Source organism: Diplotaxodon limnothrissa, linkage group LG23 (genome assembly GCF_057381915.1).
Source record: "Diplotaxodon limnothrissa isolate DT_005_m linkage group LG23, D_limnothrissa_male_GT1.1, whole genome shotgun sequence".
Lineage (NCBI taxonomy): Eukaryota > Metazoa > Chordata > Actinopteri > Cichliformes > Cichlidae > Diplotaxodon > Diplotaxodon limnothrissa.
In genome coordinates, this window is record NC_140617.1 from 3,895,729 (window position 1) to 4,918,213 (window position 1,022,485).

At 41.0% G+C, this 1,022,485-nt stretch overlaps 35 protein-coding genes, 1 long non-coding RNA gene and 2 other non-coding genes across 51 annotated transcripts; 18 read left to right on the top strand and 20 right to left on the bottom strand.

Annotated features, from left to right (window-relative positions):
* Positions 1–13,604: 13,604 nt before the first annotated feature.
* On the bottom strand, positions 13,605–16,676 carry LOC146607291 (C2 calcium-dependent domain-containing protein 4C). Its single transcript, XM_085347994.1, has 2 exons — positions 16,544–16,676; positions 13,605–15,686 (listed from the first exon to the last, which is right to left on the bottom strand). Exon 2 carries the CDS (start codon positions 15,635–15,637, stop codon positions 14,381–14,383), a length of 1,257 nt encoding a protein of 418 aa, XP_085204120.1. The 5' UTR covers positions 15,638–15,686; positions 16,544–16,676; the 3' UTR covers positions 13,605–14,380.
* A 6,755-nt stretch (positions 16,677–23,431) lies between these two features.
* Positions 23,432–37,122, bottom strand: cdc34a (cell division cycle 34 homolog (S. cerevisiae) a). 2 transcript variants are annotated; one of them, XM_085349048.1, is made up of 5 exons: positions 36,691–37,122; positions 28,113–28,199; positions 27,813–27,910; positions 26,461–26,595; positions 23,432–26,306 (listed from the first exon to the last, which is right to left on the bottom strand). In XM_085349048.1, exons 1-5 carry the CDS (start codon positions 36,871–36,873, stop codon positions 26,078–26,080), a joined length of 732 nt encoding a protein of 243 aa, XP_085205174.1. In that variant the 5' UTR covers positions 36,874–37,122; the 3' UTR covers positions 23,432–26,077. The 2 variants fall into 2 exon arrangements, with proteins under 2 accessions (XP_085205174.1, XP_085205175.1); XM_085349049.1 differs by having other exon boundaries at positions 26,461–26,712.
* Positions 37,123–38,985: 1,863 nt separating this feature from the next.
* On the bottom strand, positions 38,986–67,447 carry ap3d1 (adaptor related protein complex 3 subunit delta 1). Of its 3 annotated transcripts, XM_085347532.1 has the most exons (34): positions 67,133–67,447; positions 63,709–63,804; positions 62,763–62,843; positions 62,469–62,549; positions 62,241–62,348; positions 61,943–62,072; positions 59,856–59,995; positions 59,648–59,721; positions 59,482–59,531; positions 59,039–59,088; positions 58,753–58,801; positions 56,864–57,009; positions 56,393–56,541; positions 56,051–56,281; positions 55,524–55,755; positions 55,242–55,387; positions 54,887–55,028; positions 53,713–53,784; positions 53,511–53,586; positions 53,126–53,325; positions 52,764–52,837; positions 51,591–51,614; positions 48,514–48,682; positions 48,189–48,332; positions 47,550–47,603; positions 45,837–45,941; positions 45,400–45,555; positions 44,447–44,494; positions 43,510–43,699; positions 42,913–43,001; positions 42,573–42,658; positions 42,090–42,211; positions 41,837–41,916; positions 38,986–41,734 (listed from the first exon to the last, which is right to left on the bottom strand). In XM_085347532.1, exons 1-34 carry the CDS (start codon positions 67,226–67,228, stop codon positions 41,639–41,641), a joined length of 3,786 nt encoding a protein of 1,261 aa, XP_085203658.1. In that variant the 5' UTR covers positions 67,229–67,447; the 3' UTR covers positions 38,986–41,638. The 3 variants fall into 3 exon arrangements, with proteins under 3 accessions (XP_085203658.1, XP_085203659.1, XP_085203660.1); XM_085347533.1 differs by lacking the exon at positions 51,591–51,614; XM_085347534.1 differs by lacking the exon at positions 47,550–47,603.
* A 365-nt stretch (positions 67,448–67,812) lies between these two features.
* On the bottom strand, positions 67,813–77,286 carry hdgfl2 (HDGF like 2). Its single transcript, XM_085347791.1, has 16 exons — positions 77,104–77,286; positions 76,414–76,490; positions 75,765–75,906; positions 75,207–75,419; positions 74,633–74,755; positions 73,644–73,712; positions 73,360–73,540; positions 73,120–73,204; positions 72,697–72,994; positions 72,485–72,618; positions 72,315–72,382; positions 72,118–72,188; positions 71,921–72,022; positions 70,028–70,187; positions 69,801–69,918; positions 67,813–68,860 (listed from the first exon to the last, which is right to left on the bottom strand). The coding sequence occupies exons 1-16, from the start codon at positions 77,173–77,175 to the stop codon at positions 68,761–68,763; spliced, it is 2,013 nt and encodes a 670-aa protein (XP_085203917.1). The 5' UTR covers positions 77,176–77,286; the 3' UTR covers positions 67,813–68,760.
* A 1,217-nt stretch (positions 77,287–78,503) lies between these two features.
* Positions 78,504–80,591, top strand: fh (fumarate hydratase). The gene has a single exon (XM_085347934.1). The coding sequence runs from the start codon at positions 78,545–78,547 to the stop codon at positions 80,042–80,044; it is 1,500 nt and encodes a 499-aa protein (XP_085204060.1). The 5' UTR covers positions 78,504–78,544; the 3' UTR covers positions 80,045–80,591.
* Positions 80,592–80,750: 159 nt separating this feature from the next.
* fam32a (family with sequence similarity 32 member A) lies at positions 80,751–83,412 on the bottom strand. The gene is made up of 4 exons (XM_085348094.1): positions 83,314–83,412; positions 81,842–81,986; positions 80,998–81,051; positions 80,751–80,871 (listed from the first exon to the last, which is right to left on the bottom strand). The coding sequence occupies exons 1-4, from the start codon at positions 83,385–83,387 to the stop codon at positions 80,803–80,805; spliced, it is 342 nt and encodes a 113-aa protein (XP_085204220.1). The 5' UTR covers positions 83,388–83,412; the 3' UTR covers positions 80,751–80,802.
* A 181-nt stretch (positions 83,413–83,593) lies between these two features.
* Positions 83,594–86,623, top strand: mrpl54 (mitochondrial ribosomal protein L54). Its single transcript, XM_085348384.1, has 3 exons — positions 83,594–83,777; positions 83,966–84,122; positions 86,129–86,623. The coding sequence occupies exons 1-3, from the start codon at positions 83,651–83,653 to the stop codon at positions 86,259–86,261; spliced, it is 417 nt and encodes a 138-aa protein (XP_085204510.1). The 5' UTR covers positions 83,594–83,650; the 3' UTR covers positions 86,262–86,623.
* A 1,032-nt stretch (positions 86,624–87,655) lies between these two features.
* Positions 87,656–95,684, top strand: malt2 (MALT paracaspase 2). The gene is made up of 16 exons (XM_085348084.1): positions 87,656–87,792; positions 87,956–88,122; positions 89,241–89,371; positions 89,531–89,675; positions 89,757–89,944; positions 91,079–91,175; positions 91,376–91,426; positions 91,721–91,801; positions 91,892–92,095; positions 92,252–92,429; positions 92,511–92,585; positions 92,716–92,843; positions 94,365–94,514; positions 94,606–94,763; positions 94,926–95,063; positions 95,241–95,684. The coding sequence occupies exons 1-16, from the start codon at positions 87,656–87,658 to the stop codon at positions 95,682–95,684; spliced, it is 2,472 nt and encodes an 823-aa protein (XP_085204210.1).
* An 885-nt stretch (positions 95,685–96,569) lies between these two features.
* safb (scaffold attachment factor B) lies at positions 96,570–103,974 on the top strand. 2 transcript variants are annotated; one of them, XM_085348198.1, is made up of 21 exons: positions 96,570–96,851; positions 97,149–97,245; positions 97,499–97,563; positions 97,648–97,863; positions 97,950–98,009; positions 98,096–98,135; positions 98,936–99,362; positions 99,749–99,792; positions 99,878–99,987; positions 100,087–100,236; positions 100,551–100,639; positions 100,864–100,913; positions 101,014–101,099; positions 101,216–101,358; positions 101,508–101,658; positions 101,799–101,995; positions 102,097–102,265; positions 102,649–102,722; positions 102,805–102,863; positions 102,946–103,000; positions 103,092–103,974. In XM_085348198.1, the coding sequence occupies exons 1-21, from the start codon at positions 96,699–96,701 to the stop codon at positions 103,210–103,212; spliced, it is 2,556 nt and encodes an 851-aa protein (XP_085204324.1). In that variant the 5' UTR covers positions 96,570–96,698; the 3' UTR covers positions 103,213–103,974. The 2 variants fall into 2 exon arrangements, with proteins under 2 accessions (XP_085204324.1, XP_085204325.1); XM_085348199.1 differs by having other exon boundaries at positions 101,508–101,613.
* A 25,408-nt stretch (positions 103,975–129,382) lies between these two features.
* On the top strand, positions 129,383–136,454 carry lpla (lipoprotein lipase a). Its single transcript, XM_085348771.1, has 10 exons — positions 129,383–129,605; positions 130,370–130,575; positions 130,927–131,106; positions 131,622–131,733; positions 132,269–132,511; positions 133,102–133,344; positions 134,188–134,308; positions 134,466–134,648; positions 134,749–134,856; positions 135,388–136,454. The coding sequence occupies exons 1-10, from the start codon at positions 129,506–129,508 to the stop codon at positions 135,437–135,439; spliced, it is 1,548 nt and encodes a 515-aa protein (XP_085204897.1). The 5' UTR covers positions 129,383–129,505; the 3' UTR covers positions 135,440–136,454.
* A 16,089-nt stretch (positions 136,455–152,543) lies between these two features.
* Positions 152,544–158,275, top strand: lpl2a (lipoprotein lipase 2 a). The gene is made up of 10 exons (XM_085348786.1): positions 152,544–152,911; positions 153,744–153,940; positions 154,210–154,389; positions 154,588–154,699; positions 154,794–155,027; positions 155,495–155,737; positions 155,978–156,098; positions 156,397–156,615; positions 156,868–156,975; positions 157,067–158,275. Exons 1-10 carry the CDS (start codon positions 152,812–152,814, stop codon positions 157,086–157,088), a joined length of 1,536 nt encoding a protein of 511 aa, XP_085204912.1. The 5' UTR covers positions 152,544–152,811; the 3' UTR covers positions 157,089–158,275.
* An 846-nt stretch (positions 158,276–159,121) lies between these two features.
* Positions 159,122–188,591, bottom strand: LOC146607302 (disintegrin and metalloproteinase domain-containing protein 10). Of its 2 annotated transcripts, XM_085347505.1 has the most exons (16): positions 188,510–188,591; positions 187,075–187,077; positions 186,240–186,387; positions 185,874–185,992; positions 185,113–185,268; positions 179,589–179,674; positions 178,661–178,783; positions 175,344–175,436; positions 174,904–175,072; positions 168,661–168,824; positions 165,093–165,264; positions 164,821–164,965; positions 164,389–164,572; positions 161,561–161,660; positions 160,973–161,193; positions 159,122–159,331 (listed from the first exon to the last, which is right to left on the bottom strand). In XM_085347505.1, the coding sequence occupies exons 1-16, from the start codon at positions 188,568–188,570 to the stop codon at positions 159,227–159,229; spliced, it is 2,049 nt and encodes a 682-aa protein (XP_085203631.1). In that variant the 5' UTR covers positions 188,571–188,591; the 3' UTR covers positions 159,122–159,226. The 2 variants fall into 2 exon arrangements, with proteins under 2 accessions (XP_085203631.1, XP_085203630.1); XM_085347504.1 differs by lacking the exon at positions 187,075–187,077 and having other exon boundaries at positions 188,510–188,570.
* A 16,207-nt stretch (positions 188,592–204,798) lies between these two features.
* Positions 204,799–226,466, top strand: tpm4a (tropomyosin 4a). Of its 3 annotated transcripts, none has more exons than XM_085348145.1 (9): positions 204,799–205,109; positions 207,491–207,616; positions 221,450–221,583; positions 221,718–221,835; positions 221,944–222,014; positions 222,126–222,201; positions 223,211–223,273; positions 223,508–223,577; positions 225,317–226,466. In XM_085348145.1, the coding sequence occupies exons 1-9, from the start codon at positions 204,996–204,998 to the stop codon at positions 225,397–225,399; spliced, it is 855 nt and encodes a 284-aa protein (XP_085204271.1). In that variant the 5' UTR covers positions 204,799–204,995; the 3' UTR covers positions 225,400–226,466. The 3 variants fall into 3 exon arrangements, with proteins under 3 accessions (XP_085204271.1, XP_085204273.1, XP_085204272.1); XM_085348147.1 differs by lacking the exon at positions 225,317–226,466 and adding an exon at positions 224,489–224,779; XM_085348146.1 differs by lacking the exons at positions 204,799–205,109; positions 207,491–207,616 and adding an exon at positions 213,499–214,067.
* LOC146607304 (small ribosomal subunit protein eS27-like) lies at positions 226,453–227,979 on the bottom strand. The gene is made up of 4 exons (XM_085348148.1): positions 227,882–227,979; positions 227,079–227,187; positions 226,880–226,990; positions 226,453–226,787 (listed from the first exon to the last, which is right to left on the bottom strand). The coding sequence occupies exons 1-4, from the start codon at positions 227,885–227,887 to the stop codon at positions 226,759–226,761; spliced, it is 255 nt and encodes an 84-aa protein (XP_085204274.1). The 5' UTR covers positions 227,888–227,979; the 3' UTR covers positions 226,453–226,758.
* Positions 227,980–228,532: 553 nt separating this feature from the next.
* Positions 228,533–235,459, top strand: LOC146607305 (ras-related protein Rab-8A). Its single transcript, XM_085348922.1, has 8 exons — positions 228,533–228,667; positions 229,159–229,219; positions 230,075–230,135; positions 230,649–230,726; positions 231,556–231,645; positions 231,747–231,812; positions 233,857–233,907; positions 234,041–235,459. The coding sequence occupies exons 1-8, from the start codon at positions 228,544–228,546 to the stop codon at positions 234,128–234,130; spliced, it is 621 nt and encodes a 206-aa protein (XP_085205048.1). The 5' UTR covers positions 228,533–228,543; the 3' UTR covers positions 234,131–235,459.
* Positions 235,460–239,865: 4,406 nt separating this feature from the next.
* hsh2d (hematopoietic SH2 domain containing) lies at positions 239,866–243,474 on the top strand. Its single transcript, XM_085348872.1, has 5 exons — positions 239,866–239,990; positions 241,761–241,850; positions 241,957–242,122; positions 242,301–242,561; positions 243,010–243,474. Exons 1-5 carry the CDS (start codon positions 239,866–239,868, stop codon positions 243,472–243,474), a joined length of 1,107 nt encoding a protein of 368 aa, XP_085204998.1.
* Positions 243,475–245,594: 2,120 nt separating this feature from the next.
* tax1bp3 (Tax1 (human T-cell leukemia virus type I) binding protein 3) lies at positions 245,595–253,803 on the top strand. The gene is made up of 4 exons (XM_085347967.1): positions 245,595–245,775; positions 251,109–251,228; positions 252,119–252,196; positions 252,339–253,803. Exons 1-4 carry the CDS (start codon positions 245,737–245,739, stop codon positions 252,486–252,488), a joined length of 387 nt encoding a protein of 128 aa, XP_085204093.1. The 5' UTR covers positions 245,595–245,736; the 3' UTR covers positions 252,489–253,803.
* Positions 253,804–264,982: 11,179 nt separating this feature from the next.
* slc1a6 (solute carrier family 1 member 6) lies at positions 264,983–271,386 on the top strand. 2 transcript variants are annotated; one of them, XM_085348543.1, is made up of 11 exons: positions 264,983–264,995; positions 266,593–266,859; positions 266,961–267,098; positions 267,299–267,506; positions 268,190–268,232; positions 268,437–268,565; positions 268,672–268,856; positions 268,994–269,227; positions 269,383–269,577; positions 270,754–270,888; positions 271,135–271,386. In XM_085348543.1, the coding sequence occupies exons 2-11, from the start codon at positions 266,637–266,639 to the stop codon at positions 271,331–271,333; spliced, it is 1,689 nt and encodes a 562-aa protein (XP_085204669.1). In that variant the 5' UTR covers positions 264,983–264,995; positions 266,593–266,636; the 3' UTR covers positions 271,334–271,386. The 2 variants fall into 2 exon arrangements, with proteins under 2 accessions (XP_085204669.1, XP_085204670.1); XM_085348544.1 differs by lacking the exon at positions 264,983–264,995 and having other exon boundaries at positions 266,730–266,859; positions 268,437–268,547; positions 268,675–268,856.
* A 4,836-nt stretch (positions 271,387–276,222) lies between these two features.
* ccl44 (chemokine (C-C motif) ligand 44) lies at positions 276,223–278,270 on the bottom strand. Its single transcript, XM_085348602.1, has 4 exons — positions 278,207–278,270; positions 277,209–277,338; positions 276,380–276,524; positions 276,223–276,261 (listed from the first exon to the last, which is right to left on the bottom strand). The coding sequence occupies exons 1-4, from the start codon at positions 278,268–278,270 to the stop codon at positions 276,223–276,225; spliced, it is 378 nt and encodes a 125-aa protein (XP_085204728.1).
* Positions 278,271–286,007: 7,737 nt separating this feature from the next.
* On the bottom strand, positions 286,008–288,216 carry pole4 (polymerase (DNA-directed), epsilon 4, accessory subunit). The gene is made up of 4 exons (XM_085348382.1): positions 287,860–288,216; positions 286,794–286,878; positions 286,324–286,365; positions 286,008–286,158 (listed from the first exon to the last, which is right to left on the bottom strand). The coding sequence occupies exons 1-4, from the start codon at positions 288,106–288,108 to the stop codon at positions 286,145–286,147; spliced, it is 390 nt and encodes a 129-aa protein (XP_085204508.1). The 5' UTR covers positions 288,109–288,216; the 3' UTR covers positions 286,008–286,144.
* A 2,062-nt stretch (positions 288,217–290,278) lies between these two features.
* On the top strand, positions 290,279–294,558 carry LOC146607311 (serine/threonine-protein kinase NIM1). 2 transcript variants are annotated; one of them, XM_085348131.1, is made up of 4 exons: positions 290,279–290,300; positions 291,883–292,185; positions 292,525–292,793; positions 293,806–294,558. In XM_085348131.1, the coding sequence occupies exons 1-4, from the start codon at positions 290,279–290,281 to the stop codon at positions 294,556–294,558; spliced, it is 1,347 nt and encodes a 448-aa protein (XP_085204257.1). The 2 variants fall into 2 exon arrangements, with proteins under 2 accessions (XP_085204257.1, XP_085204256.1); XM_085348130.1 differs by lacking the exon at positions 290,279–290,300 and having other exon boundaries at positions 291,783–292,185.
* An 8,243-nt stretch (positions 294,559–302,801) lies between these two features.
* On the bottom strand, positions 302,802–305,750 carry LOC146607312 (C-C motif chemokine 20-like). The gene is made up of 5 exons (XM_085347698.1): positions 305,707–305,750; positions 305,211–305,324; positions 303,631–303,742; positions 303,362–303,452; positions 302,802–303,274 (listed from the first exon to the last, which is right to left on the bottom strand). Exons 2-4 carry the CDS (start codon positions 305,272–305,274, stop codon positions 303,362–303,364), a joined length of 267 nt encoding a protein of 88 aa, XP_085203824.1. The 5' UTR covers positions 305,275–305,324; positions 305,707–305,750; the 3' UTR covers positions 302,802–303,274.
* Positions 305,751–311,306: 5,556 nt separating this feature from the next.
* gclm (glutamate-cysteine ligase, modifier subunit) lies at positions 311,307–317,242 on the top strand. The gene is made up of 7 exons (XM_085347959.1): positions 311,307–311,573; positions 313,379–313,441; positions 314,283–314,367; positions 314,721–314,777; positions 314,859–315,061; positions 315,205–315,319; positions 315,810–317,242. Exons 1-7 carry the CDS (start codon positions 311,433–311,435, stop codon positions 315,977–315,979), a joined length of 834 nt encoding a protein of 277 aa, XP_085204085.1. The 5' UTR covers positions 311,307–311,432; the 3' UTR covers positions 315,980–317,242.
* A 1,488-nt stretch (positions 317,243–318,730) lies between these two features.
* On the top strand, positions 318,731–323,939 carry LOC146607314 (uncharacterized). Its single transcript, XR_014905136.1, has 5 exons — positions 318,731–318,950; positions 320,281–320,543; positions 320,637–320,808; positions 321,193–321,313; positions 321,618–323,939. It is a non-coding gene; the product is annotated as an uncharacterized LOC146607314 (long non-coding RNA).
* Positions 323,940–326,432: 2,493 nt separating this feature from the next.
* On the top strand, positions 326,433–334,978 carry dnttip2 (deoxynucleotidyltransferase, terminal, interacting protein 2). Its single transcript, XM_085347870.1, has 7 exons — positions 326,433–326,512; positions 328,292–330,309; positions 332,466–332,604; positions 332,825–332,920; positions 333,070–333,234; positions 333,401–333,510; positions 334,532–334,978. Exons 1-7 carry the CDS (start codon positions 326,438–326,440, stop codon positions 334,626–334,628), a joined length of 2,700 nt encoding a protein of 899 aa, XP_085203996.1. The 5' UTR covers positions 326,433–326,437; the 3' UTR covers positions 334,629–334,978.
* A 1,079-nt stretch (positions 334,979–336,057) lies between these two features.
* On the bottom strand, positions 336,058–351,667 carry spata6 (spermatogenesis associated 6). The gene is made up of 11 exons (XM_085348593.1): positions 351,584–351,667; positions 348,420–348,557; positions 347,360–347,408; positions 347,186–347,227; positions 346,914–347,032; positions 344,435–344,515; positions 341,475–341,897; positions 340,207–340,309; positions 339,125–339,165; positions 338,247–338,410; positions 336,058–336,172 (listed from the first exon to the last, which is right to left on the bottom strand). Exons 1-11 carry the CDS (start codon positions 351,665–351,667, stop codon positions 336,058–336,060), a joined length of 1,359 nt encoding a protein of 452 aa, XP_085204719.1.
* A 724-nt stretch (positions 351,668–352,391) lies between these two features.
* Positions 352,392–701,214, bottom strand: agbl4 (AGBL carboxypeptidase 4). 2 transcript variants are annotated; one of them, XM_085349015.1, is made up of 13 exons: positions 701,169–701,214; positions 699,794–699,916; positions 668,050–668,174; positions 564,892–564,986; positions 503,843–504,059; positions 459,111–459,150; positions 389,944–390,033; positions 388,254–388,368; positions 386,108–386,219; positions 371,296–371,448; positions 364,953–365,115; positions 352,613–352,706; positions 352,392–352,479 (listed from the first exon to the last, which is right to left on the bottom strand). In XM_085349015.1, the coding sequence occupies exons 1-13, from the start codon at positions 701,212–701,214 to the stop codon at positions 352,392–352,394; spliced, it is 1,461 nt and encodes a 486-aa protein (XP_085205141.1). The 2 variants fall into 2 exon arrangements, with proteins under 2 accessions (XP_085205141.1, XP_085205142.1); XM_085349016.1 differs by having other exon boundaries at positions 371,296–371,444; positions 386,104–386,219; positions 701,169–701,202.
* Positions 424,881–433,685, bottom strand: bend5 (BEN domain containing 5). Its single transcript, XM_085349014.1, has 6 exons — positions 433,415–433,685; positions 432,199–432,329; positions 430,693–431,170; positions 428,727–428,875; positions 426,951–427,164; positions 424,881–426,772 (listed from the first exon to the last, which is right to left on the bottom strand). Exons 1-6 carry the CDS (start codon positions 433,596–433,598, stop codon positions 426,576–426,578), a joined length of 1,353 nt encoding a protein of 450 aa, XP_085205140.1. The 5' UTR covers positions 433,599–433,685; the 3' UTR covers positions 424,881–426,575.
* LOC146607319 (general transcription factor II-I repeat domain-containing protein 2B-like) lies at positions 558,799–560,230 on the top strand. The gene is made up of 2 exons (XM_085347726.1): positions 558,799–558,814; positions 559,164–560,230. Exons 1-2 carry the CDS (start codon positions 558,799–558,801, stop codon positions 560,228–560,230), a joined length of 1,083 nt encoding a protein of 360 aa, XP_085203852.1.
* On the bottom strand, positions 601,039–601,111 carry trnak-cuu (transfer RNA lysine (anticodon CUU)). Its single transcript has one exon. It is a non-coding gene; the product is annotated as a tRNA-Lys (tRNA).
* A 5,138-nt stretch (positions 701,215–706,352) lies between the features above and the next one.
* On the top strand, positions 706,353–776,762 carry elavl4 (ELAV like neuron-specific RNA binding protein 4). Of its 2 annotated transcripts, XM_085349017.1 has the most exons (9): positions 706,353–706,400; positions 707,088–707,228; positions 734,853–734,939; positions 739,091–739,337; positions 751,172–751,275; positions 756,084–756,237; positions 766,974–767,199; positions 773,619–773,657; positions 776,435–776,762. In XM_085349017.1, the coding sequence occupies exons 1-9, from the start codon at positions 706,353–706,355 to the stop codon at positions 776,760–776,762; spliced, it is 1,374 nt and encodes a 457-aa protein (XP_085205143.1). The 2 variants fall into 2 exon arrangements, with proteins under 2 accessions (XP_085205143.1, XP_085205145.1); XM_085349019.1 differs by lacking the exons at positions 706,353–706,400; positions 707,088–707,228; positions 734,853–734,939 and adding an exon at positions 734,358–734,366.
* An 85,877-nt stretch (positions 776,763–862,639) lies between these two features.
* On the bottom strand, positions 862,640–864,360 carry dmrta2 (DMRT-like family A2). 2 transcript variants are annotated; one of them, XM_085347715.1, is made up of 2 exons: positions 863,901–864,360; positions 862,640–863,526 (listed from the first exon to the last, which is right to left on the bottom strand). In XM_085347715.1, exons 1-2 carry the CDS (start codon positions 864,358–864,360, stop codon positions 862,640–862,642), a joined length of 1,347 nt encoding a protein of 448 aa, XP_085203841.1. The 2 variants fall into 2 exon arrangements, with proteins under 2 accessions (XP_085203841.1, XP_085203840.1); XM_085347714.1 differs by having other exon boundaries at positions 862,640–863,529.
* Positions 864,361–875,915: 11,555 nt separating this feature from the next.
* Positions 875,916–936,321, bottom strand: faf1 (Fas (TNFRSF6) associated factor 1). 2 transcript variants are annotated; one of them, XM_085347864.1, is made up of 19 exons: positions 936,033–936,321; positions 933,656–933,724; positions 931,908–931,954; positions 928,953–929,218; positions 928,751–928,842; positions 928,382–928,473; positions 921,315–921,420; positions 915,653–915,739; positions 906,511–906,606; positions 906,282–906,405; positions 906,107–906,170; positions 905,842–905,923; positions 897,998–898,152; positions 893,634–893,770; positions 893,448–893,536; positions 889,767–889,847; positions 887,981–888,058; positions 884,605–884,820; positions 875,916–876,785 (listed from the first exon to the last, which is right to left on the bottom strand). In XM_085347864.1, exons 1-19 carry the CDS (start codon positions 936,090–936,092, stop codon positions 876,702–876,704), a joined length of 2,025 nt encoding a protein of 674 aa, XP_085203990.1. In that variant the 5' UTR covers positions 936,093–936,321; the 3' UTR covers positions 875,916–876,701. The 2 variants fall into 2 exon arrangements, with proteins under 2 accessions (XP_085203990.1, XP_085203989.1); XM_085347863.1 differs by lacking the exon at positions 875,916–876,785 and having other exon boundaries at positions 884,194–884,820.
* Positions 936,322–940,199: 3,878 nt separating this feature from the next.
* On the bottom strand, positions 940,200–944,371 carry armh1 (armadillo like helical domain containing 1). The gene is made up of 11 exons (XM_085348747.1): positions 944,166–944,371; positions 943,708–943,776; positions 943,447–943,613; positions 943,132–943,328; positions 942,801–942,885; positions 942,526–942,642; positions 942,229–942,301; positions 941,222–941,351; positions 940,476–940,553; positions 940,320–940,401; positions 940,200–940,228 (listed from the first exon to the last, which is right to left on the bottom strand). The coding sequence occupies exons 1-11, from the start codon at positions 944,369–944,371 to the stop codon at positions 940,200–940,202; spliced, it is 1,233 nt and encodes a 410-aa protein (XP_085204873.1).
* Positions 944,372–945,191: 820 nt separating this feature from the next.
* Positions 945,192–945,310, top strand: LOC146607325 (5S ribosomal RNA). The gene has a single exon (XR_014905266.1). It is a non-coding gene; the product is annotated as a 5S ribosomal RNA (ribosomal RNA).
* A 3,368-nt stretch (positions 945,311–948,678) lies between these two features.
* On the bottom strand, positions 948,679–949,829 carry LOC146607326 (mast cell protease 8-like). The gene is made up of 5 exons (XM_085347473.1): positions 949,781–949,829; positions 949,555–949,702; positions 949,336–949,465; positions 948,937–949,188; positions 948,679–948,837 (listed from the first exon to the last, which is right to left on the bottom strand). The coding sequence occupies exons 1-5, from the start codon at positions 949,827–949,829 to the stop codon at positions 948,679–948,681; spliced, it is 738 nt and encodes a 245-aa protein (XP_085203599.1).
* Positions 949,830–955,635: 5,806 nt separating this feature from the next.
* Positions 955,636–957,359, bottom strand: LOC146607327 (duodenase-1-like). The gene is made up of 5 exons (XM_085348850.1): positions 957,302–957,359; positions 957,083–957,230; positions 956,874–957,003; positions 955,895–956,158; positions 955,636–955,800 (listed from the first exon to the last, which is right to left on the bottom strand). Exons 1-5 carry the CDS (start codon positions 957,357–957,359, stop codon positions 955,636–955,638), a joined length of 765 nt encoding a protein of 254 aa, XP_085204976.1.
* A 2,660-nt stretch (positions 957,360–960,019) lies between these two features.
* Positions 960,020–961,135, bottom strand: LOC146607328 (duodenase-1-like). Its single transcript, XM_085348851.1, has 5 exons — positions 961,078–961,135; positions 960,852–960,999; positions 960,651–960,777; positions 960,276–960,539; positions 960,020–960,184 (listed from the first exon to the last, which is right to left on the bottom strand). The coding sequence occupies exons 1-5, from the start codon at positions 961,133–961,135 to the stop codon at positions 960,020–960,022; spliced, it is 762 nt and encodes a 253-aa protein (XP_085204977.1).
* Between the last annotated feature and the right edge of the window lie 61,350 nt (positions 961,136–1,022,485).

Genomic DNA, 1,022,485 nt, shown 5'->3' on the forward strand with positions numbered 1-1,022,485 from the left:
ACATATGACTGTGTGGCCACTACCAGCTCCACCACCATCATCAAGTTTGCTGACGACACCGTCGTGGTGGGCCTGATCTCTGATAACAACGAGACGGCCTACCTGAAGGAGATTAGGAATCTGGAGAACTGGTGCCAGAGGAACAACCTCCTTCTAAACGTCAGTAAGACAAAGGAGCTGATAGTGGACTTCAGCACTAAGCAGGAGAGGAACTACCAGACCCCCGTCATCAACGAGTGCCCAGTGGAGAGAGTGGACAGCTTCAAATACCTCGGAGTTCACATCACGCAGGACCTGTCATGGTCCTGTCACATCAACACCGTGGTGAAAAAGGCCCGACAGCGTCTCTACCACCTCAGACGCTTGAGAGACTTCCAACTGCCCTCCAAGGTGCTCAGGAACTTTTACTCGTGCACCATAGAGAGCATCCTGGCGGGAAACATCTTAACCTGGTTCAGGAACAGCACCATGCAGGACAGACGAGCTCTACAGAGGGTTGTGCGGTCAGCTGAGCGCACCATCCGCTCCGAGCTCCCTGACCTGCACTCAATCTACAGCAGGCGGTGCTGGACTAAGGCCAGGAAGATCGTGAAGGACCTCAGCCATCCCAACAACAGACTGTTCTCTCTGTTGAGGTCAGGAAAGCGATTCCGCTCCCTGAAGACCAACACAGAGAGACTGAGGAGGAGCTTCTTCCCGCAGGCGATACGGTCTCTCAATCACACCACCACACAGTACTGACCCACACATACAGTTCTTACACACACACTGGACTTTCTGGACTTTGTTTTTGCACAACACTGGTCACTATATTCTTCATTTCCAGTTAATACTTGTACAGCTGCTGTTATTGTGTATATATTTATTTATATTTAGATTTCTTCATACATTCTTATATAGTTCTATATTGTGTATTGTGTATTTTGTTGTACAGTTATTTTATTTTCAACTTTAATTTATATATTTTATCTTATTCTTCCCAGTTAAATTTACCCTTCATTCTAATTTGTGTTGTACAGTTATTTCATTTTTAACCTTAATTTATATTTTATTCCTTCCTAGTTAAATTTACCCTTTTTAATTTTTCATATTTATTTCCTATCTTATTCATAGCCTTTCCTTTTTTGTTTTCTTTAGGTCACGAGCAGTTGTCCAAGCATTTCACTACATATCGTACTGTGTATGACTGTGTACGTGACAAATAAAATTTGAATTTTGAATTTGAAATCCCATACACTACATAATGAGAATGAAAATCCCCTGGTAGGTCAAGAAGGCTTATTCAGTTAGAACAAAAGAATCTTGTTCACCACCAGATGGAAATGCGAAAAAGCGTGAAAATATGGGAAATCATCAGCATTGACCGTATTACTGATGTTAGCATAACCGTGATAGAAAGGACCCAATCACACCAACCAACAGGACCACTGCCTCCAGCATCCTGATCAATAAGATCCTGATCAGGACTGTCTAACAGCATGTAAGTGTGTGGCCAAGTGATATTTCAAGCTATCACATCATTTGGTATCTTATGGAGTTCTTTCCTCGTCATTTTGTGCATTTAAAATTGACCAAGAATCTCATATTAGCGACTCTGATGTTGCTCAGTGCTTTAGGAACGAGAATTTGTGAGTTTGAGAGCAAACAAACGCAGTGAGCCTGTAGTGTGATTTAACTTGGGAAACACACGTATAGGCCAGCTGTGTGCAAACTATTCTGTGATGAACTACAACATGTTGCACATCCTGAATGTGTCACGGTTTTGGAGCTTTAACCCAGTGTTTAGAGTTCATTATTTTGTTGTTGTTGTTGTTTTATGGACCGCTTGTGTCTCAGTTTGGTTCTTTAAAATACTAGTAGCATAGTTATGTCATTATTATAACCTCTTTTTTTAGTCCAGTGTGTTTTCTTTCTGTCCTGTCCCCTTGTCTCGGGTCGCTGTAGTCAGTCTTGTTTCCCCGGTCTGGTTATCTTCATGTCTGAGTCAAGATCACATCTTAGTTTCTGTTCCTGTGTTTCCTGTTTTATTTTGCAAAGGTTCTTGTCGTGGGTGTGTGATGTTCACTTTTACTCGCTCTGTCTCATTGTCCCTCATTTGTTCCTGTCGTGTTTCCCACCTGTTATTCCTTAGCCTCATCACCAGCTGTGTCTCCCCTTCTTCTCTATCACGTCCCTCTTCTGCCTGTGTGCTTCCTCCTTCCATGTCTTTTCTTAGATTATGATTTGTTTTGTTTTTTTTGGCTCCATGACACAGGTCATTTTTGTATTTTATTTCCCCTGAGTGTGCCAGCATTAAAGCTAAAGGTAAAAGGTCTGTTTTCCATGCTCTGCATTTGGGTTCACACTCTGCCTGCCACACAGCGACACACAACAGAGTGGCTGATAAATATTTGTCCTTTACGTTGTACATTCAATATCAGACATAAAGGACATTTTGGAGCAAAGTGTGTAGAGCAGTCGGTCTTGATTACGAGATCAAAAATTACAGCCTTTATTTAAGGTTACTGATTTTGCACTCCCAGAATGAGAACCAGGAGGTGTAAGCATCTCTGCTTAGACTGCTGCACCCAGGAAGTCAAAGACCTTCTCGATGCTCCATCTATCCATCCAGTTAACCAGTCATTCCTCCTAACAGACCCCTCCCTTGTCAGATAAAAGGGCACAAAGCAGTGTGAGAGCCCTTAATACATTCTGCACATATTTGTGCATATGGTCACTGTAGTTTTTCTCATAGTTTTGTCATAATTCTAACAGAGCAGAAACAGGAAGAGTGGGGCAGTTGATGACAACTCGACAGCCTGCAAAAAGGCTTGCAAACAAGCGCTGAGACATAAAAAAAATGCTGTTTTCTTTTGCACAGCATAAAACAATGAAACTAAATTTAAATTAAACAAAAGTGTAGCCTGAAATCAAGTCTAACAGTAAAAGAAGCAGTACTTACAGGACGGTGCTTTTGTGTTACCTAACAGCACTGGATCTGTGGCCTTTAGTTTATGTTGCTTGTAACTTTTGTAGGCTTGTGCAGTAATCTGAATCTCCACCGAAACCCTACTGTACATGTGGAAACTGAATCCAAACGAAAAGTTATTTTATCTGCACACAAGCATCTGCAGAAACCAAGGATAGCATGTTGTTCTCATGATACTTTTTTTTGTAATTCACCTGGAAGAGACAAGCATAGTCGTCGCAGTGTCCAGAGGTGAAGGCCATGCATTCAGGCTCATCACTAAATGGGAAAATCTTCCAAAAACCTGTTTAACTGTTGGACATCATGAGAAGTCATTGGCAGAAGAAATTAATGATCCTTTTTAATTGTGGCTCGTTCAAAAGTCCATATATGACAAACCACAAGGAGGAACACAAAACAGGGATCCGTGACAAAAACGAGGAGCACGAGGGATGCTGGGAAAACACAGACCAGACAGAGAAGAGGTTCAACAAACTCTAACCATAAAGTCCGAGTGCTGAGATGAGCCAGTCTGAATTTCCAAGAAGGCTGACCGAAGTTAGTTCAATCAACTCTGAACACCGTCAGCTCGAGTTAAAGCCATCATCGGTAGAGCTCCAATACCACGATCCACCATGGCAACAGGTACATAAAAAGCAGAGCCTCCATTTAATCTAATGGAGCGAGGAATATGAATGTGTGCGCGTTTATCTTTTAAAAAAAATAGTGGCGTGGAGAAAAGAGTCATTTCAGTCCGCTCGGTCATTCACAGTATAAGATTTCCTTATTCTGTCTGTGCTCGTCAGTTCATTAGATAAAGCTGTAATCCTAATTTTACACTCGATTTTTAAATGTAATTATTCAGCTGTAACCTGACAGGGTGACAGAAACTGAAGATAAAATATGGAGAAGCAGATGAGACACGGTTTACTGATGGACCCGTGATATTAGTCAGACCAAGTAAACAACATGAAAACACGGATCCATCCTGCCTTGTATCAAAGGTTCAGGCTGCTGGTGGTGTGATGGTGTGGGGGAAACTTTGGGCCTCTTAGTACAAACTGAGCTTCGTTTAAATGCTACGCTCTACCTGAGGATCAAACTGGCTTCTTGCACGATGAGTTCACTACTCAAACGGCCTCCACAGTCACCAGACCTCCATCCGACGCAGCACTTTTGGGATGTGGTCGTGGAACTGGAGATTTACATCACTGCTGTGGAGTCATAAATCTGCAGAAACTGTGTGTTATCATGTTAACATGTTAAAAAGATGAAGAAAAGGGCGCCTGACCCACTGCTGTCGACGTTGCTCTAACAAAGCGTTCAGCGCACAGAAGCTCAAGGAACACGGTTTCATGTTGTTTGGCACTTAAACTACAACATTGTGCAAACAGGTCACAGTGACTTGTGGGGAAATTTATTGCAAAAGAAATTCTGCTATTTGATTTTTATACTAGAATGACACAATTATAATCATTTTTTAAAAAGTGACCAAACATGAATAACCTTTAATCTGTTTAAATGCCAAAAAACTAACAGCTTTGTTTTGACACAACAACAGAAAAAGGCTAAAAGCATTGGAAACAGCAAATGATGCCAAACCGTCCACTAAAAAGAATAATGTATGTACTAAAGCACAAACAAAAAGATTCAAAAAGCTTTGGTGACCCCACAGTGCTCGAATCCAGTATTTAGTTTGATATATCCTTTGAACTGACAGGAAATCGATATTTGGGTATAGAAGTGTAATCGCACATCATGCGCCCCTTCCAGATACAGAAACTACACAAAATCAGCCAGACAGGCGCAAATTTAAGACTTCACTAAATATTTCATTTTAATGTGGAAATGAAAAACAGAAATACTAAAATCCCCCCCCACACACACACACCCACCCATTTCATTCCTTCACTCAAAGAGGGCTCTCCTCTGTGGTTGCCATAGTAATCTCAAAGCCAATAACAGCCCTAACCCTTTCCTCCTTCCAGCGAAGAAAGCCAGAGATGAAAATTGCCCCAATCAAATTTGCCCCAGCAAGCGTAGGTTCTCATTTCTGACGCCATGTCACACCCTGAACCTTGCACCCAATACCAGACCTTTAGCCTGCACTGTGTCTCCGCCATCATACCCCCACCCACCTCCACCCTTATTCAGGAGAGGACAGCATTATAAATCAATTTACAAGCTGGGAGAGACATTGGGCAGACGATGGAAACGAATGATGGCAGATGAAGCATATTGGAAAACATTTTCTTTCCCCTCACTGTGAGCGGGTGAATGCGTTGGTACCACCTCGTGTGCAGCTGGCCAAGAGAAACCTAATCGTATTTTTGCGTGTGCACGTGCGATGAATTAGAGAAAGGATGGGAATAATAAGGAGAAAGGAAGGGTTAGTGTGAGTCTGCTGCTTGTGTGGATTTCTGAATAATAAATAGTGGAAATGTGCAATCATAGCTGGCAGAGCTGTTTGCGCTAACTCCATTTCTGAATGAGGTGGTGGAGGAGAGGATACAGAAAGTGCTTACACTTGTGATTCTCCATCAGTCACTCTGACACCAGCTTACATGAGTGGATATGTGTATGTCAGCTTGGTGTGCTGTGGCTTCTGTGAATCTCTCCTTAAATCATGAGCAGATGTTCTAGAGCCGAAAGGAGAGATGCTAAAAATCAGACCTGTGACCACCGAGACCTACCGCTCCACTGATACATGCATGAAGGGATCGACCATTAAACAGTATAAAAGGCGGGCGTAGCCACTATGCGATCACCCACTTATTTTAGACTTTTTGGAAATCACCGTGTTTGTTTTTGAGGTCTGAAGTTGGCTTATATGGATAAAAGGGTGCTAATTTATCAGCAGGCTTCATTAGCAAACTGAATTTATAAACCATATGGGTGCAATAGACAGACACACATGTGCTAATTCGCGCTAAGTAAACATAAAGGCAATTTTAGAATTTCACACACCAAAACCAAACTACAAACATCTGGGATTGTCTGCACCGTACAGCAGGATATAATATTATTCCGAGAATCCATTCAAATGTTCCAAAAGGCGCTGACAGCACAAACACAGCGAGGAGGTTTAGTTCGGTGACTCGAAGCAGCAGATGAGGCCAGCGCACACTAATCGGCTCCAACTGCCTTTCTGAGGACACCTGTGATTATCCAGGTGAATGATTTAGGTAAAAAAACAAATTCACAGATGGCCAAGGCCAAATCTGTTGGTTAAGACTTTTGTACTGGGCTATAAAAAAAGTATTTTAATGCATTTTCATATGGGAGACTATGGAGATTTACTTTTAACCATATTAACATAAAGAACTAAGTAGAAAACTTTGGTTTTTGAAGGCTCTCAGTTGGTCTAAACCAGGGGTGGGCAATTCCAGGCCTCGTGGGCCAGTGTCCTGCAGGTTTTAGATCTCACCTTGGATCAACACACCTGAATCACATGATTAGTTTGTTACCAGGCCTCTGGAGAACTTCAAGACATGTTGATGAGCTAATTTAGCCATTTAAATCAGCTGTGTTGGTTCAAGGACACATCTAAAACCTGCAGGGACACTGGCCCTCGAGGCCTGGAGTTGCCTACCCCTGGTCTAAACCATAACAAGTATAAAAGACGAATGTAGCTTCTGGATCTTAAAAATGAAGCTGTAGACAAAATGCTCCTTAAACCTACATCTTTTAATGACCAGCAGGGAGTCACTCCTTAGCTCCTGTGCTCGGTGACCTCCGTAAACACGCTCCTTGCTCATCAGGTCCAGCTTAAAAACACCAGCATGGTCACAGTGATAATGCTCAGCTCAAGCATTCACAGGGGACTTTATTAACTGCTGGGTGATGTCACAGTGGCTACATCCTTCTTTTAAACTATGTGTGAGCCAGGCTTGAAATGATACATCAAACTGGTGTTTGTGACCTGAACAGGAGTTTTAGTATCACCACAGTAATAAAAAGCAGAAACCATTAGTCACAGCTCAATTTAAAGGTAACAGTGATAAGAAAATTGAAATCGAATAGGCAAGAGAGAGAGAGAGTAGTTTAGATAGCTGCCATAATCCAGACTTTAGTTTATTTGTCTGTCTGTGCGGTGGAAACACCTCAATCGACAATATTTGCTTGCCACCTCCAGTGTCCAGTTACACTTTTCACACAAACACAGCAAGGGTGGCACCTCGACAGGTAGGCAAACAGCTCAAAACAGAGCATGCAATAAACTGAGATGCCTCAGCATTTCACCACTGAGGCCACGGATGTTCATCTTGTATGCCTGCCTTAGAAATGCAATGGCAAAAGAGTTTTTAAGAAAACACAAGTGACGGAATAATAAATGACCTACCAGGCAACAGGTTTGCTCTAATCCAGTATTATTCAGGTTGATGGGTAATGTTATGGTTCGTTCGATTTAGGGAAGAGAAGAAAGCAAGCCCAAGCCGAAGTAGGTTTCAAAAAATAGTGACCTTTATTACACACTTTGCGCAGTCAGTGTGGGAAGACAATTTGCAATCCAATCCTTCGTCAACTGAACCATCCCGACTCCTTATATTGCCATTATGACATCACAGTTGGATCTTTACTGGAAATGATAACAGTCTCCCCATAGTCCAAAGTTCTCCTTATACAAACATCAGATGATACTTTAGAGAAAAACAAGTGTGTGACATGTCATGTTGTGCAATTCTGTGAGCCTGTGTGTCCAACTAGAGAATGTCCTGACATGACCTCCCTGTGTAAATAAGTGTGTATGCGAACGTGCGTGTTTACATAACTCTGTATGTGCATGTTCTGATGTAGGCCTGCAAATGAATTAGAACAAGGTCCTGCTGGACCCTCCAGTTTGGACGGTGAATACAATGCTGTGGATACCATTTGAGACTTGATTACAATGATGATAATATGCATCCATTACTCTTTCCTCAGATTACCATAGATATAAAACAAAGATTATACTGTCATCAGATTCCACAATGGTAAATGATTAATCAATGATAACTGATTATGAGAATACAAAATAAAATATCTCCTGATCACAGTAACCTTCTTGCAGGTTGTTGTATTTCTATAATGTCTGATCTCCCATAATTATCAGGAGTTAAACTAAAGAAATGCTTCAGTGGCTTTTCTCCATCCTGCACTGTTTGTAAGCCATGTCGGCTAATGTTAGCCATTAGCTAAGCCTTGTGTCATAAGGTTGCCAGGTTTGGCGTTTTTTTTTTTTTGTTGTTTTTGTTTTTTTAAATTAGGCAATATAAATTTGCATTTATTTATTTTTATAAACACTCAGAAATTCATATGTCAGTCAAATTATTTAAATGACACGAAGCTAAACAAATTCATTTAAGTTTATTAAAGTACAAACGTTTCATTGCAGCTCTGTGGTAAAGACCTATAACACCTGCACGCTTTTTTCCCCAGTTATGTAACAGACACTTTGATTTACTGTTAATGCTGAAACGTCTCTGCAACTATTGACTTAATTATAGGAAAGAATTAACAGTTCTTACAGTGCAGATCTCCTTATTTATGGCATCTAGCAGTGTGTGGTGGTTGGAGCACTCCTGCTCTACATCATTATTTACCATGAAAGTTGCCTTGGTCCTCAGAAGATTCGCTGACTTCTTCCTTCAGTTTCTCAGGGTACTTTTGATGATATGTTCTCACTTCGCTCATCACATAAGATTCAACCTTTGCTTCACTTTCACCAGTTGGGGTGAACAGAAACTTCTAAAACCATCCCACCAAATGTAAAAAATAAATAAATTACTGACAGAAAACTATTTGTAGAGCTGAGGGCAGCTGTAGATTTGTCTGTTGACTCATTCACTTTGGGTTCATCACAACAAGCGACCACTAAGCATGCAGAGGAACACAAATGTGACATTAGCATCACTTATTACCGGCGTATGTAACAGCTCATGTCTCCGAATGTTTCCCACGTGCTTCCTCTCCAAACAAACAAATCCAAGACTGACTCCTCCCTGAGGATAATGAAGATGGAAAGATTGTGCAGTATTTTTACACTGCAATTACAGACAACACGTCAGAGATAAGAGGTTTCTCAATCTATATATACCCTATGCCTTCACATATTGCTCATTCTGAATCATTAAGAAGATGCATACAGAGCAACAACTGAGCAAATACGGAGGCTTGAAATCAGGGATGTGGGATTTTAAGGAGGAAAATTGGGATTACTTTGAGAAAGCAGGAGAGTTGGGCACATGCCTTTCATTATTTCATTATTGCATTATAGAGCATTTACTTTGAGGGAAAACTTCAGGACCGTATGGATGCTTTCATTCTTCCAGTCACATGCACCTTGCAAATGAAAGGTCTGTACAAATGTATGAACATTTACTACATCTACTGTAACTAGAGTTGAGGTTTTATTGATCAAGAACCTCAGCCCATGCTCAAATATCACCTGAAGTCAGAGCACTCATTAACATCAAACCAATAACAAGATAAGAAGGAGAATTCATTGAATTTCACTTTTAATTAAAGTTTTTCACACCCATTAACACAGCAACTGGAGAACATCTGTAAGTGGCTGAAGCGTCACAGTATAAAAATCTCTACCTGCACAGGTCCAGAAACACAACAAGAACAACAACTGCACATGGAAACCAACTTCCACCAGAGAAATGAAGGAATTTGATATCAAGTAACGGACCGGCACTTTGCAGCTGCATTTTCCAGAGCGAACCTGTCAAGACAGGAAGACTTGAGAAACACAGTGTATTTAAAATAAAATATATATATACAGCATATTTTTAAAGCAAATCTTAGCGAGAAGTGTGACTAAAGTCAGCGTCAGTATAATATTCAGCTCAGTCTCTCTCTCTCTCTCACACACACACACACACACACACACACACACACACACACAGGTATTGACACTTTTCTCAATTCTCATTTTAAATGTCATCAGTCAGGCCTCTCTGGCCTGTGTCTAATTAAACAGCTATTGAGTGCAGAAATATACAGACTGATTTCCACCACAAGGAAGAATTCAAACAGTGGTCTGACATTTTCCCTGAATGTCAAAGTTAAGATAAATAACTCGAGTCCTGTTGGCCTCAGCTCTTGCCGTCTTTAGGGGTCCCCATCGCAGATCATCTGCCTCCATCTCACCTTATCTCTGTCACATCATCTTTCTGCTTCTCCTTTACTACATCCACGAATCTCCTTTGTATCTTCCTCTTTCCCTCCTGCCCAGCAGCTCCATACTCAACATCCATTGTCCACAATATCCACTATCCCTCCTCTGCTCATGTCCAAACCGCTCAACCCTCTGCTATACTCATTACTAATCCTGTCCATTCTGATTACTCCTAATGAAAATCTTCAACTCTGCCACCTCTGCCGCTTGTCTTTTTGTTAGACCACACATCATAGCAGATCTCGCTACCATCTTATAAACCACTCGTCTCCACCATTTCCACCCCGGCTCCGCGCTCTTCTTCCCCTTTCTTGTGCACCGTTCATTGTTTTGGATGACTGACCCCAGGTATTTACACTCCTCTACTCCTTGCGATTTCAGTTCAAAATATCATCCAAAAGCTGACAAGAAAATGAAGCGAGTCAGATGTGAATAATAAAAGATTCGGGTAAAATATTCTTCAGAAAAACTTTTAAAACCCCAGTTTGTACTTTGGTTTGCATTCATTGTGATAAAAAATAATTAACTGGTTGAATTTATTTAAGTTACAAGATGTATGTACTGATGAGGGTCTATCTCACAATTTGCAGAGTATGAACCTGTGACATATTAACCGAGAACAGCACAGCCCATCCAAGCAGAAATACCAGATTAAAGGCATTGTTTTCAACTCTATTAAAAGATAAACCACATGAAAACAGTTATAAAAATTGAACACACTCAAACACACCCTCCATATATTAGCTGCAGTTTTATATACACATTAGTGTCTGCAGGAAATCCTCACCTATAGCACAAGGAGAGCCACAACAGCACAATAAGAATCCACTGAGATTTAGTACTGAAACTACTGGAACATTTTAGGCATGCAAAAGAAACATCGACAACCAAACAATTTGGAAGTTTGAGTAAAAGAAACAACAACAAAGTCTACAAGCAGGCACTGTATGTTGCACACAAGTATGCAGCAGGGATTGCAACAGATCACAGAGTTTCACGCCATAACAATCCAACCAACAGAGTCACTGTATATGAAGCACAACGATAGTGGTGCTACAAGTGAGCTACAAACACCAGGTGAGAGCGGTCCTCGTATAATTAAACGAAGCTTTGGGTGGACGTGTGAGGAACTCTCAGTAATTTGCATCAGTCTGATGTCTCTGACTTATTTTCTTTGTGAAGTCGCTCTCCTCTGCTGGGCACTCGAGGTTGCAATCACTTCCAATTTCTTCTAATTCTTCAGAAGGACGACAGAGAACAGCAACAGAAGGCGGGGCGGCTGCTCCCGTTAAAGCACACAAGGTTGTTCTCTCGACATCTCTTTCCTGACTCGTCTGCTTCCTCCCCATCGGACTTCATTAAAGATGAAACTGTATATCTGAAAATGTCTGTCATAAGCACTTCTCCCTCGCTGGTGCATAATTAGCATTTCACAGACAAGTGTATATACACAATACAAACCCAACATACATCGAAGAGTCGTTTCAAAGCATTCAGTTTACAAAATACGACATAGAAAATTAACAACTTTAGACGAAAAAAGGAAAAAGAAAAGAAATCAGGCTCAAAACACACACTCACGTACACCCACAGTGTAAGGCTTTAGGGTTTAATTAATCCTTGCACACATCATGCAAAGACCAGCGCCATGTTCACACTGTGCAGCTGGTACTTGCTGTGACAAGTTTTCTAATCTGCTCAAATGAGACATTGAATAAAGTTACACAATGCACAATGGTATGATCATTTGTCTACTGCCAACAAGGCAAATGTACAGTACAGTGCAAAAGTCTCAATCCACCCTTCATCTCTTTATTCATTTGCTCCCAAGGAGACAGGCTTTCGTGTCATTTTTAAGGTGGCCTTGAGCAACAGTTTTCCTTTGGCAGCTTTTTCACTCATCTTCAGTCCAGTCCTTGTACCTGACCATTTTCAGAGTCTGTTAAGCCACTGACCTATGTGTCTACACATAAAAGACGAATTTAGAAATGAGCCGATTTTAAATAAGTATATTTTGGTACTTTGTTACTAGCGGCTGATCACACAAACCATCGTTTGCTCACATCTTTTTTAGTTGAAAGGCATACTGTCCTACTGGGCATGTACGGATACGGGGCTACGTTTTAACTAGGATCTTGTCAAAAATGATGGAAATGTGAACACAGAAAATCACCACTAGGTTTCAATCCACCGTACAGTACTATCTGGAAAGCATCTGATCATCAAGAGCTTCATTTTTCTACATGACAGTGATCCCAAACACACCAACAACGCAGTGAAAGCATACTCGGGTAGAAAATTAAGCTGTACTATCAGTCATGGGTTGGTCTCTCCAGAGCCCAGATCAGAATTAGTGAAGCAGAGTGGGATCAGTCAACATCCAAAGGAGAGCTTTGAATGTCCTGGAGAACTATTCCTGAAGACCACTTAAAGAAATTAGCAGAAAGCTTGCCTTTGAGAGTTCCGGCTGTGTTGATGAATATAAAGTGTTCATAGCAAATATTGACTTTTAAGCTCCTTAGAATTGCACACTCTCAGTTTTTGCCTCGTATACTGTTTTTCCACTTATGTTTGCACGTTTTAACAAATCGCTGCACTTATTTCCCATTTTCCTTAAAAGGATAAAGAAATGAGGGGTGACTATTGGACAGTACTGTGTTGTTGCATACATTTAAAAATTAAAAAGTTAAAAAGTTCGACTTTCTTGTCCTGCTGCAAACAGCAAATCAGCACTTTGTCCAGTGTAAACCTTACATTCACTTGTAATAATCAAACTAGAAAATGTCCTTTACATGCTACTATATTTAAAATGAGTCCTTTTTTCATATCTGTTGAGATTTGGAGTAAACAATGAAGAGTGAAGCGACCTGGAATGAAATTTTAAATGAGGGAAAGACCATTTGAGTATTTGCCTGCGTTTTTATCTTGTAGTTCAGAATTACCAACTGGTCTTGGAGTCGATGTCGATGTTTAATCAAGGTGCCCACACTGGACTTGACTGCATGTTGACGGACTGTTATTAACTGGAGTGCCCACACCGCTATTTCATCACAGTATAAGGATTTCATCAACCAGATAAATATGTATATCAAATATACTGCAACCAGTTTCCCTTGCTGCTCCACTTTCATTAACTCATAGCTGTGTTTCATACGGTTACAGACATGACTGGAGGCTATTAAAAATATTAAAATCCAAAAACATTACTGCTCACTAATAAAAATCTCATTTTAACAAGTCATTTCTGTCTATAATTAAGCTTTAGGAATATTTTAAGGTGAAGAAATCTGCTTCTAACATAAGATTTTTTTCATGGATAGTGTCCGAATCTTGCTCTGCAATCAAAATAGATGAGAAATGATTTGTTTACACCTAGGCTATTTTTCATATTTTGCATGCTTGTAAGAATACAGGTGGTTTTGCTCTGTTTTGTTCAATGACGTGTCAAAAAGACAGCGACAAATGCTTTCTTTAAAATGTTTGATGCTGAAGGAAAGGATTAAACACGGGTGGTTATAAACTCTACAGACATCGTTTCCCCACATTTGTAAATGTTCTGTAACGTTCAGTTATCCTTAATTGTATCGTTATAACATAGACTTTAGTGTTTCTTACAAGATCAATCGTATTATAATTGTACTTTTTGATGGGCATGTAAATGTGGGCTGCTCTGGCAACTGGGATCAAAGGGTCATTTGCACATCAGGCTCTAGTGCCACTTCAAAGCTCCCACCGTTTCACAAAAGCATCTCTGTGCCCGTGCAGCACATGGCGAGATGGGGAATCGCATCCAGTGCTGCTGCGGATTTCTGCCACATTACAATAATAAAACCGTGGCACGCACAGATGAGCGCAGTGAAGCACAGGTGTCCTCCAACCTTTGAACCGGAGCTGGCTGGGAGACCCGGCCAGAAAGAAAACCTTTCATGTGTCAAATTCAACCGTTGCTGTTCAGCCCAGCTTGGTTTAATGAGTGTTCATTAATGGGAGAGGGAGTTAGGCAGAGCTTGGGATGATAAATCCTTGAGGTGTCCACATATCGGCTACATCTGGGTTATTTAGTGCTCTTAGTGTTTATTTAGATTTATTAAAGCTGATGTTCCTTATGGGATTGGTTTTCATTCTTGGAGGTCCTTCCCTGTCTTCTCCCTTTGTCTTTATGGTCACTGTTAGAATAAATAAAACATAGAAACCAGTGCAAACATCTAATTTAAGCTTAATCTGTATCCTCGCTCTTTGCCCCCCTTTGACCTTCAGTTCCTGGAGCTTTAAACCCCTGAGAGCAACTTCCCCAGAGGCACCTCTCGCTCTCCCAGCAAGGTGTCCCTTTTGAGGTTGGTGCCTTTATTCACCACCTTGAACTTCACGGAGAGGCTCTTCACCTGAGTCGAACTTATGGAGTCGAAGAAGAAGTCCTCGTTAAAGACCGGGTTGCGGCTGTTCTTGATGATGTTGCTCCTTTGCTTCTGCAGCTTGCCCGGGTTCAGATAGACAGACACGCAGCAGTTGATGCTCTTCATGTCGAAGTGCTTGTCGTACAGACTCTCCGCCGCCAGGACGCGGATGAGAAGGCGGGAGGTGCTGGAGTCGTAGTTGACGCTGATCCGCACTGTCCCGCCTTTGTGCAGGTTGATGGTGTGCTCCCGATGGAGGCCGTGGTCCGAAGCTCCAGCGCCGCCGTGATAGGTGGGGACGTGGAGCCGTCGCTGGACGTTGGGGCTGGGCTCGGCCGAGCTGCACTCGTCGGTGGAGAGGGAGCTGTGGCGCGCGAAAGTCCGCTTGGCTTTCACCACTTTGGCCTGCGTCTCATGGGTGAAGATCTTGAGCAGGGACGCGGAGCGAGAGAGCAGAGGGGAGCTGAAAGGGGAGGACTCGGCTGAGGAGCAGGTGTCGCTCTCTCCGCCGCTGAAGTATCGGTAGGGATTCATGTGAGAGGTGTTAAAGTCAGCTGGATTCAGGTGGTTTCCCGTGTCGCTGCTTCTGCCCGGAGTCTTCCTCTGCGTATTTGGGGAGGTGATGGGACTGGTGAGCTCGCAGTGGAACAGCGACTCTTTACGGCGCGTGTGGGGGCTTTCCTTCAAGGTAGCAAACCCGTAGGACGTCTGGGTCTTGGGGACATAAGGCAGAGACATTGCAGTCTGCGACTGGGGGTCTGCGTTAGTGTCTCCAGCCACCACATCATCAGCACTCTCTATCTGTATAATGTGGCGGTTTGCAGCTCTCAGCAAGTTCTTGGTGTCTCCTGCAATCTTGGCTACCAAACGTGGGCTTCTCGGACTGCTGATCTTCCCACTACCGATGGTGTGCTCAGAAGTGGACGGGTGCAGGCCTTCTTTGGGCTTTACGGCGGGGATCTCGGGCTCTGGGGGGCAGCTCACCAACTTCGGAGGAATGAAAAAATCTGGGATCCTGTCGGGGGTGAGGACGTTGCTGTAGGTCGGGGTGCCACCCTTCTTGTCCCCGTTCTCCCCCTGTCGCAGAACACCACTCTCCACCGACCCGCGGATCTTATCCAGAACCCACATGGTCCCCACTGGAAAGTGGGATGTGTGGAGTAGGTGCAGTCAGGTGTGTCTGCAATTAATAACACACATGGGTGGGCGGGGAGAGGGAGAGGGGGGGGGGGGGGGGGGGGTTAAACGATCAGAGCGTCACTCCACGGAGAGAAGAGGGATAAAAATATCACCTGAGTGCTTTCGCGCTGAAACGCAGTCTGTGATTAGGACCGCAGGCGTTTACAGGAACAAGACTTGAGTAAACAGGAAATATTATAGCGTTATCACACTGAACCTGAGCTTAACTTTCTGTTTAGTGTCGAACATACGGACAAACCCTTCTTTAAAAAGGTTTTCTAGGCTTATAAACAATAGGAGAGAATCCTTTGAACGGACAAAAGACAGAGCATTACTAAAAATAAAATAAAATAAATCCATCTACATTAAATCTCCAACACATGGAATAAAGTCTTTGTGTAGTTTTTAAATAACAGAGTGTCTTTACGGACTAACGCAATCAGTCTGCGGATAAATCAGCAACAAAGGATTTACTTCTCGATTTCCGATCGCACGGTCACGTTTTAATGAGAAAAATTTAAAAGTGCATTCTTTGAATTAGAAACTCTCCCTAATGATGTAACTGGAAACTTTTAATTTGCACTTATGCTTTAATCTAATTTAATTTCAGTTCCGGGAAGACGACAAGAAAAGAAAAGCTCACAAATATAAATTATTTTACCAAATGCATTAATAACGCTCCTGCATATAGATATTCGATACGTTTCGACATTGAACGATCACATGAACTCGTTTTTTAAGAGAAAAACTCAGTAATGAAAAGACAGTTCAACAGGTGCCTGCATGTTTCCTCTGGTCTGCTTCGAAAAGCTCAATAATGTTGATATCTGTGCTATGTAATAAAATTATGATACTTACAGCAATACAGAGGAAGACGCAGTCCTCTTTTTTTCACTTTGCTTTCGTTTCTTCAGTAACAGGTGTGCTTTTTTCCCCCCTCTCTCTCTCTCACACACACCTCGGATAAGTCTGTGCGCTCCGTGGCGCTACTCTGCGCCCTCAGACGGTCTCGGCTCCGGAGCGCCTGTGGTGCGTTTTATAGATGGCACACAGATGCAGCTGACCAATAAGATCAAACTGTGCGTTTCCGCAGAACCAGCTAGAAAGAACACCAGTTGCTCCTGTGAGGAAAGGAATCATACAGGTTGGGTTTACATGAGTCCCCAAGAGTCACTGCAGTTAACTGCCGGGGTTTTCTTTTTAACCTTTGCGCACAGCACTGAGGTTTTATGTTCCAATCATTCATTCTCTCTCTCTCTGCATATATCCATATCTATCTCTATAGAGATAGATATGTACATGGGGCTGTTTGACCAGAAAAAAGCACAAGCAGACAATGCAACGTGGAGCATATGCAACTGTGTGCTGGTCCAATTAACTTTAGACTGACCTTTTTTTAACTCTTCTTTTGTGTGTGTGTCTCTCTCTCTTCGCGTTTAACCCGACCTATTGGTCTCCCTGGAAACTTTGCTATGGCAACAAATACATTTGTCTAAAATAGGGCTGACTTCATTGATCTGCAGCACAAAAGGCACTTTATTTGTCCAGATTGCCTGGTTTTGAGTCAAGTGCCATACAGCCCGTGGACTGAGAGGGCTACGGCTGCTGCTGCTTTATCAGAGATCAGTAAATAGGCAGCAACACTTAGAAATGTGCAGATGGAGAGTGTCCGTGTCTGGTGACTCTGACAAGCGCTTTGCAAACAAGTGATTAGCCAACATTTACCGCGCGCAGACCTGGAATAGGTGTCAGCATCTCTGCCTGTCTGTGCCTCAGGCGCATGGAAAACGAGCTTGATTGCCATGGGTCGTGTTGTTGCCCTTCTTGTCATAACTAATTGGGAGCTCACTGAGGGGAAACAGGCGCTCTACAGTAAACTAACAGCTATATTTGAACTCCGCGCTGAGTTCAAAGTGCATAAAAGGTTCTCCGTAGCCTGTCATGGATACATTATTTCTCTTCAACAAACTCAGAAAAAAGAATAATAATAATAATTAGACTAAATTCTCTTGCAATGTCGGTTCTTAATGTGCTAAGGAGAAGCAGCCAAACATTAGCATGTCAACAAGTTCACGGTGACACTGAGGACACAACAGCAGATGCTTTGCAGACAGAGTTCAGCAGATATGAAGTCAAATGGATCTTACTAGCCGTCGAAGTGCTTCCTCAAATTACAGGTCATTTTTACCTGGTCTATATAGCATAGGTATGGTTGAGGGTGACGGCAATCAATAGTTTAGTAAACAACGGATACAATAAAAAAAAACATGCAACCTTTGCATGGCAGCTGATAAAACGCCGAGGGCATCATCAGATATTGTATTGAATAGTTTTGGAGTGGATGACGCACATTAATCCCCCTGCAAGGATTCAATACCTCATCAAATGTGTGTAATCGGAGTTGTGCAGGTGCTTTTGTTTTAAAATCAGAATTGATCGACACTGGTCTGTCAACATGTCGTGACATTTGAATTTAAATATTGCGGAATCCTTTTGAAACACGGGTGCAAGAAACCGCCATTCTTACTCGAGTGTCGGAGTGGACATAATTATACATCTCGTCTTAGGAGGTCCAGCCAGGGGTCACCGGCTGATGTAATCTGGAGGGGGCACTTACCATATAGATTGCAAAGACACATTTGAACCCTCATCCACTGCCTGCCAGAGCTGCCTGATCACCATAGAGACACTTGATGCCTCTTTAAGCAAAGCCCGTATTACAGTGGGAGGCTGTCAGTTTAGTAGGTGCGTAACGGAGAGCGTCAGAGCCTTAAACTACTTTCGATTTATTTTCTTTCTAAGAACTCATGTCTGTTTATAAACCAAACTACATGTCTGCACCATCTGGCTTCAGAGTTTATTTAAATGATTAACCAATTATCACATTTTCTGTCCACAGACTAATCAGGTAACCAAGGTTTGGACACTACAGCATAAATTTAAATGTGAACATATTACCTTAAAAGTGTAATAGAAAACGAGGCTCATTAAAACTGAAACTACCTCTTCTGAATGTGCTACTACTCTGTGAACAGCTTCCTCTACAAAATAATGAGATCAATACACCAGCGGCGGAGAATCTACTGAGAAAAGGTTAATGTGTCTGTTCTGCTCTCATTAAGGGGCTGAACCCTACAACTCTGTCAGAAAATGTGAGGAACACTGAAGCTATTACAAACCTGACTGTACCAAAGTGGCCTGCCCCACTGAATAATACAGAGCTGAGTCAGTGTGATCGTGTTTGCTTGTTCTCTCTGTGGATGGACAGATGTACCGCCGAGGCTGTGACTAAAGGACAAACCCCCGAGTGTGTTTCAACACTGTGGCATCCTCTCTGCTGACGCTGGACTGGCTTCCTAGAAAGACGGGAGGGAGAAGTTGGAGCTGGTACACAGAAATCTGCACCAAAGCTCTGCAGGAGGTTCAGTGCTCCTCCTCGTAGAGTCGCTTGTTCCGTCATCGCTTTGAGTGTGTTTACTCTTAGCATGTATGGCAACCCATTAGTGCCACAGCAGACACGCAATAGTGCGGTATGCTTCATCACTGTTCTTTGCGTGAAAAGGTTGCACAGACCTCCTTTTCACTGAAGAAGAAAAACAGCCATTCCCTGTTATTCATTCATCAAAGCTCTGCTGTAAAAGCTTTCAAGCCATCTCTCATACCATGTAAATCAGGATCGAGGAGATCGCTAACATAAGATGCTGCACTACCTTCAGTAGAACTGGCTTCAGATACCATAGATTAGATTTGTTATTTCCTCTAAGAAATGCTAAAATCTCACAATGTTGTTTTTAATACTTTTTTTACTGTCCTCTTCTTCCTGCTAATTACATTCTTGTTATGGTTTCTGGTCGCAGGTCTCTCTTGTAAGAGAAATAAGATTAAGCGGCCCACTCTTTATTGTCGTCATCCATCTTTCTTCCCTCCTGCCAGCCTCTTCCCACCCTACAGACAGCTTCTGCCGCCTTATGCACAGACATAGCATCCCAATAACCAACTCTCTATCCTCTCACTCTCATTTCGTCACCTCCTCCAGGCTGTCCATGCAGGTCACAGACGGCTCGAGCTCAGATGCTTGCCAGTTGGAGCAGAGCAACTGAGTAACGCACGTGGCTCGGGGTCACAGCGTGAAACCAGAGCCACTGTTCGTGGCATCCAGCTCCTGCTCAGCAGCCTGCTTTTTCTGGTCCACTGAACTGGCATTTTGATTGGGTGGACGCAGGGCAAAAGGTCATACCCGTCGCCACAGGAAACACATCTGATCGGCTCGGCAGAAAAAATGGTGTATCACCGTCAGAGGACATCTCGTGATCTAGGAGCATGGGAGAGCGTTAGCACATAAATGAGAAAAGTATACTCCTGTGTGCACTACTCTATTATTGATCGACATTTTTGTCAGCTGAAAGCTCCCGCATGGCATTTCAGATTCATGATTTTCATTTTCAAGCAGCATATTACAGACAGCCAAATGTGGGTCAACTCTACCAGAAAGCATAGCGTGGAGATAATAAACCATATAACTCAAGTGTAGGAAGAGAATAGAAGGGTAGAGCATGTCAGCTATACAGTCCATTTCAACAGGCACGCTGGTTGATGAGAAAAGGGAAAATGACCAGATGATGCATTTGCACTTTTTTAAAGATGGTGAAATATTGAATATGGCACAGATTACTCTCAAGGATGCAAAGTGCCTCCAAGAAAGGTAGAAAAAACATGTCAAAAGATAAGAAAAACAAGAAGGAAAAAGACAACAACAAAAAAAAAATCAGTTATTTAAAAACAAAAATCTCCCTCAGCTTTGCGCAGACCACTGAAACGGCTCAAAGCTCACAAGAAGCAAGCTGATGCTGCCCCCTAGAGGCATTAAACAGAAACAAACTGAATTCATGGTGGAAAAAATATTGTTCAGATCTGCAAGTGCAGATCTTTATCCTCCCCTATTTGAACATGTGCAACTAAGACAGAAAACCAATGCAGGCTTGAGAGAAATACATCCACCACCACAGGCATCACTGAATGTCAGGGTGTTATTGCCCCACAATGAAATAAAACACCAGAAATAGAGCAAGACGTACTCACAGGAAGCCAGAAAGTAATTGCACTCTGGAGCAGGCACAATTACTGCACCACATACAACTTTCTTACCTCAGTTTACTTGCAGATTTATATTCTAGATTAAATAGATTTTTTGGCAAGTGGTTGAGTTTTCCAAAAACATGGATATGTAGGGATATATCTTGTGTAAAGCTGCAAAGACACAGGCAGTGTTTCATTCAGAAAAGAGACAATTGAACATTTAAGGTTTATTAAAGGGTGTTAAAGTCACTTCCCTGTCTGTACAGACTTTAAAAAACCGAATAAGGCTATTTTATAAAGAAAAAAAATCCATATATAGATGCATTTTTACCCTTTTTCCATTCACCATCACTTAGAAAAGTATCAGCTTGATTTATATCATACTTGTCCTGGATATTTACAACAGCAAACCGCAGAAAAGCATGAACTTCTTCATTAGTGAAATCATCTGCCTGATTTGTCTCCAACTTGATGATAACGCGTGAGTGATTATCAAACACCATTCAGGTACGTGATGCAGTATAAATAATACTGTGATCTGTTTATAAATTAGAAACGTCGTCGCTGAACTCCAGCTCAGGAGCAAGTCAGAATACTTTTATTTCTGGGTTTTGGTTATTTGCACACCTTTCTTTACTGACAGACCAAAGTCCTTGGTCTGAACACTGAATTATTCTCTTTCAGTACGACTGCAGATCACAGTAAACTTTTGAATACAAAGATTATAACATCTCAACTCTGCCAGTAAAGATTCTGCAAATCAGCCACACATGCTTCATATGACCACGGCATGAAAGGATAAAGAGGCACAGCCCTGATATTCCTGAAAGGTTTTAACACAAAAGTAAAACCAATTTTAGCCAAAAGCTGAAAAATTACCCTCAAGACATGTCTTATGTCACTCAAGTGTCCTCGTCTTGAATAGAGTGGCGTCTTTTCCTATTAAAAATGACAAACGATCTCAGTCAGTCCCAGAATTTATCAGGTTACCAGAACCGTATGGAAACATTTTATACACTGGTTAAAAAAAAATTAAAGGAACATTTTGAAAGCACATTAGATTTCAATTTAATTTCCATCAGTTCCAATGATGAAGAACTAAAAAGAATCCACAGATATCCTCCTCACCCTGTGAGGCAGGTGCCGAGCTGAGAGGAAAAGAAGAAGAAATGGGACAGAGAAAAGGAATTAATGGTTCACTGCAGAACTTGTTTGATGGAAATGAAAGCAAACCTACAGAGGGTTGAATTCAAACATACCCCAAAAATTACAGTTAAAAAATTGACGTGAAAGGCTAGTCCATTTTGCTGAAATGTCATTGCAGTAACTCAGAATGGTACTTACTAGTTTGTATGGCCTCAACATGGCTTGTATACATGCCCATAATGAGATGATGGATGGTGTCCTGGAGGCTCTCCTCCCAGATCTGGACCAGGGCATCACGGAGCTGCTGGACAGCTGAGGTGCGACCTGGCAGCATTGGATGAATCGAGACGTGGTGTTCCACAGGATTTAGCTCAGGTGTAGGGGGTCAGTGACTGGTATCAAACCTTTCATCCTCCAGGAACTGCCTCCTTACTCTCGCCACATGAGGTTGTACTAGGAGGAAACCAGGACCCAGTGGGGCCAAGGATTTTATCCGACACACAGAGCTGTGGAAAGCTGTGCGCCCCTCCATGGGTATGCCTCCCCAGACCATCACTGGCCCACCAACAAACCAGTCATGCTGCACAATGTTACAGGCAACATAATGTTCGCCACACTTTCCTGCTCTCATCTGTGAAAAATCACTGGGTTCCAGTGGTTGCCAACTCTGGTATTCTATGGCAAATGCCAATCTGGCTCAGCAGCCAGGCAGTGAAAATAGGGCCCACAGCCCACACTCACCAAGTCTAATTGTTTAGTCAGAAACATTCACACCAGTAACGAGCTGGGGGTCATTTTGTAGGGTTCTGGCAGTTCCTCCTTGCACAAAGGAGCAAATACCAGTCCTGCTATTGGGTTAAGGACCATCTACGCTCCTCTCCAACTCTCCTAGAGCAACTGCCCGTCTCGGGAAATTTCCACCATGCTATTGAGCCTGTGCTGGGAGACACAGCAAGCCTTCTGGCAATGGTATGTATTGATGTGCCATCCTGAAGGAGCTGGACTACCTGCACAACCTCTGTAGGGTCCAGGGTCTTTCATGCAACACTGAGCTAAGTTTAAACATAATTCACAGAGCATGCAGCTGGACTCTTACCTCAGTTGGGCTAAGATCCAAAAGGTCCTACACAGAAGAAATAAATGAAAAAGAAAATGCGTCCACTTAGAGGAGACGAAGCTCAAACTCACGTTTGTAACACAAAAACACAGAAAGCATCAGGAAATCCTTTAAAAGTCTCCACCACCCTCTGAGTGTAGCAGGGTGACTACGGGGTACACGCCTCATCACGTGCTTTCCTTACACTTCAACTCAAACAGAAGTTTTAAAATGAATTAAGAAAGGAAACAGGTCTTACCTCTGCAAGACAACTCTGAGTTTCCCTCAAATGGTATTCACTATCATCATTTCAGTGACTGCAAGACGACACAGAAAATGCAGAAACCAATGAGACCGTGAAAATCTCCAACGCACGCACACAAATAAAATAAAAATCAGCCAATATCTAATAAAGAGCTTTATTCAGATTTTAAATAGATTTACAAACCATAAGAAAAAAAAGAAAAGAAAAACGAGGAAAAAAAATATATCAAGTGATCGTCAAAATATCCACATGTGCATATCAAGGTAGATTGTAAACAGTCCTTTGAAGCCAAAAAGTGAGACTGCCAGGGGTCAGGTTCACTCAGCTGGAAAGGGGTTTGTTTATTGGTGGTTGTTTTGTTTTTTTCCTGAGGTTCTTGTTGTTTTCTTAACTGCTGGGTTTCCCTCAGTGAGGCTGCCACCAACCAGAGCTCAGAGTGTGGGGAGCAAGGACGATAAAACAGTAGTTTGACCCAAAAAAAAAAAAAAAAAAATCCCATTCTCACAAACCATTACAATAGAGAGGCAGGGGTTCATTCATAAACTATGTAACAAACACTGATCAATTATACAGTAATGACAACTCTGTGGCGTAAACAGTAGCGGGTAACGATCCCTGCATGGTGTGCCGACTCAGTTTGGCTCTGTTCAACTTTTCCGTTTCATATCTGTGTAACTGGTTCATATCTTTACTCAGTCTTATATGAACAACAAAAGGGCTCTTAACAATAAAGTCAATACATATAAGAGAAAACATTGCAGCCTTTACCACAAATTACAAAGAAAAAAACCAACAACCCTGAAAACAGAAAAGCAGCCCCCCCCCCCTCCAAATGCAGCTCAGATAAAATTGAGTTAAGAGGACATTTTTCCTTGGACACAATCCCAACCCTTATAGCAGGTCTAAAACCACAAACACATCATAACACCATGCTAGTGAAGAACCACATTCTCCTGTTCATGCTTAGAGATAAACCCCATCCCAGTACCTTCCCATTTTTGCTTTTCTTTTCCACATATTTCAGCTCATCTAAAAAAATAAAATAATAAAAAAAACCCATCAGCAAGTATTCTCTCTCTCTCTCTCTCACACACACACACACACACACACACACACACACACAGTCAGGATTTCATCAGAAATACTGTTGGGTGGTGGTAACGGGGGTGTATCAGAGCACTCTTGGCAGTTAGGAGAGGGTCTGATGGTGTACAGTAGACTGAAAACAAGACGCCCCCCCCCCCCCTCCTTCCCCCATCTGTCTCCATTTTTAATTCTTCTGAATCACATCCTGCATCAAGCTGCCACCCGTTTGCCTTTGAGGTAACAGGATTCATTGATACTGATGAGTCAAAATGGCTGGCGCAAAGAAATATGCCAGTACACACAGCTGCCAGCAGGGGGCGAGCTCTGTGAAGGGCAGTGAACAATGCAACTCTTCAGCTCTGGAGACTTGTGCTACTCAGGAGTTGGGATCTCAAACCACAGACCGACACAGCTTCACATGTCCGTCTCTGACCAAGGACACGTGGCTGGCTTGTGAGACTCGAGCTGGAGTTTGGGACACGCTGCAAAGCTCAGCTTTACTGACACGCTTAAAGCACTGCATATTGAGTAAGTTCAAGCACTGACTGCATAGGTTTGTTAAATACAGTACGTTAAATTTCACGAGCAGCAGTGAGCTGGGCTGGCGGTTTCTTAATGCATCCGAGCCACTAGTAGCGCGTGCTTGTACGACGAAGGCCGTGTGGCAGTCGGTAGAGGACGTTTCTGGGGTTCTGGTCTACATGCCATTCTTTAGTTCAGCTGTTCGATCTTACCTTCCTCACTCACACCTCGGACAAATCTGACAGGTGCCGCTATAAATAAGTTCCCTCCATCAGGAGGGCGCCATTTACACAATATCGCCACCTGAGAATTAAAAGAGCAGGGAGGAGGGGGGGCTGACTGACTCCTTATGCCACTTTCCTCTTGCCTGGCTGACTGGGGTTTGACTCATGGATCCCATTGGACAGTCACATGTGGAATATTAGGGAGTGAGGGAAGGCACAAGAGAGTGTGAATGGCAGACAACTTTCATGTGTGGAGCAGCACAAGCCTTGCGGCTTAAAAGGTCAGAGGTGAGGCATGGCAGGGCTTTGAACAGCCTGCAAACTAGAGTAGAGTCACACACACATCCGGGGCTCAGAGGCGGAAACGACTCCGCTTTAGAAAAAGAAAAAACAAAACAACAACTCGCGCAGACACACATACGCACAGCAGGCCAATTATCCTACGTTAGCTTTCTTCACAAATCTTGCTTTACTCCGACCTGAACCTGTCTCCTGATGACTGTGATTAAGAGCAGGTGTGACCATTCTGCACCAAAATTAACTCAGACATCAGATTTGTTCCACTCAAAGCCTGCAGAAGAAATAGGACTCGAAGCTAAAAGGCTAAGCTAATTTTTAGTAAGTGCAGATCAACAGGAGGTGAGGAAACCAAAACTATTACTTTGAAGATTTCCTGCTGAGTGTGCATATTGTGTGTAACCTTTACTAAGAACAGAAATAAAATAAAACATGTAAGAAACAAGCAGAAAAAACTCTGTAGCCTTCTTTTCTTCAATGCATCGGGTTTTAGTGCGCACGCTGTGACTGCACATGTAACAGAAGGTGGACGGGGGCTGTGCTAAGTGAGTACTGGGGAAGAAGGGGGGAGAGGGGGATTCAAAGTTCAGTTCATGACAGAAGAGGGCGGTCAGCGGTGGGATGGGGGTGTTGAGAACAAGAACAGCGAGCAGGGGGACGATATCGCAGGGCGGGCGAGGTCAGGAGTCCTCAGTGCCCGAGTCGTCCTCATCATAGCAACAGTCCTCATCGTCATCCTCGTCGTCATCATCATCATCCAGCTCCTCGTCATCGTAGTAGTCATCGTATAAGAGGTTGGAGCCGTCGTCCGTGGGTGGGACTTGGGTTCGGACGCAGTACTCGTCCAACGTGACAGGAACCTTGACACCGTCCCGCTCTGCATCCGCTTTGGTAGCCACCACCTGCTTTCTGTAAGACGCAAGGAAGAAACAGAAGAGGTGAAAAAAATAAATAAAAATGAGGCTATGAGCAAGTTCAGTTGTGGCGCTCTGTTTCTACTGTACAGACAAGCAAACGTTTGAAGTGAGGAGACAGCCGAGTGCGTTTTTCTTCCTTCCTGTACCTGATGATCTCGATGTATTCTCTGTCCTTGCCCTTGCTGTCCCTCCACTTTCGGTACATGACGGAGGCGTCCACGTTGGCGGGGGAGAACGTGTTGGGTTCATTCAGCAGAGAGATCACACTGAGCAGGATGGTCCTGAGAGAGAGGCCGACAGCGGAACGAGTGATTAAAATAGTTGAAGGCAATACAGGATGAGGAGAAGGAAACGGGGCGGAGAGTAGCAAAGATGGAGGTAAGACGAGACAAGAGACACTGAGTGCAGGAAGCAGAAGTGTACAGAAATGGAAAGACAGACATACACAGACAAAAAGAGGGAGAGAGGGTGAGGGAGGGAAGGAGGGAGATGAAGGTCAGGGTCAGACGAGCAGCCTGTTAACCCTCTGATCATCTGCCTCTGCTGCTGCGTTTGACTTTATTGGCCTAAACACAGCTGTGATTAAGAGACCAGTCACACAAACATGCGTGGGCAGTTTGTTTTATCCTCCAAAACATTTTTACACACTCTCCTCCTGTAAATAATATTAAGCTGCTTTTGTATCTGTCGCTTCTGTCTGCAGCAGTCGGAGGATCCTTTATGAAAGACACAGCCGTAGTGGATTTTGTCTACGCTGAGCACAGAAAAAAAAAGACAACTGAGAATCTGGAGGGACCAAGTAATTCAATCTGTGTCACGCAAATATCAGAAATAAAGACGTATGAATTAAACATCATGTTTGGGTGTTTGCTGCATTTAAACTGCAGCAAGCTGAGAAAAGGCCTCAAACAATCATCCTGTTTTCATGCTACAGGATCTGGACTCAGCCATCTACATTTTCTGCTCTGTAGGCAAAAATGCAGCACTGCTTTTGTAATATTCAGCTCTGAGGCTTCATTACTGTGGACAAAATTGCAGTAAAGAAATTCATTTTCCAAAGTACATAATGTAGCTGCTGTCTTGCCACCACACTTGAGTAATGGTGAAGCTGTTTAGAGGCTCACAAATGTACCCATAGAGCTGGTATTACATCCAGTAGCAAGGAAAGACAACAATGCCGCCCGAATGTAAGAAAATGTCTGTGCCCGGCTACAAACATTGTCTAGCTCCTCCCCTGATCCTCCATGATCAGCATGACTGGCCACGGCCAATGACCTTCTTTAGCAGGTGCACAGCCAGTGCATCTCCAGATCTGTTCAAACGTTCCCACTCTATGATTAAAGCAAAATCCCGACAGACACAAAATGCATTATGCATCTAAATGAATCAATTAAAAATTCATTATGGTCTCGCTACAAGCCAGAAAAAAGAAAAAAATCTCTGCAGATCATCATCTTTTTTTTTTTTTTCTTGAGTTGTTCCAGAGCCTGACGTGTACCTGACGTTCTGTGTGGGGTTCCACCTCTCCGATGGCAGCTCACCGCTCTGTGGGTCGTCCACTGGTGGATGAAGGATGGAGATGCACACATCCCCGTTCTAGGGACATGAGACAGTAAACAAGCATGTTCAGACAAGCAGTCACCTTTAAGAAGCGCGAAAAGATTCAAATATTAGGGCTACATGTTGAAAAAAATAAAAAAAATAAAAAAATCTACTTCGAATCACAAAAATGTCAACGTTTGACAGTCACTTCTCTCTCTCTCTCTTTTTTTTTATTTTTAAAATTGTTCAGATTTACCTCGTAGATGTTCGGGTGCCACATTTTGGTGAGAAAGCGGAAAGCTGGTGGAGAGTACGGGTAGTCGATGGGAAACTTGATCCGAGCCTTGGGGTGAGAAAAGACACCTATTAGCAGCGTACTGACAGGACGAGTGTTTACCTCTCTCTCTCTCTCTCATGAACAGACAAGTTGTGACCAATTTCCCTTGTCACCGCCTGGTAACCATTTCAACTAATTAGTACAACCGAGCAACAAGATGATTGCTTTACCCACAGTTTGTCTTTAATTAAAGACAGTCTTGGCGCCATTTGCTTACATTGTGTAATGGATCTACGCACACGCACGGTCAGAAACAACTGCAAGTCTGAATGATTCTGCAGAAGAAATAAAAGCATGCATGTGTGTGGCTCTCTGTCGGGGTACTCACTGACATAATGCACGCCCTAGGCGTTACTTTAACCATCAAAACCCAACCTAACATGTGCCCCAAACAGTCCTGTGTCAGATAAGCCAAGCCATAATGTTCTCTCTTCCAAGGTCTAAAACTCTGAAGTGGTCCTCAAAAAGATAACCACACAAGTACAGACACAGCTGCCAAGGAGAGAGGGCTTTATTTTGACTGCTTCTCTTCACAAAGCCCTACACTGCAGCGCTGGTGCCAACGCGCAGCAGCTGATTGAAGACCCCCACAATCACGCTGATCAGCGTCAGTCGTGATTGAAAGAAACCTCTAAATACCTACTACAGGGTCAGTGCAAAACATAGCTAATGACAGTGTAATGTAATACGGTGTGGAGGAAGGGAGGGATGGAGGCTTGCAGTCCGTTCAGCTGCAAAGCGCGTGGAGCTTAGAGAAACACCGGTGGGGAGGGGGGGGGGGGGGGGGGGGTGGTAATGGTGCTGGTATAAAGACATTGTGTTTGTCCTCTCCAGCTGTCACTGCAACCCAAGACAATCCACTACTCACACTCATGTTCTGCCATTATGTGTCCTCACACTGAAAACAACCACACAGACACACACTGTAAATCCTGTGTGGAAGACCACTCCTCCGTTTTCCATAAAGCGTGCCATGGGAGAGACGGTGACGGAGCACACACACCAACAGGACTTATTATACACGAACGCATCACTCACATCATGAAACCTTCTGACCCCCCCGCCAAAGTCTCTCTCACACACACCCGTGTACATTTGCTGATTCGGCATGGTCAGCTGGTCCTCGCCACAGTGAACCAACTAGCAGGAGAGGGAGTGAACTGGCAGCAGGGGTGTTGGAGGAGCAGTAGTTGGAGGAGGTCGAGGGGGATTTCATTTGAACTAAAGGGGGTTGGGCTCTATATAATTTTATAAGCTTTGAGCCTTCTTTGACCGCTTTGCCTAATTTAACCCTCGAGCATGCAGCCAAATGTTTTATCTGTGCAAAACACTGAGTGACTTGTTGATAGTCACAGAATACTCTGCATTTAAGAGTCTTTGTCATGAAGGAGTGAGTTTGTACATCCCGACTAACAACACAAGATAAATTCAGTCAGCCTGCTTATCCTAACCTGCGCTCTCCATATCATAGCAGGGCAGAGAGGAAGTGTTGACAATCCTGAGAGAAGAGGGCCTGAAAAAAATAAAACCCCCGAGTTTGACCGGCCTTGCCAGATACAGCCTAGCAGCAGTGCAACACATAGCAGCTAGCCAGGCAGGCGGAGGAAGGGGGAGGAGGCCATACAGCAACAGTGATTGCTTAGTTTTTAGTCCAAAACAATATAAGCAGTAAGATCATATCAGTCCCCTGGCTGGAAATGGGGCAAAGGAGACATTAGTTTGTATATTTTGGAAAGCTGGCCCTCCGTTGCTCCCCCTTTCCACAGCATGTCCATAGATAGTCAAATATCTGCTGTAATTTAGAGCTCAATAAATAAGCTGACAGTGACAGCATTTACCGGTAAGGATGTTTTAAATAAACCACACTAATCATCAGCAGCCATTCAACAACACTTTCGGTCACAGTGAGAAAGTTCTGGGTTTCAATCTCCTGGTCAGGTGGGCCTTTTGGGAGTCAGCTTTGCATATCCACAGCCAAAATGCAAAGACTAAAGCACAGTATGAACGTATGGGGAAATATAGCTTGTAGCCTAAAGCATTTTCAGTGGTAACGTAGACAAAAGTGTTATGTAAATGCTCCTTCATTTTCATCTGTTCTGACTCAACAGATAATACAAGGACTGGTTTTGGCCGAGTGTGCCGAAACATCCTTCCAGTGCCCGTTTTTCCCCAAACAAACAGTGAATGAGTCTCTAACATGCTTCTTTAAGATGGTTGCAACTACTTCACAGGACATATCATGGATTAAAACTAGAATTACTCCCCAAACCACCATTAAAATTTGTTTTACACCTCTGGCAGAGAGCCTTCCATCTAAGCAGTTTCATCCAAATCTATTCAAAGCCACCGAGATACCGTGAAACCAAAAGGTGATGAGATGTGGAAGAAATCTGATACTCTATCCAACTGTGGGGAAGTTCAAAAGAAGAACACAGCTCTGTGGTGAGACAAACTCACCCTGCCCGTCAAGAAACAGCCAAATCTGTACGTCTGAATAAATAAGTTGAATCAATATCTCAGTTTTTAACCTCGGGCTGAGAGACCCATGTGGCAACCCTTCCCATAAAATAGTCCCATTCATCATAACCCTGCGAGCCTGAGAGCAAATAAGAAAGCAGGAAGGTAGGGATATGCATTAACAATAATCATGAGCGAAAAGGAAAGAGTGCGATTTCACATTGCAGCTTAGCAAGAGGCTTCAGACTGTTTTCCTGTTCTAAAACAGCTCTTTGACCTACCTTACATATGACTACCTATTATACAGCTGATGGCTGCAGATGGATGTGGATAGAGGAGATAATGCATAGATGAGGTAAAGAAGTGGCCCAAGCAAAGACAGGCTGCTTGGTTGGCTTATTTGCTCTGCAGCTGTGAGCCGCTTCAGCTCCAAACAGACAGAAGATAAGAAACACGGGAGGAGAAGGAGCGAGGACACTGCAGCAGGGTCTTCGATGCCCAATATCAGCGTTCTCTTTTCAAATGCATCTACGGTCCTGCTCCGAGTCTTTACCTCAGTCTCTTCCCATACAGCTGCTCAACCAAGACGTTTACCCAAAACAGAGTGCTATTCTCAGAGTATCTGTTGAAATATGCTGGTTTGCATGTCATGCCTGATAATTGGCCCGAGAAGCCAATTAACAGCCTTAATTCTCAGAAGGAGATTCACTTTGAACATCTCATCTGAGAAGCTGACAGGAAGTGCAGCTGATTTTTCTTTTGCCAGGCAAACCCCCCCAAAAAACTTATAAAACACTCCCCTTGTTATTGTCGCATCATAGACAGTGAAGATCAGTTTCCTCTTTCTATGAAAATCTTTGACTGTGACCTGAAAAGCTGCCTCGAGGAAGGAACGAGTCAGAGAAAGAGCACGCCCACCCTGCCGATAATGACAAGCGAGGCGAAGTAAATCAGGTCAATGCAAAGACCCTGAACAGAACAAATCATTCTGCTCTCCCTGTGCACCTCTTCACCGTCCCCACAGACCTTATCCTTTCTCACGCATATGCAGGACAAGGAAAACGGCTCCGGCACCGAGCAGATTCCACACAGCACGTGCAGATCTGTGAGACTAACAGGTTCAGATCCAACAGACTCCCCTTTCTCTTCAATTGTTTTTAATTCTCATCCTTCTGGTTGTTGCAAACTGTAATACAGATATATTTCAAACAACTCTTAGGTGATCTTAGCACAAGGACATTTCAAGAAGCCCACCGAGCCACGTCTCAGAGATGATTATTGCACCAGTGGCCCAAACAGGAAGAGGAAGAGAACACACTGCCAGGGCTTCAGGGGATGGTTATAACCGTCTACCAGAGCCTCACACTCACTTCTGCTCACAGCAGGCTGCGCCTTCAAAGCGGGGGGGCATTGCAAGGAAAAGGGCTGTGCCTGCTCTTGATCTGGCCCCTTCAATATTCCCTGTTTTTTGGAGGGTTTTTTCCTCCCCTCTACCCTGCTCTTGTTTCTCTGTGACACAGCCAGAGGGGGAAACATGACTCCAGCAGCTCAGCCAGGCACACTGCAGTCAGGTTAGGTTTTTTTTTTTAACACTCTCTTCTATTGCTACTGCAAGGCTAACAGAGAACATGTACAAATTCTGTAGCATATTAGGAAGGTGCAACTACAAAGTCAGCTTCTTGATCGCAAACAGTGTCTGTCATCTGATTGTCAAGTGCTTTAAAACAAAAACAGACAGCCCCGGGCAAAAACCAAAGGGCAGCTCTCCTCTCTCATAACAGCTGTGAACATGGGGGTCTGTCAGTCGAGAAAAACGCTTGACTTGAAAGATTAAAGGTATTTTCTTTTATTATTAGCTGCAGATCCCTCATTTACACTATGACCTCAAGTAAGAAAGTTGACACAGCCCCTCCACCCAACCTTCAAAAGACCTGTGCCACTTGACACATAGTGAGAGATCTACAAGTCACCACAGGAAACTTTCCTGCGAAGCATAATTAGATGACGGTATCTGTGGACATAAATAGTGAATGCTGCATCTTTTGCTGCTTTTGAAGTGGAGGGCAAAAAACAAAAACCTCCTCCTGGAGAGTACAGAGCTACGATCAGTTCAATGCTTTAGGTTATTCCAACACAGAGGTATTAGAGGCAGTACAAATATACAGAAATGTAGCAAATGGTGAACTAACTATTTTGTTTCAGGCAAAGTAAAAATGTCTCTGTCATACGACTTGGTGACCTGGCCGACCCCGCCTCATGTCAGTGTGTTCTAGAAAACGTTTGGCAAAATTAAAAATGTCTGGGCTGTTTCACTTGTGGCTAATGGTTACGGTTTTCGGCAGACATCAAATGTACTGCCGACAGCAAAATTAAACCCACAGCTTTAAATACACTTGTGGAAGTGGTGCACTTTGTGATGCAAACTGTAGTGTTTGCACGTGTTCAGGGTGGGACAATAGCTTAAAGTCCTTACAGAAGCAATTCTTGCCGCACTAGCCATCTTAAAAACACTGATTGTTAAAGCCTGAACTTCAGTGCTCACCTGCACATAAAACATTGCACTTTTATATTTGAACCACCAGTCAAAGGTGAATAAAACTAATTCCATCTGCCTTCTTGCATCAATTCGGGACTATTTGAGTGCAGTGCCTCTTTCATGACGTCTCTGACTGTCACAGCTGTTAAACTTTGCTGAATTTGTATTGTGTCCATGTTCTGTAACTAATTTTAAAGGACTGCAATTCAAGTTCAAATCATCAACAAGTCGCTGCTCACTAGATAAATCTGTGAATACGCAAACATCTAAAGTTCTGCAGCAGTCACACTCGATACGTGATACTATGCTTCCTATGATTTGGGCTGGTGAGTAAGCTGTTAAAGCCGTGGAGTGTTTTTAGCTGTGTGACTCAAATCTTATCCCCGGGGACAAACAGATGTGAGGAGAAAGAAGAAGAAGAAGAAGAAGAAAAAGCAGAGTGAGAGAGTCAAACACTCATTACACTCAGTGTAATCTACACACAGTTTCCTGCACTGAGAATATTTTTAAACTCTCTGCATTACCAAAGTTTTCATATTTAAGCCTCACGGTGCAATATTATCACAATACTTCACTCCTGATACAATATTAATGCAACTTTTAACATTTTGCAAGGTTTAACATTTATCACCTTTTTTTCCAACCGCAAATTACATCCTCAAACTTTGTCAGTTTTAAATAAGATAACACTATCTTGCTTTAGTTTATCTTTTGCTGCGAAATGAGATCGTCAATGCTGCTATCAGTCTGTGGTTGAATGGGGTCAAGTTGCCAATACGATGCAATCAGTTTCTGATAATACAGCAATTACTGTGATAAATTGTCAAAAAAAAATAAAAATATCACACACATATAATTCCATTTGCACTTAGATCTTGGCCGTTTGCCTGCATTTATAAATTAGACATCAATTATTTCTGAGAGTGATTGCCGTCAGTACAACTCAGACTGCAAACATTTGCAGAAAGAGTGCCTCCTTTAACCTGTGCAATCACCTCGCCACCAAAACTGGTCGTGAGCATGAAACACCATGAGGGTACGGGCAGCCTAGTCGCCAATCAATCGGTTGCAGAATGTACAAAAAAAAAAAAATGCAATCACCAGACAGCCACCGTTTTTATGCTTTGATTTGTAGTTGCAAGAAGGTTGCGGCCCTATTTCTACTCCTGTGACTGAGCCATTAGCTTAATTAGGAGATGATTAAGTTTGTCCAGTGTTGGATGGTTTTTCAGTTGAGCTGATTTAATGCAAGCTTCCTCAGCTAACATTATCACAGGATGGTGGAGCATGAGATGTGCCCTCTTGTTTCCAGTATTCCCAAAATATTTGATATCATTTAAGAAAATATCAATATTTGGTGTCCCTGTATCACTTCAATACTGCCACAAAAAATACTGATGCTATGCTGTATTGATTCTTTCCCCCCACCACTACTAATTATCAGTCCTTTTCAGGTAGTGTCGTTAAATCCCCAAGCACACCTTGACCTTTCTCAGCACCTAGTATGGGAACCACTGCTCTGGCCAACTCAGCTGTTCATGTCCCAAGACCACAGCTTACTACAGGCCAAAGTCAGTAAACGTCAGAGTCTCAGAACCTAAATGGATTCCTCACATGAATACACAGAAATGTCAGAGTCAGCAAATGGGTGTTAGCACCAGCGAGTATATGAAAGTCACAGGTCATGGTCAGCTTATCATTATCAGGCACTGTGTGTTTACTTCTGCACCGTGTGTTTACTAAAGCAACCAGGACAGTTATCTAATCCTGTGTGAGTGACACTTCAATACGTCTCGGTCCACTCTGTGCGTGCCCGCCTGCATGCATAATGTGTTCGTCATGGTGTGCCTTTTTCAAAGAAACACCCATGTGAAATAAACGCCTGAGTCAGCCAGGTTGCACGTGACGTCCGTATCAGCCCCGCTTCAGATGAACAGGCCTCACAGCGAGTCATAACTCTTTGTTTGTTTTGGGAACACCAAAAAGAGGTGGTTCTTTCCCTCTCCTCTTTTTTCCCCCCTCCCTTCTCTCTTCTGAATATTGCAAACTGGTCGGATAGAAACCCAGCACAGAACAATGAGTCACAGCCATGCGGCAGATTTCACAGCCAAGCTGTGCATTCCTGGCCCAACAAAGGAATCCTGTACACGGCAACCACACAGACCCACTGAACACCGTCTACGGGAGCCTGGTCGGGCCCCTCCGTTTGCGCTTACAGGCTTTAAAAAGAGCAGAGGCAAAATGAAGACTGCTTCTTAGGAACTGGAACTACAAAAAAACCTCAGGACAGCTGAAGGGACAGTGTGCAAGAAGGGTGGTGTTACATGAGGTCTGCAGACAATATTAATCATTTACAGCTTAACAACTGTTGTATGGATACAAAACAGGCTTAGCATTGGGAGGAAATAAAACCAAGTCATTGTAAAGCAATCGTGCAGAATTTGTTACTTTGCTTTTCTGCAAATTATATTCGGGTTTCAAGCAAACATTGTGCCACGTCAATAAAAGGCTTGTCATCTGTTTGTTTTGTTTTTTTATACACAGTAAAAAAAATTAAATTAAATAAAAACAAAAAAAAATCTGAAGCACAGCTACTTGGGGCTTTATTGCACTAAACATAAACAAAGTAATGAATCCAATCGCCCTCCAGGATGAGCATCACAACACCAAAAACAATGACTCCAGTGAGTTGCAACGTTTGAACGTTAGAATTAGAAAACATGACATGCCAATATAAAAACTTGTACTAGAACTTTAAAACACTACTTAATGGTCAGTACTCAGGGGGTTAAAGGGCAGAGAAATGGCACACTCAAACATCAGCCGCAGAAATCTTCTGAAGACGGAAATACGATGGCGGCGGTTTATAATCAGCACAAATTCTGTTAAACAGGAACAAAACCAACGCATCTTTACTCTCAAGGGAGGAAGTAGACGAGAAAACAAATTATGAGTCACTACACAAGTTAGACAAGTTAAGGCTGGAAGCCATTTAGGTTAGTACCATGCATGTATGTATGGTACATTTGAATAACCAACAAAAAAAAGTACTCAAGCCAGGGCTGCTAAATTGTAATGATGAACACAAAGAAAAGGATTGAATTAGCGAGATAGATGATGAGCTTAACTATCAAGGTAGTGCTGGAGGCGGTTATGCTCAACAACCTTTTGTTTCAAGCCAACAAAAAAGTAACTCGGGCACATGTCAGATCTGTAAGAGACCTAATCTGTGTTTTGATGGAAAAATATGCCCAAGCAACAAAGTTCTCATGGAGTCTTGTTGGTTTAAAGTTAAACAAAGAAGTATTTGTCACAATAACGCTAAACAGGGGGCAATTAGCCAAGTTAACGTTATTAACTATTACCTGCTGCTGGTGGAAACGGTTACATGAAGGGTGAGGTTGGTCGCTTGGTTGCCCTGTATGATCAAATTACTGAAATATACAGTAAAACTAACCAGTTAAAGAACAATAGACGGACTGCTAGCTAACATTAGCCACTCACCTTAAAATAACCACCCTCGTAGTGTGTATTCGGGGGTCCGAATATCGCTACTTCCCAGTTGTACAGGTCCGACTCGTCCACCAAAGTTATTTTGAACCCTTCGACCGGCTCATCTTGGAGACTTTTCATCTCCAACATTAATGCTTTTTGGGAACTGGCTACATGATGTCTATTCTGAGCCATATTCCACGGCGATTTTTATATAAAAATATATATATCAGCGACCCACCACAGCTGTGACTGCGAAGGACAAAGCTAGCTCGTTACAAACAACAGCTAACAGTAGAAGAACGGCGCTCGTCACGCAGGAACGGTTGGTTTCCGTTTGTGTGCGGTGCCAAAACGCGGCTGGGCTTTATTTGGCCGGAGCTGGTGCGCCTTCCTCTCTGTTGTTGTGAACAATCCAACGGAGCCCCAACGACCATAAACCTACCGTTATCAAGTCGAAGGCATTACTTGCCTTATTTCCGGTGACATTCTTCAAAATAAAACTCTAAAGTATCAGTAGCCCATATCAGACAGCTGTGACCCCCCCCTGAATTCTTATTTTTTTGCTAATTTTTCAAACTTGTCTGTTTGAGATCGTCAAACAAATTTGTGATATTATGTCATTAATAAAAGTATATATTTATCATAGTTTAACCCATATAAATACAAAACAAAGTTTTTAAAATATGCTTTCATTTTTCAAATCACAAGAGCAGTCGCCTCAAGGCACTTTATTCTGCAAGATAAAGACCCTACAATAGTACAGAGAAAACTGTAACAATCAAACCACCTCCTGTGAGCAAGCACTTGGTGACAGTGGGAAGGAAAAAACCCCTTACAACAGGAAGAAACCTCAGGCAGGGGTATCCATCGAGTGGTTGGGGGTGAGAGAAGGAAAACGGAACAACACAAACATTTGTGTTTGTGCCAGAGATTAATAATAACTACTGATTAAATGCAGAGTGGGGTGTAAACACATAGTGAGTGAATAAGGTAAGTGAAGAAGAAACATTCAGTGCATCACAGGAAGCCCCCAACTGACTATTGGCCTGTTACAGCATAATTAAGGGAGGAGTCAGGGTCAGCTGATCCAGCCCCAACTAAATGCTTTATCAAAAGTTTTAAACCTTGAAAATAGAAAGGGTGTCGGTCCACGGAATCCAATCTGGGAAATGGAATTGACCTGGGCGACTTGCTGTAAATGATAGACCCATGAATTCTGCTGTCTGCCAGAAAATCCTGAAGGAGAATATCTCACCAAGTCCACCTTTGAAAGAAAAATTAAAGTTTTGATTTTGTGGTTGCCTAATCAAAGTCCAGGTCTGATAAACTTACTTTCTCATGACCAAAATTCCTCCACAGCAGTGTGAAAGACTCATTGCCAGTTTTCACAAATGCTTGATTGCAGATCTCACTGGCTGGCACAAACAGTTATTAGGTTACTAGCTCTTTCACACAGGGCAGGTTTGGATAGCTTTTCTCCTTTAATAAATGAAACCATCATTTAAAACTGCATTTTGCATTTGTTTAGCTTGCCTAACATTTCTTTAAACTGAAACATGTTAGTGAGACAAATATGCAAAAAAAAGAAAGAAAAAAAAAATCAGGAAGGGGGCCAATACTTTCTCACAGCACTGCACAATTTACCCCTCTCTCTTTTGACCTTTACCCTAGTTGCACTCTCTCAGGTAAACAACTTCTTAAGACCTTACAGTTAGGATGTTCATTGTTTATGATGAAGGTAGAGTCTTTATTTTTAGGTTTTGTGTCGTTTAATGTACTTCTAGTTAAACATGCATAAGTGTCCATTTTTGCTTGCTCTTAGAGAAAAATACAGTTCGAATCGCGAGCTTTGTTTTGAAAGTCTAAACCGGAAATTCATTTTGATCTCGGTTATCTTTGCTACCGAAAGCTTTTCAGCCTCCTCTTTTTATCGGGTGCCTTAAGGAGGAAAGGGAGGTTGGCCAAGCGGCAATTTCGATAAAACAATCAATTTTTTCATAAAACTTCAATCTGAGGCTTTGTCTGCTCAACTTTTCTCAACTCAGCTGCTCGCTGTCAGTCAGGGGTCTCGATTACTTCTGCTGCTAGGCTTTCTGGGAATTGAAGTTCAAAGCGGCACATCTTGCTTTATTGATAAAGAGACGGGTATTAATTTGCCAAGAACATATCTTCATCTACACGTATACACTCCAGGTTTCTATCATTTCATTCAAAACTAGTTTTTTGTATGCTTATTGGCTCACTTTAACACGCGCGCACACACACACACACACACAAAAGGACTACAGCATCTTCTTACAGCTTTTATTTATTTATTTATTTTTTTGTTGAGTGGAATTTCTTTGAAGGAAATGTAATTTATGTTGTCCCCTTCTGAATATGACATTGTAGAGTTGAATATGAAGAAATAAAAAGACAGGACCTTCAAAAATCTGTCATATGAGAGTATATTTCAATGTCACAAGCCAAACTTGGTAGAATAAGTCATTACAGCTGAACCAACAGAGCATTAAGACAGAGCGGGTTTGCCTCTCAGTACACTGCTTCACGTAACCTGTTCTACTGTTATTGTGAGCCCCATGTCCTCAGTGGTGCGACACCAAACAGAACCCCCTTCCTTCCCCTGTGACTAATAATTTTAAAACATTCAATGGTATCACTTCTTTTAATTGTCTGCACTTAGAATAGATAAAAACACAATACCATCAAAAATAGAGAATGGTCAAGAAAACCTCATTTAAAAAAAAAAAAAGTAGGAAAAACAAGAGAAAATGGAATGACATCTTTGTCTGTGTAAGCATGACCATGGGAAAGAAACAAGGAAAATAAAAGTGTACATTCCTAATCATGCAATATACAAATTTTAATCTAACAGTATGCACAGAATGATCAGTATTAGGACAGCGTGTGATTAGAGAAGTCGTTTCTCAGATTCATGGATATCATTTTCAGGAACAGGGAGCGCGTACATAATTTTTTTCTACTGACGTTCCTGAAAAACAGCTGATCACCTCTGATTTCAGACTTTACTACTGAAAATCTAGTGGAATGGCTGACTTGACCTTCAGGCCAGACATCATTATATTTCTTATCTACAATAGCAGACAAATGCAAGAGAGGAGGGCCTTACCAGTATATATATGAACAGAGACGCTACCAAGTCTTTTTTTCCTTTCACTCTTGCTACTACAAGGATCAGTTGAAGTGGACGGGGTGGTTGCTTTAAACATGAATGATCCAAATGAAGACATCAAACAGAGTTCAGCAGGAAGTCGGGTGTTGTGTTTTCTTTAAAGTCTCTCCTAACACACACATACACACAAAGTAGCAAGGCAGTTTCTGGAGGGAAAAAGAAACATGGGGGGGATTTATATGGGTGGGTCAGCTGGCTTTTTCTGTGATGCATGAGAGGGAGACGGGCGCAAATATTTCACATGAGGACAGACAAAAACCACACAACTGCTGCTGCTGACAGAGGCGATGCTTCCTTACTGTGGAAGCCGTGTTGATTAATACTGACTCACAGGGCGCCTCAAGCCACTGACAGGTTAACAGCGTCCGCTTAGTAGTAAAATGACTTTTAGCAATCTCATATGCAGACCAGCAGTTTTAAAAGAAACAGTACAGGCAGGCTGAGAGTATAAGTGTGGTGTCCTTTAACTTGTCACAGGTTGTCTTTCCCCCCCCACAGAGGACAGTGATGTCAGCTCTTTACGTCAGATTATTCCGTGAACACGTTGGCCAAGTGACGACCTGCCTTCAGACAAAGAACAGCATCCTGCTTTACAATATTATTACATCTTCTATACAATAACTAAACCATCCATGCGTGGTAGAACACAGGTGGCTTTGTCAGGTGTAATAGAAACCTCACATTGCACTGGATTTGCCAAAGGAATGATATGTTCAAAGTCCTTGGGGAGGGTCAATCTGCAGTTTAGCACTGTTAGATCAGTGCACTCAGGGGAGAGGTGGGGGCTCTACAAGACTTATGAAGTGCCGGAGTAGGTCAGACTGCAGGGCTAAGGCACAGAGCAAAACTACTGAACTACTGTACAATCACCCGTAGAGACACAAGGATTCGGTTCAACTAAACACCAGCAGATCTGCTCTGAGCCTCGCCAAGAGGCAAGTAGGGCAAAAGCACCCCGATACAAGCTTAAAACCCATGCCTTATTTGTAGCTTTGGTTTCACCTCTGCTCTCCTCTCATTGCACTTGCCCAGTGTCTGGTCTTCTCCAGGCACCAGGTCAGTGGTGGGTGAGCAGGTTATAGCGCCCATCTAGTCCGAAAAAAGAGTCAATCACCTGATTTATCTTTTTTCAAGGCCTACACAGATGAGCAGCACACACAGATTTTAGTGAGCAGTAAAGAAGGGGATTAGATGAAGGCGCAGTCAGGTTTCAGACAAAGATAAAGAAAAAGAAAAGACAAAACAACAAAACAAACCAAAGACAAAAACGTCAAAACAGTAAAAATACAATTCAACCATTAACAGCAAAAGTCCAGTTGTCAACATTACATGACGCGACCGTCACAGATTGAATTCCCGACAGAGTGGAGGGCGGAAAGAGACGCAGGAAAGAGAAGAGGACACCAGGCGTCCAGAAACGGGAGCTCAGTCAGAGTCGGGGTGCAACAGGGCGGCTGTTCGAAAACTAGGAAGTAAAAATGAAAATTACACTGCAGAGAAGATGAAGCATGTACACAATGAGTCTGTAAAGCAACATCAAGTGTGAGGGAGTGACCACAGAGTGCAAAGAGGGGCAAAGTGTGGGGCGCTGGAGAAGCTGAGAAGGGGAAAGAAATCTTGCAAATCTGCAGACTAATAAATAGGGCGATACTGGAAGTGCCAGTCGCAGTGTTTCGTAACGTGATTATGTTGTGTTTCAGTGAGGGAGGGGCGGGATGGAGCGGTAGGGTGGAGGGTGGGGCACCCTTCGGCTGTCAGACACAATCAGCACTGAGAGAAGGTCTGCTTGATCTCATCCAGCACATTCCCAAGCAGCGTTGGCTCGTCACATTTAGCGTCAATGGACACAGTCTGACCAGACTGGGAGAGAGGGGGAGAGAAGTGGGGGACAATGTCAGCATCACCACCTGAAAACTCTTTTCATCTTCGGTTTTAACTCAGATTTATGTTATTGTCGCTTACAGTTTTGACCAGCAGACAGACATGGTGACCCTGGATAGACCTGCTGTACATGGAGGCACAGGAGTCGATCCTCTCCACAACTAATCAAAGACGAGAAAGAAGCACAATCACAAATGCAGCGCATCAGAATTAATGTCAAAATTACCCAGCATTAATACACTTTTCAAACATTCCCCTCTGATGATTGTAATTTCCTGCATGTGAAGTAGCACAGGTTTCAGGTCCCCCGAAAAAAGTGATAATGTAAAGGTACCAGAAAAGTGGTGGTGGAAGCAGATCCTGGCCAGAAGGTGATGGAAGGGCATGTTAACTCCCTCTAGTCTGACAGAGCTGCTCTTCAGATCTCCCGACTCCAGCAACTTTGCAAACGCATCACTGAGAGAGCAAAAGAACAAAAAGAAGTCAGTTTTAGATTTCTCCATTACTAAAATCTAACGAAGATTCAACAGATTTTAATGATTCCCAGACCGTGGTTCTTGATCTTTTTAATTTAAAATTTCACACAAGCTCTATCTTAAAACAAGTACAAGTGAAATTTACTGATATTTATTCTTCCTCAAAGATGGCCATTTTCTACTGCCACGCTTAAACCACAGTCTCACCACTCAGTCTACAAACTCTCCCACTCCAAAGATTTCTCCCTGGAAACACTTTGAGAGGAGTTTCAACAGCTTCTTTAAAAAGTTTAAATGACTCACTGAAACTCTGATATGAATGGAGGAGTGGCATAACCAACCTGTAACAAGGAGTAGTGATCAGGTAGGAGGTGCAGGTAAAGTGCAGTTTGAAGTCCAGTTTCTCATGAGTGGAGGAGTCCTCGTTCTGTGGGAATGGAGCAAAACGGCATATTAAAAACACCTGTTTGATTCCTTCATAGGTCTCAGAATTAACTCATCTGCTACTAGGCCAACTCTAGTATTACAAATACAAAAGATGAATTAATTAAGCCGCAGGTTTAATAATAATGTATAAAAAATCCTGTCAATCTTGTTTGCGTTTCATTTGGATTTCAGCTTTTTCATTAGATTTTGTTTTCTTTTTAGTATACACGGCACTTGTTTGCTTTTCCTACGAACCTTTACAATAAAGGTGAGGGTTCCTTTCAGCTTCTGCGGCATTACGATGCTCTGCACAGTGAAGACAAATCGTGCTTCATTGGACACTCCTACAAGAAAAAACAGAAGCTCTCAGCATCAAATCATGGAACTCAACAACTTTAAAAACTCATATAATACAATTTTTTAAGTTGCTGCTTGAATCATCTGTAACTCAGTAAAAAGGATGGACATTTATTCTGAAAAGCCCCACTACAATTACCAGGAAAATGCTTGTTTTATTTTATTTTTTTAGTAAGCCAATATTATAGCAAAGGATAACTATGATGCCCATTTCCAACCCCATATTTTCCATCTTGGGTTATGCTAGACTAGCTTTACATGGTTTAAGTAATACTAATTTATCTTATCCTGGGCCTCAGATAATAATCTGCCTGAACAAAAGAAACAAACAAAAACTCTTTCAGCTCAATTCAACCTCAGTTTAAGCTAACTTACTTCTGATTGGATGCCCCTCCAAAATATGAATACTAAAGATTTGAGGGGGGCTATGGGCTTTTAATTCACAGTCATGGATGGATGGATTCATACACGATTTTTCTTTAGATAATAACTGACCAGGGGGAAGCTGGAAGGGGACGGTAAGGCCATCATGTGGACCTGACCCTTCTGGCCTCTGCAGCTTGGAGTTCAGAGAGTCCAGCACATTGAACTCCATGGATTTGAGGAAGCTGTCACTCTTATTTTCAAAGATGACAGACACCACCACCTGACTGCCATCCTGTAGGTTCCCCTGGATGTCACACACCTTACGGGGAAGAGGGAAAACAAGGAAAGTGCTAAACGTGGATTTTGGAACAGTGAATTACGGTCTCATCTTTCCTCTCTTTTACACAGTGTTAACAAGGCAAATCAGAGTCATTACCCAGATCCAGAGCACACATCACCATTTCCAAGAAGTGAACACAAGGAGATAATCACAAGGACAGAATCATTCTCAGAAACCGAGCGCTGCTGCGCAAGAGAAACATAAATTAGTCTGCCCAAGGAGGAAGGCCTGTAAAGAGCAACGAGACCAGAGAGAAACACATCTAGGACAAAACTTTAACCAATACCTGATCAGCATCCTCCATCATCTTTAAAGAGAGGAAGAGAAAAAGAAATCTGTATATGATAGTTCTTTTTGGTTTTTTTAACTCTAATTACTCCACATGCTGGATCTTGGAAACAACAACGTTTCTCTTTCTCAGCATCTAGAAAGAAATGTGCGCTATAATGTAGCAAGAAAATTATTTTATTTATTGTCTCACTAAAGTAAACAGAAGAACCCAACATGTCGAAATAAAGCAGAATATTTATCACAATCTGGTTCCCTTGGTGCATTTTAATTAACAATGCAAACTATTAGATTGGAGAAGGCATGAGCAGCTTTGGATGCTAAAAATTAAATTCGAAAATTAAATGTTTCCATGGCCAAAATGAGACCGGAATTATTTTAACAAATTGAGAGCAAAACAAATTTCCAAAGCCTGGCATCGCAGTCACCATCACTCACCATCTTGATGTAGGAGTTCTCAGCCAGCAGGCAGTAATTGGACATGGGCTGAAAGGAGAGAAGAGCTCAGGTCAGAGGAGGCGTTCTCAGCCACTAAGCATGCTAACTAGGCAACAGGAGCTCCTACCTAGCTGCTATATAACAAGGAAGGCAGTGTGTGCTGGCAGCAGTAAGTGGGTTTACCCAGTGGAGCTCAGATGAATGATGATAAATTATACTGCCTACATGCGGCTTTGAGTTATTCGTGTCTTTGAGGTCAGTAAGCTTTTGTTTGTCTGTTTTCAATCGAAGAGGAATGACACAAAGATGCCAATTTAATTTTTACTTCACTCATATCATCTCTACTTTAACATCCATCAAATGCTAAAACCAAAGAAATTTCAAATTCAAATTCAAATTTTATTTGTCACGTACACAGTCATACACAGTACGATATGTAGTGAAATGCTTGGACAACTGCTCGTGATCTAAAGAAAACAAAAAAGGACAAGGCTATGAATAAGATAGGAAATAAATATGAAAAATTAAAAAGGGTAAATTTAACTAGGAAGGAATAAAATATAAATTAAGAGTGCTGTACATAATGTTTTGTTGTACGTATCAATATGGTATTGTACATACCTATACATCTATATCATCAATTCCTCATGTATATACTGTATAGTAACCAGTTATCCATCCCCAGCTTGGTAAATGTTTTATTCCAAGATCTTGGCGCACTGCACATTTAAATATGCTATACAAATTGCTATTGTCTGTGTCGTGCTTTTATCAGTAATGTTTCTTATCTATTCTGTTAAGTAAATTGAGAGCAACGAAGAAAAAGAATGAGCCTAATTCTTTGTACGTGTACATTTTGTTGTACCGATTCTGATTTAGGAAACATAACCCGTAGTTTACAAATTAAAAGTAATGATCGGTTAAGTTTAATGTTGTGGTTGTTCGACACTGACCGGCAGAGGCTCCTCCTCCTCGACGGTGCCATTCTGCACAGACTCCTCTCCACCTCCATCGCTGTGGTGGTGATGGTGATGATGCTTCTTTTTCTTTTTCTTCTCCTTCTCTTCCTTCTCTTTTTTCTGCTTCTTCTTCTTGTGCTTGGAGGACTTCTATAGAGAAAAACCAAAGAAGGAGAAGGAGATAAATTTCCTGAAGTGATGTTTAATCGCCATTGAGTGTTAATGCTAATGAAAATAAAACACAAAGTGGCAGAATTACTCCCCCAGAGCCCACAGAAACTGGCAGGTCTGCGACACATCGTTCACACAAATGTATCAGAATTAGAGTTGCCAATTCCCCGAGTCCAGTCGGGGTTATTGTAAACTGGAATCTCAAGCAGTGCTGTCAAACTTTGTTCCTTCCAACTATTGCCTCGTCTGCGTTAACTCACACTCTCCTCCGTCTCGGTGTCTTTGGGCTCCTCGGGCTCAGAGTCGGCCGCTGTGCCAGCAGGCGCCTCGGGCGCTGGGGCTGCTTCTGCTACTGTTGCTGCTTCCTGTTCAGATACACCAGCACGCCACCAAATAAACACACAAACAAGAACAACCACAGCGTTTAACACATACAAAACTTTCTACCACTTCTGTGTTGACATAGGTAAGTGAGGTTAGTGAGTTCACTCAGTCATTCATAAGAGAAGTCATTCATGATCACCTGCAACCTACTGAGCTGAGTGACACCACAAACAAACATCAGGTACAATGAGCCAAGAGTGTTGCATGGAAGAATGCTAAACATGAGCATATCATGTTTGTATGGACCTCTACACCTACAGTGGTTTTGCTGTACAACTGCTGGATCCACTGCACTAAACAGCTACACTGGGTGCTGCTCGAAACTGAAGCAGGCTGACTGACAAGCTAAATATATGCAACAGTATGATCTGGGACGCTGGTGTGACAGCCAGAACAAAAACAAGCGTTCCACCAAGACATCGATGCATATTACTGGGGCAGCTTTAACTCTTGGGCTGACAGTTCAAATGATTAATAACAGAAATGCCCAAAGGGAAAGTTAAAAGGCCTGACAGATCTGAGCGTACAGTCATGTTACATGTATAGCTAAGGAAACAGTGTGCCTGTTATTCAGTCTTTTCATGGAACAGTCAGGATGAAATAGTGGAGCAACTGGATAGCTTAGCTTATTTAAACAAGCTGGAAATGGTGTGAGAGCACTGTCCTGGCATGACCACAGGCCACATAGATTTAATTTAAAACAACTGAGAAAGTAATTTTCCTATTTTTTTTAAATGAAAGAAAAAAGTCATCAAAAAGTCTATTAGTAAAGGTGAAGTTTAGCAGCTGATTTGGGAAATTCTACTTTGTTTTCAAACAGAAACAAAGATAATTATGGCCCCACACTGAAGAGATAATGGAGAGTGGATATTGTGCTCATACAGTGGTGACGTAAGAGGAAAGGACTCTGGGCCAATTTCTGGGGAGCCGTTTACCCCTCTTCCACCACTGCGGTGCTGGTGTCCAACCTAGAACCATGAAAGGCTATCCCAGCAATAACTGTTAGCTGAAGCTCACATATCCTGTCTACCACTAAAATAACTCCAGCTTCTGTTTGGAGTTTGTGTGTGTGTGTGTGTGTGTGTGTGTGTGTGTGTGTGTGTGTGTGTGTGGGGGTACCAGGACCACACTGGTTCAAAGACATATTAGTGACATTTGGTCCATTGTCACTTCTTCAAAAATAAAGAAATCAATAAATAAAGATCACAAAAAACAAAAACAAAACAATAAAAAGTAACAGCACCTGTTCTGACATCATGACTGACACAACACAAGGCAAGAAGAAGTGCGAGACAAATACAGATACATACTGTGTACACACACATGCTAGAAAGCAGAAGGGTGCTGGAAAATGACAGAATATAGTGTTGTGAGCCCTGTGAAAGAGAGGCAGTGTCAAAAGATGCAGAGGGGAGGAAAAAAAAAAAAAAGGAACAACTGAAGGGCAGCAGAGACAGAATGTATGGTTACACCAATGTCTGAGGCAGGTTGATTGAAAACCGTGTCATGAAACTGAACAGATGTGGGCAGGACAGGGTGAGAGAGACAGAAAGAGAGCGAGAGAGAGAGAAAGAGGGGCGTGACTCAACCTGGGTGTTAGAGGGCACTGGAGCATTTGAGAGCCAGAAATCCAGGTCCGAAACCTAAAAGAGGAAGGGAGGGAGAGGAGCGCGAGGAGGTGAGAGGGGTGAGGGCCAAACAGGTTCTGTGTCTTACTACTATTCATGAAAATGGATACAGAGAATACACTGTCCTGTTTCATGAATAAATCAAGTATTTGGCAAGAGACTGCACAGTCGGCTACGAGGAAACTGATACTTGATCGCTATAGCCGATTGAAAGACAGGCTGGGAAAAAGCAATGGAAGCGCCGAGTTAATGAACATGATAAAACGTGTCTGCTTGCATTTAACCATTTGACAGAATTTGTAGAGCACTCCTTAAGGCAGACCTTCCCAAAGTGTGGGGCCCGCCCCCTAGGAGGGGCGCAGAGCCATTGCAGGGGGGCGCGGTACGAAAAGGAAAAACAAAACAAAAAAAAACATTTTTCTTGTAAAACAAAGGGGGACCTAGCAAAAAAGTTTGGGAACCACTGCCTTAAGGTATCCTTTAAGCCATTTTAATTATAATTTTATAGATCTGGTAATTAAAATCAGTGTTTGGATGTTAGATACAAACTGCGGCGCCGCGTAGGAAACATCCTCGGTCCAACATGTTATAAAGGCGTACCTCAGCACTAGTTGAAGTGGGCTGTGCTTCCACCTCCTTCGTTTCTTCCGATTGGACCACGGGCTCTTCTGCTTGACCTCCAAGAAGATCCTCCTCCTTTTCTTCATGTTTGTGTTTTTTCTTCTTCTTCTCTTCTTTGCTCCTCTGTGAAAACAGGAGAATATATTCCAGTCGGTGTCAGTCAGGTTAAGAAATGCAAACACTGAGTCATCAAATTGTGACGGCGCAGCTGACAGCGCACTACTGTTCTCCCCTCGCTCTGAGTGCTCCGTGAATCTGATTTATGACCAGAAGGTGGGAAATGTTTCCAGCATCTTAACCTCACCTTCCTATCCCTCTCTTTATCTTTCTTCTTGTCCCTCTTTTCTTTGCTGCTCTTCTTCTTGGGTTCCTGTGGCGTGGCATTTTCTGCCTCTCCATCCTCAGCAGAGCTTTTTGGAGCCCCCGCTGCACGATGTGACCTGACCGGTAGCTTCTCGCTGTCTGCAAGCGGCCTGCACAAACAAAACATACAGATACATATTTTAACTCTAACTGGGAGGTGATTTTGATCCTCCTGGGCTACATCATCTGAAAGATGCATTCCTTGAGTATTAATTGTTAAAGGTGAACAAGGCATGTAGGGTGCAGCAATCCACCATTCTCAAGCACATGTTCTGCACTGTGAAGCAGCCAGGTCTCATTCAAAGCACAAGACATTCCTCTAGCAGAGCTCCACACGGTCGATCGATCCTAATAACGTCCTCCATACTGAAGTGATAAGAGCTGGTAAACTTACAGTGGGGCAAAAAAGTATTTAGTCAGCCACCGATTGTGCAAGTTCCCCCACTTAAAATGATGACAGAGGTCAGTAATTTGCACCTGAGGTACACTTCAACTGTGAGAGACAGAATGTGAAAAAAAAAAAAATCCATGAATTCACATGGTAGGATTTGTAAAGAATTTATTCGTAAATTAGGGTGGAAAATAAGTATTTGGTCACCTCAAACAAGGAAAATCTCTGGCTCTCACAGACCTGTAACATCTTCTGTAAGAAGCTTTTCTGTCCCCCACTCGTTACCTGTATGAATGGCACCTGTTTGAACTCATCATCTGTATAAAAGACACCTGTCCACAGCCGCAAACAGTCAGACTCCAAACTCCGCCATGGCCAAGACCAAAGAGCTTTCGAAGGACACCAGGAAAAGTATTGTAGACCTGCACCAGACTGGGAAGAGTGAATCTACAATAGGCAAGCAGCTTGGTGTGAAAAAATCAACTGTGGGAGCAATCATCAGAAAATGGAAGACATACAAGACCACTGATAATCTCCCTCGATCTGGGGCTCCACGCAAGATCTCATCCCGTGGGGTCAAAATGATCATGAGAACGGTGAGCAAAGATCCCAGAACCACACGGGGGGACCTGGTGAATGACCTGCAGAGAGCTGGGACCAAAGTAACAAAGGTCACCATCAGTAACACACTACAACGGCAGGGAATCAAATCCCGCAGTGCCAGACGTGTTCCGCTGCTGAAGCCAGTGCATGTCCAGGCCCGTCTGAAGTTTGCCAGAGAGCACATGGATGATACAGCAGAGGATTGGGAGAATGTCATGTGGTCAGATGAAACCAAAGTAGAACTTTTTGGTATAAACTCAACTCGTCGTGTTTGGAGGAAGAAGAATACTGAGTTGCATCCCAAGAACACCATACCTACTGTGAAGCATGGGGGTGGAAACATCATGCTATGGGGCTGTTTTTCTGCCAAGGGGACAGGACGACTGATCCGTGTTAAGGACAGAATGAATGGGGCCATGTATCGTGAGATTTTGAGCCAAAACCTCCTTCCATCAGTGAGAACTTTGAAGATGAAACGAGGCTGGGTCTTCCAACATGACAATGATCCAAAACACACCGCCCGGGCAACAAAGGAGTGGCTCCGTAAGAAGCATTTGAAAGTCCTGGAGTGGCCTAGCCAGTCTCCAGACCTCAACCCCATAGAAAATCTGTGGCGGGAGTTGAAAGTCCGTGTTGCTCGGCGACAGCCCCAAAACATCACTGCTCTCGAGAAGATCTGCATGGAGGAATGGGCCAAAATACCAGCTACTGTGTGTGCAAACCTGGTAAAGACCTATAGTAAACGTTTGACCTCTGTTATTGCCAACAAAGGTTATGTTACAAAGTATTGAGTTGTATTTTTGTTATTGACCAAATACTTATTTTCCACCCTGATTTACGAATAAATTCTTTACAAATCCTACCATGTGAATTCATGGATTTTTTTTTCACATTCTGTCTCTCACAGTTGAAGTGTACCTCTGGTGCAAATTACTGACCTCTGTCATCATTTTAGGTGGGGGAACTTGCACAATCGGTGGCTGACTAAATACTTTTTTGCCCCACTGTATGTCTTAAAAGCCGGAAATTAGGAGTTAGTAGCGTGCACTATAGCCCCCTGTTGGAAAATCTTTATATATAATATAAAATCTAATATAGATATTATATAAAACCATGCTGTGTCATCAGTCTCCAATTTAAGTAAATTTTCTTTTTTGGTTTTATTCTTTCAGCTTTAAATTCCTAGAATTAAGTAACCTTGCTTTTGTGGTGTCATTTTTCTTTTAGAATTACAATCCAAAAGAAAGACTTCCACATGTGTTTTTGTAAGTAAACATTAATTTATAAGACCAAAACTGTTTACAGCTTGTCCTGCATGATCTCATCAACACATTATTCAAACGATCCACATTCTATCCTTGGCTTAAGGCCACATCTTTTTCCACTGAGGGCAGGCAAAGCGTATCCACTTAAAAACAGCTGGAGACAGTCTGGGGGCATGCCAAGTCTACTAAACTCAGCTGAGCAGATCTAAGAGAAAAGAATTACACTATTGCGTCGAACCGCTGGGATAGGTTTCTAAAAGCATGTTGATGCCGATTGCCCAGTACAAGAAAAAGAAGAGCCAACATGCTTTTAGGAAACTATTCTGGGAATTTAAAGGGTGAAAGATTAAGTCCTGAGAACATCAGCAGCCAGTTCTTATTTTCTTTCTTTCTAGGAAATCATTTTGTTTCCCTTTCTTTAAGGACAGATAAATCAGAACTGCTTGTTCAGAAATAGAGATGCTGATATTTTCAAGAACATTAAAAAAAATAAAAAAGAAGAAGAAGCAGTTTTAAGAGAGGCGGGATACTACAATATCGTTATGCATCACTAGGTCAAATGCTACAACTAAAGAACAGATCGAAGGGAAGAAGAGCAAAAAGAGAAAGTGGACATTACAAGCTTCAGATAGGTAAGGAACAGACAGCTATATTAGTTGAAAAGAGCAGGACAGCTACTTGGAAAGCAAGACAGAGAGAAAGACAAAGGTGACCTGTGCACAGTCAGAGGTCAGGCCCTATGGCTGGGGTGCTACTCACCTGCGCGCAGTTGTTTCCAATAAGCTGCCCACACAAAGAGGCAGTAATGGATGTGTGTAGGCACAGAAAAGAGGAAGCAGAAAGCATGAGGAGTGCGAGGAGGGAGAGGGCCAGTCACACTGGCTTTAATGCTGTGACTGGAAAGCTTCAGGAATAAATGCTAAAACTACACTTTCATGAAATGTTTGGAGAGCAACAGTTTTTATCTCTCTGCCTCAGTACACCAAAACAACAGGTTTGAAACAAAAGGATTAAAATGCAACTTTTAGGTTAAATTTGGAGGATTTAAGAAAAATATTAGCATTGACCACAGTGGTCATTTTTATACAAAGTCCTCCATTTTCATCAACTCAAATATAATTGGACAACTTGACATAATTGCAGGGAATCAAAGTTCATGGCTTATTATTTTTTAAAGGCGTTTTTGGCTAATCGTGTGTCTACATTGTGGAGATTAGTGTCCTGCCTAGATGCTGTGATGTGTTTTTTCTTTACCATGGAAAGCATCCTGCGATCATGCACCACTGCTGACTTACATCATGGCCTGGGCCTTTTCATGTTCACAGGTGCTTCATTTTTTTCTGAATGTTCCAAAATGCTGATTTGGCCACTTCTTATGTTCCCACACTCTCTCTAGTAAATTTGTTTTATTTGTGCACGCTAGGTTTGGCTCGATTCATTTGAAATAAGATCCCCTTTGAGAACGGCTTTTGCATTTGAATTTGAATGAACTGCTTCCAAATGCAAACGCTACACTTGGAATCGACTGCAAACCTTTTACATGCTTAATTCAAAAAACAGCCTAAATCTGTCCACAAAACAGCCCCAATGACACAGGACTGTAAATAATCTACATCTGGTTGTTGATACGATTTCTTTGTTCAACCACTTGAATTTAACCTAAAGTCTGCTTTTCAGTTTGACTTTGATAGATTCCTTTCAAACAGCTCTCTGTTGAACTCACTATTCAGTTATTTTCTGACATAACTGGACTTCAAACTAGAAATCCTCCAGCTTTAAAACAAGGTACACAACACAAACAACAACTTTGGGTGGAAAATCTTAAATTTCAGTGCCTGGCAGACTAGTTTAGATATAAAAATGATGACTTCAGCATCTTCAAAATCAGCAGTTAAAGTGATGAAGGTCGAACACATGTAAAATAAAACTCACTTGTCCAGGTCGATGTCCAGGGCTTTGTGAGGGTCATTGGGGTCTTTGTCATCGTCATCGCTGGGTAAGGCATTCTGTAGGACAAAACACAAGAGATTAGCTGAGCTACTGACTTCCAGTGATCTTTGTGATGATACAGTAAAAATATATTTATAAAAAACTGAGTGAAAATGATTTTCCTTGAACATGTCAGTGTAAAATAATTAACATTAACTAAATTAAATAATAAAGTAATAAAACTTTCAACACTACATAGAAAGAAGGACCAGGCGGAAAAAGAAGGCTTCGACAACAACTTACAGAATGTTTTAAACTTAGTATTTATAAAAAGTCTTCTTCCATTGATGTCACCACATGCCTACCTCTGGCATCTCCTCTGTAACAATGTCGACCACATGTGCAGGTGTGATGTCCTCCTCGCTCTCTGGGCCTGAGTCGTGTTTCTTCCCTCGCCCACTGCGTTTTTCTTTCCTCTTCTTCTTCTCCTTCTTCTTTTTCTCTGCTCTCTCTTTCTGCCGACGCTCCTCCTCTAGTTTAACGTATTGGTCAGACATAGGCAGACCTGTGGGGTGGGAGGGAGTTGTAGCTAAGGGTAACGTTGATAATTTTCAGTATACGAATAGAAAAATTGTGACACAACAGTATGTTTGCAAGTAAGGCTGCACTTAGATTCAGGTGAAGTTATGATAGTTATATTGGGGTTCCTTTTTTTAGTTTTTGTAGTAATATAAGGATTGCGTGTCCCACCTGGGACTTTGAGAGGCACGCTGAGATCAATCTGCACGACTGGGATGTGTTCCACTCCTGGAGCTTCCTGGTACACCTACACATAAAAGAATTCATCTCAAAAAGGGTTTTGCCATACATGAGCGTAACTACTTTTACTAAATACCCTGTGCAGTGAAAATGACTACCAACACAAAGTAATTACTGAAGACGGTGAGCATACCTTCTGAGAAGATGGAGAGGCCTTGATGTAGAATGGGTTGTTGGCTTGCTCCTGCTTTCTGGCTTCTCTCCTCTTGTAGTGGAAACAAGAAATATAATATGAATTCACGAACAGCCTACGTCACTTATAGCATGAGCTGGGATCCAAGGGGGAAGCCAGATTTACTAACTGTGAGTCTGAGGAGATTAATATTGATTCTGAGTCAATGGCAACTTTAATAAACAGTCACAGACCATTTTATCACATATGTTACCGTTCATTAAAAAAATAAAAAAAATAAAAAATAAATAAAAAAAATCAATGATGAAAAAACCTGAAGGCTTTGGCATATAACAACATTTAAAGTAATGTACCGAAACAATAAATAATTCATATCCAAGACTAGAAACAGTGCTGGCAGCATCGTCGGTCTGTCACTTTCTAAAACTAAGATCAAACCTTACAATTCTGCTTCAAAGTCTTGATGCGCGTCTATGACTGCTACAGATCAGAAGAAGTGCACACGGTGGGATTTCCTACTGTTGGAATTAGTGCTTACAGGACCGGATTCGTCCAATCTGCAGACAGTTTCCTCCCCAACCTCAAACCTCTGTCTTAGGTGGCAGAAGAGCCACAGAGCAACACTCAGAACAAAATTAATTCAGATACGAAAAGTTATTTCAGAGGGGAAGATGGAAAACCAAATGTCAATTTCCCCTGATAAAGAAAGCACAAGTCCAACTGGTTTTAAGGCTTTTTTAAGGGAAACCCATCTGCTGAGGTGGCATTAACATGTAGTGACTGCAGGGCCAACATCTCTGTTCCTCTTTTCCTCCATGATCACTTTAAACCATACTCTACTCTTTCTATTAGTCAGCACTTTGTAAAAGAAAACGGTATGAAAATGATGAGACTTTTACTAATCCTGTCCGTTAAAACAACAACAAAAAAGTCAGAGTTGTGTACTGTTTTTGTTCTATGTTCCATCAGTTAAAATTGAGAAGTTGCTTTGAAACTATTTCTTACTCATGGTGGCAATTTTTTCAGCTGACATTATAAAAATTTCAGTAACAACACAAAAAGGTTAAACACCTCAAATGTTACAAGCTAAAACAAAAAACTAATTTGGACATGGAGTCCTGGATCATAACTGCTCTTTGCAGTTTATCAATGATACAAAGACCAACCTACGCACCCTTGCCAGCTCTTTCTCGTCCACCTCTGTGTGACGGGGGCGTGAGTGTTTGGGCTCCTCCTTGGTAAAAATAGCCTTGGGTTGCTCATCCTCAGACTCGCTTTCAGAAGGAGGCTCATTGATCCAAGCATCCAGGTCCAGCCTACACACACAAACATGGTTGTTGTATTCCATTATGAAAAACTCAAAAGCAGACACATGCAGCATAAATGCCGAAACGTTTTAGTTACTCTTGCTGCTACACCTCAAAGGTGAGAAACAAAAACACTGCATTTTAAGCAAAAAGATTATAAACTGTAAAAATATGTGATATTGCAGTTTTGTTTTGTTTATCTCATGTGCTGAGCCAACGTACCCTTCGGGAACAGGCACTTTCTTCTGTGCCTTTGGAGCTACAGGATTGAGTTCTCCAGCAAACAACGCGCTGACTTCTTCTGCTACTTCTACATCCTTCTGCTGCAGTTTCTGGATGTATTTAACTAGCTGCAGGATGCAGGACGCCTGAGGAAAAAGGAGAGGAACTGTAGATTGCAGGTATTTATCCGATTTGTATGCAGTAGGTAACCTTGTAATCTGTGAAGCATTAAAGGTCAGGCTCTGTAAGGACTCTGGCTCTTTCAGTCTTCATTTATCTTACCCTCTCCTGCACCTCGAGGTTAGCACTCTGGACAAACAGTGGTAGCCTGTCTATCATCATCTGGCTGGTTTCCTGTGCAGCTGTGCTGTCTGTGTTCCCCTCTTGGTTCTTCAGGATGGTGGCAAACAGCTTGGCTGCATTCTGCACATATACAGCCTGGATGTGACCAGGTAGGGTCGCGACCTTAGGACGCAGCATGGCCTCCAAAGTCTGCACGGGATTCTCCAGGTGTCTAAAACGAGGGGAAGATTTCTGTTATTTCAGGTTTGGTACTCTCAACCCTCAGGAAGGTTCCCAAACAGATACAGCAGTACAGTGTTTGGGTTACACACATTTGTGACTGTGCAAAATAAATACACACAACACACTACATACTACATATTATATGACTGCATTAACTCTGTCCTGACTCATCTGCTCTTACAGAGTAAAACGGTATTTGCTCTGTCTCTTCTGTTTGCCAAACCTTTAGCGTCAGGCAGAGAGTTTAAATATACCAACTATACTGACTACTTCTAATGACTTACTCTGAGAATTCCCCACAGATCCAGGCTGCAGCATACAACACTTCACAGATGCCGTTTCTCTGCATGTTGCCTGTCAGCAGGTGGGCGTTGTCCAGCAGGGTAGCCATCTGGGCAACAGCAAAGACCCGGATGGCTTTGACTCGTATGGCCACATCCAGCATCTGAGAGGCAATGAGGTGGCCGTGCCGTGTGCCCTCTAGTCGGGTCAGCTCTACTAGGATACTAATGTACCTGTTGGGCAGACATGGAGAGGGCGTGTATATAACTACAACAAACAGCAAATGTAAAGCAAACTGACACACCTCAGAGTGAAGCACAGGACAGTGCTGCTGGTAAACTAACCATTCAAAGTTGGTGATATACTGGTAGTTGCTCTGACTGCAGATGTCAATGATTTTTGTGAGCAGTTCATCTCTGTAGGTGGTTCCTTCGGCTTTGTCTACATGTATCATCAGCTTCTTTACGATCTCCATCAAGTTCTTCTTGGACACCTGCAAAGAGCAGAACCCACAAGTGACCACAGAGAATTATTACTTTACTAGATCAAACAGCACCATTTGCAGAGTTCTACAGTTGGCAGTAACAGTTTACGGTATCTATTGTACTTGACACTTTAGTGTGTGAGTGCTAGCAAAGCCGTTTTATTATACCGAGCTACAGCAAAGTAGTTACAGCGAAAGTTCTGTTTTTTGTATTGCATTGCACCGTATTCTTTAGAATAGACTGAAACAAGCATAATCCGGATCTAAAAATATTCAACATTAGTTTTCGTGAACACTGAATAAAACAAAAGTCAAAAGTTTGGCTGCATACCATGCCATAGAGCAAGTCCAGAGCTCTCAGACGGATGGACTCATCCTTGTCATCCAGACACTGGAGAATGAGGTCTTTATGAGACTGCACTGATTTGGGGTGGGTCTTCAGGATCTTTGACATCGCCAGCAGGCCCAAATACTTCACTACAGAAATACGCAAAAACACGCTACCTTAGTGTAGTTAAAAAAGGACACACAACAACCCTTGAAATCTCCACACGTTACCAAGTATATTTTGTTCACCTTGCTATATGCCATCACTCTTAAACCTGATTAGCTTTACATTACTGTGACTGCAGTAATAATCATATGTATGTAATAACTTTAATACACTATGAACTCTTTCTATGCTCATCTTCACTTCGCTAATCTATAAAAAAATATAAATCACACAGCAAAAACAAAAATAAATTAAAACAGGAAATAAACACAAAACACACAAAAAGATGGAAAGGACATACAAACACGCACACGGGACAACACACACTGGGACACAGTCTTGTTTTGCTTTATCCTTTCTCATACCCCTGGCAGCTCATTCCCCCCCCTCTCAGGTTCTGTGATCAATAAAAGGGTGTTATACTGACCTTGGATCAGTGAAGCTGATCACTGCAGTGCTTAGATTAGAGAAGTGACCACTGATGTGGACTTGTGGAAGTTCAGTGATGTGCTGAACAAGAAAAAGCTACACACATTTTTGAAACATATTTCTTTTAACCTATGGTTTTAATTGTGACCGTTTTGGTTGCTAGCATGTTGCCATGGTCGCCCTTATTTTGCATGGAAGAGGCAGAAGAAGATGGTAAAGCACAACTTTTACTTTGAAGGTGAAAATTCTCCATTTTCAGCTGGCATTGCATTTTTGAAGACTCATTTAAGCTCACCAAGTATTTATCAATAACATTTATAATTAATATTAATAACTATTATCATCATTATTATTATCATTATTATTATTATTATTATTATTAATAATAATGCTGCCAACCCTGACTGGTTGGCAATAATAACCCAATAATGATACATGCCTAAATGTGACTGAACCCTTAGTTACCTGCACTCCATCTAATGGCATCATCACCAAAAAGTATGTGACCTGACTTTTACTCAGTCCTAATTCAACAAGTGTTCTACATGAATTTACTCAGGGCTTTTAAGTGGGCCCTGAGATTAAATACTTTACCAGTTAAGCATCGTCACAAGGGAATCGCTACATATTTACGGCTTTACTCACTGATGTTTTGGAAAGTTCTATACCCAAGTATAACTGTGAAACGAAACAGGGGCACAGCAGTGATCAATGAAAGGATAAAACATTGAACCACAGGTTCACAGTCTACTCTATTAAGGCCATGTCCACACTAATAAGTTTTCCTTTTAAAAAGCATGACTTTATGCCTTTGAGTACTCACTATTACAGTGATTTAGGACTGATATGGGAAACATTTTAGAGTGGATGTAGCCTATGACCAGGAGTCTACAATTTACTTTACACACGCACAGTTATCTACGTTTTAAGATCCAGACAACTCGAATACCCGAATGTAGAAATCTAAGCTCCAAATGGCTGTGTGCAAAGAGAATGTAATAACAACTTATAGTATAACAAATTTAAGCCCCTCTAGAGTGAAGCAAAGAAAATATTTTTAAAAAATTAAAATTGGGTAATTTTTTGTGTCTATTCTGTTGGAAACCGGGTGGATGTGACTTAAGTGCAATGGTATTCCAAGCAGGACGCCCAATTGAGAGTGAAAAGGTAGTAATGTTCGAGTTATCCAGAGTCAGGAGGTCTATGTTATTGTCGTCTAAAAGGGTGGACTGTTCCATAGTCAAAAACACTCAGACAATGAGAAAATGACACACTGCAGGCATTGACAGAGGGCTCACAGTTCTGGTCCGAGTCTTCTATCAGGATTCGCAGTTTCTGCACACAGAGCTGTGGGGGAGACAAAAAACAGAGAGGGAGAGGGACAGATCTGTTATCACCACGGAAAACCTTTCCACACCAGGAGCTTTGTGAGACTTTCTGGCCTGTCTGATGGCTGCTGTGTTTCTACTTAAGCTATGTTGGATCAGACGGCATGCACTGTGATTCAACTGGAGTGGAAAGGGTTAAAAATCTGCAACTAAACACATGAATATGTTGATGAAAGAGAGGAACTGAGGAGATTACCTGGATACTAGCACTGTGGTTAGGCATCCCCGAGGACAAAGAAATCAACACTGTAATGTAGCACAAGGAAACAATTACATCTGAGAACGATTTTTTATGAGCAAGTTTAAAAAAACCAAAACAAATAAAGATCAGAACACGTGAGGAAAAAGACCTCTGCTAAATCTCAAGGATGTTTAAGCGCCAGTATACAAGTTAAAATTTAACTTGTACAAATTCCACTTATTCATTCAAGCAAAGCTAAGAAAATGTGGTTTTAGCACGTAGGAGGACTGAAAAGAGCAAATACAGATAAGACACTACACTGTATTTTTTGAAGATCAATGTATAAGCTTATTTCTCAACACAGATGCAAAAATATACTGAAACGATGAAATAAACATGGGGCTGGGGCCACTAAGCTAAGTGAGATTTGATGTGACCCACAGAACAGCTGTACTGACCTGCAATCACAGTGTTGACACATTCATACAGCAGAGACATGGCAGAGGTACTGTGAGAGAAAAACATCAGGACGGTGAGAAAGTTTAGAATTATTATTGAGCTGTTTATCAGATTAGACTGTTGTACTGTCTACGGGAAATACAATAAAAGAGAATTTCCTCTCACCTGTGGATTAGATTTGTTAGAGGTTCAATCAATTTCTTCCCCAACCGTGGCTCCAACGGTGTGAGTGCACCAAACTACAAGATACACAGAATTTCTGGATTTTGTTTGTCCACAATCACCTTTCAGAAGCTGGTACACTAAATATATAAAAGTATATATTTAAATCTATTCAGTTACTAACTACTAAAATGTAAATGTAAAGTCTTACCAGCTTTATGATCTTAATGAGAACCCAGTTGTTAGTAGAGGAAGTCATGAGTTTGAAGAAAAGCGGGGCCAATGACAGGTAGTTCTTAGGATTTCTCCTGGCCAGCTCACATATGACATTTACTGCTGCTGACTGGACGCCTAAAAGGAGAGAATATAACATCAGGAAACAAGTATTGAAAACTACAAAAGCTTAATTTCTTTAAAAGAACATTGAAAAACTATGTAGTCTGTTATTAAAGAAAAAAAATGTAATGTCCAATGACTGCAGTCCAACATACAAAACAAAGCATGTAATAATAAAAGAATGGAATTTGTACTGTCGTCATAACTGGATAAAAAAGTGAGATATTAAATAGAGTAGAGTAGTAAGTATGAAACCATCTAAAACCAGAAGAGAGTCAGCAGTATTGTCTTGCAGTCTTGGAAGTCCTGGCTCAGCACCATACCCAAGCCTTCTTTAATCACATATTCGTTGCTGCTGAATCATTTATGGGGTTCAGTTAGGGGATCTGATGTCTTATATTGTGGACAGTCTTAATTTGTAATGCTTTCTGGAGTATACTTTATTGTAAAAGTTCTGGTGTTGCTAACCATTAGCTGCTTCTCCACCGAGTCTTTCGACCCCTGCAAGTCCAACTGTAGTGTCTTGGACTGCAGCTGGTGACAGTATCGCTTGCTTTGCTCTGCAGCCTTAGACAGCTTAGTGGAGTGACTCACAAAACCACTTCTTCATCTGGTGCAAGCTCTACTTGCAGCTGCTGTCCAGTTTGCAGCAGATAACAATACAAGGACTAACATTCCCAGCTGGAGTCTGTTGGAAGGATGTGAGACTCACAGAAGCGGTAGCTGAACGACGCGGTGAAGTCCACGGGAATAGCTATTGCTGGTACGGAAACATAAGACGAGCAGGCCAACTTTGGCAAATTTACCAAAAAGCAGCAACCTGATAATCTAGAACTCAAAACCAACACAGAAGGGCTAAAAAAGCCAAGGCTCCATCTGCTGTGGTGTACCCTTGTGAATTTAGCTAAAATGATGCTTCAGCAGTGATAACACCTTGGTCGTCCACTAGCAGTCCATGGACAGCCTGTCTGCTTGGAGACAGCGTCTGCTGTGGATGGGGGCACTGCACAACATGTTACAACCAGTATGTGGGCGACTCTTGCTTATTCTGTCAGCCAGCCGCTGAGCAAAGCAAAGTTATGACATACTAAATGATGAAGTGAAACCAAGTGTTACAAACAACGAGAAGTATCCACTGTAGCCACAATCTGTACTTTTCATGCTGTATTTTTGGATCTTTAAATTTTTTTCCCAAGCTCTTTCAATTCCCAGTGAACTCTGCCATCGATCCCTTCCCTGTTCTGGCCCATTTGTCAACCAATCAGCATTTGACCAACACGGAGCGTCATCCATGTCAAGCACAGTCAAGTTGGCCTGAAAACCCCTTTTCGTACGCCGTCCGTAGGGAAATAAATATGCCAGTATTTGACACAACTGCGTTAAATTAATTACACATAAACCTGAAAGAAGCTTTATTGTCTTGTTAAAGTATCCAAAAAAAAATGTGCTTCAGTGGTGGTGAGTCAAATTCTAGTGTTTTCTTCAGCAGCCACCAAACAGCTAATCTTGGGTAAAATGTGACATCAAGGTGGCTTAATCCACCATTTATATACACAATCAACAGTTACTAACAACTACACTTAAAAAAATACTTAAAAACAGCACCTTAAAAATAATAACACTGTCCAAATTTTTCTGTACCTTTTGTAATTTTTTCCAAATGAACTTAGGAAAAGCTTGATTGGCTCACGATGTGATTAGTAAAAAAAAGACAGTCATCGCCCAAATCTGAGAGTATGATTTTAACCAAAAAAAATATCATGTGGCGCTCGGTTCATGTACACAGAGGCCCCAAAAGTTCCAGCTGTGTCTATTAAAGCTCAGTGAAAACAAAAGGTTTGTGGACATGGGGCACAAATCAAATGTACTAGAAAAACCAGCAAATGATCTCTCTTTTTCATGAGCGGAAATGAGAAACAAACGTTCCCTAGCAGACTGGATAAATACTGTGTTTTCTGATACCTGGGTCTGGGTCCTCGAGTTTCTCCTTGAGCCTGGGAAAAGCTGGGCGCAGGGACTCGGGATACTTGAGAAACACCTTATACATGATCAACACAGCTTTTTTTCTGATGTAAGGTTTAGTGTGGGACATCTGCAGTAGAAGACAGTAAATACACATTTTTAAAGATGTAAAAAAAAAAACAAAAAAAACAACAACCCTGGAATGACAGCTTATTTGACTGAAGTAAATGGTAACGAGCAAAAAAAGAAAAAGAGAAAAGAGCAGAAGTCATGTGGGTACACCTCAGGACTTACTCACCAATGTCATGATGTCATTAGCTAAGTCCCGAGCTAAGTCAGGGGTCACAAAACAAGACAGACCAGTGAGGGCAACACCTGTGTCATACTGGTTGGGGCTGCTGAGATCCTGGGAGAAATAGATTAAAAAAAATAGGAAGAAAAACAAAAAAGAAAGAAAATATTAGCTGAGGGAAAACTAACAGTAAGGAGATATTTACAGAGTTCACAAAACATGTGCATCGCTGACCTTTCGAATTTGATTGGTTGTCAGCATGATGACGTCTGTGTTCTCATGAAAGCACTGTGAGGCTGCCAGGTAGCCAATCCTCTGTAGGAAAGCAAGCAAGCATAAAGAACATACTGCTATTATATTACATTACTACAAACATTCGTCAGCCTGTTGCAGCACCACAGAGATCCACTTATACAGCTCATTCAGCTGTGACTACATCACTTTGTAAATTCTGGGTGTGCATCTTCCTTTCCATTTGCATTACTCTGTCCTGCACTTCCACGACCAATCCTGACATCCCAGACTTACCTTGTACGTGAACTTTGAGGAACTCATGACTTCAACGATGTTGAAAGCAGCCCAGCTGACGTCATAGCCCAGCATTTGAAGCTGCAACATAGAGGAGACAGACATAGATTGTGACTAAAAGGAAGAGGGTGAGCTCTAAGCTGCTCCGGCGAGGTACAGAGAGAGAATAATTGATTTGGGCTGAAAGCTCTCAAAGTGAATACTGATGCCGGCCACAACAAGACATCTAAATCTAAATGTGTACCTTGACTATAAATAGACAGAGCAATTTCATTTCAACGGGAATTGGACAATGTTCTCAGTAAGTGTCACTTGCTCGACGTTTGGCTGTGAAGTGACTAATCTTAACAAAAACAAGAAACACACACACAGCCTTGAATGTGTTTTTGTAAAAATGCACTACTTTACTTTGCGAAATAGTAGCACTTCCATTTGATCTGATGAAAGTATAAGAGGAAATAAGGCTTTATTTGACTCAGCTTGTTTCTGTTTGGGTAGAAAAGATACTAACCACAGATTTTTGTGTGGTTTTCATCTACAGTGTCACAGCAAGTCGCAATTTTCCATTGTGTGCATGTCAACAAAATATGTCACAATATGCTAGTGGAGCTGATTTAGGACAGATGAAGGATTCATTTGTGAATTAAAATATATGCCAAGTATTCTTGCACTACAACTAAGTAGTTGTTATAAACAGAGTCTCGTCTTTTTATTGTGTTTTTTAGTTTTTTCCTTTGTTAATTTTAGGTGTGCTGTAAAGAAAAGTACAACAGCATAACTTGCTACTAAGCTACAGCACAACGAAGCCACATGGTGGGCTTATGTTGACAGGTGTATACAATAGCTCGTGTGTGTGTGTGTGTGTGTGTGTGTGTGTGTGTGTGTGTGTGAGAGAGTAGATTTGACAGACAAAGTCGGTGAATCCGTGGCGGGTGAGAGGTCTTACGTAGGTGAGCTTGCACACAGCATTGGCTTTGACAGCGATGTTGTCCTGCTTGAGCTCCTGTTTGATCTCATCGATGCATGTGGAGATATACTTGGCCTGGGGGCAGACAAAGGAGAGGGCAAACAACAGACACCAGATCAGATTAGGTGGACTGATATCCGGAGAGGGAGGCTGCGAGCAGGCTGGAAAATTTTGATCTTTCTGCTGTCGCTTTCCAAGACACTAACCAAGAACTGAATGAGTGTTTTTCCCAAGTTTAACTGCTTCTTTCTTTCTACCACTAACCTACAAGATTATCACATGTGGCTTGATGTATGTAGGTATTTACAGGGCCAGGTATAAATATATTTTGATAAACAGTTCTGAAAATACATTCATCTCGTGCACAAAGCTCACACTCAAACTTGTGATGAATAGAGAGTTACCATTAATTTGGGACATCACACAGCAAATTAAACCCTTACACTGGAGCTGTTTGCCGTGTGGATTTATCCGTTTTCAAATCTGCTAGATGTTTTCGGTCCACCGCCCGTACTAATGAACAATGAGGTGTGCTCAGCTCTCTCTTCCACGAAAACATTATCTCAGTTATAATGACCAACAATTAAAAGAAATTAAATTTTAAAAAAAATCCTACTCAACGTAAAAACATTAAGAAATAATAACAGCCACTTTTATATATCATTATTACTACAATTACACAGTTAAAGAGATCTTCAATTGTATTTATTATGTTGTAGGATGCTAGCATCAGTAGCACCATCATCTATATATCTGTTTATCAAAGCATCCATCCATCTATCCACTTATCTTTAAATAAATTAGTTTTTTCCCAGAAAACCATTTCTGGGAAAATGAATAACAATGAAATCTCAACTCTCATAATGACTGCTAAATCACATCAGTTCTCCTAAAATACTGGGAGCACATTTCATTCAACGGTGCAGAACAAACTGAGGTCAATTTTTTTTTAACCATTATAGAAAGGACCAACCTTGCTAAACAAACACATACACATACACTACTCTGTAGTGTGTGAGAGTGTGCTGGTCATGTGTGTGCAGTCATGAGACAGCACAGTGACAGGAGGTGGTGTTAGAGGGGGGGGGGGACACTACGCTCTGCTACTCCCGCTCCTGGAGAAATTGTAGCGATCAAGAGTGAAGGCCTGAACACACCATCAGCAAACAGACATACGCATATACAGAGTGCTTCTCCATCACAATCTTCTTCAGTTATCCATCCAGAACCAATTTAAATAACTGAAATAGTTGACATAAGGCCAACACAGACAACCTTCCTGCCAGTAACACATACTGGGGTGGAGATATATTTGAAGGCGTGCACGCTCCAAGAAACGAATGACTGGGCTTAGATTAAACTAACTAGTGCTATATTCTTTTTAAAATCTGATCACTATCACAAAGGCGAGTAAAATTCATACTTCCAATCCTCACACCTTAATTCAATACAGATGCTGTTCCAAAGACGTGGGAGAGACAGTGAATGAATGAACTATGCAGAAACTTTGCACAAACTCTGCACACATGTGTAAAACAAACAGAGAAACTGTGGGATATTCGGCACACACTTCAGAGTACACACAGAGGCGTATTAATATTTTAGCAGACTGCCCACTGTTGACTGGGTAACCACCACCTTATCTAGGCTGCCTGGGTTGGGTTTCCACTGGTGAACAGCTCAGACTATACAGCGAAGCAAGAGATCAAACGCTAACGTCCTGGAACGACAAAACTGACCCACATGCTTGTTTTTCCATTTCCAAAAACTCAAATATAGACACAGACAGCATTTGTGTCTTAATACAAGTAATATAATGTAAAAGTAAAGCATCTATAAAGCCGGTTTAGTGCTTCTAGCTGAACAATACTGAGAAGAAATCAAATCTCAAAGTAGTCTTGAGGTCAGACGTGCCACCTTGACATTTGGCATCTTCCCTACAGCAACGATGTAGGTGCGCGCACACAGCAGTACAGCTTGAAGCAATCAGGGATCGTGCTTCACAGTAAAAGCTACTTTCAACTGCTCCATTGTTCAAAAGGGTTTGCTGTGCATGTTTGATTTGGCAGATTTTAGGTGAATAGTTCACCTAATAACGGAGCCAAAGTCAATGTAGTTTTTAAGGAAGTTAAACAAAACCCCCAAACATATATAGTGTGTAACAAACATATATGATATGGTATATATGGTATGGTATGATATACTGTATTCTGGCCAGAATGTATATGGTATGTTAGAGTTATAGATAAAATAGGGATATGATGTGCTTATTGTTTGTTTATGAATTTTACAAACTAGTTAAAAAGTTAAGAAAAGATCTGGCTGCTGGACCCAGGATGGCAGCCTCCCCATGCACTGGTGGAAACTTGGACAGACTGACATTCATAAATATGCTGCAGACAGTCCTGAGAGTATTGTAAACAACAGAATTGGAGCATTTTGCTCGACAAACTGTGTGATGACTATTTCCGAATTACTCCAAGCATCTTGTCTGAGACGGGCCAATATCAGTATCTGGCTCTACTTCATACCCACCCTGCCTTACTACCTGACATAGCATTTCACAGCATCAATATGTTTAGATGCAGCCAACGCAGAGCTTATAGGAGAGATAGGATGATGTGACAGATGTTAACAGATGGCTAACCCCCACACACACCCTCTGACTGCCCCTTCAAAACAAGATGCTTTGATGAGCCTGTCATCACCCACAGCTCTGTGGCAGGGATGAGGAGCCGTTTCACGGCACATGTTGGATGACTCGTTTCGAGATTATATAAAGGCTCAGATTTAATCTGCGAATCCAGAATAGTTACAACTAGAATTTTTAAGCTAACCCTCGAAACATTAGGCCTCTCTTCACCAACTCATCACAGCATTCATTCAGAGGCCAAGTGGCTGCAAAGTCAACTCAAATAAGTGACTGCATATACTTCTCACCAAACGGGCCTGACAGTAAAAAGCCTTTAGCTCACAATATAAATGACAAGAGCCTAAATATCTGCATATCTGGTGTGCTCTCGGTGAGTAATCTACTGGTAAACTTTAATGATCTAGCGAGATGCTTCCTCTAACTGCCTGTTAGCTAGACTAGCTAGCTGTCAGTAACGTTGGCAGCATTTTTCTATTAAAACCCGAGAAGTTGTGTTTCTACCGACTCAGTAACAGGTCGCAACCAATAACATGTTAGTAAGCAAAGGACAGTTTACCACCCAGCCAGCAAGGCAGCGGCGTTAGCCGCTGACGATAACGCTAGCTTTCCAGCCTACCTAACGTTAACTTACCCAGCGCTAGCCCGCTGGTCAGCGATAACGGTAACGGCACAGTGTGTGTGCTGGACTTATAAAAACGTTAATGAACGTAAAGCTTAAAACACCCCGGTGTCACGGTTTGCTCGTTTTACCTCATCTTCCTTGTGATTCCTGATGCCACGTACTAAATCCTGGAGATTTTTATCGAACATCCGATCGATGCTCCCTTTGACAATCTTCAAAGCCATGACTGTCTGCGACTTTGTACCGCTTCTGTCCTGCGGGGCCGAGCGCCTTGCAGAGATCTAGGGGGTGCCGACCGACGCGCTACACCGTGTCTCATCCACCCGGGTGCCGTGATGTGCTGCGGGGTCCGCTGCTGTTTACTGAGCCCGGGCAGATGAAGTTGAGGCCAGACGGGGCCGTCCTGTGCTGTGCAGAGACGCTGGCAGTGGATCGGTGTAGGAAATGGCTGACAAAATGGCGTCTAAAGTCAGCTGACTTGGAGCATTATGCGAGATTCTCATGTGGGAATCAGTTGAGTTAAAGGGCTCGTCCTCCCCACCCACCCCGTCCTTCCCACTTAGCGTCTGTTGTGAGCCAGAAGGTTTATTCTCTTAATCCTAAAAAAGTTAAACAACTCCACTGATATTTTAACCACTTATCAGAACACAGTCAGTGTAGCATGTGAGAATAATGACTCACTAACGACTGTCAATGTGGCAGGTCAAAACACCAAAAAATGTAGTAGAACCAAAACCATGCTGATATTTTTATTCAAGTCTAGTGATAGAAATACTTTACCAATTTACATAGCACTAAAAACACCGGCTGTATGCACATGACAGAAAAAAAACATGTCAAAAAAAAGGCTGCAGCTACATGAGATCTCATTAGCTTTTAAGGGCAGTTTTTGTTTTTAATGTGTGCGTTATTCCATTTATTAAGCAGACACTAGGGGAGAGGAGAGTACAAGGTGTTTAACTCCACATAGATTATTATTTTTAGACAAAACTGTATCTATCTGAAAACGAGGCTATAAAAACAGTAGGTGGACCTCAACCAGAAAACAGTTTTAAGTGACTCTTTACATTTCAGACTGGATTCACTGGGTCAAGACCAGAGAATTAAAAAAAATACTTAACATAAAAGACAAGTAGCATTTTACCCCTCCCACTATGGCAAACACACAGATAGGAGGCCTTTGTGATGTTTTGCAGGCTTTATAAAAAAAAAGAAAAAGAAAGAAGCCAACAGATGTAAGAGCTACACATACACACAAAAAAGCATAACTCATTTCTTCCCATTTTCTTCATCAGATTCAGTTTCATCTCATATTACCCCGCTCTATATAGAAGAGCTAAAAATGTAATCATTTGACATACACACAGTATGAAAGACCAAAGTTCAGATTTTAGAAAGAAGAAAGCAGCCAGGAGCTGGCGGGAGTTTGGAGTGAGGATCCAGGACGGCCAGAGTGTCGTAGAAAAGAAAAAGTACATCTCGGAAACCAACGAGTGTTGCGTGGTGCCGTTATCTAGCTCACTAATAAGCATGTCGTTTCTGATGTGATGAACAAATGGACTAAAAATGGGCCTTTTCTGGTTTGGTATGGTTAGAGTACAAAAATGTCTAAAACATGAACAATGAAGTAACAGATAAGGTAGGAAATGCTGGGTGTGTGTTGCAATGTTGTTGGGCCAGCAGCACTGCGTCATGTTAAACAGAGGCCACCATCTTTTAGCACTTGGTCCACTGCAGTGGTCGGTGAGGGATGCTTTCAGCTCTCGACGGCAGGTTGTTCCGTCTCCGCAGAGATCGAGTTGTCCTCTTCTTCGTACGTGTGCGTTTGCTGTTCGGCCGAGCTGTCCGGGCTTCGCCTGAAGAGGATCGCAGAGTCGTAACAATACACGTAAAACAAGATTACGCCCGATAATGTTTATTTAGTAAATATCACGCATCCAACAATGCAGGCGCCTCTTTAGGAGTTTTCCTACACTTAACCTGACGGCACCATAAGACCTCTTACCGAAGGTGTCTTTAAATACTTTGTGTAGCGTGCTTTTCAAAAACCTTTCATACAATTTAATTTATTTTATATAGCAGACACATAGTGAACGAGTGAGTAGGTTTCATGTGTGTCCAACCAAATGTATCGAGTTTTATTGTTAGACGTTGCCTGACACATGTTTATGGTAAATGGCCTGTATTTATATAGCGCTTTACTAGTCCCTAAGGACCCCAAAGCGCTTTACATATCCAGTCATCCACCCATTCACACACACGTTCACACACTGGTGATGGCAAGCTACATTGTAGCCACAGCCACCCTGGGGCGCACTGACAGAGGCGAGGCTGCCGGACACTGGCGCCACCGGGCCCTCTGACCACCACCAGTAGGCAACGGGTGAAGTGTCTTGCCCAAGGACACAACGACCGAGACTGTCCAAGCTGGGGCTCGAACCGGCAACCTTCCGATTACAAGGCGAACTCCCAACTCTTGAGCCACGATGTTTATCTTCCCTTATTTGTCTTTCTAGGCTCTGATTAATCTGACATATTCTTATTTATTTATAAACTGTTTGTCCTGTATGAGATATAGTTCTGATTGGATATTATTCCCATTGGTTGTGGTCCTGTGACCAATCACAGGCAATTTAAGATGGTACCCCCCTCCCTATGTTTAATTGTCTAACGAAGAGCAGGCATGCTTGAAAACATCATACATGACATCATCCGATTATAGCAAAAATGTGTCTCGTTTGCTAATGTGACCCAAGCTCGCATCCTGTCACAGGTGGGTTTACGTGTGACGCTCACCTGTTTGGACTTGAAGCCGTATCAACGTTGTTCTCGTCTTGTATGGGTGACTTTGGCTTTTCCTCTCCCTCTGTGTCATTTTTTTTCTGCTCTGATTCCCCATTCACAGGTGTGGAATCTGCTCACGGCAAAATCAGATTTAAATAAGCGAGCAGACAAACCCAAAGAAAGTGCACTAGAAAACAGTAGAATCCAGATTTTAGTAAATCCAAAACGAGTGCTTTTACCTGTGTTTTCTGTCTCTTTCTCCTCATCATTCTCTGGCTCCTTGTTCTCAGTTTTAGGTTTGGCTGCCACCTCCGCCTTGCCCACAAAACGCAGTTTTAACTTGTTGTAGACGTCGCTAGCTTTTTCCATGACTGCAGTGCTGGCTTTATACCGCCGGATCTAAAATGAACACAAACATGTCAAATAAGTCCGGTAACATTTTTTATATGAATTTGTTCAAATAAAAAACACGTAGATTGCTAAACATACGCTTGCTGAACATTTTATTAGGTACATCTGTTCAACTGCTCATTAAAGCAAATATCTAAATCAGCCAATCGCATGGTAGCAACTCGGCGCATTTAGGCATGCAGACACGGTCAAGATGACCTGCTGAAGTTCAAACTGAGCATCAGAAGAAGGCACTTAAGTGACTTTAGTTTTTTTAATTGTTACTGTATGGAGGGCATCTACTAGCGGCAAGATTTAGGAAAATCAGTACAAGTATTCCAACAAAAATAGTAAACCTTTTGAAAGCAGTTGACTCTCAGTCTGGTAGATGTCCAAAGTCTCAATAAACATGACCATTAAACCCTGATGAGGCTTTAATGGTCTAACAAAAACTAACAAAGACTAAACATAAGGATATTTTCTCTGTTTTCCAAATTCTCAATAATTTCAGTTTTAATCTTTCCAAAAATCCAGTTTTTATTTTTAACTACAATGTTTTTCCCCATATACAGTTTCTCCATATTTAGTACAGTTTTAGTTAACTATAGTAACTTTGGGTACTGAATGAATTTGCCTAAGTATTTCAGAAACTGCTGATCCTACACATCTATCTCTATGGTTTACAGAGAAAACACACAATATGGCTGCTGAACATGCTGTACCCATCTTCTGAGTTCACAGTCATCAAAAGTCACCACATTTCAATCCATTTGAGCACATCTGCTGAGGATTTGCATTACAGATGTGCAGCAACTGTGTGATGCCATCGTGTGCTGCACCTTCAAGTTCAAGTTTTATTCGCCACATGCAGGTTGCCCTGCAGTGAAATGAACCCGACCTTGTCATATCCATAGCAACAACTTCACCAATTTCCACTTGAGCTGTGACTTAACCAATTAACCTATTAACCAATACCAACCTGTTATACGTCAGCTGGTTTACCCGTGAAGGTGTGATTGGTTCATTTGAAAACATTTTTCCCTTTTTTCTGTTTCCTGTACTTTATTTAAACACAAATTTGTTTCTATGTTATTATGACCCTGATGAAAGCCACAAGCCGAAACACGCTGGTCAGTTAATAAAGTTGTTCCTCTTTACCTTTAAGTGTTGCTGGAGTTCCTGCCTTGTTGTATCTATGCCATGTAGAAGTAAGGCGGTTTAGAAAGCAGAAGAGTATCCAGCACTGTCATAGCAAGTTGTAACTAACAAAGTTGCCAATGAGTCTCCCAAAAAAGACTCCTGCCTTTCCTTTTATTATTTCCCTGTCATGTACATACTTTTACAGAGATGGATACACATGAACAATTGATCAAACTTCAAACAATTGATGTCAGCGTGTGTGTAAGTAATCCCTACGAGCCAAAGCTTCACACTGCTTAAAGTTAGCCAATCAAATATTTAAAAACTGGCTTAAAGGCAGAGGAACCAAAATGCCCTGTTTTGGACAGACTGCATCAAAGCCCAGTGTCAAATAAATAAGTATTATTGTGAACGGTGACTTATGCAAAGTTACTCTACAAGTGTTTAAGAATAAAAACACAAGGGCAAAACAGTTACTGCTCAACCAACCTTGTGTTGCGTTTTGACTACTTGAGTAAATTTTAGCACAGGTTTTCCAGCTTAAACACCAAAAGGAGCTGTGGACCTAGAAAGAACAGTGGAGCAATACAAAACAAATTCACCTTTTTTAGTGTGGCAATAACTTCAGCGTTCTTATGTAGGATCTGGCTGGTGACAGGAACAGCCTCGAGCTCTTCCAGTGCTTGTAGACATCGCTCTATGTCCTGAAAACCACACAAACCAAATTTTCACGCCAGAATAAAAAGAAACCCAAAACATTTATGTGACCATATTAATCATCGTCTTAAGCGTTACGTACTGGGTTGTCCACTTTAAGTGCAAACTTTATATCTGTATGAAGCTTCTGTAGCCTTTCTCCAGGTGACGGCTCTGCAAATAAACACACAAAGTACTAAATTATATCTTTATCCGTTCTTGATAATGAAAACTGAACTTGTCTCTCTCTCTTATATAAATGACACTGCATGTTTTCAGCCAACAGCGTGAGTCACTGACCCTTTTTCTTCTCCACCTTCTTCTCCGGCAGCTTCTCTGGTTTGCGTTTCAGCTTTTCAGGCTTGGACCTAAGACAGAGAGGAAACTCTGTGATCCGTGTACATTAATGTTTGATCACCACCTCCTGATGAGCTGTGCATGCAGTAGTCTGTTCCCCATTGAGCACTCACCTCGCTCTGGACCTCTCCTCTGACCGTCTGGCTCTCTTCTCTTTCAGCTCTCTCTCTTTTCGTTCTTTCCTCTCCTTTTCTTTCTTTATTTTTGCTTTCTTCTGGTTGTCTAGCTTCTTGGGTGGCTTCTTTACCTTTTGATGGGAAAGTATCACGTATAATCCCATTTCTTTAACAAAAGCAAAAACATTACTCTATGTTAACAGACGTACCTCAGCTGGTGGCGGAGAATCAGAGTCTGAGGGCGCAGGGATAGGTGGTGGGGGGGGTTTCTTGGACTTCTTCAACGGGTGATCGTCTATACCTTCATCTGAGCTACTGCTGCTGTCACTGTCACTCTCTTTTTTAGCCTTATCTTTGTCTTTTTTCTTCTTCTCCTCCTCCTCTTTCTCTCGCTCACGTAGCCGGCGGAGCTCTTCAGCTTCCTCCTTTTTTCGCCGCTCCTCCAGCTCTCTTCTGCGTTCTTCATCTCGTTTCTTCCATTCACTGATGCGGTCGGGTTCACTATCACTGCGAGAGGTGGGAGGGCAAGGCAACCTTAATTATGCCAAGCTAATGTATGGAGTAGAATTTCTCTTACTGTATTAACCTGTGGTGCATAAATCGTTAAGAAGGAATCCTGGGAGCAGCCTGACCTTTCGCTGTCGGAGGACGATGAAGGCGCTCGTTTTGCCGGCGCAGGTTTGGGTTTACGTGCTCGAGGCTTTGGCGCCGGCTTCTCTGTGAATCAGAAAGACACGAGCACAGACTTTGAAAAACTCTGCACTAACTCACGAGCAAAGAATTGCTTCTAAACATCCTTCTAAACATCTATCTGCATCGCTACGATTGTAGATGAAACTGTAGTAAATAAAAGAGCAAAACTAAACTCGCACCTTTCTTGCGAGCCTGTGGGCCCTTCCGCGGGGGAGGATCTGATTCCGATTCAGACTTTGAGCCAGACTGGGATTCTGAACCAGACAGAGCCGGTCGAGGCTTCTCGTCCTCCGAGTCGCTGTCTGCTACTTTCTTCTCCGATGCCGATCCAGAGTCTGAATCAGAGTCGGACGAAGCCTTCTGCAAGGTCACAGAGAAAAAGTAACGAAAGCTGGAAACGCAAAGAGAAGACACCGAGTTTTGTGACAGGTAATTCTTTCTGTGACGGGGCCTTCTGGTTCACCTTTTTCTTCCCTCTGCCTCCTGCTTTCTTCACACCTCGTCCACCAGATTTCTTCTCTGGAGTAAAATCCTGTTGAAGAAAAACAAACATCAAATGATTTGCAGCTGAGACGTTATAAGAGAGACACGAAAGAAATACACAACAGCGGTTTGTCTCCTCCCTGCCCTGAAAAGGCCAATCAAAAGCCATATTGGAAAATGGGAAGAAAATTGGGAAATTAATTGATATAAAGCTGTAATTTACTGCACCTTGCACCTAAAAAAAAAAAGCTTTAAAACCTTACTTTGAGGCAAAACCCACCAAACTCTGACTGGTCGTTCTGTATGTGCAGTTTTTATGCCACCATGACCAAAGAAATTAATTTCATCCATCCATTTGCTTCCGCTTATCCTTTCAAGGGTCGCGGGGGGCGCTGGAGCCTATCCCAGCTGTCATAGGGCGAGAGGCGGGGTACACCCTGGACAGGTCGCCAGTCCGTCGCAGGGCCAACACACAGGGACAGACAACCATTCGCACTCACATTCACTCGCACATTCACACCTAGTGGCAATTTGGATTATCCAATTAACCTAACCCCACAAGCTGCATGTCTTTGGATGGTGGGAGGAAGCCGGAGTACCCGGAGGGAACCCACGCAAACACGGGGAGAACATGCAAACTCCACACAGAAAGACCCCGGCCTGATGGTGGAATTGAACTCAGGACCTTCTTGCTGTGCAGCAACAGTGCTAATCGGCTTCCTCCCACCATCCAAAGACCCGTGAATGCACCGTGAATTAATTTCATTTCATTTGTAAATAGCGACTACAGAGGTGCTACCAAGTTGGCAGCTGAGTGGTGAGACTTGTGTCAGGAAGGGCATCCAACATAAATAAATCTACCAAATCAAACACGCGGCTATAGCAACCCATTTGCGAATGAGAGGCAACCAAAAGTGGCTTTGAGCATCAGACTCCTCCACAATCACGCGCGTACGCACATGTTATTACCTGATCACTGTTTTTCCCAGAGTCAGACTCCGAAGGTGTGGGTTCTGATTCAGAAGGAGATCCACTCTCTTCTTCATCTCGGTCGCTCGATGAGCCTCGTGCCTTTTTTGGAGGAGGAGGCCGCTGAAACAAAAAAAAAAAGTACTTGTGAGAAAACAGAAAATTTGAACAGTTATAGGTCACTTGAGATATAAAAATAATCTCACTGCTCAAATATTCAAGTCATGCAGACAAATCCCTTAATTTCTGGCTCATTTAGCTTTCGTCACTGCTGCGACAACATCGGCTATAAAAAAAAAAAGCCACCAGAAAATGTGTGCTCTTCTTTCAACTCTTCAAATTCTCGGTAACTATTCATGAATGACAAATTGTTACAGTAACTTGGCTGCTGCTGATGGTAGTTGGTTACGTATGGTGCCAGAAAAACCTTCTTTGTGGCCCAAACTGTGACCAAGGAAACCATTTATTTTAATCAAGCTCAACATCAAAAACAACAGGAGTGAATCTTAAATCAAATCACTGGACGAGTTGTAATGACACACATCCACTAACAATATAATCCTCGTATAATTACCTTAGGAGCCTGTGGCTTTCGCTTCATTCCTCCTCCTCCTCCTCCGCCCCCTCCTCCTCCTCCACCCCCCCTTCCTCTGTCTTCACTCCCAGAATCTGAATCAACCTCACTTCCTGTGTGTGCTTTCCGAGGAACCGGGGCGTCCTCCTCATCGTCCTCCTCGTCGCTTCCTCCTCCTGCATTTTCAGCCTCGCTGTCAGATGAGCTAGCTGGCTGCAGACAAAACACAATAAAATATAATAATGAAAAATATCTGAACAGGGCGACAAAAAGGGGAGAAGCAGCAAAGATACTGGTGAAGAACAGTAGCTGCTTTGGTGAAGGTCACACAGGCCACAGTCTCTCCAAGTCTGAACAAGGAATTTTTCATGAGAAGGAAAAGTAGATTCATTTGAATCAAACCAGTCGCTACCAAGTACATCCTGCAGATCCTAAATCTATGCTCACAAAAATCACCCAAATGAGGGTTATGAAAAAACAAATGCGCTTCCAGTATCTTTTACATTTCATGCTGAATTATGCCTGCTTCAGGATTTTGGGAAGATGACAGAGACTTACTACAGGTGGGGCGCTGTAGGAGGCATGTGGATTGTTCTGGATCTCCCATAAGCCTTCATTGAATCCCTTCCTTTTGTTGGGTTTCCCATATCGTTCTCTGTACTTTTCATAGGCAAAAAGGTCCTTTGGTGCGAGGAATGCTCTTTGAAAACAGAGAAAATAAAGAAAACGTGAAGCAAACTGACGGGAAACAATCTGATGTCCCAGGCTTTCAGTAATGAACAGGATGTTTATACTTGTGTTTAGGAAGGCTGGTGTTCGACTCCAGACTTTGAAGCAGATCACTGTGCCACCTAGTGACAGATTAAAATACTGCAGGTGCCATCTTGTCAAACAGATGGTGTGTCTCACCAGTTCAAATATGTCAACACATCTTGTGGAAACATACTGCGCACTAAGACTGACTCAAATTAACAGTAGTTTCACATCAAAGTAGTTATATGTGCCAACGTCACTCTACCAAAGGGGATTTTTTTTTTAAAAAACAGGTGAGCCAGAGCCTAAATTCAAAACTGGAACTACCAAATTTAACCAGAAAAAGTAAACATGGCTGATGAATTTCAGCCAATGTGCAAGTTTACAACACCTGCATCCACCCAAGATTAAACAGTTCTGCAAATACACTTAACTCTAGTCTCTGTGTACTTACGTTTCATGTGTCCCAAAGAAGAAAATGGGGATTTTATTAGGAGGTGGTTTCACTGCTCCATCAGCCACATCTTCAATCTGTTTAAAAAAAGAATAATCGTAATTTTTAAAAGCATGATTTTCAATGAAGAGAGCAAACAGATGACATGTCACACATTCACTTGCAGACACAGGACTGAACACACAACTGTGGCTCGAAAAGTTGTTTCTGCTCATCAGAATCCCCGTAAATGTGCCACTTCAACGGTCAGCCCCTTGGCCATTTGTGCAATTAGCAGTTAAAACAACAACAAACGCAACCTGATAGTCGTTTTATCTATTTTAATGCGCAGGGAAATATGCTCTACAATATCAGCAAGTTTTTAAAAAGGGGAGGGGGAAAAAATCCACAATTTTTTTTTAAACGTCATCTCCATAAAAACAACGTTAGCTGGGGTGGTGAACGTCTCCGTGTAGGTTAGGCCACGAGCATCTCATGCAAATTTTGCCGCTCATACGCTGACAGTGGGCCTGTGCACACCTGCAGCCTGTCAGCCCTGCAGAAGTAAGCCTACGCTTTCTGTTTGTCTGTATCCATAAACGTAGTGGAGAACATCTACAGAGAACCTTCTACAGCGTCCCGTGCAGAGCAGCCCACCCCCTCCTCCGCCTCTCAGACTGCTGCTGCTGTTAACGTTGCTTGCTTGCTTACCCTGGCTGGCCAATGGGGGTATCCCTTCATCTTAGCAAAGACGAGGTCTCCGGGCTGGAAGTTGTGTGGCATTGTTCTTCTCTTCTGCACAGCCTGGGTTTAAAAAGGTTTAAGATACGCAGTCTTTCTGTGTCTCTCTCGGTTTGATGTTTTCAGGTCGACACGAAACCTGGAAACGGTGGTGTTAGCTACCAAGCTAACAGTATACTAACGTTACCGCGAGAAGCTGCGTGAAGCCAGACGCTACGTACTAACCGTTTCCGCTCCAGGGTGCCAAGTTAGCCTTCAAAAGAAAGACTTTAAAAAACGACTCAAAGAGTAAATTATCTTTTCCTTCATATAAACATTTTTTGGCCGCGATTAAACAAATTTTAGTTTTCCACCAACAAAAAAATCACGAAAATATTGTTTTTAAGAGTGTAGCTTAAATTTACACAAACTAAATACATATATGCAAAATTATACAGTTCAGTTCCACATGTTTACATACTATAGACATATACTTATGACTGTTATTTGCATATTTCATGGTCTGTAAACGTGCAATATCCTTGAATACATACATGCATTTACATACATATGTGGGGAAGTATGTATCGCTCCATTTTCTTCTGCTTATCCAATCTCCCAGCTGTCATAGGAAGTAAGGCATGGTACATCCTGGACAGATAGACACAGAAAACTATTTACGCACACATTCAGTGTTCAGTTTAGATGCACCTCTTTGGACTGTCGAGCAAAGCCAGTGTACCAGGATAGAACATGCAAACTCAACACAGGAAAGCCCCGGATGTGTGAAATGATTTGAACTTGGGAACTTTCTGCTGTGAGATTATAGTACTAAACACTGCATCACTATTTAAACCTGTGGATATGTGTATGCGTATACATGTCAGTATATTTGGCTGTTACTGAAATTTTGTGCACCATGTAAGGGTGGTGTGGCTGCATTTTCGTTATGCTTGTATAATGACAATAAAGAGTCTTTATAATTTATGCTTTTCAAATAGTAAAACACAGAAACGCGAAGTAAGACAGACATTCTTAAAAGTAAAAATATAAGCACATCAATCCCAACAAGCTTCACACATACCCAATATCACTTATTTCACAACAAAATGTATTTAAAAGTCGTCTTCAGGTTTGATTAAACGCTCAATTTTAAATGACTGAATTATTTAAATTCTCGACTTTTATTCTTTTAAGTCAAACAGACTTCCCTGTCGCACCGGAAATAGAGTTGTGGGATGTTTGGAAAGCTTCATTAATCCGGATGAAGCTGTCTCTTCGTTTTCTCGTGATACGACAGCCACAGCGGAAATCCCGCCTTTCTTGCCTCGCGATTGGCTGACCGCCGATCAGTTTCCTGATCACCCAATGACATATTACAATGTGGAAAGCAACGTTGACCTCCCCCCGAAATCACCTCTAGTGAGAAGCCATGTTTCGGTCTTTAGGACGCGTTCAGCAGTTTAACTGCAACTTCCTGACTCTGCAGAGGCTCAGCGCTACCTCTAAACTCCACATCTGCACGTCCAGAATGGCCAGCTCGGACTACAGGATTGAACGGGACACGTTTGGGGAGCTCAAGGTTCCGGCCGACAAATACTACGGGGCCCAAACTGTCAGATCGACCATGAACTTCAAGATAGGGGGACCAAGTGAGAGAATGCCCATCCAAGTGATCAAGGCCTTTGGTGTCCTGAAGAAAGCAGCTGCTCAGGTGAACAAGGAGTACGGCCTGGATCCAAAAATAGCTGAGGCAATCGTCCAGGCTGCAGATGAGGTTTCAGCCGGTAAGCTCGATGATCATTTCCCTCTGGTGGTATGGCAGACTGGCTCTGGAACTCAGACTAACATGAATGTCAATGAGGTGATCAGCAACAGGGCTATTGAGATCCTGGGAGGGAAACTGGGCTCCAAGGATCCAGTTCACCCCAATGACCATGTCAACAAGAGTCAGAGCTCCAATGACACCTTCCCCACAGCCATGCACATTGCAGTAGCCACTGAGGTCCACCAGGTCCTGCTGCCCGGCCTGCAGACTCTGCACGACGCACTTGCTTCAAAGGCTGAAGAGTTCAAAGACATCATCAAAATTGGGCGCACACACACTCAGGACGCTGTGCCGCTCTCGCTGGGCCAGGAGTTCAGCGGTTACGTCCAGCAGGTGAAATACAGCATTGAGAGGGTGAAGGCAGCCATGCCCAGGGTATATGAGCTGGCAGCTGGAGGCACGGCTGTAGGAACGGGACTTAACACCCGCATTGGGTTTGCTGAGAAGGTAGCCTCCACCGTTGCTTCTCTCACAGGCCTGCCGTTTGTAACCGCTCCCAACAAATTTGAAGCCCTGGCAGCTCACGACGCCCTGGTAGAGCTGAGCGGGGCTCTCAACACTGTGGCCGTCAGCATGATGAAGATCGCCAATGACGTCCGCTTCTTGGGGTCAGGACCTCGCTCAGGCCTTGGAGAGCTCATCCTACCAGAGAATGAGCCAGGAAGCAGCATCATGCCGGGCAAGGTGAACCCAACCCAGTGTGAGGCCATGACCATGGTGGCAGCCCAGGTGATGGGGAACCACGTGGCCGTCACCGTCGGAGGCAGCAACGGACACTTTGAACTCAACGTCTTCAAGCCGATGATGGTGAAGAATGTGCTGAACTCCGCACAGCTGCTCGGCGACGCCTCCGTCTCCTTCACCAACAACTGCGTGGTGGGCATCCAGGCCAACACGGAGAGGATCAACAAGCTCATGAATGAGTCCCTCATGCTGGTCACAGCGCTTAACCCACACATCGGGTACGACAAGGCGGCCACCATCGCTAAAACGGCTCACAAGAAAGGCTCGACCCTGAAGGCTGTGGCCGTGGAGCTGGGCTATCTGACCGAAGAGCAGTTCGACCAGTGGGTGAAGCCAAGTGACATGCTGGGACCAAAGTAAACTGACAACCCAAGGAAAAGGAAAAAAAGACAAAACTCTTTTACACAAAAGAAAAGAGTATTTAAGTAAATCAGATGTGGAACTGAGTAAGCATTTTTTTTTTGGATCCTGAACTTTTCATCTCTCAACAAAAAAATCTGGCATACTGTTGTATGACGCAACTTGCGTAATATCTGGCATACTGGTAGAGTTCAAAGTGCACTGTGTCATGGTCCTTTGGTATGGATGAAACAGCTGATGCAGCTCTACACACCTTTTATCTTTGTGTCTTAACAGGGAATGTTTTAAGAAGTAGCAGCAGTAAAGCTTCGTCATCAATATGACTTAATTTTGTACATGTAAACATGTAAAGTCTTTTCTTTTTTTCTTCCAGAGTCAGAATACTTTTAACTCCTCCTCAGCTTGTAGTCGATACCATTGCAGCTCGGAGTGCCATTGTGGTTGCTTCAAAACACTACATAACATTGTACCTCGTGTGTTTTGGTTTACACGATGTGTGCCATTTATGCCATGTGTCCGTTAAATGAAATGCATTTATTAAAATAAATTCAGTCTTATTTCAATTTTTTTCCTTGCTTACATGCACGCACATTAGCATGATTGGTTAAACATCTGCTGTATAAACACCAGGGATTACAACAGTATGAAGTTGAAATCAAATGAATTTTAATTGTAAACAACAAATATACATTTCAAAAAACGTGGTGCAGAAACATTTTGTACAAGTGATGAAACAAGAGTGAACATTTGCGCCGGTTTTATTTGGTCCAGCTGACTTTGGGGATGTCATAATGCTCTGTCAGGTTGTCCAGGTGACGGTTAAAATCCTGATAAACAAGAACATAATGTCACAAACTGTTTCTATTAAGAAATATGCAATTTTGATATTAAGTTTTATGTAAATGTTGTCTTAAATCTATGTCTCTGAAAGTCCGAGTTAAGGAAGCTCTTACCTCGACTCTGTGTTTGTGGGTCTTTGATGCCTTGTTCAAAATCCGCTCCATTTGCTGTTAAAAAGAAATGGAGAGAAATGTAATGCCAAACAATTTACATTAGAACTTTCATTTTACACATTCACAATCTTTAAATCTCTGCCAGAGGGGAGAAAAAAAAACCCAAAACACTTAACACAGACTACTGGATTTAGTGGGAGTAAGATTGACTGACACACACACAGTAAGAATTTATTTCAGATTACATAACAAGTCAAGGTTTGGATGCTTCTTTGTTCACAAGTGGTCACCGCAGCAGGTAGCACCAAAGTTGATTTGGCAGATTTTCACACTGGATGCCATTCCCAAAGGGATTTGGGTCTCTTTTCAGAAATGAACTGGGAATTTGCTTATTAGGCAAATGTGTATTTCAAAACTACACTAGTTTGGAATTATTGTACAGTGCTAAGCTTGTTGGCTCTCTCTTAGAGGTAATATTATCAATACCTTAGTGAAACATCATTAGCAATTGATGTTTTTCCACTGGCAGACCTGGTGCAGATTTGTTATTGAAACCCTGCTATAATTCATGATACTGACAATAAAGATGGCTTTAGGAAATATTGCCCTAAACAACAAAAGAGATTCTGAGTTTAGATAATTTACTTCAGAGAATAATAGATTTGGCTGCAGTTTTCAAGCAGCTCAAGTTTGTTTTTCAGTCCTGAAAAGGGCCAAATTTGAACCCAACCTTACAAATAATTCACTTCTCCTAAACAGAAACTTCTACAATCTATTAATACTTATGTTAGCTTTGTTTCCCCTCACAATTCAATCCCTTGAACGCTGGAGAAAAAGAACTCACCCGTTTCTCTTGCATCTTGTCAAAAGCAATCTGTGCCGGTGTCCTTTTGTCAAGATATACTTTCTTGGTTTTCACCTCCTCATCGCTTTGGCTGGTAACGACCTGCTCCATGCGATGCTTGCTCTCCTTGTTCTTCTTTTTCTTCCTAAAAATAAGAGAAACACCATTATTATTCCTCATAATTTATTACCAATTTTGTGCAAGAAAATGTACATGCAGGACAGTACTGTGCAAAGGTCTTGAGCCACTCCTCTTTTTCAAAAAATGTTTTGCCAGAAAAATTGGAATAGCTGTAGCAATTTTTTTTAATCGAGTGCACCAATGGTGACTACTAATGTTTAACTGTGTTTGGGATAAAAAAAAACAAAACAACCATTTTTAACTTCTCTCCTGAATTCTTCCACACATGTTAACAACAATTTGTACCAAAAATTTCACTCCATAAGACCTGGTGCCACTGATTTTGTTCCACTTCTTGAGTAATTTGATATACTTTTCCCCCTCATTTCCCTTCTTCGAGACTGGTTACTTGACAGCCACCCTTTCACTGAGTACAATTCTGATGAAGCTTCAGCAAACAGTAGATGGATCCACTGAAGGGCCATCTCTCAGGTTCTGTATCAGGTCTTTTTGGGATGTTCTTAAGGACAACACTTTCAAATACTATTCATCCACTGTAGATGAATTTTCTTTTAGGCCTCCAACTTCTTTTCTATTTGCCTTATTTTTAAGGTGAGATAAAAACCTTTGAAATGCCTTCATACCACCTGGCCAACTATTTTATCAACACAACTAAAAAAACAATTACAGCAAAAAATAAAAATAAAAACACAAAGAAATGAGAGGTGCCACAAGACTTGCACAGTACTGCACATACCATTCAAGTTGGGGGTTTTTTGAGTATGTTAGTCAAATACCACTAAAAACAGGTTTCATTTGAATACACAAAGATCCTGTAAGCACTTAAGGCCTGCAAAGTCCCACAACTACAGCAGTAATCATGTATTACGTAACACACATCTGTCTTTAGCGTTCAAAACCTTGTGTCTCCTGTTTTCTGAACAACTAACTAGTCAGTTGGTTTTGTGTATTTTAGATTTTAACATTTAAAAGGGATGTGTATCCAGTGTCGTGCAAAAGAAAGTATATATTAGTCGGTCGTTTTGTTTTTGCCAAGCTAGCTAGCTAGCTACCCCTTCTGTTACAGTCCATAATTCTACTATCAACAGCTCTGAGGCCACGAAGCATGCGTTTAAATGTTATTTTCATATTTGTTGGCCTCTTCAAATATTACGTAATATTACTCATATCCACACACGTTCAGTGAACAAAGAGGTTTGTTTTCCTACTAGCAAAAGGGCTAACCATAGCCTGGTACGAACACAACCACATAATTTGAAGTATTTCATCGACTTGACAGAGATGTCTTTTTCGTACATTTTCTTCTAAGCGCTGATACTACTAAGACTTACTTTTTCCCAGCAGAAATATCTCCCACACCCTTTAATTTCAGGGCACTTTTCTGGACTGTAGCGTACTCAGACATGTTCGAGAAGCTGTTTGTCGTCGTTGTCTTCTTCTGCTTTCTGCTCTGACAGAGACGGATCAGGATCAGTGCTGCCACCTATTGGGAGGTGAAAGGAAGCGACCCAAGTATGCATGAAAATGTCCTGCGGTGTTTCTTCCCAGCCACGGGGGGTGCTGTACTCTACTTCTAACGAGGCAAATACGAGGCAGAAAGCGGAAGTTGAGGCAAAACTGAATGTCAAATTGTAGCATGGTGGAGTTCGTTTTTAAAATAAAGTAAAAATGTTACGGTACAGTTTATTACGGATAGCACCGGTAGCGCGGTGCCTCACCGGAAACAACACGTCGTTTCTGTGCAGGGTGAGCATATTAAACAGAGGACAGACATGTGGATATGCTAAGAAAGTTGGTGAGTAAAGACGACATCTGTGTGCCAAGCTTGTTTACTTTACTGTGTGCGATTATATAAAAACAAAAAGGGGAGATGTCGATGCATGTGTCATTTAGATCGCATTAAATTTAAAATGTTGTGTGGATTTTTTTTTTCATTCCACATGAGTCTAATTTGAGTCACAAATCTCTTCCTCCATTTTTTAGCGGCCAAGGGAAAGGGTAAAGGCATGATGAAAGAGGAACTGAAAGGTCCAGAGGTGTGTAAAGACCCTGTCAGACTCACATCTCATGCAGTAGGGGTCAACATCTTCAAACAAGGGGAAGACCCCAAGCTGAAGCCTCCTGAGGAGTACCCTGAATGGTGAGAGTGCATGTTATGTTAATGTTTTATTTAATGTTTTCCCTCGTTGTGTCATCATTGTACACACATCCAGTGGAAGTTTCACCCATTTACTGAACAAATAAATGGTGTGATGTTCTGGGAAAAGTAAGTCCACATCTGGCTCCAGAAGCTGGTTGTGCCTCCTTAGCTTAAATTAATTAATAGGCATTTTTCAGAAGTTTACTGGTTTTCAAAAAAATTCCAAAACTGATATAAAACTTAGGAAACTTGTGATTCCTGAAACAAATCTGTCTGCAGGTGCGATTTCCATTTAGTCCAAATGTATAAACCTGCTCCTGAAATGACTGTGAACACCAGATCTTTATAAATATCGAAACACAAAGTGGAAGATCAGTGATTAAATTAAAAGCAGGAACACAGCTGCAGCAGTGATCGAGAGGTACAGAATGAGACATCGTGCCACTAATCAGAGCCACGGTGCGATCCTCTGAAAATGATGGCAGTGAATGGGGAACTACTTACACCAGTACCTCTCAATAAAAGACATGCATTGCTTTATCAAGTAAAATATGAGTTCCTCTTGCAGCTCACAGACTGTGATAAGAATACATCTGTTCAGCAGTTATACCACAGTACATTTATTCTTAATAGTGAAGCACAGAGTTGGGACTATGACTATATGTCTTTATTGTATTTCGTTTTTTCTCCAGGGAACTTTTTCTAAGTTTTTCTTTGGACATTGGCTGTCCCCCCTCCCCCATTTTTTTTTGTTAAGCCACTTAACAGAGACTCATGAACCATTCAAGCATGACAAAAAGCAGCTTAGGCAAGGGATTCACTATTATATGCTGCATTTGTTCCCATGTCTTTAGCTGAATCTACAAAAAATGCCAAAGATAATACGCTGAGAGGCATAAAATAGTATTTTTGGACCAACATTGGGATTCCAAAAGAGCTATTAGCTAAACTAGCTGGACCAGCTGAACATCTATAGCATATTTCAACACGCTGTGCACTGTGTCCATGAAAGTATATGAAGACACTCGACAAGTGGTTCCAGGTTCAGTGAGTGTTCACAACCATTTGTAAACTATGGGTTAGCAGCTAGCTAACAGATGAGACCTTTTATTGCATGCAATGCAATAAAAGCATATCTGGATTGAAAAATGCAGTCATGGATTGTCCTCCCTAGAGCCCATAACTCAACATTATTAAAACAGTGTGGGATCATCTTGACAGAGAATGCAACAAAAGCCAGCCAAGATCCAAAGAAGAACTTTGAATGTCCTTTAAGAAGCCCGGAGAACTATTCTTGAAGACTGTTTAAAGAAATCTAGAGAAAATAAGCCTGTATTTTTAATATACATAATATAAAATGCATTTCTACTCATAAGTCACCTCAAGCTGCTTTAAACTAAAAGATAAAGGCCTTTCAAGGTCTTTATTACAGAGGAAACCTCAACAATCAGACGATACCGTATGAGCAGCACTTGGCGAGAGCAGGAAGGAAGAACTCCCTTTAAACAGGACGAAACCAGTAGAGCCAGGTTTGAGGAGAGGCAGCCATCTAACTGTGACCAGCTAGAGAATAAAGGAAAAGAGAAGAGGAGGTAAAAAGGAGAGCTTAGCGAGATCAAGGGCAAAACATAAAATGTGTGCAGTGTTTTTAAAAATTTGAGCTTGGTGGATGTTTCGTTTTACAGCAAAAAGTCTGCAATCGGCCAGAACTTGTTAGGAGAAGCTGGCAGTTGTGTGAAATCTGTGCCATTTGTAGGTAATTTTCTTTATATTGAATTAACTTTTACATCTATTTTTAAACTCAAAGGCATCCACAGCCTTTCTACCTGCAGTGATTATGAATGCTGGCCGTTTCCAAAATATGAGTGCTTTTGGTTTTTATATTAGTTGATATTGTATCATAGACATATCGACTCACTGCTTAAGTAATCGGGGAACTTCTTTGTGAGTTGTTGTTGTAGTTGTTATATTTCACTTCTTTCTTTCTTTTCTTTTCTTTCACTCAGGTTGTTCCAGTTAAACCTGGGAGCAGCCAAAAAGCTGAACGAGCTCGAGTCGGACTCTTGGGAGTATTGGAAACGTCTGAGGAAGGAAAACATTTGGCGTTTCAACAGACTACATAAAGGGAAGAAGTTGTAGGGTTTCACTGGACTTACTGAGGGCAACAGCAGTGTTTTACACCCTGGACTGAATTACCATGACAGAAACGGACTTCTGGATCAGTCTATCCCACCTGACAGCTGAGAGACTTTTGTCTCTTCATCGCTGGTTCTGTTTGATGCAAACGTTCTCTTGTGTTAAACAAAGGTGGTGATATAACAGCGTGAACTGCAAAGGAGTCCTTCAAGAAGGCAAAAACTGAACATCATATGAACCTAATGAAGTTATTGTCTCACTTCAGACAAACTCTTCATTAAATCAAATTTGACCAGTTTTCATGAAGTCGTAGTAACAATTTTCAACATTTCTGTTGTATACTAGAACGCTCTGGAGTAGTTACTTTGTGGCAAAAAGTAGAAAAAAAGGATTTCATTGTGTTTAACTTGGATTAAATCATTTGAACATGTGTTTATGGTGTTTTGTTTTCTTTTTGCAAATCACTTTGCCTGTTTGTGAATGTGCAGACTGTCTATAAATAAAAATGAAATTATATTCAAAAGTTGAGTTTGTCCCATTGCTTTAATTGATATTAGGTATCCAGATGTGGCACCACTTTAGGTTGTAATGTAGAGCTGTGTTCACGGTTGGTAAGTCGGTGCTTTTCAGCCCAACCCCAAGTCACAGGAAAAGCTCTGGGTCGCAGTTTGTAATAGTTATTGCGCTGATCTTTAACTACTAGCTACAGTGGTGGTGTTGCCATAAAAACGCTTCATGCAAATGACTGCGCGCAGCAGGGGTTGCAGAAACGAGGAACCGAAATGAGAAGCGACTCATCTGGGGAACAAATCATGCAAGATTGGAAGAGTGATTGTATCACGATGCATCATCTATCTCGTTAATGTAAAAGTAACTCTGTTCCTCTTTCTATGTATCTGAGATTTGAACACCGGTTTGTTGTAAATCTGGTAAGTCGAGCGCTCATTTAACGGCTTAAAATCCCCCCAAAAACTAAGGTTTTAGTAGCGCAAAATAGCGGAAGCGGCACTTGGCGCAGCTATTAATGGACGTCTTGATAGTTTGGTATGAGTTCAACTCAGTTCAATTTCGGGGGGTTTCGTTGTTAAGTCTTCATCCTGCTTCCCGGCGGTGCTATGATCCGCGGGCGTGTGCAGTTATAGGCGGATTTTCATAAAGTAAGAAACGGGAAAACCCGAGGCTGTGTTTACAACCCGTAGGTTAGTGGCGTTTCGGCTCCGTAGGCGAATAAGTAGTGCATTCATTCAACAATTAAAGCAATGTTGTAGATCACCGCTGTCAGTCACACCTCGAGGTAGAAGCGTTAGAGAAACCGCGACTGCGCAGTCACTCGGCGATTTTAGCTCCTAAAGTTTAAATTCGATGTCCTGCTTTGTTAGTAGTGAAGAATTACGAAGATGGAGGAGTGGAAAAGGAGCATCGGTACTCTCAGCGACGAAATCCTAATTAAGCTGGCAAAGATGTTGGACAACTCCACCTGTGGATGGAGGCAGCTAGCTAACGCGGTGTCCGAGCAGCCGAAATTCCGCTGCAGGTGAGACCTTGAAGGCATCACGTGAAGGTGGTAGCTTTACGCTTTATTCACAGTTTCTAAAACTTAAGCCGTGTCTCTACTGTATGGTGTGGGGTTATGGATCCCCCTAAAGACTGACTATGCCACCATCTGCTAACATCACACACTGCCCTGTCTCCTGCAGTGAGCGGGAGCTGACCAGCTGTTCTCTCCAGGTGCTGACTGCTGCAGGCAGCCCGGCACGCACCATGCTGACATTACTGGCTGAGCGTTCCTGCTCCCTGGACTTCCTGCTCCACTGCCTGAGGAAGCTGGAGCACCAGGAAGCTGTGCAGTTCCTCACCACTGCAGGTAAAGGAGAAGTCACTGGGCTGTTATATATGCAAAGTCTGTTTCTTACTGCTACTGTTGCCTACTGTTTCCTTATAAACAGGAGGAAGACACAGTCCTGTTTAGACCACGTAACTGTAAAACACACATTCACAAGCCGCTTTATTAGGTACACCTCACTAGTTTTGCCTTCAGAACTACCTTAATTCTAATGACTGTAACTGTCATCTCAATCATGTGACTGTGGAGGCCATTTGACTACAGTAAACCCACTGACCCTCATTTACTAACAGGGCATACACACAAATCTGTGCGTAAATGAATACTGAAATACTACTATTACGAATAATAAGGCTAACCCCAACCCTGATAATTACAGACAGTTTTCCAGAACCCCATAAGCCACAAAATTCCCCAAAATACATCAACATTTAAAAATAAAATGACTTGTAAAGAAAACAGAATGCTTAATGGTAAAGTATAGGCTTTAACCTTTACATTTAAACACATTTAAATGTAAAAGATACATTCCAGTATCTCTTATCTCATCCTATCTTTAATTAAACATGACTTCTGGCTATACTGGATTCGTCACTTACAGTCCAGTTTCATAAAGTAAGTTTATCATCTGCGGCTGACAGATCACATGCTCCTTTCCCTCTACCCATTTTCTTATTTTTCTTATACCCTGTTAGTCTTCTCATATCAAGTTTAACTTTTAGTGAGCATCTCAAGGGAAAAGTAATTCGGCGCCCTCGTTATTTCAGCCAGTAATTGGAGTAATCACGCCTGTGTAACCTCTTTGGAAAGCTGCCCCTTTTCTGGCTACCTCCTCAGACTTCAGACACCATTATTTAAGTTTCCCCAGTCGCATTTTTTCCTTCTTTTTTGCCTCGGCGATGTATGCTTCTCTCTTACAACATCACAACTCTTTCCACTTCATCTTCAGGTAAACTGTTTCCCCTATATAAAGAAATGGGGGTGTGTCCGTATGCAGGTAGTATGCAGATTGTAAACAGCAAGCACGAGCCCACTGATTTACAATGAGTCTGATTTACTCACATATGCACAGCAGTATTGGTCGTTTTGCACGTGTCATAAATCTGATGATTTGCTCATGTTGTGTGTTTGTGTGGTAGTGGCAGAGCAGATTCAGATCACAGTGCAGCCGCAGTCCCAGGAAGCCGCACCTGGGAGCAATGTGGTATTGACCTGCAGGGCCTCTGGTCCCCCCGGACTCGGCTACCAGTGGTTCAAAGGCAAACAGGAGGTCACTGAAATTTTTGTGATTAATGGACTATAAAAAGAAGGGAAAAGATTCCTGCATAAACCCGCAGAGCCAATGAGATAGCTTGCCATCTTAATATCTTAATACAGTTTCAGCTATGAACTCTTATGCATATTGATTTTTTTTTCTTTTGTCTTATAGATTTTGGGGGAATCAGGAAATTCCTCAGAACTGGTTCTTTGCCCTTTAAGCCCCACCCACCAGGGTCACTATATCTGCAGGATAAGCCATGGAGAGAAATTTGTTTTCTCCAAGTGGGCTCAAGTTCGTTTGATCATCTCTGCAGGTTCTTCTTCCTTCTGCTTCTCTGACGTTGTTTTAATTTATCTTTCAGCATGTCATGTAATGTTTTGGTGAATTTTCTCAGGCTGCAGCAGCAGTCTGTTTCCAGGTTCAGTGAGCGGGTTGCATATCAGCCAGCGCCCGCAGTCCCAGGCAGCCTCTGAGGGGGACACTCTAGTCCTGGAGTGCACTGCAGAGGGAAACCCACCTGCACAGTATGAGTGGTACCACAACAAAGTGCCCATGCCACAACAAAAGACGAGCTCACTCAGGGTAAGTAAGCAGCACAGCTATGCTGCACAGAGCTGCTTCTCTACTGGATATGAAAACTACTGAATTATATTCACTTAAAGAGCACGGTGGATTTACATGTGACGTCATGCGCACTGGATATGATATATTCACCATTTGCGATGGAAAGACGGGTATTTTTGTGCATGTGGATATAGTTGGGATGGAAAACAACTATGTGGCGATGGGTCCTGGAGCTGTGTGGGGAATGAAATTTGTTGCAGAGAGAATACCGTATTCACCTAAAAGCAGAAGTTATGACTCAACATCACAGATTAACTGCGCAATGCTTGTAGACACATCTGTCATGTCCATCCAAGCAATTTTTATCAACCAGATAAGGAAAATACATTTTTCCCTAGTGGCAAGCGGTTCCTGGGAGTTCACTGACTGGTCTGTGTGACCTGGGCTTTAGTAATAATTTCCCGAGCAACTGATATCAACCTCCACCAGCGCTTACTGGATGGGTGGCGACTGCCTGACCTCTGTGACTGGAACCTCGTTCACTTGATCCTAAATTGGGTGGCTCAGGAGATAGAGCAAGTATTCTAGTTTATCTACTAATCGGAACGTTGCTAGTTCAATCTCTGTCTGCTCCAGTCTGCATGCCATAGTTTCTTTGGGTAAGATACTGAACCCTGAGATGCATTCCTCGGTGAGTGTTGGATAGAAAGCAAAAAGACGTCTTCTACTCAAGTAAAGTATAAATATAAGAATCAGTCCATTTAACATTTGTAACAAAATGTCACATGTCTGCAACACCTTTAATTTTTTTTAAAACTTTCACATTAAAATGCAGCTGATTGTTATATCGGTTATAGACTGTATATAAAAGATGGAGATAGGCACGTGAGCATCTATTGGTTTCTGGGTTCTGCATTTTAAAACCTAAATATTTACATTTTGGCTGTCACGTGATGGCTTTTTGGTCTCCCACGAGGGATGTGACTATCAGTAAGGATCCAAATCACTCCATGTACCGGGAATCACTTTTGTGCCCATACTCACTTAGGAGTTACAAGTTTATAGCACTTCCACATTCATTTTCCGTCTCTGCAGGTTGTAGCTTGATGTCAGCTTAATGCTCTATGTGGCGTATGTTTTGTATCTGTGCAGATCCCATGTGTGACCACAGCACACAGAGGAGAGTACACCTGCAAGGTGTTCAATTTGTATCATGAGGTGTGGAGCAGCACGGCAACAGTCACCATCGGTGAGCCATTGTTTGTATTTTCTAAATTAGGAATGTAAACATAAATGAGAAAATTTAGTAAGCTCTTAATGTTAAAATGTTTATATATTTGCATGAAGTAAATAAGTAAAAGCACATTACAATAAGTCTGACACTTCACATTTGTATAGTTACAAAATCGCAGTACCGTGCTGTGGTAACTGTTTTCCCCTTTCATGCAGGCCCCAGTTCTGTCACTGACGCCTCCTGGGTAGAGGTTGACCGCGGTCTAGGTACTCTTTAATTTCTGGTAGAATATTTAGAGGAACTACCGCAGTATTGTAATTCCTATGTCCTGTCTGACTTTGATTCCTCTTTTTAAATATAACAGGTAATTAAAAAGTGGTATTTATAGATAGTGTGCATGTGTAACCTAAAAAACAGCTACTGATAGCTGTGGTTAATTGGGTTAATGTGAAGTACACAGTAAGTCTGGTTACCAGGCTTTACAGAAGTGAAAACGAGATGTTAAACAAACTGTTAGTTATCAGATAACACAGCATGTTTTTTTCTTTTGGTGTTCTCAGAGTCACAGGAAGTCCACAAAACCTACCTACCAGGAACACATCCGCTAGCCAGTTCGCCCCCATCTGCCAAGGACGTTTATGGTGAATTTACGCAAGCAAACAGACAAATACCGAGTCTTACTTTTGTCGATTTGTGGTGGATTTCACTGCTCATTCTCTTCCTGTCCACAGCCACAGACAAAGTCGCTCTTCTGATTGGTAACATGAACTACATTTACCACACGCAGCTGTGTGCTCCCATTTCTGACGTCCACGAGTTGACCAACCTTCTTCGACAGCTGGACTTCAAGGTGGTTTCTTTGCTCGATCTCAACTGGCAGGAGATGCACAGCGCTGTTACTGAGTTCCTGTTGCTGCTTGACAAAGGAGTCTACGGTACGTCTGCTGCATACGTCTGTCCAATTTGAGCGACTGCGCTGCGCTTTACTGATAAAATAAATGCAGCACTGTGTTTGTAAAATCTACTTTTAATTTTAAAAAAAGAATACAACTAGGATAAATAATTGCATCTGTTTTTCTTTACTTCTGAAGGTTTGCTATATTTTGCTGGTCATGGCTATGAGAACTATGGAAACAGCTTCATGGTTCCCATTGACGCTCCGGTCTCCTACACATCAGAGCACTGCTTGTGTGTACAGAATATACTCACAAAGATGCAGGAGAAAAAGACTGGTCTTAATGTATTCCTGCTGGACATGTGTCGCAAAAGGTATGTTTTGTTTTGTTTTTATTTAATGAAATTATAATCAGCGCAGACCCTCTGAATCTGTTTGTCCGTTTTCTTTTTCAGAAACCCACACGATGATGTCATCGTGCAGCCTGGACTGCTGAAGGTCACAGCAAATATAGTGTTTGGTTATGCCACGTAAGCTCCCAGTCCTAAATGCGGTTCAGTTTTGAATTTCTTTAGTATCGGGTGTTGTTTTCTAGCACTTATTGTGTATTTCTACTTCAGGCTACAAGGTCAAACTCATGTGAAAGTTGCTGTCTTTTAGATGCGTAGACGCTGAAGCGTATGAGGTGAAGAGGGAAGACGTGTCAAATGGCATCTTCATAAACTTCCTCAAACAGCGAGTTTGTGAAGACGAGAAGGTCACCGTTATGCTCGACAGAGTGGCTGAAGGTAGAGCACTCAACAATCTGTACGATATAATCGCAATATTCCTCAACTAAAAAAATTTTTAAAACATATCTAATTTCAGTTTGGCTTCACGTTCAGAGTAGACTGCTCTGGCAGTGCCGCACTGCTCCTGCAGATTTTCTTAAGTCCTTAGGACAAGACTAAGCTGCACACCTGCACCTAAAGGATAAAGGTCACTCTTTCGAGGATGCCAATGTTCACATTTTGGAACTCAAAGACAGAAGATTTGAAAGAGGAGTAAAAGGGGCCATTTGTGTCCACTGTGAATAACAATCATTGAACAGAGTGGCTGGGTACTGACACCAGCTGTTGGCCACCTACAGTGCAGTCTTGAGATCCTTTGCAAGCTCCCCCAAAATATTGCGTCAGTTTACTATAATGGGTCACATGATAGGATGAGGCAAGGTGTCACTGAGACATGTCTTGGCTAATGTGATAAAGCGCGATTAATAGTGGGTCAACGACCCTTTTAAGGGATAACCCCAACAGGGTTTAAACACCTCCGACGGTTTTAGAAGTGAAGATGTCTCTTGGATGCGCCGTGAAACGTCTTCACAAAACTTACAGTCCATTCGCTTTTCTTTTCAAGTTATTTCAACTGTGAAAACAGTTCAACATCCTTCATTTTGCAGGAATTCTGCAAAGTCGTGTGAGGAGTGAGAAATGATTATTCCTGACACTTACTGAAATGCTGGGATAAATTTGCATATCCATCTCCTACTTTGTGAGCATCAACAACAAACTGATTCCTTTCGATTTTGGCACGATGCTCGAACCCTTGGTGAAGCTTTGTAATGTGTGTGAACTGTGAGCACCGTTATTAAAGCCACTTTTATGTTTTTAACATGCATGTGACCCGGAAATGGCTCATAGAACGAAGGTAAATTTTTTCATGGCTTCATTGTAATTTATCAAAGTTATTGGAGGAAGAAAAGCTGATTCCAAGGGGGTCAGTGGGGAGGTACTCACTGATTTTTCATGTAAGTACTTATCATGCATGTTGACTCATTGGCAACATTTACCAGACTTAGATGGATTGAGTCAAGGTGTAGCAATATGCCAACGTGGATATGAAGAGAAACCTGAAAGACCACTAAATGCTGTTTAACAAGGAGGATGTTGCAGGTCCAGTCATATCCCACTTATACATGCTGCAGCATGAAAAAACTGTGAACCCTTTGGGGTAAACCACACTGAATGGTGCAAACTATAACTGCAAACCGAATGCATCATTTCTATTTTAAATATCTTTACAATTATTTGTTGATTTTATGGCCTGTTTAGTCTTATGACAGATTTAAGATCTAGTGACACAGCCTGCAAGAAAAACTATTAAATTGATTTCTTCCAGTTATTTAAAGCTCTAAGATCATCTATGACCCTTTTTAAAATGCATATTAGTCCTATTATTAAAGTGTTTTAAACAAAAATAATGTCCTGCAACAGAAAAATAGACACGTCACATCTGTGCTCCCAATATTAAAGCTTGTTTTTTCTTCTCAGACATGGGTCGCTGTGTAATCACACGAGGGCGGCAGGCGCTGGAGCTCCGCAGTAATCTCTCTGAAAGACGCTCCCTCACTGACAGGATACAGGTTTCTCAGTGTTCTGCATCCTCTTCAGCTCGAAACCTGCAGTGGGCTATTGCACATGGTAAAAAAAAGTATTAACTGAAATGATGAAATATTTCAAAAGGCACATTTCTACTCGTATTTATTTATTTATTTATTTATTTACTTCACAGTTCTCCCTGAAAGCCGTTACCTCCAGTTTGACTGTGGAGTGAAGGTTCAGCTTGGATTTGCTGCAGAATTCTCCAACGTCATGGTCATCTACACTCGGATACTTGACAAACCCGATGAAATAGTCTCCTGCTCGGCTCAGCTTACCGATTTCCCTGAGGTGTGTGACACATTATTCCACTTAGATTTAAAAAGCTTGTGATTCAATACAGAACAGACAAGATTTTACCCAGGACTAAATTTGCTGCTGCAGCTCCTTAAAGCACAAGCATCTAATTGAAAATGCACTGAGCTTTACAGAGTTTTCGTATCACTTTTGCAGGATGTGGACATTGATTTGAAGAAGAGCAATCAGGAGTCTCTACTGGAAGCTGGCTGTTTATTATTGATAAAAGAGGAGCTTCCTTCACCAGAAACCCACAGTCTCTACACGCACATCCGCAGCCTGCAGAGACTCAAGGTCTGTCATTTTTCCCTATTTTTACAATAAGTTCTTCTATTTATGACCTCAGAGCAGTCGTTTCCAATGCCAAGCCTGCTGCAGCTCACTTAAAAATCAGGAAGACTGAAGCCGATACTTTTTCATAACTGCTAAAAAGAACCCCAAAACAAATTGTGCTTTTTACTGTCTTTATAGAGGGAGCTCACATTCACAATATGCCTTCATTACACCTACTCCAACATGGATGAGGAAGTGCAAGAAAGGCAGCAAGTAACAGTCGGCAAACCACTGGTCTCCAAACTCAATCTCCACGAACCCCGAGCAGCTCACGTCAGCTCTGCCTCCTCGTCCTTCAGCCTCGACTCTTTTAACGTTCCCGGATGCTCCTCCTTTGGTGAAGACTTGTCCCTGACTGGTACAGCCTCAAACACATGGTCACATCATGCACAAAGTGCCAGTGTGTCTTTCACCGGTGGCTCCCCGACATCACCCAGGAGTGCCAATGTGCCAGAGGAGACTGACAGTCCTGAAATACTAGATAACCCTCGACCTCTTGTTGCCAGCAAAAGTTTGCCCCACAGTAAAGTAAATGACTCAAACTACAAGTTCAGTGACATGTACAATTTTCATTCTTACTGAGACTGAGATTCAGCCTCTACCCACTAATAAATCGGCAGTACAAAATCATGAATGTGTGGAAAGCTTGACAGACAAGTCCTGTTAATATGGCATTTCTTTAAATTCGGCCCGGACTGTATGGGGGCCGTTTAAGTTCTGATCTTTGTATTAACTATGCATTAAGTTGTGTAATGTTTTTTTTTATTATTATGGATTTGTAACAATGTTATGCAACCCAAAGACTGCCTTCAAAACAGGAGAATAAAGCATAAACTTTATACCTTTAACCTTTTTGTAGCATGCATTAGAAAAAAATGTATGAAGACAGTAAGACAGTGGTGAGGTGCAGCTGGAGGGACATATGGGTTTAAGTTGGGGGTGAGATTACATCTGAGATCATTCTTGCTTGCAGAGATGGACTATGACGTTCAAAGATGACACGAATAGGAAGAAGGTGGAAGATGGCCTGGAGAGGTGCAGGTATGCACTGGAGAGAAAAGGAATAAAAGTCAGCAGTGTGTGAATGAGAGGGAGACAGGTGTAACAGTGAAGGAGGAAGAATTTTAATACTTGGGGTCAACCATCCAAAGCAAGGGAAAGTGCACAAAACATGTGAAAAAGAGTGCAGGTAGGGTGGAGTGGGTGGAGCGAGTGGATATGTTTGGTGTAACAGAGGAGGATGTAAGAGGTAGGGTAAGAAGGATGAAGATGATGGGAGCAGAAAAGAAGAGCTCCTAACTAAAATAGCTGTCTGTGTTTTAACGCTTGCATGAATAACAGCAGCTGCTTACTTTACTATACTCTGCGCTCTCCCGGCCATCAGATCCTTGTCGCTGATTGGTGCCAGTCGCCGCACTATCGCTGCACTGCGCCTGCGCTGTGTCGTCACCACCTCTGCTTGCAGCATCCGCCATTTTGCAGTAATTTAGTAATCCCGCTGCTTCCATTCGTTGTGCGGCGCCAGTAAACACGGCTCTTTGAAGGAATATTATTATTACTATTGCAAGCTGAAGAGATATTTTCCCGTGTCTTGCGATGGCTGACCCATCAGCAGATGTGGAGGTGCCGGAGGGTGCAGAAGTGCGCAAACTGTCGGAGCTGCGGGTCATAGACCTGAAGGCCGAGCTGAAGAAACGAAACCTGGACACGACGGGCGTGAAGAGCGTGCTATCAGAGCGTCTTAAAAAGGTCTGAATTTTACAGTCCCTTAAACAGCCAGTCGCTGAATAACAATGCTTAAAATGCACATAAAGGCCTGCATTATAGAAGTTTAGTTTGACGCTCACACAGCCGCAAAATTTCGAGCGTACTACGCTACGAGGCCGTTGACCCTAAATGTATGCTAAGTGCTAGCATGCGCTTGTACCAAATAACTCGCTAATGCCGCTAATTTGCGTGCATTCACCTATTTGACATGTTTTTTATTTCAACTGTTGCTTGAATGTACAACCTGTAAAGCGTTTTTGCCGTGCTCTTGACAAACAGGCAATCGAGGAAGAGGGTGGGAATCCGGACGAGATTATCGTCGCTCCGGAGTTGACCACCAAAAAGGCCAACGTCACACCTAAACGCGCTGCCAGAGGTAAGGTTTGCAGCAAGCTCTTAAAACAGCATGTTTTCCGTTTGTTGCTGTGCCCGAGAGGCTTCTGCAAGGCAGGTGGCACGTAATATGTCATGTCGTTGTATTTCGTGCTTGTGCAGCATTCGTGAACAATTACGGTATTTCGTTATAAAAGAAGAGTATAGCAAGAGCAAGGGTAACAGAATATGCGTGGGAGAGATTTAGACGCCTGTCAAAATCAGGCGAAGACTAAACTAAAGTGTATTTTCTTTAGATACCAAGCAGGAGAACGATGAACCGGAGGATGGCACTATGGAGGAGGATTCCCGCGATGGCCACGTAAGTTTATTGATAGGATTATCTTGCTTTTCCTCCAGTTTGGATGCTACGGCTGATGTATTAAAAACGTCTTTGTCTCATCAGGAGGATAATCAGGAGGATGAGCATGAACATGAGAACATGCAGGACATGGACATCCTTGACATGAACATTCTGGATGAGACTGACAATGACAACGGAATACCGGCTGAAGATGACGAGTATGGAAGCGAGAACTTTTACAGAGAGGACGACTCGGGGATGAATGAAGAAAATGACTACAGGGCACTCGAGTCAGAAGAAGACACGAGAGGTCCAGAGGTGAGAGATAATACTAGAAACCTGTCTGCTAAATCTTTACTTGTAACTCTGTTTTAATGTTAGTTTATTTGAATATATTTTAACAGATGGATGAATTTGAGATGCTGGATAAGGATGAAGATGCAACATTTTCAGCAGCCAATGTGGTAGGTTTACTAAGTATTTCTTACGCCTGCAGAGCCTGTTAAAACACGATAACGTTTTGAACGAGACATAATTTTCTGTGTTAAAGGCTCAGGATCCAGAGGCTGACGACACAAAAGAAGAAACAGGTACTGTAAAAGAAATTGGCTCATCATAAGGTTGAGGTGTAGATGTGCAGTGTTAAGCTTGAAAATGCAAACACTTTGTTTAGTTTCAACCAACAAGAGAGACTGGAAGCCCAAAGGGAATTGCTGACTTGGTGTTGAAATTTGTTTAGCCACATATGATCTTTTCTTTGTTCATTTGTAAATATCGGTCAAGTTACCATATATCTTCTCACACGCTCACGTGACTGTGGTTAACAAGTTGATTCACACTGCCAGCAATTCAGTTTCAAGGTGAGGGAGGTTTAAGCTGTGCAGGTGATTGTAGTGTTTCTAGGTTGCCACGTGAAGGTCAAGGCAAAGAAGATGCATCAAGATTTGTCAACTCTTACGACTTTTTAAAGACGGTGAATCATAAATCAGCTGGATAAGAAACTGCTGGACTTGAGCAGGGTTACTACCAATGGACGCTGGAAAAGTCTCAAAGGCTGAAAGAAGATGGAGTTCAGCGAGCCTCCGGTGTACTGCTGATGTTGTGGCTCTCTTCAGCACTCTACTCTTTGTCTGTCTTGGATCAGGTGAAAAGAGTGAAGTGGTTGAGCTTGAGAAATGAGTTTTAGCCCCTTTAGTTGCTCGGTTGTCCCAACAGCCTTTGGGCCCTTTTCCAGTCTCTCTTTAGGGCCATCGTTTTAATCCATAGTTCTAAGAGCACAGGCCAGTGGTCATGACGTTCCTAATCCAGGCCTTGCCAGTTCCTCGTTAACCATTGATGTGTTTCAGAAGTGATTAAACTATGTGCCATTCTATTCCTGTTAAATCCGTAGAAAATGACAAAGTAGCCGGGTCTTGTTTATCTGAGCCGCATAACGAAGATCAACACCAGAGCCACGAGACGAGCCCTGAAGAAGACCAAGGAGCCACCGCCGGAGGGGAAGAAAGTGTGTCCGACACAGGTGCCCAGTCCAACGTGACTGCCGCTGGAGATGCGGAGGGCAGCGGGGATGTTGTGGGGACTGATCCCAAAGAGGTTGGGGAGGAACAGAACGCCCCAGAAGAGACACTTGACGGTGAAAACAAAATGTCGCAGGCTGTTAGTGTAAGCAAACAGGGCGGCGAGGTTGAAACTGTTGATTCAGAAACGGGGGCTAAGAAGGTTGAGGAGGATGAGAAGACAGAAGAGAAAGCTGCTGCGGATTCAGCCTCGACACTGAAAGAGTCCTCTTCTGTAGAGGGCGATGATCAGAAAAAGAGGTTTGTTGCTTTCTGTATACTAGAAACCAAAAATGGTTATCTCTGTTGCTTTGGCCCCTTTGTGCTAGCAAAATTTGGATGCTCTTTTGGAGGTAAAAACGTTTTGTACATTTGTTTTGTTTTGGTTCCCCCATTTTTCATTCCTTGCACTCACCTGTCCCACTTTATTATCCATTAAAAACCTAACTATTCGGATTGCCAGAGGATATAACTCCATTTATTCGCCAATACATCACTGCACTATGGTACATGTTGGGTTGATCGCTGTAGGCAATGAGAGATGCTATATAACAGAAATACAAACATGTGTGCCAGAAGATCGTGGATGTCCTCGCCAACATCCTCACCGTTGTAGGTTGATGGCTTTTTTTCCCCTTCTTCTTTAGCTCTGAGGAGAAAGATGGCAAGACCGAGTCGAAGGATGAAAAGGGTGAGTAAATCAAATGGCTTCTTTGTCTTGGTGGTCTTGTTTTCAGTGGCTGTGTGCTCATTAATTTTATGGTGCACATGTGTAGGTGCTGGAGCTGGGGCCGCAGCAAGCAGCAGCAGGAATCTGTGGGTCAGTGGCCTCTCTTCCACTACCAGAGCGACTGATCTGAAGACGCTTTTCAGCAAATATGGCAAGGTTAGTCAATTGAAAACAGTCTCTCACCAGTGTCACCAGACAGTTACTTTCTGCATGGACGCAAAAATAATATTTATGGGCTTTATAAATGTCCTGCAGGTTGTCGGAGCTAAGGTGGTGACCAATGCCAAAAGTCCCGGGGCTCGCTGCTACGGTTTTGTCACCATGTCATCCACAGAGGAAGCAACCAAGTGTATCAGCCACCTTCACAGGACCGAGTTGCATGGCAGGATGATCTCTGTGGAGCGGGTGAGTGTGGGGAGAAGGAGAAGTAACTAACATTTCATCTGACAGTCTGATCATTTGGAAGCAGCAGTCTGTTTTCTGTTTAGTTGTATTGCAATGCCTAAAACTTTGTTAAACTGATGGTTGTAATCAGACTAAAGTGTTAGCTCTAAATAAAAAAAAACATGCAGCAAATAAAATGGTTGGAAATGGCAAAGATTAGAAATGATCTGAAGTAATTAGAAAGCTGTAGAGAAGGCAGAGGTATTTGTTTCTTTAAACACGCTGATGTTGAGCTTGGTCTTGTGAATAAACGTGTTCCCGTTTAAACATTGCAGGCTAAAAATGAACCTGCAGGGAAGAAGCCAGCTGACAAGAACGACCCCAAGAGGTCTAGCACTGACAGGAGACACTCCACTGACTCCAAGTAAGACTGCCAGACCGTTGACTTGTGTTTGAGTGATATCGCTAAAAGTGCCTCTTCTGCTGGGAAAATTTGGCCCAGTGAGGTTTTAAATATCACAGGTGTATTTATATTTTTAGCATGCCATGTGTCTGGGTAGTTTGTCAGACATTTAGCCCTTTGTATAAACCAAGATAAGGATCAGGTTAACTGTTCAATGATTTCTGACAATATGGATGTTTCTGCAGGTCTGATGGAAAGGATGAGAAGTCTGAGGGAGAAGGAAAAGATGGCAAAGGTGTGAGATGTGTTAGAATTTCCACCTGGACATGATTAAAAAAAACAAAAAAACAACCTTTATTACATACTTGACATTAATAATTTTGATTGTTTGACAGGACGAAATGAGAGGACTGTAGTTATGGACAAGTCCAAGGGAGAGCCTGTTATCAGTGTCAAAACCAAAAGCAAAAGCAAGGAGAGGGTAAGTAATGATTAATGACCCTGTAACTGCCATCTCCCTCTTAATCAGTGTTGTTTTGTTGATGCATGAAGTGGTTAGATCATGCCCGTCTTCACACTCTTCTGCTCTTTCTTCAGAGCACCAAGAGTCGGGACCGAACTTCTTCGAGTAAGGAGAGGAAAGACATCTTGTCATTTGATCAGATTAAGGAGCAAAGGGAGAGGGAGAGACAAAGGCAGAGGGAGAGGGAGATCAGAGAGGTCGAGAGACGCAGATTCACGTAAGGATCATGAATACAGAAATAACACTTAGCCCATCATGGAGCTTAACAACACAGAATGTATTCATAAAGACACTTCTATATATTAGCAGTTAGCTCAGGTTTTGATCGGATAATAAATATCAGCTGATTTTTCTTTTTTCATTCAGTGATCGCAATCGGGAATTCCGACCTGACCGAGAGCGTGAGCGCATCCGTCTCTTCCGGGAGAGGGAGGAGCGAAACCACTTGATGAAGAAGAGACACTGGTTGGAGGTATCGTCACATGACTCCTCTCTGCCTCCAAATATGCGTCCTTTGGTACAACTCTCAATCCGATGCACTCTGCACATAATCACTACATTTTCTTTCATTCCTCCCATATAAACACTTCTCACCTTAATCCCTGTTAGTTCTAAAAAATGTATGAATTAACTGTAATCAAATGATTTCATTTGCAGGCTGAGAAGCAGCGCCTCGACGCAGATCGCATGGAGCGTCAGTTCCTGGAGCGTGAAAGGCTACGCATTGAGTACGAAAGGCGGCGAGAGCAGGAAAGGATCCTCAGGGAGCGCGAGGAGCTGAGACGGCAGCAGGAGCAGCTGCGCTATGAACAGGAGCGGCGCCCCGTTAAGAGGCCTTACGACATGGACGGCAGGTACAGTGACGTGTGTGTGACACTGATGCATGCTGCGTTTATCTGCTGGATACAGCTTTGCTCACTGGTCGATCCTCGTGGTTTTTGTGGTTCCTTTTTAGGAAGGATGACTGGCCTGATAAGCGTATGGCCATGGATGACCGTTACGGCCGCTCAGACTTCGGTCGCTATCAGGATTTTGATCACAGAGAAAGGGGACGTTACCAAGACGACATGATGATGGACAGGCGGGACAACACCCGTAATATGGGTGCTGACAGAGATGGTCAGGTAAGAACCCTGCATCCTCCCCCCAGATATTATTCTGTTAGGAAAAGAAACACCATGAGTTACAAAAACCACAAATATTTATTGTTGGCACCACCCTGACTCCTAAACTCTGCATGTTGAAGTCTAGATGTGGAACATGGACACCGGCAAAGCCACTTAAGTTAAATAAAACACAGTTGAGCTGAGCACTGCAGCTTCACAGGCCTGGCGTGTGGATATCAAACACGAGTGCTCTTTAAAGTGAGCTCCCACAGTATTGATATGTTGCTGTGGTTCAGAGCTTTAACTAACAGCAAAAGCCACTAAACGCTGAACTTTTAGTGTGTAGAATATGCAGACGCATGTGAGAATATGAAAATTTCAGCTGTCTTGTCCTTTTGCAGCACTTCTCAGAAAGACACGGCAGAGACGGAAGAGACTCCTGGGGTGGAGGCTATGACAAGCGCATGAATCCCAGGTGAATATCACTCTGTTGGCTTCTTTTCAAGCGCAATAAGCAACTTTTATAGTCCACTAATGCCGTTTTCCTGTCTTATTAGGGAGGGCGGTCGTGACTGGGATTCTAACCGTAAGATGGATGGAGACAGACCCTGGCAAGGTAGGTCAACCTGCACTTTAAGGTATTAGCTATAAAAGCACTGCTGTCTTAACTTGGATCTTTCTTCTTTTTTTAATTCCAGGTCGGGATGGAGCTATCCCAGGACAGAGCCACATGACACGAGGAGGAATGGCTGGGTGAGTAGCTTCTGCATTCAGTCTTGCTTTGTTTGCAGCTAGCCTCGCTGGTTTCACAACAGAGCTGATGTCGGTGTGTCTTTGATTTCAGAGGCCGTGGCGGCTACATGAACACGGGAACATCTCAGTCTCTGTCCGGAGCGCTTAACAGACAGAACCAGCTGATGCAGGGCAGCGGGCTGCAGGGCGGAGCTTTCGGCCGCCGTTACTGATGCCTGTCTGGAGACGGTTGTGTAATGATGTGGTTATGTTGTTTTTGTAAAAAAAAAAAAAGAAGAAGAAGAAAAGAAAAAAATCATTTTTTTAAAATCAGGATTATTTTTTTTCCTTTTTGGCACAATTCCCATCGATTTTCGATGGAAGTGTGTTTATCCTTTTGTGATACAGTGATAGTGTATTTATCATACAGCCCTACCTTGTTTGTACATCACAGCTGTTATGCATCCGCAAGTTGGCGTGAGTGTGTGTGTGTGCGTGCGTGTAAAATAAATTCAGATGTTTATTAAACCCTTTTCAGACATGTGATATGTAATATTGCTGGCTTCAATAATACATGGATGTTTCTAGGTTTGACCTAGACAGATTTCCACATTTTTATTTTTTGTCTTTTAAGGACGAGTGATCAGGATGCTGATACGTTGTTGCCGTCAGTTCAATGAAGAAGAGCGCATGTCTGAAAGAGGCTTTAGACGCCTGAGTTCCTGGACCTAACCTCACAAGCCTCCTTTCTGTATCCAAGCCCTTAGAAGGTTTTTTTTCTTCTTGTTGTTGTTTTGTTTTTTGATGAAACTTTATTGAAAATAATTTGAGAGTTTCAGGTTCTCGTCATTTTTAAAAAGATGCTCAGTGAAAGTTTGTTGCAGATGAAAGCGTTTTAAAATTAAATGTCACACTTTGTTTCTCCTTGCTTGTAACGTTTTTGTTTTTCTAGTTTTCCTTTTAGACTTGTGATAAATTCTAGAATTAAATGTGTGGTCGTGATTCAAATGTCTTTCTAGTTTTGTGGATGTTTTTAAAACCTTTTCTGTGCCGCTCGGTGGCACAGAAGCTCGGGCCACGGGTATAAAACTGTACAATGCACATGCGCATTATCTTTGTCAGATTTTTAAAGATATTGTGGCATCAGTGGTACTCGCTTATTTAGCTTTTGCAAATAAAATTGCACCAACAGTTACTGGACATGGCAGTGAAAATGTCCTGTCCTAGTTTATGAAACAGTCCTCGTGGCTCTCAGAAATGAAGCGGTATGAGACCTGATTATTATTAAAGAAGGTTATGAATGGAAATTAATACAGATATGTGGTCAGAAAAATTATGTCATAAAACAAGCTTTGACGCCTGGCTAAAATGTGCATTTCCCAACTTGTTAGGTGAAACCTGTCGACCTGAGCAATCAGAAGTTTTCAGAGCAGCGTTGTACACTTTGCAATCATTTTAGCAACCACCAACTAGGAGGACACTCAGGTCTGAGTAACTGGGTCCTTCACTAGCAAACAGAACAGTTTTACTGTTGAAATTAATTATTTTTACAGGAGGAAACCCAAGTTTTTGGCTGTTTTATTATTGACTGGATTCATACATATAACCTAAATGGATAGTGGTATAAATCAAACTATCAAATCAATTCAATTTTATTTATACAGCGCCAAATCACAACAACAGTCGCCTCAAGGCGCTTTATATTGTACAGTAGACCCTACAATAATACATACAGATATAAACCCAACAATCACATGACCCCCTATGAGCAAGCACTTTGGCAACAGTGGGAAGGAAAAACTCCCTTTTAACAGGAAGAAACCTCCGGCAGAACCAGGCTCAGGGAGGGGCGGGGCCAACTGCTGCAACCGGTTGGGGTGAGAGAAGGAAGACAGGATAAAGACATGCTGTGAAAGAGAGACAGAGGCTGTGTCCCAATTCAGGGTCTGCACGCTTGAAGTACGCATTTCAAGTGCGGTTACGTCACCGCCACTCGACGACGGCTGTCCCAATTCGAAGTGTGCTTCAAATGCATACTCCAAATGCGCTGTCGATTTCCCCAAATATCAAGCGTGGTCCAATGCACGCTTTGTGGTCCCATATATCCCACAATTCATAGCCCGGCGGTGGGTGTGGATAATTTTGCCGCAAAATACGGCAGAAGGGAGCAGCCGAAGAGGGGTTTTTTTCTTCCAAACTTTATTGAACTTATAAAGCGAACAGTCAGTCATTCCAGTTCAGTTTGTACAGTAGACATACAAGGCAAATAAGAGTAACAATATACAGTACAATGAAATAAGAAGGATAAATAAATAAAGGATAAAAAAAGAAAAAAAGGGGGGAATGTGACAGACTTCATAACAACTTTGTACTTGAAAGTTGTGACAGCTCATTCGTTAAACATTTCTGAATGAATTTCAATCAATGATAAACCTTTTTTATTGGAAGTTAATTTAAGAGAGTTTAAGTAGAGCTGTTAGCTGTTAGCATGCGTCCGTACTACCTGCCCCGGGAGTTCTCGCATGTTATCGCGATAACAGCGTATGTCCCCCCCTCGGCCAACGCGGATGCAGCCTGTGACTCTCTCCACTCTGTGGTCAGCAGACTGCAAACACAATCACCGAGAGCCCTTCTCATAATATCAGGGGACTTCAATCATGCCTCACTGGACTCCACACTGCCCACCTTCACCCAGTATGTGACCTGCCCAACCAGAGTCAATAAAACACTGGACTTACTGTATGCCAATGCAGAAGAGGCATACAGTTCATCACCTCTCCCTCCCCTGGGCAGATCTGATCACAACCTGGTGCACCTTGTCTCTGTGTATGAGCCCTTAGTGCGCAGGGAGCCACCAGCCACCCGCACAGTGCAGAGATGGTCAGAGGAGAGCGAGGAGGCTCTTAAGGATTGTTTTGAGTCGACTGTGTGGGAGGTGATTTGTGATGACCACGGAGAGGACATCGACAGCCTTACTACATGCATTACTGACTATATAAACTTCTGTGTGGATAACACTGTACCTACCAGGACTGTACGGTGTTTCTCCAACAACAAACCTTGGATTACCCCAGAAATTAAAACCGTCCTCAAGCAGAAGAGGAGGGCCTTCAAATCCAGAGACAAAGAGGAGTTGAAAAGGGTGCAGAGAGAGCTGAGGGGACTGATAAGGAATGGGAAGGAGAGCTACAGGCAGAAGATGGAGAACCAGCTTCAACAAAACAACGTTGGTGAAGTCTGGGAGGCCTCAGAACCATCTCGGGCCACAAACAGCAGAACTCTCTGCCTGGGAGGGATGTGAGATGGGCAAATGAACTGAATCATTTCTTCAACAGATTTGACTCAGCCATGAGGCAGTCTGCAACATCGGCTGCAGACTCACCCACCCCCACTGCTGCTGTTCCACCTCAGACACTTCACACCTCCTCTATTCACCCTGCTCACTCCCCCCCACCCCCAACTGCAGCATCCAATACACACTCAACACAAGGCTCCAGCCTGTCTCTCTCAACCACCCAGGTTAGGAGGGAACTGAGGAGGATTAATGGCAAGAAGGCAGCGGGTCCAGATGGCATCAGCTCGAGGGTCGTCAGGTCCTGCGCGGACCAACTGTGTGGGGTGATGGAGCACCTCTTCAACCTGAGCCTGAGGTTGGGAAGAGTCCCACAGCTCTGGAAAACCTCCTGTGTTGTACCAGTGCCAAAGACTTCACGCCCCAAGGACCTCAACAGCTACAGGCCGGTGGCTCTGACATCCCACCTGATGAAGACCCTGGAGCGGTTGGTCCTGGCTCAGCTTCGGCGCCTAATAAGCTCATCACTGGACCCACTTCAGTTTGCCTACCAGCCTGGCATTGGAGCGGATGATGCCGTCATTCACCTCCTACATCGTTCCCTCGCTCACCTGGAGACCGCTGGAAGCACTGTGAGAATCATGTTCTTTGATTTCTCCAGTGCCTTCAACACCATTCTTCCCTCGGTTCTAAAGGACAAGCTGGTGAACTCTGGAGTGGACCATCACCTCACTACCTGGATCCTGGACTACCTCACCGACCGACCACAGTATGTGAGGACTCAGGGCTGTGTGTCGGACAGGGTCGTCTGCAGTACGGGGGCCCCACAGGGAACAGTTCTGGCTCCGTTCCTCTTCACCATCTACACTGCAGACTTCTCCCACAATTCCACCCAGTGCTTCCTGCAGAAGTTCTCTGATGACTCTGCAATAGTCGGCCTCATCACTGATGGGGACGACAAGGAGTACAGAGGTCTGACCCAAGACTTTGTGGACTGGTGCCAGCTGAACTACCTCCAGATCAACGCCAGTAAAACCAAGGAACTGGTGGTAGACTTCCGCAGGCACAAGCATTCTCCACTGCAACCACTGAACATCCAAGGTATGGACATTGAGGCTGTGGACAGCTACAGGTACCTTGGTGTTCATCTGAACAATAGACTGGACTGGACTCATAACTCAGACGCCCTCTACAGGAAAGGGCAGAGCAGGCTGTACCTGCTGCGGAGACTCAGGTCGTTTGGAGTGGAGGGCCCACTCCTGAAGACCTTCTATGACTCTGTTGTGGCTTCTGCTATCTTTTATGGCGTGGTCTGCTGGGGCGGCAGCATCTCTGCTGGGGACAGGAAGAGACTGAACAGGGTGATCCGAAGGGCCAGCTCTGTTCTAGGATGCCCTCTGGACCCAGTGGAGGTGGTGAGTGACAGGAGAACGGCGGCTAAGCTGTCATCCCTGATGGACAACATCTCCCACCCCATGCAGCAGACTGTGACAGCACTGAGCAGCTCCTTCAGTGGGAGACTGCGGCACCCACGGTGTGGGACGGAGAGATTTCGCAGGTCTTTCCTCCCCACTGCTGTCAGACTCCATAATAAAGACTTTAACTGATCAAGCACACACATCCATACATATGCAATAATACTAAGTGCAATAATCCTTTCTGTCATCGTTGTATTTTTACTCAGTTGTATATAGTATTTGTATTTGTATTCTATTTTTATCTTATTGTATATTTATTTTATTTTATTCTACTGTATATAGTATTTTATTTTATTCTATTCTGTACAGTTGTGTACTGTATTTATTCTTATTGTATTCTAATTTTTGCCTCATAACTTTTGCACTGTCCACTTCCTGCTGTGACAAAACAAATTTCCCACGTGTGGGACTAATAGAGGTTATCTTATCTTATCTTAAGTAATATTCAGTTTCAATCAAAAACAAATTAAATGATGGGGTTGAGTTTTGAAATTTTCATTTATGTATATGGAATTTCCCTAATAAGATGGAGTGGCCGAAGAGTGAACTGTCAAAAGTACTCAATATGACGTCACTTATTTATGTGCGAATGTTTAATAATTAAAGTCAGTCATATATCATATATATATATATATATATATATATATATATATATATATATATATATATATATATATATATATATAAACACCCAGCATGCCCATGCGGGCGGTTTATCCTTCAAGCTCGGGTCCTCTACCAGAGGCCTGGGAGCTTGAGGGTCCTGCGCAGTATCTTAGCTGTTCCCAGGACTGCGCTCTTCTGGACAGAGATCTCCGATGTTGTTCCCGGGATCTGCTGGAGCCACTCGCCTAGCTTGGGAGTCACCGCACCTAGTGCTCCGATTACCACGGGGACCACCGTTACCTTCACCCTCCACATCCTCTCGAGCTCTTCTCTGAGCCCTTGGTATTTCTCCAGCTTCTCGTGTTCCTTCTTCCTGATATTGCTGTCATTCGGAACCGCTACATCAATCACTACGGCCGTCTTCTTCTGTTTGTCTACCACCACTATGTCCGGTTGGTTAGCTACCACCATTTTGTCCGTCTGTATCTGGAAGTCCCACAGGATCTTAGCTCGGTCATTCTCCACCACCCTTGGGGGCATCTCCCATTTTGACCTCGGGACTTCCAGGTTATACTCGGCACAGATGTTCCTGTACACTATGCCGGCCACTTGGTTATGGCGTTCCATGTATGCCTTGCCTGCTAGCATCTTGCACCCTGCTGTTATGTGCTGGATTGTCTCTGGGGCATCTTTACACAGCCTGCACCTGGGGTCTTGCCTGGTGTGATAGACCCCAGCCTCTATGGATCTTGTACTCAGAGCTTGTTCTTGTGCTGCCATGATTAGTGCCTCTGTGCTGTCTTTCAGTCCAGCTTTGTCCAGCCACTGGTAGGATTTCTGGATATCAGCCACCTCCTCTATCTGCCGGTGGTACATACCGTGCAGGGGCCTGTCCTTCCATGATGGTTCCTCGTCTCCCTCCTCTTTCTTGGGTTTCTGCTGCCTGAGGTATTCACTGAGCACTCGGTCAGTTGGGGCCATCTTCCCAATGTATTCTTGGATGTTCGTTGTCTCATCCTGGACTGTGGTGCTGACACTCACCAGTCCCCGGCCCCCTTCCTTCCGCTTAGCGTACAGCCTCAGGGTGCTGGACTTGGGGTGAAACCCTCCATGCATGGTAAGGAGCTTTCTTGTCTTTATGTCAGTGGCTTCTATCTCCTCCTTTGGCCAGCCTATTACCCCAGCAGGGTACCTGATCACGGGCAGGGCGTACGTGTTGATGGCCCGGATCTTGTTCTTACCATTCAGCTGACTCCTCAGGACTTGCCTGACCCTCTGCAGGTACTTGGTGGTTGCAGCCTTTCTAGCGGCCTCTTCATGGTTCCCATTCGCCTGCGGGATCCCCAGGTACTTGTAACTGTCCTCTATGTCTGCAATGTTGCCTTCTGGTAGTTCAATCCCCTCAGTTCTGACTACCTTCCCTCTCTTTGTTACCATCCGACTACACTTCTCCAGTCCGAACGACATTCCAATGTCATTGCTGTATAGCCTGGTAGTGTGGATCAGTGAATCGATGTCTCGTTCACTCTTGGCATACAGCTTGATGTCATCCATGTACAGGAGGTGGCTGACAACTGCTCCGTTCCGTAGTCGGTATCCGTAGCCAGTCTTGTTAATGATCTCACTGAGGGGGTTCAGGCCTATGCAGAACAGCAGTGGGGACAGAGCATCTCCTTGGTAGATCCCGCACTTGATGGTGACTTGTGCTATGGGCTTGGAGTTGGCCTCTAGTGTTGTACGCCACATCCCCATTGAGTTCCTGATGAAGGCTCTTAGGGTCCCATTGATCTTGTACAATTCTAGGCATTCCAGTATCCAGCTGTGGGGCATTGAGTCATAGGCCTTCTTGTAATCAATCCAGGCAGTGCACAGGTTGGTCAGTCTGGTCTTGCAGTCTCGGCTGATTGTTCTGTCTACCAGTAGCTGGTGTTTTGCGCCTCTGGTATTCTTGCCAATCCCTTTCTGTGTCCCGCTCATGTATTGATTGATATATATATATATATATATATATATATATATATATATATATATATATATATATATATATATATTAGGGGTGCAACGATACACAAAATTCACGGTTCGGTTCGATACTTTGGTGTCACGGTTCGATATTTTTTCGATACAAAAAAATGTTCATGCCTTTTTAATTTGTCATTTATTAAAATTATATATATATATTTTAACTCAAAAGTACAGTTTTTAAATTTAATGTTGCTGAAACAAAAGTAATAAAAAATATATATATATCTCAGGGCTCTCAAAATTTCAAAATCCCTGGTAGCCCTTCGGGCAGGGACTCTTCAGTTTTTGGTAGCCCAAAATAAATGTAAGTAGCCCGAATAAAAAAGAGAGCAATTTTTTGATTGATGTTTTGTTTCCTTTACAATATTATACATTAAAGTATAATATTGTAAAGGAAACAAAACATTAATCAAAAAATTGTTGAAAAACAAATTCCAACATTGTATAAAAATTACAATCATCAACTCAAATACTTGGTTCTAATTGAACAGAAATTTCTATGAACTTGTAAGAACTGTGTAGGACATGAATCAGTCTGTGTCAGATCCTGAATTTGAAATTTCCGCTGAAGTCACGGGTAAGAGACAAGTGGAACCAAGATCGAGGCCATTTGCTTTTTGAAGTTTGCAAAGACTGCTAAATTTTGCCAGTGGTAGTTCACTCTTTGCAACATAGTACGCTGTTATAAACAGATTTTTCAGGTTTATTTTTTATTTTTTATTTTTTATTTTTTTTTATTTTTTCTGTTTTAAATATTTTTATTACTTTTTCAACAACATTCAAAGGTAGTTTCCCATAATATGCTGTTGTAATAGAAACCCTTTTCCCCCACCCTCACCTCCCGCTCTGCTCTCTTCCGACCAAAGAAAAAAAAAAAAAAACAAGCTCAAATGAAATATATATACAATTGTACCATATGTGGCATTTATACATAATTCAAGAGAAAAAGAAAAAAAAAGGGAAAGAGGAAAATATAATCAATAGGAACAAACAAAAATAGCATGCACAATGCTAACAATTTCCTCCTACTCCACTCTCCTACATAAGTTGTTCTATATTTACTACTTTTAAAAAATGTTTAAATGGCTTCCAAATTTCATCAAAATATATTAACTTATTTTTCAGAAAGTACGTAATCCTAGGTTTATTTTTAGTATGTTATTTGCAATTGGTGTTTGTTCTGGGAAAGATATTGCAGACTGAGCAATAATGCATTTCTTGCATTTCTCATGGCTTCTAATGGGGGCCTTTCTTAAAATGACTGGTCCCAGTAACAAAGGCGCTTGTCGACTCAGAAATCGAGAGAAAACCAACAACACACCCGGCAGAACATTATGTTATTTACACGGGTGCACATAAGTGGTCCGCATGTGCGCATTCGCTGTCAAAATAAAAGACACGCACCAGATAAGAAGTTGCAACGCGCGTTTGCGTCCATATAAAAAGCACTGTTTTTGTCCGCTAGAGTGGGATTTTCACGGCACATTCTGCACCACATCTCTGTGCGTTCATCATTTGTTTGAAGCCAGCTCACCTCCTGCAACCACTTTTCCGAGAATAGCCCCACTGCGAAAATCGCTAGCCCCGGGACATCGGGCTAGCGATTTTGCAAGCCCTGTATCTGATTGAGGAATCACTCATCTTTGGAAAAGAGAGTTTATTACAGAGAAATGGCTCTTTCCAAAATAAAAGCTATACTATACGCTTCTTCTGGGCTATATTCTCAGCAGCATATTGTAGCGGGTCAGGGCTGTTCGGGGTTCTGTTTGTACAGTTATGTTTTGTTTATGTTGCCATAGTGACGGGTGACGCCCTCTCGCTGCGACGGTGTGTCCTTCCGGGGTCAGAGGGCGCCTTGTGTGTTGTTGTTGTTGTTGCTATGCGGTTGCTGAGCAGTTAGCTAGCGGCAGTGTTCTTCTGCAGATGTCAATAAACGGCTGTGCTCCCTGGCTAGCTCACGGGAAGCAAGACCAAACGACACCTCCGTCTCCTCCTTGTCTGAGCTCGCCACATTGGTGTCAGAAGTGGGATGATGATGGCACCCCATGTTCTGACCCGAGTGACTTTTCCCCCGCCGGTCGTGACTGGCCGGTGCGCCAAAAGAAGGCACCTGGACATTTGCAAAGTGAAAGCAAAAAACAAGCGCAAATTCAAACGCGATTTCAATATGTCACATATTGACAGTGGCTCACCGATGCCAATGACATAATTACCCAGCTACATTTCCGAAAGAATGCAAAAGCATTGACATATATTTTTCCTTCCTACAATAGCCCGACGGGCAGGGCAGAGATAGATTTTGGTAGTACGACTGGAAAAATCGCTAGCCCCGGGACATCGGGCTAGCGATTTTGCAAGCCCTGTGTTACAGGCATGGCCCTTTAAGGATGAAGCCTGATGGGAAATGTATTCGGGATGTGTGTAGCGGGACTGCCTGGTGTGTGTGTGTGTAAAGAGAGAGAGCGGAGCAGGGGAAAAGTAACGGTTAGCTACAGAAGAGACGAAAAGAAAATAAATAAAAGGAATATAATAACTCCCTCGACAGCCAGAGTTGTGTCGGCGATGCTCGCTGTGAGTAAACTGTTTCAGCCCACTGTACGCGGTGTTCGTGCCTTAGAGAAGAAATAAAGTTCGGTGAAGCAGTTTCCTACGCCTCCTTCGATCTTTTTGCTAGCGGAGTTGACCTGTATAGTAAGCTGTTGCCGGCTACGAGTCAGTTACGGAACCTTCAAGTAACTGCCAGAGGTTTCCTTACTACGGTTCGGGGCCGCGGATCTGGCGCGGTAACACCTGTATCTGATTGAGGAATCACTCATCTTTGGAAAAGAGAGTTTATTACAGAGAAATGGCTCTTTCCAAAATAAAAGCTATACTATACGCTTCTTCTGGGCTATATTCTCAGCAGCATATTGTAGCGGGTCAGGGCTGTTCGGGGTTCTGTTTGTACAGTTATGTTTTGTTTATGTTGCCATAGTGACGGGTGACGCCCTCTCGCTGCGACGGTGTGTCCTTCCGGGGTCAGAGGGCGCCTTGTGTGTTGTTGTTGTTGCTATGCGGTTGCTGAGCAGTTAGCTAGCGGCAGTGTTCTTCTGCAGATGTCAATAAACGGCTGTGCTCCCTGGCTAGCTCACGGGAAGCAAGACCAAACGATACCTCTGTCTCCTCCTTGTCTGAGCTCGCCACAATATTAAACATATCAGGTCCCCATAAGGAGAATCATGTGCTAACGGCTGTCTAAATGACTCGGGTAAAGTTTGTAGCATGCATGCTACAATGCTGTCTGTGTTGAATGCTCAGTGGATCTGCGCTCGACAGTGCAGCCTAGGCGGAGTAGTCGAACGCAGATTCACTGAGCGCTCAACACAGACAGCATCGTCAGAAGGAAAGTTGATAAAATAAATTACAAATTTTGTATTGTTCATACATATGCGTACCGAACCGAAAGCACTGTATCGAACGGTTCAATATCGATACGAGTATCTTTGCACCCCTAATATATATATATATATATATATATATATATATATATATATATATATATATATATATATATATAAAAGGAGAAAAACATTTTTCTCCTTCATTTCTGTCAAACAATGCTGTCTCGCTAGTATCATGTGTTAGTATCATGGTTGCTAGGCAACCTGAACAGCGCGACGAAGCATATACCGTCCCATTTCACAAGCCTCTCACTTCCACACTTCTCGTACTTATAGTACGCACCGTACGTAGTACGCGTAGTGCGCGTACTTCAAGCGTGCAGACCCTGAATTGGGACACAGCCAGAGATTAATAACAGATATGATTCAATGCAGAGAGGTCTATTAAAGCAGCGGTCCCCAACCCCCGGGCCTCGGACCGGTACCGGTCCGTGAGTCGTTTGGTACCGGGCCGCGACAGTTGAGGCTCAGGTGTGAAATGTATGGTTTTCAGGGTTTTTATCGGTTTTCAGCATTATTTTGTTATCGTTTTTATCGTTAACTCGGTTTTCCTGGGTCTTTTCACGTGTGTTATGAATAAATCTTCTTTTTTTCAGTACCGGTACTAGTTTTATTTTGTTGTATTTATCCACGACACCTTAAAGGCCGGTCCGTGAAAATATTGTCGGGGATAAACCGGTCCGTGGCGCAAAAAAGGTTGGGGACCGCTGTATTAAAGTGTATCAGAAGTGTATAGTCAGATCTGGTGTTGCATTCTGTATGTTTGCACTCCACCTAGGCTCTCTGCAGACATTGCAGTAAGTTCAATGAACATTTATATGTTGCGCTGTCTTTTCAGATCTGCACTTTTTTAAAACACTAATTTGTGATTACACAGGTGACTAAATACAGGGGTGATGGGAGTTTCGGGAGCGCAAAATAAAAACAAGGGCTTTGCATATTTAGTGTGAAATGTTAAGTACTCACAAGTTGTTTAAAGTAATAATATAAAGCTGTAAACTAAGAGTGTATGACTCGTTTTGGAGCTTGTTCACTTTAAAAGAACGAACACGCTAGGATGACCTTAAACACCAGTTTGTATCATACTATATGACACATGATCTGCTGAGTCTTGATGAAGTGAAGTAAAAGTTAAAATACAGGAACTCAATTTCAGGAATAAAGAACTAACATAGAAAGGTTACAAGTAGCTTTATTTTGTTGAAATGTAAAATAAAAAGGAAAAAAAGGAAGGAGCTATACGTGGAGCTGTGACAGCTGTGTGTGCTCATCTCTGTGGGTGTTATGAACAGAGGTCAAAATGATGTCTCACAGTGATATATAATCCTTTCCTGTTGTATGTTTGCAAAGCCTTTAACATGTTGATATTTCTGGACTAGCAAAAAGATAAAAACAAACAAACTGGAGAAAAATATTAAGCGTGGTCATTTATTTATTGATGTAAATATAACAATGTTAAATATGAGTCCTAGGATCCTGTTGTTAAGTGTTAAGGGTGACACATACAGTGATTCAGAAAAGTAAAAAAGTAATAAAAGATGCAGATCTACTGGGATTTTCCCACTACAATCATCTCAGAGAATGGTCTGAAAAAGAGAAATATCCACTGAGCGTAGATCTCTGGGGGAAAGTTGGCCTCTTGATACTAGGGGTCAGGGGAGAATTGCCAGACTGCTTAAGCTGATAGGAAAGGTCACAAGGTGCAGAAGAGCATCTCTGAACACACAACACATTGAACCTCGAAGCAGAAGAAGACAACACTGGGTGCCACTCCTGTCAGCTAAGAACCGGAAACTGAGGCCACAATTTGGGTTTGCCAAAATTAAAATGTTGCCCTGTCTGATAGGACTTAATTTGTACTGAGTTTGAAAGGCATTTTGAATGGTAGGCTCAGAATCTGATGTGAACAACATGAAAGCCTGGATGCCACAGCCTCCCCATCCATCCATTCATCCATCCATCCATCCTCTCCCTTCTCCTTTTTCAGGGTCGCGGAGGGCGCTGGAGCCTATCCCAGCTGTCTTAGGACGAGAGGTAGGGGACACCCTGGACAGGTCGGCAGTCTGTCGCAGGGCTCACAGCCTACCCGCGTATTGCTATTCATTATGTTCATCCCTTTACGGCCACATAAAGTGTACCCATCGTCTGAGGGCTGCTTCAAGCAACAAAACACGTCATGCCATGAAGCTGAAATCATCTCAAGCTGATTTCTTGGTTCACTGAACTCAAACGGCCTCCAAAGTCACCAGATCTCAACCCACTAGAGCACCTTGGGGGTGCAGTGGAATGAGTGCTTCATATCACGGATGTGCAGCCAACTAATCTGTAGCAACTGTGTGACATTAACATCTCAATATGGATCAAAATCTTTTGGCAAGGTCTCGGGAACTTATTGGATCTGTAAACATGTTAGTTAACAAGGCACAAAGTGGGTCCAACACAGTATTAGTGATGTGTACCTAATAAAGTGACCATTGACAGTAAGCCTAGATATCTTACTCTTAAAATGCAGAAACTATATTAGAATTAGCAAATAAACTTGGGGGGGAAATTATTGAGGGCTACCTCTTAATTACAATGTCATTAAGACTAGTTTAATCATAAAAAAAGCCCCTAAATCTTCCAGATTTTCCTCTTTCTTTTCCTTTTTCTCCACCAGAGGGCATCCTATAGTCGTAGATAGAAACAGACTGGTAATATCTAGCTTTTAGGTCAGTTTGTTATGCGTGGCAGTCATTGCAAGTGTAAAAATTAATAGTATATATTTTTTAATGATTGTTTAATTTATGTTCTATGTGCAAAAGCAAAACAAACAAGCAAACAGAAAAAAATCCCCAAATGACAGGTGTAAGAAAAAAAAAAAAGGACAGACGACAGGGGCACAGAGGTTGTGTGAGCGAGGTTAAAACAAGACGGATCTCTCACCCTGACTGGCCACTCCTTAAGAACAAACAGTCCGCCAGATGTTGAATGTCCCGCTTAAATCAACATCACTGACTGCTGAGAGGCGGAAAACAACGAGAGAGCCTGGACGTAGCTGCAGAAACTTCACAGACACAAGGCAGAAATATGGTTTGCAAGCACCCGTGCACACACTCACACAGAGGTCACTACACGAGGAATGCACTCAGACACACACTGATGCTCAACATCGACCCCCATGCTGTGAAACATCATTTACCCAGATTCTTGGCCTTTGGAAAATTACATTTTTTCTGATGTCTGGGCTGTCCTGCGTGTCTCTGCGGCGTCTCTCTTTTGTATTTCTTTGAAAAAAAAAAGACCTATTTTACAGAAATAGACAGTTCATAGCAGGTAGCTACAAATATGGGACTCACGTTTTTTAGAGAATCATCGACGGAAGTAAACTCAAACAGAAACACGCTGCCTTTCATCTGTTTCGGATGATTTTTATCAATTGAGTTTTATCTTTTGTCTATCTGAAAATTGTAGTGTTGATTTAGCGGAGAGAGCTTTAAAGTTTAAAGGGATTCAAAACATTAATTACTTTTAAATTTTTTGAAACAGCAGGTTGGGCTAGTTGAATGCAACGTGTGTTTCTTACATCTTCAGAGAGGCTCTATGAGCTTCGGAGCTGAAGACTGATTGATGTGTATAATGTTTGGGTCTCGACAAGCTTTACTCTGCATCTTTGATTTTACAGACATGGTTGTCTCTCTTTCCTTGATCATACAGTTTCTTCGCACAAAGACAGCTTTTTTGTGTAATTGTGCCTTTGTGCACCACCTCAGGAGATTTTAAATCAATCTAAATGTGACTGAAGTGCAGACCTTCAGCTTTTTTTTTAGCTGTCATGCCCAGATGTGTCCTGTTCCCTTGGTACAAATTAAACAGATAAAATATTTGCAGCTAATTCCACTTGTATTTGGTGACTACTGTTTTAAAAAAGATTGTAAAAACCTTTAGGGAGGGTTGAATCTACAAGCTGGTACATTCTTAAAAACAATGGATGCACATCGATACCAAAATGCCTGAAAGACCACAGAAGACAAAAAATGCACGATGACAGAATTATTTCAGTAGTTAAGAAAAATAATTTCACGCATCTCTCGAGGAGACACGTACTGACAGAGGCGAGGCTGCCGGACACTGGCGCCACCGGGCCCTCTGACCACCACCAGTAGGCAACGGGTGAAGTGTCTTGCCCAAGGACACAATGACCGAGACTGTCCAAGCCGGGGCTCGAACCGGCAACCTTCCGATTACAAGAGAAACTGCCAACTCTTGGGCCACATTCGCCCCATTGATCAAAAACCAATGGATCTCATTGCATGTTGGAGAGAGACAAACCCACAAGAGAGAAAAACACTGTGGAATTCACATCAGGCTTCCAGTGAGCTCATATGCAGCATTTGCTGTGATAGGTTCTTGACTCGGGGCAGCACGCTGGAACGGTGGTTAGCACTGTTGCAGCAAGAAGGTCCTGAGTTCAATTCCACCATCAGGCCGGGGTCTTTCTGTGTGGAGTTTGCATGTTCTCCCCGTGTTTGCGTGGGTTCTCTCCGGGTACTCCGGCTTCCTCCCACTGTCCAAAGACATGCAGCTTGTGGGGATAGGTTAATTGGATAATCCAAATTGCCACTAGGTGTGAATGTGCAAGTGAATGTGAGTGTGAATGGTTGTCTGTCCCTATGTGTTAGCCCTGCGACAGACTGGCGACCTGTCCAGGGTGTACCCCGCCTTTCGCCCTATGACAGCTGGGATAGGCTCCAGCGCCCCCCGCGACCCTGAAAAGGATAAGCGGAAGTGGATGGATGGTTCTTGACTCTGAAGTGTTACATGTGTGATAACACGATGGGAGGGAATGTAATGCAATGCTCTCCTATATGTTGGTCTGAAAGGCCAGACCCAAGATCATCACAGGGAGATCCACCGGGAGCTTCTTTGTACAGTTGAGGGAAAACAAAGCTGAGAAAACATCCTTGTTATGTTTTAACAAACGTAAAACTCCAAACAAGAGCGTAAGCTGGAAAATTAGACGATTTGACTTCTTCTCTACTTAAGTTTAAAATGTTCTTTTTAATGTTGAATCTTATTTACGGCTCAGTCAGATGATTCTGAACCTTGCCTTGGTTGCCACTATCCCATTAGTTTTGTCTCCTCTCTCATAGTTTTTGCTTTGTCTTGGTTGTTTTTTCTTTATGTTTTTCTTTCATCACTTTTCTTTGCCCTACTCTGATGACCGCCTTCCTACAAGATGCTGGTGCTTTATGAATAAAACCGATTAAAACCAAAATAAAGTAGCTGATACTATGAAGGACACATGGTATCAAAGCTTGATCAGAGATCTTTAAATAAGGACCAAAATTACTGCAGAAGAACCAGTTGTGTTTTTTCATTCCTTTCTTTTACCTGCCAAACCTAGTGCCTTGATTTATTCACAGTGCAAGTACAGCCCTGATTTTAATCCAATATTCAGATTTTAGTTGCATTTGTAGCCTTGAGCTGTTTGCACAGATGAGGTAGAAAAGGTGGGACCTCACTTCTTTCTCAGCACCTTCAGAATGCAAATCCTCGTCCTCCGCGTGAGGTCGGCTCTGCATGATGTTGAAACAACATAAAAATCGCACATGCGCAGACATGCAATGAAGCAAATTATGTCTCCTGGCTCCCAAACTCTGAAACTCTGTAACCACATTTAGAAGAAACCAAGTGAAGACCTAAGACTGATTTGTTCCCAGATGAAGCTGCAGAAGAGGAACACCGTGAAGAAAATCAGCCAGTAATAACAACCCAGTAGATCAGGTGATTAAATGCTTATAGAGAAAAAAAACCTTTAAACTTAGTTGGTATAAATTTCAACACAACAAAATGAGAAGTCTGAAGACCAACAACTATATGCCTGTTTATTCATGCAGCCTTGTCTCACCTCTGCCTCCCAGACGGTGGTATCCTCTGGAGGAGATGAAATCCAATAATTATGAAACATATTCTCCCTCCTGAGTTGGGACATCTGCGACTTGAGAAACCTCAGTCACACCAGGCTGTACTCACAGCTCCTCACATGTCCTTTAAACCCAATGAACAGCAGCACGAGCAGCTGTCGTCATAGATGAAACACACGTCACATTCAGGATTCTCATCTGCTGCATTCCACTCATATAATATGGATGAACCACCCACAGGTGCAAAATTAAGCAATCCATACGCATGGAATCGGACCTTTTAGTGAGCGTGCAGCACTGTACATGTGCATCTGCATCATGTGCATACATACATGACTAAAATGTAAGCTTCAGATGTTTAGCAGCTGCAGATGTAGAGCTTGCAAGCCTAAAGTATGATCAGCACTGTAGTTGTCCACTTTACTGGTCATGCACAGATCTCTAAGATCTACCATACTTATTATTACCAGTTATTCTTTTGTGATTTGTTAATATAAGAATACGCCAATGGGTCACTCCGAGAGAATGACTAATAAGCATTCATTGAGAGGTTATTGAGGGAAAAGTCTTAGTGAATGGCCTAGGTGTTTTAAAATATGCTTTCTTTTGGAATCAGGCATTCGTTAATGTTTTATGACTAAAAAGAGAAAAAACGTGACTAATATTAGTAAGTAACAAGTTATATTTTGAAAATGAATTGATTTGCTTTGAAACTGCATTTTATCCTTTAAAAATTCAGCTCTCGAATAATTTCAGTTTCACTTCTCACCATTCAATTTCAGTTCCAAAATTCAGTTTTTTGGAACTTACATCCGGTTCCGGTTCAAGCGCAGATTAATAGAACTACGTTTTACTAGCGGACCGAAAGTGTTACTGACGGGAATCTACAGCGTCTTGAGCTGAATTAAGACTTCAGAAGTCATTCGTCATGTCGAATGACCAGCGGATAAACTCTCAGGTTGGTAATAAATGTATTACATGTATAAGAACAAGCGTCATGTTAACAAATGATAGCCGTAAGGTAACTTTTATGCTTATTGTAGCTGTTAGCTAAAAGCGCTAATTTAGCATAGTTTGCCCTGAATTCAGATTTGACAACAAATATGATCGACTGTTTCTAGTAGAATTCCAAAGCTGTCATCTTGGACCCTCTCAGAGTACCCCCTGTGTATGCTTGCAGAGACCCCTACAGTAGGGAAACATGCAAAACGGTGCCCAAACCTTTGTATTTTAGCTTTATTTATGTCTTACACAGCATCCCAACTCTTTAGCTAACTTAATAACTTTAGCTAAAGTGAATAGTTAGTCTAATTCATTAGTGCAGCATTACTGGATCACCTCTGTTTGAAGTGATATAATATGATATACAACTATCACTGTGTTTAACTACCATAATAATTCTTAGGGTACTGAGTGCATGCTTAATTAATTTTTTTTTTTTTAAACACACTGCTCCATTAATATGTTTGACAGGCTGAAGTTGTCGGGTCACCTCCTAAATCGACCATCTTTTACAGGTGTTTTGTGCCAGAAATGGAGTGTCCACTGAAGACTGAAGATACTGAATCTCTACGCCTTGCCATTGATCCCTCTTGTGCCTTCATCTAGACAAGAGACATTAACTTAACCACTCTCATATGCTCTGTACCTACATCACCTTCCCTGACAGTCGTAGCTTGGCTCATCTGAGGGTGAAATTATAAGAATGTGTTATTTTGCAAAGTGCTCTCCAGGGTTCCTAAATAAAATATGGCGTTGAGGTCATTTCTTTTGAATTAATCCCTTCTTCTGAAATATAAGAACCTCTCCTGGTTTTAATGGCACTTTGGATTTCTTTACTTTCTGTTCCACTTCCAAACCCAAATAGATGCTGACAAGCTGACACAGTAACATGGAAGAGGGAAAGACGTTGGAAAGGACTACTACAAATAAACCTAATGCCTAACAATGAAAAGTGTAAAATAAGAACAATAATAATAAAGATAAAAGATGAAGTAACGTTTTTAGTATTTTATTTATTCCAAATGATCATCCAGATGTCTGTGACATGTGATGACAAACACCATAATGGAAGGCCTTAGTCATCACATGCTTAAACTCATCATATATTTTTGCATATGCTGAACAGGCAGTCAGACATGCTGTAACTGTGGGGTAGAAAACAGCATGAACACCATAACGGCAGGGGTCTCAAACTCCAGTCCTTGAGGGCATGGAAAAGTTGCATGACACTTTGACCTTTGAGGACTGGAGTTTGAGACCCCTGTCATACGGAATATGACAGGTGTGGTTGAACTGCATGAAGACTCTGAAGTTTCTCTTCTCTTCTGGCAGGACAGGAATGTGGCCTAGTCCTGTGAGCCACTGTAAGGATGTACTTAGAGTAGAACTGGACTGTCACCGGCCTCAGGCTCTTCACCCTTTTCAAAGACAAAGCAGTCATTTAAATAAAATATTAGATATTGTTTACCTGTAAATGCACAAAGTAAATTTAGAAATGTTATTATTGTCAAGAGTGAACAAGCACTGATAGTGTAATCTACAGCTGTGGCCAAACGTTTAGAGAATGAGATGTGTTGTTTGCTTATTTACAAAGTTTGCTGTTTCAGTGATAGTTGTATATCATATTATATCACTTCAAACAGAGGTGATCCAGTAATGCTGCACTAATGAATTAGACTAACTATTCACTTTAGCTAAAGTTATTAAGTTAGCTAAAGAGTTGGGATGCTGTGTTATGCTGGGCTTAAACTGTGCGATTTTTGGCCCATTTTGAGCCGATTTTTGAGTCGTGCGACCGTTTTGGCGATCGGCCCGATTTTGGCCTTCATCGTGCGTCGTGTAGTATACGTGGGGTAACGAGAAGCGATTAACACCTCACGACCAGCTCCCGATCATCAATCGCTTGGTCGTGAGGGTGTCGCCGCAGCTTCTCACACTGCGCACGCGCAAACACAAATGTCAGCGAAAAAGACGGCGCAGCACGGCAGTGCAGCGTGTGATCTGGACACACAAGCGATGGAGGCACAACTTGTAGAACTATGGCAAGCTCACCCGAACCTTTTCGATGTGGCCTAACAAAATTATCACGACCACAACAACCGTGAAAATAGTTGGATTTACATTGCTGCTCAATCACAGCTGCCTGATCAATGTTTTTCATTAGCAATTTAGCAAAGTTGATGGTGGTGGTTTGTGTGTCTGTGTGAGTGAAAGACAGAGAGAGAGAGCGAGCAACAGAATTTCTCTTATAACCTTCATTTTATGGACGCACAGTGTGAGCACTCGGGTCGCATCAGAGCATCGGGCCGTATAGTGTGAGACCCTGCATCGTGACCTACGAACTTCTAACCCCTGCGAGTCAATCGTACAGTTTGAGCAGAAGCTGAATCGCGCGACTGAAAAAAATCGCACAGTGTCTGCCCAGCATAAGACATAAATAAAGCTAAAATACAAAGGTTTGGGCACCGTTTTGCATGTTTCCCTACTGTAGGGGTCTCTGCAAGCATACAGAGGGGTACTCTGAGAGGGTCCAAGATGACAACTCTGGAATTCTACTAGAAACAGTCGATCATATTTGTTGTCAAATCTGAATTCAGGGCAAACTACGCTAAATTAGCGCTTTTAGCTAACAGCTACAATAAGCATAAAAGTTACCTTACGGCTATCATTTGTTAACATGACGCTTGTTCTTATACATGTAATACATTTATTACCAACCTGAGAGTTTATCCGCTGGTCATTCGACATGACGAATGACTTCTGAAGTCTTAATTCAGCTCAAGACGCTGTAGATTCCCATCAGTAACACTTTCGGTCCGCTAGTAAAACGTAGTTCTATTAATCTGCGCTTGAACCGGAACCGGATGTAAGTTCCAAAAAACTGAATTTTGGAACTGAAACTGAATGGTGAGAAGTGAAACTGAAATTATTCGAGAGCTGAATTTTTAAAGGATAAAATGCAGTTTCAAAGCAAATCAATTCATTTTCAAAATATAAAATTCAATTTCAATTAGTGATGATCATTTTCAAACCATAAATTCAATTTCAAATTAGCCTAATTCAAATTCAGTTTTCAAAAGCATTTATTCAAGTTACAATTCAGATTCAATCTGAGCAATTCAAATTCAAATTGAACTTATTCAAATTCAGTGTCTGATGGCACAGATTTCTGCCCATAGGTTTGATCGAGCAAAAAACTCTCTGCAAATGAAAAAAAAGGTTACAGCTGGACAAAAAATGTCTGTCTGTTTGTGAACGATATATTCTTTAAAATAAGCATTAGTACCATTTAGGCAGAACTTGCTTGCACAAAAATGGTAGATTAATTTTATCAATGATGGCTCACCTGCAAGGTGTTAGGAGACCTGGGTCAAGTCCGCGTCTCTGTGTTATGTTTCCTGTTTTACTTTGAAAGTCCGTGTCTCGTGTTAATGTATCTGGGATTGCTTCCCTTGTCTCGTTAGCCCTGATTTGCCCCAGCTGTGTTTCCCTCCTGTTTCCCATTCCCTGATTGCTCCCTCAGTGTATTTAAGCCCTGTGTTTTATTTTGTCGGCGTCCATCATCCTGTGTTGTGTGTTCTGGTCATCTGTCTGCCAGTTAGTTATCTGTAGTCTCAGTTTGTTTAGTTTCTGTTCTGCGTTGCCATCTAGCAATAAAGCTGAGTTTGAGTTCACGTTTGCCTCTGAATGTCTGCACTTTGGGTCCTCCATACCACCACTCCTGCCTGCACCTGACACCACACAAAAAAATGTTTATCCTACGCAATGACCATGCGCTTATACATGTGGCCAAACACCCACATTTCGCACATCAAGCAGTTTTCCTCATTAAACTGCCAGCACGAGTGCTCGATGCAGCCTTTTCATGTCACAGAAGAATAAGAAACAGCCTTCCTCACATAAACAATTCTCTCCCTCGACTCTTTCTGTGGCTCTTTTATGACCTTAATGGGTCTTTAGCGAGCAACTCGTAAAAGGCTCGACTCCTACTGAGAGGGCTTTCTTACTTTTCAGTGCTGCACAGCAAATCTGGCTTTTCTAATGGATTTACGGTTTGGGGCAATTACGGTTCAAGTGAACTGTGGTATTAACCGAATACTGCTTCCTCCTATGTTTTAGAGTTTTACAGTACACTGTAAATAAAACTGGTGGCATTGTTGAGACTGTAGGTGTTTCAATCTCCTGTTGAGTCTAAAAAGATATGGCAATGAAAGCAAGTGGAAACATTTGGATAAGAGGAGAACACGATGCGAAGATGCGCTGAAAACAATAAGAGGATGGCCTTGGGCTTATTGCAAATGTGCTCTGAATCTAGGAAGGAAGTTTAACATCAAATATTCACTCACACTGTGACACGTAGGCATGAGCATCTGCTCTTGACCCTTGAGCTGGACAATAAAAAGGAAAACGCATGCAGTTAGCTGTTAAGGAAGCACCCCTTGTAATGAGGAGCAGCCATCTACTGTACACACATAGTGTAACCTCTCTGAAACTCAGGGCCCCCCACAAATTTCTTCACCAAGAATATTTACGCTGCGTGGTCTCATGAAACCACATCCCTGTTTTTGCCTTCTCAGTGAGTCGTCAAAATGATCGTTTATACTCAGGCTTAATTCAGAGGTTTTTGCTTTACTTCTCCTGACTTTAAAATCTGTGACCTGCTGTATGTTCGTATAATAAAGGCTTGAGTTGTACATGTAAATACACCTGCAGAGCGGCGGTGTTTCTACAGCGCTCTTTTAAACCCTGTAAACACATGTAAGTACTGCGGGAAGGAAAACAAAACAAATAAGGCAACTAATGAAGCCACTAATTTAAATATTTGCAATTAGTCCTGAAACACCACACAGAGCCCAGGCATGATTTGTGGATTAAGTACTGCAGTGTCTGCACTCTTGTGTACTTTCAAATGCTACAGCCTGCATAATCTTTCAGACGTGCAAACAGAGCCAGCTGAGGAATGTGAAACAAATGTGCAGCCGTTAGATTTGCAAGGCTTCAGATGAAAATGCTGCAAGAGCAAAGTGAAGAAATTCCTCACCGGCAGGAAATCTATGTTCTCTCAGCAGTGATCTTTTAATTTCCTCAGCAGTCAAAACCAGACTTATTGGAGCTTAGAAAGGCAGAAGATCTGTATACAAACTAAAAAAACACTGGTAATTTGTTTCCTCTGCTTTTTATAAGTAATTATCATTGACTTTTTGTTCTCCTCCCTCTCTCTCTGTCCATCTACAGCACTTTCTCTTCTGACTTTTATCAATCTCCAAGCTGCGAAAAATAAAATCTTGTTTCCACGATCTTAATCATCATTTCACTGAGGTTTGTTCTGGATTATCTCATCTTATTTCTTTCTGGCCCTGTCGTTTATCTGCATGTGTCTCCCCTTGGGGCAAGGTACTGTAACCACACTAGAAGCAGAGATCGAGGCTGATCAAAGGCTGAAGGATAGGCGTCGCTCTTCTGTCTAATCACTGGGTTGGGCTTGTTGGTCAGGCCATAAGCATCACCTTCCTGGCATTCACTGACACACACAAGCTTTCACACACATACACAAACAAAAGGATTATATTTAGATAAAGAAAAACAGAGCAGGGGTGATTTATTTTTTATTCCTTGTAAACACATGTGCAGAGGAAGGGATAGTGGAAATATTGGACAAAGGATGGTAAAGACTGAGCTGCCAGGCAGGAAGCAAAGAGGAAGACGATCACAGAGAAGGTACAGGGATGTAGTGAGAGACGACGCAGATGGTTGGTGTGACAGAGGCAAGTGAGATGAAGGCAGAAGATCTGCTGTGGCGACCGCTAAAGGGAGCAACCCGAAGAAGAAGCAGAAGAAGAAGAAATCTATTAACGGACACAGGATGAAAGTCATGAACACACTGAGCACATAGTTTCTCACTTTCTTTGCAAACTTTCATGGCAGTAAAAAGTACTAATTTTAAAAGGCTATTGTGTTTTTATTTATTTACAATATTTTTTTACAAACTTTTTTTTCCATTTAGACTGAAGTAAAGATATTTCTGCTGTCAGTGCAGCAGATTGGGTGTCTCTGTGGTCCACTTTACCCATTTGCTGGCGTTTATTCTTACTTATTCTCTTTTATTTGATGAGATATTGTGTCAGAGATTCACAGAGAGGAAGGTCTATTCGTTAAAATTGAATTTGTTTATACTCGTTTAAAAGGGCAATGTTTTTGTCAATTAAACAACTTAGTGTTGGGGAAAAGGTGTGCAGAATGTGCACAATCCTTTTCAGTCTCCACATATTTTAATCTTTCACATCAAACAGATAAACTTTGCTTACAACAGAGAACACACTATACAATTACATTGTGGGTAATCTAGGTTAAAAGTCAGCCTGTGTTTGTTGGCCTCTGTCTGGAGAAGAGAGGCACAAAATATTCTCACACAGGTGTTTTGGCATGAAAATCATTGTAAAAGTGAAATGCAGTTCTCGTAACATCCACATGCTTTTGATTTCACTGCTGCTTTGGTTCCCCCGAGGCCCTCACTAAAAGGCTTTAAGTATGCACATGCATCTAAGCAGCTTGTTTTATTTATATATGGTATAGGGGTGGGAAATGGTTATTAAATTCTTCTTCTAAACCCAAAGAGAACAAAGACACTGTGAAGCATTAGACACCACGTCGTGCTTTTGGCGTTGCTACACAGTTGATGGCTCACCAGAGGTCCACCAATGAGAGAGGGGGCTCTGTAGCACACCCACGCTGTTCTGATCTGCTGGAGGTATGCTGAAGGCGTGGACAGATTATCAGAGGTTGGGCCAGAGGGGCACAAAGATGCAAAAGCCTTCAACTCACACGGGAGAAAGATCTCCAGATTCACATATCTTTGGGATTTTTTCACTGCCCCGTGCGCATTTTCAAAGACTTTGTCGATGCGCTTCTTTGGATCTGTTTTGTGTCAACACGCTTTCACTCCCACTTCATCATGCTTGATAAGAAGCATTGTCATGTTTTAATGCACTGGGTCCCCCCTCTAGTGTGATTTCTCAACTTGCAGCGCAGCATCTTTGTTGGCATGTCTGCAGTGAATACATCACAAGATTTTTGATCAAGAAGACACAAGTTTGTGTTCCTGCATAGGGCTCGTGCTGTATTTTCATTTTTTACATTTTGTTTTAGTAGCTGTTTGGTTTGGTTTTGGAAAACGTCGCTGTTAGGGTTAAAATGCCCCTTTTTACACAAGATGTGTTAGAAGGAACACTTCTCCTGTTTGCAAAAAGCTCTGTTTTGTCAACTCCACAACAATAACCGCTGGGGTAATGATGCCACAAGCAGAAAACACCTGGCTGAGATCAGACTTATACCAGTACCACCGCCAAAGTAGTTTAAAATGTGAATATGAAATAAAAAAGAAAAGATCATTTATACAAGCAGAAATATTTAGAATTTAAAGTGATTTGATTTATTGATGTAGACGATTTATTGATCTTGAAATAGGAAACATCAAGTAGGTTAATGTATTTTTAAGCTCATAATACATTTATAAGTATACATTTATTATGAATTGTATATTTTATTCTGTGTTTTACAAATGATTTTTCTTCTTAGTGACAATCTGAATGCCTTTTCTGCCTCCTAGTGCTGGACATGGACAGGGCTGGCATTAGGAGTACACTGGCTTGTGACCAGTTTCATTAATTAGTCATTAAAAATTAAACGTAATCTAGGTAACTGAACCATAAATTCACACCTAGAAAATGAATATTTAACTTATGAAATATGTACTCCAGTATTTAAAGCCAGTACTTGTAGTGTTTACCATAAAGACGGAGCGACCTCTACTAACAAAACATGGCACCAGGTAGCCTATGATTAAAAAATTATTATTGTGGCACGCAAGGCTTCACAGAAGTGATGTTTCCCCACAAGCACACGTCTCTCCATCTGGATATTTAAAAGGTTAAGTCCAACCAAATTACCAACACTCACTTCCACGCTGACACAACATGTTTTCATTGGATTCATTCCCCTGCCTCGATCCGTACTGTCTGACTGCGTGATTGTTCATTTCCCAACTAAAGTCATGACTCAATGGGCTGGTTTTCCCCTGCCCTCATTTTTGTTCACTTTTATTTGAAGCACAAACTTACAGCAAGACGTTTAGCTGTATATTGTAAAGATTCTGAATATACTTTTTAAATTATTTTGGTAACATTTTTATATTAATTCAATAAGGTCGATCATAATTTTTTTATTTAACCTTCTAGGGGAAAAACTCTTGAGATTAAAAGTCTCTTACAAGAATGTCCTGATCAGGACGGACAGCAGTATGATCATATGTTGCATAAAATAATAACACATGCATCCAAATCCATACACCAGTTAATGAGTCTAATATGCTGTTTTAAATGTCACTGTTTGGCTGAAGTGTGAGGAAACTCTGGTGTTTTTCTAAAAATCCATTGTCTTGAATGGTAATTCATACCTAACCCTGTTATCACCGCGTAAATAAAACACTGCCGTGCAGCCAGCTCTTCTGTAAAGGGATGTGGATGATCTGTTCTCCTTCTCCTCGCTCACTCAGAGCTGGGGTAAACATCAGTCTCCGCCCTCGAACCTCCAGCCAATCGTACTTGAATATTCAAATAAGCCACCAATAAAGATGACCTGTAGCGGCAACTGTGACAGACCATAAGCAACTTCACTCCTCAGCTCCAGCTTCACACCACTTTCTGACCTGTCCAACATCAACTGGATCTACAACTGCTCCACCAGCATCCAGCAACATTTCGAAGAAACACATCAATAAGATGGGAAAACAAAATATCTGCTTTTTAACTGCTTGGATAATTTTGGGAAAAATCTTTGCAACTTTTTCTTCAGACCTTGAATCCAACACCACCGCTTTTGGTAAGTGGCTGAGATACTTTTTATTTATCTTAAATTATTATTATCATATTACCCCGATGTTGCTCTGTTTAAGTAAATGGATGCAGGTTAATTAATGCGCGCTGCACCGTGTTGACCGGTAATAACCTGGTAATAAGCGGACGGAGTTTAGGTCTTTAGCTCCATGTGTGACTGCGGCCAAGAGGCTTTTGTCCGAGGAAAGAGTAAAGCAGAAGGCATCAACACAGGAAAAACTAAAAGCAAAAAATATTCGCACATTTATTTTCGCAGTTTTATTATAAAACATGAAAAATATTAGAGTAGAAAAACACGATGCTCATATTTAATTAAGTTACAACGCAAATTCAGTTTCATAGTCTGTCTCATAGGGAAAAAGTTATTATTGTTTACTTTACAAGATCCAGTTTTATTTCCGGAAAATCCACATTCTTCATTTTTTCACGAAACTTTCAAAACTTGTGCTGGTGGGAATCCAGGAGACAAAAGGGGGCGACACCGCCACGCTTTACACTCCTACTGCTCCACCGCTCACAATGCTTTATGCATCAGCAGTCCGAGGCGTAAGAATGATGCTGACTCACTTAATTAAAAAAACTATGTCACCGTATTGTTTTGAAGAGTTTTCCGTCATTATTGAAAAGCTGCATTTAACTGAAACTTAATAACAGCGTAAAAAAGTGTCTTTGTCTCACCTGTCAACAGACACCCGCTTTTCTGTCATATCATAACAATCCAGCACTGCTTGTTTGTGTGTGTTGTAACAGCAAACACCACAGTCACCATTGATCAACTGCTGAATACCACTGAATGGCTCACCGACTTCACCGACATCGTGTCCAAGTTCTCCCTGCGCACCGCAGACACCCCGGATGATGACATGTGTTACATAGTACCTGGGAGGCCGGAAACCATCAAGGAGTGCAACTTTAATCCAGAAACACAGACCTTCATTGTGATACACGGCTGGACGGTATGTCACACTGAGCACACTTGACAGCCATGTTTTGCTCTTTGCAAATGACAGAAATACTTTGTTCTGATGTTGAAAAACCAAACCTACCAATTGTACTATTATTTTTGGGGCAGAATTGTAAACTTAATACAAAGCTACACTTGTAAGAGGAAACAGGCTGGGTAAGGAATGATAGGAAGTCCATGCATTTTCTGTTTTAATGTGATTTATGGCCAGTCAGGCAGCAAAATTTGAACCTGATGATGCTTTGGCTGTTCTCCAACAACAGGACACAGAGCGAGGGCTAAGGCAAGAATAAATCATGCCATACTGCAGTTGAGCTCACACTAGCTTTGTGTGTTCCTGTAGGTAACAGGGATGTTTGAGAGCTGGGTGCCCAAGCTGGTGTCTGCTCTGTATGACCGTGTACCCACTGCTAATGTGATTGTGGTGGACTGGCTGTCCCGAGCCAACCAGCACTACCCGACCTCTGCCGCCTACACCAAACTAGTGGGTCGTGACGTCGCCAAGTTTGTTACCTGGATACAAGTGAGTGCTCTCACAGAAAAGCAGCGGTTGACAACTAACTTAACACATTTTTTTTCCTTTTGGACGCCCATATTACCACAGCGCTGACTTGTCGTCAGTGTGCTGCCAGAGAAAGTTGCTTTACATGATGTAATGTTTTGTACCCTGTGGTGCTGCTGCGGATATGTTTTCCTACTGGTTATGATTTTAAATGCCAATAAAAATATTTTATGACCGCGTTTGTGGCTCACAACAGCGTCTCCTAACAAGGCTTAGTGGAGCGCAGCTTTGGTTTGAACAAGGCTAAAAGGGGAACTGGCGTGAAGAATTTGTTTACATGAAGCTTGCAAAGATTTGGCAAACCCCAAATTACATAAAATGATCCCCTTTTTTGGAGGATTTCCAAAATTCTGTGAACATTTGGAAAAGCTATAACCTACAGATAGTTTCGATCCCTCTTGCAAGTCTGCAGGATTCTCTACAAACTGTTTTAAGGGAGTGTAATATGTTCTTCTGACGCATTTCTTACCTTTCAGAACGAGCTGCAGTTGCCCTGGGACAGAGTTCATCTGCTGGGTTATAGTCTGGGAGCGCATGTTGCTGGAATTGCCGGAGACCTTACCAACCACAAAATCAGCCGGATCACAGGTAAGAGCATTAAGATATCAAATGGATTATTATCTGCTCACATTATAGATTTATTAGCACAATGGGTCAGTGTTGCCCTCTGTTCCGACTGACAGCACAGTCTCACACAACTGCATCATTACAGTTAGGATTGTGTAAGGTGTTTTAGCTGTAAGCACTGTGACCTGTTTTCAGATACCATTAAATACTAAATATAGTGTAAGTGCCTGTGTGTTAACATACCATACAATATGTATGAGTATTTTTTTCCAGTGCCGTTCTTAAAAGCACCTCGGCATGCCAGTGAAACATAATCTGGGCATGCATGTGTATCTACATCTACTGAGCTCCTGCCAGCTAGTGGCTCCAGGTTTTTTTTGCCACTATGACGTTGCTCCAGCTTTGAAATCCGTCTGACCTGCCAAGAATAATATGTGCAGCTCTGTTAGTAAATCTATCTATAAAAGTGATCGCTTTCTTCTAGTACATCCAAATCTATCCATATTTTCTTTGTTGTGACACAGTAAAAAAAACGCAAATCCCTCTTTTTCTCCAGGTCTGGATCCCGCCGGCCCCACGTTCGAGCACGCGGATGAACAGAGCACACTGTCCCGAGGCGATGCCCAGTTTGTGGATGTCCTGCACACCAACACCAGGGGCTCCCCGGACCGCAGTATTGGCATCCAGAGACCAGTGGGTCACATAGATATTTACCCCAACGGAGGCACCTTCCAGCCAGGCTGCGACATCCAGAACACTTTGATGGGAATTGCATTAGAAGGAATCAAAGGCCTCCAAAGTATGACATACAAACCCTCCTTGCTTTTTGCTCTTGACTGCACTTTTACAAATATTCACTTTGAAGCACTTTGTTTAGGTTTGATTTGATTACTGATGATAACACACAGCCAAATACAAATATAACCTGGATTCATAACAGCACATGCAGCATCACATAATCTTTGCTCTTCAACACCAAGAGTGAGTGTTTATGTTCAGTATAATGAGCAAAAACAGAAGATAATGGTGATCGGTTAAATTGTATAAACGATCAGTTTAACGAATGTCTGTAACAGTTCTTGTAAGTTTACGTGGCATCAACAGACACTGACTGTATAAAAGCTTTCAGGGCCGCAGTTAAAGCGTGTTTGCCTCCAGTCATAACAGACTTGCACTGTGACAGAGATTAAAGTACCTCCTGATGTTCTGCCCCCTCAGCTGTTGTACTTTAACAGAGCAGAGCAGAATTAAGTGGGAAATGGCTTGTGGGTCAGCATGTGTTAAAAAAACAGTAAAAGTCCAACACGAGGAAGTAATTTTCCATGTTTGCGTGACGTTACCTGGGCGATGTGCAGAAACCTTACACGTTCTTTGCTCTCTGTTTCGCAGATATGGACCAGCTTGTCAAATGCTCCCACGAGCGCTCCATCCACCTGTTCATCGACTCTCTGCTGAACATCGAGCAGCAGAGCGTGGCCTTCCGATGCAACTCCAAAGACACCTTCAACAAGGGAATGTGCCTCAGCTGCAGGAAGAACCGCTGCAACAAGATCGGCTACAACGTGAAAAAAGTCCGCACGGCCCGCAGCACAACGATGTACCTCAAGACTCGTGGAACGATGCCTTTCAAAGGTAAAAACCAGAAAAAAGGATGTGCACGTGAAAAGATTTGAGTATCTGTCAGTGATATTAAAGTAGAATGAATGGATGCTCCCTGCAGTGCAAAAGAGATTAAATTTAACATTTAACAGCTGAAGAAAATTCCAGCTGGTTTTATGTACTTTATGGAGGATTATAATGATTTAAGCCATTCACATACTTTATTAAAGTAATCCTCAGTCTATGAGCTACTGTTCTGTGGTGTTCTTAGTGTGCATGTGGTTTCCTGAAGCTGGAATTACTGGTAGTACTGGTAGTGTTGCTGTGCACAATTTGTGGACCAGGAAAGATGACTTACTGCAACGACACGTGTACAAAAAGTATCACGCACTCAGAAGGTTACGAGAAGGTGTCATGGGTGTTTCCTTTATCTGGAGGGGATGTTAAGGAAAAGTGAGACCAGTGGACACCAGCAATGGAAAAGTTTATTGACACAAGCCAACAGTGTTATTGTTAGAAACTTTGTGTGGACAGCTTAGCATGTTTTGTAGATACATAGGGTCTCCAACATGGATCAAGCCTCATTCGCCACTCAGTGACTTTTTTCAACAAAGATCTTGATTGAATTTTTCCTCTAATCTGGTACACGTCTTGAGCCGTGTCTGGGAATCTGGCTGTTAGTCATTTATGTGGCTTTGCAAATGAAACCAGCCAGGATTTACCGCAAATCCGTGTTTTAAATGCCAGTCTGTAAAGGTCACACTGAGATAGAGAAAGGTCCAGGTTACATAAGCTTTTCTAGTGATAAACAAACTTGGAGCAGTCAAATAAGAGAAGTGGGCTAATCTCTAACAACTGGATCCCCCCTTCTTACAGTTTTCCACTACCAGGTGAAGGCACATTTCTTCAGCCAGAACAAGCAGAGCTTCACGGAGCAGCCAATGAAGATTTCCCTGTATGGAACAAATGGAGAGAAGGAAGATATTCCTTTTGTTCTGTGAGTACATTAAACAGCATACATATTTACTTTTATAACTTTAAAACCAAGTTTGCAAAGACGTGCACATGTAGATTACAAGAAAAGGTAGACAAATCTAACAATCCGTGTAGAGAACCTTCAAATCTGAGCAGCTTCTCTTGTCTTAACCTTGCAGACCAGCCCTGAACAGTAACACCACTCAATCCTTCCTCATCACCACCGACACGGATATCGGAGACCTGATGATCGTGAAGCTGCGCTGGGAGCGGGATGCGTACATCAGCTGGTCAAACTGGTGGGGCAACACCAAGTTCAACATCCGAAAACTTCGCATCAAGTGTGGAGAGACTCAGTCCAAGTAAGTTCAGACCTGCTGACATTTATGCACTGCAGTCTTGTGACGGAAAAATAATCATTTAGGATGTTAATAATGTTTTTTTTTCTCTGTGTGTATTCAGGGTGATCTTTAATGCAAAGGACGGAGAGTTTGTTGACCTCACCCGGGGAGGAGAGAACGCCGTCTTTGTCAAGTCAAAGGAAGACAAACAGAGCCGTAAAGAAAAACTGTAAGTTAAAGACAGTGAAACATTTTCTACTTTAAATAAAATCTTTAAGTGTTTGCCTAAATGTAAAAAGTAGATTTATCTTGTTAGAGAGATGTAGAGAACTCAATTTTCCCCATACCTGATAAATTGGAGGAAGTGGAAAAATGAGTAAATCAAACCTGAACCACAGAAATAGATCATTAAACTTTAATTAACAGTTACAAATGTATTAGAAAGAGTTTTAGGCAGAGACATTGGGCAGTTCAGGGGAGATTGAGCAGGTTTAGACATGCAAAGAGGAGAATTACTGGATGTATTAAGAGGGGAGGAGTTACCAGGCAAGATGAAAGGAGGACGGCCCGAAGATGTTTGTGGATATGCATGACAGAGGAAAGTGTGGAGGCCAGGAGGAGATGAAATCTGAAAACAAGAGCAACAAGAATAAAACAATTATCACATTTGAATCCTATAGATAGCATTCTTTAGGTCCTGCGAGCTTTGTTTTCGTATTATCAAAGACAAGATGTCTCATTCTACTCTTCTTCTTCCCAGGGCGCACAAGCTTAAAACGAAGGGCAGCCTTTTTGGGCAGCAGGAAGCTTGAAGTTGCACTCAAACACCCACCGCGCGTATCATCTGTCCCTTCACACGTAGCCAAAGATGGGCAGCACACAGCAACGCTGGGAAAGCCTTCGCAAATAACTGGACACATATGAGATTTGCTGTGTTTTTTTCTTCTTCTCCTGCTCTTGTATTTACTGAACTTCCCGTGCAACCAACTTAACCTCATCCACAGTGCTAGAAATCACGCTGCTGTAGCATGTTTCTTCTTGATGATGTGCTGACATTTTTAAGTAGCTGAACTGCTTTGTAATCATTATTTTTGCTTTTTGTATCCTATATGTACTGTTTATACCGACTTTGATATACTTTGACAGAAGCGATGTGTTTTCTGAGCCTTTGTGAACTTGGATTATTATTGATGTTTAAATAATCCAGAGTGATAGGCATAATTTTGGCACATCTTTGTTGGTTTTTATGTTTTTTAAATGTCCAAAGTGATTATTTTCTGCCCAACATTTGTCTTTACTTAACCACTAATTGCCAACAATCAACAGGGACCAAAGAAGCATTTACAATCTACTGAATGGAGAATCACAGTGGTCTTTGTAAATACCTTAATCAGTATCTTTTCAAATATGAGCTACATGGTAATATCTGATCTTTTGAAGTCTTGCTTGATCTTTGATTTTATTGGTTATTGTGTCACTGGTCACTTTAAAAGGCTCTCCGCCCCTCGAAGCAGTTCAGATGTTAAGGTCATCGAGGTTGCACTCCAATAAGGATATGCATTTTTTTTTAGTTTTGGTAAACTGATCAAATTTTAAAGGATAAGTGCGCCTCTCGGTCAACAGCATCTCACCTGAAACAGTTTACCTCATTTCACTCAATTATAGCCATATACTAAAAGGTCAAACATTACAAAAAAATCACCCAAGCCTTTATGATTTGTGATGGACTGACATAAACGACAGCCATAATACATCTCAAGATTACTTCACCTTGTATTTATTGATTGTACATTTATATATTTGTATATAAAGCTGTAATATATTTTGGCAGGCTCCCGTTGTCATCTCTATTTTTTTACAATTCAAGCGGTTTGTGTTTTTGTGGGCGAGACCTTGGAAGGATCGATCAAATTGGTCCCAGTTCTAGCTGTTGATGGAACCACTACTTTGAGCATGTGCAGACGCTGGTTAGGTAGGGGTCAACAGCCCTTGCTATCAAAAGAACAGAGCCTTATAATGAAGGCTACATGTATCAGCATCACTCATACATATAAATAATGCAGCAAATGTGTTCTGGTACCAGTTCTCAAGAACAAGGAGTGATGTGCAGATCTGTGGCGATGCCGATGAGCCACATCATGAAGATATGGGGAAGAGCTGTTGAAGCTAGGTTAAGACGAAGGGTGATGATTAGTGAGGAGCAGTGCAGCGCAGATGCAATGTTTGCTTTCAGAGTGTTGATGGAGAAGGTTAGATAGGGCGCCAAGATGACGCCCTATCTAACCTCTGAGACTCTGAGAGGTTGAGAAATAAGTATATCAGAGTGACCACTCAGGTTGGGCAGTGTGAAGACAAAGTTAGAGCAGCAAAACTGAGATGGATTGGATTGGAGAGAAGGAATGGTGGAGATCCTGGATGAAGGATGTTGAATATGGCGCTGTCAGGCAGGAGGAAATGAGGAAGACTCCAGAGAAGATTTGTGGATGTAGTGAGAGGGGAATGGCATTACAGAGGATGGTGAAACTGAGGCAGAAGAAGAAGCTAACGTTACATTTTCATTCCAGTAAAGCTTCTGCATGTGTGGCATTCATGAAATGATAAAACTGAAATCGTGAATGTTAGTGAAGACAAGGAAAAAAATATCTTGCTGTGAAAAGAGCTAGAAAAATATTCTGGCCACTTTGAGTGCTACCTGTGATTATACAAATAAATTAAATTAAATATAGATTACTTTGATAATAAATTAAAAGTATAGCAACCGAGAATGCTGGAGATACACTCATGCTCTCTACTTGCTGACTTGCAGTTTTATGGCCTGATACTTGATTGTATTTGTGGAGAGAGCCATGCTTGTACATTTTCAAACAATTTCAGTTTAGTTTGACTGAGAATGCGTGCTCGGATATTTTAATAAATGATACTTTCAGCTTCCCACGTGTTACCATTTCCTGAGCAGCCGCTAAAACGGTTTCGACCACTGATACAGTTCTTAAAACTGCTTTTGCTCTTTTCATTAAAAGTACACTCCATAGCTAGGAGGACTCAAGCCATATAGGTGCATAAATCAGTGCTCACCACAGTACTGTAAAATTAAGGATAAGGTGCCAGGCAACAGATGATGTTGCCTGGCAACAGATGATGATTTACCCTAAAGAAGAATTGTTTATGTAAACACTCTTTTTTTACTACCCTTGTGTATAAAGACTGTAATATTACTTAAAAGTAACAGCTTTCCCGCACGGGTCCACAGCAGGCACACCTGTAACGCACACCTCAGCCCCACTCCACACTGTGGACTTCGGTGCTGGGGCCTCACATGTGTCTCCTCCGAGGCTCAAACTGGGGAACTTTCACAGAATATGAAAACAACATATTCTGTTGGTTGGGACTCTCCACCCTCAAATGGGCCTCAAATGGGTGTGCCCAAGCAGGGCCCACAGCAGTTTTTTCCCCTTTGAGGCTCCACGTGGGTTTTCTATGGGTAAGTACACTGTGGACCATGTAGTAGTCCCAAAGGCCCAAAATGCTGTATGCCCTGTGTAGACACATCCACTTGAACCTGAATAGGTGTGGGTTTGCTGTGCCCCCACAGCCCCACAGCTCACCTAAACCTAAACTTTCCTAAAAAGAGGAAAGCTGTTGTGCAACATTTGGAGTCTGGACCGGGATAATGAAATGAGATGTGGATGTTTTTTTATATTCTAGTTGTTTAAACTCTCAAAGCACAATCTGAATGTCAGCTGACGGCTGTTTTAGTTTTAAAGTTGATCAGGTCATGGCGTGATTTAATCTTCCAAACAAAACAACAAAAATTCCCCCGACTTTGTTTGTAATGTTTCATTTTCTATAATTCTGATACTCTGAAAATGCCTGATCCAATGTGAGGGGACTGTAGAAATCAGTATTTTCTTCTTTTAGCAGTGTCACTGGGGAATAACAGGATTTCTAACCTTCAGCCAAAGAGTTTCTTAGAGTCCGTTTCCCATTATTCATAAAGTATCACTAACATCATTGCTCATTTACTTTTCTGGGACACAAAGAAGGTTAAAGAGTTGTAACAGAACTTGGTGTGAGTAAGTGTAAGGTCAAGGTACAGGAAAGCATTTTTGTCCTTGTGGTCACTGTGGAAACTTTCCCTCATGACTTTCTGTTGCTGGTGAACAAGTGTTGTTGAAGCCACAAAGATGACTTTTACATTTTTCCTGCTGCCCTCTCCAATCTGAAACTAGTGCTCAGGAAAAACGCTGCATGTATAAATGGTAACAAATTAACTATTTTTGCTTGGTTTAAAGCTGTTGCTGTCTTTTATAAGCCTAAAAAACACAAAGTTTTACTCTGTTCGTCTTTTTTTGTGTGATTTTCTCATATGCAACATGTGCCATTCCCAGAAATCAGCTTGGGAAATAATCTTGGAAGTACATAAAATTAAAGACATTCTGTTGTCTCCAAACTTTAAGGAGGAATTACTGTTTGCCCATTTTTCATCTCAGCTGGAACCAACAAATCTTGGCTGTGGTCCGGCATGTTCTTCACTGCCCTTTAGTCACCAGGGGACGAGTGCTTCCCCTGAAAAGGCTGCAGAGGCAGGAGTGGAAAAACAAATGCAGTCACTGTTTTTCAAGGAAAATCCAATCATATTCAAAGAAGAATAAAAAGTAATGAAGCCAGCTGTTTTGTTGCAATACCAACATCTGGAGAGTGTGTGCAAAAGGAAGAAGAGGAGTGGAGCTTTTATTACACAGTATGGCCTGCACCTCATGTAACAGAGCAAAAATGAAGATATTATGTAAAATATTTCTGTGTAGGTTCTCGGTCATCCAGGTCACAGTTGTCTTTTAAGTGTTTTGGAGACATTTACCTCTCATTGAAAATGCTTCTTCATAAAACCAAAGGGTGGAGAGTCCCAGGTTTTTAAACCCTAGTTGGGGTTTGTTCCTTAGGTGGTTGTCCTTGACCCACTATTAATCATATGCATCATCACATGAGCCCAGGTGTGAAAAAAGGCGTGTGTGATTAGCACTACAAGCTTTGGATGAAACCACTCTGAGACCTTGAGATCACCTGACTCAAGGTGCGCTGGGAGTTGAAGCCCTTGGGCAGGAATCTCAAGACTGTACTGTTGGTGTCCAGTCCAGGTGAGGCTAAAAGTGGGTATTATTATTGATTTTGCAGGGTTTTACTCATGGTCCAAGTTAGATGCTCCATCAAACGCTCATTTTTATGGCTATATTCATCTTAAATGAACTGAATATAAGTTTTTTTTTTGCAGTTTTAATGTAAATGGGGCGATCGTGGCTCAAGAGTTGGCAGTTCGTCTTGTAATCGGAAGGTTGCCGGTTCGAGCCCCGGCTCGGACAGTCTCAGTCGTTGTGTCCTTGGGCAAGACGCTTCACCCGTTGGCTACTGGTGGTGGTCAGAGGGCCCGGTGGCGCCAGTGTCCGGCAGCCTCGCCTCTGTCAGTGCGCCCCAGGGTGGCTGTGGCTATACAACATAGCTTGCCATCACCAGTGTGTGAATGGGTGGATGACTGGATGTGTAAAGCGCTTTGGGGTCCTTAGGGACTAGTAAAGCGCTATACAAATACAGGCCATTTAAATATGCATGTTTTAATGTGACCTGGAGAGTTCCAAAGATCTGGAATAAAAATCACAACAAAAATGTTAAAATTATTCTCTGTTTTGAAAGAGTTTAACACAACAGCTGCTGCTAAAATATATTTGATTCTAAATACTGCATGGTGAGGATTTTTCAAAATCTGCAAGCGCTTCACATTTTAAGTCCATACTTTAATAAATTCATAATGCTATTTTTATGTGCCACTGTGTAGAAGGTATTTTCAATAATAGGTTAGTAAAGTACTGTATGTTGGTAATTATATATGTCTTTTGTGATCTGAATAGCTTTCAGGGAGTCCCATTTCACGAATGATCATTTTATATGTGCTCATGTCTGAGTCAGATCACAAGTGATTTGTGAATAAAGTGTGAAGTAGCAGCAGTTTAGCAGTCAGAATCAAGAACTTGGATTTATTTAGAAAATTATATTAAAATGGACTTAAAAAAAGATCCGAACTTATATTAATTTGGTATGTACTGTATTTATTACACACTCTAACATTGTCACGGGTAATGGGGGAAATACAGACTCAGTCGCGGAGCTCTGGATGCGAAGCAAACAGTGCGTTTATTTACAGTGCTCAAAAACAGTCACAAAGCGAAGTACAAAAATCCAACGGTGATCATCTCCAAATTCCCAGTGGTGTGCAGGTGAGTCTCCCAAGTGATTATCTGAGTGTGTTTCTCCTCCGAGGGCTTAATCCAGCGGACTCCTTCTCTCCAACCTTCTGCTCCGTATCACTTCCTCCGAGCCTCCAGTACAATCCAGCGTCGACTGCCATCCGGACACATAGTTAAGTACCTCAGTCCACAACGAGGATGATCAGTGACAGCTGGATGGCAAATTAGGTGCAGGTGTGTCAGCCACTGGGTGGAGGAGGAGAGAGAGAGAAGCACACACATACACACACACAGACAGGTCGCTCCGGGAAGGACCGTCCGACCATGACAGTACCCCCCCTCTAACGGGAGCCCCCGGGCGACCCACGAAACTTGTCAGGGTGCCGACGGCGGAACTCTCTCACCATAGCGTGGTCGAGAACCGCAGACCGCGGCACCCAGGAACGCTCTTCCGGACCGTACCCCGCCCAATCCACCAAAAACTGGAAGCCCCTACCGCGGCGCCTGGCATCCATTATGCGAGTAATGGAATACGCCGGAGCGCCAGCGATATCCAGGGCGGGTGGCGGGGGCCCGGGAGGCGGGCACAACGGGCTGGTCCGGACCGGCCTAATTTGAGAAACATGAAACACGTCGTGTACCTTCATGTTGCGCGGGAGGGCCAGTCGGACAGTCACTGGATTCAGGATGGCTTGCACAGAAAAGGGTCCAAGGAACCGGGGAGCCAGCTTCTTGGACTCAGTCCGCAGAGTGATGTTCTTAGAGGAAAGCCACACCTGCTGGCCCACCCGATAGGCCAGTGTAGGGACGCGGCGGCGGTCAGCCAGTCTCTTGTTTTGAGCGCTCGTACGCAGCAGTGCCGCTCGAGTTGCCCGCCAGATCCGTCGACAGCGCCTCATGTGATGTTGCACGGAAGGCACGGCCACCTCTCCCTCCGTGATGCAGAGGAGCGGGGGTTGATACCCCAGGGACGCCTCGAAGGGAGAGACACCCGTAGCGGCCGACGTGCTAGAGTTATGGGCGTATTCGGCCCACGCCAACTGCTCACTCCATGACGACTGGTTGGAGGAAACGACGCAGCGCAGCATGGCCTCCAGCTCCTGGTTCGCTCGCTCAGTCTGCCCATTAGTCTGCGGGTGGAACCCAGAGGACAGGCTGACCTGGACCCCCAGCTCGGTACAAAACATCTTCCATACCCGCGAGGTGAACTGGGGCCCACGGTCAGAAACAATGTCCAGAGGAATGCCGTGAAGGCGGAAAACATGTTGGGTCAAGAGCTGGGCAGTCTCTAGAGCGGTGGGAAGTTTGGTAAGGGCAACAAAATGGGCAGCCTTAGAAAAACGGTCAACGATGGTGAGTATAACAGTTTTACCAGAGGACGGAGGGAGGCCAGTGATGAAGTCCAGAGCGACGTGCGACCACGGCCGGCTGGGGACAGGCAGTGGTCTGAGGAGTCCCGATGGAGGGGAGTTGGACGTCTTATTTCGGGCGCACACAGGACATGCGGCCACATACTCCCGGACATCCTGAGAGAGAGAGGGCCACCAAAACAGCCTTTGTAAGAAGGTGACAGTTCGGTTCCTGCCCGGATGGCAGGTAAACCGTGCGGTGTGTGCCCAGTGGATGACCTTACCCCTGAGGGAACGTACAATCTACCTGCTGGACCGGTGCCGGGGTCGGGTTCTTGTCGCTGAGCATCTTGGACCACCCTTTCTATCTCCCAGGTGAGGGTCCCCACGATGCATGAGGCTGGCAGAATGGGTTTCTCCTTCTCCTCAGGGTCCGTGTCTGGCGCGAACTGGCGCGACAAGGCGTCTGGCTTCGTATTCCGGGACCCGGGCCTGTAGGTGATGGTTAGGTTAAACCGTGCAAAAAACAGTGCCCACCTGGCCTGTCGGGCATTCAGGCGCTTAGCCGCTTGGAGGTAGGCGAGGTTCTTGTGGTCCGTCCACACGATAACAGGATGTTCGCTCCCCTCCAACCAGTGCCGCCACTCCTCCAGCGCCAACTTGATGGCAAGAAGCTCCCGGTCGCCCACGTCATAATTCCTTTCAGCCTGAGTGAGCCGACGGGAGAAAAAGGCACAGGGGTGTAATTTACCTGCCTTGCGCTGAGAGAGAACCGCCCCAACTCCAGAATCAGAAGCGTCCACCTCCACCATGAACGGCAGGGCGAGGTCAGCCTGGGCCAGGATGGGGGCCGAGGCAAACAAGCTCTTGAGACGGTCGAATGCTTGCTGAGCCGCTGGAGACCACTGGTACGGCTGTTTGGGCAACGTGAGTTGGGTAAGAGGCAATGCCACCTTACCGAAGTCCCGGATGAAGCGTCTGTAGAAGTTGCTGAATCCCAGAAAACTTTGCAACTTCTTCCGAGTGCCGGGCACAGGCCACTCCAACACAGCTTTGACCTTAGCCGGGTCTGCTCGCAACCGGCCCTGTTCAATGATGAAACCCAGAAAAGAGACAGTTGAGGCATGAAACTCACATTTCTCCGCTTTACAAAACAGCCGATTCTCCAGCAGGCGGTGCAACACCAGTCTCACATGCTTAACATGCTCAGCTCTGGACCTGGAGAAAATCAGAATGTCATCAAGGTAAACGAACACGAAGTGGTTTAAAAAATCTCGTAGGACTTCATTTACCAGGGCTTGGAAAATGGCAGGGGCGTTAGTGAGTCCGAACGGCATTACCAGGTACTCGAAGTGGCCCAGATGGGTGTTGAAGGCCGTCTTCCACTCGTCCCCCTCGCGGATGCGGACCAGGTGATAAGCATTGCGGAGATCAAGTTTGGTGAAATGGGTGGCTCCTTGAAGGAGTTCAAAAGCTGAGGTGAGCAGAGGTAGAGGATATTTGTTTTTGATAGTGATCTTGTTCAGTCCCCAATAGTCAATGCAGGGGCGTAGGGACGCATCTTTCTTTTTAACAAAAAAGAAGCCTGCACCCAAGGGAGAGGTGGAGGGACGGATGATGCCAGCTGCCAGGGAGTCTGTGATGTAGCGCTCCATAGACTCGCGCTCAGGTTTCGAGATACTGTAGAGTCGGCTAGTGGGCAAGGGGGCGCCTGAGAGCAAATCAATCCCGCAGTCGTACGGACGATGGGGGGGCAGCAATTGGGCCCCGTCTTTGCTAAAGACTCGACCTAGATCATGATATTCGGCTGGCACGGTTGACAAGTCGAGGCGAGAGGGCGGCCCCGCAAGATCGTCTGACATGCAACCCGGCACAGCAGAGCGTAAACACTGCTCATGGCAACGGGTGCTCCACCCTACGATACATCCCTTGGCCCAATCAATCTGTGGATTGTGTCGCTGGAGCCAGGGGAATCCCAAAACTAAGGGTGTGTCAGGTGCCTTGAAGAGAAACAGGAACATCTGTTCAGTGTGGTTGCCGGAGAGAGTGAGTGTGATTTCTTGAGTGCGGTGAGTGACAGCGGCTAAAGGCCTGCCATTAAGCGCTGACACCTGGAGTGTTTCCGGGAGAGGAACAACAGGCAAACCCATCTTGTGGGCCAAAGCCTCATCCAAAAAACTTTGTTCAGCTCCTGAGTCTATTAGTGCATCACAAGAATGGGTGCGGGAAAGAAACCATAATTTAGCAGGGCAGCTGAGGTGGAGGAATGTATTCACCGGCGCACCCGTCAGTATCCCCACCTTTACTGACGGGCTGAGTCTTTTAGCCGTGAGGGACAGGAGTCCGCGAAATGCCCCTTCTTCCCGCACACAAAACACTCACCCACCAGTTGTCTTCTGCTCCGGGTGAATTTAGTCCGTCCGAGCTGCATGGGTTGCTCCTCGTCAGCAGGTGAGTCCGTTCCCTCCTCTCTCCACTCGAGAGAGGGGAGTCCAGTCGAAACTCCTACGACCCCTACTGACCGTCGCCCATCTCCAGTCCGCCTGCCAAACTCCCACATATGGTCGTCTAGACTGATACACATGTTAACCAGGGCACTTAACGATTTAGGAAGCTCTTTAGTGGCCAACTCACGTTTGACATTCTCGTTTAAGCTGTTTAGGAATGCTCCTCGGAGCGCCTTTTCCTCCCAACCCGTCTCCTCGGCCAGGATCCAAAAGTCCACGGAGAAGTCTGCCACGCTTTGCCGGCCCTGCTTTAAAGTAAACATGCGATGAGCAGCACTGTCAGGGTTAGAGCCTTTGTCAAACACACACCGAAATTTGCTCAAAAAAATCACTATATGAGATGGAGGATTGGGCGCTCAGGACTGCTTGAGCCCAGAGTAGCGCTCGTCCGGTCATGAGCTCCACCATGAGGGTGATCTTGGCGATATCAGAGGCATAAGCTCGAGTCTGCTGCCTAAAAATCAGAGAGCATTGAGCCAAACCCCCCCGGCTCTTGTCCAACTCTCCACTGAATTTTTCAGGTATAGGGAACGTGTGTTCTCGCTGAGGCGGAGGCGGAGATGGGGGAAGGGGACAGGCCGCCGCTATATTTAGAAGCTCCACTGGTGGTTGTGGTGGTGTACTGGGCTCTGGTGGTTGAATGGGTGCCCTAGGTGTAGCAAGCAACATACCTTTCAGTTCAGATACCACCTGTAGTAGCGCGGACTGCTCCTTGGCCACATGCTGCAGCATCTGTTCATGCCGCTCCAACCGTTCAGCTTGAAGCGCGAGCTCGCGCTGGACGGGGGTTGAGTCCGCTGAGTCCATAGCTGGCTGGATTGTTCTGTCACTTCCTCCGAGCCTCCAGTACAATCCAGCGTCGACTGCCATCCGGACACATAGTTAAGTACCTCAGTCCACAACGAGGATGATCAGTGACAGCTGGATGGCAAATTAGGTGCAGGTGTGTCAGCCACTGGGTGGAGGAGGAGAGAGAGAGAAGCACACACATACACACACAGACAGGTCGCTCTGGGAAGGACCGTCCGACCATGACAAACATACATAGTATATATCAGTCACTGCACCAGTAATTTTTTTATATCTTGCAAATGGTGCAGTTGACTTTAACAAGCTTCTGACTCTTCAACCATCACTTCATCGGCCTCCTTCCCAGTTTTTCTTAGTGTCTTGTCCTGACGTTTTGGGCAACAACTCAGCAGCTGTAAAGTACGGTGGCTGGGAAGTGCAAAGCGCAACAAATTAAAAAACGGCAACAAATTAAAAATCCACAACAAATTAAAAAACCGCAACAAATTAAAAAACCGCAACAAATTAAAAATCCACAACAAATTAAAAACCGCAACAAATTAAAAATTCGCAACAAATTAAAAATTCGCAACAAATTAAAAAACCACAACAAATTAAAAATCCACAACAAATTAAAAAACCGCAACAAATTAAAAATTCACAACAAATTAAAAATTCACAACAAATTAAAAAACCACAACAAATTAAAAATCCACAACAAATTAAAAAACCGCAACAAATTAAAAATCCACAAATTAAAAATCCACAACAAATTAAAAAACCACAACAAATTAAAAAACCGCAACAAATTAAAAATCCTTGACGGAAAGGGATTGTCTGAAATACCGGAAGTGGAGAGTGATGTCACGAGAGGGGGCGTGGCCAGAATTTTTGGTTGAGGCGCCATGTTTCTGGGCCGAACAAAGCGCTAGCGAAAGAGGAGCGAAAGTACACGGATAACACCAGTTATGGTTCGTACTTGCTGTGCGGTCGGTTGTAAAGTTAGATCGCACGACCGGCAAGGGAATAAGGTTGAAAATGGTTTATCTTTTCATTCTTTCCCCACCTGGAAGCAACATGAGGCAGCTCATGTATCGGATGTTACCAAAAGAAGGCGTCTAGTCTGGATAGCAGCTGTGAGACCAGCTGATATCCAGTTCGATTCCATCTCCAAATATCTGTTGGTGTGCTCCAGACATTTTCATTCCGGTAAGTTATAGATATGTTCATATCACTCTTTATCGGTCTTTTAAGTCTGACATCACTAGCCGTGTCTTGGCTCAAACTCCCAAGAGCACCTGCAGGTCCATAAATCACACGATCACTGTGGCATCACTGAGTGTTGAAAAACTATCTAAAGTCTTTCATCTGTAATAAAATGATCAGCGTTCTGCTCTACCATGTGTAACAATTGAGTTTATCATCCAGGCATCCATGAAGACGAAATTAGCAGGAAGTTAGCTCGCTAGATTCCATCTAAATACAATATAGCATGTCCTAACTGAGGGATTTTGGAAACAAAGTCAAACGTACAGCTCTGCTATCACTTCCAACATAAATGAAGACAGAAAACTAAACAGCAGTGATGTTTGTAGGGTACTGAAGTTTGGCTAGCTGGTGTAAAACGATGTGCTACGTGACCGTTAGCGGCACAGCTATGTTAGCATAATATAAACACTAACTTTTTCCACTTAATAAAAGTTATCGTGAGGATTCTCGGTGGTCAGGAACAACGGCGCTTCGTGTCCATCCCGTGTAGATGTTAGTGAAACTGTTGGGAAGACAACATGAACATTTTACTTATACTGAATAATCTGCAGATTCTGACAGAAATCTGCATATCCTTTGAAGCACCGCTCCTCTCTAAAATGGCAATAAGGATAATTATTAGGCCATATGTAAATAACAAAATAATTTAAAGCAAAGTCTGAAACAAATCTTTATATTTAAGGGGCATCAGTCAAACAATACTGTTTGGTCTGGGTCTAAACAGAGCGTGTTGTGTGTGACATCTGCTTTTGCATATGTGGGCCACTTTGAGGGTTCACAAAGGAGCGTGTTTGCTGTCACATTTTATTTGTAGTGTGAACAAGCAGACAAAAAAATCGGAATTGAGCATTAAGACCTGTAGTGTGAACGTAGCCATAGTGAGTAGAGTGCATTGATGTGACATTGTTCTGAAGGATTTAGTTATTCTCAGTGGTTAAAGAAATTGCAATTATTTATTCATATTTATTAGAAATAATCCTAATTACATATCTTGCTTCCGTGTTTGTGTCCTGTGTCACAAAAATACATTTTTTACTATAATACATTGATTAATGACCTGCAGAATCTCCTTATCATATTACGTGTCCATAATTGTCACCTAAAGTCAAACTTTATGCTTTCTCCATAAAGTGATTACATACTTTAGTTTCATTTTCTGAAGTCAGGTTTCTGAAAGAGAACAGGCAGATTTGGAATATAACATGCAGCGTTCTATAGATAGATACATAAAAAAATGGAAAATTACATGTATGTGCTAACTTTCTAAACACTTTGTTACATTTATGTTGGCCTTGGCTCATTAGTCTTTGTCTTTAAATTAACTTGTAACTTGTATGTTTCAGGTACTGCACTCTCAAAGACTGAATGAACCAGCATTGCAGCCATGGGTCATTGTGAGCATCACAGGGAAGGTTGAAGCCGCCCACTGCACCTGTATGGCCGGAGTCGTGGAGACCTGCAGCCATGTCGCTGTTCTTCTTTTTAAAGTAGAAGCAACAATGCGGATCTGTGGCACAAGGGCTGTTACAGATGAACCTGCATACTGGGTTTTGCTGGGTAATATGACCAAGATACAGCCAGAGGTTGGCCATAAGATAGACTTCTCCTCTTCAGCTGCCCAAAAACTGCTCTGGATCAAAACATAAACAGACCATCCGTATTGAAAGGTAAAAGGAGCCGTCCTCAAAACAGAAAAATCCCACCTGCTACTGTGGAGGAGTTGTCACTGCTATTGGATACTTTGCTGGAGCACAGTAAAGCTGTGGGTTGTGGGAATGACCCATAATGTTTTATATAAGGGTCTAGATTTATGCCTGAAGTGCACTGCCATGTAAATAATTTGCATTTACTGAATATGTACTGACTGAGTACCACTGTTCAAAAGTTCAATAAAGAAACAAACTAATTTTTGCCTCTTTTTTATTATAGAACATCACATCAGTTACAATGTAGAATCCATGTCATTTATAGTTTATAAAAGACAAAATGTTTACACAAAATCATGACAGCATTTACACGATATCACCCACTACTAACACTACTTAATTTACTATCAATTACTTCAATTTATCTTCTGAAAAATTACCGCTATTTATACAGCACAAGACTTAAGAATATTTAACAGGAGCAAGTTTCATTTTCCCCTGGTTTTACTACCACACTGTTCATCAAAACGGCAGCAAACCTTCACCATCTTATCCAGAAGGGTCACCTCTTCACCCTCACATGGAAGAAGTATTGGCATGGTGGTATGTTTGAAGCAGGTCCCTTGTGTAGCGCTGGAACCCAGTCACGATGTTTCATCCATTTCATTGGCTGGTCTGCTGCAATAATGCCAAATAATTAGCAAGTCTATAAATAGCACGTAGTTCTGCAAAATCACTCATTAGGATGTTTTTTTTTTCTAATTTGCTATGACCTCAGAGTGCATCGAAAAGAAAACTAATAGGCTATCTGGTCTTTAAGTGGTGGCGTGACAAATCCTGCTTCCAGGCCTAAAGTAGTCTGCGTTTAATATGGATTTTGTGTTGTTAACATGTTTAATGTTTTGTATTGTCTTCTATTTAATCTCAAAAAACTCCTAAAAACAGTCAGTGATCACTGTTGGCTTCCCACTGCTTCTATCACCACTAATCATTTGAAAGCTCAGTTTTTAAAACCTTACGATGTAGCTACAGCCCAGCCCATGCAGCAGTATATGAATGACTAATCCTATTCATCCTTGTGGATGGATTATCTCAGTTGTTCTCCTGGCTGGAGTTTGGTCCGTTTACAGCATCCTGCGATGCGATTACATTTGTTTCTGACCACCGAGAATCCTCACGATAACTTTTATTAAGTGGAAAAAGTTAGTGTTTATATTATGCTAACATAGCTGTGCCGCTAACGGTCACGTAGCACATCGTTTTACACCAGCTAGCCAAACTTCAGTACCCTACAAACGTCACTGCTGTTTAGTTTTCTGTCTTCATTTATGTTGGAAGTGATAGCAGAGCTGTACGTTTGACTTTGTTTCCAAAATCCCTCAGTTAGGACATGCTATATTGTATTTAGATGGAATCTAGCGAGCTAACTTCCTGCTAATTTCGTCTTCATGGATGCCTGGATGATAAACTCAATTGTTACACATGGTAGAGCAGAACGCTGATCATTTTATTACAGATGAAAGACTTTAGATAGTTTTTCAACACTCAGTGATGCCACACATGTCAGACTTAAAAGACTGATAAAGAGTGATATGAACATATCTATAACTTACCGGAATGAAAATGTCTGGAGCACACCAACAGATATTTGGAGATGGAATCGAACTGGATATCAGCTGGTCTCACAGCTGCTATCCAGACTAGACGCCTTCTTTTGGTAACATCCGATACATGAGCTGCCTCATGTTGCTTCCAGGTGGGGAAAGAATGAAAAGATAAACCATTTTCAACCTTATTCCCTTGCCGGTCGTGCGATCTAACTTTACAACCGACCGCACAGCAAGTACGAACCATAACTGGTGTTATCCGTGTACTTTCGCTCCTCTTTCGCTAGCGCTTTGTTCGGCCCAGAAACATGGCGCCTCAACCAAAAATTCTGGCCACGCCCCCTCTCGTGACATCACTCTCCACTTCCGGTATTTCAGACAATCCCTTTCCGTCAAGGATTTTTAATTTGTTGCGGTTTTTTAATTTGTTGTGGATTTTTAATTTGTTGCGGTTTTTTAATTTGTTGCGGTTTTTTAATTTGTTGTGGATTTTTAATTTGTTGTGGTTTTTTAATTTGTTGTGGATTTTTAATTTGTTGCGGGTTTTTAATTTGTTGCGGGTTTTTAATTTGTTGTGAATTTTTTATTTGTTGCCGTTTTTTAATTTGTTGCCGTTTTTTAATTTGTTGTGGATTTTTAATTTGTTGCCGTTTTTTAATTTGTTGCGCTTTGCACTTCCCAGCCACCGTAGTAAAGCCAGCTACTCTTGCATGAATATGTGTCCATAATCTTAAACTTGTATCAGCAATACCTAGCCTATTTGGTAAGTAAATAGGTTAGGTATTGACCTATCACATGTAATAGGTCAAAGGTCAGAGTTTTAAAGCAATGGCGGCTAACTTTACTGCAAGAACCTCACTGATTGCTCAGTTAGGTTTCAGTCTTATCTTTCCAGTTTAAAAAAATAATATAATATTGAATAAGAACTGTTTCTGAGTAGTGGAGCCCTGCAAACATGACGATGAATGATCTGAATGATGTGGAACCTTTGACTTATAAAAATCGGTTTAAAGCCATGTATGTATACAATTCAGCCTAGTTACACTATTTAAATATGAAAGTGCATTTCTTTACAGATTTAGTTAATCACACAGGAAGCACTGCAACAATGCAAACGTTTATGCTAATCAGTGTCTCCTGCTGATCTGGCCGTGGTCGTGTGGTAGAAACATACACTGAATGCATTTAAAAAATAAATAGCGCTTTCTCGTAGTGATGGGTCGTTCGCGAACGAAATGGCTCTTAGAGCCGGATCTTTGACGTGAACGACGCGAGCCGGCTCCTTATCGCGAGCCGTCACGTGGTTTTTTTTTTTTTTTTCTCTCAGCCTCTCTCTCGCACTTTTTTTCCGCTTCACTCTGCACGCGAGCCTTGTGCTTTACGCTGGGCAGAGGGGGGAGGGGCGGTAGTTACACTCAGTAGCACAGGAACAGAGCCAGAGAGAGAGAAAGAGAGGCAGGGACAACAACATTAGAAAGGTATAGTAATCATCCACAACTATTTTCGGTTGCAGATGATAAAGGATTGAGAAAGTTTATTCATGCAGGTCCATATGACAGAGAATGTGCATGTTCTTTTAGTTTTCATATTATAATTTATATTTAATTGTGTTGTGGTTTGCAGTGTTTTGTGTTCTTTTCACTTTAAATTTGTGAAAGGAAAAAGCTGAAAATTTAAATAGTTAAAACTTGAAATGTGAATAGTTGATTTTTATATTATATGATTTATTTATTACATTTTATGTGGAGTGAATAAATAAAAGTATATTTACGGTGGCCCCTAGAGACAAAGCACATACAAACTTCAAATCACGTACGAACTCTGAAGCATGTACAAACTCCAAAACACGTAAAAACACGTACAAACTCCAAAACACGTACAAACTCCGAAGCACGTAAAAACTCAGAAGCATATAAAAACTCAGAAGCACATAAAAACTCAAAACACGTACAAAAGACAACAGAAGTGCTCCAGGATGCTGGGCGCAGTGTTGAGCCTTTGTTATCTTGTGGCTACACAAGCCAGCAAGTACCAACGACCGGATTTGGTGTGTCGTAGTAACAGGTAAATGAACTTTTTTTTAAATTATTTGAATATATATATGAGTGCCTGTGTATAAATACACAAACAATACACACATGCTTTCAATTGTGTAATTTAAGTGATCTAGTAGCTCTGCTTTGGAAGTTCAGTTCATGCTAGAAATGTGTTTTGGAGTTTGTACGTGTTTTGTCTCTAGGGGCCACCGCATATATTTATATATAAACATATATAAATAAAACCACTTGTTTTTATGTTAGTAATTCCTTTTGTGCATAATTTTATATTATTGTTAATAATAAATTAATTAAAGCAACAAAACAACCTGAAGAGTCGGTTCGGAGCCGAAAGAGCCGGCTCTTTTTAGTGAGGCGAACCGAAAGAGCCGGATCTCTAAAAAGAGCCGGAAATCCCATCACTACTTTCTCGGGGTTCAATGAGTCGCTACACTGCCAAACACTGTTGCTATCGCTCCTCATAAAGCAGGCTTAATGGTTTAGTTTACACATTTACTTTCCATTCCCCGCCCGAGGCCAGCAGCCAATGGCTTGTCAGAACTTCAGAAGCGCTATTTAAGACGCAGACAGTTCAAGGTGGTTCAGATATCAGCGCACTGCGCGCAACAGGACGCGCGGGCTTATTCCTTACTACAGGACTGCGTACACTCCCGGGCTGCGGCGTTTCATTGACTGATTTCGTCCTTAAAGATATTTTCTCCAAAAGGAATAAAGTGCAAAAGAAATGAGAGCGTGGAAAGTGCGGTTTCTGTGCTTCGTGGTGTTGAATGCAGCTGTGCAAAATGTGACGTCCTTGGAGGAAGAGCTCGCCGATTCTATTTTTGGTGAGTTGTCAGTTACTTCATCCACATTTAGGTCTGTATGTTTGTAGTTCTGCAGGTACGTGAGGTGAAAATTCCCGTGTAACTGTAACTTGGTGAAAACCAAGCGCAGTACTTGTGTGTGTGTACAGTAGTTTCTACCTTGCCAGTGATATCAACGCGCTATAGGACATACTTTAGGTCACGTGTCTATGACTAAACTCATCTCTGATACTCTCCTCACTTACTATTCCCTGGAAGAGACGCTCTGAAATTGAAGCTAACGCTGGAAATTAGAGAAATAAACTGAAATGTGTCAGACTGTCAAATTATCCCAACAAACTGATTTATCCGGGTGTCATCATGTCTATTTATTTTCACAATATGATCCTCAAACTATTGGAGCCTTTATTTTGGTAATTGTTTGCAAGGGTCTGGTCTCCGCCTCCCCACACTCTGAAAATCAGTACAAGGCCCAGTCAGCTGACTGTGCCAGCAGGACCACAGAAACTTGGGCAGATTATATTCGGTGAGGTGGCAGGAACAAAGCTGAGAAACCCTTATGAGCCTCTGTGGAGCTCAGTCCTGACCAAGTGAACTCCTTAAACCCCTGAGCTTTGATCTCCTCTAAGGTGGAAGCTCATTTTCTGAGGGGCCCTGGGGGCGGACCTTATTGCCACCAGCAACTCAGCTAGCTGGTCAGACTTCTCAGACTTTCCAGCCAGACTATTAGATAAGATTTGTATATCTGATCAAAACACCAGGAAGCCAGAGGATTTGTTTCCCCTTCTTTATTTTTTTAAGAGTATAAAGTTCTCTTAAACCATCCAGCTAACTGGATAATCTTCTCTGTCAGGTAACTTCCTCGATCCTGTGAAAGGCTTTTTTGACCACAAGGCTGAGAGCAATGCCACTGTTGCCAAATTCTCGCTGCGCAAGCCATCCCATCCCGATGATGACCTCTGCTACATCATTCCAGGAAAACCCGACTCCCTGGCAACCTGCACCTTCAACGGCACTTCCAAAACCTTTCTCATAATCCATGGCTGGACGGTAAGCAGAGATGCTTCAGCTTGTTTTAACCTGCCCCTATTTTCCAAAATATCCAGAGCTTTGTTTTCTTTTGAATCGAAAGGAGAATAAAAGACCGGGAATACCTTTCACCAAATTCTGGTGAGGTGGCATCTCACTAAAATAAAAAAATCATATTGACTGACAACCAGCCAAAGTATTTCCTGACATGTTGATCTGGAGGTGGCTTAAATTACACGCGTACACTAGTTTCACTTGTCAGGATTGATGTTTGTTTGTCTTTTCAACAGCTGAGTGGTATGTTTGAAAGCTGGATCCCTAAACTGGTATCGGCACTGTATGAGAGAGAGCAGACGGCCAACGTCATCGTGGTGGACTGGCTCAACTCGGCTCAGAATCACTATGTGGTCGCAGCTCAGAAAACCAAAGCAGTGGGGCAGGAGATCGCTCAGTTCATCGATTGGATCGAGGTTAGTTAAGCTCTTGATTTCACAGGTCTCATTAAATGCCCTTTCATTAAAATATCGATGAGTTAGTGTTATTTAACCTCAAGTATTTAAACGATGTGTTTATATGAGTAACAAAGAAAAAGCGAATGAAATTAAACCCAAAGGTAATGTGGAGTATTTCTTACACTCTCCTTAACTTAATTACTTTTGATTTTCAAGGAGACCACCAACATGCCTCTTGAGAACATTCACCTGATTGGCTACAGCCTCGGGGCCCACGTGGCCGGATTTGCTGGCAGCCATGCAACCAATAAAGTCGGAAGAATCACCGGTAAACAAGACAGAAGATTTCAGATGTTTGTTTTAAAGCTATTACCACAACAATAAAGTCGTGTAATGTTGGTCCTCCTCGTCTCTGTCTGAAGGTTTGGATCCCGCTGGTCCCGACTTCGAGGGCGAACACGCCCACAGGCGCCTCTCCCCAGATGATGCTCACTTCGTGGATGTCCTTCACACCTTCACACGCGGCTCTTTGGGTCTCAGCATCGGAATCCAGCAGCCCGTCGGCCACGTGGACATTTACCCCAACGGAGGCAGCTACCAGCCGGGCTGCAACCTCAGGGGAGCGCTGGAGAAGATCGCCAACTTTGGAATATTTGGTAAAAATAACTAAAATGACTGCAGCCCTGATTTTACTGTATCTGCACAGTGATTGTTGTATTCTTTTACGAAGAGAGTAAGAAACAGGTAAAGTTAGTTAAAGCGTTAATGAACTTTATTATGAAGCAATCAGATCAGAGGTTCAGCCACAATAAAACAAAATTAAGCACATTTTTTAGAAACACACAAGTGCCTATACACAGAGTGTGCCGCTTAGAAGCTTGTAACTGCTTGCTGCTGTCATTAATATCTTAGCAGTGGACATTGTTAATGACAGCTGCACAATGACGTCATTCACACCAGTGTGAAAATAAACAGAGGGTCCCAAACATGGCTGAGGAAAGGTCAGATTAAAAATAAGTAAATTTACCCGGAGCACGGTCAGCTACTGAATGGAAAAGTAATGTGTATGCAATGTAGAGAATTAGAGCAGATAATAAATTGCATCCATTTCTTTCCTCCTCAGCTGTGTCGGACGCCGTCAAGTGTGAACACGAGCGTTCGGTTCACCTCTTCATCGACTCCCTGCTGAACGAGCAGGAAGCAGCCATGGCGTACAGATGTGGCAGCAACGACATGTTCGACCGCGGGATGTGCCTGAGCTGCCGGAAAAGCCGCTGCAACACGGTGGGCTACGACATCAACAAGGTCCGCAAGCCTCGCAGCGTTCAGATGTACACCAAGACACGATCCTCCATGCCTTTCAGAGGTCAGCGGCATGCTCTTTAATATCATCGCTGTTATCACATGAAAGCTGATATATTTGCAGAAACAAAAAGCAAAGAATAATCTAAAAAACATCTCATACTTTCTGGGATTGTTGACTTTTGAGATTCTAGTTGCTTCGGCTGAAACTTAAACCCATTAAATCTGGAGAAGTTTTATTACGTTAATTTACACGCATGCTTTCAGGTCCTTAAATGGTGCAAATTGTTGCTTTGTTTTGCAGTTTACCACTATCAGCTGAAGATCCACTTCTCCAGTAAGGTGAATAGCTCAGCTATGGAGCCCTCGCTTACTGTCTCGCTGTATGGAACCAGAGGAGAAGCTGAAAACCTGCAGCTTAAACTGTGAGTGAGGGTTTGAACCCTTATGAAGAAGAATTACTGCACAGTGACTTGCATTTTTCAAGTTACGAGTTGTTTTTAACACTTGCACAGTAATCAAAGAAAACAGCACGAGACAGAAACCATAAACAGAAAGAGGCAACCACACACAAACACATTTCACTGCTGGGCCTTTACAGCGTGCTTTCATCGCCATTTTATCATCTTTTATGGCACATACTTTACAAGCCTCAGTTAAATAAAACATGCTGGCTATGTGTATGCGTGGAGATCAACATTTCTTTCCGCCTGTGTCTGGCAGAAAGGAGAAAATTGTCACAAATAAGACACATTCGTTCCTGCTGGTGACGGAGAAAGACATCGGTGACCTGCTGATGCTGAAGTTTAAATGGGAGGAGACAAACGGCTGGTCTGCGTCAAGCATGCTGAAGATGGTTTCCTCTTGGTGGTCTGGCAGCTCAGATGGCGCTAACGTGGCGGTTCACAAAATCCGCATTAGAGCGGGCGAGACGCAACAAAAGTGAGTTGCAGAACATTAAAGGTGTAGTTACCAAATAATGTCTGTCTGCCAGAAGACAAAAAACTCGAGGCTTCCCTTGAGTTTTCCTGAAATGCCAGTGTTGGAGTTTCCATGATGGACCTCATAGAAATGTGTCTATTACTGGGATTTATGGCTAAAATATATCAAGCTTAAAGCACAGGCTTAAGCAGAATCTCAGGGAGCTACTTGAACACGCACAGTTAAGCAGTATTTCATGAATTTCTCCCACAGGATGGTGTTCTGCATAAAAGATCCTGACGCTCAGAAGCTGACACAGGAGCTCACGTTTGTTAAATGTAAGGATCCGTGGAGGACGAACAGAAAGCGAACTCTAAGAAGGTGAGCTTGCCTCTGTGTTAACCCTACTCTTTACCATTGCATTACTGCTAACGCTGATAAATAACAATACATTTGCTGCTTCTGTCTGTAGAGTAACTCTGGAGAACCACTGATCGTGAAGACAAGACGCTCTCCACCATCCCCTTTGTCCATTTCAGCACTTAGCAGATAATTTATACACTAGTAACTTTTATACACCAGTAAATATCTGAAAGCCTTTATCACCTTGTATATATCCAAATAGGTATAATGTTTAAAACAATATGTATGTGAATACTATGTCATACTTTGTAAAAAAAAAAAAAAAAAGTAATTTAATGACTTTTGCTTGATTGTTGTACTACTAGTAAATCTTACAGGCCAGATCAACAAAGTTTGGTTGTAGAGGTACTAATGCCCTGATGTGTAGTACAATAATAATATTTCATATAAAGGAACCACTGTGAAATATAATAGAGTGACACCTCTGAAAATGAGGAAAAATAATATTAAAGGTGTATTTTTTGTGTGTTTTAAGCAGTAGGTTACAGTTTAGTTACCTTTTTGTGTTACCTAAGTAAGTACTAAGTTACCTGAGTCACCGAGCATTCACCACTGTGACTCTCAGCGCTGTATGTGACTGTGGGACCTGTATCAGTGTGCCTTACTGTAAACAAGCAGCAGAAGCTTTTCGGCTTTTTATTGTTGCCTTCCAACTCGGCGTCCGTTGTTCTTACTGTATGAACTTATACTGAAGTACTCAAAGCTGAAAAAGGTGTTATTTTAAATGCTTTTGCATGTTTTACTGCTTCACTCCTGCAAGAAGACGTTACTTTGAAGCTGTCACCTCAAAGAAGTGCTGGATACTCTTCTAAAAATGGCTTCCTTCTTTTAACGAGTATGTAATATTCGGTGTGAGCTCGAAAGCAAAGCTTCTATTAATGTTTGTGATGTGTGGTCTTTGTAAAGTGCAATGTCTGCTGTGGATAAGATTTTATTTTTTGGCTCATGCTCTTTCAATTATGCATTTCCAGTTAGTAAGCAATACTTGAACCTCAGTTCTTCAGAGGTATTGTACTGTAATAATTGTGACTTTTATAAAAAGGTATTTTGCACTTAAAACAGGGAAAGAGAAAACAACTCACCTGTACAATAAATGTAAATACTATAATATAGATACTGGAGTCTCTTATGGAGCGCTGCTAGTTATATATTTTCACCTCTCTGTGAATTTGATCTATAAAAAGTGTGTTCATGTAATCACTGTACATAGCTGTAAATACGTCTCTGTATTGTATAAATTCTTTAATAAAACCAGCGTGTCGCCTGAGAGGTCATCTTGAGCTTGCATTTTTTTAAAGGTCGAGAGAAATGCTCAACTTTTCTTCCTTGCTCGCTCAGTATAAAAAAAATATAATTATCAGTCCTATTTACCATCTCAAGGCTGTTTGTTCCGTTAAAAAATATTATCAAAGTGTGTTTGATCTAAACAGTTTTAACAATTTAAACACTCACAACTGTTTCTGATATAAAAGTGCAAGCAGTCCTGGATTCAGCCCAGCGAGCGGTGTTGTTTCTGCAAGTCCTTGTAATTGTGGTGTTGTGACACGTGTTTGGCTACATGTGTCAAGGTGACCCCAAAGATATGCTGAGTAAGGACACCGTAAACTGCAGCGTCAGCTTTAGTTTAACCACACTTTGGTTCCTTACAGGACCACAAAGGTTGGAACTTGCTGGTTTGACCTCGTAGATAAGTTTGTTTTATATCTTATTCTAAACTGTTATGTAGGTTGTTAAGAAGATTGAAGATAAATGTAGCAGAGTAAAACACAGTATTTGCCCAAAGATTTGCAAAATAGTATCTACTGAAAGAAAGTACCGTCAAACTCTATGTACACGCAGACCCTTCAGTTGCAGGTGTTGCTATGGTTGAGATGGAAAGCTGGATGCTCCTCATAGCTGAAATTAGTGTCTTAAACATGCTCCGTGCATTTAAGGCTTTGTAGTGACAGATGGCTTTACATTGCAGCTTCAGCTTTCTGAGGGGCAGCTGACTGACCCACATTTGGCAGCAGAAGAAGCAACATTTTCCACAACACATACATCACAGGAGACTCTTGCGTCTTTCCTAAATGTGAAGAGTTACACAAAGACATCGGTGAACATGGCTGAGTTTTTGGGCAGTTGAACAAAGCTGATGAATCCTCCTCGACGTGGCACCTGAAGATCTCAGGTAAAGGACGTTTATTCAAGAGTCTTCAGGGATAAAAAGTCACTCCAAGTTACGTGTGTCCAGTTTAATGCTGCAGAGGCAGACGGTGCAGCCCATGACTCCAGACAGCGTCAGGATAGCCAGCAGGATGGCCCACCAGTGAGCCTGAGGAGAATAAACAGAAACATGATTTCGAATAAGCTGGAAGCATTGGTGTCGTTTGGTTTAAGATTAAGATTAAGATCACTAGAATAAAAATCTTTAATTTAATCTTTAATTTAAAATGTTGAGCAGAAACAATAATTTTATTGTTCAAAGGTTTTATTTACCAAAAATATTACCTCACTGATTTTGCCTTATTGTTCATTATTGTTCACTTTCATATTATTCCCTCAGTTATTACCCCCCATTACATAAATCAGTCTAATATCACTCAGCTAGAACCCATCACTGATACAAAGCTATTATTTAGTAATAATGTTATAATTAAATATCATTACAGGCCATTATAATGTTATTACTGTGCTATTACCATGTTATCACTGAGTATTAATCTACCTTTTCTTTTGCAATCGTGTCTCTTTTTGTTTATGAAGCAGATACAAAAACACTACATGTGCAGTTTCTTCTTTCAAAAGTTTCAGTCTATAATGCTTTGTGGTTTCATACTGGTTAGGTCCCAGTCACAATAACCTATATACTGGCTGATGACTACCTAGCAACCACTAGTTGCTAGGGAAAAGGGAGTATTCCACTGGTTGTGACTTTTGTGACTGATGTCACACAGTGACAGCCAACAACCTCCTGCAACTACTCACCTACTGGTTGGGAAATGCACAGTTTCTCCCAGTGACCAATAGGATACCAAGAGGGATTAAAAAAAAGGTCTATATTATTTTGAATTACTTGTTTTATTCAAATGAACACAATGGCTAAACATCCTGTTTGTTACACAGGGAGCACATATGGTAGCTGATCTTTTGGGTAACTCTACCGATTGAGTAACACTTCTGATGCATCCACTGGCTGAAAGAAAACATGCTTCAAGGCCAGCTGCACGTGCTTTCCACACCATTTCAACCCAGAAACTGTAGAAAAGACTCTACTTTGTTTTAAGGCTGAACACTGAACACCCAGATATGAACAACATATGGCCCCGATAGAGAAAACAAATGTTCTCCAGCTGCCAAATGCATATCAGCCAAATAATGGGATGGGCTCATCACGTGGATCTACAGGCCGTCAGTCGTAAACCTCTTTTTTGGATCATACCTAATCTGAAGGAAAGAGGACTTTTCTTCTGTATTTGAGCACAAAAAGTACTTTCTTACTACAACCATTTTTCTCACAAGCACCTTTTCTTATACCTAAGAGCTTTTAACCTAAAGTTCACAGACTCATACAGATGAGCAAGTATACTTCAACAAGTAGAGTAGAGGAGCTTCTAGTAGACAAGCTGCATGTTTTATAGCCATGTGTAGATCGAATACATTTTTGAGGTGTAGGCAGATTTATATTTATTTAGACCCAGCTATCCCTCATGTCTTAGTCTCAGTGTTTCTTCCTGTTTTATTTTAATAGTCTAAGGTCTCCTATGTATCATGTTCAGTTTTGCTTCCCCTGTCTCGTCAGTCGGATTCTGTTCAGCTGTGTTCCTCAGGTGTGTCCACTCTGCCCTATTACCTTCAGAAATAAAGCCATTTTTTGGGTCCTGCGCTTGGGTCCAACTGTGCCTGCTATGCAGCGAAACCTGACAATCAATGTATTTATCTTATTCTGATGTTATCGCACTAATGTAGATTCCACCTTCATCCACTCTCCCACGTCGTCGAAGTCATCCAAATGAAGAAAGGAGTTCTTCAGTCTCGCGATGGGGCCGTCTGCATCGAGGATGCGGCATACGTGAAATTTGTCGCAGTATCCACGGTTTCCAGAGCACGGCGCACCACCCACCAGGGGCAACACTTTTTTGTGGAAGTGATCGGACAGAACAGACGATGTGGTGCTTGCACAAGTCTCAGGCTGATCTGCAAGAAATACAAACAAAGGAAATCAAATCAAGTTACAGAAACATTACACACACACATAGAGAGAGAGAGAGTATAAATACTGTTTATACTTTACAAAAGCAAGTTTTTTGAGCCGCATACCAGCCTGTGTGTATATATCATAAAGAGATATGCCACTTACTCAAAACTTGACAATATGAAATGGAAACCGGAGTTTGAGAAACAGTTGACCTTTAATAACTACGATCTGTGAACACAGATTGGTCTAAAAGAACACAATCATTTAGAAATGTAACCTCAGCACTAATTAACACAGCCTGAGTTGTTGAGACACAGCGTGTAAACACATTCCTCTGTAGCAGAGGACACATGTTCCCATGGTTACCGGGCTTCTGGCAGCACATGTGGCATTTCTCCCTCATGGAGTCTCCGGGACAGTCGCACTTCTCCAGGTGGTGCTTCACACAAACCGAGCCAGTGCAGACCTTCAGAGACAAACAGATACTACAGTTAGGATGTAGAGTCAGAAGAAGCTGGGAGAACTATGATGTAAGAAATTAAGACAAATAAGAGCCAGTTCAAGTTCATCAATATCAGTACGTCTATTGTTGATGATCAAAATATTGACTCGATTGGTAGGTAATTGGATTATTTCACTACCTTACAGTTTATGTCAGTCATGCGAATTAGCATTGAATTAAAATTTATATATCTATATTTATGTTTTAAAGAGGACCTATTATGTTAGTTTCCAGATCCATGTTTTTATTACAGGACTCTACCAGAGCTCATAAAGGTCCTTATTTATCGTACACTGGACCCTCGATTTAAGCATTCTTATATCTCATTGGCTACCTCCCACAAACAGGAGATTTGAACTAAAGGTGGGCGGGGCTTCTTTCCTCACAGCCCAAGCCATGTGCCTATGCACCATATTAGACATATGTGCTCTCTTTGATGTCATACAGAGCCTAGGGCATTAAAGAACGATCTGAAGTCAAGAAAAAATACAGAAAAGTATACCAGGTTCAATTCAAACAACACTCGTTCAAATACTCAAATACGTACGCACACAAAAAGACATGAGCTAGTTTAGGGAGTGTTTTTCATTTCATGTTAATACATCAGATTTAGCCATTCATAACCACTCCTGGCTAATGTCTCATAAGAAAACTGGGGAAACAGACAGGTAAGAGGTACTGGGGCGCTTGTGTTGCATTAACTTTTTCAGTATATATAACACTTACAGACACTTATATAGTGTTCGACAGAGTTTAGAAACTGCCTCTTACTTTCTGAGACTTTGTAATGTGGGGATCTGCATCACAGATGTGTTTCACTGTTGTTGTTTTTTAAGCCTGAAGTAAATTTATGTTTGACATGTTTTGATGAACCGAATATGTTTGTTTGAAGTTTTTTTTTCTCTTTTGTGTTTCGTTGGAAATAATATATCAGTGTCAGTGAAAAAAAAGAGATGAATTTGAGAATTTTAACTAAAGATAAGTTTTACCTTTCTTGGTTTACACTATTACTTACATCTTCTTAAAAGCCTTTTATCATGTTTTACGTTTGGGATTATATATTTTATGTTCCCGGATCAGGTCATCCAGGTTAGATGAGGTTAGAACATCTGGAGAATAATATATCCAGAAAACCACAGTCACAGCTGGAATAAATGTTCTCCTGCTGAGAGGACAGAGTAACGTCTGTGTTTAATTTTGGAGGGAGATCCTGTTGTTATCCTGCTGGTTAAAAAGGATTTTTCTCTTCTTTTTTCAGAAATGCTGTGTTAAAATGGCACCTTTGTTTACACCTGTAATACCTGCCAGTAAGCACAGACAGTGGGTTTTAAATGTTCTGATTATTTCAAGATAATTTTCATTTCGTGCTACCTAAAACAAAAACAGGAAGCACTTGATTGTATTTTAAATGAGAAACTGGAAACAGCCGAACTTATTTGTGTGCAACGCCCTCAATCACTTTTAATCAGAAGGCAAATGCACAAGTCAGCTGATGGGAGGCAACTTGCACTCTCTGCACTCTCAGACACACTGGTGAGTGTTTGCAAATAATTGTGCTCTCTTCTATAAAAGTAGACAGACTGCTTATATGTTAGCATTCTGTCTGCAATATGCAATCAGTCTGAGTCAGTCTGCACTGATGATTGCAACTCATCTGTAACACGTCTCTTTGCAATAGAGAACTACTATATAAAAGCAAGGCTAGTTTGCAGTTAAATCACCTTTCTGCAGCAACGATTTCAAGTGAAGAAATTTCTTAACTTTTATTTAAAATAAGTGAGACTCTGGCTGAATTGTAATGTGAATTTCTGCGTATGCAGGCGACACGGTTTTATCAAAAAAAGGTTGCTTGTTGTGCCAAATACAACAAATATCATTGACACTGATATTTTTGTATGATCACGATATTAGGTGTAGACAGAGCTGACACACAACACAACAAACTCACTCACTGAACACTTTGTTAGGAACCGCTGCTCAACTGAACAATGTAAATATCTAATGAACCAATCATGTGGCAGAGTTGTTGCCAGACAGGCTGGTCTGAGTATATCCGAAACTGCTGATCTGCTGGGATTTTACCACACCACCATGTCGAGGGTTTACAGAGAGTGGTCTTAATAAAGAAAAAATATCCACTCACTGGCAGGTCTCATGGATGAAAATGCCTTGTTGATGTCAGAGGTTGTGTCAACATATGAAGAACTCTTTTTCATGTCTCTGAAAGATGAACCAGAGTAGCAAAAGACCACTCCAGGTGGCACTCTTATTAGCTCATAACAAGAAACCGCGTGTACGGGATTGTTAAAATTGAACCTTAGAAGACTGGAAAACTGTTGTCTGGTCTGATGAGTCTCTTTGAAGTTCTGCGACATTCTAATGGTAGAGTCAGAATTTGGCTTTGACAAATTCCACAGCCTACCTGAGTATTTTTGCCAACTATGACCATGTCCTTATGACCACACTGTGCCCATCTTCACCTTATAAGGTGTCTGGCGAGTGGACATGATGAAAAAGAAATCTCTGGAAAAGCTACTAAATGAACCTTATACTGAAAGTCTATTGCCATGTGCTGCTTTCAAGGTCAAGATTCACATGCTTTGCAACATTGCTGCACACTTGCACACTTTCCCTCATTGGGTAACGGAGTGTGTTAAGTAACGCTCTGGTGTGGTGGATGTGCCCGCCTCACCCCATTCAGGCAGACACGCGTGCCCTGACTGCACACAGTGAGGTTTTCCTTGGCAGCTGGCTTGGGGCAGAGCGGGGAGAGTCCTGAGCACACGCTCGCTTTCTGGCAGTCTGTCTCCTCGTCGCACCTCTGACCCTCTGGCTTAAACTCGCACTTCTGACCACAACACAGGCCCTGACTTGGACTGATGAATGGAAGAGAAAAAACACCACAAACATGGCTGCACATGAGAGCTACATCTAAACTAAACAAAGCCGCATCTCGAAACTAGAATATAAATAGTTTAGATGAAAGACTGATGATGAATATTTAAATTTATTAACCTCAAACCCATACATGATTGAACTACAAATATTCAGAAAGACCTGAACAGCTAATTACAGTTTTGGAAATCATTTTCGCACACTTTGATGTTGTGTACATGTGGAGTACCTGCAGATTTTACCAGGCTTGAGGTGACACTGGATTCCTACAGGCTCTTTAGCACTGTAGCAGCAGAGATCTGTATCTTTGTTACCGACATCACACTCCTCACCTTCCTCTATGATCTGGTTTCCACAGATGGGCTGATCACTGACTGCCCAAAATGAACAGACAAGCAGATAAACACATGAGCAGATACACAAATACAGATATAGCCTGAAGGCTGCAGCAACTAGTGCACAATGTAAACAGGATGCAGGACACTGATATTTCTTCCTCACCCGTGAAGCAGTCATCTTTCTTCAGCTTCAGGATGTTGCTAACGTGTTTGATGCTGCAGGGTGAGAATTTATCGTTGTTTTCACGCGCCCCGTCTGTGGCGTAAGGAAACATCAGGTACCTGCCTTTACCGACATCGGAGCCGAGGTTCCCGCAGTTAGCGCCCTCATCGTGCTGAAACACAGACAAAACGGCAAGCATGAAGATATTTGCTTCCACCTCTTAAATATAGATCGGGGAATCAACTTCCTTCACTGATCACGATGAGGAGCTTTTCCAGTCATGTCCATCAGCAGGCCTCAGCTGAAAGGGCAGTTTTACTTTTAAGAGCAAAAAGACAAATCTTGAATCCCCTGTCCATCTAATGATGTGTTCCACATGTGCAATAAAACTAGAGCTTCCTCTTTTTCTGGAGCTCATACTCTTAGCATGTCAAAGTCTCTGATGAATTATTAGTCTAATGCAGAGACTTGAAGTGAACATGCAAACATGCTGAGGGAAACGGCATTGATGTGGATATTTTTGCATATGTTTAAGATTAGGTTGAAAGACACTGGTGATTATACAGTCGTCACTTTATCTGTCACTATCTGCAGCTCTGGGTTTGCCAGGGCACTGCAACACAGCAGATGTTGGAACTCTTTCTTTCAGCATGCATAAAACTAACTTGAATTGTGTTTCCACTCTCATGCCTCAGTTTCTTTTGTGGGGGCTTCAGACTTTGCACCAAACCTTGTATTCGCTTCTAGTGTATACCAGAACTACGCTTTCTTTAAAGCTGAAAAACAGGAAGAAAAGCAAAGCTGTGTTCAATACCTCTGCAGAAATGTATATAACAGCACTTCCTGTTTACTTTTTGAGGACCTGTAGCAGTCTACAGATGCTGTTTTCACAGACACGATGTGATTTTAGGTTAAACATAACCAAAAACAAAGATAAGTGTTTATACTAGAAAGCTTTTCCAATTCAGGAAAAACCTGGTGTGCTATTTCCTTGTATTTTATGAGGTACTGAATGTTTCTTCTTATACAAATATACATAAGCTCTATGCACTACACCCCCCAGAATACAATGAGAAAATAAGGAGCGGGACAACAAAATATTCACAAAGGATAAAGCAATCAATGACTATACAGTTTAAGTAAATATGATTTATGGAGCAGCAACACCTGTAAACAAATATGGGGACAGGGGAAAAACTTAAAAGTGCTCCTATATGAATATGAATAACAGTAACAGAAACAGGCTAGACTATTTAACAATACAATATGTTACAGATTTACAGATGTAAGAAATAGCACAGTACAAATACAACAATACAAACCACTCAATAATAAATATCAAGGATTGACAGAGGTGATTATAAATATATATCTAGAATATTGACAACAACATTACTGAGTAGAAAAGAGCGTGTGCAAAAAGGGTGTAACTGTTGCAGTGTTTACAGTTGTAAAGGCCACGGGCAGGAATGATTTCCTGTGTCGTTCAGTGGTGCTTTTCAGTCTCTCACTGAACGTGCTCCTGTGGCTAGCCAGCATGTCATAGAGTGGGTGGGAGGTATTATCCAACATTGTCCTTATCTTGGACAACATCCGCCTCTACGACACCACCTTAAGGGAGTCCAGCTCCATCCCCACAATGTTACTGGCCTTGCAGATCAGTTTATTTGCCAATCATTGCATTTTGTTTTTATTTACATTTTACACCTGAAAAAAGACGTTTCAACTTAATGTAAATTAAGACTTGCTGCCTAAATCTGCTTTGATGGTTTTGATAGTTATTTTCTTTTTATCCATTATATTAGAGGTAAAGCAAAGAAAAGATATAACTTTTCAGATATTAACCTGGAAGCCAGTCTGATAAATGACCTTCAAAAATTCATTTTGTTGTTGCTGACTTACAGTTGCAAGGTGTAATGGTTTAGATAGTGAAGGTCGCCTTTGCAAACTTTGGTCTTGTTTCCAACCCATCAATGATGTCCTCTTTATATTTCAATTTATCTTTCACCTGATGAATTCATTTTTAAAAATCAGTGTAGAGATACACAGTTTGGAAGAGAAATATTCTGAAAGCCAAAGCGTCTTTTTAATCAAAGTTTCTCCCCATCACAGTGCACCCCTGTGCTTTTTCCACCATGAAGTTGCAGGAGAGACCTTCAGTCACATGTCTTTATGTCTTCCTCAATCCTATGCAGCCTGGAAACATGGCTGTCACAGGAGCAAAGATATTAGAGGGGCCGAGGTGTGCTTACAGTAGTTTAATTTATAAAAAGGCAGCAGGGTCTGACATAGCAGAGCTAATCTGCTCAGGAATGCCTCGGAGGGCTCTTTAGTGTGTGGTAATATGAATAATAGAGAGCAGGGTGAAAAGAGAGTGTGGAGTGCTGCTGGCGTTTTGGGCAGCAGGAGAAAGGTTGGAGGTGTTAGCAGCTGTCACACATACTGAGGTGCAGGCATTTGTGTGCTTATATAACATGTGTGCTGTTATTGAGGTGGCGGAAGAGACTGCCAGGCTCTGCTTATGGACACAAACAGAGAGTAACCATAGGACACAAGTGACTGACATCAGAGCTCCTCCCGTTCCCTTTTTTGAGATGTACCAGTGAGACTGAGACAGGGGTCCCTATAAAAACAAACCAGTCAATAAAGGACAAGGTCTCCAACGCCCACAGAAGTGAATCATTCACAGACAATTTGTTCCAGTGCAAACAACCGTGTGAGAATATGCGACACAACACTTTGAATCTCTGGGACTCGTCACGTTCAGCAAACAGCCAACGACGTTTTATGTTTAAATAAAAGATGGAAATGATTCAGGTTGAAACTAGCAAACAGACATCCAGGATACACTGAACCCATGAAACGTGCAAATCGAATGAAAAGTCTCCTCACGTCCGTCACGTCCGTTAAATCTAATGTACACACCGTCACTCATTAGTACAACAAACAGAAACAGCAGCAGATTTGGCTGCACTAAAAAAAAGAAAAGAAAAGGCATGATATATTTGATTTTGTTTTCTTGGTGCTGAGCAATCTGGCTTTCATTTCAATAGAGTTTTTAACCATGAGTAAGACTGATTCCAATACAGGTAATCCTTCAGTCAGAAATCACCTGGCCTTATTTTGGTGCATGGAGCACTGTTGTCACTAAAGCTAGGCTAATGCTAAGTCATTACTGTCTCTCAACAAAAGCACCATCTGTCTAATAACCCACAATTTGATTTACATGAACATGAAATTGTGGTCGTGGAGCAACATACGCTAGCTGCACCATGGAGATATAGCAGCACAGAAGATTGAGATGTACTTTTTAAAGGTAAGATGTTGAAATGCTATCAGTACACTCAGATAAATACAACTTAATAAATACAACTGAATACAACTTGCTCTGTCTGCAGCTGCAATATCTACAAAAGGCCTCCTGTTCGACCTTCTAGATATAATTTAAACCACAACTGACATCAACAAGTTCCGACATATATGAAAAAATCTTTATATAAGTTGTATGGTTGAATTGTAATCATGTTTTGTTTTGTTTTTTTTGCTGGTGTTTTTCGTGGTGACTGACCGGAGATCCAAGGCTGTGGCCGAGCTCGTGTGCCAAAGTCAGCTGGACTCGTCGAGGAGGCAGAAACTGTCCGTAGTTCTGAATTGTGACCAGACCTGTGTTCAGGGTGCAGTTAACACCGTTTTTGAGGGTCGCAGGCTTTGAACACACTCCTCCCCAGTTTCCTTAGATAAAGAAAATAAAAGACAATATCTGAGATTGTGAGGTTCACTGAGTATGTGACACTTAAAGTTAATACTTAAAGTAAATATAGTTTAAAAGCTGAAACTTCTGAACATTCCGATTTATCTCAGCGTTCTCCTGAAAAACCTTTACATATATTTATGTAACATTTATGAATTCATCTCAATCCTGTAAGACCCAACCCATCAAAAATAGCCAGAGAATTCAGATTTTTTGGGAACTCAGATGTTTATTAACCCTTAGAACAAAATCCACATTTTTTTTTTTGCTGTATCATTTTTTGTATGATATATTTTGATGATATATCTTTTTTTTTTTTGTATTGCATTTGATGCATTGGCCATTTTTGGCAACTTTTTGTTAACAACACTGTTAATTTTATACAAAAAAAGAGTTTTGTCCATAACATGTTGAAATGATGGCAGGTATTGATCATGTTGATGAGATAGAGGTCTCAGAGGGTTTTGTTATGTTATATGCAACTGTAATTAGTTCATATCTTTGTATAGCTGTCGATTTAATACATTTCTGTTTATTTATATAGAAGCAAATCACAACACTAATGCCTTCAAGGTGCTTAATAGTGTAAGGTAAATAATTGACAATAATCCAAAAAACCCCAACAATCAAACAATCTTCTATGAACAAGCACTTTGGTGACAGTGGGAAGGAAAAACTCCCTTTTAACAGGAAGAAACCTGTGGCAGAACCAGGCTGTGGGAGGGGCGACCGTCTGTTGCAACTTTGTGAGTGAAGGGAGCTTCTGAGTGCTGCAACCAAATGATCCACATAGGATTTTAAAAACCACTGAAGCAGCTGAGGAAGGTAGAAATACAGGTCACTGCAAAGCTGTAACCTCATGAATGCCTCCTGAGTTGATAAGGAAGATCTTACAATCACAGCAGAAACGAGCTGCAGATCTAATTAAAGCCTGGCACCTGTTACTTTACAGGGTGATAAGATTGCATAAGTGACCTTGTGCTACTGGAAATACTTTAAAACCAACAGTGCTCTGCTACTGTGGCTCCAGTTTGAGGTGTGGCTAGAGTCAGGTGAGCTCTCCTTTTTTTACACCAAAGCCTGTGGTGGTCATCATTGCCTTTCACTTTACATAATATCCATTGAAAGCCATTCTTACAATTACAAACAGCTGTCCACAATCACATGGAGGGATATCTGGGAAGTGATGTCATGTTGCAGCTGGCCAGCCACAGAGCTAGCTTTACAGAAACCAGTCTGATTGGTCAGGCTGCACACCTATAGGTCAGAAAGACTGTTCATTGGATAAAGTATGATGTGAATACCAGTAGTTTGACATTATCTAACTAAATTTTCAGTCTTATAGGTTCAGTTCTTCTCATTGTCAACAACACACCGAACATTGGAGGAGTCTAACCCGCGTTTTCAAAGCACAGCTGGGGAGTTACTTCCCCATCTTTTCATTGGTTCCCGTGCACCCGTGTGTCGGTTGAGGTTGCAGGTCTTGGCAGTCTCGTGACTTTTATGTAACATCCTCTTACATAATGTTATCAGCGCCACCATTTTGGCGGGAAAAGCTTGCAAGGTACGTGTCTGTTTCTGAGAAAACCGAGCACACCAGGTGTCATCGCGGACTGTGGGAAAATGTCGCTGGCATCTGGATCTCCCACCTGCATGTCTTTGTTACGCAGTGGGTGTAAGTGTGACAGGAAGGGTCAGGGACAATCAGAGGTCAGAAAGCAAAAACAGAAGCGTACCCTATGACACCAGGCTGGAAGCAGTAGCAAATAAAATGTCTTCTAGATAAGCGAAGGAGGTTTGAGGCTATTTTATCTTTTGGGAATTGAAACTTTGAGGCTTTTAAGCTTTAGATAAAAACACAAAAAGAATTACGATAGACTGCCATTACTATAAATCCTCCGCATAGTTAAAAGTCAAACTGCCGAGCACGGCTTTTCCAGTCACATTGATGAAGAATGCTGGCTGCTTCTTTCCTCCATTCCCTCCTTTTGACCTGAAATGGTCCCCCTAATTCAAGGGGCTGCATTTCCTAGAAAGAGTGTTACTTTAGAGGTCCCCACTGTGGGTTTTGGCAGCAAGCGTGCAAGCGATCGCAGAGTCGGCCTGCACTCTGTTCCTCTCCTTTTCTCCTTCTCGTCTCTGACACACAAAGGACGCGTACTGAAAGAGTCCTATTATTAGCCTGCTGGATAAACACAGTCTGCATGAGCAAACAATCATCTGGCTCGCTTAAATCTAATGTACACACCGACACACACACACGCACTCACCATCAGCAGGAAACATGCGTGTATATATTGTATACATACACTAACGGTAGAAAAAAAGTTTATATGGTTTATATGAGCAAACGCTACAACGACGGAAAGGGTCTTTCCTTAGACCTAAACACATCTGGGGGAGTCGGAGTACCCAAATAAGACCTTTAACAGCAAAAGCAGATGCAGTGAACATTTTGCGTTCCAAAAACAACAACTAGTTCCCAGATAATACGCTGGTACTACTCAGGAAGGCAACCAAAAGTACTGTAAATAATGTATGTCTATACAGGCTTCCGCTCAAGGCTGTCTTTGTCTCCAGAGTTCAATGACCTTGCAGTTGTGTGTGTTTATTTGCTGTGTTATGAGGCTGTTTCAAGCATTTTTATTGGTCAAAGACTAAAGACTTAATCTGACGGGTGTGTAGCACAGCTGTTAATCAGCCGGGGTCTTACGCTTTGTATGTTTTTCAGCTCCAATAATGTCAGTATAACAAAATGAAACTATTTCATTGAAAAGGCTGCCACTGCTGTTTATTTGCACGCATTCATTTTATTACTGCTGTTACCATTGTACATAGGTTTGATTTTTATGTGTCCTTCATCTTTCCTAATTCTTCTCTATAATAAGGAGAGAGAGCAACAGTATTTTGATTCTCCTGCATGTACTGGACATGCAGGAAATTGACAATAACAACAAAAAAATCATTGAATCTTAAGAAAGTACTTTTTTTTTCTAGTTAATTGTGTCAGGAGAGACCCTAGATGATTAAAGTTTGAGGAAGAAACCAAAGAAATTATATTATTCTTGTTATTATATATATTATGGATATATATGGCTATATGGACATATATATATGTGGATATATTATATATTATTAGTTCTTACCACTCACTACACACATATTTCTCCAGATTACAGTGTGAAAAATCACTGACAGAATGACGACTAATTTGAAGTTCAGTCACAAGTTATGAGCCCTGCATGCCACCAGTACAGAATAAGGTTATTAAACAGCTTGTTATAGCTGAGATTTTATGCACCTGATCTGAATAAGACTTTTTTTTGGTACAACACACATAAAGCCTTTAATTGGTCTACTGACAGTTACAGAGCAAATAACTGGCCTAATAGTAATTAGATACTTTCGCTGCTTTCCAAACTGCATGCCATGCATTGCATTGTATTTTACTGCACTTTGACATTTTGTCCGTGTTTGAAAGCTGACAGAGAGGCGTACAGGCAAAGGGAGTGGGTGGGGGTGGGTGACATGTGACAAAGATCTAAACGTCCTACACTGAATGCCCCGGCACCAGCTGAAAGGTGATTAACCACAAATAAGAGTCGGATCTAAAGGAGAGCAGCTGTGCTCTGTCTAGCTTTTCATACAGCAATTATTTTACAGATACAAGCTACATTTTCAAAGCAAACCATGGTAATGGAAAAAACCCCCCCCCCGTGCTTTCTCAAGTTTTCTTTGCAGCATTTCCTTTAAAGTTTCTCCATGTCTAATATAGCTGGTGAATATCCCCTCCTTTGTGTATGTATACGTATGTTCGAGGCCATTGTAAAGATTCATTAACGCTAAACGTAATGTCTGGTAAATTAATGTCTTGGTGTGGTTCGAAACTCTGAGCTGAACCCAACCCCCCATCTTCCACTAACATAGAAAAACGCAACTTGGAGGGGTTAGAGGAGGAGTTTGGTGTGGTGGATGGGGGTTGTGTGTGTCCGCATGTGTGTGAATGCAGCACTTTGCTGAGGCTGCAGATGGAAACGGGGTCTTTGAGTTTAAGGGCCAGTGGTGAAACCACTAAGAAACTGGTCATACGGAGGTCGAGTGTATCAGCCTGTGGAGGTCAAACCTCTCTGCTGTGTCTATGGGAGATCACATGAGCCTGAAAAGTCCTAACAGTGTAACTGTGTGTGTGTGCGTGTGTGTGTTACTTATGTGAGATGTCACCATGGCAATCATGTGGTGGAATGCAGCTCCAATCCTCTCTAAGTCGTCTAGGAGCGGCTGTGTGTGTGTGTGTGTGTGTGTCAAAGGTTCAGCGCACCCTAATCGTATGTCATTCTGGTGGTCTGCTCTCATGCCCCTGAGTTTAACCAATCAAATGCTGAATGTGAGACATAGACCCAAGCAAGAACCTCCTACTGCAACAGTTCTCATACATGTGGTCAAGTCCTTCCAGCACACCAATGATACTGCACATCTACGGGAGCTGACTAATGCTTGAACCGTACGAACTAATCCAGGTATACTGTGGCAAAGTGGGATGGGAGTTTATTTATTATTATTTTACATGCAAATAATAAATTCATCATGTTTTCAAAAGAAATGCTTTGTGCAACATGCAGGTTTGTATGTGAATAACTGAGGATTATTACTTCAATGTCTCAGACCCGAACACTGCATGTATGAAAGCCTTGAAATGGGAGCTGTCTAATTCCTGTAACTGTGCAACATTGTCATTTGAACAAGGAAAACTATGCTTGGATGCATTTTAGGGCAACCAGCACATAATAAAACATATGTGTTTCTATATACAGTGGAACCCCAACTTACGAATACCCCGTTTCACGAAAAATTCAAGTTACAAAGGCACTGAACAGCAATATTTCTGCCCGTGTTACGGCAAAATGCCCGAGTAACGAAATCCGTTGGCTCTGATTGGCTGAGCCTACAATGCCCACAATGCCTTCCGGGTGACAACCCCTTGGCTTCCGTACTTTCGCTTCGCTGTTCCACTTGAACGACATATTGTTGTCCTAGTTAGCATTTAGCCTATAGCCTATCATTCAGCATCGCCTCACTCAAAACGCGCAATGGGTGCTTCAACTTACGAAAAATTTTCGACTTACGAAAGACCCTCGGGAAGAATTAATTTCGTAAGTCGGGGCTCCACTGTATATAGTTCTTACACCCACTACGATACCTCATTTAATGCACATTCTTATTTAAATATTCCTTTTCCAGGTTACAAACTTTTTAACACTGTCTGGCTCATATCCACACATTCTGTATAATTCTGTATAATGTATTTGCATAACGCTGAGCCTGGCTTATGTTCTCAATGCATCCTTTTTAATTTTTCAGTATAGAAATGCTCCAGCAAATATTTTAGTCTCTATTAACTGCTGGAAAATGCTTACCAATGCTAAAAGTTTGGATTTTTAATAAATAATGACATTTTTTGGTCTTTGTAAAACTGCTTTCAGATGAAGATATGAAGATAGCATCATGATGTCTGCTACCTGTGAGAAAGAGAACTGATTCTCTCTGTGTCGTGGAAAAACAATGAGTTTATTTTGTCCAATTCTTGAAAAATGTTGAGTTGTTCCTCCAAGTCCAGAGTTTAGCTCGTATTCGTATTCAGGAGCCAAAACACAGCTTATACTGATGTTTTAATAGCGGTTAATTAAATCATTGTACTGGGGTGGCAAAGTTGCAACGCTAACACTGACTGGTCCAACGCATGATGGTCTCGGTCAATAGATGGTTCGTAAAACTTCTGTAGGGAGAGCTACACGATGATTTTGTAGTCTATTAAACAGTGGACGTATTTCCAGGAGCCTGACTCGCTCTGTGCATTATTTAGTGAATGAGTAAAGGTTCATTCGTAGCCTAACAAGTGTTCCAAATTCTTTGTGTGCTTCTTTTGTGAGGAAACCAAACACAATATTACATTTACGGTACCTGTGGAAACCAGTGTTTCCACCATGCTGCATATGCATTAGTTACATGAAGAAGTCATTTGTTTATGATTTTTGTAAAAGTGCCAAAGTGATTCTGACTCACCGGCTTTGCCTTCCCAGGCAAGCCCCAGCACTCCACTGTAGTCTCTGTCAGTGAGCAGGTAGGACAGGCAGAAGTTGCCCCAGTTGTTCTCCGAGTACAGACTTAGCAGCTTCTCGGGGCCGATGTACAGAGGAGACAGCGGGTCATTTTTATCCTCTTCTGTCATCACCTGGAGACAGACAAACACAGGAACACTCAAACACACCACAGTTCTGAGGTCCTGTATTTCAGCTTATTTTGCTGCTGTGACTCACTTCCACTCCCAGAAGAAGACACATGGGCACCATCACCGACTGATGCATGAACCCAAGTATCTCAATAAAAAGCTTGTTCATGACATGATTTTGAATGTGTAAAAGCTTCACTGTGTTATCAGCGATCAGCAACTGAAGAACATTGCTCAAAGGTTTGTGGAGTTTGTGCACTGTTCTGAAGCTTACTCTGAGGGACTTGACTTTAAAGTTGATCAACTGGATTCCACTGAAGTCCACCTTGTCGTAGATGTCATTCACAGCCCGGATGTACGAGGCGACCTGAGAAACCACAGTTAATGCGAGAACAACAGGAATCTCTCTGGAATTAAGCTAAAAAAAATTAGCTTTTTTGCCTTTAACAAGTCACAATAAGACAAGAAAAGGAAAAATGAAAACATTAAGTGATATATCATAATAACTTATTCTATCTCATTTATAAATAAAAACAAGATTTTCAGAAGGTTTAGCATTTTATCCTTTCAGTGCTATAACTGATATTTTCTTCTTGAAGATAACCTCCTCCTGCTGATTTGAAAAGATTGAACAATAGAAATCTGTTGACAACAATGTGACTGTTATATATGTAAATGTGTCGCGTCAGGTATTATATAAAGCACTGGGTGTTTTTGTTGTGGTTGGCACAGATTGTAACAGTTTCAGCAAAGCATGTGCACACCGGTCACATGCGCAGGTTTGATTCTGCACAGCAGGAGACAAACGTACAAAAGCGCCTGTGGGAAAATGCTCATGAATGTAAATATTGACAGCTTGGATGTAGGAGACATTCAAACTGGGACAGGAGCCTCTGACAACAAGGTTTTGCTTATTTACATTCAACGATCCCATCACGGCATCAGTTACAGTATATTTTCTCACTCTGTGCAACAAAGGTCTGGCGCTGAACCAGAGACAACAAATGTGCTTGTTTAAGGTGGAAAGAATCTGAGGCGGGTCAAAGAGGTGCTGAAAGGGTGGACAGCACAAGAAACTCCAGAGAGAATAACAAGTAAACTAAGGACAAACTGACTTACTCATTAACTGACTTGACTTTGACTAATAAGAGATTTAATTAGTCAAAAAAGAGATTCGTGGGAGCATGAACTCACATCTGTGCACTTATCTTGTTTTATCACAAAAATAATGACTCTTTATTGGTTTTTAATTCGGAGGAATCAGAAAGATAATCATACTGAAGTGGGTTTTTGCATTATCGTATCATCTTGTAACTAAACTCAATTTAAAGTAATGCATCATGTGACCTCTCTGTCTGATTATGTTTCTGACTGCATTGAGGCAATGCGGGGACATCGGCAGAAAGTAAGCTTTTAGCTGCTTGTCTGCTGATGTCGTGGCAGATGGCCCCGCCCCTCCCTGAGCCTGGTGCTGTCGGAGGTTTCTTCCTGTTAAAAGGGAGTTTTTCCGTCCCACTGTCGCCAAAGTGCTTGCTCAAAGAGGATCACATGATTGTTGGCTTTTTCGCTGTATGTTTTATTATTATAGGGTCTACCTTACCATATAAAGAGCCTTGAGGTGACTTTTTTTGTGATTTGGTTCTGTATAAATAAAATTGAATAAAATTGAATTGATATTGAATTTTAGCCCAGCATGTCCTTTAAATTCAATGCCTGCTCAACTGGAAAGTATTAAAAATGTTTTTAGCTTGCATCTGTAAGCTCAGAGTTGGCTTTTACTACAGCTGCAACAGTTGTACAACATTACAAAGGAGGGATTTTCATGCTTTAAGCTTTATGTGTTGTTTAAAAATAAAGAAAAGAGCGGATGCACTGTGCACTGTCGCCTTCTTCTTCTTCATTCAGCTGCTCTCTTCAAGAGACACCACAGCAGATCATCTGTCTCCATCGCATCCTCCTCTCTCACATCAACCTTCCTCCTTCACTACATCCACGAATCTTCTTTCTGATCTTCCTCTTTTCCTCTTAACTGGCAGCTCCATATTCAACATTCTTTGTCCAGTATATCCACAGTCCCTCCTCGGCACATATCCAAACCATCTCAGCCTTCACTTTAACTCTTTCTCTAAACTGCTCAACCTGAGCTGTACCTCTGATATATTTATTACTAATCCTCTCCTTTGTCATTCCCAGTGAAAATCCAAACATCATCTCTGCCACCTCCAGCTTGGCCTAGAAAGCATTTAAGCATAGAAAGCAGTGCTTGTATAAATCGGTGTGAATGGATGAATGATACATAAATATGTCTGTGCAGGTTCTCAGTCCTCCAGGTCATGGTAGTCTGAGGAGTTTGGGAAGAAAGTGACTGGACTTGTTTCACCTCTGGTCAGAGAAGCTTCTTCAGTTCTAAAACCAAATGGAGAGTCCCAGGTATTTAATCCGTAGTGGGAGTTGTCCCTTCAGTGCGTCATTGACCCACTATTGATCATGGGATGATCTGATATCGTCGTGTTGGTGTTGTTCCTGGAACAACATAGTAAATGTTGTTCCAGGATCAACATTGCAAGTGACCAATCACATTGTTGTGACGTTATTCTTTGGCGCGCCAAGCCATTCGTGCATTTATGAAATTCCAATGTTGCAAGGACAATATCAATTCTGCTCAGCGTTTATTAAAGAACATACTGAAGAAACTATTTAGAAAAATGATAACAATTCTGGCGCAGGTCTTTGCACCTGACAGAGCCTCATTTAGCCATGTTTGCAGCCAGTGCAACATAATGTCCCTGCAGTGCATTGCGCCACGGCTGCTGTGTGCGTCAGAGCGGGGCCTGGCATTTGCATCTTCGTTCGGCGTCAAGGTAGCAAACACTTTTATTGTTGACTATCTCAAAGGTAAATAATGCAGCACAAATTGTTGTCCACTCAATCCTTTGATGTTGGTCGATACAAAATCAGACAAAAGTTTAAGTCGTGACCAAAATCCAACCTTAGCCCAGCATAATGCTCCTTTGATATTTAAATAATATGATAGCAGGTAAAGCCTGACGCCGTGTACTGAACTACTAGCTGGTACATTTACAAAAAGGATGATAAGCAGTAAACAAACATAGATTTAGTATAGTTTTTTTTTTGTCTGCCTGTATTTTGAAACAAGAGGCTTGAATGATAACTTAAAGTCTGACTAATGATTGCACTTGTTTCATTAGGATAAGGCTTTACTATCGACGAATGACATTAAGTGACCCGTGTACCCAAAATCCAGGACACCAAATGCAGTTCAGAGTGTGTAAACAAAGTGTGGAGAGTTCTGCCAACAGGAGGGGAAATGTGCTGTGATTTGATGCTCCTGCAGGATGTCCCAATAGAGAAACACTGTGCTCCTAAACGAGCGCCCTGTGGCCCTAAAGGCAGGGGATCTTTTGTTTGTGATGTCAAAAAAGCACAAAGAATCAGAACTATTCTTAGCTCTGTTTTTTTTTTACATGTTTCTATTTAGATTTTTGTGAATCTTTCTAACCTTTGCAGCAATCCTGAATATCTGAAGCCAAACTTCTTAAGTGGCAAATAAAGCAGTTTTGAACTTCTCACCTGAGCCACAACAGCTTCGACAGACATGAATCTTTTGTAGTAGAGGTAGTCAGCACGAAGGTGGAGGAGGCAGGTGGTCTTTGACTCATCCAGAGTTCTCCTCGCCCGGCTCACTGGTGCCTCCTGTGGATAAAAATGCAAGGACGTGATGCAAAAGAAAAACCGATGGGAGACCGATTTGAAGTTTGTTATTCTCCATAGCAAATATTCAACAGAATGTACTGAAATTACAGATCTGATTCAGGGAGAAAGATGTCATGAAGTGGCAAAAACTGCACATACAAGAGTTTAAGAAAATGAAAGCAGATGAAAGTGAGACTTTCTCAAAGTAAATGTTGACACAGAGCTCGTACTCATGACCTAGTGGGAGCGGGGACAGGTAGTGTCAGGAACACAACTTGGATGCTTAAATGGGAAAAACATCTGTTGAGAACATCTCATGACCAAACAGTGGAAGTGATGTCTGACAGGAGGTATGTTGTTAAAAATGGATTCATACTAATGTCCCAACATTCACTGTTGACAATAGACTTTGAGAGCACCACCCACTTGGTCATAGGTTAACAATTTTCCACGTGCCCATGGGGAATATTAGATTAATTGATACAGCAGATGTTTATAACAGCTGTTCTTATCATTTTACAGCCAAGGTCGCCTGTGAGGCGGCCGCTCAGCTCCCTGCTGGTCACCACGCTACCGGCGATGTGATAACAGCCTTCTGGAGTTATAAACAGCAACTTACCCGGTGACTCACGAGGCCCAATAAAAGTGAATGAATGGTCAGTTATAAAAGATGAATCAGACACACGAGTGAATTTCTTCCAAAAACAGTTATAGGATTGGCTATAAATAAAGATTACAAAGGAGGAAAGAGGAGGAAAGTGGATACAGTAGATTCTTCATTCAGTTTATGTCTGGATGATCATACCTGACTGGATCTGAGGTTTTGGGCGAAGACGTTTAGAGTTTTTGCAGCACAGAATCCATCGGGGGCAGACGTCATGTATGACAGAGCTAGTAACAAACACAGATATTTACAGTCACAAAAATACAGAATCTGCACTGTTCTTCTACCTCGCCTTTAGCCAAATACACAGAAAGTTGCAGATTGCCAAGCCAATGAGTGACGCTTGTCCTTGAGCACGTTTATTCACGTTGCTTTCTCTTCAGTCATGCTAAATAACTGAGCAGAGATCAAAGGCTTGCTCCACCTGCAACTATTCAAATTTACTGGAACAATTTAGAAAGATCAAAATAAACACATGATGTGATGTACTCGTCGGCCACAGTGTGATCTTTGGAAGATATTTGTGCTGACATGATAATGGTAAATAACTTGCTCTGCATGTTTGTTTCTCTAGGGGCAATGATCAGTGAACAAATACTGAATATATGCATGTAAGAACTGGACTGCACAGAAAAATTTCCTGCCTGTACTGATTGCTAGAACTAACCCCAACCCCAACCCTGTGCGATCCTTATTCTCTACTAAATAGTTGCATGAGGTCACAATAAAGACTTTACTCCTCTAATAAGAAAAAATCTACAGCTGTTTCTGGATTTTGCTGGGAAATTTTGAAATTCTCTCTTTTAGACCTGTTCCTGCTGTACTTCATTTTATTTATTTTTAGTCATTTCCAAATGGAAGTTAATATCAGCAATTAGAAAAAAGAGCAACAGAATATTTAAAATATCAAGTGAAAGGCCCTCAAACTGGAAACTTACACGAAAATCAAATCACATGATGCAGATCAGTCATGTGGTTCCACTCTTGAATTTGCTAACGATAGCAAAAGCTGGGGATTGGATCCTTGTTGCACGAGCGACCATTCGTGCAGCAATCATGGGCAGAAGCACCCTCACACAATTTGTAAATAGGCCTGCATTTGGAAACCAGCACACTGGTCTGGAGTGAGAGCAATGGAGCCACATGTGGAAATGATGTTATAACTGCTGCTCTGATTTCATTAAACCATTGTCCATGATTTGCAACACCTCTGGGAAGGCTGTCTCATTCAATCTGATGCAATAATGATGGGTCTGCAGCCACGGGGGGTATTGCTTTTGCATGTTTTGGCGCATCATGTTGCATTGAAAAAGCCGCAGAATTTCACAAAAGTGCAAGAAGTCAAAGGGTGCTCACACTGAAAGAGTACAAGGTTTATAGTCAGGAAACCAGTGCAAATGGAAAGTAATGTAATCCACTCTGCATTAATGTTGACCAAATATTATTGAAATCCACAGTTACAGTAGAGTCACATGACATGATGATAAGTGACTTTAAGGGGTAATGCAAAGTTTGTGTGTGAGAGACACTCAGGCATGAACCTACAGCGAGAGAACACATGATTGGATCACACCATTATACCAAAGTCCTTCAGCCAATCAGAACCCCGTAATTCATCCTATACATGGCACAAGTGGGGGTGGGTATAGATGCGGAGGCCTAAATGCTGGGTGTCGACTACCCACAGACTGAATTATTTCCAGACCACATGTCCATGTTCTCTTCCTTAGTCTGTTGAAGAGTCTCACAGCAGAAGACAAATCTTTGTGTAGTCAAACTTGCAAGCAAATAGTTTCTTCTTTATAATATTTGTTAAGAAATAAACACCTTTTTCCAACTGGAAACCAAAGACAGCAACTAAATGGATTTAATTGGAATGGCCTCTTGTACAGTCAGGGCAAACAGAAAAGGATTTTCCCAGATGAAAAAAAACATCAGTGTCACATTTCAGCCAAGACCCTCATTTCCAACAGATGCTGGAAGCCACTTCTACCGTGAAGAAAAATGTAGATAATCCAATCCAGAGTCAAAGTCTTATTCCAGCTTTTTAGTGTAACAGTTACATTATTTACACACAAAACAAAAATTACAATCCTGCCACACAATCACAGAACAGTTAAATCTTTAATGGATGCTCTTCCTGTGCATAAATTGTTGCATTGTGGTGAAGAGATTTGGGTTGTTTGGGAGCAGGTCCAGAACAGGCACTGAGGATGGAAATGAATAAAATATGTGCGCATAGGAGAGCTCCGTTTTTGGCCTAAAGTTACTGTTTTAGGGGCCAGATGAGCTTGTTGGACCCCCCTTCTATTTTCTGGGGGGCTGGAGCCTATCCCAGCTGTACACAGTGGGCAGGTCGTTTGTCCTTCCCGGGCCCATGTTGGACATTAGATCTCTCTTTCTTTTATCCCATAGCCTCTGTCTCTTATTGTACTCGCTTTTATTGTTGTCAAAATATTAATTTAACAAAATTATAAGTGTCACAAGCATCATCTGTGATACAGTAGTATCAGATAAACTGTTTCCAGGGGGTGAACATTACTCATGAACACATGGTCGTTGCCCAAATTAGATCTTTGATCTAACAGTTATTCAGTGGAGTCACAGTTTGCCCGATGATGTCATTTGCACACTAACTGGGAAGTTGCTTGGTGATCCTACTTCAGATATTTCTCATCAACCCACGTCTTCTCTATTTATGCAATTTATGAAACTTAAATACAGCTAAAGGTACTTCCCACTATGAATGACACTTGCTGAGTATTTGTTTGAAATAATGTAAGAACATTTTGATGCATCTTCAGCCATTTTCACAAATGCACTGAACCTTTCTGAATTAATCAAGACTGAAGTGTCTAGCCACGTTGGAACAGATTAAATGGTATTAAAACAGCAAAATGCAAAGTCTGTGTGGGGTCCTGTTGTGCAGATTTACCCAATGTGAGACTTGCCTCCTGGAAACTCGGATTAGGAAGCACCCTCACCTGGATTTTAAGCAGTGAGAACAAAACTCAGACAAAATACCTCCCTTTGTGTGCTACATGCCAAAAAGGACAACTATCATTTTCAAGAGCTAAGAACTCTTACATTTTCCATCCAGAGCATCACCTGCATGCAACAACTGAAGCGACTTCAGCACCGACTCAAATGTTTAATGACTTTCTTGTATTGCTGGAATATCAGGAGTTCAGCCGGGGTGAGAGTTATTTCTCAAATTCTCCAAGCTTGCATGTAATAGATCAGTAAATACAAAAAAGTAGATGTTTGAAGGTCCATTTATGTCATTGTAAGATTACAAAATGTAAAATAAATCCTCAGTAGATGTTCTGAAGAGGATATATATTGTGGGCAACGACTACTTCCTGATTGTAAAGGCACTTTCAGTTTGAGCAATTACGGACCCAGCAGTTAAACATTAAAAGTTCTAATAAATGTGGATATGTATTACTTTTCATTTAACCAAAAGGAATTTGAGGTTAATAATTACCCATCATTCCTAGGCTACTCCCTAGCAGTAGGAAGTAACTGCAAGTAACTCCCTATGCACGATCTCTGTAGCTGTAGCTCAGGTGGCAGAGCAGGTCAGTCACTAACCAGAAGGTCGGTGGTTCGATCCCAGGCTGCCTCCTGGCTGCATGCCAAATATCCTTGGGCAAGATACTAACCCCGTGTTTGCCTACTGGTGGTGGTCAGAGGGCCCGGTGGCGCCAGTGTCCGGCAGCCTCGCCTCTGTCAGTGCGCCCCAGGGCAGCTGTGGCTACAATGTAGCTTGCCGTCACCAGTGTGTGAATGTGTGTGTGAATGGGTGAATGACTGAATGTAGTGTAAAGCGCTTTGGGGTCCTTAGGGACTGAGTAAAGCGCTATACAAATGCAGGCCATTTACCATTTACTTCCAAAGTACTTAAGATGTCTTAGATGGCTAAAAAGATTCATAATAAATAGAAATGTTAAAAAAGTGAATTCTCATAATCACAATGGAAAGTCAATGATATGTTTAGGTAAACTTAAAAGATATATAAAAATTTAAAACTAAAAAATTTCCTTCCTTTTTGGTATTGTTAATTTGTTACACTGATAGTTATAAACTGCATTTTTGCAACATAATTGTTTTTTTTAAACATCTAGGGGGCAACCAGCTTCCTCTATCTTTATTTATGCAGCCCTGAAATTAAACAAATTTGTTTCTTATTGCCTTTTTGATAGTATTTACATGCATAACTTAGTGTTTAGTACGTGGGTATGTCCCTAAGATATGTCTATGCATTTTAACTTTTTTGCATGTAGTTTAATGACCTTTAATGGTATGATTGCATTAGCCAAAACAGATACTGATAATTTGAGTTTTTATTCAAATTTTTAAATGACCAGGACAATACTGACCATCATCTATGGGTGGAAGACTAGCTGAAGGGTTCCCACAGTGCAGACAAAATGACTTGTTACATTGTTCATATGTTCCTTAATGTTACCACACTGCACTATGATGATTTGCTGCAATATGTCCGCTCCTGGCTTGACCTGTCCCCCAGATCTGAAACATGTTATGGCATCAGGGACTGAAAGTTCCTCATGCGTCCCTTGTTGCCTCCACACGACACCCACGGGAAGTGGAAATATACACAAGAGCAGACGCATTATGTCACCCATCTCGTGGTCTAATTTACCACTTTGTTTAGAAGCATTGATTGTTTATTTATCATCTGCAAAATCTTTCACAGCTTCCTGCAGATATGCTGGCCTTGTGAATGAAAGAGCAGGATGTTAACAGCTGCGATGCTATCGCATGCAAAGTTTGGATACAGCTTTGAAAGACGCTGAAGGAACGGCAGGAGGATTAGGGAGGAAAGGCAGCCGCGGAGTCTGTGCAGACTTCTGGAGAAACGGTGGGGGGAGACGGGGTTTCTTGCACAATGTGAATTATGTTTCCAGTAAAAAGCTTTCTTGGAAAAATTCAGATACTATTGCAAATGTGCACCTTCAGCAAGGGAATCACACTTTGGCATCCACATTGATTCATATACTCTTTGACGGTTGTCTGATGTACCCCATCTGGATAGATCATATGATCCTTAGCCAAACCCAAATTCATCTTAATCTGTTGTTGTAGAAATTGTCTCCAAAGCCCTCAAACCCTGAAGAAGTCGCCACATATTGCCTTTCTTTCTTCTTCTCCTTATTTTAGAAACCTACCTCCTTCTCTCACTCCTCTTCCTCCTGATTTAGGCCCAAGCCTCACCCACCCCTCCTGTTTCAAGAGTCACACCATCTTCGGTTTATCTTTTCTTTGGCCAGTGCCCAGGCAGTGAGGGCCCCTACACCCCCTCTTAAAGGGCTTTTCTGTTACATTATAAGGTCCCCGGGTACTACACTGACCTGTAGTAACATTAGTTTGAGAACTACAGGCTGCAGATACTACACAAGCGAGGAGCACTGAGGATGAAAAATAGTGGGAAAGACGTGTTGCTGTAAAACTGCCAAAAGGGCCATTAATCAAGCTATTGATATGTTTATGCCAAAGACCAGGAAATTCAGGTCATGGTGTATCATTTGGATTGCAAATGCACAAATATCCTGCACAGTGAGCATTACTGGGACCCTTACTCCAGAGGCACTAGAAGTTTGAGTGCAGGACAACCTTTTCATTGAAGTCGAAGCAGTCTTACCCATGTCGTCCTCACGGTAGATTATTGAGTGGTGGTCTGCTGGACTGCTGGTGTATCTGTCAGATGGCTCTATGTGATAAGTCCCATTTTCTGTATGGATAGTTCCCTCAAACTGTCCCTGTAACACAGAGCCATGGCAGGCGGAGGCAGGTTCACCTGCATGACCAGGGCAGGAGAGATGGGGATTAGAGAGACGTGAGATTACATATGATACTGACAGAAACCTGAATACAGGAGGCAGCAACTGCACACACAAGGTGAGGTATGGGGTAAGAGAGAAATCAGCCTTTTGCAGCTCAGATTACTTTTTAAAATCTTTTTATATATTTTGCATATTCTGTTGTATTTCTTTTGTTGTACATTGCGTAGTTCTTCATAATGGTTTCTAAATTATAATTCACTTTATTTATCTATTCTGTTTGGCATCTGTGGACAGCAAAGAAAGAATTTCATTGTACAGGGAAATCTGTTTCTTTCCATTGCATATGAAAATAAACCTTGAAACCTGAGACTTGAATGAGAACTTTTGAAATTCTGCAGAGGATCTTTTATCCTTGTGCCCAGCATGGTTTATTTTGGCCTAATCAATGTGGAGCTATTACTAAAGATGTTTCTTCAGGTGGAACTTTCCAGATCAAGCCGAGGTTAAATTCTGATTGTAGTGAAATTGGTTAAATAGATTTTTCCTTTTTCTTTTTTTGCAAATGTAGACAAATTGTTTGGAGTCCCACAGGATGACAGGATATCTCTCTGATACCAACCTTCTAGTATTCCTGAGTAGATGTGGAAAAGATCAACATACGTTGAATCATTTTCACTGACCAGTGTAAAGTCTTTGGAAAATACTGCACTGTTTTGCCTCAAAAGCAGGTGGAAAGTCCTGAAGGGAAGAAAAACACAAACAGCTTACAGATGTGGTCAAAGCTTTGTAGTGTTGTGGGAAGTATGCAGATCTATAATCTCCTGAGATATATGGACTAATGAGTGACTAATGTCTGACATGTGTTACAGGTTTAGGAGCAACAACAAAGAGTTTGCACAATCAGGTATTTCCTAATAGTTTAACCAAAGAGTTGCATATAGACAGACATTTTCAACCAGTCGCCCAGACGGAAATATGAATTTACCTGTGAAAAGCAGTAAAATTCAAATGCAGTGTATAGTCCTGAGATTGTGTGGCTCTCTTGGCTCTCAAGTGCCTCCTGTGAAGATCTTCCCTGTCGTAAGACAAGCCCTCGTAATACTTTATGTAAGGACTGATGCTACTCACGGCACCTGTTGGAAAGGAAGATGTTCCTATTACTGAGGAAAAGCAACATTTTGAAAGTATTTTTGTTTCTAATTTTCAGGTAACTCTGATTTTAACAGCTTGTGACTACAATTCTCGATGGCTGGATATCAGCATCTGAGCCAAATCCTGATTGATAGTGATCTATTCCTGCCTTATCCGCACTTGTAGTTGATTACAGTTTGTGGGCATCTGCTTGATGCAGGAACAGTTTGGTGATAATCTGTACCGTTTTCAAAATGATAGAGCACCATTTCACAAAGCAAAAGTGATAACTAAAGGCTTACAATAAATCAAATTAACATTATGTTCCTATTGCTGAGAAGTTCCAGTCACCCGTTTCAACTTATCTAATTAGTGGTCATAGTGGGGTCTCAAGTCTGTTGCAAGGCCAACACAGAGACAGACAACCATTCGCACCTACAGGCAATTTAGGATAACTAATTAAACCGCATGTATTTGGACTGTGGGAAAAAGCCAGAGTAAGAGAGAATCCACACAGAAAAGTCTTACCCAGATGGTGTATTTGAACCCCAAACCTTCTTGTTGTAAGGCACCAATGCTATAAGCACAACGCCACCATGCTAGCCAACTGAGAAGCTCACTAAACCTTATCCGACTGAGAACCTTTGGTCGGTCCTTATAAAGCAGGGGATCAAACGGAAACACTTGACCAGCTTCAAGCACTGATAAGGCAGGAATAGTATATGCCATAAATAAAGATAACAGTCCAGAAGCTGATATCACATTGTGGTTCGAAATATAATAGAAACATGTTCAAAAAGATCAGATGAACAAAATCTGAAGGTCCCGAATTTGCACCACTGCCAAAGCTTGGTCATGACTGTAAGCAGCCTTTACAGAGTGATTTGTACTTGGCACACTACACCACAAAGTCAATCCTGATGCAGATGACACATTCCTAATCTTAAAAAATCCTTGTTTATTACAGGAAACATATTCGGTTTTTTAAACACAATCTTTACTCTGTTTTGTTTTCCAGCAAGTTGTGTTTGCAGCTGTTGGAGGTTAAACAGCAGGGGAGTTGTTTTGGAGTTGAGCCTTGTTATCTAGGGCCATTCTAAGATGCTAAGGTTTTGAAATAAATGTTGCTGTGCTTTATTAATGTAAACCTAAACCAGAAATGTGATTGTTACTAAGTGTCAACATTCACTCTCTCAGTAAGCAATGGTTTGTAAAAAGTTACTTTAAAATTAGACATGAATCCAAGTCTGCTATTCATTCTATTAGTAGCTTTATAGTGCAGTGGTTTACACATGGGCATAGCAAGAAAAACATCCACAGTTCAATGACAAATAGATACATATTCCTTGGAGGATGTGCCAGGAAGCATCTGGTGTAAAAATTTGCTAAATCAGATATGTGGGGCTCCCCCTCTTGAATGAGAGCATCAAAAGTAGCTGCTTCTAAATTCTCAAAAATATCTTTATTCTTTTTGGAAGATTTTTTAATTAGTTTCATTGTTAAAGCAAAGAAATATTAAACATTTTGAATATACATAACTTGTTGGACTTCAACATGACTTCCGATCAAGATTATAATGACACAAACTTTGCTAAGCACATTCATGCTCCAAGGGGAAAAAATAAATCCAGCAATAAACCCAAATTTATCCTAAATAATCTTTCCAGACAATATCCTCTTGGCACAATCACAACAATTTTAACTGTCTGTCTGCCTAAAACTAATCTGCCATCTACTGAGTGTTTTCTGGCTAACTGCAGAAACCCTTGAGGGAAGAAAATTATAATTCCCTGTAGCTTGCATCCATTTTTAGTTGCCCATCATGAGTGACTCCCGCATAAATACACTATAATGCACTCCAATAAGCAAGACTAAGTGAGCAAAACATTTTTCTCCACTGCTGATAACACTTTGCAAGAGCACACTTCTGTACAGCATTCCTGAGGGGACAGGTTGAGACATGTCTCGCCCAGGACAGACCAGTCCACCAAAACACAGCCATTTCATACACACACAGACACTCAGGCAGACTGACGCTCACATACGCACATGTGACTACAAACAGCTCTGCTTATTTTAGGTGCAGTCCTAAGACCTCTTATTCAGACAGTATTTAGAATCTACCTGTAATCCATTCATGGCAGCCCACAAGCAAAAGCAGCAAACAGCAGTGTTGGACCCCCATCGTCTCCTTATTGGGGCGCTCTTCTCCTTTCCTCACCTCTCTCTGTCTTTCTCATCTCATTTCTCCTTACCTTTCTCTTCGGCTTATCTCGTACCTGTGGTTTCCCACACTGGAATGTGACTACTTATAAAATTCAAGCCATGACACAGGAAGATATGAACACTGACACACTGGAGAGGCACATTCAGACTTGTTTGCTAACAGATACCTGCGCAGTTGCAGGAAGTTTTTCAAATGAAGTTGTGAGATATGTTTCTCAAATAGTTAGCATAGCGCAGAGATTCTCACTTTTTTTTTTCTGGTATGTCCAAAAAATCAGCCCTCACAACCAGCATATTCTGGGGGGGAGATCAATTACTACTAATAAAAAAGGATAAAAGTTGAATTTAAAGGAACTAAAGGTCCTCAAGATGAAATTTCCCCAGAGTTAGAGAGCTCCTGGTGGGCAAGATTAAATGTGACAGAATCAAAAGTCATAGAACTGCTGTGAAAAAAGTATTCGCCCCTTCGCCCTCAGATTTCTTCCTTTTTTAGGTTATTGATCATCAAACTATTTTTTTAGTAGCCAAAATAACCAGATTAAATACAAAATGCATTTTTTAAATGATGATTTCATTTGTTAATGGAAAAAAAAAACCTCACTAAACTTGCCCTGTAAAAGTAATAGCTGCCAAGGGCTGCACGACCAGTTCTTATATTTAGGGGCCAATTACTTCTTCCACATATAGAGACTAGGTTTGGATAGATATATAAATAAAGGAATCAAATTCAAAGAGGCACATTTTCTGATTAAAAGTCAACAGAATAACACAGTAGTTGTTTGGTAAAAGAAAGCATACAAGCTGTAAATAAGTTGCTTGATCATGTTGCAGTTTTTAGTGTTGCAGTGACTCAGAAATGATTCTGAAAAAGGAAGATGTCTCCCACAGGTCTAATTATTGACCCTTGTGTAGAAAAGAAAGTGCTGAAATGGTTCCTTCTCATAATAAATACGAGAAGGAAGTAATCATATGCATGACTAACACTGTGTGAAGGGTATTTTGTGTCCTCATCCTGAGCAAAGAGGTGACAGTTTAAGATTTTAGAACAATAGCAGAACCAGGACATCAGTCGACCTGGAAGTGATGCAAATAAAACAAAGGTTTTACTGCTTAAAATAAAAGCCACCTGTGTCACTTCTGCAACAAGAAAAGCAACATGTTTACAACAGTTTGCCACATAATTAGAGATCTCGGGAATCAGGGATTATGTAATGGTAAAGAAAGCAGTCATAATCAGCGTAGATTGGATGTGGGAAGTGCTACTAAATTAATGTGTGGATATTTATGGCTTAGAGTTGTGCATTTATACAGTCATGGTAAAAACTGTTTAAATGGCTTAATTTTTTTTTGTTTCATATCAGAAACTAATAACAATCACCTAGTCCTTAGCAGGTGCTAAAAACCGGTAAATAGTTTTTACATTTTACTTGTGGCATTATCTATTTAACCATAACAAAGCCAAAATGACGAAGCTGTGTGGAAAAACAATAAGTGCACCCTTGCTACTTCCATAGGAATTAAAAGGGAAAATGGGAGTCGGGTCAAAAGCACTTCATTAACTGAACAACAGCAAATCTGAGCATCTCAATAAAAGCAGAGGTTTGCAGTTTCTAAAGAATTTGAAGTCGACATTATACGGTGAGAAGGATTATTCACGCAGCACAGTTAAGGTTTAAGTTGCAACTGTGCAAACCACAAGACTGCTGGAACAATGTCCTTTGTGCAGATGGGGCCAAAATGGTTTGGCCTTAACTCAGACACACAACTCCATGTTGGAGAAAACCAAAACACGGCATATCAACACAAGCGTCTCATACCACCTGTCAACCACGGGGGAGGAAGGGTGATCATTTGAGCTTGTTTTGCAGCTTTGGGATCTGGACACCTGACAAATGTGAGGCCATCTCCCCGACACGTTTTGTTGTTCATCTCAGCTCATATTTACCTGATTTTAAGACCTGCTGAGCACCAGATGTTTGATATTTTGCCGTGATAAGTAAAATCTTAGAATTTTAAGAGGATGTAATATAAGTTTGATCTATTTTTACATTTAGAGCTTTTGTTTTGTTTTGTTGTTTGTTTTTTGTCAAATGTATGTCAGCAGATGTCCTAATTTGCTTTCTTGACAACATAAAATGAACGCAGGTTGGAAGCAACTTTATTTTATTTATTTTCTATATTTAAACAGTTTCAGTCTTAAGTAAATAACAGGTACAAATGATCTGAGAGGTTTTATTGACATATCACATTGTGTTGATGATATTTGCATTGATAAAAACGTCTTACGGGACTTCCTCACATTGTCCCGGAGAAGGATTTCTAGTTATCGACATCCTGGAGCTCTCAGTGGGAACTGGAGCCAAGTGAATCAGACCGGATTAAAATGGTTTCCATATTGTTAGAGTTTAGCAGCCATGTTTGTTATTTTTTTTATTTTTTTATGAATCCACAGCAGATTTTATTGCATGTTTAACTTTGATTCCTTTTTGTTCCTGTAAACCTAATTTGCACTCATCCTTCCTGTTTTAATATTTATTGTTTATGAAGGACTAAATCAGTCGGCCCGGTTTTGCGATCATGCAAAGTTGTCCTTATGTTGTGTTCTCATGGTGTAGTAGTAGAAATTTGTCCAGTTAAGTCTTATGCATCAGACCGCTTTATTTTTGAAGTTTTATAGTATGTCTGTGCACACGTGGACACATAAGATCTGCCTTTCTAAGAGACAGTGGGATAACGTCCTCACTTAATACAGCTAATATTGAAATTTACTAATACTGGATGGATGTTTCAGCTGGGTCACATCCAGCCACAGATTTCAAACTTGGCCTGCAGACGGGTTCTTGGCCGGATAAGCTACTACAGATGAACATATTACTATCAGTTTACTCCAACAGGTCTGTTTTTACAGCCTGGTTTAGAGCTTCCCCTCCCCCATCCCTTAATCATTCACCAGCAGGCTTCCCGAAAGGTCTCCAGGGTTCCGGTGATTGGCTGAAAAGGAATCACCCGGATTCGAAGACACACCCACCAGGCTCACACAACTTTGGCCACACACACATATCATCAAGAAGTCTGCTTGTGGCTGTATTATCAATAAAACAAAGTGCAACTAAACACATGCGTGGTGTGTTCATGTGTCCTTTGGGTTGTCAGAGTGAGCTTTTTATTATTTTAAAATGGAAACGGCTTAAATGACATCAAATATAGTGAATAAAAATACAAAATCAGAAGTTGTCTGTTGAAAACAAGCAACTTTTACAGCTCTCGGAGAGGCCCCATAACCTTTATGCTTCCTATCATTACCTTTATGAAGTGTAGAGGTTACTCAAGGATGTTGGCTTTAGACAGAGGGTTAACTCACACACTATCTCAGCGTTTTTCTTATGAAATGTAACCATGACTTAACATTTTATAGCCCAAAGTTTGCTTTATTTGGAACATTTTAAAGCGCTACAATGCCACATTCTTGAAACAAAAGAATTCAGGTTTCAAATCAATCCTTTCCAAAGGTTTCCTGCTCGCATGGATCTCATCACTTGTTGCATATGTCACAAGTATCCTAAAGTTTCTTCTTCTTTTTTTAAGGCCACGCTACTGTAACCGATCCTGTCGGTTTCTCCTTTTTCGAGTTGCAGGAGGTGGTCTCATGAGGTTTTTCGTCTCTAACTCGCTGAAGTGTTTTTCATGGGAGTTTCTGGTGGCCTTCAAGGCTAATTCAAACCAACACTATTCCTGACATCCAGTGTGACCCTACAAATGTCTACATAGTTAGTTTGAGACAAAGGATCACGGTTTCTTTGGTTCTCAGGGGGGTTCATAGGTTATGGGAATTATCAAATCACATCATTCTGCTGACAGAGACAAGTGTGAACCTCTTTACCGACATGACCCAGTTCACAAAGGGCCACGGCTTTCCCTTTCTTTATAACATGCAGCGCACAATATCCAGTCTGTGTTAGACTCCATAATGACAGCATTGTGTCCACAATTTGAGCTAAACAGATAGATGAGTTGGCATCCTACGCTGTCTGTGTAACATCTGATATCGCCGCTGGCAAAACATTTAGAAGTTTATCTGCAGGATCGTGTTTGTTTGCAGTGGCTTCTTTTACACTGATCACAATCAGTATAAAATAATGGAGTTCTTGAAGAGCGCACTGTAGTTGTATTTCAGTGTGGACTCACATTGTACATCCAGAAAGAGAAAAACACTACACATGGCTGTCCACTTGCAATGCAATGCCTCCCCCTACAGTAAACACGTCATATGCAGTTTTTGTTCATATTCCTTGTAAGGCTGTAGGTGTGATTCCCCTTTTTCTTTTGTTGAAATCTTTATAAACCTTTAATCTCTTTTTTCATATGACTAAAAAAGTAACATTAGGATATGTTTGTAGTTTTGTGAGGGTTTTTTTTTTTTTTTTTGGAGACAGGTGTGGCACTGTGCACTGTGGCAAAACACATTTCAAATGCTGTTCATTCAAATCTCTCAATATTTCATAAAACTAAGAATCGTTAATAGATTTTGAAGGCCTTGTCATGTCAGGTCATGTCACGAACTGTTACCCAAAATACAAACGGGCAGACGAGGTCTTCCGACAGCAGAGATTGGAGCAGTCTCTGCCCGTTAAACTAACATTTTGATAAACTTTGTTTGATATGGCTCTAATAGCTCTGATGCCAAAACACATTCAATAACCTTGACATATTTGGGAAGTACAGTCAGCATCATGTTGAAATGTTGCAGTTTGAAATGAGTGAAAGCAAGCCCAGCCAGGATTTTACAGTTAAAAGAATTACGTTACATGATAGTTTTGTGCAGCCTTACTAAATGCACGTCTTTGGACTGTGGGAGGAAGCTAGAGTACTGAGCAAGAACCCACGCAAACAAGGGGACAACATGCAAACCCCACACAGAAAGATCCTGGCCAGCCTGCATATTTGATCGCAGAATCTTCTTGCTGTGAGGCACCAGTGCTAAACACCACTCCAATGTGCTGCCTGTAGTGGGGTTAATTCTAAGTTACCCATAGGGGTGAATGGTTGTCGGTCTCTCTGTGTTAGCTCTGTGACAGACTGGCAACCTGTCCAAGATGTACCCTGGCTCTCGGGCTTTTGGATTTTGGAATTTCCATGTTCTCACTGAGTCGATGCGTGTCGTATAACCTTACATGCCTCAAAGACATGCATGTTGACTTTAAATGGCTGCAGGTGGGGATTTACGTGTCAGGGGTTGCCTGCCTCCTGACAACCCTGAAGTAGTAGCCTTTTTCTCTACAGGCCTGTCTTAATTCTTTGAGGCATTGAGTCAACAAGGTATTGGAAACATTTCTTAGAGATTTCGGTTCATAATCACACGATAGCATCACACGTCTGCAGCAGAATTGCTGGCGCTACATCCTTGATGTGAGGCATTTTTTTAACCCAGAGAACTGGATGTTCTCTGTTTTTCGCACCATTCTCTGTAAACAGTTAGTTGATGTGGGAAAATCTCTGGAAAACCCTGTCTGACACCAGCAACCATGCCACATTCAAAGTCACTTAAATCACCTTTCTTCCCCATTCTGATGCTCAGCTTGAGTTCATTAACTCATCTTGACCATGTCTACACGCCTAAAAGAGCTGCTGCTGTTTGACTGACTGATCAGATGTTTGTGTTAACAATTAGTCGAACAGATGTACTTAACGAGGTGGCCAGTGAGTGTTTTTCCTATTGGTCTCACTTGCGACAAAGAAATGAGAGTAATCAGCACACGTTACGTCATATTCTTCAAGCCCAGAAGAGGGAGCTGTTGACAAACCTTCAAAAAAATGTGATTACGCTTGGTGAGGAGGCAGTGGGAAAAGGAGGGGACACCTCCACAAATGGAAAACAGCAATATTCACAACAAGGGACAGAGGGAGAATGGGTGCGACTCAGCAAAAATATAAGCATAAATTTTGTCGTACTTCTCTGTGGCAGCACTGAAAGAAATGGAGTGTGGCTACACTGAAACATCATAAAATGAGCTGATTTTGAAAAGCTGCAAGGGAAAATACACATCTCATAAACTAATATGTGTGCATTAGTGTGCGTGAGACCTCTTTTGTTTGTACTGCTGATGACAAATGACCCCAGCCATTAGTCTTTAAATGAAGCCATGTGTTCAAATATATGTGGGTAAGGCAAAAAGACACGCGCACGCACGGTCTCTGGTTTACATCATGATGCTTATTGCTTTGTTTTACAACTTTGTCAAACAGAGGTACAAAAGCTAATGTAGCTTAATGAGGCAGAGAGAGATAATCAGTGTTGAGAACAATACTGGAATGATTTGACTGAAAAACAAAGATGCTGACAGAGAGAGGAGCAAAAGTTTACCAAAGAAGTTCCACATTGCGAAATCAGGAGGGAGAACATTTCAGGTCAGGCTGTGGGGAGGTGAACTCCAGGTTGCTGAAGGACAGGAAGAGCCCACCGTCACAAACTGAGCCCAAACCGTGCAGATGAGGAAGGCTGGAAATGGTCTACGAGCTTCAGGAGTTCCTCCACAATGGGATTTCGACTTTATGTGAGGAGCCAGTGGAGGCTTCACAGGAGACGGGTGAGAAAAGAGGCTTTGGCAGCAGCGTTCTGGACGAACTGCAGAGTATGAAGTTCATCCAGTGAGGAGTTACACTAAAAGCTACAGTCTAAATAGAGAGCTTGACTCAAAAAGTAAATGTGTAACATCTGTTAGATTTGGCTGCAGTGTTTACAGTCGTGATTTTCTCACAGTCTTCATGCATTCGCCACACCTCCTTGTTTCATTTCTAATCCAGGAAGACTAACGATCACTCATACGGTGACCTTTGACCTCCTGTGACCGAGCTGGCAGTGGCAGCACTTCAGGTTTTAATTAACTGGGATATGCTGGCAGCTATCTGCAGCCTATCAGGCTAACGTCATGCATTTTCCAGTATGGCTTCTTAACTGGAGAGCCTTGATAACCTCTGCAACACGCCTTTGTTTATATGGTGAAAACTTTGTCCTAGAATACCTTTAAGAAGGATAAAGTCTGTACAAATGCTGCTTAAACATACAATAATGAAGGAAAAGCCTCAGAAGTTTGTTATATGTGTGCGATTTTGTGGTATATGAGGCAAATAATTTACTCTTAAAGATGTTCTAATCAGTGTTTTTATATGAACAATGGTTCTTATGTCTAATGTGTAGATCTCTTGCTGGAATGAACCCACAGAGATTCATTTTATACCCTCAGCTCTGTGGAGGTTTATGGGCCATCGTTTTGGGCTTGGTTTTACAACCTACATTTTTACTGTTTTGGTTCACTCTCACCGCTCTCATCAACCTCATTTCCAGCAGCAGGAGCTATTTTCAGCCATCCAGCACCAAACTGCAGACAGGCAAAGCTGGCAGCTCCTGCAGGTGGAGATCATATTAGATCATTTAGTCAGGACTATAAGAGATTATAATGTAAGTGTGAAATTAGATGAATTTATGATCCATGCTGCATTCATTCACACTGTTAGCCATTCATGACAAAATGTGTGTCATCTCACCTCTGACAGGGAGGTAATATAACTTCCCTGTCAGCCCGTCTTCTGATAAATGAGCGCGATGAGGCGATAAAACTGTGAATAACTGGTGCAAGACAGGCATTCGAGACAACGATCTTTATTTGCACATTTGCTGTGAGCAATGTTAAACAGTCAGATAACATAGGGCAAGACAAGGCAGCGCCCATCAAAAATAGGGCCGTGCATAGAAATGCACACACACATACAATAAGGTGTGCTGGTGAAAGTAGTAAATGAAACCATGGGGTTTAAATGCAAGGGCAGTGCATCCAAGAGACCGTCTGTAAGACACAGAAGTACTCAGAGACCGTTAGAGACTCACCACATAACATTAGCCTCTAACCTTAAGCTTAAGCAAAGTATTATACATGCATTTGTTTTGCCATTAGGCAAATGGTACACACAAACAGACTGGGCAATGTCTTTTTCCCTGAGGTACGGCCTCCATCACGGCTATAGGAGGGATGCCAGTCTAAATTTTGTTGCGCTTGTTTAACTACAATAAAGTTCATTCTACTCTAAATTATGTGAATTTGCTTTTTCCTCCCAAAGGAAGTTGGTTCCTTACAGTGAGTCTGTTAAACAGGTAAAATGTTGATACACACAAAATTCCAAATATCATATATTAAAGCTCTCCCTTATTCTTTTACATTGCTAAAGAAATTTAAAAAAAAACAACTGCATTTTGGCCAAAATGCCAAATAGTTGTTTGTGTGCAAGACTTTGAAACATCCACGCTGACAGTAAACTTCTCTCTGGCTGTTATCCAGTAACTGCTCACAAAGAGGACATCCGACAGAAACATTAGGAATTCTTTGCAAGTCTCTCGACAATACCAATTTCTCATAATGGCTCACTTTGCGGACGCATCTTTTGTTTGTATCTCCTTTAAATTGCAGATAGTTTTCCCATGTGTAAGAAATGCATGGGGTCTGTTTCCCACACCCCTCCCCTCGTGATATGACTCAGACACGAGATAATTGACATGAATGTTGACTATGCAGCAGGTCAAAGACTCGGTCATAAAGATACAATCACAACCAGAGCTAATAAAGGCTTTCAGTCATAAAAGCCCTGATAGTGAAATGTTATGAAAATATGACTTTAAACTAGCAACACTTGAGGAAACTGACTCGGCTCTTGACAAATGAGGTGTGCTACTTAAAAAATAACACAATAAATTCCAAGCACATGAATTTTCCTCTGCTTGCTTTTCGTTGGGTCTTCTTCCCTGCCTTTAGCAGCTCTCTCTCTCTCTCTGTAGCTTTAAATATGACTATATCTTAGCCCTTTTCCCAAGCGAGAAGAGTTTTGGGAAGTTTTTTACCTTAAAAGGCCATGTGGAGTGGAGCGCTGGTTTCCTGTGGGAGGGGTTTCCTCTCTCTAACTCTGGAGCTGGAGGCCCAGCCCATCCTCATCCTCTCTCGGCCCTGCCTGTTTAAAGCACTCCTCCTTCCATTTTTGCACTCCCAGCAAAGTGGTGAGATCCAGCTACAGCCAGATGTGTGTGTATGTGACAGTGTTCATGTGTGTCTGTGTAGGACTCATGCTGACCTTCCTACTTAACAGAAGGTGAAAACACGGTTAAAAGCTGGGAAATGAGAGAGGAACCAAGTAAAGACAGCAGGAGAGAGAAGGAAGCAGGAAAGAATTGGATTGGAGTGTGGGAGGAGACAGGAAATAAATGAGAGGGATTAAGAAGAGGGAAGATGTGTGGTGTGGTGATAATGAACACTACTCTTGTCATCCCCTTTTCAGTTAGTCTGTCAGTCATTCACACAGCACAGAATGAGTCAAATATATTGTCCTTATAAGGCCTGTGCTGAAGATCTGACTGCAGTGCTCCTGGCACAGCAGCTGGTGTGTCATCACTATGAGGTCATTACTACTGTGCCCCTGTCTGACTTCCTGTCTTTTTGTCAGCACTTATGATTATGATCTACAGGAGTTATTGTGGTTTTATTATGTTTCAGTTTCTGCAGCGTATCTCAGTTTATCCCAGTTCAGTCAGTTTTACTTAGGGCTTTAGCTATCATCACTTCATACTTTTAAATACATTTTATTTGTGACTTCACCTAATATATTTGTGGCTTCTGTATGCCATATAAAGTGGCTCCGTGGTGCATGGTTAACACATTCACGTCATATGTGACAGGTCCCTGGTTCAAGGCCAAGAGGAGCCACATGCTGGGGGGGTCACGTGCTGTTGTACTCCTAGTTCCGGTTGCACGCCCGGATAAACGCGAGCGTTAGCTCACGAAGAGTCTGTGGCCTGTTATCTGTGCCAAATTAACATGTGGCTCCATCCACAATTGTGCACCCATGGGAATTAATAAAAAGTACCTTGTTCTATATGTGTCATAAGCTCGGATGTTGGATTTTTCTGTTCACCTGAAGTCATTTATATGGATGCTCTAAACAAACACAAGTAAAGTTGATCCAGAGCAGCTAGCTCAGGGTTCATCTTTAACAATCAGTTACAGTATTTTTTTTCTAGACATGTCAGTGAGAGTGGATATGTGTAATATGGTCATATCAGCACAGAAGTCCCACTCACCAGCTTCTGCTTGGGAGGAAGCTTGTGAAGAAGAAAGTAGGCTTAAAGGGAGAGTGATAAAGGAGGAAGAGCCCAAAATTTAGCTTGTTTTAGACAGAAAATGCACCAGGGCCTACAATAAGGAAATATAAGGATTATTGTGAGCTGTAAAACATAGAGGGTGACTGTAAGGATTATTGGTTGCATCATTAAATTGCAGCTGGTCAATGGAAACTCTACGATGTTTCCCTGGATTTTTTCTCTTTACTCAGGGAATATTGAACAGATTGAAGTACTGATAATGTTCTAATAAAACACCAAACACCACCGTTTAATTGCTTTAATATTTATTTTAGATATATTTGTCATAACTTCCTTTTAAGCCTCTAATTTTTCTGCGTAGTCTGTGACTCTTTCTGCCTTTGCATGTCCTGTTCTTCCTCGAAAGGTATACGGCTCATTAGTCGGGAATGTTCTGTCTTGTTTTATACACAGGAAGTTGTTGCATAATGAAAAAGTCACAGACAGTGAGTGGGTAATGGTGTAATTGCTTGAATGATCATCAGTCATAATCGTCGATATTTCATAATAATGGCAGCTCGTTTGAGCCCAACCCAAGTTTCTTGTTTATATCAGGATATTTTTTGAATGAATATTCTTTATTGTCATTGTCACAAGTACAATGAAATTGAAAGATGTCTCCGGTCAGTGCAACATCACGAAAGATAAATACTTAAAAACTATAATAAATAGGATATAAAAGATAGAAATACATATAAGATACAGTATTCTCATACAGTAAATACACCCAAGCAATCCAGGCCTAAGGCCCCATACAGACACTCAACATACGACCTAGTTGATATATCACTCAAACAATCAATCCAACATCAAGGGCACAAATGACAACAGGGGCAATGAAAGTCATCTACTTTTAGTAGCATTGAGACATGATATTGCAATTGGGTAGAAACTGTGTTTGAGTCTGTTAGTCCTTGTGTATGTTGTTCTATACCGTTTACCTGAAGGCAGCAGTTTGAACATGGAGTGTCCAGGGTGTGAGGTGTCCTTTATGATGTTATGGGCTCTTTTGAGGCAGCGGGAACTGTGTAGGTCTTTCAGTTTGAGGAGAGGGCAGCCGATTGTCCTTTGGGCAGCGTTGATTACTCCCTGGAGTGCTTTCCTCTGAGCCACTGTGCAGCTAGCGTACCATATGCCTATGCAGTACGTTAGTATGCTTTTGATGGAGGCTCTGTAGAAAGACACCAGCAGTCTCTGTGTGATGTTGTTCTTCCTAAGCACTCTCAGAAAGTACAGTCTCTGTTGTGTCTTTTTCAGTAGCTCAGAGGTATTCACACTCCAGGATAGTTTTTTTCAGTGCTAATATTAGTGTATTCCTGAAAACTGAGCAAACACTCTGGTGTAGTAGGTCACAGTGGAAGAGCTGAACCGGAGAAAGTAAAGTCACCTCACTCCCAGATCGCACCACTTCACATATGAGCAGTCATTTTCACGCGTATGCTCACCACCTGAACCTGAGTGGCAGGTTTAGTCTCTAGGTGACCTGACAACAATTCTTCATTACACAGTGACTCATTGTGCTGTGATTACAGAGTTACTGAGCTTAAGTATTATTGCAAAGGCGTTGGAAATAATTGGGATTAATTTAAAAGCTGATTGACTTGACTGAGACTTACTCCATTCATTGCAACACGTTCATCAGGACATTTGGGTTGGGCAGCTTCTGAATTCAAGATGTTCGAACAAAGGTAGAATTTGTAAAACACTAAAACGTGAAATGAGGTCACAACATGCAGCTGCGTCTGCGATTTCACCTTAATCGGTGCCCGTAACAATGTGTTTACTTACCCCAAAGCAAAGAGAAGTTGAGACATGCCAGGTCAATTCTGATTGGCTAGCTGTGAGTCAAACATTTCTGAAATGCCTGTGGAGAAAGAGTGTGTAAGTACTAATCACCTTGAGGGGATCTATACATGGGGACATGCATTAATTTTTTTTAAGTCCCCTCAAAGTAAATAATCAGTTTAGGGCAGGTTTATATTTGAGGTTGGTTAAAAGTATGGTTATGGTTAAAGCACAAGTCAAGAAAATGTAAGTCATTAGAATATTTTTTGAAATAACTGCACGTATGTGTCTGTGTGAGTGGGTTAGGAGAGGTGGATGGGAGGCTTCTGACGTCATTTAACCTCGTCGTCATACAGGAAACATGCCTCCGCCCGTACAGACTCTGAGTTACAAAGGGAATGTGCCTCACCATCTGTGCATGTGTGTCTGTGTGTGCGTATCACCAGAGTCCAGGTGGTGTCCTGTCTAGCAGAGTCATGAGCTTTGTTTCCACCCCAAGGCCACAGGAGTTCACTTACGCACATGTACAAAGAGTACCTCTTGTTCTGCTGAAGGGACTGGAGGTTCAGTTGTGCAATAGCTTTGATGCCGTTTTGTTTAGCTTTGCATTAGGAACTCCAGTACAGAAAGTCCTGCCTTTTGGCTGCTTTATCCTCTCCGGTATTCTGTTCTCCATCAAAAATAATGATAAAAAACATTCACTTTCATTGGCTGCTCTGCTTGCATTTGCAAAATATCTTCATGTTTAGTCTGGGCCCCTCCGCAGCATTTCTGCGGCTAAGCTGCAGAAAGAGAAAGCATACTTGGAACATCGGGAGAAAATATTGAAGACACTAAATTATACTCTTGAATTACTGGCTGAGCAGTCGGGTGGAGCAGGGCTACATTCACACAGTATGTGTAAGAGACTTAAAGCTGCTGCTTCTCAAACCAGAGCAACTTCTGCTGCTGCTGTATTTACACGCATAGATGTCCAGAGTCAGTGCTTTCAGGTTTTATGTGATTATCTTGGTAACTGTTGTAATTAAGACATGAATTTAAAGGCTCTTTATTAAGAGAAAATATTCTCATATGTTGAAAAACCCTGACATAGAATGTCTGTAGAGAGTCATTTAATCTCTATAGATGATTGTCCTCCAGAATTCAGTTTTTTAAAGACAGCAAACATGCAGCAGAGATTTGAAATCCAGCTGGCTTCACATAAATCTGGTTTAGTCTTTGTCCTGAGACCTAAACTAATGTCAAGAAAAGCTACTCTGCTGTTTCACTAATAGAAGCAAACTGACCGCTTCACAACAAGATGACATGAAGGTGAAGCACACGACAGGTAATCTAGACAAGATTAATTTTAGACAGGAGAACACACAACTTTAAACTGCTCCAGCTGTGTTCACTTCTTAGCTGCAGTCACCTTGAAATGTTGCCAGATGCTAAGCGACAACTTATAATGAACAAAATTGTTCTGTACAGATGAGCTGCTGGATGAGAATTTGTCAAGTTGGTCACACAGACTTCTAGTACAATTTGTCTCTGAGTGGATCTGTACATCAACATTGTTCAGTTCCAGCCAATTGGACCGGCTTCAGGTGTTCAGTTCAGACTCTAATGTTTAGTTAAATTTTAAGTTTTTTTTACCACAAATTATCCATAAAATATTGACATAACCACTGTGACTAATGGGGACTGTTTTTAACCCTGGAGATTGGTCTTTTTGTATGGTGGCCCTGAGAGGCCAAACAGACTGAAACTGAAAACACCAGAAAAACGCTGCAAAAGCACACAAAACACAACGGAAATTGGAAAAATGAAAACGAAAACAGAAATAGGAATAACAGATTTACAAAAGCAAAAGTGTTTCTGGGGAGACAATAACCCGACGGACCAGTTGCAGGAACCAAAATATGCTAGGTAAGCGTGTAGGCTAATAGTTAGCCTACACACTTACCTCTCATCTTTTCTTTCCTCACAAAACCGATAGATCCTCCACTTATTTTAAGTGTCTCCCAGCGCAATTCTTATCTCTCTATTATTAGAGTCTTGACCTTTCATTATAAACCACACTGAAGCAACTTTTGGGATGATTTGGTGCTATATAGATAAGATAAAATGGAACTAAACTGAAAGGAAATTTAACTTTGAATTTGTTTTTTGCCTTGAAAGTTGCAGCTTGGTATTTACTGATTTATTGATCAACCTTAGATCCACTTCAAAGAAAGACCCACTAATGCTGGCTAGCAGCTAACAGTGGCAAAAACAGCAGAGCTTAGCAACAGAAAAACTCAGGATATCCACAACAACAAGTGAGCTTCACAGACTCATCGGCTCATATCAGACTCCTTTCACAAAGTCTCCAGAGAAAATAGACTTGGAAACCTGCTGAGATGAACAAGGAAATGACTCACTATAGATGAAAGGTGGCCAGAGTTGTTTGTCTTACAGTGGCCACCATAGATAGGATTTTGCACTTTAATTGAGAGGAGGCATAAAACAGAATTCAGTTGACTGCAACGTCTGCGATCTGCTGATGTCTAGCTGTGATATTTTACAAAGAGCACCTTTAAAATCAAACAAATCTGTCCCTCAAATCTTTCCAGTTCTTTGTACATTCCCTCATGTCCATTCTGATGAAATAAAGGCATGAATAACAATTTCCAATTAACAGCGTGGTACGAAAGAACTCACATTGGCAACTTGAAAGTGATAAAAGCAAGAGTGAGTCAACATGAGCCTCCAAGGGGAAGGCTGACTCACATATTAAGCCATGACAGATAGAAGATTTTGCAAAAGCGTCAAGGAGAACCTAGAGTTTCCATTACCACAAATCTGTTGAGGGCACAAGCACTACCTTCTCTTTATTAAGTTGGAGAAAATTGTCAAATATCTGATTTTTGATACAGTCCAAGCGCCTATGGAAGATCTATAACTTAGAAAACAAAACATATAGTGCTGAAAAGAGAGCAGATGTAACAGAAACAGTAAAGGCCCCAAAAGAGGACCCGAACTTACAAGCAGCCACAGGATCGTTCAGACAAATATGAAGAAAATAATTAAAAACAAATCTACAGAATACATGAAAATAAAGCTTTTATTGGTGTAACGAGTCTTACTGAACCACTAGTTTAACATTAGCCAACCAGTCCTGGGTAATATATGCGCATGTGTCCATGTAAATACAAACTCATGCAGGTCTTTTCTCTTCAGGGCCATCCATCTTTCTGCATATTTCTCTCTCTGTGTAGGCGAATGTGGACACTGGTCTCCATTCTTTGCACAATCTCTCAGTCTGATTTCGTCCCTCAGTCATCAAACTGAAGTATCAGGTACACAGAATGCAGAGCTCAAGTTTCAGAAAGCATGCCGTAATCCATCGTCACGCAGATGATCACACTTGAAGAAGTGCAGCAGGGAAATTATCATAGAGTTATAAAACCAAAACAGCTTTATGATACTCTGACAAAGGCAACATGTGAAGGCTGAATCATCAAACTACCCTGTACTACTGTGGCACAAACTAATCTCTGAAAAAAGTATCTTTGCATCTGTCTTCCATACGAGTTTCCTTTATGTCTCCTTTCAGACCACATCAATGCCTCTATTCTGTTTTAGTCTTCTTGACACAGTAATGAATTGGGATAAGCCAACACCCTCACTTTAAATGGCTTAAAAGTCACAATAGAGCGATCACATCATGGAAACTTCCTTTCTATAGTCTCCTTTCTACCTGTCTCCTTCTACTTTGCCCGTCTATCTCTGTTTGTCTTATATACGCACTCTCTAAGGCTTTGAGTGCGAGATGCTGTGTGCCAGCAGGACTTGTAGCCATTGACAGGGGGTTAAATGTGGAAACAGGACCTGCGCGTCTGATCTCCGTCTCTTTGTGAAAACATAGCAACCCAAATAAGGAGATCGTCCACGGCTGAAGAGCGGAGCAGCCAGACCATTCCTGAGAGCGAGCTTGGATGGGTTTGATAGGGTGGAGTGTGTGTCTAAGAGAGTGATAGCCAGGGAGTAAGGATGGAGTGGACGCAGAGTGGTGAGTGGCTGAATGAAGAGAGGAATGGACAGAGAGTGAGAGGATGGAGAAAAGTGATGGATGTAGGGAGGGAGGGGGAAACATGGGAGGAGGATGGCGATAGGGGTGGTGAGTGGAGACTGGAGGCAGGTTCTGTTGAAGTTTAAATAACCATCCTTATAGGGCTTGACTCTCCATCTCTGTTCACAGCTCTTTCTGTCTCCTTCCATCTGTCTCTCCTTTTCTGTCTCTGCCTCTCTTGCTTTCTCGCTTTCTCTGCAGCTTTGTTCAGCTCGAGCTTTCTCCTGCACTGCAAGCAAGGCTGAATCTCCTACATCTCAGCGAGAGCCCAAACTTTTAACGGTGCGTTTGAACATCTCAGAGGGAGAAAATCCAGCCGAGCAGCCACCATGGAGGCCATCAAGAAGAAGATGCAAATGCTGAAACTGGATAAGGAGAATGCCATCGACCGGGCCGAGCAGGCAGAGACAGACAAGAAGGCGGCAGAGGACAAATGCAAGCAGGTGGGAAAGACAGAGCAAGAAAGAGATGGATCACAAGGGATTCCAGCGCATATAGAAAACATTTTAGATATTTTTTAGGGATATTGATCTGATTTTGGAAATACGCAACTAGAACTGTATATTAAGCAAAAATATATAGATTAAGTTTATAGTTTACTTATAGATTTACTGATTAGTTGCAACTTCTGAAGCGAAATTTATTTCAAAACAGTTTTTCATGAAAAAAGAAATGTCCACACCCAGTAAATGTGCTTTTCTCTGAAGACTTTTCTTTCTATCCAGTTCTTAAACTAATCACGACATTCAAACCATACCAGACATACCTACAAGGACACGGTGTGTAAACAGTTCTTACATTTATTTATTCTACATTCTTCACAGTTAATTTACTGGTTTACTTTGCTGGGAAATATTTTAGGAAGTAGTTTAACTTTTTTTTCTTTTTCTTTTCTGAGGAATGCCTCATAGTACAGATGATCCAACCACAGGTCCAGGAAAGTTTGGAAGTTATTAAATTGCTGACTTTGGATCAAATGAGGTGCAAATCGTTGCTTTCAGTTTCCACTCGTTACTTTTTTATTCTTTAAACAAAGCTGTACTAAAGGAGATCTGCAGGAAAACAGTAGTTTGAACTTCTCTTCACTTGAACTGGTCAGCACCACCGGTACACAAGTGATGAGACCACCCAGGATCAGGATTTGGTCTTTGGGGAAAGAAAACAAGTCCACCTCAACCGCTTTATAGAGAGGACCTATTTAAAAGAACAGCCATTATGGAGACTGTGTGACCCTTAATAAGCATGCAAATGGACATGCATAGACACACAAATGGAGGATTAGACACACGTGCATGCGTGCACACACACACACACACAACTTATGGTTCCAGGCGTCTGTGTGTTCTCGCTGATAACAGCTGTATTTTTAGAGCCCAGAAGAGATCGGCAGTGTGGGACACAGCAGGGTTATCAGATGTACTTCATGGACTCAGAGGGGAACACTGATTAGGGGGAACAGCTAACCCTGAGAGAGAGAGAGAGAGAAGAAAAGGGAGAAAGAGAAAAGAGATTAGACCGCATACCAGAGTTCTTGTCATGAGAGGGTGATGCCATTTAAATAAATGTTCTCCAAACATCATAAACACAGTTCTGCTTGCAAATTAGCCACCGCAGCTTTATCAGTTGCTTAACTTGGTTTCCTTTCAACCATCATTTTGCTCAGCAGTTGTTAACTCGATAAAAGTTTCATCATTATATCTTTGCAAAGGTTCATTCATCTGTGAGAATAAATATGATGGTCTCAGTGCTCAGATGAATGCAAATAGAATAGAATAGAATAGAATAGAATAGAATAGAATAGAAGAACCGACCATACCAGACTCCATCAGAATAGAATAGAAAAGACTACGCCAGAATAGAATAGAATAGAAAAGAATAGAATAGAAGAACCGACCACACCAGACTCCATCACCATAGAATAGAATAGAATAGAATAGAATAGAAGAACCGACCACACCAGACTCCATCACCATAGAATAGAATAGAAAAGAATAGAATAGAAGAACCGACCACACCAGACTCCATCACCATAGAATAGAATAGAATAGAATAGAAGAACCGACCATACCAGACTCCATCAGAATAGAATAGAAAAGACTACACCAGAATAGAATAGAATAGAAAAGAATAGAATAGAAGAACCGACCACACCAGACTCCATCACCATAGAATAGAATAGAATAGAATAGAAGAACCGACCACACCAGACTCCATCACCATAGAATAGAATAGAAAAGAATAGAATAGAAGAACCGACCACACCAGACTCCATCACCATAGAATAGAATAGAAAAGACTACACCAGAATAGAATAGAATAGAAAAGAATAGAATAGAAGAACCGACCATACCAGACTCCATCAGAATACAATAGAATAGAATAGAAGAACCGACCACACCAGACTCCATCAGAATACAATAGAAAAGACTACACCAGAATAGAATAGAAAAGAATAGAATAGAAGAACCGACCACACCAGACTCCATCAGAATAGAATAGAATAGAATAGAATACCAAATCACCGAACAGAACAGACTAGAATAGACCAGACCAGAATGGAATAGAACAGAACACAAGAGAACATAACAGACCAGACCACACTATACTAGAATAGAATTGAATCGAATCAAATCGAATCTAAGAACAGAAAAAAACAGACTAGAATGGACCAGGCCAGACCAGAATAGAATCCAATCCAATACAACACCAGGCCAGACTACACTACACTAGAATAGACTAGAATAGAATAGAGGTTCATCTAAGGTTTTCATGCTAAACTGAGTTAAAATGAAAAAAACAGCACTAACAGTATCCTTTGTTTTAGTTGGAGGAGGAGTTACTGGATCTGCAGAAGAAGATGAAGCAGACGGAAGATGAACTGGACAAATTCTCTGAGGGCCTGAAAGATGCTCAGGAGAAACTGGAACTGTCTGAGAAGAAAGCTGCAGATGTGAGTGAACGGCACGCACACACACAGGAGGGTTCGGTGTCACTTCATTTTCAGGACACTTTACTCAAAGTTAAACTAGAAATCAAACTGCCAAATAACCATGACCATTACAGTCACTGAATCCTTGAATCCCGTAAAGAAGAACAAAGGATGTTAATACTTGTTTCATCTGACTCTGGCATGCACACATTACTGTGGCACTACTGAAAACTAGGGACCATTCTTCCACAGCTGGACTCTTTCTAAGCCGGCACCAGCTGTGGCTTTGCTTTGATCCTCGGTGAACGATTTGGAGCACTTCAGAGACAGTTACATTCCTGTGCAGCCACTCCTGAAAGATGAGCACACGGTTAAACTATAATCCCTTCACCCAAACACACACACACACACACACACACACACACACACACACACACACACACACACACACACACTGTAAGCCTCATCATGACATATGTTCTGACATTTACAGTTACACAAACATGAGGAGGGACGTTTACAACAAATTGCATGCAGATGTTGCAATCATGATAGCAAAGGGACAAACATGCAAAAAATATAAGAGTTTTTCATTTTGTGCCACTTCACATGTTCTAATACAATTTACTAAAGGTGATAACTAAAATTAAAACAAACAACACAAAACAGTTTATATGCCTAAATTCACTTTTGGTACTTTAAGGATTTTTAAATATTTTAAGTATTTATGATGCTTTTGGACTTTAACTAAATAAATTATGTAGCATTTAAAAGTCAGTTTGATACATGAATGTGCAAGTTATGGGCACATCTAGGACACAAGGGGAGATAATTAGTCAATAACCTGCCTCTTGTAAGCTCACTGCATTGCACTTACAAGAGACAGGGAACAAGACGACCACTCACTCGCTGTGAATGCAGCACTATTACTTGGGCTGTTCTTACATCAGTGGAAATCAGTGCAGTCCCACATCAAACAGACTTTGTTCTAACGACTTAGCAGGTTTAATAGCATTTCATGTCCAAGCTAACTAATTTGAACATTTGGAAGCTATTATGTTTTTTTAATTCTTCGTTAAGAAGCACACTGCCTACATATCCAACAATGCATTTCAACCTCTAGCTGTAGCTTCAGGTAGCTTAACCCACAAACTTCAGGCATGACTAAGGAGGCGGTGAAAGAAGTCTGATAAGCTTTTTTTATTTCTAACTTCACACCACCAAATTACTTTATTGTCAAACTCGCAGTCTTGCAGTCAGAGCCAAATGATGGAGACACAGCTGGACCAAAAGCTGTAAACAGACTTCCCCTTTAACTAAACTCAAACTTGCAATGGCAACATTTTTTGGCTCTGGAGTATTTACTTTTTCTCATGTAAAGATGTAAATAAATGTAACCACCACTGAGAAATCCTATATGGATCTTGTTTGTGGACAGAAACAGTTAATTGAGTAAATGTAGCAGAACATTGGAATTGGCAGTTCTCCTGAGCCTAATCAGCTGCAATCTGGGAAAGGCGGTCATATTTTAGATTGGCATCACCACAAACCACATGGTTGTATATCTGTCAGTGGTGATTCATGCAGCACAGCTGTGTGTTTGCTTGCTTGTGTCCGTTACTGTGTGTTTGTATGGGTGGAAGGGGGAATCACATATATCACAAACATACAATACTGTTTACAGTATACCTGTTTATCAGTTAAATGGCATTTTAATAAAAAGTAGGGGAAAGCAGTACCACAGCATTACGAAGCAAAGTGAGCACAGAGAGAGACGAGTCATGCACAAACCTCCCCCACCTTCCACTAAGATGTGGTATTGTTTTAGTCTCATGGAGGATATCCCAGGGAAATGTGATGTTGCACTAAACACAAAGAGAAGGGAAGTGCCTGCTATATAGACATAGACCTAGGGGCTGAGACATGCTGGTTTATCCTCACGCAGTGATTAAATAAACTCAGGATGGTTCTGAGAAGCCTCACATATAAACTGGGTCAAGTGGGCCCCTTGAAAACCCAGAGCATGACCTGTAGCTATCACTCTTGGGTGTCCTGTAGTGTTTGGAAAGAGAACTCAAGCAGTGCGAGTTGTGTTAAAAAATAGATGTCCACTATGGCATTTTTTTAGATTTACCACAGAGTAAAGAGTGACATCAAATTATGAAGTCTGCTCTGCTCCACTTCCATGAATTCCCCTCCACATGTCACTTATTAGAGGAAGCAGTCAAGTCATTACGCATCTGAATTCACACCGACCAAAATTGGAAACCTGAAAACGACTGGGAAAACAGAGGAATGAGCCAGCAGCTCCTGCAAGCAAACCGTTTATGATTCATGAAAAAGGGCACCAGAGCAGACGTGCTGATATTTAGGTCATCACTGTTTATTGCTAGCTCAAGCCACCAGACGAAGAGTCTATCCTTATAGATCTAAGTACTTAAACACAGTGCAGTGAAAAGTAAAGTTAGCGCATGTGGTCTTGGTACAGGCATTGATTACACCAATCACAGCAGCAACAGTCGCAGTTTTAGGGCAAAGCTGGTCAGCCGGGCGGAGAGAGCAGAGAACAGGCAGGGGGGGGCTCTGGTATGTGAGGAATGTAGCTAAGGCAAACAGAAAGGCCCACACTCCTGTGTCTAATGAAATCAATGCTTCCAGCTTTTCTGGTGCAAGGGCCAAATCAGAGAGAGAGCAGCTCAATCAACACATGAGACTGACTATGAGACATGTTCTTCTTGTTGAGAACAGCAGGACTGAATCTGAGATGAGCCTCGGCTGAAATCTGCTGGCCTACTTGCCCGTCCGCCCGACATATTCAAGCTCCCAGGCTGATCGTGTGAATAGGAGCCGATGGGGGGTAAACACAGGCAGGGCAAGCAGTGAAACATGAAAAATGAAGAATAAATTTGATTTACACCCACACAATGCACATCATCAGTCAGCAGGGAAGTGGTTCATGTATTCTGTATTTGCTCAAGACAAACACTAACACATTTCTATTTAGAGAGTTGCGGGTTTACTGAGAGGTCAGAAGTTGGAATTTTTATATATATATATATATATATATATATATATATATATATATATATATATATATATATATATATATATATATATATATATATATATATATATATATATATATATATATATATATATATATATATATATATATAGGGCAGCACGGTGGTTAGCACTGTTGCCGCACAGCAAGAAGGTCCTGAGTTCAATTCCACCATCAGGCCGGGGTCTTTCTGTGTGGAGTTTGCATGTTCTCCCCGTTTCTGCGTGGGTTCCCTCCGGGTACTCCGGCTTCCTCCCACCGTCCAAAGACATGCAGTTTGTGGGGATAGGTTAATTGGAAAATCCAAATTGCCACTAGGTGTGAATGTGAGTATGAATGGTTGTCTGTCCTTGTGTGTTAGCCCTGCGACAGACTGGCGACCTGTCCATGGTGTACCCCGCCTCTCGCCCTATGACAGCTGGGATTGGCTCCAGCACCCCCCGCGACCCTGAAAAGGATCAGCGGTAGCGAATGGATGGATGGATATATATATATATATATATATATACACATCATTAATGTAAGGGCAGTGCTGAGTTATCAGCTAAGGCTTGGCTATCAATTTCTGTCCATAAACTGTTCTGTACAATCTAGATATCAGCTAATTAATGGTAACTAAGTAATAAAATACTGTAAGCACAAGTAAGCTGTAATATAATACACCAAATGGCACCAACAGCATAAACACAGTGGAGGGGTCGAGCTCAGTGACTGCAGTTAGTGAATGTGAGGCCAACCAGAGATATCAGCTAGAGATGCCTGTGTCTGGATGCCTGTCTATCAAAGAAGTTACACCCCTAACTCCAGTACCCATGAGGATGTTACAAAAAAGACTAGACTCCCATGAGTTGATATTAGATGGGGAAATCTTATTTTTTTGCATGAGGCTGTAGACATGTTTCTTAATGCTCTGAAAGCTCGGTATTTGAACATGGAGTCTTGTTTTTGGAACCAGCAGCACTTTTTTGCACTCCTACATTAGCTACCCCCTTTTTTTCTTTTTGGCTTAGTGGCTTAGGTTACTGGTTAGTGTGGGTGTCAACCCAAGATAACTGACTACATCTGGAGGGTGCCGGGGCCACATATGGCCACATTCTTTAAGCAGCATACAAGTAATCACGTGTCCTCAGCAAAAACAGTGTGTGTACTCCTTTGGGCACCGGTGGTGTCTTATTCGACATAATGAAAATTTTGAAAAGGATTTAGAAATATATTAGAGGTTCACTAATCATCTTGGGCTGTTTAAATGGCCTGCAACACACCAAGGAATACTTATTCTTATACTTATTATATGGCCGAGAGGTCTATTTCAGAGACCTCCTCATATTAGGTAAGATCGGATTTAGCAGATAGTATAGCAACCTAGCTGGCATATGTTTGCTCAGTGTGACCATGGGCCTAGTTGTGCATCACTTTAGTTAATTAAAATGGGTCATAAAAGGAAAAAACAAACAAACAAAAAAAACCCGCGTTAGTATCTGGCTTTAAACATGCTTATTTCTGCAGTGAAGTTTAGTATTTGAACATTTGAGCCAATTAAATTTACCTGCTTTTAGCAAGCCTCAAGTGGCAATTTAAGGTATTGCCGTTTTTGGTACTTTACTGCTAGCTTCACCTCTAGAGGTTGCCCCTTGCTCTACATCAGGGTAGGCAACTCCAGGCCTCGAGTGCCGGTGTCCTGCAGGTTTTAGATGTGTCCTTGATCCAACACAGCTGATTCAAATTGCTAAATTACCTCCTCAAAATCTCATGAAGTCCTCCAGAGGCCTGGTAACGAACTAATCATTTGATTCAGGTGTGCTGACCCAGGGTGATATCTAAAACCTGCAGGACACCAGCACTCGAGGCCTGGAGTTGTCTACCCCTGCTCTATATTCATGTCAAGAATAATAAGGATACTTGCACAGTCTGAGCCCAACTAACCCTAGCATGCCATTTTGAAATATGCATGTGCCATCAGAGAAGAAAAAAAATCAATTGATAGAAAGTCCGGGTCATTCAGTGTATTCAGGTAGTCAGGTGACCTCAGTTTTTGGGGGGCATGTTAACTGAACCTGGATCCGGTCAGGTAAAGCTGCCTCGGATCATTAGTGTTGCCCCCACAGCACAGGCTTGTACAGTAGATGCATGTGGATGCATCACTTTATCTGCCTGATCCACTGATCATTCTGGAAGAAGACAAATCTGGACTCATCAGACCACGTGACCTTTGTCCTATCTTTATGCCCCATAGCAAACACAAGCCTTTTTTTTTTCCATTGAGCCTCACTGATAAGTGTTTCTTCCTCACTAGTTTTAATCATTCTCCTTAGCTGTATTCTGTGCTTGATGCAGGCCAGTTGTATGACCCCTCTGAAATGGAGCAACAGCTTCTCTGTGACCACGTGGTCGTTTAAGGTTAAATAACCTGTTGCCATCCAAAACACATTAATCGCTGCTGCTTAGGTTTGGATTTCCACCATGAAGTTAGAATGGTATATGCAGAGTGGCACTTTAACCAGTAGTCCACGATGACAGAATGAAATATAATTGTGTGGGGGTTTTTAAAAGAGGAAATACTCAAATTATTCACACTTCACTGGAGGCAGTACAAACTCAGGGGAAATTTAACTGTCACATCAAGTTTGTGTGAGACAACTAAACAATGGACACTGCGCCTTCACAATGACTGAAAGTAATTCATCCTGGCTCTCCTTTTTCTTTTCAAAGTCTCGCAGCAGTGCTCACATCAGTCACAGGGATCAGCTTTTTACACACACTCACTCACTCTCAAGCCCCGCCCTCTTCGGCGTCATCGACCCAATCACTCACTCTCCTCCTCCGCCACAGTCTGGCGCTCTTCTCACCGCGCAGCTTATTCTGTATGCTCCTCAAACTCTAACTGAAGCTGAGTCCGGACCAAAACGGCTACCTACATTCCCGAGGACCACTTTCTGCGCCGCTCATGAACTTTTCATTCCTACAATCCAGAAGAAACACTCGGGGAACACCTGGACACTCACGCTTCCTAGTTATATAACTTTTTGCTGCACTTGAGTGACTCCTTTACATTCCTCATACTTTATCTCCGGACTCACGCCTATTTTTCTCGTTTTTCCTTTCTTTTTTTTTTTTTTTAAATCAACGAACAAAAGTCTTATTTTTCTGTTACTCAACTACTCTGAATAGACCAAATAAGCAGGAATCAGTGGCCTCGTTTTTGCACAACATATACATAGTCATAACTGTTTTATTTTTTTACGTTTAGTCTTAAGTTAAGTAAGGAAACGGTAAACAATGGCAGGTGTGAACTCTCTGGATGCTGTGAAGAGAAAGATTCAGTGTTTGCAGCAGCAGGCCGACGACGCAGAAGATCGGGCTCAGGTCCTACAGAGAGAGCTGGACAGTGAACGGGAGCTCCGGGAAAAAGTGAGACAATCAACTCCTCTATTGTTCTAGCTTTTTCTATTGTCGCCATTTCCCATGTATTATAATCATTAAACACGGACTGAATTGTTCGTATTCGCCTCTCGGGCTCTAGAAAGTCTTATTAGTCTCATGTCATTGATTCACTGGTGGCGGGCGTGAATGTGCCACAATGCAAGGCGTTGGTCTGCAACGAAAAAAAAGTTTGGATTCCTACAGCTCTTCGCGCATGCTCCGTGTGACTTGAAGGCCGCTGTGAAACTACAGTGATTAGACCACGTAGACAGCGTTGAAGTGATTGTGCAAATTGTGGCGAATCTATTAGCCTGACCAGTTTATTTCTTTTAAAGTCAAACATGTGTCATAATTGTGACTATATTTTCAGTCAGATTCCATTTGGTTTGCGGGTTAATGGGACAATGTTTTGATGGAATTTCAATGGAATTCACTTTTTAACGCTCTGATTTGCTCAAAGGCACTTCGGCAAGGGTGGCTGTTTTCCCTCGGCAGCTGTCTGGTTGAAGGGCTGACCCTCGGGCCTCCACAGATGATCGGAAAATACAGGGCACAGTTAAAGAGTGTCTCCTCTGTTATTAGGGACACAAAGGAGTAGCTCTAAAAATGTTGCTGTTTTCAGCTAGAAGCAAAAGATCAGCTGCTTCATTGATCAGTCAATCAACAGTCAGTAACAGTTGAGATCACCTTTAAGTTTTTTATTATAAAACTGTAAATTGGTGAAGTTGAACAATGAAACAACTGAAAGCTGTTTTCCACACCTCTTTACATTAAACTGTAAAGTTTGGGTTATTTGCTCAGCTTGGGCTGAAATTAGTCATTGCTAAAGTTCCACAAATTGAGCGTCTTTAACCATTGCCTTCAATGTGTCAGATGTGACTCATATATTGAGTAATTGGCGGGTCTGTCACCTGCCTGTCTCTTGACTGTGCCCACATCCGAGTTTTATGGCTTCACATGCAGAAAAGGTAGTGGCTGGAGGGGAGAGAGAGAAAAACGCTTAGTAGCAGCACAGTTAGGCAACATTTTTTGACTCGTTTCACGTGCTGCTTTATGGCACACGGTGCCATACTTTTTGCATAGGAGTTATTTTAATGATAGGACAATGAGAAAGACTTCAGGAGGGTGGGAGGGGAAGGTGTGGCAGTAAAGATATGGCAGCTGAACTGATGAAAGGAGTTGGGCCTGCTGCAAGGCAAAGCCCTTTGTTACAGGATGGCTATTAGGTAACAGGCCACCTTTTTAATTTGGCCAATGGGCGTGTAGGTAATTATTTTGGTATGGACTCACATACCGTATCGGTTTAAGAAGTTTGGCTTCATAGTTGGCTTGTTTGTGTTGCAGTTTGTGGTTGTTCAGTGGGTGCTTTGTGTACTTTACAAGTGTTTCTGTTCAATGTTTGTGCAAACTGCAGCATGAACTTCAAAACACTGACACAGGAATGGTAACTGAATGAATGAATGATATGGGGATGCCCCGTATAACTACATCTGCTGTCAGGGTGCATGTGTGGTCTCACATCAATGAAGAGCTGAAAGGGTTGTGTTTTTTTTAAGAAATTAATTGTTAGAAAATTTTTTATTGCATATGAGACAGACTGGCTGGTCAGTTTGGTCCAGCATTTCAAAACTGATGAACCAGGTTTCAGAGGTGGACTTATAGTTGTTGACCAGTACTTATAAGTATGTCTTGTATAGTGTGTTTACACTGAAATGGGAGGGTGTGGTTAAACTCTTATCTTCAGAGTGGATGCTGCATTTAAAAAAAAAAATTTTCATTCCTGTCAGGATTAACGTGCACAAGCAGTTTGATGTCCCACATGTCCCTCCATTCAAAGTCGAACACAGGGGTGCAACTGTGTGGCGAGGCTGGTGTGGTCCCATGTGTGAATAATTAGGACAACCTGGAGTTATTCCTTGGCACAGAAAATCCTTCTGAGTGCGGGGAGATCAAAACAAGAACCTTGCTGCGTGTAATGAATCATTCTTTAAAAATGTGTGAGGGAGTACAAAAACGTTGGCTACGTCTCTCGCTGATAAAGAAAATTGCTTCATGTTATTGTGGTTTTGACGCTTCTGGGGATGTTTCTTAACCTCTCGGTAATGATTTAAGGTTGTAGTCAAAGGCTTGTGATGCTTTTTGTTTATAGCCACTATTTCTCTACATGAATTCGTTCAGTTTTCGCAGCAGAGTCGGGTCAGAGGTGATCGTTTTGACTGTGTTCGGAGTCCTGTAAAGAGCACAGATGAAGCAGATTAGTTGTTTTTGGAACATGGAAGCAAATTTGAGTGCTTCTCCTTCTGTCAGACACTTAATAATGACACGATTAGTTTAAACAATCAGTCATGACCAAAATAAGAAAAAGAGACGGGGAAAAAATATCTGCTTCCTTTTCTGAAATTGAGGCTGTTGTGAGGACAACTTACAGTTGCCATGGTGAGCATCAGTGTTTCACCACACGCAAGTTGAAATACAGAAATAAATATAAAAAGGGAAGTGGAATTCTTACTGAGGAATCCCCACGCACGCCCTCCCTCCGACTGACCCTCCCAGGATGTCGGCTGCCGACCCTGGTCCAGTACTTCCTGCGCTTCTACTCCCAACACTTCCTGTCCCCTGGCTCCAGCCCTGATCAACAGGAAGATTACTGTGCTCGGTGAAGTTGGTATTTCTACATTGATGTGCCACTTCATCTTTAGTGTCCTGTTATGTTCTTATAGTTACTAACACTATTCTCTCCATGTAGAGCAGAAGTCTGCAGTCTTTTTTTGCACTACAACATTTAATTAGACACACTGAAGTTGCATCCTACGCTTATGGCAACTGTATTTGTTTACTTGCATCTCATATCGAGAGTAAATTGCAGGAAGCCATTCAAAAAAATGCTTATCGTGAAAAACGACGTCCCCACACTCATCTGCTGAGCTAAAGGTGTTCGTTTGTTGCTTTGTGCGGTCAGCTAAGGCTTTCTGCTGGGCCTCTAGGAGTCTCCAGCAGATTCTGTGGAAAGAATTACTTCCTGATTTCACTGTTTTCTTTGGACTTTCTCCCTGGGAATAGCTCAACTTTCCAAATATAACTGCCACATGTTGATACTTTTTGGCAGTCGCTGGCATCCTGGGGAACACTCCCATGTAAGTGGCTTGTGGCTTTGCTGATTATGCAGGCCAAGGCTGAGGGTTCTCATTCAAACGAGGAGTGGGTTATATTTGTTCGGTTAGTCCTAGCACAGGCGAATTTGCTGTAATGTCGTTAAATAGCATGTATACAGCACCAAGTTGTTTGAACTGCTTTTAGAGTCCATGAAAGTGAGTCACTTCAGCGAGTCTGTTTGCTTGTGAATGCAGAGTGGAAATGGTAACCTGAAGGAAACTCGGATTACCGGGATTCATATTTGACCTGCAGGTAAAAATCACCCTGTTAATATTTATCTGGAAAGTTAGATTGCATCAACGCTGGAAAAATTTGGTTTTTCTTATGGTTTGTGGATTCCTGGTGGTGCGGTTCACAAATGGGTTGCAATCAGCCTCTGATTAGGATTAGACACACTGAGCTGAAGACTCAGACCAGAGTCGAGATCCTCCTAAAAGTCTGAGTACATGCTTTTAAATGGCGACAAATTGTTTAGCGCTGAAGGAGCTCATTGTGATGCTTGTCTGAATGTTTAACAACCGTCTTTTACATACTTCATGACAGACTGGCTTATACTTTATGCAGCTTTCTTTGCATGCCAGATCTTTGTGGGAAATGATTACACACTTTCTTTCTGTCACGAACCAACACAGAGTAACTTTAAGAGCAGCAGGCAGTCAGGAATAACTTGCACTGAACCCCAACAGCATTGTGCCGCTCATTAGCCCACTGCCCTGAAATCAGCCAGTAATTAGATTCCTCTTTCACTTGTCCTTGATGCTGTCTCTAACATATGTAATACACTCAGGTATTTCTTAAGTCACTCCCAGCAGTCTGCAGCCTCACTTCGAGTGCTCTAACTTCAACTAAGACAGATGAATCACTCCATGCCATCAGTAGTACCGTAGTCTGTGCCACTTACTAATGCAGTGTCTGTTAAAAAGGTAGCTTAATGTCATGGAACATCTTGCACTGCTTTCTTGCTGCACAATAAAATGAAACTATGGCAGTCAGTCAGTGTAATCTGCTGAAATCAGCCCATCTAAGCTCACTAATTAACACTATTTATTGGCTGGGAATGATGGCAGTTAGGCTCTTTAAATCCGCAGCTTATCCATAGTCTCCACTGTAGCTGGGAACTATTTTGTCAGCCCAAAGTTTTGTGTTTTGAGACTGTTAACAGTGGTTTTTATTTTTATTTTTTTTAAATCTCACACTAGAATTTAGTTCCCGAAATGTTGAGCTAAAGCTTTAGGAATCTTGTGGCTCTAATAGCCACACAGCCTGTTGGTTGCACTGAGCAGTAAAGCTCCATTCCTGACTTAGAAAGCTGGTGACATATTAACTTACGGTGACAACAGAGCAGCTACTTGTGTCCCAGTATCTTTTAAAGTCTGCGTGGTTGTTGCCTCAGTCTTCCTGATACTCCACCACAAACATTCTCCATAGTTTGTTTTACCATATAAGGCAGGGTGCGTCCCTGGCAGCCAAAGAATGAAAAGTGGGTGCTAAAGGAAGGGGCATGGCCAGAGAGACAGACGGAGCAGTGAAAGAAAGAACAATCAAAGGGAGGAAATGAAAGGATGTTGGGCAGCGTACTTCCTGTCACCTTTTTTCAAGATCCTCATTTGCTATATGATGAGTAGTGAAAGCTCGTCGTTAACCTTACTTCTTGTTTCTTGGCATTTATGGTGACATTGTTTTGACATCGTGTTCGCACAAAGGCTCTGAATACTTTTCAGTCCGCTTTTGCTGCTGGGCTTGTGGCTGCACCGGCCAAGGTTAAATGATTTTCTAAAGCTGCAGAAGAGTCTGTGGCTAAAACTGTGCATTCAGGATTTACAGGAAAGGCTCTTCTTTGTTCACAGCTCAGTCAATTAGAAGCATGAGATAACCTGTAAATACATTCATTTTTTTTCCTTTTAAACCTGACACAAGGGTGTCTCTGTCTGTATGGGGCTCCCCCACTCCCTGCCTTTTTTGCTATGAGCAGATGGCAGATAAGGCACCAGGTTGCACACATTTCTGTCACTGCCACCATACCGGTGTTAGCTGAGGTTTTTATGTTTGTCTGTTTTGATACTTGAACGCAGTTTACTGGGTAGGAGACTGGATAGCTGGTAATTATGTGTGTGTGTGTATGTTTGAGAGAGGCAGAGATTGGTGCAATAAGAGTGTCTGTTTGCATGTTTGCAGAGCGTGTGCGTGTCTGGAAGCACATTACAGCAGCTGGTGCGCTAACGTAGCTGACCTAAAACAGATGAATAGCATGTTTGTTTGCGTGCTGGATATTGCTCAGGAAGTACCAATATCTGTTATTTCAGGTTGCAGTTGAATACTAGGTAACGTTTCTGGGCAGCCAGATGTGGCGTCGATGGATGCAGACCTGTGCGAGCGACACTGCTGATGAGATTTCAAGATGTTCTGAGCGATTTATGATTTTTCATTCATTCTGTGTCCGGTTCGGTTTTCAACGTCTGTCAAGTGCCAGCGGTTTTGAGACACATCAGCGATAGTTAGGCAGACATTTCCTGTCTCGTATGGGTGGCCTCCCCTGTGAGCTTTCTGTGCAGCAGGGGAGGACCTGGGAGAGGATGAAGAAGAGGGTGGAAAAAAAAAAAACACACAGACGACCGGCGGTGGGAGTGGCGGGTCACCAGGCCAAGATTAGATTAGATGGATGCAAGATGGAGAAAATACTAAAAATGAGAATGAAGCCTGTGCCATCATGCTTGGATTTCCTGAACATATCGAGTCTATGACAGAATGGAAGTCTCAGTATATTTAAGCTCTCTGTTCTTTGCATTGGTCCTTCTTATCAGTCATCTCATTTTCTATTTGTGACTTTCGGTCACCAGTTTCTGCGCAGAATGACTCCTCTGCCTGTAAGCTGAATGGTGGAGACACTGACGGTTGATCAGAGCGATTGCTGGACTGAAAAACTGGCTAATGAGTCACCGACCTACTAACTGCTGCCCTCAGCTGAGCAGAGAATACAGCCTGCGAGGTTGTAAACATAATAAACTTGTGTGAGTACTCCGGGTTTCAGTGAATGGTTCAGCAACTTATCGGTCTGGTTGTGAACTTTCATTTTAACAGCAGGTTCTTTGTGTTATGCTAAGACTGAGGTCAGTTTTTACTTTGAATGCAACTCCCAAGGAGATGATTGTTGGATAAACTCCCCGACCAACAGAGGAAATTCTTGTGTAGTTGTCTGTTTGCTTTCTTTTTTCCTCTTTCTGGCTTTTTGTTTATCGAGGGCAGACGAGCAGAAGCCCATTCGTTCTCCCTCCTTTGCCCAGTTGTGGCTTGAGCATCACCGGAAATTGAGTTTGTCTAAATGTTTCGCTCAGACGTCCTGCTACATTGTAAGGAATTACACTTTCCAGCCAGATGCAGCATGTTCTCATTAAAGACGGTTAGAGTTGGGCCCTGCTTTTATGGACGAATCTCCCAACGACCTCCAGCTGCCTCCATTTCACATTTTAACCGTCACATTTTGATTTGAGAAACCCGAGTGACCCCAGAGAGCACACAGAGTAGATTACACTGTCTCCCCCTCACTCACTCACTCACTCACTTGCAGCCTTTGTTTGGATTCACTTTGTTAGTGAGGATTAGGATATGAATGATAAGGGTGAATATTTCCCTGTCGTCATAGCACCATGATTATATTCAGGTGGCTGTATTTAAATATTTTTATCAGAGTTCTGGGTAGGCATTGTACTGTGTGACTGTATAGCTGCTCTTCCATTGACAGCTTTAAAAAAAAAAGTGTTTCATGTGGTGAAATATGCAACACTTGAGTTCATTTTTGGACTTTTGTTCATAATAGATGTGGTTTGGTTTTAAAGTGATGCATCAATTTGTTGGATGAGGAACTAAGTTTAAAAAAAGACAGAGATTCAACCTCCTGATAACAGTAGTTGTTAGGGAAGTGTAGACAGGACATCACCATATCCTGTCCACACAGGCCTTGCTTAAATCTACAAGATGTTAATTTTTATTCCCTTTTACTTTTAAAATTATGTCCTTCTGGTTGGTTTGGACATTCACTGATTTTTGTTGCAACAATTGCTGAAAACAGGGTGAAAAGTTCTTTCCCCCGACTTCTGTCATTGTGTCATTTCCTTCTCTTCCTGTTTTATGGTGGAGGACGACAGACAACTTCGGGTGACTTAAAGTTGAATAAATGCATGACTAAAGTTCTTCCTATTTTTTATTTTTTTCCTTTGCAGGCAGAGGGTGAGGTAGCAGCTCTTAACCGTAGGATCCAGCTGGTGGAGGAGGAGCTGGACCGTGCCCAGGAGAGACTGGCCACAGCGCTGCAGAAACTGGAGGAGGCAGAGAAGGCTGCAGATGAGAGCGAGAGGTCAGTTTCTTATTCGCATTAGACACAAGTGGAGAAAAAGTCTGCCTTGCGCGGGAGAACATGTGTGATCTAGTTCACCTGACTTTCACAAAAGAAAGTCTGTCCTCTCCTCACGCTGTGTCCTGTCATCCCAGAGGAATGAAGGTGATTGAGAACCGAGCGATGAAGGATGAGGAGAAGATGGAGATTCAGGAGATGCAGCTGAAGGAGGCCAAACACATCGCAGAGGAGGCCGACCGCAAATACGAGGAGGTGATTCTGACAGTGACGGCTTAAGTGCAAGAGAGAAATTCCCTTATTCAGATCGTTAATAGCCTCTTAGTTTTTTGAGTTTAAAATATTTCTCTTTTTCTTTCTCAGGTGGCTCGTAAACTGGTGATCTTGGAGGGCGAGCTGGAGAGAGCTGAGGAGAGGGCCGAGCTCTCAGAATGGTAAATGCAATAAGCGCACAAATGTATAAATCCATTGACTCTCATACAGATGCATGGTCTCTTGTGCGGCTCGCAGATTAAAACAAAGTATGTGTGGGATTCTCCTTACAGTAAAGCCAGTGACCTAGAGGAGGAGCTGAAAAATGTGACCAACAACCTGAAGTCCTTAGAAGCCCAGTCTGAGAAGGTACAAGACGAAATGCATTGACACTTTAAGAAGTAATAATTCTGCTTTGGCTTTCTGGAGATTGGTGATGTTTTTCCAAACAAGAATCTTCCAAATATAGAAAAAAAAAATCTGATTTTATCCAGTAAAGGAGGAAAAAAAGGTTTCCTGTCAAAATGCATCAATGTGATTTGTGAACATCTAATAATATGACAAAACAAACTAAAACTTTAGGCAGTTGCTTTCATTGTCTTTCACAAACACAAACAGAAAAACTAAATATATATACTGAACACCAAGTCTGGCACCATGCACACACGAATCCTATCATTAGGGCTTTACTCATGGCTCGGTGCACCGTAATTTGGGTGAGCTGTCCTCAGAGAGAGAGAGAGACCACATGGCAAAGGACTGTTTCATACTACCTCCATTATAACTGTGTATCATCAGGCCCTCCTTAAAACCATTTATTTTGCACTCAAGCTATTATATAAGGGAGCTCGGCACCTGAACTCCTTTGATATGCAGCTGTTTAAATATATGTTTGCACACCAACTTATCTACCGCATGCCAAATTAGCCACTGAGGCTTTTTTTTTCTTTTTCATGTGTGTATGAGTGGTGTTACTGGCTACGTAAGGTGTTTCAGGTGTGTGTATATAAGCAGCCAGTAGAAACCTGCCGCACTCAGAAATGTGTCTGCTTCATTCCCGCCCGTGCACAGGCATGCAGTGCAACGGCATGCCAGGTTTACCTCATGCCAGGTTTACCTCATGACAACTTTTCTTTAGCAAATATGGCATGGCTTGTCTTTGAAACCGACCTGCAGTGGTTAGCGTAACAGCAGAACTTGTTCCCAGGACAAGCCAACACCTTTCCTGTTACGTGCCAGCGAGGGAGTGGCGCCATGAGCTCTCAAAGCAATAATAATCCTGGGATGGTGCCGTTTTGTGCTCCCATTGTGTGCACGTTTGCTGCTGAAAGCTAAGTGTGAGCTAATGCTGTTTCTTTGCCTCTCCGTCTGTCACCAGTACTCAGAAAAAGAAGACAAGTACGAAGAGGAGATCAAAGTTCTGACTGACAAACTGAAGGAGGTGAGATGATGGTGTTTTCACAGAATTAAGAATAAAATTATAATAGTGAGAATAATCCAGTCATTCAGAGACATTTGTAGCATTTTCCCCCCCATCACTAAAATGTTAAATGTGACATTTCCATAAGCTTAGCAAGGCTGGCTGAAAAGCTCTCCTGTTGCAGTCTTTCATGATGGATGTGTTTGTTGGCGCTCATCAGTTTGTTTTGACATGCTTTGTCTGAATTCCTCCCAGGCTGAAACCCGTGCAGAGTTTGCCGAGAGGACAGTTGCCAAACTGGAAAAGAGCATCGATGACCTGGAAGGTACGAGAGTCACATTCATATTGAGGTTTTTGGGGGATTTGCAGCATCTGTGGCCCAAAATCTTTTTCTTTTTTAACAGAACATGTAAATGGTAAATGGCCTGTATTTATATAGCGCTTTACTAGTCCCTAAGGACCCCAAAGCGCTTTACATATCCAGTCATCCACCCATTCACACACACATTCACACACTGGTGATGGCAAGCTACATTGTAGCCACAGCCACCCAGAGCCCAAATCATTTTGTCTGCTAGCTTTAAGTGAACCTGCAAAGATGCGTTCAGTTTCATTAAATGGTGATTTATTTGCTGATGAACTACGAGCACATCTTCATACACAGTTGCAAAATCACTTACCTGAGTTTTGGCCTGAGTTCTAGAAGAGGTGTCCTATTTCAGCATCACTGGAATTTTTTTCCTGTGGAAAAGAGGATTTTCCACAGGAACCAAATGTATGGAAACTATTTCACTAAGACAGGCTAATAAAAGACCCTTGTTACTGAAGGACAAGTATTCCATGTCAGCCACGAAGCTGCAGCGGCAGCAAAGAGGACAGAATGTACTCATATTTTTTTTTTTAGGTCAGGATCGTTCAGTTGTTGAACCACAGGCAGCTGAGTTCATGGATTTATTGGATCAGTTTTATGAGACTTTCACAAAAGTCTTAAATGCTCAAAGCTCCCCCAGCAACAAAAAACAAACGTGAAGAGCTTTGAGCATAATTAGGTATTCATCATTCTTTCTTCCAAGCATTTCTGCATCTTTAAAAAGGCTGACCTATTTTTTTGTCTCTTCCTTTCTCCCTCTGCTCTTTGCCTCCATCTGTCTCTCGCTCTCGTCCTGCTTTCGGCTTGCTTGTGTCGCTGCTGTCGTTGGCACCTGCCTCTGCTTCTTGTCGACCTCTGGCGTCCAGATGAATTGTATGCTCAGAAGCTGAAGTACAAGGCCATTAGCGAGGAGCTGGACCATGCCCTCAATGACATGACATCTCTGTAGAGACATGTTTCGCTCTTTCTCTCTGTCTGCTGTGCCTCTAAATGTTCATCTCCTCTGATCGTATGTGCCTCTGCTCATCTTACTATGCAAAACATAATTCATTAAAGCTCGTTTTCTTTCCTAGTTTGCAGCTTTTGTCTGTTTTTTGTTTGTTTGTTGCCAGTGTGTAAGGAAATTATGAACTGTTTGATGCAAAGTCTGAGCTAACTATATAGGTTACTATGATTTTCTTATTAACAGTGTATTTTATGATTAGTTGTTACTCTACGCGTTCATCTGAATATCAGTTTTACAAAGGTGAGCATTTCTGGTTTTAGTGTGGATTAATAGTTTGCAGTCACCTGGGTTTTAATCTACACGCTTTGGTAGTTTCTGATTTCTATGTCCATAAAGTATGCATAGATCTTAATGCCATTTCCACAAGGTGGGATATACGAATGACTTCACTGTGCAGCAAACGAGTCCTTTAAAAAGTCCATCCTGTATGATCCCACTAACAGTCTTCCAGCAGTTTATGCATGAAAGGTACTCTGTAGTGGTTGATTTTTATTTTTTGCATGTGGCACAACTTAACCAAACCAGTTATGCAAAACATCTGCCCAGTAACACCGACCTTTGTGCAGTCTTTAAAAAAAGGGGTGCTGTGTGACAAACCTCACGAAGAGATTACAGTGGCATGAAATGAGCGAGCACTGCTAACTGGTGATTGAGGGTTCAGTGTCATATTTCTTCTTCTTCTCCCCAGAGAAACTATCACATGCCAAAGAGGAGAATCTGGGCATGCACCAAGTCCTGGACCAGACCCTGCAGGAGCTGAACAGCTTATAAACACACACAGAGGAAGCTGGAGAGGATGAGGTCGTCATTAACATTCCATTAAACGTTCGACTCCATTCCGCCTTTCGAGCTGTAAAATCTTTATTCCCCACCTAAAGGGGGATTAACTTAATGCTTGTCCCCTTTTTTTTTTCTTTTTTTTTTTTATAAAGATTTTTTGAATCCACTGCTACTTTATTTTTTTTAAACCTACAGATGTTCTTGTAGAAATTCGTTTTTGACCACTTACAAAGAACTGGCACTAAATTTGTCCAAAGAAACCTCAGATTTGGTCACTCAACCACTTAAACAGACTTAATTTTACACATTATGTGCACATACATTACACTTCTGATTATTTTTAATACATAGGCTACATATGGCATAGGGGTTTGCTCAGTCTTGTGTGGCTTTTAAGCGCCACCTACTGGTGATTTGAAGTTAGTCAACATTTTTTTTTCTTATTATTATTCCATTTTATCTCCAGTGGCTGCAAATTAACAGATATTTGACAGATCTGTGCTCGTCTCAGTCTCTTTTTGTGTTAGAACAGCACAACAGTCACGTGAACAGATGACCTGATAACAAGGCTCAGTGATTAAGACTTCTTTACATTTAATTATAACGTAATGCCTCTTTGGCCAAGGTGTTGAACCTGATGCGGACGTCCTGACCACTGATACCTAATGCATCATTACCAACAATATGCCATTGTGTAGCCAATATTTACAATATGAGTGAGCTAAACCCCAAACCACTGGAAGCTCAGTCAAGTTTTATCAACCATGGATACTTATTGTATATAGTAGAATAATGTTAGGTAATGTGAGAAGTTGTATTTTTTTTTTCCTTGGGTTTTTTCATTTACACCACTCCTTTTTGCCAGAGGAACTCTCAAAACCAAAGAACACACACAACACAGACAATTCATGAAATGTTTTTATTTTTTTTGTGATGGTCATCGTGGTTTCATCTCATGTCAGAGCCACTGAGAGTGCCTCACATTTGGTTGAGACTGTTATGAAATACTTCATTCACCCACCCCCACCCCACCCATGTCAACCTATTAAAATGTTTTACAGAAATCATGACTTGTCTGAAGTTTTTTGCAAATTTGATTGTTGCATTTTACTCATGCAGAAGAAGTAATGACAATGTCTTTACAGGAAAGTGCTTCATTATGTCAATCTGCTTTGGAGTGTACATGCATTCAGATGATTCTGTCTCATTCAGCCCCACACGGGGGTCAAATCGTACTCATTTAGATAAATAGAGGCAATTTCTCTATTTGCTGAGGATTTGCAACATGGCATCGCTCAGCCTCGATTATCCTTGGGTATTTCTGCTGCATGGTTCCAGGTTCGTTACTGTTCATGTCTGTTTCTTTCTGAAGGCGCAGCCTAGAGGGAGAAATGTCAAACATTTCAGCAAGGTCTTGCAAGCAAATTAGGAGGATCTTATTCAAAGCTACTGTTTTTGGCATTGTACTTACCTGCTGTCAGTCTGCATTTCCCCCCTCGTGGCCTACAAAGGATTATAGAGCAGCCTGCACAGGGCACCACTGTCTGGGCATGGCTGAAGATGGTGGTGATCCTGTAACACCCTGATGAGCATTTGCAGATCAATTAGAGCTTGCCACACATAACTAAAAATAAATCCTAAAACTTTGCACCATGAGCCAAAATTCCTACCCATGCATTTAACATCCATGAAGTAAGAGTTTGGATTCTGCACCAGCCTCTTCTTCTTATGCTGCCTCCTCTCCTCGGCAAAACTTGGGTGCATCAGATCCTTAGCCAGCTGCAAGAAAAGGCAGAGCATTTTTTATTTTTTTTTTAAACATGAGCTATTCAATTGTTCTGCTACTGACAGGATGGGGTTAATGGAGGGATAAGAATATGAAAATGATTATTTACAAGATCATGGTAAAACTGCTGTGATGTATGGTTTGGAGACAGCACTAACAAAACGACAGGAGGCATAGCTGACAGGAATTTGTACAGCTCAGGTTAACTGGTTTGGAAATTAGAGAAGAGGCTGAATATTGGATATACTGGATAAAGGTGACAGTGGAAGATGATGGGGATAGGGTGAGATGAAGACAGATGATCCGCTGAGGTGAAAGAAGAATACAGGATTGTCTTAAGAGATGTACCGCAATATGTTTTATAGCCGTATGCCCCCTACAGTCTGAAGAATGAATTGCTAGTTAGAGGAGCAACATGTCCAGACAAGCCCAAGCATCATTCGTACAGTACAAGAACAATGGGCAGATAACAGTATATAACATGTTGCTACAAGTTCAATATTACAAGAGTTAAAAAAAAATATTACTCACTTTATTGCTACTCTTTTTAAAATTCAGTACAATGTTGTATTTCTTAGTTCACAAAATACTATTAAAGCATCTTTCTGTCAGTCAGAACTGTTCTACTTTCTAATATTTCTAACAAAAACAGTCAAATCTAAAAATTATAATAAGATTTTCACTTACAGACATTTTTGCTCAGATCGTCCGGTTTTCTCGTCAAATGTAAATAAATGATATAGCAAACTAAGCCCGCTATGCTCGTCACTAAATCCACCTGTAGTTTGGTGTAGGTCTGAGTTATAAGAATCGAGTAGGCGGAGGCTTCGTGTAAGGGAGGGGCCTAAGTAGGTCCGTGCTGAATGCACACTACGTGTTTAACAAACAGCACAGCTGTAAGAGAATGGAAAGTGTACTGGAAAAGGTCTGCTTTAATTTAGCCTTTTAGTTATTTATTTTTTAAAACAAAATCTAAACAGGTCTTAAAAACACCTGTTGTAAAAAAAATAAATAAAAAAAGATAAGAAGCAACAATAAATTAAAAGCTACAGTAGAAAACTCTTAGAAACTCTCAGGGTTAAACAATTGTGTGCAGTTTCCAGTTTCCTTCGGACTACACATAACCAGCGGCTTAGTATTGTGTTCTTACGAGCAGTGGTTAGTTAAGCGATTAATTAACAACACTCTCCCGGGTGGACACAGGCATCAAAACGAGCAAACCCCCTCGGGAGAGCAGCCACGACGACAGTGGGGAGTGACGTTTGATTTGTCCAAAAGAAACTCGCAGGAAGTGACGCCTCCCTGTACGCGACGGGCGGGATATCCGCAGTAGTAAGCTAACTAATAACATGGCGAAGACTTACGATTACTTGTTTAAACTACTTTTAATCGGCGATTCCGGCGTTGGGAAGACCTGCGTGCTTTTCAGATTTTCAGAAGATGCCTTCAACTCAACGTTTATCTCCACGATAGGTGGGTAAAAGCCGAATTATCGGTGTGGTTTTGGACGAAAAGAGACATAGGAGTAGCCCATCCCGACAGGCTAATTCTGCTAACTTTTCTGGCTAGCATTCATATTGTACTACAGGCTAGTCAGGAAGCTTTCAACCGGCTAGTTAGAGGGGCTTTCCAGAAACCTCACAGACGTTGTAACCGGCCTGAATATTTGGCAACCTCAAATATATGTGATTTCCATGAGAGTGCACCCCACCTGACATTTTTATCGTAATAAATACTTTAACAGGGGTAAACTGAGCTAGCATGCTTCAAAGCTAACAGTGATAGTTGGCACTGTCATTTCCCTTATGACAGACTGCCCTGTACTTCGCACTCATGCTGCCAACGTTACAAAAGTGTGAATTATCTCGTGCATTAAAAACAGATATTGTTACTGTCTGTGGGGTGGTCAGGCAAAGTTTGTGGTGCTTCTAAAAGACAATTGATGTGACTTTTATTTTCTTCAGGTATTGACTTCAAAATCAGAACAATAGAATTAGATGGAAAGAAGATCAAGCTACAGATATGGTAAGATAGACAAGTCCATAAATTGTCTTCATCTGACAGGGTTTGGTGATGGATGACAGTGATATTAAGCTGCCTTCAAACTGAAAGTCAGCAGCATAATTCAGCATGCCTGCACTCTTTACTGTTTAGAATAATTGTTCTAAAATGAGAAGCATTTCTGATGAAGAAGCATTTCAGTATGATGCAATGCAATTTAACAGCAACACAAACTAATTTAAATCAGAAATTTATTATTTAAATTATTTAAATCAGAAAGAATGTTTCATAACAATGTTATCGTTAAAAACAGGTATTTACTTGTATTTACTTATCTACATGATCACTGCCATACCTGTATTTTCTGTGTGTATTTATTAACTTACAGATGGAAAGTTCCCAATCAAACAGACTCTTTGTACTCCCCACATTTGGTCTGGCCACCATTGGTCTAACCCTTCTTGGGGTTAATGTTAAGTCTTACCCTAAATCTAATCCTGTATATTTTAGAGAAAGACAAAAAGTACTTGATATTCTTAGAATTATTTTCTTTGTCCCCCTATTCATAAGACTTGAGATAAATTCAAAAGCAAAATACCACACAGCCTTGGCTTGGGTACCTAGCGTCACAAACGGTAATGACCTCACATTGTTGGTGTTAGCTGAACAAGTTATTGTATAACTGCTGGACAGTATCTACTACTGTAACTGACCAGAATAGGATTGTGTCAAGCGAGGAAAGTCACCAACACTTGTATGGAACACTCGGAAACTTGGTCCTGCTCCCTATTTTGTGTGCTTTTAAAAAAATCTCTAAAAAAGCTGTTATACCCTTAATGTGTTCTGTGAGGACAGTTAACAGATGTATCTTCTGTGTAGGGATACAGCAGGACAGGAGAGGTTCAGGACTATCACAACAGCCTACTACAGAGGAGCCATGGTAAGTTGCATCGTTAGCCTTTCAGATGATACATTAGCTGAGATAATCTCTGGGAATGGAGTAGGTGAAATGATGTATGTACTGCAGCATAAACCTCTACTAGAACCACACCCCACATTGTTGTTAATGCCATGTACACCTGAAAAATCAGGTGTGCTCACTACAGCACCTTGGCAGTTTTTGCTAGTCCCTCCTACAAGCATACAGTTAGGTTTACAAATACAAGCATACTAATTGGACCTTCTTACCTTTGATCAAAGTCCTTTTACTTTGCTCCAGCACAACATGATTCATCACCGGTCGACGATGTTTCATCTCAGTTTCGTTTTATTGACATAGTGCTAATTAATAACAAGTGGTTATCTCACAGTGGTTACATGAGCTGCATATTTTCATTAGAGTTGATTCTCAGCTCTGTTTCTGTGGATCAGATAGATTCAAGAAGTACGCGATGACAGCACTGATCTTAGGTTACTGTGTTTTCTTATGTCTTCTGCTCTATGACCTCTGCAGGGCATCATGTTAGTGTTTGACATTACCAATGAGAAGTCCTTTGAAAACATCAAGAACTGGATACGGAATATAGAAGAGGTAAAAACCTTGCATTACTCGTACTTTTCTAGTTCTTTCTGTTCAGATTTCTTCCTCTTTGGTTAATTATTGATTTTGATCTTCTACAAAGTGCTATAGAGTAACGCTGTAGTTTTGATTCAGTTTCTGTTACGATTAAAATTATTATACCCAGATAATTAAGATAAAGCAGTTATTGTGCTAGGCCCTGTTTTGCAGGAACCCTCTTGTTTTGCCTTCTGCACATCCTTTTCCTTGTAATTTTGTCAACAAATAAAAGTCCAAATCCTCCTGCAGGGCTAGGTTTATTTAAGCAGCTTAATCTATTTGGGTTTTACAGAATAGTTGTAATTATAATTTTTGTGTTAGGGCTCAACGATTGGTATCAAATCTGAATTTCTTGTGCTTAGAATATCAATTTGGACAATAGCTGATGTTTATGCCCATGTTTTGCATTGTTATTTGTTATTCATTCTCCCTGTTGTACCAGAGAAGCAAAATTATAATTATAACGTAATAGCAGAACTATTTTAATGTTACTACATTAAATGTAAACATACAGATTCATGCAAAAGTTTTAATCATTCACGATAAAGATTTTTTTTGGTGAAAAAATAAATAACTAAAAAAAATCCAGAGGCCTTCTTCGTCAGCCTTATAAATAACCAACACAGTATTTAATGAGTGTAAAATACACAGCAGATAAACATCAACATCAGTTACCTTTAGTAACAATGTTCTTATTTACTGGTGAGCTGGTGGCATTGAACAAGGTGAAAACATACCAGTATATTCTTAGTATATATGAGGTAGCTTTCCTACCTGTTCACCATGAGTTTCTTTTTCACAGCATGCATCAGCAGACGTGGAAAGGATGGTCCTTGGGAATAAGTGTGACGTTAATGACAAGCGTCAAGTGTCCAAAGAAAGAGGAGAGAAGGTGGGAATTGATTTGTCGGTGATAATGTTACTCTGAGGTCCCTGCAAAATAAAAGTAGTGTCTGAATAGTCCCACTAATGACTCTTTTCTTCTGCTGTTAGCTGGCGCTGGAGTACGGTATCAAATTTATGGAGACCAGTGCGAAGGCGAACATCAACGTGGAGAATGTGAGTTCAGTTTTCAGTAATTATTTGCTAGTTGTTGAAAGTGGTGTTGTGGAAGATGGCCAGCTTAATTTATGTTTTTACTCTGTAAAACTAGGGGACAGCACATGTGCGACAGCTCAGATGTTAAATCATTTTTAACTCTTGAAATCCACACCGGACAACGACACAATTGTACTTCCTATTAGCAGGAAGCAGGTTCAAGCAGCTCTATCAGAATATTACAAGCATACCTAAAACCAAATATTTATACGTTATAAGAAAAAGAATTATTATTATTATTATTATTATTATTATTATTATTAATAATATTTATTTATCCCAAAGGTTGGGAAATGACTTTGATACTCTTAGCTAAGTTTTTCTTTGAAGCATAAACGACGTGACTAAATATATAGGTAGAATATAACAGTTCAAAATAACTTTGAAAGGTAAAGTACTACAGATCCAATAAATCAAAACTTTTAATATGATCAAATAATGATCTTAAATCTTTCTTTTTATTCTTTGTTTAAAAGGGACAGTGCAGTTTAACATAGTCCAAATATAAAGCATGAAACTGATGTACTGCACATAAGTTTATAGCTATTGCTAATTTCTAACTATTGTCCCTTGTTGGGCTTACATTCATAATACACAAAGTTACAACATTCAATTACATGAAAACCAAAATACACCATGAATATAACTACAATTAATAATGTAAAAAAGAAGGAGATAATTTTATCTGAAATGAATGTGGCTATTATGGCATGACATGGTTAAGAGTTTCTGTGTCTTTAAACACATTAGAGAAAGTTTCCAGCTGCAGTGTGGTCAGAATCCATTAATCATGCGCAGCCACAGAATCCAAACCTTTTGCTCCTTCAAAGTGGATACAAAGAGATATAGCAAAGATGAATTCCTTCGAGTAATATGGTCGCATTCCAGCAGCTAGTAATTCAGTATTCAGGCCGCAGGAATGTTTCTGAGCTTTGACACGACTGGGATTTCCCCAATTTTCAATCGTAATAAGTGTAATCCCTCCACATATCTTCTTACTGCTCAGATTAATATCCCTGTCTCCCCCAAAGTCCTAAAGCCAGAGGCAAGGAAGTCTGAGTGCAGCACACCAAACTGCCCTCACTGGGTTTCCTCTGGTCTTGGGGCGTTTTCACATGCACATGCACTTTGTTGTAAACTCGTAGCTTTTCCTTGTTTTTTTTGTATTCGGTTTCTTTTCACATGGAGAAAACTCCAACCAAACCAAATGTGGAACTATAAAAGACACAAGAATTATCAGTTTGCGCCACAGACACATCTGGACAATAAACAATCTTGAAAACAAATACAGTATAAAGGTAAATGGCCTGTATTTGTATAGCGCTTTACTAGTCCCTAAGGACCCCAAAGCGCTTTACACATCCAGTCATCCACCCATTCACACACACATTCACACACTGGTGATGGCAGCTACATTGTAGCCACAGCCGCCCTGGGACGCACTGACAGTGGATTACAGGGAGAGTTTAGTTAGCCCTCACTTCATTTCGTGGTTAATGACTACAGTTTTTGCCCTCGGCACATGTGTGGTACTCTCAAACTTGCAGCCTACACGTTGTAGTTGGGTCAAACGACCTCCTCCAAAGAGTCTCGGTGTGGTTGTTCTGAGCTGTGCCTGAATCTAATCACCGTATTCAAAACCGCACAAACAAACCACCCTAAGAGGAAAATGAATTATTAATAGAGCACTTTTTAATAGCACATGTTTGCCATAGAAGGCACCAAAACAACACATCCAATGAAACATTGATTATTTTTGATGTTTTCATTATTCTAATAATAAATAGAGGGTAATAAGAAACCACTCTGAGTTAAAAGCCAAACAAAATAAAAAAACGAGTGATTGTCCAAACACTTTAGATTCCCTGTGATAATTGCTGGAACACTTGTTTGGGATTACATCGTCTTGTTGTTTATTATTTATTTCTTAGTGATAATTGTACTGAATTATTGCTTCGGTGCGGTGTAATGATCTTATATGTTCTGGGTTTTTTTTGGTCTGCAGGCCTTCTTAACGCTTGCCAGAGACATTAAGGCAAAAATGGACAAGAAGCTGGTAAGAAAGTAGAGAAGTGAAAACTCTATTAATAGCTTACCCACAGTAGTTTCAGTAGGTATGGTGTTAATGGTGTTTTCTGGTGTCTTGGATGTTTTTCTAATTAATGGGCTTTAACATTTGTGCATTTTAGGAGGGAAACAACCCACAGGGCAGCAATCAAGGAGTAAAGATTACAGAACAACCCAAGAAGAGCAGTTTCTTCCGCTGCACGCTGCTGTGAGAAGACGAGTGCGTCGGCAACCACCATCGCCTTAACCGTGTCCCCCCACTGGACATAACTGGACAGAGCACACGCTGATCTGTTTTATCCTTCTTCATTTGTCTTCCTCCTCCTTCTGATTTGTCCCGTCATTATGTAATTAGGAAAAGTCTACCCCCCCGCCTTGGTTTACCAGTCTTCCTTTAATACCTGTGGATCTAACTGCTGTGGGCTCTGTTACATATTTAATCTCATTTCTTTTTTTCTCCCCCACCCCCCATTAATTAATATTTTCAGTGTAGGCACAAGAGTGAAAGATTCTTAACGGTCACGTCCTTAAATACTAAGAAAGATCCAACCTTTCGGCAGTGACGGATAATAATTAAGGGATTCGTTCATCAAATTTGAGAGAGTTTTAATATCTACGTAACTAGAGAGGCAAATTTTTTAAGCAGCCATTTCCTGAGTTTATCATGTTCAAAAGCTGATTGTGCACAGCTAAATACCATATGGATTGGATACAAAAAAAGAAAAAGTATTCTTCTTCTTAGAGATTAAGGACGTTGCATGTACAACATTGCCAAAACTCTGTGCACAGAAGAGCACTAACCAGAGGAGAAAGAGAAGTGGGAGACCCCAGTGCCCAGCTGAACAACAATAGGACAAGTCTGAGAAACACACAGAAACGCCTCACAGTTCCTCATCTGGCAGCTTTTTAAAAGAATGTATTTGTCTAGACTAGTTTTGAAGTGAGTAGGAAGTGCTGTTGCATTTCTTTGATCAAGAATATAACTTTTTCAGGTGCGTTTTGAGCCTTTAATCCAACACACAAAGGCTGATTCTCCAGACGCTGAACTAGCCGCATCGTTTGCTTCTTTAGTCAGCACAGCATTCTTCAGCTTCTTACATGATAAACTTGCGTTAGGTGACACGATGCAACATTCGAAGCCAGAGGCGATGGTTGCTGAAAACAGGGTATGTATGCTTGATCTTCCATTAAAGCTCAGTGATGGTTCCTGATGAATAATTCCATTTATCATTAATTTAATGCGCTATTACATAAAAACAAATATCCTTTTCCTTAAGGACGGTCCCCAGTCACCACAAACCTTTAGGCAGCGCTGTATTTGATCCTTATGACCAACAAAAGACCAGATTATACTTAAAGAATACGTGTATTACACTCATGTGTTTTTATAATATTTCGATTGTCACCTGTGCTTCCAAAGTGATGCGTACAATCCCCCCCCCCCCCACACACACACACACACACACACACACAAGATATTATACTAGATATTTGTCCTGACAGGGTGGTCTAGCTCTTTCCTTAATGTCCACATCTATGTAAATGCATCGTGTAAATATATTAAAAAAAAAAAAAATGTATGTATATATATATATATATATATATATATATATATATATATATATATATATATATATATATATATATATATTAAAAAAAAAAATTGATTATGATTCACCGTATTACAGAGTAATGCCAGCACATGTCACTCATCATATCCACAGTGGGGTTTACGTGTCCTTTCTTCTCGCGTCTTCTGCTAAAACATTCCAGTCCTCTTTAATGTGCAATGTAATGTATGAAAGAGCCCTGATTTTTCTCTTGTGTTCACATGTCTGCAGTAGGGTTGGGTTTTTAGAAAGGGGGGTAATTTAAGGGCACACACATGCTCCTTTTTCATGTTGCTTTCCACACTGTTTTAGCAATACCTACACTGACCACCTGGAGGCAACTTCAGCTACACAGCAGAAAGAGTCACAGCAATGGTGAAAGTGTGGTTTTATGCATTTGTACTTGTTCCGGTTGTCTGTTCCAATGGGGGAACATAAACACAACTGTTTCCTGGGCCTTGGATATGTGCTGTGCTGTAGCAGTATTTATGGAGTGAAAGAAATCATAGCACCAAAATGACAAAGTGCCCTTTTATGTTCTTCTTGATTATGCACTTTTCTTCCTTTTTCTTTCTGTTTTGGGAAAAAAAAGATTTCTTAACATTTATTGTCTGTGTTTATTGCAAGTCTTAACTGAAAGCAAAGAATTTGCATGCACAAGATTTCCACAGAGCCTCTCTGGGCTTCTTTAAAACATCTGAGCACTGAAACCAGAAATCTAGAGATTTTCTTTTTGTTTTCACAACATTCCCACTTAGTGATTGAACTTTTTTTTTTTTTTTTTTTTGTTTATGCATTTGCGTAGATTCTGATGCTTTTGGAAACCACCTTCTTCCACCTCTCCTCCTGTGTTGTTTTGGTCCAGTATTATGACCATCTAATCTATGCATTCTTGGTGCGTAGGAAACCTCAAAAGGCTTTGCACAGTTGACTTAATGAGCTTTATTTGAGATTAGAATTGTGCAGAGGATCCTTGATCTTGTTTTATTATTTTCTGCTGTCACTCCATGCAATTACATCGAGAGCTCATCAGAGGACAAAAAATAGGAAATTGAGCAAATCACGTCAAAGGCCAGATAAGCTGGTCCTTTGAAGTGGTGCTGAAGAGTTATCCAATCAAACCTGTAACAAAACGGTTTTCCTGTGGATTTAATGAGCAAAGCTGACATTTAATGAAATGTCAGCTTTGCTGGTTTAAATTTGTTTCGGCTGTTTCTTAAAATCACTCTCAGTTAAAATCAGTTCACAGCTTGATGAAAATCCAGCATTGTGAGCTACAGTCTGCCGTTGCTTTATTCTGTAATTCTCTCCCTTTTGCAAATGTGACAGTTCTGTGTTCACATATCTTAAGCATTCCTGAACTACAATTGGCTTTCTTTGCTGATTACTGATGGGCTTCATGTGGAATAAAGTAAATAATTCAGCAATTGTAAATAAGATCTACAATGATTGTACTGTAGTTTCGTAAATCTTATTGATCTACACTTTTTGTAGATATGTGTACTTTTGATGATTTATTAAAAATGAGATTCTTAAATGTGTCCAGTATGTTTTTCTGTGCAAAAACACAAAACATTTGCAGGACAAGTGCTCTTGATGTTTTTCTTTAATTGTGTAGGTACACCTGTTCAGCTGGTTGTTGATGCATCTAACCAATCACATGGCAGCACCTCAGTGCATTTAGGCATGTAGTCAAGGTCAAGATGACCTGTTCAAACTGACAGATGCTGTCCCCACTGCTGTTCTGCATAGGCCTGAACCGCCCAGGCTAGATCATTAACATGACTTTCTACGGATACCGACTACAGGATGGCACAATTGTTATCCTCTACATCAAGCTGTATGCCAGGAGTAAATGAGACATATTGCAATGTCATTCAGGCTGGAAAAGTGTAACAAAGAGGGAAGATGGTTAGAACTGAGAGGATTGCACAACCAGAAGACGACACCGAGGACAGCTACAAGTACCTGGGAATCCCACAGGCAAGTGGGAATCACGAAGAGGCCGCTAGGAAAGCCGCAACCACCAAACACCTGCAGAAAGTAAGCAAGTCCTGAGCAGTCAGATGCCTGACTCGGATAATCAGCTGGCTAAAGGATGAGATGGAATTCCAGCACCCTGAGACTGTCTGCTAAGAAGGACGGCCGAGGACTAGTGAGTATCAGAACCACCATCCAGGATGAAACAGCAAACATCCATGAGTACACTGAAGTAAATACCTCAGCATTGACCCCAAACTAGGTAAGTGGCTCGAACAGATCCAGAGCACAGTCCCATAAACAGAATTAATATATATACACTGTATATGTCATTATATATCATCAATTGGTTAACTGGTTGCACCATGACACCAGTACAAATTGAAAATTTTGGTTCCTATAATCCAGTTTCTCTGAAATCTATTTATTGATGTTTTCCCATCCGTGATGTAGAGTTTTGCGTTGCAAATGAATCTGCCACTCTACCACATGGTAATATGCAAATGTGTAGCCTACGGCATCGAAGTGGCGCAAAAACTGCGGAGCAGTCTATCGCCTCATATTATCACGGGGATCTTGAGAGACTTGATTATTTCTGTACAAATGAGGAGATTTGTGGAGTCAGCATGCCATCTATTCCACACCCTCTGTAAGCAAGCGTATTGTACTCGTGCACTTCCTCCTCAGCCTTACAAACAGGGAAAGAATATGCCCGCAGTCTGAGCTGCAGCTTTCACTTTAGTCAGCTGATGGAACCATGATTAGACTGAGGCTACTTCTCCCTGCCGCGTTCTCCTCTCTGATGTGGCACTGGTTTATTTTCTTCTCTATCAGTAGTTGGCAGTTTAAGGAAGCTTTAAGGTGTACAATAGGGGCCTGTTTGCTTGAGGAGAAGACATATGAGCATTAGTGGTTCCCTGATAACTTTCTTCACCAAGGTTTGAAAAAAAAAAAAAACCCAAAAACGTATTTTTCATAAAATTGTGGAGGAGGTGGAGTGCGTAGGTGGGGGCACTTCGTGTATAAATGGAGAAGAGCCCTGCAGAAAGATTTGCACTGGAGCGCAACACTTCTGCTTCACACCAGAAAGACTTTGACCTTTGCTCTGACTTTTTTCTTTTTAACAATTGTCAGGTGGGCGGTGGATTTTCTCTGAAGCGGATGTCGATATTACAGGAATTTTTTTTTATTGAATCATAAATCAGTCAATAAGTCACCTATTATGCCTGAAAGCAGGATCTATTTTTCTTTAAAAGATGCTCACCTGTATATCATGCACTGCATATAAAAAAAATATGTTTTTACTAATGATAAGTTACATAAAATGCTGTGGGATGCGAACGTACTGCATGTCGTCAGTGACGTCTAGGAAGTTTCCCAGATGTAAATTGTTTTTCGGCACTCTGTAAAAATCTGGCCCTGGAGTAACGTGGGAGAGCTGGAAAGTACTGATAAAGTCTTTTGAGGTTTTTTGTTGTTGTTGCTTAAAATCACTCAGACTGTAGCCTCTCCTTTCACTTGTGTTTTATCTCCAATCTGTTAAGTCAGAACAATCACTTGAAGGTCATTTTCTCCACAGCTTTGCGCATGTGTGCTTGTGTGCATACAGCCACAGATACAATCAAGACATGCAACTTCAGCCTTAACGTATGTGGAGTATCTGAATAATTTAATTTCTTATTTAGTGATGCTATTCAGTGTTTTCTATGTGTCTCTTAAAAAAACTATTCTACTGTACTTAAAAATTTACTGTATTCTACTTGGATCGAGTAGGGTTTTGGCCCCGCCCCCGCCCCCAGACAGGTTTTTTCAGGTGCGCGAGCTCAGCCGTGTCATTCTATCTCGGAGCTGCCAGACAGGGTGAGTAACTTTTCCTATGAGTTTGTATTTGACGCCAGAAGCAACATTATTGAGTTTTATTCACAAAATCAGTATTCTGTAATGAATTATGTGTTCATATTGCAAATTTAAGATGAATTCACAAATATAATTGATAAAGTCTTACAACAGGTACTGCTGTAAACAAAGGTATTAGTGAGTAGACTCCATCCTTTAGCTCTTTGTCATTTTAAAGGAAAACTGCATTATGTTTGAGATTGTTAAAATGCACGGGAACTAATAATAATTCACCTGAGGAACTGTTGATAGACATCACAGAGCACTTCACCTGCAACAGGAACAATGAATATTTAAAATGCATATTAACACCCAGCTTTCACACCTGTATGTGGTCTCTACTGTAGGTGCGTAGTTAATGTACAGACTAAATATACTAACTTCTTCATTTGCAGGTCTTTGTGCTCAGTGACTTTTCCATTAGCCATAACTGTCGATTAAATGAACCATTACGCAGGAGGATGGAGGGAAGTCAGACGTTTCAGGGACAACGTGATCCTTACACCTGGTTCACAGAGTCTCAGCTCCAGTCTGTCATCAGGAACGGTGTAGTCCCGGAGTGGTTTCATGGGATCATTTCCAGAAAGTAAGTTTATGAGATATATAATTGTGCTCGCATTATCATTATAAAAGAGGGAAGAACATTAGGTTATTCCAGCTTTCCAGGACCCTTCAACCCCAGAAACAACCCTGATAACTCATAAACTACAAGGTCATTCTAAATGTGGGTCTTGCATAAATTGCTAGTACAATAAAAATGTAAAACCATTAGTGGCAACATCATCAATGTTAAAGGCTTCATCGCTTATAAAACTAAAAATGTGGTCTATATGACATAGTGCCTATGTAATGCAACATCTATAGGAGAAACATCCCTGAAAGAGAAAATTAATGAACATTTAAGTTGTACAAAGAGGAATCATTTAACCAGTCCTGTTGCAAGACATTTTATGAAAAACATTGCAGCTTGCCTTTATTTTTTTATAGGCATTGAAACCATTAAAGAGTCGGTAATATGAACTTTATCAGGGAAAAGACAGAAGCATTCTGGATATTTTGTTTAAAGAGTTTATTTCCTGCAGGTATGAATAAGAATCTATTTTGTTTTTATGTTTTTAATTAGATTTTCTAATACTGATGTTTTTTTTTTAATATATGAGTGAATGTGTGATTGGTTCATTTGACTTTTTTTCTGCAGTATACTGTTTTATTTAAACACACACTGTTTGGTATTTTGTAATGACCCTGATGAAGGCCGCACGTCTTCACCTCATATCATATCATACCTATATCATTACCTTCCATCTACTCCAGTGGAAGGCAAACAGTCCAAAATATGAGGAGCTAAGACTGAAAGATATCAGTTTTCATGACCTGATGTGATTGTCTAACTGACTGAACATTTTGTAAATGCTACATTTCTTTATTAATGTTTATTAAACTGTTAAATCATTCACATGCCACGGTATTCCGATATTTCTGGGAAAGCACAGGGTTAGACTCTTTTTCTCTCAACCGCCCATCTAATAGCCTTTGAACATCTAGGCACAAATATGTGTCAGCAGAGATTTGCATTTACTTTTCCTATAGGTTTTTTTTTTACTCTATTTTTAGGCGGTGAGACTGAAACTAATCTTTCACTCTGCCGGTTTACTTTGGTCACTACACAGTAATTCCATAGAGTAATGGTTGATGCACTCAGCTAGCATGTGAAAGATGGTTCCATCCTGGAAGGAGACTCAAATCCCTTTAGGGATACAGCGTTAAACAAAGATACCTGACGTCCTGACGTCTTGTGAATAAGGGAACAGCTGAAAGTAGCTTACTTCACTTAATATGAGACCAAACCTGTGCTGTACAATTGCACTATGAGAGATGATTATATGGGATGTATTGCACAATTACCATGTTTTAAAGCTGTAGATCAGTTATTAAATATAGCTGGAAAAAGGACTGGTATACTTTTGATAGTTTAGTATCTTTAATTATGGTGACAGAGCAGTTAGCACTGTTGCACAGGAAGACAGTCACAGGTTTGACTCCACCAGCTGGTCTGCATGTTCTTCCTTTGACTGTGCTGGTTCTGTCCGGGTACTCTGGCTTCCTTCAGCAGTTCAAAGACATGCATGTTAGACTAGCTGGTGATTCTAAATTGGCTGTAGGTGTGAACTCTTTCACTATGTCATATGATATACAAAAACTATTTGTAGAATATGCCCAAAGGCCAGGCTGATTCCCACTATGATGTGATTCACATTTTAGTGACAGCTACGGTTTATAAATAACCCCAAACCATAAAATGTAAAGATTGAAGTGCATGCATGAAAGAGGCCTTTGTTTGTGGTCCTTTGTGTAGGACAGCAGAGGAACTGCTAATGGCTAAGCCGCCGGGTTACTTCCTCATCAGAGTCAGTGAGAGCAGGATCGGCTACACTCTCTCGTATCGGTGAGTGTTTTCAGCATGACGGAAACCTTATTTTTAAAGTAATGTGCTCACACACTTAGTGACCCTGACACTCCACTCTGTTCACTCTAATGTACTGACCAATCAGTGCCGAGGACCGCTGCAGACACTTTATGATTGATGCACTGGAACATGGCTCTTACATCATAGTGGGGGAAAACAGGTATCACCGGTTTCTGCATGACCTGGTGGACTTTCATCGTAGAACTCCCATCATGCCTTTCACTCAAGTGCTGACTGTTCCTTGTGGACAGGTGAGAAAATGTGCTTGTCTCAACTGCATTCATGCTTTTTTATGTTATTGTAAATTACAGGTTTACTTTTTAGTACATTAAATAAGCTCAGCATAAGCTAATCAAGCTAAGCTAAGTAAGATTAATTGTGTAAACTACAATAAAACATCTGTGCTGTAACTTTTCTACATCTTTTCAGGCTTCTAATGACAAGACTGACTATGCAGAACTACTGTTTTGCTCAAGAGGTCCAGACTCTAGGGCCAGTTTGCCACCAAACAACTTCCAGGTTCCCAGCATAAATCCACCAGGGTCAAGAGAGGATATCCCACCTGCCCTTCCTCACCGCCCAAATTATTTGGGAAACTCACCAATTTTGCCTCCAAAAAGCCAAACAAATAGACTCTACCCTTCTTTGGAAGATGAGTTTCAGCACAATACCTCTCCACCCCCAGCACTGGTAAAAATGGCCTTGAAAACTATTGTTCAAGCTAAAGATCTCCGTACATTGTCTGATAAAGTTATGGTTAAAAGATTTTCATCTAAAAAGCTTTTCTTTGCAGTTAGCATCCTTTTATACGAATCTAAAGAATAAGTATGGCTCTAAATCTTCATGTAAAAGGATATTTGCTTATGATGATCAGGTTTGATTTAAACTGAAATAGTAGCATGAATATTTTCTAAAAACTGAAGACAGGTCCTGAAAACATGTTATCAATGAGCTACTTGCTGTGAGTGACTGAGAAGTCTAGATTTTTGACAAATTAGAAGTAAATGTAACCCTGAGTGTTGATGGATTTGTGGTGATGCACATTTGAGATGAGGTTTTCATTAACTTTCAAAATAAGAAGTAAAGAGATCTAAAAATTAAAAAAAAAAATTAAGTTTGTCTTTATGTTCATCTGCAGCCTGTCCCAACACCCAGGAAGAAATATACAGGTGATAATCCTCCATCCAACCAGCCTCCCGAAGTCCCTTCTCGAGACTGCATCGCTCTGAAGCAGAATCAGGCTGTCAGAACAGTCTCTGCTCCTGAGAATCTGCCCACGTTTGCAGGCTCCGAACAACCGCCCACTACCAACAACCAGCAAGTGAGGAATCAAGAAGTAAAGCCGTCAGTCGTCACCAACCTAAAGAACTTCAAGAAGAAATTCCAAAAGAAGAGGGGCCCGTTGCAGGATAATTCATACGAAGAGATTAACACTGACAGGGGTGAAAATGATGAGCACGAGTACCAGGAGATCACGAGGGATCTGACCTTTTGTGAACCACCACTTTCCTCCAGCTGCACTCCTGTGAAGCTGACTGATGACATGTTACCCTTAGAATATATGCCACCTCCACCTTTTGCTCCAGGCTACGGACCCACATGAGAAAATAGAGTGCATAAAATATAGTGAATATGGACAGGTCACAGTGATCACCTGAAACTATAATAAACAAGTGTGTCAAGTCAAGGAAGAGGTTAATGTGTACATGTATCCTCATCTGGGCAAAGGAGAGGAAGTGGAAAATACTGCATTCGTCCAACCTTTATGATCCTTTATCTTTATGACCTTTGTTCACCTAAAGAGAGGCTTAATGTCAAAGCATTGCACCAGTCTTTCATTCTTAGGATGTGTCTACAACTGGCTAATGCAGACACTGAAACACAGTGAAACAGCTAGACTAGACACAAAATGTGCCTATCGGTTTCTTTAAAGTTTACTAATTAAATCATTCCGTGTGTTTTCTTTTTTTCCCTGTTGTATAAGATAACAGAGGCGGGATAGATGCCTCATCCTGTTTTCTGTCTTTATGCTAAGTTAAGCTAAGCTAAGCCAACAGCTGCCACAGCCTCATAATATTCCTATTCCTTTAACATTTAGGTCGCAAGGAATATTTATTATGCATAAAATTATAGGATAGATTAAACTGCCTCCTTCATGCAAATGTATTTAGTGCCAAATTATATATTATTATTTTTTTAAAATGTTCCATACGTCAAAACTCTATTCAGACAAAAGGTGTCACATTAAAATGAATAATGCAATAAATTTGTTACATAGATGTCTACCTGAAGCCAATCTCCTGCCATCTTTGCATACATGCTTTCAAATTGAGGTTAAAGTTTTTCATACACTTATTTGGTAGGATATTAAAGTCTAAACATGCTCAGGGGAATTTTTGCGTAGCATATGCAAATAAGAAATAACAGCTGCTTTGAGTAAAGGTGGCATGCTGCTGCATCACATGCAGATCTCTGATCAGAAGTGTGATAGAGATGATGAAAGAGAGAGAGAACACCCAAACTGGTACATTTTTTACAGGTGGAAACATACAGCAGTGCGCTCTTAAAAACATTATTTTGATTTTATGGCAAATAAAATTATAGCTAGATAGCTAAAAGAATACAGAGCTAGAAAAAAGCACTTCTAATGTTCATTCTTTATTTCTTGATGCATGCTCAATCAGTGGGTTTTGGTCAGTGGTTGTTGATCAATGGTCATGAGAATTTGCATAATTAAGATTAAGAAACTGACCTCCCAGCTCATTGTTCCTTCAGTGGGCTGGTTTCAGTCAATATGCAAATGTACTGTTTATAAGATTGGGGAAACCTGCAGTCAGCTGAGACTGAAGAAGTTACCTGGATGAGTGACGAAACGTTTCTCCCACAAAACGCTACGTCCAGATGAACAGAATCAACTTTGGGAGATTCATGCTTTATTCATCCCTCCACACTGTACTGACAGAAAAGTCTTGTATCATTACGGACTACCATCTAGTGGCAGCAAAAGACACAGGATGCTTGCACAATGAGTAGTACAACAGCGTCAAGGTGTCTGGCTTTAAATGGTTACTATTTTCGTGTTTTACTTTATTACTTTAAATCAGAAGGAAACAGTTACTAATAGCTGAGACTATTTTAAACACGTATATACTCACCAGCTACTGTATGAGTGCTGTAGCTATTATATGATTATTATGAGCTTGTGTAAGAGAAAAAAAAATCAGCTTAACAAAAGCAATAAATCTCAAATATCAACATCTATATAACACTCATAAATATTTATAAAAATCGTTGGGGGGTTTTGCCTCGATAAGGAGGGTTTTTCTAAATATTTTTTGTTATATTGTTTTCTAGAGGAAATTGTCATCTATGTGATTGAGCGCAAAAATAAAGTGAAAAGTAAAGTAAAGTCGTACAAAATCCATGATCAAAGTATAATTAATTTTCGAATATCCTGTCGACTAAGTGCGATCAAGAAAACAGAATCGACCGAGATGTCGCTGTTAGCCAACTCGATATAAGGAAAACAGCTGTCGGTGTTCGCCTGAGCAAAGGAGGAGCAAAAACCCCTTAATGAGTTCGATTTGTTTTCATTTCTGTTTAGAGTCACAACGGGACGACTGCCAGCATTTAAACACCGCCCTCCCTGGCTACAAAGGTGAGACAAAACACGCGAACCCGAACGCCTGGGGGCGACGTGACATCATCCCTAAAGCCTTTGGATTCCAGCTCGGGATCTTCCTGCGCTGTTTCATGTAAGGATCTAGGAAGCAGTCCCGCTATCTGAATCGACGTGTCTTTAGTTTTTAAAACAGCAGAAGCGGAAAGTTTCTTCTCTATATAAGCCAAAAATCTCAGCGAGAGTATGTCTTTCGTCCCAGGTCAGCCGGTGACTGCTGTTGTGGTAAGTTTGAGGGCTGTGGCTCTCCACATTTAACCGCACTCTATTGTTCAGCTTCTCACCCGACTTTAGCACCAAACCGTTTCGGTGCAAACTCTGAATTAACTAATGTTGGGTAACTACACGCGCTAACCAGCTAACTGGAGTTTTTGCTAACAGCAGAGCGACTTTCTTTGTTTAGCTAAAAGCAGTTGAGTGAGAGCAGCTGAACAGATATGAGCACTTTATGTACCCAGTAATGTTAAATTTAACCGAATAACTCATTAAATCACTGCAGCAAAGAAGTGGGCACTAACGCGGGACACAAAGGGTGACATGAAGTTGACCGTTAATTAAAAGACAACTGAGTTTATCGTCAGAAAACTGCTGTTAATGAAAATGGGCGTCGCCACCTTTGTAAATCAGGCTTCCTGGTCTTCTCCAAAGCTGAAGATCTAGCTGGAGATGGACAGCTGGGATTTTAGCAGGCCTGTGTTGTAGAGCAGAGTGTGTGACAAGCACTAAATTATCAATACTAGGAAATCTGAGCAATTGCTGTGATTTGAGCTAACTGATAAGTCAAGTTTTTCAGAGTCAAATCTTTGTTTAACTTTATATATTTTCATAAATCACTGTTGTTCGATCTTATTTTGCTTTTATTTGACCTTTGCAGCTCAACATTTGTCCCCCCAGAGTCCCTTTTGTATAAATAGACTGAAATATTGACGTAAAAGAGGCATTGCGTTTAATTTGTCCTGATCAAATAAAACAGCAGTCAGTGATTTGTGGGGATTGGATGAGGGTGGATCCATGCCCACCCAATACATCCACCTTGTTGCCTGTGTCCCCTAGCATCAGAGAGTGTGCACGGGCAGGGAGGTTGTTTATCCCAATCATAGTCTAGTCAGTTGTGTGTAAGAATCAGTTTCTGTAATGTCTTCTAAAATACATTTTTAATTCTTTAATATAATATTTTTTTAATGATCACTCAGTTGTGCCCCTGCTGGTTGACACACACTTCAGATCAAGCCACCTCCTATAATGAAATACTATAAGATAGAAGTCCTGACTTACGCAATAATTGCGCTACTCTACTATCATTGTTTTTTGTTCAAATCAAATTCAAATTTTATTTGTCACGTACACAGTCATACACAGTATGATATGTAGTGAAATGCTTGGACAACTGCTCGTGACCTAAAGAAAACAAAAAAGGAAAGGCTATGAATAAGATAGGAAATAAATATGAAAAATTAAAAAGGGTAAATTTAACTAGGAAGGAATAAAATATAAATTAAGGTTAAAAATGAAATAACTGTACAACACAAATTAGAATGAAGGGTAAATTTAACTGGGAAGAATAAGATAAAATATATAAATTAAAGTTGAAAATAAAATAACTGTACAACAAAATACACAATATAGAACTATATAAGAATGTATGAAGAAATCTAAATATAAATAAATATATACACAATAACAGCAGCTGTACAAGTATTAACCGGAAATGAAGAATATAGTGACCAGTGTTGTGCAAAAACAAAGTCCAGAAAGTCCAGTGTGTGTGTAAGAACTGTATGTGTGGGTCAGTACTGTGTGGTGGTGTGATTGAGAGACCGTATCGCCTGCGGGAAGAAGCTCCTCCTCAGTCTCTCTGTGTTGGTCTTCAGGGAGCGGAATCGCTTTCCTGACCTCAACAGAGAGAACAGTCTGTTGTTGGGATGGCTGAGGTCCTTCACCATCTTCCTGGCCTTGGTCCAGCACCGCCTGCTGTAGATTGAGTGCAGGTCAGGGAGCTCGGAGCGGATGGTGCGCTCAGCTGACCGCACAACCCTCTGTAGAGCTCGTCTGTCCTGCATGGTGCCGTTCCCGAACCAGGTTAAGATGTTTCCCGCCAGGATGCTCTCTATGGTGCACGAGTAAAAGTTCCTGAGCACCTTGGAGGGCAGTTGGAAGTCTCTCAAGCGTCTGAGGTGGTAGAGACGCTGTCGGGCCTTTTTCACCACGGTGTTGATGTGACAGGACCATGACAGGTCCTGCGTGATGTGAACTCCGAGGTATTTGAAGCTGTCCACTCTCTCCACTGGGCACTCGTTGATGACGGGGGTCTGGTAGTTCCTCTCCTGCTTAGTGCTGAAGTCCACTATCAGCTCCTTTGTCTTACTGACGTTTAGAAGGAGGTTGTTCCTCTGGCACCAGTTCTCCAGATTCCTAATCTCCTTCACGTAGGCCGTCTCGTTGTTATCAGAGATCAGGCCCACCACGACGGTGTCGTCAGCAAACTTGATGATGGTGGTGGAGCTGGTAGTGGCCACACAGTCATATGTGTACAAAGAGTACAGCAGGGGGCTCAGAACACACCCCTGGGGGGCTCCAGTGCTGAGAGTGGTGGAGGCTGAGACATGTCCGCCCATCCTTACTACCTGTGGTCTGCCAGTTAGGAAGTTGGAGATCCATTGACACATAGATGAGCTGAGTCCCAGATGCTCCAGCTTGGTGGTGAGTGTGGAGGGAATTATGGTGTTAAATGCAGAGCTGTAGTCTATGAAGAGCATTTTAACATAATTCCCCCTTCTAGTGTCCAAGTGAGTGAGTGATGTGTGGAGGAGATGAGAGATGGCATCGTCTGTGGAACGATTTGGACGGTAAGCGAACTGTAGTGGGTCCAGTGTGTCTGGTAGTGAAGAAATGCCCTCAAAGGACGTGTGGGTGTGTTTAAATTCCCGTTAACTTTTCAGACATTTTTTGAGTCATGAATTCTCTCATACAGGAGGTAGTTGCATAACATTGTAACACACACACACACACACACACACACACACACACACACCCCCCCTCTCCAGGGGCCAAAACCTAAAGACATAAATCCAAAAGTTTGTTTTATTTTCAGAATAATGTTTTTGTTTTTGATATATCATAGGACCAATAGTAAAACTGCATGACCAATTTAACATAACGGCAGCATAACAGACACTCCATGTTTGAGCTTTTCCCCCTGATAATTCAGCTAAGAAAATGTTAAAATATGTAACTTGAATAAATTTTTACAGGTAATGTCAAATTTGTTTCTGCCTGGAAGTTTCTTGTGGCTCCTTCTTGCACTTATAAAGTTATGAGGAATCAAAAATGCCGGAAAGAAATGTGGCAAATTTTAAATTGCAAAATTTTGACCTACTTTTTTAACTTTGAGAATTTGTAACTTGAAAAGTTTTTACAGCACAACATCATTCGCATGAATTCAGTAAATATATTACATTTATTATGCATTAAAAAGTCAGTGGATTCGAAAGGTGGGAATGTATTTTTCTTGCTTTAGCTGTTAGAGTTACATAATTTGAAATAAAATTTATACAGTACATATAAGTATTATGTCACAGGTCTACACAAAAATACCTTTGAAGCAGGTTTACTGTAATACACAAACTTACTAGATGTTTGTTTGTTTTTTTTTTCATCAAGTCTCGAACAACTAAATCACCTGTGTTGGCGTGCAGGTACACCTCAGCCCCCTGAAAGCTCTAATCTATATCAGATGTTATGAGGAGTCATAATAGACTGGTGTACGCCTTTTAATGCACAAATAACAGCTATTAAAAATGTTGTGTGATTTTCAATTCATGTCTATAAAATTATACATCCCTAGCAACCACCTAGCAACAAGCTGAAATTGCCCATTGTTAGCATATAAAGAAAGACTTCTCACTGTGATTGAGTATATCGGTTTGCCAACAGCATGAACACGTCAAAAATACTGTAGCATACACATGCTGACTTTTAAGTCTGCCTGTAGGGTCCTTGTGATTACGCAGACTGTGTGAATCCGGCACATTGAGAAAAGCAGCTCAAGTCATTGTCAGACTTTGGATCAGCCACACTACTGAGAGGCTGTCTGATTATTCACTGTCGCGCACACAGAGCCAGTCTTTGTGTTTTGAAGAGTCTCTCTGAGTCATCTGTCTCTGCGATGTAGTGAAACTGCAGCTGCTTGTCAGTGTCAAGGGTAGGGCCCGTCTGTCTGGACTCGAGTTAAGAAAAAACAGCCTCTGAGATCCATCGTTTGCCTGCACTGAAATCTAGAAAATGAGTCTGTGGTGATAAGTCGGTGCTTCACTACCTGACGGGAAGATAAGTTGTCCATCTTTCTGTAATTACTGCGATGTGTATGTCAGTTGGGAGTAGAGCAGGGCGATATGACCAAAAATATTTATCACGATATACATTTGAAAATTTGCGATAACGATATAACTGACGATATAATTGACACTAGACAAAATACTTTACAACTCCACAACTTTATTAGTTTAAAAAAACCCATCAATGTATTTTCACTTAAAGAAGCAGCTGTTTTTTTTTTTTGTTTTTTTTATGTGCATTAAAGTTATATAAAAATGTAACAATGCAAATTCCTTGCTGACAGTTTAACCAAAAGGCGTTTCCAGTGGAAACTGGCCGACATATCCTCAGCATAACCATGTATAATATCCACAAAACTTAAAAAGAGGTTATACACACACAATACGGTAATATTATGTTGAAGCACAGTACGTATCACTCCGCGAGGCGCCTGCCAACAATAGCCGTAATGCTCCGACAATCCATCAAGCGGTGCGGGTTCGTAGCTTAGCAAAGTCGTACTAAAACATTTGACAGATTTTCAAGCGCCGTGTACATAAAATCATTTCGAGGTCAGTAAACACAACCAGAGTTCATACAGTAAGACACACGGGATTATAAGGGGCACTGTCGATTTTCAGAAAAATCAAAGGATTGATTTTAAGTGCCATATTTTCCAAACAACACGGTAATAACGACGGCCCGCTAGCATGCTCTACCAAAAATAGTGCTTTGTTGTGTATCTGACGGACGAAAGCTAAACCAGGAAACATCAAAAGTAGTCAAAATGGCCAATTATAGCCTGGACCCCAGAGGGTTAAACAACAAGTAACGCAATAGTTACTTTTCAAGTAATTAATTATTTTTAGAATCTTGTAACTCAGTTATTAACTCGGTTAATTTTTTTGAAGAAGTAACAAGTAACTATAATTAATTAATTTTTCAAAATAACTTGCCCAACACTGATTATTTATGGGTATGGAAGTGTTTCGTTTTTCTACCTTCATAGTGAAGAGTTTTTAATCCGATCGTAGTGAAATGTGAAGGGAAGCAATTGCGTTCTTTCCGTGGTCCTGTCAACCTAATTTAACTGGAGTTTATCGTATTAACATAGCAGTGATGGAAACAAGAACATTTCAGCAAACGTGACTGAGCAGCACGCGAGAAAGCTTGGTGATAAGCCTACCCAATATTTTCCTCAACAGTATTTAATGTTTTTAAATTTGTTTTCTTTTGTTAAACAGGAACGAGTTGAGATTCAGAAGCTGCGGCAAGGAGAGAATCTCATCCTTGGCTTCAGCATCGGAGGAGGGATAGACCAGGACCCCGGGCAAAATCCCTTCTCTGAGGACAAGTCTGACAAAGTGAGTTTATCTGCAGCTATCATCTCTTTACGTGCAGTTTTTTCATCTTGATTCTCTCCCTTTGTTCTTAATAGAATATTTGTAGACAATAGTGATGTAGCCGAAAGGAATAAACCCACAAATGACCCTATCAAAAGTGAAATTATATATTTTCCATGTTTTCTGTCATGGTTATACATATACAGCGGTGGATTTTAGTATAAATGTGATCAAAGTTTAAGATGATGAGGTGCTCTGTCTTCGGGTCACTCGTTTTGGTTATGTGGATTTTATTCTTAATTTGGCAAGACGCTGAATATCCACCCACAAGTTGCAATTGCGCTAAAGCCTAGTGGTACAAGTATCCACAAAGTACTTATCGTTTTGGTTAACTAAAGGCCTGAACACGTTACTCATGGCCTCGGGTGGTGACTAAACAAACTCAGCAGAGCTACAGAGAGGAAGACTTCAGGTTTACATTAAGTCATGCTGACTGCACAGAAATGTACCAGCTGATTTGTTAGAGAGGAATAAGACTTAGATACTGGCTTCTACACTTTTACTGTTTCCTTTATTAACATATTTTTGAGCATTACAGGAACTTTGTTGTGAGAGATGTCCTCTGTGCCCTTAAATTAACAACAGATCAGGCCTCTGTCCATTTTTCTCTTTATTTTAATCCTAGTTTTACTTTAATGGGACAAAAATAATTTCTTATGCTAGTGTATCCTTTACACTTTAAGCACTTGATGCTTTCCCCCTGGGATCCTCCTCCTGTACTGCCAGACTGGCAGTATTGAAGGCAAAGGCCTTCAGGGATATTCTGTATTATTTTGGACTACCCATTTTAAACCAGACCTGCTCTCCAATTGTGGCAAAAAAATGAAATGATGAGTTCTTTGTTTTCACAGGGCATTTATGTGACCAGGATATCACCTAAAGGCCCAGCAGACTTGGCCGGCTTGAAGATGGGAGACAAAATAATGCAGGTATTTAGTGAAATGAAGTTTTTCTTTTGGAATAGTTGATCCACAAGATGGCACTGTGTACCTCAGGAGCAGTGCTGTGATGACTTTTACTTTTGGTATTTGATTCTTTTTATTTCAAACTAAGTTCCTTCCTTCTTTCCAGGTGAACGGTTGGGACATGACCATGGTGACTCATGATCAGGCTCGTAAAAAACTAACAAAGAAGAGAGAGGATGTGGTACGACTGCTAGTAACCAGGAAGTCGCTTGAGGAGGCTGTCAAACACTCTAAGTGCTCTTATCCCAAACACTAGTGTGGTGGCTCTACTTTTACACAGACTAATGCCATAGCCAAGGAATGAAGACTCACTTGGAGAACACATACTACCCCAAATAGTTGCACCGTGGCCTTTATACTCCAGTAATGCAAAAGCAGATAAGTAAACAAACTGAGACAAATCAGTTTGTTCATTCAGATCAGTCTGTAGAAAATGAGACTGTTATCTGTTTTGTTTTTTTCTCTCATTTGTGGCATATCCAATTATAACTGATCTCAGTAAATTATGTGAAATGACGCTGCTTGAATAACAGCATTTGAGATATTTGTAGCGATTATCATCTTCATTTGTACTTAAAGCAATTTAAATTAGCATTTGGAGAACATTTTATAGACCGGTTCTTCTGGGAGGAGTGTTAAGTCATTCACACATTTAGAATTTATTTGTTAAGTAATTTGTAATTTGTCCACAAGGTTATTTGGGAACAGTCCGAGTTTAATTTGTTTTCCAGCAGCTGACCAAAGTTAAACTGGACACACTGGATACACCCAGAAAAATTCACTGTTGTTTATTCATCTCAGTTAAAGAACCAATATTTTTCTGCCACTAACACAGCAACAAATGCCAAAGTAAAATCAAAGTTTTTGTAATTTAGTATTTCCAGTTTTCTTTTTCTTTAAATAATGGTACAGTGTATTGTATAAAATCTATGCAAAAAATGTCAATAGAGCCAATTTCCAATGTGTTTTTTTTTTCGTAATGATAATTCTACTGATGCATCACATTTTTCAAGTTGCATTCAGTGTAACATCCTCTCATCTGTTAAAGTAACTACACAGCCAGAATTACAGTAAAGGTGTTTCATATGAACATTACTTCACATGTTGGATGTTTCTGGATGCACACTTGTCAAATCAGCTTTCTCATTTTCGGCATATTTGCTTCCAGTTACCTTTTATCGGCTTCAGAAAGAGAACGATGCTTTTTTGTTTGTTTGTTTGTTTTTCCTGGAGGAGATGATATTCAGCAGTTAGCTCCACTGAGACTGTTTCGAGGTTTAAATAGTTTTGTTTCTTGTCACTGAACAAAAGTCCAGTTTGAAACTGTAAATCAGCCAAGAAGGAGTGAATGTTGTTTGTTAACTTGAAAATGTGCACAGGAGCCTTAAATGTATTAACACTAAGTTTTAATAATTCATTTCCAATTTACCAGTGTGGTATGATCTCATTAGTGCATCTTTCCTGCAACATGTAATAAATGACACTGGAGATGACTGGTTTACTTCTAATAAGTATGTTTGCTATGAAACCTTTTCGTACTGAAACCGATATTCTGCTACATTTCTTTTACTTTTGGGTGAACTTACTTTTTTTTTTTTTTCCATATGTAAGTTGCTTATAAAATATTAAACTTTTTACAATATTATACAAGCAATAATCAAGTTTGTAAAATAAATGGTTTGCTCAAATAAAATACCTGTATAACTGTAAAAAAAAACCAAACAAACATGCTGCTGGTCATTTATTGTTTCATACTGTACTGTAGAGTCGATTTACAGGCACATGTGGGCCTCCCAGTATTTTAAATTCATGTCATCTTAGATTCTCTAAGAGTTTTTGACGAACTGCTCTGTTGGAAACCACTGTTTCAGAAAATGTCAGTATAGCGGTATTTTTATAAAAGTTTAGCCTGCAAAATTTTATGTTTCAAACATTTTGCTAAAGACTTTGTGCTCATCTGGCAGTTTACAAAGTTTGTTTTGGTATTTTTGTTGTTTGTTTCATTGTAGAACATTTGAAAAGGGAATGTTTGTCAGATATAAAAGGAGTTCTGCTTTTTCAACAATGGCCGACTGAACGCTGTTTAGAGTTGTACTATCTTGATATGTTAATGTCATTGGGTCTGATCCAAACGTTGTCAGGGTGCTCGAACACGAAACCAACAGATTCAGATAATGTCATGTTAATAGAAAGGACCGCATGTGTGAAACGTGCTAAAATCTGCGAATAACAGACATACAGTAACTGATTACTTTACCCCTCTTTTTTATGTTGCAGGACCTTCAGATAGCTTCGTCATGCCAGTTAAAGAGTAATCAGCTGACATTTCAAAGCAAAGAATCTATTCCCTGACCTTTCCGTGTTTAGCAAGGCTTTTTGATAGTGACCTCTTCTTTTATCTCTTAAATGTGTCCGCTATCAGCTATTCAAAGCATACCTTTGAACAGAGGTCTCAGATAATTCATAGAAAGGAACCTTTCCATTGTGTTGCTATAACTGCATATGCCTCTAATATTTCATTTTCCACTTTGCGCAGTGACAAATGTGTTCAAAATAACACTGGAAGTGCATTTCTCTGCCTGCAAGCTACATAATTGTAAACCCTTTTTTGGGGTACACTTATGTTCCAGGGCAATAAAAAGTAAACATTCGCACCAGTACTTCTAGATTTTAAGGTGAAATATTAAAGCTATTTAAGGGGAAAATTTAAAAAAAGGAAATGTTGTTTTTATTTGTATTTTATTAATTTCGAATAGATCAGGGCTACTGTGATTTTAAATTGTTTTGGAAAAGCTGTTTTTGGTGTTGTGTAATGCACTGCCAGTGAATTATTTGTGCTCTGAGGACCAAACACCTGAACTGAATGTGCTGTGTAATGTTTAAAGTCTTAAAATAACATCTGGACACATAATGGGAGAGGGTCGATTTAGGGCACCGCTTAGCTAAAATCCCCCCTTTGAGAAATAATTTATGAGCGAGCCGTGTGTGTGCGCTTGTTATGTTTATCAGGACAGAGGAAGCATGCTCCATTCCACTTACCTGGGCTTCATAATACTATTGCACCATGTTGTGAGACAAGAATGCGATTGTGCAAACACCAGCTAAAGCTCAGACTCGCTATCTAGGTTGGCTTTCCCTAATACCGCAACATTAATACCTTGTGTGTTGCTAGGTAACTAATGGACAGCTATTAAGTGGGTAACAGCGAGCCCCTAATTTGATTCCAGTGTGATTATTTAATCAGCACTTACCAGTCAGCAGTAGTTATTCTGTATTATTTTAATGCAGTAATTGTCAAACTTACTTAATTTGTTTGATAACATGGTGGTTAGTATGTATCAATTAATACACTTATTAAACTCATCAAAACCCAGCACACTTTCCCATCGGACTAAACGAACCACCTATAATGACATGAGTAAGAATGCAGCTTCTTGCTGCTGAAAAATAACACTAAGACAAATGTTTCTTCCTGCAAGCGGGTGAATAATTACACTATCTAAACATGGATCATACATGATCCATGCCTCCCACGTTATGGCAGGATAATTGGGTTGCCATGGTAATGCGGACTGCTCCTATCACTGTGGTCATACGCCAGATTGGAACTTGAAGGAAGCCTACAGAGGTATCCCGATCCTAGGCTGGACTGTTGTAATTCCTTATTGCGAGGCTGTTTAATAGCTCTACTACCTGACAAAACCATATTTATATCTAATTGTTAGCCACTTATCACTGGCTGCCTGTGGGACTCATAATATCCCCGTGGTTCTTGGAGTTCTAAAAAGTATAGTAGGAGGTAGAGCCTTCAACTTTCAGGACCCTGTTCTGTAGAATCAGCTCCCGGTTTGGACTCAGACACCACGTCTACTTAAAAAATTAGGCCTAAAGTCCTTTTTATAAATCTTATATTTAAGGTTGGATCTGTTGTTCAGTGATATAGGCTCAAAATGCTGGGGTAGATGCTATATTGTGCATCTTCTCTGCTTTCCTCTCTCATCCACCATGCATTTATTAGTATGTTGCACTATTTCTGTAACCTTCTGTGTTTTCACTCTTTCTGCATTTTTTTTCTAGCTCAAGTGCTGCACGTTACTGATCTGCTGCTACCGCCATTAAAAACTAAATTGTTTATCATCTCTCTTTTGTCTTCGCTTTCCACTCACCCCAACTGATCAAAGCAGATGGTCAACCTCCCTGAGCCTGGATCTGCCAGAGATGTCTTCCTGTTAAAAGGGAGGGGGGTTTGGTGATCCGAGGATATTGTTGGGTTTCTCTTTAGAACATTGTAAAGATTTACCTTTCAGTCTGAAATGTTGCACAACATAAATAAGGCTGAATTGAAAGCTGAATGTTGGAGACATTGACAATAAAGGAGAATCCTAAAGAGTCTCTCAAAAATGAAATGTTACAGAGCTTACCATTCTGTGACAGTTCATCAGTTTAGGAATGATGCTCCTAAATTTAAAATTAAAATATTTAAATATATATTTAAAGCTGAATTCTATATACAGTCATGTAAAAAAGAAAGTTTCCAAAGGACTCTGTGCAGTCCTGTGACAATCTAAATACATCCATGATTCAACAGCTTGTGAAACCAACACTGTAAGGAGTTTTGACCCATTCTTTTTTATTCTTCTTTATAATGTTGCAGTTCACAGCACTTAGTTAAGGTCTGGACTTTGACTGGGCCGTTGCAGCATGTTGAATCTTTTGTTTTTCACAAAATCCATCCACCAAAAGTGCTTAACAGCTGGTAAAAGGTGTTTGTGCTGATATGTTGTGTTTTGCTTTTGTCAGACTGTGAATTATAGCCAAACATGTCTGCTTCAGTTTAATCTGTGGAAAGGTCACAGTTCCAGGAGCCTTGTGGTTCTTTCAGATATAACTTTGCAGAGCTAAGCTATGCTGCCATGTTCTTTTTAGAGAGAGGAGGCTTTCACCTGACAAGCTTTCTAAAGACTGATTTTGTTCAGTCTTTCTTTAACTGTACTGTCATGAAGATTAACATTTAGTATGGTAACTTTTGTTTTTTTTCCATTTATTTTAGCACTGCGTGGTCTGATTTTGGGGTGAACTTGCTGTGATTTCTACTCCTGGGAAGATTGTGGCATTAACACAGACACAATAAAACCCCCAAACTTCAGTATTCATGAAGGATGGTAAAGTTCACTGCATGCATTTGATTAGAAGTATTTACCCTTTTAATTCCCATGTAAGCAGTCAGGGTATGTTTAGTTTTTTTCACAGGAATGTCCTGTCCTATGTACAGTCCTGTCTATTTAGCTGTTCTATTTAGCTTCTGACAATGCTAGATTACAATAACATGCATTTTACAATAAAACATAATAAGCAAAAATCATAAAGGAATCAAAATTGAAGAAGAAGAAGGAGAAGAAGTTGGTTCTAGAGCTGCCTTTTGTCCGTGGTGTGAAGATTGAGACTGTTCTTTATCTCTAATCTTTCTTAAATCTTTCTGGAACAGTTGACAAAAACTCAACATAGCAAGTTTTAATAAGTTTTAAATTTCTAGTCTTCTTGTCTCTGAACATCAAACTTAACCAAACTGTCAATTAAAAGCTCCAGAACAGCTTCCAAAGTCTCCAGTCTCAGCAGTCACATTTGGTGGTGCCCAATAAAATTAAATTAAAATACCTCTACAACATCTTGATTCTGTTTGTTGAATAGTTTCACTCTGAAAAATAAAAGTTCATCCACTGTTATGTTTAATGGCTTTTTTCAATGGCTTTTATTTATCTACTTATGTATTTTTAATTATCCTCTATTTATCTCGTTGAGATTAAAGTCTCCTTTTCGACAGTGACTTGACCAAGAAAGAGGCGTTTTATTGTTATTTTATAACAATAAAACGAGTAAAGAAACAAATAGAAAATGTTTCAACTCGTCTCCAAATCCTGCGCAGTTTGTTGGCTTGTTGTTTCTTTGTTCGTGCCACACAGTTGTGTATATTATATGACTGCATGTTAAAGCTACTTTTCTCCCCACTGTATGTGCTCATGCATATTAATCCATCGTTTGTGAACGTGGATATGATGCGTGGGAGTGCGAGTAAAAAGCCGGTCAGCTGGATGGCATCGGGGTTACGCATACACGAGCCCCCCAGAGTCTAACTAGCACATGCATGTTGTCATAGCAATAAGTGCCGTGTAGTTACACGTGAGATTTATTGTGGATCTGTTGTGCTGTTTTACACACATAAACCGGTTATCCACCAGGGCATGTGACGTGATCATGAAACCCACCGAGATAGCTGATTTGCGATGAAGCATTTCGCACAGTTTTGGTGCTCGTGAATGGGCAGCAGGCGGCTTATCTTCATCGTTATTTTTCTCTCCCGAAGAGTCCTTAACCTCCTCCTCCCACTTGTTCATTATCAACTGCTTAGTGGAGAGGAAAGCATCTACATGACTGTGTGAGGAACGTCTTGGACAGAAAGAGGTGTGTGAGAGTTTATTTCCAATCGTTTTTGGAGCAAGTTAATCTGTAATTACAGGAGGCATCATAGATAAAACCGTCAGATTCAAAGTTGTAGCAAGATTGTGTCAAGTTTTAATTTGTGTCTTGCAGCGACTTGAAGGAGGACAACTGAAAGCAGGAAGGATCTATGACAGCTCAGCACATCTAGAAACAGAAACAGGGTAAATATCTATCTATCTATCTATCTATCTATCTATCTATCTATCTATCTATCTATCTATCTATCTATCTATCTATCTATCTATCTATCTATCTATCTATCTATCTATCTATCTATGGACACATAGACCACTGTTCACACATTTCTTGCCTGAATGTATGTGTGTGTCTGATTGGATTGAATTTTCTCCTGTTGCTATACTGCTATACTAATTCTCACCTTTCTCTATTTTTAACAAATAATTTGGAAACAAAGATGTAGTGGAGTGGAAACGAAGCTCTATATTTCTGTTTCCTGAAGGGTTGGTACATGTTTGCCACCTTTTGGCTTCTTTGCATCCAAAAGACTTTTGCACTAAAGTTGTATTTTCTCGACTGGTAACATAATTTGTTTGCTGTAATAGAGAAAGCAGATTGTATTACAGTTTTTCTCAGTCGCTTTGGTGCGTTTCTCAGATCAGAATTGAAATTCTCATAACTATTAGTTCAACCTCCACAACACTCAGTCATTTGTGCACATCATAGTAGCAATTTCTCCTCTCTCTGAACAAACTGCAAATGATTTTGGACATGAATCGGTTGCTTCCATACATTTCCCTGCTGCTTTCTGACATTTCCATTTGCTTATGTCATGTCAGTCAAAAGTAATCATACCTATGGATGCTGAATAGTCATTCCCAATAAAACTAATAGTCATACATCCATTGCTTAAGTCATCACACACAAAATTGTTGAACTAGTTATCACATGCCAAATATTGGCCATCTGTCAAGCAAATCCTATACCTTTCTGTATCATTTTTCCTGGAAATGTCTCCGAAATTGAACAATTGATCTCAGGTGAATTACAGCTGTCACTCATGAGGAGGCTCTACCAAATTGGTGATTTTATGTTTACATGTATTCTACAGTGAACAAGTGACTGTAGCATATTTTTCTTTTGCACAATTCTGTAGGATTACAAACACTTCTACACAATGGAAATGTGAAACGTACGTATTCAGTGTCTCAGTTACTCCCAAGACTCCCATAACATCTACAGTGACTTTACTGCACATTTCAGATGGCTGTACAGGTAGGCCATAGTGCTGTCGTCAGCATTTTCAGGTGTCACCAATTGTTTTTGCAATGGGAAACACTGAAATTATAAACTGTCATAGTGGAAACATGACAATGCCATTTGACTATCTTGTTCATAAAGATGGTGTCAAGACTTTTCATTTTGATGGCACTGACAGTTTCATTGACATGGATACTTGCTTTTGAGGTATGGATAATCAATTCTGTGCATGTGACGTGCTTTTGCAGGCTATCCACTAGGTTTTGCAGTTTGCACTAATTGTTTTGGGAAATGCACTAACTGCTGTGCAAATGTTAATGGTGTTCTGAGAAACGCACCAAAGCGACTGAGAAAAACTGTAAACAAAGACGTATGCAGTGCAGATGGGTTTGTTTGTTTGTTATCTTAGCTGCTCACTTTATTAGGTTCACCTGTTCAGCTGCTCATTAATGCAAATATCTAATCATCCGATCACATGGCAGCAACTCAGTGCATTTGGGCATGTAGACATGGTCAAGACGACCTGCTGATGTTCAAACTGAGCATCACAATGGGAAAGAAAGGTGACTCTGAAAGTGTCATGGTTGCTGGTGCCTGACAGGCTGGTCTGAGTATTTCAGAAACTGATAATCTGCTGGGATTTTCCTTCACAACCATGAAGTTTACAGAGAAAAAAACTGGGGTGCTTGTTGTTGGTGTGCATATGAGCATCTTTGAATGTGCAGCACGTTAAACCCTGAAGCAGATGGAATACAGCCGCTGAAGACCACACTGGGTGGGACTCTCGACAGATAAGAAGGGAACTTCACTGTACTCAAATGGCCTCCATAGTCAGTCCAACAGACCACTTTTGGGATGTGGTGGCATCGGCTGTGTGATGCTATCATGTCAATATGGAGATCTCAGAGAAATGCTTCCAGCATCTTCTTTAATCTCTGCCACGAAGGATTAAAGCAGTCCGGAAGGCAAAAGGGGATCCAGCTACTGTCAAAGAGAAGATTCAACTTCTTTATTGTTGTCTTTCCTGTCTACACGTTGTTCTACACTGACAGTTTATTGTCTCGGGCTGTGAAGAGTTTGAAATAATTCAACCTTCATGGGAAAAATCAATAGTCCCCTTTGAATCGCTGTGATCTGGACATTTATCATGTACATCACTGTGTCATTTTCTACTGAATGCTGTTTGACATGGAAAGGTTATTGTGTGGAGTGTTGACGATTAGAAATAGGAATGTAGGCATATTTGTCTGACTTTGATTTGTCACACGCCACAAAATATTGGCTGTGTGTGTGTGTGTGTGTATGAGAAGGTCAGGCCATATGAGAGGTCTTTCATGTCTGTCTTGTTATGAAAGCTGAGCTGAGACAAACTCTCCACTCACCTCCGGAGGTTCACACACGCGACATCCTGACCCTCTCGTCCACAGCGGTGAAGCTCTGACGGTTACCTGATTTTAACTGGACTGCTTGACTCAAAGTCTAAAACATGAGTGGTGAGTAGTCAGACAGCTTAAAGGCTTTTTCCAATCGCTACTTTGTGCGATCACGAGAAAAATACCTGCCTTTATTTCTCAATTTCACAGAGAAATTGCTGGGATTGTAACCACGACAGAATAAGACCTGCACCTGGTCTGATTTTAAAGAAAGCTGTCGTGTTTCATCGGCATAAATTAATCAGTGTTTTGAATAGTATCAATGTAGTTTACAAAATATGACAACTGTAATATAACCAGGCAAACTGTGTTTTGCGCTCATGGACATGAATTTCCACCTTTTTTGTGTGAGTGAGAGTAACGTTGTAAGTAATATATTTAATTAGGAAGCATTGTATTTCATGTCAGAAGCAGAAAGTGTGGGGAGACCTCACCATGGCAACCAAGAAAGCGTTAAAAAAGGTGGAAAAATCTGCATTTTTAACCCAAAACGTCGTCTTTTGTACTTGGTGACAATCAGTGCATTAAAGGTTTTGAGCATTTCAAAAACTACCACAGATTGAGACTGTGTTGTATAATAAGTGATAATAATAATAAAGCATTGGAACACGGACTAATTTTAAATTTTTTTTTTACATGCTGGGGGTTTCCTGTTTAGTATTCATGAATTATGTCCTGCATTACAAGCTGCTTGACTTTTGCCAGCCATATATCCACCATGAGTTCACATGTTTTGACAGATTTATTGTTAGTCAGTATTCACTTGGATTTCAGAGTTTAATATTATCTCTTCATTATAATAAACGCCTGATGATTATCTGGGGTCAATGCCCCTTTTATTATGGTATATTTCCTGGTTGTTGAGTTAAGGTTTCAGTGTTTATTTGTCAAAAAAAAATTAAGGCAGCTGGAACTGCAGCTTTTTTACTGAAACTGTGAATGAAACAGGGATTTAAAACAGAAACTCTGCAGTCTTTCTGTTCATTTGCAGCCTGATCAGCATCTGGATATTTTGGGAATTAGGTTTTTGCATGTGAATACTAATGAAGCACAGAAAAGTTTTTAAAAAAAGAAACATTAAGCTGACTCACAGCTGAAAGTTTCTGGTCAGCTCCAGCCTGACAAAATGAGCTCATGCGGTGCAGCTTACGATCAAACCGCTCTCTCACTGCTTGACTTGTATTGAGGCAGAAAGGAACATTTTGATCATTTAATTGTGTTCATCACAAGATTTATGTAGTAATGCTGTTATATTATAACCTGTGAACTGCCTTAATGTTCAGCACTTCGCTGTAGTGCCTTTCCTTCCTTGAGACTTCCTTTTTCATTAGTCTTGCCTTTACTGAGCTTCACGACTGAACATTTTGTTTTCATTCCTACTCTAGTGTAACGCTGTAGAAACTGGCAGCTTCATCCACTCTTATCCATTACACACTAGAATGGGGTTATCAGCAGAGGTGTGGACTCGAGTCACATGACTTGGACTCGAGTCAGACTCGAGTCATTAATTTTATGACTTTAGACTTGACTTGAAAAAATGTTCTAAGACTTGTGACTTGACTTGGACTTTTACACCAATGACTTGGGACTTGAATTGGACTTGAACCGGTTTACTTGAAAAGACTTGATATTTTACCCCAAATATAAAATTTAACATGCATATTATATAGAGATTGAAAATGTGACGTCATTCACGGGTAGAACCGCAAAGGATTCTGGGAACTCGTGGCAAGCGGTCAAGCGGTACTAGCGCACGCAGGCTTTCAATTAAAATCAGTTATACAGCGATAAAAAGAAACACAAAAATGTCAAGAAGCTGTTGTATTATTAACTGCAATAGCCGGTCGCATGACAGCCACGGGAAGCCGACGGGTAAAGAGATCGGTTGTTATCGGATTACGTCGTTGAAGAGAAATTTTTCGAGCCATGTTTCCGAAGTAACAAAGACGCGACGGATGGCCTGGATTGCAGCCATTCAAAGACCAATTATAACGTCCCGGAACCCTCCAGCTCACAGGTTAGTCTGCTCCAAGCATTTACACGAAGGTCAGTGTTTTTTAGTAGTTAATGCGTCATTTTCATAACATAATTGGTGATATAGGTTACAAGCAAGTCTGGCGCTGAACAGAAATTGTCGCGCTATGCTCCTTTATTTATTGTGCATAAATAGTGAATTGTCCTGACACAATATTGCGTTTCGCTTCTGTTATTATGGTACACTGACAAAAACGCATACTTTTATTCACAGGATAAAACAGTTGTTTTGTATCACTAATTGTCCAGTACGATTACAGCATACAATATTATTGTCACTGCTACATTTCTGTGATGCTACCAGAAATTATTTCCACTGCTAATTAATTACCATTGAGCTCAAAGGTTATATTAATAAACGGTTAACGAATGTGTATTTATGACGACGATTTGTGAGACTGGTAAACTTATGATACGTACGATGGTCTTTACTTTCTACACGGTGCATTTCAAGGTCCTGCACCCATCCGGCGGTAAACTGTACCTGGGCTTGTTGCAGTGACCTGAAGTTACTAAACTTCATGAGTGTATGCACTCACTCCAAGAAGCGTATAATTATAAATATGCATATAAATATGCTACGATGAGATAGCTGACTTCATCTAACTAGCAAATGTTTTCCAGGCTACGTTGGTGATACAGTTTTTTTTAATGTGTATGATATTTTTGTCATGCGATTTTAAAGCCGGTCCTACAACCGCATCCAAGAATAACATGCAGCTTATCTCAGAACTGTCGGTGAAAATTATTCTTGGCGCTAAGTTTAATTGAGCTGCATTTTAAAGAGGTGCAATTTCACAATTTGTGTATATTTTCTAAGTTCACTATTTTGTCATGTGTTGAGAAAAACACAGATTTAAAAATTACATGGTCTAATATTTACATTTAGCATAACTGCAACATTATTTTTTCATTTTTTTTTTTAAAGACTCGAAAGGACTTGAAATTCAAAGTTTCAGACTTGTGACTTGACTCGGACTTTTACACCAGTGACTTGAGACTCGACTCTGACTTGCCTGACATTACTTGAGACTTGACTTGAGACTTGAGGATAAAGACTTGAGACTTACTTGAGACTTACTTGAGACTTGCAAAACAATGACTTGGTCCCACCTCTGGTTATCAGTCCACTCCAGTCCTCCAGATAGTAGAACATTGTGACCGCGCTACACATTCGTTCAGACATTTATAGACAGCAGGTCTGAATCGTGCTGTGAGAGAACTAAGAAGACGTCCATCTCTTTGCGTGGTTAACTTTTTCTTTTTTACTACATGTAGATTATGTATAGATTGATGCAAACCTTATAAAATGATTTGAGTAGATTCGGTTTTTGGTTTTCAAAATAAAGTGTTTATCTCTGGGGAAGAATGAAAAAATGATTTTTGTGTGAGGTCAGTGATTATAGTAGATGTGAAGAATAAGCAGATGAGGACACTGCCTGTTTATTACCCGCTCTGTGGGACTTCAAGTTTGTTTGCAGTGGTTGGCTAAGAGGAAACAATGTAGCCTACTTAGATAGGAGGAAGTGCGAGCAGCGTCCATGTGTTACACACACACCGAGAGAGAGAAGGGAAACACGGTAAGACTGAAAAAGCTCGTTATTCATGTTAGGTTTTAGTCTATTTTATATCTCTAAAAGTTGATTCTGTTCATCTAGACGTAGCGTTCCTTCACTGGGCTGGTTTCAGTCATTATGCAAATGTACTGTTTGTAAGATTGGGGAAACCTGCAGTCAGTTGGATGAGTGACGAAACGTTTCTCCCACAAAGCGCTACGTCCAGATGAACAGAATCAACTTTTGGAGATTTATTACCTGAATGATTGAACACGCATCAAGAAGTCTACTTTATAGCTTTAAGCATAGAAAAAACTGCAAAGCAAGGGTTGAAAAAGACACAGCTCATGTTTGCTTACTCGGTTCAAGACTAAACCAGCACATAGTCCAGCTTTGCTTGTAACTGCAAAACCAGAACTATGCTTGCAGTCTGCTTTTTGTCATAGTGACAGTGTGTATTTTAGAGTTCATGCTCTTGAACGTGTCTTTATTGTTTTTTTGACAAATTAGGTAAACAAGCTATTGTACACTATGAGGTCATATTGAAGTGCTCATACATATTTTTGTTAGGAATGCCTTGCTAGTTAGTTGTTCGTGCCTTAGATTTAACAAGATGCTGTAAACATTTCTCGCAGATTTTGGTTCATATTGTCATGATAGCATCACACGGCTGCTGCAGATTTTGCCCCTGCACACCTGTGATGCGACTCTGCTGCTCCACGATATTTCAAAGGTGCTGTGTTTGACTGAGATCTGGTGATTGTTGAGCACAGTAAAATAAAACGATGTGAGCATAACGAGTCCTTATTTGAGTCATTTCTGCTATCCTATCGGCTCGAGTCTGGACATTCTCCTGTGACCTCTGACCTCTACATGGTATTTTCACCCAGAGAACTTTTTTTTTTCTCTTTTTCAAACCATTCTCTGTAAACTCTAGCGATGGAAAATCCCAGCAGACCTCAGTTTCTGCCTATCTGACACCAACAACAATGCCACATCAGAAGTCACATGATTCCCATTTCTTCCCCATTCTGATGCTCAGTTTGAATTTCATCACGCCCCTTTGACCATTTCCACATGCCTAAATGCTTTGAGGTGCTGCCATACGACTGGTTTATTTGCATTAATGAACAGTTAAAGTTGAAGGTGTACCTAACAAAGTGGCAGATGAGATGCTGAAGAACAGATTAATCCAAACTGTGGCCAATTAATGTTTTGTCCACCAACTGTTTTACCACTAAACTGAACCAAATTATACACAAAAAGGGGATGTTTATTCTCTGAACACTAAAAAAGAAAACTGTGTATTCATAAAACTATTTCAGCTTGGTAATCTTCTCCATCTCAGTTGGCACTGGTAGGTTACATGGTTCAGGCTTTTTAGTTACTGTGCCACAGCTAGGTCAGGTTTTGATTTGTAATCCTAAACAGGTGCTTCAGTGTTTCACACAGCAGCAGCTGTTTCATCCTGTTTTCTATTTTTTTTTTCACCCCGAGCAATTGAGCAACATGCGATGTGTGTGGATATTCTGTGAATGTCTTAAAGCGTGCCGTCCCTCCAGAAACTACACGTGACAAAAACTTCACACTTACCAAATAATTTTTTTTTTTTTTTTCTTAGTTTCACACGAGACCTGCCTCCTGGACCAGGTGCTGGAGCTTATTATGAATGAGAAGCCCCCCACCAGTGCCAGCCTTTTCCTAAACGAGGACACAGAAAAACCACCCTTACCAGACAGAGTGGACCTGAGGAGGCGCTTACGCAGGGCCATGGAGAGGAGAGCAAGCAGCATGAAGGAGAGGATGAGCTCCGTCAGCAAGGCCAGTGTGAAGGGTTTCCTGAAGAGGAACTTGTTCGTTTTGTTCACCATCGCTGCCGTGGCTCTGGGTGAGTGGAAAGGAACAACAAATGGAGGTTTTTTTTCCGCTTGTGCTTTTATATTTGTGCATTTCGATGCTTATTTATTAGTTAATTTATTTATTTGCCAGGTATAATCCTGGGCTTTGCTCTACGCCCCTACAATCTGTCCCTGAGGGAAATCAAGTACTTTTCCTTTCCTGGGGAGCTCCTAATGAGAATGCTGAAGATGCTGGTGCTACCTCTAATTGTCTCCAGTCTGATCACAGGTTAGCTTCTAATGAGCACTTAAAAGCAAATATGTTTTATTTTCCCACACTGCTTCAGCACAGTACTGTCTAGATCCGGAAAGAGAGCAGATATCCTATCGTAGTCTTCAGTATTTACCAGCAAGCTGTTTCTATGATTAATTTAACATCAAATTCAAACTTTCATCAGTCCACTGAGAAAATAATGTTCTCTGCCTCAGGCATTTCCTCCTTGGACAGTAAAGCATCTGGTAAGATGGGTTTGCACGCAGTGGTCTACTACATGGTGACCACGCTGATTGCTGTGTTTATCGGCATTGTCATCGTCGTCATCATCCAGCCGGGGAAAGGGAACAGGGACAGCCCCGTGGCCAACGGTGGGAATATCGAACCTGTTCAGGCTACTGATGCTTTTCTGGATCTCATCAGGTAACGACTCAGAAACTTGACTCATGTGTTAGGTTACACAGTGTTTCCACAGACAGTCGCAGTTCATATTACGAGAGCAGTCTAACAAGAATGTTAAGAGATGGATTAATAGATTGATACCACTATTTTTTATATGAAGCTACTGCCAGTAATCAAATTACTTAGCTCAGGATAACTTCCAAAACACCCAATGGTGTTCACACCTCTGTCTTTATAAGGTACAAGCTGTAACCTAATATGTTTGGATGGCAGACATAACAATTGGATGGAGTCAGGCTCTTTCCATTGCTTCCCTTATTTGTTCTGAACGATGGCTGCAGAGCTATACTTAGCCACAGACAGTGTAAAAGATGGGCACAGCCACCATGATGTCACCGATCAGTTAGTGAAGTTTGTTTGAAACTGAGAAACCACAGCACATCACAAGCATCTTTCTGACTTTTAGAATGACAGTGATTTACAAAAATGACTCAATCTTATTTTCAGTGAGACCTGAAACTTGGACTGAGCCCATAAAGTTAGCAGGAACGTGTTTACTGAGGTCAGAGTGAAGCAACTGAGTGCTGTTTTCCCATAGACTACCCCAGGAGTCGCCCCCTGCTGGTTATTAAAATAATTTAGGTTTTAGGCATATTTATTTATGTATATGTGGCTCATTTGATCTTTGCTTTTTTCTATTCTAGGAACATGTTTCCTCCTAATCTGGTAGAAGCCTGTTTCAAGCAGGTAAGCCTTTGTTTTCATCCCAGCCATGGTTCATATCTTCTTCATTATGGAACACTTCATTTCATTTAAAGAAAGAAAATCTCCTTTATCTCTAAATCTTGATCAACAAAAATTTGATAAACATATAGTTTTATTTTCCTAATCTCTATTACATTGCATGTATTGCTATGTAACTACCTTAAAAACATTTCATGTCTGTTGCAGTATAAAACAGTGTACAAGAAGACTGTTTACACCAGAAATGTGACCGTAACCCTGAACCTCACCGACTCGCTCAATGTGACCGATTCTGCCTTGAGCATGAACCTCAGCACGGTGCTGCACACCATACAGGTGGGTGTCTACAAGCATCTTCAGGTATAAGTGCAATACTTTAATCACTATGAAAAAGAAAACTACAGTGCGTATTGATTTGTGTGTAAAACGTTTTCAACCACAGGAGACTGTGGAGGAGGTCGTCCCTGTGTCTGGCTCCTCGAGCGGAGTAAACGCTCTGGGTCTGGTGGTGTTTTCCATGTGCTTCGGTCTGGTCATTGGCAACATGAAACAGCAGGGCCAGGCTCTTAGAGAGTTCTTTGACTGCCTGAATGAAGCCATCATGAGGCTGGTGGCCATCATCATCTGGTTAGTAAAAACCCAGCATCCACACCATATGAAGATTCTGAGTAGACTTAACTGAAGAAAACTCTTCCTTTAGTCTATAAAAGCAACTAACCCAATAAAATTACCATTATAGTAAAACAATGTTTCCAAACTTGCAGGTATGCTCCAGTAGGTATCCTGTTTCTGATTGCTGGGAAGATTGTGGAGATGAAGGATCTGGCAGAAGTGGGCAGTCAGCTTGGGATGTACACTGTGTCGGTCATCGTGGGTCTTCTCATCCACGGCCTCTTTGTCCTGCCAATGCTTTATTTCCTGGTAACCAGGAAGAATCCTTACAGCTTCATTGGCGGCCTGCTGCAGGCACTGATCACTGCTCTGGGAACCTCCTCCAGGTTAGCTTCTGCATAATTCAAACATTGTTATTCGTTCATTCTGAATCTCATCATAAGAAGCACTGCATTACTTCCTTTGTGTTTAGCAGCATTAAAGGCCAGTCTCTGCTCGTGTTTATGGTAATGCTAACATGTCTCATCCTGTCTGCTTCAAGCTCTGCTACCCTGCCCATCACCTTCCGCTGCCTCGAAGAAAACAACCACGTGGATAAACGAGTGACGCGTTTTGTCCTTCCCGTTGGAGCCACCATTAACATGGATGGCACCGCCCTCTACGAGGCAGTGGCAGCTATCTTTATTGCTCAAGTCAATGGCATGGAGCTAAACTTTGGTCAGATTCTCACCATCAGGTAACAGTACTTTGGTTTGCTAGTACTCAGCTGAGCCCTCTCTTTCCTCCCAGAAGATGGGCAACCTGTGGTCATAAAGAGATGATCGCTCTCTCTACTCTCTGACTGTCACAGCAGAAACTAAGACTGATCAGACCAGGCAACATTTTTCCAATCTTCTATTGTCCAACATTGGTGCTACAACTTGTAGCCACAGTTTCCTGCTCCTAGCTGTCAGAGGTGGCATAGGTGTGTGTGGTGTGTTGCTGCTGTAGACCATTTCTACATTCCTAAACACACAGGGTTGCTGCCATGTGACTGGCCGATTAGATACTTGCTTTAAAAGCCATTGAACAAGTGTATCTAATAAAGTGGCCAGTAGGTTTAAATACCTCCTACTGCTTTTGGCTGTTCCATTTTTCACGAGAGGTTGCCATAACGGGCAGCTCTGTATATTTAAACTAGCAAATATTTACTGAGGATGGCCTTCCTACTGCAACCCACCAAGGGCTTTGTGTCTGCCCTGGGATCAAATCAGGGCTCCGGTGTGTAAACTGCCACACTATTACAAATAAAATACTCAAAGTTCACTCAGCAAAATGAGAAAATAAAGTCTTTAGATCGAGTTCAGTCACTTGAAATTGCTGAGATTTTAGCTTCAATACAATTTTAAAAATTATAACTGGTATGCAAGAATATCCATACGGTGTTTACGAAGGAGGTGCTAATCTATAGACTATGTGTGTAAACATGCTTAATTCTGCTGCTAAGTTGGTCATTTTAACATAGTAGCCTATGGAAATATTTTGCATCAAACCTCTAGTGTCCATTTAAGGAACTGCAGTTTCTGGCACTTCCATGCTGTCCCCTATATACAACACATACACAAATACAGAACAAGGTAAACGCGTGAGATAGGGATTTGCTCCAGCTTACTCCTCTTTCTGATCACACTTTTTATTACTAGATAGGGAAATGAGAGGTTAATAAACATGTAAACATATATTAAAAGTGTGTTTCTGCTATTACTATTATTAAACAAAAATACATTTTAAAGAACATATGGTAGAGACAGTATTCCTCGTGTGCTTTTATCACACTCTACTACACCCACCAGCAGTGCACATGTGCTGTTTGTTTGTTTCCTTTTATTAAATGCATTCACTCGCCTCCCCATCCCTCCCACCGCCCACTCAGTATCACAGCAACGGCTGCCAGCATCGGAGCAGCAGGCATTCCTCAGGCTGGCCTGGTTACCATGGTGATTGTATTGACATCGGTGGGACTGCCCACGGAGGACATAACGCTGATCATCGCTGTGGATTGGTTCCTGTGAGTTCCCACTAAATGTCAGCTTGATGGGGATTGGTCTGGGATTGTGCCAGCTTAAATGTCATTGTAAAGCTTCAGAGAGCCCAGAGGTCCCACAACTACAAAGGTTATCGATGCATAATGCAGAGTGATGGATAAGAGAGCCTGCAACTGTTTTCATAGCATCCATCCATCCATTTTCTTCCACTTATATATGCAGTCATTTTTTAGTCTTTCTCACTTATTCTCTCTCTCTCGTGACTCCAGGGACCGTTTGCGTACTACCACGAATGTTCTCGGCGACTCCCTCGGGGCCGGCATTGTGGAGCACCTTTCCCGCAAAGAGCTGCAGAATCAGGACGCCGAGGTGCGCAACTCTGTAATCGAGGAGAACGAGAAACCCTATCAGCTCATTTGCCAGGACAATGACATAGTCAATCATCTCAACAGCGAGACCACAATGTGAAGGCGAGGGAATCACATGAAACGGCATGAACATACAGAAGCATTAGCATGATGCAGTGATGGAGAACATGATAGCCAATGCTTGAGGTTCACATCTTTCCCTCAAATACAAAAGCTTATCTGGGAAATACGACACAGTGACGCCTGTCCTGGGACAGCTTGATGACAGAAACTAATGTTCACGTGTTGTTTAGGAGCATCCTGTGATTTTTTTTATTTTATTTTTTTTGAAATGCAGTTCAAAGCCATCAAATAATCTCACTTTCAAGCTTGAAAACACAGCATTATTAGAGAAACAACACCATTCATAATGTAAACCAGCTTATTTTTTCAGTCTTGTGAATTTATTCTTTAGACTTTGCCCAGTTCTTCTGCATGACTAAACATTGTCCACTGCAAACACCCATTTTTGTCATTCTAATAATGACTACCTCTAATAGGACTTAGATGTGGGATTTCCACAGCACTACACAAAAATAAAGCTGGATGTAAATACACGAGCAGCAGTATTGTTTCCTTCCTCTTTTAAGTGTGCTTACATGATTTAATCGTAAAACTGTGACTGTTAAACACTGGATACAAGTGAAAAAGAAAACTTTTACTCTGTTTTATTTAGTTGATATATTTTAAATGACTTTATAGACTGTTCCCCACCCCCAGTGCTTTCTTATGGATATTGGTGTGTATTTCTTGTATTTATTTGGTGCTATATGGGCACAGTACTGCAATGCTAAAGGAGTAATTAAACAGAAATAGCTGCAATACTGAAGGTGTTCATATTCTCGGTTTCTTTTTTCCTCCTGTTGATAGCAACAGTGTTTTTAAACATTAGTACACTATTACACCAATCGGTCTGTGTTTTCTGCATTATATGTTATTATCTACTCAACATGTAATTGGATTTTTGGTATATTTTGATTGAAGTGTTGCTGGTTACTTTACAGTTGATGGTTTTGTGAAAAAGTGCAGTGAAGAAACTTGGTGAATGCTTTTGAGAACCTACACAGTTGTTTCAGTGTTGTGCATAATTATAAACGTGATGGTGTGAATACACGTGTCTGATTTTGTACCAGTTCATGCCCATTAAGAGGTCTCGAGTTTTTGTTTGCAGGTTAGAGTTTTGTTGCTTTAAGTTATTTCAGTAGAATTGTTATTTCTGATGAAGGAGCAGCTCAACATGTTGATGGACAGCGTGTGAAAAAACATGATAAATAAATGTCTCAGGAACTGAAATGAACTGTGATTCTCATTATTGTGATTGTGGCTACCCCTTGTGGAAGATATTCTCCCCTCCAGACACTCTCAGCTGCTCTCTTAGAGAAAACAGTGGGTCAAATGTTATATGAAAAACAAATTTCACATATGGATGAGGTGAATTCTTCTTTTTTTATTACGAACATTTCATCTAAGTTTGAAATCCTTTTATATAAAAGCTAATAGTTAAGTTAACCCAGGCTGTGCTGCTGTAAGCACTACAGATATGTCACTGCTGGATGTGATAGGGAAACCAGAATATTTAATCAGAAATAAAATCAGTTTAGAAAACTGTTTACAAAACACAAGACACAATTTACTGCTTTTTCTTTAGTACAAATAATAACAGCACTATTTACATAGTTTAATATAGGACAAGTTGTATAAAAGTATATACATAAGTATATATATATCTAAAGTATATCTAAAGTACCTAAAATAAATATTCTCATTATGTATAATGACTTTTCAGAGTCATAAACATAATGAAACAGCAATTCATTATTATCTTATTTTAAAGTTACATTGTGTAAAATCTCACCACTAGATGTCAGTAGATTGCAGATTGCAGTCAAATGTATTCTGTTTTCTTAGCGATCCCAAGTGTACAATCCTACCTACGGTGGCTCCTGTTTATATGTAGTGACTGTAGGGTTTCAGTCCATTGTTTACCGCAGCTGTCAATATGCGTCCATGTTATTTCACTCTTGAGGAGGCTGTAAAACTTTGGAGGAGTCCAATATGAGTCAGTGAGTCAGGTAAACTCACTTCTGACCAATGGCAACAATACCAAGGAGAGATTTTGAGGATATTCTTAACTCTTGCCTGTTCTGTTAGTTTTAGTGTTGTTAGACTAAATCTGGTGAGAGTTGCTTCACATGTTTTACAAAGGCTCTTATATTTCCTTTTCCTGTTTTCCTTTTTGTTGCGTTTTCATGAGAGGTAGTGGTACTGTTTCTTGATGGCAGCTCAAATGTGTGGATCTAATCTTATAAGGAGATTACCTCTGATTGGATCTCCCGAATATTTTCATGTCATTGTCATTCGTTTTATTGGTGTCAGTACATTTTATCATAGTTTTGTCCTCATGCCTTAGTTTTTATCTTGTTTTTGTCTGAAAAAAGAGATTGTGGGCAAAAACTATGACAAAAGTTATTGGTCTGCAAAATTAGCACTTGTACAGGCGCAAATTAAAACTGTTGCCAACTTCTATATTTAACGGATTAATTCTAAGTTTATGAAAATGCAATTTGTTGGGAGATGTAATTACACATACTTATCTTTCTATCATTTTTCAATCATAATCTCCTTTTTCCAATTAAATAAAACCTCAAAAACGACTTGCTGTAGCTTTAATGTTGTAGCTGTTTATGATAATTACTTCTGTTACTCATAGGCAGTGTTGGGGAGTAACGGAATACATGTACCGCGGTTACGTATTTAAAATACAAAATATGAGTAACTGTATTCCGTTACAGGTAGCGTTTAAAAAGGTGGTATTCAGAATACAGTAACTTTGTTGAAATAAATGGATTACACGGCGGTACTTCCCTGTTTCATATTGTGGCGGGTCAGGACTGTTTGGGTTTTGTTTGACAGCTATGTTCTGTTGTTCCAGGCGGCAGCGTTACGGTTGCCATGGTTACAGGGCGACGCTCTCTCTGTGTTTCCTGGGTGAGAGAGCGCCTTTTTGTTGTTGTTGTGCTAAGCAGGCAGAATGCTACAGGATGTAGCATCATGGGCAGTGTAGTCCGTGCTGCAGGGAGAATGGACTGCCGTACCCGTTATGTGTCTGTGAGCGAGGGAGGGAGAAAAAGGAAAAGTAGGAGTTGTCATCAAGCAAAAACGGGAGCTGGAAGCATGTAAATAAAATAATAACCACTGCAGCCAAGAAGAGTGCCTGACGAGCCCAGGTGTAAGTACGCTCTTGAGACTTGACTGTACGCTGTGTTGGTGTTTTCCTCCGAAACAATAAGTTCCGTTGGAGCAGCCTTTCAACGCCTCTCTCTGTCTCTCGCAAGCAAAGTTGACCCAGACAACAAAGTAAAGCTATTTTTCGGCTACGAGCCCGACACGGAACCCACTGTATTAGCCAGAGGTCCTTTACTACGGTTCGGAGCCGCGGAGCCTTCAGTAACAGTAATAAATCACAGCAATAGTACATTCACGTAGTTGTAAACAGCATGATAATATATTAAGTAATCCAGCGTATTAAGAATACGTTACTCTCATCGAGTAACGTAACGGAATACGTTACAGAATACATTTTGGGGCATGTATTCTGTAATCTGTAATGGAATACATTTTAAAAGTAACCTTCCCAACACTGCTCATAGGGAGTCATTTGATTGTTTTTTCTGTATTACTGTAGGGTCTTTACCTTTAAAACACTTGATGTTATATAAATAAAAGTGAATGTCTGTGCAGTTGTGAGAGATTTTACTCTTTTTTGTTTGACTTTGAGCTACATCAGTAGCACGCTGTAGAAAGCGATACGCAAACATCTCAAGATTGAAAAAAGACGCTGCAGCCCTTCTAGTTATTATTTCAGATTTATTTATAAAATTGTTCACTCGAGATGCTGTGTTTTAACATATAGTGCATTCTCCTACGATGCAATGCTTGTGTGTTTCGCACACAGTCGAGCCCTCTAAGTTTTAACAGCCTGGCCATGTGGTGAACTGAATCATGAACACTTTGGCATAGTTTAGTGACAAACTATTGTTTAAACGTAGAAATGTAAACTCCAAATAGATACTTAAATCTGTCGCTGATGCCTGAGGGCCTAGTGTTAGAGTCACATTTCATACAGGACTTTACAAACACGCAATATACAAAATGGACAAAATATTAGGAACATTTGCTCTTGAGCTATAGTGAAGGTTGCATCCAGGTGAAACATTCACTCTGAGTCAACTGTGATTTTTTTTTTATAAACAGTCAAATATAGCCTGAAAAAGGAGTTGTAAACCATACCACTGGAGACATGTTATCTCAATATTCTGCACGCTCAGTGTACCGTAACCAAACCCCATCTACTTTACTGTATGAAGTGTCATTACACATTTAAGGTATACAAGTCACAAATAACCATAAGAGTATCTTGGTGATATACAATATTCATATCACTGCTCATTTCATTACATCTGTTTCACTGATTTCACATCAGCCAGGAGTGGTTATGCTTTTTTATAGAGGGAGACACTTTCAGGCAGTCTCTGGCAAATAACAGTATAAGCCATTTTAAAAAAAATCTTTGCAACATATCTTACAAATAACACCCCCTTTGTTGAGAATGTTCCAGCCACATACTGGGAATATTTCAAGCAGAGTTCATTCTTAAATATCTAAATATGTATTGCTGCCCAGGTCCAGTCCCAGGGAGACGGATAGTGTAGATAGAGAGAGAGACACGATGATTGGAGAGTCAGCGAGCTTTGACATGTAAAGATGACAAGCTGCTGAAAGTTTACTTGGCCTGCAGAAACACAGGAAGACAGCTCAAAATCCCAGATGAGACTTTTAGAGATTTACTTTACATATAGCCTACATACCAAGTTTATATGAGTAATAACATACGGAAAAGAGCCTTACTTATGACTACAACTTTTCCTCCATATTTCCTCCATCGCTCCATCACTCCACACTGAGAACCACCAAGTGGTCCTTCTTGACCTGAAGACATGGAAATTATGACTTTGCAACACTCCTCAGTTTCACTTCATCAAGCTGCCTTTATTACATCTCAGGTGTAGAATACAGTAAAGTAGCCGTGTAACAGACTGCGTCTCACCTCTGACATGACAGGAAGGTTGTCAGAAAGGAACCATTTGGTTTGGCGGGCCTTGTCTCTCTGTCTCTGGATGAGCTTTCTTAGCAACCTCTTTACCTTTCGGTCTCTGGGGTCTGCACACTTCACCGCCTTCTTCGTGTACAGTCTTTGAAAGACAAATGCAAATTATGTGCAGAAGTTGCAGGATGACAGTACAAGGATGTGCTGAAGACTCGAGACAAAGGATGGAAACACACCGATTTGAATGTGCTGCAGTAAGAAGGAGAAGATCATGCTGAGATCTACAAAGGTATTTGCCAGCTATAGCCCAAATTAAAATGAATATTTATATACTATAAGATGATAAAGAGGGAATTTTGTATTTCCCCCTCTAGTATAACGAAGAACAAATTGCGATCAAACTAAAACAGGTAACGAAAATAATGCCTCGTATCCAACGGATGAGAATTCAGTGCTTTTGTTAACTGGGCCACATGAATAAGCAAGCTCTTCATTCCCCAGCTTCATCAGATTTCCCTGACCTGCTGGAAACAATAGGTATCACAATGTAGTTTACTTAAATAAACCCTGCTGTTCTGACTGACTGACTGGCTGCAGCAGGGCTCAGCTGGCTCAGAAGGTATTTTCAGATGGCTTGTTATTCCCACATATTTCCTTTTTCACTTCCCTGGCAATTACAGCTCTAAGCCCTGCCATAACAACATGACCTGGAAAGATGACAATGCCTCTCAGCCCAAGCTCTGCCCTCCTCTAACGAGAGGCATATTTTCCATTCCTGCAGATTGCTGTGTGCTCTTTAGCTCCAGGAGTGGATAGTTGAAATACTTGCATGATGGCTTGTATACTGCAGTCGGGCCCCTCGGTCTGCACCTCAAACCGCAACACATCTTTGGTACGCACCTTGCCGTGGGAGTATAGCATGCAGCACTGGACATCGTTCTTCATCTGCACACCTATGGCTAGGAAATAACACGGACAAAGGAAGACAAATGAGTCACTGAAACGAAAGCAGACTGCCAGAATGATGCTGAACTTTCAGGTGTTTCACATCATTGAATAGATTTCACATTCAATTACTTTTTTGTGAAAACGGGATGCTAATGCAGCATCACGCCAGGCAGAAAAGTTTCAAATAATAGAAATTATTGCAGATTATCAGACCCTAAATCTGAGCGTTCATATTTATAGTTTTTCAGCACTGTCAAGTCCCTGTTCTGATATTAGCAAAGACCGAAGCAGAGTATTTTGCACATGCCCCACATATACGCAGAGTCACATATGGACACACACTAGAATGCCAGAGGAATTATAATGGCATCCCGTTGTGCTGAGAAACATACGAGCATGCCAGTGAAACGGGAGAAAGTGGTAGAAAAAGCGAGGTGTTTGTGTGTAAGGAATGCCATGATGTCCCTTCATCCAAATCTGTAAACAACTGAAAGTGTGATGTGAGGCAGCAGGAGCAAAATAGGACAGTGCTGCTTTGTAATGCCACAAATGATTTTGAAGCCATCCTCAGCCACATCAGTGCACTTCCAGCGCTTTGACTACATTTCAGAAAACAGACAAGACTACACGATCACGCGAACTGAGCCCTGACACAGTTGCTGTCTTTTCTCCATGTGTGTGTGTGTGTGTGTGATGTGATTTCTGCTCCTCTGTTTACATCCATGCCTCCCTCCCTGCTGCTCCTGCTGCTGCTATTCCTCTTTCCCTCTTCTTTCCTTTTCTGTCTTCGCCATCACCGTCTATGCTAGAGTGTCCACCTGCAGGGTGCATGCAAGCCATGCAACACACACACACATAGAAAGTATGGTTATGTCCTACCTTCTACAGATGCCAAGAGGATAACAGTCAGAGAGATAACAGTCAACATCTGCAGCATGAACATGATGAGGCTGGCAGAGGAGGAGAGGAGAGGAGGATAATCTACTCTGTCACCTCTCCCTCTATGGCTGCCTCTCTTATACTACTCCCTCCCTCTCTTTATACCTCCCTGCCCATCTCTCACTCACTTTTACCACCTCTCTTTTTTGTCTTACTGTCTTTCCCTCCCACCGTCTGTTTATCCATTTTCATTCTTATGCTCAACTAACTCCCTCCTTCTTTTTCTTTCACATTCATCTCACCTCTCCCTCATTTCTCCCTTTCAGTCTCCTCACTCAAGATGCCAGGCCTGATTTATTTCATTTAGGGTGTTAAATTACTCCTTCATTCTTTTTTCCTTTGCTTTCCTGCATTTTTCTCATTGAGAACCAAAATAGATAAAAGGCGAGTTATCAAGAAGTATTCAACATGCAGCATTTATGTTAATTCCCATGATAAATCCAGTTATTTGGCTTTTTTTCATTTCCAAATAACAAAATGAATGTAAAATGGTTTGCAGCTGTACGGGCTGTAGGGGAAGCGGTAGTATCTGAACTTTATCTGGATCATTCTTACCACAGAGTTTTCTGTCTGCCTCCTTTAGTATATCTTTATCCTGATGTTAATATGAGTGATTGCTTTAAAAATGTCTCTTTCAGTTGTCATTTTAAATGGCAATAAATGTTATTCATGTAACATTTTACAATAGATCAAAAAGTCTGAGACAGATTCATGAAATCTATTTTTTTTAGATACATTTTATGCTCCTTTAACTCTTTAAAGCCAAGTTTTTGTGAGTTATTCAGATATCATCAGTGTGATTTTTTTCCTTCAAAAACTGAAATACAAAAAAATGTCTGATGTAGCAAATCTGATACAAATATCTTATTACTTTTTTGCCATCAGAAGGTTCATTAAACACAAAACATTATGATATTTCATGGTTCAGGCTTTAAAGGCTTAAACTGCTACATAAAAGAAAAAAGTTTTCTCATTTAACATGCTTAATATCCCTTTATCTGCTCATTTTGAGCTCCTTGGCCTCTTACACTGTTAATTTTCATGTTAACGTTACGTTTCTATGCTAATGATGCACCGCTGTAAGCAGTCATTCAAAAAGTAAACAAAGGGCTAGCACCTTTGTTGGTGGAATACAGATGGTAAGTGGCAGCCATGCTGCTTGTCAAATGCACTTGCTAACTGATTATCAGAAAGTGTGAGCACCTTTATAAAAGCTGAAGCTTTAGAGGTTCTGTTTGGAGTCAGATGTGCAAAAATCCCAAGAGCTACATCTCAGACTCTACAGACCTCATTAAGCATGTTAGATGTTAAACTTTATGGTAGTACAATTAGAAAAACACTAAACAACCATAGCTTGTTTCTAAGGGTTGCTAGGAAACAGTCTCCTCCATTCAAAACAAACATAGCAGCACAGCTTAATTTTTGTGAAATTACATCTAAACAAACCACAAGACTTCTGAAACAGTGTTCTTTCCACAGATGAGGACACGGTTTTGGCCATAGTGCCATATTTAGCCCAAACCAAACACAGGCTGTCAGCATGAACACCTCATACTTTCAGCTTGTTTTGCAGCCACAGGACCTGAACACCTTACGGTCATTGAGTTGACTCCGAACTCCTCTGTATACCAAAGCAACCCAGAGTTACATGTAAGGCCATCTGTTCAACAGCTAAAGCTTGGCCCAAAGTCGGGTCACGCAAGCAGGACAATGATCCCGAGCACAGCAGCAAATTTACAACTGAAAAACAAAAGAACGTTGCAGTGGCTCAGTCAAAGTCCAGACCTTCGTAGAAAATCTGGCAACAATGTGAAACCAATCTGAGGCCTTTTAATTCTAGTCTGGTTTTCTTACTATAATTTCGTTTGCATGCCTTGGCTCATGCTGATGCAAACTTGTCACCAAGTAAATGTTATAAATTTACCTAATAAAGTAACTCAGATGTTTGAAAATATGTCCTAAATGTTTTTGTAGTCTCTCCTTTTCTAACCATAAATCATTATAAAACATTGTTTCATTTATTTTGTTTCATTAACCAAACACCACACGAATACGCTGGAGGCACTATGTTAGCACACTCACATCCATTACAGGGAGACTTCAACAGAAAACAACATCAGGATCTAATTATACAGACAGGAACTAGAGAAACTGATGTAGGCCTGCATCTGTCTCAGGAAGGTATTCCTTTGAACTGGCCCTATGATCGAGAAAAATGACAAACACACTTTGTCAAAGTCTGATTAGGCTGCCAGCAACATTGTATAAAGTGATCAATCAAAGGCTGGATTAAGTGTGAGAGATGCACAAATATTCCCACATCATAGGGCTGAAGGCACTTAACGTGTCTGGAAAACTAATAACTTATTAAGAAGAATTATAGCTCTTATAGGTGTGGTACACAATAAGTGATAATACACAGACAATATATCACAGCTATCATATTTAAAGAATGTTTTTGGACTCGTGCAAGCCTAGAAATTGAAATTCATAGTTGGCATCATCCGCTGTGTGAAAATTTATGTGAAAATAAATTGTAGTGATCATTTCTAGGTGTGTGTGGAGTTACTCTGTTACACCGTTAAGGAAATATCACCTGTTTGTTCAAAAGCTATCACGTCATACCCAGGCTGACAACTAACATGGAGCGCGTATGTCAAAGAGAAACGTAGCGGGGTCTCATGACTGTGCTTTACTCTGATCCGCTGTGGCAAGTTATTCGTGTTGGATTGACACCAATGCCTGACATTCATAGTTGATGGTTTGGGAAGATGAAAGGACTTCAGTTGACATGGTGCCTTGCTATTTAGGTTTGGCCATGTATCTGCAGGGAGAAACATGAAGTATCATCAAACAAAGCTGACACAGGAATGTAATGTACATTGTTCTCATTCTGCGCTGACAAGGCTTAAAAAACTGTTTGGGTGAATCTGGTAGAAAAGAGCCGTTAAATAATTATATGGATATTTTAAGGGGGTAAAGGTGATATTTTCCCTTCTTGTCACACAAATTAAGCTTGCAAATTCAAACCCATCAAACTTCATTACTATAAATACTCTGGATTTACTGTACTTTAGAAAAGAATGCATTAGACAAACTTTCAATATGCTGGCAGGGCAGTGCTGGAACAATGAGTTGCATTTCATGTAGAGAAATATTGCTTTAGACACTAATGTAGCACATATAATGGACACATTTTGTTGGATTTTATTGATGTGGGGCTGTCTAAGTTCCTGTGGCTCAACAGATCTTAAGAAGGAACAAATTATCCTTTGGCTACTGCAACATACCAAGAAATATTCAGACAACATGGCAACAAAATGTCTCCTATGGAACCCTGGATATGAAAATATGCAGACTGTTGACTGAGGGGTGTGTTTGGGGTAAAGCTGTGTACGTGTGTGTGTGCGTGCGCATGTAAAAGAGAGGGGGATTCAAGAATTTGACCCAAGAAATCAGGTTGGAATCTCAGCTGTAAAAACATACCTTCCACATGACTACAGGTCTGCCTGTTAGCCCTACACTTTACGGATATCTCTGCAGTGATTAAATATCTCCTGTCAAGGTGTGGCGACCCAGAAACACGAGGGAAATCAAAAATAAAAATAACAGCAGTGAGCGATCGGGGTGACCAGAGTAATGTTAAGAGCTGGAGTTGTACAGAGGCATAGTTTGACCTCCAAAAGATGATGGAGGGCTCAACCCACTGAACTGGACACACGGTCTTAACAGATCGGACTGTGCTCCCAAAAAGGGATTTGTAAGGGATAAGATGCAGGGGGGCAAATGCTTGATATAATCTTTGCAAGGCAGCAAACTGGGAGGTGTACAAAACAGACAACAAGCGGCGTGGAATGCAATTTTGAAAACTGAATTAAGCACAGCACATTTTTTTTCATTGTTTTTTGTGCTTAAAATACTGAGCAAAAAGTTCCAATGAAATGAGTGCACAAAATTCAAGGACAAGTTATAACCTGCAATTCCTTTTTAAACCTCACCACCATAGGAGAGACCAAAGAGCTGTCTAAGGACATAGGAGACATGATTGCAGAGTGCATATTAATAAATGAAGGAAAGACAGAGTAACTGTCAATCGCCCTCAGGCTGGTACCCCAAGATGTGCATCATCAGTGATCATGGGAACAACAAGGGATAACCCTAGGAATGCAAAGCAGGACCCCGCTCACCAAGAAAACCAATGGTGACAAGTTGCCAGGTTGTGGTTTGAAAACTTGCTCAAGAAGGCCCATTCGGAGAAACGTTTCAAGGTTGTTAGATGAGACCAAAATTGGGCTCTGAACATTTAGAAAGAAATGACTGTTGACTATGGCCCAAAGAACATCATCCCTACCAAACAGGCGGTGGCAGCATTGTGCATTGGGGATGTAAATCTGCAAAGGGTACAGGATTGTGCAGCACCTGCAGCTTAACCTCCAAATCTGAGGCCATGGTTCTCAGTTGGAAAAGGGTGGAGTGTTCACTCCAATCCAGAGACAAGTTACTGCCCCCAATGGAGAACTTCAAGAATCTCAAGGTGTCCTTCATAAGTGAGGGAAGACTGGGGCAGGATATTGACAAATGGACTGTTTTGGTGACATCAGTAATGTGAGTGGTATGAAACCTACAGAGAGAGCTGAAGCTTTGTGTAGCTAAGTGATAATCTAGAAAACTTAAGGATTTGTGAAAGATCTATGAAGAGCAGTGGCCAAAAATCCCCACTGAGTGCACACGAACCCGGTGACCAACTACAAGAAACATTTGACAGCTCCGCTTGCCAACAAGAATTAATCCAAGTAATAAATCATATTTTCCAAGGGGATACTTCTTTCCTTCATTTTTTCATAAGTGTTTAAAATTATGACTTAAAAAGGGAGAGAAATACTTATTTCCCCCGCAGCAGCTAAAAATCATGTTGTCAATGCCAGCATGTGGAGAGCATTGCAAAATCCTATGCTTAACCTTGTGATAGAGCTATTGTGTCCATTTTATGGTAATCATTGCATATCTAAATAAAAAGAATGCAAATAAGTGCAATTAAAATTCTTAAAATTGAAAAGAGGTCTTGGCTGTATTAAATGCCACTTTAATTTTACTAGTTTGTTATAAATAACTAAGCTTTAAAAAGCCAAGGGGTTAAAGCTTATCCCAGCATGCCATTTCCCCCCATTATTATAAAAGCGAATCATTAGGCCAACCGGCCCTGGATTCATATTTCATGTTCTGCTTTGGACACGGGAAAGCTCTGCATTTTATCTTCACATGAGATTTCCTTCATGGAATGTCTTAATCGACTGTGGAAATAAAATTATGCTTCAACATGCGATTATATTTTATTAGAATAGAGCACCGCATGCTCCCCTGTGCCAGTCAGGCATTCCTCTGCAGGGAGTTGACGGGACCCAAATATCTGTGCTTCACACAGCTCTGTTTCATTACCCCCCCTCCCCACACCCGAAACACTAAACCTAGAAAATCTGCTTAAACACACTCGAGCATTTATTTTGAAAATCCGCACTACCAAAACTCAAAAGGTCTTGATTGAGCCTGGAGTGAGAAACTGGACACTCTGGATATGTTTAAAAATTGCTGCCAAGAAGAAAAGCACACATCTTATGTCCACAGAGATCCAGACACATTCCTAATGCAAACTCGAGGGTCGCTGTGTTGCACAAGAAATCTGACCTTCAACATTTCACCACTGGCTGCGGTGCGCTCTGTAAGAGTCCAAAACTCAATGTTCCAGCAATGGTAATGACATAATATTTATTCCAAGAGAATTATCTTAGTAATATTTGAAAAAATAAACATCTCACATAATACGCCATCGTCTTAAATGCAGAGCATCTTTCATGTGTCACCTGCAGTTTTATTTGTTATGAAAAGTATGACAAGAACAAGTTTGCAGAAATAATTGTTCAGGAGATGCAGTCGAAAACTCTAAAAACTAGGCTGACCTTGAGGCTGCTGTAGAGCCAAAATACCCCGGGGCATCAGTAAACATCAGTAAAGGCCGTTCTGCTGAGAGTAGCCTTTTTTCCACCACAAATTTAAAATATCAAACAAAATTAATTCAGTACGTTCTTTACTACAAATTAGTTTACTGCAGTTATGTCCCCACTGGGAGATAACAGACAAGGATTCAAGGGAAGGGTAAACAACAAAGACATTTAGAAATCCCTTAAAGTCCTTTAAAAACAGTTAACAGGCTCTGGGGAGACAGATTTATGACTGATGCTTTTACTGCATAGGCAGTGTGTTTGGGATCACGGTCGTGCTGAAAAATGAAGCCAATCAGACACTTTCCAGATGGCATTGTATGGTGTAGTACTTTTCTGTGTTCATAATTCCATCAGTTTGACCAGATTTCCAGCACCACTGGCAGAAATGGAGCCCCAAACCATGAAAGAGACACCATTGTTTTACAGATGGCTGACGACAGTAATGTACCTCTCTCCTTAAAATCTCCAAACACACTGATAAAATGTCAAATTGGGATTCATCACTTTTCAGCCCAGTTCTTATGTAATTTGGCATACCTCAGCCTTTTCTGCCTGCTTCAGTGAACAGTAGATGGAGCAGCTGATGGGCCACATTTACTTAAGGACATGAATTTCAAGTGCTGTTGATCGGATAGTTTTTAAGCCTGCAATTTCTTTTGAATTTCACAGAACCAATTTCCTGAAATGTTTTAAGGACACACAGCAAACCATCCTGACATAAGTTTTATAAATACTATTTTATGCTGGTGAAACTGTGGTATTTTTCATAGATTGAACATGAGAAAAGGGAACAGATTGTGTAACAAAGTGCAAAAACATACTATTTAAAAGTGGTTCTTTGCCAAGTGTTCTTTTATATTTATACACAACACCAGTTTGTTGCTTGAGTTGGGCGCCTTTGTTATGTTTGAATGATTCATAGCTCAGTGTTAACTGGCTTAATAAAAAAACATTCTTCTGAAAAAGCTCACGTCCAAGGACTGGATTGAAAATGAGTGAAAAAGCAGTCAAGCCTGCAGAACTGCTCTCAAAACCACTAAAATTATTACAAGTCTGATTACTTAGAAGTGAAACATAAAGAGACAAGAGACGGCTCAAGACATTTATACAGACAAAAAAAAATTGGTGATCTGATTTGTCTCCAAAAACTTCAAGATGTTATTCTATTATTTAAATACAAGGAGGAAATTCTACAAATGTGTTAGCAAGGGCAGGACCCTGGATAGCTCTGACATCACTGGATGAGCACATTTACTTTAGAGCAGGCTGCTTTAAAAACAAACAAACAAACAAAAATACATCCCCCTGAACTGTGCAGGAGTAAAAAAGGAATTTAAAGTATGCACTTCAGTTTCTCAGCTGTGAGTGTTGCTCACAGTGCTTGTCATTCATTTTTCTTATGTTGAACCTTATTCAGAAGATGCTTAATCTCTTGTTTACCTCTGGGAGATCTGAAAAACTAGTTAAAATTGGGGTCAAGTTTGCAGTGCACGAATCTTTTTGCTTTTAATGTCACTCTGCAGATTTTAAATTGGAAAACTCCACTGAAGCCTGATATTATTACTCTTACAGCTTTACCAGTAATGCTGAGTGTGACACACACCTGCACAGACTTCATTCTGTTGTTTACATACTTTTATTTCTTGTACAGTGAATAGTATTTCACAAGTATATACAAAAAATGTACACATTTCCATCACAAGTCTTCAAAGTTAAGCATGAAAAATCTTGAGGAACCATCGTATAAAAGCATTAATAAATGTTGAATTTCAGATTTTGACTTAGAAAAGTAGCAGAAAGTTTCCAACAGTGAATTATGACCCTGTAATAAAAACTTGGATGGTTGCAAACAGTTTTGACCAGTCTCCTGAAGCAGTCTTTAATCCAGTGTGCCTGCAGAAAAAATAAAGTCAGTAAAACATATTCTGGTTCAAAACAGAGCCAATAAATTCAATATTAAGTGGAATACTGAATTTTGTGCATGTGACGAATTCAATCAGCATCGTAATCCAGACAACTTTAAAAGTTGTTTTCTACTTTTGTCTTTGTATGGCTTACCTTCAAGAAATGCAAACTCATCTATGGCTTCTATTGCATTGTCTGCGGAAAAGAAAACAAATGATACCATATTATCACAATATTTTACTCATGGTGTCATATAATTGTGAATTTGCAACATTTTGCAAAATGCTGAGTATTGCAATGACAGTCACAGAAAAGGAACAGGGGCCTAAAATTAAAGCACGTCCTGTTTCTTCAAGTCAAATCTCAGCGTGATGTAGTTGTTATTCTGAGAAATATGTACAACTGTCAAATTCAGGCTTATGAAGCAGGTTGTATAATTATCTTTGGGTAAGACACTGATCACCGCTGGAGGATGACTGTGCCCCGGTTAGGTTAGAAGCACACAGGCACAAGTGCTTTGATGTTCTTTGATAGAACAGGAAAATGCTATACAAGCACCAGCCCATTTTCTATTTATGCAAGTAGACTTTAAATGGAATTAAGCACATGTTTAATCCACTTACCCAAGTCTTTTCTTTGCAAAGTTTTCCTCTTCCCTTGCTGTGCATACACTAGAGCATCTTTGGCGATCATCTCAACAAACAATTCCTGTACAAAAAGAAACCAAAAAGAAATCATTCAAAATGAACCAGAGAAACGATCAGAAATAGATTTTTTTTTATTAACATAAGCCACTGATAAAATATATTTGTGCTGAAATGCAACTGTTTTTGCACAACTGGCTGCTCCCTAAACAGTCACCACAGCAGATCATCTGCCTCCATGCCACCCTATTGCTAGCATGCTCTTCTGCATGTCCTCCTTCACCGCATCAATGAACCTCCACTAAGATCTTTCCTCTTTTCTTCTTGCCTGGCAGCTCCACAGTCAGCATCCAGTATATCCACCATCTCTTCTCTGAACATGTCCAAACCATTGTCTCTGAAGTCTGTCTTTAACCCCAAAGCACTCAACCTGAGCTGTCCTTCTAAAACACTCTATTTCTAATCCTGTCCCTCTTGGTCTCTCCCAACGAAAACCTGAGCACCTCCAGCTCTGTTCCTGCCGCCACCATCTCCAAACCGTACATCTCACTGACACCAGGCCTTGTAAACCTTCCCTTTCCCTGCTATCCTTCTGTCACACAGTCTCCCAACACTCACTTCCACCCTGCCTGCACTCTCTTCTTGACCTCTCTTGAACACGGTTTGTCCCAGGTATTTAAACTCATCTACCTTCACTACCTCTGCTCCTTGCAGCTTTACTGTTACACCTGTCTCCCTCTCATTCACACATGTATCCCATCTTGCTTCTACTAGCTTTCATTCCCTATCTAGCATGATGATTGTTCAGTTTGACTCTAACATTTTAGTTAGACATTAACATGAGTAAACTCTGCGTTTATTCCAAAGGTTAACCTACACTAAAGTTTAAATATACTTCAGTAATTTCAGTAATTTGATAAATAAACTAAAATGAATTAGAAACATATAGAAAATAGATTATTTACTATCTGCACTTAAGTTTGTTAGCGTCATATAGAGTCAGCACTCGTGTTACCAGGACCGGTTAGGATATCAGTGGTCTCACCGTGGCTTTAGCGATGATGAACACAGACTCCTGGCTGGCGAGGGCCACGTCTGGGTCGGTCTTCATCAGAGCCTTGATGCGGGACAGCGGGAGTTTGGACAGCCGGCTGTGGCTCACCGTAACTGGGCCCGTCTGCTGCTGCTGGCCGCTGTCCTCCGCCTCGGCCCCGCGGGTCTCCTCCTCACTCTCACACCGGTCAGGGTCGTGCTCCGTTGCGGTCACAAGACTCGTCGTCACTGTTGCTGCCATTTTCTGATATTTTGCGCTAATTATATGACTTAAGAAATAAACACACACGTAGAAACGACTATAGTTTAATAGCTACATGTCACAGATAATAACATCAACAACAGCAGCGGGCGCGCGCCAGCATGTGGTTCCGGGCTTTCGTGATAAGGCCTGCGCTGATTCGTCAGTGAGTGCAGGCCCCGCCAACTAATCCTCTTCGGTGATTGGACAGATTGTGAATCCAGGCCTCACTATTGGCTAAAGTTAAACGTCATTCACCGCACATTGCCGCCTAGATAGCGGGGTGTAGCCGGAGCCCTACTAACCAAGGGGTCCGAGTGTAGACACGAAGTCGCAGGTGAAGTTGGCCACAAATAACACTTTGCTATTGTATGGTTAAAATATATCGTTTTTATAACTTTGTAATTTTACATTATTTTGTGTATGCGCTAAATGTTATTTTTTTTGTGACATTTACCAAAAAGTGGGAAAACTCAACTGTACTCCTCAATATTTCCACTAGGGGGCAGTGGGAACAAACTATTAAAAACAACTGCATAGTAATGTGCATCAGTATACGCTATTGTGAACTTATTGTGAACTCTATTGTGAAATATAAATGGCGTATAAAGACTTTAATGACAAGTCAGTAAAATTGTATTCATTTGAAGTTTTGTTTGTCTCTGGTGTCCAGTATTAGCTCTACTTTTAATGATTATTGTTGCTGTTAGATTCAACGCACTGTGTGGGTTCCTTCATCAGCTGACACAGAGGTCATCCAAGTGTGGATGTGGTGTATGGCTATGGCTGAACACTTTACCATCTAATATCACAACACCTGCAATCTTTTTAAGCTCTCTCTTGTTATGTGAATACAGCATGATTAATGGGAAGCTGAAGTTTGCTCTTATGGTCTCATGTGATAGTCTCTATTAACTAATTCTCTGTTATTTCAGCTGCTGTTTTATCTGACAGCAGTGTTTGGGTTTCAATTGAATGAATTCATAGATTCTCATACCTTCTTTTCATCCATATCTGACAATATTAGCATTTTTTAGCCAATTATGACAGACATATATGTCTGTGTCTCTTCACATCATATTTTCTCCTGTGTAAAACTGGAAAAAAAAAATCAAAAGTCTACAAAACCTCTATTTCAGAATATACTGCCGCTTTATTTTCCTTGTGATAGTTTCCCTCATAATCACCAAAATCTGCAATGCTTATGACTCTCTGGTAACTTGTCACTTTCGCCGATGAGTACAGTGTTAGACCCACAAACCTTCTTCTTCTGCCTATATAAATAAAAACATCTTCCCTTATATGCATTTTTAAGGAATAAATGGCAAAAAAGCCAGATGTAGCAAATAAGATATTAATATTAAATTAATTAATATTAATTAATTTATTCTTATTTCATCAGAAGGTTCCCTAAACGCTATATTTGCAAAACAAAATAATTTTCTGGCAGTTATTTGAGAAAATCACTATATTAATATGCTTAATATGGTTCAGGCTTTAAAGTGTTAAAGAGCTTAAAGAGCTATTAAAGCTTAAAGCTGGGCTTTTAGTAATCTGCTAGTTCTTTTATGTTTCTCTACGTGTTTGCGTGGGTTTTCTTCAGGTAGTCTGGCTCTATCACAGTCCAAAGATTAATTTGTGATTCAAAATTGCCCACAGGGATGAATGTGAATAGTTTTTCGTCTCTCTGTGTTAGCCTTGTGTCAGATTGGCAACCTGTCCAGGGTGTACCCTGCCTCTCACCCTATAGTAGCTGGGATAGGCTCCAGTCCACCTGCAATAGAGTATCTAAATAGCACATTAAACTCTTCTTACCTGAATATTTTAATGTATGAAGCTGTTTTCATTAGCACTTTATTTTATTCCAGAAAGTTATTAAAACACTTTTTAGTTTTTATTTATTTATAATATTTTTATATATTTTTTGTCAGAGCTTGACGCCCACGAACTTGCTTTCATGTGTAAGTTACATGAGCATTATCATCATTATGAAAGCAGGCATGCTTATTTTTATTCATTGAAAGTATCTTTGCATCATTTCCATTGTGTCAGGTCATGTCAGCACTCCACTAATACACTCTGTTAATAGGATTGTGAGGACTGCTTTAGTCCACTGAAGCTCCATTCACATGTTCAGCCACAGTCAGGTGTTACACTCTGAGGAAGAGATATGAAGGACTCGCAGCTCACAGGTAAAATATTTTAGTTTTATTACTGTTATTGATCAGCTAATGTGATTCGTTTCTTTTTCATGTTGTTTTTAAAATTAGATGTACTTTTTTAAAAAGTACTTTAAATCATCTGTATAAAATCTCTTATCAACTGTAGCCTTGGTGATTAGATTTAGAAAACCCATATTTGGATGATTTAAAATTGTATTTTATTTCAGAAGCGCCAGATTGGCAACTGAATATATCTCCACTCTTATATGTGAATTTTCCACAAAAGATGATTCAAAGCTACTCATTAAATCTCATTCATTGCTATTATTTTTCACAGTGACTACATCGCTCCAGTCATACAAGCTGTTACATTTACAGGTAGATTTAACAAGAATAATAGAAAAGCAGTTTCACATGGATCCAAATGCTGATAATAATCATCTGCCTGCTCAGTTTCATACGCAGCGTGGAAGTGTAATCCTAATTTGGCAACTCTGTTCATTCTTGTTTTGCCAGTCTAGTCTTCATTAGCATCCTATAAATAGCTGTCTGCAAGCTAAATGGCACTAATTCTCCATCTAAAAAACCCAAGTAATCCTCGGCTATATTTGATCGACAAAGTCCAAGAGGAGGAAGAACATAATCACACTGTAATGTTTAATATTTGTTTATTATTATTGGTAATACTTGACTGGCTGGTTCATTTTGCTCACAGTCGTTTTTGAGAGGTTATGCGTGCTCTCCAAGACGCCCACACAGGATTCAAGTAGCCGGTCTGGCACCTGACCTGACTGTTGGGTCAGATTTGAGACTCTATGCAATGCTCAGACTGTACTGCACAATTTCCTGTAAAAACAAAAGAAACGCCGTACGAGGCAATCGTTCGAGCCAAAGCATTGTTCTGTTTGAGAGAAATTTGTACACTATCAAAAAAAAAAATTGTAATTAACGTGCTGATTCTTAAGAACTGTGTCCAAAAAAATGAAAACTTCAATTCCCAGAGCAGAAAAAACAGTCAACATCCTGCTTTTGTCCATTAAAAATGAAAACACACATATTGAAATCCATTTACCGTGATCCAGAAATCTTGTTTCCTGCATAGTGGTCACAACACTAACACCGCAGAGGTGCAATGTTAGTATTTTCAGAAACGGTGTTAGTGGAAGCTCTAACCAGGAGAAGAGATTCAGTTTTATTCATTTCAGATTATACTTTGTTTTTGTTCTCCTAAAGCAAAAGAATATAACATAAGCAGATGAGTGATATCAAAATAAATTAAAACCCAGTTTGCCACATTCTTGTCTATCATAGCATCATTTTCAATAATATCCACTGACAGCTTAAAAGTGCAGATAGAAACTCGGGTTAAATTTAGGCAGAATACAGACCTGATGTTTTGACTTATGTGGGATGTACAGTTACATACCAGGTAAGTTAGCATGGAGGTCAACCTTATTATCCATGTCCCATACAGCTCTACTTGCACACACAAAGGTGTTTGTCTAAGAAGCGATGTCGTCTCGGTCCAAATCTAAAGGAAATCCTAATATTTCTGCTATTTCACGCAGCACTGCTGCAACGTTTTCACACTTTTTTTGCTTTTACTTCCAAGCCGTCAAAATGCGTCTATGGCCGAAAGAGAAAACGAGCAAAAAATCCAAAGATGACTCTCCGAAGACGCAAAAACCAGCCAGGCCCCTGGCTTCTGCTGCCACGTGTGCCACCCCGCAGCTGACTGACGCAGAGAGGAGAGCGCAGTCTCCGTTTGAGAGGATCGTCTATGACATGACCCACAACGAGAAGATCGTCAATGACCTCGTGCTCGGTCGAAGGATCGGCTTTTACGAGCTGCGTGGAGAAATCGGGCAAGGCAACTTCTCTACAGTTAGGCTGGGCATCCATGACTTGACGAAAGGTAAAGAACCGTCAGTTATTTAGGATGTTCGTCCCAGTTATTCAGTCACCGTTAGTCATCTTTTTTATGTGTTTCAAACTCATTCCTGCTTCACTCACATTCCAGTGTTCTGAATAAGTGTTCAAGAGCACCATAAATCAGTGCAGACTTTAAAAAACGCTGCAACAATCATCCTATTAAAAGCTAATTCCCCTCCTTTTGATCAGATGCGTCTCGTCTGTTCTTGTTTTAAATCTCCTAAATGTACATCCGTCCTTATTTCAGTCCTTAACCTCATCAGACCTTCTTTAAATCTGTCACTGACAGCTAAGCCTTCTCCCTCCCCTTCTCCTGTCTCAGAGAGAGTAGCTGTTAAAATCATGGACAAGCTGCATCTGGATAAGAAGAAACAGCCTCTGACTTCCTCAGAGATCAGCTGCATGGAGAAGCTGTGCCACCCCAACATAGTGCGCCTTTATGAGGTGATGGAGACGAGCCGGAAGCTGTATCTGGTCATGGAGTACGGCAGCGGTGGAGACTTGTTCTCTCGAATCACCACGAGGGGGAAGCTTAACGACCTGGAAGCCAAGCTGGTCTTCGCACAAATCATCTCTGCTGTTAAGCACATGGTGAGCTTCGGTTTCACCCTTGGTCACAGCATGAGTCTGTGATATGTTCGCTGATTGAAATGTGGAGAGAAAGCATGGAATGAATTAAAAAATCCCAGCTTGACTCAAAATGTGCCAGACTTACGTGATCAGATTGAAACCTTAAGGCCTCTAACAATAAGTAGAGATGAGAATGTGAAACTGGGTCAAATCTGAGTATCGTGTTAAAGGATACTTTGACATGCAGGGTAGAGCACAGAGACCGCGCCACTGACCACTCGATGAGTAAACAAAGAGAACAGTTTAAGAGTCACTAATTCAGTTAAAATAAACTAAAACCAGAAGATGCATTATAAATAAATATTAGTTAAAGTGTATTATAGATAGTTGCAGTGTAGACAGATGATAAGCATTTAATTTAGGTGTCTGAGTCATGAGTAACTCACAATATCTGCTCCCAATAACGTTTTTCTTTGTAAAAATTATTGATTCGGGAGATTTCGATACATGAGCCACATCTGTGTAGCAGAAGGAAAATGTATCCTGGAATGGCCAGGCCAAACAATGCTTCATCAGTGCATGTGGGTGTTATAATAATAATAATAGTTAATTAGTTCCCTGTCCGTCTTTATCCCCTCTGAGCGTCTCATTTTCTTCACAATAGGTTAGTTAAGCTGTTATAGTGGGCAAAGTTTCAAATAATGGGATCAGCTAAGTGCTAGCAGCTGCTCATATTAAATGTCAGAGTGGCCTCAGTCAATCGGACACAAACTGACTTCTGACACTGACTGCAAAGCTATTCTGATAGGGTCCAAAAATCAAAATGAGCAGAGTGAAAAATCGATCCTCTTTAAATCAAAATGTAGATATCCAACACAAATGCATTAATAACTTATCATAAGATGAAGCAAAGAAGTGTTGCTATATCAGTGTTTTGCCCCACAGTGCAGAAATAAACCAGTGCGCTGGCGTTCTCTGTGAGCATTAAAGGAGAACTCTTTCTAAAATTGTCCATGTGTGTGTCACATTTCAGCACGACTGCAACATCATCCACCGAGACCTGAAACCGGAGAACATCTTCTACACCACCAGCTTTTGCATCAAAGTTGGGGATTTTGGCTTCAGCACAGAGAGCAGCCCTGCTGAGCTTCTCACCACCTTCTGTGGCTCTCCGCCCTACGCTGCTCCTGAACTTTTTAAGGAAAAGGGATACTCCGGATGTTACTCAGACATTTGGGCTTTAGGTATTCTCTTGTACTTCATGACAACAGCAACTTTACCCTTTTATGGGGAAAATCTGGGCAGGCTGAAGCGCTGCATCCTCCAGGGGGCTTACCGTATCCCCTCTTATGTGCCAGATCCGTGCCAGCTGGTCATCAAAGGCATGCTGCGGATTGTGCCTGCTGATCGCTCCTCTTTAACGCAGATTTCAGACAGTGCTTGGCTGAAGGGGATTGAGTTCCCTCGTCCCTATACGCCGTTGCCACTGTCTCCTGCTCACTTTGCACAGACAAATCAGACTCTGTGCGTGGAAGAGCAAGAGGTAAAGAGTTTGCTGTCGGATCTCGGGGTCGTGGCGCTTCATTTCCAGAATAACCCCTGCTTGGACTGCAGGAATCCACTGACAGGGGCCTATCGGATCCTCCTCCATCGAGTCCAGAAGAGGAGGTCGGTCGAGGCTGTGGGTTACTCTGTGCTCCAACCAGATGAGTACGAGAGTCCGAGCAAGTGGTCTGCAGCATCAGTTGACAAACACAATCCTTCCACTGTATGTGCAATACTATAACGACAAAGAGCTGCACCGGACTCCTTCATTTGTGGCACCAAAGCGACTTTATCACATGTGTGCGCTCTCATGCAGTCCAGGTATTATGTTACACACAGACTGAAGTGGCAGTGGATGTGGACGTCAGAGTGGACAGTTGTTTTCCACATTGTAAATCAATTACAGCTCATAGACCAGGACATGCCTGTGATTACATCACCAACGGCAAGATTACTGACGCAAAACACCTATCAATCACTAAATGGCTATCAGCATCTTCCAATCCTTCTTAGTCAGGACATAAATCTGACCTAATCCAGGTAAGCCTAATGAGACAGCCACAAGGGAACATGCTTGGCCCAACAGAAAGTAAAAAAGAAAATGTGTATCAGGAGGAAATATAAGAAAAAGAGAGAAAACAAAAAATAAATTGTAAAATTAGCCTACCGCATTTGCATTACAGCAAATGCCTCAAATGCCTTCATTGGGTATGCATGTGACGTAAAAGTGATTATAAATGCAGTTCACGTTGTTCACTAAGGAGGAGAGTCAAGCGCACAATGAATGTTGAGAGTATACCTTGGTGTTATTATATCTATTTTTTTCATATCTTTGTAAATTATTCTCATGTTTGCTCACATTTTAAAGCAATGTTTTCATAAATCCTCCAGGGATGCTGCCCTGAGCTTCAAGCCACGCTGTATCAGTAATTCTAGCAAAGATTAAGGCCAGATTCATTAAACAGAATAAAGTTATTTTCAAACAGTAATTTAAAACTGTTTCCCCTCTAATCTCCTCATCTGGACATCCTCCCCCGATTCTTTCCTTCCAGCAGGAGGTATGTTATCACAGGACAATGTGATCGTCTCGTTCTGCTGCATGCAAGACTCCAGATTTATATTGTTAAAAACTGCAATTTCTACTGGGATGCAAAATGAGATCTTCTTTATTTGTAAGCCTTGAAATTCAATAAATCCTCGACTCTCGAGCCAGTTCTCAGGAACTGACTTTGGAGTCAATTCAAGCCCTTTCGGTAAAAGGAGTTTATGAAAAATGAAAGTGTGCACTGCGAACATAACGTGTCATTTCACCCCAAGTGCATATAAAAACGAATTGGCTCTCTCTCCAGTTAATGATGGTTCATTTTCCCATCACTTGCACTTCTCCCTGAGGGTACAGCAGTCTCTCTAAACCAGGTATAGCTCTGGGACCAGTAACATTACAACTTGACGTCAGTCCTGTCAATGACTGCACACACCTGCTCTGTTTCTGATGGGTATTTGGCACTATCATAAGCTTTATATTTTGCAATAAAATATTTAGCCCTCAACCCGCAGCCTGTTCGCACAAGAATGTGAACACACTGCGTGGGCAAGCGCAGACATATAGAGAGATCACAAAGATCCGAACAAGTGCCAAGAATTAGTCCTGACTCGCTGTTTATTTATGACTCTGCTCTTGTTCAGTACCAGTGGGCAATAAGTGTCTGTTATCATTTCCACCTGAGAAAGCTCTTATCATCAAGTCTCAGCAGAGTCATTCATTAAACTGCTCACAGATCTAATCGCTAATTTTCTTTGTGAACTTAACATTGAGAAAAAAGGGGTTCAAAAGGCTACACGGGCATGGCTGCAAAGTAAGCTGCTTGTTTTCCACCAGAGTTTACATTCAAAGATAAATGAGCGTGACATATCACTCAGCTTCACCAAACAAAAGCAGAAGATTTTTCTGTGCGATGTAAAGCCGGAGACCAGAAGGACAAATCTATGAATTTGCTCATATGATCACATAATAATCAAAGTCTTAGTCTTTTTTTCTTTTTGCTTTTCTCCCTCTTCTCTTACACTTGTTCCTTTCACATTATTAATGTTCTGCTTTTACCTTTACTCATCCTCTGGGATTATCACAAAGAGCCAAGTTTTTGTCTTCGTAAGCAAGTTTGCATTTGTTGGAAATGGTACTTGGCAGTAAAAGAGAACCCCTGAGCTCCGAATGAATGACAAATCAGAGCAGAGATGGTTGTGAAATAGTAAACAGTACATTCCTAATATGGGCAATTTGTACTAACTATGAGGTTTTTTGCAAAAGAAAACAAAGAAAACTGCAATTATAGTGGACTGCATGTTAAACATATGTATGTGCACCTCCCTGCTTATTCTCTTTCCTAATCTCTCCACCAGAGAAATAAAAGTTCCCCAAAGTCGTTACCTTTTAAACCACCTCACTTTAAGACATGATAAATGGTTTAGTTTTAGTTTGATATCAGCATGAACAAAGACCCTTAATTTATATTTATTATTGCATAGCCAGCTGCTTTTATCTGCACTGATTGGTTTCAGTATGCAGCTGCTTGTTTGTTTGAAGCCATTGAATGTGAGCGCTCTTCCAAGGAAAGAAGAGAAAGTTAAGTGTCTGTCAAATAGGAGCAAGACGTAACACGTCTCAGGGTTTAATTTCTTAAAACTACAACAAATGTTCAGCACTTTTGTTACCTGCAGCACAGACAGCTGTTTAAAGTCTGTCACGTAAAAACTGAGGAGGATGAGCAACATTCACCTTCAGAGTTTAGCTGCGGCTCTTTGAACATTAACTAGTTTACTTTTCTCACAGAAATATGATTTGAACCGAGAAGACAATCGATTGTGAAACTGGCAGCTTTATGAGGACGAGTAATGAAGTTTGTCTGTTTCCTGTACTCAACCGTTGTTGATTACACCAACACTAAAGTATGCATCCTTATCTGAACTTGGTGATTCATGTGAGAGCTAAATTATTATCTCATTGAAAGGATTTCAGCGTTAAAGACATAATAATTTCTGATCTACTGGGATCAGCAGTTAAAACCAGTCACCCCAGTGGGCACTGACCTGTGAGTGTTAGCAGAGCATATACTCATATTCAAAGAGAATTTTCCAGCTTCAGATATCTTCATTTCTCAGTGGTCTTATCAACACAGTGCCAAATATAGAGACCTCTGCTTCTCTTCACCAAGCACTGGTATTAAGAGGTCAAGTTAAGCTCTAAATTATGACAAAATTTGTTGAGCAACTCACTGATGAAGCCGACTATCCTTCCATGCTGGGAAAATTAAAGACAAAGTTTTCCATTTTTTGTGTCCTACATTTGAGTGAACAAAGAAGAGGAAGGATTTTGTTCCAGCTTGAAGAAATTAAACTAACTAACTAAACTGTTGACTCTGCGAATCAGCCCCAGAAATACTTAGAGAACAAACAAACGAGTGAGTATTACGTTTTTGAAGAAAAATGTTTCTGCCTGCTCGTGTAGTTTATTGATCAGTCTTCCTGTTTTATGGAGGCTAATGTCATGTCCTCATGTCGAACATGTCTACACACACTATCGCACAAGCTTGAAAGTAAACAGTTGAATAAAAGGAAAGGGAAAAAAATGTGAGTTGAGGATTTGGGGTGCGGGTGTGGGAGGATTAAGGACCTGATTAAAAAGATACTTGGCTGTGTTTTCACTCAGGGACATGTGGTTTAGATAGACCATGATACCCTGAAATTGGTGCTGACGTCTGGAGACATTTCCCAATACATCCATCACGTTCTTCGAAATGACTGACGTCTCGATGTGTGAGGGATGAACGTTGTCCCCGGCTGCCAGATGTTGCAGGAGCTGCAAGGCTGGATCATAAACTGTTGGAAAACAGTTGGCCCCAGACCTCCTGGACCCTCAAAAGACCACTTTCTGCTTTTTGGTTGTACTGCAAGATTAATTAATCAGATTCGCTGTCGACTGGGGCTTCCATTAACACATGTTGTGATCCTTTGATGCTGAAGAGACCTGTGCCAGAATTTTATTCAAATACATTTTGTGTAAACTTTATTGTTCACACATGGTGCGTAAAAATGTAAAGAAGTTTCAATCTGTAGACTTCTGTGTGGGTGTTTTATCTATAAACCTTAACGCAACATTCCTCCAAAAAGGAAAGCTTGTCCTAAATAAATTAAAAGGCTGCTGTAAAACAAAATGAGGTGATAAAATGCACAATGAGGCCAGTTTTGGTGATATAATAGTTTCTCCTTTTAAGGAGGTCTTGAATATATTCTTTCCTAACATGCTAAACTCACTTGTCACTTTATTAAGTACACCTTGTTAGTACCAGGTTAGGCCTCCTTTCTATACTGCACAGATTCAACAAAGTGGTGGAAGCATGCCTCAGAGATTTTAGCCCATATTGACATGATAGCATCGCAGAGTTGCTTCAGATTTATCGGCTTAACCTCAATGACGCAAATCTTCCATTTCAAAACATCCTAAAGAAGCTTTATTGGACTGAGGTGTGGTGTCTGTGGTGTTCCTTTGAGTACAACAGACTCATTGTCATGTTAAAGAAACCCGTTTGACACGATTTGAGATTTGTGACATGGAGGTTTATCCTACTCGAAGCTGCGATCAGAAGATGGGTACACTGTGGTCATAAAAGGATGGACATGGTCTACAACAAAACTCAGGTAAGCCCAATGGTACCAACACCACAGCACTGGTACTACACGGCCGATAGAAAGAAAACATCCCCCCTACCATTACAGTAGCACCACCAGCAGGATTAGTCTATTGGCTTCAAGGTTAGACATGCTGTGCATTCAGAACTGCTCTTCTGCACACCTTGGCAGTAACAAGGGGTTATTTAAGTTGCTGTCACCTTCCTTGGAGGGCTCAACCCGGGGTTGCTGTCATGGCCTATTAAGGGCTCTGTTGGCTCTTAGGTGACTGTTTCCTCGTGGCTGTGTGCAGCGGGGCTGGGGGAGGGTCTGTGCTGACGGATGTGTGTTACTGACCTGGTAGCCTGGCTGCCCCTGGGTGGGTCCGGGACGGGCGTGGGGTTCTGGGGGTGCTCCATCTCTGGGCTGGGGCCCTGGCTGGGCCTTGGGGCTTGGGTCCTGTTTGGTGTGTTGCCGGGTTGTGGGCGGCTGGGTGTATGGGGGCCCAGCCCTGGCGCGGGGTGCTGCCAGTGCATTGAGCCACCTGGGGGGCTCTTCAACTGGTGGGGGAGGCTGTTACATCTTGCAGGAGCTCTCCTCTCTTCAGGAACTCACTCTGCAGGAGGAGGAGATATAGGAGAGGTGGAGGAAGATCTCAGCCTGGGTGTCTATTGTCTTGTGTAGTCTGGAAGATGAGTGGATGAAGGGGTGGGTGCAGTTTTCTCTGAGGTGGGGTCGTGTAGGCTGTCCTGGGCTCTGCGGGGCCAGGCGGCGCTGCTGAACTGGGCCCCGGTCAGGATGGGCCTGGGACCCCTTTCCCTGGCGGGTTGCAGAGTATGGGGGTGCCTACTGGGGTCAGTGTGGGAGCTGGCCTCAGGGAGGGGTCACTTGCCCCTCCCTTCCTTCCATCTCCAGCTGCCTCCCCCTTCCCGCTCCACCACAATCACCCACACATGCAGGGCCTTCGGGTAAAGGTGTGTCACCAGGGTGCAGGGGAGGCATCCCCCCCCTCTGTCCCCTTCTGGCTGCCTGTGCCTCAATTTTATCCCACAATTTAGACATTCACATTACTCACACTCTCATTACACATACATATAGGATCTTGGGGGTGGGCACCATCACGGAGTCCAAATTACCATCAGGGTGTATACCTCACCCCTGGCGTCGTTGCCCACCTCTCAATTTTAAATACACGTAGACATTGAGGGCTATCAGGAGGGGCTATGCACTTACATGCTGCTCTCTGGCAGGTAGCTCCATGCCCTCCTAGGTTTTAAATGCACCTTAGAACACACATGCATCAACACTACATATGAGCGGGCGGAGGGAGGTTTGGAGTCTTCTCTCACCCCCGTTCTCTGCGGCCTACTGGAGTGGGGGGCTAGGAGGAGTTTGCCGTCCGACTGGGGTCTGGAATGTGGGGCCTCCCTGCTGCTGTCGAGTCGGGGCGGTCTGCTTCTCCCCACCGCAGGGAAAAGGGTAACACCACCTGGGTCTGGGTGCAGTTTCCTGCTCCAGGGGCAAGGGTACCTAGACCCGGTTTGTAGAGTACGCTTGGGGAGTGTGATTGTGTGTACAGCGTCTCTTTATGTCTGTCTCCACGTTGGTTGAGTGTGGAGTAAGTGCATATGAGAGCATGAGGGGGGGAATGGATGTTTGTATCTGTGTGTGCCTGTATGTCTGTGTCTATATGTCAGGTTGGGTATCAGACGCCACCTCTCTGGGGACATCTCAGGCCCTCCAAGGTATGGAGGCCTATCTCCCCCTACCACCACTTCCCCTGCCAGTGGCGGACTCCCTCAGACATCGGTGCATTGGTGGTTCTTTGCGTCCGGGGATGGGGGTCCAGGTACACACCGGCTCACTCCTTGGTGGCTGCTTGTAGGAGCCTGGAGCCTGGGGCTTGCTCGGGCCACTTCAGGGGTGGGGTGCCCTCAGCCTCTCGGCCTGGGGCTCGGTCACTCAGGCACAGCTGGCTGCCGGCGGAGCTCACGGGCGCGTCACTGCAACCCCCCCTGGCTTCTGCTCCGCGGCTGCTGAGTGACCCCTCATCTGGGGCTCTCCTCAGCTCTTTCTGGGACAGTGGCGCAGCTGCCCCTCTGTTGGTCTTCCTTGGTCTCTTGTGTTCTGGGGGCCTCTGGATGTCTGGAGTTTTGATCTCCTCCATACCTGCTTCATGCCCCGGAGGACGGGGCTGTGGCCCCCCCCCACACCCTCTAACAGATCATTACATGAAGGAACCTTTTAAATACAAGCGTGCTCATGCTCACAGGTGTACACACGGGTGATCACACACACAAACTACACCCTTTTTGGCTCCTACCTCAAAGCACACTGTGCGCTGTCGATCTTACGTGCTGCACAATAATTTTTAGTATTTACTGTGATATTCCCATAGATCATCGTGATGTTGTTTATTATATTGCTCTTTTTTTTTTCTTCTGCTTGTTTTCTCTTTTTCCTTTCTCCACAGGTGATCCAGGTGATTGATATATGTATTTTCTGTCTGCTTATTTTGTTTGTTTTTTGCCCTTTATCCCCGTCCCTGTTTTTCATTCCCTCTTTCTTTCTCCCCTTTCTTTTCCCCAGTCAAGTCTGTCCCATATTTAGCAAGTGAAAATAAAATAAGTAATAAAAGGTGAATCAAATAGACCAATACCGCAAGGCTGGGATGGTCCATTTGGTAAAGTAAATCCGTTGGGCATCTTTCTTCGCCTTTAGACAATAATTCTGATGGCAAAAGAGCCAAACGGGACAGGCAAAAAAAAGAAAAAGAAAAAGTTGCTGTTACCTTTCTCTCCATTTGAAGCAGTCTAACCATTCTCCTCTGACCTCTGGTATCAGCAAGACATTTTTCCCAGGAGAACTGCTGCATGCTGGATATTTTTCTCTTGTTCAGATCATTTTCCGTAAACCACACGCACAGTTGTGTGGGAAAATCCCAGCACATTAGCAATTTCTGAAATACTCAAACCAGCATGAGCAGCACCAACAACAATGCCACACTCAAAATCACTTAAGTCTTCCTCATTCTGATGCTCAGTTTGAATTTTGGGTCATCTGACCACATTTATATGCCTAAATACATGATTATTATATGCATTAGGAGCTGTACCTAATAAGGTGACCTGCTATCATATATAATAATGCACTTTTCTGCATTTTCTGATACTTTTATTTCTATTACATTTGACGTTTAATACATATATAAAAGCTATGCTTCATTTGATTTTTATAGTTTTGTATTTACTAAATCGCTTTTAATCAAGTCTAGTTTTGAGTTTTTCACTTAAGGACTTGTAGTTAAAACCAAAAACTATCGCTATTTTTCCCAAGTGAATTTCAGCAGGTTTCCTTGAGTTGTGACTGGTAATTAAATACATCCTCATGGGATGACTGTGAGTAATACGGACATCTCACTAAGAATGGAAACACACTCGAGCTTTTCATTGGCAGCATGTACTGCTGTTTTAAGACAGATGTGAAGTATGTTAAGTTTGTGCTTTAATCCCATCTGGATTGAACGGTTGAGATAACGCATTCACTTTTATCTTAATGATGTTCTCATCAAGCTAGTGAACACTGGATTTAGTGTACAGTAGAACAAATAGCTTCTTTTATAGCTTTGACAGATGGCTCATGTAGTCAATTATCAGCTGAAGCTGAGGGTAAAAAAATATGTTCGAGATTACTGGACCAAAGGCGAGTTGGCCTCCTTTTACTGGAATCTTCCGGAAAACACTAGAACAAAGCAAAATGATTTAAAGTAGCATTTCTAATTAATTATTCACTTTTATGGAAACCAGAGTTTTTGTTTGCATTTGGACTTTATTTGCAATAGAAAAACACAGAGTACAATTAGAGTGCTGATACAAAAATTAGGAACTCTGTCGTAGATATATACGTATATATAAAAACAAAACAAACTCAGCTTAGTCTTAAAGTGTTTTTTTGCACACGTTCTTTTCTCACATACAGAATACATTTATTCACATTTCAAAGCTGCCAAAGAGTGGCTCATTCCTAGCAGGCGCTACACATCACAGAGAAGGGAACACTATCATAGACTGTTCATATAAAAGACTTTTCGTTATACTGGATATAACTTTAAGAATACAGTTTGTTTCTGTATCAGAGAACCGTGTACATGATTTACATTCACCATCAGCAACAGGAAATGCCTAATCTACTGAAACACAATCCATCTCGTTAAAGATGATATACGATGCCTGACAGAGGCCTGAAGAGACCGCTGTTCTCTCTCTCCTTCTGTTTTTGTTCCTTTTGGTGGCCTACAAAGACACAGGGTTTATGATGATTAATGTGCATTGTCACTGAGAGTGTATGTCATTGTGAGAGTATGTTTTGTATCTTTTTACCTATTGCGGATTTAGCCTCCCCATCTCCTTCTTGACCCATTCGTCATTTGGGTTGGCGCACACAGGTTTTGGCCTTCTCTTCATCGTAAACCTAAACATACACATGGATGTCATTATTTAGAGATGTCAAGTCGTGGACACACATGTGGATCAGTCACTTCCTCAGTAAACAGGACTTTTGCTAATTTATTATGGTGGAATTTAACGATGTGCGAACAGCAAATGGTCAGCAAGCGTCAAAGGTTAAGGACTTAAAAATTGATACTCACAAAATTGCTTTGATGTTGCAATCACCATCTGATTCCTGCTTGGTGTAACTGATGATGTTTGCCTTCTTTCTAATTTCTTTGACGTAGCCGAGGCAGCAGTTCCCGTACGAGCCTGTAAAGTAAGTTAGAGATTTATAAACTATCGCACTTGAAAATGTCGCTCTTGGGGAAGTTGAGCAATCACTGTGTGGGTGTGTGTGTGTGTGTGTGTGTGTGTGTGTGTGTGTGTGTGTGTGTGTGTGTGTGTGTGTGTGTGTGTAGCTTTCGTTGCCCAAAGCCTATGAAAACAAACGTAACTTTCTCTTTTTGGTCCCGATTTAGTCCTGTGTTATTTTTTTGGACTATTTACTAGAACAAAAAAGGAAAATATAATGTCTAAGAATCCATACATCCACGATAAAGAATTTATATAACTGGGCCTTTTGAGGATTTTAACAGATCTGGACCTCGGCCAGCAGTGTCCGGGAGAATTTCCATGTTGCCCAATAAAAGTAGCACAGATCTATTTCGGGAACAGAAACAGAGTTTTTGGCATCAGCGAGTGCATGCCATCTAACTGCCTTTCACGGTCTTATCACCTTATCTTTACCATCGCTGAATGTATTTTCCGCTGGATGAAGCAGCCTTGTGTAAACGCCAAGCCAAAATGCTTATACTGTAATTTATATATATTTAATTTTTATTACATTCCAGTAAAGCTACTTTTTTTATGTAAAACGAACTGTCATATTTGGCAGAGGCTGCAACTGATTTCACAGCATGCACTAAGAAAAAAAAGAAAGAAAAAGCCAGCTTTTGTTAAGACGAGGAGTCCTTCCAGGATTTGTTAAATGCAGTGGCACATTGGGGTCCAAGAACCCATCAAGGGGGAAAAACGGGCATTCAGTGATTTCAGAAAAAACACAGCATTGAAAATTGGTTGAGAAAAGACTGCAAATGCCCTAAAACCTGACAGCGGTGGTCTTACATGAAAAACAGAGCTGCGCTAAAGTCTAAAAATACTGGAAATTCAATGACTGCTTTTATATTTTGGCTAAAAAAGTATTAGGATCCTTTTAGATTCTTACAGTACACAACTACTAAAAAGATCTACACATATAAATGGATCAAAAGTATTGATTATTTAATGTCTGTATTCCTCTAATGTTACAGCTGCGTCCAAAAACGACAGTTTCTTAGACATAAACATCCATTATTTTATGAATTTGTTTTATCTTTAACTTTACTTATTCTGTTGCTGCTTAAATCTGAAGCAAAGTCGCCACATGAAGTCAATATGACAGATTGCGCTTAAAGCGTTGTGATAAAGGGCTCAGAGCGGAAGCATTTATCTCGTTCACTAAAACGTTTTAAAGGAATGTGGCATGGGGAAATGATTAAAACAAGACAGCACATAGTAATGCTCACTTCAAACCAACTATGGGTGCATATTTTTACTGATCCACTTATCACAGATAGTGCTTATCAGCTACTGTAAAAATCTGCATGGTTGCGTTTCGGTGCATTCTGTAAACATTCCAAATTTAAACGAAAATGTTGCAGTTTGTGACGTGAAACCAGACCATTTTTGTTGCACTTACCTTGTGCGAGACTCAGGTACATGCAGGCGAAGAGCAAAATCAAGACAAGAGCGTGAAACTTCATGGCTGCTGTTGTTCTTCCTGCTGTTGCTGCTGTTCTTGATGTGTTGTTCACTGCACAAACACAAGGAGACAAAGAGCAAAGTCAAACTGAAAGTTGGAGCTAGACTCTATCACTCCCACTGCTTTGAAAATGTTGGGCAAACATTCAATTGTTTTCTAAAGCATATCCCTCCCCTCAAGCTCTTGTGAAAGAATACAGTCGTGTCTTTGACCCCTGTCAGGCTTCCAGCTGCTGACAGCTGTTCCTCTTCAAGCACTCTGAGTGATGTTTTGCAAAAAAGCGGGAGTTACAGCTAGAACCCCTACTCTTTTGTTATCGCTCAGACTGGCTTAACCTCAATACATGTGGAACACATAAAAACATTTCTATAAAATCCAGATTGTGAAAGATCAGCACAAGCTGCTTGTTTTATCAGCCTTCAGAGAAACGTACCTGATCACATCCAGTCTTTCAAAAGATGTCCTAGAAGGAAAAATGTTGGTCCATATAAGAGCAGCACTCTTATATTGCACATCATGCTGTGCCCTCCCCCAAATTATCTTGTGCCACACCCACTCAGAATTGTCAGCGCTCCAACTTCATCCCTGAATGCCACTTGTTTTGGAGTGGGCAAAGGGAATCTCACGCTCGTCAACACACATGTCAGTACCACCCAATGACAGTTGGTGTTAAGCAACTGACTCACACCCCATGTACAACAATGCCTTTCATGATAATGCATCTCGCGAATCGCCAAACTTCCTCGCAGACAAGGTGTGCCTGACAAAAATGAAGATAAAATTGGAGTTTATCTATTTCAGTCTCACACTGGCTGCACCGCATGTTTAGGACGGAGTCATGCAGGGGGTCTTGCATGAAAATGATCGCCTTCAAAATTATATGTTTAGAGAACAAGACCAAGGAGAGAGGTTTGGCTTTGGGATTTACAGTTCTTCACACAAACACTGATCCAGTCTCACAGCACTAAAGCTTTCCAGATGTATGACAGCGGCCAAAGTTGGTTTACTGTGTGTTTTCTAATACCAGCTGCAACCATTTACTGTTTATACCACTCCTGAGAAGAGATTCTTTTTGGTGCTACATGAGAAGTTGTCATAAATTTTACCCATCCAGTCCAGATCCTTTATCTCATGCTGGGCTTTTCTGTCTAAAGCCATTTTACCACCTGTGTCCCTTTAAGCCACCGTACTTCTGATTGGCTGCTCCTTGCAAACAGACGATTTGAACAGCAGGTGTTGGGGCTCCTGTGCTCTCACTGTTTCGTACATGACCATACTACAGAAATCTATTCTAAACAACAACACAGAGAGCCAAGATCAGAAAACCCTTCTAACTGGAGCTCCAGGCTCACAGTGATTACTTGTACACAAGTTGACTTGATTATATGAAACTTTGGCCAAGTATAACATAAGCATCCGCTACTAAACTAGTATATACATGCAAAAACAAAACAAAAGACGAAGAGCATGGCAGGTTCCCTTTGATACATTGAACTTTTCTGCTTTTTGTCAATCTTTATATTACTTTCCAGGAAGGCCTAGATCACACTGCCAGGGATAATATTCTAGTGGTAAATATTTGTGCTCTTGGTGTTGGAGCCAAGAAGCAATCATGTAAATACCACCGAGTGGCTAAAACATGGGAGTTCCCAGCACAAACAAAGAAGATACGAACACACTGTCCATTTTTTAGTACACACTGTTGAAGAATGAGTCCCTCTTGCATCCTCTGAAACACGCTGATACAAACAAGATTCTCAATATGCATCTATCAGATGGCGAACGTCCTGCAGGTCTGTGGCTGCAACATGTGGCTACTTTATAAATTTTACTTCTGAGTCTATCCACTTTCTTAGCTGCATATCCAAGTCAGGATTGCAGGGGCGCTGAAGCCTGGACAGGTCCTCAGTCCAGAGAGCCAGACAGTTATGCACACCTAACCTAAACCTAACAAACATGCCTTTGGACAGTGGGAGAAACCCGGGGGCTGCTTTCTTAGATACCATATATCTGTATTCAGCAAATATCTGATTGTGAATCAGTCACCTCCAAATATGCAGCTATAAAAGCCCTCGCGTTTCGTGGGCCCTGGAACCCTGCTCATGGGAATTTCCTGGCTTTCATCAAGAACATTTATGAGGTCAGGCGTGGATACCAGGTTAAAAAGGTCTGAAAACGCTTGGCTCGCAGTCAGAGTTAGATGATATTAGTGTCTACACTCTGGCCAGACTTCTACACCAAAACTGGAAAAAGGATTTAGCTTCATTGACCTCGCTTTGTGCTTGAGGGCTGTGTCATTTCCAACAGGAAACAGGGCTTTCTCTTGACTTCTTAAAAATAAGCAAACACACACTTTCTAATTTCCTGTATATCACAGTAAAGTAAATGCTTGTACTTTACTCGAGAGGCCAACACTCACATTTCTAAAAATTGCTGTGTTCTTTTCAAGGACTACGAATGTCAAGGGCCAAAGTGGAACTCAATGTTATTTTTTAGCCTTAGGCTTTTCCTTCTGTGACATGTCGGCATGTCTGTAACGAAGAAAAGGCTTACCAGAACAAACCATGCCACGAAAAACAGCCTCGGAGTGAAAACACGGGGGCAGAAGCGAGGATTTACAGAACTTCGTTTTTTTACTCTGGGTGCTGCATTCAAAGTACTTCTTGAGTAAAGTGCAGATAAATGATCTGCAATGTGACAGAATATCATAACTAAAAGCACAAACTGCACAGTGGCCCTTCTCATTGCTGGGATTTTAGGAGTTTGACAGTGTAGGACTATGGTGCAGATTCTTATTTAATTAAGTTTTATTCTAACTGTTGCATATTTATACCATGTCTCACAGTATTGCATTTCCCATTCTTAGGATTTTATCGCTGGCTGTCATAGTAAAAGACCGAAGTAAAAAAAGTATTAACAGGAAACCTACCAAATGTGCCAAATGTAGCAAATGTAGCACACTTTTCAAGTGTGGGGAAGAAGAACTGCATTTCAGCAGGAAGAGGTGTCCAGCAGAACCTCATCGAGGATTGGATAATGCAAACTACAGGAGAAAGCATACAGAAAGCAACGATGTGCAGATTTGGCACAAACGTATCACAGGTGAAAAGAGTTGAGAGGAGAAGAAATGCTCAGTGCATCATGGGAATTCCCTCCAGCAGCCCGAACCTAAAGCAGCATAACTAAGCTAAGCTTTTAGAACAACCTGATAATCGATGACAAGAGTCTGGACTAGATGGAACAAATGCATGGACGTTATTCAGCAGCGAATAAAGTGGAGCTAATTTGTTTTTACATTTTGTTTATACGGTTTCTAACTTAAATCTTAACACGCAAAGCAAAAGCAGTTCAGACTCATATAGTGCCAATCTTCATGTATGATAAAGACAGGACAACCTTCTTGTGTAATAATGCTCTCCTGTGCCAAGAAGTACAAGAAATGATACAGCCAATTGGGAACAATGTTATTATAGTTGTTACTTTCGTTAACTGGGGGAAAAAAGACTTGTGAAAAAAAATAACTGAAGAGATAAAGTGTACTTTCAAAGCTACCAAAATGAAAACAGTCTTTGGCAGTTCGGTTAAAAGTGACAGCACAAACTGCTTGTTGAGGCAAATGTTTACTGAGGCTTGAACTGTCTACATGACAGTAAGTTGACTGTTTTCACAAAGTGTTGTGTAACACCTATTTCTGCACTCTTGAGAACTCTTCCCTGACAAAAACCCTTTATATTAAAACATGCTAAACAGACTGACAGTTAAGCTAAAGAAAAATAAACACAAAATGAGAAAACTGCTAGCTGGAAACAAAGCCTGGGTGATTTAATATTTGCTTCAAATGCTGACAAAACCGAGCCGCTGAACTGTTCGTGCATCACTATAGTTGATGCACGAACAGTCTTTTGAGGCAAGAACCAGACCGTTGCTTCCACCGTTGTGTCAGTCCTGGATTATGGTCATGTTATTTACATGTATTTGCATGCATCTTCAGAATGTTTACATTCTGTCTATCATGGAGCACGGAGATTTATTACAAACCTTAAAACTCTGACGCACCACTGTATGTTGTATGCTTAGGTCGATGGTTTGCTTTGTCATTTCATAGACTCTCTCAACCACTGCTGTGTTCTTATTTATAAAGCTATTCTTGCTAGATCGCATCCTAATTACAGAAAAATGTGGGAAGTTATTGTCTTAGGTCCCCAGACCTATACCTTCTGTCTGTTCCAAAGATTCACAATGAATTTAGAAAAAGCATTAGGAGAATTTGAATGCAATTGCAACTGTTTCCCTCTGGAAACAGCTCCAAAGTTAACAAAACACTTAAGGGACTGATCTCACTAAATGAATTCAAGGTGATTGTGAATGATTTGACTGTAGAGGTTTTGTCTGAACGTGATTCACTTATTTCTTTGGCCCAATGCGATGATGTTTATTGATGTTTCAGAGTTCATAGCCACTGAGGTTCACAAACTTTGGTTGTTTTTGTGTTGTATTTGCTTATCGGCTGTATTTTAGTGTTGTTACTTTGCATATTTTTTTGTTGCCTGTGTGTGTGTGGGTCTGTATGTTCTAGGTTGTGCAACTCTGTTGGCTGTACTTCTGTCTTTCTTGGTCAGGGCGTTCTTGAGAAAGAGACTTTTAAATCTTTAAAGAATCATAGTTTCCTGGTTAAATAAAGGATAAATAAAACAAAAAACAAGTGAAAACAACAAATCTAAACTAAACTTAATTAAAAACTAATTAGAAAATACAAAATCATAGAAACTATTAACTAAAGCTGTTACCTATAAAAAGTCAAAAGTATTAGAAAATAAATTGGAATTAAATTTGAATTTGAAAATTTGAAAATGCATGCAAGTTTAAATAAAGCATTAGCGACATTATACACAGTAGTGTCAGTTAATTAGGTACATCTCTTTAATGCACATATATAATCAGTCAATCAGATGACAGCAAACCAGTACATTTAAGAATGTTGATGAGATGACCTGCTAAACTGAGCATGAGAATTGGGAACCAAGATGATTTAAGTGACTTTGGCATCGTTGTTTTATGAGTATTTATTAAACTAATGGGATTTTTCCACACAACCAACTCTAGGGTTTTACAGAGAATGATCCCCAAAATAGAAAATATCAAGTAAAGTTCTCTGGGGGAAGATGCTTTCTTGATGCAAGAGGTCAAAGGAGAATGACTAGACCGCTTTGGGCTGATGGGAAAGCAACTCAGATAACCACTCATTAAAACGAAGGTATGCAGAAGAGCATCTCTGAATGCACGGCATGTCAAACCTGGAAGCAGATAGGCAACATGAGCAGAAGATCACAACAGGTTCCACCACTGTCACCTAAGAACAAGAAACTGAGGCTACAGTTTGCACAGGCTCACCTGTGCATATTGGCACTCTTTTGTTGGTGCATTGTTTATACACCACAGCCTACCTGAGTGTTGTTGCTGAGAATGTCCATCCCTTCATGACTGCAGTGAACCCATCATCTGATGGCTGCCTCCAGAATGATAACAGTCCATGTTACAAAGTTTAGGTCACCTCAAACTGGTTTCTTTAACATGGCAATGACTCACATGAACTCCACAGTCATTACATCTCAATCCAATAGAGCACGTTTGGGATTTGGTGGAACAGGAGATTTTCACTGTGGATGTTCAGCCAACAAATCTGCAGCAACTGTGTGATGTTATCATGTGAATATGCACCAGAATGTCTTAGAACTATTTTCAGGACCTTGCTGAATTAAAGAATTAAGCCGGGCACTGAAGGCAAATGAGTAAATGCCTTGTTAGTAATGTTTAGACACCGCCATCCAGTGGTGGGACTTGTTCGGTGCAAGAATCCGCTCCATGAATCCAGTGCGGTGCGCTGGATGTCACTCCATGTTGTTATCCGGACCAGCTCTCTCATTCCACCGCCGCCGCTATGTGGGCGTGACACACCGGCTTACGAGTAACAACCAAACCAGCTAGTCAGCGCGGAGTGCAAGTCATCCTGACCACATCATTTTGACAGTGCCGGTGGGGGTCTGTGTTGCAGTGTGCTTGTCCAGCAGTCAGTGACGGAGTGACAACACTACTGATGTCACATTTCACCGCAGCCAACTAAACAGTTTAGCAGCTTGTTAGCCTAGCGTCCGAGAGCACATGGATTCTCAAAACACTACCAACACCAACACTGAGGCGAAGATGCTGCTGAGTCACGCGAAGACCTTCAGGCTCCACACCGGGAATCTGGTCAACCGAAGTCGCCTGAAAAAGAAGTGTCCGGGCTCTCCCAGCGAGGAGGTAAAACATAACAAGACGGTTGGAAACGGCAGTGGCATGTAGCCCGTTAGCTTAGCGCCTAGCTAATTATTCAACCTGATATTGATACCGACGAGTGGTAACTGATAGGCCTGGGTAAGGTTACACATAGAGCTTATATGAAGAGAAATATGACTGAAATACATTCGAAAATATGCATTTCATATCCCATCCGTCCATATTTAGACGCATATGTGGGCTAAAGTGGTGTAGCTCATCAGTTTCACTTTAATTTTACTAGTGTGTTAAAGGTTCGTAGTGTAACCAACTTTACGATCCGGCCTAAGGTAAAAGTTTACAGACACGAGGCTGTGAAAACCACTGTAAATACAGACCCGAGAGCTTCAAACAGGTGTATTACCCGCAGGTGATATGATTAACTGACAGCCTGAAATGTGACAACAAAACCAGCACTTACAGTGTGCTCTACTCTCATAAAATGCTCATGTGTCAGTAATAAACATATTGATACAGCGGTTGATTGGTTTATGAGTCATTCACGGCTAAACAATGAACAGAACATGTCAGAGCTCCAGAGCCTAATAGTTACATAACTGTCTAAACATAAACTACTAATCTTCACTTTTGTTGAAGCTGTAACTGTTTAAACATTTCGTTTAATAAAATCCTTTGTCAGCATTTTGATTTAGTAGTTGAAAGTTGAATAGTTGGTGAACTGAATTGTTTACAGTGTTATATAAAGGCAGGACTGCTGGGAGGGTTTGGTTTCGACTTGTTCCTGATTCAGCACAGCATTCATTCATTAAATCCTCAAAAATAAAGACATGGCTTGCAGTTTTCTTGGCTACATTTTGGGTGTAACTTACCCTAAAGTGGCACTTGTAGTCTTTTTTTATCAGCCATAGCATAGTGGACAGGTTGTTGTTGTTGTTTTTTTGTTTTTTTGCAAATGGTGTGCAGAGCAGTGCATGTTGAATAGTGTAATAAGACTTTCTCCGTCCTGTATGTGTGTTTCTTCATGAAGTGTGATCCTGCGTTTGTCTTCTGTAGTCAGAATTGTGTTTAAGGTGGTTTGGTGGCTCTCTCTATATAAGATCTGCAATCAAAGACAACTTTTACTGCCACAACAGGGGAAAAAATGAGTTATCACAGGGTAGGCTTTTAAGGTCATTACTGAAAATCTGTTTTGGAACACGACACATGTGGCTAACTTCTCACAAAATGCTATAGGGAGCAAAATCGAGCTTTAGGAAGTAATTTTTTCGACACAGTCTTTTGCAGCCCTTGCCTTGCACAAACTATGGGCAGTGTTCAGTTATGTAATTTACTTCTGTAGGACAAATTACTACATGTGTGTTCATGTGTGGCCAACTTTGCAATCATGTGACCACCTTAAATAAGTTGTGAGCCTTTTGCCATTTGTGATATCTGACTGATATGAGCGAGGTGTCAAAGCTAAGGTTATTAAAGACATTTTTCAGCAGCTACAAATCCTGTTAAACCAGTCACAGTTTGTCTTTCAAAGTCTCACAACACTAATGAACCTGTCTCACTCGTTCAATTCAAAACAACTGATGCAGCAAATGTCACAAATATCTTTGTGTTCATAGGTTAATAGGTTGACTTTTCTTTATATAAACAAAGCATTCAGTTCACCTTAAACTGGACCGATATTGGATACCTTTAAAGTCGGTCCAGCTGATGTCATTACTTGTCATGTTTTCGGAGCAGCATATTCCAGCTGTTTGGGAGTCTGCTGATGAGCTCCAGCTGTCTGCATGTCTCATGGTCGTTGGCCTAACCGTAAGTCCGTTTTGATGTTTCAGCTTCGAGACTGCATTCAAGCCTCGCTGAGCGAATGGATTTCCACAACAAAGCTGTCATCCAAGGTGGGAAAACTATTTCAGCTTTCTAATGTTTCAGCCGTAGTAATTAACTCCAATATATAAACCAGTTTGTCAGAGAGTTTGTGCCTTTGGGTAATACACAGCTGCGATAGTCAGACCTGCAGTAGGTGAATGTCTCACTGTCAGTCAGATGGAGTCCAGTGCTTGGGAAAGTAAAATAACGCAATAGATGTAGATGGACATCAAAGAAATTCTCTAGGCTCTAGGCTGTCATGGTGAATGTTCATGCAGTGCTGCCTGCCAAAGGCGCCATACCAAATGTGCATCTGTCTGTTAGCTTAAGGGACTGGGGGGGGTGGGACGTAACCTTTTATGGAGGAGTTTTTTCCCCATTAACTTTAAAATAAATTGGAGGGCATTGGATGCAGTGTTTTTACCCTTTTATCATGGTCTCAAAATACTGAAATGAAATAAAGGAGGCTTTAGGAACTGTTGTAGTCAACCAGCTCTCCTGCTGAACTCACTCCCACTGTGGGTATTTTTTTGCTTGGATCAGCTAATCTGCCTCGGCTTATATCACGAGGCCCACCGGACTCAGTGGGAGGTTTGAAAGAGCTGAAGTAAGAGGCCTTAAATATATCCAAATGCAAGTCTCTTCTCGCTTATGGCCACCAATAAAATCTTTCAAGTTCACGGTTCAGCACGTGAGAAAGCTCCTCACCAGTGTCACCTGTCCCTCTGTCATATTTATGGCCTGAATGGTATATTTGTACATATGTACAACATACACATATAGTAAAAACCAGGTGAGACTGGCCGTGCCACATTTCTCATGTCGGATGAGGGCGGTGATCAGACCGCTTTTCTTTACTGTCTAATGCAGGACTTGACTGACACACTGGAGTTCTCCATACCAGAGGCAACAGACGCAATCACACCTGAAGAGAGAGAGGAGTTGAAGGTTTCAGGTCAGTGTTGGTTGCTGTCCCAGCAGAGAGCTGGATCAGCCAGTTACTCGCTGACCTGTAGGTACCTCATCACCCAGCTTGGCGATTTAAGCCAAGGGTCATGGTTGACGTTTTAGTCGACATGAACTTTGATGTCACCACACCTTTTTTTTTTTTTTTTTTTTTTTTTTTTTTAATCAACACGTCCTCCTGTCGATCAGATAATATCCAAATTAAATTGCTGATTCAGATAACTAATGGATTAATTCAGAGCATCTCCACCTAATATCTGGCTGACTGCAGAATAGAGTTGGTAGTGATAGAAGTGGCAGTCACCAGAGGAACCAGCTATTCATGCTTTGTTGTTTTCACAGTCAAGCTGTTCCTGCATGAGTCTGGTCAGTCTTCCATCAAAGACGCAGTGGAGATGGGTGAGCTTTAAATTTCTTCAACAAAAGTAAAAAACAAAAAGCTTCTTAAAACCTACAGCCTTATTTGTCTGTTATCCATAGCCTGCCAGACGCTGGCAGTGTCCCAGCTTGACTCTGTTATCATTGCTCCACCCGGGCCCTCAGACGGCGACAGCCAAAGTTTGGCCCACCTTCAGCCAGCCTGGGAGGAGCTGGAGGCTCTGGTTAGAAGCAAGCAGATCGCCGCTATTGGCACCTCTGACCTGGACAAAGATCTGCTGGAACAGCTCTATAAGTGGGCTCAGGTCAGTGGGAAGCTTTGTACATGCGAGCTTTAATCTGTCATCGCCAGTCAAAAGTGATGCTGACTTCTGATTAGGATAGCACATGAGAACAACGATCTGTTATCTGCTACGATTCCCTCATCACCTTCCTTTTCTCGGAGCAGATAAAGCCCAGCAGTAACCAGGTCAACCTGGCCTCCTGCTGCGTGATGCCTCCAGACCTGACAGCGTTTGCTAAGGAGTTTGATATCCAGCTGCTGACGCACAATGATCCCAAAGGTAAAGATGTTGACGGCTGGACATATAGTTGTTTTTAAATTGTTACTAAGTAAAACTGGAATGCAGCTAATGTTTCTATAAATGCAACATTTATTCCAATTCAAGTTTTGTCCTAATTCAAATATTCAAACAAAATAGAACACTGAAAATTTTCTGAGCAGCTAAATCATTCCTGTAAGATTAAAAACGCATACCAGGGATGCAGGTATACCTGCAGGGTTGATAAGGTGACCCGGTAATCAGAGGCCTGGCTGTTTAACCCAGTCTCAGGCCATTTATTGCATGTCTTCCCCCTGCTCTGTCTCCCTGCTTTGCTGTCTCCTCTCCATGTCCTTTGTCCTTGGGCTGCTCAGTGGCTTTAGTGGGATGCTTGTGACTTCCCACTTTGTGTAGTATAAGTTGCATTCTGTAGTTTACAGTAAACTGTGACTGTTATTTATTTATTGAGTTTTAAACTGCTCCTTCTTTGCACTGATTTCTTTTTTTCCAGAGCTGATATCTGCAGACACGTTTCAGGAGGCGGTGCGGGCGGGAGCGCAGGACCTGAACATCGGTGACTGGAGGCTGGAGTGGGTCCTGCGCTACAACGTTATTGTCAAGAGCAGGGGCATCATCAAGTCTAAGGGCTACCTCGTCAGTGCAAAGAAGACAAGCACCTAGCACCCAAACTAGAGAGAGCGGGATGAAGCCATTTTCCTCCGTTTTTATTCACACACATGCAAAGTTACAGCTCTGAATAATGGGTGCTGCCAATCATTATGAATCATGAAGTCATTGTTTAACTGTACGGACGGGTTGCATCTTCCTCATCTGTGATTCATTCGGTTAAAGACACGCGGGTGTTCTTTACCACTGTCTCCATGAGATTTAAAGTCGGACATGAACGTGCAAAGATCAACTCCACTGTCAGCTTTGAGAGAAAAGACTGATAAATTGAGATTAACACATGGTGACTCACCGTGACTAGTAAGGTAACAGATCTGGTGTAAATCAGCGCACCAGAGGCCGCTTTAAAGGTGCTGCTCGTTAAACCTCCATGACGAAGGTCTCTCAACCATACTCTGATATGAAGTGCCTCGCATCTGCTCCTCCTGTTATCAACCCTGCTTTGTCTTCCCCGCGTCTGTGTGAATCATGCTTTAAATACCAGTCTGAGTGAAATAAGTGCTAAAGCAAGAGAAGCGCAGAGGTGTGGACTCGAGTCACATGACTTGGACTCGAGTCAGACTCGAGTCATTAATTTTATGACTTTAGACTTGACTTGAAAAAATGTTCTAAGACTTGTGACTTGACTTGGACTTTTACACCAATGACTTGGGACTTGAATTGGACTTGAACCGGTTTACTTGAAAAGACTTGATATTTTACCCCAAATATAAAATTTAACATGCATATTATATGGAGATTGAAAATGTGACGTCATTCACGGGTAGAACCGCAAAGGATTCTGGGAACTCGTGGCAAGCGGTACTAGCGCACGCAGGCTTTCAATTAAAATCAGTCACACAGCGATAAAAAGAAACACAAAAATGTCAAGAAGCTGTTGTATTATTAACTGCAATAGCCGGTCGCATGACAGCCACGGGAAGCCGACGGGTAAAGAGATCGGTTGTTATCGGATTACGTCGTTGAAGAGAAATTGTTCATGTTTCCGAAGTAACAAAGAGGCGACTGGATTGCAGCCATTCAAAGATCAAATATAACGTCCTAGAACACTCCAGCTCACAGGTTAGTCTGCTCCAAGCATTTACACAAAGGTCAGTCTGCTGTTGTAGTTAATGCGTCATTTTTCTTAACATAATTGGTGATATAGGTTACAAGCAAGTCTGGCGCTGAACAGAAATTGTCGCGCTATGCTCCTTTATTTATTGTGCATAAATAGTAAATTGTCCTGACACAATATTGCGTTTCGCTTCTGTTATTATGGTACACTGACAAAAACATATACTTTTATTAACAGGATAAAACAGGTTTTTTGTATCACTAATTGCCCAGTGCGATTACAGCATACAATATTATTGTCACTGCTACATTTCTGTGATGCTACCAGAAATTATTTCCACTACTAATTAATTACCGTTGAGCTCAAAGGTTATATTAATAAACGGTTAACGAATGTGTATTTATGAAGACGATTTGTGAGACTGGTAAACTTATGATACGTACGATGGTCTTTACTTTCTACACGGTGCATTTCAAGGTCCTGCACCCATCCGTCGGTAAACTGTACCTGGGCTTGTTGCAGTGACCTGAAGTTACTAAACTTCATGAGTGTGTGCACTCACTCCAAGAACCGTATAATTATAAATATGCATATAAATATGCTAAGATGAGATAGCTGACTTCATCTAACTAGCAAATGTTTTCCAGGCTACGTTGGTGATACAGTTTTTTTTAATGTGTATGATATTTTTGTCATGCGATTTTAAAGCTGGTCCTACAACCGCATCCAAGAATAACATGCAGCTTATCTCAGAACTGTCGGTGAAAATTATTCTTGGAGCTAAGTTTAATTGAGCTGCATTTTAAAGAGGTGCAATTTCACAATTTGTGTATATTTTCTAAGTTCACTATTTTGTATGTGTTGAGAAAAACACAGATTTTAAAATTACATGGTCTAATATTTACATTTAGCATATAACTGCAACATTATTTTTTCGTTTGTTTTTTTTAAAGACTCGAAAGGACTTGAAATTCAAAGTTTCAGACTTGTGACTTGACTCGGACTTTTACACCAGTGACTTGAGACTCGACTCTGACTTGCCTGACATTACTTGAGACTTGACTTGAGACTTGAGGATAAAGACTTGAGACTTACTTGAGACTTGCAAAACAATGACTTGGTCCCACCTCTGGAGAAGCGTATGTGGAAAGAGGGAAATTATAACTTGTGGGGAGCGGGATTTTTCATGCTATATAATATTTACATTCCTTCGGTTATAAAACCGTTAACATGCGTGTGACGGTTGGGTACTCGGGTGGTGGTATGATGGGAGTCTGAATTAGACTTTAACCTGTAAAGCAGACAGACATGTGAGCTCATATAACTCTGTTCTGTTATGCTCTTTTTTTTTTTAACCATGTACTTTTTTTTTAAGATGACATCAAAAATTTTACCCTCACCTCCCAATCTTGCTCATGAGATTAATCAGAGGGAGAGTATTTTAAAAGTAAATGACTTTTAAATGTGTCGTTTAAAAGCACTGGAATCTCCGTGCCGAGGAGATGTGAAAAAACTTTTGAGGAATACGTTTGTATTTGTGAATCGCAGACAGGGTCCAGGAACTCCTCGGAATTTACTCGTACTGTAAAACATGTTTAACATTAAGTGTCTCCTGTAAGTATATCATGAATTGGGTGTTGATAAAATGAAGACCTGGAATCGACGGTGCACAGCAAAAATGCCAGTGTTGATTTTTCAGTGTTAGTAGATTTCAACAGAGTTCCGAGTTAGTTCAACACTTAATCGAGTTAAAATAACACATCGGGAGTTGATTCCTGAAAAGTGTAAGTGTAGATTTTAGTCGTTACTGCATTTTAACACTGTGGGTGTTAAATTAGACCACACCTTCATTTCCTGTGGAGCTTCGCAATCCAGAATCTTCGGTCGCCATTTTTTCTTGCTGATGCGGTAAGTTTTATTCGGTTAAATATTAAGTTTTAGATTGATGTTAGAACAAGTAACATGATAACTAGTAAAAGAAATAGTATTTATATCAAAATACATCATCTTTAAGTGTCATATTTGAATTTTAACTGTTTTTGTTAAGCTGGGCTACTGCTAGCTAGAACTCTGCAAAGTACCAGTTTCTTTCCTAATATTCATTTAGCATAATCTGGCTATTGGCAGACTGTAATGAATATTACATGTTAATATATTTCACAGTTTTTATTAAATGCCTTTTATTTATTTTCGAATTAAACTGCCAAAGCCTTAGGGTCAGTGGTCTCAAACTCGCGGCCCAGAGGCCACTCGTGGCCCAAAGGCCACTTGCGGCCCACGTCAGGTGAGGTGAAGAAGTATAATGCAATTTGGCCCTTAAAGTGACTTTTTTTTTGTCATTAGCCAAAAATGATTTAATATAAAGGCAATGAGGGCAGAGTGTTACCGGCCCTCATGGGTAGTGTAGTCCGTGCTGCGGGGAGAACGTGTGGAACTGCCCCTCCCGTTGTGTGTTTGAGCGCGAGAGAGGGAGAAAGTAAGAGCTGTTACCGATGAGAAATGGAAGAAGAGAGCATGTAAATATAATAATAACCACTGCCGCCAAAATGAGTGCCTGCTTGTAAGAAAGCTGTTAAGATTCGACTGTACACTGTGTTCGCTGACAGTAAAGCTACAAGCCCGACAACCCAGCGTATTGGCCAGAGGTGTCATTACCACGGTTCAGAGCCGCGGACCTGGCCGAGGTAACAAGAGAGTACAAACATGTGGAGGGATTGGCTTTGTTAGTTCAGTGAGAGTCAAAAACTAATGTGTACACTTATTTCTGCATTTTTATTTTGTTAAATATGAATAAAATTACAGCAGAAGTGCTGCAAAGTGTCTGACCAGAAAGAGAGGACCATTGTGTTAATTTGGTAGTTCAATTAAAGGCATCGGTTAGTTAAGAGGGAGAGGGGGGGATGCGTTCATATTTGCAGTTTTGTCTTGTTATACAATATTTGAAATTTAAAAACGAACAAACCAAACGCTACATTGTCAGGAATATTTGTGGGGAGGGTTTTTATCGCTTAAAATATATAAAAAATAATAAAATAGAAATATGGTTCCTACTAACCCCTGTGATAGTTGAGAGAATACTGTATTGCAGTCATGTTACACAGCTTGTACTACTTAAAAAATGGATCAAGGATGTTTTTCTTAACAAAATTAATTTTAACTCAGTCTAAAGGGACTAGACATGCTAGATATTTTGCAAAGAAATGGTGTTATATGCTGGACCTTATTTTACTCTTGGCAGGTGGTGATATGCTGGTTCCCGAGAAGAGATGAACTAATCAAAGTCAGCTTTTCAAGACAGCCCCAAGACTCTTCGCAACTTGTGTTCAAATGTGAGGCCGTTGTCAGGTGATAAATGCAAGGAAGAGGCACTCAACTGACATGAAACATGTCAAAGACAACATGAAGGTGACATTTCAACATAGGCAAAAAGTGGTTCAAGAACCTGCCATAGCTTCTACTGTCCTGGACCTTTTCCCAAGATTTCTGGATACACCTGGCTTGGTAAGGCATAAAATAATTTAATGACTGCTTTGTGGTTCCTTTGTTTGTTTTCTTGTTAATGTGTTGTTTCTGTTGTTACACTTTGTGTTTAAGATTGACCAAGACTTCACAATGCTGTTTTTTGGGGAGGAAGTGTCTGGTAAGTTCCTTGCAAAGTGGCCAACATTCTTCAAGCCAAGGATCATCAAAGATTGCAAAAATCTGTCCCAGAGTACAGAATTGGATGAGCTGCTCATTTCTGCACAGCGTTACTCTAACGAGGCTGGTAAGTGTAAGTTGGAAATGGTAGATTTTGCATGCCTTTACAGCATTTGCTTAATTCCCACAACACAATATATCACTCATTTCTGTATGGTATGAAAACAAGCTTACAAACATGTTAAACCTGAAATGACATTTAATGTAGTTTGAACACAAAAAAAGTTACATAATCTTACTATTGTTATGACTCGATATCTACTTCACTTGGTGGCCAGAAGATTTTAAGTCTCTAGAAATGAATTTTTATACCAAGGCGCTGGAAAACTGCCTTATTAGAAAAATTATCAGGTGTCTAAAATGTCATCATGGTATTACATAACGTGGAAAAATGACTGCTGTGGTCCTTTAAATGACAGTAATTGTGATGATCTTAATTTCTATTCTGTAGTTTGGGACTGCGAGGCGGCTGCCCTCTTTTGCTGCTTCACTTCACTCCATCATCTAAGGGAAGGACGTCTTCAAAGATTAGCACATCAGATGCTGCTCACCACCTAATGAAATTCATCAAGGTATGCTTTTTAGAATTGTATATTTCTCTTTTGATGAGAACAGATGCAAATTATCAACGGCTGATATTTTAAGATGGCAAGGTGATCCAACCTGCAGCAGATGTATCTATCCCAGACAAGCTTGGTGTTGCAGGACTGACATGTCATTGTTTCTATTAAAACTAAATGTACACATTGAAACAAAAATAATTGTGCGCGCGGAGTGAAACATTTTAATATTGTCATAATTTCAAACAGCAATGCCTCAACATCAGATTATCAATTTTGTTTAATGTGAATCACTTGGTTTCTTTCTCTCCCTCAGGTGGGAGGTAGCACAGAGGCTTTTCTTAAGGCTGGCCCCACTCAGCCATTCGTCCTGTGGGTTGGAGAAAGAAAGAACATCATCCAAAGTTTCTACCCAAAGTTTCTACATTGTCCTAGATCAAAAGGTCATTCCCTGTGTGACACAGATGGGAGATGCAGGTTTTGACAAGGCAAAACTTTTCAAGGCACATTTTTTAATTTGCCGTGTCCTTTGATAAGGCATTGGACAACTTCTACACATTCATCCAGACCATCAAGTGTATGGCATTGATGTTGGCAGCGTGAAGGACAGTCCTCGGGTCAATGAAACAAGAGGAAGTCTTCACTGTACGGTTTAAAGATATCCACTATTCAGCACTTTGACTGGAAATGTTCATCTGTTACATTTGCAAGATACACCACACAAGTTGCTCAGTGTTATTTAGACATTTGAAGTTCCAGCATGGTTTGTACCCAGGAAAGTTTTTACGTTTGACCTGTGGAGAGCCTGGATGTTCATTTATCTTTCACACGTACTCTGGTTACAAGCGGCACTTATTCCGAGCACATGGAGACTGCGTTCACTCTGAGGTCATCAACAATTTTGAGCCTGTACCTAACGATGGAACCTCTGTTTCACAGCCTGTAAATGTGGCTCATCCCATGACAATAACTACACCGGTTCCAGTTGAAAAAAGGCAAATACTGAACATGTGCAGCTCTGTTATTGCTCAAGTACAATCATCAGGAGTTCCTGAAAGTACTGTACAGTGTTTAGTTGGTTCATTGGAGGAACTGGTTAATGACATCCATGCACATGCAAAACAATCTGTTGTCGACTGTTTGTCAACTGATACATCAAGAGAAACCTTAGAAAAAGTTGAGGATTGCTTTGATCAGCTTGAAAATCCATTTTCATGTCTTAACACAGAATCTAAAAGGATAAGATATTTTGAGCAAAAATGGAAAATAGTTGAACCCATAGAGCATGTTCTTGGTGTGCGTTTTGATGTACGCAAAGATAGAACAACAGGGACATACAGGCAAGTTCCTGTCAATGATAAATTCATGTACGTTCCTATCATGGGATCCCTTTCATCTATGTTTCGAAACAGTGAACTTTGTAGCAGTTTCCAGAAAAAAAAACTAAACATGGAGGGATTGTACAGAGATTTAAATGACGGCTCCTACTTCAAAAATCACAGTTTATTCTCACAACAAGAACATGCTCTCCAGATCCAGCTCTACTATGACGATTTTGAAACTGCTAATCCTTTAGGCTCAAAAAAGGGGGTGCACAAACTTGGTTGTATTTATTTTGTTTTGAGAAATTTGCCACCAGAGTTAAATTCTGTGGTGATGAACATTCATCTTGTAGCCCTTTTTCATTCAGAAGACTTAAAAAAATATGGGTTTGATCCTATCCTAAAGCCACTTGTTGATGATCTAAAGATTTTAGAGACTGAAGGAATGCAAGTGCCCTTTTCAGCCACACCTGTGAGAGGTTCGCTTTTTCAGATTACAGGTGACAACTTGGCTTTACATAGCATTTTTGGTTTTGTTGAATCATTTAGTGCAAACTATTGTTGTAGATTTTGTTTAACTGATAAGACAGAGTTGCAGTCAGTTTTTAGTGAAGATCATGTAGGCTTAACACTGCGTTCCAAAGAACTTCATTACAAACACTGTGGTGCCATTCAACAAAATCCTGCTTTGGCCTCAACATTTGGTGTAAAAAGAAATTGTTTACTCAATTCACTTCGGCTGTTCCATATTTCAGACAACTATGCTGTAGACATAATGCATGATCTACTAGAGGGAGTGGTGCAGTATGAGTTAAAGCTTGTGTTTCAGTACTTGATTAAGACCTCTTTGATATCCTTGAATTCATTGTCACAGAGAATTATAAGCTTTAACTACGGATATGCACAGAGAAGGAACAGGCCAGGTGGGCTAAAACTGGATGACAACAGCAAAGATCTTGGGCTTAATGCTGTGCAGTCATGGTGTCTTTTGCGGAATAGCCCATTGATTTTTGGAGATATCGTTTGCAGAAATGATGGACATTGGAACTTGCTACTTTTGTTAGTTCAAATTGTGAACATTGTTTTTTCACCCATTATAACTCATGGCATGACTTGCTATTTGAAACATCTGATTGCCGATCATCACAAGGCTTTCAAATCTCTCTTTCCAGAACGGAATTTGATTCCAAAGCACCACCTAATGATCCATTACCCACGCTGCATTAGAAAAATTGGGCCACTCATACATATGTGGTGCATGAGATTTGAAGCAAAGCACAAGTTCTTCAAAAGATCTGTAAAGAACTTTAAAAATATCACAAAAAAACATCAGAATCAATTAGCCTTTCATTTTGAAAATTTTTATTTTAAAAGATTACAGTTCGGCCCCATTAATGAAGTCTTGGCCAGCAGCTTAAAAGGCAGTGAAGCACTGAATAAAATGTTTGATGTTTCTTCTATTGTTTCTACAACTTCCTGGGTCAAAAGTTATGGTACAGAATATCAAGTTGGGATGTATGTTTGTTCTGGTGTTGAAAATGAGATGCCTTTGTTCAGTAAGATTGTCAGTATAATTGTTAGCGATTTCAATACTTATCTTCTAACTTGTAAGGTCTCAACAGTATATTTCAATGATCACTTAAATGCATTTGTTATTGAGGATGGATTAGATGTCTTTGCACTGATCTCTGTAGATGATCTGGTGTACTATAGACCTTATGATAGGCAATTTTCAAATGGCACTGATGACAAAATGTACATTGTCCCATACTGTAATTTTGTATGACTTGTTTACTTGTGGTGTATCTGAATACAAAGTATTTTGGAACGTTAATGTCTTGTATTTCTTTGTAATGGGTGGATGTTGGGGGTTAATTGTAGCAGTAGAGATATCAGAGATTAATGGGAGTTTATTGTAATCTGGTGGTATTAATGATTTGACTGACACTAGTGTTAGTGTTAGAAAATTAACACTATTCAGAGTTGAATTTTTTAACACCAGGGCTAGTGTAAAGTACCACCAACACTATTCTGTGTTAATTTTTAACACTTAACACCAGTGTAGAATATTTTTGACACTGGTCAGTGTTACTCAGTGTTAATTTTTAACTCTGTGCAGTGTTAAAATAACACTAGCTCGTTGTTAAAAATATAACACTTTGAAAAGTGTTAATTTAACACTCAAAAGAGTGGACACATATAGACACTTTTCTAGTGTTAAATTTAACACTCACAGTGTCAATTTAACACTGGCGATTTTGCTGTGTGGGGTGAGGGGTTTAAAAAGATTGGGCTTGTGTAAATGTTAATGAAATAAAATAATTAACACTGGTGAATAATTTCCTCCTGCAGAGTATTTGGGGTCAGTCTTCATTTGAATTGATTCGATTAAAAAACAGGCTTTTTGTAATGTTACGCCAGCAAGTTTATGATTCAGTTAGCATGGTTTAAACACCACAGCCTGCCTGCGTTGTTGCTGACCGCGTACATCCCTTTATGGCCTCGGTCCACCCACCCTCTGATGTCACAAAACTCAACTTCAAGCTGCTTTCTTCTATGTGATAATCAGTGAACTGAAATGATCTCCATGGTCCAATACAACAGAGCCCCTTTGTGGGAACAGGAGATCAGCATCATGGATGTGCAGCCAGCAAATCTGCCGACTAGACCCTGAGGAATTAAGGCATCTCTGAAGGCTAAATGGGGTCTAAGCCACTAGCAAGGTGTACCAAGTGTATACTTTCCTAAGTCCTATGCAGCTAGACCTCCTTTGCTGATACAAGACTTAATAGAGGGATCTAAAGTGGTTAAATTAGCCTTTGCGTCAGTGAGAAGTTTAGCTAAACATTTAGCTGAAATGTCTAAACATAAGAATTTCAGCTGCTGTAGTAAAGAAAGAAACAAGCAAGAAATATCGGTGTAAAATTGCAGAAAAACTTTGGCAGCTTATTTGCCTGACTGCTGTAAGTATAAAACAAAGTTTCACTAATTCACAGAAAATATGAAGCAATATGTTATTTATTTATAAGAATTATTAAGAATTTGTCCAGCTGGCTGGATTTGAGTCTTTGTCGGGCCGATTTTGACCTCCGGGCTTTATTTTTGACACCCCTGGCTTAATATGCAAGCTTGTGTTGTTTTAATAAAGAACATAGTAGTAGATAGTATCCCCCACCCCAATTTTTTTATGCTTTATGACACAATTTTGGTTATTTTGTCATTTTGTGCTCCTTTATCAAAACAGAGCATGCAATTTAGGTTGTTTTGCTCCTGATTTTGAGCATTAGGCTTTTATATCTAATAATTAACCGTCTCTTTGCGGTCTAAACCCAACTGGAAACGTTAATAGTTGCTTAAAACTGACACAGATGGGCCCAATTAGTGATTCTTAGCAGTTTATCAAAGGATATATTAAAATTAGGGATTGTATGTTAACTTAGTGTGACCAACCGTCCTCTATTTTTGCATTTGTTGACTTGTAAAAGCCTACATGACATTTTTTATTCCACCATTCATTAACCTCACAGAGAAGGCATCGTTTAAATATGTTGAAGTTTTCTTTAAGCAAACTGTATTATTAAAGTTCTTCATGACTGGGCCAAGTGTCCTCTTGGTCACCCTAGTTAACTCTCACTGAGTAATTCTTCCAATACAACAATTACAATAGTTATAATAATTATAATAAATAAACTACAACTCGAGAGTTAGTCGGCTGCTCTGTGATCTGCTGTTAGGCCTGTGTCTCATTTCCGTTCATTTGACTAGTCGGGTCTAGCCTTCATGCCGGAAGTGAGTAGAGTTGTGAGAGAGCAAGATGGTGGCCACCAGGAGAGGAGTGCGTGTGAGCTCCCCAGCTAAAACAGACCCGGAGCAGCGCTCTGAGGTCCAGGTACGTGTCACAGAGGGAGATTATTGGAAGCTGCAGATGTTCAGGTGTCACCTGGAGGTCCAGGTAGTGAGTTATACGCCTGGCACGTGTGTGAGAGCTGATGTGTGGATCTGCCCCAGCTTCACGTGGACTTCACCCTGTACCAGCTTGTGTTCATGTTGTGAGGGATCCGCGCAGAAAACAGAAACATGCGGACTAAGTAACAGCATCTCTTAGTTTTAGTTTCTTCTCCTACTCGTGTTTTCTGTCTAACTCACATAAAGTGCTGCTTGAGTAAACATCTCATGTTATTGTGTAAATATGACCTAAAAATCAACAGATTTCCACATAAAGTGCTAAAAGTAGATCACGAGAAGGCCCACATTAATATATTCGACTCCAGTTATATTTCTGTATAACAAAACTACGCGAACCTCAAGAAAAAGGTGGTAATGAGAAGCTATTAACTGTTTATTTATTAGCTGTTAGCTTAATATAGCTATTAGGATTTCTAACGCCACATAATGGTGGAGATGAGTTAATGCACAAATACATTGGGCCAAGTTTATTGTAGAGAATTTAAAAAGTAGGTGTAAAAACCTTTTTAGTTAACTGTTAGGCTAAAAACTAAAACGAATTTTAAAAAATTCAGTTTTAGCCATGGTTGTATATGTTTATTGCAAGTGTGTTTGTATTGTTTTTACTATTTTGCTGTGAAATTTTTAAAGGTTTAGTGTGCACGGTTTCACCACTAGATGTCAGTAGACCGAGGCGTTCGATCAGCCGAATTACGTTTTTATTTATCCCTCCCAGTTTAAGTGTGCAATAATCCCGTCTACGGTGGCCGCTGTAGGACAAACAGCTCTGGCGTGTAGGCTGTCAGTCTGCTGTTTACCTCGGCTGGTGTCCGTGTCTGTTTTATGTAGAGGAGGCTGTAGGACTATGAAACTTTCGTTAGAGTGGACCTAACTCCGTTGGACTTGGACACTTAGCGAATAAACTGTCACACAGTGTGAGACTGTAACAAACTGTTTGTCAGAGGGAAACGTGACACTGGAGCCCAACATTAACTTGCATAATTTAGCTGTTATTGTCTTAAAACACCAGGGTCACGTGTCTAATCTACTGACAATAAGTAATTGTAACAACATTAGGAGTAACGCAACATTTTTATACATGTTTTCGTGTGTTAGACGCCTGAAGGGTGATGTCACTGTACAGCTCAGTCAAACATGGCGGCTTTCACTAACCAGCACCTCGTTATGCATATTTTTGATTGATTAATTCTAAGTTTATGGAAACTCATCAATTTCTTTAAAAAAATTAATAACTCACTAATCAGTGTATATTTATGAGTAAAGCATCCTTTATTATTAAATAACCTAAAACACATATTTGGCCCAATAGTGTAGTGTTATAGACCTAGTGACACATGTGTTGAAGGAAGCAGACAAAAGGAGGAGGATGACAATCTGAAAATATCATTCATAAAATTAGTCTGGAAACTGAAACTCAAATTGAAAACAAAAATGTCAGACTAAAAATAAAAGTTAAAGGATGATAATTCTGATCAGGAAGGCAAGCATAAGGAGACGATTCACTGCTGCGCTGCTCGGGAGTTAGACAGGATTTTTTGTGACACATTAGTATTGGAAACTAGTGCATTTGTTGCAGGATATCAAGCTCTCTGTCTGAGTTCTTGACAGTAAAATGTCACCAGACTTATCTTCTGCTTATCGTCTCAGCCATGTTGCTGTAAACTAGCCTTACCACTAACTGTGCCTTGCTTCTTTCACACAGGCCACTCCTTCCACTGCTCGGAGAACCAGGAGGACTACTAAGCAAGCAGAAAGTCCTACCCACGATGGCGTTCTGGAGTCCTGCAGTCAGCTTGAGCAAAGTGCTGCACAAAATTCAGATTCTCCCTCGACCACCACAAAAAAGAGATGCAGCAGAGCTTCAAGGCTTCACAGTCCAGAGCAGCCCTCCACCCCGGTGGGCTCCATCCATGAGGCGGATGTGTCAGAGGCGGAGTCCTGCTGCTCAGTGGTGTCCGACATTGAATTGCCAGTGACGCGTACCAGGGGGAGGAGACAGACCCGCAAAGTTAACAAGGAAGAGGAGGAGATATCTGAGGTGGAGTCGTGCTCATCTGCAGTGTCTGCATCAAAACGTGGTCTAAGGAGTGCGAGAAAGAAGGCTGAAAGCTCAGACGCTGCTTGTGTCAAGGTGGAAGATGTAAAAGCTGTCCTGGAGCTGGACACCGGGTCCTGCAGCTCCGTGGTGTCCGATTCCCAGAGAGCCACCAGAAGTCAGAGAAAAGCTCGTACCAGATCGTCTGCCAAACCCCAAACTGGGGAGTCTGAGCTCTCCGACGCTGACAGCTGCATTTCCAGTGTGTCAGGAGCTGATGTGTCCAAGTCCACTACTCGCAGAGCTACGAGATCCAGAAGAAAAACTAGTCCCATTCCTATGCATCTAGACGAGCCGTCAGGAAGCTCTCAGTCTCCGGCTCCAACACGTCGACAGACCAGGGCAGTGAGAGGAAAGGCTGCAGCCCCTGCAGAGCTTAGTGAACCTCCGTCTTGTGACTCTGAAGGATTTGAGTCCGGGCCTACTTACAGTTTGACCAGTCGCAGAAGTGGGAGGACCAGGTCGACAACTCTCAGAGCCATGGATTCAGACTCAGACGCTATGGATGTGCATTCCCAAGTGGGGACCCCCAGCTCCACGCGAGCCAGAGGGACCCCCTGCAGCAGCCGCACAGGCTCGGGGAACAGCAGCCGGGGTGCTCCGGCCTCCAGGCGCTCAGCCAAGGACTGCAGCATCGTTGTAGAAAATGTATCAGAATCTGCCGAGGAGGGCAGCACATTAAACGATTCTAAATTAGAAAGCACACTGATTGCTGAGGATGCAGATGAAACGGTGGTGGAGGAAGATGAGAGCCAAACGGTAGAAGATCACGAGGGTGTGAATAGTACCGAACTGTCGTCCACGAAAGCGGGTAGAAAAAAGGAAACGGATTTCGCCTCTAAAGAAGATTCCCATGCATCTCCCTCAGAACCTGTGAGCGAGCCTGCAGTGGTCAGCAAAAACCAGCAGGAGGAGCCGTCTGCTGGAAATAAAGACGAGGACACTTTAGAGATGGAAGTGATGCAGGAAACAGTCCCATCACCAGAGCGGTTAGAGCCTTGCCAATCAGTTACAGAAACAACATGTGAGAGGGCCTTGGAAACCACAGAGGAGGCCAAGGAGACGCAGAAAGCTGTGGACCTCCTCCCACCTCTGCCAGATGAGTCTGTGGATGATGATGTCATCGTAGAAAACCGGCCTAGTGTGGGGGAGGAAATGGAAGTCAGCACATCTCAGCAGGTGGTTGAGTCCATTCAGGTAACATCATATCAGCAGCACAAGGTTACAGCAGGTTCTGACTCTGAACCCAAAGACGTCATCGTGGAGAAGAGGACAGCAGTCAGTCTGCTGGACAGCAGTGATGAGGAGGAGGAGGATGAGGAGGAGAGGGAAGTTTCTGAAGAGGAGGATTCGGGATACATGGGGAAGGAGAGGAGAGGGGGAATTTGCAGAAAGTCAGAAGCTGGAGCTGCATCAATTGAGGGACTGTTTATGATTGACAAGCGGCCGGGAGAAGACGCAGATGAGCTGTACTACAAAGAGGAGCGATGGGATGAAGAGGCAAGCACGCAGAAAGGAACTGAGGAGGAGGAGCAAGACGAGGAGTTTGTGGATGAGGCTGGCGACGAGGACGAGGATGATGACAACGATGCTAAAGTCCTGTTCTCGAGCAGAAACTCTCATGTGTAAGTACATTAGAGGAATTAGATTAAAGGAAAAACCTGAACCTTTGGAATCTGTGGTTTGGGCGCAATGGTCACTTGAATCAAGGCAAATGGTTTTGTAGTGCTCATCTTTATCCTGTAATGAAACATTTTTATCCAGATGGGAGTGGTCTATTCAAGGAAAGCAATACCTCCATCTACAGAGCAAGAGGGGTCATTTCATAGTTTGATAATAATCAAAATACCAAATACATTAGAATATTTTGGTAACCATTTAGCTCAGGGGTTTCCAACTCCAGGCCTCAGGGCCGGTGTCCTGCAGATTTTAGATCTCACCCTGGGTCAACACACCTGAATCAAATGATTAGTTCATTACCAGGCCTCTGGAGAACTTCAAGACATGTTGAGGAGGTCATTTAGCCATTTAAATCAGCTGTGTTGGATTAAGGACGCATCTAATGCCTGCAGGATACCAGCCCTGAGCCCTGGAGTTGGACACCCCGATGTAGATGATTATCAGATTTAAAAAATGTAGATGTGTAGGTACACTTTATTTCATTAAATGGTTTGAAAGTTTCAGTTCAATGTTATTTATACAGCACCAAATCACAATAACAGTCACCTCAAGGCGCTTTATATTGTAAGGTGAAAAGAGAAGAGAGAAAAAAAACCCCAACAATCACATGACCCTCCATGAGCAAGCACTTTGGCGACAGTGGGAAGGAAAAACTCTCTTCTAACAGGAAGACACCTCTGGCAGAACCAATTTTGAGCAATACTTTATTGAACACAGTCGTTTGACACTTCAGAAAGGACAACTTTTTTTACCGCCTTCTAGGGCTGTGCGATATGACCAAAATCTCATATCCCGATATAAGAATTCTATCGTCCGATAATGATATAAATCACAAAAATGTAACATTTTCTGTAAATTCTGTGAATCTCGGGCAGCTCGACTTGCGTGAAGTGTTTCCAGCTGTGCGTCATGTAGCTGGAGTCCAGTGTTTTAACCGATGCATGAAACAATACATTTTTAGACATAAGTTGTAACAGCTGCCGTTTTCTTTGTGAGTATTTATTACACTGCGTGCTGCGGGGAAAAGCCTGTTCTAACGTTAGAGTCTAAGGTTTATTTTTAGCACCTGGCGGCTCTTTTTTAAATTCTCATCCGTAAATAATCGGCTCTTTCACGTGATTCAGTTTATTTTGAAAAGTCTCAACAGGATCTTGAGCTTTATTGTGAAAGGTTTATGTGGAACATAAACAAGCGGACACACGATGCTGTTACCGTCGTTGTTGCTAACCACAACGCATAAAAACAGGCGCTTGTCCGTCTGTAGTGTGGTTATATAAAATATAAGATAAAGAGAGAACTTTAAGAAATTAATATAGCCACTACAGTGACCATCAAAACGATGAAAAAAATTGCCGTAAACAGTTTATTTTGCGACACCACGAAACAAACGATAGCGTAAAATGAAACGTTTTTATATCATCATCCGATATATATCGTTAGATCGAACAGCCCTACCGTCTTCTCTGATGAGAAGATCGATTCCACACAGTAAATGTAACGCTGGTTAGCTTAGCATAGAGACTTGAAACCAGAAATTATTAGCTTGGGGAAAAATCCGCACCAGTACCTCTACTACATCATATTACTGTTGCCAGGTATCATTGATAATGATGGCGCCGATGAAGAAATTTAGCAGCAACCTGAAGCACAAATTAACCTTTTACAAAAAAAAAAAAAAAAAAAAAAAAATCAAGCCAAAATAATGTCCTAAGACCTCAGAGCTCTGTGGTGTTTAAAAACTTTTAGGTACAATAATGTTAGGGACTATTTGCAGCTGCGCATTGAGACACATTTGGTGTTATATGCTATCTGGCAGCATGCACTGTGTATGTGGGACTGTAAATATATAACATTTATTATAAACAATCATGTATTGTACGACGGGGCGGCACTTTTAGGTGTTTTATTATTTGAGGACAGCAGTGTATCTGCAGCACAGCTGAATATGTTTGCATCAGCTCTTTTTGTGAGGTTAGCATGCAGACGGTGGAGCCAGGTGTTCAGACACATCGTTAGATTTTATTATACCTGTGCAGAGGTGAGAAATGAGACACGACTGCTCCTCCTGAGGAATTTTTTTTCCTGTGCCTATTAATTTCAGGAAAGAGTTGTCCAGCCGTATTGACCCCGGCCTCAAAGTGAAGGAGCTCGGGGGTTTATACATCAGTTTTGATGGCAGCAAATCAAAGCCTGTCTCCAGTTCACTGCAAAAACTAAAGGAAAAGAAGATCCAAGATGAGGTAAATAAGCGATTGATTTCTTTCTTTCCCCCCTCTTCTTGAAGGTGATCTGTGGTGTAGAATGAATAATGAACTCCAAAGCTATGCAAGGGCGATGAGGTGGCGCTATTAAAGGTTTCTCTACAGTTCTCACTGACTTTGACCTTTTTATCTTGGAGCAGTGGAGTGTTCTGACAGTTCAGTTGTTTTTGAGAGTTGTGGTTTGTGTTGATGTCCACAGGTGATGAAGAAGAGTGTGATTGGACCAGACTTTGAAAAGAAGGATGCTGTGCCGCCATACAGTGAATCCAAACATGCCCTAAAGCTGAAACGCAGAGTAAGTTTGAAAAAAAATTGCTTTGATTGGTCGATTCTAGTTTTATTCTCTGCATTTGTGCAGTCACCTGTGACACATACCTAAAAGAGTAAACGGTAGTCATCACAAACGTTGTTTCTTAGCAGTCTGCATCACTTTTCTTTCCCCAGGCAGAGAGGGAGAAGTCAACAGGGGATGGTTGGTTTAACATGAAGGCCCCGGAGATCACTCAGGAGCTGAAAGGAGACCTCCAAGTGCTGAAGATGAGAGCATCCTTGGATCCTAAGAGGTTCTACAAGAAGAACGACAGAGATGGCTTTCCCAAATACTTTCAGGTCGGTGGAACTGTCCTCCTGCTTCTTAGTTCTTTACACTCGTGGTTATCAATATTGATTTTGTAAAAGTTGGTTAACTTTGTTTTTATAGTCCAGAGCACTCAGGGACTACACTATCAATATCAGTGCGTGTGCTGAGTGTGATGTTTTCCTGTGTGTGTTGCAGGTTGGTACAGTGGTGGACAACGCTGCTGACTTCTATCATTCCCGTATCCCTAAGAAGGAGAGGAAGAGAACCATTGTGGAGGAGCTGCTCGCTGACGCAGAGTTCAGACAGTAAGTGGGCACCTGCAGTGGGTGTGGTTTTATTATGAGACATCTCCCCTTCCACCCTCTACCTCCACTGGGCATGTAGACTTGGAAATACTCACTCAAAAATTAACAGAAATTATATATTTTTCAGTCACTTTAAATTATATATGGTTAAGAGCATAAAAGGAACCACAATGCCACCACTATGTCAGCCGACAAATTATTGTAGACATTTAGTTTGTGCATCCTCAGGTGTAGTTGGAAAAGTAAAATTTAAATGGGTTTGTCCGTGTGGGTCTGCATTCACATCACGGTAGTTTTAACCACTTGAGCTTAACGGCAACTAGACTTCTTTTTAAGTTTCTAGATGTTTCACGTCATCCAAAAGGCTCTTCGCTTCTGACAGGTGATGAAATATTTCACTTTTAGTGAGGTTGTCATGTTCCAGATAGTCCTGAGTCGTTAACCCACCCCGTCGTCATTGGAGTCGTTAGTCACATGATGAGACAGCATGTGAATTTTTGCATGTGAATTGTTGAGGAGCAAAGGTCATTTACATCCGCCTGGAACAGCCATCGCTGAACTAATGTGGAGGCCTAAGCTACGTGTAACGCAGTATTGAGATCCCTTCCCAGGCAATTTAACTCCCACTCACACCTTGACCTACCTGAATGACACATGATGTCAGGGTGGGGCAGTGTCCACCTTCAGGGGAACCACACTACCAGTTAAATTCGTAGCGCTTCCATTAGCTGTTAGAACCTCACAGGTGAAATGCTTTTTTTGAACGAGGTGACTTCTTATTCACGCTTACCAAGATAAGCATGAAACACAGGACTAAATATTTCTGTCCGTCACAAATAATTACAGACATTTACAACACGTGTCTGTTCCAGTTCTTCATTTCTGAGGCGTAGAATTATCTGACTCGTACATTTAGTGATCTTTACCTTTGCTACGGCAGAGAAATAAAACTAATTTACAAGCCACAGTTACTGGATACAAAAAGACAAACATTAAATACACACTTTCCTTCTCTTCCCAGGAAAAACAAAAAGAGGTACCAGCATGTTATGGCAGAGAAAGCAGCACAGGAAGCTGGCAAGAAGAACAGGAAGAAGAAGAAATTCCATAAGAAGTAAATCTGAAGACTTGATGTGATGAACAGTGACTCTGAGGGGCGTTTCTCTCATTTAGAAATGAAGCTCATCAATACAAAATGGCTTTTTGAAGCATTTTTAATGTTTTGGAAATTAAACACTCATTCATGACACTTCGGATAGACTGTTTACATGTGTGTACATCAAGAGGCTGGCTGTATAAAACACACAGTCCCAGACAAGTTGATTCAGTAAGAACAATATTTTAAAACATCCTTGTATAGTCCTCATTAAATATGGTGTACATGCTCATATTTACATCTGAACTTTTAGTTTTATCAATTCAAGTGTAAATGCTTTGCTGCACAGCAATCAGTCCCACTAAAATACACAGCATGAACAATTAAAAAAAATTTAAAAATCATGGTGCAATTCATTAATTTTCTAAGAGCTCGTGATCTGAAACAAAAACTTTGGGGTTGTCAAAATGTTCTTTGCTGAAATTTTGGTGTTAAACTTATTGCTCCTGTAATACTGAAAAATCAGGGTTAACCCTGAAGTTACCTTAGCATGGTTAAATCCCTCCACTTACAAGTCTCTGTAAAGTCGTGCAGCTGTATGTTGCATTATGTTAACAACAACCACTCACAAAAACAGCTGCCGAAGAACCAAAACTGCGTCGTTATCTGCTGTAGTTCCAATTCAAGGTGAAACGAGCCTCCACTCTGACAGCAGAATAAAATACCTCTGTGTCACACGACCTGTGTGTCAGTAGCACAGAAACATTACACACACTTCAGATGTTTCGGTGTAAGGCTGTGAAAGCTGTTAAAGCTAAAGCTCTGTGTCTGCTGTGCTTTCATTCAGGATTACCTTTGTTCCTCCTCATTCTCCCTCTCAAATCTCTGCAGTCTCTTGTAGCTCTTGGATCCCAACAGTGGCTCTTGGCTACCGTCTTGTCTCTTCTTTGTGTTGCAAGAGATGAGCCCTTAACAGCTGCAGCTTACATCCACTATGTCACTTCCTACGCGCGCACACGCACATAAACTGTAGCTTCTTTATACCTGAGCCAATTTCACACACAGCTTTAGCGAAATTAGGCGATGTCTCACTTTGGTTACAGCATCAGGTTTTTCCTTTAAAAAAAAAAAAAAAGAGCCCAGCTGAGAGGTGGGAGTGAAGTGGTGCCTCGATGCTTTTGAACGTAACCTCTGCACCAACAAAAGCAAATCAGCACGTGCTGGGAAGGTTTGCAATTTAAATGAACAAGAAATAGAGCTTAATTAAGATACATGTGCATATCTGTGACAGGCTAACGTGTTAGTGTCTGTATGTACAAAACTGGTAGCCTGCAGAACCTCTGTTTTTAAATATGACTGTGATATGTGCATTATCAGTTACTGCTCTAATAATTAAAACTCTGAGTACGGCAACTTCCATAATTTGGTCTCTTCTAAGTCAGATCAGAGGGTTAAAGGTCAAAGCTTGCTCTTTGGTCCAGGTTTGTTTTGTGAGTCTGAAGAATCCTCTGGACTCGGCTATGGATTTGCTCCCAGTGTGGAGGACTGGTCTGACTGGCTCTGAGTCTGGAACACAAAGAGGCAGATGGAAAACTTTCACTAACAGGTATCTTGGTCGTTGTGTCAGGTTATCATCAGGCCTTACTGAACAAAAAACAGACAGAAAAATTGCTGCAACAGCTTCGTCTTAATTTGATCTTTGTCTTCAACCCTCAAAGTTTATTCCTCAGAGCTAAGCATAGATATAGACTTTGTTTTAAGGGTCCCCAAGATAAAAATTTTATTCTAATAAATCCTTAATTAACATTGTGTGTGTGTGATCAACACAGACTCTTCATTAATAAATACATTAACAAAAACACTGTTCTCCTTACAAGACCTTCTTTTGTCCACTAGTCTGTGCTGTAACCCAAGGTAAGACGAGTGGCTGACAGGGCCAACACCCTGGTAGTGCATAACCTTCATAAACAACATTTAAAACTCCACCTAAACCCTCATTTTGACTTTCATTCCTCCGCATTTACATTTTTGTGGGGCCTCGACCAGCTACGCGTTAAACTGGCGGCATAAACGGACTCCATCGGCCCAGTGTAAATGTGTCCGCGTGTTGACCGCGGACAGTTACGAAACTGGAGATCCCACTAACAAAAATAAATTCCGGCATCGCCTCTCATCCACGTTCATTTGTCGGTGGCGGAGGGGTGATGACTGACAGACTGACTGGTGTCTCGGCCCGGCTCGTGTCGGAAAGGAAGCTTTTCATCTGTAATCAGATAAACACACTACCTGCTTCAAAAAGTTATCAAGGACAAATCATCCAGAGACATGAATAGACTGAGACTCCGGGGCTTAGGGGGCAAACGCTGCCACTGGCATCTGTCATTTTCTTTATAGATCAAAGATTCGTGGTAAGACGTGCCCCTCTCCCTGTCGCGGGGAATCTACAAAGGCCCACTCTAATCTCCCACCCAGCAAATCCTGTCGCGTTTCCAATTGAGGGAAAAGTATCATTCATTTCCTGCAATTTACTTTGCAGTTTAAAATTGTCCATTGATTCCACTGTTTACTTATGGACTGAGCGGACGGAAAAGGGAAGCAGAAACAAACAAACAAACAAAACGGAGCATCGGTCCCATCGGCGTTGTCAACTCGCAGCTGCTGTGATCGATGACAAGGTCTCTCTGAATGTATTAAAGTGTGCATCGGGTCAAATGCATCAGTCTCGAGCTGAAACACAAATCAATACCATTTTCCTCTTTGTTTTCCCTTCTCTCTGCCTCCTCTCTCAGTAATGAACAAACATGACAAGACATCAGCTTCTGTAATTTAAAAGGTGGAGGGGAATTCATCCTGCCTGTCGAGTGTGATCAAAATTAAAGATTGGATGTGCGTGTACAAACACACAGACACTCACACCTCACAGACCAGCACCAGCAGCAGCAGCGTATGACTAACATCTCACGGGATTTCCATATATTTGCTGTACACTGTAATGAGACTCCTACAGGTGCATGTTTTGCTTTTAAGATCTTTTGAGCAAACAAATGATTTACACAGATGGATCAGGATAAATTCATGGCAAACATCACAAAAAAAGGAGGATTATGTTCACTCCTGTGTGTACCTCGAGTATGAACACAATCAGATTTGTTTTTTGTGGCCAGAAAAACTTAACTCTGGGGCTCAGAGGTGATCCTCACAGTGTTTTCCTGATAAACACCTTAAGATTTCATGCTTCGCCGGGTTACAAACATGCACCGCATTAACTGCGTATTTGCTTTTTTCTGTCATCAGCATGTGAATCAACAAAAAACTGCAGAGGTTGGTGATGCTGGAAGCTTTCTAACCTGTCTGTGTGCTTCAAAGTAGACTACACTTATATACAGTCAGCTTTAGCGTGAATGAACCCCTACTCATTTCTCAGATATGCCATTCAAATAGTTTCTGACAGCTTTTATTTGACTTTTTGGTAATGAATGAAGACATGACACCTGCCTTCAGTTTGTCCAGAGAATAATGACGAGAAATTAAATCAGATTTTGTTGTTCTCTGGCCATTAGATTCTTTTAAAATGAGGAATAAATGGTTTTAATTTTGACACATCCAATCATTTTAAATATTTTTAAGAAAAGAGGATTACCTTTCTCTGAGGGAATGGCTGCTGCGACTCAAAGGATTTCTGGAGTTTTGTACAGTCAGGTTGGAGGGAGCTGAGGCAGAACTTCTAAGCAGGCCTTTAATTTGGGGTTCATGTCGGGATGGAGTCTTTGGAGGAGAGTCCTCCCTCACAAATCCCGATTCCACCTAGAAGATTTCAGAGGGCAAAAGGGTTTAGAGGGCGATCGTGGCTCAAGAGTTGGCAGTTCGTCTTGTAATCGGAAGGTTGCCCGGTTCGAGCCCCGGCTCCAGTGTCCGGCAGCCTCGCCTCTGTCAGTGCGCCCCAGGCAGCTGTGGCTACAATGTAGCTGCCATCACCAGTGTGTGTGGATGACTGAATGTAGTGTAAAGCACTTTGGAGTCCTTAAGGACTAGTAAGGCGCTATACAAATACAGGCCATTTTTAGAAGCTATTGGTGACCAAACCTTAATCGCGTGTTCTGAAACATTTCCCAACCAAGGAATTCAAACCGCACATCTCAGGAATTAAATCTACATTATTTATTGATCATTTTTTATTCAAATCTAAAAATCAGACCACTTTACAGGCTGACAACTTCATCGATATAATTTCTATGATGATTGTTTAGATTTGAAATTGACCACAGTGTCAAAAGTATGAACAACAGGGCTAATTTATATGTATAAACAATGAATATTAAATATAAATAAAATGTAAATAAAATGTGTTTATCTGTCGCTGATACTCATAAAATGACTAAAATCAGAGCTGCATGGACCGCCAAACCTAACCTGCAGAATGAGAAGACTACAGAACAGTGTTGTGCTGATGTCCTGTAGCACCAGAAGTATTCCTGACTCATTGTATTTTACAGTTACTGATATTATAATTGGACTTACTCTCGCTGTTCTTGGCCTGTAACTCCCAAGCAGAGAAGAATCTGAAAGGAAAAGGCAAGTTTTTAGGAAAATATACAATTCGGAGTAAGCCTACAGTATTTCCTTTAAATAAGAAGCACCGCTTATTTCTTCAACACAAACAAGTATAAATGAAACTTTTCCAGCACAGAACAGCTGTACAAACAGGCATATGCACACACGAGCCAATCAAATCAAACCACTGAAGCTGAAGAGAATAGCTTTGCTCATATGCAATGTTGGGAAACGTTGAGTCCGAGCATTCATATGGGTGCTACTGTAACACGGACAAAATAACTGGAGTCCAGGTGGCAACGGCCATCCTCGGCAGGATTTTGGATCCCACTTATTTATGAAAAAGATGGGAAAAGATGGGTGGAACCATGATGATGGCTTCATTTTTCAGGATCAGAAGCTACATCCATTACTTACACTGTTTATGGCCCCACCATTACACAAAAGCTGGCCAGGAAGAGCAAGAGGAATGTGACTCAGAGTGATGGCATCAAAACTCCAGAAATACCAATCACTCCCACGGGATGCAGTGGCACAGGCCCGGTCATAATATGCAGACCTGAATAACAACCCTAACCCCACTGGGACACTTCAAGAGGTGCTGTGTTCATAACCCGACAGGTAAAAGCTGTTTGGGCAGCAGGATTTAATGTTGGGTCTGATGAGCATTTACATCTGTGTCTACTTGTAGTAGCTTTCATTTGAAAGGACTGAAGGAAATAAGAATTCTGGGAGCATTTGATCAGTGATCGTCATACTTACTGATATCCCCTAACGAGCTCAACAAACCAAAGCAGAACTCAATCTGCAAGACTGTTACACGATGTTATCGTTCGGATGTTATTAAAGGCATCAGACCAAAAAAGAAAGTAAACACATTTTTTTATGAGACCAAATCCAGATGGCTGCATTTGGACAAAGCACTCAGCACACTCAGGGCTTTGTCCAAAAACGCTTGAAAACAAACAAACCCTGCAGCAAATACACTATGTGATAGCTATGAATGTGTTACAATACATGGACTGAGTTTATGTGTTTAGAAGGTTTACCTGTGGGGTCAGCCGAGAAGCTCACGGAGCGCCGATGAACGCTAGTATTTAGTGCACAGGAGGAAAACGTTCCCATCTCAGAGACGTCGCTGCAGCGAGAAACCTGGCACCAAACAACAATAAAAGCTCATTTCCTTTTATACAACGTAATTAACTTACTTTGCATGTGCAGTAAAACAACGCCAGTGAACAATGAGGACTTTGGGGAGTTTTTACCCCTTTTTAAAACCTTAACCGCAACACTTTGCACAACAAATCCAGACGCGTCTCTCCTGTCACAGCGGATAAATGAAATAAACATCAGTGTACATTAACCACAATCACTTGTTTCTTCCCACTGTTATCTCCTAGTCATTCTCCGACTAAAAATCCAAAAGAAAAACCTACGCAGAAAAACACATCTGATTCTTTGTAGGGCTGAGCTTCCCTTTGCACACAACCCAGGAGCTGAGGCTCTGAAATGTGCACTGATAATGCATTCACCATGGGGCTAATGGGGCTACTTCATTAGGTATCTATTTGTTAATTGCAGCTTGACTCTCAATTACCAGAGTTAATTGTCGAAAGGAGATTCCCCCAGGAAATTCAGAGGCGCAAAAGCACGCTCCTGTCCTTAATAAAACGCCCATTGTATTCTAGTTAATTCCATTCATGTGTGTGACAAAAACAAACGCAGCACCTAATAATTTCTTTAATGACAGCGTGCGAGTGGAGTCTGATATTCATATCTCGGGATTAGATTTGATGTAAATGAAGAAGCAGAAATAACAGAGGGGAGGGGCGGAGGACTAAAGGCTGTGTTGTTCTTGTCCATCGATCGCACGCACTCCCCTAAGGCTGCGCGATCACAAAAATCACTCCCTTTCATGCGAAAACCTCCAACAGCAGCGATACGGCAATAATTAAAGTGTTAACAAATAAAAGCGTCCCGACCTAAATGCAGGACGCGCGCTATTAAAAGTGTGCTCGAGCCCCTCGGTGAGGATAATAGGCCATATTACACGCATACACAGTGAAACATGTACGTGACGTCAAAATCCATTAACGGCTCAGGTAAAAAGATTAAGATGCTCTCTTAATATGCCCTCCACTTAATCCGCTCACTAGATTAAGCAAAATTTTGGGGCGCTCCCACTGAGGTTTGAACTACATCAGCAGAGGAATCCATTAATCTTATAACCCCTCTGCACTGAACATGTGTATTTTTGGCATTAAATGAACCATTATGCTAAGTTGTTGTTTTTTATTCTTCCCTTAATGCTACAAACCAAGAAGGGCGTCGGGCTCTCGGTTTCTTTCCTAAAATAGTGAGGCCCCAGCTGGAGGTGGCTGAGCCTCTGCCTGGCATCCTCGGACAGCTGGCACATCCTTCGGTGGGTGTAAGGAGACAGGGCTCGCGTCCTTGAGGAAACGGTGGGCTGCTGGTAGCCGCGCTCGGCAGAAACTCCGGATAGGGCGCATTTTTTTCCCTTCTTGTTTTTTGGAGGACTGCGGCCTGGCGGGGATTGCCTGGATGTTGATGACGGTGCAGAGTTTGTAATTTTAGCATCAACACTCAGCTTGTCCTTCCCACTTTTCAAAGAGACACACTTCCCACCATCTGCTTTGGAAAAATGCCCGCTGGTAGGCTTTTTTGCTGAACTCCGTCTGGAAAGGGTTAAGGATGGCCTCGCTGGAGAAACACAGCCAAACTGGGGTGAAGTGACAGAACATGAGAGAGGAAAAAAAATGTTATGCTGCTGTAACATTTTGAACTAGCTTCACATTTGAATTTTAAGGAGACACACAGGATTTGAGCGGTTTCTCTGCAAACCGCACAGTTTGTTCCTTCGCAGACGCATCGGCCATTTTAGCCATTAAGGCAGCTGCTCTCACTCTTGACACAGACTTGCTCTCCCTGGACAAAGCCATTAAACCATTAGCTAAATCATTCAGCTTAAGTGTTACAACAACAGCTCTCGCAGTCAGCACTGCCATGGAGACAACCTCTGCAGAATTACTTCAATAACTCTAATGGCCACTAACATCATTCTCCCATGCAATATCCCACTTCCTGCAGGTAATGCCAGCCGGGGATAAATAAGTTAAGATAAAATGTTAATTGCATTTGATGGCCATCTCCAGTCTAATATGATAAAGAGGCACTACCTGGCTGTAAAACAAAGATAATCTAAATGCTAATTAGGGAAATCACACAACATTAAAACTATTTTTAAGAGAAACCGAATGATGAATAAATTCTCATTGTGGCTGGTGCCATTTGAGAATGATCGGATTTAACAGAATTAAGACAAGTATGCCCTCGTCCTCTAATCCCCCACCATCTCTGACTTCCTTTGGCTCCTCTTTTCTTCTTCGTCTTCACTGGTGGATGGTCACCGAGAGCGAATCATTTTTTTTCCTGTGGCCGGCTGAGTGGAGAAGTCTTATCTGGGTTTGTGTGATAAAGACACAGTTCAACAAAGCTCGGGATACAGTCCACAGAAAACATGCAAGAGGCTTTGTAAAGCTGCACAGTGGCACATCGAGCTAATTATCAATGCACTCATCAAGCGGAGATGACTACATACTGCAAATCCAACAATGGCAATAAGCAAGATTTAATACTGACAATCGTCATTTCAGCATGCTGCGCTAAATAAAAGCACAATTCATGTCAACATTAAGTGAACTAAACAAAAAGTTGGGTTTTTGGGGGAGTTTCACCAACTATAGTGTGACGGTGTGATGGTGCTAGTTGGAACGTTATAGGACATATCTGCAAAAGCTATTCATCCTCACTTTCATGTGTGTACCAAATTTAACAACATTTCACTCACACAAACTGCAGAAGTGGCTAAATTATTTTCTGGTGTGACCCAAAGTCACAAACTGACATTAGCATAACATCTGTAAGTCAGATAAAAGGGTTTAAAGAGGATTCAGGACACAGCATGAGAAAACACACAAAAAGCGTATTCATCAGAACACTTTTAGAGATTTTTTTGAAAGTCACAATTTTTCCAGATCTCTGTTAGAACAAGACATGATTTGTCAGCTGGGTGGGCAGGTAGTCAGGGAGCTGCCTAGATGCTGAAGAGCCATTAGGAGAGAGAAAATGGAGAAATTCTACTGTCTGACAGCCACAGTGGTGCTCTGATCCAGACATCCACCCCGAGGGGCCAGGAGGAACACGCTGACAATCTGCTTCACTGTCACCGACATCCCATTTAAACAAATAGGTTAGGTTACCGCACCGGGGAAATTCACCGTAGCATTTCTTTCTTCTTTTTTGGGGGGAAGGGGGGAAGAGGAGGAATGTGAGCCTCTGTGTGATGGATAACATGTTCGTAACTAGAAAGCTGGTGAAATATTTTGCTAATACCTTTTTCATCATTATTCCACCCTCTCGGCGTTCATCTCCTGAAATAACCTGCGCAAACACTCTGCACATGTACGCAGAATCATACAGGACCACGAATCAGCTGTTATACCTGTGGCTGCAGCTTAAGGCTAGTACTAGTTTTTAGAATGATTCGATATATAACTTATTGTCCTACATAACAAAATAAGAACTGAACACATCAACAACGACGCCAGGTCCTAGTGATATTAAATTCTCTTCAGATGTCAGTAACAACCCATCGAATCCCCACATGCAAAGAAATCAAACCGCTGTAAAGTTAAGATGAGAAAACCGTGGCAAACTTCATTCCTAGTTTCCTTTTTTGATGATTAACAGGGGAAAAAAGATTTTAAAATGTCATTGCACCGACCTAAGCACAGTAAACCTTAAAAATCCACAAAGAAGATTTATAGGTGACCCATCATCTGCATGATTACAGTAAAAAAAACCCAAAAACAAACCTAACCGGCTGATTCTGTTCTAACTCCCTGCACTCGGACATGTGAGACAAGCCTCATTATCAGCATCACCAATCTGCCTCCCTGTAATTACATTCAGAGAACAGATACCCTTGAAACACTGCCAGTATGGATGGATAAATGCAGTAGCCATGGCAACAATAGAAGTTGGATATGTATAGTGGAAACGGTCGTATGTGGCGGCAAGCGATACCTCCTATTAGAGCCCTCCACAGATCAATGTTCGCTGTTCGAGTTGTGGTCAACGCTGGCACGGCGATGCCGAGCACGCAGCAAAAGTACAATTAATTTAAAACTGGACACACAGTGTGCGACTGCGGGTTTGCAAACACCTCAAAGATGTAATAAATAAAAAGACGCTTACAGGTGAGGCTGTCCGGTTGTCTCTCCCATCACTGTCTTCTATGACTGATGTCGTGGAAAACACTACTTTAGGGGAGATTCCCTAGAGGGAGAGGGACAATAGACGAAACACAGGGGTTTTTACAGGGAGATGAAGACAAAAAGACAAATAACAGAGCTGCCTGGAACACCAATTTACAACTGCAAATCTTCAATCTGCGCCTGGGTTGAGAAAAACAAATCTCACAGAAGAGAAAGGCTCCAGTGATGTTTAAATAATACGGCATTTGGAGAAAGACATCTAAATTGCTATGTAGGACCTCAAACACAAACACATAAAAGCAATGGTGAGGGGGGGGAGGTGTTTAAAGACATTTAAATATTGCCAGTTAGTGCCTTGGAGGACAAGGGGAGGATAGAAAAGCAACCCGCAGACATGGAGAGATGAAGTATGGCAGGAAAGAGGTATAGAGAAGACTTGGATGATATAAAAAGGAAAGAGGGGGGAGCAAAAAAAAAAAAAAAAAAAAAAAGAAGAAAAAAGATGAAAAATGACTGAAAAGACAGGAAGTTCTCAGCTCCTTTTTCATGTCTGTATAGCAAAGACAGTCAACAGCTGCACGAGGAAAATGCCATATTTTCTGAAGACAATACTTCAGTTTAAGACAAGACAGTTCTTTTGAACTGGTTATCTTGGTGGTGTAGCTGCCTGTCAAGTGCACCGACGCGAGAGCCACTGAGATTAGGAGGAGACTCACTTAGAGTGAGCAACAATGAATGACATGAGCAATATTGGTGCCACTCAAACTGGATCCCGTGGTGAACGCGGCGTGCGGTCTTTGTGACACGTGGATTATGTTGACAGGAATATCCTCCTTCCTTTACCTAATTCAGTATTGTGCTATTTGAAATTACTATCAGGACCCTTCACAGGCATGAAATATACACTCGTGCATTTAACTGCCAAATGGAACATTTCGAACTTCAGTGAGAGACTAAAGTTTAAATCCTTGACTTTGACTACTACTTGAAAATTTAAGAATGGATGTTATGTAACAAACTTCACACATGTCCACAAAAAAAAAAAAGACGTCCTCTCTTTTCAAGCTCAGAGGTCACAGCGTCCACGTTTGCAAAAGGAATTTTACATTTTTATTCATCAGACCGTGAGATGCTTTTTAAATTTAACCTCAGTCCATCTTAAACGAGCTCGAACCCAGATGCAGCAGCAGCGTTCCTGGATCTCGTTTGCATGTGTTTTTTTCTTTGCATGGTGGATTTTTTGCATTTGCATTTGTTGATATGGTGACAAACTGTGCTCTTTTAAAGTTTTCTCAGGCCCACACAGCGATTTCCACCACAGAATTGTGTCTAAATCACGTCCAAAATATTGCAGCCTGGTTTTTATTTACATTTTGCACAGCATACAAGCTCTTTTGGAGACTTTTGGGTTGTGAAACTCTGTTTGAAGAAAAACTCTGCTTCCTGCTTCTTCACCAAAGATGAAAAACAAGGTTAGATAAAGCTGTATGCCTAAAGAGAACATTTATCCCGTTTATTGGCATTTGAGTATTTAATAGTAAAGGCTCACTACCAGCCTGCTGTAAAATAACTTGAAACTTACCAGTGTCCGTGGCTTATGTTTATCTGACATGTACATTTATGCACTGACAGGATATTAAACAACCTTTATTTCTTATCTTTGATTTATTTGGGATGCCTCCAATTGGATTCTCTTGTGTTTGCATTTACTTTCCTTGCACCTTTATTGTCCATACTTGGCGTGCTGTTGACTTTTATTAAGCAGTTTTCACAAATACACTGCAGCCCTGAACTTTTCTAAACATTACCTGACAAAGGTGCATGTCAGAATGCAAATGACTGATGTAGTCAGACCGGACACTGAACCTGCCAGTTTCCAGGTCCAAACTCTGAGGAATCTCTGATTTGCTGGCATATAACTGTCCGTTAAATTTACAGTGAGCGGGAGGGCATCATTTCCTGCACCTTCCCCTACAGCAGGCACAGTATTCCTAACTGTGTTTGCTGTGGAATGCATCCTGTTGTGTGCTAGCGTGTGCGAAAATGGCTTCATATTAGCGCTAATTCAATGTCCTGAAGACTTAATGAAAAGTTAAGATGATTTTAATCATTAAACAGAAAACAAAAAAGGGCAAAGTGTATGATAAGGGATTAAAATATGCATGCATGTAAAGAATTCAAACATCTTTTTTGTTAGTGTACAACACAGAAAAAACCTTTGACTATTTTCTTTCACTGACTATGTATGAGATCGATCATAAAATTGCTGTAAAGACACTTTTAAAGTTATGTTTTGATTTTTGCATAAGTAGCAGTAAGTCACTTATAAACGGGCCTTAATGCTCACACTCAACGTATAACTTTAAAAAACAAAAAACCACCTATATGGCCTCTTTAGAGCTTTCTAACACATAATTGTGATAAATGTTAGGATGTTGGCATAAACAGAAAACGCTTACAGGAAATGAGGATGATCTTTTCATCAGTATTTCTCGCTCTGCGACTCTTGAGCTCCACCTGGGACCTGGATACAGGAAATCTCTGCTGCTTTCCTCCATTGTGGCAAGTACCTCACCTTCTATAACCCATATACACACACACACACACACACACACAAAAAAACCCAGGATCATGCACACACACAGTCCAAGTTAAATATCCTGTTTTGCAGTGTAATGACTGGATACAGTGGGGACTTAAGAGGCCCATTTGGTATCATCAGAAAGCATACCTGGAGGCACCAACTGAATCAGCTCAAAAGATGTTGTGTCAGCTAAGAGGAAGGAAGGAAAGTATAAACAGACTGTGAGCTAATGATCGGTATCTCAGCTAATAGCCAATAAGCTTTCATAGGATAGGATTCGGGACTAAGAGATGAGGAAGCAAATCCCAGTAGGCCGTTTACCTTCGAGGAGGTCAGCTACATCAGCAGGGTCAACAACGCCGGGGAATATCTGGGAAAACACAAAGAGTACAGACAAAGCAAATCAATACTTATAACAAGATCTGGCGGACAGGCCAGTATCTAAGCGTACCAGTCTCCCCAGGGAAAACAAGGTCCCTCTCACTAAGAGTTAGGACACTAATGTTCATACTGGAGGGTTGCTGGTTATTAGGCACAGTGGGCTCATAATCCTTCACCACCTGAATACTAACTATGGATGAATGCTGGCCCACATAAGAAAGAACAAAAGGCTTAAACATATAGGTAACACTTTTATTAAGAAAAAAGTTTTTTTTTTAAAAAGCACCTAAAACACTTATGGACACCTCTTAAGATGAATCAAATGTAGATAAAAGTAAAGCTTATATAGACATAAAGCCACTAGAATTCCTGCATCCTGTCTAAACAAAACAGCCACAGACAGATGGAAATCCTGTGTCTCACACAGGGAGGCATCCTTTATTTCTGTAGCAAATAGCTTTACCCTGACCTTGACAAAAAAAATAAAAAATAAAACACATTGTGTGGTGGCAGAGCAAAGATAAGAGCAGGTAAACAGGTGTATGCTACATGTGAGCAAGGACAAATTTTGTATGCCGTCCTGCCTTCCATCCTTGGAGTTAATGTGTGAAAACCACTTAGCAATAAGAACTTATGTACTCCGCCCATGTCACCCGCATGTGTTAATTATCACAGGTTAAGCTGTGCATTAAAAACGCAAATTTAGCTCAGCACAAACTTTATTAAGATTTAATGCAAAGTTATAATGATAAGATGATTCTGACAGTCTTAAGAGCAAAAACTGTATGATAAGGCTTTAATACTGTATGTTTTCATATTTTTGTTAATGTACACTATAACTAATGTAGGGTAAATCTATGTCTGTCTGAATTTCCTTTTACTTTAATGATCATATGTACACTTTTATTGCCAAGTCTAAAACTCCCACAGGCAGATGGAAATCTTGTGCCCAAATCAAGGAGCCGTCCTTTATTTCTATAATAAATTGCTTTATTCTCACCTTGACAAAAACCATTTTGTGCTGGAAAAGCAAAGGGAAGTCCGGAGGCACACAGGCAGTCTTCCTGTACTGGCCCATGATGCAGACACGGAGGTAGATATCATACTTCTTAGACAGTAGCACTCCCGGGCATGTGACCTGGTTATGAACAGTATAACAGGGCACAAATTCTACTGTGTTCGTTTATTATGGTTTTCAAACGTGTTTGGAAGAGTGCATTCATCAAGAGAAGCACACTTGCAAATATCCCAAAGACAACAGCAGTTAATAAACAATTACTAAAATACGCAATCCATGTGCAATCAAGACTTCCTACTGTTACTGCTGTTAGGGTAACACAGTCTTGGTAATTTAAGGTCAAAGAAAATGTTTTTGTGGAACAATGTGGAAAACATTAGTGTCAAATTTTGCTATATCTAACTTAATAGATACACAGAAACTATGCAGGCTCAAGGTTCGGCCTATATCCTATCCTATCTTCTTCTACAGCTTATTTCGTTTCGGGGTCGCCACAACAGATCATCTGCCTCCATCTCACCCTATCTGCAGCATCCTTCTCTGTCACACCAACCCTCTGCATGTCCTCCTTTAATTCTCCTCCTCTTTGTGGTCTTTCCCCCCTTTTCCTGCTGGCTGGCAGCTTCATATTCAACATACTTTGTCCATTATAGCCACTATTGCTCCACTCCATACAGTGGGGCAAAAAAGTATTTAGTCAGCCACCAATTGTGCAAGTTCCCCCACCTAAAATGATGACAGAGGTCAGTAATTTGCACCAGAGGTACACTTCAACTGTGAGAGACAGAATGTGAAAAAAAAAAATCCATGAATCCACATGGTAGGATTTGTAAAGAATTTATTCGTAAATCAGGGTGGAAAATAAGTATTTGGTCAATAACAAAAATACAACTCAATACTTTGTAACATAACCTTTTTTGGCAATAACAGAGGTCAAACGTTTACTATAGGTCTTTACCAGGTTTGCACACACAGTAGCTGGTATTTTGGCCCATTCCTCCATGCAGATCTTCTCGAGAGCAGTGATGTTTTGGGGCTGTCGCCGAGCAACACGGACTTTCAACTCCCGCCACAGATTTTCTATGGGGTTGAGGTCTGGAGACTGGCTAGGCCACTCCAGGACTTTCAAATGCTTCTTACGGAGCCACTCCTTTGTTGCCCGGGCGGTGTGTTTTGGATCATTGTCATGTTGGAAGACCCAGCCTCGTTTCATCTTCAAAGTTCTCACTGATGGAAGGAGGTTTTGGCTCAAAATCTCACGATACATGGCCCCATTCATTCTGTCCTTAACACGGATCAGTCGTCCTGTCCCCTTGGCAGAAAAACAGCCCCATAGCATGATGTTTCCACCCCCATGCTTCACAGTAGGTATGGTGTTCTTGGGATGCAACTCAGTATTCTTCTTCCTCCAAACACGACGAGTTGAGTTTATACCAAAAAGTTCTACTTTGGTTTCATCTGACCACATGACATTCTCCCAATCCTCTGCTGTATCATCCATGTGCTCTCTGGCAAACTTCAGACGGGCCTGGACATGCACTGGCTTCAGCAGCGGAACACGTCTGGCACTGCGGGATTTGATTCCCTGCCGTTGTAGTGTGTTACTGATGGTGACCTTTGTTACTTTGGTCCCAGCTCTCTGCAGGTCATTCACCAGGTCCCCCCATGTGGTTCTGGGATCTTTGCTCACCGTTCTCATGATCATTTTGACCCCACGGGATGAGATCTTGCGTGGAGCCCCAGATCGAGGGAGATTATCAGTGGTCTTGTATGTCTTCCATTTTCTGATGATTGCTCCCACAGTTGATTTTTTCACACCAAGCTGCTTGCCTATTGTAGATTCACTCTTCCCAGTCTGGTGCAGGTCTACAATACTTTTCCTGGTGTCCTTCAAAAGCTCTTTGGTCTTGGCCATGGCGGAGTTTGGAGTCTGACTGTTTGAGGCTGTGGACAGGTGTCTTTTATACAGATGATGAGTTCAAACAGGTGCCATTCATACAGGTAACGAGTGGGGGACAGAAAAGCTTCTTACAGAAGACGTTACAGGTCTGTGAGAGCCAGAGATTTTCCTTGTTTGAGGTGACCAAATACTTATTTTCCACCCTAATTTACGAATAAATTCTTTACAAATCCTACCATGTGAATTCATGGATTTTTTTTTTCACATTCTGTCTCTCACAGTTGAAGTGTACCTCTGGTGCAAATTACTGACCTCTGTCATCATTTTAAGTGGGGGAACTTGCACAATCGGTGGCTGACTAAATACTTTTTTGCCCCACTGTATGTCCAGACCATCTCAGCCTTGACTCTCTAACTCTGTCTCTACATCGTCCAACACTAGCTGTCCCTCTGATGTACTCATTTCTAATGCTGTCCCTCGTAGTGAAGATCTTTTAGCATCTTCAACTCTGCAACCTCCATCTCGGCCTCTTGTCTTGTAAACCTTCCGTTTCATTTTCCCAATTTCGTATTCTATGGTAAGTATTTCATATTGACACCTACTTTTGTGACAGTCAGTTGTGTTGACTTTTATGAACTTGAAGCAATAAACGGGACGGAAATCATCCTCACGCATAAAGTGGGCTTTAAGGTCAACCCAAAGTTTACTGAAACAGGAAATGACGCTTATCGTACACAGATAAATTATGAAAAAACGAATTACTTTCAGTTACTTAAAAACACCTAATGGACATCAAACCACTACAATCAACTTTTACAGCAGAACCTCGGGGTCATTAGTGGACATCAATATTTCTATTAATGGTTTATGTATAAACAGATTAATACTGAAGTGACTCAGACATAAATATTAATACGTAAAAGAACCAATGCTACGTTCATACCTTTCGTATCACCTCTAACTGTTTGCACTAATTGCAGTGACTCAATTAGAATAATTACGGCAGCATCAGTATTAACGTTACTGGTAACGACAAGGAGGAATTAGTAAGTTAATGAGACATGTCAGGATAACCCTGGTGTATCAGTTAGGGTTAGCTGGTAAGCTAACTGTGTATTTACGGAACCGTAACGGAAGGTTTGCTGAAAGAGGACGTAAGCTCGCTAGCTAGCAAACGTTAATAAGCTACGGCATCAGGTCACATTTTGAATTTCGTACCAAAGCAGCAGCATAAAGACGCACTTACTGCCTGAATGTCCAAGTACACCGTGCATTTCAGACAATGTTGATACCCTATAGAGGAGGAAAACTTCTTCTTCACCGAGGCCATTCATCTAACTTTCAAAGTTCGTTGTCATAGCTGCCAAACAGCAACAGTCACGGAGCGGATGTGGGGTCACGTGACAGAGAAGTGGCGAATCAAAAGCGTGTTGTCTCGCACACATAATCACAGCACGTGTGCTCACATCGCCGCACTTTAGCCTGGATTTGTGTTCGTGTTTCCTAAAACCTCAAGTCACCATGTAAAAATGCTCTTTTTTAGCACTATGAACACAGATAAAAAAAATTTTAAAAAGCTTTGAAGTTATTCTTCATATACTGTAAAGCTCTCCTCAATATTATTGTTATAATAGAGCAACAAGTACAAATAATAATTAACTGCTTTAATGTTTAATGACTAATTATAATACAATCAGAGATAAAAATTTAAATTGGGGGGAAAAAAGGGGGGGGGGGACAACAGGAGCGCATGCACTTTTTTCTTCTCAACAAAAAAATGAGCTGCCAAATGAAGGCCTTGGATGGAAACATAGATGAATAACCAGTCTGTCTCCTCTTGGTATTCAACAGTCCATGCTTTATAACCCAGGAGGAAGCCTCTTCTGGGTTTAGTCCTACAAGTACCAGTCATCCCACTGTTACAAATCTGTGAAAATAAGTCTTTATAGCTAGGGAGATGTGGAGCTTATAAACACAATGAAGTGTGAAGGATTCTCCTGCCACAGTGCTCTGCATTTTATACATGCTCAGCCTGTGTCCGTCTGGCTGGCTGTCTAGTGCCCGAAACTTTCGCTCTTCTCCTTCTCTCTGTCTGCTGTGTCTCTGCCAACACCATTGCCTGTCTGGGACATCACCCCAGAACTGGAGACAAAAACAGACGAACATCAGTGACAGCGTGAAATTCAGAGAAGAGGAAAAACAAAAGTAGATTTGACAATAGTCACAGATAGATTTGCTTTCATGAATATCTAATTCTAGTGCCATACAGTTTTACCTTTGAATAGGAGTTGGTCTGTTGTCCTTAACGAAGTTATTGAGTTTGTAGTAATCCAGGAAGGTTCGAGCCACATTCCTGCCCAACTTCATGTCTGAGGACATGGCGTTAAAGCAAAGTGCCTTTGAATGAGCCTTAGAAACAATGAATCATTATAGGAAGGGTGCAAATGACCAAGAGGAAAGTGTGGAGTGAGGCATAAAGCTGGAAATATCCTCATTTTTATGAATAAAATGGGTCAAATGGGTATATGTAATATGAAACTGACAAGAATCATTAGCTAATTGTGCCATTGCCCTCAGCTCAGTGAATGATTACAGCAACTGTGTTCTGATTGTTTTTATTTTATGGTCTCTGAAGCTTTATATTTTGATTTTCTCTCACTTCATTTTAACATTATGATACTGCAACATGCATGCAAAGCATCAAACAGAAGCTTCCACACGCCACATACAACTGTATGTTTTATGAACAAGTCAAGCATAAATCATATTTCTGTCCAGACTTCACTGTTAACCTTGGCATATGAATGCCATGGTCATGCTTTATGAGGTCACAGTTACCTAAACCTTTCCAATCACCCCGAGAAGGTTTATGCCTGGGTGATTGAGACTCAGATCCATTAGAGTGGTTTTCGTCCTGGTCATTAACCTTTATTTAACCAGGAAGATCCCATTGAGATTAAAAACCTCTTTTTCAAGGGAGACCTGGCCAAGATAGGCAGCAGCAGATGTCTCACAGTTACAGAAATTACTCAAACCCAGGCAGCAACAACACACATGCAACAATAAGTGAAAGAATACAAATAAAATAAAAAATAAAATTCAATAAAATTCTAACAAAAATAAAAAAGTCAGTTAAAATGACAATCAATCTAATTGAAACAGTTACATGTTATGGACTTGGCCTCAAGGATTTGTAGTTTAGATTTAAAAGCACTTAATGAAATGAATTCAGTCATTTTCCATTCCTTCTGCAGTTTGTTCCAGGCCAAGGGTGCTAAATGGACAAAAGCTCTTTTACCAAGTTCAGTTCGGGCAAATGGAACAGAAAGCAACAAGTAGCCATGCGGACGAAGAGAATACCGACCAGCATGTTTCATTACAAGCAGGGAACATAGATAAGAAGGCAGCAACCCAAGTATCGCCTTATATATAAAACTGTATAAATGAGAGTTCCTCCAACTTACCAAAGCAGGCCATCCTACCTGAGAGTATAACTCACAGTGGTGAGTCTGAAATTTACAGTTAGTGATGAACCTCAGAGAAGCATGATACACAGAATCAACCATTCGAAGACATTGAGCAGAAGCATTCATATATAGAATATCACCATAATCCAGCACAGGCAAGAATGTTGCAGCAACAAGCCGCTTCTTTGTATTAAAAGAGAAACACAACTTATTTTGAAAATAAAATCTCAATTTTAACTTCAGGTTTTTCACAAGATTCTCTACATGTGGTTTGAAGGTAAGCAAGTCATCAATTAAGATTCCCAGATATTTATAGGTGTGAACCAACTCAATTTTATTACCTTCAAGAGTGGTTACTGATGGGATTGTTTGGGCTCGTCTCCTTGATTTAGAAAACAACATGAGTTTTGTTTTGTCTGCGTTGAGAACAAGTTTAAGCTGAAGTAATGACCTTTCAAGGACATTCGAGGACAATTGCAAGACTGCACAACCAGTCAACAACTTCCTATCTTTGCTATCCTATCTTTCGGGTAGGGACAGAAAGAATGAATAAATAAGTAATTAACTTCCCCTTAGAGATGGTGTGAGGAGCTGATTTGGGCATGGACACCTAATAGGTGAGGTGTTTCAGGTATGTCCACTTAGGGGGAGGACCCAGGGCAGACCCAGGAGCAGCTCGAGAGGTGATGTGGATTGACTTGGTTGGGCTCGCCTTGGTGGTCCACCAGAAGAGCTGAACGAGGTGGTCAGGAAGACCAAGGTCTGGGCATCCGTGCGCTTCCCAGAACTTGGACCCAGATATGCATCAAAAAACAAGATGGATGGATACATTTTAAGACCTAGATATATTTGTGATTTAATTAATTCTTGCACAGCGCATTCAAATTTTAGATTAGAATCCCATTTGTCATCACTAACACACCCACTGAGGTACAGTACATAACTGGTGAGAAGCATCTAGTCCTCAGGTTACAACACACTGCAGAACTGTCCCAGCCAAACGCATGATGGTGGTATGACTCACACAAAAGCAATTACATATACACTGAAGCCTCATTTAAATTCAGAGGTGACTGCACACATCATTCCCTCGCTTAATTGTCTCTCACTACATTAGGAACAATATCAATAACTCGACTGCTTTTATAAGATAGCTAGGCGTCCATGTGTGCTGTTGCTAAGCCTGTGATCATTAGGCTAGGAAGACAAGTAATGATGTCAATCAGGTTCAGATAATGGAGAAATAGTGAACGACCGAATGCCAACAACGTCCCCAATCACCAAGAGTGCAGACAGAGTAAATTCAGATAAATAAGAACAATGTTACTAACAGACGTACATTTCATGTAGTCACTGAAGGGAGTGAACTGTAAAAACACCAAAATCAGTGCCAGCTGCCTATCAATCTAGCCACCCTGTCACACTATATATAAACATATTCATCCTTACGAGACATCCATCCATGCAGAACTTGGAACAAAACATATTTATGAGGGTTTTTCCTATCATGTGGCACTCACTTCTACCTAGCTCCATTCTTCAAAAGGCTCGTGCATGATGGAACAACACAGAGACGTAATCTGTCACTTTTCCTTGTCATTACCTTGTAGATACTCAGATATGACCTGTCATCTGCGAGACTATCTATTTATGTGATTGAAACCACTGGCATACAAAAAAAAAAAAAGAAGAAGAAAGAGCTTTAGCATGATGAGGGGAAAAATGGGATGGATGATTTGGTCATTTTTATTTTTCCCATCGAACTTTTTAAGCCACATAAATTATGATCGTTATAAAAGTGACAAATAGTTGGCCAAAGCTGTTAACTTGTAAACTATCCATCCACGGTTTGAACAGGCTGTCTTGGTGTACCCTTCTGGCTTTGTAGTTTGTCATATTTCAAGCAACACAAAGACACAAAATCCCAGCGGTATACCTGGTAAGTTAGGCCTGTAAATACGGAAAGAGCCCGTCACCTTGGCCTTTGATGATGCATTGATGTGAGTGTTGAGGAGTTTGCACACGACTTCATTCTTCACCCGGCAGGCTCATGGCAACACTCTCCACACGACTCCACACTCTATGTTAATACCCCATCTGGCTGTTTGTCTGTGAGTCCTGCATCAGGCCAGACTTGCTGTGAATGTGTGTGTGCATGTGTGTGGGCAGGGGCCTGGCAGTCTGTCTCGGCGCTGCTACCTGATGATACTGATTAGGTTGAAATGAAACTACAGATGGACGAAAGAGGTTATGTTGTTTTGTCAGTTTGTAGTAATATCAAGAGAGTATCATTTTGACATGACGATGGCACAAATTAAGAGTTAATCTGTGATTCATTCTGGGGTGAAACACATATCTGAGAAAAAGGGCAAATTTTCCTTTTGAAAGTTTAGTCTCTTCTCGGTCTTAACATCTCAAATCACCATGGGGCTTCTTCTCGACCATCTCCGATTTCCTTAAAAAATCTATGATCCAAAGTTTGGACATACATAACAATTACTGCAAATATATGTGTAATATATCAAATAGTTTTCAAGATAAGGCAGCATGGTGCACGGTGGTTAGCACTGTTGCCTCACAGAAAGACCCCGTCCTGAGTTCAATTCCACCTTCAGGCCGGGGTCTTTCTGTGTGGAGTTTGCATGTTCTCTCTGTGTTTACGTGGGTTCTCCCTGGGTACTCTGGCTTCCTCCCACAGTCCAAAGACATGCAGTTAGTGGGGACAGGTTAACTGGAAACTCTAAATTGCCTATAATTGTGAATGTGAGTGCGAATGGTTGAGTGTATCCCTGCAACAGACTGGCAACCTCTCCAGGGTGTAACCCCCACCGTGACCCTGAAGAGGATAAGCAGACTTATCAAGATATATCTTTTTGAAAATATTATTGTATATTTTAAACTTGACCTGAATTATATGCCTGCTCCAAGGCAGTAGGTCTCAACTAAGTCTAGGTAGAGCTAGTCTTGAAAATGAATAATATAAATATATTTAACTAAATGAAATATTTAATTAAGAGTACCATCTGAAAAGTGTTGTATTGAGATTAGACTATCTATTGACATTTAGGTTTTTGTTGTACAGCTTGTCATGTTTGCTCAATCCAGCATGAAATTGGGATGAAAATAGCATTTTCCTCTGAATTTAACATTCAAAAGAATTCTGCATTTTTTATTTTCATTATTATGAAATCAACTATATGCCATTAAGAAATTGTCACTAATTGTCTTTTTCAATATGAAGTGTTTTTATTTGTGTGTGCTCAAATATGGAACTTTGGAACTATTTTCATATTTTACCTAGCCAGTACCTGTACCTGTCCAAATAAGAAATCCTGATTCGTTTTGATGGTGAGAAAGGTCAAAATTTCAGGCTTTTATCTTTAATAGTTTTCTAGATATTCATGATCAAACATGGCTTCAAATTTCACCATGCTGGGCGTGGGCTAACCAACCATTAAAAAAAGACAGACTCTAAAAAGTACTTCATATATGAAGTTAAAATTTCTCAGCAACCATTATTTAACCCAGACCTTCTGTGATAAAAATCTTAAGCAAATTGGGCATGATCGAGCAGAAAATGTTTAAAACATTTTAGCATTTGAGATGTAATAACCCTTCATGATTACCTTTGTAGGATTAATACAGGGTGGGCCATTTATATGGATAAACCGTAATAACATGGGAATGGTTGGCACCTGAAACTACGGATACTGGATGCCTGTGCTGGCATTTCTCCTGCGGTGTTGCTATCAGTGTGTGAAGAGTGGGAGAAGAGGGTTGCATTGACAATCCAACACAATGGGCAGCACATTGAACACATTTTAGTGGTCAGAAACTTGTAAATAACTGATGAAAGAATAAAGTTACGTTGAGACCAAGCACACCATTGTTTTTCTTGTGACATTACCAATAAGTTTGATGTGTCACATGGCCCTCTTCCTATTGAAAAACCAAAAGTTGTATCCAAGATGGCCGACTTCTAAATGGCCACCATGGTTACCACGCATCTTGAGGAGTTTGCCCCCTCACATATACTCATGTGCCACAAACAGGACTTTAATATCACCAACCATTCCCATGTTATTACGGTTTATCCATATCAATGGCCCACCCTGTAGTTTAAATAATGCTTATTCATCTTAAACTGGGCCTCGGTAAAGCCAAGAAACCATCTGGAATAAATTCATCATGTAGATGTAAAAACTTCTAACGGCAAGGAGCGGCAAAAAAGAAGAGCAATTGTGTAGTCTGTTGAAAAACAGCCCTACCAACTGCTTGATTACAGCTTCTGTAAGCACTTTTGTGATGAGTTTATGTACTTTGTCTCTACTTTTAAGTTAATCGAAATATAGCGCTGTTTTATTTTTTAAATGATGATATAATTTAGACCAATGACAGAGCAGTGTGTGTCTACTTATTTGTGCAGTGTAATGGGTTTCTCAGCCAAATCAACCCCTTGATCTTCCAAATTCAAAAAACCAAGATGCTGATGCCTGTAAGACCACAGAGCAAAGGTGGACATCCCACTGACTATGTCAGCTACTATATACACTCTCTTGGTTGGACCAAAGTTATGAGCTTACCAGCAAACCCGCAGACTAATATTTCAAGCTTATATTGTGACTAAGAATAGCAGATATGTAAATATGTAGTTATTAATCTGCACACAAACACGCCCTTAGTCAAAGATGTAAACAGATACTGATAAACAAGTGCAAAACCCACTCTGCGTATTCCCTCTGACCTCTGGAAAGTTTTCGGTGTTTTCTTCAGTTCTCTTTCCTCAGCAGAGCTTGGTGCCAGTCCTGAGCTCTCTGGCCAAGCACGCTCGGCGACAAAAATATCACTCGGACCCCACCGTGCACAGATGGCCTCTCAGCTTGGCTTGTCACGACTCACGGTCTATTACAGGAGGTTTTGTGATGGACGGTCAGCCTCTGAAGGAGAACTTCTTCCACAGGGTAAATGGTCGGAGACCGAGAGGATGCCCTGACTGTTGCCTGGCACTTTGCCGGGGGAAACCGTAGGGTCTGGAATGAGACTGCTGCTCCAGCAGGAAGTGATGCATGTGCGAGCCAGGAAACAGTCGGCGGGCTGTAGCAAGGATTAAAGTGGTGGATGGTGGTGGAAATATTTAGAAAAGCTGCTTTAGCTGCTTCGGTGCACTCTGAGGGAGTCTCTGTTGAATAACACAAGGACTAATACTCAAAATATTATTAATATTGTCTCATTAACTGGAGCGCAGAACATTATCATTATCATTGGATAATCATTATCCATTATTGGGAAGGACATAGAGAGGGTGTCCGAGTGTGTGTGCAGCCTGTCAGGATCTGTTGCTGAGGTGTGTGTATTCTTTAACATCTTGGTACACATAACGGTCTTGTCTAATCAATAGGCGGTCACTGTCATGGCTGAAGGGCATGCCGGCAAAGACGCTGATGAGATATGGGACGCATGAGACAAAGGGGATGGGGAGCGTCATGACTTGTTTACTGCAGCTGTTTGCTGTCAGCACCGCATTTAGCGGCTTTCACTGCTATGTCTCTCGTGCCTGGTCCTGCCAGACAGACAGACAAGGTGATGAGCAGACAGCAAAGCCCCTAGTGGTAAAATGAACAAGACACGTGGAGAATGCTGTCGACATTGGACAGGAGTTAACGAGGAGACAAGCAAGGGGACATTCAAGTCATCAATACGGGCCACTGACAGGTCCTGTCACTGCACTGACACGTAGAGAGCTAATTATCAATGCTAATCAGGAGGGTAGTCAACAACAGCAATACAGAAAGGGACATTTTTGTCCCCAGTAGCAAATCAGTAGGCTGAAAGACCTCACGTCCTGTTACCCAAAGGGACAAACAGGAGCTGATTTAAATCCCTGACAGGAGGACCTGACACTGCCAAGGAGACAAGCGCCGAAGCCCGAGTAATGAAATGAGTGTGAAAAAAGGCTCCTGTTTTCCCAAAGTATTCACTAATATCAAAATCTTTTGAATCATCGCTGAAACGAGATAATGGATGCTATTTCTATGAGCCAGTTATTATTATTTTTTCAGTTTTTTTGTTAGTTAAGAAAGACTGCTTCTGTTTTCAAAGTTCATAAAAGAAAAGTACTATAAAAACAAAATGTGACTAAAAATATCCACACATATTTCATCTGGTACCTGTGGTTTATAGCTCAAAGTGTGTCTTTATGTTCTTTCTTATTGCTGTCATTAATCCTTTATGTATTTGTTTTTATAGTGGTACAATCTTATGACAGAACTGATAATAAATAAAAATAAAAACAATAAAAACAACTAGATATAGTGATGCTCACACAAGTGCTCACAAAAGCTACATAAAAAAGGGGCCCGACTGAACAGAAGAGATAAAATATATTGGACTTGGCAATTTATTTATTGAGGAAAATATGATTTATCTGTTGGGTGGAAATGTATGTGGATTAGTGGTTAGTTTCAATTTGAAATTAAAATCAATTGTTTTCATTTAAAGGTTTGACAATCAGCTGTGACATTTACAGCACAGGTCTATGGAAGTGAAACACTGCGTAAAAAAATGAGACTTTGCTCGACTCAGCACCGATACCGATACCGATACGTAATATCGGATCGGTCCATCTCTAGTATATATCAATGTGTTCTATGGTAGAGGGGGGTTAAACATACAAGAAAATGGTTTAGAAATAAGCATTAGACAAGTTTTACACTAAATATACCATATTATGTCATTAGGACTCAAATGGCACCGAATAGTAAGAATGACCCAGCTATGTTTGGGCCTGTGAATTCTAACAGTGAATTGTCAAGCAGATGGCCCCGCCCCTCCCTGAGCCTGGTTCTGCCGGAGGTTTCTTCCTGTTAAAAGGGAGTTTTTTCTTCCCACTGTTGCCAAAGTGCTCATAGGGGGTCATATGATTGTTGGGTTTTTCTCTGTATCTCCTGTACAATATAAAGCGCCTTGAGGCGACTTTTGTTGTGATTTGGCGCTATATAAATAAAATTGAATTGAATTGAAGACAGAAAAGGTCAGAATGGTTCAAGAGTAATTAAAGCTTAAGAGGCTTTGGACTGGTCATGTTAACCTTCTGACCCAAACTCAGCACTTCATGTTTTCAATAGTGGAAAAGACTAAGATTTCTTCTAGTCAGTGTGGAGGAAAGTTCAGCTGCAACTTTCAGAGCACAAGCTAAACGCTCTCATTCCCAATGCGTAACATACCGACAATTTGTCACGTCCTGAGGCATCTCATAGTAACCCAAAAGGTCCCTATGATACGCGCCGGAGTGTGGATGGAATTCAATAGAATGACGCTCCTGGTATTAGATATTGTTTTCCAATGTTTCCGACGGGTTGGGTGGCCAACGTTTTGGGATGACAGCGTGTTGGGCTACTAAATAAAGTAAAAGGTCATGTTTTTTTGACACTCCTTGTTAAACACTTAATTATTTTCCAAAACAAATATATGGCCAAGTCCATTATTCTCTGTCTCCTTTCTTTAGCATTCTCCTTATTTACTTTCAGGACTTAAATCAAAGGCTTAAGAAATTTTCAAACACATGTTAACAGTGGATTCTGTGGCTTCTCAGTTCATTTCGACTGATTTCTGTTGCTCTTACATTTGAAATTTAATGTCAGTGCCTTTATCTCCAGCACTTTAGCTGCACGTCAGCTGACTTTTCCAGCTCCACTGTATTTTGAAGCTCTTGATTCCTCTCAGTATTTGAACCTGAACTGAAATTGAACTTCTTTTAGTACTTCAAAAGTTTTCAACTGCACATTTGCAGCACCACTTTTTTTAAAGCAGAAATGTTGCATTTTCTAGAGCGAATAATATCTGCAAACTTTCTTAGGTTTTCCAGCCTTATCAACATATGTAAAAGAAAAAAGAAAAACACCACCGGTGATGTACATATGTGTTTGTGCATCTTTGTGAGTACTCATATGAGGACACCTGTTCATCTGAGCATGGCAACCAGATTTGTGCAATCAACTGTGTGTGTAGATGCGGGTGTCTATGTGCGCTGGCTTGCATATGTGAGCACCTATCCATTTGCGCGTATCTGTGTGATGTGATGTGGATGATGTGTGGTAGTGAAGCATATTTGCCTCCAAGCTATATCATTTGCATACTTGTCACAGCCTGTCCATTGGGTGTCAGGTTCACTGATGCATACTGTGTTCCATTGGCAGCTCTGGTATTCATGGAGTCCCACTGTTATGGTGAGGTGCCTGTCGAGTGCTGTTGCTTTGGCAGACAGACATCACATACGCATGAAGATAAAGAGGAGCACCTATTTGTCTATGTGCGTATGCACATGTGTTTGAGAGTGTGCAGATATGTAGCTTTATTTATGTCAAAGCCAACTGTCTTGGCTGTCAATCCATGCTGTATCAGTGCATCTAACCTACTGCTGTGAATAAAGACCCAAACATTGTTGCTTGATTAAATCAGGAGTGACCACCTTTGATGAGAAGAATGCCATTTTCTTTGTATATATCTCGCCACTGAAGGAAAAAAAACTTGCAGAAAGAGAACACAAAAGAAAAGTGCATTGCTCCTTTAAAAAACAACAACAACAATTAAAAAAAAACCCTGACTCTATTATGACAGAAGAAGCAACGACGCTCCCTTCAAAACAGGAAAAACAAGTGCAAAATCTTCCAGGGAAGCAAATTCTTAATGGCTTTAGAAATTTTGAACTAGTTCTTCAAAGTCAAAGAGATCACTGTTGCTCAGATAAAACAGGAAAAAGAACACACGCACACACAAGGTAAGTAGGCTCCCAAAGCTTACACAAAAAGAAAAACACACTGGCTATGTTACACACGCACACAAACCCACAACAGAAAGCATCACGCAGAGTTTTGAACAAGATCCCAATTTATCTCAACCTTCATCCCCTTTCCCTTCCAGCTGAACTTCCACGGTGTGAACCGGAAGGTCCCTCAGAAAAACTGCAAAAAATGCAGTTTTACTTTTTTTTTAAAAAGAAAGAAGAAAGTGCAGACAATAAACAAGGCTAAAATATTTTTACTGTGAGTTTGCTGTGTGGTATTTACTTTGATGGAAGTGGCTGCAAGAAGAGCATGCAAGCATAAAGAAAATATAGGTGCTAGAGGAGGTATGAGCATGCACACATGGAAACCGGCTCACAGGTGTTAAATGATTAGAGGACAAAGAGAAGACAGACACACAATAGAGGTTGTCCCTGCTGTTTCAGAGAAGAGGATTCTCAGCTTGACTAGATGATATAATGAGCTGTTATGTTCTGGGTGATGAGATGAGAGGAAAGGACAGAATAGAGGAGACGCACGAAAGGAGAGGAGGAATCAAAAAACAAACTCAGACAGACACACACATTGAATTACGCTGTTTTCTGAGCACCTTCAAACTGTGACAAAAGCCTCGGCTGTGTGAAAGGTTAAGATTTCAATTTTGGTGGCTACAAGTCACAGCAGTGGAGGAGAGTCAGGAAAAATGAAAGGGCGAGGGCAGCATTTTTGGAAGGTGGTAGGAGTTAGGGGCCTAGGTTATTATTTATTTGTCATGTATTAGTTTAGTGGATTGTGCATGTGTGTGTGTGTGTGTGTTTGTGTCAGGTGAGAAACAAGAAAGGGGAGGAGTGGTGGGTGGGTGGGGGGGCAGATGCTAAAGGTCTCTGTTGATGATTTGCACGCTCCATCGAGCTGACTGCTGGGGCATAAAAACTTACATGGTCGGTTTCTTCAACCTGCCTGACCTCAATCTCCACTCTACACCAGGTCCCTGTGCTGCGTACCCACCCTGTGGAGCTCCTCCTCTTCGGAACCCTCACTTTTCACAACCTACATCACACACACACACACACATTTGGAAAACAAAGAAAAAAGTCCTCCCAACAGACGTGGGTTCTCTCATAAATTGACCTTCAGAATAAATGCACACAGACACACACAAACAGAACAGGCTCTGAACCCAGCGCCGCCGCCACCTCAAACGAAAACACAGAGTGGAATTTGTTATGTGCATTTTGTTTAGCATAACAGCCAGACACTTGTCTCTTCCGTGTATTACCATATTTTTTTCTGTGGCTGCTCTATGTGCGTACACATGCTGGTTCTTCCATGTGTGCAATGCAACGAGCTGAGATGTTTCTATCAAAAGCATTAAAGTCATAAACCTTTGTGGAAAACACACATGCAACATCACAATATGCATTTTTTTAGCCTCTATAAGCAGGAAGAGAAGACTTGTTTTTATTCAGCCTCTCGTCTGTCACTTAAAAACCAAAAAACAACATTACCATAAAGACTAGTAGTGATGCATATGTAAAACTGATCTTCCTATATCTAACTTTCCATGTGTTAATGAATCGTGACTTGCCTCTTCTTTTGGCGAGGCAGATTTTGCTAGTTATTGGCACTAGAGGGCACTAGGGCTGCATCTATATCCACCCACCCCTTCGCCTGTGGAGTATGTGTAGGGGAGCACATACTTTTCATATGTAGGGTCCTTATCTCACTCTCTAAATCTCTCTTTCTCCCTCTTCTCACTCACTCTATCGGTAAGATCAAACCCCCATCGGCCAGCTTTCAGGAGCTCTTCAGCCCTGAGAAGGTCAGCCGAAGGAAAACTTCCTCCCGTCCGCCTCCATTAAGACACCTGTGACCTTCAGTCTCCGTGATAAATGTAAGGCTGCGCTCATGATTGTAGCCGACAGAGATCCCGTTTGTTTCGCTGTTTTACAGAAACCGTCGCTCCGTCTGCGCACACACAAGCGCAGCGCTAAATATGCCAACACAAGCCCCTTTTTCTCCTCTCTCTTTTGTAAATGAAATCAATAGACACAGCTATCACATCCCTATTCTGTCACTGCACATCTGTCGCAACAAGAGGCAACAAAAGATCAACATGCTTTTCTAGTGAGTACACATGACCTGACACACACACACACACACACACACATGCGCTAACGCTCAAAACACAAACATTAAAATAATGACTCCAGTGATTACAAGATCAGTTGGCTTGATTTCAGTGGGAGATTGTTGCTGCGGAAACAGTGCTTGTTTGGTGTGTTTTGGAAGAGGAGAAATGAAGAGAGAACATTACTGCTGGTCTCTTCACTTTAAAGATGGAGAGATCACACACAGTGAAGGATACAGGTCTCCTCAGTGTAGGGAACAGGAGCAGTGCTGCCAGCTGTCATGTAGCTGTAGAAGGACACCTCGAGAGTGTAGCAGTAGGACGTGTCGTCGAGAAGACCGCCAAGGAAACGCCTACCGGTACCGGCCTTCACCACGTCACGGTTAAAGGAAGTGTTGGACTAGAGAAACAGATGGAAAAAAACTGAGATACATTAAAGGTTTAGATTCAAGTCTTTATGTCGGCAGAGATGCTGGAGTCTGGAGAATGTTATAGCATTTGTTGCATTAAGTCTGTAATGCAACAAATAGTATAAAAACTACAGAATTCTACTACAATATGTTTCCCAAAGTCCCAGAAAACCTAATCTGGAAAGAAGAGGTGTATGACATGAGACCAAGTAGTCACACTATTTTCAAAAGCCTGAATGGACAGACACCTTCTTCCAGTCCAATGTGCTGGTTTTTGGTTTGCTGTCACCAGTTTCTGAAAAGTGGAGTACATCTCTGTTGTTTCTGATGGATCCTTAGAGGTTCTGTTTTAACCAAACACGGCTACAGCTTAGAAATTATCAAAAGAAAATCACAACACACAGCACAATGACTGGCTAGAGAAACCATGCAGAGGATTCAAGTTCCCTGCATTGCCTGGTGTGACTGTTTGAGGAAGTGTTTTAGATTAGATTAGATTAGATAGAACTTTATTAATCCCTCGGGTGGGTTCCTCTGGGAAATTCGATTTCCAAAAAAAAGCACAGCACCGACAGAAGTTACAGAGTTACAGAATATTTTATATATATATATATATATATAATACACACACACACACACACACACATATATATATATAAATACAGAGACAATATAAATAAAATATACGAAGGGGATAAATAGAATAAATAGGAATAAAAATAAAAATACAAGTGAATTGCACATTTCAAGTATTGAGTCTATTGCACTGTTGACTATTTACAAAAGTATTGCACAAAAGGTATTGCACAGTGAGGTGAAGAGGCACTACAGCTTAGTTGTTCCCCCCTCCCTTGTCCTCCTGTTTCCCCTCCCTCTCCCCTCCAGAGAGGAGTTAAACAGTCTGATGGCGTGTGGGACAAAGGAGTTTTTAAGTCTGTTAGTTCTTGTCTTGGGGAGAAGCAACCTGTCACTGAACAGACTCTTCTGGTTGTTTATGGCCGTGTGCAGAGGATGTCTGGCATTGTCCATAATGTCCATCAGTTTCTTTAATGTCCTTTTCTCTGCCACTGTCACCAGAGTGTCCAGCTTCATGCCGACCACAGAGCCAGCCCTCCTGATCAGTTTCTCCAGCCTGGATGAGTCCTTCTTTGCTGTGCTGCTCCCCCAGCACACCACAGCATAGAAAAGTACTCCAGCAACCACCGACTGGTAAAACATCCTCAGGAGCTTCCTGCAGATGTTAAAAGACCTCAGCCTCCTGAGGAAGTACAGTCGGCTTTGGGCTTTTTTATACAGGTGCTCTGTGTTGCATGACCAGTCCAGTTTATTGTCCACCCACAGCCCGAGGTACTTGTACTTGTTGACCACCTCCACCTCCTCCCCCTCTATCTGAACCGGCAGTGGACCTGCTCTAGACCTCCCGAAGTCCACAACCAGTTCCTTAGTCTTTGAGGTGTTGAGTTGCAGGTGGTTTGTGTGACTCCATGCGACAAAGTTCCTCACCAGACTTCTGTACTCCTCTTCCTGATCATCCCAGATACACCCCATGATGGCTGTGTCGTCTACAAACTTCTGAATGTAGCATAATTCAGAGTTGTAGCAGAAGTCAGAGGTGTACAGGGTGAAGAGAAGAGGGGACAGCACAGTTCCCTGTGGTGCTCCTGTGCTGCTGACCACTGTGTCAGACGTGATGTCCTTCAGCCTGACGTACTGTGGTCTGTCGGTGAGGTAGTCGGAGATCCAAGCCACCAGGCAGGGGTCCACCTCCATCCTGTTCAGTTTTTCTTGAAGCATACAGGGCCGGATGGTATTAAAGGCACTGGAAAAGTCAAGAAACAGGATCCTGACCGTGCCTTTTCCCCCATCCATTGAAGCACCCAACTAGTGTTAGGCTAAAAACAATCCTAGTTATGCAACTCTCTGGGCAGCACAATTTCTTCCTCTCTTGGAGCGAGGACAAACTGGATGTTAGTGATTTACTATCTCAACATTATCTCAAAGTGGTATGAGATGAGAAGATGAGATGAGGCTAGCTGGTTAGCGTAATTCAGTAGATAGCTCTGCAGCACAAAACATATCGGACATCTCTGGCATAACTTCATCACAGTTAATTCCTTACATTCTGTTGAAGAATCGCACACCCCAAACCTTTAATGAATCAGAAAATAAACACTAATGTTTTACCAAGTCTGCTTTATGTAGAAATAAGCTTGTGCTTGCAAGTTAACTATTTCTACATCTTAAATTTCACCTCAGTTCCTAAATGTCCACAAAACATGAATGCAAACTTCTCTTGCAGACACGAAGAGGCAGAGTGTGTTTAACTAAAATCAAGCCGTTTATTAAAGTGGTGGTGAAAATACTAAATGGGGTACAAGAGCAAACCTCAAGTGAGAAGTAAATCTAGTGTCCAGGAGCTGGAATACATGAGAAGAAAGTGAAGTGACACTCTGACAAAGACAAAGGGGAAGACGGGAACTATATTTACACAGAAGAGGGATTATGGGAGTGGAAGAGCTGGGGAGAACGAGACACAGGTGAACTAAATCACGGGAAACAAGACGCAGGAAGCAAAACTAAAAGCAAAGCACAAAGAACAAGACTAAATTCAATAACAGGAACAAATACAAGAAGTAACACAAACACTAAGCACACCTGGAATCTCGTAATACTGATATAAACTAAACTGGAAAGTCCAAAAACCCGAAAATAGACCCAGGACCATGACACCTTCATGTCGAAGATCATCTCTGGTGGTGAAAGCTGGTTTCCAGTTAAAACTGATTTCAGCAGCTCAATGCTGAAGAGTGCAAAAACGAGGCAGGGCATCAGGTCAGGAGCAGAGGAGTGTGCTTTGTTTCCCAACAGTGCGCATTAAATCTCCTACAGAGTGTTAATAATACTAACAGAAGTCTGAGGGAGGACATTCAGCGCAAACAGCCTGAACTGTGGCACATTGCAACTTTTCCGGCTACATAAAAAGTATTACTAACACCTTAGGTTAGCCTTCCATAAATGAAAATCAAATAAAAATCATGTGAAGTGGTTGAATGGCTGTAACAAACCCATGACAGACCCAACCACATATTCGCACTTTCAAACACTTTATTTCCCGGTTGATGTCTCTACAACTCACGGCTGCTGCTTTTCAGCTGTCAGCCCCATACAAACACCACCAACAACAACAGGAGCTAGTTCATTCTTCTTCAATGCAGGTGAGGTGTAATTGCTGATGCCGCTTTAGTCGGTGTCAGCCTCACCGCAGCGGCGCCACAGACCACGCCCCGCCACATACCCCCATCACCCGACTGAGGCCGGGGAGCCATCCGGCCGAACCTACTGCGAGTAGGAGAGGGAATCAGCCACGACTGTCGGCATCTTCGGCCCATGGTCTAGCGGCAGGGATGTGTTAGACCCGGGTGCCGACCGCGTTTCCAGCGGAGGCAACGGAGCTGGTCTGCAGGCTGACCGCGTGGCAAGCGGTGGTGGTGCAGCAGATGCGGACGTGAGCCAAGGCTTACAGGCGACTTGGCAGGCAGCCGGCGTTGGCCTCTGGTGGAAGCGAGGCAGGTCCAGCTGGTGCGCAGACCCTCGACTCGGCCAGGGCAGGTCCCTTCCGCACTTTCCCCTGTCTCCAGCTGTGCAGAATCCCTGGCTCGCTGTCCGCCGGCTCAGACAGAGCATGCCCCTCCGGCGCCACGACCCCCAGCTCCGGCAGAGCAGGTGGCTGAGCACGACAGGGGCGTAATTTCCGGGAGGGGTTGGGGGTGGGATTCTGGCACCAGCTGCTCCCACCTGCAGAGTGGGTATGGGTGTGGAGGTAGGCTGTGTCCTGGCTGGCCTCACCCCAGGAGTCAGCACGGAGTGAACCGGACATCAGCTACTCTCATGAAGTCGAGGAACGTCAGTGGGGGCGGCTGTGACGGTATCGACCAGGACCCGAGCCGAGCTGCCAGATTTTGTATTAGCTGCATCCGGCACTCGGGCCGAAACACTGCCGCCTGCTCCCTCTGCGTGCCACCATTTGGGCCAGCGCCTCCATTGGCTGGCCAGGTCGCAGTTCCGCAAATGTGAGATGATGGGTGGATCACTTTCAGGCTGGCATTCTGTTATTCATTCAGCTATCCAAACATCCAAAGGAACGTGTCTACTGGACAATGATATTCCTACGTTCAGCTGCTCCCTTGCTACAAGGGGTCGCCACAGTGGGTAGATGTCTGATTTGTCAGATTTTTATACTGGATACCATTCCAGCTAGTGGAGGTCTCACTGATATCACTACTTTTATTATTAGTGATTTCTTTACTTAGTGAATGCGGTATGTCCTTGTAGAACAGAAGTTGGGTTAGTCCACTTCTTACATAGATATAGATCTTGATTGAGTCATATCTACTCTAAAGTAACCAATGAAAGAAATTTTTTTTAAAAAGCTGCTGTGATTAGTATCTTCAGTGAAAACGTGTTTGTGCCTCGGAAGTTCTTTGAAGTAGTTTTGTACAATGTCATTTCAAAGATTGGCTGTAAATGGCTAAAGCAGGGGAAAAATTACATTTATTTTTAGTTCTGAGCTTGTCAGCTATACTACACGGCTATGATGCCGTCTTGGGAGGAGTGCATAGAAAAAAAAAGTTTCCATTCACTGTCACTCCACTCTGGTGCACTGAGAGTTGCCTTGCTGAAATGCAGACTTGGCTGCCACCAGTGGGAGTTTGCCATGATTGTGTTGTGCTGCTGCTGAATGGGCACAGGGACAAAAGCACAGTGAGGGAGATGACCCCTGGGCCAGCTGTCACACAAGCAATACAGAGAAACGAGAGAAGTTCTCCAGAAATAGCGTCGTACTTGTCCTTCGTAATGCGGCATAGAGTATATACGCTGACAATAAGTGACATTTCCATACGTGTGTGGCTGAACATCTGCCTGTCTGGCTTCCCTATGTGTCAATGGGCAATAAAGGTTATTCTTTATGATGTGTGTAAGTGGATCTGCTATGAAATGTCACTGTCACCGAGAGAACGAAGGTCAGTGGAAGGGACCCGGGGCTGAGACGAACCAGCTTGGCGGATAATGTATCTGTATGAAAAGGTGTTATAAGGTTCTGCACGTGTAGCAGGGTGGAGGAGCGTCACAGTCACTGAGTGAATATTTCCACCCACGTGCCCTTCTGTTCTTTTTTGCTGTTGTCCTTTGTTTCTCCTCCTCACCCCCTTCGGTTTGCACAATCCTTCCCGTCCAAAATAAACTCAGTTTTAGCCACCTAGGAGGGCGCTTTAGCAGAACACCTGCGTCACTCACACAGAGTCTCCTGGCCTACTTACAGTCCTGTGCTTCGTCATGACCTTCTGCTTGTTTTCTGTGCTTGGATACAACATAAATGCACATTCACCATTATGAGTATATGCATTTTTACACAATTGAGAATCCTTTTTAGATTTTACTTCTTTAGGACTCCAGGAAACCCGAACGCTATGCAAAAAAGCATTCCAGCTGTTGTTCTCGTAATCCTTATGCTTCAGCGTTCCCTCTTTTTGCTCCCCTTCCCTTCACCCTTCCTCGAATCCTTGGACAAGATGAAAATCGTTTCTGGAATGCATGCATTTGTACGATCTATGCTCAGAGTGGGTCTGCGTACGACTCTGTTCAGTAAAGGCAGCAAATTTGCATTATCCCATTTGACTGAAATCTAAATAGATTTCTGACCGTTTCTGATTAAAACGAAAGTCTGTTTTGCTTGAGGCACTGAAACCTCGTATAACACAACATTTAAAAAAATTACTGCAATTCTTGTGGATTTCCCCTGCCAGTAAATCCTCTACGCAGGCGAAAATACAGAGGATATTTTCATATTTTTGCAAAGCACACTCTTAATTAATATGTGTGTAGTCTGTATTTTCCTCTCACCTAAAACCAAGCAGGTGTTTTTATTTAAAATCAACATCTTACCTCAAAGGCATGCAGTAAAAACGGAAAGGTACCCATTGCAAGCTACGTAAGTTCTCAACTGACTGCCACTAAGGTTGCAGCAGTTGGCAATTAAGTGCCTCGGTGAACACAGCATTGCCAGAATTTGCTGAGATATGACTATTTCATGTTCTCATTTCAAGCTAACCCGAAGGCCGAAGCTGGTGTAATTTTGGTCCCGAGCCCACTTGTCTGTCTGTATCACTTACAAAGGAGAAGTCTGGCGCATTTTGGCACAGCAGTCGGGGGAAGACAGCCTGTCTCTGGACGCGCTCCTCGTCCTCAAACACGTTGCCATACATAAAGCCGTTCAGCATAGTGGAGTGGGCATGAACATCAATGTAGAACTCCAAACTGACTCTCTGATGGAGGAAAAGAGAAAGAGAACAGAGGGACAGGGAAACAGACAGATGATAAAAAACATCAGGTTAGCCGGGATACTTTTCTGTCAGTGAGCAACACTCCACATCAGAGATTCTCCACTGGGAGTAAGGAAAGTCCTCTCTCGGCTCTGGGGATACTTCGCCGGAGAGAGGCTTTCACCCATGGGATGACAACAAAACCCTCCAGACACCGAAAATACGCTGATACCTAAAAGGAGCCAACCACCCACACATAACTTCCATCAGGCTGTCCTTCTGAAGGGCACGGTTTCAGTACGTACATGGTCGGGTGAGCCAAGAGCAATATCGTGAAAATACACACGCTCAGGTGGACGTCGCAGATTCATCACGCACACCAAATGTATTTATCAGGTTAATACCGACTTCATATTGAGAGTGTAATGTCTTTTCTCTCTAGTACACTCTGTGTAAAATGGATTTGATAAGATCTGTTTCTCCAGCTTGACTCTGCTATCACTCAGTCTACACACACACACACACACACACACACACACACACACACACACACACACACACACACACACACACACACACACACACACACACACACAGAGTTTGAGAGAGAGAGACTTTTATCTTATGATACAAATAAATGACATATTTTTCTGACCTCCAGCTACAACCTTTGCTATAATATGACAAGATGCAGGACCATCATCATACATGAGTATTACTCCAGATGCCTCCCACAAACACCGACTCTACCTACCAGCTGTGAGAATCACAACATTCCAGTTTGAAAGATTTAACATGATTTGTGCAACGTCACAAGATTTGATTTTTTTTTGAGTCAACAATCAGAGTGCAGATCAGAACAGCCAATTTAAAGAAGTGCAGTCACACTAATTCAAATGGCGTTTAATTAAAACACGTGACAACATGAAGTTCACACAGAAAAATAATTGAGTGTGACACAAAGAGTAAATTCACTCTATTTCTGAAAGCACTGCTAATGGGTGTGATTGTCTACAAACTGAGAACAATAGTTAGATGGCTCCTGGAAACATTAAAGTATATAATTATTGTAAAAGTATTCAATTTTTTCTTCTTTCCACATTCAAACCTTTGTTTTCTACAGCTGTGACTGACTTGCAGATTTTCTTTCTTGTGCCATTTCAAGTTATTAAGACACACTAGTACACACTAATTGTCAAAGCATCACTCAAAATGTGGATGGTAGTATTTATAGTATTATCTGGCAGTAGCGGTTTATCTGGTTTTTGCATTTCTCTCAATAAATGACAACATGCTGCGTAATTTAACTATATACAATTCAAAATAAACACAGACCTGCTTTTATCTCACACTGAGATTATAATTCCTGAACTGGAATCCTAAAGCGAAACAAGGTGTGGTGAGAGGACTGGCAAATATGACCTCACTTGGCTAAAACCTTCTCACTTCAGCAGTCTTACACTGGTTCTGACAAGGGCAAGCACACAAGCCCTCACACAACCCCCCCCCACCCCCCCCCCCCCCACACACACCTCCAGACCCTTAACTCCAGAGCAACACCCCCCAGCGCCATCCCTCCTCTCTCCCTCCTCTATCTTATCACATTGTTCCCCTTTTCCTACTTTTATCCTTTCATTCTGCTTCTTTTCCTTCTTTATCTCTTCCCCTCCCTCCTTCCCACTCGGCTCATTAACGATTCCCTACCACACCTTGTTCCCCTGTGGGTCGTAAAGAGGAGGAGGGATGGAAGAATGAAAGGATGGAAAAGGAGAGAAGAGGGTATGGAGTGAATGAGGGGTCGAAGAAGGGAAGGATGGAGGTAGGAAAACCCAAAAGGAGAAGGGAACAGCAAAGATGGACAAAAGGCATATAAGGAAAACAATGCGCATGGCTGTGCGTATGTGTGAGTGTGTGGAGAGACAGTCGGGCAGCGGTGGGAAAACAGAAAAGCACAGAGATGGGGGTGGAAAGAGAGAGAAAAGGAGAGAATAAGTATATAAAGATGAACAGAGAGAGGGCGAAAATGAGAGAAAGACAGAAAGAGATAGAGAGAGACATAGAGATGTGTGTAGGGAGATTGGCAGGAGAGAGACTAGAGAGAGAGAGAGGGAAGCAGTGCTTGGGCGGCCCAAGCGACGCAGTGTGCCTGTGTTTGAAATTCCGCTCACAGCCAAAGCAATTTCCTGGCGGTGGCTGTGCTGTCAGCTGCTTGGCTGGCTGGCGGTGAAATATGGTGGCTGGGAGTCGGCCGCTAGCAGCCCCCGACAACCTGATGGATGGAGCCCCAGAGGAGAGGAACAGCAGCAGGAGAGGGTAGGGTTGGGTGGGGTAGGGGGAGCGTGGGGAGAGGAAGGGAGAAACAAGAGAAAAACAAAACAAACAAAAAAAAGAGCAAGATGGAACGAAGGTAAATGCAGCCAACTGAGCAGCGGTGGTGGTGGTGGGAGGGAGGCGGAGGGAGACGTGTATTAAGTATATGTACATGCATATGTATGTTTAAAGTAAAATAAAAGGTAAAAATAAAAGAGCGAGGGCAAAGAATTCAAAAGCAAATCAGGAGGAAGATGGAGAAAGTACAGAAAGGGAGAGAGCAGGAAAGGAAGCTCAAGGTGTGCCAGGCAAAGCCGGGGAAACCAGCCTAATAATCTCCTGGCTCTCCCCATATGTGGAGGGGGAGGAGTGAGAGGAATAAGAGGAGGAGAAGGTAGAAACGGCTAGATTGGAGGAGGGCGGGCAAGCAGGTAAATGGTAGATTGGGTGAAGATTAGAGGTTAAACGGGTGTTACATGGCTGTGTGGAATAACAGTGAGCCTTAGGTGTGTGTACACTTTAATCAAATGTATGTAGAAATGCAAAAACTATTATAAATAACACTGTGAACAGCCTGCCAGCTGACTCTAGGCAATGTCTCTTGAGGCCAGAAGACAAAATAATATCTTATCAACTAAGAATTCATCTTAAATGTTGTTGGGTTATTGTTATCCTGCCTCTTCCCAAACCCCAAACACATACACGTTAGTTTATCTGACAGCTGGCTGTATAAACATCGACATGGGTGTGGATTGATGTCCGTTTCTGTGTGTTAACCTTGCGATGAATTGGCTCACTCTAGCTGCGATGGCTCCTTTCCCCCCATGACCTCAACAACATAACGTAATGCATGTAGAGATTATTAATCTGCAGCAACTTAATTTTAGAGTAAAAAACAAACCATGCCCCAAAGTACACAAAGTATACTGACTGCCTTTTCTAGATTCCTTTTGCCAATTTATTCTGGAGACTGAAAGCGAGCCCACAGACTCATGGAAGAAAAAGCTGAGCTTCAGGAACACTGTAAAGAGAGAAGTTGAGTTACCTGACTCACATATTCATGTTCACAAAGTGAGACAACCAGATAATCCTGATAAATCTATAAGCGCTATAAAGCTGTGTAATAACTCTTCATTCTGTGACAGGTGAACACACCTGTCAGGCATATGATCCCACACATATTTTTGTATTATACCTTCATGCCGTTGTTTTCCTTAGATTTATAGTGTACATATTATTCTCCCCAAAAGGAAGGAAGCTGTAATCGGTTCTGTTTGTCTGTCTTTCTGTTTGTTAGTTAGCAGGGGGAGTTAGTTATCTTGTCTATTGATCTATCACCTTCAGTTCTATCATTTCAATGCTCTAATCTAAACCCACATGGTTGCCACATGCTACAAAGGTCTCCTTCGCACTATATTGTGAAGGACACTAAAAAAGAGGCAGTAACAGCCATGGCACCCCCACAATGTCATGTCCATGCTTAATACAATGTTCAGCTAATGCCCTGCCAATCAAACTGAGACGGTTCTGAAGGCCCCACCAGTGTGATTGATGCTTCAATTAACAACCCGCTCTGACCTCCAAAATTGTTCATTTGAAATTGTAATTAAGCAATTAGGGGCAATTAAGAAACAGAGACTACTGAAAGAAAGTCAGAAGACAATTTGAGAGTGCGAGAGAGAGAAACAGAGAGTGAGCGAGTGTCCAAATGAAACCTCTCAGAGAGAAACAAAAGCCGCAGAAACTCCAGGGAACTCTCAACTTGCGGTGAACTTGCAGTGGCGGAAAACAGTTTAGTGTAAAACCTAGAAGGTCAAATGAATGAATTTTGTCAGACAAGTACTTATCTGCTGCATATTAATTAGAGCAGGGTGCGGGGGTGCGATGAGGGCCGTAAATGCTGGGCTTATCTTTACACGGAAAGGAAAAAGGAGCTGATTGAAGCAGGATTACAAGCTCCTGAATAAAGCTCTTGGCATCAGCAGCATACCTTTTGGGGAGAAGGGGAACTGCTGCTTGTTCAGGAGAAAAAAAGTTAAGTCTACTAGCATAATGCATTTTATCCCACATTAATTATCCAGTATAACACCTGTGGGAGGACTGTTGTGCATTTTTCTGTCTGCAATATGGCAGTATATGAAGCACTGGCAGTTACAAAGAAAGGGACGTTGCTAGCCCCTTTGACAAGTTCACAGCTGATTCATTCAAAAACAATGAAGGGACTTTAAACGTGAGCTCAGGGGTGGAAAAATAAAGCTAAAGAAGAGACCTGAGTCTGGCTCCAACAGAAGCCACTCCTCCTGTTAAACTATACAGCACAAGTAAGCGTGATGCAAGCAACTGGAGATAAAGTATCTGAATTTCAGGAGCAGGACCACGCCTCCAAACACGCTCCTCCCGGTTCTCATCTATATATGTTCCCCCAGTTCTACAAGCTGTTTGTTCTCGTTTCCTCCCTCCCATTTTCAATTCTTTAACGTCTTCACTTCTACTTAGTACATGGGGATCTGCCAGGCCCGGGAGCCGCTGCCAGTCCCCTTCGAGGCCTTCCCCAAACCACAGTTCATGTCCAAGCCATTCACCTTTACCTACTAAAACCCTGTCAAGCCTCAAATGAGGACGTGGGCCCAGCGAGTGAAATAAATACCTTAAATAAAATGGTGCAAAAAAAGATTTTGTTCTAGCCAAACCGTTAGCAAGTTGCTAGTAGTTGTCGCTGTGAGAAATTGGTCACAAACGAGTATGTAGCACAGCACTGAAAACCTCTTTGAGATTGGTCTTGTTGATAACAGATTGCCGAGTTGCCTGTAGTTTGGATGGAAGATGCTAATCGCTCTCTGAGCAGAAACAGATGATTTGCTTTCAAAGTAAAAGTTGAGTCTTAGCGCTGCAACCAGCTTTTTTCAAAAGCCACAGCTCAGTTTGAAGCCATCACGTCTCTGGTTCTGACTTGTGCGGCATTTTCACCACCACTTGTAAGGAAGTTTGCAAGTGTTGACAAGTCGGCATCCTCCATGCAGGCTACAGACAGCCGCTGTAATCTGCTAGCAATCACGAGGAGATCTGTGATGCAGCATCTTCTTTGCCACCAATTTCACTCAATGACAGCCAGCAGCCTCCAGCAACCTTTCCTCAAATGGTCTAGGAATACACATTTTTCCTGGAGGTTGCTAGGGGGTCAACAACCAACCTCTAGGCCTCTGTGACTGAAGCCTAATTTCCATCTTCAGAGATTTAAACAAACCGCGGATTTATCAGGAGCTTGGATACTTTGATTGTTAGTTGGATTCTGACCAGACTGCTAACTTTCTGCTAGGCGTCATCTAGAAACACCTATTGGCTGCGTCTGTTTTATGTAAAATGGGGTCCACAAACCAATGAGAGATGTTTCAAAAAACCACTATAGGAAACAATCACCAGCAGTCTCTGTTTGCGGTGTATTGCATACTTCTTCAAAATGTAGAGGCCTGCTGTGCTTACATATATCTGGATACGTCCACCCATCCATTCTTTTCCGCTTATCCAAGCGAGGGAAGTCTGGAAAGATGGTCAGTCTGCCACAGGGTTAACACAGACAACCATTCAGACCTATGGGCGATGTCGAATCATCAGCTAACCTAACCCCACAAACTACATGTCTTTCAACTGTGAACGAGAGAGAAACCACGCAGACACGGGGTCAGCTAGATCCTGGATTCCAACACAGGACCTTATCGAATAAACCAGTTTACTTGATAGGTCTTTCCAGAAAATGGTCACTTCCAAACCCAAGTCAGGTGGCAAAATCAATTCCTAACAGCATATTTTCTATGAAGAAGGCACTGTTCTATTATGGAACCAAGTTAGCGTTAAATATTCTTGCCGGGGAAAGTTTCCCGCATGAAAGGAATTAACATAATGACACTTAAACAGTGTAAAAGTCTAACCCTTATTTCATTAGTTAGAGGAGCTGATTCAGGTCACAGGGGCACATGGTTAGTGACCCACTAATGATGTAGAAGTGACAGAACATGGCAGATGGCATGACCTGCTTCATGGATGAGAGTAAATGACACAAAACTCTGCCACCGTCTGTCTCCATCTATCTGATTTTCTCCTCTCTCCTTCGCCCTCTCAGTCTGCATCATGCTCTCAAATTGATGGTGGTATTTGTCTGTTTATGAACACAGAGGTGACTTGTAATCAGGCTGAACGGGCACAGGCAGCTCTCTGCTTCAGCCCTTTTAGTGTCACATAAGCTGTCACATCTGTTGGGAGGGCTTGCCAGGAAAGCACAGGAAGGGGAAGCGAAGGAGCGTAATAGGTACAGAGAGGAAAATGTGATAAGAAAAGAGAGCAAGAGGGGAGCCGCAGAAAAAATAATCTGAAATATTATGTTAAAAATTAAGATAAGGTAAAATCCTTTGAACTAAGTTGCGAAAAATCGCATAAAAATCGCCAGAGTATGAGAGCTTCATCTGTATCTTCCTGTGAAAAGCAGACAATTCAGCTTCCAACGGAGGGAGAATAAAGAGTGGGATGTTGGAGGAATAGAAACGACGCAGGGATGATGGGGAAAAATTGGCCGTAAATCTCAGAAATGGATCAGAAATGGTTGGCTGACACCAGAGGACGTTTTAACACACACAGAGAGAGGGGAGGGAGAAGACAGAGAGGCGAAGAAAAAGACAAATAGATGTGCAAACCGCACACACAGGTCGCTAACTTCACACATAAGGCGATTCTGACCGTTGAACAAAAGAGACAGATGTGGAAAAAGAGAGTGTGGAGCAGTCAGTGTAGAAGAAGTAGGGCATTAGGGAGGATTTCAAGGTGCAAAATCAATCTGGATGCTGTGACAGGACCTAATACGTTTGTTTCGGGGAGAAAATTAATTTTCTAATATTAAAAAGGTCAAAAATAAGCCAAAGCAACAATGACCTCTTTGTCATCCTTAACAAATTATCCAAAATGGCAACGTCAGATTGGTGGGGATACATCGGCCAGTGATGAATGCTTCTGGTAATCAGCCAATCAAAAAGAATTCTTCTCCTGCTTTTGATAAATGAGCTGGAAAAGCAACGCTTTAGGAAGGAGATGGGTCCATTTGTTTCTTTGGTCTCTTCTCTTTCCCCCCCTCCCTCTCCATTTCTCTATTTTCAAAACAAACAACAGGGTAGCTTGGGAACAGATTATAGCTCCTTGCATCACTGACTCTTTCAGCCATTTTCCCTGCTGACCAATGTTCAGCTGCAGATGGTAAATGATGGAATTTTCTGAAACAGTCTGAGCAAATATGCCTTGAGATGGATGGAGGGAAAGTTTACAAGCAGCTTATAAGCAAATGCTTAGGTCTCATTCGCACATGGGCTTTACTCGATTACATTTACTACGTCAAAAAACACAAAACACACACGCACAGATGCATATGAACAATTACGACTGGAAGCAGTGATGTATCACCAGCTCATCATCTGCTCCTGTGGCTTTAATAGGAACAAACCCTTACACTATTATAAGAATACAAAATGAGCATCTTAATGTGGTCCTACACATTCTGCACCCACGAGTATGCGAGGGTTTGCTTGTGTTTGAGCAATGCAAATTTTATCACCAGAGGGTGAACCCGAGGCTCCTGGCACCCCACCACACTACAGTCCTCCACCTATGTACGCACGTTTCAAGCTGATGCCAAGTGAACTTTGAAAAAATAAAAATAAAACAGGTCTCACTCCACCCTTTGCCCAGAGTAGGTAAAGGGTGGAGTGCCCACTCCGGGTCAGGGACGAGACCCTGCCCCAAGTGGAGGAGTTTAAGTATCTCGGGGTCTTGTTCACGAGTGATGGGAGAAGGGAGCGAGAGATCAACAGACGGATTGGTGCAGCGGCTGCAGTGATGTGGACGCTGTACCGGTCTACTGGTTGATCTACACCCCTACCCTCACCTATGGTTACAAGCTGTGGGTAGTGACCGAAATAACGAGATCACAAATACAGGCGGTGGAAATGGGTTTCCTCTGAAGGGTGGCTGGCCTCTCCCTTAGAGATAGGGTGAGAAGTTCGGCCATTCGGGAGGAGCTCAGAGTAGAGCCGCTGCTCCTCCACATCGAAAGGAGCCAGTTGAGGTGGTTCGAGCATCTGACAAGGATGCCTCCTGGGTGCCTCCTGGGCGACGTTTTCTGGGCATGTCCAACCGGGAGGAGGCCCCGGGGCAGACCCAGGAAACGCTGGAGAGATTACATCTCTCGGCTGGCCTGGGAACGCCTTGGTGTTTCCCCGGATAAGCTGGATAGGTGGCTGGGGGGAGGGAGGTCTGGGCTTCTCTGCTTGGGCTGCTGCCCCCACGACCCGGCCCCGGATAAGCGGAAGAAAATGGATGGATGGATGGAAAATAAAACAGGCAATTGAGTACACTCTCCGCGTCTAAGTAGGGACCTCTTTCCTGCTACCTTATAAATATTAACCACACAAACTCCTAAAACAAATGGGAGTCTTTGACTGATTAATTGGCAACAATATTCCCTGTGCTACAATAAAGGGCACTTCCCAAAGACACGGCGAGCACACAAAAGATCCACACTGTCTCCACTGCACTGTGTGAAACTCCATCATTATGCCCAGCGAGACAGTTTGAAATTAGCAAAGCAGCATAAACAAGAGCACAGCGGTGATGACAGTGAAGGACGACGTGCACTTTTTGGAGTGATTATGATCGACGTTTATTGTTGGCTTAAATTTACTGATGTAAGGTTTGAGTTTTACCCCAGTAACAACCAGTCAGGTACATCCAGCTTGTGAGACCTCATCCCTTTGATTTTACTTCAGGAATCTGGTGAGACTTATTTTGATTCAATCATGTAAAGTGCGCCAAAGAAGTGCAGGTGTCTGATTCTCAGTGTGATCAGTAGTGACATTTAAAATCTCAGGCAGTAATTTAAATCAATACTGAACTAAAAAAAAAACAACAACAACAACCAAACCAAAAAAAAAAACAAAAAACTGAGCAAAGCCTTTGAGAACCTTTGGGCAGAAAGCTAAACTATCTTATTACAATCCTCTACAATGGAGAGAGAGATTGGTTTCTAATTAATCACCTGTCAACAAATTAACTGAAAATAATGTGTCACATTTTTATTGCCAATGTGTGAATAGAGCCTCAGTGTGCAACGCTAGCTTCTAATATCAACAAGCAACTGGCTCCTTACAGAAAGGTTACATTTTATCTACTTAAGCCAATTGAGCACGCAAATAGCGCTGGAAAAATACCTCAAATCTTGAATATAGTTCACACTCTTACACTGTTTGATATAATATACAGAGTAACATTAGTCACGTGCAGGGTCGAGATGTTGCCTACATTTCTTGGTCACAAATGGCTCAGTCACACTAGAGCGAAAATTAAACAGCAACCTCCTTGAAACAACGAAAAATCAGTGGTTGCTAATACCTGTTGCTAACAGCTGCAGTAAACAACCGGTCGCCCAGAGGTTGACCGTGCAACACCCTTAACATGGAGGCAACCACATTACTCGTTATGCGATTGCACAAGTCGCCTGGTGCAAGGCAACCTGTCTCCAAATAACTGTGGTCTGACTGGGACTGTCTGCAGTCACTCTCAGACAGATTAGTGAACGTTTTCAAATAATAACCATCTCGTTTATAACAGTTAATTTGAGTCAGTCGTGTGTAATGTGTGTTTTTGCAATAGGGAAGTCAGCTCTCCTTATATTCCTATATGAAGCCGAGGTTGGTGAGTATGCATGTCATTTTGCAGCTAAATTGCCATCCTTCAGCAACTCTGCCTGTATTTTGGGAAGATATTTCTGTTCTTGACAAAAGTTCATCACTGGGGTATTGCAAAAAAATGCATAAAAATTGTCAACTTGATCCCATTTAATTGCAAAGTGATAGCAGACTCCATCCCCAAATGTTTGCAGCAGATGGCCCCGCCCCTTCCTGAGCCTGGTTCTGCTGGAGGTTTCTTCCTGTTAAAAGGGAGTTTTTCCTTCCCACTGTCGCCAAAGTGCTTGCTCATAAGGGGTCATATGATTGTTGGGTTTTTCTCTGTATCTATTGTTGTACGATCTACTGTACAATATAAAGCACCCTGAGGCAACTGTTGTTGTGATTTGGCGCTATATAAATAAAATTGAATGAATTGAATCTTTTACTGCATGCTACTGTAATTGTCTTTAAGTGATAAGTGACTGCGAGCAATCGCAGACCTGGTCCCCGTCTTCGAAGCAGCTTCAAATTGTGTTGGTGCTGCTGTCTCCAAGCACTGTTTTCTGTGACTGGAGCATAGTAAAAATGATGTCAGTAAACACACATCTCCTGGAGATCATACAGAAAAAATCGGCTGACAACCATTAGTTGTTTTTTAAATGCTGAGGAATTACAAACTGGGGTAAACAGTGTATTTGTTTATGTTTGATGAATAGATTATTTTAAAATGAAACATTCACTGCTTCGCTATATCTGCAAACACCTGTACACTTTGATTTAGTTTCCTCCACAGGAGGAATATTTAATCATCATTTTTATGCGGGCACTATTTCTTTGGGTGCAATTAATTTATTTCCCTCCCGCCAAACTGTTGCTGTTCAGTTTTTCTGCATTTATAGATCAATAAAAACAGTTACCAGAAACTGTGAGCTGGTTGATGGGACCTAAGTCTCTGATTTTCAAAACATCAGTTCTTGTTTAGGTCAGATTCTGCATAAACACGGGTGCGCTCCGAAAAGTGTTGAATTTCTCCATAAATATTAGTCAAATAAAAGTTTTCAGCCATCAGTGGTAATGCAGTGTAGATTGCTTCTGCTACAAGCTTTGATTTTAAATGGCACTTGTCTGGAAAGCTCCTTACAGTTATTGAAGTCATTGCCTGAACAGAACAAGGAAGTTATTTTACCAACAGAAAGCGAGTGTTGCTGCATTCACAATGACTGGGAATCACTTTGGAGTGACTAAGGTATGCGTCTCAAGAACGGTAGATGGAGTTTGAAGCTGAATGCTGGTAGGCTCCTTTGTGACTTTGAATTATGATGCCTTATGCATAGAAATGTGGGTGTTTAAAGAAGTAAAGAAGTCGTGGTGACACGGCCTTGGGGTCAGATTTATGTTCATAATGGCTCACAGCAACTTCAACCTGAGATGAGATAGAACTGTTAACTTGTTACACGACATTTCGATCTTCCATCGCAACATTTATTGGCTAATCGTTACTTTTTATGTCATGATGCTCATTTAAATGCATAAACTGTTTATGATAAACTACGCCCTGAAGTGGTGACTTATTGCCGCTGGCATATCTGGATTTGATCTTGAAATCCAGGTTTGAGACACATATTGGACTTTTGAATATAAGAAGAGGTCAACAAATTATCTACATGATGTTAGAGCTGTATTAGCAAACCACCCAAATTAGGCAAAATGCAAACAGAGATGTACACACAGAAAAAACAAAACAAAAGTCGACTTACATGTATCTGCTGCCATTTCAAAAGAAAAAAAAGAGAAAAAAGTCTGTCTAAAAAAAAATCTTAGGGAATTTTTTTCTGTAAGTTCTGTAAGTAAGTCATCGTGTCACAGTATTTCGTTTGGGCCTGGGTTTGACTGCACCGTTGCAACACCTTCATTAGTTGCTTTTTTAGCCATTCTGTTGTAGATCTGCTGCTGTGTTTGGGAACTTTTTCATATTGCATGGCAGCATACATCTGACACTGAATGCCAGATGCACATTTGACTTGAATATTTTGGTATAGAGAGGTGTTCACGGCTGACTCTATGTCTTTAAGATGCCTGGGTCCACCATTCCTCCACCACCATGCTTGACAGCTGGTATTAGGTGTTCGTGCTGACATGCTGTGTTTGCTTTTTGCTCTTAATCGCTGTGCATTATCTCCAAATATCTACAGTTTGGTCAGGTCCATACGAAGGAGTTCTTGTGATTTGTTCAGATGCAACTTTCTAAAGCTAAGCTGCACATGGTTTTTTTTGTTGTTGTTTTTTAAGAGCTTTTTCCTGGCAATCTTTCTAAACATTAAAACTTAACATTTAACATGCTAACTGAAGCCTGAAGCCTGTAGAGTCTGATATAGCTTTACTGTGATGTCTAGTCCTGGGTTTATGTTAACACACACTTGAATACTCCAGACCTGCAAACTGCTAAAACTCCTGGTTTTATCGCGGTGCTTACACTCTCTGCTGATCACTTAATCAAGAGCATTAGCAGCGCTTGGTTGCGCCTTACCTCAAGTCCTATGGTAATGGAATACTTCTTTTTCATAGGGCTCACTATATGTTCTCATGTCATGTCAAAAGTTGAAGCTGCAATTCCAGCAAACCTAAGTTCTTTGAATTTTGATGTTGGAGTTTGTTGTTATGAGTTGGAAAACTCGTTACCATTTAAAAGGTCATCTGTAGCCAGCAGACACTGTTAACATTACTGCAATTGCCCTGTGAAGGCATCATTATGAAAACCTGCACTCTTAACACCTTTTTAGACAGCTAACATGAAGCAGCGACATTAAAATGGCAAACCGGGGCTGCTGTTCAAACTGTTTTTAGTTTACTTGCTGTGACTCTGCAGTCCCTGAAAGCTGCCACCCACCTGTTTGACTGACGTGCTGAATTTGGGGGAACTGTACTGCAGTGCCTAATGTGCCAGTTGGATATTTTAAAGCTATACGATGATGAATATTCTACAGAACGGGCGAGCGTGGGTCAGGATATTTATGTTTAATTTATACTTTACAGCAAGCAAAGATTGTGTAATGTTAAGAGGGGCAATCAGTTATATTTTAGCGATTGCTCCTTTAGCGGCGGCTCAAACAGTCACTGATTAATTCAACAGTCTCTCAACTGCTTCCTTAATATGGTTTAAGTGTTATCAATGCTTAATTGTTTGGTAGTGTTATGAATAATCCAGATTCCCAGGTCTTCAAGCTTATTCTAGCTTTTGTATTTTAAACAAATAACCACGCAGAGTTACCAGCTAGTAAATGGACCACATACAGTATGCTAGCTTAGCCCAACTGTTCTGCTGTGGCTGCTGCTGCTCTCCTGTTAATGGAGTCCTCCAGCAGAGCCCTCCAACCATGGTAGCCTCATTAGACTCTATGCCCGCTGAGTGAGACGAGCATGAATGGAGGGCAGCAGCACAGGGCCTCCTGGCTGCAGAGTTGGCATCGAAACTGGCATCTGGGAGCCCCAGACATGAGTAGTGTGTCTGATGGGATTAACTGGCTGTGGTGAAAGAGAGACAGAACAGGAGAGGTTGCCCAAGCTTCCAAATTAACTCTGCAAGACTGAAGGCAATCATCGGGGAGAAGGGGGCTACAGCACGACAAGTGCTGGTGGATGGTTATCAATAGAAAAGGAGAAGGAATTCAAGTCTTCTGACCCGCAGGAGTGGACTCGGGAAACATATGGTCTAATTCTGTGATATCGACTGGGCTCTTCATTTACCCAGCAGTACTGCTACAATTAGCATATTTTATTGTAAAACAATCTTCCATTAATTGTATCTGCTTGAGAATGAATGTGTGCAAATGTGCTGAAAAAGACTCGGTATAGTATCTTTTTAAAAACGAAATGCATCTGACAGAGAATAAGAACGCGCGTTTCAGGATGAAAACACATTACATTCACTCATCCATGTTTCTAAGCAGTGCTGCAGTTTTGTGGCTGTTTGTTTGTGTACATTCTGTGTCTGTTTGCTCAGGCGAGTATGTGTGAGTATGTGTGTGAGTGTGTGTGAATGACAGGCATGAGTGGATCACCCTGCCATGACAGAGTCTATCGATCAGCGTGTCAGCGTCGAGGGAAAAGGTTAATCAGCCCGATGCCAGCCCCGCGCCTCACCCCATCTCTGGCCTGCCCTGCATCCCGCCCCAGCCTGCTCCCTCTCTTATCAGGATTAGAGGAGTGTACAAAAGGGCAGAGTATTCCCAGGACACACGCTGACCTTCAGTAATCCCACCAACCTGCCGCTCTGCTTATAATTAACATCAGGAACAAAGATGAAAAATCCCTAGCCTCCCTGTGTAGCGTTCCTCCAACTGAAAGTCTCAAAGTAGAGAAGGAAAAAGTTACAGTAGATTTAAAGACTGAAAGCACACAGTCTTGCTTCAGTAATATGTTTTGAATGGCCAGGAGAGCCTAGCTGACATTCTAGAGGTGCTGACTGGCCTCCTCATGCTCCCCAGCGCACACACCCTAAACACAGACTGGAGAAACATGCTGAACCAAGCAGGGAGAAAGAAAACTGTTCTTGGGCTCAGTAGACGCTACTGTGGAGAAGGAATGTTGAGCACATAACAGAGGACTGTGTCTGTTCGCGTGCATGTGTGTGTGTGTGAGAACACACTCACCGGGTCTTGGTTCATCTGCACAATGAGTTGTTTCACAGCGTGCAGTGTGGGGTGGGCCCACGGAGAGGGATCCTGCCAGTGTCGATTCAGGTCGAAGCCCATCAGAGAACACCTGTACACACAAGCATGCGCGTGCACGCACACACACACACACACACACACACACACACACACACACAGATAATGGAAAATCAAATGCGGTTTGCCTTACAAATGACTAAAGGCACCTTGTGGCCACAAACGGTGCAAAGTTGCACTTGCTCAAAGCTTAAGTTTAAAAGTGACCTCTTGTCTTTTTTATACAGTTCTTCACTAATTAAAAGATGGTTTTAGTATCACATGCTGAGACTGCCGCGTTATAAGAATGATATAAAAAAAAAAATGCATCCCTGTGCCTGAAATCACTTCCTTACTTAAATGACTGAGTAATTTCTTTAAAACATTCAGGATATCAGGTTTGTAAATTGTCATCTTTTTTCTTTTTTTCAGCACTTTGGTTTCTTTGTAAAAAGCTCCAAATATACAAACACGGAATAAAAGATGGAAGCAGCATCAGTGTAAATTGTAAAATGTGTAAACATGCATTCTTTTTAATGGACAGCAGGGGGCGACTTCACTGTTTGCAAATAGGTTTTGACTGTACACAAAACAGCCCTCGACTCCTTGCCTCTGTGACCTCAGTAAATACATTTCTGATGACTTTAAGGGCTTTTTCACTTTTTACTGAATAAAACTATTAAAGTTATAAAGGAGGATCGTAAAGTGCATTCTCTAACTAACTATTTATCAGTCACAATTCATTAGCCAATCAGCTTGTGGTGTCCTCGGTTTCACTGTATGGTTGCAAAACACCAACGCTCAGCTTGAGGGCTCTGTAACCAGTGGGTGGCGTCACGATGGCTATCTTTCTACTACGAGTATACTAGCATTTATTGCACACTCGAAATTCAAATCCTCTAATAAAAGGGCAGCTGCTAAATATGATGCCCTACATAGTAAACTGAGATTGATTCAGGACAGAAAAATGTAGGCCACAAATTCTTACTCGATTCAGCTCGGCAAGTGTTTGAAGAGAGGAAAAAAATCCTTGCAACAAATACACATGATGCATTATTGGTAAGAAACAGTAGACGCATTAGAAGCAGACTGGGAATGAGGGAAGTGCCTGAACTTGTAATCAAAGTCCGGCTGACCGGCAGCTGAACCACGGATGATGTGGCACGTGCCCCAAACATTAGGCTGCTGTGGCGCCCAACCTTATAGTGTTACCAGGAGTGTCAAATTGCCATAATGGGATGCTTACATCTAAATATGCGCCCTAATCTGCTGTGCTTTGTGACATGTCGATCTTTGACATTTGCTAAAGCCAGTGATAATGACACAGGAGTTACTGATACTGCAGGGCAACTGAGCAACGCAGCCAGCCATGAACAAAATACTCATCCCAGGTTAACTGCAATTGATTATTTGCTCTGCATGTATCCATTTCAGTCTGCTCTCCACTGTGTCCTGCTGAGGTAGCTGTGTGGTTTCTGTGTATGCGTTCTGTGTGTCTGTGTCCACGGATGAGGACTATAACTATTCACCTACTGTCAATATGCTGGTTATCACCACTCAGTGCAAAAACAAGCCAATGACAATAGCCTGAACCATCACCAGTCGCACTGAATGGTATTACTGAGATTGTCACTGTGGGAAGCAACTAAAGAATCCCTGCACATGTATTTTGGGGACAGGGGCAAGGCACCACCACTAGATGGCATTCACAAACACAGTGGGAGTGTGTTGCATATCTTGGTGAGCATTAGTATTCTGAGGGCTGAGCCTATTAAGTAAAAGGCAATTATGAAGAAGGGAATGAGAGGAGAGGAAAACAGAGGAGAGGAGGATGCCCACAGAGCTGCAGCAGCAGTGTTAAAGACAGAGTGGAGGAGAGGATGGACAGAGAGACTGGCAAAGAGAACAGCCAAATACTATCTTCTAACAAATGCACTGCTGTGAGCTATATGAATTCATTAAGCTCTCTAAAGGTGGAGTTAAGAGGATATAACCCCACAGAGTGTGATACAAAACCATGTAATGTGTGAGTTCTACTTAGTGTAGGGACGGTTTAAAATTAAGAATTAAAACATGCACATTTGTGTACCTGTAATTGCCCAGGTAGACTCCGTCGGGATTTAGCATGGGGACTATCTTGAAGATCACATGATTTCTCAGGATCTGAGCAACAGGGTGGTGGCTCACCAGGAAGTCAATCACACCTATGAAACACAGGCACACACACGGAGGAAAATAGACTTGAAAAGAAAACCAAAGGCAGGCTGGCAGTTAATTGAGTTTTGAGAAACAAAAGGAGAAGGAAGGACAGCGAGGGGCATCATCAGAATCGAGGGAGGAATAGGAGACGTCAAGCCTAAATCGATACAAATGGAATGGAGCTGACGGCGCTGGAAAAACAGACACACAGCGGACTAAAAGCCAGCTCATCTGATCCATGATAATGCATATGCACACTGAGATAGATAGATAGATAGATAGATAGATAGATAGATAGATAGATAGATAGATAGATAGATAGATAGATAGATAGATAGATAGATAGATAGATAGATAGATAGATAGATAGATAGATAGATAGATAGATAGATAGATAGATAGATAGATAGAGCACACTTTACCTTTCCTTTTCAGTCCCATTACCTATAAACAAAGGAACCCAGCAGGAGCTAACCTGACCACTCTGAGCCGATGGAAAGGAGCAACAGAGCCATTAAATCTTGCTAAAAGACAATTTCCCAAAGGTTCCTAGTTTTTCAAGATGCTTTATTAGTTTTGAGTTACCAGAGCTCAGGAGCAAAGACACCACAACACCACTGTATTTCAGGACTATAGTTCGAGTTGTTATAGAGAAATATAGGCTCAGGTATCTCTTCTGTTAAGTTTCAAGCATATTATACTCAGGTGCAAGGTCAGAATTATAATTCCTTTGTAAGTGTGAAAGGACTGACTGCTCATCCCTTTTCATTACATATAGTTTCCAGACAATATCAGAGATGTGTTATTACTGATCACATGTTGAGCTTTTTTTTTAGTACGATGAGCTAGTCTGTTAATTAGTCTGGTTTAATGGTTTGTTTTGCCTCTATCCACAGCACAGGCAGCCTGTGTGCAGTTCAGATCTGTCTGGAAGCATTTAGTGTTTTATGAAATGAAAAATACAACAAGAGGAGCAGACAAGACCATTGAGATGACAACAACAGCATTTCTCATTTCCAACATTTGACATGTTTACGTTGCACCTTTATTTAAATGTTTACATTTTACACTGTGTCTCAACTTTTTTTTGCAAATGTGATTGTGCTACATTTAACATGTTTGGAAAGAATTTTCCAGTTTGAAAAAGGCTAATGAGGTATAATGTAATAATAATGTAATCTCAGCTGGAGATCAGACATTTTGGTACTCTTGATATTTGTTTTTCTGAGGCTTGTGATAATTTGGTAAACAGGCTCTTTAATAGAAATAAAAAGTTTAAAAAAAATTAAACAAACGAAAGATCTTTAAACAAGGATTTTGAGCCGTTACATCATCTGGAGAAACCACGGATTATAAAATAAATCTTCATTTTTTTCATTTCATTTTCAGGGCGTGCAACGATGATTTTGAATTTTTGAAAAAGTGATGTAAAACATGAGTCAACAGTATCAATAAACATCCTGGTTACTAACAGCAAAATGTATACGTACCGCATTGTGCAGTGCATGCTGACATACGCTGCTGTGCACACAGGTGAGTGGTTCTGCATTTGAATCAATGACCTCCCATTAAAACTTTACCTTGACAAATAAACGAGGCGGGAGACTCTCCGGGGTGAACGCGGGCGGTGAGAAAGACCAGCTTCTTCTCCCGTTCTGCACTCATGTGGTCTAAACAGGGGTAGTGAGAGGAGTTGGCGAGGAGGAGAAGAAAGGTAAAGACAGGGTACCAGAGGGAGAGAGAGGTGGTGCTGTTAATGCATAAAATTCTAGCAGACCTTTAGAGCAACTCCAAAAACGTATTCTCGGACACAAAATAACAATTGAGAGTTGGTATTAAACTTAGATATACATGTAACCCATAAAAGTCCGGTGTGAGAGGTTGGGTCAAAACACAGGCTGACCTCACAGTCTATTTTCAGCCAGATACACATGAATCAATCATCAAACCAACACACGCCACAGAATATTCAATAGATAAGGTGAATTATACATCTATAGGGTCAGGCTCTGCTTGCAACAGGTGTGACCTGATAGAGGTCTTCTTTGAGTTAAGACTTCAGGCTTGCTAAGGAATTCTCTGTGGCTCGACGCTCCACACATACTCCTTGGAGATGTTGTTGCACAGATGTGTTTGACTTTTCTTGAGCTTTTCCGCTTTACTGGTGTATTTTTGCACACACAAGGACCACTAAACCTTTTGAGGTTAAACATCAACATCATATTTCTTCATACCAGTGTGAATGACTATATTCTAATCATCTCAAGCATGATTGCATTACTAATATTGAAAACTAAGCAACATAAAGCTAAATAACATAAAAAAGCCAAACAGGATTTATTCATTCAAACCACAAAGGTTAAAGTTTCGCTGTTTTCTTGGCTCGTGTTTCTCTTCTAATCTGCTGTTGCTAATGGATGAAAGTGATTGCGAGCTTCATTGCGATACACAAACTTAATATCTTATCGATTCTTCCACCTCTTCTGCTGAGCACAGAAAATGCTAATTAGCAACAGGGTATGCACCTTTCCTTCTCTTTAATTCCAATTTAACCTCAGAGCAATGAGTGTGTGCTTCTCTGCGTGTGGGAGCACACGCGTGTCTGTCTGAGGAGTTTGGAGTCGTAAACAAAAAAAGCATTGTTCCATTTAAGCACTCTGCATCTGATTTTATTTCGCTTTTTCCTCCCTCTGCCCTTCACAGAGACAAATGGCTTTGCCATTCAGGAGTCTCCGCGGAGCGGGGCAGGGCGTTTGTTGTAAATGTGAGTGCTTGCGGTTTCGCTGGCCGCTGGGTGCTCGGTGTCTGTGAAATTCCATCACTTACAAATTCTACTTTGGCCTCGACCCCGGGCCACCGTGTAGGCTCCAGAACCAAGAGCACAGCCATCGCACACACTCAGATACACACACTCACTGTACAGTGCAAAGCTGCAATCAGAAAAGGGAAAAAGGCACACAGCCATTTTCCCTACAGTAAAACCAAGAACCCAGAAAGTTGTGAGCCAAACTGGAGGCAGCTGCCAAGGTCCCGACTGTCTGGGAATTCAACCATCATAGCCATGCTACATTTAGTCTCAGTGCTAGTGTGCCCTTGCTGCTTCATCAAAACAATCTCTTCCAGCAGGCTCCTGGAGCTTACAATGGATGTACTGTTTATCCCACATCGTTCTGTGAGTATCTGTGTGTATGCGTGTGTTTGCTCGTGTGTGTGTGTGAGACTATGTCTCCTCAGGGCTCTCACAAATGCTCCCCAAGTAGTTGTTGTGTTTATGTGTCTGTATCTCTGCATTCCTCTGTATCTGACTGTGCGCAGCCAAGCACTGTAGCACAAAATTAAGTCCCACTATTCCATAGGCACACTGACACCCGCAGGGAACCTGGAGGATACAAGCACCACAGCTAGGTTATACATAAAAGGAAATCGGGCCGAGGTGTGTGTCGCACAAAGGTAACACAAAGGTTAGGGTCAAGTTTCGTTTGAGTGTCGAGCATAGTTGTGCAGAAGCGTCTCCTGACCTCAAGGTGTCAGTAGAGATCAGCAGCCGGGTGGCTGTGGAGCGAGACTGGAAGAGCAGCTTGGAAGACACGAGGAAAAGAGAAAGAGAAAGAAAGGTAGCTTTCTCAAGGCGTCACAAATGATCTCATTCGCCTTTCTGGAAAAATCTTTTTGTTTGTCTTTGCTGACAGTTCTCAGGAATCAAAGTACAAACAGAGAACATTCCTCCACCAATGAATGCTTTTCCTCAAGAGTAGGAAACGTCAAACTAGCATCACTCTCACTTCAGTTGTTTGACAAGCCAAAATGGTTTTTTTGAAACTATAGTTTTATTACAAAGCTGATATAAAAGAAATATAAATCATCAAATAATATAGACATGACAAGTTGGAACCAGCAGGTGACATTATATTTTGCCATAACTCATTAACTTAAGGATTAATGAGTGCAAATATCTGTAAAAACTGACAGCTGATTGACCGATTTAGTAAACATTTCATAACTATTCTGGGTTGAATTCAAAATCATGGCCAAAAATGGTGATACTATATAAACACACGGATAGTTTTGTCCTCTGTGTCTCATGTTGGCACTCACAGATCAGCCACATGCAGGGGGGAAAAAAGAGGGGGTTTGCTAATTTGCCAAACCAAAATATACATAGCCATAGCAAATGACCACACAGTGCTGGAAATAAGAAACATAAGCATGTGTTAGGATGAGACGGCTGGTGCGTCTTCAGCATGAGAGATGTTTCCATTATGCATTGGTTAGAAATGAATATGTCGGAGGGTTTGGACAAACCATTAGAGAGGCAAAGTTGAGATGATTTGGACATATGATGAAGGAAGGCATGCAGGGGGTCGGTGTGACGTAAGGAGGATGATTCTGTCCCCTAACAGGAGCAGCCCAAAGAAGAAGAAAAAGTAAACAATTATTTTACATATTATGTCACGAGTGGTTTTATTATTGTTGTTACTATTGTTATTCACCCCAGCTGGTCGTGGCAGACGGCCGCCCCTCCCTGAGCCTGCTTCTGCTGCAGGCATCTTCCTGTTAAAAGGGAGTTTTTCCTTCCCACTGTCGCCAAGTGCTTCTTCATAGTGGTTGGGGTTTCATATCTGCTATATAGCGCCTTGAAGTGACCGTTGCTTTGATTTGGCGCAATATAAATACAACTGAATTGGATTACATCAATTACCTGCAACTAGTTTAACCATAGTTATTTATTTGGCCTTTTTAATGCGTATATTTCTTTATATATAGTATCTATTTAAGTGTATTAAATTTAGTATCATATTGACTCTACTTATTATATAATTGTATTTGTACATCACTGTTGTGATTTATGTGAAGTGCTGTAATTGTGATCTATCAAAATACAGCACCTACATATGTTAGCGATCCATCAGGCGCCGTTTTTGTGACGTAAATTCTTCATCCCGCCATGGAGACGTGGTCGAGTGCCTACACGTGAAAGGTTATGTTTCTCAATTACGAATCTCTTTAATTTTAACTTCACGGCTCCACTGGCCTGTCACAACAGCTCAGAACATGACTAAAAAAAATCTAAGAGTTAGGTGAGAACGAGAATGCAGGCGTACGCTACAGTGAGAGGGAGGCGGCTGAGCAGGGGGCGGAGGGGGAGTTGACAATGAGTGAGTGAAGGCAGCGGAGGCAAAATTTATGCCCACACTACCAAATCAAAGAGCTCCCTCAGCATATTTCTCACCTGCCAAAGTCACGAGCCCCACTAACTGCACATTACCGCTCATTCTCTCGCAGCTCGCCAGGAGGAAATAAAAAATTAAAGGATGTCAAACTATGATCAGCTCTGATAAATATGGAAATTACCAGCGAGAAGGAAAGTGCCAGTGAAAAACAACATAAATCTAATGGATTCTGAAGGTCAGCCCTGATTGTGCTGGTCAGCTCTTTCTGTGACAGCAGGCTCGGGAACTTGGGGTTCAGTCTCATAAGTTGTGACGTGATGTAATTAACTGAGATCTTCTTCATCGTTCTTCTTCGGCGGGTACAAAGGAAGCCCCGTCAAGACCTTCTGGAAGACATGGCATATATTTAAATACATTTACCCTTTTTTAAGACTAAATTTGATTCAGGGAGATAGAGGTAGACTTAGCTTGTGCTTTAATATTATTGATGTCCAAACTTTCTGACGTAAAAGGCACTAAACTGTGACTATCCTCACTTTACTGGACCCTAAATAGCATCTTTGGTTTTATATTAAAGCAGATGAAATATGGAATATCTAAACACTTTGGCACACTGCGGGGAGGGATAATGTGCTCCTGCATATACTGCAGCCCTTTTCCATATACACAGTTTTTAAAAAAGCATATTATACACCAAGTCTCCAGACCAAGGCCTCCCTATTTCTCTGCCTCCCCCCCTAACTCTGCTCTGTGGATTTTACACTGTAATAAATTTGCCTCTCTTTGGTGAGATGGCAACAAGACACGCTTGAAGCTCTGCTTGGTGTGTCATGTTGAGGATGGGCGCGAGCTGTAAATTGTCACTGGCGTTGAATTTATACAGCGCCTTGGGATGAGCTGCGGTGCTGTATACTGCCCAGCTGAGTGAGACCCAACAAGCATCAAAGCTTTGTGCTTCTTCACCCCCAGCCCACTCCACCTGCTGACACCACCCCTCTGCCACCTCAAGGACAACCGGAGAGACAGAGAGAGGAAGAAAAAGAAAAAGCGGAGACAGAGAGAGATGGCGGTGTGTGCTGAAGAGCAGAGGGCTCTAAAGTGATAAGAGTTTTATGATGCTGTTTTCTTCCCCAGGAATTGACCAGGTCCGCGACTTAAGTTCTGTGTATGTGCATGTGGGTGTGTTTGCGCCTGTAGGTGCTCGAGAGCCTGTGGCGTGTCTCAGATTTATTCATCTCATATTATTGTGGGGAGGCAGGGGTACCGCCAAGGCCTCCCCACACATTAATAAAGCATCCCCTGTCGCTTCACACACCACACATTACACAGCTAAACTCTCAGAGAGGTGAGAAGGGGTGGGAGAGGGAGCGGAGGAGAGACGCCTAAAGGAGGAAAACAGTATGAACGTTACTAATTGTCATGAAAATAGGAATCCTGGTGTTTTCTCTGAACAGACAAAGAAATGAAATCTACAGAGTGGAGGATATTTACACAGACAGGTGTGAGGACGGAAACACAGAGGACGACTGGAAAGATAAAAGGAGAAAGGACGGTGAGGGGGAGACAGAGAAGCAAACAGACAAGAGGCGAAGAGGAAAACAAAGAGAAGCCAAAAACCAGCAAAACAAACACAAGAAACTTTACTCAGCTACTTTATAATTTGCTTAGCGAGTGAATAAGATCGTTGCATAAGGGCATCGCCTATAAACTGCTGCATAAAAACACACTCGCATTAATTCCTGATTGCCCAAGTTAGTTTACCAGTGTAGGCTGCAGCGATACGAAGCTATTTGTAATCTGTGAAAGCGCAAACTCCCAAATCCACTTTTACGCTTAATGATGCCACTAAAGAAGAAATCAAAAGCAGGAAAGTTAAAGACAGAAAATATGTCAAAGTCATGCTGCACTCTGACATCTTATGGGAGGGATCCTAAAAACTGTTACAGTGGGATGACTTAATGATCTGTAAACAAAGCCAAAATACATCGTTCTTCACCCTCAGCTCAAGATAACTGCGGTCATAACGATAACAACAACTTGGATATATTCCAAATCACTAAATGTGTCAAAAGTCGCCCGGCAGGTTCTTTGTCGGGGTTCGTCTCTACGGCTTCGTTGGCATTCAGTCCAAGTCTTGTACAGAAGAGCGGATCTGAAATTCTTTCGCACCTGATTCATGTCACAACCGATATGATGGCTCTGAGTCAGAAGCTTGTGAAGAAGTCATAGCAAGAACTGAGTGGCGCAGCATTGAAAAAGTACATAATATCAATGTAACTCTGTTACTGCTTACTAGGTAGGGAGCCCTTCTCAGGGTTCATAATGGTTTGCTTTTCTCCCTCAAGCCTGAGCTGAAAGGGAGAAGCAAAAGCTTAGCTGCCTCCATAAAAGCTCAACTGTCCCACTGTCGTACATGTTATTTTGCTGTGTTATCTGAAAATTTACAATGGTGGGTCAAAAATTTTAATTGCTGCCTTTGGCTTTATTTATTGAGCTCACTGTTCAATTATGGGCTACGTCTTGTAAATTGTATTACTCAACATGACAGCGTAATTGCTGTTTGAAAGCCCTCTGTAAATTGGAGAAAAGTAATTTTGAATTGGACGAGGGGGACAGAAAGACAAAGGCAAGTGAGCCAAAGGTAAAAGGGGACACGAAGACATATGGTATGATAGAGTATGTGCTAGATTAAACCGCCTCTACCTCTGAATTCTCCCTTTACAAACTCATCCTGTCGTCTGCTCGTCTCTGCACTCGTTTCCCTCTCTGTTTCCTTCATCCTCTTGACCACCTTGGGTGTGTGTGAAGCTGACGATCGCAATCAAAAGCAGAGATGCATTGGTCAGAGGTGTGTCTGAATGTGTGTGTGTGCCTTTTACAGAGAGACAGCACGGGCCTCGGGAACGGTCAGTCCGACTGGCATCGCATCCAGACGGGAAAGGGGGAGGGAAAAAGTGAAGGAGAGACAAGAAAATTGGGAGAGTCATAAAAGGGATGAAGGGTGGAGGGAGACAGAGTGGTGGCAGCAGAGGAAACCCTCGAGAAGACAGCATGTAAATATGCCAATGGCGGGCCTCTTAAGTGGAGATGAAGAAGCGGCAGGATAAAAAGCACTGAGCACTGTGTGATTATGGATCAATTTGCCGCAATCAAGCCCCCTTATGGCTGGTCCCTGTGAAATGGAGAGATTTCTGCTCTTCAAGGGCAGTCGTGATGACAGTGGAGGTCACAGACGATGGGAGTGACAGAGTGAGACACGCTGACGGGAGGAGACGAGCGTCGGAGGGGAAACGTGCGGTCCTAAACAAGGTGCTAGCCAGCCATCAGTATTCAAGCCTGAGCTGAAGGGCTTTCTAATTATGTTAACTGAGAGGTGGTGGTGAAATGCAGGCCTTTGGTCATCATTGACCACAGAGCAGAGAGCCACCAGTGCGAGCTCTGGTCACATTCTGCCAACAAATGAGCACTCAAGTGGAAGCTCTATGACTCTTCTATTTTATGCACTGTAAAAATTTCTGGCAGCATTTGGAGGTTTTAACGTGTGTGCCGTGTTGCACTGGAGATTTGATGGCATCTGTTGGCTTGAAATCTATTTGTTTTTTCCAAATTCATGTCCTTTAAAACACAGGACATCCTTATTTTTAAATCCTAGGATAAAACAAACTCAGTTATAGGCCAGAAAGGGTTGAGAAAGCCTTCCTCGCGACCACTGTTTGCTTTCGCTTTGATCTATTTTACTCTTTGTCTGGTCTTCAGGGCCAACAACAGCGTGGTTCTCTCATGCCGTTTAGAAGCAGCCCGTATCTCTTTGCAGTCACATGCGGCTTTATGAAAGCCCCTAAGTGTTGAGCATGGGTGCGATAGGCACTTGTCACAGAGGACAAGACAAAGATCCACTAAGAGAGAGACAAAGAGGGAGCTCTTTCATGTATCAAAAGCAATAGGCCCTTTTGGTGATAGGATATGGCCGTCTGGCGCAAAGTCAGAGGCGGGACTGCTTAGGGTTTAAAGGCACTGGTTGCGGGCCTTTCTGAAACTCTGACTTCTCCTCTCTTGGCTTCAGAAAATGATGACAGGAGGAGAGGAACATAAAAAGGAGGGATGGCTGGTCTGTGCACGGCATGATACAGAATCAGAGGCAGCCAGTAATAGCCTTTTTTGAAGAATGCGCCACTGAACTTTAAGGGCCGTCTTGCTTGAAAGGACAAGTTACAAATAGGAAGAAAGGAGAGGGAGAAATGATTTCCCAGGGATATACCCCCTACTGCGCTGCCCTATCGCTGCACCGCAGTGTAAGAGTGTGTGTGTACTGTACACAACCGTGTATTCGGAGAATGCAACATACGACGTGCAAGCCAACGTGCAATACGTGCAACACATCTCCGCCTGTTTTCGAGCTCTAAAGAGACGACGAGGACAGAGTTTGTTCTTAAATGTCATTCGGGCCACTGTTGCTTTTAAGAGAAACGGTTACTAAAACCGATCCGACAAGCAGAACAGACAGGCAGTCAGATGTACAGACAGGACTGATGTGTAGTTCTTTATTACTCCGTCTCTTCGTACCTATCAATAATTTCTGAGCCACAACAATACAGTCAGGCTGAGGTAAACAACCGTAGTGCATCCCAGCTTTAATAACTACCATAACACCTTCCAGCTATGTCTTTCATTCTTTTTGTCTTTTTCCTTCGCTTTCTTTTAGATTCTGTCTTCTTGTCTCTCATCTTTTTCTCCTCACGTCTCGACAGCAACACAAAGTTACTGTAAATCACTTTCACTCCTCTCCAACTTTGCTTACACACATACGCAGCATGCAAATCACTCGCATTTCTTTTTTGTTTATGGAAGAAATATATGCAGGCTTTGTGTGTGTGTGATCATGTGTAAATTGCGGCCATCAGCTCGGCTTGGCGGCAGCGACAATGTCATTCAGCAGTTTAGTAACAGGCCATTACCTTGTTAATACCAGTCTAATGGGCGGTCTGCTATTTTAAAAGCACAGCCATATTTGTGCCATTAACAGCCACTTAGTGCTTGTCTCAAATCAACAGGCCATTGGGACACGCAAAAAACAATAACAAAATAACAGAGACAAAGAGATAATATGCCCTTTTTCTTTATTAAAACCATATTCTATCATAATTCGCGTCAACAATTTAAAGGACACAGTTGCAAAGATGAAAGGAAAGAGCACAAAGAGACTCCACTTCATGCAGCAAACGTCTAAGATTAAACCAATTTGTGCATATGATCATAATATTTAGATGCACTTTTATTTTGCTGCTACTGCTGCTCGGTTCTTTTAGGAGGCTAATATTTTAGCATGTTAACGCTGGAATGGTTGTGTTGGAACATGAAAATACACAAACACATAGATTTAAAAGTAGTACCAGCTTGCAGTTAGTCTTTTTAGTACTACCGCTGGGACTCCAAAAGCCAGATATTTGCAAACTGCATTCCATTTGTTCTTTTGCTTGGTTTGCATTTGAAAGTTTAACAAGAGTTTATCTTTCCCCAAATACTTATGTGCCACATTTCTGCTGGTAGCCTGCCAACTTCACTCTGATGATCAGACTGTGAGTGACTGATGCTTGTAAAACAAAGTGTGTCACATGAGAGGTGCTGACAAGTGTGTTTTTGAGCTTTGGACAAGGCCTGCACAAATGTCTCCCTCCCCCCCCCCCCACCCTATTCCCAGCCTCTGTGCTAAGCTAATCTCTTTGTAAGGAGATCCTTAGCTATCTGTCTGTAATATTGCAGTAAATGTGCCATCTAACTCACCGAAAAAGTAAATAGGGGTAAGTCTCCCACCCCACCAAATCTATCCCAGAGGTTCACCCTGGACAGGCCGCCAGTCTGTCGCAGGGCTAACACACAGAGGCTGACAACCATCAATCCATTCTCTTTCACTTATCCTTCTCAGGATCGTGGGGGAGCCTATCCCAGCTAGCATAGAGGCGAGAGGTGGGGTACACCCATAGAGAAAAACAAACATTCACATTCAGTTTCGTATCACCAGGTAACCTAACCTTCATGCATGTTTGTGGGCTGTGGAAGGATGTGGGAGCATGCAAACTCTACACAGAAAGGCCCCAGACTGAATTTGAGGTGAGGTGACAGTGCTAAATACTCTACCACCATGCTGTAACCTAAACCTTACCCAAACATGACAGACATGGCCTATAAAAAAATATCATGCCTTTAGCCTGCACCTTTATCCATGTAGATCTGAAGGGGGGACCACAGATGCTGTCTTCAAAATGACTTTGGTGGATCAAAACCACAATAAAATGATGATAAGATAAAGTCAGTCTGCTATCCTTTTGTGACTGAATCAAATTGGCAATTAAATGCAATCTATGATAACTAATTACATTCAAAGTGCAGCGAGAATTGATCTGAAAGTCAAGTTCAGAAATTCCTCCACAAAAAGTGACGCAGTTGCTGCAGGACAGGTTTTAACTGACACAGGTGTTTGGCAGCTTTGCTGTTATATAAGCATGTAACCAGAATACAACCAGTTAGCAACCAGCTGTATTGAGTCCCCTAGTGCAAAGAGACATGTAGCATGAAAGCTACGGTTATTGGTGGAGAAATATGTTCAATGAAAAAAATGTTCTTTTGAACCAACTTTTAAAAAATCAGTCTAATTTGTTACAGCTAAATTTATTATTTTTACTAAGACTACAAGTTTGATTTGACTGAAAATGTAAATTTGTATTTAAAAAAATCTTTATTTTTCCAGAATCATGAATGTAAATTGAAACAAACTAACTGCTTTGGTAAAACCTGACTCTAATTTTGAAACATGCAATCTTTTAAGTTCATTCAACTTATACTTTTTAGTCAGTGTAATGAAATACCATTTCTACTTATACGTAATTGAAAATTGGTTTATTATGTCCTCATTCAACTTACTTAATAAAGCTTCACAAAAATCTATGTTATTCCTTAAAATATAATAAAACAAAAGCTGTGGTTTTACAAAAAAAGCTGATTTCTTGAAGTTAAAATCAACTTGTTAGAAATGAAGATAAATTCTCCTTTGAAGGACTAAATTTTTATGTTATCTTTTTTTTTTAGCAACACAACAGTTGCGTAGGGCGAAAAGACAAGCAAACAAAAATAAACCAGACAAAATTGAAAAAAAAAGATTCCCCATCCCAACCCCCACCAAGCCCCTCTTTTTAAACAAAAATATGCCAAATTGAGCAGCTCACCTTTAAATTGGTAATGTAACAGCCTTTAACATGAACAGCATTTCTAACACCGTGTGTTCTCATTGCTTCCTAAATAAAATGAAGATAACACACAGAACCCTTTGAACAATCGAGGGGAAAAAATCAGATGCTGTGGTTCTAATTTCTCTCAAATCAAATTAAATCTGTTCCATCACAATAACATCTAACAGAAATTCTTTATACTTCTTTCGAGTGTTTCTGATTACAAACAAAAAAATGCAGTGTCCACATGTCTCTCTGGCTAATCCAATGCTTGACACTGAGACTACAGATTCTACGTGTCGTTGTTTTTGTTTCTATCTCCACAAACAGTTTCTGCAGTGCATCAAAGGTGTGTTTAAGAGTATAGATCTGTCTGGAACTGTTCAGCGTATGTTCACTGCTGAAGTGAGATAATGGGGGGACACAGGAATGTGAGTCACATGACACAATCACCTTTGACTTAAAGATATTTACTTAAGGGCAAACTGTTTCTGTTGGTTTTTCTAGGGTAAGTGAGTTTTAAATTTAGGTAAAGTGAAAAAAAACAAAACAGTTTCAAACCAGAAAACTGAACTTTCGATTGCGACAATATAAAATTTAAATTCAACTAAATGACGTTTAGACGTTTCACTTTTTTCAGTGTTGTTAATCTGTCTGCATTTATGAATTAGACCACACTTATTCACAAACCTTTGGGTGATTCTCTTTTTGCGGCAACATTTTAGCTTCATAACTTTTGGAAAATAAAAAAAGATTTATTTTTTATAGATTTTGTTATCATTTGTTTCAATACTGACATGTTTAACTATATGAAATCCATTACGGTCAAGCTCAGGGATGGATAAAATAGTAATTACAGGTAGTTTTATGAAACATTGCCTCTGAATGTGTTCCACCCTGTTAGGGATGTTTACATATTGACCAGAGATAGTTAAACATATACATATTTGTGCATTTAATGTTCCTGACTTCCACATAAAAATTCCCCTCGTGCCCCTGCGGGTGGTCTATCCTTCATCTGGGGTCTTGCCTGGTTTGAGAGACCCCAGCCTCTATGGATCTTGTGCTCAGAGCTTGTTCCTGTGCTGCCATGATTAGTGCCTCTGTGCTGCTCTTCAGTCCGGCTTTGTCCAGCCACTGGTAGGATTTCTGGATGTCAGCCACCTCCGCTATCTGGTACATCTCCACCTCCGCTGGTGGTACATACTGTGCAGAGGCCTATCCTCCATGATGGTTCCTCCTCTTCCTCGTCATTCTTGGGTTTCTGCTGCCTGAGGTATTCACTGAGCAACATTTCTGTTGTCAGTTGGGGCCATCTTCCTGATGTATTTGTGGATGTTCGTTGTCTCATCCTGGACTGTGGTGCTGACACTCACCAGTCCCCGGCCCCCTTCCTTCCGCTTAGCGTACAGCCTCAGGGTGCTGGACTTGGGGTGAAACCCTCCATGCATGGTAAGGAGCTTTCTTGTCTCTATGTCAGTGGCTTCTATCTCCTCCTTTGGCCAGCCTATTATCCCAGCAGTCTACCTGATCAAGAGCAGGGCATAGGTGTTGATAGCCCACATCTTGTTCTTACCGTTCAGCTGACTCCTCAGGACTTGCCTGACCCTCTGCAGGTACTTGGTGGTTGCTGCTTTCCTAGCAGCCTCTTAATGGTTCCCATTTGGCCAGGGATCCCCAGGTACTGGTACTGGTATATATATATATATATATATATATATATATATATATATTAGGGGTGCAACGATATTCGTATCGATATTGAACCGTTCGATACAGTGCTTTCGGTTCGGTACGCATATGTATCGAACAATACAACATTTGTAATTTATTTTATCAACTTTCCTTCTGACGATGCTGTCTGTGTTGAGCGCTCAGTGAATCTGCGTTCGACTACTCCGCCTAGGCTGCACTGTCGAGCGCAGATCCACTGAGAGCTCAACACAGACAGCATAGTCAGGAGGAAGAGCGCAGGGCAAGCTAGCGAGACAGAAGTTAAGCTCTCCTTGCAAGATGGACCTCCCCCACCCTCATTCAGATCTGGCGTTTGGAATTATTTTGGTTTTCATGTGACGTATGACCCTGAAGGTAAGCGAGTCATGGACTAAAGTAAAACAGTATGTTGGATGTGCCATGCAATGCTCAATTACATGGCTGGGAACTAGTGTGTTAGCGCAGTTAGCTCGTTAACGTGTTGGCCGTCTAGCCCCACGCACGGGGCGATCGGCGGTAGCTCGTTAACGGAGATTTGCCGTGTTGTGGCGTTAAGGTAATTTCAACGAGATTAACCTGAAAGCACTAGTGGGAACACAACGAATATGACTGCACATTTACGCCGACATCATCCTAGTGCAAAGACAAAAACAACAAGCATGCTACTAACTTTAGCCGAGTCATTTAGACAGCTGTTAGCACGTGATTCTCCTTATGCTGCTGAGAATATAGCCCAGAAGAAGCGGATAGTATAGCTTTTATTTTGGAAAGAGACATTTCTCTGTAATAAACTCTCTTTTCCAAAGATGAGTGATTCCTCAATCAGATACAGGGCTTGCAAAATCGCTAGCCCGACGTCCCGGAGCTAGCGATCTTTCCAGTCGGGCTACAAAAATCTCTCTGCCCTGCCCGTCGGGCTATTGTAGGAAAAATATATGTCAATGCTTTTGCATTCTTTCAGAAATGTAGCTGGGTAATTATGTCATTGGCATCGGTGAGCCACTGTCAATATGTGACATATTGAAATCGCGTTTGAATTTGCGCTTGTTTTTTTGCTTTCACTTTGCAATGACAGCACTGATCTGTAAGTGATGATAATTTGTGCACCAATTCCTCTGACATCGTCTTATTAATCGTTAGCTTACTATGCAAACATGACAAGTGAAATCTCCCGCAGCAAGCTTAAACATGTGAGAGGTTGATCGCGCAGAGAATCGCTGAGCTTATGTGAGTCCGTGTGTAAAAGTAGCAGGATTTATATTTCAGCTCTGCTGAGCCAAATAAGACAGGTCAGGGTGAAGAAGTGACAGCCAAAGAAAAGCTTACCACAAAACGGAGAAGTTATGACAAATGAGACTATAAGGCAAAAAGAAAGTGCAGCTTTATGGTTTCATGGACAAAAGAATTTCTGTGGCTGCAATATGACGAGCTAAATAACCAGGGGTGCACATAAGTGGTCCGCAGGTGTGCATTCGCTGTCAAAATAAAAAACGCGCACAAGGGTTAGGGTTAAATTTAAAAACTGTACTTTTGAGTTAAAATATATATTTATAATTTTAATAAATGACAAATTAAAAAGGCATGAACATTTTTTTGTATCGAAAAAATATCGAACCGTGACACCAAAGTATCGAACCGAACCGAACCGTGAATTTTGTGTATCGTTGCACCCCTAATATATATATATATATATATATATATATATATATATATATATATATATATATATATATATATATATATATATATGTGTGTGTGTGTGTGTGTGTGTGTGTGTGTGTGTGATTCTTGGGCTCGCTGTCCCTTTAAACCAAGCGTTCATTTTAAAATTTAATGATTTGCATTGTGGGAGTTGTTTTTTGTCCACATGACAGAGGCAGCTCCCCGGGGTTTGACTTAGTAAAAAGATTGATGTCCCCACAACATGAGTAACACACACACACACACACACACACACACACACACACACACACACACACACACACACACACACACACACACACACACACATAAAAATAAAAAAGAGAGCAAAAATAAATATGTTCCGTTTGTTCCCAACAGCAGTATTTTGTTTCCGCTTGTACACTTTCTGGCATTTTTTTATCCTTGACAGTTAGTTGTGTGTTCCATTTTAACAGCTGCAGTCTGCTCTTCTTAGTTGGCTGAACTCCTCTCATATAAAAAACAAACTGTGTGCCATGCACTCTGCTGCACTGGTTTAAGCAGCGAGCTGTCCACACAGACAAACGGGCTATTGTTACATCTGCAGCTTGTAAAGACAGCTTGGATGGCAAAGGCACCAAAACACTGGAGAAAAAGCAGTTTACTCAGAGTTTGCTCAGTTTAAACTGTAATCTATGTTTTTAAAAAGGTTCAGTTTATGCCGCTGCCCCGAACAATCTGAAGGTAAAGTGTAAAACAAGATATACTTCATTGTAAGAAGAAAAAAGCATAACATATAAATCAAAATGAGTAAATATTGCTTGATATATAATAATAATAATCGCATTTTTCCAACCGAGTTATTTAAATAAAAACAGCAAACTTGCCAAACTATAGCCTGCAGGCTTTTCTAATTCCATTTTAACATCTCAAAGAGAATCATCTTTCTATCAGAATCAGTAGCTTCTCTCTGAAGTCTTAGAGGAAGTTCTGGGCAAGAAGTCTCGCAACGGAGGCACAGTCCATTTCGGCGCATCAATCGGTTACACAGACTTTGAACTCGGTTGTGGGTATGTTCAGCTCTTTAGTGATTTCCAAAGCTTTCAGCTGAATATCAGCTCCAGTTAGAGGCATTTCTTCATTCCGCTTTTCAGACAGATACTCGCACGCGCTCCTGTCAGCCTCTTGAAAGCGGCCCGTTTTTGGATGTTGGAAAGATTTTGCATGAATCTTTAACATTTTTAAAGCTGTCGTTTGGGATTTGCCATCTTGCCAGTTGTTTGATAAGTCTGGCTCATTGATCGCTGTGATCCTGATTTGGCATCAACATTCCCACTGGTTGCCCTTAGCGCAAATTACTTTAAAAGCCACTGTTGTTTAATGAAAAGGAGGGGAGAAAAATCAATGTGGTGCGATGGCATGTCTGTCAATCCAGTAGCTGCCAAATGAATTCAACATGGCTGCGGTTAACGTGCAATAACGTTAAAGTTTTTCCAAAAAATGTGACACTTGTTCAAACATAATCTGATGGAGTCTGATGCTGATGCAGGAAAATGTGGTCAGAGTCTCATATGAGAATATTCGTGATCGTGAATCCCTGCTGACAGGATAAAGACGCGCAATGGATCATTTTTAGGCTTAGCAAAATCTTTAAAAGAAAATATGATCCAAGCTGGACTGAGTGTGTTCCAATCCAGGTCGGGAGGGGCCTGGAAAAAATCCTTTATTCATTTGCTTTCCTTTAATGGCAAATGGATAACGAATGCATTCAGCCTCCTCCATTAATGCGGGAATCCAGTCCATAGATAAACAATTTGAAACAGAATAATCAAAACAACATGATTGTACAGTAGTAGCCAATTTCTTTCCCAGGCTGAATATATTAGCATACTTGAATTACACTGATGGTAAACTCTGCATTCTAGTCCAAATATCAGCGTAGTAAAAATAAAAGAACAGATTTAATTTTATCCACAGGACAAATTGACAAGTTTTGGTTTTGTTTGTAGGATTTAGAAAAAAAATCTAACAGTTATCCGTTTCACTAATCTCTCTGTAAGTTAACTTGAAAGGATTTAAACGCAGCGTATCACCTGCTGTTAATACAACTCCCCGATAAAGCTGACATCAAATGTCTCAGATAACATCGCTGCTTATCTCTGGAAATTAAATGTCTTACAGAATGTCTTGAAAAATTGGACTGTTGTGTAACTGCCGAAAGGGTAAAAAAGCTGCTGCGGTGAAACCGAATAGTGGAAGTGAATTTTTTCAATGAAACCCGCGACACACGTGTGCAGCTCAGAGCAGCTGCGTGGCCGCCTTCACACCCACGGCGAAAAACCAAACTTGCACATGTGAAATGAAACCAGCTGAAACTGTAACTGCGCTCCTGACGCCCTTTTGCGTCTTTCTCCTCCCACTCCCGATTGGCTCGCCTGATGCAATAACTGCGTGACGGTCGGTGTAGAGTTAACGAGGTTGCCATGACAACGTGCAGGGCTGCGTTGGGATGGATGCGTGTGTTTGCGTGCGTGCGTGCGTGTGTGTGTACTTTGTTTGAAGTGGCAGGCCTTTTCAGCAGCTTTGATCAGGGAAATGTTTGTAGTGGGGGCAAATCTGGAGAACAAACAGGACTTCAGAGAGATCAGCGATCTGTGCAACGCTCACACGTGCGTACGCACAAATACACAGACACGAGCTGAGAAGAAGAAGAAGAAGAAGTCAGCTTTGTGAATAAAATCAGAAACACACAGACAGCTCCTCTGCTGAAAATCTTTCCCGCTGACTCCTGTGACGGGATACGAGAAGTAGCCGTAACTTCAGGCTGACTTTCCTTTCCTGTTCTTTCCCTCTCCTTCACACACTCGTGGCTGAAGTTTTTCAAGAAACACGCCCAGAAGAAGTGATCTAGAGCACAATCTGTGCACGTGTGCTTTTGCCACCCCTGCAGGGCCAGTATAAATCAGTATCGAGGAGAAGCCAGGTGAGTGCTTTAGCAGCCAAGGTGTCATACATGGGCCCCGCGCTCTTCTATCACGCTATACTGATCAGTAGCATGTGTGCCCGTATGTCAGCTAACTGCATGTGTGTCTACGCATGAGAGGATAAGTCAAACAGGCGAGCCAGGAGCTGTGATTCAGACAAATACGCCGCGCCGCTCCCGACCCCTGCCCAGATGGACAGCACTGTAGCTATTCTCAGAGCCACAAGCACATTACTTAGTCCCCAAGGTAGGAGGATAAGTCATCCGCTAAGGTCGCAGGAGGCGTTATGTCTCTCACCGCAAGTAGTTCAGAGTTTGAAGAATGGAGCTACAAGGCCGAAACAGCAGCTCCACAATCAGAATGATAAAACGTGGCAACGCGGTGAAGAAATCCATAAAATAATCTCCCTCTGATGGGTCTGTCCGAGGCATCACACGCCAGACAAAGATGGATACGGTGCTATATTTTACTAACAGTACAGACTGTGTACTGTTTGAGAGAACATTTATTGAAAAAAACAACCTTATTGTCCCCCTGGAGATGAAAGGGTATTTCTTCTGATATGACTTTTACAAACATTTTTCAATCCTGAGGTTGTAACTTTTTTTTTTTATAAGATGAAACAATTAACTAGTTTTTACACATTTTTTGATTAGAATGCTTCAACCCTTACTGTATATTAACAGTAGATACAGATTTCTGCAATTTCTCTTATGTAGCATTTAAAAGTAAAAATTCACTACAAGTAACGTACATAGTAAAAAAGGATATAGTTAAACAGGTACTGGGACAGTAAGAGTCTACAGTAAGCTACAGCTTGTGGCTCTTTGAAGATGTGCTAAACTTTCCTTCTTGGTAAACCTTACAGGTAAGGCTGGATCAGGTGACCTTGAACCACACCTTAGTTATGCTGTTATAGACTCATGTGATGCCCTCATCACTTCTTCTCCACTCATCTCCTTTCACAATTTTATATACCACTACAGCATGTCATCAGATCTCTGTCTCCCTGTGCCCTCTTTTCTCTTTCTCTTGATCCCCCCAATCCATCGCCCCTCACCTGGATTCACCTAGATCAAAGCTTTTAATGGGAAATCATTCAAAACTTTTCGAGATATTTTTTGTGAACCTTTTGCTGGTGCTTGAGGAAAAAAATCAGGGGATCACCAAAACTGGTAAAGTTCATTGGCTGGCCACAGTGTTGTCAGAATAAAATGTCTTGGCACTCTAATGAAGAGCTGTTGAGCTATTTTGCTCTGATCTAAAGTGGTGGACTGACCGCTGTGTGACATTACCATCCCTCGAGCAATGCTGCTAGAAAGTTGAAAGAAAAATGTAAAGGGCATCGGTACAGTAAACCCTTCATCTCTGAAATAGGTGAGGATAAAATAAATCTACTTTGTGTGAAAATAAGTCAATTTTAATTTAAAACATACATAAATATTCATTAGCTCTAACATCGTCAACAACGACAAAGATGAGTAAAACATGTGGACCAATCTGCTTTTTCCCCATTATTCATGGAGGCTGAGTGAGGTCAAGAAACAAGCGAGTCAGGTGGCCCAATCGCACCCAGAGAAGCGGATCTTAAAGGGAGCGGGCTGGAAAATGGTGATGCAATATTAATTGGTGATGGTGCGTGCCAGGCTGTGCAGGGTTGTCTGGGGTTTGTCTCCCCGAGGAAAGGCTGTCAGGAGCCAAGAAAGACAGGCGGGATGAGTCCCTGACCTTGTCTGTCAGCTGGTGGAAGAGAAGAGTGCTGGGAAAGGAGACCCCCAGTCCCACTGACACTCAGATCAACACTCTGCCAGTCTACGGCAAGCCTGCTGGGACACACCCCAACGACCAGACAGACAGAATGACACAGTGAGCAAGACAGAGAGAATGAATGTAATCTCTCTGGTTGAATAAAACTTTATGACGCTGTCCAATTGTACGGCATGATACTTTGTACTTGGAAAGAGGTTACTGATTACTTTTTAACAGTTCACCCACCCCCGATGCAGACACATGGGAAACACAATGCACTAAACGAGAAGAAGAAAACAAACCGTTAAAGACAAGAAACAAGTCTGCATTTATTATTTTACACTAAAGCAACAAGCGGTTTTTGATAGCAGTGATGATGGAGGGAGCAAACAAGGCAACACAAGCATATGGGTACACACAAACACTGGACACATGTCAGCTCAAATTAACCCTCTTTGTATTTCTGTCACACTTCCTGTCACCAGCAGGATCTCGACTACAGTAGGAACAGAACAGGACGCCGGATTAAATCACTCTGTACCTGAAAAATGTAAATTTTTTTCCACTTTGCACTTTTAATTTTTGATTTTGATTTTGTAATCCCCTGTGAGAAAAAAAAAGATCTAGTGGGTTGATTTATCAGTGACACAGACTTCCTGTTTAGGTTATCCAACAGTGCGTCACGCTGACAGCGTCACTGAGCCGCCCTGTCTTCCTCCCGAGCATCTTCCAGAGAGCTTGTCTAAGTTTATCTGCTCTGTGGGCAGCGGCAAACTCACCGCCGCTGCTGAAAGGTTAACAAGTCAGTGAATGTAAAACAGAGAAACCTATCACAGAAGCCGAAGATCTTCCAAGTGCGCCACTTGAGTACCACGCAGCAGTGAGTGAGATGACATATAGACGCTTACATCCCATCGCTGCCACTTTAACCCACAATTAAATTTTGCGGCGGGTTTCGGTAACATCAGTTCTTCAATCCTGAAACAGAGGTTTGTTGATGTGTGTGCCAAAGACAGAGTGAAACATCACGCCATAATGCTATTTCCTTGAGTCTGACAAATGAGGCCCTGACTGCACTCGGTACTTGGCAGTTTCCTATGAAAGAATGCATCAATCCAATTGGCTTTCCTGCCCCGCCTGTCACAGCCACACATTTTCCCTCCACTTGTGGCATGTGCACGCTCGTGTACAGAGAAGAGACATAAAAACAGGAATTACATGTCACAGCTACGCCACCTCTCACAGTTCCTATCCTGTGTTCTTCACTAGTCTTTTCTAATCCATCCCCAACACCTCGCGCTGGATCCCCGCCTCTCCTTTTCCCTTCGCCTGTCTTCCCCTCCTACTTTCCCGCTTCACCCCCCCATCTGAGATCAACACCTAGCTGTGTGCAGGTGCAAGGCTGCTGGCAAACTGTCAGCTTGAGTCTCCTTTACTTAAACACACACACATATATGCACACACAGACACACACACGCAGCTTGGCTTCCACACAGGCGCTTCCCACTCTGTGAATTGGTCTCCACACAGAGAGCTAGATTACACTTTCACTGTCAACACATAAAGGAAGAATAACAGCAAGTGTGCTAAAGGTTGGAAAACACAGGCTGGAGATGCAGAAGGAAAATATCACAGAGAAAGAAAAAAAAGGAGAAAATTGATTATATCAGGGTGAAACTTCAAAAAGCACTGCAACTGCAAAAAAGAGCGTTTTAAAATCTTCATGCATTCATGTGCTTCAGCCACACTGATATTATCTTTAGTGCAGATACATACATATACATAAAGTCACAAAAACAGAGGGTAGTATTTACCTTCATCCCGTCACATTTTACTTCTTCATGATTGTTTTCCATTGATTTTTTAAAAATATATTAATGAAGTTGAATTAATGCTTAAAAAGACAGCAGAGACAGTACAAAAAATAGTTTTACAAACCAATTTTACAATGAATTGAATATATATTTAATTTTTATCATAGATCTTTATTTAGGAATTTCTGAGCAGATGCCACTTTTTGTGCATTTTGACTTCACGTGCGCCACTAGATTCATTAAACAGATGTAGTTACTTGTAACTTAAAGATGAAGTGAGACAAAAGACTGCAATGAGCTCATAAAATGCAACATGTTGCTATAAGTTCATTTATTGTATAACATAAATAAGTTACATAAGGAGCTTTGTGTACCGTCAACCAGCCTTAACATAAAAAACCTACTTAAGCATTCATGCCTCAATAATAATAGTAATAGTAGAAAAGCAGCCATTTGCTGTATAATGAGAGCCTTTACTTTTGATAGTTATTACCTTTGTACTCATAATTAGTCAGTTTTACTGGTGATGCTCTTTTATCATATCTGGGACTCTCCACCATTTGACCTTAGAACTGAAGAAGCTTCTCGGATGAGAGGTGAAACGTCTTCAAGTAACTTAAAGAAGTCCAGACGCTTTTCTTTGCAAGCTCCTTTGACTACGATGACCTGGATGACTGAGAACCTTCACAGACAGATTATTTCTATGACACCGCTTAAGCAAAGGATCTGAATAATTACCAATGAGAATTTTTTCTTGTATTTTTCAGAAAAACATTGTTTGAGGATTCATAAAGGCACCATTACAACTTTGTTTTGTGGCTGTTATAAATATACTGGATGAAATTACTGTTAAAGTCTGAGAAAATGAACTGATTATATAAAGTGTATAATTTTATTTGATCAAATCATTTTATAAACTTACGCTGCCAAATATTATTCTTACTCTTATCATTTATTCTTTATTTTTTGAGCCTGTGTCTTGATTGTTCTTGTTAGCTTCAATCAAACAATGAGAACGGACTCCATAGATAAGATTTAAATGATTACATCAACAGTAATGACTCAATATTAAACTTAAAGAACGAAGGTATTTTAATATAACTTTATTATACTGATTCGAAAAGCAATTAGGTTTGATAAATGATTTCCTGTGTAGCACTAACACACGCGCGCTGATCCGTGCACACTCTTGCGTAAACTGTGCGGTGACCTCCAGAGCTGTGAACATGGAGTCAGTGTCAGCCTGCGTGGCCTAGGGTCATCTGACAGCTCTAAACAAGACTCTCATTAACACTAGGCCATTAAAAGCACCTGCTGGCAGGGCGTTTGCGCGTGTCTGCGTGGTGTGTGTTTGTAATTCATAGCCACGAATTTGGGGTCCGGGTTGACGGTGAGCAGAGAAGACAAGTGTCAGTTTGTTCTTCAGCCACATATCCCATCAGACAGCAGCGCTGCGCAAAGCACCGATGTGAGATGTTAGAGACTGATGGACGAGTGGAGACATTTTACAGCAGCAGCGACGGTTGTTCAATCCATCTGCAGGAGTTATGTGGTGATGCTGCTAAAGCAGAGCCTGAACTTCTTCTACTTTTACCATAACAGACATAAATAAAAGCTTGTTTGCCATCGAAGGGCTTTTAGGGTGTGCAGGTGGTAAAGAGGGCACACTTAGATTCATTGTCTGGAAACAAGAGACCAACAATACTGTTGCTTCTAATGAAAATAACACATTTAATAATAATTAGACATAACAATCCACATTTAGTATGAAAGTTGAGGGATTATCTTTTTATTACATCAAGTTATTGTTTCAGAAATTGGTCGATAATATTGCTTAAATGGGGCTTTTGTACACTGAGCACTCGCAGCATGTGTATTTCATCTTTATTAAAGTGATAGAACGTGCTTTCTTTTGACAGATTAGATAAGGTGAGGCACAGCCTGAAATACACCAAAACAGAATACCCACCTCAACCACAGCCTGTTTAACCTGCTACCATCTGGCAAGCACTACCACCAGACTTCCAAACAGTTTCTTTCCTCAGGCTGTGAGACTGCTGAACTCATCCTCCACACTTTGCTATGAGTAATAGCTTCATTCTATGACTAAATTACATATTCATCCATATATAATTATTTTTTAAAGTAGCATAAAGGGAGTATGCTACACAACCGTAGGCGTGATGAGAATAGAAATTAATCATAACTGTCACATGTGTTTATTTTCACTTTCATTTTTTTCACTTCCAATGTTCATCGATACTAACGCGTTTGGTTAAGCATGTATGCGTGTTTGCACGACGGAGTGCACAGAGTGCATTTGCTGCGAGTGTGCTTCCGTGTGCATGTGTACCAGGGTTCGCTAGAGATGCTATAATTTATCCCACCTAATTAATTATAGTCCAGCACTGAGAAGAGTTATACTTGTCGCTCAATCGGCTCCTCATTCAGTCAGACGACAGGAGGAAAGACCCAGATAAACTCCTGGAGCCTGAAAAGAGCACAGCTTTCTTTTCTTTTTCTTTTTTTGAAGTCTCCTTCTCTTCTCGGGCTGATTCGTTGTGCCTGTTTAGTCGGCTTCACATTACCATTTAAATAAAGAGGCTAGCTAAATGACCACTGGTAGAACATTAAAAGAGAAAATAAATTGTTTTTCTTTCTCACTTTATTCTTTTCTCTTTCTAGCTCAAGCTCCTCATCATTTTTAATTTGTTTGGTCTATTTAGTATTTAGTATTTATTTATTTATTTATTGTCATTGTCAAGAACAATGAAATTGCGTTTGGGGCTTCCATACAACCCCAAAAAAAAGAAGAAAATAATAAATACCCCTTAAAACCCAAGTGTACATATTTAACCCAGTGTGACTCCAATGCAATAAGACAATCCTTAGCAATAATGTTCGTAGAAATTCAGACAAAGACCTGAGAAACATGACAAAATACAACAATGCAACCCATTCAATATTATTGTACTGTGAGATATGATATCAGATATGATAGTTATCTATTTAAGAAAGAGGGGGGGGGGGGGGCAGGAGGGGGAAGAGAATAAAGATATGATGCACCAATGCAGACCAGTTCATTGCTATTAAGAAGTTGGATATGGTTATTGTCCGTGAGAGGGGGGCAGAGAGTTCAGGAGCCTCACAGCCTGTGGATACAGGCTGTTGGCCAGTCTGGATGTTCTGGCCTGTATAGACCTGTACCTTCTCCCTGAGGGCAGCAGATGGAAAAGGTGGCGCGCAGGGTGATGTTGGTCCCGCAGGATACTGTGCACCCTCCTCAGACAGCGAGTTGGGAAGATATTACTGATCTCTGGCAGACTTGTTCCAATAATTCTGCCAGCTTCTTTCACCACCCGCTGGACAGGTCCTCGGTCACAGTTACCCCCAAGAATTTAAAACTGCTCACCCTCTCCACCGCCTCACTGCCAATGAAGAGAGGCAGATGGTTGTTATGACCCCTCTTCCGGAAATCTACAATGATCTCCTTGGTCTTTTTGGTGTTTAAGACCAAGTTATTGTCGTGGCACCATGACTCTAGTTGTTGCACCTCTGTCCTATATTTTATCTCATCATTGTTGGATATAAGTCCGAGCACTGTAGTGTCATCTGCAAACTTAACAATGAGATTGGACGCGCAGGAGGAAATACAGTCATGGGTGAAGAGAGTGTATAGCAGAGGGCTCAGAACACACCCCTGAGGGGCACCGGTGTTGACCACAAGGGTGGAAGAGGTGTTCTTACCCACTCTGACACTCTGTCTACGGTTAGTGAGGAAGTCCACAATCCAGTTGCACAGAGAGGAGTTAAGTCCCAGTTGGTGGAGTTTGGGACGGAGTTTGTATGGCCGGATGGTATTAAAAGCCGAGCTGTAGTCTACAAAGAGGAGCCGTGCATAGGTGTTCCTGTGTTCCAAGTGCTTCAGTAATGTGTGCACTTGTGTGTCTGGGGGGTATGCTTGATAAAATAATATGCAGAAGAATCCAAATGCAAAACGAAGCATTCATCTTTGATTACAAGGCAAATCTAATCTCTTTTAATGGAAAACAATGACTCACAAAGCTAAGCAGACTTGAAATGACTCAGGTATGTTAATTTCTTGAGGAGAATTGATTATTATAATCTGAATCAACAACAAATAAGAAAATGGCACGAATAACCACCGGGCATTAAGTTTGCTTCAAAAAAAGACCTTATGATGAAAAGGGATAATGTCAAATGATACACAAAGTGCAACAGAGGGGGGGAAAGACCTCTGGGGTCCATACTGTATGTGGAAGTTATCTCGTAGCAGTTATCAGATCGTTTTTAGAGCCACTAGTTTAAAGGATATGTGTAATATCTGTACTGATTTAAGCACAACTTTTAAAACATTAACACAACCCTAAGCCTTTGAAGTATGAAATAATACGAACACGCTGTTATACTAACTTTACCGATCATTTTAACACACGGCTTGATCTGTAGCTTGCATGAGAGAAAACATGCTCTTGACATCCAACACCCATCATCAAGGAGGTGAGCAGATTGTATTGGACACAGATTGATTGCCCTTGAAATCCAGCAAAATTGCTTAGCTTGTAACAAGTTTTATTTACTACATTAAATTATCATTAAAATGCTATTAGCGCACTTAGTTGATTTCCATTATGAACAACACATCTATGGTGAGAGAGGCACAAAGTGGTGGGTGGGTCGGTGGGTGGGTGCAGAGGGGTTATGGTTGGGACTCGTGTAAGGAGGGCAGTGGAGGAAAGCGGGAGGAGAGATGAGAGGAGGGAGGAGAAATGAAGAGAGGATACACGAGACGAGAGGTGAGACAGGAAGGATGGAGGCGACGAGAGAGCAGTGGGAGATGAATATTAAGCACCCGTAGTGATTAGGGTGGTGCTGCAGAGTGGCACTGTGACAGTGACATTGTCTGCCATTGGCAGCCTCTGCCATGGCGATTCACTGGAACCTGCTTCATTTGGGCCATAATTAGCTTAACTGTTCAGAGAGTGAAAAATTCATCATCGCTTTGAATCTTGTTAATTGGGAGAGCCATCTGCATTAATAGAGGCCATTTGGATGCTCCGTATTTAAGTATGCATGCGCCAGTGTGTGCGTGCATTCACAGGTATGTATGCATGTGCACGAATGTGTGTAGGGTAGACGAGCAGAGTTTTGCATCCACTTACTGGAGGGGCTGATGGACTCGAAACTTTTCCAGTTTTTATCATTGAAGCAGCAAAATAAGCTCCTTAAAAACGATAAGGACCTCCGAACATCGCTGGCAGCAAGGAATTTAACAGTCAAGACCTACCAGCGTATCTTATCGTACAGCTAACTGACAATGTATGAACACCCAGATGGGTGAAGGTATGGGTGGTGCTTCATCAATGTGTGCAAAGACCAAAGGCAGAATTGCTAAAGTACCAAGTTGATGTCACACCTGCAATAACTTTTGAAATGAACAAAGCAGCAGAGATGGCAATGAAGGCTCTTGCATATTTTACTTGACTATATATATATATATAAATACTCTGCATGGTGTAAATAGGTGGTACACAGATAAAACTACCAAACTGCTCTAAATGAAAAACACAAATAACTCCTTCACCTACAGTCACAACAACAGCACGAACGAGAATCGATTAGAAAAGCATAAGCTCAACTCTTTTGTTACTTAGTTAATTGTTTCCCATAATGAGAAAAACCTTCCCTGCCTTTGGGGAGAAAATATTGCAGGATAAGCGAAATAACTCGGTTTAGTGCAAAGGGAATTAAAGTCAATATATCGCATCAGTCGGTGATGGACAAAATTAATATAGGGCCTGATCAACAATACTGAAAATGTTAACTGCTGCATGTGTGCTCAAATTTCCATCGTGCTTGTGACGAGCTGCAACAAGGATCGGGATGTATTTCTTCTGTCTGCCGGCGCGGGAAAGATTTACAGCAGCAGCGGTGATGGTCAGATACTGCTGCAAGCGATAAGAAATTAAGACTAATGTCCATTTATTTTCTCGTGCTGCGGCTGAAGCCAAACCGCCATGACAGCGAACAACAAGAAGCTGGCGTGGAGAGACTCAAAATCCTATAATCAAGTCCTGAGCGTTGGGTTTAGACTTTTAGTTGGTGGCCAGTGTGCCGTTAAATCTAGTTCAGTCTGGGTGGATGTGCTTTGTGGACTGTGTTTCATATTCAGCAATAAAACATGCCACTATTCGTCCTTCCTCTAAACCCAGTGTGTACGTATGTGTCGTGGAAACAAACCTTGTTACTCTGAGGTAACATATGCACACGGCGCACCCACTCTGAACTTCCCCTTCCACGAGGCAAATGCGGTTATATTTCCCCATTCAAAACACTAACAATGTCATAAAGATAATGCATTACTGCCACCTATTATGCAGAGCTGCTGCGTGCGCCATGTCTGCATTAAATTCAAAAGGTGAACACGATGAATCAGACAATGTTCCAAGAAGCTCCATAAAAGCACCGAAATGACCATATTCATTAGACTGTGTGTGTGACATAAATACAATATGTCTCCCTCTATACTGCAGTGTGTGAGGAGTACATGGTGTTTATGCGACAGAGAGCCAGGCTGCAGAGCCCAGCCCAGTCTGGACGGACTCAGCCCAGCCCAGCTCGACCCAGCCAGCACTAATCCATCATCACCACTACTGAATCATCACGCTGCCAATAAAGAAAGGCAGCAATACATTATAGACATGTGGCAGGCTTTAGCGATAATGACATTGAGAAGTCCTCTTGGGCTGTAGGAAAAGCCTGGGCGCGTGACACACTTGCTTACAGAGGCAATAATGTATGGAAATGCTTCAGTGTGCAAGACAAGAGAGAGGGACAGGGAGAAATGAAGGAGGTGCAGTCTGTATATAAAGAAAGGAGGCACTCTTCCCATCAGTTTCTATTGTGGACTATACAAAAAGGAGGACATTCAGAGACAATGTTCGTTTTAGATTCATTTGCAAAAAAAAAAAAAAAAAAAAAAAGAGCTATCTTACAATCAGTCTGATGTGTCAACACCCCATTTCTGTGTTATCTCGGTCTATACATCTCAGCTGTTAATGCAATAGGGTTTGTACAAGTGACACGTTAGAGACAGAGCTGCCAATCATCGGCATGTCATGTGGCACAGTGCAGCTTGAATCACCCTGTTATATCGTTTATGATATTGAAAACATTGTGCGTTAACCCCACACGCACTAAACTTAGAATAAAAGTGCAAAACGTACAGGCGAGTGGATTGATCTGTGTGGTGACGGAAGTCCATTACACAGCCTGTGACGATGGAAAACTAATGTAAGGTAAGATGTGAAAAGGCACAAAGAACTTAAACGGTTACACACCTCTGTGAAGCTACACATCACACTTTCATCCTCCGCCTCGGTCTGGAAATCTCTCAGTCTTAGTTGTGTTAAACTCGTGGGTGACATGTTGCAAACGTAAATCTCTGGTATTGTATGACCAACTTAAATTTAAAAATGTCTCTTTTTCCATTTAAATTAAAAGTTGGTTAGGTTTCTGTGTGCTGAAGAATTTGCATTAGCCTAAGGGTCATTCAGGTTTTATGAGAATCACTCCGCACACACAGCCCCCAATTTGAAAATGGAGAAACTCTTTTGACATCAATTATGTGCTGCTGCAGCGTAAAAATAACACCTTTAAGACTCAAACTAAGTTTACACCTCAAGATATGGGAAATTTTTAACCTTGATTCAGTTTAGTTTACCTCCAACCTCTGAAAATGTGCCAGTGAACAACACGGTAGTCAAGAGGCAACTTCCAGAGGTGAAAAATGAATCCAATGTGGAAGTGACATCAACTGCAGGTGTCGCTAGAGGATGGCTGCAAATGAAAGTTAATTCCTACAGACTTCCATGTTAAAATTTCCAACTTCCCACCATTGAAACCCAAAAGGTTTGGGCTCAGTCAATAATTTTGACTGGGGTGACTTTACGACTGACATGTTTCTCTATTGGAGTTTCTTTTATCTGGAAACATAATACCAACACTGAAACTCCAACTGTGAAGCTCAAAATTGATGGGTGACATCAAAGTGGCTACATCAAGATTTCAGAGGTTTATGGATGTAGTTAAATTGGACATGCAGATGGTTGATGTGACAGAGGAGTATGCTAGGAAGAGATGGAGGCAGATGATCCATTGTAGCGACCCCTAAAAGGGTCAGTTGAAAGAAGAAAAAGAAGAAGGAGGGGGGTTTCACTGCAGTTTCTTTGCTGTAGGTTCTGAAAGATGCATGCAAAAAATCCCCCCAAAAACCTAAAACGAAGAACCCATCTGCTTCCAGCAGGATAAAGCACCATGTCACAAACTCAGCTCATCTCAAACTGGTTTCGAGAATATGACACTTGTACTCATATGGCCTCCTCAGTCACCAGATCTCAATCGAATAGAGCACCTTTGGCATGTAGTGGAGCGGGAGACTCGTATTAGGGATGTGCCGCCAACCAATCTGTAGACAGGCTGCGATCATGTCAATATGGACCAAAGCTTCTGAGGAATCCCTCCAGCATCTAACTGAATCCATGCCACGAAAAGTAAGGCAGTTCTGAGGTTCAACGGTGGACCAACCCTGTAGTACATCTATCTATCTCCCCATTTCTCTTCTACGAAGTGGGATCACAGGGTATTCACCACATCCTTCTTCCCAACCAAACTTTCCAGATCCTGCCGAGGGATTCTGAGGCATTTCCAGGCCAGACTGGAAATATCTCTCCAGCAGTTTCTTGGCTCACCCAAAACACTTACAAGGGTAGTCGCCCCAGGAAGGATCTTAACCAGATGCCTGAACCACCTCAACTAGCTCCTTTTGATGAGCAGGAGCAGCAGCTCTACTCCAAGATTCCTCCGGAGGTTTGAGCCCAACCACCCTTCAGAGGAAACTCATTTCGGCCGACTCCTTCAGTCACCACCCAGATTTCATGACCATAGGTGAGGGATGCAACATAAATAAGCGCTATACAAATACAGGCCATTTACCAAATCAGTGGGTAAATTGAAAACTTTGGTTTTTTGGCTCATCACCATCTCAACAGTCCAGTATAATGCCCACATTGCTGCCGATGATTCACCAGCTCACGCTCCACCTTTCCATCGCTTGTGTATAACACCCCAAGATACTTGAACTTGTTTGGTCTAGGTGGCCTGCCTCTCAAGGAGCTTTCCAGTTTTCCAGATTTTATGTGGGTGCATGGACCAAACTGGTTTAGCGATGCTGCTAGCATGCATAAAAACAAACTCTTCACATCAAAAAATAAAAAAATTAATAAATATAAAATGAAGAAAGGGCTGTAACAAGGATGGGGATGCATTTCTTCAGTCTTATCTAACAGTTTCCCCCAAAGGAAGATGAGCAAAAAAACCCAAAACAAACAAAAACCCAGCCAACCAAACAAACAAACAAACAAACAAAAAAAAAACCCCAAAAAACCACAGACACAAGGTTTGTGCTGATAGAATAAAAGTCTCAATTTTATTTCTGTTTATCTATACATTAAACAGGTGTTCCTGAATGCAGCAAGAGAAAACACAGAACAGGATGCTAAGCGTCAAAGACTTGCTCGCATAGCAGAGGTGTGGCCGGTTTAGCAAAGACATGTACACTCTCTATCGCATATACTTATAACATTTTCTGAAAATGTAGGGTTGCCTCTGGGAGGCTATAATAATGAGGGAGTGTCAACTCCAAAAGTCTTGAAATTCTTTTCACATTATCATACCAACTGGAAATACTCCATACAGTAATAACCCTGTCTTTCCCTAATAATCACTGCAATGCGTTTATACCTAATACAGACAGGTAGATATCCAAGCAGCCCTGTATAGCTCACTTAATACAAGTATGAAAATGTCATTAATAGGTCTGTATGGATTTGTCATGTCGCCGTTGTCCCCTTTAACTCAATCTCGAGGCCCAGTTTTCCATCTCCGCAGTTGGCCCTCTACCCGACAGTGATGTGGTACCAGGTAAGTAACTCAACACCTGCATAGGAATTCAATTACACACAAACTCCCTGGGTCAATACCCTGGACCAGAGCAAAGCTTACAATTGAACTATTATTAAAACAGTCCAACGAATGGCTTAAGTGCTTCCGTGAAAACGACTGCTGTGTATCTGAACACACGCTCTTCCCACAGTAGAGAGGTACCAGCACATTTCATGTTCACCAGCACGGTTGGAAATGAAAACAATAACCATCAGTAAGAACATAGAAACATACTGAAAAGGGACACAACCCTTTTCTCTCAATAAAAGAAACAAAAACAAAACAACAGAAAAACACTTTGGTGCAGAAAAGATTCCATTGGTACAGGGTAAAAGAAAATATAATGCACTTTGTATAATTACTCACAGTAAGTCAATCGTTAATACTTTCTTACACTAAATGCATAATTTTAACATTTAAATTACATTTAAGTGACGGTGAGGGAAAAAGCGATGCAACAGGGGAATCACAGATAATTATTCAAGAGGACAGGAACGTCGACAAAAAACAGTCTTCGTGAATATACCCTGATCGCATTTTTGGCATGGTCCAAATTTTAGAAGTTGACACATTCCTCTACGTGGGTATTTTGTCATTTCATCCCTCTTCTAGAACACAATCTGAGGTTAACATGGACTCAAACTTAACGTGTGGTTTTGTTTTTTGCTGAGGACCTCTTCTACTCCATCGTCCCAGTCTGACTGAGATTTCCTGCGTGGCATGCGACCAGTGAACAGTGGCTTCCTCTAACTTTCACATCGTCGACATCTGAGTGTGAGCTAATAATCATCTATTATCTATAGTGTAACCTGATCTAATCAGTAAAAATGCATATTTCCGAAAATACACTGCAACAATGTAAATTGATAGACAACAGGTGCTAAAAGCAGATGCATCCATTTGAAATCGGCAACTTCTGAGGTACTTCTGAAACTCACAGCTGAGGATATAATCACTATCTACAATATTTGGATGGATAGCATATAGTTGATACAGTAAAAGCAGGGTTATCGATTTTTGTGAAATATTTTGGCTTTAGAATTCGAGTAAGCTGAGGGGATAGTGGCGGTTGACACACCTGAATAAAACATAGCCGTATGACGATAAAAACATAGAAAAACAGCACCATTTGAGGTCCGATAGATCAGTTTTCGAACTGTTTGCTGGTAGCACCGTCAACCAGTAAAAATCTCAGAATGCAATACAGAGACAGAACACAACCACTGATCAACTGCACAACATAGCAAAGAGCGAAGATATATATTCGGAGACGACCCCTCACACAGACACCCCTTTACAGCAGCATCTTTAAGCAGGTAATAAAACTGATTTCCTCCTAAGAATGATATTTGTGTACTGAGGTGTTTTACAAGTTTTTAATATGCTGTACATGTTGAGAGTAACCAGGTATACCTTTTCCTATAGATTTTTTTTTTTTAATATACACACATAGTTTACAGTCACTGACAAACAAACACCAGAGTAACAATGAGGTAGGACGGTGAAGTTAGATGAAGTAGAACCGGTTTGTGGATTGTATACAAATTTTCTGATAACTGTAATAAAAATATAGGCCTAACTATGTGTTCCTCTCCGTTTTCTCATTTTAAACCAAGTCTGACACTGTATCTGTGGCTCAAACGTGTGTCTCGTGTACACCTAGCTCCGAAAACAGTGGCACAGAGCCATTTATCTTGTTTCGCACAGTGAAGCTAAAACCAGATCGCTTTTTCCTTAATCAAACTGTCAAAAAGCAACCCAAAGCTCCTTCCCTTCTGCAGCTTAAACAGGTGTTTACAACATAAGCCAAAACAACAGCGAGGAGGACAGGATCGTCCACATGAAAGTCAGGAGAGAAAAGAACTAAAGGTGGCATAAAAAGACGATCGCAAAGCCGCCACGGTTACGTTTCCTGCCTATCACTACTTAAGTGTAACGGTGAAAGCACCGACTGGTCTGGTGTCGTGACGCAAAGCCAAAATTAGTGGCTCTGCTTGTGAATAAAACGGTACAGTATGTTACTGATATGCTGCTAAAAACCCAAACCGCTCTTCTGCAAGTGACTCGGTACATTTGATAAAGAACGGCCTTGCCTTTACAGATTAAGCCAAATCTGGGTTAAAAACATACAGTCCTTCCATACAGCTTTCATCCTTTGAAGGTGGTTTTAGTTAAAGGATTAGGCTTAATGGCCATCCAGGAAACAGGCTTTAACATTTTTGATGATGTAATAGCTCTATTAATGGTCTTTCTTTAAGCATCATTTTAACCACACCCCTCCCATTTTGGCATAAACAACAAAGAAACAAACACAAATACAATACACAACAATGTCTTAGAATTTTAGCAAAGGTACTTTGCACAGCAGAAATCTTTTCTTTTAAAATGCACAGCCTAGCGCACATAAACCTTTGTACAGGGAAAAACAAAACGAGAAATCAGAGGGCACCGAAAAAGGGACGTTTCTAGGGAACCCCCTCAAACAGTATATCAATAACACATCGCCGTTATAAGGTGGCGCTTTACGCTCGGTTACTGTGGCCGGGGCCATTTTTTAAAAATTTGTTTTGTTTGTGCAAACCCTGCTGATTCTAAACCCCGTCTTTAGCTCGATCTCAGCATTCAATACTTTGGCTCACAATTACCACTCATTTGTAAAAAATACACTATTATCTCTATAGGAGTCATATTTATACATTACCAGCATCAGTTTAAAGCGCATATTCCAGTCAGCTTGCACATTTCATTGGTCAGTTTTTATACTGGCGAATCACATTTTGCAGATAGTAGTAGTTATCAATTTTCTAACTAAGTTTTTTTCTTTTAAACCGTTCCTTTTCGAGACCATGACGGAGTTGCAGATTAAACTATTGAGATAATTTAACTTACTGAAATGCAGTTTTTTTTAAAGAAACCTGTTAAATCTATTAGGGCTGCCCCTGACCAAAGATCTTCCTAGCTGAACAGTTTTTGTGACCGTGATCTAATTAATCCAAAATATATTTTAACATATTTTCTAATGTGTTTTGTCAAGCACGACAAAGTGGTTTGAAAGCTGAGACAGAACATTGTAAGTAACACCACTACCACCGTGCTACATACCAGAGAAAAAAAATTATACAAACTCATGGACGAAGCGTTCTGCCTGTTACAGACAGCAGCAAAAGAGGTAATTATTCTGATTGTGCTGCAATCACCAGTAAGCAGGCTGTCTAAAGACGGCGGCCATGCCAAGCGGCCAACATTCGCCTACTTGCATATTTGAAACAAAAACCAATGTTTGAGGTTGATGACTGACAGACAAATATTTATCTGTCACCTTCCTACGCTTTGGATTTTGTGTGTGAAAAAAAGCGAGAAAAAAAAAAGTTTCCATGAGTGACTGACACTTCCTGTAAAGTGAGTGTTTCCTTTTCAGGTCGACCAAGAATGTTCCGACTCCTGGAGGGGTGGGGGGTGGGGCAGCCCTAAAGTCTATCAAGCATGTTAGCGGCAAATCTGACAAATGAATCAAAATGTACCAAAACTCATTCTTGCCATAATAAACCATAAAAAAATGTCTTAAGGTGCTTCATGATAATACAATGATTGTTAGGCCTTAATCTATGAGGACATGTTTGTTTGTTTGTTTGTTTTTAATTAAAAAAAAATAAAAATAAAGGACAAATACCACAAAAACATTTCTTTAAGATCGAAGAATTTGCCCATTTAAAGTGCATTCAATGTAAATGATTTGTGTTGATCTAACTACTGCATCTCAACCGTTGGAGCGCAATGGTTTAACAATACAGAATTTTATACTATGGCGTGATCATCAGGTAGATCCTAAGTGAGGTTTGCCAAATAACAGATATAGTAAATATAACGTACAGGCTCGGCTGAAATCGGGTGTTAAGAAAAGCCTCGTCTCATTTTCCAGAGATCGCTTTGGCTAAGAGAGAGGGATACTTTTTGTTTTCTTTTTAAAACATATGTTTGTAGACTCAGCTGATCTAAGTTCGATTACAACGTCAAGCTTAAAGCCAACAATTCATATAAAAAAATTTAAAAAGTGTACAAAGAAACACAAGAAATTGATAGGTAACGTGGAATTACAACATCAATTTGCTAAACCAAACTTGTCCAGAAGCTTGAAACTGTAACGAGACTACAAACTGAAATATCAATGTTTGGTGGAAAATAATAATAATAAAGAGTTGCTTATGTACACTGAAATAAAGTAGCTTAAGAAAAGGCTGATCTGAACTTTTGAAATAACAAAAAACCGAGACGGACGATATGATACAGAAAAATAAATCAACAGACAAACGAGAATCTAGACTGTGAGGAGGAGAAAGGCTTGATGAGCAGCTCTGCAGTAGATTCACAGTTAGCCACAGCTAGGTCACAGTTGAGATTTCAATCTGCAGCGTTTAGTTCCAGCCTGCAGATTGCCACCCAAGCCATTTTGGATCAAAAAGAAAAAAGAAAGTGTGTGTGTGTATACATAGATATACACACACACACAGAACAGAAGAGGAGAATAAAAACATGAAAGAACAAGAAAGAGACTAAATTTTAAAAGTTCTGATGGCATAGCTCAGGGAAAGTTGTCACTGGAGCAACCTTACTCTAATTCCCCAGTGGCGTGCCTTAAACAAGAGGGGGTTATTATGGGGTTCAGCAGGGCCAGACAGCTTCAGCAGCAAAATAGTATCCCAGACAGCTTTACCCGTAGCTAACACCGCTTCCACAAGACGATGACCAGAGCTGTGCCTCGATTTTCATCCGGGTAGCGGTCCGGCTCAGCCAAACTTAATGGTGTGAACTACACAGAAAATAGTACCTGGCCACCTCGTACATTCTCACAGCAAAGTGCAGATGAAGCGTCGTGACTTCAGCTTACAATACATTTACAATCACAGCATACTAGAAAACCCAGGAGCTTATCAGTGCCTGGTGATTGCCAGATCCATTTAAGGCCTTTCTAGGTCTCAACATGCCTGTACCACTGCAACTCAACAGTCAAGTTTCCTTAAAGTAACACACAGATATCCGATCAAAACGTCTCCTGTGCTCCCTCGTGGATGGCAAATATTCATAAAGATTAACATTAAAAAAACATAAAAAACAAATACAGCATTCTAGAGACTCGACAGAGTCCCATTAAATCTCAGTAAGCTGTCTTTATAATAAAGTTATACGGTTAAGTGGGAGCACACGCCCATAATTAATCTCTTTAGGAGCAACAGAATCTCTGCTGCAAAATGAAATATGGCTGTTACTAATTAAGACTTGTGCATTTGAGACCCTCATGTCCCATTCTATGCAGTAAGTACCAACCGCACCAACTCCCAGCAGTTATTGAGTAGTCACCATAACAGTCAACCTCTCACGCATCTAAGCTCTAATGCAAACTAGCATCATTCGTTCGCCCAGGGAAATAATCTCTTACTTTTTAAAAGTTCAAGGACTCAACAATTATGTTCTGACACAGAACAATAAAGTAATAATCACACCTAATTTCTCTTTTGACACACATGCACAAACCTCAAGAATCTGCATCTCTGTACCAATGCCACTGTAAAGCTTATAAAAACACTCACACCAGCCTATGTCAAGCTAGCTCACATGTTCAGTTTCTAACCACTGGGTAAAGCTGTCTGTTGGCCAATTAGAAAAGCGGGCTCACAGAAATGTGATGATGGTTCTTTACGAAGGGGCGGGCGAAGGGGCCTCTTTGTTTTAACATTTCAAATAACAACCAATCCGATGTGCCAAAGTAATACGACCGCTCCTGAAATGGTTACAGCATCCCCCGACAACCCATATCAAGTCCCCTCAATATCCTGCAGACCACGCGGGGCAGAAGGCGCTGGCGTGACAGTTGATCACTATATGCCATCGTAGGTGAAGTTCTCCATCTTGACTGTCTGTCTGATGAGCAGCTTGGACTCCCGCCGCTCCTCATTCTTGATGGACTTGTTGATGTCCATTATCTTTTCACAAATGTATTTGTTCACTTTGGACAATCTCTGCGTTATCTCTGCACTGTCGGCTGTCTCTTGAGACACTCTGTCGTAGAGACACTCTGGGGAAGGAGCGAGTGTGAGTAATCAGACCACATCAAATTAAAAGCCGCTCATTTTGGCCTCGCCTTAAGGCTAAAGAATTTACCTTTACTAAAACATTTTTGCAACTCGTCCAAAGAAGGGTTTGTCAAACGTTTGAAATATACATTTTAAAGAAAAAGGAAAAGTTTGTCTTACCTCTGACAATCTTCAGCTTGCTGGGTGACAGTGGAGGTTTAGGCAAGGCATCTTTTTTCTTTTTAGTGGCCACTCCAGTGACACTGCGGTTTTTGAGGGTTTCTGTGCCCCAGATCATTACAGCCAGGTTCTTTGTGAACTTAGAATCTCCCTGGGTCCGCTGCAGCTGGTGCCATTTCTCTTCTTCCACCCAGATCCCACCACCAAGGTGTACCTAGAGACGTAAAACAAAGGTTTGTGAAAAGCACAACTGGAAACTTCTTCTTCTCCATCTACGGCTCATTATACAACAAACAGTATGTTGTCACCGGCACGGTGTCAGGATTTATTGTTGTTATTGTGCTTTACTTTTTCTTGTGTCTTGTGGTGTAATCTCAGCGATTTTGTACAGACTAGTAAAATTCTGGTAGTGTGAAGACAAACAGAGTACATGCTAATTATAGCAGGACACATTCAGCTTTCACCTCCCGCTTAGACTAAATCAAACTTTCCAAGAAGGGTCACTTTCACCCTCTAGGATACGTAAACAAGCTCTGGCCACTATCTTCTTGTAGCACGGATTACCTTCATTACAAACTTAGGCTGTGGCTCTTTACACAGTTACTGTACATTGCGTAAGCCTGGACCAAACACTTCAAGCTGATTGCCAGCCATGGCAGACTGCCCTGGTCTTCTAGGTGAGCTACTGTACCGGAGGGGCTGCATATGTGACTCTCGTTCCCTTCCCTATTCTCTTATCACCGTAAAGTCTTTAGGCTAGCATCCAAAAGGCTTTTCCCTGTGCAGCTAATGTGCTTTAGGCCCCCGGCCAGCAGACAAGCTTTTTACTGCCCTCGAGGTAGAAAAAGCCTCTTCTTTTTCTTCTTTTTCCACGACCCCTCCCCACCCTTTCCAGCGCACTCTCAGTAGGGTTAACCTGTCAGTCACTTTAAATTCCTCTCGTGCAAATAATTAATATGGGGTCCCTCATGTAGGACAGTTCTAATTTGCAAGTGTTCTTCACGCTTGAAGTGGCTGCAGGCCCCAGAGCTTGTACTACCAATTCCCCCCCTGTCATCAGCGACAGGACGCTGGTTGAGTTACAGCAGTGGGGGCAGTAAAGAACCCTAACAGGCTAATAAACACCGACGATGCTGGCTGCGCTTGCAGGAACAATAATAATCTTCTCAACCTTGTTTACCTGCAAGGGTAAGGCAGCTAGGGGAAAGGACTGATCAACAATGACAGCATGTTCCCAGATTCACGGGTGTTAAGAGGAAACGCAGCACTTCCTGTAAAATCAGGATACTGTTCACAGCCACCCACAAGGAAAAATGAAAGGGGACCAAATGATTCGAAGCTCTCAAAATTGGTTATTAAGATACCATCATAGTCAGAGTTTTAGTGCCCTTTCTACTCTACTCTATAAATTAGAAGTTCACTTAAATATATGCAAACATAATTGAAAAAACAGGCCTGTTGACTACTGAGTGAACTTCAAGAACAATTCTTTTTCCTACATTAGAAAATATGAAATTAACTGGACTATGCTAACAGCCTTGCAATCACTTTTATGACATCAGTTTGAATTTTCGTGCACAAGATCCTCTTGTTTTCACTTTGCTTTAAAGAATTAATGTCAGCACAAAAAGACAGATTTATGCAGCCATGAAACAGCACAGACAAGAAATTACACAAATTAATAATAAAAGTTTTCTTCGTGTACTAGTTGGAGCGAAAATGGAAAACTGGAAATGCAATTAAATACGCAGCAATTCTTAGTTCGGAGAAACGTACCTTGCCGTCGTTGCAGGTGTATACTGTTCTAGGTGAGGGTGAGTAGCTGGAACTGGTGTTGGCTTCTTCTCTGCACGTCTCCTGGGCCTCAACAATAGGTTCAACCACTTCAGCCTTGATTGTCTGGGTGCCATTGTCATGCATAGGCTCTAGGAGATAAAGGAGACGTTAACAATTATGGAGATAAAAGCAACGACAAACCTCTGTTTTCACTTAACGCAACTTGGCGAAACTAAAACATGCTAAAATACAGCAGAAACGAGGGAAAAAATGCTAGGTGTAAACAGCTACTAGCACCTGAATTCTTACAGTAGTGAGGGGTTTTTTGCCTTCACCGCTGGAGCAGTGCCCACCTGCTTGTTTGCTTGCTATGCGCCTTGGGCACAGGCTTGCCTGTGCCTTGTGACAGGCAGTTATTTTAGCCCAGTAACTAAGCTGGCTTGGTGGCTGGCCACGCTAAGCTCCAATGTAGCTGATGAGTTTTAATATCGGTCAGCGCACTCCATCCACTGCCTGACAGCACCCCAGGGTGCTTTAATCTTTAGCCTGTCCATTAGATGGTCTAGCCAGTAGCTGGGCGCCTCTGTTCAGATCTGCAGGGGGTCTGAGGTTAAGACCAGCATCTGGCAGAGCTCGAGTATGTACAGCACTGTGCACTGCAATGACACCACTTTTAATCACACAACCAAAGTGCATTTTATTCAACTTCCAGTACTGGATTTACCACTTCAGCAATAGACCTGTTAAAATCCCTTTGGATTATAATCTCTCTCCACATGTATACATCATTCCCCAAAGGTTTCTTCAGTTTTTATCTTATCCTGATTCTGGCAGAAACCAGTCCTGTTATGGTAATTATGATCAATCTGTATGGGACACTGGGTTATACAAACTGTATCTGATTTAAATGTAAGCTTAGTGCTTTTCTTTAGGCTTATCTGATATAATTGCGTGTCTAATATTCCTAAATCAAAATAACATTAGTCCAGGACCATCACTTTGTTTGGACTTTAGAACTTTTGTACTGTGAGAGAAAGACATAATAAATACTTAGTGGGTGGTGGGAGAAGCAAAAGAGGGACAAGGTACTGTTGGATGAATGGGTCACATGAGCCTCACCCAACAGACTGGGGTTCAAGCCTTGTGTGAAATCAAAACGTAGTTTTCCCACCGGTGCTTTGTCCTCGTCTCTCTTTTCCTCTTTCCTCACATCCAACTGTTCGCAATAGACAGCTGCCCCTCCCTGAACCAGAGCTCTCTTCCAGTTAAAAGAGTGTTCTTCCTTCCCGCCCTCACCAATTTCTTGCTCAAAGAGGATCGTCTGGTTCTTTCTCTAATATTGTAAGGGCTTATCTAGCAGCAACAGCGACAATAATAGAATGTGCACATTTATGGCACCCATAGACAGTAACAAAAATCAAACTTAAAGACACCTATAAAGTAGGTAGGACTCTCGTTTTATAAAAGAATCAGTTCTTAAGCAGATTAACTGACTGACACTCAGCCATCATCATCATCACCATCCAAGAAGCTTCTTTAGTTCTGAACTGAAGAAGCTTCCCGGATGAGAGAACCTGAGAACCTTCACAGACATTCATCTTTACACTTTTTTTGTTTTTTTGCACATAATTGCAAAAAAAAAAATTATTGTCTGCATTTGTCATCCAGACCTTGTCAGGAGAGAGATGGTAAAATTACTGTGCTGTGTGGACATAAAGTGAACACTAAACTTAATATCTATCCTCACGCTTGCTGCTAAACTCCTTCCACTGAAATTGTGACTTTATTGCTGTTCAGATGTTTCTGTATAAGAAACACTTCACTTGTCAGTTTCCTTACTATATATGTATTCATTTTAAATATAAACGTTTTCTTTAACAACTGACGAGGTTAAAGTTCACTAATCAACTTTGTGGTACTGGTAACTGGTTTGTTGGCTTGTGTGTGGGTGCTACTGGTCTCTCACCGCTGCCCAGTCTCATGAGAAGTACGTCTTGCAGTCTCCTGTTGAAGTCCCTCAGTTCTTTGACTTCTGTCAGCAAGCTGCCATATTCCTTGAGCTTCTTGGCTTGCTGCACCAACTGTCTGCGGGTTCTCTCCAACTCCTGCTGTAGCCTCCTCATCTCCTCCTCCTGCTGCCTATAGCTGTGAACCAGCTCCTCGTACAGAACTCTGGGAACAACAGCGGCAGCCACCTCAGGCACACAATCCGTGTCCACCGCCAAATGCTGCTGTTGCTGCTGGTGATGATGTCGCTGATGCTCTGCCTCCATATCATCATCTTCGTCATCTGCATCCTCTCCCACCTCAGCCAGCCGGTCCTCATCCAGGTCCTCCTCGCCCTCCATACAAGAGCTGGCTGCATTTCTCTCTAGGCGAGCCACTACCGCCGCTAGGCTTTTGGATGAGTTAGAAAGGGGGCGTCCATGGTCCTGTGACAGGGCCTGAGGAGAGTAAGAACTCAATTTGGAGACGACATAGGTGGGCAAAATGAAATCTGACCTATATTTAAAAAAATATGTCATGGACATTGAGAACTCTGGTGTTAGGCCTGTTAAAATATTTATTCATATGTACAAGTATTCCCACAAAGTCGATTCTGTTCATCCGGACATAGTGTTGCCATTAGGAGACACACTTCATCAATCATCCAATCAACTTCTTCAGTCTCAACTTTGAAAACGCTGCATCCAGAAGAACATAATTTATTTTCTGGGATTTTCTTACCCAGACGATTGAGCATGCATCAAGATAGTATTGTGTAAAATCCTTTGCTGTGACTCTGACTAAATATATGACTGACGCCACTCAAAACAGAAGAAAAATATTACGTAAAACCACAAATCTGTCTGAAATGACACGACAGGCAGACTTCAAACTGTTTGTTTTGACATGCGAATCTCAATAGGAAATGGGAGGACAGGAGTCACAGAGTTCTTTGATGAGCCGCTCAGAGGATTTGTCTGTGAAAGGGCAGCTGTCCAGAGTGCTGAATTTGTGTTAATCCAGCATATGGTAAAAATAGTGTGGGGGATTTGGGGTGTCAGCCAAGTTTATGAAAATGTGACGTATCATTGATAGATATATTTAGATATCAGAGCATCGCTGCAAAAAATTTACATGTGAAGTTATACATGCTCCCATACTTGGAGTGTTGATGTGGCCTTTTTTCACTACTTAACTTTTTTGGGTTTTCTCTGACACAGTAAAAGGCAAAGCTTGAGTAATTTTTCTATTTGAAAGATGACATTTAATGCAATTAGTTTTAATGTAAAGTATACTCAAATGCATGTCACGGACCCAGTGTGATAGACTATCATGATACTACTAACATAAACAAGTCTAAACACCTTTTGATTTAGATCATTTATACATGATTGATGGTATAAATGATGCAATATGTGTGCATTGCAGCAGACACATATGTTTGCTGCAATGCCCAACAACCACAGTGTACCTCTGATCTTCCTACCTTTTTATGCCTGAGTGGCATTCTTTCCTCTCCAAAATTGTTCTCGATGGAGTTTCCTGAATTCTTCGTGGACATCTTGGGAATTTTCATCTTCTTTTGTGTTATACTGTCTTCAAATTCTTCTACTGTATCTGTGAGCCCCGGAAATAGAAGCAAGAATAAACTCGTAAAAGTCCCTAAAAAGTTGCATGAATTTTCAAAGTATGCTTTTCAAAGTATCTACGGAAGTGCTCTCATCTGTATTGGTTAGCCTCTCCATTCTGCCTCATCAAGGCGACTTTAGCATTAAATGAGGTAGGAATGTAAGCATGTCAGAGGACTGCGGTACAAATGGTCCTGGGCTGGCGACATTATACCGATCTCCCAGCTCAGACAGATCAGACTCGGGGATTAGTGATGTAGCTAAAGATCGTGCATAGAAAACGACCGTGAGCAAACATTTCTACAACTCCAAATAAACACGAGCAAAAGCATTTCACCTGCACACTTCATCACATTTGCACGATAAACCTACATGAAACGGCTGCGATGCTGACATGTTACTGACAGGTTGCTGTATGTAGTCTGCAACGACTGCAGCACCGCAACCCCTCTGTGGCACGAATCTGCCGATAAGAAAGCTAACATGCAGACTGCAGCCCACCAAAGCCGCCGGATTGGCATCTCAACTACATTTGAGAGCCTCAAAAATAATGACAGATCAGTCACCGGCTGTCAAATATGTTTATAATACGGTGACAGCCTTGCGTCTGTACGTCGGCAGTAGCATGCTAACACGGAACGAATACAAACCAAGCAAGCTAGCAAGCGTTAGCTTCGTGTTGTAAACAACCGTTGTGAGTCGCTAACGTTACATGCCACGTATTTAGCGACACAACCAATACTACCCAACCCAAACAAGAGGGGTAACTTAAGAGACACGGCGCAGTAAGTGTAAAGAACATATAAAACACCGACAACAAGGTATGACTACATACCAAACTTATCTTAGCATATCTAACTAGCATATCTAGCTAGCCACAGCCGAGGACGTTGTTGTTGCTATCGGTGTCAGATTCCAGCTGATCACGTCCTGACAGATCGGGTCAAAAAAAGGAAAAAGAAAACACTTGGTTTGACACATTCCTGAGTTTCGCGCACATCAGCGTTACTTGGTCAGACGGCGAAAAGAAGCGTTAAAAAAGACAAAATCTCCTGCGTTAGGAGGACAACTTACCTGCAAGGGCAAGGATCTGTGCTTCGCACGGCTGGCCTGCGCTGCCATTCTCTTCAGTTCTGTGAACCAGATACACCTTCTGATTATCAAAATCTGTTTTGTGCAGAGGTCTGAAATCTTCCACATTTGAAACGGGTAACGCGTAGCACATATCGTCTTCAAAGAATCTAATAAAAGCATACATTATTTACTTCTCTTTGGTCCTGCACTTTGGATATGGTTGACAGTTTTTCCTCACAAAGTATTAAAAAAATATACACATAGGGGGGTTGGGGATGTTGTCTGCGCTCGGCTACTCTTGCCTGGTCCACATCACCAGGGTAGATCATCAAGGCATAAGTAATAGACATGATTTTAACTGTGCTGTTAGAAAGTGCTCGGGTGCGAAGGTATTCAAAAGCAACAAATTTTTTTTTATTAATTTTAAAATTGCTCAAATAAATATTTATATTTAAAATATTTGTAACTTTTTATGATTTGTCATCTCATTCATTTAGGCACCTCTGGTATTTCACTCTGTCTTCTAACTGTTTCAGAAAAGCCATCAAGATGATTACCTGCTTGGTTAGACTTTATTGGTCTCTGTGTGCTTTCCTGCGTTTCCTGGTGTATACTTCTCATCTGTTCCTTGTATAACACCCAAAACACTTAAGGCCAGCTGACAGAAATGAACTCTTTGTTATTGTAAGACAGCCAGGTGGTTATACAACAGGATGGATTTCTCTCAGTTGGTACTCTAATGGAGGGCACCACAGTCGATAAATGACACTAACAATTTCGTTCTGCTTGGGCTGCTGTAATTGAAAAGTAACTGATGCAGAACTATATAGAGGCCCCCCCCCTCTCACACACACACACGTCTGATATTTCATTTCATAGTTTCAGGCATTTAGTTTAGTTGTGATTAGGCCTCTTTCAAATGCCAGCTTCCCCGTGATGTTTGTTCACTCTCCTGTGTGACCCGTCCCTGAGTCTGTTGATGTATACAAGAACATTTCCAAACAAACAAAGAAACGACAATAACTCTGAAAAACATATTACGTCGCCTCTCATTTTGTTGCAGTTATTGGAGCAGCATCTGAAACTCTTTTCAGTGCAGAGTTACATCTGCCAGTTATTGATTTGAGAGACCAGCTCGTTTCACTTTTCTGTGAAGAATCCATAAGATGAACTGTCAAAGCTGAACACATTCCTTATACATTTACAAAAGCTGAATTCTTCCACATTTTAAAGCGAATGGACCGACAGTTATTTAGAAGGCTGAGGCTGAGGCAGAGGTATCTTGCGTGTCTACACTAAGTGGAGCAGTCTGGCACACCCGGCAAAATAAAACAGGAATGGGAGTGATAGACGAGAGATTTGAGCAAGTTCTCAACAAGTTGAACAAGGGATTATTGTTAATCTGAGCTTCTGTTCAGTGGCTCTCCCGTCCTTAAAGCTGGGCCCTTCAGCATAAGGCGGGTCAGTTTCTGGAGCATCACCAGTGTTTAAAACCTCACGATATCATTCCTGCTGCCTGGAGAAGCTAAATGAAAATGTAAACAATTTTTTCAACAAAGGTGCCCCAGAGATTGCAGTACGTTCAGAGAAACGATGAGCATACCTTAAATACTGTAAACACAAGAAATAGATGTGCAGCAGTAATAAAACAGGACACAAATGCAGCAATCCACTAAAGACTGTGGTTTAAAACATGAGATCAATAATTGAGAATTTGCGGTATGTGTGTCATGTTTCTGACTGGTGTAATAAGATTTATTGTAACTGTTGCCAGTCTCAATTACCAATATATTGCAGACCCAATAAATGTACAACACCGTATTGATTTAGTTCTAAATATATAAAAGCACAAACTACCACGGTCAACCTACACAGGTGTTTTTACTTTTTTCACCTTCTGATAACCAGCTGGATGTAAAAGGACAAGCAATCATCATCAGCAACAACAGCTACATCATCCAAATATTTTTTCCTTTCTAGAAGAAAGAAAAATTGCTGCCTACAGTACTCCCCCCGGCCCCCCACCCCACCCGATAATCCTTTTCACATCTGAAGCTTATTAGATTCTGAATTCTGTCTTTCATAAACTAATTTAAGACAAATGTTCTTGTCTGGTTTAGGAATAACAAAAGAAACACAACTGTAAAGCCTGGTAAACAGATACAGTGTCTTGCAAAAGTATTCGGCCCCCTTGAACTTTCCCACATTTTGTCACATTACAGCCACAAACATGAATCAATTTGATTGGAATTCCATGTGAAAGACCAACACAAAGTGTTGTACACGTGAGAAGTGGAATGAAAATCATACATGATTCCAAACATTTTTTACAAATAAATAACTGAAAAGTGGGGTGTGCGTAATTATTTAGCTTATTGATTATATATATATATTGCAACTAGGGTTCAAAGGGTCAACAAATGTGAATGTTGACCGCTGTGTACTGCAGTGACTGCCTGTGCAGGCAACAGAAAGGATCCATTCAGCTGGTCAGCAGGCAGGATGGTAAAATGCAGGAAAGGTTTATATCTTGTGCCTAAAGTAAATAAATTATATCGTAGTGATTACATATTTGCCTAACAAGCAAAACATCCTTGGAGGAGACAAAAATTCCTTTTGGGGATGTGTCAGTGTAAAAATTCACCAAATCAAACGTGGAGCTGCCCGCTGTGGTGACCCCGCGTGATGAAGGGAACAGATTCAAATGCATCAGAGATTTAGGGGAGAAACACCCACGGTATCAATTTCAAACTCCAGTTATCAAATTCACAAACAAAAACTCAATCATCCAGATAAGGAAATCCCAAAAAACTGAAGAAGTCACTTAAATGAGACGTTTCTCCCACTGAAAACGCTTCATCCACATGAACAGAATTATATTTAGGAAACTGAAGTGAGCGTACCCACACTTGAAACTAAAATTAAACTAAACTGAAAATGAAATTTAAAAGCAAATAAAAACAAAACCTAAAAAAACTATAATAACTCTGTTTTTGACAGTTACATAGCTTATTGTAAATTGGCGCCCTGTTTAAGTGCACCTTAGATTTCTTGTGTGCTAATAGCTTTATGAATCTTTTAAAACTCTTGAGGTAAAGAGCAATGCATAGAAAACACAGATACCCACTGAAAGTTTTGGAAACTGCAGCTATGCTTCACCTCCACCTTCTGCTCTGGGGTAATCTGGGACTGAACTGTGTGCTGGACCCAGCAGCAAGCGTTAAAGTGCTACAGTGGGGCAAAAAAGTATTTAGTCAGCCACCGATTGTGCAAGTTCCCCCACTTAAAATGATGACAGAGGTCAGTAATTTGCACCAGAGGTACACTTCAACTGTGAGAGACAGAATGTGAAAAAAAAATCCATGAATTCACATGGTAGGATTTGTAAAGAATTTATTCGTAAATTAGGGTGGAAAATAAGTATTTGGTCACCTCAAACAAGGAAAATCTCTGGCTCTCACAGACCTGTAACGTCTTCTGTAAGAAGCTTTTCTGTCCCCCACTCGTTACCTGTATGAATGGCACCTGCTTGAACTCATCATCTGTATAAAAGACACCTGTCCACAGCCTCAAACAGTCAGACTCCAAACTCCGCCATGGCCAAGACCAAAGAGCTTTCGATGGACACCAGGAAAAGTATTGTAGACCTGCACCAGACTGGGAAGAGTGAATCTACAATAGGCAAGCAGCTTGGTGTGAAAAAATCAACTGTGGGAGCAATCATCAGAAAATGGAAGACATACAAGACCACTGATAATCTCCCTCGATCTGGGGCTCCACGCAAGATCTCATCCTGTGGGGTCAAAATGATCATGAGAACGGTGAGCAAAGATCCCAGAACCACACGGGGGGACCTGGTGAATGACCTGCAGAGAGCTGGGACCAAAGTAACAAAGGTCACCATCAGTAACACACTACAACGGCAGGGAATCAAATCCCGCAGTGCCAGACGTGTTCCGCTGCTGAAGCCAGTGCATGTCCAGGCCCGTCTGAAGTTTGCCAGAGAGCACATGGATGATACAGCAGAGGATTGGGAGAATGTCATGTGGTCAGATGAAACCAAAGTAGAACTTTTTGGTATAAACTCAACTCGTCGTGTTTGGAGGAAGAAGAATACTGAGTTGCATCCCAAGAACACCATACCTACTGTGAAGCATGGGGGTGGAAACATCATGCTATGGGGCTGTTTTTCTGCCAAGGGGACAGGACGACTGATCCGTGTTAAGGACAGAATGAATGGGGCCATGTATCGTGAGATTTTGAGCCAAAACCTCCTTCCATCAGTGAGAACTTTGAAGATGAAACGAGGCTGGGTCTTCCAACATGACAATGATCCAAAACACACCGCCCGGGCAACAAAGGAGTGGCTCCGTAAGAAGCATTTGAAAGTCCTGGAGTGGCCTAGCCAGTCTCCAGACCTCAACCCCATAGAAAATCTGTGGCGGGAGTTGAAAGTCTGTGTTGCTCGGCGACAGCCCCAAAACATCACTGCTCTCGAGAAGATCTGCATGGAGGAATGGGCCAAAATACCAGCTACTGTGTGTGCAAACCTGGTAAAGACCTATAGTAAACGTTTGACCTCTGTTATTGCCAACAAAGGTTATGTTACAAAGTATTGAGTTGTATTTTTGTTATTGACCAAATACTTATTTTCCACCCTGATTTACGAATAAATTCTTTACAAATCCTACCATGTGGATTCATGGATTTTTTTTTCACATTCTGTCTCTCACAGTTGAAGTGTACCTCTGGTGCAAATTACTGACCTCTGTCATCATTTTAGGTGGGGGAACTTGCACAATCGGTGGCTGACTAAATACTTTTTTGCCCCACTGTACATCCTGTGTTAAAGCCCCATAACTCATTGTTGATTGAAGTCAGAGTGACAGCCATCGTATGTGCTGTTCCGAAACCGAAATTTTACAAATAAAAACATTGTCATCTTGGGGGTTTTTTTGTAGCCAGAAATGTTGATATTTGTAAAATAAGGTGGCAGCTAAATTAGTAACTTATTCTGGGAAGTTGCACATTAACGAGGTGCATCCATGTTCTCTATGAGTGTGCTGCACAGGGACAGATACCTGCTAATTAGTGTTAAGGAACACAAATAAAATTCTAGCATTTCCCTTACTAAGTCTCTAGCACAGATTTCTTGGACGGACTGTTAGCATAATTAACAGAGTTCCACGACAAGAAGCTCTGCCACTGAGGAGTTGTTTAGCTACCTCGGTAACCTCAAGTCATCCCCTCATCACCAGACTCTGCTTCCTCTATGTAAGGCACGTCAGTGGGATTGAGGTGATCCTCAAAGTATTGCTTCCACTGCCTGGCCTGTCCTCATTTCAAGTCAACAGCACTACATTCTCTTAATTGCCCCTTGGGGATAAATAAAGTCTCTCTGATTCTGATTCTCACTGCTTTCTTCTCCTGATGTCTTGTTGCATGACCTCTCTGAATACCTTCCATACCTAAGTTTTTGATTCAGGTATTGTCAATGTGGCATTCTGTTGATTCCCTTCAGCTGCATCTACTATCCCACAGGTTAACCAAGTCTGATAGGATTCCTTCTTAATCTTGACTCCCTTCACTTCAAGAGTCCACCACCTGCACCAACCACCTGCACCAACCACCTTATGGTCAGGTGGCTCAGCAGTGGAGGTGCACGGTTCATTTGTATTCAGTCCCCCCAGCCTCTTGCAGAATGCTGTTGATGTTCTGCTGTAGGTGGGAGTTGAAGAACTCAAGGACCGGGACCTCATGTACCCTCACTTTATGTATTGGAGCACCAGGCCTGTCCAGGATCTTCCCCTACTCCCTGACCCAACTCACCACCAGGTGGTGGTCAGTTGACAGTTTCGCTACTCTGTACATCGCAGTGTCTAAGATGTGCTGCTACAGCTCCAGTTATATCAACACAAAACTGATCATTGACCTGCCACAGAGCTTAGTGCCAAGTGAATGTGTTTGTTTTGGACAAACTATGATTATCACAGAAATCCAGCAATGTAACACCACTCAGATTCAGATCTGACAGGCCATTCCTAAGATCACACCCCACAAGGTTTCACTGTCATTGCCCATGTGATCATACCTGCAAATAATAGGACTAGTTCCCCACCTTAAGGAACAGGGAAACAACCCTCTTGCCCAGCAGGCAAATGTACGTGCATCAAACAAAGGGGAAACAAGTATTCGCACCCCTGCTTGCTGGCTCCAGGGAGAGGCCCCAGTAACTCTGTTACAGGCAGGGAAACATTGTCCCTTGTTCTTTTCTTTTCAGCAAAGGCTTCCATAATGTATGTATGGTTGATGAACTGTTTGGTGTCAATACTGCTGAAAAAAATGTGAGAATGATAAATGAAAACTGAAGTTTTACATCTTTGATTTAAATTGAAAATAAATATTATTAAAACCATACCAGCAGATGTGTATTTTAAATGACACACAAGCATAATTAGATTTCTGATACATCAATAACAAAATGTTTTTTATATATAGGTCTTAGAAGTGTGAACAGATAAAACATACTACGAGACTTGAATTTGATCACTGTGACAAATTTCTGTTACTATGGAAGCTCATTTATAAGTCTATCCAGTATGCTTTTGGATTGTACTGTTATCTTAAAAGTTGATTATTTCAGACAAATACAGATCAGACAGATCAGTGCAATGAGGGAGGGAAAAAAGTATTTCAGGATCTTACACTGGGATAAGCCTGAGATGAGAGGAAAGCCGTTTCTCAGGAGTTGAAATTAAGAAGCTCGAGAAAGTGGTGAAAATCTAATTCTGATATTCTATTGAGCTCACTTTTGACTAGGAGAAATATACTCAACTAAGATGAGATCTTACTTTAAATCTTCCTTTGCTCTGGGTTGAAATAACATCTTGAAAATCATCTCTTATTGTACTCTAACTTGTAATGGGGAGAGTGGCACCTCTCTGATAGGGAGCAAAATGTAACTGTTTGCGTTTATGTAGTGCTCTGTTACCACAACCTTAATTTGAAGATATCAGTGACGATAAACAACTTGAATTTGTTTTCATTATTACCAGCTGTGAGAATCTCCTCTGCTTCCTTCGTGCACTGCGTGGTGAGAAAACACTGCACGCAAGCGGCAAACTCAAAACCGCCTTTAAATTAGTATTTAGTGAAGAATATGAAAGTTTAGTTGGAGTCCATCTGGTAAGTTCCTTATCAGTATAATAATAAGCAACTACAATCATAATAAATATGATAAAGCTGTTTATCAGTAATGATGGACACATGTATACAGGATTTCCATATTTACCGGGACATACCGGAGTGGTGAATGACAGATACATAAAAGCAGCAGCTGAGATGAGGATATCTGATATCCTGAGGCAAAGTTGGAACTCTGACACGTTTAACAATAGCCTGTGTACAAACTATAGAAAATTTAAGAGTGAAAAAACAACTTTTCAGTTGGAACTGAAACTCCAGATTTTGTAAAGTTAAATATATTAATTGTTTATACATGCTTTGTAGCTTGGAGAGGAGTATCATCATTTATTTGTTAGTTTATGCTTCAAAGACAAGACTATGTGCCTGTATACTTTAGGTTAATATCAAATGCTTATGAAATGGCGAAGTCATGCTAAAGATAGTACTTTACAGTCTAAATTGGCAACATTTTGTAAAGAAATTGTATCTGTCAAGTCTGGTTGTGTGGCCGACAGAGATAGAACCCAAACATAGGGGTAAACTGAAATATGGCTTTATTAAACTAATAGTGCAAAATAACAAGGGTAACAAAACAAGGAAAACCAAACCTCCAACTCAATAAGGAGAACGTACTCCCGAAGGAGGACAAAACCACAGCGGATAAGGTGACAAAGAACAAAAAGAGACTCTGACAACATATACACACCAGGTAATTAAGGAGACTGGAAACAGCAGGAAACACAGCTGAACGGAATCAGACTAGCAAGACATAGGGAAGCAAAACTAAGCACAACACGCACAAGACCAGGGAGTTTCAAAATAAAATAGGAAGTAACAAACACTGAGATAAGGACTAAGATATGAGAACTTGATACAGTGACAGGACATTAACAAACATGAAGGCATGACCGACTGGGGAGACAGAAAAGACACACAAAAGATCACAGGCTGGAAACAAAGGGAAACTCAGAAGCACAAGAAACAATATTATACTGAGGACTAGATACAGTGACAGGACATGAACCACATCTCAAAGAAAACTCGAAACATCCTAAAACTAGATGCTGGGTCAACCACGACAGTATCTGCATGTGGACATGGGCAATGTTGATATTAGACAAAGATAACCTGAGTAAATGTAAAATGCAGTTTTTAAATGACTATTTCATTCATTAAGGAAAACAAGTTATCCAAACCTACCTGGCCATAATAAACCACCCATTCCACCCCCACCATTTATTAAATCGAGGATTAACTGGGCGATCGTGGCTCAAGAGTTGGCTGTCCGCCTTGTAATCGGAAGGTTGCCGGTTCGAGCCCCGGCTCCGACAGTCTCGGTCGTTGTGTCCTTGGGCAAGACACTTCACCCGTTGCCTACTGGTGGTGGTCAGAGGACAGTGTCTGGCAGCCTCGCCTCTGTCAGTGCGCCCCAGGGCAGCTGTGGCTACAATGTAGCTGCCATCACCTGTGTGTGAATGACTGAATGTAGTGTAAAGCGCTTTGGGGTCCTTAGGGACTATACAACTACAGGCCATTTACCAACTGTGATTAACCACACGTTTTTGAAAGCTGATTTCACCTTCGATAGTCGGATTACTGCCAGACATGTTGAATCAAGAAATCCCTTAAATATAACCTGTCTGACAAAATGAACTTGACTAAAAGATCAGAAAGAAATCGTGCCAGGAGCTAAAGAAACTGAAGAAGAGATGAGAAACAAAGTCACTGAAATCCATCAGTCTGGAAGGGGTTACGAAGACATTTCTAGGGTTTTGGGAATTCAGAGAACCACGGTGAAAGCAGTTACCGACAAATCGAGGACATTCGAAACAGTGGTGAATGAAAATTACTCGACGACTCATCCATGAGGTCACAAAAGAACCCAGAACTACATCTAAAGAACTGCAGGTCCTTGCTTGCCTCAGTTAATGTCAGCGTTCATGATTCAACAATATTAAAGAAAATAAGCATAAGTGTGACAAATATGCACAAAGATAAATATTTTTCACTTTACTGCACTGCACCTATGAAGACAGTGAAATTGAAGGAATATATTCTCTTTTATGTTCACTGGTCTTCCACTTCACTATCATTGCTCTGCATTGTTGAATTATCTGTGGTATCTCTAATCAGCTTTACAGATTTTTTAGCTCCTTGAAAACATTAAACTGCTTGCTATAATGCATTTTTATGTACAAATATTTTATTCAAAACTAAATATGATAACATAGTATTTATACCATAAGTTTAGTCTGTAAGGATGGCGTGTGCAATTTATATAAAACCTACAAACTAAATCCACTTTTTTACCCCAATGAACCGCTGACTGATTATGAAGTTTCTTCAGTATTGATTACTACTTAACATATGATCTGTTTTTCTACGATTTCTATTGGATTTTGCAACAATATGGAACAAAAGAAAAAAAAATCAAAGCCACCCAAGCAGTTAATATTGTATAATTTTAAATATTCTAATTTATTAGAGTAAGAGGACTGGAGAGGGACAAAATAATATGTTTAAATTATCACTACAAAGGACAAAGAGCGGGACTGGGATATTTATCAAAATAAACAAACTCTAGCATATATAATTATGTGATTATGCAACTTCTCTTTCTATGTATAAACAGAAATACATGGGCCGAGGATATCTGCAAGTTATTACCACCGAGGAGCCTTCAAATCTAGGTCTGAAATGACCTCTGCACACCGAAAATGCTGTTAAACAAAAACAGTTTAAAGTGAAATGCTCTGTGCTCATTGTTGTGTGTTGAGTTTTAACCGTTAGAAAATAAATTCACAGCTGCTATTTATTTAATAAATCTATAATGCTCCTTTTTTTTAACAATTAGTCAAGCCCACAAAGTCTGTTCTGATTTATTTTATCATGTGGGGGAATTTGATCGGCTAAAGACTCGAGTCAGGACAGAAGCCAGACATCATGTCCTGCCTATTAGCTCCACACTGCCAGGCTCATCTATCTTTATTGGTCATCCATTAGCCTGCATTAAAGGGAGACACGGGATAATAGCAGTAATGATGCTGATGATGGAATTAGACTGTGGGCACACACGTCATGAATGAAGTGTTGCGCCTGGAATCATAAAGAGCTCCCAAAGACGAACGGACAGATGGACGGACAGTTAAAGTTTACAGCCCCGCGTGTGTGCGTTTGTATGTGCGACACACAAATGCACAGAGAAAAAGAGCAGAAGATGGAAAGAAAGTGTGCGCAGTAACTTTAGTGCACGTCGACAGCCAATCTAAAGGCAACACCTGTGCCTGTCTGCAGGTTGGACAGATGCTGGTACAGGTGTGTGCGTGATGATTGTTGGCAGGGCAGCCACAGCATGCAGACACCACAATCAGCAAAGTGACAATGCCAGGCATTAGGCAGCCAGGGATCATTAAGGCAACTTTCTGGAAATAAACTCCAAGATGGGGGTAGCCCCGAGCAAAATGAAGATATGGATGTGCGGTTCCACGATGACGGGTTCAGAGAGGCATAAACGTCTTTTATGGTCAACGCTCTGCTACAATCAATCACAACTGTTTACTGTCCGGGGTAAAACCATTTTCCTATTTTGGTTTGAATCATCTCACCAGGCTTTCTCTTATTATGCCTCTTAATTAGCTCTGCATGAATTACTAATCAACCATGAAGAAGGCATTCACCAATTTAAAAAGTGATAGCCCATGAAATGAACAGCGCAGTCTCATACAAGGACATCAGTTACTAATGCTGCGGGGCCTGAAAAACAGACCTTTGACTGAAAGCGAGACAGAAATAAGAAAGACGTGTGTGGAGCACAAACACATGCGGTGGCAAAGCTTATTGTGAATAAATACTTCATTAAGTATTTAGAATGGTATCAGTGCAGGCCTTGACTTCATGCTGTGCATACTCAGTGATTCACCCAGGAGACATTGATTTTCTTCACGAGGAACATAATGACCACCAGAGAAATACTGATCATATTTCAGCACCAGTCAATTCAGTTCATTAGGGCCACTCTGCCTCCTGCTGTGGACCTGCATTGATCCTGCCAGTGTCACCAGACTGTTATTCTCTGCTAACTAGATAGGAAACTCGCTAAACTGTAATTTATACAGTTGCAGCAACAAGTCGAACAATAGACTACAGGGAACAAACAAGCAGAAATATATGAAAGAGTGCAGATTGGCCTATCTGTGTAATAGCAGCATGGGCTGTCTGCCTCTGTGCCCTTTCTGCGTCGGCATCAAATGTCAAGCACGACACAAGAAATCCTAAAAGTATCAAGGCTGTCCTCGGGTTTCAGAGAGAATTTTTCTTATGCCTCTAATACCTTTTCCACCTTCTCCTCTCCTCTAATCTCCACTTATCTGGCAGCCAGGTGAGCTGCAGCACACGGCTGGTGGGCAGGCTTTGGTCTGTGGGAATACAGCTCATCTTAATGGTATTTTCCCCCCTTTTCCTCCTCTTCCCTGTGCTTCTCTTACCCTTTCCTCCAGGGCAGCTGTCAGACAGAGACGGAGGCAGCCAGAGAACTTTTCATTGCAGCTGTAACAGACAGCGGGGAGCCGCTGGGATTGGACGAGCGACCAAAGCCGCCCGTCATGCAGAGGGGCAGCCAGGCTCATGGGTGCATAACATCTGACAGATAATAGCAGATAAAACCTGGGCCAACCAGCAGCCCACTCCTCACTGGGGGATGGAAGGCCCGTGGTGATGGGTGGGGGATCAGATCGAGGTTGCAGGGGCATGATGAGGGCCAAAGAGCTTTGACAACTAACGGCCTTTATTTAACCACCAACTGGCCATCCACAGACCCACGCCCACACACAGTAGTCAAGGACAGGCAAGGTCACTGACCTCAAATCTCTCCACTACAGCTTACTGTACACCTGGGCAGGTTAATACTGAATCTGAGCTTAATGTTGTGCAGCTGCTGTGTTTGAAAAAGGATATAAAAAGCCAACAATCTGCTTATTTTTTCCCCACATTACTTTATTTTCTTGCACTAATTTCCGCTGAAAGAGTTGTGAGTCTCTAAAGGACAGCAGAGTTTATCTTCTATGCTTCCATTAACATCTTAATTTATATCTAAATCTGCAATGCAAATGGACCTGTTTCAGTTAAAAAAATAATGGTGACAAAACACATTTAAATCTGTGTACATATATGCAGTGGTGTCCATTTACGTTGGCCCTACTTTATGCCTACCTGTCACTACCTGTCAGATATTTCCCAAAAAATTCTTTCCTCTACATCAAAAAGACAACACAAACAGCATAACATTGCATTTTCTCTGTTCTTCAGCCAGGACACACACACACACACACACACACACACACACACACACACACTTCCTGAGATTCTTGCTTTCAGTGTAAAAAAGAAAGCCAGATGTCATGCTGTCCAGATGCAGGATGCCAGCTGATGTGACAATGGGAAACACTGTTTGTCTCCCGGTGCTGAGAGACACATTTAGTTTTATGGATGAGAAAACAGTCAACACAAATCTGGCAATCACCCGCTGAAAGGCCTGAAACACACAGGCACACTGCAGTCAGCCCACCGAGCAGGAACCAGGTCAGGTACAAATGGTAAAATGTTTCCTGTAACAAAAACCATTCAGTCTCCAAATAACATGTTTTTAAAAAAGAAACACAGAGTTAAGCAGAATTATCGAGAAACCTAAACATAACCATTCCCTTCCTGAATGTCTGCTATAAGCGGTTTGTTGACTATGATTGGCCAGTAAAGCTCTATCTGTATAGTTCCTTGGTCTCCAACAGAGGTCAGTACAAAGTCACACACACACACACACACACACAAACAGAACAGCAGAAAGACATAATGAGCTGAGGAACTTTCTAGATTGAAAAGACTTCAGCGTCTGGAGCGGCAATTAAAAAAAAGAATCTCCCCTACAGAAATAAATTATGTATATTTTTTTATTTATACATTCAGGACTCAACTCCTTTTTCAGGCAAGTTTTGTTTTTTGTTTTGTGTATTTTATGTTCAATATAGGTATTTGTTGTGCCTGAAAATGAATAAATAAATGAAATGAAAATGAAATGAAATGAAATGAAATGAAACATACACACCCGTTGTGCCACATGCTCCAAACATAGATCTGACATAAGGACTCAGGCTGAAAATGACCTTCAACCAGACATTGAGTCTCTTGGCAGTTTACTGTATGTATACCAGCAGTATGTCCTGCTTTAACAGTGCGGTACTTTTAATGCCTCGTCATAGTCAAAACTATAGATTAAAAGAGAAAGTAAAGTAACTTAAATAAATGAATACTTATCATCCTGAAAGCTCTAAAGCAAGGAGAACTGCAATAAGTTGGAAAAAGTAATATAGTAGTTGTTTAAAGACACACACACACACACACACACACACACACACACACACACACACACACACACACACACACACACACACACACACACACACACACACACAGTGCAAAAACTCACTCCACCAGCCATAACACAGAGACAGAATGGCATCAACCTCTATTATCTAGTCCCTATGCTGCTAACACAAAAGGCTCCCTGGAACAAAAATCCAATCAGTCCTCTCTAGGAGGATTTGCTCCACAGCAGTGCTCAGCAACACTGGTGGCTCTGCTGGTGACAAAGAAATAATCTCAGAGCCCACAGCCTGTTCACAGACTGTTTACTGCCTTCGTCACATCGTCCTTTTAGAAAGAGGACAGAGTCTGTGCTTCTATGTTGTCATTTTAGTGTCCTCTGAGTTTAGCCCCTACACCCCCACCCCCCCCATCTCTCTCCCCTTTTCTGTATGCAAAAACATGAAACACATGGTTGGCTGTGGGAACAGTGCATGAAATTACTGTATTTGTAACACAGCGAATATTTATTCTAAGCATTATCAGGATAAGCTTGAGAAAAAGAACCTCCCGGCATATGGGCTATATAGAAACAGGTGTTAAATAATTGTTTGATGACAAACAATTTCAAAATATTTTCAATATCGTGCTGCCCCTAACTCTCTCCCTGCCTCTGTCTCTGCCTCTGGCTCTCTCTCACAGTCCTCCATTCTTTGTCTGGTAAATTATCACACTCGTTCTCCATTCATTAGCATGCTGCTGCTTATTTAGGTACGCTGCTGAGAAGCCTTCAACAAAATCAACTGGAAAATACTCAATATGATGCGGCCAGCGCAGCCCTCTTCTTTCCTCCCACCCGCCCTTCATCTCTTTCACTGTTTGTTTCTTAAACCACATCAAAATGGAAGCATAGGTCCCCCATAATAAAGAGGAGGGAGATAAAATATGCAAATTCACAGAGAAAGAATAAAATCAGGGCAGTAATAGGAGGTGTTGTTTTCACAGCTGCTCATTTACACAAAAGCCAGATAGTATTTTTAATATAAATAATCTGGTTCCTTTTTTCCTACTTTTTCTTTCCTCCTTTTTTCCCTCTAGGTGTAAAATCATACTTCTAATCCACTGAAAACAAAATCTCTGCAGCTTGACATTCTGAAAGTCAGCCAAGCTTGCACTCATCGAGACACTTGATCAGCTCAGGTTTGTACACCAGGAACCAGGAGGTCACACGCAGGTTGTTCCACAGTTCTTTTTTCACCTTTTCTCAATAAACCCAGGCTGGCTGGAAATGCTTCTTCCTCCTCTGAAGTCAGCAAAAAAGACTATTCTCAGTGCCGAAGCTGCTACAGACTACAGTAGGTGGACCAGGTGATAGGGCAGCAATGTGTAAGTAGCTCAGAAGTACTTAGACCAACACATCATACAGCATAATAGCTTTGCAGTGTAACAGTGTTACCAACTGGAGAAAAAAAAAGGAGACCTAATTAACATTTCAGAGAAACAGAGTGAGCTTGGCTAAAAGGTGCTAAAGACAAAAGTGTAATTGCTTTGTTGCTTCTAAGCTCCAGGATGTGTGGCTATGAAAAGATGGAAGTAGAAAAGAAAAACGTCATAAATAAATGCAGATTTCTTATGTTTGAGCCCAACTCAAAGGGGAATTTGGTCTGACAGATAAAGATCAGCTGATGAAAGTCTACAGCCGAGCGAAAAGAAACTGGTACACACCAAATCAAATCAAATCAAATCAAATCAAATCACTTTTTATTGTCACATCACATGTGCAGGCACACTGGCACAGCACATGCGAGTGAAATTCTTGTGTGCGAGCCCCACAAGCAACAGAGATGTGCAAACACAACAACACAAACGAGCAAAATACAAGAATGGCCAACCTGAAACTAATAAATATATGTACAATATATAATAGTGTATGCATTTCTGGATGTGTATACTAAATATTTTCCTACGTGTGTGTGTGTGTGTGAGTGTGTGTGTGTGTGTGTGTGTGTGTGTGTGTGTGTATGTATACACATTTTTACAAATTAAATAGTAAAAAAATAAAATAAAATAATAATAATAATAATAATAAAATATATAAAATATACAGAGTTGAATATGTGCAAAACAAGTGGCATTTATATACAGTGTGGAGTGCATAATGTTGACCAGCGGGTTAACTTTAATTATTTTTTTTCCTGCAAGAGACGGAAAGATTACTGTTCTGGCACAAACATCTTTTCATTAAAGTAAATCAGAAATTGTACCAACATAAACTTAAAATAATAATCTCTTTGTATTTCACAAAGCAAGGATGTCACGTTTTAGAGACAGTCTTTGGACACTAATACTGTGGCTCAACTCAACAGATGCAATTTTCATGAAGGCCGTGAAAAGTACATCAGATTCAAACTAAATGAACCACCTCAACAAGGGCATGACTTCACAATACATCACTGCATTGTTTTGGTCAGAGACTTTTATCTGTTCAATAAAGAAGAAAGTCAGGCTGCTGTATGGTACAAATGAGAGAAAAAATACTTTGCTGACCCCAAACTCATGCAGGAGACCGTTCAGTTCAAAGAAACCGACAACGTGTTCTGGTGTTTTCTGAAATACTGAGACACTGTAGAGACTGTACGTGTCTGTGGAAAACAATACAGGGAATTTATAGGTTACGTTTTTAACCTGTTCATGTTTTTGTAAGCATAAGAAGCAGTGAGTTACATGGCTGAGCATTTCCACCTTAGAACTGTAGAGTACAGAGGAGAATTTTTAAAATATTTAAAAAGACAGACATCCATGAAACACTAGAGGACCAACGTCAACCAAGTCAACGATGGCAACAATTAACAGTTTGTCAACATTCAGCATTTTTTTCCTACGTCTCTGTAATATTAAATACTTTATACATATAATTCAAAGACCTGAAGTTCTCATTCATTCATTCATTTCCTCCTGTTTAAAGGACATAATGCTTATTCTGCAGTTCACAGCAGGATAACCTACATTAACAGTAAGTAACAGAATCAACTTGTTTTTGTTATGTGCAATCTTCAGGGCTGTATAACTTGACATGTAGGAAAAAGCAGCAGCTTTGTGTCTGAAATTGGTATAAGATGAATTAGTTTGAATCCTCTAAGTTAGGGGTGTCAAACATAAGGGCCGGGGGCCTGAATCAGCCGAGCACGGACTACAATCCAGCCCACTGGACAGCTTTGGGAAATGTGAAGGAGGACATAAACTGTATTTTTAATACATTTTACAGCATTTTCCTACTGACAAAAATCTCCCACATGGATATTTATACTACATCAACATAATTAAGTAATAGTAAAATAATTAAATGAGCTGTTTTTTCACTAATGTTGGATTTTTTAAAAGTAAGTCAACAGTTAAAAAACAAAAACAAACAAACAAGCAAATTTTTTTTTAAAAAATGACATTTTGTGTAATTTCTTTCTCATAATATGAGTTATTACAGCAGCATTTAATTATTTATTATGTATAAAAACAGAGACATAATGTTCACTCAGCTCTTATGTTATGTTGTTAAGACATTATTGACAGAAAGATGAGTTTCACTGGTCTACTTAAGAGCAAGATAATCAAATGAGTTTGACCTCCGTGCTCTAGATCCTTTACATATTATCTAAACAACAAAGTTAATACTAGCAACCGCCAGCGCTACTCGTCAGCCTCCTAATAAACACACCCATCGTGTCAATTTCAAAATCAAGTCATTACATTCACAGCATTTTCAGAAAACTTACTCTGACCTTCAGGTCGAGGTCACCGAGATTCAAACTTGTCTGAGATTTTTAATAGACACAACTACGGTATCAATTTGAGAATCCTGGGTCACTTCCTTCTCGAGTTATCGCATTGACAAGATTTTCATAAAACTTGACCTTTGACCCTGACCTTTAGGTCGAGGTCACTGAGATTCAAACTTTTCCGAGATTTTTAGCAGACACATCTGTGGTACCAATTTGAAGCTCCTACGCCGCCTTGTTTGGATGGCGTCCGCCCGGCGGGGTGGCGACGGTACCCCATCAGCCTTTTACGACCGAAGGGTAAAAAATGATGTGCCTCTTTAACCAAGATGCAATAATATTTAGAATTTTAATACTACGCACCATATGCATACCACTGCTTTAAAATGCTTCCCACGCTACAATAGTCGACCTGTAGCTATACATATCTGTAATGAAAGATTCACACACTCAGTGTTCAAAATGTGACCTTTGACCTAAGAGATATATACTGTGGTTTCGTCTGGTGAAAGCAAAGCACAGAACACAAAGAATATCTGTAAAAAGACGGACTCTAATGAAGAACATTTCTATTCTGTTCTGACAGAAACAGCAGGAAAATGGAGATACAAAGGGAGAAGTGATAGACTGAAAGAAAAGAAAGTCAGAAGAGAGATCTGAGAACTGCCTATTATCTCCACGCTGCCTCATTGCGTTAGACACACACGCTGCACGCTTCTGTGCACAAACCCAAAAGTGTGCGCATGAGAACACGCACGCACTCAGACACCCTCCTCTCAAATCGGCCCAGATCTCATGAATATGATTGACCTTTTTTCCACTGTAATGCTGAGAGTGCATAAAGGGGAAAGGAGAAACTAAACAGAGGCAAGCAGAGTTAATTTAGAACAACACATTATTGGGTGCTGACTGCAGATATGGAAAAGGACAATCTAATCGATAAGCCAAAAGAATGACAATGGCCTCTCAAATCAATGCCTGCACTCCATTTTCTCACTGTTAAAAGACAAAGCCTTTAATGCAGGTGTTGCTGCTGTTGTTCGCTCTTGTGCCTGTTCGTGTGTGCGTGCATTATGCGTTAATGTGTGTGTACGTACCTGGCTGCTGCTGTGGTGGAACAGTTGCCAGGACTAATCATTATTTAGTTGTGGCGGGGCTGGAAAGGTCAGCAGGTCTGAAATGTCAGGCTGTGTTCAACAGGAGCCAGATGCAGTCGTGCGCCGCTCAAGTGTCCAATTAAAGAAGGCCGAGTGAGGTTTGAGTGGGTCTGTGTGTGGGAGTGTGTGTGAAATGAGAAAGATGGAGGGATCAGATATTGAGTGTTTTGTTTTGGCTTTCCTAAATATCTGTATATAGGACCTGAATATACCATATAAAGTATATATAAAGTGTATATATATATATATATATATACACACTCGAGCAGGCTTTTGTCAGGGTAGCCTCAGAAACGACTAACGAGCTATTCACTAATCAATACAATCTCTCAGTCAGCATTTCTTGCAGTGGTCTTTCTGAAGTCCCGGGGTTTACAGTCTAAGACGCCATGTCATCCACAAGTTAAGGAGGATTTCTTTGTGAGCACAGAAAGACATAAAGCTCCACTAAAAGAGTGGTAGAGAAGGTACTTTGATTACTAAAACTTTTGGATGTTAATCTCCAGGGTCTACAAAGAAAGGCTGCAACTCCTCCGCTCTGTCGGGCTGTGACGTGTAGTATGCTAACATCAGTTTGGGGGCTTCCAGAATAGGAAGGAGTGTTTATTGAAGCCCAGTGCAGACATAAATATTGAATATACTATATTAGATCATTTAAAAAAAATCTATTATTCATGTAAATATATGAACATGCCGTCAGAGGCGCTTTGAATGAGATTTTCTTACTTTCGGGACAAAACCTGGAAGCTGCGGTGTCACTTTAGCTCTCAGTTAGATTTATTTATTATGTGTGAATATGTGTTTTAGTGTGAGTCACTCTTCAGAGTGGCTAATGAACATCATTAGAGACAGAAGCTAACAGAGCGGCAGGGGCAGAATCCTCATCAAATCTTTTCTTTTCTTTTTTCTTTTCCTTTACACACAGTACATTATGAAGCCACTTGAGACTATTAGTTTATTTATACCCTGTGATTCCTCCTCTTCACGCTATGAAGCAAGATGAGGCAAAGTAAATAAAACCACAAGGAAAGGAGGAAAAGGATGCAGAAAGAACGGGCAAATGTTTCACAACAATGCCACTGTGATAAAATAAGATTACTAATAAATCGCTGCAGATAACGAGTGCCGTTAAGTCAAACGAGCAGAGGACGAAGCGTCAACGGCAAACAGGGAGGCAGGTGGTTGGTGGACGAGGAGAAAAGGAGCAAAGGAGCGGAAACTCCTTTAATCTGCAGGGGGAAGGAGAGAGTGTCCTGCCTGTGTTTCCCTATCAGAATCACTCATCTGAAAGCTTCACTTGCTCTTCATACAGCCATCATAATAACCTTCACACATCCACGGTGTGTGTGTCTGTGTGTGTAAATGTGCACATCTGCTCACCTACTGTGAATAGTAATAAGCAGCAGGGCATGATAAAATATGTCTGCCAAGTTAAGGATATAATAGACTTCCCTTCAAGGCCACTCATAACAACAACCTGAATAATGACCTGCATTAATTTGCACAGCACACTGAGCTCTACACTGGTCAGAGAAGGAATCCTTTCAGTAAGAAATAATTGAAAGCTATTTCAGTCTGTAGAGGGTCCCTCTGTGGGTGTAGACTAAACCCTGAAGGAAGGCACTCCTGCTGTGCACATTACTGTAAGCTAGAGCTAAGAAGGAGGTGGCGAGTTTCAAGCAGCTTTAATGTAAATTAAATAAGCAAGTGTCATTTTAACAGGACACCTCGTTATCGCCTTAGATTACCTATGTAGCAACAGAAAACATTTTATAGCTGTAAAAAAAAAAACACGTTGCCCAGCAGTTATTAGGCAGTGCTATCTGGTGCAAACCTTTAGGTCGTCATGTAGAACTAAAACTTTAAGCTGCATAGTGGTAAACAAATCAAAAAAAATGAAATTGTGTTAAAGCATTCAAATATGTGGAGCCACATGTTTGACATGCCAGACTTTTACTCTGGATGCGCTTCCTAATCCAACCCCAAAGGGATTTGTGTCACATACCGGCTCCAAAGTGTAGTAGTTCACAACTCTGCCTGTTAACTGATAGCGCCTTGATGCAGTAACTGAATTAGATTGCAACAGATCAGAAGAAGAAAAAAATTGTCACAGTCCTGGACTTTTGGTTCATGACTTTGCCTTCTTGATTTCATTATTACTCTAGTCTCCCCAGTGTTTCCATGTTTGCATTTCTTCTTTGTGCTCCTGTTTCCTACTGTCCCTGTATCATGTTTAGTTAGTGTGGATCTTCTTGTTTTGGTATTTACTTGATGTTCTTACTTCCTGTCTTGCTGAGCATCTTGATTACTTAGCGTCTTCCTCTTTTCCTTCGTCTGTTGTGCTCCTCTGTTCATCTGAATTTATTCTTGTGCTTTGTATTAATTTTGGGATTTCTCTTTTTTTATGCTTTGTTAATGTTTGCACTTCCGAGACAGTAGAAAGCTGTTCTGCTCTCCATTTAGGTCAACCTCTGAAGGAACCAAAGAATATAAAGACCAAAATTTGTCCCCGATTTCAGACATGAGTAATCAGCAATATCCAAGCCCTAAAAAAATCACTAATGGACATTTCCATTACGCTTCTATGGAATAAAAATCAGTGTTACCTAAGTTTCCATTTTGACTATCAGAAGCTAAGAGCTATGATAGCACAATTACCCAAACAGGTAGGAAATGTTTGGTCATGAGAGTGCTGTGACTCACTCATATCTATTTATGATACAAAGGTCTGCTGAGTCATACCCAAGCACAAATAGGGTTACTGACGGTGATCATTGCAAGAACGATGATACAAATCTCTGAACAGATCTCAGAATGTGAAACAGAAAGAGGCCATAAATCTACTTGGCATAATGTAAGACAATTACAGAGTCATTAGAGTATTAATCAGGTGTAAAAGTGGGACTTAACACGTGGGAGAACTCTAAGAACGGGCGTGGCAGTGCAGCACGGTGAAAAGAAACACTTCAAAATAAATCATGTAGTAAAGTTATTTTCTTTGTGTTTCTTAGGTTTACTACTCTTTGTTGATTTAGACCATTTAATGTAACGAGATGTAAACAGATGTTACTGCATGTGTGCTATCATAACTGTGTTCCTGCCCTTAGCCAGTGTGAATGCAGGAAACTAAACAGCATCATCAGCCTAAATTTAAACTGACAGCTGCTACCGTTGATCTCACTCAGTGGTTTTCACACTTTTTCTGACATGTCCAACTCCAGAAGAAGAAAAAACGTTGACAGTTTTTATCAAACATTAACAATAAAAAAAGGATCTGTGTTGAATTTAACTATTAACAAAAAAAACAAGGTGCATATCATCAATTCAATTTCACTAATTAACTCTTGTTTTTTTCACATTTTTCACATGGTTATTCCCCCCCTCATCACCACGGCCTGCACTACAGTTTGATAATCCAAAGGCCCCATTATGCTCAACGTTCTCCCCATGGTGAATAGCACAACACGACAAAGTGACATCGCTCTGGTGGCAGTTCATCAGGTTGCGCACCTCTCGAGAAGCACACATGCTGTAGCCACATCCAAGTTTAAGACACAAGTGTACAACTGACTCGGTTTTTTTCACCATTTCAATGACATATCAGTACAGGAAGTCAGAGATTCAAAGATTATACAGTGGAAGGCGTTCCAACAGTTTGGAAAGATGAGACTTTCTGGAAAACGAAAAACCCTCCTGTTGTGACTTCTTCTTGTGCCGTAGGCGCTAATACAAGATCTGTGGTGAGGGCGAAGCAATCAAAGCAGCGGTTATACTGGGGCCCTGAGAGTGGCCATGAAGACCACTGCCTGCTCTGCACCAGTCCAACATGGACTCAAACTGGACAACAATAGTGCTAAATAACAAGTATAGCTTACACTAAACAGCCTATCATTGTCATACTATTAGAATGATTACAATGATTGTACTACAATTTTGTTTTTTGACACCAGATACCCGGTTAACCAGATAAGATCCACCGCAGTTAACATAAGGACATCACACCTGAGGATTAAAGATTTAGCTATCAAACGTCTTGCTGAGCAGTGCTTCCCTTTAAAAACGCTGTTGTTTTTGCTCACTTGCACCCACGGTAGTAACACACACAGTGTTATCATTAGGACAAAAAGACAGAGAGAAAGCCACTGTGCAAACATCTTCCCATTCTTAGAGGTGATATTTGAAGGTAACAACATGCTTCAAGGAGCTGTTCTATGTTTCATAACAACACAAGCTGAAGATCCTTTTCACCTCTGACCAAAAGCGTACACAAACAAAACAGTTAACCAGAATTCTTTCAGGGGCCTGACAATAGCTGTGCTCAAAAGGCAGAAGAGACAAGAACAAGACCTGCAATGACCAGCGTTTACTGAAGACGAAAGAGGACGACAATGTTGAAGAATCAGTGCTTCTCTCTTTTTTGCACAAACTGAGGTAAATCATAAACCATCCATAAAAAATATATTCCAAGACAGATTGTTTTCCTTACCTACCTTGCTCTGATATTCTTCAAAGCGGGCTACATTCATTCACTACAAACTAATGTACATGGAAATGTATACATCCTTTTGAGACGCAATAGTGGGATGAAGAAATGCATTTGTAAATACGCTGACAACGTCTAGCACTGCATTTAATCAAATGTGTTTTTGATGTGCTATATCACATCTCAGCTCTAAACATTCGATGTCCGGACGGCGCGTGATGCCTTTCTCTCTCACTCGACCACGCAAAGTGACGCTCGAAAATCTTTCTTACACTCTTCCTCAACTTCCCCACCTTTTCTTTCTGTGCGGCTGCTCTCTGTCAAACTGTGGAAGCCATGGGTGGGTTGCGCCTAAACTCAAGGCCTGAGCAACAGCTGCAAAGCAAACCTGCTAAATTAACCGGGTCTCCATGGGCTTCACATATGCATTATTCTAATCAAAGCATATTAGATCATCCAGATACCTTAGACATATGGGTCTCTGTATTCTCATGCCGTCACCATCTGTTTCTCCTCCCCTGTTTTTTGAATTTTTTTCCCCCGTTGCTCTCCATCTGAGTAAATCCCTTGTTCACACAGCTGCTTTTCTGAGAGACTGGCATAGATTTCTAACATCGCAACTACTTCGTGATACGTTTCCACATCGAGTCAAACTTGGAGCACCATATGTGTGCATAACCACATGTTATGAGTTTTAGCTACATGGTGGATGTAATTCCAACTAGTTTGCAGAAAACGTACGCACATTATGTGCCTCGTGTCAGCTCAAAAGGAGACGAAATCCACCAACAAACTGTTCACAAACAAATTATCCTCTCAAAGAGAAACTGACAGAAAATGTTAAATTCTTATAAGATGCTGAAATTTTCAGATGAACAACAAAAATCCTGTTTTTCACCTACTCAGTTTTAAAAGCTACTATTGAATGAAAATCAGCATTTACATAATGAATATATTAAAATCATTTGTATTTTAAAGTTGCTTGCTCCTGGTTGTCTGTTTATTATCAGCGCCAATACAATCTACGATGTTGTAGCAGGATTTGTGCATATTTGGTTCAGTGATGTGGACTGAGGAGGAGGAGGAGGAGGAGTGCATGAGAATGAGCACAAATCATTGTAGTTGTGCTTCTGCAAGGATTTTAGACGTTAACCAGAGTTACAGGGATATACAAGACAACCTAAACATGCAACATACACAGAGTATTTCCCACTGCCTCTCAGTCTGCCACTTTTATTTACTCAGAGCTGTTTCTACTAACTCTATGTTTAAAATGTCTCAGGTATGAGCAAAGCAGAAGTGTGAACACAAGACAGAAAGTTGTAAAGAAGCAAGGTGAAAAGTGAGCAGGCAAGATGTCTGCAAACGGTCTATTTCTGCAGCATTTTGATGGACACTGTTTTCACTCATCAGAATTAGGATTTTAGTTTATTACATATACATTTGTTATACAGTGATTCTCAGCTGGAGAAGGGTGGAGTGGGTCTTGTATGCAAGTCAGGAGATAGGATTGACAGACTCCACTAATTAATGGAGTTAAGATAACTCTAAATTACCCATAGGTGTGATTGTGAGTGCGAATGGTTGTCTGTCTCTCTGTTTTAGCCCTGCCTCTGACTGGTGACCTGTCCAGCGTGTACCCCACGTCTCACCCCATCGTAACTGGGATAAGTTCCAGGCCCCCTGCTACCCTGATAAAGATAATTGGAAGAGAATGGAAGGATGGATTTGTATGACTCATATCCTGCTTAGATTTGTTTCCTGTTACATTATTATTACTAATAAATGTCATAATACTGGGTGGCATACAGAAACTGTATAAACTTGGAGAAGAGACCAGTAAAGAAGGAATGGGTGTGGGTCACATTTTATGCTTCAGTGCAACATAACTTACCTGAGTTTTTAATTTTTTGACATTACACATCCAAATATAAGTTGTAACTATGTAGAAACTTCTGCAGAAGTCTGTGGCTCTGGATCTGATTGTGCTTCAAATGTTAGTAACTGGCATCTTTTCTAAGGCTGTCATTATATTCAGGACCTTGGGTTGTGGTGCATAACCAGTGTTTTTTTGGTCTTGTTTTCTCTGTGCAAGCTGAAAAATCAAAGCAGACGGTGCTTTTCATGATGGGGGCTTTAAAGAGATAGGGCATGAAATGCAGCATTTTAGATAGAGAGAGAGAGAGAATATACTTTTTGAACAATAAAACATGTTAAACGATTCTGCTAGACATTCAAAATGACAAAACACACACACACACACAAACATGCTTCTATATACTCTGAAAATCTGTTTAGGGAACATGCTTGCACTTGTGACTGCTCTCACTACAGCTGAAATCATGACTTCCATTTAATCCCAAGGTGGAAAGCTTTAGTTACTGGACATTTAAATCATCACACCATGAGACAGGATCCCTTAACACACGCTCAAATAACTGACAAGCAGCCATCAAATCAGCAGTGGTTCTGCAACACAGTTTTTGACAACACAAACAGTTTTATCGCTGCGTTTCAACTGCCCAGCTGTTCAAGCAGTAACCATTTAAGCAGTTATAGTGGGGTATGAGTGAAATATTTTTGCTTTATTATGTTTTTTGGAAAAGTCAATATCAAACCAGATTATGAAACAGATAAAATACTGAGTGTGCATCAGAGAATGCTTTTAGTGTTGTGTTTTTTGTCCTGCGGTGGTTGGATTGTGGGTGACAATGAAATCCAAGCACAGAAATTCAGGCACCTACCAGAGTTGGTGATGGTTAACAGGTCTAGACGCCTTTGTTGCTGGAAGAAAAGGAGAGAATAAAAGAAGTCAAATGTCATGAAATAATCAATCACAGTTCTCATTTATAAACCCTGCAGAGATGCTCAAATTTGCCAAATTAGTTTGCTGAGTTTAACAGCTTTCACAGTTGATGGTAAAATAAGATTATTTACTAAAGTTATTATTTGTCATTTTTTGACGCTCTGTGGGTAATTCTGTATCGACGTTTGTTAACATGTGTGGCGCGGCTGTGTTTGTAGTTGTATTTTAAGAGTACTGTGATGTCTCAAAAATGGTTTGAGACACTACTCAAACCATTGTTGAGTTTGCAGTCTATTTGCAATCTACAAGTTTGCAAAACCAAACTTGTCTTTTTTTCAAACTTGTTTCCCAAAGCAGCGTGTGCATGTGTGTGAGTGGGTGCACGTGGAAGTGTGATCTCCTCGGTTTCAATGGAGTGCGTTTGAAAGAGTGCGCAATTTTACACTTGACGACTTCGGCAGCTGAGAAGGAGTATTAGGGGGGTGCTAGCTGGCTACCCCTCTCTTTAACCTGCTGGCCTCCCACACACACACACACACACACACACACACACACACACACACACACACACACACACAAAATCACAGACATGTACACTTGACTGTCAAGCACTGCAGTAATCAACACCTCAGCCCTCCTCATCCACTAGTCCCCACGGGAAAGATCTTCACATTTTAGGAAAGTATGCACACACACACACACACACACACACACACACACACACACACACACACACACACACACACACACACAACGCATTCGTGTGTATGCATAAACGTGCATGAGAGAGTGAGAGAGACGGTATGGCTCTCTCACCACACTAACCAGTTGCTGAGAGGGATAAGCAAAGAGACTCTCAACATACTTGGAGTCCTTCTCTCTTCAAATACAGCACTGCCTGGAGTGGAACTCTCTGATAGGCCTACTAAACACTTATTTTAGTATTTAGCAGATGTTCTTACTCAGAGTGACTTGTAATATACAATACAAGTGGAAAGAGGTCCACTGAGTGCATTTCATCTGCCACTGTATTGACAATCAAGAATGCAGTGAGTCACACTACTCAGTTTTTTAATTCTATAAAATTTACCCAAAATGTTCGATACAAGTGGTGGGATGAAGATAACGATGAGAATGTGCTTTGAGAAATTTTATGTAGACAAAATGTGGGTATCAGTGGTTTGTAATAAGGTTGTGCTAAAAAAAAATATTAAAGGAAAAAAAAAAACAGGGAAGACGGAGGATGGAGATGGTGACATGACTAAAATTCCTGCAACTGTGTAGAGTGAAGTTGCAATCTCATTTCCTCATGATTGCGTTGAAGACGGGGACCAGATCTGTGACCACTCGCAGCCAGTTTCATTTTCAAAGCAACTTTGATGCATTGAGATGACAATAAAACAGCAATAAGACCGAGTCAGTCTGCAACTGAATGGGGTCAAACAGCAATTTCATACAATCGGTTTGTGATAACGCTGCAATTAACTGATAAATAAGTGAAAATCGCAAATCTAGTGCCGTCTACATAGGCAGAAATTGACATTCATATTAACCAATTACATTCAGAACCTCCATAAGTATTGATGTAGTTACTGCAGGACGGTTATTTAACTGCAACATAAAACAGGTGCTTAACAATCTTGCTTTTAAATCGGAGTATAACCACAGTACAGACAGTTGGCAACCAGTTGCGTCGAGTCCCTCATTACAGAAAGACACGCTGCAGATGAGTTATGCTCACTGGCACAGACCTACTCAGAGCCAACATGTCGACACTCTGCATTTATAAATCAGACAGTAATTAATTGCAAACTTTCACAAATCAGCCTGAGCGTAACTGCAGTCCAGATCAGACTGTGATTGTTTGGAGACAGTTTGCCCGTGCAACTGCCTTGTAATCAAAAGATGACAAAAGCAGTAGATGGAAATCAGCTGGTCTCTGCAACTTGCAGATACACAGATATTTCCTAGTTGCAAGGAGGTTACAGTCCTCTATTTACTTTAGTGAGACTGAACCATCGCGAGAAAGCTGAGAAGTATTTTCTTAGTGGTCTGACAAAAAAAGATGCTGAAATGTGATAATATGAGAGGGTGGAGGCATGCAGGTTGTTTTACAGGTAGATTTATTTACTTATGAAGCCTTGAGTAAAATGTCACTCATGCCACACTCACATTCCCATACAGAACATGGAGCAGTGTAAATATTCATGTTACATGTGAATGCACATGTGGCTGTAGTGCTGTGTGAAAGAGGTACAGTTGTTGTGATGGGAGACCACGTATGCGGTAGAGGTCACTGTGACATCATGAGTCATAGACAAGCTGAGATCACAAACACACGCACACACACACACACGCACGCACACACACACACACACACACACACACACACACACACACACACACACACACACACACACAGAGCCCCTACCGTCTACAGACATCCACATGCACAGGGCTGTTGCTACCACCTTAAGAGATCACAGAGAAACACTGACACCTCTTATTCTTAAAATTGCTGCTGGACAGCAACAGACCACATTATTTTTATTTCTTTTTTTCTCTTTTTAAAAAATTATATATTTTTCTTTCTTATTTTGTCTGCTTGGACGTATATTGTTAGATTTACACGGTCCAGCTCAAGCTCTGCATTATGACGTCCATGGACACGTGTGAAATAGACACGCAAATGTGAAACAGACACGCATGTAGAAGTTGAATTACCAGGAAGTAAAAAAACAAATGCAGAAATGTCTCGTCTTAAGTTTCTTAAAACGGAAGTTTATGCATTAGCAGAGAGGTTGATTCAATTATCACTGGGATTGTGTAGCACCCTCTACTGGCCCTAGAAATCCCTGCAAGTGAAACTGTGGTGGAGTGACTGCTGAAGTGGCATTTAAAAAATGTTTCAGATTTTATTAAGATTATGGTACAGCTGTAGAAAATCAGACATATGTGCGCACAACATGCAGAGTGCCGAGGCACTTTAAACCCTGATAACATTTTAAAATCTATTCTCATACTCAGCCCATCCATTCTTATACTCTCCTACGAACACACACACACACACACACACACACACACACACACACACACACACACACACACACACACACACTCTTACTCAATCTGTAACCACCAAATTCAAAGTGTAAGTGCTTTATCTTCCTGCTGCTTTTGTTAGTCCTCAACATGAATAACGTGCTTAAGAGACACACACACACACACACACAAACATACGCACAGTGAAAAGGGAGCAAGACAGACAGAATCACATTAGCAAAAGCATTTCAAGGCAGAAAATAGGATTGAATTAATCTTCATCAAACATAGCCAAGAGCTGGGGGATCACACCCTGGCTGAAGCCATCCCAGCCTCACTGCCCCCTCACTGCCATAATGTCTGATGAATCAAATACATTAAATATTTGTTTCTGACTAAGTGATTGATTTCATCCTTAAAAAAAATCTTTTGATATTTGACTGCAATGAAATTATACCTTTTATGGCTGACAGCTTAACAGATACTAATTACACCGACCTGATGACTGATGGAGTGCACGTTTGAATAAAAATCCAAGAAGGAGAAATTATTATTTGGAAAGAAACCTGTCAGCCTCAAATCCACACATTGTTTACCGCAGGTGAATCCAGACTGAATGCCAGTTTAAGTGTTATTAGGTCAGAAAACAAGAAAACAGTTGGGAGCCAGAGGTGACGGCCACTCCAGCTGTCATCATGTCCAGCCAGCCATTGTGGACTCTGGGGCTCTGTGGCCAGCAGCACAGTAAACAGCACAGAGACAGACCAAGAGACCAGAGTCACACATTGACTTAAAACTGTGTTATAGGAGACCATAATTAACTTTTTATTTTTATAGGCAACTTTAGCAGTAAGCCTGGGTCAGTGCTTCTGTTCTTCAATATTCGATCTTTACGCCCATAAGTGGAAAGAAGCAATTTTGCAAAGACTTCAAACAAAATGTAAAATTGATATTCTGACTAAAAGATGAACCGCTGCGTTTCTATATAAATGCCTTTATTAGATTCTCTTTTTATTAGTTTCGATTAGTCTCTCTTGAATATTACACACATATATATATATATATATATATATATATATATATATATATATATATACATATATATATATATATATATATATATACACATATGTGTGTGTGTAATAAACAGGCTTATAATATTACTCCAACAATGTACCCCCTCCTCCCAATAAAAAAACCGAATCTACAATATTCTGATCAGTATAAATAAGTTCATTAAGAGAACCAATCAGCAGGCCAGATAGCAGACGGTGTCACCATCCTAATCTGGGTGGGAAAAGGAGGAGGAGGAAGGAGTCAAATCGAGTGACAGCAGTGGAAAAGCCATTAATGTACTAAACCCCTGCTTTATGAGTAAATTAAATATTCATTCACAATCTACCCAAAACCCATTTGCCAACATTTCCTCCAGAATTTACTTTTCATATTTGCTGATTGTTATCACACAGAAAAGAAAGGCTGAGAGAGTCAACGGACAGAGGAGGCAGAGGCCCCGCCTGGCAGGGGTGGGAGGGATGAGTAGCTAAAATCCCAGCCATCAATTTGTAGCTCATTTCAAATTAATTTAAAGTCAATATGGCTAAATTACACTGCTAAAGCCACCACCCAACTACTTTCACAGTTTTCAATTTTTAAAAATGAATTTGATGCCGTTGAAGGACACTAAAGTGTACCTCTGTGAACTGGGAAATATTACAGCATGTTGTATAGGGATGTTTTTTGGTAATTTATAATAGCATTATTAGCAATTATATAATAGCAATTATAATAGCATTATTATTATAATTATAATTATTATAATTTTTTTTTTTTTTTTTATTAACAGTAGTAGCAAAAGTTCATCGGACTGGAGTGGACTGGTTCTTATATAGCGTTTTTCTACTCGAGCACTCAAAGCATTTTATACCTCATTTTATACCTTGCCTCATTCATCCATTAACAATTAGTCATTCAAGCACTTTTTTCTACATCTGCTTTCTATCTAACATTCACACTCTGATGAACACATTGGAGAACAACTTGAGATTCAGTATCTTGCTCAAGGCATGGGCACTTTGTCAGGGAGACTAGAGCAGCCGAGGATCAAACCACCAGTCTTTCGATTAGTAGATAGCCTGCGCTACGGCCACCAAGTGTATATCCCATTCACTAGCTGGGCCCACGTCCTCATTTTAGGTTTGGCTGCGTTTTTCAGTAGATAAAGGTGAATGGCTTAAACGTGAATTGAACTGCAGATTGGGGAAGGTCTCAGAGGCAGATCCCCCTGTACTAATGAGAAGTGCAGGAATTTTAAAAAAGGAGGGAGGGTGGGGCACGAAAATGAGAACGACCAGCTTGTAGAACTGGGAGATCACATTTGGATAAGAACCGGACAGGGCGTGTTTGGAAGCGTGATCTCGCTCCTGAAATTCAGATAACTTATCTCCAGTTGTGTGTATAGTGGCATATACAGGTAGGTTTGTATATATGTGGACAATCAAACAATATCTGGAGAATTTCCCTTTCCTGAGAAACTCTTGGGTTGTTTTTGCAGCATGCTTTGGGTCACTTTCCATTTAAAATGTGAAACTGTCTTATCTCCAATATTTGTCTGTACATGAGCAGAGAGTATAGCTGTTCACAATTTATCCTGCTACTTCTATCAGAAGTCCCGGCATCAGTAAACACTCGCGTCATGGTCTTACTGGCGGCCATACAAATCCATGCAATGACATTACCTCCACTGTGTTCGACAGATGATGTAGCATGCTGCAGATCATGAACTCTCTATGCTTTACTCTTCTCATCATTCCAGTACAAGTTCATCTCAGTTTTCATCATGTTTTGACAGTGGTGCTGGCTCTTTTTGATGTTTTCTAACAAAGTGACCTTCCTGTTCTTGAATGTAATCATCACAAAGTAGTCTCTTGACTGTAGACCTTGACAATGATATACACTACCTCCTTGAGTGTTTTTGACTGGGTTATGTGTTGTGAAATTATTTTTCTCAACCATGGAAACCAGTCTGGGGTGGTGTGGTGGTGCAGTGGTTAGCATTGTTCCCTAACATCAAGAAGGTTCTGGGTTTGAATCTCTGGAATTTGCATGTTCTCCCTAGGTATGTGTGGGTTCTCTCCGGGCACTCTGACTTCCTCCCACAGAACAAAGACATGCACGTTAGATTAATTGGGAATTCTAAATTCCCTGTTGGTGTGAATGCGGGTCCCTTTGATGGACTAATGACCTGTCCAGGGTTTACCCCAATTCGCGCCCTGTGAAAGGGAACTGCACTTCAACAACTGGATAAGTGGATAAAAATAAAAAAGGGGACAGACACCTTCTGCAGTTCAGGTAAATAAAAGGAGTAGTTACTTTTTGAGGAAAGTACACACAAAGTAACCACTGCATTTATGTCATGTCATTCATGGAGAGAAGCAAACAGTCATGATTGCTCTGATATTCATCATGTCATCATCAAATGTGAATGATATTTGTTTGCTTGCAATTTCTTTTGAAATGTCTATTAATGATCTCAGCTTTTGCACAGTGCAAATAGTCATAACTTCCAAGAAGTGATCTAAACATAGCCTCACTTGGAGGTATAAGAAAAGATCATCTTGATGGAGCGATCAGACAAATTTAAATCAGGATGGTTTTTGATTCCTGGAACTTTCTGATCGCATACATTGCATATAATTTGATATGAGTATGCTAAGTTACAGGCATTTTGTCTAAGTGTTGGCAGCTTGTTATGCATCAGTTGTTACTGTGCATAAAATTGTGCATATTTGTACCAATCCTGGTTTTACCCCCAGCTCTGTCGCTCTGTCGATGGTGTCAGATTGCAGGAAACAGACATCTGCATCCAGTCTCACTGCTGTCCCCCGAGTCCCAGAAATGCACACACACTCGCACGTACACAAACACGCTCACAAACAGCTTCCTATCATATATCCAGGGTCACTGTGAAGGTCGATGGTTGATGGGATTTTGAGTAAGAGCATCTTTGTTTCAGCAGCCTGACTAATCTTCCATTGTTTTCTGGTCCTCTCATCCTGTCTTCGCTCTGTCTACCTCATCTGGTAAAACTGTCCAATCACCTTGTGTGAGTCACTATTTTGACTTCTGTGGACGCTTATAGAGTTAAGCCCCACCACCGCCACACAAACACGAGGACTGAAATGATCTGTAGCACTCTAGAGGCAAAAAAGGAACCTGCTGCATCTTACTCATAGTCCCTTGGTAACAAAGAGGGGAGATGAGGTAAGAATGAGCTAATGGGATGAGCTTTTTAGGTTATGTTTGGGTGTGGCTGTCTGCCCCCCTAAATTCAAGTACATCATAACGTCAGAGGAATACAGGTTTTCAGGACATGAGGTTTCGTAAGCTGCAAACTTAGTGGGTAAAATTTACAAATGAACACGAGACTTTAAAAAATAAAACATAAAGATTATAATCTCAGGCATCAGATAAATATATCAAAGGATCCCCCCCCCCCCCAAGATGTTGTTTCTCTACTGGTTTCTTATCATTCAAAATGGGATCATGCCTCCATGTCTATGGCAGTTTCAATTAATACATGTCGTGGTCCTTCGAAAAGGTAAAAAAAAAAAAAGCATGGGAGCGTAGGGGATGGAAAGCAGGCCTTTGTTGCGTGACCAGGAGCCCTCAGTTAAAAATACAACAAACCAAATAAAAGATTTATTCCTTCTGAGAGCAGCTTCCTCCTGAGCGGAAGAAAGGACAGCCGTTGCCACCTGCATATGGCACACAGCTCTCTGCTGCCATTACAGCGGTGCCTCTAACACTATGGACTGTAGTATGCTATCTGATAACATGCACAACAGCTGGCGCGTACAAATAATACATGCAGATGCATACAAGCATTCAGTCAAACACATGCACGATGTAAAGAATGTTCATATGTTGTACAGGTTATAGAGGCATGCACACCACTGCCTTTTCTCATAGCAGTTAAAAAACATGATTCAATTCCATCTTGATCATTAAATATTCATGAAGACCAATTAAAAGAGCAGCTAGGCTGGCTGTAAGGACCCTTTCCTCCATATTTCTGTCCGAGGCAGTCTGTCAGATTTCCTGTTTTTTGATCAAGGACCCCATGGGTGCAGACTATATGACCATGGTGGCCCACTTATCTTTTTTCAAATCCTCAAACTGTCAGTTTAAAGGCAATAACTTGATTCAGTTGGCCGATACTGGCTCCGCCAGCCAGATGGTAACAAAATGTTCCCTCAACACCATACTTTGAGTGGCCTTGGATGTGACATCACTTATGTGGGTGTGTTATCCAAGTTTGACTGGCAGTGTGCAAGTTTGACAAGGGCACTGCTGGCTGTGACAGCCAACGGCAAAACTAATCTGCTCCCTTTTATTTAAAGAAGCTTTGGACAAGATGTACAAGTGTGTTAAAAAAAAAAAAGTTGGGACGCTATTTAAAATATCAAGAAAAAAACATGCAGTGCTACATGTTGATGCGTCTTTTGAAAACACAGGCTAACCATTTTAGAACTGAAGCTATGAATGTAAGACATTCAGTAGCAATAGTAAGATGTCTGAGGTGGATGTCGGCCAATGAGCTACATTTGTTCTTCAACAGACTGACTGAGCTTGCTTGCACAGATTCCAAACATCACCTGCTTAGATCTCTGCTCTCTGCACTGCAAACATTCAGGCAAGAAGACAAGTGTGTGCTGTTTGTGGTAGTCCCAAACAAAGGAAATACAAAAAAAGAAGAGCTGGAACACCAGGAATGGCTATCTCAAAGAATGACTCCAATAAGAGAGTACAGGAATGATATCTGTAGCTCAAGAGCTCCTCAGGGAACTGTCTTTGTCTTCTTTTATCTGCTGCATATCACAGCACTGTGAAACTTTCACAGTGCCTCTCAGAGGACTCCAGATTTCCCAGTTCAAAACTGCCCTGTATTCAGCATTATGCTGATCAAGTGAGAGCTCCTACTTTAATCCTAGTCTTTGCAACTAAAAATACAGTTACATGGGGGATTGGTTTGAACTATGGCGTCAAGTGGTCCAAAGTTTAGAGGCACTGCCACCTGATGAAGACCAGATAAGCTGCCTTGGAGACTCCTTACTAGGGAAACGGTAGTAACCAGACTGAAAAGCAGCGCACATTTCGGTGCTTTTTTTTCTTGATACCAGGTACGTACGTTCTTTTAGAGCAGAGCTACAGATTAAAAATGCCCAAGGCAAAGCGGTCAAAAGTCTTGCTGTACTTCACAGCAAAAGATGCAAACTCAGCAGCCTGCAACAAGTGCTTTAAGGTGATAATGCGCAAAGGAGGTAACACCTCGAATCTCAAAACACCTGCCGATGCATAGCGTTTTTTTAAAAGCTGAGAAATGCACCGTATTTGATAGCTTGCTGCAAGACCCCACACCAAGCACATCTACTGCGGGAGTGGTGCCTGTTATCGGACCCGGAGTTAGCAACATACCCCAAGAACCCGAAGAGGAGAGTCCTGGCCCCTAGCCCTGCCAGTGTGACGGATGATGATGGCAGCAGCAGCCGTTCTTCTCTGGGTGAGTATCTTAATGTTGTTCGTGTGTAATTTACATTGAGTAGGCTAACCACGTTATTAAATTAATGCATGTAAGGTGCACTAGCAAACATCGTCGTAGTTACATGCGGCTGTCTTCTTGTTTGATAGAGTGATACCATATATGCCCTATAGCTGCAGAAAAGGCTAACATTGTTATCTTTTTACAAAAAAAAAAAACTGCTAAACATGAGCGGTTTTAGGACAAAGTTTGTGTTTTCCATTGTTTAAGCACCGGTTCCAACCAAAGGAGGTATGTTGTATCAACAGAAAAGGCTAACTTGGTTATCATTTTGCAGAAAAAAAGAGACTGCTAACAATAAAAACATAAGAGGTTTTTGGACAAAGTTTGTGTTCTCCATTGTTTAAGCACCGGTTCGAGCACCGTTTAAGCACCGGCACCGTTTCAAAAGTACCGGTTTGGCACCGGTATCGGATAAAACCTAAATGATACCCATCCCTACTCCTTACGCAGTCAAACTGTGAGTCCTTTACAGTGTCTCCACAAAACTTGCTCCCAGTCCCTCTCACCTGTTCAACTCCAGAAAAGGAGTCTGGTCATACCTGCCACGGTGTTTGGTTGCCCAGGTAATGACATGTGAAAAATCAGATCAACTTTTCTGTTCAAGACTTAGTTTCTGTCATGTTGTGATCCAAAACTGAGTTTATCTTTTCTCCATGGATCATGCATTCACAGGGCAGCCGTATACAGTGTGTCTGTGTGTCTGTGTTACGCATGTCCTTGATATGAGTGCACATGCCTGCACAAATGGGTAACTTAAGAGCCCCTGCTGAGCCAAGAGTTTCCACTTTGACCCGGCATAGAATCGATGACAGACTCTTGACACTGGGGACGAATCAATGACTTGAGGACACTGATAGCATACACACAACTACCCTCATAAAGACACACCCACTCAGATGGACTCTGTCCTATCATCATTTCCCCATTGGGCTGTGATTGACCCCTGCCTGATGGAGTGCAGGTGTAGTGACCTGGTATTTACTAGAGAACGCTGAATCAATGCCCCGTCGGTCGCAGGCACTCGCTCAGGACAACGCTACATCACTACTGAGCACAGATAAATGCCTTGCTGTCCTACCATTAGTAAGGAAGAACATTAATCATTTAAATCATAAATCATTGTTGACATATCTAGTTTAGAACTAAATTAGTTTTATTAACGGTATGTATAAATACATAAAAATAATCTTGGACCAGCTTCTCCAAGACTTAATCTACTATACACTAAATGTATGAAGACTATTTCCCATTAAATGATGCCTCTTTGGTCATGTCAGTGGAACAAATGGCTGAAATGAATACTGGTCTATCTAGCTCACTAGCTCAACACACAGTAAAAAAATGCCACTGTATCCCTCATTAACAAGTCCTAGAGAGCAGGTTTTCATTTATATGACAGCATGCTATGTCTTCTACTGTGTGGTAAAAAGTTTTATCTTTGGGAAGCACTCCAATGCCAGTGGTATATTGGAAAATCCACCTTGGTTTTATAGTCATTTTATGTGAGCAGTCATCAATCAACTGTGAGAGATTGAAAAACGGGACTGAGATTATTAAACACGGGGTCTCAATCCTTCAAAGGTGTTAAGTTTTTGCGACTGAAACTTATAGTTGTGCTTCTTCTTCTTCTTCTTCTTCTTCTCAGAACACTGAACTTGAATATCGATTGCCGTTCTCCCTGTCTTCAGGCCTGCCCTACTGGAGTATCAATAGACAAGTTGTAAGGTTGAAAAGTTCACCCATCTGTTCTCAGGGGCCTAATTGGAGCTGAAGGTCAGGGGAAGTGTACTTTTCTATTGGTTTATTGCCTTTATGGATCCAACAACAGTGGTGAACGTGCCCGTGCACGTGTGTTGTGCTACTCTCTTGTTTCTTGCTGCCATTTTCCATTTCAAAACCTGTTATTTTTATTTTTCATGATATCCTACACAACAAATTCAAATGTCTGTTATCTTCAAGTAACCAGACAGTGGGAGACATATTAGAAAAGAAATGAAACAAAATGTTGTGTGACTAAAGCGTTTTCTCCGGCACAACTTTCCCATTTAGTTGAGTTCAATCAGGTATCGGAGTGGAGTGCTGAATAGTTCTTTAAAGCTGGAGCAGGCTGGGCCGCTGTGTTACTGGTAATTAAGCGGGACAATAATTAGCTGCTAGCAGTGTAGAGAGAAGCAGGTGGGGGGAGAGTTTGGGGGAGAGGCATTGAAACACGATTTCAAGCAAACAAAAACAACACACACACATGAAATCAAACTACGAGACTTAAGAGATGTGTGTATCTTTTCCCCATGTCAAAACAGCCAACGCACTCTCCAGATGTTGATGTGTGGAGCAGATGGATGCACTGTTTGGTGTCTGGTAACTTCTAATCACAGTCTGGAATGAGAGGGGGGCTAGAAAAGATGACGGGGTGGTGTTCAAAGGACACTTGTTTGATGAGCAGCAGTGGGTGTATCAGGAAAGGGACGAGAGAAAGTTATGCTGTACAGTAGTCTCCTTCCTGCTCTCTGTCTCACTCTGTCAAGAAAGCTTCAACTTCCTGCTAGTGTCATGTGACTTGGAACCTAAAAATCAATTTAACGCAAACAAAGCTGTGTTGGCCGTCGCAGGTACCTGGCTTACAGCCAGTTCTAATAGCTGTGTGAGTTTATGTGCATGTGTGTGTGTGTGTGCGAACTGGGCCGGTCTGGGGTACTCCTGTGTAACCTGCCTGTGCAGGAATGCAGCACGGCAGGGGTAATAACAGAATGAGAGCTAATATGTGTTGTTGCCTTTCTGTTGACTGCTGGGAATTTTGTTTTGGTACGAAGGTAGGAATGAAGACACGTGAACCAGAACATATTTTTTTCATATGTAAAACGTGCTGCAAAACAAACTCAGGTAGACTGTGTTATTTAAAGTTTGCATGACAATACTCTGCAGGTTAGTGCAGGATAAACAGGTTAGTTTGCTGTACTGTGATGGATTTAAAGTAAAGAACAGTGCGTGACTGGTGCACAGTGGCTGTGGTGCTTATGGTGCGAGTTAAGTTAGATCAAGTGAAGCAGAGATGCATTTGAAGTTAAGCTGATTATGTTTGACTGAACTGCAACTTCATACAGTCTAATAAAAAGACAGCATAAATGGTATACCGTCATTGTAGGATGGAAATCAGGCAGGACATGCAGGAAACATCTGCTTACATCTTGTTGAATTCAGTTGTGTACATCCACAAAGAGGAGCAGGTCAGCTGATCACAGCCTGTGTATTAAGAAAATCTACTGGAGCTTACATTAGAAATTATTGTCAGTTGTGATTCATTTCTCCACACTGAGCCATTACAGCTGATTTTAGGGTTCCCAAACCTGCTGAGTTCCACTTTAACATATTCCCTGCTCATTTTCCTGTTTAGAGACAAAGTCATTCTCTACAATGTAGAGAAATGGAGATTTTTTTTAAATGTTCCTTCTTTTTCTCTGCTCATGTTCAACATGACTGATTCAAACTGAGCACATTTGTTAGAATTAAAATTTAGACTGAACTCCTGAGGTTCAGTTAGCTTTGCAAAAAAAATGCTTGTAGAAACGTCCTCCAAAGAGCTACTTTTTATTTTCTAACTTTGAGTAGATTTTAGAGCCTGTTCTTTTTCACTTTCACTTGAGGATTTTGTAGCAGTAGTATCTGTACTTCTACTTAAAAGTAAAGTCTTGATACTTTGGCTATTTATTGAGTGTGTATGGAAATTACATAACCAATTACATGACACATCACTGACTGAGCCTGACATCCAGAGATATTTTTTCAGCTAAACTAATCTTTCTCTAGCCTCATCCATAATTGCATTATATTAACATGTTTATAACATCATCTGCAAAAACACTACTCTTAGTTTTGGTTATTTTAAAGCCTCACATGTGTGTATTTGTCTACACCTACAGAATCTGTGTTGCTAATGAGCAGCACTGCTTCACTGTAAAGCTGCACCTGCCTCCACCAGCTCTGGCCCCAGCCCCTGCAAAGCTTCTTTTTTAACCTGGCCTATCTTTTCTCTCTTGCATTTCTAGACCTTTTACTGCCCCAGGAACCCCAGTCAAGGTCTCCCCTCCTCTCAGGAGCCTCTTTCCCGCCCCCTGAGATAAAACAAACAAGAAAACAGTCGTTTGACGCATCTGTAATCACCTTAGTTATATCCGCTGGAACTGAGGGCTTTTAATTTGCCGTGCTTTTAATTTGTTTTCACAGCAGTTTCGAGCAAATTGAATTTGTTAATTAAAGCAGCAAAATGAAATGCTGAGCATTATTGACGAGATGCTAATTGGGTTAGTGTGGAAATTGGAAGTGGGGGTGAAGTGGGGTGGGTGGAGGCTAACGAGAGGGCTGAGGGAGGAGAGCGGGGCATTTTGGGGTATCAATAGTCAGGACAAATCACATTACAGAACAGCGCAGAAAGGCTACATGCCAAGTGGCCCTGTGGCGGCTCCATTATGATCTGTGTGTAGGTGTGTGTGCACGCACAATAAAGCTCAGTTTTTGGGAGGGCAGACGGTTGTAGTTCCTCCTGATTTCTTTCAAACACGAGTAAATACAACCCTTTGTTTAGGCAGGTGTGTTCACACAACCTGTCAAACAGCAGTGTATGATATTTTTTACTCCACAGCCTACCAGGAGCACTCACTGCTTTTCTTACTGTTGGCCAAATCTACATAACAGTTCCATAGTAACAATCAAAATTATGTGAGAATAACCAATACCATTATCAGCTTTGCGCTTCTCCATCTGCAACTTTATACAACAAAAGTACAAAAGTGGCAAAATTCAGTCACAATCCTCTAACGTGTGTCTCAACCTCAGAAATAAGCTGGAGTATGTGTGCAGCGGCTAGCTTCGATATTTGTAAATCAAATTTGCTGCTTTTCCTCTTAAAAGCAGCACAATGCCAAACCTGATGCATGCGTTGTGCTGAAAGGAAGGCCCATTCTGGCTTATCCTCATAGCAGTGTGATGGATTTGTGTAGGGGATGCAGGATTCAGAAGAGCAAATACATTACAGCACTGCACATTTTAAACAAATATATAGGAATCTGAATAAGCTTTACATTTCAGAAGATATCACAAATCCTGCTTCAGACCTTTACCAACACAACTATATGAGAGACCTGTTATTATCTGCACTTTGGGATTTAACAATTCTGAAAGCAAAAACGAAATGACATTGCAAACATCCACAACACTGAACGGCAATGATTGCACTGCAGTTGGAATAGAATGGGTATTTTTATTTTTAATTCATGATCCATGACTTGTGGTAAAAGGATTTTTTCAACATAGTTGTTGTTGTTCATCACCTCTCAAGAAAATAAAACTAAGGTATGATTTAAATTTTTTTTAAAATCTTAAAAATCTTTTTTAATGGGTACACCTAAGTGCAAACTGCATTTAATTAGACACATTAAGACGTTGTGAGAGAAGTTATGGCTGTGAAAGCTGTTCATATCATTGCACAAAACCCAGTCTTTTGTTGCAGCTCTGCATATTTATTTCTATTTGTCATGACTGCTGAGGGTCTGAGTAGATCAAGGGGATTTATATGCTCATTAGTCAAACACACCCTCCACCCATTTTTTTCCCATTTACACTCAGTGAACTCAGTCTGCAGGCTGGTGAGTCTTGGCACGAGCATTAATGGCGAACAATGCCAATCTCCACTCTGAAATGTGCCCGGTTCATTTTTAAATGCCAGCATTTGTCTGTCCATGTTTACTGTAAGTACAGACTGTTCTGAGGTGGTGAGCATTTTTGGTGGTTATACTGATCCACGTCTGACTCCGCGAACCCATAATGTTTCCACACCACTGAAGTTTTTTTTTTTACCTCTCTTTTCAACCAACGGCAGTCACTCTCCTCTCCAAATAACTTCTGCTTAGCTTTCCGAGCTTCCCTCGGGTCCTCTTAATCAGCGGTCCCCAACCCCCGGGTCTATTTTTGTTTTAATAAACATTATTATTCCTGTTAAGAAACTGTTTGTTTACAAAAGTTCTGCCAAAGTTAAGCCATTAACATTACTAGATGCGCTCACTACACTCCTTTAAGGTACATACATACTTATACAGCCCAAACTCACATGTGCAAGTTTTGGGTGGTTATTAAAAAGCCAGAAGTGGATGCATAATCCGATTAGTCAACTAATCGCAAAAATAATCGGTGACTAATCAACAATCAAAATAATCGTTTGTGGCAGCCCTACTCTTCACGTGAAGTCCAGGTAATGGGAGTTTAAGTAGTCCAGCTAAGGCTTGCCATAGGCTTTCATGGCAGCGGAGGTTTGTCTGATGGAGTGAAGATGGTGGTAGTAAAGACTGCCAAACCACATGTTCTCCTTTCATCCCTGGGAGTGCCTAACCAAAGCATGCACATACACATGCACATATACATGGAGGAGGGTGTCTCCTCAGCAGATAGAGTAGTGTCTTTCTTCTGCAGTTTCCATCATGTCTCAGCAGGGCCATACTGCTCACCGTTGGTGGGAAAGGACCAAAGACCTCCTGAAGTGTTGGAATGTAAACACCGACCGTCTTGAAGCTCTGGCACTCAGCAGATTGTCCAGGCTGAGGCTACTGAAGAAACATGTTACACTATCAAACAGGAGGAGGAAAAAAAGGCATGCCAAACAATACCAGAGGGCAGCCGGCATTATTCCAACAACTGGGAGCGCTGTGGCTGAGCGTGTGGTTTTTTAGCTACCACTGACACATTAAGTGCCACTGGTGTTAACAATGCTGAACCATCCCCAAAACAGATACTGCAGCTATAGAGAAAATCACCTTTGCAGAAATGAGACGAACTGCAAATCCTCCAACCCAACTGCCTAACTGCCTAGTATTAAACATTACTTCTTAACCAGCTCATTGACCCTTCAGAGCTCTGCTGAGCTGTTCAGTTCTAATACCGCTCATCTCCCTCTGGCTACACTGGCCCAGTGCACTACTAATGAGAAGAATTCACTCATTTGACTTGAAGGACAGAGTTGGGTTGGGAAGAGGACAGAATGAGAGGAGGAATGGGATGAAATAAGGACAGGAATGACAAAAAAAGTAAGATTAGAAAAGAAATAGTCTAAAAGATTGGAGAGAGTTATTTGGAATTAAGGGGGAAAGGAAAGGAAGGAAGAGGGAACAGGAGTGGGAGATGAGCAGCAAGTTGGGTGAGATACAGAGCAGTGGTTGAATTACAGAGGTGATTATAGCACTAATTACAATCTGAGCCGCTTCATTGATAAGGTCCCAGCCAACACCTGACAATTCTTACCGCTCTAGTCTGTTATGATGAAAATATTCAAAGCAGGGTGTGTGTGTGTGTGTGTGTTTGTTATGAATATAACCCACTAATGGCAATGCGACCTTTCTCTAAGTGCACTCTCCTTCATATCTAACATAGAAATAGTAGTCTACGCTACATCTTAAAAAAGGAGAGAATTTTAGTATGAATTATTGATATGCATTGATCATTTTTAAATTACATTAAAAGGGAATTTCTTTCTGATCTACACTATTTAAATATGCACATGCATTATTTATGCTACGGCCAGGGAATTATAAAACCACACAAGTTAGCTGAGTGGCTGATTTTAAACTTGAACTTTCCAGCTAGCTAACAGTTGGCTGGAAGGTTTAAGCTAACAGTTAGCTAGCTTAGCTAAAGCAGGTCTTAGTTGTTAAAAAGAGTTTAGTAGTGAAATATGAGATGACGCATTTCGTCAGAAAACATAACGAGGTCTCAGTATCAGCTTCTAACCTTTTCATCTCTTCACACTGGTGCCATCTGCACCGTCTCAAGAAGAGGGAAAGGATTTAAGTCACTACGTATGCAATAGGTAACAGATTTTAGTGTCTGTCATTGGTGAATTATCAATATGAAGAATTGCATGAATGCGGCGTATTTATTGTTGAAGAAGAGTTAATGTGGAGATGAGTGCATTGTTTGGAAAATTATAGCCCAGTCCAGTAATTTGTTGCTGAATTGTTCACACATTTGCAAAGCCACAAGTGTAAGTTAAGCCTGAATTAAGTCTAGACAGAACATGCAGGCTAATCTTGTTGCATAACTAACAGGACCTCTTTTCCTCTCCTCTCTGATTGTTTTGGACTGCTTATTAGCACAGTTAAGTGCTTTTGTTGTTGAGTGTGGACGGATATTTGCCATTTCCGACTTAACCAACTAGTTTTATCCACCAAAAGCACAGCCTGTCCTAAGGTTACAGAGCTGTCCTTGACCACTCTGCCAAACAAATTAAATACCCTGTACAGCATTCCTATTTCTACCAATTCTAACACATAATAACCCATTTGGAGAGGGTGAATCTGAATGCTTTTCACAGTCCCTATTACTAAACGTCCTCGTTTTAGAGAGTGCACTCAGCAATACGAATCAACCTGAAAGGGATTGAATTGTGGGACACCACTGTATTTTATGCTGCCAGTAAATATATCTATCTTGTTCATAACAATTTGCAGGTCTGTGTTTTGTAATCATAAAACGGATACGTTTGGAAGAGATACGAGAGCCGTTCTTTTGAGAGGGCTGATTACAGCAGGCACCATCTGCGTGGAGCCCACAGCTGCCTGCCTCATCAGAATACCTAATATTCCAATGGAGGGGGCTCTAAGTACCTGGCAAAGCCAAGTAGATAGATAACAAAGAGCCTATTAAATAACGGACAAAGTGGCCTGTGAAGGTAGGGGTGGGGGATATGGGAGTGTGTGGTGGGAATTAGTCTTTTAGTTCCACACACACTCTGAGATGAGATAGCCCCGAGTTCTAATTAAAATTCTCTTTCCAATCTAAGGTGGTAATTTTGATCTGAGAAAGAGAGGAAAGTTTGATGTCTTGCAGACAGACTGCTTCTGTTCCTTCTCTTGCTGTTCCTCTCTTCCCCGTATTTCTCTTTTCCGTAGTCTTGATCAAAATCAATGTTATCTGCCCAACCTGGTAATTCTATCGTGCCCTTGGTAACCCTCAAAGTCATGTTGGAGCGATCTAATTTACAAAAAAAAAAAAAAAATCAATTCTTCAGAGTAATATTCACATTTAAAAATGTGGAGATGAGGAAGATCTGCAGACAGCTGCAAAAGTGCCAGTTTAAGCACAGTTATGGTAAGTTACAAAACAATTAGGAAAATTCAGTCACAAACTCATTTTGTTATTCTTGAGTTTGGAGATAAATTAATCAAAAGAAACTCGCGACTCGGCCGACAGTGAATTTATGGTCTGACAGGAATTTGTCAGTGCTAATGCTTCTTCAGTGTTTTAGCTGTTATATCAGTAGACAGCTGGTGTAAAGACAAATCAGTGTTCATTAATCAGTGATTATTTTGAAAAGAAATATGGCAAAATCTGACAATTAATGATTTAAATAAAAAAGCAATTATTAGCTGCAGGTAACAAAAGCAGATCACACCTGAACACAACCTACTGTAATCCTGGGTGGAGCCAACTGACATACAATTATTGCCCCACCGATCAGACACAGATCAGTGCAACAGTGAATTACCTGCACACTAGAGCTACTTGCTATTCAGTTATTTTTATAAGAATAACACTAGAATCTTGAAATAACTGTCCCAAAAATCATATTTTTTAAACTAGAGTGGCTATTTAATATTCTTACAATTAAAAAAATAAATAAATATCATTCTGCATACATGAATTTCCATTTGTATTATTATGCTACATCTTTGATAGAAGTGGGCTTCCTCTAAAGGAGTCTGGGCCCAGCCTAAGGCATGGACTAACTGCTGTTTCACACTCAAACGAGCCAATTGACCTGGTTCAGACATCTAAATGTGATGCCTCCAGGATGCCTCATACCTGACCTGTTTTGAGCTTTTCTAAGTGCAGAGAGAGCCTGGGACAGGACCAGGAGGTGATAGAGAAATTATGTTTCTTGGTTAGCCTGGGAAGGTTTCCCCCAGAAGAGCAGGTGGCAGTCATAGGGGGAAGTAAAGTCTGGGCAGCTTTGAGCCAGATGAGCAGGAAAAAGCTAATAAATGGATGAATGGGCCTGATTTGAATTTGGCCAGTTTTCCCTTAAAAACTGTGACCTCGTGGACCTCTGGACAGCTTCCCATTCTCACTGCTTGCATACATTTCATTATGGACCGTTTAGATGTCTTTGAACCTTTAGTGTGAAAGTGAACTTTGCGGTAGTGTGAAAGTGAACCAGCATTTATGTGAGGGGGTTCAAATGCAGCATATCAGTGCAGGAGCATAACCAGGAGCGGGCTTGTCTTTTTTGGCCAAAACATAACCTTTGCTCATCCTACAACTTTATCCATTCCCCTAACGTGGAACACAAGTTGGAAGATTTCTGCTTCGACTTAGTAAAGAAGTCCAAGTATTTATGATGGTACTTTCACTGGGAGATCTAAAAATAACAGGAGCACTAAGGACACTACCTATAAAAGGTGATTTAACAAATTCAAATAACATATGAGTTTTGATTTTCATGCGCTGAAACATTAGTTCATGCACTTCTTACTTCTAGGCTGGACTACTGTAATGAATTATTATCAGGATGTCCTAAAAACTCGCTGAAAAGCCTTCAGTTAATTCAAAATGCTGCAGCAAGAGTACTGACAGGGACTAGAAAGAGAGAGCAGATTTCTCCTGTTTTGGCTTCCCTTCATTGGCTTCCTGTTAAATCCAGAATTGAATTCAAAATCCTGCTCCTCACATACAAGGTCTTAAATAATCAGGCCCCATCTTATCTTAATGACCTTGTAGTACCATATCACCCTATTAGAGCACTTCGCTCTCGCACTGCAGGCCTACTTGTTGTTCCTAGAGTATTTAAAAGTAGAATGGGAGGCAGAGCCTTCAGTTTTCAGGCCCCTCTTCTGTGGAACCAGCTTCCAGTTTGGATTCAGGAGACAGACACTATCTCTACTTTTAAGATTAGGCTTAAAACTTTCCTTTTTGCTAAAGCATATAGTTAGGGCTGGACCAGGTGACCCTAGATACTCCCTTAGTTATGCTGCAATAGGTGCAGGCTGCTGGGGGATTCCCATGATGCAATAAGATTCTCTCATACCAACCGGTTGCAGCAGATGGCCCCGCCCCTCCCTGAGCCTGGTTCTGCCGGAGTTTTGTTGCTGTTAAAAGGGAGTTTTTCCTTCCCACTGTCGCCAAAGTGCTTGCTCATAGGAGGTCATGTGATTGTTGGGTTTTTCTCTGTATGTATTATTGTAGGGTCTACCTTACAATAAAAGGCGCCTTGACGTGACTGTTGTTGTGATTTGGCGCTGTATAAATAAAATTGAATTGCTCAAAGTTGTAGAAATTTTCCAGTCCACCGATTTAAAGTTAGATCACGGACAGACAGGCGCATGCTGATGCGTGATTTCAGATAGTAACTTCTTTTGTTACTTGTGTTTACTGAAGTACAATCATTTTTTTCCTCCACAATCTAATAGTCACTCTGAGCCTTTCCTCTTGCTTTTCCCCTTTCCTCTGTCCTTTTTTTCCAGCTCATTACTGAAGGAGGCAAGACAATGGATCACTGTGACAACGCCAAAGTTATCATCACCTTGCTTGATTATACTTCTTTGGCGCTTTTTTTTTCTCTCCCCTGCGCACATTACGAACACACACCTACGAAAATACAGAGAGACGTACACACACAGACACACAGAGCATTTTCTCAGATGAGCAGGCTGCCGGGGGTAGTGTTAGGGGGCTAACTGAATAGCCATCACTCTGATAGAGCGCCTTCATTGAGGCTGTAAAATTAAACAGCCAATTTCACCTGGTAATTGGATAGTGAAATATTTGTGGTCAAACTCCCCGCCATGAGACAGTAGCAGGGAAGAGAGTGAAAACAGGGCAGATCATCACATTTAACCGTCACAATGGTGAAAAATCTGCCAACCTTATATGACACCATACATAGCTAGCGTCCACTTGTGAATGAACTTGCTTTCAGAATGAGAACACGGAGAATTTGCTCACATTAAACAGCAACAGCTTAAGACACGGTTGGACGGGCGATGGTGTTGGTATTCACAGTAGCGGGAGTGATGATAAATTTCTCAGGGTCAGACATTAAGAATTCTTTCTGTTAGTCTCTTCCAAGCACCTTAAATTGCCATAAATATACTCTAATTAACAAGCTGAAGCTCCTGTGAAGTCTTTCAACCCGCTCACACTTATTGCAAAAATAGCATTTACAGTACAGTGTAGTTTTTCTTAATTACCAGCATATGAAAGCGGGAATAAGGGGGCTATACCAGCAGATGGTAATACCTCAGGGGTTGAACTTCTTCTTTCTCGACATACTGTGTTTGCCAATATAAACTGCGGAGACGCCACCCTTGGGTGATATGAACTCTGCATCAAGGAGTGAGTGCCTTTGCTAGGATCAAACACTCAAATGAGCCGTGATGATGAGCCTGGTGATACATGTTGCTGTCTCCGAGCTTCGGCCACAGAGGGCTTTCTGCATCAGCCGATCCCTTCTTCTCCTCACATTCGTTGCCCTTAACCTCAGGCTTGAACGTTTTGAACTTACTTCAGAAGACTTTTACATTTTTTTTATTAAAGATTTTCAGTGGACCACATGCTACTAGGTTAATTGGTACTTTTATATTTTTGACTGATGTGCTGTGGGTCTGTTGTAATGTCTGGCTGTGGCAAAGCGTTTTCATGTGGGGGAAAAAAACAGCAGCAGTTATATAAATAAAGTTCTTCACTCTTGTGGCTGTGTGAATTATGACTGTTGTCTCTGAAAAACAATGTGAGTACTGCTATTAGCTGCAAAAGCTTTTAGGGATGAGGACTGAGTGGATAGTTAGCTGAAACTGTGTGACTTTGATATGCTTGTTTGTTTCCCCGCTTCCTACCAACATCAAAACATCAAAAATGCTTCTTATCACACTGACCTTTTGTCGAGTCGTTTCTTTAACTCAGACCCCAACCCTTTCACAGTTAAACATGGGTTTTTTTTTTATGTCTAAATGCAATCCAAACCCTAATATACACTCGCTGGGCACTTTATTAGGTATACCTCGGCAGTACTTATTCCCTTAGAACTGCCTTAATTTGTCAGGGCACATATTCAACAAGGTGCTGGAAACTGCTCAGAGATTTTGGTCCGTATTGATGTGACAGCATCACACAGTTGCTGCAGATTTGTCATTTCAGAAAACCAGTTTGAAATGACTTGAGCTTTGTGACACTGAGTGTTATCCTGCTGGCAGCACACTGTGGTCAAAAAAGGATGGACTGTGGCATTTAAACGATGCTCATTTGGCAGTAAGAAGCCCGAAGTGTGCAAAGAAACCAGCCTGAACTCTTCACAGAAGGCAGGATGAATTCATGCTTTCAAGTTACGTTCACTAAATTCTGACTTTACCATCTGAATGTTGAAGCAAACATTGAGACTCATCAAAACAAGCAACATTTTCTGGTTTTTTATTGTCTAATTTTGGTGAATACGTGGAAAGTATAGCCTCAATGCCTGCTGTTAGCTGCCAGGAGTGGCACCTGTCACCGGTCTTCTGCTGCGTAATTCATCTGCTTGAAGGGATTCAGAGATGCTCTTCTGCTTACCTCTATAGTAACATATGGCTATTTGTTTTACTCTTGCTTTCCTGTCACCTTGAAGCAGTCTCGCTATTCTCCTCTGATCTCTGGCATCAACACTGGCATATCCACTGCTCAGAAAACTCCCACTTAGTGGATATTTCCTGTTTGGTAGACCATTCTCTTTAACCTTCTAGGACCTGGCGTCCACATACAGTGGGGCAAAAAAGTATTTAGTCAGCCACCGATTGTGCAAGTTCCCCCACCTAAAATGATGACAGAGGTCAGTAATTTGCACCAGAGGTACACTTCAACTGTGAGAGACAGAATGTGAAAAAAAAAAATCCATGAATTCACATGGTAGGATTTGTAAAGAATTTATTCGTAAATCAGGGTGGAAAATAAGTATTTGGTCAATAACAAAAATACAACTCAATACTTTGTAACATAACCTTTGTTGGCAATAACAGAGGTCAAACGTTTACTATAGGTCTTTACCAGGTTTGCACACACAGTAGCTGGTATTTTGGCCCATTCCTCCATGCAGATCTTCTCGAGAGCAGTGATGTTTTGGGGCTGTCGCCGAGCAACACGGACTTTCAACTCCCGCCACAGATTTTCTATGGGGTTGAGGTCTGGAGACTGGCTAGGCCACTCCAGGACTTTCAAATGCTTCTTACGGAGCCACTCCTTTGTTGCCCGGGCGGTGTGTTTTGGATCATTGTCATGTTGGAAGACCCAGCCTCGTTTCATCTTCAAAGTTCTCACTGATGGAAGGAGGTTTTGGCTCAAAATCTCACGATACATGGCCCCATTCATTCTGTCCTTAACACGGATCAGTCGTCCTGTCCCCTTGGCAGAAAAACAGCCCCATAGCATGATGTTTCCACCCCCATGCTTCACAGTAGGTATGGTGTTCTTGGGATGCAACTCAGTATTCTTCTTCCTCCAAACACGACGAGTTGAGTTTATACCAAAAAGTTCTACTTTGGTTTCATCTGACCACATGACATTCTCCCAATCCTCTGCTGTATCATCCATGTGCTCTCTGGCAAACTTCAGACGGGCCTGGACATGCACTGGCTTCAGCAGCGGAACACGTCTGGCACTGCGGGATTTGATTCCCTGCCGTTGTAGTGTGTTACTGATGGTGACCTTTGTTACTTTGGTCCCAGCTCTCTGCAGGTCATTCACCAGGTCCCCCCGTGTGGTTCTGGGATCTTTGCTCACCGTTCTCATGATCATTTTGACCCCACAGGATGAGATCTTGCGTGGAGCCCCAGATCGAGGGAGATTATCAGTGGTCTTGTATGTCTTCCATTTTCTGATGATTGCTCCCACAGTTGATTTTTTCACACCAAGCTGCTTGCCTATTGTAGATTCACTCTTCCCAGTCTGGTGCAGGTCTACAATACTTTTCCTGGTGTCCTTCGAAAGCTCTTTGGTCTTGGCCATGGCGGAGTTTGGAGTCTGACTGTTTGAGGCTGTGGACAGGTGTCTTTTATACAGATGATGAGTTCAAACAGGTGCCATTCATACAGGTAACGAGTGGGGGACAGAAAAGCTTCTTACAGAAGATGTTACAGGTCTGTGAGAGCCAGAGATTTTCCTTGTTTGAGGTGACCAAATACTTATTTTCCACCCTGATTTACGAATAAATTCTTTACAAATCCTACCATGTGAATTCATGGATTTTTTTTTCACATTCTGTCTCTCACAGTTGAAGTGTACCTCTGGTGCAAATTACTGACCTCTGTCATCATTTTAAGTGGGGGAACTTGCACAATCGGTGGCTGACTAAATACTTTTTTGCCCCACTGTATGTGGACATCACATTTTGGGTTATTATAGACCAAAATACTGAATTTTGCTCTACAAGAGCCTGATATCCACTTATGAGGACATTATACTGCTACTGTTCTATCGAAATTTTAAACGAATATCCTCATATGTGGCTCTCATTTTTCTTAAAAACAAAAATAAGGTAAAAAAAAATCTGGTAATTCTTTGTTTTTACATTCATCGGGCCCCAATGTGACCAAATATTAAAGAGAATTTAAAAATGCATGCCGTGGAAGAGTTCGGGTCTTAGGAGGTTAAACCCCAAATATCGTTGTGTGGGAAAATCCAAGTATATCAGCAGATTCTGAAAGCAGACCAGCTCGTCTGGCACCAACAACTACGCCCAATGTTCAAAGTCACTTAAATCAGCTTTCTTTCTCACTCTGATCCTCAGTTTGGACTTCAGCGGCTCGTCTTGACCACGCCTACATTTTTTTAGTTGCTGCCACATGATTCGCTGATTTGTGTTATTATTAAGAGGTACTTAATAATCTATTCTATTTATTCTATCACTGTGCCATTGAGAGCATCCTCACTGGATGCATCACCACCTGGTACGGCAACAGCACCGCTTACAACCGCAAAGCTCTCCAGAGAGTAGTGCGGTGCTCTGAACGGATAATTGGAGGTGAGCTTCCCTCCCTCCAAGACATCTACAGGAAGCGGTGCCTGAGGAAAGCGGGGAGGATCATCAAGGACTCCAGTCACCCCAGCCATAAACTGTTCAGACTACTTCCCTCAGGAAGGAGGTTCTGCAGCATCCGGTCCTGTACCAGCAGACTGAGAGACAGCTTCTTCCACCAGGCCATCAGACTGCTGAACACTTCATAGACACCTCAGCTTCACTACTGGAACTTTAACATTATGCACTCCATACTGTACAGTAATGCCACTGTTTTGCACATGTCTCAACTCTGTATATTTTTATATATTTTATTTTATTGTTTAATCTATTTAATTTGTAAAATATGTATACACACACACACACACACACACACACACGCAGAAAAACATATTTAGTATACACATCCAGAAATGCATATACTGTATGCATATATATATATATTGTACATATATTTATTAGTTTCAGATTTAGCCATTCTTATATTTTGCTTGTTTTACGTTATTGTATTTTGCACAACTCTGTTGCTTGTGAAGCTCGCACACAAGAATTTCACTCACATGTACTGTAGCAATGTACCTGCACATGTGATGTGACAATAAAAGTGATTTGATTTGATTTTGATTTGATTTGATCTATGCTAGTGCTAAGATATCAGGCAACACTGAGTTATTGCTAATATTTAGACAGTCTGCACAACTTCAGCTATCCAGTGGCATAGCATTAATTCAGCCGAGGAGCAAGGCACAGGTATTGGTCGATCAGATTTATTCATAAATTTCCACTCATGCCAATCACCTCCTTATGTAAGTGAAAAGTTATGTTTCTCCGATGATGCTGGAGAACTAGCTTTAAAAGCAAAGTTAAATACATGTATGTAAAGGCAAGAGAGATATAGATACTTTCGGTGTTGTAGTTCTCGTTCAGTCCACTGAAACATGCACGCAGTAAACACTAAGCACTATGGGAAAACCACCAGACAATAACAATTCAGGCTGCTTAACTTGCACATCAGCAGTCTAGTCAGCCAGCCAGCCAAGCAGTCAGTGTCAGAGATGAGACAAGGCCATAATCCAATTCTGGTTTTTACACGGCGTCATGCCTTTACCTTTGACAGCGTGATTGATGTGTATGTAAATGTGTTTTGAGGAGGGCTGTGAGCAGCTAGTTAAAGCAGACATTTAGGGCTGCTCTGTCAAAGATGAATGGAGGGAGGAAGAGAGAGAAGAAGAAGAAGGAATCCAAAATAAAGACAACTATTGATCCATGAATGAAAGAAGATGGACATTGAAGGAGCCCCAGACAAGGCGTTATGTACCTCTTGAACGTCACTCTGCATTCATGGGGAGGCTGATTGACAGCTCCACAATAGCATACTATTGGGAATCTCTATCAAACACACACCAAGCAGAAAAAAAAGGTACTCCTTTTAAGGTGTCCTCTCTATTGTCCTCTCCCAGCCTGGTCCTTCTTTTTCCGTAACCATTCTGAAAGTCAATAGAGAGAAACAACTCAACCCTGAGGTCAATACACTAAATAGATAGCAGATTTCTCTCAAGACCAGTGAGTGTGTCTGCCCGGTGTACAAGTGTAGGTCTTGATTTGAAAGCGTGAGTTCCTGTGAGCGTGGCTGTGCATGCGCGCAACCTTTCTTTTGCGTGCTCTCACACGTCCCTGCGAGATTGTCATGTGGGTACTAAAGTTTAGCAACTTTACCGGAACAATAGGTGACAGGAGCCTCAAATCTGCCCGCTCGTTTCCACAGCAACCAAGCAAAGACGGGGAAAAGGGTGGGGATGCGAGGAAGGGGGAAACAAGTCTTCTCTCCATCACTCATGCACACATCCGCTGCTATTTGAAGCCATCAGTCACCGTAGTCAAGTCTTTCCCTTGAAACTTAGCATGCAGGGAGAAATCTGTGTAACTGGCACCGGTAATCTGTCTGGATATATTGTCAATCTATTATCCAAAGCAGTGTGTTGAATGCATTCATTTTCTGTCCTTCGTAATGGACAACTGGGCTGGGGAAAACTTCAAACGATGAGACAGAAACGATAGATTATGTTGATGCAAAAACGTGATTCTGGCTACAGCTAACTTTTAAAGCCGAAAGGAACGAGCAACTGTGACGCTAATTTAATCAGATCAATTTAGACGAAACTGATTTGATTAGGTGAAAGTGACACTGAGTAGTGATGTGCGGATTGATATTGAAATATCGATTCCTTCGATACCAGTCATTTATGTTCTAGAATTGATTCTCACATTAAAATATCGATATTTTAGTAATTTAGGGTAAATTTGTAGTTTATCATTAACAAGAACACAGTGGAAAGAAACTATATCATTCGGATTGTCTACATTGGAAGGAACTACTTCCTCTTCCGCCTTTCATAGTCATGTGCGAAATATGGCTGTATAAATGTGTCGCAGCCCCTTGGCGTGCGCACTCAAAACAATGGCTGAGCGTAGGGACGTATTTTAAATCCACAAACAGCCGAGACGTGGTTTGCGATACATGTGGCAAGAAAGTGAGGTGTTGTGGCAACACCACAAATTTGTCAAACACCTCAGAGTAAATCATATCAGAGAATATGACGAGCGTATGTTGAGGCGAACTGAAGAAGAAGAGTGGATATGGACAGGTGCTGCTAGGGCGAGACAGACGTCTCTCACGGAGTCCTTTAGTGCTGCAGGCAGGCAAGGTGTTCAAATAGCGCACAACTTCAGGTTTTTTATTTCTATATGATGAATTCTGCATCATTAAGTGATAAGAACAAGTAATCTGATGTCCTGTAATCATTATGACGCTATAATTTGAGATACAATAAAAGATACAATAAATAAAATACGTTTTTGTACAAAGTATCGGTATCGAATTTTACTTGGTATCGGATCGGAAAGGAAATCAGTGGTATCGCACATCACTAACACTGAGCCATATTAGCAGCAGGTTGTAACAGGACAAAGCTACATAAGAAAGGGAAATAATAACCAAAATTATGGAGCGTAATTAAACTGACAAAACACTTTTATATTAATGAAAAGTTTGCAAAACTGAGCATATGCATAATGCACCGAGCTGAAGAAAACATCACTGGGAACTTTACTTGACTTATTGATTCTTTTGGGACTAATGAACAGCGCCTCAATGGTATCAGTGGGATACAGTTCATTCCTTTTGACACAATTAGCATTTAATCAATATCATTACTAATGTAGTGGAATTAGTTTCTCAAGTATTCTTTCACTGACTTGTTTTGGCTTGTCTGCCTGCTGCTCCACAGACATAACAAGCTGAAAGTATGTATAAGTGTTGCTTACTCATTAAAGCACAGTAAGATTTTTTTTTTCATTAGAGAGATGGGTCCTTTCAAGCTCTGTCTTCCACAAAAGATTTGAAAAGGCAAACTTGAAAAGAGAAGACACACGTATATGACATGTCTCTAAAGTATGAGGCAAACAAATGGAAAATGAAGACATTTTTCTCTGAGGCTATTGTTGATTTTCTTCCCCCCTCCTCGCTATCAATACGAACTCCTTGTATAGAAATGGAGAAATGGATTGATGGGAAACAGAATACTCATTTCCCATAAAATGTTTCCACAGACATCAGATGGCATCACACAACGAGACAGAAAAACAGAGAGAAGGAAGGAGGGAGAATGTTTTGTGACAGTGGGTGCAAGAGAAAAAAGAGACCCTGGATAACTCCTCCATGCCCCCTTGTGCCCCGTAGACCCAGCACCCTGCTCTCCTGTGACTCTGATGAAAAGGAGGCTGCAATCCCTTTCAATTTGGCCAGTGAGCCCCAGTCCTGTTAAAGGCAATCGACTGGCTGAACAGAGGCACTATATCATAATATGCAGGTGCAGACGAGCCCGGCAGAAGAGAGAGGGGACACATGGCACCTTAGGAGAGAGAAAGGGACTCTGGCATCCATCTCTCTCGCACTTAGGCTGACACTCAACCATGGGGGAGAAATACACACACACACACACACACAGGCTGTGGCCATGCTGCAGTGGGGGAGCAAAAACACGAGAGGCGAGAGAGAATAGAAAAGTGGAGGAAAAATGGGACCTATCACTTCCTTCATTTTTTTCTCCTTCTCACTTCAGGTTAAAAAAAAAAAGGACAGTCTGAAAGAGAAAATGTATTTTGTGGCGAGTGGTATGGCAAAGAAGAGGGGAAGGAAAAGGACCTGTCTGGAATGAGAGCAAGGTGTTTGTTTGTGGTGACTAAATGCCTCTGTAGATGAGGGGGAGGCCAGTGGCTTGGCTAGACCTGTTTGTTATCGGGGGTCTCCAGGCCCAAGAGGGGCTGAGCCTGGGGGAGGGTGAAGAGCCAGAGCCCTTGCCCGGGGAGAGATGAGAGGCCAATGGGCTGGAGAGGGTTTCACATTCCACATGAAAAATCTGATTTCTCCTAAAAATATTCAGCATATTGCCATTTCCTGCCTGGAGTGTAATTAAACGTCTAGTACCCAAGTGCTGTAACCAAGCCGTGTAGCCAATATACTTCACAGCATCTAAATGTTGACTCTTCCAGGCTCCATAGAGTACATCACTGAGTGCTGCACACGGAGATTGAGGACTTGTGGTACACACTTGACTTGTAAGAACATAAAGCATTCATACCCTTTCATCCACTTGAGGGCCTGTGCTGTACGAACGCTGGGGAAATGGAAGCTCAGAGCTTATAGTACAGGCTTAGGTCAACAGTTTGATAATATGTGACATCTGATCTGCTTCATACACAATTCTTAACAGCCACACAGTGTTGAATTGTGAGGTCTATAACTGGAGGCAAGGATAAAACCCCAGAAAGTCTGCAATTGTGTAGTTTAACCATGACCTGTCAGTTATGCTCAGCTTTGGCTCCAGCTTATCACTAAACACTGAATCATCCGAGTCTAAGACTTAAAAATAGCCTAATACAGCAAAAATACTGACTAGCATGGATGCAACAAACAGATTGTGGGCTACAGTATTTTGCAGAAACTCATTCTTTGAAGTTTTAATAATGGTGAAAATCAAGTAGGTGTTTTCAACAACGATCAGGCTCCAAAGCACGACAATCACCGTGCCAGCACAAAAATGCTGCATATTCATTCAGCATATACTGGCAACATCATAAACAATAAAAATGAACAGGAACACACTTTAAATCACTTTCATTTGTTGAATCCAATTTGGATTCCACTGACTCTGCCAACATTAAAAAGCAAAAAGATGAAATAAAAGTTTGCCACAGCCTCTTCACCACCTGCTGCTGTTTAATTACCAACAAACAGAGATTCAACATCATACCTTCCACCTCACATGCTGCCTACACTACACTTAAATTGTTTGAACCTGTTTGCCCTTGCTGCTATTAAACAAACAAACTGCACACGAGGAAGTCCAAATGGATCACAGTGCTGAAAGATAACAGAAGTTACGTGTCTGCGTCGAAAGGGAGTTCAATAAAATCAAATCTGGTACATATGAACTATATGGAGTCACATTAAGTGATACTAATGCCACCACTCTCATACATAGGAAACAACATAAGAAATTAATTCCCCAGGAACACACAGTACTGTGAAAGCCACCCTTAGTTGTTTATAATTTGCTGGGGATATTGGAAAAAGCTGCAAATATAAATGGAAATACAGTATATCAGGCAAAAACAGAGTTTGCACAATCCTAAGGAGGTTGAAAGTCAAAATTCATTCTTCAAGTCTCTAAGGTAGGGGTCTCGAACTCCAGTCCTCGAGGGCCGGTGTCCTGAAACTTTTCCATGTGTCCCTGCTGCTGTTACAGCAGCTCATGAGTGAATGAACATGGTGCAATAAATGTACTTTTAGAAGTATATTTTTCCAAACACTTGTATTACATAAATTTACTTGAGTAGGGTTAGGGGTTGCCACTTCAGCATGCAGTCAGGTTCTATATTCTTGCTAATGACCTACTAGTTTTGTTCAGGTGTGTTGCACCAGGGACACATGGTTTCAGGACTTCGGCCCTCGAGGACTGGAGTTCAAGACCCCTGCTCTACGGTAAGTTTAGGTAGTGGACAGGAATCACACACTTTCCAGGTGCTATTACACAGTGGATCAAAATCTGACAGATCTGACACTTGATAATTAACCAATTTTGCAAGATCCCGAACACCACAACACTCACTGTTGTACTTCTCTCCTCACCACCTCTGTAAATATTGAAGATAATCCGAGTCAAAATTTTCAGATCCATCCTGAAAACCTGTTGCCACTGATTTGTGTAATTTGGCACACCTCAGGCTTTTGTCTGCCTTCCTTAAGAATGGCTTCTTGACAGCCACCCTTCAACTGAGATCATTTCTGATGACACTTAGCCAATAGTAGATTATCCACTGAAGGGTCTGATGCAGCTCTCGTGTCCTGCATCAGGTCTTTGCTGGATTTTTTATTTATTTATTCATTTTTTAAGAAAATCACATTGACAGAGACTCCAATTTCTTCTTTTCTCCTCCACTTGTCCAGTATTGTCAAATTTTTAAGTACACACTGCACATCGTGCTTTTTTTGGTCAACAACTCTTTGGGAATCCCCTGTTGATGCAAAATCATATTTCATGCCTGTCAAACTGCGTTATATTTGACATTTTAGTAGAGTCAACAAAAAATGGGAACAAATTATGCATTTTTGTGACAGACTGCTAGTAACAAAGTGCCTAAAAATACAATTTAAAACTAGTTTGTTGCTAAAAGTTGCACAGTATTCATGTTCATCCATCACATTGTAGTGAGAATATCCTGACATGTGGCAAATATCGAGCCTGCACAGTAGTATTTCCATCGCTGTTTTGAATGACTGAAAACCTTCACTTTAACAGGCAGAAGAAGCCAAAAATCTCACATATACAAAAAGGTCTTAGATGTGAAGGTAAACCAGCCCTACTTATAATCCACAACCCAATTTCCTCACCACGGATGCTCCTTTTTTCTTGGAGGCTATTGTCTGCTATCCATTTATTTTCTGCTGCTTATCCAGTTTAGGGTCACGGGGGACCCAGCTAACATAGGGCTAACATAGGGCTATGTACACCCTGGATAGGTCGTCAGGCTGTCCCAAGGCTAGCGCAGACCATGCAAACTTTACACAGAAAGGCCCCAGCCAAATGGCGGATATTAACCCAGGACAAAGGTGCCACTATATGCATATAAATATCTGTTTCCAATCCAATATCCAGGATATTCATCGCTGTTAATCTTGACCTAGCTGGACTGCATTCCCTTACATAATACCACATCCATTTTTTATGCTTGATGTAAGTGTAATTCAATACTAAAAATTGCTCTTCATAGAATAAGCTCCCCATTTTCCATTCACATATTTACATTAATCTGATTTTTTTCGTTGCTGTAATTGTTCACAATGTCCGTTCTGGCTGCAACAAAATCCCTTCCTGAAGCGATTTCAATGTAAATGACAGGAGACATAATCCACAGCGCTCATGCAAAGATAATTTCCCATAGTTCAGCAAAAAGGTAATATGAAGCTTCAGCAGTCTGAGTAAGCCAAACCAAGTGGATATCTTCCAGTTTTAAAGCCTTTGTAGAGTGAATTTTCTTGTTCATGCCACATCTCAGCAAGTAAACTCTGCTTACACTGAAAAGAACGACGATTTCTGTCACGGGAGTGGAACGGACTCAGGCGCAGACTGAGGTAGCACAGTTCAACGACACTTTATTAATCACACTGGTGCACTATATACACGTGAAGGGGGGGGAAACACCAGGGTCCCGGGGATCACTTGGCTGGGGAGACACACTTCTTCGCACTCGCTCTGCTCCTCGTCCAAACAGTCTCCACACAAGCAGCTCAGCTCACTCTCCTACTCACGGGGTCCAGGGGTCACAAAAGGGCTGATCCAGGTAAACCTGTTTACACAGACGAGGGTAAGTCGAAGGCAAACACGGGAACAGTAGAATCGCAAGGAAGCCAGGCAATACTAACGAGAGTTACTCAATATTCCAGCGACGAACAGCTCAGAGCCCCAGCCTTAAGAGCCAGAGAACTGCAATCCGCTCGAGATCAGCTGCAGGTGCGTGGGCCAAGGGCAGGAGCCCAATCAGAGCTCCGCCCAGGCAGACAGGTAGGAGAGACAGAGTGAGAGAAAAACAACAAACACTTGTGGCCACACTGGGCTGGCCGGGGAGGCACAGGGACCATGACAATTTCAGTACGCCGTCGCTTTAAGACGCCGTCTCTACATAATTAATTTGGCCATTGAATCAGCTGATTCAATTAGTGACTCATACCTGCCAGGCAAAGCAAACACAAAACCATGCATGCATCTGCGTACATGCTTACATGCACGCACGCACACAGAAGGACATATATGAGCGGGCCAAACTTTATTCCTCGCAAGCAACTTTTGACAAGTTCGCTTCCACATCCTGGAGTTGTATTTAGACGTGCAAGAAGCGAGTGCTGGAGAGCAGTCATGTAGAAAGAGAATGCTGTTACTGGAGTTATTAACAGGCTCCTGTGTTTCCTCCCTCTCAGCTGAGCTATTCAGAGCATAGCGTTCCTCATCTGCCACAAACACATGCCGACAGACAGACGCAGCAGACGGACACACCGTGCAGCCCCTTGCGCTGTGCAGTAATATGTTTTTTGCCCATTTACAACAAATTAAGTTTCCCTCAAAGTGAATTTCAAGCTTGGCTGCCTTTGGAGGGCGAGCAACTCTCTTTTCATTAATTTTCATTCTTTCCCTCCAACAAATGATCTACTGTACAGCCCGCTCGGCGTTACTCTCCTCTCCCTGTCTTTTTTTGTTCTCTTGTTTTCTCCCCTCTTTACCTTCCTTTTCCTGCTTGCTGGTGAATTTGGGCAATGGAAAGCAATTACACTGTCAGAAAGGTGTATTCTGATTTATTAAAAGCCTTGAATGCTATCTGTTTTGTTCCTCTTTGTGTCCCCTCTGGGGAACTGAGTCCTGACACCCAAATGAGACAGAGTGAGCGCTCGCTGCTCAACGCTCCATCCTGAGAGTCATCTAGAAAGCGACGGAGTAAATATCCATTGGCAGAGGAGGACAGATAGATGGCTGTAACGCAGCTGAGAGGATGGGAATAGATTTGCCTGTGAAGACCAAGAAATGGGAGACGTGAAAAGACAAAGAGAAGGAGAAGGAGAGAGACTACTACAATGAATCGCTTTAAAAATTTGTCATCTTTCATTTCACAAACCGCATTCTCCTTTTCAGTGCACCGCACACCAGTAGACATCACCTCTCATTAGCTTAATTCCTATTTATGCAAAAGCAAAGGAGGCTAGAGAAAGAGGGTGAGAGAACAGAGAAAGAGAGACGGAGGCCTAAGCCATTAAGGTGTGAATAAGTTCCAATTTCCAAAATAAATATTATCTCTGTCTGGTAACCCGAAATCTGTGTGCTTTTGTGCCAGCTTTATAATAAGGATCAACAAGGGGTCAGCATTGCGTGAACATCACACATCCAACTCGCAAAGGTTCACCTGTGACACTTTAATCTATTCATCCCTCCTGTTTTTCCGACACACAGTGCTGCTGGACTGTGTTAAACTGTAAAGTTAAACACACCGCAGACACAGACGCCCTCGCTTTCACAGCAGGCTACACATTAACAGCCGTGCATCGTGCGCTCCCCCCATCCTCCCCATGGTCCTCGGCACCTCTCCCTCATTACTGCGTTCTTGATCACCAGAGAGATGGAAGAGATGCAAGGGTGGAGATGCGTAATAAAGCATCTAGTATCCTGGGGGAACCATTGGTTGAAGATATGAGGCCATACAGCACTATAACATAAGGACATAGATCATAAACCTGCTTATCTTCTGCTCCCTCTGGATCGGCCTCCTTAGACAAGCATCCGAGGCTAAAGGACAGCCAGGGCTTAAGCTTTTTTCTCAGATTCTTGCGCCAGCCTACATGATATTCAGAAGCGTCTCATATATTAAGGGTCACTCGCTAATGAAGCAAAATAGAAAAGCAGAATAAAAACAAGAGCCGTTGCCAAGAAACCCACAACGATACGACGACAGCCTTTCCATCTTTGAGGAATTTCCCTACAGTTGTGATGCCGGGCCACTGTAGGCAGTGATTAACATATTATTAGACGATAAAGAGTCTAGCTCTTTCATCCAGATATCTAATAGCTGCTGCCAGAAGAAAACGGAAAACTTCCCGAGGCCAACGGAGAACAATTTATGACAAATGCAAAAACAAGGAAAGGAAATGGCAAAGAGGTAACGCGAGGACCTGTAAAGTTAACGGCAGGGAAAGAAAAAAGAAAAACAAAAGAAAGACTTCATCAGAACTTAGTGGAGGGAGAAAAAAGTATAGGGAAAATTAAATTTCCACCCGCTGATAGAAGTGTACGCCTCGTCCTTTGCGTTTGCATTTTCCTCTTTAAAATACATTTTTCTCCTGTTTGATGTTAAGGCCACAGCTAATGCATTCATGAACAGTCTGCCACTAAAGGGAAAAAAGTCTGTTATCTTGTGCTGTTTACCTCTCAGCTCGGGGAAAAGCAGTTTACTTACTCGAGTGGCGCCAGCTTGCTTGGCTGGTGAAGTGCTCGTGTCTGTTTTGAATATATGCTAACCACAAATGTATTTTTTGGGGGAAATATAGCTAATATTTCCGATTGCCTCTCGACCCATCTGTCTGACTTGTAGGTACTGTAACGAGAAGGGAAAAATAACGACAGCGTGATGAATGCGGCAGAATGTGTCGCTCGCATACTAATATATGGTCAAATCTATTTGTGTCGTGATGGCTTTCAAAACAAAGACAGCCTGGACTTTAACCACTGAAACTGCATCACCTCACCTCACCACATCATGCTGATGAAGTCCTGATTGGCTATTCAGGGGCTGGCCTTTGAACGAGACAGTCACTTGTTTGAGGGCTCTCTTCATTACAACCCAATCACAGAGCCATTCACAGAATAGCTCCAGTGTCAAGAACTCAGATATCAGAGCCTGCTTTCACAGAAAGTTGGCATGAATTAGTTACTGTAATTAAAACTGGCACTCTGTCACAATGGTGCTGTTCTATTAGTTGATGACAATGTATGATGTGTGGAAAAAGCCTCGCTGGAAAAATATGAACGCCAATCACTATGTTCAGTAGTGAAGACACAAGTGCAGCTCCTGCTGTGTCTGATGGCTCAGTTATTACTCATAATATATCTTTATTATTGTTTTCTAATACAGATTCTGCAGGTTTAAAACAGGAAGTCGAGATCACTTGTGAAATACACAACGTAATTATGAAATGTCCATGTAATAGGAGCTCTTATCAGCACAGTGGCAGTCTATGATGCCAAGCCCGTGGTTTGCTTCCTGTGTTTCCATCAGTTTGCCTAACCCGGCTCCTCCGGTGTGGCTGCTGACCTTCTCTTCTCTCCACGGCTGGAGTGGCTATTGATTGGATCTTGGCACACGGTGTACAAACACAGAGATAAGGAGAGAGAGAGGGAGGCAGCCAGGCAGATATAGCTGCACTGCCCACTCCACTCCACTCCTCATGCTCCAGATGCAGGGGGATGAGAAAAAAAAAGAAGAAAAAAGCTCTGTGAGACTCCACTCCCACCGAGCAGACACCCAGACATGGTACCTGAACACTGATAGCAGACAGGATTAGGTCTAAAATTCAATCACAACAGTCTAAGTAATGTTAAGTCACTGCAGCTGACAGTGACCACAGCTTTTCATCAACACAGCACAGGTGATCAATCATAATCTCGCTTTGATTTGTGAGATTTAAAAAAGAAAAATGGAACTGAGTGGATGTGACATCTCTGGACTGTGATTCTCAGATCAATAGTTTCACTTGATGTGTGTATGTGAGCTGAATCACAGTGTAACAGTGAGCAAGGACAGGCCTGGTAAGTCGCACGGAGGCTTTATGTTGGTCAGCGGCCTCTTCTCCCCCTCCCACCCCGAGGTTGCTCTTTTACACTTTCTTCCCATCTGGTCTACAGGCGGAGGCTGTGCTGTGTCAGAGGTGACTAACAGTGTCATAGCTCTGCCCTCCCAATACAAGAAAAACCTGAAAACGCTGCCTCTGCAACTCCTGGGCAGACACCGCTTACTGATGAGATAAGAAGAAAAACACCCAAGGTGGGCAAATAAGGTGCCATCAATTCAGCATGGCTGGGGGACACCTGAAGACTGTAAAAAAATGAGGAGATGGTAGGCATCTTTTCAAAGAGGCTTTTTAGTAGAAGGTCAATAGCATGTTGTCTCTTCCTCTGTGTCTCCGTGGACATAGATGCCTCAGGGGGAGAAAGAGAGAGAGTTTTACTCACATGCTGTCAGGACGGTCGACAAAAGGAAAAGCTCAGACAGACAAGAACCAGAGGAGCAGATGCAGGGCCGTGAGCCCGACAGAGAAGGAATGGGAAGAATCCAAAACCCTCTCCTCTAGGGAGTAAAATTAATTCTTCTGGTATTTGTCTTTGTGTGTGTGTTTTTATGGATGTCTGTGTAGAGGCTTTAAAGGGCATGAGTGTTGAATGAATGCTGGGAAATTCACTTTGAGCAAATAATCAATGAATCAGTTTATACACACAGACCTACATGCTTGATATATACCGCTCTCAAACAATTAGAATCTCATCAAAAAGTTAATTATACATGAAGTGGAATATTGCACTTGTGGCTTTAGTTTTGATGCTTTGGGGACTCAAAATGACTTACAATACAGAAACGTTGTTAGTTTGCGTACTGAATTTGTCTGGGACGTTTGCGATAAATTACTGAGTGAATGCAGTGCACTGTAGCAGGCTTGTCATACAGGTAAGACGTTTTGATAGCATTCGTTAGCTTGCCTCTATTATTGGGTCGGTTGTCTCTCGGCTCCCTCTCGACCGGTGGTTCAGGTCAGGCGAATTGGCGGAAGGAACATTGTCAGCAAACTATTTGGTCCAAGTTTTGGCATTGTGGGCAGGCACTAAGTCCTGCTGGAAAAAGAAATGAGCATCTCCATAAAGCTTTGGATTTGGAATTGATAAAATAGAGAGGATCAGCCGCTGCCAACAGCAGCAAATGACATGGCACTCTGAATCATCACAGGCTGTGGAAACGTCACACTGGACTTCAAACACGCTGGCTTCTGTGCCTCTCCACTCTTCCTCCAGACTCTAGGACTTTCGAATGAAATGCAAATTTTACTTTTAACTAGAAGGCTGAGCATCAGCCCGGTGCTTTTTCTCCTTAGTCCAGGTAAGATACCTCTGACATTGTCTCCTGTTCGGGAATGTCTTGAAATTCAAAATTATTCCCTTTCCTGAAGACGTCTGTGCGCAGTGGACCTACACCACGCTCAGACCAATCCTTATGAGGCTTCTTAGCCTGACTTTTCTTGACAATCCTGTCTTCAAGCTTGCTTGTGGACAAATTTCCCTTCCAGATAACTTTACACCAATGTATATATACAACTGATATTAAATAACCTAAAAGAAATGTTTTAACAAAAATACAAAATATGCTTGGAAATAGCAGTTTGATATTTTGGGAACATAGTGATAGACTTTCCTGCTGAGAGATGAAAAGATTAAGACCAATGTGATATCTGTACATTAAATATTCAATTCAGTTCGATTTACGTAGCGCCAAATCACATCAAGGTGTGCGTGTTGTTAATACAGTATGCTGCATAAAGCCTTTGCTTAGCCTAGCTGCTTTACATGGATTTAAGTATAACACTATTTCTTGTCTAGCAGTAATTTTCTGGAGTCTCAATTGTTTGCTTGGTCTCAATAAACAATTACGAACCATAAGATTGTTGCTTTTACACTTTGGTGTTAAACAAATTTAGCAAAGATCCAATTGTGAGCTTTCATTTGCTTGTAAAGGATTTTATGTCCTCCCATTGTCAGCTTTTAAGCAAAGCTAAGCTAACCAAGTTCTGGCCTTTAGAGAGACATTTTTACAAGCACTGCAGCCCCAAAACTCGGGCTTTGTGGGGATCATCTGAGAACATAAATGTCCAATGTGGCTGGACATTAAATGGTCTGTAACCAGCCAGCTTCCTACTACTGTGTGACTGGAGATAACAGAGACATCCTTTGTTATTCACACACAGGGTCTCTAATCAGAGATTTGCAAAAGTTTTTTCTTTGCAGTGCTTGCAGCTGTTTCAAGAGGTGAGGACAAAATATCCATGATGCAATGCATCGGTGGACATCAAACAGATTTCTACTGCTGTGAGCAACATGTGAGAAAGGACATCTCTTGTAAGAGATTATATGAGAAGAGAAGAGTCAGAGGACAGAAATCATGCTAAATCTATAATAAAGTAGCCAAAATAAAAGCTTGAACGTGTTGTGTATTTGTTGCTCAGGGTTTTTTTTTTTTAGTACAGTTTGAAGTCAGTGTTATTTTCTGATAGCTTCCAGCTGGTGAGGTGATACAATACTTTAATCTATGCGTGAGGAAATGAAAGCATATATGATGATTTGGTGTCTCAGAAGCTGAAAAATGAACACATTTATCAGTATTTCTTAGATGGAAAAAAACAAGATTGAACGGCTTTGCTAATATGTAAGATACGGTAGGAAGGAAGCACAAACAAGAGATTCTGACAAACATGCTTGCAAAAAAACCAAAACAAAGCTGTATTATATTTTATTACAATGTAGCTAAATACATGTAGTAAATATCTACCGTTTAAAGTCGATTAGGGAGACTTTAAGGGATTTTCCAGACTCCAATGTTAAGATAATAACTGTTCGCGTTCTCTTTTGCTTTTAATGATGATAAAAAGAAACAAGATGATAGGATTGTTTTTTTATCATGTCAGGTGATGTGCAGTAAAGAAATTTCTCGCGGGAGGTGTAGGGAGTTTCTATTCACTATTATATGCAGTAAGGAAAGTTAGGTGAATCCCAGTATTACTGTAAGGTCTTAATTAGCAGGCGAAAAACTAGGTGAAAGTGAAAATAATTCAGAACTGAGTATCTCAAAGTTATATTCACATCCTCCAGGCTTGCCCTTTTCATTCATCCCACATCTCTCTGTCAGTCTCTGTCCCTCTATTTCAATCTCTCGCTTTCTCTCTTAATTGTCTTTTCCAGTGCACCTCAACTGGAATACATTCTGTCTGGTTCAATGTAATTTACACATTAAATTCAAATCACTCTGCTTTAGTGAAACCTGATTTGGGTTAAAAAAAGAAAAGAAAAGAAGAACAACCTGTCTTATAAATCAGTAAACACTTAATAATGAAAAGAGCTGGAGGTAAAAAAAAAAAAAAAAAAAAAAAAAAGAAGGAAAAGAAAGAAGACAACTACAATTTTTCTGCTTTTTTGGTACAGTATCTGACGCTCCCAGTGCCGGCTGGATGGCAGAGATTTTATTCAGAGGAATACATTACATAAAACAAATTAGTCAGCAAGATAGAAGAATGCCAGTGCAAATGGCCCTGGCTCTTATTTCCATCCTTATGAGATAACTGTACCCATTAGAAGGTTAAAGCTATTGTGGTGTCCCTGTCGTTTCCATAGACTCTGCCTTGGAAATTACAGCAATCCGTCTTTAAACTTTGATGCAGCCAGAAAGCTCTCCTCATCCCTTCTCATCCCTTTCTCCCTGACCTGTATGTGTGGAGTAGCATATGTGTCTGTGAGAGACAAGGGCAGGTAATGGCAGGAGAAAAAAGGGTATGAGAGGGCGGGGCTAGGCTGTCTGCCACCCAGGACCGGAGAACATAAAGAGAAAAATATGGTCATAAAACGTCTCAATGACTATGAATACTAATACTGATCCTGTGAGCCAAATCTACCAAGCCTGCCCTCTTTCTGTTCCCTGCAGTTTTGCTCGCAGAACAAGTCGCTTAAAAATGAAGCGAAAACAGTGAAGCGCACAAATCCTGCTGCTATTCAAATTAGCCACACCGGATGTAAGGAGCTCTCTGATTGGTTGGACAGACACAGGTTGTCTGCCTGGATTTTGCTAGCTCATAGCTTCGGCCTGCTAAGAAGCGTGTGTGCTTGTACAAAGGCCGTTCAGCCTCGGGATTTACACTCGGCTCGACACGGATATGTGAAGAATGAAGGGACCCTGCAGCGCAACCTCTGACTGAGTGCCTGTTTACGCAGTCTGACCACCTGTTGAAGATAACGTGCTAACATGGCTAACGCTAGCATCACCGCACGTAGCCCCGTTATTTTAAGGTCATCTTAGCTTATGAACATTTTACGTCGCCGCTGTACGAGCTAGCTACGTGTGTTGTAAGCTGCTGTGCTCTTCACAAATAAAGCTGGAAGCAGCTCAGACTATTAGAACCAGCACTGAGGCCTGTTACATTTATACAGTGTTAGAGCAATGGCTGCAGCCTACAGCCTTTAAACTAGCGATTAAAATGCTGACAGTAAACTCGTCAGTCCAGATGTTACCACATTACTTTGTGATACTTAGAGTTAAATCAACTGAGACAGGCTGATTAAAATAACAGCTGTCAGTTCTCTCATTCATTATATCAAGACTGGAGATCACACTACTGATTTCAGTTCATTTAATATGTGAGTGCACAGATTCATTCTCAACTGGACATAAATGATGATCAAAGGTTGTATATATGATGAATTCATCAAATCCCAGCCTCTAACACAGTGCGCTGAATCTTAGCTTTGAATGTCCAGTATATTCTAATCAATGCAATTTAAGCATTCACTGAACCTACAGTATCTACACCTACGCCCTAACCACCACAGTCTAATCCTTCGGCTATGATTCACTAGACTGCCACTGACTGCCTGTCTCTTCTCATTATAGTGACTGTGTACCTCCACCCAAGCCGCTGCCCCTTTTTCCATTCCCAGGATCCGTCTATGAAATCTTGCACCTAGTCATAGCATTCAGTCAGAGTTTCATGTTCATAGTTTGGCCTCATAGTTCTCAGTTCATAGCTTCCACAGTTCATAGCATTCATAGTTTCCTGCTCTGTAATTTAACAATAATAATAATAATAATGGATTTATATAGCGCTTTTCAAGGCACCCAAAGCGCTTTACAATACCACTATTCATTCACTCTCGCATTCACACACTGGTGGAGGCAAGCTACGGTTGTAGCCACAGCTGCCCTGGGGCAGACTGACAGAGGCGAGGCTACCATATCGCGCCGTTGGCCCCTCTGGCCAACACCAGTAGGCAGTAGGGTAAAGTGTCTTGCCCAAGGACACAACAACCAGGACAGAGAGCCCGGGGATCGAACCGGCGACCTTCCGGTTACAGATGCGCTTCCCAACCCCCTAACTAGGCACTGTAAATAAAGCACTGTGTTCACACCCGTTTTGCCTCCCTCTGTGTCTGCATTTGAGTCCACACCCACAGCCTGGCCTTCTCAGCCGTAACAGTGGCCTCACATTAGAAGAAGATTTCATGGTTGAATCAGTGACTCCAAGGTCTCCAGGTTCTGTGGCAGCACAACAACCCATCCACCACCGTGTGACACTTGGTGTGAGGTGTTTTGTGTTTGGTTTTCATCCAACACAGCCAGGTATTTCCACTTTTGTTTACTTGCCTGTCCAAAATTTGTGGTGTTTCTTTTAGAGAGAAAAGGTTTTCTCCGGGCTGCTACTTACCCTCTAAATTCATACGGAAACAGTAAGTTTTTCAAAGGACTGCATAGAAAAATGTTCTTATTTACATGACTACATGTTTACCTTCCATGTCACTTGATGTTTGCATCACTTTAGGCACCTAAAGTACTTCTTAATAGTGGAAAGACTCCAGTTTGGGGGAAAAAAATTTTTTTCCAAACAATGAAAAACGTCCTTATATTTAGACATGGCAGCAATGGGCTATAAACATGGGTCTCCATTTAGAGCTGCAATCACAAGGTGTTGTGTGATGATTCGAGCGTACCGCCTTGTGATAACCTGACCCAGAGCCGCTGCAAACCGACCAAAGAGATACTGACTACGCAGAGTGAAGCATCTACGTAACAATGCAAGAAAACACAGACATACGAGGAGGGTTATGTGACATGGGAAAGAAATGCAAAGATCACAGCAGCAAACTGCAGGGACTCCGTGTTAACACAATGTTAACTGTGCGTCTATTTAATTGTGTTTTATTTAGAAAAAGTTTTGTGTTGTGTAAACAGCACTAGTATAAATATAGGATAAGTAGAACAGCTGCTTTGCTAACTTGTATTATGTAATGACAGGCTAATTAGCTAAATGTTGACGTTGATGCAGTCGTACATCAAAGGAGCAAGTTTCTCTTTGACACCAGTGTAAGCTTTTACACCGAATAACCTCACCAAGTCAACGCTGGAATTACACAGAAGGATCTTACCACAAATGTTACCATAATCAGAATATGAAACACCCAGTTTCACACTGTTATTATCATTGTAGGTCAAGAGATCTTTAGTTTATAGAGATATTACTGCTGCTTTTTTTTTTTTTTTTACCATACTATCAGCTGTTTCATGCCATGGTTTCTAATTTTCAAAGTCCTTTCTGCATTTCATGGTCAGGTGCTCCTTATAAATACCTGTACTTTCATAGTAACCCCTTGCAGCAAGCTTTCCCTGACAAATGTTGGAGGACAGAAGAAAAAGTCGTAATCTCTCAAGCATTTCTAATGAGTTTTTCTCCTACAATTATTTGATAAGAGCAGACAAGACTTGAGGCAGCATCTATGATACACTAGCTGCTACTGCTGAGGTGAGAGCTCTGCTGATTACACACACAGCCATTTACACACACACACCCAGAGGCTTACAGTCTATCATCTCAGAGTGCAACAATCCTAATAATAACACAAGAGGCTGAAGTTATGACCGGCAGGCACACCCGAGTTACCAATCTGGACCTCTTTAATCTGAACACACATAAAAAAGATGCCTTATAACCCTTCCATCTCTAATTTTCACCACTACTCGACTTCTCTGCTCAAGCCATAACCACAAGCACCCCTCACACACTTTGTCCTCCAGCTGCTCACGGCACTTTCCAGCTCCTAACTCTTACCACACTGAGTCCCAGTTGTTCCCTCTGCAGGTAAGGCAGGTTCCTGCGCTCCAAGCTGGCCAGGTAATGCTGCAGTCTCGAGTAGGTGTAGGGGTAGCAGTAGGCAAACTGATACATGTCGTCCTCTCGGTCAAAGCAAAAAGCAAAAGACATGACATAGTTGCGTCGGTGGTCAGGGCAGCGGTAGTAGTACACATTTTTGGCAGGAAGCCTTTGCCTGCAACGACAAAAGATAAACCCAATACAGAGAAATCAGAAAGGTCATTTACAGTGCTGATTTCCTATTTTTTGAATGTTTGTCACACTTAAATGTTTCAGATCAGATAGATAACACATGTAAACAAAAACTGCCGTTTCTAAAAGAAGGTGTGTTTCATTAATAAGTGGAAAAAAACCCAAACCTACATGAGAAAGGGTATTGCCTCCCTAAACCGAATCACTGAGGGTCTACCCTTAACAGCAACAGCTGCGATCAAGCATTTGCGATAACTGGCAATCAGTCTTTTATGGCATTGTGGAGGAATTTTGTCCCACTCATCTTTGCAGAATTGTTGTAATTCAGCCACATCAGAGGGTTTTCGAGCATTTACAGCATTTTTAAGGTCATGCCACAGCATGTCAATCAGATTTAGGTCAGGACTTTGACTAGGCCACACTTTCTTAAGCCATTCAGAGGTGGACTTGCAGGTGTGTTTTAGATCATTGACCTGCTACAGAACCCAAGTGCGCCTCAGCTTGAGATCACGAAGCGATGGGCGAACATCTCCTTCGGAATGTTTTGGTAGACGGGAGAATTCATGGTTCCATTTACCACAGCAAGTCTTCCATGTCCCAAGGCAGCACAACAGTCCCAGACCATCAAACTACCACCACCATATTTTACAGTGCAGTTCTTTAATGTTGTTCTGGGCTCTTTTGTGAACTCTTGGGGGAGTCGTCGACGTGTTCCTGGAGTAATTTTGGTCGGCCCGCCACTCCTGGGAAGGTTCACCACTGCTCCAAGTTTTCTCCGCAGGTGGAAAATGGCTTTTATTTCTTGATTTAACAGGTCTGCCAGTAATCCAGTGCCAGTGTGTTCAGAGAAACTTTTTTTTAAAGGTGGTTAATCATAGTTAATTCATGACTTAACACAGGACGAAGTAGATCTGGATAACTTTTCTTTATTAATTAATGAAATCATAATTTAAAAAAATGAATTTTGTATTTAGTCAGGTTATCTTTGACTAATATTAAAACTTGTTGGACAATTTCAACCGCAAGCAAAAATATGAGGAGCACTGAGACCAAAGCACTTTTCCAAGAAAACAGAGACATGTATAGTAATGGATACAGAGCACTTAGAAATCATAATGCAGAAATTGCATCAATGTGCCATCGTGTCTTCTTCCAGAGAAATAGAGTTCAGCTGGTAAGGAGGAACACAACTGAAGGAATGAGGAGGATATCAGCTGGTAATTATCTGCTTGGAAATGCATTACTTTTCTGTTTTGTTTATGGCAAACTCTAGAATTTTATAATATACAGTAATGTGCAAAAGTCATATCTTTATATTTTTCTAGGAAAATAAGAAATAGGTGCAGCAATTTATTGAAACATACATGCGTGCATATAGGACAGAAACAGAGTCTAACGAGAACTGTAAACAACAGGAGGCCAATCCATGTATGAGACCGTTCAGTGTGTTTTTCTATCCAGGTATGCTTTAACTGCACTGCCAGTGTCTTTGGAGTAGTTGTGCTGAAAAATGAAGCCGTTGCCAATCAGACTCTTTCCAGATGTCATTGCACGGTGGATCAAAATCTGACGGTACTTTTCTTGATTTCTTTTTCTATTTGCTGGGTTTCTTTCCTATTTCTGTGACTTTCAGACCCTTTTTATCTCCTGTGGATGTTTTTTTAGGCCTGCCACGTTGTCTTTTGTTCCCCACGTGTCAATTTTCCTCAAATATTTAAGAACACACAGCAGATATGAAGACACGGGAGTGGCAAGACTTTTGCATGATACTGTATAATTGAAGCTACAAAATTAAGAGCCAACAGTGAAAAAATACAAAGAGAACTGGTTGTGGTAATTAGTTAACACAGCGATTTAATGCAAAATTACATACATAACAAAATGTAACAAAACTCATAGACTTGGTATTCAATAAAAAGCCACCAGCAATATAATGCAAATAAATACAAAGACTGATGAATTATAAACTAACTGGATACATTCGACTATGTCTTTCTTTCAGACTTGCTTTAAATCTGCATTCCTGACGTAGCATTTTAAAAGAGGCAAATATAAGCAGATTCTGCATCAACCAGTGCAGGCAAACAAAAAAATGATTTGTGGTAAAATCAGCAGATAAAGATATTTCACTCAAAACAATAATCAGCCTGAGTGACACTTTTATAGCATGAGTATAAAATGAAGGGTAATCATCACCGACGCTCCTGCTAAATTAAGAAAAAATGACATATGCCAAAAACAAGACAGCTTAATTTTGATGTCGGGTCAGTTGAGAATTTCTACAGATGATGTCTGTGACTTTCAAATGTGGCCAACTCATGTTCCAACTCTGTAATTAAAATGACATTCTGTGACCACAAAGGACTAAGACCTTATTGTAATATATCTTTTTTTTTTTTCAATGGTTTTCGGGTTTTTATATTTTATGTCTGTAGTTATGATTTGAGCTTGTGAGAAGCTAGAAGAGTAAAATGGCATTAGAAACATGTAAGCATCTCGTTTGGGCGTCGCGTGTGATACTAAGTGCTGTTGTTTGTGTGTTGTGCTTGTGCACTGTGTATGTTGGGCTTAGAGCTAAATAAAGCTGACTGATCCTGGCACCTTAAGGATGATCGATGGGGTCCGGGACAGCACTGCTGCAGTCCACAAAACTTCTCTGCCTACTCAACATGTTTTCCTTTACTGCTCTTCATCTGTCTGTCTTTGTCTTCCTCTCTTTCTTTTGTTTAGTATTCACTATTAAGACTTGGTGAGGAGAATTTAGCATGCAAGTTTCCCTCTTCTTCTCTTCTCTTTCATTTTTTCCATCTTTGTACCAGTCTCACATGTCTTGTCCTGTCACTCACTGACTCTGCCTTGACAGTTTCTGTAAAGACGACCAAGCATGGGGAACAACGGTGCTGCCGTAGGAGCTTTGGCAGAGGCTCTGAGAGTGGAGGATAAAAAGAAGAAAAATATGAGGGCGATGAGTGATTGGTGGGTTTGGGGTAGTGGGAGCAGGGAGAAAGGTGGAATAAGGAGATAAGGAGAAGATGAGAGAGCAGGGTGATGGCAGATCTGAGACTGATACGGCGATATACAGGAAGGGGTGGCGGCTAACAGCGGAGCGGCTGTGAGATGGCAGGGCTGGCTAGTGAGCTAGCGAGTCTGGCAACAGATCAGATGGAGATGCTATCAGGGCTGCGATAGGAACAGGACCTGATAATCAACAAACAGGACAGACTGCTCTGTGCTGACTCTAACAGAAAAGACTTTTCTTTCTGACTCAGGCCTGAAAAGTGAGGGCAGGAAGGACAAACAAGAAATGCATATGTTTGTGCAAACCCCTAATATACCCGGTTCGGCAAAGTTCCTACACAGAAAGCTACAGTGAACACACATACATGCAACCACTTGAAGATGTCCCTGCAGGTACCTACTGAAACAAAACCAGCTAAATCACTCAGCCTCTTTCAGGCAGAAGGGAGTGAAAGGCAAGGCTGATTATTCCTTTAGAGGAGGCGAAAGGAAAATGTCTCTGCATGCAGCGTCCTCAGCAGAATACAAATGCAGCTAGTGGCTAGCTACACCACACCCACTCTGCCTACTGGAGCAGGCTCACAGGGTCATGTTACAGCCTTTAAAGCTGGACAAAGGAAAATGGTAAATCTTGAAAAAACATGGAGAAAAATATACTATTTTACTCCACCACCACCCCCCGAAGGAACCTGATTCATGCGTGGTAACATGGGCTCGAAGTAATGGCTGGCAAGGACAAACTAGACACACTGACAGACACATGCACACTCGTACAACCCCCTAGTGCCCACACTAGTGCATTAAAGTAGTGCCAGCCCTCCAAGGTGCAGGTTAATTAAAATAAGATGACACCTCACCTCTCCACATATTTCCCCATTTGGCTCTGCCCATTCATGCAATCCCACTTCTTTCTGTTTCTCCTTCGCTCTCTCTCTACTGGGCAGCGCGTGACCTTGCCGGAGACTGGAAAAGTCCTGGCTATTGATTTTAATTACTGCTGCTTGTCCCATCACAGCATTATAGTTATAGGCCAGAGAAAATGGCTATGTGACTTGTTATGGAAAAAGACTGCCTGGAAAGCCTGGATTACTGGCTAAGGACGGAGCTACACCTCCTTTAGATACCACAGTCACACACAAATGTGAAAATGCACAAAATCTTGGGCACATGCACACCGCTGCTCACAGCAGTCCCTTTGGTTTTTTTATCTGAAAGGTGACTGCTCCTGCTCGGCAGCTGGCAATTTGTTTTATCTAAATGGTACCTCCATGTGCCTCTCCCCTGCCCATCTCTTGACGTGGTACAGTTCCCAAACAGAATTATCACTGCACGGAATGAGGGGGGGAAAAAATTGAGAAGCTCCCTGCGCACGATAAGGCTCTCACACATAGTTTTACAATTCAGTGATTACAGAGACACAGAAACTCAAACACAAACAAGAATATGCAAAGAGTCACACGGCGAGAAAAACACCACAAACTCGAACTGCGCGCGAGCTACATCAAGGTCATTCCTTTCGGAGCGAGCTGTGGGACAAGTTAACTTCCAGGGTGTCTCATCACAGCCTCACGGAATAAAGAGGGACGCGCAGCAAAGGGGAATAGAGAGACTGAAACATTAGACAAAGGCAGAAAGTGGATGACAAACAGAGAAAGAGACAAAGTCAGAGAGAAAGGGACAAAAAAGAAAGAGGCAGGAGGAGAATACAAAGGGAGAGGATTTATAGAGCTAGCAGGCAGCCTTTAGCGAGGTGTCACTTTGCTTGCCAGGGCTTTTCTACTTCTGAACCATTGGTAGCTACAAACTCCTGCTCTGATTTTGATGGCGCCGGCGTCTCTCTGAAGTTTTGAGATGAAGGCTTATAAATTGGTAGCTTTCATACGGGCGACATCTTGTCTATATTTTCAAATCAATCAAGCGTAGAGGACACGCCAATCACTGCTGCTCTGAGCACTCTCACAAAGGCAAAAAAACATACAGGACAAAACACACAAGGCCCGGGCACACAAGCACACACTCTCATCCACTCCCTTTTATTTTCTCCATCACTGTTGTCACTTTCAGCTTGTCAAACGTTTATCCTGTCAACTGTTAGGAAGGTTAAATGTCTTCCAATATGCCCGTGCAGCTGTCAAGCTCCACGGATCCCCACCAGCTTATTTAAAGCAAATAGTTAGTCCGTTTGGCAAATATCTCACACCGAATGATATATTTCTTTATTCCCTCTGTGTTACTGCGCCAATAATTGAAGAGGCAATATTTCTTGGCACTCTAAAATGATGCCAGATGTTAGATAGGCTCATTGTTTTTAAAGCAAGGCTCCGTGTTTTCGTTTTGCATACCGAGTCAAGCAGAAAACAGCCTCCGAATCGTCTCAGGAGTGTCGCCCATGTAGGTGTGCGTTTTCATGTGTGAGGAAGTGAGTGTGCACGTGTTTGCAAACATGATGGCATATATATATTCCTTGAGCATCCATCTATCTTTTTTGGATGCAAATCAAGTTGCAACAAAGCTTTCTGGAGACACTGTTACTAGGCAACCTGGGCTTGCTTTGTAATTTGGTCGGCCTGCTGTATATTGTATGTGGCGGTACTGTATATTTATTTGACTGCAGCTTCGCGAGAATGTGTTTTTAGATTGGGACTAACTTCGACAGCCAGTGAGGAGTGAAAATCAGATGTAGAGAAGGGAGTCATCGATTGTGATTTGGTGTCTTAAGTGCGGCAGCGCTGAGGAGAGACCTGGTGTAACATTTGCTTCCACTGATTTCAGAGGTTAATTTTCTGCTGCAGTGTCTTTGTGTGTGTGTGGGCATAAAATAGAGAAGATGCACATTACAGTCTGCGCTGATGAGGTGAAATAACTCGGGATTAGTGCTACTGGTAGAGTACTCTGGCTAGCAGCAATAAGGTTTTGCAGGAAGCAATAACACTCGTGAATTATAGACTTTCCAGTAACGAGAGAGCTGAGCCGTGCTCACCTGTGGAGACAACGGGCCGTTAGCAGCTATCTCAGGTCAGAAACAGTCCCCTGATGAGAATGCAATATAAAAAAATACGACACTTTCACCCGATGGCTGCATCCAAACACCTCAGAGGTGAACATCCATCAGATGGCTTTTTTACACGCTTCTTGTTAGGGGCACTGTAAAAATCTCTCTAGTCACCAATATTAGCACCGATATTTACGTATTACCACTGTATTTAATTGGATGACCCGTCACAGGATTGGCAGCTTTTTAAACCTAGCTGAATTTTAAGGTGAGTTAGCCGAATCCCGAGTTCAGATTATGCAGCAGACATTAAATGTGAAGTTATTTCCATGAAACACTGAAAGCAGTCATAAATCTCGAAGCCTCATCTAAATAAAACACCTTTGCCGTTTATAGGAATCCTGTTTATTCTGCTGATATGCTAAATGCACAGGGAGGGGTCGTGTCTAAGTATGTTTTTATCTGTGCATGTCTGTTTGAGTGTCTCTCACTTTGAGTGTGTTAAAATTCATTTCATCCAGCAATTCATCTTTTTTTCACATCACGATCTTCCCCATGCTGTCTTCCAAACCTCAGTCGACTTTACTTTCCAGATGAAACAAAAAAAGAAGACTTCAACTGTGAGACTGTGATTTTATTCTTAAATACTTGATCTTTTTTCTTTTAAATGATCAATTCTTTACCTTGAGCCTTTACCTCAAACTTATAGTCTGTTCCACTCTAAATTTAAAAAAATGTGAGAGATGCACAGCACTCATGCATGGGATACTTATCACCTGTGAGTCGGCACAAAGAGATGAAAGTGTTGGAGGATTTGCAGTAGCTGCTGTAACTGATGTACCCTGAAATAGTGGCGATGAGGAAAATATGTGGTGTATAAATACATATTATTTTCATTTCATTTCATCCTTTTTTTTTCCTTTATTTGAAATTTCATCATTCAGTCTCGAGTACTTTTTTTTATTCATTAGTGTGAGAAAGCTACGTTAGTACAGTCAAATCAAATCAAATAAATTTTTTTCAAGGTTTGATTAAACTAATATATAGTATGACTTAATATACTGTGCAACTTAACTAATGAGCACTGTAACAGTGCCTGGATGGACCAGCAGAGGGCCACACTGTTGAGTGAGAGATGAAATCTTCAGAAATAGGAAGAGCTGTCCATTTCTCAAGGTTAATACAAAGCAAAATTGCACCGCACACTACCCACTTTGCTGTGCTAAAACAGATCTAAGAGGAAAAGACAGCTGCTTTGAAGGTTGTGCAGGTTAGTTGAGGAAAAACTGAGGAAGAAATACTTTAAAGTAATTCAAGGAATACAGGAAATATAATATGTGCAGAGGTCTGTGCAAGTGTCTTGAGGCACCCCTCGTATTTTAAATTTTATTGCAATTTTCTCAGTTTTGTCTAAGGTTCATCTAAAAATGTCTAAGCTTTTCTTAGACATTGGCTGCTTTTTCACTCATTTTAAGTCTGTGTATCTGACTATTTACATTTTCTTTGGCTGATTATATTACTGGTCCACCAAGCTGAGTTCCAACGAGATGTAAGTGGACAAATCGACATATCTGATCACGGTGTGCAGTTTATTTTTTTAAAAACTAAAAAAGAAGACCTGGCAGGCCTAAAAAGCTGTCAACTTTGGATTAACAGCATCTGAAAGACATGTCGTGAGACCGGTTTTGGTTGATCCATCTACTGATCACTGAAGCCTCATCAAAATGGTCTGAAGGGCTGTTTCACTTAAGGAAGGGAAACAGGGAGCCAAATTACTTTACTTTAGTGACAACAGGTATTTGGTGTGGTGCTGGAAATTTGTGTCTAGATCCATCTGAAAATATGATGGAGTCTCTGTCATGGTTTGGGGCAGCAAATTATTCCATCACAATAGATCGACTTAGATTTTGATCCACCATCCAGTAATCTTGGAAAACATTTCATTTTCAGCATGTCAGTGATCACAAACACATTGCCAGTGCAGTAAAAGCATACCCGGATAGAAAAACACAATTAAAAAAAAACAATCAGTTATGGGCTGGCCTCCCCGGAGCCAAAACCTCAGCATTGTTGAAGCAGTGTGGGATCATCCTAACAAAGAATGGAACAAAAACCTGCCACCACCCAAAGCAGAACTTTGAACGCCATTTAAGAAGCCAGGGGAAATATATGTGAAGTCTACTTTTAAGACGACTAAATTAGAAGAAAAAATGTCTGAAAGAGTTTCCAGCTCCTTAAAATTGTAGAAACTTGTGTTTTTGTGTACTTTTGCACGTTTCCCTAAAAACTGCTGCACCTATTTCCCATTTTTCCAGCGAAAAACAAACAAACAAGGAGTATCTTGAGACTTTTGGACAGTACTTAATATTAATAAATGACACATACTTTACGTTTGCAGTGCCCCTGCATGTAAGTCTGATTAAAAAATAAAGTAAAACATTCCCAAAATATATCCCACGGGGGTCTCAGCCAGATTAAGCGTGCTATGTCTGCTGGTGGCTAGCTCCCCTGCGCCTTTTGGGGCAGCAGGGCAATTAGCAGAAAGCAGATGATCACTGTGCCCTCACCACTGTGGCGCCACTGGTCTCCCATGGTGCAACAGGGCAGGTGCACATTCGTCTGGAATAATGGTGGGTACAGGAAAAATACTAGCAAGGAACCATAAAGAAGTCATACACACACACACAAACACACACACACACTAATCTAACAATGTGATGATGTCAGCGTTCAGCCCCTGGTGAGTGGTGGTGTGTAAGCTAGTGGGAGTGGGAGGAGACAGGCTGGCAGTGGGCTTATGCATGTGTGTGTGTTTTAGAGAGGAGAGAGACGAGACCATCCGCCAATAACTGTGTGATGCAGCATTTCCCAGAGTGCAACATTATACTCCCATTACATTATCAGTATGTGTGTGTGTGTGTGTGTGTGTGTGTGTGTGTGTGTGTGTGTGTGTGTGTGTGTGTGTGTGTGTGTGTGTAATGGAACAGACAGACGGGCGCCAGACAAAGTCGTAATAATAACAAGACCAGACATGTGAACAACAGACATCAGATACACACACAGACATTTTTAGGGTATATAAGGTGCATATATTCTAACTGTCAAGTGGTTCAGGTTCACTGCAGACCACCTGCAGGATGCACATATAGTTTGGTGAACGGAACAAGCTCTATCCACATATTAAACCTGACTCTTCGATTTCTAGTTGTGTGTATAAAGTAGGTACTTACTGTTCACTGTTTAAGAACAATGGCCAGAATCTTGTGGTCATTCTATCCTGTGAAATAAGTTCCTGTTCTGCCCACTAAACATTAGGCTGTCCACAGAAATCACAGCACAAAAAACCCAACTCGTGTCCCTGTAGTGGATGAAGGGACGTGCAGTTTCTTTCAAAGTTGCTCCATAATCCAAACATCTACTGCAAACTGAAATGCCAGTAAAAATTCAAAGCACGAGATCAGATTAGCAAAACTCAAAAGGGCGACTTTAAAATCCCAGTTTTGAGAAAGCTTCAAGCTTTTTTTTAGGAGTTTCATAAAAAACAAAAAACACCTGTAGCTTTATACAGCAGTAGGTTTAATGAGCACCTCTAAATTGAAAGATTTGAGTATATACGTGTTTGTAGAAACACCTGTTACTTCATTTAAATGATAATTTCAGTATCTGTTGTCTCATAATTTGTTACACAATCAGTAAATGTCATTTGTGCTCAAAGCATTTTTCATTAGTAAAAGTTTGTTCACTAAACTCAAAAACATTTTTCTGTCGTGCTAAGTTTTGCATGAGGGAGATCTTTCCATCCAAAAACACTTGCAGCAGTGACATGTGTATTTTTAATTTTGATACAGTTCAATGATTCAACTGTCAAAAATTATCAGTCAAAAATGCACGAACTAGTGTTTTGTTTTGGATTTTTTAATGACATTTGCACCTTTATTTTGACAGGACACTACAGAGAATAAGGTGGAACCCAACCCACATCCAGCTGTTGCACCTTTGGGTCACTGGCTCAAACAGGTGAGCTCTACAGTGCCCACAAGGCATTAAATGTTAGTGTTGACCTGGAACAATTAATTAAAACTGTGCCACTTTCTCCAAATTGGTGGTGGTCTGCTGTCTTCTAGTATCCTACACAAGCAGCAGTTTGAATCATACACTTTCATGGATTTTCTTTAAAGCAATGCATTATCAGGGACTACAACATCTAGTCCTTTTACTGAATTTAAGCAGTTTTTGCTGTTTGTAAAACTGAAACTACCCTCTGATGTCAGAATGAGTCAGGCAATATGAGCTCGAGCTGCAACATCTCCGCTCCTGCGAGCAACGTGTACTTGCTTTATGTGTGTGTGTGTGTGTGTATTTGAAATAAGGTGTGAGAGTGATGAGATCATTCTTTCTGGAGAATTACTCAGTGAAAGGCAACGCAGCAAATACTCTGTGACACCGTCTGAAATCACTTTTTATTCCGGACAGAGATGAGCTCACAGCTCTGCAGCTCTTTCCAGTGATCACAATGAATAATGCAATGATGACCAACATAAATAAGAAAAAAAATATGGTGATTTTGCAATAAGACTGTCGACCTCGGGCTTGTAAATAGCAAACTTTACATTTTTAGTCAAAGGTGCTACGACTTCCTGATAGAGTATTTTTGACAGAGACATTTGCCAAGGTTATGGGCACGTTAAATATCTGAGTGACAGCAGTAAAAACACTTTTCGTAAGAGAAAAATAACTGAAGAAAAAAAAAAAGATATACAAATAATCAAAGAAGATGGAAAATTTGGACACCTTTAGAAAAATGAGTTATAAATCAACAAGCTACATGATGCTAAAGGCTACCTCTTGAAACAGATGTACTTGAGCACTGGGGGAGATAATTATTTGATCTCCTGCTGAATTTGTACATTTGCTCACTTCCGAAGAAATTAAGTATTTTTCTTGGTAGTTTAATTTTAATGGAGAGTGAAAACCCAGAAACAAATCACATTACTTAAAAGTTATGCATTAAATTGCATTCCACTGAGTGAAATAAGTATGGTGGAGAAACCCTTTTAGCTAGCACATATTTGCACATATCTCAGGGGAGATCTTGTCCCACTTTCAAAATTCTTTGGGTTTCTTGGCTCCCTCTATAGACCTTCTACCTCCAAATGGAGGTCTGGATACTGGCAAGGCTACTCTATGACGATAATGTGCTTATGGTTTAGCCAATCCTTTGTTGCCTTCGTGGTAGCTTTTGGGTCACTGTCATGCTGGAAGACCCATCCACAACCCAAGGAAAGGAGGTTCTCTCAACCACGATTTTACTGTATATGACCCCATTCATTGGCCCCTCAATGCAGTCAAGTCACCAAAGAGCTCGATTTTGGTTTCATCTGACCACAGCACTTGCTCCCAAGTTTCTCTAAAGCATTTAGATGTCCTTCTTTAGCATGGGGACCCTGCAGGTGCTGGAAAATTTAAATCCATTTCGCCGTAGTGTGTTACCAATGGTGTTCTTAGTGACTGTGGTCTCAACTGCCTTCAGATCATTAACAAGCTCCTCCTGTGTAGTTTTGTTCTGATCCACTTCCTTTCTCATGATCATCCTCACCCCATGAACAAGATCTCGAATGGAGCTCCAGACCGAGAGTGACTCATTAATATCATCTTATATTTGTTCCATTTACAAATAAGCTCTCTAAGCTTCGTGCTGATGGACTTGTAGCCCATTCCACCCTTGTGCAGGTCTGCAATCTTGTCCCTGATGTCCTGTCACAGCTCTTTGGTCTTGGCCAAGATGGTGAAAAGATGTGCACATAATGAGTTGAGATCAGCCGATCTGGCTAGGGTGTAGGGGATCAAATACTTATTTCAATAATTGAGATGCAAATCAATTTATAATTTTTATGTCAAACGTTTTTTGTTTTGTGTTTTTTTTTCTCCTCCCTCCATCAAAATAAAACTACCATAAAAATTAGAGCAAACTTACAAATTCAGCAGGGGGTCAAATAACTATTTACCCCACTGTAAGTCTTATTGTACTGCTGTTCCAGCTCTGAGTAATATCACTTTTGATGTTCACAGAAAACAATCTAAGTAAGCAATTACACCACAGTAGGTCATTTTTTTAAAGAAGAAAGCCTGACACATGAGGTAACTCTGAGGTCATGCTAGTAACACCTTCCACAGTTGCTCATAGCGTGATCAGTGCACAAACCCCATGTTGTGTCTGTCACAAGATCAGTAAAACTGTACTCATCCAAAAGCTCTTTCTGTCTTCTGCCCCCTCCTTACTCCCTCTGCGTCCTTCTCTCCCTCCTCATCCTCCCTCGGGGCCCTGCTGGTCTTGGCACAAAGATGCCAACCTGTCTGGCTGCATTTCCCTTGGCACGACGGTGACAGCTGGGAGCCTGGCTGCCCTGTCTGACTCCATACTCCCCGCTATATCGCACACACACACACACACAGTTTACGTTCACAGCTTGCAGGCAGACTGGTGTCATCATGTGAGTGCCGGGGGTAGCAGAACCCACAGGAGGGGAGAGCTGGAGGAAAAAATGGAGGAGAAGGAACGGGGTGTGGTGGAAGGGAGGGGGTGCATGGATGGGCGATTGGGCTTACAGACAGCCAGATGCTGCCAATTAACTTCTCCGGCCACCGCAGGGCTGCAGGGAGAGAGTCTGGCACCCATACCATTCAGCCCCCATCCGCCCAAACACACATTTTCTGTTGGCTTATGGTAGCAGCAACACTCTGTGTGCCTTGTGTGGGAGACGAGATGAGGGCCACATATGTCCTCAGAGCTTTGGAGCCAATAAACAAATACACCTGGTCTACAGTAACTGCTGAACTCTTCTCTTCTTTTCTCTTCTCTTCGCTTCTCTTCTCAACAGGTGGGCAGATGAAAAGGCGAACTGGCGATTCAGGCAACCATGTCTGCATACACATGAGTGTGCATTTGTGTGCGCGTGGATATGTGATATATCTAGTTTTCTGATATATTAAGCAGGTAGGTTGCACATGGATGTATTCTCTCTACGTTATCACAGACTAACTGCTTGACACTGAAATCAACGATCTGTCTGAGTCCTACAATTTAGCTATAGGCTATATACCAAGTTTAAAAAATATGTATTGGTATATTTTCAAAAGAGATAAAGTCCCCACGCTCATGAAGCCCCAGCCCACGCTCGCGCTCAAAGTTCAACACTATGGAGTCGGGATGAGAATTAATAACAATGTAGCAATTCCGATACCATTATCGATTATCAATTCAACTCCTTATCCATCCTCTTATCGATTCTCATTGGGTTCAAATCCCATCTATAAACAGCACCGCTGAGGCTTAAATGTACACATCAGCTTAACGTTAAGATTGCTTGTACGGCAACAGTCGACGAAGTTCACTGATTTGTGGAAACTGCACAAAGAAAGAAATCGATCTTTTCAAACCACTGGATAAAAACATCACTTCACAGAAAACAGGAGTTGTGAGTCTGCTGTGTGACTTGAGTTTAAATGTTAGTTTGGATCTAAACAAACCGGCTGAGACTGAAAAGTCACACACTAACAGTAACACTATCAAACTAATGGACTGAGGCTCTAAAAGACCAGCAACTCCTGTGTTTTGTGAGGTAAGATTCCTGTTTTTGTCAGTGGAGTCTAGTGGCTTTGACAAGAGTCTGACAACAAAGGAGAGAAATATTTTAAATAATTAGGGGGTTAAAATATATTTGCTGCTGATTGCATTTCTGTAGAAGGTGCTTCTGACTGCCTGGAGGTGTGCTTACTGCCATCTATTGTAAGTAGATAGTATACAGCCTGTAACATTGAATGTGGATCAGAACCTCACAGGAAACTGATATATTACTGAATGAGTGAAAATAGTGCATGGGCTTTATCTTAAACAACAGAATGCTGTTAATGTTTTCTTCCCAAATAATAATAATAATAATAATGATAATAATAATAAAAGCCATGGTTCCTGACTCAGAAAACAGCTGCTACTCTATTTTCTATTTTGATAAACATATGTGTCATATTCCACTTTTTGCATTCATACAGAATACAGAGATAGTTGTTGGTGTCAAAAAGGTTGATCTAAATAATTTAGAAACTGCTGATGTGCTGGGATTTTCACCTCAAGGGTTTGAATGGTCTGCAAAAGAGAAACTATCCCCCAGGCCTGCAACAATTCATCCACATAATCGATGACGTAGACTAGAAACACTTCGTTGACTTGGAATTTTATTGCTGACGCGCCATGCTATACCAGTATCGCCAAGACGAGCTGCCAAAACAGCACATAAGCCAAAGCCCAGCTAGCCCAGTCGGTAGCGCATGAGACTCTTAACCCTCAGGGTCATGGGTTTGAGCCCCATGTTGGGCGCAACAAAAATATATGATGATAACAAGGGGATTTTCTATTCTGATAATAATGAAGAAGAACAAATATGAGCTCCCTTCCACAACAGCATACTACAGTGCACAAGAATTTAAAACACCTGCAAACTGGAGTGAAATGCGATACTTGTTTTCTCGCATTAATATTAACGTTAGTTATCAGCAGCTGGGAACAGCTCATCTCAAAGATAAGAACAAACCTCACTCCAGTCCAAGTCCACTGCTGCAATCGTGAATTCATGAACCGCCTGTAAATTTTGGACTTGAAAAAAAAAATCTTTTGGATTTAATTGGATTATTTGAACTTATGGACAGAAGACATTTTTACTTTCCTATTTGCAAAAGATTTTTTGTTTAAACACTAGCACTTTAATTTGTATTACTTTAAATTTTATTTATTTCATTTTAATTCTGATGGTCCTGTTGAATAATGTTTAAATACATTTGATTACTTTCAAATTCATATGTAATATGAAATATCAGAATACGACAGATGGGTTGGAATCTAAACATCTAAAGTGGTCAAACTTTTGCACACTTCTATTTGTGTGCATATTTGTCCAAGTGAGTGCATGCTGTCAGGCTATGTAGGTGAGTATAACAGACAGAAGGAATTACAGGCTATTACAGACGAGAGCCTGTGGCTGGAGCAGCCAGAGCTGTATTACCCTTAAAGGCTTATGGCTCTCAAAAAGCCAGCCTATTATTCCCACCACAGCACACAGCTGCCTGCTGAATGTCAAAGACATAAATATATAAAACAAGCATGAATCTACACAATGATATAGTACTCGTATTTTACAGTTTCATTTGAAAACAAAGTATGCCACATTTGGCTTGAAAAAACACAAACTGAGCTTGGCATTTGCCTGCAGGCTCGGAGTCCGCCATTTACACGGGACAAATTACTACGTTCTACAATCTCATAGACCACATAAGCCACATTAAGAGGACAAACCCTGAATGCCTTAAAGGATAAGTCTAAAGTAGCCCATATTTTCTTACTGTCAACAAAACATCTGAAAAGAGTAAAACTAACAATGAACAGATCATTCTCCCTCCGCCTACTGTGAATTCTTTTGTCATCATGAGAAAACTACCTAATTATAATTATCAGAAATGAAAGTGTGCATCAGAATCTCATGATTACATCTGTTTGACCATGATCAATTCACAAAAACACACACACACACAGTCTGTCAGATGAGCCCATTCCCTCACTGTTCTGAGTGACAGATGACGTGTCATGGAGCTAAACGAGAGAATATTTTAGCACGGATCGGAAAAGGAGAGACGGGAAAAGGAGAAAAAAAGAGAAATTGCTCCATTACACCACAGAGGTAAATCATTCGATGTGCTAGAGATCACAGAATGCCATTTACACTTACACACATGTTCACACGGTCACGTGTGCATACAGGATTTCTGTTGGTGTTGCTGTACTTGCACTCTCTCCCTGTTTCACACACACACACACACACACACACACACACACACACACACACACACACACACACACACACACACACACACACACACACACACACACACACGCTGATCATCAGAATCCAAGCATGAGAAAAGCTGAGAGGCTGGATCAATGTTGGGCTCTGGTGATTAGCCTTAATTGAGGAAAAAGCGCTATGGGAACAAAGAAACATTATGACCTTTTCCCTGTCTGCACACACTGCGCGCTAATAAGACACATTCACATAATATCATACTGACCAGAATCGGCTAACTACATCAAAAGCACCTTCTCATAGGAATCGTATGCAAATGGATGGCAGAGACAGAAAAACAAACCCAGCAGATAATTGACGATCCTTGCCATGTTTTTGTGCGTGAATGGCAATTTTCACTCTCCTGTCGAGTGCATGCTGATTTTTCTATCAGACAAAAAGAGTTCCATACGCGATGAAAAGATTGGCAGAGGTTCACATGGTGCTGTGGAATGGCCTGTCTTTCCTTCTCTCTCATTTCTCCTCTTTCTACATCCTCCCTGTTTGTCTGTCTGTCTCTTTCTCTCTCTCGCTCTCTTTCTGTGCGTGTCAGTTACTGACTGAGTCAAATACCACTTGTCAGGAGAGTGCTGTTTGGACTGACATGAGATAAGAACAGACCAACTAGACAGTTATATGTTATTCCTGTTGCTGCTCTCTGGAATGAGACTGTGATGTACAAGTATTGCCTGGACCAGGGGCAATAATAACACGGAGGCCTATAGTGCAGACTAACAGAACTACTCCAGACACCAAACGAGTGGATAACTTAGTATATACGTATGTAGCTCCTCACATTATATGTCAGAATCTAGTTGTTGTTAATATCATAAGCGCTAATTCAGATAAGGTGTTTCTGTATCCTTCCTCATCTACAGTTTAGCTGTTTTCCACTTTGAAGCTGGGCGGAGTTCACTGCAGCTGAGCTGTGTGCTGAGGTGAACACCAAACTGTACTTAAAGAATAACGACTCCCACACTAATAATGGTGTTTGTTCTGCAAGCCTTACCCGCATCCTCAACAATTCGACTGTAGTGAAAAACTACATCACACAGACTGCATGTCTTAGCATAATGTGGAGCAGATTCAATCAGGAACATGTAAAAATGCCACTGTTATAGAGCAACCTGCAAAATATCCAACTCCTTGAGTCTTTTTTTGAATTGAATTTGTTATAAGATAACACTATATATAACAACTTTATAGAATTATATTTGTTTGTAGATGTTGGCAGCTATCAGCGAATAGTTATCAGCTATTTTGAAACAAAAAAAGACTTTTTATCCATAACAAGAACGCCATAACAGCAAATGAACTGTACAACAGAAAATGCAAATGCTATTAATGGTCTCCTCACAACAATGATACGAAAAATAAGGTCTCTGAGTGTCCAGCATTCAGACGTCTACCTGAGGACACTCATGTGAGAGAAAATCTGCTCACACAGATGTGTAGAGCCAAATACTGTCAATAAGGCCTCTGCAATGTTCTGAAGACAGTTAAACTTGTCAGGTAGTGATGTCCAGCAGGTGAAAATGCAGCTCCATGAACACGCATAGCTGTGGATTCCAGCTGTGTTCACAGTTCTGCAAACTTTGACCCCCACAAAGTCGAGCTTTTCAGTTCAATCAGCTGCATTTCAATGTCCTCTGTGTCCAACCAGTTAATGCGAGACAAATCCAGCAGCTCATTAAAGCTTTCTGGTTTGATCAGAAAAGAAACCATTGGTCCATAGACCTGAAAGTCCCAAAAACACATAGGCTAAGTTATTTTTAGCCAATTACAAGTTGAATCTGGTAGTTGGGGGTGTTAGCTAAGATACCGTCATTAAGAAGCGGCACAACTAATGTGTCTATGCGAGCTAATTTGTGATATGCACCGCTGGTCCGGCCATTTATTTTTTAATGCACCTTCTCAGATTAACTCACTGTGTGTCGTGCCCAGGGCTGGACTGGGACAAAAAATCAGCCCGTGCATTTTGACTAGAGACCGGCCCACCAGGTATTATAGGAAAAGCCATAAAGCCTTTGAATGAAAACAAACGCTGTTGTGACAGTGATGTCTGTCTTGTTGGTATATGTATGATTTCTATACATTTTACATTGGATGAAAACTTTGGTTGTAAGATTCAGATAATTATTTATTAAAAGCGAGACATTTTAAATGAGAATAAGAAAGAAAAGTATTTCTTTGTGCCCTACCTGCCCCCCTGGCAAAACTTTGCTAGACTCGCTCCTGCACAGTTACCAGCTGTCAGCTACAGAAAAAAAAGGATCCTGGTGTTATCTGTCTCTCAGAAACAGTTCATAACTTCCCTTCAACTCATTCAAGCAGCGTAAAGATGCAGAATAACTCCAGCTTTGTGTCTTTTTCCATTCTAGCTGAAGTACGGGACAAACTGTGTTCCTTTATCTGACCCAGATAGACTGCAGGTCATAACTTCTTACCTGAAGTTCAGTTCACCTGACACTTGGACCGGCGGCCACCTCGGGTCTCTCCTCCTCCAGCCTCCCCTTTTCCTCATCCACCTGCTGGCCTCTGTGGAAACTCCGCCATAGTCACCACCAAACAACTGAGTTATTTTTACACATTGGCCAGCATTTGTCCAATCCACCACCTTTCATTGTTTATACCGTTACAAAAACAACAGCAACAAAAAACATCAGCCCATAAAAACGAAAAATCACCATCGGTCCACTGGGCAAATGCCCGGTATGCCCGATTGCCAGTCCAGCTATGGACGTGCCATCACTTAACCCTGTGGCATGCGAGCCCAGGGTTGCCGACCCCTGGACTAGACCATCAGTGTTGTCTAAAGCAATGTGACTCAAATGGTTTGTCCACCAGTTCCGACTTAAACAGCAAAAACAACTATATTGCTATGAAAATCTAAATTTTTATTCTGTCAGTGAAATGATGTTCTGATTTTATCTATGCCTTGAGTTGAGGTTCAATAGGCTTTCAGGTGTGGATAAACATTTACGTCCTCAACAAAAAAGTCACACTTCTGCAACTGTCATTAATAGGGGATTACAGGAAACTCGACATTCAAAATGATGCAGAATGGGTAGAGTGCTGTATTTCTGCTATTGCATCACTGTTTCATCTAATGTGTGTCAGATCACACTAACCTTGCACGTGAAAAATCTTTGAGACATGACTGTGGTTTGGTACAAATAGCTAACCACAGGCACTCAAACCACCTCCAACCTTTCACTTGAAAATCAGAATCAAAAAAGCTTAAATTTGCTTGTTTAAGTTATTTTGTAAGTGGGATTAATGCCTGTCCTTAGAGCGGCCCAGAAAACTTACTGGGTAAAAGACTTACACGCAAAAAGACATTCAGTTGTGTAAAAGAAAACGGTTTAAGTAAAAAGGACTAGGAGATACACTGAAATACACTAATGCAGACAGGTAGCTAAAATATTCAATAACTGTAGGAAATGAATTTCATGTGCAATGAAGGTAAAAAAAAAGTTGGGATGATTTGTAAAATGTGAATAAAAATTCATATTTTATTCACTCTAGAAAATGCAGCAAATTTTGAAATTAAGAAAATGCACCATTTTTAAAATGATTTGATGGGAGTGAAACATCTCCAGAAAGTTGGCCATATTTACCACTGTGTAGCATCCCCTCTTTTTTTAACAGCAGTTCATAAACCTCTGGAAACTGAGGGGACTAACTGCTGGACGTGGTCTCATACTTGCCTTTCTGACAGCTCAACAGTCCTGGGTCTCCTTTGTCGTATTTTTCATTTTATTTCTTTAGTTGGTGAAACTGTTCAGCACTCAGACTCTTGTACTACGAAGCCATGCTGTTATAATACATGCAGTATGCCGTTTAGAACTGACTTGCTGAAATATGCAAGTCCTTCACTTAAAAAGACGGCGTCCAGACAACTAATTCTCCTGACCACAGCACAGTTTTCCACTTTTTTCAGTCTGTTGTAAAGGAACTTTGGTCCGGAGCTGGCATTTCTGGATCATGTTCACATATGGCTTCTTCTTTGCCAGATAGAGGTTTAACCTGCAGTCATGGACGGTGAACTGTTCCCATGGCAGAGACATGCATGTTTTTAATGAAGTGCTGATAGTATGATATTATCTACTGTATAGATATTTACAGTCTTTTGCACTGATGACCATTATTCTTAAATTGTTTAACAATTTGTAGATTCAGCTGTATTAGACTTAACCTAATTAGCCATTTCTTTTTATTACCACTTCCTTTCTCAGCTTTTTGTTGTTCCCGTCCCAAAGTTTTTGACATTTGTTCCACCCATCAAAATCAAAATGAGCTAATATTTTTTACGAAACACTAAAATGTCTCAGTTTAAGCATCGGATGTGTTTTCTGTGTTGTATTATAAACAAAATGTGAGCTCGGGAGATTTCCAAATCACTTATTTATTAATTTTTATTCACATTTTACACAGTGTTTTCCGACTTTTTAAGAATTAGGAGCGTAGCTCATGAACGCAGAGTGATGACAAAAAAGAAATAAACAAAAACTCTACTTTCAACTCTCTCAAGTCTTTCTCAGAAACAGGGAGTGCAGCCTTTATAGGCAGGTTACCCATATAAACAGCAGGGCAATGAGCCACATGAGTGCATCTTTAATTTAGGCGAGGGATCAGATCAAAATGCTGAACACAGTATCTGATATGTAATCAACACCCAGCGTGGACAGACCTGAAGGCATGTGGCAAGAACCCAAATGACCTTTAATGCCTTCGCCACTTCCTCTACTTGTACACCACATATACCGCATCCACTTTAAATTTTAATCAAGCAGTTGTCTATTCTGGCTGTGTAACAGCGAGACCCAAAGAATCATTTTAAGCCTATTAACTACATGGTTGTATACGGGCTTTAAGCATTGTTGAACTGCTTCTGAACCCACAGCAGTGAAGGGCCAGGACCGCTCCACTGTAGACACTGACAAAGGACTACAATTGCTGCTACCGTGTCACTGATGTGCTGCTTTCAGTACATGGTTGTTGTCTAGACAAGGAGTTGTGTAGCACTCTGAACTCATGTGTGAGGAAACGGAGGTAAAAAGAGAAGATAGAGAGAGAGAGTAATTGTTGACTGCCCACCTTTCATTTCCTCTCAGAGGCAAAAGAGCAACCGCCTTTCAAAACAACAACAACAAAATATTGAATCTCTTTTAAGAAAGTTTCAAAAAAATATTATGGTTTGATTAAAAAAGAAGATAAAGCAAAAAGCCATTTTGGATTTTTTTGAAATGTTTTAGCGAGTTTTAGCAAGTGTTCTTGTCTATCCTTAAATACTAAAGAAGAAGTAGACTGAGGACATTTACAAGCACAGGAAAAGCTACACATAGAAGATGGCAATTAGTGCAGCTGCTGCGATAGCTCCACCCCAACTCATTGATAAGGAAGGCGGGATGTCATGGTCTGTGTGTTTTGTTGGGTTACTTTGACTTTTGTTCATCCCCAGGCTTCTACCTTTCTACCTATAAAACCCGAGAGCAGTCAAATGGTGGAAGTGGAAGCTAAATTGGCTAGTCATTCATATGTATATTAGGTCGTTACCTAGGAATTCTGGAGGGAGGGGAGTGGGGGTGAGTGATTGAGGGGGTGGGGGAGCTGCTAAAAGCTGTGAACTTCCTTTTGTATTTCATCTTGATGCATTCTCAATCATCCAGGGAAATAAATCTCCAAAAGTCACCAACTTGGAGTGTTTCAGTTTGCCATCTTAGGGAGAAATCAACACACATGGGTGTATGTCCTTTGTTGCTGACATTTATTGATAAAAACAGTACAAAAAACCAACCATTTGTACACATATTTACAAATGGCCTGCTGAGTGGTGCATGGAGCATGTTCATTGGTTCATGGACCTCCCTGAACTAATGGCATTTATTGCAATTGTCATCTTGCGGGGGGTTACCAGGGTTCCATCTCTAAATGACTGCTGGTCAGCAAACCTGGGAAACCCACAGATAATTGGAATTATGGCACGAAACCGCTTCCAAAACATCATGCAACACCTACGCTTTGATGACAAGTCCACCCGCTGTGATCGAGCAAAGACTGACAAGTTTGCTGCAATTTCCAGTGTGTGGGGATCATTTGTCAGGTAGGGGAGTGGGGGTGAGTGATTGAGGGGGTGGGGGAGTGGAGTGTTTCAGTTTGCCATCTTAGGGAGAAATCAACACATGTCCTTTGTATGTCCTTTGTTGCTGACATTTATTGATGAAAACAGTACAAAAAACCAACCATTTGTACACATATTTACAAATAATGATAAAAAGTGAGTGAGTACATTTCAACATTTTCAGCAATCACTCACAATCCTGGCACTGCCACGGTATCTGTCGTCTGCATTTACCACATGTGTACCTGTAGCAGTGAACACATCGCACAGTGGCCTGATTTTTTTTGCATCTGTGTTTGACCTGACACGTGGCCCTTTTTCCAGGGCTCGGTGTGGAGGGTTCTGCCCGAAGCAACTGATCTTTTCTTGCCTTCTTCGCAGCTACATGAGAGTGAGCCAACTCTGTTGCAAGCGCCACCAGGAAGTCCACCCGTCTTTCCTTCGTCCCGGTGCATGCTTGATACAGCACATGTGCATTCAGTGCTGCCATGTCAATCATGTTATAAAACACGGCGACTGGCCAGCGCCGTGTTCCTTTGCGGACAGTGTACTCCCGAACCATCTGGTCCATCACATCCACAGTTCCAATTATCTGTGGGTTTCCCAGGTTTGCTGACCAGCAGTCATTTACAGATGGAAGCCTGCAAACCCCCCGCAAGATCACAATTGCAATAAATGCCATTAGTTCAGGGAGGTCCATGAACCAATGAACATGCTCCGTTTGCTGTGCATGTTGAATAGTCCATTCTTGAATGCTACGAAGCATGTCAAGAGTGACGAAACACAGGAAGCTCTGAAGGCGACTCGAGATACTTCTCCTGGCCTTAGCCGTTGGCTCTCCATCTGCAGCGTACGCTTCTATTGGGGTGAAAGGGAGACAGGTCCCCACATGTTCTTCACGCCACACTGTGCCATCTTTCGCTGTCTCAGTCCCCAAACAAGGTCTCTTTTTCGGTGGAGAAGCAGTCTCCTCATCTGCAGTGTGAACAAATTCAAATTGTGAGCAAAATGGGAAGGTCAAACAAAATCACAAATGCATGCATAGATACTAATTATAATTCCAGTATCTCCTCCTCTGTATCAGAATAATGTCTGAAATATCTTACTTACTAACTACATCCACTTACTTGTTTGAAATGAAAAAGGAAATAACATGAAATGAAACTAACCGGAAGACTGATCAGACAGCTCTGAGTCCGAATCCGGCTGAACTGCTAGGTCTTCTCCATCCGAGTCACAAGGGTCGACTTCCGTCAGGATCATTTCCAAGGCCTGCTGAGTGGTGAGTCTTCTCTGCATTTTCTTTCCTTGGAGAGGAGGTCCGTACACCAGAGGATTCTTCAGGGCGATGAATTTTCTTTCCTTGGAGAGGATTCTTCAATGAAGATTCTTCAATGAAGGAGTAGGCTAAGTGCAGTGTATATATACCCTTCGGACACAACCCTCCACACCTAGCCGGTCACACCCCAGGTCAAACACAGATGCAAAAAAAATCAGGCCACTGTGCGATGTGTTCACTGCTACAGGTACACATGTGGTAAATGCAGACGACAGATACCGTGGCAGTGCCAGGATTGTGAGTGATTGCTGAAAATGTTGAAATGTACTCACTCACTTTTTATCATTATTTGTAAATATGTGTACAAATGGTTGGTTTTTTGTACTGTTTTCATCAATAAATGTCAGCAACAAAGGACATACAAAGGACATGTGTTGATTTCTCCCTAAGATGGCAAACTGAAACACTCCACTCCCAAACCCCCTCAATCACTCACCCCCACTCCCCTCCCTCCAGAATTCCTAGGTAACGACCTAATATACATATGAATGACTCCAGCATTTGACTGACTGCTCTCCGGCTTTTAAAGGTAGAAACGCAAAATGATGACTCCGCGGGGGTCTAAGGTAGAAAACCAAAATGACTGCTCTCCGGGGGTCTAAGTGTTAAATACTAAAGAAGAAGTAGACTGAGGACATTTACAAGCACAGGAAAAGCTACACATAGAAGATGGCAATTAGTGCAGCTGCTGCGATAGCTCCACCCCAACTCATTGATAAGGAAGGCGGGATGTCATGGTCTGTGTGTTTTGTTGGGTTACTTTGACTTTTGTGGTTGTTATTCAAAAGTTTTAGTTTGCTTTTCATCGTTACTTTAGAGCCTTATCTATCATTACTTATAGCAGACTGAGTTTTATTATTTTAGCATTCTGAATTTTGGTTAGAGAGATTATGCTGTTTACAGTTCATTCATGATTCGGTATTTATTAGTCAAGCCTCCCCAGCGTGTCCTGTCTTCTTGTCTAGTGTTTATCAGTTGCTGCTTTTACTTTGTCTGATTTATTTTGTCTCGCTGTCACAGAGTTCTGTCTCTTCTGTGTTATTTGTCTGTTTATCCTGCTTGTCCTCCTTATGTGCTTCAGCTCTGGACTTACCTTTCTGTATCTTGTGCTTTTGCCCTGGAGGAGAGTATTTTGTTTTTTGGACTTTTTGCCTTCGACTGCAATAAAACTTTTTTTTGTTCCTTTTGTTTTTTGTTTATTTTGTTTGTTATTTTATTTATTTTTGAGACAGCTGGCATAGGCTTAAATGTTTACAATGGCTAACATCATATAAATGCTTCAGCTAACGAACCTTACACCTGAAGTAACATTAGTAAAGTACTCAGCAACTATGCAAACATTTCATTCAGTCTTAATTAGCCTGTTCCCTAATACTACATATTACATCTAGAGTTAAAAGCACTTTCTTTTGAATAAAAAAAGCACAACTATAAAAACATCCTTATCCAAAACAGTCATCAGAAATATGAAAAAAATATTTCAATTCTGAACCACATATGAAACCAAATGATGTTCAACATCAGCATCACTTTAACACTCATTTCGGCACCTCTCTTACAGGTGGCTTATTAAACAAACTACACAGGGATGGTGAACTAATGCCCTCAGAAGATGAAATTCCCAGGAAATCAGTTCCTGCTTTAATCAAATGCCCACCTCAGAGAACTAAAAAGGGTTAATGTGAACACACACACACACACACACACACACACACACACACACACACACGGTCAGAACCAAGTTTGTTACATTCATTCCTCAGTTTTCATTTAGTTCACACACAAGCACACACACACAGACACACACACACAAAGCGATTATTGCCAAAGGTACGTACTCCTGTTTGTAGCTGTTCCCACAGGGAAACTCGCAGTACAGCTTCTCCACTCTCATTTTTCATTGTCTGCTTATGATGCCCCATGTGTGCGCACTGACTTTCATTTAACCCCTCACAACACACGCACAAGCACACACTCACATGTATGCATGATGCCAACCCCTCCTTCCTGCCTTTGTCTCGTTCCTTCTCACTGGTTAAAACACACACCCATACACAAACAGCTTCTTCCTGCACTCCGTGTTTCATTGCAGTGGCTAAAAGACAGTGAGGCGTGTCCCCCATCGCTGGAGCCACACACTACAGCTACTGTGAATTTTTCTTTTTTTGGCTCTGAGATATAATAGTGTCACACATACGGTAGAAGTCAAATCAACTGAGATGGTAAAGAATTACCAGAAGACACAGAGTCTAAGCATCCCACCTGAAGATCTCCCTACACTGAAAAAAGTCTAACATGCAGTCATTCATTCAATCTAATAAGTGCCATTCAAAACAGAATAAAATCATTGATTTGATTGTGAAACCCTTTCTTTTTGCATTTTAAAATACCACTTTTGATTTGGATGAAACTAAATATCTGTACAAAGGACACAACGCAAAGTTTTTGATTTCTCTCAAAACATATATTTCTTTTCATGTTGAACAGATAATATCTTTAATTTGAGTCAAAGTGATTTGCACTTGAACACGCCCACCAGAAATAGACCGGGACCCATTTTTATTCTGCATGGCTGCTGGAAACATCATGTCACATCTTTGATTAATTTCATCTGAAAATAAACGTAAGTAAAGCCAAGTGTGTTACAAAAGCTTTTATAATTTGTATTGCCAAAATCGCAGAAAATAACCCCATTTAAGCTGGGTCGACAGCCACCCCTAATTTTTGCATGATTGTAGCTGCTAGCTATAAGCTAGCTAGCTATCCTGCGCAACGTTAGAACTGGTTACCAGAAACCGACCATCACAGTCGGGAATACAAGTTAGTATACTGGTAAAAAACGGCTTTTTGCCTAACTAGCTAGCGTTACCACGATGCATCGGTGGTGGATAAAGCTAGCTAGCATAAGTTCATAGTTCATAACATTCATAGTATAACTCCGTGCTCCGCTTCGTTTGAATTTTTCTGGTGAGCTCGCGGTTTCTAGACACAAGCTTGTGTTTGTGCGCGCACGTTTGTCTCTCTTCATATAAATATCTGTGTGTTATGTGTGTGTACACCGAGCGCAAAAGATAATTATTAATGTGCATGATTTAGAGACAGAAATAACAAGCCAGCATATAAGATCAATGACATAAGACTAATTCCTTCAATTGACTTTCAGGCGCGGCTCGGAAAAATGTGCATTTTCTGAAGAAATTGTAATTTTAACAGCAAAAAATTGACCCTATGCCAAACTTAGTCGCTAATGGCTGGTCTGTAGACTGTTTGGTATGTCATGTTACGCATTTCTTGGTTTTTCTATGTAATGTGTTTTATAGAGAAGTAACATTATTCTTTTTTTTCTGTATGCTTTCAGAACCACAGATCGCTCCATCCATTCCATGGCTGAAGCATACATTTTCATTTAATCTGCACATCCTTTTTAAACATTTCATAATAATCTAGACCCTCCCTCATTATCCTCTCATTCACCTTGCTGATGTGTTGAGGACTTGATAAAAGAATATATGGTATGTCCATATCTGTTCTGTCTCTACATGAGATGCAGTCTCTTGATGTAAATTTGACAACTCTGCTATTAAATGCAGTGATTAATGTAGGACAGCAACGATTAATCAACTCATCAAGTTAGTTATCTTAGGGTTCTGTATTGTTTTCTTTTTTTTTTCTTGGGCTTTGTGGAACATTTATGAAAATGTTCCACCATTGATTTAATTTAATGATTATGCAATTCACAATCTGATTAGTCAAATAATTGTTCTAATAGTCTGTGACCAAACAACTATCAAAATAGTAGTTTATTATGGTCAAAGATTTATCAGGTGTGCCAGACTTCAGTTCTTCACTTGTACATTTTGTTCCATATTTTACCTCAAGATATCCCAGAAAGATGAAGCTGAGGAAGAGCTGCAGAGTACCACCATGGCACTCTTCGTCTTCAGGGACAACTCAAGCCTCCTACATCAGCCTCGAGACATCGGGATAATCATTGATGGTGTGGAAGTCCTGAATGAGTTGCCTTCTGTGGCAGCTGGAGTGGCAATGGTCTTTGGACTCTGTTATGCTCTTAATATGGAATATCCACGAGGATTCAGGTTCACCTTTGAGGCTCTTCAAAAGATTATGATGGAGCTTGACTTTAACAAGATGACCTCTAAGATTCGCAAACTTAATTGTGAACTTAACACTGCACAGTAGTGTGTTTGCATGCATGTGTGCATGTGTATGTGCACATGCATGTGCATGTGTGCTTGGTTATTTTGCTTGGTTGGCCTGCAGTGGTATTCTACATTCAAAATTTATAAGAACACCCATTTGAAAGGGAGATTTAAGTTGATTTCATTGATACATGTGTAGATTTTTTTTTTTTTACATTGTACAGGCACAGTGCACATATAAACATTTTTGAGTACTTGCAAATTGGTTTAAAAAGAGTTTTTATAATGGTTTTATGCCAGTTTTAGACAGGTTGCAGGTTTTATACTGGTTTTCAAAAGATTGCAGGTTTTATACTGGTTTTCAAAAGATTGCAGGTTTTATAAAACAAACATTTCTCTAATCATTTCTGCCGTAGCACTAAATCTGTATATTACTAATCCTCTCTATTGATTATAGTTAAAATGGTTTGGAACAATAAATAATTTTGAAATAATTGGTTGGCCAACTGTCTTGTTTTTTATAGGAAATGCAGAGCATTTTTGAACTGAAATAAAATGAAATGTAAAAAATATAGTTTGAATATATGTAAATCAATTACCTGGCTTCAACACAAACATATTAGTTCATGTTAATTTGGTTCGATGTGAATACATTAGGTTGGTTAAATTTCAATATATTAGCTTGGTTCAATAATTAAAATATGGTTCTATGTAAAAAAATCAATTTGGATCAATGCAAAATTTAAAGTTTCAGTCAAGTCTAGTAATATTGTTTATATCAACATAAAAGTATCAGGTCATATCAAGTGACTCAATTTGGATTCTATAAAGCCAAATATTTTGGATGTGACAACTGGACATCATTTTTTTTAATTTGAATAGGGTTATTCTTTTTACAGTGTACATGCTGGAAATTACTGCTGCTATAAATGCTACACATACTGGATATCCATTTAGGCGTGCTGCAAAAGACAGACACACTTAAAACCCCACCCGTCTTCCTGCCTTAACACTTTACGCTCTAACTCGGTTATCTTGTTCTCTGTATATTTGGACATCCGTTGTTTAACTTAATTTTCTTGGCTTTTTGTTTCTCGGTTGCTCCACTACTTTTCCCAGGCTGAATTCTGCTGGATGAAATTCTGTAAAGTCATTCACGACACTCAGACAATGAATCTGGGTTTGGTTATATCCTCCCATCTCCTCTGGTGCTACAAGCAGGTCAAAGTTGTCACTTTTTTTAGTAAAATATTTCTTATTAATACATCTACTAAATGGATTGGACAAAGGCTAGAGTAATTTATAGTTCAATCTCCAAAAGAGGTTGCAGTTTGCCAGTATATCCATCTGTGCTGCCAATCCAAAATCATGTACTTCCAAGGTTGAATACTCAAGGGTGGCGGTCAGCCAAAACTTAAGGAAAAAACTTTTTAATCTAAATTTTGATACATTTTGTGTTCTCACAGCATCAATGACACCAACCAGAATTAATTGATACTTTTTTTTCACCTAGTGACAGCAATATGTTTAACAATCCAGGTTTTTTAAAACACTTGGATGGATTTTAAATTTAAAACCTGCATGTCTCCCCATCAGGAAGATCTTTAACAACTTTCCTTCACTCTACACGGCTGTTTGAGCCCAAATACCAGATAAACTAATGACGTATACATCAGACTCAATTTTGCATATTAACTTCCTAAACTAACATGATTAATGTGGTTAACAGAATTAGGCCTATCTAGTGACACTGTGCTACTGTTGTAGCTCTAAGGACTGAAGCATGATGACAGAAGCCCTTATCCCGTGGATCTGCAGTGTACGCCTGAGCAGCTGTGCAACAGAATACATTTTTCTACTTGCAGCTCATGTTCTAAGGAGAGCTGTGTGAGTGACAGGTGAAATGAGTCAGTGAGGTTTCCTTCTGGGATTGTGTTACGTCTTTGGCTTTTGGACCCAGCACAGCATTGTGAAACTTCAGGTTTTTCACTGAGTTTGTGTAACATGGACACATAAATATCTACATACTACAACAGACTGTGTAAAGTTACTAAGCAACCACCAGCTGGTATTGGTAAAATAAGTGCAGATGCCAGTATAATTTCCTATTTATTGGTACTTTACTGAAAAACAAACCCATGGACATTTTATGAAGCATTTCTATGTTAAAGATCCCTCCACTCCTCGCACATAAAATCTAAAACGATTAAAAGTTTATTTTTATATTTGTGGAGTGGCTCTCTACCACACATATTACCTGACGCTCTCAAGACAGAGATCGACATTTTGCAGATATCTATAGATATTAGGGGTGCAACGATACACAAAATTCACGGTTCGGTTCGATACTTTGGTGTCACGGTTCGATATTTTTTCGATACAAAAAAATGTTCGTGTCTTTTTGTCATTTATTAAAATTATAAATATACATTTTAACTCAAAAGTACAGTTTTTAAATGTAATGTTGCTGAAACAACAAGATAATAAAAAAATAAATCTGATTGAGAAATCACTCATCTTTGGAAAAGACAGTTCTTCTGTCTTGCTAGCTTGTGCTGCGCTCAGTGGATCTGCACTCGACAGTGCAGCCTAGGCGGAGTAGTCGAAAGCAGATCCACTGAGCGCTCAACACAGACAGCATCGTCAGAAGAAAAGTTGATAAAATAAATTTTAAAAAATTGTATTCTTCGATACATATGCGTACCGAACCGAAAGCACTGTATCAAACGGTTCAATATCGATTCAGTGACGATACCCAGCCCTAGTTGTAATCTTCCACACAAAGTCGCTGAAGCAATCTGTTTGCAACCAGGGTTTTTGGTTCAACAACTTCTTCCAGACGTATTTTCCCCTGGCGACAGCCTCCGCCATCCACCTGCTAAGCTGTCATGGCACAGACACTCTTCCCCCACTAACTGTGGTTGTGTCACATCCAATATGGCGGACAATCTTTGAGCAATGTGCACATAATGCAACGTGAGTAACATTTATAGCCACTTGTTACAACTGTAGCTTGCCTCCACCAGTGTATGAATGTGAGAGTGAATGAATAGTGGTATTGTAAAGCGCTTTGGGTGCCTAGAAAAGCGCTATATAAATCCAATCAATTATTATGTGATTACCTGGGTCAAATAAAGCACTGACAGATTTTTAAGCCATCGTCGAAAAGCACCTCACTAAACAAATATTGGGTTTTTCTAAAATAACTTGAAAGTTTGTTTCCGCAGCATTTACCTCTCGTGTGCCAACATTTATAGAAGGGCTTGTTTGCAATTATTTGATTGATTTAATAGTTTAAGAGATACAAACAACCCCGACAATGTTGCAGATTACGCATAATGCAGAAGACATGTGGAGATCCGCTATCAGAATAATTATTTTTCCTTATAGATTCATTGCATACTATGCCGCTAACTACTAAAACATGTACAGCGAAAAGGTTTGCAGGGACAAAGGAATGAATTAGACTGCTAATTGCAGGGTTACCGACAGAATAATGATATACTAGTTATTTAATCATTTGCACCTTGATGTTGTAACTTGATGAAGTTTAATTTTGCATTGTGCACCTTTTCTGTTGAGAAAATTATAAAGGTTGGGGAAGGTTAAAAAGGCGATGTTTAAAATCAGTTAATTTAGTTTTCCTGATGGTAAATTTCCACGTTGTTTCAAGAATACTTGAAGATTCAATATGCAATCCAATAAATGAGCAAGTAAACAGTAAAACACTATATCTAAATTAATGTTTACTTCATTTCATGCCTGTGCAAATGAGCGTACTTCAACAACTCGGCTGCCCTTTTCGCCGGTATCATGAGGTGAATGTGTGTTGGTGTGACTGTGGCATGGGCGTTTGTGTGTGTGTGTGTGTGTGTGTCTGTATTGATTGATGCCTTCGAGGGCAGCAGCGTGATTGAAACACCTCCTCACCATAAAACTGTCGTGCGCGTGATGGAGTCGCAGGGTCATTTTATGCATCACACCTGTCCCCCTTCCTCCCCACGCTGACACCCAATCAAATAGGAAAATGGGCATATTTGTTTTTCTGGCCTTGAGAGGGCTTGTGCGGTGGGCTGTATTTTTATGTTCCAGTGTGTGTGTTGGGTGCATTTTTGTGTGAGTAGGCGAGGGACAGAAAGAAAGAACAAGAGAAAAGGCTAATAGACCTGATAAATTCAAAGCAACCATGGCTGACTTTTTAGCTGTTAAGAAAGAAAATCTTGAAAAGCAACAAAATATTTGACACCGTGGAACCATCGGACACCAACACACACAACCAAACAACATGATGTGGAATTCTTAAAGCGATATCACGTATAAGAAAGGGCATTTTTCTGACTGCACATCTACACATGTCTACAGGGAGTGCAGAATTATTAGGCAAATGAGTATTTTGTCCACATCAACCTCTTCATGCATGTTGTCTTACTCCAAGCTGTATAGGCTCGAAAGCCTACTACCAATTAAGCATATTAGGTGATGTGCATCTCTGTAATGAGAAGGGGTGTGGTCTAATGACATCAACACCCTATATCAGGTGTGCATAATTATTAGGCAACTTCCTTTCCTTTGGCAAAATGGGTCAAAAGAAGGACTTGACAGGCTCAGAAAAGTCAAAAATAGTGAGATATCTTGCAGAGGGATGCAGCAGTCTCAAAATTGCAAAGCTTCTGAAGCGTGATCATCGAACAATCAAGCGTATTATTCAAAATAGTCAACAGGGTCGCAAGAAGCGTGTGGAAAAACCAAGGCGCAAAATAACTGCCCATGAACTGAGAAAAGTCAAGCGTACAGCTGCCAAGATGCCACTTGCCACCAGTTTGGCCATATTTCAGAGCTGCAACATCACTGGAGTGCCCAAAAGCACAAGGTGTGCAATACTCAGAGACATGGCCAAGGTAAGAAAGGCTGAAAGACGACCACCACTGAACAAGACACACAAGCTGAAACGTCCAGACTGGGCCAAGAAATATCTCAAGACTGGTTTTTCTAAGGTTTTATGGACTGATGAAATGAGAGTGAGTCTTGATGGGCCAGATGGATGGGCCCGTGGCTGGATTGGTAAAGGGCAGAGAGCTCCAGTCCGACTCAGACGCCAGCAAGGTGGAGGTGGAGTACTGGTTTGGGCTGGTATCATCAAAGATGAGTTTGTGGGGCCTTTTCGGGTTGAGGATGGAGTCAAGCTCAACTCCCAGTCCTACTGCCAGTTCCTGGAAGACACCTTCTTCAAGCAGTGGTACAGGAAGAAGTCTGCATCCTTCAAGAAAAACATGATTTTCATGCAGGACAATGCTCCATCACACGCATCCAAGTACTCCACAGCGTGGCTGGCAAGAAAGGGTATAAAAGAAGAAAAACTAATGACATGGCCACCTTGTTCACCTGATCTGGACCCCATTGAGAACCTGTGGTCCATCATCAAGTGTGAGATTTACAAGGAGGGAAAACAATACACCTCTCTGAACAGTGTCTGGGAGGCTGTGGTTGCTGTTGCACGCAATGTTGATGGTGAACAGATCAAAACACTGACAGAATCCATGGATGGCAGGCTTTTGAGTGTCCTTGCAAAGAAAGGTGGCTATATTGGTCGCTGATTTGTTTTTGTTTTGTTTTTGAATGTCAGAAATGTATATTTGTGAATGTGGAGATGTTATATTGGTTTCACTGGTAAAAATAAATAATTGAAATGGGTATATATTTGTTTTTTGTTAAGTTGCCTAATAATTATGCACCGTAATAGTCACCTGCACACACAGATATCCCCCTAAAATAGCTAAAACTAAAAACAAACTAAAAACTACTTCCAAAAACATTCAGCTTTGATATTAATGAGTTTTTTGGGTTCACTGAGAACATGGTTGTTGTTCAATAATAAAATTATTCCTCAGAAATACAACTTGCCTAATAATTCTGCACTCCCTGTATTGTTGGCAACTTTTACCTCACTTTCATAATTACAAACCCCTCTGCATGTATTTGTAGATAAGCTGAAGGATTTGGCAACTGCAAAAAGAAGATCAACATCAACGGGAACCCGAGCAAAAGCAGGTTGAGCCAGATGTTGGAAACATGCTGTCACACGATTTTTGCTTTTAAAATTGTGCAGCCTTAAAAGAATTTTCAAGTTATTTTAAGGTAAAATAACAATAATGATGTTCATAATGTTTTTTAAGTTCAATTCAAGTTGCATGTACGACCCACAATTCAAAACTTTAGCAGAAAAAACTTGGGGTAATTGTTTTCTGACTTTAGTCTCTAACACATCTGTGGAGAAATTGTGGACAACTCTTCTTTACAATGTTGATTTGGTTCATTGAGGTTTGTTTGTATTTCCACATGCGCAGTTCTCTTAAGGTCCTGCCACAGCTTTTACTCAGTTTGAGGACTCGTGTAGATCTGCTGCTGTATTTGGGATCATATTCCTGCTACTTTACCTAATTTTGGCCAAGGTTTAGCTGTTGGACAGATGGCTCACATTCAGCTCTAAAATACCTTTGTGAACAGAGGAGTTCAATGACTGTAAGGTGCCCAGGTCCTGTGGCTGCAAAACAAGCCCAAATCATTGCCCCTCCACCACCGTGCAGACAGTTGGTACGAGGATTATCTCCAAATGTGGCACGATTGCCAAACATCTCTGCTTTGGTCTTGTCTGTCCACAGGACATCGTTCCAGAGGTTTTTTGATTTGTTCAGATTGAATTTTGTAATCCTAAACTGTTGGCATTTTCTTTTCAGGTGTAAGAGGCTTTCTCCGCTCAACGCTAAACAAGCCAAATTTGTTCTGTCTTTTTCTAACATACTGCATTAAACTTTAAAATTTAACACCGCTCCATGAGGCTAGTAGACTCTGAGCATTGCACATGCAATCCCATGAAGCATGTTGCATTATGTTAACACACCTGGATGCTATAGACCAGCAACCTGCTAAACCCTCATTGTCACGTTTGCGGATGATCAATGAATCAGGCATATTTGATTAGTAGCCTCGTACTCATTTTATTCTACTTCTTAACTATAAATTTCGCAACATTTCGGGAAAAATGTTGACTGGCATTTATCTTTACACCTACATAAATTGCCAGTTTATAAGTCAGCGCATTAGTTTACAAAACCTGAGAGCGATAATGGACGTGTATGGGAATAGGAATTTATGGCTGCCCATTATGAAGCATATTGGTAAACCTTTTCACATTATAACTGAGACTGGATACTTTAATCTATTTTGTCTCAATAACATGCTAAACTCAATCTGCTTAAACATGAAAGGTAGATACAAAGAAACCCCTTAAGTTTATTAACTGATATGAATCTCCTTCATATCATTACTTTAGATTTTGAAATATTAAGTAACGCAGGAGTACCAAAAACTGTTTCTCACATGGCCACTTAAGGTGAGACACTCTTCTTGTATCTCCACTATGCAAAAGGAAGGTATGGAAAATACTGATATGTCTCAATCTCAATGTATTTTAATTGTGTTGAGGCTAAAATTATGTATGACACACTGGCAGTGACTCTCTGCCTGCAAGTACTTCAGCTAATACGAGCCAGTTAAGTGGTTTTCTCATTTTTTATCAATTTTGATGCAATTATTTTATTAATATTATGGATTGTCGTCTGTTTAACTGAACAAAAGATCATCCAAGGAATCTTTGCAAGGAATTTCGTATTTAATCTGCACAAATTTGGCATTACACCATCTCATCCAAACACAATCACTGCTAACCCCCCCCAAAACCCAGGTGCTACTGTAACACCCAAAACTCCAAACTCGCAGCCTCAAAAACCTGCAAATCTATCATCTGAGATGGTATGTTAGGTTCTGGTTATTCTTTTGAATGGTCAGACATCAAAACTCTCTAAAGAAGTGAATCAGTAGGTTCAGGTAGATCTTCATTGGCGATCTACCTCCTTATATATCAAAGAAATTACTGCTGCACACATGTAACCGATGAAATAACCTGATAGGAACAGGCTTTTTTTTATCACTCTGCAGTAAAACACAATGGTGTTTTGAGACCTACAACACTTTGTGACATTTGGACTCCGAGACCTAATCGTTTAAGAAATACCAGGGAGCTCAGAGCTTGAGTGAATTGGAGAGAAAGCCCTGGTTCGCCACAGATCTAGCTGGGCTTGCAGAGCGACATTTCCACCTGCATTCGTTGATTAGAAATTGTAAATTTTTTTACTGCAAAGCATGGAGTGCAAGCTTATATCTGAACTATCCTCTGCTACAGTAGCATCTATTTTCATCACTGTAACACACCTTTTGACTAATTATCCCGCTATTCCATTACACTACTGACTCACTCAACATTAGAGAAACCATCCCCCGACTTTAAAATTGCCCCAAAAGGTCCCTAAAATAATGACCTGGCTAGCTGCCGTAGAGTCTACGGCTGGCAAGACAAACGACATCCATTCCTGCTCGGTGCCTTTAATCAGCCTGTGATAATTAACGCCACACTCCATTGGCCAAACAAATATCTTTGTCAAGGTGCTCGTTGCTGTACAAGTTCTTTTCCTGTTCTCATAGACAAGATAACAAGCAGTCTTTAATTACCTTAATTTTTTGTAGTAGTATTATAGACTTTAGTCCGTGCTACCTCTTCCTCCCTCTTTCCCTCCTTCCCAACAAGTATATAAAATATTTCATCATGTTGGGCTGCTGGGCAGCGGTAGTGGCATCAGACTTTAATAAAGTGAACGACCTTGTGGGATTGCAGAGGGGATAGATTAGGTTTGCCTTCCCTACTGGCAGAAGCAGCTACCTCTGTGGGGTTTCTTATCTGGAGCTTTACTTAATTACCTGCTTTAATTCTAACATTCTTTAAACTGACCCCTCACTACGATGAGACAAGCTGTTTTAATTAAACAAATGAATATGTCGCTTATCAGGCAGAATCAGAGCTCTCGTTTGTCACGGTAACAGTTAAGGATGCTGCCGATGATCACGTTATCCGAGACTTAGCCCGGGCTTCACCACACACAGCCCATGGAGCAGCAGATGCTATCTAGTTACTGTACTGTATGTGGTACTGTACAGGCACGGTTTTTAAGATAAAAAAGCCCATTAGATATAGCAGACATGTCCACTTAGTCACACTGTAATCTGATGAGTTTCCTAATGCAGCTGCGTGTACCTTATTATGATAAAAGGTTTTTTTAACCCAAGGCAGGCGAGGCTGGAAGGAGAGTCAGAGGAAATAAAGACAAGGAGAAAAAAAGGTAAGGTCCAATAAACCAAAAATAGCCCCCCACATATTCCCAAAGTCACTGACACCGGCCAGCTTGTTTATGGTAGTTACATAACAATATTTTAGCGTGCGCAGAGGGTTCCTGTGTAGCACTGCCTGACCACATTTAATGGGAGAAGTGTCAGAGAAGCCATTATACCAGCAGGGGCACACACAGTCCTATTACATATGGCTGCTGGCTGCTAATGTGTATTAGCAGGAGACAGAGGAAGCAAGGTGAAGATAAGTGATTTTGCAGTTGCTGGCTAAGTAGGACAAAGGAGGGAGGGAGTGTGTTAGGGAGGGTGAGACAGACAAAGGAGATCAGGAGTGAAAACTACTAGGACCAACAGTCAGAGCAATCTTAAAGTTTCTTATTTGCAGTGTGGAGGCGCAGAAGTAAAGGCTTAAAGCTCAGCTTCAAGTTCTCGATACCTCGTCGTGAAAGCGTAAGGTCTCGAGCAGCAGCGGTACAGTCTCTGTGCTATGCCTGTCAACCAACCACTACAACAAGGTGACAGCCAGTATTTTTTGTTGGTTAATAATTTAGCGAGGATTGAAGGCTGCTCTCGGCAAGAAAGCGTGCGAGTTAGCTGTGTTTGTGTCTGTCAGCAGCAAAATTCCCAAACATTATATTGTTTCAACTGGAAGCGAGCACCTTCCCAAGAAGGCAAGAAATCCCAAATGTAAGTAAGCATGCCTTACTGCCAAAGACATTAGCTGTTGTTCTTTATTTAAGCCTTTGTCAAACTATCTGCGATACTTTGCTCACAGCCGCTCTTTTCGAGAGCTCATTGGCCAAGTTTTGCAAATTAACACCGGTGGTATAAAAGTGTGCTGGTATAAAAGGAGTGAGGAGCCTCCTCCGCTTGGTCTTTGACAGGCCCCTTGAACTCCACGGGCCTAGTGATAAAGTGGCTTGATGAGTGGGCAATCTCTGCCTGCCAGCTGCTGGTCTGGCCATGGGGAGCTGGGAAGGTGCCAGAGTGAGTGAAGACCCACTCCATACAAACAAAAACACACACATATACAGATGTAGGGGCACATGAATGTATGCTGGCACGATCCCCTCTGTTATTTAGACAGCGACAACATATGTTAGGTCCATTCCTACAATTGGTCATTGACCAGACTTATATACGTATAGATTTGAGCCCCTTCAGACATGGGACACTTAGTATTGCCAGGTTCATCAATCTGAGATAAGTGAAGGCATTCTGTCATTTGGAAACAAGTTACTTTTTATGTTACTGTTACTCCTGGGTGTATTTAAGTATTTCCACAACATAAATGAGAACATGTCTAGAATGATTCAGAGGTCAGTATGAATAAAGAAAACAGCAGTCCTCTGGAAAAGATACTAGGACTGGACTAAAAATGAGTGAAAAGCAGTCAGTGTTCAAAGAAAACCTCTGAAAGACCTTCAGAGAGCCCAGAGAACTACTGTTTAAGACCACTTTAAAAAATATTACAAGAAAGTCTGGCTTCTTGGCAGCAAAAGATGGAGAAATGGGGGGTGACTCAAGAGTTTTACTAGTATTGTATACAGACACTAATCTCATGAAACCTATAGAACGCTCTTTAAAAAAATTAAAATTAGCATGCATAGATAATATTAATATTATATTAATATATCATTTTAATGCTATGCAAATCATTGCATTCAGTTTTTATTTACATTTTAAATAGTGTCTAAACTTTGCACAATATGTATTTCAATATTTTAGTCTCGGCCCCACATCAAAAACTTCATTTGAACCTTGACCTTCCCGCTGAATGCATCAAAAATATTTTCATTTATATATTCAGTCATTTTTACAGGCGGCTGAACAGAATGCATGACTGGTTCCCTATGCCTTTACTCTATAGACTCTCAATCTCTGTTTCTATCTCTGTCTATTCTACGATCCAACTCTGCGGACACACGTGCGCAGCATCCACAGTCTAGAGACTGCCGGTCCTCGTAAATACTCCTTCAAGCTCTTAGTGGAAAATATGTGCACTCAGGAAAATGCACATATTTAACAAAACGCCATTTAAAATTGAAAAAAAAAAAAGTGTTTGTGATGCACCAGTTATTTACTCAGAACTTTTAACTGCACAGGTTTGAGTTTTGAGCTATGCTACTGGTGTTTCTCTAGTAAAAATAATGTTCCTGGGCCTGCTGGTCAAGACAGAAATTATATGGGAGTTCATGTAAACAGGCACAATTCCCTCCAGAGTAAATTTGTTAAGACTAAACTTCTGCCATGAGTGCTTTTTGGTACCTTCAACGATTAAAACTACTGACAACAAACATTCTGTCAGTCATTATTCTTAGCTATAATTTTGTTTTGGAGCTAATTATTAGCTGCATATCCAAAAAATTAGCATCACTTACAGAATTCCTACATTTGCCTTCAAGAGAATGTCCTTGGGTAGTGTGGCAACGCTTTCAGCATGTTTCTTATACATAAATGCTCCCTGCAAGTCCCATTTTGACCATAGAAAGAAGAAGAAGAAAGTGTACTTTATTGGTCCCCGTGGGGAAAATCCCTCTCTGCATTTAACCCATTCACTCAGTGAAGCAGTGGGCAGCCATTGGGCGCCCAGGGAGCAGTGTGTGGGGACGGTACCTTGCTCAGGGGTACCTCAGGGTAGCTGTTCAGGGGAATCGAACCCCCGACCTTCCGATCATGGGGCCGCCACTCTACCTACTGAGCTATCCCTGCCCCTTAGACTGTATATAAAAGATAGAGATGGCTTCTGGGTTTAAAACATGAACCCTACTGAACGTAGCTGGTGACGTACCACCCAGAAGTAAATGAATCAATTACTTCTCCAGCTAACCAGATTTTATTTGCAGCAATGTCTACCTATTTGCAAGCAATAGATGTGGGTTATTAAGCAATCACTGAAGTTAAAGTTAATTTAGGTAACGCCTCAAAATATGTGCTAGAAATGTGTCTGGAGGCGTTTTAAAATGGTTAAAAACAAACATTTTACTGGCATAGCTCTTTTTACCCGGTGGAGCTGGACATTTGTTTTCTATTCTAACTTATACCTATCATATCATTATCTCAAACACACAGAAGGCGCTTCAATCAAACAGCTCCTTGTGTAACTGATGACCAGTAGGTGAGAAATATCAACAAAAAAAAGGGGGGGGGGGGGGGGGGGGGAGCGTTCTTCCTGATTGTGCCATCATGTCAGCTGATAATTCAGGAAGTAGAATACATATGAGTAGATTGGACGGCATTGTTCCCTAAATGACAAGATCTGTCTTCCTTTCCGCCTCTTTAATTATCTTCCTCGATTGTAATTACACGTGTGAAGGTCCAGGGAACACTTCTGTTGTATTGTCTAGTGCTGCATGTGAAGTTAGATGAAGTTAAATAAACCCACGATGCTGCTGAGACACCGGCTGGCAGTGAAGGGTACTGTCTGCTTTATCAAAGAGCAATGCAGTATTTACGCAAATTATCGAGTGTCATTCATTTTGATCGTCTGCTGCGGTACTAATGAAGTCTGTAAAATGACATGACAAGAAATTACTATTAACTGTTTAGCTAACAGTAACTGTTCCACAAACGCCGCATAAACAGCTGAGAATGAATACACACTGGGGCTTTCATTAGGAATAGCGATGACAGAAAGTGACCTGGAGATCGATCTTTAAGCAGTCTTGGAATTTATTTCTTAATGAAGCCAATGAATAAATGATTTGAGGTGCTGAGATGAGGAGCCCCCATCGGGATGCCTCTTTAGGGTTAGCCACAACCTCAAGGGAATCCTTTGTCTTTCTTTTTGTCCACAAAATATCTTTTAACACTTTTTCCTCACTCTCCGCCTTTTGTCTTTCTCGACTTACTGCCCCCTCCACCTCTGCATTCTGCATGTCTGTCCTTCATCGTCTATGATCCTAATCTCTCCTAAACATCTTTTCCTGAACTGTGGGAGCTGGCAGATAACTGACTCATCCCGTCATAAACAACTGGTGGGTGTCAGCATGTTGGCGGCCCTCCAGTTTCAGACACGCTCATTTTGACAGGTAATTTTTTTTTTGATGCTTATTGTTGTTTTCCCTGTTATTGTTTTTCTTTACGGTGACTTCGTACAGGGGTGGGTGGGGGGGTAAAAGTGCAACTCTCTGAGATCAAGCAATTTTACTCTCTGGACCAGAAAACACAGATGACAGTAATAAAAAGGAGAACCAATTGCTTTTTCATTTCATTTCCACTGGGAAATCAGACTGACACAGGAATAAAGGACCAATAATAATAAAGTTTAAGAAAAGGGCCTATGGCTTTCCATTCCCTAAGCAAACCACAAGTAGCAGCCACTGTGGACAGCACAGCTGCTCAGGGTCATTCACATTAATGGAGGGAAGGCAAGGATGTGAAGCAAGCAGAGGGAAAAATATATATACTTCAGGCTACACAGGAATTTCGAGAAGTATTTCATGGAAAAGTGTTTTAGTTTTAGGAAAAGAAATGAAAGCTGAAGTGATACAAAGTAACAGATAATAAAAAGAGAATATCCTGTTGGGATTTACTTGTAAGACAGACACACAATTCAGGTAAGCTACTGGAGTCCAAAGCCACACACAAAAGCTGATGTTAGTAGTTAACATGATTCTACTTAACTAGTGTTTTTTTTAACACTGCATCATTCTATGCTGGGGCATCGTTATATTGCTCATTACGGTGGCACACAGTGCAGCTATCTCCACATGAACATGCGAGTTAATGGGCCACAATAAAGACACCACTGTCTTCATTTTATGGCTCAGTTTTCTAATGGCCTACTTGGCTTTCTTGCTTGTTGTCTCAAAGGAGCCATCTAGGTCTCTTTAAGACCTCCAATATTCTCAACACACTCTTTCCTCCTGGCTCGTGTCTCCCTCCATCCATATTTCCACTCGTCCTCATTCCTATCGTCCTCCCTCCATTCCTTTTTTTTTTTTTTTCGCCTGTCCCATTTGGTTCTTTAGCCATCAGAATTGTTGTCTGAAGACCAACAAGGATACCCAATGGATTTACTTTGCCAAATGGATCATCGTGGCATTGCCGTATTGGTCCATTTGGTCGATCTTTGTTTTTATTATTTATTATATTTTATTTTCAGATGTTACAGACGGGACAGACATGAGTGAGGGATAGGAAAGGGAGAAAGAAAGAGGAAGGAAAGGAAAAACAGAAGGGGAGAGGGACAGTGAGAAAGGGGGGGAGAAAAAAAAATAAAAATCTCCTGGATCACCTGTTGAGAGAAGAATAGAAAACAAGCAAAAAAAGACAAAAAAAAAAACAAAGCAACATACTAAACACAACACCATCGCATTAATCTAGCTAAGTGTAAACAGCAGTAAATACTAAATATTCAATGTTGTTGTGCAGCACGCAGGACAGATGTGCTTCGAAGTAGCAGCCAAGAAAGGTGTAATTTGGGTCTACGAGCAGTGAACACCCGTGTGCATACCTGTGTGGATCAGCGCGCTTGTATTCCAAAGGTTTCTCCATGTAACGATCTGCTAGGGAGTGTGGGGGGGCCACAGCCCCGTCCTCCAGGGTGTGAAGCAGGTATGGAGGAGATCAAAACTCCAGACATCCAGAGGCCCCCAGAACACAAGAGACCATGGAAGACCAACAGAGGGGCAGCCGCGCCACTGTTCCAGTAAGAGCTGAGGAGAGTCCCAGATGAGGGCTCACTCAGCAGCCGCGGAGCAGAAGCCAGGGGGAGTTGCAGTGACGCGCCCATGAGCTCCGCCGGCCGCCAGCTGTGCCTGAGTGACCGAGCCCCAGGCCGAGAGGCCGGGGGCACCCCACCCCCGAAGGGGCCCGAGCGAGCCCCAGGCTCCAGGCCCCGATAAGCGGCCGCCAAGGAGTGAGCCGGTGTGTACCTGGACGCCCACCCCCAGACACAAAGAACCACCAACGCACCGACACCTGAGGAAGTCCGCCACCGGCAGGGGAAGTGGTGGTAGGTGGAGATAGGCCTCCAAACCTTGGAGGGCCTGAGATGTCCCCAGAGAGGTGGCGTCTGATACCCAGCCTGACATATAGACACAGACATACAGGCACACACAGACACAAACATCCATTCCCACCCTCATGCTCTCATATGCAATTACTCCACACTCAACCAACGTGGAGACAGACATAAAGAGACGCTGTACACACGATCACACTCCCCAAGCGTACTCTACAAACCGGGTCTAGGTACCCTTGCCCCTGGAGGGGGGAACTGCACCCAGACCCAGGTGGTGTTACCCTTTTCCCTGCGGTGGGGAGAGGCAGACCACCCCGACTACGTAGCAGCAGGGAGGCCCCACACTCCAGACCGCAGTCAGACGGCCAACTCCACCTAGCCCCCCCGCTCCAGCAGGCCGCAGAGAATGGGGGTGGGAGAAGACTCCAAACCTCCCTCCACCCGCTCATTGTAGTGTTGATGCATGTGTGTTCTAAGGTGCAATTAAAACCCAGGAGGGCATGGAGCTACCTGCCAAGGAGCAGCAGGTAAGCGCATAGTCCCTCCTGATAGCCCTCAATGTCTAAGTGTATTTAAAATTGAGAGGTGGGCAACGATGCCAGGGGTGAGGTGTACACCCTGATGGTAATTTGGACTCCGTGATTGTGCCCACCCCCAAGATCCTATATGTATGTGTAATGAGAGTGTGAATGATGTAAATGTCTAAGTTGTGGGATAAAATTGAGGCAGAGGCAGCCAGAAGGGGACAGAGGGGGGGTAGCCTCCTCTGCACCCTGGTGACATACCCCTACTCCAAGGCCCTGCATGTGTGGGTGGTTGTGGTGGAGCGGGAAGAGGGAGGCAGCTGGAGATGGGGAGGGAAGGAAGGGAGGGGCAGGTAACCCCTCCCTGGGGCCAGCTCCCCCGCTGACCCCAGTAGGCACTCCCACACTCCGCGACCCGCCAGGGAAAGGGGGCCCAGGCCCATCCAGACCGGGGCCCAGTGCAGCAGCGCCTCCCGGCCCCACAGAGCCCGGGACAGTCCACCCAACCCCACCACAGAGAAAACTGCACCCACCCCACCATCCACTCATCTTCCAGACTACATAAGACAGTAAACGCCCAGGCTGAGATCTTCCTCCACCTCTCCTGTATCTCCCCCTCCTGCAGAGAGAGTTCCTGAAGAGAGGAAAGCTCCTGCAAGATGTAACAGCCTCCCCCACCAGTTGAAGAGCCCCCCAGGTGGCTCAATGCACTGGCAGCACCCCGCGCCAGGGCTGGGCCCCCATACACCCAGCCGCCCACAACCCGGCAACACACCAAACAGGACCCAAGCCCCCGAGGCCCGGCCCGGGCCCCAGCCCAGAGATGGAGCGCCCCCAGAACCTCACGCCCATCCCGGACCCACCCAGGGCCAGCCAGGCTACCAGGTCAGTAACCCACGTCCGTCAGCACAGACCCTCCCCTAGCCCCGCTGCACGCAGCCGCGAGGAAACAGTCACCTGAGAGCCAACAGAGCCCCCAACCGGACATGACCGCTACCCCGGGTTGAGCCCCCCAAGGAAGATGCCTCCGGGGAACCCCCCGACGCCCTAAGCCTGTCCCTACCCCCACACCAATCACAACAGTGAAGGCGGGACCAAACTATGACCCCCCACCCCCACTAGGTGATGGAGCTGATAAAAGGAGTCCAGAGCAATTGATCTGATGTGGTGGCAGAGGCTGTATCAAGACTAATGTAATCTAATAGATAATTTCTATATTGGTTAGAATTAAGATTATTTTTATTTTTCCAGTTCATGAGGACTGTTTTCTTGGCTATGCATAGGGCAGTGAAAACCATATGGGCTATATTCTTTTCTGAAGTGACATTATCTAAGCTGCCCAGTAAACACACTAAGGGGGAGGTTGGAATGTTACATTTCAGACACTTTGATAAGTCTTCACATATCTCGCGCCAAAACTTTTGCACTGGTGGACAGAACCAAAGAGCATGGATGTAATTGTCTGGTGTATTGCCTTGACAGTGTGAGCAGTTGTTGGAAGATGTAAAGCCCATCTTGAACATCCGATGACCTGTATAGTGCACTCTATGTAGTATTTTGTATTGTATTAATTGCAGACTGGGATTTTTAATTAATTTAAAGGTTTTTAAGCAAATCTGAGACCAGAAGTTTTGGTCTAAGCTGACTGATAAATCTGCTTCCCACTTTGCAATAGGAAGGGATATTGATTCATCTAATTTAGAAAGTGTTCTGTATATTTTAGATAATAATTTGGGGGATTTAAGAGTAAGAAAATGTGCCGCACTTAGTGGTGTTTGTAATTCAACTTGACTGAGGTTAAATTTCTTTTTTACTATGGATTTAATTTGTTGATATTCTAAAAATCTTGTCTTGTTGATCCCATATTGTGCAACTAGTCTGTCAAATGGAATAAATTCTGTTCCCTCTAATATATGTTCTAAGTATTTAATTCCTTTACAACTCCATTCTGGGAAATTAATCATATTATTGTTTTGTAATATGTCAGGGTTATTCCAGATAGGTGTACGTTTGCATGGGATTAATGAAGACTCCGTTATTTTTAGAAACTCCCACCATGCTGTCAGAGAAAAGCTGATGTTGATACTTTTAAAGCATTCATGTCTTTTGATGTTTGAGCTAATAAATGGTAGGTCTGAAATCTCTAGATCCTTGCATAGTGCCTGTTCAACATCTAGCCAGGGCTCAACTAAGAAGGTATGTTTTAACCATTCTGAGATGAACTGAAGCCTGTTGGCTAAGAAGTATTGGTGAAAATTAGGCAGATCTAATCCTCCTCTATCCTTGGTTCTTTGTAGCGTTTTTAAGCTGATACGCGGGGGTTTATCTTTCCAAAGGAATTTGGAAATATATGAATCCAGAGATCTGAACCAATCTTGTGATGGTTTGTTAGGGATCATCAAAAATAAGTAATTTATTTTTGGTAAGATCATCATTTTTATAGTGGCGACCCTTCCCATGAGTGATATGGGTAAAGATTTCCATCTAGTCAGATCGCCTTCTACTTTCTTTAGAAGTGGGATGTGGTTTAATTTAGTTAAGTCTGAAAGCTTAGGAGAGACATTAATACCTAAATATTTAATATTTCCGGATTGCAGTGGGGCAGAGGAAGAATTATGGAAGGAGCAGTTAATGGGGTCCTCCCTCCATTCCTGACAGCTACAGGCAGCCGGTGGTAGCCCAGGGCCTTTTGCTATGCCTTTAGTTTCATTAGCGGGCCCCAGATGCTTAGCTGCTTACAAAATTATGAAGGGCCGAAGCCAACCGCCTCCAGATGGGACCCATCTATATTCAGATGAGCTGTTTCCTCACATTCAGAGCAATCCCACCCTGATGTCCTACAGTGTTGTCAACAAACTTGCTGACAAACACAAACACAAGCAAGTACAAACAGATGCACACATTCAGAGGAAGCCATGTGCACATGTTGTGCACACACTCAGGGCCACCCAGGCAGGAGCACACATACCACACAAGCCACTTGGCTGGTCTGCACTGCTCTAGTGCTCTCTCTATAGGAAAACAATGGCTTTGCTGGTGTACTCCAGTTTGAGCCATTTATTTGACATTACAAAACAGCCAGCCACTTCACTCAAAAGATACAGCTAGATTGATGCTTGAATATTATGTTTATATTTGAGCACATATACGTCAATTACAGGCCACTTTTATTACAGTGTTTGTGAAAAACAACTCACGGATGATTTCTGATCATCAATGTATACCCAATAGGATTGAATGTAATACTCACACACACGCACACACACACACACACACACACACACACACACACACACACACACACACACACACACACACACACACACACACACACAGATTAACAAGGTCCGCATCAGGTGTTGGTTCCTTTTAGGTGTTAAGGAACCAGGACAACCTGATGAGAAGTGGGCTACTGGAACAAGACGGCATCGGTGAGCAAGAGATGAAAATAGGGCGCCGTTGCTACAATGCGTGTAACCCCAGATGAAGAGTTTACATGAATACAATGAGGGACCTATGGAATCTTCGAAACCCAGCATCGAGATTTACGGCGAAACAATTAGTAGCTCAGTGTTCGAACATTTGGAATAAGGAGGAGATAAAGCCACTGACATCAAGACCAGGAAGCTCCTGACCATGCATGGAGGGTTTCACCCCAAGTACAGCATCCTGAGGCTGTATGCTGAAGGAAGAAAGGAGGCTGGCGACTGGTGAGTGTCAGTACCACAATCCAGAATGAGACAACAAACGTCCACGAATACATCAGGAAGATGGTCCCAACAGACCACGTGCTCGGTAAATACCTCAGGCAGCAGAAACCCAAGAATGACAAGGAAGGGGAGGAACCATCATGGAAGGACAGGCCCCTGAACTGTATGTACCACCGGCAGATAGAGGAAGTGGCTGACATCCAGAAATCCTACCAGTGGCTTGACAAAGCTGGACTGAAAGACAGCACGGAGGCACTAGTTATGGCAGCACAGGAACAAGCTCTGAGCACAAGATCCATAGAGGCTGGGGTCTATCACACCAGGCAAGACCCCAGCTGCAGGCTGTGTAAAGACTCCCCTGAGACAATCCAGCACATAACAGCAGGGTGCAAGAGTGCAGTCTTAGGAACAGCAAAGATACTGTGCAGGACCCTCAAGCTCCCAGGCCTGTGGTAGAGGATAGACCGCCGGCAGGGGCGAGTGGGGATTATATATATATATATATATATATATATATATATATATATACACATATATATATATATATATCAAGATCCGGGCTATCAACACCTACGCCCTGCCCGTGATCAGGTACCCTGCTGGGGTAATAGGCTGGCCAAAGGAGGAGATAGAGGCCACTGACATCAAGACAAGAAAGCTCCTGACCATGCATGGAGGGCTTCACCCCAGGTCCAGCACCCTGAGGCTGTATGCTAAGCGGAAGGAAGGGGGCCGGGAACTGGTGAGTGTCAGCACCACAGTCCAGGATGAGACAACGAACATCCACGAATACATCACAAAGATGGCCCCAACTGACAGCGTGCTCAGTGAATACCTCAGGCAGCAGAAACCCAAGAAAGGAAGAAGGCGAGGAACCATCATGGAAGGACAGGCCCCTGCATGGTATGTACCACCGGCAGATAGAGGAGGTGGCTGATATCCAGAAATCCTACCAGTGGCTTGACAAAGCTGGACTGAAAGACAGCACGGAAGAAAGAACTAAGCACAAGATCCATTTAGGCTGGGGTCTATCACACAAGGCAAGACCCCAGGTGCAGGCTGTGTAAAGATGCTCCAGAGACAATCCAGCAGGGTGCAAGATGCTAGCAGGCAAGGCATACATGGAACGCCATAACCAAGTGGCCGGCATAGTGTACAGGAACATCTGTGCCGAGTATAACCTGGAAGTCCCGAGGTCAAAATGGGAGATGTCCCCAAGGGTGATGGAGAATGACCGAGCTAAGATCCTGTGGGACTTCCAGATACAGACGGACAAAATGGTGGTGGCTAACCAACCGGACATAGTGGTGGTAGACAAACAGAAGAAGACGGCCGTAGTGATCGATGTAGCGGTTCCGAATGACAGCAATATCAGGAAGAAGGAACACGAGAAGCTGGAGAAATACCAAGGGCTCAGAGAAGAGCTCGAGAGGATGTGGAGGGTGAAGGTAACGGTGGTCCCAGTGGTAATCGGAGCACTAAGTGCGGTGACTCCCAAACTAGGCGAGTGGCTCCAGCAGATCCCAGGAACAACATCGGAGATGTCTGTGCAGAAAAGCGCAGTCCTAGGAACAGCTAAGATACTGCACAGGACCCTCAAGCTCCCAGGCCTTGAGGAACCAAAGATCTCAAAATTGGACTAATCAGACCAAAGCACAGATTCCCACTGATCTAATGTCGACTCTAGGGCTGTTCGATATAACGATATATATCGGATGACGATATAAAAACATCTATCGTTTCATTTTACGGCCGGTCCATGTGTGAGCCAGTTTCCTGGTAGCGCTTGATGGTTTTTGCAACTGCACTTGGGGCCACATTCAAAGTTATAGTAATTTTCCAGAGTGACTGACCTTCAGTTCTTAAAGTAATGATGTGTTGTTGTTTCTCTTTACTTAGCTGATTGGTTCTTGCCATAATATGAATTCTAACAGCTGTCAAATAGGGCTGTCAGCTGTGAACTAACCTGACTCCTGCACAACACAACTGATGTTCCCAACCCCATTAAGAAGGCAAGAAATTTCACTAATGAACCCTGACAGGCACACCTGAGAGAGAGAGACGGGGTAATTTCCTTTTCATGGTGCAGCTTGTCTTACCATAACTATATTGGCTTTTGGTGCTTTCCACCCCTTTTTTTTTTACACTAGACCAGTTTCAGTCTTCAGTCTGATTTCAGATTTCAAAAAGTTAAGTTGCAAATGTGGAAAGCGCTCAGCTTGAGGCTTCATAAGCAGGTCTTCACTAACCAATAAGTGATGTCATGGTGACTCCATCTGTCTGTGGATCTAACACAAGTACTGAATGTTCTCCCTCAGAAGCCTAAAGACATTAAAGCAGAACTCCATGTCGACAGTCTGACCTTGGGGAACAAATTCACTGTGTACAACCCTGTGAACACTGAGCATGCTCCTACATGTAGCTGTGTCTCTGATTTGAAACACTACCTTCAGGCTTGCATGCACATACTCTTCACCGGCAAACTGCTGTTTGAGTGGTCGATAGAAACTGTGATATATGTGATCATCATTGCAAGCATAAGAAAACCACAGGAGCAACAGGGGACAGTGACGAGATAGTGACAGCAAGAAGACGGAAAAAATCAAAGACTGTTGAAAAATAAACATAACTTGTGTCTGACTGTTGTATATTACATAATTAGGGGAGGGAGACTAAATAAATACATCTTTCACATGTTAAATTGTCCAGTTTCCACCTCGCTCCCTACATAATTTTCCTTTTGTAACTTTAACTCGGACGGAGTAATTAAATCCCAGTCATGAGTTTTGAGACAGGCGAATCCCCCGACTTCACACTTAATTTCGCCGCTCACTTCTTTGACATCCAGACACAGTGAGCAGCACAGAGAGGATACTCATTTCAATAACTTATATAAATAATACAAAGGTGACTAGCCACAAAAAAAAGTTTAAGCACAGATTTAAATGTGGACAAAGCAAAGAAATTCTCAAATGAGCTAAGAGAGAGAAGTCTTGTCATCAAGAAATGAAAGAATGCAATTAGGGGAACCAGGAGGATTTCCATCAAAATCCTTTTCCAAAGGAGCGAGAAGACTGGTTTTATCTGGCCGTGCTGAAACATCAGTGAAACTGGAACCTCTGCCACACCGCTGTTGACTTAGCTGATCCATTTGAATTCATCACAGTGCCTGCTACACACACACAAACATACACTCACTCCCACTCACACATTCCTGTCTATGGCAGAATGCAGATACCAACCAGGAGTGTCCTAATATGTCCCGTAAACACCTGACAGCATGGCTTTGTGAAACTGCTGAGATATCCATAATGCTTGTGTTGAAGTCAGGGGGTCAATGCGCTGACGTGCTGAGCACACTCAATAAGCTTCAAACAACTTATAGCCAAGCATCAACACCTCAAAACATCTCAAAGTATTCTGCACACCATGCACGACGGACTGCTACATATGCAATGTAAAGCCAGCTGCATGTATATAATATTTCTCTTGGACAAGCTGTTGAACAATTCGTCTTTTGTCACACTGGGCTTACTACGACAAAACATTTTGCAATGTTCATGAGATCAAGTTTCCTGAACAAAGAGAGGTGAAGGTGAGCTATTCTGCCTACAATACTAAAAGCAGCAGTGACTCACAATACAGTAATCAGGGGACTGTTGGCTGCAGAAAAACTGCAACGCCTCACCTAGTTCATTATAAGATGACACAACCAATTTGTACCTCTGCCTAGTGCAATCTACCAAATCTCCCCTGACAAAAGCATTTAGATTAGAGCGCTTTCAGGGAGGGCTGCACTGACACATGTACCCAGCCTGTAAAAGGGGAAATGAAGTGCCTTTTTAATTCTCCTCCAGGCAAACATAAAACTGTCCAGGTAAGTCATTTTGTGGGTTGAATGGAGAGTCAGAAGCAAGTTGCCTCTCTGCCACTATACACACTTTCTCCCAAAACTGCATTTGCGCTATTGCGCACACACCCACAGATACACAAACTCTTGTGCACATCCTTATCCTCATGCAAAAGATTATTAATCTATTTGCTACATTTTGTCCCATTATTTCTCCCACATAATCCTCTTTCACCACCTCTGGCAGCATACTAATGAGTTTCTGTGAACAAGGAAGCTGCACGTGCTGTTGATTGTTTTGATTGGAGCTGCTCCCCCTCTGTCTCGCAGTTGGTCCTACCGAAAAAGAATAAAGGCTCCCAGATGGAAACTAAAAGAGGAAAATGAGAGCGATGCCATTTCCTCTAATAAAACAGAGCTTTGTGATCACTTTCCTCTCTCAATTCTTTGAAGACAACTGGAAAGGCACAAGTGGCCAGAACGTCACTCTATACTTCGGTAAGAGTCAAGAGTAAGTTTGCCGGTATATCAGGTATTCTCTTCTTCTCTTTCCAAATATTCACTCTGACTCAAAGATCAGTCAATTTCCTCTTTTCAGATGATCCAGTCACAGATAATTACAAGTGTGTGCGTTTCACTTTTTCAGGTTTTTATTAAAAGATTGTGTCCATCTCCCTTATCGCGGACAATGTTGACAGAGAGAAACATCATAAAAAGCATTTTTTTAATTTAAAATTCTTATATGAAAACCCACAGACGGTCAAATGATTGCTACGGTTCACCTTTCCAAAACGGACCTGAGAGTAGAGAAACAGCACCAAACGCAGTCTGTATTTTAAATTAAACACACAGGCCAGCAACATCGAGATAGTAGCTGCAGGCACAGTATACTGTAGGTGTAATAAAAATGATGGTACAGTAGAACAATGCAGTAAAGATCTGAAATTGAGAAATATGGATGTGAAAAGACAGTAAAGCTCCTCGGGTCTCTTGAGGAAGATAGTGGATGTGATCGCCATGGCTCATGTCTAAGTATGACCATAGGGACATGTGCAAACTGAGAACTGGGCAAGTACTAAATATCATAACTAGACGTGGAATTACTCGATTTAACATAGTGAGTTTTAGTATGAAACAAGCAAATCGGACATTGTATAATACCGCTGAGACACTTGTTATGGCTAATAATCTTTATATTGCATTCTGAAGACACTATTTGTCTTGTTATATCACATCTACTGGGAGTCATATGTAGGAAGCCAGGACATGTCTGTTTATATTTCCTCAGTGTATACTTATATGCGTGTGACTGTGGTTGGAGGATACGGTGGGGCGAGTGTTTTCAAACAGCAAAGCCGGGGTCGCTTGATGTTTTTATGAAGCGAGTCTGTTTGGAAATCAATCATTAGTCTCGGTTTTATTGCTCAAATTACCCGAGCCGGTCCTTGTCCTGTTTGCCCTTAATTAACAAGCGTTCAATTCCCCCATTAATTAGCACAAGCTATTAGCTATTTTACATCACTCTTCATTCGCCGACAATTAAAAGGTCTATTATTAAAAAGGCATGCCACATGGTTAATTGTGCAAGTGGCTCAGTGGCTGGGGAGGAGCGGCAAGAGGAGAGGGAAGTGCGGACACACTGAATGTAAAGAGGAGTCAGGCCTTTCTGCTGTGGTTCTGGCACAAGCTTTACAGTCTGTCTGTCTTCAATTCATTGCCTGACACTCTGTCCTCGATAGAGGGACCATCTCCCTCGCTACTATTACACATTTTCAGACCCAAATGGCTCAGTTCAGCGCTACGGCAGTTAGAGGTCTGGGATGTGTGTCAGGTGCTGGATGAGAGGTTTCTTTATGAGCTTGACAGGTGCAATTTCCTTCGTACTGCAGGCCTTACAAGTACAAACTCTAAGAAGGGCTAGTTCTCCCAGTTTGGTGCTGATTTTTTTCTGTGATTTTATTTTTCTACATTTCTAATAAACTTAATTGTAATTTTAAAACACAATAAACAATAAAACTGTTGGTTCGAGTGAAATGGGAGCGCCTGACTTGGATATTTGTTGCTACAAATCCTCTCAAATCCAGTCAATATTATTGCATTTATAACCAGGTATTAAAGATTAACTGTGCATTACGTAGCTATTTGTATGTGAAAGGGGACATTTTTACTGGAAAAACCCCAGAAAACTGTCACCCTACAGTAAGACTTTCAACTCACTTCCAGTCCTCAGCACTATAATTTTACTTCACTCTCACAGTGTCTTCAAGCTGCAGCAGAGAGACAAGGTCTTGGATGAGCTGCTGTCAAGTTTTCAGCTGTTAAAAAAATTAAAAATTAATATACTTGGTAGGTGGTAAACCAAAATTACTGTTACTCCATATCTTCTGGATGGGTAAACAGGTGCTTTTAAGAACAATACCAGTACCGATATTTGGGGATTTAAATAGCAGTTATAGTGGCTGATACTTTTTTCCCTTTCAAGCATATGAAACATAAACAGTGAGGCTATTTATGAGTTCTTACTAAGACATTATGACAACGCAGTTTACAGAGCCATTGAAAATCCCAATACCTGAAATGCAGCTGAGGGAAGGAAGACGTGCACCGTATTTTTCGGGCTATAAGGCGCACTTAAAACTAAAATTTTGTGCCTTATAATCCGGTGTGCCTTATGTATGAATTCAGGTTGTGCTTACTGACCTCGAACCAATTTTATGTGGTACACGGCACTCAAAAATCTGTCAAAAAATGTTTTAGTACGACTTTGGTAAGCTATGAAGCCGCACCACTTGATGGATTGTCGGAGCATTACACCTGCCGTAGTCAGGAGCCTCGCAGAGTAATCTGAGTCCAAAAGTCCGCTTCATGTCCCAAAGTCAAACGAACACTGCGGCATCACTAAGAGTTAAAAACGGTCTAAATTCTTTCATCTTTTTAAAAAAAAAAAGATCAGCGTTGCTGCTTTACCAGGTGTAACAATTAAGTTTAACATCCAGGCATCCATGAAAACAGAATTTATGAAATTTAACACAGTTAGAAGTTAGCAGGAAGTTAGCTTGCTAGTTTCCACCTAAACATGATATAGCATGTCTCTGTGAAGGTTCTCAGTCATCCAGGTCATCGTAGTCAAAGGAGCTTTCTTTGCAAGCTCCTTTGACCATGATATAGCATGTTCTGACTGAGAGATTTTTGAATAAATTAAAACCTATAGCTCTGCTATCACTTCCAACATAAATCAAGACAGAAAACTAAACAGCAGTGAGGTTTGTAGGTTTACTAAAGTTGGGCTAGCTCAGGCATGGGCGAACTACGGCCCGGGGGCCACGTGCGGCCCGTTAAACGTTTTGATCCGGCCCGCCAAACTTGAAAAAAATTTAATAAATTGACCTTGTTAATGTTTTATTTCCCCTGCAATTCTGATGTTTCCTCACTAGATGGCGCACTCTAGATATATTGGCTTTGTTGAGGTGAAGCGGCGTAGGCCTATTACTCCACGTTTGCACTTTACCCTGTGACCTACCGCCCCTCTATGAAGATGAGCGGTCCCAAGAAAAGGAAAGTGGACAGAGAATGTCGAGTGTTCAAAAAGGAGTGGACAACTAAATATTTTTTCACTGAACACCGATCATCTGCTGTTTGCCTGATATGCCAAGAAACTGTGGCGGTTTTTAAAGAGTATAATATTAGCCGTCACTTTGCCACAAAGCACGCAAATTATGCTAGCAAGCTCTCAACAAAAGAACGGGAATCTGCTGCTGAGAAGTTGGCAGCTAATTTGAAGGCTCAGCAAAGTTTTTTTCACCGTCAAACTGCCATTCAAGAGTCAAGTACCAAGGCCAGTTTTATGCTTTCATTCAAAATAGCAAAGGCCAGCAAACCACTGTCAGAGGGCGAGTTTTTAAAAGAATGTATGGTAGAGACAGCAGGTATTTTGTGCCCGGAGACCAAAGACAAATTTGAGAAAATCAGTTTATCACGGCGGACAGTGACTCGCCGTGTAGAACTAATAGATGAAGATATCACCAGCATATTAAACAAAAAGGCGAAGTCATTCACTTTTTATTCTTTAGCACTGGATGAAAGCAACGATGTCAAAGACACTGCTCAGCTCCTCATTTTTATCCGAGGAATCAACGAAACCTTTGAAATAACGGAGGAGTTTTTGACAATGGAGTCTCTGAAAGGACAAACACGGGGAGAGGACTTGTTTGAACGAGTGTCTGCTGCCATCGAAAACATGAAGCTTCCCTGGAGTAAGCTTGTTAACGTCACCAGATGGATCTCCAAATTTAACGGGAAAAAACGTTGGCCTGCTGAGGAGAATCCAGAATAAAGTGAAAGATGAAAACTCTGACCAGGATGTGATTTTCCTCCACTGCATCATCCACCAGGAATCTCTATGTAAATCGGTGTTACAGCTGAATCATGTTGTGAATCCTGTGGTGAAACTTGTCAACTTCATACGCGCACGGGGACTTCAGCACCGTCAGTTCATTGCGTTCCTGGAGGAAACTGATGCGGATCACCAGGACCTGCTTTATCACTCCCGTGTCCGCTGGTTGAGTTTGGGAAAAGTGTTTCAACGAGTGTGGGAGCTCAAAGAGGAGATTGGCGTGTTTTTGGAGCGGCAGGGGAAGACTGATGAATTTCCTGAGCTGAGCAACAAGAGCTGGATGTGTGACTTTGCGTTTGCTACAGACGTATTTTCACACTTGAATGAGCTCAATGTGAAACTGCAGGGGAAGGAGCAGTTTGTGCATGACATGCACACAAACGTGAAAGCCTTCAAATCCAAGCTGGCTTTATTCTCCAGGCAGATTTTGAACAAGTCATTCACTCATTTTCCTACACTAGCCACGCTGAAAGAGGCCGGAGCAAAAGTAAAGAAATACAGTGAGTCACTGGATGCACTGCACGGAGAATTCTGCCGTCGGTTTTTGGATTTCGATAAAATTGACAGGTCACTTCAATTGGTGGCCTTTCCTCTGTCACAAGACCCCGAAACAGCTCCAGAGGAGCTTCAGCTCGAACTCATCGACCTTCAGTCTGACCCTGCCTTAAAAGAGAAGTTCAGCTCTCTGAAACTAAATGACTTCTATGCTTCACTCAATGATGCCGCGTTTCCAAATCTAAGGCGAAGAGCGCAGATGATGTTGGCTTTGTTCGGCTCTACCTTCGTGTGTGAACAGACATTCAGCGTCATGAACATCAACAAAGCCAGCCACAGATCCAAGTTAACAGACCTACACCTCAGATCAATCCTGAGAATCGCCACAACAAAACTAACTCCAGACTTTGATGCGCTGGCTAAAAAAGGAGACCAACAACACTGCTCCCATTAAAATGTGTGTCTCTCCGTGATACGCACGTTGTTAAAATGAACAGTGCGCGCAGATCAACTATAACGCTTCACAGACTGACTTGCTGCAACTGTTTCGTCCTTGCACTGGTCGTTGTTGACTTTTGGCACCGGGGAAACAAATTGAATAAAAGGAACAGGACAAGTACATCTGCATCTCCTACCGTTTTTGGAAAAAAAAAAAAAAGAGTTAGGAGGAGAGTGATGTGATATCCTGAAGGATAACAGAACTTTCAGTGCTTTAAAATAAAATATTCATTTATTTGATTTTCAGTGTTTAAAGGCTCATTTCGAAGTCAGAGATTTTATTGTAATGCTTTTCTTCATTTTCATTGGAAATTAAAGCACATGTTTTCTCCATATCCCAAGATGTGTATTTTTCCCCCAATGAGGTGATGTTTTCAAAGCATGCCATCTATCTACTCCTGTTCCGGCCCCTTTGTCAAATGTTAGAACTCAATGTGGCCCACAAATCAAAAAGTTTGCCCACCCCTGGGCTAGCTGGTATATAATGATGTGCTTCATGATCGTTAGTGACACAGCTGCTATGTTAGCATAACACACACGCAGTGAAGCTGGAGGATGAACGCTAACCTTTTTTCCACTCTATAAAAGTTAAAGAGAGGGTTCCCGATGGTTAGGGACAAATGCAATTGCATGTCACGATGCTGTAAACGGACCAAACTTCAGTCAGGAGAACAACTGAGATAATCCATCCACAATACGAGGTTAGTCATTAATATACTGCAACAACATAGGAATAGAGCAGCTGTGAGAGAATTCAACATTAATGAATCAATGGTACAGAAGTGGAGGAAGCAAGAAGAATGAGTTGAGAAAAGTTTGACTTATCTGACTGTTTTGTTTCGCTTAATGCGCCTTATGGTCCGAAAAATACGGTACATTAAAGTTATGCAAAAAGTTGAGATGACAAGACAACGGGGAAAAATGAACATAAAAGAAAAACTGAATTAAAGTAAGCAGAAGTAAGACAAACCAAGGAAAACATGGGACATAAGAGGGAGGTGAGAACGGACGCATAAGAGGACAAATATAACACTGTAAAGACATCCAAAGGTGAGCAGGGAGCGGCACATAGAGCGAGGGAGGTATCCTTTCTCCTTTATTCCCCGTGTCTCACCTCTCCTTGCCCCTCACCCTCTGCCAGGACATACCAGGTGGTGAGGAAAACAAGCGAGAAGCAGCATTGCTGATTGACAGAACAATTACTGCTAACACTCACCCGGATGGAGAGACAGACATCTCCAAATAGAATTTCACTAAGCTATTGCATCACACGCTTACAGGAAGGATTGTGGCTGAGAAGCAAAACGACGCTGACTGACTCATCGACTGACTAACTCTGTCTGTCTCTTGGAGCTGAGCACAATTGCTTGAAAAGCAGGCTTCTGTTTTATTGTTGACTCCTATAAAGAAAAGGGGAAAAAAGCATTTACCCTTGCCCAAGGTTGACTGGTTCTAACTTTAGAAGCAATATTTGGCAACCTATTTCCTCCAACTCTGACTGTTCATCTGCTGGCTCAGTTAGAGGTGTAGCTATTTTTATCCATATACCTACTGAGTGTCGAAAAACTGGAAAGTTAATTAAAAGGCACACTGCAGATCTTTTTGGGGGGAATTCAAATTCCCAATAATATCCAAAACAAATGTAAAATCTAAATTATCTGCTGTACAGTGTAAAGCTTAAAGAATTTGTAAAACCAAACTTTATTTATGATGCTGGCTGGTTATAAAGCCACTCAGTTGCTAGACTAATTGCTGTATCGTAGCCCAGATCAGAGTTATTGATCATAAAGTTAATCGATCACTTATCAACCAAACAGTCTCCACTCTGGGGTTCATAAATGTGAGAATTTACACTACAAACTGATGTTTGGGGGCTGGACTGTTGGATAAATAAAACAAGACATCTGAAGTGGTTGCGCTGGACTCCGTGACTTATTATTAACATTTAAACTTTTTTTAAAATCTGCATGTTAAATGAAACAAAAATAACTGCTAGCAGTAGCCCTCTCATGCAAGGCTGAAAATATCTTCCACTTTCTGTGCCGTTGTCCTGTGCTCTCTAGTCTTACCCCACTCCCACACGAGACTCTGCATGAGGCATCTGCCGGTTGATGCAGTCAGTCTCATGCAACCGTCTTGGCCATTACCCCACCCCACGGCATTCTGGCCTCCAGCAGCTGCATTACACCACGCTCTTTGACTTTCTAATTAGCTTATCCCAGAAAATAAGGATGCTGAGCAATTCTTTGCTCTAGCAGTCTAACAACTAGCAGACCGCAGGGAGTGCGGTTGGCACCTAGTGTCACCAAGGGGGCTGTTGTGCTCGACAGACTAGTATGAGAAAATATGGCTCACTCTATTTCCTTTGACTTGCAAACACTGAACTTGAAATCGATTTGTAATTCCACGAGCCAAATCGCAGTACCAAATAAAGCACAAATGATAAGACAAAAGGAACCTCTTTGCTAAAGCTGACGGTCAACTCAATCTTGAAAAACTTCCTTGGCAATCATATAAGGATTAATGTAAACTGTAGTCATTTTAAATTAGTTTATTCAACAACATATTTGCAACCTATAGCTCTGTTTCAATGTGATAAAATACAGTGACCCCTGTCAGCTCACAGCTGGAGGAGTCATGGACGAAAAAGGGATGGAGTAAGGGATGGAGGACAGATCCTTCCACCTGTAGCAACAAACGTCCTGCTGGACTGTAATCTGCCAGTTGTCTCTCTCTGAAATGCCCAGCTTAGCCGAAGCCAGCTGAGCCCTGCAGCCTCTAGCACCAAGCGATGCTGGGGCCCCAGGACATAAGGCACCTGCACAGGGAGATAAAGGCTTCAACTCCTGAGCTAATACTGACGATTCTTTTGATAAATACAGACATTGGGTGGTGGGCGGTGGGAGTCGGAGGGCAACCTTTCCCCGCTCCCCTCCCCCGTCTACCTGTCTCAGTAATCTCTTTCTTGTACTTTGTGTTTTTCTTCCTCTATCCTTTCTGTCTTTTTCTGCAAGTCTGCCTCTCTCTTTCCATCTCTCTCTCTTTCTCTCTCTCGTACCTTCTTCATCCTGTCTTGTGTGAGTTTGGATCAGACAGGCGAAGCTCTCCATGCTCTGCCTTTTTATTTATTCCATATCTGTAGCTGTCAAAAAGAAGATTGCTACTTTAGGAGCTGTCTGCGCTTTGTTGTGCTCATGGAAAGTCAAATAGAGGAGGTTGTGTTAAAAGCATCTTGACCACTTTGTGGGGACACAAACAATGTCAGCTGTGGTCCTGGACGCCCCTGACAGTGGAAAATATCTCTACGAGTGCAGGAGACATTATGCCCCCTTAGACGCCACAGTGCTGAGAGGAGTGGTTAAAACAGTATTAGCCTGAGGAGGTAAATGGAGTCAGGCCTCAGTAACATCACCTCCTGCTGCGTCTGTCACTTAAACACTTTTTTATGAGCGCTGATTGGAACATAAACATGGGCAAGGTTGCATGATTAGTGTATTTAGAAAAGCTTTGGGAACTAAATGACCCAATGAGGGCTCTGCGCAGATTAACTCCTCAGCAATTCAAGATTATGTCAAATGAGAAGTTAAGGCTATGCAGAACCAGGTTTTCGTCACCTGGGACATTAATTACCTGAAATTATCATATAAATTACTGCGGATTTAAACTGTCGTCACAGTAGCCTATTTGGCAGTATAAATAAACTTACCTGAAAAAACCCCCCACAGATTTTAAAGCAAACGGCTGCTAGCTTCACTTGTAAATCAGTCAGTGGCAGGAGGAGACAATGGGAGAGGCTGGTGCGCTGTGATAAAGCCATACCCCTACACGCACAACAGACAAACTTGCAACTACTACATAAAATCAAAACAGAAGGAGCCAGGAGGCCGAGCTAAGCTGCATCGTGTTGTTCTGTACTGTACTGCAGACAGCAGTTCATCTTTCCACTTCTCTGGTGTCGTGCCCATTGTCTCTTCCCATTAGCCTGCGACCGGCATGCTACGGCATGGTCGGTGCGAGCGCTAGGCTAGCAGACGCACACAGCTCAGGGTGGCAGATGCCTGGCGTTTCTGCGGATGCCCTCCATCAACTGATGACAGATGTCAGGGCTTCTCTTGGATGGCAACACTTCATCACGCTATCCTGTTCTTCGCCCCACTGGATACACCAGTCTGCTTGGCAGACGCTACGCCCAACCCCACCGCACCCTCCCTGTTCCCTCCTGCCATACCTATCCATTCACACGCACGCACACACACACACACACACACATATATATATATATATATGCATGCAACCATACACACACATTTCTGCATCCATCAGTCAAGCGTTATTACATCAGACAGCCATCATACTGGCAACCAATGGATCACATGCTAATGCACCCAGACGCATCCACTCTGGAAATCTAAAGTATCAGTCTTTAGGGTGTGTGTGTGTCTGTCTATGTGCTTAGGAATGTGTGGGTCAGCTGCCAGGTGGAGAAGAAAAGTATTTCAAAGTTGCAGAAAGTCTATAAATACTCTGTTCTAGTAGGACAATATTAAACAACAATCGGAGCACTAATTATTTAACATATTGCTTCTAGAAATGCTGCTTATGTCGTTGCAAACTTACCATTTTGGCCTGCTGGTAGACTTCACTACAGGGGACATGCCGTCTCTGTACAGGCTCTTTGTCTTGGAGAAGTTGACCACATTGAAAATCACCCTCTGAAAGAAAAAACATAAAAAATTCTCAAAGCTAGTAGCAGCATAAAGACAAGTGGGTTCCTGACAGAGTAATCATAAGCGTTTTAAAGGGGTGTTTTTTAGTTTTTAAATTCTGGTTTTCAAATCAGTTTAGCTTCAGTTTCAAAGAGTGTATAATTTTAACTATTTTTTTTCTGTTACTCTCAGTGTTCTAGTCTGTCTTATAACAGTAGAATAATGCGGTATATAAATCAAACAACGTCAGACACACTTCCCTAACTTAACGAACACGGAGCCTCTGTGTGCTTGTGTAGAGATTAACTTTAATTCGTTTTGTACGTTAAAAAAATATAATTGCAGTAATTCTGATGAGTTTTATGGCTTAGTCACAACTGAATAAAATGTCTAGTTTCCAGTGATGCAAGGATTTATTTTTTGTGTTTGGTGACTGATTGGAAGTAATTACAGGGACCACCTGGTTGCCCAGAGGATAAGCATTCAGCAACTTCAACCTGTCTCCAAGCAATTGGAACCAACTTGGACAAACTTCAGTCACTCTTAGATTGACTGGAGAAAGTTTGCAAATAACTGCCATCTAATTTTTAAATGCAGAAAGATCGCCAACATGTTGGAATCAATACGAATTAGTTTGCACGGATGAATGCAACTCATCTGCGATGCATGTCACTGTTTGTGGAGGAAATTCTGAATTTCAGTTTCAGATCTGTGAAATTCGGCTGGGATTTGAGTGGAAGCAGTCGATGTTCAGTTCTGCTTAACGTGAATTTCTCTGTATGAAAATGGAAACAGATTTGTAACAGATGGTATCAGATGTGTTTTTTTTTTATCACACTTATTATTATATAATTATAATATTAGAAAAAACTGATTGTATGTAACTGACAACTTGGCCCATTCAATCGCAAACTATATCAGTGATTGAACTATATTTTTTATACTACTTTTACAGCAGCTGTTGACTCTGTTATCTGTTACATGTATCAGTACATGGTTTGGCAACCTTTCTGTCAAGCTGAGATCCCAAATTCAAAATTTGATTAAAAGATGGTTGGGATGCTCCCTTCATCTTCCCTCCAGGAGTAAGGTAAGCCACCGCCGACTTACGACACCAACTGTCTGCCATCTATAATCCAGTTTAGAGATCCCTTCCCAGACGCCTTAACTCCCACTCACATCCTGGGCCATTTGACCTCACTAAGTCACATGATAGGGTGGGGCTAGGTTTCACAATAAGTTCACCTGAAACCTTAGCTGATTGTGCCCTACGCCCGTTTTCACACCTCAGCTCGTGTGATTAGGTAGAGGATCAATAGGGGGTCCATGTCCCTCTTGGGGAGACACTCCCATAGGGCTTAAATCTGGGACTCTCCACCATTTGACCCTTGAACTGAAGAAGCTTCTCAGATGAGAGGTGAAACGTCTTAAAGCGAATGGTAAATGGCCTGTATTTGTATAGCACTTTACTTAGTCCCTATTGACCCCAAAGCGCTTTACACTACATTCAGTCATTCACCCATTCACACACTGGTGATGGCAGCTACATTGTAGCCACAGTGCGCCTCTGTCAGTGCCCCCTGGGGCGCACTGGCAGAGGCGAGGCTGCCGGACACTGGCACCACTGGGCCCTCTGAGCACCACCAGTAGGCAACGGGTGAAGTGTCTTGCCCAAGGACACAATGACCGAGACTCTTGGAGCCGGGGCTCGAACCGGCAACCTTCCAATTACAAGACGAACTGCCAACGCTTGCACCAAGGAAGCGGTGGTTGCAGCCCTGTCCCTGTCTTGGAAGCAACCATTTCAAAGGCAATGAGAGTGTAAGATTATTGCTTGATTGCAATAATTTTGGTCTTGCCACAGTCTTTAACCACTGTTTTCCCTAACGTACCTGTAGCATAAAGGTTCGTTTTTATTTTAGTTTATCTAAAATACCCTTTCGGGTTTTTTGTTTGTAGTAGTGCAACATATCACCGAAGTGAAAAAATATAATGCAAAAACGATGGTTGGAAGAAGACAATGAGAAAATCAGCAGCTGTAAAGATATGAGACGTTCAAATACACAGAAAAATTTTTTTTTTGCATTTTGATTAAGAAAAAGGAACTTAACACCCTGTCCGGCCTTCAAGAATGGCAGAATACAATTTTACAAAAAACCTTTTTTCAACACAAAACCATCACAAGCCTGGGTTTGTATGTGATTATAATTATTAGAATCCAGCTAGACGTGACGTTTAAAGCAATAAAAACAACCCCTTTCCAATCATTTCTGCCACATGTTGCATGAAAAAGACTGAAAAATATAAACCTGTAACTGAAGAAAAATCTCAGATGGAGGTTGTCAGAGCAACACAGATAACAAACAAAATCACAAAAGATTAACATTACAGTTAGGAAATAAGGCAGCTTTAATATCCTGCAGATGATCCCATGTTGTGGTAACAAAGTTCCCGATAAAAGGCAGCAGCTCCGAGGAGTGCCAGCCTCTAATCTGGGAGGACATTATGGTTCTCCCCATAGGGATGCTGCCAGGCCCAAAACATTAAGCTCTGCCTGGAGCGCAGAGGAAAGTCATGGTGTCTGGCGTTTCACCTCCTCTGGTCTGGTCTACTTTTTACAGCTAGAATATTTTGGAACACCCCTTCCCTCATTCCTCCACTGTGATTAGGATCAGGACGAGTGGGAAAATGTGGAGGGAGAAATAAATCAATATATTTTTGAAAAAGTCAAATTAAATGAATGGCAATGGTAATGCTGCGGTGAGCTAAATGAATCCTATTGATGGGGCATATCAAATTACCAACTAAGTCCAGGTGGTGGAAGTTAACTGGATGCTACTGAAATCCTATTACAGACTCCCCACCCTTCTCTCCCTTCTCTTCTTTCTCCTCTCCCTCCCCCTCATTTCTCCCCTTTTTTTCCTGTCTAGCATCAGAGGAATGGGGATTGCGGATTGTGGCAGGCTGATTCAGACTTAGGTAAAATGACATCTAACTGATGTTGAGACTGGCAGCAGGCTCCTGTAGCAGGGAGATAAGACCATTGCTGCTGGCATTTCAATTACACTTTACTGCCCCGCACATCTGTTGCGAGAGCTACTTTTCAGCCTTTTCCCCTCAGGCAAATACAGCCTTACTCTGACTCCACTGGCTTTCTTTGACTGCACAGCCTCTTTCCTCATTCTTTATCCACAACAAATTCAGATTGTCTTCCTCCTTAGATTCACTCTACCCACTGTTTGTAATCTATTTGTTCGGCCTGTTTAACTCAGAGGGAGCTAAGACTGGACAGATGACAGAGACACGGGCATAAGGAAGAAATAGACGACTTAATCACAGGCACAGTGATACACAAAACGAGAGTGAGAGACAGGCGAGGAGAAAAAAAGTAGCCAGGTAGATACACCAGAACACACAGAAAGACAAAGTGACAGGAAGATAATTGCACAACTGAGATAAACAGGGGTGAAAGAAAGCTATCGTGGATAGGAATGGAAACTACCTTTGCTGCATGGACTCATGGTTACAGGTGGACTGGTATGTAGGTAGACAGGGAGGAATACAAGTCTCCAGCTCTTTTTGATTTGTGAAATTGGATTAGAAAGTCAGTGTGTAATCTATTAAACACGAGGAATGGTTAAAAGCAGGGTATCACTGGACCACTTACGTACCAGACAAATGAAAGAAGATGTGTATTACCACGTTCAACATTCGGGGTTACATTATTCCATTGGATCTCTATCTGCTATTGTAGCGTAACAACAGATGTTTGGTAGAGGCTTGACGATAACCCATCAATTTATTTTCACTTAAACAAGCAGCTGTTTTTTTATGTGCATTAAAGCTATATAAAAATTTAACAGTGCAAATACAAATTCCTTGCTGACAGTTTAGCCAAAAGGCATTTCCAGTGGGAATGGGCTGACATATACTGAGCATAACCATGTATAATATCCACAAAAGTTAGATGTATTTTTCGGACCATAAGGTGCACTGGATTATAAGGCGCATTAAGTGAAACAAAACAGTCAGATAAGTCAAACTTTACTCAACTCATTTGTCTTGCTTCCTCCACTTCTGTACCATTGATTCAATAATGCTGAATTCGCTCGCAGCTGCTCTATGTTCTACTGTGCGACTGATAGCCTTGAGTTTAAAATCTGCTTCATACGCATGTCTCTTAACAGGTGCAATTTTGGGGTCCTTATACACACACAATACGGTAATATTATGTTGAAACACAGTACGTATTTCTCCGCGAGGCTCCTGACTACGGTAGCCGTAATGCTCCGACAATCCATCAAGCGGAGCGGCTGCATAGCTTACCAAAGTCATACCAAATCATTTTTGACAGATTTTTGAGCGCCATATACAACATAAAATTGTTTCGAGGTCAGTAAGCACAACCGGAATTCATACATAAGTCGCACCGCATAATAAGGCACAAAATTTTAGTCCCGGGCATTTTGACTAGAGACTGGCCCACCAAGTATTATAAGAAAAGCCATAAAGCCTTTGAATGAAAACAAATGCTGTTGTGACAGTGATGTCTGTCTTGTTGGTATATGTATGATTTCTATACATTTTACATCAGACAAAAACTTTGGTTGTAAGCTTCAGATAATTATTTATTAAAAGCGAGACATTTTAAATGAGAATAAGAAAGAAAAGTATTTCTTTGTGCCCCCCTTTCCCTGTTAATGCCCTACCTGCCCCCCTGGCAACACTTTGCTAGATCCGCCCCTGCACAGTTACCAGCTGTCAGCTACTTAGAAAAGGATCCTGGTGTTATTTGTCTCTCAGAAACAGTTCATAACTTCCCTTCAACTCATTAATGTTAACTAAAAGGTAAACCTGTTTCTCCATCACCTGTTCAGCTCTGATGATTCAGTAAGGACATCTCCTGGTTTCATCTTCATGTTTCCCTCTCACCACATATCCAGATCGACATCATGACCAGCAGCTTTTACAGCTGTGGCTCCAGCAAACATCAGCTGATGCTAGAAATTAATATTAATTAGAAATTAACAAAAAACCCCGATCGGCCCATAAAAACGAAAAATCACCATAGCTGGATAACCAGCCCAGCTATGGTCGTGCCATCAGTTAACCCTTCGTGTGCCAGCTGTGGAACGTGTGCCCAGAGTTGCCGACCCCTGTACCAGAGAAACACCCATTTCACCAGCAAACACAAACAACACAGCACAGTAAGTATGTGCAAGTAGCATGATATCTGAGTGTGGATGTGAACTTTTGAGCGAAGCCTGAGCACATCTGAGCATTGCTGTGTTTCCTTTTTTGCACGTTTGTCAGACTTACATGTTTCAAATTGTTAAACAAATTTTAATATTAGGCAAAGATAACCAGAGTAAATGCAAAGTGCAGTTTTTAAATGATGATTAAATTATTTTGTTGATATAGTATCATCAAGGTGCTTAATATTGTAAGGTAAAGACTACAAAAATGCAGAGCACTGTATGTGTGGCAGAGGTGTGGTCCCTGGCTCAGCTGCATGAGGGGTGGTGCAGTGAGCTCAACGGGCGGTGCCATGGAGGTTGGAGGAACAGGTGAAGGTGATTCATCTAACAAGGTCTTTCCCTTTTTATAGCGAGGTCGGAGACCAGAAGAGGAGGTGTGTGTGAGGACAGCTGGAGAGCTGACAACGCTGGGACATTGGTCACAAATAAAGCCATAAACAACTGTGTGGGGTCCGAGTTACTCACAGTATGCTCTAGGTAAGACTGATGGGTACCCTTTAAATAAGGTATATAAATTAATAACAAGGAAAACCTGGAGTCATTGCAGAGAAACGTGAGTGATATGATATGACCATATAGGAATTTCTCTGTTTACTAAGTCATGTCAGTGGACAGATATCCACCAATCCTACACTTAGATCTGATCTCCATCCAAATCTGGCTCAACAGGTTAGACTGGTCAACTGATTGTTGAACAATGCCCATCTATGGTGCCAATCAATTCAATTCAATTCCATGTTGATCAGTGTTGAACATGCCACATGTCAGCAACAGTGCATCAGGAGAGCTAACATAGTTAAAAGCAAGAGGTCAGCAGTTGTGAGGTATTTCACGCTGGCTACACAAACGACTTCTCTCTTGTATGTTTGCGATAATGTTTACATGGCTGAAGAAGCTGAAATGACGATGCTTTTGTTCTCTCCTACTCACTCATGCTTACTTTCATTAAGTTTAGTGTAACACTTGTGGTGTACACATAACACACTATCATTTTCAATATATTGTCCACTTCACCTTTCCACTGCACACACAATGAGCATACTGAAATATTTTTTATTTTATTTCTCCTTGTCCATTTGTTATCTATGATTTTAGTAATAAACACCAGTTAATTTTGTATTTTTTTGTTGTTAGATCGCATTTTACAAAGTTAGGAAAAGCAATATTTAAGTCGAGCCCGGTGCTGCGTTGCCATAAAAAAATGAAAGAGATTAATTCCTGTTCTTTTTTCCTTTGAGTAAAAAAACACGGGTTAATAAATTAACACTGCTAATCGATCAGTACTGAGTTTTGATGGATAGACAAAGCCAAGATTATTGTGATCAATGTAGATAGAGATCCTTTATTAATCCTTTGCAGGAAATTACATTTCAATGGCAGCTTCCACACAGACACACGTAACTAACACGTGCAAATATGCAAAATAAAAATTAAAAAACTGAAGGAGTCAGATTGGTGCATCTGTAACCATCCCAGTTTGGTTTATATAAGTCACAGCAAAAAGAAGAGTGCTACTGCTACCCTGCATGTGTCTCAATTAGCGCTGCATATTTAAACGTTGCAAACTACCGAAAAAAGCAGTAAAATTCTGTGTGTTTATGAGTATAGTGTAACAGTAACTATAATTCAGATTCTGTCTCTCCCTTTCACACTCTCTGTCTGACACACACACACACACACACACACACAGAATTTCATAGAATTAGAATCAAACAAAGTGCTGCGGGGCCAATTCTCCCGATCGTTAAAACTTACTCACAACCAAGACTAATTTAGAAGTCACCACGTGTGTTGAGTATTGGTGATCGCGCAACCGTCTGCACATGTGTGCTACCCTGGAAGATTTAATTAGGCTGGGAGCAGTTAGAAGAGATTAACATCCATCCTGTCTGAGCTGTCATGTCCACAGAGCGTGTCAAAACCCTGCACCGTCCTCATCACTGATGAACGGCAAGCTGGAACAGGTGTCTCTGCGGTGTCTCTCTCACACACACACACAAACATCGCAGAGACACCCTATAGATATGACAGCAGACATCCTTAAGCGTGGGATGCGAGAATCAGACTAATAAGATTTCTGCAAACGACCGTTCTACATGAAATGTTGTCATGAGAAGAAATATTTACAAACCTGGCATGAAGGCATTTTTGTCTGGATTATACCAGTTGAACCTCATTTGGCTAACAGAATCATGCGACATGCAAAACTTAAATGAACCTTAATGGTGCAATAAGTAAGATTTTCACTCTCTCACAGCAGCAAATAACTATAATGTATCTGCAGGGACTTAATGAGGTAGTTAATCAAAACCAATGACTCAAGAAATGCTTCCCTGCTAAGCCAAAAAGAAAAAAAAATTGAATCTTGAATTCAGCACTTCTTCTGAAACTGATTCATCTGAGCACAGTGTCGCAGGTGTTTGAGTGTGAGCTGTGCATCAGTGTTAAAGAAAGAACAGACATCTCATTCAACTGGCTTTAAATACATGTCTAAAAAGCTGATTTCTAGCAACCTCGTTGTTAACCTTTAAATGGAGACCACTAGCAGTCGGTCGGCCACAGGACTTGGCACTAAAATAGCCCCGTTGGAGCCGCTTTGGGATAGGATTGCATTTAGGACCAAATGCTGTTTTTGATCTCCATTGATCCAGCGTGTGGCCGGATAGCATTCCTTCCTGGAAGGAGTTTGGATGAATTATTAAAGAAATCGTTCTAAATGTGTAGATCAAGACCTCTGCAGAGAGCGTGAGCACTTTGTCCTCTGGGCGGTGTTGGTTGAGGAGAAACATAATAATGGAGCAAAAATGTGAAAATCGCTACTGAACAGACTTTTAAAAGCACTCTAATTAAACACCTGTAGGTTTATTAACTTCAATTACTGATGCATTGCATTGATCAAAATGTATTAATACGACGAGTTGGATTTTATTTCATTTTAAAGAAAACAGAATGAGTGCTTCCAAGAAAAGAAGGGCTTTTTACTGATGTATACTAACATAATGGTTTAAATAAACCTGTGATAACTTAACAGGTGCATGACTAAGCATCCCCACTGAAATGTTTTTGCAGCTCTATAGAAACCAGGTGAGAATACCTGTTAGACTGATTTTTCTTTGTTTTGTTTTATGCACAAAGAAATAAAGATATAAGTGAAGATTTTAATGTGCAGAGTGTCTATGTTGTTACTGCAGGAGGCTTTCAGCTTAGGGAGACGGTGCTATTATAATTTTGGCAGGAATCCATTGTGCTGATGGGTCTATGTGCAAGAAACTGAAAACTGAAACTGCTCCAAGGAATCTCACACTGGAGCAAATTGAGATGTTTTACTTTGAATCGCAGAAACATTGTTACTCCCACAGTACTGCACACGAAATTCTGTCTGCTGGTCTAAACAAACCAAACAGCAATTCGGCTAAGACAACATCAGACATTAGGCGAAGTTTACCTGCAACCCTCGCCAAACTGTGGTTCACTGAATCACCTTGGCTGCATTGTGATTTCGTGACAGCGTAACACGAGCGAGCAGATCTGTGAGGCCTGTCCGTAGCCATCAGAGATAGGCAGGCTGATAGCTGCTGGCAGCTCTGCCTGTTCCCCTCTTGTTGTCTTTGATCAGTCTGATCAGTGACGCACAGCACGCCAGCTACTCACAGTGGTGGGACTAACTGACATCACTAGGAGGACAATACACACACACACACCTGGAGTTCCACCCAACCAATCATAAATGCAAAAACCGTATAGTGCAGATTATTATGGTTAAAACAGATTCTATTTGATACAAAAAAGAACAATTTTTAAATAATATCAGACGAACTGAATGAGTCTAAATTAATCAGTTACAATTAAAAAGATCACCAATGGCAAGAATGTGAAAATGTCTACTGAACGGAGGTATAAAACAACTCTAATATAAACTATAGATGCATTGCACTGATCCTAATGCATTAATGTGAGGAGTTGGATTTTATTTCATTATAAAAAAAAACATTTTTATAGCATATTTCATATTTGTGTAAAGAAATTTGCTGCACATGTCGTTGGAAGTAGAAACCAAGCAGTGAAATGATGACTGATAACGGCTGACTGTAGCTCATCATAACAACAATGTTAAAGAAAATGTTTGCAGACACCTGATGTAATGATTTGTGTTGAACAAGAAAAACCACTGGAACTGACAGTGTGCAACCGGCAACTGATTAGTATGATAATCTGGAACTGTGTTATTTATTTACTTATTAACTAAATTAGCTAGAAGAACTGAAAACATGTAAACATTTCCCAAAGAGTAAGAGCATCTTTAATATAAATGAAAAGATGTAAGTGCAAATGAGGAATGTAGTCTGGGCCATTCTGAATACTGCAGAACTTTTTACTCTTGTATCAGTGACAATTAAGGCAGTACTAGTGCATGTCACAGTTGCTCTGCTTTACTGTGAGAACATTATGCAAGTTACCCGAATATTCAGTGTGTTTCAGTAACCGATGTCACTTCCTGGCAGGTGCCATTTAAAACTGATACGATATGGACAGATAACGAAATTTAGCACCTGTCACTTGGGTTAACACCTCTGGAAAGAAGCTGTGCTAGCCGTAGCTCTATGAAAGTTTTCAGTTTTACACGCTCTGCCATCACTTCTATAATAGTACATGACAATACAATTTAACAGATTATAGTGGCTCCACTGTGTAGGTTGTGTGGAAAAACAACAATTACACATTCGTCTAACACGTGAAATGTCAGATTTTCAAGACTGGGAGGAGACACAAATCCCTCGGAGGTTACGTCAGGAAGGGCATCTGTGGTAAAGATATAGATAAAAATTCAAATCTAGCAAATCAGATATGCCGAGCCATCCACTGCGGTGAGCCTTTGTGAATGAAGATGCACCTAAAATAAGCTTTCTACAATTTAATACAACATGATAACACACTTTCCTAAGTAGTTGCTAACACTGTAAAGACTATATGGCTATAAATAGGCACAATGAGGCAACGAACAGGCTGTAAACAAACCCAAATTGTTTAGAGGAAAAGCACAGGGTACAGACAGCCTAAAAGATTATATACTTGCAGTTTCCTGTCTAATTAAAATAGGTTTCTAGTCCAAATAAAGTAGCTTAGATAATGTAAGAACACTTTCATTCTCAGTGACTGACTGTCCATATTGTTGGACCCAGTTATACATTTTTAATTAGCTACTTTCTCATCTGCCTCTACTTCAGTGAGCACATTGTTACAATAACCAAAAGAGTGTGTGGTTAAAGCTCTGAAAATAAATCCCAAAGTTTTAATAAACTGTAGTTTTCATTTCAGCCTAACATGGTCCACAAACTAGCAAGGCCACTCAGCTGAATGTATATGAGACACAGGTAACAACTGTAAAAGAAAAAGGCAGTTGAATCTATCTAAAATGTTTCTACTTTCTTATTCCAGCACTTACAGAAGAACAGGAAGACCTTTTCATTGCTTTTGGGGTGATTCCCCGGGGTGACATTGTGTCGGAGGCCTGCTCAAGCAGGGCAGCTCAGCTGTGGCTAAGCTGCTGCAAAGCCTGGTTACAGTGAGGAAGGTTGGAAGGCAGGTGGGGATAGGTGGGGATAACAGTATGACAGGGGAACACTAAGGGACAGTTTGAGCGCCTGTGGGAGAGGACGGAGGTCACAGGCGGGACTTGTTTGTGCGTGTGTGTGTGTTTGTTTGAGTGCGCGCACATTTACATGTTAGGAACGAGACAGACAGGCATGACTCCTTCGGGAGAACATGCATGACCTTCAGTAAGTCTGCTATACATAACTTGACACATTGTTCAGAAAGTCGTGTGACGACAATGTCACCCAGTGCAACTAAATGTCAGCAATGTCACTTACACAGGCAGTAGTCAGACACACACACACATACACACACTTTGCTATTCCTGATCCTTCTTACCTTCCCGCCTTTTCTTCTTTACCACAGTGTAATGTTGTTGCTGACAGTTTCAGTCCCCAATGACCAATGTCAACCCAAGGTGCTGACACAAGGATGAGGAGGAAGATGGGACCCCATAAACGCAATACAGGTACACAAACACAGAGACGCAGAGCAAGAGGCTGTGCCCTGCCACCTTCTGCTTCTCAGCCAACCTTCACATGCAAACCGGCAAAACAACACAGTAATATTCCTAAAGTAGTTTTGGTGTGTTTGTACTCAGTCTGAGATGCCCTGTGGAAAAGTGAGCTAATATGCGGGGGAAGTTGTGAGATACCTAGCTATTGATCCTGGGGGCCACGAGTCCCAGCAGCAGCCTTTTAAATGTCAGCTTTTAATTTCCTTCTCCCTCCTTCACTGAAAAAGATTTATTCAAAGCAGTGCTGTTCCAGGAGATATCAGATAGCATGGTGACAGTCTTTTAAAGAGCTTTTGTTTGGTTTAGGCATTCATGGCTTTTTGTATCAGACTCTTTTATTCAGCCAGAGGAGGAGGAAGTTTCTGCATTGGGCAAAGAGTTGAAAGGCAATCTCCCCCTTCCATTGTAAAGCGATGTACAACTGGAACTTCTTTAATTAGGGCTTCTATCGTACTGAGTGACAACAACAGCCAATACCCTCCAGACACTGATGGAGGTCACACACACACGCACAGACACAAGCACGCAGCCACATATGGCACATACATACACGCAGATTAACAAACAGCAGAACTGAAAAACGGTAGCTCTTTGTGTTATGAATAAGATAAGATAAGATAAGATAACCTTTATTAGTCCCACACGTGGGAAATTTGTTTTGTCACAGCAGGAAGTGGACAGTGCAAAAGTTATGACGCAAAAATTAGAATACAATAAGAATAAATACAGTACACAGCTGTACAGAATAGAATAAAATAATATACTATATACAGTAGAATAAAATAGAATAAAAATATACAATAAGATAAAAATTGAATACGAATGCTATATACAACTGAGTAAAAATACAACGATGCCAGAAAAGATTATTGCACTTAGTATTATTGCACATGTGTGGATGTGTGTGCTTGATCAGTTAAAGTCTTTATTATGGAGTCTGACAGCAGTGGGGAGGAAAGACCTGCGAAATCTCTCCGTCCCACACCGTGGGTGCCGCAGTCTCCCACTGAAGGAGCTGCTCAGTGCTGTCACAGTCTGCTGCATGGGGTGGGAGATGTTGTCCATCAGGGATGACAGCTTAGCTGCCGTTCTCCTGTCACTCACCACCTCCACTGGGTCCAGAGGGCATCCTAGAACAGAGCTGGCCCTTCGGATCACCCTGTTCAGTCTCTTCCTGTCCCCAGCAGAGATGCTGCCGCCCCAGCAGACCACACCATAAAAGATAGCAGAAGCCACCACAGAGTCATAGAAGGTCTTCAGGAGTGGGCCCTCCACTCCAAACGACCTGAGTCTCCGCAGCAGGTACAGCCTGCTCTGCCCTTTCCTGTAGAGGGCGTCTGAGTTATGAGTCCAGTCCAGTCTGTTGTTCAGATGAACACCAAGGGAATGCATATTTTGCAGCCCGCACAAACAATGAGAAACAGATAAACACCTTTTATTGCTCTTATTTAGCTACCAAACCGCACAGTGCACAAGCTTAAGAGGACTATAGGTAGTCAACTAAAGGATGGCACATCCATGTTGTGCTTTTATAATAATAGTGTGTGCGTGCGTGCACACACGAGTGCTCATTTTGAAGTCGATATGTCTAGAACGCGTCATGGTCAGATAGCCAGAGATTGTCAGATATGTGGAGACTTTATGTCTGTTTAATTGACAGGCTGTTTGGCCTCTCTCTTATAATAAGGCTCCATCCAGTTCCCCTATTATCACCATCCTGCCGATGCCTAGCATCAAAGTCATGAACACACCAAGTATGAAAGTATCCTTTATTTCCATTTGACACGACTCTGTACGTGTCTTCTAAAGACGAAATTGTTAGCCTGATATCAGAGAAAACTGTCAGCTCGTAAAAACAGTTCATCCTTCCACCCCATTCACAACCGGATGTTTAAAAGATACATGTTGCGGCATGCAGCTTCAACAACATGATATTGTGTGTTAATCCTGCCCATTGTGCTGATAGGCTAATAGTTGGCAAATCTGTGAACTTTCTTTTAAGTCAAGCAAGTTCTCTGACTCTCCAGAGCCCGATATTATCTGAAAATCTGAAAATTTAAAAAGTAAAGAAGAAAAGTGAAGGGAGAAATGTAATTATATCATCTAATGAGTGTTGACTTTGCCATAGGATAACTTCCCTGTTGGCAACACGTGTTTGGAACAACCCTTCTGATCCAAGGAGATTAGGGCAGAGCAAAAATGGGTAAATAGATGTGATGTGACCCTGAGTGGTACAAAAGACGGGTGGATGATGTACTGTGTGTTGTGTAATGATGCTAGATGACTCAGTCAACTCTGGAAAATTGTGGTTTCATTTCAACGTTTAATGAACTGTGTAAATTCAAACAGTGCAAAAGTTGTATATGAGCATGACGTGGAACATTTCTGTTATTTTCTTTGTTCCATCATATCTTCCTTGAGTCAGGAAGGGCGTCCGAAATAAAACCCTGTCAAACACGCAGAGCTAATCACTGTGGCCACTCCTCGTGACAACAGAGCAGTACTTTCTTTTTGTACTTAGTTCCAGCAGATATATCTTACTTTAAGAGCAAATTTAAGTAAGAAATAGAATAAAATCAAATGTCATCACCCTTTTTCATATTCATTGTAAAACCATTTATCATCTGCAAAATGAGGATTTTGTCTGTTTCACACCTTATATGAAAGAAGTTACTCATGAATATTGGTGTATTTTTTTCAACATGAAACAGATCTAAACTAACATTAATAAAGGCTCCATTGCCATGGTTAAACCCTGCCTTAGAAAGATAACAGTAGCTTCCAAGGCAACAATAGAAAGTAAATAATCTAATTTATTACTAATTCCATACCATGATATTAAAAAGGCGACTTGCAGAAAACAAGTTACCACGTTTTTTCCCAGATAGAGCCTCATGTTCTTGCTCTATTGCTGCGACGAGGACAGAGCTAGTTCCAGACTGTCGACCTCCACTCCCTCAGTAGCATCACTGCCGCTGCCATAGGCACTCAGTGAGGGATGAACGCAGGAGCTGTAAAAGCCAACTGCTGCACTTCTCCCCTTTTCTCCTTCCGTTCCCTCAAGACATTTATCTTCTCACCTTCTTTTTCCACTTCGCCTTCTGCTTTAAACATGGAAGAGTTAATTTGCTCATTCTGCAAGCAGCATCTCATTCTATTTATCTTTCTTCTTGTGTTTCCCCCCTCTCTCTCTCAGGCAGGGCTGTGCTGTCAGGCCCTTCCAGAGCAGCGGGGTTGTCAGGAGTGATGGATGACTATCAACCTTCTGCTGTCTTCCACTACGCTCCTGGGAGATTTACAGGCTCGCTGACTACCAGGCATGAAAACCAATCTCTCTTTCTCATTCTTCCCTCCCTTCCTCCATCCATGCCTGCCTCGCTCCTTCCGTCTCACACCCTCCGTTTCAACATCTCGTCCGTTACAAAAAAACAAAAAAAAAATCTTTCGTAATGGAGAGATGTGCGCTAAACAACATCGAAATTTGTGTGCGGACACAGGCAAGCGATTGCTTCTCTTGGGGGTTATTGTGGATGTGTCAGAGGGGAATAGCATGTTCAGAATGATACGCTCGGTCTTTGACAGCCTATCTTGCCCATCTTCATCTTCATCTTCCCCATTGCTTCCAGCTCCTTCACAAACTTACAGCACATACATCCATCCACATTCTTCTTGCTGTTAGTAATTATAGCATCGGAGAAACGTGCCAGGCTAATTGCTGTCTCAAAATAGTAATTGCTTTATTATCGCAACCATTTTTGGTAATGATCGTTCAAAGGCATTATGTTAATGCAATTAAATGGTTTCATTATTATTCTTGCTAGCACTAATTGACAGTACTTCCGAGGCTGGATCCCTAAATAAAGTTGTATTGAAAAACTCCTGCAATGAGCACAGAGCGGAAGAATAAAGTCATAGATGGAGTAAACTTTTGTAAACCATTTCGCCACCTGCTCAGAAAGCTACAGGTTGGGTTGTGATGAATGTACTCAAACAACAAAACTGACCTGCTGCAAGTAACGTGTACTGCAATCGCTACAATAATATATCAGAAAAGTACCTCAAAAATCACGAGAGCAAGCCGAGGTCAGATATTTATTCGACCAAAAACTGAAATCAACTAAGACATCATTCCTCCAAAATTATGTCTGTCTGCGAAACTGAAAACCATTTCCTGTAACCACTACCTTTCAAAAGCTGTCTAGGGAGGAAACCCATATTTGCATTCATTTGCAAATTCTGCAAAGGAACCATGCTGGCTAGCGGAATAAATATGAGCTTTAATATGCACACGGTGCTGACACCACTCTTTAAAAAAAAAGAAAAAAGTAATGAACGTAAATGACATGTAAATGTTATTTAGATTGCTATCTAATAGCATGCAAAGCTGCACCGAGTCTTACCTTATCAAATATTTGAATTAAAATAAATTGGCCCCACCTCAAGCTTGGCCTGTTTATAGCAGTCGTACCTCTGAGCGTGTCTGTTTGTATGCATGTGAGTGTGCATGCCTCAGTGGGCTCTGTACTCCATGATGATCTCTGGTCCTATCTGTCAACGCACTACATAGCTGATAGTGTAAGAAGTAAACACACATACGATGCTTTTATTGACATTTGGCGGGCTCATTAAAATTGGATCACATCTCGAGGGGACAGCCTGAGAAGAGTTCCTGTTCCCTGTGCATAGAGTATGACGCTTAGCTTTTGTTTTATATTGCATAGTGGCGTTCTTAGCTTTTTACCTATCAGGTCTTTATTTGTGCTGATTGAAAGGCTGGACTGGCATCTGATACAGAAATCCATGAACCTTATGTACTGCATTTGGATTTACTTTTATTATAAACATGAAAAAGACCGCGACACGAATAGATGGGCTACCCTAGAATAAAGCAGGGAGAGCGCAGCTGATCTATCCTCTGAAAACAAGCTATAGCCCTGAGTGTGCAAGGTTATAATAGGTCAAAAACTCGATTTCGCCACCAGCACTGTTTCACGCCTGCACTGCTGTAATATCAGGCATCAGAGTAAATATGTTTTTTTTTTGTTTTCTTCCACAATCTGCATTAATTAGAAAAGCACCCCCCTTGGTCAGGCACCACACTACTGCCAGGAGCCACGGGGCGAAAAATGAGTCATTTTGAAATGAATAATGGATTTGTGTCTGCAGGGAGAGCAGAGGATTCACAGAAGTGTGAGTGTTTGACTGTGTGTGTGTGTGTGTGTGTGTGTGTGTGTGTGTGTGTGTGTGTGTCAACTAGTGTGAGTGTGTGTGAGCCCCTCGTTGGGTCTATAAATATATCCTCGCTGGCTATTTCGCTCAGCCACCCCAAATTCCTCCTTACTTTTCCTTAGTCATTTCACGACGACGTGAATATGCAGATGAGAGAACGGGACGGCGCGCAGGCAGGAGTGTAGCAATAAAATCATAAATAAACAGGAGCTTTGGGGGTTTTCCTGCCACACTAACTGCTGCCTTTTGACCTCAGGCGGTCTGCGGAGGGCAGGGATGATAGATCTGCCCTTCGCTGTCCTACAGCTGTTCACACATCAACAGCAGAAGTTCCAATTAAAACACTGAAGGGGCAGCATCTTTATCGCTACTGACACTCCAGAGGCCCATGTGTCACTTCAGGCCTGGATGAGCTGATGAAGGAGACTTGGTGAAGAGACAGGAGGTAGGGAGGTTAATGAGAGTCCAGTCCTACTGGCAGCCCGTATTCTCAGTCTCATCTTTCTGCACTGCTGCCAAAGGCCTTCACTCTGACTCGCTCTGATATAACACATTTAGACTAATTTGAAGGCTTGTTGAAAACAGCGAACAAAACAGAGGTCAAAGGCTGCAAACGAGTGTGTTGAGTGTGTCTGTGTTTGCATCTGTTTTCACAGCAGTTACATGACTGGGAGAGGATGGAGGCTGAAGGACACCGCGGCTCAACTCTGACAGTTGCGCTGCATCAGCAGGAAGTGATGTCACAGGTCACTGTTGAGAATGTGGAGGTGGGTCTGTGAGGCTACTAACCCTACAGCCCGGCTGATACGCACAGACTGCTGAGAAACTAAATTCAGTATAAATATTGTGAATGGCTGTTGCCCCCGTAGAATATCAGGCACTCCTCTTCTGTTTCCTCCAATTTCTGAAAAACAACCATCACTGCAATACACAAGGTCTAGTTGTTTAGATACAGCATTGTCATGATACTAGAATTTCACACTTTGATGCCAAGAAAAATACCCAATAATCTATAATATTTTGATATGGTGGGGGAATTAAAAGCTAACCAAAAGAATAAAGCTGAAATAAATATGAGAATAATACTGCAAATTCATTCAGCACATTGTTCAGCAGTTCATGCAGCAGTCGTTCACTTTGAACAGGTCTTCTCATTGCAACCCTTGATGATCTGATCAGCAAAAGGGTGGGCTGTAATTTGAGGCCAACGAGAATCCATTGAGAGAGGAAAGTAAAGCTATGAGACCCAACATTCATTGTGTTTTTTAGTGTATAACGGGAAAAAATGTAAATGGGTGGCACCGTTTACAAGTCTGCACCTGTAAGCCAGCAGTAGACCTAAACCAGGTATATTGCTGAATGTCTGAAAATACTGGCACTGATGCTGATGCTGGTCTGATTGGATGACACGTCCTCTGTTGGGTTTTAAGTATTTCACAACTCGTGTCATTGTTTCTTTTATCACTGTAAAATCATTTTGATATTTTATGCCAATCAGTCCACCTTCAGCCACTGGTGGCATGGCAGTCTCAACTGTAAGTCTACGTATACAGATGTCTTCTCATGTGGGATAGAGAGGCTGTAAAAAAGCCATCATCTCTACCTCAAGATTATCAACATGGGCAAACATATATACACAAAGACACAAATCCACATACTTCTATATCTCCCTCCAAGGAAAGTTGTTTAAATGTAACAAAGCACGTTATTTTAGGGGTTCCTTTGTCTGCAAATGATGAAAAAGCATCATAATGGACAACAGTGCAGCATCTGCTGCTTCACTGCACCTCGGATAAGCAAAAAGAAAAGACAACAAAGAAGAAGTTGCTGAATGATGGCACAGAGTCGGAGGATGAACAATGACTTAAGCCTCCTAATGGTTCAGTGGAACAGTGCTGTAGCTATTTCTACAAGGAAATGCATCATCACTCAAGGATATGGAGGGGTGAAAAAAAGAAAGCAAAAGACAAAAAATGTGTCCAATATTTATTGAATGGATGATGGAATTAATGCACGGAGTAACCTTTGAAACATCATGCGTAACAAAAAGTGATAGTTTTCCTTCAGTTGACTGATTACAGTCTGATAGGCATGGAAAATACCCCACCCATCATCGATCGGCAGCAAAACAGATCAATGAAGAACCACCAGCACACATGGCAGATAGACTAACACAGCTTAAAATAATAAAGAACACAGTACTCTTAAAAAGTATGCCGTCAGTATAAAAATTAACAGGCAAATCTTCATTCTGCTAATCAACTATCCTCAGGATTACAGCACTGAGTATGCATTTTTTAAATAAGACTGTGAGACAGGCAAGTCAGAATGGGGAAGAGGGCTTGATGTTTAAACAGTGGCTGCCCCAATCAATTGTTAAAATAAAGACTTAAGGGATGAAGAACCTTTCGACAATGTTTGTCTGAGATTTCAAATAATTTTGCTGCTGAGTCGGTCCCATCAATTTAGTTAAAAGATAATTTTGGAAATGTCTTTATAAAATCAACCAAGCATACATAAAATAGTAAAAAAAAAAGTCAGATTCGTGTACTTAAAGCAGACTGGTGGAGTTCCCCACCCCTGGACTAGCTAATAAGAAGCTCCGTGACTGCATAAGACGATAATCACTGAAAATCTGTAACGTAAATAAAACAAATATCACAGAAAGGGTTATGGCGGTCCTTCAAATTTCAGAATAACAAGTCCAGAAATATAATATGAATCATATGGACAAAAGTACTGGGCTACAACAGGAGCTGCTCGGCCAAAGAAACCCATGCCATGAAGCTCCCGGTGTACAGTTCTGTGCTGATGTTAATGACAGAGGAGGTTCAAAACTGCCCTCATCGAGTCAGCAGAATATTGGCAACTTTTATGCAGCAGTGTGCTACTTTGTGGTTAAGCTGCTGGTCATAGGATAACTATCTGCTTTTGTCTATATCATGAATAAACAGCAACAAGAAGATGAAAAAACTGAAATCTTATCACTAACCGTATTTTTCGGACCACAAGGCACATTAAGTGAAACAAAACAGTCAGATAAGTCAAACTTTACTCAACTCATTCTTCTTGCTTCCTCCACTTCCGTACTATTGATTCATTAATGTTGACTTCTCTCACAGCTGCTCTATTCCTGTGTTATTGCAGTATATTAATGACTAACCTTGTATTGTGGATGGATTATCTCAGTTGTTCTCCTGACTGAAGTTTAGTCTGTTTACAGCATCCTGCCATGCGATTGCATTTGTCAAAAACCATTGGGGACTCTCACGTTAAGTTTTATAGAGTGGAAAAAAGTTAGCGTTCATCTTCCAGCTTCACTGTGTTATGCTTTATGTTATGCTAACATAGCAGCTGTGTCGCTACGATCACATAGCACAGCATTATATACCAGCTAGTCCAACTTCAGTAACTCTACAAATGTCAGTGCTGTTTAGTTTCTTATCTTCATTTATGTTGGAAGTGATAGCAGAGCTGCACCTTTTATATTTTTCAGAACATGTAATATTAAGTTTAGGTAACTAGCGAAGCTAGTGAGCTAACTTCCTGCTAACTTCTGTAACTCTGTTAAATTTCATAAATTCTGTTTTCATGGATGCCTGGATGTTAAACATAATTGTTACAGCTGTTAAAAAAGCAACACTGATCATTTTATTGAAGATGAAAGAATTTAGACAGTTTTTAACTCTCAGTGATGCCGCAGTGTTTGTTTGACTTGGGACCGGAAGCAGTCAGAGTTTTGGACCCAGATTACTCCGAGTCCGCAAGGCTCCTGACTACGGTAGCCGTAATGCTCCGACAATCCAGCGGTGCGGCTTCGTAGCTTACCAAAGTCGTACTAAAACATTTTTTGACAGACTTTTGAGCGCCGTGTACCACATAAAATCGGTTCGAGGTCAGTAAGCACAACCAGAATTCATACATAAGGCACACCGCATTATTAGGCGCACTGTCGATTTTTGAGAAAATTAAAGGATTGTAAGTGTGCCTTATAGTGCGGAAAATACGGTACTGGTACAGTTTTTGAAATTAAACATTAGTGGTATCTGTTATTTAAGACTATGTAGAAACGATAACTTAGTGTACATTTACACTCCACCGTGGACCTGCTGGTGTTTTACTGGGGAGACCTTCCTACATTTAAAGCTATGGAAAAATTATAATCACCCACATCTTGCCTGCAGACAACCCAATCAAAGCCAATCTAGTCCTGCACTGATGTGAAGGAATATCAATGTAGCAAAAGAACTGCTCTTTAAAACATTCACTGAGAATAGCACATACATATATCTCACCAGGGATTATGAAACTAGGAAAGCAAACAAACTTAACTGAATTGAATGTACACTTACGAATGCTCTTGCTCCATGGCATAATAAGAACGATGATACTATGAAAATAGGAATGATCTCCTATTTGAAAATTTCTTAGACAAATATTTTATTTCTGAATACAATTTCACAAACTAAAGCTGGGAAGCAGAACACTGATATGTTATTCACAATCAATTACACAAATTACATTTAACGCCTTTTCATTAAATATCACCATTACAATACAAAAAAATGCACTACATTTGAAAAACAACCCATTCTGAGCATTTTATAATCTACATTTTTAACAAAACATGTTTTCCCTCAGCTTTTTATCGGTTTTCTTTCTGATTTCTAATTCATAGAAATTATGTCAGCTGTTCAGGCAATGTGAGATTTCTTCTACAATACCCATCAAGATTTTGTTCAGTACAACCCAGCACAAAAAATAGGCCACTTAGTCACAAATCCAGAACTGTCAAGTCATCATCTAAATGTTGGATGGTGCGACTTCCACAGAGCCAACTCTGCCGACTGTCTAGTGCCATTTCCCAGGACTAAAATCCTGATGTGACACCACTGTGTGGAGCCAATTAATAATGTGTAACCTCAGAATAAAGTGGCTTCCTGTATAAAAATAATATTTCTACAAAACACCCATAGAATAACTAAAACACACTCTGTCTAGCTTGTTGTATTCCATGTTCAATATATTTAAGATGAGCTTCAGCATCCTGTAAAAAAGTGATTAAGTGGTATTCAACTGACACGGCATTACATTATATGATATAATTTAAATTATTTAATACTGTATATTAAAACTATGATGGCTAAAATTCTTAAAAAAAATCCTCACCTAAATTTTACAGCTCAAACCTTTTTGAACAGAACTGTAAATCAATGAACTTCTAACTTAAATACTTCAGAAACATTGAAGTCACTCTGAACAATTTTTTTTGTGTAGGACCGCATCTGCTCGGGTCAGAGGTAAGCAGAAACATTTCAGGTGAGTCTATGTAGCTATATGGGACACTCAGTCAAGCTGTAAATCCTGGAGAATTGGTGTAAGTCACCCAGTCCCCTCTAAAGCTTTGGTAGGAATGGGATTCGGACGACTGGGGCCACAGACTTCACCCCTGAGCCCCAGGAAGAAAAGGTGGTCTGAAAAGAGTGGCTTCGAAATGGACCTCGGCTTGATTAAATGGTCACTGAGTTGGAAAGCAGCTCTGATGTGATCTGTGACCTCATACTGCCCTAGAAAAAAAAAGCTTTTTTAAAGAAATGATTAAATGAAAGCACCTTTAAAAGGAGTCTGGAGGGACCGCAGCGAAGCGGATGAACTGGTCGGAGGGTGCACGGTCTCCACTTAGCACAAACACTGAAGGAGGGGGAAATAGGTTTGAGAGAGGGGTACAAGTGGGCTCAGATCTAATAACCATCTGCTCTGAACTAAGAAAAAGACAGATGAGAAAGAGTGCAACAAAGAGACACGTTAAAGAGAATGATTCAGGACCAGCTGAGCTGTGCCAATGATTTTTGGGGACAGATATTCAGAATGATTGCCCATAGTTTACTAAACAAGATTATTTTGGCAGGGTTCCCCATTATTGTAGCAGATTCTCATTCAATTATTATTAACTATAGTTGGCCCTGCTATAGCTTCACACTGACATTCCCGGCACGTAAACCAACACTTGTGCATCGCCACAGACGCACACTGGGCGTCTGAAATGAATTGTCTGGAGCAGCTACACTGATCTGTGCCTTTAATTTAGCTTCTCTCCTCTGCTTTCTGTTTCACCACATTTGTGTTGCGTTTGTTTGTACCCACCCCGCACAGAGTGGAGAAACATTAAAACAAGGTAATGTTTATGAAGTTGATGAAATACTGTGCATGTTAATCCATTTAATACTACAGATGGGTGTTGACCCCAGACGTCTGAACGTCAAAGCAAAATGTCTGGATTTTTAACTGCACCCAACCTAAATGTGATGACATTCAAGGATGATAAAAGCGCTCCTGCTAGTATCTTTATACCTGCCACACCTCTCCCAAAGCACACAACCTTAGGGAAACACCATGTTGCCTCAGGCGACTTTGATTCCTTACATCCTTTAGTCTCCCTTCTTTTAAAATAATTTGAAGGAAGGTTTCAGAGGGCTTCTCAGGGGAAGGAGCATTTCTGAAATTGAATTAAAGAGAAAGGACCATTGAGAGCTGCTGGGAAATCCTCAGAGAGAATCAGGGAGGTCTTCCAAGAGGCACTCAGTGAGCTTTCTGCCGCGTTAGATTGAGGCAGCAGCCAAATAACTATGGTGACATCTTCACAGGCAAGTCATTAGATATTAGATAGGCTATAAAACGACTAACGTGTGACCTCTGAACACCTGTGTGCTACAAAATGGTTACAGAACCAGGTGAATGTTAGTTATCCTTCAACCTTTCGGAGTCTGTGTGTTTTTGGGGGGTGTTGTTGTTTCTGTTGCCAAGTATACTCTACGTGCTAATATGGAAACAAACCAGTATCTAAATATTGCAGCTATCAGACACCATATCTGAATGTGTGAAATATTTTGTATACATGCAGTTAAATGTAAAAAGTGTTAAAAAAATACATGAACAAACACAAATATTTTTGATTTTATAAGTGCTTTCACTGTGGATTATTTATATACAAACAGGATTTATGACGTGTTAGCTTTTTGATTTATTCAGTTCATGTAGTATTTTTGGTTTTGTTTGTTATTTTACATTTTCTTGTTTTTCTTTAAAGGGTTTATTTTATTTTAATTAGCCAACTTGTTTGTTTGTAACTATCAATTACTAGAATGTGTTCAAATCTTAAAAACATTGAAATCCATTTTAAAATGTTAAACAATTTTTTGGAGTTCCTTTTAAAAAGAGTACAATGTGTTTAATAAGTTTAAAAGAGCATTTGCATTGTATATGGTTCATTTCATCTTTGCCATCTTGGAGAAGTCACATAACTGTCTCTGTACAGTAATCATGCCCTCTGGAAACATGATACTACAGACCTGATACATGTAGAAGGATTATAAAAACGACATCTGAGTTTGACATTGAAAAGACGTTCACAACGACGACATCTGGACTATAAATAGCCCGTACGCAGAGGTCCTATGGACACCAACACTAGAAGTTTAATAGACATCAAAAAAAGATGTCGTTGGGTGTTAGAAAACAACCGCTTCAGTGGACCAAAATTGTACGTCCAAAAATGACTTATAAAAGACGTCACACCGATGTCACTTTGCTCAGTGGGTCTGAGCCACTGACCTGAGGGTTGTTATGTAGGACATATTATTAACATAAAGTATTAACACCTACACCATCATAACATCTGTTTTCAGCAGTACAAAAACTTGCCTCCTATTAATGTTAGAAAGTCTTCCAAGAAGACAGAGTAAAGATTTATGGCTCAATTTAGATTGCATGTCTTATTTTATTTGACTTTCACCTTTGACTGTATTTGAGATTATTTATATATTTTGTATTTAAGAAAATGTTTCCTTTAAAAAAAACATTTTAACATTACACGTACATGCATTCAAAGGGTTTAGTTGCTTTTTTTGTTTTTTGATAGATGTTATATGCAGTTAAACTTTAAAACATTGCAATTTCTAAAATGGAAACAATGTAAAGTTCACTTTGAAAGACTTGTGTTTTCTCACTTTTGAATATTTATTATTGTGCATGAATGAGATAAAAGTATTTCTTATCCGATACTCGATTGATTGATTGATTGATTGATTGATTGATTGATTGATTGATTGATTGATTGATCGATCGATGGAATAATCAATAGATTAATCGATTACTAAAATAATCTGCAGCACTAGTTGGTACTCTAATAAAGCTTGGTTGCAAACTTACTTACTAAAAAAACCCAAATTTAAAAAAAATACATCTTAGTATATAATTACATATACACTATTTGGGTCACCCAAAAATCTACTGAAGAAACTTCCTGAACAGTTTAGAGTGCAAGAGTGAGTTACACTCAGCATCTCTTAATTCACAAATGACCTGCTTGTCCTTTATGGGGCATGGATCTTTAGTGCTTTGATATAATTTCAGCATCCTGAGAAGAAAACTTTCACTTTACTTTCCAATGTGGTTTGGATCTGTGGCAAAGTTAACGTTTGTTCACACAGTTTTGAGGCTCTATCATGTGAGTTTTTGTCTTCTCTCTTCTGTCTTTGTGTCACTCTTATTACTAGTGTCCTATGTTTGTGCTTACCGTGCTTGTTGGAGACCTGAAAGGTGAAACTACTCTAAGACCAGAGAGAATGTTTTAATCCGTGTTTACTGCCAGTGGGAATGACTGTGACGCAGTTGACTTGATTGACAACATGGAGACTTAGGTTATTGCAATCATTCATTTTATGCAAATTACTTTTCTTTTGTTTTTGTGTTATTTTCTAGAAAATAGAAAATAACACAATATTTTAATCTAGTAACATTATTATAAACTAGGGTTAGTGTTAGAGTAATATGCTCTGAGTAAGAACAAACATCTTCCACCTGAAGTTCATTTACCTGTAATCAGAAATTTAAGGATTAGCGATTAGAGATTTATACACTCACAAAGGGCTGTTATACAGTTTGCCCCTATTTGGATTAAATATTATTAACATAAACAATGGAATAAACTTAATCTGCTTTGAATATATATTAACCCACTGTTTTGTATGTATACACATTGGGTTTTTTTATTTACATTTGTCAGTCAAATTTAAATGAGCATTTGTATGCATATGACAAATTGTTTTCAGTCAGTCACATGGGAAAATTATCATTATGAGTGGAGACATAGTCAAGATGACCTGCTGGAGTTTAAAGATGATTGATTGATTGGTAATTTATTTCAACATGTGAACAATATACAAGTACATTTAGAAAAGAAATAAGAGAGAAAAAAATACTATACAAATTACATACAAAAAAACATTCTGATTAATTTACATGTTGAAAGGGAGTGGGAAGAAGTATACACTTATTTAATCCCACCCCTGTCCCATAAATTATCAGTGAATATTTAGTCAGCTTCCTTACTGATATAATTTGTAATAAAAATAGTGAACAGATTTCTGATATACTATATACTATAATATCACATCATGAATTTTTTGTTTGTTTGTTTTTAAATAGAGACATTCACTTAATTTAAATATTTTCCTTTTCTTTATAGATCGAGAAGATCATATTTTTATAACTCTTTTTGAACAGTTTTATGTTTGGACATTGCTTTAATTCCATATTCAGTTTGTTCCATAGTTTCACTCCTTGAACAGAAACACAAAAGCCTTTTCTTGTAGTACGTACCTTCATTGTTTTGAAGTTACAAAAACCCCTTAAATTATAACTTCCTTCTTTCAAAAAAAAACATACTCTGAATATTACCTGGCAGTTCTTTATTTTTTGCTTTGAATAGAATTTGTGCTGTTTGGAATTTCACTATATCGTCAATTTTCAATATTTCAGACTGCAAAAATAGTGAGTTTGTATGTTCCCTATAACCTGCATTGTGGATGATTCGAATTGCTTTCTTTTGAAGAGTAAAAAGTGAATGTAATGTGGTTTTATAGTTATTGCCCCAGACCTCTGCACAATAGCTTAAGTATGGTGAAACCAGTGAACAGTAGAGAATATGAAGTGATGTTCTGTCGAATACCTGTTTTGCCTTGTTTAGTACTGCAATGCTTCGTGATACTTTGGAATGAATATATCTTACGTGAGCTCTCCAGTTAAGTTTTTCATCTATTATTACCCCCAGAAATTTATTTTCACTGACTCTTTCAATATCAACACCATTTATTTGAATCTTTGCATTTGTATTTAAACTACTATTTCCAAATAACATCAGTTTAGATTTATTCAAATTTAATGATAATTTGTTTTTATCAAGCCAGAACTTCACTTTACTTATTTCATTAGTCATATCCTCCAATAAATTCTGCAGATCATCACCAGAGCAAAAAATGTTTGTATCGTCAGCAAAGAGAACCATTTTTAATACTTTGGACACAAGATGTCATCAGAATGGGGTTAAAAGGTGATTTAAGTGACTTTAAACTTGGCGTGATTGTTGGTACCAGTCGGGCTGATCTGAGCATTTTAGAAACCGCTGATTTCCTGGGACTTTCCCTCATAACCATCTCTAGGGTTTACAGAGAATGGTTTGAAAAGAGAAAATATAGAGTGAGCAGCAGAGGTCACAGGAGGCAAGACTGCTTCAGGTTAATAGTCCTGTCAAGTCAAGTATTCAAGCTTCCTTCTCTCACCTCAACTGGTCACAGCAGATTGTCGCCCCTCCCTGAGCCTGGTTCTGCCAGAGGTTTCTTCCTGTTAAAAGTCAGTTTTTCCTTCCCACTGTCGCCGAAGTGCTTTCTCATAGGAGTTGTGTTTTTCTCTGTATTATTTTAAGGTCTGCCTTAGAATATAAAGCGTCTTGAGGCGACTGTTGGTGCTGTATAAATAAAACTAAATTGAAAATGAATTAATAGGAAGGTAATAGTAATTAGTTACTGGTAACCATAACCAAGGTATGCAGAAGAACAACATGTTGGACCATAAGGGAGATGGCCTAAAGCAGCAGAAGACCACACCAAATGCCATTCCTGTTAGATAAGAACAGGGAGCAGAGGCCAAACCTACTAAAATTGGAAAAATGTAGCCAAGTCTGAGTGTTGCGTTTCTGCTGAGACTTTTAGATGGAAGGGTCAGAATACGGTGCAAAGAACATGAAAGCACCATCCTGCCCAGCGTCAATAGCTCACAGTGGACCTTTGGGATGTGGCCAAATGAGAAATGCAGCCAACAAACCTACAGTAACTGTGTGATGCTGTCATGTACATATGGACCAAAATCTGAAAAGGGTCAGAGTAGGTTTTGGCCACAGTTCATTTACTACTTTGGCCAAGTTAAAGAAAACTGCCCTCTGAAGTCTATCGTAAAAACTGCTCTTTGTATGTGTGAGAAGAAAAAGTTCAACTATTTCAGTTAGACCAAAGTTTCACAAGAATAAACTCAAAGACACAAATCAACAAATTTTCCTATCTTACTTCAATTATATGCAACACATGACAGCCAAGCATAAAAATTACATTAGATTATTCCATTTCGCTGTGCTCCTGCTCCCTGCTCCCTTTTCTTACCTTGGTTTATCACCGACTGCGAGAGGCATGTAGGGGAGGCTTTCTCATTACTACAGTAACATTCATTTACTAATCTCACAGCAGTAGCAATCTCACTCTGCAAATGTTGTTATGGAGCTTAACACAGTTCATATTTATATTCCAGTAGAAAAGAATGAAGCAATCAGTGCAAAACAATGCAGAGACAGCCCATAAAATACAATTACGCAACACAAAAGTATTAGTTGTTTGATTATACCACACAAGTGTCCTATTTTTCTGCCCAGACATCTAAATCCACCGCAGAAGTTTCCAAATAAAAAAACTGTTCAAATTCAACAGTAGATATTAATGCTTTACACACTACGAATTGATCTGTTTTAGCATTTATACAGAAACAAATCACATAATTTACCATTTGGACTATGAAATTATGTGTGAATTAAATTGCTTTTGAAATCATTTAGTAATTACGTTTTTAGTCTCACTACTACTGTTCACAGTTTGTTTTAATGCAAATTTCATGCAAACTCTTTTGTTCTCATTAATAACTTGGCTGTTTCATCTTGGGGATAGTACTAGTAGCAGGAACAGTCAGCGATAACTCTTATTAAAAGCAAAGTAAATTGTCCTGTTGCGTTGTTCTCCAAAGACATTTCGAGAGCCTCGACATCTCAATCAGCGCTCGTGTAATCTCACAGACATTTTTGTAGCAATCACGCAGAGTAAAAGTGGATTCAGAGAGAGCAGAGAAACTGGTGTCTCTGAACCCAAGATACTCAAATCATGTCTCTATAAAGCCTTGATTAAAACAAATTTAGAAAGTCAAACAGTCATGCTACAACAGATCACAGCACTTTGAGTACTGTGGTCTGCTATAACCAAGAAAAAAAGACAGAAAGAAAGAAAGAGAGCAGAGATGTCCCAGTGTTTTGTCTGTGAAGGATTATCCTAAGGAATTCTCGGCTCTCGCGATAATCCATCCTTATCACTCGTCACGTTCAAAGAGGTAGAAATTGGAAAGGACTCTGGGACAGAGTTGGCTAAATGTAGAGCTTTATGAGCAAGGAGAGGCGCACAGGACACAAAGTGAAACAAAGTGAGCTTCAAGTGTCTTCTCTCCCTGGCAGAGCGAGCTGTCTTCGCAGAGCTTGTACCTCGGAGGCTATTTGTGCTGCTTTGTTGCAAATTAGGCTTCCTCTGTTGAGCTTTTATTCAGAGTAAAATACTGAAGTAATCACAAGAGAAATGCTGATTACTCAGCACTGACAAAAATATTAAGCAAAGAAGACTTTGTTTACAGTTTAATCTATTTATCTATCTAAGGTCTGCTGTATACTGGAGGAATAAGCAACTGTTTTGCCAACACCAGAAGAGTTTTCATTATCACTATGTTAGCAAGATTATAAAAGCGCCACAATGCCCACGCCACCAGGGTTTGTGGCGCCCATGTTTAATTACGGTCCAGAACTTCTGACCTCAATTCAGACAACTCTATTATTATGAAAAATATTTTTATGTTGTTATTCGAAAACATAATAATAAAGGTATTCTGGGGTGCCCTCTGATATGTCACCCTCTTACATAGAGGCTATTGATCTAATTTAATGGTGTTCACCATCCTCAAGTGTTTGTGTCATAGCTACTGTGAGACTACAATAGCGTAGCACAAAACCGCTGGGAAACAGCACATCTGCACATCTGTTTCTGTCGAAAACTTCAAAATAAAAGTACCAGGTACTCACTGCCTCTGGTTTTTATCACTACACACAACAAAAGTAACAAATCCAATTATCAAACTTTTGGAATGAAACAAATAGATAAATCAAAAACAAAATAGTAAAACTATAAAAACTATTGCACTTAAAAAATGCTACAGGAGTGCTTACAAAGAAGGCGTTTCAGCTATGTTTTCCAGCTGTCCCTGTGCGTCTGACAGAACAGATGCTGCTATTCTAATCAGCACACTCTGCAGAGGATGCTTTGGCTACGCAGCCTGTGTAGAAATTATGTGTTGCGTAGATATGGAGTAGCAGATGTACAGTGTCAACACACATGCAGCTTGAATCCTTGAACGTGGAAGAAGCAACATACAGGTGCGAGGTAAGAGGAGAGGTGACACGGACCAGCAGAGGGCTGACACAAGCAGTCCTCGGCTTATGAAGGCCACAGAAGTCTCATGCTAACAGCATCTATGTACAACTCCTTTAGCAGCACTTTCTGCCTGCATCCCTGTCTGTTGGTCTGTCTGGAGCCTGTTTTGGGCCAGCTAGCAGCCAGATATCATTATCTCCTTGACTCAGGGCAGAGTAATCTGCCTGCCTGCTCCTGCTTTATTGAGTCGGATAAATATAATATGTGACTCAGCCATTATCTACTACAGAACAGCCCTATTTATCCAGCAGGCAGAGGCCTTGGCGCATTCGAACTGCCCCCCCCCTCTCTCTCTCTCTCTCACTGATGGAACTAAACTCAAGTGATGGAAGCTTCTGAACAACCGTCTGTAGGATTTGTACCAGCACTGAAATCAGCAGCAGGAATCAAATGTTTCATGCAGACAAACTGTAAAAACTGGATTTTAAAATAAAACGCTAATGCTAATTATCAATTAATGATAGGTCAAAAAGCTTAGCGGGGCAACAGCAGTGCTGTATATATTTTATACACAAGTAGGCTACTGTGTAAATACAAGTATGACAGACCAAAGCAGTGTTGTGAAAGAACAATTACGCCTTTCGCAAAATTTAAAAGATACTGAAAATAAATCAATATATAAATAAATAATAATAACAGAGAGAAGAAGAAGAACTGAATAATATTAATACAAAAAACGTAGCAACTTCATAACTTTCTGTGCATGCACGAACAGTAACTGACAGTGCTGATCAACATTATCTCCTCAAAGTGCTTGCTAATTTTGTTTCATTATGGTTTTTCAGCTGCTTTTCTAACCAGATGAAAATATTGTACAAGGATAAAAAGAGCAAAAACATTTTCAGAAATTTTTTTGAGTGTGCCACAGCACCAGCTGCTGTTTGTGTTGTCAGCAGCCAAAAGGAACTAACAGGATGTGTGAGAAGCCACCAAAGCTTTAAAATTCTCAAGGATTTTATGTTGACGGTCAATTATAATTTGGTTAAAGTTATTTAAAAGGTGAAGTAACATGTATGCACTGGTTGTTAGTCACTAAGTGTAAACACAGCCTATTAACACAATAGTACTCATAGTAGGAACCAATAAGGCACACGCAGAATAGTTCCTAATCTTTTATAAGCCTTGTGACTTCAGTATTTGTGAGCTTTTATTCTGAAGGTCAAACAAAATGTAGATAAATGTGTTCGCCACCAAGTTGCTTCTTAAAAGAGACAATTGTTGAAACATCTGTTGAAGGGTCATTTTATTTTTACATTCAGCATCAGTTACAGCCCCAAATATACGTCTTAGAAACTTTTATTTTGGAAGTCTAGCACACTTGCTGTAATACTTGAGCTGCAGTAATATAATGAAGTGTATGCATTGGTCGCTTTACGTGCCGCTGCAAAACAAACCAACAGGCCAAAGATAAGTATAAAATATACCGCTGAGGGAACTGTGTAAACTTTAAGGTCAATTTTACACCAATACATGACAAGCAGCTGTGGGCTACTGTGTTCTCGTGTTTATTTTTGTGCTTCAGTACAAACTAATGTAAGCTAGCTTTCTGTTAGCTCCTTTACAGCAGTCTGAAATAAAGCTGAATTCCAGTTAAGGCTGTTCTCGTGCGAATCTTTTGTTGTTGTTGTTGTCACCTGTATATTTAGCTATACCTGAACGTGAGACGATTGCTCCGAGAGAAGACTAAAAGTAACATTGCTACTCGATCTGTATCTGGTGCCTTGCTGTTAACTGAATGACCCACATACTGCTTCCATTGGCTGCTTTTCTCTGTCACTCACAGACCTCTTCCTGAAAGGGGTAGGTGCACCAGCAGCTCCATTTCAAGCTACAAACACTGAAACTGAGCATTAGAGCTCAAAACAAGGAGAAGTTTAAATATCTCCTATTTGGACACGTTAGACTGACATTCATTTGCCTGAGCCTGAGCCACTTCTCAGTTGTAGGCTTTAACACCTGTGTACTGATACGATTTCAGCAGTTCCTCTGATTGGACTGAGAGTTTTGTACATCTCATTGGAATTCTCTTCTCTGTGAGAGACATCTGCATACACTTGCTCAGGAGTGCTTCTAAATATATGCGCACTCTAATGCACAAGATAATACTGATAAATCACATTCTATGTGTAAAAATGCTCATGCACGCAAATTAAATACACCACTTTGCTTACAAAAGGCTGATAAATGAGGCTCTCGGAATCATCCTGAGCACAGCTGCAATACTCCAAATGGATTTGCTTTTCAACCTGGTATCTGTGAGAAACATTATTTCTTTGGGATATTTGATTATTGATTAGGATGTGCTGTCCAATTCATTTGGAAGAACATGCATCATGCAATATTTTCATGAGAAAAACAACAGGTAAGTAACACTACAAACACATCCAAGCAGAGGTAAAAATATAGTGTAGTGATCTGTCTGAGGAGAAAAAGACCAGACACCTGTTTACCTAATTTACTCATTGCTTCTTTCACTTTAATGCCTCATTTGATTTATTAGCATTTATTTGTGCTTCCACTGTTTTAAAAGAAATCAAAAATAAACATCCAACTTCCTTTTATGCTTTAAGCTGCACCATGTTTCATCGATTATATTATTTACTGAAAATTAGGCAAAATTTTGCATTTCTACAATATATCACAATAAAAAAAAAAGCCTGAGTAAATGAAATGTTTAAAATCAAAGGTTTTTTATTTGAACAGTTCATTGTTGAGGTTCCAGATGTCATTCAATTTAACATGTTGCATTGTGAAATTACACAGAAAATATATATGTAATCAAATTACTATCCGCTGATGAAGGCTGTGCAAAGAGTGAAAAGGTCAAGGAAAAACCTTGTAGGGGGACCTTGGATTGTGATCGTTATGTCAACCTAAGATGGGTAGATTTGGAAAAACAGAGATATCAGACTCTCTGCAGAAATGTTAAAAACTCAAGTGTTCGGAGGCTCTAAACAAATACTTTAGATAAACCTAACAAAGAACTTACTCTAACCCAAAACATTAGCTTTCTATTTATTTTTGTTTTGTTATTTTGCCATTTATGCAGAGAACTCATTAACAGCTTTAGAAGACACTGACAAATGATGCTGTTCAGCTGAAGGTCAGGACAAATAATACTTGTCATTCTTGATGACAGCTACAAACGACATATTTTGTCATTTAATTTGGGAGACCTGCTGGCAGATTTGGGATTTTGTTTTTGCCAACTATCACATACAATTTTATTTATACTATACAATACAATACACCTTCAAAATAATAACATGTCTCACTGAATTTGAGTTGGTTGTTTGTGCAACCACATCTTTGCTAAAGGCAGCAGTTTGCCTCTTGTCACAACATTCACTGTGGAGCTCGCAGATGCAGGAAAAGAGAGAGACAGAAAGAGAGGGGGAGAGGTGAGGGAAAGGCTACTCTCTCTTGTCTCATTCCCTCTGAGGGGTTGACAGGTAGAGAAATAGATCATTGGTCCATGACAGCTCACTATGACCCTACGCTATCATGCAGTATGCTGCCTGTGGAATGAGCTCCCTTATGCAATTGGCAGCCAGTCCATTTACAGCCCAGCTACTTAACTGCAAATCCTCCATTCTCTCCTGTTTGAGTCACATACATTTTACCCCCAATGTCGATGCACTCTCCTTGACCGCTGCCAATGTTAATGAGAACATATTACATGAAGAGTTATTTAGGCAGTTTAATCACATTACAAGAACAGCTTTGGTGCGAAAGCTTGTTTGGTGGCCATGTGAAGGACTGGTCCGCCTTATGCTGGGATAGGCTCCAGTCCAGTTACCCCAGAGCCCATGAACTGGAGTAAGCAGGTCAAGACAATGATTGAGTGAAGACTGGGGGTAAGGGGAGGAGACTGGAGGCATGGTTCTGGCAGTATGCGGGTCTCAGCTGCCATATAACTGCCAGATCAGTAAAACAGGAATTAACCACACACCACAAACTCTCTCTTCGGTTTAACCTCCTCTATCCTCATCTCATACACAGTATTTTTCCCACTTTATGTCCTTGTCTTTCCACATTTCTCCTTTGGTGTTGCCTCTCATCTTTTCTCCTCTGTAATGCAGTTCACTCTGCCCTCCACAGCCTCTCCCCTTATTCTCCTCTTTCACAAAGTGACCCACAGTAGACACCACCTAAGACTGCTAGTGGGTGTTTAGATAAAAGCACTGAATTTTATCTACTTAAACAAAAAAAGTGTTGAGTAAGTCTTATTTTCTTAGGCATATATCTGTTGTGCAGCTATAGGTGGTCTCGGCATACTGAATATCATCACAGTGTGGTTCACCAACATCTAAATGAAGACAAAGCTCATCATGCACTGTTCTGAAACTGCAATTCTTAAGTTTCAGCCAGGTGCCAGAGGTAGAAGTCAAATGAAAGAGAGAAAGAGGAGAAGTGTGTGTGGGGGGGGGGTCTCTTCTTTTTAAGTGTCCCTGCTGTCAATGCAATGGATTACAAGATACAAAGCAAGCCATTACTGCTTAGCATTTGTTGAATCTTTGAGTGCCCAAACAGTGACAGGTCTATTTCTCCACCGTTAGTGAGAGAGACAGGCAGAGCAGAGGACACCTAATTACCCAGTATTGTGAGGCATAATAAAAGTCTTGATAAGCCTGGCAACAGGACAAGCTATGTGTGTGTGTGTTAGTATTAGGGCTGCAACTAAAGATTATTTTGGTAGTCGAATAATCTGCCAATTTTTTGTCGATTAGTCAACGATTATTTCAATAACAGCTATCTCCGCTTCCTGTGGGCAAACCTCCTGTTTTAGGCTCCACTACCTCACCTGTTCCAGTCTGCCCACCTGTGAATATCACCCTGTTGTCTCGTCCTACAGCAAATTAAAATAATTAACCGGGAAACGTATGAATTTGTAAATAATCAAATGTCCTAATAAAAATCAGAATAAAAATGAAATAAAGACAATACAAAGTAATACAAATTTAAGTGCTACTAGTATTTAAACGAAAAATAAAAAATAATAAGTTCAATAATAAATTCAAATACAATCCAAAATAACTGGATTTTAACTGGATTTTTGAATCCAAAATAACAAGTTTCCAAAGTTTACAAATAATTGAGTTCATGAATTCATGATTTCAGTAGACGTGCTCTGAGATGATGTTCCCAGCTGCTGATAACCCTGCTAAAGATGCTCTCTGTCACGACTTTAGCCATTTGAAGCCATTTGAAGTCTGCTTTACAAGATTTCAAACTACTAGTACTAGTTTTACTAGCAAAACAAAAAAGAAATAGAAAAGATGGTTACTAATCACAAATTTGGTTATATATAATTAATAGTTTCTCAGATGGTGTAGTGTTCAATGCCAATTAAACTGTTTAGCTGATTATATAAATAATCAATTATTGATATGGGCCGACCCACAGATTAACTGTAACATTAGGTAGAAGAGGTTTACTATAATATTTATGTGTGAGGGGAAAAACTAAGAGACAGTGTCGCTTCTCCAGTTTAATGTTTTGCATTTCAGCTAACAAAACTGAAATGGTGCTCGCTTAGCTAGCATCATGCTGCGCAGTTTCTGACATGTAAGCTAACATAAACATTACTGTACAAACATTAATGTAAACACGCAAGGAACTTAACTGTGTGATTTCTAATGTTTAGTGTTTTTTATGTGTAATGTCTTTACCTTCATACCAACGAAGAACACATTTTTGATGTCAACGAGTTTTTAAATGGAAAAAGAAAGGATATTTAAAAGTCACTTTGACAGTTATATTTTAATTGTTTTTACAACCCTCGCTATGAGAATATCCCTTTAATGTACAAATACACTGAAATTGTGAGAGAATAGTGCCCAACGTGGGGCTTGAACTCACAACTTCGAGATTAAGCATCTCATGCTCTACCGACTGAGCTAGCCAGGCTGTGATGCCCCTGCTGTTGTGGCAGATGATGTAGGCGATACTGCCCCCATATCTTCCTGTGGTGTATTGCAATTACCAAAACACCTTTACATTATATAGTGTATCACACATCGACACTATCGACTAATTTGTATAGTCAATATCATCGATTATGTCGACGAATCGTTGCAGCCCTGTCGTTGTGTGTACAGATGTATATGCATTTGTGCCCATGCCTCTATGTGCAGTTTTCTCCCTGTGTGCATATCTGTGTGGGCTCACGTGTCTGATGTTTCGTTTTGACTGCGTCTGCTGCAGCATCGCCGTTCCGGTTAAGTGATTTAGAGCCCTGTCTCTGTCTCAGAGCCTGTATCCAAGAAGCTGCGGGACCAACAGACAGCGGCAAAGCGACTTGATGACTAATGTGTTCACTCAGGAAAAATTAATGATTTTTCCAGCCGGGGTTAATGGACATGCTAACACACACAAATGATTTGTTTAAAAGGAAATGACCGCAATATATATTTGGTCATCTCGGTCTCACCGTCCCAGAAACCAATTCCAAATGAAACGACACACGCAGACATTCACACGGCTCATCTGCACATAGTCATCTATTTACCTCCTATACATTGAAGATGCGCCACAGGAAATGTATGCAGTTTCATTGGCTGTAATTTCATTCATTTTTGCATTTAATGTTTCACCTAGTACTGATATAACCTTCGTTTGGGCTTAAACAGCTACTAACACATTATGGTTGCATATACCTTCGCATTATAAAAGCACTCAGAAGTAATCAGAGGGTCCAGTGAGAGAAGAGGGGCAGATAAAGGTCATCACAAAGAATGAAGCAATAGCTAGGCCAATAAATTCGGCCTGATGGGAAGGTAGCCGTAAAACACACTGCAGTTTTTATCCATTTCACAAAATAGCTGTCTGTCTTAAAATAATACTGAATTAATAAGTGGAGATGTGGGGAAAGAACCTCATAATAGTCAGCCAAAAAAACAAAGCTAGATTTGAAAGTACGGTTATCTTCTTCTGCGAAAGACAAAGCCAAGCTGTAATCATCAGCACTGAATGAATCCATGGCGTCCGAGTCACCACAACAATATGTAAGTTGAAATTTAAAGCTAAAAATCAAAAATTGGATCAATCTTAATAATGTAAATCTATTTTTATTTTAGGCCTGATATATATATATATACATATATATGTGTGTGTGTGAAATACATATATATGTGTGTGTGTGTGTGTGTGTGTGTGTGTGTGTGTGTGTGTGTGTGTGTGTGTGTGTAGTTAAGCAGTAGTGACACTACAGTTTTAGCTGCACTGCATTTTAGCTCAAAGTCAAACAGCAGCAGCTTCAGTTGCCACAGGGGGAGCTATTGATGTTTTAGAAGGCTACTCATTGTACAGTATTATAATAGCTCTGTGTGTGTGTGTGTGTGAGTGAGTGAGAGAGAGGAACAGGAGGACTGTGAGTTAGTGAGTGTGGATGTGTATTTGTGTGTTCTGGTCCTCAGCCAGAGATGTTAGCCAGAGGTTATTTGGCAAAAACAGCAATATGCACTTTGTTTTTTACTGTTTAACGGGAGCATGCTACTCAGTCTACCCATTTTAAACAGAAGATCTCGAAACAGTCAAACTGCAAATGATCCAGCGTACTTCAACTTTCATCAGCATAATGGCTACAAATGCAACTAAACTGAAAACTCAATAAGAGGGTGAAATGAGGACACGTATGGGTGGTTAGAGTTAAATGCAACACACATCAGTAAGTCAGTTAATCCCTTTTTGAATTTGGCAAAGACAGCTTCCTATGCACATTTCTCAATGTATCTTAAATGTAGTTTCAACAACTTTCTTTACTATTTGTTTGTACATAAAAAATATTAAATGTACATTACCAGAAGCCAAAAGCATTCGTTATAATCACTTATAACTGACACAGTGACAGTTATAATTAAAATAGACTATTTTAGGCTTAACGATATAGATAGCACAGACAAATCAAAAATATGTAGGGACTAAATTAATCCGTGTTTGATTAGATTTGAGATATTGATTTAGAAGTAACCAGTAACAGTAACCACTAGTAATTGAAAGAATGAGCCTACAACAGTACAATTATGGCTTTTCTTTTTTTGCCCTCTTTGGATTCATTTGTGCGGCTGACCAATATGGCCATAAATGCTCTGCCAAATGTTTACGATTGTAAACTTGAAAAACTAAAACAGAGACATAGGGGGGGGTGGAACCGGTGAATGGAAGAACATAGCCAGTATCATGCACAGCATTTTGGTTGGTATCATCTATTTTCACGTGCTGCCACCTCCTTCAGATGACATCATGCACTTTGTAATAGATGGCAAGAATGACAGAGATTATGACTCTATAGTCACCTAATCTGACACAGAGACCATCGTAACTGAGAAAGACACTGTGCTGTCTGAAGGCCCAGACTTTAGGAAAAAATATATCTGTCATCCCCTGTTACTATACCACGGATGTGTCCTGAATGCAACTCTACAGACAAACTTAAAAGTTAACAAAACCAAGACTCACACAGTTTTTTTCTGGCTGTCTACCACACAGACTGATGTAAAAATCAAGGATAGGGCAGAGAATATTGAGGAAATACAATGGGCTGTGCTTAATGGAGACCCTGGAGATGACTAAACAAAGGCTCGCATTGCTGGCAAACGAACTAATAAGACGCAGAAGCCAAAAGAATAAATGTCCCGTTCTCCAAAGAACCATCCAAGATCTACAACCAACTGCAGTGCAGTAACATATTGTGAGCTGACTCGCCGAAAATAAGCGTAGTAGACAAGCAAAGGAGAAACAGAAGCATCACATAACACTCATTCTCAATGCTAATGGAGTTGAGGGCAGAATGCCACAACAGAACTCAGACAAAATCAGACATTTGGACTGCATCACATTCAGAGCTACAGGTTAAAGAGAAAGTGGTAACACATAAAACCACCCATGTAGGTGAACAAGCTGCCAGAAGAAAAAAACTTAAGAGGAATATAATGTTTGTGTCAATACTAAAGGACAGCTCTATGCTAGCTACTAATCAAAGAAACTATAGTGGCACCAGTATTAACTGACTTACCCTTTTAATTCCTATATAGGTGCAGGTAATGGTGTATTTATGCATGTATATATGATGCAGTTATTACCTGAGTTTCTATTTTAATCATTTTAAGACCTGCTAAGGAGCAGATTATTTTTATTGTGTCTTGATATGTAAAACAGATGAGCGTGCACTTTACTTTTACAGTAACTGTATACTTAAATGATTCAGTTCCTGTCATTTATACAGTAGTCTGAAACAAATAAGGCTGAACATCAGCTCTTTGCACCTCTGTTTTCTTGTGAGGATTGTTTTGTCCTCGTCTTAGACTCCATCAAAATCTTCCTCAGTTCACACCCCTACACTGACTTATTGCCTGCAGTAATAAAGGTGCTAGCTACTGATGTTGACTGACGTTCTGTGCGTGTGCGTGCGTGCGTGTGCGTGTGTGTGTGTGTGTGTGTGTAAAACCTAAGGGCACAAACAACAACCTAAGGTGCAGGATGTGCTGGCTAGACATCTGTTGTTAGTGGTGGAAGGTAAGTGAGTTTGACAGAGCTGAGATTGAACAGGAGGCATTCTGCCATCCAGGTGAAGACAAAGTCCACACACACACACACACACACACACACACACACACACACACACACACACACACAAGTTCTCTCACTTAACCTTAATGAGTAGTGAGGGCCAAATGCAGAGCAAAATGGATAGAAACATGTACGAGTAGACGCTTCAAAACGGTAACATAATCATAAACATCACTAACACATCAGAAAAAAGAAATAAAGGAAATAAATATGCTGAAGTAAAAAATAAAAGCTGTCAAAACCACTGAAAACTAAAACTTTTATAAGCCTTTTTCAAAAAACATATCTGAAAAACATTTAAAAGAACTAAAGCTTTTCAAGGTTTCATAGAAACTGTGCATTGATATGTACACAGCTATGCCTCCTGGCCTGTACTTCAGGCAGGTCCAGCGGGAGTACTATCACAGCATTATGGCATAAATGAGCTCCTTACATATGCAGCGGCAGGCAGAAAGAGGCACTTTTATTACTGAGTTCCAAGAATATGAACTTTTCACCGCCGTTACTGTCCTGACTAGTCAGATCATTATTTGTTACTATAAGAGAAGCCTCGTGTGCTGCTGCTGCTGCTAGAAAATGTTGTACTTCTCTCTTATCTTGTGGGATGCAAAGATTTTATATGCTAAAAACCTGCAGCTTATCATCTCAACTAACAAAACTACCTAGTAGTAAATCACTTTTTTCTCAGGATTTCATACAATACTGGACAATGACATACACGGGTTGCCCAGAAAGTGTGTTGTGTTGAGCAGCCAGTGATGTGTTCCCTGTGCGGTGGCCACTGCTATCTGCCGTGTGCCCGCAGCTACAGTGTGTTCCCTATTTTATCACTTTCATCTAAAAGAACCACACTCACAGCTGGAGAAAGGTGACCCGACTGCTAATCAACCACTAGAGCCTCGGTGTGCCACCACGTGTGTGTGCATGTGCCCCTTCATGTGTATTTGTAGATGCTCATAGGTTCTGCAGCGTGCAGCTCTTTACAATCCGTCTCTGAAATGATCTCAAAAATCCTTTCTAAAAGGAGGGAAAAATTCCACTGCTCACTTTTCTGCCAGTCCTCTACTCCCTTATTCCTGCCTCTCTCCAGCTGAGTATTAAATTCAGCAACTGAGAAGGTGACCTGCGTGCTCTGCCATAAAGAGCAGGGGAGCGGAGGAGAGAGAAGTGGGGGAGGAGGAGGAAGAGAGAGGCGAGGAAGGGGAGCTGAGTGGAGGCTGCTGGATCAGCAGAATCTGAGTGTTTAGAGACACACATATGTGTATGTGTGTGCACCCACTTTCTCGGTCTCTCTTGCACACATCCTCCCACCCACATGTACACACACACACACGCAGTGTTGAACCCTCCTCCTCAGTGGTGAGGCGTCTGGGGAGCCCAAGGGCGAGCGTTCGGCTGTCACCCTCCCCCACTTCCTCCTCTCATCACTCCCTCCACCCCTCGTGTGAGCCGCACCCCTGAGCCACCGCACAGCAAGACACAGACCTGCTGCCAACTATCACTGCCGCAGCTATAACACACATACGCATGTACAGAGGCACATGAACACACAGCCTCTAACACACAAACTCACCAACTCCCCATTTCACACAAAGCACTTTGATTCTAACACATAAATGTGCAAAAGCCCTCAGTCTCCCTCTCTGCCTCCACTCTGTCAAATCTCTGCCTTCACACTAAACAGCTCCGTGGGGATTGGCGGGCAGGCGGGCAGAAAGGAAATAAATATGTTTCTTGACGACAGCACAGTTTTCTGACAGCACTTTGGCACTGGGCTGGGCTGCTGTGCTTCGATGCAGGCTGAGGGAAGCGTGAGCTGTAAGTGGATGTTTGTTCTAACTAACTGGGACCAAGCTGGGACGTTTTAATGTTTGTGCATCATTAGGGCCTTCTCTTTGCCTTCAGAGAAGTATCCTCTGGCTTTGGAACCACTGATAAACAGATTCATTACCATTTACAATATCTCCAGGGCGTACACACACATATGGAACCAGTGCATGCATTCAAAGGTAGATTTTTATTCACTACAGATACATTTTGATAATGATAATAATAAAAAAGGAGCCGAGTAGAACATTTTTTCTACTACTACTACTAATCTACTACTGCCCTGTCGATTGTGATGAAGTAACTAATCTATTAGCAAGCCAGCTAGCCCCGCACTTCTCCAAAAAGGATGCTATCCCAAAGTTGGTAAGTGGACTGGTTCTTACAGAGCACTTCTACCCTACTCGGTTTATGCAAGATGTCTCATTTAACCATTCATACAAGCACATTTTTCTGTGTCCAAGAGCTTTCTATCTGACTCTCACACTCTGATGAACACATCGGAAGCAACTCAGGGTTCATTAGTAGACTGCATTAGTCAGCTCTGGACTAGCACGAGAGCTAATGTCATCAGTTGCAGTTCAGGATGGCGAAGCTGGATGCAGGATCAAAGATTCACTTAGGAGATCTTCATCAGACATATCTGTATTCAAGACAGTGTGCAGGAGTTTGATTTAATGGCATGCAGAGATGTTAGTTAGTTGTCTATGGCAGCGGTCCCCAACCCCCGGGACAAGGGCCGGTAGCACTCCATGAGTCATTTGGTACGGGGCCATGAGAATTGAGGCTTGGGTGTGAAATTTATGGTTTTCTGTTTTTTTTCGTTAACTCGGTTTCCCTGGGTCTTTTCCCATGTTGTAGTTGTGTGTCTTATTTTAAAATAAATATTTACACGTTACCATAGCGACCAGAGAGCATTAAGGAGCAGAGGGGAGGACGTTACTCTCAATGTTGTTGGCGCATTTCAGGAGGACGCTGCTAATAAAGTTACACAATTCCACAGTGAATTTGCATTTGTTATTATATTTACAAAATACCACAGTTTTTGTCTTGGTCGTATCATTTTATTTTGTTGTATTTATCCGCGACACCTTAAAGGCTGGTCTGTGGAAATATTGTCTGACATTGAACCGGTCCGTGGCGCAAAAAAGGTTGGGGACCGCTGGTCTATGGGACACTTTACAGAGACTCCCCAGCACATTGAAAAATTACACTAAAGGGATCCCACAGATGCCTGCAGAGCCTGACCACCAATCAGCAAGTGACATTTGACTAACAAACTGCACTTTTAATTATTTTCCAAATCTTTGCTGAATATCTGAGCCTCCAAAGAAGAAAATTTCTCTTATTCTTTAAGCTAAACTTCATTATGATATTTATGAGTTTGACAAAAGCCTCTTTCCACATGTTACAATGCCGAACATTAATTTAGCACATGGCCATTTATGGTAGCTGAACAACGTGACTGACAACATTTGCCAGAGAAGAAGAAGATAATCTCAGTGCTTTAATGTTTACTTTTGTCTTGGCATAGCAGTCTGTTCTCGTTGCTGGAGAGTGGTGGAGATGAGCAGTTTGACTGAGTCTGCTAATTTCTCCAACCAGGGTGACTCACTGGGAGCGAGATAGGCTGAAAGATAGCGAGACACAGAGATGGAAAGAGGGGCGGAGATGGCAGATGGGTCATGGAACATTTGGGACAAGGCGGCCGTATCAAGGTTGGTGCGTGCGTCTGTGCGTGTATGAGTGTGAGTGGGTGGGTGTTATACAGGAAGGAAGCCCAAACAGCCGGTGCAGTTTGCCCATCTAATCACATCAGTCAGAGAGGGACGGAGGGAGAAAGAGAAAGTGAGGGAGACAAAGAGAGAGAGAGAGCCCTCAGAGGAACAGATGTAATTTCAGAGCACCAAAAAAACAGCTTAAAATGGTCCTGATCACATTAGCTAGCCATCACAAAATAGAATTTCTGCACTGCCACAGTGAATGCCCATTACAAATTACTTAGGCACTGCAGACCCATAACTCAATAGCAGGGAAGGGCAGGTAGGGCGAGGAGGGCAAACAGAGGGGCAGAGATGGCCGATCGATACTTATCAGTAATAATTATATCCTTCCTCCCACTTCTCCATCCCTCCCTCCCTCCGCTCCGCTCCGCACCCTCAACCCTTAGTGAAGCACATATCTTACATTAATCATAGGGAGATTTTTTCTGCTCGATAAGATAATTAACATTATGGGGGGTCGAAGGAAATCCCGATGATGTGAGGCAGTGGTCCAGCGCTAAGCCTGCCAGGAGTATCCCAGGCTCCAAAAGTGCTGAAGGCAGCACACACAGGCACGAGGCCGTAACGCCATGAAGCCATTTTCACACATGCACTGCGACATAAGTTTTCCAGATATTACCCAGTGGTGCTGTATGTGAGAGGAAAAAATGTCTAAATCCATCCGAGTTGGATGTTAAATGGCTTTTACCCTGACAGTTCCCTAGTACAAAGTCATGTAATGTTTGATTGAGCCCATGTGTGAATAGAGCGAGTAACTGTCTGGGGAATTAAGTGAATGGCAATCATATGTCCTGCCTCCTGCATGCTGCATGTGTCACCATATCCAAAAATGAAGGTGAGTAATTCCAGGAACACACAAAAAGTCCTGTTGTGAAAAAAGGCAACCCCAGGCAACACTTGGACCTGACTGTTCACCAAAGTTCACGTCTGAAAGCAGCTTGAGTAACTGCACAACAGGCTATTAGATTTAAGGGTCAGTGTTAGAATAAACGGACAAAAAAATGAGGAAAAGGTAAATAAAAAAGAAAAAGAAAAGAAATTTTTCCCTTCTCTGTTGTATGTTATTCATCAAAGGCAAATTAAAAAAAAAAAAAAAAAAAAGGCAAATAAAAGCCCGGAGAAATCCATCATAGCAGACTATTTGAACCATAGAAATAAAGATTATGTAAAGTGGCTGGAAGCACAGCAGGTAGAGAGATGAAATGGAAAACAAATAAATCAACATCTAGGAAAATAACACTGTTTGTCCTTTATCTGTACCCGTTTGCACTCTACCTTGTTCTTGATATTTTTATTGTGACTATCGTTGAGCTGTAGGTCCACTCACTCAGCTCATTGTACCCATAGGACTGAGGCATGAGCTGAAAGGGTACTTGTCGAGCCTTTGCTTTAAGACTAATGCTATTAGCATCAATGTGCTAATTTGGGAACTAGTAAGAAATAGAAGTATCTGTGCGCTTGTCTTCTCTTCATCTGATCAGACAGATGTATTGCTGGTGAGGTCAATGTTTGAGGTTGTTTATCTTTCTGTTGCTAGCGATCATTAAAATCACTGGAAGATCTGTGAACTTATAATGATACCACAAGCAACTATTATTGTGATCCACATCCACGAGCCACTAGGTGCACCTGTTCCAAGTAGTCATTAACGCGAAAATCAAATCAGCCAATCAATGTAACTCAATACAGACAAAAAAAAAAGGTGATTTAGTGGCTTTAAATGTGTTTTTGTTGCCAGGAAAGCTGATCTGAGTATTTTTAAGAAGATGTTCGCCACACAACCACTTCATGTGATGACAGAATCGAGTGAAATAGAGAAAATATGAAGTGAGTAGCAGTTCTGTGGTTGATGTCAGAGGACACAGGAGAATGGCTAGACTTCTTCAAGCTGAGAGGTAGGCAGCAATAACTTAAATAACCAAAAATAAATTAGTCAAAAGGTGGAAAAATCTATTTAGACAACAAGAAAGGTTACATTTCACTCTGTGTTATACTTGTATGACTATGCATGTGACGAATAAAGAACCTTGAACCTTGAAGAAAGATCATTTTTGTTGTTGTTGTTATTGTTGTGGTTTTTTGCTGACCTTCAGTGAATAACCATCTCACCCTGCTGCAGTGATTCATAAGAGTTCTTCTGTACACCGTGACATTGCATTTAGTGTGGTTACAGTTGCGACAGAAACAGGATCAGCTACTAAGAAAACATCTATTCAGATATGCTTCACTGGATCATATTTTCTTAGGGTTTTATACTTGTTCGACAAAAAAACATAAGACAAACCAGAAAAACTTCAATAGTTAGATTACTATAATTTCAAACATATATGTACTAATTATAGTTGCTAGTCCATCAGCTAAAAAAGACCGTTTTCCAACTGAGCTGCCAAAAGATAGGACAAATATTCTCTAGAAGCCTGACATAAGACTTGTCAGTTAGAAGAAAATGGCAGAACGGGGATTAACATGATGGAAAGCACAACTGCGGAAAGATAGGAAAAGAGAAAAGGACATATACAGAAGAGGAGAAAAGGACATATACAGAAGAGGAGAAAGAGCAGGACAAGGACAGAGAACGTACTCAAATCTACACTGCGTTTACGCCTGACAGGACGCTCTTATTTATAGACTGACAGCACACAGAGTCCACCACTGATCTTCCAGTTAGACGTGGGATTTAGGTTCTCAAGGCTAAATGGTGGTGACAGTGAAGCCATCCATTACATATGATCACTCCCTGTGGAGGATTACTCTTCATATACTGTAGTCCTGAAGATAAAAGGGAACATTGGCTACAAGCACTTAAAATTATAGTTTCAGATGCAGACAATGGAAAGAAGACCACTGCCAATAAAGGAACAATAATGACATTTAGAGGTCATGAACTGTGTTAGTATGAACGATAAATAAAGGTAAATGAACTCTTCAGACATAGTGGCTACTGCACAGAATCGTTTACTGTACTTGCACATTTACGCACACACGCACGTTGGGCTCACGAGGGAAGCTGTATCCAGTAGGTTCATTAGTCAGTGTGTTGTGTGGTAATAGTGTGGGACAGGTGATGGAGCAGGGTGTGATGATGCATCAACAACATCAGCCCTGGGTGGTGCCACCTGCAGAGGTAGCAGATGGCACACATGACTGGAGAGGAGCGACATACTCGCGCGCGCACACACACACACACACACACACACACACACACACACACACACACACACACACAAAAATGCATGCATGCAAATTACACATGCAAAATTCCTTTTTGCAGTGAACGCCCCCCAACATGTGCATTATAAAAACATGGACTGTGCATGCTCAGGTTTACGTGCATAAAAAGACAAAGAAAACTGTTTAACATACTCACAAACTACTAATGTGTTTATATGGATCAACAAATGCACTGTCCCTGTAAAAAGGCATTAGACGTTCGCCCTCAACCTCAACTCACACTCTCCCTCTGTGCCTCTGGGGGTCTTTATTACTACCACCCTGTGCTCTCATTTAGTCTTTCTTGCACTCAGTTCTGCCTTCACAAAGAATTTCATAAGGTCCCAAAGTTAAAGTTTAAATAGGTTCCCATATCATTTTATACAAAGCATTAATGTTACCCTAAATTTGCTGTTAGGCAAGTTATCAATAGTCTTATTCTAATGCACCACCATACTTGGGGAGAGACACGATAGAAAAATCCAATATGGTCTATGTTTTGCACAGAGAATGAAGTGTAATTGCTGAAAATCTCAATCAATTCTCCCAGCCTGTTTCTCATTCACTCCTGGCGGCTAACTGCTATCTTCAGCCATTCTTCCTCAGAACTAGTAATTTCATGTAATCACTGAAGTGATCAGTAGAAGGTATGCCAGTGCTCAGTCAAATATCAGCTATCTCAATGATGGCAGCCGCTTTGCTTCTGGGAGAGCACGAAAGGTGTGCCTGGAGGCTGGACGTGACATTTGGTTGGCTGAAATTAGCATAATCGCTCTGATGGGGAGCCAATCACGGCAATTGCGGCAACAATACAACTGATTAATGCTGTGGGAAAAACCTCATCATTATAATCAAGTTTCTGAGAGCTACTGTACTTTCTGTTTTTAGTCCAGACACACACACACACATACCCTTCTCCCCATGAACACCCACTGTGAAGTCTGAGCTAATCATGTGTTGCACTGCCATATTACTGTAGGCCTGCCAAGCTCGGTCTACTTTATTAAAATCGTTAATTTAAAAGCTATCCCAGACACATTAATGTATTGATAACAAGCAGAGAAAATGGATTATTTAACTAAAAGCCATTTGTACATTTAGTCTTTGTTACAGCTGGGAATTTACTTATTATCTGTTTCTGAGATTAATTTAAATGAGTTACATCACAGCCCACAAACCTGACTAAAAAAACATAATGAAATAATAGGAATCATATTTGTCCAAAGAAGAAATTTCAGACTGTTTTTGTTTGTTTTAAGGCAGGTGATGAGATGGCAAAATGGCTTTCCAGCCGTCACATTCCTGAGTACCAGATCAAATTCACGCAAAGCTCATCACAAATGTATACTGCAGCAACTGGAGTTCAACCAACCACGGCGGCAGAGAGAGCAAGTGAGGCGGAGGCAGAAATCGTGCCGAGCAAGCCGCTTCATTTCTCCGGCACCTTCCCTTTGTTGTAAATAAAACATTATTTCAGATGTTCAATTAAGATAAGTACCCTTAATTTAAGACCTCAGTCAATGTGCTGCCATCATTATTCAGCCCACAGAGCGCCTGGGCCACAGCTCCAGCTCTGGACTAGCACACAATCACTCAGGGCCTCTGCAAGCAGGGGGAAATCGCAGTCGATTTCTGGAGCACTCATTTGCTTAACAAGGGGGAAATCAGAGAGAGCTGAGGCGGAGAAAAGAGGAGAGGAGACCAGAGCAGAGCAGAAGAAAGGAGGGCAAAGGAGAAGAGAGGCTCTATATTTAAAGGAGAGTATGTGTTTTAAGATCTGTAGGTAGATATATCCAAAATACTGGAAACTATGACCACTCTCTGCAAGTGCCAAATCGCAACTTCCAGGGCAGATACATCAAGTCCTTGACAGTCTAAAAAGCTTCTGAGCTCTCATCTGATTGTGTAAGGACTTTGTTTGTACTTCGTTACAGTGCTGATACAAGATTAGATAAACAATGCACTATCTGCACCCTGCATCTGTTTGACTCTGCAAAGTGCACTTTCCAATTCTACTGATGACCTTCACAGAGGACTGGTTGGCAGACACTCGAACTCAGGAGGAAGTAAAATGAAGGACAAACCTATAGGAGAGTGCACACATAAAGGCATTTGTGAACACAAAGCTGCATATATTCATCAAGCAGACATTATCAGGTAATGTCAGAAAGGCTTCAGAGCGCATACAGAAAATTCTATACAAAAAAGAAAACAGCCAAGTAAGAGGAAATTCACTTTCGAGTGGAAGGGACAGAAATGAATTTTTTTTAAAAAGGTTAAATGAGCAGAATAATTCAAACAGAATTAAAGGGAGGCAGCAAAGCCAGGCCACCAAAATAGAAAGGTGTACATGGTTACCGTGTTCTGTCAAATAAATTTAGGAGTAGGAGTTTCCGTTTCTCATTGAAATGCAGTATTCATCAGTTTAATACCTCCCTGAAGGGTAACAGTAAGCTCGTGTACCTCTGGAGGCTGAACAAAAGTGAAAGCTCTCAAGGTCTGTAGTGGATCCAAGAGCCATGGTCACTGGAACCAACGTGTCCTATATATAGCTTTGCTCTGCTTTACTCTGTATTGCTCTGCTCCATCATATTATTCCACCGTTTGAGTTATAAGGACAGACGGCCTCTTTTTTATTCTCTCTTCCAACCACACTGACAAGGCATTGGCATTAAAAAGTGCAAAACAAGCAAGTTGGGTTTGCTTCTGCTTGTGTGCAACTGTATCGGTACTTGGTTGTTAAAATAATTATTTTAAGTTAAGTAACCACTTTAATTTGCAGCATGGCAAAAAAAACAAACAGAGAAACTCGCAAGACCTTGCACATCTATTCCGAGCCAGAGCTTCTCACCTTCTTTACTCCAGCTAGTGTTAATTTGCAAATTCATTAGCAAGAAGTCATATGAAGATGCGTTGTGCATTTGTCTTCCACCAGTTTCCATATTCTTGAGGGGAAAGATTAACCGAGTCATAGCTGGGAGGAAAATAAATGAAAACTATCCCCCCTAAATGTTTTAAACTAACAGAGAAAGAAAAGTAATCAACTGTGACCCTGCTCGCAGAATCCTTTCAGCTTCAGGATGCTCCACAGACGTGAGATGAAGTCTAGATGGAATTTGTGCCAGGTATATCATAGATATCAAATACTAACACTTCTTTAAAGTTCCGCAATAAAGCAAGAAGGAGTTTTAGTGTGAGCGAGAGATGTGAGAGAAGAACAGACAAACACAGAGAGTGAGTGAGGGCACTGACAGTGATAGAAACTGCCCTGGCCTCTCCCCCAGTCTCCTGAGTGGCAGGGTCTGTGCCAGCCTGTCAGCCTGTCTGTCATCACCATTGCTTAGTATTCTCCTTAAGACCATCTGCCTGCTCATTATACACAGACTCTTGTTCTGGACTGACATGTTTTCTTTACATCGACATTTTCATTGCAGCTAAAACGTCCCCTTTCCCCCGAAGAAGGGGAGGGCAGTAATCCTGCCCATGAGGCATGCTCTGCGATGGAATAATATTTCATAAGAAACTTTCTTTATCCTGAATGATGCCGCGATATGATACGGACAAAGAAAACGAATGACCACAGCGTGTTTTATCACTGTGCCTAAAAAAAGGGCCGATGCAGTAACAGCTCTACCTGGAAGCCGGGCTCATTCTTCTCATATCTCAATTGCTTTCCCAACCAACTTTAATTTCCTCTAAAAGACGACATTATCAGAAGCCAAGGTTAAAGGAACGAGCCCATTTAATAACGATCTTAGCTGTGCTATCTTACCGACTGGAGGATGAAGCAGCCAGCCAAAACAAGATCAAGAAAAAGTGCTATTAGAAGCGCAGTGTCACTGTGTCTTTGGTGAGTTATGGGGAGTGAGAGAGATGCACAGGCAAAAGAAAATACCACAAATAAGAAGAGGTCATTGCTGGTGAAAATATGATATTACAATTGAAGAAAGAGTATGCTGGGAGTGGAGAAAGGAAGCGTGAAAGTTCAGTTCAGTTCATTTTTATTTCAAACATTTCAAACATGTGCCTTCACAATCATTACAAAATATCATTCCATTATTTGTTTGAAAAGGAGTAGGCTGAAGTATTTACTTATTTGTCCCTACCCCCTCAAGTTTTACCTCTCATTCATTTAATTTTTTTTTTTTGTCTTAAATTAAACAAACAACATATGAAACATATAAACATATGAAGTAAAACAAAACCGTGAAGCGTGAAAGTGAAAGCAAAATGGTAAAAGAAGCCGTAAAAGACCTTCTTGAAGTAAGAATTTCAGAACTTACAGTGTCAGCAGTAAAAATAAACACTGCTGCCTATACATAACTGGATTATTAAGACCTACCATAGAACCAAGGTCGCCAGAGCTTACTTTACATGCTGTAGTGCCATTTTTGGGAGCATTTCAAGTTGCTATACATCAATACAACTGTTATAGCCCAAATTTTAATAATATGTATGCATTAAGTCCATAGTAACTACATAAATTGCAAAAAAGTGCAATAAACTACAAAAAAATTGAAAATCATTTTTGTTTCTGTATTTATATTTCTACTTAGAGAAATTAAAGAGGTTTATCCCTCAAAACTTTAAATACTAAAAAGTTGCAAAAAATAGTTTTCAACAACAGGAAATTTATTTTGAGTGTCTTCATAGTTTTATTTTTGAGATACACCAATTTTTATATACTGCAGAAAAAACGAAAATAATTCATATAATGCAAATTTGCAAAGAAAACAACATGTGCATCAAAATAAACTATTTAAAGCAGTGCAATTTGAGTTCTAAGCATCCCAGAAACTATTTAGAAGAGCATGAAGTCAAACATGACTTTTAAAAACACCAGTATAGGCTTATAAGGCCTATAAGTAAAAAACTACATTTTCCGTGAAAATTAGGTCACTTCCGGTTTCGGGCAGGTAATGGCGGACATACGATAGTCCGCGCTGACGTCTATTCCAACCTAGGAAGTGTTACGAACAGCTGATCGGATCGGCAAACCATGTTTCTGGAATATTATGTTTTTGTTGCTGCAAGTGGTTTTTATGCAATTTTTGCAAAGCTATATGTGGAAGGAAACCGTGACCTAGGGCAAGCTGATGGCATAAGATGTAAGTACAACTCCTCCGGTTTCATATGCAAAAAAAATTATTGAGCTAGCTTACGTGGTTCCGGTTCTACAGGGATTTAAAAATAGTTACACAAAATGGAGCGTGCCCGCTCCGACCGGCTTTAAAGGGTTAACTAACACAGACACATGATAAACCCGTCTGTAATTGGGTGTAAACATTGTTTTGGGTAATAATACACAGTTGGATGGAAATATTCCCACAGTGGGTGTACTTTCATGTATCTTATTCCATGTTATCTGTCAACTTTTCAAAGAGAGCATGGCTGTCAGTGGTGCGAAAGACCCCCGTGCTCTGTGTGTCACTCTCATTATAAGCCTAAAAAACAAGACAGATATTCAATTTAGATAAGTCCCCAGACCATAGTTGTCTCGTCTACATGAGACAATGCTCTATTTCTTTCGACCATGCTCCACAGAACATGGATGCCACATTGTCCCTCACTCCGACAGGGCTAGGCAGAGGAAATTTCCAATTATGGATCGAAAGGACATTGAGGAGAAAAGCGATGGAGGGAGCGAGAGTGAGAATAAAGACCACAGAGGTACCATTAAAAGGAGTCTCTCCTTTTGTTGGCTCTCCGTGTAGTTTTATATTTATCTAAACTCTGACAGAAAAGTTGATTTCCTTAGAGTGTCAGGCTCCTCGCAGCAGCAAAAGGAGGAGTGTGAGAGAGATGGAGAGACTAGAGAGAGTCACACAGACACAGAGAACGACAGCGTGCAAAACAAAAGGTATCGGCTGCCAGAAATAGAAAGAAATGTATCATGGAGAGAGTCCTGAATTCTTCCTCCAGGCCTCCTGTGGAGAAGAAGAATAATTGGGCATGGGGAGAAACCAGATTGTGTACCAAAAAAGAAAAAAAAGAATCATCAGTAGGCCAGTTGCTGCCATTAAAGCTAATAAGAAACACTCACCATTCATGTCTGAATGCTTATCATCTTATGAGAACATTTTGGTGAAAACAGAAATTGATGCTGAATTCATAAGAAGATAGCCATTCAATAACGATGTCACCTTTCAGTGTTATTACAAACAAAAGTTACGTCGGCGCTTTCTTTGTTTTAGTTTTCATGGTGTGCACAGCAACTCATTTAACGTATAATATGTAGCTTTTGCCTTTGCTATACAACAAATTTATAGCATGATTACACTTCTGCAGAGTTTCAAAATATAAGCTCCTATAACAAAAAGCAATTGTTCTGCTTTGTAAGATATTTTGCAAAACCGTAGATCATCTATCTGAATTTGTCTCCTTTGATAACAGCCTGTTATCCAATCATGCGAACACAGGCTCGCACAAAACATATCCTTCCCAAAACAAGCTGTTCGGCTTGCAGTAATGAAAAGGGAGTCAACTGCCTTCAGGTGCTGCTGTGCTGATGTGTGTTGGCAGGCGCTGCTTTCACCAGTGTAGAAAAACACAGAGAAATCTGCTCTGCTGTCCTGCCTCTCTCAACCATGGAGGACAGCAGAGGCTGACTGACAGGATTTGGAGCAGTGTCTGAGATCTGCAGCCAAGACCCAGACCACAGCAGTCAGTGCGTCTCTGAAAAAGAGAGCAAGGGAGAGGTGGCTCTTCACACTCCACCGGGCCCAGATGAGCCACCGAATCTGTCATCACCAGATGCACAGTTTACGTAAATGTGTGCTGGTGTATGTGGGTGTGCTTGCCCTTTAAAAGTGCATTTGGTTTTCTGGTCTATACCACTTTTATCATTGTAAATCTAATGACATATTTCCCATGCATAACTGATGCAGATTTGGCTACACACAACTTGATTATACTCTCACCACATAAACTGAGGAACCATGTGGAAAGGTGTTTGGAGCGGATCATATTACTCACGGACTCTTTGGGGTGCCTCAGAGCACTGGAACAGCCATGAATATTTCCTCAAGCTAATCGCGGTGCCAGCATTAATATTCACCGAGTGTGCTGTGATTTACAATGGGAAAGACCATCGCGGTATTCATCAGGGGGTGCTCACTGTTCCCTTGGCAGCCAAGCTAGGGCCTGCATTTCAGCACCCTGGACAGTTTAAAGGGCACACAGTGGCCAGGATCAAACTAAAGTATTAAACTACCCACTACACCGCCTACTATAAAGACATAGCCCTATATGCCTTCTCCCACTTGCTGCTATAAACACTGTGAACACATCTCTGTTATGCAATGTTTGTGCAGACCCCTGACACAGCAGGTAGTTTTGAATATAGGGCACCAAACCAGTGAGGAGATTTCAGACGATCCTGCGGGACCCTTCATTAATATTCATGAAGGAATCCTGGGCTTTCCTCCAGTACGGCAAAGTCTGTGTTAATATTCATAAGGTTGGGATCATTATCTGAGTGTGGAGAGCAACTTAGAGTAACCCTAAGCTTTGACAAAAATGTTTCAGGACCATGGACAGCTCTGTTTGGGCGTAAAGGGAAAAAATGACTGCAAATCACAGAATGTTAGGGGGGGAAATCTAATAAATCTAATAATAAAGCTGATTTAGAAAGGTGAAAGCAAAAACATTTTTACCAGATTCTAGCAGCTGGTCAAGGTGCAAGGTACAAATCCCAACCCATTAAAAATTTCCAACCTTTCAATCCATTAGTGGAACCTCAGTCCTCATTTTCTGCAGAAATGCCACAACCACTAAGTTAACGTCTAACAACTGTCTTTGAACTGAAGCTATGGTTTGCACAAAAATGAACCACTCTGTCAAATAAGAAAATTTATTTGCAGCTGTTGTAATAACTCACTATTTATGATAGCATTCACAGAGTTATGCGCTGCTTTGGAGAGACACAAATGTGAACTTGGATTATGGGGCATCTGGGAGTGTGTGTGTGGTAATTAGTGTTCGCAAAACTAGACAGCTGTTTGTACGACTATTCTGTTGTAAAATGTCACCAAAGTGCAGTGATTAGAATTAAAACACTGGTGGGAAATTACTGACGCATAAGAGGAGCACCAGATATGGCTCGGGTGGAGAAAACTCAAACCCTTTTTCTTTAAAGACTGTGCTAAAAACTAGAAATGCAACCCCCCAAAAAACCCAATATAATAACTATAAAGTTTATTTGTTATTTGCAGTTTCCAAAATGAGCGTTATAATGTGCTTCCCAGAAACAATAAATGAAAGAACACACTAAGAGGAAATTATAAATCAATTAAACTAGGCCATCGCGTGCAAAATAAAATCAGATGGAGTTAAACTATGCTGTACTAATACACTGTGTAACACAAGTAGTCAAAAAAAAACTTGACTGACACTAGAAGACTTGAAGTGCACGTGAATCATAAAATTAAGCAGAAAGTTAAACTTTGAAACAGTACAACTAAAACAAGGTTGGTACTCGTGCACTTACAATGACCACAGCACGTCCCTCACCAACACAAATGCAAACATCCAGAGACGCGCCTTTCTTCTGAGTGTATGAAGCAGTTTTACAAACTAGAAAATAAAAGAACTCAAAGTGCAGCAGCAGCAACACAGGCTCAGCAGAGGGCAGATGTCCCAGCACATTGCACAACACAGATAGCTTTATCAGGACATTAACAGAGCAGCGTAAAGCACACAAGCCAACAATATCAAGTCAGCTAACAAGTGGGCCAACTGGCCAACAAGCCAGCCAGAAAAGCACAGACAGCGGAGAGAGCCAATCAAGCCTGAACTCGGGAGCGGCTTCCTTTGGCGTGACCCTACAACTTCACCATGGCCAACCGTCAGTCAAGTATCACAAAGATAAAAAAGCGAAGTGTAGCAGTTACAAACTATTGATCCCTCTAGAAGAAAACTGGATTTGACTTAAGAGTTTATTTAAGGACCGCTGACTGCCCTGTGTTCTTGTATGAACTCAGTTGATTCAGGAACCTATTAGGGTCTGGTGTTCTGGCTCCCTCTTCTCTGCTAACACGCACTCAGACACCCATACACCCACACACACAACCACCCCAACGTCCCGCACTCCTCTCACATACACACATTCATATGTAAACAGCAAGAGACAGGCTGTTCCCCTCTGAGTGAGTGCAGCAGAGCGCAAGCTGCTTAATAACTGGCAATGATGGGCTGCTCGGCCCCAGTCAGAGACCAACCTGAAGCGCTCTGCCCAGGATGTCAACTCCACTCACATCAATTACCACTGACTGTGTGCCTGCCTGCACCACAGCACTGACTGACAGCTAGATAGCACTCTCGCTACTGTGAGCTATGGTGACTTTGGATTTAGGCTTGCGGACGTCACAGTGTCAAACACCTGCTCCCACATGTGTCAAGTAGCCACTCAGGTTACGAGGTGATTCTCCAGAGCTTCTTAACTGTAGGTAAGATGTAAGGGGGGAACAAAAAATGATGAGGTTACAGAGTCAGGGAGCTGGACTTGTGATTTTACCATGAAACAAATATGAGGTGGGAGGAAAAAATTGGAGAGAGACAGTGTTGAATACCTGTATACGGGAGACTCTTATTGTGGATTTGCTGCCAAAAAAATTAGCAGCAACTGTGTGACGCTATCATGTCAATATGGACCCAGACCTCTGAGTAATGTATCCAGCAACAACTTACAACGTCACAAAAATTATACCATTGTGAAAGCAAAAGGGGGTCCAACCCGGAGCTAGTAAGGCACACCTAATGAGTGCATATATTAACCAAAACAATGAGGGTTGTGATTTTTGCCATAACTGATCAGCACTACTTAATCACAAGGGGTCACTACAGCAGGTAGCGCCGCAGATTTGATTTGTCAGAGTTTCAATTCAATTTTTATTTTCAATTTTATTTATACAGCAGCAAATCACAACAACAGTTGCCTCAAGGCGCTTTATATTGTAGGGTAGATGCTACAATAATACAGAGAAAAACTCAACAATCATATGACCCCCTATGAGGAATCACTTTGGCGACAGTGGGAAGGAAAAACTCCCTTTTAACAGAAAGAAACCTCCAGCAGAACCAGGCTCAATGCCATCGGAATCTCCAGCTGGCATTCAACCGGCAACTTTTTTGCTTACCAAACAAAAACATAAACCCCTACAATACAGAGCCACCTACCCATCGCACCACAATGATGCTCGAGAATAGATAGAAGAAAACAAGCTCTTTCCAACAGTTACCGCAGTACTGAGCAAAGTTTCAATATGACTCGAGCTGAGCTGTGCTTCATATTCATTTATTAAAACATTTAACTGGTTGGTGAGGTCACTATTCTAATTCAGAGAGCAAAGGGAAAACACCATCAGAGAAAACCAACAGCGAAGTCTGCTGAAAGGCAGAACACACACTCATAGACACACTGGCAGTAAACTCATAATTTCACTAAATGAAAAAATTAGTTTACTGATCAACTCAGTGTAACTTAACAGAATACAATAGCATCGTAGCGAATTCATTAAAACAAACTAGAGCTGGGCGATATATCGAGTTTTTAAAAAATATCGATATATTTTTATACGAGATATAAGATGTGACAATATCCTTTATATCGATATAGTCTATGTTACGTTATAATTATACTTGCGGAGCCGCAAGTTTGCCTCTCTTTCGTCCACTTTCGTCTTTACGCAACGTTACTCGGCCTCGCCTCTCCTTCACTGAACACAACTCCCCCTCCTCCCCCATCGCTTCACCTGCAGGAAGCGACAAGATGGACACGGCAAATCCGTTAACGAGTTACTGCGCATCGCCCCGTGCGTGGGGCTGGACGGCGTCAACGTGTTAGCTAGCTAACCACGCTAACGAGCTAACCACGCTAACGCCATGCAGCCCAGAGGTGCTGCACGGACTAAAATCCTTTCATTTTCTCAAAAGTTGACAGCGCGCCTTATGTATGAATTCTGGTTGTGCTTGATGGCCGCGCACCGATTTTATGTGGAACACGGCGCTCAGCAATCTGTCAAAAAATGTTTTAGTACGACTTTGGTAAGCTACGGAGCTGCACCGCTTGATGGATTGTCGGAGCATTACGGCTGAGCCTCGCGGAGTGATACGTACTGTGCTTCAACGTAATATTACCTTACTGTGTATAAGGACCATAAATGGCACCTGTTAAGAGACGTGGTTGCGAAGCGGATTTCAAACTCCAGGTTGTCAGTCACGCAGTACAAGTTGGGAACAGAGCAGCTGTGAAATCTGTCCTTGTTATAGTGCTCGTCTTTTAGTTTACATTTTGACTGCACATTTGTGAGCTTTTTGTTATGCACAAAAACAACATTGTTTTCTTTTATTTATGGAGCATTATTATTTAATAAATGCTCATAATTTATTTTTGAGTAAATTTTATGTACTTCTGCTCTATGTTAATAAAAGTGCCTGTGTGACATCTGGGACACAGCTTTGACTAAGAACTCTCTTTTTGTTCTTACTTTATGGCTTTAAAAAAATATATATCGAGATATATATCTTATATCGCCATCCAGCTAAAAAATATCGAGATATGAATTTTGGGTCATATCGCCCAGCCCTAAAACAAACCCAAGTTTGCCCATTAGCTTGGTATTTCCAGTTGCACTAATTACTGAATTACCCATATGGCAGCATTTGTAGATACAGAGAAGAAACTAGCGAGCATCTGTTTCATATGTAAAACACAAAACAAAACCAACACAGCACAGTTGTTAAAAAATCAAGTGCTCAACATAGTCTTATGACTCAACTTCTAACTTCTTGTAGCGGTTTTGACAAAAGAAGTGTAGGAGTGGTGTTTGGATATGCCACACTCGTCTGTCTTGAACCTACAACTTTTGTTCAGTCAAACTGTTTTCGTACTGCGCCTGCACATTGTTGAAATTATAACTCAAAGAAAAGTATCAGATTTTTCCAAGTGCCATTCATTATGCACTGTCTATTCTCTGATGTATGCCTCTGAAGTAGCTTGTCAGTGAAACTGACATCAGTCCAACCGGCTAGAGTGGACAGATTTCAGCCTCCTAATTTAGGGACTGTCAGATGTCATTAACACAGTCAGATCCAACCCACTGGTTAGTTGTCGATATTACCACAAGTCAAGGATTAGGTGTTAAATTAACATTGCTGTTAACAGAGTAAGTATTTAATAATGTTAATGTTAAAATATGTGCCAAGTGTTATTTTATCTTTGTGTCTCCATGTGAGAACAAACCAAACAGTGAAAGCTTCTGACTATGCCGAGTATTATCTGAATAGTGAAAAACTAACATAGCTTAAGCTCCTTTAACCCCAAAAAGAAACCCTACTGACTAATAAGGAAAAACACGAATTCATTACACTGAACATGGACGGTGTAACTTTAATTACATTGATGGGTAAGGTTTAGGCAGACATCACTGACCATGCTCGCAGACAGTTTTGTGTGCTTATACCGCTTTAGCAACGCGGTATGTTTTATGTGTACGTTTTCACAGAGCAGCGTTTCTATTCTAAGCTTTCGAGAGCGATTCCTGTGGGTTTGTGGATAATGATTAGAAACGCAAGGCTTAGACTACATGTTCTGCTGCTATTGTTCTTGCAGACCCTCAATAAGATAGTTCAGTTCAGTAGGGATTTCCACAAGGTCCATGTTGATCACATCTGGCCCTGCTCTGGCGCAGGCCCTTTATGATAGAGAGCAGGAGGGTCTCCCATCTCTCCAGACTCTAATATACAAGACCTGCTCCTTTTGAAATTGACTATGACCTCTGCCACACTTGCAATGGACTAGTGCTCTCAACTGTATGGGATTTCTGATCTCTCTCTGCCGTTCTCTTTGCTCTCTTATCAGCCAACTTCTATTTTTCTGCTGGGATATTAAAGTGTGCACAGTGACACTGGCACACTCACGAACACTTACTGCTTACCACAGATGAGCTTACAAACACATAGAAACTGACTCTGATGCAATGGCGCTATACTGCACACACACGTGCTAGCACTTTCTCTAGACTCGGAAGTTTAAAATATAACAAGCTTTCTGGCATTCTGCTGTACACTTGCACATGAAGGCACACATTGGGAGTATGATTAATTATAGTGCAAACGTAAATGCCGACACGTGACACTTTGCATTTGAGCATACTGTATGGATTCATGTGCTGCACGTGTATCGTTGTTGTTGTTCTATTCTTGTTTTTGTGAGCACTGTTAAATGCCAGACATTGTACACGTGTGTGTTTGTGCTTTTGTCGATATCTTTATAGCTAAAGGTAGGCTTATGCACAAGTGTGTGTGTGTGCGTGTGTGGTAAGAGGGTAATAAATCATGATCTGAATGTGGACATGGCTGGGTATGAAACCTCACGCTCTTGCTGCCACCTCAGGCAACTGCTGCCCTATACCAGCCAACCACCGTCACATTTCACATGTGCTCTAATCAACAGGGGAAAGTGCAAATGGATTAATATAGTTAGACGGCTAATGCCACAGATTACGGTGCACAGCAGCCTAATATGAAATGTATGTGTTGCTCCAGGAAAATGATTGGAAAAGCTGTTGATAGATAGAATGTTCTATTAAAAATCAGGCAATGCTATCAGGATTTAGAATCTGACACTGGTCTAAAATATGACTCCACCAGACATGGTGAGGGTAGCAGGTCATTCTTTGAATTAGCTTATTCACTGTGCACAACTGTCAAAAACAGAGTTACCTTTTTTCCACAGTAAGACACCTTTTTCTTTTAGTTAACCAAGCAAGTGGGCCTAATGTAATCAAGGTTTTCTTTGGAGGGCTTGGTGGTGTCTGAGGTTTGGATCTTAGCGCTTGGTTGGGGGTTTCAAAAATCAAGACTACTGTATAACATGTGAATTAAAACATGAAAACAAAAAGCCATGTATTCAAATAATTTAAAAGTTGTTTGACTGAGAAAAAAACCTAATTGACCACTGTCGTAGTGGTGAGGGGGTTAGTTAGCCCAGTAGCTTCATTGTCAAGGGCAGCCTGCCCCTGGTAGGGTCAGGGTCACAGCTAGTTGTTGGATTTCTGTGTTGACCACAGTTTGTCCACAACAAACACCACGTTCAGGCAAAAGGATAATACAGTCAATTTTGTGACTGTATTATCAGACCTCCAGGTGTTTGTCTTGAACACTCCAGGAAAAAGGGGAGAAGAGCTCAAAGAGTTGGCTGATCACCACCTGGTAGTAAACTGGAACAGGTAATGGTGGAGTATGCTGGACCCAAACATGTAGTGAGATTACATTGGATGCTGTTGTCCCAGGCCCCAGACTGCAAGACCTACATTTCTCACCTCCAGTAGAGTCTTGAAAGTACCCTGAGGAAGGCTGGGGATAGTAACTGAAGCAAAAACCTGGGTGTTGGAGGAGTTTGGTTAGGCCACAATTTCAAGTGTCCTTGGGGCAACTGTGGCATCTCAGTTGGGGGAAGCGGCTTCCTGTTCACACAGCACACAGTGGGGACAGTGTGCTGCTCACCTCAAATGAGGACACAGCCAGGCAATGGAAGGAATCTCCTCAATCCCACTGACACACCTTCTGTAAATGGTAAATGGCCTGTTTTTTATATTGAGCTTTTATACTCTACCTGAGTAGAAAACCCATGTTGTATAAACTAAAAGCACTTTATACAACGTGTGTCAGTTACCCATTCTCACCAGCACTTTCCATCTAACATTGACACTCCAATGGATGCATGTTAGCATCTTGCCCAAGGATATTTGGCATGCAGAGCAGAACCACCAACCTTGTCGATTAACAACTGCTCTACCTCCTTAACTACAGCCATCCTGTAATGGAACGAGTCTGGGGACGAGGGTTGTGACTACCCCATCACCCATCTCACCTACAGACATCTGACATGTATACGTGCTGGAACCCTCCTAGGTGAGGTATTTTGGGGATGTCCTACTGGTTGGAGGCTCCATGACACGTGCAGGACATATAGGAGAAATTATGTTTGTGGTTAGACTGTTGTTTTGGAGCGCTGAACCCAATTCAGCAGGAGAAATGTTTATGAATGGATGTTTAACTAAAAATAACACAATGTTGAAACTAAAAAATTGCACTATTTGCAAATAAATTCATTTGGAATTTGATACCAGCAGCCCAGTGTTGACAGGAGCATGTTTACCACTGCGTGTCATCGCCTCGTCTTTTAAGAACACTTTGTGAGCAGTAGGGAGCCGAGGAGACAAATGGCTGAAAGCAATTATTTTACTCCATTTTCCTTGAGGATTTTAGCTACTTAACAGTTTGGGGCTTCATTTGTTATATTTTTCCGTTTTTTTCTTGCTTAAAATGGGGCTTTGGGGGTGAGTACACATGCAAGTATGATTGGTCTGCTTCCAGATAAGACATTGAGTTTGTGTCACCTCACCGACTCTAACCATACCCACAGTCTAGTTTGCTATTATTTTTGTCCATTTGATAAACAAAAACAACAAACTAGTTCATTCCCAAGTAAATTAAACCTCACCTTGTAATAAACTTGTCCTGTATTTTTGATTTGGTGGAGCGAAAAACCACTTTTGTGGGTGCCATTAATAAGTGGTCGAACTTTTGCAAAATCACACAGCTCAACATCTTCATCCAGCCAGATCTGGTTTTTAATGCCATCATCAGGACCACAAGAGGCCCAAGTCTTGCTGCAGGGTCACGCTGTGACTCTATGTACAGAAAGTTGTTGACCCACACTATGTGCAATAATACACCCACAGACTGTCACAAATGCTTATTTTGATAACACGTTGTATGGTGCTTATCTGTTATTGTCCAGATGTACCCTGCTAAATTTTGATTTATCAGACCACAGGAAAGTTTTCTGCTTTTCCTTAGTCCATTTTAAAGAGGGCCTGGGCCCTGAGGAAATGGCAACATTTCAGGAACTTGTTTAAATATTTTTTCTTTGCATAGTAGAGTTTCAGCTCGCTGAAGGTATTCACTAGCACTGGCACTTTCTTTCTTAAGGCCAAGCAGCAATTTTTAAAATACGTTTTCCTGATTTATTTTTTCCTTTGTGGAGTTCCACCTAGTGCCTGAAGCAGTTGGCAGTTTAGCATTGGATCTCTTGTGTCTTGTCCCCTGTGTACCAAAAGGTATTTGGGTGAATCGTTTGATAACAATGTGTGAAATATATTTCAAAATGACATGTAGACAAATGTTATTCTTAAGTTGTTTAAATACTTGCCTGCTCAGTCTTTCAAAGAGTGGTGAACCAAGTTAACTCTTCAATCATTCATCTTATTAAATATGTTTGAGATTTACTGAAAGTATACATGGATTAACTGAACGTTTGAAATCTTCCCCTTTGGAGAGGCCAGCTTTTGTGATGATGTAGCAGGTCCAGATCCTGTCTAGGATGTGTAATTTGGAGAATTTCAGGACTAATCACGCAAACACTGTTTACAGCAGTGACTGTTGATTTTTAGGCCATTCCCATCGAGAATTTACCTTCTTAAAATCACCTTTTGTGTTTACTTGGCTTAAGGTACTCTGCAAAAACACTTGAGTGCAGCCATTAAGCCTTTCTATAGCAGGAAAAACCCTGCAATTACAATAAACCCAGTCTGCCCTTTAAAACTCTCTGGCTGACACTCTTTAAAAAAACATATTCATCAGTTCTACAGCTCAACTGGATCTCTGAGGAATCCCAGCAAGTAATCAACAGGAAGTCAGTAATAAATATATTTTTCTATATTAGTCATGTGAGGGTGTGTATCAAGGGGGCACATCCCTGTCATTTTGGACGATGGCATCGTCCGTTGTTCCAACCCTAGTGATTACAGCTACTTTTATGCCTGCTCTGTGCATTAGAGTGCATTTTCACTTGAAATGCAACAGGCAAACAAAGAAAAGGCAACTCTGCTGTGTACCTGTTCTGCCTCTAGGAGACACGCAGATGCTTTGTGTAAAGAGCTGAGCAGATTAGCACTTCATTACCATGGTGGATTGTTTAACGAAGACACTAAGGGAACTGAGAGGCAGCTGGATTATGACCAAGCCATGTTTTCCATTTAGACAGGATTATTACCTCAGACTGCACACCTCTAATGGGAATATGACTTAAAACTGAGGAAAACACCAATCAGCCAATCGTCTTACGTTACTTCTAGCTCCCTTGTCTTACGATGTCTGAACTGACAGAAAACTTTGGCATCTACCAACAGCATCAAAATTAAACAACTTCAACTGCATACATTTTTAAACTGCATGTATTAATGGTTTCTATATACTCCAAAATACTGTACAGTACATTCATCTGCCAAAAGGTGGTCTATAAGTACTGCCATAATATTAATGGAATAACAAACCTGTGGTGCTCATACAGACTAAATCCATGGCAGACCTACTGTTTACAGTACAAATTATGTACAGCTCCAAACAGTCTGCTGCCAGAAACGTGTCTGTCTTGTTAAAGGCTAGATGAGTGTCACAGTCTGAAAAGAACTGTGAGCAAAATGCATTAAGCAACAACATGCTTCTCTGGATGCACCATAAAGTGGCTTTATTGTATTCTGAGCAAAGGGAGGATATGAGAATAGAGATGAGGTCCAAAGGCAGTCACAGGAAATGAGTTCTGTTTGTCCTCTGTGGCACCAGGTACTTCATCAAACCTGTGTATGTGAGATATATTGTATATGTTACAGGGGCTCTGAGCACTCTGGAAACGCGTGCATAACTATGAGTAGACAACCAGACACGGCAGCAAAAGGAGTGTAATTATCCTCTTTCTGACGGGGCAGAGACAAAATAGATGAAACACATCCAGTCAGATCTCTCACTCTCTCTATATATATGTGTGATCAGATATACAGATAAAAATGCCTCAACTGAAAAATACAGACATTTCATAAGGACAAAAACAGATTATCACTTTAGCTACCATTTATTGATTAAAAGGGGACAGTGCACATCAATTAACATGCGTACTTTGACAATACAGTGAATTTTCTTCTGCACTTCTTCCTGCATTTATTGTAACTTTAAAGAGACATTCTTTATTTATGATTTACTCAAAAGACTAACAAATTGCTCTTTTGTTTAGCAGCCAACAATCGCTTGTGTTATTTTTTCAGTAAAACCACAGGGCCCACATTTATTTATTTTTTTAAATGTGTGTATGTGTGTCTATGTATGTGACAGAGTCTGTCTTTACTCTTCTTCCCATTGTCCTTTCATCCTCTGCGTCTCACGGGAGTGAAAAGGGAGACTGCAGTGTTTAAAGTGGGCCGTCAGTCTCCCCGGAGTTTCCCATCCTGTAGGAATCTCATTATCAACAACCACTGGCACATCACAGGCGAGGGATGCAAATGCATTTGTGCATATGTGCGCACACAAAAGAGTGTGTTCATGTGTAGAACGTAGAAAGTGATACAAAGAAGGCAAAAGACGAAGAGGGAAAGAGCATGTTCACACAAGAGGCCATCATTTTGTATAATCTCAAATACTAACATGTCCGCAAGGAGCCATCTGACTCATGATGAATGCTGCTCAGTCTCAAAGATCCTACTAGCAAATAGTTAAGCTTTATATGCAGCCAACCCACCGTACTGTGCAAACGCAGGTCACACATAGCAGGGGGGAAATGCAGTGTTTCGTTGTCTCTCTGTCAACCTAAACTCTTCTCAAGTAGGAAAAACACCGGTGGCTGCCAGTGCTACCCCTCAGTCTCCTAGTAGTAGTAGATGCAGCTATGGCATCACTTTCAAAATCCTACGTTGCCTCGTTATTTTATTATTATGGTTATTTGCAAGATTTTCAGAAAATGTGACGTCTGACCTCTGACTTTGAGATCGAGGACACTGAGATTTTTTGTAGAGGTATCACTTTGGTATCACTTTGAAAATCCTACATTGCCTCATTCTTGAGTTATCAACAATATCCCATCATCGTTCCTCTACTGTGCTCTTCTTTTCTTGTTTGCTACCTTAGTAGTTAAAGTAATAACTGGTAAAAAGTGCGACAGTTATCCAAACCATAGCAGACCATCACACTAATAACAGCCTAGAAAAATAATTAAGGTTTTTAAATGATTTGCACTTTGGTCACATGAAATCTCCCACTGATAATGACTGTCTGACGCAAAATTTTTGTAACTCTAAAAATCTAATCTCAAACCAAGATGGGACTGAGAAAAATAGAAACTGTGCCATATACTGGTAGAGATGTTTCCTCCTGATGTCAGCAGACAAACAACTTATTGTTCTGTGAAAAAGCACCTTTACTGAGTCCTAGTATTCATAGGTTTTACGTTGCATCACACAGAGGGCAAAACAATCTGCCTTCCAGCTATTTTCACCAGCGTGGCTTAGTCAGAAATACCAAACAGTTATTGAATCAAACCCATCGCCAGTTTGTTCACAACTAGAATCAAGGGACAAGTGAGAGGAGTATTGTCTGTGCCATCTCTCAGTTAAAGACAATGGTCATATGGATAATGCTCATTTGAAAGAATCTGAGTGGAAACACAGACTTTCAACTGATGATTTGAAGCACTGACTTTAAAGGGCAGCTCTACCACACAGCAGCTACATTTCATGAATCCCTAATTTAAATCTAATTATTATAAACTAACTTATTTTCTGTGTTAAGGTAATTAGAGCTGGCCCAGCATCTTGCACAGTGTTACTCACTGGAAGACTAGGTAACTGGTTAGTTCAACTCCTGAGGCAGCAGGATTTCATGTAATGCTTCATCTCCACCGTCAACGGATTACTAGACTTTTAGTCAATAGTAAGCAGATCAGACTGAGCTATGCGTTAGCAGACATCACACAAACAGGCCAGCAGCTTTAATCCAACTAAATATGCACACTCCCTCAAATAGAACAGAAGTAAGACTTTTCATTCACAACTCTGTACTCCAAACTGAGTAAAATACCCTCACTATATATGCTCACCAGGCACTTTGTAAGGTACACCTGGGAGTATCTTATCCGCCAATGACATGGCAGCAACTCAGTGCATTTATCCATGCAGACATGGTCAAAATGACCTGCTGAAGTTCAAATTGAACATCAAAATGGGAAAGAAAGGTGAGACTGATCAGAGAATAGAAAATACAGAGAATTGTTAAAAAGAGAAAATATTCAGCTCGCAGAAGATCTCAATAAAAAAAAAAAGGCCTTATTGATGCAAATCAGAGGTCAGAGGTGAATGGCCAAACCGCTTCAAGCTGATAGGAAGGAAACAGTAAATTGAATAACCACTTGTTACAACCAAGGTACGTATGCACCTCTGAACAACAACGCCTAACCTTGAAGCAGACGGTCTTCAGCAGCAGAAGGGGACACCAGCAGCCACTCCTGTTAGCTAAGAACACTGATGTTTGGTGTGGGTGATATTTTTCAGGTACACTTTGAGCACCTTAGCACCAATCCAGCCACAGCCTACCTGAGTGTTGTAGCTGACCATGTCCATCCCTTTATGACCACAGTGTACCCATCCTCTGGTGGCTTTTTCCAGTCGGACGATGCTCCAAATCTAGAGCAACTGTATGAAGCTAACATGTCAATACTGGCCAAAATCTGTGAGGAATATTTCCAGTCCTGAAGGCAAAGAGGGGCCAAACCAGTAGCAGCAAGATATACCTAATAAACTGGCTTATTATTGGCTACTAATACGAACACATACAGATTATCTGTTGAGGCTGAAACGAAAAGGAATGCAGATCTCAAATAACATAATACTTTGAATGCAAAGTTATATATTTCCCATGTTAATTTATTGGGTCTAAAATGCATTTTGCAACAATCACGTTGGAACTAACACGTAACAGTGAGGAATAAATGGATCAACGTTCAGAGAAAATAATTATGTGCCAGCTTATTATTGCCTTTTTTAGGCTTTGAAAATCAGTACAGTCAGTGGATCTAATTCTGGGAACATTTTGTCAGAGGTGCCATTGTGTTTTTACCACACTACAAGCCACACAGGTAATATCTCTGCAAATGACACAGGATGGTTTCCACGCTGGGTGAAGCCAAAGCCAATAATGTGCTTAAAATATCACAACAGCAATGATTTTGGCTGGAGGCTAGATAAAAATAAATCCTGCTATAATTGGCAAATTTATTAAAATGACCCACGTGCGGATACCATTAAGTCTACAACCTTAGTGCTACCTTTAATGTCCGTGCATACACATACACATGGTCCACAGTCACGCCAAACAGCAAAGGTGCTTCTGAGTAATCTTAATTGAAAGGTTAAAAGTAGTTGCAGGTTTAAAGCATAAGCAAAAATCTTTGATAAACCCTACTGTTGAGAATAAAATGACATTATTGAGCCAGAATAAATGTGTATCACTGCTGTAAGAGGTGGTAAAAGCATCTCAGTGGCTCCTTATACAACCATACCACTCTTTACATGTCCTAGCCATTGCTGAAATTTGCAATACAACCGTAAAAAAGGTAAAGAGAGCAGGTGTTTTCTGTTACTGTATCAAAAACTCATTAGGTCGCTGCCATACAGGGAGCAGGCATGTGAGGAAATGGTATATAAATACATTTTCTCCTCTGAGGTACGGGTCTGCACCTTAGAGGGGGGAAAATTTTTGATGGAAGTCAGCTTATCAAGCCAGCTTTATCTTCCCCAGACAGTTTGTAAAGAGAAAAGAAGTGAGAGAGAGAGAGTGAGAGAGAGGAAGTAGTACAGGAAAAAAAAGAAAATGGAGCAAAGGAGAGAGATGGGGAGCGAAAAACAGCCACAGGTCAAAATAAGTTACAGGACAAGAGGACTGTTGGTCGTGCCACATATACAGCTCAGTGAGGGTCATCCTGTCACAAAGCACACAGCTGGGGGACTCACCTTGATTGGTGACCTTAAATTCTTTCACCTGACCTTAAACTATACCCTCAAAGCTGCACCTCTGAGAAGTGTTGACTTTTTTTGCTTCACATTTTGTTCACATTTCACACAGAAATATCTACTGGCACATTTTAAAATCGCACACAATCCACTTCTGAATTAGTAATAAAATTCAACTGGAGATGACTATAATGGGCTATTATGCAATAATGAAAATGAAGTGTGACTTTATGATGAAAAGTCAAGATTATAAAAACAAATGACCCTGACAGTAACAGCGACTTCTAAAATCGCTGACTCTGGCTTTTATACTGCAGACATATTTGCTTCATTAAGCTGAGAAGGTGAGATCTTGAGTTCAGGACTGGCACACTGATCTCAATGAGCAAGCTGCCAAAGGTCACTCTCATAAAGTTGCTATTGTGCTAGTAAAGCAAAATGTCTTGCCACTACCATTAGATATACACAAAGAGCACCGGGGGGAAAAAAGAGCCTGTTTTAAAAATAACAGTTCCCACAGTTGACACATTTTAGAATATCTTTGCGATATTTATTTAAAAATAACAGATAACATGTCAAATACTGATACTGATGAATTTACTTTTTTGTATAGATTTGAAATGTGCTGAAAACCTTTTTTTTTTTAAAGGGACTGTCCCTGTGCTCTTTTAAGCACAGAGAATTAAAAGAAAAAAACTAATCTAAACCAAACAAAAACGGATTTTCATAGATGGCAGAGTTTAAAAGAGTTTCAATGTCACAACGTTTTTTTTCTGTGGCCACACTGACAAACTGACAGCAACTAGATTGAACAACTAAATATAACGATCCATTGAAATCCATGACTTTTAGTAGCCAGGATAAATTACAATAATTTTTTACATCCATATGAAACAACGGGATCATTAAACCATCAAGCAATCTCTACGCTCTTATTCTGAGAATCCAGTCACCCCTTACCACTTTGCACTGACTCTTCCTGTCTCCTGTTTCCCCTACTTTAAGGCCCATCAGGATGCTGCTGTAAGAATTATGCCTTACTTTAACATATTAAATCCACCATCTGTGACTGCAGCTGCTGATGGTACGCTCTCTTTGGTACTTTGTGAGCTGGAGGGTCACTTCATCTGGAACCTGAAGCTGGTGCTGCTACAGTCTTATCCCACTGAAACCCACAAACTCCAGTCAAAGACAATAGAGTCTGGGACCGTCCAAGTAATGAAACACTCAGTGGAGAGACAGCATCTTTTATTTGTGTATTTAGGAAAACATGGGTGGCGCACACACACACACACACACACACACACACACACACACACACACACACACACACACCTTTGTGTAGCTTCAGCTTCATTAATTTTCTGTTTAAGTTTCCCTTTCAGGATGTCGGCTGCCACACTGAGATGGTGTGTGGACTGTTTCTGCCCAGGTGCCTTTTGCATGGGGTCCCAAATTTTGCAGAACGAGGGAAAAATAGATTCAATTATGATAAGAAATATATAATATGGGCATTATTCTGGTTATGTATCCAAAACTACCTTGGATTTCTGGTGATATTTATTTAAAGTGAAGTGATGGGAAGTAATATGACCTTGGATATATATTGGTTGCAGCAACTAAATAAGGGCACAGAGTCCTGTGTGAATCCTAACTAGCATAAACTAATCATCGTCACCTGTGACACGAGGCAAGGGTAGAGACTCAGTTCAGCAGGTAACTAGTCACCTAAGGGCTGATTTATTTTGGGCTTATATCTAAAGAACCTTCCATCTGGCAGAGCAGAAAACCATCAACACTGTAATTAAAATGCAATTACCACCTCTCTCCTCCAGTTACACAACCTCACCATGGTTCCTTCAATCCTACATATCTTATTCACAACCCCCAGCGGGCAGAGAAAATAGGGAAAAACTTTCAGTAGTAGACTGTGAATTCTGCTATCCAAGCAGCAGCACTTAACTTAATGATTTTGAGCCAAACAAATCTGGACTGCCTGGACATATTTTCAGTCTTGTGTATTTGTGTTTTCTTTTCTGATATTGCAAAGAAAATTCTACTCGTATTAATTAAAAACAGAGGGAAAAATGTTTACATTGAGCTATCAAAGACATATCTGTAATAAATGCAGATATAGTGTTTTGCAAAAGTGATATCCAGCGACTTGGAAATAAACTTGTTCTTACTAAAACCTCAAAGAAAAGGAGGAAAAAAGACAAAAGCAGGTTCAGCATCTGTGTTGGTGTCTCTGTGTTGGGGGATGGGTATTGAGCTGTCCCACTAGAAATAAAACTTTAATTACTTCTGACTGAAACTGTAATTAAAGGATGCACCCTTACCTGTGTGTGCATGTGTGTGTTTCGCATGTCTGTGCACATGTTGTTGCATGTGTCTTTGAGTATGTGTGTGTGTGTCTGTGTGTGTGTGTGTGAATGCAAGGGGACCTTAGTGAGAGATAAATCACCTCTACAGACAACTTGCCGGCAAAGTTACAGAGAGCGCGGGGGTGGAAGAGAGATTGCAAAAAGAAGCAATGTGGTTAAAAAAATAGAGGTACACATAAGAGGATGAACATTTTCATTAGCATAGTATTACTATTAGTAAGGAAATAGTACAAATTACAGAAACGAAGGTAATTCAAGTTTGTAAAGAATCAAAAGTAACCGTGATTCTCCATATTGCTTTACAGTATGCTTTACATACTGTAAAACCAGCTCCTAGTGCGTTGTTTTGACCAGTTTCCTGCTGTTTTCTCAAAAAAAGAAAAATAGAACAGCAGTATGAGTCAGACAATGTATGAGCCATGCAGTCATAAACTATATTTTCATTGCTTTTGCCTCTGTATGTAAAGCCACAGAAGGAGGTGAGGGAAGAAGAGGTGGGATGACAAATAGTGGGCAGCTGAAGCCATTGGGGTTAAACACAATTGTTGTTGCAGAAAGGGGACATTATTGGAAATGGCTTTGCCACCGTGGGCGCCCCTGTTGAATAGCTTTTTCACTTCTCCCAGGCTAGCAATGATTTCCCTTTGCTTTCCTTCTGCACACACATACACACACTTAAGCGTAGCAGAGAAGGATCTGCAGTAAACTCATGGGAATTAAGTGGGTGTCAAAACAGACAGAGCTCAGTGAATCAGGGTGCAGTATAGGTAATGTAGCAAAAGGCTGAGGTGCTTTTCACAAAGCTGATGCAGTACAATGAGTATGCATAAGTATAATGGCTGATCGTCACGAGGAAGTCTGTTAAAAGACAGCCTAGTAATCTTGCTTCACCATTCCCCTAGCCCATCTTATCAGCGCATCCCCAATAACAAGACAGGAGGAGTTATTTGATTCCCGAGTCCATTCTATACCTGGCTCCAGCGACATGCTCCTCTGCTGCTCGCAAATGAGATAGCATTTCACCGGACTGTATAACCTTTACGAGCCTCTCTCACAAACAACACAATGTGCGCAATCAAATCAGACTCACTCAAATAAAAGACACTTCCCAATTGAAAGAACGGTCTGCTTGTGCGTAACAGTGCAGCCGAGTCTAGACAGAACGGACAGATTTCATAAATAAAACAAAATAATTAAGCATTTTGTACGCGTTTGATGCCGGCTTTTGTTTGCTTTGATTTTTACGCAACAGACAAAGCTTTTATCAGAGTGCAGGGAGGAGAAAAAGGCTTTGATTTTGGGAGGGGGTGGATATATTGATTTTCTTGACATTGGGCTCTCCTTGGCATTAGAGGTGTTTTTTCCTCTTGGCTCTGATTACATAGTTACAGCACAACCTAGGTTCTTTACTCTTATCTTTAAAGATAAAATAATGGCAAGAAACCATCTGCTCCTGTTATTGGAGAGCTCTAGCTACCTATCAAGTTCTTATCAGGGTCTATAGTGAGTGCTGCAGGTTGTATTGGAATGTCAAGCTCCACACGGCACAGCCCTTTTCCCTTAAACGAAACAACTGAATTGTGACCTTTTTACTCGTGATATATGTATCCCTTAAGTTAATATGGGCATTTAAAAATACTGAGAGAGAGACAAATAAACCTATAGTACACCACTGCCTGCAGAGTAAGAAGTAAATATGAAGAAACGTGGAAATAAAATGTGCATGATTCTGTAGTTACCTGGATTTTTTTTTTTTTAAGGCAGATTCACATACACAACTTGTGCACTTTAGGTTTTCTTGCCTCATCCATCAGAGCAAACCGCTGTGGTCGTGGCAGCAGCAGTTGCCGCATTCACCATCTCCCGTCAGGCAACTACCTCCATCAGGGTGGAGCTATTACTGTGGGCTTCACCCAGGAGAATGAGAATCTCTATACTGTAGAATCATTCGTCAAAGCAGCTGAGGATGTATGGAAGGGCTATTTGTCAAATGCAGAGATGTAGCGCTGTGCAGTTAGTCTGAGGCGTGGCACGCGGGCTTACATGTCTACATATACTGCATTTTATATAATCAGCTGGAGAACATCAAGCAGCAGCTACTTTCCTCGCAGCTCTGCTTCCCCCAGCAGGGTTCCTACCCAGCAGTGTAAATCAAGACAGAGCTGTTGTCAGCCATGTGGAGGGGACAGGGAGCGTGTTAGCTCCACCAGATTGAATTAAGCTGAATCCCCCAAAGATACACATTCAGGCAGGATTCAGGTCAACTTTGAGATGACGAGCAGTGCTGTATTGATTTCTCCCAGTTCCCAATCATATTACTCCTCTTCTGCCAGCTAATTCAATTCCCTTACAGACAGTTCACAATTCAGTTCATAATTATAACGATACCAAATTACAATGTATCTTGCCAAAGAAATTGGATTAGGGGCTTCAAACTGTGTTCTTTGATTACATCAAATACCTATTGTTGGGTGGGTCATGACAAATTCGTGAGAGACTGCTCACAGAGACATAATGTGCTGAACCAACCCAGCTGAAGTGGTAATCTAACTACAACTCTTCTCACAAATTACTGTAGATTATTGCCGTGAATAAATTAAATGTGCAGTTTGTGCATGTAAGATTCATGCATAAGTTTACCAAACTTGACGGCTTAATGAATAAACTTTCATTTTTCCCCTTGCATGCTCCTGTTTTTGCTCAAAAGGCAGTTTTTGATGTAGGTCCTTTTCTGGCCTTCACTTGAAAGTCATGGTAAAGGGCAGATAGCTCTGTACTGACAAGGAGCTCAGCCTGCAGCATTGATTTGTTTACTAATAGCTGATGGAAACCCTAGAGTGCCTCTCGTCTTTACCACCAGCCGCCGGGAGATGAATAATTAATAGCTTTTTAGCTCTTTTTTTAGTTTCAAAAAGATTACTGGAAGTCCAATCAGTAATGTAATACAAACTCTTTAAAAAGCCTTTTCAAACGGTTAAAGCTGGAAACCTGTGAAAACCTTTAGTTTTGATTATGATAAGACGGTGACTGGGGGAGCTGTTAATGGTACATCGGCGTGTTAATCTACACAATTAATATGGCTGTTCTCCACGTTCACTGAAGGATGCGTACATTCTGTGTGGATATTTTTACTACTAAAACAAGCAGAATGCTTTGTACAACAAACGTTAAGCCAGTTTCACGAAACTTAATGCAAACAAATAACTCTGAAATTACATCTCTCAGCTTTATTTCCGATTTAATAATAGTACCAGCACTTAATAGAGTCTGCCGAACATCACTTTGCTTGCATACACTAAAAGACAGACAACGGATGTGAGATAATATAATCTTCAGATAAACCCAAAAAGCAGAGACAAAGATCTTGCACAGAAAACAGAACACTTTAATCTTTCTTCCCCCAAGGCTATAGAAGAGAGACAGACAGGGTGAGAGAGAGATGGAGAGACTGCAAACAGACAGACTGATAGAGACGTTGATATAATTGAATGTGACTTATTCCCAGCACCCACCCAACCCTATGTCCATCTGTAGGCAGCTTTGGACCTACCACAAGCACCCACAACATCAGCCAAACTCTCTTTCCTCCTGTCACTTTGTATACACACACGCACGCACACCTACACACAAAGAGAACATCTGGAGTGTGCACCAGTGGACCTAGCCTAGTGCCAACCTGCCTAATAGCCTATGGAGTCAATTATAAGAGGGGAGAAATGTTCTGGCTTAATCGCTAATGGTGCCATCTGGATAATAGCAGATTTCAGAGAGGAACTTTTGCTTCTTCCTCTTACCTGGTCATCTGGGGATGTCTCATTTGATCATTGGCCTGTTTTTGGAGAAATGGGGTAGAACCAAAGAGAACAAAACCATTTTTTCACATTTAAAAGTTGATGCGGCATCTTTTCATATATGTTTAGATGTCATTTTTCTTCGTCTTTCTTGCTCTCTCTGTCATGCAGGAAACTGCATGACCCCCGCATTCTGTTACTTTAACTGTTCAACAACTGTAGCCTTTGAAAAACACATTTGATAGAAAGACCTACTGAGATGTTTTTCTTTTCTGCTGAAATTCTGAACTTTCTTACATCTGTCTGTGTTGTGGCATTTTAACTCAACACAACACTCTATCGCTCTGAGCACATTGCAGCGGTATCAATTTCCCCTCTACAGCAGGTGATATTTTAACAAATGTGCTCCTGCAAAAGCCAGTAGAGCTGAGGGCCAGAGAGGTGCAGGGTTATTTATTGAGACCTGCGAGGAGTGATGGCAGGGGCAATGGGCAGCTAGGTAGGAAGGCACGAAGGCAAGCAAAAGATGCGACAACGTGGAGATTGCCCTAAAAACACAGGGGACTGGAGGGAGTTCAGAGACCGAGGGAAAAGTACAAGAGAGGGGTGGTTGGAGAGCTGATAGATTGAAAAACACATTTACTTAGCAACTGGCATAGCACTGCTCACAAATCCAGTTTGGCATGAAGGACAATTTGGAAGAAAAACAGGACATCCAAGGGAGTGAAATAGAGAAAGAATTACCCAGCTGTTAGGGTGTAAGGTGAAAGAGTATTTACATAAGACTTGAAATATAGCATGCTGTACATTTACCAAATTACGTGTGATTTTACATCGTGATGAAACAGCCCTATTAAAAATCGTCTGAAGCCATCTGATCCACAGACAGAAGGTGTTTCTGATCCTCGTCTCCTTTGCTTATACATTTCAATATCGGTGACAAACACATCTTCATTAAAAATGTAAATGTCTAATCGTGTATCTGTACAGACTGCTGCTTGAACAACCAAATGAAAAGCTCAATTGGCAGGTCTATTGCTACCATGTTATCGCGTACATTTAAAGGGGCCATCAAAAGCTTAATGGCAAACAGTCAAGACTCCTTAACACAAGAGTGTGTGCATGTGCGTGTTTCTTGGCCATGTAGAAAAGGTTCCCACTGAAACTGGAAACCTACCGTGGCCACATGGAGGCAGCACACAGGCTTGCACAAGTCGTGATGACTGTTGTGATTCAGAATGGAAAATGACTGAACAAGCCTGCTCGCAAGAAGGAGGACTTAAATACGCACTGCCTTGTATTGTCTGCCTTTTTTAATTACTCACAAACCGCAAACAAGCGGGCACTGAGTTCAACATAATTAGGCCTCTGAAATCAACACAGCAGCACAGAATGAGAGAGCAGAAACTCACACACGAAGACTCCGAGCTAAATGTTCTGCACCCAACTCAAATAACACCTGACACATGCCACGCCTTAATTGAAAGCCCAACAGCAGCAGGAGAGATGTTACTGTGAGGTAAAACAAATGTGCCTTTGATTTGTTATTATTTGTATGGGAAGGGGTTAAAGAAATAAGCGTGGGGGCTAATGGCACTCTGACAAATGGAGAACAGAGTATATGAACCATGAAATGAACACTCTGACAATTGGAAGGCAGGAGGCTTTCAGCACCATGGTCAGCAACAAAGTGCCTGCAACATCTCACTGCTTGAGTGATGTATTCAGAAAGCTAAGGAGAGCTGGGAAGAACAACAGAGGACGACATAAAAGGCAGAAGACGGCGGAAAGAAGGGGAGGTGCATAAAATCAAAACACACACACACATGGGCATACGATTGTGTCTTGGAGATTAAAAAGAGGAGGCATATTTAACCAAGTCAGAAAACAAAGTGGTACACACACAGAGGAGTAGCTCATTTCAAATTAGAATAGAATCAAATAGAATTTTAGTTGAAAGTAAGGTCAAGATAAGATGTGTATTTTTTATGCCAGAGTCTGTAAAAGTAGCTGTCAGTCTGTCTGTCTCCAGGTAAGGTGTGAGGGAGTTTATCAGGGTAGAGCAGAAGGCAGAGCTCAGATAAAACTAGAAGGAGAAAATAACCTCCACTACCTGGTGGTGTGGCTTTTTCACATTAATTGTTGTTGTGGTGCAGTATACAGCCATTAAACAGTAAATAAGTCATTACCTATGCTGGCTGCCAGGGTGCCCTGTGCCAGGACCTGTATTTGTTGCAGAGAAATAGAAGTGGTGGGCCCTGCAGGCAGAGAGGCTGAGGTTAATGCAGCTGGGTTGACGACAGGCAGCAGAGGTTCCTCTGTGCAGTCAACTAACCCACAAACACTTGCACACACCTATGTAGTATCACAGTATCACTATTTGTCTATATCATTTAGGAAAAATAGGACATAAGTGACTATATAATTAAATGCTGGTAATCTAAATTAGAAGGTTATCCTCAATGATTAATAATTAACACTGACCTATGAATCACTCAAGGATAAAAACTGATAACTCAAGGGACAAACCAGCGTTGTGTCTACACATAACAGACAGCTTAGCAAAAAACCAATTTTAAACTGAATCTTTAGGTACTTTGTTACTGTTTCAAAAACAAATAATTTATTAAAGATAACACAGTTTGACAGGCAGAAGTATTCTTACACCATCAAGGTGATTCCGAAGGAGTTTTAGACAAAAACTTTGCACATCTCAGGATGGTGTGCAATGTGTCCTTAAAAAAATGGAAAATGAAGAACAGAGGAACAAGTGGCAGGCCTAAAAAACTATCTAAAGATGTCCTTAAGCAGTAGGAAAAAAATCCAGCAGAGACCTGACACAGGACCTGAGAGATGCAGCTGACCCTTCCAGTCATCCATCTACTGTTCACCGAAGCCTCATCAAATATGATATTAATGGAAGGGTGGCTGTCAAGAAGCTATTCTCCCGGAAGGGAAGCACAAAGAAAAGGCTGTATTTAAAATCAGTAGCAGCAGGTCTGGATGGATCCAAATTTGAAATCTTTGGTTCAAATTGTCAACCTGTATGGACGATGTCAGGAGAGTGGTACACCCATGGTGGAGGCTCCGTCATGGTTTGGGGCTGAATTTCAGCCAGTGGTTGCAACAACTTCATTTTTCAATATAACAGTGATCCCAAACACACCGCCAATGCAGTAAAAGCAAACCTGGATAGAAAAACACACAGTGGAACACCATCAGTCATGGATTGGCCCCCCAGAGTCCAAACCTCAACATTCTTGACAGATCTTCTTGGCTGTTTTTGCCTTATGCACTGTAATCCCACGTATGTTTGCATTTTGCAGTAAACTGCTGCATCTATCTCCCACTTTTCAAGCAAAATATAAACAAGAAGCACTGCAAGAGTGCAAACACCAAGACAGCTCACTCTCTGGACAGCATTTACTTTAAACAGAATACTGCTGTATTTTCTTTGTTCTTTTTAAATGTATTTTAAAAAGTTTGTAGTGCAGTAAAAATCAGATAAGGGTAGCATGGCAGATAAGAGTAGGTAATGGATAGACGGTATTGATTTGGCATTAATGACTTATTAGATTATTATATAATAATATATTACAGTATATTTCAATGTAACTAAGCAGATCATTCTCTTTCTCAAAGTTTGTTTGAAGATATAACACTTTATCAAGTCAACGTTAAAGAAATGTAGATGTGAAATGTAAAAGTGACATCAGATATATTAAGATGCACACTATAATGTAATATTTAGACACCCTCTATATACCAGTATCATTTCCTAAATGTTGCCAATACAAACAAACGTAACAAAATTTTAATTAAGTTTAAAGATAAAATACATTTTATGATAGTTTACCGTATCTGAGCTTGAATAAGAGATCTGAGGTCCGAAGTAACGTGATATTTAGAATTCCTATATTGTCAACTCAAACAGTAGTAAACATAGTTTTAAAAAGATCTATGTAGCATTATCATCACTTTGATCTTCAGATCAATCTATTGGTCTTGAAGGAGAGGTCAGAGGTCAAATATGACATGATATTTTTAATCCTTAAATGCTAAATTAATGATGATATGTTGACCATGCACTCCACACTTGTAATAATCTGAGTTTCTAACTTGTAACGCTTTTTATCAATATTTAATCAATAAATCATTAAGCTGATCTCGAAGACCTCGGTGGAAGTGGGTCAAATTTTGTTAACATGACCCAGCTCTACATCCCTACAAAGTTTAATCCCAATATATTCAAACTTTACTCCAACTTTTCAAGCTGTCGTGTTTACAAACAGAATGATGACACGCACGCAAACAATACCAAAAACATAACCTTGTTGGTGGAGGTAATGAGGGGTGGCTTGAGACTTGCACAGTACTGTATGTCAAAAATATGACATCATATATGCAGAAAGAGACTCGATACTGTGATTTCTTTTCTTTTTTTTTTAAAGAGGCTTTCTTCAAATCCTCCAATGTGGATTAGTATGTTCACTGTTTTTCATCATCCTGAACAAGGAATAAAAATGTAAAATATACACTGTTATACGTAACAATGAAGATGAAGCCGATCCCACTAGTTTATGCTGGATTATAATTACATTAATTTTTAATCCCACAGCGATCTTCCAGTTTAGTCACAGGAAATCAGATGCAAGAGAATATAAATGAGTTTTAATATTGGCAAATGTCAACCTGAATGAAACGATGATGCAATGAATTGTAAGTACAAAATGGCCAAATGCATTCAGAAAATAACAAGTAACTATGCTGTGAACGCAACAGGAATGACTTTTAACACAACACGTATCAGCAGCTGAACACACCCGTTTCCATCTGTGGTGAAATCTAACCATTCTTGGTTTGCAGCTCCAAGTGAATAAATGGGGATTAAGCCTAATTCTTTCTAAAATATTATGAAGTTTTTTTTAACAAAAACTTGCCCTGGGCGTTTTTATATTTAGATTCTAAATATTCTAAAACTCTTAAAGGCATCTTTATCATTTTATTTATGGAAATTCATTTTTAAACCTTAAAAAACAAACCCTTTATTATTGGATAAAATTAAAGGGCTTTAGCACTTTTCTTGCGGGAAAACTGAGTTGCTAAAATGGCTAAGAAAATAGCTTAATGGGGACCAATCATACTCAGATGGGTGGGGCTGCTGTGCTCAGGGAACGAGGTGTTAAACGCTTTAACGTATTTAAATTTGAGCCATCTCATGGTCGTGGATTTTACTGAGGATACCTAAACGTGAAAGCATGCAGGCATGGACTGCTAGCTAAAGCTAAAATCAAACGCAAACCGCAAAACGAGTGGAGCTGATGTCATCACTAATACTCAGATTCCTCAGTGAAGCAACAGTTCAAAGAAGCGAAACCCTTGCATGCCAAGCTGTTGAACTCCAAACTCAAGGCAAGGCAACAAGTAAAGCACATGGACTATATATATCATGTAGATGAGTGTGCATGTTTTTTTTATGTTACTTTTATTCTCTACCATAACTTCTAAATTTGTGACAAAGTATGCAAAAAAAGCTTGACAAGCAACAAGCACAGGATACAGATGGTAAAGTCCCCAGCAAAAGTGAAAGCCGGGGTTTTCCGCTCAAAGACGAGAGCTTTGCCAGATAAAGATGGGCTGTTTGTTTGCAGGTTATGCATCAGTTCAACAAATGACATTTTCAGACATAGTTCTGAGAGATTCATTGTAGACAGTGAAGTTAAGACAACAAGCACTGAAATTATCGGAAGGTCTGGTTGTTCTGGGCTGTTTGTGTGCGCAGCTGGAACTCTCAGTCTACAGCTTTTCACGTGCTGTGCCACATTTCTGTCTAGTAGCTTTTGTGTTGGTAAAATGTGTTGTGATGTTCTCTCTACAGTGGTTACACAAAAAAAGCATATCAATACATGTTTTGCTGGGGGGTAAAAAAAACAAACAATCTTTGTTTGTTAAATCCATCACCAATTTTCCCTCTTTTAAAAATGTTCTGACTACATGTATCAGTTATTTTGAGTAATAAGGCAACTTAAATATATAAAATCAAAGGTTTATACTTTGTATTAACTGAATACATACCAATCAAGTACATTTCATTCAAACAGATTCCATTCAATTTAATATGGTTTATGTTGTACTTATGTAACAAAATTACATGGAAAATTTACATGTAATCAAATTACATTAAGTCAGCATATTGGGCATAAATATTTTTTTGAGTGTAGCTGCAGGGCATGTCAGAGTCTCATTCATTATTGTTCCCTCATACCTGTTACCTTGGATGTGATATCATGTTGATGAATTGAATGAGAAGCCTAACATGTTAAAATATCCATATCTAAAGAGCACTTATCAAAGATATGCTTATATTTGCATTATATTGCCAAATTTACTTACTCACCCATCCAAATTAATAAGGGTGTTCCAATCGCTAAAACCAAGAAGCTAGTCATGCAGACTGCTTCTACAAAATTGGTGGAAAAAATGGGTCACTGTCAGGAGCCCAGTGATAGGATGCCACCTGTGCAACAAGTCCACTCGTGACATTTTCTTGCTACCAAATATTCAACTGTTGGTGGTATTACTGTATAACAAAGTGGAAGTGATTGGGATGACAGCAACTCAGTCAAGTGGTAGGCCACCTAAAAACACAGAGTGAGGTCAGCGCATGCTGAGGCACATAATGCGGAGAGGTCACCAACTTTCTGAAGAGTCAGTCGCTACAAACCTCCAAACTTTATGTGGTCTTCAGATTAGCTTCATTGAATGGGTTGCCATGACTAATCAGCTGTATGCAAGCCTTGCATCACCAAGCAAAATGCAAAGTGTCGGATGAAGTGGTGTAAAGCAGTGGTCCTCAACCTTTTTTTTGCGCCACGGACCGGTTTATGTCTGACAATATTTTCACGGACCGGCCTTTGAGGTGTCGCGGATAAATACAACAAAATAAAACCAGTACCGGTACCAAATAAAAGAAGATTTATTCAGAACACTCGGGAAAAGAGCCAGGGAAACCAAGTTAACGATAAAAACGATTAAAACAAATAACGATAAAAACCAATAAAAGCCCTGAAAACCCTAAATTTCACATCCGAGCCTGAACTCTTGTGGCCTGGTACCAAACGGCCCGTGGCCCGGGGTTGGGGGCCGCTGGTGTAAAGCACCTGCCACTGGACTCTAGAGCAGTGGACCCGTGATCTTTGGAGTAATGATTCCTACTTTTTCATCTGGCAATCCAATGGACATGTCTGGGGTTGGCAGTTGCCAGGAGAACTGTACTTGTCTGACTGCACTGTGCCAAGTGTAAAGTTTGGGGGAGGTTGTTTTTCAGGAGTTGGGCTGAACTCCTTAGTTCCAGCAAAAGGAACTCTTCATGCTTCAGTATACCAAGACATTATGGACAATTTGTTGCTCCCAGCTTTGTGAGAAAAGTTTGGGAATGTCCCTTCCTGTTCCAACATGGCTGTGCACCAGTGCACAAAGCAAGGTCCATAAAGACACGGATAAGTGAGTCTGGAAGTCCTAACCTTAACCCAACAGAACACCTTTAATTAGAGCAAGGCCTCACAAATGCACTTCTGACACACTCCTAAACATTGTGGAAAGCCTCTCCAGAAGAATTTAAGCTGTTATAGATACAAAGGGTGGACAGACATCATTTAAACCCTAGTGTTTAAGAATGGTATGTCACTTAGATTCATATGCTTGTGAAGCTAGTTAAGAAAATACTTTTGGCATTAAAGTGTATTTGTAAACTGGAGGGTGAAACATTTAGTGAATACATATTAATATTAATGTTAAAATCCTTGACTTAAATGCAACTATTGTACTGATTATAGTAGTATTGCACTAAGTATAAGTACACACAAATATATGAATATATTTAGTTTTTTAGACTGTTTTCCATTTATTGATAAAAACCCTTTATTTCTATATCAACTTTAAGGCTTCTTATCTTCAACCTCAAAGTTTTAAACATATGTCGTTCTAACAGGACAGTCACAGTGATCCACCCCCCCCCCCCCGAGTTGATTTGGTCCACGCCCTGTTACAGTAGGTGAAAACTAAATCCATGCCAGCTAACAGTGCCAGAACACAGTGGATAACACAAAATCTGTAGACAGGCTTTCCATAGCCAGCGATCAAACATCTTTGCTGTCACTGACAAAATGAGAAGTCAAAATAAATATCTTGTGTGTGGGCTCAAAAAAAACTTTAAATTCCACGTTCTGGCTGACAAAATATGGTGTCAAATCTAAAAGACAAAAAAGGGCTAGGCGCCAAAATGAAAACATCCCATCCTATCGCTCACTATCAGTGAGCAATGGGGGCTGGTGTTATTCTAATAGGACTGTAATTAAAGCTTCCATCTCATCTCACTTGTGCGCACTCTGTCTGAAAACACATGCACACAAGCACACACTCGCGCAGACATGCAGGGAATCACAAAAATGCTTTGTTCCTCCCGCCCACTTCAAGTCCATCAAGGGGTGTGCATGTGTGTATACGTGTGTGTGTTTGGGAGGGGGGGTTAAAATCATTCTTAATTACACATTTGTCACATGAAAAGCATTCTGCCTACTTTGTATGAGCTCTAGCAGTCTGATTAATTCAGCTATCCTCACATTCCAACTGCTCATTATACACCAAACTTCCACTCTTCACTGTCTTTTTTTTATCTATGTCTTCCCCCATTTCATTTTCTTCCTTCATTCCTTTGGTTCTTGACATTTTTCAGGCTCTTCATTTTAGTGTACTGATGTATGCTTGCCAGATCCAGTAGCCACAGAGGCAAGCTTCTCCTTGGGGACTCAGGGTTTGACAGCACACATAGCCTGTCAGTGTTCACTGCTGGCTAATGATGATAGGACAATTAGAGTGGAGAGGAACAATCGGTTTCTTGCCATTTATGTAGCTCTCCAGCTATCATCTTCTGATTCTGATTCTGATTCTGATTCTGATCTTCTATACAAACGTCCCTGATGTATTAGAAAGAATCAAATTTCTCATATAAAATCTTTACATACTGAGTTTTGGCTGGATCTACTCTGAAGCGACACACTGGCTGGCCACTTTATTAGGTTCGGCTTTCTCATACCAATTTTGTCTTAATTCTTTGTGGCGCAGATCTAAGAAGGAACTGGAAACGATCCTCAGAGAGTTTGGTTCATAACAGTATCACGCAGTTGCTGCAGATTAGTCAGCTCCACATCCAATCTACCCTTACACAACATGCCAAAGGTGCTCTGCTGGATTGAGATCTGGTGACCTTTGAGGATACTTGAGAACAGTGAACTCATTGTCATATTCAAGATACCAAACTAAGATCATGCTGGAAGTAGCAATCAGAAGATGGGTTGGGCTGTGGCATTTAAATGATGCTCATTTGGTACTAAAATAAACCCCACACACCATTACACTACCACGAATGGATCCATGCTTTTGTGTTGTTTACACCAATTCTGACCCTACCATCTGAATGTCCCAGGAGAAATCAAGACTCATCACACCAGGCAATGTTTTTTCCAATCTTGTTTACTGATTTTCATGAGCCTGTGCAAATGGTAACATCGGTTTCATGTTCTTATCTGACAATAGAAGAATCTGTTGTGGTCGTCCAGCAGCTTCAAGGTCCGATGTTGTTGTGAGATGTTTGTCTGCATAGCTAGCTTGTAATGAGTGGTTAAAGTAAAGTCAAATTTTATTTAGAAACAGTAAATAGACATGTCTTATTCACACAAGTACTTTTATTATGTCTAAATGCTTTCTATCCAACACTCACACTCTGATGAAACTCAGTCTTTAGCATGTAGGGACTGAAACACCAACCGATCTGATTTCGATTGGTTGATGACTTACTCTGCCTCCTCAGCCACAGCCACGCCTTTATTATGAAAGGCCGCATACAAATTTTACAAAGTGCTTTACAACAAGTTTTTAGCTGCTTTTTAAAAAACAGATCACCAAGTCCACAGATCTCGGTCTCAAAGGGAGAGAGTCCCAGACGCTTGGAAGAACTCTGTCGCCCTTAGTTCTCAACCTTGTATGATGTATTGCCAGCAGGCCCTGATCACATGACCTCAGGGACCTGCTGCTCATTTGAGTTACTGCTGCCTTCCTATCAGCTCAAAGCAGTCTGGCCATTCTCCTCTGACCTCTGATTCAACAAGGCATTTTCACCCCGCTGCTGCTCACTGGACATTTTCTGTTTTTCAGGTCATTCTCTGTAAACCCTAAACATGGTTGTGTGGAAAAATCTCAGCAGTTCAAAACACACATACACCAGCTCACCTCGCACAAACAACCATACTACATTCAAAAGTCACTTAAATCAACTCTCTTCCTTCATTTGAATTTTAGCAGGTCATACTGACCACAACTGCATTCCAACATGTTCTGACTTGCTAAAATGTGATTGGTTGATCAGATATATGCGCCAAAGAGCAGTTGAACTAATAAAGTGAGTGCAAGTTTAAAAATGAATAATAAAATGTTAATGGTAACAGTGCCCCCATAAGATACACTATACCCATTCTTACAGAAGCGCATTTGTGAGGTTAGACACTGATGCTGATATCTATATACTAGGGGTGCAACGATACTCGTATCGATATTGAACCGTTCGATACAGTGCTTTCGGTTCGGTACGCATATTTATCGAACAATACAACATTTTTAATTTATTTGAACAACTTTCCTTCTGACGATGCTGTCTGTGTTGAGCGCTCAGTGGATCTGCGTTCGACAGTGCAGCCTAGGCGGAGTATGCGAACGCAGATTCACTGAGCGCAGGGCAAACTAGCGAGACAGAAGTTAAGCTCTCCTTGCAACATGGCAAAGTGAACCTCCCCCACCCTAATTCAGATGTGGCGTTTGGAACTATTTTGGTTTTCATGTGAAGTATGACCCTGAAGGTAAGCGCGTCATGGACAAAAGTAAAACAGTATGTTGGATGTGCCAGGCAATGCTCAATTACATTGGTGGGAACTAGTGCGTTAGCGCAGTTAGCTCGTTAACGTGTTGGCCGTCCACCCCCAGGCACGGGGCGATCCGCAGTAGCTCGTTAACTTGCCGTGTTGTGGCGTTAATGTCATTTCAACGAGATTAACGCTAACAGCACGAGTGGGAACACAACGAATATGACTGCACATTTACTCCGACATCATCCTAGTGCAAAGACAAGTGGAAGCAGACAAAAACAACAAGCACGCATGCTACAAACTTTACCCGAGTCATTTAGACAGCCGTTAGCACATGATTCTCCTTATGGGGACCTGATATGTTTAATATGCTGCTGAGAATATAGCCCAGAAGAAGCGTATAGTATCGCTTTTATTTTGGAAAGAGCCATTTCTCTGTAATAAACTCTCTTTTCCAAAGATGAGTGATTCCTCAATCAGATATATTTATCTTTTTTATTACTTTGTTGTTTCAGCAACATTAAATTTAAAAACTGTACTTTTGAGTTAAAATATATATTTATAATTTTAATAAATGACAAATTAAAAAGGCATGAACATTTTTTTTGTATCGAAAAAATATCGAACCGTGACACCAAAGTATCGAACCGAACCGAACCGTGAATTTTGTGTATCGTTGCACCCTTACTATATACATATAATTTGTCTTCCTCTTGGGGTTGTGTCCCATTTTGCATTGCATGGTGAGCAACAACAGCCCGCTGATTAGCAGTGCCGCCTCACAGCAAGAAGATTCTGGGCTCAAATCTGCTGGCTGTCTGAGGAGTTTGGAGTTTGGAGAGAAACCGAGAAGAAAGATGTCCTCCACTTTTCAACCAAAAGATTTGACATAAAAGGAATTCACTTTCGAGACATCTTTTGATGAAACTTTCATCAGACAACTTTTCACCTTTCCCTGTTTAAGCAAATATCAACTTTGCTAGATGCAAAGCTGTCTTTTCAACATCTTTTCACAGAGCTTTTGCTGGGTGGGAAGACACCAATTAGTTGGTTATTTCTTACTAATCTGTGCAAATTAGTGTTCAATGTAGAGTCTTTTACTGACACTTTGACAAAGAATTTATACTTGCATGTGAAAATGCAGTTAAATCCCTCTCACGAGGAAAGGTCATGGTTTTAACTATATTTATTTTAGCAATACCACCACAATCCATGTTGACCATGAGCATTGTGGTGTAAAAGAAAGTCTAGCCCTACTTTTGTTGTGAAACATTGTTCATCTGTTTGAGCTATTTTCATCCTTTGTGAGCTTACAGGAAAGCAGAGGTCCACTACATCCCAGGAGATGCTAAAACGCAGCATCACAAAGACAAACAACATCTGTTTACTCTCAAAACACTCTGTAGCAGAGCTGCTGCCATGGTGGAGATATCACACATGCAGGCTGAACAAAGCAGTGAGGTGTCTGTATCACACAGTGATCGCCAATCTAAATCGTGTTTTACAGAGAGGCCCTATAAGGTTTGCTTTGCTTAGAATCTATGAAAGTGACGGTCCTTTGTGAGAGTAGAGCCAAGCTTTGCAACTTGAGGATGCTTGCTGTTGGACAAAAGTTCTGACCATAAAATTTCTTTTGCTGAAAAGGTGGAAGAAGAAGAGAGTCCGGGTGTGTGAGAGAAACACTGATGTTTATTTAGAACCTGGCAGATTTCAAATGAATGTAGTTATTGTAGCTCCCCAGGTTATGATAATTTTACACTCATCACCTCCTGATTTCTTAGTGTTCTGCACAGTTGTCAGGCGTGCATATTTCAGAGCAACAAATGTTATTATTAGACAAAGATAAAAAATCAAATCATCATTTAAAATTGATTTTTTTGTGATCTGAAACGTAAGTTTCGCAAATATGCAAAAAACTAAGAAATCAGAAAGCGAGCTTGTTTCAGAAAACAAAAAACATCACATAAACCAACATATGAATGCTGCCTCAAGCTCTCCGGAAGGTCCCTGAGGCCTGAACGAAGCAAGAAACAAAGGACAAAAGACAAAACTGATTTTTACCGGCTTCATATCAAACATCAGTTTTGCTGAACGCGTTAAGAACTTGACAGCACACATTTTGGAGGTGGTAGAGAAGGAAAAGACCAAATCCATAAGACCTTACACTCTTTTATACTTTCTTGATCCTAAAATATCCATGATATGAAAAGTAAACAACTAATCTTGAAAAAAATATTTTTACTTTTCACTCCTGCAGAAAGCTCCTGATAGTTGCTCTGATAAATTGTTTGTTTCTTTGAGAGATTCCTGAATGAAAGTACCTATAGCTAGTTTGACACTAACAACTACAACAGCCACATTTTTTTGGAAATGCACCAGTGTGAAATAAACGCATTGCATCACAGAGAATACCCTGACAGTCTCTTGCAGTTAAATACATGAAATACAACTGTGTGTGTTTTTGTTGATGTGCCCACCCATAGCAGGTTACCACCACTGACACATGAAAGATTCATAGCAGATGTGACCAAAGCATCTCAGAACAGGAAGTTGTAATCCCTGGAGGCTCTGACACACACACACACACACACACACACACACACACACACACACACACACACACACACACACACACACACACAGCCAGTGCCTACCAGACTGAATAATCACTGTTTTGTTTTATTGACATTTGGCTTGTGAATACATACCTGCAGACTCCTAAGATGGACAGAACAAAAACACACATTTGAGACCTCAGTCTTGATTTACAGAGTTGCACAATGTTGACAACATCTACCCCAAGGTGCTGGCAAGAGACAGAATTCTTCATGAGCCACTGGCTATCACACATACACATGGAAACACAGGCACTATACCCCTGTTCTCAGGAAACACATTATATCTTTCTATATCAGTGTATTAGTGACTAAGTATGCATGCTCTTGCCACTAGAGAGACCATAAATGTCTTTCCTCAAAGCTTGCTCTTTGGGTGAGCAAGCAACATGCAGCTAGCTAGCTAACCCAGTGTCACTGACAGTGGGTTGGAGTAAATTAGTGCAACTAGTCTGACCTAACCACATGGGGTGTGAGAGCAGTCTGAGTATCTGTCCTCCAAATTCTGCAGCATTACCTGTCTCTCTCACTCACATTTTTGTCTTCTAGCTACACAAAAACAAGAAGGTGAGATAAACTAATATAACCCCCCCCCCCCCCCCCCCCCCCAGAAAGAAATAGAGAAAGATAAAAACCCTCTCTTTTAACCTCTATTTTACAATTTTGCAAAGACTCACAGTGCAACTGCATAATAACCAAGGCACCCCATCCACCCATGGGTAACTACTTGACAACCAACGACAAGACTGAACAAGACACTGACTGTGATGCACTTTACTCTGTAGTCACAAATCAACATTTAGGGGGTGGTCCTGAAGAAGCTCCGTTACACATGGTAATAATGCATCGGTTTAATTAAGAAGCTTGCTGATTTGCTTTCCTTACTTAAGATCGCTATACCTTCGTTGTCTGATAAGGACCATCACAGGAGGTAAAGAAGTCAAATTAGTAGGGTGTCTGTTTGCATTAATAAAAACACTGATGTTTAACACGAGTGCACTGCTAACATATTTAACTTTTTATTTGTATCATTTTATCTTATGTAGTGAAAAATATCATACTAAATTCCAAAGAAATCCAAAGGCTGAGTATCTTCTCCAGCATTCTCAGCTCTTCGGATCCCTTTCACTGTAACATTCACACAAACGTCGCTTTTGCCAAGGATGTATTTGTCCACTGTAGTGGGTCTAACATTATGCAGTTGTTTTGTATGTACTAATCTAGTCTTACTGTTGATTTAATAACATGAGCACTAATTCGAGCCAGCAGCATTAAAATCAAATCAGTTAAATGATTCGGCCTAGCTAAGGATGAGGAATGAAATTTTCATGCGATGGCAGAACAGTCAGTTGTTGTTAATGCTGACTAAAGACAGCAACCGTGTTGTGCTGTATTCTATATTAAATAAGGGAAATAAGTTTATAAACTGCTGTACATCGAAAATAAACATCTTAAACTATTATTCCAGATTAACAACAGAGACACAAATAAGCTAGCAAGCAGGGAGAGAAAGATAAAGATATAGCTTGATACAGCACGTGTTTAATGGGTTTAAGCCCATCAATCCCAGGTCAATATTTATTCTTATTAAAATTTTAGCAGAAATTGAAGTGGATGATGTAGAAATGTAACGAAAGCTGAAGCTCTGATCGTTCCAGTTATGTGGTGTGTCACTCACTGTGCAGTACACTGAAATGGGCCTTCATCTTGCTTGCTTAAACGATAGCTACTATGATGCTGTAAGCACACCAATAGTGTGTGACAACTGATGCTAACCTGACAGCAATATAGATTATATTCTCTGCTCAAAGCCTATTATTCTTATATCATTCAGGTACATCAATCACGTTTATGAAACTTATAAACAAAATATTTTGTGGAGAAGTGGTTGCTCCCTGTGAACTTGTAATCTTATTAGAGGTTGGTGTTTTGGGCAAAAGATCAAAAGAGGTTAAATCAAAATCCACAATCTCGAATCACAATCCTCCCCAAAGATTTCTGTAAGCTCAAAATCGTATGACTAGCTGTGGATGTGGCTGCCTAGATACAAAATCAATCACTTCAGCCTAAAGGTCCATTTCACTTAGGCTGGTCCTTGACAGGATCGGCTGGATTCCATTCTTCTGTGATGAAAGGCTCTGGTTATTAAAAAAAACGTAGCACAACAGCTAAACAAGTCACTTTTACTTGTAAAAATGTATTGTTTGTTCAATCTCTTTGCCTCAGTCACACAATCACACCTGGTTGCTCAGGAAAAACGGTTGGCAAATGGTTGCTGGTGGTTTCTACCTGTCACAAAGAGCGCACTGCATAAAAACAACTGTAGCACCGTCCTGGTGGCAGCCTGTTGCAGCAGCTCTCTATGTTTGTCACGTTTTTTTTCCCTTCTATTTATATCTCTATTTCCACACTTCATTTTTATACAGCTGCTTTGTTGTCTGTTGTAGGTATGCTGCTATGACAACTCAATTTGGATTTTCATTAATTTTGATTAATAAAATTTCTGTCATCTGATTCTGAGTGTTTGCAGACAAGTTGGCATCTTCCATGCAAACTATCGATCTGTTTGAGACCAGTGCAATTACAAAGCGTTTTTTTCGCGCAGTAACATATACAGTGGGGCAAAAAAGTATTTAGTCAGCCACCGATTGTGCAAGTTCCCCCACTTAAAATGATGACAGAGGTCAGTAATTTGCACCAGAGGTACACTTCAACTGTGAGAGACAGAATGTGAAAAAAAAATCCATGAATCCACATGGTAGGATTTGTAAAGAATTTATTCCTAAATCAGGGTGGAAAATAAGTATTTGGTCACCTCAAACATGGAAAATCTCTGGCTCTCACAGACCTGTAACGTCTTCTGTAAGACGCTTTTCTGTCCCCCACTCGTTACCTGTATGAATGGCACCTGTTTGAACTCATCATCTGTATAAAAGACACATGTCCACAGCCTCAAACAGTCAGACTCCAAACTCCGCCATGGCCAAGACCAAAGAGCTTTCGAATGACACCAGGAAAAGTATTGTAGACCTGCACCAGACTGGGAAGAGTGAATCTACAATAGGCAAGCAGCTTGGTGTGAAAAAATCAACTGTGGGAGCAATCATCAGAAAATGGAAGACATACAAGACCACTGATAATCTCCCTCGATCTGGGGCTCCACGCAAGATCTCATCCCGTGGGGTCAAAATGATCATGAGAACGGTGAGCAAAGATCCCAGAACCACACGGGGGGACCTGGTGAATGACCTGCAGAGAGCTGGGACCAAAGTAACAAAGGTCACCATCAGTAACACACTACAACGGCAGGGAATCAAATCCCGCAGTGCCAGACGTGTTCCGCTGCTGAAGCCAGTGCATGTCCAGGCCCGTCTGAAGTTTGCCAGAGAGCACATGGATGATACAGCAGAGGATTGGGAGAATGTCATGTGGTCAGATGAAACCAAAGTAGAACGTTTTGGTATAAACTCAACTCGTCGTGTTTGGAGGAAGAAGAATACTGAGTTGCATCCCAAGAACACCATACCTACTGTGAAGCATGGGGGTGGAAACATCATGCTATGGGGCTGTTTTTCTGCCAAGGGGCCAGGACGACTGATCCGTGTTAAGGACAGAATGAATGGGGCCATGTATCGTGAGATTTTGAGCCAAAACCTCCTTCCATCAGTGAGAACTTTGAAGATGAAACGAGGCTGGGTCTTCCAACATGACAATGATCCAAAACACACCGCCCGGGCAACAAAGGAGTGGCTCCGTAAGAAGCATTTGAAAGTCCTGGAGTGGCCTAGCCAGTCTCCAGACCTCAACCCCATAGAAAATCTGTGGTGGGAGTTGAAAGTCCGTGTTGCTCGGCAACAGCCCCAAAACATCACTGCTCTCGAGAAGATCTGCATGGAGGAATGGGCCAAAATACCAGCTACTGTGTGTGCAAACCTGGTAAAGACCTATAGTAAACGTTTGACCTCTGTTATTGCCAACAAAGGTTATGTTACAAAGTATTGAGTTGTATTTTTGTTATTGACCAAATACTTATTTTCCACCCTGATTTACGAATAAATTCTTTACAAATCCTACCATGTGGATTCATGGATTTTTTTTTTCACATTCTGTCTCTCACAGTTGAAGTGTACCTCTGGTGCAAATTACTGACCTCTGTCATCATTTTAAGTGGGGGAACTTGCACAATCGGTGGCTGACTAAATACTTTTTTGCCCCACTGTACCTCTTTGTATCCAATTTCACCTAGCAACTGCAAGCAACCTCCAGCCAGGTACCACTCACCAGACAGTTGCGGACACACAGTGTGCATACAGAGAGGAAGATCCTGGTGATTGATGGATGGATGGATGGATGGATGGATGGATGGATGGATGGATGGTGGAGACAAAGAATACTAATGCAATGCACAACATTGCAGGCACTCTCATCAGATGGTGCATATTAGAATAGTAACTCGTCAGCAGCATCCCGAAACAATAAAACAGCAGTCGACAGACAGCTTAGCCCATCAGTACACTGTTAAATTACAGCCATCAGCACCCCCCTCCCCCTCTGGATCTAAACTCTCATCTCTAGCACCAGGAGAACAATCTGCAGAGTAATTAGCCTCCACCAACAGACAGTTACAGAGAGAAGGAGGACGTTTGGCTTGATTAAATTATTAAACCACAAACAAAAAACAAAAGCAGCATCAAAGAGGCACTGCGGCTCTCCTTCAAAGCTCCTCGCTGTTCCCTAAATACAGAATACAGAGAACGTCTTCTCCCAAGCCACTAGTTGGCATAATTAGCTAAATGTGTGCGTTTGTGCACAGGTGTGTGTTAGTGTGTATGTGTTTGCTGTGATTGGACCCATTCCTCCAACTGCTATCTAAAATAACCAAGCGGTTAACGACAACACGATGCCAGGGACCCTCCTACCGCCACCCCTCCCCCACAGCAACAGACGCACACATCACACACGTCTACACACGTACACATTAAACAATACTCTAATTACAACATTTATAACTCCCTCTTGCCTCGCAAGTCTCCCCAACCCCCAACCCGCAAATCTGTGAATCTGGAATTGAATTTAGCCCAAGTTGAGGGCTGCGCTGGCATGAAAAGACTATTTGATTAGAACGGCAGTTGTTTCATTTGTGGTGCAGCAGATTGCAGAGCCTCTCTATCCGGTGTGCAATCTGTATTCATTACTCGGTGTAAAAGGATGATCCATGTCCTGACACCAGGCTCATCATTTCATGCAGATGCACAGCAGCTCCACAAGGCCCTTACTGAGTCCCCATAAAATGCCTCCTGCTGAAACCTCGACAACGATCCTCTCGCTTACTTTCCATCTCTTCCCTCTTTTCCTCTTTTCTCAATTCAGGCTTATTATCTTTCTCTGATTACTTCTTGGACTGAGATGAGCAAAGCTGGGATGAATAGAGGATTGGTTGGCAAGTTTTATATTTACAAAAACTTTGCTAATATTTACAGTAAATAGCACTGTGTTGGAAACTGCCACCGATTTGCATAAATGAGCAGTATAAAATCAATAAACACTGCAAATTTATACAAAAGTGGAATGCAATTACTTTTCAGAACATTGCATTTAACTGTGCCAATATAGCAGGTAAAGAAAAAAAAGTTCATATATTAACAACATTATTACAAGCCCCTCCAGAAGCAGTTTACAGCATCTCACTGCTCTCATTTCTCGTTCTGTTCCTTCCATGCCTTCCCCTTTTGCTTTTAATTCCATGCTGTGCTTTGCAACATTTTCTCTCCATTCAAGGACTGCAAAGGCCTGCTGGCTCCCTGCTGCAACAAGCCTCTAAGTCGAACCTTTCGAAACACAGGCAGCATTTTAAACTGCACCATATCTGTGCTCTTTATTTAGCGGGTGTACATACATGGGTACACACAAATGGGTGTATATGTACTGTTGGTGGTTAATTTATTCAGTCCTTTAGTATATACATCTTAATGCGTTCACCTCATTTAAACAGGCTGTGTGAACCAGAGGCAGTAGGAGACATGTATATTGCAATCATGGCAAGGGAAACTACTCCAGGGAGCATAGAGATATTTTTTTTACCGTTTTTATTTATTCTGTATTGTGGTGAGTTAAATGTAGTTTCACTGTCCATATAGTGAAGAACTGCAGTTTTAGATTATGACCCATGCTAGATATCTGCTAGGCTTCATCTCAACTAATTCAGTAAAGCCTAGCAGTCACTCAGGCCCATCAACACGTAGTAATGCAAACACTAAACCCTAATACAATTTAAACACCTTACTTATGACATTTTCTCCCCTTTATACATGTAACATAGAGTGAGATATTAGTTATTAACAAACCTTTTTTTTTAACCAGGCTATAAAGCTTCAAGGCTTCACATGGCAATTCAAAGAAGCTGCGGATCCACCTGCTGCAAATAAAATACCAAAAACACATTTTTGGCAGCATCTCACACTGTTGTAATCCTGGGTTGGCCAACTGATGATTATCCTGATGAATCACCCCATCTACAAATTCCCCTATGCCACTAAAATAGCTGACAAACATGAAAACTGAGGTTTTCCAAAAAATATTACGTTTACTGCCATTAATTAATATATTTTTGAAAGGAAGCCCTAAATGAGTAGGCTCACAGTTGAAACGGAAGTATTGGGCACATAAATCCAGTAATCCAGTTTTTAAAGGTTTTTTTAAGTCTTTGGAAACTATGAGCTAAGAGCAATGCATAAGTCTCTGCTGTTTGAATAAAGAGAATCTAAACGCCTAATAAAAAAATGTGTCTGCTTTATTTCAAAACATGCCCTTAAGCTTTGTACCTCCTTTTTAAAGTGAATCAAGCTAAAAAATAAGGCAATGAATTTTGATAAGGAACCTTGCGTCAGCAGAGATAACCCAGGGAAAACTCATTTTGCTATCAGGAAGACAATTTGAAAATTCATTTTCTGCTGTTGTCATATCCTTTTGTCCATGTCATTATGAAGTGATCTGGGGAGCATCAGCTTTGACAATAAGGAAGCATGCCTTAACAGAAAAAGGTCGCTCACAAAACCCTACACTCTCTGACACAAACGTCTGATGCCTTGCATGTCTTTCAAAACCACACAAGTCTTTCCATAACTTCCTTATTGGGTGTGAAAGTAGGATCCTAAACTTTCTAGGCCCATGTGATGTGTTTGAAGTGAAATAATCCCTTTGGCAGAGTCAAATAGAAGCCAATGTCTCTCCTTTGGAGAATGTAAAGAGGAGAAGCTTAAAAATGAACTTTCAAAGAAGAGGACCACAACCACAGGACGCATGCCTATCTACCTAGTGCCATATGCTGCAAAAAGAAAAGGCAATGCAAAGGCATACAAATGAAGGGGGGAAAAAGACAAGCAGACCTGTTGACAAGCAGCGTTTGGAAGTTTAATCCTACGGCTGTGTATCCACCAAACCCTCCCATAAACAGACCCAAAGTGGTCCTGCCACAAGAAGCTGCCACCAACCAGCTGTCTGCAGTGCATGCTCATGGACACGCTACGCCAGCAGCGATTAGCCCATGTTCGTCCGATGTGCTCACCAGAGACCTGTCACTGCTGAAGGACATCACAACTTAGACATGACAGTGGGGAGATGCAAGAACTGCAGAGAATGAGACAGAAGCAGAATAGACATGGGAGCTGGAGGGTCCCTGAACACCTCTGCAAACCTGAGAAGACAGGGGGAAGCACAGGTGAAGTTCAATGTGTTCATCAACACAGAAATTGCAGCGACAGGCCTAAAGCAGGACACTGTCAGCAGCTGATGGAGGAGCGAGCGTCGTTAAAAAATCTATTATCCAGACTGGCACTGATGTTATAAACAACAACCAGCAGCTGACTTTACAGAACTATTACTTCTCAGAAATACACCACTCCTAATGCTGCTTCTGTTTCTTCTGTATGGGAAATAATAATAATGATTTAAAAAAACAATTAAAGTTCATCATATCCATTAGCCTGCCGGTGTCTACTCTCTCCTTACATTCTAGTGTTTCTCTTTCATTCCTTCTACTTGAGTCTTAAAGAGGCCATATTATGCTCCTCAGGGTTTTCCTTCGTGTAGGTTTTGTTGGGAGTCTGGGCTTTTCTACTCTTAACACATTTTCATATTGTTAGTCTGCCATTTTTACTTACTTGCCTGAGCTGCTGCTAAATCTAAAATATCTCAGCCAAGAGCACAGCACATCAAATGTTTTTCAAGCTCACTAAAGCCTGCAGCTCTACTCCAGCAAGAAAGGACACAGCACCGGTCCAACAGTGAGGTGAATGTTAATTTAATGTTCATATTTTATGTTTGACAATAGTAAAAAAAAAAATCCCTGACTTGTGGAAAGGAAATGCTCTTTTCAGAACCACTGGAGTTCATTCACAAAAAGAAACTTTCACCTCACAGAGATTGAGAGATGCTGGTCAGTTTGTGTGGCTTTTAGTTTGGATCTGAACTAGCTTATACGAGGGCAATCCCAAAAGTAAGGTCTGCTGTTGTTTTAGAAATACAAACAACTGTTTATTTTCCATAATATTTACACCATTTTAAAGCTTGAAGACTTATCTATTTTCCTACATAATCACCATTTAGGTTGGTGCATTTTTGTAGACGCTGTGGCAGTTTTACAATGCCCATGTCATAGCCGCTTGCTGCTGTCGCAGAATCGCCTTCCGGACAAGTGCTCTTTCAACGTTGGGAACAGGTGGTAGTTACTGGGTGCGAAGTCCGGACTGTAGGGTGGGTGATGAAGTTCCACCAAAGTTTTACAGAAGAGCGACAGTGTGACGGGTGACGTGTGGACGTGCGGTGCTGTGGAGAATGCTTACGCACAGTGTGCGCAGTGTGGAACTGTGTTTTGGGCCCGAAAGGCGGTATTGTTGGTTGACTTTCTGCCTGTTGGGACCACAATAAATGCTGACAGGTCCTGTGAAATACTGGAAAAACTCAGAAGGGCATTTCAGAACTGGAGAAGAGGAATGCTGAGAAAGGGCGTAAGCATTCTCCACGACACTGCACGCCCACATGTCGCCCGTCACAGTGTCGCTCTCCTTCAAAACTTGTTGAAAGAACATTTGTCCAGAAGGCGATTCTGCGAGGGCGGCGAGCGGCTATGACATGGGCATTGTAAAACCGCCACAGTGTCTACAAAAATGCATCGACCGAAATGGCGATTATGTAGGGATATAAATAAGTCTTCAAGCTAGAGCTGGGCGATAGAACGATAACGATATGTATTGCGAAATAACTTTTTCTCGATAGAAAAATGAAACTATTGCGATAGACCTCATCGCTCTCTCTCTTCCAAAAAAATGAATAGCCAATACAAATTAAGCAGCACAGAGCCGAACCAATCACAGCCACAGCGTCACGTCACGTAACTTGTTACGTACAGCTCAAGTGCCAAGCCACACATGTGTATTTGTTTGGGAAGCAGCCAGCCAAAGTGCGGCCGGGTAATGGAGGAAATGAGTGTGCCAACTAGAGAAAAATCAACCGAGAGCTTGGGTGACCAGGTTACCGAAGAGAACACAGATGACGGTTCCAATGCCGGAGAGATTGTCGAAAGGAAAGGCCAGAGAAGTTCCGTAGTGTGGAGGTATTTCGGCTATTTGAAGTCTGACAAAAAGCTCCAGCGTCTTACCATATGACAAAAAAGCTAAGAGACATAGCAACATAACGAATGCCATAGCTTACTCTCTTGCTAAAGACATGCTACTAATAAACACGGTCGACAATGAAGGATTCAAGCAGCTAATTAAAGTAATGGATCCTCATTACCAACTCCTTGGACATAAACATTTCTCTCAGACAGCGCTTCCAAAGCAATATTAAATAAGTTAAGTCAATTTTGTCTCTTCTACTGTAAAATAAACTAAGATTTATTTTTAGAATTAATATTTTGTTTCTAAGTGGAACTGACACTTTAGTAGTCTGTTTTGTTTGTTCTATTTTGAAACTTAAATGCTTTAGCGGCTACCTTTTGTGTAGTTAGTAATATTTGCCTTTATTTTGCTTAAACTGAAGCCTCATTTTAAGTACATCTACCCTGTTGAACTTATTATGGGAAATAAATATTTAAATCAAAACAAGCAGCTGATTATTTCACATTTTACTTGTGAGCAACGGCACATTTAAATCTTACAAATATAGTTATTTGGCTTATATCGTGATATATATCGTTATCGCCTGAAATGAAAAAAGCATATCGTGATATGAAAAAATCTTATATCGACCAGCTCTACTTCAAGCTTTAAAATGATGTAAATATCATGGAAAATAAGCGGTTGTTTGTATTTCTAAAACAATAGGAGGCCTTACTTTTGGGATTGCCCTCGTACGACAACATAGCTACATAACAAATCAAGTTATCACTGGAACAACAACTTCTATGATCAGTAAAATAGCTTATACACCAGTCAAAGTGAAAACACAAGCAATGTATCCAGGAGGAGGTCCTTAAAGTGAGACTTTGAACAAGGACTTCTGAACCACTGAAGAAATGTTTCAATAATGTAAGCTTATTAATAAAATACAGTACAGCAGGGACAGAAACGTAGCACTGGTAAATAAGCATTAGCGAAACAAAGTCATTAATGGCGTGGTGAGAGTTTTAACATCCTATTTAACTTTTTACTTCTCCCGTGACAAATTGCATAACATCACTAATTTGAACAGGTGAGCATTGTCTGAAAAAGTAAAGTAATGATGGCTCTTTGGGGAGTCTATATAACACATGGCCTATTCTTCTTCTGTTCATCCTCTTTCCTGATTATGGAGAGTAACTGCTCTACACTGTGCTTTCCTGGGACAAGTGAGGCTTACAAATCACCCCTGCAGCAGTTGGAGGAGTTGAAGGCGCTCGGTGCAAGGTTTTACTGCCTGTCTTCTATGAATGGCTCCCTTAAGGCTCCTATGATAATAGCTCACAGCCGTGCCCTTCACGGAACCTGACATCAAGTACACCCCTACAGCTGAATGGGAAAGCATATCAACTTAGTCAATGGAGTTTCATATCAACTCACCCACTGGTTTCTGATGGTAACATAGGCAGAAACTGGAATGAAATCGTGGTAGCTAGAAGTTACATATCAGGTAGAAATTCACTCAGTATGAAACTTTTTTCAAAGGTCCTATCTCACTGGCTTCTTGCAATTTTTACTTGAAGAAGACTCCATACATCAGACAACTTTGATTTTAACTCAGTTTACTTAATTCCATATGTATTGTATAATTTCTTTTCTCCTTTTCCCCCTTACTTGCTTATTATTAGTGAAAACAAAGACAGCAGTTACTAGTCTCTGATCTTGTATGTTAAAGTAAATTAAATTTCATTTTAGAATAAGGGTAAGGTTAAAGCCTCTTTTGTGGGTGCTCATTTTAATATAAGCAGGAAATTAAAACATAATTTAAATCACGCGAAGCTTTCATACAGGTCATAGTAAGTAAGGGCTCGTGTCGTTTCATGTGTTTCAGTAATACACAAACTTTGTACTTTTTGCTTTGAGAAGAAAACAATTTTTGTGCACCTCTCCTGAAAAATTAACACCGCTTCAAACAGTCACATGGCCCACTCATTGCCACCAACATAACCAGAATTGGTCTTAACTTTCAGAGGTAAGTGAGTGGTTCGATAACCACACAAAAAGGAAGGACATACAAAAAAAGAGACATTCATCCATCCGGCCATCCATCATAACCGGTGCTACGGTGAAGCCAATTTCCACAAAGCTGCTAAGCTGATTGAGGCAGACCAAATCTGTTTCACCAGCTTACATTCCTTCAAAATGGCCATCTCACTTCCAATATCACGGGCTTTTACTGTTCCCCATTCCCTTGGCTCAGGCTGAGAGTTAGCAAGGCTTAGCTGGATGAAACACTCCAACAGCCCAGTTCTTCCCTGGAACCCACTGATATCTCTATAGCACAGCCTCTCCCCCATACTATAGCTGCACTTAGCTGGTTTATTTACTCATGCTATTATTCTTTCTCTATTAAATTTCTCAGCTTTATTTTTTTTTTTTGCTTCATGTCACAACAATATTGCAGTCATTAGTATATAAAGTAAAGATTTATGTGAATTCTGATGATTCCAGGCACACAGACACAATCTAATCACACTGCCTGTGTATACATACGCACACTCTGACAAAATTCACAGGCAGCACTTAACCACAACACCTTCCACTGGAGTAGATTAAATTCACACAAGACCTTTTTTGAAGAAGGAAATTGGACAGATAAGAAACCGTTTTTTAATGAAAAAACGCTTTTGAGGGGGTCTATAAAGAAAGATCGAGCAGGGAGGTGCAATAGGGATAGATGTTCACCTGTTTTTGTCACCTCTGTGCCTGCTGCATGCATGCACCACAATATACAGCATATTATTATCTATGATATTTATAAATCTCCAGTCATTACAGTGTCACATTTCCCTTCCCTGTCCCTTTCTCTCTGTCACTGTCTCACACATTTTCTGTCATTTGGCCACAACAGCAAATATCCTATTGGCCCAGGCTGCAGGTGCTGGTCTATCTGGTCCTGGGATCGATCCGGCTCCAAGCCGAGGCCTCCCATTCATCTCAGTGCCATAAAATGTGATTAGTGCTGACTACAGCACTGCGGGGAGATGGGCTGATAGGCCTGATAGCCTCAGATAGACTGGGCTGGACAAGCTACAGGAAGACAGCAGCACGCTGTGGATCCCTCCTTGCCATTCTCTATGTTTTACTTTCCTTTTTTCCTTCCATTGTCACTTTACATTTGCTTTTTCCTCACTATCGTTTTGCCAGTCTCTTTGCTTCTTTCTATCTAATCAACTCTGTCTTTATATCTAGCTGTCTCCAGACTGTCTGTTTCTTTACTTTATCTCATTTTTTTCTACACCTGACAAGTACTGCTGTGCTGTGCACAAATTACACTGCAGCAGTCAAACTTGAATGCCAATATTGTCAGTTTTTCCTTCTTTTTATTCTGCAATGTTATATTCAAATGATACAACAAGCCTTCATCCCCTTAAGCCACACACGGTGCACACACACGTGGTGTATCTCTTTGCCATGTGACCACGTCTGTCAGCCAATCACCAGCTCCAAGCTTGCCAGCGGCAGGAAGTTTGGAGGCTGTGACAAGAAGTGAGGTAGTAAATTGAACATTACCTCTACCACTAGCTCTGAGGGGGGAAAAGTTTCAACTTTCAAATGAAAAATGAAGTATGTAAGATTCAGGGAAGTATTGCGACAGATTACGCTGCACATGTTTAGGTGTGGACAAATGATAGAATATGACATATAATTGTGGATGGAAACTGATAAGAATTTAGCATTTCAGACTGCATTATCAATATCACCTATCAATTCAGTTCCTTATCGATTCTCATTGGTCTCTCATTCGCTCGGCTTTGAGAGTCACCGCCATCACTAAGCAGCATATCAAAGACATTACATCTGTGTAAACTAACTGCATGCTGTATGGTCAAATGTTTCTGAATGCTGGAGGTATTTTCCCTCTTTGTTGTGATCAGTGTAATGTGTAATGTATTACACATATTACACAGAATACTTTTTTTAAAAGTAATGCAGTACTTTACTCAATTACTCCCAGGGGAAAGTAATTTGTTATACTATTACACTGTAAACCTGCAGTCTACAGCCCCACACACCACCACAAATCCCTATCCTAATAAGAGTACATATATGATCTTAATCTTAGTATTTAGGTAGGAACAAAAAGCCGCCAGCGCCAAGCAAAGGTGAAATCCGGCCCACAAAGACTTTAAAGGGATCGCCACAGCAATTCTACTTTAGAAACATGAACAAGTAGAATCGAGGCTGCAGCTTCATCACTGCCTTTGTTACCTGTTAAAGTTTAGGGTCTGGCTGCTGGGCCGGTCAGCATTCACTCAACTATTAGGAACCCTCCCTCGTGCTTTACTCTCGCGCTGCTCCGTGTGGCAAATCGAGCGCACCTCTCTGCATTTCGAACACGTGTCACAACAATTAAGAGGACCCGAGGGAAGCTCGGAAAGCTAAGCAGAAGTTATTTGGAGAGGAGAGTGACTGCCGTTGGTTGAAAAGAGAGGTAAAAAAAAAAACTTCAGTGGTGTGGAAACATTATGGGTTCGCGGAGTCAGACATAGATCAAGTAGACATAGTGTGTAAACTTTGCTACAGTGTCGTAGCTGCACCACAGAGCAACACTGCAAAGTTCACTAAACATAGATGTTTACATTTTTCATTAATTTTTTATATTGCAAACATTTGCACTGTTATCAGTATTTGCACACTATTTTATATTATTTTTTGACAATCTTTAAAGTCATTATCCAATACATTGTTATTGTTAAATAAATATCGCCAAATAATCGAGATCTCAATTTCAGTGAAAATAATCGTGATTATCATTTTTGCCATAATCGAGCAGCCCTAGATATATGTAATATTAAAGTAAGAAGAGAAGTTGATAGTGATGCAAACATTGCTGTAAGTTTATAGTTGTTTGAGTATACACCTAAAAAAAAAATCTACATTAACCCTTTCATGCATGATTTATGACAACCTCAATCAGGATTTTTTTCCTCATATATTTATTCATCTTTAGGCATAAAAAAAGATTTTTGAACTTTTTTTTAAAAACGTGTACTATTTAAAGAGTTTTTTACAGGTGGACAACACACGTTTTGACAGTATGGAGTGGCACATCAGTGTCCAATATGTGCAAGTATACCATCAACACTGACACAAATACAAGAAAACAGCCTTTGAATAGCTGTCCACTATAATGACCACTATGTGTGAAAGGGATAAGTTAGATAGCACTGTCTATTCTAAATTAATTAATAAGTGAAGACGTGGGTACATACAGAGACAGCCAGCAAACACACTAAAAGGCCAAAGCACGCTAACCTGTGTCTCTCGGACATTCTCCACAGTGAAGTTAAACCACACTCTGAATCGGGGGTTGCAGGTGTCAGGCCGGATGAAGAGATCAAATTCAAACTCACTGATGTAGTCAACACGACCCAGGTTCCCTGAGGGGAAGAAAAAAACAACTTAGATTGGCATGTTGTAGAACTGATCAGTGATTCGCTTCTTCAGTATTGCTAAATCCTCTCAGTCGATATACACAAAACTTTACAGAAAGACAGGCAGGCAATCCCAAGACAAGATAATGCTGTAGAACAGCTCCTTTTAAATCTAAGACGTGCTTTTAAAGACACGTGTTCACATTAAATGTCATGCAGACACACAGGCCAACCTGTTTTATTAACAGCCACCCAAATATGCATATTATGTGACCAAGTCAAGGTTTCCTATTCCTCAGTGAATTTATGGCAGCACAATAGCAACACTGACCATCATATATTGACGTTCTATTTTTTCTGCTACTGTACAATAGCAGAGTGAGTGAAATCTTTTCTCAGTGTAGAGCTGCTTGAAACATGCACAGCATCTGGATCAAAGAAGTGATCAATTGTGGAAGGAAGGAGTGTCGTAGGCTCTTCTTGTGCTGAGAAAACAGCTGGCTCTGTATCATAAACACCTCGGCAACAATTTTTACAAAACTGATGCACTGAAATTGACAATCACAAGTAGGGCTGGGCCATATCATACCGTTCACGGTAATACCGGTATAATGTTGGGCAACGATAAGAAAATGAAATATCGCGATAGAATATGGGTAAAATGTGCATGTGCAGTGCCTTTGTTTTCATATATATGGCCTAAAAAGCATGGCGGCGACGGAGAATGAGAAGGGCGAATTGTTGAATGAAACAGATGAACCAGAACTGGTTTGTAAAAATGCTGCAACTTCAATGGTGTGGAACTGGTTTAGCTTTTGTCTGTCAGATACACAACAAAGCACTATTTTTGGTAGGGCATGCTAGCGGGCCGTTGTTATTACCGTGTTTTTTGGAAAATACGGCACACTTAAAATCAATCCTTTTTTCTGAAAATCGACAGAGCCCCTTATAATCCCGTGTGCCTTATGTATGAATTCTGGTTGTGTTTACTGACCTCGAAACGATTTTATGTGGTACACGGCGCTCAGCAATCTGTCAAATGTGTTAGTACGACTTTGCTAAGCTATGAACCCGCACCGCTTGATGGATTGTCGGAGCATTACGGCTATCGTTGGCAGGAGCCTCGCGGAGTGAAACGTACTGTGCTTCAACATAATATTACCGTATTGTGTGTGTATAACCTCTTTTTAAGTTTTGTGGATATTAAACATGGTTATGCTGAGGATATGTTGGCCAGTTTCCACTGGAAATGCCTTTCGGTTAAACTGTCAGCAAGGAATTTGCATTTGCACTGTTAAGTTTTTATATAACTAATGCACATAAAAAACAGCTGCTTGTTTACGTGAAAATACGTTGATGGGTTTTTTTGCACTAACAAAGTTGTAGAGTTGTAAAGTATTTTGTCTAGTGTCAATTATATTGTCCGTTATCGCAAATTTTCAAATGTATATCATGATAAATATCTTTGGTCATATCACCCTGCTCTAATCACAAGGTAGTCTATGGTCTTAACAAAACCCTCTCAGCATCAGAGACTCAACAGCAGCTATACTATGACGTAACTATGAGTTAATGTTAGAGTACAGATGAATTATGAAATCAACTGCTTGTTCATCTGGTTAAGTTTAATTCTGAATGTTTCTTATGAAAGTTCTCTCTCTCTCCTGCTGAATAAAAGTAAATATCACTGGAATCCACTCTGCCTGACAAAGCAGCAGGTCGGACTACGCTCCGTATTTTTCTGCAACCAAACCAACTTAATGCTCAAGTAGAATTACTCTCAGACATTTACTGCCATAGGTATGAGAAACAGAAAGACCACAGGGTGTTCAAGCAATCCATATTTGACACACAATATACTATTCACAGCAAAATTAATAAGAATAAAATACATCCATATGATCAGTGAAATATAATTAATCCACTGGGAAATATGTTCCATATTCCAATTCTCACAGCTGTCTTTAAGCTGGGTGGGTAGTAGCTGATTATAAGACAGGCTTTCTAAATATAGGGCTCATGTTTCTATTCTAATTCATATCTGCACACATTAATTGGAAACCCTTATGCACAAATTATTGGCTGCCAGTGTAAAAGCTAAAAAAAGAGCTAAAAGTCTGTTAGTCTTCTCAATAATAATAATGACTATATAACAGTTTATTCTTAACTCAATAAATGTGACCAATCATCTCTGTGATTTTAAGTATTAGAATGTAGTGCAGCATACGAGCAACAGCTGATCAAGTTTGTTGGGAACGTGTCCCGACCACTAGGCTCCACCTCCCTCGCAGCTTTATTTCAGGGCGTTGGGGTACTGCTGACCACCTGGTGGCAGGTAGTACCAAAGCAGCAGCACGCACACACTGACACAGCAGATTATAGACAGATGGGCTAACTACCACACTGTCAAAGCAGATCCCTCTCCTTCTGCCATCGGACAGCTAATCCACCAGTCAGCTTGTGACACACACACACATGCATACAGAGACCACACACCCACTTTGCTCTGCTCCACTGAAACTATACACAGACGTGCCATCATTAAGTTATATAGGACTGCAGAAAATCACCAGGTGCACTGACAAATAAACATTAATGCTTCCTCTGAAACTTTGTTTCGTGATGGGGGAAAAAAAGTGACTTTTTGGGATACAATTCATTTGATTCTGTTCTCCATTTATGGTGCGTCTCATTACACTAGGTCTTTGTTTTAGGCCTTTATGTTCAGCCTCATTGGCTCTCATGACCTATAGTCAACGAGGCAAGTATTTTTAAGTTATGTCTGATGACACAAGATGTGCGGCAAAAAGAATCAGTGAAGAAAGGGAAGTGAAAGTGAATGCAGCATTCCTGTAATAGCAAAATTGAGCACAAGCAAAACATTCGCTCATGTCACAGCTATAAATGTAAAGTTTTATTTCAATTCATACAGCACATAATGGAAATGCACAAGCAGTAAGAAGCAAACTGCCTGGTGTTATTGTGAAACAATAAGCTGATGACTGATTCGTATTTACATTTAAAGCCTGGCATCCAATAACAGCTTCCACTAATGGTGAGTGGCATCTCATTCCAACACACCAGTGCAGGAACGAAAATCTGTCTTTGTAGACCACTAGTCTGATTAGGGAGTGTCTGGGAAAAGCTATGACACAGTATATAAGTCTTGTACTTCATCTGCTTATTCAACTGAAATGTGCTGAGTCGAATTCATAGAGTATAAATCCCAAGAAAGTAAGGCAAGAGAGACAATAATAAATGTAGACGTGCAGTCTGCGGAAAGGAGAGAGAGGCAAAGAGTGTCGATTCATGACCTTTATCGTGTCCAACTTACAGGTGCTAAAAGAAGGATTGCAAAGAAAGTCAGAAGGTGTGTATTTAGCTGTGCATGTATAAAGAGAACTACATGCACCAGCTCTGTTCAGCCAGTTTAGGAGGAAAGATTATAGAAATACTGTCACAACAAAAAGGTGGAACAATTAAAAGAAAGACAAACAAGTGTTTCTAAGATGACCTTTTCTTGTGATCCCCAAATTATTGTCAACATATTCTTTGAGGGAAAATATTTTCCATTAGTCTTTTGTACATTTTTTTTTTCAAAAAAACCCAATTTCCAGAGTAGACTTTTTTAAAGTATTTAACCAAAGGGGGAAAAAGTTTACTGTACATCCTGGCACATTTATCACGTGTTCATGACAACAGTGACCTGTAGCAATATGGAATGAAATATTCCAGAAAAAAAACCCTAAATTCATCACATGAAAAGCACAGCTGTTTGGGGGGTAGGCAAGCATGCACTAGGTTTCTCACACTAAGCTATTACAAGCTGAGGGTTAAACCAGAGCTGGCTGCAGGTAGAAATCAGTAACATAGACACATTAGATAGACAGCAACGCAGCGCCATCTCCAAACAAATGTGACATTAAATCGATCGTCTGTCATACCAACATCACAGCTATTCATAGAGGCAATGCTGCCAAATACAGCCTATTAGAACAAGTTAATAATGGCCTCCAAAGGTCATCCCTTCTATCAGACTCTTAATAATGTTATTCAATATTGAAAACCCAACCATTCTCTGAGGGCATTTTAATTATTTATTTGGGGTCATTACTCTTTTAAGATTTTAGACTTAGTAAGTGCTTTTAAACCATTATATGAGGGATCAATAGGTTGATTTTTTTCCCTCTCTGTTGTGATTAGATCATTACTTACTACCAACATTACTTAACCGAACAGTTAATTGGAAATAAACTAAAAATGATGCCGAGATTTTTCCTTTAAAGCGTTTAAAATTTAAATAGGTGGCTTAATGGCCGTGACCACAATTTCATTTGCTTTCTCAGGATTCAGAGGCTCCACTATAATTCCTTATTATGGACAAATTTTTACAAAAAACTGCACTGAAAATGAAGTGGATTATAGTAGGTGGATTGTAGTCTGGCTCAAAATAAACATTGTCTTAGATAAAGAAAGAACATGACTATATATATATAAATATATATGTTCTTTCTTTATCTAAGACATTGTTTATTACAAACCAGGCTATAATATATCTATATATCTATATATAGATTTGTAGCACACCATTTGCACAGGTTTCCCAGGATTTTTCCCCGTGTATTCGTTTGCTAACAATAAGTATTAACATTTCTAGTTGATGAAAGCCATCAAAACCCAAACACACTATGCAATAGCTAAACTTCTGCACAGGAAACAGATACTAAACTAAACGTGGTCCACTGCTGTTTATGAATACAGTATCATAGTTAGCAACAGTAGCCCTGGGCGGCTGGGTTATTGAGCCTAATGCTCGAAGGCCTGACGTGAGAGATGGCTGCAGCATGAAGTTTAGAATTACATGTTCAGCTCGCAGAGCAGTAGGGATATGACACGCCATTGATCCCCGTTTTAATTTTATGGTGGCTACCTCCAGATTCAAACGCTTTGGTAGGCTGGTAGTCTGACCCTTTTAATCAATCCTATATCATTTTGTATTTAACCAGCATTAACGGCTAGCTGATTTTTCTGAAATGCCCACGGAAAGCATTAAAGATAAACCAGATAAATCTAAAATAGGTTATGCGGATCACGTATGATGTTCTAAAGAGATTCCAAGTACACCAGATTTGTCAAAAATTATTTTAGCTTCTTTATGAAGCAGACAGATTGTTTAAGTGTAAGAGAAGCTAATGAACTCCAGACTGCGAGAAGATGAGAAGGGTGAAAAAAATGAAACAATTTCTAGTCCTTGAGATCTCTTGCATAATTCCTCTTGAGTATCATCTCTTTCTATATTCTTTTTCATTGGTGTCTTGGCAGGTTATGTTGAATATCAATCTTCGTCCTTGAGGGAAAACTAGCGCAGCGTTTAGACATTAACAAATTGGTTTTCAATGAACAGCTTAGCCCTGCTGGTGCAGCCCAACAAAACACAATTGCTGGTTCTCAACAAGATTTTACACATGACAGTTTCTCCTTGAGGAAAACCCTGAACAAAACCCTCAGTCTTTCTCTATACTTGTATGTTTTCCCCCCGATTCTCTTCGCCTTCTGTGTCTCTCAATGTCTCACACAAACAGGAAAAATAAATAAGAAAAACAGCAAGGGTGTAAATGACCAGACACTATATGTTGCAAACAAAAGTATCAGTGAAATGGGTATGAAACCTGCATCATTACACAGGGCCATAGGCAAGTAAACAGGGTGCAAGCATGACTTGGCCAAGTGGACAGTCAGTCATTCACACATGGGCTCACAGAGTGTGTGTGTGTGTGTGTGTGTGTGTGTGTGTGTGTGTGTGTGTGTGTGTGTGTGTGTGTGTGTGTGTGTGTGAGTGAGACAGAGAGAGAGACAGAAAAAGAGGGAGCTGGAGAGGGAGCAGAAGAACCTGGCTAATGTAATCCCATTACAGAGGTACAAGAGGGAGCAGTCACAGTGCTCAGCCCACACAATGGGCCGGCCTGCAGCCTGTAGCTATCCACTGGATGGATGGTTTCTGCCATGCAGATGGATCATCATACAGCAGCAGCAGGCCTGCCCGCCTCAGGCCTGAGGTGGAACTCACTCACACAGCCAGCCATTAGAATAGTAATAAGCAGTTGTTTCAAAATGAAATAGACTGTGTAGTTACAGTGTATCCTCCTTAGCAGATGTAAGGACTGCCATGTCCTATATGTTAGTTTAGCTACGTGAATTACACACACACACACATATATACATATATATATATACATATACACACATACATCTATATAAACATATACATATATATATATAAAAACATATATAAAAACATATATATATATATATATATATATATATATATATATATATATACACACATATATATACATATATATATATATATATATATATATATGTTTTTATATATGTTTTTATATATATATATGTATATGTTTATATAGATATATGTGTGTATATGTATATGTATATATGCCGAAAGCAAGTCTGGAAATACAATAAACTGGTGCATGCGTCACACTGTGCGCCACGTTATTGTTTCGGTGAAATTAACTTCTACAATACTGTTACTGTTAATTGTACTCTCTGCAGTGTTTAAATGCTTACATATACACACAGTTACTGTCCCTCCACACATACGACTCTGTTCTGCTTCTATGCCCCAGCTTTGTTTACTTTTTCCCACCGAGGCTTCTAGACTTCTGATTGGCCAACATTTCTGCACGGTTAGGAATCTAGCGCCACCTGCTGCTTTGGCATGTTCATAGCAGCGTTTTCTTTCATTTCTCCCTTTATGTGTGGACGGGATTATTTTTTAAAACGAAAACGGAAAATCTCCGTTTTCAAAAATACCCGTGTACGTGTGGACGTAGCCTCAGTCTCTGACTGGAAGCGCTAATTCGTCATTCGGCTTTTGTCAGACTAAAGTAACTGTTAAAACTGTTTGAAAAGCTCAGCTATACAACAAGGAGAGATTGAGAATTTCCTTTTAGTTCTCAGTTTATTGGATATTGACAAAAGTTAGTCAGTTTTGTCTGTTCTTCTGTAAAACAAACTAAGATTTATTTTTAGAATTAATATTTTGTTTCTAAGTGGAATTGACAATTTAGTAGTCTGTTTCGTTTGTTCTATTTTGAAACTTAGACGCTTTAGCGGCTGCCTTTTGTGTAGTTTGCAATATTTGCCTTTATCTATCTGAAAAAGTCTCATGTTCCTTAAGTACATCTACCCTGTTGAACTTATTATGGGAAATAAATATTTAAATAAAAACAAGCTGCTGATTATTTCACATTTTACTTGTGAGCAACGGCACATTTAAATCTTACAAATATAGTTATTTGGCTTATATCGTGATAGATATCGTTATCGCCTGAAATGAAAAAAACATATCGTGATATGAAAAAATCTCATATCGCCCAGCTCTAACATATATATATATATATGCATATACATATATATAGATATAGATATATACATATATCAGAAACAAAGACTGTCTTATAATAGAACAACTTCAGATAATTCATTCAGTTTCTTTTGCCAGGCACAGACAAGGCAGCAACTGTGTTTAAAAATCAGACTATAGATTACAACAGGTCTGAACTGCTGAGGGAGACCAGCCAGGCACCTATTTAAACTTATTTTTTACTGAGTTCCATTTCATTATTGGAAAACACATCAGCTTTTCCCCCCAGCTGCTCTGTGGTGTGAGGAAGATTCCTGGACACAGAAGAGGGGGACCGATAAAGATAGAATTGATTCCAGCCAGCAGCGGCGACAGCCACAGTGTAAGGGGCTCAGTTAAGACCTGCAGCAAAACGTCTGGTTTTGCTCTGTCTCTCTCTCTTCTTCCAGTCTAAAGGCAAATCGTCACTGAGGCAACATCAATCTCCTGCTTCATGACTTCTCAAAGCATGCCTTCTCCCCTGCTGCCTTATCACTTCATCTTCAGGCAAGATTAAAGAGGTCACCTCCAAGTTTCCACAATCTAACTAACTAACACGTATAATAAACTGCAGCCTATCGTATAACCTTAAAAGGATGCTTTCTGTTTTGTTTTGTTGGGATTTTTTTAAGTTAAAGGACAAGTTCAAGCTTTTGCGGTATAAACATTGACATAACTAACGCATCTTTAAACATATTTGTCCATATAGTAAATATGAGGCTACAGCAAGCAGCCAGTTATCTTATCATTGTCTAAATGCAGAGAGAAAAGACACAGTCCGGACTTGTCAAAAGCCAACATTAAAACTTCAAACTTCACAATAACAAAGTATAAAAACTACACATTATAAAGCATATGTAAGCTAGTAGTGTGTAGCGAATTCATCATTTTTAAAGTATTACTTCTAAATTAATACATACATATACAAATGCTTTTCTCTTCATTAATAAGCTCACATATAACTTGTTTAATGACAGCATTTTTACACTTCATAAATTAAGGAATTACCATTTCTAAATTAGGAATCATAACAACTACAATTGCCAGTCTTGGTAGCCGGGGATCAGTCCGCCAGGGCCTCCGCTCCTGGCCGCCGCCCGGCACACAATGCACCCGACCCCTACGGCGCCTCCTGCGGGTGGTGGGCCTGCGGGATGATGGGCCCATGTTCCCTTTTTGGGCTGTGCCCAGCCGGGCCCCATGGACTAAGGCCCGTCCACCAGATACTCGCCCTCGGGCACCCTCCCCGGGCCTAGCTCCAGGGCGGGACCCTATCCCGGGCAGGGTAAACTGTTCCCTTGATGTTTTCCTCATAAGGGTCTAGGAACAATGCGGTTTTCGTCCTGGTCGCGGAACACTGGACCAGCTCTTTATCCTCTCAAGGATACTTGGGAGTTTGCCCAACCAGTCTACATGTGTTTTGTGGACTTGGAGAAGGCATTCGACCGTGTCCCTCGGGGTGCCCTGTGGGAGGTGCTATGGGAGTATGGGGTGTCTGTGCCATTGCTACGGGTCATTCGATCCCTATACAACTGTTGCAATAGCTTGGTTCGCATTGCCGGCAATAAGTCGGACTCATTCCTGCCGGATGATGGGCTCCGCCAGGGCTGCCCTTTGTCACCGATTCTGGTCATAATTTTTATGGACAGTGCAATTTGAGTCCTAAGCATCCCAGAAACAATACAGAAATTCATAAAGTCAAACATAACTTTTCAAAACACCAGTATAGGCTCATAAGGCCCTGATGGTAAAAAACTACTTTTCCGCAAAATGACATCACTTCCGGTTTCGGACAGGTCATGGCGGACATGCGATAGTTCGCGCTGATGGACGGAGAAAGTGTTACGAACAGCCGATCAGCAAAAGCTGATTCTAGAATATTATGTTTTTGTTGCTGCAAGTGCTTTTTATGCAATTTTTGCAAAGCCATATGTGGAAGGAAACTGTGACCTAGGGCAAGCTGATGGCATAAGATGTAAGTACAAATCCTCCGGTTTCATATGCAAAAAAAATTATTGCGCTAGCTTACTTGGTTGCAGTGCTACCGGGATTTAAAAATAGTTACGCAAAACGGAGCGTGCCCGCTCCGACCAGCTTTAAAGGGTTAATATGCTGTTGTTAGTATTACCTTATCTAAAGTGTGGTCCAGGAAGTCATACTTCCTGTCCCCCTTTGTAGCCAGCTGTTTGACCTTCCCTAGTAAGAGAATACACACAAGTGACAAATTGGTGTTTGCTTTAAATAACTATAGCTGTCATGATAGCTGTGTGGCAGGCAGGATGAGGACCCAAAATGCAAACTCACGGACTCAGGGGATAAACTCAAAATCACAGCTTTAATGCTGGAAGGCAGATCACAAGAAATACAAAACTTAAACCGGGAACAATAACTAATACTTGCAGAGAGACACAGGGAAATCCACGCAGCTATGAGGGAGACTACGACACAGAACTGAGGGAGACGCAGACATAAATACACAGAGGGTTAACGAGGGAAGTGGGAGCACACGGGGAACACAGCTGACACAGATAATCATAACGAGACAGGGCAGGAGTGAACACAACATGACGCATACTGACGAGAGACTGTCAAAGTAAAACAGGAAGTACAGAGGTTCAGACAGGAGGAGAGAGCACGGGGAGAACACAGACATAACAGGCTGGGGAAAACATGGAATAAAACACGAAAGGGGACAAGGGCTCATGAATACATAGAGGGGCACACAGGGGGTGAGAGTCACAAAGGGAAAGCACACAGGGAACCACATAACAGGGCAACTCAGGAAACAGAACCTAAACAGGGAACTGAATACAAAAATACAAGAGAACTAAGAATACTGGGCCAACACGGCCCAGGACCATGACAATAGCTCGAGAAAATACTTGTACAGTTTGAAATAGGAGACCCAGAAATCACTGCTACAGAACTGTGACTTATTTATCTTAGTGCAGCCTACTAGCCTTGCAGCTATACTGTCTGCTGGTGCCCATAGCATTACAGTCCTGTCCTGTACTTAATGCAGCTTATTTCTTTTGCAATAAACAGAAAATTTTAAATATGAATCATAGCTGTTTTTTTTCTCTTTTGATGCTGCATTCAGTTACATTTGTCCCATCTTGGTATTAAACCACATACACATGATAATACTACAACTAATGAAAATGTGAATTTAAAATTATAACCCTAGCTGCAAGAATCAAAGTGCGTGGGATGTATGATGATATAATTGCATTCAGTTCATGATTAAAAGCTAAATACACATGTCAAGTTCATGGCAACTCATGAAAGTCATTTTCAAACTCATTTTGTTGCTTTTTTATTTTCTTCTTAAAGGTAAAAAGAGCAAATTCTTTTATTTACAAATCTGTCATAGTAGCATTTTGAGAGATATTCATTATGGCAATAGAGGATTGGTATTTCTTGATTAAATGCCAGAACAGCTCAGTGTTATACAGACTGGGTTTTTGAAGTTCCATGGAAATGCCCATTGATTTCAGATTCTCCTTGACTAAGGTAGAGTAGAACCAGATCACGTCCTCCTTACCCCAAGGAGTTGCTTTGAGTTTGCATTGTGCCCAAGGAGGAGACCATCCTTCTTCATTTGCGTCATCTGAGTTCACCTGTGTGCTAAGACAATGAATAACTTCACTTCCTCTTTTAATGTGACTTATCTACATAAAGTTAGCTCTGTGAAATAGTCACTATGGTTTGTAAACTCATTCATATTGTCTTTTTTCAGACACTCAGTAATAATTGGACATGGGCGATCGTGGCTCAAGAGTTGGCAGTTTGGCAACCTTGCAATCGGAAGGTTGCCGGTTCAAGTCCCGGCTCGGACAGTCTCGGTCGTTGTGTCCTTGGGCAAGACACTTCACCCGTTGCCTACTGGTGGTGGTCAGAGGGCCCGGTGGTGCCAGTGTCCGGCAGCCTCGCCTCTGTCAGTGCGCCCCAGGGCAGCTGTGGCTACAATGTAGCTTGCCATCACCAGTGTGTGAATGTGTGTGTGAATGGGTGGATGACTGAATGTGTAAAGCACTTTGGGGTCCTTAGGGACTAGTAAAGCGCTATACAAATACAGGCCAATTGACTGACCTTTCATTGTCAAGTAAGGCCCTAGTATTCCATGACAAATTAGGCCAATATAATGTTTTTGTTTGTATCTGGAGTTGACTTCAAGTGTGGAACTTGCATTTGGTTGCTTTTCACTGGAAGTCTCAATAATGTGGCCCAAACAGATGTTGGTACAAATGAAGGAGGCCAGCATTGAAAAACTAAAAGCCATCTGAAATTCACTCACCAGCTCAGCAAAAGGCCTGAAAGACCACTAAAGACAACTGAACCAGATGATTGCAGAATTCTTTGTTTCTTTCTTTGTTTATTCATTTGTTAAGAAAAACCCTTTAGAACATCTAGACAGATCAAGAGCAATCTTTAAGAGGTCGACATACAATGACCAAAGCCAACAAACAAGAATCAATCAATCAATCACATTTTCAGCAAGGTGCAAACTACTGTACAGGATACACTGAAGAACAGGAAGGCCAAATTTACCAACTTTAGCAGAAAATATCTAAAACAGCCTGTAGAGGTTTGGAGAAAATAATTGAACAGACGAAAACGAGTTTAACTTGTACCAGAACAGCAAGGAGGAGAAAAGCACGGAGAAGGAAAAGAACAGCTCACCAAAGCATGCCACCTTATCTGACCAACCTGAAGGAGGTAACGTTATGGCATGTATGGCTGCCAGTGGAACAGGGTTACTAGTATTTATTGATGATGTGCAAATAGATAATGAGCAAAAGGACACTGAGAATATTCTTCAATGGCTGAGTCAGTAAACTGATCTCAATCCAACAGAGCAGCTTTTCAGTTACTGAAGACACAACTGAATGCAGAGAGAACCACAGACAAGCAGCAATTAAATGTGGCGGCAGCACAAGCCTCGCAGAGCATCTTAAGAGAGGAAAGGCAGCGTTTGATGATGTCCATGAGTTTTCCAAGTCTTAATATTATGTTAGTTGGTTAGTTTGTCCAATTAACTTTAAACTTCTGAAAATAAGGAACTATGTAAAAAATGACTATTTTAAACAACTAAATAGTTACAAAGCAATAGTTTTTAAAACTGAAAGTTTGCACTTCAATCGCATCTTCACAAATATTTATGACGCTAATTTTATTAATGCTGAAAGTATCCCGTGGTTCAGCTGTTCAGCAAGTGTCTTTCTCTCTTCAAACCCTACTACTAACTTAAAAACTGGACTTACATATCTTCCATTCTATAACCCCCCAGTGGATGCTATTTGCATCTTGCAATAAATAGTTATATTTCACTATCTGTTGTGTCCACTTTGAGTCTTCAGGTACTGCTTGCCTACAATTACAGGCTTAAGTGTGTTTTATTTAATACAATAATGAACTGAATACATGGATTATTGTCATTTAACTTTAAATTATAAAAGATTTGATGAGCTTGATGTCTTCTACAGCAACACACACAAACGCACAACCACACAGGCAGGGTTTTTGTAAACATTATTGGAAATTATTTTGAATATAATCAGAAGATACAACAACACCAGGATAAGAGCAGACAATAAGAAAGGACAATAAGCGAAAAAAAAAAATTCATATTGTTATGGGTCCATCTATGCTCCAGTGAGCTCCTCGTTTCAATATAGATGAAGAAAGCTGGGCCTGAGGACAGCAGTGAGATATGCAGGCAGCCCACACATATCTGATGATGTACAGGCCTGCCTGCACATTCTAAAGAGAACACATTTTCGAGCTAGCCTTTTATAATTGTATTTTTTCCCTTCCAAAAGGGCCTAGAGCTAGACTCATATGCTCCATCTGAAGCGGTTGGTGTAGTAATGGGTCATAGTGATGCATTCATACTGAGACTGGCTTAATTGTATTATCAATCTCATCCAGACAGTGCTTCAGCCCCACAGCTCTGGACATGCTACTGTCAAACTCTCTGCATTAGTATTGGGAAGTGAACCATGAAGAAGCAAAATCTTAACTTTCATCTGTTTCTCAGGCTAAAAGAGTAAGTTAGCTAGTTGAATGATGTTTTTATCAGAATATGGCCACTGCCCTTCTTGGGTTCCCTTACTGTCACGTTCCCTCTGTCTAACCGTCACTATGTCACTTTTGCCTTCTCTGTATTTATCTTTCCCATATGGTGTGTAGTGAGTAAACGCAAGTCCGTTCCAATTTCATGCTATCTTTTAACAAGTTAATTATGTTGAGCCCTACAAAGACTGAAGGCAGACAGAGGGGGTGGCAGCAATGGCAAAGGGATAACTGCCCAGGTCATCTCTTTGTTGTTCTATCATGTTTTGTGTCTCAAAGCACTCTCCCTCTCCTCTTTTCTCTCTTCTTTCTTTTCTTATTGTAGCCTCCTCCTTCTTTTCCTCTTCGTTAGTAATAGCTCTAGTGGTGGAGGAGGGTTTTGAGATAAAAAGCACTGGGAACTGAGGAGTCCTTTGCAAGCCTAAGGCAAGGAGAAGGTCAATAGGCCTGCTAAGAAGGGCTGTTATCATCTTGGTAACATGTTATCGGAGAGCCTGCAGTAGTGTTTATTTACAGTTATTGCTCCCTCTGGGTACACACTTCAACGCCTGGGGCTGATTGCTCTGTAATGAGTTAAGGAACACAGGGAGCCGATGCAAGAAAAGAAGGGAAACAAGAGAGGCAAGAAATCACTTGCCAAAAACCAATAGGTCAGCAAAAAATCAAGTATGAACAGAGAACCATGGTCATTGAAAATGCAGGCCAAAAAAAGTGTGCCAAAAAAGTGTGCCAAAAAAAGTGTGCCAAAAAAAGTTTTCTTCCAGTAAATGGCAGTAAATGGATCTTGACCTTAAGTTGATTGCATCGCTCTAAGAAAGGACCACTCTGTCATGATACGTTGTGTGGCAGGCAGGATGAGGACCCAAATTGCAAACTCACAGACACGGGGGATAAACTCAAAATGCAGCTTTATTGCTGACAGGTGATAAACAATAACGATGATACAAAAGCAATGCAAAACTACACTAAACTGGGAAAAGCTAAAGTAACATATACCGGAAGACACGGGGAGAACCACACACGGCATGAGGGAGAACGCGACGCCGAACAGAGGGAGACTCAGACAGAAATACACAGAGGGTAAACGAGGAAAGTGGGCACACACGGGGAACACAGGTGACACTGATAATCATAACGAGACAGGGCGGGGTGAACTGAACATGACAAGTACAGGCACAGAGGTTCAGACAGGAGGAGAGAGAGCACGGGGAAACACAGACATAACGGGCTGGGGAAACATGAAACAACCAAAAAGGGAGACGAGGGCTCATAAATACATAGAGGGCACACAGGGGGGAGAGAGAGCACGGGGAGAACTTAGACATAATGGGCAGGGGAAACATGGAATAAAACATAAGGAGAGACGAGGGCTCACAGATACACAGAGGGGCACACAGGGGGTAAAAGCCATGAAGGGAAAACACTTAGGGAACAACACAACAGGGCAACTCAGAAAACATGGCCTAAATAAGGAACGAAATACAAAAATACAAGGAACTAAGAATACTGGGCCCACATGGCCCAGGACCATGACACGCTCACTGACTTGAAATAGTCAGTTTCTATCTGTAATGTCCTTCGCCAGGGCTGGGGTTTTTCTGTTTTACTTGCCAGATCATGCCACTGTTATGTGTGCTAATCATATAGGTCCATATTTAACAGGTTGAAAGGCAAAGTGGGGAGAGTCAACCCAGGGGTTGGCCATTTCAGGAAAGAGGATGTCTCCGGTGGTGTGTGAGTGGGTTTTTCTACACTTCTACACTACACTGAAAGTCAAATGAAATCTCTCATTATGGGCCAGCATTTCAGTCTAAGAATTAGACTAAGTGCAGCTACTGTCAAAAAGGACAGAAAATGAAAGACTGAAGAAGCAGGAAAGGCAGTGGTGAATACCATTCAAAAGGCTTGGATGAAGACCAAGGAATTTTTCAGGCACTGTATTTAACTATCAAGCAATTACAAGAAATTAATGAATATATCTAAATTAGTCAGATATTGAAAAATAAATATATAAGAAAATCATCTAAATACATTTTTTCTAGACTATACCATAAAAGCAAATCCATCCAGTGACAACCTAATCCCTTTTCATAGCATCGGATATGGGAGATTACAAGACATAATTAGGTAATTTCATTTAGACATAATTCATGAGAAGAGAAGAGCGCAGGGAGCTTTTTTGGGATGAAGTTTCTCCATCACAGCAGGAGGCTCTGGATGATGCCATGATTCAGATATGATAACTGGAGTGAGCTGATGTAGAAAGGGAGGACTCAGAAACATATTTGCTTCTCAGCACTCAAGGGTGGTTACAGTCAAAACGAGCAGAATTGGACAGAAGCCTCGAGAACTGAAGCACTTGGAAATCGTCTAGTAACATGCTGATTGGGTCGCAGTTATTAAAATCAGATTCAAGTAATGATTAAAGCTATTTCAGTTCGTTTTTTTTGTATACTTACCATCACATTGTATAAAAAAAGAGAACAATTCTAATAATTACAACAGACCCAATAACTTCAGAAGTGTCTCCAAGTACTGCTTAATTTCAAACATGTAAATGTGTTCTTCTCTTATAATCCTCTCCTATACCCTTAAGCTGATTTTGATATAGCTAATGACATCCAACACAATTTAAAGAGATTTAAAAATACACTAGTACAGACAGATGCCTCTTAAAAGTACACTCAATTATTTTTATGTGAACAATGGGTCAAATTTCTATACTTAAAGTTACAGGAGCCACTTATCACGAGGCTGCAGTTCCCTGTACCTTTATAAGTGTGTGTGTTAGTGTCTTACAGATCACTGTTTTGGTTTTACAGCCTGCAGCTTTATTACAACTTTATTATTAGTGAGTGACTGGTGAATTGGAAGGATTTAGCACGCCAAAAATATTTTCCTTCACAGTATGGTAAAGATCACAGTACTTGATTTGCATTCACTACATGAGAAGACCCCCTGTTTGGACAATGACACTGATGTTTTGGACTATGCATATTGAAGCTTCAACATTAGCCTTTTGAAGGCATCATGTTGGTGTTTGGAGCAAAAGTAAGCCTAATCTGAACAAGATTGCCTAACTTACCAGCTAATGCTGGTTAGCTTAGAATGCTCCATCCATAAACTACACTGCAAATTAATGCAAGAGTAACATCCCATAAATATATACTAGAAGTTCATCTTCTGTGTGTTTATACACCAAGCATTTGCATTAGTCATTAAGTATTATTAATCCCTTGCTCTCTTCCACATTGTGTCTTTTGCCACGTTTCCCTCTCCTCACGCCCAACTGGTCGTGTGAGTTGTGTGAGCCTCTTCTGCCAGATGTGTCTTCCTCTTAAAAGGGAGTTACACGCCACTGCAACCCCCTCTGGCCTCTGCTCCGTGGCTGCTGGGTGACCTCTCATTTGGGGCTCTACTCAGCTCTTCCCAGGAGGGTGGCACGGTTCCCCCCCTTTGGTGGTCCTCCTTGGGTCCTCATACTCTGAGGCCTCTGGATGTCTGGGGCCTGGATCTCCTCCATACCTGCTTCATGCCCTGGGGGACGGGGCTATGGCTCCCCACACTCCCTAGCAGATCGTTACATGGAGAAACCTTTGGAATACAAGCCTGCTGATCCACACAGGTGTACACACGGGTGTTCACAGACGCGGACTACACCTTTCTTGGCTGCTGCCTCAAAGCACATTGTGCGCTGTCTATCTTGGGTGCTGCACAATAGCGTTTAATACTTAGCATCTACTGTTATCTACTGCTAGCTAGTTTATTGTGATGGTGCTGTTTTTATTATGTTGCTCTTTTTTGTTTGTTTTCTCTTCTGTTTTTTTTTCTCCATACAGGTGATCCAGGTGTTTTGTTTGTTTTTCTTTCTTTCTTCCCCCCTTTCTCACCGTCTCTTCTCCCCTCTGTTTTTCTTTCTCTCCCTCTCTTTCTTTCATTCTTTCTTCCTGTCCTATCCCCCAGTCAAGTCTGTCCCGTCTGTAGCAACCGAAAAAAAAAAAAAATACATAATTATAATAAAGGTCAATCAAATGGACCAATATGGCAAGGCCATGATGATCCACTTGGTAAAGTAAATCCACTTGGCATCTTTCTTGGCCTTGAGACAACAATTCTGATGGCTAAAGATCCAAACGGGACAAACTGTCACCTATTCATTGCTCATAAAGTGTCAGCTGATTGTTAGGGTTTTCTCTCTATTATTATTATTATTATTATTATTATCATTATTATTATTATTGCTAAGCACCTTGAGGTAACTACTGTTGTAATTTGGTGCTATATACAAAAAATGTAATTGAATTAAAACCAAAACACAATTTTTGGAGGGTCTGTGCCACACAGCAAGCCATAATAGTACAATAATTCTACTCAAAAATTTGACTGTCTTAAAAAGGCACCTACAGAGAGATTGCCAGATTACTGACTCCAATTAGCAGAGGAGCTTCTTGAAGACAGCAACTGGCTACAGATGGCTGTGCCGCGATACCTATAAATCAAAGTGGCAACAGCCCTACATCCCTCGACCAAGTGAAAAAGATAAATATAGAGCAGTCAAATTCAAAGTTCAGATCCAAACAAATGTATAAATGCTTGCTAATGATACTTTCATCATAATCTTTATTCAGAACCACTACAAGTGAGGGATCGACACTAGCTGTTTTATAATGACCAAAAACATCATATTTTTTAGAGATTCCAGTGCGTTCACTAATAAGAGGTATTTGAAACGTCCATGGGGGAAACAATCCTGATAAGAGCATTTGGCCAAACAACACTGGCCACAAGGAGTGCATTTTCTATACTGTTACTTTGAGCAGCAGACCTATGAGATAGCAGCCTGGATTTAAACCAAAATGTATTCTTTCAGAATGCTGCTCATGTGAGTATTTCATCCTTCCACTGTATAACTATATTCTGAACATGAATTTGTGTTATCAAACAAACCCTGGCACATCAATGAAGCTCATCTCAGAGAGAGGTTTTCTAAATAAATCAGCAGAATAAATACAGGCAGCTTGAAAAACATGAAGTGGTAAAGCATTACAAATCCTTGCCATTTTCCCAAACTGTACCGTCTTGCCTTGGATGAAAAATGAGACGCCTGCTCTGAAACTGTGTTTATGGCGTTAGGAATTGCTTGGAAATGAATTACTGGATGAATCACCGGGGCCTTGTGCGCGAGAACCACTTGTGCAATGCAGAAATCTGGTTGCAGTAATGTTTACTTACGACACACTTGTATCACGACGCTAGAGGCAGGCCCTGAGCCAATGAATAGTGATGTTCCAAATATGTTTATAACACAAAATAGCCTAGAGCTGGATTTTAAAAACAACCACAAAGTGAAACCTGTTTGGGTCACACCACTTCCTTCAATGCAGATGAAGTAACAACGATGCAATTTTTAATGTTAAAAAGAAAAAACTTTATATAATATCAAATGTCTGAATATTCTTCCCTTCAGACTTTTCAAATCTCACAGCCACACCGTGAATACAGTTGATAATCAAATCCTTTTGTGACTCAAACTTTTACAAGTATCCTACTGCTGCTAGCATTTGGTGACATTTTGAATAGATGTCCAAGGGGTGGGCTCTCCTATGTGCTGCACAAATCAGAGCCATCAACAATTAACTCACAAAACGCTGAGGTTGTTTGTAGTACTTCCTGAGCAGCAAAACTGAGCCAATGTGTTCACTTAGTGATTAGACGTGGCCATATGCAACAGGCCCAAATGTCAGACGGGCTTATCACTCTGCAATTCATTCAGTGCTACTGATACCACTTTGCATTGCAAAAACTCTGTCAAGCCTCAATGAAGCCATGTGTTCAAGGCAGATTTTTAGATTATTAGCATTTGTTCTGCTTAGAAAAAATAAAATACAGCAGAACACTGGCATGTTATCACCTGTAAATTAATATGCAAGGAGTTGTTGTTTCCATATATAAAAGACAGCCAGTCACAGCTGCATTATAGTGGAGTTATCTGTGTGTGTGTGTCCATCTGTTTAAATCTACTGTTGCCTCTACTCAAACTAGAACCTTACTTTGTCTGCTGTTAGGTGCTTAGAGTAGGATTTTGGCACTGTTTCTGATTAAAATAGCTGCCTGCTAACTCTAAAAACAACAGAGAGCCATGAGAATAACCTGAAGGAGCCAAATACAGATGACAAAACGAAAACAACAAGATAAAGCTGGGAGGTACTACAGAGAATGATCATACAGGTTATATATGGGGTTATCTTTACAAGTGAATCATTCAGACTGAACTATAAAGACCGGCTACTTTATTAGATACGCTGGGCCAGTACCGAGTTCGACCTTTGCTTTTATAACTGTCTAAGTTCTTTGTGGCATAGACTCAACATGGTTCTGGTCTGATAGCATCACACAAGTTGCTGCAGATTTTTCACCTGCATACCCATGATGCAAATATCTTATTGCGCTCCAGTACATCCCAAAGGTGCTCTACTGGATGAAGATCCAGTGGGTGTGAAGGCCATTTAAATATTGTGAACTCATTGCCATGTATATGAAATCGGTTTGAGATGATCTGAGCTTTGTGACACAGCACATTATCCTGCAAGGGGCAGCCATCAAAAGAATGGATGGATATACTGTGGTCATTCAAACAATGCTCAGTTATAACTAAGGGGCCTAAAATATGCAAAGAGAGTGCACACTATTACACACCAGCAGCTGGTATCATATAAGGGAGGACAGATCCATGTTCATGTAGTGTACGCCAAATTCTGGACTCTACTATCCAAATTTGGCAGCAGAAATCGATACTCATCAGATTGAGCAATGTTTTTCGAACCTTCAACCGTCCATTTGTGGTGCACCTCTATGAACTGCAGCCCCACTTTCCTGTTCTTAGCTGGCAGGAGTGGCACCTCTTGTAGTCTTCTGCTGTTGTAGCCTATCTGCTTCAAACTTTGGCATGTTGCGCATACAGAGATGCTCTTCTTCATCTCTTGGTTGTAACGAGTGGTTATTTGAGTTACCTTTGCCTTCCCATCAGCCTGAAGCAGTCTGGCCATTCTCATCTGACCTCTGGCAACAACAAGGCATTTCCACAAAGAGAACTGCTTTTCAGTGGATATTTTCTCTTTTTCTGAAAATTCTCTATAAACCCTAGAAATGGTTGTGTGGGAAAATCACAGTCGTTTCTGAAATACAAAGAAATACATTCAAAGTCATTTTACATTCTTCCTCATTCTGATGAGGAAGAAATTGGTTTGAACTTCAGCAGGTCATCTTGACCATGTCTACATGTCTTGCTGCAACATGACTGTCCGATTAGTCATTTGAATTAACAAGCAGCTGAACAGGTGTACCAAATGAAGAAAGTGTATTATTTGATACATCGTGGACACTTAACACAGGGTCAAGCCAATGTAACCCAACCCCAATTCATATTCCATGAAGTTTTTCAAAAAGAGAAATAAAAGGTATTATATATACCTGAAGAAAATCTCAGAATATGACAATAAAACAAGAAGTAACAATAAAGAGTAATTTCTTAGGGATACAAATGGCCAATAAATAGCATAAATCAAAAGCAATGGTCTTGCCAACAGTCCCAAGACAACTCAAATTTATCTCCATACTCTGCGCCTGACTTAAAAGAAAGAGAGAGGAGAGAGAACTGCTAAAAGGGAAAACTGGAGAGGCCATTTAGTGATTTGAGCAGTGAAGCTTCTCCGCTGCCAAGGACATGTAAGAGAGACAGAGAGACTGGGAGTGCCTCTCAATGCATCAGATGTCAGGAGTGCTCCCTCCTACTCAGACAAATAGATCTTCTTTTGGAAAGCCCATAAGAGAGAGCATTCTAAGGTCGGCGAGATATAGAAAAGTAAAAAAAATCTAGCCATTAAAAGGCCATATGACAGCACAAAGCTCATGTGTGGGGAGTTAAGTGTCAAACAAATTCTGAATTATGTTCATGCTGATTACAAGTAAAAAGGCATTAACAAAAATTATATATCTTTGTTCCCCCCTGGGCTGCTTCTCCCTCCGGATTGTTTCATCAGAGAGGCAGAAGAGGTGAAGGAGAGAGCTGCATACTGCAGCAAACTCAGGCCTCTCCAAACCACTCGTTCTGAGCATCTGGCTTGATTGTAAAAACGTTTCCCTCTTCTTTAATCAATGGAAACTCAACTATCCTGATTCATGGGGCACTCTGGAGTATATAAATATCTTCTGACAAGCTTGACTGCATTCCCCCCTTGACTGGCTACAGACCCCCAGCCACCCCACCCCCAAGTGTTCATATTTTTCTTTCCTTCTGTAGTACCTTATTTCTCAAGCTTTTTCCGACCATCTCTTTTTGATCTCTGTCTTCTGAATTTTGCTTTAGTCGGGACTCTAATCAATCACTTTTCAGAGGGTCGCTGCAACTGCGACATGACAGTTTCTGGGAGAAGATAAGGCCAGACAAATTAAACACACTGCTGAGTGCTGGAAGAAAAGAAAAATACACTTGAAGCAAAATGAGATAAGCCAACCTACATAAGCAGTGACTAAAGGGACTGTTTTTTCCATGTTATCTTACTACCGATCTCCTTACAGACATTTATTTATTTACTATTATTTTCTAATTTAAAACAAATAAGAGAAAGTCTTTGTTTATCAATTATTAATAATGGGTTATTTATAATCTAGAGTAAATCCATGAAGAGGTTGTAGATATTTCATCAAAGCAGTAATGTCAGGGTTGGAAACCTTAATTTATACAGTAATGATCATCTGGGCAGTAAATATTTATTGCTGATGACTAACAGCTAATGAATGTGTAAAAATATAACAAAATATAATTTCAGCTCAGACTAGACTTTTTTATGTCAGTGTATCAATCCAACCCGCTCTGCATTGGAAAATAAGGGAAAATTACTTATTATCCATCACTGCACATGAGCCAAATTAACCTAATGTGTGCCCAGAAGAATAGCAACACCCTAAATATTAATTTGGCGTGAGCTCTCCTGGAAAATATAAATACCACATTTTGTATTGCTCAGACTTAAAACTGTTGAAGATTATTGCTATTACTATTACTTACTCATCACCTCTGCTCAATGTTTCATGGTAAACATTAATGCTTACCATGTTTACCTTGAAACTGATATGGTGTCAAAACTAATTCTAACGACTACTAACACTGTTTTATACCTAAGTATAATTTATAATCCTTATCTTTATAATCTCTTCTGCTATTTGCACATTCTTTACTGTAAATTCCTAAGTTAATTTGTAAATTTTTGTAGTAAATTGTAAATATTGTAAAACTTTTCTTCTGTCATTTAATGGTCGGGCATTGTACAGCTACAAGCATTTCACCCCCATGTCATACTGTGTATGGTTGTGTGTGTGTGACAAATAAAATTTGAATTTGATTTGAATTTGATTTGAATTTGATTTGATTTGAAGTAGAATTAACAAGATAATTATTATTAAGAATCTGTGTCGGTAATTAACGATCCGCACACTGCACCACTCTAAATTATATTGCTAATCGGTTATTATGAAACAGTGTGTTTCAGATCATTTTGCAGAGTAACGTGAAAGTAACGCATAGTACAACATAAGTATACGAGTCGTATAACAAATGTCTTGTAATGTACTATATTACTTTTAAGAAAAGTGTTCTGTGTAATATATGTAATAACTTTTTTACTTTACTTTTTTGAGTAATGACCCAACACTGATCACACCAAAGAGGGGGAATACCTCCAATGTGCACAAACATTTGACGACGCAGCATGTAGTTAATTTGCAAGAATGGAGCTGATAAGAATCGATAATGAATCAGAATCACAAATTCTTATCAATTCCCATCCCTACCTGCTCTTTATCAGACGTTGAAACACAAGGCAGGACCATCTTAAATCCCCTGTGGACAGTCACATGACCACAACATGTCATAACATCCAATCAGGAACCAGATCTTTTATAGGACAAAAAATTTGCGACAGAAACATAAAAATATGTCTCCACAAAAAAATAAATAAATAAATAAACAAAAAACAAAACATAATCCATAACATGCTGAAGTTCAAAACAAGTAATATCTAACATTTGAAATTAATGCAGTTGATCAGACAAATTAAAAAATTGCTATATCATCTTATATAGTGTCTGTCAAGTAAAACATTATTATTAAGAAATATATACACAAAATACAATATCAAAGCTCTTAATAAGACACTACACTGCCGTCCGGTATTCCCGTCATCAAGTCTAAAGGGGCGCTTGCATTATTAGATGCAGTAAATACAATATGACCCTCAACTGAAAACACATGAATCCATAAGAAATACACTGAAAAACTGAACATATAATATAACACTGAAATACAAGGAGTCATAAAAAAGGACAAAGTCCATTTCTTCGTTAAGACTTTTTGTAGCTAAATCTCTAGAGTGAAAATCCAATAAAGTTCACGCTGTAAAAGTTAAGTATTAATGCCCGCTTCTCTTTTTGCAAGCTGTACATGCTCAATGCCAATATAACTAAGACAAGACACATTGTGATTCATACGCTTAAAGTGGTGGGAAACCGGACTTTTCTGATCACGATTTCCAATAACACATCTATGTTCGGAAATAATATTTTTCAGAGGTCTGGATGTTTTACCGATATATGCCAACCCACAAGGACATTTAAGCATTTTTATCACATTACTGGTTTTACATTAAATTATTCCCTTAATTGGAAAAGTCTTGCTTGTGTCCGGATGATATAAAATCTTTGTTTTACAAGTAAAATGACATTGCTGACCATCATTGCATTTATAGTTCCCGAGGTAAAAACGCGCCAGTATCTGTTAATAATGGTGGCCATATCTTTAGTCAAAAGTGAATTTTGAATAGCACATTGAATTGCTTTCTTTTAATTCAAGTATTAGGGATATAATACGTATAACCGAACCACTACGAGTAGAAATCAGCATTGTAATTGGGTTTTAATGATCAGAAGCTTGTTTTAAACACTCATATTTCTAACATCTTTTAAAAATCTTTGTTCTAAATCTCCTATTTAGTCTTCAAAAGTCACTATTAGAGCTACATAAGCAACATATGCAGTAGACCTGAGGCACAGGAACACTTCTTTTTTTTAAAATGCTGGATGATATGAACGTAATGAATATCTATCTGTAGCTTTTCTGTACAAAGTGGTGCACGAGAGTTCGATAAGATATTCATTATTTATCGAACTGGAAGTTAATACACAGTCATGTGAAAAAGACTTGTTGTTTGTAAAAAACTAAGGACACGCTTACTGCTTTCACATGAATTAAGAGGGTAAGTAGCACCCAGGCGCAACTAATCAAATGCACTTTAACGGATCATCAGAAAGTGTGATCAGCTCTGTAAAAGTAGAAGTTTTGGACATTTTTGTTTTGTCTGGTGCATTCAGGTGTGTCTTAACACAGCAACACAATCTCCCTAAGAGAACACATCCCATCAAAGTCAGCCCAAGGTCAGACCATGTAATCCTTAGGGAAACTGCAATAAAAAAACACACGAGCTACATCTCAGACCCTACAGGCATCAGTTAGCATGTTAAGGTTCATGACAGCACAATAAGAAGAAGACTGAACAAGTATGTCTTGTATGGAAGGACTGCCAAAAGAAAAGTCTTCTCTCTAACAAAGAAAAACAACAAAAACAAAAACACAAGAGTTGCATCTGAACAAACCACAAGGATTCTGGAACAATTTCCTCTGGACAGATGAGACAAAAATGGAGACGTTTGGTCATAATGCACAACCACACATATAGGCACAAACACCTCATACCAGCTATTAGCACTGTCGTGCCACCAGAGAAATTTGTTCAACAGCTCGGCCACCAGCAGGTCATCCAACAAGACCTGCGTAGACCGGGTAGGCCAGGTCCTTCGAAGGATACAGCACCTGAATTTGGACACAGCCAAAGATTCCAAGCACTTCAGCAAATCTACAACCATGGCTGAAAAAGAAAATAATCCAGGTGGTGATTCAGTGGTGATGTCACAGTTCAGACCTCAGTCCAGTTTAAATGCTTTGGTGGGACATTAAGAGAGCTGTGCCTGCAAACTTAAAAAAACTGAACATTGTAGCAAAGGGTGGGCCGAAATCCCTTCGCAACGAGGTGACACACCGATAAAGTCATAGAGAAAATTATTACCATGAGTCAGTGTGTAATTTTTTACTTTCATAGTCTAACAAGCTGTTACATTATTTACGAATCAGGTTAATTACTCAGGCTCAGGAAACACTATGACTTCAAACAGTATCTGACAGCCTTGACTATTTTGGTTGTAGTACGATATGGACATAGCAGTTCGACAATATCTGTTCTCCAGTCTGCAATATAAGTTGGATTGTATTGAGTGAATTGACTGTAAAGTCTATGAGTTGTCTTTATCAATAGACCCCATTAAACACTTGTCACCGCTGGGGAATTTCTTTGATCATGCAAGCCATTGTCAGCAGAGAGCGGTCGGTCTAATCAATGAGTGCTTAATTATATCTGGTGCATGGTCCAGAGGTGCAGTAAAACAATAGGCCTGCGCTGTCAGTGTCGTTCTTTGTACAGACAGATGGCTCTTTAGTCAGCGACATTGTGAGGATACATTCACAAAAGAATTTTTGGGCTAAAAATGTCAACAGTTGGAGCGTGTGACAAGACAAGATAAGAATGTCATTTGGATTTCACTCTAAAAACAATTAGACTTCTTTTATCACTTTCACGAATCTCTGCCATTTGACACAATACACAACAATAGGCCAGAGCTTAAATGTTTACAGATTAGCAAAATCTTCTATTTCCTACTGTACTACATAAAAAAAAGATCTCAGTAAGTAAAACTCTAAGTTTACATGGGTGTTAATAACACTGGGCAAATTATACAATCCAAAATGTTCAACAAAACCAGTGAGAATGAAAATAGCCACAGTGTTCAAGTTGTACTGTACCAAACACTGAGAGAACTGTCATGCTCATTTTTTAGGCATAGTACAGTAAAAGGCATTTAATGGTTTATAATGACTCTGTGTCAAAGGGCCTGTTGACTGAGACACACTGTATGTAAATCTGTAGGCCATCACTGACTTGATCAGCACAGCACAGACAACAAAGTGAATTAAGCCTCATCTAAATGTAAATTAGGTTTTATACCTTTGGCAAACAGCTTACATAACCAGTGTCTGTTTTAATAAACCAATTAGATTTTATTCTATGCTATATGAAGACGAGAAAATAAAAGCTGTGCTTTATGGAAATGTACACGGGATGCAGATAGCATCAGGAGTCGGGCAAAGATCCTTCCTATAGGTATGCATCATTTTCACATGAAAACATGTGCTTGAAATACTGACTATTCAATCTAGTCTGAGAGAAGTAAAACAGACACAGACTGTCATAAAAGGCCCATTCAATTGCCTTGAGAAATGAACATGTGTGGCAGGAGCTTACATATTTGTCTCCAATTTCCTCTCCCTCACTCGTATCACAAATATCAGACTGAATATATGAAACCAGAAGCTCATTTTACATTCTTGACTTATGCAACCTGTCTTATAAAGTTTGAGCAGAGGTACAACATTTACTGTAAACACAATATGGCAGGTATTCTCAGGTTAGATGAACCTACACTTGTGCTGCTGTTCAACATCTTTAATACAATTAAAGAATGAGGGAACAAATTTTGCTCTTTCACAATTTAACTGCATGTACTTTCTTTACCACAACATTTACATTTTTATCCAAGGATTGTTTTTTTAAAGTTAATCTGTGCAGTCTTATGTTCAGAAATATTATAAATAAGAACTTCTCCCAATGCAAGTTTCCACTTAATAAAAATACATTAAAAAACAAAGTAACTTAGGGTAATTCTGGGTAATTAGTGTTAGTATTATTTATCTGATTAAGAGAGGGGCAAAGAGAACTCTTCCTCTGATAAATTTATAGAAATTTCCATTTGTATTTCTTACCTCATGTTTAATTTTGTCCTCAGGAAACTCAGAACAAGTTAAACAAACAAAAATAAATTAAGAAAATGCCAAAATTTCTGCTTTTTATTTTGTTAAATTTTAATTAAGAATTTAGAATTAAGAAGTAATATTATCTTTAGTAAAGAGAGTGGTACTTTGTTTGCAGCACATTTATTTTTACTATGGTAAATGATGACAACAAACATATGAACAGCAAGAAGTGCTATTGTAGACAAATACATAGATTTCAGATGGAGTATAACTTGTAGAAAAATAAGCACATGTAAAGAATTCTGTAAAAAGCAAAATTACAAACTGTGAAGTGGAACTTTAAAGCAATGCTGTTAAAACCAGTAGTGTTTAAATGAAACAGCAACAGGGCATTAATTTGAGAATATCTGGCAAATATCAATTTATTCCATATTCTAACTTTAGTAATGCATTTACTGGAAAGAGATTAATATCAATTCCATAAATCATTCAGGAGATAAATCCGGAGCCACAGACATGTATATGTTAGCTGATCCCTGTGAGGGAGCTCAGCACCCATTAATCAATGTCTGAGCTCCTCTGGCCATGTCATCTGGGGGAAAAAAAGGCAAATTTATAAAAAGGGCAATTACCACACTGATATTGCAGAAAAATCCTCCTAATATTCACACCAGTGTGTGAATGTGTGTGTGAATGGGTGGATGACTGGATATGTAAAGCGCTTTGGGGTCCTTAGGGACTAGTAAAGCGCTATATAAATACAGGCCATTTACCATTTACCATTTAATATAACCCTCTACTACTACACATTTGTACTTTCCTTCACATATGAGTCTGATAAGGTTTATCTATCCCACTATATGTCTATAAAAGATTGTCTTTCCTCTTGTGAATAAGCCTAACCCAACTTAATTGTTAGTAGTAATCCACTGACCTCCAGGTTGTTGAAAAAGTGCATCAGAGAATCAGCACTGGAGAACAACACTGACACTGACACCAAAGTCAGACAACAGAAAGTAAACAGGGAGAAGTTAAAGCTCATCTGAGTCTGCAGAAACCAAAATGGGCTTATCTGTGGAAATATGAAATCTGAGCACCATCTAAACCTAATCTCCACACAGCGATTCAGTCCCAAAGAGAGCCTGCTGGTTCCCTGATTTATTCTGCCTACTTGGTGCTTGAGTGTTAGCCTGCTTGTGGGTCTAACCAGCCGACCTTGTCGGTGCTGAAAACATGCAGTTCTTCATTTTCGTTTTAATGCCACTCCACTAGCAGAAAGCAAGGCCATTAACAAAGGAATCTGGAGCATATTTAACTTCATCTTACTTTATGCGTACAGCAGCCTCAATTCAATTATATAATTGATTTTTTTTTTCAATCAAACAATGAAAATTAATTGTGGAAAATAATCAACACTACAAGTGGCTATCTTTCTTCTGACCTACACAAAATACCTAGCTGGATTTCCTCCACAACAAATGCGACACTGCTGAGGGGAAGCAAACAGACTGCTATCACAGTACCACCACAATACCACATAGCTGTACCATGTGTGAGTCAATGTCAGAAAAAACTACATGGCGTGCTCCTAAGTCCAGCTTCAGACTTCAGATACATCGCTGTTGACACAAGAAGAAAATGAAAATGATTTGAACCAATGAACCAATATCAGTTAAGCAACTAAAGGTAAACAGAGTTAAATTTAACATTTGTCTATTATGTTTTTATGATTTGTTGGGTTTTTGTTATACCAACTTTTTTACCTTCTTTTTATATTTGCAATTCACAGTAAATGATAACAGCAGGTACATTAGCATACGTTAGCTAACTAAGCAGTTGTATCTTGTGTCTAAAAAACAAGAATCTTAAAAAACGCTAAATTTAATGGCGTTTTGGCCCAACATGAGTCAATTAAGACCCAAAATAATAAACAATATTCCTGCGGTAATCATAGCAGAGAGTTCGTTAACTACCTCAGATTCAGAGAAAATAATATACTGATAAAAGCTTCCTGCAGCTCCCTGGTGGTTTGTTACTTTCCATTTCATGCTAGGGAAAAGATCATTATTGTTCCACGCTTTTCACAGCAGAGCTCGAATAGGTTGTCAAATCCCTATTAAATACAACCTAATTAATTTGTTTAGTTTAGTTTTGTGATGTGTTGGAATGTAAATCTTTTAAGAGAGATCTTTAAGTTGATATGCCTTTATAAGTATGTCTGTCCAGGTATCGGTTTGCCCTCTTGTGGATGTAACGCAATATATAAATGGTTCGGTCCTGTGTGGGCAGAGGTTTGAACGAATAATCAAATTTGAACAAGAGCCAATGAAGTATTCCGCAAAATGTGCATTGTAAAACATTTGTATTTTATCGTGTATATAGAGAATGAGTAAATGTTTGAACAACAGCACTATATTTTTTACAAGCCTACATACTACGTGCATATATATCCACATTTAAGCATGAGCTATACACGTTATCTAGAATGTAACAGCACAACGGCCTCTATTTTAAAATTCCTGGGCTAACTACTATTTTTGCCTAGTAAATATTTTAAAATCCCAGAAACTTTTATATAAAAGTGTAAGAATGAGGACTTGTCCCTATTAATGGTGCGGATGGTGTCCAGAGATCTGTTTTTACATTCTGTGCTCTCTGGTCATGCCTCTGTCAGCAATGACCAGATTGTTCAAATATGTGGGTTCAATTTAGAAAATGAAATAAAAATGCAGCTAAATGCAATATAATGTGCATACATAGTAGTTGTGTATAAAAAGGGAAACGCCAGCAACTTCTGAAAAAAAAATTAAAAGTGGAGCATCTTTTGTGTCTAAAGCTCTGTGGTGTGTTTGACTGCTTAAACAAAGAGACTGCTGTGCTGAATATGCTGCTTTAATGCAGCCTCGGTAAAAACTAAAAATGTGACTGTCTCCCATAAAATTAAGGTAACACTTACTACTGTTAACAACACGAGTCTGTAGTTATTATTGCATCTTGGAACTTCTTTAAGTCTTCCAAATTAGTGCTAGGGCAAGCAGAAATCACAGCTTCATCAGGAGATTGCAGTCAAACACGCAAATCAAATTGATTCTCAACTGCTAGATAAGGAAAAACAAGGCAGGGGGAAAAAAACAGAGTGCAACAGGGTTGTTGCCCAGTTTACTGTGAAAAGATTTCAGGGATCAATAGTACCAGCATCTCATCCACTTTCACAACAACAACAACAAAAAATTTCTGAACTGTGAGGACCCTGTGTATGGATAAAAAGTTTTAGAAAACAATTTCAGACAAACGAAATGGAAGATAACAGACAGGATGATGTAGAGATCGCAGGTTTAGTTTATGCTCTCGCTGACACACACATGGAGACACTAAGGGAGCAAAGCCACATTGCAGACAATCTAGGTGATGTAACAAACACAAACTTTTTTGTTAAAACTTGCAAGCTCAATTAAAAAGGTAGCAAATACTGTATTCTGACCACAACCACGCTCCAGCCCAGGAACATAAATAACAGATGTCATAGGTTGCCACTTTGTCTATCGAGTTTTTTTAAATTATTGTTTAAAAAATTTAGATTCAGCCATGGAAATACAAAGCGAGGGCAAATATACAAGATGCTAGCTAACAATGGACAGAGGCATGTCAGATTTAAAATTGTTTTAAACTACAAATATTAAGATCACATAACAAAAGAATTGTACAAATGTTCAAACAGCATCTAGCTAAAGCTGACCCACTGATTGCTTTTGGGTAACTACAGTCAGTGTGCTAGGGCAGCAGTGACAACCAATAATATTCGGCTTCAACACAGGTCTTATGACAGTACATAAGACCTGTGTTAGATAGCCTGTGTTATCTAACAATAGATTTTTTTCAAATGTCAGCATATATACCCACCCTTCACTGGGAACCTGGGTTGCATGGAGAAGAAGGGATTGTTGTGATTTGGTCACTGTGCTTGCAGGATGTGGGTAGCTGTCAGTACAGCATCTGATCTAACAATTATCAATTATCTGACTTTTCTGCTAAACAAATCTGCTTAAAAAAAGTGTCAGCCAGCATGAGAAAGTCTTGCTTTTCCATCCAAGTGTGCACCCTGTAATTATGTCTAAAGGTTAAATATTGTGTTTTGCAGTTACTCACCACTTTCAAAGCATGCATCAAAAACCAGATGTCCTTTTCGTGGAGTTCCTGAGTATCCTGGTGGGCTCACCATCAGCTTGTTTACGTTGCCCACCAAGGCATCCTCTCCCCCAGCTTCACGGCCTAAAGAACAAATGTAGAGTTTAACTTTACTCAAAGGAGTCTCCGACCACTGTGTAAACCCTTAGTTCCCAGGTGTATATGAAAATTTCATATAATATAATACAGTTGTTGTTATTAAAGTAAGGACAGGTATTTACTCCAATAGAAAAAAGAAATGGTTCCCTTTCTTATGTTGTTGTCATGTTGACTTTTATTAGAATGAAAAAGGAGACACACACACCAAGTCTATAAAAAATACAAGATATAAGGATAGGGATAACTAATTCACATAATGTTGTTGTTAAATGTGAAGCGCCACAACATCAACAGTATAAGAAGTGTTGATTTTATATATTTTATTGGTATTAGTAATTAGCACTAAGTGGTAATTAGGCTGTTCATTTCAACAGACAATTTCAACACATGGTTACTTTTCCTTGAACAAGTGAAGTACAACTGGACTTTTAATAAGTTAATACCGTAACTCATTTCCATTTCTTACGCCGTTGCTCGTTACTAAAATAGTAGTATATTTAGTTTAGATCTTTAAAATTAAAACAATAAATAAAGCTGCGTTTTGTACAAATATGCAAACAACAATAATCAGGAAGGTGGCAAAGAGGTTTTTTTCACAACTGTGGAGTCCAAAGATGGTAATTAATAAGATAAAATCTTTAAAAAAAAGCATAAGTGAACTATGATAAACATGATAAAACCCCTGCCACAACAAATATTATTATTGGTTTAAATGTGCGTTTTGTTTGTTTAATCCTCCCCCCATTACAGTGGCGTGTACCATTTGTTAAGAACTGCTCATTTACGGTAGCTTTCATTTAGAAGGATAAGAGACAAACACCGGTTTTAATCACCAAGAGAAAACTTCAGATACAACGGAAAGCTAATTAGCTCCACACCAGCTCACTGCAGTCTGAGTAACAAAGCTAGCTAACACAATTTAACAAACAGTCTGCTCGACTATGCAGCGGTTAACTTTGTCATGGCAGCAATTACCTAAACGCACATGTAGCTCATAATATGGTTGAATAAAGTCAACAGCAGCACAGCTAGCTCACGCTTGCTGGTGACAGGACTGTGTTTACATTTTTGCACCTGCTAGCTAGGAGGTTAACACGCTTAACGTTAGCGTCCATAAAAAGAGACCTAGCGAGCCAGTCACGCGCGCATATTATTGTGAGATAACGGGCTATCACGCGCGTCCCTCTGTTTGTATAGCAATGAACAGGTTGCCGTGTTAAAGCTCATATTTACACACCAGCGTCGACATCGCTAACAGTGTTCTCCTCCATCTTCCTCTCCATCTGCTACAAAGCAGCCGACGCTCTCTGGGAGTTACCACGGCAACGGAGCAAAAGGAAGCAGGAGAGGCGCTGCAACCTTCATCAGGGAGCCGCTGCACAGAAGACACCCAAGAAATCGGTTCTCCCGGGCAATGAGTAAGTAATAAACCCGGTGTTTGATTATGTTTGTTTAGTGGTTACAAAAATCATTAAATATTAAATATTAAATATTGAAAGTAAGCTGTGATTTATCAAAGCATGGTTGGTTCAGGACAAACAAAAAACTGCAACTCTGAAAAGGTCACTCACAGAATTTCAAGTTAGTAAGAAAGGAAGTGAAGTTTGTGACTTTTGTTCTTGAGAAGGACTGTATACGCAAAGTGTTTTACAATATAAACTAAAATACATGGATAAAACCAAACATGCACAGGTGGGTCCAAAGCTTCTTTTTAAAGTTATCAGCAGGGTCGACCGATCTTAAATCCATTGGAACTTGGAAGCACACCATGAAAAGCACAATCTCCAGCACCTGGATCTAGGTATAGCCAACAAGTATTAATCAGCTGATCTACTATATGAAGTTTGGATGAAGTAGTTTACTAATCTAGGGAGGCATCTGACCATGAGGAGCTCTGAAAGTGGTCACTAATATCTTAAACTGAACTCTAAAGTTTAAGAGGAGCCAGAGGAGTGTAAATAAGACACAACTGGTGTCACCCAGAAGGTCGAAGTCCCTGGAAAACTTCGGGAGTAAGCCTTCCTTCTTATTACACATGCATTTCAAACGTATACTGAATTAACATCAAGGCTAAGAGTAATTAAATAAAATGGTGGAAAACCTTTATGGTTCAAGATTTGATATCTTGTAATTCTTCTTCTAACACACACACACACACACACACACACACACACACACACACACACACACACACAAATATACATTCAAAAGAATAAATAAATAAATATTTTTTAAAAACCTAGTTTTATGTTGGATTCATGGCACTGGATAAGTTTGTCCTGCTTTTCAGGATGATGTACAGGCTATGGCTGTAGTGAGTATTCTTTCTAAAGTGTCCGTTAAGCTGTTCACTGATGCTTCCTAGCTGGATGCCAATAGATGGTTAGAATTTGGCAGTTTTTATCACCCACTGCAAAGCCCTGTGGTGTTGCCCCATGCACAAGCCATACAAGTACACCAACAATGTACACTGGCGACATTTACATTCTACAGGAATCAGTAAACTAGACAAGACTCCCATTGCAAATTAAATAGTAATCTGTATACTGCACCCTCCTCAGTTTTATTGCAGTCATACCTGAAATAAACCTCATTTTGAAGGTATTTTCAGAGAAAAAGCCAATCAATGCAAGCAGCAGCCAGAGATTCTGAATTATCCTGCAGATTGATTAAAGCTGGAGATTTTCTAGACAATTGGAGCAGAGATGTCATCAAGGCCAATCAAGCCTGGCCCTATTCCTTTCCCATTACAAAGGCTGCACCTGATTAAGTACATCAAATGAGCAGCGGCACAACTCCTGGAGCAAGAGCATACAGGCTGCTGCAAATTTTCAGGTTATAAGCTTTGTGTAACAGGACTAAATGAATAAGACAAGAGAGAGGGCAATGGGTTTTTTTTCCCCATGTGCATGTGTGATCTGTATTTGATGTCGAGCATCAACAGGCCACTGAGTAGATAGGTCGGACTGATTATTTCTCAGATGACAGGAAGAGAATACTGGGCTCCTGTGTAATATTTTGTTAAAATTGAAAATTGAATAGCTGTCCGCCATGCCATGTCATTCCTTTAACACTATGCCAATTAAAGAGCTGTACGGTGGTACAATCATTCATTTTCAAGAGAGAGATTGAAATTAAATTATGGAGCATGAGAAGAATGAATTAGACACGCTACATGTTCCCTTGTTTCTCAGCTCTTATCAAATAGAGAGGCTGCATGGGAGTGTTCGGATGTTCCATAAGATCCTGGCTATGGATACTCGGTGTAACTACATCTCATGGCTGAAACTCACATCAGTTTGTGAAAGACAAAATTTTATTCCAAAAACTTACCTGACATTATAACAGTACCTGTGAAATAATGGTATCCTGCAGTGAAAGTTAGGACAGGACATAAAACTTGTTTTATCATTTAAATGCCTATGCACATTAGCGATATTACAGGAGAACGAAAAGGTGCATGAAATCTTTTTATGGCTTTCCTCTTCTTTTAAAGCTTTACATTCAACAATAGTGTGTCCTCTTAAAAAATGCCTGAAGAAGTTGAAATCTTTCTTTCTCCCCAAGTTGCATGTGTGCTTTACTTCTACTTACTGGTGTCTGCTCAGTGGATCACCGAAACCAGAATAACACAAAAGAGAGGTTCCACACATGTTGACTCTCAAATTTTAATTATCTCTCATGACAGTGTATTTTCACACGCCTATAAAAATATATTTGACCCCTCTGAACATACGATCGTGCTTCACATGTAGACAGTCCTGTCATGGTTAGTGTGGCTTGGTAGTGACTGGATTACACACCTCATCATTTAAATCAGTGGAAAAAATATACAAAAAATATATTTTTTCATTCTTTCAGAAAGATAGTCTTTCTTCTGAATCGCAAACTGATCAAATGAGTCAGCATTTGTAGCTTTGTGCCACAAAAAAAACACTGACACAAAGAATTTCTGTGAGGTTTTTTTTTTTTATCCCGGCATATGTGTATTCAAGAGGACGAAATCTGTGTTTTTCTACATTTGTATTCCAGCAACTACAGGGAAATCCTTTTTACTCCAGCCAGCTGAGGACATCCACGCATATAGTCCATCATCGATGAAGAAACAAGTCATGCAAAAATAAAAAACACAGGGCACAAGAGGCTCAGAGTTGGAGATGGGCAGTTGTGTGAGGCCGGGTGCGGAGGGCTTAGTAGGGAAGTAGAGACCATCCGGCAGTACATAGAGAATCACTATGGTGACAGCAATCAGGGGGCTCAGGGGAGTGAGGCTGGGTCAGAGAGGAAGCCTTGAGAGGCAGCTGACTGAGGAATCAGCTCTCACTCTGAATGATTCAACTGACAGCTCCCCCCAGGGCTGTGCCGGACCAGCCGTCCCCAGAGACCGCGGCTTTACGGAACAGGGATGCGGCTAGCAGTCCTTTTCTAAGGAAAAAATAAATAAAATAAGTGGAATTGGAGCCAAGACGGCGCAACAGTGCCATAACATAGTAATGCTGTTAATGACACCATCACTTAACTTGCTACAGCGAGCAATTTTCTTTTAAAGAAAAGGAAAATGTGCTAATTTAAAACATGTAAACAATATTATGTGCCGCATCCTTGATGTGAGTGTGAGTCTCTCTACATATATTTCCCTCCCCTGTTGACATAAACATCGGTTAAAAGTAGCAATTTGCTAACACACTGCTTTACACCTTACCATTACCCCTTCTATCATCCATTCATCATCACCCACTCCTCTCCCTTTATCTGACACTTTCTCTGTCTGTTCCTCCCTCTCTCCACTGTGCTGGACAGCATCCACCTAAACAGATGGTTCAGTGTCAATAGGCTGCTATTAACTGGCCGCTCTCCCTGCTCTGATCCAAGACAGCAAAAAGCACATTTAAAGCACTGGGAATAAATGCTGTGCCACACTCATGAAGCTAAGATTTGATTAGCGCAGACGACGACGAGCCCATTTACTTTAAAACCGTCACCCTCATAAGCTACTTTTTTTTCTGTTAGTTTCTCAGAAATAAGCACAAATTGCATGTTTACCACATCAGATGCAGGTGTGGTATTTTTTTTATGTATTGTTGACTGAGTTCAAGGATCTAGTGACTCATATTCTTGGCTCACATCCCCTTAATATTTATTTATTTTGCTTTTCTCTTCCATAGTTCGGATCTCCTGCCATGTCTGTGACTAGCTGCTTCGTCATCTCTGTGCCACACCCTGCTGAGGAAAAGGACAACTGCCTGACCTTGAGGCTTGCATCTGCTCAACCCTCACTTTTTCCATCGCTGGTAGATATTAATAAGAGGTACCCTTAATTTCCACTCCCTTGTGGTTCCTCCTCAGAAGGTGCAGATTTGACTACATTCCATTACTTTATTTTTTAGCCACATGAAAGAAAGCACTAAATGCTTCCTTCTTTCCGGAAAGCCTTGATAGCCCTTTTTCAAATGTAATCTACATCATAATTAGACCCAAACAATATGAGTTTTCGCACTTCCTAGAATATTAGTTAATGCCGGTTGAATGTTCGATCTGACGATGAAGCGAGAGCCAGTCTAAGTATAAATGTTCCTTTACAATCTGCATCTGTGTGTTATAGACACACCCAAAAAGAGGAGAGAAGAGGATAATATGAAAGGAAAGATAGGAGTGGCACGGAGAGGAAGGGATGTGGCGGCGATGGTGTCGCTGCTGCTAGAACAGTCTTCCCACCTTGTGGTAGCACGGAGAACTGTAGCTGCCTCAGTGCATGAGCAATGGGGGATGAGAGAGAGATGGAGTGAGAGAGATAGAGCGAGAGCATAGGAGAGAGCCAGAGGGAGCGATACACAGAGAGAGCGAGAAAGAGAGAGAGAGAGAAAAAAGGGAGGGGAGTTTAAACTAAGTGCAATGTTTTGGGACAGGCTAATCTGTTAGTGAGCAGTGTGAGGATCGGAGCGTATTGTGTGAGCCAGTGTGCGGGGGACAGATAAGGGAGCCAGCCAGCCCGCCAGCCCGACCCACCGACCCACCGACTGCCTGACTGCTTGTTTTAATGTGCTGACTCTGGGGAGATTTTAAAAGACAGCATATTGACTGCTTAGACGTGTGCGGAGACCCTGGGCACAAACGCCACCACTACAGCCACAACGAGCAGAAGTGCATCAGCAGACAGGGGAGAAAGAGACAAAAACTAGAGGACTGAAATATCACAACTCCAGAATCAGAAAATTAAAGAGGATTTTTTTATCCCCCTCTTTTTAAATTGATTTGATTTTTTTCTTTCTTTCTTTTTTTGTGTTCCTGGGACTGACTCCCAACTGTAGAAAAAAAAAGAGGAGGTAGGAGCAAAAACAACAACAACAACAACAACAAAAAAACTGAAGAAAATCTGAAAATAAAAGGACAGAACGAAAAAAAAAAAGCACCGAATCTGAACATGTTCGAAATAAGCCGAACACTCAACGCTGCTTTGTTGAGCAATGAGGTAAAGACATTTGGATTTGCTTATTCCCTCCGCACCTCACCTGTGTGTGTCTGCTGCCAACCATTCTGTCATGTGTGTTATCGTATGTCAGTGTGTGTGCGCGAGTCTTTACACTTCTATATGCTCGTAGCTAGAAGACAGAGGGGATGATTGATAACAGCAGCTGTTTATTATATTTCCCAGCACGATGCTTGGTGCAGAAAAGGGGACCGCAACGCTTCTCACCCTCACTCATCCCGCCTTGTAATAATAAATGGCGAGCCAGTGTCTAGACTTTATATCCTCCTATTGTAACAAAACTAAGGTAGCCTTTAAACCCATCAAACATAGGCTTGCTTGTGAAATTGTCCACCTGGGGCTAAAATTGCTTGTGTGCCTTCATGTGCGCCTACGGTATGTCTGTTAGCGCGAGTGCGTATGGCTGTGCGTATGCTCACACGTGCATTTGTGTGAAAGCAAAGGGTTCTGTAATGCCCCTCTGCCTCCCTCTTTCTTCATGTCCCCCACCCCCCACACTCCCTCTTCTGTCCTTTACCATCGTCCTTCCTACCTGCTGTTATCTGCTCTCCTTCCCTTTCTCTCACACCTATTCTCTCTCTCTCTTTTTTATCCCCCCCCCCCTGTTTCTGTCTCTGTCCTCCCTTCTCCTCCCGTGTCTCTGTATGAGTGTGTGTGTTCTGTGAGCAGCATCTCAAGATGATGGCGAGGTACGGGCAGCTCTCGGGACTAGCAGCCAGTGGCGTGGGCTCCGTCCCTGAGACGCACTCGCCGCTATTTCCCAGGGATCTCCTGTCATCGCCAGCCCAGATGGGCTACAGGTCACCCCTGGTAAGAGGATAGACAGACCAATATTTATCTCCATCCTTTTAATGAATGATGGCATAGGAACAAGAAGTGAATCAGGGAGAAGCGATGGTAGTGGTAGTAGTAAGTGTGTGTGATAATTGTGGGTGTGTGTGTGTTGAGGAAAAGAACAAAAGGGCAGAAAGAGAGCAAATCAATTGTGGAATTCTGCCTGTATCCCCAATGGATAGTATTAGTAAATATTTACATTGTTATGTTTGTTCAATTATGGACGCCTACTCTGTCTTTAGCCTCTGCCAGTCAGACTGTTATCAAGGGAATTTGAGGTGTTTGTGTGTGCGTGCATGTGTGCATTTGTGAGTGTAATATATTTCCTGTTTGTTGAATTTTGTCAATGTTGTTAGGAATCTAAAATATTCATTTATCTGCTTACTGCCTGACGATGAATTAATTGATGTGTAGTAAATTAAAAAGAGGGCCACAAGCGCAGCTGTTAAAATTCCAGACTTTTTACGACAACCTCGACATTCAACGAATGCATTTGAACACCCTGAGGAGCCCGTGTGTGATTTTAGAAGACCGGTCAAATCAGTTAGATTTCAGTTAATGTCTGAGAAAGCCACGTTAGCAAGCGGAGGCAGAGAGACTGTAAATAGTCAGGATATTTTGCGCCGGAGTCAACATTACTCTGCAATTTACATAGAAACGATTACTTCAGGGGAACGGGAACGAGAGAGAAAAAGGGGCATGAGAAAACCCTGAGCGTTTAGGCAAAAGAGCTGTAAGAAAATCCCTGACTCGCCGCATTAAAGCGACATGAAGCTGTGGGTGTCTAATCTGCTGTGGGCTCTTCATTGGTTCGGCTCCCCTTCAAACTGGCTCAGATCCACACCCCAGAGCCTCCCGGAAGCCATCATAACCCACTGTCATGCTGCTGACTGTATCCAGGGGTTTCCGTCAAGTGTATGCAAATACACGGCGAGGATAAGCATTGAAATGCGTCCGCAAGGAGCTGAGCTTCAAAACTGTTTTTCCACTTTGCCTTTTTGCTTTGAATTCTTACGCCAGTTCAAAGACATCTGTCCAGTGCTTAGTTATTATACACAGCACAAAGCATGTGTTTCCCACTGCCCGTTCAGACTCACAACAGTGTTATCAGCTCTTTGCATAAAGCTGCCAGACCATGAATTTTTTCCTGAAACCAACGGAACTAATTACTTCAGTTTATTATGTGAATGGGATTGACATGTAAACATTTTTTGACTGTTATCAGCATCTTATTAGATGGAATTTTAAAGAAATAACCAGTCGGTCGCAGGGTGGAGCATGATGAGCAGATGACTAATTGCACATTGCATTAAAATTTACAAACAGCATAAAAAAAATTTTTAATTCAACACATTTTTATTATTAACTGAGTGACAGTCGGGTCCTCATCACAAATAGCTTCATTTCTAGTAAAATGGTTCTTTTTGGGCATTTTGCACATTCGCCATCAGTGTGTTTCTAGCAATGAGCCACATCCCTGTGTGTGTGTCTGTGTGTGAGCGATCAAGCGCCTAGGTAGGCGCATACACTTGTGTATTTGTTTGACAACGTGCGCGTGTATGCCTGCGCATGATTACCCTGGTTAAAAAAGACCATCGTTAAAGTGATTAATGGTGCCTTCATTAAGCACAGCAAGATCATTTGCATACATTAGATGAATGTGCTGGAAGATTCTGGTGGCTTTGGTGTGTAGAGCCTCAAAAGCAGCAACCTCTACCTTGGTGCTTTTTTATTTGTTTTGTCTTTTTAATTGTGCAGCGGCAGCCAAACATTGCTTTACCTTTTAAAAAGAGGCAAATTCATTATTTAGCAAAATTCTTTGTCATTTAATCAATCCAACAGTTTAATATTGTTACAATTTAAAATTAAGACACTGGATTGATCTTCTATTGGTGTAAATTACTACTTTGATAAATGGATAAATATCTTGTTTAGCTTCAGTTTGTTTAGAGCATTCACGTGCGTGTTTGTGCTAAACGTTTCTGCCTGTGTGTGCGCATGTTCACAGTCTTACGTCTCGCGTTTTAAGCTCTAGGACAACGTGTTTAAGAGAGCATCCAAAAAATTAAATTCTGAATCTATTAGAACACACGCAGCAGACAGAGGAGCATAAAATTAATGAAGCTCAAATGCAAATCTTACGCCGGAGTAAGCACACCCACCACATCGGTTTACAGCACTAGAATGACCTGGTTGACCACCTTGGGCAAAGGGGGTAAAATGTAGATAACGTGTAGAAAAACTTAATTGTAAATGATTCAATTTTTCAGTCACTGGAATCTAATTTTCAAAAGCCCACATCTAAAAACCTGCAGTGCACCGTGCTTCAGAGCTGAATGCTGTTAATTTGTAGAAAGCTCCACTGATTACCCACTGCAGGCAGCTGCTGTTCTCTATGTGACACAAGGCTTTGTTTGACAACTCCAATCTTTAATGTTTCAACATTTGAAAAAAAAAAAAAAAAGAAGCTGCCTAAAGCCGTTCATCAACAACGCAGCAACGAAAAGCAAAGAGGGACAAAGAAGAGAAAGGGGGCTACCATAGCTGTTGGCAAACGTGTGTAGCCACGGTATATTAACAGCCAGCAGATAGTTAGAGGTCATCTCTATTTCATAACAATGATTAGCTTCTTCCATCTGCCGCTCACTGCATTTCCCCTCTACTTGATTGCAGTGTTCTCTGTATCCAGGAAATTAGTTCATTTGTGCTCCACAACCCTGCTGTCACTGAGGCACAAACAGGTGCAGCAGACTGAGCGACGCCACAGAGGGAAAACAACGTTCACAGGAAGGGAAACGGAGATGGAGATATGTGCAAAAGCAAGAATCGACCGAAATAATCGCGAAACAAGTACGATGGCAGTTAATTAACATTGAGATCTGACAAAAGCAAATGCTGCTGGTTTATAATATTTTGAACCATTAATTTATCTGCCAAGCAGCTGAGAATGAAAAGTGTAAGGAAAAAGGTGCTAAAGCGAGAAGGCCAGTAATATTCTCTTTATAACTGTAGCACAATAATATGGTTTGAAGCCGTGCTTGTTTTAGCCAAGCTTGTTTAGCTATAGGGGGCTATAAGGGGGGGGGGGGGGGCTAAAGCACATTATGACGGAAATATGCTAGAGAATTTACACGCAACATCGCAGGAACAGAAACTGTAGAGCTTACACGTATATGTGTGTGCGCGCATGTGTGTGTGTGTGCATCATGTCATGTTTGCACTTGATATGAGCACATGTGGTGTGTCAGTTACGGGGAGCACAGAGAGGGGCAATGCAAGGGGGGCCTGCAGGGTTCAGATTTGTTGTGTGTGTATGCACGTATAGTGACCACCAGTGCTGCAGGGAGGGCCTAGTGATCAGCAGCTGAGCCTGTGTCCCGCTGGGAGCCATCACTGCAGAATGGAGCAGGTGTCTGCAGGCTCATGCACACACACACACACACACACACACACACACACACACACACACACACACACACACACACACACACACACACACACACACACACGTGTATTTTCTCTTGTTTGCTTTTTTCCTTACTGTATTTTTTTCTCTCTTGGAGTCTTTTTTATTTTGTACAGCATAGCACATTCGAAAGCCTGTTAATGTGTGCAGCATACCGTCATTGACTGTCACCTTTTTTTCATGCTTATCCACTCTGTATACTAAACACAAACAATAGAGTACCCCACCAATAGGCCGCTGCAGTGTCATGTGTCCACGCCCAGCCAAAGGTCACCTGTGACTCCACTTATGTAACGGCAGTAGTAGGGCTCAGATCAGACATCTTCGAAGCGTGTAGTCCTCTAATTCAAATGTAAACAAAAAAGGTCACACCCACCACCAGAAAGTAAAGCAGAACCTGCTGTTATTCCCACACTGACTCACAAGCCTTTTAATACATGGATTAACTTAGTCATAGTCATCACAATTATCACAGTTTACGTTGTAGGGGATTATAATTCCGTAGTGGGCTTGTAAATTGTAGTGCGGATTTTACGTCACGTCTGTGGCCACATTTATGCAGTTCAGCACACTGAATGAAATAATCTCACTTCTTGCTGTTCAGTTTTCTTCCTTAATTCCAAAAAAATATTTAAAAAAATCCCAGGGCTGCCCTTTTGCCTGGCAATATATAACATTTAATTTCAGAAACAAATTTGTTCCCTCTCTTGGACAATGTTTTCACATCCAGCTGCTGTTATTTCATTTGGCTTAAGAGGATAAATACAGAAAGAATAATGCGACAGGCAAGACTGGAGAGAAAGAGCTATTGTGTTCCCGAATGTTGCGAGTTCTTCGTGTTTTGCTGTTTGCAAACAATAAATATGTAAAAATAGAAACTTTCTTCAGATGCTATTCAGAAGTGAAGTCCAAGGCAGAGGCTAAAATGTAATTTTAGGTCAACATATTTCTCCATTTAAAAAGCAGTTTATGCTGTGTGTGTTGAATTATTCAGGGTTAGTGAATTTATTATAAAACTGACAGTCAATGTACTACGGATATGTCAACCTTATAAACCTTGACAAAAGACGCATTAGCCAGTGTAAGACCTTTACTGCGCTGCCTCCATCTCTGATGATAATCTCATCAGATGGTTTAAGCTCAGTCTTCTCCTTTACAATAGACACAAATTTATAATGCAAACAAAATCCCCTTTACAAAAAGAACATTAGATAGTCTCTTTTTTTGCCCATTTTGTAGGTGAGAACTCATTTTAAGATCGGCGATGTGAGGAAATGGGCCTCATTGTTGACAGCCAGACGCCTGTTGATGCTGAGCTGACAAATGGTGCCGATACTTGAGCGATTGTCTGCGTTTGAGATGCTGGCATTTTGATGAACAACACTGTTTTTTACTCTCTCAAAATTGATGGTTTCAAAGCCAACACGTTTTTATCGATTCGTTGGATGAAGAATGACCGGTGACGTTAAAGCAGCTCACTGGTTTCTAACAGTTGGAGCATATGTTGGCTTGACTTAATGTATAAAAAATGATGGGGGGGGTTTCCCCCGTTGATTAGCTTGCATAAAATGCAACCAAAATCCAGCTATACTGAAAAAACTCCTACAAATATATTTTGTCTGCGGTAAGGCTAACAACTAACAGCAGCAGCATCTTTATCTGCTAAACCCTCCATTAATTATAAATGTACCCTAATAGCATAGCATATGCAGTGTTTCTTGTATAATCTTAATATGTATGATTATTTGTGAAGTAACTGGGTAGATGTTAGAGAGTTACAAAATAAATGTAATTGCTATCTGGGAAAATTATGCAATTAAATCACAGTTACTAATAAACATACTGGCGGATATAAAGGGTTATATGGGGAATATAAAATCTGGGTTTTTTTGCATGTTATTGCAAAATTTACTTCATTTGGGATATTCGCTGATAACTTGGGTCAGCAGAGCCACCGTGATAAATTTGCATGCCAAATTTCAACAGCAGGATGGCTTACAACAAGTTATCTCTACTACTCAGGAGGCTCCGATCATTTGGCAGTATGAATTTAAATTTTGAGTGTTGCTTTTGATCGATTCTCTTGTTTGAATTTGCACCACCTCTTGGCTGCCAGTCAGTGCACATTGCTCTATCCTGAAACTCGAATACCAGGGCGGGTTGCCAAGTCGTTGGACAGGAACGGCTTTCGGGACCAGAAATTGAACAATATTTTCCTTCTAAAATTAGAAAGCGACGGTAATATTACTGGACAGACTATTTACCAGTGGCAGAAATGCTGTCAACATCATGGGGATTTATCTAGAACCTGTAGAAATCTTTTGTAATATAATATTTATATCTTTTTGGAAACATACATTTTATATGTTGCTTTCCTTTCAGGACTTTAAAATATTTACATTAGGTGTTGCTTTTTTAATAATCTGTACCTTATTACATTTGAAAACCAGCTCTCTCAAAACGTTCTTTTAACATCTTTTCTCGCAGAATTACATTTATTTATCCTGACTTAATGTTACAAAGCGAAGATTTACTACAGAATGTGCCTGGTGCCTTTTGTACAAAACGTCTTGGTATTTTCACAGGGGAAAATAATTTCTTGACTGTTTGCTTCTAATGACTTTTTTCTCTTTAATCGGCTAAATGCTCCAACAACGACGCAAAATAACCGAAACATGTCTCTAAGCATGTAGGCATTTAAACTGAAATCCAGTGGGGTTTTTCTTGTGCATTACCCACTCGCTTTTCTTCAAGCATGAGAAAGGGCGGTTAAGCATGAAGTGACATTTGGAGAGCTGGATTTGTGCGGCGTGGGCATGTTTTGGTGCACAGTGCCGATGGCCAGCTCAACGAAGGACCGTGGATGTGTCTAATTTCTGAAAGGTTATTTCTTATCAAAAGCCACAGTGGTGTAAATTATGCGGATCTGATAGCGTAGGGTTTTTGATGAGGTTTTAAACACCGCAGAGTTTCTAACAAAAAAGGGGACTCGTTTCTGCAGAAAGATGACTGCAGAAACGACAAAAAGTAAATATTGTACATAAAATGCTCGTAGAGTGAGCAGCGGCAATTAAAGAACCTCAAGTGGGAAACACTGCGCGTTCTGTGTTGCTGTAGGGTGTGTGTGTGTGTGTGTGTAAGTGGGGGGAGTTGTGATTAAAGCCTCCACCAGATGGACCACAGCGGTCGCCCTGTGAGCATGGCTGTACCCCGACCAGGATCAAACGCAAAACGGGCTGCCATCCTCACAGCCCCAGAGCCCACCAATAAATCCCCATGATCCACTGACCCACCACACTACGGCTTCATTTTACACATACAGTTTATACTAGAGAGCACAACATCAACAGAAAGAGTGCAGCTCGGCGTCCTAATGATTGCCCCTCATCTTTTACTTCAACTATATGCAAATACGGATCTTTACATTATCTATACATCTACAGCTAGCGGAAACTTTATGATTACTGAGAGAGCTGTTGGCCTGCTGAAGTTGAATGTCACCCCAAGCTGTGGACCACTCTGTTGTCCAAATGGACACTAATCCACCAGAGTCCTGTTGAGAATACACTCTCGGTGCCAGAACACATGCCAGACTCAACAGCAAATGCATAGCTAAGCCTTTCTGGGCACCTACACAAGCCATCTCTCATTTGTGTTCCGTTACAACCTCAAAGACCATTATGACCATCATCTCTTTCATATAAAAGGGAGGGGCGATCACAGTGCTGGCTTAATAGGTTCGGTTTATATGCATTCATGTGTAGATTTGGTGTATTTATATATATTTCCTGATATTTTCACGCATTAGAAAAAAGAAGAAGTAGAAAAACAGCAGGGATTTTGAATTAAAACAACAAACGAGGACTGTAAGAGTGCAGAGTTTACATAGTGGCTGAACAAGCACACACCCTCAGATAGAGACAGCGCTTTCAAACAGCCCCCTGTCACATCTCTGCAGCTTGCAAAGCTCCAGCCATACCAAACAGCTTTGAGTTAAAGTTGAAGAAAGTGGCTGTGACAAATGCAGCACAGCCTTGTTCCGGGATCAGCGTGAAGAATTCATTTCTGATCTAAGGAGTTTCTACGAGGGAGAGTGACACAGGCAGGGGTTAAGCTGACTGCGTATCATGCCCAGTGACACGGAGAGAAGAGGATGTAGGAGGAAAGCACCAACTAGATTAGCTCAATTTCACCAAAAAGGGGAAAAAAAGCCTTTAATGTGATGTACATTTAGTTAACATCCGCCATTCGAGGGATCCTCTTTCTGTCTCAGGTTACCGTGAGTTAACAGATTTGTAAATGGCAGGCCAGTGTGGGATTTACTCATTAGTTTTTCCAAGGAAAAAGATCATTCAAAATGAAAATTTACACGAGCAACATCAGAAACAAGGCATTCAGAGCACAGGGCTGTAACTCGTTTCGATTTGGTTACATTGGAACGCAGGATAAGTGCTTGATTTTTACAGCAGGTTTGAGATTTGTAATATTTGTTCACTTTGTACTCTTGTACATTTATCCCTTTTCTTCCAAAATAATTTAACATCATGTGCCCTTGGTCACTTAAATAAGATGCCATTGTGTTGATTCTGTTTGTCCTGCTTATAGACACGGGTTTTGTGGTAGGACTATGTCCAGCTGCTGTAATCCATTACTAAACTGCCAGAGCACTGTAGCCCAGTGGGGCCTGCTTTTGAGGAGAAAGAAAAGAGGTGATTTGACTGATGATGTAGGCACACCGCGCATCTGTGACTTACCAAGCATCAGCCAAATAGTGTGTACGATTTCTTCATGAAAGTAAACCTTCTCGTCTTAAAAATGAAACCAAGCAACAAAAGTCAGCAGAGTCCAAACTGCCCATTGTTGTCCAGAAACAGACATGTTATCGTGTTAATAGCTGTCTGGCAGCTAGACCCGGCGATGCTGATTTTGTCACTGGAGATAGGCAAGCTGAAGGCTGTAATTCTCATTTGTTGATTGTTACCGGCAGAGGGTGGACACCTGCCAGGAAAGAGGCAGTCATCAGTCTGAGTAGCACAGCAAGATGCTTCTACTGCCAGAACTTCAATAGAGCAACTAAATCTATCCTTCAAGGGCAAATCAAAAAGATCCTAAGTGAACCACGGCACACCGAGGAGGGTGCGCTGAGCTATTAAATGTATTAGGCTGTTTTACTGCGTCGACTGCTGTGAATTATGGGATGTTTTTAAACCGAAATTAACAAGGCCTGATAAGTATTTTATTATTCTCCACGGGTCTGTTAAAATACCGTTTTGTCCTCAATTACTGTGTTTTGCCATACTGCGATAATTCAGGTTCGTACTGTTTTCTGTCGGAAGACGAGTTTTTCCTTCCAAACACAAGTTTTCCTTCTCTTGTTAATTATCAAGGTATTTTCTTCCAGCACTTTGAGGTAACACCTCAACTGGCATCTTCACTTCTCTCCCTTTAAATAGAAGCCTTATTATGCAGAGTGAAACATAGGACAGGTGTTGAAACACTGCGTGTGACAGTTAACAAGACTCAAACCGAGAGCACCCACAATTATCACTGTCTGCACACTGCATACTCAAACCGAACCTGCTATACGGCGTACGCTATTCTTCACCTGCTCTTTCGCACTTGTTACCAGAACGCTAGGTGTTGGCTGCTTCCAGAGTATAATGTGTAAGCACAGCTTTAGTATGTGTAATTGTGCAAACCTCTCCCATTGCGCGTACACAAACAGATCCTTCTGGGTGTGGCAGAGATGTAGCATCCTGAGTTTGTGCAGGAAAATCAGAATGAGTAAAAGAGTAAGTGGAACTACGCAGTCTGCAGTTAATCCATTAAGGTCTGTGACTAGGAGGGGTTTAGGGAGGAGAAGCTGGGCTGAAGAGAGGGCAGGAAGAGTTCATGACAATTAGCCAGCTCTCTGCTTTCAGAATTAGCAGGTTGGAAGCACAGGATGAAAATACTTCTGAGGTGCAGGCCTTACATCTCCAGCTGTACAACAGAGACTGTGTGAGAGTGTGACACGCTCCATGAATAAAATTTTTGTGTATGCCTAGAATCAGCTGTCCTTTTTGTGTGTGTTTATGGATAAGAGCCAGAGCCAATAAGCGAGATGGGGCTTCACATTGCTGACAGTGTGGCTGGCCCTGCTGGGTTATAGCCACAAAAGCTTTTTAACTTTCAAAATGTTGCAAAAGGAAAGAAATATCATTTATCTGCTTAAAAACGATTTAGCGATCAGTCATCATCTAAAAGGCCAAATAATGCATCCAATCAAAACTAGGCACTTTTTGTGCAAAGTATGACAAAATGAAAATGCAATTAAGAAGAGTAGCCCGTTTAGTTATTAGCATTAATTGCTTTTTTAAATTTATCCAGTGCTGCACTGCAGTTTATGTGCGCTAGACATAAACTGTACATAAAGACAGGCCAGATCCACGAGATAATGAGCTGTACTGTAATATACAATCTGGAGAGTATCTCAACATGAATGCCCTTGATAGAGTATCTTAACCACTCCCCCCATCTGTCCACGCACAATATTATAATGCTCAGTGTATGTCCTTAAGTATGGCAGCAACATGGCTCCGTCTTTGATATGCGTCTGTGTACAGAACCTGCACGCACTCCATAACACCGCGCACGGGAAAGAACAGATTGTGTTTATAGCTGGTAGTCACTTTCATTGCCTTTTAAAATCATTGTCCTGTAGCGCAATCTAGCAAAATGACACACAAAGCAAGACAACTGCGAGGGACTATTTTCACTTTCAAATCATATTCTCATTTAGAGAAAAGGTTATTTGGTTTATATTACAGTGGAGAGAAAAACAACCTCCAAACACTGTCTATTATGAAATAAGAAAATTATCACCCACTTTATTTTACTGCTTCTACACACTGGCAGTTAAAAGTTGACAAAACACATAGACAAAATTAAAAAAAAAAAAAATAGGCGTGATTTGTATGCAAGTCACTGCCATAGATTTGACTTTCTACTCCTTACAGTAGGGAATTAAAATGCAACAATAAAAACACAGTTTGGTCAAGAATATTAAAGGCTGTTGGGTGGAGAATGTCTTTTCCTGGGTCCTACCCAAAGCCTTTATTAAACTCAAAGGTCAGCGCAGGAGGATAAAAGATGGATAGAAGACGCAGGGTTTGTTGCCTGTACTATTCAGCTGCAAATTTTGCTTCTCTCTGCTCTGTGGCAGAAAAGATAAAAAGCACATCACAAAGGAAGAGAGACAGAGATGCACTTCTATTTTAATCCATTTTCATTGTGCTTCATTCTACATTACTCTGCCTCTCTTATGTTATGTACCGTGTGATCAGTACAAATCTCCAGACTGCAAGTGCCAGCATATTTTTTTATTCTATCTGAAACAATAGCGAGCTTGTTCAGCCCATCTTTCCCCCTTGTGCACGTGCATGTCTACTGCTCCGACCTAATGGAAGGCGTAGTAAGGTTTCTCATTAGTATGTCAGCCACATGGCTTGGTTAGCTAGCTAGTTGTAGCTAAACAGACAGGTGGACGTTAGGGAAGAAGCAGAGAAACTGGGAAGCTTTAGTTCAGTCCTAACACATTTTTTCCCCCTGTTTTTTTAACAGTGTTTTTTTTTCCCCACTGTGTTCATTTGGGAGCTAATTTGTCAACCTACTTGAGTGTATGGTTGAAAATCCCAATTTAAAATTGTATAAATACACATAGTGTTATTTCAGGTGTCAAGGTAGTTATTGTGTGTATAGTGCGTCCCCTGTGTTTTTACAGTAGATTATATATGTAGAATATGGCCCTTTCATGTGTTGCAGAGGTTGTAATTTAGTTTCAGACACAAAAAACTCACACTCAAGTGATTTTCAGTAGATGGTTAGCTTTAAGACCTGAAAATAATAACCCGTGCTGTTATTCTCAAATGCTTTGACATGTCAAAAAGTAGTGCCAGGTGGTCCAGTGGGACTGTAGGTCCCTTGTTGATTAAACAACTGCTTACCACTATTTTTCGAATAAACGTTGTATTTAATCAGTGGCTAGAGACTTGTAACTAACCATTACCATTTTTTAATACTAAACACAATCAATAAAAGCAATTTGCTTTCAAACTTTTCAGATTACATATGTATATTATACTGGAGTCTTGTATCAGGATATATTTTGAGCTGCAAGATGAGGAGATACCTCTCTTAGCTTAATGGATGTCCACTAGTTCCATTAGGTTTGCTGGGCCTCGCATAGCTGAAGGCTAGTTGAAACAAAACAGCAGGAGATTAAGAGTTGACAGCCTCTTATTGCTGCATAGAACACGAGGAAAAACAATATGATAATGTGCTGCGAAACTGATGATGTTTTGATCTCTTGGCAACCCGAGGATATAGCCACTGCGATATCAAATGAGGCTTTATGTTCATCTACAGCATAAGGTGTTTGAATGTGTTATAGAGCGGGAGCCAGAATATGTGTGCATGCGAATATATTATGTGTGCTAATAGATGGCGGCGCACGTAGTTGCAGCAGCTCAGTGTTCTACCGATCTGATGAGGTATAGTAGGGTGTCAAGCAACATGTGTTTCCGTATTTGCATTCTGATTGTACGCATTCGTGTGTATGTGTGTGTTTGTATGTAGCCTGGTTTGAAGCTTCAGCCAAGAATTTCTGCCTGCAAGGTAACTGTGTTAAAGGGAAGCAAGAGCTCCCTCTTCTTGTCTGCCCGAGTTAGAGGCCAGGTGGACAAAATCAACCTGAGGCAGGTTTGGGGCTTGACAAAGACAGTTTAAGCTAGCTGCCCCCACCCATTAATATTCATTATTACTAAACTGTAATGAATATTACCATAATTGTCAAAGTAATTGGCAGTATCAGTAATTATGAATTTGATATGATAGCAGCATTTTGATTAAATATGCTCGCTCTTCAACACAGTAAACCAGGGATGTGTGCCCTGCTGCTTAATGGTTAGATTGTAGTTTGATTGTAGTTTGTAGGGGTTTTTTTTCTAAGAAGAGTAATTTGGAAGTTTTTTTGTTTTTTGGGGGTGGGGGGGTTGATGAGGCTGCAGTAAAATAACTGTAGAAGAACGGCTTCTGAGGAGGAGGGGGAGAGGTGTACACATGGCTTGACGACTGCGGCAATCATGCAAATAACCTTGCAGGCGCGCTCGTACTAACACACTCCTCCGTGCACGTGTTAGAGAGCGTGCAACTCGCGCATAATTATCAACAGTGAAGTAGTGCATATATGCGAACACGAAACCTTAAAAAAGCTTCCCTGGCACCTGTCTTCCCGCGCGATGCTTCAATGCCATCCCGCGTCGTGGACCACAAGAGCCTGCCTCCCAGGCTCTCATCCGCGAGCGCACCGCCCCGTCCTCACCTCCGCAGCCAATGGGAGAAGACGCGCGAGATGACTGGACAATCCGTAAATGGCTTTTGGGGGAAAGGTAGACGGTGTTTGCTCGCCGCGAATCTTTTGCTTTCCTTCCTCTTGACGCGGTGTTTGTTTTAAGGGGAGTGCCTTTTTGTGTTTTTGCGCTGGCCGAGGGCTTCCGGGGGCTTCCACACACACAGGCGCGCGCGCGGTTTTGCTTCTGTTTTGTTTTGGGGATTCCTTTTTTTCCTGTAGACTCACTACACCACGACCCCGGTTCATTTATCCCCTTTAAAAAACAAGCCGCTGCTCCTCTGTCCGACTCTCCTCCCTGACTTCGCCGGCTTTTATAGTACCGAGAACACCGACACCGACAGCCCGTCACAAGAATGGTCATGGTGAGTAGATGTCGTAGTACTCGCTTGTGTCTTTATTGTGCCACATGAGCTTTATTTCACTGTGACCATGTAGCCTATCGCAGCGGTAAGATAAATAAATAAATAATAACAATAACAATAATAAAATGTTAGGACAACATTTCTTTGAGCTTCTTACTTTAAAAAAATTAACAAAATTACAACAGTTACCCCGTTTAAAGACGTTTTTTCTCTTGCATTTCTTTGGGATGCACCTGCTTGGACAGGTGTGTGCAGACTTCCCGCGAGTTCGTGTTCGTGGTTTCGTTCTGTTATATTTGAAGCCGTCGTAGGTTTAAAGGGTCTAAATCGGCATTAAAGTAATCGAACATTATTTAAAACGTAAACTTTACTTTTGCGTGTGCGTAAGTGTCTGCGTGTGAAGTAGGGAGGCAGGGAGTGAGGGAGACAGCGATGGCCTGTATGCACACACAGTCGTATAAATGTACGGGGGATTTTAACATGCAACCCAGTAATAGCTAATTTATATACACAGTGCTGCGCAGGCATCCTATTACCATAGCGCCCGAGGCTGTAAGCGCTCTGCTCCGCGCTGCTCACTCAAGCACAGACAGACCTCAGCAGCGATTGATTGCTTTGCTGGGATTCAGAGAGCCTTTTCTCTGCCAAACCGGGCTGCGGCTGGCGTGTGCCGAGGAGGGCTCGGAGCCAGCCAGAGAGCGAAGGTGTTAACACTGATGGAGGGGAGGGGAGGCCGAGGGCTGACGGGCAAGCCGAGAAGCCAATCAGAGACTCTAAAAGAAAGTGAGTGGGCGTGGGCGGGCTCTGACCTTCCAGCTGAGCAGGCGAATGGGCAGGTGGTTGTGGGAAGGAGGGGAGGGTTGGTGGGGAGAGGGGGTGGGGGCAAGGAGGGAGGGTGGTAGGAGGGAGAGCCTTACTGCAGCCCAGCACTCACATCCATTCTGCTCTCAGCATCAGTGGAAGAAGGCGATGTTTGCTCCGTACACCTCCAGCACGCTGCTCTCTGCTCGCTGCTAAGACTCAGAATCAGGCAGAGAGGAAGAGTGCAGAGGAGAGGAAAAATAAGGAGACTGTGTCAGAGGAGAATAAGAGTTTTAAAAAGAGTAGGGGATTTTTCTTTTCTTAGGCGTTGCTGTAGCTGTTGTGTGAGGAGAGAGAGAACGTGAGACAACGGCCAGCATCTCCCAAATGGAGTGGAATGGGTTTAAGATGGTAAGGAAGGCTACGGGCAGCCTGCCACTATACTTGAATGTGCGATGATAACTGCTGGTTAATTTTGAGCATCCTATAGTGAGCTGAGTAGCTTGTAGTTGTAGATATACTGTCCACCCACAGTCAGTCAGAATTATTCTTCTTGCTCAGCGAGCACTGCGATACTGTTGAACTATTGTTGTGCAGAATGTTAAGTTCCTTCTTACGGGGACGAGGGCTACAGCGGGGGGTTACACTGTAGGTTCGTGGGCAGAATGAAAAAATGAGGGAGGCAGATGGAGGGACGGAGACGGATATCGGGCTAATGAGAAACGTGCGGAGGAAGGAAAAGAAGTAAGGAAATAGGGAAGGAAGGGTTAAAAGAGGGGAACAGCACCCATTTTATGTTGAAGTCAGGGCTGTGTAGGTGTCCCCTGTTTTTCCAGCCTTTGCACCACTCTGAAATATTTACCTGTGTATAGTGCTGCAGAGGTGGATCGCACATGGTTGAGGGTTAAATGTCTTTTTACATGGTAAGGAAACTGGACTTTTTTGTGGATTTGCCATTCATTTATGCAAAGTACTGCATGTAAGTTAAATGAGTAGCCATGTTATCTGTCACGCCGCTTGTATAGACAGTCCGAGGGTGTGCTGTCCATGTATTGTGCCAGAGCTGAAGAAAAGATGGGAGTAGGTGTGTGAGTTACGCACATGACTGGATTACAATAGATTATAATGTCGTGCATTCTTTCCCTCATTCTCAAGTTTTATGCCCCTTACGGCTATGTGTAAGTGCGTGCGCGAGCTCACTTGTCAGCACAGGAGTGATGATTACAAGCTGTTAAAGTATTCTGCTTTGCCTGCTCTCGCTGAATTTCACTTTAACATTGCATCCATTTACCCATTCATCCATCACATTCAAGCGACAGAGTGAGAGGTAGACTAATAAAACTAGCAGCCATTTTATTCCCAGTTGTTTTTTTACCTGTCAGAAACAGAAAGACAAAGTTGAGCCTCGTTGCCGATTCATCAATGCTATGACCGCAGAGTCATTATTATTAGTTAGCATCTATCTTTTTTCATAATGGTTCACTTGCCATCATCAAAGTGGACTGACTCACTTGGGCATTTCCACTAGGAACAACAGAAGCATTTGTCAGCAAGTACATTTTTTATTTGCGTTCACCGGCTAGTTTTCCTTCGGAATGTAATCAAAATGCTAATTGAAAGGAAGGCGACTCTTCCTTGGGTGCCGCATAGGGCTGAACGATTATGGAAAATAATCTAATTGCGATTTTTTGCCCCAATATTGCGATTGCGATGCGATATGCGATTATTTTTTAAGGTATTTGTCTTCTGTATTATTAAACAAAGACAAGCAATACATCATATAGTATGGCCAATACTATATTACATTAATTTTAAACTGTTCTTTCCTGGAAGACAGACCTCTGTTATGATGACATGAGGTGATGCATGAATTGATGACTGACATTTTTATTTAACTTCTTCAATCACAACAGTATATTTGAACATACACAATAGTTTATTTTTAGCTTACAAACATCTGAGCATAAAGTGCTGACAAGGAACCCTGGTGTAAACATTAAAATGAAAGTCAGTACAATGTGCAGATTGCAGAAATATACATAAAAAAAATCAGTGGCTTTACCACACTCAGTTTTTCGACATCTGTGAACTACTAGACAGTCATTCAATTAAAAAATAATATTAAATAAATAAAACTAATAAATAAAAAATACACACATCTTACTGATCTCTGCAGTCAGTAACATTACACATAAAGTGCAAACATAATAGCAATTGTATAAACACACACACAAACACGCCTTTAAAGTTTAAAGGCGTGAAATTGGACGGTCTAGTTCTGATTAGCGTCACCGCTGTCTCGGTGGAGTTTAATAAACTCGGCCGTCTGCTTCTTGCTATCTAAAATATAACCAGACACTGGTGTAAATTCTCGACTGTCTCATACTTCTGTTTAATAAGTTTTCTGTTTGACGTTTAGTCAGCTGTGTGAAAACCAAGGAGGAACCCACCCGGGGGATTAATAAAGTTTTATTTTATCTAATCTAATAACTTTAATCTCAGCCAAACCGATTTACTCACGAACAAACAAAACACTGAAAAAAGCCCAACAATAACATTTTTAGGTTGTCTAAGTGACTTATATATTACGTTTAACCCGAGCAGCGAAACTCCGCGGTGATCTGAAAATGATGTGCCGGGAGTTGTGCCGTTCTCGGCCGCATCAGTAACCCTCGAGCTCCCGGCTAGCTGTCGAGCTGGTGGGTAGCAGACGCCTCTGAAAACGTCGAAGCACTTTTGCAAATATGGGATATCTTGATAAACCGAGCAGATATTTGATGTTTACACAACTACTTTCTCGCCTGAAAATATGTTAAAAGTTTATTTTGTGACCCAGAAAGATTAGTATGAGTAATTTTAAAACTTAGTAGCGGCCGCCATTGCTGGAAACTGGAGTTTGGCTGGGCCGCGCTATGAATTCTGGGATATGGTAGTAATTTGGACAGCCTTCGGCGCGTCGCTGTGACGTAATCGGTCTACAAATGCGGCCTCAGGAGGATGCAGCCCATGAATTGTATAATATAATCGCAGTATAATCGCAGCCTTTGCGGTTAGAAAATTGCACTTGATCATGTCGCGATATTATCGCAAATGCGATATATCGTTCAGCCCTAGTGCCGCAGCTACGGGCACTAGCTGGCATGCTGGCAGCCGTAGTGTAGCATGGGTGTAGAGGCCTGTATCACAGATAGAGTGGTGACGTAAGAAGACAAACGTAGGGGTGTGAGAGAAAGCGTGTGCAGCATTAAATTTGTAGATACAGACACAACTTAGTTTGGAAGAGGTGGACGCACAATGTGAATGACAAGGACCAGTGAGAGAGCGGGTGACAAAGTGGAATATTCATTAGTATTGGAGGTATTAGATGAGTGTGCATCCATGAAGCCTCCTGATGCGAACCAGTGGGGGACCTGCTCTAGAGACAGGCCATCATTTTACAAAAATACACACAGATACACACAAATGCGCAGTGGCTCTATTACCCCGAGGCAGAACACCACAAGCTCGAAGGTTACACATCAATGCTAATAGGGCGGGGTGTATGAGGAATTTATTAGCTACAGTGCACTGACCATGTGCTCGGGATTTAAATGTAACTGAAGATCAAAGACCTGAGACACGAACAGATGGGTGTACGAGTATGTAGCATGTAAGGTTTTTGAAGGAACAATAAAAGTGATTTGCAGACACAGAGGAAAAATATGTGGATGATAAGTTCACAAATACAGAACTAGAGCTACACAGACAATAAAGAAACACTGCTTCATCAGTTCAGTGACAGGTTAGCATGCGCTTCTGCACGACTGGTTCTGTGTGTTTGTGTTTGATTGCGTGTGTGCATCAGAGGGCCGACTGACACGTGTACAGATGGAGAGTGACATTGTTAAGTAGAGCCTCATTAGAGACCAAGCAAATACATAAAGCAAGAGGGGTGAAGTGGTTCGGACAGAGGAACAGCTGCCTCTTAATCTTCTTTCCAGTTGTCTTTACACAAACATCCGCTCTGACGGATTTAATGTGAATGTTTGCGTTGCATTATTTACTGTTGACCAGACCTTTAACTGTTCCTGGTGTTATCATGATCATAGCGGGGTTTAAACTTAGTCTTACACTATTACCAGATCCACAGATATTTTGCCTTTGTAACTATATTTAATTACAGATATTAATAATATTGATAGCAAAAAAAAATAAACTTCTTCTTCTTTTTATTTTCAAACTTATATGTTTTCATATTTCAACTCGGTGAAATAATTTGCTTCTATACTGAAAGTTGCCTCTTATTACAAAGCTGACAAACTGAGGCAGAACACTCGGACCTCTGATGTTTGTCACAGAATAACAAAATCCCCCAAAAACAGCCTCCTTTGACTTCCTTTAAACTCCTCTCCTGGGTCAGTGCTGATTTGCTGTTTGCTTTTAAGAGGATTTATCAAAACTAGCAGCTTGTAATTTATACTGAAGATAAAAAATAGACTTTTAGGTTTAAGTGAAACATTTGTATTGTCCCTGGTTATGCATTGCTTGTCAGCACTAATTTCTCACCAAGTTTTATAAAGTTTACTTTAGACAAGGACAAATGCAAAATAAGTAGAAGGCCTATGGCGGTCTTCTGTTTGTCGTGTTAAGAGAGCACAGTTATGGCTGTGCTGCTGTTACTGTTGTTGATTCAGTTTTTACAGGCAGAGGTTTTTCACATCCACAGTAATTAGATGAAATGTCAAATGGTCACATTGTGTGCGTTGCGTGGTGTTGTTTATATACAGTATGTAGGTGTTACTGTGTCTCATACTGTGTGTGCCGCCTCTCTAGCTGTAGGTGTAAATGACCAGACCCATTCAGGCACATTAAAAAGGATTTATCAAAGCTGAGACACGTAGAGAGAAGTCAGCAAGGATAATGGCAACTTTAGTGCAGCGAGTCCAATAAAAACATCCTATAGAGAGTTTTCTCAGGAGACTTTTAGATAGATGTGATAGTGATGTGTGAACCAGAGAAAAGGAGTTTAACTATGTATGCATCTGTGCAGATTCTGCAGGAATTAATATTCCTGATTAAAATCTGATAGTTAAATATTTTAAGAAGGTGATGACCAAACAGGTCGTACACCTGAAAAGATACAATTACCCTCCCCTACACAAACACAAAAAAATGAAATCAGAATTACCCCAGACAAAATATTTATTATCCCTTGAGACTAACACATCCCATTTATGTATAAATATGTAGCTGGCTGACATTTCAAAAGTAAAGATTTGATTTGCATGTGACATAACAGTACTAAGATGCCAGGATATTTGGGTTTGCGCTTACTTTGAGCCAAGAGCTTGTGCCACTGCTGCAGCGTATTTTGCGTGACGACATTATGCAATCTATCAGCTTTTTGGTGGTACATCGAAAAATATTTTGTTGTCTTTAAATGTCTTTTCCACTTTTCTTTAAACAAAAGCTGGATGGAAGCAGTTAATGAGCCAAAAGCCTGTTTGAATAAGAAGCTGCTGTAACAATCTCTGTCCCAATTAGCACGCTTTGGTTTTTAAATATTCCTTTTGTGCGAAGCCTAAACACACATGAAGACTCACAAAACGGTCACGTTGAAAATTTAATAGGCTTCCACAGTGATTTCCTTCATTTATTTCAAATGTTTTTTTTCCCTCTCCTTTTTAAAAAAGCTAGAAATTTGAGAGGCATGGTGAGGCATTCTGCTGTGAGGGGAACAGCATTCACAAATACTAGACCTAATTCCTTTGGCAGCAGCTCAAACTGCTACAGACAGACACATAATCAGCTGGGGAGTGTTAGCGCCTCAGCCCACTAGCAAACACAGGACCGAGCCCTTGTTGTGCATCGCTGCTTTTCAGAATAAATATCCCGATGGAAAATACAATGGGAGGAAAGAGGTATTCATGTGTATATGGCTCTTTGTTCAGTCAAAAATACAGAAAGAGAGAGGAACACTGGCTTTCCTAGCTACTTTACTGCTCGTTCTACTCGATCCACTCTCTCCCTCATCTTCTCTATGTCCCTCGCCCCTCCTTCTCTTTCTCTCATCCTCCACTGTACCCTGTGTGTTTTGGTATTCATACAGATGTTTGGATTTGACTGGCAGTTTCTCCTGAGACTGTGCACAAGCGGCTGACTCGTCTCATCTGCATTTTGCATCCCAGGAAAAAAGGGAACAGAAAGCAGTGGAAAGCGTCAGCAGGCAGACGGGCTGTGTGAATGTGTAAGAGTGAGAGCGTGTGTGTGTACACGTTGCATGTTTTTTTTCCTATTTTTTGGCTTTGGCAGCTTAACTGGCCCCAGTGCTGTAGCCGTGTGATGTTTAAAGGACGTTTCAAGGTCATGCTTTCGACAGGCCTCACCGCCTCTGACATATTAAACATTTATATATTTCTGTAGCCAGATGAATTATAGATTGAACATGCAACTGAACATGCTACAAAATGGCACCATTGTTGCTGGTAATAGACACATTAAGGCCTACAAAAACAGAATCCCACACAGCGTCATTTAGAGTTATCTTCAGTAGCAATGCGAACACAAGGAGGAAAAAGACCAGTGTTGCCATATGGAATAAACCAAGACACCAGGAAATCTCATAAACTCATAAAGCTAGGGGCCACTGTGTATGCTAAAACTAACACACGAAACTACAGCATCTTCTCATATATATATATATATATATATATATATATATATATATATATATATATATATATATATATATATATATATATATATATACATACAATAAACACAGGAAGAAGAGGTTGATAAAAAGGCTATTTTCCCCGAGATCAACCATACTTACCCAGCATAGGTTCAGCAGTGCGAGCTAACTACGCAGATCTGGGATGGCATCTCTGATAATAGATTTGTTTGTCCCGAAAGGAATACGGATGATTACAGTAAACGCATTTTCCCTTAACAATTGAGAGGAATGTCATCCCTCCTAAACAGTACACCTTGATGGAAATGAAGAATATGGTACATCAGATCCTTATCGTAACCAACAAACGTCAGGATTAGTCATGATCAGCACCTGTCAAGTCGATACTGGAGGTACAGAGAGAGAAAAGAAAAGGGGAGAGAAAATTGGAACGGTAGGAAGGTAGATTTGTGCTATCTTGTAGATGCACGGCTCTCCGGCACATTCTGTCAGACTAAAAAGCGCTGCTGCTGAATTTTCCGTGGCAATCAGCCACCTCCCTCTATACATTGTCTCCTAAGCATACGCCACAGTATATGAACAGAGATAGTCTCCTGTAGACATTTTCAATTACTCTGCACTACGTAGCAGTAGGGGGGATTAATCTGTTCGTTTGAATGCACGCCACACTTAATGGTTTAGCTGGTGTGCCGCGGGCCTCGTCTGTTAGCTGTGCTGGTATACATGTAGGCTTGTGTGTCTCGCTCTCCTATCTTCGTGCTGCAGTAGAAGCCATTTATGATTGCACCACTCTCACATCGAGTTAAACTGAGATTAGACTTTCACAGATGACAAGTCAAACTCCAGACTGATTGTGTAGCTACTAGTATGGGGAAACTTTATAGTTTTAGAAAAGTGACTGAAATATTAAGGTATCAGACTCGAGGCATATTCAAAAGACGGCTATTTTTTTAGGTTTATATGGTAGTTAATGTAACAAAAGCTTTAAATGATGCCAAGATTCTATCTGTACCAAAGACTCAAAAGAGCAAAGTACATATGCGTGAAATAGGCATGAAATAGTTTGCTATTTCAATATCGCTTAGCATAGGACGACGATTACCGAGCAGCCGCCACTGGATTGCTGTAAAGTTTCAGCTTGTCACTCTATCAGTGAAGCTGTAACCTCCTCTGCCTCTACACGTAGCTTTGAGTTATTCTTTGCCTTCATCAAAATGTTTACTCATTAAGACAGATGACGGACGGCTGTCCTTTTCCCTTGCAGCTATTTGATTATATGAGCTCCGGTTCAGAGTCGAATCAATAACCAGATTAGTTCAGAGCACGCATATACACACCAGCATACACTCACATAGTACCCAGGGCTGTGGAATGAATTCTCCAGTACAACGGTCATTCGGTGTCTATGTGATTTAGCTCTATGCCTTTGCTGCAAGGCAGACGCACGCGCACGTACGTGCACACATACGCACACAGGCAGGCCGTGTCTGAGATGCCGCTGATGGGGGAAACAGTGATTAGATTAGGACGAGCACTGCCTCTGCTTAGCAGCCAGGCAAGTGTTCCTGTCTCTCCCTTGTTCTCTCTGTAAGTGCTGTGCTGTAGGTTTTGTTCTTATCGTATACCCCCAGGCTGTTTATAGCTTTTTAAATACCTGTTAAACAAAGCCAATATTACCACTTCCAGCCTCAAACCAGTTTTAATTAGACCCACTACTGTGAATTATGCTGAAAATTGAGTTCAGTCAGAGGAGTGTACAAGTTTCTTATTCTGTTGGTCTCCCCTTATGGGGAGGTTACTTTTAGCATGGCTATAAGGTAGTGCAAGCAAGTAATACGCGTTAGGTTGCGATACCGTAGCATTGCTGAATTGCTTATTTTTGACCCAACATGTGCAGGTGGGCACAGAAACAGGGAGAATGTTTGAGAGGTTGAGTGAATCTTGTGTATTTGTGCATGATGCCATATGTTTGTTTATGTATGCACTAGTTTTCCTTAGTGTGTTTTGCTAAAGATAGGAGGCAATCTCACTAAAATGGCTGGTTGCCTGCACAGGTGCGTGGCCGCGTTCACCTGCCAGCTACTTGTGGAGGTGGTGTCCTCGCTCATGACACATGGTGCTGATTCAGTCAGATGAGCCCGCCTGCTCTGCCTGCCTTGTTGTCGGTTTTTGCGTCCTCTGTCCCCGTTCCCACCCGGCGAAAAGCAGCTTCAGCTCAACACGGAAATGAGGGTTGTACAGAAACATAAGCTTTTCCCTGAAATGCAACTCAGAGTAGTGCAAGTCTTTGTCATGGCGCTACTGTAGGTTCTGTTGCAGTGTCACAAGAGCCGCAGTCTGTAAAAGTAACCAAATGTTAACCGAGCCATTGCAAACAGGATTTTCGTATTCTAAAAATGGATGGACACATTTTGTGTCATGTTAAATCACAGCTATATCAGGGATCACAAACACAAACCTATTCTCCACCATCCATGGAAACGAGGTAATTACTTTGTGAATAAACCCCACATGTTAGATAGATACCATCTCCACTAAAACCTTTAACCACATTTACATTTAATTAAGGATGGAAATGGAAATGTAGCAGCTGAGACCATGATTTAGCCTCTTTAATCCACCAAAATGTTCTAGCTTAGGGCCTCGACAATGATCACTCCCATCAGTCACAGGGATTACAGCAGGACAGACAGTGATGCACAGCAGAGACATCTTGCTGATTTGACTGAGCTGGAAGCTGAGGTGCTGGCCACACTAGCTAGAAGTGGAACAAAGGCTGGGAAGCTGTTCATGGGATTTGATGCCCTTCAGGGGAAGACCGCTGTTGGGAAGATGGCACTGCAGTGACTTGCAGCTCAGGGCTGAGAAATAGGGGTCAAAGGCATCGGGCAAGGGACTAGCCCTGGCACGGGTGTGAAACTAGAGGAACTGTGATGAGGACCTGAGAGGCGAGGCCAGGGCTGGGGCTAAGGGACAGGGACTTGGACTGACAGGCAAGGCCAGGCCTTCAATTCCAAGGCCCGGTCCCCTGTGCTCCAGGCTTCAGCCAAACAGCTAGGCAGGTGTCCAGCTGATCTCATGCGCCCACAAGGGATGAACTGCAGAGCACCAGTCACTGGAGCTCAACAAATTGAAGTGTCATCTCCAGAGTCAAGATGCTCACCAATTTTCTGCATGCGTTGGTGCAGAGTTGGGATTCAGCCAGTGGACAAATGGCTTCAGTTCCGCCTACAGTTTGGTTGAGCAAAGGAGACTTTGGCGTGTGTGTCTGTGTGTGTGAATGAGAACGACTGTACGTATGTATAGAGCAATGCAGGTCCTCAGAGTCTCTGTGCTTAAAGGATGCTCTCTGTATGGAAAATATGCATTTAAAAATTACATATAAGTGATTGGACCAGATAAATCTGAATAGAGTGGAGAAAGTTATATGACTCCTTCATATACATTCAAATGCAAAGTGTGTCAGTATTTACGTTCAGCCAGACTCTCAGAAACAAGTGATACTGAGGAATACATCAGAGCTTCATCATCTGAAAATAAGAACACTGGGTCGTCCTATAATTGTCTGTGAAATCTTGAGATCTTGAGATAACCCACAGCAATTGGCCCTATCCTATCATCTCCTGACCTCTGACCTTACACAAGTATGTGCTGATTACCCAGGGGCTGCGAGGAAGTGTGTGGGAAAGCTGCATCGATCTCACTGGAAGACTGAAACATCACAAAAAAGAAGCGAGAGGGAAAAAAAAGTCAAGCCAAAGTTAAATGAAAAATTGCTTACGTACACGTCTCGCGCGGTCTGGAACATTTATTATTCTGAGTCACACAGAGAGAAAAGAGGTGGAGGAGGATAGAAGAAGAGAAGAATCCATTTGGTAAAGTAGATGCAGATCAATGAGACTGGAGGCAGGCAGGCCAGAGTGCAACAGAGGAAGGGTGTGTGTGTGTGGGTTGGTGAGTATCTGTGATGTGTCTGTGTGTGTGCTTGCGTGCATGAGGCGTCCCAGATTACTTTCCCTGATTGATCCGGCCCAGCATCCGTCTGACCTGCAGGACATTTCAGAGCTCGGAAGAGGATGGTGGAGGTGGAGAGATGGAGAGAGAGATCTCCAGGAAGAAAAGGAGAGGAGAGAAAAATAAAAATCAATAGCGCAGAGAGCATTACACGGAACTCGACTGGCCGAGAAACTGAGATAGTAAAGTCGTATTAATCTCTTTGTGTCTAAGTCAGTTTGGTAAGAACTCCAATTCCGTTTCAGTTTGTCAGACTGAGAGAGAATTGAAGTTTGCTTTGTGGTGGCAAGAGGCGGGCACGTAATTAGCAGTGCGTCTGTAGCTGACAGCAAATCCAGAATTTGACCTGATCCATTCGTTTCTCATTTTAAAAACTGGTCAGAATTTTAAAGAATAAAACAAGTTGGAAAAGGCATAAGGAAATGGCAAATTATATAAAGCAAGATGATGAGGCAAAGTCAGATGGTTGCATGCTGGCTCCATTTTGTAGCTGCCAGGCAGTGTGTCTATCAGTGGAGAGATCCTGCAGCATACTGTCTGCTCCACAGTCTCTACAGCCTCCATCTATCCTGGCCAAGTCAGGGTAAATTGATTGTCTAAGCTCTGTAAGAGAAGGGGGGGGGGGGGGGGCTGCACCAGGCCAGAAAAATAAAGTGGTAGCTTTATTGGCTAAAAGCGGAACAGGAGGGATAAACGTGAAACGGAAGTTAAAACGACTTTGTCATCTAAATTCTGGTAAAACTGTACCACTGGTGTCTTAGGCACGTGGAGAAAAGAAATGTGAGCTTGTCTTGTGCATAATATGGAGGAAAAGGTAGACTAAAACGGATGGCAGCTGCGTGTGGGCCTAGTGTATTTCCCAGTGTTAGAGGAAAGCAAATGTATACACGTCTTCCCTGCTAGAGGTGGAAAAGGCTCGTCCTATTCAAATGCAGTGCAGATACCACTGGTTGGGAGCCCAAGGAGACAGGAAGCACTTTTGTGGCATAAAATATTAATGGCATTATAGAGTGTATTGATTATATAATAACCTTTCCCAGCATCTGAGCACAGACTGAAATGTATTCCCTGAATAATTGAAAACGTATCCATGAGCAGTTTTTCATCTCAATGGTTGGTGAATGTAATTGCATTGCGCTGTTATTCCAGTGTTATTTGAGATTTTATCAGAAGACGCACACGTGTGTTCATGTGATAAACGCAAGGACAGTGAGACTACGAAGAAAGATGAAAGTGTGTGTGTGTGAGTGAGAGAGACTTTCTTTGTTTTATCGAATGGTTGAGCACTGAGCAGTGTCTCCGAAATGAGATGCACTTCTAAGAAAATGTAATATTCCTTTTGCCAGCATTATGCACCCTTCCACTATGCGTTAGCTGTTTAAATTGACTCATGTACATCTGCTTGCTGCTTCTTACATTTTTATCACCACATTTGTACATGCTATGATAATGCTGCATTGTCTGCTTGCTGCAGCACACGGCAATGTAAATAAAAAGCTTTGCAGAATGGGTGAAAAAGATTTGGATGTTTCACCTCTGCCTAACGTTTCCTTTTTTCAGGGTAGCCACTTAACTTTACATTTATTGGGACATTTGTTTTAAATTGACTGTAGAGTATGTTGCCCTCTGCCCTCCTAATGAGATGAATGCTGGTCCACGACACTGTATGTGGTGGTTTTAAGTTGTGACTAATGTGGGGAGTTGCTATCCCTCCAACTGCCCACTCTTGACTCTCTTAAATGATTTTAAATACACGCTTACTGGCTTTGGTACACCTGCATGACACTGACATTAGCATAACTAAAAGCCTGAAACACAAAAAAAAATGTTTGTCATTAATTTGTACCAGTCAGATTTGCAGACTATTCAATAGCAACCCTTTGGTCCTCGCCATATTAAAACAAAAGGTGGCTCAACTGATTTTCCCCCCATACGATCCCAAAAAATCTGCATTTTTTGCTTCTGTCAGTCGGCAAGGAGAAGCTATATTTCTTGTCCTCCTTTCCACCCTGACCTCTCTGCCCCTCTGTATCTTCTTTTTCTCTTTTGAAGCTGACAGTTCACTCTCATTTAGACCTCCATTATGCATTCCTGCCTAAGTTTACAAGACACATTGACAACAGAACATGTACAGACTCTCTTCCTCCTCCCCCACCACTGTCTCTCCTTTTCTTTGAAGTATTGGAAATGTCTTCCCCATTACTCAGCCCTTGCCTTTTCTACCTCCTCCCATCTGATCCCTCACTCCCGCTCTTCATCCCTCTGAAGGAGTAAATGAAGGCAGAGGTCATACCTCCTCTCTTCCTCTTCTCCTGCTAAATTGGCTGTTGTAGCATCTGTAGATAGCTGCAGGCATTTAAGCCCCCTGCTCTGGAGAGCCAGCGAACAGACTTCCTGCTCATTTGTGGCATTTTCTGTCTCTTCAACCACAGGCTTGTTTACCCACAGAGAGCAAGAGGGAAACCCTCATTATAAACCCTGCCAAGGTCATTGCAGTCCCCACACCAATCTGCCAACATCAACACACATTCGGTTTTATTCTGCCGGCTCCGAAGGTGCTCGCGTCAGTTTTAATAAATGAAAGAAATAATAGATTCGGCCACATTTCTGTCTCACCAAATCCAGTGTTAGCATTTGAATTCGTTTACTTTACGACAAACGAGAAAATAAACGGAGAGACAAATACGAAAACCCCTGAGCCACCTGTCTTTGTTTTATTACGGCTGATGGGGACTGCAAAGGTGCAACTGTGTTTTTCTAGTGAGCTGCCATTTTCTCAACATCCTCAACCCCTCCACTCCCCAAGTCCCACTACAACCCTAACCTTGTAAAGTGAGTGTATGATGTTGACGGTGGGCTGTGCATCCCTCCCTCCCTGTGCTCCGCTCCATAGGGGTCGACAGAGACACAGTGGCGTCAGGCAGAGCTCCCACAGCTCCAGGGCTGGGCAGAGAAGGGATTGCTGACACAGCCAAAGATGGTAAGGAGACTACTGCTGCCAAATGGATGGCCCAGCCATTTTACACACCCATGAAGTAATATGATCTGATGTTGCACTGTGTTCACATTAATGCACACTGGTCGGTGATGCTGCTGACTGAGACAGTTGGAACTTGAGCAGAGATTGATGGACGGGGTTGCGAGGGTAGAGGGGGCTATGCACAGAAGAGTGAAAAGCTGACACGTTCATCGTGTGCATATAATTTAGGAAGCCGTTAACGAGTGTTGCACTTTGATGTCTCATATTTTCTCTGTTTATATGGAACCATTTACGTTTTAGTACTTAAAAACAGTTATTTACCATTCCATTAACATGCAAAGCTGCAAATGTGGGCAATTCTAAAAGACATCTGCTTTCCGAAAGTCTTACTCAATTTGCTCCTTCTTATATCCGGCTTTTAATTTGATTTTCTCTCTTGCGTCGAGGATTCGAGCAGCCGTTAAAAGTAAAAGCGATACGTCCCTCAGCCTGCGCTTTGCTTTAACTAAACGATGACTATAAGTCACTGGTGTAGTCCAGCCAATCTATTCGATACAGCGAATGGGTATTGATATTTTTCATCCTAATGGCAACAGCTTATATCAGATCTTTTCTAACGCGCTCTCACATCCGTTTCATATGCTTTCAACAGCTGCACGCAGTTTAGATGCATTACTTTTAGCCAGAAGCGCTGGTGCTGGCTCGGCCTCCTACACAAGGAGCAAGATAACTTGTGAGTAAAAGAAGCCGCATCTCGAGCCTGAGAGCCTACGAGTGCTGGCTATGTGTTGTACCCAGTCAGCAGGACATGCAGCGAGTCTGTTCTCAGCACTAGGCTCCACAGTGGGAGAGCAGGGACAGCCAGAGTGTTCACAACCAACATGAAGTGGACTGCTGAGCAGCACAAATGCTGGTAGGCAGGGACAAGGAAAGGAATATAATTGGCTACTGGTACTCGGCAGGTCCCTGTTAATTAGAGGCAGCCATTTTGGTGTAAAAACCTCCTCAGAAAACGTCCCATGGAGTTGAAAGTCTCTCTGACAGAATGGAGCCCAGCAGGGAATGTAAACAGATTTAATAAGGCTCTCTCCAATCAACTCTGTTATGGCTAGATGCTATTCTCTCCTTCCTCTTCAGTCTCCCTCTCTCCCCCCGTCTTTCTCAGTCTGTCTCTGTATCTGTGTTGTGGTAGAGTGGTGAGTGAGTAGGGAAGGATACTGTCAAAAGAACAATTTGCATGCAGCTCTCATCTTGAGAGCTTTTAGACATCTCCCTGTCTGTTTGTTTTCTGCTGTGGGCTTGAGCCATTGTTCTCTCTTTGTATGTGTGATTGTGTGTGCCTTTGAGTGCGTGCCTCTTCCACTCACTGCAGATGCCACAGACTGCGAATACATGAAAGCGTGTGCTGGCGCGTGTGTGTGTTAAAAATAAGAAGATGGAAGCAGATTTAAGGCTGATGTGTTTTTGGAGCTGCTACTAAACACTAGACAGAGGAAAAGAAGGATACTGAATGATAAAAGGAATATTAAAGGTCAGGGAAGAAATGGATGCTTTAACCCATCCAAGCAGCCGTGTCCTATCCCTTAAGATTTTATTGGTCTAGTTGGTAGGAGGTAGAAATACTCACAGTTTTACAGATTCAAATAAAAACCACAGGCTCATTGTACTCTAGTTGTTCTCTACTTCTCATTAAAATGTACTGTTGACTTTTCTAGGTCATCTGTTTTGAATTCACTTACCAATTCAGCCTCCAAACGAGCCCAATTTTATGCATGCTTAATTATAATATGGTGTTTGTACGGTAACTCAACAGTTAACGGTTTCATCTGCCATTTCATTTATTACCACACGTCGACAGATAAAAGCAGAGCGATTAAAGTACACGCATCGTAAACTATTTCTGGACAAACTGGGAAATTTTTAAATTCTGCTTTGAGATATATTATTAGAACACAGGTCCGGCCTTTTGATAATCCAGAAATAGAGCGAAATACGGCTTGAGTGTCGTCTCTCCTTTGCTAATACTAGCCCTGCTTCCAAGTGCAGGCTGTCTGCGTGTACTTAAGAATAGTTAAAAATAGCCTGGAAGCTGAATAGTTTAGCAGGGGAAAGAAGAGATCTGAGTGATGACTTTAAAAATTTGATTGAATGAGATTAAAGAATATTTGCATCTTAATTTGGGTTTCAGCGTGTTAGGTCATTTGCGGTGCTTTTGCCCAATTTTATGATTTCAAGAGTCTTGCAGTAGATTTCGTGACTCTTTTTGCAGCATCAACATCATTATTGTTTCTAAAAGTAAAACGCTGAAGTGCTTACGTGTGAGACAGAGCCAAGGGAAACTCATCAGGATTGTCTCCATCTCAAATTAGTTTTTTTATGCTATTAATTTGATAAATAACTATCTTTATGCAAATGTTTACATAAGCTCCCTGTGCATTTTGTTGGAATATTCACTAGGATAAGCATTTGATAAATATAAATGTGTTCTTAGTGTTAGAGAAGCAAAGTGCAATACCTCCCCCTCTGGCTCTTACTCCTTCTCACCCTTTTCCCCCTGTTTTCTCACACTTACACCAGGCTCACAGTTCCTCTTTGAACACTTTGATCCTGAGATGCTCTGCAAAAGCCAGATTTGAAAATGCAAACTTCTCTCTGTCACAGCAGCAGCATCAGCAGTCAGATCGTTAGCTGAAGGGCTGCCCCTGTTGCTGCCCCCTCCCACAAACCTCAGTAGCTATCAGAGAACGTTTCAGAGAGGCTTTACTGCCTTCGTGAATATTAAGTTGTTTATCCTCTTTGTGTCTGCCGTTTGTTTTATTTCTCAGTGTTTAGATACGGTGAATGTAGTGTGTGCACTGTTTTCACTGCATATTTAGTTTGTGACTCTGAGCAAGGGTTTACTTATGTTGATCATGCATTTTAATTACTTGTTGACAGCATTACTGCTCACACACAGGCCTTTTTTCGCTGATCAAGGCTAATGTCACATTTTTTAGGTCTGAAAAGAATTATATAGGACAAATTTTTCACCCTTATCTGTAATGTATATATTCATCACCTAACCATCAGTTATAAAGGCAGGAATAAAAGGGAAAAAGTAGTACCTGGACATATGACATGTAAAACCTAAATTTTAATCGTGTTCATATTTTAAGAAGACAAACACATTAGTCACAAAGAAAAATCTAACAAAATTTGTCTTTAAACAGTGCTCACAGGTATTGATCCAACTATGAATCACATCACTTTAAGATAATTTGAGACCATCCGTCCGAAATTTGAAATTGAACTGGAAGTAGACCTTCCAACATGGTAAAAATATGAAATAGAGAATCAAATGCAGCAAATCGAAAAGAAGAAATTAAGTTACAAAAGAATGAAAGTTATAAAAAAAGAGGATTTAAGAATAAAACTCAGATTTGAATCTTTCTGAAATTCTTTGGAGAGATTTCAAACATCTGGAACATATAGGGAGAAAAACTGATGAAAGTGCCATCACGAATTTTAATGTATACTTTATTGATCTCCGTGGGGAAATTCCTCTCTGCATTTAACCCATTCACTCAGTGAAGCAGTGGGCAGCCATTGGGCACCCGGGGAGCAGTGTGTAGGGACAGTACCTTGCTCAGGGGTACCTCAGGGTAGCCGTTCAGCGGATTTAAACCCCCGACCCTCCAGTCACGGGGCCACCATCTACCTACTGAGCTAGTCTAGTGAATGTCTTATAGGCAATGATATTTTAAAAAAAGTCACTACTATTAATACGATTTTTTAAAGCCAAGGGTGTAATTACTTTTTCCACAGAAGAATATTAACTAACTAATATTTACTGTAAAATATAGTTTTCATTGCAGTTGTTTAATGTTGAAATGTCTCATTGTTTCAAAGAGAATCAAGCTGTGCATCCTGCAGACAGCAAAGGCTGTAGGGTGCACAGCTTGATTCTCTTCTTTTCATTGAGACTTTTAATATAATTTTTCAAAATAACATTTTGGAAAATCATCAGAGTCTTGTAAGGCTTACTACACATACAGTGTTGCAGCTACTTAATAAGAAAATGTTGTTAATGATGGCCACATCTCTTTGTCTCTTCCTACCCTTTCTCTGTGTGGTTCCTTTCCTGGTGTGTCCCTTTTTCCGCCCTTCTCCAGATCATCAGTAACATGGAGGCTCCAGTGACAAATGGCCCCAGTGGAGGAGGAACCACAGCCAATGGGCCAACCAACAACAGCCGTGGCTGCCCCTCACCAATGCAGACCGGCCCAACAAACGACGACAGCAAGACAAACCTCATTGTCAACTACCTGCCCCAGAACATGACCCAGGAAGAGTTCCGCAGCCTCTTCGGTAGCATCGGCGAGATCGAGTCCTGCAAGCTGGTTCGCGATAAGATCACAGGTACAAAACTGAGACTTCTTTGTGGTGCACTGGGATACTGATGCTGTACTTCGCAAATATTAACTTTTTAGAAACTAGGAAAAGATCCCGCTAATTTGGACTATAATTTGAGGTGTGCCTAGTGAGTCTTAAAAGTGGGTTTCACCAAAATAAAAATACATATGTGATATAGTCGAAGTAAAAATCAGGACATTTTGCAGTTCAATGAGTGTGTTTATATGGACGTAAGTATCCTGGTTATTTAAATAGTCCTTTTTTTTGTCAGTGCATGTGAATATGATTATCTTTGCATCTTCATACTGCTGACTACCCATGCCTGTGATGCTTCAGCCGAGTGATCCCAAGTAAATAGAAACACAATCAATGGCAACACCGAAAGTATCTGAAATTCTGCACTTTTCAAGTTTGACGTAGTCAGGCTACAGGATGCAGGTTTTCCAATTTCTATAGTGGAGCAAGTCAGGTTAATAATCACAGTGAAGTTATTGTAAAGTGTGATCACAGGTATCAAAACTAAAGTTCGTTGCATGTAAATGTCACTAACATGTAAACGACAGCCTGTATTAACAACTGGGATAGTATGTTTATTTTGCACATATGCAGGTATATACCTGCATAACCAAGTAAATGTCAGTTTCTGAATATGCATTTTAAAAACTAGGATAAGCTTCATAATGGGCATATTCATGTCCATGTAAACACACTCGATGTTTGTCCAAAGAAAAGGGGAAATACAAGGTGAATCACTACAATCTGACTGAGCTGAAGAGGCTTTGCTTTCTCTTCTGAAAATTTAAACTGGACGCGTCAGTGAGAAAGAAGTCCGGCCTCTGCACACATCTGTCAATTCTCACTTTCTATCAAGTTTTCATATATGCTCCTTTAATCTTTCCTCATATTTGCTGTTGTCAAGAAAGTGTGACAACAATAGTAGCTGTTAAGAAAGACAAACATTACAAAGCTTACATCACTGCTCGCACGCTGCGAGATCAAAGGTAGGTGAAGACGCAACAGTCAGTTGTGTGTTGAATGTATACACCTGTAAGAAATCAAATATGACACGAACACTTCAGAGTTGCACACAAGCCTTCGGTCCGGCGTCACTCGAAATAACTCGAGCACTTGAGAGAATGCGTTGTGTATAAGGAGAAATCCATCTTTGCCCTCCGTGCGCACACATGTGTGTGTGTGTGTGTGTTCAAGCGCAGCGAATCAGCAATGCAGCAAAGTGCCACATGTTCTCCAGAGGTGTTTAAATTAAGCAGCACTTTGCGGTGCTAATCACGGCTGTAATCTGGGTGTAGTGGCTGTGTGGGTGGCCGTACAGCAGATGGATCGGGGGGGGCCGGGGTGGTGGAGCTCTGTGATAATGCTCCATAATGGCTTTCATTTTAGATCCTACTTACTGACACTCTTCTCCTGATAATCTCATTAAAGAGCACTAGGCAGGCAGTCGAGATCACCAAGCCATTCTCGGATAGCAAGCCGGCAGCTAAAGGGAAGAGAGTAAACACACACATACACGGATACATATGCAAATATAATCATAGAATTAGACTCCCCATAACAGATTAAGTACAACTGAAAGGCCAGTCGAAATGACAGCTTTGACAGTGAACCGACGACGGCCGCTGACCCGACCGCTGCCGCTTCCTTGCCCGTCCTTTGAAGTACGATTCCTCTTTAGGACCATCTTCCTCTTCTGCCGTAATGGCCACAAAATGGAGCCTGAGAGTCAGATACTCCAGGATAATGGAGGATGGTGTGTACAAAAATAACGCCGGAATACCACAAGCTGTCATCATCACTATCGCCATATTCTCTCTCCACCTGATTTTTCCCTTAAGTGTGATTTTCCGAGCAGCAGCGAGGAACCGAGCTAACAACAGATATTTGCAGGGAGTTTAAAAACGAACCAAATTGCCGTAAACCTACTCGGGCCCTAAATGCAGGACTGTGAGAGAGGTAGAAATGTTTGTTTGCTCACTTCTAAACCATTTGCTCTGCTTCTCTTCTCTGCAGTACAATATCTGTCTGATGACTTAGCATCAACGCAAAAAAAAGCTATAAATAAATCCTGCCCTCCCCTCCATATCCCCCCCACGGTGGATGCCTGTTTTGCTCTCCCATGGGTGCAATTTTCTTGTGCAAACTTTTAGGCTAACAAAGTACAGATCCCTTCCAGCAGGGAATGCCAAGAGGCTTCATGCTCTCTCACAGTCATCCAAATCATTAACAGACTACGCCAGGTTTTCAAGAGGGAGGGTGGGAGAGTTAAGAGACCACTTTTTTAGGTTTACATACACCTGTACCCTGCACCCCTCCTTTCTCAGCTGTCATAAATATCTCCATATACTTTTAAGGAAAAAAAAAAGATAAACTTCTGACTGAAACGTGAGAGCGGTCTATCTTGATGAGAGTTTGGCTCTTACGAGGCATCGCTGCCTTCATATTCTAATATTCAGTATGTGGAACACGAGTCTAGAACAAAGTGTAAGAATTTAAATAAATTCACAGAACTATTCAGAAATGCACTTGGATAACAGTTTAAAAATTTAATCCTTACAAGATTGAAATATTCCTCCAGTGTATTTGGTGTTCATAACACAAGAAGGAGTGGTTAGATTCCCTGGTACATTTGTATCAGCTATTTCAAATTCACTTTAAGCAAACATTTCTCAGAAAAAGGCAGATTGCTATAGTCCTGGTAGAAAAGGAAGAAAATGTTAAACAGTCAGAAGCTCTTAAAGGGTAGGCTCAGTGGTCAAGTAGAGAGTAAACAAAATAAAAAGACTTCCTGATTATTATTATTATTAATGAAAACCGCCAGTATTGTTGTTGCCAGTCCAAAGAAATTAAATGTAAAAAAAATCCTTGTATTAATTAATAGATAAACCAGTCTCCATCTGGCTATAAGGTATTAAGACCTTATACCATAATTCATGGATAAGTGTGTCTTGATCAGGCTATAATGCTTATAGGCTGATGAGGACTGACTTATCCATGAATTAATAAAGAATTTTTAAAATCACAGCGCTTTAGATTTTTTCTCGAGTCTCATCCGATACTAAGGATTTCCACAAGTCTTTCTTTGGTTTCCTTTTTACTTGATTAATCAGCATTTGTGTCATCTGCTTCCCACCACCAGTGTTTGCATTTCAGCTAACCTGTGAGTGCTCGCTGACAAGGTGTGAGCACTCGGACCTCTCAGAGGTATGAGACAGACAGGTCCTCGGCGTCACCTCAGCTTCCTGTGGACTCGCTCCTGTCAGCTCCAATGACGGCAGGACGGTGTGAGGCTCAGGCAGGCGTAGACACTTCAGCTCCGTCTGTCACCCCGGCTGACTTCAGCTGGTAGAAAAGCCACCTCTGGGTGTCTTTGTTGCTCCCCGCACGCCTACCTGCTTGCCTGCTTGCACAACTACCTGGTGCTCTCGTAACACACAGGGGATATGCAGGTTAATCTTTTATTTAAGTCTAGCTTACACGCACATAGCTCCAGTGCTCTTAAAGATATAACGTGTTGTTCTTGTTACAGTTAATTCTGTGCAGTAGAAACGTATAGAAATGCTTACATCAAATCCACAATGGCTTTCAGACTCTGCACTATAAATGTTTCCACTGTGTGTTTCTTCTTTTTATTGAAAAACTATTCACCGTCTGAAAGCTCTGCCTCTTAGACATAAGAAAAAATGATACACGGTCCTTTATGGATAGCTTGAAAAGACCCATGCGGACCTTGCACTGCACTGAATCAGCACTCTCGAATATCTACACACGGCCATATGCACACAGAAAGAAATGGAATTGACTGATCCTTGTCAGTAAGGCATTGTTCTGGATCATTTTTCTGCATCAGCTGCATTTCTGGCGGAGAACTGAATGCATTTGTTTTCATAATGACATGGAGAAGAAGAAAATAGCTTTTCATGCTGGAACAAGAATTGATTGCATTAGGGAGGGGAGTAGGGTTTGCAGTGGGGTTATACTTTTATAGGCAGCCATTTTTTTGCATCCTCATTTCGTGCCAATTATTACACTAGCCAAGAGCTCGGAAGTCTTATTTTGTGGGGACAGATTAAATATTTTACTTTTACTTTAAATAGTCGTTGGCCCCGTTCTGGCTGCCTGTGGTGCCGTTTTTATTTTCCCATGCGGCCACAGAATTTTTCAGGTTTTCGCAGTAAACCTCTCACCTTTAATATGCTTCTTTGTGTTTGTGCAGATGAAATACATCGCATCCTGTAAAGACATCCCTAAAGCACACTGACTGAAGCCTTTTGTGCACACTACTCTAGTCACCTTCCATGTGTTGGTTTTATACATGGAATCGGGGGAGCTGATGCAAATCGTAGTGACAATGTAGCAAGCCAAGCAGATGTTGGCCATGAAAAATAGATGGACTGTGATGTCAGATGTGGAGTAGTTCAAGCTGGAGCACCTCTGACGGACAGCAGCTCGAGAACTATGCACTGAAATCTATTCTTACATAAGGATGCATACATTTTATGAACTGTAGTTGCTAAAAAGCCCAACAAAACCCACTTAAGGTTAGTTGGATTTGGCTTGCTTTGTATGCAGAAGCCGGGGAGCACATTTCCATTAGTTACATACATTTTAACCACGATCTGCAAGGACGTAATGGTTGCACTTGCATAAGGGGGCAAATTAGATATTCAGTTTATAAACATCAGGTTATATATTTAAATAGATAAATTTATGACATACTGGGAGGCAAAGCTAATCGTTTTCATATTTAAGCTATTTTTCTACATTATTACAAGAGTGATAGAATAAAACACCTGCTATTTCTTTGTTTGACGTTTATACCTTCCAGAAAACTTAAATCACACAAGCGCAGGTTTTTCCGTGTGGTGAAAAACCATTACGCACTTTTTCAAATGCTTACTGAAACCATGTTGTGGGAGATCTGGTGTGGTGTTTATATCCCACATGCAGGTTTCATTTATCTGAACCTGAACCGGGCTGAAGGCTGAAGATAGCGTGAACAAAGCTGACAAGGAAAGAGATGAAAAAAGGATTTGACATCTCCAAAGCCAGGTATTAAGAGACCTGCCAGGCTCAGAGGTGCATACGCAGGCAGACACACATTAAAGTTTCAGAGTCCCAGGTCCCAGAATGTCCTGTCTCCCCCGTCGTAGCACCCTCCCTCATTCAATCTCCTCCCGCCCCCTGCTCGGGACCCAGAATTGGACATCCTGAGTTTGCCTGGCTGCACCACTCCTCTTGTGACCCTCACGTCAGACAGCCTCTGTCCCTCCCCATTTCGCTTTGAGTGCCCTTTACATGGAACAAAGAGGTTGTGACTGTCCCTTATGCCGACTTCGGATCCGGAGGCCGAATGCGCCTCAAGGCTGGTTAACCTGCCCTCCAATCCTCCGCTCTTGAGTGCACTATGCCTAGGCAGGAGATATACCCAGACAATCGTTTCGTCCCCACAAATGTGAGCCACAAAACTGTTGGTAGGGTGTGACTCTGCTCAGTATCAGAAGGAGCAGGTACAGCAGGGTGGGCTCTACATTCCTGACATAACAGGGTTATCCGAGTCTTAAAGGGGGCTTCTCGTCTCCTGTTTCTCAGCTGTGCAGCTAGCCAACCAGCCCACACACTTCAGGCTTCAGTCCATTGGCCCCAAGGCTCTGGGAGCCACCATGAGGGGGTGGTTTACGTGTGTCTGTATATGTGTGTGTTTGTGTGTGTGTTGGTGTAAGCAGGGCCTTGGGAACTAAGAGTGGGAGCTTCCTGACTGCAACAGTGGCTGCTACCTTGGCAACCCAGGAGGAAAAGATGTGTTGAATGAGTGAGTGGGAGAGGGATCTACAGTAGATACGTGCGTGGGGGGGATGTGGCTCTGTTTATGAATTTAGTTATTTAAATGGGCTGTTGCCACATGATATACACTTACTGTACAGCTCTAAGGCAGCCGTTTGTTCCCTTTGTGATCATTCTCTGCAAACCCCTGCCCATGCCCTATGCGGTTGAGAGTCTCTAAGGTGTATTTTGACATGAAGCTGGTGACAGGGCACATTTTAAAATGTTGGGGAATGCTGGCCTATCAAAAATAGCACTACCTCAAGTTGCTGCAGCAGCGAGGGTCAAAACGTCAGGGATGAGAGACGACACAAGCAGCGAATGTGACACATTTAGTTTGACAAATTGAAATGTTTTTTTTTTCGTCCTTTGGCCTCATCTTAAAACGTCTTGAAATTTAAGACTGACCGAGCAGATTTGCCAGTTTCTGTGGAGAGGTCCTCTCAAGGTGTGTTAACGTCATAGTTCTGATGATTCCTGCACACTGCAAACCCCCCTCACCCTCTTTCATTCTTCTGTCCTGCAATGACTCAGCTGCAGTCCACAAGTGGAACTGTGGGAACAGTGTTTTTATAGAAAGGCTGTAAAGTTTCCTTCACATAGATGCAGTAAAAATATTTAGATTAGATAGATGTTTTCATAAAATATTTTCACTGAAAGTCACAAACTGCAAAAGAACTAAAGCCAAAAATAAAGAATTAAATAGGATTTGAACACGTCGGCTCTACAAATTGGTTCGGCTCCAGCTTACGTCTGTTTTGACAACACAGCAGTTCAAATGAACTTTTTGATTAATAACTGCACTATTCCAGTGAATTTTGTGGGGAACAATAGACCACAGATACACTGTAAAACAGAAAGATCATACAGCTGTGCGTTTCCTTCGGTAGCGTCCACTTCACATCAAAGAGTATAGTGCGTTTGCCTGATGATGGCAGGAGATGGTGATGAAGATGCTTTCATGTCTGCAGTTCAGGGCTTTTAGTCACATAATAGAACAAAAGGCAGAAAATAATAACAGGAGTTTGTTTCTGTGTGTATCTCACAGCAAATAATTGTGCACCATGCGGTGTATCTCACAGTGTCATTGGTGAATACCTTTTTGTCCAACTTGATTATATAGCTCTACATTCACTGAAACATCTACTTGTCTTTGGTGTGTGTCCATTATGTACTATATCTAGGTACTTGTATGTCATTTTGCATAGGTAGTGTGCTTTCACACTTGCATCTTCTGGTGTGTACATATGTATGTGCACGAACAGGGGAAAGGAGAGGTGAAATTACATAGCAGTGCCAGCAGGCAGGACAGCGGCTCGAAGCACACTCATTTTCTCATCTCACACGTTGGGCAACCTGCTGCTCCTCAGGAAACAAATAATGGCTTAGTCATAACTCCTCGCCAACACACCAAAGAGCTCCTCACTAGAAATAGCAGTGATTTTTTACCACTGAAAAACATGCCCACCTTCCTATACAATTTATGTCAGATTGCACAAAAAGGTCTACCAAAAGAGTGGAGGTGGGTTCAAATTAGCCCCCTCTCCTTCACTCTGCCATCCTATGTGGTTAGGCTGTTAGCGAAAGTGGACGCGTGGCACAAAATGATAAAGCACTGCACGGGCACCTGAGCTTATACAGTATGTAATGACAGCTTTTGGCAAATGCACAATAAATACCGTTAACAGCTTAGATTCCTTGATTTTATATATTACATATGTGTTATTCTGGGACTTGCCATTATTAAATTTACATAATTTTTATTAAGAAGCCTCTTTTTATTGCTGCTAAGCATTTTCTTAAGCCGTTAGAAGTGCTGGAGAATTTGCACAAATGGCAGTGTGAGCAGCTGACAAATCAAAGGCGAGTATATATCTTACCTCATTAAAAGGCCATTATGAAGACCAATGCATCATTTGGGTTCTTGGTTTTAATTGACATTTAAAATATATAAGTCAGTGCATCTATTAAGCAAATTGATCAACAGAAGGCAGATTTTCCTGTTAGCTACAACCATGATAGAGGCTATTCATCATGCCATTTTAATAGCTTCTCTATTTTCCCTTTAGATGCACTGATTATGTCATTTTCCAGCAGTATAAAAAGTTTGTGTCTATCAAATATCTCTTTAAGTTTTCAGACTTTTCTCTGGAAGTTGTTACACGAAAATAATTTAAATGTCTCATATGTTTATTCTAAACTGTTCAAACACATTTTATAACATTAAGCTGAATTTTTTATTGGTGTTTAGCAGCTGTGAAGAAGAACTTTGATGACATAACTAGAAGAAAAGTGGCAATAGACACAATCTTTGGAAATATGTGGCTAGAGTATTAGAAGAATCATCTTTGTATTTGGCTTACTTTGGTTTACTCTCGGCTGACCTTGCATTCCAGTAAGTTAACTGGTCCTCAGCCATTTTTAATGCCAGAACGTTGAGGGAGAACTTTGATGCTGTGATCCAAATGTGGTCCTGATCTGCTGAGCAGTGTTGAGGTGTACACGGTAGGTGCTGTGACAGGCTGAAAACCAGCTGTACGGTGCGTTGCTTCTGTTTCTGTGTATCGTACTGCAGGTTACAGATAGAACTGCTCACACTTTTTTATTTATTGCATGCTTCTGCGTGCATATTCACTGCAGAGGATTGAGATTTTTTCATTGCTAACATTACTTGAAAAACTAAGAAAATGCAACAACAATGGCGTGCTTACTCGCTAGCCACCCACCACTCCACGTATTACTGTCCTGGCATGAAGTCGTACTTTACTACCTGCGTTTGTTTGTGGTGATTGAGCGATTATACGTTTAGATGTGTGCACATGTATGTACATCTGCCAGTGTGGTGCATCTTCTGCCAATCCGTGCAAATTCCAGGCAGCCAGGCAGTTTGCCGGCAGCTCCCTGCTGTTAGCTGCTCCTTAGCAAGCTGGAAACGGTGGGTGGAATCCCCTCCTGGAGATTTTCTGATGCTGCAGGCAGATGTCTCCCTCTGTTTACCCTCCTTTCCTTGTTCACCTGGGGAAAGATGCCAGCCAGTAAGCCTCGTTCCCACCCTCTTCCTTCCGGCCCCAGAGGCCCTTAACCTTGCCAAAGAAGGAGTGAAGACGCAAGTGGGGGCGGGAGGATATGCCAACACCAGCCTGAGCTCGTATACAACATACACACCCAATTAAAATGCAAACACGCAAATATCATTTACATATAGTAGCAGCTGCTGAAAACCACAGTCTTCAGAGGTGTAATCAAAGTAAATATAGTGGTGGGTTTGTTGTAAAAGTGTCATCTATTACTCACTCACATGTGTGCTTACCCATATTTCCATACCAACTTGTGCACACACGCATGCATGCGCACCTCCCACACTGTGACTACCCCCCCTCGCAGCAGTAGCATCCATGCTTGCCAGTTTGGCCCCATTTGTCTGACTGGATGACTCAAACAGCCGGCCCATCTCAATGGCGCTGCACAAGTGCTCTTTGCCAGAACCTTCTGGTGGCTGTGCTTGTCGAACCTCAACATTTCTTGTTGAAGATGAAGAAGAGGGGTGAGGAAGGTGCTGGGAAAGTGAGCGAGAGAGGTAGCAAACACCAAAGAAGAGTGATCTCCGTAGCAGGCGCTTAACTGTACCCATCTGGAATTTCACTGTAAATTCAATTGATGCACATATGAGCAGTCGTTATTAGAGACACTACTGGGTTATTTAGAATACAGTTTATGGGCAATTTTGCTATGCTTTATTTTAATTCATTCAGTTAATTACTTTTGCCAAATGTTCTCTTTCACTTCATTATTCATAGTCTCTTGTGTACACTATTTAATAAAACATTAGAAGCCCCAGAAATAATTTCCCAGCTATGCTTAATTTTCTTAACTTGCCACCTGATGTCAGCTGAGAGTCAGAGAGGAAGAAGAGAGCGAGAAGAGGATGGTTAGTTATAAATAGCAGTAGTCTCCCCAGGATGGCAGGTTTTTAATTAACAATAGAGTGTCTGATAATCCACAGTTAATCCAGAGGAGAAGAGGGAGGAGAGGGGAGAAGAAGAGAAAATCATCAGCTGTTTGATGTTAGGACTACAAGTCCCTCCTGGCCTTTACACTGCTTGCTTCTGAGCTGTTCTGCGCCGTGATATCCATAGCCCAAATGTATTTATTTTGTGAAACAGCCATGCTCCATATTTTGTGATTCACTTTGTCTCTGACTAACCGCTGTCTGTTCCCATTAGCATGAATATGTGCATGCTGCTCTTCTTAAACTGCCTGGGATTCTTTGTGCTTGTGTGTGGCGTTAGTGGATGGGGGCTGTTTGTGGAAAACTAGCCGACTGAACGCCCCGACGGCTAGAGGCGTCCGCTTAAAGTCTAAGCGCGTTGAAAGGCTTGATCTGTTGGGGAAACACTGGGAGATGTCAGGCCCGCTTCACTCTCAAAGGGAGTCTGCTGTCTAAGACACTTTGAGCTTGGAGGGAAGTGGGGGTGGTATTTTTCCTCTCGTTTTGCACAGCTGAAAAGACAGTAACAAATATGTTGTTTGTACCTTCTATGATACTTTATTTGCTTAGGCTGAGTTTCGCTGTCATAATTCAGACAGAATTTGAGTAACATTTATCGCATTATATTTTAGGCATTCACTAGTTGACACATATATTTTGAGTAACTTCAACTGGATGCTCCGGCGCCTTAAATTCCCTCGAGCTCAAGAACACAAGTACAATAAAAAATAATAATGAGAAGTGCAACAATAAGAGCGTAACACACCAAGTAAGGCTGTTCAGGCATGAAGTAACACATAGGTTCTTTCTTGTTTGTTTATGTGCATTATTACACCATAATTAACTAGCAGTTTTTGGGGGGTATTCAGTGTGTTTATTATGCCTTTATTTTCATATAGAGAGACCTGGAAAGACAATGTCTCACTCATTAAATGTTTTAGAGCACAAATCTGAACAGCCGTGGCAACAAAGCAGCCTTCACATGACAAAAAAAGTCACATCAAAACTCGCGGTGCTCCAGGCAGGAGTCGCTTTGATCTTGTCGGCAGTAACGACGGCACATGTATGTTGTGAAGGATTTTCCAGGCACACATGCATGTTGTCTCAGGTTAGCAGGCGGCTTGTTCCAAAGAAAAGCACCACAATAATTGGGTGTTGTGGTAAGGCTGTTTTTTTAATGCACAATCAAAATAAAGTTAATTTTTAAAACAACTTTGTTTCTAAAAAAAACCAAACAAACAAACAAAAAAAACCCCCTAAATTTTAAAAATTAAACAGTTACAGGTCATTTAACCCCTTTTAATTAATTTGTCAGTTTGGGCAACTGTGTTGACATCACTTCTACCTTTCTCAGATGCTGAGGCCTGTTTATTTGTTATTTAATTTTTGTATTTAACCTTTATTTAACCAGGAAGATCCCATTGAGATTAAAAACCTCTTTTTCAAGGGAGACCTGGCCAAGATAGGCAGCAGCAAGTGCCTCGCAGTTACAAAAATTACTCAATTAAATACAGGCAGCAGCAACACACATGCAAAAATAAATGAAAAATACAAAATAAAATTCAGTTAAAATGACAAACAATCTAATTGAAACAGTTGCATGTTATGGACTTGGCCTCAAGGATTCTTAGTTTAATTTTAAAAGCACTTAATGAAATGAATTCTGTCATTTTCCAGTCGTTCTGCAGTTCGTTCCAAGCCGAAGGTGCTAAATGGACAAAAGCTCTTTTGCCAAATTCAGTTCAGGCAAATGGAACAGAAAATAACAAGTAACCTTGCGGTCGAAGAGGATAATGACCAGCATGTTTCACTGCAAGCAGGGAACATATATAGGAAGGCAGCAATCCAAGTATTGCCTTATATATAAAACTGTATAGCACCTGAACTCATATCATTAGTATGACCATCCTGCAGTTTGGCATTGTCTTGCTGAAAAGGCAAGGCCTTACCTGAAACATAAACACCTGGATTGTGAACACATTTTAAAATGCTTCCTTTCTTTTTGGCATTTCAGGACAGAGTCTGGGCTACGGTTTTGTCAACTACATTGATCCAAAGGATGCAGAGAAAGCCATCAACACGTTAAATGGACTCAGACTTCAGACCAAAACAATCAAGGTAAATCACACCGTGCATGCCTATGACGCAGTCTGTTACATAACGACCAGACAAGCAATTAAAGTAAGAAAAGTGTTCTTTGGACAAAAAGATTTCAGTAATTTAAAGTTGTGGAGGTCGTGTTAAACTTAAATTATAAGACTTCCTTCTAATTTCTGAGAGCCCTTTTAGATAGTGATGCTGTTAGCGGATGTGCTGGAGGGTGAGATGGGATTAACATCAATGAGCGTCAGAAATGAAAAAGACCATCTAAATCAAAGAGACACATTAAAAAAAAGCTTGTGACTATGGTTGATATGCTAATTGCTTTTTAAATGTCAGAATGTAAAGGTGAAATTATAGTTATCTCTGAATAAAAGGGAAGAAACACATCAATCATCATATTGTCCAAAATAATTGAGGGCTCTGTTATTGCATTCTAAATGGCAAGACTAATCTGCAGGCTCGATGGTGGTTGTCACAGCAGTAATATCAGCCTCAGTACTGCGCTGTCCTTCCTCCAAACACATTTTAAAGAACCCTCACAAGTAATAGTTTGAGCAGATGTTTTACAGTGTATCAATCCTCCTGTTAATCTAATTTTCTCCCCTTGTATTCTCTGCTGTCATCCTCTGTGCTCTGTGCCTGCTGATATGTTGTTTTAAGCTGGGCCGTAATCTGTTGCTCTGTGGTAATCCCTGGATTCTTTCTTTCTGTCATCCGATCTAATCTAGTCTAATCTAATCTAATAGGATGGGATTAGCCTGTTTGCAAATAGGGAATCCCACGGGGAATCCCTCCATTCCCTGGACAGCATAAACTGTCTGGCTTGGTATCGAATTTAAAAAATAAGAGCCTCATATATATTTTGTGCGTGATGTCTAAAATGTGGATTTTATAGAGTAAATGTGTTGTATTAGTGAATATATATGTAAAGATGAGATGTTTACTAGGGCTGCAACGATACACAAAATTCACGGTTCGATACTTTGGTGTCACGGTTCGATATTTTTTCGATACAAAAAAATGTTCATGCCTTTTTAATTTGTCATTTATTAAAATTATAAATATATATTTTAACTCAAAAGTACAGTTTTTAAATTTAACCCTAACCCTTGTGCGTGTTTTTTATTTTGACAGCGAATGCGCACCTGCGGACCACTTATGTGCAGCCCTGGTTATTTAGCTCGTCATATTGCAGCCACAGAAATTATTTTGTCCATGAAACCATAAAGCTGCACTTTCTTTTTGCCTTATAGTCTGATTTGTCATAACTTCTTCTTGACAGTGGCTCACCGATGCCAATGACATAATTACCCAGCTACATTTCTGAAAGAATGCAAAAGCATTGACATATATTTTTCCTTCCTACAATAGCCCGACAGGCAGGGTAGCCCGACTGAAAAAAATCGCTAGCCCCAGGACGTCGGGCTAGCGATTTTGCGAGCGCTGTATCTGATTGAGGAATCACTCATCTTTGGAAAAGAGAGTTTATTACAGAGAAATGTCTCTTACCAAAATAAAAGCTATACTATCCGCTTCTTCTGGGCTATATTCTCAGCAGCATAAGGAGAATCATGTGCTAACAGCTGTCTAAATGACTCGGCTAAAGTTAGTAGCATGCTTGTTGTTTTTGTCTTTGCACTAGGATGATGTCGGCGTAAATGTGCAGTCATATTCGTTGTGTTCCCACTAGTGCTTTCAGGTTAATCTCGTTGAAATGACCTTAACACCACAACACGACAAATCTCCGTTAACGAGCTACCGCCGATCGCCCCGTGCATGGGGCTAGACGGCCAACACGTTAACGAGCTAACTGCGCTAACACACTAGTTCCCACCCATGTAATTGAGCATTGCATGGCACATCCAACATACTGTTTTACTTTAGTCCATGACTCGCTTACCTTCAGGGTCATACGTCACATGAAAACCAAAATAATTCCAAACGCCAGATCTGAATGAGGGTGGGGGAGGTCCATGTTGCAAGGAGAGCTTAACTTCTGTCTTGCTAGCTTGCCCCGCGCTCTTCCTTCTGACTATGCTGTCTGTGTTGAGCGCTCAGTGGATCTGCGCTCGACAGTGCAGCCTAGGCGGAGTAGTCGAACGCAGATTCACTGAGCGCTCAACACAGACAGCATCGTCAGAAGGAAAGTTGATAAAGTAAATTACAAATGTTGTATTGTTCGATACATATGCGTACCGAACCGAAAGCACTGTATCGAACGGTTCAATATCGATACGAATATCGTTGCACCCCTAATGTTTACGGGTTGATGTGTCCACGTCTGTATTTTTGCGTGTGTTCCACATGAGCTGCGCTCGTAGCAGGGCTCTCTGAGAGACATGACTACCTAAAAACCAGAGTGCAAGCTTGTGTGTGCGACTGCACAAATCCCCATCAGAGGAGCACCGCCCTTCAAAGTGGCTTTCACTATCAGCTAGTCCAAACAGTTGTTACTTTATTGTAAATCCCTTATTTCTTTCACTTTTTTCCTCCCTAGCTTTGTTGCGTATTAGCTCTTTTTAAGGTTCCTCCAGCGCTGTTTTGTAAAAGTAGTAATAAATATTCAAATCATTTGTTAAGTAAGAGGATCTTTAAAGACTTTTAAAGATTTTTAAAAGGAATTTGCATGCCTTTTAAAAAATGCATGCATATACCATCTTGTGTCTACGATTTACAAGACGAACTGATGAATCAAGTTACAGTTTGCTAGTATTAAAAATACTGCAAGCTGAATATTGTGTTTTCACAACATTCATAATATTCTCATAGATAGAGGCTTTTTTTTCCAAATTGAGAAATGCAGTTATACAATAGAACATCGAGGAAAGCTGAAAATATATAATATGATTTTGATTATTAATACTGCAACAGTTTGCCAGGTAGACTCATGAACCACAGTCGTGTATTTGAATCTGACTAACGTGCCTGTTTGTTCATCAGAGATGCTTTTTGAATCTCACACAGTGCGTCGTGCTTTTAAGTAAAAACAAGCTTTTTCCCAATTTTAAAAAATGGGTAGAAGTTGAATTTTGTTTACACAGTGTGCATTTTGTGAAGTCTTTTATTATAGCAGTTTGAGTTCACAGATTTTCACTCTCACACTCTCACGACACAAGAGGTTGCCTCAAGTGGTTCGTGAGATAAAGGCGGCCTTCATAATGACAGAAGACAACCCTGCATCTCTGTCTAGCGCTATCTCTTTTTCACACTTCATTTCCTCCCTCCCACTACTCTCTTTCCCTGCTTTCTCTCTCCACAACAGACTGAAAAACCCTAAAGGTAACAAGGTAAATTAAAAGGCAGCGCGGTAATTCTAAAATTAAGTTTGACGCTCTTTCATGTCACACCCTTCCCACTCTCTGCCACTACACTACTAAGGAAACGCTTGGCCCAGAGATTCACATGGTCTCGGGTGACATGTCTCTGCGAAGCGTCTTCGAGTTGGTTTCGCTGCCGCTGTTTCCTTCACCATGACACCTCAGATTTGTCAGCAATGGCTGCGACACAGCTTTCCTAGCGAGGTGTGAGGGGAAGCAGAAAGCCAAAGGTGAAAGGAGCTGACAGTGACATGCATGCACATAATCTGAGACACATTTATACTCACTTTAATCTTCACACTTACAGTTTTTCTAACTTTCTTGCACACGCGTACCCACTTCTGCGTCAGACACGCAGCGCACCACACTTGTACACAATACCGCTTACAGCTTGAGGAGGTGTTGATGGATAAGACATCTGGAGTTGGCTGACAAGGAGAGAAAATGAGGGAGAGCTGTACAGAGGAGAAAAAGAGGAGCAGAAAAAAAGAGGCAGAATCTGGAAGAGAGAGAAAGAGGAAGGAAGCAGACTGAAAATATTCAAGCAGCGGAAAGGAGAGAGATGCAGACGGAGAGAGGAAGACAGAGGAGAGGCTAAAGACGAAGATGTGCGGCAGGTTTTTAAGAAGTGAGACACGGGGAAAGCCAGCTGTTCCCAATCTTATTCTCTCACTGTAAGAGTTCAGAAGGATTTCCGTGCTGTTGCTCAAGGATATGACTGCATATATCCACAATATTTGCCTGACTTTAACCTTATTTGATGACTTATGTCTCCACATGTCAGAGGTAATGAAAGTACTGCAAGGGAAAGCTGCTCCAGTCAGCAGCGGTAGTAATGGGATTTACACAACTTTCACCGCTGCGGGTCGACAAATGAAGATGGTGTTGAAGTTCACTGGTGGAGAACTTGTGGCGTGAGCTGCGCAGCACAGTTATTCAATTCCAGGAATTAGATATAACATTTACAAATAGCATCTTTAGGGAATGCTATTGCATTCACTAAAAAGTCTAATGAAAACTGATGCCTGCCACCAAAACATGTTGGCTCTAGCCTTTTTTATTCATTCATATTTTCACCCAGAACAGCATCAGCAGCGTGGTTTTGTCTTGTAGTTATGTATTGGACAAAGTCAGAATCCTCTTCTCCTGGTTGCCTGAGCTGCCTTTTCAAAGTAAAACACCTGTGGTTTCTACTCTGGGGAGCAAAGTTTCCATCTCCTTCTGCAAAGACTGGGGGAGGCATGATGTGTTATCTCTCCAGTGTTCTAAGCAGCTAAATCTTTTCCTAACAATGATAATCCCTAAGGCAAGGTGTACTCAGAAAACGCAGTCACATTTTCCTCCCTGTGGATCCAGTGATCCGCATCCTTGCCCATCCACAACACACGCACATAAAAGCCTCGCACCTCTAACGCTATAATCTTGTTTATGATTTTTATGCGTAATAAAGCAGCAAAGCTCTAATTTATTTATAAAAGCCCTTACACTGTGTTCTTTTCCCCAAAGGTGTCATATGCGCGACCCAGCTCAGCCTCCATCCGTGACGCTAACCTCTATGTGAGCGGCCTGCCCAAGACCATGACCCAGAAGGAGCTGGAGCAGCTCTTCTCCCAGTACGGACGCATCATCACCTCCCGTATCCTTGTCGACCAGGTCACAGGTATCCATGGGGCAGCACCTCCTCTCCCTTTCACTTTAACACCGAGGCACATGAACCCATTATAAATTGATACTCTCTTGTTTATGTGGAAGTTTACAGAATTTCCCCATTGCCTCGTCATTGCCTTCTCTATTTTTAGGGAAAATAGCAACCGTTCATGCTTTATTCTAAAAACATTTTTGTGTCACATTTCACTCGACAGTGTGACCAGATTCAGGAATACTGAAACAGCATAGCTCGATGTTTTTCATTATTTATTTCAGTCACCAGTGGACAAATCAAATAAAAGTCCTGTGGTTGCAGTTATGAGGTGCTGTGCAGTCAGTCTGCACCGTTCAGATAATAATGTAATTTCCAGAGGAAGCTTCATGCCATTTAAGCTGGTGTTGTCATGTTTTCCTGTGATTGGCACACCAGTGCAATGACAGCATCGATGTGACCGAAGAGAGCATTTATTAATTTGCATTTTGCGCTTCTTTACGTTCATAAAAAAATGTTGTGCAGATACCCAAAACCCTTTTGAACTTGTGAAAGAGTCACAGAAATCTGAATCAATTAATCAAAATAAAGTCTTGAAAGAAGAATCTTTTTCTACAGCTGTTCCCAAACACGATGACATGTGTCATAACTTTTTTTAAATTCAGCAAATTCAACAAAAATTCCAACTACAGGACTTTATAAGATAATTTTTTAGTACAAGTGAAAAATGTTCTCATGCAGCTCAAATTAGTAAGAAACTGTTAATTAAAGTAATGTGAGTCATGTTATGCTGTGCAAATGTGCGAAAAATATTTTGATTTCGGTCGTACTTCCAGCTCTAGTGAGTAAGTGACCATAAGAGGTAATTTTTCTGCGTGTGACCCCTGCTTGGGATGCCACTGCGAAAATAGTAATTACATGAGGGCATGAATTGCATAGTCTCATGCTCAGTTACACATTCCACTACATCCAGAACGCAGGAATGAATCACATCACCCCATTGTATTGCAGAAGAACCCCTCCAGCATTTCTCTTAGATCCATTTCAGGATGTGTGTGTGTGTGCCTACGGGCTCCAACCTGCTCCAGTGTTATTTGCAATGTGTACTGATGAAGCAGAAAAGGAGCAGCATGCTGTAAGCCACACTCATTTGCCTAAGCAGAATAAATCACTGCTGGCAGTGAAGTCCACGCCTGTCTGTATGCACTGAGCACAGGAGGAGAGGGGAAAGCAGAGGAAGTGAACACAAAGGATCGGAGAAAAGGAGAATGAGAAAGTGCAGATGAGGACGGAGGAGGTAGAAAAAAAGAGGATGAGCAGAGACGGGGAAGGAAAAGGAATGTGAAGTGAGAGGAAGCAGAGAGAACACTATGAGGATGGAAACGGAAGTTAAAGGTGGAAGAGATACACCGCCTCATCCATAAACACTCAGATGATGGGGCAAATTTCTTGGCCATCTCTTAACTAACAGACCTGTCACACCACCGTCCACTTTAAAGCCAGGGGAGTCCCTGTAAAACACCACACGGCTGCACAGCAAGGCGACATCTGCTTAGTAACAGCCAAATGTGTGTTTGCTCAGGACACATGCCATCGTTAAAACAACTCTCAGTGCATTCGCTGAAGGCTAGGTTCACAAGAGGCTAAATTAATTATTGTAATCACTCTTGTCTAGCACAGGATCAGTTTAAAAGTTGACCGCTTAGCATGTTCAAATGTAATGCTGCAACAGTCAAAAAGGAAAGTACAGCCTCTTTAAAATCTAAGGTTTTACATATCAGGGCATAATAAAACCTTGCAGTCATTAGCTGTACCTAAAATAAAATAAATACAACATCAGATTAACAACAAAATATGGGATATTACATTTAGTCATCCATTTAGTTAACAAAGACTAGATGTAATAGCAGAGTGAAAAACTAAGTCCACACTTAGAGGGTAAGTAACAGACAGGTGCTGCTAATCAAATGCACTTGATTAATCTATCATCAGCAAGTGTGAGCACCTCTATAAAAGCAGCAGTTTGGGCAGTTTGCTGGTCTGGAGAAGGATGCCAAGAAGGAAACACATTAGCAATGATCTTAGAGAAGCGATTGTTGCTGACCATCTGCAAAGGGTTCTTAGAGCTTTTCCAAAACCAAAGTCAAACCAGCCAAAGTCCATCATTATAAAGTGAGAATGATTATTCATAAGTGGAAAACATTCAAGACAGTTGCCGATCTGTTCGGGTGTGGATGTTCCAGCAAATTCACACCATGGTCAGGGCATGCAATGCTCTGCACAAACCCAAGAGCCACATCTCAGACTTTACAGACCTCAGTTAGCATGTTAAATGTTCAATGTCCATGGCAGTGAAATTTGAAAAGACTGAACAAGTATGGGTTGTTTGAAGTTGTTGGCGGGAGAAAGCATCTCCTCTCTAAAGACTGGAACAATGTGCTTCAGACAGACAAGAGCAACATGGAGATGTTTGGCCATAATAATTAGCTCAAAGGGGGAATGATTAGGGTTTGTTTTCCAGTCGCTGACTGTGTATTCCTCTGTATACAAAGTATTCTAGAGTCAAATGTGAGGCCATCATTCTAACAGCTAAAGCTCAGCCAAAATTGAGTAATGCAACAGGGCAGTGATCCCCAAAACAAAAGCAAATCTGCACCAGAAAAAAGAATCAAGGTGTGCCAGTGGCGCAGGTCTCACCTAGTGAGACCTGCACTAGGTCCCAGCCTGATTGAAATGCTGTGGCGGGACTTTAAGAGAGCTGTGCATGAACAAATGCCTGCAAATAAGTTCTCCACAACAATGTGAGAGACTGAGAACGTCATACAGAGAAGGATTTTAAAACTTGAACCATGCTGCATACTTCTTCTGCATTTTTGTTCAGCAATTAATGACACGGTGTAATATGTCATGTGTTTTTGTTCAGCTGAGGTTGTATTTGCCTAAGTCTCTAAGTCCTGATGAGATCTCGATGTTTTATTATGTCCTGTAAAGTTCGTTCTTTTTTTGCATGTTTGTTCAGTACAGTAGTTTGAGGAATATCCCATTCCTCTCTCCTGCACAGTCCCTTTTTTCACACATTGGATGAAAAAATCTAATTAGACCCTAGACTGAATCTTTTTTTAATGATGCCTGGAAAACTGGCTGTTGTGTTTGACAGAAGGCGACGCTGACATCACTCGTCTGGAAAAGAATATCAGAGCTAATCGGACAATTTAAGGCAAACAAGCTATGCTTATCCGCATCGTGTACAAGATGAATATAGTACAGTAAATGAAGACTGGGAAAACAATCCTCACATGCACTCGTGTAAAAGTTATATTGGTCAGCACACACAGAGAGCAGGAGGTGGGTTTTTTTAGTCTGTGAACACCCTCACTTACAATAATTGCTATCCTAACTACTGCCCTGGCCACCTGCCTCACAATTGAAATAGACACGTACTATATATGCACACACAGACACAAAGATTATGTGTGAGAGAGATGTTCTTCAAGGTGGCCCCAGAGGGTTAAGGATCAGCAGGAGAAATGTTAATGATTAATTAGATGTTAGAGTTGCTGGTGATTAAAAACATGGAGGACTTTAGAAGGGCCCTGAGACTAGTATGCTGGCATCATTGACTCATCTTTTTCTTCTCTCTGTTACTGTACAGGCATACGCATACACCCACCCACACACTCACTGCCATTAAAGAGAGAAATGGGCTGCAAATTAAAACTCTCCTGTGACTGCCAAAATGTAAGTACAGAACAAGAAAGAGGAGAGACTCAGAAAGGCAGCGAAGGAGCGAGAGGGATAGAGATTTGTGCTTGGTGTCAGACTGCTTTTTGGTTCAATGAGTGGATCGCTGTCCTGTTAGCCAGCCGCAGGATGTCCTGATGTCGGTTTTGTCACGGTGACACCTCAAAAAAAAGTCCTCAAAACTTTAGTCTTCCTGGCTTTAGGGGCATATTGATAGAGCGTCGTTACAGTGCAGCACCTTGAAGTCTCGGTGCAGGTCGACAGTGAATTATCAGCGTTTTTCTAAAATTCAATTCACTCAGTGATTCACTCTTTCTGCTAAACCGGGGATGGATTTCAAACACACCCTTACCCTGCTGATGTAAACTACATAGGCTTTATACAGGAGCAAATCAGAGAGATGCTGCATAGAGCTGCTGAAGTAACGAATGTTCTGCAGTGACCATCGGCAGATGGGCTGATGATCTCCAGCTCCTGCTCAGCTAAATTGGGAACATGAAGTCTGTTCTGTAAATGACCCTCCTCATCAACAGGATGCACCCTGCAGTCACTCTTCTGTTCTTGAAGACATGAAGGAACTTTAACACTGTTAGCATCATTCGTGGACAGAGATGGCTGAAGCAAAATTCACCAAAACTGGCAAATTGCCCCAAAGACTCAGGGCGCGAACGCAACATTGACTCGACAAGGGTATCTCTCCATCTCTCCCCCTTCCTCTGTCTATCGATTTCTTCTGAATGGATAAGCATATTGTCTCTTTATCAGCCCGCATAGCGCCAGATTCCCCCTCCCGCCTTTCTGTCTAACCTTCGGGGAAGGCGGTCAGGCCGTGATTTTATGTTCTGACAGCTGATTTGAGCTAGCCTCAAACACACCAATCTGAAACACATGCAATATCGGAGACCTCTTTGGTTCAATAGCTGGCTATTCTTAGGTCTTCATCTCATATGCACACAGAGGTCAATGCTTACCTGATCAATGACTGCAAATACAATTGATCCGGAGACACAGCTTTTTCAAATGACAGCCCTAATGTGAAACTAAATTGCTGCTCTTTGTGTGTAAGGACCGACTGTAAAAAGGCTGATGCCACATTTCCCTTTGTGTGGGATGGAAGGAGGTAATGGAGAAAAGATTCCCATGGTAACAAGTAGCAAGCATTAATTCTGTCATATAACTCGTGATGGGGATTGCCTGTGATGCTAATAGGTGCATCTTGCACGCACAATGAAATTATATGTAATATTTAGTGAAAGTTGTATGATAGGCAGCAAAAAGAAGCATTAAACTGAGAATGTATAAAAGCTTTTTTCGACAGGCAGCATCACAAATATGCAATGCTAGAGTTGAAATTAGGTTTATGGAGGTATTAAAAGTCTGACCACGTTCAGTGTGCATAATGCTGCACAGAACAGGACCTGTTTAGCCAAAATTATATTTTAATCAGAGCTATTTTCGTTTTACCTGAAACACCCTTTTTGCCGGTGACTTTGGAAAGGAAGCCACAAAGAGTGCAGTTGTTGCCCCCTGTAAGGTGACATTTTTAGATCAGAAAAAGAGAGAAAAAACAACAACAAGAGAAACAAGAAAGATTTAATTTTATTGTCTCACAATTTTCAACCGTTTTGAAAATGCGCTCCCAGAAGGTCATAACCGAACGTTTTTATGTTTTCAGATGCATAGATGTGATGCGTGGAATTACTCTGCAGCAGTCTGGAGTTGGTTGCTCATGATATAAACACAGTACTCGCGGTGCATATGCTTAAAACGCTTTAGCGCAGCCCATTTCTATTTAGAAGCTGCAGACCGAACACATAATATATTTCCCCTGCTGCCATTAGATCGCTGTAAGCATTTAGTCAACTGGAGAAAAGCTTTTAGAGCTGTTGTTGATGTGGGGAGTGATAAAAGCCATCAAGTAACCTAGAGTACAAACTTGCTTTACACTGGCGTCATCTCTGCAGTTAGATTGAACTTGTAATTTTGGTCTTGATTTAAATGTAAATATTAATTTGTGGTCTTCAGCTTTATTCTGTAGTTTGCAGTTACAGCCTAAACTTCAGCTTTGCTTGTCTTTCCAGTCAGTGCCTCATTTGCGAGGAGGACGACTGCTTAGTTCCCATTTTTGATCCGTTCTTCTCATACCTGTTGTAATGCAAAAGTAAATATAGTACTTGTGCATTACAACAATACCTTTTTTCCTCAAAGGAACTGCCCTTTCTCTGCACAGTTAGTATGTTCTCTCCTCTACTGACTTGAATAATGAATGTTCCTCTACAGACTGACACCACACTGATTCCCTGTTCTCTGTCTGTCCAATAGCAGAGAACAGAACGGTCAAGGTGATATGAGCAGAGAGCTTCTTCCTGTAGATGGGATGACTGCAGCCTTGACTCACGCTATCATCTCACATCTCTCTGCCTCGAGTTTGTTTTTCCTGTAATCTTTCGAGTGCGTTCCATCTCTGTGATAGTCGACACACACGCACACAAAACCACATATAGATATGCACATCAATACATGCGTACGCACACACCAGACAGATGGTTGGAGCTCTGCTCTGACAGAGGCCAAATCACAGGGCACCTCCACTCTTCAAAGTCTCTGAGCCTCTCTTCTCACTGCTTTTTTAAATGCCATCTGTACCCAGGCAAACTAATGCTACTTAAAACAAGGACATCGCATTTTTTTTCCCTGCCTCTAATTAGAAGCCAGTAGGAAGTTTCTTTCTGTCTCTGCCATATTAAAAATCTCTTGGAAAGGCAAGTCTAATAATTTGATACTCTTGGCACACAATTGTACGTCAAATAAAAATAAAAGGAGGGGAGATGGGAAAACAGAACACTGGAAAACAACAAGATTTTGCGTATGCATGCGAGCACTGGTGCATGCATCTGCCAGAGTGGGCCTGCTTACAAGAATACATTGTGCTAGATGGATGTGTGTGAGAGACAGAGAGCTAGAGAAAGAGAGAGAAATTCTGTATGTGTGTGTGTGTGTTTCATTATCCAGCAGCCAGGTTTCTCACCTCACTTTTTTCTGGTCCCTCAGAGGAGCAGTCATTTCTCTCTGTCAGTCAGTCAGTGTTTGGGGAAATGGTAGTGGGTTTTAGAGAAAGAGTGGCTTTGTTTGGGAAGGAGCAAGCAAGAATAGCACTGTTTCCTTTCATCATCATCCTTTTTCTGTCACCTCCTAACATTCTCCTCTATTACCTTTTCTCCTTTTGTCCTTTCCTTCCTTACTTCTCATCCCCCCCTCTTTCCCTTTCTCCTTTTCATTCCGGTCTTGCCCATCCCCACGCCAAGCGCTCGCTTCTCATCCCCCATCCTCACTCCTTCTGTTTCCCCCTCCCCGGACTGAGGCAGCGTGTTATTAGTAAGGCAGCCAATGTGCCTGTCGGTGTGTGTTAGAGAGAGATAAGCACAGGTAGAGAGAGTTACATAAGCCTCTGTTGATTACTGTGGAGGAGAGGGAGAGCAAAAAAAGAGAGTAAGAGGTGAGAGAGAGTGAGAAAGACCGATTGGTATACCTTAGTAAGTACATTGTGCTCTAATGTTGCCTGTATGGCTGGCTGGTGGGTGATAAGTAGGCCTAGGCTTCTGGGGCTGGTTGAAAGGACAGTCATTAGGTTGGACTTCGTAGACTGGCAGCTTGCTTCATAGATTGCGAGTTTGTTTTTGTTACTCTGTTTAACCGGAGACAAATAAACCTTTCTCAAGGTTTATTACATTAATATGGCATGACAGAGTGGTAAAAACAGAACAGGTGCATGGATTTAAGAAGCTGTTTTTATCTTTCTTAAAAATACCTGCATTGTTTTTCAAGGCTCGTTATATTCTACCAATTTTCACCAAGGAGCAAAACCGGTAAAGAAGCAATGCTGCTACGTATTATCTGCAGCTTGTTCGCCAGTATTCTCTACAAAAGTTAACATTTTAACGATCCGTGCTATTTGATTGGATCGTCTTTCTTTCCTATCATAAACACGGGCATTGTATTTTATTTTGACCAAATCCTAAATGTGCCATACTGCTGCAGTAAGTACTAACTAGCTTTCCAGCATGTATTAATCAATTGCTGAATATAATCCCCAACAATTACAATCTTTTAGTCCTCTCTTAGTAACACTTTCTAAAAACTGCAGAGCTCTGCTGTTTTAGGAAAATGCTCAGTGCTTTATTATATATTTGTGACGCAAACCCTGGAAGAAATGGGCTTGGGGCTCTGTGTCACAGTCGGGGTGGGAAGGTTGAAAGCTACAAGAGACTTTGGGTATTTTTTAATTAAATTTTCTGAAATAAGGAAATCAGAGAAATGTAATCTTTATCATTTCACGAAGCGGCTGTCTCACTGCAACAGTAATTGGATTCAGAATGCATTTCACATATTGACACCCCAATGGGATGTTGGGTGAACTTCGTGACGTGGCAGTACTTTCACTATTAGACGCACTGAGGAATTATGAGAACTCTAAGGCTTGTCAATATTTTTGCTGTGAATGTCGCAAAACCCATTCATTCTGTTTCATTACATGATCTGTGAGCATTCTTGACTGAACAGAGCCAACAGGCACAAGTACAGCATTATGGGTGATGAGGTTTCCTGCCAACCAACCTTTCTCACCTACTTACAATGCTACTGTGCAACCTCAAGGACAAGAGAAGCTGGTGCATACATAAAACAAACAGAATACACACACACACACAAATCTTTTCTCTGTCTCGCTCTCATATAAACACTGCGGTTTGGTCACGCTCCATCGAAAATGGTCATGGACACCTCCAGTCCTCTTTCCGCACTTCATTCTTAATAGCACCTCTTCAAGTCATCACATAAGTATGTGCGTGCACACGTGAATGGGTGTTTGTGTGTTTGTGTCGGGCCTTCATCTGTATGCCAAGCGTTTGTCTGGAGGCCCTCCAGCAAGAACCGGCTTAGAAGGAGCTCAAGGCCAAACAAGTGTGAGGATTAAAGGACGAATAGAGTCCTCTCTTCTGCACTCATCTCAGTGGAGGAAGTGAATGAGCAGTGCTCTCGTCTTTCTTAACTACCGCTGAGGTGCCCTTGAGCAAGGCTCTCGGAGTTGCCAAGCGCCTTATAGAAAAGTAGGGTTATTGCAGTTATCAAAGTAAACTAAGGCATTGGGGATATTTAAATGCCCAGCGTCCATTAGCGAAAAACTGTTATTTACTATACCTCAGAAACAAACGCACTGTTCCCCACTTTTCACACAACATATGCATGAAAACAACTGTAATATGTAAAGAAAGCTGTAGGAACAACAGAGGCTGTTGTTTACACTATGTACATCCCATTAGAATTGCTCGTTTTCCTGCTTCTATCAAGCTAATTAAAATGTGCAGGTACAGAGTTGGCACAAATGGAAATAAGGGAAGAGAATTTGTGAAAGGCTGTCTGGGGAGAGGGAGGTAGAAAGGTTAAAAAATGAGAATTTAAAAAAACATTTTTATGAAGTAAGAGTTAATGAGTTCAACCACCAGACATAAAGAAAATGCTGTGGTTCAAATCTGAGCCTCGCAGTGCTTTTTATTCGGTAAAGACTCTGAGGTAAGAGGTTTCTTTGTGTATAAGTTCTAAAGTCAGAAAGTTGTTGCTTATATAGTTTAAAAAAAAAACTTTTCAGAAAAAGTAAACAAATTATGTTAGACTACAGAGAGCAAATTAGTTTTGAAAATTATTTTTATATTGCCATTCTTTCACAAGTCATGTTTCTGTTGCTGCAAAAGGACACTGATCACCACAGTTTGCAGTAATTGAGCTCCTTTTGTTGTGGTGACAGTTAAGAAAATACTTTCAGCACGGTATTTGAAAGAGGCAAGAAAATTGCAGAGAATATGCAAATCAGTTACCTGAAGAAAAATAAAAATAGAGAAAGAGACAGAGAGAGAGGGAAAAGCACAATGCTGTAAATCCAGAGTACAGTCACATTTATGTATTGGTTTAAATGTTTAAACTGGATTTCACCTTATTAGAAGATAAGTAATTTTTAATGAATGGTTTGCTTTCGTAGAGCGTTTTTATCTTTCTGCTTGGCTGGAAAGTAAATAACCTTCTGGTGCTCGTCTTTGGAGAAAAGAAAAGAACAAAAGGAGTGAGATGGTCAAGGTGCTTAACAGAATGAGAATTCAGGGGAGCGAGTACCATGAGACGAGCCAACAGGAAGTAGCGGGCTGGCATGAACAAAATGTGGAATAACAATAAGGAGTGCCTTTTAAGTGTGTGAGAGAGACTGCACACAATGATGCTCATACACAACATTCCCCTCTTCCTTACTTCCTCTCTTTTATTCAGCCTCAGTCACATAGACATGCCTGTGTGCACACAGTATTATGTAAATAGTCTCTTCGGCAGAGTGCTGCTGTCACTGCGCGAGCATCCTCTGGGCCATGCAGGCAGCCTCATTAAAACAAGGCACAGCATCCGTTAATAGATACACATATGTACACATATACGCATGTACATGTACACGTATAGAGATGCACACTTCTTAATACGCACAATGCACCAGTAAAGGACCCACCAGGGGAGCTTCCCTAAATGTTCCTCTCAGGTGGCAGTCAAAAATATCGCCACGGAAACAGCTCAAATGTCACGGAGAGCGGTGCATGAGGAGGGCGTGCAGGGGTGACTGCGACTGGAATGAGCGTAAGAAAAGACGTGACTTTGTGGCTTTAAACACCCTCTGGGTCAGTGCCACAGTGTGTGTAGCTGGTGTGTATGTGTGGGTATGGCTGTATTTGTGTTACTGTTAGAGTACAAAGCCATTTGCATTAAAAATACTTTACAATTTATTACTTTTTTTGCTTCTTTTACACTGTGGAGCATGATGTCATTGTTTATTTGTGTGGGATCTTTAAATAGGAGTAATCATGTGCAAAAGTAAGAGTGCTACTCAGCAGCACAGACATCTTTTAAATATATAGACAGTAAACCTTTGTCTGATACCTGTAAAGTAAAAGGGGCCCCTGTTTGTTTCTGATCTGCTGGCCCCGCAGGTGGCTCCAGAGGTGTTGGCTTTATCCGCTTTGATAAGAGGATAGAGGCTGAGGAGGCCATCAAGGGCCTGAATGGCCAGAAGCCATCGGGCGCTGCCGAGCCTATAACGGTCAAATTCGCCAACAACCCCAGCCAGAAGACCAGCCAAGCTCTTCTGTCACAACTCTACCAGTCACCTAATCGCCGATACCCTGGCCCCCTTCACCACCAGGCTCAGAGGTTCAGGTGAGTACAGGGGCAGGAGGACGACAGAGGAGAAGGTGGGGAGGGGAGGCTTTTAGGCAGTTTCGACACAATCGTTACTTATATCTCTATATGTGATGTGTCTAATGCAGAGTTTCCAAACCTTTGGCGCTGACCCAGTATTAAATCTTTACTATTAATTTGACGAGCCCAGGAAATTTCCAGTTGAAGTGGAGTGGCTGGTCCACTGTTCAGTAATTTTGAAAGCAGCCTTGCAGACAGTAGGTTGTCCTTGAACAGCCAGTATGAGCAGCCTGATTTTTTTGTCAGAGACATCGCGTGATGAGCCATTTGGGGTGCGCCTGGTTCCAAAAGTAAAAGTCTTTCTCAGACCATTTCCCAGTCTCATTTAATTAACGTGATTATGTTACATGAGTCACTGTTGGAGCACTATTAAGGACGGACGCAAGATGCTCCAAAGTACAAAAGAGCAACAGCAGCATTATAAAAGACCTTTTTAATGAAAATCCGAAAGGATCCAAATGTGTCCACATAAGAACGCAAGTTTGATGTTATCTACAACCTTGTATGAACTCAAATTAATTCACTTTCAGTTAAACTTCAGGTAAATTTTTGAAACAATTGGAAGCCTGAGACAGCGGGCATCTGCTATAAAGTGATGAAAAGCACAATTTCTTAGAAAGAAAGCTAATTTAAAGTGATAGCTATAACATAACAGCATCATGATCTTGTTGCAGAGTCTTTTGTATCTAATTTGACCAAAAAAATGCATTAAAAGAAAAAGTAATAATAAAATAACAGGATTTCAGAGACTGAAACATACTTCCTAGAACCAGTGGCACCTCCTCCTTCCAGGCTCTTTTTCAGAGATGTTTTAAAGTAGCAAATTGAAAACAAAGTGTAGACATAAGATAATCAACAACATGATTGGGCCATCTGCTCACAAGGTTGGGAATCTCAAGTTGAATGTCATCTGCTTATGTAGAAATTAAGGAAAACAAGTAAAGTATTTACTAGAAAGCTTCACAAACAGCCATGCTTTGTGTATCGCACAATCTGAAACTAAAATAATTTGATTTAATGTTTACTGATCAGCTATCAGTCTTAAACTTCATACAGATTTTTCTTGGTCAACGTGAAACTCAGTGCATTCAATTTAGGAAACATGTCTACTCCAAACAACAGGCCTGATTTGGAAAACACGCACCAAGTGTCCATCATTATACAAAGTTAGATACCTCATTGGCCATTGCTTTATGTAGCCGTTATATGTCCGTGTGTCCGAGGACTGCAGCCTTTTGCCAAAATGATTGTTTGCAATGCAATCAGGTGTTATAATTATTCGTGCTCTCTGGATCAGGTGTTACCCTACATTTAGAAATTTAGGTGTCATATTTGTGGTTTGACATGTCTGAAAGGGCATGAATTTCATTTCGTGAAATTCAGTTTGCCATGCAGCGAGCAAAGATTAACTTTCCAGATACTCTTATTCATATCAGTCTGCTCAGCTTTTGCAAGTGCTATAAGGCCGACTGCTCTGCTCTGTTTTTAAAATTTTATTTCTTTAATTGTTTTATTAATGAAGTAGGAAGGTATTTTTTTGTTCTACACACTTAAGTCATGATAAGTACATCAAGTCACTTCCTCCATGTCCACAGGCTGGACAGTTACCATTAAACAAACCATACTGCAGATATTGTTAATCTTAAATTAGAATAAAATATGAGTATGTTGTTGCAGTAACATATATGCTAAAGAATTGTGAACACTTGGGCTCTATAGCATTGTGATGCCGTGGTTAGCACTGTTGCCAGAGGGTCAAATCCCTACTGGGGATGCACCAAAAATTAGCCGACCCCCTTTGAGCAAGCACCTGGCAACAGTGGGAATGAAAAACTCCCTTTTAACAGGATGTAACCTCCGACACAACCAAGCTCAGGGAGGGGCGGTCATCTTCCATGACCAGTTGGGTGTGGCGGGTGGAAAACAGGACAAAAAACACACTGTAGAAGAGAGGCAGAGATTAATAATAAAGTTTGAATGCTGTCTCCAGGTCCTTTAGCTTCCTCCCACATTCCAACGACATGCATGGGTTAGACAAGGTGTTTCGAATATTGCTGGGTTTTTACCATGTAAAGCACTTTGAGGCAACTGTTGTTGTGAATTTCTCACTATATAAATAAAACTGAACTAAACTGATGGACTGGCTCTAGCTCCCTTCGACCTTGAGTTGAATAAGTGGAAGAAGATGAGAAAGAGTCAGAGGTTTCCTGTCTTTGATAAGCTTCATTCTTTTCAACTTTACACACGCTTGAGTAACAGTTGGACATGTTGAATGCGATTCAGTATCGAGTATCATGTTTAATTTCTCACACCTTTAACGAAGCAGATTTTATGAAAACGGGTTCAGAATTAAGTCATTTCTATAGTTTGTTTACTAGCAGATCCTGACTGGTCCAGCATGAGAACTACCCAGACACACATCAAATCACAAACACAATATCTGTGTTTCTATATCTATGGTAACACTTATATTCAGAGAGCATGAGTCACCCCAGTGTCTGTGTTACAACAATGCTGCACTTTCTCTCCTGTGAACAGTCATTTGGCAAAAGCATCCTCTGAACAACAGGTGTGAGCATTGCACCTGGTGCAGGTGTCCGTAAGTCAGCGAGAGCTCTGCGTGGGTCCACCCAGATCAGAGAGGAACTGTTCATAAGAGACTGTGGGGTTCTGTCATTCACAACTACATGTTTCCCCTCATTTCATCATGCTGCCATCGTGTCGATGCTTCCAGGCATATTCAGGCCTGGGCAAAAACACATATTAGGAATATCTTTTTTTTTCCCATAATTTTTGCAAAACAAAAAGATACATTTTTACTGTTAGGTATTGTCCTTTAATTTTACACTCATTCTGCACGATGTTGTCCACTGTTTTGGACCGAAAGCTATCACCCCTACCAGACATGAAAGACATGAAATACTATAAATACTGCATGAGTCTGTGACTGCATTACAAGCTGACATTATTCAAGAGACTGAGGCCTTAAATCCAGTCAGCAGAGGGCCAGTTAAAACAAATCATTACAAAATGAATATCAGGATTTAAATTTTAACCCCATTTCAGCTTCCCAAAATTAATGTTATCTTCATGTCTTTAAAAAATGTTTTTGCCCAGGTCAGTAATCTTAACACCAAGTTAATATACAGTAGTTCGTACACTGTGTGGCATCCTACCCAGTCATATGCTGTCATTAAAGACCCAAACATCATCATATTATGGCACCTAGAGGTAGTTTGAGCGTACTCCTTAAGCTCAAGTTACCTTTCACCTGAGTAACCAATAAGAAAACAGAAACATCACACTATCATATTATCCAACAAGAATGTTTTAGAACTGAAGACAGAATATGTGCTTACACAATTTCCTCTCTTTCAATAACACTAAGCCGGTCGTGCTGTTTACTCTCCATCAAAGTCAGAGCTTGGAAGGTATTTTTCTTCTGGAGCAGCTTCCCTGGTGTGACACCTGAGCGATGTAGCGTGGCTGTGTGTCTGTGATACGCCAAGCCAATTTACAGGCTCTGCAGGAGAGCTGTCGCTTCTCATCACAACTCACAACCACAGTACACTTCCTTACCGTGTCCCTGTGTTCCTGCTCTCTGCTCCCGAGCCCTTTGCTAAAATCCTTAACACTTAAAAGTTATAAATGGGGTTGATATGTGTGGTTTCCAATTTTTTAACAAAATTTAAGAAGGACTAAGGATGAAAAACTGCATTTATTCAGAACCGATCTCTTGTTTTGCTTACTTCCAACTATTTTTGAAGTTAGACACATTTTATGTGCACCTAGCAACGAGTACTGGAAATAAAATCCACCATAGATGCTAAAGTTGTTTTAGATAGTAAGAATGTTGTTTAGGAGACCCAAGTTTTTAATAAATCGTCTTGGCACAGTACAATCCTGCTGCAGCGATAATTACATCTGTCCTGTGTGAGTAAATCATGTGGGCCTGCCGTAACGCAAGCTAATGTATAATGTGCTCGTACGGTCCCTCTCCAAGACGGCAAACATAATCGACTCAAGCACAATACGCGAAGCCCTAGATCCCCGCTTGCTTCCAATCCTCTGTCGTTAACTAATGGTACTAATTAGCAAATTAGCCTTATTATATCCAGGGCAGGAGCCAATTTTAATTGAACAGATTTTTGTTTCAAAAAGGAAAAGACAAAAACGCCCATTCCACCATTAACATGCATTGACAGACAGCACAAAAGCCCTATTGTTTGCATCCAGCTTGGAGAGGCAGCGTGAAAAGCTGGCAGAGTGTTTGCGTGGCGAGCTTGCATCAGTGTGGATTCGTACATGTTTGAGAGAAAGGAGAGCGAGAGAGTGTGTTAGCAGCAGGTTGTTTTGTTGTGGCCCAACGGCCCATCGGCCAGCAGGTGTCTTCATGCTCCCGAGCCTGGAGCGCCTCTCCTCTGAGCATCCTCTCCAATTGACTCATTTACCCACAAAGCAGGCTGCTCGTTCCCTCCCCACGTAATGAGCTAATTACTGTTTTAATGATTCCGTATATCCTTTTCTCCACTTTTGTTCTTTGTTTTAGGGCTGCTTTTGTACTGCTTGGTAATTTTAAGTGAGAACAGTGCTACAGTGCAGACACACCATGAAGCCAAGCAATAAGCAGGTCTATCATTTACCCAGAAGGTTTATGTAAACTGTGAAAAGGTTATGTAATTTACCTCCAATGAGGGGTTTCAATGTAGGTCACCACATTATCAATTTATTTACAAAATTGAGCAGTTCCCTCAGAAGATTATGTCTTGAAATTAATTTGTGAAATTAATATTTTTGAACACAGGTTAGTACAATGTTGCAGTGTTTTTCATTTATAAGAGAATTAGCTACAATTACCTGGCATCCTGGTGTTAAATTGTCCCTGATTAGAAGATTACTAATCTGTTATCTCTAACAGGCAGAGTAAATTTCATTTAACCTGATTAATACAAATAGTACTGTGATTATTATTATTAATATGCAAGATATTTACTACAAGGCTGCACAACTGCTTAAATAATCAGGATGTGTGTGTGTGATATAGGCTATATTTCAAGGCAGTGATAACGTTGCCTTGAAATATAGATTATTGAAATTTAACATTCTTTAAAATGTGCACCGCATAGAAGATTGTGTGCCTGTGTGAGTTCCTGTTTTTGCAAGGAAGCAAGAGAAAAGGAGAAACAACCCTGACAGTCGAGTCAAAGTCAGAGAGTTTGTAGTGTTTTCAAGAGGAACGAGGCGTCGCTGGCCAGCTGTTGCTCAATAAGCCGTTGCCCCTGTCCATTAGGCCAGAGGAGTTAATAAGACATGAGACAGGCCAGACCCAAGTGAGGAATGAAGGTCATTGAGTCACTAAGCAGGCTGCATCCATCCAAGAGGGCCAACGTTTCATACAGCCCACAGGTTTCCGAAGCCCAGCTCACAGACAGACACACAAAGCCTGCCTGGTTCTTAAACAACACACAAATAGTAGTTCACCCCAGATGACTGCAATGGCTGTAGCTCGCAGGCAGAAATTATTACGAAAGCAGAACATCTCCCCAAATCTAACCCTTTTAGACAGAGCACACCCTCTGACTAACACGCTGCCATTCCACCCGACCTGTTAGCACTTAACAGGTTGACCCCAGCCACAAAGACAGCATTCAAAATTTCACGCCTAGTTTAACATTCAGTTGTGCTTTTGTGTTTTCCCATCGCATAGAAACACGACTAATCATCGTCACCTCTCTCGCTCACCATCGTTCAAATGCCAAACCATTACACTGACAGAACTCTTGATCATTTCCTGCCATCTCAAGTGTTCTCTTAATCGAGTTAACACAAATTCAGGAGCGTAGAACCTGAAAATAAATTCTCATTTACCTCCATCGTAATAAACCATCGATGTGGTGTCATAAATTGTATGGATACCCACATGCAAGATTACGATTTGCAATTGTGTAGCATTGCGGCTAGGCTATCATACTAGTATGGCCTAGAGCAATGCTGTGCTAACACACTGCCTGCCCTTAGTGTTATGTGTGCAACTGTAATCCTGAACTGTGACCAGTCAACTGCTGTGTAAGAATTAAATGGTCGCACCTACAGTAATATTAACGTGCCCGATTGCAGGGCTACGATGAGGCCTACGAAGAAGCTCAGTGGGCGACTGAGCGAGTGCAGAGCATACTGATTGTACTGTAGATTCACTGATTAACTGATGATAGCATTTTCTGGTGGGGCTCCTCAGTGTAATGGACCAACTATAGATGGGTTTGTTTGTTCTTGAGTGAGGAGGGCCATGCAGTTCCTGCAGGGACTTAACATTAGTTCCATTGAGTGAGTCGACCATCTGCCCACCATTAACCCCAGAACCCTCCTTCTCTTTACAGGCTGGACAATTTGCTTAATATGGCCTATGGCGTAAAGAGGTAATTAAAAACTTCACCCAATGCCAGATGTCCATGTTGACTCAGTGATTTTTCAATATCCTTTTTTCCTGTTTGTTTTTATTATTTATTTTTTATTATTTTTTTCCTTGCATTTTTGCAATCACTTTGCATTTGCAAATTTGTTCAAGGTCAACTGCATTCTTGGTTCTTTGATTTGTTTGTATGTTTTTCCCCCGTCAGCTTCAGTTGGCTTTAAAACCTTCCCAACCACTCAAAGTGTAAAAAAAAAAAAAACCCAATCAGCCTTGTTTTCAGTGGTGATGAATTTGCTTTGTTTTGATTATGAAAGTGCTGGTGTTGTTTGGATTGTTTTGGGTTGTTTCAACAGATTTTGTTCTCTGGTGTAAAACTTCTCATTTCTAGGTGTGTTGGTTTTATTTCTACTGGATTCAGGTTCTCCTGCCTTGTCGCCATAAATCTAGAGCTTGGTCTCCCTTTAGGGTCAAATTTTAAATTTGTCACTGTGAATGTATGTTAGAATCAAACATTTTGTCAGTCAGATACAACCTATGACAAAATAAAAATTTTGCACACATTCTTGGTAGTGCTAATAGAATTCAAGAAAAGTTTAGCTAGGACTTCTGATAAGGCTAGATGAACCTGGATCCCTGCTGGAAACAGGAAATGCTGTTTCACTGCAGACAGTTCCAGCTTTGCTCAGCACTGCTCTGCTCAAACTCCTTTCCTTCGCCTCCATGTTTCATTTTGCTTTCTCACCAGCATAGGTGTTACATAACCCAGAGCAGCAGCCACTGTGGTGATAGATGTTCCATGTGCTGACGGTGGCACCTTGCATGTTGCAAGCACAGGGGGCATCATCAGTCAGTCAGCTTAGAAACTCAAACAGAACCCAACGTTTAGCTCGAGAGATATTTTCTCTTTGCAAGTTCCTCTAAAAACCTGTAATTTTGCCAAACAAGATCATGTTTTTGCAGAATAACACTCTCATAGTGATGCAATATGACATTCAAAGGTTTAACGCTCTCCAGTAAGCACTTTACCCTCAACCCGAGTCTTTACATCATTTTATTAAAAGGTGAAAATAGGTGTCTGATTTAGCGGTCCTGATTGCAAAGCATGTCATCAAGTTGCAAGTGTTTTTCAGTGATCTGGGGCTATTTTTTGAAAGGAAAGAGAAGGAAAGTGTTAAGAGCTGGAAATGGTTTAGCTTTAGAAAGGACAGAATAGATATCTGGTCAGCTACACAGTTGCTATGCAACCCGTGGTCTGGTCTGTAACATTGGTTAGTGCTCGGTCCCACTCTGGTGGGTATGCTTGCATACACGCTTACACCCATACGCACACATACATACAGGCACACTCATTTCCACCTTCACAAATCCAGTGTAAGCTAGCCTTCATTTAGCCAGAAACCTGACGTTGTCCAGCTTAAATTTACAATTGGCATGAAGTTTTTTTAAACATAAGAGAGGCCTGAGTGTGGCTGAGCATGTCAGACAGTGAGGCCTTTTACGATTCATCCTAAAGGATCCTCTCAACAAGAAAGGGAGGCCACATGATTTGGTGTCTATTATAACCTAGTTTCTTGTTGCAAGAGTCTTGTGGTGGTAGGTAATTTAAAAAAAAAAATAGATCAAAATATTGCAGATTTATAACTATGAGTCCATGTCATCTTAATTATACACACTAATTTGATCTAAATCACAAAAGTGTAATTGCTGCAAAGAGCTCCTTACGGTTGATGATCTTGCTAACCTGAGGCAAGTATTAGCATCCGAAACAACTGCAAGCAAACTCTGTATGACCAAAGTCATGCAGGAAGGTCGTAGTGATTGACCACATATAGTCACTGGAAACAGGAGGCTCTGGGCCCCGAGCAGCAAGCAACGCTATCGATCAGTGCCACGAGCTCTGGAGTAGAACTGATCAGAACGCTCTGCAGGAGGGGAGAAGGGGGGAGGAATACACTTTGTACCTTAATGCCACTGGGCTGTAAAGTGCTTCCATTTTCCATTTAGTTTGCTCCCTCTTCCCTCCCTCCTTTTCCTTAAGAAAGCAGCCATCTCTGAGACAGCTGCAGCAAAGCGGAAATCTCAATTAAAGCACTCCCAATAATGCCTATAGTCGTTTCTTGAAGAGAGGTGGCATAAGAAATGAACCTTTTTATCTCATTTACCTTTTATTTAAAGGTGGGGGTATTTTTTTCTCCTCTCTCTTTCCTTTGAGCGGAAAGGCAATTAAGTGAAGTCAACTGAGGATTCAAATCTCTTGCATCACAAGAAAAAGGAGAAGATTATGAGGCGAATGAGAACAGATTTAGCAGGCTGGTGCATGATCTTTCATGAATTTCTAGCAACAGTTTAATTCAGCGACTTCCTGCAATTTAACACCTAAAGGAGCCACTCAGCAGAAATACAGCATAGCGCACACAGCGCCGTCATCATTCCAGACAGGAGACTTTTCAGAGCCAAAGAGTTCTTGCAGGATTTAGTGGCAGCTTAGCAAACGAATGCAGACTGCCCTGACATATTTGCACATACGTTCGTACGGAGTACTTGCATGTTTATCTGATATGGTGTGGTTTGGCTTTGAGATCAGTGGCTTGACCAGACTATTTGGCTGTAGAGAGTAGCGTGCGATTCAGGCGAGGATCATGGCAGGACCTTTTTGTTTTTCACTGGTTAGGGCGATTTCATGTACAGCAGATGCAGACACTGTTTCTCTGTGTGCCTCAACTTGCCCAGTTAACGCTTGCCGTTTTCTCTTCTTCCTCCCAACTGTGCCTCTCCTCTCAGGTTTTCACCTATCACTATTGACAGCATGACCAGCCTGGTTGGCATGAACATCCCCGGGCACACGGGCACCGGTTGGTGCATCTTTGTGTACAACCTGTCCCCAGATTCAGACGAAAGCGTGCTCTGGCAGCTGTTTGGGCCGTTCGGCGCAGTCAACAACGTCAAGGTGATCCGTGACTTCAACACCAACAAGTGCAAAGGCTTCGGCTTCGTCACCATGACAAATTACGACGAGGCGGCAATGGCCATCGCCAGTCTCAACGGCTACAGGTTGGGCGACCGCGTCTTGCAAGTCTCCTTCAAGACTAACAAGACACACAAGTCCTGAACTTTACCAGGTAGAAGCAGTTGCCCCGCGACTTTGTCTGCTCCAAAATTGCCCCCAACCCCCCCTACCCCCACCTCCACCCATCCCTTAGCCCCTTCAGTCACTACCACTACCACCCTACTACAGCCATCCAACACAGCAAACTCCAACCGGAACATAAAGCAACCAACAAACCATCAAGCAAATTGAACTAGAAATGGCTTATATTATAACTTTGGACCTATAAGCCAACGTTGCCTAAGTATTACAAAAATGAAATGATGAAAACGTTCACAAGTTTTGGGAAGCTCCTGCGATAATGCAGGCTTCTCTTTGTTGTATATTCTTTCTGTTTCTTGTGGTTGTTATAATGTTTTTTCTCTTCTGTGTAAAACAGTAGCAAATCCCTGTATCCCCTTATTTCAGAGAAGAGAACGTCCTCTTTCGATTGGAGCCTTTTCTCTGTCTTGATTCAGGATTTGTTTTTCTTTTGTAAATCCGGATCCACTGTCGGTAGTATTATATTACCTCCCTGTCTAGTAAACGGGAGGCGGCTCTTTTTTAAATTGGTGAACCATTCATTCATTTTTAGCGTGTATTTCAAAGCGTCCCCTTACCGATTACAAACGGGATTCCACGGGATCCCGGTAACTCTGATGTAGAAAAAAAATGAATTTCTAACATTGTTTTTGTTTTGTATCGCAAACAAAACATAATGTCTTTCCTCACTTGGGGTTCAGGGAGATGGGGCAAGGGAGGGGATGGGTTAGCTTTGCTGATGACACGTTCAGTAATTTAAGAAAAAAAAATATCACTGTTGCCAAAGAGAAGATCTCTTTGCTTGGAAAAAAAAACACGTTTAGAAAAAGATAAAAATAAATAGAAAGATCTATTTTTATAAATGATAATTAAAATAATAATTATTGAAGAATTTTTACAAGAATCTGGATTTGAAAAAAAGAGAAAAATATTTTGACTGGCTAACTAGGGGGGGCCGGGGCGGGTGGGAGGGGGCACCACCTTGTCTTGTCGTTCTGCCGTGGTACTTTATAGGATCGGAGGTTGTTTTTTGGGGAATCCAAGTTGGTAGCGATTTTGTAGATGGAAGGTTTTGTGAACAAAGGATGCAATCTGAGGCAGGTGATTTTGGTAATTTTTCACACATGTACTAGTGCATAATTATTCAGTGATACCCAAAAGGGAAGGGAGAGGGGTCTTTCCGAGGCCTAACCATCCTCACAGTCCAGAGCCCAAAGCAAGAAGACCCTTTGTCCGCTTGTTTTCCTGTTTTTGTCATCAGTCGATATGGGATCTCAGTAAATAGATATATACACATCTATCCATTTAGAAGCATACTATACATTATCTATATCATTTTCTTCGCTCTTACATTTGAGAAGAACTTCCTTTTAGCGATCAACAGTAGGTGCTATACTACATTATTCACATATCTTAAATATCCAAGTTTGTTGTTCTATGTGTTGTTTAAAGAAAAAAAACTACTTTGATGTTGGCATTGAATTGAGCTGCTGTTCTTTGTTTAATATTTGTTTAATGTTGGCCCAGAAATCTGGTGAGACTATTTCTTTACTGAATAATCAGATTTGACTAAATCGGGCCTTGTAAGAATCACTGAACAAATTTTTTATTTGTTTTTGGGGGTTTTTTTTGTTGGTTTGCTGACTTTTAGGTTACTTGCTGAGCGTGAAACGTTTGTCAAAACTTAATGATGATTAGCTAGTTCCGTTAGTCTAGATATTTGTTTCCTTAAAAAGGATCTATGACAACTGTGTCTTTATTTGCTGTGTACAAATAGATGATATATATAAATATATATATAGTCTACATTTGTTTTACAATATCTACTGTACTATCTGAGTTGTCACTGTTCTTTTGTTCGTTTGAGCTTGTCTTTTTCATATGACAATTTATTATGAAGTGGTGGTTCAGTTACTTAGAAAAACTTGTGAGGAAACTGTTCAATTGTTGTCATGTTGCTTGTGGAGAAAAAAAATTGGATTAACTTTTAGTTAACTACCGCGGCAAAAGAAACCGAACAAAAGCTTAGAGTATAAACGTGTTGGTTTAACGGTTTGTTTCCTTATCTATTTTTGAAACTATTTATTTTTCTATTTATTTGTATTTATTCTATATTTATGATTCATTAATTTATCTGTGTATTTATGTATTTATTTGTTTGTTTCATTGTCTGTGTATTTGCGTGATTCTGGTACAGGGAGGGGGGCGTTTCTGAGCAAAAGGGAACAAAGCGACTAGTGGAGAGGCTCTTCCAGTAGTCCACTGCACTGAGAGAACTTTTAGTACGTTTGTGCTTTGTACCAATATATCAAAATTACAATATAAAAAAAATCTAAAAGTCAAGAAAACTGAAAAAAATGTCTGGAGGGTCGGGGGACGCTCTTCCCTTATTACTAGAAACAGTTACTCGCTATGCATAACCTAGTTAATAGTTCAATTTGCTATTGCTTTTTTCTTGTCTTGTTAAAATGAAATCTTTAGATCTTTTTCAATAAAGTTTAGTCTTAATAGAATGTTATAAACAGTCGTTCTGGTTCAATATAACCTGTGATAAGTTTGTGTAGTTCTAATAAGCCACTCCGTCCACACCCTCCCTCCACTTACTACCGCTTTGTGATGAAACCTTATGCAAAAATGTGGGTCTGAAAGCATAGTTTTCCGTTTCGGTTAGCATTTTGTATGACATTCAGCTCTCGGAGGCTCGGGCAGACAGACATTAAAAATTGTTGTTCGAGGGTCATTCATTGCACTGGACTAAATCGGTCAAAGAGTCAGAACTTATTTTTAAGAATGTTCATCATGTTTTCAAATGACGTACCAACAAAGCTTTGAGAAATTGTTACCATTGCACACCAACTGTTCTTTCCAGCAGTTGTTGCTATACATAAGAAGTACTCTGGAGGTATAAAAAGGGATTGTACCGATTCTATATTTTATATACTCTAATATGATATATATTATATATTTTGAAAGGTGAAAGGTAGGGGGAATGGTTCCAGAAGTATAAATATAAGAAATTGGATTTTTTTGTTTGTTGTTAAGACTTGAAAACATGAAGGAGGTGTGCGGAGAGCATTTTAAACACTCAGACGCATGCTCGCATAGTACATCCTCCTCTCTCACACCTCACTCATCTGACAAGCTGGGTCATTTAATATCATTACCATTATCCAACCGTCATCTTTGCCATCCTGTTGCTTAATGTTCGAAAATGTCATGACAGCAACAAACCAACCAACCAACCAGACCCCTTCATGCTCCCCGCTGCAGTCGGGAGCTTGAATTATGCAACGACCCCAGTAGAATGTTCTGATGTGTGAACTTATTTCCTACACTGTATGACTTTTGAACTCTTACGATGCGTGCCTGTGTTCCGCCTAAACCCTGTATGCACGTGTGTGTGTGTGTGTGTGTGTGTGTGTGTGTGCGTGCGCGCGCATTTGTGCATGTTTGTATGCATGTTCCTTTAAGTAACTGTGTGCGTGTTGTGTGTTTGTCCACATGCGTTTGTTAGTGTGGAGTACATCCATGTGTGTATGTACAGTATATACATATGTTCAGTGTCTGTGCTTTCCTCTTTGTTTTTTAATTAATTTCTTGGCACATATATACAGATGTGTGTGTCCCTGAGTGCACCTGCGCGTGCAAGTGACTGAGACAGCTCAGAATGTGTGTGCGAATGTGTGTGCATGTCAGGGTGTTTGAAACATGGGGCTGCGTCACCTCGCTCTATGCCCAACCCCTATGGCTCACACCATCCCCTGTAGCGCCTTATAGTGGCAGCCTGCCAGTAGGAACAACGCAGCCAGTAGTGGAGGAGGGAAGGTGAACAGAGGAACTAGGCTCTTCTTGTCAGTTTTCATTTTCCTCCTGAGACGTGTTTGTTTACTATCTGAAAAATCTATAAATGAAATCTTTAAAGACAAAAAAGACGAAAAAATGTTCACGGGGCCCCATGACCGCGGCTCTCTCTACTCTCTCCTGCTTATGTTATTACTTAACAATTATCAATGATGATTATTATGATTATTATTGCTATTATTCTTAGTATTCTTATTCTTATTATTAATCCAATTACTGCGATGAATGACTTCATGTTATCCTTGCTAGTTTAGGTCATTTCTGAAACTGGAAACAAAATAAAAATCTTGCTGTAAATGTTTGTTTTTTCTTTTTCATAAAACTGTTGTGTTTGAATTATTTGTACTTTTGAATGTTGGGACAATAAAATGAGGTGTTAAGAGCTCTGATGTTTCATTTTTCCTCACATCCCTTCAAGGTAGGAAATCTTTTTGTGATTAACACTGTGAAAGGGTCTAACTTGAGGATGAGATGTCCAAGTGTCATCTGTGACTAAAAACTAGAAATAATCGTTAAAAACGAATAAGTGAGCTAGGTCAAATCAACTCTAGCTTTCATGCAGGACTCAAACCCCAGTCTTCTGCGTGAAAGTCCTTTGTTGCTCTTTTTACTAGGCCTCCTCCATCTGTCACAGTGTATAAAGTTCATCATCCTATATCATCTTAAATGTAAAAATAATTTACTCGTTTCAATTGTTTGTATCTGTTGATCAACCTTTGTTTTTGTGGTTAGAGCTACATTTATTATGCATTTTAATAGTCAGTGTTCTTATTCAAACATTTAAATTAGTGTGTAATGTAGATCTTTTGGCAAAATCTACTTTGCATTGCTTAGCCTGACAGTGAAGTTTTTAAATGTACCAATTTGCTGCTTTGAACAGCTCTTTATCCTTGAAAACTAATTTTTATCTTGGGTTCAGGGAAACTTGAGGCCATTTGCATTTTCTTTAACTGAATAAGTAACTCCCAAAAAGATTGTTTCTGTCCATGTGGACGTAGCATGTTCAGTGGGAGAAATGTTTCATCACTCATTAGTCTCTGCTGACTGCAGGTTTCTCCAGCCTTATAAACAGCACCTTTACACAATGACTGAAACTAGCACCACTGGCAAACAACGTGAGGTCAGTTTCTTGATCATTAATATGTAAATTGTCATATCATTGATCAACAACCACTGATCTATGACAACTGAGACAAATCCTAGTAGTGTAACTGATCACAGAAACAGCAATTCCAAACCCAATACTTATGAGCCCCTGAAACAGAAGTGGTAACAGGAAGAGGGAAGAGGGTGATAGATCGTCTGAAGCAGTTAGAACAGGACAATACTGACCAGACTTCATACCACAGGCTATACACCCAGGGGAATCTACACCAAGTCTATATGGTTTACCAAAGATATAAACACGGCCAACGTTTAAGACCAAATGTCTGTATGATCAACTCAGTCACCTATAACATCTCTCTTTTCTATCCTACCCTGGAACACCACTAAGTCATTGGTTCAGGTTTGCAGATGACACCTGGGTGAAAGTGAAATCTCAGGATGTACCACAATTCACTGATCACATTAACTCGATGGGCCAACACATCAAATTCACCAGGGAGGATATGAAAAGTGTCAAGTTAGCCTTCTTAGACTGTGAGATTTCCATCAGTAATGGGGGACATCTAAAAGCTGATGTGTACTGGAAACCTACACATACGGATCAGAATTTAAGGTTTGACTCTCATCATCCACTGAAGCATAAACTGAATGTCATCAGGACTCTATAACATAGAGCGAACACTATCCCCACAGACACAACGGCCAGGGAAGCGGAAGAACGTCACATCAAGAAGGCTCTTGAGTAAATGTGGTTATCCCAGCTGGACATTTGTCAAAGCTGGGAAGGCGTCTAAAGAAAGCTCCAGGCGATCCGGGAGAGACGCATTTTTTCTAAACGCCACGTCTCTGTGGTTTTAAACCCCAAAACACCCTGCACCAAAAAATGGTCCATCCCAAGGATCGGGTCCCGCGACACAGAGTAACATAGTGTACGCTGTTAAGTGCCAGGAGGATTGCCAGGATTTATACATCGGGGAAACCAAACAACCTCTGGTGAAGCGGCTGGCACAACACAGAAGAGCTACCTCGTCAGGCCAGGACTCTGCAGTCTATTTACACCTACAGGCCAGTGGACACTCTTTCAATGATGAGGATGTACATATCCTGGACAGGGAGGAACGCTGGTTTGAGCGTGGAGTCAAGGAGGTCATTTACGTGAAAAGCGAAAGACCATCTCTGAATTGAGGAGGGGGCCTAAGGGTACATCTTTCACCATCTTACAATGCTGTGATTGCAGCCATTCCTCAACTCTGTGAATGGTACTCATGGCCATTGATCAGTGGTCTTTGATTTGACAATTTGCATGTTAATGATCAGGAAACTGATATCCCAGCCCATTGTTCATCAGTGGTGCTAGTTTCACTTATTGTGCAAATGTACTGTTTATAAGGTTGGAGAAACCTGCAGTCAGCTGATGTCAGTCGGATGTGTGACGAAACGTTTCTCCCACTGAAAACGCTACATCGAGATGAACAGAATAAATTTTCTGGGATTTCCTTACCTGGATGATTGATCATGCATCATGAACAAGTAATTACTTATAAGACCGCTCTTAAAATTATCAGAAACATTAGTTGAAGCCCTGGTGTTTTATTCTTCTTTTATCCCCTCTAACATGATTCAAAGAGCTGGGGCGATCGTGGCTCAAGAGTTGGGAGTTCGCCTTGTAATCGGAAGGTTGCCGGTTCGAGCCCCGGCTTGGACAGTCTCGGTCGTTGTGTCCTTGGGCAAGACACTTCACCCGTTGCCTACTGGTGGTGGTCAGAGGGCCCGGTGGCGCCAGTGTCCGGCAGCCTCGCCTCTGTCAGTGCGCCCCAGGGTGGCTGTGGCTACATTGTAGCTTGCCATCACCAGTGTGTGAATGTGTGTGTGAATGGGTGGATGACAGGTTGTGTAAAGCGCTTTGGGGTCCTTAGGGACTAGAAAAGCGCTATACAAATACAGGCCATTTACCATGATTCAAAGAGCTAAAAGTAGTTTTACCACACAACAGACCGGCAACAGTAAATCACAGATTTAATCTGCGTTCACTGTGACCTTTCAGCTACTCAGGGACAGTCACAACTATGAGGTAGTAACACTGCACACATAAAACGCAGTGCTGATCTCAGTCAGGCCTGTAAGGTGCAGCTATAGGACAAGAGGGAGGAATGAGGTGTAGCCACATCAGTGAGATTATACTGCCCCCTGTATCTCCACTAGAGTGCCTTTGTGGCACTGTGCTCCTCCTCACATAGTCAGCATACTGTGTAATTTACAAAGAAAATGTAGTAATAAAACACAGACCTCGAGCAATCTCTTACTGGATGGAGATGCTTTAAAGTTTTAAGTGCTTTACATGGTTCGAACTGGGATTAAAAACATTTGAGAGGTGAAATGAACAAAATAAAATCAATTTTAAATAATGCAAAATCCATGACCAGCACTCAAGCTAGAAAGTACGAGATAAGCCTTGTGAGTCATTTAGAAGATTTTACAGTTTTTCTTGATTAAGTTGACTGCTGCATCACAGCATGACTGTGACTGAAAACTGAAATACTGGAAATATTACAGAAAATACATGTAAACCAAAATAAAATCTATTACAGAAGGAGAAATTGCCACTTTTGAGACTCACTTTAATATGCCATGCTTTACATGCTGGTAAAGAACAATACAGATGTGGCACCTTTGAAGGCCTGCAGACTGATTGCTCAGTGAAGATTTGTGTGAAGGAGTGTCAAACAGCTGCGCATTGATTTCATACCGATCTAGGTAGTTTCTAATAGTTAGGAATAGGTGATTTCTGTTTGGTTACCATAGCTAAAACAATGGGGTTTGGACTGCTTGAATGACATTTTTGTTAACTGTTTTGCTAAAGGGTGTGGAAAATGTGTCAATCCAATGAGAAAGGGTTAACACATTTCCAAGCGGTATCTTCTGCTCTGCTGAGATAGTCATGATGAAAACTGAGTGGGTTTCAGTTTCTTTAGGCAGGTGAAAGCAATCAAGAAAAACTGTAACTGTTAGGTGACGGCTGTGTGCAAACAGGAATAGGACCCAAGATGCAGACTCCGGAGACAAACTTAAACCAAAACAGCTTTAATGCTGAACGCAAACATAACATAACTGGGAAAAACTGAAAATAAACTAACACCGGTGGACTGGCAAAACACACAGCAAAATAAACGGTAGATCGCAACACAGACACAGAGAAACACAGGGCTTAAATACACAGAGGGAGCAATCAGGGAATGAGTAACAGGAGGGAAACACAGCTGGGACAAATCAGAACTGACGAGACCAAAGAAGCGTAAACTGAACACACTGAGATAAGACAGAGACCTTCAAAGTAAAACAGGAAACACATAACACAGACTCACATGCAGGCACTACAGAGGGAACAGAGACGTGGGACCAGGGCAGACACAAACACTGACTGGATGTGGGGATACAGCAGACAGGGAAGACAGCAACTATGGAACACAGACAGAAAACCAGAACACTAAAACTCTAACCAACCCCACCCAGAGAACCTAAACTAAGAATGATCCTAAAACCCATAAAGCAAAGCTAGAATATAATGAAATAACAAAATCAAAGAACCAAAAACACAAAACACTGGGTCAACGACCCAGGGACCCTAACAGTAACTTGGATTTTTTTTTCTTGTAATGGTCAATTTTTTGGGTGAGAAATATCAGATTGAAATTTTTGGAAAGATACAATAATTAATTATTAAACGCAACATGCAGGTTCATCAACATCAGGGTTCACTATAAGAACTTTCTGTTACTGTCTAACGTAACTTATCCCAACGACCCCAACATGCACTGATGTTACGAGCTAATCAAAGTTATTCACCTGATCTGTCAGTAGTCATAATTTGGTTCATTAATGCCAGAAGATAATTTGGGAACAGGAGTACGGGGAGGTGGGTCTTAAAAATAATGGCTTTAAGGGCCATAGAGCATAGGGTATCTTCAAGAGTCAAACTAAAGGAAAGGACGATTTGTCCCTGTAATTAACTGGGAACCTCAACTGAAGTATTTCACAATTTTAGTCCAATACATAAAATCAACAGAACCGGAGAAGCAACGGAAGTGGATATTGAAATAACCTTGAAACAAAACTTTGTGTCTGTGTTTAGCTTTAATGCCCAGTAGATCAACCCAACATTACAGGTTTATAATCAAAATCACACCAAAGAGCTTTACAGCACTGGCAGAGGAGATGATGGCTGTTAGACGGCGATGTGTTCAGCCACGCTTGTCTTCCCTCTCCTGCTGTTAGCAACTTAATGATCCTCCACTGTCATCAAGGCCAAAGTAGATGGGGACAGCATGAGTCAGCGTTTGCTCTTAAGTTCCCCCTGACCTGACTTGTTCGGAGTTTAAAAGCATAGCCAGCTCGATAAACAACTGTTGATGATTTCAGCTTCGGTGCCGTTTCGGCGGAGGAGTCAGCTGCGTTACTCAGATGTGGATAAAACAGAAATCAGCATGACTGAGAATATCTGATGCAAACAAGATGTTTAAATTGCAAAGGAAGTGAAAGTGCTCTCGTTAAAGAGAGCTGCTGGGTTTAAAATGGCTCAGTTCTCACCATCTTCTGTCACCAGGTGCAACCATATGATACTGCCTCTCAGTTTCTATATAAACCACTTTTCATCTTCCTGGGTGAGAGCTGATCACACTCACTCCATGGTGTGAATGTCAGCATCCTGCAGTGCTGTGATGTAGAAGGCAGTTCTGCCAAATGACGAGCATGAGCCTCGCAGTCGGAAGCATATTATTTCATAAAGAGCTACTTGTCTTTGACAAATCTTCCGTAGTCTAATTTTTTGTCCTGGGGGAGCCGTTGTTGCCCTCCAGCCCTCCTTGGAAGTCACTCTGACATTAATGGGATACCTTTCGTCACCTCTTCGTCCACTTTGGAGATTTCACGCAGCTTAATCAAAAGAGAGCGCCGCTTCGGTATATGGTATTTATTAACTGAGCCGCACTCGGATGATTGTGGCCCACTTCGCTTTGTGCCTTGGCATTAACGCACTGATCAGACTGATTGGACTGTCCGTTTAATCATAAAGTTAGCCTGTTACTTTGAAGCACGCAATCCTCATCGTGTGTTAAGTTAGTTTTGAAAACATCTCCTTCTGCAACGAAGAGCATCGTGTTAAGTCTTCTGACTGATTGCTGCACTGTTTACTCCAGAGATCAGCTGATCGCCCTGATGCCGGCCGGCTCGCTGGCCAGGCCCGCAGAAGTGCCCGCAGAAGTACCAGCTGAAATTTGGAGGAAAACACATCGGGGATGCAGAGGTCAAGGACAGAAGAGAAGAAAAAAGGTGACGGTGAGACAGCGGAGGCTCGAAGCGAGGAGGAGGTTTAAACCGTGTCTGCCGTCTATCGTGATGGGAAATGTGCGATCGTTGGCAAGTAAAATCGATGAGCTCTCAGCACTGGTACGGAGTCAGAGGGAATACCGAGAGTGTAGCCTGATGTGTTTCACCGAATCATGGCTGCACCAGGTCATTCCCGATGAGAATGCTTCCGTGGAAGGCTTCCACACTGTTCGGGCGGACAGGGACAGCATCGCTAGCGGTAAGCGTAAAGGAGGTGGGCTTGCTGTTTTAGTTAACAACCGGTGGTGTAACCCTGCCAACATAACAATCAAAGAAAGGATTTGTTGCCCGGACACTGAACTGTGTGCTGTTGGACTCAGGCCGTATTATTTACCCAGGGAATTCTCTCACGTCATCTTGGTGGCTGTTTATGTTCCCCCCTCTGCTAACCCCACAGCTGCATGTGACACTATCCACTCTGCCATAGCTCGGCTACAGACTCAGCACCCGAGTGCCTTTATTGTGATCTCGGGTGACTTCAACCATGTATCACTGGACAATACACTACCAACATTCAAACAATATGTGGACTGTCCCACCAGGGGAGAGAAAACTTTAGACTTACTGTATGCTAACGTCAAGGATGCATACAGCTCCTCCTCCCTCCCCCCACTTGGTAGGTCAGATCATAACCTGATTCACCTCACCCCCCGCTATGTGCCAATTGTGAGGAGGGAACCTGTGACCACCAGGACTGTTAGGAGGTGGTCAGAGGAGGCAATAGCGGAACTACAGGGCTGTTTCGAGGTGACCGACTGGGAAACACTCTGTGAGCCTCACGCCGAGGACATCAATGGGCTTACTGAGTGTATCACAGACTACATAACTTTCTGCACCGACTCCATTGTTCCAGCTCAGACTGTTCATTGTTACCCAAATAACAAGCCGTGGGTGACTAAGAACATCAAAGCCCTCCTCAACAACAAGAAGAGGGCTTTCAGAGGGGGCAACAAAGAGGAGGTGAGGAAGGTCCAGGTGTTACTAAAGGACAAGATCAGAGAGGCTAAGGACAATTACAGGAGGAAGCTGGAGTGGAAACTCCAGAAGAACAGCATGAGAGAGGTGTGGAGGGGCATGAAGACCATCACTGGATTCAGGCCAACCAACAGCAGGGGAGCTGAGGGAGGTGAGAATAGAGCCGACGAGTTGAATCTGTTTTTCAATAGATTCGACACCACAGTGTCTGCTCCCACCCCCACAACCTCACCTGTAGTCAGCCTGGAATCCAGAGCCACACCACTGTGCCAGCCTCTCTCTTCACATGTTGCCTCCTGTGAGATTCCTGACACCCCTCCCCCACCCATCACCTTCACTCAATACCAGGTTGAGATGCAAATGAGGAGACTTCACTCAGGCAAGTCTGCTGGACCAGACGGAGTGAGTCCCCTCGTCCTCAAGGCCTGTGCCCCCCAGCTGTGTGGAGTCTTTCATAAACTGTTTATGCTGAGTCTGAGTCTGCAGAGGGTCCCGGTGATGTGGAAGACATCATGCCTCGTCCCTGTACCAAAGACGCCTCGTCCCAGTGGCCCCCAGGATTACAGGCCCGTGGCACTGACCTCCCACATCATGAAGACCCTGGAAAGGCTCATCCTGGACCAGCTGCGACCCATAGTAAGACCACATCTGGATCCCCTTCAGTTCGCTTATCAGCCTCGTCTCGGAACAGAGGACGCCATCATCTACCTGCTCAATCGTGTCTACACCCATCTGGACCAGCCGGCGAGCACTGTGAGGGTCATGTTTTTTGACTTTTCCAGTGCTTTCAACACCATCAGGCCGACCCTCCTGGGTGATAAGTTAGCAGCGATGCAGGTGGATGCTTCTCTGGTGTCCTGGATTGTTGATTACCTGACAGGAAGACCACAATATGTACGTCTCCCACAGTGTGTGTCTGACAAGGTGATTAGCAACACAGGGGCACCACAGGGGACTGTCCTCTCCCCCTTCCTCTTCACCCTCTACACCACAGACTTCAGCCACTGCACAGAGACCTGCCATCTTCAGAAGTTTTCTGATGACTCTGCGGTGGTTGGATGCATCAGCAGGGATGATGAGACAGAGTACCGGGCTGTGGTCGACTCCTTTGTCACGTGGTGTGAGCAGAATCATCTGCAGCTCAACGTGGCAAAGACCAAGGAACTGATCGTGGACTTCAGGAAGACCAGGAAACACTTGACCCCTGTTTCAATCCAGGGGGTCAGTGTTGACATTGTGGAGGACTATAAATACCTTGGAGTACACATTGACAATAAACTGGACTGGGCTAAAAACACCACAGCACTTTACAGGAAGGGCCAGAGTCGTCTCTATTTTTTGAGGCGACTGAGGTCCTTCAACATCTGCCAGAAAATGCTGAGGATTTTCTATGAGTCTGTGGTGGCCAGTGCGATCCTCTATGCTGTTGCATGCTGGGGGAGCAGGCTGAGGGTCGCAGATGCCAACAGACTTAATAAACTGATCCGTAAGGCCAGCAATGTTGTGGGGATGGAGCTGGACTCCCTCAAGGTGGTGTCGGAGAGGCGGATGCTGTCCAAGATAAAGACAATGTTGGATAACACCTCCCACCCACTCCATGACATGTTGGTCAGTCACAGGAGCTCGTTCAGTGAGAGACTGAGATTACCGAAAAGCACCACTGAACGACACAGGAAATCATTCCTGCCTGTGGCCATCTCCCTGTACAACGCATCCACTTAACACACTGTTTGCTGCTACAGCTACACATGTTTCTTTTCCAACTATTTATTTATAAGTGACTTATGTATGTATGTATGTATATATATGTATATATTGTACTATTCTTAGTTAGCGTATTGTCTGTCTTGTCTTAATGTTGGTTTAAAATGGAGCACTGTAGTAACAAAAAATAATTTCCCCCAGGGATCAATAAAGTATTCTGATTCTGATTCTGATTCTGATTTAAGAGGCATTTTTCCTGCCAGCAGTTTAGACATCTAGATTGCAGGCATCTTTTACCTCCTTTTTCACTTTTACCCCACCCCCCACCATTCTTAACACCTTCCTTAAAGTGCCACTTCCTCTGTGCCTGAAAATGGAGCCGCGACAGTGTTATGACAATCCCTGTAATGATGCCTAGCTTTGAAAATGCATTCTTGCCATCAGTCACTATAGGATGCTATTTTTTAAAAACTTCAGCTGTAGTTTTCATAGTTGTTGTGTGATATGTCACACCTTTTTATGTTCCTGATAATGATTTTTAGTTTTTTTGCAAGGCTCCCTCCTGGATATCAGCATCTCAAGAAATCTGTATGCCATTAAGTGAAATTAGAAATAGCTCTAGCCGTAATTTCTCTGAATGGCTTTTCTTGTCTGTTGGTGTAAATGAGCCGATTTCACAGCTCGCCTCGACACCTCTTCCTTACTTCCTAATCGTCTCTGCTGTCGTTTGAGTGGCACTTTTTATTATCATCATCAACTAACAAACTATCTTGGAAAAATTCTGCCCCGATGAGTAACGAGAAAATTAATTAACAGAGGTGACAACGAGCAAGAGCCTGCTGTTTCAGTGAAGGTGAGTGAACTTTCTGGGCAGCACTTGCTGAAAACAAACCCACAGACTGTCCTTCTTCTAACGTCAAATATTTTGTCGCCCACTTAAGCGGTTTCTACTTGAGGCTGTGTATGAGGTATGAGGCTCCATATATAATACTTTTTAAAATGAAATGTGTGAAAAGTGGAACTGTCAGTGCCGTACTTCCTTGGAAAGCAAGTGACAATCACAGGGTCTAATAAAGCACTTGATCTTATTCAGGAAGTTTCAGCCCCTGAGGGCTTTACTTGCAATATGCTCTCCTGTGAAGTCTCTTAATTTCAGTGTAATATTTCCAGAGCACCATGGGATCATACCGTACTTGCTCAGAGGCAGCATTTTTCTTCTGCACACAATCTGCTACAAGGTTATGATGAACAGTGTGTCGTGGCATCACAGCAATGTAAAGCTCACCAATGCAATGCTATAGTGGAGCAATATGCAACGCAGGGAATGCGCTGCGACACAAATCTTATAAACAGAGCCCAATTTCTGATGGCAAATGTGCCGAGAGATGTTTATTTAATGTTTTCTTAATGCAGCTGTCTTCTGCTCATCTTGTAGCTGCTCTGAAGCAGAGCAACTCCTTCCTCTCCATGTTCTCAGCGTGAGTGCTGTTGAAGCCTTCAGCAGAGGGATTGCTAAACTTTAAGCTAAGTTAGAGCGACTGTGTCATCGTATAGAAGGCTCCCGTGCTGTTTTCTATCCTGCTATAAAGACAAATGAAAGCTAAACTGAATTTCAGCATCTTGGAAACAAAAACATGTTGTTGGTAATATTCTTTCACTGTAAATCATTTTAAAATGTTCTGAAGTGTTATAGGAGATCTACGGTGGCCCTGATAGGCCAAACGGACTGCAACTTAAGAAAACACCAGCAATAAGAAAAACACTGCAAAAGCACACAAAAAACAACGGAAATAGGAAAAACGAAAACAGACTTCCAAAAGCACAAGGGAAGTGTTTCTGGGGAAACAATAACCCGACGGACCAGTTGCAGGAACCCAAAACATGCTAGGTGTGTTTTATCATGATTCATATAATACTGATGACTGATTTTAAGGCTAATAGTTAGGTTAACTTGCCTCTCATCTTTTCTTTCCTCACAAAACCGATAGATCCCAGCACAATTCTTAGCATATTTTAGTTATTGTTTCCCCAGAAACACTTCCCTTGTGCTTTTGGAAATCTGTTTTTTTTCTATTTCTGTTTTTCCTATTTCTGTTGTGTTTTGTGTGCTTTTGCAGCGTTTTTCTTATTGCTGGTGTTTTCTTAAGTTGCAGTCCGTTTGGCCTCTCAGGGCCACCACAGAGATCTGTGAAAAGCCGATGAATTATCTAAGTAGATCAGGTCAAAAAATAAAAATAAAAATCTGTCTTAGCTATTTGCATGTACACATTTCTCCGAAGGTGTCCCGTGGCTGTGTTGGTCTTCTCTGGGTGCTCAGCCCAAAGACATGCAGATTAAGTTAACTGGTGATTCAAAATTGGGCGTAGGTTTGAAACAGAATAATATATGTAATGCACATTTGAAGACATGTGAAGCCAAGTGCTGGTAAACAAATGCACATTGATCTCTGATAGACATTTGATCATCAGTGAGTGGGAGCACCTCTATAAAGCAGAAGTTTTGGCAGTTTTGGTCTGAACCTTCAGGTGTGGGTATCTCAGCAAATTCACCCCAAGGGCAGACCGTACAAGTATAACTGAGCAAGTGCTGTTTGCTTGAAAACGGTGCTGCCATGTTTCAAAGTTGCATTTGAACAAACCCAAGACTTTAATGTCCATGATGCACAGTATCAAAAGCAACACATACCATATCAAGCATGGTGGTGGAAAGGTGATGATTTGAGAGAACCTCGGCATCATGCAGTCATCAAACTCCTCAGTTTACCAAAGTATTTTATAGTCAAGGTGATCTTTCTGACAGCTTGGATGAAATTTGGTCACGTAACAGGACAATGACAATAACAGTTCCATACAGTATCTCAATGAAATGCTGTAGCCAGACCCTAAGAAAGCCGTGTATAAATGAATGGCTACAAACCTTGGTGAACTGAAACGTCATAAACAAGAGTGGGCCAAAATCCCTACACAACAATGTGAGAAAACAATTACTGTAACTCATTATATGCAACGTGTCTTCACCACCTTAGCTATAGAAAACTACAGAAACTGTAAATGTGTTTTCATGACACAGAACTAAAGATAGCATTTATCCTACAGCATTAAAGATGAACTGACTGTGCTGACTAATGCAGCATTATTGTATACATTAAGCATATACTGACCTCTGCTCCGTTTACAGTGCCCTCTGAAGATAAATGAGTTACAAAGAGCTAAGCAGCCATCTAGGAAGGGCTTATTTTAAAAGCAACAGCTAGCTGACAGCTGCAACAAGTACCAGCAATTAATTCAAACACATTTTATCTTATGATGGATCCGAATTTTTGAGGGGTATATAACAGTATCAGTTTTTCATCCAGTTACATGGTGAACCAGACAGGTTACCTGAAGAGTTCATCAAAGCAGATGAAGATTTAAATATCTTAGTCTGCTCATTTGCATGCAAAAAAACTGTAATTTAAAATTAACTAAGCTGTTTTGTATATTATACAACAGAGACAAACAGGACATGACTTCATCTGCTGATGACTGGACCAGCAGATGGTGTGTAAATAATGTACGCAGTCCCATGGGAACATCTGAGTCTGTCTCAGTTTTGGTTTGATGTACCAAGCCTGTCACAAAGTGACCCTAATAATGATGACTATTCCATAATGTTCATTTAATACAAGGACACAGATATAACTATTTAAATGATAAACAAACAGGGTGCACAGAATCTGATCTGCACAAGTACAAGATTACAAATGACTTAGCAGTCAGTGCACAGAACCATCTCTGCCCCGTGTTTGTTTTAACCTGCATGCATGCTGCAGTAAAAGGGAACACACTTCACACACATTATTTCTTTTTGCATATAAAGCTATAGGCTTTTTTAAAGTATTTGATATTTGAGCTTTTCAAAAATACTTGTTTTATTTACATGAAAACACCTGGCAAGAAGAAAGAAAAATCTCCCTTTCACTTGCTCAGCTCTCAAAGGGAACTCAGGAAACAGGCTCACAGTTGCAGAACGGCACTCCTGCTGCCTGGAGCCGGTGGGGATTCAATGTCTTTCTCAAGGGCACTTCATCTGGGAAGATTCTTGTCATCATGAGGGCATTCTCCAGTCACAGTGTGGTTTCCCAATAAAGAAAACTGCCAGGACAGATAGTGGAAGCACCAATGACACCCTCGACTGTTTCTCGCTCGTGTTCTCTCTCTCTGTCAGCAACTAGACATCGGGAGCTCACTGCAGACCGCTGCTGCAGTAGATGCTTGACCTTGGCCAAAGCTTGTGTGGAGTTGAAAATCCCACCACCCTTTTAAAAAGCTTTCGCAATGACAACGAAAAGCAGCTTTTATGGCTTCGATTGTTATGGAGGAAACCCCCCCCCCCCCCAAAAAAAAACCCCGTCAGTTCCAGATCAGTAATGATGATTGTGACTGCTGGCAAGAGTGCAAAAATGAAGGTACTATTTGCATGGTGGTTTTTTTTTTTTATTGTTCTGGCAAATGAAGTGTTGTTTTTGCTGTAACGGTGATGGCTGTGATAATGTCAGCAATGGCAGTGGATGCAAAGATTAGACGATGACACACTGGCCACTTTTCCGTGGCAACGGGAGCCGTATTGTCTTCGCAGAGATGGTGATTAGCAAACGGGCTAAAATGACACTTGATAATAGGCTTACTGACTGTAAAGTAGACAGAAGAGGCATCAAGAGCTAAAGTGCAATAAGAACAACAACAAGGTGCAATTGATACTATGATTCATGTGGATTTTATAAGCCCAAGCTGCTGTCCCTATGCAGTCTTTGGCTGAAGTTCTTCTTTGGCCCAATTAGCGTCATAATTAATGCTAAATGTGTTATTTTTGCGGCTGACGTTCCCATAATGTACAGGCCCACTGAACTAGCGCCAGTGTAATCATCTACATTGTGAGCTTTTAGTTGTGTAACTGAGTGATGTGACAAGGAACTCTGATGCTTAAAAGTACTCTGTCAGCTTTTAGGTACATTTATTAAAAGCAAGCTCTACCTTCATTGTTCAAACCTGTCCAATCATCCCTCTGTTTCTCTTCTCCCTAACTCCTGTCGTCCTGTGTGAGGAAGAAACTCTAGGACAGAGGAGTTGAGGAAGCAGGCATTTAACAAAATGAGGCATCCTTACTTTGCAGACTCATTTTAAATTTAGTTCAATTAAATATGATGTTTGACAAAAATGCCTCGTAATTCTTTGGATTATAGCCCAGCTCCGGTCGTATTTCACGATCTCAGGTGCATCAGCGCCCATGACACTTTTTTAAATTTATGGATGCTTTTAATTAAATTTACAGCATAGTCCAGCGTGACCTTCTTTAAATCACGTACACAACGACAGTGAAAGGCAGAAGGTTTGAAAGTTTCACCATCTTTAAAAAATTAAAACAAATAGTTGTTTAAAGAGTCCTCCTGTTTTCCAGCTGCCTGCCATGCCTCTGTTATATGCCGGAGGTAAAAAAGTGTATTCTTTGTGTATCCATGCACAGAGGATACACCTGTGCATCCTTGATTTTAACTCATCCCGTAGTCCTCCCCTCTCTCGTTTGTCTGAGGACGGAAGACGGAGGAGTTGAGGAGACACAAATTTTAGAAATAAGAAAAAAGCCTTTTTTTCCCTCGCTCACTTTATCTGTTTTCCCTCGTGTGTGTTGAAGGTGTTTCTTGCCTTTGTTGCCCAGTTCTTTTCTGTTATCCTGGTTTTTGTACTTTTCTTGTCATCGGCATATGGTTTATCAGCTTGGATTTAACGTTTTTCTTATTAGCTGTCACAGGAAAAGGAAATAAGGTTTATAATCAAGACACTGTTGGGCTCTCTTGGGTTGCATTTAGGTCAAGATATGAGAGTTTTTAGTTTCTATTAAAAAACAAACAAACAAATACTTTTCTATTAGATGTAGTACATTTGTACAAAATTTTCCACCAAGATAAGGTTTATGGCATGATGCTTGGAAACTAAACTGATGCCATCAATGCTCATTTTCATTTCCAAGAAATCTGGGAGACTCATAGGAATCTGTGCATCCATTGTACATGTGGTTTGTGCATGTCTCCTAATGTATTTATATTCTACTACTTTGCAACAGCAAATTTCCTCTTCCACCGTTTTTTTGAGATACCAGCCATCTGACTAATCAGCTGTATAACAGCAAGCGCTTTCAAAGATCAGCAGACATCCTTCCAACAGGGCTTTGACCTCAGAGTGCAGATAGTAAAACCATCTCTGAGACCAACTCTCTGGCTTTCTGTAATGAGCATCATCAGAGACTTTATTCCTTGTTTAATTTTTTACTTTCTGGCTGAAATCTATTTCAAAGCCATTTAATGTCTCTATAGTTATATACACATAACCGTAAAACACTGAAAGTTTTCCAGGATACTTGTTGACCTTAGGTCAATTTGTTTTAAACTCAGAGGCAGCAGCACTTGATGATGTAGCTTCTACACTGTTAAACAGCCCTCTGCAGTGGATCAGCTCTCTGAATTTGTTTTAAACATCTTCCTTCAGTTTGGGATATTTTTCATGCCAAGATGGCACAGTCTGGCTGACTGTGTGGGGAGAGGAGGTGGACCTAAGCGCAGACACTCTAAAACAAAACTCAAACTTAATAGAAGATGAGACGTTTATTAAGGCTGGTAAAACATTACAGAAAAAAGTCAAAGGCAAAGTTAAACAATAACCCAAACTCAGAAAACTAGAAAGAAAACATGACACACCCTAAACATGAAAAACCCTTAAATGTGGCTACTTGGCATGAATACACGAAGACCTGGGAACATGGCAGACTAAATACACACAGGAGGTGATCAGGGGAAGTGGAAACACATGTGGAAACAACTGACAAATCAATATAATGACACCACAGGGGAAGAGTAAAACTACGCACACCGAAGATGGAAACAGCAGACTTTCAAAATAAAACAGGAAACAACGAGAGACTTCGATACGGCACACAAACTTTACAACATGACGCATGCAGACAAGGAACACATGATGACATATTGACACAGAAGACAAGAAACTACTAATGAATGAGGAATGAATCAAGAATTATAGAGGAAACAAAACCAGAATGAAACTCAACCAAACCCTAACTAATAACGGCATCACAAGAACTAAGCATACATTCAATATAATATAAGAAATCACAAAATGAACTCAAAATGCTGGGACACAGACCCAACCCCTTTTTATCTCCAATACAAAGCATTTTGTAAATGTGTGCTTTTTTAAAATGTCTAGACTGACTTACCTTAAATTATTATCTTTGGTCACATCGTAAACTGCAAAGATGCTGGTCTTATATATTATCAGAAATGGAAACTACCTTATTTTAGGGGCCCCCTATTGGATTTACTCCATTCCACTCTATTTCACTTATCCTTCAAAGAAGAACATCTTATTGAAGTGGCTTAGCGAAAAAAAGATGACACCTCTATTAACTTGCAGCCAATTTTTCTTTAAAGGTCCTGATGATGGAGGGCTGATTGTACGTTATTGTTGTAATTGTTGTATTTAAGGAGCTAAGCAGATCCGTTTTGTTTGTTTTTTAAAAGGTGCTGGTTTGTTTATTTCAGAATAAATCCAACTTTTACTTGTGAAAATGAAAAACATTAAACAGGAAAAAGTGCTACACTACCATGACTGCAACACATTCATTTAATAGAATCACAATTGTAATTAGATGTACCTGCGACAATGTGGGTGAGGACCACTTTCATACTCACCACTTTACACACTACATTAAACTGTTTTTCTGCAGGTGCTTATTTGCTATGATTTGCCATCGCTAAGGTAACGTCGCTTCACCTGCTATCCTGGGTTTGTTTGTTTATGCTAGCATTATGATGCAGTCAACATCAAAGCAGTTGAGTGGGTTAAAGCAAATACAGAGTCATACGTTGTTAGAGTCGCTTTTATTATTTTACAGGCTTGAATATTATTTTCAAATTGAAAGCCCCCTCAAGTCTGATTTCCAACTATGAAAGTTGGACCATCGTAATCAAACAAGACAGCGGGAAAACTGTAAACCTTTTAATCTGTGCTAAATAAATCATACGCAGAGGACTGAGCAGGCTCTATCTATGAACGGGTTCTGAGCCTCCACACAGGTCAAATATATGGACTGGGTCTGTCCAGTGTGTCCTGATTGTTATAGTGCTGGTTTGACTTTACTGGGCTAAAACAAGCAGAGGGTTTTTCCATTTTGTAGGAATAATTTGTCAAGAGTATTTGTCTTGAGCAGTTTAGCCATGTAAATGAGCCAGTGATAGGTCAGTGAGTGTTACATAATCCTCAGATGTTCAAGTTGGTTTGTAGGTTTATTGGCATGTGTGAATTAAGAGCCAATCAAGTTTTGGTATAGCTCCAATAACAAGCAAATACCGGCCCAGTATTGCCAATGCAGATAGCGATACTTTTCACTTATAAAGGCAGCTTATAGAGGAGAGCAGTATGTCAAGATTTATGTCATGAATCAGATGACATTTTTCCAAGTGCATGTTTAAGGTATATCTTTTCATTTTCAAAGAAATAGTTAATTTAACACAACTCAGAGGGTTACATACTGAACTTCCACCCACCTCAACAACCTATATATAGGCTGATGATGAGAGGTGAGGTGTACCATCTGGATCATGTGCCTTTTGTTTTTAGTTATTATTATTAGTGCATCTGAATGAATTCCTCTTTTTTGTCTATGGTTATAGTTTGGTCTTCTAGTAAGAAATATTTCACTCAAGGATCTGAGCCAAACTGCTCACATCTTGATATAAAAAATTCATAGAGCTTGCATACACTATTTGTGTTTTTGTTCCTAATTGAGCTGCTCCTCCTCAGTATCCCTGCCCCAGGTTCTATGTACAGTACATTATGCACTGGCCATGACCAAACATACCTGTAGTTCCCTTTTTTCTCTTTCTGACTGTTTCACAAGCGCTGCCTGGATGCTTGATTTTGGCATTAGTAATGGTGTGCACTCCTATGGCAAGCAGAGTGGTGTTATTTGTTGCTACGACGCTGATGGCTGTGATGACGGTGGCGGTGACAGTGAGAGCAGTATTGGCTAGCAGAAGCCAGCAGGCACCAGATCCCCTCCTGTTTGTTCAGAGAGACACACAGCAAAGCTTTATTGTGTTCAACCCAAGGCTGCAAACCCCCAGCAAAACCAAAACACTGGCACTGGTTGGAGCACATATTGTTTTCATGCCATTTCCCAAATTCATGCCCGTCTGCCTGAATGTTTGTCTGTGCATCTGTCTTACTGTCAGGCTGTGTGTGTCTACTCATTTCCCTCTCTGTTGAGTAACATCGCTCTATGAATATGCATTTTTTTAGACCTTTTATGCATATGAAATGTTCCAGGTTGGTTTCAGTGTTCTTATTACGGCAGATGTACATACATAAAGACCACACACCTTTTTCGCAGAGCTTCACATGCAAACATGTATGTGTGGGCATTTTAAACGCTGTCCTGAATATGTGTGTGTGTGTGTGTAGGCTTGTGCTAGTCCACATATGTGTGAGTGGATGATTTCGGCTCTGCGAGCCCAGCACCCAACCATCTGTCACAAAGGGCCCACCACGTTCTGAAGCCAATCATCTCCTTCCAACAGCTTCTAGGATTCTCGCTCTGCTTTCCAACGATGGCCCAGCACGCCAAATACACATTCACACACAAACAATGACAACGTCTGCCACATGCTCCTATCAGCAGGGACACACACACACACGCACACAAACTTAACAATTACAGAGATGCTTGCCTTGAAAACTGTTAAGATCCTTTCCCTTCGTGGAGAAAATATGACTTTCATCTCAGATCCAAGTAGCTGCTTGTTCAGTAGTTCAGACTGACAATTTCTGACAATTTTTTCAGAGGAGCTAACGGATTACTTAACATGCTAAACTTTATGCTATAATTATCATTCTGAAGTCAGCACTTTGGATTCTAATACACACACACACACCTACTGTATATAGTTTTGGCTGATTTGTTCTCCTAGAGGGAACGGTGACTGCAAATCAACAGTGTTTTTAGATTGTCTTTCTATTCAAATAAGAGAGGTCAGTGCCACCACCATATGTTATGCCTTTCATATTTACTAGATGTAAACCTAACTGAAGATCTTTGGACTTGCGTCTGGGGTAACACGTTTATCGTCTTCTTCTCCTTTTGGCTGCTCTCTTTAGGGGTCACCACAACACTCTGCATGTCCTCCCCCACTACATCCATGAATCTTCTCCGTGGTCTTTTTTCGCCTAGCTGGCAGCTCTGTATTCAATGTGTTTTGTCCAGTATATCCACTATCTCTCCTCTGCACATGTCCAAACATCACAACCTTGGCTCTCTAACTTTGTCTCCAAACTGCACAGCCTGTTGCAAATCACCTCTGGCACTCGTTTCCAGCCTGCCTGCACTTTCTTCTTCACCTGACTTGCGCTCTGTCTGTTGCTTTGCAGGTATTTGAAGTTACCCACCTTCACCTACTGTATCTACTGTGCTTTCAATCGTCTTCTCTCCAGAGCATGCCTCCACGTCTCCAGGCTCTGTTCAGAGACTCTGAGGCTACGTCCACACTAGCCCGGACAGATTTGAAAATGGCGTCTGAAAACGCTCCGCATCCACACTGGCATTTTCAGTCGTTTTCACAGAATTGTGCGTCCACATTGAAATGGCCAAAACGCTTACGTTCCAGTACAGTGCATGCGTGAAGCGCAAGAAGATTCGGCCTGCCTCATTTCTGTCTGCCGTTTATTTATTTTGCGGTTCTTTGAAACGTGGCGGCAAAAGGTTGAAGAAAAGCACAGAGTTTTTTAAATGGACTAACAATGAGGTGGAGTTGTTGCTACGAGTAACACAAAAGTACAAAGTTGCAAAAGTGAGTGAGAATTAAAGAATCTGAAGAAAAGCTAGCTGGAGCTTGTACAAACTGATATTAATCTTTAATAGGCCTGTCAAAATTGACAGCAAAGAACACAACTGCTGTATAATGCCCTCGGCTATCTTTGTTTAATTGGTCACATGACTGCATCACATGACTAACACGCGTCATCGTTTTCGAAAGTCTCCGTTTTTGCTGTCCACACTGCGACACAAACGCACCGCCTTCAAATGTATTCCTTTTTGATAACGTTTCTAAAATGCTGTGTTTTCCTTCGGGGGAAAACGCCGTCTCAGTGTGGACGGGAGGTCAAAACGGAGAGAAAACGATGCGTTTTCAAACAAAAACGCATTAGTGTGAATGTAGCTTGAGACGATCGCAAACAAGGCTCAGAGCCTTAAACCCATCTGTCACTCCCACTGCACACCTCACCACTGTCCTCATACATGTCCTGCACCACACTTGCATACTTCTCTGCCACTCCTGCGTTCCTCAGGCAGTACCAGATCAGGGTTCCTTCTGGCCTTCTCTATACTTCTCCACCAAAACTGTCAAAGCAAACATCACATCTGTAGTACTCTTCCTCAGCATGAGGCCATATCATCACCTCAAGCTTCCCCGACTCTTTCCCATATCTCCATGGTATGACTCATCAGCTTTATCCCTCTGTAGCTGCTACAGCTCTACACATCATCCTTGTTCTTGAAAATCAGTAGCTACCGTTTGCATTCCTCAGGAATTGTGTCATCCTCCAATCTAGTTGCAAAATCAATTGTCCTCTCTCATAGACAACTCCCTGCCTCCACAGGTATGTCATCTGAGCCAGTCGCCTTTCCACTTCACAGCTTTCCCTTACTTCCTGATCCTTTCCTCCATCCATCCTCTCTCTTTCATTTGTTTAATTTATCAGCTCCTCAGAGTACTCCTGCCATCTTCATGTTAGATAACACTCTACATCACCACAATAAAAAAATGAAAAACAAAACAAAACAATGAATTATGATTGTTAATTAGTATAGTTAAAGAAACTTTTGAAATCAGTGTCAAGATGCATTAAAGCTGTTCTGGCACCATGCGGTGGCTCAAAATGTAAATTTTAATATGACACATTCAGATTTTTCTTTAACTTGTCACCCTCTTGTATTTCTCTAACGATTTTATATGATTTCTTCATGACCTGAAGTGACGGTCATGCTTAAAGAAGTAAAGATATAACAAAAATCAAGTAGCTTCAAATTCAATTTGATCATATTTAATCTAAAATTATCTAATGGCAACAGGATGTGAACCTGTTGCTTATTCAAAGTATACTCTTATATTTGTGTCGCTGTTGGAAAGTCTCCTTGAGGTTGTAAGTAATCTTTGTGTTGTTATTATTATTATTATTATTATTATAATTATAATTATACTGTTGAAAAACAGTACTAAAGCACAGCAAAACTTTGTATTTAAATCTGAGTGTACAACAGACAAAATCTTTCAATGAGTTTTATGCCAAAAAGCCAACAACTATTCTTTATTTTACCAAAGTATAATCTGAGCCCAACCAACTTGGCCATGTACCCCTTCTGTGATCATCCTTTAGTCTATACTAAACAAGCAGAAAATTGGGATAAGGTGCATTTTCCTTGCAGTCATTTGGGCCCACACCTCTGCTTAAAAGACAAAAACTGTGACTAAACACAAAACCAACTGCAGCTGTTACAGCGCTCCATTCTGTAGCACTTGAGTGCTCACTCAGTAGTTTTAAGAGTATTATCTTCCCTAAGAGATTTGAAAAGTTCAGACTCTTTACAATCTACGTAGGCATGATAAAGCATTTATTCTTCATAAGGAAGTTACAGTATATCATTTATATTATGAAGCCTAAGCAGTGATTCAGGTTTTTTTTTTAACTGTTTAAACACTCACAAAGCTTGTTGAAGCACCATCTATGAAGTTGTTAAAACGTGTAGCCAGTGCATTTCCTGTGAATCGCAAGTGCAAGTGCTCTGCTGTACAGACTTTTTGCAAAGCTGTGAATACAACGCCCTGCTTTGCACATTTCCAGGCTGCCGGGTTCAAGCTCAAGACAACGTTGAGTATGATGCGAATGTCTTACGAACGTTGACACACCGAAGGCAAGACTGAGTCTAATTTGTTTTGTACTATCTTACTGCACATTTGTTGTTTAAATAACAGTTTAAGGAAAAATACTTTTCCCTGCATTGATCTTATACCATGCATGTTTACATGTACTGCTAAACCTTATTGCAATGGATTTGCGATGTGCATAGAACAAACAATATGTATGTATCTGGTGTCTTTTGCAAGAACTGACATCCATAACATTTGTCAGTTTGGTGTTAGGATTTATAGCTTATGTGAGTTTCCCATCTACAAAAGACATGCTCTCAAATATGCTCTTTTGATGGAATCAGATTATGAGGATATGATCATCCTGCAAAATTTTGCCCATAAAAAGGCATCTAACAGTAAATACAGCTCAGTGAATTCCACATTAATGCGGTGACTTTCTGGGTAATTAAACTAAAATTGCTAGGAGAGGATTCTTGCAACAATTTTGCCAAAATAGCCAAGACACACTTCTTGAACCCTTTCGCTATTTTTTTTAGAACTGTAAACACAAAATGTAATTTTCAAACCGCATCCACAAAATGATGAACTTTTCTCGCTCCTATCCTCAAAACAGTTTTATTTGCATCAAAACCAAATATGTTTTCCGATCACACACGACTCGTCAAAACAAAAAACACTACAGAGGATCCATTACACATTAAAATTAAATAAATAAAAGAGAAAGTGGTCAGGGCATGTACCTCTAAATGAAAATGATGGAAAATACATTTTGCATTTAAAAACAGTACTGAATAACAGTGGATATAAGACTTGCATACACTAAATACACACTACCACAAGTGTCCAAAAGAAAGAGATAAAACATAAATGAAAAGCGCACTGGGGGAAATCTTTAAACAAAAGTCCATAACGGCACAATCTACTCAGAAAACATCCAGGCCAACTCTCCACTTGAAACAATGCAATACTCCTGAAAACAATACACCATACATTAGAACTTCATATACACCTGCCAACTGTCTCACAGCATTTTAGTGGATATGCACATTGAAATGAGCAAATTTGATTGATATTTTCATATATGTTTTATCAAAGCAGCAACAGGACACAATATAAACAAACCAGGAAAACACCAACAAATTCCTGTGGAGCAGAATTAGGCAGATGTCCAGTGATAATCAGCATCCAAAAGACAGCGCCCCATTTTTAAATAACCTTAAATCCAGCCGCCAAAACAGCCTCAATTCCAAAACCCTCCAAAACCGAGATGAGCCAAGAAAAGAGTCCCCAGCGTCATTTGGTGCTGGGATGGTGATTTTTGTGCCTCCACACAGGCACCTCACAACGACACTGGTTTCCAAACGCCAATCAGGATAAACCAAATTATAACACAAATCAACGAAACCAAAGCAGACAAGATTGTTATCTTGTTTCCTATCTTGGTCTCAGATTATGTGTTAACCAATTAATCAAGAAGATCCTTTTTTCTCCAGCTTAATTTGAGAAATTAAGACAAGAAAGCATTTCCCTACCAAATCCTTTCATTGCCAGCTGTGATCATGTAGCTGACATCATTTGCACAATTTCAGTCTTGTGTGTGTGTTTGTCATCATGGCAAAATGCTTTGCTGGAGTCGCCTGTACAGTACTTTTATATACTTTGGCATGGCCCAAGTATGAATTGCCAGAATATCTCTTAAATTGCATCACACAGGAAGCGCAGTGATGAGGTGACATAGAAAGTCGGGTGATGACAAAACACCGTCAACGTGAAGCGGAATAAAGTTTTCTCAGTTTTGATGATAGTAGTATGTTGGCAGTCCATTGGCAGCTTTGGCCCTTCTACCTGCAGAGTGTCTCTTGTCAAATGGGGCAAAAGTATGTGGTACAGCCAGTCTGCAGGCCACTCTTGCTTGTAGTGGAATATAAGGACCAATCGTCAGCTTCAAAGTAACGAGTGATGAGCAAACAGATCCCAGTGTGGACCCAGTGTTCACATCCTGAGTAACTACAAACAGCCAATCGAACAAGAGAAACAAAAAGTCACGGTAACCTGTTTGTCAGGTGAGATATAATTCCTCTTACCCCAAACTGAGCCTGGTTCAGTCAGAGGCTTCATCCTGTTAAAAGGGAGTTTTTCCTTTCTACTATCACCAAATGCTTACTCAAAGGGAGTCCTTTGATTGTTGTACACATGCGTGACGTACAGTTGCTTATTGAGCTCATTCTGTCGCAAATTGTATTTTGATGCTTGCAAACTGTCATGCCAACGAAGCACCTCTGGATTGAACTGAATCGATTGAGGACACAGCGCTTGATTCACAGATTGGGATTTTGTTTGCTAGCAAAAAAACAAATATATTGATTAACGGTTCAATGGCCAACACTAAAACTGAGCTTTTAAACTTTAAACATTTACATAGTTGTGATTTCCTGAAATGTTTTTTTCTTCACGACAGTCAATAATCTCAGGAACAATATCCTTGAGTCTTGCCTCTGAAATGTCACACATATTAGATTTCACTATGATTGCACAGTCTGTGCGTTGTCCTTTGTTATCACGAAACAGATTTCAAACACTGCAAATAACTGGACATACTGTTTGTGAGATAAACAATACTTTAATTTTCATCAGCGTGTGTGCATGGATGCATTGGAATATTTGCCATCTGTATATTTGTGTAAATACAACCCTTCTATATTGTCAATGTGATCAGTTGGTCATTTGAAGGCATTTTCACCTCGCTCTTTTTCTTGAACTCGTACACCTCCAAATGCTAACTGGCACATTTTGCAGCAGTGCATTGTAAAATGCCGTTGGATGTTGTGGTTGGATGCCCCCACCCCCAGAACAATCTTATTTTGTTTACACAGTCTCTCTAATAGAAATGTAAAGTCCCCATTTTGTCTTTCAATTATTTAAGCTATGCAGTCCTAATCAGATATTTTTATCTACGCTTATTTTATTTTATGCGAATAAAATGTGAGCGATTCTGTGAATTTATCTGTGAATGATCTGGACTTCTGTAATCATAGATGTAATGTGGTTTCCCCTACTGGCAGATTTGACAATTAGCGATTATTACTTTTCCACTGGGAGAGGTCTAGCTCGTCCACTCCTTTTACAGCAGGTCAATTAGAATCCAACCGAGTAGTGCACTTCACTGATGGAGCACACTAAAATCTTTGACCCTCCTGATTGCAGTGTGTGTCCACTAACAGTATAATGGGCTAAGAGTGCTGAACTACCCATCTACTGTAAGTGCTGGCCATTAAAAGTTAGAGGGACCATATCTAAGTCAATATGATCTATGAGAGACTTAATAGCCACTCAAAACCTAGATTCATTCACAGCACGGCTCGTAGCTAGATGTAGCTGTAATTGATTTTTACAAATTGTAGTGCAGCCAAAATTGTGCAGGATGTAGTGTGGGCATCACTTCACTTTGATAATGTAATCTATCAAATTTGAGTCGTTCATCGGTTTTCTACAAAGGCCACAAGCATCTTACAAGATCAGCAAAACACTACAGCATGTATAGATGTTCGCAAACAGGTGGAAGCACAAAGTTAACGGTATTCAGGTGTAATTTGTTTTATGTAAAACAACAAAAACACCGAAACAGCTCCTCCGTATTCTTAATTCATACATCTATTTGGCAACAAAGTTCCTGTACGCCCTCAGAAATAGACATGGACTTGCTGCCATTTTCAGAAGTCAGCTCTTCCGTCCGGTCAAATTTCTTAAACGCATTTGCAACGACAAGGCTTCCTCAGCAATCCGCTTGGATAGCGGACCAGCTCAGCTCCTGCCCTCAGAGCTGCATGCTGCTATATTGAACCGGTATCTGATTCGCTGACCTTCTCGCTGCCTCATGCCTTGCTAATGTAATCTAGTGCTGATGCTGGCTCATGTCGCTCTGCCTACAGCTCCCTCTCTCTCTCTTTTCCCCCTGTTTTCTTCTCACATAAGCGCAGCCAAACACACGCAGTCATACACACCTGCAAATGCTATCCTGGTCTCAGATTGTGTGTTAAGTGATTAATCAAAAAGATCCTTTTTGCTCTAGAAACGTTTTTGAAATGAAGGCTCCACAAAATCCTTTTATTGACAGCTGTGATTATGGAGCTGACATCATTTGCACAGTATCAGTTGTGTGTGTCATCGTGGCAAAATGTTATCCTGGAGAGCACTATATTACCAAAAAGGCAAGTTTGGCTCATAAAAAATGATATTTCCATACTGGATGAGTCAGGGCCCAGGTCAACAACATCGGCCTCCAGTGCTGTTGGCCAAGAGGGTGCCAGTGGAAACTGTGCTATTAATGGCTGAGAAAAAGGTAGAGGAGAGGTGAAAGGCATGTGAGGAGAAAGAGCTGTAGCCCTACAAGAGAAGTTAACAGTTTTGCAACTGAAATGAAACCGAAGGCCGAGTTCGTCAGTGCTTGTGGGCCAACCTAGTCCAATCCATCCAATCAGATGAAGGTTACTATTTTAAGATGAATGCAAAATTCTCATATCTTGTCCAAACACAACCCACCGTGTGTGTTTTGCCTACATAAAAATTTCAGCTATTAAGCTTTTTATTTCGCTTCGATGTTCTGGTCAACAAATAAGCCAGATTTTGTGTTCAAAGCACAACAAATAACCAATTCAGCTGCCATCCAAGCTTGACTGAAGTGTATCATCCCACACACAACACTTACACATGTCCTTGTTTCTGTGCTTTGTTTGTTTTGTCTGAACGCTGCAGAGTTTTGTCCGTGTTTCAGGAAGACACGGAAACGAGCTGCTTTTATTATTTAACACATGTACAATTTTCTTTTCTTTCTCTGTATTTCTTAATGATAAAAGAGCTGCAGCAAGCTGCCCAGTGTTTGAGCGAATCCTGCCCAAAATAAGGCATACCATCTGCTTTATTTTTAAGTGGGTGATCAGCTGGTTTTGAATCCTGTACTCTTTCATTCCTGGTTGATTGTGCTATCTGGAGAATATTTACAACCATTTATACCTGAAGCTACTCAGGGTAGGTCCCAGAAAACGGAGATTCTAACCAGAGAGGCCAGAGAGCATCTGCTGCTGCCCAACCACAAAGCACCGAGCCCAGGCTCTTAGCAGCTCTGGCTGGTTTCCCTGGAGAGCCGCCCTCCACGATGGGAAAGAGTTTGGGATGGAGGGATGAACTGTAGAAATGAATATTGAGGTTTACGTGGAAAAAACCAACGTTAAAAGACAACTGTGAAGGGGTGGGGTGGCTGCTTTTGGTCATGTGTAACTGTTCTTCTTGCTAGTCATCTGAAAATAGTCTTAAGTGTTCACTTCACACAACATAGGATGGAAGCACACAGGCGTACACTCATACAGAATATATAGGCGCGCACAGACACCTAAGCAGGTGGAATTTTGCATGCATGGCTGCGCTTCCCTTAGCTGTGGCCACGGTTGCTAGGCTACAAGTGATTCAAGTCTTTGGAGGGGACCTGACATTAGGGAGAGCAAATTGACCACAGGAGGCTTTAATCTGCCGTGAAACAGCAGCTGGAGCGCATACATACACACATGCCAGTAGTGTATTTTAACATTTACTCTCCCCAATGATAAACACATTTAAATGCAAACTGTCACCTTTGTCTCATCCTAAGATGAACACAGTCACACTAAGTGTGAAAACAGCTATCTTCTGCCAAGCAAAATACAGTTTTCCTAGGTGAGATAGAGAAACGTCTCCCAGGACCACAAGAGTTACCTTTAGAGTGTGTGTGTGTGTGTGTGTGTCCCTGTTAAAAAGCCCTGACACGTTAAATATTTCAGTTTAAAGTCTAGTTTGTACTCTAACATCTATTTTGCCCCAAAGAGAATGTGGTTAGTGATATAAGAGACATCATAAGGAAGAGAGATGATGCCCAAAAAGACCTGAATTCAAATCTATGCAAAACTTCAGCAGCAGCGGCGATCGATGTAGAAAGATGCCTCTCAGGGGAAAAATGATTTTAAAAACATTATTTTTGCTGCAAAGTCAGTGTAAAGGTTTATGTTCAAAATAACTGCACGAATAACTGCCAATATGTGTCAAGATGCCAGGTGATTTGGTTGTAGAAGGTGATTTTGAATATTTTCCTTAACTCAAACCTGAATGTAAGTGGTTCATAGATTTCCTCAAGTTCAGCACTGTGAAAGACATTATGGAGTTTTTTAGGGACAGATGTGGATTTGAATGAGAAGTGGATTGCTGACACTACCTTGGTTAGCAAGCTGCCTCTGTACACAATATAGTGGCTGTCCACCACAGATAGTATAAACAATGGGCGTAGCTGCTGTGATGTAACCTACTGGTCTCTGAAGTCCTACGATGAGCAAAACCGTCCCCGTTTTACGTACACTGTTCACTATAGTCTGTTCAGAGAGCTATGCTTCCACTACTGTGAATATATTCATAGCACTCTGTAGATCTGTTTACCACACACCGGTACATCTGCATATATGTAGCACACCTGTTTATATTTAGCACATCTGTATATTTGTTCATAGTACATCTGTATATCTGCCCGTCTGTATAGCAATATAAAACATCTGTATGCTGTACAAATGTATACAACAGTACATCTGTACATTTACTGTAGTTCATCTGTATATTTGGTCTCTCTGTACATAATTCTGTTCATAACTATTCCACCATTTATACTACCCTTATCTGTATATATCAGCATATACGTGCATTTGCCAGTAGTACACCTGTATATTTGCTACTTGATCTGTATATAATTGCTCTTATTGCACTTACTACTCTTGCAATTCTGATTAGATGCAAACTGTATTTTGTTACTCTGTATTCATACAGGTGTAATGACAATGGGATGTAATGAGTGAATTGAAGGTTACTATTTTAAGATAGTAATGATACTAATAATACGAGACATTCACAGATGGTAAGCCTGTGAACATACCTGGGAATAATCTTTCTTTCTGAAACAAGTATGACCACCATTTACAAAACAGACTTTTTTTTTTTATTGAACATGTCCCAAAGTGAATGAAAGAGCTCATAAGCTCAGCGGGAACATGTTTTCAGAAGTCAAGTGACTCCTAAGTCACTTGACTCTTAATCATGTGACAGTTTTGGACTTGTGACAATCATGGAGATAATACGATGCGACACGATACAATTCACTTTACGATGCCTAAGTACAGTGACAATAAAGAAATCTTTATCTTTTAATATAGGGTCAAGTAAAAAAAAACAACAAAAACCCAGTCACACTGGCCTAAAGACCCGTCTTTGACCATTTGGCAATCACCTGTCGTGGAGACAAAAATGTGCATTTACTGACTGGTTAGTGAGTGGTTACTTATGGTCGGTGGTAGTTGCTGCAAGTCGATTGCTAAAACCTCAGTGACACAGACCTACTGTGTGACTCATTACAACCACCGTCCACTAGGGGAAAATGTGAATTCATTTTCTGGTTGGAAAAAACCTCTTTATGATTGCTTTGGTCGCTAGCAGATTTCGGTGTTCGCCCACAGCTTATCTGGAACATGCCGACTTTTTTACACCTCCAGGCAGCAGCGGAACTGTGAAAAGTATGGCACAAACTGGAAACAGAAAACTTCTCCAAAATAATGTTTGCTACAACACTGAGGGACAGCTTTTAATTTGAAGGTGAACATTTTCTACTTCCAGTTTGTGTCGCTTTTTTTGGCAAATAGTTAGCAACTGTTTGCAGACAAGTGGCAAACTGCTAGTAACCAAAGATGGTTTTTACATCTACAACTCTTAACTCTTAAGCAATGTCAGAATCATAAAACATGAGAAAATCTATAGTCGTTTTGCAGCCACAGGTATCGCCATCTGGTGGTAATTGAAAAAAATATAAAGGCCCGAATGCAATGAGGTGATTGCCCCCCAGTGTCCAAATATGTATTACACCAAAACAAATACCAAAACAGAAAAGGAAAGAGTGGCTCATAAATATAATATAAGTGCATTAAACAACCACATTTTAAGATGCACTAGTTGTCACAAGCACAATCTAAAAGCTCTGATGACTACCTGCTACAGCCATCTTTGTCAGGGTGAATAAACTGAGGCCTCAACACTATTTAAACTTACAAACAAATAGAAAAGTCATTAAAAAACAACTTTTAGACTGTGAACATGATTGTTTTGCTCTAAAGTTGTGTAATGTAACCTATAGGATTGATTTGCTGCTGGAGCCAGGCTCAAGGGGCAGTTCAAAGAACTGCAAGCTATTAAGTCAGTGTGCAAGTGCTAAAAGCACTTGCACACTGACTTGATTTTTTATCTCCAGGGGTTGCTGCTTGCTCCCCCAACAATGCACATTGTTCTGCAGCCTGTAATACTCTGATGTGTATTAATTTGCCACAGAAAATAGTTAGTTTACTTCTATTTGACTGCTGTTTGCCACAAACCAAGGTGCCAAGTGTCTTAGGAAATTGTTTTTTAAAAATGGAAATATATTTAACCTTTTTTTCTTTAAATAAAAAATAAAACAGCCAAACCCGTCATGGACTAAAGACAATTCAGAGTAAAATATGGACCTTTTTATTAGAGAAAAAACACAATAAAACACCTACACAGTGGATCTGTGTACTTTGCTTTGTTTTAACTCAAATTCCTCACGCTCAAGGGTTCTGTGAAAAAAATGAAAGTAATTAAAACAGGTGAAATGGCACCGAAGTAACGGGGCTCCGGTTCTCCCCGTTCCAGACACCTAACACTACTATCATAATCTCTTTAAAGTATTCTTGCTCAAACTTTTACATTTTTTGCAATTACGACGTACTGGACCATTTTCCTTATGTCTCCATTATCTAGAAGTCTCTTAAATGAATCTGTAATGCTATCTGATTTAATTGCCAGCGCTCGTAATTTTGCTTTATGAGCAATAACCTATTCACCCCAGGGATATATCAATCCTAATGCATCTATTAAAGTCTCCAGATGACATTATTATGATTAGTCACTTTGTTTTTCCAGGGCTGGGACAGTACAAAATCTGAATATGAATACAGAAATATTGACATTATTATCTACTGTCAACACACATTAATCACTACTAATCTTCACGACTGATATTAAATATATTCATGTGGCCTTTTTGGACGTCCTCACCTTGTTTTTTTAGAAACAGATGGTATCAGACACTGTTAAATAATTATTCCTAGGAGGATGTCGCAGTTGCTTCTTTGATCCAAAACCCCTAATATACATGAACTGGTGTCATTTGGCGCGCATGTCTGGGGATTTGCAATAACGAAATAATTAAACGAGGAAATTCTGCCTTTTTCGGCTCAGGGTGAGAGACTCCACCTGGAGGAAAGGGACTGTACGATTGCATAAGCTTTCACTGTTGCACTTTAACAACAGCTGTGACTCTGTAAACATGACACATTTATACATATTCACAAGTGCTCTACAACTGTCTGTAGGCATATCCACAGTCTCCACATTGCCCTTTCACCTGACGCAAGATAGCTGGACTAACAACCCCACCAAGTGGTCAGGTGTGCCACATCTATTTTCTAACATCTGCTCATGCCTCATTTATTCTCCCAATAAATCAACAAGTCATACGTATTAGTGATTAATAATGTAGATAAACCTCGGGAAACTTGAAGTAGACAAAAGCACTCTGTTCTCATTTAGCAGGCACTGATGGATGGCTTTGTAAAAACCAGCAAGTCTTAATATATTAAAACTATTAAAAATGGCATAATATGAGTTGTATTAGCCCGATTTATATGAGCGGTATGGACCTACTACTGTTTTGTGTGTCATGCTAATGAATAACATAAGAAAAACTTACATTACACCTGCAAATCCATCATAAAGTTTGCAAATGAGCTTACAAGTCTTAGAACTATGATATGAATGACAGAAGCTCCATATTTCCAGTCCTTAGGGAAAGGAAGACTATATTCCCCATTATCCCATTTCCATTTTAATCTCTCATATCTTCTCATACAAAGAGTAATAGATCTTCTTTTTGCTGGTTTGTGGAATATTTAAGAAAATTATGCCCACATATGGAGAAGAATATGTCTACATGTCTGCATGAAAACACTTGAAATTGGTGCCATGCATCATCAGAATCTGGACTGCGGAGTGCTTTAAACATGTAAAAGTTAACTATTCAGCAGAGATTGTAGCTTCATATAGCAAAGGTTAATCTCAGGTAATACGAAATGGTTGGTGCGACCTGTCCAGTCTATGCCCCACCTCTCAAATCTCCGAGCTTCCAGTGACCATGAATTGGATGAGCTGTAAATAATATGCACAGATGCATAACAACATCTGCAATGCCTTAAAAAGCAGAAATAAAAAAAAGAATAGCATTTACTGTTCACTGCACCTCTCAAAAAATGACATATTTAAGCAGAAAACTGTAAATCAAAGAAGCAGAAAACAACGTTTACAATATGAAAGTCTCCACTGTTAACTTAATACCATTGTCATTGATTGAGATTGAGCACTGCTATAAGTTTAATACTTAACTTTTGTTTCCTGCACTGTGAGGACAGCTGACGATATAGTCAAAAGTTGCAGTGTTATGGTTCGGGGTCTTTTACTCAGTGTTTTGCATCTCGAGTTCTGTTATTGCTAAATATCTTCAGTCTGTTTCTTAGTTTTCTTTGTATCTTTCTGCTTTGTTTGCTTTGCTATTGTGAGTTTGGAGCTCTCGCTCATTTTCTCTTTGTGATTTTATTCTGATTCTGCAATTTGAAATTCCCCAAGATGTTTTTCCTGCCCTTTCAAAACCACGTTTTTGTTCCCAAGTTCAGGTACTTCCTGTTTTATTTTAGTCTTTAGTCTCTGGTGCTTTATTTCGAGTTTTACATCTGTGAGGTTCAACTGTCTTCCTGTTTGCCCTCATCACTTTGTGTATTTATTCCCTCAGCTTACCTCAGGTCTTTATTGCGTCATCGCTGATTCCTTGAGGTTGTGCGTGTCTCAGCTCTGTATTTCCCTAGTTGTTGAATTCCTTGTTCCTGGACAGCCTTTGTTTTGTGTTTTGTTAGAGTTTAGCATAGAGCTGCCTTTTGAGTTTATTTCCTGTTCCCTGTGTCTTGCATTGGGGCCCAAATCCTGTCTGCCACGTCATGATGGTAACAGTCCACAGTGGGTTTACTACTTACAAGGGGTTTAGCTCAGTGTAGAGTTGTGTCCTCAGTAATTTGAAAGTAAACGAAAGTTGGGGGAAAAAGAGACTGGACTGTTAACGTGTTGAAAAGCTTGCTAGCAATGCCTAACATCTACTTAACACAACCAATGGTTTAAAAAAAAATAAAAAATCAGACTAAAAATCTACATTTACAACTTGACATGAATTGAATAACAGAGATAGCCTTGATGACCAAATGACGAGTTACAGTATTTGTCTTGACAATGATATAAAATTTAGACTCAATGTAATTCGTACAAAAAAAAGTTTTAAATTTGAAACGTCAACTACGTTTACTCCAGAATAAATGTATGAATGTATATTCATACATGCTGTGATTGCAGCCATTCCCCAACTCTCTGAATGGTACTCATGGGCTGGTTTCAGTCATTATGCAAATGTACTGTTCATAAGATTGGGGAAACCTGCAGTCAGCTGAGACTGAAGAAGTCACCTGGACGAGTGACGAAACGTTTCTCCCACAAAACGCTACGCCCAGATGAACAGAATCAACTTTTGGAGATTTACTTTCCTGGATGATTGAGAATGCATCAAGACATGAATGTATAATTGTCTTTAGGACTGTGCCGTACCTTGAACTGTACCAGAACTGTGTGAAGTACATGTAGCTCACTGTTGAATCAATCAATCAAGAAGCAAAACATTTACCATTGAAACATAGAAATGTGCATTTGTTTTAATGGTCAAACATTTGCAGTCTAACAAATGTTCGTTGTGGCATTAGCTTCTACTAGTAAAGGAAGTTTTTGCATTTTTTCTGAAAGCTGGTCACATTTTATCAAAAAGACACTTTTTCCACATATTTCCCACTGCCATTGTACACACAGGCACTGGTTGGGAGTTGAAACCACAGTCCTCCCCTAGCTTCAACAACTTGAACAGAATAAGTTCACTCAACATCTCAAATATAACACACTGCCAATCTCAACAGCCACCAGGTACAACAATTAAAGGTGATGCTGATGGTAAAATTTATGAAAATACTATCGCATAAAATAGGTACATGTACAGCAGAAAAAGCCATCACAAAGGGCACAAAAGGTCAAACAACAGACACTTCGAACAAGCAACATTACACCACACAGTTGCAATAATGAAACATCTTTAAAGCTTCTTTTCTGACCTTTTGTGAGCAGACAGATCAATCAAGTCAATCAACTCCAAGTCTATCAGCTGTATTTGGTGGGACGTGGTGAACAACCGTGACAAAGCAGAGATTCTTGTTCACAAGGCTCCTTTTCCAGGTCCATTAAGCTGCATTGTGATGGGCGCTACATGCTGGCAAAGCTAATGATGGTAAGTAAACAGAATATTCTCTTGTTAAGGAGGCAAGACTGCTGCAGATGACTGGATAAGTCAGCTTGTTGGTCTCACAAATTTCAGTGCGTTGTTGTGAGAGGCGACAGGGTTGTGATGAAAAGTCACTTTCCCTCCAAAGTTCTTCAGTACGCCAAGTCCCTCTGTGGTTCCCTGTGCTGCAGCTGTAATGAGCTAATATTTAGTTTACTGTCTTTCTGGTGTACAGGCTATCTTTTAATCCACTTCAAACTTTTTCCAGGTGTGAGCAGTGATGATTGCAGTATGGGACGCTTGTGCATGTCAGCAGAACCCTTAAAGGGCTTTTTAAAATACCATTTATTGCACCATTTAAAGTATATGATGACCATCGTGGGAAAGCCCTAACACAATCCTGTTGGACCATTAGCACAAAATAACAAAATTAGCTTAGAAAATATCAAAAATATTATTAGCCCCCTGAAATATGTCAAGGTTAGCTGTGTGGCAGGCAGTGGATTGACCCAAACTCAGGACTCTGTGTATTTAACTTAGAGGCGGCAGCTTTTATTTGCTAGCAAAAGCAAACTAAGAAACAAAATACATGAGCACTAGAAATAAAACAAAAACTTAAACTGGGAGTACATGACATAATCTAACCTGGCAAAACATGACAGGTGAGGACCACACAGGTAATGCGGAGTATGTGACAACTAATAGAGAAAAACAGGAGGGAAGCACAGCTGGAGCTAATCTGACATAAAGAGACACAGGAAGCAGAGCAGGATACACTGACATAGGACATGGACTATCAAAGTAAAACAGGAAATACAACACATATGCAAAGACACGGGCTTCACACTGAAACATGACTGATTTGGGAATGAGATGTTGGACCAGGACAGGCACAGAGAAAACATGAGAAAACAGGCTAAGAAACATATAAAGGGAAGAAGAACTAAGATAACTAACGAAAGATAACCAAAACCAGGAATAGCAATCATCAAAGAATATTAAACCAAGAACTGAAACACAAGCACCGTGACAAAAACAACCTTTTTATTGAACCTTAGCAACAGCTGTGCAATGATGGGCTTTAATTTTGTAACACTTGTAAAATCAAGTCAAAGCTGAGTGGTATTTTTCCAATTTCCACAAAAGCTTCAACAGGATTTATGCTGTCACTTGCATCATGCCAAAAACAAAATCAGTTCAAACTTGAGAAAAAGATTTCCTAATGATCATAAAGCAGGAGATGGATATGTAAAGTTAGCATAGCCCTGCGCTGCTTATTTTTGCAGAAAGAAGGGAGAAGCATATGATCCAAAGAGCACCGTCCCCACAGTGAAACATGGTGGTGGGAGTATTATGCTTTGGAGATGCTTCAGTGAGCCTGGAACTGGGAATCTCATCAGGGTAGAAGGAATCATAAAGAGTTTTAAAGAAAACCTCAAGCAGTGAGCAGCAAAACTGTGTCTGAACTGTCGTTTTGTTTTCCAACATGACAACAGCCCATTAATATTTGGAACTATCTCCAGAAGACCAAAGTGAATGTTTTTGACTGGTCTGCCCAAAGCCCACTGAATCCCACTGTGGGGTAAAATTGAGACCAAGGTCCATGCCACATAATCATCAAATCTGTGGAAAATTAAGATTAGCCAAAGAAAGATGGGCTGGGATTGCTCAGGAGACGTGTGTGAGACTGTGAAACTGCTGCATATCAGGCTAATAATTTTGTCCCTAGTAGTTTGTGGTTTGTGTGAAATCCTTTTATTTCTGCATGCAAAGTAAAGTAATGTAAGCATTCATAATAAAACTAGGATGCTTGGAAAATTAACAGCACTATTTAACAGGAAATAGTAATAATTATGTCCTCATCTGTATCAAAGAACTCGAAGTCTCACAGAAACTCCATATTGAGACATACGTGGAAAAGAGATGCTGTGGGTTATTGACCTTCCTCATGGTGACTTCAGTCCACATCCTCTGGCACATTTTCTTCAGCTGGTTTCTCCATCAGATTGAGACCAGCATTTTCATGACCTTATTACAGGCGGAGAGGAGGAACAGTTTGTGTTTGTTTTGTGACCATATGGCCCCATTAGTAGGGTAACGACCCCGCAGTCCCTCCAGGACACACGCTCATTTCTGAGTGTGTGTGTGAGTGTGTGTGAGAGTGTGTGTGTATGTGTGTGTAAAATAACCTTGGAGACCCTCCAGGACACTTAACACCGCCCCCAGTGGCCACTTACACAAATGAAGCTTCTCCATGCGCCATTTGGCCAGCGACCACTGCTTGGATTGTGCGAGGCTCACAACACACAAAAACGCACACTCAGTGTGTATCACTCACACTGCAAGATCACACAAGATTCATGCTGGGCATGTTGTTGATGCAAAAATAAACATTTTCTACCTTTTCCATGTCTGAGAAAAGTAAAAAAAAGCTGAGTTATAAAATAAAATCCTGAAATCTGAAAAAAGACTTGAGGTCGGGTCAACAGGAAACAAAAAGAGAGCTGTGGAGATATTGGTCCTTGTCAGATGAGTCACTGGAGGTGTTAGCACATAAGCTGGTTGGCCTGTTGCTAACACCTCAAGCTATGATTACTGGTGAGTCAAGCACATTAGGAAACCTTATTTGCCCTTCTCAGATGAGCTTAATTAAAAGCAGACTAATACTGTTTCCTGCATGACTGTGTACTCCAAGAACAACCTATCCAAAACAGGATAAAATTAATATGCTCACTGCTGAAATAATGACAGATTTCGGCAACCTCTGGACACTTTTTGCGGTTAATAAGGCTAAGCACCTATCTAAATGAATGGGAGGATATTCATAGCCATAATTTATGTCTCAGTCCAGAGTGTCAGCATGATCACCCTCTAAGGTTCATTGCAGCAGAGCACTTCAGCAATGTTCAAGCCAAATTCACAATATGGATGCAGTAAGACAAACAATAAGTATGCTTAATGACATTTTTCCAACTGTTTGCTTGCCATCGCACAGCTGAAATAGTCCTGAACTTCAATTATGCGCAAGAATCAGTGCAACACGACAACTAGCTCATATGTCTCCAGGAAGCTGGATATTGCCGGCTTTATGGTAGGAGAGGCAGGTCATCAACCATAGAGACATGGTACTCAAAAAATCCTCTATCTTTTAATATCTCTGGTACAATTGCAACATAAAGAAGCTACTTTCATAGCCCCTTTATTAATATGGGAAAAAAGCATTGGGTGGTTCTGCATGTGTTTTTTTTTTTGTTTGTTTGTTTGTTTTTACACGGGGTCCCCTTCCTGATTTAATTCCCAATTGGATTTGTGTCTCCTCCTGGGATTAAACTAGGGTTCTTTCACTCCACTACACCATGAAGTCATGTGCAATTGTTACATCTACATACCATTGTATTTTGAAGTCAGTTATATAATGCAAATTCAGAGTCTAAAATATCCACTTTGGTAATCCTGCTTCTCTATTCAGTCATCTGTCCAGTAGTACCTACACTATACTGCTAAAATTATTCACTCACCCATCCAAATCATAGAATTCACATATAATGGGTCATTCTCAGGAGCTCAAGGAATTCCAGCAGCTCCAGCATTTCCTCACTAAAATTACAGAGCGGGGTCAGTGGATGCTGCTGTGCATAGTGCGCACAGGTTGCCAAGTTTATACAAGATCAGTTCCCACAGACCTGCAAACTTGATGTCGCCTTGAGATTAGCTCAAGACCAGATGGGTAGAGAGCTTAATGGCCAAGCAGCTCCATCCAAGACTTTCGTCCAAGCCCAATGCAAAGAGTCAGATGTAGTGGTATAAAACATGCCATCCCTGGACTCCAGAGCAGTAGACATGCATTCTCTGAAGTGAACAAATCACTGTTCTCTGTCTGGCAATCTGATGGATGAGTCTGGGTTTGGCAGTTGCCAGGAGAACTGTAGTTGTCTGACTCAGTTCAATTCAATTCAATTTTATAATGCCAAATCACAACAAAAGTTGCCTCAAAGCACTTTATATTGTAAGATGAAGAGTCTACAGTAATACAGAGAAAACCCCAACAATCAGAAATTAGTTGACCCGCTACAACAGGAAGAATCTCCAGCAGAACCAGGCAATGCGATGGGTGGCCATCTTCCGTGACAGGTTCTGGGTGAGGGAGAAAGACAGGACAAAGACAAGCTGTGGAAGAGAGCCAGAGATTAATAATAACTAATGATTAAATGCAGGGTCATGTAACATAACCATGGTCCAGTCATTGATGACTTTGTTCAGTGGTGTGAGGAGTCTTATCTCCAGCTGAACATATCTAAAACAAAAGATATGGTGATTGATTTTAGGAAACAACAAAATGGGCATGCAGTCACTTTAATTAAAGGTCAGAAAATAGAGCAAGTACAATCATATAAATATCTTGGGACCATAATCAATGAAAAACTGAACTTTAATCAAAATTGCAAATCAGTTTGTAAAAAGGGTCACCAGCACCTTTATTGTCTTAGGAAACTTGCTCATTTCCACATTGACCAAAATTTTTTTAACTTTGTTTTATCATTCTTTTATTGAGTCTGTTTTATCCTTTTGTTTGGTGGCATGGTTTGGTCAGACCTCTGTCACAGAGAAAAACTCTAAATCAGATAGTGAGATGGTCCAGTCGTTTGATAGGTGAGCCACAGTCTTGTTTAGCCTCCCTGTACTCTAAGCAGGTACAGAGGATGGCTTTATCAATCCTTAAAAATGGTTCCCATCCTCTAAGGGGTGAATTTCAGCTTCTTCCCTCAGGACGGAGGTTTCTATTTCCGAGATGCAGGACAAAGCGTTATAAAAATAGCTTTGTCCCCATTGCTGTCACTGAATTAAATAAGAACTGTTTTTGATTCAAAATATTAAAATTACTATATATGTGCCACAGTGAGGTTTATATCTTTACTAGGTATGTGTGTTTTTAAAGGGATGCCAAATGCTGTCATTTTTTCTGTAAAGCAAATTTACCTTGCCTATGGGTATAAATAAAGTTACCTTGACCATTTGGTGGAGGGGGAATTATGGTGCAGGGTTGTTTTCTAGACGTTAAATCCTTAATGCTTCAGTAAACCAAGATATTTTGCAAAATGTCATGCTCACAACTTTGTGGAACCAGTTTGGGGACTACCCCTTCCTTTTCCAACATGACTGCCCACCAGTGCACAAACTAAGGTCCATAAAAACATGGATGAGTGAGTGCGGTGTGGACGAACTTGACTGGCCTCCACTGAGTCTGACCTCAACCTTTCGGATTAATTAGAAGTGAGACTGAGTCAGGCCTTCTCATCCAACATCAATGTCTGACCTCATGAATCCGCTTTCGGAAGAATGATTCCCAAAAATTCCCATGAACACATTCCTAAATCTTGTGGAAAGCCTTCCCAGAAGAGCTGAAGCTGCTATAGATGCAAAGGGTGGGCCAACATCATATTAAAACACTATGGATTAAGAGTGGTTCGTGTGTGTGAAGGTAAACGAGCAAATACTTTTGGCAGTATAGTGTACGTCGATCTGATCCAAGGTCCACTCTTATCCCACTTTTCTTGCTTCTTTATTTCTGATTCTAATTCAGGCTTGTGCATGAACTTTGAATGAGGTTAAACGCTCAATTATTATCAAAAACATGAACTTAGACCATTCTTATGCTGAGGACAACAGTCTACGCTGTTATAGCAGACTACTACATATGCAACACAGCCTCTGGCACTACCGAACATAATTTTTCCTGAGCAGTCAACTATCCAGCTGCTGCGTGAAGGAGTAATTATGAGTCATCTTTGAGTGTAGGAGAGAAGGAGATAGTTAGCTCCAGCAGCAAAAGCCAACATAAAGAGGCACAGAAAAGAGCAATTCCTACTGAAATACGAGGGGAAAAATACCACCCCTACTGTCTGATTGAGAAACACTCCCACAGGCAGGCACTACAGCAACAACATAATGATATTCAGTTATTACCACAAATGTCACAAAATGAAATTAACGATGAATTTGTGAGTTATCGCTTTGAAGAAAGCCTTTTAGAAAAGCTGTTTGACAGACCAACACGCAGATAGATATCTGTGATTCCATGACAGCTGTCATCGACAGCAAGGCCTTTGTTGTTGTTGTTGTCTTAATATCTCAGGGGTGCAAACTAATACTTCACACAGCAATTCACATGTTTGCTTATTTCATTTTTTTTCCCCTTCCAGTAAAATTCAGCATTAAATGTAAATTCTTCCCTTCACTGCTTTGGAGGTAAATAGTTGACCAGCTGGTCTTCGTTTTTGATGTTCATTTCCTCTTTCATATCTGCCTCTTTCTCTCTCCATCTCTCTCCATCAAACCCTTCTGGGTACCAATTAAAGCTCAGAGCTGCTGCAGTGTGTGCGCATAGGTGTTTTTGTGTGTGTGTGTGTGTGTGTGTGTCTCGCTGCGTGTGTGATAACGCCAACTCAGACAACAAGCTATAGGCTACCTGTCAACAGGCACTTCAATGCTCACCATCTGCTCACGCTGCAAAACGGTCTTCATTTACCCACAAGCCAACACTACACTCACAAGGAGGGGGAGGAAGGGAGACGTGGGGGTGGGGGGTTTAGTGTTGATTAAAATACGATATAACTGCCTGATGCTACTCGGAGCAGTAGCCTTTTTTTTTTAAAGCCTACAAGCACTATATCACTGTATTTGCATTTTTGTGAGCGTGTGAGTAAGAGATGGTGGTGAGAACTGTATTGTGTACAATTGTGTTGTGTTTGTGGGTGTTGTGTAAATGTGTTCAGCCACACTACTGAATAGCTTGTTCTACTTAGCAATGTTCGGTAATGACAAACTAGTTATAGTAGATTATAAAAGATTACTGCTATTAAAGAGTTAACCTTCAAGCAATGAACATAATTTTTAGACTACTTTTTCACTATCCATTTTCTTAACCACTGATTCAGTTTAAGGCCAAGACGCAGGGCGCACTCTGGACAGGTCGCCAGTCTAGTGCAGGGCTAACAGTCTTGTTATACTCTCTGCTCATGTTCACCTAAATGCTGTAAAACTGATCAGAGTTTCACAGTGCAGTTGGATAACGCTAAGCATTCTGCAAAAGCAACCCAACACTTCAGCAAGCTGCAAAGCGTGCTCTATTGTGTTGAAACCAGTCACCAAGTTTATATCCCAGGAACTTGGTGACCGGTTTCAGCTTTGCAGCTTCTGAAAACTGAATGCAGAGAGACCCACAGACAAGCAGCAACATTTACTGATGATTATTGATCATTTCAGTTTTTAAATCAGCACCATGGACAACAACCACAGTCAGAGATCAGGTCGGTGGACACATCTATTTAAGCTCAAGCTACAAACTCACACCATCTTCTTCAACCAGGCTACCACAAGCCCAAAACAGATTTAGCCTTGCTGAAGTAACATAAAGGCAACTGTCATGTTTGTAAGCATGGAACAGTAGAGAGGAACCACCTAACCACAGGTACCCAACAATTGTTTCTGGTGGATTAACTACTAGATATTAGTGTATGAGTCTATAGTTTCAATATAGTGGTAACAATGTTCCAGTCGTTTAAAAAACACAAACTACTCACCCATCAGAAAAATCTTTCAGTGTGCTCAAAGTCGTCAACATCACTACTGAAATCCAAACTCCTGGTGGTACACTCATCCTACTCTCATCTGTCCATCCTCTTTTTTTAGTCTAGAAAGTTATGTTTCTTTGACTCGATAAACGTCGATAGAACAATGACTTAAAACGCTTTTACTTTATCATACTGCTGTACATATAGCAGTATAGCAATATATCTAAAATATAGAAGAGACCTTTGTAATAGTTATTTTACATGGGCTTTGGCTGCTCCATCGGTCTTTACACCTTTAAAGATGGTTTCTAGACTTCAGAATACAGACTTAACCTCATATTCTGGTGGTCTATCTGTCATGAAGTAGGAGAGACTGAAAATGATGCATCGGAGATTTTAAACTTTGTTTTTTGGGGGTTTTCTTTGCACCAACACAAAGTGAGAGTATGGAGCATTTGAACTACAAAGTCAACCTTTAATGTTACTTGTAACTAGAAAGCACTCAGACTACTTACAGTTACTCTGTAATTTGTTACATCCAGTACTAATGTTTTTGAGTATTGCATTGGCCCATTGTTTGCTTTTAAATCAACCAGTTTTAAATGTAAATCTGTTCTTTTGTGTGTCAGTTCAGTCTACAAAAGGTTTGAAGAAGTGCAAAGCACAAGTTAAAAATTGTAGTTTTCCACTCGATTAAAATGCTGACAATGCATGCCCTCTCTCCCCCATTCTGTCTTTCCCTCTCCCGCACTCAGGCTGACCACCCCTCTCGCTCGCTTTCTGTATAATGTCATGCAGACATACATTGCCCCCAGCCTTCAGGCCGTGGGGATTGCATACAGGCTATATTAATAGAGGGGGCGATCTGTTCAAACATATGTTCCCCTTAACAAAGTCATCAATGTCAAACCTTGCTCTCCCGGGCTCCACTAATGCTACATTTAGCTTTGCATGCATAACATTAAAGGCAGCTGGACAGAAAGTCTTGGAGTTGGAGTGAAAGCTAATAAGCTACGCTGTTGACCTTCCTGGGGCCCAATAATTACTTCAATAACAGGAGAAGTATACGTTGGAGACTATGTGCTTTGTGTTAATGTGGTGAATGCCGACAGAATGTGGCCCACAGAATGAAACAGCTATTAACCAGGACAAAATATTTATACCCTGCATAAATAACTCAAGAGTTCAGTACAGTGAAGTTTAACAAGGTAAATAATTGGTAAATTAGCTATATAATTTAAAATGGAGAGCAAGCAAAGAGAACAGCAGAGTGTTAGATTTTGGCCTTGAATGGAAGGAAGGTGTGTTTATTTTAGATGAGAATAACAAACAATGAAACAATGAATCCCGATGATTCATAGCTATTGATCAGTAAAGTAGTATATGTAGTGTATTGATGGACATACTGCTTTTAAAAAAAAGAAAGCTGTTAGTCAAGGTAGGGGGAAAGCCTTGACTGCTCTGACAGAGGAAAACTCGTGAAATGAAGACTTTCCTCAAGACATTTGGAAAAACTTGAAAACTCCTGTAAGTCTTTAAAAATTCAGCAGAAGGGGCAGATGTATGAAAAGAGATGGACATTCTCTACTTAGGGTGATAACTGACAGAAAAAAATCCTGCTTCTGTCCAGAAAACACCTGCAGTAGTTCAAATAAGACAATTAGGAGGCAAGAGAGGTGGGAGGCTCCACTATATACATATATATGTTTAACCGTGTAGATCTCACTATATAAAGTGAATGATTCAGTGGGAGAGACCAACATAAGAGAGCAAAACATTAGGTACAGGAGGTGTGGAGACAAAGACTGGGTGTTTCCTAATGAAACACCTGAAAGTGCCTTCTGTTTTTTAGGTGTTTTATTGGACAACACCAGGAAGCCTTGCATGCAGAGCGGAATCATGACCCTGTCGGAACAATTAGGACAATCATCAGCTGAGAATAATAACGAGATGCTGCAAAGTTCAGTTTAAAGAGAACTTCTACATGTTAGTATGCGTCCCATCTCTAATCCATCTCATGCGTTTACTAGACCCACACAAAATTACCTCCATAACAACATAATGCATCCAGGCAGGACATTAATTAAATTCAAAGTAACTTCATGATTTTGAAAATTTCTTCTTGAAAGTTTTGTTCACTTTTTGATAACATATTTTTTGGTATTAACTTCATCTGTCAGAGATGAAGTTTATGCAGAGAATCTACAGTCAGATGCAGTTCCCACCTATTCCCCCGTTAACAGCACTTTAACTGTCTTTTAGATTTTTTTTCTCTTTTAGTTCAAGCACTCAAGTGAAATTATTTACATTTTCCCACAGGACGACTCTGTTAAAGAGCTGATGCTTTCATTCTGTCTATCCATCCTTTCTATTTGCCCATCGCTCCATTTTCCCTCCATTGATACAGCTCTCCTGGATGTCTTATGAAAAAGAATGAGGTAAATAATTGCTGCACACTTTGCAGTGAATGCCTGCTGCTTCTGCTGCAGAGTGCAGCTGTGGAGACAACACAGGCTGATACTTTCTGCTCTTTAAGTACCCAACCACTAAAGAGAAAAAAAGAACAAAAAAACGTTTATTTTGCATGATTTAAAAAAAAAAAAAAAAGATCTTTCTCCAAGGCCTTGCAGACCTAATATAAAACCCCCAGGTTTCAGAGCTTTGTATATCAACATGACATCCACTACCTCTAGGTCTTGCTCAAAGTTATGTATTAGCATCGAAGCCCTTTTTCGTTCCAAGGATTCAATCTCACACTATTTCTTTGGTGCCTTGGCTCAGCTATGGAGGCAAGATCACACTGTGCAGGGACCACTTTGTGCCTCGCATGCCCCGTGGCAGCACCATGCATTATGTACGCATTTCTCTGTGGACAGTGTGCTCAAAAATGCCCCCTGCCTGCCCTTGTTATTGGAAACCCTCTCACGATGAATAATGACAGACATCAGGGTGCCAAATGTCCCGTGCAGGACACCGTAGGCATTTCTCGGCTAACAGGAGGGAAACAACATCTGTTTGGCTGCTGAATGCAACGCTGATTCATCAGTCTCGCAAACACACCTTGTCTTAAAGTCGCAGTCAGCTGTTTCAGAAATGCACTCGGGAGTGAGTTTAAAACGATGTCAATCATACGGCAAAAGCACTCACACTAATGGATAAACCAATCAGAAAGCCAAACGATGAAAAAGGTATGTTAGGAAATGAAAAGGAGAAAAGATTTTGTAGTTCTCACACAGCTGAACTGATGACATTACCTTTATCGTGATTTGCCTTTACTACTATTGAAGGACTGCTTTGAAGGATATTCAGTTCAGGCTCTAAGTTCTCCCACGAGGGGGAACAAATTGCAGACATTTCATTTTAGTGTCTCAACACTCATCAAACTTAAACGTGCTCCAAGTTAACACTGATGCAGTGTGTGGAACTAGAGAGGGTGAATGTGACCCATACTAGTGGATTGCAAGAGACACGGGGGGGCTATTAATGGCTCATCTTGAGTATTAGAATAGGCCTCTTTAGTCTGTAACCTCCTGACGCCCCTTCGTTTTGTTTACTCCACCATCTGACAGGTCAGTTCATATCACACGTGTTAGGGAGCGCGTCTAAGTTGAGCGTATACAGTCTGCATGTTTAACAGACTGTGTGCTCTGACTTCTCCTCAGTGGAAGTCGTTTTCACAAGCCTCAGTCTGAATGAAGGCATTTAATACAAGTCAAAAGTGCAAGAGGATTTCATTTCGTATTCCTGAATAAATCTGCAGGGGAAGGATTGTGGAGGGAGGAACTGACATGTGAATGGAGAGGAGAAAATGTATGCCTTGAGGAAGTAGACAGGAGAGAGAGAGAGAGCGAGATGGATGAATTGAGGGAGTATGAGGGTGCAAATAAGCATAAGTCATTTGAAGTAGTCTTCCCTGTTTCAAAGGAACAATCTCTTCCATCTGACAAGTAATGATAGCACTGCTTTCAGCATACTTCCCTCTCACCTGGGACACTTTTGCTCTCCATTTGTTTCTTGTGTCTAACCAGACCTGACTACAAATGGATCCAACGAAGCTTTTGTGCGAGGTCAAACGACAATGTGCTGAATAGGTGAGGGGAACTTTTCAAGTTACCTCACTCTCAAGTCCTGAAACCAGAAAGGAAACTGTTCTCAAATTTTAAATGAGATTTAATGAAAATTAAGTCTTCCACAGTTCTCTTACGTGCAGCTGGTATATTTGTTTATAAGATTTCAGCCTGCTCAGCTCAGTCATGGTAAATAGAAAGTAAACCTTCTTTCACTTTGAAGGTTTTACATATTGTGGACAGTACAAAAGAAGAATGAAAAAGGAAAACAGTGATAAAATAATACTGGTACAGAAACAGCTGAGACAGAACTTCAGGGAGGAGCTGACTATGAAAGGCCAGGGAGGTAGTCTGGTGTAGAAATTATTTACTTCCTCTTTCACTGCTATGATGCCAAGCCTGATATCATCATTTTATCATCTTTGAATTCGTGAGCTGTGAACTGGATCCATTTCATGTCACGTGCGTCTCTGGGACTCACTTTAAAAGTGAAATGAAACAACCCTTGGGATCTGTCTGGCAACAACTCATCAGGTGCCAAGTCTGAACATTATACTTACTTTATCAGTGGGCAATAGTGCACAGAGTGCAGTATCCGGCCTAAAAACTCTGCAGCTATTTAGCTACAGCAATAGCAGGTTGAGCTATCTCAACCAGCAAATGTAGCGTTCCATGTTTGCAGCTTTATTTCTTAGGAGTGTTTCTGTGAAAGGCTACTGCCACCTCTCTCTTGTTCATCAAACCGACACTGACAAAGAGAAAACGGTCTTCATCAAATTGGAAATCTTGTCTCTTGTCTGCCTTTCTCCTTGTCTCTCTTTTTGTTTCACTCTCTTTCAGTCAGAAAGCCATGATGCTCTGTCTCTTCTGTCTCCCTCCATCTCTGTAAACGTCCGTCTCTCCCCCCACCTCAGGCCAAGATGCCTTTATCCAGGGAGCAGGCTGTTTATGAGCTGGAAACCCACTGATAAATGTCACTGTCTGCATTGAAATTAAACATTTAGTGGGAGTCCTTGGAAAGGGCTCAGGGAGAAGAGTAAAGTAGCATATCCTCAGGTTTTCTGCTTTTTCTTTTTCTCGTTTTTAATTAAGACGGGGCTAAACAGAAGATCAGCGTCCACCAGCGCTGGCTTGCATTTCCTCGTCCTCCTCCTGAGTTTTATCACGTTCAAGGAGAGGGAAGGAAGAGACTGGCTGGAGATTTACTGCGAGCCAACTGCTTTCTACTTCTGAACAAAAACCCATTAACGATGCCATGTTAGTTATTTCAGTTTTTGTCCTTTTCTTGCATTCATCTCAGAAATAACTTTGCTTGAGTGTCTCTCACCAACGCCCTTTTTTCATTTACCGCATTTGCATCACAAAGCGTAAAACACATTTTCATAGGCAGCTCATTTTCTGTTGTCTACTGATCTGAGTGTTAGACTAATGGTCTAGGAATGCTTCCCTTGCTTTGAGCTGCATATGCATCCCAGCATCCACACCAGGCGTTTAATGGCTCCGACTGTGTCTGACTTTTATGGTCGCAAGTTTTAAAGAGGCCCTTTTCTAGAATTACTGCACATTGAGGTGTGGCAGAGAAGCAGGATGAGAGCTCTCAGGCGTTTTAGGGGGCAGGTGTTTTATGCTCTGTGTGTGCATGTGGGAGCTCACAAGTTTGTTGAAGGCTGCGTATGTGTGTCTGCCTGTTTATGTGCATTTGTGTGTGTCTCGCGTGGTCCGCTGAAGGTCTGACAGAGGTAATCACTCAGCGAGATGGAGGGACGAAGCAGCTTTAAACGCTAACTCTGTTTTAGGCTTCGCTGCATAACCAAATAACGCTCTGTGTGTCGCAGAGGCTAATAAGGCGTATTCCTTTTCTGAGCAGCTCAAGGGGAAAATAGCCTTCCTGCTTTGAAAAAAAAAAAAAGACTTTTACGAGATACAGACTTTTTTTTCTTCTAAGCTGACAAATAAATTGCATGCAATTTTAATGGGTTTTCTTCCTTTCCATGCTGTTGGGAGTGGAAATGACACATTTCGCTGCCCCTGCAATGTCTTCATATGGGTATTTATCAGCCCCAGTGACTCCTGGCTGTGTTAATAATCCCACAGCACTGGTGTAATGGATTCAGCCAAACCCCTGCTTTATCCCAGGTATCCTCCTTTTCTCCCACTAAATCCACAGATTATTACAGAAAATACTTTTTCTCTCTTATACTTGTTCTGTCAAATTGGCTCTTTTAGCATCCCGGCCCTTTGGAGGAATTACAGGACTTATTTGGTTTCTGCTGAACGCAGGATAATCACTGATTCAACTGTGGGGTTTTAGACTGGCGGTTTTAAAAAATGAAGCTCAATTTATCTCCTTTCTTTTCTTTTGCTGTCTATGTCACAGAAAGCAAAGTCGACCATTTTGACCAAAGGCTACAAGAGATTCTGCTAAATTATGCATCCAGTTAAATTTAATACAGTTTTATTTTTAAGCATGTGCATTTTAATAAATAATTTATTGAAGAAAAGCCGTGTTATATGTATTGGAGTATGATGTTGTTTATGATGATGATGATTATTAATTTTTTTACATTATTTACACATTTTCATATAAACATCTGTATTCTGTTTTTACACATTTAATGTACTTTTATACAAGAATTAAATCATATTTACACCGATTCATTGTTTTGACTTTATTAATATCTAAATGACTTAAATATGATACTTTATCTGCCTTTTATCCGTCTATATATCTTTCTGTTCACTTTCACATAAACTTGCTTGTGTTTTTGCTGCTTTTTTGTCTTTTCCTCCTCTATCCATCCATCAAGACATTAATTTATCTCCGTATTGCAGTTTCTGATGACGAGGATCGAGCACAATGCCTTGCTCAGGTGGACAAGGTCTATGGATGTGTGATGGAGTGCTCCAGTCTGCAACATGGCAGCGACGTTAACAAATTGATTTTCTGACAGATTAAAAAAGATTAAACCAGCCATAAAAACACGCAGGAAAGTGCTTAATGGACCATATGTGCACAATAAGCTTTCATATGTATTCTTTTCCCGTTTCTCCTCGGGCCATCCATCTTATTTAGACTGACAGGTCACAAGCCATGCTAACGTGACTGTCATGACAGCTGGACTGTGTCCTTCATGTTATTTTGTAAAAGAAAAATTTTCTAATATGTGCCCAAACCACCAAGAAAAATATTTTCCACGCTTTTTACTGCATCTTGTTCACTCGTGTTCAACTTTAAACAAATCAATTTGACAAAACATCACAACACTGCTGGGACTACCAGGTTAGCCATTCAGGTGGGCAGGCTAGCGGTAAATAAAATTTTAGGATTAAATCGTCAAACTAAGCTGACTCCACTGAGTCTCTGAGAAAATCAGAAGCTTTTAGAGGCGATTACAGATCACTGATTATATTCCTAGTTCTATCCACTGGTTAAATCTGATGTCATTAGCCAATTCTGGGTCCAAAGACTCCTTAGTTCCCAAGATCAAACAACACAGATGATCCACTGACGGTTAAAACATATCCAAATACTCTAAGAGCAAATAAAATGATCAGAGTGGTTTTTCTCCAAAGTTAAACATCTAGGCACCCATGAAAAGAGGCATTACAAGGTTTAGCAGAGTTAGAGGTTAGCATTGCGTGGAATGATTTTAGATCAATTGTGTTAATACAGTATGTCAAAATGAAAACATAACTGTAAATTCAGACACATGAGGTTGTGCTGAAAAGGATGATACCAAACAAGGAAAGTAAATAGTTTGCCTTGTAAAAAGGTGAAATGTAGAGGGAGAATCAAAAGTAATGAAAAATGGCAAAATATACCCTGGACCCCAAAAGGGTTCAACTTTTTTTTTTTTTTAAAGTAACGCAATAGTTACTTTTCAAGTAATTAATTACTTTAAGAATCTTGAAACTCAGTTACTTTTTTGAAGAAGTAACTAGTAACTATGATTAATTACTTAATTAACAAAGGCCAAAACCAATGGGTTTTGGCCTTTGTTAGGGTAATTACAAAATATTAGCTTGTTTAGATAGAAAACTAAACTGGCTAGTCACCATTAACAACCAGATACTAAAGTAAAATTACCAACTTGAACATAAAAACTCCGATTGCAGAAGCTACATTTGATGTCACACAAACTGTCTCAACCAATAGGTGGTTAACAAAGAGAAACATTGACCGGTGCATCCTGCATTCATCCTTGTGTGTAGATTCCTACTGTAGGTTTGTGCAGAAGTGGGATGTTGTTATACAGAAAAGAAAAGATATTTTACAACCTTTATATTTCTGACAAGAAACAGCAATGTATATCATCATAGGACTAATTATGGCTAATTCCAAGAATGATCATGTAAATATGAAGGGCCCCATTTTGATCTAAGAAAAGTGACAGAAGTTGAAGACGAGTATAAGGATACAACCCTGAATTGCAAATTGGAGAAATTTATCATTATTTTTATAGACTGGATCGCTAAAATCTTTAATTGCAACTTATAAAATGACACTTTTAGCAACTAAGATGTCACTTCCTGTTCAACAAAAATATTTCCAGTGTGTATGGAGTTCTTTTCTTTAAAGAGGGATGGCCTTTGGTTTAACAGAAGCTTCAGTTGACATTTTAAAGCTCTGATTGTGTAGAAAAGGAGAGGAGATCAGAAGACTGTAAAGCTGTAATGTTAAATTGTGGGAACAGAGAGAACAGATGTCGTTTTTAAGTCCAGACTGGATGGTAAGTGAAAGAAAGGATAATCTGAGGATACTTTAGGTCAGGAAAAGCACCAAGGCTGACATTATGGCTAATAACATAAAAACACAGCATGCAACTCAAAAAAATTGAACTCAAATCAACTCATACTTTTTGATGAGGTGCAATAAAGAAGCTAAAGGCATGGCTGGGTTCAACTTCTGTCAGCGGTGGCTAACGTTTGGCTCACGCTCTGACTATGACCTGTGTCTGAGGATGTAATTAACCAGTAGTTAACCAGGCCAAGAGTCAGAATCCCTCATGATTGAGTTCACATCAAGTTTACATAAGTCAGGGGGAATCTGGAGTTCAGGCTGATTGTGTTCATATTCAGGGTCAGAAGAAATACGACAGAAGAACATATCAGTTTTAAACGAACGTCTTTAAATTTCAATGCTTTCACTGGAAAGACAGGCGGTGGATTATATGACGGCTTTTCTGTTGAATAGAAAGTTTTAATATTCTCTCTTCACGGTCTAATATGATTTGTGCTTAAGACAAACATTGCAAAAACATAGAAGAAACATAAGCAGAGTTTGTAGCACAATGTCCTGACATCGAAGACAGATTGGCTTCTATGCTCATTTTGGGAACAGTTGCAGAAATATTTTTGGTAACTGACCTTTACCCAAAAAAACATGTATGAGTATAGAATAATTTAGCACGAAATTGGCATCTTAATATAAATGTGTCACAGTTACGAAACAGTAAGCCTGCAATTGCTTTCTGTGTATGAAAGACCACTTTTGGAGACCTACAAGATGAGATGGAATTACCTCCATGTAGTCAAAGAGAAAATGAAAAGAAGTTTTAAACTTATTAACTTGTTAAAGTCTTGTGTTAGTGACAAATAATGGATGAATATGTGTAATCCAAAATATGGAAATGGTTATCTTTACTTGAAATTACCACTGATAATTACATTAACTTTCATCCCAACCGGTCGCAGCAGATGGCCCCGCCCCTCCCTGAGCCTGGTTCTGCCGGAGGTTTCTTCCTGTTAAAAGGGAGTTTTTCCTTCCCACTGTCACCAAAGTGCTTGCTCATAGGGGGTCATATGATTATTGTGTTTTTCTCTGTGTGTATTATTGTAGGGTCTGCCTTACAATATAAAGTGCCTTTAGGTGACTGTTGTTGTGATTTATAAAATCCAGGATAAATCCAAGAACAGGAGGAAAATTAGGATCCTAGAAATTAAAAAAAAAAAAAAAAAGCTTCAGAAACAGCATGACAAAGCAATCTGAGGAAGGGAAAAAGATTTTGGAGCGACTGCAAACAGGAGTTCAAGCACAAAGAGCGGCTCAAGAACATGTTCATACATACTTTCTTGAAACAGTATTAATGAGGTACTTTTGAGGTACTTTTCTTTGTTTGATGAGTGCGTGTTGCCCAATTTCCAGCAACATACACCTAAACATACACCAAGATAATGAGTGGAGAAGGGAGGGGAGGGTATGACCAGGCTTGACATTTTCCAAAAAACATACTGTGACAAGGATCCAAGTAAAGTCTACAAAAATAATAATTTAGTAGCCTCCGGGATAGAGACATTTCTCTGCTAAATTTTAAAATACTGCTGCGTGATGTGCAAAACCTTATCTTAGTGAACAGCGGTTTCACATTAACTAACCTACAGCCGAAAGATGTTCTGTTCTGGTTAGTGGGAGTGAATGCGCCACTGATTATATCATATCTGCAACAGGTTGCACAAAGAAAGAAATGGGCATACATTCAGCCATTAAGATTGGTTTAGAGCAGCACTGCTGACTAGATAGGAGGCAAGACAGTGGAAAACCCCAATCTAGCATGCATTAAGGCTACAGTCTGAGCCTGCAGCGAGGACATGAGTCCCATATGTGTCCTCCCCTTGGAAATTTTGGCTTTTGCCTTTTCTTTTCACCATCATCTCTTACTTCCTGATACTTTTTTTCTACATATCTTCCACACACCAGGAGCTTCTTCCTGCTGCAGCTGTCCAAGTTACCCAGCTCGTGCCTTGACTCGGTCACTTTTCCACAAACGCCTTTCTGGAATGCTGCAAATGACTATTACATAAAAGCTGAGTGAATTACAGGCAAATCCTTTCTACCCCAACAGTGCCAGAGTATTCTGCCAAACTGAAGAAAAAGTGGGGGAGAGAGAGAGCGTGATGGTGTATTTTTGGGCACTAAGAACTGCAGAATGTCAGCATTTAATCCAAACTCAGCTCCCCATTATTTCCACTCACTTCTCTTCTTTTTCACTCTTCAGACATCACCGCCACCTCCTCACCCTTGCCACACCCACAGAAACTCTCGCCACACAACCACACACACACTAAAAAGGACGTGAGGAGGCATTATGAACACAATGTTTCGTTCCGTCTTTGCACAAAAATGGAAAACAAACAACTGTGTATGTTTCATCCCTTCCCATGAAGTAAGGATGCTATTAAACATGGCATAAAAGGTGTGTGTGCTCCTGTGTGCATGTAGTGAAAATCTGGATTCTCAACAGGCACCAAATGTGTTTGTGTCTTCAGCTTCTGTGTTGTTCTTGGCAAAGAGAGGTTCTGCATTTAAGCATGAAGTTTGAGCTAGAATTTTATGAGGATGAAAATATTATTAATATTGTGTGCACTTGCTTACAATTGCTTTCATTAATATAGTGAAAACAAAACCAAGGTTCTGTGTGTGTGTTTGCTTCACTGTAACAAACAAATGCAAATACACAAAAATGCACATTCACCATACTGTGTTACATAAACACTCCTTTTACGCTCCTATACAGACAAAAGTGCTTTACAAGAACATGCAAACACACACACACACACACACACACACACACACACACACACACACTATGTCAGTGATCCCACAGCATCTCTGGCAGGAATACAGTATTATCGCAGTGTGTGAGCGCCACACTCTGTCACTCTGCCTCGCTGGCAAGCAGCCTATCATAACGCAGCAGCCCACACGTCCTGGTGTGATGGAATTGAGCCTGTTCCTAATTTTTTTCATTTTTTTTTTTTGCTAAAAGATCCAGCAGTTGTTGTCAGGAATAGTTGTGTCAGGAATTTTTCTGACAGAGGATGTTAATATTCATAAACACCTTGATGTCTATTGACTCAGATGGATTAAAAGTTATTAGAACATGTGGGCTTTTGTACGTCAAGCTCGATTTTGGCAGGCACACATCAAAACAATGTAATAGGATTTCCTGACAGTGGAATGCAAATTTAAAATCTCCCTTTGAAGTGTTAATTAGTATAGGTAAATGGAATCCACATCACCTACAGTAAATAATGCTATAGCAGTTATAAACAGGCACAGTCTATCAGTCAGTTAGTATTTCGTAGGACATTCCTGACTGTTGTTGGATTCAACGTAGATTTTGGATCAGGTCTCTCAAGAAAAAGGTCTTTATATTTAATGGATGGTAATGGATAGTGGGGTACGCCAGCAGTTACAGGTTTGATTCCCACAGGTATCGGTTGTTTGTCAAGTCCTAAGTCTCCTCCACCGGGTCACTTTGTTCCCGCATACTGTAAAGCACTCTAGATAATAACATCAGCTGCAGCAGCTTAAATGGAAAACACAGTTGTGCCTCTGATGATTTCATTAATTTCTCAGTGCAAGAGATTAAAATGAATGAAGTTCCTGAACTCCAAAACAGGTGCTTTTTTTGTTATGGTAAGTGGTCCCTGAAGGAGACAATGCCATTAGTGACTGATTCTTCTGGGACAAAATACTGTTTACCTTCATTCTAGTTCTGCCTCTAAAACCAAAAAAATAAGGAACATTATTTTTTTCCTCTTAAAAGTTATCCCTCCCTGGTGCCTCCGGCTCGGCTGGGCACTCAGTCAAAACAGTTAGCACTGAAGGGCCCAATTCAAATCTCCACCCTTAAAATGAGTGTAGGGTTGCTATTTTTGCCCTCTCAGCAAAGTGATGCCATTATAGCTCGTGTACCAGGACTTTGGCGTTGTTTCAGCTGGTTGTACATCTGTGTGCAGGCATGTCTCTACAGGCATCTTTGCAATCCATTTCCACGTGGCTACAATACAAGGGCGTAGATTTGGTTTTGGCATTGGTGGGGACGGATGATTCAACCATCGAACCCTGCCCTGTTTCTTTTTTTTCCTTTTTGTCTTTGCTTCTTGATAAAAAAAAAAAAAAATTAAAAAAAGGAGAAATATACTACCCTACATATGCTATTCTACATGCTTTTAAACCATTTAAAATTACAATTCATATTTTTATATGTGAATTATATAATGTTAAATTACTTAAGTATTTTAGGCTTTAGTTTCCTTCAGCCATGTTCCATATAAATCAGGTATCATACAAAAATAAAAATAGAGTCATGACAATAAAAGAATATGACTTTAAGGACTTAACAACATTACTTCAGTTATAATACACCAACATCTCTGATACATTAGCACTAAGGGAACACAGAATGACCTGGTGGTTTTTTGTCCATAAAACAACTCGTCTAAGATTACCACAAAGTAAAAGATCTCCCAGCAAAATTATGCAACATTTTGGGCACTATTGCCCCGATCAAATCAGTGAGCTGGGACTTTTTTATTCTAAACATGAACTACTGTTACAGCAACAGACATGGACGACTGGTGCCCTACACAACAACTCAATGTCCGCTATGTGAAGGAGCCAAACACATGCCTTCTCCTCTCGTTAACTGAGATAAACTGCTGGCATACTGGTTTGCCAACTATACTGTCCAGTCTCTCCTGGTGGACATACAGCAGCATTGTTTAATCTCACTTGAGTCATTGTTGACCTTAGCCATGTTTTTAGTCTTCTGAGAGCACTGAAGCTTCTTTCATCCTCAGTACATGCGTTTTATCCTCAGATTAAAATTATTATTATGTGCTTGATGTGCCTCACCTTTGGCCCTGGCTCTTCCCCTCTGACTGCACTAGGACATATTGCCACATGATAAAATAACACATTGATTCGTGCCATATAAAAAGTGAGACATGTCAATTTAGATTCTTTGTCAAATATACACTAATGAAACAATTTACATCAGCAGCCTAACAATTGTCATGATAATAAATACTAGTTAATCTAGCACCAAAACATCAGTCAGTCACCTGTGACCAATGTTCCTTCTAATTTTTCATGTGTCTGCGCGAACACACAAACTCCCTGAGCGATCCCTTGGACCACTGTGAGCAACAGCAGACGTGTGCACTGTGGTCACGCCAGCATAGAATCCATCCAAGTCACATGGTTTATTAAAATAATAAAATTACAGCATTTACATTTATGTTAGACTACTTTTAATTAAGTGCTTTAGCCCACTTACAATGAAAATGTAAAGAAATCTTGTTAATGACCTGTGTAGTATCTTAACACTATTGGAAGTAAAAATAACTTTTAACCAATTTTGAAAACACAACTTTCTTTCTTTTTTTTGTCCTGTAACTCTCTGTCTGCAAAATACAGTATATAGAGACCAATGTTGGGTAATTAATTATATAGTTACTTCTTCAAAAAAGTAACTGAGCTTTGCAAACAACAAAGTTTTTTGCAGCTGTTTACCTAAAAATGCAGGCAAGGGTTTTTTTTTTAAATAAACATTTCAAACTATTTACAGAACAATCAGCACACAAATTATTTGTGCCACTCCAAAAAATAATTTCTGTCCACTATGAGATAAAGGAGAACAACAGCCTGATACCTGCAGGCCTGACAACAGGAGATGTATCACTCCTGTAACATTCAGCAGTCGCCTCATTGTTCTGACACACACAACAAAACTATTGACTACACTACACACCAACTACACAAGATTTGCGCTAAACGTGGCAAATCTCTCACATCTCAAAACACCACCGTCACTCCTAAAACTTCCCCCCTTCCTAAACACTTAAATGCCATGCTGCCATATAATTTTTGATTGGTCGACATGGTACATTTTTCGACCAATGGGAAAGGGTGGGGGTTTTGTTTTTGCTCACAGGGGAGAGTGCTTTCGAGGTTTTCCTTATCAAAGGCCGTTTTTAACGTTTCTTCCCGCAGTAAAAATAAACAAGGACAGTATTCAGGAAAAAAACAAACAAACATTGCAGATATTTTTAGCACAACTCTGGTTTTACGTGACCTATCAACATAATTTAAAAACTGGTATAAAGTCCACACTTTTCCCGTCAGTTGTTCTGTCTGTCCTGCTAGTGTCTCCAATGGTTGTACACGTTGTCATTAACGTGGCTTCACTCCACATCAGCCACGCGGCTTTGCTCGCTAAAACACCGGTGTCATAACCTGTCAACCACGTTGATTAGCTGCGCATATACGTGAATGTGAATCGCGTGATTGGCTGGACTATGGGATAAAGTGGCATCGTTCTAATCCAGCAGTGCGCAATTGCGCACGCGCACATCTTAGAGGGAACATTGCCTGTAACGTTATTATGACGGACACATTTTATGAGTTTACTTGGCTTTAAGTGACTTACAGGTTTCTTTGAAAAATACTTTCTTATATCCAGGTTCTTCCTTTGTGCTGCCACCCTCTCCTCCTTGCAGGTCCTCATAGCACTGCTAAATTGCCGCTGCTAAAACTAAACAGAGCTCCCTGAAAGGCACAGCCAATCACATTGGCCATATTTTTCACATGACGTAGGACTCCAGTAGAGAAGGTAATTTAACTCTTTCTGCACCGCTGGGTGAACGAGACGTTGACAGATCGTTTTTTTTTTCTTTCTATCAGGTTTGTTTTTCTTTACTCGACGAAATCAAATTATTGGTGGGGACAATTCAATAATCGCTGGATATTGGTGGGGACATGTCCCTTCCATCCATGCCAAATCTACGCCCTCGCTACAATAGTTAGAAAAGACGAGATTTCCTGCAGAGGACTCTAAAAAAGATTTGATTGTGTTGTTGTTTGAATGCCATACAAATTTTTCCATTAAGTTTTTTTTATTCCAGCAGTCTTCTTAATAGCAACACCTGTTATTTCGGAGAAGACCACAGCAAGTCAGCTGTGTATCTAGAGCCAAAATATTAATGTTATGGCGCTATGTTGATGTCACAGTTTTGCATATGCATCTATGTCTTAAAGGACTGCTGCCATAGGGTGAGAGGTAGGTTACACTCTGGACAAATCTGCAGTTCGTAGCAGGGCAATTAATGAATTTACTAATTTTGTTAAGATGGCATCATTAAGCAAAACATTGTAACACTGAGGCTTGTTGCTTCTTCCCTCCTTGTTTGTTCTTGTCCTTGCCTTTGGATTTCCCCTTGTAAACCTGTGTTTAACGTCACAGTCCTGTGATCTGCATAAGTATGCATGAAGAGCTCAAAATGTCTGTGTAAGAGCCCTCGTGCTCTTGACTGTTTAACAATGGGACACAGAGGCTCTCAATGAAATGTGCCTCAAAGTCTGTGAGCCTGTGAGTGTGAAGATTGGGATCAGGCGTAGGTGTGAAGCCACGGAGGAATAATTTTCTTCTCTCTGCAGTCACTAGAGACTCTGCTATTTGCATGGGGCACCTGTGCAGCAGGCGCTAAGATCTCCACACTGTACTATGCTGTAACACCATCTGTGAGTGAGAAAAAAGCAGCTGGAGACATATCTATCAGATGAGGCCTTTGGCTGTTTATAAGCCATAAGTTGGTATAGAATGGTAACTAGATTGTATCATGGATATGTAGTTCTTGACCTGGACACCCTAGAGACATTAGTAACAGCAAAGGTTTACATAAGTAAGAGCTAACTCCTTTTATTCAAAATTTAAATTATTTAGTTACAGTAAAAAACTAAATAGGGAGAATGTAAATTGCACTCCTATTAAGGTTGTTGATAAAATTAATTGTTTTTATTAGTTGCATCCTGTATTACTCCATCTGTAAATAGGTGCTGTGTTTTCATCAGCACAAAAACTGATAATAGTGACACCAAAAACAGTAAGACAGCATTTTGAATCTGATGAACATCAAAGACAGCACAGGCTATTTATTTCACAGAACATCAGTACAAAGGCTGATCTGGCTCTGTGTGAATCACGTGTAAATTTTGATTTGTATTCAATTTTTTAATAACAGCTGCTTTTGTCAAAGTGTGCTACAAAAGCAGGTGTTCATGTGGAATCCATATATGAAAGACATCTGTGTAAACCACATATTTGAGTATCAGAGTGCAAGTTTGATCTCTGACTGAAATTAATGTCTTAACCCAACTGCAACCAAATGTTTCAGCTGAATCTTGCAGATTGTTTCCTTGTCGCTTGCATTCTAAACAACACAGATATTCATATGACAAAAAAGATTTATTGACACAAATTGCATGCACACACAAGTATATCTTCCCAAACACTTGAGCACACAAATACCAACGCACTCTTTGTCACATGTGCACACACACACACACACACACACACACACACACACACACACACACACACACACACACACACACACACACACTCTCTCTCTCTCTCTCTCTCTCTCTCTCTCTCTCTCTCTCTCTCTCTCTCTCTCTCTCTCTCTCTCTCTCACACCAGGCGTTCGGCAGTCATGCCTTTCTGTAGGATTCTCCTCTGGGTGCTGTGTCCAAGGTGAGTGCGCTGGCTGGCAGCTCCTGAGGAGTTGGTAGGAAGAGATAGCTGAGCGAAGCTATTAAAATACGGGCGGGAATTTCCCTTATCTCTCCCACCGAGGCAGCTCGCTCCGCTTTGTGCTATTATGGAGATAAAATGCACAGAGGCTTGGAATGAGGGAGGAAGGAGGGAAGACGAGGAGGGGAGGGCGAGGTTGGGGAGGGAAGGCGTAAGAACGTCAGATTTATGGAGCTAGGGAAGCTTAAGGTTATTAAATCGAAAGATTACTCGACTGCGAAATTGTTGAAGTTTTTACGAGAAGTTGAGGGATTTAGGCCTGTATTAAACGGCAAAGCATTAGGAGGCCAGCAATATACATTATTCACTATTTATTTTTACCCCCTTTCTTCTATTCCATTCACCCTCTTCGTTATTCCCTGTCTTTCTTCTCTGTCCTTTCATCAACCTCGCAGACAATATGGAGGTCCTAAACTCTCATTCAGAGGAGCATCTGCACCTCCCATTTCACCCCTCTCCCCCTTCATAGTATCAGCATGTAGACAGGCAAAAAAAAAGAGAGAGGGAAAAGAGGAAACAGTGATAAAAAGAAAAAGGGAGACAACAGATGCCCTGACTGAGAGGATAGACTTGTCATCTCCTGTTTCGCTATTGACACAGTGTGAGACAATTCAAATTTCTATCAAGGACATTCGTCACTGTCACATTTTAAGAGTTGAGGGGGGAAATGTGGCAATAAGAGCAGCAGTGCCATATTTAACACTAACATTTGCATAATATAACCTGAAAACACACATGCTTGTCAACATTAACTAGTCTGTTATGCATTGTGTAGCGTCATAGCCTACACATCTAAGCTTCACATATCTACATAATAGATATGTGAAGCTTCTGGGTCTGAAAATGTAACCATTTTGAGGCAAAAGTGACTTTTCTAATTCTTTCTAAGAGACAGCATGGGCCAACTCTTCTAGTTGCAAAAAGAAGTCAGATTGCATAGATGTCTATAAAAAAAATAGCACTTGGCTCTCTTAATGACTAATATTAGTGACTACTTTTCAAGTCCTATTGAATGCAATGTTCAATTTGCAAATAATAGACCTCATTGAAGTTTAGAAGATGAATAAAGCACATTTATGGCAGACCATTTAAAAGTCTCTAACAGTGTCAAGCAAGGCAAGCACTGCTTGTCCAGTGAAATCAAAAGACAGACATCAATTAAAATCAGTAAAAGCTACCTCTCTCTTAAGCTTCTGTCTTTTCCAGTTTGTAGTCAGGAAACAGGTTTAACTCTACTCGATTCAATTTCCGCTTAAATATACAGAACCAGCATGTTGAGGACATATCCATGTCCCATTAACACTGGCGTAAGTTTAACCAACTTTTTCTGCTTGTTTGTACATTGTTCACAAGCCTCTGGTCTTTGATGGGAGACTGATCGGAGACCAGCATGCTATGAAGCATTTGTTGGCTCTGTTTTCACTTCTTTGAGATCAGTTACCATGTGTGAGCACCATGGGAAGAAATTTTTCATTTCGTTAGCAAAGAAGGCCAGAATCATTGACGGCCAGCTCCCACCATGTCTGGTATAATAAAATAAGCAAACTGCACAGATGTAGTTTCCAACAGCACTTTCACATTAGCACAGAAATATTTTTGTTGAATGCATGTATAAACGCTAAGCAGCCAACGCATTTTTCAGTAACATTTTTAATCCCTCTGTTGACAGTTAGCCATGTCACATGGTGCTTTCAATTCAATTTTTGTTATTTTACCCCTCAGCCATAAAAGGCTGATGGGGTGTTGTCGCCAAGCGGTGTCAGATCTGCCCCTCACTTGTCTCATGCAATTTCAAAACAGCAAGCTAGCAAATGTGAAAACAGCCAGGCAAACCCAAATAATAGAACCAGTAGGACGTTGTTACTATATTCATCTTTTAGATACAGTGTGCAGCATTTATGTAAATTGCTCTCATGCCAATATAATCATTTTATCTTTGGTGCAGATGAGTAGCAACACTTTAGCAATAACAAGAAAGGTTATGTACTACTCAAATATTCATTAAAGACTGCAAAAAGGGACCCTTGGTCTTAGAAATATGTTTTTACACCTATTTTTACAATGTAATAGATCTTCATATACTGGGCGACCGTGGCTCAGGGGGTTGGGAATCGCATCTGTAACCGGAAGGTCGCCGGTTCGATCCCTGGGCTCTCTGTCCTGGTCGTTGTGTCCCTGGGCAAGACACTTTACCCTACTTGTCTACTGGTGTTGGCCAGAGGGGCCGATGGCGCGATATGGCAGCCTTGCTTCTGTCAGTCTGCCCCAGGGCAGCTGTGGCTACAACCGTAGCTTGCCTCCACCAGTGTATGAATGTGAGAGTGAATGAATAGTGGTATTGTAAAGCGCTTTGGGTGCCTTGAAAAGCACTATATAAATCCAATCCATTATTATTATTATATATCCAGCTGCGTTTGTTGTTTACTGTTGACGCTAACAAATGATGGTACGGTCAGAAATGTTAACCCGAGTCCATGGTTCAAGAAAACAAAAACACTTTAACTGAAGGCATATTTTTTTTGAGATGATGAAGTATGGGGTGAGCTTTTTCTTTCTTTCTTTTTTTAAATGGAAGCTCTCAGTTTTGCATCAAAGCTCAGCACTTGTTGAGAATTTATTTGTGAATCACTATTCCTCACGGCGCGCCCTGGTATGCCTGTTTGTGAGAAACTGTCCCCGGCCTCCACCCCTTAGATTTTTTTCAAAAAGACAAAAAGCATTTTTCAGAAAGGCAGTTACAGGAACATGTTATTGATATATAACACATCACACAACAATAGACATCAAAACCAAGGTGAGAAATTTGTCTCTCCTCTAGCTTGATGTGCACACACACACACACACGCAAAACACAACCTTACAAACTCCACTATCAAACCAGTGTGAGGACTTTATAGGGATGTGTCACTTTGGATGCACAACAGCAGTCTTACACACTTACACACACACATACACGCATCACCAAAGCAGAGCCTCACACATACAAATCTGCACCTGTAGTGCTTCTGCATTGTCTCTCATGATTGGCTTGGTTTCAGATGTTTACTGTGCCTCTCTCGCTCTCTCTCTCTCTCTCCGCTTGTCTCATTCAGGTCAGGCTCGTTGTCTCTCGGTAAACAGAAAAAGTAGATTCTCAGGAAAGGACATCAGGAAAGGAAACGTGAATAAAACATTTCTTTCACAGCAAAACCCTTTGAGAGCATGCACATAGACATACTTACATATTCATATCCACACATACATATACATGAACATTGGTGGAAGAGTATCCGTCCTCACGGTGTCTGTCCACATATTCCCGAATTTCCTTCCATGAACATTATGAAATTTATATATTTATTCAACACAATTTCAGTTCATTTTCAATGAAAGATGGTGGAGAGATTTCTTTAGTGATTAACTGATGGTTTTGCATATGTGTGTGTGTTTTTGTTGATGCTCATACGCTGCTAAACACACAGCTGGCCATGCTCTTTGATACACAAGCAGGCCTTGAGGGTATTTTACACTCCTTTTATGCTTCTTTTCTTCAGTGCACTTTCTCCTCTCCACCTAATTTGCACAATTTCCATAGATCCTTCACTGACTTGGGGAGAATTTATGCGCCCCCAGCTGTGATCTAAGGGATGGCTGGTCAGCTTATATGTATTTGTCTGCATTCATGAGTGTGTTAGTACATCAGATGTAGATCCAGTATACTAGTGAAGCTACTTTTACTGGTATTCACATAGGGGAGTGCGTTTGCACATCCCCGCTCATTTTCTGCTCTCATTTGCTTGTGTGGCGAGACTGATTACATTTTCACCAAATACTTGTGAGACGGCAGCATAATGCGGCTTAATGTGACCAGCTCCGTCTTGTCGTTTATGGAGGACTCCCCCACTGTTTGTTGACACTTGGAAAGAGAGCCAGCCATCTCCCGCTTCACTAGATAATTCTCCTCTGTGGTGTAGCAGAGAGAAACTTCATTAACCCCACTGCCACACAGTCAGTCCTGGAGATGTGCATGTGTAATGTGGCTGAAAGCAGCCTTTTAACGCTGTAAACACTAACTTGCTAAACGTCAGGATGTATTACACACTTCAGCTAAATTATCAAAAGCTGGTCTACCAGCTTGTGTTTTGTGGACTGTGGATAAGTCTAAATATTGTGTAATAAATATTATATGAATGTAGATTTGTAGTTTCAGCAACAATGCACTCACATTACATGGTCCCAGGAAGCACTTGTATATTTAATTTATGTTGATGTTGACACTTTACAACCATGCCAGCGCTGAGACCCTGCATCAAGAACGAGAGTGAAAGTTAAGACTATATGCATTACTGTTATCATCTTGTAAACCCGGGACTTGCTTTGTCTTGTCAGTATAATTTAGCTTTAAAATCTGTTTTTAACCAGCTTAAAGTGATTCTTTAGCCACCTGGGGGCAGCACAGCAGAGATAAGCCCTGAATACAAATAACAACAAGCAGCTTTTGTAAGTTGAAAGAGTGAGCTTGTAAGCGGGGGATCAGACAAACACTGAACGACATTATAATTTATTATTGCACTATACTATTATCGTTATTTTAGAGACACGTTTATGGCTATTATGTGAAGTCAAGTAATCACTCTTGCTTTAGGCCCTTCAGATTTAATTGTTTTACTTTGAAAAAGTCTTGCCCCATCCCTCATTTCTATACATCTTCCTCCCAGTAGCAACACTTTCCTGTAATATATTTTCAAAGTATTCTTGAGCAATATTTAGGGTTAGGGGCAGGCTGCCTGAATGTCTTTCAGAATTTTTCTTTGGATCTTGGCTTCTTTCTTTAATTCACTATCAGTCCAGTCCTTGTGCCTGACCATTTTCAGAGGGATGTTTTTTTTGTTTTTGTCTGTTTTGTTTTATGTTGATTGTTTATGTTGATTGGGGCGATCGTGGCTCAAGAGTTGGGAGGTCGCCTTGTAATCGGAAGGTTGCCGGTTCGAGCCCCGGCTTGGACAGTCTCGGTCGTTGTGTCCTTGGGCAAGACACTTCACCCGTTGCCTACTGGTGGTGGTCAGAGGGCCCGGTGGCGCCAGTGTCAGGCAGCCTCGCCTCTGTCAGTGCGCCCCAGGGTGGCTGTGGCTACAATGTAGCTTGCCATCACCAGTGTGTGAATGTGTGTGTGGATGACTGGATATGTAAAGCGCTTTGGGGTCCTTAGGGACTAGTAAAGCGCTATATAAATACAGGCCATTTACCATTTTGTTGAACCACTGACCTATGAATCATCCAAACATAAAAAGCATAAAGATGGCACCCAACTCAAGGGATGAGTCAGTGTTGTGTCTACTCGTAACAGACAACCATTTTTAAGTTGTATCTTTAGGCACTTTGCTAGTAGCAGCCTGTCACAGAAGCACATAATTTGTTCCCATTACTTTAGTTGAATCTATGAAAAAGGCACAAAATACTATTTTTGGACCAACAAGGTGATTCCAGAGGAGCTATTAGCCAAAAACTTGGCATATTTCAACAGCTGAAAGCAGACAGGCAAACAGGCAGGCTTAAATTTAAAGTATATCCTTTAATGGTGAATAGCAAGCAGTCTGAAACACAAAAATCCAGAGAAACACTAACTGAACTGGAAGGACTAATACAGGGTATGACAGATATCATCACAAGGTCAAAGGAGGGACCGAAGCTTTATATGCGAAAAGGACTAATTACAAGAAGTATAGGCACACCTGGGGAAAACAGACAGCTGTAAATAATCAAGGTAATGCAACAAGGGGAAGTAAATCTAAATACAAGACACAGGTAACTACCAAAGTAAAACAGAATGTTAGAACTATAATTAAACAGGGAAATAAAGGCACATGAAATATCTTAACATCGGGGAATAGACAGAGAAAGATAAGATGGGAAACACAGAGGAAATCAAATAAACTAACATAAATAGCAACTAGAGCTAAGATAAGATAAGATAAGATAGAACTTTATTAATCCCTTGGGTGGGTTCCTCTGGGAAATTCGACTGGGTTGAGCTAAACACTCAAGACAGAAAATGCTAGGAATAACATGAAGATGAGAAGATACACAATATGCAAACTAGTAATCCAACCGAAATTTTTTCATTTAATTTAAAGTCCAGATTTAAAGTCCAAAAAGGTCCAGGACCATGACGTGTGGTGTGCAGTGTGTCCCTAAAATTTTGAGAACACTGAACAAGTGGAGCACAAAAAAAGATGTGGAAGGTCTTAAAAAAAAAAAAAGATCTACACTAGATGAAGCAAATTATGTCTTTAAGTAAGGAGAAGAACTTCAACAAAGACCAGACACAAGACCTAAGAAATGCATCTGTCCCTTTAGTGCAGGGGTGGGGAACGCCAGGCTTCAAGGGCCGGTGTCCTGCAAGTTTTAGATATCACCCTGGGTCAACACACCTGAATCAAATGATTAGTTCATTACCAGGCCTCTGGAAAACTTCAGAACATGTAGATGAAGCAATTTAGCCATTTAAATATGCAGTGTTGGATCAAGTACACTTGACAGGTTTTATGGAATGATAAATCCAAATCATCAGAGTTTACAGGAGAGTTTAGGAGAGAGGTACAACAGAAAGTGTCTACAGCCATCTGTAAAACACTGTGGAAGCTCTGTCATGGTTTGAGACTGCATTTCAGCCAGTGGTGTTTGATAGAGATAGAGAATTGATGGAACTATGAACAATCATTTTTCAGCATGACAATGAGCCCAAACACACTGCAAATGCCGCAAAGGCACACCTGGCTAGAAAAACATGCAATGAAACACTATCAGTCATGGATCGGCCTCCCCAGAACCCAGACCTCAACATTATTGAAGCAGCGTGGGATCATCTTGACAGAGAACAGAACAAAAGGCAGCCAACATCCAAAGAAGAGCTTTAAATGTCCTTCAAGAAGCCTGGAGAACTATTCGTGAAGACTACTAAAGGAAATGACAAGTTTCCCTTAGAGAATTCAGGTTTGTTGAAGAAATGCAAATCATGCAATGTAGGTATTTGTCTCTTGTGTTGTGTATTATTTATATAACATAAAAAGCAAAATTCTTCATGCTTTTTCCATAATTACATTTCAACCTTTCCAAGCTACATTTAGTTGTTTGGTCCACCCTGAATAGCAAAAAATCAAATAAAACACCACTGAGGACTCTCTATATTTTTGTATTGCACAAACTTTGGATTGTAGCACCTACAAAATGCTTCCAGCGTACAGTGTGTAGGTGATTGGTTATCAAAACCCCTTATACAAAAATAGACATGCACATACAAACACAGCTGTTAATTTAGCAATATTGCTTCAGGCTGTAAGAGGCTAAATAAAGCCTTCAGGGACAAACTCAGCCATCCTGCATCCATCCTGTCCATCCTCCCACTCCCTGAAGCCTGCAAGGATGCTTCCTCACGGGATATTACTCCCACTCTGCCTAGGGGCTGGAGCACATATGGAAGTGATGTGGAATGTCAAGCGCGAAGGAGTTAAAAGGGAGAAGAAAGGAAGACAGTAAAATATATTGTCTATATTTAGAAAACTGGCTACGTGAGCACTTCTGTGATTACAGAAGTGATTTTTTTCCCCTCGTTTTAAGTTAAGTAATGACTTTGTGAGGACACACAGTCAGGAATGGCCATCAGTGATGGCACCCAGTGTAAACTCTGAGCTGGGCAGCTGCCTGCATATCGTTTATTTCCTCCAGTATCTGCCTCCAGCACACTCACGCGTACCAGCCAACAGGCTCCTTCTGTTCCTTTATCACACACACTGATATTCACACATAGGAGTGCAAAGGGAATAAATGAGCACGCACGCACACACATAAATGCACACAGAGAAGATGAAAGGTACAGCGACTGAGAGAAAAAATAAGAAAGAGAGACAGTGGAGATTGCAGCTTAACCTCTTGGCTCTGCTGTAAAGCAGCACTCACTCTCAGGAGCCTTGCTGATAGCCATCTGTCTGGCAAGGAGAGACAGCTTCACCTTCCCAGCACATCAGCACGCTCATCCCATAAACAAACAAACATAAACACAAAGGCAAGTATCCACACAAACACTGATGATAAGTACACAATGTAAAAATTATATTTCCAGAGTTACTTTGGTGCTGTCATATTTTTATCTAAGTGGAATGAAAACTTCGATAATTCCTTATCGTCAGAATGAATCCAGTGACCCTTAAAAATGAAAACAGCATGCCGACAAGTTTCCACATAAAGCTATTTTTCTTCGTTCATACAAAGTTTGCTTTTCAGATATGCAGCGTGCGCACACATAGCAATGATTAGCATCTATTTAAAGTGAGAGTGGGACATTCATTGACAAAAAAAGAGCTATAAACTTAGAAATCCTGTAAAGAACCAAAACCCTTTAGAGTCGGGCTACAAATCTGGAGCTTAGTCAATAGCTCCCTCTCAAGGTTGATAGCTGAGCCAAAGAAAATCTTTTCTGCACCCACATCTTTACCCTGCTCCCCCCTCCTCTCCACTTCTTCTTCCTCTCTCCCTCTCCAGCGGTGCTTCAGCTATATTCTTAAAACATAAATTCTTTGAAATACTCTCACTTTTCCACCTCTGCTTAAACTCCACTGCTCCCACCCCGCACCTCCGTGTCCTCTCCACCCCTCGATCCATCTCTGTCCCCCTGATCAATAATCAATCTGCAGCAGGCAAGGCCAGGGGCCCTGCGCCATCTGTCTCCATCGGCAAACCTGGGGGAGAGTGTGAGAGGAAAGTGTGAGAGAGATCGAGAAAGAGGGAGGAGATAGAGTTCAATCCATCTTCATCTATCTCCATCCACGGTCAGGTCCACTCAGGTCCACGGTATAGATCATAATTTGGAGAGGTGTAATTGCTGGTCAGAGACTGGGGGTGAACGCTAAAGGGGGCAGGAGGGGAGAAGGAAAGGAGGTGTCAATAATGTTTCTACAGTCAAGTCCTCCCCCCTGCCCCACCTCTCCACTCTCCTGCCTGACCCAGTTTCCTTCTTTTTCTCCTCTTCATCTCTTCCTGTCTGTCTTTTCTTACTTCTCCTGCTATCTTCACTTTTCTCACTTCTACTTACAGAGAACCACAGACCCCAGCAACATAATTCATCACTCTTCTGGTCCATGTTTGTGTGTCTCCGTGAGTGTGGATTTCTTTGTGGTTTGCACGCCTGAAGTTTGTTTTTCCACTCTAATCCTGTAGAAGAGGCACCGACGACCCCTACTCTCAGTGTTTCTGCTGCACTTGACATGCACATGAGTGTTAATGTGTCACAGGAGCATCACTGTGCTCTGATAATGATATACCATGGAGCACCTGCTGTGGAAAAATGATTCTCATGTCACAGTAAGCTTGCCCAAATAATAACAATTTGAAACCACCATACCTGAGAAACTCAAAACATGTCCGAGGAGCGCAGAAGAAGTGTATCTGCTGCAATGTGCTAGAAGCAAACGGTTTGATCCTGTGCTAATTAAGACAACAGATCCATATGTTTGACTTATTTCTTTCCAAACAACTTACCTCATTTGTGAATAACGTGAAGCAGATTCTCACACACTGACAAGACTCTAAATCAAGGATGTTGAACTAATTTCACGTCCTAGGCCATTTTGATTTTAAATGGGTAAAAAAAAAAAAAAAGTAACTGACATTTCTGTCAGTAAAAAGAAGTTTAACTACACATTTAATCCCTGAGATGATTAAATATAAAAAACTTGTGCAACTTTAACAATATTCATCAGTTTTTAAACATGACAAAGAAAATGCTGCTGTTGCAAATGAAATAAATGTAAACAATTACAGAAAAAGGTTTTGTTAGCTCATTCCACAAACTGTGCTGTAATTACAAAACAGAAAGTTTCTGTTCATTTACTGTTACATAATTACTTTGGTATAGCATGAATTGTCTCGGGGGAGGTATTTATCAGCAGGGAAAATGCTGTAAAATGATTAAAATACATTTAAAAGTCCCAAATTTATGTCCTTTATATTTTCCAGTGGGCTGGATTGGAGACTTTGCAGGGCTAATTCTGGCCCTCGGGCCTAATGTTTGACAACATCTCTGTGCTGCTGCACAACATCCTAAGATGTTGCCAATAAGCATTTTCATTTGCTGTGTTCACTGTGTTATTTTAGCACGTTAATGTGCTAAGAGCCGCTAATTAGCACCAAACACAAAGTTGCACACAGCTAAAGCTAACTGGATTTCATTGTGCTGAATGAAAAGTGAAGAGATCACCAAGTCACTGCATTGCAGCAGTGCTGGAACAAAGAGGTGGCCAGACATCACCGCAGACAAAAGTTCTTCCACGCCACAGATCCACGGGTGAAAGCTGGCTGATCTTAGTGGAACTGATTAATGCAAACCCTAGTGCAGTCTTCAATGTTGGTGTGATCCATTTGTGCAGATGTAAACATGGATCACACACTTCAGTATGAACCAAAACACATTAGAGTAGGTGGTCTCAGTCCACTTCCAAATAAACTTGTGAGAATGTGATCTGACCTCAGTCTATCCCAGTTTAAAGGTATTCCCATAGCTAGCTATGGTTTGCATTCTGGGATGCAGCAGAGCACCACAGATGTGTAAAGTACGATAACTGTTGCAAGACAAAGAGCACGGTGCATCGTTTTATTGATATTTAGTCAGATGACTACATTTATCAGCTCCTTCCTGTATTTACTTTTGTTGCTCCCACCCAAGACACATCTGACCGATACGCTGACTGAACGTTTTCTTGTGATTTTCAAATTCTGGCATTTTCAAAGCTTTTTATAAATCCTGCTCAAAACAGCCATGGCTGTTAATTGAGGTTTTGGTGCATTTCATCCCAATCTCAAAAGGTGACTTTCCTTTTGCTTCTAGGTCTGACTGATAGTATCAGAAAAGCACTTCAGTCCAAAACAAAAGAAAACAAAATATTTTTGAATAAAATTTTTTAGATTTGACAAATTTGGACATTGTTACTTGATTTCCCCATCCAGATGTGGAAGCCTACCAGCAAATCCACATAAAATTATGTGGTTATAGCAATAAACACGGTGGCCTTTACTGGATATATTCTATTTTATAAAGTGGTTTGTTGTGCGTTGCTGTGAATTACTGAGCAACTGAAACCGCCTCACGCATATTAACACAACAGGGAGACTTTTCATTAAAATCTCACAGCTCATTGTCATCAACAATTTCAAATTTTTCTTGCTTGTTGCGTCTGAATTTATCCACAACATGTCGATCATAATTATTGGCAGCCTGGTATAATGCGTAACCTTTTTTTCAGCCCCATAAAGCCTGAACTGTAAACAATTTGCCAGAAAACTCTCATTTTTTCATTTAAGGAATTTGAGGATGTCTCAAAAATGCACGTATCATATATGGTACACTTGGTATTTTGTGCAGTGCTCGTCTGTGCCTGTTTCACAGAACCATGTTATTTCAGAAAGCCTCGCTTTGCCCGTCTCTACATTTTTGTTAAATTGGAAAAATAAACCACAAGAAAAAGCTGCAAGTTTACAAACTCATCAGCTGATTCGGACCACAGGAAATGAAAACGCACCAAAAGAGATGAACACAAAGGTGAACCACATAAAGAAAAAGATCAGTGCTGGAGAAAAAGAGGAACTATGGTAACTTTTTTTTTTTTTTTTTTTTTTTTTTTTAAATACTACATGAGTACGTACTTAAGTAGATAAAATTGCATCCCAGCGCCACCTTAAAGTTGCAGTAATATGGTGTATGTCATTCTGAAAAGAGCTGCTCTACATAGTGAGTATATTTTCATGCTTTTAGGCTAAACAGAATTATTTGTCTTTTGCCACTTTTCAATATTCAGTACAAAAGACAGTGTTTAAACTTTTGTGCAGAGGGCCGAACATGACCTTCTTTTTGCACTGTATTCATTCCTGATCAAATGTGATTTCCTCTGCCTTCATCCTTATTATTGGTCCCTGCCTCCATGCCATCTGGATGAGAAATAAAATCCTGGAAATGCCCTTGCACTAACAGTGCTGATAACCTATCAAATGTCCCATCTACAGTCATTACTCCAGTAGGAAAGGATGTGCTAATATTAGGCTCTGTGAGTCATCAGCGGAGAGTGAGTAAGGGCGTTTGTGTCACATTTTAGTCCTTCATACTATTAGTTAAATAAACAAACACAGGGACTATTTAAGAGTGTGCGCACACAAATGTTGTACATAGATGTTAAAGTGCACGTGCTAAATTTAGAGACTGAGTGACAGAAGTAGGTCTGCGTGAAAACAGCTCTTCCCTGTCTGGCTCTCTTTCTGGTGAGTTCTCCTCCTCAGCATCTTCTTCCTCACAATCAAGAACATTTTCACTCCTCTCCCTCTCTCTGTGTTCATTCTTACAGTGTTTTCCGCTTCCTGCACTAAGTGAGAATCATCAAATGAAGATTAAAGATGCTTCTGTTTTCACTAACAAGCTCACATGACTCCCACAAACACACACAAGTACATGCACAAAGGCATCAGGAACACAAGCACGTGAGCACACATACACACACGCTGAAGTGCACATGCAAAAAACATCTAGTATGAGCACACACACACACACACACACACACACTTGCCCCCTCGGGAAACCTTACACAATTACGGCTAGAATGGGATTCATTCTCAGCCTTCAACAACTCATTAACTGCATTTTGCAAATCGTACGTTTCAGCAGAAAGCATTGATGAGGAACAGCGAGAATGGGAGCTTTGGGAGAGGCATGCATCTTTTTAGCGTGTGTTCAGAATTTATTAACATATCACATACAGTACACTGCATGTATATTCCATATGGGGGCATGGGGTGGAATGACAAGAGTGTATTTTGTTAGTTACGGCGGCCACGTTGGGAGACCTATAGGTCAAAGTTTTTTGCACACATTCGTTTTCAATCTGCATATACAGCGATGTAGATACGCTGCTGAATGTCATACAGCACACATACATTTTTAAAAATATTTTTTAAAGTATACACCATCCTTCAACTGAGTACATATCTGCAGTGCAAGTGTCTTCATCTTTTAGTGTTTCCTTCTGGATTTGTGTTAGCTACTCTTTAGCAACTTATGCATTTTACTTGAATCCTTGAATCTCTCCCTTCCAATTATGTTCCTCCTCCTATTTTCTTACCACATGAATTTCCTCTTCCTCACTTCAGCTCGTGCTGTCAGCAGCCTGTGGTGACTGTGAGGCCTGGTTACCAGTTGTTGCTGGTCCTACTGTTCACACATTTTGCTGCATCTATTATTGGTGTCTTTATTGTTTTCTCTTAGCTTTCCAGCTTCACCTTTTCGCTACTTTGAGAGCTCGCAGCAAAGGTAGAGGAGGGGCCGGTCACATTGAGAGATTTGATTGGACAATCCAGTGTGAGTAATAAAAATGAACCAATGGGCTGCTGTCAGTGCTTGTATGGCTGGTGGGAAGAGGCCCTTCAGGCCGGTCTATCGGCCCAAAAGTGTGTTGACCCACCGGGAAAATCCCCGGTATGTCAGATTACCAGTCTGGCCCTGGTGGTGACCCCCTTCCTAAACTTCCTAGACCTGATTTTAGGATTAGGGTAAGTGGCACATGGGCATGTCAGGGGGTGGGATCATTGGATTAGAGTAGGAGTAAGAACAACAGGAATGTAACCGAGTAAATTTACTAAATTACTTGACTCAAGTATAAGTTTAATGTACTTCTACTTCATTTAAGTATTTCTATGTTAAGCTGCTTTCTTCTTTTACACCATTATATTTTGAATGCAAGTATTCTCTTTGTACACTTTATTTTAAAGCTTTAATTCCTAATTATTTTGCAGATTAACTGCATTATTATTGCTCAAACTACCCAGCAATATATAAGCACTTAAAATCACCAACAGCTGGATGTACACACATCAACAGATTAAAATTATGATCTAGTAGTATATATATAGTACTGTATACAATCTGAAAAGTGCCGTTCTACATAATGGACACGTTTACTTTAGGTGCTTTTGCACTAATAAACTACTTAGTAGGATTGTAACTTTTCCTTAAGTAAAAAGTGTAAATTTACACATATACCCACACACACAGGCAAGCTTTGTTCTTGTTCCCCCCATAACACCCAATTTAAAATATCCTGGAACTGTCCCTGAGGTGGGGAGGTTGGGTTAAATTACCAGTAACACGAATGTAAGAAATAGTTTTTCTTGATAAAGTTTGTGAAGGTTCTTGTCTGAAAGCTTTGCAGAAACCAACCCAAATGCGGGACACGCAAACTGAGAATAGAGTTTGCAGAAATTTTAATAGAAAGTTGAAGAAGAGGCTGGATGGAAATACGGGTGGAATTTAAAAAGGACCAGATAGTTGTGTGGTAGGTTGGCAGTGGACAGAAAAGTTGTAGTGAAGAGAAGTTGAGTGTGGCATCTGACTGGCAGGCAAGAAAGGAAAAGGTAGTCAAAGAAATTTACTTTTTAAGGAGTAATGTTCTTAAATCGATTAAAGTAATATTCATACGACTATAGTGATCGAAACAACCCAGCAATAACTGAATGGAAGGCCGGGAATGATAATCAGCAGTGTTGACAGCTCAAGAGCAGAAAGGTGGTGATCTGTGCAGCCACACCCACAGGTGACACAAACAGAGAAATAAGGGGAGGGGGAGGAAAACACAGGAATCCTACCATAAGCCGTAATAGCTTGAAAAGAAACAAACTGCATTTCCTGCAGACTTTTATACACGTACAACATGCAAGCAGAAATCACGAAGCACACAAACACACAGACACACTGTTACATTCCAGCACTCCTTATCTGCCCCAGCAGTGTTAACTGACACTCTCCACTTGAGGAGATTAAGTGTGCTCAAGCTGTGCCGGCACAGCTTGACGTCCATTTAGTCTTAAAACTCATATGAAGCGTCTCAGTGAGCTCCCTGACAGCGACGTGCACACATCATCCAGCACGCTCCTCAATTTCCTCATACACACCGACTACTTTATTATCACTGCTGTCATTGGAGGAAACAGTTTAAAGGGTCATCTGTGAGCTAAGTTGAATTTGAGACCAGTGGGACTGTGAAACTGGGGGGAAAAAACCCTGATGTAGATTCTTAGAAAATGAGAATTCTTTTATGTGCTCTTAAGAACACTTTTAGATATGTGCGTTTCAACCAGCGTCAGTTTTCTGAGGCTTAATTGCCACATAGAGCGACGAAGCCGGCAGCGTTTGTAGTTAAAACAGCAGCAGATTTAACCAACACACTAATAATACACACAAGCCAGCTGGGTATTTGCAGTGTACAGATAACTTTCAAACAGCAGCTGATGGTCTCTCTAAAAGCCTGTTAACCTTATTGTAATATAATTTCTTCTTCTTTTTCTTTTAAACCATTTTACAGTCTGAAGGGATAATTATAGAAAGTTCTGATATTAACAGGAGGCGCTTTAATGGAGCAAACTTATTATCCTGCTGGACATGGTCAGCAAGCTGATATGCTCCGTTGATACTAAGACATCTAATGTTTTCCAATCTTCTGTAGCCCCAATTTCCTGTTATTAGCTAACAGGAGCGCCACTGATGTGTTCTTGTGCTGCTGTAGCCCATCTGCTTCAAGGTTCGACAAGCGTTTAGCGATCCTCTTCTGCTTTGCTTGGTTGTTGGAGTGTCTGTCGCCTTCCCATCAGTTCAGAGCAGTGTAGCCATTCTCCTCTGACCTCTGGCAGCAACAAGGCATTTTCATCCAATGAACTGTCGATTACTGGATACTAGCTCTTTTTCAGACCTTTCAGAGACGGCTGTGCAGGAAAGTCCCAGTAGATCAGCCTTTTCTGAAGCACTCAGACCAGCTTGCCTGGGACCAACAACCACGCCACATTCATGGATCTTTCTTCCCCATTACGATGCTCGGTTTGAACTTCAGCAGGTCATCTTGACCATTTACGTATGCCTAAATGCACTAAGTTGTTCCCACTGAGTTGGCAGATCACTCCTTTGTTTCAACAAGCATGCACCTAAAAAAAGTTGGCAGTGAGTGTATACACAGTAAAGTTGTAGCATTTTGCAGCTGCAAAATCTAACTCTGAATATGTACACGGTGCGACGCATCCCTTTGACCTGACTGATCCCATGTGCCTTTTAGTGTTTCATGAATAGGTCACTTCCCCTATGTATCTTTAAAGAAGATTTACCAGCTGCAATGCAATGAATAATGCACATGCACAACCGCAAGCTAGTGGTTTGGTTATCAAGCAGCTGATATGAACCAAGGGCATTAATCTCCAGGTTTTTGCTCAAAATCCACATTTTCAGTCTCGGCTGTGGAAAGTAAGTAAGTAGTCCACTTGATTTATGCTGATTGCAGATGCTCTTCTCATTTAAAGAATTGCTAACTTCTGCCTGAAACCACCAAGTGAAATGATAACAACAGCACTCTGCAGATAGCCAGTAAAACTGGAGCGCTGCATCAGGCAGTGAACCTCACACATTAGATTTGTGCCACCAGCTTTCGCTGCCTGAAAATTTGGTCATATGTGTTGTTTACCCACACTTGAGGCACCTAATATTGAAGGTGTGGAACTAGCCCCCACAGCCAGCGTACCACTAAAGCATCACTTTATCTTACTGCCAATAGGTGGCCCTGTGGTTCACTTTCCCCAAATGACTTGTCACTTTTTGATGTAAGGAAGCTTTATTACAGTTTTGTCTGAATGCTTAAACCCTAACTGTGATTCCTGTAGCACAATCTCTAAAACTATTCAGACTTATAGCAAAACCACTCACTGAGTTTGCAAAACTAAAAGCACAAAAACTGCTTTGCACTCAGTTTGCAATTTTGTAACACACACTTTGCAAAACTGTAGGCACAATTCACTGCACAACACTCAATTACCAAATTTCCAACACACTCCTAGCAAAAGTATACACATGTATGGCTATCATTAACACTAATTTGCCAACTGTCTGGCACACTTTCACATGTGAAAACTTTTTTAGATAATTAGTTCACTTTGCAATCAGCCTAAGCACTATAATACAGGTAAGCTGTGTGTGCGGAGTACAATGGTGGGAGCAGGAAGAGTGAGAAGTAGAGGAGGCCGAGGAAGAGGACGTGGAGGTGAAGAAGTAGGATGAAGAGGACGACAAGGACAAGGAGGAGCAAGAGGAAGACGAGAAGGGGGGAGAGGAAGGGTAGGAAGAGTAAGAAATAGAATTGCTGATGACATCAGAGCTACAATAGTGGACCATGTAATCAACCGTGGAATGACCCTGAGGGTAGCTGGCCAACGGGTCCAGCCTAACTCGAGCCGCTACACTGTAGCAAGTACCATGAGGACGTCTTGAAATGAGAATCGGTTAGTACAGTCACTTCGCACAAAGATTTGTAGCACTGCCATATGCCAATGAGAAACACACCAATACCATTGATGTAAAAATACTGAAATTGTTACTTTACAGAATTGCTAGATGACCAGATGCTGGGGCAGAGGAAGCATGTTCACTGCAGACCAAGTAACCCATATAGTCATTATGGCGATTGCAAATAATCCTATACTTGGAAATAAACACTTGTGTTTGTTTTGATGTGTTTGAATAAACACCAGTACTTGAAGTTTGGATCCCTCTATGCTTATGGATCTATGACAGAAGTATGAGCTCAAACTGACATAGCCTACCTTGTGCACAGAGAAAGCAAAAGCCAGATGTGTTTTGTATTCATACCATCAGTGTGCAGTTGGCGCATTGTGTGCTTAGTAGATGATGGCTTGTGTGTACTGTTTGATACGGAAACACCATTTTTACGAAGGTGTGAAGAGTTAATCTAGCTGTGTTTGCTTTTGCAAGAGAACTACAATGTTTTGATTATTGGGTGACAGGTTTTCTTATTTGTGTGAAGAGTTTTGCAAAATTAGCCAATAGTTACAAAAAATGTGCTTAAGCAATCAGAAAAAACTGTAAGAAAGAGTCAAAGGGGGCAAAATGTAATGGCAGAGAGAAGAGTCTGTGTGGGAGGGGCGATTGGTGTTAGGTTGTTGATTGGCGCTCCCTGGGGCGCAATGATGAAGGAAACCTCTGAAGGAGAAATGGGAAAAAGGTTTCTTGAATCAATATCATCTAAGAGAGGTTTGCATACAAAGTGGGGCCCAAGATGGCAGAGATCCTAATAAAAGCTAATGCAGTCTTTTATAAAGAAAAACCAAGTTAAGACTGAATGCTGAACATTCCACAATTAGTTTGCACAAAATCAAAGCTTTTACTTATTTTATCAGTGGCAGCTTGTGACTCAGCATTATTAGTGAACAGGCAAAAGATGTAAAACGCATCCTGGAGCCCAATTTTATTTCTTATTTAGTTTATTTATTTCCCCATTTTGCTGCGGGTTTACTGAGCTGTAGGAGTCGAGCCACTAAATTCAGAACTGAATGTGCGCAATTGTTTTTGTCTTTGTGTTGGTTTGTTTTCCTGTTATCTATTTGTTATTCTGACAGTAAACCAAACTGTGTCTCAGAAAATGAAAATGGGTTTTATGTATGGAGTAATAACCTAAATGGATTTCCCTCTCTCCCTCTCTCTGTCTGTCTCTTTCTCTGCACCGCTCCGGGAGCCTGTGGCTATTTATCTGCCTGTGTCTAATTATTCATTAGTGAACACAGAACAAAGCACAGAAAATATAGTTGTGCGCTCAGTGTAGCAAACCAGCTTTCTCTACAAACTGATGCTCCCGCTTTCTGTTTTTCATCCATCTCCAACTTCTTGGTGTCCATTTGAGCTGAATTTTCACACGCTGTGGCCGTGCATCTAAAAACTGCAGCAAATCTCCATGTTGCAGATGAAGAACAGATGCAGGGCTCTGTAATAAAATCAACCATGAACTATCACTCAGTATGACCATCCTACTACTGTTTTCTCTGTGAATAATATTTGTACCACTTTGGCACTTTTTATAACTCACAAAATAAGCTACAAAAAGTCATATATTCAGATTTTGCAGAATTAAAATGTTTTTACTCAATGCATTGCACAAATGGGCAGCAGAGGACGCTGTAGCGTTCCAAGAAAGAGAAGAAAATCAAAGCCACTACATAACTTGTGTTACATATAAACATACACATGCGCAAATACACGTGTCAGGATTTGTTTAAGTCCAAAAAGAAGAAAAAAAGCATGAAAAGAGCACTGGAAAATAAAATCATCTCTTTAATATTCTAGATCAGGGGTAGGTAACTCCAGGTGTCGAGGGCTGTTGTCCTGCAGGTTTTAGATCTCACCCCGGGTCAACACACCTGAATCAAATGATTAGTTCATTACCAGGCCTCTGGAGAACCTCAACACATGTTGGAGAGGTCATTTAGCCATTTGAATCAGCTGTGTTGGATTAAAGGCACATCTAAAACCTGCAGGACACCAGCACTTGAGGCCTGGAGTTGCCTACCCCTGTTCTAGATTTTGAAGCAACATCCCATTAAAGCGGGGGCAGGGGAACTCCAGGCCTCGAGGCCCGGTGTCCTGCAGGTTTTAGATGTGCCTTTAATCCAACACAGCTGATTCAAATGGCTAAATGACCTCTCCAACATGTGTTGAGGTTCTCCAGAGGCCTGGTAATGAACTAATCATTTGATTCAGGTGTGTTGACCCAGGGTAATATCTAAAACCTTCAGGACACCGGCCCTTGAGGCCTGGAGTTCCCCACCCCTGCATTAAAGCATGCAGGTGTAGGGCTGCGAAATATTGGACTTTATAGACTGCCTGTCAGGAGCAGTCTGTTATAGCGGCACTGCAGAAGCTATTTGTTAGACAATCCTGTCATCTAGTGGTGCTGTCTGTGTTATACACACCAGCTTTGATGTGAAATGATTTAAGTGCTCATCCACCATTCAAAAGCCTTGACAGCACGACGGCCTGTTTGATGGTGAGGTTTCATTGATCACTATTACAACTCTATTTGATTTCTTCAGACTCTTGGAATAAAAACAAGCTTTTACTTGTTTTCATCTTTGGGAATTTCTTCCACATTTGCTTCCCTGCTGTCTGAAATGACTTTTACTGGTCCTGTTGTCTCAGGTGATTACACCCAAAACATCGCATCACTCACACGATGTGTAAAAAATGACAGAAGCGCCCGATTTTAAGCCTCTCCAACATGTCACAAAAATAATGTTAATACGGGCTGAGAACAACTTCCAGTTTAGCATTTTTACTGTTCCCAGAACCAGTCCTTACCTTCCCTCTCACCTGCAGCACTGTCAGGCACACGATGGGATCTTACCAGTGCTCAACCAATGAGCATCACGCATTTCACCGGCTCTGGTCTGCAACAAAAGTTGGGGGGACGGGGCTTGCTACTAACACATGGTGGCCGGTAGATGGCGCCATTGCTGTTTGAAAATTCTTCTTCTCTGTGGCGGCAGTGAAATCCCTGAATGAGTGAAGTAATTGTCCACTGAGGCGCGATCCATTCCAACCACAGACAAACGAAGGCCCGCCGCTCTGCATGATAACGTTATTTTAACAGCTGGGGGAAGGATTTAGAATTGATACGTGCACTGCTAAAAAAAAAATAATAATAAAATAAAAAATGGTTATTATTATTATTATTATTATAACCATGAATGAGAGGCTCATCATGAGAGGATTTGGATATTAAATTATGCAAAGTCATACTGTTTCAAAAAATAATAATAATAATAATATAAGAGTAAAGAAAGCATTACTTGTTCATAAACGTTTAATTTGTTTCACCTTCTTCTCCAGTTACAGTCATAAACTTTACACTTTTTTCTTCTTGTGTGCGATTTCACGGCAATTGTGACGTTACGCAGTCATGCAACTGTTTCACCTACAGAGTTAATCTGCATAGTCACCTTAACAAATGTAGTTTGGAAAATGTAACTGTCACTATTTTATACAACACGCTGATTTAATGAAGGGAACGTTACTGTAAACCAACTATAGGAACCTTCGGGTGTCCACCAGCTGAATCTGACCTGCTGGCGCGTTACAGAAGCATATAATCTCATACCAGTAACAATAATACTTTTTGTTCTCCTGTACAGCTACTTATTGATCAAAGCTTCGCTCTACATGTACTTGAAACTATGCTGGTGGCTGTAGTAATATCGGGCAAACTATATAAGAGCGAGAAGAAAAAACATCTGTGTCTGACCCTGAGTGAACCAGAAGAGTCAAAACCCCAAAGGAGTTAGTTTATTAAATGTTTTATTATAGTGGGAATATTGGCTATTTGTGTCAAGTCAGATGTGTGCGTGTTGTGAGCCAGATTGGCACTGACTGGATTATAAATATAAAATATTCTGTCTGCTTTGTAAGATTCTGTAGAAAATGTCCTTTTTTTCTTGTTAAAAAAAGAAGTAGAATGTACTGTTATATTTGTCATTTTTAACCCTGCTATCTATCCAGATGAAATGCCTTGGATTTGCTGTAAATTGATAGCATTCTGTGTCCTTTCCATATCAGAATATCTGGGGTGACCTTTGCAGAATAAATAGATTTTACGCAGGAAAGGTTTATCCGTGAAAGCATCATTAATAAGTGTGATGTTCCACTTGTTTAAAATAACATTTATTTTTTTTCCAGCGTTTTGATACATTGTGACAGCACAGCGTGTAACATCTGAGGAGGAACTAACTGAATCCAACACTTTGTCACAAAATATTTGCGCTGACTAATGGATAAATGAAAAGTCAAATATAGGCATAGTGATTTCATATTACCAAATGCAATATATAATACAGGCAGTTGGACATAAACTAAAGACAAAATGAAATACAAAGGTGAGATAACTGAAATAATACATAAGAAAAAGAAACATGAATGGCATTTACACGTTATAGATCAACTTTTACAGCAGGAAACGGGGTTAACAAGTAAACTACGTGTTTTAATAACTTATTTTACTCGTGCGTGTGTGCGCGCGCGCGCGCGTGTATGTGGTAAAATTTGATAGGCTCTAAAAAGTCAGAACTCTTTGATAAATAATTTCTTCGTACTTCGTACTTTTGCTTTTGTGTGTCAGTTTAGTTTTTACTCTTCCAGCCTGATCGGGATTCATTTCATTCTGCAGTCTATAAATACATTCGGTTTTACGTCATTTTACTGATGGCGTAGTAAAGTTCAAACATGGGGGTTGCCATTCAAACTTTTGTGGTCTAACATATAAAATTATTTTGGAGAGTTACGTGGTTTAGTTTCTTTTCTTCTTTTTTTTTTTTTTTTTTTAAAATCCCTCTCAGATCATTTGACTACAAGCCAGATAATCCTATTATGTACAGCAGCCCGTAGCCAGAACACATCACACATTTTCAACACTTGTGGCTACAAATACAATGGAATGTGTCTCTATGATCAGTCCACCGGCTTCACTGTTTCTCCGGCGTGTTGTTGACCAAAGGCCCATACAGGCCGCTGGCATAGCCTTGCTCCTTGTGCAGCATTGTCCTGTCTCTTATCAGGTCGCTAAATGCATAGTCCATTGGAGGTCTGAAGCCCAAAGTGGGCATGAGCCCGGTGGTGGAGTAAGGTGTCATGAAAGCCAGTCCCCGGCTGTGCGCCGAGTAGGCCAGCCGCAGCGGGTTCAGTCCCAAGTGTGTGCCCAGCGGGTAGGTGCTAGGGTCTGCGCCAAAGTGCGGTGCGTTTGGCTGCAGAGGAGAAAACGCAGAGCGGTTGCTGAGCGTCATAGCCCCGGGGAGCATGGGCCTCGTCGGGGCTGTTGTGGTTGCGGATGCCGCCGGAGGCTGCTGCGCATTTTGGAGCATCCTCTCTGCCGTCCACGTCTCGTCTGGCCCGGCCTTGTTGGGGCCCTGAGCGCCGCTGTTGTTGAGGATCTGCTCGATGGCCTGCACCACATCTTTGCCACAGCCCTGCAGGACGAGCTCCAGGACGCTTCGCTTGTGGCTGGGAAATACTCGGGTGAGGATGTCGATGGCGTTCATGTGCCGAGAGGCCGCAGAGGAAGGGGAAGGCTCCTGCTCGTCTTTGTCGGTCTCAGAACCCGAATCCGAGCCGATGGAGCTGACGGACCCTGGAGTTTCTTCTCCGTCTTTCAAAGGCTTGGATACCGGTGAGCTGATGAAAGACTCGCTATCCCCGTTCTCCGAACCAGAGCCTCCGTGGCGGCCGTCCGGGGACGAGATGCCGGGGGCTGAGTCACCTTCGGTGGAAGCCGGTTTCCCCGCAGATGGTTGAGGTGTGGCGGACCCGGAGAGCTGGTTCTTAGGAAACAGCTCATACTTCTGGATGCTTGAATCTGCTGACAGAACCAGAGTGTGTAAGATTGAATGAAAGCATAAAACAGAAGGCCATCAAAAGCGTATCAGCACAGAGTCATAATCAGTACAACAATCACATCAATAAAGAGGCAGTAAAGCGACAGACATACCAGTATTCAAACAGCAGATTTAACACGTGAGCTCAAATATCAGAATTTAATCTGTAAAGGTTAAACAAACATCATCAGCATTTATGCTGTGACAGCTGATTAGGCTCAATGTTTAGGGTTAAATGATTCTGCGTTTAACAGAGTCGCAGTTTGATGACAGATAAAGCCTTTTAGTTTAACACACTGATTTGCTACCTTCTCACGCGCTTCTTAAACATTACAGCGAAGCTTGATCCGCTCACCTGAGTTGCTTTCGCTGCTGACGGAACCAAACACTTCGTAGTTCGGCCGGGGTGGGATGATGCCGTTGGCGGCGGCGATAGCGAGTCCTTCCGCCGTGCCATAGAGCAGCTGCAGCTCCCGGGCTTCGTTCTCCTCCTGCGCCTGCTGCCGCCGGAGCGCCACCTGAGCCGCCATCACCCGCTGCCTCTCTGCGATCAAGGTGCACTTGGCGCACATGCAGTCCTTCCAGCGGCAGTAGCGCTTGTGGCCCTTCAGCGCGGACACCACGCCGTGGTTCCTGCAGCGGGCGCACTTCGGAGTGCGCGGGTACTTGTCTGCGGCCCGCAGGAGGATCGGGGGCCCTCGCAGCAGGTTACCGGCCATGGACACCGGAATGGAGGCTGCCGCGGCCGCTGCCGCCGCTCCGGGGTGGATTTGTGAGGCGGAGGAGGCTGTGGGGAGCTCCGGTCTCAGATCCATGCCCGCGTTCCTCACCAGCAAAACTAACGTTTTAACGAGAAATCGGCGACGTTTGAACGATCTGCTTTAGTTAAACCGACGTTGGACTGATCACATCTGTCCGGCGGTTCTTAGCACCTCCGGGCAACAGGTGAAGCCACCGATTTCTGCTGTCAGACAGAAACAGGAGGGGAAAAAAATAACAATTTATGATCGAAAGTCTGGTGGAAACTGTCCAAGTGTTCTCTGCCGAAGAAGCAAAAATCTGACTTTAAAGTCAACTTTAAATCCGACAAGAGTCTGAGCAGAGAGGAGCGATCATTCCTCCCCGACAGAAAGTTCAAACTGTCCAGGAGGAGCTGAGGTTGTTACTCGCCGCAGCCTGAGACACTAACTTCCTCCAGAGATTGTCAGTGGATACAGATCCCTCTCTCCTCTCTCTATTGTTGCTCCTACGTTTTCATTAGACAAATTTGACAACAATGTGGCGTCTGTCATTGGCCAAAGGGGGAAGGAGCAATCTGATTGGCTTGCCTCTTTTTTCAACTGTGTCCACCTGAGTTCTTTTTTCCAAATATCAAGTGTTAAGAATCTGAAGGGAGTTCCCGGAAAGCTCAAATCGATGCAGTGTATTACCCCCAAAACAGAATTTCATAGATTTAAAACAATAGCCCGTGTTTTTTTTCCATTATTGTGGTAAACCAGACTTCCGGTGCGATGCCAAACAGGACAATTAGAAATGTAATGAAAAAAAAAACTTAAAATGAAGGAAATTTTCAAACGTTCCAAGAAGTTTCTGTATATATCTCGATTTTAAAAACTAGTTTAACTTGGCGACATGATTGTTAGGATATGAAATCGCTATTCCTGCATCTACATCCAATCGCAGAATATTTTTAAGACTTAAAATACTCAAAATAAAAGATGATGCGTGACTGTAATCTCATCCGTAAAGGTAAGTATCATTTATTTCATTGGTTCAAAAAGAGGCAAGATTTTTCTCTGTCGACACACAATATATATTTTTTCGTAATATATTTGCTACAGAAAGTGGAAGAAGCTGTCGATGCTGCTAAATGTCGCGGGAAAACCAGAGCGTTCACATTAATGTCAACGCCAAGCTTTAAATATTTGTTTCGCACATGATCCGTTTAAAAGTTAAAAAGTACAGAAAATGTGCCACTTTTTGTTTCATCCATATACTGCGGACTGCATGAATATGTTGTTCTCTGCTTGGTGATTTAAACACGCGAGTTAGACCAGTTTTCATCCGAATTTCGTTTTTTGTCTTTTTTTCCTCCACATTTGAAGCTTGAAACGGTAACATAAATTATTAATGACGACTTTGGTTCTATATTAGGTGTTTCTCTTTTAGTTATTGAAATAATAATAATAATAATAATAATAATAATAATAATAATCAAAATAATAATAATTTTTAAATAGTGTTTTCTTTTTTTAGGTTCCACAATTTCGTTTGCTCTGATTTTGTTCACCTCATATATAAAAAAATTTTTTTCGTTTATTTCAGCATTTTAAAAAAAAAATAAAAAATTGCATTTAAAAAAAGTAGTTGTTTATTTATTGCAAAAGCATTTTGATTAGATAATAAAAAGTAAGTAATCGCTGGGTAAAAATTTTAACATTAGTTTATCATTCATAGCTCGGCGAGTTTTAAAAATAAAATACTACCTGAACGGATATAATAATAATAATAATAATAATATTAATAATAATAATAATAATAATAATAATAATAATAATGACAGTAGTATTGATAACGCTTAAAGACAGAAGAGCGGCTTTCCGTTTTAATTCTTTGCTCTGCTCCTTCTATGAACCGGGGAAAAATAAAATAAAATAAAAACTGGATTAACAAATTGCTTCCGCCCTCCTCTGTTGTCCTCCATAAAATAAGCGCTCTCCTTTGGGTTCTGCTTTGTCCTCCAGTCACCCTCCATTACCTGAAAAGCGATAACGCTCTAATGCTTCCTGAGATTTAAGAAGTCCGCCGCGCACAGAGCTACAAAAAGGGCATCGCGCGCAAGCCACCTGCTCCCTCACCTGTTCACTGATGATTCGTGCAGCTACTGGAACTCGGATTTTTTGAAAGTTATAGCTCTGATGGTTTAGTTCTGCTTTTTTCCCCCCTTTTCTTTCATCAACAATTGCTTGCACCTTAGAGGCCGACAACAGTCTTTGTGATCCACAACAACATCTTTAGCTGGAAGAAATGGTTGCTCGGTGTGCAGCAGCGAGTGTGTGCAGCCCTTCCTCTCTCTCCCCTCCCAGGCTCATTGTTTACTTTCTGAATCACTGTAAGCAAATGCCATCTGTTTCCCTCGCCGCTGTCATCTGCACCTTAATTACCTAGCCAACAGGCTAATAGAGACGATATTAAAACTACATCTTTTTGACATTCAAAGTAATTATCTGCATGGGCGACGATCTTACTCGGATAAAAATTGCCCGTCCTGCACGCAAGTGAAAGTTGCACACAGCAGAAAGGGCCTGATGCTCACAGGAGAGATTATGGGCCTACAGCCTCACCTCAGGATGGCTGATTTAAAACTGCGCATTCAGAGTACAGCCAGGCAAACAGGAAGGTTTCCACATCAGCTTCTCTTATTACGCGCAATTTTCACTCTTAATAACAGTAGAAATAAAGTGACAATTACTTGGACTTGACACGTGTTTGCTGAGCTATATTTATCCAGGAGGAGCTCATAAGGCTTCTCTGCTGTTTTAATATCGTCGCAAGACTTTTAATTACGTCATTGCCGCCTCTGGTTGAAGTTACCGCTCATTTCTCATCCACGTCAAGTTTGGTTTAAGTTCATTTGTGGAAAAATATGTATTATGATTAGGGGATTAGCTTCACCGGTATTCCCACTGGTCCAATTAAAAATGCCCCCCCGCGCAATTAAAAGTGACTGTGGGCACTTTCGAAAAAAAAAAAATCCGACATTCTTTTAACCACTTCATTAGGCCTGTGCATCAAAAACTATGCGATGCTTTCATTTCTTTCAGGAAGGCTACAGACGAATGGGTTTTTAACACCCTTTTAAGATCACAACAAAGGCCATGCTTGACCCAACATATGTAGCAGCATGTTTCCGCTGCCCCCGCACCCCGGTGCGGCTTTCTAGCGGCCTCTCCCACTGCCGCTGCCCCGCCTGCAGCCCGGCTGGGCCCGGATCCCCTCCCGCGCTCTCCCGCTGCAGCAGCCGGCTCTGTCACACAGAGGCAGAGGTTAGAGTAGCAGTTAGACAAGGGCCCGCGGAGAAAAGAAACGCACTGGAGTTTTTTTTTCTTCTTTCAGCTGAAGTATTTACACGCTTGACGGGCACACCGAGGAATACTCCGGGTTTATAGACAAGAGGTTGTTAACCTGCCACTTCACACCAGTTCTGCTGAGCTGGGGAAATGGATCGGTCTAAATGCATTCCCTTAAAGGCAAAGTCAGGAGAGCAGTGAAGATTAGAGAGCCACAGAACACAATGCTGTGGGAGTTTAAAACTGCCGTGCGCTCATATACGCACACACGCACACCAGGCAAATTCATTAAGCATGAACAGCCTCGATAATGATTATTTCAAGGCCAAATATTTGAACAAATGCACTTTATTTGGCTCTGTGTGTGTGATATCTATAGTTTTCTACATAAGAAGGAAATGCCTTTACAAGATAACTAAAATTTGCCATATCTGTAGTAGTTATGATGTCATAAAAGCGGACTCTGGCTGTATTCATGATTTAGAAAGGCTCTGCGCTCACACAGAGAAGTACCAATGATTCCTTGTAAGCAGCGTTTTATTTAGGTTTTCGGCTGGTGAAAATGTGGGCTTCATTTGCCAAAAACCAACCTGCAGTAAAGCAGTGCTGCAGAATAAATAGCGCAGTGTGAAAAGGAAACAAACAAAGCGACTAAAGTGACACCGGTTACTCGCCAAGCCCTGCAAAAGTCAAACATATAGGCTAAATTTACGCAGGCCTGGCTGAGTGAGGCCAGACGGTGAAGAGGCACTTGAGCTAAAGAGGCAGACAGAGGTCTGTCAAGCATCACTCTTCACCCGCTAGAATAACACTTATTTGTAAATGGGGGATAACCCTGCCATGGCGTATGAATATTTCAAAGATTTGAAGGGTCCCTCTGTGCCAAAACTGTTGGCCAGCACTCAGGCAATCTCTCTCTCTCTTACACACACACACTCTCACAAAATACGTTTTTCTGCCCCCGAGGTAGGTTGGCAGGGATTATCTTTGTTTAATGAATGGGCTACAAGTATTCATCAACACGGCGAGATTATTGCACAGCCTATAGTCGCATATAACTCCAGCGTGTGTGTGTGAGTGTGAGCGAGAGAAAAAGAGGACAGAGACAGACCTACACACTGCAGCCAATTAAAACGCACTCTCCCCTGCTCTATCCCTCCACATCTGCCTCCTTTTCTCCACCAACGAATGGCGCAGAAAAGAAGGAAGCTCATGAATAGGCGCTCATTGAGATCACAGATGGAGTATGGCTTTCTTTTTGCTAGAAATTTGAGAAACACCATTGTCCCCAATCAAAACTCAATGTGTTCGCCTACAATGGTGTCGGCTTTGAGCTCCGCCGCTTCAATTGGCCTTGTTTTTGAAACTTGAAGTGTTCAGCACAAAGACTTGGCCCTCCTAGATGTCACCGTCGCTTCGCTTCAGTGTGTGAGAGTGTGTGTGTCTATGTGCGCCCAGAAGAGAGAGAGAGAAAACACAATTAATATGAAGCTGTAATTACTCCCCTTCACGCCACTGCACCCATTCAGGACCCCACTGGTCCATTTATTGCTTTATCCCATGTGGCTGATAATCCGAATACCACAGGTTTTTATAAGGCCTCTGTGGTGTTTTAAGGAGACAGATCTGGAGGTATGAGCGAGGGATGCAGTCCTCAGAAAACTGAGCGACAAGAGCGCACAGCAGCGGCCGAGGGATGGTTGACGCACATTTAATTATTCAATTAATATTTAAAATAAATCTATTAGCGCAATGGCCTGTAGGTATGTGCGGGAATTCAATGCCATTAAAAAAAAACAGATCTTCACCAATTATTTACGAGATGCTTTATTAACCTTTTATATAAAACTGCATCTGTATTCACAAGATTTCTATTTGACATTTTCACATTCAGGCGTAAAAATATGTAACTGTTCTTTAAAAAAAAAAAAATCTAATAAGAAGGATATGTTGGTAAATTTAGTTATTTTTGGTTTTGGAGGATAAATTTTTTTTGTTAAGGGACGTTCCGTTTTTTGTTTTTCAAGCGGTTGTACATTTAAACACGTTTAATTAGACCAGAGAGCGCCCCCTGCTACCGTCAGCTCTGCGGTGGATGCGACTGCTAAGGAAAGGAATATTTAAAATATTTGGAAATAAAACGGCACTAAAGAATAAAAACATAATTTTTGAGATTTTGTAACGATTTCACTCAACATCCGAGCAATAAAATGAAGTTACCAATGCTACTGAAAATAGAAAAAAAAAAGGCTACAATTCTGCATTGCGATAAGGAATCACTCCCTTTGGCACTGAGGAGCAAGAATGCTGCCTGATTGCTGTAAATGTGACATAAATCGAGACATTCTTGCTTTCCTCACAAGGCAGCATAAGGTTTACATATAATTTCCCAAGGCCCATCGACACTCTTCATAACAGGCTATAAATTAATTTTCATTATCCTAGATGAAGATTCATTTTTGTCCTATTATGCAAGTAAATGAAACCACTTACTGACCCATGTGGGATTGTTTCGGGGCCTGTACATGCGCATAAAAATGTGACACGTGGGGTGGAAAAATATTAGTAAAAAAAATAAAAATAAAAAAGCAGGATGGATGAGTGCTGGAGAACAGTCATACTAAATCCTTAAATGATAAATAAAAACTCCTTATAGACAGCATGGGGATTTAACTGCCTGCCAACCCAGAAAACCTTAAATTATTTTAATGAAGGCTCGCTTCTCTTATTTCAAGATATTAACCCAATAAAACTGAATAATCTTTATTGACTTAGAGCTTGTGTCAAACTAACAAGGTGGCATCTGCTGCGGTTTTGCTCACACTAACACCCCGGACCGTGTATTAGAATAAGAAGAAACACAGAGAAGACATATTTAAATCAATGTAAGTATACTCTTCTTCTTTTCTATATCAGAATATCTGGAATTTAACTTGGCATAGAGGGGAAAAAACAGCTCTCTGAATTGAAGCATACAAGCTGAAACCCTGAAGAAGGATCTGTGCCCACACATTCATTTTTGTTTTTGAGAATTTAGAGCACTTTAAAGCCTCATGTTTTTACATTAGTTACATTAATTTATTTTAAGTTTTTGTTTAATCAAGATAAAAACTACAGTCTTTACATGTCCATTGTGTCATTTCCAAACAGAGCTGCAAACAGAGGGAGACAGCGAGGGAGAGATGACCCTCCTTTTGTGCCCACCCAACAGTTTAAGCTGCATAGATTCTGTTTCTTTGGGCAGGGCCCGCGACTCTGAGAAAGTAAACTCGGAGTGACCTTCCAGGTTAGGCCAGTCTGGGATATGGGCAAAGATCCTGTGATTCAAGGAGCTGCCATGCTCTGAGATCTCATTGGGTCCTACTTCAAAAGGAGGGAGGAGGGATCACTTGTGTCAGGAATTTTGTTCCCTCGCCAGTGGGCTGCATTCTTGACCCCAAAGGAGCTGGTTAAACATCATGGACGCTTTCCTCTTTTGTGGTCAGAGAATCAAGACAGAAACCTGATGTTGCCACCACTGATTTTGTGGCGGCGTAGGACGGCAGCGTAAGCTCATTACCACACAGACACTTTCTTGTCCCGCTGGTGTCAGATTTAAGGGGTGTTGCCTAGACAGACACTGATTAAGACATCCAGCCAAAGTTTGCCTAAAATGTAGCCCCCCAAAAACCCAGTGAGAGGTGTTTCAGGGCAACAACATAGAATTATTTAGATTACTGATTATTTTAACAAAAAAATTGTTGCCTGTAATGCTTAAAAAAAGAGAAAGAACAACTTCAACATGGTCTGAGACCTAAAGATGTTCAATTTTCTGTCACGTGATAAAGATCAGATTGGAGAAGCTGAACCAAAGGAACGTCTAACATTTCAAGAGACCCTAAATATATAAAAATGAAAATATTTAAAAGTTTTATATTTTGTGCAGTAGCTACAAATTTCTGTACATTGAGGCTGGTCAAATGTGACCTGTGTCTACTGAGCTGGCTCTCCCAGCGTTGGTCGAATAAAGGAAAATTGTAGTTTTAGGGAATCTTAAAACGGTGAAACTGCACCTGTCATGTCTGTCACCACTGTCCCATAAAAAAAAAATGCAGAGTTAAAGTGAAACCTTGACAATGTCACGAGAACTGTTTGTGTTCCCACAGAGAAAAGCACCTGCTGGTCTTTGAAGGATCAAATCAACAAAAGGTAAAATAGGAAGGAACAGAGGTCCTACAGAGGTCAGAGGATGCTTTACGAGATGGTGCTGTGATACAGACATTAGATCTGAAATACAGCAGCATAATAGTGGAGTCATTACCACTGTCAACTTGCAAAAAGAAGGTTCCTGGTTTAAATCCCAGCTGGGGCCTTTCTGTGTGGAGTTTGCTCCCAAGTACCTGCAGGTTTTCTCCAGCTTCCTCTTACATGCACATCAGATTAATTGGCGATTCTAAATTGGCTGTGGATGTGAGGTCGATGAAGTGCTTGAAGTGCACAGAACCAAGGGCTGTTTGAATATGTAATTAAAAATCCGTGTGAGCAGCGAGACTAAATAAGTGATGCATAAATGTGAGTACATTAGATTCCCATCTGTTGGTGCTCGTGCTTTGAAAATTACGCAACAAAAATTCATTAGACTGCATTTAATCTGAGCAAACTCAGATCAGGGTCATGAGATTATAAAAGCACCTGAGCTGGTATATCATCGAGTGCAGGAACACATGCAAAGTTTCTCATCACTGCTTTGAACCCACAGTTTGCAGTTGGAAGGTTTTGTGCTCTTAGTGTTAACCATTATTGAAATGAATGGCTATAGTACTGAAACGTGGTTATATAATAAATCCCAACAGTTTCAGAATATTCTTACCATTTTCACTTACACTCCGCCAGCTCTCAAAAACATTAATTAACGATTATTCGCCCTTTTATTAATGTTAGATGGGAAGTTTCTTCTTCTTTTGGCCGCTTCATTTAGAGGTCGCCACAGCAGGACATCTGCCTCCATCTTCCTCCTCTGTCACGCCAACTCTCTGCATTGAGAGTTGAAATGTTTTTGTGGTGTTCATCTTTTCTTCCCGCATGGCAGTATATCCACTACATCTGCACATGTCCACACACTTCAGTCTCGTCTCTCTAACTTTGTCTCCAAAGGACTCAAACTGAGCTCTCCCTGTGATCGACTTGTTTCTAATACACTTCTTTCTAATACTGCCCCTCCTGGTCACTAGCAGTGAAGACCTTTTAGCATCTTCAGCTTTGCTTCCTGTCTTTTTGATTAGTGACAGATCTCTAGTTGAAAGTTTGTTGTAGACACTAATTTGGAAGGAATTCTTGGCATTGGTCAAACAGACACGAACCATACTGTGAAGGAATGGAATATGAACAATATGTAAGGGTAAAACACGAGATGCAGCACCTGTGGAAAAAATTCAGGACTTGAGAAAAACAGTCACAAAAACCTTTGACAGAGCTCCTTATAAACTTGTCCTCCTGTTAGAAGTGGCCAGTCAACAGAGGCCTAATTAATTTTTTTTTGACTCATTCAACTGCTGACAAACCCTTTCATACAGCTGTCTCTCCCCAGTTAAACCTGGTGACTTTTGCCCATTAACTTAAGACAAGTTTGGTCAGGTACCAGAGAGAAATATCATTAGGCCTCACTGGCATTTCCAACCCTCGCAGCCTCATTAGCCACAGCGGTACAAATGAACATGCTTATGTACATGGCGTTCAAAAAGCTGCACGATAGAAACTGTAATCTCACAGTCGAGAGGAGCTGCACTATGTGCGCCCCTCTCTGAGGCAGAGGCTCTCTGACAGACGAGCAGAGGTGCATCTGCCTCTTTCATAAACACGTTCAGCTTCACGGTCACTGAGCTCCTCGCCCCGCCCTGAGCTCACCCTCGCCCCAAGCTGCACGTGTTGGTACAGCCAGCGCACTCAACTCTTATCTCGGTACAGTGAAATCTGAGTAACACAAATGTCAGCCATAGACATTTAACTTCTGCCCTTAGAGCTTCAGCAAAGTTCAGCATTTTTCCTGAACTGAACCGAGCTCCTCACGTTTAAACGGAAACATTTCAGCTACAACACATCGTGACAAGATTTGGGTATGAATGGAAGCCAACCAGGATGGTCCCGACCAATCATATGAAGCTTTAAACACATGTTTAGGCAGGATGCAGTATAAGGCCCAGGACTGAATTAACTGGATAGCCAGAGGTTGTTGAGTTCATGGATATGGAGAAGGAAAACCAAATATATAATAATTACTACTTCTCTCTCAACTAGTATATCCCAGCGCTGCAAATGCAGTAAATGCCAACATTACTGACTTGGCCACAAGAGTCAGCGCCACAACTTTGGCTCAACAAGTTTGGCTTGAAATGGATTCTACTATTAGCTCTCCCACTCTAATAGCAGCTATTTACTTTAAATACAGGTGCGTTTGTTGTGTCTTTTTTCCCCAGTGTTGGATGACAAATATTACACTTCTCTGGCATGCAGAAAGAAACAGCAAAGTCAGGAGGATTTGCCCTGCAGCGCATCTTTCCCAATCCCGCTTTCAAGCTGCCTTCAGCGAGGAGCTCCTGTCGGGTCGAACCTTTGGAAGTGCGGCTTGCTGAGCACATTAGGTCGACTCATTCCTCGCGTGAGAAACAAGGCAGCCACAGAGAGGCAAACAAACACACACAGGATGCTTGTGTGATATATTCACCGTGCGTAACACACCAGTAGTCCAGATTTACCGAAGCAAAAAGAGATGACTATAAATTGTTGCTGGTGACACATAATTCTTTGAGACATGTATTACTCAACCACGAACAGCACAAGATTTAAAGACAGCACCCATAGCGGTAACTGTCTCATTCACTGAAGAGGATAAAGTTGAAGCCTACAGAAGTAAGACTACCTCTAAATAGCTTAAACAGACGTTGCTTCCTCCACTTATTTATAATAGTTTAATCTAACCCAGCACTTAAAGTTGGTTTAAACTACTCTAGGTCTGCAGTGCACCTCAGAGAGACAGAGTTCCTCTAAAAGTAGTTTAAATCAGTAAGTTTCACTTTGACTGATGTAACATGTTATAACTTTTGGATAATTTTAATATTCTTATTGTAATAACTACTCTTTGAAAAGAAATGTTACATTTCTGCTCATCCATTTGAGGATCTTGGGGACTGCTGGAGCCTCTCCCAGCCGTTCTAGGGTACACCTCAGACAGGTCCCTAGTCTCTCAAAGGAATACATTCTCTTCTGATCCAAAGAAATAAAAATATATAATATTACTCCAAGGTCTCCATTTGGATGAAATGGTGCCAGTTATTCTGAAGACTAATGCACACTCCAAAAATAGTCAAAGTCAGACACAAGGTCCTATAATTGTCTGAAAGAGAAAGAAAAACAACAAACTGTGCTACTGAGACCAGAGTCCACACTTCAAATAAGCATCGATCAAAAGATTAACTGTAGAGGTACAGCTTCCAAAAGCACATCAGTTTTTTTTTTAAATAATATGAACAGGCGGTGTTTGGTGGGAACACAAAATGTGTTCCCATCAGTGTCCACTGTTAAGTACAAAACAAAAGTCTGTAATATAATCAGTGAAACTGCAATTTAAACAGCAATCCTTTTGCCAAGTCTGCTTTAGTCCTGTCTTATTACATATGTGTGAGTATAATCCAAGTCTGAGCGCTTATTCACGAGGGAGCAGCATTTCACCTGAAGTAGTTTGTTTATGGCATTTATGACTCTGATGGGGTTCTTAAACTTTGCCTTTAGTTGACAGAGGAGCCCCGCTACAGATGGAGGGCTAAGCCCGTGTGATCTCCCCTCGCTGAAGGCAGGAAATTAGTCGCAGTTTGGCTGATTTCAGCAGGTCATGTAAGAATGAGAATAATAGGAGAAGTAAAAGGCCTACGAGTGAGTGTGCAAATCTAAACTTTGGTATCTGCAAGAAGTGAAGATGCACAATCAGAGCAGGACTGGAATCCCGTTCAGACACAGACACACACACACTTAATAAAAGCATAGAAATGCCGCACATTTTTCCTTGGCTTTGTTTCCCTCTTTCGGTATTACCCCAGAGTTGTGACACAAATTGAAGAAAATCAGATCTCCAGTTTATAAAATATCCTCTCACATGACGAAAGAAGACGTGTGTATGCGTGCGATAAGGTTCAACAGATTTTCGCCTGAGACAAATTGATGTTCATATTCATATATTTTATATAATGTATATCAAACTAAAACTAATACAGCATCAAACTTAAAAAGGATTCAAAGGAGAAAAAAAACAAACTAAAAACTGAGCAATCTATTGGCTTTTGGGGCAGTGGATGCGGAAACCAGGAAGAACGGAGCTTGATGGGGCCGACGTGTCGCGTCCCAACCCCACCTGGACAGCAGACGGAGGTGTGCAGCTCTAGAAGGGCGGTTTGGGGAAAAGGTTCAGTGGGTAAACACAAATGGAGATGAGACGGCCCGGGCTTCGCGGAGCTACGCCTCTTCTCGAAGTTTATTTAATTACATTTTTTAGCCTTTTCTATTTTAATTTCAAACACACAAAAAACATGTCTTAAAAAAAGCAGCCTCGGTGTCTTCAATGAGGAAACGGGAAACAAGTCCTTGTTTTTTTTATTTGTTTTTTTTGTGTGTGACAAAGATTTGTCTACTCAGTCTCTGAATGCTGTTATTTGTACGGTGTTTGTGTTGTGAGAGAAAACAATGACACAGCAGTTTGGGAACGTGAAGTCGAGAAGAGTGTGAGGGGAGGGTTTTTTGGGGGGGGGGTTGTAGAGGTGAATGTTTTGGCTGTGTGCTTGTGGTACTGTCTTTGCTCCTCTGTGCAACACGTGTACATCAGGCATTCATGTACGACGACCAGGCTGAGGGCAGAGAAGCTTACTTCAACTTGTGTGTCACTGGATCTGCATGCCAGTGTGTTTATGTGTGTCTGAGATGGTAGTTTGTGTATGTGTCTGTGTGTGTGTGTCTAGTTGAGGCCCAGACTGATGTGTGGGGGCCATGCTCGGTGACGAGTGTGCATCCAGCCAGTTCATCAGTCAGTCAGTCGGACCTCTCGGGGATCGGAGGGCCTGTTCTTATTCTTTAGCCTCCAGGAAGAGCGTCTCCTGTGGAAACAACTTGGCCTCTAACAGGGTCGACCCTGGATCAAGCTGGGTGATCTGAGAAGAGACAAGGTGGTGTTTTGGGGGGGGGGGGGGGGGGGGGGGGAGACAACATTAGACTGAGCAAAAGATTGCTGCAAATACAGAAACTAATCACAGCTTCCCCAAAATACAATCCTCAGATTGCTCGATTACGATCGGCAGCATAAAACAAAGACGTTAACTTGAAGCCAATTTCTGCTGCAGGCACTCGTAAAGCTCTCCTCAATGTGGTTTCATTTGATTTGGAGTTTAGCTAGGTGGCTGTTTTGCCCTCACTTGTTTGTTATTTTGCTCCACGGTTTCTGTTTATTGTGCGGAGAGCTTAACCTGAGTGAGGGGGTGCACTCTGGCCTTTTTGGTCATTAGTGAATTTAGTTTAAAGTTACCCCAGGCCCAGTACAGTACTGAAGACTGCAGCACAAACAAGGAGGGCATGATGAGCTCTAGCTTGAGTTGTAGCAGCCAAAAGCGGTGAACCCCCAAATGGTTTTATGAACACGTCTTCAAGCGTGAACAATATGGACGTTCAGGCCATGCGCCTCCCACATGACTCTTGCACTGTGACTGGCAAAGCCAATAGGGGTGTCAGAGGAGTGTAACACTGTGGAACGTGCAATTGTTTACTATTACTTCTTAAAGACGACATTTCTGAATCATTGCTGTTAAAGGTTTCTCTCCTAATGTACAATCAACTCAATGAGCCAAAATACCAACAAAATGATCAAATCTGTCAACCCTGTTTTTAATTTTATCAAACTATTTAAAATACCTTCTCAGATTTATCTACACTAGTGTCACCATGGCCTCGGTCATTCACTGAAGTCCCTGTGTGACTGTCTCACCATCTATTCCCAAGAGTCAGGCTTTAAAACAGTGTGGTTTTAGTGCTAAATTCATTTAATGTGTGTGTGTTTGCAAGAGAGTGTGTACGTTGTGTATTATTCTAACATCGTGTTTTTAAAAATCCTAAGCAGTAACCTGAGAATTGAGAGATTTGCTTCCCTAAGCGGACCATTAGGTTTGTTTTCTTAAAAAGGTTCCAATCCAGAACAAACTGATGAAGGTTACAGGACAGGAGTGTGTGTCTGTGTGTGAGACACAGACTGAGTGCAGTGGGAAGCCAGAGAAGAATTTTATGTGAGTAATTTCTTCTTTAACAGAAACATTTCTCATAATGCAAAAAACATTTATCTGCTCTGAAAACTCCACACGACGCAGTACCACCCACCGCGGAGCTGATCGAGTTAGCCGACATGAAGGAGATCTGACCTCTGTTTTTAAAAACAGGACAACCCGACTCTCTCCCTCTGACACCCACCACCCCTGTGGGCCTCTTAGCTTATGTGAGCTAATCACTGGCGGGGTTGTGTTACATCGGGCCAATCTAACACCTGGGCTGAATGGGCGAGGTGGTGTGACACCGAGATGTGTCCGAGGCTTATCTGGTCACTGCTGCATCAGCCCCTCTGATTAGAGATCCTATTCTAAACTCACGGTGGGATAATTAGCCAGCTCCCTGTACCTGCTCTAGAAGGTCAGAGGGCAAGCCGAGCACAGTAAAGGTCGGCCTCACAACAAGCAAAGCAACAGATTTAAAACAGACTTTTGTAGGCAATGAAATGTGAACTCTGACCATTAATTGAACCACGGCATCACCTGTGCTCACCTTCTGAGCATATAATAAATGTATTATAAGTCTAATTAAATAAACACATTTTTATATTTTCAATTGGCACGTTCAAATCTTTGTTAGGCGCCAATTTCGCAAAACTAAAAAAGTATTCAAGGCAATTAAATTAGACAAGGTGGACAAATCCGCATCAGATACTACGTCCTCGATCTCCCATGGGTGTTTGGAAATGTCACACTAGATCTAGAAGGCCTTGGACTCCCTTTCATCTCTTTATCCTCATTTCAAGGTGTCATTTAGCATCTTGACTTCTCAGCGGGATCCTTCAGAGCCCGGTGCGGGCAGGGAGGGGCTGCCACATCAACTTTATGCCCCTCACCCCGTCGACAGCCTCGCAGCACAGAGCGAGACGATAGGAAGAGATTATATGTTTGTTTCCACCCGTGCATTCTCAGCAAGCATATTCCATCCCGACGGTGGGGGAAAACGATCAAAAAGAAGCTGCTGGATTCCTTTTCCCACCTCGGGAGCAGCGCCTCACAAATGGCTGCCATGCTAATGAACCCGACAGGCTGTTATGACACCGCAGCATCAGGTAGGAGTAAATGAGGCTTCGGGGTGGAGCAGGTGCGCGTGAAGACGTGCGTCTGTGGGTTACGTGCGAATGTGTGAGTGTATGTGTTCCGAGCAAAATCGGGAAGAGAGTTTGTGCTCGCCGAGCGCCGGGGGAGAGGCAAGCGGGAGGAGAGCAGCATCTGACTCGGAAAAGGAAAAGTAGGGAAACAAGATGCCACACTGACACAGGAGACGGGCACCATCGGTGATTGTTTACATTGTTATCCAATTAACAGACCATAAGCATGGAGGCATCTGTCAACAAACAAAGCTGTTGTTTTTCCTCTGCTATGCCTAAGCCATATTCTCTTCTCCTGTGCCTACACAGCCATACATACATACATTCATACATACATACATACATACATAAGACAGACACAATCTATTTCCCTTTTTTGCAGTTTGTTTTTAACCTTGAGTCAATATAAATTTTAATCATCCACTTCAGAAATCATTCAGGGAAATGAAAGGGAAACTGTCTGCCTAATTTAAAATATTATATTATTTTCATCTGACTAAATAGCAATTTAGGGAAAAAAAATTAAAAAAACAGAACTAATTAACCGCCCGCAAAAAGATTTTCCAGTTGTTAATTAGAAATACTGAAATTAACACAATAAAAAAACTGAAATAAGCGGTGTTTGTGCAGAAGCGAAATCTAAAGAGGAAATATAATAACTGGGGATCCTCGCATTTAAAAACCCAGGATCCGAACAAAAAGACAGATGGTGTTTTTCTGCAATCTTTGCTATTTTATCTCTTTTTTCTTATGAAAAATTATATGACGTAAAATGATCGGCTAACATAAACCCATAAACCCCCCCACCCCCCCTTTTTTTGTCCTTATCGAAAAGCAAATCTCAACACAGTTAAAAAAATAATTAGCACTTAATGTGAAGTTTTAAATAAATAGCACAATTGTAAGTCACTTAATTCAAATGAATAAAACAACACTGATAACAGAGGAGGCGACACTAAGCAACGCTCAGCCATGAAAGAAAAGAAAGGGAAAATAAACACAGGCCCTCAAGATGTCCGTTTCCAACATAATCAAACGTGCAGCTGAAATAACGCATTTTTAATGAAGCCATTACAGGCCCTGCTATGTTAATTAAAACCAAATAACTTGTCTGTTTTAAACTAGTGTTGTCAAGTGTTTATTTGGCCAATTACAAAAGCAGTGGGAGATCATTATCTGCTGCCAGGAGCGTTGACAGCACGTAGTGCTGGGGCGTGAACAGAAAAGAACAGACCAGAATACGGCACTTCAAAGGACAAATGCACCGCACAGACTGCGAGGGAGGGGGGGGGGGACTGAAGGGGAAGGAAAAAGCTGAAAAAAAGAGCTATGGGGAAGAAGAAAGTGAGGAAAATTAAAGACAGACTACAGCACTTATAGATATAAAGACGAGCGACAAACCAAAGCAAGAACAAACAAAGATTTTGTGTAACGTGTTGGTTCGCCACCACGTTCCACCACAAAACCTTCAATTTGGCTTTTCGTTGATTTCCAACGTCTCTGGAAGTCGTAACAGAATAACGACGTCTAACATGTCAGTGCAAAATTATGTGCAGGTGTGAGATCCGCTGACTGAAGAGATGACTGCAGTCAACAATGTTTCATTCAGAGCGACTTTGTATGAATTTGAGGTGTCGCTTTCCTGTGACGGAACAAACTATCCGAGCACAGCCGAGACCCTCGGTGTAGGATTAAGGACTTTAGTTTTTTTCCTTTAATTTTCCACTCGTCTGTTTTTTAAAGGTATATTTTAAGTTATCTAAAGGATTTTTTAAGAAAGGGGGATTTGGGTAAAAACGCAGGGTGGCAGGAGACCAAAAAGTAAAAATACAAAAGATGGAGCAGAAGAGAGGGAGGTGTACAGACAGCAGGCGAAGGAAAGAGGAGGGAACAGAGAGGCAGAGGGAGGGAAAGCTGGAAGGAAGAGTAGGAGGAGAAGGTTAAGGTAAAGAGGGGGCTGAGATCCCTAGGGTAAAGCCCAGCTTTAATACTACTCCCAGCAGAAATGTGTTTTTCTTTTCCACAATAAAACATTTCAAGGTTTCTAGCTTGTTGTATAATTTTTATATTTAAAAATCAATCTCCGAAAGCTAAACCATCATCTCTGAAAAGTCTCACTGAAAGTGCACGATGTGCATCTTACATTTCCAGAACTTTCCAAACATTTTAGGACCTTAAACTAAACTGTCGATGCTTTTAAAAATAATGCCAAAACACATCATTTGGTATGATCGCTTTTTTTTTGAAGTACACTTTCCCAGCGTGTCTTAGGGAACTTGCCACATTCCTCCTGCAGCTTTTGGCTGCCTCACTTTCTTCTGTCTCTTCATTTAATCCCAGACTGAGTTGATGAATTTGAGATCAGGACTCTGTGGGGGCCGTTACATCTGTTGCAGCACAGCAAAATGTATCTGAAACCAATCAGGCGCCTCTTTCAGTCAAGAGGAACTTATAGAGATTGGACGGATACTCGTCTCCACACTTTAGATTTGTACTCAAGGATGAAGCCCCACACAGCACCATGAACCCATGTTGCATGTTATAAAAATGTGTTTTATAAAAAAAAAACACTTTAAAAATAAACTGCTGCTCAACTTCCTGTGAGTCTTCCTACGACTTGTTCAGATAGGAGGACAAGAAAAACAAAACATACCAGTACAACAGATGTAAAACCTATTACAGCGCAGAGCAAAGCTTCTTCTGTGCCATTGTTTATTTTTACTGCATCTCAGGTTTTGTCTAAGAATCATTCGGGCAAATTCGCCGATGGAGCTGGAAGAAGGATTAGCAAAGGTGAAAGAGAGTACAGTATCACAATGGGAAAAGTAATACGCCGCTTTGACAGCGTTTTGGTATCCACGAGCAGCCGGCCAGGAAGAGCCTATTGCAAATTATTATAACGGCAGTCTAAACATATTCGCCGCACGCTGAAGGAAGACCTCGGGCCTTTCAGCAGAGGTTTGTGCTCAACAAGTATCAAAGAAAACGGAGGAAATTCTTGAATGAAAAGCTGAAAACTGAAACACTAAAAGCCCCCCTCCTCTTCCTCAAACTCGCTGACAGTCATAGAAACAGAGAAAGGGTTAGTTCCCTGAGCACGGCTAAGCCTAGTACAAATGATGCCAGTGTAAGGCCTGCTGTAGTGCTGAAGAGATAAGCCACTGATACCAAATGTTGAGGATGAGACTGAGTCCAAAAAGTGGAGACTAATAGACATTTATTGGCTAAGCCAAAGGAAGGTGGCAAAAGCATGATTCAGACATATCCGAACGTCCGTGTGATTTAGGATGAAGTTTGCAAAACCCGTGTTAACACAACACCGTTCTTGCTCCTGGTTAACAAAGTTGTACGCATTTCCCGCTCCCCGCCCCAAAACTAAACACGACATCCAGCTTTGCTTAATTTTCTAAACATGGGCTGAGCAGATCTACTAATTTGTGCTGCAGCTTAATGAGTGGACGTGACGCGAAGAAGACTGACGAGGAGGGTAATAGCAAAAGAAAGAGTGACACTGCACAAAGCTGCTGAAAACTAAAAAAAAAAAGGGAGGAGAAAAAAAAGGTTTCAACAGTTGTGCAGTATTACAAATGCAATAGTGGTCTATCCTCTATCCTCTGATCCTGGCAAAGCAACAGTGAGAGCGTCTGGACGGGATGGAGGCTTTCTATGCTCTCTCTCATTTAATTACAACACAGAGCTGCAGGATTAGACAGGGGCCTGTGTTCACAGCCTTATACTGGCACTACCACTGAGCCACTTCCCTCCTCTCTTTCTCCAAATCTCTCGCCTTTCTGTTTTCTGGAATAATCTCCCATCTTCTTCTTTTTAATATCTTCTCCACTTGTCTTCTCTATCCTTTTCTCTTTCAGACTGTTTCTCTGATTAAATCTTTTCTTTGTTCAAGCTTTTGTCTTCTCTGTTCTCTTTTCCGACTAGTTCTGCAGTCACCATCCTCTTCTCGCTTCTCTCCCCCTCTAATCCTGCCATCCTGTTTTTGCCGGAATTTCATCTGCGATGCAGACACATCTTTATCTCTGTCTCAAACACATGTTTACTCTTGATTATAAAGAGACAACTGTGAATCCTTTAAGTGACAAAGTTGTGAGCGGGGCATGTGTTTGCTTGAAAATATTTGTGCATGTGTTGAAGTGTGCGATCGTGATGAAATGGAGAGTGTGAGCTGCGCGATAATGTGTGTGTTGTTTTGAGGTGTTTGTGCCCTGGCGGTCTCTACAGACTACGATGGCACACTGCCTGGGCAAGCCTACACACACACACACACACACACACACACACACACACACACACACACACACACACACACACACACACACACACACCTCTATACAATCACCACCCCTCCACATGCACTCCACTCTTGATTAATGGAAATCCCATTTTTGTTTCCAGCAGCAGGGCTAATTAAACTGGTAGTTAAAACAGTGCTCATTAGCTCGCTACCACACAGCGTAGCGACCGAGCCCTCAAATGGCTGGTTGTAGATAGCTGAGTGATGCAGGGTGTCAGCAGAAGAGCCACAGAGAATACTACTCTTAGTGCTGACAACTGTATCCTAACACAGTCAGAGTGTACTGTATTCACAGTGGACTGATACTAATTAATATTCACTGAATAATACGTGTGCGCAGGTGGACGGATAAACAGTCGGCTTAACTTTCCCCGTCACAGGTGCGAGTAAACAAAGGCGCCGACGCGGGGCTACTGCTGCAGCACACAAACAGTAAAACAAATACGAAGCAATAACGGAGGGAAAAAAGAAAGAACAAGAAAACAAAATCGCCAAACAGTGACAAGAGATTATCTGAACTATTGTCCCTGCTGCACTTCATACACAGCTGCTGCCTGAGGTTGGGCTGAGGCCCAAATGGAAAAGCCAATTAGGGCTGTGGGTGTCACAAGCGGAGATGCTGATTTGAGTCATCTGAAGGATACAAAGTCATTCTTAAAAAAGATAAAGATCCTCAAAGAACAGTTGAATGAAAGACAACTGGATGATTTCAGCTTCTTGTATAATATACTGCAGTATATTTCTCTATATTTCTCTCTCTTGGTACTTTAAGACATCAGACACAACACTTTGTTGGGTCCACTTAAACAAACTGCAAATATGAAATGTTAAAGTGACATCAGGGGTTAAATTTGACATGCAAAATATGGCCAAGAAATTAGAATTTTAGGCACGTTTTTAAAGATAAAAGACTTTTAATGGATGTTTGACCTTATTTGACCTTGAAGAAGAGGTCGGAGCTCTATATTTAGAATCCCGATAAATCATTCCCTATTTGCCTGTATGTTCTCGACATAAATACGGGCAATTAAAAAACAAAAAAAACATAAGAATGCATTCAAAACTTTTGGAGCTAATTACCTGAGGAATACTGTGAAATGGCTAAATCCACAGAGGAACTGTGGCCTGTTCTTTAAGATCAAACAAACTCTTGAAAGAAAAAGCCGTTTTTCTATTCTGCGTCCTCACTTTGCAGTAAAACAGGAGCAGAGAAGCGATTTCGGCTCTGACGTGTCTGTAAGAGAGGAGGCAAACCACTCACATTTCTTCGAGGGAAGGTCGTGAGGAGCTTGAATTCTTCAAAGGGGTATCCCTTGGAGGCCACAAAGTCAAAGAGAACCTGGAGCTTACAGCTGCCCAGGAAACGCCTTTCCAGAAACTCGCCACTTGGTGTGCGGATTCTCAGCTTGCTGATTTGCTCGCCTGACTCTTCATCGGGCTCTGGAGGCAGGGCCTGCTCCAATGACAAGCGGATTGCCTGAAACAAGAAAAGCCAGCGTTTTTGTTTTTGTCAGTTAAATGCATTAATGAATTTGAAAACACAGATTTGCATACAGGTGTTGGTGAGATGCAGCAGTCAGCACTGCTGCTGCAAGCGTTTATTTGCCTTCCCTTCATTTAAACAGCAAAGTCAGCCTGATTATTCCAGTGACTTCAGTAAAAATACGCATCTCGTTCTCTCTGTGTTTACAGTGAACTTAAACCGGAGTATCAACAGTAACGTTGGCAGCGATAAAGATGATGACACGCTTTCCAAGCATATATGAAAGGCAAGCCAAGAAGTTGCTCTCAGAGTCTTACTGCAGCACTATTATTTCACATTAATTAAACAATCTTCTTGCCCTAAGAATGTTATTAAATTAGCTGCCCTGTGTCTCACCCTGTTCCCTAAAGCCTGTTGTAGCTCAGAAGGTTGCCAAGTAGCATATCAGTATGCTAAGAGCAGCCAAGTGCTTCATTCTTTCATGCTGCCTTGCTGTTTGCTCTGTCACTCTCTGAAAAAAACTGTCAAATACCCCTGCAGATAGTGGAAAACCCTCACTAGTAAGAGGAAGATCTTTGAAGATCTTCTTCATGTGAAGCTATCACTTATTTTACAGATGCTAACGGGGTCTGCGCTAAAGGGCAGGGTTCATGAGTGACGACTGACCGTCATCTTCCACAGAAAAGCAAATCAAGCCTCCTGAGCTCCAAAAACCATGTTTCAACTGCTCCCTGGAGCCTTCGTCTCCTTTCTACTCCTACCCCTCACCTCCTCCTCCCCTGGCTTGTTGTTCCTGTTTGGCCAGCCGGGGAGCATATGCTGTGACAACACGCCCCGGCTTTATTTACACACCATAATGCAATTATATTTCATAAGAGTGTACAACAGTAGCTCATTAGCAGCTTCTGGTGTTGGGTGGGCAGGGTGGAGCGCGTGCTGCTCCGCCATCAGCTCCCTCAGGTACAAGAACTGAAGCTGACTGAGTTAAAGCTGTCCCTGGGGACAAAGCTAACACATACGCACACACAAATAACAGACAGGAGCGCATGAGGTGATGGACATACAAATGCAGACAGCTAGTCAACCACAGACACAAGCACAAACGCCCACGCGAGTTAGAGGTAGCGTCCCCAAAGCAACCACGAGGCACACGTCTGCTCGAGCTTCGGGCCCAGGAAGCGCCGCACAAATAATCGGGAGCATCTCTCCGTCCATTTACCTGCCTCTCCAGCTCCGCTCGGCTAACCACAGAAAGCAAACAGACGATGAGCAGGAGAAATAGGTGCACCTGACAGCCGCACAACTGTATGCTATGACCCCCTGACGGGGGTAAATAATAATGCCAGTCCACACAGGCGCATGAAACACACATGCCCTCCACCCCCTCCCGCCCCAACCCCCAGTTCACTGGCTCCCATATTCATCTCCCGTTTCTTCGCACAAAGGCATAAAATCACAGAGAAAGCATTCCCACTAGCATTGTTCCCTCTCCGGTGGTGACTGGTGTTTTTGGTGTGTCTGCAGTTTCTACTGTAAACTCAACCGAAAACTGTAAACAAGCACTAACAAACAAACAATAAATTATTCCAATTAAAACGGCTCACGTGGTAGGCAACGCTGCGCCTTCCTTAAGGAGACGGATAACTAAGTTGGCACCAGCACAGCGAGGAGTGATAAAAGAACCAGTTGCCGCCATAGACTGTTTAAATAAAGAGCAGCATGTGTGATGTAAATGCTAAAATCCAAGTTACTCGTTTCAAACGCGCTCAAGTCCAAAATTCTCTTTTAATTCAACCGAATTATGAGCTGCTGTTGTGGAATAATAGCAAATTTGTTCAGTACGAATTAACTAGTAACTAACTGACACTTTTTTGGCTACCTAGGTTTGCTGTATAATCAGTTTTCACATGTTTGTCTCCAGTTAGGAGAAGAATTCACAACTAGTAATAGTGATTAAATAAAAGGAAAGCGAATTCCCAGTTTTGTTTGTTTGTTAATTTGGTTTTTGTAGTGTATTTGAACCGACGTCCATCAGAACTACTGGTACACAAAACAGGATCACGTTATGATAAAGTTATCCTTTAACAGTTTGGGAAACTTAAGTTGCCATTGTCTCGGTACACCAGCTGCTGCTGCTTCTCATATTTATGGATATCTAGACAGTAGCACAGCACAGCGCGTCAGCACAGGAGACGCCATGGAAACCTTTGAGCTCGAGCAGAGAAAATTAATATAAGTAGGAAACACAACGCCATCCCGGCTATTGTTGTCGAAAATACACAAGCATGTATGCACTGTTTGATTCGTGGACTACAGTGATATAATTAAGAAGGCCAGGTTCAGGGCTCTTTTGTTGTCGTCTGTTTAACTTAAGTGACAAATCATTTGAGCAAGACGGGTCACCCAATACCTCTCGCTGCCCTCGGGCTCTGACCTGCAGAGCAAACAGCAATCAGCGAGGACTACACTGTATTACAATAGACAATCACGACGCTGGTGCCATCCTCACCGACAATTATTGTTTTCCTGTGTGCGTGACATTGTGTCCGCCGCGTGTGTGTGCACTTGCCCCGTCTTTGCAGACAATAATTGTTTTCCAGAGAATATGTGTGTTTACTTAGGTGTATGTTTGTGCATAGGTCTGTGTACATGAATTGCCTCTTTTATTCACTCGGGTTTGAATATGAGGCTGTGTGCTATATCAGCATAAAAAAAGCTAACCAGGACAATAACTGTGTACACTGAAGGTGACATTAATGGGGATCGGCCTTGCTGTAATTAGGATATTTAATTTCTCTGAAATGGCTGTGTGCTTGTATACTGACACAACACAGGCTTCACTGACTGGCAGATTCCACCAAAACCACAATTTAATTGAGTTACTATTGAGTAAGCAGAAAAGGGACATAAACAACAGCACAATGGTACAGCCCTGCTAAATCATACTACTAGTGCGTTAGCTAATAGTAGATTTTCATGTGATCATTTTGAAATGTGCTCGAGTCCAAAATTCTCTTTTAATTCAACCGAATTATGAGCTGCTGTTGTGGAATAATAGCAAACTTGTTCGGTACGAATTAACTAGTAACTAACTGACACTTTTGGCTACCTATGTTTGCTGTATAATTAGTATAATTATGGCTGTCGTACTCACCTCCTTCTCCTCCTCCTGCTCCTTTCTCATCTGTTCCAAGCGAAACTGTTCGGCCTCTTCTCTCTCCTGGGCTTCTCTCTGAAAAAACCCCCCAAAAACATAAACAAATCATTAATTGGATTCATTTCTGTTACTTTGCTTTGACAAACTAACTGACTGATCAACAAAAACTTTGTTCTAGACACGCAAGTTGTAGTCTGCACAAGCACAGCATAATTTAAAGTTAAAATGAGCTGCTCTGTACACACACTGGCTCATTATGATCTCACTGAACAACAATAAGGAATTTCTTATTATTTACGACACCTCAACTAAACCGAGTAACACAGTAGGAGTAGATTGTACTCTAAACCTGATGTTTGAGGTTCATTTTGATTTTAATACTATGCTTCAAAAACAACACTTAAGAACTGACAGTGATACACAAAGATAACTGGTGCACTTGTGGTCAGAAGTTTACGTACACTCATCAGGGGCACGAACGGATTTGAACTATCCTTTTTCCAGGCTGGAATGACTGTACGCTGTACATCTTTAATGCCTTTCGAAAGCAAGAACTGGGCACACGTTTGAACATACTTTGGATTATCTCTAATCCACACACGGTCAAATATATACATACATCCCCGATGATATTTAGTTAAATGTCTCTTAGCAAGTTGAAACTCGACCAGATGCTTTTAGTAGCCATCAACAAGCTCCTGGCATAATTCTGTCTTCTTGGCAGAACTACAGAGTTCATTTAAATTAGCCGGTTTGCTGGCACAGACCCGACTTTTAAGCATAGTTCACAAATTTTGAATAGGGCTGAGGTCAGGGCTTTGAGTACATCCTACCAGAAGCTTAATCGGCCATTTCTAAACAACTGCCAAGATCACTAGAGGAGTTTAAACACCTGTATATAAATACAAGTTTTTACTTTCTCATGGTCTGGAAGCATCACTAGGATCACTGTCCACAGTTTGTAGCTGCACATATGGACAACCCAGCTGTATTATGACGCAAACCTTTATGGTCAGACAAGAAAAAGACTGACTATTCCACCAAAATAGCAAGAGGTATGTTTGGATGAATAAAGCTGAGGCTTAAACCTAAGAACTGTATCAACTATCAAGCATGGTGATGGTAGCATTCTGCTCTGGGGCTGTTTTGCTACCAGTGGTACTGCTACACTGTAAAAAGTGGATGGAACAATGAAGGAAGAGTACTACCTCCAAATTCTTCAACTTCACCTCAAATCAACAGCTGGACAGTTCAAACTGGGAAGCAATTGGGTGTTCCAGTAGGACAATGATCCCTGGTTTTGAAACGGATAAAACAGGCTAACATTAAGCTGCTAGGATGGCTTTTGCAAAGCCCCGATCTCAACCCTATTTAAAATTCGTGGACTAAAAGGTGGGGCTTGGCTGTACCAAGAAAACCAACCAACTTAAATGAACTTCTTCAATTCTGCTAAGAAGGGTGGTCAAATATCCATCCATAACTGTGCCAAAAGTTTGTTTTTTAGTGTCTGGTCAAAGTTGCTAGTGGACATGGTGTATATATTTGAGCCTATATATACACAGACATTTTACCCCATGTGGATTAGAGAAAATACAAATTAAATTCAAAGTTGTGCACCCAGTTCTTGTTTGTGAAAGTCACTACAGATGTATGCTGTGCCATCATTCTACCCTGGAAGAGGACCAACTCGTAGGAATCATTAAAAGCACAAACCTACATGACATTCATGCCCATGATAAGTGTGCGTCAACTTCTGATCACAACTGCATTATTCTGAAAGTACCTTCTTACGATCAGCCTCTAAAGACAGACGATAGGCCTCGTCCTGTTCTCTCTTCACCATCTCCCTTGCCTCGCGCTCGTCCTGAGTGGAGAGAGGGGAAGAAAGAAAGTCGGTCCCATTAACTAGCAGCATAATAAAGGATACACGAGGACAAAACATCTAAGCAGAAGTGCCGGCTGTGGAAGCTAGCAGCAGAAAACAGCATGTCAAGTGCGGCTACATACAAACACCAGGTATGAAAGAGTAGCAACAGAAGGGAATTCATTCTGACTGGGCTGTCATTTACCAGACCCCGAGCCCCTTTTATGTTTCCTCATCTCAGTTTCACCCTCCCTTTTTCTTTTATTCACGCTGCCTCTCTTCCTGTTTGTACAGAGGGAAAGGGACAGGCGGCCTTTCTCTTTCTACCTGCTGTGGCTACAAAGTGTTTTATAAAGACTGGGACTAAATACAAGTGTCCATTGTGTTAACAGCGCACAGCCATTAGTTTTCTATTTTCTGAAGGCCCACGCTGTGTGTCAGCCCGGATATGGCAAAGTAAGCTTATTGTGATGATCAGAGGGCTACTGTGAAACCAGGCAGCGGCTAAGCAAAATGACAGTGTGTATTGTTGCACTGAATTGGAAAATGCAAATATACATTTGTGCTTTTGGGCTACATAATAGATGAACTTTGAAAGGAAACTGTAAAAGAATGGCACAGAGGGACAAAAGCATCAAAAGTGGCTACTTTCAATAGATTGCCCCCGAGTCACGCAAACAAGTCGCACAGTAATTCATGTTTGATATTCATTTTTACATTCATTTGACCTGCTGTTGAATGTTTTCAAACACTTTGAATAACCTAAAGTGAGGAGGCATGAAGGGAAATGTTTATCTGACATGCTCAAACACCATGTGATTTTCAGGGCCTTAACTTTGGAGGAAAAAAGAAACAGATTTTCCACAACTATATCTTGGCTACTGTTCAAGTTGGCAAGACGTGTGCCGTCTTTTAGTCGTGATGATACACTTGGTGTTCAGAAAAGCAAGCTGTCACATATTTAATGTTTGCTCACAAATAACAACTAGTGAAAGACGCTTTATATGGCGGTTTTTGGGTTGGGTTTTTTTGCAATTTAATTTTGGAACCAAGTGGCTGAGCTCTACTTGCCAGAGGGCAAATTTTATATCCAATTATTTCCTTTTGGACCGCAATATCAGCCTTTATGCGCACTGTCACTTAACAAACAGAGGGCCCTGGCTTAAATCAGATCCTTTCTGTGGACACTAGTTCACCTAACCATGAAACTCGACTCAAATGTATACTCTTTTTATATAAAACTCTTCAACCAAATCAGCACAAACTGCACAATGGTTAGTTTTTGGCTAGTTTTCCTATGAAATCCATGCTTAATGACCCGAAAACGACCTTTAAAAAACAACAACCCTGAAATGCTGACAGATGTAGACCACAAAATTGCATCGAGTAGTCATTTGATTACTAACTACTAAGCTAAAACACAGAAAACCATACAAATGACTGGCGAGTCAGTACGGCTGGTAGAAATCACAATGTGGCCTTCCAGCTGCTCCGATTCCAGACTGACACAAAAGTCGCTGTCAAAGAGGAATGTCTGGGTGTCTGTGTTCATGTCTGAGTTTGTCTTTGGAAAGGAGAAAAATGGAAGAAGAAGGACGAGACACAGGGAAAGAATCATATACACCAGCACCCAAAAGCAGGTACCGTGAAAATGAGGTTTGTCAGTGAAAATCTTGAGGTTGATGGTACTAATAATGAATAAATAGTCATATATTACTTCATTTTTATAGTGTTTAATTTTGGTAATAGTACTATTCTTTTGGCACACACACACACACACACACACACACACACACACACACACACAACCACACACACACACACACACACACAGAGCACCGGCACTAATCCTGTAAAAGAAAAGAACCCCAGGATCCAACACTTTATGTACAAACTCTGAATATTTCTTGTTTTAAATCCTATCATTAATGATTATTTGACGAGCGACTAAGAGTGACAAATCCACAACAAAGCCAGAGCATTACAGACGTTATAACAACACAGAGAGAGTAGCTGTCACTCAGCAGGGCACAGCTCACCTGAGCAAGTCTGACCCTCAGGGTGTGTGTGAAACTCAACTCATTCCTCAGCCACGATTCCCATAACTGAGATGCTATGACTCCCACAATAGCGCTGCGAATTGCTAAAAAGGCTGTTTGGTTGACTTAACATAATGGCTGAACCTAACACAGCTTGACATCTGTCATCTATAGATACAGTAGTCAAAAAAGAGGCACAGTGTAGTCAGGGCTGACAAAAATCCGTGGAAAACGCGCATAAAAGTGGAAAGGGCAGCTACGAAAGATTTCACACAACCAAAACTTCTGCGACATACTAAGAGACTAAACACCAGTGCTGATTAAATTACTCTAAAGCTTAGTAATGTGTTATTGTTTTTTATTAATCTGAACAAGTCAGCTTCAAGTCACACAGGTCAGTTTTCAATTATAGACTTAACCATAGTAATATTCACATATCCTTTACAACAGTTACCATGGCACTCACATGGTTTGGGAATGTCTAAACTAAGCTATGAGGACCATTAAGTTAAAAGTAACTACAGTGTTTTTCATGTCAAAAGGAGTTGAGTGAACATATGAGATGATAGTTAATAAATTAGTTAAGTTCGTTGTAAGTGACTGATGCATTGTCTCATATTGTTAAGATTCGTGGGAAGGACACAAAATGCTAGCTCCACCTTATCATTTCTATGGAAGGAATGTTTTAATCATGTTTTAATTACATTTTCTCTTTGGGTAAAAGGAGGTCAACAGATACGTTAGCAGTAGCCAGACTCTAGTTGATAACTAAAGGGGATGAAATGGCTGAATGGTTCTCGAGTCATTATAACAAAAGCCATATTTTAACAGTGCCTTCTGATGTGCTCTGACATGTTGCAATTTATTGCACAATGTTAAAAGTTGGTCCAGTTACTGGAGCCACTGAGATTAGCCAACTAAAATAAGATTAATGGTAGAAGTTCAATTCAATTTTATTTATACAGCGCCAAATCACAACAACAGTCGCCTCAAGGCCCTTTTTATTGTAAGGTAGACCCTACAATAATACATACAGAGAAAAACCCAACAATCATATGACCCTCTATGAGCAAGCACTTTGGTGACAGTGGGAAGAAAAAAAACTCCCTTTTAACAGGAAGAAACCTCTGGCAGTCTGCAACTTATCCCAACCAATAAAGCACGGCTTTAGCTTGAAACGATGTCATTAATGTCAAAAGCGTGACTCTCACAAAAAACTGTACATTTGAGAATTCGGTTGGTATACTTGGAAGTGCTCCCCAGGCCACAGTACCTCCTTTAAATAAAAATATGAAGTCATCTATATACAGTGGAAACTATAGATAGTAGCAAACTGGTTAGTTTAGTCAACAGCAGTTTTGTACAACTTTCCTAGCTACTGTTAAACAGCATTACAAGGAAACACGAGCATATGTTTCCATTTGAAAGAGCAAATGGTCCATAATGAACCAAGTAGTTATTGAAAGAACAAAGAAATAAAGTCTTTTCTCCATCTTTAAGGATCAGAGGCTGATGTTTTTGTTTCCTGCGAACAGACTGTCTGATTCCGCTCAAGCTTTACCTCGTCTTTAATGTCCTCTTGCTGTTGTGCTGTGAAGATCTCCATTGCTCCCATTAACCTCATCATCAGCTCATCCACTGTTGTATTGCCTGAATTAGAAAAGAAAATCAGGGCAATAAAAGAGTTTGTTTTCATGATAATTACAGAAAACAGAGTTAATTGTACGATGAATAAAATGAGAATTACCTTGAATAACATTTAGAACTTCATTGGATGTGCGTTTCCCCATGACTATGAGGAGCAGGGGGAACTGGTCTGTCGTGTATGTCCGTATGGTCTGTGTCACCACACTGCCAAAGTGCCTCGTACACATAGTGAGTAGTCTGGAAGACAAAGAAATTTATCTAATTCACTTTCCCCCCCCCAATTTATTTACTTTACCTGCTTGTTCCTTTGGTAATAAGCATATATTTAAGCCTGCAATAAAAACAATTTTAAAGAGCGATAAAGTATTCGTGCACATATTTTCACTGGGAGGTGCGTGCTTTTCAGATTGCAGCACAAAAGAGAAATACACACAACTTGTGGCATTAAAGACTTTAAAACCAATTCTGCATTTTCTTATTCCATCAGGGCGACATGCTATCTCAATTGGAACCACAGATGAATTAGTATTCCTCACCAGACACCCAGAATTGATAGGGCAAGAGAGGATTTCTTATTCCATTACAAAGACAGAACTTTTTAAATTAACATTTCAGAGAGGGAAAAGGGTAGCAGGCAGTCGGAGCCCCGCCAAGCTCCCTGTAAATGTCATAATATTAATGAATTGCTATAGACTGAATGCAAATATAGATTAGCTTTTTCTCCTGCCTTTTAATAAGATCTACTTTAATAACTGCATGGTAAAATAGAGAGGTAATGGAATGGATGGCGGGACAGCGGGTCAGAGGAAGAAGATAGATAGAGCGGATGCTGTCTGAGAGGGGGTGTAACTCATTAAAAGATGAAGCCAAAGCTGCGGGAGCTACTTGCAGACTTTCCAAACGGTGAAATCGAGTACTTCCAGTCAATAGGACAATAGCAGTAGTAGTAATAATCATGCCAAAACCAGCTAAAGTGTGGACGTTGGACTGAAAGATGAATGAAATGAGCTTTGGAATACAATGCAGACAAAAACTTTTTCCAAATGTTGAACTTTGTGTGACCCACACCTTGCAATGAAAAACGTGGGTACCCTAAATCTTAGATCATTTTGTTCTGACATTTGTCCCTGTTCAGACCTCAACCCAGCCACAATATAACAAAAGCTCACAGGGAAACTCTAACCTGTAATGAAAGGCCAGGGAACAATAGACACTAACTTGAAGGGTAACCCAATCTTAAACCTCTAATCAAGCACAGGCTAACCTGCTTTGGTTTCTAACTCTAAACTAAGGAAGTCAGTTCAGCACAATGATGATCATAATCACAACAACATAAAAACAGCACAATCTCAAAACACAACTTACATGTACTTTGTAACCACTATCGTTTAGGGTAAGACGGACACCGAAACTAGGAAACAGGAAGAACTACGAAGCCCTTATGGAATTACGTAAAGAAGAATAAGTATGGCCACAACACTTAATGTCAGGAGGAAGTCACTCCAGGAAATGAGCTGCACAGTTCGGCCTGTCTCATCTAGCCCTAATATAACATAGTAACCTGCGGCCTTTAAAAACCTTTATGGCTAACTAAATGCAGAAGAAACACCTGCATGGAATTTGCAACTACCATTAAATGCTTCGGTGGCTAATGTGACTGACAGATTCTAATTTGTTGCCCATCCCAGCTTATTTTCTCACTGCGGATCCCGACAGCTATAACAGTAAATGTTTTCCTGGACTGTCAGCTTGCACTTCTTCAAATCAAACTGATGCACTATGATGCGAGTAGACCGGTTAGACCTGGCGTCTGCTCCACTGAGCAGCTGATGAGTCAGGGTAGTACAGTAGCACTGCAGGGAATATTTTTGCCAGCCACCTGTACGTGTGCAGTATGGGAACCGGATGCTCCGATAGCTCACTGTGTCATACACACTTTGTTTCAGCGTGAACATGGACATGTTTTGATTTGAAAATGACATTTTGTTCTCCCACCAAACGAGTTATGTTTTCAGGGAAGACTATGTCAAGAGAAGAAGTCGAGTGTACAGAACAGGTTCGCACAACGGTCTGTTCCTGCCTTGAGCAGTTAAGACACAAGTTTACACTTAAAGGCTAGTAAATATGAAATTTGTAAGAAAAATTGTTTCTGTATGTTTCTGTTCTGTGTCCTGTGTACTGTTTGTTTGTATATGTGTCTTTTTGGCTGCTGTTACAACCAAATTTCCCCTTGTGGGACAATTAAAGGATTATTCTTTTTTATTTTATTCTCTAATAAGATCGCCTGTATTGCTATAGACCAAACGGGTAATCACATTAGACTGCCAGGTCTGTATAATGTTTAAAACACTAAATCTAGTGTCAACATAAGGTCACCTTAGTGCATATTCTTACACTGTAATGTATTATGAGAATGCGCACACAACACAAATAATCGACTTTCAATGTGTTTATTTACTTACATGTGCAATGACAGTATACTGCCTCGGTGATATATCAGATTCATTTCCCACAAGTGACAATAACACTGGCATCCAATCAGCAGCACTGCATTTATGCATAATTAATCATTTAACTGGTAGGCCTGTGAGAATAGATTAAGCTAAGCAACAGGCACATTCCAATATCAGCAGGTTTATCACTCGCTCACAGACACACACAAATGCACGCACACATAATCAGGATACCTTTCTAACAGCTTGTGTGACTGATGCCAATCACCAGTCACTTTAGATCAGCTAAAGAGCGTGAGAATGCCGAGCAGCAGTTGGATGTGTGAGCGAGTTAGTGCGCACATGTGCATGCATGCGTTAGCAGCAAAGCTGCGACTAGCTGTGTGTGATGAAAAGCTCCAGATGTTGCCTCCTTTTTAACGTGCAATAAAAAGGCCCAGCTGGGGCAAAAAGCAAAGGAGGCCAATGGGAGAGAAAGGAGTGCGGAATGAGGAAAGGAGGGAGTTTCCTTAAAAGAAATAATGGAGAGCTGAGGTCAGGGTGCGAGTCTTTCTCAATGACTGCTACCAGAGGGCAGGCTTAACTCTGGAGGTTCAGGGTAGAGTGAGAGAGCTGAGGTAGCTGATTAAATAGAAGAGAAATAAAGAAATATCAGAAAGGAAACAAGTAAAATATGTAGTATTAAAGATGAAGGGAAGGATGAAATACATGAAGCATTCCTTGTTTACAATGTGAAACAAAGGTTCAAATTTACCTAAACCTGTCCTCTGTTCAACACTTGAACCTGCAAGAGATCTAATAGTCTGTTAAAAATATATATCTCACTCACTGAACCAATGTAATAAACAGGTGTTGTTGTAAAATACCAACACAGGGTGCTGGAGCTAAGCTAGGACTTTCAGGATAAATTGGAGAGATAGAGATGTTTGGACTCCAACGGAGTCCTTCATCTCCCACTGACCCTCTATTCAGACAGTTTGGTCAAGATTGCCCAATCAGGGGCCTCACCGTGCAAACACAACGCCTTTTGTTAGCATGCAACCTCCAAGCTTCAAAAAGAGAATGAGGCTGAAGAGAGAATGAGAAGAAAGAGATACAGAGTACGAGTAATGGAGTGAAAGATGAATGCCAGCAATTACGGATGTGTCAAACCGATTTTTAAACACTGTTCATTTGCCAGATAGGATTCCACCTACACTAGCATTTCTGGATTATTATCTAAACGCTACCCAAAATATGCAGGATTCACTCTCTAAAGTCCAAGATTTTCTTGCTTCACACACAAAAAAAAAAATACAACAGCAGGATGAAGGCACGACTGAAAACTAAATTTACTTTCTCTAAGAAAACTATTCAGAACAATAATGCGGGGACAAGATAGTAGCATGCAACAGACTGCTTCCCAACCAGAGGACTCTGACAGCTCACAAAGCCCTCAGCTCATGATCAAGCTTCTCTCCCGCTGAAATACATTCAATATCCTCTTTATTAGATACACCTCAGTATTTATGCAGACAGTCGGCTCCTGCGGACAGTAAGTCACATATAAATAAAACATAAGGATTAAGGATGCAGTCAGGGCTTAAAGGTTCTCTTATTGCATTACTAAACTTTACAGCTGGCTAAAGCAATTCTAAATACAGCATGATTCTGATAGACTACCGGATCTCCAGAGAATTAATTCAGTGTTTAAAACCTTAGGTTTTTTTTTTTATTACCGTTTAGCCATCATACTCACTGACCAAACTGTTTTCTCCCCTAGCTATAGCATCACAGTCAGATTTGGCAACCAGAAAACACAGCCAGATTTAGCTTTGCAACAGAATTCACGAGTAGCTGCAGTTTCTACAATTTAAATATTTGATCCGACAACTCAAACATCGCAAGATGAGCTTAAAACTTTATTTACACAAATGAATTACGCAAAAATGGACTCATTAAACAATAGGATTCTTGGAATAAGATACGTCTTCAATCGCACTCCAAGCGTGCTGGTTGACTAACATTGTACCTGGATTTGTTAGCTTCTTTAGTGACATCCCATGCCCATGTGATGAAGTTCTGGCTCAGGTAAGAGACGATAGAGTCAGCGCACATCATTTGGGAGCAGAAGACGTTGCTGAGAACACTGTCATCATTGTGGAGGTAGATAGCCAGCAGCTTTCTCTGTGGAGAGAAACAGTTTGAAAATCAGAGTGGGAGCAAACTGCACCTCTTACTGTGCTAGGACATTTGGTAAGGCAAAGGGTCACTGCAGCTGATCCTTTATTTTTGTCTTCAATCAGTTGTTCAGTGGCTAATAGGTGGAACCAAACACCAAAGTATACAGTTGACTTTGTGGAAGAAGTTTGACTAGCTAAAACTCATCACTCCCCAATATAATAAATGTCATATCTGTGATCGGTGCTGCTCTGTCAGCCATGCACTAGGCGTCTCATTATTGGAGAGACATGTCCATATTACATGAACATAACATGACCACCGGCAGAGAGGACTGGGCGCAGAGCTAGCAGGACTTCTAAAGACCACGGTAGGACCACAACTGGCAAAAAAGCAAATACCACGCAAAATAAAATGGAGAGCGGTGTAAATAAAACTTTGCTTGGAGGCGACAAAGATATGGAGAAAACAAAACAGACAAATCACTCTATTTATTTTACACCAAATGCCAGCAGCCTGTTCAGGTTAGTAGCGGCAGGGCCAGACAATATTGACGAAGCTCCAAATCCAAGGATATTGACACCATCATATAAGCCTGGTAGATTCTCCCTACTGACAATCTAATTAAAAAAACAAACACACCCACAAACATAAAAGGTTCCAGGGGACAATGTTGGAAATAATGCTCTTTAAATTACATGTCACTTCTCTTGCTATAAAAGAACAAATAAGAAAAACTCGCACTCTCTGCTTAGTTCATTTTTACCCACGGCTGTGAAAGGGGAGTTAAGGGGTCTGTTCCTCGGGAACAGTAATCTAGGCTACGTGCGCCAAAAAGCGAAAAATCTACACAGGGCGTAAAACGTGAGGAGAAGGGAAAGAAGAAGTTGTGCTATACTGTGGCCTGTGTAGAATAGGAATGGGAGAGCACTGCTGTGTTTGCTCAACGATTAGTGCTTTAGAATAATCTCCAGGGCTGCTAGAGAGAAGGAGCTGGGGACTCATTCACTAGGCCGATTCAACAGCCTGAAAAGATTAAACACTCATGCTGAGAAGACAAGCAAATTCAGTCTTGAGAGAGGAATGAGTGTGAGGAGAGGGAGAGTTTTACAGCGTGAAAAAAAACCAACAAAAAAACAAAACCCCGATACACACTCGAACGCCGACGTCCCCGACACACACGCACAGATGCGCAAACTTAACTCCGCTGCCCGCGAGTAACGGGACTCATGCTCGCACACATGCATGCTCAATTAGAGCAAGTGTAAAGACTAATCAAAGTGGGCATTTTGGCAAACTGAACTCCTTCATCTTAGTTAAACTGTCCGTACCCCTCTGTTCCCTCTCCGCTTTCAACTCAGATCTTTTGTATTGCCTGTCTTAGCGGGGAGGAGCAAATCCCTCAGTTCAGCTAAATTACTAGGTCCAACCTGAGCTAGATAGTGACCCCATAGCCCTTCCTCACACCTGTTCACCTAAAGCTAAGCTTGCTTTGAGGCTGTGAGAGAAACAAAAGAGTTCACACACTGTAGAATAGCGTTGCGCTTCATTTGCTGTTTAATCAGTGCACCTCTTTCTTGGAAGACGGCCCAGCAGAAAGTTTGAAAATATGAAATATGTGCGTCTATAAATATGAAAAAAAGCATGTGTTCTCGTAATGAGGCGGTCCTTTGAATGAGGCACTTTTTAACCATCGTTTTAAAACAAAAACATTTTTTTTTTTATCATAAAACATGCAGGTCTTTTGTTTCACTTTTCCTTTTTAATTAATTGCTCCACTTGCCTTTTTTTTTTCTTTTAGGGATGCGGATTACCATGTGTGAATATGAAGAGCAGGTTTTTCTGTTTTATTTTTTAGTTGTTTGAAATAAAGGGATTATTTATTTCAGATTCTTGAGATAAAAGTGCATGTATGCAAAAAGAAAAAAAAAATTCTGATAAAACACAATGATGTTAATAATAAAACCCATTTACTGTTAGAAATCACCTGAAAAGGGGTGTAAGCGGATCAGGCTCATATCCCACTCCAAATCTGCCCGTATTATAAATGACCGATGACCAATTATAAGCACCTCAAGAATGCTGCTTCCTCTATTCATGTAGTACTCTAACTAAGCCAGTCACAGGAGTATTTATAGGTTTACATAAACTGGACTTCCAAAATGTTTTTTTAATAATGAGCAGCATCTCCTACCCTGGGATGTAAATAATATAATATGTGGTCTGGGCTGACAGATGAACACAATTTATTAATTTACTCAAGTTCTATTAAAGGTGGACTCGTCCTTCATTATGAGGATAAAAAGTGAATTTAACATGTGATCTGTCACATATTAAAAAGGCTTTATTTGCAGACTAATTTATATAATTTACACGTGGAGATAATGAAGTTGTCAGCTCAGGCGACTGAAACTGCGAGCAACAGACACCAAGGTGTGTGCAGAGCGCTCTGTGATTTACGCACACTGTACAGTTATTACTTTCATTTTTAGTCCAGCTTCAATTCACCTTTTCTGCAAAAAGTGTCTGCACAGGGGTTAAAATAAAAAAAAGAAAATGTGCCTTTATGCCCAAACATTTATACTTTCAAAAACATTTAATATAGCCAGTTTACAGTTAGTTATTCATAAAGAGAAACAATCAAAAACAATGTCATCGGTTTCTGTCATGATCAGGTCGTCTCTATGGCTACGAAGGGAAGACCCAAATAGCCAAGTTTCTGTTGGTGAATGAAATAAACCAAGCAAGCTTGCAATATTACAGGCTGTGTCTGATATCACTCCAGAATTAGCTTCATGATTTTGCCCTTTTTAAACATGAATGAAGAGATACAACTTGCTGCTAAAAATCTCACGGCACACCCATAAACACAAAGTCTTAGTCCACATGAAGCCACAGTCTCTGGTGTTAGGGGCCTTTGCAGTCAAGGAGAAGATAACTTGTGCCACGATTCATCCATGTTACATTATTTTGCCACCATCAGAATTTTAGAGCAATTACAGAAATAAACGTGACACTGCCAATTTCTTTTGTTTGTTTGTTTTTATTTTATTTTAAGCCTCTTTAGGGAAACCGTGTAGTGGAACTGAAGTCGATCAACAGCTTTTAGTTTAATTAGGGCCCTTTTTCTGTGGATGACATTTTTGCAACATCAAGAAGAGGCTTAATCACAAATACAGCGTGTTGAACAAAGCCAGGAGAGACTAGTTAATGAGATACAGACATGTACAGATGAAAGGAAGGACAGAGAAATCCAGATGGTGATTGTTCTTTAGATGACCGGCTCAGTCTGGAAAAGCAAATACTTCAAATTGAAGAGCTCAAATGACCTACACGGTGGGAAAACTCATTGTGATCGATGGGCAGCCATGAGGCACATTTTAGAGTCTTTCCAAACAATTATGAAAGCACTGAAATAATATGAAGTCCGCAACTGAAGTTAAGTAGTTAAAGTCCACACTATAAGAATATGGACAAGTTTGAGTTTGCACACCACATTTAACGTTTAACTGTAATGGCCACACATGTATATCTAACTGTTCTGACACATGAGGGATGGAGCTGTCTTATGGTTATCCAAGCTCCTGATCATCGATGATTCTGATGGATTAAGAGAATGTAGAATAAATATATCAATATCTAAAACTTTACACTGATGTAGCCCCTAATCTATCCATTTACACCTGACAGTAATCATTTCAGGTGCAGTCAATAACTAATCAAAGCCACTTGTGATCAACATTTCACAAGCTGACAGAGATACATGTACATCTACGCGCCATATGCCATTCTGACTGACCGCTGCTTTTTCCTCTTGACTCTGCGAGGCTATTGCTGGGTTTTAAAGCAGATACTTGGCAGCGATAAATCCCTCAACTCCGCTCTTCAGCAAGGCTATGAATTTTGATGTGTCTTTGTGTGTGGCAGACATGAGAGCAGAGTGGAGAGCGAAAAAGCGTGGGGTTAGAGTGATTAACCAGTGCGTTGATGGGGATTTAGTGAGGATCGTGGTTAGTGATGGGTGGCCTATCTCTCTGTACGCTCTGACTAACCACTGATCCCCAAGAGGGTTCAGCTCAGCTCAGCAGCCCAAAGCATTTTCATTAAGGATGGATTGAGTCTATCTCAACATTCCCCCAACACACACCTTCAGAAACACTTCATCAAATGTAGTGTTTTGCTTAGTGATTAGCCTCTCCCAGGCTATGAGAGAGTGAGACTGATTCCTCTGTTTAAAAACCCCTTCAGTCAAACCTGCCCTACTCTAATATACCCTTAATGAAGTGGGCTTTTTCTACTACGAGGACACAAATACTAGATTGCTTTTCAAATGGAAGCGAAAGAGCAAGGGATGGGATTGTCGGATAGATGGAAGAGGGGACGGTGTAATTGTGCACATATGCTACTGTGTAATGAAACCGTGAAAAGCAGCTTGTTTTGGCCTGTCATCTCGGATGTTTGTGACAAAACAGGACAAACACAGAACAGATCAAATAGCTTCTGCTTTCGTGCAACATCTTTGCACATATCCAGCTTCTCCAAAGCCATTTTAACCACAGCACAGTTGGCAGGCTAAATCAAGCTCACCCAGAATAAAACAAAATACAGTGGAAATGAATACTATTCTGCCCTCATGCTGTTTAGAGCACAGTGGTACAGTACTGTGTGTGAACACCAGAGAGACATCAGCCATATTGTGCTGGCTTAGGAGAGGAGATCAGCTGGGAAACAGGCAAAATGCCAAGCTTCTCTTTAGATTTTTTTCTACATCTCTGTTTATTTCACACTCTCTCCTTCCCTTTCTTTTATCCCCCAAAATCACATTTGCTTATTTTTCTCTTTCTTCCCGCACAGCCTTTTTTCGTCCAACTTTCTCTTGTGCTCCACGCTGCTTTTTAAGACCATGTCCTTCATTTTGTGGCCCTGCTATCATCTTTTTCACCCTCCCTCTTTGTGTGCCTGGTGATCTGAACCCCCAGAACATCTTGCTGTGTCCTCACAGTCTAATAAGGCTGTAATCCACACAAGCTGTCCGTTGATACAAGCATCCTTAAAAGGACAAAAGCTGAAAAACAAGGGGGAAAGTGGACAGCTAAAAATAAAGCCTCAGCTGTCGGGGTGAAAATTTGATGATGGTTTTGATAACTAATATCAGTGTCGCTATCAAGCCACATCCACAGTACATACATTAAACATCACCATCATCAATGACTTTTTTTTTTAGAAAGAAATGTAATTTTACGGTTTATGGAAAGTAAGGCATAGATTATCGTCATGCCTTCTGCACACACTAATCATTTACTCAGTTACTCTTAGCACACTGTGTCTAACAAGTTTTGTTCATGCTGATATTCCAATTGTTCAAGTTTCAAGAAATACTCAATAAAAGTCTTGAGCCACTTTTTATTTCTTTATACTTTGGTAGGAAAATGTGAAATCTGTCTGGCAATATGTCAAAATGTGCAAAAATACAGTGTATAACAAAATGCACTCTCCTAATAAATCTTGTTTGGAATGTAATGCTCAGTAATAGTTCTACAGGCTTTGCCTTTTGTTCCGTTCTCTGTCAAGATGATCCCATGCTGCTTTGATAATTGTTGTGGTCTGGGCTCTGGGGAGGCCAATCCATGTTTGATAGTGTTCCACTATGCATTTTTCTTTTTCATCAAGGTTTGCTGTTACTGCATTGGCAGTGTGTTTGGGATCATTGTCATGCCGTTGCCAATCAGACGCTTTCCAGATGGTACTGCATGGTGGACAAGGAACGATCCCTAACACGACGGACTGAAATGCAGCTGCAAACCACGACAGAGCTCCCAGCGAGCTATAGAGACTCATTGTTTTATCTCTCTCTGACCACCTCCAGACAGATTAACGATTATTTAAACCAAATGTAAAATTTGGATTCATCCCTATAAGACCTCTTGCCACTGAATATTCATCCAGTTCTTGGCACACCTCAGGGTTTTTTCTCTGTTTCCATTCCTTAAGAATGGCTTTTTAACAGCCACACATCCACCGAGACCATTTCTGATAAGGCTTCAGCATATGGATCAACTGAAGTTCCAGATACATCCCTCGTATAGATAGTTATTTTCAGGCTTACCGCTTTGTCTATTGGCCTCCACTTGTCCAGGCCCAAAAGCCAGTTGGGAAACACCTTGTTAGTGTAAAGATGCTGTTTATGCTCATCAAATTGTGGTACTTTTGACATGTTTCATAAATTCAGCTAAACAAATGGGAACACATTACATGCTTTTTGCAACAAGCTGCTAGTAACAAAGTGCTTAAAAGCATAATTTCATATTGGTTATTTGCCCAGTTGTCCGTTATGTGTAGACACATCACTGGTTCATCCCTTAAGTTGGGTGCCTTTTGTGGTTGAATGATTTCTAGGTCACTGTTGAGCAGTTTAACAAAAAACAAAAAAAACAAAAAAAACATTTCTCTATAAATGGTCAAGTATAAGGACTGGACTGAAAACGAGACAATGGCCAAAGAAAAACCGAGGAGACCTTAAGAGGACCTGGGGAACTATTGGTCAAGACCACTTTAAAGAATTATGATGAAGTCTGACTTCTTGGAAACAAAATATAAAGAGAGGAAATAATTAGAGATGAAAATATTACCAGGTCTCCATTACCTCTATTATAGATGACTGAAACACCGGGGGGACTGAGCTTTTGCTGTTGTGGCCCCCAAAATATGGAATAAACTGCCCCTCCATATTAGGTTGGCCCCAACACTTGAAATGTTTAAATCACTTTTAAAAACGCACTTTTTTTCAAAGGCTTTTTAGGAGTAGTACCAGAGTCAGTTTGTAGTCAGCTGTTGCTCTTAATCTTTTTTATTTTGTTAATTTTATTCATTGTATATTTTATTGTCTATTTTACTCATGTTTTAATATTTAATATATATATACTGATTTATTTTTATCATTTTCATTTATGTATTTATTTTACTGTTATTTATATTTATTTCTTTGTCTGCTTAGTGTATGGTTTTTAACTTTTATCTGTTTTATTATTGGAAAGCACTCTGGTCAACTGTGTTGTTTTAAAGTGCTATATAAATAAAGTTGGGTTGGATTGGATTGGTTTTACTGGCATTAAGCCTAAAACTAAATGACTTATATTTAAAGTTGTGTCTCATGAGATCTCCATAGATATCATTCTACATAAGCAGACTGAATTATGTGTGCAACAGACCAGCAGCACGGCGTCAGTGATCTCTGATTACCCTATGCATCCATCTATAATGGTAACCAGATTCATCTAGCTTTCCCCAACTTAACAATGAACTCTAACCCAAATGTAAAAAATGTAGGCCAGGTGAATAAAGTTCCTGATTATATTAGCGTTTTAAATTTCCCCCAGCCCAGTAACAAAAGAGAAGTTATGAGAAATAAAGTATCTCCCTTGACAGAATTAATAATATCCTTCTCTGTTTGTGTTCCTTTGTCATGTTATCTTAAGCAAAGAAAACTCAAACCTGAAAAAAGCGACTCTTCCATGAAGGAGAAATGACATCAGTGATAAAGGACAGGCCATCATTTGTAACATCAGTACCTCGTATCACTTGCACAGCCCAAATTAAAAGGGATAAGAATATGAAGCTTCAAAGAAAAACACAAGTTTTTCAGAGTATATTAAAAATGTTCCTGTGAGACCCAAAATAGTCCAAAAGGTTACTTACATCTCTGGCTTTGCCATGGAAGGCCTCTTGAGATGCTGCCTCCAAAGACCCAATAAAGAACATTGGATGGGTCTCTCCATATCTACAGGACGCACACACACACACACACACACACACACACACACACACACACACACACACACGCACGCACGCACGCACGCACACACACACACACACACACACACGACTCTTATTTAAAACATTGTTACTATCCAGCTTTGTCAGGTTTCAAAGCCATTTTAAATTGAGCATAACAACCGCTCACCTTGAAGAAAATTCAGAAGTAAAGTGAATTAAGGCATCAGTTTCATTTTCACTATTCTCTGGCACTGCAAAAGGGACAAAAATAATTATATGGTCAGGCTTTACATGCTGTATCTGGAGGTTAATACTACAGTGGCTGCTATAACTGAGTTCTACAAGTGGTTCACATTACGTACTCATAGGTGATTTCCTACAGCTCGAGGAGCCCACTCCAAACATCTCTGAATCATCCACACCAAATTCTGATGCGTCTTCATAATCATCACCCTCACTGTCGCTGATCATATGGACATCCGCACACTGTAAATAAGAAGCATTTCATGAGCATGTCTGATGCTTGAAAGTTGCCTAGGGGATGAAATGCATAACTCAGAAGCGTGCGGTGGCATACGTAGGTCAATTTACCTCTTCTGTGGGTTCCTGGGCATTAGCTGGCGAGGACCTTCGACAAACACTCAGGTGATGGCAGGGATAGCTGATTCCAGAAAGAGCTAGTGTCATCTAAAACAAACAAACAAAGGAAACAGAACAAAAGAATGAAGCCAACAATTAAGAATGACTGCCGACCGTGTGCGTTTACTCAACACAATATAATAATGTCATCAAGTTTAAGTATGTGTTGGTATCTACTGCTTATGACTTGCCTAAAACTGATGCCTAAACCAAAACAAGGCAAACTTCACCACTGATTCTGTAGTTGTGCCTTACATTTGTTTGCCTTTTTCCCCAGGCAGCAGAAGCATAACCTGTATCATGACATACTTTGTATTTTCAAACAAAGGCTTGATCATCTCTCTAATGAGGCGTGACCACAATGAGGTTTCTGTACACCTGCAGGATCCATAAGTGCAGTGGTGGTCTATAGTAGAAGGTAACCTGACTAATGAGCTCCCAAATCCAAAACCAGGACTGAAAATGTGAGCATTCAGCAGGGACTCATTACAGGAGTCTCCTGGCTCAGACCCCAAGGGATATCAGCAATAGAGACAAGGCTGTTGCAGAATGAAACTAAAGTTGTCTTGCTTTTAGATCTTAGATCTTCCAATCTGAATATACTGAGACTTAATAATAACACAACATTATATTCAGTGGCACCTGAACTGAAAACCCACATGCAAATACTGTTCTGGTAGAGAGAACAACAGCACTGAGGCAGGGCAGGTAAGCTTGGTGTGATAAGAGCCAGAGGAGCTGCTCATCCCCTGCAGAGGTCCTCTTATCTGCTCCATTGTCGAGTGCTGAGACACACAAAGAGCAGCTGGACATGGCTGAATCAAGAGACGCTTACACGCAACACCAATTGAGTCTGAAAAGAGCTACACGGGCTGAATGGAGTTTTCCTCTCTGTGTCTCTCCTAAATTAAAAGTACTTCCTCGTGCTGGTGTCAGCTCTCTAGAGCAGGAGAGAGCAGTGTAACCAGTAGACCTTATCACAAACACGGACTTATAAGTGTATCTCTGTTTGCCTGGCACTGATAAGAACTGTGCCGTCACGTCGCACTTAATTATCTTTTGACTGTTAGAAAGTAAGTGCGCTGCACACAAAAGAACCAAATATTTATACAAAACTATTTGCACAGTTGTGGACTAGTTGAGTCAGTGTAGGCGCTGCTGGGGTTGGGCAGTATTGCGATACTCATCCTGAGATTAGTTTGAACATTTTAATTGCTTTTTATGCTGCGGTTTTGTATTTTACGTAGAATCCACAGTGCTTCACCATATAACAAATCAACAAAAGGGCTTTTTTGTTAGCAATTACACAAAATAACCAAATTATTTTCTACAAAAAAGAACAAGGTAGAAATTATTATTTAAGAAAAATTTGCATAGATACTGATCAAGAAATCATGAGAAGCTGTGTCCATATCCCCCAAATCTACCACAACTATACTCTTTGTCCCTTTGCAATCACATTTACAACATATACAGAAATAAAATGATAGCATTTATTTACATATTGGGGTTTTTTTCCTCCTAAAAAGAGCAAGTGAACTCAGTCTCACTCTTGGGAGCTGAAAAAACATTTATTGCACCATTTCAAATAGTTGACAGAGGATATACTAAAACTGGCTATAATATTGGCGTTTCAAATTCCCACCAGTCGAGCAACGATTGACTGAAGGGATATTTCACCGAGTATCTCCCCTGACAATATGAGAAAGAATAACATCTTGATGAGTATTCCTCCTCTGTGTTGTCTTAAGCGCAGAAATCTGCTCCAAAAAGCAGTGGCTAGACTCTCACGCAATATTGAAACAAAACAAACCAAGAATGACATCACCTCTAAAGGGACAAATCCACCGTGGAGCTTTGTTTGCAAGAGCACATCATATAACACTAACTAAAAAGGCTAAATGTTTTGGGGCAAAAATATTTGACTGTCCTTTTCTTTGTGAATTTATGTTTTTTTCCCTTTGGGGCCAAGAACAGATGAATGTTCCCAGACAAAAAGAAAACCAAACAGCCAAGCGCATACAGACGAGAGAAGAGACCGACTGTACTTCCTGCACATTACCAATTAGTAGCAAGTGTACTATTGTCAATAAAAAGCACACAAGTGTCACAGCAAGGACAGCTGATCCAGCCAACCCTAACATAAGGAACACCTACGAAGAACACTTAACTGAATTGCCTCGTCTGTGCTCAAGTAACTCAACTCTAACTTATTTACTTCTTTTATTTCATTAGATCTATCAGTCATTCTAATCAGAAACCAGAACATCACAAAAGAATTTACTGAAAAAGTGGGAAAAAAAATTAAGCGATGTAGAAACGCAATTTGCTTTTTCAAAACCAGCAACACGCTTAATGAAAAGCTACGACCACTGAAGACGTTATGGGTGCCAGGTCTGTGAGCTGAATTAACACTGACGTTATTGAGCTAAAGATGCACAGGTTCTGAACTTTAAGGACGTGAAGGAATGGCCCCGTCTCTTCGCTGCCTATGAGTGGCAATCAAACGTGAGAATTTTAACACAGACTGGCAAGCAGAGCCCCATAAACCCTTTACCCCCGCCACTCACAATGAGAGGGTTTTGTCTGAGCACCTAATAAGTGTATAAATAAAGTTGATCACTTCCCCTGTCAAAGACAGCCTGGAGGGTTTGGGCTGACATGGATGCAACCAGGGGAGGTGAAAAGGGGGGAAAAGGAGAAAAAAAAAAAGAGAGAGATGAGTGCCTCTCAGTCCTCTTCCTCACATTGACCCAATGGCTTCTCCCGATGTTGAGGTACACAAGTGCAGCTTGACGGCTCAGTGGTGAAACGTGGAAACAAGGTTGAAGCGCCGCAGGGCACAGGGTCTGAGGGGATGAGGTTAACCCCCAAAATGACCCTCTCCCACATCTCCACACAAAAGGAACTGGCTCCTCTTTTTTGGATTCTTTTAATTAACACTTTCATTGAGGCTCTAAGCATTCAGGGGCTGATACAGGGGAAGAATTTTCTCTTTCCCTCACACCCCCCCTCCCTCCTTTTGCTTTCCCAGTCAACCTTTTTTTTGTCCCTCTACTCTATCCTCCTTTTTCCTCCCTTCATTCTTTCTGTGTTTCATTTTTTTTCTTTTCCAGTGTAGGCAGTGTTTGGATTAGGTGTCTGGCTGTGAGTATGAGATAATTACCACTGACAGCTGCACTGAAGGCAACCAAAACCTCATCATACCACCTTACTCTACTATGTCATTTTTAGAGCAAGAGAAGAACAGAGAGAAAGAAAAGAGGAAGTTTAAAAAGAAAGGAGATAGAAGACTTAAACTCCACCTTTAAGATTTATTAAGATATTTAATAAATGACATTGTTTCTAGGCTGAGATGCAATAGGAAGATATACAGCGTGACCATGGTCAGGACAAAAGGATCCTATTCTTCAAATAAAAGGTTCAGTGAGATGGGAGCATAACACCAAGAAACAAAAAGAAAACAGATACAGACAGACTAAGTCAGCACTGAATTTCACCTGAAGAAGGCCAATTTCATGACGAAGGGGGGGTGGCTCTGCCTGACTTTACTGCTGAGCCCTGATGCTATGGAAACCACAAGCTGTCCCCCCACCTGTCAATAACTGGTTTCATAGGCCCCAATCAGGTAGAGGAAGATTCCAGTAATGCCAGCTGGGAAATGGAGGGAGGTGCTGCCCTACAAGCCACGGCACCTCAGAGGCTCTGTGGCATTAATACATTAGCAAACACCATGAAACACTGCATAAATGTCAGCAATTACAGGCTAGAAGAAAGGGCGGGTGGTGGTGGAGGGGTGCAGAGATGGGGGGGACGTAATAAGGATGTCCCACTGGCTGTCAATCACTCCAACAGGTATGGGAGGAAGGACGGCCAATCAGAGCTGCTCCAATGAGATGAAGCCTGTGCAGAGACTCTCTGTGCTGAAATGCTAAGGGCAAAGTCTCAGAGAAGGCGAGGACAGAGGTTCAACCGTTATATTTGCAATAGCAAAGCAAGTTAATTTCCATCATCAGTATTATATTCAGAACAGCTTTGTCAATGCCACACAAGCGAGAAAAAATTGAAAGGCAGTACGACCATAATATTTCCAAATGATGCCAGAGTAAGCGTTTTTCTCTACTTGGAGAAAATAATTTTTTTAAATCAAATTTAAACTATAGCAAAGTCCAACACACTTTTTCTCTGACTGAGAACTTTTTCCAGTTCCGTCAAGATGTCTGTGATGCAGTAAACCCAAAGAAAATTCAAGCAAATGCTAAAATAAACAGTCACAAAAACCATTTGTTTTGCCCACATGGATCTCTACTACTAGTAAATATTACAAACTGGATTCTAATGAATCTATAAGAACATTGTAATCATGGCACCCAAAACAATGTTCAAGAAACAAACATTTAAATTGCTCATCATGAACAGCTGCACATTTGTCAACCAAATGTGCTCTGGGTAAATGTCACACTGGGGACATTAAATTATTTATGGAATATTAAGAAGCGATACAGAAGACTGGGAAAATGTTTTATATGCTTTGAATAGCAATGTGTTCACATTGGCAGTCGTGTTTGATGGTGAATTTGAATTACTTAGGAATAAAATGTACAGCAGTTAAAGCAATGTGACTTTTACTACCTTATCTATCTATCTATACATATCTAGACAGACAGACAGATAGAGATATTTATTTATTTATTTATTTATATATAGATAGATATTTCTTTATAGATATATTACTGCTACTATGTCCCATTTACTACATTTAATACTGAATTTATGACGATATAAAAACGTCTATCGTTTCATTTTACGCTATCGTTTGTTTCGTGGTGTCGCAAAATAAACTGTTTACGACAATATTTTTTCATCGTTTTGATGGTCACTGTAGTGTTTATATTAATTTCTTAAAGTTCTCTCTTTCTCTTATATTTAATATAACCACACTATGGACGGACAAGCGCCTGTTTTTATGCGTTTTGGTTAGCAACAACGACGGTAACGGCATCGCGTGTCCGCTTGTTTATGTTCCACATAAACCTTTCACAATAAAGCTCAAGATCCTGTTGAGACTTTTCAAAATAAACTGAATCACGTGAAAGAGCAGATTATTTACAGATGAGAATTAAAAAAAGAGCCGCCAGGTGCTAAAAAATAAACCTTAGACTCAAACGTTAGAACAGGCTTTCCTCCGCAGCACGCCGTGTAATAAATACTTACAAAGAAAACGGCGGCCGTTATAACTTATGTCTAAAAATGTATAGTTTCATGCATCGGTTAAAACACTCGACTCCAGCTACATGACGCGCAGCTGGAAAAACTTCCCGCAAGTTGAGCTGCCTGAGATTCACAGAATTTACAGAAAATGTTACATTTTTGTGATTTATATCGTTATCGGACGATAGAATTCTTATATCGGGATATGAGATTTTGGTCATATCGCACAGCCCTACTAAATTCCTTTATTCTAAGAGCCCATAGCAAAAACAATAACAATAGACTGAATAAACTAATCTGTGATTCATTGCCATGAAACCATTATGCATCCTGATCCAATTTCCGATGACCATCAGACCTTGAATTTCAATGAAACGTGCTGAGTGAACAATATCAGGGGCTGACACATCACGTAACCACTAGTTTTCTGGAAAGGTGAGAATTTCTTTCTAACAAACCATCTCCTATACTCCAACAATACATGACATAATTACACTAACATTACACCAACTCAAATAACTTTCTCACAGCACAAGAATAACTGAGAGAAGAAACTGATATTCTGAGCAGTTGATCAGCTAGATGAACTATGATATATATATATATAAACATAAATGTGCTCTAGATGACTATGAAAGCAACTATACAGCTAAAGCAAAGGCAATTTCCCCAACACTGTCACAGTCAGCATGTGAATTCCTGCTAATCCAATTACAAATTTTCTGTATCAGTACTAAATATGTTATACCTTTTCTTAAACAATGTAGAATTATTTTAGTACTTCAATCAACAGTTTATTTAAATAAAACAAAATTTGCAATATTGGGAAAAAAACCAAACAAACAAAAGACAAAAAAACAAGTAAAAAGTACTAATAATTTGACCAAGAATTCAAGTGAAAAATATGAATTTTCAAAGCCAAAGGAAATGTTTTTTCTAAAGACACAGTTCGGTTGGATCAGTATTGGGGTTCGATAGCCCAAGACACAGTGTGTACAACAAGAAAGGCACATTTGCAAATACACAAATGCAAATATGCACACACAAATAATAACTGCACAGGTGAATGCATTGGTATCGCACAAGACAGAAGAGTTGAGTAGCAATCGATTCCACTGCAAGCAGGATAGTGCGTGGAGCTAAATGCAATCTTGGGCCTCTGACTGCCATCTTTATTGGCCCAAGCCCCGGGAGATGAGACTGGGCTAATGAGCTAGACACTAACACTGGCTCCCTACCCGACTGCTAGGCCAGCCAAGCCCTTGGCTTTCTCTGTTAATACCTTCAGACGTTTCAATAAGAGGGCTATAGCTAGTGCAGAGGCCATTATTGCACTTCTGTCTCTTCTCTATACTTTTTAATATCACTTCATCCAAGGAAACACAGACACTGCGGATGTGTGCTAGTCAAAGGCTAACCGGGCCTATGATAATCTATTCGCAATCGCTGGCCGTTATATATACAGCTGAGTGTGACAAGCTGAGGCCCGCTGAAAACCAGAATACGGAGAACAAAAGTGCAAATATAAAAAACACAATTATCAAGTGTTTTTCTTACATATCTTACATTTAAACTGAAATTAGTAGGTACAGCTTACTGGTTTGGAATTGGAAAATGAGTGCGCATGGCTAGATAGTAGTAGTTAGGTCAATAGTGCATGAAATGCAATGATTATACTTTAAAATGTTCAGAGCCCGTCTAAGTATTTTCAAATGATTAATTGCTATGGAACATACCATGAGAGGAGTCCTTACTGTGATGATTCCTGCATGTCATTTCCCTCTGCTCTTTCCCTATATTTCCCAACTTTTTACCAATTTACCCAAGAAAATAATAATCTAATTTTAATAGATGAAAAACAGTGATTCCTTTTTTTTGTGGTTGGCTGAATATACAGTACATAGACAAATGTACATTTCCAGTAAGTTGTGAATTATTTGAAAGTTTGCTGGTATAAATTTGAAAACAAAAACGCATAATTTCCCTCAAAACACTGATATGTTGCTTCTGTATTATTTTCAATGAGTTTTACAGTTTTAATTATTTATAAATTACTGCACTGTTTTTTTATTTACATTTTACAAAATGCCCTCCTTCCTTGTTTTAAAAAAAAACTTTGATTTTGGAAAATGTCAGCACTCTTCCTATTAGTGCATAATGTGGCTCCGACTCTGAAAAGTAAATAATTTGGTGGAATAATACCAAACATTTCCACTCAAGACTGAGGTCAGTCATTGCGCCACATGTCCAAAATGTGCTTTCAGATTTGCAGTAAGATTTGTATTTCCTTTGCAATCCCGGGCTGTTTACTGATCGCATAATTTCAAGTCTCCAAAGATAATGCTAACAATGGAAAATCTGCATCGTAGCCCTATGGTTTGTTTGGTGGTTACTGGATTTACAATTGGCTGCTCTGAGCTGTCATGGAACAAAATACAGCAAACAGTCTTGGGTAGTGTAAAACTGTAACCTTTTATCCTTTTTATGTAGGTTAATGGGTGTGTTGTATTTGCTTCCACTGTCAGTACTAAAAACTTTACTTTGAGTCAAAAAAAACCAGTTCAGTCATTGTTTATCCACTTTGAGTAATATGACTAATAGGTAACAAATGTAACAGACTCTTCCCACATAACACTGTACAAAGTAACAAGTTTATCCATATGAATCACAAGTATGTATCGCTTTTACAGTTAATTCTTGCACAAGACACATATGATAATGCATGGAGAGAAAAAAAATACACCAAACCAAACAATTACAAAGACCAAAATGAAAATTGTTAGCTGGAAGAATGTGTGCACAACAGATTCTCAATGTAGGCATGAAAACATCCCAAACAATTAGCATGGGAACACATATGCTGCCAAAGAAGGGGTGAGGCAAAAGGGGTCAGAGGTTCTTCGAGGTTCTGTATGAGGGCCGCCTCTGATCAGCTTGACTGTGTGTAGGGTGAATGGTTGGGAAGGGCAACCCTGAGACAAGAGAGGTCAGCGGGACCGAATGATGTGAGCTTTAATGTCCACAGACAGAGGACACAGAATGGGAACCATCTTTGACGTCTTAATTACCTTTAACATCTTACTCTCATACTTCTGACAGCTGTTTTGGCGCAGTTTAGAGATTGGAACAATTTTCTGTGCCTCGGGTACTCTAGCAAAACCAATGGACAGAAACCGGAAGGGTGTTTATTCTTTTTTTTCTCAAAGGCACACAGATTTTGAACCATGTGACAGATTTGTAAAAGCACAGTACGAGTGGATTTCTTGGGGGGAAAAAAATAAATTTTTAACATTTTTTTGCTTGCCTAGATTGACCTTAGACCAATCCTCAGAAAAATCCTAAGGAATTTTGTTTATTTGACCATCTCATCCAGCTGGAATCAACAGAAACGCCGCTAAATCATGAATCACATCTAAGCAATGTCTTGCTGTATCAAAATCAAACTTATTTCATGGAGCAATGACACCATTTTGAGAAACCACAGACAATTTTAGGACTTCCTCCCAAGATTTAAAATATGTTTTAAGACCAATTTGTGAGACCATGTTTCAAGTAATAGACTCATCTGCAGAAATCCAACTTAGGTTCCAGTCAGTCAAAAATGAGAACACTCTGGATTATTTAACTAAAAAACAAAACAAAACAAAACAAATAAACAGGGAAAAAAACCGTCCCTGGGGAGCACTGCAATAAGCAAAAATCTATTTTTCACTATCACTGCTTAGATGCTCGTATCGTCATTGCATACCTTTACTGATTCAAACACCCACAGAAAATGTTCCCCGATGAATAGTTTGACTGACTTTTTGCATTTGTGTATGTGTGTGTGTGTGTGCGTGTGTGTGCGTGTGTGTGTGTGTGTGTGTGTGTGTGTGTGTCTTACAGAATCATCAGACGCTGATGCAGGCCATCCCTCCCACTGCTGATGCCGGACTGGGATGTTGGTCAAGTCTGAAATGTTTCTCTTCACCTGCAAACAGAGGAAATGATTGTATTTTATTGAATATTACTGTATACTTGCAATACACAAAACTCATGTAACATCCGTAATGACAACAGCATGCCCTGCCTCTCTGACTCTACACAAAGAGCTTTGATATTTCTCTATATTCTAGCCAGCGGGTGGGTCAGTTTTAGCGTCAACATGATTGCCCCATTACGTTGCATACAACGCTGTAAATTTTAGGAGGCATCCTCCGCTCGGAAGAACAGAAGAGGCAGAGAATAAAGGGCTTCAGAAGTCAAAGGAGAGAGAAGGACAGAAAAGAGACAGCCAGTGTTATCAGCATTCTTCAGATGCCACTGCTAATTCCCAGCGACAACAGCCCCACGCTCTGAAATGAACAGTATTTCTCTTCTCCCATTCATGTGCGGACGCTGTATCTGCATCACTTAATAACACTCCTTGCTTTTAAACAGTTAGCAGCCAGCAAGCGCCTGTCCCGTCAAGCGTTGCGTTACACCGGCTGCTGGGTTGTTGGTTTAAAGCCCTAACGCCAGCCTGATGTGCGCCAGTCAACCCTGATCAAAGCCCTGTCGGTGTCTGAACGCTGGCGGCCGTGGATTCTAGTGCGTTTGTTCTGCAGGATTCTGCCGTTCAGGCCCGCAGGGCTGAACACTGATGCTGAGAAAACAATCTATTGTGGAGCTAAGATCCCTCCACACACACAGGGCAAATCCTGTCTATGTAACAAGCACTGAGAAGAGATGGATCCTTGAGCATATTCAGGGCTGCTGGTCATGGAGGTGGAAACTTAAAGAACGCTACAAACACAAAGTCAAAGCCAATCTCGGGGAAAGCAGGAAAGCCTGTGCAGCACACTGAACTGTAAAGATTATGAAGATAGACAATGCTCGGCTGCTTGTCCCATAATACTACTTATTACCGCACTTTGCATTTATATGTAGTTTAAAAACTGTCTGGGAGCACAATCAGAATGACTCTTGTTATCTTTTATAAAAGAAATGCTCAAAAAAAATTAAATAAAACAAAGTAAGGAACACTTTTGTCCCAAATATTAAAGTTGAAAATCTTTACTGGCATAAAAAACAAAACAAAAACAAACCTGTGGAAACACAAATCATCAACCCTCTTAAAACAAAAGCAAAAATCAAAGCTAAAATAGTTTTTGAGCAGAATATTTTTTTCCTACACATTATCAGTCACAAACATAATTTTATTTCACTGTGGATGGGCAAAGCACGGCAAAGCAATTCAGAGTACAAACATGGAGGGAGAAGTATAAAAGAACAATAATAAATGAGTGGCACAGTCTATCCTTTGCCTTTCCGTCGTAAATCCCACACCACACGGCTCGGTGCCTATCCTTATGAAGAGGCTATGATCAGGACAGCAGGCTGGGGTCAAAGCGGGTGGCCAGTGTTATTACAGAGTGTAATATCTATGTTTGACCAGCCAGACTACAGGGATTTGACTGACCGGCTGGCCGGCCGATGAATAGAGGGGAAAAGGGAGGAAAGGAGAGGCATAAACACTAGTAATGAAGAGACTGCAGTCAGAGGTTAAAGCAGCATCAGAGAAACAACAAACTTACGCCCACCACAGAGCGAGTGAAGGTGAGAGGTGGAGGAGGAGAGTGGAGACAGAGAGTGAAAGACACCTGGCAAAGGACAATCTGATCTCACCACAAAAAACCCCCCCACCCACATCTATACAGCAAGCGTGTCCACCTGAAACTACACTGTCAAAATCTGAAGGGAGTCACTCAATCTTTTCCTGACATATGAAATATTGTGAAAAACGACTGAAAGAAAACTAATTATTAATAAAATTAAGGACAGATAAGAACCCAAGACTAGCTTGACAGAATGCCTGGCCTTAACCCAGCTAGCTGAATTTCTTGTTGCAGCCCTCGGTTACAGAGCATTGTTACTGAGGGCTGCAATCCAACCACACATGGAGCAATACTGTCTAATGCTGCCCCCTGTCTACCGCAACAGCCATCTGACTGATAAGTGAGACTGAAACAAACTAAAACAATTACGTTTAATAGTTGCCTCTCAGTAACACTTCCATAGCAAATTCCTACTTACAAATAATTCAGACTTGTTTGTCTCTAAACAAGGGGCCTACATTTGGAACGTCATTGCATGGGGTATTAAGCAAAACATGGCATTGGTGGTCGAACGATTCGGCGGCTTGTGAAAGGTATTGATCAACCTGACTTCTACACAGAGAAGATAAAATGTAAAGAAAATGCCTTTAAGGGAGCATAAAGGGATTTATATCAAAGTCTAACACAGTGCTGCAAATTGTGTGCGGCTGTTCATGTTGAGATGAGGCAAGGGTGTATGAGCCAGTTATACACAACATTAGCTAAACTGGCAGTGGTGCTGAGCTGCTGGGCAATATGCCTCACGGCAAAATTAATGATCCAATCATTGTAAATGCCAATTGCCTGTAATCCTTGCCTGGAAGCAAATCAAAGAAAAGGAAAGGTTTCCGTTAAACAGTCACAAGCTCCCTCTCTCTTTCTTCATCTCCCCTAAGCACCAGATGCCTTTCTTTCATTCCTTTTCGATCCAACCCTCCTTTTCTCAGCTCTCTAGCCCCTGTCTGCATTCGGTTCCTATATGTCGCCCAGCTGCGGAGCAAGGATGGGGCCCATCCACAAGCCCTGGGGTGGGCGGGGTGGGGGCGTGGGGGGGCAGCAGACAAGGGAAATCCCCAGGACAACTGGTCTGGTCACGGACAACTCAGGACCCGGCAGCCATGCCTATTCTACCCTCTACTTCCCTGGCAAACATTTGCTCTCCAGCTTAGCTCAGAAGCTAGCCAGCAACTTACCCCCACAGTATAGTCTGGTAATGCCAATCAGAGTCTACACCGCCTTGAGCTCTAGAGATGGAGAAGAAAGAAAGTGGAAAGGGGACACTGGGAGAGAGATGGAGAATGAAGGAATAGAAAGGGAGGGGTAAGGGCAGTTCCCTGAGAGCCACAAGGCAAAGCCACAGTCTTTGGCAAAGACAAACAAGAAGACAAGACTCCATCCTTATTGATATGCACAAGCAGGGACCATCGGTTAGTCTTCAGTAAAGACAAAAGGGAGAATGGGGAAAGAAAGGTGCTCTGTAGTGGTGTCCATATGTGAGATTGGACACAGTATACCAGAAAAGAGTGTCAGTCAGGCTGAATATGTGTTGTTACCACTTTGTTGCGTCCCAAGATATTTCTGTTGACAGAACAGCATTTCCCTTCTTGCTGGTGTCTTTAATTATTCTTCTTATTGTATATTTTTTTCAGTCTATTTCCTCATCTCTCCCACAGGCAAGCCATACTAAAGCAACTCCACTCCACAACTACTCTTTCACATTCACTCTGACTCCGAAAACGTTTCTGAGCCAGCCCTTACATGATGTATACACATGATATATTCAGGTTAAAGTTCTGGGTCTCATTTTCCCCGCAGGGGGCCTTGAGATGCCTAAAGACAAGCATTTGTAAGGAAAGGACCGCAACGTGGAGGCCTGTTTAAGCCCACATGGTCCCTTCTCTATCCCCCGTGGCCTCTTACAGCACCCCCACCAAGCCAACAGTCCTTTGCCTCCTTTCTGTGTCCACAGTTCCCCCCTCCCACACCACAGGGACCCCTCCCCAGTGTTTGTAATCCCAGCAGAAACACTTAAGGTTCACAGTGGGTGCTCATCAAAACCATCTGCCTGAGAAGAGAGTGAGGAAAAAAAAAAGGGGAGATGATGAAGGAGGAGAAAAAAATGAGAGCGCAAATGGAGAAGAGAGAGAAGTCCAGGGAGGCGAGCTGCCTCCAGTTCAGATGCTGGTTATACTAATCTGTTCAATTAGCACCATTACAGGCCCTGCGTGCAGCCTGATTATTATTAGTGTAATCTTGAACTGCAACGAGGACCTAGGCCAGAACAGCAGTGGTTGTAGAGAACAAGGAAGAATAAACACCTTTCACTTTTGCTTTTGAGAAAACAGTTGGTCTGGATGTAAAACACAGAAGCATTCAGCACATCTAAACTGACAAACAACTAGTCATAGGCATGTAAAGAATCCACAGACATTAAACATCCTGATACACTGAGATCAAATCATTTAAATTGAGTTTAAATTACCTAAACTTTCAAGGAGGTACTGTAAGACAGAGTTAAAGTTCTTACTTCTAGCAGCTGGCTAGCAAACACTGACTAATAAATGTTTCCTGCTCAGGTCTCTCCCTGCCAGAGCAGAGCAGGACAGCACAGGGCAGCTGTGTATGGCTATATCCACTCTAATATGTTTTCATATTAAACAGAGTTTCTGCACCATTAATAAACAAACTGAAGCAATATCTGTCCATTCACCTAAAAATGTATTTTACATGTCCACTGACGTACACCTGGACAGTCTGTGGTAGGAAGTTGTAGCTTAATAAAATGCACAGTTTAGCTGTAGAACAGCTAAGAGCATAAACACCAGGCTCAGCAACACCTGTAATTTGTTTTCCTCGTTGAATTAACCACTGGTTGCCAAGACCAATGCTTTTGTTTTCTCCCACAAAAGGGTCATGTGATGGGGTGTGATGACTCACGGAAGGACAGATAGTGACTGATGAGATTCAATCAGTCAGCAGTTGGATGTTGGTGCCTGCATGATCAATTTATGATCAACCCGTCCTTACTAAAACTAAATCTTAGCTTGGTAGAGTTTTCAAAATACTTGACTTCAGGGGACCTAAAAGGACACAGTAGTGTGGTCAGATATATGCTTTAGTGGTGAAAACACTGGGATGTGACCACACGGTAATTAACACATAATGCACCAGCACAAGCATAAATTCCGTCGGCCACTTTCATAGGTTACGTCGTAAGCTCTCTAAGATTGCCTGTGTCTAAATCTGGCCTTGGTGTGGATGCAGCCTAAAAGACATGTTTCTATATGCAGGCAAGTTCAGATTTCAACACAAGTAGGACCTAAAAACCGATACAGCAAGACACACTCACTCGTCTTCGCATTCAAGCAAGCATACACTTACTTTCCCATGTTCCTTAACATCTAATCAATTTGCAGCTGTGATAGCAATAACCAACGGATAAAGACATGCACTGGACTCACACTGGGTCCTAGCTGAGTAACCATAAATATTTCATAGGCTGCAAAGGCTACTGTTTAGTTTCAGATGGAGTAAGCGAACGCACTGTCTTTTTCCACTGCACCCACATGCCTAGATCAAACAATGTTTAGTCATTTAAATGGCTTTCTAGACTGCTGACACTGCAGCGAGAGAGAGAGAGAAAGACGGAGAGCTGGGGGAGTCCAGAAAAAACGAGGGGGCTGTACCAGAGCGCAGCTGTGAGAGTAATTATGTGCTCTGAAATGTGATCATTTGTGATGAATAATGAATCGATGGCTGAGATAGACTAGCAATGTTTGGCAAATGGAATGAAAGTTGTATTATGAGAAGCCAGAATAAGGCACAATAATATTATGTGAGTGCATGATGTGGGTGCATTACAGAGACTTTGTGCGTATGTGTGCATAGAAAGTGACACTGTGATATCTAATGTGGTGTGTGTGTCCATACCTCCTGTATGGTTCTGGAGCCGGGAAAGTTGAGGTTGTAGTCCCTCTGAGCCTCACGGTGGCTAATGACCAGCAGGAAGTTTTGGTTTAATGAATCCTGAAGAGCACTAAACGAGAAGAGGGAACATTGGAAACCGTAAGAAATAGGGATAAATGCTATAAAGGAAATGAAAACACAGATTGATGCAGAGAGAAAACACCTAAATGAGGTGACAGAACAATGACACAAGAGAAAGAAGAGGGCAAAGACAAACATACATAATTGCTAACAGTGACTCGAGTTGAGTAAAGGGCAAGCTGAAACTTGTCGACTAGTGGTAGCCTGCTGGCCTGTGGGGAGGTGGGTGCTTCCTCAGGGGGTAAGTCGTTCTCTTTTCTGGTTATGTCTTAACAAGCCTGTCCAGAGCTATGTTCAGCACAGCAGGCTCCAACAGCTATGACCACCTGCACATTAACAGCGGGGAGTCGATCAATCTGCCTTAACGCTAACAAAACAGGAGAAAAGGCCTACAGTACTTTCAGAACTAAAAAATAAATATAAATAAAAAGCAACATTTTGCTGTGGCATATCCTGAACTAGCTGAACACAGTCAAAAATCTGAAATAGCCTAAACCTAGTCCAGTTACAGTTACAATAGATGTATCTAGAAAGCTGTTAATGTTGTTGTAGGCAGGTCATAAAGTATGTATTGACTGACTATGCTATAGTTATCTCCATTTGCATTCCCTTCAGCGTGAAATTCTTTTCACCAACTTAAAAGTGAAAAATAACAATAATACAAAACTAAAACTGAATGTGAAAAAGTTTCAGAGTAATTCTGCAAATAAGTCCAGCAGACATTTACTAAGAAACTTTCATATTAATCTGTGAAAGCGGTATTTACAGACAACCGCTGCTCTAAGATGTTGCCTCTGGACCGACACCCGTAGCTCACTTACTAACTTACAGCAGTGTTAGAGAAGAAGAGGTGGGGGAATCAACTTTTGGAAGCTTAATTTACAATAAGCTGTGAGGTTAAGTAGCGTTTTGAGCAAACGCTGGGTCTGTGAGGCTGAATAGCAATGGGAGGCTTAAAGGCCGAAACAGGCACTTAATCAGGGCTCAGAACCCAAGAAGAGGAGGAAGAGTTGAGAGAAAGAGAGGGATGGGGGAATTAATATGTAGCGCACACATTAATTATGCAATCACACCCTTAATCTGCGCAGATCTGGACGAGCTTATGTTAACAGAAGCTCAAATTTACTGTAATGACAGCATATTTACATTGACTAAAACTACGAAATCAATATGTAAATGTAATGTTTGTTGTAGCTAACTGGAGAAGATTGGAAATGTGTGAAGTGGGAAGGATGGATGCATATGTAATAGGCCTGAGCAGACGGATGAGAGCGATGTGTGTGCGTGTGTGTGAGAGAGAGGAGAGATGGAAGGGGTAGGGACATATAAATAAGGATCTAGCTAATATCACGATTATGTTTGGACACAGTCCCGAGCTGCTGCTGGCAAGCGGCTAGACTCCTAAATAGGCAGAGATAGAGGGTAAACTGAGTGGAAGTGTTACTCTGTCCTTCCAAGCAAAGAAGGAACATCTTATCAGTCATTTATGGCAGGCAGATGAGCCATTTGGTGTGTGTGTGGGTGGAGGTTCTGTTTGAGATTTACTTTGAAAAATATATCACTCATCATGCTCTATAGTACAAATATAGCTACTTAAAATATCAAATGCATTCAGACCGGAAACAAACTGCCACTCATGATGAGTCATCTCCTTGTCATTTCCCATCTGTCTAAGGAAGGCCTGCTGGTTCACATATAAACAGAACAACCATGTTTCAAATCTAACATCCCTTTGTCTGGACCGCTTTCACCACCTGTGTTTTCAAAGCGGCTGTCTTCTCGGGGAAGCAGGCCCTTCAAGCAGTGCAGGGTTGAAATGTGGATGTCGCAGTGTTTGCTTCTGCCTTCAGAGGTCCCTTTCTCACTCAACACACACACACACACACTCGTTGACATCTAGGTCGGCCCGGAACATCTCCGGAGGCACTTGACATGGCATAAGGGTGCCGTGAGGAAAATGTCATTTAACTTTATGGACAGCAAAAATGGAGCGTTCTGCAGGGGGAGAAGAGCAGGCTAAACAGATTGGTTTCATTCTGAGGTAAGCCTGTCGCCTAAGCTGTGAGTCCCCGCGGCACAGAGCAGACTCTAGACCTTATTAAACTAGCACTGCCAGACACAGAGACGCACACGCACGCACACATGCACACAATGTGACATGTGCCTACAAAACACCAATACCCATACACGCATACGCTGTCCCATAAACATTCACCAAAACTGCTCACTGGTATTTACGAACTACCATAACGCGTGTTTCAGCTGCTGCTTTAAATGCTTGAAAAAACACACCAACCAGCAGAATACACGCCAGCTCATCTTATGCCCCTAACAGGTACAAAGGAGGTTCTGAGGCGCACACGAGAGTCTGCTTACCTCCTCCATATTTTGCATCCACAACAAAGCAGAAAAATGTGAAACCATTCAGGTTCTGCTCTATTTTGATCTGCCATTGTTTCCAAAAGGTTATTATTGTGCTACTCGCACAATCCTTCGCATCACTGCTTTAGCTGACCAGTTAGCTATCTCCCTGAAGTATCTGTGTATCTGAGACTGGACAGCTGACACGCGGAGGTGAAGCGTAAGCCGACAGGCAAAGCTCAATAAAACAAGAATACATAAAAAAAAACCTCATGAATCGCTTTTTTAATTTCAAATTCCTTTCCAGAGTTCAAATTAAAATAACCTTTCCTCGGCAAACACGTGCCTGCTCAGAGCTGGAGCAGAGAATAAACAATAAAGGAAACAGGCTCCATTGAAATATTCATCAGCCCTTCATCATTTATGCACGAGATTAGCTCCTCCTTAACACCATCTTGTATTCACATGCGGTCATCAACATGGCCACAGAAAAACTTCAGACCATTACTAACTGCACATCACTTCACTAACTAAATAACTATCTAAATGAATCGGTGCTCAAAGGAATACCTCCCGAAGCCTCGAGATTTATTTCTAATCAAACAAGACAACCAAAAGGAGTTTGCTCAGCGGGATCATAATGACAGTGCAGCACTATTTAATCAGTCGGTTTTGGTGGAGGTCTGTGTACAGCATGAGCCAAGCTCGACAAAGTAATTGCTTTGGATATTACCATTTACGGGAGATTTGAATTTTTACTATGAGCACTGAGAAATTACATTTGGGTGGATAACTGTCTTTTCAGATTAAAAAAAAAAAATACAAACTAGCAAATATAGTTCGGGAGACAGTGAGAGGTTCATTACTCTCATTCAAAATGTGTGTTACAAGCCATTTTATTTAGATGGTAGTGGTTCCTTTTTTCTTTTTGTTTGGAAAAAATCATTAGCAGCTAGAAGAAAACTTTCACTAAGAGATGTTTTTTCCTGCTTTCATAACTATACTATTAAGTTAAGTTAAGGTTATTCATATATACCAGTTTTAAAATATTATCAAGCAACTTTACGTCTCTGCACGTTATACTCCTGTCATACCTGCTGTGTGTTATACAGGCTTCTCTGAAACCAACAAAAGCTAAAAATGAATATGTCTCAACAAGCAAAACAATCCTGTTAGAAAATGTGTCTGAAAAATGTACTTACACCGTTTTTTCCCCCCTTTTTGGCTTTGATACTGAATATCAATCATGCAAAATCATAATGTTTAATATATAAACATTTTCAGTGCACGCCATATTGCAGTCTGTAATATGGAACATAGCTACCAGCCAAATTAAAAGAAGCTCAAACTTCGATAACACAGTCTGTATGACCGCTATTTTCTTCCTAGATGTCAAAAAGATATTGCCCGAGTGCCACGAACCACCCATTTTTACACTTTGTGGTCATCCTATTACATGCACCATGTAACCTAAAGAAATCCCATAAAACTGCTCTGCCATAAAGCCGACTTTGGGATACCTAAAATGTTTCTGTTGACACCACTGCGATGGTTTTAAATAAGATGTTTTAGCACTGAGGTTTAGCTGCAGTTATCTTCTGGCTTGTATTATATTCAAAGGCTTTTCAAATATTCTCATAAATGACAAGAACCACTTGTCAGTGCATTATTAGAGCACAACACCACTTTCACTCTAAATATACATACACAACAACATTATACACTCCACAAAAGGTTAAACACAATAAAAATAGGTTTTATAGCAGAGCTCTTGTACCGAATTGTGGCAGACTACAAGTGCAACTAATAAAGAGGCAACTCCGTGTGTGGATTTTTGAAGCAAACACTGTTGCCGGATGCCTGTTTGAAAATGGCTTTAGTGTGTGCAACATCCATCCAAGTTGAGACAAACAAATAGATTACTTAGAGGGAAATGAGATACATAGTTTTTTTTAATGTTACTAATTAGATATTCTGCTATATTTGGATTAATTATGGTTAATTAGATAATAATTACATGCTGGGAGGCTACATTTTAATAGAAACTTGTGGGACAGTAGGTCAAAAACAAATAAAAGTAGACCTTTGTCTTAATGTTAACCCGTAAAGTGCTGCACTCAGTTTTGCTTATTAGAAGTGAAACTGAAATCAGGGCCGTGGTTAAAGCTTCTCAAAGGCAGGGATACAATATAATCAACAGTAAAAAATAATCATTAAGATATATACACACTATAAGAATTACAGATTTCCTTCCATAGTGAAGTTTCAGATTTTATAAAGACACACACGTCGTTTTTCATGATTTTCTCATGAAAATCAAGCTCTTTCTCATTTTCCCTCATACATTGTAATACTCATTTGATTCATCCTTAATTCCTCTAATTATGTTGCATGAGTAAAATGAGAAGACTGCCACTTTCATCAGTAAATCAAATATTATAAGATATTTAAAACACAAATAACACAAGAACTGGTCATTTATGGTCATTTGATACCAAATCAGTTCATTCATAAGACATGAATACTTTGAGATGGTATGACACTAATTCTTGCACTGAGATCTCTCTGCTACAACAAATCTGCAGACACTTCACATGAACTGTGTGTATATGGTGTGACCACAGTTTATTTTTACTACAAGCCAACAGCCTGTTTGGTCTCGCTACAGGGGACTGCTCCCTTCACATTCTGTGATTTGTCACCTATCCGCTCCCAGTACGCCAACATGGTCACCATACGCACGCAGGCACACGTTAATAGACAATTGCATGTGCATATACACAAGAGCCCACCCACTCCTTTCAGCCCCAACTGTCCACCGCTAAAATAGCTGACACAGAATAATGAGCTCCTGACACCCAAAATGATATCGATAACACTTGGAGGAAAGGCAACGGTGCTGCTAAAAAGACACAGCAGTCGGTGTACGAGTGAGAAGATGAGGAGAGGCAGGGAAGAGAGAGAGCAACGGAGGGTCATTAACTGACAACACCGTATAACTACCACTTAGCCTAACTAGCACGGAAAGCAGCAAACTGCCAAATTACTTCCTCCACACGTATTCTGCTGACATGTGGATGCTTTCTCAGGGGAGAGCTACAGTACAATTTTTGTTTTTTTAATTCACAGCTGAAAAAAGAAAAGATTAAAAAGAATTGGAGGTCAATGTATGACACGCCAATAAAAAAAAAAAAAAAAAAAACCTAAACAAAAACCCTCTTGATCTTCTAACAAACGAACTAATGCTCATTGCAGATACATGCCCCGTACTAGCCACAGAGCTTTTGATGATGATTTGAAGATGATTCATAGAGACACGGGAAACTCTGCTCACAAAATGTTATACTTCAAAATGTCCCAGACTACGTCACAACTTATTAGGTTCCACAATTACATAATTATGCACTCAAGAAGACCTTACAGCTGCTTTTTTAATGCAATGTTAAATTGATAAATGCTGATAACGGTACTGGATCTGAAACTACACTGCTCAACCATTAATTTTAAAAATATTCTGAAGAACACATAAAACACTAACCACTGCTGGTAAATTTCCATTAAATCATTTCTTTCCCGTTTTGTTTTTAGCTCACAGACCATGTCCTCGGGGACATTAGCTTCAAAAAAGAAAACCAATTCCGTTATTAATCACAGAAGTGGCACTGTAGATCCTCAATCATTCTGCCTGGATGTGTCTTCAAATTACAGCGCACACAAAATTACACGGCGGGGACAATGACAGACAGCAAACACTCATACAAACAAAGAACTCAAATACTGCAACCATACAAATAGTGCAAGGTAATATTTTAAAGACATATTCCCACAAACAAAAAAATGTGTACCCTTCATATCTATCATTATCCGTCCAATCCCCTCAAAATAAAAAATAAAAATGATCTTTGTCATCCTGTGATAACCAAGTAGAATAAAGCAGATATATTATTTCTTTGGATGATGTTTACCTGATACTGATGAAAGACCAATCACATGCTCAGCTGCCAACTATGATTGTATTACGGCTACAACTTTATCCTGAGCTGCCTGACATTTCAGAGAAAAAGGTTGCTAATGCTGTCACGCATTCACTAAGACAACCCGAGAAACCTCTGGATGAAGAACACCGACTTCACAGGCTTTCCCAGAAAATCTCTATTGTTACTGCGTGTTAATGTGTGATCTTTCAAGCAAGGTATAAATAATAGATATGAAGTGTGGCTGTCACATACACAACTTCTGAAGAGAAAGATGCAAAGGAAAACCTTTGGCAAGCAACAATATCATAGCGAAGATGACAAAGACGGACGACAAAATTATTATTTGCATAACACACAAAGAGTGTGGCACCAGACGTTCCTCTCATCTTCTCAAAATGTCACAAAGGATGTGAAAAGCGAATGTGCACTGCCAGGTCAAATGTCTCCTAATAAAGCAGCGTTGGCTCCCTCTCCTCTTTATAAGTGGAGATATAGCACCACCTGGTGTTTGAACTGCACTCATGCCACTACCTATAATGATTTATAGTGTATACGCAGCAGAATGACAAGAAAGGATTTATCCCCATAATAAGGATGGGAGTTAGAGAGTACCTGTTTTTGCTGGTGCTGGCAGTAGGGGCAATGTCGGGGGTCAGGACATACAGGCTGTTGTTCTTGGGCAGGTGTAAACTTCTCAACACCATCTGAGTACACACACATAAACATACACAACTGTAAAAAGGTCCTGTGAATGAGTTATAGCTGTAGAGACAATATAAATTAGATCGGCTCCTAAATGCAACACCTGTCTGGTAATGTAAAACAATTAACAGAAGGAGCAGACTTGTGTTATATCGCCATTTTTCTTAGTGTCTTAATGTGTTAATTCAATTCAATACAATTCAGCTTTATTTATACAGCACCAATTCACAACAGTAGTCACCTCAAGGTGCTTTATAAAAATTAAAGCTTTAAACTCACACTATCAGACACATCTCCGCTCTTCCACCCTTTCAACTGCATTTTGGACACCGGAACACCAAGCTCTGTTTCAAGGATCTGTTTGATTTCTCCTATGGATTGGATTAGACAAAGAAAGGAAAATTGACCTTTTGTTTGCAAAAGTCAGTGTGAAAGCGTTAAATATGGACACGGTACATCTGTGCGAGTTTGCGGTGCTCACCAACTGTGCTGCCCTCCTCAACCACCAGCTCTACAGAGCGTTGCCGGTACTCGACCCTGAAGTTGAGCATCCGGGACTGACGCTCTACGATGTGTCGGGAAGAAGGGTTGATTGGGCAAAAAGCTGAAGCTGAGGACGATGGAGGTGAAGAAGACGAAGATGAAGAAGAGGGGGGAGGAACTGCGCTTCCTGCTGCTGCGTCAGCTGCTTCTGAGAGGCTAGGAGGTCCGTACACTGTGGCCTGACTCGCCTCACTGGAAAAGTTACTACAGGAAGACGGTCAGAAAAGAAATTCAAAATAGAACTAAAATGACTTCCTTGTGGTTGTATGCTGCTTCAAATTATTCAAGTTATAGTGCAGCTCCATGTCTGTGTAAACTCATACAGAATATTTACTTTAAATGTTAGGCAGCAAAAGCAGGTATAACCAATTCAATAAAAGACATATATGGTCACAATCTCCCCTCGTGCCCCTCAGTTATGGTGCTGAATAATGACTGAAAAATTGCTTTTGGCAAACATTATGATGCTGCAATAAAGCTGACCTTTGACTGTTTGGATACCTAATGTCATCAGTTTATCCTATCAGAAATTTGTGTGAAACTTTCAGGCATAACAGGCTTGCGCAAGCGCAAAAGCCATGCTTAAACATTTTATCAGTTTAACAACAGTGGAGAAGTCACTGGCCTGAGCCGTATGTTGTCCGCCATAAAAACCTCCACAACAAACCTGAGCAACAGGAAAAGGACTAGATCCAACCATGTTAGAATAATCTAACTGCACCCCTGCTCATCAACTCAGTGAGAAATAAAATTAATCCACCAATAAATTAAAAATTAGCATTTTTTTTCCTAAAATCAGAATGTCATGTACTGAGTTACAAATACTGCACACTCAAAGACAGCTCCTCACACGTGCGCTGATAAATTAATGACTTTCATTGTTTGTGTTATTAATGAAATTGTATTTTATAGATATAAACTTGTAACTTAGATGAAAATAAGATAACATTTTACGTGTAATCGATGCAGGAAATCAACTAAAACAACGGGTTCACATAATGGCTCTTGATGTTTTATAGTGTATATGCAATCAACATCAGGCTGTTGTGAAATATACCAACAAAGGAACAGAGATAACACATGTGCCATGAACTGCAGAAAAGTGGTGGGAAATCCAAGTCAGGACATAGTTGGAAGTTCTCCTTTCTCACCATTTCCAATACTGCAAATACTCGGTTTGACTTAGGCAATACCTGAGTAGAGCACGCAGCAAGGACACAGGACAACCACTCGTTAGCTTTGAATTTACTGAACTCATTAACTGTGCGACTGTCAAAGATCAGATATCACACCTAGACTTTGTACTGAAATGTTGGCAGATTAAATATCACATAATTGCCAATCCAACTGTGACAGGCACATTCATAAGGCAGTGACTAGAAAAGTTTAGGGCTGCAATGCATGTGTGAAAACTACAATAAAAAGCATATCATGTTAATAATTGAAGGTGCTAACTGTACATTTGCTCTAAAATCAGAGATGGTTTACATTTGAGACAGATGATGCAAAAAAAAAAGAGATTTTGCAACAAATATTAAAGAACAAATATGAGAGATCCTGCCAAGATCATCTTTTTTTTAATGCTGAAAGTGTCGAGGGGAAATAAGGCTGATTTCAAGAGCTGTCAAAATGAATAGAAAAAAAGATCCCTATTGAAAAGGCATTTAAAATATCTCTTATAGTGTTCTGGGCGTACTTTTATCCTTTACTACAAGTAGATGGCATTCTTCTCCATCTAAACCAAACTACTGAGGCCTTCACCTATAACAGGACTCATGATTTCAACAGATGACGGAGCGGAGTCTCATGAGAAAATCATATTTAACGCTCTTAACAAGCTGCTTATGATTCTTAAATTGCTTAGTTATAAAGACACGATTAAAGACAGAAACACTGTTTAGACAGCAGTGCTGGAGTACCCTCCAACTGGCCCCAGATCAGGTCATGTCATCAGAGTCTGTTTACAGGACAACTCTGGCCTACTCATACCAATGCCAGCCACTGAGTGAATGTGTTCGTGACAGTGTGTGCCTTCAAGAAAGACTGGCAATATCCACATGGCGCAAGAGCTGAAAACAAACTACAGCACATGCATGTGCACACGTGCGCACAAGTGACTTGCAAAATAAAACGGTTAAGGGGATGCCTCCAGTGGGAGGGTCTAGATTAACTAATTGCATTCATGGCCCAAGAGCTGACAATAGGTCACTCGTGCACATGCATGCATGTGTGCATGTTCGCATACACACATGCATTGTGTGCATGTGTATGCATCAGCTCATGAGTAACAACTAACTGTTGAAGGAAAGTGAATGGCACAAACCCTCTTAAAAGAAACCCGTTCTAATCAGAAACTGTGTTCAACTTGATTCTTAGCAGAAAGCTTCCTTGCAGGAAGTTTTTTTAATATCAATCCTCCATTAAAAAGCAGAATAGAAAAATCATAGCAGAAGCAATACCCTGCAGCTCAGTAGACTCTAGGTTGTTATTTCCTGGATGTTGCTGCGTGTGACTGTTTTTATTGAGCTACACTTCTGTATCCACTATAACCGTGATAAAGTTCACAACGCCTTGTCAACACTGAGATGAGGACTTCATGTTCCTGCAAACACAGTCAGATTTTGGTTAAGATTTCCTTATTTATTTTCTGACTCGCGTATGCAGGTGATGTACATCAGAGGCACATATTTCACTGAGAGTTTTTTGGGAATCCCCAAACTCATTTATGTGTTTGCACATCTGCCTGTGATTACGTCTAACCTTTAACTTGGTCATTACGGTTTGACAAAAATACAAAAGTGTTCTGAATTTATGCAGCATTCCCTTGGAATTAAAAGGTGAGCTGGTACGTTTTCTCTTATTTAGAGCAGATTTTTGAGAATGTGGTTATTACCTTTGTAAGATCCCGTTTTCCTGTGGTATGACCCCATTGATGGCTGCCTGTAATAAATGCAGAAGTCAAAATTTCAGTTGTTGTCCTTTTGCCTTCAAACACCAAATAACACCATGACAAAATATGCAACCAATGTAAACTGAACTAATTTCAAAGAGGCTGGCAGATGCAGCATGGATCACCAAACAGGTTTTAACTGTAATTACTGTAATAAACTACTTTTGGCAAACAAACTTCATTTAGGCCTCTATGGTCTTAGGTCTATTTTCATATATATGTATATATATGAAAAATTAAATATCTTTCAATAAAATTTACACATTTTATACTGACTGACTTGCAAACTCTGTCAGGCTGACAGGTAGAGTCCGACCTGTGCGTTCTGAAAGTTTACAAATTCTGTTACTTAAAAGAAGAAAAAACACTGAAGGAGAGTGAAAGATCAGAACAAAGGGAAATGAAAGGCCAAATATAGCCACTGTCTGCTTTGCAGTTTGCTTTTGTTTGAATCGACAATTGTTTGGATTCCTCTCGAACACTCACTATTCTACACTGCCAAACAGGCAAAGTAAAGCTGGTAAGCGCTGTTATAATCATATCCACTATTCATTGTTTGTATGAAAAGCAATACTAGAATTTTCTTGCAAAGAAAAGGTATAAGGAACTGTGAAATAATGGCAAAAAAACACCCAGCCCCATCATCAAACATGCTATAGTTGGCCTTCATTGGAGTATACAGTCATTATCTTTAGGTCTTATAACTGTCTTTGCCGTTTATCAAATGCCACACATTACTGGCTGGTGAACTGCCAGAAACTCGGTGGGCAGTTATCACGAACAAACATAACCTCAGCACTTATGAACACGACTCTTTGTCTCTTGACTGAAGCTTCCACCGGCTTCGGTTTCAACTTAAAGTCACAACTTTGTTTCTCTTTTCTGAGCTATTAATTTGTGTTTAAACAGTTTCTGTCACATTTTAAAATGTCACAGTGGGAAGAAGCTCGAAGAAATAATAAAATGAATCACTGATAGTTAAGTGTCAGATCCTGGCATTGCAGGTAGCTTTAGGTGCGTTGATAAGTAAAAAAAAAAAAAAAGAAGACTTTTAAAAGCAACAGTGCATTCTTACTCAATACAAACATGCTCAGGCTATAAAAAGTTTAGCAGCATTGTAATGATCCATTTATTTTATCTTTCCTAACACTAAAAACAGCTGCAAATGGGTCACCCTTCCTAAAAAATAAAAAATCACGTCTGCTTTTATTACTGTAAATTTAAAAATAAAATAAAATGGACAGTAAGCACATAAGAGCAATGGCAATATTTCACACCACAAACTCCAACTTGCTGGCAGATGCAGTACTAAGGTATTGGGGTGAAACTCCACACTCACACTTAGCAAACACATTTGTTTTTACAAAAACTAACACCTACTGCAGAAGAACTGCGAGCCATCAGATTTACAGCCGCAGTGAGTCCAGCCCCCACTGTCTATCTCGCTGCCTGCTTTGAGCTCCTGCCAGCATCTATCTAAATATAGACTGACCTCTTCCAATATGCACTTCATGCTGAGAGGTGCATCATGAATTAATACAAACCTGACGGGATTACATGAGGAAATCATTTGCCCGTTACACAGTGTGCGCTACTGGATGTTAACTGCCCTCTTGAACCTGCCCTGTAGACAGACTAAGTCCGTGTGTCCAAGAGTAAAGCCCAATAGAGCCTGCAGATAATGAACTTACCACTAAATCCCAGTTATTAAGCTCTAACAGAGTGATTGCCTCTGCAATGTTGTCAATTCCAGTGCAAGCCTGTGAGGGGAAAGCAAAACAAAAAATGAATTCAGCAGACTAATGCATCGTATGAGATCAAATTCTAATTGTGAAAAGAACAATAACAGTTACAGTTTAACTACTACTCTATTACCCATAAAAGCAACGTGAAATGGTAACAGTCTTAAGAACGATTATGAACATTCAGTGATGTCTTGATCAAAACAAGGTTGCCAGTTTCTCAGAATCTCAGTAATACATATTCAGCATGACAACAAACATGGGCTTTAATGTCAGTACCATTGAAATAAATTAGTAGGTCTAGTTTAAATGTAAAACCTTAATAAATAAATAGAAACAGACTCAGATAGTAAAACAGTAAAACATGTACTGAGCATTTTGGTCTTTAAACCAGCATGACATTTCAACCTATTAGACATGTGTAAGAAATGTCTATTTTCTTTATAATAGGAGCAGTTAATACTTAAAACAATATTTATGCCAATATTAAGGAACATTTTATGCCTATTTAAAATGACCCTCTATAGAATTCATAAAGTTTTTACTTGATGATGAAGCGCTCTTCAAGTATCTACAAAAAAGCAAAGTAACACTGGCATGTCCCTGCTGTCTGCTGATACCAGGAAAATTTGGTGTTAACAGCAAGAAATTAATTCAGAACAAAGTGCGATGCGGTATTGAAACCAACAGCCCAGTACTACATATCAAGAATAAAATCCAAAGCAAACTAGTTGTGTGTGTATATAAAGTATATTATCATGCTGGCTAGACATAACCTGGACTTTAGCCCAGCCTTTGATACCACTGATCTTGATTCACAAGTCAAAGCCCTGTCTTGGATTAGTTTACTTCATATGTTGCTGATAGAATGCTTTTGGTTTCAGTGGGCAAGATGTTTGCTCAGATCTGCTCTCATCATCCAGCTTCGTACAACGATCTGGTTTAAGTCCTCTGGTGCTTTCATTGTATAGTCTCCCTCTCTTTTAAACCTTGTGAACTGGATCTGGTTGAATAATTTTTTACAGTTAAATGCAGACAAAGACAGCACATCTAATTATTGCTCCTCAGAGCATTACTGCCAAATCAGACAGGAACTGGGGTCCCTTTATCCAATCTAAAACCTGACATGCTAAATCATGGGATATTTTGTCTGCTTTTCAGTCTTTGACATTTAATGCTCACATTAAGTCTCTGATATGCTGGTGTTTTGTTTTGTTTTGTTTTCCATTTGAGAAATATTACTAAACTCTAAAAGTCAATTGGTGATGCTTGTTTAAGACTTTGCCTCCTCTTGCTTGGATTGCTTTTATTCTCATTCTTTTAAGTTCTTACATTTCACCCCACTTTTAAGGGTTTTGCATTGCCTTCCTACCAGGTTTAGATTTCGGTTTCAAATCTTGGTTCTGACTTTTATGGCCCACTGCATCCCTCAGGTCCTCAGATTGGGGCCTTCTTTTGATTCTGCATACCCATTTGAAAACAAAAGGGAATTCTGCCTCCAAACCTTAGCTCCAAAATATGGAAGAGGTTACCACTGTTTAGAAAAAACAACTAAATTGTTTAGATAAGTATTTAAGTAGTGGTTGTGATTTTGGGTTGTTTTGCTTGGTTAATGTGTGTCAACTTTGCGAATAGTGCGGGCTAGTTTTTACCCATTCACCTTTTTAAAGCACTTTTTGACGGTCCTTTGTCTCGAAAAGAGCTATAAAAATAAAAATCACTTACTTCCCTAACAGTATACTAAAGTAAACTTGCAAACAAAACTACAGTAACAAGCTCTTCACCGGGGAGCTTGCGTACAGTTAGCTAAACACAAACAGAAGATGACGATTATATGCTGTTCTAGTAAAGACCGTCAGATAAACAGAATCATAAATTACTGCCAGTTTGCAAAGGTTTATCGCCATTATCGCAATGTTCACGGCAAACTGGGCTTAACATTTAGAGTCTTTATGGATGACACAGTTTCTGATAAGGATTTGAAACGCTGGCAAAACAATGTGTAAACAAGCTGACAGCAGCGGCTAGCCCCGAAAATTCCCTCTCAGTAGTAGTTGGATCGTTATATGTAAACGATTCAAAAGATTAGATGACTGTTGTCATCTGTCTGGGTCATCTTTTCTGTTATGTAGTTATTGGTCACACAGATAACAGGCTTCTTCATAATCAGGTAGCAAGTTGTCAGTGTGTTAGCACAGCGTGCTAACCACAGAAACACCAGCTCAGGTCTGCTGTTTACCACGCCAGTCCGAGGCGTTTCAACAACAACGGGCACATTAATGCCCACCTCGTACAATATGAGGGGCTAAGAAAAAATGACACTCACCTGAAAATCGGCCAGAATCATTTCTCTATCCATGTTGCTATCGCCGCTTTCGGAGGCCATGGCAATGACTGGCTAAAAGCAGTTCTTGTTCCACTGGCTCTCGCTGCTTTCTGTACTCACACAGGGACGCTGAGTGCTGGTAAAACTGTTTGCTTAGGCGTGGCGGCGAGTGAACGAGCTGTCAAATTGGGAAATGCTGAACTTTCTTTGATTTTTAACTGCTTCAAATAGACAAAATGCTGTAAAGTAACGTTACAGTGTTCAGTTATCTCATATCACTATTGTCAGCTTTACGGCTGACGTAAACCGGAGATTTTGTCGCAGATTGTCGTAAAAAACCCCAAACGCGATAAAGGGAGGTTAACTTTCATGTAGCTGCATGAAATCAGCACTTCTCTCCTTAATAACTGTACCACTATAAATATGTTTACTATGCACATATCTACAGACTGAAGTCATACATATTTAATATTCTATTAGCCAGGGCTTCCACATGCCTAAGCTTTAGGAGTAACACGACATCAGAAATTATATGACTTTGTCCAAGTGTTATTACAGAGTTGTAAGGTCATTTAGATTTTATAGACCAGTCTTGTAAATGTGACATAGGTGAAGAGTTCACACAGCCAGCCCATGCAGTAACAGGCTCCTCCTCCAGGTCAGCAACTCCGCCTGCTGTCTGGTTCATGATATGCTTTTTGAAACAGATTAAACCAAGCCACCGATGTGAGGCTCTTTCATGAGCAAACCTTCTCCCTTTAGGGTTTCGCCACAGCGGATTATCTCACCCTATCCCTAGCATCCTCTGTCACAGCAATCCTCCTTCACTGCATCCATGAATCTCCTACTGCAATCCCAGGTTTCCCTCTTTAGCTCCTGCCTGGTACCTTCATACTGTCACCTCCAGTCTTTCTGTTAGTGCCACAGTCTCCAAACCAAACATCATCGCAGGTCTCACTTGTGAGACTTTTTCTCTCTTGCTGCTATCCTCGTCTAAACCCACTCCACCCTATCTGCACGCTCTTCTTCACATCTTTAGTGCACTGTCCGGTGCGTTGGGTGGTTTCACAAACAAGTAGAGATCTTAACTTTTATTCAAATAAATATTTTAAATATATTTTCACATCAGTGGTATTGTTATTATTTTTCCTCTTTCCGCATGCACAGTTTCAAAGAAAATTTTGGTCATCTATACGAGTAATATGTTTCTTGGACACTAGAGGGGACCCATACATCATTTATCCTACTGAAATAATATGGCCAATAACACAGTCCTCAGTCCTTGTTAATACAGTCCCCGCTGTAGTACGTAACCAGTGGAAAACTCTGTGGCTAACACACAAGACGTTTCTCCAGATGTCTAACAGAAGCATTGTGAAGCATCGAGGCCTTTTAATTTAAAAAGGATAGGCTACCGAAATGTTCAAACTGTAATTCAGTACCTTATTTAATTGTTTGTACATAAATACGAAAACGACTCGTACTTTTTAAAAAAAGTTGTGTCCACGTGCTTTACAAAGTAAAACTAAAGTGGTCCCAGTTATTAAGTCTGAAACTTACAAATCAAATTAGTTGGCCTTCCCAGGAAAACTAAATGAAATGTGCTCGATTATACTCTTACTAAAGCTCCTAAATATTTTAAATGATAATAAAATAAAAAGTTATTATTATTATTATTATTATTATTATTATTATTATTATTATTATTATTATTATTATTATTATTATTATTATAACATTTTATCTTAGGCATTGTTTAAACCACGCCAAAGCAACAGGCGTTGGCTACGCTTGGCTGTTTCTCAATATGCATACTTGGTATTTAGAAATCTCCCTGCACTCTTTGATCGATTCCCAGAAGAGTTCCTTGGCCTCTTCCACCACCAGGACAACATCTGGAGAGGCCTTTCTTACAGTTGAAACCACATTAGTTAATTATTGTTTTCAAGAAGTAGTTCAACAAATGGGACTGAAATCCTCACAGTATCCAGTGCAATCTGTCATCCCAGCCATGCTGTAAAGTAATTATCTCAATCTCAGGCAGTAGTTGATAGTATTGTCCCACGCTTCTTAATCAGCCACTGCAGCAGATAAGGAAAAAAGTTCTCATTGCCCTAGTTTACAATAGATATTAAAATAACAGTATGCATCATATAAACACTGTATGCTAAGATTTCGAACTGTCATGGGCCTGGGTCTGTTATTTTGGGGTTTGATGAATAATTATTAGTTTCATTTGTCTTCTGGAATGCTTATGGTTGTTTGTTGGTGTGATCTGCTCCTGTTCCCTCGCTTCCCTGTGTAAAAGTTGGAGTGAGTGTGTGTGTGTTTGTGTGTGTGTCTATCAAGGAGCCCTACTTAAGAGAGTAGTGGACGGTGGATAGGACTGTACTAAATGTGGCATCTCTCGTTTCTAGGTTAAATGTGGAAACATGTGACGGGAGCAGCACACTGTGTACATAGGCACCAAGGAGGACAAAACTTTACCACATATCAAGGAAAGGAATCAAGGCCTGGGAATTGGGAACACACTGTGGATTGTTGGCACTGTTTCATAGCTTTTTGTAAATAAACACACTTTCTGTGTTTAGAACGTTCTGCATTTGGGTCCTCCATCAACCAACCCTGACACTAGCAGCCTTAACTTTCATTTGATCACCACAGGACATTGGTCATGAGTTTAATGTGTAATGAAATATGAGCTCGGGCAAATCTTGTGTTTAATATTGCACAAGAAACAAGACAAAACAGCTTTCCTGTCTTTGAACAACACATGGAAATTTTCACCTCTTCAGAACAACTACTGAAACGTGCAGGAAATCCAGTGTTTATTACACAGTGTGGAAACTCGATGCTGGACTCAATCAAACATCAAAGATGATGATGATGATGAGATAGCCTTTATTTGTCAGTTGCAGTTGCCCACAACCGAGATGACAGACCTTGCCAACCGTACATACAATACACAAACATCACTGCTGCAATCTTCGATTGCGCCTCCAGCTGATCTGGTGTCCACATCGGATGGGAGGTAAGCATGGGAGGAGGCGTTGGATCCGGGGTAGGGAGGGTGATAGTGAGGGCGTATCAGTGTAGGTGTTTCGTGCGTCTGCATGTGTGTGTGTGTGTGCGTTGGTTTACAACACCAACTGTCTGCCATCTATAATCCAGTTTTGAGATCCCTTCCCAGACGCCTTAACGCTCACATCCTGGGCCGTCTGACCTCAGGAAATCACATGATAGGGTGGGGCCAGGTTTCACAATGACTCTCCACCATTTGACCCTTAGAACTGAAGAAGCTTCTCGGATGAAAGGTGAAACGTCTTCAAGCAACTCAAAGAAGTCCAGACGCTTTTCTTTGGATGACTGAGAATCTTCACAGACACCTATATTTTAAGTTCTTTCAAATCCCTTGGATGTTGTCAAATTAACATACTTAATTGCAAAATGATTATTTTTAGATTGGGTAGTTAAATTGTAACCTTACATTTTATTGTACTTACTTTGAAGGACTTGCCTTTAGGGAAGTAATATCCCCCAAACTGAAGTAAAATAGTTAGTGTATCTGTGTATTGCTTAAGACCCCAAAGGGAAGTACGGTCCTCAAAAGTGGCACAAAATGGTTTATCTGTGTTGGTTTATCACTGAAGACACCAAAGGGGACATTAAACATTCCCAGTCCCCAATAGGAAGGTAAAAATACTGTATGAAGAAATATTGCTTAATGAAATGAAAATCTCAAGTGATTTATTTTATTTCTGTGGATTTGGAGGTGTAAAATTCAGTTGTCAGGCTGCTTCTAAACCAAACAGAAACCGGTGTCCCCAAAGGGTGGGAGTTAAAAAGTGCGACCTCAAATTTGACTCAAGCGAGTATACACACGCGTGTGTGTGTGTGTGCGCACACACCTCAAACACATATAAATTGCAAATTTATTTATTTATTTGTATTTATTTGAGAAGAAGCCCCAAAACTATGACAGAGCTCCCATTGTCCGAGCCATTTCTCGCTATATTAATATAAATGACTGAACTTCCCATTTTTCTAGTGATAGATAGAATATTTTTTCTTAATACAAAAACAAATGGTAGAACAGGTTATAGGTATTAATACAAACATTTCTAAAAACCTTATTTATATCCGTTTATGAAACGATTTTTCCTCTGGTCAGCTGTCAGACTTGTTACCATTTAAAACTGAAAAAAGAAAAAGAATACAATTAGTTTCACATAGTACAGGAAATATAGGAAAATAATCAGCTGTCAAATAAAACAGTAAAATCATTACCTTGTGACATGTTAATCTGATTTGTTAGCAGCATTTCTGCTTCTGTTTCATTCATGTTCATGTATACAGTGTCAGCTTTGTTCTGTAGAAAGATTGTGATTATATTTGTTGGTACTGACTTGGAGCAATGCACCTTTAACTTAGGTTATCGCTTACTTTGAACTCTGCAAACAGAGCGCTGCCCATCACTCTCTGCACTTGGTCCTCAACAACAGGGAAGGAGACGACAAAGTACTACACAGAGATGAAAGCAGACACCAGAAGCTGATATTCATATGTCTGAATTAATGTTTCTTTCTACAGATGCAAAACCAAAACAAATGAGAAACGGAGATGAACCAAACACATTTTTACAAACAGCCCAACTTCAAGAAAAGCAGCCTCTGTTTCCACTTAATTACAAGGCTGGCACTTTCTGGTTCTAATTTAATGCAAAAGAAAAAAAACTGGAACACAATAATTGCAAATTACTGCTTACACATTTTTCTTAAAGAGGGTGGAGGCAGTGGGGACCAAGAAGCAGTGATAAGAAAACCCATAAGTAATCAGAAAATTCTATCAGAACAGTAACAGAAACTCAAACCATCTAAAAACAGTTGAAAATTGGGCAAGACATAATTACTTTAACTGTCCTGCTTTGTAGACATGCATTAGTAGATTGCTGACAGGACCACATTCAAGCATGAGGTAATGAAGCTCTCAAAAAGCAGTTGGGTTACAACTGTGAATATGTCCTATTCTGCTGAAAAGAAAAAGTAAAGAACAAAAAAAAGTGAAGTCTTAAAATAGAAGGCTGAAGCGCTTTATAGTATTTTTTTTTTATTTGTACCAAATGGTTGTGAGAAATCATCATAGGTGTCATCAGCCTGCTTTTTTGAGAAGACACACACACACTGAAGTACCTCTAATGTTAGACTGGCTTGTATTTGGCCATCAGGATGTTCTCTGTTGCCCATAGTGTGCAGAAGATGCTGGATCACTCCAAGAGAGAGCAGCTCACGAGAAAGCTCTTGATCTTCCTCAGCCAGCAGCCTTTAACAAATATTGAACATCATTAAAATGCAGAAAGGACATCGGGCATAAAACTGCCAAATCAAACATGGGGAGCTACTGGCTATTGTGAACCCTTGTGACATGGGAGCAGCTAAAGATAGCTACTTTATTACAACATATAAAGCTATCACACTGCCATGAATAAAATGTTATGTCATGGTTTTATCAAACCATGGCCTAAAAAGTCAGTTTAGCTTCATGCATCTCAATCTATTTACTGGGAAGTATAAACCACTGTCACTCTAAATCACCCTTTTTGCTACCAAAGAAAGTGGTAACAAGGCAACAACACGACACCTGCCAAAAAGGAAATAGTTTTGCAGGTGGTGACTATAAACCATTGTTCTCTTCTTATCCCTCCTGACAGATTTTTCTCTAGTTTTTCTTTTAGCTTATGACTTTGTCACTGCAGCTGGGGTTTAGGAGGTAGAGCAGGTTGTCTACTAATTCAAAGGTTAATGGTTTGAGCACCTGGCTACTACAGTCAAAGTATCCTTGGGCAAGATACCAAACCTTGAGTTGTTCCCCTTGCATCTATCGTGAACAACTCAGGATTTTTGTTTATACTGTCCTCATTGAGTTTCTGTGAGTGTGTAATGCAAATGTTAGAGAAGATATAAGTATGTATGTATGTAAATGAGTGTGTGATTTGTTTCTAAAGGTTTGGTCATAACATCCACATGACGCTCCATGAGCACGGCATGATAGCAATGGTCTTTGGCAACCACCTGCAAAGCCATCATGGTTTTGAACAATTCACATTATGTTCTGTTTGCTAACTGGACAGAGAGATATCCCAGAAGTTTAACTGAGTTTGTGTTATACTGTGATTGAGGAGGTTATTTGGACTCCATACCGTATTGTTTTAGCTGCAGCAGCTTGCTGTACAAGTACAGGGAAAGATCCAGTCATCTCAGTCATCTCTGATTCTGACAAGATTGTATAAGGTTGTCAATAAAACATTTTATGAAAATGACTGTGACAAGTTAGGGCTCATTTACAAAATTATAACACATTCACTGATGGGTTGTGTAACTGTATCACAAACTGCAGAAAGGCACCAATTAAAATATGAAAAGGCGGCCATAATTGGTCAAAAGAAAGAGGTGTATATTAAAGGCTTTCACAGCGCACAACCAAACTCTAATGTCACCTTTGCTGATTTGATGCTGGTGTTCTTTTTCTTTAATAGGCCTCAGTAGAGCCACCAAACCAGTCAGTAGAACTGCCTTCACATCATAATGCTTCAGGTCTAAGATGAGTTTAATGGCTGTCAAAGATATAAAGAGACAAAACCAGAAAAGCTGATTAATAATAACAGGATCGCAATTTTTCATCCACAATCACAATGGCTAATGGAATGATTTGTTATTTCACAGGATACAAAGAAATTTCAGGATAAATTTAAAAATTAGCGTGTCAGCTTACCTTCATCCTGAACTTCCAGGTGTAGGGATCTGAGTGTGTTAAGCAGAGGCTCTACAATGCTGTAATGGGCTGTTTTCATTTTTCGCTGCAAAAGAAAAAATGTTAAAAATCAGTTCTGCAACATACAGACTGACTGCAGTAACATACAGCTTTGTGCATACTCTGTAAAATGGCCTGTATTTGTATAGCACTTTACTAGTCCCTAAGGACTCCAAAGCGCTTTACACAACCAGTCATCCACCCATTCACACACACATTCACACACTGGTGATGGCAAGCTACATTGTAGCCACAGCCATTCTGGGGCACACTGACAGGTGGCTGGCTTCACCTGGATGATACATAAGGTGTGCAGAATAAGCTGCAGGGATTTAGGTGAGCTACAAGTCATGCAGGTAATCAGAAATTTGTAGACTTGGTCCTGATATCTGGGATTTCCGTGGGACAGGGACTCCAAAAGGACCGACGCTGCCTCTTTGGTTTCATCTCTGTTTGATGTGAACAGGCACTCGCCTATGACTTTAACACCTGGAAACAAAGCAAAAGAAGCATTACTGATAAAATAAACTATATTGTAGGCTGTTTTAAAATCTGATCTAAAATCTAAAATAAATTTACATATGCCACAGACAAATGTGAAATTTACCGTGACTTTCACAGATGATCTCCTTGTACTTGCGACCTGCTTTTGAGACAGTGAGTAGAAGTTTGATGGCTCCGGCCTTGTCATCATCTTTGCTCTGAGAGTGGCTCAAAATGTCCAGCAGAGTGAGAGCTCCCCCATCCTCCAGGAAGTTCATCAGATACTGATCACTGATCAAATCAGAAAGATGGTTTATTGAAAGAAAACATCTGTTGGCCTAAAGATATTTTTGCAGATTACAGTCCCGCATTTTGGGTCACTTACTGACAAGAAGCAGACAGGAAAATCCCAAGTGCTTTCAGCTGAAGTCCCAGGAAGGTGCCTAACATGTAACTGAAGTATTAGTAAAGGGTTGTCCAGTTGCAGGCACATTCTGAAAACTTTATTCTGATATTTTATGCTAGAATATATTCAGCACCATTTGGCTGTATGTGTATAACAAAAAATATGTTTTATGATTTAAATGTGTTGTTTTCACATGTTATGCAGGCCCCTCAAAATCAAGATAGTCCCAAACCCGTGCAGGTTTAACCAGCAGTAGACTTAAATTAAGCCTCATTTAAGTCTTCAAAATAAATCCTGCAGGACTTACGCAAGGAAACACGAATCCCACTACTATTTGGAAATATTTACACCCCACCCAGGACACGTTTTTTGAGCTGTACAAAAAATATATGTCCAAAACTAACAGTTTTCCTAGACCACGGCTGAATAAAGGATACGTGAGCTTCATCCATGTGGTAAGTCGAGCTAGGAAGAGACTGGCGACCTGCGCAAACTCCAGCTCCAGCTCATAAAACGTCTTCCCCGTGTTTTGAGTCACAAAGGTGCTCAACATGCGACCGCGGACCCTCATGTCACCGCGGTCCCATTCCCGAAGAAAGCTGAGAACTTTGCCGATGTTAGCTTGTTGCTCTTGTGTTGACATCGTTTTGTTGCCTTGCTTATCGCTGGTAAACCGAAATTAAGCAACAGTGAAGAAGCAGAGCCAGAAATCTGAATAATTATCCAGAGATACAGAATAACATCTTAAATTCAGAGGCTTGATTTTGGTAGCTTTCTTCCTCTATCTCTGGTTTGCTGCTGCTAACTCGCGGTTGCTTAGTAACGGCCACACACTGGCACCCGGAAACTTGGTGGGAGGAAAATCAGAAGAACTTCTGACACTACTGCCGCTAAAGACAACTAGGAGTGGAGTTGACATCTTTAACACGGTGAAGGAGTTTTTCGCGGAGAAAAAGGTACCTTTGGAAAAGCTGGTATCGCTGACTACCGACGGAGCTCCTGCTATGATCGTCAGACATACAGGATTCATCGCTCACTGTAAAGGTGACACAGAGTTCCCAAACTTTATGCATTACCACTGCATCATTCACCAGCAGACGTTATGTGCAAAGGTGATCGGCTTTGGGCACGTCATGACTCCCATCATGAGTGGACACTTGACCTTGCATTTTTAAGGGACATTACTGGGAAACTGAACCATACGAAGCAAAGGTAGGACTGTTGCTGACATGATGCTTTAAATGCATTCTATCACTTGTACTGTGCTGTAATTAATAAACTAACATGTGTTATTATCCAAATGTTACTGCAGGAAAAGCATTTTTTCGCAGATCAATGTTGAAGCTACAGTTAATAACGAAGGTTTGCATCTTTTCGCTGTAACATATGAAATGTATCACAATAACGTTTATTGAACTGTGTATTTGCCACCTATTAAAGGTCTTTTATATAGTGTCTCCGTCGCTTACGGCCATACCACCCTGAACACGCCCGATCTCGTCTGATCTCGGAAGCTAAGCAGGGGCGGGCCTGGTCAGTACTTGGATGGGAGACCGCCTGGGAATACCAGGTGCTGTAAGCTTTTTCGCTTCTACACACAAACCGCAGAGGGCGCTGCTGCTCAATCAGTGGAGACAGCTTCAGTAAATACTCACTGATAACATTTCTAAAACTTGGAAAATGCTGACTTTTAAAAGCTTCGTAACAGGTTTCTTCAGGCCGGTTCTCTGGTTGTGAAAGTCCAGCGACAAAAAGGATCCTCATTTTTTCCTAGAGAACATTGAACAAATGTATTTTTCTTTTTTAGATCTATAGTTTATTCATTTGACCTACATTTGGTATGACATTTTAAAGAGTTTTACCTTTGTGACTTCGAAATATTATCTTATATATTATACTTAAAGATTTTATCTAAAAATATACGTATTTAACTTTATTATAATGATTTTATTTCAGACAATGTGATGTAACTTGATACAAATAGTTGTTTTCTGTCTGACAGAACAGGAAGCATCAACTTCATAGTAGCTATTTGCATAATTAAGACATCAACTATAAGTGTTCCCTAAATTTCCTGCACACATGAAGAATTCCCATTCCTCATATGTGCCATGTTGTCTGCAAACCTGACAGTTCAAAAAATCCTGTGTTGATTAAGGATGGCAGTTATTTCCTGAAACAGAGAGCACTCACCTCAAACCACGGCTTGGGCTCTCTAGCCAGTCTCCTGGATAGAGGGTGGACTCTGTCTCAGTCTGGAGTTGCCCCTGGTGAAAGGCGGCGGGCTGGGGTGGGTATCCTATTATCCCCTCGGCTTGCTGCCTGTACGTTGGGGTTTCTCCCAGTGGACGAGAGGGTTTGTTCCCTGGGCCTTCAGGTTGGGGAACAGGCCCTGACTGTCATCTGCGCTTGTGCACTGAATGGAGGTCCAGAGTACCCAGCCTTCTTGGAGTCCCTGTGTGGCGTGCTGGAGGGTGATCCACCTGGGGACTCTGTTGTCCTGCTGGCAGACATCAATGCTCATGTGGGCAATGACAGTGAGACCTGGAGGGGTGTGATCGGCAGGAATGGCCTCCCGGATCTGATCTGAGCAGTGTTTTGTTTTTAGACTTCTGTGCAAGCCACAGTCTAGCCATGTGGAAAAGCAAGTTCGAACATAAGAGTAATCAGTCCATTTGAGGATTCAGGGGTGACCCTGAATCCTCCCTTAGCTATGCTGCAATAGGTGTAGGCTGCTGGGGAATTCCCATGATGCATAAGTATTTCTTCTTCAGTCACCTTTCTCACTCACTATGTATTAATAGACCTCTCTGCATTGAATCACACTTGTTATCAATCTGTGTCCCTCTTCCACAGCATGTCTTTCATCCTGTCTTCCTCCCCTCACCCCAAGGTCACGGCAGATGGCTGGCCCTCATGCATTATTGTAGGGTCTACCTTACAATATAAAGCGCCTTGAGGCAACTGTTGTTGTTGTTTGGTGCTGCTTAAATGAAATTGAATTGAAATCGAATCAGCAGCTCACAGTCCCAAACCAGGTAGCAAAGACATAGTTCTTACATGGCTTCATCAATTCTGTGAACTGCATACTTATAAAAAGAGTTTTCACTTTGGAAAGTGGGATGGTTTTCTGGAAATTGTATGAAAAGATTTGCAATTTCAATATAATAAGACAGACACTAGCCAGAAGCCATTTTGAGAATGCAGTGGGGAGAGGTGAAAGTGATTTTAATCTTCCTTGTATAGACGTATTGGAAATGCAAACATTTGATTGGAAAGATATTATTTTAGACTCAGAGGAAAGATTCATACAGCAAGTCAGTGAAAAGTAATTTTTGGAGAGCCATAGGTTTACACAAATGGGAAGAAATCTTTAGTTTTTTTTTTTTTACCTGATAAATATCTTGACATGTTGACTGCAATCAGATGACACATGAGTGTGCAAATGACTGAGGTCTGGATGCAAAGCTTGGAGGTTTGAATTCAGAGAGGATGACTGTGAGCATAGATGGTCTCTATGTTATATAGATACAGTCTGTGTTGTTTAGGCCTCATTACTATGCACATTTTCACTAGATATTAGAACAACATTAAGAAAAAATGCCTTTGATTATTTTGAGAATAAAGTCAGAATTTTGAGATTAGAGTCAAAAATGTATTTCGAAAAAAAAGGTTGAAATGTGAGGATTACCCTTGTTGTCCAAAGACATACTGCTACGGCTGCTATACCCTCTATAAAATGCCTTGTTTAGGCGAGTTATTGAAACAAATTGATCAGCCGTTTTGTCATACAGCATACATCCCCTTGCATTTATAGATGTAACTATCGATAACCTTTCTGTCTGTCCATTACAAGCCATTTTCTTGTGTGCAAATTCATTCTTCAACAATTGTGTGTTTTTCCATCCAGATGCAGTTTTCTGCACCATCTTATCAATGTTCTTATACTGATCACCACATTGTGTTTACATGCTAATAGAGAAATCATTTCCTTCCTGTTACCAAAACCGATTCTGAAGTACAATTTCACTCAGAGGATATAGCAACCATGGCAGTTTGTAATCTGTAGTCTCCACTTTTAAACTTTTTTCTTGAAATACTATTTCAACTTTTTTCTCAATTATTTTTTCTTATTGTGGCCCTAATACTCGTTTGTACACCTTCAGGGAATTATTCAGATGTAGGAGGAGCACTGGAATTAACAGGAGTACTTGAGTGCTTCCCAATTGATAGTGAAAAAAATTAAATCAGGTGTCATTTCCCCTTTTTGTGTTTCACAACTTGTGATTACACTTTTGTTTATTTATTACTCTTTTAATTATTTCTTGGCTTTTTTTCTTTTACTTTATGATTTATGATCTATTAGCTGCATCAAGCTCAATGTTCCTCTTTGTGGAAATGTTTTACCCAAACGCTGATAGCTCAATTTCCATATTTTTCCCATAAACCCCATTCGTAAACATGAAAGCTTCCTGTTCACTGGGGGTTTCTTTACCAGATGTGTTAGCCATGCTCACAATTGTCTAATTTTATCTAGCATGCTCAAGTCTCCTATAGACCCTGAATACAAACAGGCATGGGATTCTATTTTTGACACCAAGTTTGTTGTGGAAATCTGAAATAAAATGAGGTGCACACAACCATGCTGTTTTCATTTGCTTATTTAACTTTGGGGGTCAAACAACAGTACAGACAGCACGCCAGCAGAATTACAAGCACAGAAACATATAAAGTTACAAGTTATCTACATCCCATGGTCATAAAATACATTTAGAACATTGTAATAAAAGATAACTTGAACATCAACACTTGCTGTAATTGAAAGAATCCATGGTGACAGAATAAAGTGATAAGGAGCTTTGAATTCAATTAGGTCAGCTTGACAGAGCGAAGTAGCAGAATCTTTTTAATTTTCACTTTTGGTTACATCGACAGAGCAATCAGGAATGCTTAAATTACACCTCTGAGAATCTTGTCGATCCATTGACGGTATTTTGAGATGTCCGTATAGACATTGGGTACATCTGGGTATTTGCAGTTTAAATTTTTGTTGAAAGAAACAACACCAACTGCGAACCCATTGCAGACCAGAGGACCACCGGAATCTCCCTGTGAGGAGGACATATTTTAATTTTGTCAGTTTATATTAAGTGTTTTATATATTTTGCAAAATCTAATTAGTATATATTGAAGAGACAGAAAACATACCTGACAGAATCCTTTATTTGTTCCATAGCCACCTGCACAGATAACTTTGTTAGGAAGATCAGGCCAGTTTTCCTTACAGATTTGATGTTGAATGACAGGAACGTTCACCACTCTCAGCTCATTAGGTAGAGTGTAATTTTCAGTGAAACCCCATCCAGCCACCTGGCACACTTCATTTTCTTGTAGTTTTATTTCAGCATGTGGAAGCTGAATTATCCTTGCTGTGCGGTCTAGCTGAACTTTCCTAGATAACTGAAGACACACAACATGAAATGAAAATTTGAAATGTCTGTTTTCATACAGTAACCCTTTTGCTGTGATGAAATTTGAATTATAACGCCACAAATATAGGGTCTTATAATTCATGTGAAACTGTTACAACTATGAATATGTACATACTTTAAGGAGCATGATGTCATCACCATATTGAACATTTCTATAATTTTCAAACTTGATGGATTTTTTAATCTCTATTTTTTCATGATGGTCGTTGAGATTGTGGCTTCCAAGAACAACGTGTGTAAGGTTCCTGAAGAAGTAATCAATGAGACTTGGTCAGTACATTTTATAAAAGCGTACTGACCACAAAAGACGTTGGATTACTTACAACTTACTTACTCATTGTCACAGTGTGCAGCAGTGACCACAAAGTCTTCAGCGATGAGAAATCCTCCGCATATATGACCATGTTTGTTCTGCACTGAGGCCATATAAAGCATTGAGTTCTTTGCTGCCTTTTCCCCATGTATAATATCACTTCCATGCCCTAAAAAAGTAAAACCAAAATTAAGTTAATGTCCCAACAAATGGTTGGAAATTGATAACAAAGACTTGCAGTTCTTACCGAGGCATGCAAGAAGATGGAACAGTAGAAGTTTTTGCAGACCGTGCATGATGTTAGCCAAACGGTGAACTGTTTCTGGTAGGAGCATCAAGGAGACCTTTTTATAGGGCGTTTTGCCTTGTTGGTAAGTATGATAATAATCACTCTCATTTTGACTTTGAACCACATCCTTTTCACCCACCCAGGCCACCCCCACTTTGAGAAATGTGAGAAATGTTGCGAATGTCTTTTTTGTGTTTTATTATGGATGCATAAAACCAAGAAAAAAAACCTTACATCCGATGACCAAATGCTGATCAAACAACTTTTTTAAGGAGCCAAATTTTGTGTGCTTTCTTTCCCAGGCAAGCTTACATATCAGCTCAGAAAGTGAAAGTGTAACACAATACAGAAACAGTGTAATTACGATACCTTTTTAAAGTCTCACCTTTGCAAAACAATATTTTTTAACTGAGTTTTAACTTTGTGGATACTACACCATCACAAGAGCAACTAAACACCCTGCTGCTGGTGACCTTCTACAGATCCACCATCGAGAGCCTGCTCACCTATGCAGTGACAGTGTGGCATGCCAGCTGCAGACAGGAAGAGACTGCAGAGGGTGGTAAACACAGCGCAAAAAATCATCCTTGTCTGCCATCTATAACTCCCGTTGTCTCAGCAGGGCCAGAAACATCTTGAAGGGCAATACCCACCCCGGCTACCATCTTTTTAACCTACTACCCTCTGGCAGGCGCTTCAGATCCTTACAGGCCAGAACAAACAGACTCAGGGATAGCTTCTTCCCCAAAGATATCACCATACTCAACTAAAACTTGCACAAACGTAATTTGCACTTCAGTATCTGCACTGACTGTATCATCGTTCTCTGGCGGTCTGTTTCTGTTACTTGGTGCTGTGTATTTATATTATATTTATTGTTATATTATTGTATAGTTTTTTAGAATGCGCTAAGCACATGTGCACTATGGAGCTGTTTTAAATCTTGTTATAATTTGTATAATGACAATAAGGACTTTCAATTCAATCACAACTGGTATTTATATTGAGGATTTTCCTAAACAAATAACTAAAAAAAAACCCACCATTATTCGCTGGAATAGATCAAAGCTGCTGAACCACATTTGAATTCTGTGATGAATTGTTTTTCAATCAGGGAAATCACAATTACCAGATTTATGAATTTCATTGTTGTCAGTTACAGCAATAAAACTACTGCATTCACGCTATTAATAAGTAAAACAGCAACTGATACATATAGATAAGAGTCGAGCATTATCGCTCATCTGTTAACATGCTAACTGAACACATCAAGTTTAACTGGCTATAAAATGTTGCTGATAAGTCTGACTTTCAACAAACAACCACATGCACATCAAAGAAATACAGCATAATAAAAAATAATATTAATAATAATACATCCATCCATCCATCCATTCGCTTATCCTTTTCAGGGTCGCGGGGGGCGCTGGAGCCTATCCCAGCTGTCATAGGGCGAGAGGCGGGGTACACCCTGGACAGGTCGCCAGTCTGTCGCAGGGCCAACACACAGAGACAGACAACCATTTGCACTCACATTCACAGCTATGGGCAATTTGGATTAACCAATTAACCTATCCCCACTAAGTGCATGTCTTTGGACAGTGGGAGGAAGCCAGAGTACCCGGAGAGAACCCACGCAAACATGGGGAGAACATGCAAACTCCACACAGAAAGACCCTGGCCTGATGGTGGAATTGAACTCAGGACCTTCTTGCTGTGCGGCAACAGTGCTAACCACTGTGCCTAATAATAATAATACAGATACTCACATATATATACAAAGTTTTATACATATTGCATGTGGGTTAAAACTGCAACACTCTATTGATATTTATTTATTGTTTGCATTATTTTTCATTATTTTATTTTGGCTCATATTCTGTCCAAAGTTTCTAAGACTTTTGACATCTTTTGGCATCGGACTCTGCACTGCTTCACATCAACAGAACCTGAACTCAAGCCACTGGTTCCCTTTCAGCACAAGTCTGAAGGGCAGCCTGAACCTGCTTTGTGCCACACACACCCCCAGCCTGCACCGTCTGGTCCTGTTGCGTCATAGGTTTCCATACTGTCTGGTCCTGCTTCGCCCAAGCCAGTGGTCTGGACTCCTCTCGAGTCAGTGGTCACTGCACAGTCTGGACCTGCTTCACTCAAGGGTCTCCGTTGACCTCCTGGGGGGTGCAATCTTTGCGGCCACCATCGGCCTCCAGTCCTGTCGCCCGATGGTTTTTGTCATCATTGTCAGCCTCCAGACCCAGATCTGCTCCGCCTTCATTGCTGGCCTCCTGGTCAGCTTCCAAAATTGCTCTGTCTTCGCCAGTGGCCACACTTTTGGCCTCCTGAACTGTTAGTTCTTTGTTTTGGTCTCTAATGCTCCTGTTTTTCTTTGTGTTCACTCGAAACACAAAAGATGAACCTTTTGCGAAACAGTCTGTTTTGCTGGTAAGTATGATTATTATCTACAATATTTTGATTTCTAACCACATCCTTTGTTCAAGTTAAGTTTGCACACTTGTGTTGCATGATCATAATCATAGTGCCACATCAGTCTGAAGGACAGACATGCTCGTCCATCATTATTTGCTGCTTATTTTTAGTTTAACATTTGAAATTTAAGACACTTTAGGCCTCCCGATTTGTTTCATTCAATATCCTTTTTGGCCTCCTGGTCAACTGTAGGTACAAATCAAGTGACTTTGGATACTTTTAACGAGTGGAAACTCAGATGTAAAGACTTTACTGTGGAAATCAAACTTTGTCAGTATGATTAAGTGGCTATTTTGGATTATACATCATTGCCAGTGACTTTTGTGACTTTCTTCTTTGCTTTTTTCTCTTATTTTCTGCATCTTTCAATGACGAAGCACAGAAACCAGTTTCCTGCTTCAGGTCTATCATCAGACTCATTGGTTTTCCATTTACACATAAATGGCTAAGATATGACTTAACGGAAGCAATGCACGTCATTGGAGTCAAGTCAACAATAAATTTTGCATCCACCAAGGTCTTCAAGGTTATCTTGGTTATGTAATGGTTGAAAACTGACAAAAAGCCTTATAGTATAGTGTGTACTGGCAACATATAGACATATGTGGAAGCAAACTACAATGTGTTTAAAATTTGTTTATTCCAAGATTTTTGGCTTTTCTTTCCTCTGGTTTTTCACATACATTGATTGACCTGTAGTTTAACTATACTCACAAGTAAAGAAGGCAGATGCCAGGCTTGACACAGCTGAATGGCATTATCTTTGAGATCTGCAGCAAACTAGATGAACCGCAGACACTACAGGATCCAGATAAGCTATTGCTTGTAGAACATGTACGTAAACTGTTCTTTGCACACACATTTGCTGATTTCTCATGCATTTAGTCTTTGTACTACTAGTCTGACTATATTATTATTTTGCATTTGTTTTCCTATAAAATCTTTAGCTGTAGTACATGATGCATATAATCTATTGCTGTATAGTTCAAATCTCATTGGCCTGTGGACAGAGTGTCTGCCGTTCAGCCATTAGAAGATGCTATTCAACAATTTAGCTCACTGAAATGTCTGATAAAGCTTTCAGCAGAGGTCTGTATTTCTGAATTTAAAAAGTCCATGTCAAATGCTAAGTCATTACCTTACCTCATCCAAATGTCATCCATAATTGTCATTCTTAGATAAGAACTGATTTCACTCTTGTCACCCTTGTCCACATGCTGAATCTCTTAAGGCTGTATCCCTTGTACTTTGCCACGTTGTTAAGGAGACTAGTGTAAGGTCATTCAGATTCTCAGGTCACCGTTCTTCTCTTTTCCTAAGTTCTTATTACTTCTCATACCCAGCTCAAGGACAAGAGGTCAGGAAAAGACAATGGGAAGGATTTCTGGAATGTATCCTATATTAAATGTTTTTGTTCTTTCTTGACTGTTTAAAACGTTTGTCCTACAGCAACCACCATAGATAAAATTATGCACTGGAATTTCGAGAGATTAAGTAAACAGACATCCAGAGGTGAACTTTTTACACACTGTAACTTTGTCATAAGGATGGACCCACACCCTGAGCATTGGGAAAGGTTTAATACGTTTATTTACAAGCTGTGAATAAAACAGAATGGCACTGTCGGTGATATGGTGAGATTGAGGCTGAGTACATTATCCGGCTGACACGAAGATCTGCCCACATCTAAGTGTGTTCTTCAGTCTTAAAAAATCAGCTTCTGTTCCTTTGATAAGCAGATGAGTTAATCAGCAGATTGATTAAGTAGAGAAACCGATAGCGGAACAGAAGAAGATGTTTTTGGCTTTTCTTTTTACACATTGGTGTAAAAAAAGTTGTTTTTAACGAGCCTTCTCTTTTTTACATCACTTCTCAGAAGAGACATTTTCAGGCTAGCTTGGTTATCAGATCAGAAAGTGAATGTTCTTAGTTCTTACCTCGCCTTTTACCTTCAAAGAAATTGTTTACTATCACAACTTAATTTTAAATGGACAACTTTTTCAAATGAAGAGCATAAGAAGAAACAACATTATTCATTTGCATAGGCCAAAGCTACCAAAACACATGTGATTAGTGTAATAAACTGTTTTTGAATCAAAGAAACCACAGTCACCAGATACCGGTCATAATGTCAGCATTCTCACGGAGATGAAAACACTGCATTCACACTGGCTAATGACTAAAACAACAATGGCTTGCTAATAACTAGTGCAGTTACATTTACTCCATAGCATATAGCAGATAAGAGTCATATTATCTCCCATCTTTCAATCTGATTGAACATGTATAAATGCCTAGAAAATGTTGCTGACTAAAAAAACTTGCTTTAGACAAACAGCCACAAGTACAGCAGCAAATGCAGATACATGCATATTCACAAGGTGTTAGACATATTGCATGTTCTGCGTGCAGAACTAAAACATTACTGAGATACCGAATTCATATATGCATGGTTTTAGTATTAGGGCATTTTATATTTTGGCTCATATGTGATCCATGTTTTCTGAGACTTTTTTTGGCTATCATCACGGGTCTTAGGTTGAAGCAATTTTCTTTTTGTATCTATAGCAATGTTTTGCTTTTTAAAGTGGAAAAAACGAAAGCCTTTGGCCTGTTCCTTGGATGTTCCCACAGCAAAGTTCCCCAAAAAAGTTTTGAAAATGACATGAGTAAGAGAAAATACAGTTTCAAGCTTCAGGTTTTATTTTTTGCTTTTGGACTCACTGTAATGCCAAAATGCTTAAAGAGATTTAATCATTCCTGACACCTGACAGTGTAACAGAACATCTTGACTCAGGATTACATTTCTCTGCATGAAATGAATGTAAATGATATTCATATTGAAACATGAAATACTGCAGTAATCTCACAGAGGAGGTGCTGTTGGTTGGTGTCAAGAAGGAAGAGTTGGCTATCATAGTGTGAGAGGGAAGGTACATCCTGGACAGCCTGCAAGTTGGTTGCAGGCGTAACACAAGGAGACAGAAAACCATTCACTGTAAAATCTAAAAGCATCAATTAAGCAAACAAGTGTGTCGGTAAACTATGAGAGAAAACCTTGGCCAACAAGGAACTTTAAACCCAGAACCTTCTTTCAGTAAGTAAATGGTTCTCACCACACACACTATTCTGATCTCACACCAAACTCTCCATTTTCTTGTTTCTGACAGATGTGAAAAGTTAATTGAACGCTGCCCCCTAATGGTGAAAATCTAGCTCTGATTACAGCAAAAACTCTCATTGAGATCTAACAAAATGATCATGACTGGTTGGAGCCCAGGGAAGGAAGGTAGGACAAAAGATGCACTGTGGAAGAGAGCCAGAGATTAGTAGCATTTCTTTTTCTTAAGAATGGGTTTGATCCAAGAAAGGAATTTTGATATGTCTGTATAAACGTTGGGGACATTCGGATAGTCACAGATGTTGTAGTTGTTAAAGGAAACGACACCAACTGCCAAATTGTCACACACCAGAGGGCCACCAGAGTCACCCTGTGAGGAGGAAATATTATTATTTGATTTGCCCATCAATCATCAATCTTTTGTTAATACCGTTATCATAGGTTGTAGATAGAAAAAAAGTTACCTGACAGATTCCTTTGTTTTTAAAGTATCCACCTGCACAAATAACTTTAGCTGGAAGCCTATTCTGCCAAACACTCTGACACCTGTCCTTGTTAATGATGGGGACATCCACCACTTGCAGCTCGTCAACACTTTCACCGTTACTTTTTATGGCCCCCCATCCAGCTACACTGCAGGTTTTGTTTTCCTTTAGATTAATTTTTGGATGTGGAAGTTTAATTGGCTTAATAACTTTGTTTCCTTCCAGGCGAGCTTTCCTGGACAGCTAGTGGCAGAAAATAAGGAATGAGATAGAAAAGAGAATACTTAAGGCAAATTTAATAGGGTTTAAATCCAAACCATAACAGAGTGTCCACATGTGTAGCTGGTCAGTTGAATAACCAATATGTACTACAATACATAATCATCACTAACATTTAGTATACCTATTAATGTGCAACACATTGTTAAACTAAATAAAAACATGTTTGTTTTGTATCACATATATTGCAAAAGGCAAGCAATAAGGAACTTTCTTTCTTTCATGTGCTTTCCCATGAGTAATACATCCAGGGCCAGTTACTTAAAATAAACTACAGTATTGTGTAAAAGTGTTGAGGCACCACTTATTTCTTTATAGTTTGCTTCCAAGGAGCCAGGCTTCACACATGGCTTGCTGAAATGCATAAAATTCATTTCATATCCAGTTCTTATACCTCATCATTTTCAGAACATTTCAGGTTTTTAGAGTTCTTTTTGAACAGTGACGAGAATAATGCAGTTTGACAGGCATAAAATGGTATTTGTGCACCAACATGGTGACTGTCAAACAGCTACTAGCCAAACACTTGGCTAAAACAAAAACAAAAGACAAAATCTATCTATATAGCATCAACATAACAGATAAATAATATCAGGAAGTCATGTAAGTATATGCAGCAAAAACCTGATACAGGACCTAAGAGATGCATGTCTATGAGATTCAGGAGTTATCTACTTACTTTGAGAAGCATGATATCATTTCCAGATAGAACATCCTTAAAAGAATGTTTGCACATCTTCACATCATATCTCATTGTGTCATCAACCTTTTTGAGATTGTGAGTGCCCAGAACAACACTTGTAGGATTCCTACATTAATGATAATACAGAAATTGAACGTTTATGTTTTGATGAATTTGAGGTTGCATGAAGAGTTTTGATTACTTACTTGGGAGCACAGTGCGCTGCAGTCATTACAAAATATTCACTGACAAGGAAACCTCCACATATATGTCCATTGTTGTCTTGCACTGATGCCATATACATCATCTGCTTTTTCTCAGCCTTTCTACCTTTTATGATTTGACTCCCCAGTGCTGAAAGCAAATGTGCAAAATTTAAAAGCAACACACTTTTGCACATCTGTAAGAAATGGATAAAAGCTTACCATTATGTCTAAGAAGCGTCAAAGTTTGAAAGAGCAGAAACCCTTGCAGAGTGTGCATGATGCATGGAAGTCGGGTGAAAAATCTTTCAGGGAGATAGTTGACCACTTTATGCTTTACCTTGCACTCTGTCTGTGGTTTGTGGTTTTTGGGGTTGTTTTCACTTCCTGTCTTCTCAACGTTCATTTCATATCTTCACAGAACATTTGAATCACTCTTTATGCTCTTAGAACTCAAAAAGCTTTTTGGATGAGAGGTGAAACGTCTTCAAGAAACTGGAAGTCCAGACGCTTTTCTTTCCGAGCTCCAGCTTAATTAACAGAGTGATGTAGACTAAATGCTATCACGTGTACATGGAGATATATGTATACAAACTACACACACAGAAGTACTTTGTGCAGGATCCCTGATACATCTAACTCACAAAATATAATTAAAAGCACTGTTTTGTTGGAGCGCACGTGATGAAGCTCCATGATCATTTCTAACAGACTGAAAAACAGGAATGCAGGAATCAAGATATCCAGAAGAGCAGTACGGTTAGCAAACATGGCAGTTTTTGTAGTTGTGTAATGACCTATTTTCATGGTCCTATTTGTGTTATGCACGTGTATATTGATGTTTGTGCAAAGCAGGCCAAACCAGATCGTCACACAACCACAACATATTTTACTTTCTGTATTATTTTTCTTTTTTGAAATGCTGTTTTATGCCAGAGAGTAATAGTGCACACACCTTCCAAAATTTAAACTTTTGTCTCATTATTCCACAAAGTATTTGTCCAGTCTTTCAAGTCTTGGGGATCATCAAGATATGTTTTAGCAAATGTCTCTTTGGTCAGCAATGGTTTTCTCCTGAACTGTCCCATGGATGCCATTTTTGCCCAGTCTTTTTTTATTGTATAATCATGAACTGAGCTTGACTGAGACACGTGAAGCCCGAGGTTCTTTAATGTTGTTCTGGGTACTTTTGTGACCTGGATAATTCATGGATGTGCACTTGGAGTAATTTTGGTAGGCCGGTCACAGAGTTATCAGTGACTTTGTTTCTCAAGTGTTTCTTTAGATTGCTGTATGAAGTGTTGCTTATTGAGTTCTCTTAGCTTGCTTTGATTTGTCACATGGGTTCTATTGAACTGAGTTCTTGATTTACCAAGTCTGCCAGTAATTGGGCCTGAGTGTGTTTAGTGAAACTAAACTAAAAAAATGTGGTTAATCAAAGTTGACTTATTTTTAACAAAAGGGGCATTTTCATTTTCACACAGGACCAGGTAGATTTGGATAACAATTCTTCTTTATTTAATAAAATAATCATTTACAAAGAGCATTTTATGTTTACTCTGGTTATTCATTCATTCATTCACTTATCTTCTTCCGCTTATCTGGGGCCGGGTTGCGGGGGCAGCGGCCTTGGCAGAGAAGCCCACCTCCTCCAGCTTGTCCAGGGGAACACCAAGGCCTTCCCAGATGTTCTAAGGCCAGCCGAGAGATATAATCTCTGGTCCTGGGTGTCCTGGGTCTGCCCTGGGGCTTACTATCATTTTATATAAATTCACAGAACTGCATTCGGAGTCTGCGTTTGAGTCCTGCCTGCTCTCGGAGTATGACAACCACCCAGTGATCCAAAACTGGACCATCCATATCTATAAACATTCTAAAAGCATGTGGATGTACAAATTACCACAGTACAAAATTAGTTCACAACAATGCTCTATACATTCTTTTAATCAACTTGGTGATGTACAGTTAGAGCACTGTTGTGAACAAATTTTAAAAAACACATTACTCCTTCAGCAAAATTACATCCTTAAGATGCAGTCGGTACTTTTTCTGAACTATTTTAGTGATATGCATAAGAGATTAAATGACTGCCAGATTTGATTACTATGTGAGCCGTGATGCATTTATTTCTCATATCACCATGACAAGCAGAAATAGTAGTTCCTACCAATCATTTAGACAATCTCAATAATATAGCTAATTTCCACTGTTTACCTGTCAATCATAAACTTCTAATTTACCACAAATTATTTTAATATCAATATTTTAATATGAGAATTGATTCTAGAACGTATTTTATATAGGAAAAATTGGTATCAATCTGTACACCACTAGATGGCATCAATACTAATAACATTTTGACCTTATCTACCCATCACTAGCATTGCAGATTACAGTTTGTTTACATGAGTGTCTCTTTTACGGTTATTGCTGTTGCTCACTCAGCAGTCATGTACACATTGAATATTCGTTAGTATTTAGTTTGTTTCTCATTAGCTGCCAAATATATTGCAAAAATAATGCTTTCACTATTGATTATTTGACATCTCACTCTCACTCTGTGAAATAGTTCCAGTCAGTGTAGCAGTGTAGATGTACTTTCACTACTGTGGTGACACATACTGGTCTCTAAAAGATGTCACTTTAATCTTATGGAAAAACAGCAACATCTTGAAATGGTAATGGTGATAACCTTAATACTACTATATGTTGCTTATTCTTCATGTGACACCAAATTATTTTCTGGACTCCCTTGTTATTGTTTTAATGAAATATTTCCCTTCTGATATTGTTACTAATAAAACCATGGTTTTATTAGTAACAATATCAGTCACGGTCTGCAGACCGTGGACTAGCAGATACAATTTTTATTTCTGTTTTTGGTCACACAAAGAAAATGACAGCAAAATGAAGCAATACAGCAGAAAAACAATTGTAGTTTTACAAATAACTATTTGGGTTTTTAAGAATTGCATTGATCCACAGGAGGTATTTTGAGATGTCTGTATAAACATTGGGTGCTTTAGGGTAGTTACACTTGCCTTTGTTAAAAGAAACAATACCAACAGCTAATCCTGCGCACACCAGAGGACCACCTGAATCACCCTGTGAAAAGAAAGAATTTTAAGGTGTTTATACATTTGACAACGAGAGACCAGTTATTAATTTCAGTGAAAGGAAGAAGAAGAAAACATACCTGGCAGAATCCCTTGTGTGTGGGGTAGCCACCTGCACAGATAACGTTGGCGGGAAGACGTATATTTATGACAGAATATTGCTTCTTACAGACTTTCTTGTTAATGACAGGCACATCCACCACCCTCAGTATATTGGTTAGAGTACCATTTTCCGTTATTCCCCATCCAGCCACTTTGCACACTTCATTTTCTTTTAGGTTTATTTTAGCAGTTGGAAGTCGAATTATTTTTACTATGTCGCTTAGCTGAGCTTTTCTAGAAAGCTGAAGAGATACAAAATCAAATCACAAAGTTAACATTCAAAATTCTTATGCTGTAATGTAACGTAGATAATTAGATCACTCAACTATGTCACTTCAAACTGTTGTACTTACTTTAAGCAGCATGATGTCGTCACCCAGTAAAACATTTAGATAGAATCTAGGCTTGAATTTTTTATTGATACTTATTTTTTGGCCTTTGTTGAGATTGTGGTTACCGAGAACAACGTGCGTGGGGTATCTGAAGCAAAGATTATTGAGAGGCACTCAATACATTTCCTAAACCTGTTAAATGACACGAAGACTGATACTTACTCATTATCACAGTGTGCAGCAGTGACAACAAAGTCTTCGGTGATCAGAAATCCTCCACATATATGACCACTTTTGTTTTGCACTGAGACCATATACAACATTGACTTCCTTGGGACTTTCTCCCCACCAATGATGTCACTTCCACGTGCTTCAAAGAAAAAAAAAAAACATGCTAATGCCCATATGAAATGTTTGGAGAATAATGACTAAAAACTGCAATTCTTACCAGCTTGTTTGAGACATGTCAAAACATTGAGTAGCAGAATTATTTGCAGACCGTGCATGATGCCAGGAAAACGGTTCACTTCATTGTAGGCGTGTCAAGCTGACACATTTATAGTGCTTCTAACCACATCCTTTATTCAAGATAATTCTGAAAAGTTTGTTAATGCAAAGATAACTGATTTGCTATGTGAAACACATCGATTATGCTATGTGTATAAATTTATTTAAGTATGTTATACAAATTAATTAATTCATTTTTATCATTCCTAAATGTAAATTGTTGTGTTGTGTTTTAAATTGAATGGGTAATTGGGTGAAAGAATTTAATTAATATGCCAGGATCATGGCAGGGCTGAAGCCACAAAATAAACTAACAAACATATGAAATAAACATAAAAACTGCAAACAAAGACCCCAACCGACCAGGAAGTTTGAACCCAGAACCTGGTTTCAGTAAGGAAACAGCTCTCATTGTGGAGCAAACACTGATAACTAAAGACATATGCATTATATTTAACTTTATTTTAAATTGGGTTTTGGATGTTATAAATAATCAAATGAATTTACATTGTAAACTGAAAAGAAAAACAATACAGTTTTGATGTAAGAGATGTAAGATGAGTAATTAGATACAGAAAAAGAGTAACAACTAATCAAACACTTTGTGCATCACCTTGCTGTCTGTGGTTTCATCAACACTTTTATCTGTTTCTCCTCTGAAAGTTTTCTTTCAGAGAATATCAAAGCACTTTTTTGTGGGTGTTGTTGTTTGCTTCTAGGGGTGTGAAAACCAGTTTCCAGTTTCACAGATGTTAAACAGTTTTCAAATGTAACTCAATATTTAAGTGTTTCTTACTTGACCCGCTTAGTCGATTAAAAAGTTAATTGCCACGAACACCCCTAATGTTATATAACAGACCACAGAAAAGAGACAGGTTTTTTTCTACGTGACAGAGCTATAATAAATGTTTTGTTTTTTTTAATTATCCTACTTTTTCTAAAAGGGAACATTATTTAAAGAATATGTATTTAATTAAAAACTCTGTATTCATCTAAAGGGTATAACAAGAAGGGTGAGCTTCCTGCTCGAAAAGGAAATGACCAAAATAAATGTATTTCTCTGCAATTACAAACTCTGTGTAAACAGTCTTGGTGTCAAAATAAAGCTAACACTGGTGAGATGTCATCAGAGCTTTAAATATTACTGCAGATGTTACTATGTCAAAGTTACTGTGACTCAAACATAGAAAAAATGATTTTTTTATTTCCCTCACCTAATTTTTAAAAGTATTTTATAGCATATAACACGTTTGAAAATATGTTTCGGTTCACATTTAACTCCAGAAAATCATAAATCAAAATATGGATATTAGCTGTCCACAGATTCATGGTGACGTAACTGCTCTTTTAACTGTCTGGTGTCTTTGCTTTGTTTGGTGTTTGTAGACATGGTTTACATGAGCTTTTAGCTGAGATTCAGAGGTTTCTGTGGACACTACTCATGTCAGCACTTATATTTCTGACCTCGTGTTATAATCGATTAAACGTGGTCTCCTCCCTTTTGCCCCCATTTTTGATGTTGTGGGTGCAAATGATCAGGCATGACATTCTCATAATAAATCAGATAAAATACTGCAAAGAATTAATCCTGCGTTTGTGTGATTGAAATGTGTGTGCAGTGACACTGTTTTAAAGATTTGGCCTAAATAATTCTGGAGTGAATGAGCCTAAACATGATGACCGGACTAGTGACACCATATCACCTGTGACACTCACACACACACACACACACACACACGTATGACTTTGCCAGTTTCAGCTGAAACAATTTCAGTGTTTCAAACCATGTTCCAGAGTTTTTAGTTCACCGTTCATGAGGTTTCAAGAAGAAAATGAAAGACAGATCTGAATGTTTGAAAGTGTTTTGGAAAAACTCTGTAAAGATTAGATGAACAATACTCAAAGGATAAATTCAACTGTTTTATTTTGTTAGATAAGTTGAAAAAAAGTTAAACAAGCAAGTAAATAAAGAAACAAGGTAAAACGAAGTAAGAGCAAAAAGTTAACAAGTAAATAACGAAACAAGGTTAAATGAGGTAAGTTCAAAAAGTTAACAAGTAAATAACGAAGCAAGGTTAAATGAGGTAAGAGCAAAAAGTTAACAAGTAAATAACGAAACAAGGTTAAATGAGGTAAGTTCAAAAAGTTAACAAGTAAATAACGAAACAAGGTTAAATGAGGTAAGTTCAAAAAGTTAACAAGTAAATAACGAAACAAGGTAAAACGAAGTAAGAGCAAAAAGTTAACAAGTAAATAACGAAGCAAGGTTAAATGAGGTAAGTTCATAAAAGTTAACAAGTAAATAACGAAGCAAGGTTAAATGAGGTAAGTTCATAAAAGTTAACAAGTAAATAACGAAACAAGGTTAAATGAGGTAAGTTCATAAAAGTTAACAAGTAAATAACGAAACAAGGTTAAATGAGGTAAGAGCAAAAAGTTAACAAGTAAATAAAGAAAGAAGGTAGAGGAGAGAAAACCCCAACAATCCCCTCTGAGCAAGCACTAGGCGACAGTGGGGAGGAAAAACTGCCTTAAAACGGGCAGAAACCTCCGGCAGAACCAGGCTCAGGAGGGGGCAGTCAACTGCCGGGACTGGTTGGGGGGTGAACAGAGGTGGAGCAAGACGAGGCTACATCAGTTGAAGAAGCAGTATTGTCCCTCTTCCGGAAAAAGCTGAAGAATCTTTTCTTCTTTTTCATGGACTTTTCCACGAGCGCCTTTTTGTCCAGGATGAGGGTTCTCAACTCATCGATGGTTTCTGTGTTTTGCCTCTCAAGTTTCTTGCATGTTTGTTCCACCTGTTCTAATGTTGCTTGTGTTTCTTCAAGCTTTTCTTTGAGGTCTTTGGATGTTGCCTCCTGTGTCAGCTTTGCCTTCTGCAGGTCTGCATTTCTCACTTGATCTTCTTTGTGCAGGCCTTCTAGCTGCTCATTTCTTTTCTGGATGTCGCGGAGCGTACACTGCAGGTCTTCATGCGTTTTGTCTTGTTTTTGCTTTTGGGCCTGCATTTCTGTGTTTTCCCGCTTCAAGTTGTTGAATTCCAACAATATCCCCTTAATGAGCTCCGAGTTGTTTTTCGCCATGTGATCAATCTTTTTCTGCATGTGTGAGCATCGTTTTGCCAGTGTTTCCTTTTCTCCCTCCAGCTCACTTGTTTTGACCTTCAGTTCATTACAGACTTCTTGCATTTTTTGATTTTTACTCTCAAAGTCCTTGATAATGCACTTTTCTTCTGTCAGTCTTTCTTGCTTTTGCTCTTTCTCTTGAAGGAGGTCTTTATTTTGGACCAGTGTTTGATCCAACTTTGCCTTCACCATTCTGTACTTTTCCTGCATGCCTTGGAGTTCGCGCTGCAGGTCTTTTTGCTTTGTGTCCTGTTGTTCCTTCTGTTGGAGGACTTCTTTATTTTTTTCTTCAGCTTCATCAAGCTTTCTTTGGAGCAGGTGATTGATTTGGTCCATGTATTGCAGATCCCACTCTATTTTATCAATCGTCGCTTTCCTGCCTTGAAGCTGCTCGGACATTTCTTTAACTTCAGCGCTCTTTTTCTTGTTTTCTTTGATGAGGAATACAATCTGCTCTCTGGCTTGAGCAAACTTGATCCCCCAGCCCTCATTAATAATGTTGATGTCGGGCTGGCGCTGTAGTGTTTCTTCCAGGTGTTTGTTTTGTGCTTCCATTTGTAAGCACTTCTTCTCCAGGTGACGTTTTTCTTCTTCAATTTGTCGAATTTTGTTCTGGAGATGGTTGTTTTCATTCCTACTCTCCTGTAATGCCCTTTGGATGGATAAGAGGCCATTTGGAGAAATTGGCCGGCCACGCGTGGAAGGAGAGGCGGCGAAATCTTTTTGTCTTGGTTGCCGTAATCTTGGATACATGTTGGCGTTTGTATCCGATGACTCTGAGAGGTTTCCAAATTTTTCTGTAGTGAACGTTTGAAGGCTGCAAACACAAAGGCTGCGACGAAACGAACTGAAAATTGCTGTTTCTCACCCCTATTTATAGAAAATCTTCAAAGGATCCTTGTGACATCCTTGTGACATCATCACTCCTAAGCCAATCAGATTGTCACATGACATTTTGGAATGTGGAATGGGGATATGTTTTTTTTTAAACAGTTTTCAAATGTAACTCAATATTTAAGTGTTTCTTACTTGACCCGCTTAGTCGATTAAAAAGTTAATTGCCACGAACACCCCTAATGTTATATAACAGACCACAGAAAAGAGACAGGTTTTTTTCTACGTGACAGAGCTATAATAAATGTTTTGTTTTTTTTAATTATCCTACTTTTTCTAAAAGGGAACATTATTTAAAGAATATGTATTTAATTAAAAACTCTGTATTCATCTAAAGGGTATAACAAGAAGGGTGAGCTTCCTGCTCGAAAAGGAAATGACCAAAATAAATGTATTTCTCTGCAATTACAAACTCTGTGTAAACAGTCTTGGTGTCAAAATAAAGCTAACACTGGTGAGATGTCATCAGAGCTTTAAATATTACTGCAGATGTTACTATGTCAAAGTTACTGTGACTCAAACATAGAAAACATGATTTTTTTATTTCCCTCACCTAATTTTTAAAAGTATTTTATAGCATATAACACGTTTGAAAATATGTTTCGGTTCACATTTAACTCCAGAAAATCATAAATCAAAATATGGATATTAGCTGTCCACAGATTCATGGTGACGTAACTGCTCTTTTAACTGTCTGGTGTCTTTGCTTTGTTTGGTGTTTGTAGACATGGTTTACATGAGCTTTTAGCTGAGATTCAGAGGTTTCTGTGGACACTACTCATGTCAGCACTTATATTTCTGACCTCGTGTTATAATCGATTAAACGTGGTCTCCTCCCTTTTGCCCCCATTTTTGATGTTGTGGGTGCAAATGATCAGGCGTGACATTCTCATAATAAATCAGATAAAATACTGCAAAGAATTAATCCTGCGTTTGTGTGATTGAAATGTGTGTGCAGTGACACTGTTTTAAAGATTTGGCCTAAATAATTCTGGAGTGAATGAGCCTAAACATGATGACCGGACTAGTGACACCATATCACCTGTGACACTCACACACACACACACACACACGTATGACTTTGCCAGTTTCAGCTGAAACAATTTCAGTGTTTCAAACCATGTTCCAGAGTTTTTAGTTCACCGTTCATGAGGTTTCAAGAAGAAAATGAAAGACAGATCTGAATGTTTGAAAGTGTTTTGGAAAAACTCTGTAAAGATTAGATGAACAATACTCAAAGGATAAATTCAACTGTTTTATTTTGTTAGATAAGTTGAAAAAAAGTTAAACAAGCAAGTAAATAAAGAAACAAGGTAAAACGAAGTAAGAGCAAAAAGTTAACAAGTAAATAACGAAACAAGGTTAAATGAGGTAAGTTCAAAAAGTTAACAAGTAAATAACGAAACAAGGTTAAATGAGGTAAGTTCAAAAAGTTAACAAGTAAATAACGAAACAAGGTTAAATGAGGTAAGTTCAAAAAGTTAACAAGTAAATAACGAAACAAGGTTAAATGAGGTAAGAGCAAAAAGTTAACAAGTAAATAAAGAAAGAAGGTAGAGGAGAGAAAACCCCAACAATCCCCTCTGAGCAAGCACTAGGCGACAGTGGGGAGGAAAAACTGCCTTAAAACGGGCAGAAACCTCCGGCAGAACCAGGCTCAGGAGGGGGCAGTCAACTGCCGGGACTGGTTGGGGGGTGAACAGAGGTGGAGCAAGACGAGGCTACATCAGTTGAAGAAGCAGTATTGTCCCTCTACCGGAAAAAGCTGAAGAATCTTTTCTTCTTTTTCATGGACTTTTCCACGAGCGCCTTTTTGTCCAGGATGAGGGTTCTCAACTCATCGATGGTTTCTGTGTTTTGCCTCTCAAGTTTCTTGCATGTTTGTTCCACCTGTTCTAATGTTGCTTGTGTTTCTTCAAGCTTTTCTTTGAGGTCTTTGGATGTTGCCTCCTGTGTCAGCTTTGCCTTCTGCAGGTCTGCATTTCTCACTTGATCTTCTTTGTGCAGGCCTTCTAGCTGCTCATTTCTTTTCTGGATGTCGCGGAGCGTACACTGCAGGTCTTCATGCGTTTTGTCTTGTTTTTGCTTTTGGGCCTGCATTTCTGTGTTTTCCCGCTTCAAGTTGTTGAATTCCAACAATATCCCCTTAATGAGCTCCGAGTTGTTTTTCGCCATGTGATCAATCTTTTTCTGCATGTGTGAGCATCGTTTTGCCAGTGTTTCCTTTTCTCCCTCCAGCTCACTTGTTTTGACCTTCAGTTCATTACAGACTTCTTGCATTTTTTGATTTTTACTCTCAAAGTCCTTGATAATGCACTTTTCTTCTGTCAGTCTTTCTTGCTTTTGCTCTTTCTCTTGAAGGTCGTCTTTATTTTGGACCAGTGTTTGATCCAACTTTGCCTTCACCATTCTGTACTTTTCCTGCATGCCTTGGAGTTCGCGCTGCAGGTCTTTTTGCTTTGTGTCCTGTTGTTCCTTCTGTTGGAGGACTTCTTTATTTTTTTCTTCAGCTTCATCAAGCTTTCTTTGGAGCAGGTGATTGATTTGGTCCATGTATTGCAGATCCCACTCTATTTTATCAATCGTCGCTTTCCTGCCTTGAAGCTGCTCGGACATTTCTTTAACTTCAGCGCTCTTTTTCTTGTTTTCTTTGATGAGGAATACAATCTGCTCTCTGGCTTGAGCAAACTTGATCCCCCAGCCCTCATTAATAATGTTGATGTCGGGCTGGCGCTGTAGTGTTTCTTCCAGGTGTTTGTTTTGTGCTTCCATTTGTAAGCACTTCTTCTCCAGGTGACGTTTTTCTTCTTCAATTTGTCGAATTTTGTTCTGGAGATGGTTGTTTTCATTCCTACTCTCCTGTAATGCCCTTTGGATGGATAAGAGGCCATTTGGAGAAATTGGCCGGCCACGCGTGGAAGGAGAGGCGGCGAAATCTTTTTGTCTTGGTTGCCGTAATCTTGGATACATGTTGGCGTTTGTATCCGATGACTCTGAGAGGTTTCCAAATTTTTCTGTAGTGAACGTTTGAAGGCTGCAAACACAAAGGCTGCGACGAAACGAACTGAAAATTGCTGTTTCTCACCCCTATTTATAGAAAATCTTCAAAGGATCCTTGTGACATCCTTGTGACATCATCACTCCTAAGCCAATCAGATTGTCACATGACATTTTGGAATGTGGAATGGGGATATGTTTTTTTTTAAACAGTTTTCAAATGTAACTCAATATTTAAGTGTTTCTTACTTGACCCGCTTAGTCGATTAAAAAGTTAATTGCCACGAACACCCCTAATGTTATATAACAGACCACAGAAAAGAGACAGGTTTTTTTCTACGTGACAGAGCTATAATAAATGTTTTGTTTTTTTTAATTATCCTACTTTTTCTAAAAGGGAACATTATTTAAAGAATATGTATTTAATTAAAAACTCTGTATTCATCTAAAGGGTATAACAAGAAGGGTGAGCTTCCTGCTCGAAAAGGAAATGACCAAAATAAATGTATTTCTCTGCAATTACAAACTCTGTGTAAACAGTCTTGGTGTCAAAATAAAGCTAACACTGGTGAGATGTCATCAGAGCTTTAAATATTACTGCAGATGTTACTATGTCAAAGTTACTGTGACTCAAACATAGAAAACATGATTTTTTTATTTCCCTCACCTAATTTTTAAAAGTATTTTATAGCATATAACACGTTTGAAAATATGTTTCGGTTCACATTTAACTCCAGAAAATCATAAATCAAAATATGGATATTAGCTGTCCACAGATTCATGGTGACGTAACTGCTCTTTTAACTGTCTGGTGTCTTTGCTTTGTTTGGTGTTTGTAGACATGGTTTACATGAGCTTTTAGCTGAGATTCAGAGGTTTCTGTGGACACTACTCATGTCAGCACTTATATTTCTGACCTCGTGTTATAATCGATTAAACGTGGTCTCCTCCCTTTTGCCCCCATTTTTGATGTTGTGGGTGCAAATGATCAGGCATGACATTCTCATAATAAATCAGATAAAATACTGCAAAGAATTAATCCTGCGTTTGTGTGATTGAAATGTGTGTGCAGTGACACTGTTTTAAAGATTTGGCCTAAATAATTCTGGAGTGAATGAGCCTAAACATGATGACCGGACTAGTGACACCATATCACCTGTGACACTCACACACACACACACACACACACACACACACACACACGTATGACTTTGCCAGTTTCAGCTGAAACAATTTCAGTGTTTCAAACCATGTTCCAGAGTTTTTAGTTCACCGTTCATGAGGTTTCAAGAAGAAAATGAAAGACAGATCTGAATGTTTGAAAGTGTTTTGGAAAAACTCTGTAAAGATTAGATGAACAATACTCAAAGGATAAATTCAACTGTTTTATTTTGTTAGATAAGTTGAAAAAAAGTTAAACAAGCAAGTAAATAAAGAAACAAGGTAAAACGAAGTAAGAGCAAAAAGTTAACAAGTAAATAACGAAACAAGGTTAAATGAGGTAAGTTCAAAAAGTTAACAAGTAAATAACGAAACAAGGTTAAATGAGGTAAGTTCAAAAAGTTAACAAGTAAATAACGAAACAAGGTTAAATGAGGTAAGAGCAAAAAGTTAACAAGTAAATAAAGAAAGAAGGTAGAGGAGAGAAAACCCCAACAATCCCCTCTGAGCAAGCACTAGGCGACAGTGGGGAGGAAAAACTGCCTTAAAACGGGCAGAAACCTCCGGCAGAACCAGGCTCAGGAGGGGGCAGTCAACTGCCGGGACTGGTTGGGGGGTGAACAGAGGTGGAGCAAGACGAGGCTACATCAGTTGAAGAAGCAGTATTGTCCCTCTACCGGAAAAAGCTGAAGAATCTTTTCTTCTTTTTCATGGACTTTTCCACGAGCGCCTTTTTGTCCAGGATGAGGGTTCTCAACTCATCGATGGTTTCTGTGTTTTGCCTCTCAAGTTTCTTGCATGTTTGTTCCACCTGTTCTAATGTTGCTTGTGTTTCTTCAAGCTTTTCTTTGAGGTCTTTGGATGTTGCCTCCTGTGTCAGCTTTGCCTTCTGCAGGTCTGCATTTCTCACTTGATCTTCTTTGTGCAGGCCTTCTAGCTGCTCATTTCTTTTCTGGATGTCGCGGAGCGTACACTGCAGGTCTTCATGCGTTTTGTCTTGTTTTTGCTTTTGGGCCTGCATTTCTGTGTTTTCCCGCTTCAAGTTGTTGAATTCCAACAATATCCCCTTAATGAGCTCCGAGTTGTTTTTCGCCATGTGATCAATCTTTTTCTGCATGTGTGAGCATCGTTTTGCCAGTGTTTCCTTTTCTCCCTCCAGCTCACTTGTTTTGACCTTCAGTTCATTACAGACTTCTTGCATTTTTTGATTTTTACTCTCAAAGTCCTTGATAATGCACTTTTCTTCTGTCAGTCTTTCTTGCTTTTGCTCTTTCTCTTGAAGGAGGTCTTTATTTTGGACCAGTGTTTGATCCAACTTTGCCTTCACCATTCTGTACTTTTCCTGCATGCCTTGGAGTTCGCGCTGCAGGTCTTTTTGCTTTGTGTCCTGTTGTTCCTTCTGTTGGAGGACTTCTTTATTTTTTTCTTCAGCTTCATCAAGCTTTCTTTGGAGCAGGTGATTGATTTGGTCCATGTATTGCAGATCCCACTCTATTTTATCAATCGTCGCTTTCCTGCCTTGAAGCTGCTCGGACATTTCTTTAACTTCAGCGCTCTTTTTCTTGTTTTCTTTGATGAGGAATACAATCTGCTCTCTGGCTTGAGCAAACTTGATCCCCCAGCCCTCATTAATAATGTTGATGTCGGGCTGGCGCTGTAGTGTTTCTTCCAGGTGTTTGTTTTGTGCTTCCATTTGTAAGCACTTCTTCTCCAGGTGACGTTTTTCTTCTTCAATTTGTCGAATTTTGTTCTGGAGATGGTTGTTTTCATTCCTACTCTCCTGTAATGCCCTTTGGATGGATAAGAGGCCATTTGGAGAAATTGGCCGGCCACGCGTGGAAGGAGAGGCGGCGAAATCTTTTTGTCTTGGTTGCCGTAATCTTGGATACATGTTGGCGTTTGTATCCGATGACTCTGAGAGGTTTCCAAATTTTTCTGTAGTGAACGTTTGAAGGCTGCAAACACAAAGGCTGCGACGAAACGAACTGAAAATTGCTGTTTCTCACCCCTATTTATAGAAAAACTTCAAAGGATCCTTGTGACATCCTTGTGACATCCTTGTGACATCATCACTCCTAAGCCAATCAGATTGTCACATGACATTTTGGAATGTGGAATGGGGATATGTTTTTTTTTAAACAGTTTTCAAATGTAACTCAATATTTAAGTGTTTCTTACTTGACCCGCTTAGTCGATTAAAAAGTTAATTGCCACGAACACCCCTAATGTTATATAACAGACCACAGAAAAGAGACAGGTTTTTTTCTACGTGACAGAGCTATAATAAATGTTTTGTTTTTTTTAATTATCCTACTTTTTCTAAAAGGGAACATTATTTAAAGAATATGTATTTAATTAAAAACTCTGTATTCATCTAAAGGGTATAACAAGAAGGGTGAGCTTCCTGCTCGAAAAGGAAATGACCAAAATAAATGTATTTCTCTGCAATTACAAACTCTGTGTAAACAGTCTTGGTGTCAAAATAAAGCTAACACTGGTGAGATGTCATCAGAGCTTTAAATATTACTGCAGATGTTACTATGTCAAAGTTACTGTGACTCAAACATAGAAAAAATGATTTTTTATTTCCCTCACCTAATTTTTAAAAGTATTTTATAGCATATAACACGTTTGAAAATATGTTTCGGTTCACATTTAACTCCAGAAAATCATAAATCAAAATATGGATATTAGCTGTCCACAGATTCATGGTGACGTAACTGCTCTTTTAACTGTCTGGTGTCTTTGCTTTGTTTGGTGTTTGTAGACATGGTTTACATGAGCTTTTAGCTGAGATTCAGAGGTTTCTGTGGACACTACTCATGTCAGCACTTATATTTCTGACCTCGTGTTATAATCGATTAAACGTGGTCTCCTCCCTTTTGCCCCCATTTTTGATGTTGTGGGTGCAAATGATCAGGCATGACATTCTCATAATAAATCAGATAAAATACTGCAAAGAATTAATCCTGCGTTTGTGTGATTGAAATGTGTGTGCAGTGACACTGTTTTAAAGATTTGGCCTAAATAATTCTGGAGTGAATGAGCCTAAACATGATGACCGGACTAGTGACACCATATCACCTGTGACACTCACACACACACACACACACACGTATGACTTTGCCAGTTTCAGCTGAAACAATTTCAGTGTTTCAAACCATGTTCCAGAGTTTTTAGTTCACCATTCATGAGGTTTCAAGAAGAAAATGAAAGACAGATCTGAATGTTTGAAAGTGTTTTGGAAAAACTCTGTAAAGATTAGATGAACAATACTCAAAGGATAAATTCAACTGTTTTATTTTGTTAGATAAGTTGAAAAAAAGTTAAACAAGCAAGTAAATAAAGAAACAAGGTAAAACGAAGTAAGAGCAAAAAGTTAACAAGTAAATAACGAAACAAGGTTAAATGAGGTAAGTTCAAAAAGTTAACAAGTAAATAACGAAGCAAGGTTAAATGAGGTAAGAGCAAAAAGTTAACAAGTAAATAACGAAACAAGGTTAAATGAGGTAAGTTCAAAAAGTTAACAAGTAAATAACGAAACAAGGTTAAATGAGGTAAGTTCAAAAAGTTAACAAGTAAATAACGAAACAAGGTTAAATGAGGTAAGAGCAAAAAGTTAACAAGTAAATAAAGAAAGAAGGTAGAGGAGAGAAAACCCCAACAATCCCCTCTGAGCAAGCACTAGGCGACAGTGGGGAGGAAAAACTGCCTTAAAACGGGCAGAAACCTCCGGCAGAACCAGGCTCAGGAGGGGGCAGTCAACTGCCGGGACTGGTTGGGGGGTGAACAGAGGTGGAGCAAGACGAGGCTACATCAGTTGAAGAAGCAGTATTGTCCCTCTACCGGAAAAAGCTGAAGAATCTTTTCTTCTTTTTCATGGACTTTTCCACGAGCGCCTTTTTGTCCAGGATGAGGGTTCTCAACTCATCGATGGTTTCTGTGTTTTGCCTCTCAAGTTTCTTGCATGTTTGTTCCACCTGTTCTAATGTTGCTTGTGTTTCTTCAAGCTTTTCTTTGAGGTCTTTGGATGTTGCCTCCTGTGTCAGCTTTGCCTTCTGCAGGTCTGCATTTCTCACTTGATCTTCTTTGTGCAGGCCTTCTAGCTGCTCATTTCTTTTCTGGATGTCGCGGAGCGTACACTGCAGGTCTTCATGCGTTTTGTCTTGTTTTTGCTTTTGGGCCTGCATTTCTGTGTTTTCCCGCTTCAAGTTGTTGAATTCCAACAATATCCCCTTAATGAGCTCCGAGTTGTTTTTCGCCATGTGATCAATCTTTTTCTGCATGTGTGAGCATCGTTTTGCCAGTGTTTCCTTTTCTCCCTCCAGCTCACTTGTTTTGACCTTCAGTTCATTACAGACTTCTTGCATTTTTTGATTTTTACTCTCAAAGTCCTTGATAATGCACTTTTCTTCTGTCAGTCTTTCTTGCTTTTGCTCTTTCTCTTGAAGGAGGTCTTTATTTTGGACCAGTGTTTGATCCAACTTTGCCTTCACCATTCTGTACTTTTCCTGCATGCCTTGGAGTTCGCGCTGCAGGTCTTTTTGCTTTGTGTCCTGTTGTTCCTTCTGTTGGAGGACTTCTTTATTTTTTTCTTCAGCTTCATCAAGCTTTCTTTGGAGCAGGTGATTGATTTGGTCCATGTATTGCAGATCCCACTCTATTTTATCAATCGTCGCTTTCCTGCCTTGAAGCTGCTCGGACATTTCTTTAACTTCAGCGCTCTTTTTCTTGTTTTCTTTGATGAGGAATACAATCTGCTCTCTGGCTTGAGCAAACTTGATCCCCCAGCCCTCATTAATAATGTTGATGTCGGGCTGGCGCTGTAGTGTTTCTTCCAGGTGTTTGTTTTGTGCTTCCATTTGTAAGCACTTCTTCTCCAGGTGACGTTTTTCTTCTTCAATTTGTCGAATTTTGTTCTGGAGATGGTTGTTTTCATTCCTACTCTCCTGTAATGCCCTTTGGATGGATAAGAGGCCATTTGGAGAAATTGGCCGGCCACGCGTGGAAGGAGAGGCGGCGAAATCTTTTTGTCTTGGTTGCCGTAATCTTGGATACATGTTGGCGTTTGTATCCGATGACTCTGAGAGGTTTCCAAATTTTTCTGTAGTGAACGTTTGAAGGCTGCAAACACAAAGGCTGCGACGAAACGAACTGAAAATTGCTGTTTCTCACCCCTATTTATAGAAAAACTTCAAAGGATCCTTGTGACATCCTTGTGACATCCTTGTGACATCATCACTCCTAAGCCAATCAGATTGTCACATGACATTTTGGAATGTGGAATGGGGATATGTTTTTTTTTAAACAGTTTTCAAATGTAACTCAATATTTAAGTGTTTCTTACTTGACCCGCTTAGTCGATTAAAAAGTTAATTGCCACGAACACCCCTAATGTTATATAACAGACCACAGAAAAGAGACAGGTTTTTTTCTACGTGACAGAGCTATAATAAATGTTTTGTTTTTTTTAATTATCCTACTTTTTCTAAAAGGGAACATTATTTAAAGAATATGTATTTAATTAAAAACTCTGTATTCATCTAAAGGGTATAACAAGAAGGGTGAGCTTCCTGCTCGAAAAGGAAATGACCAAAATAAATGTATTTCTCTGCAATTACAAACTCTGTGTAAACAGTCTTGGTGTCAAAATAAAGCTAACACTGGTGAGATGTCATCAGAGCTTTAAATATTACTGCAGATGTTACTATGTCAAAGTTACTGTGACTCAAACATAGAAAAAATGATTTTTTATTTCCCTCACCTAATTTTTAAAAGTATTTTATAGCATATAACACGTTTGAAAATATGTTTCGGTTCACATTTAACTCCAGAAAATCATAAATCAAAATATGGATATTAGCTGTCCACAGATTCATGGTGACGTAACTGCTCTTTTAACTGTCTGGTGTCTTTGCTTTGTTTGGTGTTTGTAGACATGGTTTACATGAGCTTTTAGCTGAGATTCAGAGGTTTCTGTGGACACTACTCATGTCAGCACTTATATTTCTGACCTCGTGTTATAATCGATTAAACGTGGTCTCCTCCCTTTTGCCCCCATTTTTGATGTTGTGGGTGCAAATGATCAGGCATGACATTCTCATAATAAATCAGATAAAATACTGCAAAGAATTAATCCTGCGTTTGTGTGATTGAAATGTGTGTGCAGTGACACTGTTTTAAAGATTTGGCCTAAATAATTCTGGAGTGAATGAGCCTAAACATGATGACCGGACTAGTGACACCATATCACCTGTGACACTCACACACACACACACACACACACACACACACACGTATGACTTTGCCAGTTTCAGCTGAAACAATTTCAGTGTTTCAAACCATGTTCCAGAGTTTTTAGTTCACCGTTCATGAGGTTTCAAGAAGAAAATGAAAGACAGATCTGAATGTTTGAAAGTGTTTTGGAAAAACTCTGTAAAGATTAGATGAACAATACTCAAAGGATAAATTCAACTGTTTTATTTTGTTAGATAAGTTGAAAAAAAGTTAAACAAGCAAGTAAATAAAGAAACAAGGTAAAACGAAGTAAGAGCAAAAAGTTAACAAGTAAATAACGAAACAAGGTTAAATGAGGTAAGTTCAAAAAGTTAACAAGTAAATAACGAAGCAAGGTTAAATGAGGTAAGAGCAAAAAGTTAACAAGTAAATAACGAAACAAGGTTAAATGAGGTAAGTTCAAAAAGTTAACAAGTAAATAACGAAACAAGGTTAAATGAGGTAAGAGCAAAAAGTTAACAAGTAAATAAAGAAAGAAGGTAGAGGAGAGAAAACCCCAACAATCCCCTCTGAGCAAGCACTAGGCGACAGTGGGGAGGAAAAACTGCCTTAAAACGGGCAGAAACCTCCGGCAGAACCAGGCTCAGGAGGGGGCAGTCAACTGCTGGGACTGGTTGGGGGGTGAACAGAGGTGGAGCAAGACGAGGCTACATCAGTTGAAGAAGCAGTATTGTCCCTCTACCGGAAAAAGCTGAAGAATCTTTTCTTCTTTTTCATGGACTTTTCCACGAGCGCCTTTTTGTCCAGGATGAGGGTTCTCAACTCATCGATGGTTTCTGTGTTTTGCCTCTCAAGTTTCTTGCATGTTTGTTCCACCTGTTCTAATGTTGCTTGTGTTTCTTCAAGCTTTTCTTTGAGGTCTTTGGATGTTGCCTCCTGTGTCAGCTTTGCCTTCTGCAGGTCTGCATTTCTCACTTGATCTTCTTTGTGCAGGCCTTCTAGCTGCTCATTTCTTTTCTGGATGTCGCGGAGCGTACACTGCAGGTCTTCATGCGTTTTGTCTTGTTTTTGCTTTTGGGCCTGCATTTCTGTGTTTTCCCGCTTCAAGTTGTTGAATTCCAACAATATCCCCTTAATGAGCTCCGAGTTGTTTTTCGCCATGTGATCAATCTTTTTCTGCATGTGTGAGCATCGTTTTGCCAGTGTTTCCTTTTCTCCCTCCAGCTCACTTGTTTTGACCTTCAGTTCATTACAGACTTCTTGCATTTTTTGATTTTTACTCTCAAAGTCCTTGATAATGCACTTTTCTTCTGTCAGTCTTTCTTGCTTTTGCTCTTTCTCTTGAAGGAGGTCTTTATTTTGGACCAGTGTTTGATCCAACTTTGCCTTCACCATTCTGTACTTTTCCTGCATGCCTTGGAGTTCGCGCTGCAGGTCTTTTTGCTTTGTGTCCTGTTGTTCCTTCTGTTGGAGGACTTCTTTATTTTTTTCTTCAGCTTCATCAAGCTTTCTTTGGAGCAGGTGATTGATTTGGTCCATGTATTGCAGATCCCACTCTATTTTATCAATCGTCGCTTTCCTGCCTTGAAGCTGCTCGGACATTTCTTTAACTTCAGCGCTCTTTTTCTTGTTTTCTTTGATGAGGAATACAATCTGCTCTCTGGCTTGAGCAAACTTGATCCCCCAGCCCTCATTAATAATGTTGATGTCGGGCTGGCGCTGTAGTGTTTCTTCCAGGTGTTTGTTTTGTGCTTCCATTTGTAAGCACTTCTTCTCCAGGTGACGTTTTTCTTCTTCAATTTGTCGAATTTTGTTCTGGAGATGGTTGTTTTCATTCCTACTCTCCTGTAATGCCCTTTGGATGGATAAGAGGCCATTTGGAGAAATTGGCCGGCCACGCGTGGAAGGAGAGGCGGCGAAATCTTTTTGTCTTGGTTGCCGTAATCTTGGATACATGTTGGCGTTTGTATCCGATGACTCTGAGAGGTTTCCAAATTTTTCTGTAGTGAACGTTTGAAGGCTGCAAACACAAAGGCTGCGACGAAACGAACTGAAAATTGCTGTTTCTCACCCCTATTTATAGAAAAACTTCAAAGGATCCTTGTGACATCCTTGTGACATCCTTGTGACATCATCACTCCTAAGCCAATCAGATTGTCACATGACATTTTGGAATGTGGAATGGGGATATGTTTTTTTTTAAACAGTTTTCAAATGTAACTCAATATTTAAGTGTTTCTTACTTGACCCGCTTAGTCGATTAAAAAGTTAATTGCCACGAACACCCCTAATGTTATATAACAGACCACAGAAAAGAGACAGGTTTTTTTCTACGTGACAGAGCTATAATAAATGTTTTGTTTTTTTTAATTATCCTACTTTTTCTAAAAGGGAACATTATTTAAAGAATATGTATTTAATTAAAAACTCTGTATTCATCTAAAGGGTATAACAAGAAGGGTGAGCTTCCTGCTCGAAAAGGAAATGACCAAAATAAATGTATTTCTCTGCAATTACAAACTCTGTGTAAACAGTCTTGGTGTCAAAATAAAGCTAACACTGGTGAGATGTCATCAGAGCTTTAAATATTACTGCAGATGTTACTATGTCAAAGTTACTGTGACTCAAACATAGAAAAAATGATTTTTTATTTCCCTCACCTAATTTTTAAAAGTATTTTATAGCATATAACACGTTTGAAAATATGTTTCGGTTCACATTTAACTCCAGAAAATCATAAATCAAAATATGGATATTAGCTGTCCACAGATTCATGGTGACGTAACTGCTCTTTTAACTGTCTGGTGTCTTTGCTTTGTTTGGTGTTTGTAGACATGGTTTACATGAGCTTTTAGCTGAGATTCAGAGGTTTCTGTGGACACTACTCATGTCAGCACTTATATTTCTGACCTCGTGTTATAATCGATTAAACGTGGTCTCCTCCCTTTTGCCCCCATTTTTGATGTTGTGGGTGCAAATGATCAGGCATGACATTCTCATAATAAATCAGATAAAATACTGCAAAGAATTAATCCTGCGTTTGTGTGATTGAAATGTGTGTGCAGTGACACTGTTTTAAAGATTTGGCCTAAATAATTCTGGAGTGAATGAGCCTAAACATGATGACCGGACTAGTGACACCATATCACCTGTGACACTCACACACACACACACACACACGTATGACTTTGCCAGTTTCAGCTGAAACAATTTCAGTGTTTCAAACCATGTTCCAGAGTTTTTAGTTCACCATTCATGAGGTTTCAAGAAGAAAATGAAAGACAGATCTGAATGTTTGAAAGTGTTTTGGAAAAACTCTGTAAAGATTAGATGAACAATACTCAAAGGATAAATTCAACTGTTTTATTTTGTTAGATAAGTTGAAAAAAAGTTAAACAAGCAAGTAAATAAAGAAACAAGGTAAAACGAAGTAAGAGCAAAAAGTTAACAAGTAAATAACGAAACAAGGTTAAATGAGGTAAGTTCAAAAAGTTAACAAGTAAATAACGAAGCAAGGTTAAATGAGGTAAGAGCAAAAAGTTAACAAGTAAATAACGAAACAAGGTTAAATGAGGTAAGTTCAAAAAGTTAACAAGTAAATAACGAAACAAGGTTAAATGAGGTAAGTTCAAAAAGTTAACAAGTAAATAACGAAACAAGGTTAAATGAGGTAAGAGCAAAAAGTTAACAAGTAAATAAAGAAAGAAGGTAGAGGAGAGAAAACCCCAACAATCCCCTCTGAGCAAGCACTAGGCGACAGTGGGGAGGAAAAACTGCCTTAAAACGGGCAGAAACCTCCGGCAGAACCAGGCTCAGGAGGGGGCAGTCAACTGCCGGGACTGGTTGGGGGGTGAACAGAGGTGGAGCAAGACGAGGCTACATCAGTTGAAGAAGCAGTATTGTCCCTCTACCGGAAAAAGCTGAAGAATCTTTTCTTCTTTTTCATGGACTTTTCCACGAGCGCCTTTTTGTCCAGGATGAGGGTTCTCAACTCATCGATGGTTTCTGTGTTTTGCCTCTCAAGTTTCTTGCATGTTTGTTCCACCTGTTCTAATGTTGCTTGTGTTTCTTCAAGCTTTTCTTTGAGGTCTTTGGATGTTGCCTCCTGTGTCAGCTTTGCCTTCTGCAGGTCTGCATTTCTCACTTGATCTTCTTTGTGCAGGCCTTCTAGCTGCTCATTTCTTTTCTGGATGTCGCGGAGCGTACACTGCAGGTCTTCATGCGTTTTGTCTTGTTTTTGCTTTTGGGCCTGCATTTCTGTGTTTTCCCGCTTCAAGTTGTTGAATTCCAACAATATCCCCTTAATGAGCTCCGAGTTGTTTTTCGCCATGTGATCAATCTTTTTCTGCATGTGTGAGCATCGTTTTGCCAGTGTTTCCTTTTCTCCCTCCAGCTCACTTGTTTTGACCTTCAGTTCATTACAGACTTCTTGCATTTTTTGATTTTTACTCTCAAAGTCCTTGATAATGCACTTTTCTTCTGTCAGTCTTTCTTGCTTTTGCTCTTTCTCTTGAAGGAGGTCTTTATTTTGGACCAGTGTTTGATCCAACTTTGCCTTCACCATTCTGTACTTTTCCTGCATGCCTTGGAGTTCGCGCTGCAGGTCTTTTTGCTTTGTGTCCTGTTGTTCCTTCTGTTGGAGGACTTCTTTATTTTTTTCTTCAGCTTCATCAAGCTTTCTTTGGAGCAGGTGATTGATTTGGTCCATGTATTGCAGATCCCACTCTATTTTATCAATCGTCGCTTTCCTGCCTTGAAGCTGCTCGGACATTTCTTTAACTTCAGCGCTCTTTTTCTTGTTTTCTTTGATGAGGAATACAATCTGCTCTCTGGCTTGAGCAAACTTGATCCCCCAGCCCTCATTAATAATGTTGATGTCGGGCTGGCGCTGTAGTGTTTCTTCCAGGTGTTTGTTTTGTGCTTCCATTTGTAAGCACTTCTTCTCCAGGTGACGTTTTTCTTCTTCAATTTGTCGAATTTTGTTCTGGAGATGGTTGTTTTCATTCCTACTCTCCTGTAATGCCCTTTGGATGGATAAGAGGCCATTTGGAGAAATTGGCCGGCCACGCGTGGAAGGAGAGGCGGCGAAATCTTTTTGTCTTGGTTGCCGTAATCTTGGATACATGTTGGCGTTTGTATCCGATGACTCTGAGAGGTTTCCAAATTTTTCTGTAGTGAACGTTTGAAGGCTGCAAACACAAAGGCTGCGACGAAACGAACTGAAAATTGCTGTTTCTCACCCCTATTTATAGAAAAACTTCAAAGGATCCTTGTGACATCCTTGTGACATCCTTGTGACATCATCACTCCTAAGCCAATCAGATTGTCACATGACATTTTGGAATGTGGAATGGGGATATGTTTTTTTTTAAACAGTTTTCAAATGTAACTCAATATTTAAGTGTTTCTTACTTGACCCGCTTAGTCGATTAAAAAGTTAATTGCCACGAACACCCCTAATGTTATATAACAGACCACAGAAAAGAGACAGGTTTTTTTCTACGTGACAGAGCTATAATAAATGTTTTGTTTTTTTTAATTATCCTACTTTTTCTAAAAGGGAACATTATTTAAAGAATATGTATTTAATTAAAAACTCTGTATTCATCTAAAGGGTATAACAAGAAGGGTGAGCTTCCTGCTCGAAAAGGAAATGACCAAAATAAATGTATTTCTCTGCAATTACAAACTCTGTGTAAACAGTCTTGGTGTCAAAATAAAGCTAACACTGGTGAGATGTCATCAGAGCTTTAAATATTACTGCAGATGTTACTATGTCAAAGTTACTGTGACTCAAACATAGAAAAAATGATTTTTTATTTCCCTCACCTAATTTTTAAAAGTATTTTATAGCATATAACACGTTTGAAAATATGTTTCGGTTCACATTTAACTCCAGAAAATCATAAATCAAAATATGGATATTAGCTGTCCACAGATTCATGGTGACGTAACTGCTCTTTTAACTGTCTGGTGTCTTTGCTTTGTTTGGTGTTTGTAGACATGGTTTACATGAGCTTTTAGCTGAGATTCAGAGGTTTCTGTGGACACTACTCATGTCAGCACTTATATTTCTGACCTCGTGTTATAATCGATTAAACGTGGTCTCCTCCCTTTTGCCCCCATTTTTGATGTTGTGGGTGCAAATGATCAGGCATGACATTCTCATAATAAATCAGATAAAATACTGCAAAGAATTAATCCTGCGTTTGTGTGATTGAAATGTGTGTGCAGTGACACTGTTTTAAAGATTTGGCCTAAATAATTCTGGAGTGAATGAGCCTAAACATGATGACCGGACTAGTGACACCATATCACCTGTGACACTCACACACACACACACACACACACACACACACACGTATGACTTTGCCAGTTTCAGCTGAAACAATTTCAGTGTTTCAAACCATGTTCCAGAGTTTTTAGTTCACCGTTCATGAGGTTTCAAGAAGAAAATGAAAGACAGATCTGAATGTTTGAAAGTGTTTTGGAAAAACTCTGTAAAGATTAGATGAACAATACTCAAAGGATAAATTCAACTGTTTTATTTTGTTAGATAAGTTGAAAAAAAGTTAAACAAGCAAGTAAATAAAGAAACAAGGTAAAACGAAGTAAGAGCAAAAAGTTAACAAGTAAATAACGAAACAAGGTTAAATGAGGTAAGTTCAAAAAGTTAACAAGTAAATAACGAAGCAAGGTTAAATGAGGTAAGAGCAAAAAGTTAACAAGTAAATAACGAAACAAGGTTAAATGAGGTAAGTTCAAAAAGTTAACAAGTAAATAACGAAACAAGGTTAAATGAGGTAAGAGCAAAAAGTTAACAAGTAAATAAAGAAAGAAGGTAGAGGAGAGAAAACCCCAACAATCCCCTCTGAGCAAGCACTAGGCGACAGTGGGGAGGAAAAACTGCCTTAAAACGGGCAGAAACCTCCGGCAGAACCAGGCTCAGGAGGGGGCAGTCAACTGCCGGGACTGGTTGGGGGGTGAACAGAGGTGGAGCAAGACGAGGCTACATCAGTTGAAGAAGCAGTATTGTCCCTCTACCGGAAAAAGCTGAAGAATCTTTTCTTCTTTTTCATGGACTTTTCCACGAGCGCCTTTTTGTCCAGGATGAGGGTTCTCAACTCATCGATGGTTTCTGTGTTTTGCCTCTCAAGTTTCTTGCATGTTTGTTCCACCTGTTCTAATGTTGCTTGTGTTTCTTCAAGCTTTTCTTTGAGGTCTTTGGATGTTGCCTCCTGTGTCAGCTTTGCCTTCTGCAGGTCTGCATTTCTCACTTGATCTTCTTTGTGCAGGCCTTCTAGCTGCTCATTTCTTTTCTGGATGTCGCGGAGCGTACACTGCAGGTCTTCATGCGTTTTGTCTTGTTTTTGCTTTTGGGCCTGCATTTCTGTGTTTTCCCGCTTCAAGTTGTTGAATTCCAACAATATCCCCTTAATGAGCTCCGAGTTGTTTTTCGCCATGTGATCAATCTTTTTCTGCATGTGTGAGCATCGTTTTGCCAGTGTTTCCTTTTCTCCCTCCAGCTCACTTGTTTTGACCTTCAGTTCATTACAGACTTCTTGCATTTTTTGATTTTTACTCTCAAAGTCCTTGATAATGCACTTTTCTTCTGTCAGTCTTTCTTGCTTTTGCTCTTTCTCTTGAAGGAGGTCTTTATTTTGGACCAGTGTTTGATCCAACTTTGCCTTCACCATTCTGTACTTTTCCTGCATGCCTTGGAGTTCGCGCTGCAGGTCTTTTTGCTTTGTGTCCTGTTGTTCCTTCTGTTGGAGGACTTCTTTATTTTTTTCTTCAGCTTCATCAAGCTTTCTTTGGAGCAGGTGATTGATTTGGTCCATGTATTGCAGATCCCACTCTATTTTATCAATCGTCGCTTTCCTGCCTTGAAGCTGCTCGGACATTTCTTTAACTTCAGCGCTCTTTTTCTTGTTTTCTTTGATGAGGAATACAATCTGCTCTCTGGCTTGAGCAAACTTGATCCCCCAGCCCTCATTAATAATGTTGATGTCGGGCTGGCGCTGTAGTGTTTCTTCCAGGTGTTTGTTTTGTGCTTCCATTTGTAAGCACTTCTTCTCCAGGTGACGTTTTTCTTCTTCAATTTGTCGAATTTTGTTCTGGAGATGGTTGTTTTCATTCCTACTCTCCTGTAATGCCCTTTGGATGGATAAGAGGCCATTTGGAGAAATTGGCCGGCCACGCGTGGAAGGAGAGGCGGCGAAATCTTTTTGTCTTGGTTGCCGTAATCTTGGATACATGTTGGCGTTTGTATCCGATGACTCTGAGAGGTTTCCAAATTTTTCTGTAGTGAACGTTTGAAGGCTGCAAACACAAAGGCTGCGACGAAACGAACTGAAAATTGCTGTTTCTCACCCCTATTTATAGAAAAACTTCAAAGGATCCTTGTGACATCCTTGTGACATCCTTGTGACATCATCACTCCTAAGCCAATCAGATTGTCACATGACATTTTGGAATGTGGAATGGGGATATGTTTTTTTTTAAACAGTTTTCAAATGTAACTCAATATTTAAGTGTTTCTTACTTGACCCGCTTAGTCGATTAAAAAGTTAATTGCCACGAACACCCCTAATGTTATATAACAGACCACAGAAAAGAGACAGGTTTTTTTCTACGTGACAGAGCTATAATAAATGTTTTGTTTTTTTTAATTATCCTACTTTTTCTAAAAGGGAACATTATTTAAAGAATATGTATTTAATTAAAAACTCTGTATTCATCTAAAGGGTATAACAAGAAGGGTGAGCTTCCTGCTCGAAAAGGAAATGACCAAAATAAATGTATTTCTCTGCAATTACAAACTCTGTGTAAACAGTCTTGGTGTCAAAATAAAGCTAACACTGGTGAGATGTCATCAGAGCTTTAAATATTACTGCAGATGTTACTATGTCAAAGTTACTGTGACTCAAACATAGAAAAAATGATTTTTTATTTCCCTCACCTAATTTTTAAAAGTATTTTATAGCATATAACACGTTTGAAAATATGTTTCGGTTCACATTTAACTCCAGAAAATCATAAATCAAAATATGGATATTAGCTGTCCACAGATTCATGGTGACGTAACTGCTCTTTTAACTGTCTGGTGTCTTTGCTTTGTTTGGTGTTTGTAGACATGGTTTACATGAGCTTTTAGCTGAGATTCAGAGGTTTCTGTGGACACTACTCATGTCAGCACTTATATTTCTGACCTCGTGTTATAATCGATTAAACGTGGTCTCCTCCCTTTTGCCCCCATTTTTGATGTTGTGGGTGCAAATGATCAGGCATGACATTCTCATAATAAATCAGATAAAATACTGCAAAGAATTAATCCTGCGTTTGTGTGATTGAAATGTGTGTGCAGTGACACTGTTTTAAAGATTTGGCCTAAATAATTCTGGAGTGAATGAGCCTAAACATGATGACCGGACTAGTGACACCATATCACCTGTGACACTCACACACACACACACACACACGTATGACTTTGCCAGTTTCAGCTGAAACAATTTCAGTGTTTCAAACCATGTTCCAGAGTTTTTAGTTCACCATTCATGAGGTTTCAAGAAGAAAATGAAAGACAGATCTGAATGTTTGAAAGTGTTTTGGAAAAACTCTGTAAAGATTAGATGAACAATACTCAAAGGATAAATTCAACTGTTTTATTTTGTTAGATAAGTTGAAAAAAAGTTAAACAAGCAAGTAAATAAAGAAACAAGGTAAAACGAAGTAAGAGCAAAAAGTTAACAAGTAAATAACGAAACAAGGTTAAATGAGGTAAGTTCAAAAAGTTAACAAGTAAATAACGAAGCAAGGTTAAATGAGGTAAGAGCAAAAAGTTAACAAGTAAATAACGAAACAAGGTTAAATGAGGTAAGTTCAAAAAGTTAACAAGTAAATAACGAAACAAGGTTAAATGAGGTAAGTTCAAAAAGTTAACAAGTAAATAACGAAACAAGGTTAAATGAGGTAAGAGCAAAAAGTTAACAAGTAAATAAAGAAAGAAGGTAGAGGAGAGAAAACCCCAACAATCCCCTCTGAGCAAGCACTAGGCGACAGTGGGGAGGAAAAACTGCCTTAAAACGGGCAGAAACCTCCGGCAGAACCAGGCTCAGGAGGGGGCAGTCAACTGCCGGGACTGGTTGGGGGGTGAACAGAGGTGGAGCAAGACGAGGCTACATCAGTTGAAGAAGCAGTATTGTCCCTCTACCGGAAAAAGCTGAAGAATCTTTTCTTCTTTTTCATGGACTTTTCCACGAGCGCCTTTTTGTCCAGGATGAGGGTTCTCAACTCATCGATGGTTTCTGTGTTTTGCCTCTCAAGTTTCTTGCATGTTTGTTCCACCTGTTCTAATGTTGCTTGTGTTTCTTCAAGCTTTTCTTTGAGGTCTTTGGATGTTGCCTCCTGTGTCAGCTTTGCCTTCTGCAGGTCTGCATTTCTCACTTGATCTTCTTTGTGCAGGCCTTCTAGCTGCTCATTTCTTTTCTGGATGTCGCGGAGCGTACACTGCAGGTCTTCATGCGTTTTGTCTTGTTTTTGCTTTTGGGCCTGCATTTCTGTGTTTTCCCGCTTCAAGTTGTTGAATTCCAACAATATCCCCTTAATGAGCTCCGAGTTGTTTTTCGCCATGTGATCAATCTTTTTCTGCATGTGTGAGCATCGTTTTGCCAGTGTTTCCTTTTCTCCCTCCAGCTCACTTGTTTTGACCTTCAGTTCATTACAGACTTCTTGCATTTTTTGATTTTTACTCTCAAAGTCCTTGATAATGCACTTTTCTTCTGTCAGTCTTTCTTGCTTTTGCTCTTTCTCTTGAAGGAGGTCTTTATTTTGGACCAGTGTTTGATCCAACTTTGCCTTCACCATTCTGTACTTTTCCTGCATGCCTTGGAGTTCGCGCTGCAGGTCTTTTTGCTTTGTGTCCTGTTGTTCCTTCTGTTGGAGGACTTCTTTATTTTTTTCTTCAGCTTCATCAAGCTTTCTTTGGAGCAGGTGATTGATTTGGTCCATGTATTGCAGATCCCACTCTATTTTATCAATCGTCGCTTTCCTGCCTTGAAGCTGCTCGGACATTTCTTTAACTTCAGCGCTCTTTTTCTTGTTTTCTTTGATGAGGAATACAATCTGCTCTCTGGCTTGAGCAAACTTGATCCCCCAGCCCTCATTAATAATGTTGATGTCGGGCTGGCGCTGTAGTGTTTCTTCCAGGTGTTTGTTTTGTGCTTCCATTTGTAAGCACTTCTTCTCCAGGTGACGTTTTTCTTCTTCAATTTGTCGAATTTTGTTCTGGAGATGGTTGTTTTCATTCCTACTCTCCTGTAATGCCCTTTGGATGGATAAGAGGCCATTTGGAGAAATTGGCCGGCCACGCGTGGAAGGAGAGGCGGCGAAATCTTTTTGTCTTGGTTGCCGTAATCTTGGATACATGTTGGCGTTTGTATCCGATGACTCTGAGAGGTTTCCAAATTTTTCTGTAGTGAACGTTTGAAGGCTGCAAACACAAAGGCTGCGACGAAACGAACTGAAAATTGCTGTTTCTCACCCCTATTTATAGAAAAACTTCAAAGGATCCTTGTGACATCCTTGTGACATCCTTGTGACATCATCACTCCTAAGCCAATCAGATTGTCACATGACATTTTGGAATGTGGAATGGGGATATGTTTTTTTTTAAACAGTTTTCAAATGTAACTCAATATTTAAGTGTTTCTTACTTGACCCGCTTAGTCGATTAAAAAGTTAATTGCCACGAACACCCCTAATGTTATATAACAGACCACAGAAAAGAGACAGGTTTTTTTCTACGTGACAGAGCTATAATAAATGTTTTGTTTTTTTTAATTATCCTACTTTTTCTAAAAGGGAACATTATTTAAAGAATATGTATTTAATTAAAAACTCTGTATTCATCTAAAGGGTATAACAAGAAGGGTGAGCTTCCTGCTCGAAAAGGAAATGACCAAAATAAATGTATTTCTCTGCAATTACAAACTCTGTGTAAACAGTCTTGGTGTCAAAATAAAGCTAACACTGGTGAGATGTCATCAGAGCTTTAAATATTACTGCAGATGTTACTATGTCAAAGTTACTGTGACTCAAACATAGAAAAAATGATTTTTTATTTCCCTCACCTAATTTTTAAAAGTATTTTATAGCATATAACACGTTTGAAAATATGTTTCGGTTCACATTTAACTCCAGAAAATCATAAATCAAAATATGGATATTAGCTGTCCACAGATTCATGGTGACGTAACTGCTCTTTTAACTGTCTGGTGTCTTTGCTTTGTTTGGTGTTTGTAGACATGGTTTACATGAGCTTTTAGCTGAGATTCAGAGGTTTCTGTGGACACTACTCATGTCAGCACTTATATTTCTGACCTCGTGTTATAATCGATTAAACGTGGTCTCCTCCCTTTTGCCCCCATTTTTGATGTTGTGGGTGCAAATGATCAGGCATGACATTCTCATAATAAATCAGATAAAATACTGCAAAGAATTAATCCTGCGTTTGTGTGATTGAAATGTGTGTGCAGTGACACTGTTTTAAAGATTTGGCCTAAATAATTCTGGAGTGAATGAGCCTAAACATGATGACCGGACTAGTGACACCATATCACCTGTGACACTCACACACACACACACACACACGTATGACTTTGCCAGTTTCAGCTGAAACAATTTCAGTGTTTCAAACCATGTTCCAGAGTTTTTAGTTCACCATTCATGAGGTTTCAAGAAGAAAATGAAAGACAGATCTGAATGTTTGAAAGTGTTTTGGAAAAACTCTGTAAAGATTAGATGAACAATACTCAAAGGATAAATTCAACTGTTTTATTTTGTTAGATAAGTTGAAAAAAAGTTAAACAAGCAAGTAAATAAAGAAACAAGGTAAAACGAAGTAAGAGCAAAAAGTTAACAAGTAAATAACGAAACAAGGTTAAATGAGGTAAGTTCAAAAAGTTAACAAGTAAATAACGAAGCAAGGTTAAATGAGGTAAGAGCAAAAAGTTAACAAGTAAATAACGAAACAAGGTTAAATGAGGTAAGTTCAAAAAGTTAACAAGTAAATAACGAAACAAGGTTAAATGAGGTAAGTTCAAAAAGTTAACAAGTAAATAACGAAACAAGGTTAAATGAGGTAAGAGCAAAAAGTTAACAAGTAAATAAAGAAAGAAGGTAGAGGAGAGAAAACCCCAACAATCCCCTCTGAGCAAGCACTAGGCGACAGTGGGGAGGAAAAACTGCCTTAAAACGGGCAGAAACCTCCGGCAGAACCAGGCTCAGGAGGGGGCAGTCAACTGCCGGGACTGGTTGGGGGGTGAACAGAGGTGGAGCAAGACGAGGCTACATCAGTTGAAGAAGCAGTATTGTCCCTCTACCGGAAAAAGCTGAAGAATCTTTTCTTCTTTTTCATGGACTTTTCCACGAGCGCCTTTTTGTCCAGGATGAGGGTTCTCAACTCATCGATGGTTTCTGTGTTTTGCCTCTCAAGTTTCTTGCATGTTTGTTCCACCTGTTCTAATGTTGCTTGTGTTTCTTCAAGCTTTTCTTTGAGGTCTTTGGATGTTGCCTCCTGTGTCAGCTTTGCCTTCTGCAGGTCTGCATTTCTCACTTGATCTTCTTTGTGCAGGCCTTCTAGCTGCTCATTTCTTTTCTGGATGTCGCGGAGCGTACACTGCAGGTCTTCATGCGTTTTGTCTTGTTTTTGCTTTTGGGCCTGCATTTCTGTGTTTTCCCGCTTCAAGTTGTTGAATTCCAACAATATCCCCTTAATGAGCTCCGAGTTGTTTTTCGCCATGTGATCAATCTTTTTCTGCATGTGTGAGCATCGTTTTGCCAGTGTTTCCTTTTCTCCCTCCAGCTCACTTGTTTTGACCTTCAGTTCATTACAGACTTCTTGCATTTTTTGATTTTTACTCTCAAAGTCCTTGATAATGCACTTTTCTTCTGTCAGTCTTTCTTGCTTTTGCTCTTTCTCTTGAAGGAGGTCTTTATTTTGGACCAGTGTTTGATCCAACTTTGCCTTCACCATTCTGTACTTTTCCTGCATGCCTTGGAGTTCGCGCTGCAGGTCTTTTTGCTTTGTGTCCTGTTGTTCCTTCTGTTGGAGGACTTCTTTATTTTTTTCTTCAGCTTCATCAAGCTTTCTTTGGAGCAGGTGATTGATTTGGTCCATGTATTGCAGATCCCACTCTATTTTATCAATCGTCGCTTTCCTGCCTTGAAGCTGCTCGGACATTTCTTTAACTTCAGCGCTCTTTTTCTTGTTTTCTTTGATGAGGAATACAATCTGCTCTCTGGCTTGAGCAAACTTGATCCCCCAGCCCTCATTAATAATGTTGATGTCGGGCTGGCGCTGTAGTGTTTCTTCCAGGTGTTTGTTTTGTGCTTCCATTTGTAAGCACTTCTTCTCCAGGTGACGTTTTTCTTCTTCAATTTGTCGAATTTTGTTCTGGAGATGGTTGTTTTCATTCCTACTCTCCTGTAATGCCCTTTGGATGGATAAGAGGCCATTTGGAGAAATTGGCCGGCCACGCGTGGAAGGAGAGGCGGCGAAATCTTTTTGTCTTGGTTGCCGTAATCTTGGATACATGTTGGCGTTTGTATCCGATGACTCTGAGAGGTTTCCAAATTTTTCTGTAGTGAACGTTTGAAGGCTGCAAACACAAAGGCTGCGACGAAACGAACTGAAAATTGCTGTTTCTCACCCCTATTTATAGAAAAACTTCAAAGGATCCTTGTGACATCCTTGTGACATCCTTGTGACATCATCACTCCTAAGCCAATCAGATTGTCACATGACATTTTGGAATGTGGAATGGGGATATGTTTTTTTTTAAACAGTTTTCAAATGTAACTCAATATTTAAGTGTTTCTTACTTGACCCGCTTAGTCGATTAAAAAGTTAATTGCCACGAACACCCCTAATGTTATATAACAGACCACAGAAAAGAGACAGGTTTTTTTCTACGTGACAGAGCTATAATAAATGTTTTGTTTTTTTTAATTATCCTACTTTTTCTAAAAGGGAACATTATTTAAAGAATATGTATTTAATTAAAAACTCTGTATTCATCTAAAGGGTATAACAAGAAGGGTGAGCTTCCTGCTCGAAAAGGAAATGACCAAAATAAATGTATTTCTCTGCAATTACAAACTCTGTGTAAACAGTCTTGGTGTCAAAATAAAGCTAACACTGGTGAGATGTCATCAGAGCTTTAAATATTACTGCAGATGTTACTATGTCAAAGTTACTGTGACTCAAACATAGAAAAAATGATTTTTTATTTCCCTCACCTAATTTTTAAAAGTATTTTATAGCATATAACACGTTTGAAAATATGTTTCGGTTCACATTTAACTCCAGAAAATCATAAATCAAAATATGGATATTAGCTGTCCACAGATTCATGGTGACGTAACTGCTCTTTTAACTGTCTGGTGTCTTTGCTTTGTTTGGTGTTTGTAGACATGGTTTACATGAGCTTTTAGCTGAGATTCAGAGGTTTCTGTGGACACTACTCATGTCAGCACTTATATTTCTGACCTCGTGTTATAATCGATTAAACGTGGTCTCCTCCCTTTTGCCCCCATTTTTGATGTTGTGGGTGCAAATGATCAGGCATGACATTCTCATAATAAATCAGATAAAATACTGCAAAGAATTAATCCTGCGTTTGTGTGATTGAAATGTGTGTGCAGTGACACTGTTTTAAAGATTTGGCCTAAATAATTCTGGAGTGAATGAGCCTAAACATGATGACCGGACTAGTGACACCATATCACCTGTGACACTCACACACACACACACACACACACACACACACACGTATGACTTTGCCAGTTTCAGCTGAAACAATTTCAGTGTTTCAAACCATGTTCCAGAGTTTTTAGTTCACCGTTCATGAGGTTTCAAGAAGAAAATGAAAGACAGATCTGAATGTTTGAAAGTGTTTTGGAAAAACTCTGTAAAGATTAGATGAACAATACTCAAAGGATAAATTCAACTGTTTTATTTTGTTAGATAAGTTGAAAAAAAGTTAAACAAGCAAGTAAATAAAGAAACAAGGTAAAACGAAGTAAGAGCAAAAAGTTAACAAGTAAATAACGAAACAAGGTTAAATGAGGTAAGTTCAAAAAGTTAACAAGTAAATAACGAAGCAAGGTTAAATGAGGTAAGAGCAAAAAGTTAACAAGTAAATAACGAAACAAGGTTAAATGAGGTAAGTTCAAAAAGTTAACAAGTAAATAACGAAACAAGGTTAAATGAGGTAAGAGCAAAAAGTTAACAAGTAAATAAAGAAAGAAGGTAGAGGAGAGAAAACCCCAACAATCCCCTCTGAGCAAGCACTAGGCGACAGTGGGGAGGAAAAACTGCCTTAAAACGGGCAGAAACCTCCGGCAGAACCAGGCTCAGGAGGGGGCAGTCAACTGCCGGGACTGGTTGGGGGGTGAACAGAGGTGGAGCAAGACGAGGCTACATCAGTTGAAGAAGCAGTATTGTCCCTCTACCGGAAAAAGCTGAAGAATCTTTTCTTCTTTTTCATGGACTTTTCCACGAGCGCCTTTTTGTCCAGGATGAGGGTTCTCAACTCATCGATGGTTTCTGTGTTTTGCCTCTCAAGTTTCTTGCATGTTTGTTCCACCTGTTCTAATGTTGCTTGTGTTTCTTCAAGCTTTTCTTTGAGGTCTTTGGATGTTGCCTCCTGTGTCAGCTTTGCCTTCTGCAGGTCTGCATTTCTCACTTGATCTTCTTTGTGCAGGCCTTCTAGCTGCTCATTTCTTTTCTGGATGTCGCGGAGCGTACACTGCAGGTCTTCATGCGTTTTGTCTTGTTTTTGCTTTTGGGCCTGCATTTCTGTGTTTTCCCGCTTCAAGTTGTTGAATTCCAACAATATCCCCTTAATGAGCTCCGAGTTGTTTTTCGCCATGTGATCAATCTTTTTCTGCATGTGTGAGCATCGTTTTGCCAGTGTTTCCTTTTCTCCCTCCAGCTCACTTGTTTTGACCTTCAGTTCATTACAGACTTCTTGCATTTTTTGATTTTTACTCTCAAAGTCCTTGATAATGCACTTTTCTTCTGTCAGTCTTTCTTGCTTTTGCTCTTTCTCTTGAAGGAGGTCTTTATTTTGGACCAGTGTTTGATCCAACTTTGCCTTCACCATTCTGTACTTTTCCTGCATGCCTTGGAGTTCGCGCTGCAGGTCTTTTTGCTTTGTGTCCTGTTGTTCCTTCTGTTGGAGGACTTCTTTATTTTTTTCTTCAGCTTCATCAAGCTTTCTTTGGAGCAGGTGATTGATTTGGTCCATGTATTGCAGATCCCACTCTATTTTATCAATCGTCGCTTTCCTGCCTTGAAGCTGCTCGGACATTTCTTTAACTTCAGCGCTCTTTTTCTTGTTTTCTTTGATGAGGAATACAATCTGCTCTCTGGCTTGAGCAAACTTGATCCCCCAGCCCTCATTAATAATGTTGATGTCGGGCTGGCGCTGTAGTGTTTCTTCCAGGTGTTTGTTTTGTGCTTCCATTTGTAAGCACTTCTTCTCCAGGTGACGTTTTTCTTCTTCAATTTGTCGAATTTTGTTCTGGAGATGGTTGTTTTCATTCCTACTCTCCTGTAATGCCCTTTGGATGGATAAGAGGCCATTTGGAGAAATTGGCCGGCCACGCGTGGAAGGAGAGGCGGCGAAATCTTTTTGTCTTGGTTGCCGTAATCTTGGATACATGTTGGCGTTTGTATCCGATGACTCTGAGAGGTTTCCAAATTTTTCTGTAGTGAACGTTTGAAGGCTGCAAACACAAAGGCTGCGACGAAACGAACTGAAAATTGCTGTTTCTCACCCCTATTTATAGAAAAACTTCAAAGGATCCTTGTGACATCCTTGTGACATCCTTGTGACATCATCACTCCTAAGCCAATCAGATTGTCACATGACATTTTGGAATGTGGAATGGGGATATGTTTTTTTTTAAACAGTTTTCAAATGTAACTCAATATTTAAGTGTTTCTTACTTGACCCGCTTAGTCGATTAAAAAGTTAATTGCCACGAACACCCCTAATGTTATATAACAGACCACAGAAAAGAGACAGGTTTTTTTCTACGTGACAGAGCTATAATAAATGTTTTGTTTTTTTTAATTATCCTACTTTTTCTAAAAGGGAACATTATTTAAAGAATATGTATTTAATTAAAAACTCTGTATTCATCTAAAGGGTATAACAAGAAGGGTGAGCTTCCTGCTCGAAAAGGAAATGACCAAAATAAATGTATTTCTCTGCAATTACAAACTCTGTGTAAACAGTCTTGGTGTCAAAATAAAGCTAACACTGGTGAGATGTCATCAGAGCTTTAAATATTACTGCAGATGTTACTATGTCAAAGTTACTGTGACTCAAACATAGAAAAAATGATTTTTTATTTCCCTCACCTAATTTTTAAAAGTATTTTATAGCATATAACACGTTTGAAAATATGTTTCGGTTCACATTTAACTCCAGAAAATCATAAATCAAAATATGGATATTAGCTGTCCACAGATTCATGGTGACGTAACTGCTCTTTTAACTGTCTGGTGTCTTTGCTTTGTTTGGTGTTTGTAGACATGGTTTACATGAGCTTTTAGCTGAGATTCAGAGGTTTCTGTGGACACTACTCATGTCAGCACTTATATTTCTGACCTCGTGTTATAATCGATTAAACGTGGTCTCCTCCCTTTTGCCCCCATTTTTGATGTTGTGGGTGCAAATGATCAGGCATGACATTCTCATAATAAATCAGATAAAATACTGCAAAGAATTAATCCTGCGTTTGTGTGATTGAAATGTGTGTGCAGTGACACTGTTTTAAAGATTTGGCCTAAATAATTCTGGAGTGAATGAGCCTAAACATGATGACCGGACTAGTGACACCATATCACCTGTGACACTCACACACACACACACACACACGTATGACTTTGCCAGTTTCAGCTGAAACAATTTCAGTGTTTCAAACCATGTTCCAGAGTTTTTAGTTCACCATTCATGAGGTTTCAAGAAGAAAATGAAAGACAGATCTGAATGTTTGAAAGTGTTTTGGAAAAACTCTGTAAAGATTAGATGAACAATACTCAAAGGATAAATTCAACTGTTTTATTTTGTTAGATAAGTTGAAAAAAAGTTAAACAAGCAAGTAAATAAAGAAACAAGGTAAAACGAAGTAAGAGCAAAAAGTTAACAAGTAAATAACGAAACAAGGTTAAATGAGGTAAGTTCAAAAAGTTAACAAGTAAATAACGAAGCAAGGTTAAATGAGGTAAGAGCAAAAAGTTAACAAGTAAATAACGAAACAAGGTTAAATGAGGTAAGTTCAAAAAGTTAACAAGTAAATAACGAAACAAGGTTAAATGAGGTAAGTTCAAAAAGTTAACAAGTAAATAACGAAACAAGGTTAAATGAGGTAAGAGCAAAAAGTTAACAAGTAAATAAAGAAAGAAGGTAGAGGAGAGAAAACCCCAACAATCCCCTCTGAGCAAGCACTAGGCGACAGTGGGGAGGAAAAACTGCCTTAAAACGGGCAGAAACCTCCGGCAGAACCAGGCTCAGGAGGGGGCAGTCAACTGCCGGGACTGGTTGGGGGGTGAACAGAGGTGGAGCAAGACGAGGCTACATCAGTTGAAGAAGCAGTATTGTCCCTCTACCGGAAAAAGCTGAAGAATCTTTTCTTCTTTTTCATGGACTTTTCCACGAGCGCCTTTTTGTCCAGGATGAGGGTTCTCAACTCATCGATGGTTTCTGTGTTTTGCCTCTCAAGTTTCTTGCATGTTTGTTCCACCTGTTCTAATGTTGCTTGTGTTTCTTCAAGCTTTTCTTTGAGGTCTTTGGATGTTGCCTCCTGTGTCAGCTTTGCCTTCTGCAGGTCTGCATTTCTCACTTGATCTTCTTTGTGCAGGCCTTCTAGCTGCTCATTTCTTTTCTGGATGTCGCGGAGCGTACACTGCAGGTCTTCATGCGTTTTGTCTTGTTTTTGCTTTTGGGCCTGCATTTCTGTGTTTTCCCGCTTCAAGTTGTTGAATTCCAACAATATCCCCTTAATGAGCTCCGAGTTGTTTTTCGCCATGTGATCAATCTTTTTCTGCATGTGTGAGCATCGTTTTGCCAGTGTTTCCTTTTCTCCCTCCAGCTCACTTGTTTTGACCTTCAGTTCATTACAGACTTCTTGCATTTTTTGATTTTTACTCTCAAAGTCCTTGATAATGCACTTTTCTTCTGTCAGTCTTTCTTGCTTTTGCTCTTTCTCTTGAAGGAGGTCTTTATTTTGGACCAGTGTTTGATCCAACTTTGCCTTCACCATTCTGTACTTTTCCTGCATGCCTTGGAGTTCGCGCTGCAGGTCTTTTTGCTTTGTGTCCTGTTGTTCCTTCTGTTGGAGGACTTCTTTATTTTTTTCTTCAGCTTCATCAAGCTTTCTTTGGAGCAGGTGATTGATTTGGTCCATGTATTGCAGATCCCACTCTATTTTATCAATCGTCGCTTTCCTGCCTTGAAGCTGCTCGGACATTTCTTTAACTTCAGCGCTCTTTTTCTTGTTTTCTTTGATGAGGAATACAATCTGCTCTCTGGCTTGAGCAAACTTGATCCCCCAGCCCTCATTAATAATGTTGATGTCGGGCTGGCGCTGTAGTGTTTCTTCCAGGTGTTTGTTTTGTGCTTCCATTTGTAAGCACTTCTTCTCCAGGTGACGTTTTTCTTCTTCAATTTGTCGAATTTTGTTCTGGAGATGGTTGTTTTCATTCCTACTCTCCTGTAATGCCCTTTGGATGGATAAGAGGCCATTTGGAGAAATTGGCCGGCCACGCGTGGAAGGAGAGGCGGCGAAATCTTTTTGTCTTGGTTGCCGTAATCTTGGATACATGTTGGCGTTTGTATCCGATGACTCTGAGAGGTTTCCAAATTTTTCTGTAGTGAACGTTTGAAGGCTGCAAACACAAAGGCTGCGACGAAACGAACTGAAAATTGCTGTTTCTCACCCCTATTTATAGAAAAACTTCAAAGGATCCTTGTGACATCCTTGTGACATCCTTGTGACATCATCACTCCTAAGCCAATCAGATTGTCACATGACATTTTGGAATGTGGAATGGGGATATGTTTTTTTTTAAACAGTTTTCAAATGTAACTCAATATTTAAGTGTTTCTTACTTGACCCGCTTAGTCGATTAAAAAGTTAATTGCCACGAACACCCCTAATGTTATATAACAGACCACAGAAAAGAGACAGGTTTTTTTCTACGTGACAGAGCTATAATAAATGTTTTGTTTTTTTTAATTATCCTACTTTTTCTAAAAGGGAACATTATTTAAAGAATATGTATTTAATTAAAAACTCTGTATTCATCTAAAGGGTATAACAAGAAGGGTGAGCTTCCTGCTCGAAAAGGAAATGACCAAAATAAATGTATTTCTCTGCAATTACAAACTCTGTGTAAACAGTCTTGGTGTCAAAATAAAGCTAACACTGGTGAGATGTCATCAGAGCTTTAAATATTACTGCAGATGTTACTATGTCAAAGTTACTGTGACTCAAACATAGAAAAAATGATTTTTTATTTCCCTCACCTAATTTTTAAAAGTATTTTATAGCATATAACACGTTTGAAAATATGTTTCGGTTCACATTTAACTCCAGAAAATCATAAATCAAAATATGGATATTAGCTGTCCACAGATTCATGGTGACGTAACTGCTCTTTTAACTGTCTGGTGTCTTTGCTTTGTTTGGTGTTTGTAGACATGGTTTACATGAGCTTTTAGCTGAGATTCAGAGGTTTCTGTGGACACTACTCATGTCAGCACTTATATTTCTGACCTCGTGTTATAATCGATTAAACGTGGTCTCCTCCCTTTTGCCCCCATTTTTGATGTTGTGGGTGCAAATGATCAGGCATGACATTCTCATAATAAATCAGATAAAATACTGCAAAGAATTAATCCTGCGTTTGTGTGATTGAAATGTGTGTGCAGTGACACTGTTTTAAAGATTTGGCCTAAATAATTCTGGAGTGAATGAGCCTAAACATGATGACCGGACTAGTGACACCATATCACCTGTGACACTCACACACACACACACACACACACACACACACACGTATGACTTTGCCAGTTTCAGCTGAAACAATTTCAGTGTTTCAAACCATGTTCCAGAGTTTTTAGTTCACCGTTCATGAGGTTTCAAGAAGAAAATGAAAGACAGATCTGAATGTTTGAAAGTGTTTTGGAAAAACTCTGTAAAGATTAGATGAACAATACTCAAAGGATAAATTCAACTGTTTTATTTTGTTAGATAAGTTGAAAAAAAGTTAAACAAGCAAGTAAATAAAGAAACAAGGTAAAACGAAGTAAGAGCAAAAAGTTAACAAGTAAATAACGAAACAAGGTTAAATGAGGTAAGTTCAAAAAGTTAACAAGTAAATAACGAAGCAAGGTTAAATGAGGTAAGAGCAAAAAGTTAACAAGTAAATAACGAAACAAGGTTAAATGAGGTAAGTTCAAAAAGTTAACAAGTAAATAACGAAACAAGGTTAAATGAGGTAAGAGCAAAAAGTTAACAAGTAAATAAAGAAAGAAGGTAGAGGAGAGAAAACCCCAACAATCCCCTCTGAGCAAGCACTAGGCGACAGTGGGGAGGAAAAACTGCCTTAAAACGGGCAGAAACCTCCGGCAGAACCAGGCTCAGGAGGGGGCAGTCAACTGCCGGGACTGGTTGGGGGGTGAACAGAGGTGGAGCAAGACGAGGCTACATCAGTTGAAGAAGCAGTATTGTCCCTCTACCGGAAAAAGCTGAAGAATCTTTTCTTCTTTTTCATGGACTTTTCCACGAGCGCCTTTTTGTCCAGGATGAGGGTTCTCAACTCATCGATGGTTTCTGTGTTTTGCCTCTCAAGTTTCTTGCATGTTTGTTCCACCTGTTCTAATGTTGCTTGTGTTTCTTCAAGCTTTTCTTTGAGGTCTTTGGATGTTGCCTCCTGTGTCAGCTTTGCCTTCTGCAGGTCTGCATTTCTCACTTGATCTTCTTTGTGCAGGCCTTCTAGCTGCTCATTTCTTTTCTGGATGTCGCGGAGCGTACACTGCAGGTCTTCATGCGTTTTGTCTTGTTTTTGCTTTTGGGCCTGCATTTCTGTGTTTTCCCGCTTCAAGTTGTTGAATTCCAACAATATCCCCTTAATGAGCTCCGAGTTGTTTTTCGCCATGTGATCAATCTTTTTCTGCATGTGTGAGCATCGTTTTGCCAGTGTTTCCTTTTCTCCCTCCAGCTCACTTGTTTTGACCTTCAGTTCATTACAGACTTCTTGCATTTTTTGATTTTTACTCTCAAAGTCCTTGATAATGCACTTTTCTTCTGTCAGTCTTTCTTGCTTTTGCTCTTTCTCTTGAAGGAGGTCTTTATTTTGGACCAGTGTTTGATCCAACTTTGCCTTCACCATTCTGTACTTTTCCTGCATGCCTTGGAGTTCGCGCTGCAGGTCTTTTTGCTTTGTGTCCTGTTGTTCCTTCTGTTGGAGGACTTCTTTATTTTTTTCTTCAGCTTCATCAAGCTTTCTTTGGAGCAGGTGATTGATTTGGTCCATGTATTGCAGATCCCACTCTATTTTATCAATCGTCGCTTTCCTGCCTTGAAGCTGCTCGGACATTTCTTTAACTTCAGCGCTCTTTTTCTTGTTTTCTTTGATGAGGAATACAATCTGCTCTCTGGCTTGAGCAAACTTGATCCCCCAGCCCTCATTAATAATGTTGATGTCGGGCTGGCGCTGTAGTGTTTCTTCCAGGTGTTTGTTTTGTGCTTCCATTTGTAAGCACTTCTTCTCCAGGTGACGTTTTTCTTCTTCAATTTGTCGAATTTTGTTCTGGAGATGGTTGTTTTCATTCCTACTCTCCTGTAATGCCCTTTGGATGGATAAGAGGCCATTTGGAGAAATTGGCCGGCCACGCGTGGAAGGAGAGGCGGCGAAATCTTTTTGTCTTGGTTGCCGTAATCTTGGATACATGTTGGCGTTTGTATCCGATGACTCTGAGAGGTTTCCAAATTTTTCTGTAGTGAACGTTTGAAGGCTGCAAACACAAAGGCTGCGACGAAACGAACTGAAAATTGCTGTTTCTCACCCCTATTTATAGAAAAACTTCAAAGGATCCTTGTGACATCCTTGTGACATCCTTGTGACATCATCACTCCTAAGCCAATCAGATTGTCACATGACATTTTGGAATGTGGAATGGGGATATGTTTTTTTTTAAACAGTTTTCAAATGTAACTCAATATTTAAGTGTTTCTTACTTGACCCGCTTAGTCGATTAAAAAGTTAATTGCCACGAACACCCCTAATGTTATATAACAGACCACAGAAAAGAGACAGGTTTTTTTCTACGTGACAGAGCTATAATAAATGTTTTGTTTTTTTTAATTATCCTACTTTTTCTAAAAGGGAACATTATTTAAAGAATATGTATTTAATTAAAAACTCTGTATTCATCTAAAGGGTATAACAAGAAGGGTGAGCTTCCTGCTCGAAAAGGAAATGACCAAAATAAATGTATTTCTCTGCAATTACAAACTCTGTGTAAACAGTCTTGGTGTCAAAATAAAGCTAACACTGGTGAGATGTCATCAGAGCTTTAAATATTACTGCAGATGTTACTATGTCAAAGTTACTGTGACTCAAACATAGAAAAAATGATTTTTTATTTCCCTCACCTAATTTTTAAAAGTATTTTATAGCATATAACACGTTTGAAAATATGTTTCGGTTCACATTTAACTCCAGAAAATCATAAATCAAAATATGGATATTAGCTGTCCACAGATTCATGGTGACGTAACTGCTCTTTTAACTGTCTGGTGTCTTTGCTTTGTTTGGTGTTTGTAGACATGGTTTACATGAGCTTTTAGCTGAGATTCAGAGGTTTCTGTGGACACTACTCATGTCAGCACTTATATTTCTGACCTCGTGTTATAATCGATTAAACGTGGTCTCCTCCCTTTTGCCCCCATTTTTGATGTTGTGGGTGCAAATGATCAGGCATGACATTCTCATAATAAATCAGATAAAATACTGCAAAGAATTAATCCTGCGTTTGTGTGATTGAAATGTGTGTGCAGTGACACTGTTTTAAAGATTTGGCCTAAATAATTCTGGAGTGAATGAGCCTAAACATGATGACCGGACTAGTGACACCATATCACCTGTGACACACACACACACACACACACACACACACACACGTATGACTTTGCCAGTTTCAGCTGAAACAATTTCAGTGTTTCAAACCATGTTCCAGAGTTTTTAGTTCACCGTTCATGAGGTTTCAAGAAGAAAATGAAAGACAGATCTGAATGTTTGAAAGTGTTTTGGAAAAACTCTGTAAAGATTAGATGAACAATACTCAAAGGATAAATTCAACTGTTTTATTTTGTTAGATAAGTTGAAAAAAAGTTAAACAAGCAAGTAAATAAAGAAACAAGGTAAAACGAAGTAAGAGCAAAAAGTTAACAAGTAAATAACGAAACAAGGTTAAATGAGGTAAGTTCAAAAAGTTAACAAGTAAATAACGAAGCAAGGTTAAATGAGGTAAGAGCAAAAAGTTAACAAGTAAATAACGAAGCAAGGTTAAATGAGGTAAGAGCAAAAAGTTAACAAGTAAATAACGAAACAAGGTTAAATGAGGTAAGTTCAAAAAGTTAACAAGTAAATAACGAAACAAGGTTAAATGAGGTAAGTTCAAAAAGTTAACAAGTAAATAACGAAACAAGGTTAAATGAGGTAAGAGCAAAAAGTTAACAAGTAAATAAAGAAAGAAGGTAGAGGAGAGAAAACCCCAACAATCCCCTCTGAGCAAGCACTAGGCGACAGTGGGGAGGAAAAACTGCCTTAAAACGGGCAGAAACCTCCGGCAGAACCAGGCTCAGGAGGGGGCAGTCAACTGCCGGGACTGGTTGGGGGGTGAACAGAGGTGGAGCAAGACGAGGCTACATCAGTTGAAGAAGCAGTATTGTCCCTCTACCGGAAAAAGCTGAAGAATCTTTTCTTCTTTTTCATGGACTTTTCCACGAGCGCCTTTTTGTCCAGGATGAGGGTTCTCAACTCATCGATGGTTTCTGTGTTTTGCCTCTCAAGTTTCTTGCATGTTTGTTCCACCTGTTCTAATGTTGCTTGTGTTTCTTCAAGCTTTTCTTTGAGGTCTTTGGATGTTGCCTCCTGTGTCAGCTTTGCCTTCTGCAGGTCTGCATTTCTCACTTGATCTTCTTTGTGCAGGCCTTCTAGCTGCTCATTTCTTTTCTGGATGTCGCGGAGCGTACACTGCAGGTCTTCATGCGTTTTGTCTTGTTTTTGCTTTTGGGCCTGCATTTCTGTGTTTTCCCGCTTCAAGTTGTTGAATTCCAACAATATCCCCTTAATGAGCTCCGAGTTGTTTTTCGCCATGTGATCAATCTTTTTCTGCATGTGTGAGCATCGTTTTGCCAGTGTTTCCTTTTCTCCCTCCAGCTCACTTGTTTTGACCTTCAGTTCATTACAGACTTCTTGCATTTTTTGATTTTTACTCTCAAAGTCCTTGATAATGCACTTTTCTTCTGTCAGTCTTTCTTGCTTTTGCTCTTTCTCTTGAAGGAGGTCTTTATTTTGGACCAGTGTTTGATCCAACTTTGCCTTCACCATTCTGTACTTTTCCTGCATGCCTTGGAGTTCGCGCTGCAGGTCTTTTTGCTTTGTGTCCTGTTGTTCCTTCTGTTGGAGGACTTCTTTATTTTTTTCTTCAGCTTCATCAAGCTTTCTTTGGAGCAGGTGATTGATTTGGTCCATGTATTGCAGATCCCACTCTATTTTATCAATCGTCGCTTTCCTGCCTTGAAGCTGCTCGGACATTTCTTTAACTTCAGCGCTCTTTTTCTTGTTTTCTTTGATGAGGAATACAATCTGCTCTCTGGCTTGAGCAAACTTGATCCCCCAGCCCTCATTAATAATGTTGATGTCGGGCTGGCGCTGTAGTGTTTCTTCCAGGTGTTTGTTTTGTGCTTCCATTTGTAAGCACTTCTTCTCCAGGTGACGTTTTTCTTCTTCAATTTGTCGAATTTTGTTCTGGAGATGGTTGTTTTCATTCCTACTCTCCTGTAATGCCCTTTGGATGGATAAGAGGCCATTTGGAGAAATTGGCCGGCCACGCGTGGAAGGAGAGGCGGCGAAATCTTTTTGTCTTGGTTGCCGTAATCTTGGATACATGTTGGCGTTTGTATCCGATGACTCTGAGAGGTTTCCAAATTTTTCTGTAGTGAACGTTTGAAGGCTGCAAACACAAAGGCTGCGACGAAACGAACTGAAAATTGCTGTTTCTCACCCCTATTTATAGAAAAACTTCAAAGGATCCTTGTGACATCCTTGTGACATCCTTGTGACATCATCACTCCTAAGCCAATCAGATTGTCACATGACATTTTGGAATGTGGAATGGGGATATGTTTTTTTTTAAACAGTTTTCAAATGTAACTCAATATTTAAGTGTTTCTTACTTGACCCGCTTAGTCGATTAAAAAGTTAATTGCCACGAACACCCCTAATGTTATATAACAGACCACAGAAAAGAGACAGGTTTTTTTCTACGTGACAGAGCTATAATAAATGTTTTGTTTTTTTTAATTATCCTACTTTTTCTAAAAGGGAACATTATTTAAAGAATATGTATTTAATTAAAAACTCTGTATTCATCTAAAGGGTATAACAAGAAGGGTGAGCTTCCTGCTCGAAAAGGAAATGACCAAAATAAATGTATTTCTCTGCAATTACAAACTCTGTGTAAACAGTCTTGGTGTCAAAATAAAGCTAACACTGGTGAGATGTCATCAGAGCTTTAAATATTACTGCAGATGTTACTATGTCAAAGTTACTGTGACTCAAACATAGAAAAAATGATTTTTTATTTCCCTCACCTAATTTTTAAAAGTATTTTATAGCATATAACACGTTTGAAAATATGTTTCGGTTCACATTTAACTCCAGAAAATCATAAATCAAAATATGGATATTAGCTGTCCACAGATTCATGGTGACGTAACTGCTCTTTTAACTGTCTGGTGTCTTTGCTTTGTTTGGTGTTTGTAGACATGGTTTACATGAGCTTTTAGCTGAGATTCAGAGGTTTCTGTGGACACTACTCATGTCAGCACTTATATTTCTGACCTCGTGTTATAATCGATTAAACGTGGTCTCCTCCCTTTTGCCCCCATTTTTGATGTTGTGGGTGCAAATGATCAGGCATGACATTCTCATAATAAATCAGATAAAATACTGCAAAGAATTAATCCTGCGTTTGTGTGATTGAAATGTGTGTGCAGTGACACTGTTTTAAAGATTTGGCCTAAATAATTCTGGAGTGAATGAGCCTAAACATGATGACCGGACTAGTGACACCATATCACCTGTGACACTCACACACACACACACACACACACGTATGACTTTGCCAGTTTCAGCTGAAACAATTTCAGTGTTTCAAACCATGTTCCAGAGTTTTTAGTTCACCATTCATGAGGTTTCAAGAAGAAAATGAAAGACAGATCTGAATGTTTGAAAGTGTTTTGGAAAAACTCTGTAAAGATTAGATGAACAATACTCAAAGGATAAATTCAACTGTTTTATTTTGTTAGATAAGTTGAAAAAAAGTTAAACAAGCAAGTAAATAAAGAAACAAGGTAAAACGAAGTAAGAGCAAAAAGTTAACAAGTAAATAACGAAACAAGGTTAAATGAGGTAAGTTCAAAAAGTTAACAAGTAAATAACGAAGCAAGGTTAAATGAGGTAAGAGCAAAAAGTTAACAAGTAAATAACGAAACAAGGTTAAATGAGGTAAGTTCAAAAAGTTAACAAGTAAATAACGAAACAAGGTTAAATGAGGTAAGTTCAAAAAGTTAACAAGTAAATAACGAAACAAGGTTAAATGAGGTAAGAGCAAAAAGTTAACAAGTAAATAAAGAAAGAAGGTAGAGGAGAGAAAACCCCAACAATCCCCTCTGAGCAAGCACTAGGCGACAGTGGGGAGGAAAAACTGCCTTAAAACGGGCAGAAACCTCCGGCAGAACCAGGCTCAGGAGGGGGCAGTCAACTGCCGGGACTGGTTGGGGGGTGAACAGAGGTGGAGCAAGACGAGGCTACATCAGTTGAAGAAGCAGTATTGTCCCTCTACCGGAAAAAGCTGAAGAATCTTTTCTTCTTTTTCATGGACTTTTCCACGAGCGCCTTTTTGTCCAGGATGAGGGTTCTCAACTCATCGATGGTTTCTGTGTTTTGCCTCTCAAGTTTCTTGCATGTTTGTTCCACCTGTTCTAATGTTGCTTGTGTTTCTTCAAGCTTTTCTTTGAGGTCTTTGGATGTTGCCTCCTGTGTCAGCTTTGCCTTCTGCAGGTCTGCATTTCTCACTTGATCTTCTTTGTGCAGGCCTTCTAGCTGCTCATTTCTTTTCTGGATGTCGCGGAGCGTACACTGCAGGTCTTCATGCGTTTTGTCTTGTTTTTGCTTTTGGGCCTGCATTTCTGTGTTTTCCCGCTTCAAGTTGTTGAATTCCAACAATATCCCCTTAATGAGCTCCGAGTTGTTTTTCGCCATGTGATCAATCTTTTTCTGCATGTGTGAGCATCGTTTTGCCAGTGTTTCCTTTTCTCCCTCCAGCTCACTTGTTTTGACCTTCAGTTCATTACAGACTTCTTGCATTTTTTGATTTTTACTCTCAAAGTCCTTGATAATGCACTTTTCTTCTGTCAGTCTTTCTTGCTTTTGCTCTTTCTCTTGAAGGAGGTCTTTATTTTGGACCAGTGTTTGATCCAACTTTGCCTTCACCATTCTGTACTTTTCCTGCATGCCTTGGAGTTCGCGCTGCAGGTCTTTTTGCTTTGTGTCCTGTTGTTCCTTCTGTTGGAGGACTTCTTTATTTTTTTCTTCAGCTTCATCAAGCTTTCTTTGGAGCAGGTGATTGATTTGGTCCATGTATTGCAGATCCCACTCTATTTTATCAATCGTCGCTTTCCTGCCTTGAAGCTGCTCGGACATTTCTTTAACTTCAGCGCTCTTTTTCTTGTTTTCTTTGATGAGGAATACAATCTGCTCTCTGGCTTGAGCAAACTTGATCCCCCAGCCCTCATTAATAATGTTGATGTCGGGCTGGCGCTGTAGTGTTTCTTCCAGGTGTTTGTTTTGTGCTTCCATTTGTAAGCACTTCTTCTCCAGGTGACGTTTTTCTTCTTCAATTTGTCGAATTTTGTTCTGGAGATGGTTGTTTTCATTCCTACTCTCCTGTAATGCCCTTTGGATGGATAAGAGGCCATTTGGAGAAATTGGCCGGCCACGCGTGGAAGGAGAGGCGGCGAAATCTTTTTGTCTTGGTTGCCGTAATCTTGGATACATGTTGGCGTTTGTATCCGATGACTCTGAGAGGTTTCCAAATTTTTCTGTAGTGAACGTTTGAAGGCTGCAAACACAAAGGCTGCGACGAAACGAACTGAAAATTGCTGTTTCTCACCCCTATTTATAGAAAAACTTCAAAGGATCCTTGTGACATCCTTGTGACATCCTTGTGACATCATCACTCCTAAGCCAATCAGATTGTCACATGACATTTTGGAATGTGGAATGGGGATATGTTTTTTTTTAAACAGTTTTCAAATGTAACTCAATATTTAAGTGTTTCTTACTTGACCCGCTTAGTCGATTAAAAAGTTAATTGCCACGAACACCCCTAATGTTATATAACAGACCACAGAAAAGAGACAGGTTTTTTTCTACGTGACAGAGCTATAATAAATGTTTTGTTTTTTTTAATTATCCTACTTTTTCTAAAAGGGAACATTATTTAAAGAATATGTATTTAATTAAAAACTCTGTATTCATCTAAAGGGTATAACAAGAAGGGTGAGCTTCCTGCTCGAAAAGGAAATGACCAAAATAAATGTATTTCTCTGCAATTACAAACTCTGTGTAAACAGTCTTGGTGTCAAAATAAAGCTAACACTGGTGAGATGTCATCAGAGCTTTAAATATTACTGCAGATGTTACTATGTCAAAGTTACTGTGACTCAAACATAGAAAAAATGATTTTTTATTTCCCTCACCTAATTTTTAAAAGTATTTTATAGCATATAACACGTTTGAAAATATGTTTCGGTTCACATTTAACTCCAGAAAATCATAAATCAAAATATGGATATTAGCTGTCCACAGATTCATGGTGACGTAACTGCTCTTTTAACTGTCTGGTGTCTTTGCTTTGTTTGGTGTTTGTAGACATGGTTTACATGAGCTTTTAGCTGAGATTCAGAGGTTTCTGTGGACACTACTCATGTCAGCACTTATATTTCTGACCTCGTGTTATAATCGATTAAACGTGGTCTCCTCCCTTTTGCCCCCATTTTTGATGTTGTGGGTGCAAATGATCAGGCATGACATTCTCATAATAAATCAGATAAAATACTGCAAAGAATTAATCCTGCGTTTGTGTGATTGAAATGTGTGTGCAGTGACACTGTTTTAAAGATTTGGCCTAAATAATTCTGGAGTGAATGAGCCTAAACATGATGACCGGACTAGTGACACCATATCACCTGTGACACTCACACACACACACACACACACACACACACACACGTATGACTTTGCCAGTTTCAGCTGAAACAATTTCAGTGTTTCAAACCATGTTCCAGAGTTTTTAGTTCACCGTTCATGAGGTTTCAAGAAGAAAATGAAAGACAGATCTGAATGTTTGAAAGTGTTTTGGAAAAACTCTGTAAAGATTAGATGAACAATACTCAAAGGATAAATTCAACTGTTTTATTTTGTTAGATAAGTTGAAAAAAAGTTAAACAAGCAAGTAAATAAAGAAACAAGGTAAAACGAAGTAAGAGCAAAAAGTTAACAAGTAAATAACGAAACAAGGTTAAATGAGGTAAGTTCAAAAAGTTAACAAGTAAATAACGAAGCAAGGTTAAATGAGGTAAGAGCAAAAAGTTAACAAGTAAATAACGAAACAAGGTTAAATGAGGTAAGTTCAAAAAGTTAACAAGTAAATAACGAAACAAGGTTAAATGAGGTAAGAGCAAAAAGTTAACAAGTAAATAAAGAAAGAAGGTAGAGGAGAGAAAACCCCAACAATCCCCTCTGAGCAAGCACTAGGCGACAGTGGGGAGGAAAAACTGCCTTAAAACGGGCAGAAACCTCCGGCAGAACCAGGCTCAGGAGGGGGCAGTCAACTGCCGGGACTGGTTGGGGGGTGAACAGAGGTGGAGCAAGACGAGGCTACATCAGTTGAAGAAGCAGTATTGTCCCTCTACCGGAAAAAGCTGAAGAATCTTTTCTTCTTTTTCATGGACTTTTCCACGAGCGCCTTTTTGTCCAGGATGAGGGTTCTCAACTCATCGATGGTTTCTGTGTTTTGCCTCTCAAGTTTCTTGCATGTTTGTTCCACCTGTTCTAATGTTGCTTGTGTTTCTTCAAGCTTTTCTTTGAGGTCTTTGGATGTTGCCTCCTGTGTCAGCTTTGCCTTCTGCAGGTCTGCATTTCTCACTTGATCTTCTTTGTGCAGGCCTTCTAGCTGCTCATTTCTTTTCTGGATGTCGCGGAGCGTACACTGCAGGTCTTCATGCGTTTTGTCTTGTTTTTGCTTTTGGGCCTGCATTTCTGTGTTTTCCCGCTTCAAGTTGTTGAATTCCAACAATATCCCCTTAATGAGCTCCGAGTTGTTTTTCGCCATGTGATCAATCTTTTTCTGCATGTGTGAGCATCGTTTTGCCAGTGTTTCCTTTTCTCCCTCCAGCTCACTTGTTTTGACCTTCAGTTCATTACAGACTTCTTGCATTTTTTGATTTTTACTCTCAAAGTCCTTGATAATGCACTTTTCTTCTGTCAGTCTTTCTTGCTTTTGCTCTTTCTCTTGAAGGAGGTCTTTATTTTGGACCAGTGTTTGATCCAACTTTGCCTTCACCATTCTGTACTTTTCCTGCATGCCTTGGAGTTCGCGCTGCAGGTCTTTTTGCTTTGTGTCCTGTTGTTCCTTCTGTTGGAGGACTTCTTTATTTTTTTCTTCAGCTTCATCAAGCTTTCTTTGGAGCAGGTGATTGATTTGGTCCATGTATTGCAGATCCCACTCTATTTTATCAATCGTCGCTTTCCTGCCTTGAAGCTGCTCGGACATTTCTTTAACTTCAGCGCTCTTTTTCTTGTTTTCTTTGATGAGGAATACAATCTGCTCTCTGGCTTGAGCAAACTTGATCCCCCAGCCCTCATTAATAATGTTGATGTCGGGCTGGCGCTGTAGTGTTTCTTCCAGGTGTTTGTTTTGTGCTTCCATTTGTAAGCACTTCTTCTCCAGGTGACGTTTTTCTTCTTCAATTTGTCGAATTTTGTTCTGGAGATGGTTGTTTTCATTCCTACTCTCCTGTAATGCCCTTTGGATGGATAAGAGGCCATTTGGAGAAATTGGCCGGCCACGCGTGGAAGGAGAGGCGGCGAAATCTTTTTGTCTTGGTTGCCGTAATCTTGGATACATGTTGGCGTTTGTATCCGATGACTCTGAGAGGTTTCCAAATTTTTCTGTAGTGAACGTTTGAAGGCTGCAAACACAAAGGCTGCGACGAAACGAACTGAAAATTGCTGTTTCTCACCCCTATTTATAGAAAAACTTCAAAGGATCCTTGTGACATCCTTGTGACATCCTTGTGACATCATCACTCCTAAGCCAATCAGATTGTCACATGACATTTTGGAATGTGGAATGGGGATATGTTTTTTTTTAAACAGTTTTCAAATGTAACTCAATATTTAAGTGTTTCTTACTTGACCCGCTTAGTCGATTAAAAAGTTAATTGCCACGAACACCCCTAATGTTATATAACAGACCACAGAAAAGAGACAGGTTTTTTTCTACGTGACAGAGCTATAATAAATGTTTTGTTTTTTTTAATTATCCTACTTTTTCTAAAAGGGAACATTATTTAAAGAATATGTATTTAATTAAAAACTCTGTATTCATCTAAAGGGTATAACAAGAAGGGTGAGCTTCCTGCTCGAAAAGGAAATGACCAAAATAAATGTATTTCTCTGCAATTACAAACTCTGTGTAAACAGTCTTGGTGTCAAAATAAAGCTAACACTGGTGAGATGTCATCAGAGCTTTAAATATTACTGCAGATGTTACTATGTCAAAGTTACTGTGACTCAAACATAGAAAAAATGATTTTTTATTTCCCTCACCTAATTTTTAAAAGTATTTTATAGCATATAACACGTTTGAAAATATGTTTCGGTTCACATTTAACTCCAGAAAATCATAAATCAAAATATGGATATTAGCTGTCCACAGATTCATGGTGACGTAACTGCTCTTTTAACTGTCTGGTGTCTTTGCTTTGTTTGGTGTTTGTAGACATGGTTTACATGAGCTTTTAGCTGAGATTCAGAGGTTTCTGTGGACACTACTCATGTCAGCACTTATATTTCTGACCTCGTGTTATAATCGATTAAACGTGGTCTCCTCCCTTTTGCCCCCATTTTTGATGTTGTGGGTGCAAATGATCAGGCATGACATTCTCATAATAAATCAGATAAAATACTGCAAAGAATTAATCCTGCGTTTGTGTGATTGAAATGTGTGTGCAGTGACACTGTTTTAAAGATTTGGCCTAAATAATTCTGGAGTGAATGAGCCTAAACATGATGACCGGACTAGTGACACCATATCACCTGTGACACACACACACACACACACACACACACACACACGTATGACTTTGCCAGTTTCAGCTGAAACAATTTCAGTGTTTCAAACCATGTTCCAGAGTTTTTAGTTCACCGTTCATGAGGTTTCAAGAAGAAAATGAAAGACAGATCTGAATGTTTGAAAGTGTTTTGGAAAAACTCTGTAAAGATTAGATGAACAATACTCAAAGGATAAATTCAACTGTTTTATTTTGTTAGATAAGTTGAAAAAAAGTTAAACAAGCAAGTAAATAAAGAAACAAGGTAAAACGAAGTAAGAGCAAAAAGTTAACAAGTAAATAACGAAACAAGGTTAAATGAGGTAAGTTCAAAAAGTTAACAAGTAAATAACGAAGCAAGGTTAAATGAGGTAAGAGCAAAAAGTTAACAAGTAAATAACGAAGCAAGGTTAAATGAGGTAAGAGCAAAAAGTTAACAAGTAAATAACGAAACAAGGTTAAATGAGGTAAGTTCAAAAAGTTAACAAGTAAATAACGAAACAAGGTTAAATGAGGTAAGTTCAAAAAGTTAACAAGTAAATAACGAAACAAGGTTAAATGAGGTAAGAGCAAAAAGTTAACAAGTAAATAAAGAAAGAAGGTAGAGGAGAGAAAACCCCAACAATCCCCTCTGAGCAAGCACTAGGCGACAGTGGGGAGGAAAAACTGCCTTAAAACGGGCAGAAACCTCCGGCAGAACCAGGCTCAGGAGGGGGCAGTCAACTGCCGGGACTGGTTGGGGGGTGAACAGAGGTGGAGCAAGACGAGGCTACATCAGTTGAAGAAGCAGTATTGTCCCTCTACCGGAAAAAGCTGAAGAATCTTTTCTTCTTTTTCATGGACTTTTCCACGAGCGCCTTTTTGTCCAGGATGAGGGTTCTCAACTCATCGATGGTTTCTGTGTTTTGCCTCTCAAGTTTCTTGCATGTTTGTTCCACCTGTTCTAATGTTGCTTGTGTTTCTTCAAGCTTTTCTTTGAGGTCTTTGGATGTTGCCTCCTGTGTCAGCTTTGCCTTCTGCAGGTCTGCATTTCTCACTTGATCTTCTTTGTGCAGGCCTTCTAGCTGCTCATTTCTTTTCTGGATGTCGCGGAGCGTACACTGCAGGTCTTCATGCGTTTTGTCTTGTTTTTGCTTTTGGGCCTGCATTTCTGTGTTTTCCCGCTTCAAGTTGTTGAATTCCAACAATATCCCCTTAATGAGCTCCGAGTTGTTTTTCGCCATGTGATCAATCTTTTTCTGCATGTGTGAGCATCGTTTTGCCAGTGTTTCCTTTTCTCCCTCCAGCTCACTTGTTTTGACCTTCAGTTCATTACAGACTTCTTGCATTTTTTGATTTTTACTCTCAAAGTCCTTGATAATGCACTTTTCTTCTGTCAGTCTTTCTTGCTTTTGCTCTTTCTCTTGAAGGTCGTCTTTATTTTGGACCAGTGTTTGATCCAACTTTGCCTTCACCATTCTGTACTTTTCCTGCATGCCTTGGAGTTCGCGCTGCAGGTCTTTTTGCTTTGTGTCCTGTTGTTCCTTCTGTTGGAGGACTTCTTTATTTTTTTCTTCAGCTTCATCAAGCTTTCTTTGGAGCAGGTGATTGATTTGGTCCATGTATTGCAGATCCCACTCTATTTTATCAATCGTCGCTTTCCTGCCTTGAAGCTGCTCGGACATTTCTTTAACTTCAGCGCTCTTTTTCTTGTTTTCTTTGATGAGGAATACAATCTGCTCTCTGGCTTGAGCAAACTTGATCCCCCAGCCCTCATTAATAATGTTGATGTCGGGCTGGCGCTGTAGTGTTTCTTCCAGGTGTTTGTTTTGTGCTTCCATTTGTAAGCACTTCTTCTCCAGGTGACGTTTTTCTTCTTCAATTTGTCGAATTTTGTTCTGGAGATGGTTGTTTTCATTCCTACTCTCCTGTAATGCCCTTTGGATGGATAAGAGGCCATTTGGAGAAATTGGCCGGCCACGCGTGGAAGGAGAGGCGGCGAAATCTTTTTGTCTTGGTTGCCGTAATCTTGGATACATGTTGGCGTTTGTATCCGATGACTCTGAGAGGTTTCCAAATTTTTCTGTAGTGAACGTTTGAAGGCTGCAAACACAAAGGCTGCGACGAAACGAACTGAAAATTGCTGTTTCTCACCCCTATTTATAGAAAAACTTCAAAGGATCCTTGTGACATCCTTGTGACATCCTTGTGACATCATCACTCCTAAGCCAATCAGATTGTCACATGACATTTTGGAATGTGGAATGGGGATATGTTTTTTTTTAAACAGTTTTCAAATGTAACTCAATATTTAAGTGTTTCTTACTTGACCCGCTTAGTCGATTAAAAAGTTAATTGCCACGAACACCCCTAATGTTATATAACAGACCACAGAAAAGAGACAGGTTTTTTTCTACGTGACAGAGCTATAATAAATGTTTTGTTTTTTTTAATTATCCTACTTTTTCTAAAAGGGAACATTATTTAAAGAATATGTATTTAATTAAAAACTCTGTATTCATCTAAAGGGTATAACAAGAAGGGTGAGCTTCCTGCTCGAAAAGGAAATGACCAAAATAAATGTATTTCTCTGCAATTACAAACTCTGTGTAAACAGTCTTGGTGTCAAAATAAAGCTAACACTGGTGAGATGTCATCAGAGCTTTAAATATTACTGCAGATGTTACTATGTCAAAGTTACTGTGACTCAAACATAGAAAAAATGATTTTTTATTTCCCTCACCTAATTTTTAAAAGTATTTTATAGCATATAACACGTTTGAAAATATGTTTCGGTTCACATTTAACTCCAGAAAATCATAAATCAAAATATGGATATTAGCTGTCCACAGATTCATGGTGACGTAACTGCTCTTTTAACTGTCTGGTGTCTTTGCTTTGTTTGGTGTTTGTAGACATGGTTTACATGAGCTTTTAGCTGAGATTCAGAGGTTTCTGTGGACACTACTCATGTCAGCACTTATATTTCTGACCTCGTGTTATAATCGATTAAACGTGGTCTCCTCCCTTTTGCCCCCATTTTTGATGTTGTGGGTGCAAATGATCAGGCATGACATTCTCATAATAAATCAGATAAAATACTGCAAAGAATTAATCCTGCGTTTGTGTGATTGAAATGTGTGTGCAGTGACACTGTTTTAAAGATTTGGCCTAAATAATTCTGGAGTGAATGAGCCTAAACATGATGACCGGACTAGTGACACCATATCACCTGTGACACTCACACACACACACACACACACACACACACACACGTATGACTTTGCCAGTTTCAGCTGAAACAATTTCAGTGTTTCAAACCATGTTCCAGAGTTTTTAGTTCACCGTTCATGAGGTTTCAAGAAGAAAATGAAAGACAGATCTGAATGTTTGAAAGTGTTTTGGAAAAACTCTGTAAAGATTAGATGAACAATACTCAAAGGATAAATTCAACTGTTTTATTTTGTTAGATAAGTTGAAAAAAAGTTAAACAAGCAAGTAAATAAAGAAACAAGGTAAAACGAAGTAAGAGCAAAAAGTTAACAAGTAAATAACGAAACAAGGTTAAATGAGGTAAGTTCAAAAAGTTAACAAGTAAATAACGAAACAAGGTTAAATGAGGTAAGTTCAAAAAGTTAACAAGTAAATAACGAAGCAAGGTTAAATGAGGTAAGTTCAAAAAGTTAACAAGTAAATAACGAAACAAGGTTAAATGAGGTAAGTTCAAAAAGTTAACAAGTAAATAACGAAACAAGGTTAAATTAGGTAAGAGCAAAAAGTTAACAAGTAAATAACGAAACAAGGTTAAATGAGGTAAGAGCAAAAAGTTAACAAGTAAATAAAGAAAGAAGGTAGAGGAGAGAAAACCCCAACAATCCCCTCTGAGCAAGCACTAGGCGACAGTGGGGAGGAAAAACTGCCTTAAAACGGGCAGAAACCTCCGGCAGAACCAGGCTCAGGAGGGGGCAGTCAACTGCCGGGACTGGTTGGGGGGTGAACAGAGGTGGAGCAAGACGAGGCTACATCAGTTGAAGAAGCAGTATTGTCCCTCTACCGGAAAAAGCTGAAGAATCTTTTCTTCTTTTTCATGGACTTTTCCACGAGCGCCTTTTTGTCCAGGATGAGGGTTCTCAACTCATCGATGGTTTCTGTGTTTTGCCTCTCAAGTTTCTTGCATGTTTGTTCCACCTGTTCTAATGTTGCTTGTGTTTCTTCAAGCTTTTCTTTGAGGTCTTTGGATGTTGCCTCCTGTGTCAGCTTTGCCTTCTGCAGGTCTGCATTTCTCACTTGATCTTCTTTGTGCAGGCCTTCTAGCTGCTCATTTCTTTTCTGGATGTCGCGGAGCGTACACTGCAGGTCTTCATGCGTTTTGTCTTGTTTTTGCTTTTGGGCCTGCATTTCTGTGTTTTCCCGCTTCAAGTTGTTGAATTCCAACAATATCCCCTTAATGAGCTCCGAGTTGTTTTTCGCCATGTGATCAATCTTTTTCTGCATGTGTGAGCATCGTTTTGCCAGTGTTTCCTTTTCTCCCTCCAGCTCACTTGTTTTGACCTTCAGTTCATTACAGACTTCTTGCATTTTTTGATTTTTACTCTCAAAGTCCTTGATAATGCACTTTTCTTCTGTCAGTCTTTCTTGCTTTTGCTCTTTCTCTTGAAGGAGGTCTTTATTTTGGACCAGTGTTTGATCCAACTTTGCCTTCACCATTCTGTACTTTTCCTGCATGCCTTGGAGTTCGCGCTGCAGGTCTTTTTGCTTTGTGTCCTGTTGTTCCTTCTGTTGGAGGACTTCTTTATTTTTTTCTTCAGCTTCATCAAGCTTTCTTTGGAGCAGGTGATTGATTTGGTCCATGTATTGCAGATCCCACTCTATTTTATCAATCGTCGCTTTCCTGCCTTGAAGCTGCTCGGACATTTCTTTAACTTCAGCGCTCTTTTTCTTGTTTTCTTTGATGAGGAATACAATCTGCTCTCTGGCTTGAGCAAACTTGATCCCCCAGCCCTCATTAATAATGTTGATGTCGGGCTGGCGCTGTAGTGTTTCTTCCAGGTGTTTGTTTTGTGCTTCCATTTGTAAGCACTTCTTCTCCAGGTGACGTTTTTCTTCTTCAATTTGTCGAATTTTGTTCTGGAGATGGTTGTTTTCATTCCTACTCTCCTGTAATGCCCTTTGGATGGATAAGAGGCCATTTGGAGAAATTGGCCGGCCACGCGTGGAAGGAGAGGCGGCGAAATCTTTTTGTCTTGGTTGCCGTAATCTTGGATACATGTTGGCGTTTGTATCCGATGACTCTGAGAGGTTTCCAAATTTTTCTGTAGTGAACGTTTGAAGGCTGCAAACACAAAGGCTGCGACGAAACGAACTGAAAATTGCTGTTTCTCACCCCTATTTATAGAAAAACTTCAAAGGATCCTTGTGACATCCTTGTGACATCCTTGTGACATCATCACTCCTAAGCCAATCAGATTGTCACATGACATTTTGGAATGTGGAATGGGGATATGTTTTTTTTTAAACAGTTTTCAAATGTAACTCAATATTTAAGTGTTTCTTACTTGACCCGCTTAGTCGATTAAAAAGTTAATTGCCACGAACACCCCTAATGTTATATAACAGACCACAGAAAAGAGACAGGTTTTTTTCTACGTGACAGAGCTATAATAAATGTTTTGTTTTTTTTAATTATCCTACTTTTTCTAAAAGGGAACATTATTTAAAGAATATGTATTTAATTAAAAACTCTGTATTCATCTAAAGGGTATAACAAGAAGGGTGAGCTTCCTGCTCGAAAAGGAAATGACCAAAATAAATGTATTTCTCTGCAATTACAAACTCTGTGTAAACAGTCTTGGTGTCAAAATAAAGCTAACACTGGTGAGATGTCATCAGAGCTTTAAATATTACTGCAGATGTTACTATGTCAAAGTTACTGTGACTCAAACATAGAAAAAATGATTTTTTATTTCCCTCACCTAATTTTTAAAAGTATTTTATAGCATATAACACGTTTGAAAATATGTTTCGGTTCACATTTAACTCCAGAAAATCATAAATCAAAATATGGATATTAGCTGTCCACAGATTCATGGTGACGTAACTGCTCTTTTAACTGTCTGGTGTCTTTGCTTTGTTTGGTGTTTGTAGACATGGTTTACATGAGCTTTTAGCTGAGATTCAGAGGTTTCTGTGGACACTACTCATGTCAGCACTTATATTTCTGACCTCGTGTTATAATCGATTAAACGTGGTCTCCTCCCTTTTGCCCCCATTTTTGATGTTGTGGGTGCAAATGATCAGGCATGACATTCTCATAATAAATCAGATAAAATACTGCAAAGAATTAATCCTGCGTTTGTGTGATTGAAATGTGTGTGCAGTGACACTGTTTTAAAGATTTGGCCTAAATAATTCTGGAGTGAATGAGCCTAAACATGATGACCGGACTAGTGACACCATATCACCTGTGACACTCACACACACACACACACACACACACACACACACGTATGACTTTGCCAGTTTCAGCTGAAACAATTTCAGTGTTTCAAACCATGTTCCAGAGTTTTTAGTTCACCGTTCATGAGGTTTCAAGAAGAAAATGAAAGACAGATCTGAATGTTTGAAAGTGTTTTGGAAAAACTCTGTAAAGATTAGATGAACAATACTCAAAGGATAAATTCAACTGTTTTATTTTGTTAGATAAGTTGAAAAAAAGTTAAACAAGCAAGTAAATAACGAAGCAAGGTTAAATGAGGTAAGAGCAAAAAGTTAACAAGTAAATAACGAAACAAGGTTAAATGAGGTAAGTTCAAAAAGTTAACAAGTAAATAACGAAACAAGGTTAAATGAGGTAAGTTCAAAAAGTTAACAAGTAAATAACGAAACAAGGTTAAATGAGGTAAGAGCAAAAAGTTAACAAGTAAATAAAGAAAGAAGGTAGAGGAGAGAAAACCCCAACAATCCCCTCTGAGCAAGCACTAGGCGACAGTGGGGAGGAAAAACTGCCTTAAAACGGGCAGAAACCTCCGGCAGAACCAGGCTCAGGAGGGGGCAGTCAACTGCCGGGACTGGTTGGGGGGTGAACAGAGGTGGAGCAAGACGAGGCTACATCAGTTGAAGAAGCAGTATTGTCCCTCTACCGGAAAAAGCTGAAGAATCTTTTCTTCTTTTTCATGGACTTTTCCACGAGCGCCTTTTTGTCCAGGATGAGGGTTCTCAACTCATCGATGGTTTCTGTGTTTTGCCTCTCAAGTTTCTTGCATGTTTGTTCCACCTGTTCTAATGTTGCTTGTGTTTCTTCAAGCTTTTCTTTGAGGTCTTTGGATGTTGCCTCCTGTGTCAGCTTTGCCTTCTGCAGGTCTGCATTTCTCACTTGATCTTCTTTGTGCAGGCCTTCTAGCTGCTCATTTCTTTTCTGGATGTCGCGGAGCGTACACTGCAGGTCTTCATGCGTTTTGTCTTGTTTTTGCTTTTGGGCCTGCATTTCTGTGTTTTCCCGCTTCAAGTTGTTGAATTCCAACAATATCCCCTTAATGAGCTCCGAGTTGTTTTTCGCCATGTGATCAATCTTTTTCTGCATGTGTGAGCATCGTTTTGCCAGTGTTTCCTTTTCTCCCTCCAGCTCACTTGTTTTGACCTTCAGTTCATTACAGACTTCTTGCATTTTTTGATTTTTACTCTCAAAGTCCTTGATAATGCACTTTTCTTCTGTCAGTCTTTCTTGCTTTTGCTCTTTCTCTTGAAGGAGGTCTTTATTTTGGACCAGTGTTTGATCCAACTTTGCCTTCACCATTCTGTACTTTTCCTGCATGCCTTGGAGTTCGCGCTGCAGGTCTTTTTGCTTTGTGTCCTGTTGTTCCTTCTGTTGGAGGACTTCTTTATTTTTTTCTTCAGCTTCATCAAGCTTTCTTTGGAGCAGGTGATTGATTTGGTCCATGTATTGCAGATCCCACTCTATTTTATCAATCGTCGCTTTCCTGCCTTGAAGCTGCTCGGACATTTCTTTAACTTCAGCGCTCTTTTTCTTGTTTTCTTTGATGAGGAATACAATCTGCTCTCTGGCTTGAGCAAACTTGATCCCCCAGCCCTCATTAATAATGTTGATGTCGGGCTGGCGCTGTAGTGTTTCTTCCAGGTGTTTGTTTTGTGCTTCCATTTGTAAGCACTTCTTCTCCAGGTGACGTTTTTCTTCTTCAATTTGTCGAATTTTGTTCTGGAGATGGTTGTTTTCATTCCTACTCTCCTGTAATGCCCTTTGGATGGATAAGAGGCCATTTGGAGAAATTGGCCGGCCACGCGTGGAAGGAGAGGCGGCGAAATCTTTTTGTCTTGGTTGCCGTAATCTTGGATACATGTTGGCGTTTGTATCCGATGACTCTGAGAGGTTTCCAAATTTTTCTGTAGTGAACGTTTGAAGGCTGCAAACACAAAGGCTGCGACGAAACGAACTGAAAATTGCTGTTTCTCACCCCTATTTATAGAAAAACTTCAAAGGATCCTTGTGACATCCTTGTGACATCATCACTCCTAAGCCAATCAGATTGTCACATGACATTTTGGAATGTGGAATGGGGATATGTTTTTTTAAAAGCAGCATATATCACTGTTTAGATTGTTAACATGTGTGTAACATTAAGTACAAAAAAGTCCATAAAGGCATAATAAACAGCGACCACATAAAAAGACAAAACAAAACAATAATTACAAGACTGAGCATCCCATAAAATGAGCAGGGCCTAATGACAGGCCCTGTACTAGGAGCCTAGTTCAACTTTTACTTTCTGTTTTCAGGATTCATTTACCCTACACTCAGAAAAATAAAGGTGCCAACTGGAACCAAAAGTGGTTCTTTAGACTGATGCCATAGAAGAACCTTTTTTGGTGCCACAAAGAACCTTTCAAACAATGGTTCTTTGAAGAACCATTTCTTTCAGTGGTTCATTGAAGAACCTTTAAAGGTGCCCCAAAGAACCATCAAGAAATGGTTCTTTGGGGCACCTTTAATGGTTTTTCAAAGAACCTTTTTAAAAATGGTTCTTTAAAGAACCATTTTTAAAAAGGTCCTTCAAATGGTTCTTTAAAAGAACCATTTTAAAGAACCTTTTTTGAGTGGTTCTTTAAAAAAACATTTTAAATCTTTCAAAATAAAATGCATCATAAATTGAATTTGAGTAGGGTAAAAATAAATACGAGCACAGCATAGACATATATTAATGGTTTATTGTCATTTTGTAGTTACCAAAAGACAAAAAGGCATTTTAACCCTCAGCACAACATCACTACTAATACATGTCACATATTAGTGTTTTAAACAGTAATAATTAAATATATTTGCTATACTATAAATAAATATATATATATATAAATACTATAGCTACAGATAACACAACAATACATGTATTGTTTAATTAATAAAACATCAGAAAGTGATAAAACACATTAGAAATAGCAATAGCTTCATAACAGACCAATAAATCAACACATTTTCATCAGCAGATGTTTGCATGTTCAGTAAAAATATTTCAACAACAAGTTTATGATTAAAATGATCAATGAACTTTAGCATTACGCTATGTAATGTACGTTTCATGTTGTACTCATGGTCCTTTGTTAGTCCAGTTTAGGATAATGTCTCTGACGTATGTTTCATATCAAATACAGGGAGTGCAGAATTATTAGGCAAATGAGTATTTTGTCCACATCATCCTCTTCATGCATGTTGTCTTACTCCAAGCTGTATAGGCTCGAGAGCCTACTACCAATTAAGCATATTAGGTGATGTGCATCTCTGTAATGAGAAGGGGTGTGGTCTAATGACATCAACACCCTATATCTGGTGTGCATAATTATTAGGCAACGTCCTTTCCTTTGGCAAAATGGGTCAAAAGAAGGACTTGACAGGCTCAGAAAAGTCAAAAATAGTGAGATATCTTGCAGAGGGATGCAGCAGTCTCAAAATTGCAAAGCTTCTGAAGCGTGATTATCGAACAATCAAGCGTTTTATTCAAAATAGTCAACAGGGTCGCAAGAAGCGTGTGGAAAAACCAAGGCGCAAAATAACTGCCCATGAACTGAGAAAAGTCAAGCGTGCAGCTGCCAAGATGCCACTTGCCACCAGTTTGGCCATATTTCAGAGCTGCAACATCACTGGAGTGCCCAAAAGCACAAGGTGTGCAATACTCAGAGACATGGCCAAGGTAAGAAAGGCTGAAAGACGACCACCACTGAACAAGACACACAAGCTGAAACGTCAAGACTGGGCCAAGAAATATCTCAAGACTGATTTTTCTAAGGTTTTATGGACTGATGAAATGAGAGTGAGTCTTGATGGGCCAGATGGATGGGCCCGTGGCTGGATTGGTAAAGGGCAGAGAGCTCCAGTCCGACTCAGACGCCAGCAAGGTGGAGGTGGAGTACTGGTTTGGGCTGGTATCATCAAAGATGAGCTTGTGGGGCCTTTTCGGGTTGAGGATGGAGTCAAGCTCAACTCCCAGTCCTACTGCCAGTTTCTGGAAGACACCTTCTTCAAGCAGTGGTACAGGAAGAAGTCTGCATCCTTCAAGAAAAACATGATTTTCATGCAGGACAATGCTCCATCACACGCGTCCAAGTACTCCACAGCGTGGCTGGCAAGAAAGGGTATAAAAGAAGAAAAACTAATGACATGGCCTCCTTGTTCACCTGATCTGAACCCCATTGAGAACCTGTGGTCCATCATCAAATGTGAGATTTACAAGGAGGGAAAACAGTACTCCTCTCTGAACAGTGTCTGGGAGGCTGTGGTTGCTGCTGCACGCAATGTTGATGGTGAACAGATCAAAACACTGACAGAATCCATGGATGGCAGGCTTTTGAGTGTCCTTGCAAAGAAAGGTGGCTATATTGGTCGCTGATTTGTTTTTGTTTTGTTTTTGAATGTCAGAAATGTATATTTGTGAATGTGGAGATGTTATATTGGTTTCGCTGGTAAAAATAAATAATTGAAATGGGTATATATTTGTTTTTTGTTAAGTTGCCTAATAATTATGCACAGTAATAGTCACCTGCACACACAGATATCCCCCTAAAATAGCTAAAACTAAAAACAAACTAAAAACTACTTCCAAAAACATTCAGCTTTGATATTAATGAGTTTTTTGGGTTCATTGAGAACATGGTTGTTGTTCAATAATAATATTCCTCAAAAATACAACTTGCCTAATAATTCTGCACTCCCTGTATATGTCATATCAAAACAAGCCCACACCTGCAGTTGTTTCAGTTTTTCACTGGTGTTTCCTGTCAGCTGGTCAACCTCACATCCATATCAGCCAACCAAATGACAAGTTCCTCCCTTTGTGCTTCAAATCCCTCCCACTCTGAGACAAGGAGCTGAAAGAGATCGAGAAAAGAGTCAATTATAAAGAAGAGAAAAGTGAAACCCTCCTCAGAAGGTCTGACTCGCATACCTGCAGTTGACCTGTGATGGACTCCAGTTTGGCGTTCACGTCATCCCTCGCCGATGCCAGCAGCCGAGTCTGCAGGGTGCCCTGGAAGAGCTCAGTTAATGTTCGACTCCTCCTGGTCAGGCTCTCCAGCTGGATGAGCCGAGGTCTCCCCTCTCGCCGCTGCCTCTGAACACAGAAACACAAATTGCATCTGAAGCAGGAGGTGCAGATTTTTTTGCTATTCTTTTCTAAATCCAGGCTAGATCACGTGGAGGTATTTGGAAAACTTTTTTGGCCAGCGGACAACTGTTGTCTTGCAGAAAGTCAAATCAAACATATGCGATACACAATCAATTCACAAGAACACATAAAAAAATAAGTCCAGTTCTTGCCTGATTTCAAGTGAAATCTGCATCAAAACAGGGTGACAGAAGTAAAACGAGAGCACAAAGCCTCACTTTTTACAAGCCTGCTATTACAGTTCTCCTCTATGCAGACGACTTTCCTGTTTTCAAGGCACAACTTGGATCTGCTGTACGAATCTTATGGATACACACTAAATGAAACAATAGTGTGCATGACTCCAGATTCTGATCCCTCATCCTAATATGGTCCCAACATAGCAACAGCAAGAAAGCAAATGTTGAGGCTTCAAAATACAAAGTCCATAAACCAATGGCTGACATGGGTTTTATCATAAGGGTGATAAATATACAAATTTCAGTCTGTCTTAGAGATTTGATGTTCATTTACCTGCAGATGC

What these genes read in the sequence shown, in the direction of transcription:
- LOC146607328 (XM_085348851.1), bottom strand. Translation starts at nt 961,135, where the DNA reads ATGCACGGTCTGCAAATAATTCTGCTACTCAATGTTTTGACATGTCTC. An exon ending in GACATGTCTCAAACAAGCTG is followed by an intron (nt 961,000 to 961,077) that starts GTAAGAATTGCA and finishes TTTTCTTTGAAG; the next exon opens with CACGTGGAAGTGACATCATT. An exon ending in GCTGCACACTGTGATAATGA is followed by an intron (nt 960,778 to 960,851) that starts GTAAGTATCAGT and finishes TCTTTGCTTCAG; the next exon opens with ATACCCCACGCACGTTGTTC.
- agbl4 (XM_085349015.1), bottom strand. Translation starts at nt 701,214, where the DNA reads ATGGAGAGGAAGATGGAGGAGAACACTGTTAGCGATGTCGACGCTG. An exon ending in TGATGCATGCTTTGAAAGTG is followed by an intron (nt 668,175 to 699,793) that starts GTGAGTAACTGC and finishes TCTTCCCCTCAG; the next exon opens with GGAACCTGGGTCGTGTTGAC. An exon ending in GTCTACCTGGGCAATTACAG is followed by an intron (nt 386,220 to 388,253) that starts GTACACAAATGT and finishes TTGTGTGTACAG; the next exon opens with GTGTTCTCTGATGGGCTTCG.
- ap3d1 (XM_085347532.1), bottom strand. Translation starts at nt 67,228, where the DNA reads ATGGCTTTGAAGATTGTCAAAGGGAGCATCGATCGGATGTTCGATAAA. An exon ending in CTAATGACATCATGACATTG is followed by an intron (nt 62,073 to 62,240) that starts GTGAGTAAGTCC and finishes CTTCTACTGCAG; the next exon opens with ATGTCCCACACTAAACCTTA. An exon ending in ACCACAGTGCTAGTATCCAG is followed by an intron (nt 58,802 to 59,038) that starts GTAATCTCCTCA and finishes TCTCCCCCACAG; the next exon opens with CTCTGTGTGCAGAAACTGCG.
- lpla (XM_085348771.1), top strand. Translation starts at nt 129,506, where the DNA reads ATGGGAAAACAAAATATCTGCTTTTTAACTGCTTGGATAATTTTGGGA. An exon ending in TTGTGATACACGGCTGGACG is followed by an intron (nt 130,576 to 130,926) that starts GTATGTCACACT and finishes GTGTTCCTGTAG; the next exon opens with GTAACAGGGATGTTTGAGAG. An exon ending in GAAGATATTCCTTTTGTTCT is followed by an intron (nt 134,309 to 134,465) that starts GTGAGTACATTA and finishes TTAACCTTGCAG; the next exon opens with ACCAGCCCTGAACAGTAACA.
- tax1bp3 (XM_085347967.1), top strand. Translation starts at nt 245,737, where the DNA reads ATGTCTTTCGTCCCAGGTCAGCCGGTGACTGCTGTTGTG. An exon ending in CTGAGGACAAGTCTGACAAA is followed by an intron (nt 251,229 to 252,118) that starts GTGAGTTTATCT and finishes TTGTTTTCACAG; the next exon opens with GGCATTTATGTGACCAGGAT. An exon ending in TGGGAGACAAAATAATGCAG is followed by an intron (nt 252,197 to 252,338) that starts GTATTTAGTGAA and finishes CCTTCTTTCCAG; the next exon opens with GTGAACGGTTGGGACATGAC.
- fh (XM_085347934.1), top strand. Translation starts at nt 78,545, where the DNA reads ATGTTTCGGTCTTTAGGACGCGTTCAGCAGTTTAACTGCAACTTCCTG.
- faf1 (XM_085347863.1), bottom strand. Translation starts at nt 936,092, where the DNA reads ATGGCCTCCGAAAGCGGCGATAGCAACATGGATAGAGAAATGATTCTG. An exon ending in TGATTCTGGCCGATTTTCAG is followed by an intron (nt 933,725 to 936,032) that starts GTGAGTGTCATT and finishes TTCCCCTCACAG; the next exon opens with GCTTGCACTGGAATTGACAA. An exon ending in GAAAACGGGATCTTACAAAG is followed by an intron (nt 929,219 to 931,907) that starts GTAATAACCACA and finishes GTCTTCCTGTAG; the next exon opens with TAACTTTTCCAGTGAGGCGA.
- LOC146607327 (XM_085348850.1), bottom strand. Translation starts at nt 957,359, where the DNA reads ATGCACACTCTGCAAGGGTTTCTGCTCTTTCAAACTTTGACGCTTCTT. An exon ending in GCAGCGCACTGTGCTCCCAA is followed by an intron (nt 957,004 to 957,082) that starts GTAAGTAATCAA and finishes TCATTAATGTAG; the next exon opens with GAATCCTACAAGTGTTGTTC. An exon ending in ATGATATCATGCTTCTCAAA is followed by an intron (nt 956,159 to 956,873) that starts GTAAGTAGATAA and finishes TTCTGCCACTAG; the next exon opens with CTGTCCAGGAAAGCTCGCCT.
- slc1a6 (XM_085348543.1), top strand. Translation starts at nt 266,637, where the DNA reads ATGAATGAGAAGCCCCCCACCAGTGCCAGCCTTTTCCTAAACGAGGAC. An exon ending in TAGAAGCCTGTTTCAAGCAG is followed by an intron (nt 268,233 to 268,436) that starts GTAAGCCTTTGT and finishes TGTCTGTTGCAG; the next exon opens with TATAAAACAGTGTACAAGAA. An exon ending in CGGTGCTGCACACCATACAG is followed by an intron (nt 268,566 to 268,671) that starts GTGGGTGTCTAC and finishes TTTCAACCACAG; the next exon opens with GAGACTGTGGAGGAGGTCGT.
- hdgfl2 (XM_085347791.1), bottom strand. Translation starts at nt 77,175, where the DNA reads ATGCCACACAACTTCCAGCCCGGAGACCTCGTCTTTGCTAAGATGAAG. An exon ending in GAGGCAGAGGGAAGAAAAAG is followed by an intron (nt 73,541 to 73,643) that starts GTGAACCAGAAG and finishes GTGACCTTGCAG; the next exon opens with AAGGCTTCGTCCGACTCTGA. An exon ending in ACGGCTTCAAGTCCAAACAG is followed by an intron (nt 68,861 to 69,800) that starts GTGAGCGTCACA and finishes GATCCTCTTCAG; the next exon opens with GCGAAGCCCGGACAGCTCGG.
- lpl2a (XM_085348786.1), top strand. Translation starts at nt 152,812, where the DNA reads ATGAGAGCGTGGAAAGTGCGGTTTCTGTGCTTCGTGGTGTTGAATGCA. An exon ending in TCATAATCCATGGCTGGACG is followed by an intron (nt 153,941 to 154,209) that starts GTAAGCAGAGAT and finishes TCTTTTCAACAG; the next exon opens with CTGAGTGGTATGTTTGAAAG. An exon ending in TAAAGTCGGAAGAATCACCG is followed by an intron (nt 154,700 to 154,793) that starts GTAAACAAGACA and finishes CTCTGTCTGAAG; the next exon opens with GTTTGGATCCCGCTGGTCCC.
- dmrta2 (XM_085347714.1), bottom strand. Translation starts at nt 864,360, where the DNA reads ATGGATCTGAGACCGGAGCTCCCCACAGCCTCCTCCGCCTCACAAATC. An exon ending in CAGCAGCGAAAGCAACTCAG is followed by an intron (nt 863,530 to 863,900) that starts GTGAGCGGATCA and finishes TGGTTCTGTCAG; the next exon opens with CAGATTCAAGCATCCAGAAG.
- cdc34a (XM_085349049.1), bottom strand. Translation starts at nt 36,873, where the DNA reads ATGGCTCAGAATAGACATCATGTAGCCAGTTCCCAAAAAGCATTAATG. An exon ending in AACCCCACACAGAACGTCAG is followed by an intron (nt 26,713 to 27,812) that starts GTACACGTCAGG and finishes TCCTGCACTCAG; the next exon opens with TGTCTCTTGTCTCGTCTTAC. An exon ending in GAATACATCGAGATCATCAG is followed by an intron (nt 26,307 to 26,460) that starts GTACAGGAAGGA and finishes TGCGTCTTACAG; the next exon opens with AAAGCAGGTGGTGGCTACCA.
- ccl44 (XM_085348602.1), bottom strand. Translation starts at nt 278,270, where the DNA reads ATGTTCATGCTGCAGATGTTGACTGTTATCTCTCTGACTGTTATCCTC. An exon ending in CCTCTTGGCATCTGTAGAAG is followed by an intron (nt 277,339 to 278,206) that starts GTAGGACATAAC and finishes GTTATTTCCTAG; the next exon opens with CCATAGGTGTGCAGATGAAG. An exon ending in ACCTTCCTGTCATGTCAGAG is followed by an intron (nt 276,262 to 276,379) that starts GTGAGACGCAGT and finishes CCATGTCTTCAG; the next exon opens with GTCAAGAAGGACCACTTGGT.
- elavl4 (XM_085349017.1), top strand. Translation starts at nt 706,353, where the DNA reads ATGTTCGAAATAAGCCGAACACTCAACGCTGCTTTGTTGAGCAATGAG. An exon ending in CTGCTTTGTTGAGCAATGAG is followed by an intron (nt 706,401 to 707,087) that starts GTAAAGACATTT and finishes TTCTGTGAGCAG; the next exon opens with CATCTCAAGATGATGGCGAG. An exon ending in CCTTGTCGACCAGGTCACAG is followed by an intron (nt 756,238 to 766,973) that starts GTATCCATGGGG and finishes CTGGCCCCGCAG; the next exon opens with GTGGCTCCAGAGGTGTTGGC.
- hsh2d (XM_085348872.1), top strand. Translation starts at nt 239,866, where the DNA reads ATGGAGGGAAGTCAGACGTTTCAGGGACAACGTGATCCTTACACCTGG. An exon ending in GGCTACACTCTCTCGTATCG is followed by an intron (nt 241,851 to 241,956) that starts GTGAGTGTTTTC and finishes CTGACCAATCAG; the next exon opens with TGCCGAGGACCGCTGCAGAC. An exon ending in TGACTGTTCCTTGTGGACAG is followed by an intron (nt 242,123 to 242,300) that starts GTGAGAAAATGT and finishes ACATCTTTTCAG; the next exon opens with GCTTCTAATGACAAGACTGA.
- dnttip2 (XM_085347870.1), top strand. Translation starts at nt 326,438, where the DNA reads ATGGTGGCCACCAGGAGAGGAGTGCGTGTGAGCTCCCCAGCTAAAACA. An exon ending in AGCAGCGCTCTGAGGTCCAG is followed by an intron (nt 326,513 to 328,291) that starts GTACGTGTCACA and finishes TCTTTCACACAG; the next exon opens with GCCACTCCTTCCACTGCTCG. An exon ending in GCTTTCCCAAATACTTTCAG is followed by an intron (nt 333,235 to 333,400) that starts GTCGGTGGAACT and finishes TGTGTGTTGCAG; the next exon opens with GTTGGTACAGTGGTGGACAA.
- LOC146607302 (XM_085347505.1), bottom strand. Translation starts at nt 188,570, where the DNA reads ATGGGGGTCCAACACTGCTGTTTGCTGCTTTTGCTTGTGGGCTGCCAT. An exon ending in TGCCTGGGAAGGCAAAGCCG is followed by an intron (nt 168,825 to 174,903) that starts GTGAGTCAGAAT and finishes TCTTTATCTAAG; the next exon opens with GAAACTGGGGAGGAGTGTGT. An exon ending in AAGCCTGGTAAAATCTGCAG is followed by an intron (nt 164,573 to 164,820) that starts GTACTCCACATG and finishes TCCATTCATCAG; the next exon opens with TCCAAGTCAGGGCCTGTGTT.
- LOC146607311 (XM_085348130.1), top strand. Translation starts at nt 291,783, where the DNA reads ATGTCGTCTCGGTCCAAATCTAAAGGAAATCCTAATATTTCTGCTATT. An exon ending in CATCCATGACTTGACGAAAG is followed by an intron (nt 292,186 to 292,524) that starts GTAAAGAACCGT and finishes CTCCTGTCTCAG; the next exon opens with AGAGAGTAGCTGTTAAAATC. An exon ending in TCTCTGCTGTTAAGCACATG is followed by an intron (nt 292,794 to 293,805) that starts GTGAGCTTCGGT and finishes GTCACATTTCAG; the next exon opens with CACGACTGCAACATCATCCA.
- mrpl54 (XM_085348384.1), top strand. Translation starts at nt 83,651, where the DNA reads ATGTTACGGTACAGTTTATTACGGATAGCACCGGTAGCGCGGTGCCTC. An exon ending in TGGATATGCTAAGAAAGTTG is followed by an intron (nt 83,778 to 83,965) that starts GTGAGTAAAGAC and finishes TCCATTTTTTAG; the next exon opens with CGGCCAAGGGAAAGGGTAAA. An exon ending in CCTGAGGAGTACCCTGAATG is followed by an intron (nt 84,123 to 86,128) that starts GTGAGAGTGCAT and finishes TCTTTCACTCAG; the next exon opens with GTTGTTCCAGTTAAACCTGG.
- bend5 (XM_085349014.1), bottom strand. Translation starts at nt 433,598, where the DNA reads ATGTATGCTTTTATTAGATTCTTTGAAGACGATATGTGCTACGCGTTA. An exon ending in TCTCATGAGACTGGGCAGCG is followed by an intron (nt 428,876 to 430,692) that starts GTGAGAGACCAG and finishes TTTATCTCCTAG; the next exon opens with AGCCTATGCATGACAATGGC. An exon ending in ACACCTGCAACGACGGCAAG is followed by an intron (nt 427,165 to 428,726) that starts GTACGTTTCTCC and finishes TTACGTCTCTAG; the next exon opens with GTACACCTTGGTGGTGGGAT.
- LOC146607305 (XM_085348922.1), top strand. Translation starts at nt 228,544, where the DNA reads ATGGCGAAGACTTACGATTACTTGTTTAAACTACTTTTAATCGGCGAT. An exon ending in GGATACGGAATATAGAAGAG is followed by an intron (nt 230,727 to 231,555) that starts GTAAAAACCTTG and finishes TCTTTTTCACAG; the next exon opens with CATGCATCAGCAGACGTGGA. An exon ending in CGAACATCAACGTGGAGAAT is followed by an intron (nt 231,813 to 233,856) that starts GTGAGTTCAGTT and finishes TTTGGTCTGCAG; the next exon opens with GCCTTCTTAACGCTTGCCAG.
- pole4 (XM_085348382.1), bottom strand. Translation starts at nt 288,108, where the DNA reads ATGGCAGCAACAGTGACGACGAGTCTTGTGACCGCAACGGAGCACGAC. An exon ending in TCATCATCGCTAAAGCCACG is followed by an intron (nt 286,879 to 287,859) that starts GTGAGACCACTG and finishes CTTTTTGTACAG; the next exon opens with GAATTGTTTGTTGAGATGAT. An exon ending in TTTGCAAAGAAAAGACTTGG is followed by an intron (nt 286,366 to 286,793) that starts GTAAGTGGATTA and finishes TCTTTTCCGCAG; the next exon opens with ACAATGCAATAGAAGCCATA.
- armh1 (XM_085348747.1), bottom strand. Translation starts at nt 944,371, where the DNA reads ATGTCAACACAAGAGCAACAAGCTAACATCGGCAAAGTTCTCAGCTTT. An exon ending in ACACCTTATGTATCATCCAG is followed by an intron (nt 942,886 to 943,131) that starts GTGAAGCCAGCC and finishes TTTCTTTTGCAG; the next exon opens with CGAAAAATGAAAACAGCCCA. An exon ending in GCTGCAGCTAAAACAATACG is followed by an intron (nt 941,352 to 942,228) that starts GTATGGAGTCCA and finishes TATTTGTTAAAG; the next exon opens with GCTGCTGGCTGAGGAAGATC.
- gclm (XM_085347959.1), top strand. Translation starts at nt 311,433, where the DNA reads ATGGATTCTCAAAACACTACCAACACCAACACTGAGGCGAAGATGCTG. An exon ending in AGAGGAGTTGAAGGTTTCAG is followed by an intron (nt 314,368 to 314,720) that starts GTCAGTGTTGGT and finishes TTGTTTTCACAG; the next exon opens with TCAAGCTGTTCCTGCATGAG. An exon ending in GACGCACAATGATCCCAAAG is followed by an intron (nt 315,320 to 315,809) that starts GTAAAGATGTTG and finishes CTTTTTTTCCAG; the next exon opens with AGCTGATATCTGCAGACACG.
- safb (XM_085348198.1), top strand. Translation starts at nt 96,699, where the DNA reads ATGGCTGACCCATCAGCAGATGTGGAGGTGCCGGAGGGTGCAGAAGTG. An exon ending in ACCTAAACGCGCTGCCAGAG is followed by an intron (nt 97,246 to 97,498) that starts GTAAGGTTTGCA and finishes TATTTTCTTTAG; the next exon opens with ATACCAAGCAGGAGAACGAT. An exon ending in AAAGCAAAAGCAAGGAGAGG is followed by an intron (nt 101,100 to 101,215) that starts GTAAGTAATGAT and finishes CTCTTTCTTCAG; the next exon opens with AGCACCAAGAGTCGGGACCG.
- malt2 (XM_085348084.1), top strand. Translation starts at nt 87,656, where the DNA reads ATGGAGGAGTGGAAAAGGAGCATCGGTACTCTCAGCGACGAAATCCTA. An exon ending in GGTTCAAAGGCAAACAGGAG is followed by an intron (nt 89,372 to 89,530) that starts GTCACTGAAATT and finishes TTTGTCTTATAG; the next exon opens with ATTTTGGGGGAATCAGGAAA. An exon ending in AGAGGTTGACCGCGGTCTAG is followed by an intron (nt 91,427 to 91,720) that starts GTACTCTTTAAT and finishes TGGTGTTCTCAG; the next exon opens with AGTCACAGGAAGTCCACAAA.
- spata6 (XM_085348593.1), bottom strand. Translation starts at nt 351,667, where the DNA reads ATGGCCTCGGTGAAGAAGAAGTTTTCCTCCTCTATAGGGTATCAACAT. An exon ending in GATTCAGTTGGTGCCTCCAG is followed by an intron (nt 347,033 to 347,185) that starts GTATGCTTTCTG and finishes TATGGGTTATAG; the next exon opens with AAGGTGAGGTACTTGCCACA. An exon ending in ACAACCGGACAGCCTCACCT is followed by an intron (nt 341,898 to 344,434) that starts GTAAGCGTCTTT and finishes ACTTCACCCCAG; the next exon opens with TTTGGCTGTGTTTCTCCAGC.
- LOC146607291 (XM_085347994.1), bottom strand. Translation starts at nt 15,637, where the DNA reads ATGTGGGTTCTGGATAAGATCCGCGGGTCGGTGGAGAGTGGTGTTCTG.
- tpm4a (XM_085348145.1), top strand. Translation starts at nt 204,996, where the DNA reads ATGGAGGCCATCAAGAAGAAGATGCAAATGCTGAAACTGGATAAGGAG. An exon ending in TAGAAGCCCAGTCTGAGAAG is followed by an intron (nt 222,202 to 223,210) that starts GTACAAGACGAA and finishes GTCTGTCACCAG; the next exon opens with TACTCAGAAAAAGAAGACAA. An exon ending in GAGCATCGATGACCTGGAAG is followed by an intron (nt 223,578 to 225,316) that starts GTACGAGAGTCA and finishes TCTTCTCCCCAG; the next exon opens with AGAAACTATCACATGCCAAA.
- LOC146607326 (XM_085347473.1), bottom strand. Translation starts at nt 949,829, where the DNA reads ATGCACGGTCTGCAAAAACTTCTACTGTTCCATCTTCTTGCATGCCTC. An exon ending in ATGACATCATGCTCCTTAAA is followed by an intron (nt 949,189 to 949,335) that starts GTATGTACATAT and finishes GTGTGTCTTCAG; the next exon opens with TTATCTAGGAAAGTTCAGCT. An exon ending in CAAATAAAGGATTCTGTCAG is followed by an intron (nt 948,838 to 948,936) that starts GTATGTTTTCTG and finishes TCCTCCTCACAG; the next exon opens with GGAGATTCCGGTGGTCCTCT.
- LOC146607312 (XM_085347698.1), bottom strand. Translation starts at nt 305,274, where the DNA reads ATGAAGTTTCACGCTCTTGTCTTGATTTTGCTCTTCGCCTGCATGTAC. An exon ending in GTACCTGAGTCTCGCACAAG is followed by an intron (nt 303,743 to 305,210) that starts GTAAGTGCAACA and finishes CTTACTTTACAG; the next exon opens with GCTCGTACGGGAACTGCTGC. An exon ending in TGCAACATCAAAGCAATTTT is followed by an intron (nt 303,453 to 303,630) that starts GTGAGTATCAAT and finishes GTGTATGTTTAG; the next exon opens with GTTTACGATGAAGAGAAGGC.
- LOC146607304 (XM_085348148.1), bottom strand. An exon ending in CATGGATGTTAAATGCATGG is followed by an intron (nt 226,991 to 227,078) that starts GTAGGAATTTTG and finishes AATGCTCATCAG; the next exon opens with GGTGTTACAGGATCACCACC. An exon ending in GAAATGCAGACTGACAGCAG is followed by an intron (nt 226,788 to 226,879) that starts GTAAGTACAATG and finishes TTCTCCCTCTAG; the next exon opens with GCTGCGCCTTCAGAAAGAAA.
- fam32a (XM_085348094.1), bottom strand. Translation starts at nt 83,387, where the DNA reads ATGTCTGAGTACGCTACAGTCCAGAAAAGTGCCCTGAAATTAAAGGGT. An exon ending in GATATTTCTGCTGGGAAAAA is followed by an intron (nt 81,987 to 83,313) that starts GTAAGTCTTAGT and finishes TCTTATTTTTAG; the next exon opens with GAAGAAAAAGAAGAACAAGG. An exon ending in ACAAGATGCAAGAGAAACGG is followed by an intron (nt 81,052 to 81,841) that starts GTGAGTTCTTTT and finishes TCTTTTTAACAG; the next exon opens with CAAATGGAGCGGATTTTGAA.